A 1,140,822-nucleotide genomic window follows, 5' to 3' on the forward strand; every position below is an offset into this window, starting at 1 on the left:
TCCCCCATGTCACAATATGTCACATTTTCTTGACCCCCTCCCTCCCCCTAAACGTGTGACGTAATTAATGGATGACCCCTATTTGCGTTACATCAACAGATAATAATATTCATCTGTATGTTGTATACACTCACGCCTGTCAAGTAAATATTTCACCAAAAAACTACCAGATATCAATATTTTATTTTAGACGAGTGTGACACGCAGGTTCGTTCCCCGTACACTCGAAGATCTCATTATAATGACTTCGCTATCTGTTCAACATAACAACGTGTGTTTAAATTTATTTGAATATTGTAATTGTAAATATTAGCTTAATAATGTATATATTTATTTGTTTTAAGTTCTGTCAAACCAATTGCACACATTTTTTTTGGATTCTAGAATAAATATGCTAGAAATTTTGTATGATATTAACATTTTGACTTTTTTTATTATAGTTTTGGTGAGTCGATCTGTATACTTTTATACTTTTGTAAACATTGTCAACTAGTAACTTTCAAATAAATGATTATTTGAAAAGAATCTGAACATATCAATTTATAGTGGTATATAACGATGGTAATAACTAATAAGCTCAACTTGTATTAGTGTTCTACTAGAGTTAGACCAAGGTAAGTCTGCTACGATTTTCATAGCCCACGCAGTGCAAGTGTTATTTTAAACGTCAAACTTCTATGAAATTGACGTATAAATAACACTTGCACTGCGTATGCTATCAAAATCGTTGCAGACTTATCTTGGTCTCACACTATAAACCCCTAAGTTTTCAACATCTAACAAGTCTATTCTGTCTCTGTCATTTAATAAGTACATCTTACAACCTTAAAGTTTTTTTAACGTTGAACATGTATGAAAATTATGAGTCAGGTTTTATTTCTTAGCTGTCTAGGACTGTAGGCAAACGATTTTTGATAGCTACTCAAATGTAAATATTCCACATAATACATTACATACAGATATAATTGTACGTGTATTTAAAGCTTTTGTATTTAATAAAAACATATAATTACTTGAACCTATTCTATGGCATGGCTTTCAAATATAAATATTTTTTTCAATGAAAACTAAAAAAATCATCAGGGCCCTTTTGCATAGCAAGGATAAGGCCAGCATTGATGTTTTGTATGAAAAACCGCATTACTATTAGCTTGATATTATAATACTGAGCCCAGATTTTTACAAATTGTGTAATAACAAACAAATTGTAAGGGTGAAGCGGAGGTCTGAAGGGGTATCATTTATTAGTTTAGAAAAAAAATAAAGTGCTTAATTTAGTAATTCAATCTTTTATTCCCATAACAGTCTTTGCTTTCCTTACAAAGAGCCCTTAAAATAATATACATATTTACATTATCACATTGAACATATAAATATATCAAATAACTGTCCACATTTACTTATAACTGAAAATTACAACAACAGTAGGTACAGTTTTTAATATTTGACTATAAACATTTTTTAGTTCAATTCGACTTGTATTAATTGTCATTGTCACGCATTAGGTCGCAGAACTCGCAGATAATGAATGCACATAAATATACGGTAAATTACGTCTAGAGTCAGACCAAGCTAAATCGGCAGCGATTTTGATAGCACAGACTGCAAGTGTTATATTAAACGTCATAATTTCGTAGAAGTTTGTGCTATTAAAATAACTGCCAAGTTAGTTTGGTCTGACTCTATGTCATAAGACTCATAAGATTGGAAATATCACGAACTGTTAAATATTGAATTGCTTCCAAAGGCAGTTCTTATGCTTTTTTTTATTCCCGACTGTACCTAACAAAACTGGCTTGGTCTCCAATAGACGCATTACGCTGTGGACAGCATTCAGTATCACATTTTATGGAAATGTTGTGTTCTCTCACACAATTTGACGCTGTATGTAGCGTACGGTGTCATCTAGAGACCAAGAAATTACATATAATTCGCATATGTAATTTCTATCATTATAATAGGAAATAAATTGGATGGCAATTTCCTGTATACATTTTTTTCAAGTTCTCAACCGCACCACACACAAACATACACGTAATAGTCTGGGAAATTTCATTTCGTTCGATCATGATTCTGGTCCGTACGATTTTTCGCGGCGCTCACTGCACTGATACGCACTTTTCAAACGCGGCCGTCTTTATGGCAGTATTTCTCACTCTTAACTTAGAATTTGAGATTGTGCTATTTTAAGCCACGGTACCTTAGCTCACGGAGCGCAAAAGCTCGTTAGCTGCTTCGTGCGTCTAGTCCCATATTCACTGGTGCTATAAGCACCCCCGACAGTTATTATTGGATAAAGTTCCTATGATGTTGTTGGCCATGGGTATGTCTTGCGAGCTGGCGGCGGGCTGCGCGGGGCGTGCGGCGGCGACGGCGGCGGGGTCGGGGTCGGCGGCGGCCACGCGCGGGTGGCACACGGCCGACGCGTGCCCGGAGCGCAGCGACGTGAGCGGCGTGCCCGGCGACCACGTGTCCGTGCTCGGGTCGTACACTTCCACGATGTCCAGGAACGATGTGCCGTCGTAGCCGCCTGGAAAATAGTGCCGGTCATTAATATGCTGCTTGATGGTATGATGCTTGTAACGATTATTATACAAAGAATAGAAAATCAAATTTACAATGACAATTCGAAAATAGACTACCAAAATCATTAATTTTACTTCTACAAATCTGAAATTAATATAATTAATAAAATATAAGAAGTTATTTTAGTAGTGGTAGTACTTAGAACTCGAAAAGTCGATTTTAACACGAAATCTGACTCGTGTTTGAAGTAATCATACATTCGATGTAGAGTGACTGACCCATGGCGTAGAGCCGGTTGTCGAGCGCGGTGAGCGACAGCGCGGAGCGCGCGAGGCGCACGGGCGCGGCGGGCTCCCACGCGTCGCGCTCCGTGTCGTAGCGCTCCACCGACGCCAGCTGCGCAGACCCGTCGTAGCCGCCCACCACGTAGATGTACTGCCCCAACGCCGCCACGCCTGCACACAATTACTATACTCGGAATGTGCACTAAACGGATACCACATCTCTCTCAGGTAGTTGAAAAAAAATACCTTTTCGCTTTATTCTTAAATTGCACGAGTACAGATCGTAAATGACCGAGAGTTGTCTCATATTCTCCCCCAAAACTGCCCTATTAAACTCGAAACCCAAAACACCTCGCAGACTTACCGGCGCCGCTGCGCGCCTGCTGCATGGGCGCGATCTCGGTCCAGCGGTTGTTCTCGGGGTGGTAGCACTCGGCCGTGTTGACGCGGCGCGCGCCGTCGAAGCCGCCCACCGCGTACAGCAGCCGGTTCACCACGGCCACGCCCACGCCCAGCCGCGCCACCGCCATCGGCGCCACCCACGACCACACGTCCTTCTCGGGGTCGTAGCTGCAACAAGAACACTCACTTTACAAACTAAACTACACCACCGTTAAACGCGAGTCGCCAGTTAACGAGCCTGTTAACTAAAATGGTTTGTCTCTTTCGGGAAGTAATCGGGTACTTTCCCACGAGTCGAATCGGCTTCTTTTTTAGAACTGTCAACACGGTTTGCCAATATGGAATTTTTATGAAAAGGAGTATAGTGAGTTTTAATATTCCGATCCGATTTATTAAATAGAAATTATGTTTAAAAGTAACGGCTATTTATGTTTTTCTAATAATTATCTGGTGCTTTATTGTCTGAAATAATTCACTTTAAAAAAAGGAAAGTACCCAATTCACGATAAGATTGCGCTGCTTGCCTGTAACAACCGGCCTGCGCGGCCAGTGTAGCCGGCCCTTCAAATCGTTATCACATATTTTTTAAAGTAACTTTTTTTATTCGTACACTGAGAGAAAAGTACAACAAAAACACACTTAGAATTACAAAAATAAACTTAATCCGGGGACAAGGAGAGTTAACTAATAGGAACAAATTGACTTTTGCAATTTCTATTAGTTCTTGCAATTTCTATTATCTGTTTGTTGAAATTATATTTGGGATTACTAAGCTGTTTGTAGAAATAAATACACTTTACAGAAATAGTGAAACGTCCATAATTATTACTAAAACTTTATTTTTTCCCCCAGTACAGAACTGTTTTTTAATAAATCCTGGTGATGATTTTTCTCTCAGTGTAACTTCGACTTACCATTCTACAGACTTGTGATACTCCGAACCCGCCGATCCTCCGACCGCGTACAGTAGTCCGTCCATTACCGCTACTCCCACCTAAAAGCAATTTAATAACAAGATCAAACTTTGTTTTGAAAGGACCATTAACCCAAGGATCCATGCAAACAGTTCAAAAAAGACAAAAGAATGCCTGTCTTATTCATTGAACAGAGAAAACGTTTCTGAGGTGCGACATGAGGTCGCTAAATCGTATCTTTCTTCCTATTTCATCTGTCACTATAATAGTTTAACTTTTATAAAATAAGTTTTTGGCAAAAATTTCATTTTTGGTACAAGCTTTTATACCGACTGCACTTTTTTTTTCCACAGGCAACTAATACTCATCGAGACAATTCTAAAAACCCCAAACACAATTTGGTTTCGTTGTTTTATCACAGAGTTCCTATGGCCACCTCCGGTCTCCATCATCAGATCAGCTTGATGACACCATAATATTGCATTGTCACCCGACTTACGTATGTATGCAAAATTTCAGCTCAATCGGAAACCGGGAAGTGGATCAAATCTAACTTGCAAGATTTGATTACACACAGACAGACAACGGTCAGGTGAAACTAAATAAAAGCTTGTCAAAATCATAATCATATCATCGGTGCAGAGTTTGCTTAGAGACGGACTTTAAGCACAGTTCCACCATTAAACCGCCATTCCACCATCACCATCATCACCATTTGACCATTCTTAAACCTTATTACAACGACATAAGATCTACTATTGCACAGTTAAACATTTTGTAAACAGTAAATACAGTGTGCACGTACCCTGTGCCTGGGCGTGGACATGGGGCTGCAGGGCCGCCAGTGCTCGTTGGCGGGGTTGTACACGTCCACCCAGTCGCTGTCGTACGAGGACCCCGGCGACGTGTTCCGCCCGCCCACCGCGTAGAACAGACCCTGAAGCAAAAAAAAAAAGTTGTCCGGCTGTGGAATGAGCTCCTTTCCGAGGTTTTCCCGAGGGTCTACAGTATGGGGTTCTTCAAAAAACCGGGCAAGTGCGAGTCGGACTCGCGCACGAAGGGTTCCGTACCATAATGCAAAAAAAAAAACAAAAAAAAAAGCAAAAAAAACAACGGTCACCCATCCAAGTACAGTCAGCATCAGATATACCTGAGCGGGTAAGGTGTTCAAGAAAACATATACACTTCAACCGTCACAAAAATAAGGACATCTAAGTTGTCATTTTAGCATAGGCTTTCAGTTCGTCACATATATCTTAACTTCTGAGTTTTTCTTTAACACATACACCCTTATTTAATCTCAATGCCAATAACGGTTAGAAACTCAGTGGTAACTAAGCACTCAAATTCAAGCTGCTGTCATTAATACCTACACGCACTGCCAATCACGTACGTCAGCAGCCAGGGTGCCACCAGTTGCTAAGCAGTTGTTATTTCAATGGTAACTAAGCATCAACATTTTATCTGTTTAACTTTTAAAAAAATACTGTAGCAGCTACGAATTGACACCTCCTTTCTTAAAGAAGTATTTTATCGTCAAGTGTCAAACTTAGACAATAAATAAGTAGGTTTTACGAGAATGATAGGTTTTTTATTTTAACTGTTATAGGCGGCCGTTCTTCCAAATCGTAGAGCATATTATATGTTAATATATTCATTTAGCCCGCTTATTGTACTAAAATATACTATATAGTACTAAAATACGATGCTCCGAATCGATCAAAGAACGAAGGAGAAAATAATAGAATTGAAACTTAACACGTTCTCTGTCCCAATCTGACATGTAAACCTTATGGCTTTGTAATAGAGGCTAGCCGTTAAAACCATCACTGCCATGCATATACACCTACGTAATATGCTAACTGATGACTATAGGAATGACGAATTTTGTTTTTACAACTTAGCAGAGAGGATAGAGTATACGGAGTTATACACAGTATGTATCAGAACGAAAGGCCAAGAAAGAGACCCATTAATGTTTAGGTCATACTGAGCAACTTTTACTATGGGACCAACCCCGAAACCCGGGAAAAAAATTACTCTCCCATAGAAAATTTCAACATCAGACCAGCAAAATGTATGAAACTTCTAAGTATTTTTCCGCGTTTTCGGGGTTGGTCCCATAGTAAAAGTTGTTCAGTATGACCTAAACATTAATGGGTCTCTTTCTTGGCCTTTCGTTCAAACTAACGTTCGTACTAACTTATTGTTAGTATAACCAGTATAACCTAAGGTTGCCTCCAGAATCTCGCGAACTAAATTGACAGGTCAATGTGCACAAATGATACCACAGTTTGGCCAGTGCTGTTTATATGGATATTTTCTAAAAAGTTTGAATTAGAGAATATCGCGAGAATTCACCGCTAGCGGCGCTACTGTTGCGCGGTCAGTTAAAATGTATCTTTAAGTAATTTAAATTATTTTACAAATGTTAATTGGTATTTCGAAAATTGTGCATTTATATAGATACAAGAAAGGTAATTAAATAAATATTTTCTTGTATTTATTTTATTTTATTTGTTAGGCAAACTTACAGCTAGAGTAACAAGTTGTAGGTGATAACATAGAAACAGTGATTTTGGCTCTAAATACAAATAAGGCCGACCCAGACGGGGAAATAAGATAAAATTTCTCATTTATTTTGTGTGGTGTGGACGTAAAAATTAAATCGTCTCGGTGATCCCTATTGCTTCGATTGTAAAGAAGACCAGTCCCTAAACTGGACATTCAAGTTGACAATTAGGTCAGAATTTAAATACAGTTAGACCAAAAAAAGTCTGCAGCGATTTTAATAGCCCACGCAGTGCAAGTATTATTTTAAACATCAAAATTCTATGAAATTATGACGTATTAAATAACAGGTTCACTGAGTGGGCCATGAAAATCGCTGCAGACTTTTCTTGATCTAACTTTAACTATCGATCAATCTCATCTACAGGTCACATTGTATAAAATTAAATCACTAATTATAGATTTATGGCGACAACCGCGAGCTCTTGATATAAACAACTTGCCCCCAAACCTGCATATTAACCCTTTGACCGCCGTTGTCCGGTATAGAAGACAACGATAGAACGATACGCTGGCGCCGTCGTCTTGTATACAAGACACAAATTCAACCACTGAGTTAATGTGAAAATAATAACAATTGCAATTTCATTTACACTCGTGTTCATATTTAAGGTCTTTGTTTTTTCATTTATTTGCTTTTTAAGCCGCTATATAAATCCCTTCTTTTATAATAAGGCATTTAAAAAAATTGCTCCAATTTTCAACATTTTTCATGTTCCTCGTCGCCGTTGTCTTGTATAAAAGACAGCTAGGGATGGGAATGTTAACTCGATATGGGAATTTTTAAAGTAAATATAAAGTCAGAAATATGTTTTTATCTAAGTATTTGAACACTTGTTAATCGCCAATTTTTTTCAACGAATAGTAGGTAACTACTTACTAGAATACGTAGAACGAGAGTCAGATAGGCATAACTATATTTAAAGTTCAGGTAGCTTCTTTAGCTCTATAAAGTAGAGTCAGACAAGTAAATTTGCCATTGTAGATTGTGGACTATTTAATTGCAGAAGAGATAAATAAAAAAAATAATTGATGTTATTTTATAGCTTAGTGGGAAGGGATACACCGCAGCGACCGCTTCGCACAAGTGTGGTACATAGTAGAAGAGCCGGCCGCAAATTTTCTAACCGACTTGATACCACGATGAAATGCACAATGGTTTCCCATAAAAATGATGCTAAGTCCGAATTCGATAGTCTGCCACGGCGGAACTTGCCGAAAGTACGAAAAAGAAGGCCACTTCCGGTGCCAAAAAAGGGGGTTGATTTAACCCATCTGATACCGAAATAATAATTATGGCAGCAGTTAGAAATTTACATGTAGACACATAAAAGCGAAGTCTGCCAGTATTTTTTTTGCCGGAAGTGCTTGGCAGACGCTCTCAAATGTGGCCACCGGGACCCCTAATTTAACCCATCTGATACCACCTTGAAACCAATTCCAGTCGGTAGGTATGAACCCTCATGTCAGGAATATATAAGTCTGCCAAGGCTTTTCCTGCCGAAACACCTTGGCAGACGAGATTATGTGAGCAAGGTAACCATCGGTTACCGTACACTAACCCATCTGATACCACCATGAAACCAATTCCAGTCGGTAGGTATGAACCCCCAATTTACGAATATATAAGTCTGCCAAGGTTTTTCCTGCCGAAACACCTTGGCAGACGAGATTATAAGCAAGATGATCATCGGTTACCGTACACTAAGCCATCTGATACCACCATGAAACCAATTCCAGTCGGTAGGTATGTACCCTCATTTCAGGAATATATAAGTCTGCCAGGGCTTTTCCTGCCGAAACACCTTGGCAGACGAGATTATGTTAGCAAGGTGTACATCAGTTACCCTACATCAACCCATCTGATACCACCATGAAACCAATTCCAGTCGGTAGGTATGAATCCCCATTTCAGGAATGTATAAGTCTGCCAAGGCTTTTCCTGCCGAAACACCTTGGCAGACGAGATTATAAGCAAGATGACCATCGGTTACCGTACACTAACTCATCTGATACCACGATGAAATCAAGTCCAGTCGGTAGGTATGAACCCTCATTTCAGGAATATATAAGTCTGCCAGGGCTTTTCCTGCCGAAACACCTTGGCAGACGAGATTATGTTAGCAAGGTGTACATCAGTTACCCTACATTTACCCATCTGATACCTTGTTTGACAAGTCCAGTCTGCCAAGTCAAGTCTGCCAACTGACTGGAATTGGTTTCATGTAACTGATGTACATCTTGCTAACATAATCTCGTCTGCCAAGGTGTTTCGGCAGGAAAAGCCCTGGCAGACTTATATATTCCTGAAATGAGGGTTCATACCTACCGACTGGACTTGATTTCATCGTGGTATCAGATGGGTTAGTGTACGGTAACCGATGGTCATCTGGCTTATAATCTCGTCTGCTAAGGTGTTTCGGCAAGAAAAGCCTTGGCAGACTTATATATTCCTGAAATGGGGGTTCATACCTACCGACTGGAAGTGGTTTCATGGTGGTATCAGATGGGTTGATGTAGGGTAACTGATGTACACCTTGCTAACATAATCTCGTCTGCCAAGGTGTTTCGGCAGGAAAAGCCCTGGCAGACTTATATATTCCTGAAATGAGGGTTCATACCTACCGACTGGACTTGATTTCATCGTGGTATCAGATGGGTTAGTGTACGGTAACCGATGGTCATCTTGCTTATAATCTCGTCTGCTAAGGTGTTTCGGCAAGAAAAGCCTTGGCAGACTTATATATTCCTGAAATGGGGGTTCATACCTACCGACTGGAATTGGTTTCATGGTGGTATCAGATGGGTTGATGTAGGGTAACTGATGTACACCTTGCTAACATAATCTCGTCTGCCAAGGTGTTTCGGCAGGAAAAGCCCTGGCAGACTTATATATTCCTGAAATGAGGGTGCATACCTACCGACTGGAATTGGTTTCATGGTGGTATCAGATGGGTTAGTGTACGGTAACCGATGATCATCTTGCTTATAATCTCGTCTGCCAAGGTGTTTCGGCAGGAAAAACCTTGGCAGACTTATATATTCGTAAAATGGGGGTTCATACCTACCGACTGGAATTGGTTTCATGGTGGTATCAGATGGGTTAGTGTACGGTAACCGATGGTTACCTTGCTCACATAATCTCGTCTGCCAAGGTGTTTCGGCAGGAAAAGCCTTGGCAGACTTATATATTCCTGACATGAGGGTTCATACCTACCGACTGGAATTGGTTTCATGGTGGTATCAGATGGGTTAAATTAGGGGTCCCGGTGGCCACCTTTGAGAGCGTCTGCCAAGCACTTCCGGCAAAAAAAATACTGACAGACTTCGCTTTTATGTGTCTACATGTAAATTTCTAACTGCTGCCATAACTATTATTTCGGTATCAGATGGGTTAAATCAACTCCCTTTTTTGGCACCGGAAGTGGCCTTCTTTTTCGTACTTTCGGCAAGTTCCGCCGTGGCAGACTATCGAATTTGGACTTAGCATCACTTTTATGGGAAACCATTGTGCATTTCATCGTGGTATCAAGTCGGTTAGAAAATTTGCGGCCGGCTCTTCTACTAACAGGGACATACCTGTTTATCAGACTTTACTTTTATTGTTATAACATTGAAGTTAATGTGTAATTTTTTTGTAACAAGTCGTTGAACGTTTTTTTGATAAGACCTATAGATTAATGTAAACCAAACTGAAATTATAATGATAGATTCTAATTCCGGAATAATATCTTCACTCATTAAAAATTCAACCCACGTGTAATTTTCACTAAAACAGTTCCGGTATATTGACTTTATCGACACATGATGCGCAGCTTTAACGTTACGCCAATAAAGTTTACGTACCGATAAGCGCTTACGCCGTTGACCTAGAGACTATTATTACTTGATCCGCGCGGAAACAGTCCTTGTCGGTCTGCATTGCGGGCAGTCCATGGGCGCCGTTGTCTTGTATAAAAGACTTCTCGTACAGCCTAGTGCGGCGATATCACGTCTTGAATCGACATTGTTTAGTGGTTGTTTTTTTATGTTAAATCCCTATATTTTAAACATTTTCGGGTGTAAAACATATGTTTAATTTTGGCAATTTGGAATGAAATTAAAACAGGATAAGAACAAAGCTAAATTAAAAAGATTTTTACCATAATATTGTAAATATCGATATCACTATTTGCAATCCCTAAACTTTTTATTAGTTGTTTACTTAAAATTTGCTCTGGCGTGTGAGTGAGCGTCTTTGCGGACTAGGTCCGGCGGCCAAAAGGTTAAGAGCCAACAGGAGTGGTCATATCTCCATACAAACGTACTCGACTGTTTCCTCCGTGGTTTTTGAGTCTAGAGCAATGATTTTTTCAACACATATTAATATTGTCAATATCTGTGTCGGACCGTTTTTCTTTTTTTGATATTTTTGTTTTTTAAGGCGCCTTTCAAAAATGGCCAAAATGGCCTCATTGACTATGCCGCAATGAGAGGCGTAGTATTCAAAACTGATATCAATTAGCCTAAAAAGCAAAACGGTCCGGCACAGATAATTTTCGCCTTGTCCTTATCGCATTAGTTTTAGGAGCCGCTTCCGTTAGCGAGATGGGTATATTTAAATAAAATATTTAAAACTCAGATCCTGTTTCGTCTTAGCATTGAAACTTGTCAGTTTCACATCCGCACCTCCTGATTTGATTGGTAACGTCACAATCTTACAAATGATTCAACACCACTTTTCGCGTCACAACGTTCATTCAACGTTACGTTCATACAAATCGAAATCGTTTGTGACCCCTTTATAATTATCACATGGGTAGTCAGTGCATCTTACTTATCGATATCATTTTATCGACATATACCCCTGACTATTTTTACTTTGCTATTCCTGGTATCATTTTATTTGTCAAACTCATGTCAATTTAGTTCGCGAGTTTCTGGAGGCAACTGTAGCAGTAAACATCAAATGGTATTCCGCACAGGAGTAATCTAAGGAACAACGTCCTGTTAGAAAGTCGTACATACTCTACATGTGACATATCTTCAAAAAACATATAAACTTATGCGAAATTAATATAAAACTACAAATTAATAATAGAAATGAAACCCAAAAAAAAAAGCTGTAATCTCTAGGTGCGTCCGACTGAGATTTGAACCCGCGGTCTCTGCTTTGAAAAGCAAACGCCTTAGTCACAAGACCAGAGCGTGCCTTGACAATTGGCTCTAAATTCGGCTTCAGTTAGCTTTCGCTATGTGTCACTCATTCGTTTTGACGATTCTATTCAATAAAAGAAATAGTTTTTAGTAAGCTGACTGACAGGCCTCTGTCAATGGTTGAAGGGCAAAACGTGAGATAGATGTATGTGATGACAAGACTGTACTGCTTTCGATGATTGTCAAAACGCTTTACCTGAAATTAGCATAGCTATTATTCATTCAATATACGACCATACATGTATGCTTTAAACGTCTATTTTTCCTTATTGTTCCGATATATTTGACACGTTGACCGCTTAGATACCAATGGTTTTTTGACAGCTAAGGTATCAATGATTTGTTGTAAGTGTAGAAATTAATGAATAGCGACTGTTAAGATATTTGTGACATGTTGAGCGCTCACAAGTAAATGCTACCATGACAGTCAACAACTTTTTGACAGTTTAAACGTTTACCTCTCTTTGAGCACCTGGAGTGTATAGCGACTTCTGCCGCTGACTGTACTGACCACTCCCAACGTTGCTTAACTTTGGTCAAAAATCATGTTTGTTGTATGGGAGCCCCATTTAAATCTTTATTTTATTCTGTTTTTAGTATTTGTTGTTATAGCGGCAACAGAAATACATCATCTGTGAAAATTTCAACTGTCTAGCTATCACGGTTCGTGAGATACAGCCTGGTGACAGACGGACGGATGGACGGACGGACAGCGAAGTCTTAGTAATAGGGTCCCGTTTTACCCTTTAGGTACGGAACCCTAAAAAGGAGTGTAAAGGTTTTTAAAAGGTCGACAATGCGCATGTAACACTTCTGGAAATGCAGGCGTGCATAGGCTACGGTGACTGCTTACCATCAGGCGGGCCGTATGCTTGTTTGCCACCGATGTGGTATAAAAAAAAGTTACACTTAGTTATGACCTCGTAATATTTTTTGAAAATTTCTTCTTCATTGTCGTCACACTCTTGTCAGTGTGGTTGTGGTCGTCATATCAGGGCCGGTGGCAAGCTTTAATCCGTCGCCATTCCTTCCGTACTGTAGCCTTCTTGTACATTAATGGAGTGGTTCATTGAATGCACTTTTGACTAGGCCTACCGCGCCTAGTGCCTTCGACTTTTCCCTGCACTGCAAGTCGTTCCACAGATGTATCGTCTCGACGTGTAATATGTCCAAAGTGTGAGAATACGACACTGGACGATGGAAGAAAGACGCTGTTTAATACCAAAATTGTTTGAAAATTTATCGAGTAGCAAATAACGAGACATATAGCATGACATGACCCGACACAATAATAAGATTGTTTAGAAAAAAAATCCCTTTATGCAAACCTCGATGTAATATCAGTGTCAGATGTATTACCTTGAGAAAGGCCGCGCCGAGCCCCGAGCGCGGCACGGTGAGCCGCGGCAACGTCGTCCAGCATCCGTCGTCCAGGTTAAATGCCTCGAAAACGTCGATGGAGTGCCGGTAGTAGCCCCCGGCGACGTAGATGATGCGCGGCGTGTTCGGCCGCCGCTCCTTTACCACGGGCTTCTTGTGTAATGTCAGATCCTGGAAATATATTATACGAGTGAAGAAAGAGCCGTACAGATTATATACTTCATATACTACTCATATACTTTATCAAAACTGTAGGTATAATGCTCACAATCTTAGAATGGGGCTGGCAACTGTCAAAAGTTTGCATAGATGGCATCATCATAGCTTGCCCCTTGACACAAATCTAGGGATTGACAGGGCAAACTATGTTGATGGCGCCATCTGCTAAATACTTCGACCTGCCAACCCCATTGACTCATGCGTCGACATCCTGATTACTAAAACGAATGTAGTAGTAATTATTGTACACAATAGAGGTCAAAAAAATACAATTCACAGAAAAAGAGGCACAAAAGGCGACCTTATCCTTAGAGGGAGGAAGGGATGTCTTTTCCATGTAACCGTTGAATATATGAATGGAAAACTCTTTAGCTGGACAAACTTCAAAATGTAGGTACAATAAACAACAACCACCTCAAAACCCCAAAAAAAACATAACCACCTAAATAACATTATTTAATAAAAATACATAAAAAATAATAATTAATATAGTATGTATGGTAAGCAAGAAACAAATGCCCTTCTGCTTTAAAACACAAGTGTAATTAATTGGTGTCAAAGACGTTCTTGTAAATAAATAAATAATGCACCTATACGTGCGTAGCAGCTTAGCAAAAGCTTCGATGGACCAATGGCCTCAGGTATACTTACCAAAATACAGTGTTAAATAATTCAATTCATCACCTACCTTTAATTCTTCTAAAACGATATCACTAACGTCATTGGCCGCCATAGTTTTTGACTTGATACTAATTCAAGAATTATCAATTTATCGTCGAAGTTAATATTCAACTTTAATCAATGATCTGTCACGTTTTAGTTAAATAAGCATTGTTTTCGTTTAATTAAATTACACATGTTCACCTAAATATATTCTGAATATATGTATTTCAAGAACTAACTGTTCACTGGTGAAACACTATGTCCGTAAATTGGTTGCACTGATCAAGTGAATTTTCGCGATTTCTAACTTAACAGCAAAACCTTATCTAAACACAAACACCGCCTGGCCGATAACTTGATCGTAAGTTTAAACACTTGATACCTTTACACCGTTCCAACACTTTCTGACTACTGAGACACAGTTCCTACTAAAAAAATCTGCGCTAGAAAAAAATGCAGAGTCATGTTCTGATGTCAAAGTCCTCAATATCTATTTCAACACATTTTTCATCACATTTGCACCATATCCTTAATTTTTTGAATCATTGTCGTACTGGAAAGCAAACATGACTGTGATAACAGTGGCTACACCCTGATATTCAAGAAATGAAACTAATAACTTTACAAGGGCACGTTACCTATCTTTAAGTTATTTTTTTTGAAGTTCAAGTTTGACGTTAAAAACAACACTTGCACTGTGCTATCAATATCGTTGCAGACTTATCTTGGTCTAATTCTAGCTCAGTTGGTGCGACCACTTCTTATCTCTCTGGAGATTAGAATTATGTATTATAAAATTTTCCTTTTTTAAAAAGAATTATGAACATTACAAAACGTAGCACACATACACTATCTCTAAACCGCAGACAGTTTATTAGTTTCGATCAACTACAACTTAACGAAACATTCTTCAGGTAATTCGATAGTTGCATTCATGAAAATCAGATACTTGCAATCGGCGAATTCAAAAAGCATGTAACCAACTGTCTATCCCATGTTTTGCAGTTTTACTTGGTATAGGAACCGTGTGCGGTAATCAATTATATTGGGTAGCAGGCTAGCAGGATATCTCATGTACTGACTATCTATATTATATCATGTACTGACTAAGAGTGAAATGTATTGATGAACACCATACGTGACCCGACAGACATATATACGAAAGGATTTTTGCCCAAGCTGAAAAAGTTTCGCTCGACCAATAGCTTTTTGTGTCTAAGTTCGTACAATCGTATAACTGCCGTATTAGAACTTCAAGATATTCACAAGAGACGACACGTACTAGATCCATTCTAGATACGTTATAGTTTAGATATCAACTAGTTCTCTTTTGCAGCGCAATTCGGGCAACCAATGTCACTTTTACGTTAGATAGAGTAAGATATCTATTAGATGTGAATTAGATCTCTAAGTCATATCCTATGGAAATCGTTCAAGAGTATCTCCAGAATCGCGCAAATGTCAAATTTGACAGGTTAGATCTTAAACATATCGTTATCGTATCTTTGGTGATGTCTAATAGATGTTTATTTCAAAATCCGAATCGGGCCCTAAGTGTCAAGTACCTAACACCGCTCGGTCGCGCTCTCGTTCACAGTGGTAGGTTCTAGCCTACAACTGTAAATATCTATTCAAGCAAACCAATTTCAAGCAGGATAAACATACCAAAGTCCATAAAAAGTTGTTATAAATTGCTATCGTGACGTCATAGGAATAAAAGCGGAAGGATAAAGATAACATTATTGCTTAGTCATTTATCTGTTATTAAGTAATTCATTACTTGTAACTCGTGTAAGATGATATCGATTATCATTTATTTGCGTTTTTTGTTGTTTTCTTTTTTTTAATCAAGGTCGATATTATCCAATGTCTAGAAGTAATATATATTATTCTTGTTTAAAAGTAGTCAGTTCCAGACTGGTCCCACTTTTGTCGAAATCCAGTTCTTCTACAGCTGCGAGTTCTTAATTCCTAAACATGAGATTGGTCAATTAAAAAAAATACCTCAAACGGACAGAAATATGGTTGCTGCGCCATCTACGCCAAGTTTCCCGCGTTTATCCTCATTATTACCTGAAATATCCTCGCGAGGTACTCCCGACAGGCGGGCACTTTCTGTAGCACTGAGCACGAGCTCATCTGCTCCTTGAGGAAGCTAGGCGTGAGGTACTGGCAGCGCACCGCCTGGAGGATGTGTTCCATGCGCGGGTGCCGCCGGTCTTCGTCGTGTTTCACCTGGAATGAGAGGCATGACCTTACGAATCGGACGTTTTCTTAAGAATTTACCCCCTTATTCACGGTCCTGGTTTAGTTAAATTGTTTTATTCCTTTCTTACAAAAAATTCAAAATGCCAGATAAAGACAAACGATTATAGCTAATTGAGATTTGTAGTGCGTTTATGAATAAGAGGGTTAGTTTGCACTTACACTTTATTGCGAGCACTAGGACAACTTGAACAGTTGAATGAATTTCTAATTTAATAAAAGGTTGTTAGGTACGCTATTTATTAGTTAGATTCGATATTCAGAACAAAATAAACATGGTACTTTGAAGACAATGATATAACTGGACAATTCGTTTACCTCAGAATATATGGCGCTCAATACAGTGCCATATATTTTGCTTTATTTGCACTACCTATCTATAGTTCGTTTTTTTAGCATTAGAAAGAACTTCGCGGAAGTAAGCTTGTGGTTCCTAATCCGGCACTTTTAAGACGAAACGGGAGCTGAGCTAAAAGTCAATTTTGAGATTTCAAGCTGAATATACCCGTCGCTCTGACGGGGCGTAACCGCGGCGTGAGAGACTGTATTTGTATGTGTAATGCACGCACACAGACGCGTGCGGTGCGCCCGTACTCGCGCTGGGGCGCACCTCACTGATTGCAATTTGCATTATCACTTTTTGTTACTGCTACTACTAAGTAGGGTAATTCGCCAGTAACTGGCCACTTTAAATAACTGGCCGCCCTAAACTAAAAATGAATCCTATTCACCTATAAACAGAATTCATTTTAGTATAAGGTTTCAATAACTTCAATAACTGGCCAGCTGGCCACCTTATAGTAAAATTAATTCTATTTATAGGTGAATATAATTCATTTTTGGTTTGGGGTGGCCACTGACGAATTACCCTATTGCGATTGAACTTTTTTACTTACCCGGCCGGCTTACGTTTACGGAACTCGATATCGAATAGGGTAAATCGACAGTAACTGGCCGCCCTAAACTAAAAATGAATTCTATTCACCTCTATACATAATTCTTTTTAGTAGGTATAAGGTTTCAATAACTGGCCACCTTATACTAAAATGAATTCTATTTATAGGTGAATAGAATTCATTTTTGGTTTGGCGTGGCCAGTTACTAATAGTGGCCTGTTACTGGCGAATTACCCTATTTATGTACTTAGTGGTTAATACTAGTATCAAGTAAGTTTTTTTTTTCAATAATGCTCAGAAACGAAGTATAGACGTGACAAATATAAATATTAAAGTCTTTGTAAGGCAGGATTGGACATTCTATAGAGTAAGAGCACGGTATAATAAAGAGTACTAACGTACAGTATGGACATCACTCCCTGCCTCCCGTTGAAAGTGCCGCCCACCCGCTCTCGGTTACCGGCTGGCAAGGCCGCGACGACGCGGTGCGCAGAGCGGAGACCACGTAAAATATTCAAATATTTACAAAACCTATCAGATCACACTGAAACCAATACAATACCTATATGAACAAAAAATCATGTTTACAACTTACGTAATATGTTGGACGTTGGTGGCCTGAATTTCCTTACAAAATTTTCGTTACTTTGTTTATACTGATTCAAAATAGGAAACTTTTGTATAAATTGAGCTTAGATACCCACCTTACAACATAATACGATTCTTATTTCTTCCTGATTCGCGCAATGAGTTTTGAGTAATTGAGCTCATCGAACTTGACAACAAACTGGCTCACTCACACAAGCATGGTACGCGTTCACCTACACGAGCTTAGACTGTGTGCATAGGAACGCGTTTGTTTCATACATTTGATCGCCAGTGTCCGGGGTGTGGTAAGAGTAAGTGTATGAAACAACCAATTCTGCTAGGACTAGGGAATGCAATCTAAACCTCGCAATTTCGAGATCTCGCTAGATCTCGCACGTATTTTCGAAATTTAACCTAGTTGACAGGAAATCTCAATATATGCAATCTCGGTCGAGATCTCGATTAATATTTTCGAGATCTCGAACAAGACTGAAAGTGAAATACTTTGTTTTAAGTAATATATGACCTTAGATTCATGTTGTTCAGGCAGTGCTATTATGTGTCCGGCTTTAGCTTCTAAGTAAAGATAAATAGTGGTTTAACATCGATAGCATTTCATAAAAGTAAAGTAAAAATTAAAATTGATTTTATGTTAAATGTCAATTTAATTTGTTGTTATTTTCAAAATATAACATGAGGTACCTTAAATAAGTAGTATGTCGGCGGCATATCGTAAAATCGTAATCCTAGGCGTATCATGAAACGCCACCATTTCCTGATCTAATATTAACCCAGGCATATCACGATCTTTCTTATGAAAGAGACGGCAGATCCATCAGAGCAATGCATTCTTTGATATTCCTAGCTTCATAGCGGGCGCATTGTAAAATAATTGATCGAGAAATCATATATTTTCAATGATTTTGTAAATGATTACAGTTATGACTACGGTTAGTAGAAACCAATTATAGTATGTTTAATATTCTTTCTAATGGTATGCATCACCAATTGATCAGTAAAATAGAACCCGAGGAATAATGATCAATTGAGCTCGGTCGCCCGCCATTTACGTGACGGAACAAAATTCATCATTACTTTGTTATATAATATCATACAGCAATAAAACTTATGTTTTTGGAAAGCTAATGAAATTTTTCGTATATTTTATAATAGCATTAATTGCGGTAAAGTTACAATTTATTGAGTTAGACGCATGTTTTGTCAGTACCTATGCCATCCATGCACGGTAAAAAATCATATATTTTAAATATTTTGTAAATGACTACAGTTATGACTACGGTCAGTGGCGGATTTGCAGTCTTTGCCGCCCTAGGCCCCAAGCCTTTTAGCCGCCCCTTTCTCAGCATCAGCACCCATCATATTGACTACATTTAGATCAGGCAACGGAAAGATATATTATAGAGGGAAATGCTTGGGACACATTTTTACTTAGTAACTTTTTTGGACTCGTTAGGAGGTGAACATATCAAAAGTTGGGGGGTGAGGTTTGAAGGTCACATTTTTCGGTTTTTCGCTTATTATATCTTAGAAACTATACGTCCTTGTAACATGATCATAGGAACATAGGTTTTATGAAAAAAATAAGCAAATACTTATTCATTTTAAGTGACAGTTTTACCAATAACATTGACTTTCATGTACCTACAAAAACATTAAAAACTATTTTCTTGAATAACTGCTAAACTACCTATTTATCCTAAAATTATAAAAAAAATCTGAGATTCTTACAATGAGCTCTTTGATTTGATATGTAACACGATATAGTTTGAAAAACTTTATTTTTAATACAGTTGCTCAAAAAGTGCTACTTTACGTAGCTGTTTAGCGTGCGGAAAGTTGGTTATCTCGAACTAGTGCTTTTTACTTTTCCAATTTTTTTAAATTTATACTTGTTCCAATTCACGACTACTTATTGATGAGTGTTAATATTAGTTTCCTTTAAACGTCGTAATCAGCATAAAAACCTACCGTTAATGTAAGAATACGAAAAATATTACATATTTCATATTTAATTACTTACCTCTTCATCATTATAACACGTTTATTTTTTAATATTCAATATTGAAAATTCCGTTCTTAATAAGTTGACTGAATGGAACGGAATAGCTGCCAAACGCCCATAGATATAAAATACTTAAAGACGACGTCTAACCGAGCTGTCACTGTTACCACTTTTGTTTAGTGTACGATTAACAATGTTTTTCTTATTTTTTCGCTGTATTAAAAAACGTCGTTCGATACACGTGCGGAAATGTCATTCTTCACTCGTCCCGAGTCTTGCCACTCGCCTGCGGCTCGTGGCAAGATATCTCGGTACTCGTGAAGTAATGACATACCTTCCGCACTAGCATCGAAATGTACTATTTCATCACACTCGCTCAGTAAATGTGGAATTGCACGTAGGCGTAGCGGGAGTTATAAAAAAATCGTTTTTCCTAGGGAGTTATGAAGTTTCTAGTGCCATAATTAACAGTTTTTTGTCTTTAAACTTATTTTTTGTATCGCAAGTGTGAGGAAAAACATTGTGTGTATCTCGGGGCGTAATAATATAGCAAACTCGAGCCTGTAAATCGCTCCGGCAAGCCGTCGCGATTTAACTTACCTACTCTCGTTTGCAATATTCAACTTACGCCCCATGTTGCACAATGTACTATTATTTACGTTACACGTCCATCTTTGGGTCACAAACTTACATATGTGTGCCAAATTTCAACTTAATTGGTCCGGCAGTTTCGGAGACCTCTATCTTCCCCTGGCTCAAGGGCTACGGCCGGGGACTTTTGATATGTTCACCTCCTAGATAGTTCAAATAAAAATAGGTACAAAGTCAAAAATTGTGTTACAAGCATTTCCCTTTATAGGTACTTTTTTGAGAATTTGTTGCCTGGTCTAATTTTGAGTTCTTTTTTGTTATCATCAGAGAATTTTTTGTCACAATTTGCCGCCCCTAATATCTTGCCGCCCTAGGCCCGGGCCTACTGTGCCTTATGGGAAATCCGCCACTGACTACGGTTATTATAAAACAATAATTGCACGTTTAATACTCTTTCAAACGACATCTCACACGAACCGATCGGTCCCATAGAAAAACCGGTCTATTCATATTCTGGAGATCACGAGGAACACGTCCATACCAGTTTTAGGTATTTAGAAGAGATGTCGACGAAAATCGTGAAGGAGACAACTTTTGTTTAATTTGCCTATAGACTATAGGAATATCAGAATATCACACCTTGAGGTTTGCACAAAATGGCTGGTGTTCGCTAGGCAGATCATGAAATGTCGGCGTTTCATTATATTCCTAGGAATATCTCGATACGCCCGTGTTTACGATGTCTATATGTATGGAATTCTTAGAGATTTTTGATTAAAATAACACATTTTTAGTTACTTTGTCAAATTCGATCTCGTCGAGATATTAATCTCGATCCCGAAAATCTGACTGTCGAGATCTCGAAACACCCAATCTCGATTCGGATTTTTCGTGCGAGATCTAGAATCGCCAATCTTGGTGCGAGATTGCATTCCCTAGCTAGGACCTTAAATTGCTCGACAATTACGGAGCGTGACTGTACCTAAAAATTTTGTAAACCCATAACCATGCAATAAAATATTTTTGATTTTGATTTCTAATTTGAAATATTAGAATCAAAAAGTTCAAAATAGATTGTTGAATGTGTGAAAAAAATGAAACAAAAATGTGTTCCCTCTTAACGCAAAACCCCTTGTGTCTTAGGAGGATCTAGATATTTTCACACAAGACGGTTTATCGATAACTTCTTACATCACTAGACTATCGACATTAAATGTCGACTTCCCATCCCATCACTTTTCTAGCTGTGTACGTATTTAGAAACTTGACTCCGCCCCTAAAATTAGTGCGATAGGGACAACTGCAGCTGAGGCGAAAAATCCTGCGTAAAAATGACAAAAATCGAGGTTTCGTAGTCCTCTTTTTCCTCCTCCAAAACTTAACCAATCGTAACTAAATTTGGAAATCGAAATGATTATGAAATTATCTGTGTCGGACCGTTTTGCTTTTTTGGTTAATTGATATCAGTTTTGAATACCACGCCTCTCATTGCGGCATAGTCAATGAGGCCATTTTGGCCATTTTTGAAGGGCTCTAGCGCCTTAAAAAACAAAAATATCACAAAAAGCAAAACGGTCCGACACAGATACTGACAATATTAATCTGTGTTGAAAAAATAATTTCTCTAGCTTCAAAAACCACGGAGGAAAACGAGGAGTACGTTTGTATGGAGGAATGACCACTCCTGTTGGCTCTTAACGGTAATAATTTGAAGTAAATTATATGTATTGACCGTGCTACATTAGATAATTCGATAATTATTAACAATTAAAGAGCCTGATAAAAACTGTACGCTTACTTCTGTGGAGTTCTTTCTAATGCAAAAAAATTAACTATAAAACGGATGTCGTACTCGGGAACTCGATATTTTATTAGATTTTGCCTGTATATCTCTTCTTTAATAAATAACTCTTTGCTTACTCGTATATGTATTTACTATACCTGACTTTCACGCGGTGTTTGCCCATGCTATTAATATGAAGCTACGTTTTCAACTCCGCATGTCTTGGTTCTACTCGTCTCTGGTCTAAGGTTGGTTCCATCTGTCCAATGTGTATTTTGTCTCATATTTTGCTTAATTAGAGAGTGAGACGCAATGGTATTGGACAGATGGAATACCCTAAGCTAACTCACCCAACTAAGCACGGCATTGTAGACCTCGCACTCTTCTCGCACGTTCAGCTCATCTTTCCGCACCAGGGCTATCAGCTCTGACGGCGTCAGTTGAAGGAATTCCTCCTCTTGGCAGACCTGGGAAAATGTTACAAGTTAGTTTACTTAACTCGTTGGCATGCCAATGAACGTTTGCCGTTTGAACGTTGGCCGTTACAGTCAATGAAATACGGCGTTTCGTGAACGGAAAATTTCCTATGGCAGGATTGGTCCTTAGGACCCACTGATTGATTTAAGAACGTTCTCAATTTTATCTTGATATCTAGGTACATCATTTAAGCTACTAGGCTAAGCTTGGTATCATTTTCGTATAAATCGGGGATGCCGAATTTATTTACGGTATCAAATTGACATCATTCCGATTTAAATCATAAAAAAAACCTTTTCTTAATTCCACTTCACGCTGAAACCGCTGAACAGATTTATTTGATTTGGTACAGAGATAGGTTGAATCCCGGAAAGGACATATGATAGTTTTATTTGGTGAAAATGGGAGTGGAATGAGGAAACTAACAAAGGTACTTATGTACATTAGTTCGTTACAAATTATAGCACTCCTTCTAGGTACATAGTGGTGACCCAGGACTTCATTTAATAACGACAGTACCTCCGTGAAATGCCTCTCAATGAACTGGTTGGCCTTCTGCTTGAGGTCGGTGCAGCAGTGCTGCTCCGCGAAGTTGGCGATGCCGATGGCGTTGGACGGGCCTAGCTGGCGCTCCAGGAACGCGCAGCACGCCTCGATCACGTTCGATATCTGCTGAGCGCTGATCTCATGTTCATAACCAATAACAATATGCCAGTACCTCCGTGAAATGCCTCTCAATGAACTGGTTGGCCTTCTGCTTGAGGTCGGTGCAGCAGTGCTGCTCCGCGAAGTTGGCGATGCCGATGGCGTTGGACGGGCCCAGCTGACGCTCCAGGAACGCGCAGCACGCCTCGATCACGTTCGATATCTGCCGAGCGCTGATCTCATGTTCATAACCAATAATGTGTATAGTAACTATACTATAGTTCAAAGAACACTCAGTGTAAGGCCTGAGTGGACGCTCGAGTTGAGCGTGCATCGGGGCGGGGCGTGTGGCGTGCATGTTAAACAAATGCAAACGTATAGGAGCGGCCTTAGTGCACGCTGCTCAAATCACTTGTGAGCCCGACGCTACGCTGCACGCCCCGCCGAATGCTCCACTTCGAGCGTCCACTCAGGACACTTTAAGGTCAAATCCTGCGGGAAATTCCGTACTTAACAGATTGTTAACCTCATCGATAAGAAGCGATTGCATTTAATTTCCGTAATCAAAAAAAGCATGTTGCTTTGTATTTGAGCTGACAGTTGAAGAAATAAATACACGGAATTTCTCGCAGACGGTTTTGGCTTATCGTAAAATGCGCCTGATATCGTATAGGCATAGGCCGTTTACCAGTAAGTATGTAAGTAGGTATGACCTATAGGTTTGGTAGATTTGCTAATTTAGTTTTACTGGGAATATTCCGTAAGTCGACATCCAAACTTAAGTAGTTAGTAGTTGCTGTGGTATACAGGATGACGATATACCTATTACAACTGAAACTAAACAAACGAATCGGTAGACACGCGAGCCACGCCATGGCCGAGGGGCACACGCCCTGTAACCGCACGTGTGACATCTCACACTCTTTCAGTCCGCTTGTGAGCATCGCCTGTCAATGGTCGGTGTTACAAGTACCTGGAACATGGTCGCGGCGGGCAGCAGCTGGCACACGGTGACCTCCGTGATGCGCACCTTGCCGGTGTACATGAAGTACACGAGCCACGCCATGGCCGAGGGACACACGCCCTGTAACCGCACGCGGGACATCTCGCACTCTTTCAGTCCGCTTGTGAACATGGCCTGACAATAAGAGGGTCGGTGTTACAAGTACCTGGAACATGGTCGCGGCGGGCAGCAGCTGGCACACGGTGACCTCCGTGATGCGCACCTTGCCCGTGTACATGAAGTACACGAGCCACGCCATAGCCGAGGGGCACACGCCCTGTAACCGCACGCGGGACATCTCGCACTCTTTCAGTTCGCTTGTGAACATCGCCTGTCAATGGTCGGTGTTACAAGTACCTGGAACATGGTCGCGGCGGGCAGCAGCTGGCACACGGTGACCTCCGTGATGCGCACCTTGCCCGTGTACATGAAGTACACGAGCCACGCCATGGCCGAGGGACACACGCCCTGTAACCGCACGCGGGACATCTCGCACTCTTTCAGACCGCTTGTGAACATCGCCTGTCAATAAGAGGGTCGGTGTTACAAGTACCTGCAACATGGTCGCGGTGGGCAGCAGCTATTGACCACGCTACATTAGATAATTCAATAATTATTAACAATTAACGAGCCTGATAAAAACTGCACGCTTGCTTCTGCGGAGTTCTTTCTAATGCTAAAAAAGACGAACTATAGTGTTCATGTTATTTTTGGACATCTTATAGACGCCCAAAAGGGACAAGCCATTTTCTCGGCTTTTTGGTTGCATTTAATTAAAGAGCCTCTAGGACTCGCTGATCTATCTAATACCAAACTTTGATAAGTTATTACGAAAAGAAAATAACAGTTTATCTGACCTTGACAGTGTGGAAACTAGATCCAATCAGTCAAGTAATATAATTATATCGTGGCTGGGTGTTAATTTAGTATTTAACTATGTACTTATTAACGAGGTATTTGTAATCGCGGTTGTAATATATAACATGAGAAGTCAATTTTGACAGTTATGAATTGACCCTTGTATATACATCACACTAAGGCTTTCAGTTAAATGGTAGGTCTTAGCTTCGTAAATATAGGGTTCAGTTCATAGCTCTCAAAATTGACTTCGTAACTCACATCGACAATAAATGTGAACATTCTTCTTCCATTCAATTATTTTGGTTTCCCCTAAGATTCTTATCAAACGCATTACAATGAGTGAATCTACTTTTCCTTGTCACTCGTTGCCATGGTTACGGTCCCCTGGGTCACTGTTTCGCATTTAAACAAATCATGTATTTTTGTGGTATCTAGTTATAAGTCCTTCCCCAAGTGGGTCATCTACCATGCATGTTAGCAGAACTTGTTATAAGTTTAACAGTTACTAACTATTATTGTCCTAAACAAAAAGAAATAGTTGATCGACCCTATTCATTATTTACGGGGATAATACCTCGAAGATCTTGCTTTAAATTTAACATAATTAATGAAAACGAATTCTGTTTATACGTCAATAAATTAATTTTTAGATTAGGGTGGCCAGTTACAAACAGGTGGCCAGTTACTGGCGAATTACCCTATAAGCTTTATTAGTTAGGTTAGGTACAACTTATAAGCAAAATTTTCTAAAACTTAGGTATAGGCAGTTACCTAATACTGGTATTACAAGGTCAAAAATGTAGAATTAACATAAATCGGCAATTAAATTATTAGTTATGGGTTACGGTGTGAGCTGAGCGTGACTTGCACTTTTATTACAACGAACTCGTATATAGCGTCTTGTCACCTTGAGCTATTGTACCTACGAACTGAGCACTCACATTAGGTAACCAGCATAAGTATAAAATCGAGATAGGTAGCAACCTTGGGTAAGCAAAGACCAAATTTATACTGGTTAATGTGGAGCTAGCGCTTCGGTAGACGCTGGGTGATGAGGCTATGCGTAGTGCGTACTTGTTTACGTTTTACGATAAAGTAAAGCGTATCAATCAATATACGCATACACCACCGGTAGATAACTACTGATCTAAGAGCAACAACATTAATTTTTATAACATTTATATTCATACGTTTAGTAGCAAACGTATAAACTCATATTAAACACTAATCAATATGTAAACAGACCCTAAGGCTAAAGGGAAATTTATACTGTGATTTTATTTGCACTAAAACCAATATAAAGAAAATATTATTGCAATTCGTAGGGCCGAAGGCGACTAGCTAGTGTCTGAGCGAAGCGCATTTTCGTGCGAGTTCGTCTGCCGCTATGAGCGGTGTTTTAATGAATGAATCTGTCATGACAAGGAGTCAACTGGGGTCACGAGTCGCCCTACAATTTACCACAACAGTGTATTACAACTACACAGTGTATACGTAAGATGATATTTTCGCAGCCGCTGGTTAATAGGGTCGATCAACTATTTCTTGTTGTTATTCTGTCCCCAGCCGGTCAGGAGACAATAGGCTATTATACAGTATTTAAAATAAATTATTTTACAGTATGCATGAAATAAAACACCAGATAATTATTAGAAAAACATAGATAGGAGTTATTTTTAAACACTAGTTCCATTTAATAAATCGGATAGAAATATAAAAAGTAGGCGAGTTGACCGTGACGTCTATAGTAGCATAGTTTCTTAGAAGAGCTGCTGTACCATGTTCTACAAACGTGCTAAGTAGATGTCCCATTATGGAAAGGCCTTATAACTACCAAAAAAATCAAGTTTAATTCATTTAAATACGAAATAACTAGTACCTATTTTAAAAGTGACCCAGGAGACCGTAAACATGGCAACTAGTGACAACAAAAAGTTGATTCACCCAATAATCGGGATCCTTACCTTAAAGTAGGGGCTGCCGGCGGCTAGAACGACTTTGTGGACGTGAAAGAGCTCGCTGCCCACCTCTAGCACTACGTCTGTGAGCATGTGGTGTGAACGCATGGTGAACATCATCTGTGAACAATGCATGTTTGCCGATATTAATACAAGAGCAGGGACGTATTTACCCTAGGGCCATCCGGGCCATGGCCCGGGGCGCCAATGCGTCCGGGGCGGCAGGGGCAGCATTGCCTCGCATTTCGCATTTTTTTATTTATATTGTTTTTTCGTTGACTTCTGGAGCGGCGAAACTTAGTTATTGGCCCGGGGCGCCAAATATCAAAATACGCCCCTGAACTCTCCTCGTCACGCTTTGATTTTATTACGTAGGTAAATATAAATTTAAAATGTATTGATGATGAACTTTCAAAAACCCGACCGATATACATATGTATGTCGTCATTTCAAACAGATATTTACATTACGAAACAGCAAATTATGTAAGTACTTAAAACATTTTTTCTTATATACTACATACTAAAATTTAATAGGTACAAAACGAGATATGTAGGGGTTAATTATGATAATATTGAACCTGCTTTATCGGTCATCGTTGTTCTACCGGCTCTATTCGAGTCGTCGGGACACGCTGTATTTAGCTCGAATGGATTTACAAGTAGGATATATGATTTAGAATGCCTATTAGGCATAGCGTGATTATAGCAGTAAATGAAGCGTAGAGCGGATGTTACTGCTGCTGATTTTATTACGATTTATGTAAGTAGATATACCTAGCCACTACAGTTCACCTGAGTAAATATGACCTTATGACATGGGCAACATTAACATAATTATTGATCCCATATTTTATATGATACACAGAAACAATACCAGTAACGTACTCGTACGTGTCTCTTTACTATTTATTACTCTAGGACGCTGTTCAATCAACTACAAAATGATCTATGCTCCTAACGCCTAAAAATATCTTAATACTGATCTTATTGTACATTTTAATACATGTGTTTTGATAGCGCTCTCTACACACGAGTTATAAATAATGTAAATTATGCCAATCTCAGATGACATAATGAAAATCTATAAATATAGATACATGCCTAAGTAAATTTAATTTGAATATGTATTTCAAATTGAGAATAAATTTAATGTATTTTTTTATCGCGCGTCACACTAAACGCGCAAGTCATCCTAGCTTGCGTTATCCGCGATACTATGTACCTAATATACATCTCATACCGTCCGCGCATATAGTTGTTCAGAATAACATTAATAACTCTTTGACCGGACAAATTCGGTCATGTCATGCTAAGTCAATGTCGTAGCTTAGATTCGAAAGGAACTAATAGCCATAATAGATGTTTAGAATAGGTAGTACATAGACATTTACGGTAATTCACGTAGCTAACAATAAGTTTCGTAACCTCATTTAATAAAGACTGGCGAACTACCTAATAATTTGTCAGCAGAAAAAGGCCCGAAGTTCATAATTTGTATGTGAGTTCAATCCTTCGGGCCTATTTTTCTATTGACAAAATTGGCGTGTCAGACTATTATACAACCAGACGGTAGACTCCTCCTCAACTCAACCCTAGGTATACGGCGTTATCAATGTGAACTCTAGGCGCTCAATTGCACTTAAAGAAACGCATCGGAAGAACTATTGATTACTCATAATGTTTAAAAGTACCAAATTAAACATTCAGTCTCATGAATCATCAATTGTAATTGTTAAATAGCAATATACGTAACTGATTAATTGCATGAATTAAAAGAAATTTGTTAGCAAGTCAATTTAGGTACCTACCTATCATAAATACTTACGAAGATTTATTACATACTGCTCATATCATAATATAACAGATACGACTTATTAATATCCTTTAGCCCCCTTATTCATAAACGTTTACTAAAGTTGACAAGCCGATAATAATCGTTTGTCCCTTTCCGACGTATTGGTATGATGGAAAGGGACAAACGATTATTATCGGCTTCTCAACTTTAGTAGACTTTTATGAATAAGGGGGTAAGTCTTTAACAAAGAAAGAACGGAAGAAGAAACAGTCATGGTCTTCATCAGCACCTCTACGTCACCAAATGGTGGTTTTAGGAAGTAAATGCACGAGTCAGGTACTTTCAAAAAGAATTGTTCCCTGGATTTCTTCAGGATTCCATCATGAAAATCCAGACATGATAAATACGAATTGAGTACTTAAGTACCCACTTTTTGAGGTCAGTTAGGAAAATACAAATTGTTACAATTTTGGGGTTTTTTATCGTGACCCAATGCAATAATGTTTTGTATTTTGTGCCTTATCGCCGCCGATTGATACGCAAACTAATTGTAGCTTTAGTCGTAGGTAAGTAATATAACTAATATAAAAATGAACAGTGATAGCAAAAAACAGTGGCGATTTTTATAGTATAATCTAGTATTCTTCTAGTCTAGTGTAATCATTATAATCTGTATACTATGGTGACTTTCTGTAAATTATCGCAGTGTCATCACATCTTGCACGAAATATTACGATAACAATGCCGTAACGTTTAAGCTTTAAACAAATATGTATATACATTTTCAAACAAACAATCGAACATTACTACGCATCTACCTAGTATGAATACCACCACATGCACTTATCTTGATAAGTTGTTATACTCTATTGAATCGTTTTGAAGTTACATCGCTGTATGGGTTGGCAACGTTGGCAACAAAGAGTATAGTAAGTTGGCAACGCATAAGCGACAGGCGGTTGTCGCCTTATTACATAGGCTATGCATTACCGGTCGACAATAAACAAAGCGTAGGCACGCAGGTGAAGACTGGCTTGTCTTGTAACATTTTGGTGTAGTGTATCGTGTTACAACTCTTATAGTCTCGCTCCAGCTTTACTATAGGCTGTCGTGTCGGTTTGCCGGAACTCCATTTGAGAGTTACATCACAAGAGTAAAAGCGAACACTTGGCTTGAGATGTGAAGCATACTTGATACTTGAGCAGGGCGCTGAGAACGAGCATTCGGCGCGTAGCTGAAATGTAACATGATCGCCTCGAACGATGCATTACGCCGCAATGTTATACCTAAATCATATCAGTCTCCACTCTCTTTAGTTTGATATGCGTATTCGATAGTCAATAACTTGAAGCTCATTATCTTGCTCAGGTACGCCGTTTTGACTCTCGAAAGCACAAAACACACGTTCGAAATAAGTAGTTATTATGTATAGGTATTTATCGCAAGTAAACGAGCCAAGCCCGAATCAGCCCGACATCTGTTCGCCACGGGCACACTACACCTGCCAATTTTGCGGTCGTGGTTGCCGCTCCCGTAATTGGCTTATACAGCCATGAAAATCGTTGTCACCCTGCCTGACACTGTTTGTATAGTCTGCAATAGACTGAAAGGCCTATGATGTATAGGTACTCCTAGCTGTGACCGTCACCCACCTTCATAAAGTCGGAGACATAGTTGCCCATGCAAAAGGTCATGTCTCCGACATCGTTGCAGCCGGCACCGACGTCGCCCTGCAGGGCCTCGTAGTTGATGGGCGGCATGTCGTCCAGCATGTTCCGCCCCGCCCCCTCCATGTCCGCGTCCATGACTTCCTCTGTATCAATCAGAGAACATGATTTGGATTTTGCCATTGGAACGACTAACTGCATATAGTAAATCAGAAGAGAACTCGTGATAATTATGGATTAATACGAGTAAAGCGCATTTAAAGCTTAAAACAATCTGATAACGCGCGTAATCTATGTAAACCACAGGTGACATAGGCGCGAGTAGCGCGCGTACTGGGGTCAAAAACATTCTGTGTTAGCGTCTTTCCTGTACACATACACAAGAGTTAAGGGCTATAAAGGTTAATTTTCTTGTGTATGTCTACAGGAAAGACGCGAACACAGAATGTTTTTGACCCACTGAGCGCTTTCTAGACGCACCTTAACAATGCCATTTAAGTATGTACGACAATGAAAAACCTGACACCTTGACATTGACCAAAAACTGGTTGAACTTCAGCTTTATCGCGAGTTATCTCGATATCTGGTTTTCGACGCAAAATTGACCGATTGTAAAAATAAACAATACACAAAGCTCGGGAGTAATTAGGTATGTAAGACCTAGAGAGTATGAGGTAAGGCACGCTACGTTAAAGTACCTATTAGGTACTTTCATTCAGAAATAGTTGAAATACTAGCTTGTGAGTTTGGGAAATTGTAGGTAATACCACAGAATAAATAATAGTACTAATAGGTACCTACAGGAGACTCACTTTCTAACAAAACGCGTCTGTACCCAGTAGCCACCAAAATTGGTGTAGAACGGATGTACTTGCAGCTACCTGTTGCAAAGCATCGAAATCGCGGAGTGAGCTACGCCTGGAAATACTAAGTGACACTTGGGTGGATCAACTTTTTTGGTTACTGGGTTGCCATGGTTATGTCCCCTGGGTCACTATTTTAATATATACCTAGTTATATAGAAAGATACAGTTTGATGGCTCCTCTACACGATGGGCCAACGCCGGCCACTCCAAGGGACGCAGCCATGCGGTAGAATGAGATAGTAACATCACTTGCTCCATGGTATAATAATATACTCCGCCTGGTACTCTCTTGCCGTCTTTTCTAGGTCACCTGACTGACACAAGCCTACGTCATCATGCGACAGCGCTATATGATAATATGCGATAGCGCTATATATAGCGGCCATGTTATTGTGACGTAGGCTTGTGTCACTCTGGGAAGAGAAGACCATGTTTTATTATGACTATGACTTGCTCCCTCTAACGCATAAATGCGCCCCTTGGAGTGACCGGCGTTGGCCCATCGTGTAGAGGAGCCATGAAACAAATTGCAATAGATGTAGGTACCTATAGGATAAAGCGACTAATAATGCTTGTTTGTAACACATTGTAACTTTGTTGTTATTTAAAGGCATACTAACCTGCATTATTACCATTTGTCCCGATTAGGACCTCCGCGTATTCCTCGTCACTTTTCAATGTTTTAATTAGTAAACTTCTCATAATACTTTGATGAGTGGATCATACACTTATCTCACTTTCAATTAAAATTGGTAGCTATCACAATCGCCTATTCTTACGCACTAGTAAACTAGCAATCTACCATGACTCGACAGTTTCAAAGTTCAGTTGGCAACCAAAAATTTACCGCGAATACAACCCTCAGAAACATGTTCTCCATTACACAGACCAGTTAATACTGATAAAACCTGCGTCTTGGTCTTCATCACCCCCGTATGGGCTCGCGTATGCGTGCCGTCGTGATTCAGCAAGAAACAATCCCGCTTGGAAATTGACCTATACGAATAATCTAATCGCGATTAAAATTATAACTGAAATACATAGACCCCTATGAGTCTATGACATCGCTATACCACAGAATAAATAATAGTACTAGGTACAGACGAACTCACTCCCTAACAAAACGCGTCTGTTACGATCAGCACAGATATAGCCGCTAGGTGGCGACAGCGCCACGCGCGGCTTTTTTTTGGGCCCAATTTTGGGTTGGGCAAACCCCAAAATTAGGGCCGAACGGTTGTACTTTTAGCTACCTGTAGCAAAGCGACGAAATCGCGGAGTGAGCCACGCCTGGCTATACCTAATCAAAACTTCAACGGAACTAAGAGAAACAGAATTTGTGGTTAAGGTCCATACCTACTCCCTTGCACTTGGAACATTAATGGATTCGAGAATTAATTGTAATAAAAGGTGTTAACAAGAAACTTCCACTTGTATCACAAGTTACAATTCTTTTAAAACCAGGTCCCTGCTTTTTCATTGCAACCTTTTTCCGCGGTACTCTGGACTCAACTATAATGAGTTGATTATATAACATGTTAGTGAAGTATAATTAGACCAATCACAATTCGCGTTGAGCATAAGACAAAACAAAACAAAAGACATCAATGAGCATTTGGCTCAATATATCCACCCTCACCCTTCATTTCTGCGGGACTTAGATTTTCGTTAGATACCAGTTTGTTTAATTATTTCGGAAAAAACTATTATTGTACACAATAGTTTTTTAAATAGCTTTTCAAATCTTGTACTAAAGGTACAAGATTTGAAAAGCTATTTAAAAAACTATTGTGTACAATAATAGTTTAAATCACGTTGCAACAACGTTGCTACGTGATTTAAACCCTTTACTCAATTGATAAGGTCTTAATTGTGTCATGATAAAATACCTACTACTACTAATACTTTGATCTGTGGAACTTAATTTGATACAAGCCTGATAATAAATATAATACTTACTCAGTGTATTGTGGTAAACCAATTTTAGCAGTATTTGTTTTCGTAAACTATTCGGTAAATAGTAACTAAGTAAAACTTTCTTACAATAACCTGTACGTATATTTCTGCTAATATTTGTAGATTATACTATGCAATTGAATTGGACTGAGGTTAATTAATATGAAGTATACAGTAACAGACACTTTCGGGGGAACCCCCTCATATAAAGATATAATACAATAACAATAAGGTTGGGTTTAAATACCTGACATTATATGATTTATATGTATTAGGAAAGTGAATGTGAAATATAATTTCGTACACAAAAAAAAAAATCCAAACTTAGTAATATAGAAAAAAAAAATTAAATTAGAAGTCAATTTAACCTCGTACGACACAGGGCAATTTTGGTGCTTGTGAACATGGAACTTTCGTCTATTTCTATATGAATTCGAAACTCGAATTTAATTTGTACTTGTACACGGGGACTTACGAGTAGAGATGCCACGAATATTCGGCAATAGTAGGCAACATTCGGCCGAATACCGAATATTCGGCAAAGTGGCCGAATAGGCCGAATACCGAATAGTTGCCGAATATTCGTGGCATCTCTACTCGTAAGTCCCCGTGTACAAGTACAAATTAAATTCGAGTTTCGAATTCATATAGAAATAGACGAAAGTTCCGGTATTCGGCCGAATGTTGCCTACTATTCGGCCGAATACCGAATATATGTTACACCTACCTAAAAAGAAAAATTTCACAAAAAAATAACCAAAAACTTGTATATTTAATATCTAAAATGTATTCTTGGAAAGTGGTTAAATAAGAAGGCAAGTTTTTGAGCATTTGCTGATTCCAAAATATTTTATTTTTTATCATGGGTCTGATTTGATTGACTCTAACTACATTCATTAATTCTGTTCAACATAAACATATATCTTAGCAAACATTGTGCTTTGTTGGCGAACAGTTTTCGTAATAATTGTGACTCAAAATGTTCGCATGTTATGCCGAATATTCGGTCGCCGAATATTCGGTATTCGACCGAGAGAGGAGGCCGAATATTCGGTATTCGGCCAAATTCACTATTCGGGGCATCTCTACTTACGAGGTTATAATACTTTGATGTAACCTTGGCCACACGTTTTTACTCATTTTGACAAGAAAACATATGTGGCACAATACATCATTGCATTACTAATTGAACTGAGCATCTGTCAATATGTGGACAATTTCCGCCATAGGGTAAGGTCATTCCATTTGGAGCAGGCGGAGGGTATCCTGTCAAGCTTCCTTTTCGTAGGATATTAGTATTATCCTCTAGCCGCCCATATGTCAAACTTAGCCAAGCAAAATTAAATTTTACTTTGTCAACACAAAGTTCAAATTAGAATGGAATCGGAGACCTTTTTATATATAGGTTCCGGGCGGCTAGAGGTTATAGTGACCAATGAAGTCTATAAACATACAGAGATTTAGAGATTGCAGAGAGTACAAAGGTTATGTTCCGCAATGCAATATTCATGTTACACAGGTAGTTTAAATTTTATTTAATAAAAATGACTGAGTAGTTAAAAACAACATTGACGGTTAAAATATCACAGATTATAATTCAGTTTTTGATTGACTTACACTATTTTCGCATTAAAAGGATCTAACATAATGTTTCCAGAATGTTTTATTTCTTAGCTCTGAAGGATATTAGCAGTTACTTGTTAATTTTAGAAAACATATAGAGCTGGATTAGTTATAATAGAATGGAGTGCTTTGGCCCCATGTTTATGGTAAAACAATCTTAACATGCATTCAAGTTCAATAATTAATAAACAAAACATAATTTGATGAATGATTGTACAAACAAAATGACACGGAGAAAATAAATATTCTGTTTTTGTAAAGGTAAAGTATTAAGGTGCTTAGAATGATGATAAAGATATAAAGAACATGAAGTATAAAGTAGTGTTTGCGAGTCTCGTACAGATTTACAGTTCCAAAAGCGTCACCAAAGTCCTGTAGACTGTTAAGCTAAGCTTGACACTTACCTGTTATATTTTAGCAGAAAATAAAATATATGCTGTAACACAGTTCCTCAAAGTTGCACAAAAACAAGGTACATCGCATGAACCTTTTAAATTATTTTTTATAGTTTACTTAAGCTAGTTCAGTGCACATAACCATTTTTGTATCCTAATATTATTTATTAACTAATGGTTATAAAAATGGAATGTTATATTTATAAAATAAATTAAAAATTGCAATAATTTAATGTAGCACACCCAATGACGTACATACATAATGACTATACTGTCAACGATCTGACATTGACGTTTGAAGTCATTTTGGTAGACTATTCAAGCCTATTGGTAAACCGCTTGTATTATGGCTCCTCTACACGATGGGCCAACGCCGGCCACTCCAAGGGACGCATTTATGCGTTAGAGGGAGCAAGTAATATTGCTATCTCATTCTACCGCATGGCTGCGTCCCTTGGAGTGGCCGGCTTTGGCCCATCGTGTAGAGGAGCCCCATAGATATAAGAATATATACAGACGCCTTCCAAGCGAGCTGTCAGTGGGACCACTTTTTGTTTAGTGTACGATTAACAAAGCGACCCACTTTGCTGTAGCCATGTCGATAAAGTCATATCGATAAACTACCGACATTTCTTGCAATTTTAATTTTACTTCAAAGGTTTAACTATACCTAAAATGAACAAAAACGCTTTTTTTCTTTATTGTGGTTATCAGATCACAATTTTGTAGTCACGCCCCAGGAGAGAACCAAGGGAAAGTTCAGATATTTAATTAAAATACATAAATACCTATTAAAATAGGTGGTCCGCAATAATTGAATTATTTTATTACATTATAATATATTCATTATCCATTAGCATTTCAATTATGTTTATGTTTAACGAAGATATTGAAGCTTCAATTAATCGCTATTTCGTTCCGCTGTGTAGCGTTTATCGATATATAACATGATTAAAATCGACTTTTCACATCCCTAAAAGAGCACACATATACGTTTTTACGCACCCATGCACAACCCGGGTCGCCTAAAAAGGGGCCACTTGGATTTGAAGTCCATCTTGTCAACAGTATAGTTGTCCTTTTTTGACAAATGGCATTTTAAAAGAGCGAGGAGAGAGAAATGATACTAGTTGCTGCGCCGTCAAATAGAACAATAAAGGTAGGGGCCTTGGAGGAGCCCATAGATATTTTTAGTTAATTTTATTTCTTTATCCATCATTTCTCTTAGGCTAGGGTTTTTATAATATGAATATAAAAGTAAAATATAAAAACACTTACAAAACAATAAAAAATACATATAAACACATTATAAAAAACCTAACCTAGGGTGCCGCCAGCAGCGGGGCAAGGCCCAAGCTACCGGTGGTCAGGGCTGCAGAGAGAGGAACCGACGTACTATCCGCGCCGTGTCCAAGATCACCGCCTTCTGCATACTACTAATTTTATTTATTATTATTGGTATCTTTGTTTGTTTGAAAATAAATAGGCCCCTGTACATATTGTGCCTGCGTGGGCCAGTCTGGGGGACGCATTTATGAGGGAGCAAGTGATATTACTATCTCATTCTACCGCATGCCTGAGTCCCTTGGACTGGCCTGCGTTGGCCCAATATGTACAGCGCATCAAACTTGAAGTGCGGGTTGTGCGGGTTCCACGAACGCTCTGCTCATGGCAACATTGACATAGCTGTCACTCATTTTGCTTGTCTGTCTCGACCACAAACCAATAGCCCAATGCCCAATCTTCTACAATGGCAGATGCAAAGCAAGGTATTTCAACCATGATTTTTATAATACTATTATAATTTCCTAATACTAGGAGTTCTCACCATCAAAGTCAATCCATCCCTTAACTGCTGTCTGAGATATTTCTCGTTGAAACGGCTCAAAGCTTGTTGTAAGATCTAAGGCCATGCTGCACATTCAACGTAATTTTTTTTATCTTCATTACAAGTAGCTTTGGATATGACATTCAGCAAACATTTTTGCATATTCCTGTTACATGCTGAATAACAACATTTGTCATTAAACGCTTCCCATAATGTAAATATCAACGTATTATGTGTATGTGTCATGGAGTCGATTCGCGACTGGGATGCAAAATAAGATAAAAGAAATATCAGCGTAAATGCACATTTTACTATAGATTCAATAGTTATTTATTATACGTCCAAGGTTTATTTTAATAAAAATAGTCTCATTTTATTGGATGGTATAGAGTTAAATCGAATTCTTACAGAAATGAACAATGGAACATCTCAGTCACGATCTGTTTTGGCAAAACCTCGTCTTGGTGCTTTCGGTTCCTCTGGGTTTGGAGCTAGTACTTTTGGTAAGTGCCACAACACATGCATGCTTGTAAAATGAAAGCTTTTCATGACTTTTCAAGCTGTTCATCTATACCCATCTTACTCCGAAGTAACCCAAAAGTGCTACATGGGTCAAACATTTTAGCATGAGTTAAGGCGATGCATGGACTCTGGAGGCCTGCTCATGGAAATTAACTAGATTTTTTTCTAGGAACATTAATATACCTGGCAATATAAAAAAAACTAGTTTCTTTATGCATCAGGCTATTCTATATTAGGAATAAGGTATAAAATAACTGTATGTGTATATTGCTAAATAAATCTAAATTACATTAAATTAAATATTTCAGGGTCCATATTACGTCCATCCCAGCTGAAGCCAGGCAACAATCCATTCCTCAAAGTCACTGACACAGAAGAGGCTGAAAAGAAGGAGAAAGCTGACAATGAAACTGAAAAACCTAAAGGAGAAGAAAGGCTTACTGAAACCAAGGAGGATGCTCCAAAATTTGTGCCTCTTGGTGCCACAAGCAGTGCTTCAAGAACCTCCACACAAGTCCCAGCGCCCACACAGCCTGCTTCTGGGACATCAGGGTTTGTCTTTGGACAGAATTTAAGTGAGCGAGTGGTTATTCAAGACAGTGTTAATAATGGCGACGCTGGGCCGTCAGAGCACAGTATGAAGAATGGTACGTCTGAGCTGTTGTTCACAAGCGCAGCTGCATCTGTTAAGGAAAATAGTCAGGTAAACTTTTGTTTTGTACCTACAGTTATTTCCGTACACAGCGGGAAGAAGTTGATATCTCTCGAGAAAAAATTGAAGAAATTTGAACCTTATGCAATTTACTTTCAAGTTCAAATTTCTTCAGTAGAATATCTCGAGTTATCAAGTTCTTCCCGCCGTGTACGGATTTATACTTTGGTTCGCAATGCATGTAGAATTTAGTGAGCATTATTATACGAAATTTAGTACTAATAGTTTGTTATTTCGATGTATGCTCTTACAGAATTCAAATAGTTTGATGTTCTTTCTGACAAAAATGGGAATTTCCAATATGTGCAAGGGAGAGTCAGAATTTTATGTGTGAAATATGGTTTGCAGCTGTCTGTTTGTTTGACGTTTGTTAGTACTTGGACACATTTTTTTTGAGCTATATGAATCAGTCAGTCATATAGCCCCATAGGATAATGCCATAGCATTATTCCCAACTTAATTACTTTTCACTCTACTTGTATCAGGCGCAAGCGAGGCTCGAACTCGTAATTGTTTTTTAATTTTCCTAGAATCGGGTTAAGTAAATGGGACAAGGTCTAGCGTGCGAATATTGCGGTTGTCAACATCATGATCAGCCGTTTGGTCTGTTCCAGGAGTCGGCAGGGAGCAGCTCGGCGGGCAGCGCGGGGCTGGCGGCGGCCGCGGCCGAGTACGAGCGCGCGCAGGCGCGGCCGCCGCCGCCCGCCGTCACCACCACCACGGGCGAGGAGGACGAGATCAACGTGCTGCAGGTGACTACCACCTTCCTCAAAAGCCCCCTTTTTTATATGCCACTGTTATTGAAGAAGAATAGCCGTTGTTGTCGACTTTGATTTAACAGTTCTCTAAGTCTACATATCAAAAATAACGACGCCTTACCTATAGGAGTTGTTTAAGAACACTTTCAATTGCGACAATTTTGAAGCCTACAGTATAATATATTATTAGTATTATTTGACTGATATCTACTATTAAATTTATTAAAACATGTCACTCAGTTCTCAGTTCTTGAGTCCCTTCCGGTTCCGAGGTTTTCCCGAGGGTCTACAGTATGGGGTATGGGGTTCTTCAAAAAAAGGGGTGTACAGGTTTTTAAAAGGTCGGCAACGCGCATGTACCATCTATGGAGTTGCAGGCGTCCATAAGCTACGGTGACTGCTTACCATCAGGCGGGCCGTATGCTTGATTGCCACCAATGTAGTATAAAAAAAGTCAATTTCTCTTTATTACTCGATATTTTTCACTCCAAAATACAAAGCGCGTTGACAGACCGATGCAAAATAAAATTGAATATGTTCGAGTTTCGCGCATCGTTTGTTAAAAAACACGGACAATTGTTGCCATGGCGACTTTTTGAGATGTTTTTCGACACCTTATTTTAAGTCTATAACAAAATGTTGTATAATTCCAGCTGTCGTGCCGCTTGTTCGCTTGGGAGGCGGGCAGCTGGCGCGAGCGCGGCCGCGGCGTGCTGCGGCTCAACGACGCCGCCGCCGGCGCAGACGCCTCGCGGCTTGTAGCCAGGGTGGCCGGGTTAGTACTGTCTACATTCTTGATGATCAATGTCTGGCCTATTAAAAATGACAATCGTTCATTGCCAAACGCCAAACAAACATAAAATATGTATCGGGATAATAGATACTCCGAAAAATCACATGACTAATTCATTATTAAAGTATCAATATGCGTTTTCTACAACAATGACGATGTCATCTTGGCTAGGCCCCCATTAAATAAATGTATGTAGTTTCTTAACGACTTTTTAGCACATTCACTGCGTCGACCCGCTAGGGGCTATTCATAAATTACGTCATTTCAAATTGGGGGGGGGGGGGGGTCAGATTCGAAGCATAACGACGTAATTTATGGACAGCCCCCTAGGTGGATTCTCTATTCGTAGACGCTTTTAGCTACAAGCTCGTAGCGCTCTCGCTGGCAGTGTACAGTGTAAAGTATTATCGAGTGGAGACGTTTTTGTACAAGTCCATGTACTATGTGTTCCAGATCGCTGCGCGTGGTGCTGAACACGAAGATCTGGCCGGACATGGTGGCGGAGCGCGCGGGCAGCAAGTCGCTGCGCATCACCGCCACCGACGCGCAGCACCAGGTCAAACTCTTCCTCGTCATGGTGAGCCTCCCACACCTCAATTCCTGCATTTCTAACTGCGCGGCCACGCCCTCCACAAGTGGTATGGGAAATGGTCGAAAGCTCGTTAACGCGGATGGAAAAAATTTTCACGCCCGCCAAATCATGGAATAAATGTGACGTTATCTATGAAAAGGGACCTTATTGTCGATGGCGCTTACGTCATTATTAACGATGCTCCGATATAAATACAATGCCTCGCGACGCTGTGCGGCGTAAGCGCCATCGACAATAAGGTCCTTTTTCATAGATAACGTCCCAAATAATAGTACTAGGAACAGAAGACTCACTCTCGAACAAAACGCGTCTGTTACGATCAGGACAGATATGGCCGCTAGGTGGTAACAGCGCCACGCGCGGCTTATGGCTATCCACCAAAACTGGTGTGGAATGGATGTACTTTTAGCTACCAGTAGCAAACCGACGAAATCGCGGAGTGAGCCACTCCTGGCCAAATGCATTAATGTAACAGAAAATATTTTCAAATCAAAAGTTTACATTTAGCGATAGCGTTTATTAACCACACAAATTAACTGCTTTTAAACTATTGTTGCGTTTTAGGGTAACCCTGGTGACATCGTCCAGCTTCACCGCGCTGTGCTGGCGCGCATCTCACTCAGCAAGCGCGCGGGCGACGCGGCCTCCCGCCTCCGCGACGCGCGCGAGACTGGCGAGGGAGACGACTGTCCCGCGCACGCGCACCGGCTCCACGCCCCGCCCCTCGCCGACGACGAGCAGGACGCACACACTGAAGACAAGGATGGCGACTCAGAGAGCAAAGACGGTGAAGACAAGGATGGTGATGCGGAAGACAAGGATAGCAATCCGCTCAAGAGAAAAGAACCGGTCGGCGACGAAACCTCCCCTAAGAGACAGTGCCCCGAAATTTTAATAGAGTGATCCGGCCCGCGGTACTCGCGGTGCCAAGTGAGAGACACAGCCTTGCAGCTCTGAGTTCGTAGAATTGTGGGGTCTACCCTCGTTTGACTTACAGATTCTTTGATCTAATGTGACGTTTCGTCGAATCTTGTAATAATATATATTTTCCTTTACAAATGATAGAACAAACGTAACCTAATATATGAATTTATTTAAATGGGAATATATTCTGTTATGGAAAGAGATTCGACGAAATATTCAATTCGATAAACAATTTTCGGCCATTCGAGAGATATCCAAATTGTGAATATGCATAGGGTTATTTAATGTTTAAATTGATGCGCTTGTTGAATTAGTTGTTTTAAAAAGTTGGGCCAACCAACCGTATCAGTAAAAATAGCTGAAAGAATCATACTATACGGCTAATCGCTGTTGTTACGTCATAGAAATATAGTATGCTTTCAGCTACTTACCTATTGGCTCGTACGGTTGGCCCAACTAACCCCCTTATTCATAAACGTTTACTAAAGTTAACAAGCCGATAATAATCGTTTGTCCCTTTCCGACATATTAGTATGATGGAAAGGGACAAACGATTATTATCGGCTTGTCAACTTTCGTAAACGTTTATGAATAAGGGGGTAAGTAAATAGTCATATCGGCAGGGAGCTTGGGAAAGGCATTATACTTTGTGTAGTACAAAAGCGTGAAGTGCGAGCGCGGATCCGTCTCACATTCCTGAAGAGAGCAAATTACAGATGTTCGGCCGGAGCTGGATGCCAAATATGTGTAATAATTGTTTTATTTCTGATCGATCATAATGTATAACAATAAATAACTAAGACCAGTAAAGAGTATTCATGAAAATAATACACCTTCCCATCTTAGGGTGGTATTCTACCTGTCCAATGTCTGTGCGTCTCACTCTCTCACTAAAGCAAAATGTGAAACGTACAAGACACATTCGACAAAGAAATTGAATAGGTAAAAAACCACCCTCATTTACGTGAAGTCGAACTATTGTTAGCCGGTAGGTTAAAAAAAGTAAGTAGAAGTACCTATAAGGGTTAAATTGATCAACACTTTATAATAGTACTGTTCAACAATATTACTGGATTTAGAAAATATATATATGTACTCGTATATTAGTTACTCGTAATATGACTGCTCTTTTACTGTAAACGAAGTAACTTCGAATCCCGTGAAGATATTTCATGATTCATGATGAATAAAAATACTAAAACAATTCTTATGCGTGGTTGGATGAAACACCCAGAAATGGCAACAGTATACAGTATGTACATAGTTGTCCATATCAGTACTCTGACTTGTGATTTATCATTACTCTTGGAAAATATATCACAAATCTCGAAAATATAAAACATTTTTAATAATCACGAGGCTATAGGTTTACTACCCAACAATTAACATAAACTCCCCATTAAATATTGAATCCCACGCCAGCGTTTAACTAGCGGTTGTTGCTCGTAAAACAACTTAATTGCCGCCTAATTGACAACGTGATTGGTACTACTAAGTATCCCATTAAGGGGCTTGCGAAATTAACACCCTGTCACGGATTGATTTAATCATCTGATTAGAGGGTGCTTCATTTTGTAAAATCTACTGTCCTTTCTGGATTTGCGAGGATGTCGATTCTGAAGGTATATATGTCGGCGGCCGATCGTAAGATCAGGCATATCGTGAAATTCCTAGGTATATCGTGAAACGTGAAAATCTTTGACTCGTTCCCTGAGTCGACGGAGCCCCGCTAGTTCTGGGCAGTTTGCCCTTCGGGCATCTAAAGCAACCTAACGAACTTATCCTACATATATATTGTTTTAATGTTACTATCGTCAAAACATTACACAGGAACATTACGAGCCCCGATGCAAATGATTTCGTCTAGTTCCGCGCAACAATTTTGTTTATTTTAATAAATTTTACACATGAACATATAATGACCCAGTAATGGGAACCATAATAGCAATGTTTAATGTAGTTTATTTTGATCGTATAATAAAATTGCATGAGACTTTTATTGCTGAAAAAAAGGAGTTTTCAAAAACGTTGTCCAAATCATATTCTCCTCTCTTACAGCACTGCTGCATGCATGGGCTCGAAACAAAATTTTCAGTACATTGGCAGAGCCCTATTGCTTTCCCTGGTAATAGCCCTTTTCACATATGTTGTAATCCTACCCGTCAAAAAAAAAAACATTATTTTTTTTCTTGCAGTACAAACGGTATTTCTTGTATTTGGATTTAGTTATTGCAGAGTATTACCATATAAAATTAAATTACATTAGTATAAGCATTAAATATTAGCAATTTTTAAACAAAAACATTATTTTTGAACAAACGCGAGAACCTCAAAAAATGGGGTCACCTGACGAAAACATATGCATCGGGGCTCGTACGATATGCCTTTTCTTACGATCAGCCGCCGACATAATATATAGGTTCCTATCATTATATATTTCTTGAAACTTTGGTATGTTGGAGCTCTTAACGGATCCCAATAGGTACAGTCAGCAGCAGAAGTTACTAAGCGGGCGAGGTGTTCAAAATTACCTTGACGCGCTCTTATTCTCTTAAAAATAAAGTCGCGTTAAGATTATTTTGAACAGCTTAGCTTAGCAACTATTGCTGCTGACTGTAGGTAGACTAGGTACTTGGACCCTCAAAGAATTATTGAAATAAGACAAATAGTGTCCATCGGTGACGTAATAAGACCACGCTGTATAACACTGATACATTTTAAATCAGTTTTACACCTTATAATCCTCAACAACCTAATTAATAACATGGGTACCTATTATTATTAAATTAGCAACTTATGTGACAACTGTGACAAGCCTTGCTTCGCTTCTAGCTTGCTTCTAGAAAGGGCACATTTGGTATATGCGAAACTCACGCCATGACGACCACGTATTCAGCATTCGAAGCTTTCAGGCCACATTTCAACGCGCTCGCCTATGTGGCCTATTTCAAGATAGTCCCTAAACCATCGTCTGGATTAAAGCATACTTTGCACACCGCATATCGCGGATTTGTATGGTTTTTGGTTACAATTTATAACCTGCAGCATGTCATACGAGTTATTCAGGTATTGTTAATTAAACCGTTACTCTAAAATCAGCTCTTACGTGAGTAAGAGTAATTAAATACGAAGATACTCGAATCCTCGTAGGTACCTAATTTTATGTAAATCATATTTTATATATATTAACTTAAGGCAGGCGTGGCTCACTCCGCGATTTCGTCGCTTTGCTACAGGTAGCTAAAAGTCCATCCGTTCGACCCCAATTTTGGGGTTTGCCATAAGCCGCGCGTGGCGCTGTCGCCACCTAGCGGCCATATCTGTGCTGATCGTGACAGACGCGTTTTGTTAGAGAGTGAGTCTTCTGTACCTAACTAGTACTATTATTTATTCTGTGCTTAAGGAAGCTGACTGAATGCTAAACGTACTGTACTAAAAATAATTTTCCATTATTTTGGAATCCAGGAGGGTATGTTAAGGCCACCCCACACTATAATAGCGTCTTTTGAACGTTGGGGTTTAGTCAGAGCTATGGAAAATGCCGTCACTGCGCAGTTGCGCCATAACGTCGCGCTGAGCAGCAGCCATAGAGTTGACTAGATGCTGACGCTCAGAAGATGCTAGTGTGAGGTGGCTCTTACGGTATGGTATTGAATGCAGGCGCGCCACAGCACGGAGCAAGTAGTGAACACGCTGTTCGTACTTCTGACCACGCTCAACACGCTGGGGAAGCAGCTGGCCTTCAACACGCGCGTCGAGCGCATGGACCGACTCATCGCCACTATAGAAGGTGCATAGTGGACATAATACAGCACGATCGTGAACACTGTGACCGTCTAGCAATTTTTAATAAGAATAGCGGAGCAGGGAGCTAAGTATGACTTCGCTCTTTACTCTTAATAGCTGAGCATCATACCTGTTGCCTTTAGCGCACGTTGCTGACGCATGAACGGCATCATAATCTTCATCGCTGCTCTTACACAAGGTATAAATATACCTAGAGTAAATGAATAAGGTAATGAAAGCCTTGCAGAGTGGTATAACTGATCATCAGACATAGGAATCCGCGGGCAAATTGTGAATTAAGACTTTATGTTTGGCACTTATGGTACTAATTACAACAAAATTTATGCCGATTAGGCAATTAAAAACAAATTTTTAACTATTTTGTTGTAATTAGTACCATAAGTGCACAAACATAAAGTCTTAATTGACAATTTGCCCCGCGCCTTTGATCTCGCCATAAGTTTTGCCTGCGCCGTATTTGCGTTGCACAAACGCGGTTTTAGGTTTTTCTATAGCAGGGAACCATGTAAGTATTATGTAAAAACAAGCAACGCGAATATTTGAGCGAAGTGAATTAACAATTAAGATGGCGTCCTCGCCATCAGAAGCGAGATTATTAAGTAAGTACCTAAGAAATAATTGAAAATGAAATTGATACCTAACTAAACGTTGTTTTCTTTTTGTTAATACTCCTTTTCTATCCAAGGACCTCTGTTTACGGCTTGCAACGCCTACGACTTGAAGGTGATGCGCAGACACGCTTGGATCATGTCTCGAATGCTGACGATGTACCACGGTTCTATCTACCTATGCGGCGCTATGTGGGGGATCTCCCCGCTGGTCACCAAGCTTTCGGGAGAGGTGGAACTCACTGGATACTTCCCGTTCGACACTAGCGACTGGATGGGGTGTGTACCTACTAATCAGATGATGTCTCCATCTATCTGTGCAGTGCCATGGAGCCTGTAATTGTATTCGAAAGAACCTCAAATTAAACTGATACCAAAGTAAGGGATATTTAAATGAAAATGAATAGAATTAAGAATCCCCGCTCTTCCACAGTTAACGATATGAAAACTGCTACCATATGATTATAACATCTATAAAACAATAAGCTTATTAGTTACCTACCTACTTGATATTATGAGAACCTACTTATACGTAAATTACTATTTCAATACCTAGTTGTGTGCCCACGTTCCTCAGGACAAATCTATGACATGACCACAATATTTAACGTTCACTAATAAACACTACCAGGGACTGTTCGTGGACTTATATTAGGTATTAGTATAATACAGGGGTCCCCTGTACCTACTTGTTAACCTACCTTAGTAATTATTGTTTAACTTTTTTAAATGATCGCTTCTTCTTTAGAATAAAAACCCATACCCACATACCTTTCAGATTCAAATGTTATTTAAAGCTTTTCATGAATTCCAGGTTTGGAATAGCAGTAGCATTCAACACAATAGTGATAACATTGCAAGGCTACGGCCATGTGACTATGGACTGCACGATCGTCTCCTTCCACGCCCAGACCAAGACCCAACTGCAGATTTTGCGCAACAGTCTCGAGCACCTGGTGGACCCCGTGGGGGACACGGGAAGGGAGATATGTGTTCGGTCGACGGTTTATAAGGATATTGAAGATCCAGCGTTTGGGGTGGTGCTGAAGAAAAGAATAACGCGCTGTGTAGAGCACTACAAACTGATAGTGTGGTATGATAGCGTTATTCCAGCTTTTTGCCTGTATCTCATGAGAGCTTGGAGTTCGCTTGGCAACTAATCTCGAGAGTGGCGTGGGCACTAGTTTTTACGAAAGTGACTGCCATCTGGGCTATAACCGCGAAAATCGAAATTCGCTAATTACGGGCATCTCTCTCTGTCACTCTTTTTACGCCTTCATTGGAGTAAAAGAGAAAGATCCTAGCAATTTGCGAATTTCGGCTTACACGGTAGCCCCTCGATCTGACCTTCCAACCCCGAGGGGAAACTAGGCCTTATTGGGATTAGACTGGTTTCCTCACGATGTATTCCTTCACCGAAAAGCGACTGGTAAAAATCAAATGCAATGATATATCGTGCGAAGGTACCTAAGTTCCGAAAAACTCATTGTTACATACGAGCCGGCGGGTTTTTAATCCCCGCAACCTTCGAATCAAAAGACGCACGCTCTTACCGCTAGGCTACCAGTGCTCTAGTGTGGTATGATATTGATACAATTATTGCAATAAAATTATATAAGTATGTAATGTAATGTCCTTTTGCATTTATTTCTAATCAATCAATCAATCAATCAATCAATAATTTATTTCGTCATCATAGGTGTAAATACATTAGTACAGGTGATAGGGTGTCTAATCAACGTTAGTTCTAGTGAGTAATTAATGCTAAGTTCATATGTTGTATTAGGTTCCACAATGAGGTAGAAGCACTGTTCGCCGAGGCTCTGATGTTCCAGTTTTTTGTGGTTGCCTGGGTTATTTGCATGACAATGTACAAGATCGTTGGTGTAAGTTTTTTATACACTTTTTGTAGTCGAACAAAACACTACTTACCTTGTAGAAAAACAATAAAACATCGTGTTTTTTTATTTCAGTTAAGTTTGCTTTCGGCGGAATTTTTTAGCATGTTTGTGTATCTCGGCTGCATGATGGGACAGCTTTTCATCTATTGTTACTATGGAACTCAGGTCAAGGCTGAGGTTAGTAAGTTAATTACTTAGGTACCTACCAATATATTTAATACCTAATTTGGGCCCCCAGAGCTTGGGGGTCCCGGGGCCCTAGCTGCCCCGCCTAGCCCCTTAGTCTACTCCACTATTCCTATATTATAAATAAATAATCCGTTGTAATCAATTATACTATTCTCAGAGCGAGTTCATCAACGATTCTATCTACCGGTGCGATTGGGTGTCGCTTTCGCCCCAGTTCCGCGCACTGCTGCTAATCCAGATGTCAAGATGCATGCGGCCCGTCGCGCCGCGCATCGCACTCATCATCCCCATGTCTCTCGAGACCTACATTTCGGTAGGTAACTCAGACTCTCACTTTCGCGAGGTTTTGCGCGCTGCCGTTGATCATGCCCGTGGCGCCACGCATCGCACACATTATCCCCAAGTCTCTAGAGACCTCCATTTCGGTAACTGAGACTGACTGTTACGAGGTTTTGCGCGCTGCCGTTGATACTGATGGCGAGGGGCACGTGACCTGTGGCTGCGAGCATCGCACACATCAGGTATGTCTCTCGAGACCTAAATTTCAGTAGCTTAGACTAACACTGTCGCGAGGCATGCGGCTCGACCATCAGGATCGTCCATCGGCATCGCCCACATCATCCCCAAGTCTCTCGAAACCTACATTTCGTTCACACTGACTTTCACTGTAGCGCGGTTTTGGCTTGCGTGACACCGCGCATCGTCCACATCACAATACAAATCGGCTTCATGCAGCCAAGCCTTCCACCAGTCAGTAGCTGGCCTTAATAACTTCGTACCAACCGCCTCCGTTAAACGGTAAACCTACAATATTAATGTCTTGACACATAAACAATAAATGTCTTGTTTGCAGGTGCTGCGCTCATCTTACACGCTGTTCACTTTTTTAGAACGAAAGTAAACAAACTAATAGCTATATTCAATCAATCGTAACATTTGCAACAGCTGTTGTTGGTTACGTTAGCAAGCAGTTAGTTTTATTCGTATCGTTTAAAATAAATATTTTGTGCACATAGATAATTGCTGTTTATTTTTACCTAATAGCAAGTATTTTCTGTGGCAATAACATTTAGAAACCTATTAAAATTTTCGAATCCTAGTGTATGAAATAGTCCATCTAGTTGTATCTAGTATATGGTAGGTACATATATCTATATAAATTTCGTAATGTGTGGCTAGTATAGATGTAAATATTCCACAGCTCTGAAATTTAGATTAACCATCACATCACCATAAAACAATTGGTTAGGTGCCCAGTCTATTTGAATTATTTTAACCTTATCGAATCCCCATAAACTATTTGGTAGTAGCGCGTGAACCGTGGCGCAAACAACTATCGGGGATCACTCGTAAACTCACCGCTGTTTAATCTCCGACTCCATTTAACGGTCTTTATACGAGCCGAGGACGCGGCGCAGCCGCAAGTCTCCAGATTTCCAAACACCGCCGCGTTTTCCTCTGTCTCCCTTTATTTTTACTTTAGGTATGTGAAACCATTCAGCGGTTATTAATTTCTACGGTCTGGAGAACTAGGCCACGAATCTTAAAGCAGATTTATACATATGCTTTGACTTAAAACGGCAGCTTCTCAAACTGATGATAACTGTTCGTAACAACGCGTTTCGCGACCTATTGTCAGATGGAAAATTAACGCCGAGGCCGTCTAAAAATATTCTTGATATAAATCTCATTTAATTTTATGCATTCCTTCAGTGTCTCGTCTAATAATTCTTTAAAAATGTATAAGGCGGTAAAGTTTGTCCGCGACGTCCCGCGTTGAGTCACGACTGGGGCAGACAATCGCGCCGACCCGCCTCTTCAGTGCTCCGTACGACGTAAGTGCCGAAAGTCGTGTAAAAAGTTGTATCCGGTGGCGGATACCGCGCGAGTGCGTGGAATTTCGTTTATAAATACGGTGCGGAGAGCGACGGCGGGATCCGAGGGCGCTGGGCGTCCGCGCAGCGCGCAGCGCGCAGCCGCGGGTCGGCGGCGCGGCGCAGGCATGCGCGCGCGATGATCTTCACGGGCGGGGGGCGCCGCCGAGCCTCGCCCGCGCCCGCGCCGCGCGCGCCCAGGCACTCCGCCCAGCGACTCGCGAATGACGTGAGTTTCTTGCGGCTTCATAACAACATTGGTATTAACTAGCGTTGAGCGCAATTTGTAAATTAGGTACCGATTTTGTCAACCGCACACAATGCTAATGCAAAAGTCCTGCAGATTTGGCATTATATCTACTTACTAAATTTTAACTATTATCTCGTGGGTAAACTTTACAAACTTTGTGTGTGGATAGTAGGTAGCTAGGTACTTATTTAATATACCGAATATACCTACCATTTGTAGAATAGAATTCAGGGTAGGTGATTGGTGACGCAACTGCAGTAGTGTAAGATAAAGTGAGGTATAGGTACCTAGGTACGTTATAACTTCTTATTCGCGTTAGTCATTGTTTAATTTCGCAATTCTCGCACCTACTGCAGCTCAGTTTTAGGCCTGAAACCGCGATCAAAGCTGTGGCATCACGCCGGACTCTCTTTTTCATGCTGCTCGAGCGCTGGTACAGCAGTTTTCTCTGTTACATTATAGGTAGGTACTTAATTATATTTCACACCGTGGAGCCATAAATATTAATGAAAACATCATATTTCTGAACTTTTAAACTTTGTAGAGTTTGTAATGGGCGTAAGTTAGTTTAGAGTTTTATGTATCTACGAATGACATTTTGGTACTTATTAATTACCCTACTCATAGTTAATTGCGATTGCGGAGTAGACAACTCTACCTAATCGAAATCAATAATCTTTTCTCTACGAATATGACACACTTAGGCGTGTCATATTAGTAGAGAAAAGCCCAGCTAATTCCAGTCCAGTGTGGGTAGACACTGTATAGTAGGTAGGTATCTAAATTAAGACTGTTTATTTACCTACTCAATCAATCTCGCATCTGAATCCACGAATCCAATCGTCATCCTCAATAATCCTCATCTTGTTACAAATTCCGACAGGGAGCGATCTAGGAATGTTTTTATCATACTTTTATTTATACGTACCTAGGTGTATTACGGGCTGATTGATGAAGCTTCGTCGTTTTTAATGCTTGTCGTAGGTATAAAGTCCTAATGTCGAGTAGTTTAGTTGTGTGACATTCATCGGCAGGTCGTGGGTTGGATTGGAATATTTCGTTTTTAGGGCTCTTATTTATAAATAAGAACAGAATATCCAACACTATTAATAACAGCGCGACGCGATTGCAATTGTGATATTAAAGTAAAGATTAAAAAAGGGTACCTATTAGGTGCCTAATCGAAATTCATTTTTCAAAACACACCAGCTCGTAAAGACAGTTTATACCCTAATAGCATTTTCTTGTAGGGATTTTGTTGGGCCTTTGTTTACGTATTAGTTGGGCAACCGTTATATTTGGCCGTACGATTTGCTGGAGGGCCCTCGACAAAGGCCCTCCCGAAGATTCCCAACAGAGGGCCATAAGAGTATTTTTTTCGTTGGGCCTATTTAAATAAATCATGCAATTATTCAACGGTGGTGGTTTTGGTTGGGCCGTGGTTGGGCCTATACACATTTGTTTGATGGTTGGTTAATTGTTACATTTGGCCGTACGATTTGCTGGAGGGCCCTCGACATAGGCCCTCCCGAAGATTCCCAACAGAGGGCCATTAGAGTAATTTTTTCGTTGGGCCTATTTAAAAAAATCATACAATTATTCAACGGTGGTGGTTTTGGTTGGGCCGTGGTTGGGCCTATACACATTTGTTTGATGGTTGGTTAATTGTTACATTTGGCCGTATGGCTTGCTATAGGGCCAACTGCAAAAAAATAAAAAAGGGCAATTTTTTCGTTGTGCTTCTGTTTGTAAATTCAACAATTACCCAACGGCAAGTCAGGTAGGTCGGTAGGTAGTCGTGCACCAGGTTGAAGGCCCAACACAGCTTGTCCCACAAAGGGCCAACATTGTAACTTTAACGTTGGGCCTTGTGTAGGATTCTTACAATACTACCGTAGGTAAATACTTGTGTAATTTATAGTGTGCCTACAGTCTAATTATGTAATGGGCTTTTCTTTACGAGTCCTACAGTTACCCTACGTTAAGTAAGTGGTTGTGTAATACGACGTTGGGCCTTTGCTGATAAATATTACAATTACACTACGGTAGGCATTGGTTGTATCCACATGAAGGCCCTAGGCAGCAGTTGTTGTTAATCTTCTCTGTATCGTTCCAATTTTAGTATATGTACTGCCGAAGCAAGTACACTTACTATACACTTTAATTTGTATATATACTAACCGCACTTCGAAACTTCGTAAGCGAGATTTATGTTTTTTGAGATTTAAATTGAGAAAATGTTAGTAAAATACAACTTTTTAAATTTATGTATAAATTTTATAGTTATAGCTATTAGATTTATAAGTTACTTTAAAAAAATATTATGATTATATCCGGAATAATCGAGAAAATAACTATAACTTCGATGTTTGGAGACAGTAACGCCATCTAGTGACGCCACAAGCAAACTCAACTGGTATTGTTGGGCATCAGTACCACAGCCAATGTTGGTAAATGCGATATTTGTGCTCACTGGGCCAACGAATGTTATCGTTGTTTAGCCACCGGTACCAAAATACACAAAGGCCCATTGTTAGGCGTCAGTGCCACAGCCAATGTTGGTAAATACGATATTTGTCATCATTGGGCCATCGGATGATATCGTTGACTAGCCAACGTTACCAAAATACACAAAGGCCCATTGTTGGACATCCGTGCCACAGCCAATGTTGGTAAATGCGGTATTCGTCACCATTGGGCCAACGAATGTTATCGTTGTTTAGCCAACGTTACCAAAATAAACAAAGGCCCATTGTTGGGCATCAGTGCCACAGCCAATGTTGGTAAATGCGATATTTGTCATCATTGGGCCATCGGATGATATCGTTGATTAGCTAACGTTACCAAAATACACAAAGGCCCATTGTTGGGCATCAATGCTACAGCCAATGTTGGTAAATGCAATATATGTCGTCATTGGGCCATCGCATGATATCGTTGATTAGCCAACGTTACCAAAATAAACAAAGGCCCATTGTTGGGCATCAGTGCCACAGCCAATGTTGGTAAATGCGATATTTGTCATCATTGGGCCATCGGATGACATCGTTGATTAGCCAACGTTACCAAAATACACAAAGGCCCATTGTTGGGCATCAATGCTACAGTCAATGTTGGTAAATGCGATATTTGTCGTCATTGGGCCATCGGATGATATCGTTGATTAGCCAACGTTACCAAAATAAACAAAGGCCCGTTGTTGGGCATCAATGCTACAGCCAATGTTGGTAAATGCGATATTTGTCGTCATTGGGCCATCGGATGATATCGTCGATTAGCCAACGTTACCAAAATAAACAAAGGCCCATTGTTGGGCATCAGTGCCACAGCCAATGTTGGTAAATGCGATTTTTGTCATCATTGGGCCATCGGATGATATCGTTGATTAGCCAACCTTACCAAAATACACAAAGGCCCATTGTTGGGCATCAATGCTACAGCCAATGTTGGTAAATGCGATATTTGTCGTCATTGGGCCATCGGATGATATCGTCGATTAGCCAACGTTACCAAAATAAACAAAGGCCCATTGTTGGGCATCAGTGCCACAGCCAATGTTGGTAAATGCGATATTTGTCATCATTGGGCCATCGGATGATATCGTTGACTAGCCAACGTTACCAAAATACACAAAGGCCCATTGTTGGGCATCCGTACCACAGCCAATGTTGGTAAATGCGGTATTCGTCACCATTGGGCCAACGAATTTTATCGTTGTTTAGCGAAAGGTAGCAAAATACACAAAGGCCCATTGTTGGGCATCACTGCCACTGCCAATGTTGGTAAATGCGATATATGTCATCATTGGGCCAACGAATATTATCGTTGTTTAGCCAACGGTACCAAAATACACAAAGGCCCATTGTTGGGCATCTGTGCCACAGCGAATGTTGGTAAATGCGATGGTGGGCCAATACAAAATTAATGGTGGCTACGGAACGAACCTCATCCCAACGTTTTCCCTACCGTTGGCACCGTGGGCCCCAACGAAAATGCTACTAGGGTACATATATGTACTTACTTTAAAAATTGATGAGAGAGTTGCATTTTATCCACAAGAGTGACAAGAGTGACAAATAATAGCTTATACAAATTCGAAGTGTTACCTCATGTTGGCTGGTAGAAGTGACATTTTAAATGATAAATATTTAAATAACGGTCATTAGAATTTGTTTTATACTGTTTTACAGTTAGTTTTTTTTTTTAATATTATTCTCACTTTGGTGTAGGTGTATATACCTAATGAAAATTTTGTGTTTCACTTGCTAGCAAAGTTTGTTTAACCCTCGTAGCTTAAAACCCTAGCAACGCTCAAGATTCCAGTTTTCGAGCTTTATTTTGCGAGCGATGCAGTAAAAAAATCAATTTTGGAACCTTTCGCTTGCTCGGATATTTATTATTATCACGAGGGGTTAAACAACGACAGTTTCCTTTGTAAAAACAAATAACTGTTACCTACTGTCGAACTCTTTCGGGAAAGAAAATAAAAGTATCATCTTACTCGTGATCACCCTTTTCTCCACCACAGCGGGTCGGGGACGCTTCCTTAGCCCAGGGCTATAACCATGAAAATCGAAGTTCGCAAATTGCGGGCGTTTTTATCTGTCACTCTAATTACGCCTTAATTGGAGTAAAAGAGAAAGATCTCCGCAATTTGCGAATGTCGGTTTTCGCGGTAGCCCTCCTGAATCCGCGAGGTTTGCGTGCAAGCTGTCCATGGCCGGATCTCAGGGCTATAACCGCGAAAATCGAAGTTCGTAAATTGCGGGCATTTTTCTCTGTCACTCTAAATTACGCCTTCATTGGAGTAAAAGAGAAAGATCCCCGCAATTTGTGAATTTCGGTTTTCGCGGTAGCCCCCCAGTCCTCGGGCCGTAGTTTGGAGACCTGTGTTAAAATAATTGTAGTCAGTATTTCTATGAAGAATACCCGCTAAGTATAATTACAATATCCATCACTACTTTGTATAAGTACTTACAGAGAATAAGGATTCACATGTTCTGTAATTGCCACATTTATAGCAATCTTAATGATCCAGGTAATAGATGCAGAGCAGTAAATCAACTTCAGTTCAACGCACGCATTCCGGGACCGCATTCAGAAACGAAAAGTGTAGGTGTAGAGTCGGAACAAACTGCAATGACAAAGTCTCATCAAAACGTCTAATTTCTATTGTAATATGACGTTTTAATGACACCCCACAATTTGTTCTGTCAAAGTCAGCGTAGTAGAGTTAGCTTAGCTTAGATGAACTCTACCTACTATGTATAATAAATAATATTAATGAAATGAACGGTTGCGCGTAGTATTTCCAACATTTATTTGGTTCCTTGAATAATAAAAATCTATTGTTAACGTAGTCTTTATTAGCAAAACACAATAGAGTTCTAATATTTAACGCGGTATTGAATAAATAAATTATGTAGTAGGAGAATAAAAGAGAGATTGAATGAGTTTTCTAATACAGTTACGGAGCTGTTATACGTGGTACCTAGTACTGATGTTATAGATGTTGCAGTCAAAAGTGTGAACTGGTCAAAAGAACTTTTAACCGACAAAAACAGGCAAAATTGCTTTTGACTGAGCATGTTGGTCAAAAGTAGTTTTACCTGAAAATCATACCTATTTCTGGCAGCAGTTTCGTTTTTAGGGCGTAGCAAAAAAAAAACCGTAACCTACCTATTTCTGCGAGTACTTTTGACTGATAGTAACAGTCACAATGATTTTCAGGTAAAACTACTTTTGACCAACATGCTCAGTCAAAAGCAGTTTTGCCTGTTTTTGTCGGTTACAAGTTCTTTTGACCAGTTCACACTTTTGACTGCGACGTAGATAAAACATAATTTAAATATAAGTACAACGTGCACCACTTTCCTATAAACAAGCAGGTGCCGATCAGTTTCTGTTAGGTTCCACACATTAAATGTTATTTAATCACATTAGCAACACACGCGCGAATTAGACAACCCGATTATCAAAACAAAGTATCATATTTTCCCAATCTAAATACGCCCCCTGATACCTGAATGACGCACGTCAGACTTCCACAAACGTTTAACTCGTTCACTTCCCTACACTATTTATATCCGTGAATGCAGGAGCGAATCAACCTTGGTGCTCTTTACCAGATTCCAGATCCTCATAGCACTTGGATGGAGCGGCATTCGGACTCAAAGATCTGATCTTGATTTGATGTTACTTGCAGTGTATCACCCTGACACCAATAGATATATAGCTGGGTAACAGTGAAATGCAATGTCGTCAGTAATTGCAAATCAATTTCAGATTTTTATAGTTTGAATACCGCTCTAACATGTAACTAGGATCTGTAATCGGGTAAAGTGTAATAAGGTTGGTATGCTAAAGGGGCTGTCCATAAATTACGTCATCGATTTTTGACGATTTTTGACCCCCCCCCCCCTATAATCATCCAAAAATCATGCTTCAAATGACCCCATTTCCTCCTACTTCATGCTACCGTCATCCGATGCCCAGACCCCCCCCCCTAAATTGAAATGACGTAATTTATGAATAGCCCCAAAGATGCCCATAAATAATTCATACAATATTTAGTTGGTATAAATTAAAATACAAAAATATCAAAAAAAGCATTATTGACAATATCTGTGTTGAAAAAATTATTGCTCTAGCATCAAAACCCACGGAGGAAACAGTCGAGTACATTTGTATGGAGAAATGACCACTCCTGTTGGCTCTTAAAAAGAACTTGAAATGAGTCACTGATTCACGTGACCCACATCAAATAAATCTAACCCACAACGAGATTCATGACAGACAAATTCTGAATTTTGGCCACTAGACATGCACTATAAGTGCCGTATAATTCAGAGCTGTAATCCCGGATCCATGCCAGGGAATTCATAAAAACCTTGAGTCGCTTTCTATGACAATATGGTATTACTAGCGAGTCTTCAGCTGAAAGGGCGCGAGTACGGCCATTTTATTTGGCGATGGCTTTTCTGCCTAACGAGTGACGACGGGATTTGGCGATGCACCGAGTGCGCGCCGCGATCGCTAGATGCCGTCGTGGTTTCGGGTACGTTGAACAAATTTCTCATTTCACGCCGACCCGAGCGTCACGAATTCTTGGCTTGGAACGTTTTACTTTACGGCGATCTTGCTGAATGCGCGCTTTAATGCAGTGTTCCACATAAAGCATGTGAGGCGTGGAGTTCGGTTGCGAGCGGGGCGGAATCTGAATTAGTTCAACGATTTCAACTGTTTATATTTACATATACAAAGCGCACTACGTCATTTATTTACTTGCTCTATAGTTTGCTGATAAGTGGGTCGGCGTATTGTAGAGTTATTTAAATAGTGCACAGGAATATTTTTGTTTTACTTAGTCTACTGTTACTGTTTATATCTTGCCCTAAATCGTAATTGATGGTCTGAGATATTGCTGACCGCTTTTATTCGTCAACGTGACTATAAATTGTTGGCAATCGCTCAAGTAAGCGTGATAAGTGTTGATTGATACACGATCGGGCTGTACGCAGTAAACACACTAAAAAGAATAATCTCGTTTAGTTTATTTATGGGCATAATTACTATACCATCAACTATTTTCTTGACAATGAAGTTAAAGGTCAAATTTTAATAATTTTGTCATTGTCAACTCATAAGAATGCAAAGTAGACAGATCTGCACTAGTGTCTGAATACCATTTTCGAACCTGTATGTGCCAATGTATATCTGCAACATTGTAAGTAAGTGTTGTGATGTGACAGCGTGTAGCTGCTTACTGCAAATTTGCTGAGGAAAAGTCGCCCTAAATATCTAAGTAGAATCCCCTCTGCAATTACATATGAGGAGGTAGGTACGGGTAAGATATATCCCTATCTATAGCAAAAGTAATTTTGTAATTTGCTATGGACATAGTTTTAGTTCCGAAATAGGATCCGAACAGAAAGGACATGGTACTTAGGATTTTTTTATCTATCACGAAAATTATCAATAGACAAGTTGCGGGCAGAAGCTACAAATAGTTCTTATAGTTGATTGAGATCAGATGAAGGATCTGATTCCATTGCTCCAGTTACTGAAGATGCACCTGACGACCAGTCTGGCCTAGTGGGTAGTGACCCTGCCGGCGAAGCCGATGGTCCTGATGGGTTCGAATCCCGGTAAGGGCATTTATTTGTGTGATGAACACAAATATTTGTTCTTGAGTCATGGTTGTTTTCTATGAGTATAAGTATGTATTTACATAGATAAAGTAATTAAGTATATGGTCGCCTAGCAGCCATAGTACAAGCTTTGCTTAGATTGGGGCTAGGTTGATCTGTGTAAGATGTCCCCCTAAGTAATATTTATTTATTAATGAAAATTAAAAGCATTTGGTTAAAATTTCAGTGGTTGGGTGGCGGAGGCTGGGGCGAAGGCGCGGACGGGGGCGTCGGGCAGCGGTTCTCCCGGGGCAAGTGCATCACGCAGCGACGAGGCGCCATCAAACACAATAAGTAAGCAATTCCATTCCAAACTCATTCAATAATTTATAAATTAAAACGTTCGTGATCTTGTAAGTAGGTATATATCCTAATACCAAAGTACGTATTCGTACAGTCAGCACCAAAAGTATCTGCTATCACCCTTGAATACAAATACTTAACTTTATAGTTCGCGATCAAAAGTACTGTTACAGTCTAGCATTTTTTGTGCAAAAAGTCAGCCTCACTGTGTAGAGGGGGAACGCAGCCAGTGTCCTGGGAACAATGCCTCAGGCTAATTTAGGCTTATATTTATGATCATAATTTAATAATATGTTAACAAATATGATAGATATTATTTAATAGTTATTCCGTCTGTATTTTTTATTTAGGCAACAATTAACTGTAAGTAAATAGTAAGTGGACAGATTGCTACCTAGAGAGATTTCGGTGTTATTGGACTTATTCGAAACCCAAAAATAGATTATGTACCTACCAGAAACTAATTGATGCGGTAATGATCTCTTTACGGCCGCGATAAAATATATTTCGAAAGTACTATCTGGTCTGGACGGAACTGGCGCTTAAACGAGCGTAAATTGGGATGAAAATATTCGCGCATAACTAATAAGCATTTCGTTTACGAGCGCGACGCGAGACGCTCGCGCACGTTCAGAGGCGGTTCATTGATCTTATAATGCTAATTACGATGTTATATGCGCAACATTACGAACCAACTAACTATTAGGAATAAAATTGAATTATTTTTATGAAAACATTTGAACGTGTGTTATTTCAAGTAGAAACTCTACTAAATAAATTATAAACTGAAATAGATGTCATATACGAAAAAATAAAACAGGAGAAGGCGATTTACAAATTTAAGACGAAACAGGAGCTGAGTTTTGATATTTAAGGCAAGATATACCCGTCTCGATAACGGAAGCGACTCCTAAAACTAGTGCGATAAGGACAAGGCGAAAAATCCTGCGTAAAAATCACAAATCGAGGTTTCGTACTGGACTGTTTCCTCCTCCAAAACTTAACCAATCGTAACCAAATTTGGAAATCTAAATGATTTTGCTTTTTTGGCTAATTGATATCCAGTTTTGAATACTACGCCTCTCATTACGGCATAGTCAATGAGGCCATTTAGGCCATTTTTGAAGGGCTCTAGCGCCTTAAAAAACAAAAATATCAAAAAAAGCAAAACGGTCCAACACAGACATTGACAATACTAATCTGTGTTGAAAAATCATTGCTCTAGCATCAAAACCCACGGAGGAAGCAGTCGAGTACGTTTGTATGGAGAAATGACCACTCCTTTTGGCTCTTAAGGAATTACAAATTTGCCTCATGCCGCCGTTTTCCGGGTGGCCGAGCCGTTTTAGGCATCTGCCGCGAATGCCTCGATTCGTGACATGGGCACTATGTACTTATTTTGAACTATGTCGACTAGACTAGCAGGCCTTGGTCACTTTTTCTTTCATATATGATATCTATTTCAGTTTACAACTAAACACATATCGGTACATATTAATACTAATTTGTAGACCTTATTGCAAATATATAAGGTCCTAGGTCCTCCGATGCAAGATGATCAGTCAAGTGTTGCTGTTGTTACAAGCCTAAGTACTTATATAGGTACTATGATCTCCCAACATAAAACTACCTATGTAGGTACTTAGATAAAACAAAGCCAATTAGGTAGGTATAGGAAATCAATCCAGTTAGAAGTCGAGTCTTCTGAAAGCTGACATTCCGAGAGTGCGATGTGTTGATCTCAAAGGTATTTTTTGAGTTTGAGGTGGAGTAGGTATTCCCGCATGAGTTGCTCACAGAGAGTAGAACAACAGATAACTATTTTATGATTTATTTATTTTAGGATGCAATTAAATATAGGATTTGAATTCTCTTGCAGTACTTAATTGTGTGCCTTTAGTGCCTTACCTACCTATAATTCAACATATACATAAAATTACACAGTAGGCCAAGCACATGATTGGCGAGACATATCTCGCAGCGAGATAGACTACCCGTCTAACTATGTAAACAAAAGAGGGATGGGTAGTCTATCTCGCCGCGAGATACTGTCGCGTCAATCATGTGCTAGCTCGGCAGGTCAATTAACATGTTATAAGTAGGTGTTGCGCCCGCTTGTTTACCGCCCGGCGCCGCCCCCTCGATCCTAGTTACCTGGTGTCTCACGTCAGAATTCTTGGCTCAAGCCCTGACATTCCATAGATCAAAGCACGTGGGAGCTTGTCACTTAAAACACTCAATACAAATATATGACCCAAGAATAGAACGTAAATAGGGAAAATGTACTGCTAATGAGTTACAGGAATCAGACGAATATTTAAAGGGTGTTCCGCGTATCTTAGTCATGCAAAGAACACGTCAGAGTTACCAGACAAAGAAAAAAATGCGGGAAACCGAAGTAAAATTAAGCCACATCGTGGACACTTCAAACTATTACCAAATGCCGAAGATAAAACAATATATCGCGTTTCTTATTTTATTAAGTAAGTAAATTACCAACGAAATAAAAATATTTTTTGCATAGATCGCGATAATGGGATACCCTCGTTTTTTTTTATAATTTCATTTACCATAACAACAAAGTGGCATAATTGTGCTATGAATCTATTCGCCTTGTTGTGTATCTATATGTATAAAGCGGGCATTAAAGAAAACTAATGCAATAATAATAAACTTGCATTGTTACATTAACACATTCACTGTCAACGTTTTCGTAGCGCTACGCTCGTAGCTGATCCCAGCGTTTTCCCGCTTTGTACAGGAAAGCGACTACGAACTGAGCAGGTTCTCGGCACCCAATGTGTTAAGACAACAAATGAAGCACCACGTCTAAACATACCTTTAATCTCTTTTCCAGGGTGCACGAAGTGAACGGGCATCGATTCGTGGCCAAGTTCTTCAGGCAGCCGACCTTCTGCGCTTTCTGCAAGGAGTTCCTATGGGGCTTCGGCAAGCAGGGCTACCGCTGTGCGGTGTGCCAAACCGCGGTACACAAGCGGTGTCATTGCAAGCTGCTGGGGAAATGTCCGGGCTCGTCAGCACAGTCGGCTTCTACTGTGGTGAGAACCCTAGATGCCTGAAACAAGAGTTGTTTATTACTTTGTTTGATCGGGGGAACAGCAATTAAGGCGGCACTGCGCGCTGTGCCAATAAGCTGCCACGTACATTCGATTACATTGCACAAGATGCTGGGGGTTAGTTCACTCAGCCACCATCTAATATGGTGAGAACCCTATTTTTATTATGATACGATGTTGAAGTTTAAATGATTCGTAGAGCATTAATTAGCGCGAGCGATCGTATTATATCAATGTCAACTGCCAACGTTTTCGTAGCGCTACGCTCGTTGCCGATCCCAGGGTTTTCCCGCTTTATAGAGGAAAGCGACTACGAACAGAGAACCCGCCAAGTGGTTTCCCAGCAATCAAATGCATTAGTATACCTATCTCAGTACTCTTCACTCGATTTTGTATATTGGCGAGTAGCTATTAGGTATATGACGAGTGGAATTCGAATAAAGATTAGATTTTAAAGTTCGAAAGTCGCTCCTACAACTTATATTATTAAATACTACGGCGTAGCAGGTTTACTACTTAACTGAGAATTATGGTTTACTACGTACGGACTGAGTTAAGTGATAGAACTATACTTAATTTGTACAGGAGAATATTGACCCCACTTGTATATCATAAATAAATGATTTAGATAAAACGTTACTTGTTGCAGTACCTGCGCGAGCGCTTCAAGGTTGATGTACCTCACCGGTTTCGACCTCACCAGTTCATGTCGCCCACCTTCTGCGACCACTGCGGGAACCTGCTCTATGGGTTCATCAAGCAAGGGCTCAAGTGTGAAGGTAATTCCACAATGACACTGCACTGCAGTCACCGACAACGAGTTGACCACATTGGTGCGGATTCGCACGCCGCTTCGGTGTGTGACCCAGGCATTTAGTAACTGGAGACGTCATCGCTGTCATTTTCTTTACGAAAACAGTCTGCCGTTTTTTGCGGGGGAGGGGACGTTAAATGTACCACTACATGCTAATGCTATTTCTACATGATTTTTACATAACGTACAAATAGCTATATAAGTCCATACAAAAGTTTGCACAATTGTGCAAGTCTTTCGGCAGCCCCTCTGCTAAGCTATTAAAGGCGACTCTAGTTATTAAATGCTCTAAGGATCCAGGCAGCGCTATGTGGCGATGTCCCGCTCACACACACTGGAACGGCGGGCGGATCCGTATTCAATATGAAGATCGCCTTGGGATTGTACCAACCCTGGTAATATTGCCCCATGCATAATGACAGAACAACCATTGGAGAGCTCACATTTGCTCACCGTATTCTAGGCTAGCGCAAAAAAATCTAAGTTCAAACTAGGTTTCTAATGCCTGTATGTGTGGTGAGCGACAATATTATAGTTAGGGAGGCGAGGTAGCTAAATGGCGTAATTCAACGGCGCCGTCGAGACCTATCAAAATCGAAAGATAAAATAATTTCGAAAAGAAAAGCTCGTATGGCAAAAACCATTTTAGCGGTGGGTTTGGCATGTACGGTTTTTCAAAAATGTTAAAAAAAAACAGTTACTTGGGCATTCTCGAGCGCGTCAGATATTCATACTACGTATGCCCCGAGTGCCTCTGATAACAACGGTATACTAATCTGCCGGTTTGCGTGGTGGGGGTAGGCATATAAAGTAGTCAAAAATGCAAAAAAAAAAAATTTACTCGAGCGCGTCAGATTTTCGGAAGGGGTGTTAAGTAGGCCCCAAGGAAGCTTCCTTTCAAAAAACTGACGATTTCGGCGTGACGATAAGTTACGATGAATTTTTGAAAATGCAAAAAAGAAAAGTTTTTTTGAAATACTCGAGCGCGTCAGATTTTCATAGGGGAGGTTTATCTCGGTATCCTGAAAGCATATTTTTTTAATCTGACAAAAATGTTGGTGGGTTCTCTTAATCTGACCGAAAAAGGTTTTTTGGTTTCTTTTTTTTCCTTTCTTTCTGCTTGATAAAACGGGGAATTTAAGAATGACAATAAAGCGATAGATACAACCAACGTAAATGTAGATGAAATGTAGTACGAAGTGTATTATTTATTGTATAAAAAAATTAAATGATATAAAAATTGGATTATAATTGTACATTCGAGAAATATACCATCGGGTCTTTTCTCTCTCTTCAATCGGCGTCATACTGAGGGCACATAGGTCTACGTTAGGGGACCATAAACATATATATATATATATTAGGGTGTACCGAAAATTAATTCCCTTCTACCGCTTCTTTCCCCACCATCAATGTTGCGAAATAAAGGAAAAATACTGGTAGGACGGCATATTTCCGCGAAGCGCTCAGTCTGTATTACATGTTTATGGCAAATTCCTCTTTTATGCTTCAATTCTTCACTTCGTTTTGCTTACGGTACGTCCAAAAAACAATTTGAGGATCAACATGCTATTGAATAATATACATACATGAAACTGTACATGTTAATAATACTTTTGTATACAGATACGCGTAACTTTTTCCGAGTCCACGAAAATTGTCGAGAAGCTTTAGAAAAAAAAAAATTTTGAGATATAATAAAAGTCACATAATTTAATCATCGTTATTTCATATCAATTTTTTTAACACCCTCAGTTTTCGAGATATACTCAAAAAACCGGGAGTTTGAGTTTTTATGATGCTTCAAGTGAAAAAGTTTTAACTTTGGACAAAAATGTAAAGAGACCTTTTTTGTGTAAAATAAAATTACCTTTTTTGTTTATTTAAACTTTTTTTGTTGTAAAATGTATATTCGCGACTTATATGCCGCAACGCGTTCTTAGGAAGACGAAATGGCTCCTCCACACTTCCGGTCATGCGGAAACCGGCAGATTTTGTATTTTTAGTAAGTTTTAGATTATATTCTTCAAGACAAAAAATAAAAAAATCGCGCTCGAGAATGCCGGATTAACGTTTTTTTTTTACAAGTTCGCGACCCTATAACTCGGCGGCGTCAAGGACTTATCGTCAGATTAGTTAAATTTAGTCTTTAAACACTAAAATCAACCCCCAATATCTTAATCTGACGCGCTCCAGTATTTCAGACTATCCATTTTTTTTTACTAATCTGATCGTCTATCCTAGGCGCGCGTCACTACATATAGAGCTAAATACTTTACAAGGTTGTTCTATTAGGTCTAAGGTATCTCTCATATCTTAAACTGCCACGCTCGAGTATTGCCGAAAATTCCCCTATTCGCCTCCCTAACCATTAGTGTTTGTAATCGATTGTGTAATAAGTACCTACTACAAATCGATCTGTTAATATTTATTTTTACCATGTCGCTTATCGGTTAATCGCTTACTTTCCATGTTCTAAGTACATATTCCAAGATTGATTTGCCAGCGAAAAAATCGATTGATCGAATCCGAATCGAACATCTGTGTTCGGTTATAGAGAAAACTTTAATGGCTCCTCTACACGATGGGCCAACGCCGGCCACTCCAAGGGACGCAGCCATGCGCTAGAATGAGATAGCATTATCACTTGCTCCCTCTAACGCATAAATGCGTCCCTTGGAGTGGCCGGCGCTGGCCCATCGTGTAGAGGAGCCATAATAGGTTTATTTGTGGTTGGTACCACTCTCCGAACGTAGTATTATGGCTAGCTTTTGCGCATGGTATAATAATATGTTTTATTAGACTATGCTTTTGAGCATGCGATTGGGCAGTCAGGTGTGGTGACCGAAGTAATTAAAGTTTTGTGCTTTTAAGTTAACGTTTAAACGAAACGTATCGAATTAACTTTTGGTATTTTCGATTCAATTTTCTGTTGAGCAAATTTAATGTAAACGTACACTACATAATTGTAGTACGAGTTAATGTTCCTAACAAAAACCGATTTTCAAATACCATTGGTTGGCCTGGATATCTAGACTTAAAATGCGGTCACCAAGCACGTTAATTGTTAATTGTATCAAAAATAACGCATGAGGGAATAAATCACTATGAACGTTTTTTGGGCATGTGCTACCAGCACCTAGCATGACTATTGGCTTCTAAGTTCTAACAAGAGCAGCAAATATATTTTCTATTAGTCTAAAAGCACCTCCCTATTACAGTCGCTATCAGATATATCGGAGCGGCCAAGACGCTCACAAATATCTGAACACGCCTCTATTGTCAAGGCGTTAGAGTGCGTGTTCAGATATTGTGAACACCTTGGCCGCCACGATATATCTGATGGCGACTGTACATGTACATGGTATGGGTGCGATACTATTGATACTACATTAGTATGAGTGCGACAAGAAATCTCGTGTGCTTTGTGTTCTGCCAGCGGTGGTGCCCTCTGTAAACGGTCTGTCTGTCGTGGCTGTCCGTCGTGAACTGGTGTGTTTTTGTCCTGTTATTGTCATGTCGAATTTTGAATTTAAATGTCGGTTAGTTTCATATATGTATGCTATTCAGCCAGTCAGTCGGTCTACGTCAGGTCGCCACGGAAGTTGGAAGTCACGACACTCCACAGCCGTAGAAAAATGTAATAGGGTGGTATTCCGTGCACCTGTCCAATTTCTTTGTCCAATGTGTATTTGCGTCTCAAGCTTAGTGATAGAGTGAGACGGAATGCACATTGGACCATACATAATATCAACCATACATAATATTGTATTAATCTGGAAACCAAAACCGACTGGAGAAAGTAACCGATGTAGCTACGACCATGACCGAGAGCCACATCGCTATGTACCGGGTGTGACCTGTAATTCGAGTAAAAATTAAACTGTAAGCTATACTCCTCAAACTGAACAATATTTGTTCAGCGACTTTAAAAATAGATTGTTTTTTATAAGTTTATTCTAAGACGCAATGTATTGCGAATTTTGTTTTGTTTAAAAGCGTGACAAGCTGACAAGCAACGTCAATTACACTGATGACAGCGTACATTGAAGACAATATTTAATTAGTATGAAATATACTCTTCATCATCTGTTCATTATTTTTTAAAGTCGCTGAATAAATGTTTTTCAGTTTTAGAAGTATCCTACAGTTTAATATTTTGCTCGTGTTCGGTATATTATTTACATATATCTAGACTTGTAAATAAATAAAATAAATAAATAAATAAAATATTATGGGTGTGTCGTGTAGATAAACCTTGATTATAAAGTCGCTATAAATAGAAGTGTGTAACCCAATATGACACTAAAAGGTCTCAAACGTTTTTATGCACTAATTTTAAGTATACTTTACATTAACAATATTAACATGCAAGATGTCAGGCAATTAAATATTCGGAAAATAAAGCATAAAGCAAGCAATAAAGCATCGAAAAAAGTGACGACCATTAAAAATATTGTATTAATATGTTATTTATATGATATTGATCTATATACTTGATCACACTAATATACAGAATAAGCCTTTATTTTGTTCCCGTTTTTTCTTGTAAATTGTAGGGTCAGCAACGCCCGTGTCACCGTGTCACTTGACTTGCAAGCGTCCATAGACTGCGGTGGCTGCTTATCATCAGACATAGACATCACACTTGTTAAACAGCTACCGTCGTGGTATAAAAATAATCGGCCAAGAGCATGTCGGGCCATGCTCGGTGTAGGGTTTCGTAGTTACCATTCTGCCAAAATAGGCCAAACGGGGGCTATTAGTAAGATCATAAGGTAGTACAGTCGCCATCATATATATCGGAGCGGCCAAGGTGTTCACAATATCTGAACACGCACTCTAGCGCCCTGACAATAGAGGCGTGTTCAGATTTTTGTGAGCACCTTGACCGCTCCGATATATCTGATGGCGACTGTACCTTTGCAGCGCTTTGTACATTACGTCTTTTTACTAAGAAAACAAGATTTTTTGCAATAACTCACAAACAACTAGACCGATCATGTTCGCTATAGTTTTCATTGAAAGTATTTATTAAGCTCTTGTTTCACAATTTTTTTGACTCGTGGTACAAAAGTTAGAGGGGGGGGAGGAGGGGGTTACAATATCCAAAAATGGTTTTAGGAGACCCGTATTCGTTTTGAAAGACCTATCCAACGATACCCCACGCTATCGGGGAAAAGCCAAAAAAAATTAAAAAAAAACTTTTTGTATGGTAGGTACCCTAAAAAATTCTTTTTTGTAACTTTTATTTTACCGTTTAGTCGCAATGCATGAGTTATGTATCCATGCCAAATTGCAGCTTTCTAGCACTAACGATCACGGAGCAAAGCTTCGGACAGACAGACAGACCTGGCGAAACTATAAGGGTTTCTAGGTGACTACGAAACTAGGGTTTCGTAGTCACCTACCTGCAAAAACCTGCAATTCATAAGATGGGATTTATTAACGGACTTCAATATCATAGAAGGAGGAGGTTAATATATGTACCTATTCGGTTGTGTTTAAGTAAACTGCTACGACATAACGTTCTACGGCGTAGCGCTACATCGTAGCACCTCATCGTAGTAGAGCCTCGTAGCACTACACTCAACAAAAGACCCTTTTTTTAGGGTTCCGTACCCAAAGGGTAAAAACGAGACCACATTACTCGGGACTCCGCTATCCGTCTGTCAGTCCGTCCGTCTGTATGTCTGTCTGTCACTCCAGTTTTTTTATCTGTTGTACCCTTTAATGGCCTGATTCGAACTTTAAAATACGTCAAAAAATTGTTAAAGATACCGATAAACCGACTAAAATAAGAAAATAATGTCAATTAAGGAACGCGGTCGCTTTATATTTGAACTAAAATAGATATATATAATATATTTCATGTAATTATTTTGCCTCAAATGTTTTCTTGCAAAGGAGACACAAAAATATAAAAGACATTTCAAACAAATCCTAGAATCAAGAAAATATTACTTTAATATTTATGAGAATAATGATCTTCGTTCAAAATACCTTTTTGTGTGTAAGTGTAGGCGGCGACTAATTAACCGTAAGGGCAAACGAATCTTGTCGGGAGCGACAATAAATCAGAAAGCTTTAGTATGGGTTTGACATTGAGACGTTCATATGAGATGTTAAATACAGTGAAACCTGGTTAATTGGCACCTGGATAAATGGAAAACCTTAATAATTGCAACCAAAAGTCCGGTCCCGGTCCCTTGAGACCAAAAGGCCTCTATAATTGAAATTTTGGAACCTCTATAATTGCAATTTAGATTTTAGTGCTTTTCGTAATTTTGCCTCTATAATTGACCACATCGCAACTTAAGACCTCTATAATTGACACTGTGCTAAAAAAATCCGTTATTTTTGCTCTTGTTTTTACCTCTATTATAGAAACGAGTCTTGCTTATTACCTCTGTAATTGAAATAATGTAGTTCTATACAGCAGAAACAATATTTTAATAGCAATGATCATTTTATTTATATCTCCATGCAGAATTTAATTTATTTATTGGGTATCTATCACAGCCTGTAGTAGGTGAAATAGTTTTGATCAATAAAAAACAAAGTATGCTTTTTATATTCTAATAAAACTTTCTTCTACAATTCAAGGGAATTTTTTAAACCCAAATGATAAGAAAATAAAGTGGTAATTAATGTAGTGTAAAAGTGCAAGTATAGACGGAAGCAATATATAGAATGTAAGCGTGTAAATCTACTTAAAATGGTTATTTGCACCTCCATAAAAGATATTTGTCAGAACGCAACCTCTATTAATGAAAACCTCTATAATTGACACAACCATTTTTTGAACCTCGCCTCGTTAATTGACACGACCTGCTTAAATGAAAAACCTGGTTAATTGACAAAAATTGGCCGGTCCCTTGAGATTGCAATTATCCAGGTTCCACTGTATACTTCTTGCGGTAAAGGTCGTGGAAGAAAAAACGGAAATATGCTAAGAAATTTGTTTCTTAAAATATGATGTAAAGTATTTGTTAGTATATTTTAAGAGAAGAAGTAATAAATAAATTACTAAACTATTACATGTACAAAGTTTCACGTTCCGAGCTCAAAATACAACTTGAACCCCGTACAAACTTTCATCCCCTTTATAACCCCCTTTAGGGATTGAATTTCCAAAAACGTTATATTGTAATCGGCTGTTATAACTTTCTAATATTGATGTTTTAAGAACAAAGATGATAATCATACGGACAAACAGCACACAAGGATAATCAAGGAAGACCTGTACTATTAAACAATCTGTCAGTATATCATCAATTCATCAGCATACATTAACGCGGATTGTTATCTATATGCAGGGTCTAGACCAGCGGTCGGCAACAGGCGGCCCGCGAACCTCTCACTTGCGGCCCGCGAGCTTCCCTGGCTATTTTGTATATAAAATTTTTAAACAACTATGTCTGATAAAGTCACACATATTAACAAAGTGCGGCCCGCGTCAACTTCCTTAACTACTATGTGGCCCTTGGCTGCTAAAAGGTTGCCGACCGCTGGTCTAGACTATGCGAAAGCCTTCGAAACTCATATTTTTACACTTACACGCTAATTGAAATGAATTAATTTTATACTTGCTTATGCATCAACGAACTATATTGCCACGACGAAAACGCATGTTTGTAAAATGTTGGCAGCATAAACAAAAACTTCATTAAGTATCTGTTCGTATCTCAGTTCATTTTGTCACTTAATTAATAAATACATATTTTAAGGTGCAACCAACCACACAATCAAATATAATATAATCTATATATATAAATGTAAGTGTCCTGACTGACTGACTGACTGACTGACTGATTCATCAACGCAGAGCCGGAACTACAAAAGCCAGAAAGTTGAAATTTGCACACCAGATTGCATTTATAAAGTGTACAAGAGATAAGAAGCGATTTTGAGAAATTCAACCCCTAAGGGGGTTAAAAAGGGGATGAAAGTTTGTATGGGGTTAAAGTTTTCTTTTAAGCTAGGAATTTGAAACTTCGTAAAAAGATATATTATTAAAATACAAGAAAACTAATTTCAGCGTTTTTGAACATTCATCCCCTAAGGTGGTGAAAAAGGGGTTGAAAGTTTGTATGGATATCAAAATTTTTTTCAAGTGGTGGACTTGAATCTTTGTATTTAGGGATATTATTAGAAAACAGGAAAAGTAATTTCAGCGTTTTGTAAAATTCATCCCCTAACAGGGTTAAAAGGGGGTTGAAAATTTTAATCCATTACAAATGCTTTGAAACTTAGTAGAAAGGCATAATAGCCGATTACAAAAAAAGTGATTGCAACGTTTTTGGAAATTCAACCCCTAAGGGGGTTAAAAAGGGGATGAAAGTTCGTCTTCGGGTGCAAATTTTATTTTAAGCTAGGAACTTGAAACTTTGTAAAAAAGTATCAAATTCAAGTACAAGAAAACTAATTTCAGCGTTTTAGAAAATTCATCCCCCAGGGTGGTGAAATAGGGGTTGAAAGTTTGTATGGATATCAAAAATTTTTTCGAGCGCGGGACTTGAATCTTTGTATTTGGGTATATTATTAGAAGACAATAAAAGTAATTTCAGTGTTTTGTAAAATTCATCCCCTAACAGGGTTAAAAGGGGGTTGAAAATTTTAATCCATTACAAATGCTTTGAAACTTCGTAGAAAGGCATAATAGCCGATTACAAAAAAAGTGATTGCAACGTTTTTGGAAATTCAACCCCTAAGGGGGTTAAAAAGGGGATGAAAGTTCGTCTTCGGGTGCAAATTTTATTTTAAGCTAGGAACTTGAAACTTTGTAAAAAAGTATCAAATTCAAGTACAAGAAAACTAATTTCAGCGTTTTAGAAAATTCATCCCCCAGGGTGGTGAAATAGGGGTTGAAAGTTTGTATGGATATCAAAAATTTTTTCGAACGCGGGACTTGAATCTTTGTATTTGGGGATATTATTAGAAGACAATAAAAGTAATTTCAGTGTTTTGTAAAATTCATCCCCTAACAGGGTTAAAAAGGGGATGAAAGTTTGTATGGGGTTAAAGTTTTCTTTTGAGCTACGAAGTTGAAACTTCGTTAAAAGATATATAATTAAAATACAAGAAAACTAATTTCAGCGTTTTTGAAAATTCATCCCCTAAGGTGGTGAAAAAGGGGTTGAAAGTTTGTATGGATATCAAACATTTTTTCGAGTGTGGGACTTGAATCTTTGTATTTAGGGATATTATTAGAAGACAGGAAAAGTAATTTCAGCGTTTTGTAAAATTCATCCCCTAACAGGGTTAAAAAGGGGTTGAAAATTTTAATCCATTACAAATGCTTTGAAACTTCGTAGAAAGGCATAATAGCCGATTACAAAAAAAGTGATTGCAACGTTTTTGGAATTTCAACCCCTAAGGAAGTTAAAAAGGGGATGGAAGTTCATCTGCGGGTGCAAATTTTATTTTAAGCAAGGAACTTGAAACTTTGTAAAAATGTTTTAAATTAAAATACAAGAAAACTCATTTCAGCGTTTTTGAAAATTCATCCCCTAAGGTGGTGAAAAAGGGGTTGAAAGTTTGTATGGATATCAAACATTTTTTCGAGCGCGGGACTTGAATCTTTGTATTTGGGGATACTATTAGAACACAATAAAAGTAATTTCAGCGTTTTGTAAATTCATCCCCAACAGGGTTAAAATGGATTTCAAAGTTTAAATCCATTACAAATGCTTTGAAAATTCTTAGAAAGGCATAATAGCCGATTACAAAAAAAAAGTAATTGCAACGTTCTTGGAAATTCAACCCCTAAGGGTGTTAAAAAGGGGATGAAAGTTCGTCTTCAAGTGCAAATTTTATTTGAAGCTAGGAACTTGAAACTTTGTAAAAAGGTATTATATTAAAATACAAGAAAACTAATTTCAGCGTTTTTGAAAATTCATCCCTATGGTGGTGAAAACGGGGTTGAAAGTTTTTATGGATATCATGCATTTTTTCGAGCGCGGGATTTGAATCTTTGTATTTGGGGATATTATTAGGAGACAATAAAAGTGATTTCAGCGATTTGTAAAATTCATCCCCTAACAGGGTTAAAATGGGGTTCAAAGTTTGAATCCATTACAAATGCTTTGAAACTTCTTAGAAAGACATACCTAATAGCCGATTACAAAAAAAAGTAATTGCAACGTTTTTGAAAATTCAATCCCTAAGGGGGCTAAAAAGGGGATGAAAATTCGTCTTGGGGTGTAAATTTAATTTTAAGCTAGGAACTTTAACTTTTTGGAAAAAAAGGTAATAAATTAAAAAACATGAAAACTAATTCAAGCATTTTTGAAAATCATCCCCCAAGGTGGTGAGAAAGGGGTTGAAAGTTCGTATGGAGATCAGATATTTTGTGAGTGCGGAATGCGGAACTTGAATCTTTGTATAAGGGCATAGAGGTACCTATTATGAGAATACAAGAAAAATAATGTCAGCAACCAACATCAAAATCCACTTGACTTAAAACTTCATACAACTTGCTAAAAAAGAAAAGTACTTAATTTCAACATTGCTTGGATATGAAAATTATAGGTACTAAAGATGTAAAATGTTGAAGATTAGATTCCACGCGGACGAAGTCGCGGGCAACAGCTAGTATTGAATAAAATAGATAGAAATAGAAAATGCATATAAAATAGTTAAGGAAAATCATATTACTAATAAATTTACGCGAATAAAAATTGAAATGGAATGAAATTAGAATCATTTTATCAAATGGATCGTGTGTTGTCGTTTCCAATGGGAAACCAGGTGAAGAAAAGTTGATGATCCAAGTCTAAAGATAAAGGAAATTATAGTTTTACTGTCGCAAAACTGGGTTTTTGAAACGAATTACATGTTCCAATTGCTTGTTTAAGTTAGCCGCACACCGATGCACTTGACGGATGCCACTGCATTCCCCAAGAGACCGTCACGTGAAAACACTTGGGGTGGCCTCGCTCCAACACGGGGGCGACTACTTAATGCCCACCTATAAATAACCTACCGTGATTGACACCTACACCTACCTTGGTTTAATCAGCCGCAAATAAAGTGATGCAACGGATTCAACTATATAATCTTTATTATAGAACCTTTTATTCTTTGATTTCAGATTTAAAACAGCCAATGAAAAATATGTCGAATTGTCGATACCTATTTTTAAAAGCAGTGCGGATATTGCGTTCTTATGTTCAGATAACATACACCTACTCGTATCTCAAAACATAGCAATAGCATGTTACGTGTTTATATGAATTAAATAGATTGTCTCCTCAGAATGAAGTCCCTTATTAGGGTAGGTACCTGCTTGTACCTACTATTTGTCATAGGACGTACCTATACCTATTATTGGTAATCAAAGTACATAATAAAACGACATAGATCTATTAAAGAATAAATAGGTAAGGACTAACGGACTGGACATTGTTGCATGTAGATGATTAATCAGAAGCTTGCATATTTTTTGTTGAGTTCTACGCATTTGTAGGGGGGGGGGGGTAGCGGAACTGCCCAATGGTCCCCTGCCTCCCCTAAATGTAACCTTACTTAGGGGTCATCCATTAATTACGTCACACGAATTTCTAGGTTTTTTGACCCCTCCCTGTCACACTTGGTCACATTTGGCAAACCCCTCCCCCCTAATGTGACGTTACATTTTTTTCTACGAAATCGCCAAATCGAATTAAGTAAGTACCTAAGTATTATTAATATTTTATCAAAATATTTTTGACGATATAAATATTAGTAATTTTATAACCCAAAACTGCTTAGGAAAGAAAATTAAACGAATTAAAACGATTATCGTTTTAAACTTGTTATTTAAATATACAGCGAATAAAATAATTTAATTTAATTTCCGGTTACTGATGAAGTTAAAGTGACGTCACAAAGTTTGTGTCTCCCCCCTCCCCCATGTCACAATATGTCACATTTTCTTGACCCCCTCCCTCCCCCTAAACGTGTGATGTAATTAATGGATGACCCCTTAGCAGTAGTAGCCTATATAAGTTACTTAGTGTCATAACCGTAATATAATTCTCCATTTATAAAACGGATAATTTTGTTATGATCACCGCCATCACGTCTTTGTATAACGATAATTGATGGCCTATATTTTTCATATTACCTAATGCCTACCGAAAAGGCTTGTTATGTTATCGTCAAAATAACTAGAGATAAGAGTGAGTAGATTTGTTACTGTAGAACTTATACACTATTATATTGATAAACTATTTGAAGTTTGTGGGCCACAATTTATATACGTTTACACATATAATACCTGTCTACTGTTTACAAATACCAATATAACTAAACAGAATCTGCTTCTATATTTATGTTAAAAAATAATATAAATATTTCATAACAATAACACCAACATAAAATCGAAATTATTTACAATAACTGACACAATTATCTCTAACAACGAAACGGTAAAAACTTCCTTCCGACATCTTAGAAAAAGTCACAAGATCTATTATTGTCTTCATAATAATCATCAATCAATCACCTGTGCGAGTCTGGGCGGGCGGGGGTCGTGAGCGCGGGAGGGCGGGCCTGCGCCCGCGCCTGCCGCGGCCGGCCGCCAGTCCGCGCACGAGCGAGCCCGCATGCCGCCACGCGAAGCGCGCAGCCGCCGCGTAGCACCAAAATGCCACTTTACTCCGATCACATATCGAACATGTATTACAGTGGATCGTCTCCCTATAGTGCCCCCTACAGTTACGGATCGAAAACACCAATAGGACCGTCGTTCAGTGCATCATATCTCAATCCTGGATCTAACTACAGCACTCATTCCTCGCTCGGAGGATACAACCGCCCTCAGGTCAGCTCGAGGTGGATCACCAGCAGCGGAAGAAATTACTCTCCTATCCTCAGCACTATATCGGAAAGAAATACATCAAGTCCTTCAAGGGTAAGCAGTCCTAGGAGAATAGCTAGTTACAAACGGAGTTACGTTCCCTCCAGCTATACTCCGCGACCGATAAATATAAACACTGCTGATATTGACGTGTCAAGGAACAAATATCGACCAAAGACAGAAAGTCCGCCCCCGCCTGCACCTCAGGCAGATGCGACTGCGGATAATGAAAATGGACCCTTCATGCCACGAATAGATGGTAAGCCTGAAACTGGCATAGATTCCTCTCCTGGAGAATTGAGGAGTACTATAAAACGAGGTCGCACTGTAGTACGGCTGCATACAATTAAGAGAAAAGACAGAGATTCGCCTCGCAAACCTTTAGACGGATCACAGAAATCAAGCTCCGAAGAAGGCGATAAAAGTGAATCTATTGTTGATAATGCTCCTATTAAAGATGCATCAGAATCAATTAAATGGAGAGAAAAGCTTTCTGAAGACTTAAAATACAAAGAAAAAAAAGAAAAGAAGACTATAGGAACCAAATTGATGGAAAAATTCATTGTCAAAAATAATAACGATAGTGATATTGAAATAACAAGTGATAGTAAAAACAAACAAGAACACGCTTTAAGTACACCACTAGCACCCCATTCTAGCACGAGTAGATCACCCACCAGACGATGTTCGGTGGAGATCTTAGCCGAACAAGCAAACGTCTTAGACTCGTTAATAAGAAATGAAAATTTAAGTACTGCAACTTTAGATTTAAGCAAAGTTGGGACAGAGGAATCCGTTGGAATTATAGGAGGTCAAAGCAACCCTTTAAAAACGACGAAATCTGACAATTCCTTACATGATCGCTTCAGAAAGTCTAGAGATTCCAAAGAACTTAGGCATTCATTAAAGAGACGCAGTTTAAAAAAATCGTCTTCAGGTGGTAGACTCGACTCTATTACTGAATTTCCTAGGGAGGCTTTATGTTCTTTACCATCTATTGAAGAAAATAGATCATCGATAAAATATGAGAATACTAAACCAAAACCCAAGTTAAAAGCAAAAATAACTGGAACAGTGGAAGTATCTTCACCAAATAGTCCTTTAAAATTTAAAGTTGGAGAAGTTGTTGTAGAGGAAAAGCCTCGTGCTTTGAAAAAAGAAATTTCATTTAGTAGTAGCGTTGATTCTAATTTTGATGAATGTCCCAACAATGGGAATAGGTCAATTACTAATGCATTGCGTAAAAGTAGAATGCGGTCTTCTATCCGTAGAAAAACCGACCTTGAAACTAATGTTCCTTCACCTGAACCTGACGACGATAATTTCTGGGATAAAATAGGCAAAAGAGAGACCGTTTACCTTATAAAAAGAAAACAAAATTTAGAAGATGCTAGAGAAAAACATCGAAGAGCTCTATTTTGGTTTCCAGAAGACGAGGGATCAAGTGCAAATGAAGATCTTATCGAGTCACCTAATGCAAATGACTCTAATAAATCAGACAAAATGGATATTGAGAATATCGCTAAGCAACAAGATACAACAAATATTGATGTTAGCGATCTTACAGTAGAAGGATCGATTTTACCCAAGGAACCTGAGTTGCCTTCATTCGATATTAATAGTAATGTGCAGCTAACGAATCCTGAAATAAAAAGTTATAATCAACATCCTTCGTTATTAGGTTCTAAAGAGGTAAAAGAAATCTCAACCAAACAAGCCGGTGAAACCATCTATCAAGATGTGAATAAACCCCTGATATTAGATGGTAACTTAAATGTTAAACAAGAAAAGCCAAATGCAGCATCTAGTATTGTAGTAAATAGCTGCGACGTCAAAAAGCCTGACGAAGTTAAAGATAGTGATCAGGTGCCGCAAATGAACAAAAATAGGATGTTGCCCAAAAGTGAGGACAAAATTAGTAAACTTGACAAAGCTCCAGAAAATCCAATAAATCCAGTGGTGCCCAAGGAAACAGATATCGCTGTTCTGGATAGCAGTAAAGTAAAAGATAGCAAACGGGAATCCCCAAAAGAATTTAAAACTGAAGAAAAAATATGCCCGGTGCACGGCAAAAAAGATAAAACCACTTCACAAATTGAAACAAATGCAGAATCTTCTAAAGTTAAGAAAGCAGAATCTCCAAAATCGTCAAAGATGGAGGACAAAACTTCCCCATTACATAGTAAAAAAGTGATCATGTCTCCGCATGTTGAAACAAAGGCAGAATTAAATGAAATTAAAAAACAAGACTCTCCCAAAGCGAAACAAGCTGGGGAAAATAATAGTACTGATAGCAAAAAAGAGGACGTGCCCTTGCGTATAAACGTAAAACTGGAGTCATCAATACCATCAACTATAACTAAAGTGTCAACTGTGGAACATGCAGATAGTGAGGGTTGTATGTCACCTGAGACTACAAACAAAACAGTTGAGGTAATGGTTAATTCAGAAGCGAAAACAGTTACTGAAAAGGCAGTGGAGAGCCCTTCTTCTGAAGCGGCACCTTCTCAAATACCAATAATTATAGAATCTGTAAACATTCCAAAAGAAGAAACTGCAGTTAATAATGAAGAACAAAAAGCTAAAGAGAGTTTAAAGGCTGAAAATAAATCTATAAACAAGGAAAAAGAACAACCAAGACAATCACCATCACTAGACATTACAAAGATTCCGATCAGAAAGCCAGTTAAAGAAGAACTGGCAGTTAGGCCTCTTATAGCTACTCCTCGTCCTCTTCAAAAGAAGAGTCCTCAAGTAATTCATTCATCGAGTTCATCTTCATCGTCTTCAGAAGAAGATACGTCAGATGATGAGGATGCAGACGAGTCGGATACCAGCGAGGAATCTACAGAGTTCTTCGAGTGCGAAACCACTGCTGACGGCAGGACTTCCACGGGATCCAACGATTCTGGATTTGACTCTTCGGCACCAACGTCACCGGCAGGTTTCGTCCACGTTAAAAAAGGTAAAATAGGCCTTAATACATATATTAATTAGGGAAACACACGTTTTCACATTTACACTGTCACACGAACCTACTAACAAACTTCTAATGTGTTCAAAAACGTCTTGAGGTCCAATTCTCGATTGATACGAATTGTAAATATGTTTTGATCAACCCCGAGAATTGAACTCCCGACTATTGCACGATTGCTTTTGCACGGCTTAGATTAGTATAAGTAATTAAGTATACGTCCAATACCTACTCTTCGTTTAGCGGCGGGACGTCTCGTTATTTTGTTTTAGACTGCGATGTAAACTGCCATCGAAAATGTGAAAAGTTGACAGCGAACCTGTGCGGGGTGAACCAGCGGCTTTTAGTGGAAGCTCTGTCATCTCGAAGCGCCTCTGTCGTCTCTAAAAGAGGTGGGTAATAATAATAATACTTCATAGAAACGGGTCTAAAATGAACCTTAACGATGATATTAGTTGTCGTTTCCTCAGGATAGAATTTGAACTCGAGCGTCGTAAAAACTGACGTCAGGCGACGTTAGCTTTATGTTTTCAGGCCGTAAATCATCTTCATCCTGACGGATATTATTAGTTCAAAAAGAAAAGATTGCGAAAGTTAAGCTAATAATAAAAGAAAGCGCATTAGGTACCTACGCCAATAGTTTTTTAACTACCATTAAATAAGTGCATTTTTGTTTAATTTGGATACCTAATATTATGCGTTCGTTTGTTTTTATTGGACGGCAAACTTATAAAGATTTGCCACAAAGCACATAATGATTATAATAAAAAGTAGTGAGTAGGCGCTTTAATGCGTATTTGTTTATTTGCCGAGAGAGAACACAGCGTGGGTAGAGGTGCGGTTGCCTCTGCCTGGACATCGGCCAATCACTCCTCGCTCACCTGTACAGAATTAATAGCATCAATTGCCACTGAAATTAACTTCAAGAGACAAGCACGATTACGATTTACCCAAAATAGACTGAGTTTGCAAATAAGTAGTGCTCATATCAAACTGAGCTTCCGTAATATTTTTAATAAATTGGATATTTTCAAATTTAATTTCCTAATGTGTATTTTATTACGTAGGTACCTATCTATCTACGTTGATTTTGTAGTTTGAAGCAAGTTCCTATTTAAAGTTAATCTAAACGTATTTTTTTTATTATTAGTTCAACCTGTAGTACCGAAATACGAGACGGATGTACGTGCATTTTTATGCATACATGATAGATGGCGACTACACGACAGCTCGAGGAATGAGAGCGAAGACCGATTCTCGTGATCGTGATCAATCGACCCGATCGACGAGCTATCGTCGATTATTTTGGCTGATCTTCAAACGTCTCCCTAGTATTTTTATTTCCGATTCCGACAACATATAGTTTGGCATTGATTCGATGTCTGTTGATTTTTCAAAGTAATTTTTGTTTTCTGGAATCGGCGTTTGTTTTTGATAGATTTACGTTTTTAGTGAAATAATTCGACGATGTATTTATAAAAAAAAACACGCATTGACGCAATTGACGTCACATACGTTATTATAAAATTCACTGAATGAAATTCAAACATATATAGATTTATTTGCATCCCCTTTTTTCTTCCTAATTTCATATTATATAACTACATATCTATTTTCAATGCACTTCCTTCTGCATTTTCTTTTAATACACTATTCTAATCTATTCTACTGTCCCTTTAAAAAAACCATTACTCTATTTCTTGATCTGTTAAGACTTAAAAGTAAAATGATAGAGCTATATTAACAAGTAGTAACATGACTATGGCAGCGTCAAGCGGCTTTGGGTTATTTAATGATCAATATGAATAAACGAAATAATATAAATTGTATAAAACTTGCAACAAGACAAATTTTAACGAGTCCAAATTAATGATGAAACCTAAAAGACCTATTTAAGGCTACCTACCTATCAAGTTGTTAAGTCTTTTAGCTCACATATAATAACCCCGAATTTCAATCCAACCGAACACTGTCTTTATCAAATTTATCAAGCAAAATTGGAAGAAATGGATATTTTAAGTTAGTAAGACAATACCTACTTATCACAAATACATAAAATGCACAGGCTATTCAACATGTTGTGGCTCCTCTACATGATGGGCCAGCGCCGGCCACTCCAAGGGACGCATTTATGCGTTAGAGGGAGCAAGTGATATTGCTATCTCATTCTACCGCATGGCTTTGGAGTGGCCGGCGTTGGCCCATCGTGTAGAGGAGCCATTGAATTGAGAACCGATTAACTAGCATTGTGTACGCAGGTGGCGAGACGCCCGGGACGTCCGCGGCGGCGCCCAACACGCCCGACTTCCATGAACAGGAGCTCGGTGAGCCTTCGACACTGCAACCTTGCAAATCTTGCATCACGCATGCCACTACTGTCACATCCACATCTACTACTCTTACATCTTTCTAAAACCTCATTTATCAAAGCATAATTAGGTATTCCAAATCCACAACAGAGTTTATGTTTAACTGAATATAAGGGCCGCCATACACGGACTGCTTTGAGCAGTCAGTGCCAACAGCTTCAAGCGGTCGCCGTTGGGTGATCTGCAGTTTCAATACAAAATCGTCATTCACACGAACCGCTCAAGCAGTTGCAACTGCTTCGGGCGGTTGGCTGCGCGGTGAAATTTCATCATGCGGTCAAGCTGCAAAAGCAGTCCGTGTATGTTGATCACTCGGTTCCTGCTCGAGCAGTCCGTGTATGGCGGCTCTAACGCCAAATTTTTTCTAATACTTAATTTGATAATTTGTACAGTAATTTTTGATTGTTTCCTAGTATTTTATGTATTTTAAAATAGATGAGTGTTTTATGTATTGCTTGTGCAGTAAGATTTAGAATTGTGTTAACCGTTTTGCTCCGCAAGCACTAATCAAACATTACCCTTTCATTACTTTCAAAACACTACATTATCAATATTATCATTACATCAATAGAATAAGGGCACGCACGGCACGCGAGCTCGCATGCGATTTTAGTTACATTGCGGACTGTTGGTTACCTCCAAAACCGCAATGTAATGAAACTCGCATGCGAGTTCTCGCATCGTCTAATTGAACCCTAACGTGCTAAATGCAAGTTCCCTCTAGTTAATGTAGCTATAAATTAAAAAATCTAAAGGCCTAATACGAGTACTAAACTACATAATATTTATTTTGAGTTAATATTTAATATGATCTCGGTACATTTAACCTTATAGGTGACCTTAAGGGCCACTTGCACCATCCCACTAACCCGGGGTAGTTACCATGGTTACCAGTACCATTTGACACTGGGTTAACTATTTAACCACTTAGTGGGATGGTGGGATGGTGCAAGTGGCTCTAAGTGTATTCAATTTAAATTATATTCATACAAATATTAATACATGCTCCTATAATATATTCTTATTATTATGTATTAGTCCCGGAAGATAAAACGATTCGTGATTTATTGGAAATGTAAAGTGATCAGCTAGATAAATCACTTACACGTTTATGAATATTTCGGACTTGCAACAGATTAAATTATCTGCCAACGAAACTGGATCAGAGTAATAATTTCGGAAAGATCAACTAGGACACGATTATTATAAATGCCAAGTGCCCAGTTTGCTTTAATTTATCATCAATCATTAGTTATAGGTATAGCTGTTATAGTATAATGGTAAGTAAATAAATTTATAGATTAGATGAAATAATTTCTTGACGTTCTAAAAATAATACCTACGCTACTTATTTGTAATAGAACAAAATAATAGAAAAATAACAGCAAATATAGCCCCGTCATAGAATGGAAAGGATGATGATATAATTGCTTCTCACGCGAAAGCCCCAGCTAGTTAACATGTTAAGTCTTAACCTTAAGCTTAACCGTTAAGAGGAAAGGGGACAACCAATTCTTCATTTCGCGCAGGCGTCCACTTTCCTCGTAATTCAAAATAATGGAGCAGCCACTTATCTTTTACACAAATTCCGTAAGCGCCCCATTTCGCCTCACACCGCGCACTTGTGCCCGCCCCACTTCGGGTTCCGCGTTCCAGCAGAACTTACGCAACTAGCCATCGGAATTCACACTATCTCACTGTAAAACTAAAATCAAAACAAGCCGTGATGTTGTGTAACCTTCCGATTACGTAAACTCTCAAATATGAACTAACTTTTTATAATGACCAATGAAAGACACAAAAGGGTGAAGAAAACAATATGTTAGGAATTTGAAAATTTACAACATGGGGAAGTCTCTGGATATTGGCGATATCGTTCATACTTAAATATTTAATAAATTGATATGTTAAAATATGGACGATATGAGGCTCTTTGGCGATAAGACCGTTTGTTGTCTGCCTCGATCTTTGATCAATTGTTTTTTTTTCTCAAGTTGTATTTTTACTGAGGTGTGCCAATAGTGTCTTATCTGTCAATGAGGAAGAAATTATTCAATTTAAAATAAATTATTCCTAATCGCCCAAATTCCTTCAAAATATGATTTCGTAATGAAGCTAATATACTCGAACACAACGAACATTTATTGAACAAAAAGAAATTTAGAACTTTCTCAATATTGGCTTAAAAACAGTAATTCTCTACCAAACAGCTGACAATAAGAATCCTAATAATAGTAATGGGAGAAGGGCGACCCACAAAGTAATGCTAATTAATAGGTAATGTTGAGCACGACACCTATTAGGCTATTACAAATAGAAAACAGATACCTAACATAAGAACTGACAAAATCGCAGGTTAGTCGCGGGCCTATTCCGGGAGAGACCAACGACCGATTAAACGCTAACATAAACCTCGAAACAACGGACAACTGACATGTTATTCGCGACTTCGGTAAATAAAGAGATATTAATGAGTTCGGTGGGCTTCGCGCAACCGCATGCCAAATGCAACTGTAACTACTACCGAGTGCTGACGCATTATTTATTACGATGGCATGAGCAGATTGATGGGCATCATTAAATACACGCATTTTCATTTGCCGGTGGTTTAGTTTATCGGTAATAAATCCTGTGTTAGATAACACCATAGGCATCCTACATGAGTATTGTAATGAACATCGGTACGAGTACGATGATTTGACGAGGACTATAATTAAAAAATACGAGTATAAATCAATGTAAATGAGTATGTAATAAAAAAATCTTTGATAGCAGAGTTGTTTTTATTTTCACAGACACTAAATTATAAATGTGAAAAGTTATAAAATAAATCGGCAGTTACAGTACCCTTTAGTAGTTACCCTAGCCCCATACCAAGACAAGTTCAAACCAAGAATAATAATTAATCTAGAATCTAGAATATGTATTTGATTCTACATTAATCTAATTAATTTTGTTAAGCCCCGTTCACGCAACGTATAAATTTATTCTTTAAATTCAACAGGGACTGTAACATTTTTTTAAATAAGTTACTAGAGCGTTTGGAACTGCCTGTTGGCTTTTATAAGATTTATTTACCTACTTTTGGCCTGTCTTAAAGTCGTCCATTAAATCGTTTTGGATTATCGTATAATAATGTACCAAATTTAATTCCTCCAGTTTAAGGAAGTAAACCGTTGTCACATTCATCTAGTTCTCCCAAAATTAACATGGCGACCTTGATATTGCTCCGTCTAATCTCAACTAATATATTTAGCGGCGGCCGCGATCTCAGGCGAGGTGAAAGAGAATTAATTTGACACACATGCTCTTCGCGAATTATGTCATAATCGTAATAGTGTTTGCGTTATAATTACCTGTGCTGCGCACTAGGTACTCGAAGCTTTTAATAATACTGTGACGTAGCTTGAAACTACTTTCTAATCTTCTTAAAGGCATCATCATCATGGGCCTTTGAGTCTATTACACACTATACAAGCAGTATCAGGTAGACAACGTTTTTCGTGGATGTGTAGACCAATACGGGAGCGGCAAACACGACCACAGGCCTGGCAGGTGTAATGTGCCCGACTGCCCGCGGCTAATCTTCTTAAAAGCATAGGTAACACGGTAACACGTAAGAATGTATGGTGTTATACCTGATGCTAACATTGTTTGTCGGAGTAACGTTATCACATAAACTTAACTATCATAGTATTCATAGTCTATCCGCCAGTCGAGTTTCAATTTAAAAAACATGAGTTGCATTTTATCCACAAGAATGGCAAAGTTAATCTGATGCAATTTGTGAGTTGTTTCCTCATGTTGGCTGGTAGAATTTACTTTTAAGTGATGATTTTAAATGATAAATATTTAATTACGTTCAATTTGATTTATAATGTTTTACAGTTAATATTTTCCTCGCGTTTGCGTGGTGATTTTTTTTTGTACTTTACTTAGGAACAAAGTTTGTTTATAACCCTCGTACCTTGCAACCCTCGCAGCGCTCAAGATTCCACCTTTCGAATGGTTCTCTGAACACCCTACATTCGTGGTTGAATTTTGGAAACTTTCGTGTGCTCAGTAATCAATATTAGCATGAGGTTTCAACAACAACTTTGCCCCTTGTAAAATAAATAACTATTTTTCGGCTACCTAAAGGTTGTCTGGAAAAGATCGCTTTTTATCGATAAGACCGCCGGTTGTTTACCTTTACTTGAGTTGTTGTATTCTCTGTATTATTTTCTTGTTCCAACAACAAACAAACATGGAGGCCACTTTTGGGGAGTAAATGAGAAATTTTTTTTTTGTGATTTTAAAATAAATAATTTAGAAGTTATTTAAGAAATTATCCAAAAAATGCAATCCCGGCCCCCTTTATCTCCGAAACTACTGGGTCTAAAATTTTGAAAAAAAAATTCAAAATAGTTCTTTACCTGTAGATGTCAGGAAAACCTATTAGAATTAAATATGCAGTCGGACTAATTACTTAGTTTTTTAAAGGCAATTCACTCGCGTTTCACATACTTATAAAAATATATTGTAAAAAATTGGGTAATGTAAGGAACCCTTGGAACGCGAGTCCGACTCGCACTTGGGCGCTTTTCTAAATGCTACGTAAATTAAATACGTAGGTACTGTATCACCGTTTACAGCATTTTCTATCTGTCAAATTATAAATTGATCCTCAAGCATTAAGGAGTGTTGCGACCGGTAATAACATAAATTAGTCTATGGTTGCGACTGCGGGAGACAGTATACTTGTCAGCGCAATAGCGGAATTCTCAAATTAGCCGCACTCCTGTACCGCACCGATCGCGTAGGCCGGGCCGGGGACAACAGCGCGATATATTCTGACACCCATCAGACACGACATGCTTATTATCGAGCGACGAACAGTTAATAACACCGAAATGGACGTAGACGACGTAGTTATAGTTTTTTTTTTGATGTTTACGCAGAGAGGGTCTAGTAAGGTGTCACCCATTCTTGATAGAGATGTTGAACTACTTATTAAGTAATATGTATAAGTTGGAAACTTTAGGATATAAAGCGGTAAGTATATGGCGCGGTTAACGAATAAGCTAAGCGTCAGAGATACGTATACACTGCCAATTTAAATATCATAGTTTAGTGGTGATTTTGGCTACGGAGCTGGTGATTCTGGGTTTGAATTTCAATAAGGGCATTCATTTTGTGTTATAAAAATCTTTGTTTGAGTTATGGATCTTTACCGAAGTTGTTATATCTATCCTATAAATCTATTATATAATGTACATATACATAGATAAAATTATTTCTGCAAAATTGCCCTTTTATGTTTATTGTTACGTACGTCATCCCTCCGCGCGCTTCGTTGGATTTTTCCCGTAGCGTACCTACAGTCATAGCGGCATATAGTATGTAGCATCCAAAGTATTCAAATAGTTCGGTACACCATATATGTATAATTATACGTATAAGATGTATAATTATACATATAAGATGTATGTATGGTGTACCGAACTGTTTGAATACTTCGGATGCTACATACTTACTATATGACGCTATCGCTATGACTCTACGAGGAAAGTCACTTTGCGTAGGTAATGCGGTGACCTTCCGTGTGATCGTCCAAAAACCTGAATGTCACTTTACAAATTATTTGGAAACGTGCACCAAAGACAAGGCGAGTCATTTGATAAGGATCTTTGTCGCGTTGGTCCATAGCGAACTAAAGGTTGTTTACAGTGATATAAATCTTGACGAGGACATGCCAGCACACTTGCGCTAATATTTCATTTAATTTAAAGTCAACGGATTTATATTACAAGTCATAAACTATATTAATTGCTAATTTCTCTACCTACCTAATTCGCACCTGGAGTCAACTTAAATAATATTTTAACAGACATAGCTGTAAACATTTGTGTTGGCGAGATTTACACATAGCTATTTACCACTAAAATTACTTCAAAGTTGCCAAAATTAATATCTGTTGCAAGTCTACAAATACATGAGAATGTTAGAAACTCTACGAACACCTATATGTATTTTTAAACGCAAAGTCTGCGAGTACCTACCTATATTTTTCGACATTTCAATAAATCGTTTAAATATGCTAAAAAACACATATTGTTAAAATATTCAAACTACTTAATAGAATTTCAACTGCAACTCGTCTGAGAACCTCGCTCTGAGATCCTATACAAGTTGCAAGTGGGATGCATCCTGTCATTTCATTACTACTTTATTTACCCTGTTATTTTTCCTTTTCCTTCAAACTTGCATAGCATATATTACTTCAATATAAATACGTGAGATTCAAATAAATAAAATTAATTATCTAAAATAAAATTTTCGAATTTAGTTACATTTGTGTCTTATGTAGTTATGTTCTTTTTCAATTTAAGAGGTATCCTCTTGTCGGTGGAGTATTTTCCATTTCTACCTCTCATAAGCCATATTTGCCATCTTGATACGACACGACACCAGCTTTTTCTTTTATTTGGTCTACATAAGCTACGTCTTGGTCTGCCCCTGCCTCTCTTTCCTTTTATCTTGCCTTCTATAAAGAAGTTGTGTCGTGCCGTAACAAATGTCCAATCATTTTCCCCGTCTGTTGTTGATGGTGTTCATTGTCATCCTCTTCTCTTTTATTAGCATCACTTTAGATTAAGTAACTGAACGATTGCTTTGAAATCACATCCAATTTTGTTTGCAGAACAATCAACGGCGTATGGGCTATTCCGTAAAACGGGTCGCTTCACGCCCCCCGCGCGCTCCATACCGCGCTTCCGCAAGTACACCATAGAGGACTTCCACTTTGTCAAGGTCCTCGGGAAAGGCAGCTTCGGAAAGGTAAGCTTTCTCATGTTTTTAAGTTAAAAACTTTATTACCGGAGTGCAATTTAACACGGGACATTACTGTGCCAGAACAAGTCGCTCTTTAAAATTTATCATTTTAACCAATGCTATATTGTAACCGTTATGCTACAAGTTTTATTTATTCAAGTAGGTACGTAAACTTGAAAATAACTGTATGTTACGCTTATGAATCCCATTAGGAGCAACGCGGATAAATCCAGTGTTAGATCTAAAACCGCCATGTTTGAAAATCAAGAAATTTCTATACTCTGTATCTTTAAGTACTTCATCATCATCATCATCATCTCAGCCATAAAACGTCCACTGCTGAACATAGGCCTCCCCTTTTTTTGGGGGGTGAATGCCATAATCGCCACGCTTGGCAGGCGGGTTGGCGATCGCAGTCGAGTACCTACACCGAATTTGAGGGACGCTGCTGCCCGTCCACCGGTGATCTTGGACGTGGTTTAAGGACATACCCGGGTCCTGGACGTAGTTTAAGGACATACCCGGGTCCAGACCGGGACCGGGACCGGGTAAGTACTTACTTAAATAAAAGTAAAGAAATAATTTGTAAATTTTTGGGTAGTTATACTTAACATTTATTGATTAACCAACCAACTACAAATATAATATGTTACTGAACGACCTTTGAAGCCCTTTGAGACTAGATTTTGTTTAGGTACTCTTTTTTAAATACCTAGAGATACAGACGGTAATCAATTAAATTCCCAAAACATTATTTCTTTATGACCCTAAAATTTGCGGTTGGCTATCGAGGAATACGGTACGCGGTGATTGCGGTGCGAATGTTACCTACTTAGCCCTCTTTAATGCCGGCTCACAAAGTGAAATGCTTTTTCATCATCATGTAATTTTAGAGCAGCTCTTTGTTCCTACTGAAACAATAAATAACTTAAGAAACAACACTACAGAAAGCAATTAGCATTGTTTTCGTTGACCTAAATGCACCCAGAGTTGAGTCGAGCCGAGTGCCAGACGGCCAGAGGATAAAAATGGCACGATGGATCTATCAGTGCAAATCAATTTCGCGTCTGACAGCCCCTGATCAGTTATAGATATTACGCAAATCATTTCTTCAATAATGAAGCCATAATTTTGCGGTACCGATATCTTGTATCAATTCTATTTATTACGTACCTAATACCTACTTGACTGAGTAAATAAATACTAAAAAGACAACAGAAAGTACTAAGACCTTGACTTGATACAAAACCGACAATCGATTAATACATTTCAGAATACATGTAAGGTAACCAACAAAAAATATAATCAAATAGAAAAACAACTGAATCCGTGACTTGCAATACTAGCTTATATAAAGGTCGTCTCCACAAATTTCCGAAACGCTGGCTAAACAACGCAAACGCAACGAGCATTTAATAGCTAAGATATATTTTCTCGTGGCGTCTTTTCTAATGTGGTACCTACCACTTTTTTCTGCGGATGACCTAACACAGATACCCACACGCGTCTCAGCCTTGTTGCCATTTAGCTATTGTTTTCTTATACCTTGCTTCAATGCAACCGTAATCTATTTGAAACACAAACAAACGGACATAATTACAGGCATTACAGCATAATCGTTTGTTATCAAACGCGTTAAATTCTGTAAAGCATAACTAGTAGTAGCGTCCACGCCACACTGTCCTAAAATAAACTCAAGAGAAATAAAACAAGGAATATTGCCAAGAAAAAACGAGTATCTGCACGACTAGGTTGGTTGAAGTAATAGAGAATATCGCAGAATATATGTTCCGGCGTTGAAAGATGAGTTTTAAAGAAACGTGTGACAAATACACAAATTATCCAGAATCATTGTCTTTCGGGTGGGATGGGCTATCGTAAACGTTTGTTAGTCATAAATAACATTATCTGTGATGTTATACACTCCACTAATCTTTTCTTAAATATAAGTTGCACTCGCGGACTGTCACGTTTTCAAGGATCATTGAAAAGAGCCGAGCAGGACGTACAGTCTGCCGTATTCGAACTTCAAGATATTCACAAGAGACGACACGTACTAGATCCATTCTAGATACGTTATAGTTTAGGTATCAATTAGTTCTCTTTTGCAGCGCAATTCGGGCAACCAATGTCACTTTTACGTTAGATAGAGTAAGATATCTATTAGATGTGAAAATCGTTCAAGAGTATCTCCAGAATCACGCAAATGTCAAATTTGACAGGTTAGATCTAAACATATCGTTATCGTATCTTGGTGATGTCTAATAGATGTCTATTTCAAAATCCGAATCGGGCCCAGTGACAGTAAATTATTGCTAATACCTACGTTATAACAGTTATTATATTAAGTACTTACGTTAGATTACTACAAGTGCTACACGGATAATTTAATTTTATAATAATAATTTCTCGAATTGAATAACTTATCTGTTAAGTATTTTTATTTATTTATCATACTCTGGAAGATTGTTTTTATTTATCATTATCTGGGTCATTGGATCCCTATGAAGCGAGTTGAAAGTGATACAATTTGACCTATGTAGCTAAAATTACTAGATATTTAACATTCCTCATATGGGTATCAACTGAAAAGTAGAGAGTTTAACTCGGGTGAACGGTACATTTCTGTGTCGAACTATTTACGCTCCACTCCGTCCAAGCGTCAAAATATCTCGTCAGAAGTGGGTGCCTTTCAGCCGTTGGTTAACAATCTACTATTGTATTCGGGTCGAAAACTCTTACTAAGTACCACCACCGCATCTACGACCTGAGTGTCCTGATCTATAATTGCATGGTTTCACGTGTCTTGTAGACGCAATCGCGCAAAATATATCATAGGAAACACAAACTACGACCACTCATAAAAACATCTTAAAATAGTTAACGACATAGACGTCGCCTCTTATCTACCTATCATGTCACCGCATAGTAAATAGTTACGGTTAAACTACAGACGTTGTAAACTGTGTCAAAGAATTAAGAAATAAAATGAAAATAGATCTACCTGCCGGAGCCGCCAGAATAGTTTTGAGGAATTGGGGCACTGGACAACATTAATACCTACCCACTTGCATTATGACTTATGACTACGATAAACATCATCTTTGCAAGAAAGGGAATTTTATAACTCGCATAACTGAAATATTTTAGAATGGTTTTGTTATTAAATAGGTATCATAATGTCTATTAGTAGGTCCATATTAGATACATTGAAAAACTTCTATTCTCTTTTTTTAGGGTTCCGTACCCAAAGGGTAAAACGGGACCCTATTATTTAGGGTTCCGTACCCAAAGGGTAAAACGGGACCCTATTACTAAGACTTCGCTGTCCGTCCGTCCGTCCGTCTGTCACCGGGCTGTATCTCACGAACCGTGATAGCTAGACAGTTGAAATTTTCACAGATGATGTATTTCTGTTGCCGCTATAACAACAAATACTCTAAACAAAATAAAATAAAGATTTAAATGGGGCTCCCATAAAACAAACGTGATTTTTGACCAAAGTTAAGCAACGTCGGGAGTGGTCAGTACTTGGATGGGTGACCGTTTTTTTTTGCTTTTTTTTTGTTTTTTTTTGCATTATGATACGGAACCCTTCGTGCGCGAGTCCGACTCGCACTTGCCCGGTTTTTTCTTCTTCTTATGTATAAAGTCAGGTGGGTCGAGAGAAACATAGTTTATTTTGCTCGGGGCAAGAGAAACCGTAAGGGGAAAGTTTTAGTATTATCAATTTAGTTTTTTAATATCTTTCTTTAAGTACCTATCTCTAATTATTTATTTATCCCTACAAGTGTTTTTCTTGCCCCATAGTTTCTTTTACCCCACCTAATTTATTTTGCGTAAGATAAATTGAGGACTTTGTGATTCGATAACCAGACATCTGATAGCTAGGTGACGCCTTGGTGACGCAAATTATGAAATTACACTTCAAACAATTTGATGAGAGATTGATAGCAAAATTGGCAAAAATAATATCCCAATGACGTTGTATTTATTACCATATAACAGTTTTGTCTTGCCAAATTATAAATGTAGTACGAGTATTAATAATTAGATTTTATGCAAATTCACTATGACGTACGAACCGCGTAAAATATAAAAGAATGGACAGAATACTACAGCCACAACTTTACACGAAAAACAGATCTCTAGGAGAGCTGCGATCAGGCTAATGATTTCATTGATAATGCTGCCAATAGGAATATTCTCGTACGTAGACCGTATAAATAACTATAAGTACAGAGCAGCTAAATGGAATGAGGAACAAACATATCACTCAGGATCACATGCCAGCCTATTGACACACTACTGATGACAAACGAGAAGCTATTGGCGGTAAAGTTTGTCAGAAAAACGCAGATACATTTTGAAAAATATTAGGTATTAGGCAGACAGACTCTTCTATGTACCGGACGAAATTTTGGTAGATAGTCAAACTGAAAATGCGCTGACCATAACCCCCACAGCGCAAGCTGCGTGGCAGCGTGCCATTTGCAGCGGGAGGCGCAATTCGCTCTGGTTCAGCGTTCACCTGGCCTGCCATGCCATCCTATTAGTACTACTACATCCACATGATCTATTCTCGGCTCCTACATCACTGGGTTCGCACGTCACGGAGCACGTGTCATCGGCCCCGTCTCAAGCTGTCCTATCGCCAAAAGTCGCAAATTACAACGTCTCTCCCGCAAACGTCATATTAGATTAATTGATACCTACAACGTTGCTAGGTTCGCGAAGGAATATTTAGGACGGAAGATAGCAATTTTGGACTAAATAATGTTCGGATGTCAATAAGTTTTGAAAACCCTTGAAAAAGTCTCTTTGAGATTTGTTGAAAACCGGTTGATTATTTTAATGACTCTAAATGATATGTACAAACTGCGAACTACATACTTCTTGCTGCACAGCTAGGAGTTTGTATTCATTTTAGCTACACTCGTTAAACTTTCTAGAAATACCTACTCTTCCGCGGAAAGTAAATAGCGCAAACGTTGACATTTAACGTGATGTGTTTCACATATAACGTGTTATTGTCGAGTATGTGTCGGCTGTTACGTGAGCCTGGCTTCCTGGTTTAGCACGGCTTGGCCCAATTGCCTTTGAGAGCCGGCCAAGAATACAGAGAAAGCAATGATATATTCGAGTTATAAAACGAAAACCCGCCGTGTCGCACGGTTGTCAGGCACGTTTCCTGCAACATATATCAACAGATAACTCCGCGAAATTTGTTTTTGTCACTTTGCTCTAAATGTAGACGTTTCAGATCATCCAGATTTTTAAACTTTAATATATATATCTATAATACGTCTCTCTTAAATGCAAATGACCTCTGAATTAAGTATTAACTATTTTTTTTTATATTATGAATGGGCTTACTCATGGCCACAGACTAGCCGAGGCGTAGACGTGGCCTACGATGGAGCGAGCTCGCCCAGATTTTACTAGCCGTCTGTTTTTGATCACCCTATTTTTGTGTCCACTCCATGTCTGATTGATGAATGATGACACATTTTATGTAAATACCACAGGGAAATATATAGAAACACGCGTTTGCCAAACGAAATGTCACTGACTAGCCGGGCACCTTTTCGGAGATTATCGTGTAATTTACGGTCAGGATGTTTCTAGAAAAATATTAGATAGCTACTCGTAAAAGTAAATCTAAATAAAGCAGAATAGCGTTCAATTAACGTAAGAAGTACGAAGTCACTACCTGCCTGGACTTTATTTTAATTGATTTCTGGTTTCTCAATAAATCCTCCTCAAGATAATTGTAAGTTTACGTATTGAGTCGGGTACAATATTAAAGTGTTTACTACGCAATAACACCATTTCAGGTGCTTCTAGCCGAGCTCCGAGACACAGAATACTACTACGCTGTGAAATGCTTGAAGAAAGACGTCGTTCTGGAGGACGACGATGTGGAATGCACGCTCATCGAGAGGAGGGTCCTCGCGCTCGGCACCAACCATCCTTATCTGTGTCACCTGTTCGCGACCTTCCAGACTGATGTAAGCAAAAACATTTTTAATCGTTATCTACAAACGTTGGTCGGTAAATGACCATACAAGACCTACCCAGTGTTATTTTGTTTTATGCAGAAACTTCTTGTTCAGCAAGACATCTTTTACGCGAGCCCGTTATTTTCTTATAGTTACTGAAGCACATGTTGGTAGCTCGGTATAGCTTTCGAGTCGAAATATCCGTGTGATTCTGAATCACATTAGTAGTTATAATACGCATGAACGAAGCAATTTAGCGCAGAATAAGGCAATTCTCAAATCTTTTCAACGGGGAAAAGCCGGTAACTTTATCGTCGATTAGTTGTCTATCGCTAATAGTTTCTCTATCAATACCTAATTTCTACGTAGGGACATAAACAACAATGTCTACCCCGGAGAACGTCACTACATGGTGATTAAAGTAGGTTTGTTTAATATATACTGAATCTGATTGTACTCACTATCTAGTCGCACCTGTTCTTCGTGATGGAGTACTTGAACGGCGGCGACCTGATGTTCCACATCCAGCAGAGCGGCCGCTTCCCCGAGTCTCGCGCGCGGTTCTACGCGGCCGAGATCGTGTCGGGACTCAAGTTCCTGCACAAGCGAGGAATTGTTTACAGGTAATAAGATATATTTTTAATTAAGTAAGCTTATATTGATAACTAACCAATATTTTTCGTTGATATTCTGTCCCGTTAGCCAGGAGACAACAGTAAAACAGATGTGTAGAAAAAAAATTAACACATGCATCTAACATGCTTAGTAAACGGTCCCATGATGGAATAAATCAGATTCAAATTTAGTTAATTATAATACGGAAAAGTCATTATTTTAAAAAGTGACACAGTAGACATAGCAGTTGTTATGAAATAATAATAAATTATGAATAATATATCTTAGTCGTTTAACTCACAAAATACCTAATATTGTTTTTCTACGATAACAGGGATTTGAAACTGGACAACATCCTCCTGGATTTCGACGGGCACGTGCGCATCGCCGACTTCGGCATGTGCAAGCTGCAGATCTACTTGGAGAAGACCGCGGACACTTTCTGCGGCACTCCGGATTACATGGCCCCTGAGGTACCTACAAAGAGGTCTTTAGATTTGACCTTACCGTACCATAAGATGCAGTTCTGGTGTTATATATAGTTAATTTGGTTATATTAGTAGGTACCTAATGGTAACGCTCCTTCAGTGTTCTGTGTTTTAAGGTTTTTTACCTAAGCTCAGTTAAGTAATTTTAAATACCTAAGTATCCCCGTGTTTTAAAAAACTTGCTTGGATGTAGACAATTTTCTTGCAATTTCCCCTGGGAAGACCGATATGCATATATATAGTTAATTTGGTTATATTAGTAGGTACCTAATGGTAACGCTCCTTCAGTGTTCTGTGTTTTAAGGTTTTTTACCTAAGCTCAGTTAAGTAATTTTAAATACCTAAGTATCCCCGTGTTTTAAAAAACTTGCTTGGATGTAGACAATTTTCTTGCAATTTCCCCTGGGAAGACCGATATGCAATTTCATACGAAATAGTTTTTTTTTTGTAGAACCATAGAATTTCACCGTACCTTGTAATATGTTCAGATCATCAAGGGCCTGAAGTACAACCAGACGGTGGACTGGTGGTCGTTCGGCGTGCTGCTGTATGAGATGCTGATCGGCCAGAGCCCCTTCAGCGGATGCGACGAGGACGAGCTCTTCTGGTCCATATGCAACGAGATGCCGTCCTATCCGCGCTTCCTATCAACAGATTCTCTCAATATATTAACACGGGTAAGTTCAAGAAAAAAGTCACGGGCGTTTCGAACTCTTGACTTTAACAAAACTTTTTTGACGAAGTGTCTTTGTCTTCTGAAGATGTCTTTGGTTGGTCGAGGAAAAAATATAATAATAATGTAGAACTACTTCTTCAAAAATATGCTAACAGAAAATTTTCTAGGACGTTTAATCATGATCCAACTTGAAGCTCCAATCATTTGTGACATTCTCTAATGTTCTTTTCCCCAACTGGCGTAGCATATGTATGAATATGATATTCGGAGCGACAATTCACTTAGTCTAAATACCATAGATGCAATAAATAAATGATTATGATAACTATAACTTCCTCGTGACTTCTTCCATAGTTATTGGACAAAGACGCGCGTACGCGACTGGGCGGCATCGAGTGCATGCACGGAGACGTCCGCGACCAAGACTTCTTCCGCCAGATCCCCTGGGACAGGCTGGAGAGGCGGGAGCTCGAAGCACCGTTTAAACCGAAAGTGGTAAGTTTAGGGTACTTTAAGAGGAAACAACAGATTTGGCGAGGTAGATCGATGGTCTAGTAAATTTTGCACGGCTCCGCTGGATTAAGGATGGCGAGAGATCGATTCTTGTGACGATCCATCTCAGATAGTATATCCTGATGTTTGTAGTATATGATGTCGCGGGAACCAGTAATATTTTACATGCAAATTAACTTCGAACTTTCTTCTCGTGTCGAGTGTCGATGGTTTCTTGTCTGTCGCATCAATAATTAAAAATGATAGTTCCTTTAGTTAATTTTAGAAACGTTTTTCACATATTAGATATTGAGTTCTTCTCTGTCTTCTATACCTATTTATTACTGAACATGTGTTTCCCCTATCTCTGCCGGAACATTGATAAATCTCAAACACAACGCGTTTAATTTAAGCCAAACAGTAATGATACATTTGCATCGATAGTAAACAGGCCTACTAAAACGGAAATATTTTTTATTGCCAAAGCGCTTGGCGCCTTGCCATCTAACGGTCTAAATCTACCATCGTATTAGCCGTCCACAATAAATTGTGTAATCATTCCAAACTACATTTATTTCACCAAAGACATATAAGCAATAAACTAAAAAATGATGACTTCCGAGCCGATCCGGACTAAAAACAACACTCTACTAACTACATTATATACCTACATATTTATGTGGAAAAGGGACCTTATAATCAGTTTAGTAATGAGGCAGGGATGGGGGGAAGAATTTTGTGATTATTTAACCTATCAACCAGGAGACAATAGTAGGCACCTACCTATCATAGTTTTCAAAGTGTTTTCAAATAAAGAACCAACCACGTAGATGACTTACAATAACCTTTTGCCTTTAGCCTTTTGTACGACAAGTTTTTCTTTTGTGCAATAAAGTTTAAATAAATAAATAAATAACATTGGCTTAAAAGTACTAAAATGTTTGGTAAATTCTAATCCTATAAAATCACGGTTTTAAAGAGTAACCCAGAAGACGTACCTACCTAACTATGCAACGAAAAGCAAGAAAAGTTGCCTAGCCCTTATACATAAAGTAAAAACATTAGATCTGTACTCACCTATATACAAAATTGTTGACAGCGGCACCCACTGGACACGCAGTACTTCGACCGCGCGTTCACCGGCGAGCGGCCGCGGCTGACGGCGGTGGAGCCCCACGTGCTGCGCTCCATGGACCAGCAGCCGTTCCGCGGCTTCTCCTACACCAACCCTAACGCGACCGACCGATAAACTAAACCATAATCATCACTTAGTGATGGTTGAATCCCTTTTGGCTTAGCTTCGAGCTTAATGTGATCTCCGATTTCGCAGTTCTTGGGGCGTGACACTCAGACGAGCTCAGTCGAAACAGAATGTTTCTTGAAGGAAGATGTCAGATTGACGAGGAGAATTTGATTGCTTTTTAGCGTTTCGTTAAACGATTAATTAAATTATGCGAAGGCGATACTATTAATAGCTATATTAAAAGAAAATATGGCTATATACAATCAAAATATTTAGGTATTTAAATTTTATTTTGATGAAACGCTTTCTGAAGATAATTACTACTGAGACAATTTGATACCTACTATTATATAGAAGAATACAAAGTTGGAAGTTGGTACTTAGGTAACGGCTGTCTACTGAGTAGGTATATTACTACTGTGTTTTAGAGAGACGCAGTTTCGTAGTTGGAAATAATGGAATTAACTAGTCAATTTTTATATAAAAAAATGAAATTGAGATAAACGTTATTTAATTCAAAGAATTGTTACCTAATATACTAATAGGTAAATAGATAAGTACTATTAAAACGCGAATATATGTAATAGTCACAAATAGTTATTCAGTCAGCGTTCCTAATAAACTTTAGGTAACTTAATGTATGTGTAATAAGTGTTCTAATAAGAAATCCTTACTTATTTAATGATAACTACTTATGCTGTAGAATATTGTTTGATCTTTTAAATTTACCTTACAAGGTGCCTATGATTAATTAACGAATTGATTAAAGATTATCCTGTTTATAATACATTTATTTATCTGTGTGTACATTGAAAAATACTATTAAATAACAAAAAAAATCATTTAATGCTCAGTTGACATGTACATACTGATGTACGTAGCTTATTACTTATTTATAAGTCAAGTGTCTGGTACACGAGTAGAATATAGACTGTAAGTAAATAAATGTCTACCGGATACATACTTAGCTACTATTTTTGAAATGTATCACAACCTGTTATAAAATTAAGAATATGCAAGACAATTTGTCGGAACGATAAATATTGGTCCGTACTTAGCAATCAATTCTGTTACGAGACAGGATTTGCCCCCAACAAACTTCACAAATTAAAACAACAATGTAGCTCGTAATTACTAGAACCTATACATTGTCTTGTCCAATATAGTTTGTTTTGTTGGATCTGAAATATTTAACTAGTACCTATGAATTTCTACCCTGTTGTACTTGCATTGTTTGTTAAATACATTTTTATTCGTCTTTAGTTAAAGAAGGTTTTTTATTTCACATAACACCTTGGCAATGAATTACTTACTATATATCATAATTTTAAACAGCTAACATGTTCTCTCTTTCTCTCTCTTTTTATTTTAATGTAATAATAACTGTTAAATATAGGTTTTATAGTTAAATAAGAATAAATAAATATATTTCCTTTATAAAATACCAACAAACAACTTAACGTGTCCTAAGTGAATAATGAATGAATCACAGACATTAATAGCACCAAGTAAGTATTATTATACCTTATACCTACTTATTTCCCTCACTGGACCTCAAGGTAGCATAAGGCTTTGCATATAAGTTATATATCTTACTGCTAGCAATTATATTATACCATTTATACCTATAATTGTATTTCCAACAAATCTAACAGTTTACTTCGTTTGACTAAGTGAAAGTTTAATCGATATTTCATTTGATGATTTGACGTAACGCATGTAATAATGGAACGGGAAACTTTACGCTTACCAAGTTACGGTTACAATTATGATGATGAAATTAGTTGGTTCAAGTCTCCATGTTGTCGTTCGGGTACTTGAGGAGTATATTGTACACTTTATGTTTAGTGGCCACAAACAGCTTGTGCATGCCTTTAAGCTCGCAGATATCAAGCGCTATAACAGCAGGCTCTTGCACTTCATCCTGGTCGAATTGCTGCACGTTTAAATTATATTTAAAGTCATCCCTCAACAAATTTATTGCTATCTGAAATGTAAAAAGTTATCATTAGGTAATTGAGTACATTTTGGCCCAAACATTATTTTATTTTTTAAATGTGTCAGCCAGGAGACACGGTTAGAAAACTAGGCAGTATTCACATATCTAATTTAATTTGAATAAATGAATTTATATAAAACATACTAAACATAACAACCAAACTGTTGAATTTTTTATGATTTTAAGCCCGTGAGCCAGGAGACAAAACTATAGCCAAGAGTAGCGTATAATAAAAAGTTAATTGAGCCATCTCAAAACGTGTGGCTAACATTCAAAATAAGTACATATATTACCTCTCCGTCTTCGAACCCTCGAAGTATCACGTCCCCGTGCTGCAGGGCGCATATCATTTCAGGATCGTCATAGTGGTAATGTATCATGTTGAGTGGTGCTACCCTTTTGTCAATGAATTCTGCAGCAAACGGAACTAAAAAAAACAATAACGTAAATAAGTGTAAGAGATACCTATATTACCTATTATAGGTAGGAAGGTGTGTAGCCATATTTTGCGAGGTGAATCTAGAGATACGTAGAGGCCATACTAAGTAATTTTTATTTTGGTACCAAGCCTGAAATCGCGCAAAGAAATAGCTGTGTCGTACATTTTGGTTGATCTTATCAGATTTCGATGTTTTCTATAGGAAGGCCAATTTTTTTGGGATTTAGAGGTTCAAATAATTGGGTTGAAAAACACCCTGTTTTAAAACAGTAATTAAGAAGTGTTTATTTCTGTATCGGGTAATGGAACCGAAATAAAAGTCTTTAGACACTAGTAAATGTGCCACAATTTACTAGTGTCTAAAGAGTTTTATACATCAGTAGGGTGAAATTTAAGCTTACATTTTATAAAGGCGTTGAAAGTGTTGGAGCCGTTTCTGCTTGACGTTCTCGTATATAATTTGGAGCTGTCGATAATTTTTGTGGGTATTTCCGTCGTGTTAACTTTTCGAAACATTCTACTATTTTTTGTGACCGTTAATAAATTACCCCACTTTAACGAAATGTACACATCTTCTTCAATGACGTGAATGGTCGAACTTCGTGTTCTAGGGATTTCTCCATAATATTTTGCTAGCGCTTTGATTACCAGGACTCCATTTATAGCAGAGCATTCCCAAAGGACATTTTTATCAATTACATACACACGATTCCCGATCAATCTACAAAAAAGTAACATTAGCTTTACTTAAACATTCATAAAAAAATATAAATAAATATACAGGTTGCTTGTTAGGAACCCTAAGAATTGTTTACCAAGTAACCTAAAAAAATAGTACCTTACCGCCAATGCAAAGACTCTACAAATGCATGAATAGATCCATCCCCAGGCATTCTCAAAGGAATGTGAAATTTTCTAATATCTATTTCCTCATCTTTATCCAACTTTATGAACATGGTCACTCTGTAGTGGCTATCATAGTTGTTGTCAGTGACTACCATTACCATGTCATCTGATTCTTGTACATCAACACCTGAAGGTTAAATGTTGTAAAATTAGATACCTACCTTCATGTACTTATATAACTATTGAGAAGGATATAATTAAAAACATATAACAACTTACAATTCAAGGTTATAATACTTCTAATGACTTGAAAATGTTCAATGTCATAGCATTCAACACCATTTGAGTGCACCACTATTACTTTGTCTAAAACAAATTTAAAATTAAAAAAAATCGTATACTAAATATGTAAGTACATATTAACATTGTTTTTATATCTGAAGCAGATGCTAATAAATACATCTTTTTGAAAGGAGGTTAAAATGTAGCATATAGCACACAGACCATTAACACAGTACAAGAACAGTAGTGAATCTTCATGGAAATGTGCCGCTGCCGGCTTGAATGTGTGCGAGCGCGCCGGACGCCGTGTACGCACGCGCTGCCACGCACACATTAGCATAAAATACGGGGGAATACGGTGGCGGCAGTGTGGGCTGTACCGCGACTTTGATCGCGTGCATTCGAGTACGCTCGCATTTGTCTGCTCTCGGTAGGCCTCAGTACAGCTCGCCGCGGTCGTATTGTATTGCAGGAACAATTGCATCAAAAGTCAGAAACGCACATGTGACACCCTTAATATAGGAACATCCATTGCCTACGAATACCGCTTAGCGTTACTTGTTAGTCTCCATAGGCTACGGTGGCTAAAATCGAGAAAAAAAACTCTTTAAAAATTGAATTTAGCGCTGCACAAGTACCAGGGCCTCATGAGTTACGAGAAGGTGTCGCTGACCAACCCGCCGTGGGGCGCGGGGCGCGGCGGCCGGGTCGCGTATCAGTATGAAGGTACAAAGTGACAACCCTAAGCGCCAACGCAAGAGCAGGCAAATAACTTGCCGAGCGGCCTTAGATTCACTACTGTTCTTAGTGTACTGTGCCATTAAGCTATTGAAAGAACATATTCTTAAAATAATTGCAAACTAAAGTGAAACACAAAAAATAACCAAAAACATACATAATTATATGTTCTACCAGATATTATGGTAAAATGTTCTTTAAACATATTAATTATACATATATTGTTTATTCTACGTGATTAAGTTCCGTTGTTGTGAATAATGAGTAAAATCGTGAAAGTTTAAATCAGTGTTCTATAAACATTAAGAAACTAATTTTCATAATTCTGTTCGGTTTTCCAGGAGACCATAATGCCAAAAAGCCATCTTATAAAAAAGAGTATACAAACATGCATAAACTTTCATATCTTTTCTGAAATTATATTCTAGGTATGTATGAAAATTCTTAGCTTTAAATAGTTGTCTAGGAGACAACACTAACCAATGAGATAAATTCTAAGTATAGTTGATTGGCATTTTTTTACTATTTTATTTGGGTAGCCTATTCCAGATTAGAAGTCAAATCTGGAACTAAAGTTGGTCAAGCAGATCTTGTCAGTAGAAAAAGGCGCGAAATTCAAATTTTCTATGAGACAATATCTCTTCGCTCCTACATTTTTCAAATTTGCCGCCTTTTTCTACTGACTAGATCTGCTTGACCATCTATATGTTAATATACTATAAAATCAGATGTATTATAGTACCTACCCCTATAGACATGGATATTTCTGACATTTGACTGTTCCACTTCATGTAGTTTGAGAGCAACCGCTGATGGCAATTTAGTCCACAAGAATGAGTTAAAGTATAATTCTTTCCAGCTGAGAGTGGACTTAAGCTCTTGTGTCACACCATGATTCACCATTCCATCTTCAGCCAATGCCTGCCATAAATCTTGATTCTGTAGAAATAAAAATCAAATGAGTGAAATCTATTTCTGAAAAACAAACGTAATGGTAAGTAAGCATGTCCTAAATTCACTGCCTTTTCCTTAATGAAGTTTAAAATTTAATTTTGCACCACAATACATTTATTTCACTATTGCAATAGTTCAAATAAATATACATCTTATTTAACATGACTAATAATTTTAACAGTTTGATAGATATTGAGAAAAGTGTAAATAAATCGATTTATTTACTTCTATGAATAATTTCATACGTACAAAATTGGATATGGCTAGTTCACGGTCGGCACGAGCGGTAGAAAATGGACATGAAAATAAAACTATGATATAAGTATAATGTGTTTCTTACGTCGCAAATACATGTTGCTATTTCTCTCCATTTCTTGTTAACAGCAAAACAACACCTAAGTGATGTAATGTTCAGTTTCTTAAAAATGTTGATAAATATTTCTGTCGGAATATCATCCCAGCCGGCAGTTGTTGAGTAGCAAGATCTCATCTCATTGTCTAAAGGAGACTTAGTATCAGTAGGAACACTCATGGTCGAAGCTTTATAATTAATTATTTATCATTATTTATAGAAATATTCCTATATTTTAATACCTCAACCATTTCTATCAACCAACTTGTAAACAAATAAAATTGAAATGTCAACATGACATTGGGTGAGTATCGTTCAGAATTTTATGTAACGAGGTTTTTTTACCGTATTTATTAGAAATAGACACGACAAAGCACAGTAGTTTATATTATTACATTTAATATTATAAATTAGTAAACTGTAGTTAATTTTTTTGGTAGTTTGCTTAAATTCATTTTAAGAAAAAAAATTACTTTGGTTTTTTTTCGTCTATCAGTATTTTAGCTTGTTTTCGCACAAGCCTATTGAAGAAAATTCAAGGAGGGCGTTCATATACTTGGAACTATTACTTCACTGTGAACAGTTATTGCGTGGTAGCATTCATATTGTTTATAACTAAGCAAACTAACAAAAATAAAATCAAATCACTAATAATGAAGCTGTAATTCAAATGAAGTTTTTTTAATGCATTTGACCTCCAAAGTGCTATACTAGCGGATTTTCCGAACGCTCCCCAACATTTTGACCAGTGTTGCCAACTTGGCATAAATAATGCCAGATCTGGCATATTTTCACACGCTTTGGCACCAAAATTTTCCATTTAGAATCTGGTATATTTTTTAGCATAATTTAGGCTAAGCCAAGTTTGCACCAACTTGGCAGCAACAATATGCGCCATCGCCTTATTTGGTTCATATTTTCATATGAATTTTGACTTTTGTGGAGGGATGGACGTCAACGGACTATATCAAGTTGGTCAAGCAGATCTTGTCAGTAGAAAAAGGCGGTAAATTTGAAAAAGTATGTGTTTTAAGTGTCTAATTTCAAGTGATATTTTAGCATTTTTTTAGCATAGGTGTTTCAAAAATCTTTGGCATAATCTAGACATTAGTCTAGCATTTTTTGAAAATCCGAGTTGGCAACACTGATTTTGACAATTTTGACATATTGTGATATTGTAAATAGCCGCTATCATTTGTGACTGTGACTTCGTGTTTAGAAATAATTGACAGGAAAACAATATTAATTCGGCTAAGTTTAGTTCATAGCTTAACAAATAATTGGATTTATTAATTACTGGTTATTAGATATTTAATCGTCTTCCTTTGGCCCACAGTTTCCAAAAATGGTAAGTTAACCTTAAAATGGAATTAAATCTTCATCGGAGTATTTTATCTTTTTATACCTCACAAATATTTTCCCTAACCCCTGCGTAAATAATATTTAGTAGTTGCACCATCCTCATAAACTTGTCTTTAATATTAAGCCACGTTTTTAAAATCTGGTGTTTAGTATAATTTTTCACAAGAATAAGCACATCGTAAATATTCATACACTCATCCACGGAAGAAAGAATGAGGGCTCCGCGTGCACTCATCATACACTATCATTCACATTCGATTACAACAGACCTCGAAATTACGGCCCGCGGGCATGTAAATTCACTCTGCGAAACTTTTAAAAGTAATTTGTGGTTTGATTTTTAATACTTTAAAGTTTATTCTAAGACGCAATGTATTGCGAATTTTGTTATGTTTAAGGCCTGACAAGCAACATCAATCACAATGACATGGCGTGGCAATGACGTTCATTAAACATATTATTTATTTTGTATAAAAATAGGGAGTCTAAATACTTCATAATTTTTAAGTTGTTGAACAAAAGTGTCACCTTTTGAGGAGTACAATCTATGTTTTAATTATTTGCTTGTTTTACGGGCCACACCCGGTATGACATTATTAAATTTGATTGTAATTTTCTTATTCTTTACAGGCCCGAAATGCTGAGAAGGCAATGTAAGTGAACTAATAACTTCATGTGTTCTAACTGACTGATAAATTTAACCAATTTCAATCTTATAAATGTATATGTTAAACCACAATTGGGTCATACACAGATTTAGGTTCTAATTTGTCTTTTTGTCAAACAAATGTCATGATATTTGTTTGAGCCCAAGACTTCTGTCTAGCTAGACTAAGCTAATATAAATTGCAACTAGAAATTAAGTGCCAGTTTTGGAGACATAAATTGCAATATTACTTTAGCAGCAGAATCTTGCAGTATTACTTCCTATTAATGGCAATAAATATCTCGAAAGATGTCTATTCAGCATGACAGGTATATTTTGACTATACTTATAAACATAATAAAATATTCGAGCAACCAAGGAGGGCACAAATATCTGAACACCTTCTATCCTCGTGCCGCCCACCATACAAAATTATAGCCAAGGAAGTCAGAATCTTGTTGTATTTTCAATTGGGTTGAATTTCATTTGTTCGAAATTTTTACGAGATAAATGAAATGCTACCTACTTTGTTATTAATTAAGGTTGACATTCCATCGAATCTGAGTGTACATCCTAATGTACACTGGGCGGCACGAGGTTAATGTTAAGATTTTTAACCTCTCCCTACCTCTATGTCAGGGCTTACCAAATGGTGGACCGAAGTCTGGATCCGGACTGCTGACGTATTATACCTTTTTTGCTTTTTAAATAACTCCAGTACAAATGGACCGTAATGGTCATTATATTTTAAGAACCGAAACCCTGAAGAGACTAATTGGTGACCTCTGCTCTATATACCTGTCTATGGCTTTATTGAAGTTGCCTTTATGTCAGGACGACTTTGGCGCGCTGGCGGGCCGCGCAGGTGCAGGAGACGGGCGGGCAGCGCGAGCGCCGGCCCTACCTTGCCTCAGAGTGCACCGATCTGCCACAAGCCGAGAAGTGGCGACTGCAGATCGTCCGCGAGATCGCTAAGAAGGTTGCGCAGATACAGAATGGTATGTATATGATGTTTTACTGTTATATCAGGACTGTTCGAATAAAATGGCAGCGGGAGCGCCGGCCCTAGCTCGCTTCAGACTGCACCGACCTCCCCAAGGCCGAGAAGTGGCGTCTGCAGATCGTTAAGAAGATCGCGCAGATGTAGAACGGTATGTACCCATGCCGCCATATCAGGACAGTTCCAATAGAACTAGGTACTATCTCGCTTCGGTGTGCACCGATCTCCCGCAGGCCAATAAGTGGCGGCTGCAGATCTTTCGCGAGATATGGCCTGTTGTTATGGCCTGGGCATGGGGGAGTGGCATATCTACATTTATAGTTCGTTTTTTTAGAATTAGAAAGAATTTGAAAGAATGTAAGCGATCTTGACATATATTTTAATTGAAAAAGACTTTTTAAAAATCAGTAACTATGTATTACTTATGAAAGCAAAAGAATATAAATGATCGTGTTAGATTATGAATCTATCACGATCATTTATATTCTTATAACAATTATGAATTGTTACATATTTGCCGTAACTTATTTTTAAAATGTGTTTTTCAATTAAAAGACCCATCAAGATTGTTTACCTTATTTCTAATGCTAAAAAAAACGAACTATAGTTACAAATTTTATTCTCTAGGGGCCACCCCCTTGGCTCTCTTTCACTCATATTATTCGAATTTGGATCAGCCATTTTTTGACGTCAAGGAATTAGGGTACCTAATATTCCACCTGTCCAATATTTTTTCCAATATCAGTGCATCTCTCTCTCTCATTAAAGCAAAATGTGAGACGCAATACGTCGTACGACAATGAAATTGGATAGGTGGAATAATTATTAACCCTTATTAACAAATACAAAACCTTTAGTTTAGACACACAAATTGTACTGTACTCGTACTATATTCAAGGAAATAAAAAATAATCTATTAGGCCATGCTGTTTTTGTCAAAATTTTTCTCTAAAATATAACAGTTTTAGGATGTAATAAATTCACAGTTAAATAGTCAAAATTGAAAAGTAAAGCAGTTGCCATAAAGCCTTACCTGCAATGGACAATGTTTCGGAAAGGGCCCCGTCTCCCGCACGAGCTTCGCCAAGAGAACCTAGTTTTCGAGAACCAAGCATTCAGAGAGTTCTAAGCCCTCAAAGAGAACCAAGCATACAGCGAGGTCCAAGCCCTCAACGAGAGCCAAGCGTTCAACGAGAACCGAGTATTCTACGAGAACCAAGTATTCAACGGGGACCGACCCCTCCGAAACAACCGAGCATTCAACGGGAACCTAGCATTCAACGACGAAACTCTTTAGTCGGAAGTCGACAGGCATCTATTTCATCTCCAAGAAAAGGTTCCCATACATCGCCCCGCATCTCCGTTAAAGGTTCACCTGTAAGGGGCAGTAGAACTCACTCACCGGTGAAACAAATGTCTCATGATATATTAAAAAATAAACTAAGCATTTCCAACGCAAGTCAAAAAATGGCAAGTAAAGAGGACACAAAAGATACGATTGCTAACCTTGAACCGCAAGGACAACGTATTAGTAAACATATCGAGCAGTTAAATGATTCGGTGAAAAAACTGGCTTTGCAAACGTCTGGCTCACATTCGGAAGCTTTAGACACGAATATTGATAAAATTGCAGAGATGAGTAAAATACTTACAGACGAGGCCAATACTCTCAGGCAATCTATCAAGCATTTGTCCGAGGACATCTGTCGCACGGAGGTCGGGTTTGGAGAATATAAGGAAGACATAACTGATTTCCCGTATCATCTCTTTTTATTAGAAATCATTATCAATAAAATTCAAATGAAATGTGATTGCTTCGATATGGACTGCAATAATCTCGTTATATCCGCACATTTTCTGGGAAAACACCCCATAGTATTATACGACTCTAATACTAACGGCTGTGTTGAAGACTTTTTCAAAATAAATATTGGAAAATCGATCATGTTTGCCATGACGTACGACAAAATTTGTGCCATCAAGGACTTTGAAATCGTTTTGGATTTGAACAAGCAACCTCCATGTTCACATTGTGTAACTAAAATAGGAACATCTAAGATGGATTACACTAAAGAATTTTTGGCTTTGAGGGAAGAATTATGTATGAAATGGGCCGATGAACAGCCAAAAGATAATATTCTTTGCACCACATCCACTCCGATGCTCAAAAATCAGTTTTATATACTTTGCAGCGATAGCGAAGATAACGATGCGATTGGTATAATAGAGGTGTCCGTGAGAATGTCGTTCTTGGGCAAAGAGATTACGACGGCATTTTCCGCTTCGCCGACGCCAAAAGGAACCTCACGTCTGCTGAAGGAGGGCCACGGTATGACGATGTACTCTTGTCAAAAAGTGGAAATGGATGAACAAGGAAAAGTATTATTGGATGAAGACGTTCTCGGCAAAAACAGCTGCAGACCTCTTACCAGGAGTGATAGTCCGATGTCAGAGATGTCTTCATTATCCACTCGAAAACCTCATTACACGGGCGGTTATATGGATCACAATAATATAGGTAACAAATTTAATTCTCTTAAATAGTTTTTTACGCTAAAAACATACATTTGTACTTAGTTAAATTTATTACATTTGTTTTTAGGTGGTATGCCGAGATACGATGAAATTTTTACAAAAATGAATGACAACGAGTTGAAAATACGAGTACCAAAAAGCACGAAAGTGGAACGGGTTGGAAGATACGAGAAAATTCAAGAACTTTGTGAGTGCGAAGAGACGCCGTACAACACGGGAGACCAGATACAGTTCCAGCTGCCTTCGGACATCCGCAAGACAGACAACACATACACGTCAAATCTTAAATACACCATCGATACTCCGGTTAAAACGTACGATAAAAAGAACAGAAAAGTTATAAATGTTACACCTACAAACTGCTCCGTGCCAGTGGATATGGAGAAGAGGTTGCACCCACAAAAGGATGTTTTTATTCTCAAAATTGGGAAAAAGCTAGAAACTAAAGACAAAAAGACCGACTTAGAAATAGAACTTGTGACTCCTAAAGCTCCTGGGTCCGATCCCGTTGAAAATAATACAGTCTCTCAACAAGTCAGCAAAACTAAAATGAAGGATAAAAAGAAGAATAAAAACAAAAAAGGCGAAAAAGGAAAGAAAGCCAGTGCGAAGGCATCCAAGACTAAGAAAGCGAAAAAAACAAAATAATATGCTTTAAACCATTCAATATACATATTTACATACTCCACCTAACCAAGATTTTAATGTTATACCCTTATACCTTTATTCGTAATGTACACAACCCTGTTTCGCAGTGTCAAATCACTTTTGTCTACGATAAGTATTTGACCGTGTATGTGTACGATAGAAGTGCAACATGCATGTTTCCGCAAATAAGGCAAAGTATATTTACTTTAGTCTATTTTTAGATAGCTTAATTCGTTTTAAATAACGTTACACGGCTGGCGTAACCTAGGTATTTCTGGACTAATCAAGCGCTACCGTTTGATGAAGTTTAATATACCACAAAATGTATTGCACTATCCATTTCAGCCGGCAAAATTTGGCCTATGGATCAGGCTTACTCTTAAATGTCTATTCTGTTATTCAGCTGGTCTAGGCGAGTTCCGCATCCGCGACTTGAACGACGAGATCAACAAGCTGATGCGCGAGAAGCGACACTGGGAGGTCCAGATCAAGTCGCTGGGCGGGCCCGACCACGCCCGCGTCGGGCCGAGGATGCTCGACCAGGACGGCCGCGAGGTGCCAGGCAACCGCGGCTACAAATATTTCGGGGCCGCTAAGGATCTGCCAGGTAATATTAGTGTGACAAATGAATGACTATTAGATTAGGTATAGTGTACTAAGCAATACTGTAGCATCAAATAAATAGTGACAGTCAAAGTGGCCATATACACGGTGTAACATGAGGAAACCGAATAATTTTAACCACGCATTTCTGAGGTCAAAAGAAGGAAAAAATGTAATACGAGTTTAGGTTAATTTCGCCAAATATTTCTTTTTTGTTTTGTTTTTTCAATTTTTTGTACTTGTGTATTCTTTTTGCAAAGTGTTACTTGTCACTTTTTATATACATCTATCAATAAGGATATTTAGACTACGTCCCATAGCAGCAACATTACCATCAAAAAGGCCTTTTACATTATGTAACAACAAAAACTTGTTTATTTTTAAATTAATATTATCTCTGAAACTACGCGTTTTAAAAAAAAAAGTTTATATGACATTTTTGTCTCTAAATATGATCAGGAATACGCTGTTAAAATTATTCGGTTTACTCATGTTACACCGTGTATAATTATATCGTACCTTTGTTACAGTAGAAATATGTGTTCCAATATATTTGGACACTTTCCCCTGTCACTCTGTTGGATGCTGTTTGTACCAATGTTAAAAAAAAAATACCGATCCCTTAACTATTTACTGACCTGCGTGTCGTTCCATCTTTGACTGTGTATTTGCCGTACTTCCACACGCTTGGAAAAGTACCAATGCAATCATTATTATTGAATGAGGTTGGGCTATCTCTGAACTCTGTAGTACAGTTAGCATCAAAAGTAGCGGATCTAACTACACGTCAAAAATATCTACGATACAATATTATGCGAACTGTAGAGACAGGTATGTCTAGGGATTGCAAACCGGATTGATTTTCAATCCGGCCGGATCCGACCGGATTTTGGCCTCAATCCGGCCGGACCGGATCCGGTTAGGTATAAGGATATTAATGTTAGTTAAATGACATATTTTTCAAGTTTTATGCGTTATATGAGAAATAAAGGGCATTTTTACAAATTTATTCATAAAACAACAATTTGAAGTTAATAAGAAATAACTTTTTTACAATAAAATAAAACTATGTAGGTATTAGAAAGTGTCACATAGTCAATCTCAAAATAAAAATAAATATTTGAAATCTAAGTCATTTATTAATTTTATTATATTCAATCATGCACATTCTGCTTACGTTTACAATTAAATTAGATTCCAGAGCCTGTTAATGGGATAATTATGCGATGGGAAATTGAACTCCTTGAAAGGACAAGTTTTCGTAACTGTTCTTTGATGGAATTATTTGTAACGCTGACATCCATTCTAGTAACAAGCTATTTTACTTTTAACCAAAATTGTATGTAATGCGCTCCAATATTTTCTTGCTTTCATTTGTTATCCGTGAAAATAGTTTTATAGCCTAAATAAATAATTCATGAATAAATATTTAGGGACAATCTATCTTCTATATCTATCTTATATAGATCGACCCACTCGTAGCCCCAAACCAAGTAAAGCTTGTAATATGGGTACTAGCTAGCTTTAGGTAGTACTACTAGGCGACGATATATATACGTATAGTATATTGATAAATACATGCTTATAAATATACATAGAAAACACATATAACTCAGGAACAAATATCTGTGTTCATCACACAAATAAATGCCCTTACCGGTATTCAAACCCAGGACCATCGGCTTCATAGGCAGGGTCACTGAATGGTCACTACCTCACTACCCACTAGGCCCGATCGGTCGTTCCAAATGCCTTCCATGACATCTCCATCCTTTAATTTTTACTTCTAATTGTTTAAGTAACTGTTGTATCGTGCCGATTCGTGCCACCAAGAAGAGGAAATCCTCTTCTGTTCTCAATCATCGTCATATTAAATATCTTCTTAAATTTAGATTTTTTCATTCGTTCTTTATTCTGTTTAACTTCTTTCTTCTATCCGTCACCTTTATCTCACCTAAAATGCGCAGTGGGTGCTGTGTGCGGTCTTTTTTTCTATTTTCCCGGATCCGGAGATTTTACCCGGATCCGGTAGCTTCTAAAAAGTGCCGGATCCGGCCGGATTACCGGATCCGCCGGACCGGATTGCAATCCCTAGGTATGTCTCTCTTTGGCGAATTATTCCAGGGTGACAGCTACATGACTGTAACCTGTATTGTTGCAGGCGTGCGAGAGCTGTTCGAGCAAGAGCCGCCGCCGCCGCCGCGGCGCACGCGCGCCGACCTGATGCGAGACGTCGACGCCGACTATTATGGCTACCGGGATGACGACGACGGCCTTCTGATCCCACTAGAGCGGGAGGCAGAGAAAGAAGGTGACGCCTAACAAAAAACTTCTTGATAAATTTTACTCCGATGTAGTATGTCTTCAGGCCGAATGTTTTTTTTTTAATTATCATTTCTAGTTTATTACTCTCTTCTCTAGCAAAGGTTTTTTAGTTACAGGACTCATCGCCACTTGCACCATCCCACTAACCTGGGGTTAAGTGGTTAAACCGTTAAAACAGTGTCAAATTGTACTGGTAACCACGGTAACTCCAGGTTAACCCCGGGTTATTGGAATGGTGCAAGTAACGCTTATAGGTGTATAAAGTCTAGGAAAAATACGTGCTACGAATCTGACAGGTTACGTAGATGGCGCTGTATTGTTCTGTTTTTTATATGGTCACTGGTTGTCCAAAGTTGAGGTTGACAATTCAGTTGCCATAAAATATATGGCGCCGTTCAGCACCATCTTTTTGAGCCGTAAAACTCGTTAATAAACTTAGGCGTTTTTGTTACAGCTATAGCGCGAGCTGTCGACGAGTGGAAGAGAAATAAAGAAGAGAACAAGGACCAGGACATGCCCGAAGAAGAAAACATTTATCCAGAAGATGTAAGTTGAAACATTTTCAACCAATTTATGTGCAAATTATAAAATGTAAGAGGCGTTTACAGAGATCGACTATATCCTCTGACACTGGATCCTGTTAAATGCATGTTATAGACAGTTTCTAGGTCCACATCATTTAGCAATGCGAATCCCGTTCCGCAAACAGAACGGTGTGAACGTTACTATATTAGCACGTTTACAAAAACGGGATCCTGCAGAAAACCGTACCCGCTAAAACGGGATGTTCAGTGGGAAAGAGCCCTAATGCGAACAAATCCTTGAATCATTGCAACAATCTGCTTGCAGGGTGACCACTCTTTACTAAAACCAAAATTCCCTGACTTTTCCCGGTTTTCCAGGCGTTTTTTCAAGTTTTTCCCTGACCATAATCTTAAATGTAATAAATATAAAATATATAATCTAGTAATTTACTTTTATTGACCCACAAAAAAAACATAATAATAGCAGTAATAGCTCTCCAAGGGGCCTCTACGTGTTGGATCTGTGTCCCCACGCAAGCCTATCAAAAAACCGGGATTATAGGCCCGTGATATCCAAGGAGATGCAGTAATATATAATTGGAATACATTTTTGAGTTTTTGCAGAATGATCTGATTGCAAATCACAATTTATCAATACAATGAAATAATGCAAAAACGGAAATAATAAGAAGTAGTATCTGAATATCTCAGTTGGTAAGAGCGAAAGCATAGTTAGACGGAAGTCGTGGGTTCATATCCTACGTCAGGTGACGTTTTTGTACTATTTCATTGTAGTAGTAGTAGTAGTAGTAGTAAAATCTTTATTGTACAAAAAGACATATTAAAAATAACATACAATTAGTAAGAAGTACAAAGGCGAACTTATCCCTTTGAGGGATCTCTTCCATTTAACCTTTGAGTAGATGAATTGATTGATTGTTTGATTTTTCATTGTATTTATAAATTGTAATTTGCTATCACAGTTCATACAATTACCCAATAATTCATTTCATTTTTGACCATTTTTGTTAAAAGCTGTACAGGAAAAACCAATTGAAAGAGTACCTCTGTCTGACTACTGAATTCATTGGATAATATAATCCAGCGAGAAATACGAAAGGGAACACTTTATACGGGCTTTAATCGTATTAATACTAGACTTCAACGTTTTGCGTGTTATGGTACAAAAGCGACGAATTGAGTAACCTAATTTTTTGAAGACGGTTAAAAATCTTGGGTATAACTGAAACAAAACTACTAGTGTCCGACCGAAACATGTTTTTTGTCGAAACCGAAATTTTTGTAGACTTGTTAAAATCGTGGAAAAAATGTCATAAAACCGCTTTTATACACAAATTAAGGGGCTGTCAACACCCAATGTCCTTGAAATTTATGTTAATACTTAAGCAGTTTATTAAGAAAAACTATTTGTTTAATAAAGCAAAATAAAAAAGAAGTTAAAATTCATTATATTTTAAAGACCGTGACCATCATTTTTAACCGACTTCCAAATCTCAAAGAAGGAGGTTATCAATTCGGTTGTATGTTTTTTTTTTTTTTTTGTTTGTTACTCCATATCTCCGTCATTACTAGACCGATTTTGAAAATTCTTTTTTTGATTGAATGTATATGCATACAGATTGGTCCCGTTTTTATCAAAACCCAGTTCTGATGATGGGATCCATGAAGAATCGAGGGAACTCCTCAAATCTTAAAGGCATACATATAGTGTTTTTTGGGTTTTTATCAACAAATCAAGCATATACATCCAAAAAAGTGACATTTGATGAAGTGGAACTGCTGATGATGATCAGAACGGAACTCTTCAACGACGCATAGTTCACGGTTGGCGATTTGTCCTCTTCGTTACGTTTGTTAAGCAAGTTAAGTTTTTAAGCCACATTTTTGTCAAGCTCGAGTTCTGATGATGGGATCCATGAGGAATCAAGGGAACTCCTCAAATCTTAAAGGCATGCGTATAGAGATTTTTGCATTTACATCAGAAAATCAAGCATTTTCATTAAAAACTGTTGCATTTGATGAAGTGGAACTGCTGATGATGATCAGAACAGAACTCTTCAACGACGCATAGTTTACGTTTGGCGATTTTTCCTCTTCGTTGTGTTCGTTAAGCAAGTTAAGTTTTTAAGCCACATTTTTGTCAAGCTCGAGTTCTCATGATGGGATCCATAAGGAATCGAGGGAACTCCTCAAATATTAATGGCATACGTATAAATTTTTTTGTATTTTCATCATAAAAACAAGCATTTACATTAAAAACTGTCGCATTTGATGAAGTGGAACTGCTGATGATGACCAGAACAGAACTCTTCAACGATGCATGGTACACGTTTGGTGATTACGAATTTCGGTTTTGACTTGGACTGGGACTCGGACTCGGGCTCATACCCGGATCCGGTTCGGACCCGGACCCGGACCTAGAGTCGGATCCGGATTTGAACCCGGACTCGGACCCGGACTCGGACCCGGACTCGGATCCGGACTCGGACCCGGTCTCGGACCCGGACACGGACCCGGACTCGGACCCGGACTCAGACCCGGACTCGGACCCGGACTCGGACCCGGACTCGGACCCGGACTCGGACCCAGACCTTGACCCGGAAAACCACTATGATACCTTAACTAAATAAACCACTATGATAACCTATCGTAAAATGTAGGTATAAAGTATGATGATGCCAATCTTACTAGCCCTTCCCGCTTAAACCCCCGTACACCGCACCGCATGCGCCATTAAGTGGGTTAGGTTAGGTTTGAACTGCGATCCTCACAGAACCGAACTGCTATCTGAGAAGTGGGTTAGGTTAGGCTAGAACTACGACCCTTATGGCTCCTCTACACGATGGGCCAACGCCGGCCACTCTAAGGGACGCATTTATGCGTTAGAGGGAGCAAGTGATATTGCTATCTCATTCTACCGCATGGCTGCGTCCCTTGGAGTGGCCGGCGTTGGCCCATCCTGTAGAGGAGCCATTACAAAAGCGAAATGCTAGTAGAAAAGTGGGTGGTTTTACCTCCTTTTCTACGTAGTGTACCATCTACAATAATCTTTCACCGGCCCCCATGGAAGTCGGTTTTTTTTTCTTAAAAATGATTTTTTAAAGTCATGATTGAACGAAATAGCCCGATAAAAAATAATAGGGAGTACTTATTACTGCAATGTTCTGCCGCCAGTGTGCAGCACTAGTGCATATACTGAACCATAAGAGTACCTGTACAGGTTAGCCGTTTGGCACACGCATACTAGAGGTCAAAATAAAATTTATGACCCGCGGTTCCTAAAAAAAATTCCCTTAGGAGGGGAGTGCCGAGTCATTGTTTTTTTATGGAAAAAAAATTTTTTTTTGAAACCTATCGTCACACTTCAGTACCTATTTTATGAGACTTATGGAGTACTGCAGATACGGTAAATATTAATCATAAAAGGCGCAGGAGCTCCTTAAGGAGCTTGGGAAAAGGTTGAGGGAGGCAACGGGTGACCCTCGCGCGGGCAGCTTTCTCGCACAGCGAATTGCCATCGCAATCCAGCGCGGGAACGCTGCCTGCGTGTTGGGCACCCTCCCGAGGGCACCAAATTTTGATAGGTATTTTTAATTTTTAGTTTTAATTATTTTAATTGTAGTTAGTTTTAGTTTTATATTCCTATTTATGTCTTTTAGTAATTTATGTAATTATTAATATTTCTTATAATGTTGTACATACATGTCGCAAATGATTATTTACAATATTATCATAAAATTATATGCAATATGTAATGTATATATATCCAACGGGAAATACCTCTTTACTGCGCCTTTTCATCAATTGGTGTAGTTTCGTTTAGTTTTTCATACAAAACTATACCAGCTGATGAAAAGGCGCAGTATAAGGGTTAAAGAGGTATTCCCCGTTGGATATAAATATGCACCGTATCTGCACTACAGTTCCATTAAGTCTCGTAAAATAGATACTGAAGTAGGACTGTATCACTTAGTATTATTGAAAAATAAAATAAAAAATACTAAATGAAATTATTTTCAAAATTGCTTTATTGGGGTTAGATATGAGGATATCGCTTATCATTTGTGGTATATTGTACAAAAAAAAATCCGCCATATCGTATCTGGGTTCTGGAGAAGGCCAAACTTGGTATGTTTTGTAAATTATTGTTGTTTTAATTTAAAAAAATGGCTGAAATGTAATGATGTGGTATATTTTTAGAATCGCATCAAAAATCTCTTTCATATGATACCACACACGATAGATTTCTGAAAAAAAAATTTTTCTTTCCCATACAAAACTCCCCTCCTAAGGGAAATATTTTTAGGGACAGCGGGTCAAACATTTTGTTTTGACCTCTAGTATGCGTGCGCCAAACGGCTAACCTTTACATCGTTTGCGGTTTTTTTAAAGTGAACAGGTTAGCGCATTCACTGCCCCCGACGCAAATGTGCGTCCACCGTCATACAAGTTTGTTCCTAGGCCACGCCCCCTGGCAGTGAATGCGTTAGACTAATTATAGTAAGGTCGCCTCCAGAAAATCGCGAACTAAATTGACAGGTCAATGTGCACAAATGATACCAAAAGTTTGGCCAGTGCTGTTCATATTTTCATAAAAGTGTAGATTATTAGGTATATAATGTTTGCAGATGGTAAATTAATATTTTTTTTTATTATGTACTTATATTATGTACATACAGAGACAATTTTTATTCCCTGACCTCCATTAAATTTCCCTGACAATTCCCTGACTTTTCCATGTTTAGCGAAATTCCCTGACTTTTCCCGGTTTTCCCGGTTTTCCAGAAAGTGGCCACCCTGTGCTTGACGTGCGGCACCTGTATTTACGTTCAAGATGTTAAAAACTATTTTTTCTACAGCCCGACGACAAACGAGTCGACGATGATGACGCGGAACCACAAATCATCACCTCTCACGTGGCCGTGCCCTCGCAGAAAGACATCGAGGAGGCGCTGCTCAGGAAGAAGAAACAGGAACTTCTAGAACGATACGGCTGCCTCGACGTCAAAATGGAACAAAGCTGACAAACACTAATCTAATATTCCTTTTTAATTATTTTGAGTGTAATTGTGGATGAGAACGAGAGGACTGAAAGAAATAAAACAAAATTAATTCCATAATCATTTCTTTTCATTTGAACAATTTTATTATGAATTGCACATAGCTATTATAATCACTAAGCAAAATATACATTTCAACACACACTTTCGTGCGATTGTACTCACTGGCTCAAAATATTACAATCATAGACAGATATAACTACAGCTTGAAATTAAAATACTAAAGGAACATTACATTTATTCTGCAGACCACAATGAAGCGATACAGATCGTACAAAACTTATAAATGAGAGTCAACTCAAAAAATTTTGCACCTCAAATACATTTTATTGTATTGGGTGCGTGCATTGATAGCGATACAAGTGTTATCACCTTGCAAACTGAGAAAAACCTACAAAATATAATCACGAAATTACATTAGGAATGTACGCACCTAACCAGAAATCTTATAAGCCTAAATAAGTACCACAGTATAACATTGGAGTTTTTTTTTATAACGAATCTTATAGTATTTATATATTGCTATATTTTCGGTGCAAAGAAATAAGCTGCAGTAACCTTTAAAAACTAGACATGTAAGAAACTAAAAATATTTCGTATAGCCTTTTTACTGGACATCGAGGTCTGAAATTGTTCGTTGCTCGACAGCGCTCAATTATAATAGACCAGTAAATTCTGACAAATGGTTCCCGTAAAGTGGTTTCTGCAGTAAACACCGTGACAGTACTTAAACACCGACATCTAGACTTGAATTAGCTCTAACTCTGTATTTTCTATCTCATTTTTTTTCTCGTAACAGATGAATTATTCTTAATTACGAGTGAGTAATCCTAATTGACAAACCTCATAGCGAAATTACTGTACATTGAAAATTATTGCACTTGCTATCAAATAGTTTCTATCCAGCATTGGAGAAGCTAACACGCTAAGCCATTGTAGCCATTGACGTATATATCTGTGGACGGGCCTTACGGGCACTAAAAATGGTACTAGTTCAGCGGTGTGACTCACAAATTCCAGCCAATCGTGCAGTCTAACGCAAGTAGTTGCGAATAATAGCGCGCGTGATGCGAACTCGTCAACCAATCGCGCGCGTGATGCGAACTCGTCAACCAATCGCGTTGTAACGGTGTCACACCACTGTACTGGCCCCTGTCATGCCTCATTATTATTGCCCGTAAGGCCAGTCCCTAGATATCTATGTTAATGGTTGTAGCCATGCAGCGTTTCAGAAGATACTTTCGAACAATGAACACCTGGCTTTAAATCCACTAAATTGTTCCGAATATTCCATATTCAGTTGAATATTGTTTAAAATATTTAAACATATTACATTAAGATAGTACTAAGACCAGATACTTCCTAAGTTCGGCCGTTGTACTCCGAATGGTGATAAATTGACGATACAAGTATAATTATTATTGCCCTCAAGCAAACATGAACCTTATGTCGTGAATCTCGAAGGCACACATTGCTGCCTACAGAGAAATGACAGTGACAGATGCAGTGAATAATCCTTCTCCATCGTATTTTCACGAAAACGCTCGAACGTGTTATGCTATTGCAGTCAACCTCAATACAAAAAGTACTGAGGTTGACTGAAGTAGCATGACAAATACGAAAGTTTCCCAGAAAATCTGTATGATTTAGACTTGACATTTTTAGTTACTTTGTTCCCAAAAGTAGTTGCTGAAACGCTGTTTGGCAGAATATCCTATTTATAACATCCGTAAGGCGTTTTTATACCCACATTCCCGAATATACATTATTTAGTTATTTTTTCAGCAATAATTTGAGCTGCTAACGCTACAAACTTATTGTGCTTAATATTATACATTTGACTATTATCTTAACGTTGAACATAACAGCATCATGAATATATTCTTGTGTGTATATCGAGTTAAATCATAAACAATGAATAATATTACATGCATATTTATTATTCTTTAACGTCAAAAATCTATTTATATAATTTTACCATCTGGAAGATTTTTTACTTGGGGGGCATGTGCACGTAAATAATTTGCGTCTAATACTCGTTACAATTATATTGAAGCGAAAAAGACGGCTTTTATTTGGTATTCTTCAGTAGTAGGTCCACACATAACGTAAACTGTACTAATACAAGCCTAACGTTTGTACGAATACGTATATTTTGGATCTCTCTTATTCAAAGTATAACAGTAAATGCTAATGGAGTATCTTTTCCGTTGATATTAATGTAAGTATGACTTAGCCAACACCAAAATGTGGTAGAATGTAAATACTTAGGCTATTACAGATTGGATATTTCACTATTCGTAGTTACATAAAATAATAAATACCATTCATCAACCAATTTTAGCAAAACAAAATCCAATGACTCGGTAAAGGAACCCGGAAGTAACAAATGGAGGAAGCATTTTAATCATCACGAGATGCCCTTTTAATTTTAATCTAAAGTTCTGCACAATAGTGTTGCTATAGACTGATGTTGTACACTGCGGTTTAGAAATGGACAACGATCGTCTCACTCAAGAGTAGGTACGTTCGTTTGTCCATTTCCAAATGCGCTGTTGAACTAAGTAAGTTTGTGTAGATTTTCAACCTCTTGCTTGAAACAGACACACATTGATAATATTATCGGTGCATTTGAATATCCAGTACACCCGTATAGCGTTATCTACCTCAGCTGCCAAATTCCCGGCTACAATATTATTCCTTTGTCTGGTATCCCTAGTTTTAGTTTGATGAGAACGTACGTAACTTAGGACATTGTTAAGTTAAGACTGGAAGAGATTCTGCTGCTTAGCGTCGTTTTCGAAGTCGCTCCAGGCGTTGTTGAGCTCCATGAAGATCATTTTCGCGATGTTCTCGTTGTCCGTGCCCATTTGCTGAAACCGAAACATTTGAAATATTATCCCAATTTATAATTTATACACATTATAGGAGACTCCACCCGATGGCCACAGCCCGGCCTCCGCCTCTTTTTGCGGGCTGGATTTTGTAGTAGGTAATCAGGGCCGTCATAAAATAAGCTGGGGCCCTTGGGCACATAAGCATTTGGGCCCTTTTGGAAAGTAAAGAAAGCTAACTAAATTAACAATTTTCTACTATGATATTCTATTTTTTATAATCAAATATAATGTGTCTGTCTGTCCTTCGGGTTCCCCTGAGGTTGGGGGCCTTGGGCACGGGCCCCGTGTGCCCTTATGGTAAAGACGGTACTGTAGGTAATTGGCACTTTTCTGGCCCGAATAGGCACCGGCTGGCTTCGTCATGCGGGCCGCAGTTTAAACGCGTATCCTTAACGAAACATTCGTGTCAATGTCTGCGTACCTTGTCGGGGTGCACGGCGAGGCAGGCCTTGCGGTAGTTGCGCTTGACGTCGGCGGGCGACACGAGCTGCGCCATGTCGACGCGCGCCCAGCGGCACTCCTCCCACACCACCGTGTGCAGCGAGCACAGCAGCGCGCGGATGTTCGCCTTCTTGCCTTCCGTCTGAATGGGTGAAACGGTCACGTGGCTAAACATCACTTTTGATATCGCGTTTGGACTTGGCAGCCATCAAAGATTTGCATAGATGGCGCCGGCATCAGATTTTACCTGTCTCTAGTTTTGTTTTATGAGATTTGGCTTTAGGTGCCGTCCAGGCCATAAAATAAAATAAAAAATTTACACTATTTTAGTTGACAGGTAAAACCTATGCTGCCGGTCGAAGTATTTTACATCTGTAAAATTAAGATTCACGTCTACCGTATTTCACGTTACAAAAATAATTCGTGAAATGATTATTTCCGTCGTGTTAAGAATACGAACAAGTTCAGAATATTAACAAATTAGGATTGTAATATATGTTGGGAATAAAAAGGAGTTTTAAAGTGGACGACGCACTAGACGACAATGAGGAAGAAATGTCAGGTGAGAGCTAGTTGGTAAGTGATGAATGTAAATTAATTTCAAATAAAAACGACTTAGGAATATGAACGAGTTAGGGTGGTATTCCACCTGTCTAATGTTAGTGCGTCTCACTCTCATTAAAGCAAAATGTGAGACGGAATACCAATTTCCATGCCCAATGTGTATTGCTGCAATACACTTTGGGCATGGAAATTGGATAGGCGGAATACCACCCTAAGGAACCTCCTAAGGAAGGAAGGAGTTCGCTGTGGAGTGTAGTTGTGAATAGAAACGAATTGGTATTGCAAGACTAAAAAATGAATATAACACTCACCCAATCAAGTATCTTAATCTTCTCCGGGTTCATTTCTTTGACCATCTCTTCCTTACGCATGGCGTTCATAGTCCGCGGGCCAGAGTCTTTTTTGGCCGCGAACTCGTAGCCTTGACTGCCTAATAGGTCTCCAAACACATCCGCCGGCTTCTTTGGCTTGTCATCCATTGGTGTTTTGGCTGGCTCGAAGTGTGTTCGACTGGAAGTAATAGTTGTAATTATTTTAATTTAAAAAGTGGGCATTATAAACAAAAGATTTGTTTCGTTCTAACAATCAATGATTTTACTTTTATAATGAGTAATTATTGAGTTATTAGTTTTTTTTTACATTGGTACTGTAACTTGCACCGTTACATAGAAGTCTTTAGGTCCGTCGAGATCCAATTCAAATACATCGAGTACCTACTTACGTATGTACTATTAGTGATCAATGTAAGGTGTAGATTTCGGTTTTCTGATCACATTTGTGTAGGTAGATTAAGCGACCATGTAGATTTTTGTAAGGTGAACTAACTTGGCCAATCTTTCAAGCCGAGCTCGGCGAATCTTTGAGGCGGCTTGAAAGATTAGTCAAGTTTATGTAAATACATATACACGTCATTGTAAGTATAAGCATCGCAACATGAGTAGTCACCTGTAGTCGGGCTGGTGTTGCGGGGAGCGGGCGGGGGTGGCGGGGGTGGCGGGGTGCGGCGCGGGCGGGGCGGGCGCGTGCGCGGGCGAGGCGCGCGCCGAGCCGCCCGGCGCCGAGCCGGGCCCGATGTTGGACCCCAGCAGGCCGAGGTCCGCGAACGGGTCCTTCTTCAGCTGATCTAGAGGCACGCTCTGTGATCGGACTGTGGCAAAGATCGGGTAAACAAGTTAAATACTATACTATCCTTTAGGTCAGACGGTTGGTGCGGTTGGTGGTAACAAAGTTATTATTTCTGTAGTAGAATAAAAAAAGATTTGTACTAAACATGGAAAATATCGACAGTTTAAATACCTTGAATGCAGGTAAAGTATTTTGTCTCAAAAAAAACGAAGACACTAATTAGGATTGTTCATTTTTTTTCAAATGTTCTATTTCGAAAACCATTTCGAGATATAAGGTTTTTAAACAGTTTCCGACATTTGCTGCGATATAATAATTGAGGATTGAAGATATTTCAACAAATATCCTTATGACCTTAGTTTGACCTTCTCCTGGGCTGAATGTAAAGTCATTGCATAATAAAAGTTATCGAACCATAGTAAATAAATCCGTCACTCACGTATTGTCAAAGTTATCATTGTCATCGATTGTCATAACAAATTTTTTCAGTTAAACCGCTGCGCTTGTTTGTTACAATTTGATTTATAATTAATACCTAAGCAGTAGATTTCATTGCTTAATACTATATCAAAAACCTTGTTCCTATGTGTGGGAATGATTCACAAAAATAATAGTTCGAATCCACGAAGACCTACGACGTGAAAGATGGTGCCGTGAATTAAACTTGGAATACCTACCTACTTCACGTGTTACACACAGTATTGCTGTGAGAATCACGTCGATGTAAGTATAAAATTAATATTAATTTACTACAATTAAGTATTTTAAAGCTCACTTTATTGGTAGGGTCATGGTATCTATTTATTTTCTGTGGTAATGTAGCCAGAGTATCTAAAGGCAAACCGTTAAACAGAGATGGTGCCTACTAGAAAGAAGGAATATACAAGAATACATAGCCATACTCAAAATTCAGCCTGAAACTGCTTTAAAAAGATATAATTTCTAATTTCCAGGTACATGTTGCAGTTCAAGCTGCTGATATCATGGTGGACAAGACTTAATAAAGAGTTGTGAATAATAAAACATGTTTTTGTTTACCTACTTTTTTATTAATTTGGGAAATATGTCATATATGTTTCCAAAAAAAATAGTAACTTTACATTAAATGTATGTTTATCATGTTCTGCACGAGCATCTGACAATGATGGCTTCTTGTTGACCATCCAGAAGAGAAGTGTATGGTTTGTTATTTACTCTGTTCCCAGGCATTATTTACGGTCGTAAAGTATTACGACGATTAATAATTAATATGACGTTCGTTTCAATACAAAATGCTCAACTTTGTTCTGGGCCCAAGTGCAGTTACATATCTCACAGCTGTATCTAAATAGGAATCACGATGACCTGAAATAATAGGATATAATTAGCAAAATTGGCATGTTCCTAATATAGTAGTATAAGTATGTAGTACAATATCCAAACAAATGGTGACAAGCCGGTAGAAAGCACCCACTGGGTGCTAAGCTACCTTTAGCAATGGACGCTTGTAACGATTTTATGAATCCAATCTTCTTACAAATCGAATCAGTTAAAATATATATGATGTAGGTAACTTACATTTGTATTTTTGCTCCCTTGATTTCAGCCAAGTTATGGTTGGAGTTGGATGCTATATGGATACATACTCCAATAAAACTAAGTTATATTATATAACTTAGGCAGATTTCTGGAATCAGCTTTCTCAAATTTATAGCGTAGGTATTTTGAAATTAATGATTCAAAATAAACGAGTTTTCCATTCCAGACGATTATTATTTATAGAAACACGTGACACTGACATTGTCGACAGGTGACATTACAATCAATTGACAATGACAACTATTTTTTTAATGCTTGTTGTTGCTTGTGCATTATCCTAATCAGCCGACGACATGTAATTTACGAGAAGTCGTATCTCATATTTTCAATAAATTATAAATATTCAACCGAGCCACGAAATACTAAATCATTCAAATTGGTATCTTAAATTAACCTATATTTTCAGAAAATAAAATAAAAATGGGGGTCTAAAAAAAATGAACAATCCTAATTAAGTTAGGGATCTAAACTAGTTTCAGAGTTCATCAACAAAGTAACCACGACGTTGTAGACCCTAATAACTTCTTATTCACTATTTCAAACGGCGACTTTTGGATCACTCCGTAATGCCAGTCTATTGCGCCCGGCGCACTCAGTGGTGGTTATAGAAACTCCTCTCTTATGCCAATCCTAGCACATTTGTTTTACAATTAACAAATGTTCCGTGCTTTACAATGGGGTTGGCCGGTGGAAGTTTTTAGCAGATGGCGCCATCATAGCTTGTCCCGTCAATCCCTAGAATTGTGTCATTTTTTTTGTTTTTTTAATACCCTGGATGCCCAGCCCTTTAAGCCAAATCTCATAGAAAAAGGGGCAAGCTATGATGACGACATCTATGCAAACGTTTGACATTAACATATCGAAAGAGACACAAAACGGAACTGAGACTGGACTTTATTTTGAACTCGATAAAAACATGACCAATTGTCGAAAATCAACAGCTTCAACAATTTTTTTTAAAGAAATCAAGAAGAAAAATTAAATATGAACTCACCATCCTCTTTGACTAGCTGCGGAGTGAGCAGGTTGTCCTGCTTGGGTAGCGGCTCGTTAAGCCCGAACGGGTCGAAGTTGGGGTCCGCGGCCGGCACCGGGGCGTCCGCCGCCGGCGCCGGCACCGAACCGAATATGGATTCCGACGAGAACGGCTGGAAAATATTGGTTAGGAGCGGTTAGTTATAGATTTGACCCTTGGGTCGTATAAATGAGTTTCGCGGAACTCATGTAGAAAACGTCAGTTGCTGAAAGAAGTCGTTGCCGAAGCCGAACTAAGTCGTAGTACCTAATACATCAAATCGATTACTACGTTTACTATAAACAAAATGTTACTTCCGATTGTAAGTTCACATGGCGGTTGCTTTCGTAAAAACAAAGTGCCCGCGTAGTCGATCTTGAGATATAGGTTTTAGAGTGAACGTTTTAACGGGAGATCAGGAGACTGACTAGATATTCTCTACAATTTCATTAATTAATATGTATATCAGTGGCGGCGCGTCCATAAAAGCCGATTCCCACCGGCTTGCCTGTTTTTGGACGTTTGAGCAGAGTTGTAAAGGAAATATGTAAGCCAAATTAGCCCCGGCTTGCCTATGGATATGTGTGACGCGCCGCCACTGATGTATATGAACAGTAACAATTGATGAAAACTTATATATTATTACTATTCTTAGGCTTTGTTTATTCACAAATAATTTTTTAAAGTAATTTTGTTATTTTCTTATAAGATTCAGATCGTTTAATACTATGTGAACGTACATAATTGGAAAGAATTGAAACGAGTCGTCACTCGGGTTTCTTTTCATCATTCCGTTTCTTCCTTTCATTTTGATAAGCGCATTTAACGTCATATTTAAATAATAAAAAAATACCTGAGGATCGTCAGGCGCCGCCCGCCCGCCAAGAAAATCTCCAAACGCGTCGTCCCGCTTCTCCATCATCCCGAAGAAGTCGAACGAGTCCTCGGTCTTAAGCTTCTTCTCGTCCTTGGGTTTGGGCGTGGCGAGGTTGAGGAAGTCCGCGGTGTCGGCGGGGGCGGGCGGCGGGGAGGGCGCGGGCGGCGCGGGGCGCGGCGGGCGCGGCGGCGCGGGCGCGGGCGCGGGGGGAGCGGGCCGCGAGGGCGGCGGCAAGGCCTCCGTGGGAGGCTCCACTGTCACTGTTGCGAACAATGTTATTATTATACTTAGGGCCAGTTGCACCGACCACATTCGACAGACTGATCAACGTCAGCCGGCGCGCCCCGGCGCGCCACTATGAAAATACATAAAAATTTAGCGAACTCTTTAACGATACGAACGGTTTGGTGCAACCGACCCTTAGTATGTATTGAGAATCGAAGCCTATTTACTAACATTGGTATGAACATTTCTTGTGCGACATGAAGTGAAACAGTATGACATCATTGAAGGCGGTTAACGCTCGTTTAAGATCGGTTTTCCTCGGATAGCGGTGCCGTCATATAGCGGCAGTCTCCATACTGAATAATACGGCTAAATATGGATGTCGCAGTAATTGTATGGAGACGGTTCTATATGACGGCACCACTATCCTAGGAAACTAGAGCATTAGGATAGGTTTATCACCGTTAAAACGATCGCTAATTTTTTTTGTACAACAATTTTCATAGTGTTCTAGCTCTACTGATTGACATTGATTAGTTCGTCAATTTATTAGTACGACTGGCCCTTAGACGGTACGAGAACTCGCTTGCGAGTTTCATTACATTGCATTTTTAATCGAACAATTGAATTGGCAATTTGAACAATAAACTACCCTTAATAACTAATAAAATATGATAGAGTAAAAACAAATGTAAATGAAACATTCGTATAATTTAATAATAAATAACTAAAACATAAATACATGCATGTGAGTAAATATGTGTTGAAATCTAGTCAAAGATCCCAGTTTGTTGCTTACCATAAGAACGAGATTTGCTTGTATCTTTATACGAATAACTTGTCAAAGCGTCCTTATGACAAACGACAAAATGGGACTTTTAGCTTGGAAACGACACGTATTATTATGGTGTTTCATGACATGTTTGGGAAATATCAAACATGTACATATTAGAAATAAATCGTGGTACAATATCTACAATCAAGAGTGTCTAAAACACGCACTACGACATACTTGTGGACGGTATAGCCGTAGGGTTGCTTCGGAGGTTAGCTGCGTAAACATACATATTATAATTATAAATTACATAAATACACGCGAAAACCTTGGGGTTAATATCTAATATGTATATTAATTGCTATTAAAAATACAGTCGAAAATTAGACTGCCAATCAATTAGATTGAATTAAAATCTACAGCATATAATATATTATTTTAATTTCTTCGCATGATAAGGAATAATTACTTCATATCATAGATAGACAATTTTTAGGGTTCCGTACCCAAAGGGTAAAACGGGACCCTATTACTAAGACTTCGCTGTCCGTCCGTCCGTCCGTCTGTCACCAGGCTGTATCTCACGAACCGTGATAGCTAGACAGTTGAAATTTTCACAGATGATGTATTTCTGTTGCCGCTATAACAACAAATACAGAACATATATATATATATAAAAACAGAACAAAATAAAGATTTAAATGGGGCTCCCATACAACAAACGTGATTTTTGACCAAAGTTAAGCAACGTCGGAAGTGGTCAGTACTTGGATGGGTGACCGCTTTTTTTTGCTTTTTTTTTTTGTTTTTTTTTTTGCATTATGGTACGGAACCCTTCGTGCGCGAGTCCGACTCGCACTTGCCCGGTTTTTTTTATTATAACTTTGTCTATGATTTATATATAGCATTCCACATTAGAGGTATCTTACCAAAGTTGGCGACCGTCTCGTCTCTCTCTAGCGTGATGGTCCTCCTCCCACGGGTCGGAGCGCGGTTTGCGACGCTCCCCGTTTTGGTCGACGGAGCTAATAACCACGGACACAGAGGGGAAGTGGTCGTTGACCATAGTTGTCTCTTTCATGTACAGTACATCTTACCAAAGTTATCGATGGTCTCGTCTCTCTCCAGCGTGGTGGAGAACAGCACGTCCGGCGTCCGCACCGGGAAGGAGTGGTCCTCCTCCCAGGGGTCAGAGCGCGGCTTGCGGCGCTCCCCGTTCTGGACCACGAGGCTAATGACGACAGAGACGTTGGAGGGGAAGTGGTCGTTGACCGGGGTTGTGTCTTCTATGCCGTCGATCTCAGTTCTGAGAGTGAGAATTAACACCGTTAATAGTACCTTCAAAACCAATATTGGTTAGGTATATACCTAAGTTAAAATTTCGCGAATAACACCTCAAAGACGTCACAATACCGATAGCTAAAATGATTTTATTGTTTATGTTACGGACATTTCACATTTATTTTTGTATGAAAGACATCAATGTTAATGGGTTTTACCTATAGACGTTCACCCTGGGTGGTCTATATTAGATGAAGTGTTTGGGTAGCGCAAGCTTTTTTGTCACTCGTTGCCGTGGTTCTCTTCTGTGTGACGTGTTGTCTCCTGGGTCATACGTGCGAGCTACTGGCGGCGAGTCACTTGCCTGGTGAACTTGATGGCGTGCTGCGTGGGCTGCAGGAAGCCGGTGTGGAAGGACACGGACAGCATGGGCACGGTGTGCACTCGGCCGAGCTGCTGGCGGCGAGTCACTTGCCTGGTGAACTTGATGGCGTGCTGTGTGGGCTGCAGGAAGCCGGTGTGGAAGGACACGGACAGCATGGGCACGGTGTGCACTCGGCCGAGCTGCTGGCGGCGAGTTACTTGCCTGGTGAACTTGATGGCGTGCTGCGTGGGCTGCAGGAAGCCGGTATGGAAGGACACGGACAGCATGGGCACGGTGTGCACTCGGCCGAGCTGCTGGCGGCGAGTCACTTGCCTGGTGAACTTGATGGCGTGCTGCGTGGGCTGCAGGAAGCCGGTGTGGAAGGACACGGACAGCATGGGCACGGTGTGCACTCGGCCGAGCTGCTGGCGCGCGTGCGATGCTACTACCATCACGTCCCCGCAGACCGTCGTGTCTAGTGGTAACGTCACCTAAAAAACACGACATAGTCATCTCGACTGGAAAATCTAGTTACACGATCTGTAGATTCTGTAGTGCATAATTATTTTTCATGATATTCCCCCGGAAACGTACGAACGTGTCTTGCTAATCTTACTATTTCAGTAAGTCTTGGTACAAAAAGTACTGAGGTTGACTGAAGTAGCATATTGCATAACATATACGAGCGTTTCCGAGAAAATACGATGGCAATCAATTATGCACTACATCTGCTGTCAAATTGGTGGTTGTAATACATATATGCACTAGTTTATGCGTCTTAGTATTATTTTGTCCAATAAAAAGACGAAACATAGCAACAAGACTAGACCGTATTAATTAAGTACTATATCTATAGAAATGAGGATGTATTTACAAAAATATGAATCTAATAAGAATTAGATTCAGCTACTGTAGCCCAGTTTTTTTTTCAAATGGAATAAAAATTTGGTAGACAGTACTATTAGCATACTTGTGACTTAGAGAGATATATAATTAATAACCGTTTACAGTTTAATTACCACTTGGTTTACTTGGTTACCTTGCCTTCCTGTGCTGTGTACATGTGCAATCTGTCGTAGTCTTGTAGCGTCGACAACAGAACCCTATCTTCGTTGAATACTTCTATGAATGGTCTACAACCGTCCCTGAAAATTAGTAAGAGTATTAGAAAATTATTGGTATTTTTTAAATATTTCGGTAAAGTATAAACAAAAAAAGTGAATACCTTTGATGCACTAAAGCAGCGGTCGGCAACCTTTTAGCAGCCAAGGGCCACATAGCAGTTAACGAAGTTGACGCGGGCCGCACTTTGTTAATATTTATGACTTTATCAGACATTGTCATTTGTCAATATCATATACAAAATAGCCAAGGGGGCTCGCGGGCCGCAAGTGAGAGGCTTGTTGCCGACCGCTGCACTAAAGCATGCATTACAGACAATGATAGCAATCTTATACTACTATTTGGTTATGTCCAATTTTAAGATTATAAGGTCATTCTCCAATTTTATGATTGTAGGTTGCATGTGATGTACTTCATAGGATTTTAATCCAAATTGAATTAAATTGTGTTGAAGCATAGGCAACAGAATATTCAATTATATGCCAAAGAATAATATAACTTAAAAACATTACACTTTATGCTCTTCTTAACTTATTTACTCTTAAGGGGTAAAAAGATTACGTAAATATCTCACCTGGCTTTCGTAAATAAAGGTACCGGTTGAATAGTTAGGGAGACTAGAGTGACTGGCCTGAAGTGCGGGAGTATTGGTTCTGGCCTGAAACAAAAACAATCAATCGGGTATTTGGTGAAATAATATACATATATATTTCGTTGTTGGTTAACCTTATACTGTTCTTGTTATTTAGAGTTAGATCAGGAATGAGGCAAGCCCTATGTATATGTCGGCGGCCGATCGTAAGATCAGGCATATCGTGAAATTCCTAGGCATATCGTGAAACGTGAAAATCTTTGACTCGTTCCCTGAGTCGATGGAGCCCTGGACGCGGGGCTCCTATTTCTGGGCAGTTTGCCCTTCGGCACAGAATAAATAATAGTACTAAGTACAGAAGACTCACTCTCTAACAAAACGCGTCTGTTACGATCAGCACAGATACGGCCGCTAGGTGGCGACAGCGCCACGCGCGGCTTATGGCAAACCCCAAAATTGGGGCCGAACGGATGTACTTTTAGCTACCTGTAGCAAAGCGACGAAATCGCGGAGTGAGACACTCCTGCCTTGGGGCATCTGAAGCAACCTAACGAACCTATCCTGCCTATATATTGGTTTAATGTGACTATCGTCAAAATATTACACACAGGAACATTACGATCTGCCTGATCTTACGATCGGCCGCCGACATCTACATAAAATAAGGAAAGTGACCGGGGCTATGATTTGTTAACCCGTGCGATGCCGGGACGGGTCGCTATCTTCAGAACTCACGATGAAACATTTTTTTAAATAAGGAGAATTGTAATTAATTAGTAATTGTCAGACTATTTATACGGTGACTAAAATAGAGGCAGTCTGGTTTGAATCAATATTCAATTTACTATAGGTCACACCATTGTTTCAAAGACCTTATTCACTACTGATCGCTTGCGGTTAGCACGACATGCCTTGTCGGGCGCTACTCCCATACTTACAGTCGCGTTTCCGCGACGCCAGTACTACTAGAAGTACGTAAAACCTAATAATATTATTGAGATAGACATCGACTTGCCGATACTTCTGTCTCTCTCGCTCCGATGGAAGCAGGCAGCGCACGACCGGTCGTTAGAGGTGATGAAGAATACCTAACCTACCTAATAATATTATTGAGATAGTATAGGTATCGGAGCTGGCTGGGCGGCATGTTGGCGGGCGCGCGCTTCACGGCGAAGATCTGCAGCGCGTCCTCCGGGACCGTCACCAGCTTCGCGTACAACAGCAGCCCGCACACCACCATGCACGACATCGACTTGCCGTCCTGTGGGAAACATACAACATTAACACAGGCTCGAAAGAGGCCATTGCCTGTTAAGTACTCACTTTAAACGGACGATCTTGGGAGGAGGGTGGAATTAGAATCTAGAAACACTATGATTCCAAAAACTAGTGATTCCAAAAATATTAATGTCCTAAAAATTTGCTGTCGCTTAAAATTAACTGAATTAGAGATTTTCCTTTATTTAGTCTTCGTTTACTACATGGATTGAATAGCCATAGAATGTATCAACGCGGATACCCTTGAATTTACAAAAAAAAGCGCAATAGAAACTGACTAACAAATAGAACAATATTACAAGCCTCTCCTTACATCACTACACCTTACAAAACAAAGTCTCCCGCCGCGTCTGTCTGTTTGTATGTTCGCGATAAAGTCAAAAACTACTAAACGGATTTTCATGCGATTTTCACCTATCAATAGTGATTCTTGAGGAAGGTTTAGGTATAATTTGTTAACCCGTGCAAAGCCGGGGCGGGTCGGTAGTTGTGAATAGAAGGCAGTTGAACCGAGAGTAAAGAGGGAATATCAAGCTTCCGTGTAGCGTCCTACTTAAAGAGCGTCTAAATGAAGCGCACCTTCTTTCGATGACGGCACATTCAGATGTAGTGTAGGGACAGAAGAGATGGAGACGGTAGAAAGAGAAATTATAGTCTGCCAGCATGACTACGCACCTGGCAAGCGATGACAGCGGCGGCGCGCTCATCACGGCCCAGCCACTGGTACATGCTCTGCAGTTGCCTGTAGAGTGGGGCGAGGAGAGGGGCGCGGTGCGCGGGGGTGGGCCACAGCTGCCACGCGTCCGCCACCGTCGCGTGCCGGGGGAAGTGCAGGCGGGTACCTGGCAAGCGATGACAGCGGCGGCGCGCTCATCACGGCCCAGCCACTGGTACATGCTCTGCAGTTGCCTGTAGAGTGGGGCGAGGAGAGGGGCGCGGTGCGCGGGGGTGGGCCACAGCTGCCACGCGTCCGCCACCGTCGCGTGCCGGGGGAAGTGCAGGCGCCCGCCGCGGTACAGGTTGAACACGCAGTACTTGCCGCCGGGGTGCCGCGTTTCTAAGAAGGCCTAAGGAAAACAAAATATTGTAACAACATCATTGTTCGAGGTTTAATTTGCCTTGATTGCTAGTTTTTATCTGAAAGTCAAAATCGTAGAGAAAATTAGGCCCACATCAATTATCGTTGAATTCACAGCAATAAAGGAATGGTTAATGTTTATATCCTATTTGTTTTTGGACCGAATGTTTAGCGCAGCGGTCGGCAACCTTTTGGCAGCCAAGGGCCACATAGTAGTTAACGAAGTTGACGCGGGCCGCACTTTGGTAGTATTTGTGACTTTAGAAGGGATTGTCGTTTGTCAATATTACATACAATATACCCAGGGCGGTTCGCGGGCCGCTTGTTGCCGACCGCTGGTTTAGGGCAATAGAGTTAACAATGGAATAACATCGTACTGACAGAGCTCTGACTTAATTTTACGCTTTCGATTATATAGTTTCTTTTACTTAGTATATACTCTTACATAGGAATAGGTATTCCTATAAGTAATAGTACATACCCTGACGTCGTCAATGTGATTAGTCTTATATGCGCTCTCCAATCCCTCGGACGGGTACGGCATCACAAGCACGCGACTTGTAATGTAACTCATGTCTAAATCTGTTCGCGCTATAGACCTGAAATTTGAAAAAAATAATTAATAAAAGCTAAAATATTTAAAGAAATTTCGGCCAAGCTAACATTGGCAGACAAGTAGACTTAAAAAAGTTTATTATTTCGTAGTATTCATAACTACTCACTGTTGAACAGTCTGCATGACCTTCGATGAGGTGTCTTTCAGATTCTTCAAGAAGCTGCCAGCGCCACCTTTTATCGAGGAGAATAGGCCTCCCGAGTTCCCGGGCGCCGGTGGCAGGGGGTAGTGGGGCGCCGCCGGCGGCCGCGCGGGCGGCGGGGGCCGCGCCGGCTCTGGCGGCCGCGAGTTTGGCACCTCTTGGCTGCTTGCTATCGGTTCTTTGCTCACCGCTGAAAAAAAACTCTGGTCTTTATGTTACTCTTTAAAGTTACTGTGATATTTCCAGGCAAAACTTTGTCGGTTGGCTACACGGCGCTAATGGTGTAAAGATGTAATTTGTTTAAACAAAACGAACAAAGATATTTTTATCTGGAAATATCACATATGACTGGGAAATATGGGCGTTTTGCTCTAGCATAGGAGAAAGACGCCCATATCGTAAATAAAATTTTGTTTGTTTAAATGCGCCCTTAAAACGTTACAATTTAGAATAATTGTAGTATCAACTGTTCGACAATATGACTCATTATTACTTTTTATAATTTAGTTCCTTGCTTCATATTAATTCAAGAATATTTCAAATTAAGGTCCCTTTTACAAAAACAACCGTTAATTTACATTGTATTTATTTGCTAATTTAAATATCTTACATCTGTATATTTATTTATATCTTAAATAACTAATAGTAACAAAAATATTGCTCATCTATAAACTATATAACAAAGGTTAAACATTCAATACATCTGCGATGGAATGATATTTGGGCACTGGTCCCACCGCGAGCTAGTAAGCTATGAGCTATCGGCTATAAACACGAACAAAAGATAAGCACACCCGTGTAAATAAAAGAGACACGGCGATATTTATAGCTCACCGCTGGGCGAGTAACTATAAATATCGCCGTGTCTCTTTTATTTACACGGGAGTGCTTATCTTTTGTTCGTGTTTATAGCCTATAGCTCGTAGCTTACTAGCTCGCGGTGGGACCAGTGCCTTGGACTAATAAAACGATACAATGTTACCATACAGAAAACTAAAAAAGCTACATATAGTAAATTTGGAAATGGTTATATTATATCACAATTATCAAATATAGATTGAGAAGAAAAGTTAACATTCTTGCAAGTCTAGGGCTTCGCTAATAACTAATAACGTTCTCTTAATTTATACATGGTACAGGCGCCTATAATATTGTTACAAAAATAACAAATACATACCTAACCTATGATAGATAATTTAGTTCACATAATATATACACGGTGTAACATGAGGAAACCGAATAATTTTTACAGCGTATTCCTGATCATATTTAGAGACAAAAATGTCCTATAAACTTTTTTGAAGTTTCAGAGATAATATTAACTAAAAAAAACAAGTTTTTATTGTTACATAGTGTAAAAGGCCTTTTTGATGGTGATGTTGCTGTTATGGGACGTAGTCTAAATATCCTTATTGATAGATGTCAAAAAGTGACAAGTAACACTTTGCAAAAAGTAGGTTTTACAAAAAAAAACTAAATTCAACTTTAAGTGATGAGTTTACCAATAACATTTATTTTTTATATACAAATACATTAAAAAAAATTAAAAAATAAACAAACAAAAAAAAATTGTTTTAGCGAAATTGACCTAAACTCATATTACATTTTTTCTTTCTTTTGACCTCAGAAATGCGTGGTTATAATTATTCGGTTTCCTCATGTTTCACCCTGTATATCGAACTCCGAGGCCATATCTTCATAAAAATATCAAAATCATATAAGCATATTTTTCATCTTGATAAAAATATGCTTGTGGTGTTGACGTACCTATTGAGCGGCAATCTTATCGTGATCATAGTTAAAATTATTGATTAAAAAAACCTTTGGAATTATTTTCAAAAGGTTTTCAATACTTCCAATACTTAAATAAATGTCGGTAAAATATTTAAGTACATTATTGACATTTACTTCCATTATAAAACAATCCTTTAAAAAAAGATAAACCCAATATAATTTAAAACATTATCAAAACATAATCAAGCAAAGTAGGTTAACAACCGATATCAAAACAATGCAAATATCAACTGTGTAATACCAAACATTGTCAAATTAACTAAATAGTTTCGCAAACGAAAATGAAGTCATGCTGGTCATACTAGTAAACAAATAAATCTGAATTGAAAAATAAATTAGGAAATCGACCAACGTAACCTAAGAACTGTAATTTAACATATAAACTAAAAGTGGAAGTTATCTCCTAGTGGTATAGAGTTATATAATATACTATACTCTTTACCTTTAGGTACTTAAATAAAAGTAAACAAATAATTTGTACATTTTCGGATAGTTATGACATTTATTGATTAACCAACAAAATACAACCACCTGGATCTGTTCCTGAACGACCTGACTTTAACCTACATTATTTGATCATGTAATGTTTTCATCTAGATTCTAGCCCCAACTGGCTTAAGAAGCCATTTGATTAGGTTTTTTTACTCTTTTTTAAATACCTAAAGAGACAGAGTATAGTGCTAGTTTAGTTTGCAGGGGACTTAGTAAATCTAATGGCCACGCCACACTTTAGGATGCAACTGGGTATAATTTACGAGTAGTTCCATTTAGCATATAATTTAATACAGACCTCGATCAATATGGGACAAAATAGATCGAACCAATAATTATGAACCAATAATGGTGAAGTCGATTGGTGATATTTTCGCGGCAAATTCTGTCAATGTGGAGTTCTGAACGAATAAACGAATTATGTAGTTACACGATGATATACATACAATTCCTTCGACAAAATGTGACCTGAAAACATCTTCATTCGGCTTGACCATTATTATTTCTACCAGTCTTGTAAAACAAGCTACGCGATTAAAAAAACTAAAGCACCACAATTAAAGTAAGTAAGAAATTTAAATACTGTCGGTAATGTACAGTCAAGGAATTTAAATTCCGACCCATTTCGTACTTTGTCACAGTGACAATCAATATGAAAGCCGCTAGAGACCTCATACGGTTGTCACTGTGACAAAGTACGAAATGGGTCGGAATTTAAATTCCTTGACTGTACCACAAGCAAAGAGTAATAAAATAGTGGGATGTGAGAAAATACTGAACAAAATTGTCGTTTTTCATCAATAACAATAATCAATAGACTTAATTTTATTCCGTTTACTAGTGAGAACGTAAATCAATAGGAAATTAAAATGACATTACAGGTGTAGGCATAATTTTCATCTATCGTGATTATACACAAGATAAATATATATTTATTACCAAATTGGTAGGCCTATCGTTTGTATCAAGATCATACACTTGATGTTGGTTAGCTAGCTTTTACGTAATCATATTTTCCGTAATATCTCGTGTACCCAGAAGATGGCGAATCTAATTGTATAATTAGCATTTTTTTTATAATAGCTGTTTCTGATAACCTAGTTTATATGTAGGATGTAGGTAACGCTTTTTCCTTATGATGGAATTTTCCTTATTAACATAACTATACATACACTCAGCTAATATTAAGTCATGCATGGACTGTTGTTTATTACATTTATAAATGGTACCTCTAGTCGTCCCAGGTCCAATTTCCCTCCTGAGTCCTAGAGACTTTTATAAACGTTATATTCCAAAACTTTTTAACTTTAAAGTTCTAAGAATTCTAAGCAGAATAACGGAGAAGTGGTATGACTTAAAATATTTAACTTCAACCTTATCACGCATACAGCAGTGTAGTGAAAAAACCGGACAAGTGCGAGTCGGACTCACGCACGAAGGGTTCCGTACCATAATGCAAAAAAAAACCCAAGTACTGACCCCGCCCGACGTTGCTTAACTTCGGTCAAAAATCACGTTTGTTGTATGGGAGCCCTACTTAAATCTTTATTTTATTCTGTTTTCAGTATTTGTTGTTATAGCGGCAACAGAAACTATCACGGATCGTGAGATACAGCCTGGTGACAGACGGACGGACGGATAGCAGTCTTAGTAATAGGGTCCCATTTTACCCTTTGAGTACGGAACCCTAAAAATCCATAAATAATCATGAAGTGGGCCATACATAAATGTAGTTTTTCCTTGAACTATTTTTAGTACTTAACGAAATGATAATTTTAATTCATTAGGCAGTAGTATACCTAATTTAGTAGTGACATGTTGTAAAATTTTGAAGTGAATCAGTTTATTAACTTATTTTTTTAAATTACTTAATCACTGTAAACAGCCACTACATACTTAAATAATATTTAAGTACATAAAAATATTATAAAATTAATAAATAATTATACAAATAAAAACAAAAGTGTATAACAATATCTAAGCAATTCACAATACAATAAAATTATGGTAACTAAATAATACTACGAGTCTGGCTATCCTAGACTCCATTTTGTACCGCATAATGTTTTTTTATGTGGAATTATAGTTCTATCTTAGGGATTGTATATCATTGTTAGACACATACAAAAGTAAATATATAAGTCTGTAAAATCGGACACAATCTCCGACTGAAGAGTAGACAGACACCCATAAATTGGCACTTAAACCAGTCTTCAACTTGAGGTACCTACACCGTAAGGTCCGTAGGTCCTACAGTCAGCATCATCAAAAATAGCGAATCAGACTACACGTTATGTCATAAGTAGTAGTATTTTCTAACACCTCACCTTAACAAAAAGAGACTTGTCTCTGTATTTAGCATAATTAGACTGGAACAGTTACTTTGAACGCGAGCTGTAGATATTTATCTCTATTTGGAAAAGTATCCGAGGGTGGCAGAAAATTTTGGTGACTTGTTTAATCCGTGGCTGACTGTACAGTTCAAGTTATCCAAGAAGTGTTTAAGTGCTAACAGCAACGTAAACATCATTGGTAGGCCTTATATCGTTGCATTAAGGACGATGAACGGTCAGGTCACTCTGTTGATGAGAGTTGTCCACAGCGGTAAAAGTAGCTGTGGGTGTTTCAAGTTCTGTCCAATAGTAAGTAAAAAAGTGTGTATACTGTATGTCAAATAAAATTCTTCTTACGTAAAATGCGAAGCGCGAAGTTTATAGTTTTACTTTTAGATACTATTTTTACATAATAAGTTTTACATCAGATTTTAAGTCTAATAACTTCTGCAGTGGTTTAAGTAGTTAATGTCCTAAAACTATAGTACTTAAAATATAATATATTGAATTATGTTCGTATAAAATACAATTCAACTAATTATTTTATCAAGCTCAAGTCACGTCCTTACGTTTGATTGGAATGTAAACATTCTTCTGTACAACATAAGATTGCATTTGCAACCACATGATTGAAAGAAAGCGGTTGATATACCTTTATATTTCTGTCAAATTGAATGTCAAGTACAAAATGCTTTTGTACTCTTGTCTTGCAAGAAACCGAACCAATCTATTTAAATTATTCATCTTTTTGTAAGATTAAATGGAATAGAACTAGGTGCTAATAAAGAGGTTAAGTTTATTATTGTCATTTCGTATTTGTATATTGACAGAAAATAAACTTTTTCTGCATGTATTATCATTATAAAATATTACAAATGATTACGACCTGTCTTTTTCCATTATACTTTTTTTGAGCACTGAAATATGTATTCATTTTTTTTGAAAAGTTTGTCGAAGTGGCAAAACTGTCTTAACGCTACTGACCACATTAAAAAAATCATATAGGTACAATTAACAAAAGTTCCGGCATACATTACATACTTAACCGAATACACAATAGAGTAACTCCTGCAGGATGGGTTCTGAACAATAAACGAACAAATAAAAAATATTGATTGATTGAAACTTAGGCCATCATATTAGTTAAGGCATTCAAAGTACTAGTCATTGGTTTGACAACAATTTGATTCTACGGCCTTGAAACAATGGGGAGGTATGCCCTTGATAGGTAAGTTTATTCCATAAGTTAAGACAGATACAATGTTACCTCGATAAATGAAGTCGAATCAGATGTATACATGACATGATGTATAGGTATGTCAGTGGCCATCCTGCAGAGTATCATAAACTAAATAAGTAAAAACGAATACTCATCATTGCGAGCAAGTCCGAGTTCTAGCACAAGCGGTCAAGGGTGAGTGGCGGCCGACACAGTACATGCTAGCGCCACGGGTCATTTAAACGAGAAAACAATTGGGCAGCCGAAAAAGTTGAATACACCTAAAATGAAAAAAGAAAACGTGATATGTATAGCAATTCAATGGAGACACAGATGGAAACATATCGAGTCCCACGCCTTCGTTTGGACTAGTTCAACTGATTTATCAAAGGTCAAAGACGATACAGCAACCCAACGCCGCCTTCAATCTGGATGCCATTCAAATTGGTCTAATTAAGAAACAGGACTCTAAGCTGTTAAAATAAAGTTCAAAGTCAGGCGTGGGAAGAAATAGCACTACACAGCATACACAGACATGCAATGAATGTCCAATCAAAGAAACAAAAAGAAGCATTGATTCCATACATCATAACAAGGTCATGCATGGCACTATCATCGTACGGTAACACTTTAATCTGGTTTACGCAGTCATAGAATACATGCCTAATTCAATAACGTTCAGAGATTAGTGGCATTCCAGTCGTATTTGTGTGTTTTATCTATAGCTACACGATCTAGGCCGATACGAGCATTCGTATATAAGGACGAGTACCTTTGACGACCATTCAATCGTCGGAGGGTCGCACAGGGAGGAATATCGGAACCATTAAATAAATTTTCCTTATCCTTAACCTACTTAACTGATTACAGGTATAGATAAAATTAGATATATAGTGATATAATTTGTAAGTAAATGTATTATATACTTATGATATTAATGTGAATTAGGAAAACGCAGTTTGTTAGTTAAATACCTTTTAAGCGAATGTGCATTGTGCAATTATTATTCAAAGCTTTAAAGCAAATAAGCTTTTTTTATAGCACAAGCGTTTATAAGCAATTCAAATTATTTAATATTATAATTACCCCAGTAGTAACACTTGTTATTCAATATGATCAGGTATTAGTGTCGAGTTCAAATAGTTGGTGATGTTAGCATGAAATGTATGTTCAATTCATAACGGTGCCATAGTGCAAAAATTAAACACAATAAACCATGCGTCACAACAGTTGAAAACAAACTGAAATTAAAATCGATCTCAAAGTATATTAGTTCGAGTTATATAGACATGAATATACAAAAAGGTATATACTGTACCCATTGAAACTTGCATTGTTTATGATGTTTCAACTATTTCTCTCATAAATGTATTCCAAACTCTAGTGAAGTTTGATGATTGGAAAATACCTCATTAATCTCTCGCTCAATCTTTCCCAAAGAAATAAAAACAAACCATTAATGAGAAGAATATACTCATTTATTTATAAGCTCTGACATAGTCATACGACTAAATCATAATATGCACAGAACATTATGATTTGTGACAAATCTACATTAGACATGGTGTCTTAACAAAAATACTTTATAAAATTGTGATTGTAATCTAAATATGACAATGTACATTAAACATATCCTCTTTTAAATATTATATAATAAACTACACTATTCAATACTTGTACCTCAATTTAACATTTCAATTTTTTTTATATTGTCCGATAAAGGTACGGAATATACCATTGACTCAGCTTGACTGACTAAACTATGGACAGATATCCTTCTACGTTACACCAACTTTAGAACAGTGGTTACACGGGTGTCACACAAATGACACTGACATTGGTAAAAGATCGCGCAGTGTTAAGAACTCTGAATACTTTATATATTTTGAGTATTTTTTACGTAAATCCAGTACATAATTGAGCGGTAGGGCACATTATTACGAGTAATTATGTAATGCCATGGGTAGCTAAAATAGAAAGCCTGGGAGATCGTATAGAGACCGCCTTTCGTATAAATTATATTACAAGTTTTCGCTACGAGCTATCCCCTCTGCGGTTATTTTAAAGCAAATAAAATAAAACCGATATCATTTAATCACATTTCAGTTATCTGTTCTACGCAATGAATTTTTGTGATAACCCGTAAACCAATGTGTGTATTGTGTGACACTCTTCACCACTGTGCTGAACCAAGCAACCCACCTTGTTAGTGCTGACGAACACGGGTGACCAGTTCGAACCTTGTTAGTTGACTTAAATTAAATGCGTTAATTATAAATACATATAGTAACTGAGTACTGGAAACATTAATTATAAGAACTGGACCTAAAATGTATAAATATGTCATATTCTAGCTAGACAAAATGTCCTTGATATCTTATAAACATTGGGGTTTGAATATAGCTGAGCAGATTGCAAGCCCCACGTACAAATATTAATTCAAAACTTACAGGAATGTACATATAAATAGATTTAGTGACGATTAGTAAAATACGAATCTAACTAGCTGAAAGTATCCTAAACTTTTAAATATATTTTAGGCATGCATTTTATAAATGCATACTGACTTTTGCTATATTAATTATTTGGTATTCCTTATGATTGAAGAAAGCTACAAGTCGAATATTTCACATTTACTCCTAAATTGAATGGAAATAATTGAAGATAAAATAATCATAATCAATCTTTTAGTTCTCGTCAAAATTTTCAGACTTAAATATTAAAGCTTGTCATGTTTGACTGTACTTGTATCAGCGTCATGATATTGCACTGGGGTGCCTTTAGGCCTTCTCCCGGGCTCCGCGCCGCTATACAAAGCCTAACTAACACTGAACGCTGTCCTTGCATTTCTATAGGAATCGAAGCAATAAATAAATAAAGGGTTCGACAAAATTACCATAATGACTGTAGTAAGTATTTAAATAAATTATAAAAGTCAAATAAATGCTATACTACCTTAATTCCTTCAGAGAACATTTCATTCAACCTTACCTTTGGTGAAGCTCAATTTTTTGGCGATATCAACAATGGAATGTAAAGGACTCTCACATTTCATTTCAATAAAAAATAACCTCTCTACGAAAATCAACTCAAAATAAATATGAAACAAGAAAATATAAAAATTTGAGTGTAAAAAGTCAAAAAATGCTTGACCATGTTTAGCTCGAGACTGGTTAATTTCGAATGCAACAGAACATAATAATGAACCATAATGTGTCGAACTAAGGGCCGCGATCGCAAATCAAGAGGGAGGCGTCGGTATCACAGGGTGGCCGCGGGGCGCGCTTAGGAAATGGTAGTGTAATATTTACTTGACTTCTTATTACCTGGCGAGCTAGTGGCCACAGATTGTTCAACTTTTTTACGCTCAAATTTGAGTGGTTGCTTGAGATTGATATTGTTGGACTCCGCCACGGCCGCCAGCCGCTCCAGCACCCCGCTAATGGTCAGCCGCTGCTCGGGGCTCACCGTCAGACAGCCGTCTGCGACAAACAAACATACAAACCACTCACTTTCTGTCACAAATCACAGCACAGGGATCTCAGGAGTTTGCTTAGTTAGTAAGCTAGCAGGTACACAATTAAAAAGCCTGGCTCTTCTAATTCTATTTTTTATGAAAAATCTTCTTAAAAAAATTAAAGAAGACTACAAATGGGTTTATATATGCATCGGCAAGGATGTATCTAGAGAATTTAGGACTGATTTAGACAGCGCGCGAACTCGCATGCGATTTTAGTTACATTGCGGACTGTTGGTTACGTCCAATTCAACCGGCCGATCAAAACCCGCAATGTAATGAAACTCGCATCGTCTAAATGCGGCAAAGTCAAATTGATTATACATACATACGTACTTGCGTAGGTAAGTACTGCGGTTACGTAGGTTAATATTACTCAGAAATAAAATGTGTAGTAAAAAGAAATGCAAAGCAACTCACTTATGATTTCATGTAAACATTTGTAGCGCTGATCGTTAGGGTTGAGGTTGTAATTCCCATTCAATATGGCCAACTTAGCCGAGTCCTCGAACGGGTGCTGCATATAACAGAGGGTGTACAGTATGCAACCTAACGCCCATACGTCCACCGAGTGGTCTATTTTCCGGTTGTCCCAGGTGTCTAACATCTCTGGGGCTCTGTACATGGGCGTCGTGAACTGGGCCAACTGAAAATTATATATTATTAATTTTATTTTATAGGGCACAGTAAAATTTCATTATGCTCAGATTTAGAGCAGTCTGGCTGGTTGGTAGTCTTCTAATGTACGGAAGACTGCAGTCAAACAACACTTCTAATACTACTATGTAGGTTGTAGATAAATAAGGCACGTAAACGTTTCGTTCCTAGTTGGATAGGTTACCAGGGGATGGGATGTGTTGACGGCATATGGCCTGCAAGAACTGTCATTATTTTGAATGTTCATAAATCAATACCCAGTTGGTCAAACGCAATATTTCCTTATTTAGGTGTAGCGAATATTCTAACACAGATGAGAAAGTCACAATATAAAAGATACCCTCATAAAATACGACAGAGTTCAAAATCGCGAATCTATTTTTAACGTAGGTCAAAGGTCGATGCAATTGTTTCTGAATCTGGATCATACAAATGTCTATGGCTAGGCTAGTCGATTGTTTTCAGCCCATTAAACAACAGATTAGGGTTTATTACTCGTATGTATTACTACTACAATTGAGTATTCAATTGTTGCATGTTTCGATCAACTCATTTGTCCTATAAAATGTATTTCTAAGCTGACTGAACTGAAGTTCTATTGAGCGTGAACATTTGCGTATAAATTGATTATACTCGTACACAATTAAATAAAGGTAACAATGCCTAAGATCGCATGTTTATCACCTTTGCTGGCTTTGCCGTTGGCTTTAGCGACCAGCGTCTGAAGCATTAATTTTTTTACCGCTAGGTTAAGCAAAATGTGAGACAAAATACACATTGGACAGGTGGAATACCACCCTTACCTAAAAACAAATATTATAAACTTTGTGACGTATTGCTCACGCCCACTTTACAGATGTAAACCTGTAATGTTATACAAAACTTCATTACGGTCGACTCGTCTCGCCGCGCCCGAAATGCGATAATGTTAATATTTCCGCTATATAACGAACATAACGTTAATACTTCCGCTAAATATTGAGAAAACGTATATTACGTGCGTGCGGTCGTAGGTATATCAATATCGCGACGATATCGATTATCAACGTCTCGTATTAGCATTGCATTCCTCAACTAAGTAATAGTTTTTGAGGTCCTATTATAAATGCTATGAACGTGTAACATTCCGTACGGAAAACCTTCGAATCTATACTAATATAATTGTCGTAAATAGCTATTAGGGTCATGCATGTGTTAGCTTAGTCTTTACGTTTAGGTTACTATTTTTACTTTTTTATATCATGTTTTACTTTGTGCTCACATATTATGTCAAATGAATTGCGTGGAATGTTTTATATCTAGTTATAAGTCTAGGATTCATGCTCCTTTCATACGTGCTTAATATTGTACCTATTTATAAGTCTAGGATTCGTGCTCCTTTCATACGTGCTTATAATTAACGAGATTGACAGAAATAAATAAAACTCACTCTGCATATAATGCCCACTAGTTCAGAGATACAAATCGCCCGGCCATTCCTATATAAACCCGCGCCATTTGTAGCATATTGAGGGTTGGACACACAGCCGTCCCCAAAATGACGAGCGATTGACCGCCCCACAAGGTGGGGCGCGACCGGAGACAGCCTCCGCAGCCGGAAGGCGGAAGAGGCCTCTCGCACCCCTTCAAAAGGGTGCCGAATGACTGCACTACTAGCATATTGAGAGAACTCAGAGAGCTTAACTCTATCACTTGCCTGAACACTCTCCAGTAAATAAACTCAGATATATGTGTTTTTATTTCACACAACACATATTCCGGTAAATGGAGGTATAGCGGACTTCGAGACAGCACGACGGCCAGCGCGTTCCAGCGGCGAGTTTCTACGCTTCACCCAACGAACCCCTCATCACGAAAAGTTACAGTCTACACTCCACAGTTTGGTCCTTTTGAAGCCGGATGAAGATAGAAAAACGTACGCGCTGAGTTTCAAGCGACATAGCTTAATTCAGAATCAAGAAAGAAACACGTACGCGCTGAGTTTCAAGCGACATTGCTTAACTCAGACGGCAAAAAAGAAACAAGTACGCGCTGAGTTTTAAGCGACATTGCTTGACTCAGACGGCAAGACTGAATAAAGAACGCGCTGGGCCTAGAGGTTCGCTTCGGCTCAGACCCAACCCCAATACCTTTCCGTACCCATTTACCGGCTTGCCGGTCGGACCGTGCAGCGTGTAGGTCGTCCTCCGCTCACGTGTCCTGGCAACTTTCGTTGCATGTGTCACATGGTTGATACCCACACACTGCTTTCGAACGTTCTAGGCATTGCACTTTGCCATTGCGGGAGATTCAGTGCCACGAGGGATCCACGCTACGCCTAGGGCCTGGCGTTACGCTCGGTAACGGTCAGTCATAGATATAGGCAGGTCAAGTTAGGGACCCCCGCGTGTGTTAAGTGAAGTGAAGTGGTTCCAGCCAGAAAGATGTCCGAAAAGGAAGCAAGGAGCCTACGACCACGCACCAAGGGCCCGCCTGCGCCCGCAGCCAGCATGGACACCCCTACCCCCTCGTCCGGTAAGACTACGTCCGGCGAGACAAATACGTGCACTCTAAAAAAAATTTGGTTGGCCCTATCAATATTTTGATAGTCGTAATCAAGCATCTTGATTCCATACGAGCCTAACAAGGACTTCGACATTTCAAATAAGGTAATTCTGATTGATCTTACTATTGCTATGTAACTGAGCCAACTAAGATCTTGTTCAATATATACATGAAAAAGAATTATGGTAACTAATTGACCCTAGTAAGATCAACTAAGCTTGATATTTATTGAATCAACCTACGTTACATAATTATGTCAACAAGTTAATAATAGATGCAAGGTATACAATTGTTAGGATTAATCAATACCTACTTTATTAGTTCAATCACAGATACACTTATTGTTTTAAGTAATCAGCTTTCATTGATTTATATAAGATCGTAATTGTTGTAATTAACTTAACGTCAACTAAGAAGAAACTGCTCTTAGTTGGTCTTCATTTTTTAGAGTGTGGAGCAAGGGCACCAGTGGCAACCCGAATACTACCGGTGGAAACGAGTCGGTACACTCGGAAACGTTAGATGCCACGGTAGTAAATCGTAGTAGGTCAGGTACGCTAGTGAATAAAGACGCCGATGCGCCGCCGTCGCCGTCGCGGGCGCCGTCTAATCGCGATTCACATAAAAGTCGCAAATCGGTTAGGGAACGCGATAAACAATTGGCCGTGCTAATGGCCGAGCTCGAGGTTCATAAAGCCCGTCTGGTCGTTGCTAAGACAGAGTCCGAAACTGCAAATTTACGGCTGCAGGTTGCGCAACTGAAGGCGCAGTCTGTCGGCAGCAGTGACGCGACCGTCGAAGAACGTACTAGAAGTTGGGTAGAACGACAAGCGAGGTTACAGCACGAGATCGCACAGGAAAACGTTAAAATCCCGCCGCCGAAACAGACCGCGCCACCGCCGCCGCGGGCGGCCGTCGAACGTACTAGCAAACCAACCCCGCGCACTTTAGAGGTACCGCACGGTACCTACGCGCCAATGTACCATAAACCGCCGGAATTACCTGCATTCGGCGGAGATATCTCCGAATGGATATCATTTAGGGCAGAGTTCGAAGATACGTCGCCCATGTTTAGTGCCGTCAATAACGTCAGTCGGATTAGGCGCGCACTTAAGGGCGAAGCTCGGACGGCCGTAAAATCAATAATGTACACGGTTCAGGATCCGTACGAGATAATGGAAGCGTTGGAACGGCAGTTCGGCGACCCTGAGGAGATTGTTCTTACGGAAATTCATAACGTTAAACGCATGCCGCGTTTATCCGAAGACAATTCGAATATAACCTCATTCGCCGCGCATGTAGCGAATGCCGTCGCCACCATTAGATCCTTGCGTCAAGAGAAATACTTGCACGCGCCTGAGCTCGTGAATAAAATCGTGGATAAGTTGAATCTGATAGTGCGCTATGAATGGGCCAAATACAGGCAGTCTAACGTAGAATCACCCGGGTTAGTAGCAATTTCCGAGTTTCTAAACGAAATTAGCACTGCGGCCAAGCGCATAAACCGACTTAAGCCGTCCAACCGATCACGGAATGCAGTGAACGCGGTTTCCTCTGCGCGCGAACCCGAAAGATCGAGCCAAGCTCTCTCTAGATCTCGCGACCCCGCGTTCTACCGTGATACGTATGATAGTTCGCGAAATGAACGAAATGCGGTTTCCTCTGTGCGCGAGCCCAGACGATCGAGCCACGCTCTCGCTGGCCCCCGCGCCCCCGCGTCCCTTCGCGACTATAGTTCGGAATCGGAATCAGATTACCACGAGTCATACACACGTGATACGGGAAATAGATCGCGTTCTAATAAATCGACCGTAGCTCAAGTAAAGCACCGCGATGGCAATTTGAAGAAAAAGCCAGCGTCCACCGGAGCTAAGCCCAAGCGACAGATATCGTCTGTCTCTTTCTCGCGCGAAGCGTGCGCCATATGCAACAACGGCAAAGAACACGAAGTTAAGGAGTGTTCGAAATTTCTAGCCGCGACTGTATCTGAGCGCTGGGACTTGGCAAAGGGAGCTAAATTGTGCTTTAGGTGTCTAGGCGCGAATCACCGTAAATTTTTTGGATGTAAATATGTCGCGTGTGGCATGAATCAGTGCGAAGCCGGGCATAATAGGCTATTACACGGTTTAAGCGCGGCCGGGTCCGCGAACGGTAATAGTGCGCCGGCAGCTCGCAAAGCAATACTCAATGTTAAACTGCCGCAGACGTATCTCAAAATCATGCCAGTAGAGGTATCGGGACCGTTAGGTACCGTCCAAACCCTCGCGCTACTCGATGAGGGCGCGGCAATGACGTTGATGTTACATGAAACTGCGGATAGAATCGCACCTCGTGTGCGCGGTGAAACATTAGAGATAGAAGGCATAGGCGGTGTAGTACGGGACCCAGATTCGTATGCGTTACGAGTCGCAATACGGGGTTTTTGTAGCCGACATATGGAATTGATGGAGACTTACACGGTTTGCGATATAGGTTTAGGAGCGCAGGGCGTACCGCGAGACTTGGTAGATAAATGCGATCATTTATCTAAAATCGCGGACGAATTAAGTTACCCCCCCGCAGTACCTACTATCGTGATAGGCCAAGATAACTGGCATCTCATCATTAGTCGGCAAATTATAGACGGTCCGCCTAACCTCCCAGTCGCGAGTTTAACCAGGCTAGGATGGGTTTTGCATGGACCAGACCGTACGCGTCGCGCCGCGGTACAATTTGTTGGGCACGCAAGGCCTAATACCGCGGATGACGAGGCCTTACAATTGATGAAACGGCATTTTGATATAGAGTCATTAGGCGTTTCGCAAAAATTACCTCGGGCCGATCCCGACCAACGTGCGCTAGATTTGTTAGAAGCCACCTGCGAAAAGATACCGGGGGAGCAAAGGTATCGCTCGGGCTTACTTTGGCGGTCAGATGACGAGAAACTCCCCGATAACCGAGAGCAAGCATTGAAACGGCTGTACAGTCTAGAACGAAAGCTAGACCGCGATGCGAAACTTAAGGCCGAATATGCGAAGCATATGAACAACTTGCTCGACAAAGGTTACGCGGAGAAAATGGACTCGCGACCGCCCCCTGAGGCACCCCGGACTTGGTATCTAGCCCACTTCCCAACTTTCCACCCGCAACGCGGGAAAATGCGATTAGTTTGGGACGCGGCCGCCACAGCTTACGGACGTTCGCTCAATAGCGCGCTGTTGGCTGGCCCCGACCTGTTAGAATCACTTTTCGGCGTGCTAGTGCGTTTCCGCGAGGGTAAAATCGCGGTAATAGCGGACGTCAAAGAGATGTTTTTACAGATCGAAATAATTGAGCAAGACCGCGATGCGTTACGTTTCGTTTGGAGGGGAGAGGACCGTACCTCCCAACCGCAAGAATATAGGATGAAGCGGCTAATATTTGGTTCGGCAGCGTCGCCGACAACCGCGCTATACGTCAAAAACGAAAACGCAAAATCGCATAGTAAAGAATTTCCGATCGCAGCGGAAAAAACGATAAAGAATACGTACATGGACGACATGTTGATCGCCCTCGATACGTCTGAAGAGGACGCGAGACGCGTAGTAAACGAAGTTTACGAGCTAAATATGCGCGCGTCATTCGAACTTCGCGGGTTCGCATCGAACCATCCTGCGGTAATTGCTGACGTAGTTAATAGCAATCAGGAAACGTCGCTGTTAGGCGCGAACGAGAGCGAGCGTACCTTAGGTTTGAAATGGAATCACAAACGTGACACCTTAGGTTTCAACGTAAACTTTCGTAATACGCCCGAAGACGTACTTAACGGTCAGAAATTACCTACGAAACGACAGGTAACAAGTAGCGCGATGTCGATATTTGATCCAATCGGTTATGTGAGCCCCATATCCGTCTTAGGTAAGGCGTTAATGCAAGAGATATGGAGGACAGGAATTGATTGGGACTCGCCTATACCCGTCTCACTCGCACCCGCGTGGCGATCGTTCATTGATAACGTACAACAATTACGAGACTTGGAAATTCCGCGACACGTGCCCGCATTTAATAGGGAGGCATATATGCATGTTTTTTGCGACGCGAGCGAAAAAATATATGCCGCGGCCGTGTATTTAGTTAGCGTCAACCCCGAGGGGACTAGAACCTCCGCGTTAGTGGCCGCTAAGGCCCGCGTTTCGCCTCTCCGGGTAGTTAGCATTCCGAGGATGGAATTACAGAGCTGCGTACTAGCTACTAGATTAGCGGAAACCATCGTCAAGGAGTCAGATTACGTAATAAAGGAAAGGTTTTTTTGGTCTGACTCTAAAACGGCGCTCACGTGGATACGTGCGGACCCACGTAGGTATAAAACGTTCGTAGCACATAGGTTAGCAGAAATCGAGAACACTACCACCCCCGCCAACTGGCGCTGGGTGCCTAGTGCGGCTAACGTGGCGGACGACGCGACCCGCGGAATACCTGCGCAATTTGGAGTGAACCACCGATGGTTCGTAGGGCCCGATTTTATACGTAAATCCAGGGAGCATTGGCCGATCGAAAAAGTGCCTACGCCCGTTGCCGATACGGGCGAGGAACGCGTCAATAAACTTGTATGTTCGGTAGGCGTTGCGGAGAATAGGTTTGAGTACCTGCCGGAGGTCTGTAGGTTCTCAAAATTCGTGCGATTAGTTCGCGCCACCGCTAGTATTCTAGTTGCCGCCGAGGTTTTCAAAGCCGCATTGTTCGCTAAGAAAACAGATACAGAGATTAACAAGGGGCATGTAGATTTAGCCGAGATGTTGCTAATCCGAAGGAGCCAACATGCTGCATTTCCGGAAGAAATGAAGCTTCTGGAAGCTGGGCGGCCACTCCTGAAGAAATCTCCGCTATACAAAATCGCTGTACAACTTGACAAAAACGGAATCATCGTACTGAACACGAGAATCGATAAAAACACGCACATGCCTGTTTTACATGCGAAAGAAGATTTCGTCAAGTTGTTGATACAGCATTTTCATGCACTCTACAATCACGGCAACCACGCGACCGTCATCAACGAGTTGAAACAAAGGTACTACATTATCGGGCTGCGCGGTAGCATTCGCTACATAACGAATAAATGCCAATGGTGCAGAACCTATAGGGGAATGCCAATCAAAGTTCCCATAGGTGACTTGCCGCCAGAAAGGCTAAAAGCGAATCAGCCGCCGTTTACCGCTGCAGCCGTAGACCTGTTTGGCCCCATGCAGATAACTATAGGCCGCCGCCGCGAGAAAAGGTGGGGTGTACTATACACATGCCTCACGACTCGCGCTGTACATCTGGAGCTTGCCGCCTCACTTTCGGCATCCTCCATGATACTGTCGCTACGCCGAATGATAGCGCGACGCGGCACGCCTACAGTTCTCTATTCAGACAACGCCACCAACTTCTGCGGCGCTGAAAGAGAACTGGCAGAGGCCAAAAACACGCTGCCCGACAGTCTCAAGCCCTTCTTGACTGAGCGAGCCATAAAATGGAAAAAAATTCCACCCGGCAACCCCTCCGCTGGCGGTGCCTGGGAACGGCTCGTAGGCAGCGTTTAAAACGGCATTAAAAGTAGTACTGAAAGAAAGAGCACCCCACGAAGAGGTTCTACATACTTTACTGCTAGAATCAGAGCACATAGTCAATTCCAGACCGCTGACACCAGTGAATCCAGATTTAGACATCGAAGCCTTGACGCCGAACCACTTTCTAATCGGTCGATCAAGTGCTATGTCGCCACTGGGTGTCTTCACAGACGCAACTATGTCGCTCTCCTCGTGGAGAACAGCGCAAACGCTAGCCGACCAATTTTGGAGGCGCTGGCAGCGGGAATACCGACCCAGCCTCCTCCCCAGGCCCGGTGCTCATCAAAACGTGAAGAGACTGCATGAAGGTGACGTAGTCATTATTGCGGATAGCTCCATGCCACGAGGAACGTGGCCCAGAGGCGTAATCGTCCAGCTATTTCCTGGCCCAGATGGTCATGTGAGAGTGGCCATTGTTCGCACACGCGCAGGTGACGTCCGCCGCCCAGTTTCCAGACTCATCCCCATTTACTCCGAGCATGAAGACGGTGTTAGCACACGTGGGGGAGACTGTCGTAAATAGCTATTAGGGTCATGCATGTGTTAGCTTAGTCTTTACGTTTAGGTTACTATTTTTACTTTTTTATATCATGTTTTACTTTGTGCTCACATATTATGTCAAATGAATTGCGTGGAATGTTTTATATCTAGTTATAAGTCTAGGATTCATGCTCCTTTCATACGTGCTTAATATTGTACCTATTTATAAGTCTAGGATTCGTGCTCCTTTCATACGTGCTTATAATTAACGAGATTGACAGAAATAAATAAAACTCACTCTGCATATAATGCCCACTAGTTCAGAGATACAAATCGCCCGGCCATTCCTATATAAACCCGCGCCATTTGTAGCATATTGAGAGAACTCAGAGAGCTTAACTCTATCACTTGCCTGAACACTCTCCAGTAAATAAACTCAGATATATGTGTTTTTATTTCACACAACACATATTCCGGTAAATGGAGGTATAGCGGACTTCGAGACAGCACGACGGCCAGCGCGTTCCAGCGGCGAGTTTCTACGCTTCACCCAACGAACCCCTCATCACGAAAAGTTACAGTCTACACTCCACAATAATATTAGTCAGTACATTAAAGGTTCAAAATCCTTTCCGTTTTATTTTGCCCTACTACATTAAAGGGAGGAAAAGCAGACAGATGGACGCACTAAAACTTAGAACTATAATAGACTAGCTGTTGCCCGCGACTTCGTCGGCGTGGAATCTTATCTTCAACATTTTACATCTTTAGTACCTATAATTTTCATATCCAAGCAATGTTGAAATTAAGTAGGTACTTTTTTTTTAGCAAGTTGTATGAAGTTTTAAGTCAAGTGGATTTTGATGTTGGTTGCTGAAATTACTTTTCTTGTATTCTCATAATAGGTATCTATGCCCTTATATGTACAAAGATTCAAGTTCCGCATTCCGCACTCACAAAATATCTGGTCTCCATACAAACTTTCAACCCCTTCTCACCACCTTGGAGGATGATGCTTGAATTAGTTTTCATGTTTTTTAATTTATTACCTTTTTTCCAAAAAGTTAAAGTTCCTAGCTTAAAATTAAATTTACACCCCAAGACGAATTTTCATCCCCTTTTTAGCCCCCTAAGGGATTGAATTTCCAAAAACGTTGCAATTACTTTTTTTTGTAATCGGCTATTGTCTTTCTAAGAAGTTTCAAAGCATTTGTAATGGATTCAAACTTTGAACCCCATTTTAACCCTGTTAGGGGATGAATTTTACAAATCGCTGAAATCACTTTTATTAATATACCCAAATACAAAGATTCAAATCCCGCGCTCGAAAAAATGCATGATATCCATACAAACTTTCAACCCCGTTTTCACCACCATAGGGATGAATTTTCAGACGCTGAAATTAGTTTTCTTGTATTTTAATATAATACCTTTTTACAAAGTTTCAAGTTCCTAGCTTCAAATAAAATTTGCACCTGAAGACGAACTTCCATCCCCTTTTTAACCCCCTTAGGGGTTGAATTTCCAAGAACGTTGCAATTACTTTTTTTTGTAATCGGCTATTATGCCTTTCTAAGAATTTTCAAAGCATTTGTAATGGATTTAAACTTTGAAACCCATTTTAACCCTGTTAGGGGATGAAATTACTTTTATTGTCTTTTAATAGTATCCCCAAATACAAAGACTCAAGTCCCGCGCTCGAAAAAATGTTTGATATCCATACAAACTTTCAACCCCTTTTTCACCACCTTAGGGGATGAATTTTCAAAAACGCTGAAATGAGTTTTCTTGTATTATAATTTAATACGTTTTTACAAAGTTTCAAGTTCCTTGCTTAAAATAAAATTTGCACCCGCAGACGAACTTCCATCCCCTTTTTAACCCCCTTAGGGGTTGAAATTCCAAAAACGTTGCAATTTATTTTTTTGTGATCGGCTATTATGCCTTTCTAAGAAGTTTCAAAACCATTTGTAATGGATTCAAACTTTCAACCCCTTTTTAACCCTGTTAGGGGATGAATTTTACAAAACGCTGAAATTACTTTTCCTGTCTTCTAATAATATCCCTAAATACAAAGATTCAAGTCCCACACTCGAAAATTTTTTTGATATCCATACAAACTTTCAACCCCTTTTTCACCACCTTAGGGGATGGATTTTCAAAAACGCTGAAATTAGTTTTCTTGTATTTTAATAATATATCTTTTTACGAAGTTTCAAATTCCTAGCTTAAAAGAAAACTTTAACCCCATACAAACTTTCATCCCCTTTTTAACCCCTTTAGGGGTTGAATTTCTCAAAACCGTTTCTTATCTCTTGTACACTTTATAAATGCAATCTGGTGTGCAAATTTCAACTTTCTGGCTTTTGTAGTTTCGGCTCTGCGTTGATGAATCAGTCAGTCAGTCAGTCAGTCAGTCAGGACACTTGCATTTATATATATAGATAGAAGATAGATTGAATACAGAAAAGTCTTCAGTTCTAACCTAATAAGCTCAAGAATTTCATTAGTCTCCAGATTCCACCACATTTCAACTTCAAAGTTGAATGATTTAAAATTCTTTCGTAACAACTAAGTAGGTAGTGGCAACGCCATTCTTATTGACCGAAGCTTGATAATAAACGAGATACTCTAAAGGCCCGACCACATAATACAGCCTTCACCTATCACTGGGTACGTTGACGGAGTCCTGACATGCCCTCGGTGTGGACTAGCACTGTAGACAGGGCCGGATTGCATTTTGTTTTTCTTCCTTGATTTCTCGGGCGGCGAAACGTATTGGCCCGGCGGCGCGCCAAATTTCTAACTAAATACGCCCCTGACTGCAGACGAAGATTGAATACTGCAGTCACACGAGGGCGCTCGAGCGGGCGAACCAACGCAGTCCCCTCCTAGGCATAATATAATGCAGTCGCTGTGGCCGAAATCGGTCGGAAGAAGAGAGGGAGACCGATTGACCGAAGCGAAGGTCTTCGTTTCAGCTTGTGCAAAAGTTCATTCGTATGTACGTCCGGATGTTTACGTCCACAGGTCGCATTTTTCAACCGAACCTCGTGAAATTTGGTCAGCAGGTCCAATAATTATTTAGAATATTTTTGACGTTTCAGTTTTTGGAATTGTTTCAAAATGGCGGAGCCATGGGGGTTCGCGAGGTTTAGAACTCACAGAGCTACTAGTTAATAGTTGGCCAAGTGAACGCTGAGCTAAGGGTGGAAAGAGGTTAAGAGCTAGGATTTTAAAATCGAAACGCCTATGAAATACGAACCTTACATGATAGGTATACGCGTAACAGAACGATTAGAAAATTAAACAAAACAGTCGAGAGCAAACTGTTAAAGGGTCATTACATGGTCAATTAGCAAGCCAACAGCACTCTAGTTAGAGCCAGCCTGTTTGCAGTGCTACTTGTTAACAATATTGACTTCCGTTCGTTGGCACAATGCACGCAGGAAATAGTAAGGTTTTAATAGTTTTCTACTTTGACCCATTGTTTTGCAATTTGTCAAAGTTTGGCTAAACGGTGGACAAGAAAAATGGTAAATGATTGCATAATCCTTATAATAATATAATATCCCATAGCTCGCTTTCACCCAATAACCTAGTTCATTAGATCCCATCAAAAGTGTGCAGCCTTTGCGTGCGTCCCATGACACGGGCAAGGGCAGCATCCGCTCGGTGTACCCCTTACATTTCATCATTAGCGTCAAAGGGGCCTCTACGGTCCGGGACACCATTCCGTGTTCCGTGTTGGCAAACATATATTATAAATGCGAAAGTGTGTAATGTTCTAACATTAAAAGCCGTTTACGGCTTAATGGATTTATATGAAATTTGGCAAACCAAAATCTTAACTACAATCTTATACCCACAGATCTTCATTTTACGAATCATGGTATGCCAACCATGGTTTTTAGGTATCAACTAAATGTTGAAAGATTGCCAATCCAAGTAACACAAAATATGGCACTATAATACTGCCCTCCTAACAATAAGTGCAATAACTCATATTAAATTATCATTAAATAATATACCTTGTTCTCATACAATGTGTCACACAAGCGACTGAGATTTCAAAATTAGTTATTGCACTTATCGTTAGGAGGGCAGAATAGGGCTATCAGGCTATCAGGCCCAACTTCTAAGTTTAGTTGTTTGAAAGAATATAAGAAAATAAAACTTACGTTTTCTTCTAACATATTTCTTTGATTAGCACTCCAGGAAGGATTAGGTGAATACACGTCAGTAGTTGCAGAACCAAAATCACAGAGTTTCATTGTACCTAAAAAATTAAGAATTATTATAGGAGTGAAATAAGTTGACATATTGGAAGTCTCTAAGAGTAACTATCAATGTAGGTTGTAGATACTATACCCTTTTTCTGCAAATAATCATATTCTTAAAAAAACACAAAAGTGGAATTTCACTGCGGCCTTTTTATTGTGTACCGAGTTAATAAGAAATAATAAAAGATGGAATGTACGAATGTAACATTTTCTCACGTAAATATATTCACGCGCAACGTGCAACAGCACGAATTTAACACTGTGTTTGTTATAAAACTATTAATTAAAATTTGATGCTTTAAATGGCTTTGAAACAGCCGGCCTTCTAGCTGTAACATAACAAGGAAATGGTTGAAAAGTACATGTACTTACACTATTCAGACAAAAAATTGTAATTAATTACCTTCATTAGATATTAAGAAATTTTCTAGCTTGAGATCACGATGGGCGATTGGAGGAACCTGTGCGTGCATGTGTTGCACTGCCTTGCATGTCTGGTAGAACACCCTGAGGATAGTTGGCAGCGGGAAGGCCTGCCCTCGGTTCTGAAGGGCCTCCATCAAGCTGCCCCCGCTGCACAGGTCCGTCAACAACAAATACTCCCCCATTCCATGCGAGGTCTTTGACTTATCAATAAATGAAGCGGCTATATATTTAATAACATTGGGATGCCCCGATAACTTTTTTAATATACTAATTTCTTGGATTATATTTTTGTTTGCCTGCTCGTCAGCCGCCATGAGTCTCTTTAGAGCATATTCAGTGCCAGATGACACGTCTTGGGCGACAAACACAAACGCAAAACCACCTGCAACCAAAATGCATAAGAATAACTACAAATAAACAATAGAAAATTAAATGCTAAACATTATATGCTTGAAAGAGCAATACAGTATTTTTAAGAACAACTTATACTTGTCATTCACCCAGTTACTATGACATGTGTCAAGATACCAAACATACCAATAAACATACCAATATTTTTTCTAATGAACTTATATATTCTGGAAATATGTAAGTTCATTAGAAAAAATATTGGTATGTTTAAGAAACGAGAAGAGGTTTTATCAAGAGCTCACTCAGTCAGACACAGAAACATGCTTATGCTGCCCCCATCAACATTGAAAATGCACTCAAAAAGCACATATGTCATGGCAATAAAAATTTTCAATAAATTACCAGACGCACTTAGAAACGAAGAACTAGACTCTACCTTCATAAGAATTCTAAAACAATTACTTATCTCAAAATGTTATTATACTATTACTGAATATTTTGATGACAATTTAACAAATTCTAACTGTAACGACTTGACATTTAACTAATTTTTACTATTTAATTTGTTATCATTCTAATTTACTATAATAATAATGTATGACGATAATTATGATAAATCACTAATGTTAAATATTTATTACCAATTGATTATTATTATATTTCCACTGCAATTACCAATTTAAACATATCTTGTTTTGTATAAATAAACTGTTTAGTTTTTAACTAGTTTTTAAGACAGTGCTACGCCCTTGCAGGGTGACCATGTACCAAACCTATATGTAACACCTTTATATCCATGGTTTTTCGCATGAAATAAATGAAATGAAATGAAATGAGATATCGACTAAAATTCCTAGATACATGTAAGAATGGCTTGGTGGTTAAGATCCTAAAATTATTGCATTAGAAATATAGAATGAATCTGTTGTAAGTACAAGTAGTAGTGGACTGTATTTATAATCGTAACACCTTATTATAAGTACCTGGGAGACCGAGGTAGTTATTAATAAGCTGAAAACATATAAAGACTCAAAAAAGCGCGTTTTCCCAGAGATAAGACCTAGCTCGATCGATCTTCCGCCCTGAAAACCCCTATATAGCAAATTTCATCAAAATCATTAGAGAATGATCCCCGAAATATATAAATACCTATGTATATACAATCTAGAACTACTTGTTCAAACATATAAGATTTAAATTCACAAATTTGCTTTACAACCAAGAAATTAAATATATAAATAAATATTATACAACATTTTTTTAGAAAAATTGCCTAAGCACAATGGTAAGCTGAAGAAGGCTTGTGTTATGGGTACTCAGACAACAATATATAAATACTTAAATACATAGAAAACAACCATGACCAGGATTCGAACCATGGACCATCGGCTTCATAGGCAGGGTCACTACCCACTGGGCCAGAATGGTTGTCAACGGGTATATTGTTAACTGCTCTAGTGATGTTCGCTCCACTAATATCAGACTGATGTTGAAGTAGATTATTATAAAATCATTGTTATTACAACACATGCTTAAAGTGTTAAAATGCTTTCATAGGACATTGACAATATTTCCATGCTTTACATAAAATGTTGTTCAACATTATACCTACAAACAACATACACAGGACAGTGATAAGATTTCCATGCTTTACATAATGTTGTTCAACATTATACAAACAACATACACAGGAAGATTACCATCATTTGCTTTTATATTAGGTTTTAGATATATTTTTAAATTAAAATACAGTGTAGTAATAGATCTAAAAAGATATCATTTTATCCATAGCTGCAGGAAACTTATCAAATTATCACTGCTTATCTTGCTACATAGAACCCAAAGTCAATGTTACTACTATCACACGTTTGAAGGCATTATAGTAATTTATGTTAAAAAAATATGTTTCAAATTAGCTATATTTTCCTGTTATACATATGACATTTTACATTCTACACAAGAAGGCCTATTTTATGTTGAGTTTTCACGATCAACTTATATATCTAGAATACCATAGTTTATCTTATAGTGGCCTAATGAGGACGTTGGGACAATTACTCTAAATATTAAGCTATTAAATGAACAATAAAAATGCCAGACAAAGCCCATCCGCCCCCACTGCGCGGTGACGTTTTACGAAACTGACGATTCGGATGCTTGTTATCATGGAGAAAGTTGTAAAAATTATGTCTAAATAACATATTCATGGCTTGTGTAAACAAATTTAAAGGGCTTACCTTCTGCAATCACTTTTTTGACTCTCAGTTTCATATTCCCAATTTCAACAAATTGACCCACGAATTCATTGTCGCTTCCACCGTTAGCACCACTGGAGCTAAAGTAGCCCATGGCTGACTTAAACACGCTCATTTTTACTTATTATTGAAAAGTTTTATTAGGCGAAATAAAGAATAAATAGAATCATTAATCAGCACCCTCTACATGGGTCCATTTTACAATGGCAGAACCAATTTGATTTGACGAAAGTGGCAGATTGGTTTCGTTGGCACTGGCAGAAGATTGCAATGTTGCCAGTACTTCTAATTTACCCATAAAAAGTTGTTTTTGTAGAATCACTGCAGAAAATGAATGAGACTCCCGCAGACAGTTAATTAATTCCTCGGAGTAATTAACAACGGAGACGCCATGTCTAAAATTTTCGGTACAAAATAGTCTGCCGTTTTTTGCGGGGGAGGGGCACATCAAATGTATAGGTACGTCATGTCAGATAAACGTCAGTCCATACATATGGTTGACATGTGGTTGACCATTGGCCGCCTATTTTCGACAGAGGGGAACGCCTGTTAATGGCGGCTCCATTGTTAATTACTCCGAGATTAATTCGTCTCTTAATTGACCGCATTAATAAATCTCCAGGAAAAAGGAAAGAGTTCTATGGTTATGAATTGGATCCAAAGCGGAAACTTTATGTACACATGTACCTATTAAACATGTATCTATTAGAATCTAAAGATAAATTATTAGACTTCGCAATAAGGCCAAGCGCGCACCACGATTTTAATTTTTGCGACACGATTTTAGAATCGCGCTGTAATTTATCGCAGAAAATTCACTGCGCGCACTGCGATGAAAAGTCGACGATATGTTCATTCTCGACAGTCGACATGGATTTCGTACCAGTCGCTTGTCGTGAAACAAGATGCAATCGCTGTATGACTTTGAGTATTTATACCACAAAGGTGATCTTCTATTTCTATACTTAATTAAACGGTCAACATCTAGCGTCTCATCTTGTGACTCCATTGGAGAAGCAGGTTCCGATATGTTGACGCTTGGAGAGCGAAATGCCGACTGAGGTCCGGAGTGCGATTTTATTATCGCAGTGCGCGCGGGGCCATACAACTCCGTATGCTGCAATTCACTTTGCGACAATCGCGTCGCGAGCAGTCGCGGAAAAATGTGACAAATCACAATTTTAAAATCGCTGCGATTTTTGTCGCATATGCGCGCACTGCCATATAAATACATACATTACATTTCTGCGACTAAATTATCGCGCGACAAAAAGTCGTGGTGCGAGCTTGGCCTGAAGCGCCCTCCAGACTATGCGCGTGAATCGCGGGCGAAGCCGCGAACGCGAGTGTGGAGTCTAGTTCGCTGATATGCGAAATCGACTCCAGACTCGCGTTCTCGGCTTCGCGCCGCGATTCGCGCACGAGTGTGGAGCGGGCTTTAGAAGTAGAACAGTCGGGATTTTAAACTTACAGTGTTGGCAACATTATACATTCCATAGACAATTATTATTTTTTATTATTGTTCGATGCGTAAAGCGTCCTTCGCACTTTCAGATCTGGTTTTTGAAAATGGAGGTTCTGCCTCGAATCTCAAAAATAAAACTTTCAGTTCGTGCTTGTATAGCGCCCTCCACACTCATGCGCGATTCGCGGCGCGAAGCCGCGAACGCAAGTGTGGCGTCGATTTCGCAGATTGTTCACGCCTTCGCGCCTTGTTCTCCGTTTTTTGTCGGTATTTCGGCCCGCGTCAAAGGAGACGCGAAGCGCGAATTTGCAAGACTCCACATTACACAATAATTTGGCTCCTCTGTAGCAAGATAAATATTAATTATATTATGATTATATTATATTAAGCAGCTATATTTTACGGTTTTACAATAAAACAAAATGGAAAAACAGCTAAATCACGTACGATGCCATGGATAACTAACAGTTAAACTCGATCAGCTGATGCTTTTCCGCCATATTGCCACAAACCACACTGCGAAATCGCCGTGAAGTGTGCGAGTGTGGAGTCATACATCAACTTCGCGATATGTTCGCTCCGCGACGTCGCGCCGCGATTCACGCACATAGTCTGGAGGGGGCTTAAGGAGGGGAGGATAACGAAATTTCGATGTCTGCTATAGTCCGTCTTGTTTACGTTTGATTCGATTTTACCACGGTTTTACGAACCCAACACAGACTATTAAGTTGCTAACACACTATCGCACCGCACCAAGGTCATTGTGGGACGCACCCATAAGTAAGAGGGAGAAAGAGATATCGCTTTCTCCCTTTTACTTATGGGTGCGTCCCACAATGACCTTGGTGCGGTGCGATAGTGTGTTAGCAACTTTATATCCAAAGAGAATGTCAAGCCCCCTCCAGACTATGCGTGTGAATCGCGGGCGAAGCCGCGAACGCGAGTGTGGAGTCGATTTCGCTCATTCGCTGTCTGCGAAAATCGACGCCACACTCACGTTCGCGGCTTCGCGCCGCGATTCGCGCACGAGTGTGGAGGAGGCTTAAAACGTAGTGGTTTTCGTAAAACACTTTCGTAAAACGTGGTCGATTTCGCAGACAGCGAAATCGACTCCACACTCGCGTTCGCGGCTTCGCCCGCGATTCACGCGCATAGTCTGGAGGGGGCTTTATGATTATATCTATGCAGACATATGCAGACCGTCGACCGTCACTAGCTGTGTCTATGGAAAACCTATTCATTCCCCCCTGTGGCTTCCTTATTTTTCTTGAAATATGCTTGAAAATATCATGCCAAAATATACGTTATATGGTCGTGATAAAGTTGATTTCTTTTATAATATTATGGTAGTGTACTTCAAATGTAATCAACATGTAGGTAATCAAAGTTTGACAATCGAACTAAACGAAACCAAACCAATCAAATGAAAAAGAGAAAAGTTATTGAAAGGTTGATGTTCTAATTGTTCTAGTTTTGTTGTTTGTTGCTATTGACTTGAAATTGCAGTGTTACGATTTAGTTCCAAATCCGTATAGTTAATAAATTCGGGCCGATGTGTGCTGAATCATTTGAGAATTCTCAGAATGGGGTTTGAAATAAAAAGGTTTCAAGGTGACGTTGATGAGGAGCTGATTTGTCCTATTTGCTCGGGGGTTCTCGAGGATCCTTTGCAGGTGGGATAGCTTGTTTTCATGAGAATTGTGTTATGATATTGTATGCCTTTAGTGTAGACAAGTTGTACATGTATATTGTGTATGTTTACTGCAGGCACCAGCCTGCGAGCACGCCTTTTGTCGCGCGTGTATCACAGAGTGGATCAGCCGTCAGCCGACTTGTCCGGTGGACCGCCAGGCGGTCACAGCAAGCCAGTTGCGACCAGTTCCGCGGATACTACGTAACCTGCTGTCCAGGTGAGCATTTCGTAACTTATTACATGATTGACCTTACCTATACCATTCTTGGACTGTTGCTATTACCTACCACCTACGAACTTGTTTACAAGTATCATGTAACACTGCAAAATGTGATACCTACTACTATTATTGTTAAGTAGTTCAGAATAGCGTTTGCCATGAATTTTATTATATATTTTTTAATAAATCTACTACTATAAACCAAATTTATGCTTTTTTTATTTAGACTTTATTGCCTAAAACTCTGAATTGTACAAAGAGTGGACTTAATGCCAAAAGCATTCTTTTCAAATCTGCCTGAGAGATATGCTATATTATGAACTCTATGACTTTATTATGCAAGTATCTTGGTTTGGAGCATTCTATATAAGGGTGGTATTCCACCTCTCCAATTTTTTTGTCCAATGTGTATTTGTGGCTCATATTTTGCTAAGTGAGAGAGTGAGATGCAATGCACATTGGACATTGGGCTGTGGTCTACCAACCTAAGTTTTTAATTTTTTTTTATTGATTGTCAGGTTGTGCACAAGTTGCGACAATGCCCCTCATGGGTGCAACTCTGTGCTAAAGCTGGACTCCCTGGCGTCCCACTTAGTTGAATGTGAGTATTGTACATTTCTTATCCTCCAAAGTGTTGTTCTTGGGCAAAAGCTGCATGACAATAAGAATCTTATGTTGTTGTTGTTGTCCTAAGGCACCCCAGAGGTGCAAAGGGCCTTCACAAGCTCGCGCCACGCCTTCCTATCTTATAGTACTAGCTAAAAAATACAATTTGACGACCGGTCTGGCCTAGTGGGTAGTGACCCTGCCTGCGAAGCCGATGGTCCTGGGTTCGAATCCCAGTAAGGGCATTTATTTGTGTGATGAACACTGATATTTGTTCCTGAGTTATGGGTGTTATCTATGTATATAAGTATGTATATATCTAATAAAAATAAATAAATAAATAAAATAAGCCTTTATTGCTGTGTAACATAATAATAATATAAGTATTAAGTTGCACTATGTTTCTTTTATACTACACTATATATTTTATATCTAATTCCTTAACTAAGTGAATCGGCAACCGGTTTTCGCTTCTTCCTTTTTACAGCTTGTCTTTCGACATAGGCCTCCTCTAAACCTTTCCATTTTATCCTGTCTTTTGCAGTTCGTCTCCATGTAGGGCCAGCTATCTTTCTTATGTCGTCTTCCCAACGTTTAAATTGTCCTCCTTCTTTTCTTGTCCCGTCCCTCGGGTACCATTCCGTTATTATTTTTGTCCACTTTTCTGTTCTTTCCCTTAACATATGCCCTGTCCATCTCCACTTTAATCGTTTGTAAACATATTGGATGTTTTTGAATTTAGTTTTATTCTTTATAATTTGTAGACTAACCTTATCTCTGCGTTTTACTCCTAGAACACTTCTCTCCATTCCGTTTTGACACACTTTTATTTTGTTTAGTTGTTGTTCGGTCAGTGCCCATGTTTGACATCCATACGATAAGCATGGGAGAATACACGTATCAAATACCTTCCTTTTCTCTTTGATGGGCATGTCTTTGTCCTTCATAATTTCGCTCAAAGACCAGAATCGTTTCCAGCTATTTGTAATCCTTCTGTTTATTTCTTTTTGCATTGTATCTTCTGGGGCTATTAGTTGACCTAGATATATGTATTCGTTCACATACTGTATTTGTCCATTATTTACTTTAATATCTACTCTAGTTGAGTTTGTCATCACCTTTGTTTTGGAGGTGTTCATTGAGAGACCTACCTTGGCACTTTCATCAGATAGCTGTTGTAACATTTCTTCTAAGTTACTTGGATCTTCAGAAAACAGGACGATATCGTCTGCGAAACGTAGGTGGTTAAGTTTTTCGCCGTTTATGTTGATTCCATTTCGATCCCATTCCAAGTTTCTAAAGACCATCTCTAGTACCGCGGAGAATAATTTCGGTGAGATTGGGTCGCCCTGTCTGACTCCTCTTTCGAGTGGAAATTCTTCCCCTGTTCTTTCCAGCTTAACTTGGGCCGTACTATTCGAGTAAATGTTTTTGAGTATTCTAATGTATTTGGGCTCTACTCCCTGTATTGTTAGCGCTTTCCAGATGCTATCATGATATATGGTATCGAATGCTTTATTAAAATCCACGAATCCTAAGTAATAGACTTTATTATATTCCCTGTATTTTTGGATCACTTGTCTTAGGACGTGGATGTGGTCTATCGTGGAAAATTTGCTTCGAAAGCCCGCCTGTTCTTTGGGTTGATTTTCTTCGAGTTTGACCGTGATACGTGATAGTATTATCTTTGAAAATATCTTATAAATGTTTGCCATTAGACTTATTGGTCTATAGTTACTCATGTCTCCCTTGTCTCCTTTTTTATGTATTAGTATTATAGTTGATTTCATCCAATCTTTGGGTATGCTTTCGGTTGTTAGGATGTCGTTGAATATTTCTGTTAGTCTTGGTCCAATCACTGGTAACGTGTGTTTTAGTAACTCGTTTGTTATTTGGTCTGAGCCTGGTGCTTTATCTTGTTTTTGTGTGTTGATTGCTCTTATTGTTTCTTCCTGTAGTATATTTGGTACTGGTTCAGTGTCTGCGAATATTTCCATTTGGGATTCTTCCGGTAGTGTTGTTTGTTTTTGGTATAGTATTCTGTAATAGTCTGTGGCAATTTCTAGTATATCTTCTCTTTTGCTTGTACACTTTCCTTGTCTGCTTTTGATGTTTGGCATCCACGTTTTCTTTTTATCAAGTCGTTTTAATGCTTTCCTTAGTCCTCCAGTTTTTTCAATGGATGTTTTGATAAGGTTCAGTCGTTTATTTTTTCTATCTTGTCTTATATGCACGAGTATCTGTTTGCTTATTTCTGATATCTTTTCGCGAGTTTGCTTGTTTTTACCTTCTTTTAAGAGTTCTTTCCTCTTTGTAATTAATTGTTTAGTTTCTGGAGATAGTATATTTTCTGTTTGTTTGTTTTGATTATTTGTATTAACAATTTGCGTTTTGAGTATATCCAGTAGATTGTCGTATCGTTCTTGAGTCGTCTTGTAGTTTACGGTCGCATGTCTGTTTATTGTAGTATTCAAATTTTCAAGAAGTGACTCCTTGTTTCCAGTTAATACCAAGGCAGTTTTATACTTATTCTGAAAATGTCTTCTTTTTGGTTTCTGCTTCGTTGACAGTGATGCTCTTACCATTTTGTGGTCTGTATGGAAGTTAAGTTGTTGTACTGTATGTAAGTCTTTGAAAATTTTTCGGTTGTTGGTCAGAATAAAATCAATCTCGTTTTTATATTTGCCATTGGGTGATGTCCACGTCCATTTTTTTGTCTTCTTTTTCTTGAAGAAACTGTTTAAAATACTAAGTTTATTTTCTAATGCAAAATTGACTAGTCTTTCTCCGTTACTACTTCTTTGGCCATATCCATGTTTTCCTATTATTTGTTCTTCCCCTTCATTGCAAACCCCTATTCGACCATTGAAGTCTCCCATCACAATTAGGTTTTTATACGAGTCTTGAACGGTTGCTTGTAAATCTTCGTAAAATTTGTCCGTCTTCGTGTTGTGATCTGAGTTTTCAGATTCAGTTGGGGAATAAGCTTGAATGATGGTCCACATCTCTTCTCTATGGTTATGTGTTGGAAGTTTAATGTTGAGGAGTGCTATTCTCTCATTGATTCCCCTTATTTCTTCTATTTTGTTTGCCCAGTGACTCTTGATCAGGAAACCGACACCAATGTATATATCTATATAAGTATGTATATCGTCGCCTAGCAGCCATAGTACAAGCTTTGCTTAGTTTGGGGCTAGGTTGATCTGTGTAAGACTAAGATGTCCCAAAAAAAAAAATTGAATTTTGGTTAATGATAATGAAAAATTTTGTAGTATCTTGTTTTTGAGAACATAACAACTCTCTACTACTGTTGTTAAAGGAATGCAAAATAGAAACTTACTGAGAATACTGATTAGAACCACCTTTAGAAATCATTTTAAAAGTGTAGGTATGTTTAGTTTGAGCGTAACCTGCATATCTTTATGATATCACTATATTATATGTAAGTATGAATCAGAATGAGAATTGTTTATTGCACTCATATGTATGTATTTTCCATTGTTTAATATTAAAATCTTGGATACATAAATGTCATATTGTGTTACTTGTGTACTAAGTTATTAATTACATTAGTCACAGTTTGCCACATTATTGGAACAAGGAAGGTTGTTTTTGGGTTAGTGGGTTGTTGATTTACATTCCACATTTGTTTTTATACTTTTCTGGGAACTAAGTATGTTTTTAAAGGAAATGTTGAAAATGATAATTAAAATGTCACATATGCAATGAGCAGTATTTTAATTCACTGTTGTATAAGTGCACTTTACACACACTAGATTTAATTTTTATAGTTGCTTGCAGTTGGTACTTAGGTCGCATGAATAGTTCATTTTTTTATGAGACACCTAATTAGTTTTGAATTATGTGCCTATCAACTTAATGATACATTCCATTATAGCAATAATTAAAGCTACAGTAGTAATTACTTTTAAATAGATTTTGGCAGCTGATAACAATTATACATTAATCCTGTTAATTGACAGAGCCATTTAGGTATGGTCTGGGTTAATATTAAGCCACATGTGGTAGGTAGGGGGAGGTGTTTACTATTATGTCATATCATAAACACTAGATTACTTGATTGTTACAGGTTTAATAATAACCTTAAGCTGTAATCATCTTATGAGCTAAAAGATGTTGTTTCCTAGGCAAAGGCCTCTAGCTAGCTTTATTTGACGTTCATAAGTGCATTGTAATATACATACTTGAATAATAAACTATCTTTAGGCACTTGTTCCACCGGAAGCGATGAGCGATAAGCGAGTAGAACGATAAACTAGAAACGAGTGGGCGAGCGGCGAGAAGCGAGTGCTAGCTCCAATAGTTTTGTCGCTCGGCTATAGGCGAGTGTTTGTGTGCGACGGGCTATTACTCGCGTCACTCGCTCGGGCGGTGCAGCTTAGCCGAACCAAAGAATATAATACTCACTAGGAGAAGAACGATAACTCCATACAAAAAATGTCCCTTTCAAGAGTTCGTTTATACTACTAGCGCTCGGATACCATTGTAATTAGAATTGACAACTCGTTTAGCCTAGCGGGTATTGGCAGTAATCCAGTTCAGGAAGCTAATGGTCCTGGGTTTTGGTCCTTGTGGGAGATGGAATTTCGTTTTGTATTATTGGCAGCTCGTTGAATAGTCTGAATTCACTGTATTCCCTTCTAAAGTAAATAACATTTTACATCCAAATTCTTCGTTTTTTTCTGTTCAAATTATTCCTTTTTTTCTTCCGTCTATTCAGAATTGCTGCTCCGACTATACTACAAAATTCACCATCATCGTCGTCTGAACTAGACAACAGTAACAGCTCAAACGCTTTGCTTAAATTCATAGCAAATATCTGCACTGAAATACACGCTGAAAAATCACCGCTGATTGGTCTCGCAGCTTAAGTTCTACTACGAAGCCAGCATCGCCGAGCGAGTACCGCTGAGCTAGTTTTATCTTATCGCGGCGACAAACTAGTAGAGCGAGTGTTCTCGCCGGCAGTGTGAACAGCCAGCGATAAACTATTGATATATGTGTCTCTTTTACTGACATTAGAATCCTAATCTTTTGTTCGTTTCTTGGGCGATAAAATCGCCGATAGTTAATCGCTTACTCGCTCTTGGTGGGACAAGTGCCTTATCCTGGGCATTGCCACAGTAAATAGCCCGCCCCCATTGCCACAATGCAAGGGATTCTTGTAATCTTTACCAGATCATACGCTTACAGAGGTTATGCGAATCAGCACGCCGCTCTGGTATATAAGCGAGACGCTTATAGCCTCGCATACTTTAGCAGCGTTACGGATCCGTTGTGATTACCACCTTACTGTTATCATTCTATAACTAAGGAGTCTTTTAAAAATGGCTTATTTCTCTATATTGTGACATATCTTGTAAATATACAAATACAAATACAAATACAAATACAAATGCGTTTATTTCATTACTTTTTACATAAGTTCTTAGGTATAGTGTATAAGGGTTAGGTAGGTAATTAGTCCATCTTAGGTATAAGGAGTAAGTAGGTAAGTATTAATCTAAACATTGTGCAACAAATTGTGTAAGTAATGAAAAAGGTGCGGGTACAGCTTGCTGAATTTAAACCCGCGAATATTAATATGTAATTACCCAATTCCTGACATGTACAATAATATTGCTTTTACCAATAAATATTCTGATTCTAATTCTGATTATGGACACCATACAAAAAATCCCTAATATGTCCTTTTGAACAGACACTCCTCAACTGTTACCTACCTATAATCTTTGTAAGTTATTCTGAACTTGAAACATTCCAGGTGAATACAACCCTAAACGACCAATGCCATGCGAGGCCGGCTGCGGCCTCGTGATACCGAAGGATGAGCTGGAGCAGCACAACTGCGTGCGGGAGCTGCGAGCGCTCATCGCCACGCAGCAGGGCAAGCTCACAGACTTCCAGCAGGAGTTGGCGGAGCAAAGACTGGTCATCAATGAGCATAAGAGGGAACTCGCGCTTTTGAAGGTTAGTTATTGATAGTTTATTGCCATGCAGCGTTGTAAGATGATCGGTTTTTAATCAGCAAGTAGTGGAAAGAGTGTTCAACTGTTCATCAGTCAGTATCAGTTTTTGTAAAACGTCACATCCTAATACAATAGGGTTGTTGACACATGTTGAATTGTATAAGTAAATCTAGTTAAATAGATAGAAAATGAGCAATTTATCATAATAAATTGGAAAGTTAAAAAATATATGGGAATAACAAAAAAATACAAGACCTCAAAGTTTCAAAAATAAATTATTTTTTCAACTTCCAAATAGAAAAAATAATGGTACCATTCATTCCATACATTTTATTTTAAAAAATATAGTATACTGTTAAGGATTGTAGTCTTAAAATAATTTCGCCTGGCAACATTATCGTTCAAACTTTAAAAAAAAAAATATATTCCCTTCCCTTCTCGTATCGCAAATGTAACATGTCGGGCGCATCTCGCTGCGCTAGTTATTATTTTCGAATATTATCGTCTCGGTTCATCTAAAAGATTCAATTTCGTCTGTAAACTGTGTGTACTCATTGTGGAAGGCTAATCAGTTGAAGAAGCACTGCTCCTGCTCCGTTTCGGTGTCCACGCTGGTCCAGGTAACTCGGATTCAAGGTAAGTCTAGACGAGCCGAAGGTCTGAGAAGCCTGCGCCAGCCTCCACCGAGAGCTGCACCGTCATCTACAGCTCAGCAAGGTGAGTGCTTTTACCAATTGACCTAGCCTGTCCTAAGTTCCACGGTATATCGTTTCGTATCTCGTCTCGTATTTCGTTTGAATACAGTCCACATAATTTTTAAATATCGAAGTAAAATAATCCCATTAACATTTTTTGGTCCCACGATCCGGATAACTTGTAAGGTGACCGTGGTTATTTTCGCTTTAAATATCAATTTTCGTCAATAAATTGTTCATTGTAAAATCATAAAAACATTGGAGGGTAAGATTGAAACACTTGGCTTGGGCGTTTTTCCGTTAGTTAAACTATCGAGCGTTTAGTTCATGGACTAAAATTGTGTGTCGAATTAATTACGTTTCTGAACGCAACTTTTAGCTGTCATTTTTGACAAGTGTCAATTGAAAATCATAACATAACCTATCATATCAGTGTTATCGAATCAAATAGTTTTGTTGTTGTTTTAGTGATTCAATATACATATTTTTACAAAATAAACATGACACTTGGTGGGGATTCGTCCGAAAGTTTCGACAAGAGCCGTGTAGGTCGGGATTATGCGTTCGTGCGGATGGAGTATATAAAGAGTTCCGATCTGCAAGGTTATTGTTTAAAAGATGTAATTAAACTTGAAAGTGAATTTCATGCCTTTCAAATTGAATTGCTTTCGGCGATTCCAGCTGGTGATAGGTCAAGTGAATTAGAAATATCATCACAGTTCGAACAAATGGTAAAATCCATAAAAATACGTTTAGCAGAAATAAAACCTGAAGTGTTAAATAAAAGTGACAGTTGCGGTTCAAGTTCGAGTGTTAAATTACCTAAAATTAATATAGTTCCTTTCGATTCGAAAATTGAGAATTGGGTGTCGTTCATCCAGATTTTTGACTCGCTGATTCACAGTAAAAATATCCCGGCAGTAGAAAAACTGCACTATTTGTTGTCGAGTGTTACCGGCCATGCTTTCGACTTAATTAAAAATTACCCATTATGTGATGAAAATTATTTAATGGCCTATAACACACTAAAATTACATTTTGAGAAAAAAAGGGTGATTGCCAGTATATTTTATGAAAAAATATTAAACTGTGAGGTGGCGAAGTCCAAGACTGCATCGGAATTAGTTAGAGTTTGTCGAACCTTTAAGGAAAACTTAGAAATTTTATCAAAGTATCAATTGCCTGACAGGAACTTTATGTTATTCCATGCACTTTGGTCAAAATTAGATGTTAGTAGTAAGGAAGCTTTTGAGTTGCAACTTGAATCAAACACAGAAATTCCCAGTTATGAGGAATTAATTTCGTTTATTGAAAAGCGGAGCCAGGCATTAGAGAACAGCGTTGGTAAGTCGTTAACATTATCTAGTAAACCAATGTATAGTAAGCCAGTGTCGAATAAGGCTAAGCCTGCTCTCCTTGTGCCGCCAGTGAGCAACTGTGCTATGTGTTCCGCACCGGGACACAAATTGGATAACTGTACTAAATTTTTGGAACTGCAGCCATTGGAAAGGTTTGCTCAGGTTAAGGAGAGGAGACTTTGCATACTTTGTTGTAGGCCATCACACTCGGTTAAACATTGTAAATCATCGGTGACTTGTGGCATCTGCAAGCGCAGACACCACACATTATTGCATTTCGATAAGGGTAAGGAGTTGGAACCAACAGCTCCGCCGACCCAAGTGGCATTGGCTGTGCATAATGCAAATGCACCAAGTTTATTCTCGACAGCTATCGTGATGATAAAAAATAAATTTAATAATTTTGTACCAATTCGAATGCTGATGGACAATGCCTCGGCTTGTAACTTTGTAACATTGAAGTGCGCTCAAAAACTTGGAATACCAATTAGAAATAATTCACCAACGGTGAACGGTGTTGGTCTGTCATCGACTGACACTTTTGGAATTGTTGATTGTGAGATAGTTCCTTCGAATGGGGACTCCTCATGCAAATTTTCGTTTGAAGCGTTCGTGCTTCCCAAGATCTGCCATGATATGCCACCAGAACCACTGAATGTGTCTTCTTGGAGGCATCTGAAGGATTTAGATCTTGCTGATCCGTCTTTCCACAAATCTGGACCTATAGACATGTTGGTTAACGTCAACCTTTTCGCTGCTGCACTACAATCTGGCGTTGTCAAGGGCAACGCAGATGAGCCCATAGCTGTCCGCACTGTTTTCGGCTGGTTGGTGATGGGTGAGTGCCCTATAAACGTTAACACTTCTCGTTCTCGTTGTCATAAAGGTTCAGAAGGTGATACTCAGAGGTGCTATCTCGTGTCGAGTCTATCATTAGACAATAATATCAAGCGCTTCTGGGAACTGGAAAGTGTAGATCCTCCCAAAAATATCGTTTTGTCGAAATCAGAAATGTCGTGTGAAAACCAAATGGAAACTTCATATTGTCGCACTCCCGAGGGTAGGATGGTAGTACCATTAACTTATGTCGACCCTCAGGATAAACCCAGGTTTTCAAATTCTCGTGAGATAGCTCTCAAGCGTCTTTTAAATTTAGAGAGGAAATTCAAATTGAATCCTCAGTTTCGGACAGCTTATGTCAATTTCATGGATGACTACCTTAGTTGTGGTCACATGGTGGAAGTTGATCCTCCCTTGTCGTCTGAAGGTCAGTTTTATTACATACCCCACCACGGAATTTTGCGCCCTGACTCCTCCACTACTCCTCTTCGCTGTGTTTTTGACGCTAGCGCCCAGGATTCTTCAGGAAAGTCCTTGAACGATACACTGCTTGCCGGCCCTAAATTGCAAAATAACATATTTGACTTGTTGGCTCGTTTTCGATGGCATGCAGTAGTGTTCACCGGTGACATCAAACAAATGTACCGGCAGTTCCTTGTCGATTTACAGGACTGCGACTATCAGCGCATTTTGTGGCGCCCGTCACCTGATGATCCCGTGAAAGATTATCGTTTGCTCACAGTGACCTATGGTGTGTCCTGTGCTCCATATCAGGCGCTCTGGTGCATATCGAAGTTAGCAAAGGAGTTTTCGTCTCGTGCTCCTCAAGGTGCTGCAGTGTTGGCTAGGGATGCGTATGTCGACGACGTTGTGTCAGGTGCAGACTCTGTCGAGGATGCGTTAGTGTTACGACAACAGTTGGTGGAAATATTATCGTCTGCTCAGCTTCATCTGCGCAAATGGACCTCTAACAGCCCTGAATTTCTAGGAAGTTTGCCTGGTTCAGAGCTGTACTCAGATCAACTTCACAATTTCGAAAACGTCCATGATTTATCGTTAAAAATTCTCGGTTTGTCGTGGCTTCCCAAGGAAGATACTTTCACATTCAAGACCTCCTTGAATGATTGTCGTTGTACGAAGCGATCGATCCTCTCGGACATCGCTCGTATTTTTGATCCTCTGGGTCTATTATCGCCTGTCGTATTTTTCGCAAAATATTTAATACAACTTCTATGGGTTTCTGGTGTCGACTGGGACAGCGAGGTTCCTATCGCTATCGCTCAAGAATGGCGCAAATTCAAATCGCAATTGGCGGAAATGAGCTCGTTGTCCATTCCCCGTAGAATAATTGTATCTTTCGTATCGTTACAGCTTCACGGGTACTGTGACGCCTCGGAGAAGGGTTACTGTGCTGTCATTTATTGTCGTGTCGTTCAAAATGACGGATCCGTTGTCGTGCGTCTTTGTTGCGCTAAAACGAAAGTGGCCCCACTTCGTAAATGTTCTATCCCGAGATGTGAGCTGTTATCTGCTGTCTTGTTGTCAGATTTGATTGTCTCGTTTGCAGAAGCTCTCAAAGATTTTCACACTTTTGATGATATCCACGCTTGGTCAGATTCTACTGTCGCGCTGACTTGGATTCGTTCGTGTCCATCAAAGTGGAAAACTTTTGTGGCTAATAGGGTTGCGCACATACAAGAGAACGTCCCCCCTGAAAATTGGCACCACGTGTCTGGTTCGGATAATCCAGCGGATTGCGGCTCCCGCGGTTTGTTACCTGCTGATTTAATCCAGAATACGCTATGGTGGGCGGGGCCTACTTGGCTGTCTAATCCTCAAGAATCTTGGCCGCAATCTGAGATCCTTTCTGATCAAGCCGCTTCGAACGAGCAAAAAATCTATAGTTTGTTCACAGACTCTAATATATCGTTGATTGACAACATCTTAAGCAGATTCTCGTCTTTACAACGCATATTGCGTATTTTCGCTTATTGTTTTCGGTTCATGCATAACTTGCAAAAATCATTGTCGAAAATCACAGATCCGAACCTGTCGTCTGAAGAAATTACGAAAGTTCTTCACTTTCTCGTGAAACATGTCCAGGAGCGAGCTTTCGCTTCAGAATTGCGGTGCTTGTTGACAGATAAGTCACCCCACTCTCTATCGAAGCCCATGCGGAAATTGGCGCCGTTTGTGGATGAGCGTGGAATGCTAAGGGTGGGCGGTCGCCTTTCTAAAGGAGACCTGTCGTTCGATGTGAAACATCCACTATTATTGCCTCGTGATCACAGGTTGACTACGTTGATCATTGAGGATTACCATCACCGGTTTATGCACCCTGGATTGCAAACATTGCAAAATTTATTAGCCCAAGAATTCTGGGTTCTATCGGCAAGAAGGGCTATAAACTCGGTTATTTCATCTTGTATGAAGTGCTTTCGCGCTCGGCCTAAAGTGGCATCTCCTCCAATAATGGGCAACTTACCATCGTTTCGAATTAATCAAATTAAACCATTTTCGTCAGCGGCAGTAGATTACGCTGGTCCCTTTGATACTTGTTTGGCCCGGGGCCGTGGTCTACGCACATTTAAATCGTATATTTGCGTTTTCGTATGCACTGCCACCAAAGCAGTACATCTTGAGCTGGCCTCAGAGCTCACCACAGAGGCATATCTCGCAGCTCTGCGCCGTTTCATTTCGCGCCGCGGTCGGTGCTCTAGGCTGATCTCGGATCAGGGTAGAAACTTTATTGGCGCATCCAATATGCTCCAAGAATTCATGGCCAAGGCTTCACGTGCAGAACAAATAAATTTCGTTTTTAACCCGCCCGGCAGCCCACATTTCTCGGGGTTAGCCGAGGCTGGTGTAAAGTCAGTAAAGACACATCTCGCTCGCGTCGTGAGCTCTCAGCGCCTTACATTTGAGGAATTCTATACCATTTTGACCCAAATTGAGGCGATGCTGAACTCACGGCCTTTGTCCCCTGTCAGCTCGGACCCAAACGACCTGTCAGTTTTGACCCCCGGACATTTCCTTACTTTGGAGCCGCTCACCATATTGCCTGAAAGCAACATGGTAGATGCGAAATTAGGTCCACTTCAGAGATGGAAATTATTACAAAAGATCCATCAAGATTTCTGGCGCAAGTGGCACCTCGAATATTTGCACACATTGCAGCAACGCCACAAATGGTTCGATGGTCAGAAAAACATTGTCGTCGGGACGCTCGTGCTCATTGTCAATGAGCAATGTAGCCCCATGAAGTGGAAAATTGGCCGGGTGGTACAACTCCATCCAGGAAGTGACGGGATTTGTCGAGTTGTCACAGTTCGCACAGAATCGGGCGAACTTAAACGTCCGATAGTTAAACTGTGTCCCTTACCTTTGCAAAACTAGTGTTAATTCACTATCATATAGTCATAAGTATTAATTTTATCGTAGATTTAGATTAAAGTAAAAAATATATAGTAATAGGAAAATAAACCCTGAGCCATATCGATTCTATTTTATCCTCAGTTGACAATAACAGTACAAACTTGTGGAAAATACGTTGTATTTTGGTGGGCGGAAAATGTTAAGGATTGTAGTCTTAAAATAATTTCGCCTGGCAACATTATCGTTCAAACTTTAAAAAAAAAAATATATTCCCTTCCCTTCTCGTATCGCAAATGTAACATGTCGGGCGCATCTCGCTGCGCTAGTTATTATTTTCGAATATTATCGTCTCGGTTCATCTAAAAGATTCAATTTCGTCTGTAAACTGTGTGTACTCATTGTGGAAGGCTAATCAGTTGAAGAAGCACTGCTCCTGCTCCGTTTCGGTGTCCACGCTGGTCCAGGTAACTCGGATTCAAGGTAAGTCTAGACGAGCCGAAGGTCTGAGAAGCCTGCGCCAGCCTCCACCGAGAGCTGCACCGTCATCTACAGCTCAGCAAGGTGAGTGCTTTTACCAATTGACCTAGCCTGTCCTAAGTTCCACGGTATATCGTTTCGTATCTCGTCTCGTATTTCGTTTGAATACAGTCCACATAATTTTTAAATATCGAAGTAAAATAATCCCATTAACATATACCAACAATATACATAAACGCAATATTTCACCGACAAAATAGCAATTTCCTTGTTTTCCATACATCGAAACGGCCTCTAACGTAACGTGGTGACGTTACGATGTGTTCAGCTTTGGCTTTGTATTTTTAGGAATATTTTTTTGTAAATACTGTGGCAACACCAAAGTCACGGTTCGAATTTAAATCTTGCTCTGTCATGAGCTGTCAGAGCCAGTATGTCATAGAACTACTACCAGTGCACACCGCCTCTCGCTATTCTCGTTAATATTCTCGCAATTTTGTTAAAAGCACTACTGCCAATCTCTAGACTATCTAAAATCAGTGCTGTGTAGCCGAAGGACGCCGTGCCCATCTGTGCAGTGGAAAAACCTAGGTCTAAGTTGGCCGACTGAAGGTAACGGTTCTGAGCTTACCTCTAGCTTGCGACAAGGGCAGCCCGGACCACCACCAGCAGTCCACAACAGAGACCAACGGTTCAACCCACAACCACCGGATTGCAAAGGTAACTTCGTCTCACACTATTTCGCACTTAAATTTAATTTCATAAGTTAATTTGGCATACAACAACTTTCTTGCTCAACCGGCCCTAAAGTATTCCCCTATCGTCCCATTATTTACAGTCCACTCTTTCGCCAGTGAACATTTTGGTCTTCGAACCGGATAATTTGAAAAGTGACCTTTGGTTTTTCGTTTGTCGTTGTCTGTTGCTTATTCAAATTCGTTTCGTCATATCATCTGCTTAATTCTAAATTTAGGGTAGACTTATAAAAAAAGTCGAGGGTAAGCAAGAAAGTTGGTGGTCGTGTAGTGGTGCTTTAATAAAATCATTCGGTCACTTATTTAATTGCGCTGGCAACATTTTTCATAATTGTCAAGTGTCAAGTGTCAACTGTCAGCTGTCTGTCATTGAAGTTGTGGAAGGTGAATTGCAGTTTGTTTTGAACATTTTTTTGTGTATTTACTGCAATTTTGTGTAGTTTTGTGTTTATTAATATGGGAGGCAGTGATAAGTCTGGCGAGAAAGATGATGCTGGCGTAGACACGGTGATGATTGCTCGTGATTATCAGGTAATGAGAATAGAGTATTTGCAAATGTTGTCGGATGCTGAATTAGCTTTGTGTGACGAGAGTGAATTGTGTGCAATTGCGAAAAATTTTCATGAAGCTCAAATAAAACTTTTAAGTGCTGCTCCGCGAAGCGAGCACCGCGAAATTTGTTCCCATACCGCGATGTTCGACTCGAAGGTTAGGGCAGTGAGATCGCGTTTGCAGAATAGGAAGCAGGCCTTTGCTGGGGCTTCCGGGGTATCGGGGACGCCGCAGCCGGTCTTGCCGAAGTTGCCGAAGTTACAAATTAAAGCTTTCGATGGGAAAATTGAAAACTGGGTAACATTCATACAGTTGTTCAATTCTTTAGTACATAAGCGAACAGATATTGCCCCTGTTGAAAAATTACACTATTTACTGTCGAGCGTGCAAAATGAAGCATATGACCTTATAAAAAATTATCCTGTCACCGATGACAATTATAAGGTAGCATATGAGGCGCTGTACAAGCAATATAATAAAATTAAATTAATTGCTACAACTTATTATGATAAGCTTACTCAGTGTGAACCTGTAAAAGTGTCTCGGCCTAGTGACCTACAGCGGGTTCATAGGGTCTTTACTGAAAACTTGTCAATATTGAAAGGTTTCAGCTTGCCGGATAAAAACTTTTTACTTATTCAGTTACTGTGGTCGAAGCTGGATAGGAGCACGAAGGAGCAGTTTGAGCTAGAACACAACTCCGATGATATCCCGGAGTTTAGTAAATTGCAGAATTTTGTTGAGAAAAGATACCGAGCACTAGATGCTGCAGGGTCAACGGGCTTCGTTGCTAGTACCCCTCAGCCTAGCAGTAGTAAGCCTTCTAGTAAGCCAAAAATGGCCTTGGTGGTCACTGCTCCAACGTGTGTAGTCTGTAAGCTGGCTCATAGTCTTGTATCTTGTCCAACCTTTTTAAAATATGACCCCGCTGATCGGTTCAAATGTGTGAAAGAAAATAAGTTATGTATTCTATGTCTGTCGGGGTCTCATTCTGTCAAGTCCTGCAAGTCAAAACAGCGGTGTGAGCAGTGTCGTTTCTCCCACCATACGCTGTTACATTTTAATAATGCAAATGTGCCTGCCTCCCCGGCTGTGGATGTAAATAGCTCGAAGCATCCGTCTGACACATCGAATCCGCTGGCAATGGTGGCAAGTAATGTGGCGGCCTCTTCTTTGTTTGCAACTGCCAAGGTTTTGGTGAAGAATGCCCAAGGCGACTTGGTAGCGGTAAGGGCTTTGCTTGACTGTGCCAGTGCTTGCAACTTTATAAGCGAGGAATGTGCAAAGAAGCTTGGTCTCCGGGCAGAATATGGGAAGCATGCCGTGACTGGCATTGGTGATGTGGTTTCTAGGCCTGGTGGCACATTGTCATGTACTGTCTCGTCCAGGCTCGGGAAGTCTGATACTGCTATTACAGTAGAGGCTTATTTGTTACCAAAAATTTGTCCGGAAATGCCAACGGATCATGTTGATGTCTCATCATGGCGACATATCAGGGGCTTAGAGTTAGCTGACCCTCATTGGCATATTCCAGGACCTGTTGACTTGCTGCTGAACGTCAACATTCTCGCTTCTTCGTTGCGCCCTGGTTTAACCCATGGGGCCCCTGGCCAGGCGACTGCCCTCAACACCATCTTCGGGTGGATTTTGATGGGTGACGCAGGCGACTGTGCAACGGACATCTGTCGTTCTCGGTTCCGTGGTAACAGTTGTCAACTGGTCGTGGGCAGGTTATCAATTGACGACTCTATTAAGAGGTTCTGGGAGTTGGAAGATGTCCGCTCTCCGAACACCGTCATTTTGTCGAAGGAGGATCAGCTGTGCGAGGAATATTTTCTCGCTAACTTTCGTCGCACAGAGGAAGGTAGATTTGTCGTTCCTCTACCTTTCGCTGACACTTCCAATAAACCCACCTTCTCGGGCTCTCGAGCCATTGCTCTTAGGAGATTTTCGTCGCTGGAGCGAAAGTTACTCAGTAACTCCGACTTCTACAAAAACTATGTAGCCTTTATGAAGGATTACGAAAGCTGTCGCCACCTTGAGGAGTGTGACCCTCCAAGGGTGGATGAGGGGATGTTCTTCTACATCCCCCACCATGGAGTATTGAGGCCCTCGTCAACCAGTACTCCTCTCCGGGTCGTCTTTGACGCCAGTGCCAAGGACAGCCGAGGCATCTCGCTAAATGATGCGCTACTGCCAGGGCAGAAGCTGCAAAATAACATTTTCCACTTGCTCCTTCGTTTTCGGTGGCATAATGTTGTTTTCACGGCCGACGTCAAGCAAATGTATAGACAAATTTTAGTGTCCCCGGAAGATGCTGAATATCAGCGTATCCTATGGCGTCCGTCTGTCAATGAGCCTGTCCGGGACTATCGGCTGCTGACCGTTACTTACGGCGTTTCGTCCGCTCCTTACCAAGCTCTCCGAACTATTGCTCAGTTGGCAAGGCAATCGGGTGAAGAATACCCTTCCGGTTCGGCAGTTCTAGACCGCGACATCTATGTCGACGACGTGGTGTCTGGAGCTCATTCTATCGAAGAAGCACGGAAGCTTCGTTCGGAGTTGTCGACGATATTAGCTTCTGGCGGTTTCCATTTGCGGAAATGGACGTCGAACCACCAGGAGTTCTTCGACGGTGTCCCCTCCTCAGACTTGTATTCTGAAGACTTTCGGGAGTTCAACTCCATTGGGGACATCTCACTAAAAATTCTTGGCCTCTCGTGGTTACCTCAGGCAGACGACTTCACCTTTCGAGTGGCTGTCGAAGATCGTCGGTGCACTAAACGTACCATCCTCTCGGAGATTGCTCGGATCTTTGACCCTCTGGGCCTTCTCTCACCTGTGACGTTCTTAGCGAAATATCTCATGCAGTTGCTGTGGGTCTCAGGTGTCTCGTGGGATGACGACGCGCCAGAGAACCTTGTATCCGAATGGCGAGAGTTCAAAGCGCAGCTGCCTTCGTTGAGGTCCGTGTCTGTCCCGCGTCGTATGGTCAACGATTTCGTCTCGCTCGAAGTTCACGGGTTCTGCGACGCCTCAGAGCGAGGGTTTTGCGCGGTGGTTTACGTTCGAACGTCAGGCGAGGACGGAACGCAGTACGTCCAGTTGGTCTGTGGTAAATCGAGAGTGGCACCCCTGCGTAAATTGTCTATACCACGTCTCGAGTTGCTGGCCGCGGTACTACTTGCAGACCTAGTGGAGTCGGTCGCAACGGCTCTGGAGCCTCTCCACAAAATCGACAAGGTGTACGCGTGGTCTGACTCTAGCGTTGCGTTGACTTGGATAAAGTCTTGCCCTTCCAAGTGGAAAACTTTCGTGGCTAACCGCGTGAGCCACATCCAGGAGATTATCGCTCCTGATTGCTGGCGACACGTGAGGACTGGCGACAACCCTGCCGACTGTGGGTCGCGGGGCCTCTTGCCGGACGACCTGGTCCACCATAGTAACTGGTGGAAGGGTCCATCTTGGCTCGTGCTGGACAAGTCTGACTGGCCTAAGTCAACGTTATCAGTCGACGTGGATGTCCTACACGAAGAGCGCAAGGTGACTGTCCTTACTGTCTCTGTGCAGGAGACGTGGACAGACAACTTAATGAATAAGTTCTCGGCACTGAGGACACTCCAACGTGTCCTCGCCTATTGTTTTCGTTTCGTGCACAACGTAAGAAATCGGAAGACGCCCAACAACTTGTTGGACGGTCCTCTAACACCCCTGGAGATTAAACAGGCGCTTATGTTCCTCGTGCGTTCTGTTCAACAACACCACTTTGCTTCGGAGATCGAGAAAGTGAAAAACAATCTTTCGAACTTTCTCCCGAAAGCATTTAAGAAATTGTCTCCATTCCTCGATGACGCGGGTCTCTTGAGGGTGGGCGGACGCCTGTCGCGAGCTTCTCTCGAATTCGATGTTAAACATCCCCTGTTGCTACCTCGCGACGATCGTCTTACTTCCCTCTTGATCGACGAGTACCATAAGCGTTTCATGCACCCAGGCGTCCAGACGCTTCATAATTTGCTGGCGCAGCATTTCTGGATACTGTCCCCAAAGCGAGCTATCCACGCTGTCACGTCAAAATGCATGAAATGCTTCCGTGTTCGACCACTCGGTGCTCCTGCGCCGTTCATGGGCGACTTGCCGTCTTATCGGGTAGCCCAGCTCAAAGCTTTCCTGAGTGCTGCTGTCGATTTCGGGGGACCTTTTGACATAGCTCTGGGTCGCGGGCGAGGTAACAAGACCTACAAGGGTTACATTTGCGTTTTCGTGTGCACCTCGACAAAGGCTGTACACACGGAGCTCGTCACTGAGCTTTCCTCAGACGCGTTTCTTGCCGCGCTTCGCCGCTTCGTCGCGCGTCGTGGTCGGTGTAACCGGTTGGTATCCGACCAGGGGAAGAATTTTGTCGGCGCGAGCAATATTCTGCAACGTATTGTAGGAGATGCTGCGACGCATAGCGAGATTAAATTCGAGTTCAATCCGCCAGGCAGCCCTCACTTCTCGGGTCTCGCTGAGGCCGGTATCAAGGCTGTTAAAACACATTTGGCTCGAGTCATCGGTAGTCAGAGGTTGACGTACGAAGAGTTTCTAACCATCTTGACCCAGGTCGAGGCTCTTCTTAATTCGAGACCCCTTACTCCTCTCAGTACCGATCCTAACGACTTATCGGCCCTTACTCCGGGCCATTTTCTCACAACGGAGCCCTTATCTGTCGTGCCCGAGGAAGACCTATCAGACGTTCGGGTTAGCCCTCTCCAACGCTGGAAGCTGCTTCAGAAGATGCACCAGGACTTCTGGAACAAATGGTCCAAGGAGTATATGCATACCCTCCACCAGCGGATGAAGTGGCACGATAGGCAACCCAACGTCCAAATTGGTGCACTAGTGCTCGTTGTGAATGAGCAGACGAGCCCAATGAAGTGGCCCCTGGGTCGCATCATCGACACACACCCCGGATCCGACGGGATCTGTCGTGTGGTCACTGTGCGCACGGCCATAGGGTTGTACAAACGGCCTGTGGTCAAACTGTGCCCACTGCCTGCATAGTCGCTTTAGAGCGCTACCTTTGTGTTGTCCATTTTTTCGTTTTAGACTTAATATTATCGCACTTACCTTACTTTATTGTTTCCTTTTCGCTTAGTCAAAATACAATGCATTTTGGTGGGCGGAATGTTCAGCTTTGGCTTTGTATTTTTAGGAATATTTTTTTGTAAATACTGTGGCAACACCAAAGTCACGGTTCGAATTTAAATCTTGCTCTGTCATGAGCTGTCAGAGCCAGTATGTCATAGAACTACTACCAGTGCACACCGCCTCTCGCTATTCTCGTTAATATTCTCGCAATTTTGTTAAAAGCACTACTGCCAATCTCTAGACTATCTAAAATCAGTGCTGTGTAGCCGAAGGACGCCGTGCCCATCTGTGCAGTGGAAAAACCTAGGTCTAAGTTGGCCGACTGAAGGTAACGGTTCTGAGCTTACCTCTAGCTTGCGACAAGGGCAGCCCGGACCACCACCAGCAGTCCACAACAGAGACCAACGGTTCAACCCACAACCACCGGATTGCAAAGGTAACTTCGTCTCACACTATTTCGCACTTAAATTTAATTTCATAAGTTAATTTGGCATACAACAACTTTCTTGCTCAACCGGCCCTAAAGTATTCCCCTATCGTCCCATTATTTACAGTCCACTCTTTCGCCAGTGAACACGATGTATTGCCATTTTGTTAGAAGCGTTTCGTCAGTAAAGTGCGGGTGCCAGACTTTGACCATCATTTGTGACTTTTATATTGCTTTAAGACAATGGGTTCCATACAGACATTTGATCCTAAAAACAAACCTGATCGATTGATACCATTCATAAAAAAAATGTCAAATACCCTATTGTCGGTTGCAGGAGTTCATGCGCGCGATGCGCGTGTCGAACCCGGCGATGCGGGTGCTGGCGGACCAGATGGAGCAGGAGGAGGTGCTGCGCTGGGCCAACTCGCTGGCGCGCGCGCGCGTCACGCGCTGGGGCGGCATGATCTCCACGCCCGACGACGTGCTGCAGGTAGCTTATACTTCTTCTCAAGCCGGAATTACATTACGAAATTAGTGGCATGAAATTGATTTCGTGACATTAGTTTTACCAACAGCTTCACGTGTAATTTAATATTTTCTTAAATCATGTATTAATTTCACGAAAGCCAATCAATTTAGTTCTCTGCGCAATTTTTTGGTGAAATTAATGTCATGCAATCATGTCATGTCATGTTTGACGTAGTGTAAATGCGACGTGAAAAAGTAGTGTCATTGCTGATGGGGATGGCCCCATCAGTCACTGCGATACTCTGAATTTCACGACACGACTCCAGTGGGAGAACTATTTCACGAAATTACTTTCGCATATGTCGAAACTACTTTCGTGAAACTGATTTAAACATGCAATGTCACTAATTTCATAATGTAAATCCCGCTTGTAAAGGCCGACGACAAGATGGCAGTCTCTAACGCACAAGAGAGGTCCTATATAACATTAGGCAACATCCTGTTAAAAAAATACAAACATGTCTTAGCTTTAAAAAGTTTATAAAAGTGGTAACAAAAAAATGTCGTATAATTATTAACAAAATTTTTAGTTCACTCTAGTATGCTTATAGATATCGATGGTGTTTCCAGATGATGATAAAGCGCAGCCTGTCGGAGTCGGGCTGCCCGCCGCACATCATCGACGAGCTCATGGAGAACTGCCACGAGCGCCGCTGGCCGCCCGGCCTCTCCTCGCTCGAGACCCGCCAGAACAATAGAAGGTACAAACAGCAACACTCCTAACTGTACATCGGTGGACCTTATTACAAAAGGAATAAGGTCCATCGATGTACAGGTTAACAGTATGGGCGATGCTACCTGGACCTTGTAGCTATGCTGCTAAAGTCACTTTTTGCTTAACCCAAGGTCACGACTATTTTGAAACCTAATAATTTAGACGTTTATAGTTGAATGACTTCTTGTAGTTATCGCGCTAATACATGCACGGACAAGTACGATGTAAATGAACAATAACTAGGTGAATGACATCATTTGAATGTCGTTCTCATGTCAGTGTACGTTCGAATTGGCCTATTCATTATTTTATTTATTTATTTAATCTATTACACAAAAGAATAACTAGTCGTACAAAAGGCAGACTTAATGCCAAAGGCATTTTCTACCAGTCAAAGCAGCAAAGTAGAAAGATTGTGGCGTGTTAGCCTTAATCCAGTTTTCTGCTAACTTCAACAGTAGGATAAAAACCTGAGATGAATACAACGGATAGTTGTTTGGCCGGATACTGGATACCGGATATTCGGCCTGATCATCGGCCGAATAGCCGGTATCCGGCCGCCGAATATTCGAGGATTCTAGGTTCGAAATGAGTGCGCGTGCAAGTCAAATGAATAAATTGTTTTAAAATAATAAACAAGTACGATTATGACCGTGTGTTCTTAAATCCAATTTGTTTACTCCGAAATCAAGCAATGTTACTATCCGGAACCATCCGGATAGTAGGTCACTATCCGGTATCCGGCCGGAAAGTAAGATAATGGCCGGATAGGCCGAATACCGGATAGTAATCGGATATCCGGTGCATCTCTAATGAATTCTATTTATTTTCAGATTGTACGAGAAATACGTGTGCAAGCGTGTGCCCGGCAAGCAGGCCGTGCTGGTGCTGCAGTGCGACAACACGCACGTCGACGAGCACATGATGATCGAGCCCGGCCTCGTCATGATCTTCGCGCACGGCATAGAGTAGCACGGCACGTGACGCGAAGCTCAATCCAATGTCTATGGCACACTTAGGCTCTATGAGGTTTGAAATTCAAAAACGCCCTCTATAACGGGTCCCTTTGTTTCCCATAAAGTTTGAAGTCATAATGTATTGTTTGTCATACTATCGTTAGTCATAAAATTGAAACCGTTAACTTTTCAGGTTTTTCGTAAGGTTATTCTATAGATAAGTTAGGTTAGGTTTGTTTTATGGCAATCCTGAAAAGTTACGCGTTTCTGAGAAAAACCAATTATGACTAACGAAAATTCGGACAATCAATACGTTATGACTTAAAACTATTTGGGAAACAATAGAGACCCTTAGTATAAGCCATCTATGATGCGGCCCACTGTGTTTGTATCCGTGCTAGTGACGACGTACGAGAAGATAGCAATGGAGTGCGTCTTCGTAGATGTTATCTATCTATGTATAGGGTGACTGCTATAGTAATGGGCCCCTCCATAGTAATTGACCCCTCAACAAATCAGAAAGAAACAAAGCAATAGAAGTGTTGTAGTGGCCAATAACAGTAGTCACCCTATACGGTACTAATGAGGCTAATTCGTATGACCTTTTTCTTTAACATGTAAAATAAAATGTGACATTCCACGACGACGAGTACCTTATGGCGGTCGCCGCTTACGACATTATTAGCGACGACTCGATACTAAATCCAGTACAAAGTAACGTAAGCGCCGGCCGTCTTAAGGTACCTTTCGTCGTGGAACGCCACAAATTATCTCAAAAAGGGTAGATGGAAATGAAGTTGTGTGGACTCTCCCCCATTGATATACCGTGTTATTCCCACTGTAGAGAGTGCGTGTTCCAATGTGGTGTTCTTTTTTATAATCAGACATTGTAAATTTTATAGCATTTTCTGTGCAGCGGAGTGGTGTTACGGAATTGGTTAAACAATTTCAACCCTAATGATTAATCAGCGTTAAATTATGTTAATATTAACCTTAATTTACCATTTCAGTTGGAATTATCTATACCAATTCCGTTAACATCACTCCGCTGCACCAACAATGCTATAAAATTTACGATGTCTGGTTATAATTCTGAATCGTTCTCATTATTCGAGTGCGATGTTGCGAGCATAACAGGCAGAACTAGTAATGTTTTGATGTCTGTCTGTCTTCAATCGGTCCAAATAATTAACTTTATAACAGAACAATGAGAGCAACCATTTCAGAGTTTTAAAATAATAATTCTGACCGAGTGTGAAATCATCCAAACAAGAATAGAGTATTTAAAAAATTTCGGCATTTTCGCGATGGCACATTCTGCTTTTAAAGTAGAAAAAAGAAAATTACTAAAATATCCCGCGAAAATGTACTTGGTTCTCAAAATTTCGAACTAAAATCTCAGATAAAATCTTTTCAAGTTTGGTGATGACTGTGGATGTAAGAAATTTTGTGTTAAAATAAAACTATGTTTTAACTAGCACAGAGTATATATGATTTTTTTACGCTGATTAGCATAGCCAATGATTGTAATATTTACAAAAGTTGCAAAGTATTGTTTTTAAGTGAGAAAATTCTAATTAAGAGTGGTAACATTCCTAAATTAATTTGTATTTTATTTTATGAGTTGCCTTATGTTTTTGATATACAATTGCCAGTTGAATATTATTTGAATAAGGATTTTTACAAATATCAGTGATTGTGTGCTGTGTTATGTTTATTATAGTGCGTAATGCTTATAATACTGCAGGGCTATAAATATAATTAGCCGGGTCCACACAGAGCGAGCATACGCGCGAGGCAATTTCCTCGCGCACAAAACGGCCAGAAGGCCTACCGCGAACCACGTTCGACGTGTTGCCTCTCTGTCGCACTTGTAAATTCGTACGTAAGTGTAGCAAGCAACAAGACAGCAAGCCAACACGTCGGACGTGGTTCGCGGTAGGCCCACTGTGCCTCGGCAGCAACAGCGCGCGCGAGGTACGTCTACAGCTTGGCAAATAAAAGCGGCCAAGTGTGAGTCGGACTCGCCCATTAAGGGTTCCATAGCAGCAAGTAAAATAATAAAATTGCGGTTTACGATTTATGACGTATTAAAAAAAAACTTCTTACTAGATCTCGTTCAAACTAATTTTCAGAGGAAGTTTGCATATATTTTTTTTAGTTTTATCATTTTAGAAGTTACAGGGGGGGTGGGGACACATTTTACCACTTTGGAAGTGTCTCTCGCGCAAACTATTCAGTTTAGAAAAAAAATATATTAGAAACCTCAATATCATTTTTGAATACCTATCCATAGATACCCCACACGTATGGGTTTGACGACAAAAAAATTTTGAAATTCGGAACCCCAAAAATGTATTGTTTTTTTTTTCTATTTTTGTGTGAAAATCTTAATGCGGTTCACAGAATACATCTACTTACCAAGTTTCAACAGTATATGTAGTTCTTATAGTTTCGGAAAAAAGTGGCTGTGACATACGGACGGACAGACAGACATGACGAATCTATAAGGGTTCCGTTTTTTGCCATTTGGCTACGGAACCCTAAAAAGAGTATAAATTAAAAAGTGGCAACACTGTTAGTGTCGTCCTTTCAAACCAGTACATGTAAGAAAACAAGACACTACAGTGTTGCCACTTTTTAATTTCTACTCTTTTTTGCTAAGCTGTACACTCGCCGTTTTGTGCGCGCGGAAATGCTTCGCGCGTATGTATGGTCGCTGTGTGTGGACCCGGGTATTTACTCAGAATTATATTTATGTTCATGCATCCTTTTTGTTTTCCACAAAATCACTTGGAAGTATGAAGTTTTTGTTTTTGTCCATAATATTGTTTTCGTATTTCGGATTGAATCGGCAACAAATTAGAATCATAATTTTCGTAAAATTGTTTAGGTTAATGAGTTTAGCATTAAATATAATCGATTAATTTTTAGACTTGACGTTGTTTTATTGTACTCAAATACAGTCGCCATCAGATATATCGGAGCGGCCGAGGTGCTAAAATATCTGAACACGCACTCTAACGTCATCGCCATGACAATAGAGGCGTATTCAGATATTTGTGAGCGCCCTGACCGCTCTGATATATATACAAGGTGGAAAAAATAAGTCGGGCCCTGGAGGGTAACTACCTTAAATCCTTAAGCTAGCTCATTTTACTTAAAGGAGACATTCCTTTATTTTTTAAAAGAAATATTTTTTTGAGTGTGTTACCAGCGTAGATATTTTAAACAGTAGGCACCGTAAAACTTCCCAACTATAGTCCAAATGTCCAAAATTAACTTATTTTTTCGTTGAGGGGTTTTTGTACTGTATTTTTATTAAGTAGTTCTAAGGCAAGGTATGTTTATATCAGTGTTGCCAGGGCTCTGGAGTCATAAGTTACGTTTCGTTTCCCTAAAAGTCACGTTTTTGCTGCTCAAGTCACATTTTTATATTATTGTATTGTATGGGTAGGTAAATCGATTTTGTTAGAAGAAACTCAGAAAATAATATATTTCACAAGAAAATCTACTAACCTTATATGATTTTTCCTCAAAAGGAAAAAACGAGCGTCTGTCTGTCTGTCCGTCTGTCACAGCCTATTTTCACGGAAACTACTGGACCAATTAAGTTGAAATTTGGTACACATATGTAAATTAGTGACCCAAAGACGGACATGTAAGTCATGTAGTAAACAAATGAATTTTAAGCATGGGGGCTACTTTTGGGGGGTCAATGAGAAAGTTAAAAAATTAAGATTTTCAATAACCCAAGCAAATTAGTGCGGAATTGATTTGTGTAGTTTTGAAAATTGGTACAGGTATACCTTGTGGTGTCCAGATAAACATACTAAAAGTCCTCGAGGGTAGGGGGTGTGCTGAGGGTGCAGGGAGAGTTGAAGGTACCTTTTTTCATATTTTTGCTCATATCTCGAATATATATGTACAAATAGCATTATAATTACTTCGGACAAAAGTTTTATCATAAAATTTCCTACAAATTTGGTTATGTTTATTTTTACTCTACGATCAATACTTTAGGAGCTTCAGGCTGTTAAAGTAAAATTAGGATAAAAAATAGACGATTTAAGAAAACGTCGTTTTTTCGTAATTGTTCATCATAAATAAAAAATTTAGTTTGGAGTAAGCAAGCTAAGTGACCTGCTGATAAAATATAAAAAAAAAACGGTTAAGAGCATGTCGGGCCATGCTCAGTGTAGGGTTCCGTAGTTATCCGTCTGTCAAAATAGACTATTCGCAAAAACTCAAAAACAGCTATACCGATTAGGTTCGCTATATTTTTCCTTAAAAGTCTTTACTAAGCTATGTTTTTATGATTTTTATCATATTTTTTGGACCCATGGTTCAAAAGTTAGGGGAACTAAAGGGGAAAAAACATTTTTTTTTCTTTCCGAAAATATTAAGTTGATCAAAAAATGGTTCTTGAAGACCCGTATTCGTTCTATCAGACCTATCTAACTACATCCCACACTATAAGGTGGAAGCGAAAAAAAATTCATCCCCACTTTAATGTAGGGCAGCCACCGTATAAAAAATATTTTTTTCTAGTTTCTATTATTAAATTTGGCATGAATATATAAATTTGTTACACTTACAAAGTCGTAAAATATAAACTAGAATAATATTTTTTTAAGGCGACTCCCCTTACTCCCTACGTTAAGTGGGGATGAATTTTTTTTTTCGCTTTAACCCTATAGTGTAGCGTGTCTTGGATAGGTCTTTTAAAATGAATAAGGGTCTTTAAGGACCATTTTTTCTTAACTTAATATTTTCGATGATAATAGATCTGAAAGTAAAAAAGTTGTGTTTTCCACTTTAGTTCCCCTAGCATTTTAACCATGATCCAAAAAATATTAAAAAAATCGTGAAAGTAAAACTTAGTAAAGACTTTTAAGGAAAAATATAGCGAACCTAATCGGTTTAGCAGTTTTTGAGTTTTTGCAAATAGTCTATTTTGACGGACGGGTAACTACGGAACCCTACACTGAGCATTGCCCGACATGCTCTAGGCTGGTTTTTTTATATTAAAGCAGCAAGTCGCTTAGCTTGCTTATCCTAAACTATTATTTATTTATTTATGATGAACAATTACGAAAAAACGACGTTTTCTTAAACCGTATATTTTTTATCTCTTATTTAACTTTAACAGCCTGTGGCTCCTAAAGTATTGATCGCAGAGTAAAAATGAACATAACCAAATTTGTAGAAAATTTTGTGGTAAAACTTTTGTCCGAAGTAATTATAATGCTATTCGTACAGATATTCGAGATATGAGGCTAAAAGAAATGAATCATACACTAAAAAAATAACTACTACTATCAAACTAAATGACACCGTCATGTCAAGGTAACAAGTCTCACCTTGCCACGATTATTATAATAAACATGATGGTGGATGTAACGTCAAGGTGTCAGTGCAAGTGTCAACTTGGGTGCGTTCACCGCGTTCCTAAGTAATACAAACTGCAGAACTAAACTTGTCCAAAATTCGACTAGCTTAAAAAGTCACAAAAATTGCCTCAAGATCGTAAGTCACGCACATGTCACACGAGAAGGCGAAAAGTCACGAAAAATGTGACTTTTGTGACCATCTGGCAACACTGGTTTATATAATGGAAGATAATACTCGGAGTTAAACAAAAGGAACATTGGTATTGATACTTAATCTTCTTATGAACTTATGGACCATAGTTGCAGTATTGGAATATAGTTGGGAGGTTTTACGGTAGGTATTTAATTCTGCACTCAGTTGGGCAGTTCGGGAAACTACGTAATGTCTTTTCGTCCGACATACCTCAGTGCCTCAAGACGAAAGTCTTTAATCAATGTGTGTTACCAGTGATGATTTACGGCTCCGAAACGTGGTCTTTCACTATCGGCCTCATCTCAAAACTCAAGGTCGCTCAACGAGCTATGAAGAGGGCTATGCTCGGAGTTTCTCTAAGTGATCGAATCAGAAATGAGGAGATCCGTAGACGAACTAAAGTCACCGACATAGCCCACCGGGTTAGCAAGCTGAAGTGGCTATGGGCAGGCCACATTGCGCGCAGAGAAGATGGGGTCGAAAAGTGCTCGAGTGGAGACCACGGACTAGCAAGCGCAGCGTAGGACGTCCACACAAGATGGACAGACGACCTTTAGGCCAAGAAAGGTACGGTCGGCTAGTATGGCGGAATGGAAATAATTAGTAATAGCTGCACTTTTCGGTGTATGGGACAGACAATAAATCTAGTGATTACGTCGACACATAATCCAAATAAATATATTACATTTAGGTATTTAAAAAAAAATGTAAAAATATAAAAATTCACAGAAAATTAGTAAAAAATATTTATAACATTTTTTAAATTAATACTCATAGAGAAATATTTGCTTTATAACATTAAGCATGAATCACACAAAAAATAATTATGTATCCTACATTTAAAGTAAGTAACCTACGGTTATTATTAAATTCAGTATATTTCCGTCCTCAAAAATGGTAATAGGCTATTTTTTCTCTCATTATTTCCAAATTATAATAAGTACAAGCGTTGCAATTTAATCGTACACTAAATAATACCGTATGGTGGGTTTTATGGGATTATGCTTTAATTTCCTGGTTAAAAATGGTAATAGATCAATATCATATGGGATTTTCGTTATGAGTTCTCGATCGTCGAATACTGTAAAAATCGGCTTGAAATATGATTCGTAACACAAAAAAACCATCAAAAACGTTATCGTTGCTTTAAAGTTGCCGCGCACGAGCCAGCGAGCTAACGCGATTGGTCGTTGCATGGAGCGGGCGGCGGAACGATGAAACTTCCATCGCCCCGAGCGCGAATATTTAAAAAAGTATTTAGTATATTTACTATTTACTCGGTCAAGACATATGTACCAGTGAAATTAAAAAATATGGGAGACTAGATTCGGAACTAATTATCAGCTTTAATCTGGGCAAGAGTGCTGTAAATAAGAAAGTAAATTTTATATAATTGCAGGCTTTCCGTCTTTGCGTGCGCGTTAAATTTAATACAATAATAGGCCAATTATATTGGGCTATTATACCGAAACACACCCAATTTGATAGCAGAAAAAGACGCGAAATTAAAATTTTCTTAGGGATTTCAAATCTTCGCGCCTATAAGTTTAAACCATTTAAGGTTTCAATAGCGGTCATTTAAGTACCACCCCTCACCACTAAAATGTAATTATCAAAAACGACAGTTGCTAATGTTCCCCAAAGTAAGCATTTCTAGTTATTGCTGCAATACAGTGGTACCGGGCACCTTGCGACGCAAGGCCGAGCAGGAATCGCAAACCTTAAAATATTTTCACTAATTAATTGAGTTAGGATTTTGTTAGTACTCTTTAATTGAATAGCAAAAAATATAAGTTAAGTATTAGAAATACCGTTTTTACTCTATTTTTAACTAAGTAATTATTGTTAAACTTATTTTTACCGTGTGGTGTCGGTTAAAATTTCACTAAGTAACATCATTTATTTTGGCGACTAGGGCAATAAAAGTCGACACCATAACCAACAAATTAACAAACAACAAAAATTTGCAGTAATATTCCAAAACTCGACTGAACGCAAGCGCACCCGAACATGGAATGACTGACTAAAATGGCTGACCAAGTGTGCCACTCCCCTGACTCAGAGTCCTGTCATAAAACGTAAGGCCGTGGTATTAACGTCAGTGGGTAGCTGAGCGGCGAGCGGTGAATGCAGGTAGCAATAAGGTGTTCAGTTAATGTTTTTATAATTTGAAATGACTTCGTTTCCATGTAGAAATAACCAAACAGAATTTAGAAGCATTTAATATTTTATTTGTGGCCGTATAAATTATGTTTTGTAAATTAACTACAATTGTTCATATTTGTGGATAAAACAATATACATACATACTATATAATTCATACTAAATTTACATTAAATAATACATTATTTTTGACATAAAAATACATTGCGCGTATTTAGCTACTTAGCAAGCACTTTGTTTGATTACGATACCTGCAAGCAAGTAGTAAGTATATGGCTCCATCTGTACCACGATATACAAGCGATAACATTTTTGCGACAGTTTTGTATAGATAATGGGTTTGTCGCTAGAAAATTACGATATCGAGATAAAAGTCAGGTCTATGAGGGCTATTGAAACCTATAATAGTTTTTACATACATGTTTTAAATTTGCCGCGCTTTTTCAAGTCATGCTGATTCACTATACAATAGTAATCGAATTGGTTCAGATTTAACGTTCAATGCATATAAATAACATAATTTTGGACTAAGTACATACCTACATGACATCAGGCTATGGTTTGGCGCACCGTGACCTTGAACGGCGCGCTAATGTGTTACGGCTGTTAAGTGGAGTCCAGACGGGATGATCAAATCGACCGATTTGATCAGAAATGAAATTGGGGTCAATCTCCAAATTAAGCAACAATTAAACAACTGTACCGATATTTGGAACCTCAGAATAATATTGAGAGTAGAGATGCACCGGATAGTGACATTAGTGACCCACTATCCGGCCGAATACCGGATAGTAACTTTGCTAGATTTCAGAGTAAACAAATTGGATTTAAGAAACAGTCACGGTCATATTGTACTTACTTGTTTATTATTTCAAAACAATTTAAACATCCACATCCACTCACTTGCACGCGTAGGTACTCTACTCATTTCGAACATAGAAATGAGTCCGCGCCAACGTTCACCACGAAACAGGTTAAAACCTGCAGAATGCGCATCTAAAAACGGAAATGTAGGTATTGTTCCGCCGGCCGAATATTCGGCGGTCGGTTACCGAATATTCGGCCGATGGTCAGGCCGAATATCCGGTATCCGACCAAACAACTATCCATTGCATCTCAAATTGAGAGTGGCAACACTGTCGTAGGTCGTATTGCCCCTTTCTAGCATATACGTCCCTCGCTCCTACACTCCCACCACAGAGGCAGGTTGCTTTGTCAGTTATTCAAGGCAAATTTTCAAGTCATTGGCTTGCTGTTTTTCCATCTAGAAGGTCGTCAAGCTAAACTACTGGTGAGTTTTGAATTTGTACCTCAGTTTAGCTGGCTATATTGAAATAGTTATTTATTTTATAAGGGGGCAAAGTTGTTGTTTAACCGCTCGTGCTAATATTGCGAGTATCAATATTCGAAACATGGAATCTTGAGCGTTGCGAGGGTTTCAAAGCACGAGGGTTAAACAAAATTTGCCCCAATTGAAACACAAAATCTTTCACCACACCAACCTGAAGCAAATATTAAATGTAATAATCAAATACAAATGAATGTTATTAAATATTTATCATCCAAAATCATGATTTAAAAGTCAATTCTACCAGCAAACATAACAAAACAACTCAAAATTTGCATTTGATTACTTTGTCTCACTTGTGATTAAAATGTAAGTTTGCTCTTAGTTTTTGAAGTGCAAAGTAAGCCTTTCCGAGCTGGTGTGGTGAAAAACAGTTTCTAACGGCTTATGCCATGATATGATGTGAAAGTGTTTTCAAAGGCTACCTGCGTGCACCGTGGCTATGCCAATGAAAATACTGAAGTACATATCTTTAAAAACACATCGAGTTAGTAAAGCGTGCACGTGTTACCATTAGAATTCAATTTTACACCTACATGAAGTCTCTTCTGAGTCTTGTTAGTTTAAATCTTTCTGTGTGTATAATAAGGTTTGAAATTTGAATACTTAAATGGTGAATGGCGTACCCTTCAGTTTTCAAGTGATTTGTGTTTTCGAATACGAATGGTACGGCTAGTTAATACGCGTTACGTAGAACCTACGTATTAAGGTAGACCATGATATGGCGAGGAGGTTTCATCTGTCTAAGTATCTATCAGCAATTTGTCTTTTTATCCCGTTCAGGGTTAGTATAATATAGCAAAATGTGACATCCTGCGGATAAAGGTACCTTATGGCGATTGGCGCTTACGCTATTATTAACGCCGCTCCAATATTATTGCGACGCTATGCGGCATAAGCGCCAGCCGCCATAAGGTACCTTTATCGCGGGACGTCACAAATAAACTTTTAATAATAAAAGTGCTGATAAACAACGTGTATCCGCTTAGGAGTCGACGAAGTCGGCTTCTATTTCCGCTCTGAGAGATACAAGGTAACGAACAAACCTACATCCCATTGTGGGTGAGTACTTCGGCAATTCATAATTCATATACTTAAATTTGACTAGAAACAGAGAGAGATTAGCATGGCTCTGCGCAAGAATGACATACGAAATCGTGAAGTATTTCACTCTTTATCTACTTACTTATTTCTTTCCAACTAGATCTTTGATTTTGAATAAAATATTGGTAAAAATGTAGGTAGGTACTTAATAAATAATTTAGCAGGTACTTACTTACCTATAGCTTAAAAGGTTAAGGAAAAGAACTTTTGCATGTAGTTGTTATTTTGGATTTAATTACACTTCACATATATTTCGTCGTCTAGTACCCACAACACAAGCCTTATTGAGCTTACTGTGGGACTAGGTCAATCTGTGTAAAATTGTCCTATAATATTTATTTATTTATTTAATGGCATATATACCTATGTTAATTTTACAAAATGTACCTATCAAATTGTATACTTTACTAAATATCTCTCTCCTCATTCGTGTTACATAATTAATTAAACACTCATAATATAATTATATTACATACACATAATAAGTATATCATAGGATATGTATAATCACATTGGTTTGGCGTCTTCCCACCACCAGGCGATAACAAACATGCTACAATATTATTCTTAGGTTCCGAATATCGGTACAGCTGTTTAATGACAGCGTTTACACAAAAATAAAACGCTAATTAAATAACTTACCATATTCGGAACTACAGATGCAACGGATAGTTGTTTGGCCGCATACAGGATACCGGATGTACGGCCTGACCATAGGCCGAATATTCGGTATTCGGGCGCCGAATATTCGGCCGGCGGAAATATACCTACATTCCGATTTTTCAGGTGCGCATTGTGGAAGTTTTGCCCTGTTTCGTAATGAACTTTTGCACGGACTCATATAGGTCTATCACTAGGTACGAAATTAGTGCGCGAGCTAGTGAATGGAACGTTTAAATTGTTTTAAAATAATAATCGAGTACGATTATATTCCGATATCAAGCATAGTTACTATCCGGTATCCGGCCGGATATTAAAATAAGGGCGAGATAGGATACCGGATAATAACCGAATATCCGGTGCATATTCGGAACCTAAAGTTTTAATCCTGCATGGTGCACATATGTATAATTTTGAGACAATGACTTGAAAATTTATCTTGTATAACTGACAACAGGGCTCGGAACCGGTATTGATATACCGGTTAATATCGTTCATAAACCGTTATATTATTTCGTTCATTAATAAACCGGTTAATTGATGGAACGCGAACTTTAAAATTTAGTTCTCTCTTCTAACCGGTTAGTTGAGAGAACGAAATGTTTTCGTTCTCGAGGAACGATATAATACCGGTTAATCTCAGCCATCTACAATATTAATACATTACCCGGCTACCCGCTCTAAGTACTCGATCTCGATGTTGACTTGACGGTGCTGCTTGCTGATTGAATTGTTTATTTTTTATACTTTTTGGGCGTGTGAGTTTTGACTGTTGGTGTTGGTGGTGTTTTGTTACATTTAAAATGGATTCACAAAGTTGTAAATATGTTCCGGACAGCCAACCATTTTTCAATGAAGAAGAGACCGATAATTTCGATTCTGACAACTGTAAGTAAAATAAGTGGGTACACATTTTTTTTTTGATAATCCTAGTCTGAAGGGATATAACGCTCTGAATTGTATTAGCAGCTTCTCCTCCTCTCCTCCTTGCATTTTGTATGCAAATAAAAAAGAATATTAAATGTTGGTGGACGTCATTAAGCAAACAATGCTGACACGTGCAAATTATTTATTGTCTATAGATATTCAATCTGAATTTTGTTAATCCTTTTTTATGACCAATTAGGATAGATTTATATTATAAATTCCAGATGTTCCATTGAAAAGAAAAATGGAAGATCATTTTGTGACCCAAAGACGGACATGTACTGTAAACAAACGAATTTTAAACATGGGGCCACTTTTAGGGGGTCAATGAGAAAATTTAAAAATAAAAAAGTTCAAACTAAATCGTGTTGATATCGACGCCCGAAAGCAAACACGTAGTAACCCACAAAAACCAAATTGTTCACCAGAGACGAAAAACTATTCGAATTTTGAAAAAAAAAAACATAACTACGTTGTTTATTAACATAACTAACTCAAAATTGGATGCAACATTCAAATTTTTTTTGAAAAATTCATTTAAATAAATTTAGCCGCAAGTTGTTACAAGACCATATTTTGTGGGTTACTACGTTTTAATCTTTTTTAAACAGTGCGCAAACTCGTAGTAAATGCCAGTACCAAATGTATGGGATAGCATTTCCTTAAAATTTGTATGGACAGAAAAAACGCAGTAATCCTCCTGAATATGACAAAAGATATCCGTAATAAAGTCGTAAACGTTGTGGTTTAGAAATTTTGGGTGAACAAAATGCTGTAACAGTTTTTTTTTCTTTTTGTAAGCAATTTAGAATGCATTAAATGTATTGCCAAAAATTTTACCACACCCTTAAAAATGACTTTAATGGCATCTTAAAGTAAATTGCACGACATTTCAAATGTATACTTATAAAATGTGAAGATGTTTTCGGGATTCATAAACGAACATAACACATCTATTATGATGATTTGAACTATTAAAATCAATATAAGCATTCTTAAGACCAAACAAAACACATAACTTTTGTTTAATTTTCAAGAACATAATTAAATCTTATAATGTTATTGTAGAACCAACTAAAAAATAAGAAGTCCACTTTGGAAAAGACATAACGTAATGGGAGATCAAAATCTAACCAAAGTATAACAACGACGTTTGATTAAAAAAAGTGGTTTCTACATCCTCTTATAAAATAAAAGTCCACTTTAGACAAAACAAACTTTCATCAGATACCATAACACCAAATTTTATTTAAGTCTCATAAAACCATAAAATCGATACATACACCGTAAATATTGCAATTTTACATGCTTACAATTGAAAAAAAAAACTTCCTTTCTTAAATAAAAATAATCACTTTATCCAAAATCCCCGTAATATTTTACTTGATTACAAACACGTCGACTCATTTTCACCCCCCGAATCACACTGAGCGACGGCGCAAACGTTCAAGTAATGGCCGCGATAGCCGCGTTAAAACGAAATAAGGTGCAGAAGTTTAAACCTTACGCCCTACAACAGTGAAGTAATTATTATGTGGTTAGTTTTACTTGATCCTTGTAAACGTAGTAAAAGACATGTCTCTCATATTTTAATAGTGTGTAAATTTGTGTTAAACCACTACTCGACTAAACATTATTTCCCACCAAATAGCGTAACTGCAAAACATTCACATTCATGAGCGGCAAACACGTAGTAACCTAAACTTGCGTCAGACCAACGGAGGTTGTAAATGACAAAAGTATAAATTATATGGAATTAAAAATGCTGTAAATACAATGATTTAAATTATTGAGTTTTCTTGCTATTTACTGCGTGTTTGCTGAGTACATTTCAAGAAAAACGAGAACTTTTTTGTTCCTATTTTCCCCATTTTTCATCGTATTGGCACGTGGATTCGACCTATCGACGCAGAAAAAATTGGAGATTCCAAAAATGCAATAAAATTTTTTGGCTTATTATTAACAAGACAACTAAAATATTAAACAGGAACTTTCATTGGGCATATAATAATATAATTTGGCTGTGCATTAATATTTTAGCGCCATAAAAAATATATTAGCCTCAAATATAAGCATCATATTATTAAAAAACTGGCAGCAAAATCAAGCCACCCAAAAAATTATGGGGAACTTAAAGTGGTAGGTTGGTGACTAAAATAATAAATTGGCAACTAATATGGTAAAGCGATTATAAAATTTAGCTTTCATCTAGTTTTTCACATCTAAGTAATCAACTATAGTCATAACTGAGCATGTCGTTTCAGCTAGGTAGTATTTTAACACGAAAGCAGTTAAATTTAATGAATGTTGGTCACATTTTACACAAAACACCTCAAATTAATTTACCAATACGTAATGGTCAGTGTACTTATAGTCGAAATTACTAATCATGAAACGCCTAATGGCCGTTATACCATTAGATCTTTAAATTTTTAATTACTAATTTCAATACTTACCACTGTCTTCTGCTAGAGTCAACAGGTAGGTGCGACGACGAGCGGCGCGAGGAGGAGCGTGTTAGGTTGACCGTGTAATGACCAAACAAAATATTTTAAAAGAACTTCATTTTTGAATGAATAGATAGCCGTTTTCTTTTTAAAATATGCTTCACAAATGGTCTTCAATATAATAATTCGGTCGCCAAATAAATACTTGGTACCTGCCTAAAAATAATCAAAAGCTGTAACTGCATTAAAATACAAATTATATTGATATATTTTAAGGCTCCATTTTTGTTGCCAAACTATTAATTTTAGTACCCATTTCTATTTTTTTAAACTACCCAAATTCAATTATTTAGTTGACCGGTTAAATACTTGCCAAAATTTTTTTGACCTTCTGTGGGTTACTACGTGTTTGCTTTCGGGCGTCGATATGTATGAAATAAAAGAGCTCATTGTGAGAATCCAAATATAATTTTAGGATAAACATTTTAGAAATGTGCAGTCAAGCGTGAGTCGGACTTAATTACTTTGTTTTTGATCCGACCCTACGGGTTTTTCACTCACGTTTCACATAAAAATACATTGGTAAAAATTGTGTAATTGAGTCTGACTCGCACTTGGCCGGTTTTTTTTTAATTTTCAAGCAGATGGGCTAATTGATGGTGGCAAATATAAAACTGATTCGTTTTCTTGTATAAATAAATAATTGGTTGTTTTTTTAATAAATAATAAAAATAATTAATAATACCTTCTTCTATAATCATTCTAAAGCTGCTATAAAAAATATTAAATTAAAATTATAAAATAAAACATCGGAAACTATTTATTAACAAACAGGAAATAACATGTAACAAACATACATTAATTAATAAGTAGAAAAGTAATAAAAAACAATAAAAAAAAAAATAACATATTTCGGCGCACACAGCTTACTGCAGGACGCAAAATGATTCCTACGCAGCGATACGCTTCGCTTTTTCGAGGAAATCACTGATATTCTGCCGGTTACAAATAATAATACTCATTTTATCTTGCTGCGACGTTTTCAATTTAACCGGTATATTTCGTTCCTCAAGAACGAAACGAGAACGTAATTGGTGTAAACCGTTATTTCAAAAGAACAGTTCTTTAACCGGTAACCGCAAACGGAAACGAAATCCATTTCGTTCCCGGGCAAATGAACGAAACCGGTTTGAGCATTGAGAACGGTTTCCGAGCCCTGACTGACAAAGCAACCTGCCTGTGTGGTAGGAGTGTGGGGGAGAGAGGGACGTATATGCTAGAAAAAGACAATACGACCTAGGGGCTGTCCATAAATGACGTCATCTATTTTTGACGATTTTTGCACCCCCCCCCCCCCCAAAATCATGCTTCGAATGACACCGTTTCCTCCTGTGTCATGCTACCATCATCCGATGTCCAGACCCTCCCCCTCCCCCAAATTTGAAATGACGTAATTTATGAATAGCCCATGGACATAGAAAGTTAACTGGATGGCGAACATTGGCCAAAAAGTGTGTCCACATGAGATAGTCAAGGTGGGCCGTTGTATCTCTTTCTAACTAGGATGACCATACGTCTTATGTATGTGGGATATTAGGATAACATTTAAATATATAGTTGGACCAGGATCTTTTCTTAATCGTGCATAGTTATATTAGTAATAGAAATCATACTGTCTTTTCGCCTAAAAAGGGATGGATATAGTTTTTTCTCTTCTGTAAAACGCTTCACACAACCTTAGGTACTTAATTTAGTTGTTCTAAATGGTGTGTTCACATTACGGCACCTATGCAATTAAAACTGCACGAGGCCATGCGCTTGGCGAGGAAGAGAACCCTATGGAGGAACCTGGTCTTCAACAGAAGGATATGATGTCACGATCCTCAGTATTGAGGGACCAAGTGAAGAAGAAAAGCTGTTACTAGTAGGCGTAGGTACTGGACCACGAACATGGTGGATCGTCAGGAAGGTGGTCCGCCGTAACATCTGTCAAGAACACAGGTATGAGTGAGAGAGATAGAGAGACAAATATGCTGACAGAACCAGAGGGTCTACTGTGAACCATGTTCGACGTGTTGCCTCTCTGTCACACTTACATACGAATTTACAAGTGCGACAAAGACGCAACGGGGTAGGCTCTCAGGACAGTGGAGGCATTACATACAGTCTTTGCCGCCTTAGGCCCCAAGCCCTACATAGCAAGCTCTAGCCGCCCCCCCTTTCTCAGCACCCATCATATAGACTGCCGCCCAAAATATCTGGCCGTCCTAGGCCCGGGCCTACTCGGTCTTAGGGCAAATTCGTAACTGCCTGAGGGTCGCGTGGGTCCGCTACGCCCGCTTGCGATCGTTTTTAACTAGGACGCTTGTCACTGGACTATAGACATCGAAGTTTGCAAATTGCGAGCATCTTTCTCTGTTACTGTAATTACTCCTTTATAGGAGTAAAAGAGAAAGATGCCCGTAATTTGCGAACTTCGGTGTTCACGGTGCTAGGCCACCTGTGCGAAAAGAGAAGAGTCGTGAAATGTAAAGAAATTAGTGATGTGCCGTTCCTAGTAAATTTTCCAAAGAGGGTAAATTCCCAGTAACGTTTCTGGTATCGTCCCAAAAGTCAGTAAATTACGATAAAGTTCTATTTTTCTTTTATTATCAATGTGTTTATTATTATTATATTATAACAATGCATAAATGTGTCTGTAATGTTTAAGGACTTTGGATTTCAATTTTGGCAATTATTTATTCTGTATTGGCTCTCATTTCACCAATTTAAACATGCCGAAATAAATACATACCTATTTATATAAACTTACTTAAGTACCTAATAAAAATTGTGTAACACTGATTCTCATCGTGCCGACATCATAGTCACCCTAATGAGTTTGACAATGTTGTCTTGTATTTTTATCGCAAAATGTAATAATTGTGGCTTCCTGGTGAAACAATATTCCACAATTAGAAATTCTTTCACTCCCACAACCTTTAACGCAACATTTTTCACCATTTTTAGGAAATTTTGCATTCACGTGTTTTGATAACATGTCATGACGATAGGGATACCAATTAACATTCAAAGTTTCTACAATGTCTACCACACCAAAATTAATGTTTTTTTTTGTTGTCCACATGCTTGGTTAAATCAGTTAATAATATTGAAATCATACTTATTTACAAATTTCTTAAAAGATATCAGAACCTTACTCTGAATATAGCATTTAAATAATATAAGAAGTTATTTAATTTGGGTAGTATATTGATATAAATACTACCACAATGGTATATTTTTAACATTGGCAACACGTGCGAGTGAGACACCGCGACCCACCTTTGCTATCTCAAGTGGACCGTTTTCTCTAGTGTGGTACGAACGTCTTTCTGACTCGGTGATAAAGTTCAATTTACTATGGCAAAAAAAGTGACAATGCAGTCCATCTTATAAGTCCATGGAATAGCCTCCTATGACAGTGTTGCCACTCTCAATATTGTTCTTAGGTTCCGAATATGGTAAGTTATGTAATTAGCGTTTTATTTTTGTGTAAAAAGTTGTCATTTTAAAGCCGTACTTTTGGCCTTATTACAAAGGAGTAAGGTGCAAAAGTGTAAACATATCTTTGACGTCGACTATTATTATACTATGTTATACTTATTAAGCCTCCTCCGCACTCGTGCGCGAATCGCGGCGCGAAGCCGCGAACGCGAGCGTGGCGCCGATTTTCGCAGACAGCGAAATCGACTCCACACTCGCGTTCGCGGCTTCGCCCGCGATTCACGCGCATAGTCTGGAGGGGGCTTTATGAAACTTAGGAACGTAAACTAGTTATGAATAGAAAGAGCACGAAATAGTCAGTATAATACGTTTGTTGAAAAAAAAGTCTACAGGCGCTTAGGCGCGAAAGGTTATTGTCTCATAGCAAATTTGAATTTCGCGCCTTTTTCTACTGACAAAGTTGTTGGATAGACTTTAATATAAAATTAAAGAGTGGGCCTACACACTTCGCTGTGACAGAATGTGAAAGTGTCACCAAAACTGTCAAATGACTACGATAATAAGTATTCCTTTTGTAATGCCACTCCACACTATGCCATTCTGAAATTAAATAAGAACGATAGTCATGCGAAATTTTTATTTTTGTAGTGGGTCATAACGTTGACGTATATAATTTGAACATCAACCAATATTAAAATTATATCAGTTATTTTTAATTAGCTATCATTCACGCGCGCGTTCATTTCGCTGCCGGCAAATATTTGGTGCGAGCGAGACGCCCGCGCACGTTCGAATTGGTCTGTCACTTGTAGCAACTTGTAGGTAAGTACATACTTACCTACAATACTATCCACGCGTCCTTGGCACGAACTCCCGCCACCGCCCGCATTTAAACTGTCCCCGCGCGCCGCAAGGAAATGTAATCCTTAGCATTAGCGCACAGAGTTCAAATTTGGTAGTTTCATTTAGCGAATTTGTTAAATTGCTCTTATTTATTACATTGACCATGTTTTTGTGTGATTATGTATTGAATGTCACTTTGAACGTTATCAGAACAAAGTCTGCTAGAAATTATATCTATAACCATTTTTTCTAGCACGTTTAAGGCGTAAATATATACAAGTGATACAAATAATATTGATGTCGGATTCTCGGATAAATAGCTTAATGAAGTAGTTGTATGGCAATTAAATCAAAGACCTAATTATAACTTTTTTTATATATCAAGTTACGACGTATATCCGTGAGGCCCCGCCATTTATTGAATTAGTTATTTTTCGTGTAAATATTTTGACCGATTCCATTGTCGACTCATTATATATATTATTTTCGTCACGTTTACGAACTAAAAATACTATTACTATTTTTAACAAACAAGAACGGCTCTTTTTTTAAACTATTTTTTTTTACCTACTTCCGGAGAGAAAGTTGGTTGGATTCGAAAATAAAGTATCTTAAAATGATCTAAAGAACAGGAATAAAAAAAGAATTGCCTATTACTAAGTAATGTTTAACGTAAGCGTATCTTTCCTGGAGTACTTGTTAAGGTCGCCGGAAGACGCTGGATGTGGGTCGCTTCCAACCTGCACGTATGGAGGTCCAAGGTCATATGGTATATGGTATGGTATGGTGGTGGTATGGTATGGTATGGTGGTATGGTAGGGGTCTTATGGTTGAGATGATGATGATGATTTAATTCTGCGCGTGATACGGTATAGTTGTTTACAGCTGCTTAACTTACAAAGTAGGTTAATTATGCTTAATCGATAATCTCCTAGCATTATTTCTCATTATCTCTTTAAGTAGCTAGTCAGTTTTCATAATTCATTAATCCTTTGATTATAATAATAATTAATACGTGTAAATTGGCATTATCTGAGTATTAAAGATGTGAATACGATAGTTAATCATTTTATATAGGTAATTGCGTAGCGGAAAATATTGTGTGTGGTCTATGTGTACCTATGCATGTGCGTGTGTGCTATGTGTGTGTGCATGTACCTATTTCTGTTTTAAATGATAATAATCCTTTCTTAATCAACCTATATAATATTTAACCTTTTGACGGCCACAGTCGGCTGTGGTCGTCAAGTCTTGCCAACGACTGCTTCGCCAATACAATTGGGACTTACGCGGGATTTTCGCTTAAATAATCGCGATCGCCTGACGTCCGGGCCACGTCATGTTCCTTTGCTGTCTGGCGCTTATTGCGAAAAAAAATGTAAATACTTACAGGGTGTTATTAGTAATAATGTATAGTGGTGAATATAGATCATACTGAGCAACTTTTACTATGAGGTCAACGTTGAAATCGCGAAATAATTTGACTCTACCTATGTCCTTCCCCGGACCTCAAACTAGCTAACCTCCATGCTAAAATTCAGTGTATGACTAGGAGACCGATTCGAACTTTGAAAATCTTGTCTTAATATTACCTATATCTCAAAATCTGTCCACACTTTTGTATTGAGATTTTCGAAATTGCATCTTCAGATAGTCCTCTATCATCTTAATTATTAATATAAAGGTATGCACAATCAAAATGAAATCACGTTTGAGTTTTCTCCCATATCTTTTTATTCTAAATACATTAATATTCTTTAGTTCAACTCAAATAGTCATTTAAACTATTACAAGCTATTTTTTTATTTTAAACATAAATAATAAGTAATGCAAATGTCCAGCATTGCACACTTTAACTTGTTATTAATAATAATTTTATCTAGGTATTATCCAATCTTAACCGTAGTACAGTAAAACACAGAAGAGCACCTACTGCCACATTTAGTAGGGAGGCGAGTACATAAAAACATTTGTTCAGGGGTATACCATAACACTATAGACTCTGTAAAATTACTACAAAATCTCGAGTACCATGCATTTAAGCGTATCGAGTCTAACATACACAAGCTTGTGATCAGAATAAAGTATTACACAGTACTTTAACATTTCAAAAAAGATTTTCCATTCAGTAGAGTTATACTCGTTTGCTATGTTTTACGAGTCGAACTACGCAAGATTGGGTACGTACGTTATACACAGATCTACTGGTAGTACGAACATTTTATTCAACACAATTTTGTTACAAATACATAGGTACATTAGAAAACAAATGGTTCTAAGCGTAATCTTTCTATTATAACACACAGTAGTTAAGCGTTTTAATTTTTCTTATGCGAGTGTTGACTCGTCATACTGATCCTAAACTATGCTTCCAAAATCAGACATTTCGAAGACATTGGCGATTTCGCATAAGAAATTCCATAACTTTCTGATCGCCGTAAATCTTACTTTACCTACGAAAATAATGTACATTGGACCTTCATTCTTGACTCTGATGAATGATGGGTGAGAAAATGACCTGCATTTATAAAACATAATAATACTCATACTGAGATACTAGGAAGAATAAAATAAAGTGCAAGGAACTAAATCATAATTAATCAAAATATCTTTTGAGTACATGAAAGTATAGAGACCAGCTCGTAATCGTAAATAAACTAAGAGGATTTACATTAACATGGATATAATGGCATACAGACATCCTTAAAGGTACATTTGATTAAGTAATCGCACCCCCGTGTTTGAAATGCTGAGAGTACCAGTTATAATCGTAGGTAGACTTCTATGACAAGGATACTGTGGCTAACAACAATGTACATGTTACTTATATTGTGGGCTACGCCGGCTTACGAGTTACGTCAAGTCAGATCTGCAGGCGATGAAACAAGACTTTCATCTGCGCTAACAAAATATATTCCTGGCGCATTCTGTGATTGTAGCTGCTTACCTACGCTCAGGAAATACTTTCTTAATGCGAATGAATTTTGAAGTAAGTGTATCAGAGATTATTATACAAACTTAAAGTAGGTATGGTTGTTGTGCGAAGTGAGAACACGAATGAATATGCCCCAAAGACAGGGCACACTTAACATGTACTATTGCAAGACCCGGCCTTCGCCGCTACCGTTTACACACTTAGTTAATTACTTCTGCAAACACTTGTACTGATGATTCGAGAGAAAACTTAGTCGCAAACCACTCTTGTTAGTAGATATTTAACATTTGAATCAAACACTTCAAGCCGTTAGTTGCATACTTACATAAAACTTTTACCATAATATTCATGACTAACATTATGGGTAAAAGGGATAAAATACCTAAGTCACATAAAAATACATTATGCTAAAAGAAAAATGAAAAGGTATCGCCAGCGATCCTTACACGAAATGAGGTGCTAGTAGGTGTGCTACTCGTCGGGCGGCCGCCTCCGCGACCGCGGGCCGAATATCAAATATTCAGAAAAAGACACAACAACAACTCCGAAAGGCAATTTTTAAAATTTACCTTAAAATAGATTATAATTTACGATAGGTACCTATTACGTTAATATATTTTGGTGAATAACATCATTATCGCAAACCCGTATTAAATATGAGAAACGTGGATGATATGACAATATAAATTACCCTTTCATACCAATTAATAAGCGTTTTCAATGTCCTAACTTAGTCGCTCCGCGTCGGCGAGGCGACGATTAAATCTACTTATTTTATACCAACTTTATTTCAAACGAAAACTAACTACTTACAGGGGACCTGAACGTTTCTGTTAAACTTAGGGGATCGAACTTTACACATCTTTGGTTAGATAAAACAAAACAATAGTAAAAACACTAGACGATCGAATGTTACAGTCATTGGAGGGACATATTATTTAGTCGTTAGGTAACTCTAATTTAACATTGCATAATAATCACATATAAATAATCATGGTCGAAATGTTACGACGGACCCGGAGGTCGTTCCATTTCGACGTAAGCGTCAACAAGTGTTTACATTATTGTTATCCGATCGACGGGCGCCGCGCGCCGCCGCCGCCGGGCCCGGCCGGGCGTGTGCGACTCGCCACTCGCGGCCGCGGCCGCCACTCCGTCTCCGTCGGCTACTGCCACAGCTTCCACCAGACCTGCATCTTCTCGGAGAGTTTCTTACAGATTCCGAGTAGTTTCCGTCACATCCCACCGTCGCCCTCGCCCTCGCATTCTTCTGAGCCTTCACCCTCCTCCAGTGTTACCTGATGACAAAGTAAAGTGACGTTAAACTAATTAATTACCACCTGTGTTGGATTTATTTTTTGCCACATATATTCCTAATTACTTATTCCTTATATTTTGTTATAGGTTAAATGAAACGGCAAACTAATCGATTCATAAGTTAAGATTGACAATGACAAGATAGTACAATAAAGATACTCACTTGAAACCGTATTTGTTCTGGGCGATCGTCATCTGGCATAGTATGTGACTGCGCTAGCGCGGGCGGCGGTGAAGGCGGGATCATGCTCTGGTAGTAGTCTCGGTTCTCCTCCAACGTGTCCAAGATGTCTTGTGCGTCGGGGTGTACCAGGTCTGCCCACGTCTCCCATAGTGGATGCACAATGTAGTCGATGAATCCGACCTGACTCTTCTCTATCGTAGAATTGTGCCTGTCGCACATGGGACTGATATCCATTCCGTGTTCCCTCTCACGGTCCCCCTGTTGGAAGAACTCCTCCATGAGCAGCGCCACCCACCTCTTGTAAAGAGGTAGAGGCTTTGTGGGATTGCTCAGATCGGCACAATGTACGAGATTCTCTAACACCTGTATTCTGTCCGTGTAATTGTCCAGCAATAACACGCCACTACCGGCAACTTTCTTAGTCTCCACCATGGTTTTCAAATCGGCCAGGAGGCTCATGTGTTTCGACATGTCCGTCGAGAGCACCATGTCTATAACCATCTTTCTGAGCGTCTGCCTCTGTTTCTTGTGAAGGTTAACGAATATGTCGCAACCTTCGTTCTGTAGCAACTTGAACGCTACGGCGAGGTGGTGGTTTTCTAGGACGGACTCGTCATTGTACATGAGTGCGAGTTCCGAACTGGAATTGACTAGGAATTGGTTGGTGAGGCCGGGGTGGTCGACGTCGTGGACACAGGCGGCAAATAGGGCCGCGCACACCTCGATGGGAGTAAACACGGCGTCGAGAGCGGGCGTGTTGAGGAGCACGTTAGTAGACTGCGTGACGTCAGCGGCGTGCAACGAGTTGTGGAAGGGGTTGTCACGGATGTAGTGTTCCTCGAGGGTTACTGCAAACGCGAGGAACGTGCGTGCCGGGATCTGTAGTGTAGTAAGCAGCTCTCTCGTAGTGAAAGCAGCATAGGCGACGGCGGTAAGAGGTCGGCCGCATGACAAGTCTCCAATTCGGAAGATATCTACACCCCAGCGGTCGAGCTCACTGAGGCACCTGCCGAGTTCTTCCTCGTGGGGCGTTTCCACACCATACCGCGGCACGCGTTCTCCGGTGAAACTATTTGTGTGTGTCAACGTCCTCTTCACGCCAGTGATCTGAGAATAAAACGTAATGATGAGATTACGACATGGCTTCAATACATTTATTGTTGAGGGACAACGGATGCGCGCAAGTAGCCGCTCGTACGTATGACCTCTTATTTGAATACTGGTATATTCAGGGTCACTAGTTAGTGATGATTAGATAAGTAAGAAAAAATATTGAGATTGCGAAAATAAATAAAGCGGCCCCGATTGGTTTGTTTACCACTTGTGTTATCTTTTACATTTAATAGGTACGCAGTAGGTATATAGATATTAAAAATGGAGATAGTTATAAGGTAAAACTCTTTGAATAATTTTACATAATTACATAATTGTAAATATTAACGAATAAGCAAACGTGTGTGTTGATATTATGTATAATATATGCGTGAATAAGTAAAAATACCAACCAGTGACATAGTGGTAATGGTACCAACCTGTGACATAGTGGTAATGGTACCAACCTGTGACATAGTGGTAATGGTACCAATCTGTGACTTAGTGGTAATGGTACCAACCTGTGACATAGTGGTAATGGTACCAATCTGTGACTTAGTGGTAATGGTTGGTACCATTAAAACTCTTTGAATAATTTTACATAATTACATAATTGTAAACATTAACGAATAAGCAAACATGTGTGTTGATATTATGTATAATATATGCGTGAATAAGTAAAAATACCAACCAGTGACATAGTGGTAATGGTACCAACCTGCGACATAGTGGTAATGGTACCAACCTGTGACATAGTGGTAATGGTACCAACCTGTGACATAGTGGTAATGGTACCAATCTGTGACTTAGTGGTAATGGTTGGTACCATTAAAACTCTTTGAATAATTTTACATAATTACATAATTGTAAACATTAACGAATAAGCAAACATGTGTGTTGATATTATGTATAATATATGCGTGAATAAGTAAAAATACCAACCAGTGACATAGTGGTAATGGTACCAACCTGTGACATAGTGGTAATGGTACCAACCTGTGACATAGTGGTCGCCGGGCCGCCAGGGCGGGGCTTCTCCTTCTTCTTGATCCTCTCAGACGCCTCATCGACTTGTAAAGACGGCAAGTCAAGCTCTTGTTGCTTATCTGAAAAAAAAAACATAGCTCAGTTTCTTCAGAATTGTGAACTACTTTCATCTGACAACTCATACAACTCATGCAACTTTATGAACTACACGCAGATTTCACGTTGTAGGTATCATATTAAGTTCAACTTTTTAGTCCCTGATTTATATCACAACGACAATAAATATGAAATTGAATTTAAAAAAAACATTACCAATCCTATATGTCCTCACTATATGTTTGATATAAGGTAAATACGTCTAAACTATCTACATCTTTAATAACGGTGTGGGTCCCACATATTCGACCTATTTTACTACCTAGGGGTCCTAGGGTTATGATTTATGATTGACTGTACCTACTGATATATTCTCTGTCATTCACTGATTGATTTGTTTGTACCACAATGTATCAACAGTATAATATAAAAAATAGAGTAGCCGTAATTTCAGATTTAGTACTTATCATATGGAGTCCGAATAGAGTAGTATTTTATATGTACTCGGAAAATGAATGTTAAATACATAATTAATTAATTATTGTCGTATGCCTCAACGAAAAAGAATTTTCATCACACTTGCTCGGAAAAGATGTATTTACACGTAGGGCTTGCGGGCGGGAAATTGAAATTTTCGCCCTAGGGCGGAAAAAATCTTTTCCGAGCAAGTGTGATGAAAAACACTTATTTACACGTAGGGCTTGCGGGCGGGAAATTGAAATTTTCGCCCTAGGGCGGAAAAGTGTTTTATACAGAAGTTTGTTTTTATTAATTCTCCTTTTTTTCCTTACAAGTGTGATGAAAAACATTGTGTGTGCCACGGGCGGTAAAGAAATTCCGAACTCGTGAACATTTTAAGCCCTCGCTTCGCGTCGGGCTTAAAATTGACACTCGTTCGTAATTTCTTATTTCCCGCCCTTAATACACAATGTACTATTTATTAACATTTATAACATGTTTGACACCAAAATTACGTGTCATATGGCGTCATATTTCTATGAAAAATTATATAAGTGCTTAACAGGTTTGCCTAAAATCGTATATATCTGCTACCGCTGATATCATTAACGAAAGAAAGTAGGTGAACATGTGAAGTGATAGATTGGATTGATATCGTTCTAGGTCGCGGTATGTGTGCCACTATGACCGAGCTGTATCAATCAATATAAATATGTACTTCATAAATTAGGTGCCAGGTGTTAACACTTCACACCAGGGGCCCGCCGTTTCTCAAAAGCTTGTAACTTGTAATACAAGCGGATGTCGCTTTTTGTTAGAAAGGGACTTCCACTTGTATTACAAGTTACAAGATTTTGAGAAACGGGCCCATGTGTTAATATTTACTCGATATAAAATACAATTCTAGGGTAGAGTAATTCGTTTGCACATACCCATAAAAATTTACTAAAAACGACGACTGTGAAGGTGACAGTGTATTTGAAGGTGCCAGATAATGATCGGATTCAGTCAGATTTAGAACTAATCAGATCAATGTTACGGCGGCTTATGTAATCAATTAACGGTTAAAAATGAGTTCCCAATTTGCGATACAACGCCGGCTCGTCACAGACGCCGAGTCGTGATTGTATCATTTCAGCACTTAGGATTATGCTTTGTACACAAGTTGTTATCAGTTTTACTACAATGGTGCTACGCAATACGCGCAGACCACCTTTCGAAATGTAGATACAGGAATATTTATCTTATCCGAGTTGATAAGAAATATAATGGCAATAAAAATTATATTTAGCATCTAGTGGTTTTAGTTTTGCCCTAATTTCATTATTAAATATGACCGAAATGTTGGTTCGATTAGTTTGAGACGTATTGATGGAAACCGACGGATTACGTCTGTTGGGTAAAAACACGTTTTTATTAATAGACCGGTGCCGTATAATCATAACGAACTCTACGGTTAGTATATATGTATATTTTTAACGCGATCAAAGAAGTGGATCTAGATTAGGTACAACTACCTTACCCTACATAATTTTATTAGCAACTATCTAAAGTATACTCTGGCCTAATTTATTCTCGTGATATAAAAATGCTGTAAAACATAAGGCATTATAAAATTTGCAATAAAAAAACGTTACGCGATTCAATAAAACTACTACTAAACTAGGTACGATCCAGCGAGACTCACGCCAAATTTATGTTATGAGGAAGAAAACAAAATAGGTATTTCTGATTGCTAAGTAATTAATTTATGCCAGCCAGAAGGGAAAAGTTTGCGATGGACAGAGCTGACAAAATAAATTAATCGCTCGTTGCGAGCGACAGACAATTGCCTCAATGACTCGTTGAGCCTCTGAAATATCCATGTCCTGCATATTTTATGTACCTAATAAACTCCACTTGAATATTCATAACGACGAAGGCCCCGCAGACTAATGGTAATAATGGGGAGAGTTATCGTCCCCTAAGAACTAAATGGGTGCTAAGGGAAACATTTCAATTTATTTATAAAGACTTGAGTGTTTCTTTCAAAATAGCAATGATGTTGGATACATCTCAGTGGTTAAAATGGGACGATTTGTACTAAGTGCGATGAGTTCAAAGCTCGAAAATGGTTTGTTAAAATATTTACTTACACTTGCGAAGCTTCAACTAATTATAAAATGTGACTTGTGCACGAGTGCACTTATCGGCTATTTAGCAGGATGCAGTTCGTTGAACGCTCTACTATTGTTGAAGATACGTACTTATAATACTCAGAACATATATTGTATTTTTGCTAAAAACCGTACGTATGATTGTACCGAGTGAACGCTAGGAAAACAATTTTGCTGCCAATAACACTATACTTTTCTATACTCGTACCTAGCACAGAGCGCCATTTGATCGTAAACACTGTAATTTAAGATCATCTTGCGGTTGTTACAGTTTATGTTGTTTACACGCTAAGCGTAGACGTTTTAAACAATAATAAAATAGACATTGCTTCTTCGACAACTTTAACCCCCAACCCGAGTTTTGCTTACCAGAAATGTCTGCGCAAGAGGTTATCATAGCTTCATTATCTCTAGATAACTAATGTTTATTTATTCTGTATACAACCTGCCACATAGTAAAGTGAGAGAATTAGATGAAGTAGTACTTCAAAACGTCCACAATAATCACAGTGTGCTATTATATCCGGCCAAGATAGCACACGTCAGTCGGGAGCCAGTAGTACGATAGTTCAGCTCGACTGAACAACAAGATAAGAAGCGAGCTACGCTTAATATTTTATTGCCTCAAAGAGCTCATCCGCTCGTTTTAATGAGTGTAAATCTTGTCTACGATTACTACGATTAGATACTGTATCTTTGAAATGATAACATGAAACCTGTTTTAGGTGGATATATTATTAAAAAGCATTATATTAAAGCAGAGTCTAGTAAATAAAGAAGACTGACAATCACAACGCGAGAATCGTCAACATTGTAGAGGGCATCAAATATTATTTTTACATTTTATTGAAGTATTTGTGTATGAAAACTGCCACTCTACTGATATTTATAATATCAAAACGTAAAATTGGACTTGCATGACCGCGTCACAAAAGTAGATTTAAAGCAAAAATAAATGGATTTATAAATATTGATATTGTTACTCGTATTAAGTAATAATTAATCTAGTAAATGCATGTTAGTAATTAAGTACGTACCGTAAAATTTGCACGCCGTAAGTAAGTCGACAGAATTGTGCTGGACTTATATTTCTACTTATATGTAACATCTGTGTTAACCATGATCCTATTAGCAATTAAATTACAAATAGTAAAAAGACACGCGACGAACGCGATATTGTTAATCCTCTTAAATATTTACTAGTTTCTGATTAAAGGTACTTCTCTATATCATGAAGTAGTAGAACAATATCGTATTAAAGTAAGGCGGGGTCAAGACGTCATTGTTGTTTGGGCGGGCGGGCGGCACGCTGTTGACGTCACGTAGGCTCGTACAAGGCCTCTATTCAGAGGAACTGTTCGGTTTATGGCTAAGCTTTGGTAAAATTTAAGTCAGGTAATAACCTTTTTTTTTAATTAACTCAATAGAGTTAATGCAAAAAAACCATCGTGAGACGCTAAGGGTAAAATGTAAATACGATCGAAGCCAAATTTCAATAAAACGCATTTCTTTCCACTAAGATACGAAGGATACGAGCAGAATAAGTAGCGCTTCAAAAGCCTACGTTTGGATATTGAATATTGTAAAGCCTTTAAGCGTTTCGCTGACATTGTCCTTTTATTTATTTTATTATTCATTGTAATGGCAACAAAAGAAAGGAGATACGATACTGTTGATACATCAGATACAAAATTTGCGTTAAGTTCTTCTGTAGGTGGTTTACTACAATTTTTTTCATAATATCTGGAATTACTCAAACGCGTTTTTGTTTACAAAACGTTTGTAAAATTGCGTAAGACCATGTTTTCAGTTATTAACGGCTGTGTATCGGCTTTTGTGAAAAGCTTACATTCCTAGTTTTATGTTGGTAAACACTGCTTTCATAACTGAAGTAAAACATATTTCTTTCTGGTAATTTATTAGATTTCTATTCCTGACAGTGTGAAAATGCGTTACAAATTTTGTACAGATACGAAATTTGTAACATATAATTTACGATTCTCCTGCTTCTCAGTCGTTCACTCTTTTCCTTGGACAGGATAAAAAAAAACGAACTTACCTAAGAAAGTGGTGCAGATGTACTCGGAGATCATGTTTCCGGATTTGCTGGATTCCGAGAAGTGGCTCAGCTCCTTGTTCAGCATCCGTTTGAACTGAAAGTGCAACATCTCCACTGAATGAGCCATCCTAGCAGCACGGCGTCGCAACCAACGAGTTGGTCCACAACGGAACGATTGTCTCTCGGCGCACACGCGCATTTCACAATTATTTAAAAAAAGTCAAAAAAACTTCTAAACAGTTTCAGTGTTCCTAATTAGTTTGTAACTTATTTAGCGTTCACCGCGCGAGCGAAATATTTGTCACGATAGTAGGTCAACGCGTGTATTAGTATCGAGCGCTAGGGCAATACTGAAGCCACGCTCGTCGCAGCGATACGATATCCTCGCTCCTAACGTCTAGACTGTCGTCATCACATCATGCTACGTACGAGTACTTGTACCTACCGTACTAGATGGAATCACTACACTCAATAGGTATTTTATCCCGAATTCGTATGAATCGGATTTTCACAAACGCACGCCAGGCACTTTTCCTTTATGTATTGCCTCTATTTGTTGGCACGATGCGGTTCTCTGATTGGATTTGTCGAGCTCTGACCGACATGGCTTCAGTTTAAAGTAGTAAGTATGGCCAGACATGGCTGCTTTAATCTAGATGCAATTAAAACGTTTGCAGTCTTTGCTGTAACTATGTACGGGCAAGGAGTTTAATTTTAGTACCATTTCATACCTACTCGAATAAGGTCCATAGGGACATTATTGATTGTCACTGTGACAAGGTACGAAATGGTACGGTACGGTAAGGTACCTAGTTACGTTGAAAAACTGCAGTAACGAGATCCTGCGAGTATAATCAAATTGGATAAAGTAACGAATAAATAATTAGCATTTTATTAAATAAATGTAAACAAGATAAAGCGATTGGATAGCGACGATACGGATCAAATCACGCTAACAGCATCGCAGGTGGCCTAGCAACGCGATAAAAGCTACGCGGAAAACTGATACGTTTTTGGTCCCATTGGGCACGATTGCTGGGCGGCTGGGTAATCCATCAACCAACAACCAACACTGAGCGTGACATAAGATTATTGTATCTTGTGTAAAATTCTAAACGTGTACTTGACATAGTTTTCTATAACCTTGTGACATTATCCCCGGTTAGCTCAGATTAAGAAGTCTACTTCCGACGTACAATTAAATGATCTGGCAAATATTCGGCTCAGTTTGCTTAAATCTAATGATTTTGGGCAGGGATAGAGATAGATATATGTATGTAGTTTAGTATTAGGTAGGTATTACTTCTACGATGTCACGTCATTGACTCGACGTTACTTATCTCTAAGACAGATTGGTATGCGATAAAGGCGTCTGTTTACACAGAATTAGCTCTGAAAAAGCCAATTCTATTCTTAGCCAGTTCGATATTTTAAGTAGGCAAGTATTCGTGATTACACTTTTTGCTGTAACAATCACCTCCGGTAAAAGGAAATAAGAGTTATATTTATCCGAAAGGAACAGAATTACTAATATAAAGCGAATTAGGCGGTTGCATAAAAACGCGAGTTCTGAGTGTCACTTCACGGGACAGTGATTTTCGCTCGCTGACGACATACAGTCCGGGTCCGACTGTGTCGTTCAGCCAGTGAGAGTTGTTTTGTGTCCGCAGCCACATTAAAACTAACCAAATTACAACGCATTTGTAAAGTAGGTCACCGCGCCAGATAAATTATATAAGATTCTCCGAATTCTGTAAAGAACAACGCCTCTTACTGGAACACGCATTTGCATAATTTCAGTTAATGAAAGTTGGAGGTTATTATTCTATTAGACATTCTGGAGAGTGTCCAAAGATTTCGGAGTAAAGAGAAGTGGAATGACGGTCACTCGGTCGGCGTGAAAACGTGAAAATATTGCCCGAGTCAGCTTTCTAAGAAGTGAATCACTTTTCTGAAAAGTCGAAGTTAATGACGTATAATTTTGTACGGTCTTTTTGATAAATAGCAGTAACAGTATAAGTTGATAGCTCGTTTTAAATATAAAATTACTTGATCTATGTGTTTATTAACTACATGTATTAAAGAGCAATTGTAACAGTACATCTGATTACACATAATATTTTTCTAATTATTATCTGATTTGTAAGTTGTCCTTGTTCTTATGTATCCATTGATTATGACTGATTAAGAATTCTATTCAGCGTCTCAATGACTGGGTTCTAACAGTCATCCAGAAATCCCCACGGATAATCACATAATCGCTTATTACGACTTGAGATCGTAATAACCAATAGTACCCAATGCCATGATACGAGTATTAGAATCGTTAGGTATAGAATTAGATTAACACGATTAATATATGTTAATTTATTTATTTGTAACCCTGCTGCACAAAACGTTTCGTCAAATACTTGTAGTTATATATATATTTGGTACATAAATGAGAAATTATGAATGTGTAAAACAGTGAAAATATTTTTTTTTCATTAAATATTTACATTATAATACATTTTAATAGTTGTTTTTTATGTCTACATAACGCTGTAAATGTCACAAACGGTCAGAAGTAGGTAATTACATATATGGTTAGACTTTTTTATGTTTGAATGTAACAACAACTAGTTACAATCAATAACTTTTGAGTAACTTTCAGATAACCTATCAAATGGAACTATACACCGTAGCTACAATAATATTTAATAATTCACGAACCTGTATAGGTAGTCGTACCGTAATGTGCATAAAAGTTGCCACGATGTGTGTCGCCATGTGATAGCAGTACGAGTTTACTCAGAGGGAAATATAGAGTCGTGACAATGCAATTGTGACCATTAGAGCGGCAGTAGGTACCGGGAATATGTGCCAGTTGGTTAGTACTGGAGTTTATTCATATTGGTTTTTTATTTCAACATTTTAGTACAGGGAAAATAAGCAATGATTACAAACAAAACGTTATATAAAATGATTGAAATAGTGCTGTGATGTGACATGGATTAAATTAAGTCAGCAAGCGACCTACTTAGTAAAAAGTAATAAAATATTTATCCCTTTTGTACGTAAATTTGAAATGGGAAATACGGAACTTATTACAGACGGTAACCGCAAATGCCCTTAAGGGACCGCTCAGCTCATATCAGAAAGCTGTCACGGGTAACTCCTAGCGCACTTCCTTTACGACGTCGCATGATATGATCATATGACGGTGACGTATAAAAGCGACATTATAGTTTGATGACGTTTATACAGGATAATGTAAACGTGCCTAAGTTGTTAGTAAATACTCGTACACGATTCGACTGGATCTTTTATATATAGTAGTGGGTTATAAATGTAGCCTTTGTAACAGCATATGAATAATGTTCATTGTGACGTTTACACAATAGAAGTGCTATGTGAACTACCTGTGCAAGTCGACACTATGTTATCAACCGTCATGGCGAACGGAAACGCAAAGCACACGACTGACAAACTGACTTTTATTTACCATCTTACTCATACTCATACTCATATATTTTATTGCATTTCATGTGTACAGAGGGTCTTAGGGCTAAGTACAGTTTCAACATGAACCCTGCGAGGGTATAGCAACATATTTAAAACTAATTAAAATTAAACTAGAACATTTAGTTCTCACTTAAAAACTCTTGGATACAGTAATATGCTTTGCTAATTAAATGTCGCTTTAGTTGCACTTTAAATCTATTTATGTTTGTTTCTACCTGTATGGACTTTGGAATTTTATTATAAATATTGACTGACATGGCAAATGGACCAGAGTGGATCATTTTCATGTTGGAGTTAGGGCGGGCTAATCTAGTGTTGGGTCGTAAGTTTGATGGACGAGTGTACTGTGGGAAAAGGGAAATGTTGCTTTTTACGAAAGTGCTTACTTCTAAAATGTACAACGACGGCATAGTTAAGATGTTATGTTGAATGAAGTACTCCTTGCAACTTGTCATAATATCTATGTTTGCTATGATTCGAAGGCACCGTTTTTGAAGTAAAAATAATGTTATTGCATCAGAACTATTGCCCCATAGGACTATGCCATACTGTAGCCATGCGTGTGCGTATGCGTAGTAGGCACACAGGGCTGTCTTTTCGTCGGTACATTTTTTTAACTCGTATAAGGCATAAGTAAATCGGCTCAACTTTATAGATATTGTATTTATGTGCTCCTTCCAATTTATTGTAGAATCAATGTGTATGCCTAGCAGTGGGAAAGTTTGGACGCATTCTAATGTAGTGTTATGAAATGAGAAGTCTATATCTATGCTACGTTTCTGATACGGTCTAAATTGCATGAGTTTTGTTTTATTAAAGTTAAGTTTTAAGTTATGATCATTTAACCAGGTGACAATATTTGCAAGGGTTGAATCTAATGTTGTATTTAAATGTAATTCATTACGGCAAGGTATTATCAACGATATATCGTCAGCAAAGAGGGTGCAAAATTTATCTATAGCTTTGGGCAGGTCATTTATATATATTAAAAATAAAATACAGCCGAGAACGCTGCCTTGAGGTATAGATCGACTAATATTTGTTTTTTCAGATTTAAGTGTTTGTATGGTACCCGTTATATAGTTATGGTATTCTATTTCTACACATTGTGTACGACCTGTAAGATATGAAATGAACCAATTGTGAGCTGAACCTCTAATACCTATTCCAAATAACTTTTCTAATAAAATGTCATGCAAAACACAGTCATAAGCTTTGCTCATGTCTAGCAGGATACCAATAGCATATTTTTTATCATTTATAATGTTTAACACCTCATTTATATATTTAAAAACCGCTGAGGTTGTTGATCGGCCTTTCCGAAAACCATTCTGTGAATCGTTAAATATTTTAAACTTCTCACAAAAAGAATATAAACGGTTTGACATTGCAGTTTCAAAAATTTTTGAAAACGTAGGTAGAAGGGCTATGGGGCGGTAATTGCTACAATCATTTTGGTTACCTTTTTTGTAAATTGGTTTAGTAACGGATATCTTAAGTAGATCTGGGAATGTGCCTTCGGTAAATGACTGATTAATAAGCAGTGTTAATGGAAGTGTTAGCTCCTCGGCACATTTTCTTATTAAATATGGCGGTAACTCGTCCTGGCCATAGCTTCTTTTATTTTTTAAACCTATAATTAATTTAAAAACTTCTTGTGGGGTGACGGGGCTAAGATACATAGAGTTTTGTGACGGTGAGATAACAGGTCGCCCGCGCGGAGGCTCAGAATTTGAGCTCGTTGCGCCTACAGAAGTAAAGAAATTATTAAATGAGTTTGCAACTGCTATGGGATTTTCCGTTAGATTTCCGTCAATATTTAATTTAATATTATTTCTATTCTTTTTTGAGAGTTTATTTGTTTGTTCTTTAACTATATGCCACATTGTTTTTACTACATTATCAGTTTTTTTAATACGTTTAATATTTTGAAGCTTTTTTGACACTATAACTGTTTTTTTTAATAATTTCTCGTACCGCTTGTAATTTTCATTTAGTATTTGGTTATTAACTTGGGACGCTAGTACTTTTAGAAGTCGTTTATGTCTACAGGATATTTTTATGCCTGTTGTTATTGGAACAGATAAAGCAACACAAATAACAAAACATTATTTAACTCTTTTTAATTAGCATAATAAAATCATTTTTATCACAAACACCGTTTCCGGCTCTATTTTAATAGGTATAGCGATAGCGTTTATATCTTTTTATCCCTCCATATTGACTTCAAATCGATTAAAATGTAACAAAATGATGGTTATTCACCAATAACATAGAAACCCGTTACATATTAAAAGGAAAAAATAAAATCAACCATTAAAACAAGAACCAACGTGCATATTTTGATGAAAAGGGGTCATGCTCACCAAATAATGCTTAAAATAATAAACTTGTCACTGCATTGTTCGTGGTTACACTCTTCATACATAGAATTAGTAGAAATCCAATAAATGAACAAGCCAAATTTTGTATTGTTCATACATAGGCATGACCAATCTAGTAAATGGACTATAGAAATTTGGTTTGTTCCAATACTGGCTAAATGAATCAGAATCGTTTTCTATGCAGAATCACAAAAAACAAGCTCAATACGATTGCGTTTACATATACATTTGGGAAAAAAATTAAATCTACGCGACACCAGTAAATGAACACACTGTTCATTTACTGGTTTCAGAACATTTGATGAGCCAGTAATGGAACTATAAAAAATAAAGACTTAATCGCATAATACGCCGACAAAGTGTACATAAATAGAAGGTTCAACTCTTAATCTAACCAAATAACTAAACTTTGTACTGGTAAAAATTAAATAAGCACTTCATATGTTGCTCCAAACGTACACTGTTCTTATCTGGGATCTAATATTTTCATACAAAACTTCAAATCCAGAAACACGTAAACTTCAAACGCCAGTCACATCCTAACTTGTCGAAAATAAATTTATTATGGGTTGTCATTGCATAGGAAATAGAGTTGTTAATAAGAAAAAAAATAAGACAAGTGGAACCTTGTAATACAACGGAGTCTAGACGTCATATTCATAAAAAATTACCCATCTGTGCCGTGCCATTGCATAGGAAATAGAGTTGTTAATAAGAAAAAAAATAAGACAAGTGGAACCTTGTAATACAACGGAGTCTAGACGTCATATTCATAAAAAATTACCCATCTGTGCCGTGCCTTTTTACCCCACCTATACATGAACATCAAGATGACAAGAGAAGTAATAAAAATTCTGAATTAGCAACAGTGACGTTAACAGTCGATAAACAAAATGAACAAAAATAGATTTTTATAGAACAATCGTGGAAATGACCTGAACACACAAATAGCAACAGATAAAGCTATTTATGTGTTTGACAATCATCGCGATATGGAGATTATCGTAGTAAAGCTTAGCTTAGGATAACGGAAAATAAAAAGTAGAAATTTCCATTACTAAGTCGATGGATCAATTACATTTCTTTTTATTCAGAGTTAAAGTCAGTATTACTCGTACTTAGATCAGTACGACTGATTTAGTTAACAAGTCAATGTGTCTGTTTTATGCATGATTCCTTGCAATTCATTTAATTTCATATTATTATTCATAAGTAATAGGAAGGTCGCTATAGGTGCAGTAGGTGCCAACTTACCGACCGTAATATTTAATTGGGAGTGACGGTTTGTTGATATCAATTCGGTGAAGTATTCTGAATATTCGTAAAATAGTAGCTGACCGAATGAGTGCAAAGTACGAGCGAAGAATCTCCGTTTTAGCTTGGGGTAAAATGCTGTCGTATGTTCGGATGTTTTTTAAGCCATTGGGGCTTGCGAGCTAGTTTTATGTAGGTATTTTTATTTCATGAAAAGAGTAAACTTTGCTTTTACGTTTAATATTGTAGGTATTTAGAGCGCATATGCAAGCTAGGACAACGCAATCTCGGCCAGCAGGCTAACTGCACTCCGGTGAGTCATTCATTGCACAAAAACCTTTGTCTTTTTCATTTTGTCACTTTTTATTCTGCGAAATGAATATTCGTTCTCTCTCTCTGAACAGTCTGAACAAACTAAAACTCTCATCTTCTGGGTATTCCGCGCGTAGCTGATTCAACGCAGCGAAATTTGTGAGAAAATGTATTTAAATTCCGATGAGGAAAACGGGGTGATACGAATTCATTACGTTTCAATTTTGATCAATGTGATTCACGGTTTGGGTTAAGGTTTGTATTTATTAGCCTTTATTTTCCCAGTTTTGTCCATGTACCTTCAGTAAGGAAAGATTATGTAGGTACATGTTTAATCAATAACATCATAAGAAATCTTAAGATGGTTTTGACCTAGGTTTAATATGGGACAATGCGCTGTTTGTATGCTTGAAGTACAATAAGGCGAATGAACGTGGTTTAATCCTAAGGAGTATCCTAATCACTAACCCTAATACGGATTGGAGACGGATTGCATGTACTCGTATGAGATAATTATAAAGGAATTTAAACTGTACCCAAGTATACCCAAGATCATTTTCAAATGCAACCCATGTGTATCAAAACATTACCTAAATACCTAATGGTCATCGTCCCAGAATTTTCGGTAAGATATAGATTTTAACTTTGAGTAAAGATTAAGGAATGGGCAACATTTAAGTAAGAAGAAGTAATTGAACTTTCGTTTGCTGGGTTTTTTATTGTAAATATATATTTTACAATCCAGTGTGTGTTCAGTTGTTTATTGCGGACAACGGATCGTCCACAGGCTACAACCATGACCTACATGTTTTGCGGCAACCATTCATTTATATAATATGCTATTTACTCAAAGCTTATACATACCATTACCACTTATCGATATGTATTACTTTCGGTATTATATTTATAATGATTTCAGTTAGGAAGTAGGTATTTAGGTTTAGGTAATACTCGTATTAACAGCAAAATCACTTGAATCACGATAAGGATGAAGTGTAGGAACACTTGAACATCCTTATCATTATCGAACGTATGATTTTTTATTTATTTAATCCACGTGACATTATATTAGACACAGCACATCATAAACCTGTATGAGCTGCCTGCCAATGTTTTTCTACAATTTAAATCTCTACCATACAAAACTAAGGTCAAAAGCGGACAAAGCAGTAAATAACAACTTTTGTTTAAAATGAAATAAATGCACATAATAAATCGTAGGTTGAATAATTTTACTGAGATACTATTCAGAAGGATCAGGGAGTCTAGCCAAGATCATAATCATACATCAACAAACGCCAAACGAAAAATAAAAATGTGATGAATTAACAGGTGCTACGGAAAATTACGTAACTATTTACATACATATATGTATATGGAATGGCCAGGAATGACACCAAGAGGCTCGACGGAATGTCACGGTGCCTTGGAGCATGGGCTGGTTTGGGACGCTACTTGCGTTGATACCCTGGCATCGTCCTATGTTCCAAGCACCAAAGATGCTGCTGGCGCTGCGGCTTCCTCAGCCGAAAGCCTCAAGTTTGGTGTCGGCCAAGTGCGCGTCGACTGTACAAAGACCTGTCGGCGCGCCTAATAGACCCAGGGCTAGCCACTATTTCGCCTAGCGTATTAGTATCGCCATACAGCGGGAAAACACGGCCAGCCTTCTGGGCACCTTACCCGTTGACGGCGACCTGGGCCAAAATCTTTATCTGTAGGTTTTTAAGTTTTATTGTGTTTGTTTATTTCTTCTTTTATTTTTATCAATAAAGTATCTACACATTGGTATTTCCATACATTATCTAAGTTTTGATTGACGTTTTCTATCAACGATTCTCATCTTGTCTAGGCCCCTAGAGATATATTATGATTCTAATAATAGACTCTAAGTTTCGCATTTGCGTGTCGCATGTTGTTGTTCTAGTTAGTTTTATTATGAATGAAACGTTATCTCGAAATACCTACCTAACTAGTCCAATCAATCCATTCTCGCTGGTCGACGTGACGCCCGCCACGATCCTGCGTTCCTATCTCCTCGGTCCGCAATACATGCAGAAGTAGGTACCAACAGGACGCGTAATATGTTTGCGTTGTGTAATAATGTTGACTGTACGAGTGTCGTCGATAAACGAGTCCTATCAAACGCAGCCCGGATAAGCCTATAGGAGCCCGATTCGGATTTTGAAATAGACATCTATTAGATATCTTTTAGACATCACCAAGATACGATAACGATATGTTTAAGATCTAACCTGTCAAATTTGACATTTGCGCGATTCTGGAGATACTCTTAAACGATTTCCACAGGATATGACTTAGAGATCCAATTCACATCTAATAGATATCGTAGGTACTCTATTGCCCGAATTGCGCTACAAAAGAGAACTAGTTGATATCTAAACTATAACGTATCTAGAATGGATCTAGTACGTGTCGTCTCTTGTGAATATCTTGAAGGTCGAATACGGCAGCATAGCGGATACGATTTGCGCATACCTATGTTAATACGTAAGGTAACTTTATGTTGATCTGATTTAAAATCTTATTCTAATCTCTCAATTTACTTTTTAAACACTTACTCTGATGAGTTTACCTGCTTACCATGAACTTAATAAGGTATAAAGGGTAAGGGTAAGGGTAAGGGTAAGGGTAAAGGGTAAGGGTGTAAGGTGTAAGGTATAAGGTATAAAGTCAGATGATCGCATTCGTAAGGTAAGGTATAAAATTGGCATGACATAAAACAGGCAAGAAATTTGTAAAGGAGGACTATAAATTGTGTTATCGGTCGAGTCATTTATAGACATAGTGATACATTACTTTCTGATGTAATTTTGTAATGACTAATTCTCAACTGATTCTCACGAGAGTCTCACCACGTCGTTAATATTATCGCACGAGTATCAGAGACCAATGGATAATTATGATGACATGATATACGTACACGTCAAAGCTGCATGACTGTACAAAACAGATGGTGACACCTGCCGGCGTTTTATGGATAGCTAAATCCATCTTTATCCACGTGATAAAATAACTGTCCCTTTTTAACACCGTGGGATAGAAAGTGATAGACACCGTTTCATCACGCTGTCACGTAGACAAGAATGACCATCATATCCGCACTGGTTTATTCTGTCCTTTTATTAATAATCGCTCGTGTCGATATAACAAACTCGTTTCGAATTTTCTGTTTTTCGCACTTGTGTCTTAAATAACTATTATCATATTGAATCGCATAATAGGCAGGCGATCCATGAAATTATGACCCTATCTTAGGATCTTGTCATTTTACAAGTTACGTGAGTTTACCAAGCGTTAACGGGTTCGTTAGTAAATCATACATACATGAGTAGTGTCTAGGCATAGTCTAGGAATCCTCTAGACCGAGTTTAGAGCAATTATTTCATGCAACCGATGATGCCAAAAATGCGGGGGTGCGCGGGACGAGGTAAGCGAAGTCACGTGCCGTGATTGGTCCGTTCAAAGACACGGACGTCACACAAAGACACTTTCGACTCGAACATGGAGTCAAATTACCGTATGCGTGGCAGATGGTGTAGCGCGACTATGTTCAGTCTGGAGGATGTTTTGTTTGTGTGTCTAGGTTTCATGTAATACATAATGTACAAGAGTTACCGAGCGTATGTAATGTGTGCGCCAAAGCTTGTACGGATGAAGGGCTTTCATCTATTGACAAGGTAATTAACTAGCTGTCTTTAACTAATGTCTATGTTCCAAAGCTATACCGTATACCAATAACGTAGGTACATTGTCTATTACCTGCCTTGCAATATGTATACTTAACTTATCAAAGTTTCAAAAACGTATACGCCGACCGCCGACGCAATACCTACGATTTACGCATAGGTGTCGACATATTTCAACATTTTTACGTACAAGTTCGTGAAAGCATAATAAACTCCCGTTTAAAACAGCATCAATCGTACCTATATTGTATCTACGTAGCCAATGTTTAGGTTTGTTGACTAACGGCGCGATTCGGCAAATTCTAATACTAATACTAATTCATTTCCCGAATCGCGGCGCAGGCCGCAATAAGGTACCTTTTGCAGTGGAACGTCACATATCTTTACTATTTTATATCTAGTGAGTCTCTAATTCATTTCCCGAATCGAGCCGTAACTTTCGAATCCTTGAGAGTTACAGTTGTTTTACCTACAGGGAAGTTTTTGAAACTTCTTTAATTGTGTTTATTTATTTGAAACGATTTGTGTTTTGTTTGACTTACAATTGCAGCAATCATACGTACTGACTAATCTGTAATACATCAGCAGTCGTATTCGGCCGTCTTTCTCATCTCTCATCTTTGTGAGTAACGTTGGAGCGTGTTCTTTAGGTTTTCTTCTTTTCCTCAGTAAAGTAACGAAATAATTACAAAACCGCTGCAAAATTCTATTCGCACACACAGTCCGGACGGAGAGGTCGTGTAGCGCAACGCAAACCAAATTCCCTTTGTTTATACAAAACCAATTATTATGAAACGTCGTGTCTGAATAGTTATGAAAACATCAGGCTTCTCAGTAATACCTACTCGTTATTGTTTATTTCACAAACAGAACTTCCAACAACGCAATTATTTACCGGATATTTGCCAGGATCACCGGATCCACAATTCTGAAGCCGCTTTATACCGCCACGATACCTTCGATTGATAGTCTATTTTTACTAATACTACGGATGTCATCTTATGGTAGAATATATTCTTTTGTTTCAAATATAAACATAAAGTTATCCAGATACGGTAAGCAGCAAGTTTCGGAACCGGTTTTTTCTTCATATAAAAAATACCGGTATTATACGTGGGCTATACTGAAAATTTCTAAATAGATTCTATATTATGAGACGACTTATTTTTTCTAAGTCAGTCAGGCCAGTCCAGGAATTTTCAATATGCCCTAAGTACCTTCTTTTTTGTTCTTTGATTTATTATTCCATTTTTTATGGAACAATGTAATAATACGAAGTTGTTACCTAAATACATGATTTAGTCGTACGTAAAGAGCATAAAACAATTAAAAATATTGGGCTATTTCGTGTTATACAAAAAAACCGGTTCCGAGCCCAGTAAGCAGCTATTTAATAAGCCATATCTATATCTAATTGCTTGACGTCGCCCTCATACAACGACTTTAGTTATATGGCCACTTGAACGTTCTATACCTCGTTTATTTTAGCATTAGAAAAATGGTAAAAAAAATTGTTGTGTTGTTTTTATTGAAAAACATCAATTATCATTAATGACAGGTGACATCCTGTATCCGTAAGTAATGAATTCATTATCAATTAAATCTGATTACACTACACGCGTACCACACGCGTACTAAGCCGACTAACATTTATAATTAATTTCACTGTATTGAGTCATTCGTATAACCTTTAGACTTTCTGGCTACGGTCCCCTATCGTGACTGTGATGACGAGGGCGCGCGTCACACTCGTCACAGCCTACTAGGCATATATCTAGACACGCGGCAGCGTGTCAAGCCAAGTTCAAGCAAAGGAACTGGCTAGCCAGCGCCGAGTGTAATATTACACGAACCACTTGGTGCCACTTTTGACCCTTCTATAACTCAAAACATCTTTGACGTAAACACATAAAACTACGTGTGTTTAATTATATCCATAAGGATATCTAGAAGCCCAAATTTCATGAAGCTAGCTCAAACGGTTATAAAGGTATGAAGGTCAAAAAGTCGTAAATTTTAAGACTGACTTATGACTTATAGTACCTAAACCTAACCTACTTCCAGATGACCTAGAAGGATGAAATTTGGAATCCAGCTTGGTTATTGTGTGTAACCGTAGGAAAAAATCTAAAAATAAAATAAAATTAAAAAATAGGGGGGGTCCCCATACAAAAAAACCACTTTTTATTGGGACTGACATATCTAGACACGCGGCAGCGTGTCAAGCCAAGTTCAAGCAAAGGAACTGGCTAGCCAGCGCCGAGTGTAATATTACACGAACCACTTGGTGCCACATTTGACCCTTCTATAACTCAAAACATCTTTGACGTAAACACATAAAACTACGTGTGTTTAATTATATCCATAAGGATATCTAGAAGCCCAAATTTCATGAAGCTAGCTCAAACGGTTATAAAGGTATGAAGGTCAAAAAGTCGTAAATTTTAAGACTGACTTATGACTTATAGTACCTAAACCTAACCTACTTCCAGATGACCTAGAAGGATGAAATTTGGAATCCAGCTTGGTTATTGTGTGTAAGCGTAGGAAAAAATCTAAAAATAAAATAAAGTTAAAAAATAGGGGGGGTCCCCATACAAAAAAACTACTTTTTATTGGGACTGACATATAAGTACCTAAACCTAACCTACTTCCAGATGACCTAGAAGGATGAAATTTGGAATCCAGCTCGGTTATTGTGTGTAACCGTAGGAAAAAATCTAAAAATAAAATAAAGTTTAAAAATAGGGGGGGTCCCCATACAAAAAAACCATTTTTTATTGGGACTGACATATAAGTACCTAAACCTAACCTACTTCCAGATGACCTAGAAGGATGAAATTTGGAATCCAGCTCGGTTATTGTGTGTAAGCGTAGGGAAAAATCTAAAAATAAAAAAAAGTTAAAAAATAGGGGGGGTCCCCATACAAAAAAATATTTTTTTATTGTAGCGTTGGAACCGTTACAAGCAGATATTTGAAACTACCCCAATATATGTATTATTATATTTGCTATATTAAAATAAAGTTTAGTCAAAAAATAAGTGGTGTCCCCATACAAAAAACTTGTAATACGCTCTAAACAACCGGCCAAAGGTGTGTCGTCGGCGGCGCGCGGCACCACATAATTATACAAAGAACAGAAGTAAAAACCATACAGCGGAAACACAAGAAAAAACATTAAATCTCAATACCTGCCTAGTTTTCTTTACAAAAAGTATTGATATCCCACCAAAAACATAAATGTAAAAAAGGAGAGCCAAGTTCAATACAAAAATTATGCTTGGCTGTGGGGCTCGCCGCAAAAAGAATGGAGATCTAAATGAGTGCCACTGCCAAGTTCTATGCAAAATCCAAATATGTATTTATAGGAACAAAATAACATTATAACCAAGTATTAAACTCTATTTCTTTGCTTTATTGGATACCTATAACAATTGCTGTTATTTAAAAAAATGTGAGATCTTAAAGTAGGTTAGATTTGGCTTGGCCAGGTTTTATCAGAATTACAATATATATAAAATGATTGATATAATGAAAACTGGCCAAGTCAAATCTAACCTACTTTAAGATCTCACATTTTTTTAAATAACAGCAATTGTTATAGGTACCTATCCAATAAAGCAAAGAAATAGAGTTTAATACTTGGTTATAATGTTATTTTGTTCCTATAAATACATATTTGGATTTTGCATAGAACTTGGCAGTGGCACTCATTTAGATCTCCATTCTTTTTGCGGCGAGCCCCACAGCCAAGCATAATTTTTGTATTGAACTTGGCTCTCCTTTTTTACATTTATGTTTTTGGTGGGATAAGTACCTAAACCTAACCTACTTCCAGATGACCTAGAAGGATGAAATTTGGAATCCAGCTCGGTTATTGTGTGTAACCGTAGGAAAAAATCTAAAAATAAAATAAAGTTTAAAAATAGGGGGGGTCCCCATACAAAATAACCATTTTTTATTGGGACTGACATATAAGTACCTAAACCTAACCTACTTCCAGATGACCTAGAAGGATGAAATTTGGAATCCAGCTCGGTTATTGTGTGTAAGCGTAGGAAAAATTCTAAAAATAAAAAATAGGGGGGATCCCCATACAAAAAAATATTTTTTTATTGTAGCGTTGGAACCGTTACAAGCAGATATTTGAAACTACCCCAATATATGTATTATTATATTTGCTATATTAAAATAAAGTTTAGTCAAAAAATAAGTGGTGTCCCCATACAAAAAACTTGTAATACGCTCTAAACAACCGGCCAACGGTGTGTCGTCGGCGGCGCGCGGCACCACATAATTATACAAAGAACAGAAGTAAAAACCATACAGCGGAAACACAAGAAAAAACATTAAATCTCAATACCTGCCTAGTTTTCTTTACAAAAAGTATTGATATCCCACCAAAAACATAAATGTAAAAAAGGAGAGCCAAGTTCAATACAAAAATTATGCTTGGCTGTGGGGCTCGCCGCAAAAAGAATGGAGATCTAAATGAGTGCCACTGCCAAGTTCTATGCAAAATCCAAATATGTATTTATAGGAACAAAATAACATTATAAACAAGTATTAAACTCTATTTCTTTGCTTTATTGGATACCTATAACAAATGCTGTTATTTAAAAAAATGTGAGATCTTAAAGTAGGTTACATTTGGCTTGGCCAGGTTTTATCAGAATTACAATATATATAAAATGATTGATATAATGAAAACTGGCCAAGTCAAATCTAACCTACTTTAAGATCTCACATTTTTTTAAATAACAGCAATTGTTATAGGTATCCAATAAAGCAAAGAAATAGAGTTTAATACTTGTTTATAATGTTATTTTGTTCCTATAAATACATATTTGGATTTTGCATAGAACTTGGCAGTGGCACTCATTTAGATCTCCATTCTTTTTGCGGCGAGCCCCACAGCCAAGCATAATTTTTGTATTGAACTTGGCTCTCCTTTTTTACATTTATGTTTTTGGTGGGATTGATATAACGGAGGCGAGGACGATTCAGAATACCATGGTAAAAAGGCCGAATAGACTTTGGGATTATCCGTTTCAAATTACCATATAAGTACCTATTTCGTAATTGCCTTCGTACTATACCCACCCACTTATAAACCTAAAATGACTTTCGTTTAGGTATAGCCCTTTATTAACTATGCTATTTATGGTTTGGTTTGATTTTATTGAAAAGTATGTCCTCGTAAATTGGAAACTTTTACAGAAAAAAATACGTATTGGCTGCTATATTGATGCTGATTGTAACTGAATCAAATTAGACTGTCTAAGAAGTCATTTGCAACAGGCTTTGACACAAAAATAACCTATTCTAACGTTGTACGATAACATTGTACGATCTTTATCAGCATTAAACAACCAACTGTGAAAAACATCCTAAACATAATTCCCCTAATCGGTCCAGACGTTTTCGAGAAACCGTTAGAATAAAGTTATTCATACAAATGTAAAAAAATCCCTACGAATTGTGAACACCCTGCTTTTCAAATTCGGTTAGTAAAATATAATTTGACACCAAACAAATTCAAATTAATAAAGCATCTTATTTCATGTCGGCCATTATATAATATACCTACATAGGTATAATTATGGTGTATTCCATTGTCGGAAGCTCGTGTCAACCTTCGGCGCGCGCCGTCTGAGGTCGCTTCGGACGTCATCCAGCCGGTCCATTTGTTCAATACCCTTTTGATACAGCAACATAAAAATGGTACCCTTGATTCTGGGTTCAATTAGATATATTTTTGTACGGCCTATCAAATATTCATGAGTTCGGTTTGAACAGCTTTGCGTTTGGAGGCTTGATATCGGCAAACGTTTCTCTTCAAGCTCGTTTTAACTTAAAAACTAAAAATGAAATATTGAAAAGTAGGTTCCGCGAAGTAAATCGGAAAAATGTAACTTTTGCCTTCAGTACAGTCGCCATCAGATATATCGTAACAGCCAAGGTGTTCACAATATCTGAACAAACACGCTAACGCCTTGACAATAGAGGCGTGCTCAGATATTTGTGAGCACCTTGGCCGCTCCGATATATATGATGGCGACTGTACCTAGGTCTTATCTCGTGATTTTCTTGATAGGATCCTATCAATATTATAATATGTTATCAATCATATTGGTTTCACGTGTTCATTTCTAGAGTTATTAAATAATATAATCTAGCACGACGCTAAATAGTAAGAAATATTAAATTTATAATACTTATACCTAATTGTATGCTTCCATCTATATGTTATGTTGTTATAGTATTTTCATTGTTTTAACATCATATAGGTACTCCTCACCTCAAAGGCGTTTTTTGGAAATGACGCTTCTAGGACGCACTTAGCGTCAGTGTAGCATGTAGCAGGAATTTTAACGTAAATAAACAATAATTCAATAGGAAATGTATTTCGAGGCGCGTTGTTTATCTAAAATTTCACGTTAAACGCTAAGTAACGTTTGCGTATGATTATTATTCGCTTGGGAAGCTAGTATTTGGAAATCAAATTTTATCCTTATTATGTAAAAAAATTATGTAGTAGAACAGAACTAACTAATTTTCAATCACCAGTAGTGCTCTTGTGAAATACTTAATCAAATTACTGTTCTTCATGTAAACATTTATTACTCAAATAAGGATAATTATTTATAGAAATAATTATAAGGTATAATTCATTTTAAATTTAACTAGGTAACTACTTAATTTGATTTGCACTTCATGTACACACTATCAAATTGAAGTAATTATATCAAATGGCGAAATTGGAAACTAACAATTCTAGAGAGTCAGACTCGATCAATAAAATCTAATTAAGGCAAGCTTGAGACAATATCAAACCCAATTAACACAGATCAATAATGACATATTGATAAGATGAAATACAAGTAGATAAAACATAATAAATTTTACAGTACATCTGGTGCTTCATTAGGTAACCCTGTGTTATAATAAGCACATTACGTAACTACGTCGGTAATTTAAATGGCTATGTGTACTGTAAAACGTTGTACGATCCACGTGCGAACAGGCAATTATTATAAGCTTTCAGAATAAATAAAATAATAGCATCTTAAATTAGACTGAAGTGAAAACTCTGACACAATTAGATGGTCATATTTGTGCCGACAGTTTTTTTAACTTTATTTATTTTTTAATTTAAAATGTGTTAAGTTAGAGAGTAGCCCTCTCCTGTGTGTATAGAGGTCAAGCTGACGATCCAGATCAAGTGATGTGTTGTTGTGGTCGCGCGCCGTCATGGCCGGGCGCTAGGCGGGCACGAAACAGACTAGCTAGGCGGGCGCCTACGTGACCCGGGCGGCGCGCCGCGTGACGTAGCAAGGCCGTAGACCCGCGGTCCCGTACCACGATACACGTATCACTTACGATAAAAGTTTAAAGGCCGCTTTGTTTATGAATTACTCTGTAGCGATAACTGCTTGAGCAGAATACCCGTGGAAACGCTGTGTTCATATTACGATAAACCTATTATGGATCATAAGGAATTTAGATAGGTACTTACTTACTGCTTGAATGAAATGAAATTAAGAAGCCGGCGTATTTTACCAGGCGTGGCTCACTCCGCGATTTCGTCGCTTTGCTACAGGTAGCTAAGAGTACATCCGTTCGACCCCAATTTTGGGGTTTGCCATAAGCCGCGCGTGGCGCTGTCGCCACCTAGCGGCCATATCTGTGCTGATCGTGACAGACGCGTTTTGTTAGAGAGTGAGTCTTCTGTACCTAGTACTATTATTCATTCTGTGGTATTACTTTCACAGTAACCCTGACGTAATTGTAGTTAACTAGTCTTATAGTAAAGATGTAGCTCTCGCGATCTATATATGGATTCGCAGACCGATATATTTCTGTTTTCCTGCTTTTTAAATTATGTTCTGCCCTTAACTATGTAGAACAAACAACGCTTTAAAACTAAAGGCCTAATGATTAGTCAATTTTAATAGACATACCTATTTGGAGACAATCCAAATTAAATGTCGTCATTGGTTACCTTTAAATCTAATTGTGTCTATTGCAAGTACCTTGATTACTAGACGCCCTAGTAACAATATTTGAAGATGTTTCGTCAACCACTTTAGGTTCTGGGCTACTTGTCCTGTGGCAAATAAAAGCAAAAACCATTAGATCTGTCTTTAAGTTGACAGCGGACATATTGCCTTCATGCAAAAAATATTTATCTTGAAATCTTTATTCATTAAGTAAAAAAATAAGAAAATGTTAAACTACTAAACGGTTATTGACGTTATCGTCACTGTGAAAGTCGTATCGTCAAGTTTAAGAATTATTTTGAATGCATATTACGGTATCTCCTCAGACATATTTAGTTAGTATTATAAAATGAGGGGTACTTTAGAGTGCCATTGACTTTATCATAAAGCCGGATTGGTATAAATAACATCATTATATTTAAGTACCTAAGCTGGCCTTCATTTTATGAGTAATTACGTGTTTTTGTTTATGTTGCGTACACGCTTGTCTGTTATTTTAGTTTACAATCGATTAATGTCTTCATATTTCATTAGAAGCCTGTTAACTTTGGTCTATGTTTCCACAAGATATTAAACAAGCTTAATGTCTCGGCTCGGCTGAATACAGTCATATTATTAGGTAGTAATTCGACATGAAATTCTGACAACGCTGGTAAAGCAATTGGTTACCACAGTAAAAATAGAACATCCAAGCTACTGTAGGTACAATTCACAGACCCCAGCCGAGACCCACGTACAGGTTTGATAAAGTCCCGGGCCCTTATACTATTGTCGATGTGACAAGGAACGAAATGTACCGAAATTAAATTCCTTGACCGTGAGTCAAATTCATTATATTATCACTAATAGGTACATACTTATTATAAGTATTGCGTGGGAGAAGCATTTATTTTGTAAATACATACAATAACTGAAGGTAACACTTGCTATGACCTTCTTCTAACAAATTACTTGTAAGTCAGTCAACCACGATAATATTGGATCTGCCTTAAGGCAAAAGCACTATGATACCTTGTCTGGATACAATGAAATAATACTTTATATATTAGATAACCACCCAAGCATCCACAAAATACTAGTAATAAATATGAGTATAGTTTACACACATTCCACATAATAGCAGTTGGATGTCTTCACCACAACCTAGAACTGCCACAACGATACACGGACCAATGTTGATACACAGCGGTCGAAACATGATGACATATAATGATGTCCACAAATAGAGGCGGTTAAAATAGATCACTTTAACATTGAGATGTATATTTAAATCGCTGTAATGACTCTAGTTAGAGCGCAACTGTATCTAGTGGCACATAATTTCAACGGCCGGATTTACGTCACTGTTCGAGGCTAGCGGGTGCCCTCCGTACTGTTAACGATATAATGTCACGCACACGCTTAAACCTCAAAGGGAACACATTCCCAAATGAATCTAAGCTTAACGTCACGGGACATTTTTTATTTACGCTGTATACGAACATCATTAAGCATTCTCTGTGGCTTCAGCCCTAGAGAGCATCTTTGACACAAATATAAAGAAAACTACCGAAACATTATTCCTGTAAGCCTAATCCTAGAATAAGGAAACCATGACCGTGTTTGGCATAAAATATTTACTATCGGCGTCACCGTGAAAAAGAAAAACCCAGAATAAAATGGTAATTCATGAATGAAAATATAAACTACTTGATCCTGGTTGCTAAATGACAGACTTTGGGATACTCAAAAGGTAATTTATGCGTCTTTGTGAGAACTGTAGGGTTGGTACTGTTGGTAATTAAAATTTATTTGCTAGACCCATATCAGGATATGCTTACAAAATTAGCGGTCGGCTTTCGTTAATAAATAACTCAAGGGCGGAGGTTCAACAGCAAGGAGCTTAATAAATTTAAAGTAAATAAAGGTGCTCTTATAAATACATATATCATATTTAGCCATCGTTTTATTTAAAATGGTTGAGTAAAATTTCTACTTAATTATTAATTTTTAAAAACAACAAGTAGATAAAAAACACCAATGTGCACCGTTTGAAGTTGCCAGCTACATTGATAATTTTTGATGTTTAAACTTCTCTAATTATGTTTTTATATTGTAGACGGACTTCAAAGAATTAAATAAGTAATAGTAAAATATATAAGTACTTTTAGTATTCTTTTACGTTTCAAAATCTTAAATTAATCTATTTTCACATTTGCCAACGTATACAATTCGAGCTTTAAAACGAAGCTTTTATCAACGTAGCCCTCCTTTATCTAATTTTTGAAACGGCATGATAAAAAAAGGTTGCTCTTATTGAACATTTCATCGAGTGGGCTTCCACTTCCCCCTGCAACATGCATTGTGGTGACATAGAGCGGCATTGTGACGTCAAGCACATCGATCTGAAGGCCTACCGCGAATCATGTTCGACGTGTTGTCTCACTGTCACATTTGTAAATTCGTACGTAAGTGTGACAGGGAGGAAACCCATAAAACGTAGTTCGCGGTAGGCCCTCTGAACACCGGCCGTGCAGCCGTGCACCGGTACAGGTGTTATTCCGAACGCCCATCGACGTCATCCGCGAAGCGATCTCCACTCTCTTGAGGCAAGACTTTGGTAGTAAGACCCGCGCTGAGTATGCGGTTTGAACATTGACTAGCCCAGGTTTTGAAACGGTTTTAATGAATGGCTAAGGCACTTAAGGCACTGGTCCCACCGCGAGCTAGTAAGCTATGAGCTATCGGCTATAAACACGAACAAAAGATAAGCACTCCCGTGTAAATAAAAGAGACACGGCGATATTTATAGCTCACCGCTGGGCGAGTAACTATAAATATCGCCGTGTCTCTTTTATTTACACGGGAGTGCTTATCTTTTGTTCGTGTTTATAGCCGATAGCTCATAGCTTACTAGCTCACGGTGGGACCAGTGCCTAAGGTAGAAGTACTAGTGCTCTACGCTGCACTAGTATTCGACATGCGCACTTTATGTCAAAGTAAATATAGGTTAAATTTGAACGGCGAAGCTTTTTCTGTATTCAAATGTAATCCTTGTCACTTTGACATAAAGTGCCCATGTCGAATACTAGTGCAGCGTCGAGCACTAGTACTTCTACCTTAGCAAACATTATGTACAAAACACAGGGACTAGAATCTACCTATATTTACAGAAATAATATATCTACAATAAGCAATCAATTTAATAGATCGTTTTTATGTCACCAATAAATAATGTAATCTAGTTAATAGTTTGGGACAAAAATCTATAGACGCGCTTCAAACTTTAAAATCAAATCACGTTATTTTTTAATGTAGAACTAATTATGAATTAGATTGATTAGTTTTTAATACTGCGCTTTCATCCCCGCTTTCATTATTCGTGATTAAGGGCTGATTTAGACGGCGCGCGAACTCGCATGCGATTTTAGTTACATTGCGGTCTGTGGATTACGTCCAATTCAACCAACCAATCAAAACCCGCAATGGTATGAAACTCGCATGCGAGTTCTCGCATCGTCTAAATCGGGCTTTAGTCTATATTCACTTGTACTTTGGTGCTGGAAGTATAAAACGTAATATTAAGCTTAGTGTTTCATGTCTCAGATATATTTTATTACTATTTTCATTTATTTAATATTTCTTCTTAGACTAGGTTATTTATAATATGAATATAAAAATAAAATATAAAAACACTTACAAAACAATAAAAAATACTATTATTGATTTATTACTTATTAAGTAGGTAGTCAAACATTTTTTATCTATAGATTTTTAAGTTTTATTATGTTTGTTTATTTCTTTCTTTGTTTTTGTCAATAAAATAGTCTAACGTATTCGTATACGTATTCGTAACGTATTAACGTAACGTATATAAGTACTAACGTATTAATATTATGGGACATTTATAAATAAAACATACTAAACTAAACGTGTCAGAACTTAAATTCCCAGAAAACAAGTATATATCTCACAAATCATTGGTAACGCAAATCCTGAGTACCAGTAACGCACGTACTTAATTAAAATTAATGATAGAAATGCTTTTCACACATACATAAATTAAAAGGATTTTTGTTTGTATGTTTATTATTACGAAACTTCTCGGGCTCCTGCTTAGGGATCCAAACAAACTCATTAAATAGGACGTGAAGGGAATAATAAGTAAAATCAAGATGTAGACTTTGAAGCGCGTTTCTAATCCATCTTTTTCGAGAAATAATTAAAACTTTTGCCAACTCAAAGGGGCTTTATATATGTGAGATCGAATATCCAATATCGCACAGGTATCCTGTTAAATGTAAATAAAAATATACTTAGGTAGAAAAAACAGCGAAATGAGAAAATGTTTACCGTCTATAAAGCAGTTATTTGGACCTGTAAACCTATTTCATTTTCGATATTTACTGGAAAATTAACTCGGAAGCTTTTATAATACTTCAGATACGAATATAAATTGAAAACCAAAATAATATACTCGTTCAAGTTTGAGGTAAAGCCTAATGTGGGTTAGAATTTTAGATTACTTACATCGATAATACTGGGCGTCTCGTGTACTACTTGCCTTACGCCGTAATTATTTCATATAATATCTTCTTCGTGGTCGTGACCTCATGTCTGAGGGACGTGACTCCTATGGGTTATTCTTCCTACCACTGCTCTCCAGGCCTCTCGATCTTCGGCCATCTGCATTGTTGCCTGGAGCGAAGTCTGGGTAATATTTTGTACCACATCTGACCATCTACTGGGTGCACGCCCTCTACTCCTTATAATATAATATACCTAAGGCGTAATATTGACAAACTAAATATGAGACCCTTAAAGGCCGAGCCACACCAGCTTGCGTGTGCGTGCGCTAAAATGTTGGAGCTGCACACGCACACGTCACGCAAGCGGTGTGCCGTCTCTCATAAGGATCTGTATACTGCAACGCCGCACGCGCACGTGCACGTCACGCACATGCAGCCGGTGTGCACAGGCCTTTAAAGAGATTGAGAGGGCGTCTCGCATTGGTGCAGTCAGAATTAAATAGATAGGCAGTTACGGATTTCTGGGTCGTGATTCAAAACCACTTTAACTTATTCAACACCACTGTAAATTATCACATTATTATGATAATGTGAAGTATTAAAAAATAGTTTATTAATTTTTTTTCAAGTAAAATTTTATCTTATACTAAGTAACCTGGTGACCTCATGACTTTTAACATACGCTGTATGGAAAGCGACAAGACGTCACATTGAGTAAAGTGACTAAATTGTACAGTCGAAGTCAAAGATATGTTTACATTACAGCGGCAGTTAAGCCTCAGGGGGCTTTGTTCGCTGTCATGATTTTTTAAATGTATTATTTTGTGTTAATAAATAAATGAAACAAAAAAAAAAAAATTTCGCCTTATTACAAAGGTGCAAAAGTGTAAACATATCTTTGACGTCGACTGTACGCAAAAACGTTTTTTTTCTACTTGTCATCTGAAAAATAATCATCATTATTACCTAGTACTACCCAAGCCTTTTGGGTAACACGAGTTATACCAGGGTAAACTTCAGTTTAATTAACCTTCTAACATTACCCGTAACATATCTATTATAACACGTCTCCGTATTAGGAATGTTATCGCTGACGGAGGAATTTCATATGTTTCAGAAAGCAACAAAGACATGATCTCAGTTCATGATCTCTTAGGCTGATAATATGTTTTATTTGTACCGCTAACATTATTTGTAGGCCCAACATGCAATATTAAGTGCTAATATGCAAGTTCCAATTCGTGTTCTGTCGGCGGTAACTTTCCATGGCTCCGGATAAAGCAATGGCAAAAGCAAATAGACGACAGAACCCTAATAACTCCCATAATGCGGTGTATAATCCGCTTGTTGGACAGAGTTTTTCCATTCAATTTTACGGTTGGCAATGGAGCTGAATAAATGCATTTAATCGTGATAACAAAGAGAAGAGCTATATTTGTTTTATAAGTAATACTACAAATACGGACGAGACTGGCATTCTAATGTTCTATTCTCGCTGCTTTTGGGTATATGATGCTAGTAATAATGTCTTCTAGGATGAGTGCATGTACATTGTACTCCTAGAGCACAGCACTTGAATCCAAAACAAATGCCTAAATATTTAGGTACCTAAACATATTCACAACAAGTGTTATAACGAGCACCTTTGCACCATTGTACAACTCGCGCGGATTTTTTTAATGTCTTGCTTATATTTAGGGTCGGTTGCACTAAACTGTTCGTATCGTTCAAGAGTTCGCATAATTTTTATGTATGGAAAGTTTCATAGTAAAGCGCCGGGGCGCGCCGGCTGATGTTGATCTGTCTGTCAAATGTGGTTGGTGTAACTGGCCCTTATTGTAGCAGTTTAAGTAGTTCATTATTCCTTGTTTTTTATTTATTATTAGTTTTAGGATATTTCGTTTTTTTGTTTTGTTTTATATATGTACCTATATGTATATCTTTGTTTAATCGTAATAAACACTTTATATCTGAAAATAGTTATTGTAATGTTTAAATCAAAATATTTTTTATGTGTAGTTAGTGTATGCAGGCATGAGACTTATAATCCTTTTTCGCTAAACCCAAGTTGTACATGCGCCGAGAGACATCGTTAAGTTAAACACACAATGATTCATCCACAATCCATTCATACGTCATAAGTCGTCACTTATTTATAACCCGTAATCACAAGACGTTATCATCATTCATCATCTTTGACTGGTCTATTGCAGGTTACTAAATATAGTTGTTAACTCAAGTAAGTAACTTTATATTATTATTCGACTCATTTTGTTCCGTATAAAAATTGAAGATGCACAGCTATAAGATGCGAAAGTATTTAATGATAAGTGTATCAAAGACAATTAACTCTTACACATCAATGCGACAATAAAACGAAGAAAGCTAGCAAATTTTACACATTAAAATGTATCTTATAGCTCTGCGCGAAACAACCAGCCCTTAAAATTCATCACCACACACGATACCCTTTTAGATTCCAATTCGTTATTTGAAAATCCATTTTCCGCTAAGTAAATATGGCCGCGACTCGGAAATGCACTTACCTTAAGTGAAGCCATATCAGACACAGAGCGGTGAGTTTGTATCGTCTCCAGCTGGTCCAGACACCAGTCCAGCTCTTCCACCGTTTCCAAAGCAAGCTTCATATATGCCTCGTCTGTAACAAAGATAACAGTATTTTCAGTCATTGTAGTTAATTTACTATTATACGCATTAACTTCACGCTACATTCATTTATTTTTATTGATGTATATTTGGAGTAATGTGTATTCAAAACTTGCATTTCATTTATTTTAGGGATTGTACACTTTTGCTTTTGTTTGTCATTCATCGTTACTTCTGTCTACTCATTTCCTCAAAGGTTAACTGGAAGAGATCCCATTCAGGGATAAGTTCGCCTTTGTTGTATTTAATTGACTCTGTAACTGTGTTTCTCGTGTTTATATTTCTATGTACAATAAAGTAAATATATACATACATACATACATTCATTCGCACGCTACATTTCTAACTTTTTGTTTTGACGAGCACTAACTAATAGTTGAATCGCTTCGCAATCAGTATTCGGTATGTAATTAATACATAATTCTTCTTCCTCGCGTTATCCCGGCATCGCCACGGCTCATGGGAGCCTGGGGTCAGCTTGAATGAATACATAATTATGTCCCATAAAACAAAGCATCTCAGTTTAAAGCGAATATTGAAATGCAAGTTCCTACGATTAGTGAAAGGTTTAATACTGATATGTCACGGGATTTCGGCTATAAATACCGACACGTTTTATGGGACATGTGTCCCCTTGTGAGTTCTAGGTATGTATTATAATTTAATATATAAATTTACAAACATAGGCTAAAACAACTACCCTTGATTATACTATAGAAGTAAATTATAATCATTTACATTAAAATACAGGTAAGCTTAAAATAGACTAATTTGGAATAGACGTACGAAAACAAACATTAGCAACGTTAATTAGGCTGGCTCTAAATTACCGAGTAACTTATTTGATTTAAGCGTGGGCTGTTACTTTAAAACGATGTAATTTATTTGGTAAATAGTTCTATTTAAAAAATCAATATATTTAATCTCTGTCTGCCCTTTTATTAATTTTGATTAATACATCAGGGGATTTACTACGATTTACTTAAAAAGGAAAATCCTAGTTACTAAATTAAACGAAATTAATAATTCCCATTTCTTAATATTTACTTTCCAGTAGGCTTAGCACAGAAGCGCCGCGACAGTATCTCGCCCGCGAGACAGACAATTACCTGTCGCTCTCTAATTAATACAGTAAGAAAAAGAAGCTGTGCTCCTGTACTAAACTCACAAGATGACTATAGTTTATCGATAAACAAAAATGTATCAGGATGACAGATGCGACGAAAAATCACGTGGCATTTTTGATACATTATTGAAATATCAACAGCATTTGCTAAGATAACATAAATGAGAATAAAATACCTATGCTATTTGTTGTTGCAATTAGAGTTTCGATATTGGCGCTATTCCTCATTCTAACCTGTTCGCATTCGTCTTTAAACAACAACGGAGTCTTTAAAACATATTGTTTAAATTAGGTTAATTATTCAGTATTTTTTTACCCCAGATTAAACAGAGTCTGCATATAGTGCAATATGCGTTTGGGGCAGGTTTAGGGTAGGTGGTATAGGCCTTTTATTTTTTTGCATACTAATAAATGTGTCTAAGAATTACATCTGAAACGAATCGACAAATTGAGTCGCAGTTTTTTGTAAAGGGTTTGTGATAGACCAATAATGGTTACGGGCCCACTGATTAACAGTCCGCCGAACGGTATCGGCCTGTCAGTTAGAACAAAATTTTGACAGTTCCGAACAACTGACAGGCCGATACCGTCCGGCGGGCTGTTAATCAGTGGGCCCTCTTATATAGACTTAAACCTGCCAGATGATGCGATTATAATTTTGTAGTGGTTATTAAAATTATATTAAATTGTAACCCGGGACAACGCCAAGAAGATGGGGATGATGTAGCTGTCGGGGTTACAGTGAGGTATTGTTATTTGGCAGATAAGGTCAGAATCAGAACAGGTCAGGTCAGGTTCTAAGCAGAGAAGACAAAAGATGGGTCAAGGATGCTTTACCCATCTTCCGCCTAATTAATAATGGTTAAATTGTATACAATTTTGTATAGGATTTGTTTATATATTTATAATGGTTTGTTATATCGGCACAGTATAAGTCAGGTTAAAAGCTCTTATAAGTAAATTGTTCTTCTTTCAAAAATATGTCAAGAACAAAATTAATTATGACATTACTGTTTTAATATTAAGCTGTACTGTCCAGACGTTAATATTTATAAACTGATTAAAACGACATCCTGTTACTAAGAAACGTTAACCAGTTATAACTTTATCTTTATATAACGCATTCTATCATTTAACAACAGCAAACAGATACCAGAATTCCATATCATTATAATTAGCATAACAACACTAAAAAATATAGAGTTAATGCAATTGGAGGTCTCGATAAATGCGACCTTCCGGCGATTACAGATGTTTATAACATTATAGATCGTGTTACACGGAGACAGATCGTGATGTACGTGCGTCACAAGCATCAATGCACGGTCTTTCCCAGATAACTTATGAATTTTGACCCTGTTATAGGCCAACCAAGTCCCCTGTTTATTGTGGCTATCAGTGCACGCGTTAAAGACCGTGATACGCGTACAAAATACACGCCTAACAAATTAGCAGGTTTAATCAATAAGTGAAAAACGGCAATAGTGAAAAACAACCTCCAAAACGCAATATTTAGCTAGGGTTCTAAGTGACAAAAAAAGGTCGAACCTTTTTTTTCTTGATTAAAGCATGAAACTTGGCACAGTTGTTCCTTATATCAAACCAAGCCGATTTCGATCGGTAGCCCGAAGGAGCCCCCCCTCTGGGGCCCGAGAGGGGGGGGGGGGTCAAAGTACCGCTCGCCCGGCTTCATTCTTAAAATTCTAACAGGCCCCGTTTAGCTAATAGGTCATATTTGGTATCAATTTCGGATAAATCAATAACGTAGAATTCATTTCTGGCATAAAAAATTAGCAATTTGTAGAAAAAAATTAAAAAAAAACTCAAAATATCTAATTTTTCAAGTTTAATTTTTGTTTCTTATTTATTGTCAGAATTAAACTGCCTGGTTTTTCTACATTGAAAAAATATGATGATAAAGCCTATTTAATGCAGATTTTAAAAACATAACTTTTACATATCTTCATTAAGAGGAAATTGCATAAAAAAAAACTTATATCGTCTCGCGCCGGTGAATATCTTTTTACCGACATCGGAATCGATATAGACAACACCCGAAGTACACACTCTGGAGACCGATTAAAAGTATTGTTTATTGTTGTAGATAGATAAAGATAGAAAAGCGTACAAATATTTTCTTATGTGTCGTTCAGTGAAAAAAGGGACCTTGGAAAAAATTATCACAGAGCCTCGCGTTTGTATAGAAGCATACTCGTAGGTATTTAGTTAGTGCCAACCACTCCATGGACTCCATGGTCGCTGTTCTCAATAGGGGGGATATTACTGCAATGTTCTGCCGCCAAAGTGCAGCACTACCGACTCTAGTAAATTCATAAACTAACTTATACATACTGTACCTTAAACTGTTTTTTGACAAGTTTTCACAGACAATAAAATATGACATTGATGCATCAAGGCGGTTTGTTAACCAGGGCCTACCGGTAAACGCGAAAATCGAAATTAAGTTATCTGCCTCTTTATCGAATATGCAAGAGTGATAGAGGGATTAGACAACGAAACTTCGATTTTCTTGTTTCGCGGCAGACCCCCAGATTGTTTTGTTAGTGATTGACAGATAGTGGTAGTGGCGCTACCTACGCAGAGTTTTGCGTAATATTCCCTATTAATAAGAAGTAAACTATAAGTATTATTTAATCTGCTTACTTATTACATTATACCACACTTTAATGTTGCGTCTTGTGTATTAATGCAATTCCTTCCCCCGACACATGAATGGATACATTTCATAATTCACGTATATATGTCAGTTTCAACCATATTCTGGCCACAGCAGGGTTGTCAGAACAGTTTGGAAACAGTCATCTGCTCCTTGCTTCCATTCCCAAGAAGACGGACTGAGCAAGTTTGACGATGAACTAATGTCTGATCCCAAACATCAACCACACGGTACACTGCGCGTAATGAGGCATTTATACGGCTTCCTTTTGAACAGGTATAACATTATACAACTCTTCATTTCAATATCCCGGTGTAACTTGTCTTCTTCAATATTGCACTTATTACCGAACATATAATATCTCATTTTAGTATTTTAGGGGAATGCTTTTAGCCACCGCTATTGCTCCATCTTGTAAGAGCTTGGATCCTTGTAGTAGCATGGCTGAACTCTGAACAGGTTCCATGTTTCGAACTCACTTTTTCTACCCTTTGCACTGAATGCTCGAAACAGGGGTAAGACTTCAACTCTTTTAGGGTAAATAAAAGAGTTTAGTTAAGTAGCTTACAGAATAGATAATTTTATTGGCTTAAAAATAGAATTCCCTGGCCTATTGTGGATGCAATGGAGTGACATGTGATATAATTGAGTTTTCCACTGTGTCAACGTGAGCCCACAAATCCTGTAGTTGGGGAAATATTCGTACGCATGAATCTAGTCTAGCTGCTATAACTACATCGTCTATGTCTACTGTGCTTATCAATACCTTGCAATGACTGTTTTACAGCATCTGCAACTAGGGCCATCATATGAAATGAATCGGACTCTTCATGGTTCTTGGAATATTCGGAACCTCACGAGGAACATTACTTATAACATGTTTCTCTACACAATTTCGCGATGGCATAAATAAGGACTTATAACTCTTCAAAGTTTTGTCAACACAGTGTCTCAAAATGATTTACCTAGTGCTAAAGAAATGAGTTTCACTAAAATATCAGTGGTTATAAGTGAAGCTTATCATCACGGTAAATTTAACTCTTATTTCTATCGGGCTCTGAAACACCAGGAGTCTTACTCGTATTCCAAGCATTCTCTCGATCGACCTTGTAATACTGTAAGCTCAATAAGACTTGTGATAATAAGACTAGATGATATATATATGATAATATGTATTTGATAAATACACTCAAAACATCCATAGGTAATTCAGGAACAAGCTTTCACGATAAACACAAATATATGCCTTCTAGGATTTTAACCGGGTTCCCCATTTAATATACGGTGTATAAAAGTGAGATCTAAGCATAGACCCTTTTTAGCTTGGCCGATACAAGGATTCAAGCTCCTACAGGATAGAGCAATATCAGTAAATAAATAACATTCGCCAAAAGTTTATTATAAGTTATAACTTCATATGATGATATGTGAAATAGCCTTGTAAAGTGAATACCTTACTGATTACCTAAAGCCGTTGCTAAATAATAAAAAAAATGCCTGAAATAATTCTTTACTTGAATAGACTATTGAAACAGAAGCAGCCTTATCAGGATAGAATTATATGTTTGGGGCTTGGGGGTCAGACGTTAGTTCCTCTTTAAACTTGCTCAGTCTGTCTTCTTGGGAATGGAAGCAAGGAGCAGATGACTGTTTCCAAACTGTTCTGACAACCCTGCTGTGGCCAGAATATGGTTGAAACTGACATATATTATATACGTGAATGATGAAAGTACGCATTCATGTGCCGGGGGAAGGAATTGTATTTTTTAATACACAAGTCGCAAAATTAAAGTGTGGTATAATGTAATAAAAAGATTTAATAATACTTACAGTTTACTTCTTATTCATTGAGAATAGCGACCATGGAGTCCATGGAGTGGTTGACACTAATTAAATACGAGTATGCTTCTATACAAACGCGAGGCTCTATGATAATTTTTTCCTAGGTCCCTTTTTTTACTGACGACACATAAAAAATAATATTTGTACACTTTTCTATCTTTCTAATAGGATCTATAAAGGATCTACAACAATAAACAATACATATAATCGGTCTCCAGAGTGTGTACTTCGGATGTTGTCCATAACGATGCCGATGTCGGTAAAAAGATATTCACCGCGCGAGACGATATAAGATTTTTTTTATGCAATTTTCTTTTAATAAAGGTAAGGAAAAGTTACGTTTTTAAAATCTGCATTAAATAGGCTTTATTGTCATATTTTTTGTATGTAGAAAAACCAGGCAGTTTAATTTTGATACTAAATAAAAAATAAATATTACACTTGAAAAATTAGATTTTTTAATTTATTTTAAAAAAATTTCTGCAAATTGCATTTTTTTTTATATCAGAAATGAATTCTACGTTATTGATTTATCCGAAATTGATACCAAATATGACCTATTAGCTTAACGGGGCCTGTTAGAATTTTTAGAATGAAGCCGGGCGGAGCGGTACTTTGACCCCCCCTCTCGGGCCCCAGAGGTGGGGCTCCTTCGGGCTACCGATCGAAATCGGCTTTATTTGATATAAGGAACAACTGTGCCAAGTTTCATGCTTTAATCAAGAAAAAAAAGGTGTTTGCACTTAACATCCTCACTAATTGTATTGAAGGGATTTCAATGGTACAAGTAAACATAGCGTACCGCACATCGTCGGCGATGCTAGTTTACGCCACGTAAAAAACGATCGCAAGGTTGTATTGTAGTACGCTCATATGAACCAATAGCCGTTTGAGACGGCTCCCACACAAGTACGACGCGACTGCGTAGCCGTAGCGTATAATTTAGCTAAACATGTATATGTTTTTATTTATCCACATAACCGAATATTGTCCCGGCAATATTTCATCGTTCATGAGATTCCGGGTCAGCGCGGTTAAAATGGGAAAAAATTGTTCATTCAATTTACATACTCCGCTTTAAATCAGAGTCCGAATCGGGAGGAATTTACATATTCATGATGGTATTGCTGCGAGTAACAGCATGTGAGATAGATACTTTGTGTTATATGTATATGGTAGCTGGGCTCGGTGCGTTCAGACAGATTGCATCCGATGAGACTAGTAATCTATGATGCAAGTGTAGAAACTTGCATGTGTTATTAGATAGCCTTTTTCGCATGATGAAAAATATTACAATGCGTTTTGCAAGGCTATACAAATAAAAATAAAACAAATAAGGCTAAAAAAATAAGAACATGGCATCCGCGATCTTGTGGAAACATATAAGTATAAAGAAGCACTTTCAGTAAGTATGTAGAAGCTATTTACGGGCAGGAGTCTCGTTTTACACAGTTACTAATTATACCTCTATTGTTATTTAACAATGTCCAACATAACGTACATACGTAACGTAATGTACATACATTAGATTATTAAAAGCTGTAGAATTAGCTGTTAATGACAGTACTTGTAGGTATAATAACTTATTTACGTACCTACCTACCGATACCAATATCACCAATGATTGACAAATTTAATACTTTTAACCTTGTTGATTATTATTTGTTCATGTTCAGACAAACATATCAGATAGCAAATATTTCAATTGATTCTGATGGGTAGATGACAGCGTAGATTTTTATCACCCAGTATTTGGCACAGGGTCACAGCTGCCAGTGGCGAAGTATCTAGAGCACTCTAAATTAACACATTTCATTTAGAAATTAAGCGCATCATGCTTAGTACCTACATAACGTAGCACGAACGCAGACGAGCATTTTTTTTAAGGTTATTTTCAAGAAGTTTAAAACTTATTTTATGAACTTTATCTTTTGCAACACGAAGCATTCTTATCGGTGAAACAACGTTAAATAATTTAGGTAGGTACATAAATTAATCGTTATTTATGCAGGGTTTCAGAGAAAAGTGTAACCATTTACATTTTATAACTATTGAATAAAAAAAGGAAAAAGCTGTTCTACTTTTCATACATGTAGGTGTCAGTTTTCAGACGGCCCATACAAAAGCATGTGAGAATGCGTCACATACATACTGACAAGTACTTATTTTTTTCGGAAGCTTTTGTTTTTTATCAAATCGATACTACATTCTCGTGATCCTGAGTAGAAGTAACTCAAAAGTTTTTCGAAAAAACAGTAAATGGTACACTTTTTTCTGAAAATGCCCTTACACCTGTAACATGTCAAACAAAAATCTCAAAGAGTTAGTAGAGTTTGAGTGCGGCATGGCACTTTTTGTGACACATAGGTAAGCATCATAATTATGAAGTCCAAGTAGACTGAATAAGGGCCACTTGCACCATCCCACTAACCCGAGGTTAAGCGGTTAAACCGTTAACCTAGTGTCGAATTATACTGGTAACCATGGTAACTCCTGGTTTAACCAGTTAACCCCGGGTTAGTGGGATGGTGCAAGTAGCGCTAAGAAGCTAGTTGTGATAAAAAACGCGGCGTTCCGGCGGCAGCGTTCGACTCGCCCGCCTGTTCGGCTTTGCAGTGGCCTACATATCTCATTTTCCTGGAAACGGTTGACATCGTACGTCCTGAATTATCCCAGTTCCCGACCGCGACTCATTTGTACCTGTCACGGTCCGAATACGCAATGTGTCGCGAACTTTTCTTATTTTTGTACTAGAAATTGGCGAGCACGTTTCGATAACAATATTATAACTCAGTATAAATATTACAGTCGGCCATGACGGACAGAACTACCGTAGTTCATTTAATAACGTAATTACTAATTAACGTTACGTAACGTAAAGCCTGAGATACACTTGTAAGTTTTACTTAACTAAGTAGGGACACAGCTATACTACGGAATGAGAAGTTAATAATTTATATGTAAGTAAAACTTACAAGTGTATCTTAGGCCTAACTTAAAAATGCTTTATTAAAACGTACATATAAGTGTGTAAAAGGCACGATAAAAATCATTAATATTTAATCAACTTTAAAACTATTTAGACAATAAAATGCTGTTACCATTTTCAGCATTCTCTGAAATATATTATTATATACCTAGATATATTATAGAATAAAAAAATGCCGAATCGAATGCATCTAGAGAAAAACTAGAGCGATCCCTGACTTGTACTTGATCGGTTTGTATAAAATATACTTAATACAAGGGGCTTAATATAGAATTTTTGCTGACTTACCTTTATCACGAAAAATAATACGAAGGTATAATAAAAACATACTTAAAAGGTTATGGCATACACATAGTCATATTTTAAAGACTGCCGCAAATAAAGAAATTCCACAATGAATCGATTAACTCTTTATGCAGTGCATACCACAAAACTAGGACAATAAAACGAATTGGATGAAACAACCGTTTGATACTTAACACAATAGCTCACTGGACTTCTAATATGTAGCCATGAATTAAACTCGTATAGCCTCCTACATATTTCGACATTAAGTAAAATAACATGCAAAAACCCACTTTTGTCACTTCTATGTAGGCTTAAAATCGAGTGACAATATAGATAAATTAGCTGACAAAGATTTAAGTGCGAATCATACGGTCACGATTCAAGTAAGTAACTTCTCATTTTGTGTTAAATTGGTATGTAGTTGTTAATAGAATATTAGACTATAAGTAAAATTTATTGTCAAGCAAATACGGTTCGGAAACTTTATGTCTCAAATCGCACGATACCTTATTTATGTTAGTAATGTCAAAATAGAATAGTAATAAAAATCATCTACTTATTCATGACAAACAACACATTGTAACTGTAGAATCGTATTGGTTGCCTTATATTTGACGACTCTTCTCTTTCCACACAGACTAGATAACACCCCTCTGTTTTTGCGTCGATGGATCTAAACATGATCTAAATGATAACATTTATATACTGTACTCTACAGGAAAGTAAAGAAGATGTCGGTGTGTGCTAATAGTGTCCAAATAAACCTGGAAACATACAGGAAAGCCACATACGAATATAGTTTGCCTACGTAAAGGTTTTAACAAGCAAGTGACGGACATGAGATTTTCCCATGGGAAGGTTATTTCAGGAAGACTAAAAAAAGCAATTGTACCGTAAAATATGTACCTACATATTTTTTCGTGGACAGAGACAGTTTATGCACGCATTTTCATACTTTATTTTGGGCACCTAAAGTTGTAATAAAAATAAAGGCTAAACAATTTTGTATAAAAACGAATTCCTTAATTTCGTGTAATTGTTTCAATTACTGAAATTTATTTCAATTCCTAATATTCCTACGCATAAAATACGGTTTGGCCTAGTCGGTAGTCGGTAGTGACGAAGCAGGTGGTTCCGGAGTATGAATCCTGAATATACATACATATTATAGGTAATATAAATAAAGTTTTGTAAAGTTTCATTGAAAGCTTTACAAACATAGCAATTCTACAGAAACGAATGTAGAGAATGTAGAGGTATTAAACTGCATAGACGATAACAATATGCAACGATTGTGTGATATAGTGATATATATAAGCTCCAGTCAAAACATCCGATGATAATTACAATAACAAACCTGTCAAAGATTAGTTACACTCGTATGTGTTGTGAGATTGTGGGACAACTGGAATTGTGTTATCAATTTAGCGTGAATTTAAGTTTGATATGCATCGACGGTATCGATACATATCTGCAGTAGCTCTACTATCAGTTGGCAGAGTATATTTCACTTACACTCGGTGAATAAACGTGCCGTGTGTCACGTTTTACGTTTCTTTACGGTCTTATGTACCTAACTTCACTCCACTCCAAACGATGCTGTCCCTTTCTAAGTATACTAAAAAACAGAGCAAGAGTTATATCGGAGTTTTATACAGCGCCTCTAGGACTCACTTAAAGAACTAAATAAGAAAATTGACATATTTTCTCACGTCTACGTAATTTACTATCTATGCATCTCGCTCTCGCATATTAGTGCAAGTGAGATGCACAGAAAGTAATGTTACATATACTGATGGTAGCCGTGAATATGGAGGGTAGAGGTAAGGAGAATCCTTTATGACTTTATGAGAAAACTCCTTTATGGGAGAATATTTGCAAAAACTGGGCACGCTGTCAGCTATTATAATTTTTCTAAATCTCTCCAGAGTAGCGAAAAGCGAAAAGAAAACCCATAAACCTAGTTTTTCATTGTATCAAAACCATACTAAAAATCATGGAGAATGGAAGTTTCTCGTATTTAGAAGTGGAAAAACGTTTTCTCTTTTTGTATGGACGATTACGACGTATAGTCAGACCGTAAAAAGTCTGCAGCGATTTGATAGCCCACGCAGTGCAAGTGTCATTTTGAACGTCAAACTTCTATGAAATTAATAACACTTAAGCTGCGTGGGATATCAAATCCGCTGCAGACTTTTATTGGTACTACTATAGTATACTTCCCTCTTAAGGTTTTTGACGGAGACTTTTTCATTAATTAATTACATGGAGATTGTATTCCTTTACCTCTACCCGCCACTTAGAGCATTTAGAAAGGAGATGTCATCGCTGTCATTTTCTTTACAAAACGCGGGGACGTCAAATGTATTGCTATTTCTACATGATTTGTACGTAACGTACAAATAGCCATGTCAGTCCATACAAAAGTTTGCACAATTGTGCAAGTTTTTCGGCACAGGGGTGAGTAATATTGTCAACAAAAAAAATAAAGAATATAGACTAGGTATCTGCCGTATTCGAACTTCAAGATATTCACAAGAGACGACACGTACTAGATCCATTCTAGATACGTTATAGTTTAGATATCAACTAGTTCTCTTTTGCAGCGCAATTCGGGCAACCAATGTCACTTTTACGTTAGATAGCGTAAGATATCTATTAGATGTGAATTGGATCTCTAAGTCAAATCCCGAGGAAGTCGTTCAAGAGTATATCCAGAATCACGCCAATGTCAAATTTGACAGGTTAGATCTTAAACATATCGTTATCCTACGAGTATTTTGATGGTGATGTCTAAAAGATATCTAATAGATATCTATTTCAAAATCCGAATCGGGCCCTATGATATTTGATTTATTCGGTTGTCAATATAAAACAAATGTAGTTGTTCTTTCTTCTTGTATGAGACGCCATTACTATGTAGTCTTGCTTGAGATTAAGAAACATTATTTGGTGTTAAAACAAGCTTTTTTTTCCTGCTTGGAACCCTAATCCTAACAGTAAGCACTCAATGACCACTCCAGTTATTAAATGCTCTAAGACCAATTTTGTCACTTTGTTACTGACTCAACCTTCATTCTAAATTTTTTTAAGATTTGACGTTGCCATAGTTACGAAAATAATAAACACATCAATATTAGTAAACAATGTATAAAATAAAATATATTGTATTCAAGAAAAAAATTGCAAAATATGATAATTACGTAAACATCATTAATTAACGAGTTAAAATTATAACTTTGCGTGTTAAAAAATAGGAAGCAAAGTATATGGCGCGATTATACAGGCTACTTTTGGCTACATATTTATTACCTATGATGAAAATAGTACACACATGAGAAGAAATCTTAAAATACTAAAATAGGTATATATTATATTATGGTCCGCTTCAGTCCGCATCATAACAACGGCCGTCTCCTATACTGCTAAGTACCATTATCAAATAGAGTGTGCGGAAAGAGAAGAGTTGTGAAATGTAGGGGAGCCCATACATTATACCTACGACTCTTCTCTTTCCGCACAGACCCTGACCTTAATAGCGATCTTAATTTTATAGTAAATGATCTCGAGTATATTTCAGTGCCAAGCGCCCCATTTCCAATACAAAATGAACCCACGCAGCGCAGCGGGTTTTTGGCAATAAATGTGTTTAAACCTTATTTAAATTTTCAGATTCTAAACCACCACGAAAAGTTTTTGAAGAAAGTTTTATATTTCCTGTTACCAAATTGACATGAAAAACGATTACCTAGGTATCAAACACAAGAATTTGAACATCGGAAAATAAACTATACTTACTTATTAAAGAAAAATAAATAAACTCATAGAACATTTGTATGTTTTATTTTATGTAAGATGATAATACTTAATAAAATACGTAGGAATTCTTGCGTACATATTATAATAGGTCTTGCGGTATTCTTATATGTGTTATGTGCAGTGTGCACCCAGCAACAAAAGCAGCAGCATATCGTACCGCTCCTTGTAATGAGCCTTAATTCTTATTGCATACATGCATACGCATGCATACATGATGCCATCCGGATTTTCATGGAAATGTTGGTTCTTGCCTAAAACCAAAAACTGCTCGTAAGCAATGTGATCTTCGCAAATGTAGCAGTAGAAACAGGAAAATATGATGTCAAGTATATCTCATTACCTTTGTATTAAATCAGCCTTTTATCGAGTTATTAATTGATTTACCCCTTAAAGTTTTGCTTGAAGTTCACGTACTGTTATAAATTTATACATATTACGTTGAAAATTGCATTAATACTCGTGAAAAATCTGCGTATTTGTTGTGTTTACAAGTTGACAGAAATGTCACGTTGGAAACGCACGTATTTTTCGATAACATCTGTCACGTTTACTCGCGTAAAGTAAACTGGGTCAAGCAAATCTTGTCAGTAGCAAACGGCGGCAAATTTGAAAAATCGCGGGTTAGCAACACTGTGTTCGAATAATTCGAAAATCGCGTGTCATCTGTGTTTTATCTGTGGAATGTGGATCGTGAATGACAGCCATCATATTGTTTGTTTACAAATGGTTTACAATGTTTACATTCTGAATCGATTCTATTTCAAGAGATATTTCTGCTGTGTCACCATTAAATACCAATATATTAAACAAGACTGTGCTTAATTAAAGCTAAGGTGCCTACAATGCCTACAGTGCCAACTGAGAAATCTAATAAAATATGAAAATCCAGTATGACATCTACCTGCTGAAGCAATGATTTTATTCATACATTCTTGTTTAACGGCATAGTCCACTTCTAATTTTATTTTGAGATCTTCAAATTAGTTAATCATTTTTATCAACATCACACACCGCTTTTAAATTGTCCGTCCATACGTATTAATAACAATTTCAAACATTTTCAATAGAGAATCCGCGAGTGACAATTTGAATTGACGTACGTGACAAGGCGCGCTCAGCGGAAAAAAGTTTTGGTTCGATGTACATTGTACATTGCTGCTTTTCTTAGCGCAATACTACTCTTTGAGTGTTGCCCTACTTTAGTTTGCTTTACATTGCTACTGACAAGATTTGCTTGACGCACTATATTTACGCAGAATAATTCTGGCTCAGTTTTCATTATATAATTAGAAAGGGAGCGTTTTAGGTGTGAAGTTAGGCAAGTATGGAAAACTCGCGTAAAAACGTTTGTAACTCATGGTACAAATTGAAATTTTTAGTTCTTTACGTGACCGGTAGAGGCACTGTACAATTACTCCATACATTTTCCTTAACTTTCTCACTATCTTCACTTCTCACTGTCATTCACGGAACTCATAGTAGAGCTTCAGATCACTACTCGCAATCCCATTCTGTTTCACGGTATCTAAATGTCACACAAATTCAAGGAAAATAAAATCCTACGTAGGTATATATATTATATTAAATTCTTTTCCTGTTGACCTGAATTAATATTCACGATATTTAATACTAGATGGAGATATGATAAAAGTGTTATTACGTTGTAAAAATATTGCACAATATGGATATAACAGATAAATTTAGGATAAGATAAATTATAGTATAGTACCTAACATACTATAGTAGGCATCACTGGTCTGAGTTAAAAATTGTAGTCAATTGTTCTAATAAAAACATTTAAAAAATTTAGCATTATGAATGTACATATAATCAGAGATGCGAAAAATACTTTATAAAAAGTATTTAAATACGAAAATACAAATACTTCCTTGATAATACTATTTCAAATGCAAAATACAAAATAGTTTTTGAATTTGCATTTAAATACAAAATACGAAATAGGTATTTTCAAAATACTTTTTTAAAATACAAATACTTTTCGATAGACGGTACTCTGAGTAGTGAATACCTAGTCTGCATTAAAAAGTATTACTCGGAATTTCCGAGTTGAAAAGACTCTCTTTATTCTTTGAAATCAATCCTCTATCTAAAGTGCAAATTTCTAGTTTTTCATATTAACCGGTAGGATTGTAGGTATGGATGATGGTTTTTATCGGCCAACTTTTAAAGCATTAATTTGTAATGTTTCACAGCTAGTTAGCCTCTCGTTAGTGTGACGAAAATGTCTCGTTTGTGTTTCACCAGGGCAGAAAAGTTTGTTCTCCTCTCGTGCCTTGAAACCCTCCCAACACTCAAGATTCAACTTTTTTAACCACTCGCTACGCTTGTGGTCATGTGCGACGTTACTAAACAGATTCAACAGTTCCATGTTAAAAGAATGACAGTGTTGCAGGATTGGAACATCAGAAGAGATTGTAACTTCTACCTACATTACCTACCTACTATTTATTTATTATTTATTTATTTTCAATCATGTTCGGCTTACAGCGGAAACCAAACGCCAGAACATGGAAAAAACATGTCAATTGACAAACATACAGATTAATATTTTACAAATACACAAGACAAGTAAACAAAAAAGAAACAATTCATAATCATCAACCAACCGCTTTAGTCTAGGGACGTCCGATAAAAACAATTAAATATTGAGATATTTTTGAGTACAAAGCACCCAAGTTATCATTAAAAAGGTCAGCATCTTGGACCGAGCCAACTATACCGTTTAGAAGTGCTCTAGCTCTCGACGTGGGCGCTCGGCGCGCGTACTGCGTGCGCGTCGCGGGGACTGCGAACAACGCATGCCGGCGTCGAGCGCCCGCGCGCACATAGTCGTTGGGGACGAACAGCCGTATACTCGAGAGCACACAAGGATTATCCACTTTACCCCGGAAAAGCAAGATATAGTGGATCGCGAGAAGTATTTTCCTCCGGAACTCCAACGTCTCCAATCCGACCATACCTGCCACGAACAACGAGGGATAGAGAAAAGGATAGCGGCCATATAGCCTCTTATAGAGGTACCGAGCGAATTTTTTTTGTACTCTCTCAATCATATCCCTGTACTTTTGGTCATCCGGATCCCATACGATGCAGTTGAATTCCAGCCGGCTACGGACAAAAGCATTGTACAAGACCAAAGCAATCCTGGTGTCTCGGAACTGGGAAGCGGTCCGCATGATAAAACCTAGTTTATTATTAGCCTTTTTACACACGTCAACAATGTGATCATGGAAAGTCAGACCTTTGTCAATAGTGATATAAAGTATTTTGTATTTTGAAAATAGAAAATAGATCCCAAAAACTATTTCAAATAAAATACAAAATAGTTTTCTTCAAAAGGTATTTAAATACAAAATACAAAATAGGTATTTTCCATTTTGTATTTGCATTTTAAATACAAGTATTTCAAATAAGTCGCATCTCTGCATATAATCCTGTAGAATCCTCATGTTAGCCACATTCTGCCAATCCACCCGTAAGGGATATTGGTATAGTCATCAAATTACCTAAATTGCTAAGGGCTTGCGTACAGGGCATACCCGAACCCTAATGACATGAGTGATATCGATTTTACGTAATTTTTGCTACAAATATCTTTTTCCAAATGCTATGTGAGGATTTGTATGTAACGTCATCAATCATCTGATGTAATGTATTATCAATACAAAAATTATGCTTGGCTGTGAGGCTCGCCGCAAAAAGAATGGAGATCTAAATGAGTGCCACTGCCAAGTTCTATGCAAAATCCAAATATGTATTTATAGGAACAAAATAACATTATAAACAAGTATTAAACTCTATTTCTTTGCTTTATTGGATACCTATAACAATTGCTGTTATTTAAAAAAATGTGAGATCTTAAAGTAGGTTAGATTTGACTTGGCCAGTTTTCATTATATCAATCATTTTATATATATTGTAATTCTGATAAAACCTGGCCAAGCCAAATCTAACCTACTTTAAGATCTCACATTTTTTTAAATAACAGCAATTGTTATAGGTATCCAATAAAGCAAAGAAATAGAGTTTAATACTTGTTTATAATGTTATTTTGTTCCTATAAATACATATTTGGATTTTGCATAGAACTTGGCAGTGGCACTCATTTAGATCTCCATTCTTTTTGCGGCGAGCCTCACAGCCAAGCATAATTTTTGTATTGAACTTGGCTCTCCTTTTTTACATTTATGTTTTTGGTGGGATATCAATACTTTTTGTAAAGAAAACTAGGCAGGTATTGAGATTTAATGTTTTTTCTTGTGTTTCCGCTGTATGGTTTTTACTTCTGTTCTTTGTATAATTATGTGGTACCGCGCGCCGCCGACGACACACCGTTGGCCGGTTGTTTAGAGCGTATTAAAAGTTTTTTGTATGGGGCACCACTTATTTTTTGACTAAAGTTTATTTTAATATAGCAAATATAATAATACATATATTGGGGTAGTTTCAAATATCTGCTTGTAACGGTTCCAACGCTACAATAAAAAAATATTTTTTTGTATGGGGACCCCCCCTATTTTTTAACTTTTTTTTATTTTTAGATTTTTTCCTACGCTTACACACAATAACCGAGCTGAATTCCAAATTTCATCCTTCTAGGTCATCTGGAAGTAGGTTAGGTTTAGGTACTTATATCAGTCCCAATAAAAAATGGTTTTTTTGTATGGGGACCCCCCCTATTTTTAAACTTTATTTTATTTTTAGATTTTTTCCTATGGTTACACACAATAACTGAGCTGGATTCCAAATTTCATCCTTCTAGGTCATCTGGAAGTAGGTTAGGTTTAGGTACTTATATGTCAGTCCCAATAAAAAGTGTTTTTTTTGTATGGGGACCCCCCCTATTTTTTATCTTTATTTTATTATTAGATTTTTGCCTACGGTTACACACAATAACCAAGCTGGATTCCAAATTTCATCCTTCTAGGTCATCTGGAAGTAGGTTAGGTTTAGGTACTATAAGTCATAAGTCAGTCTTAAAATTTACGACTTTTTGACCTTCATACCTTTATAACCGTTTGAGCTAGCTTCATGAAATTTGGGCTTCTAGATATCCTTATGGATATAATTAAACACACGTAGTTTTATGTCTTTACGTCAAAGATGTTTTGAGTTATAGAAGGGTCAAAAGTGGCACCAAGTGGTTCGTGTAATATTACACTCGGCGCTGGCTAGCCAGTTCCTTTGCTTGAACTTGGCTTGACACGCTGCCGCGTGTCTAGATTGTTGTGTTAAAACTTGATTGTAAGAATAGAGTTAGTAGTTCAATACCTAGCTGGCGGCCTAGTTTCCTCTAGGATCAAACTACTCGATGCGGAAGACCGGTCCGGACCGGAAACGGATATTATTGACCCTGCCGCTGCCGTGGCACTATAAGTTTCTTAGATTTTAGCATTCTTAGATTGTAAGAATAGAGTTAGTAGTTCAATACCTAGCTGGCGGCCTAGTTTCCTCTAGGATCAAACTACTCGATGCGGAAGACCGGTCCGGACCGGAAACGGATATTATTGACCCTGCCGCTGCCGTGGCACTATAAGTTTCTTAGATTTTAGCATTCTTAGACTCCTATCTATACGCTTTGCTCACATAATTGCAATTGCAATTGCTAACTATCATTAAATTGTGCCATCGATTATTGAGTGTGCCACCACTTCGTCGTTATTAATATTACTAGCGACGCACCCCGGCTTCGCACGGGTTAACAAATTATTGAAATTATACACCTAATCCTGCCTAAGAATCACTCTATCGATAGGTTAAATGCCGCATAAAAATCCTTTCAGAAGTTTTCGAGTTTATCGTGAACATACAACACACAAACAGACCGACGCGGGGGGGGGGGGGGGGGGGACTTTGTTTTATAAGGTGTAGTGATTATGTAGGTATGGTTTTACAGCTACTTGTGTTGGCAGTTCTTGTGCAATTTCATACAAGATCACTAGATAGGTCCAGTGTATTTTGTTAAAACCGCTAAGAATAATTAAGAATAAGAATAATTTTACTGACAATAGAAAACAATTATACAGATGAACACAGGTGGATCCCAAACTAGCCTGTGATTTGGCTATGCAGTTGACATTAGAAAATACTACACAGACCGATTTTATTTAAATGCCTCAACCTCATTGTCCAAGGCCCTAGATCACGCGGCCGCGGTAGGCCTAAGAAGCGCTGGCTGGACGTCGTGACAGTGGACATGGAAGAGAACAATCTCACATCTGAGGATGCCGAAGACCGGGCAAAGTGGAGAAAATTGGGCAGGAAAGCCGACCCTGGCGCTAGGCCGGGAAAACGCTAGGTTGAAGAAGAAGAAGAACTAAGAATACAAGGAAAGGTTAAGGTAATAGGTTTTAGCGAAGCATAGCTGATTCGAGGATATTTTAGACAACGTCGCATTTACGCAACCCCTTGGTGATAGCCATATTTTATTGACTGTGTAGGTACCACATACACATTTGAACTGGTAATGTCCGATATGACGATATTCGCGTAAACCATTAACTTAACGAATTTTTCATTTTGTAAATGTTGGTTTTAGTTAATGCGCATCAGTAGTAATTACTTAACCCATACCTAACTAACGAAGAATGGATTCACATGTTTGATGTTATTATTAAATTGTCTTTATTGTTATTTTATTTAGACCTTAATGAGATTTCATTACTTTGTAGACATACAACTTCTAATTTAAAAATTTAAGAACCTTCATATATAATATATTTAGGCTTATATTACAAAATAAACACTCAATATTGAGTTGGTACTATTTAATTTTTATTCTAGTAGGTACCAAGTCCTGCTGGGGGGTGGCTATGAAAAGTGCTATACGAACTTTTGTCACAGCTGCGCATAATTATCGTATGCTCAATTTAACTCAAGTCTGAAGATTTTGAGCTGTGATTTGCGTCTTTAGTATAGAATGCTGAGTATAGAAATACAAAATCAAACAAGTACCTAAGTATAGAATATTCCTAATTAATGTTAATTAGTAGGTAAGTGTAATATTTGTATAATAATAGGGTACCTATTAGCCCATCATCATAGCCAGCTAAAATGATCATGAGGAGGAATAGGCCTCTACACTTCAGGACTTGTTATATTATATGTACTAGCGACCGCCCGCCCCGGCTTCGCATGGGTTAACAAATTATACACCTAAACCTTTCTCAAGAATCACTCTATAATTATTGATAGGTGAAAACCGCATGAAAATCCGTTCAGTAGTTTTTGAGTTTATCGCGAACAAACAGAAAAACTCGGACGCGGCGCGGAACCTTGTTTTATAAGGTGTAGCGATCTGTATAAACAATATCGTTTAAAATCGTACACTATTAGAATTAACCAAACTGTCCGGTTTCCTCTTAACCTATTGTATGTTTAAATCCTTCATCATTCATATGGAAGCGTAATCTTTTCTAGGTAGCCAGATCAGACAGATTACCAACACATGAGTCTTGTTTACAAAAACATTCTGCGAAATATGAGCAATATACTACCGTTTTAAAAAGGGCCCATCAACTTACTTCGTTCAGGCACCGATAATTCACTTTGACTTAGTAAAATCGTAATCTTCAAGCGTTTATCACCTGATAAACTGTCCCTCGGTTGGATTATCGTAAAGATTTGTTTACATCTATTTTAAAATTACTAGAATGACACTAAACTTATCTTATCGTTGAGGTTTTAGTAACATGCTCAATGCCGAACAGTATTGGCCGCCTTTGGCAGCCTAAATAAAAAAGTCTACCAACTTGCAAGAGAACCAAGAGAGCTTTCAGCGCTCATGGTTCGGGATATACATAAAAACACATCTTGGACGATCGATGTTCGTAATGACATTAAATAATAAATAAATATAATGCCCGTGTTACAATAACGCTATATGCAGAAGCCTGAGATTACAGAGTTTAATTAATTTGTATGAAAAAAAAACTACTTAAACCCGGTCTCAAATTGTACTGGTAACTATGGTAACTCCATGGAACCATGGTAGCCGGTTAACTCGGGTTATTGAATGGCGCAAGTGGCCCTTAGTTTCCTACAATGTATTTAGCCATACCCCGACGGAATTCAATAAAAGGAGCATTACATGAAATTGTCTACCTTTGTCCCGTACAAACGTGAAGTTTCTGAAGATTTGCAAACTTTCCTTTTCTATGACAAATGGTCAAAAATATGCACGGAAAAATAATCGCCTGATTCAAATGCTAAAAAAAAGTCGCAACACAGGAAATAAAATGTAGACGTACGGAACAGCTCGTGGAATGCTCCAAAAACACCGTGTATTTACAGTGTGGAAAGATAAGTCGGGCCCTGGAGAGAAACTACCCTAAATCCTCAAGCTGGCTCATTTTACTTAAATGAGACATTCCTTTATTTTTAAAAAGAAACAAACCTGCATTCAAAGATTTTCTAAAACTCTCTTGCCTCGCCCGGGACTCGAACCGACTAAAAATTCCAAAAAATAAACACTCTCAATTTTATTACACTAGCCGATACAGTTAATGTTAATGATAACATTTCTCCAAGAAACATAAGGTCTTACACTCGTCTGTCGTACAAAATATCCATAAAATCTATTTAGTACTCAAGATTTTTTTAGACAAACAAAATTAAAGAAAAAAAGTAAAATCTTTGAATGTAGTTTTGTTTCTTTTAAAAATAAAGGAATGTCTCCTTTAAATAAATAAATAAATAAAATAAAAATCATTTATTTCAGAAAACAAGTTCCATAATATGGTTAGTAACTCTTAACTTAACAACTATGTTAGTTTATTTGTAAAAAGACAGGAGAGAAAGAGCACATAAAAATAGAACTAAAATTAAATTATAATTAAATTATTAAATTAAATTATAAAATAACAAGTACCAGTTTAAGTAAAATGAGCCAGCTTACGGATTTAAGGTACCTAGTTTCCCTCCAGGGCCCGACTTATCTTTCCACACTGTATATGTAGAAAACTTTCCTAACTTGGCAATAAAGTATTCATGCTCACTACACAAATAAAATTCCCTTGCCGGGTTTGGAATGGAATACAATGACCACGGCTTTGTAACCAAGGTCCATACCCTGATGCTTATAATGCCGGCTGCTTACAAACGAACTAGATTACAGAGGCCTTTTAAGAGGACCCATAGCAAGCTCGGGTCTCCATATAAACGTAGTTACTCTCATTTTAAAACTACTTACTAGATTGCTCTGAAACTTTGTACATAAAATAGGATACGGTACCTATATCTAGTCCTATAATTCGTTTATGTAGCTTCAGATGCCATAGTTAAAAAATACAGCGATTTCCATACCAAACTTGTTTTTTGGTCTATTTCGATTGTTTCATAAACTGGAGATATACCGGGTGTGGCCTGTAACACGAGCAAATAATGAAAACATAGATTGTACTCCTCAAACGGTGACACTTTTGTTCAACAACTTTAAAAAATTATGAACTATTTAGACTCGCTATTTTTCATACAAAATAAATATTATCTTCAATGGACGCCATCGCCACGCCATATCACTGTGATTGACGTTGCTTGTCACGCCTTAAACATAACAAAATTCGTCTTAGAATAAACTTTAAAGTGTATTAAAAATCTAACCACAAGTTATTTTTAAAAGTCGCTGAACAAATGTTGGTCAGTATAAGGGGTACAGCCTACAGTTTAATTTTTTGCTCATATTACAGGCCACACCCGGTATAAGTAAACTAATTAAAAAACTAGATTTACCTCATGTCATTGTTTGTGTAAAGTTTCATTACAATCCAACACGTAGTTTTAAAATGAGAACGAAACTCCGTTTGTATGGGAAGGTGAAATTCGGCCGAGCTTACCCCAGCCATCAAGTCCTCTGAGTAAAGTGGGGCAGTATTGACTTCTTGCAGCGAAACAATGGAATAGAGTAATTGGGATTCAAGTTTGATGGGACAGATTGAATGGTCACTAACTCAGTGCTTCCGTGCTTTTAAAGGTTCGTTTATTATACTTACTAGTACCTACCTATATTACATTACCCTCTATATATATATCCTTGTACTAATTCTTTTAGTGTGTAACCGAGAAAGTATACCTATAGTTAATCAGGAATTTCAAAAACAACTTAACAACTCATTACTATTAATGCTCTATATATGGCTGTTATAAATTCTACTCTATTGACAACTTTTCGAATTCAAATTTCAACCAATAACAGGCGTGTCTGACTCCGCGATTTCGTTGCTTTGCTACAGGTAGCTTAAAGTGTATCCGTTCGACCCCAATTTTGGGGTTTGCCATAAGCCGCGCGTGGCGCTGTCGCCACCTAGCGGCCATATCTGTGCTGATCGTGACAAACGCGTTTTGTTAGAGAGTGAGTCTTCTGTACCTAGTACTATTATTTATTCTGTGGTACTGTACTGTTTTGATGTGCTAATAATAGGCCTTACTAATTGATCGAATTTATGACTCGTATAGTCACAACATATTAAAGCGTATAGTCATAATTGGTGGAGTGATCTTTGACCGGTGATAATCTACGAGGCTAAGTAACGTAAGCAAAATACTTCCCATTTATTCAGTATAGGTAATATTTCGTCATTATTCTGAGAAATACTTCGGTAACTAAATAAGTACATACTAAGGTAATTTCATTGTTCCCGTTTCCGGTCCGGTCACTAAAAATCCCGTTACGCTGAAGTGATGACGTGATAATTGTATTAAGTAGGTATTAAGGGCGAACCGATTCCCGATATTTGGCTGGTGGATTTGGCTGTGCCCCGAAATTTGAGAGAAAATTGGGGACAATGTTCTGTGTCGAATGGGTTCGCGAGGACTAATGAGGACTACGTTTGTACAAAAAGGTGGTTTCACGCGGGTCCTCCGCTTTCGTCTGAAGTAGCGTACTTACCTCCAGGGTTGAGGTTCTTCGGTTGAGGCGTGACTGCCGTCGCCGCGCCGGAGGACCTCCGAGACCTGGAACGAGAGCATTGCCACATTATTATCATGATAACCAGCTGATTTATCTTAGATTGTAAACATGGGGTTGGGCACACTGGTAGCCGCCATCAGATATATCGGAACAGCCGAGGTGCTCAAAAATATCTGAACACGCACCCTAAAGCGTTGACAATAGAGGCGTGTTTAGATATTTGTTAGCACCTTGGCCGCAACGATATATCTGAAGCGACTGTACAGTTGCATCATAATAATAACGTTAAAGAATGTTATTATGATTTGGGAATATATATTAGGGCTTTCCGATAAACATAAGTTATTATATCGTGAAAATAGGACTTATCATTTTCTGGAGTAAATTGACATTGAAATACTTAATAAGTTTGATTTGTACGGTCGTACGCGTATTTGTGAGATCTCATCATCCAGTTTGATAAATTAAATGAAGCACATTATTATCTTCTTGGACTTGTTATATATACGAGTATCTAGACAGTTTTTTTAAGGCAAACACTTTTTCAACACAATGTATAACATGACATGAACAATGAAATGACAATGATGAAACCTTTACAAGAATTGATTCTGCTTACATACATACTTTTACCTTACATACTTTATACCTTATCATACAGTAAACTTTAATATCATAATGATAATCTAAGATCCAATATCTAGATATAAACTTAGGTACTGAAGAAATGAAATATTTTCAAAGGATTTAATTATTTTCTCATTAGCGTACCGGCGCAGAAAGGACGCTGAAATAAAATGTCCTAAAAATAGGTGTAATTTCCTGCTTGCGACACAGGCTAGGCTTTGTTCAGGCCTGATCATATGAACATAATCGTTTTAAGGGGCCCACTGATTACCAGTCCGCCTGCAGTCTCTGGCCTTATCGGGCGACCTGCCGTCCTAGACCAATAACGTCCACAAACATAAGCGATTATTGCCGGCCGGCAATGGTCTGCTGCCACCTCTGCGACTACAGACGAGTCGTCATTTTCCCACCGTACGGCCGCCTGCCGGCAATAGTCTGATATAATTTTGACAGATCCCTACAAATTGACAGTTCGCCGGACGATGTTAGCCTGTCAGTTAACCGCAGCAGGCCACACATTAACAGTTCTATTTCAGATTTTGGACTGACGGCTATTCGGACTACGGCTCGTCGATTCCGGTCAGCGTCGACAGATATCTGCCGGACAGTCCGTGGCCTGCAGGCCAATTTACACACATATTATCAGATAGCCGGCCGGTGGCCTGTTGGCCGTCATCTGTTGTCAGTCGAGAGCCTTCAGTTTCGTGTTTTTCAACTAGTTTAATTTTTTCCTCAAAATGGACTGTCGACGTCAAAGATAATGTTTACACTTTTGGACCTTATTCCTTTGTAATAAGGCAAAAAATGTAAACCTATATTTTACTACTACAGTGAAACCTGGTTAATTGGTTACTTGTATAAATGGAAAACCTCAATAGTTGCAACCAAAGCTCTGGTTCTGGTCCTTTGGAACCAAAGGTCCTCTATAATTGAAATTATGAAACTTTTTTTATTAATTAATTATTAGTTACATGAAATTTGATTTTGATGTTTTTCTTATGTTTGCCTCCGTAATTAAACAGATTGCATAAAGTAGTTAGTTACCTACTCTATAATTGTAACAGTTCCATTGTTTGGTCCTATTTATTATTTCTACTAGTAAAATAGGATGTACTTTAAATATTTATTTATTTCATTATTTTATACTTTATTGCACAAAAGGTGGACTTAATGTTTTAAGTTATTCTTTACCAGTCAATTACTGGCCCAACCAGAAACTATTTTACAAGCTTTTATTACCTAACTGACTTTCAAATCTGAGAAGGACGAAGGTTATCAATAGGGAATATTACGCGAAACTCTGCGTAGGGGGCGCCAGACCGTTACAGAAACGAAATACCAAAAAAAAAAAAACCAGAAAATACCAGAAAAAGGTGACGAAGTGGATTACTATATCTGGTGATGTACGTAATTTTTTTGTTTGATTTCTTGTAAATTATAAAAATCTATTACAAGGTATCAAACAAAAAAATCACTCGTAAACCGCCCAAGTGGACCTAATATTATGTAGAAAAGGTTTTAAAGAGTAGAATGAATAAAACAAAAACATAACAGTAAAGTATTTTCATTTCTTTCAATTTGGTATACAAAGATAGCACCTAAATAAGAGCCGGTGTAAGTAAAAGTAGGTTGAATCCACCGCTTGCAGCTTCTAACTCCATATCCTATTTTTGTAATAATAGTCACATAGTAGGAGAATTGCAGGTAGGTAATATCGCCACGCCACGCTCTGTAACGCCGAACACTTTTTGCTCCAGATATTCTTTTAACTTAAAACGGAATGAATTAATGTTGTCATAATTCGGATCCAACTTGTAGCTGAAGAATTTCAGGCATAGATCTTATCTCTTGTCTAAGCAGGTACTTCGGTTAGGTTAGGTGAGGTATCTCCATACTTGCGCTAGTGTTCCTACCACGTGTCTTTATAGCGTACTTTATAGAATCAAATCGCACAATTTTTGCAGAATGTCAGTCATGAAAAAAATCAGAATTGTGATATTATGTTTTCGATTTTCTTATAAAGGTATTTTTCATAGCTAGTCTTTTCATTGCTAGCTGCCGTGAACGCCAACGATGGTATACCTCCCGGCGTTATCTTGAGAACTATTAAAATTTTAACCAGTGTTGTAGGTAATATTGGGAGGCTAATTTCCCTATTTGAATCTTTGAATGCTTGCTCCTTTTTTTCTCGGTTACACTTCCAGCAATCAATAATCATGTCTGTATTTTCGAATATATAAGCCACGCAAATACAATATGTCACATTTAAAATTAATAGAGAAAAAATAAGGTTTATGTTATAATTCTCTTTACGACATTTATTTTTGACTGACAGTAAACAACAGTTGCGAGGTAACAACATGATAAATAAAGAAAAGTCTTGACAAACTAGATACATGCAACCTTCGCATTGTTGTATTCAGGCCTTAAAATTGTATAAATTTTATACTGACATCTGGTGACGTAGTTTGCACATTCGGAATAATTTTATTTCGATTTGACAGAAGCCCTACCTTATTTAAGATTAATAAGGTCTACTGGCCGTAAATTGTGTATGAAATTACAAGCAAATATCAGCCTCAAAGAATTAAGTATTGGATCCGTGGTGTTCGAAGACAAAAAGTCGTATGCTTATATTGCTTATTAGGGACTATGAACTCTTAAGTATTAGGAATAAAATAGAATTTACTAATGCTGTAACGTGTGTCGATCGCCGGCCGGCTACCTCATGATGTGTGTTTGACTGGACTCGAGGCCACGGACTGTCCGGCGGATATCTGTCGGCGATGACTGGAATCGTCAGGCGGCCACACACGATCAGTTCGTGTAAGGCGTCAGGCCGAAAACTGACAGAAAACTGTTAGTGTGTGGCCTTTTGCGGTCAACTGACAGGCTGATATCGTCCGGCGGACTGGTAATCAGTGGGCCCCTTTACATAAAGCTTTTAGTCTTCGCGCGTATAATATTACATAAGTCTGATAGGAAACGTGCAGATTTTTTGAAAAGTAAATAAAATACATTGATCATTATACAGGGTGCAACATTTCTGGCAACTGAACTGAAAGGATAATGTTATAAGTGATCTACAATCGAGTTATTATAATCTGGATTAGAAAAAGCTGGATTAGAAAAAGTAAAACAAAATCGCTAAAATTAAATATTTTTATATCAGTTACAACTTTATAAAGTTATTTCCATTTTACGAGTATGTAAATTGACACTTTTCATGTCATTCATAGGATCTATTTACTAGGATTGAAACATACAGATTTTTGCATTAATGTTTAACAAACTGTATCTCAAAAATCCGCATTGGGCTAGCGTGGGGACTATAGCCCAAGCCCTCTCGCGCATGAGAGGAGGCCTGTGCTCAGCAGTGGGACGTATATAGGCTGAAATGATGATGATGATGATGATGATGATCTCAAAAATTAACGTGGTTTGAAATATTAACGTGATTAATATGTGAAAAATAACTGCGTAGCCTAAACAATTCCCCGTTTGCATAAAAGTCCCTCGTTCTGTCCCACCCGATATAGCGACTTAGTTATTCTTATCGTAATAATAACTAAAACTTGGCTTGGCTTTTAAGTCTAACAAGCCCTAGATAATCCTATGACCTTATTGTTACAAAGCGACCAAAATTTAACAAAGGTTTACTAAATAAATTAGCTAAAGCGCGAGTTAGATGAACAGATTTATGTTTCAATAACAGATTAAGATGTGAGATACTGGGAAAGGGCTATTTAAATGACACGATTTATTATTTCTATTTGGAGGGACTAATCTGCCTTACAGAAAAAAAACATATATATAATTACGCCTATTTCTAGGGGTACAGAAAAAAGATACGGTATTTATTCACAAATATCGCAATGGTGTCAACTCGGAACAAGAAAACTCATTTTATATCGAAATTACATGTGTAAGTGAAATGCGGCGCCTTTGTCAGTTAAATAACCTGCTTCCAAAAGATAGTTTCCCACCCGCAATAGAAAACCAATGAATAATAAAACAACTCCAGAGTTCAAATTAGAATTTCTGACAGATAGAATGAGAGGTGGACTTTCAAGTACAGTCAAATACAGTCAGTCAGTATTTAGTACAGTCAAGGGAAAAGGAAAATGTGGTCGAAGAGGCACTTGCTCCTTGGGAAAGGAAAAAAACAATTTCAAAAATATTGTTCTTGGTCGTACCTACTACAATAGAGGTGAACCCGGAAGACTTGACATACATGTTTTAAACAGTCACGTACACAGAGGAAATAATACAAATGAATGTAAATAAAACAGGAAATATATGAATATAAATTTAAATTGTGTTTAGTGTTATCATTATCATAAGGCAGATAGTTTTTTAATCTTATAATCGTATTGTGGTCTAATTACCGCGTATTACCAAGGACACAGTCAATTAATCATTTAGTAGGATTAATACTTAATACAAGACAATAATAAGTTAATAAGTTACATAATGATAAAAATATTAAAGGTCTACAACATACTTTTCATCATCATCATATACCTAATATAATCGGTTACTCACAATTCCACTGACGGATATAACCGTTCTAGATCTCCAGAGCGACCGATTGCATTACATGCTACCCTAATACATAAGCTTTTATTAAAATACTTATATTTGTAGAGTTTAATCTAATCCAATGTCATACATACTTCATACATGACTTGTATTATCTTAAAACCGGTTACTATTTTTATTATAAACCGTAAAAAGTTAAGTTATCTAGTAATTACTCTTAAAGTATCTAGTAATTAGCGATCTAAAACCTTCTAAATAAAATATGTATTAATATAAAAACCGGACAAGTGCGAGTCCGACTCGACCACCGAGGGTTCCGTACTTTTTAGTATTTGTTGTTATAGGCAGCAGACAACAGAAATACATCATCTGTGTAAATTTCAACTGTCTATCTGTTACGGTTTATGAGATACAGCCTGGTGACAGACAGACGGGCAGTGGAGTCTTAGTACATAATAGGGTGCCGTTTTTACCCTCTGGGTACGGAACCCTAAAAATGTGCAAACGATTAGGGCACAGTTTTGTATAAACTGTTTTACTTCGGAGGTCGCATGGTACTCTCTGTAAGCTTTGCTTAATACGATCAACTTACTTGTCAAGATCAACAACAAAACTAAACAACAAAGTCATTTTATAAAGTGGTTATTTCTAGTAAAAGCTTTGAGGAGATAAAATTTCTTTTCATATTACGGGAGCGTTTGATGTTCGTAAGATTTTGTTAGAATAAATAGATTGCGTGAGTGGCTACGGGAAAGAGGCAGGTGGCGGCTGTTTCACCGACAAGAATAAATAATAGGTAGCTACATGATATAGATGAACATACTATGAGGGCAATTCGAAGTTACATTGTGATTTCAAAATGATATCTAAACGATGTTAGTCGCCCTTGTGTCTCGCTTGCGACTCGACAAGTACGAACGAAATGCATGCGCGATTGAAATCATTTAGATGTCACAATGTGAGTTTGAATTGGCCTCAATGAATATGTAATCCACGACAATTTCGTATGACGTCTGCGGCTTTCAAAGCTGAGGGTCTACCGCGAACCACGTTCGACGTGTTGCCTGTCGCACTTGTAAACTCGTACGTAAGTGTGACAAGGAGGCAACACTTCGAACGTGGTTCGCGCCGCGGTAGGCACTCAGAACTTGGTTTTGATTGATTGGCTGTGGATACTGTGCACTTTAGTAGCCTGTCCTTGATTATTAAACTAATACTTGTGTGTAGGGTTTGCAGTGCAATCCGGATCCGTATCAAATTATCCGGATCTGGATTTGGATCCGCGGATCTTGCCATACGTTTCGGATCCGTCGTGCAAACTCTACTTGTATGCTTAGAAGGGATTAGATCCGTTCCGGTATGGATAATAAATAAACATTATTGCACAAATTGACTAAGTCCCACAGTAAGCTCAATAAGGCTTGTGCTGTGGGTACTGAGACAACGATATGTATATAATATATACATATTTATAAATACTTAAATACATAGAAAACATCAATGACTCAGGAACAAATATCTGTGTTCATCAAATCAAAATACGCGTACAGACTACATTCGTCATTTTATCAGAAAAAAAATGTTATACTCAATGCTAATGAAAAGCGACAATTTCTATAAATAGCTATAAATTGTACGGTTTCATTCCTCTACAGTATACCAATTCTAAATATAGTCAATTTGTCACTTTCTTTATTAGAATTTGTCATAATTTGTGTCACTCATGAAAATATTAAGGAGCTTTATGTGCTGCCTGTCTGAATGAAATGATATAAGGTGGTGGTACTAGTGCTCGACATGCTAATGCCCAATAGATGACACCGTGCTATCACCTCTATTGACAATGACTTAAGTTTCAAGATGACATGTACTGGGACCGCGTCGAGAACCGGTACCACCACCTTAGCGTCAATATATCAATAAGCGTCGTCCACTCGGGGGCCGATTTTTTTATTTCGAGCGCACGAATTCTCCCTTCAATAATATCACCACTACTAGGCATTTAAATTCTATGAATAGAATTACAAATGAGTGGTCAATACTGGATTCCCAATTTCTATAGCTCATATTTCAAAAATTAGCATTTAGCCGTTTTCCACAGATTTGCGAGTGACGAAATCGACCGCTAGAAAATCAATAATTGGCCCCCTGTTGTATGAAATACCACCCTTAAGAACCGATATGTATTCCTCCATCGGGCTATATTTAGTAGGTATGTACATGTACAAAAGCTATTACGTCTTGAAAATTTCTTCATTCAATCGCTTTTGTCGTTATAAATGGTATTTTCTAAACAAAACGTAACTGATACGCTTTCTTTTGCTTGTAAAAGAACAAGTATAAATTAATAGCATACGAATCTTGCGATGAAAACAAAAAAGTCTTTCTAACACGACGGCTAAGTCATTAAACTGAACATCTTGATTACATTCTCCTAAGTTTAGCTAAAGCGAAAAAGTGGTCTTTTGTAGTCTCTCTACTTGTAAATTTGTTAGAAACTTGAACTTATGGTCCTTTTGAAATGGAAACTGACAATGCAGATGTGTTCAGCTCTTAGCGTGTATCGTCCTTAAAGTTTGATACATTTTACAAGCGCTGAAAGCTACAATTTCATATAAAGTTATCTTATCTTACAATAACTTGAGTCTATTCTCAAACGTATTGCGCGGTTATTTTACGATGTAACGATAAAAAACTTTGGTAAAATTTTCTATTTTAATGTAGGGAGCATTATCGCATACCTAATACGAATACATACTGAATACTGACATAATAACGATGATAAATTTGTTTTTTATCGAATCCAAAAGTTATTTATTATCGATAACTCAGTAACACAAAACAGGTTAATCGCGTGGCTGACGGTGAGAAAATACAAGGGCAGGAATTTGAAATGGCCCCCTCTGCCCCTATATCCACGCTGCGGTGACGGCCGGCAGACAGCGGTTGGTAAATTTTGACGGTAAGTAAATACAAATTGATATAAAAACTACTTTATTTGGAATAACAAGTTAACAGCTGCACAGAATGCACGTCGTTCAAGTCGTTTGCATCGTAAACTCGATGTTCACGGACGGCGTTCAGTTCTAAGAATAGTAACGAACGTATAAACATTTATATCATAACACAAATGGTAGATATGAATCAGTATGTTCATATTAGAAATTGGAACTTTAAAAAAAGATCTAATATTTATATTGTTTCGATATGTACAAAATTGGTGCAAGTGAGCAAGTTGCACAGTGGTAAAAAATATCGGTTAGAGATCAAAGTTGTAAAATGGTAACACCGTTTCAGCTTCATTTGTCAAGGTACTCTTATCGGCATTGCATATGTGCAGATATTAAACTGTAGTGAATAGTTAACGTACATTTGAAAATTCTGCTCTTCTTCTTCTTGGTTAGTACACTTTTGCCAGAGTGGTCGTGGTCATCATTGTGAATCTCGATGAGTGATGATCTTGCTAATACGGCGCCATTCGTGGCGGACTGCAGCTTTCCGGGTACAGTCGTAAACCGAGCACTTAGTTGCGACCTTGATCTGGTCTGTCCATCTCATTGGTGATCTACCACGTCCCACGCACGTCTGGTGCCTTTGACTTTTCCCTGCACTACGAGACGCTCTAGGGAGTCATTACCACGACGAGAAACATGGCCGAAGAAGGTCAGAATGCGTGACTCCACTGTGGTTGATAGGCGCTGTCTGATGCCGAGTTCTTTTTTAATATGGAGTCATTTGTACGAAACTCTGTCCCAGCACCACATCTCCAACGCGTCAACTCTCTTCTTCTCGGTTTCACAAAGGGTCCATGTCTCTCACATTTGAAAAGACACTACTGTAATTTATTGTTTTTAGTTGTTTACATATTAGTTATTACTGAAGGACGCGCTCAAAATAATGTGACTAGTGAAACAAAATAATTTCAATATTTTGTATATTTCAGCACTACTAGTTTTAACAATAACTATTTTTTTACACCTATTTGTACACTATTACTAGGTATTTCTGTACTTTTAGTCTGAGCTTCCACAAAGCATTCATCTCATTCAAGTAGTTCAGCTATTATACATTGCTTTAGTTAGAAGTAAAATTGAATCTGGCTCTTTAATCTGGAACCCGCATGAAAAATCCTACACCTTGCTTTTAGAAAAGGTACAGAAAGCTTTTCTCCGTTTCTTATATAAAAAAACTTACGGGTATTACCCCTTTTTATACCCAACCAAATTTTTGCTGGGCATGCTACGCTTTAACTCCCTCGAGATAAGGCGTAATGTCAATCTAATGTCTACTACATCTAAAATATTAAGGGGAGAATCAGACTGCCTAGACTTGGTGACGAAAACGACTACCTTTTTTGTTCCCGACAACTACCTACGTTGTCGTAGCCATCACCTCCTAGATAATGGAACCATTCACACGACTGCACACCAGTACTCTCCAATTGTCCGTTCCCGGACACTCCTTAATAATTTCTTATCTTTTGCACCTAACTCCGACTTGTTTGCCGACGAAAGTCATAAACTTTTTAAAGATTTTTTACGTTTTTGCGAATCAAACATGTAATATCTTAGTAGCTTATTAATTGCTTTATTATTTACTTTACTTAGGTACTTAATTTTACTACTTGATTTTACAGTGCATTGGTGTTAGCTGTAATGCTGTAAAATTTGATTTCAATAAATATCAAATATCAAATCTCTTTAAAAAAAACGAACGTTTTACCTGCGGCTATTAACGCTAAGTATTATGTTCGCTCTACATCTCTCCCCATACAAAACACAAAGCCCCATTTAAGTAGGTACTTGCAGAGACTGCATCAATTCAGATTTTCTCATCCGTAAAACTAGTGACTTACGATCAGACTTAGAAGTTTTTGTGGCAAAATAAAGTGATTGTCCAAATGAAATATCGACATGTCTGTTATCGATGTTACCTTAACTTTATCATAGATATTTATAACATAGTATAAATAATAGGTAACATAGCTACCGCGAAGTACACAACACGTTCGATATCTTCTTTGATATTTTGTTAGTTTTGTATTGTTTTGGCACTGTAACAGTTTACGTTTTTATTTTTTAGTACCTACACTAAATATAGTAATAAAGAAATTATGTACCAATTTGTAATTGATTTGCGTTCTTAATTTTTTTCGGTGATTTACAGCAAGCAATTTAAATTATATATTTTAATTATTAATCTGTTACAGACTTATCATTTTATCAAACACTCGTTTATGCTAGAAACACTTATACGTCTGCTTATGATTATGACGTTATTATTATGAATGTTCATCCTTAGCATTTTGCATTAGCGCTGCATCCAAGAGTAGCCGGGATACGATTGTTAGTCATTCTATTGACATTTCAATTCCCTGCAAGCACGCCGCTCGCACGTCGTCGCCAGTTTATCTTAAATACAGTCTTGTCTTGAATAATAATGCATAATATCTGAACAGATCTCAAGGGACATAAAGATATGGAATGAAAATCATCTATTATAATTTATACCAGTTATTGCTGAATAAAAAAATGCTGCTTTATTCATCATGATTAAGTCAAGTGTTCTTTTTTCTGGCGACTATGCGTGCATAATAAAGTTTCCTATTATCATTATATCAGCAGAGAGGCTTTCATTAATAGAAAATGTGACTCGTAAATATATTGTGTAGGAGTTAATAAAAAACGGAATAAATAAACTGTGAAATTATCTTCAATAGGTACTATTCTAGAATTAACAAGGCATGGCAGATAATCAAGAAGCGACTCGAGCAAAAGGCCGGGGTCAACCAACAGATGTGCTTATGTCTATTTTAGACGAGTCGCACAACACTATAAACTTATTTTTAGCTCGCATACAGTCTAGGGACAATCATTTAATTACTGCGTATTTGTATCGCTTCGGGCTGTTATTTTTAATTAAGCTTCTTATAAACTTAAGTTTTTGGGACTAAAATTGCTATAAAAATGGAAGAACGAAGAACAGAGGCTTTGCGATAAGTAACTATGTACAATGATTCTCATAGTTTGTGGCTGGTAGGAAGGTACCTAGTGTAGAAAGGTAATTTATAGGAATTACAGTACAAATTCTATAAAGGCTTTGTCCGTTATATGTATAATCTATTCCGTGTTTATACTATCCTAAAACTTTTTTTACTATTACACAATACAATAATAGAAACTTTAAGTAAAGTAGCTTATTGATATAATTTAGTTACACTAATTGTAAGTTTCAAAAGAATATTACTTTTTATTTTTTCGAACAACAAGTCATTACCCATCATGTTTATTAATCTTCGAACCTATTGTTCGAGTTATATCAATAGCCCTTTAAATGAAACGATACCTATCATTTTTATACATTGTAAGAGAAAAAAAGAATCAAACGAATATATATTTGGGACAGTCATATCAAGTTCGACATACGATGCTAACGAGATCGTTAAACTTCGTCGCACGATGGAAAATAACGCGATTTTGCTGACACTATCTTTTCACTTCACCCTTTGTCAAAAGCACCTGTCAAACGGACTTCATGAGTTAAGGGCAAAATCTTACTGTGCGAGTACCTAGGTACTTAATTTATTTATTTTGTGAGTAGTTTTCAACGGTAGTTTTACTTTCAAACACTCGAATTCTAATATTTCTAATATTAATATTAAGTACATCACGTCGATAGAGTTCGCTTGACGGGAAATCGGATTAAAATGCCAAAAATTCGACTGTGGTGAAAAAACTTGAACAACAATGCACACATGACTGACATGACACATATTGCCTGGCTTAAAAAAACAGTATTTGTATACTAAATCCGTAACTTCAAATTCTAAATTAAGTATTTCTAAATTTAAAAACTGTTTTAGCAACAGCTACATTATCTTTAAATTTGTGTTTCTTCACACAATACTATATCCAGTGGCGGATTTCCAGTGTTGGCCTCCCTAGGCCCCAGGCCCTATAGTAACTACTAGCCGCCCCTTTCTCAACACCCATATATAGACTGCCGTCTTGCTGCCGCCCCTAATATCTTGCCGCTCTAGGCCCGGGCCTACTGGACCTTAGGGCAAATCCGCCACAGACTAACGGCTCGATTCGGAAAATGAATTAGATTCCTACTACACTTCAACAAGTTACGATATGGATAATTTAAAGATTTCGTTTCCGCGATTCTGGAGGTCCTCTTGAACGATTTCGACAAGTTACTTATGACTTAGATATCCAAGTCACATCTAGTCGATATCTAATGTACTTACATCTAGTTGATCTCTAAATCGTCTATAGATCTTGTGATTAACTCGAAATCCGAATAGACCTGTATATCACGTTTTCATATTCAGTAGATCGCATTTTGATAACAGAACTAGTCATAGACGACCAATTAGCGTAACTTTTGTCCCCCCCACTTTGTCTTCTAGAAAACAACCCTTAGATATAATTACATCGTTATGCTGAGTTGAGACATCTGGAAAGTGGGTTTGTTGTATGGTAGGTAAGTCCCTTGAATTAAATAAGCTTTCGCCCACACTCCGCTAGTAGGCATTACTGTCCTTCCGTTATACGGACGTGCAAACGTCTGATATAGATTGGTATGACTTTTTTACCGACAAGTGAATAATTTAGGTTGGTAGGCCTACCAAAAAAGCAATTTTTTTTTAAACATTTTTCGTATTAAAATTTAAAATACTTGCATGTTTTCTATCCGAGTAGTATTTTGCACAATATATTACTTATTTACATTATTCCGTCCCCATAGACTTGCCTTTCCTATAATTATACACCCTAATAATTAATAATTATACACACAGCCCACGTAAGTACTTTTACGTAATTTGCTCAGGCTTAAACACCCATAGAAATAAATGTCTTTCGGTCAGAAGAAGCCCACGCCACGCAGCGAAGTTGGCCTCAGAGCCCTCGTAGGGCTTACCTACCTTTGACTGCCAATTTAATAGGAGCTAACTAGGCATTGCCGGAAATAATAGGGCTGTAGCTATAGTTCGTTTTTTTTAGCATTAAAAAGAACTTGCAAGAAGGTAAGCGATCTTGACATGTCTTTTAATGGAAAAACGCTTTTTAAAAATCTAAAACTATTACTAATGAAAGCAGAAGAATATAAATGATCGTATTAGATTCATAATTGTTACATATTTGCCGTAACTTATTTTTAAAATGTGTTTTTCAATTAAAAGACACATCAAGATTGTTTACCTTATTTCTAATGCTAAAAAAACGAACTATATAGGGAATGACTAGAAATCTACCGTACGAATTTATTTAGTTTTTGGTTACGATACGATTAGAAAAACGCGAGAAACTCAAGTAGGTAACCATTTAGGTATTACAGTAAGTAAGTACAGACTTAAGAAATAATACCTCTTACAATGATCCGTGCATAACAAGCATTACCATATTGGAAATTGAATGTTTCTGAGAAATTGAGTATGATATTCGTGATTTTTACGAAAGTTGTATAAAAACACAACCTTTAAGGAAAACCGACTGCGAGACCTACAATAAATAATATGTTTTTTCAATATAACTAAGTAATTGTCGAATTCTAATAAAATGAGTAGGTAAATGATAAAACATTGCCACTTTATCTGATACCTACCTACCTCTAATATTTTGTTATTAACGATTTCAGCATCAAAGCAACGGATTATTCTTATAGAGATTCGATATTTTGGTGTAATAATTTACTTTAATTACAGTCAAATACCCTATTTCTCGGTGGATTTAATCCACAGATAAAAAAAAACAATATCACTTCCCCTCCACCCTCGCCATACACTACGAGTACCTGTTTTGATATTGAACATACTTACACAACATAATTCCATAAAAATACGAAACACATAATGCTTGCATAAAACACTTTTAATAGTTATTTAGTTTAAAATTGCGATGACAGTAAGAATATACTCAGTTGACAAAGATTTCAAAGAATCCTTTCTTTACCCCGGGTTAATTTCACTTTGTATAAATTCCAACGACTTACGCGACAATCGACAAGAGAAATTCTGTTTCAAATCTTAGCATTATTGCGTTTTATACGTAAAGGTACATGGTATCATAAAATGTCAGGGTAAATTTTGTGGCGTCATTTACTTTTAAAAGAACTTTCACTTCAGCTAGAGTAAAGTGTTAACATGATATTAAGTTCATTGTTTATTTTTTTAAGGATTTGATGGTACAGGTTGATTATTACATCGCCAACATACATATTTCAAGAGCATTTTCAGTACCTATGCGTATTTTATGTTTTATCACGTTGAATTTGTACCCATGCCTTTACAGAAAATTGTGTTGAAAGTTAAGTTATTGTTAAATGATGATGATGAATGAATGATGTTAAATTTCCACATCTTTGTATAATCCTAAAATATTTTATTTATATATATTCAAATAGAGTATTGCAATTCGGAAGTGTCTAAATAATAAAGCGTGAATTTTCGGATAACTTACCAATATGATTTGTTTAATTAAGAAGGTAAAGTCAGATTAAGAATAGTCTGCAGCGGATTTGATAGCCCACGCAGTGAAAGTGTTATTTTAAACGTCAAACTTCTATGAAAATGACGTACCTATAAATGACACTTGCACTGCGTAGGCTATCAAATCCGCTGCAGATTTTTTGGTCCGACTCTACATACTTCACCTTCATTCAATTTTGCAGCTTCTCTAATGTATTTTATACTAGTATCTGGAAATATTTATGTCATTTGTGATGCTCTACATCTATATAACTTTGAATGGAGTTTTAAAACTTTAGCAGTTTCAAAAGAGGTCAAAAGAGCTATTAAGAAAAGCGAATTAGGCAGCCAACAAGTAATTAGGTAGGTATGCGATGTCGAAAACTTTACATATATTGAATGAGTATAGGGGCCTTCCACGAGACTGTCGCTTACAAAACGCAATTCTTCTAATACTTCTGGAAATGTTGAGTATTAAGCGATATTGGGTCAGGTAATATTTCATGACTTGGCTAACAAATTGGCAGTATATTATCGAGATTCACGTATTTTATTGAGGTAGCTGCCATACAAGGCAAAAGCGTTATGTAAGCGACAGTCTCGTGGAATGCCCCTATAAACGAAAAGTTGTAAGTAATTAGTAGTTGTCACTAATAGTTTGTCCAGTATTCAAAATTGTCATAATTATGCCTCTGTATAAAAAGGAAGTGTACAATTGTACATTAATATGTATTTCATGAACGGTATTTTACTTTGAATTGCAACTAAAGAAAATAAATTGCATTTTTATTGAAGGACTAATTATAATAGGAATATATAAATAGCATTCCTAATTAGCGATTTGTTAACAACTTTTCCTTTGCCTTAGGAAATAAAATGCTTTTAATTAAGCATTCCATTACGCTGTATTTTCTATTTTCAAGCGCCTAGATTTTTCAACGTTCAATTGTGAGAAAAGTTTATAATGACAGTTCCTCAATTTGTTCTTTCAAATCGGTGCAAAGTTAGCTTAGACGAACTTTTATCAAAATTCTAAAACATAGGTAATATTACGTTGATCTGTTTGCCGCTACTGTACGGCTACCATCAGTTTGGCATTGACATAAACGCTATCGTGAACGTAATTTACTTTCTATGCATCTAGCCCGTACTGACATATTAGTGCGAAAAAGATATAATTATAGAAAGTAAATTACGTTCACGATAGCGTTTATGTCAATGCCAAACTGATGGTACCCGCGTTGGGGAGACACTCTTGACTTCGGTCGTGCTCGGCTCCGTTCGGCTCAGCATTGCTCCGAGCAATTATTAGGATTGGCACCACTTGACTTCCTTGTGCGTGCACGACCGCAGATAAGATAATCACTTGTATTTTGACAACCCTAAATGGCCGAAAGGGATAGTGCTATATATATTAGAAAGGGATAGCATGATTCGTCCTTGAATCGCTGTCAAACTTCGGGTTTGTAGGAAGTTTCCTTTCTGTACGGTAGTACTATTGATTATTCTGTGATATTAGTGCGAAAGAGATATATAGAAAGTAAATTACGTACGTTCACGATAGCGTTTATGTCAATGCCAAACTGATGGTAGCCGTACAGGTACAGAAACGTGTGCCAGACGCACATGGCCGGTGCGTATTGGCAAAACGTCAGAACAACGTGTGGGAACATTGAAGTGTCGCAAGGCCGTCAACCCACAAACGCCTACACCGCGTCTCGTGCACGCGCACCGTCACTAGTTGCACGTCACGGCTACGTCACTACTACATTCAACTATAAAATCATATATTACTAGGTATTTTGTTGTGTTGTAATAAATGTATTTAGTATTACGAAATTGGCCGGTTAATGCTGTTGGAATACAAAAAATATAATTTGTAAAATGAATTAATTTTGTTGGTTGCTGAGTGTAGATAGTTTGAGAATAAAATGATACATCAACTATATCTACCTATACGCGGTGTGATGCACAATATGCACATGAGCACATGTGCACAAAATGCACGACAGACTGTCATTTAAATGCGAATGCGAAATAAAAAAAAGTGCGAATATGAATGTCGATCCTGTAATCTACAGCTAAATATTCTTACTTTTAACGTTTTTTTATCAATATGAAATGAGATTTAGAAAATTGTAAAGCTAGATTCAGACATTGAAGCAAATCTGAATTTACTGTAAGAACATCTATAGGTACCTACATTTTCTATGATTAACTTACTGCCGTATTCGAACTTTAAGATACGTCAACTAATAGATCTAGAAACGATATGGATTAGATGTGTCAGTGTCAAAAGTGACAGCATTTGTTTGAAGAAACGTCACATTTGACACTGACATATCTAGTCCATATCGTTTCTAGATCTATTAATTGACGTATCTTAAAGTTAGAATCGGGCCGTTAAATTATTGGGCTGGACCACGCTGGACTCATTACCTGACACCGGGAAGAGCTATACATGATTACGATTAATAGTAGTCTATGAAGACATCATTTGTGTCGTGTGTTCCAGTGTCGAAAGTACCAAGCTGATTTTTTTTACCGAGTTTCAAATGGGTAAGAAAAAACCGTAGTCGGCTTTTAGTTCTTTTCAAACGTTTTACTTGTTTTATAAAATGTACTGGTAGTCAAAATATACAATACTCTCATTATAATATGCGTTTAACAATCTACAAATATTTAAACACCAGTATCACATTCGTAGTTTGCTCGCTTCGTATGTTGTGCACAGTGCCTTTACCACATCTACGGTGCTCGACCTTGATCATGCTCACGCGCATGTGACGTAGCCGCCTTCGTAGGCTGAGTCGCTGATATGCATTGTAAATTATTACCAGTAAGTAATTCTGATAAAGATTTATAACTAGTTGTGAGTCATAAACAATAATTACCACTCTATTAAACATACACGTAATGTTATTGCTATTTGATGCAAATGAAGAATCTACATTAATTATAGGAGTAAGAATTAAATGGCAAACATAAATAATTTATTAAATATTACCCTCTTGCCTCTTTGTAGAATAAACGTTTGGTGATAAAACACCTACGTCTTGATGAATTTAATATTTAACTATGAAAATAGAAAGAAAGAAAATTACATTTATATTAGAGATGCCCCGAATAGTGAATTTGGCTGAATACCGAATACTGAATATTCGGACCCTCTCTCGGCCGAATACCGAATATTCGGCATAACATGCGAACATTTTGAGTCACAATTATTATGAAAACTGTTCGCCAACAAAGCACAACGTTTGCTAAGATTTATATTTTAATGTTGAACAGAATTAATGAATGTAGTTAGTCAATCAAATCAGAGTAATCAGACCCGTGATAAAAATAAAATATTTTGTAATCAACAAATGCTCAAAACGTGCCTTCGTATTTAGCTACTCTCCAAGAATACATTTTAAATATTAAATGTACATACATACCTAGTTTTTGGTTAGGTATACAGGGTGTTTGGTACATCGTTTGCTAAATTAAAACAGCAGATAGGTTGAGTCATTTGCTATTTACTGCCATCTATCTACACACGATTAAAACTTAAAATAAAATTGAAAATGTATATATTAATCAAAATATGTTTACGGATAAATGATTTTTAATTTTAATTGTTCCATACTGACCCATGTTCTTTCACTGATATGTGTTAAAATTGTTAAATATCAAACGGTGTCGTCAACGCCATCTAGCAGAGAATAGGCCAAATGTGTGTGCGCCATCTATTCGAGAATGACTTTTTCTTGATTTCCGAGGCACGTTTTTTTCTTAGACTTTATTTATCTTATACGGAGTTACATGTATCTCTGGTATAACCATGAAAATCGAAGTTCGTAAATTTCGAGCAACTATCTCAGTTACTCTAATTACGTAGCCGAGGGCCCTTTGACATTTACGACAACGAAACAAAGAAAAACAGGGATAAAAAGTAATATGAAATAATTAAGACACCTAAACAATAAAAACATGAATTTTAATATTGACTACCGTCATTAGTAATTTAAATTTAGAGGGTAAATAAATGAAATGAAATTATATACATTAATTTCGAGAATATCTGCTTTTTGATTCACTCCGACTAATCTAAAACATGCTTTTAAAACAGTTAATTAAAATGAGTCCTTTTCGAATAAATATACCCAGCTGCCAATTAAAAATATTTCACCTACACCCACGATAGACTGAAAATTTATCTTGAACAAAAATCCTGTAGTTCTACATATTTTCAATGCCGATTTTTAGGCTTGGCTCGGCTCGGCTCGAATGTAATTATAATAATTTTAAACATTCATGCAGCGGTTTAATTTTCTAATAAATAAGCTGTGATTGGTATCTTTTGTCCGTTTTCAATATTCAGCAATGCACATATTTGCATACTTCCAACGTTTTTGACATTGTATTGACGGTTACTACTTTATGCTTCTAAATGTAAAGGTGCTTATCAGTAGGTACGATATGTCTGCCCAAATTTTATACAGTAAGTACGCCGTTTTCAATTTCAATTTGAGACAATCACAATTTCTAAAACTAAGATGTACAAATACAAGTTTAGATATGATACTATTTTAAAGTATTGGGAGAGAACGTAAAGTCAAAATGATATTCTTTTCACAAATACTGAATAGAATACGTTTGTAAATAAAATATAAAAGCATTTTCACTCAATCGTCTGTATAGTACTCATCGATCTCGAGAAATTAGCAAAAAATTGGCAATTATGTTTCGGCTCTACTGAAAAGTTCATGTTTTTTACATCCGACCTTATGGAGCCCAAGGATAAATTTATGAACTAATGGAATTGAAATGTAATTTTCTCTGCTGTCGGCCCTTGTAATAACGAGTTTACCTGTTGGCTGACGTAACCATTTTCTGCATGTGGCGTGAAATGGAAACAATTTATTAAACTCCTACATGGGAACTTTTTACGCACTTTAACCGCACATGATTATTAAAATTTCGTAATCCTAAACAGATAATTTGCAAATACAAAAATAATTGTATTATCTCAAGCCTGATTAAGTTAATAGTGGTATTGTTAAATATCTGGGACACCGAGCTTTGCTTAGAAAACATAATATAAAAACTAAAAAATGCGATTTACATATTGCCACCGAAAACCCAAATATAACAAATTGCATCTATAATCGTTCGAGCCGTTTCCGAGATCCCCGAAACGCAAAATTGGTGAGTGGTGAGCTTTTATCGCGATTAATTACATAGAGGTACTCAAACTAATTACAAAAAGTGGGAAAACCTAACCTCGTCATAACAAGTTAATATAACTGTCAATATAACTGCCAGTCCGTTGGTGTCCTACATTCTCCCCACACGTGGAAGTTAATTATATATTATTTGCCACCTGGTTTGCGGCTGAGCATTTCTTTGGCTTGTGATATACTTAATAAATAAATATGTTAGATTACGAGGAGATCCTAATGACTTGACATACCTACGTGTATTTAGATGTCTACCTACCGAGTCCATATTGGGAAGCATGATAATTGATTGTCCTAATGTAATGTTACGCATAACACTCATTTGTTATTGTGCTGGATATATTAACATTTCTGAAAAATTATAACACAAACCTAACCTAACCTATTCTACACAACCTATGCAAAATATTTTCGAAAATACTTTCTGTTTCAGCTGGAGAAAAAATATGCGAAAAGAGATTTAATATAAATATTTATAAATACCCAGATATATAGAAAACAGTATGACTCAGGAACTATCTGTATTCATAACAGAAATCAATGCCCTACCTATACCAGGATTTTAACCCTGATGGACTATCAGCGTCATATGCAGGGTCACTAGCCACTAGGCCAGACAGGTCGTCAATGTCAGGAAATGTTGGTATTTAATGCTAGGTTTTCGATGAAGCATAAAATCATGAGGGAATATATTATACATCTGAGAATAAATTCAAAGTTGCATGCAAAGACTCCAATCCGCTTAAGCTAGCGTGGGAACTGAAGCCCAAACCAACTCCAACCTTGGGTGGGCCCAACCCAAGCTCTGTCGTATGTGAAACAAGGCTTGTGCCCACCTGTGCGACTCTATATAAGTCCCAGACATAAGGCTCAGGATGATTAGGGACAATTTGATTTCACATGTACTTTAAAACGCGCCTTACTCGTGTATCAATAACGTCTAACCGTCACATTCCTGACAAAATGTATGGAATTTGACATTGACCCTTAGTGTTGTGACGATTGATATAGTTAGACCAAGAAAAGTCTGCAGCGATTTTGATAGCCCACGCAGTGCAAGTATTATTTTAAACGTCAAACTTCTATGAAATTATGACGTATATATAAATAACACTTGCACAGCGTAGGCTATCACAATCGCTGCAGACTTTTCTTCGTCTAACTCTAAAGGGCCGTTAATGGGCATTTTCATTTTCACTTAACTGTGTACGTTAAGTGAAAATGTGTCGATTAACTTCAAACTCGGGTAAATCCATTGGACCCTCTCAGCAAATATCTAGTATCTACCCTATTACGTTTTCTTAATACCAAAATCGCATAATCTGACAGATGGATTTACCCGAGTTTGAAGTTAAGCGACTCAAATGCCCTTATATAATAGTTAGATCCAACTCATATAAAATTTAAATACCTGTTTTTATCTACGATATAACAAGATAAATCGATATTCATGCTTGAGCGGAGAAAGCGACATAATAAACATTAACCCACAAAATAAAACAATTGGCTGTCGTCATAAACGTGAGGTGTAACACATTAAATTTTATGATTCACTTCTCTTTCTGCCTCTTAACACAACTTCTGTGGACTTGCCAGAGTATTTTTTCATGCCACATTCAATTTGTTCTTCTTATCCTTTTAAAGCCGTCGTAAAACTGTGGCTGCCTATTTTTCGGCTTTACTCCGCCATAAACTTTGGCATCCATTCACTTGATTATTATTGTTTTCGTCAGTAAATCATGGATCACTTCTAGAGACGTTTTAGACTTGGTGAGGATGGTTTTTATCACTCGACTGGGGGAGAGTTATGTCTTTCGAGCGTATATGTTTGTAAATAGCTCTGAATCTATGGCTCATCCTACAACCTACAGCGATTGACGGTTTTCAAAGTATGTAGCAGATTTATCTGAGTTGTGGGAGTGACATAGGATATACATATATTATATTAATTAAAAAAAATCAAATTGCCGGGTTTTGGTTCCAAAATCAAAGAATACGTAAGTATTCGGGTTTTTGCATTCTTAGAATTAGATTTCTTGTAGCTTAATTCTAAACACTGGTCCACAGTTACTTAAGGTCAGTGCAGCCAAATTGGAATACGGATTAGGATGAACCTTCTTAAATAAGTCCAAAAAAATCCAATATTTATCTTTAACTATCTATCTGTTACCTGGATTCAAGTCTCACCTGAGACAATAATTTTTCCACCGTTAAATTTATTCTAAGCTTAATAGCATCGTTCGCAGATGTTTTTGCTTGTTAAGGTGGGTCTACGCTAGACGAACCGAGCACGAGCGAAGCACGAGCGGAGCCATTCTCGGCTTCGTCGTTCGCGGCGTCAAGTGTGGACGTACAACGAACACGTCCACGAGCGCACTGCGAGCGCGAAGCAAATCCCTTTGTGTTCGTCAAAAAACCGACAACTGGCGGAACGCAGCCGAGCACGAACGAAACGCTCGCAGCGCGCTCGTTCGTGGCTTGTAAGTCGGTCCACATTAGACGAATTGTGTTCGGCTCGTGGTCGGCTCGTGCTCGGCTAGCCTAGCGTAGACACACCTTTAAAAATTGAAACTTGGTATGAAAACGGGTTACTTACTTGGAGACTGGCACATTGGTGAGTGATAGGAAGTTGGTGCGCACGCTGCGCAGGCTCGCCAGGACCTGCGCGAACGGCGTCACGATCAGGTCTTCTCCATGGCTGTGGACAAAAACAACTCTGTTACAATTTTTCCACTATAATACAAAATTAATCACGGTAAAGATATTTCATAAAATGTAAGATAATTTAATTTACTTAAACATATATATTACTATTAAAAATATAGTAAAGCAATCAAATTATGTTCTCATTTAAGTGAATTTGTAATTCTTATGAGAATAAAGAATCTTTAACCGTATAAATACATAATTTGGGACAACATTACACAGAAAAAAACAAGTTACAGATCGACCTAGACCCAAACTAAGCTAAGAAAACGCAAAGAGAAACTAAGCAAATAGAGAAATACATACTTAGACACATAGGTAACATGCACAAATGAGGAAAATATTCGTTATAAACATACAAAAAATAATTTCCTTACCAGGATTCGAACTCGGGACATCCTGCTTCATAGGCAGTCACTAGCGAGTTAGCGACTACTAGGAGGCCGTTACTCAAGGCACTTATTAGAGTTATTAGACGTTCATTTAAAGAAAAAAAACCAAAAGAGTTATTTATTTTAGTTATAATTTTTTTTATCATTATACAAAAAAAATATACAGTCTAATAAATGCCTTGAGTAACGGCCTCCTAGTAGTCGCTAGTGACTGCCTATGAAGCAGGATGCATAACCCATTGGTTATTGTAGAAATTAGCATGACTAGATATATTATGCACGATAAGAGCGATGATCTTTGTGCAAAATGTTTTAGTTTTAGGAACGAAGTTGGTCATGTGTTATTTATTTTTATATACTTACTAACTATGATACTACTATGGATATGTACTATTTGAATATACTTATGTGTCTATTCTATATAATTATGCTTCCTTCAAGGCAATGTAAAGATTTAAATTGCGTTTGTCGCGCTTGAAGTGACAAAGCAGCTCTCTCATTTTCAGGAAAAATACTCGTAGCCCGTAGTTGGTCAAAAAATACTCTCGTAAGGACGGAAATTAAAATACAAAGGGCGGATTAGATGCTTCCGTTTTTTTCGGAGGACAGAAAATGTCAATTTAATATAACAATGCGACTGGAGTTCTTCAAATACGATGACTATGGCATTTGCAATGATAAATAGAATCTAAATTTATTTTCCTTAATTCTTCTTATTTCGTTTTCAGATTCTTTAAATTCGATTGGCTTAGAAGAAAAACATACGATATTACTTATTACTACGGACACGTTGTTATGTATTGGAAATAATACATACTTAGTATAAAATACTGAGTGTGTATGTACTAAGTATGTATGTATGTTAGTACTTGTACAAACAGTAAACCTCCTAACTGTACATCGGTGGACCTTATTACAAAAAACATAAGGTCCACCGAATTTACCAGTTTAATCTGGTCGTGAAACATAAATAATGAAAATAAAATTATTTGATCATAAAAGGAGTCATCGGTCTTTGTAGGTATGTGACGATGGCGAAGTCCCATAAACACAGGTAGGATGATTGATGAATGTTTTACCTAGCTCTAAAAGCATGCCGTCAAAAAATCAGTGTTTGAAAGCATCCTAAAAACAGTGTATTTGAAAATGTCGCCTATCAGTAAACAAGTTTCCGAAATATTGCCTTGCCTGCTACATATAAAACAACGAAGTAATATTTTGTTAACTAAATTTTGTGTCATTTGCCCAGTAAATACATCATTGACGCTCATTCTAAAAAAATAACACCAATATTTCAACAAATGTTTTTCAATAAATGAAAGCACTAATATCTATTTTCCTTGACATGTCATTTAAGTAGGTAGTAGATACATTACTTCCTAGAAATCAATAAGATGATTTGTTGGATTTTCAAGTGCTTTAAAATCTGTCATTCACAAGTGCTTGAGTGTTCGGGCGACTCGAGTTAGTTGTATATTTGACTCGCACGATCTCGCAAAGGCGAAAGGCGACGATCAACGTAAACCAGTTTCAAAGTTTGATTGGCATTAATCTCAATACCTACCTACCTTCCAAGTTCCAAGACGTGTTTGGGAAAGGCTGGGATTGTTTAAATCGATAATCAACGAACATCGCTATCCGTCAACAAGGTTAATTATAAACTAATTTAAACGGGTCTAGTCTTCAATGAACATTCTCTATGCATAAATTAGGAGAGACTGTAATTTTAGTACCAGTAACTAGATCTCTTCTAAGGACATTTAAATAACCTAATTTGCTATAGCAATAGCGAAGATCGTGACTCTTCCTTGATTCTAAATACAACATTTTTGTGGAAATTGCGATTTCTTACAGACTCATAATAATGCCATAAGTCACCATAGAATGTGTCGTATAAAGATACGTTTCTTAACTTAGTAGCTGCGGTAGAATTGCAGTAAGTAAGATGGAAATAAACGAGGTGTACGAGGAGTAAAGCGGTATGAAACTGAACGGTTCTGCGGAATTGCAGGTCCTTGGTCGCTTCATAAAAATAAACCAGTAGTCGTGGAAATAATGCCTGCGTTGGCCTAGATCGCCATTGAAGCCTAGTTACAGAGTAGTGAAGTTTGCCAATGTGCGAATAGGACCACAAGAAGTTGACAAAGCTTGTCAAAAGTGTATGAAATTTGTAGAAACATTTGCGTCTTTTCGTTCACAACATTCACTGAATGTTCTCTGTTGTTTGACAGATATTTCTCGATCAAAATTACTTTAAGTACTAATATGTATAATCTGTTATGTATACAAAGGCTCTAGTTTACATCTCTGGAAGTTTCGAGATAGGCATTTTCGTATAGATTCTACAGCATTTTAATGCCGTCGGGACAAGAACGTGCGATGAAGTTTCTCAAAAGGTCTTAGTCTTCATTGCGAGTGGGTGGACAGTGATCGAAAGTCGATTAACCCTTTACCAGGCTAAGGGATAGATATTTCCCACGGCACTTCAAAAATGTGTTCTATTTTCGATCAGTAAGTCTGACATTTACCAACTCGTGGTAGCTGTGCTAGACGGAGTAAAAAGTTACAGCTAATATACAAATTCGTAATTATTCTAATTCATTTTAATTGGATTGGTTAGGAAAAACAGAAATATTCTATAAAGCTATGCGCATCATATTATTAAGTGTGCCTAATTTTAACACATTCACAATACAATAATTTGAACAAATAGTATCTTGGAGATATATTGTCTTGGTACGTAGAAAACCCCTTGAGAGTAGTATCGCTCTGCATAATAGACCATTTAAACTCATGCCGAGGACGGAACGTGATAAACAATATCATATATATTATGTTAAATAGTCGTTGTAGTAATTGTTGAGAGATACAAGGTTTCCTCATATAATAACATTAGGTACCTATACGCTATATTTTGTATTTAGGTACAATACTTCGTAAGGTGTTACCCAAACTGAATTTTAATAGAAAAAAAATATATATTACTGTTTGTAAGTACTTATAAATGTCTATCTCGTATCATTTTAATATATTTACGAAGTTTGACTTACGAGTATTTGTGAATTGACGAAAACACTCAGGAAATTATAAACGCCCAAGTCAAAGCTCAATGAAATAAAATCTAGATGATATTCTAAACCGATAAGAAAGGGATGGAGGTCGCATTTTAATTAACGTAAACCCGGTTTTAGAATCAAAAGTTACTTAATCTTCATAATATCACGAAACCCGTGAAAATTGATGACGGTTCATTATTGTATTAAGCTCTAAGACTCTACTTTTCTCCAAAAATATGATTCTTGATCAAAATCTCAATCATCCCTATCGGGAATGAAGAGAGTTGGGATTATTAACGCCAAGGTGCTTTAATTTCGGGACTTGGGAGTTCACACGGAGTTTATGGGGGTTTTACGGGCTCTAAGTCATGTGGGATTATATTTGGCTGTAAAGATTGGCGTGGCGTGCGAGTGTGGATGCCACTTTGCGAGTGTGGATTTATGACTTGTCTATTTTAATATGTACCTACCTACTTTTAATCTGATTTACCAAAGCGGTTCGTACGAGTTCTTGGAATAGTCGCCATGAAAAGACGTCAATTTTCCGAACTTGGCCGTAATCAAAGGATTGCAATCTTCGCGGCAATAGTAAGGTCAATCCATATACTTCAAAGGTCACCTACTGGTAAGTGCACTTTACCTACTATTAACTACTAAGACAAAAAAAATAGGTTTAAATATGTATGCGTGTAAAAACAGGTTACATAGGTACTTGTTGGACCTATCTGTACATAAGTATTTATATACAGGGTGATTTCTGGGTCGTGATCCAGAACCACTTTTTCTGACTCCGTAAATGATCCACATTATCATATTAAAAGATTTGATTAAAAGATAATTACTTTAATTATTCTTATTTTTCAAGTAAAATTAATGCTATCCTAAGTAATTATGGTCACCCTATGACTTTTGACATACGCTGTATGGAAAGCGACAAGACGTCACATTGAGTAGGGTCACCAAATTGTATGTAAAAATGTTTTTTCCTACTTGTCATCATCATTATTGGTGATAAGCAATAATTAACAACATCATTAGGCTCATCTTTGGATTCTGTATGATGTCTTGCTCCACGACCCCGAAATCACCCTGTATATAATGTCACAAAAAATGCAAAAGGTGACTGGAGACATAATTAATCCGTAACGCCAATATAAATAAATCGTCAATAAGGTATATTGGGGTAACTACGAAAGCCGGTAGTTTTATTAAAAACCGTAAGCATGCTACCTCGGTCACAGATTAAGATTATATAATAGCTTCGGTAAGCGTTGCAGTAATGTTAGTGTTGCCAACTTTGTTGAAGCTCTTCTGGTTTAGTAGATATACCTATCTATACCTGTGATTTTCAAATTTCCCTGCTTTTTTGGAGTTATCCCAATTCACCTTATTCAATAAATAATAGTACCTAATTTCAATATTTATATTTTATTAGTATTCTAATAATAATTGTTTCTGCCATGTATGTATCTCCAAATAGTCTCAACTCGACAATAGGGACTTATTAATTTGATTACTTACATTAAAAATAAATCTGTCACTCTACGCGTACCTAGACAAAGCAACAACAAATGGTTGACATCTATTTCGGATATGTATTCACATTTGCCTCCCTTTTTTCAATTTAAATATTTATAGCCTCGCACGCAAACTAAAAAGCTAGCGAAAATACAACAAGCACGTTGCCCCCATATTTCTAAAGGTAAACGTAAAAACTGGTTTATAGAAACATCCAAAAAATATCCTGTTATTGCGTACGTGCTCCGGCCTGCGCATGGAAGTATGAACTAGCCTACTGGATCATTGTGGTTTTCATCCATTATATTATAACTATGCACCTACGTGAAGCGGCACGGATATCATGGTCGCATTTTTATCACTTGTCATGTCATAATTGCACTTTTATACTTGTTAGAACGTGACAGGTATGGTGACAGATGTTAAAAAGGCGACCATGTTAGCCTTGCTGATAACGTTATATTGTCTAACCCGTTATTGCGACAATGTTTCAAAAAGCTTAAAGTCACTCAGGTATTCGGGAGCTCTCGTGATCGACTGGGCAACGATCCAGGGCGTTTTTCTTATCACTTGTCGAGCGCATCACTTTGGAAATACCAGTATAAGAGAGACCCTCCGAGACCTGTTAGACTAATGTCTATTTAAAAACCACATTGGTATTCGCCTGAGGCGGCGATCTCGGCAAGTTATGATGATAAGAAACCAGTTGTCTCAGCCAAGAGTATCGCTATCAGTGAGAAAACCGCAGAGCACCAAGTTATGACAAAACCTACAAGTAAACATTTTAAACTCAACTCAGCAGTATGTAATCTCTATGGATTTATTTTGAGCTTAAACATGTCTATCTGACGTGACACCTTTCTCCGCTTACAAAAATATTATGAATTCTACTAATCATACTCGTATTACAAGCCTCATTAATTGAGGAAAGGATACGTAAATACTGCGCAGGTATCATGATAAATAATGGCTTGTAAAAGCGCTGCTGTAAAGGCGCACGTTTTTCACGTATATTTACTAGTATTAATAAACATTCAACCCAATTAATTCGTAGCCTGACCAAAGGCGGACAGTGACTGGACTCGAGCAAATTCCATCAAGCAGTGAGGGTAACAATGGATCGAGACCGAAGGAGACAGCTGATCAAGGATGTGAAACCTGGTGATCACGATCCTCAGGAATGAGGGAACGACTAAAGAGAGAGAGAATTCGTAGCCTATCCAACACCTTCAAATGTGTACAAGCATACAACAACTTCCGCAATCGATTGATTCTACAACCGGTATAAAAAAGACGAAATAGCGATTATACCAAGAATCTTTAAGTGGTTAAGACTAATTAAATGCCCGCCACAAAAAGCCGGTTAATGTGTCAGGTTAATAACAGACGTGCGCACCTATTATATGCTACGTAGCCAGTGTAACTGCGGCGCAGTTAAGCCGAGTATACAATAGCGAGCTGAGAAGCTGGGAAACAAAACACAACACAAATATGCTTGGCTGTCTTGTTGCCAAGATATTTCTTGTGGCGCTATAGCTTATACGCCTATGTTGTGCATTTCTATTAGTTTTCTATAGGTTCCTACATGAATGTCGACGCAACATTTCGGACAATTTAACAATAACAAAGGGGCCTATCGAATAGAATGGACGAAAACAGGTAATGTGTTTTCCAATACTTACTCAAATTGGGCGTGGGAGCATTTTTGCAAAGATAGAAAAAACTAACTAGGTACTTATATGGAAATGGTACTTATTTGATCATATCTGAGTTTCAGGCACGATTTGATTTCTTTTGGTAAGTTAGCTCAAAAGTCTGTACTCGGCTTAAGAACGACTTCGTTTATATTCTTCCTTATTAACGGTGGCGCTAAAAATAAAATGCAAGAAGGCAAGGACATGCGACATGCGACCACTAGCGCCTTACAATGTCTTTACAATCAGGAGTAACTAGGTTATACATTTTGTGTACCTACTCTATTTGCGTTTCATGTGTCAAAGGAAGTCATATTTACGTGCATAAAGTTAAGGTTATGCCTTTTTATATTTACATATTTATTTACTTGCTTTAGTATTTAAAATGAAGGAACATTTACATCGTCAATTGCAAAAGAAAATTGGATATAGTTAAGACTGTCTGTTTTCTTGAAGATAGTAATATTATTCAAGATACTGTTTACTATGTAACTATGCTCCAACATTTATGGGGGAAACTCAAGCATTGTTATAGGAAAACAACATCGGAATAGTAACGAGAGAAATAATACATTACCCACTCAACTGGATTGTATTAAGGCAGTGAGAAAATGTGTATTAGCCAGAATAGCTATTTACCTATATGAATTGTAGCGCATGCGAAACTTTCAGTTAAACAAAAGGTGAAATAATAAGCTTTGGGTCGGAATTCTATTATAGTTTGAGATAGTTAGAAGATACTTGTTATTAACTTAACGTTCTAATTTCGAGTTTCGTCTTGGAATATGGGTGAACCCACTAAAATACTATAATTTTAATAGAATTGCATATTGTAAAGTGCCATACGTAATAAATGTTTTCTTAAAATGACAAATATTAAAAATTCTGATGACGTATGTTTTTTGATCATATGTAGGTAAGTTAACACGCTTATACCGGGTGTGGCCTGTAACATGAGCAAATAATTAAAACATAGATTGTACTCCTCAAACGGTGACACTTATGTTCTACGACTTTAAAAAAATATGAATTATTTAGACTCCCTATTTTTCATACAAAATAAATATTATCTTCAATGGACGCCATCGCCACGCCATATCATTGTGATTGACGTTGCTTGTCACGCCTTAAACAAATAAAAATTCGCAATACATTGCGTCTTAAAATAAACTTTAAAGTATGTTAAAAATCAAACAACAAGTTTTTTTTAAAAGTCGCTGAACAAATGTTAGTCAGTATGAGGAGTACAGCCTACAGTTTAATTTATTGCTCATATTACAGGCCACACCCGGTATAATAACAACTGCATAATATCATGAACATGTAATCTAGTTAATGCGAGACGTTACTATAGCGATAAAGCATGACTTACATATATAATCTTGCAACCCAAAATCAAAATAAGATAAGTAACGAAATTATGTCTGCCAAAAAAATGATTTAAATGATTAAATTATGTCTGCCAAATAAATTATTATTATGATTAACTACTTCAAACAAATTAGATACCTAAGAAATCGAATTACTTCCATATTTAATATATTGAATTTCAATAGTTTTACGTACAGTACTTCGGTTAATATTATGTCAGTTTTTAATTTTAAGATCTACTGAACGTCCATAATTTAATCTTAGCTATGTGTGTTATCAACTTATCATGTTATCAAAACGGTCCTGCAAATTGCTTTAACTTTAATTTGTTTTTAATTTTAATAGTAAAGAATTTTATTATTGGTTGATATTGAAAGGAATTTCAAAACAATAATTAAAAACTATTTAATAGCATAGGTAAATTAGGTAACAACTAATTGATATCAGGACTACGTTGAGACTGGAACCGATACTGAGAAGAAATATTAGGTATCTTATTATAACATAACATTTTGTTCCAAATGAAGCGTCGCGGTCATAATTGCAAAAACCGGGCAAGCGCGAGTCGGACTCGCGCACGAAGGGTTCCGTACCATAATGAAAAAAAAAACGGTCACCCATCCAAGTACTGACCACGCCCGACGTTGCTTAACTTTGGTCAACAATCACGTTTGCTGTATGGGAGCCCCATTTAAATCTTTATTTTATTCTGTTTTTAGTATTTGTTGTTATAACGGCAACAGAAATACATCATCTGTGAAAATTTCAACTGTCTATCACGGTTCGTGAGATACAGCCTGGTGACAGACAGACGGACGGACGGACCTTTTTCCGTGGAACGTCACATATCTTTACTATTTCATATCTAGTGAGACTCTAATTCATTTCCCGGATCGAGCCGCAAGTCGTAAGGTAGGCACCTAGTTATAAAAGCGTAAAAAGTTCACGCAGCTCAATAAAGGCGCTTAAGTCTATCGTATCTGAAAATAAACCGTAATTGAACCCAATAAAAGCTTTACTAAATTGCGCTATGGACGTCGAGTGATCGCTAATTGCGTACTCCAGGCCCCCGGTATGGCGTTGTTATAAAATATTGAAGCAAAATCAATACTGAGATACGTTGCAAGTTAGTTAATAAATGGCTGTTAAGTACTTTCGAAGTGAGAGTACGTTTATAAATTATGATATAGATAAATACGAGATTTTAAGGTCTTACCTAGTAAAAAACTCAATATGCAATACAATTGTTACAATTGTTTTTGTACCTACCGTAGGACGTACCGAGTATATACCTCATGTACCTAATGGACAATGGTAGGTAAGAATATTTTGTCTTGAAAATAAAATAAAACCGGAATAAACGACTAGGTACTTGTTTTCTGTCTTCATATAGTAAAAGTAATTTTGCCAAACTTACGGCTCAGCCTCCAAGACCCGATCTAAATGTTAATTTGGTTGGAATTCCTTAATTTAGTGTTCTAATTTGGACGACGGCGGGTATGCCAAATCACGTACGGACGGTAAATTGAATAAAACCCATTTTACGATTTGGCATATTTTGCACAATTCGTCATATAAACAATTTTATTACGGGTCTAATATAGCACAAATGAGGATAAAATAGCCGTTGTCCTCGAGTTTTATCTTGTAAACTCATGTCAGTAGCGGGCTATGTAGCTTTGGTAACTTCGACAACCCAAAAATAAGATTTTGTGTATGTTGTGCGACCACTGTATTTGCTGACCATATAAGTAGTTATCAATTTTAAAACTGTCTTGAGAATTTTCCAATTCCTAACAAGTTGTCATTAGAAAACTCGATGCGGACGATTGGAAATATTTTCTGCTCAAATTTTCCCGCTTAGTAATTAATGGGGCGGGTAAAAATCCGAAAACATAATTAATTGTGTTAATGAGGGTGTAATTAAGTTCAATAAAAAGTATGTTTATTTTATTTACGTCCACTTTATTTCATTGTACCTAAATGAAGATAAAATGTACACTTATTTTTACGTTAACTATGCAACACAAACCAGGCAGTAAATGTTCTAGAAAAACACAACATATAGGCAATACGAAAAAAATATAGGTAGCTACTCTAGACAAGAATGCCCTGCCGAATTATGCTTGTAAAATATAGCTAATTACAATTAGTATAGTTCGTTTTTTTTAGCATTAGAAAGAACTTGGAAGAAGGTAAGCGATTTTGGCATGTCTTTTAATTGAAAAACGCTTATTAAAAATCAGTAACTATCATTTATGAAAGCAGAAGAATATAAATGATCGTATTAGATTCATAATTGTTACATATTTGCCGTAACTTATTTTTAAAATGTGTTTTTTAATTAAAAGACACATCAAGATTGTTTACCTTCTTTCTAATGCTAAAAAAAACGAACTATAATAGTATAAAATATCTAATCGTCAGTACTTACCTTCTCTTATTTCAGAATTTATTCGTCCATAGTTAATGTTTAGCAAACGTGGGCCCCAATTAATAGTACATTATTGTCGAGGCTCGGAAGTAGCTAATTGCAGGCTGAGGATTCGTTTTAAACGGACGACCTTGGGAGTCCGTTTAATTGAATCCGAAGCCAGCAAGTAGCCTTCCAGCCGAGTCATATATAGTGCTTTTCTCAAAAATGGTGCAAGAAATATAAATATCATAGAAATATTTTACAAAAGCAACGTTCTTACATATATATTTTGACAGAAAAAAGCCCTTGGCGCCTTTTTATTTTTTTTAATAAAAAAATAGAAGTGTATTTTTCTGACAAAAATACGCCAACCTATTTGAGACATCTAAATAGTCGCGGTACTAATTATCTGTTTGGCTGTTTAATGGGCCTGTGCCTTCATTTGATATGGTCATTTCAACTTTTAAAAAGTTTGGAACTCGACAAATAATGGAATTTGTATGCAACATTGCAGTCCCAAAATCGAGACTGCAATGTTTTTAACTTTTTAATTTTTGACTAACCATAAACTACGCGCTTCGCAACCTACTTTTTAGACGGCAAAGTCGACTTTGGCGTCCATTTTTGAGAAAAATAATGTCTTGGTTTGCAAATTTAAGAAGCAAATAATTTAGAGAATTGAAGATGAAATAAGAGGGCCCGTCTGAAATGATAAAGAACTCTCTGTTTGTGAACAGATCTTTATCTTCATCCATAAAGTATGTATAACAGTACACAAAAGTGCAATAATAATGGAAAACTACTACAACCTGCTGTCCAAACGAGTTTTTAAATTACCTGTTCCTAGAGTAAACAAACACTGCTTTTAGTAGACGCTTCGGTGATCTCCACGGATCTACAATTTATAATGCTGTTTCAAAGCGTCTTGACAAAAATATCCTTCATACCTCTTTTAACGATGACAAAAAAACTAATTTTTAACTGATGGTTGGTGAAAATTCTCTGCATGACTTATAATGAAACTGAGGCTCCGCTGATAAAACTAGTTAAACATAATTTTTAAGAAAAAAAAACCGACTTCTATGGGGGCCGGTGAAAGATTATTGTAGATGGTATACTATGTAGAAAAGGAGATAAAACCACTCACTTTTCTACTAGCATTTCGCTTCTGTAAGGGTCGTAGTTCTAGCCTAACCTAACCCACTTCTCTGATAGCAGTTCGGTTCTGTGAGGATCGCAGTTCAAACCTAACCTAACCCACTTAACGGCGCATGCGGTGCGGTGTACAGGGGTTTAAGCGGGAGGGGCTAGTAAGATTGGCATCATCATACTTATATACTTACACATTTTATGGTAGGTAATCATAGTGGTTTATTTAGTTAAGGTATCATAGTGGTTTTCCGGGTCAAGGTCCGGATCCGAGTCCGGGTCCGAGTACGGGTCCGAGTCCGGGTCCGAGTCCGGGTCCGAGCCCGGGTCCGAGTCCAGGTCCGGGTCCGGGTCCGAACCGGATCCGGGTATGAGTCCGGTTCTGGGTCCGAGTCCGGGTCCCAGTCCAAGTCAAAATCGAAATTCGTAATCACCAAATGTGTACTATGCGTTGTTGAAGAGTTCTATTCTGGTCATCATCAGCAGTTCCATTTCATCAAATGCGACAGTCTTTAATGTAAATGCTTGATTTTATGATGGAAATACAAAAAAATCTATGCGTATGCCTTTAATATTTGAGGAGTTCCCTCGATTCCTTATGGATCCCATCATCAGAACTCGAGTTTGAGAAAAATGTGGCTTAAAAACTTAACTTGCTTAACAAACACAACGAAGAGGAAAAATCGCCAAACGTGAACTATGCGTCGTTGAAGAGTTCTGTTCTGATCATCATCAGCAGTTCCACTTCATCAAATGCGACAGTTTTTAATGAAAATGCTTAATTTTCTGATGTAAATACAAAAATCTCTATGCGTATGCCTTTAATATTTGAGGAGTTCCCTCGATTCCTTATGGATTCCATCATCAGAACTCGAGCTTGACAAAAATGTGCATTAAAAACTTAACTTGCTTAACAAACATAACGAAGAGGAAAAATCGCGAAACATGAACTATGCGTCGTTGAAGAGTTCTGTTCTGATCATCATCAGCAGTTCCACTTCATCAAATGCGACAGTTTTTAATAAAAATGCTTGATTTTTTGATATAATTACAAAAATCTCTATACGCATGCCTTTAAGATTTGAGGAGTTCTCTCGATTCCTCATGGATCCCATCATCAGAACTCGAGCTTGACAAAAATGTAGCTTAAAAACTGAACTTGCTTAACAAACATAACGAAGAGGACAAATCGCCAACCGTGAACTATGCGTCGTTGAGGAGTTCCGTTCTGATCATCATCAGCAGTTCCACTTCATCAAATGTCACTTTTTTGGATGTATATGCTTGATTTGATGATAAAAACCCAAAAATCACTATATGTATGATTAAGATTTGAGGAGTTCCCTCGATTCCTCATGGAACCCATCATCAGAACTGGGTTTTGACAGAAACGGGACCAATCTGTATGCATATACATTCAATCAAAAAAAGAATTTTCAAAATCGGTCCAGTAATGACGGAGATATGGAGTAACAAACATAAAAAATAAAAAAAATAAAAAAATAATAATAAAAAAAACATACAACCGAATTGATAACCTCCTCCTTTGGGATTTGGAAGTCGGTTAAAAACAGAATGGCTATTTTTGCATAATAATTTTTATTTTATTATGAAGTTTTTGCCTGTACTTGTTATATTATAATATATGTACACTTATTTATAACACCGATCTCCAAAGAACAAAGATTACAAGCCTAAAGAAAAACAAAACCAGTTCTGACAAAACTTCCATGTTGTTGTCCTACTATGGAATCACTTAACAAAATTGCTTCAAAACTTTAAGCGGGAAGCCGTGAAAATCCGACTTCGCAGCTTTGTTACAAGACAAAGTAAAGTCATCTGCTCAGTTCGGAACTAAGAACTTTGAGTCTTAGTAAAGAACCTAAAGGTTGCTTTTAAATTAGTGTCGATCATTTTACATAATTAATTACTGGGTCTTGTCTTAACAAACTAAGATATACGACTCATACAAGTGAAACAATATTGTCTGATTCTATTGGTAGTGCTTGTTAAGTTTCTTAAACCGCTTGATTTTATCATAATTCTATTTTAGACACAATATGGTGGTACAGTCGCTATCAGATATATAGCGGCGAAGGAGTTCACAATATCTGAACACGCACTCTAACGCCTTGACAATAGGCGTGTTCAGATATTTGTGACTGCCTTGATCGCTCCGATATATCTGATGGCGACTGTACAAATAGTAAAGTATATTGTAAAGCTTGTTGTGGGTGTAAGAAATAAAATCTGAATATTATACTAATAATACCAGTGTACTGGATTTCGGATTCTAATGTACGAGTATTAGGTACTCGTAATTCTAATATACCAAAGCTGTCAACTGACATGTACTTATTGCTTTTAGGAAGTTACTTTTTTACCTATGTATTTCTTAGGTACAACTTCTAAGGGACTTAATAGAGAAAATGTTTGGTCAAGTTAGTCTCTTACCTGAACATGCCGTGACAGGCACGCGTATTCGGGAAACGAGATAATCACAAGATCTAGAGACGATATAGAGATCAACTAGATTTACATTAGATATTGACTAGATGTGACTTGAATATCTAAGTCATAACTCATAACTTGTCGAAATCGTTCAAGAGGACCTCCAGAATCGCGGAAACGTCAAATTTGACATATCTATCATACAAATATCTTTAAATTATCCATATCGTAACTTGTTGAGGTCTAGTAGAGATCTAATTCATTTTCAGAATCGAGCCGAGGGTCACTTTCTTGTGAAATTGGATTAAGTGACATGCTTGCTACGCAAACTTACAATTTACACAAGGATCTCTGATGAAAGTGATGATGAATACATTAAATTAGCATAATTTATTTATAGCTTTTTTATTGTACATACCTCATTGTCACGTCTTAATACACCTTACTTTTTGTGCTGCGTCTAAAATACCACTATGATCGAAATGTACTTCATATTTTCGGTTTCAGAAGAAGTCAACGTATTCTTTTACTTTGATATGCAGATACCTACGTCATTTTAATGACATGTGTCATATGTCGATGACTACGTTTCGTTACTCATGAAAGGCAAACAAAGAGGTCTTCGCTTTGTATGTTTAAACTTTGACCACGCTAACTTTGCACAAAATTGGCAGTAAGAAAGCGTAAGTACACCTCCTATCCTTATAAGTTCCATACTTAACGTAGCAGTTGGCATGAAAGCGGGTTCCGACTCTAAACAAATTATGAAATGAACCACCGTGTCCGGTCGACAGAAATAAACTTTTCCGTCAACTTTTAATGAATGTACGTGATTGTTTTATCAAAAGTTATCCACCGAAAGTTGAGTAGGTATGTATGTGAATGTAAAATTTATATTTAGAGTAGAGTTCATTGCCCTACACGTGATAGAAACAATTACCAAAACAAATATCCCTAAATTAAAAATTATTAGGCGCTGTGGCCAAATCACCTGTGATTTATTAGCTTTTCCAATACGAACCTTTTTGTTTATTATTCCAAACAATTTATGTTTGGGCTGAAAATAAATTAGTTTTATGAGAAATGAAATTGTAACCACTGCAAAGTACCCGCATACGTCAGTTTTAAAACAAAGTATTACAAGACTATTATATACTCTGGACTATAATTCCACAATGATAACATTGTATAGACATTTCTAAGAATTTACACTCAGACAGGAGCGTTTATGGAATCATATTTTTTTATAGGAAAAACGTTTTTGACGTCCTATAATTATATCCTCGATCCGGGCAATGGTGCTCATGTTTACACAAGCATGAATTAGAACTCGTTAACCTTTGCCTTAAATTTAACAACGCCTTATTCGAAAACGGCAGTGACCGAACATAAACACTGTATCTTAGCAGTTACTCTGTTCAATGTCTCGGTTATTATAATATAGCACTTATAGCAGCGTGTGTTGTGTGGTTACATACCAGATAATCATGCAACAGACCCAAAAAACCCTACAGAATCAACGTTGTTTTTAAATAAATAACATTTATTAATTAAATGATACAAACATATCTATTATAATAATTGTTCTCAATAATAATTAAAACAAACGATTTTGTGTCCATGCTAAATGTGGGGTTTAATAATAACATATACGTTTCGTCTCGTCTTCGAAAACATCATGAGGCGTATTCTAATCGTAATAACAGGTAATTTGATCTGGAAATTGACGTTTCTGAAATTCTTTTCCACTCACATTGACGTATCCATAACAAATCCAAATCATATTCATATTACAATCAGAATATGCCTCAATAGTATACAAATATATGAAGCCTGGGCAATGCCAAATTTATATGCTCATGAGAAACCTAATTTACAAAATTCGAACAAGTAAGTCTGAGGATGAAGGTATAATAAGAATTTCACAGTACAGAAGTCAGTGACAAGCTGGCGGGTGAAAATTGGTTTTATGAAGCACTGAATGAAACGGAAATTACGTAAACAAGCGCAAAGCGGGTAAAAGAGCAGAGGACGTGCCTGGAAAAATTATAATATATTCATGTTGGGAAAATCTATTCACACTTTTTTAATACATAGGTAAATATAACAGCAACATATTACAATTTACTAAGGTACCTAAGGCTATACTTACCTAGGTCTCAGGTATTACCGAGTGGCTTTGTTAGTGCGTATTTAATGTAAAGTACGTACAATTAATGTTGCACCCATAACAGAAAAAGTAAGGGCAAATTGCCTAGCGTGGTACGGGCATGTGATGCGGAGGGATGAAAGTCATGTGACGAGAAAGGTATTACGAATGAATGTGGAGGGAAGTACGAGGAAAAGGTTGATGGACTGTGTGAGAGATGATATGAAACGAACGCAAGTGATGAAATGACGGGCGACAGAGAGGTGTGGAAGAGAAAGACATGCTGCGCCAACCCCAAGTGAATGGACAAGGGCAAGAGAATGATGATGACGTACAATTAATGTCTTTCATCACACTCAGTACAGTTAAAATTTTTGCTCGTGTTAGTGGCCTGTAAATAATTTTTTTAAGGCCAGTGTGTAGTACTCTACAATTAAACTTGGATAGGAAATTTAAATTTTGAAGACACTACAGGAGTGAAAACCTTCCGGAAGCACATTACTGACATTACTCTAGACAACGTATTTAATAAACCAAGCTAAATTAATTTTACTCTACATCACAAATAAAGATTCACAACAACATTAGTGAAACGCAACAAAACTACGGTAAGCTACAATCCAATTAAACTAGTTTTATCGCAAAATCTGATTGGTCGTTGGCTAATTGATATAATTAGGTACCTACTCTGTTTAATCAACATGTTTTTTAATTTACACATCTCAATTGGTGGGCATCGTAAAATGATGTTTGTCATAAATTATAAATTACTCCCATTTAACTTTGAACATAAAGTTTAAATGGTACAATGCCAACCTAACCTATCCTGTACCGTATTTGTGTTTTGTGCTTCGTACAATAAAAAGTTTATACATACATACAATGAGACACTTTTAATACTTAACAACAACAAAACTATTATTATAGCGGTTTCCCAACGATATATTGTGTTTGCTAGTGAATCTATGGTATTGATTACAAAAAGAAAACGTTTTTTTATTATTGAATAAATACTTTATAAGAAATTGACACAAACACGATGGAGTAAATTTTGCGTGACTCGAACTTAATGTTCACTATAAAATCGAAGTAGGTTAGTTTTAAATATACTGGAAGGAAAAAGGGTTTTCAATTTTGTGTACAGTAAGTACAGAGATAACGGAACCCTCTTCAAACAAATTTATATACAGTGACAGGTTATCTTTGCAGCTTAAGGTGACAGTCCATTTCCAACGACAGCTGCATTACTGTTCATTTTACTATGGAAATTGACAATAACAGCGACGCGTTCAGTACTAGTAGTGCAGCTGCGGTTAGAAATGGAATGTTACCATTACTGTAGGTAATCATCAGATTATTTGACAGTCGGCGCAACCTAAGACATATTTGACAGGCTAATCACGGGATCTGTGTTTTGTGATCTAGGTTCAACACATTACCATTCTGTACATGACTAATCTATCCGCCCGTATCCCTAGCGCCTGCATCGTGCATACATTTAGCGTCAATTGTTTGGAAAAGAGATAAAAACAATGTTCTATTGTTCGATACCAGCCCTTTAAACTAGATAACTATCGTTTCTGCAATAAATAAATTCACTGCATTCATTGAATATGAATTAAATCCTGTTACAATTGTACTTATATTGGAAAAAGAATATTTGGATTCTTGTGATGTATACAGCGTGTCGCGTTCAGTGCGGATCAAACGAAAGCCAATGATAGAGAACCTAAAGAGCTAACCTATCGATTTGACCCCCATGTATGTTCAACGATTAAGCGATTATTAATGGTTTCGGAGAAATATGCTAAACAAATTACTGGTTGTAGTGCTGACTACGGTTGGCAAAAATTTTGCCAATCGCTTACGCTCCGTGCGAAACGCAACTGTCAGTGTTGCACTAACTAAGAGTGATAGAGAGACACAAAGCGTTTCGTTGTCGAAGCGATAGCGATTGTCACCTTGGCTAGGCCGGCTGATTTGTAATATGTTTTAAATATGCCTAAGTTAAATAATATTTAATTATATTATAAATGCACTTAAAGTAAATAACTGTTTCCGAAACTTCAATTATAAATAAGCGCGGTACCTCAAAAACCGAGACAAAGTAAAGTAAAAAAATATAGATTTTCATTGCTTTGATACAATGATATGTACATATGATGATTTATTTGTTCGCTATTACTGGAAAAATGGGGTAGTTATCGAGTTCAAGGTTACGCCCACTAGCTATGCCTCCAGGTGATCGATTCTGAATCGCCACCGTTCGTTATTCGCGATGAGTATCGATGCTGACATCAGATACAACCTCACATCTATTCATATTACTCGTATCTTTTCTCGGTTCAGATGACGTCTCCGTACAATGTATGAGGGGGAAACGTGATCGGTTTATCGGTTCGCTTCAGAGCGAAAGACCCTTGAAATAAGATATCGACAATATTATTTCCTAGCGCAGGAAAATATTCAGGTAAAGTTCAAATGTATTTGGAGTTGAAATATAGACGGTCCGTGACTATGCCTTCCAAAAAATAACAAAGAAGTGCAAATTCCAGCCAGTATCTATCTTTCTATATATTTATAGTATTAAATAAACACGAATGATAACAGCTTAATATATTTACGTATCAAAAGTTTACAAAGCTAGATCTGTTAAAACAGTTATGTAATTACTTAGAAAAAAAAGCTTTAGTGAGTAAATACTTGTCGAACGCTCTCAAATATTACATTACCTACTCCACTTCAATAATTGGAGTATTCCAAGCTTTGTAAAAAGAGCTACGTTTGTTTGCTCAAGTAGGTACAGTCAAGGAATTTAAATTCCGACCCATTTCGTACTTTGTCACAGTGACAATCAATATGAAAGCCGCTAGAGACATCATACGGTTGTCACTGTGACAAAGTACGAAATGGGTCGGAATTTAAATTCCTTGACTGTACATATTAGGTGACGTTACGTTAGTCGTGAATATCACAAGATTTAATAAGTATAGGCGAAACAAGGACCTACATCGGCATATTAGCGACGAGGGTATAACCAGTGGGTAAATTAATTCAAAAGGTGAAGCAGGCAAACAGCTTACCATTTTAAGAAGACCGCTGGAAGGTCTCGCCTACCGTAACAATATATTTGTCATTTCAAATACTACTAGTATTGGATACAGGATAGAGTTTTGCTTTGATTGACATTGTTTTTATAAAAAAATATTTACTAAAACTATTACATTAACATTAAGACAAATTCACATCACAACACAAACCATGCAAAAAAAAATGTAGGTATATTTAGCACCGAATGAAGGCCAAAATTAAGTTAAACACCTTCGTCTATTTCTATTTGTAACACTCGCGAGTTTGCATACATAGCTTGTTGTTCGTCGCGCAATTCTCAGTCGTTTGCCAAAAGAACTTAAGTGTACGCGCGATCAAAGCCGTCATACTACGTTTTAGTTCAGTTGGCCTGAGATAAAGTTGTAGGGCCCTAATTTCCCATGGGCGAACACTTATTTCTACTTGAAAACAGCGTTATCGGAATATTTTATTATGCTCAAACACATGTAGTGGGTTGTATCTAGGTAAAACGATTTACCATCGATTATCCAGGGGTTCAAATTAAATGTGAAATGTGATGTTGTATTGGTATAATACAGGAATAATATTGATTGGAGCGGATGTGTAATATTGTGTAATCTACCCCATTTTTATGTTTTATGTTTTACACCAAATAAAGTATTTCTATTCTATTCTATTCTAGTCCAAACGTTGCATACGCATACTTACGGCTTTGCTACGGAGACTTGCTCTGATATCGCTAAATTTCAAATAAAGTTAAAATTAAAAACAATATCTTCTAATCGTTTAAATTAAATTTTACTTTTCCTAATATTACCACTGTAGCAGCCGGAGTTAGATAAGTTAGTACTAACTAACTAAATTTTACAATAATTTGTATACAAAAACATCAAGAATTAATTAGAAGTCACTAGCGTTTAACACAAATATTTTTTACAAACCCCAATAAAATAAATTAGCACAGGACATCCGATTAACAGTTAATAATATTTCGCCATACTAAGCCAAGTCTCTTTGAAGTCAGTTTAAACACAATTATTTTGGTTCCCGTCCGAGTAACTGCCTCTGGTTAGGTACGAAAATGCTGCTATTTTGGTGAACTGCCAACTATTACACAACGTCTCTTTTAGGGGTAAATATCTCATAAAGATTGCAAAACCAACAAGGTGAAGAGATTGGTAATTAATAGCCTATACCCTGACTTTATTAGACACCTACACCTAATAAAGTGAGGGTATTAGGTTAATATCGCAGACCATGAATTGAAGTAGGTGTAGCTATGTAAGCTTTAGTAAGAAAAAAAACCGGGCAAGTGCGAGTCGGACTCGCGCACGAAGGGTTCCGTACCTCAATGCAAAAAAAAAAACAAAAAAATGCAGAAAAAAAACGGTCAGACATCCAAGTACTGACCACTCCCGACGTTGCTTAACTTTGGTCAAAAATCACGTTTGTTGTATGGGAGCCCCATTTAAATCTTTATTTTATTCTGTTTTTAGTATTTGTTGTTATAGCGGCAACAGAAATACATCATCTGTGAAAATTTCAACTGTCTAGCTATCACGGTTCGTGAGATACAGCCTGGTGACAGACGGACGGACGGACGGACGGACAGCGAAGTCTTAGTAATAGGGTCCCGTTTTACCCTGTGGGTACGGAACCCTAAAAAGAGTATTTCTTTTTCATACCTACCCACAACGATGACATAACGTTAGTTTAATACGGGCAAGTACTTTATAGAAGTTTGATTGAATTTGTACAGTTATGTTTATGCCGATGCCGTAGTGAGGCCTCGAGAGCTTGGGAAGCGGTTGAGGGAGGCAACTGGGGACTCTCGCGCAAAGGATTGCTATACAGGGTGGAAAGATAAGTCGGGCCCTGGAGGGAAACTACCTTAAATCCTTAAGCTGGCTGATTTTACTTAAACATTACTTAGACATTCCTTTATTTTTAAAAAGAAACAAAACTGCATTCAAAGGGCGGGCGGGACTCGAACCGACTAAAAAATCCAAAAAATAAAAACTCGCAATTTTATTCTACTAGTCGATACAGTTAATGTTAATGATAACATTTCTCCAAGAAACATTAGGTCTTACACTCGTCTGTCGTACAAAATATCCATAAAATGTAATATGTAGTACTTAAGATTTTTTTAGACAAGCCAAATTGAAGAAAAAAATAAAGATACTTTGAAATCACTATTGTTTCTTTTTAAAAATAAAGGAATGTCTCCTTTAAGTAAAATGAGCCAGCTTAAGGATTTAAGGTAGTTTCCCTCCAGGGCCCGACTTATCTTTCCACCCTGTATACAGCGCGAGAATGCTGCCTGCCAGTGCCTGCGTGAAGGGCACCTTGCCGAGGGGCCCAGGCTTTGAAGGTCAGTTTTAGGGATTTTGATTTTTTAGTTACACTTAGTTTTAGTTATTTTTGTGGCTGCTATTTAACTGATCACCAGATTTAATAAAATTTAATACCAATAAAATCTACTTTACCACCCTAAAATAATGAATGATCACCAAAATTATAACACCATTTTAATGTGAAATGATTACCAATTTTAATACATTTTACTATCCTATTAAAGGAAATAACACCAAATTAATCATTATTAACCCAAAAATTGAAAATAATTACCAAATTTCAAACCCCAATTTAATGTCAATTGATAACCAAATTTTTACATCGTGCTATCCTATTAAATAAAATGACACCAAAATAATCATTGTAAACCCAAAAATAGTAAATGACCACCAAAATTAGAACTCCATTTTAATGTAAAATTGTAACCAAATTTTATATCTTGCTATCCTATTAAAGCAAAGCAGAATTTTCTAGTAGCATTTCGTTTCTGTATGGGTTGCAGTTCTAACCTAACCCACTTAGTAATTTTGGCATCATTTTACTTTATTTGGTAATATGTATAATTTTTTTGGTATCATAGTGGTTTATTTAGGTGAAAATATCGCATTTATTTGGTCTTCAAGATTTGGTGATCATTAATGATTTTTGGTAATCATTCAATATATTTGGTATTCGAATACAATTTGAAGTGCAGTCGTAATTAAAATGGTGGTACATTTGTAATTTTAGGCCTTATTTTTTTGGTGTTCAGTATTTTTTTTGGTAAGCATGATTTTTTTTATTTAGGGTACCAAAGTATTTTTTGGTGGTCATTATATTTGTAGCCTATTTTTTTTATAAGGTACTTAAATATTAAGTTTGTGTTATTTAATTATAAATAAAATATCTTAAATATCTTTTATAGTTAGGACGGTAAGGATCGGCAAAAACGACAATCAATTGTGAAGTTAAGTAAATGCTACAGGACTATAATGCCTTTGCCTTACCAAGTATATTGATATTTGAATCACTATAGTTACTTATTTTCGACCGTGAAATATGCTAGGGAATCCAAGAGAATAACAGTAGCTACGCCAATGTGCAATTAATTAATTCTAACGACCGTTGCCCATTTAGCTCAATAGTGGTCATAGGTTAAGAGCCCGCTATACATACAGCGACCATGATACATACTGCTCAGTCTCTGCTCAGTATGTTTCAGTCTGGATACATATGTACTGAGACATTGCGTATTCTCGCCCAAGACAACCCAGCAGGCCATGATATCGGCAGGCAACCCAATAGGTCTAGCATATGATTATCGCAACAGTATCTAGACTACCCGTCTTTTTCTGTTAACTAATATAAGAGGTAGTCTATGAGTGACATTCCATTTCCAACTGCAGCTGCAATACTGTTCATTTTACTATGGAAACGCGTCGCTGTCATTGTCAATTTCCATAGTAAAATGAACAGTATTGCAGCTGCAGTTGGAAACGGAATGTCACTTTATCTCGCCACGAGATACTGTCGCGACAGTCATGTGTTAGCCCGGCTGTAAGCCAACCAAGTGAAGTGAGGTTTACTAATTGAAACATTGTCATATATTATTTAAGGTCTCGTTAGGATAGGTGAAGGTCTGTACTATACATTAATAGCGGTCTCTTATGCTATAAATTGTACCGTTTTATTTTAATTCACCAGCAGCGTACGAACAATTTTCAAGCGGTGTCAATTAAACTCACATTGTTAGGTTAACAAACGTAATTTGAATTAAATACATGGACATCATTTACTTTGAACGCGACGTTTGTAGCGTAGTGGAGAGTGTGAAGACAGACGTCCATGACATACCTATTAAGAGACCGCTTCTCCATACAAACGGAGTCCCCTTTTTCCTCCCTGAATATTGAAAATATGGTAAATATTTCTACATAATTTTTTCTGCGAGCTTTTTTAAAAATAGGCCAACTTTTTTAAATGCTCATTTTACGGTTTAATTCACGTATTTTAGTAACTCGCTTAGGTCTTTCTATTTAAGCACTAACAGTGGAAACTTTATTCTGTATTTTTGTGATATGTCCGTTTCGATGTTATGTGCTTTAAATAAGTCGTAAAAATTTACTAATTCATTCAAATTTTTGAAAGACAGCAAAGCTTGAAAACTTAATTTTCATGCATCAGTGTATGCTTTATAAAAAAGATTGTGTTTTAAAATTTGATCATCTAATTAAACTTTAGGCCACCAGTTACACTTTCATAAATCGGCACAATTCAAGACTATTCTTCTAAAATTCCACCTAGGCACGTATAAAGAACAAATATAAACCCAACGTATAGGAAAACAAGTTCCTGCATTATTCCGTACACGGCCCTCCAATACAAGGAGGGATACACAATACATATGTACCACTTGGGTATTTTTACCTACAGGTGCGTTAGGGGCATATCCCGGCGTTACTAAACTAGAAGAGCTTATCTGACATAGGAAAACCAAAGTCGAAAAACCATTTTCGTCACAGTGAAGATTACTGAGGCGCTCTTTGGGGCACTGAAGGGCAGGATAACTAAGTAAAAAGAAGCTTGTTGAAAACTTTGTAGTAGATTCGACTTCCCAATTTCTATATTGGTACTTTAACTTTGGAATGCCACTTACTTATATATCAGGTTTGGAGATGCTAAAGTTTTACATGTACAACATGAATTTGAGTTATCTTATTTGGCCAGTCCATAAATCATAAGAATTTTTATTTAGTTTACCTACTTTTGTTCTGTAATATATATTTTTAACAATTTCGTGGATTATTTTAAGAAGTTAAGTAACTTCTTTTTTAAGTTAACCGGATTTCTCCCATAGGACCAGGATTTCTTCCGAGTTTAAAATTTCTTCCCAGCAGAGGACGGCCGTATCATAAATGCTTTAAAATTTTAACGAACGCAGCACAAAAATACTGGCTTTAATATTATTATATATCTCTTAATCGTAACAAGTCAAAACTTTTAAAGATATTTTAATTTCTAACGTATTAAAAGATTTTAGGCATGGCTAACCATGTTTATATAAAGTGACAGTTAACCATCAAAAACCTATTTGTAATTTTAGTGATTTTGACTATTACTCGAACCGATTTACATGTGGAGACAAGTGGTATTATTTTTCCTAATAAGACATTAATCGTAGAAAGCACCGGTTGTGGTTGAAATTTTCAATTCATAACCAAGAAAAGAATACTTACTCACGTGACTGAGCATGAGCAAGTTTTTATTAGTACATACTAGCGTCTGATGATACCGACATAGGAATAAAATTAAGTACTGCAGTTGCAGTATGTTCTCGTTCCAAGCCTTTTTAATATTCATACAGCGTACACTGATCCAGAACATTGGCTTTGCCGGATCCTTTTAGATGTGTTTGCGGGGCATCCTGTAATAAAATTTTCCCACATCCAATCACTGCGCCATTTTACCTTTGTATTTTTTTGAGGGAAAAGTTTCTCACGCATGTAGAATCTTAAGTAAAAACATTTTGAATAAAATAAACTTAGGCATCGCGGCTTGTCGGTACGACTATGTATGAATAAACGTCGTCTCTATTTGAATATTTACTTTTTAATTATCAATTAAAAGTAATGTTATATGAAAAAAAACAATGCTAATGTAGGTAACGAAATCAAACTTAACGACAAAAAACGGATATGGGTCAAATTCAAGTATATACATGGCACAAAGTTTATTTTCGAACACAGGTCATTTGCAAAGTTCACGTCTACACCACGGTACACAAGCCTTCAATTTAATAAGCGTCCTCTGTAAACACGTGCGGGGTTGGCGTCAAAGCGGTTAATAAGTAAATATAATACGTATAGAACTTGATAATTTACCAGTTCCTGCAATGTTTAAACGCTACCAACAAGTATTGCATTATAATTATTTGGTCTGGCTTTTACTATTGAACTAAATAATCAATTGGGTATCACGAAACCGGTCCAGCGTCGTGGTAATTCTTGATCTCGAATGGAAATTGATGCCTCTGATAAATTAAGAAGGGGGAGGCAAAAAAGGTGCGACACGTGGAATAAAAGGGGAAGGTCTTTAGCCAACAGTAAAAATACACTCTATGCTAGTAAATAAATGAAAAAATGCCATACTAATACATTTATCGAATTGTAATGTTTTGTACTATATATATACAAATGTAGTCACATTTTAATAACGTTTTCGATAGGTGTGAATACAGTGGTTTCAGGTTATGATGTGACACTGACAGTTCACACTTTTGATACCGACAGATCATACCCAAGGCCTTTTCTAAAATTCTAAATTTTCACACATTTGATTTACAAAGAAGAAGCATATATTACTTTAGCTCGGCGATATACTTAAATTCCCTGTATTAAAAGGGTACCTACCTAAATACTTTGTATATACCTTTGGTGACTTCACAAATTAACGTAAAATTGGAATGACCAAAGGTCCAATAAAAATATTATAAAAAAATTGACGATACAATTTAGCCGGCAGTTGAATTGTTTAATCAAAATTGTTTCAAATTTGTAGCTAGGAAATGTTTACATGTTCTTTATAAAACCCCGGAGCACAGTCTAGACAAGTATTCCAATTATTTGCTTCTGCCTCGAGCGCTGAAAATATGCAATGCAATAAAAAATGGAAGTGGGTTTTCATTTCTAGTATCTCCCAGATTATAACTTTATTTTATTTTAATCTAAAATAATGCGGCACTTTTTACTCCAATGTATCGAATACGAACCAGCATCATTAGTATGTAATTATCATTTTTAGTTTTAAATATTTTTATCGGTTATATTGAAACCTCGCGTCATCGTCTTCTTCAAGTGGCTATATCATAATATTCATAATTAAATATTTTAATTGTAACATTTTAATTTTAAAGAATATTTAATATTAATTAATTTGCAAGTAAGTCACTGCTATGTTTACTGCTAATTTGACATTTCAAAGCAAATAGGGCCATTGAAGTAAACGAATGAACCGTTTAATTACCTGGCTTTTTTCTTATAACATTGCAATTACCTAACATTATTATTGGAAATCCACTGCATAAAAGTTTGTTTTTACTTCTCTAAATTCTGAAATACCTATGTCGCCACGCCTAGCTCACCATAACAGTTATTAATAGAACCCAGGTTCTCCCTGGATACACGTGTATGCACTTACACCCTACGCAGGAACCTAGACCGACATTAACGGAATAGGCATACCTATGCTTAATATTATAATTTGTTTAAAATTATATTATATGTTAGTGCTTAACGTGTAACACTACCTAGTAGTAATAAATACCGATCCGTTTTGTAAATTAATTACAATAAAATAATAAAATAATTGCAATTGTATGTTTTCGATTTAGAATTGCAGTATATCACAATAACCGTTTCGTGGTTTTATTTATTACAAGGGACCCGCCCGGCTTCGCACCGGTTACACAAAACCTTGACAAATTATACACTTTAACCTTCCTCAAGAATCACTCTATCGGAAGGTGAAAACCTCATGAAAATCCGTTTAGTAGTTTTTAAGTTTATCGCGAACGTACGAAGAGACAGACGCGGCGGGGGACTTTGTTTTATACGAGTAAGTTGTAGTGATTTTATGGCCAATTTTATAATATATACGGAAGCATATTAGTGTGTTAAATATTTATGTGGTTACAAACAGAACCAAAAACAAAATGATCAACCAGAAATAAAAGACCAAACATAACCTACTTAAATACACTATATGTACGATAAGAGCGTGACCGGTAAAACTTGTATTGCGATATTTTAAACCATTTTCATTCAAACGCTTATAATGATATGTTTAATATCTAACCTGTCAAATTTGGCATTTGCGCGATTCTGGAGATACTCTAGAACGATTTCCACAGGATATGACTTAGAGATCCAATTCACATCGAATAGATCTAACGTAAAAGTGACATTGGTTGCCCGAATTGCGCTGCAAAAGAGAACTAAGTAGTTGATATCTAAACTATAACGTATCTAGAATGGATCTAGTACGTGTCGTCTCTTGTGAATATCTTGAAGTTCCAATACGGCAGTTTATCTCTTGCTGCGATTAGGCGCACCTTAAGAACCCTAATTACTCGTATTTGTCTCGTATGTTTCAATTTACTTGCTGACCCTTTTTGTTTAGGGCTGATCTATTTTACTTTCTCAGTTATATATAGGTACTTCTGTACTTTATATACTTATAGGTTTTTCAATACATAAAAGTCTCACATGTCCATATAGTATGCGAATAAAGCATTTGTAATACTCATTTATTGGTAAAATATAAAATATATAAGTAGGTACTTATGTACAAAAATTAAACATTCAAGAACATTTTAATTTAGGCACATTAAACGAATATTTAATTATACATAACAACATGTCAAAAACAACTTATACCCACTTGCACCATTCCATTAACCCGGGTTTAACCGGTTAAACCTGGAGTTGCCATGGTTACCAGTACAATATGACACTAGGTTAACGGTTTAACCGCTAAACCCCGGGTTAGTGGAATGGTGCAAGTGGGCCTTAAAGTTACAAGTCAAAGATATTAATTGTAAATAAACGACATAATATACTATCGGTACCGTGACTCAATAAAACTATATGCATTAGAGTTACTTAGACGGCAACTGGCTTCAGAAGTAAATGCATAAAACCAATCAGAAAAGAGTAAATTGTCGAATAAATAGAAGAGCATATTCCCATTAACGGAATGGGAGTGGATTTCTGTGTTGTAGTTGTTAACCCTGGTGGGGTGCCAGCAAAGATTATGTGTCAGGCTAGCTTACCTATTACATGCTCTCTTAGCTCAATACGAGTTAATATATACAGGGTGGCCAAGAAATAAGTGCATTCTCGTTGCCAGGGAGGTGTTGGGATTATACTTTTACTTTTACTATGGGACCAAAATTTGGCTGTTTTATGCATTTTGGCTGGCCCGTTTTCTATGGGAGGGTAAATTTTTTTTTCGTGATTTCGGAGTTGGTCCCATTGTAAAAGTTGCTCAGTATAATCCCAAAACCTCACTGCGACGGGAATGCACTTACTTTTGGTCACCGTGTATAAGTAATTTCATCTTACTAAAAGCAACTAACACAAAAGCTCTAACAATTATACGCATACGCAATTACGCACTAAGAAGCATTAGGCTCAGGAAAGGCAAAGTACACATTTTACTTATAAAAGCTTTTTGTTCCCTTCTTATGCGTATTTGCTTAGAGCTCTCATTTTTCCCAAAGTCGAGAATCCATTTACAAAATAGAGAAACCTTAGAGTAGGTACAACATTTTTGGTAAAATATTTAAAAAAATATTACTTCACTATATTAAATTATGCTTCGCTAAAACCATGAGGCGACCCTTAAGCTCAAAGGAAAGCCTTCTTAGGAAATCAAATAATTTTTCGCTCGGTTTGAAATATAACATTTTCGATATTTTCCATTACTTTTACAACCTCTTCACTGGCTTAGTAAATTTACATAAAATATGAAGGCCCTGACCCCGGGGACCCTTTGCTAAATATACCTATTAATAGCATGAAAAATCTGCAGAGTGAAAATTTATTAGTCAGTTGTTCATCGCCAATGACAAATTTCGGTATCTATGTTTGTATGAAAAGAAAGCTCGACTTGTTTGGTCGACTATGTTTTAAACTACACCTTATAAAACAAAGTCCCCTGCCGCGTATGTTTGTTTGTGTACATGTATGACATGTATGTTCGCGATAAATTCAAAAATTACAGAACGGATTTTAATGCTGTTTACACCTATCGATAGATCAATTTTTGAGGAATGTTTAGATGTAACGTGTTAAGGTTTTATATAACCCGTACGAAGCCGGGGCGGGTCGCTAGTTTGTCAATATTCTGTGACCTCTCACTAGGTTATGCTGGTCATGTGGCAGCCAGATTCGATTTAAAAAGAAGTGGTTACCTAAAAATATCTCATTTCTCATTTGACTGTTATAATAAATTAACACACGCAATGAAAATATTTTTGGAAAATAACAATGCTACGTACTCTGTTTATCACTTGAATCTTTCCAACTAATTGCACTTTAAATTAATTAATTGATAATTGATGCATTAATATTATTAACAGTACTCGCCTCAAATTGCAACCAGAAATGTTAAACCGTAATTTGGGTTAGGTATGAAGAAGCCCCAATTGGAGAATAAATTTACTAGGCTCTGTAGTTACTAATAAAAACAAAAGATTACGTTGATCATTAAAACCAGTAATAAGTGGAAAAGCTACACTAATATTTAGTTCAATTTCCTAAAAACAAGTTTTTAATTTTTGTACCTACTCTTACTACTGATTTTAGTTATAAGTACATACTTCTTGTATTACAAAATTAATATTTTTTAGTTTTACAAGCGGGAAAAGTTGCTCCTCGCGGTAACATTACTGATAACTACATGAGCAAGCGAAATATTCCAAAATTGATTCCAAAAACTCACTACGCCCGTGATCCGAATAGAAAAATCTTGAGGATTGCGAAGGCGAAATGTACGAGGGTTAAACAAAATTTGCTACCTAGTGAGACATAGAAATTTTCACCACACCAACGCGAGGAAAATACTAATTTAGATTAGCAACGAACGTCTTGTCATCAAAACACTAACCAAAATAACCACGGAACGACAATTACAAAGGCTACATCGAGCAACGGGCAGGTAAGTAGGTTACTGTTAGTTAATATTATATTGATTTTAATTAGTCAGTAATGTGCAAAATCTGACAAAAATGTAAGTATCTAGCTAGTATTTGTTAATAGATACAAGTGTTCCTATCGCTCAGTTTGCGTTGTTGTTAAACTGCAGCATGGAGTTTGTTATCTAACGCAGATTGATAGTACCACTTCTGTTTAATAATGTTCAGCCTCTGGGCGTTCTTATCAATTTGTTTTTTGCACAAGCTAGAAATCAAACCATTGGCCTATTAAAATAACGTGTTTACCAATGAAGGCAAAGCTTTTCCCTACATTTTAATACATCTCTATAAATAAGAAGTTGCAAATTAAAAGTTCGAAAATCATACCAATTTATTAATGTCATAACGAAGGTTCTGCAGATGGGAATAAATATTCGAATAAATATAGAGAAAGTTAGAGAAATAGACTTTGAAATCATTAATAATATGGGTGTGGTTGGGTATGGTTGAACTAATTAATATGCTATTGTACACCTTTGTAAACCCATATTCAGCAAATAAATAAATACAAATACAAATACAAATAACGCTGACAATATAGAAAAAAAACTCACTTGCCTTGGCCCGGAAAACTCGACATTTTACTCTCCTTCAAAGTTGATACATTGTCCGACATGCAATAATCCTTGGGTAATCTGAGCAACGGAGATCTGACGTAAATACGTTTCAATTTATTAGAATTGAACCGTTTTCATTGCTCTTAAATGAATATTGTATGTATATCCAAATATGTGCTTAATTGTTTCGCTTCAGTATCGTCTAGTTCAACACATTTGTCGAACTAAATTCACGATTGTTTATACAGGACCAGGTACCCAAGTAATTCAATAGAGTTTGGTCAGGAGATCGCTAGACTCTGTGCGGAAAGAGAAGAGTCGTATAAGATATTAGTTCCCATATATTCCACAACTCTTCTCTTTCCGCACAGACTCACAATTAATGTAACATAAACGTATTGTTGTCAAAGTAGTTAATACACAAATGAGAGGATAGGATAGGATAGAGCATAGAGATATATTCCCAATGATTGTTTTGTACTTTAGTGTTTATTATTATGTTTGGAATAGGTATACTCGTAAAACGGTTGGCGTTGGCTTTTCAGAATAATAGTTTTGCGGGTCTACTGATAGACAACAATATCTTTCATTGAGTTTCATTAAAACCAAGATGATCGTTTTTACTGAATTAATCTGAAATGTTTTATGTCTTGGAGGAATAAAAGCTCGTATTTGTAGGTATTTTAGTTGTTTTTTATTCTACAGGATAAAGATAAATGTGGGTAGAAATGAAGAAACGGCAATCTCTGTGAAGCCATTGAAAAGCTTGCTAGTGCAGCGTACTGGATAAAGAGCAGGATTTTTCTAAAGCAACAAAGGTTTGCTCTGCTTTGATGTCGAGCACTCTCGTACCGTTTTGGGCCCTCAGTTACCAATATTACATCTCATTTCAACATGATATAGTATGGCCACAGATTATTCTATAGTATTCCTTACGAACAGGTACATACAGTGTCTTCTCAGTGAACCAGCGAATACCTTCGGTTTTATTTTGACCTATAATTATTTAATGATAATATTTATGTCAATTAGGTATTTAATATAAAATTTCATTCCGTTTCACGTCAAGATTTGGCCCATTTAACATTGGTAAATAGATATTTAACAATAACAAAATAATACAATAGAGCGATCTTGAATTCCGACGAAATAACAGCCCTAGGGCAGAGAACGATTGAAAATCAAACGAATAAACAGTTTCTAGTGTTGTTCCAGATTCCAGATAGCATCATATTTGAGACTAAGGACCAACACTGTAATAGACTAAATAATACTCTGTTTGTGTGTGTGTTTTTACTCTGTTTTTACTCTGTTGAAGAGTATTTAGTTACTTTAGATATCAAACTTGACATTTTATGATATAAAGTACCTATTTAGTTATTGACTCTGTATTGTAGTTATGACACTTTGGTAATTTAACTGTATTTTTGACATTTTAGTAATACGCTAGATATAAGTGCACTAGATTGTTAGATTTAAGTACCCTAAGTACGTGCCGTTGCATGCTTCTTTTTATATTTAGGTACTGTCTAGAATAGTTTTGCATGCCAGCTTCTGGTGGAATGTGTGTGACTACGATATATTTTTTATAACATCTTATTGTACCACATTTTAAAGCGAAATAAAGATATTTGTATTTGAATAGCATTTACTGAAAATAAATCACGGCTCTTCGTTAAAATTTACAGTTCAATGCATATATAAAACCACTTTTTAAATTAAGAAAATTTTCTTTTTCTTTATCTCTAGAAGATTTTGTAAATGTAAAGATTTTGTCCAAGTGCTTTCAGGACAGTGAACATTACGTCTTTTGTTCAAATGATCATCAGACCGCATTCCAACAAAGTATCCAGTCGTCTGTTTTTAATTACGATGAAAATAACTGGACTTGCTGTAAAACAAAAGGGACAATGCCGGCGCTACGGCGATGCTTCCTTCCGAAAGGCTGTTTCTAGGCTAGTATCTGGGGGCCTACCGCGAAAACCGAAATTTGATAATTGCGAGGATCTTTCTCCTTTACTGTCATTAAGACGTAATTAGAGTGACGGAGAAAAATGCCCGCAATTGACGAACATCAATTTTCGCGGAGCCCAGGACGCAATAATGCCAATAATATAACCAGTGCTGTACAAATACAACGTGTGAAATTAATAACCATCGGAAAATGGAAATTGAAAACATTATATTACAAATCGGAGCTAAGCCGAGAATTGAAAAATTTGATACACGGAGACTCAATCTTCATTGTTGATGGTGAATTCCATTTGGCTTTGGTTCCGATTTTAATAAATCCCTTTTTTCTACTGTCCGGTATAAAAGTTATAAACGTAAACTTCGCTAACATATAACATAATAGATGAAGTAGTTGACGCATCAAGTTTAGTGAATTGCAAAATGTAATACTTACATATAAATATTTATTCTAATACACATGCAGTCAGATGTGTATGTATGCGAAACGTCATGTTGTGGTCGCTTTAGCGAGGTGTGCCGCCAATAGATATTAATACAATATTGCCGGCCTTAGGCCGGAAAAATGACCTTGAACTGCGCGTTACGTATCGCGTGGTACCTTGAACTTTTAGGTTATCATTGATTTAAGTCTTATTTCCGCGTGTTTAGAAAAAAAGACACTATGTACCTCGGCAAGAATAGGAATTTTGAGTCTTGTGTTACTAAAAGGCCTCGCTTCGCTGCGAATGTTTTCCCGGCTTTTAGCTTTGACAGATTATACATATTTATTTTATATGTACATTTTATTTAATGATTAGTTTCTGTTATCGACGCTTTGCACACGTTGGTAATGCTTATTAACTGCAAATTCGCGTAAATCCTGACCGCAGAATATAATATTATAATCAATTTACGGATAACAGAATACGCGATAAGCTAGAAGTAAACAATATGTATTACGGTCACGTTTAACGCATTGCATAAAATGTATTTATATACGCGGAAATATTTTGTGTATATACATATATATGATGATTGTAAACTTGTATACGTTTTGCTTGCTCTTTTGTAAATTGGTTGAATGTAGTGTAACTTTTTTATCCAGTCACAAACTTCACTATATGTTAAATGTATAAAAATGTTTTACAATATTTTATTTAGTTTCAACTGTCCCGTTGTCTGCGTATATATTGTAAGCTAGACTCACTTCCCATTATTCGATTGAGGTGGAAATTAATGCAAGTTGGGTGACAATATTATATGTTTATTGTCATCCAATGTTATAATACAATCAAGCTGATCTGATTTTGTAGACTGGAGATGGCCATAGAAATATTAGGGCTTGTTAGAATTATCTCGATGAATATTAATTGAATGTTGAAAGAAAAGTAGTAGCGATAAAAACTAGTTGCTTCTAGTTTCAGAAGATATACACATAAGATTCGTTAACAATTATTTTAGAGGTACCTGTAGCAAGAACAGCACCGCAGTTTGTACAATAATGTTCAATAATAACTAGTTCAACCTGCCGCTGATAGCGAGTATCTTAATACCAATATATGTAAATTTTGAGGAAATTAAACTCACGCATCGCGTCTGGTGCGTTCGTCCCAGAACTTCTCCCAGAACGTGGACCTGTTCTTGATCCGCAGCACGCTGGTGCTGAGCGTGCGCGGCAGCGTGCCGCCGCTGCTGCTGCCGCTGACGCCCGTGGCCATGCTGTGCTCCGAGGCAGAGCTCTTCGTGATGAACGACGCCCCGCCGCCCAGCCTCTCGGCCTGCGACTCCGAACGCTGCATGGCGCTCTACTGGCACATCTCATTGTCTAACGCCATTTCAATTGGCCTATCACACGTCCCTCATTACGCGATTAAGGTCGGTTCTTCAACTCCTACGCTGTGTGTACGAGTAACATTACGAGACCGGCTACTTTCGCTGTTAATCACGTAATTGCGGAGACGACTTTCAACGGTACAACATGCGTTTAATGCTTTATCGGATAACCATCTCTTATCAACTGATTAATAATCCTTTTTAAACAACTACCAATATTAACAACAACTTTATTATCACATACGTATATTTAAACTATAATTAATATATTAGGCCTCATCCTTGGCACCGATAGTGGTCGACTGCGATGGACCGGTCCACCGGACCAGTGAACGCCCTCGACACTGACACTTCAGTAGCACGTTGTTAACTTGTTTGTAAATCTCAACAACATGACATGGGAATCACAAGCAGACAACTGGGAAAAGCGCTTCAGGGGGATAGAGTCACATTTTAGAGTGGGGTTTAGCGGCACAACAGAACGTCGCGTGTCGTTAGGGTATAGAAGTGGCGTGTCGCCGTCAGCCCGCGCGGACTATCAATGGAGTCGAGTCGCGTGCGAGCAGGGCGGCATGAGGCGCGCAGGGAGCGCGGGCTCTCGCTCGCTCCTCGCCCGGCGCTCGCCCGGCCGCGCCGAGCGCCATCGACTCCGCCCGACGTTAAATTTGGCGCGGTTGGAAACCAGCGGTGGGTGCCGGTAATCAATGCCGCTGCTCAAGACCGATTGGACGGATGTCAAACTTGTTTAACATATACATCCGACATAAAGATCTGGCGTGTGTACAGGCCCGAGACCTAAGAATATTATCATTATCACTGCCAAGTACGATTGAGTACACGAAAGTGACGTTAATTATCTCTTAACAGTACTGATTAGAGTGATTAGTAATACCGTTTTGTCAACGAAACGATCAAAAGGCTAATCGTAAATCAATCTTTCTCTTCATGAAGTTTATCAACACTTGATTGACGAGGGATGGAAGACATTTTTAGTCAACGAAGGGCTAAACCGAAAGTTCGTGCTAGTGCAATGTCATTATACTCTACAGGTTAATTATCGTACGTGTAATAACTAAAACTACTTTTAGTTGTATCATTTAATACCAATTCGCAATTCACAACTAGTATTGAATACCTACGTTCATAATTGAATAAGCAATAGAGGATTCGATCTGATAGTACCTACTTTCACAATTCCAACAAATTTTTAACAATATGAATTGGTGATTACACTGCACTGATTACTGGTTAGGCAGGGTAACAACTGGAAGATCTGATGTAGAAATGATGACTTGACAATTTCAGATAAGTTTTCACCTAAAGGCATACGCCGGGATCTGGAAGCGAATCTTGAACTCGTAGAGTACCTAAATATGAAATAATATAACAATTTTCGGCGTTTTTTAACGCTAACTGTACCCAAACGGCTCGAATTATAAAATAAAATGTGAGGGTCGTTGGGCGTGAGCATTTAACTCAAATAAGCGTCCCTCACTTAAAACCAAGTTTAGACAAAATCTCTCTTGATTTTTTTTCTGTTTATCGTCGTTTGGCTGAGAAGGTAAAAATAATAACTCTCTTCTTAAATGTTTAAATTATTAGGGGCAGATCTTAGATAATACTGTTATGTTAACTTAGGTATGGCTTTGTAGTACCTACACTTGCTAGTGAAGGTCATAATTAGTAACTAGCAAATAGCTAAGCAATAACATACTAACCAGCTAAACTAAAGTTTGAACATTTTTTGATTTCAGATTTTCAACTTCATAAGTTATTTGGTTTTTTTCATGATGTATAAGGTACGATGGGATACAATACTTAGAACACATATCTATATGTTTTTCTTTATAATATTGTGACGAACTCTACAAGCATATAAATGTCTAAAGGGTGCCTACAGAGCCACTCTGGTCTTAAGTAAATGATGAGAATACAGTACTGAATTAAATAACAATTTAGTTTAACGATTTGACTATAGCTTGTTTTTAGTTTTTGCTACAAATCATAAAACCTGCCTACAGTTTCTCTGCTCTAAATATGAAGCAACGGAATATCCATCCAGTAGATTAAAATGGATCGGTCCTATTTTTTGCACGCTTGCTGCCGATACTTTCAAACAAACCCACATGAGCGTACAGCCCGTATTTTACAGCTCGTGTAATAAATACGCATACGAGTAGGTACATTTACTCCATTTGTAGACGATGTAACACCTAATGTGTGAATGTGACGCCCTCGCGAGACAAATAATAAATGACTTTGGAGCAGGCTATCTGGAACCAAAGGAATTCAAAATGCTACTATGTCCTCCATCATCCGGCACGTGGAGATGGTTAAAAAACTCTAGTAGTAGTACTAGTAGTAGTAGTAGTAGTTGACGGATGTTTCCTAAGAGGGTAACTGCACAAAAGACCCCTATGGGTCGAAGTGTATCCGCAAGGGCCCCCGAAAATCATAAGGCCATGAAACGCATATAATTTAATCTACGAGAATACTCAAAGAAATTATTACATAGAAGATTACAAACGCATTATTTACTTATAAAGTTTTGCATTTTGCACTTGAGCAACATTGAGAATCTCGTATTATGGGCATGTAGGTAAGAATAGTTTTGTAACATTTAACACTAAATTGCTTGCATGCCTTAAGATGCTATAAAAAGAAAGTCCAAAGTTCAGGCAGAATATATGTATAGCATAATGTAATATTCAGCAGAAATATTATTTTAAGAAAAACTATTAGAAAACTCGTTATCGTTACTCGTATCTACCCTTCCGTAATAAGAGGACGGAACGTGCCTAGTGCGGCATTGAATATCTGGACGGCGCAAGGGTATGAACGAATAAAAAGTTCAGGATCGACCCGTATTTTCAGGTCTTTTTACGTTTATTCAACCCGAAGGTTAACAATGTTAAACAGAACATATGTATGTATCAAATGTACCTGCACAGACCTGCAAATACGATTTTTAGTACATAGGAAAATTTTAACGCAACGAAATGTAAATGATATTTCCTTGACTTTCAACCGACTTCAAGAAGGTGGAAGTTCTCAAGTCGTCGGAATCTGTTAAATTTTCTTATGCATGTTCTTCAATTTCATGAAGATTTGGTTGAATAAGTAGGTAGGTAATCTTCATAGTTGGTCCCATTACCACAAACAAGGTCAAGATCTTCTTACGTACCTACTTGCAACGTTATAAAAAATAACATTCCCAAGTATTCTTCCTTGAATAAGGTACATATTCGAAAATTAACGTAGCATTTCTTTTGTTTCATTGCTTTATAAAACAAACGAAAGCTACTAGGGTAGCTAATACGACAGGGTTTAATTTAAAAATAGGGAAACTTTGTATGGTGGGCCTTACAAGGATAATTACTATAATTAGACACTTTCACTAAATTAAATTTTATGTTCAGTCTTCTTTTTTAATCTTACTTACACGAGTATAATTCAATTACTGACAGATATATTGCATGTAAGTTTTGAACATTAATCGTAGAATTACTTGCAGGCCAATTCGAACGTACAGAATAATATTTGAATCATGTTATTTAATTATACATGTACGGACATTAACGAGCAATGCAAGATAACTGAATGACAATAGTTTAATGTCATTCTGATATCAGTGTACGTTCGAATTGTCCTGTTGGTATATTGCTAATAGGGTGGCACATAAAATACATTACTTAATTACGTAAATACCCAACAGCCAGTCACCCGAAATGCCGTAATACGTAAATTTAATTTCAGGGGCTCTACATAGCGAGTAGTTAAGTTTGGCTATAGAGGCTTTTTAAGAGCAAAAGGGACGGCTGATTCTCATTACTAACGTAGTCTACATTTTCCTCTCTGGATATTCACATTATGAAAAAATATTTTTACATAATTTGATGTATATTAACCATAGCTATGGCCCTTTGTTTGACTGTTTTAGATTTTTTGATAATTGTAAAAATTAGGCACGAAAAACAGATTTCATAATTTTAAATGTTAGGAGCATAGCATTTATAATAATTCAGAATTCGAAAAAAAGAACCATACGTAGGGGCATAGCTGTGGTGGATATTCAACAAATTGTATCAACATATTTTCAATAATGTAATATTCTAATGTGATGATGTAATAATGTTCATTATACGATTTTTAGATAAAATAATTAACATAAAAACCAATTATTGCAGCATAACATTTACATTTTTTTTTTTAGGTACAATATAAGAAAACCGAAGAGGATGAAATAAAATATTATCCTACTTAAATATTATCCTATTTAACATTTACATTTAGGTACAAAGGTACTAAGTAGTCAAAATGATAAAGATTTATGATTAGACATTTACTTATATTTAATTAAGTGAGCATATCGATGAAATATATAATTTGTACATAATAAAATTTTATTGATCATAGATTTTATTGATTACGATAAGATTAAAATCTCAAATTAAAGATAAGAGCGTTGTTCATAAATAAAGAACAAATTAATCCCTGATACAAGAATGATAATAAGTTTTTATAAAAAAAAACCGACTTCAAAGTGGACAAAATGAAATATTATCCTATTTAACATTATTAAACTGCACAACGGGACTTAATCGCGTATGTTAAGGTTTAAGTACGGGTAGTTCGAAAAACTCGCGCGGCTAGAAGATGTTGATGTCAACTTGAGCCAGTCTTCTCCGAGACCACGGGGACAATGCCGTCCTCTAAACGTCGGAGGTAAATCTTAAAACTTAAATACGCGATGAAGTCCCGTTGTGCAATTTAATAATGTTTAATAATCGTGAAAGTTTAAATCAGTGTATTATTCTATTTAAGTATATATATGCGTTAGGGAAGAAAGAAAAAAGTCGTAAAAAGTCGTAGAATGTATACTTGTATAGGGCCCCATACATTCCACGACCGTTCACTTTCCGCACAGACTCTACCGACTGATAATGTTTGAAGTGGATTGCCATTCATACTATCGAAGTGTTCATACAGACGAACATGGTACGGATTGTGACATGGGAGGTGTGGATTTAGTTGACAGTATTTGTTATTACGTTCGTACAAAAATAAATAGCTTATAGTATTATATAAATAGCTGTCGTGTTGTTTAAATAACTTTTTTGCTTATTTGCGAACTGTCACACAGACGTGGGATGCAGACTGAGACCGTCACAGGTCACAAGCTTTCACCTACATACTAAATTTCTCCAAAATTGGTTCAGTTGTTTGGCTGTGAAATGGTGACAAAGAAACGGAGAGAGTGACTGTCACATTTTTAATTTTAACATTAGTACAGAAAGATGTATTGTGATTTATAGAGATAAATAAATCTGTATTATTATGGCTTTAGCTTTGGAGCTTGCCTAGTTTAAATAGGATAGTATTTTATTTCATCCTCTTTGAAGTCGGTTTTCTTATATTTTAGTATAATGGTAACATTCCATTTCTAACCGCAGCTGCACTACCGGTACTGAACGCGTCGCTCTCATTGTCAATTTCCATAGTAAAATGAACAGTAATGAAGCTGTCGTTGGAAATGGACTGTCACCTTAACAGTTTTATCTGTCTATTTTTGGTTATAGTTAAGGTAGGTAAGATTAAGAGCTTAGAGAGCACGACGCATTCATGAAAAACATATGTTTAACACTGAGTAAACTTTCCTAAATTTTCAGGATATTTTTCGAGTCCTTCTAGGTATTCCTATCATTAAATCCATCCTCCACCCCACCGCTGACACAACTCCTAAACTCCCCGATCCCTCAACCCCCCCCCCAAAGTCCCCAAACCCTCTCTCAAAACACCTAACAAACAAAAAAAACTCATATCGGACCAGTACGGGGCTCAGAAAAATCAGCGAACATACATAAAAAAATTGTCACAACCAAATACAGAACCTCATCTTTGTATCTTTTTTGGAATTAAAGTCAGTTAACATTATCAAGAACCAGCAAGCCTATTATGGATCGCTTTATCCACATTTATCCACGTTATAAAACAACTGTCACTTTTTAACTCTGCGGGATAGAAAGAGACGGACCCCGTTTTATCACGCTGTCACGTAGACAAATACGACCATCATATCCGTACAGAAGGCGATGCGACGGTGTATTGCGTGTGAATGAAATATTTAAATAGGTAACCTTATCAGTTGTGTGGGTTCTCATGATTTCATTTGTAAGAATCGTGGTTAGGTACTATTAATAATAAATTAATAACTATTATACTACCTATTGATAGGTTACAACGTTTAATAATGAAGATAACTTTTATGACAGACGATCCTATATGTATATAGACGACCGGTCTGGCCTAGTGGGTAGTGACCCTGCCTATGAAGCCGATGGTCCCGGGTTCGAATCCTGGTAAGGGCATTTATTTGTATTATGATACAGATATTTGTTCCTGAGTCATGGTTGTTTCTATGTATTTAAGTATTTATATATTATATTCGTTGTCTATATCTACTCGTAGTACCCACAACACAAGCCTTCTTGAGCTTACCGTGGGGCTTAGTCAGTTTGTGTAAAAATGTCCTATAATATTTATTTAATAGGTACCGAAGACACACCTTGAATATATTTTAGCCCGAGTATATAGGAAAAATACTGACAAAATGGCATAGTGTGAGTTATTCAAAAGCGGGCGTTTTCTCCTAAACCTATTAACTGTAATGACATCTTTTCGTTGCTAGTTCCGTTCATTGATTTCTTAATTTGTTGATATGCCATGGCCTAATTACATATATAAAGAAAAACCTTTTTAATAATCTCGTCAAGGGAATCGTAATATGCAGCATACCTAATATGTATTTAATTAGAATAAAATAGATACATACCTGTGAGCTCAAAAAGTGTATAAATCAAAGATGGTTCGAAGAGCATTAGGTAAATATTAACTAAATGAATATTTCTCAAAACTAAAACATCCGTACTTCTCCTAACTATAAGTTACGACTGTATCTTTTACCAGCCTTACTTACTGAATTATAACACAAGATAACCTCCTAAAGTTCAAGCTACTGAGAATTAATATTACCTATCTACCTACTTACCGCCTTAGAGGCATACACAAATAAATAAAAGGTTTTATACACCTCGGTCCTATTGATTCTAGCATTTTAAGTGTGTGTAATATGTGAGACATGCATAGGCAAAAATTATAAATTCACAAACACGTTCTCGACTATTTGTGTGTCCGCTCATGTCCAATCAATAAATGGATATATGGCAGTAACGCATTCACAGTGAAACCGGTAACTTACTGGATTGTACGAGTATTTGTGCAAAAATGCTTATAAAATTTACTTTTCTTAAACTCGAATCTTAGACACATGCAAACACTGTTAACGGACTTTATCAGCGTAATCTAGAGGGATTCGCATGCAACGCAGCTAGTTCACACTTTTTATCCTCCCGAGAATAAATGTACATTACAATGTACATAATCGTGCAATCTAATTTGAATCTAATTTGATTTTGTTGCACTGCTTTTCAAAACAAACGAAATTTGGTCCCATTTACGTATAGAATAAGGATCAAATTAAATTTTTTAAAATTTTATATGTCGGGTCTTACGAGGTTAAAGTAAATATCTGCCAAAGAAAAACTATCGCATATGCAGCGGATTATAACCAATAATTTAATATTTTATTAAATTAGTAATTTATATTAGACTTACATTTCACACGTTACATTTTCGTTAATGTCGATACTTGCAATATATTATATATTTTTTAATTAATTTAGTACCTACCTAAACAGTTGTAATACAAAATCAAACAGCTAGTTTGATTTGTTCTACGTTTATACAAATTACTTTGAAAACGCCTGTCTTTGACAACAATTCAGAGAAACATGATTAATGTAAACAAAAGTTTGAATAATAACTTAAATTTCCTAAACTCAAATAACTAAAAATGTAAAATTAGGCGTAATTTGATATTGTGTACAATCTGGCATTTGATGTTTCATTTCGCTGCAACAAAATTCAAATTGAATTCAAAATCTACTGTTTCTAATTTCTATATCATGATTATTTGATTTCTGCAGCTTTCAATTAAACATTGATTTGTAATATTGCCTTGTAATTACCTATATTAAATGACTATTAATGATCTTATTTTATTTTACTCTCTTTATTGGGGAAAAAACAGACACCGGCCAATAATATTTACAGGCAAAATTACTAAATGAGACGGACAGATATAGCCTACATCCTACGACAATTCCCACTAGGAGAATAATCTATATATTTATAATATATTTTTCATTTTATATTCTTTTATATATTTTAACGTGAAGTAAGGATATAGCTACATAATAGTTACATGGCGCAACAGGATTATTCTGATGTCTATTATTTAGTTGCGCACCGATAACTGTGCCAAGTGGCGGATGCACAACTTGCGCACGTCAGACTAGTTAATGAATAACGAGAGTCCTGGAGGCGCATTCAGATTTTTAAAAAATACGACATAGATTTGACATTACTCCAATCTTATTATAGTCCGTAGTTTTGTAACAGAGCCCGGCGGCTAATCCTATTGTCTATTGTTAAGTAAAACCGCACGTGCTACTTACCTGCAAAAAAGGGTCATACTCATTCTATTTGGCACCTGAGCGCGGGCTAGTCCAACGCTCAAAAAATCAGTGTAGGTGCGCTCTCCGATAACGCGCCTTTGTTACGCATCTCAATGACACATTTTAGACTGGTTCTGTAGTGTTCGACTCGCCGGCACTCAGTAACCGAATTACGCAGGTTTTTATGCAGGTGGTTGTGGCACGTGGCACGAGCGGTTTTACTTAACAATAGACAATAGGATTAGCTCGGGCTCAGTTACGAAACTACGAACTATATCAGTGCATCGTGCTTGCATTTGTAGGTATGTACATTGGCGTTCAAAAGTGCATGGAGATGTTTCAACCGTAATATTAAGCCATTACGGTTAACAACTATCCATGCACTTTTGAACGCCACTGTATGTGCGCAAGGGATTGCACCCTCAGCACGGCTTCGAAGTCTAGGAATTATTTAACCATAATTCTGTATAAAATTAGTATCTAAGACATTTCCGATTGTTGATAAAAACACGAGCCACGTTTTATTTAGAAAAATACGTTGAAAAATTAACTGTAGGTACCTACTTCAGTTTTAAAGTGGAGGAACCGGGCGAAATCGCCTTTTCATACAAACGTTGTTCCCATTTTCCTCTATGGATATTAACATTATTGAAAATTATTTGACACAATTTATTTGTAAATACATCCTGCGTAAAGTTCATTCGAGCGATTATATTATGATTATGAAAATAATAATATTTTATCTTAATTTATATATGACTTCAAATATGATACCTACGTGAGGAAAATCTATATAAAGATCTATGTATTAGTGAAATAAGCACCATTCGCAATACCCACCTCTGCTCTGCAGACGTTGGCAACAAATATCCACCTACCAAAGCACAAAAGGGACAAACAATGGCAGCATAAAATACCAACAGAAACGTGAAAAACAAACGAATTGCCAATGAAAAAGCAAGCCAAGAAAACCGAGACAGTGATATAGCAGGCGTGCTATAGGCCAAGCACATGATTGGCGCGACAGTATCTCGCCGCGAGATAGATTACCCGTCTTTTTCTAACTGTATCAATTAAAGAGGGACGGGTAGACTATCTCGCGGCGAGATACTGTCGCGCCAATCATGTACAAGCCCGGCTAGTGTGCGTAAGTAAGTGTACACTATACATACGCTCTGTCCAGTTGCGCCGCCTCGGACTCCTTGAATCTGCAAGCAATTAAAATATAAGGAAAAGAAAGAACGAACTAGGTTACACTCTGATTGATTAATAGATTCCAAAAAATAGTTACCGTTTCATATAAATATCGACTTGAACTTCGTTTTAATTAGATTAGCGGTTGTTACGATATGAATGATTACCCAGTGCAATTGCATTTGTATTCAAATTATGTACCTATTGTATAAGACTGTTTTGGTTCGATATTTATTGGTTATTTATTATTTGGTAAGTGTTCATTTGGAATGTCGTTTTAATGTTATCTTTTTGAATTAATAATAATAAATCTATGTACACTTTTAAAAAACAAACAACAAAAGTTACATCATTTAAATGGCAATACATAGTTATATTTTATGGAATCGAATTAATATAATCAGAGTTTAACATCGTACGCGTGTTACGCTTACGTGTACGCTTGGCGGCACCAGAGGGACCTATAGGTATCTACTGCGGGTAGCCTTAGATCAGTGCCAGAATAGTGTTACGCCGCGAGTTCGGCCCTGTGGGAGGAACTCAGTGACAATAGCATTGTGCGCGGTGCGACATCGATGGAACAATCAAATATTACCATACATACACCTACCTACACAGTTATATTAGAACCAACCAGTGCATGCTTTGGCCAAAAGATGCGCTTAATTTCTCCGCTATTGTGAGTAAGCTGGCAAGTGAAATGTTAGTAATATAATATTTACAGGTATTAGGTACAAAAGGCATTATTGTATTGCTTACTTTACATCTTCGCCACAAAGCTTCGTCCTTATCATTAGGAGTGCCTTCACATTCAGCCTTTGAGGTGTCTTTGTTGAGACAAGAGGTGGGTAAGTGTAATTCAGTACGTGCTTTTTGTTTAGAAGTGTTCGCGCTCATTTATAATCTTAGGTTAGGTATATAGGCCAAGAAATAAGAAGTTATAGAGGGAAATGCTAGGAACACAATTTTTGACTCCGTAACTTTGTTTGGACTAGTTAGGAGGTGAACATATCAAAAGTCCCCGGCCGTAGCCCCGGTGCTGGGGGGGAGAGGGGGGAAAGAAGGTCTCATTTTTCGGTTTTTCACTAATATCTTGGAAACTTTGCGTCTTAGCGACATGACTACTGAGACAAACCAAAAGCTGATAAAATTTGTTACAAGTTTTATTCAGTCAAGTTTTTCGATATCTTTTATAGTTTTTGAGATATCCGCTCTTGAAAGTTTATTTAGGGCTTTCAATTTTATCTTGATATCTACATTAGTGAAGCTGCTAGGCCGTGTTTGGTATCATTTTCGTATAAATCGGGGGTGCTGAATTCATTTTTGGTATCACATTGACACCATTCCTTAGAAAAAACATATAAACTTTAAACAAATACCTTTTTTTTTAAATTCCTCTTCACGCTTAAACCGCTCAACCAATTTAATTGTAATTTGGTATACAGATATTTCGAGTCCCAAGACAGGTCATAAGATACTTTTTATCTCAATAATCATCCTTTAAAGTTGTGAAATGGAGTATGGGGGGAATTCAACTTCGTCGACGAAACTGAATTCCTGAGGTAAATACTGCTTAAGGTAAAGTTTGAAGTCATGTTAGGTATCATTTTCATCTAAATCACAGATGTATACCATCCTAAATTTCACCTAAACCGGTTCAGCGGTTATTGACTCCTCATACAAACTTCCACCCCACTTTTCACATCCTCAAAAGATGCTTTTGGTTATAAAAACCATCCTATGTCCTGTGTCGAGACTGAAACTATTTCTATACAAAATTTCAACGAAATTGGTTCAGCGGTTTAAGCGTGAAGAGGGATTTTTAAAAATATATTTTTTTTAATTTTGGTTTTACTTCGGAATAGTGTCAATGTGATACCATAAATGAATTCAGCACCCCCGATTTATACGAAAATGATACCAAACATGGCCTAACAGCATCACTGATGTAGATATCAAGATAAAATTAAAATCCCTAAATAAACTTTCAAGAGCGGGTATCTCAAAAACTATTCAAGATATCGAAAAACTTGACTAGATAAAACTTGTAACTAATTTTATGAGCTTTCGGTTTGTCTTAGTAGTCATGTCGCTAAGATGCAAAGTTTCCAAGATATCAATGAAAAACCGAAAAATTCGACCTTCTTACCCCCCTCTACCCCGCAGCACCGGGGCTACAGCCGGGGACTTTTGATATGTTCACCTCCTAACTAGTCTCAACAAAGTTACGGAGTCAAAAATTGTGTTCCTAGCATTTCCCTCTACAACGTTTTTTGAGCATTCATTTACTGACCTAATAATGGATTGTATTACATGTAATTTGATATTTTACAAAAAAATTGTAGTGCTGATTATATTATACAAATCATGTAATCTACATTGTAGAAATTTTACCGGCATTTTAATTTCTCAATTGAGCTATTGGAAATAGATAACGGTAAAAATAACATTAAGCGACATAAATATCTAGGTAGGTACTCTTAGAGTATTTTAGACAGAAAAAACAGTACCTATAACAAAAAAAGAAAATAACATAATAAAGCTTAGAACTATAAATAAAACATAAAAATCAGCACCTGTATGTTACAAAAGACGGCCGAATCGTTGGATTCAATGTAGCTTCAAACATATCAGTTGCAAGCGCACATAAAAGGGATCATATTTAATGTTATCCTTTTCAAAGTCGGTTTTTAAAGATTTAATGGTAAGATGATAACGGATTTGTAATGATGATACTGCATGATGATGGACTCGGGAGTATTAAGGTTGGAACACGCCAAAATACGCGCATCGTACACGTTCGAATCGGATGAATAATTGAATGTACGGTATATAAAATTTATGTAGTGTTATATAATGTAATGATAATATGACTTTCTACAATTGCTTAAGCTAGCAAGTTTGTATTCAGATGCTTAGCAGAATCACAACAATTGTAGGAAACTGTAGCTAACAACTTGGATAGTTGTCATGGACTCACGGAAATAAACTTGTTTGTGGTCTTGCCAAACAAAAGTTTGTAACAGACAAAGTTGTAATGTAGAGTACAGTCGAATGATTTTGAATTTAAGGTTCCAAAAGTTTAGGTTTACACATTAAATTGATGCTAATGAACCTGGAACGGTAATTAAAGTTCGTGTTGAATTATTTATATAAATTGGCTTAGAAGAAAATTACCAGCATTTACTTTGACTAAAACATTTTCATTGGTTTTCACAGATCCTAATAACGTGATTGGTACCTATAACGCAAAGTATTTATACAAATATGACAGTCATGGAAAATTCTGCAAAACTGCTTACTTGGCCAAATATAACGATTAAAAATCTAATTGATAATACAATTAACGTCACAACTGATTCGTTATCTTGGTTATATATAGTTTATGTATCCGCGAGTAATATGTCGTGTCAGGCGTGGCTCACTCCGCGATTTCGTCGCTTTGCTACAGGTAGCTAAAAGCATCCGTTCCGCCCCAATTTTGGGGAAAGCTATAAGCCGCGCGTGGTGCTGTTGGCACCTAGCGGTCATATCTGTGCTGATCGTAAGAGACGCGTTTTGTTAGAGAGTGAGTCTTCTGTACCTAGTACTATTATTTATTCTGTGGTCGTGCTTAGTTTGTGTTTTTGACACTTGGATGCGATATATTAGGAGCAACGTAGTGTGTTAATTTTAATACAGGCAGACGCAACAACGAATATGCAACGTTACACAAACGTATGAATTTGAACTATCGAGTAAATGTATTAATGAATCAACTTCAATTATAAAATTGGATAGGCCAAAATTTGGGCACTTTGTTTCACTTAGTTGCTGATGGAACGGGGATACCGAGGAATACACCACTTTTCAGCACTAAAGCAGATCATATCATTTTCTGCTCACTTCATTGATCAACAATGACCTATTTTCAGAGCATGAAATATGAATGGTTTCAGTCTTTATAGAAGAACGCGGTATGTTCCAAAATTGTAATTTTTATTTACATCTTGTATTTAGGTACCTATTTCTGTTTTCTCGAGGCATATTACAGTAGACAAGAACGACCAGACCGAATTTTCCAAGGCTTGTTGGTGGAAAATGATTTCACTCTCGGCCCAATTCGCACAATGCTTCTAAGAGAGCACTGCCGTACGATACCGGTGCCTCAGTGTCTAAAGTGCAATTTCTTCAACCAAAAACGTCACGACACTGACAGATCGGTAACGTACCGTGATCTCTTCTAAGCATTATTCGATTAGGGCCGCCTGTCATAATTTGTAGCTCGTTATCATGAAGAATAAAATAACTATCGCGGTATCATGTATTCCCGTGTTATTATACTATATACTTTAATTCTAATCGTTAGAATTAAAAAACGAAAAACTACACCATCAATGGCAATAAAGTTTTGTCCAAAGTTTTGCATGTTCATGCGTGTTCAGTTATTTATTTAATTTAGTTGTTTGCATGAATATGATTGAGGTAGCTTAGTCCATTGGCTCCTCTACACGATAGGCCAACGCCAGCCACTCCAAGGGACGCATTTATGCGTTAGAGGGAGCAAGTGATATAGCTATCTCATTCTACCGCGTGGCTGCGTCCCTTGGAGTGGCCGGCGCTGGCCCATCGTGTAGAGGAGCCATATCAAGTGCAACGGATCCCATCCATTTAGTAGCTATTACCCAGTGGTTTTGCAGAATATTGTGATGTCATAATTAAGTATGTCGAATCTACAATGTATGAAAATGATTTCCAGATATTTATTTTTAATTTTGGGCATTAGTCATACGTAGGTATGTAATGAAATGATTTTTATTGATAACTATCGTGTAAAATGATTAATAATGGAAAAAGTTGCTTCCGGGCCATTTTATCGAAGTGAAGTTAGGCTGTTAATCGATATTGATGCTAGTGTGTATAAAATGCATCCGTTTCCCGTATCTGACTAATTGAAAAAGGCCTAACTTACGATTTCACATTATCAACCCCTTCTGGAGACAATTTCTCAAGCTTTCTTCTTCGGCTAACAACAGGGGATATTTGCTGTGTACTACTAAATATAGAAAATAAACTGTTAGTGTCAATGTAAAGTATGAGATCAAAAAACAGGGCATCAGATCTATCAACGTGTTTTCAAATCGCAGGATTAATTACTAATACGCATCTAAAGGCTCCTCTACACGATGGGCCAACGCCGGACACTCTAAGGGACGCATTTATGCGTTAGAGGGAGCAAGTGATATTGCTATCTCATTCTACCGCATGACTGCGTCCCTTGGAGTGGCCGGCGCTGGCCCATCGTGTAGAGGAGCCATAATACTATCAGCTAAAGGGGTAAGTTGGCGATAATGCGTCACAATAACGGCCAATGCATGCGAGTATTTTAAATGCCCTGTAAAGTAACCATGCAATTTGCCTATAAAAGCGGACATCTGTTCGCTATAACTGTCACTTGGAACTGAAATTTATACAATTTTGATACGAGAATTTGAATGCATAGCTAAAGGACATAAAAAAATGTACACAACCATGTCAGTAAATATAATAGTTTACTAACCTTTCGCTGGCTATCGAACTATTTCTCGACATAGACTTGGGTGACATCTCGAAATCCGAGTCTGAGCGGTATAGGAAGGACTCGCGGCGCTGCGGCATGGCCTGGAGCACGAGGGCGGTGGAGGGCGAGCCCCCCTCGAGCGGGGAGCGCGCGCCCCCCGCACCACCTCCCGCGGCGCCATTCTCCACATCAAAGCTGAAACAATACAATACGCCAAATAAATCACATGTACATATTAAATTATATCTTTCTTTCGAAATATTGAGAACCAGAGATGCACCGGATATTCGGTTACTATCCGGTATCCGGCCTATACGGACATGAATTTAATTCCGGCCGGATACTGGATAGTAACATTGCTTGATTTCGGAGTAAACTAATTGGATGTAAGAAACAGTCTTGATCATAATCGTACTTGTTTATTATTTTAAAACAATTTAAACATTCCTCTGATTTGCACGCGCACTCATTTCGAATTTAGAAATGTCTTCGCGCGAACGTTCACTAGGAACCCGGAGAATGCGTACCTGAAAAACCGAAATGTACGTATAGTTCCGCTGGCCGGATATCGGATATTCGGCCGATGGTCAGGCCAAATATCCGCTATCCGGCCAAACAACTATCCGTTGCATCTCTATTGACAACACAAAAAATATTAAAAAAATATGGCGGACTGTGCCATGAATATGTGCTGTCCGTGACAGCTAATTTAAAGTTTTACTTTAAACTAAGCTTGAATTGAAATACTGTAAAGTAAGCTTTAAAGGGACCCACAGATTAACAGTCCGCCGGACGGTATCGGCCTGTCAGTTGTTCGGAACTGTCAAAATTTTGTTCTAACCGACAGGCCGATACCGTCCAGCGAACTGTTAATCAGTGGGCCCCTTAAGCTTAACTCTAACAAATAAATAGAAGAGTGTAACATATTTTAACACATCTAGGTAATTACACTAATTATGTACGCAATTATTTCTTATATATAATTTAAACACAACCTTAGGTACCTTATCGTAACAGTCATGTTACTACACTTTTAAATGACACTGGTAATTCCAGTTTTCAACCCATTTTACTTAATTACGTTGTTTATTTCATAAGTAATTGGCTAATCAATAAAATATAATTAATTATTGGACATAATCGTGCGCACGTCCGGCCCAAATCACAAACAAATAAAAAATTGTTGTTATCACTAAACTTGTAGCTTATCGCGTGATGACCTATTGCAAGAACTCATTGCCCGGTTCGAATTTTAAGATACGTCAATTAATAGATCTAGAAACGATATGGATTAGATGTCAAAATTACGTTTTTGTTTGAAGAAACGTTACATTTGACACTGACATATCTAATCCATATCGTTTCTAGATATATTAACTAACGTATCATAAAGTTCAAATCGGGCCGACAGTTCTTACGTCGCCGCAACATTATGATACAAAATGTGACGTCCAACGGGAAAAGGAACCTTATGGCGGTTGGCGCTTACGCTATTATTAACGCCGCTCCAATATTATTGCGGCGCTATGCGACGTAAGCGCCAGCCGCCATAAGGTACCTTTTGCTATGGAACGTCACAAATAGTCATGCGTGTCATGACGCTGACGGTTAGGTAATCGGGTGGGCTAGATAAGATCATAAAAGTGATGACTGATGACTCTTGGATCTTGGATGTGAGCAGCGTTCATATTAAAGTAGGGTACAATGAATAGTTACGAAAAAACAAGTTGAATCGAAACACATGTTAAACAATTTAATCATATCATTGTATACAGCCTGTGTCTGACCATCGGCCTTCAAATCCAGGGCTTGATTTTACTCGCTAAACTGAGCTACTTTTACTATGGGACCGATCTTAAAATCGGGGAAAAATTTTGGCTTTTCCATAGAAAACGTCGACATCTGATCAGCCAAAATGCATGAAACGGTGAAAAAATTTTTCGGGATTTCGGGGTTGGTGCCATAATAAAAGTAGCTCAGTTTAGCGAGTAGAATCGAGCCCTGGATTTGAAGCCCCATGGTCAGACACACCCTGTATAAAAGTGTTTTAACTACAAGTTATGTATCTATTTTATTTAAAATTCAATATTTCAAACAGTTGCTGCCACTATTAAGTCTAACTTTAACACAGTTATAGAGTTAAAATCGTTACATTGTTGAAGAGGCTAGAAAGTGAACAATAGATGAACGAGAAACCCTCGAAGATACGAATCCATCTAATGCACTTTCGGCCGAGTTTAAACAAAGTCCTTTCACGACTACTGTCAGGAGAATTATCAATTTTATACGTATTCATTTAACGGGAAACAACCATTTCTTTTTCTTACCTAATATACTTAACTCAAAACAAAATTCATATCAACTAACCATACAGTCGCTGTAATTTTTGTAAGCGTCGCTATATGTAGGTATAGTGTTATAGGAACTCCCTGTCAACTGTGGGCCCGATTCGGATTTTGAAATAGACATCTATTAGATATCTTTTAGACATCACCAAGATACGATAACGATATGTTTAAGATCTAACTTGTCAAATTTGCGCGATTCTGGAGATACTCTTGAACTATTTCCTCAGGATATGACTTAGAGATCCAATTCACATCTAATAGATATCTTTCGCTATCTAACGTAAAAGTGACATTGGTTGCCCGAATTGCGCTGCAAAAGAAAACTAGTTGATATCTAAACTATAACATATCTAGAATGGATCTAGTACGTCTAGTACGTAGTGTGTACGGTGAGTAGGCACATGACGTGTTGGGTATTAGGGTCAACACGTCATGTGACATTTAGGTGACATTTAATAAATAGAAAATATATTTAATAAAATAAACAATAATTCTAAGTACATTTCATAAAGGTCACCTAAATGCCACTCACGTAGGCCACTATTATATAAGCACCAATTTACTCAATAAAGGAGTTCAGTAATCAGCAGACGTTATTAGTATTATTTACTACCCGAACGCTCCACATTACATGGCGACCCTGCCAGTGGAACTGCTCAGCAGTTCTGGTATCACCACCTTCGGAATCGTCTAAGTTGCGCCGCCCAGCCATTCAGCCAGCCAGCCAGCCACCCAGTCAACCAGCAAGCCAGCTAGCCAGCACCACTAAGCACAGCACTAGACCGCGTCACGCAGCTACGACCCTGAACAACTATGGAACCGAGCACAGCTTCAGCCCAGTGCGGCAATAAGATCACAGTAACAATAACGGTAAACACTGATGGACAGCCTACAAGAACAGCACAATGGACAAGGAAGCAGCCACATACCCGGCATCGACCCCAACTGCCAACCCCGCCAGTACAGCGTACTCAGCAATACCACCAAGCCAACACGTCAAGGAAGAAGAATAAAGGGCGAGCCACACGCCACATCCAAGCGACCATAACCACCAATAATACTTCAATAGAAGATCAGGATGAAGACTGGACAAAGGTACCCACATCAAACTAAATAATCTTCGTTAAACATTTTTTTTTTCTCTTTCCCTCGAAAATTATCATTAAATATAATCTATGCATCAAATCTATAATCTTAATAATGTATAAACTATTCTTTAAACATGCAGATATTGCAGATACGTCTATGAGCGATATTTCAAATTCTACTATCTATTAATTTATTAATTATAATTAATTTACGATTACTACTTGATGACGAAAAGCAAAACATGAATATATGTTAAAAAAATATATATTCACCAGTTGACCACAAGTAATTAATTTTAAAGTACATCCGAACGAGTCCAAGTAATTGCCGAAATATAATAAATTTAAATAATACCTACTTAATATTTAACATAAAAAAAAACCCAGTAAAAAAAAAAATATATATATAAAATTATGTACGTATAGATAACATTAAATATCAAAAACTTGTTAAACTAAAACAATTAATAACGCAAAAACATTTTCTGATATCCATCAATAATTTCAACCAGTGCATCATTCGTTAATTAAAACAAATAAACAAAAATTTAAACAAACAATACACATATAACGCGTCGCATGGTTAACTCAAAAAACTTTACACAATCAGCAACATTAAATATCAAACACGGGGGTGCATTCCATTATTCCCATCTTTGCAATTAACGTATATTATATATTTTAAAGACTATAAAAGAAATATAAAAAAAAACACCCGTTACTAACAATAACACTAACATTAACATCATAATATCATTATTTAGCTTCGTTAAAAACAAAACAACCCACTAACCCCACTAACCAACCACCTCCCACCACTAACACTAACAAACTAACCTAACATTTCAAAAACCTACTAACCCACTACTACCCACCACTTACCCTAACAAACTAACCTAACATTTCAAAACCCCACTAACCCACTAATAGCCAACACTAACACTAACAAACTAACCTAACATCTCAAAACAAAACCTATTTCCCAACATAAAGACAAAACCACTAACAAACAAACCTAACAGTAACTTTGACTAACTGACAAACACTAGAATCTACTATTCCACACATTAAACAACATCACTTATGGTCTATTCAAATTATTATCCAATTTAACGTTCAAAAATTTAGCTTTCACACCATTTGGTTTTCAGTAGGTAACATATTTAATACATTTTTGCAAATGCCCTCTTAAAAAATTAAAAAAAAAAAACCTAATCAAATCATTTCACTATTGCAATTTTATTAACCAAACAAACTTTTATTGGTAAAATAGAAGTATTTTACATGTCAACAATTTATTCCTAAATACAAAACACATTAATATTTTATACATGAAAACATTGCTTACACAGAATATCATTATTATATTAGGACTAATAATTTCAACTTATAATAATTTCAATATATTATAAAAAATTCATATATTTAAATAATTTTATTTTATATATTTTAATACCTTTAATGCGATTTATAATCTATTTCTTTTTAAATTATTATTACTATCCACTCAATTTAAAAATTTGACATCATTTTTTTTAAATTAACAGTATAGCTTATTACTATGACATGTCATGGTTATCGTCAATCAAAATGTATAGCCAATCTGAGTAATTTTTTTTTTCCTTAAGTAAATAAATAACATTCTTACATTAACTTACATTTATATATCAATATTATTCAATCCACGAATCTACTACTTAACTAATTAATTATTGCATAAAAATAAGAAAATACCATCGGCCACTCACCACTCTCATATCCTTATAATATTCAAATATAAAGAATAATACAAAAATTAAATTAGATCATTAATATTCACATCTAAATAATTGCCAATAACAACAAAACATACAAAGTAACACATAACAACACTAAATACTAATCTATTTAAAAATACGATTAATGGAATGCACCAGCCTTGTGAAGGCCGCGTCACGCGTACTCGTCATACGTCACCCAATACGGATGCAACACATGCTATGTCATCTTAAATTTCGAGTACATAAATTAAGGAAAAAAAAAAAGCAATAAACAGTTCATACATTTGACGCATTATTAGAGTTTTAAACTAACAAATTATTCACAACATATGATATAAAAATTAAGGCATCAATTAGGTAATACGAGTAGGTATAAAATAAATATAATGAAAGACAAATAAACAAAATAAAAGGGAAGGAAAAATCTAAACATCACATTGAAAGAGCTAAATCAGATAAGTGTTGCAACCAACAATTAGCCTGATCAACTAAAAGTTATTCTGACTCTTATATGCTTTAAGTTTTCAAAGTGATGATTTCCTTTCAAAACGGGGTAGCTCGTGGAAATAAATAATGTAAGCAAGGTACACCAGGATACAACCAGGCAATAACCCTTGAAACCTAAACAATTCGAGCGAGCTCTCAATTGCAGCGGTCCTTGGGCACACGGAAAGGTTTTTTTCTCAAAAATGGACGGCAAAGTCGACTTTGCCGTCTAAAAAATTGGTCGCGAAGCGCGTAGTTTATGGTCAGACAAAAATTAAAAAGTTAAAAACATTGCAGTCTCGATTTTGGGACTGCAATGTTGCATACAAATTCCATTATTTGTCGAGTTCCAAACTTTTTAAAAGTTGAAATTACCATATCAAATGAAGGCACAGGCCCATTAAACAGCCAAACAGATGAATAGTACCGCGACTATTTAGATGTCTCAAATAGGTTGGCGTATTTTTGGCAGAAAAATACACTTCTAGTTTTTTATTAAAAAAAATAAAAAGGCGGCAAGGGTTTTTTTCTGTCAAAATATATATGTAAGAACGTTGCTTTTGTAAAATATTTCTATGATATTTATATTTCTTGCACCATTTTTGAGAAAAGCACTATATATGACTCGGCTGGAAGGCTACTTGCTGGCTTCGGATTCAATTAAACGGACTCCCAAGGTCGTCCGTTTAAAACGAATCCTCAGCCTGCAAGTAGCTACTTCCGAGCCTCGACAATAATGTACTATTGTTGTTCCGATGTGTGAAAACAACTGTCTGGCAATGCATATTACGCGTAATATGTATCAGCGCGCTATAATAAATAATAAATTTTTGTATCCTTAATAAATATGTTGTATGTAAAAAAGGTCGGCCGACCGAGAGCGCTATTGAAAGGCGCTGTGTACTTTTTAAAAGACAGGTGACAGGTATCACAAAGTCAGCTTACATTATTAGGTCACAATGCAGACATTACAAAATGGCTCATTGGCGATCAATTCCTACAATAATAAACAAATTTTCCACAAATCACGAGCAAACTAAATTCTAAAAAAAATAAAATAATAATAAATGAAAACCCCAGGGAAAATAATAGACACTATAACACAGAAAAACATTTTTTTTTACAAGCACTGAATCCTTGAGACATCATGATACGGTCGAGTTACCTAGCATGAAGGTCCTTGGACACATAGTATGTTTATTAATATAAACATGTGTTAAAAACAGCCTGTAAAAAATATATATATACCTATATACATACAAATATCAAATATAGCATTATACTCAATAAATAAATAAAATCAACTATAAATCAAAATAGAAAAGAAAATAATTAATTATTACAATAGATGATATACTAAATATATTTATGAATAAAACTAAATTAAGACAAATAACATTAATTATAAAAAAAACGTAATACCAACATTAAATAAATACCTACAATTGATAATACAGTGATAATAATAAACAAATCAATTAAAAAAAAAAACGAACTTAATTAAAATAAGTTAAATTAATGCAAAAAAATCATACGTGTAAAATATAAATACAATACAAATACACTTTGTATTGTGTCCATAATATGTATAATAATAAGTTAATGACCAGTTTACTTGTCAAAGAGAATTCTCAAAGATACCTAACAACCTATTTGCCATACCTATAATAGGTCAATGTATAAAAAAAAAAAACAAACAAACATAAAATAAATAAAATAATACAAATAATAAAATAATAAAGTATTATATTATACTACAATACGAGTTTTTCGTCATCAATGTAGAAAAATCATTTTTAACCACATAGTCATTAATGTTATTATTACCCAATGTATAAAAGAGCCATATACTATTATTTAAAATCAGTGAACAAATATTAGCATTAAGTAAGAACAGATTGTAAAAAAAAAAAACCCCCAGTCATACAGCACTAAAATAAAACAACACACATATTAATGCAACCATTACATAGTCAATGACATATTATAAAAATTATATATCAAATTCTCAAATTATTATATTTTTCGGCATCTAAAAATATCAATTTACACTGGAACGACTCATAATGAATGCCATACGAATAAATAAATTTACACTAAACCGTAATTTTATATAACAAATAAGACCCAATTTATAATTTTAACCCTTATTCCCTAGAACTTAAGTATAGATCGCAAAAGTCCCAGGAGGACGCTAGACATAATTTAATTAAGACAAAACAAGTTAAAAAACAAAAATATACAAAAAACAAAAAAAATATATAAAAAAAAAAACATTCATGTAACTATAACGTAGGAGACTTAATATTAAAAAAAAAGGAAGATAGAGATAACATGGACCCAGTATACACGGAACCCTACACAGTAGCACAACACCAAGGTCAAACATTAAAATTATTAGTATCAGGAAAAGAAAACATTGCACACCAAAACAGAACAAAGCACTATTACCATTAAAACTCACCTCTTCGGCACACCAGACACGAGAAACACATACACACACAAACACACAAGTCAAATTCAAACGTAATTGCAAGTTCCATGATCGACACAAATCCGCGAAGTAAGCGACAGAACTGATCTAATAATCTAACAATCCACATTTCTTATTTTACAAAATGCAATTTAAAACCGATCACATTTAAACTTACCAAGCCGACAGAATCCATAAAAGGATCTCCATCTTCCTTATTAGAACATAAGAAAGCAAGCAACGCATTGTTTACAGTATTATATCTAATGTCACATAGGAATAATTGTAAGACACATACTAAATGTCAATACCGCACTTTTAGCTATAAGATAAATATAGTCATGTAACCTTTTAGGATAATTAATAGCAGAATAAGCAAAATAATAAACAACGACACCAAGGTATTTATTGTAATTAAATAGCAAAGTAGAAATACGTAACGGGAAGTGAAAAGCAAGTATTGTAATTACATTTAGAATATAAAGTAGATAATTTTAAGAACCTATTAATCTGTCATATGTTAACCAATTTTTTATTTTTTATTTATTATATGTTAAGTGAAATATTTCCAACATTGTAAACCTTTAATTGTTTAAACCGTAATTTATCTTTAATCAACTTATTAAAATGATCCGTTAAATTATTTTATTTAACAATAGATACCTAATTAAAATCATATTCTAATTAATATTTAAAATAACCTTGCTTGTTTCTTTTTTTTAAAGGTAGCTTTAGTGTCTTTATTTGTATGTGCATATACGTTTTGTTTTAGATTGTAAGGTTGGCATGTATTGGAATATTTTGAAATTAATGTCTTAGATTAAGTTATTATGTACACTGAAATTACGACAAAAATATATTGTAACCTATTTTTGTCTCAAAAAAAACGGGGAAGGTGTACGGTGAGTAGGCACATGACGTGTTGGGTATTAGGGTCAACACGTCATGTGACATTTAGGTGACATTTAATAAATAGAAAATATATTTAATAAAATAAACAATAATTCTAAGTACATTTCATAAAGGTCACCTAAATGCCACTCACGTAGGCCACTAGTATATAAGCACCAATTTACTCAATAAAGGAGTTCAGTAATCAGCAGACGTTATTAGTATTATTTACTACCCGAACGCTCCACATTACATGTCGTCTCTTGTGAATATCTTGAAGTTCGAATACAGCAGTGTGTCATTTATTCAACCATCACATCTCCAAAAGGTGTAGCTGTAGACAAAATATGGCGCACGCTTGGAATACTTAGATGAATTTTATTTTCTTTTGAGCAACGAGAAAATCTGCTGAGCTAATCATATTTTAGATTCTAATAGGACGTTCATGCTCGATGTCAGCATTATCTACTTTGTACTTTTTTCTTCGCTCTGGTAATTTAAATAGGTACAGCAGCAGAAGTTGCTAAGCGGGCCATATGTTGAAAATGATCTTGACGCGACTTTAAGTGACATTCCATTTCCAACTGCAGCTGCAATACTGTTCATTTTCTATGGAAATTGACAATGACAGCGACGCGTTTCCATAGTAAAATGAACAGTATTGCAGCTGCAGTTGGAAATGGAATGTCACTCTTTATTGTTAAGAGAATACGAGCGTGTCAAGGTAATTTTGAATACCTCGCCCGCTTAGCACCTTCTGCTGCTGAATGTACTGAAATAATTATATACACATTTTCAGTATTAGTTGATAAATAGCTAATAAAAACTGTTTCTGGTGGTATCGCATTTTGTAGTTCGTTATCATAGGTAAGGCACTGGTCCCACCTCGAGCTAGTAAGCTATGAGCTATCGGCTATAAACACGAACAAAAGATAAGCACTCCCGTGTAAATAAAAGAGACACGGCGATATTTATAGCTCACCGCTGGGCGAGTAACTATAAATATCGCCGTGTCCCTTTTATTTACACGGGAGTGCTTATCTTTTGTTCGTGTTTATAGCCGATAGCTCATAGCTTACTAGCTCGCGGTGGGACCAGTGCCTAATGTATCTATTTTATTATCAACCTATTAATAGATAAAATTGGTTGACGTCAAATTGACATTCTATAATTATAAAAACAATGAAAAGAAAGCCACACCAGATAATATATAGTGCGATTAATAAGTAAGTACGTCATTAGATTCATTAGAGATACCTACATAATATTGTAATTGGAAAGACATCTACTAAATACGTATTACATAAACATGATCAATAACGCCAACATAAATATAAAAGTGCTACGTTGAAATGATTTTTTCCTTTTTGTTATTTTGTTTAATAATGCCGCAATAATACCTGTATTATCAATATTATTTCAAGCCCTTTTCGCAAAACATGAACTGGATCAGGTAACGACATCTAGTTGATGCGAGGTGAACTAATACCTCGAGTAAACTGCAAAGCCTATCCACAAGCTTTCAGTAAACCTCATTCAGCAGGTTGTTTCGACTGCTGCCGCTAGAGGTCTCTATTAAAACTGTTTTCTTATTCAGGTATCAAGGTTAATGCTCCTGTACAATAGGGTATTTGACTTTAAATACATTATTTTACACCAGAAGATTCATGGAGAAACGTAGACAGCAGTTATTTTTAGACACAATTTCTATTTTAAAATAGATAGTAGTAGATAGTAGGTAATTTGATCGTGACGTCACATGCTAGTGTTTCATATAAATTCCATAGTAGAAAATCGTTTTGACATTTCGAAAAAAGAACCTGATTTGTGCATTGTGGCAACGGAATTGCTACAATGCACTGATAAAATAAAATGAGCGCAATAGTATCATATCATAACTGAATCTAAACTGCAATACAATTGAAATGGAATCAAAATTGAATTAGATTAAATAAAGTGTTCTGTGAATAAAGTTTTATACAGATCACTAAAAATGCAGGCTCAGCGTTCATTACTATTACGATTGCATTATCTCTGAGATAACAAACTGCGATATCCATTTCAAGGACGACCAAAATAAAGAACGCATCAGTAAAAAAGTCAGCATAATTATTATTTAGTGTAGTAAATAAAGGTAGTGGACCCCGCAGTAATTCCTCAGCCAGAAAAAGCTTTACAGTATGATAAAGTATCAATAAATAAAAAGTATTGTATAAATTTCCAAAGAATAATAATAATAGTATTTAAGTAAATACCTAAAGTCTTAAATCGTTAATATCTTTTTACGGAAAATTGCTCCGTTTAAACTTTCTGCTCCGGACATGTTCATGTAACGTACCTATTGCAACAATATATGAAATATCAAAAAAAAATCCCCGCAGAAATACCAATATTAACAAAATATAATTTTTTGGCGTGGCTTGGACCGGAAAATTGCTCAGTCTAATTTTTTCACTGGAATGCCATTTTATTGCCGATTTATACATACAAATTGAAAATCTAAAAAATTTACCATGTAACTATACTTTTTTTCAGAAATTGCGTTTTTACTCGCTGTGGAAAATTTCTCTATCCATTTTATTTATTGAATTAAGTTCACAGTTTTCTTTCCATTCAACTATAAAAACATCCAAAAAAATAACGAGCGTATTCAAAACTAAACATATCGGGAGCAGTGTATTGGGAGCGGGGTGTACAAGGTGTAATGTTTAGGAAAAGTACAATGAAACACTCCATATGCTAACTCAAAGAGAACTGATTTATTTTCACCAAGCCTACCCTCAGTACATGCATTCCTAATCTACCTACATATATAACATGTCCCTTCTTCACAACGGGATATAGATATAGGTACGAGTAAGTATACTTAGGTCTAATAATCATAATTGTCTTAGTTATACTTTATCTTACAAAAGCCTAACAAGATAACATAATGATTACATAATTATAACATGCCAAAGAATTTGTAGTTTATTTTTATTTTACATTAAATAAAGTTAACTTATTTACATGCCTTTAGTACCGCCAAATGCAATTGTATATCTTATAGTATATATCTATTTATCTATGTACTATTTATTTCAACATTATTTTTACATGTATTAATCCAACTTACTTATTATATGTGTAACAGTAACTTTATTCAACATCTTTTAGTGGTTTCTAGTATACATTTTTTTTTATATGGAACAATATTTATATAAGTATGTACATACTTTTAGACAGTAACGGTGTAGTATTTTTACGATACTTAGGTACATATATATATGTATATTACAAACGGTCGGGTGGATGGACCTGCCTGCCTGAGCGCGTTACGTAACAGCCACCTGTGTTTGCGCGCCCGGGGTTATTATTGCTGACAGTGCGTTGCGATTGTGTATCGGAATTAGCATTATTGTTATCTTCGAAGTCGTCATAATATTTATGAGTAACGCTATGATTTTGGTCGCGGATTGGTTGGTCACTCATTTGGTTATTTTGTGGTTGTGATAAAATGTGCTGTCTGTGTCTGCGGTATCGCGAGCCGTCCGGCGCACGTAGCCAGTAGGAGCGAGGCTGAGCCGCTTGACCTTCGACTCGTGCTGGCATCCATCGTGCTTCGCGGCCGGTGTTTGACTCCCGCCGCATTCGTACCTGCTCGTTTGGCACAAGCGGTTTTAGTGACCGGGTTCCGACATCGTAATGTTTTTTGGATTTTTGATTTTTCTCTAACCGACATTTTTGAACAGTTGCTGAGGTTGGTACCTTTGGCGCAAGTAGTTGTTCTGAGACCGGCAATCTGGTATTAAGCCTTCGCGCCATAAGAAGTGCTGGGGAGTATGACTCGCCGGAGACCGGAGTGTTGCGGAAGTTTAAAAGCGCCAAATATGGATCCGTGCCATCACTTTGCGCTTTTTCCATCAACTTTTTAACCGTTTGCACGTTTCTTTCCGCAAGGCCGTTCGCTCGAGGATAGTAAGGTGAACTCGTAACGTGTTCGAATTCCCATTTTTCTACAAAAGATTGGAACACTGCCGAGGTAAACTGTCGGCCATTATCCGATACGAGTTTCTTAGGAATACCGTGGCGGGCAAAAATGGATTTAAGTTGGTTAATTATGGTTTCACTTCGAATATCAGATAAAGAAACAACTTCGACATATTTGGAATAATAATCAACAACTAAGATGTAATGTTTGTTTCTAAATTCAAATAGATCAGTTGCTAATACTTCCCAGGGTTTCCCAGGTACTTGATGCGAGCGCATCGGCTCGCGCGGTTGCGCGGCGCGCCGCTCGGCGCACGTCGCGCACGAAGCCACTAGCGCCTCCACCTGCGCCGACATGCCTGGCCACCACATCACGTCTCGTGCTCGGTACTTACATTTTTCAATACCTAAATGCCCCTCGTGAATTCTCAGCAGCATTTCTTTCCTAAGGCTAGTAGGTATTACAACGCGGTTGCCACGGAAAACTATACCTTTTATTACATGAAGCTCCTCCTTAATAGCCCAGTAAGGCTTAGCCTCACTTTCTAGGATATTTTTAGTGTGCGGCCAGCCTTTCAGGCAATATTGCCTAACGTTCCCGAGCCCTGGTTCGTTATCCGTTTCCTCTTTGATTTTCTTCAGCTTGTCAGAGCTAAAGTTAACGCTGTCGTACAGGGCGTTAACGTGAACATCAATGTCACTTCCAGTTTTGTTGTCGCACGCGTCGTCGGTCGGGGCTCGCGATAGCGTGTCGGCGACATACATTAGTCTCCCGGGAACGTATTTTATTTCTATAGAGTATTTTTGTAGTCTCAGTAACATCCTCTGTAGTCGTACAGGCGTATCATTGAGTGCCTTTCTGAATATAGCCTCTAGAGGTTTATGGTCGCTTTCCACTAATACATTTTTATGGCCATAAATAAATTGATGGAATTTTTGGCAGCCAAACAGAATCGCCAACAATTCTTTTTCAATTTGCGCCCAACGCGTTTCGGCAGGCGTGAGCGTGCGGGCGGCAAAGGCGACCGGCCGCCCGCCCTGCAGCAAGCACGCGCCCAGCCCTCGCGAACTGGCATCTACCGACACCACCACCCCCTCCCCGGGGTCGTAGTATCGTAGCGTTGGCGCCTCCATTAAACATTTTTTAACTCTCTGAAATGCGCTGGTATGCATTTCATACCACTGAAATTCGCTATCTCTCTTTAGTAGTCCTCTCAATGGTTCTACCAGTTCAGCATAGTTTGGCAAGAATCTCGACACATAATTCGTCATCCCTAGGAACCTCTCCAACTCCTTCCTGCAACTAGGAGGGGGCATGTCTCTGATCGCCTTTACTCGGTCGCCGTCGGGGCGCATGCCCTTGGCGTCAAACACGTGACCTAGATATTTCACTTCTTCTACGCCCAAAACACATTTTTCTTTATTAAACCTCACTCCGTAGTCTAACGCGCGCTGTAGCACGGCCTCCAACCTTGAGTCGTGTTCTTCTTTCGTTCTCCCGTACACAAGCAAGTCATCAATGAAGCATTCCACTCCCTCCATTGAAAATATCTTAACCATTGCATTATGGAATACCTCCGATGCAGAACAGATGCCAAAAGGTAAACGTAAAAATTTCCATCTCCCAAATGGTGTGGCAAAGGTACACAGCTTTGAACTATCCTCATCAAGAACGATCATGTAAAAACCCTTGCTAGCATCTAAATGTGAAAAATATTTAGCTCCCGATAGATTCGCTGTAACCTCGTCTAGTGTAGGGAGCTGAAAGTGACTACGTTTGATCGCCTTATTTAAATTTTGTGGATCTATACACAATCGCAATTTGCCATCCGGTTTCTCCACGAGAACAATACTCGACACCCAGTCGGTAGGTTCATCCACGGGTTCAATAATACCTAGCTCCTGCAGACGGTCCAGCTCCTCGCGCAGTCGTGGCCTTAATTTAATAGGTATTTTCCTCGAACCTCTTACGACCGGAGGAACTGCCTCGTCCACAGTTAATCTGTGTACACCCGGTAAACGGCCGATCCCATGAAACACAGTTTTATATTTATCTACTAACTCAGTACAGTTACTATTATTAGAAATCTCGTTTACTCTTTTAATTAAATTTAACTCACTGCATAAATCTCGTGACAATAAATTATTACAATTGACGTCTAGCACGTAAATTTTGCCTTTGCATTTTTTCTCACTATTATGATGCGACAATTCAGCTATAAAACATCCCACCACAGGTAAAACGTTCCTACTAACCTCCCGCAATACCGTACCAGCATTGCTCAAAATGTCCTCACTGTACCCTGCCGCCCTGAAGCTGCCGCGCGACATGACGCAGGCGTCCGCACCACTGTCCAGCTTGAACGTCACAGGAACTCCGTTCACCGCCACACTCTCGAACCACCCCTTGCTTTCGACCGACAAAATCTCCACTCCCTGTATTATCAGTTCCTCGCAATCACTTATTTCGTCTGTAGCATTATACACTTCCCGCACATAATTACTTCTGCAACACCTCATAAAATGTCCGACACGATCACATCTGAAACATTTCACTTTGTACGCGGGACATTGATCACGTTCGTGTACATAGTCGCAATTAGAACATTTAAATTTAGAGCCAGTCCCGCCACGATACTGTTGTTGCGCTCGTCGCGCTATCGGCACACCTGGCGCAGCGGCGCGAGATGTGGTCGGCGTCGGCGTCGGCGTCGGCGTCGGCGCGCGGCGGTGAGGGCGCACCCGAACTTGCTCGACGTCGGCGAGCGGCGCGCTAGTACTTGCCCGTGTCGATTCCGCGCTCGCTCCGCCCCGCACCGCTCCCGCCTGCTCACTTGCTAACTCTGCGGCGCGACACCAAGCCGTCGCATCCTCCAATTTTAAATCTCTCTTTCTTAACATTCTCTCTCTTAATTGACCATCTTTAATTCCCCGGATCACTTGAGTTAGAATTAAACTTTCCCTCAAAGTCCCAAACTCGCACGTTTTACTTTTAACACGAAGTGACGCTAAGTACTTCTCAAAATTTTCACTAGCTTGATATGTCTCAAAGAATAAGTGTCGTTCAAAATTAACATTTTTCTGTGGGTCACAGCGGTCAGCGAACTTTTGACATAACGCCTCATAATCACTTTGTTCGCTCGAACTAATGTCAAATTCTTCATATAGGTCACGACCAGTTTTTCCTATGACATGAAGTAATAGGGCACATTTTTCACGACTTGGGGACTTCTCTCGGCCTGATGCGATTAGGTACCAATCAAACGTTTGTTTCCAGTCCCGCCAGTTATCGGCGAGGTTGCCCGTACCCAACATGGCGGGTGGTTGCTGCACCGCCGTGTATGGTGTACCGCTTGCGGCCGGCGCGCCTGCCTTACGCGCCGCTTTATCACTTTTACTTTCAGTGTCACTCATCTCCACTACTTAATTGTCACAATCTTTCGACGGATCTAACACGAATATTCACACCTGACACCATGTAATGTTTAGGAAAAGTACAATGAAACACTCCATATGCTAACTCAAAGAGAACTGATTTATTTTCACCAAGCCTACCCTCAGTACATGCATTCCTAATCTACCTACATATATAACACAAGGGATGACAGTTCTTTTGGATTTAAGTATATACGTGACTACTTAGTATATATTTAAAAAGAAATCAGGCTGATAAATTTTCCACTCTCAGTTTTTTATAGTTCTAAAATACATAAACTTGGGTATGCATTTTTTTTTGGATTTTCTTACCCACTACGCCAAATTATATTCTAAGATCATATAAGAAGGAAAAAATGGCAGAGCATTTTTCCGATGAAAATGAGCGCCAAAAAAGGAATTATCGTAAAAATAATATTCTCATGTTTGACAAAAGTTTTAGATTTTTTTCTAGTATCACATACTGATACAAATAACTTATTTGGTAAAATAATTTTGGACGGAGGAATTACTCGGTTCAATATATAAACAGATTTGTATTTTTACGTATAAATACCTAACTTAGGAGTGTTTTTTTTTGGATATTTATATGTTAGTTTCGGCTCATACATACTATATAATAACCAAGCAAAATTTCATCGACTGAGAAATTAATGCATGGGTCTCCATACAACAACTTGCTTCGTTTACTACACTAATTGTGATGGCCCCTATAACGTTACATGAAGTTATTTTTGTTTTGAATTTACAATGACGTTCATTACAATAAAGAATTATTATTGGTATATGAAATACGACGTACAAATCTGTATTACACATCGGTCTTAAAAATAAAAAATCCAACAGTGCATAATTATCGTATGTCTATTTTGTAAGGCTGCAAGCAGTTTGAAAGTGCAAACATTTTAAAAGATAGTAAAATTCATTTAAATTAGCTAACTATTAGCTTGTTTAGTATAGAATTCCACAATGTTTTATCACGAAAAACTAGTTGTTTTATAAGTATAATTAGCAAAGAAAATACTTATGCTCTGCAGAATATTTATTTAAAAGACGAGAACTTTTGAAGCGTTAACAAGTTTTTCATCAAAGAAGAAGTTTGAGCATCAATTTAAACAAGCATTAGAATGTGTATCTAGTTTTTTATTCTATAACTATGCTAACAATAAATGAGCAAAATCGCACCATATATCTATATGCACACCATAGGTATAGGATACCATAGCATATAGCATAGCATACCATATAGGAGTAATATGACTTAGTTAGGTATCTCTCTAATCCAATGCAACATAGAAAATAATCTTCCAGTGGGCGGTGGCCTTTTTCTTGACATGCATTAAGAGTAAGTTGATATAGTCAAAATTGTATTGCTCCCAGGCTAGCTTGCGTAAAAATACGTGTGATCGAGCGTGACACACATATCCTCATATTGAACTTTCATTATGTTGGTTGGTATTGAATTTTGTTTAATACTTACGAGTATGGACCCGTTACAGTTTTATCTTAGTTAATAGCTCCAAGTTTGAAGTTCAATGTGCAATAAAATAAGTACAATCACCTGCAATAATATGTTAACTCTTCGAAGGCCGCAAAAATATATACCTGACATGATCTTATTTGTAGAGTCATAACTCATAAGAGCGTGTCGCATATTTTTGCGGCCTTCAAAGAGTAACATGTTATTGCAGGTGCCTATATAGTCGTATAAGGGAAAAGCGTATATTGGATACCTACTGTTGAAATGTCAAATTGGTATGAACATAATATGACCCATTTTTACTTGAGGTAGGAAGGTATTAGGTATAAACTGACTACGTTTACTTTAAGTTTGTGTATCACAATTAAAATAAACGACAAATTTTCAATATTATTATTTTTGATTAAAAAGTGAGATGATGTGTGTGAGATGTTAGAGAAAATTATCTTATTAGATACAAATCAGTGCTTCAAACATTTCTTAGATAAAGTTAATGACGACACATGATTCTACGATAGGAGACGATATAAATAAATAAATAAATATTATAGGACATTCTTACACAGATTGACTAAGTCCCACAGTAATAGGGTTGCCATCTCTAAAATTTAGCAACCAGGACAAGACGTGTAAAAACCCCGGATTTTGGAGCCCAGAACCCGGACATTTCAACAGTTTTTTTTAAAACTTAATCAATATAATAAAAAATGGTTTAAAATGTCATAAATCAACTTTTTATTTATTTTTAAAGGCATTAAAATTAAGTCTAATCATCTTTTATCATCATTTTAAAAGTAACATAATAAAATCTTCTTACAGTTTGTCACAAATTGTTTTAATAGTCAGTTTGGTTTTTTATACTTAAATAACACAAATTATTATAGTTACTTACTCTGTTATAAAAACCAAACCTTATTAAAATATTTACCCACTTTCTACTTATTTTTTTTTACAAAAAAATCTTAAAAATACTGAGATCATTTTAGTATTAAAAAATCTTACAAATCTTGAAGTTTTAACTCAATAATAATTCTCTAAAGTTTTCATCAGCAGCCATAAGTTAACAACAAAAAAGTCCCTTAACATATTTGAAATTTTAGTTTAGTGTTCTTAAATCTTACGCAAACAAAACCTAAACCTTTTAAAAGTTTTAAGGTTATTTATTTCTTAAAACAACATATAAAATAACCAAACATAAAAAAATCTTCTTAGACTTAAACAGAGACTCAGTGTTGTTTTCAGTCTTGCATTTTTTATTTTTCTAAATAACTCTTTTAATATACTAATATCACCTTAAAACTTTAATCAACAGCCATATTTTAAATTTCTTTTACGTAACTAATAATCTCTAACAACGTAAATGTAAAAGAAATTATTGCACGTATATATTTTTAATTAAATACTTTAAAGCGTTTTCCTCAGCAGCCTCTTGACTTTTTTTTACTTTTCAGGTTTTTTGTATTTGTCACTTTTTCCGATAGCTTTTAGTATATCTTCCCTTTTTAAAAGGAATTTGTAAAAATCAATGCAGCTGTAATCTTGGAAATTGAATTTAATTTTAGTTACAGTCGAGATTGTTTCTACGCTTAGTAAATTTCTGTCTTTCGTCCATTGTTGTGTAATTAATGAGAATACTCTCTCCACGTTGGCATTATGAGCCGGAATACAAAAAAAATACTGTGCGATTTTCAACAATTCCGAATATAAATTCGCATTAGGCGTTTTAAAAAATTGTACCCAAAGTTGATTTGAGTTTAAAAGCCTATCTTTTTCAGTTAGGTTTTGGCTAAAAGCCTTTAAATTCGCCCACTCATCAATTAATTTTGTGTCGTCAATATCGATGTTTTTGTCTTTTAAATAAAGAACAGTGTCTTCGATAAGAGTCCATTCAGTGTTGTTATTCATTTTCGCCAAACACATCCAGTCAAACTTCTCAAATTGTTTTAACGGTTTCATCCATTCTTCGATGTACGATTTCATTTCCTTGTAGAAATCCAGCGAACATTTTTTAAACTCTTTTTTCGTGTTTTCATCTTCTCTATTTATTATACTCTGAACATTCAACGGCACGAAACTTTCCTTAATTCGGTCATCTAAGCTTTTTGTGATTGATGCAAGTATGCTTCTGGTTTCAAGGACTGAATTATCACTTTTCTCTAATTTCTCTATTTTTGAGTGAACGGTGTGCATAATTGAGTGTATGAGAAACAAGTATGCCTCAGAGAGTGGATTTTCAAAAAACTGTTTTATTAAAACAGGTGGCCTTTCTAGGCCTTCAAAATAATCCTTTAATGGGCGGTAGAGCTTCAGAAGTCGCTCGATGGCTGGAAACAGGCTTAGCCATCGCGTCTTGGAATGATATAGAAGCTGTTTATATTCCACCTCAGCTGTGTCACAGAATTCTTTAAGAGCTTCGGTTCGTACTGTGTAAGTGGCAAAAAAATTATAAATTTTTAAGATGATGGATTCAATGTCAATCGGCAGTAAATCACATCCGTGGTGCACTGCGTTGTTAATGACATGTGCAGAGCATCCCACACCGACCATGTTTGGGTTCACATTTTCTCTCAGCTTGTGGAAAACATTGTTGGTTCCATGTCGTTCCATTCCACCGAAATTTGTATTACAATTATCTCCAGAAAAAGCGATACATTTAGGCAAGAGATCATGCTGGCGAAGTTGTGTTATTATCAGTTCAGTAATTGTGTCAGATGTTTCGTTTTTCGTGTTTTCAATTTTGAGCACCTTTGTTGTGATTCCGTTTTTTTTTACGTCAAAATATTGAATAATCAACGGGAATAATTTTGTGCTTCCGTGATTACTAGCATCAGTAGCCACGCTGATGAATGGTACATCTTGTAAATCTCTCTTAAGTTCATCAACCGACAACGGGCTATTAAGCACTCCGGTGGCTATTGCAGTTGCTTTTGTTCGATTACATGTAACTTTTTTCGCTGTGTCTGACCCCGAAAATATTTCGCGGTTCAGAGCACAAGTGCAGTCCAATGAGTTGAAAGACATATGATGGCTTACAGTATGGTAAACCAGCGCGCCTTCTGCTGCCGGAATTAGTAGGTCCTCCGCTGTCGATCTCACAAAATATGTTGCTATATTTGAAGTATCTGCTTGATTTTTCAAATTTGTGTTGTGTTTTTGAGTTCTTAAATGCTCATTTATGTCTGTAACGCCCTTGTTTCCGATTGAAATACTCGTGGAACAAACGGTACAAAACACTTCCCAATCATATTTTCCTTTTTTTAACATCGGAAACTGGGTTTGTAAATCGTTGTTAAATATGCATTTACGCTTTGGCATTTTAGTATCCAGTCTGAAAAAGGATAAAGGAAACTTGCAGTAAAAATGTAAAATAAGAACTAAGTATAATAATAATTATAGCATTTACAATATTCAGATAAGCAGGGGGCAGGGCCGGCGGGGGTCACTCAACTGTACAGAATCATAACTGCGAGATATAATTAAATGCATATTGTAAAACAGAATACACACAAGCTCAAGTTTACTTACCATACGAACGCGCTTTAATGTAACGACGTCTGCACTCTTAACCGTCTTGCGACTCACTGCGGCGCGGCGAAGTCGAAGTGCGAATCGTGGCAACTGCGACGTGAGGGGTGGGGTGGGGGTAAGGGACGGTAGCGAGTCGGTTCGTCGGTTGATCGCGACGCGACGCGGCACGGCGCGGCGGCCTTGTTGCGTCGCCCGGCGGCGGTCGAAGACTTGAAATTTTTAAACCCGGACTACAAATGAAACCCCGCCCGGACGCTCCCCGGACGCCCTCTAAACTAGGACAAATCCGGGGAAACCCGGACGGATGGCAACCCTACACAGTAAGCTCAAGAAGGCTTGTGTTGTGGGAACTCAGACAACGATATATATAATATACAAATACTTAAATACATAGAAAACGGCCATGACTCAGGAACAAATATCTGTATCATCATACAAATAAATGCCCTTACTGGGATTCGAACCCAGGACCATCGGCTTCGCAGGCAGGGTCATAACCCACTATAATTATAGGCCAGACCGGTCGTCAAAATACGGTCGTCGATATGGAGACGAAAAACAAAAGTTATTAAGTATTTCCGATATAACTTCTAACAACTCCTGGCATCGAGCCCCAGGGGCCCAAGCGTAAGTAAGTAGTTCAGTAAATAGTCAACATATCAACGGTTATAAAAATGTTGCGTCAAAAGCCGTGAGCCATGCATGGTTTTATTACAAATTTATAGAAAATAAATTCTCACAAGATTCATAATTAAATACTAGGTAAGTACTTCTTCAAAAATATAAAGCCTATAAAAGTAAAATAAACTTGGAAATATACATACTTTGCAATTGAATTATTGATTTTACAGCCCTTTCTTTACTTTGATATTTAATAGGCGTACGGTAATCTTTGAGAAACTTAACTTTGAATTTAAATATGTAATAAAACACGACTTTACATCGGTCCGGTCAGCAAGTGTCGTATTACTAAATAGCGGGTCCTCATCAACTGCTTTCGAGTGGAAAATGTGATGTCCAAACTCGCGGAATGTGCCCCGGGGTGGTATTCCAATCACTTAATCCAAACGCATGTAAGTCAAAATCTCTGGCAAACCAGTATACATGTTCGCCATAGTCTGTGACACTTTGTACCCAATCGAGAGACCTTGAGGCCACCATGATTCGCTAGCACTCGACTCGCTTGCGCTTAGCAAGCGACGGGAGTACACGGTTCTGAAAGGGTTTTGGGACTCCTTTGACATGTCGCGACGTCGGACTCATCCGCTGGACATGCCTTTGGGACCTTTGCAACTATTTTTCGATGATAAAAGCGGGTCACGTTGTTTCACGGACCCTTTTTAAATAATTATGCTTTAGTTCAAAGTGAAGACTTGATTGTAAACACAGCGGATAAGTCAATTGATTACAGTACATATTTAGATGTCTCTATATTGTAATAAAGCGTTGAGATTACCTATCTGATATTAATCAGATACGCAGCGCTGAAGTTTTAAATTGGGAAGAACTTACATTACCCAGCGCAAAATGTATCATTTACAACTAAAGGCAAAAGCAAATGTCGTGTCTTACAGGGATCTAAAGAACCTGGCCGAGAACCTCGAAAACCGACAAGAGTCATGCTCTTAAATTATGATGATGATGACTTATATGTATAGGTACATAAAAAGAAAGCTTCACAGCGGGATAATCTAGTATACGGATGAAAGTATATCTGACTATTCAGATATTGCCATAAACGTACACACCAAGGATTGATAACTAAGACATGACGGCACTCAGACAATGATACCAACAAGAAATTCCTTTTGTTCATTCTATTCGCTCCAGCTTTCATGAATGTGCCTAATTATTTAATGTACAGTGACAATCATTTTTGTAGTTAGGTATAACCTTATACTTACATTGTATTTCGTTCGTACGAGTTGTATTTTTAAAACCTGAAGATAAGGTTCTCTATTTATAAACCATCGGTAGAAATAAAATTCTATGCTTTGCCAGTGGGACCAATCTCAAAATGAAACGATATATTAGAATAACTAGACATGAAATTGCCAAAGGTAACGTCGTGATTGGATGAGACGAGTTATTTATTTATTTACTGCATTATAAAACATTGGTATAGAGCCAAGTCTATTTAAATGTGGCAAGCGCGACACATATCGTTGTTAATGTGAAATTAGTTTTGAATTAGCATTGCAAGAATCGGCTCTTTTAATCATGCTGTATTAACGCCAGAAGCGGTTTACAGTTTTTGTAATAACAAAACAATTCATCCACAGGATCAAAGGCCGGCACGTTACGAGTAACATTTATATAAAAATAAAGAAATGATATTGAGCATAAATTACAGTAGCATCATAAAGTATAACCCCCTTATTCATAAACGTGCTAGAAACCTCAATTTATGTACACATACATGTATATTGTGTAATTTGTGTAGACTTCTTAAACCAATGTAAATAGCATTGGCATCAATGACCCGTATTTTGTTTTCTGTCATTTTTTAAGAATAACATCAGAGCATAGTTGAACCAGGTTGGGAAGGAACCAATTCACAACTATCTATACTATCAATAGGCTTCTTGCAAATCGTTCACAGTATACAGAATCATTTGGTGCCTAGGTACTATATCAACATTAAATTAAATATTACCTATACACATTACAATCGCGAGTGAAGGTCAACTCAACTCCATTACCTACACGTGACAATCGGTTAATCTAATTAAATGTTGCTACTACTGTTGCCTACCTATTTACCTTGTTTCCGACGTTTCGACAGTGGTTGCACGTCTCATGATATCAATGACATGGGTACAAAAGCGACGAAATGTCAATGATATAGTGAGGGTAAATAGAAAATCAACCTTCTATATCTTGCCACTGATATTTTAAAAGATTTCAAATACCTTTTTTGTATGTATGTATTGCTACCTCAGTAACTCCGTCATTTCTGAACTGATGGAAATTATTATTTTTTGTTTTAAAGTATTCGGAATTAGTTCCATTATTGTCAAAATCTGGTTATGATGATAGGACCCACGAGTAATTGAGAGAACTCTTTAAACGTTTTGTATTTTCATTAACAAATCAAGCACTTGCATTAAAAAGAATACCATTTGATTAAGTGGAACTGCTGATTAAGACCAAAACGGAATTCTTCAACGACGCTTATGTCACGTTTAGCGATTTGTCTTCTTAGTCAAGTTTGCTAATAAGCGAGTAAATTTTTAAGGAACACTTTTTTCAAGATACAGATACCATCAGAACGATGGTGGATTTCACGAGGAATTGAGGAAATTCCTTGTCTTGATGGATACAGATCTAGTTCTAGACCCTGAAAGTGGAAAAGTATCGAAAGCGCGAACCTTTTTAGATACATGACAGACAGGAACGAGTCCTGTAGAATGCGCAGTACGGGGCTACAAAACATTTGAAAGAAATCAAGAACACGTAGCTTATAATTCTTATAAATAATTTCCAATAAAATTGTTTTGAACAGGCTCAGTCGAGCCATTGATGAGAACGTAAATGCGCCTCTACATGCGTATCTACGCCTGCTGGCTTGTACGGCTTTTTAATATAGTATGAAGGTACGGAACCATCCATTGTACGTGATCAGATACGCACTAGAGTCAATGAAGTATTTAACCCTTCAAACGGGAAAAAATAGCCGAGGTAGTGAGTTCAAGCCCAAGCCTCGATTGTTCTAATGATTCTAGTTATGTTGTTTGTAACCTGCATTGCGTATTAAAGGGAATTAACAAGTGTTAGCTACCTGCCAGTAGTCCGTCTCCTGGCGGATACCGGCGTTCTGCGCAGAGGGCGTCTCGTGGCGCCCCGGGCGCTCCACCGACGTGGCGCTTCGCTCCACCTGAACAGTCCCCTAGTCAGCACACTGCTCCAGCCAGACCACGTCATTCGTAACACCGAAGATACCCTGAACTATTCTGCGTAACTTCCCTATTAGCGCATAAATAGTTTTTTATGATAGGTGCGATAGTTTTGGTCCTATCCGATGCACACTCCCGCCACTCGGATAGGACCAAATGGCAGGAAAGAGGGGAGGCATTTGCTCAGCAGTGGGATACTCCTATAGGCTAATGACAAATAAAATAATTTTGTGTAAATGTTCGAAAACCAAGACATACTATGTTTACCTAACTATGAAAGACTAATCATAAGCAATTAATGGAGTTACAGTCAGCAAAGTTGGTTAATAATCAATTACTCGTGATATTAAAAAATCCTGCATAGCTAACCTTAAGACGGGAACGTAAAATAGCTGTCATTAAAAATAAAATGTAATTAATTCATGGTTGAGAATTTACCTTAATAGTCACTCAAGGAAGTAATTTAGAACCAGCGTGCTATTATCAGACCCTTTCAACTCTTGACTGGTGTACACAAAATTAATAACAAAGTAATTGTTGGTAATCAGATTTTGGAAGCGGGTGTGTTATTATAATGTTTGTACAATGCAATTGAATTTCATATATATTATGTACCTCTCTTCTTCCCCCTGCCCTTATCCCACGTTATGTGCCACAAAAACAAACACACACACAACACACAAACAAACAAATGCACATAAGTACCTGTTCATAATCAGATCAAGGTCAGTAAACTCAACCTTGTGGATGGTCTAACATTATATACTTTAAAAATAGTCAAGTCTGTTGGAACGCCAGGCATGATCAATAATTTTGAAAGATCTTCTGACGCGTTAAAAGATGAATCACCCTGAACAATTTTGCAGCCACAATGCAGTGGGCGAAGCGCTAAGACAAACTTTACTTAATAAATTATACTGCATTTTATTTTTAGAATGAAATGCCGGAAAAAAACAAGGTTGACTAGTCTGAATTAAAAGCTAATACTAATTTAAATTCCAATTTTAGGGTTCTGTTTTTGCCATTTTAGCTACGTTTTACGTAGGTACTTATAGTTTCGTCATGTCCGTCTGTCAGTTTTTGGAAATAATAGCTTCAAAAGTCCAAAATAATGTGACCTCCCTCCACCCCCCGGCGTACAAAAAATGTAAAATAAATTCGCAAATAAGGGGTCATCCATTAATTACGTCACACGAATTTCTAGGTTTTTTGACCCCTCCCCCCTCCTTGTCACACTTGGTCACATTTGGCAAACCCCTCCCCCCTAGTGTGACGTCACATTTTTTCTACGTAATCGCCAAATCGAATTAAGTAAGTACCTGAGTATTATTAATATTTTAACAAAATATTTTTGACGATATAAATATCAGTAATTTTATAACCCAAAACTGCTTAGGAAAGAAAATTAAACGAATAAAAACGATTATCGTTTTAAAAACTTGTTATTTAAATGTACACCGAATAAAATAATTTAAATAAATTTTCGGTTACTGATGAAGTTAAAGTGACGTCACAAAGTTTGTGTCTCCCCCCTCCCCCATGTCACAATATGTCACATTTTCTTAACCCCCTCCCTCCCCCTAAACGTGTGATGTAATTAATGGATGACCCCTAAACCTTAATACTTTCCACGTAAAATTTTTTGAACATGATTGGTTGAGCATGAATTAAAATTTTTTTCAAATCCTCTTTTTAAAACGACTTAAGTGCCGTAAACATCGGGCCTTTTGTTTGTATCGTGCGGAGCTTACCATTATGCATGGTCCGACACACACTTAGCCGGTTTTTTGCTGACGCTTGTCCATCATTCTACCGATCGACTCAAACTAAAAACCAAGTAATCGCTGTTTAATAAGTAAGTAAGTAACTAATGTATAATTTACTTCATGACTTGCAGATAATAAGGCCTAACTCCGGTCCTAGCCTGTAATTTAGATTCATACCTAGTACCTACTCAGGGAAAAGCATTCCACTGCACAGCAACTTTTCACATTATAAACTGATATAATAAATGTGCTATACTAAGAAAAAGTGACCAAGGCCTCCATTGGCCCAGGCTGGAATCGAACCAGCGTCCTCTGCTATCGCGGCTGGTGCCTGTGCCTTCGGCCACCGGGCCACAGCGGCATAGGTCGAATTTTTCCAAGTATATGAACTTAACACCGGATTTTTTTCACATTGTCCGATCCGATATCAGATGTCGGAAGGAAGTAAAATGTAAGATATATGTTTTTCTCTGTATTTATTTATGCATTTAATAAATCATTATATTATCGTTATTACTAAAAAACAATAAATAACGCAAAAACGGCGGACTTAATGCCAATGGCACTCTCCTGCAGCTGTTTTTGTCATAGGCGCCTTCCGACATCCGATACCGGAAAGGCGCTTCCGATAAATACAGCCATGTCGGATGCCCCCGTCAGCTGTCGGACCGATAATATTTGTTTGCGTGTAGGCATAATGCTTGTTGTAGTGTGCGTGATCGCTAAAGAAGGCACCCGGGTGCGCCCCCGTGGCCTGTCTACGCAGATGTAGGATCCTAATACTCGTACATCCAATATCGGATCGGACAATGTGAAAACGCTTGACGACTCATGGCACAATAGTACATTTCGATGCTAGTGCGGAAGGTATGTCATTACTTCACGAGTACCGAGATATCTTGCCACGAGCCGCAGGCGAGTGGCAAGACTCGGGACGAGTGAAGAATGACATTTCCGCACGTGTATCGAACGACGTTTTTTAATACAGTTGCGAAAAAATAAGAAAAACATTGTTAATCGTACACTAAACACAAGTGGTAACAGTGACAGCTCGGTTAGACGTCGTCTTTAAGTATATTATATCTATGGGCGTTTGGCAGCTATTCCGTTCCATTCAGTCAACTTATTAAGAACGGAATTTTCAATATTGAATATTAAAAAATAAACGTGTTATAATGATGAAGAGGTAAGTAATTAAATATGAAATATGTAATATTTTTCGTATTCTTACATTAACGGTAGGTTTTTATGCTGATTACGACGTTTAAAGGAAACTAATATTAACACTCATCAATAAGTAGTCGTGAATTGGAACGAGTATAAATTTAAAAAAATTGGAAAAGTAAAAAGCACTAGTTCGAGATAACCAACTTTCCGCACGCTAAACAGCTACGTAAAGTAGCACTTTTTGAGCAACTGTATTAAAAAAACTATTTCCCTTTCCATCAAAGCTTATTCAGCACGAACAATAAGCATTTCACCAACTCGCACACTCGATTCGGATCGCAAATAGAATAGAAGTTTTCCGTTTCCTATCGTTCTTTGATCCCGGTATCACGTAGTGCACACGTATGCTATGTCTAGATATACTGAATTCGAGCGCACTCGAGTTGTAGGTATCCGAGATATGCGAGTGAAAAGAACCCGCCGCTGCACCGCCTCTACTCCGCGTTATTAAATCACTCAATTAATTTCTTTGTGTTGAATCCTTTGTCGATTGATACAAACTAGAGTGATTGAATTCCTTTGTGAGGATGTAGGGTTCAGTTGAAAATTATTATTTGTCCGTCGTTTATAAAATTGATTTATGAACTCCAATAGCTTGGTATAATTTTCATTTTACTACCCGATGAAGCTATGCCAGCAAAGTAGTAGGTACAATGGTGTTACATTGTATTGAATTATAGCTTGTAAATTTTGAAAGCTTTTCCCGCCTTATTTGAGTACATTGTTTCGTTATTAGGTTACATCCACAATTTTGCGATGATATTGCGCTTCGTATATGCTTAGGGCATTGTCCTCTCCGTAGTAAAATAAAATTGTAAACATTTCACCTGCCGTTAAAAACAGGAAGCTCTAAACTTAATCTTACTTTGATGTTGCTTGTAAAACACAATTTCCTCGTGTCTGTAGTAAATAGGAAGCCCGACTTTTAATTTTCCTTCGAATTTTAAACTTGAATATGCAACGTTTAATATACACATCATTAGCAGGGAAAGAAATGAAGTTATGGAATGTTATCAACATAGTACCGTTCGTTATTACTTATTCGGTTAGCTACGCACGTTAGTCTCAGATTTCTTAAAAAGAAGATTTACAAAGCTTGATAGGTCATCCATTACGCAGTTGGTCGCACCAATAAAAGTCTGCAGCGGATTTGATAGCCCACGCAGTGTAAGTGTTATTTATACGTCATAATTTCATAGAAGTTTGATGTTTAAAATGACACTTGCACTGCGTGGGCTATTAAAATCGCTGCAGACTTTTTACGGTCTGACTATATTAAGATTAGTCCTTTGGTAATTAATAAAATAAACATCTGTTCTTTACAAATAAGTTACACGGGTTACGTTTATTTTACTCACTCATTTACTCTTCAATGGTTGACATTTATATTTTAGCATAAAATCCGGAACTTCTTCGAACAAAATGTCTATAATTATGTTTAATACAGTTTTCCACTGTCAAAGTTTCGACCTATAATCATAAACAAACTAAACAATACAAAAATGGTCGTTATTATGTCTGGACGGTTTGTTATGGTTTCTGTTATATCAAATAATTATCATTCATCTCGCAACAGATTAATTAGAGGAGTCGAAAGTCCAAGTTTCCACCCACGTGGCTGCTATGAAGGTTAATTCTCAACCATGGGAGTTGATTAAGACAGACAATGTGATACCTAGTTGTTAAATACCTAAGACAAAACAAATCAACGACGTCGACATACAATTATGTGTGTATGGAGGAAAAGATAATTAATTTCGAACAGGAAATGTGTAGTGCAATTTTAGATTCAGTTGTACCTACGTCTTAGGAATGGAATTGTTTTCCAAGATTTGCAACAATTCGAAGAATATAATTTAGTTGAAGCACTTCTAAATAAAAATATTTATTTGGCTTTTGGTGATACTTGTAATAGTAACAAGACGTGGACCTTTTACTAGAATAATCACTACTGCCGGTCTGGCTGGAGCTAGTGGTGGTGGTACTGAGGGTGGAGAGGTCGCTAGAGGCCCGCGCGGAGCGCAGCCGCGGCAACACGGGGGCCTCGTCGGCCTCCGGCGTCGTCGCCGGCACTTCGCACGCCCAGCCCAGCGCGCGAGCTGCTGACCACACCGCGAACACAAATGTCAGCATGGCGCTAACGCGCCACGCGCCCTGCTCTCCCGCCCCCTGACGAAACCATCGGTCCGTTCACTCAATGCATCAACATAAATCACTAACGTCACTCGCGTACCACGTGCGGCCGCCGGCCGTAACGGCGTGCGCGACCCGCGCGAACGCTCGACCACTACTGTATCGAGCTCGTGCCGTTGCCGAGTGACTTCAACGCACTAGCCGCCAGTGTCTATCGTCATATCGAAAAATATTCACTTGCCTGTTTTAGTCGTGTTTATCTACACACATTTTCATTCAACATCTTTTTAACCCTTAGTAAAGATATTACGGCACTTGTCATTAGGATAGGGCAGGTGTCACTGTTGCACTCTGGTCGTATAGGTTACGCGTTGTTGATACCGGGTGTTTATGCGAGCGGAGCGGAGTGCGTGACGCTTGTTGACGTTGCGCGGCGCGGGGAACGTGAGCGGCGACGTCACCCGCGCCGCCACCGACCGAAAGGGCACGTTATATATTTGTAATAACCCACAGTCACATCACAAGACACCGGAGCGATTGTATCATTTATTGTAAGTAAAACGCTTGATCACTTGTTGCACGCGCGTCCCGTAACGGCTCTGCTGCGGTCGCAACAAATCGATCACGCCGGTCGCACAACGAAGCGAGCAAAGGTGTGCTTCGCGCGGGGAAATCGTGTCAACGTCATGTCGTACGGGAGCAGCACCACGGAACACCCTGCGGCTGCCCGGCGGCCATGTTGGCACCGCCATTTTGCCGGGGGTCGAAAGGGGCGAGCCGCATGCGTACGGCGGCACGCAACCCTGTGTAGGAAACGACGCAAGTCGCGTGCCGTGCGAACGGAAGCGCCCCTTACACTCTACACCCAAGAACCACTTTGACGCGCCATGCAAAGCACGTCCGTTTGTAGGTCAGGAAACTTTCTGTGTATCCTCTGAAGCTTGCCGCGGATCGCGGTAACTGATTTCAGTTTCATAGATTTAGGTTAGAAGAGATAATGAATGGGAAGCATGTAGTTTATAATAAAATAATTTTATGGCTCAATTAAAGAGGGCCATCTTGGCAGTTTAGTTTAAGAAAATATATTTTATAGGTACCTAGATTAAATTTTTGTTTTGTGCAAATAAAGTTTAAATAAATAACGCATTAAAACAATACGTACCTTAATCGTAATGCCAATAGATTAACAAAACATAAGATAAAAAATCATTATTGAAAAATTACTACAAGGTAAAACGAATATTATGGATTATGAAATTATCTGTTTTGACTTCTTATTCAGACTTAGACAAATTCAGATTCAATTCTAATTGCTACATATCCGCCAAATTACGTTTTAAATGTTTTTACTATAACTTCGACGTTTTGTACAGTTGTTATTAAAATAAATGTAAATACATATACCTAAAGACAAATTCACCATTTTTTTGTAAGAATAATTCAGTAAGATATCTGAATGCCAATTAGGCACACATAACCTTGACCGCCAAATTCCGCTCGAACAGACGCAACCCTTATTTCGTTATTAGTGCCCATATCTACTTAATAATTTAACTAGGCTAACGTCACGTGTGTTGAGTTTTGCAATAACTTGCATTCGTTTCTTCGAGGCCGATTGGAGAGTTTATGCTTTCACTTTGTATTGGTTATCTATTTAAGCAACATTGTGTAGTTATTTTATGACTGGTGATGTTTGATTTTTAATAAATTAACGACGAACAAAACGCCAGAAAAAATATATTTTTGTCGGGTATAAGGTACGTCTACCTACGTTTACTATTGCTTTATGGGTTGATAGCGTTTTTAGTGAAAACGCGTTTTTAGTGAAAACGTGTTTTCCTCTTAGTTAAAAATATGGGGGTAAGGAATAATTACGTACTAGTACCTACGCAGTTTAAAAAGGCTTATATTAAACGTCATTTTACGTTTCAGTTTTGAAGAAACTTCATAACTGTTCATACATATCTACTAAATCTGTATAAAAACGGTAATAAATACAGATTATAGGACCTCTATAAGTTATTCTTCTTATCGTAAATTTACCCGAGCGTGCCTATGAGCCCCGTTTACAAGCAAATCACGTGTGGCTTTGAGGCTTCGCCATCTAATAGCCGTGAGGTGTACTTGTTAACATATTATGCACTTTACCTATTTATTCATTCTTGATACAAATATGAATAGGTAACGACTACAATATTGATGTAACAAAATGAATAATATACACAAAATTTAAAATTCAGATTTTGAAATGTCGAAAAATTAAATTTGAAGCGGGTGTTTCCGTACCAAATTTTTTGGAGGTTAATGAGGTCGCGGGGACATGTTATTGGGTTTTTTTTGTAGTTGTCTTTATTTATGCGTGTAATAATATTAGCTTGAGGGTTGCACCGATTGATCTGGTGCATGGAGGGATGCTGCTTTGGAGGGAGGGAGGGTGCTTTATAGGCTTCTATTGTGCCTCGGATGAACAATGAACAAGCAGCGTTCAAAGCTGATACTGTACAAGTTGGATTTAAATGTCACAATCAATAATTTTTCTGCGGGGCAGACACTATTATTAATAGTAAATTATACGTGAATAAATAATCATAACACAAACGTAAACTTAGCTTTATTTTTTTTTCAAGTATTGTCTAACCATTTTATTTATTGTGGTCACTTTCAAACTACTATCGCCTTATTATATTTTAAATGAGGTTCAAAATCCCCGCATATATATTAAACGTGACCGTACAACTAAATTAGTACTATGCCTTTCGCGTTAGCTCCGACATCGGCAACACAATGCTCGTTACCTTGGCAGCTAATGGCCGTCTCCATCCACCATGTTATTACGTACGTTGTACACAGCTCAACTCAGCTACACTATCAGTTCAGGCTAGGTTCTCTACCGCCTTTGATAACCTTCAGTCATTTGCTAAGATGTAAAACATTTGGTTTAGGTACATTTCATTCAGTTCGTATCTTGTTTTTTTTTTAATTGCTTTGAGTTTGCATTTTTATTTTTGCAGTGGCGACAATGCAGTTAAATATGTCAAACAAAACATTCTCCCCGAATATGTGTTCTTGTCAGTAGTTAAGGACTTTGACATATTAATAAAGGCATTTATATTAGGTGGGTGTTATTCACAGCGCTTACCACTACATTGCCAAAAATAATGAGTGTAATCTTTAAGGCCTGTGCACACCGGCTGCGTCTGCGTGACGTGCACGTGCGCGTGCGGAGTTGTAGTATATATATCCTTATGAGAGATGGCACACCGCTTGCGTGACGTGTGCGTGTGCGGCTCCAACATTTTAGCGCACGCACACGCGCACGTCACGCACACGCAAGCCGGTGTGGCTCGGCCTTTAATCGTGTCACAGGTCCAGGTGAAACGTTTTGTAAATAAGCAGATTATGCAGCCTTGAAGCGTTGCGTCTCTGGCCTGACTTCTCACTCGACAGACTGTCGGGCGTATCCTGTGTCGCGGCCACAGTTGTGGCCAAACATAATTAGTGTGAGGATTGCATGTAGATGCAATTACGCCTCCCTTTACGGTCAGATTGCACGGTAATTATTAACGCTTTGAGAATGCGGCTTTGTGGGCTAAATGGGTATTGTTACGTGCAAATATATTCAATGCCATTCATACAATAAAATAAAAAATATTTTACGTTAACAGAAAAAGTAGTTTCCATATGACCACCTACACCGTAATACATTTGCGCCTGGGATGTGTATTAAATTTTCTCTACTACACGCATACTATCGATTGAAAAACTTGCGGTCGCAATAAAAAAGTCACGTTGATAAATAAAAATTAATGAAGATTGAATGAAGATTATTGAATAAGTAAAGTTGGTCGATAGAAAAGTGGCGCTGTCTTGTGTCGGAGGCCAAGTCTCATTCTGGGTTGCTGAGCCAACGGAGTAAGTAGTGAGTAAGTAATAATCGTACTTAATCTTCAAAAATATCCGCTGGCGGGAATAGGCCGTTTCTCATGTTTTTGATAATCGGACATTTGGCATGAAAGTTTACACTACTGAACGTGTTTGTTTACATTGATAGACCCAATGGATTACAACAACTCACAAGATTTCATTTAAGAGAAATTGGAGTGTTTGATATTAGTTTTCTTCATAAGTTTAGAGATTGGCCAAAAACAGCACTAAACCGAGACGAGTGGAAAAGGAAAGGGCAGTGGCTGGCTTTTACTAATTTCCCTAGTTCCCTACCTACCTTACCTACTTAAGACTTGATGTTTTAAGTGTCAAATTGTATTGGCCAGCATTGCACATAGTCATTAAAATAATGATTGAAAGTCTTTTTGCAAAGAACAATATTATAGTCTATTCGGCAAGAGAAGAGTCGCGGAATGTATTGGGCCCCATACTTATACATTCCACTAGGGCTAAGATGATCGGCTCTTTATCATTTGTCACCATGCCTGTCACGTTCTAACAAATATGTAAGTGCGAAAGTGACGCATGGCATGACAGGTGATAAAAATACGACCATGATACCACTTTACGACTCTTCTCTTTCCGCACAGACTCTATATAGTCTGTATGCCAAGAAACATATCCATTTTAGGTACTGTATTTGTAATTTAGTACCTGCGTAAAAATTTACACTCAGTTTGAGGCAGTAGGTACGGCTCCGAGCCCTAATTAATTTCAAAATTATGGCAACATCCGGCAGAAAGCAAGAATCAGTAAAAACCGGAAGTGGAAACAAGTGGTGTTGTTCCCCCAGGCTGTTACCTAATTTTTGTTGATGAATTTTTCATGCTTATAGAATACATGGCTTTCATAAAGAATGAGATAGGTAGGTTGTACAGCCCGATGACGTCGAAATGAAGAATTACTGCCGGATTCGAACTTTAAGATACGTCAATTAATAGATCTGGAAACGATATGGATTAGATGTGTCAGTGTCAAAAGTGACGTATTTGTTTGAAGAAACGTCACATTTGACACTGACACATCTAATCCATATCGTTTCCAGATCTATTAAGTGACGTATCTTAAAGTTAGAATCGGGCCGTTAGAAATATGTAGGTAAATGCTGTAAACTGTAACTAGTTTTGGAGTGTTGTTACTATTCAATTTAATACTGTAAAACAACCTATTAAAGTAAACTTAGATCGTGACTAGATACGGCCTTCGACGATTAACGCAGAAGTGAAGAACACATGCTTATTATGCGTAGACCACCGCCGTGGCAAGGCTTTTAAAATATGTAGATAAGCACTATTATTAGACTACCAGTCGCTCCATAAGCACATAAGGTTTAGGTTTAAAATAAACGCGCGTTTAATAAATACCGGGTGTGGCCTGTAACATGAGCAAATAATTAAAACATAGATTGTACTCCTCAAACGGTGACACTTTCGTTCAACAACTTTTAAAAATTATGAAGTATTTAGACTCCCTATTTTTCATACAAAATAAATATTAACTATCTTCAATGGACGCCATCGCCACGCCATATACGAGCCCCGATGCTAATGATTTCGTCTAGTTCCGCGCAACAATTTTGTTTATTTTAATAAATTTTACACATGAACATATAATGACCCAGTAATGGGAACCATAATAGCAATGTTTAATGTAGTTTATTTTGATCGTATAATAAAATTGCATGAGACTTTTATTGCTAAAAAAAAGGACTTTTCAAAAACGTTGTCCAAATCATATTATCCTCTCTTACAGCACTGCTGCATGCATGGGCTCGAAACAAAATTGTCAGTACATTGGCAGAGCCCTATTGCTTTCCCTGGTAATAGCCCTTTTCACATATGTTGTAATCCTACCCGTCAAAAAAAATATAATAAATCATTATTTTTTTTCATTCAGTACAAACGGTATTTCTTGTATTTGGATTTAGTTATTGCAGAGTATTACCATATAAAATTAAATTACATTAGTATAAGCATTAAATATTAGTAATTTTTAAACAAAAATATTATTTTTGAACAAACGCGAGAACCTCAAAAAATGGGGTCACCTGACGAAAACATATGCATCGGGGCTCGTAATTGTGATTGAAGTTGCTTGTCAATGTCAAGCCTTAAACATAACAAAATTCGCAATACATTGCGTCTTTGAATAACCTTTAAAGTGTATTAAAAATCAAAGTACAAGTTATTTATTTATATAAAAGTCGCTGAACAAATGTTCATCAGTATGAGGAGTACAGCCTACAGTTAAATTTTTTGCTCATATTACAGGCCACACCCGGTATACGAATACCGAACGGCAATGAGCATGAATACTCGTATAGTCAACACGACGACGATACCAAAAATATCGTCGGTTCCATTTTCGCTTACTCTTGAAAGTTGAACCAAGTAAAAACACAACTCTTTCATCTACATTAAATACCTACTTAAAAATGTACAAGAAATGTGTTTTGAGGAAAAACTTCAGATTTGTTTAATAAGCAGTACAAGCCCGAGTATTCTATAGCACATCCTACTTTATGGAATTGAAGGAGAGAGTGGGGAAACAAAGGCAGATTAAATCACTGAACGCTGAACGGACAAGGACTCTGTTGAGGAAATATTTGCTCACCAAACAAGGGGTATCATTTATACCTCAGTTATTATTTTTGTCCACCTATAAGGAACCAAAGTTTACTTAATTCTGCACGTATACAGTATGTGTCTGACCATGGGGCTTTAATTCCAGGGCTTGATTTTATTCGCTAAACTGAGCTACTTTTACTATGGGACCAACCCTAAAATCGGGGAAAAATTTTTCGCTTTTCCATAGAAAACGTCGACATCTGATCAGACAAAATGTATGAAAACGTAAAAAAAAAATTCGGGATTTCGGGGTTGGTGCCATAATAAAAGTAGCTCAGTTTAGCGAGTAGAATCGAGCCCTGGATTTAAAGCCCGACGGTCAGTAACACCCTGTATGTACTCATTTAATATGGATAGGACTGGCTCAAGACAAGAGTCGATATAACTTTGTAACTCACTATATAGGTACTATGTACAGTAGCCATCAGATATATCGGAGCGGCCAAGGTGTTCACAATATCTGAACAAGCGCTCTAACGCCCTGACAATAGAGGCGTGCTCAGATATTTGTGAACACCTTGGCCGCTCCGATATATCTGATGGCGACTGTACCTAATATGGGCATAAGCCAATCTGAGACAGATTTTTTTGCTCCGTCTCCGTGCATACTTTAGTTCACTGTGATCGGGTTACGGGTGGGATAACATCTTCTGTCTGTCGTCTAAGCTGTTTATCACAAAAAAAATATTTATAAATACTTTACATACTTTAGGGCCACGCGCTATTCATCAGGGTTAGCCACTAACTCGGGGTTACCTGGTTAAACCCTGAGTTACCAGTCAAATTTAACCCTGTTTTAACGTTTAACTCTGAGTTAGTGGCTCTTGGGCCCTTAGTATCTTAAAGGTTTGCTATTTCTCAATTTTAATCTGTAACATGTACTTACTAACAATTGTAATACGAAAAACTAGCAAGTCGAGTTAAGACTCGAGTCATCTGCTCGATTGCTGACTAATAGTCACATAAAAATAATCAGCTATAGATTCTAATTAATGGTAATAGCCTAGGTGATACGCCTACTGAGATTTATGTACCTATTTAAAAATTTTCAAATAGCAACATCAAAGTTTATCGATGTTTTTTTTTTACAAGCAATCGGATTTACCTGAAAACGTTCTACTTTAGCCTAATAAAAATATACGGTGTGTGTGAAATTGATCTAAAGTAAAACAGCGAAGACGCCTCGAGTGCCAGGGATAATAAGATTGGTACCGGTCAAGGTTGGCCCGCCATTAGGATGCGATTATCTACTTGCCACTCGGTTGAGTCACGCTTACCACTCGACAATACGGGGTACTTTCCATTAACACGTTGTACCGCTTTGCACGCGATTCTCTTGCTTTTTTTTTGTCTTTTGGGAGATTATCTGGGTTACCTACCTACTGCTGTATTCGAACTTCAAGATATTCACAAGAGACGACACGTACTAGATCCATTCTAGATACGTTATAGTTTAGATATCAACTAGTTCTCTTTTGCAGCGCAATTCGGGCAACCAATGTCACTTTTACGTTAGATAGAGAAAGATATCTATTAGATGTGAATTGGATCTCGAAGTCATATCCTGTGCAAATCGTTCAAGAGTATCTCCAGAATCACGCAAATGTCAAATTTGACAGGTTAGATCTTAAACATATCGTTATCATATCTTGGTGATGTCTAAAAGATATCTAATAGATGTCTATTTCAAAATCCGAATCGGGCCCTGAGTCACGCTTACCCCTCGACAATACGGGGTACTTTCCATTAACACGTTGTACCGCTTTGCACGCGACTCTCTTGCTTTTTGTCTTTTGGGAGATTATCTGGGTTACCTACCTAGATTTTTAAAATCAGATTCTGCTGTGCTCTATATCTTCTTTTTACCCTTTTAAGGATTCAGAGTTAGTTTCCTACAATGACATAACATTTTTTGAAAGTCAGGTTCAAATTTAATTGTAGAATTTCTCAACATTACGGTTTTATTTGTGATTCTTTTTCACCATCATAATCTAGAAACTTATGAGTTCCCTTCTAATGAGATACGCTCCAGTTTATTCTCAGTCCAAATAAGTTCTTAACGAATTCCACGGTCTACTCTACTTTAAAAGTTAAAAAATCTTTAGAAAAAATATCGAAAAATTCAAAACCCAATAAATCGAATTATCACATGTGGCCCGCTGTCAGTTGTTATTACCGGGTGTGGCCTGTAATATGAGCAAACAATTTAACTGTGGGCTGTACTCCTCATACTGACCAACATTTGTCCAGCAACTTTTAAAAATAACATGTGGTTTGATTTTTAATACACTTTCAAGTTTATTCTAAGACGCAATGTATTGCAAATTTTGTTATGTTTAAGGCGTGACAAGCAACGCCAATCACAAATGATATGGCATGGCGATGGCGTCCATTGAAGATAATATTTATTTTGTATGAAATTAGGGAGTCTAAATACTTCATAATTTTTAAAAGTTGTTGAACAAGAGTATCACCGTTTGAGGAGTACAATATATGTTTTAATTATTTGCACGTGTTACAGGCCACACCCAGTATAACATTTATAACATTTTACCGTATTGACACCTAACCACTGTTTACAAAAAAGCTAATCAATGAATGTGAATTATTTTATGCAGGAAAATTACTATATTAGAATGATAGTATGGTATACATGGTCGTATTATTCGGGCCCATTCTGTTTATTAACTACCATAAACCGCGCCATAGCATTTTTATTTGATTCAGTAGGTATTTCACGGATATTTAAAAAAAAAAGGAATCAGGGAAAAATGAACACTAACATCAGTACATCTATCAAAATTTATTTCGGAATATACAGTAAATAATGTCTTTCCTGTGAACTTCGTCTGAGAAACTTTTTGTTTATCGACGAAAAAGTCGGTCGTGCTCGTTTGCATGCAATCGAGAGGGAGTTTCAAATTAAGGCCCCATTCTCTCAACTCATCTTGTCGGATAAGAACGCTGGCATAAGACAAAAGACACAATATTCGCTTCGCATTTTTTAAATAGGTTTTTCGTCGGCGCTAAAGGTTTTTCTTCGTAAACATAAGCATTAGATTGATTAAAAAAGTAAAGTACTATGTCTAACGCAGTACTGATGCTGTAAAGGGGCCCACTGATTAACAGTCCGCCGGACGGTATCGGCCTGTCAGTTAGTACAAAATTTTGACAGTTCCGAACAACTGACAGGCCGATACCGTCCGGCGAACTGTTAATCAGTGGGTCTCTTAAAACTCAATTTAATTATTTTTTGTAAGTAAATAGTAAGATCAAACGAATTTTCCAACGCTACTTACCGGACTTGCGTAACTACATAACTCCCCGAACAGTGGTATCAATAGGCCTGATGGCAGTAATTAGTCATCCATTTTGGGGGTGAAAAGAAGGGTTTAATAAAAAGCAGATTTGTTTAAAATTATGGTACCCAAGCTCTCCGATCTCCGAACAGCTGGAGCTACCTGTTACCACCGCCTTCCATCAAGCATCAGACCGCAACAGTTGGAGGCAATTTATAAATCGCAAGTGGAGTCACGATCCTCAGCAATGGGGGAGCGATTAAGAAGAAGAGAGATGGTACCCAAATTACTAATTCCACGCAGACGAAGTCGCGGGCAAAAGCTAGTATATTAATAATCCTTCAGTTTATACTGAGATTGGGCAATTTTCTAGAATCATATTAACATATATGTTTCTTTGAAACCATTATTTCCATGATTCTTTGTTACTGTCATCACTCATCAGGCCTATTTAGAAAAGGTTAGAAAGCACTGACAAGAACAACAGTAGTATGTCTTACCCACAAAACTCCCGTAAAACTTCAATATATAAAATTATTTTTATCGGGTTACTCACTACGTTACTCCAGTTGAATATTTCGTCATGTTTCGATTTTTTTTAAAAATTGGAATTATGTGAGTACGATTTAATATCACCCCTGAGTGAACTCTTAATGTGGCTGTAATCTGTCCCATAATCTAAATATATTTGCTCGGTTCCCTGGAGGCAGGTAGGTTGTTTAGACAAGATCAGTGCGAGACTCCATATTTCGTAGTATACTTTGACACCCGCTTTTAGCTTTATGGAAAATCTATAATACATATTCAGATTTATGAAAGAAAGTCACGCGTGTCTTCTTTCGACAGTGTATAATATCTAATATAACGTACCTTGTCCCAATCGACATTATTACAAACGCCTTGTCATTTCTCCAGATTATACCAGACATAAGGCCCCCCCACCCCACATCTGGCGTCTTTACAGCGTCAGCGTCTACAATTCTATGGCCGCTGCTCGACGCAACGTCGACGCAGCGTCGACGCAACTGCGCAGCGACGTTATTTTCCATAGCGCTGACCAGACGCCGACAGACGCCGACGCTCGAAAGACTAGATGTGGGGGGGCCCTAATTAATAATAGATTTCTCCAGACATAATTTATAAAATATAATATTACCGGGTGTGATGCGGGTGGTCCTCCTGACCGCTGCTGCGCTTTCTCTTGCGCTTGAAGCACCAGTCCTGGCCCATCGCATCACAGCCGGCGCGCCGCGAGCCCCCCGCGCCCAGCGCGCGCTTCACTTGCACCTCCCCACCATCACCTGTGGCCGGGCCTTTTGAGGCAACGTCTCAACACTGGCCAACCTTATCACCGCAGTCACAGTCACCGGCCGGATAACCGTCAAAGTTCACTTGCACATTACAACCGTTACGTGTTTCGGGACTTTGCTGGCAATATGTTGCTGGAAAGTTCTTATTCACAATCACTGGCTGGATCAAGATCGATAGTCTTCCGATTGAAAAAATAGGGTTTATAAATATACCTGCTTACAAGGTTAACGTATAGGTAATTAAAATTTTGTATTTATATATGACATTCGATTCTATCATGAATAATTGGACACACTTTTTAGTTACTCTTTAAATCGTTTTACATCGCTGACAGCGTTAATTGACTTATAATATACAGTGTGTTTTCTGTAACAGGAGCAATAAATTAAACTGTAGGCTGTACTCCTCAAACTGACCAACATTTGTTCAGCAACTTTTGAAAATAACTCATGATTTGATTTTTATTACACTTTACAGTTTATTCTAAGACGCAATGTATTGCATATTTTGTCATGTTTACAGCGTGACAAGCAACGTCAAACACACTGATGTCAGCGTACATTGAAGGCAATATTTATTTTGTATGCAAAAAAAAGAAGTCTATGGATTCATATTTTTTATAAGTTGCTGAACAAATGTTGGTCAGTTCGAGAATTACAGCCTTTAGTTTAATTTATTGCTCCTGTTACAGGAAGCACCCTGTATATCCTAGGTATTATTAGCCCGGCCAAAACACAATTGAAAATATATACCAATAGTCAATTAACTAAGTACTTAGAAGTCAAAGAATTTAATCTTCTACCCATTTTGTACTTTGTCACAGTGACAATAATAGTATGAGGTCTCTTAAGCGACTTTCATATTGATTAACACTGTGACAAGGTACGAAATGAGTCGGAAATTAAGTACTTTGACTGAACTAACAAACGTTTAATGCGACACTTGCTTCAATTTCCAGTTACAAGTGAATTAAAAAAATCTTTGTAATTATTTTTAAGAAACCATTTTACTCTAGCGAGTGTCAACAACCCTTAATCCAAACCTGTGTTTTCAACTTTATTATTTATGTCAAAGTTTGAGTGGAGTTCTTCTTTTGTTATTAGAAAACTTTGTTCGGCTTCCTTTTCTTCCAAGTTTACATTCGATGATTCAATACTTAAAAGAGCAGGTTAGTTTTATACCGGGTGTGGCCTGTAATATGAGCAAAAAAATTAACTGTAGGCTGTACTCCTCATACTGATCAACATTTGTTCAGCGACTTTTGAAAATAACTTGTAGTTTGATTTTTAATACACTTTAAAGGTTATTCAAAGACGCAATGTATTGCGAATTTTGTTATGTTTAAGGCTGACAAGCAACGTCAATCACAATGATATGGCGTGGCGATGGCGTCCATTGAAGATAATATTTATTTTGTATGAAAAATAGGGAGTCTATAAACTTCATAATTTAAAAAAATTGTTGGTCAAAAGTGTCACCGTTTGAGGAGTACAGTCTATGTTTTAATTATTTGCTCATGTTACAGGCCACACCCGGTATAGGTAGTTTGTTAATTACACATTAAAAATTAATTGGAAACACTTTGTTTTTTTATCGATTCTTTGAATAAAAATGAATGTGGAAGGTAAAGCATTATTTATTATGTGCCTATTTTTATAATACGTTTTAGAACTCTGAAGACATTTACGTTGTCATTATAACACTGTTTTTGCTGTAGCGTATGTAAATTAAATTCGTCTTTAACTTATGGTAGAGAAAGGGAAAGCCACTTTTCTTTAGCGTCGCATTTTTCCTCGTTTATTGAGGCTTCTTGTCTTGAAGAACACATGGTAGCAATTTAATTACTGTTCTTCATTTATTTAATGTTGGCCCATAATATATAATAAATAAATAAAAAAGCCTTTATTATTTCTTGCATGAAAAAAAAAAACAAAATAAAATCAAACAATAGTGTATAGGTTATTTAGTTAATTAGTAACTTATTATATAACATTTTGGAAACATCTTAATTTCTAATATGTTAGTAATTTAGTATTTATATTTAGGTAGGTATGATTAATTGTTGTTTCTGCAAGAACCCCAGTTTGGGTGAAGGCCTCCTCCAAAGATGCCTATTTAATTCGGTCTTTGCGCTTATGAGATTCTTGTATTCTTCTGTTGACTTTCCTACTCTTCGCACTTCCGATATACCTGTTATGTTGTACTTGATTTCTTTTCTTGATTCTTCTATTTCTATTAATCAATCATATACTTGACGAAAGTGTTCTGACTTTGTATGTTTCAATCTGTATTCGGTGTGTGTTCCTTTGTTCTTTGGAGGGTTTTGGTCATAATCTTCCCCGGTGACCAGCCGTGTTGGAAGATGTATTTTGTTTTTTCTATTCTTGATTTTTGTTAAGTAATTTCTGTGTAGAGGAGGGGTAGGGTACTAATTCTATAAGTTCGTGTCTTGTTTTTCTTTGTTGTTTGGATTTTTATTTACTAAATAATTTAATATTCCTGGTTTTAGAACTGTCTCCGATACGCTTTGTGGTCTTTGTAATGGTGAATGCATAGGTTGGGTTTTATTTTTCTTTGAAACCTGTGTTCTATAGTCATTCTGGCGTTGATTGTTCTCTGGTGATATTTGGAGGTTCCTTTTTTTGTTGGATGTCATGTCTATTGATTTTCCAACGATTACTAATTTGTCATACTTGATGAAGGCTTTATTCCCGTTCGCGTTTTCCATTTTTAGTTGAGTTTGTAATTCTCTCCTTTTTTCTAAGATGTTTGGTGGGAAGTCCTCAGTGATGTAATATCCAGTATTGTTGAGCATTTTCTTGTTTTTCAAAATATTGATTTTTGTACCAAGGGTTGAGAATGTTACCCCTATGGGGCGGGGTCTGTCCTTTTTTACGCCTAATCTTCTAAATGCCTGAATATCCTTGCGGTCCAGTTCAATTTTGAAGTGTTCTTCGATAAATGATATGATGGCGTTCTCCTGTTCAGAATATGGTAAATTGTTTTCTTCAATTCCGAAAAATATTAGGTTTCTTTGCCTCGCCTGTTTTTCTAAAATACATAGCCTTTTTTCTTGTGTGTCCACTTTCTCCTTAAGAATATCGTACTTTTCTTCCCATTTTACGAATTTTTCATCAATGATTGTATTGATATTTTGGGTCACTTGTTCAGTAACGTTTTTTCCGCTCTCCCGAATCGTTGTTTTTTGTTCGTTTAGCTCTTTTTGTATCTCTTGGAGTGTGGATAGTACTTGTTCCATTTTTCTTGTACGTATTTATCGATATCAGTATGGTGGCGACGTTTGCGGCGAGATGTGGGACTAATTTAAACTGACAGTTGTAGACTTATTGCGCGATGGTGGCGCCCTAGTGTCGGGTAGCGGAACTAGGTCCGAAGTGGTAGTAATAATGTTACGTAGGTGGCAGCGACTTTGCGGCGAGTAGCAGAACTAGCAGAACCCCATAATATAAGACCATTATTTAATTTAATTATAATTTTTTGCTTTTTTCTGACTATAGTTGGCGACATTCTAAGACATTTTATGAGACTATTTTTATGAGATTATAGTATGAATGGAGAATCTGATTTTTAATCAAACTCATTTTAACATGAACACATTATAAAGCAAGAAAATTTATAAATTATAACAACATCTTACGCATATAATTCATCATAAATAATAGGTACAAATTGAAATTGAAGATTCAAAATAATTAATGAATCTACCGTATTAATGTTGTCATATTTATAGAGGTTGGCTTTGAGTAGGTATCCCAGAAACCAAAGCGGTTTAATTAAGCAAGATACAAGATGGGATTATACTACGAATATTTAGTTACACAGAGTAAGAACGAACAGAATAGAAAGATGTTGTAAATGTTACAATACACACGTTATATTTATGTACTTTTGTAACAATGCTCAAGAAGAACAATTAAAATGGGTCGCTTGTTTAGAATTTCCATTATCTCGGTATTGGGTGTACAGCATTTAAGTGCTTTTCTTTTGGCATGTAATAGTTATTTACGATACAAGTGCGAAAAATAGGAATTTTGCAACGAGTGGTGAATTTTAAAACACGACTGAAGGGAGTTGTGAATTATCTATTTGCACGTGTATCGTACAACGTTTTACAGTATATATAGCCCTTTAAATTTTCGTCGTAGTTACATAATGTGCTTATTATAGCACAGGGTGCCGTAATGTAGCACCAGATGTACTATAAAACATAAAAAAGGAACAGTACTTCCACTTATTACAAAAAACTTATTACTCTTATTAGCCAGTAAAATATATTATGGCTTAAACATACAATACCCAATTAACGTAAAATGATATTTGCGCCTCTGTTTATTGTATATCTTTGTTATTATATAGCAAAATAGATGCGCAATGTCGCAGAGAGAATTTAGGGAATGTATAAGTAGATAACTAAGAGTACATAATTATGATTTAAACTAGTAGTCTTCGAATCTGAACTTTAATATGATTAAACCAGTGTATAAGCGACGCGTATAATGTTCAAGGATTAAGTTAAGATGAAACTTTGTTAATATGTAGCGTGTTTGTTTCTTTTGTGGAATTTCAAAAGGTTTAAATTATATTTGTTGGAGTTAATCTACCACTTTTTTTTCTTATGCTTAGAGTTTTTATATTTCTTTGCTTTAATAACTTTGAACAAATATTTGACCAATTGATCGCTAAAGATTATGTACATAATAATTTTACCGATATTTTAATAAGGTTTTAGTGGTTTTTGAGTTTGAATTGCCTAAAAACAATTTTATATACTATTAAATTTATTCAAACTTTATTGCGTTAGAGAATTCCTAATGAAATAAACTGAAGACTAAATAAGTAGACTTACTGGAGATATGAAGTTCGTCTACAGCGCTAGTATTTTATAAAAAAAACTGGATTTCAGGGGATCCACGAAAATGAGGGTTCATTAGCAAACCGTCCAGTAAAATGGTAATGATTTTATCCGTCAAATACCTATCCGGTGTCCATAAATCCAGCAGCAGATAACAACGTCCCTTGTCCGGGGTCCATTAGTCAAGCAACAAACGTAAAATAAAATTTACAATGTAACTCCAAAATATTTATTGTGTTTTTATATTTTTGTGTAACAGAGATAAATAAGGTAACATTTTGATGCTCGAAGGGTTTTTCAGACCGCGCCCGGAGATCGATTACAGGTGTGTCAAAATGTGACAGTCAATGGAAAAGGGTTACGCCCTAGACATAGAATGGTAAAATGTTGCGAACCTGGGGTCAATCGACAGGTCTTATTTTCGCTCGAATGGGCAATAAAGTATCTTACTGCATGCGGCAATTTGTTCCAAAAAATCCTGGTTTAGAATGTTTTGTAACAATGATGAATCTGTAGACGTGTTTCCATTATACAAACAAATAGGACAAAGTAAGTATTGTAAGTTGATATTTGGGTGGTTTGATAGTGAAATTGTTAAGTAAATCAACAAATACGTTATACGGGTTGTACACACTCATCGAGAGACCCCGCGACAGGCCGAGAACGAGTGTGTGCAATTGTACATGCTGCTCCCTTCTCGGCACGATCTTCCTTGTCTCGTCTTGTGCTTCTCTTTACGAGGAGCATGATCTTTACCAAGAGCTAGTATAATATTTTAATTTACACTTAGTTTATCTTAAAATTCTTCAAGGTTTTTTTTGTAATTCTTATTTCGTAGCCCTACAGGGCCACTAGAAATACGATAAATTTTTTAGGTGTGTCTTGGGCGTCTCTACGTGTAAATAAAGATGAAAAACGTGTGCTGTTTGTTTTCACATTCAAAGGAGAGATGTCTCAACATAAATTATTCGTGCTTAAGGTCACATCTTTAAATTGTGTGACCGCTAGTAAGGATAGCAAGATAGAGTAGGTCCGAAGATGAATGGGTTCCCGTGACATTTACTCGTATTGTTTTTATTTTTTATCAATTCAGAGGGAGTTCATAATTATTTTAAATAACTAACTGCTTTTCAGGCCCTAAAAATAAGACTATTTGAGACCACGGCTGACCTTAGAGCTGGCTAATTCCTAGGCCAAAGAATAGGCATTTCAGCGTGGAAATGTAACCAGCCATATGGGCACCCTTCCGCAGGGGACAGATCTGGGGGACCTAAGATAGGTGGGTTTTATTTATTTATTTTATTAGATTTAATTTATTTAGTTTATACATAATTTTAATAATAGTTTACAAGCTTTGTTATTGATTAAATATTAGGTACCCATGTTGATCTTTTAAAGTTAAAGGGTAATTAGACTAATTAGTGGTTCAGGATTCACAACACCGTCAATAGGTACCATTTTTTTTTAAAGAAGCCCTGTGCCCGGCATTAAAACGTATATGGCCTTATGATAATGATGATTAAAAACACGTGTAGATAAAGTAACATTTTCGTATCCTGTTTCGGCATATTACAACTTTTATAATTTTCATCTCATCAAACTTTTGCGGCGCTAAGCAACGGCAGGCAATTAAAGTCTCTCGTTAGCCGCGGATCAAAATCATCTTCGGATTTTTACCTATCTAATCTTTGGAGTATTTGCGGTAATAAATTGCCTACAGTGCCTCGAGGCAACCCGATGCTGACGTATCAGTGACTTTGAAAACGCGTTTAGTCCACAGTATAGGTACAGATATTTATGAAGATGGTGGTGCATGCATTCCTGTTTCGTGGCTGAATGCTTCCTATTTATTTTACGAACCAGGCGGCCAAACCAAGGTGACGATCGCTTGCGCTACGCCATCGAATCGCTTTGTGTCTCTCTATCACTTGCATATTAATGTGACAGTGACAGTTGCGTTTCGCTCGCTACGTACAGCAATAGCGATTGGCATTTTGTCTACGGGGCCTGTAAAAACAAAGTTGAGACTCAAGGACAGGATCAGTTACAGATAAAAGCAATCATTTAAAACTTTGTCATTGTAGCACAGGTTAATTTTATCGGATCGGACAAAATAAATTCACGATAAAACCGATACAATTATGTTTGACAATTTGACATCTAGCTGGTCTTTCTTCAAACGCATTTAATAGTTTTTTTTTAAACTAGTGCGAGGCCACAACTCAATTGACAGTATTTACAAAAACGAAGTTGGAATAAACATGACCAAGTGAGTTGCTAGTTTAAACCACTCCAATCTACCTCCGTTTGAACGCTATCTACAACCATGTGGAACCCTAAAGATTTGAAAGGCTCCAAGGCAAGGATGGTTTTAGCGCGTTTAGCTAAAGGCAGACAATTCGTTCTGCTTACGCACGCTCAAATGTATTCTCGACTCGACTCTCGTAATAAGCCCAAGGACAAACAAAATTGGTCGGAGCGATGAAACAAGACGTAACCACTCGTCCAACAGAGAAATGCTCGTATTCATATTTTATTGACGCTACAAAGGAAATGAGTAGTCTAGCATAAGGAAACCATAAAGATACCTATCAAGTTAAAATCTAGGTATATAAAATTAAGTACCACTTTGTGAGAAACCTCTCTCGAAGGCTTGAGTTACTATATAATGTGTTAGTTAACAGATATATGATGACGTGCGTCACTTACTGCGCTTCTTTTTATTTGAATGCTGTTTTCCATATTAAATGTGAACATTTATGGTTTTATAACAGCCAACCGTGTCGTTAGAAAGAGATTGAGAGACTTGAATATGTTGTCAAGCTGTTAATATACATACATCGATTACGATACGGTATTTCCAACATGGCCACCTGGCCAAGACGACAGTCACACGCACATCGTAATTTATTTAGAAATAGGCCGTGTACTTCTCAGGTTGATCTCATCGTAAAGAAAATTAGTATAGTTCGTTTTTTCTAGCATTAGAAAGAAAGTAAGCGATCTTTTAATTGAAAAACACTTGTTAAAAATCAGTAACTATTATTTATGAAAGCAGAAGAGTATAAATTATAGTATTAGATTCATAATTCTTACATATTTGCCATGACTTATTTTTAAAACGTGTTTTTATATAAAAAGACACATCAAGATTGTTTACCTTATTTCTAATGCTAAAAAAACGAACTTCAAAATTAACTAGTATAATTTGACAGAAAAATATAAGAAAATCAAGTATGTAAAAATGTTACATCTACTACAGATTTGAGATTATAGGAACTTTCAGTATGACCTTAATACTTTTGAGATAACAACATTTTACTTGCAGTTGATTGCCGTTTTGATGTATGGAACAAAACTCCAAGGTTAAATTTGTCCCGTAATAGTATAAAACTTTGCCCTTTAACATAACTTTGCCCACCGCGTCTTCACTTTCTTCAGAAAGTGTATCTGTAACTCCTTTTAAGTTATTTCGCTTTTACTGAACTGTGACGCGGTGGGCAAGGTTATGTTAAAGGGCAAAGTTTTATACTTTTACCTTAATCATAGCGTCTACTCATAATCGTAAAATTATAAAATTACTATAATTTCCATATTATTCATAATATTCGTTGCATCAATAGTATTTATTTTGGGACTGTACGGATTAGTAAAGGGAGCAAACGATGATATTTCACGGTTGCTATCTAGATAGCAATCCTCAGTTTAAGCCAGGGGGATAATAAGTATAAGCCGCTCCATAATAAACGAGGCACTTTCTTAAGAGCTTATTTGCCAAAGGAAATATTGTTTTTCCTTATTGTTTTAAGTCAGAATTTTAATATTTTGTTTAGTAAAATAATAATGGTAGAAATAATCTAAATGATAATTTTAAATTAATTTATACAAAACTGACCTAAGTAATAATATATAATAATTTAATGTTAATCGATGTAAATAATTTGAACTCTAAATCTCTCTGAATTGTATTTTTTTTAATAATTACATATTTGTAATAATATAAAATATTTTTTTATTGCGGCAGTTTAAATCCATGTAAGTAGGTATACTTATGTCACGTGGCAGCAATGCATTTTGGTTCAATGACCCTATCTGCTGACCAAGGTTAAGGTCATTGAACTAAACTGTATACTTAGGGTACAGGGTTTTTTTCATTTCATTTTCATATACAAAACGGAAGGATGTATTAGACATAAAAGAACAGAGTTCCTATTAATTTGTCATGCATACTAAAGACTATAACTACGTACATATATATGTACCTATATATATGTCTAGTTTTACATGTAGGTATACACGTGATAACACACTTGTAGTTCTAGGATTTCTTACTGAATAACGCATGGAGCGGCTGGTGCTAATATATACGTATCGTAATTACAATAAGCCAAGATTAAGATTAATAATAATTATTGTAACCTATGTAAACTCGCGCGTCGACACTGAACTGTCAAGCGTCAAACGCTAATGGCGTGTCGTCGCGGATGTTTTATACAATTACTGGTTTATACATCGGATCGGAATCGGGAGATCGTGTTGATAATTTCGAGCAAAAGTCGCGCGAGGCACGTCGCGTTCGCGGCAGGCACTGATGCCGCCCGGGTCCGACCAGTGACGTCAGAGAGCCCTGCCCCGCGCATGCGTACTCCTCTGGCATACTCCAAAACTCTCCACGAGGGCCCTCCATCTCGAGACCTCAACTTCGCTTTGGGACTTAATCGATTTTTAAGCTGCAGTTTGACATTCAGGTGTGTTTGATGCAGATCGGCCGGGAAGATAGACAATTCCTTTAGTGCTATATGCGCACGTGTCTGTAGGTACATAGAATGTAGTAGAGCGTGAATGAAGTTCACGCGTTCAAGGACCTTGACGCTTATACTTGGTATCTAACCCTGTAGTACTTATGTATATGTCGGTACATACTTACTTTAAAAGTGGTGTTCTATATTCCTTCGTAATGTAAAGAGCATTTATGCTATAGTTAGCATGAATCAGAATAAAGTCAATAAACTTAATGCTAACATATGGCATCGTCTCAGGGCTTTTAGCGTCAAACGGAATATTATAGGTATTTAAGCGCTAACAACACACGAATATACCACGTAACAGAATCATGCTTTACGAGTAGGTACCTAAATCATTATATAAATTAAGAGATTCATTTTCGTTGACCTCTTTTATAAATAGGGGGTTGGTATACTTACTCGTATAGTAGAGTATAATATATGAGAGTATAACTTCACACACAATAGAAATGATAGCGACTTGAAAGGGAGACAATATAACGTTTGTTATCGTTATATTTATGTCTCACGAACAGTTCTGTGTGGCGATGTAAATATTCCTATTAGTATTAACTTTCACTTGAACTTATTCGGCACTTACTCGGCGAATATATCGCATGACATGTACTTATCGTGATTCGTGAGAAAATCATGAGTTTAAGACAGCTCACAAATAGTCGGACGGAAGGTTGGACAACGGATGTAATAGGGTCCTGTAGGCCCCCGGATGCTTCGTAATAGGATCCTCTAGGTAATGTCAGGCGTGGCTCACTCCAGGATTTCGTCGCTTTGCTACAGGTAGCTAAATGTACATCCGTTCCACACCAATTTTGCTGGCGATAGCTATAAGCGGCCATATCTGAACACGCTAACAAAACGCGTCTGTTACGATCAGAACAGATATGGCCGCTAAGTGGAGACAGCGCCACGCGCGGCTTATTGGCAAACTCCAAAATTGGGGTCGAACGGATGTACTTTTAGCTACCTGTAGCAAAGCGGCGAAATCGCGGAGTGAGACACGCCTGCTAGTACTATTATTTATTCTGTGGCCTGGTTTAAAATCTGAAATGTAATCCTAAAAGATATGCGTTGGAAACAATGGTTCCATTAGGGTCCAACGATGAACCATCGAATTATATCAGCATTGTTTCAATATCGTGACGGCAGCGTTCGATACACCTCATTAGTTGCCTACTGAATATCTGTCATGTATGAAGCATCGCTGAAGGTATTATTTACGCGAGTTCGAACAAGTGTGCTGGAAGCTATTTTTTTTACCACGACGCTGGATACGCCTCGCGTTAAGGTAAGTAGACAGCAGTGGCGGCGCGTACATAAAAGCCGATTCCCACCGGCTTGCCTGTTTTTGGACGTTTGAGCAGAGTTGTAAAGGAAATATGTAAGCCAAATTAGCCCCGGCTTGCCTATGGATATGTTCGACGCGCCGCCACTGGGAGACACCGTAGTCTACGGATGATGAGTGTCACGTGCACGTTGTCGATCGATACGCATACGAGGAGTGTTGACATCTTAGAAAATAAATGAGTGTCGTCTTTAACACAACGCCTTCTCGGGAGCACTTACTCATCAGGAATGATTTACCTATTATGCTTACAATAAAATTTATTGTGGCCGCATTTTTTGTAGGGACTTTGTACTATTCCTTCAGTACTTGAAATTTTTTAGAAACTGTGTATAGGCTGTATTACCAATTTTATAAATATAGTTTCCGCTTATTTAGCTTATTGTTTTTGAGAACGTCAAGACAAAATGCATTATGTGGTTAAATTGGGCAAAACAGAATACAAAATATGCTTTTGTTACGCAACTCCTCATAGGCGGACTATTATTTTTATTGGAGTATCATTGTACCGAGTTAGACGCAGACAGCTCCTAGTAAATAAATACTGCAAGTGTAAATAAAGTATATCCATATATATCCATTCTCCAGGAGCTCAAGGTTACACAAAGACTTTCGGCAATCGTTCACTCTCGTATCCTTAGCTACTTCGGTCACGTTACGCGCAGGGAAGATGACGCCATGGACAGGCTTGTTGTACGGGGCAGAGTGGATGGCACAAGACCCAGATTGCGGCCTTCAATGCGATGGACCGACCAAGTTAAAGCTCTCACCGGGACACCTTTAAATTTGTGCGTGCGGAATGCAATAAATAGAGAAGCATTGCGGGAAACAACAAAAAAGGCCGTACAACGACCTCAATTACCACGACTGCTCTGACAAGAGTATCCGACTAAGAAGTTTTCCCTGTTTTAGTACTCCGTCTGAATAGACTGCTTTGTCATGGTTCGAATTCTGTTTAGTTACACTAATAGGCGTGTATTTAGAAATGTTAATTTCTTTAGTGTGTACACGAACACCTTTCTTTCGGCCCGATTCGAACTTTATGATACGTTAAATATTAGGTCTAGCTCTAGATACGATATGGATTATGGATTAGATATGTCACTGTCAGAAGTAACGTTTCTTCAAACAAAAACGTCAACTTTGACACTGACAAGTCTAATCCATATCGTACCTGGGGCCAAATTCGACACGTACAACTGTCAGATTTCGCATCCACGTCAAATCAACAGTTGATTTTATCGCATACTGAGTTATGATTCCATCAACGGTGGATAATATCATTTGGTACAACCAAAACTCCACTCTAAACTAAGGGTGGTTCGGTTTGGTTTGCCTGTCACCCTAACTGTGGATTGTTAATGTCAAATTTTGACATTGTACGTATTCGAGAACTTATGATTTTTCCCACATCAACGGGAGATCAACATGATACGTCAAAAGTCGCTTGTCGAATAGGGGTCCTAGACGTAATATTTAACGTTATCTTAAAGTTCGAACCGGGCGGTGTTTGTCCTTACGACGTATTCAGGGGCAATATTATCATATTGCGTTGCGGCGTGGGTAATTAAATATTCTCGCACCCTCTTGTGCGACGGCGACGGTTGTTTTGAAACGTGCGTAGTTTTAATTAGAATGCCAATGCTCGTCTACTTATAAGGCACACAACACACAATCATCAAGTTACCATCTTAGTGTTAGCACTAAGATTTTAACTTATTGTGTCTAGCTTAGGCTAGACCTTAGATCTATCACTTATCCCAGGCGGTATAGGTAAGAGCTGCTGAACAGAACCGAAGTGACAACCCTTACCAGTACCTAGACTTGTTGACTCGTTCTAATTTGGACGGTATTAGGTAGACCATCCATTATTTACATTTTAAATATAGTTGGTCAAAGCAAATTTGTTAGTAAATACTAGTACTAGTTAGTAGTAACAGTAGTAGTAAGACAAAGATGTATGATTCTCTCTGTTTGAAATGAGACAGTCCTTTGACTAACTATATAATTATTCTTGTGCTTCAATTTCAAGGTCAAACTGAATTTTCAATGTCAAGATTATTATTATACGTGGTGGGGTAAAGCGGTGAGCGGCTGACGTCCTTCGGACTTTTTATAATTAATTCAATTATGTTAAAGTAAGTATAGTATGTATGTATGTATAAACTCTTTATTGTGCAAAACACAAAACACAAATTTATGGCACAGGATAGGCAGTACAAAGGCGAACTTATCCTTTTAAGGGATTTCTTCCAGTTAACCTTTGAGTAGGTATATAGATGAGAATTGAAGAAGAGGTATAGTCTGCAGCAATAGCAGCGTATGAAACAACGCAGTGTTAGTATCTGCCACCTTTAAATACTTTTTTAAAGAAAGATATATCTCGACAGTTCACGTTCAAAAGTATCTGCAACAGTTTAATTGTTTAATAGGGACTGTGCGCGTTGGGGGGTCTGCCATCTTGTGGCCTGAATCGGAAACATATGTGCACATGTACAGTCGACGTCAAAGAGAAATTTACAGCCAAAGTAACAAAAAAATGTTTACACGACCTAAATGCTATGACAATAAAGTCGTGTAAATAATTTTTTGTAACGTTAGTCGTAAAGATCTCTTTGACGTCGACTGTACATTGCCAAAGCAAGTGCTACCATCTACCGTTCTCGTCGGTACCTTTCCTTCTGCATAGTAGGTGCTGTGAGCTGGACATTGGCAGCATAAACGACACATTTACGCCTCGCGCCAAAAATCTGACGGCGCCTATGCTGCCCCCTAGTCCGGGGCCCATGCACGGGGCCTATACATAGTGACAATATATCTTTTGTTATTAAGCTATCAGAGAATGGTAGATACTTTTGGCGCATAGTCTAGTCTAATACGGTACTTTTGATAATAACTACATGTACAGGTTGACAGTTCTTAATGCGGTAACGTAATTTTGCAATGGGTTTGGCAACTGTCAAAGGTTTCCATAGATGGCGCCATCATAGCTTGCCCCTTTTTCTATGAGATTTGGCTTAAAGGGCTGGCATCCAGGGTATTAACAACACAACACAACACAACAGGGTAAAACATAAATATGACACAATTCTAGGGATTGACAGGGCAAACTATGATGGCGCCATCTGCTAAAAACTCCAACCGCACATAATATTCGAGCAAATAAGGTCGGAACTCGGCTGCCCTAAGCAGAAAACAAGTATCTCGAAAATTTTCAAAAACGGTTTTTTTGCATTTTCGGAATCCACAATTTCAGGCGCATCTTTCACCAAAAAAATAATTGTAAAATAATGCGTAGTTTTTAAAATATTCATGTTTTTAAAATCCAAGTATCTTTTTTTGACCCTGTATTCTACGCTAAATTCAAGTATGTGTCCCATTTCTACGCTAAATTCAAGTAACTAAATAGAGATACTTGTAATTCATATAGATGACCGAGATACTTGAGTTTAGCGTAGATGTTTGTAGCTGCGAATTAGTTTATTACAATGGTAAAACAAGTATCTCCCAACAGAATCTGCAATTTAGGTTAGAAATTAGTTACACAGTTATACAGAAGGTACCTTGCTTAAACATATACATAGAAAACAAGTTTGCTTACCAATATTCGTGTCAAAGGCTAACACGTGAAGAGTCTGTGAGATTTAAGTATAATGAAAAAGTGTTGTTAAAACAATTAAAATGATCTGTATTGTCTACAGTAATGAAAACAGAACACTAGAATGCATGAGATATACGCCTACGCCAAAGAAAGAGGAAATCTAATCATGCCGTATCCGTGCCAAAGGTTTTGGAAAAAAATAGAAACAAAAAAAAACTGACTGGATTCAATTGACCAAAAGGGAAATATTTAATCTAAAGAATAATGCCAACAATTGAATTTTTATAAAGACATATATTATGTGGTAAAGTGAATCATCTGAGGTCAATCTCGAGGAGTCTATAAGTACAGTTAGACCAAGAAAAGTCTGCAGAGATGTTGAGAGCACACTCAGTACCAGTGTTATTTATATCATAATTTCATAGAAGTTTGACGTTTAAAATAACACCTGCACTGCGTGTGCTGTCAAAATATCTGCAGACTTTTCTTGGTTTAACTCTAGCCACTAAAGAGAACCACCAATTACTTACCATATTAATTGGTAACATATTAGCAAAGAATCGATATTGGTTTATAAGAAATAGGTAAAACTGACTTGAAGGATTTAATTAGATTTTTACTTTGTTACATAAGTAACGTAAATAAAGTAACTATGTACCTATGTATTTATCTACGCAAGTATGTGTATCGTCGCCTAGTACTCATAGTACAAACTTTGCTCAATTTGGGGCTAGGTCAACCGGTGCAAGATTGTCCCCAAATATTGATTTTTATGGACTCACCAGCTCTCACCATGCCATGCACCAGCCTCATTTCTATCAAAGACGTCTGTCAAATAGGACTATAAAAAATGCAAGTGCAAGTCGAACTCGCCCACCTTACAAATTTAACTTATTTCCTTTTTTGTACTTTATAGCTTTCAGATTATTCCCTCTCCTTATAGTGTAAGACAATATTACTTGCCGAATTTCATAGTTGGTAGGTCTACGGGACTTCCCATTGACCTAGCTACCTACTACCTACCTACTTAGGTGCCCTTTAAATTTTGATTCCCTTGAGAGTGTCGAATACTTCCGTATTTTTCTATTTTGGCATAAACGACCGTATTTTTTTTTACGTTAAATTAGAAGTTTGATACCACCCATCTACGAAGACAGAGGGTTTGTTGAAGGAATGGGACATTGTATCACAAAATAATCGCTGGCAATAAATAAAATCGATGAAATAGGTACCAATAACCATGTGTCAGAAGGTCCGAGGATGGCAACATTAATTATTAATTTTAAAAAAAAGTTTATTTTCCAAGAGAAAAGGAGTTTTAACACATATAAAAAAAAATTTTTTAAGCGTTTTATTATCTAACATAAATTTTGAAGTCGAGAAACCTGAAAGAAATAAAAATGGGTTTTCGGTAGCTTATGTCATTAGCTTTTATTTGATACCATTTCCTTCAGAATTGCATGAAAATTTGAAAAGTTATTGAGCGGGGAGCCAAATATGTTTAGTATTTAAGAAGCTAAAGTGCTTGCTATTTCAAAGCTAAACACAAGATACTTGAATATGTATAGAATGGTTCTGAGATTTTCGGGCAGTAAACTACACAGAAAACATTTTATGCCTGTACAAAGTTTAATATAAAAGAATATCAAAAAATAAAGTCTGTATAAGCTTAATTTTATCGCCCTTAACATAATGGTATAAAAATATGTTACATTTTAGACCAAATACCTAACAAAACCGGCAAATTACGTTTTTTTGCTCTACTCAAAAATTTGTCAAAACTGGGTTACTTGTTTTCTGCTTAGGGCAGCCGAACTGTCAAAAGCTTCCGAGGCAGTACGGGGTCTACGTCGTATCTCGTAGCAAAGTGAGAATGAATCACCGCATCGCTACGAGTGGCCTACGTGCCCCTACGCGCGTAGCCCAGAGCGAGGATTACTAACACAACATTGCATTGCGTAGCATATTCAATGTTGGCAATTTTCATAACTAAGCGCTAGCTGGGATTTGCCTTCCTCGCGCCGGAGACAGATTCCGATTGTAATTGCTCCTCTACACGATGGGCCAACGCCGGCCACTCTAACGCAGCCATGCGATAGAATGAGATAGCAATATCACTTGCTCCCTCTAACGCATAAATGCGTCCCTTGGAGTGGCCGGCGTTGGCCCATCATGTAGAGGAGCCATAAAAAAGGATACCGACAATTAATAAATACGTCCCTCTCGCACGAATATATTAAAGCAAGACGCACAGTGTTATATATTTTAGAATCATAATTTGTAGTATCTGAATGTCCCGGCGTTAATTTATGTCCGTACATTTGCAGTCTGCACTAGTTTCAGAGTGGTGTAGGATATTTTAAAGTTGGTATATTATATCTCTTAAAGCGCATTCGCGGTGATTTAAGCGGTGAAATGACCTTCTGCGTACTCGTAAGAATCTTGTGAATCTCTGCGTGTGGTAATGGCAACGAAATTTTCTTTTTTAACTTTTGGGTTTTCTAGGTAAGGGTTTTATAATGTAAGTATAATAGTTATTTGTTTTACAAGGGGGCAAAGTTGTTGTTTAACCGCTCGTGCTAATATTGATACCCGAGGAAGCGAAAGATTCCAAAAAGGGTTTCAAAGCACGAGGGTTAAACAAAATTTGCCCCCGAGTGAAACACAAAATTTTTCACCACACCAACCCGAGGCAAATATTGAATGTAAAATATCAAACAAAATCAAACCAAATCAAATCCAAATGAATGTTATTAAATATTTATCATCCATAATAATCATTTAAAAGTCAATTCTACCAGCCAACATAAGAAAACAACTCAAAATTTGCATTTGATTACTTTGCCTCACATGTGAATAAAATGCAACTTTGCTATCAGTTCTTGAAGTGCAAAGTAAGCCTTTCCGAGCTGGTGTGGTGAAAATGAAATTATTATTACGCTGCACATATGTCTTCATTGATAACTAGATATACATATGTAATAGGTATTAGCATGGATCATTCGACCACGATATTCAGAGTAAATGCATAAATTTCTCAACAAGAAATAAAAAAAAATGTATCAAATTTGTGAACGCAACGGTTACGCTCCTACGCATATCGCTGTCATCTTCATCGACTTGAAAATCGCGTTGCATAAATTAATGTGTTGGAGCCACTAGCGCATGATGTGTCGCGTCAAGTGTCAAAACTCGTATACCTCATAGGTAAGTACTTTTTTTTGGCACTTATATTATTCATATCATAATTACTCTTAAATTGCATAATTCTCAAAACACATATATGAAACTTTCCCACCTACCAACAACTGGCGAATTCACGCGCAGCAATTAGATGTAAAAAACATCGCCACTCGTTTGAAATTGCTTAACTAGAAGTGTTTGTTTCCTTTCATCCAATACAGGTGGCACGCTTTCGGTAATAGCACAGAATAAATAATAGTACTAGGTACAGAAGACTCACTCTCTAACAAAACGTGTCTGTTACGATCAGCACAGATATGGCCGCTAGGTGGCGACAGCGCAACGCGCGGCTTATGGCAAACCGCAAAATTGGGGTCGAACGGATGGACTTTTAGCTACCTGTAGCAAAGCGACGAAATCGCGGAGTGAGCCACGCCTGGTAGGTAATAGCCACAAACACTTAAGACTCACAAGTTATAAGGCCAACTTCAAAATGATGTTATTTTGTTATGTATTGCTCGTGCTTCTCTTTCGCACTAATATTGTACAGGTACTTACGAGTGTAATCCACAAAACAATTACAAAACATTGTTACAAGTGTTACAACTGGTTAATTTTTATAATAGGCGTGACTTGAAAGCGGGGTATGATCGGGGGAGGGGGCAGTGCAGGTGAGCTCTGACGTCACGCGCGTGACGTCAACGGCGGGGGTGGGGCACGCGGGCCGTCGACCGACTGCTCGAAACCGCCAACTGAAAACCACGGTACATCTTCACACGAAAAACCACCTTAGTAACCAGATCTTAAGTGATCTTCAATTTGCCGAACTGTATCTCGGAAAAGCTACTTTCAGACAAAAGAAAAGTCAACTCTCAGTGTTATAGTAAGAGGGAAAATGAGGACCATCTTTCGTAATGATCGAAACTAAGAACAGCCTGCGGGGTCGTATGAGAAGATATACCTAAGTAAATATGTAGGTATATTATACTTACCTAAACCGGCGAGCGTGTACGAGGAATGTTACGAAAGTGAAGGAAGCGAAAGAGGTATGTCAGGATCGTAGCAAGTGGAAATCCATGGTCTCTGTGTATGTATATATATATGTATATATATTATTTCGATGGAATTTTTGCAAAATTTTGCAAATTAGTGGCTTTTGCTTATTTGGGTGTCTATAGTTGCGATTAATATTATAATGTAGTAAATGCCCTGCTATAAAACAAAACAGCTTATCTTTCCACTTTTTTGGGAAGCACATACTAAGTAATTAATTACTATATTTAGTATAATTCTGGCCTCTTAAACATAGTTTAAGATACGCACTTTTGTGTTGAATTATTTTTATATTCTAAACGGACGGTTTTATTAAAAAAAGTGTATTTAACATAGAACCAAAGAACTATATTAAAAAAAAATAACATACGTTCAACGTCTTTATTTTAGCGCCATCTCTTCATAACAGTCTGAACGTTGAGAACTTGCCAACAACATAAAAGTTACGCGTCACGTCAGCTTGTTTCAGTCTGAAAAGCGACGCCTTGAGATTCGCGCGTAGTTCATAGAGGGCGTTTACCATGTAACTCGCTTGTTTGCCAATAGAGGGCACTTCGGGACAATAAGCGCTATGGAAATTGTTTGTTTTAGCAAAAGTAAAGTATTCTATACTGATTGCAAATTTTGTTTTTCTATAGAATGTTAATGGCCTATGTATGAACATATTCAGTTTTCTTTGCTATTTTTTTAAATGATTGCACAAGGTAAGTTTTATGTCAAAAATAGCTAACCTTTAACGTACGCTCAGTGATTAACTTTCAGACCTAGTGACCTAACTCGTAGGTATATGCTTTTTAAATTAATAAACCATATTCCAATTTTACACGTAAGATTTCTTGATCACAATTTTATCCCGTGTCACTTTAAAAAACTAAGTAGGTACCTATATTTTGTAGGTCACAAGCAATTATTTTGTGACGCCCCGCTTCAGAAGCAAGTAAGTACCAAGGTATAGACGGAATTGATATTTTACAACTGCTTCTATTGATGGAAAGGGGAAAATTTAGCCACCACTTAGATATTCCATTTTCCTTTGTAACAGAGATAGAACCCTTTTAATAACGGCAAAAATCCAATTCAATTTAATCGTCTGTGATTGCCGCACAGGCGTCGGAATCGCAATATGGCGGCCTAAAATAACCCGATTATAAGATACAACCTCGAAATGCCGGAAAAGGGTTTTGGCAAAGAGAATAGAGTGTATAGAGACGGATTGTCAAAGTAAATTTATGTAGCCGCTGTAAATATACTGCCATCTTTCGACAGAACATAAAACTGTTAGAACGCCATTTGACTTTGATCCTTATTCTTTCACTGGTATGTGTTAACTTATTAAATATTAATATTAACGCCATCTACTCGACTATTAATAGGCCAAAGGTATGGTGCAATATTTTCGAACGATGGAGCCATAACCTTCAGCCTACTCTCGAGTAGATGGCGTTAATATTAATATTTAACAAGTTAACACATACAAGTGAAAGAAAAATGATCAAAGTCAAATGGCGTTCTAACAGTTATAAATTAATCGTCTGTCGAAACTGTAGCTAGACAACTTACCATGACAGTAACTCTCTATTTCAAATTCTCTTTGGTTTTGGATAGGGTTATGGTGTAGTCATATGCCTTATGGGAATATAGTTCAGAGCCGGAAACCGCTACCAACTTTTAGTATGTTGTTGGGCATGGCATTGGGTCTCCAAAACTGCCGGGAGACGGCGGCGCCGGCCATCTACTTCAGCGGAATGACGTCATCAAAATGACTCCCGCTTCGTTGCGAATATTGCATACTGCACCCAAACTATGCATAGCACATACACGTGTGGGGTATTAAATGAAAGCCAATTAAATAAACTTTATTTTATTTATACAAAGTGTACCAAAATATGCAACAGTTTAAGACAAATAAATAAAAATTACGTCAAAAAATATTCGATTATTTGGGTTTTACAACCAAACCTGAAGTCGAACGATAAAGCAATGTACTACAACATTAAAGATGACGTCTTAAGCCATACACCGATATCAATAAAATCAAAATTGGACCAAATATGTGGAAATTATGCATCAAAATGTAGATATTTGCCCATACAAATGCATAAAAGTTAAAAAAATCCAAATTGGTCATTTTCAGGATAATCCGCATAAGCTTCTAGTATGTTATTAGCAATATGACCTGAATTCTAAAACTGCCGGGAGACCATCTCTGTTGTTCCTCAGTTACAAATAATGACGTCATATAAATAATCACTGCCGAATTTCGCAAAATGTAAATTATAGCTATACCACGAGTCTCACATACACATGTGTTATATGTAATGAAAGGTTATTAAATGTATTATGATTCACCTAAACATTGTTTCTAAAAAAAATGTACGGTTTCAGAGCTAGAAACAACGAAATACCACTTTTTATGGAAAAAGTAGATATCTATCAATTTTATAGCTAAACTAAAATCGTCAATAAAATGTTGCGTATAATATTTAAAAAACCAGTTATTCAACTATATATCACAATTTAAATTTTACATTTCCGACAAAAACTGTGGAAGTTCTGGAAAAAAAACTAAAGCGCCCCAACAATTCTACCTTAATGCGCTCATATTATGCAAAGAATAGTTCTTATCATCGAGTATTAAATGAATGAACGTTACATAAAATACATGAAAACGACATTTTCGAATGGAACCATAATTAAAAAAATAATAATTTACTTGATAAGTAAGCAAAATACTGTTTCTTTAAGTACCTAATCTCCTCCTTTCAAAGTTGGTTAAAATGTGGCTTTTGTGACCTGGGCTACAAAGACAAATAAATTGACACCTCATTTATCAAAATCAGTTCAGTTGTTTCATGTAAAAAATACATAATTATACATTTAAGCCTCGATTAGCCTTATACATACATACATACATACATCACTGGCTCAGTGACCCAAAGAGGATCTCTGACACAAAAGAGCGTCACTCTGCCCTATTCTGCGCCACTTCGCGCCAGTTGGGTATTCTTATAAAAGTGGAATCTTGAGTGGTGCAAGGGTTTCAAGGCTGAGCTGAGAAGGCTGGCTGAATTTTCCCTCTGATCCTCCGAAATACAGGTCACCCCTCTGGTTTGCTAACATCTACGGCCTGAGGGTTTCAACGTTAGATGCCAAGCCACGCCAGGCCATAATAGTAAAGGTCTAATTATTGAATTTTAATTTTTTGTCCGACTACGGCAGAATTTGCTATCTATGCGTGCATGTGTAGGTACCGTTTGCATGAAAGTACTGAACTGATTTTGATAAATTAGGTGTCAATTTATTTGTCTTTGTAGCCCAGGTCACAAAAGCTACATTTTAACCGACTTTGAAAGGAGGAGATTAGGTACTTAAAGAAACAGTATTTTGCTTACTTATCTAGTAAATTATTATTTTTTTAATTATTGGTTCCATTCGAAAAAGTCGTTTTCATGTATTTTATGTAATGTTCATCCATTTAATACTCGATAATTAGAACTATTCTTTGCATATTATGAGCGCATTAAGGTAGAATTGTTGGGGCGCTTTAGTTTTTTTTCCAGAACTTCCACAGTTTTTGTCGGAAATGTAAAATTTAAATTGTGATATATAGTTGAATAACTGGTTTTTCAAATATTATACGCAAATTTTTTTTGACGATTTTAGTTTAGCTATAAAATTGATACATATCTACTTTTTCCATAAAAAGTGGTATTTCGTTGTTTCTAGCTCTGAAACCGTACATTTTTTTTACAAACAATGTTTAGGTGAATCATAATACATTTAATAACCTTTCATTACATGTAACACATGTGTATGTGAGACTCGTGGTATAGCTATAATTTACATTTTGCGAAATTCGGCAGTGATTATTTATAGGACGTCATTATTTGTAACTGAGGAACAACAGAGATTGTCTCCCGGCAGTTTTAGAATCCAGGTCATATTGCTAATAACATACTAGAAGCTTATGCGGATTATCCTAAAAATGACCAATTTGGATTTTTTTAAACTTTTATGCATTTGTATGGGCAAATATCTACATTTTAATGCATAATTTCCACATATTTGGTCCAATTTTGATTTTATTGATATCAGTGTATGGCTTAAGACGTCATCTTTAATGTTGTAGTACAGTCAAGGAATTTAAATTCCGACCCATTTCGTACTTTGTCACAGTGACAATCAATATGAAAGCCGCTAGAGACCTCATACGGTTGTCACTGTGACAAAGTACGAAATGGGTCGGAATTTAAATTCCTTGACTGTACATTGCTTTATCGTCCGACTTTTGGTTTGGTTGTAAAACCCAAATAATCGAATATTTTTTTACGTAATTTTTATTTATTTGTAAATTTCTCTTAAACTGTTGCATATTTTGGTACACTTTGTATAAATAAAATAAAGTTTATTTAATTGGCTTTCATTTAATACCCCACACGTGTATGTGCTATGCATAGTTTGGGTGCAGTATGCAATATTCGCAACGAAGCGGGAGTCATTTTGATGACGTCATTCCGCTGAAGTAGATGGCCGGCGCCGCCGTCTCCCGGCAGTTTTGGAGACCCAATGCCATGCCCAACAACATACTAAAAGTTGGTAGCGGTTTCCGGCTCTGAACTATCTCTGCGACCGTTTCCCATAAGGCATGGCACTAGTCGATGGACATAGTTATATACTAATGACAACACGCCGTGACAATTTGACGTACAAAATAGTACATTTCGATGCTAGTGCGGAAGGTATGTCATTACTTCACGAGTACCGAGATATCTTGCAACGAGCCGCAGGCGAGTGGCAAGACTCGGGACGAGTGAAGAATGACATTTCCGCACGTGTATCGAACGACGTTTTTTAATACAGTTGCGAAAAAATAAGAAAAACATTGTTAATCGTACACTAAACAAAAGTGGTAACAGTGACAGCTCGGTTAGACGTCGTCTTTAAGTATATTATACCTATGGGCGTTTGGCAGCTATTCCGTTCCATTCAGTCAACTTATTAAGAACGGAATTTTCAATATTGAATATTAAAAAATAAACGTGTTATAATGATGAAGAGGTAAGTAATTAAATATGAAATATGTAATATTGTTCGTATTCTTACATTAACGGTAGGTTTTTATGCTGGTTACGACGTTTAAAGGAAACTAATATTAACACTCATCAATAAGTAGTCGTGAATTGGAACAAGTATAAATTTAAAAAAATTGGAAAAGTAAAAAGCACTAGTTCGAGATAACCAACTTTCCGCACGCTAAACAGCTACGTAAAGTAGCACTTTTTGAGCAACTGTATTAAAAAAGTTTTTTAAGCCTACTTTGGGTTGTAAATGCAAGCTGGGGAAATGCGGTCGCTAGATGCATACTTAAAACTGTTGTTGTTTACGGTAGTTTAATTCGAATAGTAGTAGTATTAGTAAATTTGGTTGATTATTAACAATACTTCCGTGAGACACAGACACGAACGCCTTTACCTTATATCTAAGTAAAAGAAATAAATAATACAGCCAATAAATAAAAACATAATTATTGTTTTCTTCAAAAGTCTTCAAGCAACATAATGTAGGCACGGGTATCTGTAGAATTATACGATATATTATCATATGTAAAAAGAAATATTTCAATGAAAATATCCTCGTCATTCTGTCAAAGTATGCCCTTAAAGAGCTTTAATCATTCGTTATAATGGAAAAACAATACATGTGTACAGGCACATATTACGATATTCTATAAAAATGTCATAAGTATCATTCATATTTCTGGTTTAGAATAATATTACGAGTAGGTTATTAGTAGGATATGGAACAATTGGGCTTATGTTAAAACTCGTCACTTTCAGACTAAATACACACTTGATGGAAATTTTATGCTGCATTTTATCCACCATAAGTATATCCAAGTGAAATCGTAATACGTAGGGTAGGTATAAGCACTGAGGTATAAGACATTGACTTTTTTCTTTAAATTATTTTCCCATCCGGTATGTGAAGTATATCACGAGAAGATAATCCGAGGTAATGGCGCCTGCTCTCCCCACCTTCCCAGTGCAGATATGAGATGGTATTCATTTCAATAATCCGATCGGTTTCGTGCCAATGACTACCGTTTAACGAGTTAATTGTTATTTAAACGTAGATAAATCTTGGATTAATACTATAACTGATTCTAAAATAATTGAAATTGATTTAATTTCCATTACAATAGGTACTCAATAATAACGGGTATAAACCTACACAAAGAGGAAATCGATTTTTAAGTGCTTGACAAACTCAATTCACTTGGCCTAGTGTTTTCTTTTGTTTGTTTGTGTACGGATTTTCTTCAAATCTTCGATACTGGTAAATAATAACATAGCGTAGGTGTTTTCCTATCAATAAAAACGTGCCGTTAATGATGTTTAGCGTATTTCCTCTCATCCACCGGAGAGAATGTGTCCAGAGATGTTACGTAATCTTTATCCTGATGACAATAATGACTGTTAATTACCTACTAAGTACCCACTAGCTAAAACTTACTTATTGTTCTAGTATTAATAAATACATAAAAAAGGGTAATTTTTGTGCAATATTGACCGAACTTAATGATTAATACCAATGGTAACATTCCATTTCTGACTGCAGCTGCACTACTAGTACTGAACGCGTCGCTATGATTGTCAATTTCCATAATAAAATGAACAGTAATGCAGCTGTCGTTGGAAAAGGACTGTCACCTTTATAGGTCTTTGGCCAAGATGTGTGGCGACCTGATGTGTGAACGTCACTCCCTCGTCAGACAAATAATGAAGGAATTTAGGGGAGGCTATTTGCAACCTGTACCCATGAATGAGCTCCATCATCTAGCATATGGATCTCCATCCGTCAACTAGTTGACGGATCGATCATTCTTAATTGCAAAAAATATCTAATAATATATATTTTATACCGTCATTTCTAAAAGATTTTATAATCAAGCAAATAACGAGGGCCATTTATATTTCATTTCAACAGCAGATGACGGTGCCAACAGCCGAAGACAGCTTTAATGATTAATTTAAAATAATCATCCCTATTAGCCCCATTGCATGGTAATACCCTACTAATTATTTGTGTAAGCTTTTGGCAAGTCATGTTCAGAACGGTTTGTGGTATTTTATAATCGTATTTCAGTTTAGCAAGTTTTGTGTACCTACGTATGTAAATATATAGTTACAATATATGTACCAATATAATGGAATTAGTTAGATGACAAATTCCGGATAGTGAATTTAATATTTGTTTTTTTTTAGATCTAACGATAGAATAAATGACATAAGAATATAACAGTACTTAAACATTTATTGTGATAAGAACGTCCCTTAATTTGACTAGACATGATGCAAATAAGGGCAATTTAACTTGTACTTGGAAGCGCAGCTTAAATCGTGTTTCAGTAACGTCTAAAGGTGACAGTCCATTTCCAACGACAGCTGCACTACTGTTCATTTTACTATAAATATAAATATTATAGGACATTTTTTACACAAATTGACTAAGCCCCACGGTAAGCTCAAGAAAGCTTGTGTTGTGGGTACTCAGACAACGATATATATAATATATATATAAATACATAATGATGATGATGACATAGAAAACAACCATCACTCAGGAACAAATATCTGTATCGTCATACAAATAAATGCCCTTACCAGGATTCGAACCCGGGACCATCGGCTTCATAGGCAGTGTCACTACCCACTAGGCCAGACCGGTGGTCAATACTATGGAAATTGACAATGACAGCGACGCGTTCAGTACCGGTAGTGCAGCTGCGGTTAGAAATGGACTGTTACCATAACCCTCACATTCCTGACAAGCTGTATTTGACATTCACCGTCAGTTTTGTGACGATTGCTAACCGGCCTTTAACGGCACACAGTTAAGTGAAAATGGCCATAAACGTTCATCCGATATATTAATTTTGAAGCCAGGCTTAAGCACACTTGATTAAACCAAAAACCAGCCACCCCTTTCGCCCTTTACAGTCTACATTAAAGATATACCTGTACTCTCTGCATTATGCTGGTATTACGTTGCTAATACACATCTAGCTTATTCTGATACAAAATTGGAATCCTTCTATTTGTGTTATGCGATTCTGCAAAGCAACTGCAACCGGATAAAGATACTGATTTACAATCTGTAATTGGAGTGCATGACTATGAAAGGCGCAATTTATTCGAGAGCCAATTTATTTAACATTTCTCTCTCATTTCTCTCCTGTGCGATCTATGGTAGGAAATACGGTTTCATTATTTTGCCCTAGTTTAACCTCTAGCCGCCCAGAGACCTATAATAAAAACCGGGCAAGTGCGAGTCGGACTCGCGCACGAAGGGTTCCGTACCATAATGCAAAAAAAAAAAACAAAAAAAAGCAAAAAGAAAACGGTCACCCATCCAAGTACTGACCCCTCCCTCCCGACGTTGCTTAACTTTGGTCAAAAATCACGTTTGTTGTATGGGAGCCCCATTTAAATCTTTATTTTATTCTGTTTTTAGTATTTGTTGTTATAGCGGCAACAGAAATACATCATCTGTGAAAATTTCAACTGTCTAGCTATCACGGTTCGTGAGATACAGCCTGGTGACAGACGGACGGACGGACGGACGGACGGACGGACGGACGGACTGCGAAGTCTTAGTAATAGGGTCCCGTTTTACCCTTTGGGTACGGAACCCTAAAAAGGTATCCTGTTCCATTCTAATTTGAACTTTGTGTTGACAAAATAACATTTCATTTTGCTTGGCAAGGTTTGACGTATGGGCGGCTAGAGGTTAAGAGGGCTTATGTTTATAGTTGGTCAAATTACCCCACGTAAATCCTTAATTTTACCCATGCTAGGTAATAAAATGAATACTTGCAGTAAAGCTGTTTACACGGACACCTTACATGTGTAATGTTCAACAAGACTCGCAAGACTTTGTAATAAATAGTAACCACTAAAGAGTGATTAAAAGTACAAGCACATACTTATTCAAAAAATAAAGTACTATTTTATACATGTATAAAATTTTATTATAGTATGATTTTAACTACGAATTACAATTTAGATGCGAGTGTACTTAATCGTCGCACACTCGTCGTAGCGTAACAACATTTTACCAACGTTAATCGCTTCGGCCCATTAAGTTACCTAAGAAACGTGAAAATACCCGTGACGAAAAAAGTTTATGGCGAAATACTATCTGGCTTTCTAGTATTTTCAGGGACCACATATTGAACTTGTCATCGCAAATACCAAGAGTACGCAATGTAGATACGGTGAAAGTGCCTCATTGCACTTTAATAAATTACCTAATTGTACAAATTTAATCAAGTTCAAAATTATTTACAGTGTCTGAATTTTCACACTATCTTATCTGGCTTATCTGACCTTTAAACAGACTGCCGTATTCGAACTTCAAGATATTCACAAGAGACGTCATACATAGTTATAGTTTAGATATCAACTAGTTCTCTTTTGCAGTGCAATTCGGGCAAGCAATGTTACTTTTACGTTAGATAGAGTAAGATATGTATTAGATGTGAATTGGATCTCTAAGTCATATCCTGTGGAAATCGTTCAAAAGTATCTCCAGAATCGCGCAAATGTCAAATTTAACAGGTGCGATCTTAAACATAACGTTATCGTATCTTGGTGATGTCTAAAAGATATCTATTTCAAAATCCGAATCGGGCCCAGAGCCTCGTAAACGTAACGTTAGTAATAGCACAGCAAAAACTGCAGTCTTATGCTATTCTAAGGACTTGTTCAAAGAATTAAGGCCTAGTGGGCACACTAGCACCCTCCACCCAACCCGCGACACAGGCGGCCAATATGCGACGATAAGAGTATCACGAGGAACCCCTATCTAGATCGGCCTAAGAAGCCTTTTGAGTTTTTAAAAGCTGTTGTCAGGGCGAGCTTTCAGATAGATTATGGTAATAGAGAGCTCATCATTTTCCTCAGTATGGTATCATACGATACTTTCATCTGATTTAATCTTAGGGTACTTTTTGTTTATTTTAATGGATTAAATATTTATTAATAATAATGTTTGTGTTTAATATCAATGTTAATTTATTTGTGTGTCGTTGGCGTAAGTGTCGCCATCAATTTTAGATTAAGTCCCCACAGAAAACCAGCGCCAAGGTCTGCTACGGCATTATGCTCAGTGGTAATCCTATTTTGGCGTCCTAATGTTTTTAGGGTTCCGTACCCAAAGGGTAAAACGGGACCCTATTACTAAGACTCCGCTGTCCATCCGTCCGTCTGTCACCAGGCTGTATCTCTCGAACCGTGATAGCTAGACAATTGAAATTTTCACAGATGATTTCTGTTGCCGCTATAACAACAAATACTAAAAAGTCCGTACTTTTTAGTATTTGTTGTTATAGCGGCAACAAAAATCATCCCACCCTACCCCCGAGGGTTCCGTAACCCTCGGTGGGCGAGTCCGACTCGCACTTCTCCGGTTTTTTTTTATGTCTGCATGTGCCGGTGTGAAATAAATGAATATATTCTTCTATTAACCAGTATTTTGGGTATTCACATTCGAGCACGAATATTCGATTTACACTGGTGCAGTTTTAATACCTTATATTATCATATTAAAATCTGCTGTTAATATAATAATGTGGTAACAACAGATAACAATATATTTTAATAATATCTTATTCCATTATAAATAGTAAATAATAAATAAATATTATACGACATTTTTACACAAATTGGCTAAGCCCCACGGTAAGCTCAAGAAGGCTTGTGTTGTGGGTACTCAGATAACGATATATGTAATATATAAATACTTAAATACATAGTAACTATATATGTTATATAATATATTTAGTTATGTTATTTGTTGTTACAATATTATTAGCATAATTTTACCGAAATGTTGGTAAATAGGTATTCATCTATTTACATCACATTACATATATATGTAGTGTGTAATATATGTTAGCGCTGCTTAGTTTGTCAGGAACGTTCTCGGCAAGTTTGTGTTGCAGTTTCGAACGTACCAAAGTTCCGTATAAGAAGCTAATTTAACTGACGAAAACATTCACATCATTTTACAATTTAATATTACTTACACAGTTTTAATCGAAATACTTTCTAGCTGTTACACTTTATGTATGTATGTATGTATAAACTCCTTATTGTACAAAACACAAAACACAAATTTATGGCACAGGATAGGCAGTACAAAGGCTTAATATTTAAAGGTTTAATATTTGGGTTTAATATTTAAAAGATCGATAATATCGTTTCGAAGATATAATATCGGCCCTAAATTTAATAAAAAATAGTATTCCAATAAAATGGTGTTATCTCACTAAGTAATTCCTGAATTTAATAGGTCACGAATGCCGCTTAACTACATTTAATTACGAAAAAAAACTGGTCTAAAATAGCATTTCTAATTCCCCCTTTCTTCTTTAAAACTTGACGAATTTATACATATGTATTCCCTTTAGAAAACAAAACATATACTATAAATTAATTTCATTTGTTTTTCTTTCAATATAGATAACCTAAAAATTACCAAGTTACTATAATAAAATAAACAAACTAAATTTAGACTTTCCTAGCAATTAATAACTTATTGTTGTCGCTTCAAATATCCTCTGTGTTCCTGTGGATGTCGTAATGTCGTTACGGGAACCTAAGGGATCTGCGTCGAGGCGTGCTACGAGCTACGTTAGGGCAATCTGTCCAACGACATTATATCCGATATGGCCATTGGGAATAAATAATCTAGGGCTAACAAAATGTCACACAGTTCACTATTTGCCCTTTTGCTAGGCTATGAATGTTGATAATTTTTCAATGGCTGTTAAATCTCCATTTATAAACACATAAAAGGTATACAAATAACAAAATGTAAGAAAAGAAAAATAACAAAATGTAAGAAAAGTCTATATTGTATAAGCCAGGCAAATTTATTTAAACAATTAATTAGACGTGGGAGTACAGTGTTTTAAGGGAGCCCCGAGTTGCAGACTTCTTTGTTTTACAAGTAAAAGGTTTCGCAAAGATCAATATAAAAACTTGGTCTTGAGTCTTGAGCGGATGTGGTTGTTTATAGACTTGAGATAACTACAGTAAATAAAGCACTTCAGTTAAACAAAACTTGCAGAACCTCTTCCTCCAATTTTGACATTTTCATATAGGTAACCTACCTATTAAAATGGACGAATAATTACAACGATGAAAATTTGCATAAGCATAAGCATAATTTGTCAGAGATTAAGGATAGATTCGGTGAAAGCATTCCCAAAACTTAAAAAGAATAAAGGCCGAGCCACACTGGATTGCGTGTGCGTGACGTGCGCGTGTGCGTGCGCTAAAATGTTGGAGCCGCACACGCACATGCACACGTCACGCAAGCGGTGTGCCGTCTCTCATAAGGATCTGTATACTACAACTCCGCACGCGCGTGTGCACGTCACGCACACGCAACCGGTGTGCACAGGCCATAAACCGGCCAGGTGCGTGTCGGAATCGCCCACTTCATCAGACTTTTCCCTGTATTTGTAGTGTAACCCCCTTATTCATAAACGTCTACTACAGTTGGCAAGCAATCGTTTGTCCCTTTCCATCATACCAATACGTCGGAAAGGGACAAACGATTATTATCGGCTTGTCAACTTTAGTAGACGTTTATGAATAAGGGGGTAAGACGATATAAGTTACCAAATTTCATAGTTCTAGGTCAACAGAAAGTACCCTATCAATTTTGATTCCCTTGGGAGTGTCGAGATTTACGTTTAATGCGGCATAATCGACCGTATCCTTTTTTTACGTTAACTTAGAAGTTTATTTTTTTCTCTAGAGACTGTAGATGGGACTGGGTATATGGTTTTAATTTCAACTCGATACTCCACGCGTTTCCGAGATAAAGGGTCTTAACAGACAGACGGACGGGCTGACAACAAAAAGATGGTATAAGGGTTCAGTCTTTTCTTTTGAGGTACGGAACCCTAAAATAATTTTGCAGAGGTCATCGCGGATGATACGCAAGTTTGTTCAGAGAAAAAATAAAATAAAAAAGGTGATAAATCTTCTACCTGTTCGTAAAGTAGGTAAACGGTGACGGTGATTGATAATATACCTACGTAATAAAATATTTAGACACACATCAATTATGGTGAAGGATATCTAAACCACAATAGCATCTGAAAGTCAACATTGACGATGATGATATCACTCAGATCGGTAGCATTTTCTTATCTTAAACTGTATTTCTCATAATTTTCTTTAACTTTTGTTTAACTGGCTTACGTTTATACAAGGTGGAACATTTCTAGGGTCTTCTAGGGATTTGGATAGTGTTATCTAAGTGATTTATAATCGAGTTATTATAATCCTAAAGCTGGATCAAAAAGTAAAACAAAATCATTAAAATGAAATATTTTAATATCAGTGACAACCCTACAAAGTTATTTACATTCTATTCTAAATTGATACATGTCATATCATTAATAAAATCTTGCTAGGGTTGAAATACAGATTTTTGCACTAATGTTTAACAAACTGTATCTCAAAAACGGTTAGCCTAAACAATTCCCCGTTTGCATAAAATTATCTCGTTCTGTTCCACCCGATACCTATGTTTTTTAATCACTCGTTTTAATGTTTGTTTTATTTCGTTCTCTTAAAATCTGAATTATATGACCGGCCATGGCCTAGGCCTTGAAGGCATACCGATGGCATAACATACGAATGCGGAAGCATCCCATAATCGACTCGCAAATGAGAGGCACTGAGATAAATGACGCACAGTGTTTTATGAAAGCCAAAAAAGTGACATCCCCATTTTATTGCAAATTACTGTAGTTTAGATCATTATAAATGCGAGACTAAAACTCCCACGTTTCTAATTTGTGTAGTTTTTGAGAAATATTTTTTTTTAAATCGGGTTTAAAATACCCGGGTATTACGAAAAAAAATTATATGCTGCAAATTATTTAACAAACTGTTCTGTTGCCCTAAGTGTTTAATAAACCCTTCAAAGACGTACGTTTAGAGGTAATCACGGCCTCTATAAGTACATTTGATACAAAGATATTAATTATTTATTGATTTTAGTTTTTATTTTTTTTCTTCCATTTTCCGCCGTAGTCGCCAGCGATATTTGCATGGCAGCTTTATTATTATGTCTTCTATCTACCCTATTTTTTACAAGACATAATTCCGTGGAACATTCAAGTAATCGCCTAAACACTTTATATCCGGGTTACCCGGCCTCTAGGGTTGACACTTTGGTATTTTTAATTTTAAACATAGTTTTGTCGGGGATATCTATTGTTCTTAGTTTTTATGTGGTAATATGGAAAAAAAGTGTTGCCAGTGCTTCGAAGACTGATTTAGTAAGTATCGTGCGAGTCGTGTTCGCATACACATCTTATTACTAGACCTGGTTTTTACTGTGGATTTTAAATTTAGGGCAGTATGCCTCAATATATTTTTTGTTTCAGGTGCTGACACGGACTTAGAGGAGATACTGAATTTTAAACGCATACCGGTAATGCCTGTGGATTTGGAATCGCCGTTTGGTTCGCCAAAACTTAAAAGAGAATTATTGAGAGAAATATTCGATATTTGATTGTGGTGTTCGCAAAATACAATGTATGGTTAAAATATTTTAGTTAAATACAGCTTGTTTTTTTTAATTACGTGTAATATTTCTGATTGCTGTTGTGTTTTATGAGTACTATGTTTGATTTTAAAAATTAAAATGTATGATACCTGATAAGAAATTCGTTTTATTAATATCGCCAAGAACTGATTTTTTTACAAATCTTCAATGAAACGTTACATGTGACATGGGAAGGAGTCCACCCTCGTAAGGCTATTATAGCTAAAACCCCAAGTCCATACATGTAACGTGGAGAAACGGGGGTGAGGCAAATTTTTACGATAACCAATCGAATATCCAGCGTTGAAAATTTACGTTAGTGCATTCCTGTATAGGTACTGAGTTAATTTTATATCCGAGGAAATCCGGATATTGGGTAGTGGCAGCCCTGAACAAAAATTTTAATTCACTGTAGATTAAATGTTCCACGGAATTATGTCTTGTAAAAAATAGGGTAGATAGAAGACATAATAATAAAGCTGCCATGCAAATATCGCTGGCGACTACGGCGGAAAATGGAAGAAAAAAAATAAAAACTAAAATCAATAAATAATTAATATCTTTGTATCAAATGTACTTATAGAGGCCGTGATTACCTCTAAACGTACGTCTTTGAAGGGTTTATTAAACACTTAGGGCAACAGAACAGTTTGTTAAATAATTTGCAGCATATAATTTTTTTTCGTAATACCCGGGTATTTTAAACCCGATTTTTAAAAAAATATTTCTCAAAAACTACACAAATTAGAAACGTGGGAGTTTTAGTCTCGCATTTATAATGATCTAAACTACAGTAATTTGCAATAAAATGGGGATGTCACTTTTTTGGCTTTCATAAAACACTGTGTGACGTCCGACCATACCCGTAACGAAGTCCATTGTGACGGCCAAAAATATACCTACTTATTTCTAAGGGATTCTACACCAAGAATTGTGTTTTCCTTGTTCGAAAAATACATGTCTATGTTATTATAGTTTTAACAGTAGATACATCTGCTAGTGCTACATTACGACACCGGTGCGATAGTAAGCACATTAAGTATGTAACGACATCGAAAATTTAAAGGGCCATATGTACTGTAAAACGTACGATAATACAGAATAAATAGGTAATTAGACTAATTAGCTACTCGTTGCGAATTACCTATTTATGATGAAGAAAATATTGGTCAGAAAATAAATACGTGTTTAAATACAAATAAATTATGAATATCTTTTTTCACAAGTATATAATCGAGAGAAGGTACGAGTATAAAATAAACTAATACAGTGTGATTTTGTTATGCGCTGCCAAACTATGAGAAGTGTATAAGTAGGTCATACTGAACAACTAATAAAATCAAATGACGAAAAAGAAATTAGCTATTTCAAACATTTCGCGGAAACATTATAATAATGTTTTCTTTGGAGCAGATTTATTGGCAATTTCCGGGTTGACCCATATTCGTAATACTATGTTCAGTGCGACTAACTTACTTTTTTACCTCTCAGAGAATGGTCACATAACAAAATCACCCTGTATAACTGGGAGCTAAAAACGGGTATTTTTAGGTCGATACAGGTTAATCTACGGGCCGGTACAATTGCAGTCGGGCTGCAGTCCGTGTGTATCGGCCCTAATCGATACGGAAGTCAATAAACTCGCGCTGTGTACGATATAATGCATTTATGTTGCATTGACAATGCCTCCGTGTAATTTTACTAGCCTACCTAACTCAGCCATAAGTATTTTTTAAACAACGTTGGTCCGTTATCGATGACAGTATATAAATAAATTTTAAAGGAACAATTAGCTTCTAATAAGTAAATATTATTTATTTCCATAATTAAAATGACATTAAAAATTCGACTTAAAATAATCATATCATACGTAGGCAACTCTGAAAGTTCTTAGAAAAGGCTACTTAGAGATCATATAACAAAAAGTGGCATATTATTTATGAAAATATAACTCTTTATACTTTTTTTGAGGTATATGCAATTTGGTCGTTATCTGTGTTTCAGGATTGATGGCAATTTGGAAATTGTACGTCGAGCGTTATTCCAATTTCGACCTAAGAATTTTTTCGTATTACTATTTATAACGATTTTCATTGTGGGCTCAGCCAACAACAGAGTTACAGTAGGCTTCAGTTATAGTTTCATAATGAAGCCTAGTTCTTGTACGTCTGTTTATTTTTTAAATTACACATTTAATCGCTTTTGTAGTTATTCAACGGATGATCATAGAGAAGCATGTCATTCAAGAGTGACGTCAAAAGTTTACATCGCACAGTTGTGCGGTTAATAAAAAATACTGGCAAAAAATGGTATATCAGTAGTTTTTGATATCCCTCAGTATTCATATGACACTGTTAAAAAAATCTTGCTTAAATTATTTTGTGTCAAAAAAGCTTGAATCCCGATGGATACCTCATGAATTTCATACAAAACCTCCAAGGACCTAAAATCGCCATACAAAAAAGGCAATGGAAGAATGAGCTGTGTGCGCTTCAGGGTAATCCTATCCTAATGAAAATTTGTACGCGTGGTCAGAAAGAGATAAAGCACGCATTAAAATAAAGAGTAACGTCCTAATTACTTCAGCTTTTTCTATTCTAAACACTTTCAGTTTGCCCCTCGTATAAGCTACACTACATTTCAAAGCTACTACTTCTAATTAGCGAAAATTGTGTCTCTATTTTAGAAAAAAATTAACTCAATTTAATGATTGCTTACTATTATTGTGATATATGTAAGCCCAATTCGGATATTATCCATTCGTTCATTTTCAACTAAAAATATTTGGGGTAAAGTGAATCGAATCGAATCGAGTTTTAATGCCTATTAGTTCCATAAACTGAACGACTTTTGTATGAAGCTAAATAGATGTTAAAGTTACGTGAATAGGTATTCGAGGAAGGGTTTTCCCGCAACCATTTGAAAGCAATTACCAGTGAACGCATAACTTTTACTCTTAGCCATGGGCAAAGGTACAAACAACTTTAGCCCCATGGGCGTATGGGAAAGTTTTATCCGCCTGAGGATATTACTCGTATTTGCGCCTTCAATTCATTACTTACCTGTACGTAAATATAATATGGGATTTCATTATCCGGATCTGCAGAGCTTAGTGAAAATATCTTGATAATGACGAAGATAAAAACTTGCGCTTTTGAAGCTCGCTGTAAGTTGCTGGTTTTTGTTTGGCTCACAGGGTTGCCATACTTTAGTTTGCTTTACATTGCTACTGACAAAATACGGCTTACCAAACTATACAAGTAGCTTTTGTTTTATCTAAAAGATAAGAAATCAACATCTATATAGATACGTATTTGCTCACACAGAGTTCTAACAATGATAAAACCTCCTTATATGCTAGACTTTGCTAAGAAAACATTAGCAAATGTTTAAATTATTCAAGAAGTCTCAATACAGTTTTTCTCCGAAATCGTACCCATTTATTTAAGTAGAATGTGCCGGCTGTATCAGCACGAAAGTTCCACAACGTACGACTTTAAGTTCAAGTCAACCAGTTAAAGCACATACCTTTACCTCTAAAAGTTAACGATACCTGGCAGAGTCAATACTGGAAGACGTTATCAGCGGAACTTACCTGTGAACAAAAGAGAAGAACATTAAAATTAAGAACAAAGGAGTTGACTTCAACGTTTGCAGAGGGTATTGAGAATGTTAAAAAGAGAAAACTTTAATTCTTTTAGTACCTAATTACCTGTTTAGACTAGTTTTCCGTATCGCATTGGTGATAACTAGTTTCGACAAGAATTTTTCAGTCAAAACTAGGTAGTTCTCGCAAAATTTTCTCTTAGCGAAGTCTAGTTTTAATTAGGAATAACGCGTTTTCGCTTAGAACTGGTTGTACATAAACTCTGTAGTTAAATAAATTATACAGTTAAAATAAACAATTGGTATAAGTAAGGATAAAGATATAAGTAATAGTAAGTTAACTATACCTAGTCAATTAGACTAATTTTAATTAATCAATTAAATAATTGAATAAAAATTAAATTAAATAAATAATTTAATTTAAATAATTTATTTAAAATTATTAAATTGTTACCTAAAACTAGCCCAATCTATATATGTCGCTATTACCGATAACCCCATATGAAGGCTAAGCTTTGTGCCTGGTAAACCCAGGATATTCATCGCCGCGCCGCCGGTGAGAATAACGGATTCGGAGTTTAGGAACATAAATCATTGCCAGCCCTGAGCCATCCAATAGTTTCCAATTCCAATATCCAGTAATTTCAATAGTTTCAAATTCAAACTCGAATAGTTTTCTTTAACCTCGAATCAAATGTCGCAATACTACACAGGCGTTTACTATATCTACTCCCTGACATATACTCCCTAATCGGTACTAGTATGGGTCACAAACTTTAACAAGTTTCACCGAAAAATACCGGTAGTTTCACTACGAGTACCATATTCTTAGAGGATATAACCAACGGAGACGCCAAGTCTAAAATTTTCGGTACAAAATAGTCTGCCGTTTTTTGCGGGGGGGGGGGGGGGCACATCAAATGTATAGGTACGTCATGTCAGATAAACGTCAGTCCATACATATGGTTGACATGTGGTTGACCATTGGCCGCCTATTTTCGACAGAGGGGAACGCCTGTTAATGGCGGCTCCATTGTTAATTACTCCGAGACCATATTACTTTGAGCATGAAAATCCAATAACGTGACGTCTATGTCAACTTGTCATGACTGTCATGAGTGTGTAATTCCGGTGTATTCACGGCTATCCTTTCAATTAACATACGGCGCGATTCGGGAAACGAATTAGAGATTAACTAGATACGATATAGTAAAGATAATTATCTTTACTATTTCATATCTAGTAAATAGAATCAGGCGTTACTTTGCGGAAATCCATATTAATTAAAACGAAAATATTACATGAAACAAATAATGCAAATGCATAATGTTAATTGCATGTAAAAAATACGCAAGTAAGTATAACGGGTTAGCACTGATTGACTAGCACGTTATATTTTCGCGGGTTAGCAAAGTAATATTTTGGTTTTAATTATTTCATATCTAGTGAATCTCTAATTCATTTCCCGAATCGAGCCGACAGTAATATTATGCAGTCTACTATCAGAGTTATAAGGCGAATTGGCCATTATATTACTTGTATGTGTGTGTGTGTGTTTATTTACGTGGACAGAGCAAAGCAAACTACACAATCAACGCGTTCTATTTTAGATTTTTTAATGAGTTCTTCAAAGAGTGCCGTTATCTGATTACCACACACGATTTCAAAGAATTTTTAATTTAGGTCTGACAATGGTCCATTTGTTATTTGAAGTGCTCACAATTTGACAGTTTTATTTTTACATCGGCCGATTTTTCCCGCTGCCAACAAACAGTCGCTCAATAAATCTACTAAGAATAATGATACGAGGATTATTCTGTATAACACGTGTACCTAGTATTAAAATGGAATCAAGAGTCACTGACACACAGTAAAAGCATATATACCTAATCACAGGCTAATAACTATATTAGTCTCAAATAATGATAATAATGACTACAATATTGTAATATAACTGTTTTATACAATGTACTAAAGTATATGTATGTTCTTTCTTAGCGCCTTCTTAATCATAATACCGCACGTAATCTAACAACGTTCAAGATACCTACCTACAGTAACTTTGCATTCCACAATCCTCCTGAATCCCCGAAGTCATTATTCTGGTTTTGAATTCGGAATCTTCTTGTAATCGATTTTAATTCAAAATTAGATTTGAATTTAATCCTTTATGACGGCCTCAGTGACTCAGGAGGATTAAATTCGACTATTTTATAATTACTAAATAACTATGGTCACAAGACGGCAGCTTTAAGCGTGCTAGAGAATAAAAGTAGGTATTAGCTTTTGAAATCGAACCATCAGTAAGTAGGTCATTAAATATATTTCAATTTAGTATTAACTAGCAAGGTTACACAAACAAAACCTAAACAAATTATACACCTAAACCTTCCCCAAGAATCCCTACAAAACCGGAGATTCACAGCGATTCAGTGATAAATCATGCTATCCCTTTCTTTCATACATTAATGAAAGTCAAAGTTCAAGTGATTATCTTATCTGTGGTCGTGCCCGCAAAAGGACGTCAAGTGGTGTCAACCCTAATAATTGCTCGGAGCAATGCTGAGCCGAATGGCGCCGCGTATGCCCAAACCACTGGTAAGTATGCGAATACAAGAACTTCAAAAGCAGAATGTAACGCGCGTATTAAATAAACATGTAAATTAAAGGACATAATATTAGCATTTTAGTATGTAAATAAGCTATTCATGTATTATTTAAAGTCATAAGAAGGCCTTTTATCTTATTGTTGGAAATCTGATAATGTTGTTTTACATATTCCGCCAATTGATATACCGTGCAAATTGCATTTAATGTAATTTTTGAAAAGTAGTCGCTTTAGTATTTTATTTTCAAAATTGACGACATCAAGCTCTCGTTTATTTTTCTTTTTTCTTTATTGGTTGCACTATGTAACATCGCCGTTAGTCAAAGGCTGAGCTGTGAGCTTCCTTGCTCAGTAAATTACATCGTAGTATCGCTATACAACAATGATTTGCTTCAAGCATCGTTAAGTAGGTACTAAGTTTTTTACGTTTTTTACATGATTACCTTAGTTTTAGTTTGGTTTCTATTTTGTGGTAGGGTTTAAATTCTTGCATTTATTTCTGTTTTACTGTAGGTACCTAACAGTGGCGGCGTGTCTGGATTGTTCGTAGGCAAGCCGTAGCTAAGTTGTCCTTCCTTTTCTTCATAAGTTTAAAGAAAATGGCCATAGAGCCTGAATACCAGACAAGCCTGTGGGAATCGTTATCTATGGACTCTCCGCCTCCGCCACTGGTACCTAACTAACTAACTAATGCAAACTAAACAGCAACTTCTAACTTTACATCGGTAGACCTTATTACAAAAGGCATAAAGTCTACCGATGTACATTTAACAATTCTATAAAAACAATTGCTCCGCATTCTGTTTATACTTATGTAAGGAATGTTTTTATATGACCATAAATATCGCTACTAATTATGTCTCATAAAATGTGTAATCCTTCTCAGTAAGGAAGACAGCGATGTATGCAATATTCCAACATCTTTAATCTAGCATTTGAATGAGAATATCTTTTCTGAGTAAATACAATTACGTTAACCTTTGAAGTCACATTTCGCTTTACTCGCTCCACAGCTACCTATAGGTTGCTTCGCCCTGGTATTATTAATTTGATTGCGACACAGAGCCTCTTATCTTCACCACTGCAATAAACTAACGGCTGTTTACTTAAATCTCACTCTATTTGATCAAAATACCTACATATATTGAAAATGTAAAACTCAATCCTTTGTATCTTGGCTGGTTATTTTTGCGGGCCTAGTACGCTATATTAAACACAATATTGCTTATTTTTAAACGTATAGCTTAATATACTACCCCAATCAAACACTGGACTCGGGTATGTCCTTAAACTACGTCCAAGACCACCGATGGACGGGCAGCAGCGTCCCTCAAATTCGGTGTACTCGACTGCGATCGCTAACCCGCCTGCTAAGCGTGGCGATTATGGCATTCACCCCCCATAACAAGGGGGAGGCCTATGTTTAGCAGTGGACGTCTTATGGCTGAGATGATGATGATGATGATGAATCAAACACTAAGCGCACTAAAGCGAAATACAAATCTAGCTAGGTTAGGTACATTTATAAAAGAACATTTCCTTCGTTTTTTCTAACAAAGCATTTACATAAAAAAGGGATCAAACGATCTCACGATTCGGTATAAAAATAACATAAAAAATCACTGTAACAATACACTTACTGAATTAAAATTATTACAAAATAAATACTGCGTTTTCAACACAGGAGTTTTATTACATTTCGTTAGTTTTGAAAACTGTTTCATAGAAATTTATCGGTGCTATCCCATTTTATATATTTTACGAATAAAAGATGATAATAACCTATAAGCATTTGGTGGCTTAAGAGCCAACTGGAGTGGTCATTTCTCCATACAAACGTACTCGACTGTTTCCTCCGTGGGTTTTGATGCTAGAGCAATGATTTTTTCAACACAAATGAATATTGTCAATATCTGTGTCGGACCGTTTTGCTTTTTTTGATATTTTTGTTTTTTAAGGCGCTAGAGCCCTTCAAAAATGGCTAAAATGGGCTCATTGACTATGCCGCAACGAGAGGCGTAGTATTCAAAATTGATATGAATTAGCCAAAAAAGCAAAACGGTCCGACACAGATAATTTCATAATCATTTAGATTTCCACATTTGGTTACGATTGGTTAAGTTTTGGAGGAGGAAACAGTCGAGTACGAAACCTCGATTTTTGAGATTTTTACGCAGGATTTTTCGCCTTGTCCTTATCGCACTAGTTTTAGGAACTGCTTCCGTTAGCGAGACGGGTTTACCTAAAATATCCTCCTGTTTCGTCTTAAGTAGTTACTTACTCAACACAAGGATAAAAAGGCTAAGCTAGTGCTACTAAAAATAATTAAGATTGATCGGTAGTAGCCCTAATACCACAGATCAACCAGCTAAATTAATGGTGGAGCTGGCGCGACCTATACCTAACTTCGAGACTACACTTTCTAGTACATAATTCATGAAGTTAGGTATGTGTAGGTAGGTATTTCTTGATGTAATGGGTAATTAAGTATAGCGATAGCGGTACAACCTGAAATTCGGGAATCAGCTGCAAATGGTGTTAAAGGTATGAAAATTGGCACGATTAATCTTTAGGCCATTTGAATCAATTTGAACCGTAGCACCAAAAAAAAAAAAAGAAACGAAAAGGAGTTATGACGTCATCTTTTTTTTTGTATGGAAAAATAAAAAAAAATGTTCAGAAACCTATCGTGTGTGGTATTAAATGAAAGGGCATTTTGAGCCGGTTCTAAAAATATATCACATTATTATATTTCCGTCACTTGCATTCAATTAAAATAAAAATAACTTTCAAAACATACCAATATTGGGCTCTTCCAGATACGAAACCGTTGAATTATTTTTTTCAAAATATACCTCAAGTAATACCCAATATCCTCATATCTAACCCCAAGAAATTAATTTCGAAAATATTTAGTTTTAGTATTATTTTAATTTTTTTTATTATTACAAATTGTGATCTATCAATCTATCAATGAAATGGCCTCCTAGTCTAGTCAATAGTGACCCTGCCTATGAAGCAGGCAGTCCCAGGTCCGAATCCTGGTAAGGGCATTTATTTGTGTGTTCATCATCATCATCACACAAATAAATGCTCTTACCAGGGCTTGTATATATTTGTATATGGGCATTTATTTGTGTGATGATGATGATGAACACACAAATAAATGCCCTTACCAGGATTCGAACCTGGGACCTCTTGCTTCATAGGCAGGGTCACTATCGACTAGGCTAGGAGGCCGTTTCATTGATGGATTGATAGATGGTTTCATTGATTACAATTTGTAATAACAAACATTTAAAAAATAATACTAAAACTAAATATTTTCGAAATTAATTTCTTGGGGTTAAATATGAGGATATTGGGTATTACTTGAGGTATATTTTGCAAAAAATAATTCAACGGTTTCGTATCTGGAGGAGCCCAAACTTGGTATGTTTTGAAAATTATTTTTATTTCAATTGAATGCAAGTGACGGAAATATAATAATGTGATATATTTTTAGAACCGGCTCAAAACGCCCTTTCATTTAATTCCATACACGATAGGTTTCTGAACAATTTTTTTTATTTTTCCATACAAAAAAAGATGACGTCATAACTCCTTTCCGTTTGTTTTTATTTTTTGGTGCTACGGGTCAAATTGATTCAAATGGCCTAAAGATTAATCGTGCCGATTTTCATACCTTTAACACCATTTGCAGCTGATTTTGGTCAACCGCTACTACTAGTATACATTCGGCCATTCTTTCCATCTGATTTTCATGATTCCACACAGGCAAAATTACGAGCAGACGCTAATACAAAATATATACATATGTTTTCATTGATTTATCGCTCAATTATTAAAATATCAGATTTAAATGTCTCGTGCATTATTTGACCTATAACAAGACACCTATTAATGTTTATCTATTCTATTCACTTTCAGTCGCTTTTGTCAATCCGGAGAAGCGGCGAGTGCTCATGTATATTCACGTCAGACGGTCGGCTACTGTGATTATCATGCGCTCATGCGATATGCCGCCTTTCTCGATTTGCCTCACATTTCAATGTATTATGCTGCACTAGTTAAAGCATCCCACACAAGAATTTGCATTTCCAGTTCATTCATTTTTATATACTCCACATTAAAGTGTAATAGTTAAAAGTGTAAACTACCTCGGAAATAACCAACACCTTGTAGTTGATAAAAGTAAATATATTTCAAAGCTGTTATTTAAAATAACCACGGTATGGGTGCCGCAAGACGGGCGAGGATGTGGTAGGCCCAGACGGAGATGGCGGGACGACCTGGACGCATATCTTAACGACTGGCCGTAGATCAAGGGGGGAGGCCTTTGCCCAGCAGTGGGACACCGTATAGGCTTATAATATAATATATAATAATATAATGTAATATATATTTAAATTACAAAGCAACAACTTTAACGGATAAGATAACTCCACTAATTTTGGAGTGGTGGCACCCTTTATGATCAGACGTCCGTTCGGTTCCGTCAACCCCACTCCCGTTTGCCGCCATCGGACATGACGTCACCAGAATAGTCAATGTACCTACTAATTAATGTAAAATTATTTTCTAAATATAATAAAACCTTACAAAAGAGTCTGAAGTACAGGTTGAAGTTTAGGTAGTCTCGCAATAGGCTTATGCGAATGTTTCGATAGCTTTCTGGTAGAGAACGCGAAATCGCAAGACGAAGCAAAAAATACTCAAGCAACCTTACAACCCAATAAAGTGCCTATTGCGATCGAGTTTCAGTAAGGCTTTGAAAGATTTTGTGAATTATGCAAAACATATTCGCTTACAAAATATACTCGTACTCGATTCAGACAATAACTAAGCAATCGTAAATAAGGGGCGTACCTAATTGATCTCAACTCAATCACGAGATGCAAGGTGTAACAAGCGAAAATGATTACGAAATCGTATTAAAATAAATGTCACGATCTGAAACAGAACTCTAAATTTGAAGATTTCGATTCGTTTTTACGACACCTAGCGCTTAAAAAGGCTTCCCATATATTTATAAACGTAAGAAAACGTATCTTAGAGTTGTTTTGTAGTAGTCTTGAACCGTCTCAACATTTTTTTTTATATTTATTATCCAATCAATTACAACTACTGTAATATTCTTACAGCGGGGAACCTGTATAAAAATGGTAAAATATCCCCGGTGGATTATAAAATAAGCAATTATATATATTTTTTTTTAAATGTACCAACATGAGCATGGGTAATATCTGGTTTCTGAAATCCATTTAAGTACGCAACCGTAATTAAATCTGGAAATTCAGTTACGGATCTGGTGCGTTAAAAATTCATTTCATTATTTCTTTGGGGTTTTAGTTAAATTTGGCTTATACAGTTTTATACGCATAATATGGATAATTGGATATGAATGAAAAATATAGCAAAAGATACAAAAAATCTATATAAACCCCAAACATATTATGATAACGTAATCAAGGCTTGAGAGAAGCTCAATCTGCCGTTAGTTATGGTCGCAAGGAAATTAACCTTCTGAATAATATATTATGTGCCCCATATATTGAAGTACCTATAGTCTTCTGCAGCTCATCCTTAATCCTATGCTCTCTCACTCACGAGACTCACGAGATAATCGCAATGTGGTAAGTTGATTCGACAATTAAGGTAATATTGGGATGGTAACTTTCTAATAATAGTTTTATTGAACTCTTATAACACTTTTCAGAAACTATTCTTATACTTAAAAATAGAAAATCGATGGCAAATGCAGCGACATTACTGATTATGGCCAGTCTTTTGAAATGATGGTTGGGATTCTTCACTATTAGACCGCTTGCTGAATGACTTTCTAGAGTCTAGACCAGCGGTCGGCAACCTGCGGCCCGCGGGCCGCATTCGGCTCGTGAACCTGTCACTTGCGGCCCGAGTCCTGCCTTGGCTATTTTGTATGTAATAGTACGACAATGTTTCATAAAGTCATAAGTATTAACAAAGTACGGCCCGCGTCACCTCCGTTAACTACTATGTGGCGCTTGGCTGCTAAAAGGTTGCCGACCACTGTTCTAGACTATAAAGGTGACATTCGGAATAAAAGCGCGTGCTGTTAATGGTCATTCTCTGGATAAAACGATTGACGTTCGTTGCCGCATAACTGCCGCGATTAGACCGTTCAATTCGTCACTTATTTTATTAAGGAAATTGCAATAGTAATGTAGCTGCGATATTGTCATCGATTTTCTATTTTAAAGAATAAAAATAGTTTGTTTCTAAAGTGTTATAAGAGTTCAATAAAATTATTATTAGAAAGTTGCCATCCGAATATTACCTTAATTGTCGAATCAACATGCCTGCATGAGATTATCATGGGGGATAGAACAATCAATTATTATTATTGCTGCTATAACCGCTTTTATATTTTTGCTATATTGTTGAATTTCTACAATTCTGAGTATAGCGGACTGCTTAAAATATCATATTATTTTATTTGACCAAATAAATGATTACTTGTTATAATTATCATTGCCAGACAGCTCTATTTAGGTAATAATGTTCATTGAAAGTCACACACAGAATAATCCTACCTCCTAATAGCTATACAACCAATCCGTGGAATAGGATACATGGTTTAGTATTGATGCAAACAATTTGATGAAGACACCATACAGACGATAAATACGATGCTTCCATTCATTCTGCGGGCCATCGACTCATGTCAATTTAATTGCAATTCCTTTTCCGTATGTTTCTTTCACGTGAATGTGAGCCAGAGCATCGTCACAAATATAATACTCATTCCATTTCAATCCAACTTAAGACGCACTGGAATAGAGCGAGCGCAGGTTGTATTGTATACTGTCGAATAGCATTAAATTCTAAGTTAAATTTGCGCCGTATTGCCCTTTACAATGTATAGGTACTATCAAGGCCCATTAATATTCATAACGCTAGAGTCAATTAATTTCGAGCAGAGTACTTCGGCGGTTATATACTTAATACATTTGTGTCAAGTGTATTATTTGTTAATAATTTAACATTTCAAGACTTCAGACTGGTGTAACTATTCATTTATTTCAAGCTATATAGCACAAAAAGGGTTTTTTATGTTCAGTATAATGCTAAAGTAGAAATTTTCTAAGATGATTTACTCGATCTAAAGATATTGAATTAGTCGACTAGTTCCTTTGACTGCCTCTTTCGCCCTGCTAGACTGTCACATGATTAGCGGTTCGCGACAACACTCGTAGCGAAAACGATGTTTCGGGTGAGGCTTTAACAGACCAAGGCGACGTTAGAAATTTGTGTAGAGACATTTTGAAATCCGTCTCGGGCCCGATATGCCAATGGCCTGTGGTCTGTTTCAGTTGTCGGGGGAGTTATAGGGAGTCGGACTGTATTACTGTCGGACTTGCTTGTAATATAGGGAGCAAATGTTTTATGATTGACTTAAACACAATCGTCTGAATTGTAATAAGCATAAACTTCTAGGTTAAGGCAAAACAATTCTACTTTCAGCTTACTGAATCCTAAAAAGCCAGTAAGTATTTTAAATAACGCAATAAGACTGTAAACTGACAATTTGACAAATACTCGTAAATGCGTAATATTATGTGATTCGACTTTGATTTCACAAACAAATTTGGGTTGAGAGCTTTGCCTTGTTGTATCTGTCAAGTTCACTCTTTGAATCATATTTAGATATTTATAAGACTGGAAGTGAAAATCGGGAACACTTTATTGGAATAAACTGTTATGTTTACGATTATAGCTATTCTAGTAGCGGAAGCAGTTATAAAGTTGACCCAAAATTTTTTTATTAAGCTATGAGCTTCATCACATATGTTCCTTGAGTAATTCTAAGCATTTCAAGCCTGGGAGCCAATAAGAAATGTGTGTCTACTCGGATTTGTAATGGATTCAAACTTTCAACCCCTTTTTAACCCTGTTAGGGGATGAATTTTACAAAACGCTGAAATTACTTTTCCTGTCTTTTAATAATATCCCCAAATACAAAGATTCAAGTCCCGCGTTCGAAAATTTTTTTGATATCCATACAAACTTTCAACTCCTTTTTCACCACCTTAGGGGATGAATTTTCAAAAACGCTGAAATTAGTTTTCTTGTATTTTAATAATATATCGTTTTACGAAGTTTCAAATTCCTAGCTTAAAATAAAACTTGAACCCCATACAAACTTTCATCCCCTTTTTAACCCCCTTAGGGGTTGAATTTCTCAAAATTTTCTTTCTATCTTTTGTAGTTTCGGCTCCGCGTAGCAAAAATCTCCAACCAAATTTTTCACCTTTTTACGTTTTTCTTGTAAAATTACTATGAAATTGAAAAAACAAATATCAGAAATGAATTCTACGTCTTTGGTTTATACGAAAATGATACCAAACTTGCCCTAGTACCCACCAGGATCAGAGTAGATTTTTTTTAAAGATGACGGATGGCGGCCGTCTTTGTACCCCACCCTCCCCCCCACTTCACGCTAGAAATGCTTAGAATTACTCAAATATCAGATGTGATGAAGCTCATAGCTTAATAAAATTTTTTTGGGTCATGTATGGCAGCGTTACATAACTGACTCCAGTATAGAGTTCATTATATACAACACGTAATAGGTACTTAAAATTACAAATTACCAGACCATGTTCATTTGCCAAAATGCAATTTTGTTTTACTATCTATAAAGATAAGAGAGTTTACTTCACTTTTTAATATACCTGACACAGAAACTATATTTACACGATGTTTTATAAAGTAGTATTTGTAACACCGATTTAGATGTAGTATTTGTAAAACCAATACAAATAAGGGGGACTAGTACCTACAAAATGTAATTAATTGGACCTACTAACAAATAATGTAAGCACAAATCTATAATATTTATGTATTTAATCCTTTCAATGTATAATATGAGTTGATCGGCGTAGGTTTGACATGATACTAGTAATTATTCATAGCCTGGCTGACGAAAGTTTAACGAAGCAAATTCCATTACGCTGCAAAACTTTTAACCAAAATATGTACGTACATATCTAGATATAAGTATAACGAGTAGCGTTGCCACGTAATTGGCAATTCATGTCCAGCTTTCGTAAACTAATGTCTAAAAAGCATCATTTACCTAAACTCTGTATCTTTAGGTATTTAAATAAAAGTAAATAAACAATTTGTAAATTTTCGGGTAGCTCTGACATTCATTGGTTAACCGACCAATTACAAAACCGCCTGGATCAGTCACTCAACGAACGTACTTTACCCTACCCTATTTAATCGTGTAATGTTTTCATCTACCCTCAATTGACTTAAGGAGAGATTTTGTATACTTTTATTGAAATACCTAAAGATACAGAGTAGGTATTCAATTCAATACGATACATGTATAATAATTTCATCTCAACCTTTAAGTATACTCTTTTAAACAGTCTTAGAATCTACGACGAAATGATCTCATTTAAATTTGGTCAATTAGGTCCTTTCGTTCGAAATTGCCCTGTCATACTCCTTTTTCAAACATGTTTAGGTTAAATTCTGAAAGTCACAACCTCACGACGATGCTTTAGCAAAATTTATTCAGCTAAACTTATTTACCTATGTTTATTTTTTATTAAAGTAATTAACATTATTAATATACATCACAACTACTTAGCAGGGATTCCTAGAACTCATAATAAAATCCTGAGAATTATGAAAGTTATTGTTACAACTAAGTTATAGGGATGCTTTGTTTTTATTAGATTAGTTTCAATATCGAGGCTAAATAGGATCAAATTGGGATAAAAACTGTCACTTAACATTTGGTGGTAAGATATTATCTAAGAATTACGAATTAATGCGAGTAAAATATATAATAAACATTCAGTTTACGCCGTTAAATTTGATAAAGAAATAATTTAGAAATATATTGCCGAAATCAAGTAGGTATATTTTGAGGATTTATTTCCTAAAACGTTGAGTGACGCACAGGAAGTACTAAAGCTTGAACACGCCAAAACGTGGGCACACATTTTTGCTTATACATTTTGGAAAGGGTGGTTAAATTTTATTACTTTACTTAAATTAAAATCGCTATAGTATGAGGAATATATGATACCACAATAGTTGTCAATTGTATGATTCGTTTTCATGATAACGAGCTTTAAACAATAACGGAGCGAAATCACTTTGCACCAATAGAATTGGAAAAGTCGATTAGGCTAAAGAACCTTGTGAAAATGTTAATATATCGAGGATCGATTAGTTTTTGTGTTTTTGAAATGTTGCGGAGACGTCAATGAATGGAAAGACAACCAGAAAGCAGAATAACACGAGATACAAATGAGAAAAAAAAAGAAACTAGGAAAATACAGCGTTCTTACATAAAGACCGAAACCAAATTTTTCTTATGTTGCAAAAAACGTACAAATATCTCAAATTTATGTACAAAAAGAGAAGTTAAGTTAAATTAAGAGCTAGCAAGAGCTTATCTGCTCCCAAAATAGTGGTGCTAAATGAAATTTGTATGCAAAATGTAGGATATTAAAACGTTTGATCATTTTTAACGTATTTGAGCGTGTTAGGTGTTAGACGATGGTTCTATAGAAATACATACTTCAAGTTTCAAGTTTGACTTGTATGAGTTGCTAATACATTCCCGAAGATTGCAAGATAAAAATAATGCTAAGTATCCCCATTATTTATTGGTTGAGCCAGCTACTTGTGATTGCATCAAGCGACGCCGTTAATTGATTCGCATAAGGGACATTGACTATAGAAATGTATGCAAGAAACATTTGCGAAAATGACCTAAACCTATTTTAAAGAAGCCACAGCTCACAGTTACTATTTTGGTAGCATTCATCGTGTTGTCATTACACTATAACAGTGACGAAGGGGTATTAACATGATGGACATGCTGACAATGCCAAAAGGGTACTTTTGGCGGATGGTAATAAATGAAGGCGGATGGCAATGGACTGGGCCCATATCAATGAATATTTGAAAAAGACACCCGTTAAAGTTATATTATCAACTTATCCGCAAATAACTCTGGCTTGGACTACTTAAACATACAGTAATCATGTCGTGCAAAGTGCCTGTGTCCTGGTCATCACGAAGTCTGTGACATGTCAAATCCTGAGGCTGAAATGATAGTCTAGTATATTAGCATGATAAACTATAATATTTTCAATTATATTCAATATATATTTCGCTCCATTAGACCTTTATTTTCTATTTATTTGTAATTTTATGTGCCCACGTTTTGGCGTGTTCAAGCTTTACGTAATTAATTTTGATACAATCATGAACAACAAAGAAACTCTTTCCATAAAACGAATGAACCGTACCTTTATAGGTACGATATTATATTACGAACCCTTTAGCTACAAGAGACCACTTATACCATCAGGTCATGTGAAACACTTCAAATGTAAACAGTCAAAAGCAGACAGCCGTCGGCTACGCGAGGCTGCCAGGTCAGCCTTACCTGCCGAGCCTCTTTGAAGTGTTAAAGTATTCAAGAACTTTTTAACGCGTGTGAGACCCGAGAGGCGAACACTGTGATATCCTACTTTCTATTGTAACTTACGTACTGTCGTTGGCAGGAACAACATTGTGACGCATTTGGTTATGCTTTTTGGTACCAGAATAAATCTGAAGGAAATGAGAATTATGCGATTGGTCACCAGTGAGTTCGGATTAATTCGTTAAAAATATATCAATTTAAGGTATTAGGGATATAAGTTCTATCAGTTGTAATATAAAATTATGTACCTATACTTACCTATCCCAATTTTTATAAGTAAGATAATTGTTTTAATTTTGAAATAGTGTTTTATGAATAAAGAATAAAATAAATAATCTACTATATGTACCTTTTATTCAGTAATTTTAGATAATCACAACATTCAAAACTCACTTTCATGTTTCAATCTTCTTATTATTCATGAATAATTGCGAAGTTAATAATGAACGAGGACGTTCATTACATATTTAAGGAAAAAGGGACCCCGGTCGCTTGCCCTCAGGTTGTGTAAGAGTATGTACCTGTTTCTGGTGAATTGTAATTTGGCTAGTGACTTTAAATCCACATATGGTATCAAACGAAATTGAGAAAATTAGGGCATGTATGTATATTTATAACAGTGTTTGTACAGATGTTTATTACATTTCTGTCCAGCCTTCGCTCAACCTCGCCTACGTTGTTTTTGTTATATATGTATATAATTATAGTTGTATAAGCTGTCATGTCATGACATGAACCATAGTTCAGTTCACTAATTTCAATGAAAATAATAACTTATTGTTAAAGTTTGGAACACTGTATTAAAATCAATACGTACCCTATGTACGTTTGGGAAGATCACAAACAATTCTACTGTGTTCAATATTTAATGCTATCTTACCTATTCCGTCTTCGTAGTTCAATAGATAAATAAACTGTATCAAATTTATTATTATTTAACTTAATGTACTTACATATGTTTGCAATAAGAAATCCGCAACGCAGGCTTATACATAAATACTTACAAGCTTAAGTTAAGTCTCGAGGATCGAATAAAATGCATATAGTATCATTATATAGAGCATGCTATGTGAACAAAAGTCACGAGTAAATTCATCATTCTTTGACAATTTCAATATGGCGGTTAGTTTACATAGTTAGCAAGTTCCATAGAATGACACTTTAAACAAACAAAATCAAGTTAAAAATGAGTTACGGCATTCGGCATGTGCGCTTTACTTTTGAGGTCTTTGATGAGTGGTGACCCAAGCGGTACCCGTGAAAATGTTTTATTTATGAACCTGGACATGTAAAGTCCTGGTGATCCGAAGTCGTTTATAATATTACATTGTCGTAGCTACTTTAACAGTAGGTATCGGCTACCATACTGAAAGTTAACGATCATTTTTCTGTACTGGTAAACCATGAGCCCAATTCAGATTTTTAAAATACCGCGAGAGTAGAGTATACTCCCCAAAAGTGAATTTAGTATACATTCTACTAATATGGTTCAAATTTATGTAACAACATTCGGAGATAGCACGTTTGGGTAATGCAGAACATTACCCAAATGACAAGTAAGATGAGAACACTCGTATTCGGAGGTAACAAAAAGCTGTTAGGTACTTCAATTTGAGCCATAGGTACGTGTAGAACGCTAAAATTGCCTTTTACTTAAACGGGCTTGATCCTTCTCACAAATGAGAAATGAGGTAGCCACCGAGGGTCACAAAAGGAACAATGCCTTTTGTGGGTTTAAGATTAAATAATCATCTCTGATAATTTCAACTAGGTATATTTAATTATGTTTGGATCTAGTTAGCAATTCCTCAAGTGTGATGAAGTATAGTTATATAAAATGTTAGGGTAGTCTGAGGTCTGAGTCTGCTACATATAGTTTTGCCAGGGACTGTCAGGCCAATTCGAACGTGCAGTGACATCAAACCGATATTAGAACGATATTGGAATCATATCAGTTAGTTGTCATTTCATTTCGCTCAGACTTGTCCGCACAAGTATTTCAAACATGAGATAATCATACTGTCTTTGTCTTACTCTAGTACTAGACTAGTATCTAAAAAACGGAATGAGTATAGTTTTTTTCTTCTTATTTACTGACAAATTGGCTTTGCCAGAATATAAGTATAATTTTTTTTAATGTCGTATACATACCTATAGGTAAAATTTATCTACCTATCCACCCACTATCTGTCAGTATTCTCCTAAATACTTGGCAGTTGTGCGATAAAAAAAAACGTCAATCTTCATAAATTCAGATCAAAACCGTATTTTTCACCCACGCTTGAATGAATCCAGTAACTCATATTATTTGCCACACATACACGAGGCTCGGTAAAACAATAGTACATAGTTGAGGGATTACGACATCATATGCTGTTTTGTAGTACATTGCAGTGTTTACAGCGGATCACCTGAGCAAACAGAGCCGGCACCTACTTACCACTGTGGGGATTAAGTTTATAGTGAATGAGAGTGCTGTGCACAGGGTTAGCTGTGACAATTCGCCGCATCACTTACAGGACGGCTCCGTAATTTGCAATGTAACACACCTTATAGGTAGTAAAGTTAATAAGTATATTTGGTCAAGCAGATCTTAATCATAATCATTTATTTGCGATAAAAAGGTTATATACAAGTCTAAGTCTTGTCAGTAGAAAAAGGCGGCAAATTTGATAAATGTAGGCGCGAAGGGATATCGTCTCATAGAATCGTCTCATGTGAATTTCGCGCCTTTTTCTACTGACAAGATTTGTTTGACCATCTATATAATTATATTATTCAGTTCACGAATACTATTCGAATTGTTCCACAAAAAATACATCTGCCTACATTTTATTCTTGGAAATATCAGAATAGGCAGGCAAAATGGGAAAAACGGAATCCTTATAGTTTCATCAGGTCTGTCTGTCCGTATTCAATTAAATTTGGAACATAGGTGTATTTTGTAAGCCGCTACATAATCTAAAAAAAATAGGGGCCATTCCATAGGAATAAACAGCTTCAGAGATAACTGACTCTCCCTGCATACAAATTTGTCTGTATAAATTTACTTACTGCAAGGTTCTTGTTAAGTGCAACGCAGCAGCCAAAGTTGATTGCTCTTTATCAGCACCCAGGAGACGTGTTTACGTAATCTAAGGTAATCTTCTTAGGGACGCTAGAGACTCGCGAGTAGGTACAGACACGAGGAATAATATGTTACACAATGAAGGCCGCAAAAATATCTGACACGATCTTATTTGTAGAACCGACCGTGTTACATTTTTTTTTCGGCTTTCGAAGAGTAACATAATTATTGCAGATAACTGTACGCTTCATACTGGTAGTTAATATATGGTTAGGTTCCTTGCACTTGCGATGGCAAATCACACACACTAACTCGGGGTTAAGCGGTTAAACCTAGAGTTACCTTGGGTACAGTTTGACACTTGGTTAACGGTTTAACTGCTTAACCCCGGGTCAGCGGGATGGTGCAAGTGGCGCTTACGGGTTTTTTCCTAACGTATCAAACGTTGTAAAGTCAAGATATTTCAATATAATCTCATTAAAGGCCGTAGCAGGATAAGGGAAGAAAAAATGCCCTTCATTTGCACAATTGCTACTAAGTAATTATAGAATAAATAAAACTCAGCTTTTAATCATAAAAGGGCATTTTTTTCTGCCCTTATCCTGCTACAGCCTTAGGTACAATCAATCTATGGTAATTAAACGCTTACCGCCTTTGAGCCACTCGACTCCTAGGAAACGAGATAGTACCTATTTAGATTTAATAATAACAATAACTCTAAGTTTCAACAAATAATAAATTATGAATGTACCCAAAAAGAGCTCTAAATTATAATACATATTATGTACTCAAATAAAATATGTATTAGTATCCCATTTTACTTACAGGTCTCCATCGCCATACAGCGGGGTAACGCTGCTAGTGTGATGGGGACCTTTGGACCCGGCATGGCTCAGAACGGGTTTTAGTTTGTTAAGTTTTATACACCACGCTGCGCTCTAAAACTCAAATAATAGATGTAGCTCGAAAAGCGGCCAAGTTAAAGTGGGACTGGGCTGGTCATGTCTGCCGCATGCCGAATGACTTATGGGCCAAGATAACCACGGAGTGGGTGCCCCATGAGTCGAACCGGAGATGCGGCAGACCTCGTCGGCGATGGCGGGATAACTTAGACTCCTTTTTGAGAGACTGGCCAGATGCAGCTCAAAATCGGGAAGAATGGAAGAAGAGGGGGGAGGCCTTTGCCCAGCAGTGGGACACAATGGGCTCGTAATAATAATAATAATAACCCCGCGGGGGCAGCTTGTGGCGAGCTGACGGTGAGTGGCGACACCGCGGACCCCTATTCCAGAGGGCCCTGTCATCTGGCCCTCGCCTCTGTGCTTGCCTTGATTGGTCGGCCAGAGTGGAGTCGCAAGAGCGGGACCTATGCTCCAGGTTGGAAGTGTAAAATGTCATAACGCCGGCGGCCCTTGAACGGATTACCGGGATCTGGCTACCGCAGACTCACCTCTCGACAACCTCACAGCCGCTCCAAAGTGTTGCCCTGTTGTCGCACTGTGCGTGCGGCCATTGCGGGGCCCACTCAATGAGTTGGCGAGTCACCACCTGTCTTATACAATTTTGAGACTGATTGTCACGGCAGGTGTCCGCTAGTCTCTCCCATAGCCCATTATCCAGTCCATCCAACTTTCAAATCTATAGCCCATGACCTTAGTTCCCATCGCAGCACAAAAGTGCTGCACTGCAATAGTCTTTGCACCTGGCGGGGACCATCTCTTGATGTATCACATTGTGCGTTCGGGGATGGTATCCGCCACGTGTATCCCTTGCTTTTAGATTAAAGTGTCTTAAAGGGCCTCTGCGCTGTTGGCTTCGGCCCCACGTACGCCTCCCAAAGGTCCGGGACCCCATGGTCCCGAGATATGGAAAAGACATACAAATAATAATAATAATAAGTTTTATACATACATACATAATATGTAAAATTGAATAAATAAATTATTTTTACTTATTATTTACTCATTTTTCATTAATTATTTACGCTTTATTTAAATTGCGTCAGTGATTAGGTTTATTAACCTGGGCATTTACTACAGATAATACCTAGGTACAATTTTCCAGTAGCTCCCAGCAAGACATTTTCATTTATACGAGTATGATATATTTGGTTTTTTCATTTCTTAAAACGAACATTTTCTAAAGCAGTTTAGTCAGCGCTAAGTATGCTTGCTTCGTAGTTTCATCGCTTAGATAGACTAGGGCAAACCAGTATAAATGAGCTCAAGAAACGTTATATCTATGTGTAGCCAGATATCATATTTATACTGGTCTTCATCCGGAAAATGGTTAGAAAAACACAGGACGACAAACGCATCTCGTTGAAAACTTGTGTAATTTAAGCCATTCGTTGCTGTCACCACTTGGAAATATTTTAAAACTCTAATATGGCCTGGTCGTCTCTTTTTTTTAAATATCATTTCAGTATATCTTCAGTGTGTTGTATTGAATAGGGAGTGAAGATATACTAAGAGTGGCGTGTAATTATTAAAAACTCAAGATTGTACAATACGCAGACTAATGGCGGAAATCAAACTCACAGATGAGGTTTTGGAGCAGAGAGTAAAGTTGAAGTGGAAATTATAAGCAAGACACTGATTTATACTTTCACGATCTTTACACATTATTATTCACAACGACGGAACTTAATCAAGTAAAATTAAATTTTAAAACCTCCGACGTTTTAAGGACGGCGTTGTATCCGTGGTCTCGGAGAAGGCGTCGTCAGAGGTAATTTTAAACTTAGTTTTACGCGATTAAGGCCCCCCCCACATCTGGCGTCTTTCGAGCGTCGGCGTCTACAATTCTATGGCCACTGCTCGACGCAACGTCGACGCAGCGTCGACGCAACTGCGCAGCGACGTCATTTTCCATAGCGCTGACCAGACGCCGACAGACGCCGACGCTCGAAAGACGCTAGATGTGGGGGCGGCCTAGTCCCGTCGTTGTGAATAATGTTGAATTTATAGCCATCAATGCCGATGGACCCTATAAACCCACAAGCGCCGCAACAAGCATCTACAACAGATGATGAGTCCAATAATGTAAGCAGTTACGCAAAATAGACTTACAAACTCTAACCCCCTTATTCATAAACGCGCTACAAACCCCAATTAGCTAATCGTTTGTCTTTATCTGTCTTTTTGATTTATCTATTTGTAAGAAAGGGTTAAAACATAAGTTAACTTCCCATGGGGTGTTTAGTATGGCTATCTTAACAAGTTTTTGACATTCAGAATAACGATCAAATTTACCCAGTATGCAAAATTGATAGCTTTATTTCAATTTATAAGCCCTTAAAGTTACCAAGGGCAACCGATAGTGGATCGTGAAAATAAATTTACCTCCTGAATTTAAATGTAATAACATATATTTCTTGGAAAGATGCATTTCTGTTATATTATTTCGTACGATGAAATTGAATTTTCTGCATCAAAATGCTGCTGCAGCTTATTTTCTCATACATAAGTTGTATATTATAGTGACACACGACTCGATTCGGGAAATGAATCAGAGATTCACCAGATATGAAATAGTAAAGTTATGTGACGTTCCACGGCAAAAGGTACCTTATGGCGGCTGGCGCTTACGTCGCATAGCGCCGCAATGATATTGGAGCGACGATAATTAATAGCGTAAGCGCCAACCGCTATATAAGGTACCTTTACACGTGGGACGTCACATATCTTTACTATATCGTATCTAGTTAATCTAATTCATTTTTCGAATCGCGCTATCAGCCAGTAAAGCTTATGAAATCATGCTCCATAGAGTGAAAAATAAGATTTTAGTAATGTATTTACCTGAGTATCTTTAAAAGCTTTTATAGGTTTTAAACCTTTGTGTGTTATTCAGCGTAAAATAGATTCAATAAGTTAATTTAACCAATTCCTACATTTCACATGTAGGAAAGTTTTGACTTTAACTATGATGTAGGTATTAAGGATGATTCACGCTAGACCGGACCGGGGCCGGGCCGAAGCTTCCGGTGCTTCGTTTTCTATGGAAAGCACCACGTGATCACCGATCAGCCGTCATAGAAAATGGTATGTCGGACAACTCGGCCCGGGCCCGGCCCAGTTTAGCGTGAGTCGTCGTTAATGATGGTTCATCAAGGTGGTCATCAGGCGCACTTTAGTTTAAAAAAAATATAATCTAAACTGCGGCTTCAATGACGGCGCCAAGTATAAAAAAACATAACTCTGTTAAACTTAGCAGCGCGACTGAAGCCCCAGCATAGAAAACCAACATATGCAGTTTTAGTGCAAACGTGACTAATTCATACACAAGTTGGTTTGCATTTGAGTATGAGTAGGTACCTAAATCCGTAACTGACCGCGGATTCCGCCAGCAGCCAGCCGTGAGCCACGAGGCGCATGGCTGGACAAACTATCCTCGTAACAAATTTCAGGTTACCACAGGAATTCTATTCGACATACGCTAATGCCGTATGGCGCTGATCAACAAGGCACGATTTTGTCGCAGTGAACACTGATTTGTAATCTGCCCAGATAGTACAAATCCAGTCGCCTTGGACAGAATAGTAATAATCATCGCCAACATCATCATGTCATACGATGATGATGATGCTGATAGTGTCGATATGATAACGCAAATGACGACACGTCGAAAATTTCGTGGCTGGATAAATATTTTTATGTGATAAGCAAACAACACAATCGAGCGATAACATGTTTCAATTTCAGCTAACTGGTATCAAGCTGGTACAGATTAACGCACTATCTCTCGAACTCGTAAAAATCTGATGTAATAATTTTTATCAAATTTGTATTACACGACGAGTATCTTATCGGCAATAATAATTATTAATAACGCAGTTTTAAAACCACGAACTACTTGTAACTGGCTTTTTCGAAGAACACCAGAATTGGTGAAAATATTCGATAAACTGGGAAGTACCTACCTATGGTTAGCAATTAACGTAGTTCGGAAAGCATTTATTTATGCATGAAAGTTCATAAGGTAAAGGAGGTTCTACAATTCCTGACCTATACTTTGTTTTTAGGATTAGAAAGAATTCTGTAGAAATAAGCATTAGGTTGTAAATCAGGCACTTAAGAGGACCGGACTACCGCTGCTTGAAAATGACTATGTTTGTATGGAAAGGCGGCGGTTGTCCGCTTTCGTCTTAATGGGGTTTTGAAGTACAATTTAGATAGTGAGTATTCTACTAGAGATTATAATTATGCTATAAGTATTTTCTAATACTCCTCATACTTTTCTTCCTCGCGTTATCCCGGCATTTTGACAAGTTCCTTCTAATACTGAAAATGAGATTTGTCTTACTCCTCAGAATATTTTTTTTCATACCACAGAACTTACAGTTTGGTGTAATACAGAGGCAGACTTGGAACTAAAGCTCCTGAATCGGTTTAATCCAATTACGCTATTGATTGAACGAATGATTTAGCGAAAACAGTTTCTAAAGCTCTCGGTAAAAATACAATCTACTCGAAGATATTACTACAATTCTGGTTAAATGATAACATCACAATTTTCACCCTTTCGATATAAACTTTAGCGTTATTCTGTGTTTCAGAAGGATGTAGTAACGAACATGTTCGTCTTGGAATTTTATTGTTCATGTGTTGTTTACATCTAAAATAGACATTGCCGTCATCTCACATTCCTCGTTATACGATTTAGGTATATTCGAATTTTGATTACAAAAAGTTTTTCAATTAAGCTTTACAATATTTGAAAAAGGTACGTTTCTAATTTCACTATTCTTAATTAATTTTGTATGAAGCAGAAACGGCTACGAATGATGGTATTAATTTATTTCAATCTAATATCGAATGCATAAGCTTTTGCGTTGTTTGTCAATATCTAAGTAAAAAAAATGATAAATTAATATTATAAGAACAAACAAGATGGCATAGCTTCTAAAAGGTATCAGAACTTAATAAAACATATTTTTGTAATTTAAGTACATACCTACATTGCACAAAGCTGCAAGGATTATTTATTTATTTTACTTAGGTAATCGAGTTTCCTCTCGTAACAGTGAAAAACAGCGTGTATTGTGGGATAAAACAGCTGAACATAATCCACAAACCATAAAGAGCTTAGCGTAAATGTATGTCCGTTTAATTTTTCATAGAATCTTTGTGTGTAGCAGACGTTTTAATTAAAAGCTTTAGGAGTCCGCGGGAAATGTTTCAATGCGAGATTTTCCAGATAAAAATGTGACTTAATACATACCGGATATTTAATTTGGTGTGGATCTTGATCACGTAATCTACCGCAAAGTATTTCGTATGATGTCGTCAATCTACTAACTCTACTTCTTAATTTAATTTACTTGTGCATTTAATTGTAATATTTTGATTTTTCTTATTGGTGTGTGGAACGTGTTTTTGTTAAATTAGTACTTACTCAAGCTAAACAATATTTGATCTGTAATACCTCGATCGTAACAATTTCAGTTTTAAAGTTTTACTGAGAAACATAAACACGGCCGATGTAAAGAGTTTTTATGTTCTCGTACATCACGATTCCGTGCTGACGCACACAACAGCGCTAATGTATTGCTCTTGGCAAGAGGAAAGTCGGAGAATCTATCTCGAAATAATAATGAACGGTTCTTTAACATTCTTTAATATTGACAGATATAAACGTAGATACATTAAAGAGTTGGCAGTCTCAGTGTTCTATATTCTATCTCCATTATTTTACAATATTGCATTGCGAGAGTAATAAAAAGTTCAATGACACCAGTTTCAAAATTTTCTGTAAAAGTGAGACATCTGTACTGGTATGTAAGTATTGTATTTTGCAATTATTAGTTCTCTAAAGTATTGAGAGTTCATGAATTCCAATAGCCTTAATAATTTAGTTTGGCATTACACATCAACATGACACGACAGTATCATTTATCAACTCAAAATAATTAACCATTGAAAAACATGTGAAGCAAATGTTGTGCCAGAAAATGACAAATACCATCTTGAAGATTTAAAACTAGACGTGCAACAAGATAATATGCTAAAATGAGAAAATGTAAAAAAATAACCTTTCAAAGAATACTTCAGAACCATCCGAGTCACTCCGCGGCAGGATCAATTTGGGCAACACCATGCCTTTCTTCCGCCTGCCGCGGATGCCAGACGGAGAGGGCCATTGCAACTCGGTGGTAGCCAACGGACTGTGAGGACTGAGAATCGTTAGCCTGCGCTCCGGAGGTGGCAGGCTTAGTTGCTGTAATGCTCTTCTTTCCGTACTTGCAAAAAGCCCTCGCCTCTTTTCAGCTGATGCTCCCATGTCTTCTCCAGACAAGGCTCTCCTAGCGGGTGCCCCTCTTGCCTCTCTGATATCCCTTTCGCTAGCTGTGAGAAACGAGCTGCGGTGCGAACGCACGGTGGTGCATGAGCTAGCTGGGCGCGCTGGCGAGGAATCTTTGCATGGACGGAGACTCTCCATAGAGCGGGCAGACTCGACGCGTGCCGCTGCCAAGTACTGCCCGCTCGTTGCGGTCGTGTGGGCCACCTCGCATTCTTCTTGGCTCGAGCTAGACGTGCCGCTGCGGGAGAACGTGCTCGTTTTTGACACAAAACTCCGGTCACTAAATTGGGCCGCAGCGGAAATGCTCGATGTATTGGCGTCATTTGACTCCGAGGAAGCCTGCGTTCGCACGCAACCCTCCTCGAGAGACTGGTGCACCACGCGAGAATTGAGAGAACTAAACTTGGCAAGGTTTGCCCGGCGAATTTTTCTTTCGTCGTCTTCCTCTTCCATTTTATGCTAACTTACACTTTCCATTTACACTTAAGCACACGACACAATTCAATATATTATTAAAATTTCAGGATATTTTATGATGTATTATTTTGCTTTATTATAAATAATTATTATCATAAAATAATAAGGAACACTGGACACAGTCTTTGACACTCTTTGAAACCACCATCACAGGCACGATTGTAAGGACACCTGAAACAAATAATTTTATTAGAATAGTTAAACTTTTAACCTAAATGTTTTGCTAAAAGGATAGGCCTAAGGAAATTATTTATTTAGGAGAAGGATATTTTTTTCCAGCCTTCGAGGATACTTTGCATCGTGCATATAGCTAGCCTACAATTTTATGATGGAAAATAAATAAAAAGGAAGACAGAATGTGTTATTCCTTACAAATATTTGAATAAATTATGAGCTTCACGTGCCTATCAAGCTATACGGTCCGGGCTACGTATAAACACGCTTCCATTTAATTTGGAGCGGCTCCGGCAAGCACACAGTTTGTTTTAAAGCCAAACTGACTCCGAGAAGACCCGATGTCGAATTTCCACTTTAAACGCCATGTTCGGGTAAATTCTATGTACTTTCCTTTAAATGATTCCTATACATCTAACATTAAATAAAATGTTCAATTGTAATATTGGACCTGTCTTTTCAATTATGATGATTGACTAGAAACCGTTTTGTTCGTAAGACGTAAAACAAATATAAAGATTAGAAATTACATGCGTTCAGTTTGCGGGTTTAGAGTCCAGGGCTAGTTGTCCCGCCTGGTTTGCGCAGTCCGTGAGTGCTTGTACTTGTTCATTGTTGAGTCCCGAAGCCTTCACCCGGACATCAGCGCTCTTAGAATGCTCAGAGCTCTCACTGCTGGATTCAATTCTCTTCGACACCTGGTTTCCGTGCGCATCGATGTGAATCTCCTCTTCAAATTCTTCTTCGTAACTTGATTGGAAACTCTCGCTGAACTCTTGTCTTGCTTGAATGGTAACCTTTTCTGTGGATTGTTTTTGTTGGATCATCTCATCCATGGTCTTCTTTACCAGCTGCTGACCGGCTTGCAGTTGAGACATTGTGATTTAATGTAATGAAATCTAAAAAGAGTGAGAAATATCTTTGTAAAATTGGAAATTTAATAGTACATTTTTAATATTAAGTAAACTTGGGACGCACGCATGCCCTGGGTTTATTAAGGAAGACAAATATTAAGCTGCTCTAATATCTTTACAAGTTCTACATTTCATTAAATAATTAAAGATTTTTTTTATGAGAGCCACAAAAATAAACCAAACAAAAGCTTTCTCCCGGTTCCTCTGCGTTAAAGAAATTATTCAATGAGTAACTACTTGGTGCATTAATGTAAATCAGAAATCCCAGTTTGATAGAAATTGGGTTGGCGGCAAGCCAAGAGACAAAGGTTGGAGCTCATTTAAAATTACGGTGTTGAGGAATTTCTAGGTGGCGCAGACTATTCTTCCACTGAACCGTACATTCCAGAGCACCAGGGTCAATAATTATAAAAATACTACAATGGTGGCTGCTTAAGGCAGATAAGCTAAACTTGACTTATTGTTAAATTATTTGTCTGAGCTACAATAATGCTGTATTATTTACCCGAGGAAATAATTTAGGTAGATTTTAATTATTTTAAGACAAACCTAATAAGGGTAGTTTATTTAAAAATGTAAAAGAAATCTATTTACGAGTTCTCTAATCAACAATTATGATCAGTGAAAACAAATTTTTGATTCACCAAACGTACCTATTTTATTAATTCCAATAAATAAAATTCTTAAATTATCTCAAATTTGAATGTAAATTTAAATATAATACGAATCTATAGGAAATAAGAGTAACACGGAAGCAAAAACTAGGACGAACCTGAGACGCACGACAAAGATAATCCGATTGGTACAGTCCGGTGCACTTTGAAATACTAATGAAAGATTTTTCGGGAGTTGTTTTCACAGTGAAGCTTGCGCGTGGACTGAGAAGCGGGGAGTCGGCGTCGGGCTTTGTTTCGGCGGGAGCTTCTGCGTGGGCGCCGCTCCAGAACGCCGGACCTGCGCTTGCGGCTGCGAAACTTGGCTAAAATAACGCGACATTCGCGACATCTGTCTTGGCAAATTAACTAACCCGATAATTAATCTCGACATGTCCTGATTCGTTCGTCTTTAATTGCATGCTTATAAGGACAGAAATATGGTGATTGGCCTGCGTTAGATATAAATAACGTCCGGATAAGTGCCACTAAATTAAATTTTAACGTTACCATGCTAAAATTGCTTAGTTATATAGAAACATATTTTATGACGGCTACCAGGTGTGATACTTCACCATTTCAGTGTTAAAACAGTCATCCCGAAATAGCGTTATGCGTCAACAGAAGAGAAGTCATGAAACGATGAGTCTTCGAGACGGGGGCGATAAACGTGATAAACATGACTGCAACGTTATGAATAACGATTGCCAAAGATTCCCGTGACTAAGAGATGGAGGGATACCCACAGCATGTCTTGATTTCGAGAAAATTAAAGTAGGTATTCAAGGCGACTTTCTACGTTATTTATCCCGTTGTTTACTTTGATTGCTGTAACGCCAAAAATAAATTCACATCTGTTAGTCATGATGGTAAAATTGTTCGAACGTCTTTATGCTCTGACTAATCAATACATACAAATAAGTACATATTTATACCTATTCTCTTGCATCTCGCATAAAAATACCTATATTGAATGCAAATTTTTCATTGAAGTTGGAAAATAAACGTTCAATTTCACTTGTGGTAATCAATATGCAGGTAGGTAATTGGAAAAGATAAATATCCTTCTATATTAGGAAAAATTGTAATTTAACAAACATGTAGACATACCTATATTAACAAGATTACATCAGTAGATGAATACGAGTGAGTAATAAACGATATTTATGATTTTCTGTCAAACGATAGACCCTGTCTATCAGTCTAGCCAATTACTTCGTCCAAAATCTTGATGTTTCTTTTTCATTTACCTACCGTAGCCAGTGCCAAGTAAGTAAATCTATTTAGAGTATTTAGACTGTTAAAATAATTCCTTAGTAAAAGAAGCACTCTTAAAAATCGTATTATAATGAATCTGTACCTTTTAGGAAGCATTATTTTTATACATTTTATGCAAAAAATTTAAAGTTGGAACAAAAGGTATTAAGTAAAACACATGATCATTTTTACGTCACCATTTTTCTGTTTTCTTAATAATATTATTTGAGGTTTAAGACAGATTTTAACATCTATATGTAAATTGTTATTGATGTAAGAGATACTGTTACGAAAAAGAAATCCTGTAGAGTTTTTTGTGCCTATATTTTATAGTTGTATTTTTTACTCAACTGCTTAAAATCGTATTATCATGAATCTGTACCTTTTAGGAAGCATTATTTTGTACATTTTATGCAAATATTTTAAAGTTGGAACAAAAGGTATTAAGGTGGTTCTCCTTGCTCGATTTTCATACAACTTTCTTGGCACCCTAGCTCCTATTATATAGGGTTTCTTCACTTGTATATGTAATGTTTGGGTAGTATATATATTTCTGTCTTCGCTTAACGTAAAAAATACTAGATTTTGATTAAAATTATTAAGAAAAAAGCCTTTGAATATTGGTAAAATTTTGCCTCATTGCTTGTTTGTGTGAGTGATGCTTATAGTATCGGTGTAATTCTAACATGGCGACTTCATTTGACAAGTAATCATTTTTAATTTGTCAAAGGTGTAACAGATGGCACTTTAAAACCGTAACACAGATTACCTGTGTATTTTGTTTTATTTTCACTCAATAGAGGGAGGTATATTTAATGCACAAAGCATGTTACGAGTATACCTACTCATTTAAGAATCTCCTTTCTGATATAATTTCATTCCCAGATTTAATATAACTTAATAATTATTATGATTATTACACAATAAAATACATTTATATATTTATAGAAAGGTCAGTCCAAACAATCATTCGCGTTACGGTCGTCCACCGAAAACCCTTGTGAATTCTGCTTTCTTTTCGGTAAATGTTCTCTGGAAAAGCCTATATTTATTGTAACAATGATTTTTAAACTAAAATACCTACCTAGCTATATTTTTCTCAAAAATATATAGGTATGTGGAGAAAAATGTCATCTTCTTGTAAATAAACAAGATTCTATAATATCTTCTGCTTGTGCATAACAATAACATTAGTAGATGATATTTTTAGGGTTCCGTACCCAAAGGGTAAAATGGGACCCTATTACTAAGACTTCGCTGTCCGTCCGTCTGTCCGTCTGTCTGTCACCAGGCTGTATCTCACGAACCGTGATAGCTAGACAGTTGAAATTTTCACAGATGATGTATTTCTGTTGCCGCCATAACAACAAATACTAAAAACAGAATAAAATAAAGATTTAAATGGGGCTCCCATACAACAAACGTGATTTTTGACCAAAGTTAAGCAACGTCGGGAGTGGTCAGTACTTGGATGGGTGACCGTTTTTTTTTTTTTGCTTTTTTTTGTTTTTTTTTGCATTATGGTACGGAACCCTTCGTGCGCGAGTCCGACTCGCACTTGCCTGGTTTTTTTTTCAAAAATGCTGCCTTTCACCCGAGTTAAAACACTCTACTTTTCATTTCGCATACGAGGAAACTAAAATGCATGTGTTTTTTTAAATACATTTTTATAGTAGGTATTTTTGAGAGTAGGTATTTTCAATTAACAATTTGGCCAAAAGTAATTTATGGAATGGGGAGTCAAATATCAGAATGGAAATTGTATAACAAATCCATTTATACCCAAATTTCAATTGCTTATTGTAAAAAGAATAATAAAATCGTACTTGGAATTGGAACCTAAACTGCTCTAGTGCAGAAACGTATCATTTCCTGCACACCTTTTACAACAACAATGACCCTCTTTCATATATTCGGTCAAATTGTGCTTTTTGAAAAACTAATTATAGCCAGCCTTTTATGAATGTAGTATGATACCTTAGGGTATGGTGCTTTACGCACACTAGCGTCCCTTCCCCTCCCCCTGACGCAACCCACCCTTTTTGCATGAAATATGTCCCGGTTCACAGTTTTTTACATTTTTTGAGGAAAGTATACATTTTAGGAAAAAAGTGTCAATGAAAGAAATAATCCTTAATAAATTCTTAATAAAAAAGGTCATATTCATTTTTTTTATATTATGCACCTAATTCATGTATTAGCTTGTCAAAATTCGAAATAAAATAGTTTTTACTTAGGGTTCGAAACTCATTTATTATACACGGTGTAACATGAGGAAACCGAATAATTTTAACAGCGTATTCCTGATCACATTTAGAGACAAAAATGTCCTATAAACTTTTTTGAAATTCGCCTAGTTTCAGAGTTAATACCAATAACAAAAAACAAGTTTCTATTGTTACATAGTTCAAAACGCCTTTTTGATGGCGATGTTGCTACTATGGGATTTAGTCTAAATATCCTTATTGATATGTCAAAAAGTGACAAGTAACACTTTGCAAAAACTAAGTTTTACGAAAAAAAAAACATTTTAAGTGACAAGTTTACCAATAGCATTTAATTTTTATATACAAATTCATTCATAAAATTAAAAAAAAAACCAAACAAATTTTTTTTTTGGCGAAATTGACCTAAACACATATTACATCTTTTCCTTTTTTTTGACCTCATGTATACATTTTAGGATAAAAGTGTCAATGAAAGAAATAGTTCCTTATTAAATTCTTAGTAAAAAAGGTTATATTCATTTTATAACACTTATTATACAAGGTGTCCTCAAGAAATGCGAAAGATTTTATTTCTGAGGTCAAATTAAAAGAAGGAAAAAATGTTTGTATGACTTTAGGTCAATTTCGCCGAAAACAATTTTTTTTATTGTTTTTAGGGTTCCGTACCTCAAAAGGAAAAAACGGAACCCTTACCCTGTCTGTCACAGCCGATTTTCTCCGGAACTACAGGACCAATCAAGTTGAAATCTGGTACACATATGTAAGTTTGTAAACAAATGAATTTTAAACATGGGGGCCACTTTTGGGGGGTAAATGAAAAAATTAAAAAATAAAAATTTTCAAACTATATCATGTTACATATCAAATAAAAGAGCTTATTGTAAGGATCTCAAATATATATTTTTTATAATTTTCGAATAAACAGTTTAGAAGTTATTCAAGAAAATAGGCAAAAAATGACTATTCCCCCCTCCCCCTTTATCTCCGAAACTACTAGGTTTAAAATTTTGAAAGAATACATAAAATAGGTCTATACCTATAGATGACAGGAAAACCTATTATAAATGTACAGTCAAGCGTGAGTCGGACTTAATTACAGTTTTTGATCCGACTCCTACGGATTTTTTAAAGATTTCACTCACGTTTCGCATAAATAATGTTTAGTTTTAAGTTTATAAAATACATATGTATGTTAGTCTGTAAGGTATTTGTAATATGGGCCTTGTTCCCTGAATTAAATATCTAAATAAATAAATAAATAAAATAAAAAATACATTGTTAAAAATTGTGTAATATACGGAATCCTTGGAACGCGAGTCCGACTCGCACTTGGCCGCCATTTTTTAATTTTTTGAATATATAATATATGTATGTACATAAAAAGTAAATGTTATTGGTAAACTTGTCAGTTAACATGGATTTTTACTTTTTTTTCGTAAAACATAGTTTTTGCAACGTGTTACTTAACTGTCACTTTTTGACATATCAATAAGGATATTTAGACTAAATCCCATAGTAACAACATCGCCATCAAAAAGGCGTTTTGAACTATGTAACAATAAAAACTTGTTTTATTTTTTTAAATTGGTATTAACTCTGAAACTAGCCGCATTTCAAAAAAGTTTATAGGACATTTTTGTCTCTAAATATGAAAGAATTATTTGTTTCATTGACACTTTTTTCCTAAAATATATTCTTTCCTCAAAAAATGTAAAAAACTGTGAACCGGGACATATTTCATGCAAAAAGGGGGGGTTGCGTCAGGGGGAGGGGAAGGGACGCTAGTGTGCGTAAAGCACCATACCCTATGGTATCATACTACATTCATAAAAGGCTGGCTATAATTAGTTTGTCTTCCCCATACATTAGAACACAATTTAACCGAATCAATAGCATGAGAAATGAAACGGATATTTCTTGTTTTCTTTGCATTAGCATTTTTCTCTCGATAATTTAATCAATTTGCAACATAAGTAGAAGAATCCTCATATATCCATAAATATCAAAATATAAAAGGACATACATTTTCAGAAGATTTCCCCGCGTGCGACGTTGCCAAATGGTTTAAAGTACAACATGCTCGCAACGTTTGGATGTCAATAAGTCGACAATGAAAAATTATATTTCAAATCAATTTAAACTTGATATTTTTGACAGTAATGGGTTACTTAAATAAGAAGGCATTTTTCGCCCGGGTCTACTATGGTCAAATGGTCTAGTGGCTTTTAGCTACTGAGTATAAGTTTAACAAGTTGAACAGCATGACAGGGTTCAAACCACGAACAAAGACTCATTTCTTTTTGTATTTATTTATTTATTTTGTTTCATCTTTTTGGTAATTTTATATGCCTTATTTTAAAAGTTATTTTAAGTAAATGTGTTGTATTTGATTATTTCATGTAGGTATATCATTTCAATAAAATTTTGGAAACTTTTATTTTATACCTGGTCAAGCAAATCTTGTCAGTAAAAAAACCGGGCAAGTGCGAGTCGGACTCGCGCACGAAGGGTTCCGTACCATAATGCAAAAAAAAACGGTCACCCATCCAAGTACTGACCACTCCCGACGTTGCTTAACTTTGGTCAAAAATCACGTTTGTTGTATGGGAGCCCCATTTAAATCTTTATTTTATTCTGTTTTTAGTATTTGTTGTTATAGCGGCAACAGAAATACATCATCTGTGAAAATTTCAACTGTCTAGCTATCACGGTTCGTGAGATACAGCCTGGTGACAGACGGACGGACGGACGGACAGCGAAGTCTTAGTAATAGGGTCCCGTTTTACCCTTTGGGTACGGAACCCTAAAAAGGCGCGAAATCCAAATGTTCTATGAACGATATCCCTTCGCGCCTACATTTTTCAAATTTGCCGCCTTTTTCTACTGACAAGATCTGCTTGACCAGCTATACTTCGTCGATAGTTGACTTCTTATGTACCTATTCTGCGATCCTAATTAGCCTCATGCATGACTTTTTTTTAATTATTTTAATCATTATTTATATCCTTTGAAAACCGGAAAATAAAAATACTTTTATAAATCTTCCCATAATATTATTAAAAAATAATTAAAATACTGAAAATATTTTACTCACCTAAGTTTAGTTTCGAAGAATAACATACGGTGTACTGCCATCTCGCCGAAATATTTTTCGCCTAATTTCACTTCCCAACCAATTTATTGCAGTACTTTTAGTTGGCAAACCAATGCTTAGCATATTATTATTTAGCATAATTTTTATTTGACTACAATTTTATTTAGCAGATGTTCATTTTACCACGATTTATTTAGAAAAATAGTCACTAAGCAAATGTTTTATTATACCTAACTATTTATTGTTACATAACGTTTGCCAAAATTGAAACTTCGCATACTTTTTATTTGATCACAATTTTATTTAGTAGATGTTCATTTTACCAAAATTCATTAAGACAAATAGTCACTGAGCAAATGTTTCAACTTAGCTAACTCTTAATTGTCAAAAAACGTTTGCTTTATTTATACTTACTTTTCATAATATATTTTGATGGCTATTTGACCTGTTGGTGGCTTTTTTTTTAACAAACGTATCTACATATTTCCATGGACGGGTGCCACTACGCTAATAGATTTGATGACTGTACCAACATGTGTTAGGTTAGATGACTGCAATCCCCAAGAAAACGAACTGTTGCCAGAAAAGTGGGTTAGGTTAGGTTAGAACTGCGACCCCACGAAAACAAACTGTTGCCTCAAAGGTGGGTTAGGTTAGAACTGCGACCCCCGAGAAAACGAACTGTTGCCAGAAAAGTGGGTTAGGTTACGTTAGAACTGCGATCCCACGAAAACAAACTGTTGCCAGAAAAGTGGGTTAGGTTAGGTTAGAACTGCGACCCCACGAAAACAAACTGTTACCTGAAAGGTGGGTTAGGTTAGGTTAGAACTGCGACCCCCGAGAAAACGAACTGTTGCCAGAAAAGTGGGTTAGGTTAGGTTAGAACTGCGACCCCACGAAAACAAACTGTTGCCTGAAAGGTGGGTTAGGTTAGAACTGCGACCCCCAAGAAAACGAACTGTTGCCAGAAAAGTGGCTTAGGTTAGGTTAGAACTGCGTCCCCACGAAAACAAACTGTTGCCTGAAAGGTGGGTTAGGTTAGATTAGAACTGCGACCCCCAAGAAAACGAACTGTTGGCAGAAAAGTGGGTTAGGTTAGGTTAGAACTGCGACCCTACGAAAACAAACTGTTGCCTGAAAGGTGGGTTAGGTTAGGTTAGAACTGCCACCCCCAAGAAAACGAACTGTTGCCAGAAAAGTGGGTTAGGTTAGATTAGAACAGCAACCCCCAAGAAAACGAGCTGTTGCCAGAAAAGTGGGTTAGGTTAGGTCAGAACTGCGACCCCACGAAAACAAACTGTTGCCTGAAAGGTGGATTAGGTTAGGTTAGAACTGCGACCCCCAAGAAAACGAACTGTTGCCAGAAAAGTGGGTTAGGTTAGGTAAGAATTGCGACCCCACGAAAACAAACTGTTGCCAGAAATGTAGTAAACAAAATTACTACCTCCATCATTGAACTGCACATCTCGAAAAAACTACCTACGTAACGAAATAAAATGCTACTGTAATTTGTACCATGAGTAGTTGAGTACTATATTATTAGGGTATTTAGTAGTATGCATCACAATATTAGGCGAAAAATAATTTATGCCTATCAATACATTCGACATAACAATAAAAGACATTTTGAAACATGACCAACTAAATATTTTGCCATACAATAATATTGTAAATAATAATTTGCGACATGTTATATATGCGAAACATTGGTTTGCCATCTGATAGTTTTGCCAAATGATACTATGGGAAAAATAGTTTGGGAAGTGATAATTTGCCATACAATTTTCGGCCACATATTAGTAAACCATAACATACGCTTAAAATAATTCAAAAGAGAATGCTAAAATTATAAAATAAAAAAAAACTGGCATTGTCGGGGTTTGAACCATGTATCTTAGCTACAATCAGATTTTTTTCAAAATAGAGGCTACGGGTGCCACGAGCACATGACAGTTGATGGTCGAAAACATTAGTTGCTTCTGAATGCCTTGCAATTCTTAATCGTTGCTCAAACAAGAATTTATTATTTAATTTCCAATCTTTTTTCAACAATAAACATTTCATCCGCTGCGCCCTCTAGGTTACTTTACTGTAACATTACGAATCTGCTGACATTTGACACTGACTTTAAGGTGACTTTAAGTACGTAAGTGTGCGTGAATGCAAGAAATTGCAATATTTTGCAGTTGGATTCCGGTAATAACGAAATGAGACAATGTTGAGTTGAACATGTCTCGATTTGGATGTAGTATTTTTTATAGTTTTCGCACATATCAACACATCTTATGAAACTTTGTATTTTGGGAGAAATAGTGAAAATCCACAATTCGTGCACAGTGACGCCATCTTTTGGCTGATAATCGGCATCCCATCCCTAGACATCCACCTTAAGTTAAATACAGAATCATTTTTACGTCACCATTTTCCTGTTTTCTTAATAATATTATTTAAGGTTTAAGGCAGATTTTAACATCTGTATGTACATTTTTATTGATGTAAGAGTTACTGTTACGAAAAAAAAAAGTCCTGTAGAGTTTTTTGTGTCTATATTTTATAGTTGTAGTTTTTACTCAACTGCCAAAGGAGGTTTACGTTTTTAGAGAATTTATATACCGTGTGTATCTTTGGTAAGGCATACAGCGTACACCGTTTGACGAATGGGCCTATGACGACTCGTGAGCTCGTGATATCCGTTTCAGTTGTAAGTGAGGCATTATAATTATGACATGTTAGCCTAAGTATAGGCTAATATTTTTGCTTGCGAAATCTAGCTGCGGCCTGAATTGTAATTGCTTTAATTTGGTTGTTTTTTGGCATTACTAAACGCAACTCACGCAATGTAATATGACTAAATAAGTAAAAAGAATAAAAATCATTATTATTTGTCTTTTATATTAGTCCGGATAGAAATTATTTAAATAGTTGTTGTATGTAGCCATGTAACTATTTATTCAACAAGTGTACCTATATTCGTTCGTCTTTCAACGTCAGAGCAGAGCAAAGTCTAAAGCTTAGAGAAGAATCTGCTTTTTCTAAAGATACGCTTTTTGCAGTAAGTAAATGAAAAAGATTGAAATCTTTTTCTTAAATAATCTTACACGGATATAAAACGGGTGTTTTATAATATAAGAACTTGTAAACCCCTGTTGTATCAAGTTAAAACTGAATTATGACTAACAAGAAAACATCCGGAGCACGGCTAGCAATAAAAAGCTGCTTTAACATTATACCTATATTTTGTACATACTATTTACATAAATCTCTAGAATATCCACCGATAATCAGCCCCATTTATCTTACTTATACAAAAAAAAACTATAGCATTATACATATTTTAAAAGTCTTATATTCATGAGATCATCATCATAATCATCATCATCATCATCATCATACCAGCCAGAGGACGTGCACTGCTGGACATAGGTCTAAGAGTGCCACAATGACCGGTCCTGCGCCACCCGCATCCAGCATAATCATGCAGCATATTCATGAGTCATGAGATATTGATCCAATATTATTTTGAGTGCATCCGGTCCACGCTTAAATATTAGTGCGAGCATGTGATGTCCAATCAACATGAAATTTTCAGTTTAAATACTGCACTATTCCATCACGCTAAATTAGACCGCTTAATTATGGCCCAGTACGTTCGTGTTCTCTCACTCACACTGAGCGTGCGTGAGCGAGATGGAAGTGCATGCTGGAGACCGCGGATACCTATCATGTTTTTAATTTTTTTTTCGTTTCAATAAAAAAAAGTAACCGATACGATCCATCAAATATGATAACTAATTGTACTAATATGTAACAACTTTTTAAAGTGCATTTTAGGATAAACTCAAGATGAGAATCGATACAGTCACTCAAGAAAGGCATATTGCTAATTAAATTTATGGCAGTCGTATTGTGATCCAAAAAAGCGCTACGACTTTTTTAAAACTCCGTATTTTGAACGTACTGCACCTTAACCTCATACTAGATTAGAAGACTCATTCAGTTGTTTACCGTATTCTTCTCCCGATTCTTGCGCAATAAATTTCGTCGTCATGTGTTGTGACGCGGTATTTATTGTAGCGAAACAAATTGTTGCAGATACTACACTATTTCATTAGCATTAGTAGCTAAAATACCTATCTATGTTATTAATTTAACAATTAATTTAATCTCAAATGGCCATTCATCGTTATCGTTTCATTCAATCGTCTTTAATGTCATCGGCAATGTGGTGCAAGACGGGTAGCGGACCGGGACAGAACACTCGTCAGGAATCAGACGATGCGCCATTAGCCACTCACAATAACATGCTTTTGATAACTATAGCTACCAGCTGTCACCCTTATTTTATTATAATAATAGAGGTCACTGAAAAATATCAAGCATGTGAGTGGCTAGGGCTCATTTAGACGGTGCGAGAAGTGGCATGCGAGTTTCATTACATTGCGGTTTATGATCGGTCGGTTGAATTGGACGTAACCAACAGTCCGCAATATAACTAAAATCGCAAGCGAGTTCGCGCGCCGTCTAAGTCATCATACGTACAAAGAAGACGAGTATCTGTTATTTAGACTTAAGCAAATTATTTTATTCTTTCGATTTTCTGAATTTCAATTTTTAAATTTATGATACAGATCATAACGGCGAAATGTCAAATACAGAACTCTCTTACTTTTAACGATAATCATTTTGCCTCAGGTCTCTTCACTTCAGGGATTTTGTAGGATTTCAACAGCGATGAGAGTAAATTAATTGAAATTTTCCTGAAGACTGCTGACGCTGGATTATGTTATGAAACAAAATTACGCATAGGCACATACCTATATGTATAGATTTTACATAATGAAAACTGGAAGTAGCTGCGTTAACGTCCGTTAATTATTTTTATGTGTGTGATGAGTAGGGTGGTTCAAAAAAAAATTTTTTTTATTTTCCGACGGGCCATCCCCTTATTTTGTTACACTTATTATGCTGATAAAATACACCAAGTTTCGTAATTTTATCTCAACTACAAGGGGGTGCTCAACCACTTTGAAAATTTTGTATGTTGTATGAAAACCAAAAAACAGAAGTATTTATTATTCAGATTTTTATTTAAGTATCTGTTTTCACATTATTTGCACATGTGATTTATAAGTTTCTAAGTAGAAAAACAGTTTTATTTCTATTTTTTATAATTTTTCGAAAAGTAAGATTTTTAGAATTTCACCTAAAAAATCATAAAAAATAGAAATAAAAATGGTTTTTCATCAAATAACTTTTAAATCACACTTTAAAATAATGTGAAAACTACTACTTACATAAAACTGAAAAAAATAATAACTTGTTTCTTTTGGATTTCATACAACTTTGAAAAATTTCAAAGTGTTTGAGCATCCCCTTGTAGTTGAGATAAGATTACAAAACTTGGCATATTTAGTCAACAGAACACGTGTAATAAAATGAGAGGGTGCCGCTTTTTCTAGCTGGAGTTTGAATTTTTCCCATACAAACGTGAACCACCCTAGTGATGAGTTCCTTGCATAAAGTTCGGTCTTAACTAGGTAGGTATAATGTGGCTGGATATACTGTAAAATAATCTTTTTTTTTTTTACTATTTCATAAAGCTGTTGAGGTACCTAATAAGAGTTCCAGCACAGCCATTTGATTAAATACATATCGTACATTGCTTATTTTGAAGAAATTTGATTTATTAGTAGCAACATATTCAAATAGTGTCTGAAATTACGTCTACCATAATCTCGTGTACCACAATAAAAATAACGCTAAATTGATAAAGTATAAAATTGTTGATACCTTTATAATTTATAACATGTTATACTTTTTACACAATTTTGACCATAAAATATTATCTTATCTTATAATAGGGCAACCGGGGTAATTGCATAAATGGTTAATTGCGTATATTTCTCGAATACGTTTAGTCGGAGCGTCCACCATGTTCGTTCTCTTCAAGAGCTCAAATAGACGCAATAATTCAATCTAACCCTATGTGGCATCTAACCCGGTCGACCTTATGGATAATTTTTACCGAGCATCTATTACATTTGATATATTTGTAATGTAATTTCTATGCCAGCAAAACGCTTTAAGAAAATTGCACGTTTAACCTTGGATTCTCCGTCCATTAAGGGAACCACGCGAAAACATAATTACACATACAATCAGGCTAGTGGAATGAAATCTATACTATCTTCTATATGAATATCTATTAAGAGCGGATGATAACATCCGATAATAGTATTTTAAGCCTAACATGGGCGAGGTTCAATGGAAAATGTTATAACTATTTCAAAAAACCCACACTATATACATTATAATATTATGATACCCGAAGCAGTTTATTCCAAAAATAAAAGCGTGTCCTTCGACCTAAAATAATAAACAAGGTACGAAACTTGTATGATCAGTTCAGTGAGCAAGACCCATCATTCTTAAGGTGTCACTATCATTCTTCGATGGACGGGGCTTGACAGTACCTATCGATTTTCAGGTGAATTGTGTGTTCATTGAATATACAAATCTGAAATCTGTGGAAGCAACTTAGTCAAATGACTTCGATATTTTTTTTCCGATAATGGCAAAATCGAGTTTGAATTCAGATATTATACATATTTCATTGAATTATTATTCAGTCGCAGTGTCTAACGAATAATTCACATTTATTGTAAGTGAAGTTGATAACGCGAACCTGACATTTATTATGGACATCTATAAATCATCATTAACAATTTTAAATAGAGATATAAAAAACTTATAAAAACATCTGAAATGTAAATCTACTTGGACGGTATAAATTATAAAAGAAAAATCGGCTTATATACCGCCGCGGCTTATATCAGCTTACTCGTATGTAGTATGATATAATTAGCGAATGGCTAATTTTATGAAAAATACCAACGTCAACAAAATGCAGGGAAGGTCAATTACTATCACTAACACAGCTGACTGTACTATACAAAAATCAAGAGACTATCTTTATAACACTATTTGTAATAATACGAATATATATGTAGTGGAACTGCGAAGTAAGATAGTACTGTATGTCCCGTAAACAGCGGGCCAGCGTCTGCAGCCAAGCAAATGGCTCGCATTCTTTCCACTTTATTCAAGTGACTGTTTACTCAATTGTTCCATGTTTTATTAACAGAAGTTTGCTTGTTAGATTCGGGTACGAATACGAACAATCAAAGTAGGTACTGTCTTCAATTTCAGCATAGCAGATAGCACTCGACGGTGTTTCTAAATAGTAAGTATCTAACATCGCAATGTTGTGACATTTATAGGTGAAACAACTGACTCAAATGGCGCTTTTACGGCAAAAAATATCAAATGTTCTTCAAAAAAAATTTAATAACAGAAGTTGAAGTTTATTGGTGACTTCTCGCAGATTAGCCATATGGTGACCAGCAGAAAACTGCTGCTGTTTATTGCTATACATGGATTATAATGAATTATAATGTTTTGTAATAAAGACCCGAAGTTTTTTTTTCTGTGAAATTACGAAAGACGTAAAATTTCATGTAAAAATTATGTACTTGTATTTACTGATGATAATTATACGCAAGCCACAAGTAGGATACGGAAACCGTGTAAATAAATAAGCGTGCTCGAAGTCTTTATTTACCTATCCGGACTCCCAACATAAGGTTTTGTTTAAACGAGGAAAACCAATACTGTGTATAAAAAACACTGTTGTTGACCAAAAATGAAAGTATTTTATACGTTATGTAATATATCGAATGACGAAGGATAAAAGGCAATATTTTTCAAGCGTATCATGCGGTACCTATGCCGTACATCCTTAGAGCAAATCGTATCATTAGATTCATCTTCGCAATGCGAGTAATATAGATTTAATATAAGTATTTACTGCGTAAGTTTTAGTTTCTTTTTAACTTAATTTAAATCATTATATATTTTTTCTGCAAGAATACTTCTTCTAGAAATAACACAAATTTCTGTTACCATATAATATTGTTACGAAAATTTATTTCACTGTTTTCGGATGCTGAGTATGGGAAACCGGAAAAGTCAAATAAAAATAAATGTAATGAAACATTAAATTCGCGAAACTCCAAGATTTCAGGAACGGTTTACAAATTTTATTATTATGTAATGTGATAATATGATATTGCTATATCTGATTAATAATTATCCCTTTTTACCGAAATATACTTGCTAGCGAGATTCACAGAGATTAATATTAAATAGCTTATTAAAAGGAATAAAGATCCTCCCAAATAAACTAAAAAAATTCCCGTCTCTGAATAGAATAACAACAAACAAATGTTAATAAACGCTTTTATTACAGTTTTCGTATGTCCAACGTCCACCTTTCATCTATCGAATGTTTTATCAGCGCTAAAATATCTATCACACATTTTTACTACACAAAAAGAAAGGATTCGTTAGTATTCGATCCTCAGCCCGGCTGCCAAAGTAAGAAAACAAAAAAAAACTATTTTACTTTTTATCATAAACTTGGGACTAACCTAACCTAACTGATGTTACGTTATAACGATGACGGTATTACGGATCACAAAATGGATTCATATGTTGGTATTGAAAAACTTAACCCTTATTCATAAAACTTTACGGGCCTGATTTAGTTAAATTATCCCTTTCTTACAAAGTCAAAATATTATATTGAGGTTTGTTTATGAATTAGGGGGTTAAAGGACGTAGAGAAGGCGCTTATACATATTTATTTAAACTTTATTGCACAAAATATATACAACAATGTACAAATCGCGGACTTAATGCCAAACAACTTTCTCTACCAGTCAACCATAGGGCCAAGAGCAAAGAGTATGTACAAGTAATTTATACACCCTTGTTTAGAAGTTCCTATGCAAGAGTGCGATTTTTTCTGCAGCTGACTGTATTAATAGTAAATATCTAACGATGCAATTTATTTCGCATTACATGGGTACGATATTGCTTGCTCGGGCTGAAAATTATCAGGTATCAACTCCATTTACATAAGCTGACCTATTATTATGTCAAGACCTTTGGTTGGAAATAGTCGGTGCATGGTGGTGCAGGCACGCGAAGGTAACCGGCTTCCGTCCCGGCGATGCCTATCTATCCACCTTATCCACCAAGTAGTCTGAGAGACACCGGCTGCCTTATACCGGGTGTGGCCTGTAATATGAGCAAAAAATTAAACTGTAGGCTGTACTCCTCATACTGACCAACATTTGTTCAGCGACTTTTAAAAATAACTTGTGGTTTGATTTTAAATACACTTTAAAGTTTATTCTAAAACGCAATATATTGCGAATTTTGTTATGTTTAAGCCGTGACAAGCAACGTCAATCACAATGATATGGCGTGGCAATGGCGTCCATTGAAAATAATATTTATTTTGTATGAAAATAGAGAGTATTTACTTCATAATTTTTAAAAGTGTCACCGTTTGAGGAGTACAATCTATGTTTTAATTATTTGCTCATGTTACAGGCCACACCCGGTATTTAACATTTAGAAATCACGATTAACGGTGTCATTTCCGGACATTTAAATTTTTTAAGACAAGATTCTAACTTCTTATTTCACGACATAGTATGGTAACACTTAGAAATTTTGAAAAGAAAAAAAAAACTATATCTATTAGTTGAGCAATATTAAAGCGTTCATTCTGTCGAGAGAAAATGTTCAGCTTGAAGGTTGAAGAAGTATCCTATCATAAAGTATTCAAAAAATTATTTATAAATACACAAGTAAGAGTTTAAGCACAAGTTGGTAAGCAGTTAAAGTGTTCAAAATAATCTGTTCGCTTTTGTTCTCATAACAATAATAAAATTGTGTGAGATAATTTTCAACAACTCACTAGTTTGAAAATATCTGCTGCTTACTTTACCTGTTCTATCCATAAGCAACTACCTATTTTAAACTTTAAAGAGGTTTCTTCTTATCAGCCTATATTTCACCTTGCCTTATACACCCTGCCATAGGCCACGGATGACCTCACAGGGCGCGTGCCTATTCATTTGCTATCTCTGACATGCTAAGGGACTTCACGCCAGGGCTATCTTGTCCTCATTCAAATGTTAACCCTGTTTTTTTTTTGAAGAAAAGCAGTTTACGCCAAAGATTGAAGCCTGATTGTGAACAGCTTAATGGGTGAATTCCGTTTTGGTATACTTAATGATTCCGATAAAACTTTACGATTTAGCAAAGGGTATATTTCCTGTGACTTTTTAAACGCGCCTTAACTTTTCCATAAACACTATTATGTAAATAAAAAAAAATCCGCTACGCAAGACTAAAAATTAAAAAACCGGACAAGTGCGAGTCGGACTTGCCGACCGTGTGGGTTCCGTACTTTTTAGTATTTGTTGTTATAGCGGAAACAGAAACATCATCTGTGAAAATTTCAACTGTCTAGCTAATTAGCTATCACGGTTCTTGAGATACAGCCTGGTGACAGACAGACAGACGGACGGACAGTGGAGTCTTAGTAATAGGGTCCGTTTTTACCTTTTGGGTACGGAACCCTAAGACCCTAATAAGGAAAAAATATATCAGGGTAGTTTTTTACGAGTATTAAGAGTCTTTTTTGCGTAGGTTGTGGTTAAAAATATTCTCAATATAACTCCTACAGCAATGTGTAATATTGCTTTGCAATTCCACACTGACCATTATATTAAGTGTAAGGAGCTGTAAATAGTAGAGCTGGAATATAAATCAAATTTCAGGGTCACGTCTAGCGTGCTATATACGATTTCATGACTTATATAAGAATGTTCGAACTTGAGCTTGATCCAATGGTGTTTGGGGCCTACCACAATCGACCTTTGTACACGCATAGCTATTTGGTTCAAATTAGGGCGCTGCTTGGGACCATTATTAGTTTTATCGAAGTTTCCGTGACCTTTTCCTGACATTATTAGGGTCACAAACACGTCAACTATTTCTTAATCCGTCGATTGGGGTCCATATTGGGTTGCATACAAGTTTAGGTCATATATTTGATGCGCATAACAACTTGTGTCATAATCATCAATTGCGCATCCAAATGAAAAGTCATATTATATTGTGTCATACATTTTTAGCCATAATATTTGATGACATACTCAGCAATTGTCATATATTTTTTGTGCATATAGGTTTCGATTATAATTAATCAAATGTCATACCAGCTAAAAGCATATTTATCGATACTTATAATGTTTTTACGTATAACGGTTTGTAGCATAATCATTTTTAACCATAATGGTTTACATAAATAATTTAAGAAACTAATTTTAGCCTCTCAACAACTCTTCGAAAAAAACCTTTTCCCTAATCTTCGTCCAAACACTTAATTCGACGGAGCCCCGCACACGCGGGGCTCCTATTTCTGCGTAGTTTGCCCTTCGGGCATCTAAAGAAACCTAACGAACCTAACCTACCTATTATGATTAGTTTCTTTTATAAAACCGTTTCTCCTACTGGAGGGGCTCCTCTCCTTCGATCTCCTCTTTTATACAGTTTTTGTGTGGTATTATGACTACTAAATATACGACTTAATTTTTTATGTCTATATTAATACTATGCACTGCAATACTTCGAACGAAACACAATTATGGATATCAAGCAGATGACTTAAAATTTTATGCTAATTAAATTAATTACTATAAAAATTATGACATAACTCATTTATGACAAAAACCCAGTTATGCTCAGGAATAATTCTGACTAAAGATTTTTATGGCTTACAATTTTATGCATAAAGTGTTATGACAATTAAAAATATGACAAAAGTTGTTATGCGAGTTATGCGACCAGAGGGAGTCCCCGTCGATTGTGTTGTGGGTACCAATGTATGTTCCTATAAATTACAGAAAGTCCATTAAAAATAGTTTTCGTTTAATCATTAATACCAAATGGTTGTTGTAAGTGTAGGAAATGATAGGGATTTACTTAAGACATTTTACCACCATGTAGTATCATCAACATCAGTTTACAAAATTGTTAGCTATGTATTGTTGTTTGTTAATTATATGCTTTAAATTAACTGATGAATGTCAGCACATAAAGACACGAGATAGGTAAGAGATTGACAAGAAAATATCACAGAAAATCTTTTTGAAGGGGTTAATATAAAGAGCTCTTCCTAATGTTGTAAAGGAGATGGGTGTAAAAATAAGAACCGGTCACCTTGATAAAATTAAAGGAGCATCATTTGAACTGAAGTTCGTTGCTCTTGGATGTACTAAATCTGTCTCCTTCATTTCCACTGTCTTTTCTCATTTTGGCATCAATGCGTCATACTCGTACAAGAGGAATGTTATAAATGGGCCCTCATTCGAACACGGTCCTTCCAACTATTCATTGTGAGATATAGCTGCCTAATTCCTATTATTGGGACCATGAGCCAATAGGTATAATTATGTCTGTGATGCAAGAGCTTGCAAGAAACAGATCAGATATTTAAAATGAAATAAATAAATGTCTTAATAATTAATGAAATATATAAGAATAATTAATGAAATAAAGAAGATAATGAAAGAAATAGAATCAGTCGTAGATTTTACTACGATGAAATAGCTGATATAAGTAGGTTAGGTAACTGCATATGTAGGATGCATTACGTAAGTAGGAAGCTAAATTCATATAAGTATAATAAGGACTTATGTAATGTGTATATAATAGACGACTGGCTACATGTGTTAATAACAGCTTTGGGATTGATATTATTCTCACCTTATCACAACATGTCAATGTCACATGTTTGACGGCAAAGCACAATGTGCTACACCAGCACTACCGCAGCCCAGCCCGTCAATTATACTCACACATTTACTGAAAAAATCACGTCAGTAGTAGTTTTTATTGTATACATATTTAACTCATCCATTTTATAGTTTCGGCCATTAAAGTTGGGCCAGTCTAATAATTTTTCCACCACACCAACTGGTAAAGGTTCTCTTAATTATCGATATCAATTGTTGTTAAATTTTTGGAATCTTTTGCTTGCTCGGATATCAATATTAGCACGAGAGGTTAAACAACAACGTTGCCCTCTTGTTAACCAAATAACCATTTATCTTACTTAAGTATGTACCCACTGGAAGTTTTCGTATATGCTTGTTGCAATGTGAGAAACTATTTTAACAAAGTGCATCATTGAACTTCTCCTCGTTTTCTCTAGAAGGGCACTTGAATCTAGCCAATGATTAAAAAACTTTAGTTAAACTTAAACCGATTACCTGTTTGCGTTCAACGAAACCTGAACTGACAATGAGTTTGTAAAATACTTGTTACTTTATATTATATTTAGTAAGATACTTAATAGTTACTTCTACTCGTGAAATGGGCTAACAATATAAAAATACTTTAAAAACGAGTAATATTAAAAGGAAATTCTATTTATAGGTGAATAGAATTCATTTTTGGTTTGGGGTAGCCAGTAAGGTACTAAAAGTGGCCAGTTACTGGCGAATTACCCTACGAGTTCAAGCCTCGCGCGAGGCAGTAAAATTCTCCAATTTCCTTTATTTGGAAGAATTATAGTATCTTTTGCAGATGTTTCTGCTTAATACAAAGTTAATTTACACAGAACTTACGTACTAATAGCCGTATTCGAACAATGAGATATGTCAAATACTAGATATTGAAACGATATGGATTAGATATGTCAGTGTCAAACAAGTGTCAAAAGTGACGTATTTGTTTGAAGAAACGTCAACGTTGTTTGACACTGACATATCTAATCCATATCTTTTCTAGATCTATTAACTGATGTATCTTAAAGTTGGAATCGAGCCGTAAGTGTAAGATAATTCAGTACCTATCTATAGTATTTATTTATGTCTCTATGATCATAAGTTTAATTTATTTTATGGTTCTTTAAATTAGTATATATCATCTCTTTGCCTGAGATCTGTATCTCATTATTATATTCCTATTTCAGGCACACGTGACAATGTACGTAATATGTAAAATTAGCAATAAGGTTTCTCAATAAATTTTCTTATTCTAATATAAAAAATACTTTATCCGTATTTTTACATTAAAATAACACAAACGACAGCTCATTCACAAACAATACAAACATAGAATACACTCACACGGTCTGTTTATTAATTGTTTATAACGAAAATATCGGTGTGTAATGTTTGAGGTGGGTTGGATTCAGGGGGCCGAACTTAGACCGACATTTTGATTGATTTCACAGCATTTGGGCAAAGTAAAGGTAATGTAGTGACAAATTGATTAACATCCATTTTGCCTTTAAATATTAAATAACTAGCCAATACACCAGACAATCATAAATATATAGTGATGTTGATAACATCAACATTATTTTTGTTACCAAACTAGAATATTTCTGTAACGCAAATAGATAAGATGACCTTCATTATACATACTTATATATACATACCTAGTATGTACTTTATCTATAAATATATTTCAACCAAAAATAGGTCTACCTACCTTAACGAGAAAAACCCTTAATACATTTAAGTAATGTTTTCCCGTCAGAATAAAATGACATAAAAGAATATTCGAGTACTTTTCTTTTCATAGAAACACGTTCATGTTTTTGTGAGTTTTTTCAAGAATCTCAATGGGCATGTCACATCGGGGCTTGACGTAGGAGAGACAAGTTATGTCATGCTTATAAGTTTTTTCTAATAACAAGAATTAAAATTCAAATTAAAACAAATGATAAACAAATAATATACCCATTCAGTATTATTGCCTAAAGCAACGTTTAGGTATATGTTTCTGATCGGCTTGTGTTTACAGATAATGATATCTTGGGTCAGCGTCTAGTTCTCTTTTATAACATGCGGGATATTTCCAACATCGAATAATTCTATCATTATGAAATAATAGGCAGTAGGTACATAATAATATATAAGTATAATGTATATGTATCTTATAACTACTTTAACTAGTGAGCTCTAGTTTTAGGTGAGACTAAGGTCTAAATATAAGGTTTAAGATAATTTAAGTAAGATTGAATGGGCATTCGAAGGTACCTATCTGATATTACTTCAAATGATAGCCTTTATATTTAAATCCTAAAAACCTATATATATTTTAATTGTAAAATTTTCATACAAACTGTATGAAAAGAAGTTCTCAAGATACACGACGTAATGCTAATTTGTGCAAATTGCCCATTTTTTGCTCGCTTGAACTATCCGCTCACGATAAGTAGCTTGAACTAAAAATAGCGCTAACAATATTATGACAAACCCGGGGAAATAAAGATAGGAATCGAATTTAAGAATTAACATCCTGTATTAACATAAAAGTATCAAACAGTAGGTAAGTATAATACTTTACCAAGCCAAAATAAAAAAATGAAAATATATCATATAATATGATATTAGCCTACAGGTAATAACAATAAGGTATCTTTGTTAGCAAGTGTACGAGAGCTTTAAATAATGACCGTGAATAAATTTAAAAAATACTTCTTGTATTTCCCCTGAAATCTTTATAGATCTATTAATCACACCGCGCTGTTCTAAATGTAATTTAGCCACTCGTGAAAGGATGAAAATTAATCTGAATCACTTCCTGTTCCATCGCGATGAGAGGGCTAATGTATTTATTATCGATTGGCCACCGGCCGGTCGCCCACTCGCCTGCACTCAATTAATACTCATACTTACAATTTCAGCGATCCAATCGATCGGAACTCACATCCAGTCTAATTAAATCAAGAGCATTTACAGTTCGATCACGTCTTATAATTAACATACATAAATAGAGTATAATGGGGTTACTAGATGAACTCTGCTTACAGTATGTTGCGAATTTCGCCCGCGGTTGGTGAACACGCGTAACCGCGTCTTTTGATAATTTTCGTATGTATAAAATTCTGTTAGAATTTGTTGTGTTTTTTTTTGTCGTAATATTAAAGTAAAGCAGACTTAAGTGAACATCGTTCAAGCGAATTTTGAACCTCATGTAAAGCTGAAAATGTATTTAAGCTGAAATTTCTGAACGCTAAAGCCAATATCATCTAATCTACTTATAGGTAATATTATATCCTTGCACAACGTATCAGCATTGCGATACAACGAGGCAATGCCGCCAGCATCCTTGGTACAATGCCTCAAGGGCCCATTTTAGATTTAAGCTAGTTATTAATTTACATAGTTTAGCAGTCCACTGTTTATATCTTTTATGTGAATAAAAGCCATATTCTATAAAAAATATACTTAATGATTAGTTAACGGTATAATAAACAGGTTCAATTTTACTACTAAAATATTGCCACAATTTTGTCTGTGTTGATCGACCCTCGTAGAAAATGTAATCTCGAACAGCTAAGTGAATTTTCCAGTAGAATAAATTAAAGAGTCACAATTTATCGTAGTTGAGACGTTCTGTTTGATGGCTCGTGATTCCGCGATCCGTATTTCTTACCTGAGTTTTCATGTCGTGAATCATTTGGCTTAAAAACGGACATTTTACTCTATTTCCTTTTATTTTTTGTACGTTGCGACGTTTGGGGAATATGGAATACCCCAAACGCTACGCTGCTTCTGCCGTATCACGTTTCACTGCATTTAGTTATAGATAAATCAATAATAGTTATGTCGGTACTGTACATACGTAAATAGAAATTTGTAGAACCAAATACAAGCAGGATGTTATACAGATGCCTACACTACTGTAAAAAACCGGGCAAGTGCGAGTCGGACTCGCGCACGAACGGTTCCGTACCATAATGCAAAAAAACGAAAAAAAAGCAAAAAAAAAACGGTCACCCATCCAAGTACTGACCACTCCCGACGTTGCTTAACTTTGGTCAAAAATCACGTTTCTTGTATGGGAGCCCCATTTAAATCTTTATTTTATTCTGTTTTTAGTATTTTTTGTTATAGCGGCAACAGAAATACATCATCTGTGAAAATTTCAACTGTCTAGCTATCACGGTTCGTGAGATACAGCCTGGTGACAGACGGACGGACGGACGGACGGACGGACAGCGAAGTCTTAGTAATAGGGTCCCGTTTTACCCTTTGGGTACGGAACCCTAAAAAATCACTACAAAAAGGAGTCGGTAATTTACAATGTCAAATGCATTTTAACATACCGGGTGTGGCCTGTAATATGAGCAAAAAATCAAACCTTCTCATACTGACCAACATTTGTTCAGCGACTTTTAAAAATAACTTGCGGTTTGATTTTTAATACACTTTAAAGTTTATTCTAAGACGCAATGTATTGCGAATTTTGTTATGTTTAAGGCGTGACAAATAACGTCAATTACAATGATATGGCGTGGCGATGGCGTCCATTGAAGATAATATTTATTTTGTATGAAAATTAGCGAGTCTAAATACTTCATAATTTTTAAAAGTTGCTGAACAAAAGTGTCACCGTTTGAGGAGTACAATCTATGTTTTAATTATTTGCTCGTGTTACAGGCCACACCCGGTATATGTTTGTCTTCGGCTTTGGTACTTGGCCTATCGACATTAGGCATGCATGTAAATTGACTTCGTGTCGTGATTACTAGTCCTTGACTACTCACATGTATTGTCATTTTAGTATCCGTTAGAGAAGAGCTTAAGAGACGAGAATCTTTAATTATTACTTTACAAATGAGTCGTAGTACTTTACTAAGTACATGAAAGTAAGGTAATAAATAAATAAATAAATATTATAGAACATTCTTACACAGATTGACTAAGTCCCACAGTAAGCTCAAGAAGGCTTGTGTTGTGGGTACTCAAACAACGATATATATAATATACAAATACTTAAATACATAGAAAACACCAATGACTCAGGAACAAATATCTGTATCATCATACAAATAAATGCCCTTACTAGGATTCGAACCCAGGACCATCGGCTTCGCAGGCAGGGTCACTACCCACTAGGCCAGACGGGTCGTCATAGGTAGGCGGGGTGTTTGATGTTTTTACGGATGTTTATTTGGTAATTTGACTTACACTTATGAATGTAGTACATTGTGCAACGTGGGGGGGGGGGTAAGTGAAATTTTGGAGACGAGGGTTTTCATTCCCGACAGCCGCAGGCAGGCTGGAGGGAAATAAAGACCCGAGTTTGCAATATTCTTACCCCTGGTGAAGTTACACACAATGTTTTTCATCACACTTGCGAAGAAAAAACTAATTTTTAAGCGGAATAATTCATAAATACGGTGACATTTCAAACATTCGTCCGCCATACTGTCATTCTTTGACAGGTTACAGGTCAGTGAAGGCACAGACCCATCTGGCATTAAGCCACGATTAAAAATTTGTTAAAGGGCTATTAAATCACTCAAATTAATATTTTTAAACTAATACAAAAATATTTAGTTATATACGTTAGTATAATAAAACTAAAACTTATTTATACCTACTTGGTTCTTATGAATTAGAGGCATAATTAAAAAATTCCACAATCCATAACTCCCACGGGAACAATATAAGCATTTTAGTACACAAACCTTTAGTACACTTGCATGATCAAAGATCTTTTTCAAGCAAGTGTGATGAAATAGATTTCGACGAAATAAGCAACACCGTATGTATATATACTATAATTTAGTATAATATTATCTTTCAAACATTTAATTATTCAACTTCCTTGGTGAACTGACTTGAATAGTTCCTTGACTTCATGGATGAACTTGTCGCAATAATTCCATGTCATAGGTAAACAATCATTATTATTTATTCGTCGTTGGTTATATATTTTCTCAACGCATACACTCTATTCACTACTATCATGCTTATAAAAGAGTGCCAATATAACGTTAAAATAAATTTACTTGCAAATTAAATTGAAAAGTATCAATATTATTCTCGTCTGCGTTGAAACGCGCATAGCTTTGCCGGCGCTCGCGTATCAAGCGCCAGCGCCATCTATCGAGTGTTATTTCGTAAAATCGGCGAACGCTCTAAGGAATAAGGGCTCTTAAACCGTACTATCCCAACACTACCTTACAATTTAATTCATGGTGAAATTTAACCGTTCAGCAGAAACTTGATACCAGCTAAGCTGCATCAAAGTCGCATCGCCATTGCAGTTGTCTGGTCATAAACGTACGTAACACACGACTATGTGTACGTACTCGTATTACACATGTGTTTGGTCTTTGTCAGATACATTGTGCAACGGGCACGGGCTGGGCCTTACCTAACTATTGTAATACTGCTAATTGCAGCTTACATACATGACTGAAACAGAGTCCACGCGTTTCCATACTAACGAACATTAGAGAAACGATGCCAATTATATTTTTCGCCAAATTGCGTGATACAAACTGAGTAGTTAGTAAGATAAAAGATAAAGATAAAAAATAGTTTATTCAAGTAGGCATATTACAATGCGCTTATGAACGTCAAATAAACCTTTACCGGCTCCAACCGTACACCTCTGCCCCGAGAAGATTTAAATCCCCCCTCAATTGGAGGAGGGTATCCCAATATGGGACCGGCAACAAACTCGGCGGGACACATCTTTTCAAAACATTATTACATCTTATAATTAACATGCATTACGAGTAATTAATACAATTTAAATTACTATAGAATTCATGCAATTATACTCAGTGAGTACATAACTTTATAGAATTTGATATAAAAAATAAACATATATGCACATGAAATCACAAATACGTAGCTCTTTCAGAAAACAAATCAAATCTTACAAAAGGAAAAGAAAATAAAATCAATAAAAGAAATGAGAATACATATTATATGAATCTAACTGATTGTTATGAGATGCTTTCATACAATTTGATGTGCTTTCTTACCTGAGCTGAGTAACTCTACACATAATACAATGTTTTTAATTGCTACTTGTCGTTATTACAGTTTCTGGTTTGGACCATGCATGTTTGTCTGTCAAGTAGTCCTCGACTCTGTAATAAGCCTTCAACATCAATGACTTTTTTAAGTAATTCTTAAGAGCTGGAAAGGGTAATCTTAAAGCATCCTCAGGTAACTTGTTATAAAAATGAATGCATTGCCCAACGAATGACTTCTGTACTTTACGAACACGAAACTTTCTGATAGCAAGCTTATTTTTATTTCTAGTATTATAGTTATGGACATCAGAATTCTTAGTGAAGGAGTCTAGATTCTTAACAACATAAATAATACTATCATATATGTATTGGGAAGCTACAGTTAAAATATTAATTTCTTTAAAAAGTTCTCTTAATGATTCACGCACCCTTAAATTATATATAGAACGAATGGCTCTCTTTTGTAAGACAAATATAGTCTGTATGTCAGCTGCTTTGCCCCAAACCAGAATACCATATGACATTACACTATGAAAATAACTATAATAAACAAGGCGAGCTGTCTCAACATTAGTCAATTGTCTAATTCTCCTCACAGCGTAAGCGGCCGAACTTAATTTGTTTGCTAGTGTTCTTATATGAGGACTCCATTGTAGATTTTTGTCCAATGTTAAACCAAGAAACAGTGCTTTATCTACCATCTCTAAGCATTCATTATTCAAAAGTATCTTAGTATCGACTGGTTTAACATTCGGCAAAGAAAATCGAATGCATTTAGTTTTCTTAGCATTAAGAAGCAAATTGTTCATAGTAAACCAGTTTAGTACATTAACGAGTGTGCTGTTAATTACACTGTAATCGGTAGATTTACGATCAACCTTGAAAAACACACATGAAAATATTAGAGCTGAATTTCTGTTACACACCTTTTTTACCGAACATCTCGGTGAGAACTGTTGTAAAAGTAAATGCACGTATAATATATGTATTATAATAATACATATAAGCATTAATTTGGAACATAATTGTGGAAGCACTCTATTTTCCTTATAAAAAAGGACAAAGGGCGATATATAAAAAAAATCGAATCCATTTTTTATTGCGCAGTTTCTTTTGAGCGAACAGACCTACAAAATAAAACAAAAAAAGAAATTATAAAATCTAGCTAATCTAGTACCGCCAGTACTATTCGGTTTAGCTATTCAGGTCGCAGGCAGTTTATCGTGGAATCTAAGGGTTTCAAATGAACACAAGCTGTAAAAGTAAATATTGACACGCAACGACTTTGATAATCATAACATTATGAGAACACACCTAAATTCTCAGAAAAAAAAAAACACATTTTGACAGTCGGGAATATCAAGTTTATACACGTGTGACGTGTAACGTATATAGGTAACGTATAACCTCTCATCATCATCATCATCATTTCAGCCTTTATTCGTCCCACTGAGCACAGGCCTCCTCTCATGCGCGAGAGGGCGTGGGCTATAGTCCCCACGCTAGCCCAATGCGGATTGGGGATTACATTTTTTAAAATATTTATCGTTTTATTTATTAGACGATTACCTATGGCCTGTACTTCATCTCAGCCGTAAGACGTCCACTGCTGAACATAGGCCTCCCCCTTTTGGGGGGTGTATGCCATAATCGCCACGCTTGGCAGGCGGGTTGGCGATCGCAGTCGAGTACACCGAATTTGAGGGACGCTGCTGCCCGTCCACCGGTGGTCTTGGACGTAGTTTAAGGACATACCCGGGTCCACCGGCTCCGGGCCTGTACTTGGTAACATAAAAGTAGAGAATAATTTAGTTTTAATTTTTACTGTTTTGCCAGATTAATTAAATGTTAAAGGATTTTTCAGCATCGGTATAGCCGAGGTCTAACACTGATGCGTATGGTATGGTATGATAGATTGACTATAGAAGTAGGTACATAATTTTCCCCTCGAACAAACTGTCAGCGTCCTAAATCTCGTGTGAAGCAAACTCTTCAAGAGACTCTCGGCCTGAGTGGCGAGCGACCTAAATGTGTTTATCTTAAGTCATAGTTCATTGGCTTTTAATAATCTCATTAAAATTAAACGTACTAAATTCAAAATAAATATGAAAATTTATCCTGATTAAGATTATGTTGTTTATTCTTAAAAATATCCAAGATAATTGGGTACCTATATCAAGAATCGACTTAATCTTCAATTAGGTAAGCTACAAAAGAAAAAACAAACGATGTTTGTGTGTACAGAACAATTAGCATACCTACTCGATGTCAGAGATGAAATCCCATACAAAAAATAACATAAAAGCGAGTATAAAACTAAACAAAAACGATTGTTATTGCAACGACTCTGCGCCATTTTCTTCAGATATTAAATCTGCATGCTTCTTATAAGCTGGCAATTTAACAGTCACGGGGGAAATTAGTTACCTAATACAAAGAGCGAAAGAGGCCCTTTGAACGTAATTAATTACTCTTAATCAGCATATGAACTGTTTGCCGAAAACGTTCGCAATAAAATACACCATAAATATTATATTGGAAGTAAAAATAGGTAGCACGCTGGCAATTAATTTAGTGTTTTTTCATTGACACCCATCGTTTCAAACAATAAACCGATGTTTTTTTTACGATTTGTCTGAGTACCTAGTTATTTTATTACCGTGAGCGTTAGAATGGCGGGTGGACGGTGGACGTCAGGTTTATTAACATATTGTAAATATGTATTAAACATATTGTACTCGTACACCCAGCGGCAAAATTGCATGCCCGCTTTATAAATAAATGTATTCATATCTTTACTTTTAAATAAGTTAAATTGAATTTAAGACAACTTATCGTACACTACTACAAGTGTATAATCGAATCGCGAACGCGTAAAGGTTACCTACATAAGAATCATATGAATATTCCCACATTTAATGGAGGAAACTCATTTATTGTAAAATAAGTGTTATAAAATGAATACAAAACTAAAATTAACTACAACAAAAAAAACTAAAAATGCCTATTAAAATTTTGCGCCCTTGGTAAGGTGCCCATCACGCAGGCAGCGTTCCCGCGCTGGATTGCTAGGGCCAATCTTTGCGCGAGAAAGCTGCCCGCGCGAGGGTCACCTGTGCCTGGTCACCAATAGTTAACTCTGTAGAGGAAGGTGGGAAAATACAGGATAGTTCAGGAAATTAAATTATGAATAATTATTTTGAATAGATATATTTACAAAAAAGTTTAATATAAATCAGCAAGTTATAGACTACCACTTGAAAGATTACTACAATTACTAATACCTAAATCAAGAATTTCTATAATTTAACAAATTTGATCACCCCTTGTATGCGGGATGCGGGTGAAACCGGACCCCAACATTTCTATGAGTTTAGACTATTTTAATTATAAATTCTCGGAAGCAAAATTGGTACGAACCCCGATACATATATTCTCGTCAGTTAGCAATTTTTGAGGTTTATTAACATTGTTTAAGACTAATACTAATGTAATTTAATTTTACATGGAAATATATTGTAGAAATAACTAAAAACGTAAATACAAGAAATACCATTTCAAACCTCTCTGGTTTTATCCCCTTTCCCCTACCAGTATTTTAAAGCGTAATCAAAAACAGGCAGCCTGTAGGTATAGCGTGGGCCAAGGTGTTCAGGCAATGTTTAAATTTGTATTTTTATACATACGAGTATATATTTCTAATATAGCAATGTTCGTAAATACATTCTTATTTAAGTATGTTTGCAATATAGTCTTCTGTGTCTACTCCCTGTTTCTCAATCTACAACCCTGTTTCATAATATAAAAAATAACTAGGTATTTACTGACCTAAAATTTCAATAATCAAAATATTTTCTGACCAAAAATTAAACCAATTAAAAGTACGGAAATTGAAAAAGGTAATCAATACCTAATCAAACTGTCATTCACAAATTCACACCCCAACTTGTTTTGTTTGACTGTTGACCCAAATATAATAGGAGTGTCCGGTATGCGTAAAGTTCGCCTTGAACGTAGATTTATTTTTAAATTTACACTTCGTGATTGCCTGGTGATCGTGGTTTAAATCCGGCATCAATCCCCTGCATTATTGATTTGATTGATTTATTAGTTGCAACGAGAGATGTATTAGAGCTAGTGATTCAACCTGCATATTTATTTATGAACGACATTAGCTTATTCTAGAAAAAAGGGTCGATTTGAAATAATTTCAATGATCTTTTAAACATAGATTAGATAAACATAGTTAATCCGCGACTTTACCGTTTTCTAAGTTAAATAACAATAAACAAACACATTAAAAAAATTAAGTTTGCAATACCTACTAATAGTCGATCTACCCGATTATAGTACTACCTAAATATTACAGGGGCTATGATAATGGAACGAAATAAAAAAGAATCATGCAACCCCAATTTACTGATTTTGAATTTAACTGCAACGCGATGCTACCTATAAAAATAATGTTTTGTAGTTGAAAGCGTAGGTAACGAAATCATTATACTCGTAATGCCTTATAAGTATTTAAATAGATGCGATTGTAAAAATTCACTGTATTTATTATTATTATTCATTAAGCAGCAGTATATCCGAGTTATACACAATGTTGTTGGGAAAGTAGGTATATAATAGTCCCCCTAAGAGGGTGGCCGCCAGGTAAATCTTATGGCTTAGCTCAACAAACCAAAGATATTGAATTCCGATAAGGTTGAACCAATATATCAAACGTATAGCTTAACCAGACACGATACATCGCGTTATGGACGGAAACAAGACACTAATATAACGAAGGATGTTTTGGTTTCTCGAGTGTATGGAACATGTATTATACTTTATATGCCAAAGACAACAACAATTATCTCCTCTATATCTTTATCAACAAATGTAGATTCTGCATTAATGAACCAATTCACAATTTAATTGTAAATCGTTATTAAAAAGCAAAAAGATTTATGGCTTATACACGTAGAAAGAAAAGCATTAAATTCTTTTAAAGTATTGCGACAATCCTGAGACTCACATTAATATTTAAATAGCTGTACACCTACCTGCTTGACTTTTTGAACAAAAAAGGTCGAGTAATCTACCAACCGCCGCGAATGAACATAGAATAAGGAATAATAAACCAAATCTTTTACCGTGGAAGATTGCTTTGTACTAAATTTTTATTGCAGGACTTTTCTCTATTTAATGATCTTAATATTGTAGTAATATACAGCATCCGAACGTCGTAATGTCGGCAATTTAGCCGCAGTACCTACCCTCACAACGCAAACATTTTGAGATTACGAAATGTATTTATTAACAATTTTCGATAGGTATAAGAACCTATAAATTCGCCATGTAAGATAATAAATAATGCCCACGGGGCCAAATATTATACCGGGTGTTGCCTATAACAGGAGCAATAAATTAAACTGTAGGCTGTACTTACTCCTCAAACTGACCAACGTTTGTTCATCGACTTATGAAAATAACTTATGTTTTGAGTTTTATTACGCTTTAAAGTTTATTCTAAGACACAATGTATTGCAAATTTTTAAAGCGTGTCAGGCAACGTCAAACACAATGATGCCAGCGTACATTGAAAATAATATTTTTATTTCTATAAAAGAGATAATCTAAAGATTTCATAATTTTTTAAAGTTGTTAATCAGTACTGATATCATTTTATGAGTACAATATGTGTTTAAATTATTTGCTCGTGTTACAGGAAACACCCGGTATAATGGGTAGTTGCGTGTATGGTATGACAAAGATTTATTAAATAAGAATACTTAGGTAATTATAATTTTAGGATACTTGGAAGAGCTCACAGAAGTGGATCTCAAGTGGAGAAGACTGAGCAGGAAAGCAGACCCTGGCGCTAGGCCGGGAAAACGCTAGGTTGAAGAAGAAGAAGAGACTTGGAAGAGCTCACAAATTTTGAGTCTATTAGAAAATATTGGTAAGGCTGTATTTATTTTGCTCCCGACCTTGCTTAGAATGCTTAGTATTTAGACAAAACGTACCACAAATTCCCTTTTTGTTTATTTTCAAATAGTCAACAAAGGAGAACATTTATATTCCGAACCTCATTAAAATTTTCGTTAACGAATATCAAAACTGTGTAGATATATAAGTACGTATAACAGAGTAATTAGGTAGGGGTATAATTGATATAGTAAAACTTATTGTATTTATAACTAGTTATTCGACAAAGGTTCCGTAATAAGATTGACGAATTAATTCTCTTCGGCAACTTGCGGATGTGCTTCGAATAACAAATATCGGCAATGAATTACAGAGCAACTTAATCCAACAGGCTTCAGGAAATAGGAAATTCGATAGACATTTAAATACGAAAGCCACACAATCATTTTGTTCTAAAGTCAGTTAACAAAGAGATGTTCTTCAGTCCTAGCTTTGATGCCTATTGTTTCTCCTGCTTCATTATTTGAATATTATCAGCTGGATATAATTTAGGAATAGTCCATAAAACCATTCCATCATAAATATGGCGATTTGTATTGAAGTGATAAGTAATTTGCATTGATTTGTACCTTAAGAGTTACACGAGCGTACGATAGCTTGCTGTTTTAACTTACGTGCTCACATAAAAAAGATAAGATGTTATGCGTTAATAACATGGAAGTTTCTTCTTGCAACTTACACCGGCAATTGGTTATACTCGTAGCTGATATCCACACAGCTGTCAAGAACCCTTTGTGTATTCTGTATCAATATAGTTGCTTAATACTCTTGACACATTACGACAGTCCTGGGTGTAAGTCATAATTATAATCAATGTAACACCTCGGTAATCTTGATAAGCAGGTAGGTATTCAAGCTCATCTCGAGGACACAGTCAGATAAGATGGCAATCTCTCGCGATGAAAACTAAATCCAGTCTCAAATCTTAATGACTAATTTTGGTCTTCTTCTCGCCACAAATTAAGTTTTCTTTGCGATTTATGTTCTTGAACGATATACATTATGTAGACTTCGTGCTGTAATTATTATGGCCATCAGTAGTTTTAAGAATCTTGGCTTTCATTATGTTATGGTTAATTATTATTCGTAATTTGCAACGTCGTTTGAGACTCAAGGTTGTTAAACCACTTTTACCGAACACTATACACCTTGTCTGTCACCATCATGTCATATTTCCGAATCTGAATAACACAGCGATCAGTTTGTTTTGTTTGCACTAAAAATAAATTGGCTAGCTATCTGTCATTTAAAATTAGATAACGTTACAACGCTTCAATACTCAAAATCTCTGAAGGCTGGCTGTTCTGGGATACAAGGAAAAGGGAGCTATTGAGTATACATTTATTTAACCAGCTATGCAACACACAAATTGGTGGCATTGCTGAAATGCTAGCATGCTATAAAGCACGTTATTCTTACACATATGTGTTGGATGGATGTTAATGTCATTTGAACCCCAAAAATATGTTGTGCAGCTGATTAAAAGGGCTCTGAAAAGACCTATGGTTTACCTGAGGGTTGGCGGGGTTTGGGTGGGGGTGTGCGCGGTAGCGGGCGCGGACGCGGACGCGGGCGCGGGCGCGGGCTGCCGGGGCGCGTGTGGCCGCGCGTGCCAGCCGGTTGCGACTGCCGCGGCGGCACCGGCTCGGCGCCCGGCCGATAACGCTGCCCGCTACCGCTGCACCCGCCACGATAACCGCTTATAAACACATGCTATATCAATAATTATCGATAATTAGGATGACATACATAACATATTTTCGGCTTAATATAACAGATCTTCAGCTCTTTGGCTACTAGTAGCTACCTACTTTAAAAAAAAAGACGTAATTTTTACTTGGGCATTGAAACAAAATCAAAAATTAACTTATGTTGTTGTATCGTCATAACGATTGATAATAATTTATTTACTTATTTACTGCATACAAAATTGACAACCCTATAAGGCGTTTCACTTAATCTAATGAATAAAAAGATTTCAGTGGCAAATTATAGATAAATTTACCCTATACACGCCAGCGTAACTAGATACGATAATTTATATTATTTCACCAGCAAGACATAACCAATTACGTGAGATTTGACCTCTGAGTTACGAAGTAAACCAGTAAAAAACACGACATTGTACTGTCCCTTTACCGTAAGGCAGCGGTCGGCAACCAGCGGCCCGCGGGCCGCATGCGGCCCGCCAAACTCTCGCTTGCGGCCCGCGAGCCTCCCTGGCTATTTTGTATGTAACACTGACGAACGACAAAATGTGACGTCCCACGGGCAAAGGTACCTTATGGCGGGTATGGAGTTATGCATACCCCAGTAATCTACAATAAATAAGCTATCGATAACACAAAAGATCAACCTTCTAAGTTGCGTAGTTACAGAGATATGATTTTTTGAAAATAATGTTGTGAAATGAGCTACTTTACAATAGAGAAGTTTTAAGTTTAGCCGCCTAAAAAACTATGTTCCTGAAGTAAGTTACATAGTTGACTACAAATAATAATACCTTATATATCTGAAATTAAAAAAATGTTGCGACTTGTTCTGTAATGCAAATAGAAACCTTTGATATCGACTGATTTATGTGTATACAAACCAATCTCTTGAAAATAAAGTTTTATTTCATTTTCACGATTGATTGCAATGAGCTCTCAAGATTTAAATTGTATCTATTAGAAAACGACACTGAGAGACAGTTTAAGCAAAAAGCAATACCGATTTAGAGGTGAAAATGTATTTTCTGACTTTTTCATATAAAATCAGAAAATTGAATATTTTTACTTTTAATGTAACACACAATCAATTTTTCTGAGCACATATGAAAGAAATTCTGTCATTCAAATGAAATAAATCATAAAACCCCAACTAAATACTATATTTAACCCCTTATGCCACTTTAAACTTACATAACAATTACAGTATTTGCTCCATACATTTACGAAAAGGTACCTTATGGAAATAAATCTAATAATACATCACTACAAAACATCAATCACATTGAAGTTTATCTTTTATGAATAGAAAATATTAATTTACATTAAACTGCCACAAATTTAATTAGTTCTTCGTCATAATAATCTTAAAAAAGACCAATAATTTGTATGTAATGAAAAGGTACCTTGTGGTTAAGTTACATGATGAGGCATGATGATGATGGAACAGTTAGGATAAACTAATAATATTTTGGGGCAAAGATGGTATAAATAGTCTATTTCTTATCAATAATATATTTTGGTTGCCCTTGAAGACAAGCGGCATTGAGGTTCAATGACCTCAGATATTCCATAAGGTAATGCGTCGGGTATTGGCATTTTTCAGCAAACCAATGGCTGATTTATTGCATGCGACCAAACCAAATGAAGATTATACTAGTTAAGAAAGACTTGACGAGAGTAACTTTGGTATAATAGCAGGCTACTTGGATTTGTAATGTCGGTCGATGTACGGTTATAATATTTGCTAGGCGCCCCAACCAGAACTGAAATTATTAAATTAGTTTTGCAGAATGCTAATACAGTTCTCTACCAAACTTCTTTTTCCGTATTGACTAGTTTTTTTGGGAATTTTCAATCTTTTTTCCATAAGGTACCTTTTCAACTAAACTCTGAGACGACATTACTAGGCTTATAACTAACTTATAACAAAAATAAAAACAGGTAAACAAACGTTACGCATTAAGGTTTCAGATCACACAATAAAAAAAAATTGAGCATTTTTTCACCTCTTTACAAAACATTTCATATCTCCGAAACTAGAAACCCTCATAAGGTACCTTTTCTCGTGGAACGTCACAAATGTCTGCTAAAGTTACAAATATCACCAAAGTGCGGCCCGCGTCATCTTCGTTAACTAATGTGGCCCTTGGCTGCTAAAAGGTTGCCGACCGCTGCCGTAAGGTGAGAGGCGACCTTCCAATTTGACTCACATCAGAGATAAGCTTGCAGATTTTTTTTATATCTTGATATACATTTATTGGACTGTGACAGTGTCGTGACTGCCTTGTACGGTCAGCGCTAGGCAGCTTAAATGTCTTGATTTATAGTTGTTTTGATTAACGCTTTCCTTCTGTTATTTGTTTTTGATAATGTTTACATACCTAGGTTAGGCTAGGTACCTACTTACCTAGTTTTGAGTTGAAATATAGTATTTTAATAAAATCTGTTCAAAATATTAACATAGATTAGGTATTATAAATGAATTAGTATCAACCAATCTGTTATGAATATTTACTAAAAGAGAGTTTGACATTTATTTATGTATAACGGCATTACAGTTACCTTTACTTCTTAGATTATGGTTCAGATATTTTTCACATTACTCTGAAGATCTAGGGAATATTTTATGCTGGCTGTACAGTTAATTAAGAGTTATATTGTTACTGTTTCTTATCGGATTGTCCTTCGTTAACTCTTTACATTGGGTTGTATCAAGGAGGATATAGGTATGCGAAAGTAAAATACGCCGAGGGATAAATACATTTGTGATTATATTATATGTATTAGAATACATTACATATAATGCATTTAATACATTTTACCACGATTCAAGGTTTTAATAAGGTGCTTAATTACTTTTAAGTTAGGTGGAAGAGAACCCTCATAAGGATAAGTTAGCCTCTGTACTTTCAATTATGTATATGCATAGTTTTTGTTTACTTATTTACCTACTTACTTTCGCCAGTCAATCGATTCAATACTTGCATATATACATACATATAATAGCCAATAAACAACAGCATTTGAGATCCATGTGTAGACAAACTGCTATTCATCCGGAAACGATGCAGTTATGACACTGTGATTGATACATTATGGTTACACGTGCATTCAGCCTACAGATTCGTAGCACATTGATATTACCTATCACGACCACAAACATTAGGTACTGGTTATTGTTGTAAAGGGTCACACAAGCAAAATATCTAATACGGTTAAACGAGCAATTCTTGTACATTTATTTATATATATTTAGGGGATCTATATCTAGGAACGTGCATTTTTTAGTTTTTATAATATTATGTTTTCTCTTCCAGATATTAGCCTTATAATACCTGAGCGTATTTGAAAATATGTTTTCATCACACTTGCTCGAAAAATGGCTTACTTCAGGTGTACTGAAGGACAAAGACCTATATTGTTCTTGCGGGAGATATGGATTGTGTTTAAAAATTTTATTTTATAAAACCATAAACATAATTAAAAACAAACTTAGAATAAAATTAACCTAAAATTAAAAATTATGTCACTAATTCATAAGAACCAAGTAAGTTATAAGTAAAATACTGTATTTAAAGTCAAGGTATAAAGGAGTTTTACTTTTAAAATACTGACGTAATTACGTTTATTATTTAATATTTTTATTTATGCCTAAAAACTATATAATTTGATTAATTTAATAGCCGTTTAAAATATTTAAACTTCGATGCCTACACTGCCAAAAAATTTCAATATGGCGGGCGAATTCAAACTTCAACATTTATTCAGCAAATAGTTAGGCCACAAGGGCACTTTTACGCGTCAACATTGAATTTACATACAAGTATAAATAATAACAATACATCAACAATTTTATAAAATATAACAACTAATTGCATCTACCCATTAGATTTATCATTTCTCTGTATCTGTAAATATAATATAATGCCATACGATTAAATAATAATATTAAAATGTCACCGAATTTAAAAATGAATTCGCTTAAAATTAAGAATTCGAGTAGAAATAACCTAAAAGTAGATGGATTTTCGAAAAAAAGTTAATGGTACACTTTTAAGTGAAAATACCCTGTATGCAGAAGGGGCAAACCTTCGTCCAGTATAGTACCGCAGTAATTTGAGCTCGTAAACGAACAATTAATAACTTCGATTAGGTAATATGTAAAACAGTTTATTTTTAGTATTTCTTTCCTAATGGAAATGAAAATAAACATAGGTACCGTTTACCTACGTTTTACGTTTAATTTCATTTTTGTAATGCTTTTAACAGGGCGCCATTTTTTACAAAAACACGATTGTTTTGCCAGAATAAAGGGTCCAAGCTCTGTTACTTTTCATTGCGAGAGATAAAATATTTTATTCCGTCGCTTTATTTCGTAATTACGTTGACACACACTTTGAGAAGCTTTTCGTTTATGGAATACCAGGTGAAGGTAGAATAAATGAAGAAAATATGCCACGACTGCAATATACAGAGCAGAAGACTGTCGGGGAGGTATTCTGTTTACAAACAATTTTCACAAGAATCACCAGGAATTAATCCTATCAATCTTCATCTTTTCTTTTACTGAGTATATTTAAGGTTTTTTAAGACCTAAAGAAGTTGATCAACACGAAGTATCAATACAGTACTTCCTTTAAATTTTCATTACCAATCGTAGTAAAGGGGAGGTTAGTGAGCAGTATGCGTAATTGAAGCTACATTATTGATACCGCGTAACGCTCCTAGAAGCTCTTGTGCGTACTGACAGTCGCCAAATTAGGATGAATGGTTTACAATCACGTGCTACTAAATTATATACAACCTTCTAGTGATAGAGCTAAGTTACATATGTAGGTACCTACCAGCTACCTACATTCTATATCAATGAAAATGAGTCGCATCGTAAGGAAATTTCCCTTAGAGTTTAATGATTTTTGATTTACCTATTGCAAAAGGTTTTCTCTTCATAGCAAAAAGACGTACAAAGCGCTGCAAAGGTATACTACCTTTCGCTTGTAATGTACATGATACTTAGGTACTAATAGGCCATGTTTAGCCTATTCTGACAGAATAGTAACTACGGAACCCTACACTGAGCATGGCCCGACATGCTCATGGCCAAGTTTTGTTACCAGTAATATGTAGGATAGCTGTAACAAATTCTGAGGGTGCACCCGAAAATATAAAAAAAGAAGTTTAGTGAACCACCCTAAAAAGTATTTCTTTACTAATTCGAATATATGTACTGTCGTTATTTTAGATAAAAATACCTACCAGTACTTATGTAAGAGGTCACTTGTAGAATATTTAGTTAGACTTCCACCAGCTTGCTTAGGTACTTACTATCGACCGTGATTTAAGCCGCTTAGGGTTGGAACTTGTCTCCACGTCTTTGTCCCGAACAATACGTTTATGTGTTTTACGTTCCGATTAGCTACATAGTATTATTTGTTGTTATTGTGCAACCTTCGAAATCAGTCGTATGAACTCAATCAAAACAGCAGTCATTTACAAAAAAAGACTCGTCATTTTGTGATCATCAACACACTTTACAAGCAAAATAATCTTTCAGGAGGCAAATGAGCCTCAAAGCTTAAAAGAAATTGTGACAACCGTTACTGAATTTCAATACATTACAATACTTAGTATGTGACATCTCTGCCGGCCTAGCCAAGGTGATAATCGCTATCGCTTCGACAACGAAACGCTTTGTCTTTCTCTATCACTCTTCCATATTAGTGCGACAGTGACAGTTGCGTTTCGATCGCTACGGAGCGTAACAAGCGATTGGCATGTTGCATGGCTACGCGGCCTGGAATGTTTCCGCCTCGGTTTGCCTGAACGCCTTTTCTGGATTATTCGCATTTGATAACGCGCCGCACCCGCCAAAGCGTCAGATTACCGTCAAATTTTCTATATGAGTACCTACGTTGGTTTATTCGCTCCCATCTGTCAGTTGATATATTATTTATTTGATGAATGTACGTTTTATAAGAGCGATAAAAATATACGTCATTAATATTCTCCGAGAGTAATATCTATTTAAACATGAATTGGGTTAACCGGCTGGGGAGTAATTAAAATGTCTCTATTCTATTTCCTGGGCCTGAAATTAATATACATAACTTGCGCTTTTAAGGTAGAATATCTCTGGGAATATTTACGATAGTAACAGGGTTAATTTATGTATTCTTATAAATCTACGATGCTATCATCCTCCTGCTCCATTCCAAGATTTGTAGGGAATCGTAAAATTCTCCTACCGCAATAACCTACTAGAATTTATTAACTTTCTACAATTGAAATTTATTATTTGATTTGTAGCGCTTTTACCACAGCTATGCCCCTTTATATATTTAGATTTTATTAGGTATTATAACAATTAGGAGCTTTTAAAAATTTGTATGGAATTTGTTTTCCCCTCCTAATACATATAACAAAAAAAATGAAAAAAACACAAACAAAGGGGCAATGATATAGTTAATAAACATTATAAAAATGTATTCCATAATGTCAATGTCCAGAGAGGAAAATGGGGACTACGTTTCTACAGAGAAGAGGTCGTCCCATTTCCTCTTAATAACTTAGCGAATCCTCTAACGTAGCTTTCGTAACGAGTACGGATATCGAAATATTCAGTGAACCGTACTACGTCTTAGGAGACGAATAAACTTAAACAGCGTCTGCCGACATTAAAGTGTACATCATCTTTAAACATCCAGTAAAATTAAATGACAGTACAAACTATATATAGTATAAATTTCCCATAATTATAACGGACATCGCAATGCAATGTAGGTAATTCATTGCAGCTTCGGCAAAAATGCATTCATTTGTCCGGCTATTCGAATGTTCTCTACAGGTCACATTTCTCAAAATATTCTCGTGAAATTTCGTGAGCCAGTTCGACCGATTTCTTTCTATTCTGTTTTTAGTAATTTTTAAATGTGTCGTCATGTCGTAAGTCATGAGGTTTCTTAATTTTTTTTTCCGACTATTATATCATTCGATTTAAGTGCAAGCTTCAACTTAGTTCGACATAACATTTCAAATTAAAGTTTACTGAAGCTAATTGTAATTATCTACTCGTAACCACAACATAACAAGCGGTTTTCAATGAGGTAAGCTGCTAGCTCGGTTAGAACTGTAAACTCGCACGGTCTCGTGCAAAACGTAGAAGGTAGATGAAAAAGGTGAAAATTAAATACGAGCAAGTAGCTGCAAATTCAATTTATTTCCCGCCCTACGGTACCTATACCTGAGTGTTCACTATTCACAAGTATGGTTTCGCTAAATTTTCGTATCGGTACGCTACGGATGTAGTGCATTTTTTTTATATATGAAACTTTTAAGTAATATTCTCAATTTCTGTTTCTCCGAATTGGGTTCATACATGACGTTAATTTTTTTTTTATTTTCAATAAATGTCTAAGAAAGTATTAAATCTATGAAATAAATTCATACTTTACGCCATACTACTCAGGAAGTGACAGTCCGGTCCGGTCGGTGCAAACATCAACTCTTTGTACACCGGTGGACCTTATTACAAAAGGCATAAGGTCCACCGATGTAGTTCACAGTGTGGGCGATGATACGTATTAAATTATAGCAACAACATCAATCATGAACCCATAACACGTAGTATAACTTTGTCAGTCCAGCCTACGTAATATGGACGGATATCGGAATGTTCAGTGAGCCGAGCTCCCAGCGCGATTTGCCGGGGCGTCTGACATGCTGTCTGTTTCCCGCTGCAAGGAATTACTGAACTACCGTAGTAAGCTAAAAGGGAGGAATTATATAGGAATTTGAACAGCATATGCGACTTCTGTAAGTGCACTGCACTTAGAAAGGCCACACAGGTGTCAGTAAAGTAAATCCTACTTTTAGGAGTTCGTGATGTGTATTAGTTTAATTTAAACATCTTAACATACCTATTGTTTGGTGCTAGTGATTATTTGTTAAAGTTTTTAATACCTTCTGCATTATCGTTGTAAACCGAAAGGACAGATACATGTAACAATGTAAGAAATTGTCATAATACTTGATAATACGTACATACTTTTTTAAATGCATTTTGACGTGTTTTGTGCACTAACAGCTTCACTTTGACACGTAATAGTATTTAAAAAAAGCTCGAGTAGAACTGCTTATTAATAACTATTATTCAATGAATGTAAACAGTAATAATAAAAAAAGATCCAAGAATCCTGAAACTTACTCGAAGGAAGGAGTTTTCAAGTCGTAGTTAATTTTAATAATAAAGTACGTTAGCTTTGCAGAAATAGCGAACTTATTCGTAGAAATGTAACTTGAAAAACGAAACTGCATTAATTCTGTATTTCTGTATATAATAAGCAATTTACTGTTTTATCGTTATCGCATCCACGTTATCTTCATTATTTGCATCTTTTTAGGATAACATACCTCATAAGGAAAAGCTAAGTCAGATTGTTTATATTATTATGCCGGTAAAATTAGGGAAACCATTAAAAAGCGAAATTGTCAGAAATACATCAGCCTTACGGGCTTGTTCCAAAAGATTGTTGTATGTCTTTTTATTTCATAGCTCTAATTCAAAATCAACCTTAATACATGTTACGCAAGGAATTATTTTAAATGAAAGACAAAAATTTCATAAAAGAACGGGAAATAAAAAGCTTAAGCTGACGGTTAGAAATAAAATAAAAAAACGGAATAGGTTAGATGAAGTTTTTTAAGCTTCTTATTTGTTTATTTTTTTACAATGCGGCAATGTTTTTATAATGATGTTTAATGTAAGTACTTATACCGAAGTTTGTTCCGTTTCAACTCTCTTTTACTTTCTTTCTGTAGTAAAAGTTATAGTTCAAAATTTACACTGATATAGTGTGTAAAAATATAACCAAAAATATGTTGGTTATTATGTATACAATATTTACTTTCCTGTGGCATAAGACAGTGAAGCCGAGAGGGTAATGCAGGTGCTGGGCATCCCTGCGTTTCCTTAATTCCGTCTCAGGCGGTGTAATGTATGTTACACCATAAATCGTCTGCAATAGACGTAAAGGCCAATGATGAATATTTATACATTTTGCTATGGTCTTGCGTACGAATTTATTTGAAATACCAATTTGCCCATCGCAAATGAGAAAGTAGGTAATACCAACATCATTTTCAAGGATAATAATTTTATTGACGGATATATTATATTGATTCCGTATACTTTAAAGGCATTATTGTGTTGGCGTGTTGTGGAGGGTCGCAAGTTTTGTGATGAGACCTGGTTCGCCGCACTCGCTGACAAGAGGCAAAGACGACGACAAGGTGTCTCAGTACCGGTTTCCGCAAACTTCTCTTGTCAGACCTGTGGTAGACCATGTCGATCTCGCATCGGTCTATTTAGCCACCAAAAACGGTGTTACACCATAAATCGTCTGATATAGACGAAAAGGCCTATGATGAAAGGCATTATGTAGATTCAACACGTCTCCTTCAATAAAACACTATATTATTACATAACAAGGGAGGTACTTGTTCAGTAATCTAATATTGTAGTAATGCTTTTTAACACGAAATTCAAGCCCACTTTTAATGTCTCTAACAAAATAAACTTTTAATTGAACCAATATATAAGTACGAGCTAGGGCTACGAGGCATTTTTTATGGCAACAAAGATTTAACACTGGGTTAACGGTTTAACCGCATAAACACGGGTTAGTGGGCTGGTGCAACTTAAATCAAAATACATATATAAACGTGGTTGATTCATAAGAGTGTTTTAAGGCTATCAAAACTAAAATCAGCGCTACCTTTCGTTAATATGCTATTACCTATATAAGAACCGTCACGTAGGGTTCAGTCCAATTTTTGCCATGTTTTTCTTATCTTGTTGCCAGTAAGTAATGCTTTAATATTATAAAACCTTGAACGTATAATGTCTCATCAATATAACAATAAAAAATAAAAAATGCTGCTCTTAATCAGTCTTTCTTTGGGGCATTTATAATTAAAATGAGACTATATTGGTCCCATCTTAAACGCCAGCAACGAACGCACAATCTCTCGGTATTGCGGGCGATTCGTCTGCCCGTTTGCCTTCTGTAACATTTAAAAAACGTACCCAACGTAAGTACAACTCACAGACCGAAGTATAACACCCCCGAAGCGGCCGCGTTGCCACCACGATCTTCAATAAATTGTGTCGTGATAAAACACCGGGGAACAATACTAACCGTCTGAGCAATCTTGCGGGTAAAAATAGCAAAACCGGGGCCATTCAGACTGCGATATGTATGAAGTATTGACCTTTTGTTATTACTGCAAGAGGAGTAAAACGGTTGCAATTTGTAACGTGTCTAAGCAATAACTATTTACCGGGTGTGGCCTGTAACACGAGCAAATAATTAAAACATAGATTGTACTCCTCAAATGGTGACACTTTTGTTCAACAACTTTTAAAAATTATGAAGTATTTAGTGTCCCTATTTTTCATACAAAATAAATATTATCTTCAATGGACGCCATCGCCACGCCATATCATTGTAATTGACGTTACTTGTCAAGGCTTTAACTCATTTGCAATAACATTGCGTCTTAGAATAAACTTTAAAGTGTATTAAAAATCAAACCCCAGGTTATTTTTAAAAGTTGCTGAACATATGTTGGTCAGTATGAGGAGTACAGCCTACAGTTAATTTTTTTGCTCGTATTACAGGCCACACCCGGTATTTATTAAGTTGCATATTGCAATAGAGAAACTCATACATCAGTTTTAGTGCCAAAACGACTATTATTTTCATAGTCGACATCTAGCATCGAGTAGCGGAATTATCATTACTGCTTGACTTGACAATAGATGTTCCGACGACCGAAAAGTCTCTCAACAATTTTCAGCTATTAATATAACCGGATTAACCGGAACTCTGTTTTCAACTCCTTTTGCTTGTAATATTAGTTGTGAATTGTTGTTCAGTACAATTTTCGTGAGTCGCAACAGAGAATTCTAAAATCAAGTAGCGGATTTGACAATTCCGCTACTCGATGCTAGATGTCAACTGCGAAAATAATAGTTGTTTTGATATCAAAACTAATGTATGGAGTGAGCACTCTATTCTTACTATATCTCTCTATGATATTGCATGATATGGAACATTCGTATCTCTACACTTAAAAAGCAACCACGAGAATCTCGTTTTGCTTGAGCTGAATGTAAACTATTTTCATGTAACGTTTTACGAAAGCGTTCCGCTTGAAATACTGTCAACGGGCAGTATGAAAACTGACAGCGATTGAGCATAAAGGGAGTGTGGGTGGACTATTTACTGAAAGCGGTCTTTCTATTAGCGTACGAAAACAGAATAAAACTTATAAGGTATTAAGGTTAGTAGCCATTAAGGGTGCGAAATTGTTATCGTTATCGCGTTTATTACTCCCACTACTACCTAAGGTAAGAGCCAAGCTTAGAGCATTTAATAACTGGAGTCGCCTTTAGGAGCTTACCCCTCTGCCGAAAACCCTGCACAATTGTGCAAACTTTTACATGGACTGCCATGGCTATTTGTCCGTTACGTAGAAATCATCTAGAAATAGCAATACATTTGACCCCTACCCCGCAAAAATCGGCAGACCGTTTGGTACAGAAAATGACACCCATGACGTCTCCAGTTACTAAATGCTCTAAGCGTCCAAGATATTTGAATAGGTACAAACAAAATTCGACCTTCTTTTAGTACTAATATGGTTCACTATGGCTATGAACTTGTGGTGGTACTTAGTGACTTTTGCTTGTCACTCGACGAAGTAAAATCGTGTCAGATGTTTTGCGGCCTTCGAAGAGTAACATATTATTGCAGGTGACTGTACTTCAAGCAGGTCTCAGAGAAAATCCGTATAACCATCGGATTTGTTTTATATCATGCCACAACTAATTTGTTACAAAAACATGCATGTGATTAGTTGACGAAAAATTCAAACAAAAGTTTCAACTTACGCACTCGTATTCCGACTGGAATATTATAATTAAACCCAAAGTTTTGATTTCACATGTAAAATAATTTAATTCAGCCGGATAATATTTTAATAAATTGGATATGATATGAAGAGTTGTGAAACGGGGTTAATTAATTTTGTATCAGACATTTTCCAAGCTCGGGAACCAAAACTTCGAGGCTTTTATGACAGCGATAGTTTCCCTGTTGTTTACTGAAATTAATCACTATTTTAAGGTTAAAGGTAAGTACTTGAAAGATCTACTTATAATATATGTAAAAATAAATAAAAGTTTGTTGGCGACCTTACACACCCAAACTAAGCAAAGCTTGTACTCATGGGTCTACCTACTAGTCGACGATATATTTTCACAGAAAACACCCATGACTCGAAGACCAAATAGCTCAAGAATTAATGCCCTTACCGGGATTTGAACCCGGGACCATCGGCTTCGCAGGTAATAAGGTAGGCCAGACAGGTCGTTATGTATATTCTAGTGTTCTAGACGAGTTATTTAACCAAATTATAAAAATCATATAGTTACTAAAACGCGTATTATTTTAATACGCCATGATTTCCCAAAATGCATTTACATACCGAAATGTGATCATATTTTCTTAGAAAACATTCTGCCCGATTCGAACTTTAAGATACGTCAATTAATAGATCTAGAAACGATATGGATTAGATATATCAGTATCAAATGTGACGTTTCTTCAATAAAAACGTCAAATTTGATACTGATATATCTAATCCATACCTATCTTAATGTTCGAATCGGGCCCATAGAATGTAACTTGATTAAAGAAGTTTACACTTACCTTGAAATTTCACGAATGGAGTTAATTGAATTTTGCCGCAACTTGTACCTATTTAAGCTGGCACTTACCTGAAACAAAAGATTCGGTAAGCATAAGCCAGAAATCGACATCGAAATGAAACCAGTGAACTTTGAATAATCCTGTTCAACTTTATTTCTGTTTCCATTTGGAACAATAAACAATGGGAATTGTCCGATTGGAAATCCAATCTAATTTAGCAAGTTTTCGGCACCACAGCAGGTAGGTAGATAGTAACAAATGGTAGGCAACTACCTAAATAAATAAAGATTAAAACTTTTTAAAAAGTACAAATGTTGGATTTAATGGTAAGACTGGCAGTGGAATGACGTGTATTTTAATTGCACTTCAGAAACTTCATACTTCGTCTCGTTTCCTTAACGTATTTTGACGTTTTAAACATTTTACGCAAAATTGAGTAAATCACGTCACCGTGATCCAAACTTATACAATGAGTCCTCATTAACCTTATTTATTTAGAATATAATTACAGTTGACTTTTCTATAGACCAAATTACTTATGTCCCTTGGGCTCCTATGGGTATAGGAGATGAATCACAGAAATTATATTTCCGTGGAGTTTGCCACTGTTTATATAATGAAGAGTATTGATATTAAACTTTACATTCATAAATCACGATACTGTAGGCCTAGCCAAGGTTACAATCGCTATCGCTTCGACAACGAAAAGCTTTATGTCTCTCTATCACTCTTCCATATTAGTGCGACAGTGGCAGTTGCGTTTCGATCGCTACGGAGCGTGAGTGATTGGCATCTTGGCTACGCGGCCTGAGCTACTAAAACCTGACGATCATGCCAAAAACTGATTGAATAATGTAATTTCTTTTTATTAGAGTCTTTAAACTTGCATTAACATTTTTTCCTTTACCCATTTTGCAGGCAGAAGGGTACCTAACCCTCTAGTAACGATGAAGCAGGAAGCTCACATAACACACACATTACATACACATTGTTGATAATACGTAGATTTAATCTCGTGATGAAAATTAGGCAGCCTTTAGAACCCGTCATAAGAAAATATATTTTTAGTAACACATATTTAAAATTGTTATAACATTTGAAATTAATATAAAGCAACAAAACATAATTACTTGTTTCACGGGGGGGCAAAGTTGTTGTATAACCCTCGTACTAATATTGATCCCCGAGCAAGCAGATTCCAAAACTTGCTAAGTACGCAAATGGTTCAAAATGTGGTTGTGGAATGAGAGTTGAAAGGGTTTCAAGGCACGAGGGTTGAACATTGAACAAACTTTGCTACCGTATGAAACACATTTTTATTTACCACAACAACGTAACGCGAGGTAACTACTAGCTGTAAAACGTAACAAATCGAATCCAAATGAATGCTACTGAAAATCATCACTCAAAAGTCCATCCTGCCAACGTGAGGAAATAACTTAAAATTTGCATCAAAATGTTTTGCGACTAATGCAAATTTGCTATTTGATTTAGAACAATAAAGAGAGCCTTTCCAAGCTGGTGTCGTGAAAAGATCTCTTTGCGTGTAGAGTAAAAAAAAACAATTCACCTAATCGGATTTAATATAAAGGTGGAAAAATAGCAATTTATTCCTGTTTGAAGATCAAAGTAGCTATGAGAACGGTGTCGCATCGAACATCTTTATTTAAAGAGATTTCCCAAGAAACGGACATCAAGAGCTCAATTTCCGCTCCTTTCCCAAAGGTGAGACATAAAATGGACTGTTTACTTCGTTGTGTGTTCGCAAAAATCCCTTGTGATGGAACTGCATTGTGCAAATAATTTATTGATGTTTAAGTTTTCTCTACAAAAAAAGCGCGGGTGACCTAGATGGTTCAAACCCCGGCTCGTGCCAATGAGTTTTTCGGAACTTATGTACGAAATATCATTTGATATTTACTATGGCTCGATTCGGAAAATGAATTAGATATCTATTAGACATCAAGAAGTTACGATATGGATAATTTAAAGATATTTGTAAGATAGATATATCAAATTTGACGTTTCCGCGATTCTGGAGGTCCTCTTGAACGATTTCGACAAGTTATGACTTAGATATCCAAGTCACATCTAGTCGATATCTAATGTAAATCTAGTTGATCTCTATATCGTCTCTCTTGTGATTATCTCGTTTCCCGAATACGCGTGCTAGTAGTTTTTCGGTGAAGGAAAACATCGTGAGGAAACTGGACTAATTGCAATAAGGCCCAGTATCCCCACTGGGTTGGAAGGTCAGATGGTAGTCGCTTTCGTAAAAACTAGTGCTTACGTCAAATCATAGAATAAGTAGTCAAGCGGACTCCAGGCTCCCATGTGCCGTGGCAAAATGCCGGGATAACGCAAGGAAGTTACAGTTTTCTCTACCATAGATAATCGAGTATAAGAAACTGATTCTCGTAATATTCAATAATGCCAATTATAATAAATACTTACAGATGTTATTTACAGTGGAAAATCTTTAGTAGCACAAGTTTGAATATCACTAAATACATATGTGCAATTTAATACAAAAAATGTAATAATAATATTTGCATATGACATTGAGATAACGTAAACAAATACCTCTACTAATGAGATGTCAATAAGTTCGTATGAACACGAGTAGTAGCTATGAGTACATAATTAAATATGAGTGTCAAACTTAGGTCAACAAAAATGGGTCCTATGTCCCAAGTACCAACAGGGAAATTTGTGTTAAGGTTTAAGAGGACTAAAGGGCTATTTGTCTTAAGCGCGTGGTTTGGGAATTATTAGCCATGACAATGCACGCGGGAAACATGTACTTAAACATTGGGTCGGAATCGGGGTATCGTCTTGGGTCGTCCCATTCGTTTTTCGTCAAGTTCTTAAATTAGTCCTATTCTGGTTTCGTCACTCATTATACATTCGTTCCAATCGTCGGTGGCTTTCAATGTAGAATGAGTGACGAAAGCAGAATAGGACTAATTTAAGAACTTGACGAAAAACGAATGGGATGACCCAAGACGATACCGGAATCGGAATCTTCATGACTACCGTAGGATAAATAAGGTCGGGTTACTTTAATCAAATAAAGGGTAACTTTGAACCATATGAAAACCACATTTGGGTGTGATAGAATAATATATAATGTGGATGGTCAGCTAAAACCAATGCCGATGGCAATATAAACCTGCACCGAGTTAAGCCCAATGGTCAAAGTTACCCTCCAGGGCAGGGGTAACCCGACCTTCCGTATAATGGCTATCGTGAGTAGCAGCTTGCTTTGCCGTGATATATGTTTACACAAGTCGCTCAAAATTAGTTAAATTTACTACTTACTTAAAGTTAAAAGTTAAAAATTTATTTTTACATCCACATCTACATAACTATTAACTTTACCCGGAGGTACCCGTAACTGCAGATTTAGACATCATCGTTGTTAATAATGAATTGATGAATTTATTTGCGAATACCGGAATACCTGTAGGTAATTGTAGTCGACATAATAGTTTAAGCAGTATATACCAATAGCAACATGCAATAAAAACAAAACTTCTGTGAGACACAGACATATTAAATATATTAAAAACGGGTCACTCACGGGTTAAATACGTGAGTGACCCGTTTTTAATATATTTAATATAACATGCAATAAAATTAGCTTATCATTTTTATCATAGGTTATTCACTCCTGATCGAGTCTCTCGAATATTCTTCAGGAATGCGGAACGGCTATGGACTTTGCAGCACAACATTTGAGTAGGTATGTAAATTAAAAGACGTAGCGATTATTACGATAAAACATTATGAGAGAGTTAAATATTATTTCACATAGAGTCTGTTCGGAAAGAGAAGAGCCGTGGAATGTGTTGGACCTCACTCGTACATACCACGATTCTTCTATTACCGAACACACTAACCAATTCGAAAAAGGGTTTTTTTCTTCCCTTGCTATAGTTCGTTTTTTTTTAGCATTAGAAAGAAGTTGCAAGAAGGTAAGCGATCTTGACATGTCTTTAAATAGAAAAACGCTTTTTAAAAATCAAAAACTATTACTTATGAAAGCAGAAGAATATAAATGGTCGTATTACATTCATAATTGTTACATATTTGCCGTAACTTATTTTTAAAATGTGTTTTTCAATTAAAAGACACATCAAGATTGTTTACCTTATTTCTAATGCTAAAAAAAACGAACTATAGGAGGGATCTAGCTGGCACTTTTCTTCCTTGCTAGGAGGGATCAAAGTGGCACTTTTCTTCCCTGCTAGGAGGGATCAAAGTAACACATTTCTGTTCCAAGACAATACTTTATCATTGTTTTGCACATTATTTTTATAGTTTATATAATATTTTTAAACATCATAATTACCCCATAGGTCATAAGGTGATGTGAAAAACAGTTAGTGTCACATGGTACTCTCGGGATTCTATTATAGAATCCTTCGCTTCAATGATTTACTATGGAACCCTAAAGAATAGTCGACATTTTAAATAAGGGTTTTATGCTTTTATGGGACTACTTTGTACACTAGCCATTGTAACTGCAAGTACAAATATACTCATAATCTCGAATTATTTCGATTTACGACGTCTCGCGAGTTAATCGGGTCATTAGGCCCCATAACCTTGTGCACGCGAACCTCACCAAGGAAAACAATTTTGATCAATATAAACCATGACCTTGCTTATGCAAATTGATAAAGTTTTCGAAATTTTGTTACGATTTTGATGAATTATTTCAATTGAATATTAGCACAATCGGATTAGGACTAACCTGAAATTTGGTATGAATGTTAATTAAAGGTCTCTTTTTCATGTCCACACTATTTGACATTTGGGGAACTCAAGGAACCGCCATGGTGATAAATGTGTAAGTACAAGCTTGGAGAAATTTGCATTTTACTCGGAATCTAAGTTCTCTGTGACAATATGATGTAAGGCAAATTAAAGCCTATATTCTGCACAAAAAAGTCTTTGACGTTTTTGCGGGAAAAATACTTTCCTAGATTTAGGCGCTTAGAAGAAAAGATTGTGCAATAAATATAACATTTTCATCATCATTTTAATTTGTTAGTTCTAATACTTAAGAAAATGAGCACAAAATCCTTTTTATTAAAACTCTTTGAAATAACTCACTGGGAGTTAAACTCAAAAGGCTAACATTAATTTGGAGGAAACTTAGTTTGACTCGGCCTTTCCAATTAGGTAAGTAGGTTTAGCCCTAATACTTACGAAGTCCCCGGGGTGCAGCGCGTCATTTTGGCTCGACTCCAAATATCTCAAAATTCTATTAATTAACGGTTAGCTTTAGCGTGTTTGCAGTTACAGATGTTTATTTAAGAAGAAACTTGACTCGTTTCAATGAAAATAAATGTTGTCTCGGCGTGGATGCTTTTCTTCATACTGAGACCTGATTTACACATTGATTAGTGTTTAGTGTGAGTTCATACATTTGCTACTAGCGTTTAGTGGAAAATGTTTCATACATTACCTACATATTTGCACATAATACTAATGAATGTGCAAATCGGGCTTTTAACATAATTTTCATAACTGTTGTTACTTTACAAGGAATGCCAAATTGCTAATAAGTACTGTAATCATTGTCTCAAACTATTTTTTTTATTTAGTTAATTTAATACTTTACTTTCTTATTATTGAATAATAATAATAATTAGAGTATTGACTCTTAAAGAGTGTTACGAGTTAAATACACTTGATGCTCATAACACAGCTTCGTCAAAATAATCAAAACTAATTTACTAATTTGTTCCATTATACACTTGTGGTAATGACCACTTATTCTCCTGTCTTGTACCATGCAACAATCCGAACATGCGACACATCTCGCGCGGGCTATATCCGTAAGGGCACGCTGCCAACACCCGGGAGATCGCGAGAGATCGCACGACACCTGAAAACATTTAAAAAGTTTCATGCCATGACTCAGGGACGCGACATTTCCACGTCACTACAATAGAAGTTGGGGACACAAAAAATAACAGGGCAATATGTGATTCATACCCACGTGTTAGTAAAAACGTGTATTTGAACCACGAATGTGCTTGGGATTTTATCTAGCTCTCAGTAAAAATGTTGCTGAAGGTTTTAACAACGTGCCATCTGCGTAAATTCCAAGATTAAGGATTTTGTGATTTAAATTTTGACTAGGTCTATGTTGACAAATAATTTCACGAAGTTTAAACGAAATTTTAAAGAGGCTCTTGACTTTTTCGGGGACCGATTGATGGGAAAAATTGTTAAATATAAATATAGATGTATAATATCTGTATGTACTTATAGGTCTTTAAATTTTTTTTCGTAGAACTCCTACATGTACATTGTTATTAAGGTCAGATGGGATAAAACAAACATTGGGGCATGTAGGGAATTATCATACTGTTACTCTTGCTCCGAGTAAAATAAACTGGGTATCTTACCCCATCTGACCTTATGTGATAAAGTGTTAAATGTGCATATAGGTTCTACTATAGGTATAAAATAAAAGCTAATACGCTAATACTAATAACAGAACATCTGTATCATGCCTCGCTCGAGAGTGACCTATATAATATTTCAGTAACATTCCTTTGTATTGTGCTGTAGCGTATATATAGATTCACGGTGAACTATCAAAAATAACTTAAGTGTGGACTAAATTCAAAACTTCTTTAATGTGACATCATGCGTGCATGCAAAATGACGTCCATTTACTCAGAAACTCAACTTTATCATACAGGAACTCACTTAGGTCCACTTGCACCACCCCACTAACCCGGGGTTAACCGGTTAAATCGTTAATCTAGTGTCAAATTGTATGGGTAACCATGGCAACTCCAGGTTTAACTGGTTAACTCCGGGTTAGTGAAATGGTGCAAGTGGGCCTTAGTGGGTATGATGCATGATGTGTTAAAGGCTTGCTACACGGTCGCCGACAAGCCCCCAGACCGCGTGGCCTTGGCCGGTCCCGGACCGTGTAGACAGTTGTTACCAACAAAATTTGACCAAAACTGACCTAGGACAGACCAAGGTCAGACGGTTAGAAGGCTTGTCGGCGACCGTGTAGCAAGGGCTTTACTATCAAACTATACGGCTATATTTATTTATATGACAAAATAATTTAGGTAATTATTATAACCTTATCTCGGAAACGGCTCAAACGATTTCGAAAAAATTAGCTATATGGGGGTTTTTGGGGGCGAAAAATCGATCTGACTAGGTTTTATCTCTGGGAAAAAGCGCATTTTTGAATTTTTATATATTTTCCGAGCAAAGCTCGGTCTTCCAGATATTACCTACGTTACTAAAATGGGAGAAACCGGGATGACCTAGATGGAGTTGGTAACGCAATATCCCAGGTTGCCATATGGGAAACCGGGATATTGCATTATCTACCTACCTACCCCCCACCTACCTTTTAGGTAGGTACCTACCTTATGAAACTAAACCAAAAGGGGTAGTGTTAGACCGTAAAAAGTCTGCAGCGATTTTGATAGCCCACGCAGTGCAAGTGTCATTTTAAACGTCAACCTTCTATGAAATTATGACGTATAAATAACACTTACACTGCGTGGGCTACCAAATCCGCTGCAGACTTTTATTAGTGCGATTATAGTAGCTCGTGGTTGCAGCATGTTTAAAAAGGTACAAGTTAATCAATGTTGCCGGTCCTCCGCATGTCAGTAAAACTAAAAATGTGGGAGTTCCTGATATAAATCAGGGGCTAAAATAGTTACCCATCCATTAATTAGGGCTGCCTACTTAGCGGCTTGTTTATATTAAGGTCGAAGTGGCCAATTCCGTTATAGGGACTATTCCGTCCACTAGCCTTTTTCTCGAACGACGAACAACATCGATAATTTCGTCGCCAAAGCAGCGATTGATTTTAGTTTCAGCAATCAAAAGCAAATGGTTTTTTTGCTACGATTGAAAATCAAAGAAATAGACGCTCGTGGACGGAATAGTCTGGCTATTTACCACATAGACCTTAAAATATAAATTTTATACAAGGGCTGATAGCAACGGTTCTAATACTTACTAACTAATGATACAATATGTATTCAGCAGATATTTATTAATATTCTATTTATGATTAAATATTTGTCCAAGCAAACATGAATTTATACAATTTGATATGAATTTGAAATTAACAAGTTTACAAAATGTTTATGCGACGATTAAATAAATCTAGGCAAGATTATACGTAAGGAAATAAAGTTTAAAGCGATTTAAAACGACAAAGTAACGGTACTTAAAAAGTATTTTCCCGTATCCAGTCCAGAGTCATTAGTCTGCGTCAGGCAGGTTTCTTTTTAAACGTTTTTATGGTTCAACACTATGACTGTCCAACGGAATCCTTGCCCAATGTCTGTGTTTCACGGTTTGTTATTCAAATATTAGATGATTTTAGATGGTTTGTTTAAAATAATTTAGTCACTAAACTAGATTATTTCACTCTAAGATATTTATTTTACTTTTGTAAATTAACCAACAACTATTTTGTATTAACCTTTTATACATATATCTTAAGTCATGTACCGTAAATAATTAGCATGTAATTTGAATAAAATTCTCAATAATTAATTATCGCAAGAGTAAAGTTAAAGTGAACATATTCAAAACGAATGTATAAAATATGGACATACATCAGCAGATTGGTTTTTGTTGTCGATTTGGAATTATTTCGAAGCTAATTGCTATTTACTACGGTTCGCTTGGCACGTTTATTGATAAAGCCGCTTTATCGTATACGATTTTTTTTTCTACTAGCTTCTGTCGGCGGCTTCGTCTGCGTCGAAGCCACTAAAAGCCGTAGTCACCCCTTCGGGTTAAATAAAAAAAAATCTCATTAAAGCTGCACTACACTTGAAAAATACAGTAGAAATTTCCTTTTCATTTAAGTATGTTACGTATTTGTATTCAGCACACGACGCACCTGCTTGATTACAGCGCCTTACTCATAATAATCAAATGGATTTTTTATTTACACACATAATATTCAGAGAAAAATTGTAACCAACCAGTCTTTCCTGTTTACAAGTTGCCGGATGTCAATAGAAAACTTCAGATGGGAATAATTTTTTTTTTTGTAATTGAGTCATTGATTTGAGTCAAACGGTCCTCGCTAGAGATACGGGCGGCCGTTTGCTCTTTGTTTCAGTAAGAGCTGTGTTGGTAATGGAAATAGAATTGATTATGTAGTTAGCTGTGTTTTTCATTGAATAAAATTAAATATATGAACAGTAAAAAATAATGTTTACCTAAAGGCTTATTCTGATTGCAATAACTGGTTATGAATTTGATCTGGATTTGTTATAATAACTGGTTAAGAAATTGATCTGGATTTGTTATGGATATAATGATCTGTCAACTGTCAACAGTGATTTATCTTCAACCAGAAAAGTCATTTTGACAGCTGACAGATCATATCAAGAAGCAAATCTTGATCAAATTCATAACCAGTTATTACAATCAGAATGAGCCTCATGTTGGCAGAAGCAAAACCTTCAGCACGCAAAGGATTTGCAATTAAGTGCTAAAAATAGAACAAAAAAGGAGATCACATTTTTACCCCGATGGAAAAACTGATTTCACATAATTTAATAGCATGAATTTTTTAAAGATAAGTCAGTTGAAGTGGAAGGTGCTGTACAATGGCATATTTTCCAGCGCCATCAACGTCACCTGCCAAATTCGAAGCAGTTTCTTCTATAATCGGCACCTCTGTAATGTCAATAGGTAACTTAACTGTTATATTTTATTACTAGAGTCGGACAAAAAAAGTCATCTATACGTCATAATTTGATAAAAGTTTGACGTTTAAAATAACACTTCCACTGCGTGAGCTATCAAATCCGCTGCAGACTATTCTTGGCCTGACTCTAACTCCATCTATTTCTACTTGAACTATGTTTTGTCTTTATTCGCCACTAATGCTGTAAATCAATAGAAAACTAAATTAACAACAGCGTCACCTAGCGGCGCACCACGAACTTGCCTTGTTTCGGAGCCGACTACAGTCCACCCGCGCCGCCGGCGGACGGCGCGCATTTCAGCCGTAACCACTCGGTCTCGCGTTTTCCGAAGGCGGGTGGCGCTGGTCGTCGTCTCAGCAGCGCCCTCTTCGGTTTCAGCTATTGGAAGCATGGCGCCGGATTATACGGAAAGTTGTTTCCACAAAAATGTAGATGACACTGTTTTATCACATTTTTGTTTCTGTATTAAACTATAACTATTGTTTTATGTTGTTATATAACATAATAAAGTAGCAATAACGATGACAATAAGCTAATAATGAGATGTAAACAATAAAATTACGGTTATAACAGTTAAATATTGTTTTTAAGCCAGATAGGGTGACTACTATAGTTATGGGCCCCTCCAAAGTAATTGGCCGCTCCATACTAAGGCAGAAAGAAACCAGGAAATATAAGTCTTGTTGTTAAGAGTTACCAAATACTATGGAGGGGCCAATAACTACACTGCCGCCTTAAGAAAAAAAACCATAAGTGACAATTTTTGCGAAATTGAGTTATTGACACCCTCGAAATCAGGAAGAAAAATGTGATTTTTCTATCTAGCAGTTATTTCTTTATCTCTAACAGGTCACGATTTAGACAAGCATAACTACACACCATTTTGGTAAAATTACTGCCTTTTTGAGAAAGAAAAAGCATAAATATATATTCATAGACAGAAAAGTACTAAATTGACGACTTGTGTTTTTTTCCTTTATCTTGAATTTAAGCCCAACAATTATTTCACAAGAAGAAAAACCATAATATTGGTTTTCTATAAAATTTCTATGTAAAAAACCAATAAGTTGACAGAAGTGTTCATTCTTGTTAGTATAAAATAATTATTAGTCATAACTCTGGGAATCTGAAAAAACATAAGTTGCACGTTATGTTTTTTCTATCTCGTATGACTCTTCCTTATGTTTTTTCTGCTTAGTGTCGGTTGCAAAAAAAGTATACTTGTGCTTTATTTATTAAACGTTGTGGTCAGTTATGCTTTATCAGGCTAGTAGGTAGTCCCCCTCCGGTCCCCTATAAGGACAGATTTTGGCCAGTTCACTCCTGGTTACTTTCCTTCGGAAGAGGTTGAGCGTACGACGCACGTATTAATTACTCCTGTGCCTAGTTCAAAAAATATTAGAAGTGTTAATGTGTATACGTGATTGTAATAAGTGTCAAAAATTATTTGTGAGTATACTTATATCCATGTTACGTTTCTCATCTCGTCGCGTATTCCAGATTATGTCTATATTTTTGAATAGCTTTAGGTATATTAGTCATGGTACATTCTACTAGTAGGTACCTACGTTAAGGCTTGGCGCGCGTATTCAAATGTATACCTATGCGTCTCTGGAATTAACATTATCTCTTTATTTATATTGGTGTTAAGTAACTGTCTATGGAGACTAAAAGATATTATAACCCTAATTACGAATTTAAGGTATAATGGCTTAAAATAACGTGGCTTAAAGTTTCGGTCCTATGTATGATCACTCCGGCACCACCGAGTTTTATGTATGTTGCAAAATAACACTTACAGTTTTACATTGACACATGGCTTAATTTTAGTATGGGATACACCGCCCAATGTCATGCTTGTTCATGAAACAGGCATTTCCCAACTATTTATTTTTCATTATGTTTGTTTCATGAGTTTCGCTTTGTTGTTATTTTTATGATTGCAAGTTTTGTTATAATGAAATAAAATTGATAATTTTCTGAGTGTTTGAGCTGTATCTAACATTCTAATTCTAACCATATTTTATTCTAGAACGCAAAGGCTGTTTGTGCTTGCTTCTTGGCTGTGGGTGCGTTTTTTTTTGTTTTGGTTATTAGATTACTAATGGTAACATTCCATTTCTAACCGCAGCTGCACTGCCGGTACTGAACGCATCGCTGTCAGTGTCAATTTCCATAGTAAAATGAATACAACTGCAGCTGTCGTTGGAAATGGACTGTCACCTTAACGATGCGGTAGTCGTCCAGGAGCAGACGGTTGCTTCTTATGGCCAGATGTGACATTCAAGAAAATAATGTCTAGCCACAAATATCAGCAGCATCTCAATAAATTAAGGACTAGTACTTAGTACAATCTACTTTTACCTCATTTCAGTTTTGTATTACATTATGACATTTTAAAGGTCCCTAATAGTATTTGTACTTAGGTAGTGCAATCTAATTGTGCATTTTTTTAGTTTTATATTGCATTATTGACCAAATATCTCTAAAAATATCTCATTTGTTTTCTTTAAATAAATAATTATGTATATATATCGTATTTTTAAGAACTTCTTTAACGAGCTAAATCATAATTTGATAACGTTAACTAAGCAAAAAAAAACATAAAGTACCCAATTGTGCTTTTTCAGCTTCGAGATCGGTCAGTAACATAAGCACAACTGTGTACTTGTGTTTTTATTTCTTAGACATCGTAGTGCAAAACTAACACAAAAACCATAAGTACACACTTATGTCATTTAATGTTAGTAAAGATATTTTTATTTTATTTATATCACGAGGCAGTAACTATTTTTTCTAAATAACTTATTGAAATAAATAGATATCGAATAATTTACAACGCATAAAAATTCTACACAATTACTTTGTTTATTAACAAAAGTTTCAACTTTGTACTTTAAATTTAACCTATTTTAACAGGAGTGCAAAGTTTTTTGGCTTTTTCTCGAAACTTACTTTTTGTCAGTTATGGTTTTTTTTCTTAAGGCGGCAGTACAGCAGTTACCCTAAATACTGCCATTCGCAAACTTTTATTATATTTTATAAACGTTTAAATTAAGAAAATGCAAACTACGGTATTTTTTCTTAAGCTGCATATACTTATAAGAATATCGAACCATCTAATCGTGTTTTAAACTAGTAGTTTCTCTCATGGTTATTTAGGCCTATCGGTATATTTTTATAAACGTTTAAATTAAGAAAATGCAAACTACGGTATTTTTTCTTAAGCTGCATATACTTATAAGAATATCGAACCATCTAATCGTGTTTTAAACTAGTAGTTTCTCTCATGGTTATTTAGGCCTATCGGTATATTCACTCAACTGATTTCACTGAGTTCATGATTGATCAATAATGATTGTAGGTATGTGATTGGGACATATTAATAGGAGAGTATGACAATTCCCTAAACCAATTTATTACCAAGCTAACAATATTGTTTACGATCGAGCCTTGGGAATACTTGACATCGACTTGTATAATGGAGCATACAATCGAGCACCGAGCCATTAGTGGGTTAGCCAGCCACGATTTATGAAGTGAGAGTGAGAGTAATATTTTTATTCCAATTTGTAGGAGTAGCCAAATTATATAGTTGACATTTGGTAAACAGTAGGTAGTCGTGGTCCTTCTGTTTTCACTATATGTTTTCACCAATTATTTTATAGAAATTTGGCAAGGTAAGTATAATATTCCTTGCAAGTGGTACTAGGTATGTATATGTAGAGTCTGTATGGAAGGAGAAGTCTTAGAATGTATGGGTTCCGTTACATTTCATGACTCTTCTCTTTTCGCACAGACTCTACATGCTTCTCATGTATTAATGTTGTTACTATATTATATGAGTATCCCTAAAACACCGTGAAATATTAACAAAAATTAAAATGAAGACGTTGACGAATGACGATATATGAAGCCAATATAGAGCATAGCATAACATTTTTGGTGTCTTCTGTTTTTTAATAATTATTCAGATTTCCAGTCATGTGCATCATGCAGAATAATAATTATATACACTCGTATTGCTGAATATATAAATATATAGTAGTGGACCCTATAATGGACGTGGAACCAGTAATGGGACAAAAAAACATAATTCCTCTAAAATAAGTATCTAAAAGTAGTTTATAAACACTGGCTGTATATTATCATAAATAAGAGTCCTAGAGCTGTTTCAGTTTGAAGTTTTATTAAATTTGGTTGTTTTTTAAGAAAATGGCGTCAACCTAAAAGTTGTCGTGTCACTGAAAAAAAATACCACTACGAATTCTTAACAACTTCGCTAAGAGAGGTGAGTTAATTTATTAAATTTTAATTAATTAATACTTGATGAAAACTAGAATGTGTTTTGTTAATTGCATTTACCATGAGATAAGGTATACAACACACTATGTTGTGACACCACAGATGTAAAAAAATAGTGGTATTTGACCCAATCCCATTATAGGAGCTGTAAAACTGCGTACCTCCTATGATGGGACAAATGACAGAATGATGCTTGCTATGCCATAATTTCATGTATAAACAATACAGAAATAAAATGTAGTTAAGAAATATGTCAATCAGGACGTATTCTCGGACTTCGGATAAATTAAAATCGTTTTTCCAAACTTTTATTTAACTTGCCCTGTTAGTTAGTGTGGGTCCAATCTTGGTAGCTGAATTTGAGCCACTTTTCGATTTCCGATTCAGTTGAAATTTTGTGTAAGTACGTAATTAAGTATGCAAATCGGATGATAATGCAATATTATGATAACATGGACCTGATCTGATGATGGAGACAGGAGGTGGCCATGGGAACTTTATCGCATTAAACCCTAACTAATTGTGTTAGGGTGGGTATATTAGAATTGTCTCGATGGATCTAATACAATAATAATTGGCTGTGGAAAGAAAAATACATTCAGCGATAAAAGCTTATACCAAAAATTGTTTTATTTTGCCGTAATTTATTCCCCATTTCAATATTTTATACTGATAGAGCAATGTCCATTATAGGGGGCCCATTAGTGGATCCACGTCCATTACCGGGGGCCCATTACTGGAACTTTGGTGTCCATGACTGGAGCAAAAATGCATAGTTTTAATTTGTTAAATATGTGGAAACTAATTGCAGTATCTTTGATACAATACGCCTAAAACATGAAAGACGGATAGGACTTTCATCTTTTAACACGCTAAGCGGTAGACCATTTACATGTATAAGGGAAATATCATAAATACTCCAAATTTCCTCTTAAATGTCCCATGACTGGTGCTGTTACTATATATAAGCAGAATATTTCTAAAAGTCGTTAGATATGCATGAAGATAGCATTTAGATTTACATAGGCGCATTCAACCAATACGAACTGAATTCGTTTCGCAAGAAATATAACTAGACAGCTGTATAAGAATATTAGACTGTTGTTTTGAATAAGAAATATAACCAGATATTAGACAGTCCGACATTAAAATGTAAAAAAAAAACGCCTCTGAGCGTAAGCCGACAACATTGTTTATTATACTACGTACATTCACATGATGGTTGTAGACAGCAAACATTTCTAGTTCCACTGTATTTAATGCCTACTCTTTATTATCAGAATGTAGTCAGAAAAACTATTGCAAATTTAAAATACCTACTACCTACTAGAAACTAAATGAAGGGATTAATAACATAAACCAAGAACTTATGACGGTGTAGCTTATTATTGATCACACGTTTCAATCGGAATTCACTTAAATTAGATTTAAATACATAATAAAATAGAAAAACTCAAAAATTAAAATTAAATTTACTTTCTATCAAGTAGGTCAGGAAATGAATGCTCAAAACACGTTGTAGAGGGAAATGCTAGGAACACAATTTTTGACTCCGTAACTTTGTTTGGACTAGTTAGGAGGTGAACATATCAGAAGTCCCCGGCTGTAGCCCCGCTGCTGGGGGGTAGAGGGGGGTAAGAAGGTCGAATTTTTCGGTTTTTCATTGATATCTTGGAAACTTTGCGTCTTAGCGACATGACTACTAAAACAAACCGAAAGCTGATAAAATTAGTTACAAGTTTTATTCAGTCAAGTTTTTCGATATCATAAATAGTTTTTGAGATACCCGCTCTTGAAAGTTTATTTAGGGATTTTAATTTTATCTTGATATCTACGTCAGTGAAGCTGTTAGGCCATGTTTGGTATCATTTTCGTATAAATCGGGGGTGCTGAATTCATTTATGGTATCACATTGACACTATTCCGAAGTAAAACCAAAATTTAAAAAAATATATTTTTTTAAATCCCTCTTCACGCTTAAATTGCTGAACCAATTTCATTGAAATTTGGTTTAGAAATAGTTTCAGTCTCGACACAGAACATAGGATAGTTTTAATAACCAAAAGCATCTTTTTTTGAGGGTGTGAAAAGTGGGGTGGAAGTTTGTATGGGGAGTCAATAACCGCTGAACCGGTTTAGATGAAATTTAGGACGGAATACATCTGTGATTTAGATGAAAGTGATACCAAACATGACTTCAAACCTTACCTTGAGCAGTATTAACCTCAGGAATTCAGTTTCGTCGACGAAGTTGAATTCCCCCCATACTCCATTTCACAACTTCAAAGGATGATAATTGAGATAAAAAGTATCTTATGTCCTGTCTTGGGACTCGAAATATCTGTATACCAAATTTCAATTCAATCGGTTGAGCGGTTTAAGCGTGAAGAGGAATTAAAAAAAAAAGGTATTTGTTTAAAGTTTATGTTTTTTCTTAGGAATGGTGTCAATGTGATACCAAAACTGAATTCAGCACCCCCGATTTATACGAAAATGATACCAAACACGGTCTAGCAGCGTCACTAATGTAGATATCAAGATAAAATTTCAAGCCCTAAATAAACTTTCAAGAGCGGATATCTCAAAAACTATTCAAGATATCGAAAAACTTGACTGAAAAAAACTTGTAACAAATTTTATCAGCTTTTGGTTTGTTTTAGTAGTCATGTCGCTAAGACGCAAAATTTCCAAGATATAAGTGAAAAACCGAAAAATGAGACCTTCTTTCCCCCCTCTACCCCCCAGCACCGGGGCTACGGCCGGGGACTTTTGATATGTTCACCTCCTAACTAGTCCAAACAAAGTTACGTAGTCAAAAATTGTGTTCCTAGCATTTCCCTCTATAACTTCTTATTGCTTGGCCTAAAGATAAATGGCTGTTAATGTACGTAAGTAAAAAGTAAATAAATAGAAAAAGATAAAGTATACCCTGTTTAACCATGATTTTCATGATCCTACTGCGGCGAATTCCTCGTATTTTTACATGTTTTGGGAGGTTCTGATAAAAAGTGATTTGGGTGAATGGTGAAAGTTTATATCGTTTTAATGAGATGAAGATATTTACATAATTTTTGACTACCTAATCTATTACAAGAGACAGCTGTTCTCTAGAGCAGACGACATACATGATAACTTTTAATCTATAGATTCCTTTCCAATTACTAGCACAGTGAATCTTCGTATCTGATATAAATTCTCGGCAACGGGCCCGGTTGCTATATATCTATATTATGGTAAACAAAATATCACATAATATATTTAAAACAATCATATTAACGTGCTGCGTAAGTACACCTCATACGCCGCCTAATAATGTTGCGACAGCATGTTGAGTGCCATTATTCTTGGCATTTATTATTTATGCCATAAAAATACACTATTATGTTTTCTTCCTTAACACGATATATGAAAAAATAAAAAAAATAATGGCAAAAACGTGCATGTTTATTAATATAGAGTTGCGTTCAGAGTAAGACAAACAAAGCAATTAAATATATCCCTTTGATTGGTTCAGATCCAGGTTATTAAGTGATATTTATAGTTTATTAGTTTGTACTAATGGGCTCAAAAATAAATGAGATCACGCCTCAAGGCTGGAAAAAAAAGCTTTCAGGTTTTCCTACCCAAATGCTATTAGTACGAGTTGGACTAATGATATTAATGAAGGATTGATTGATTACAAACTGATACGGAGTCTGTGCCGATGATTAATGACTCTAAAAACTAGCTCATCAAGCCCTGGTTGTCAACGAGACAAATGAGTCGAAAAGTATATTGTCAAATAGTTCGCAAGTTTCCTGTTCGACCATTTTTATCTCGTTAGGGACGAAATAAGATGTGGAAATTTTCATGAACTTTTCCGTGAGCTTTGCAAAAGTTAAATGAAATATTTTTTCGCACTTCTTAAGCTACTTAAATCAAAAACGATTTATCAAAATGTTCTCAGTATAATTATTTTGTTGAATTTAATACTGTAGCATGTTGTAAGCGCAGACCAATCTATGTACTTACCTATAGATAAGCTACAATTTTAACTATTAGGTCACTGATTAGTGTTTTAACATTGCTGTTTTAAAATTATAGTATTGACGGTAACACTGGAATTAAAACTATGATTAATATTACAACCGTTTCTATTGTACAAAGTAATGCTAGTCTCGTGACTATCAGTACATGATTATGCGATACTACAGGTACCTACGTCTACTCGGTAGATAGAGATCTAATAAAGATATTGAAACGTAATTACAACACGTTTCTATTTTTTTTTTTCATATAGGTATCTAGTTCAGTAGTTAAGAGAGATCCACATGAAACAAGCACCAATTTCATTTGCAATAGGTACAGTTCAACCGAGTTAAACACAATTTTAGTGTTTTCACCACTAGTTTCATATTTCTCTTTTACCAAATGTACAATATTAATAGCAAACTAATTGAATTTCATACTTTTGTCAATTTGTCACCCTTCCTTGCTACTTTATTATCTCGCTAAAAATAACATCTACAACGCACTCCCGTTTCAACAGCGTTTTCATTGCCAGATTTCTAATCCATATTTGTGTCATTCACTTTTTATCGTTCACATTTAATTTTAAAACTGATGCACAATGATTAATCCATTGGAAACACAACACATGATCACTCCACTCGTGATAATAACGGCTCAAGTACACTTTCTCGATATTTTAATATGGATCGACGTTTATATCGGTCGCATCGTCGCGTGGACTGCGTCCGAGTGTTGGCGCGTAAACCGCCGGTAGCGCCGGCACATATTCTAAATCGTCGTGGATACGATGACAACTGGCTATGTGCGTTTTTATGAATACACCTTGTCATGTTAAAATATTGACTAAGATATCTCACTGTCTGCCAGTGACGGGAGTGACTCAATAACGGAACGACGAAAATACATCATTATTTTTAAATCGGTCGGCTCAAACAATAAACAACTGAACTGAAACGGAACCAGGGCTCGGAACCGGTTTTTTTTTAATCCCTAAATAGCCCAATATTTTTAATAATTTTATGCTCTTTCCGTAGGACTGAATCATGTATTTAGGTAACGACTTCGTATTATTAGATTGACCCATCAAAAATTAAATAATAAACCAAAAACGAAAAGGAACGTAATAATACCGGTATTTTTATATGAAGAAAAAACCGGTTCCGAGCCTTGAACGGAACTATACCTTTACCTTAGCTGAAACCTCGGGAATAAACTAATTAGGCCAAGCAATAAGAAGTTATAGAGGGAAATGCTAGGAACACAATTTTTGACTACGTAACTTTGTTTGGACTAGTTAGGAGGTGAACATATCAAAAGTCCCCGGCCGTAGCCCCGGTGCTGGGGGGTAGAGGGGGGAAAGAAGGTCTCATTTTTCGGTTTTTCACTTATATCTTGGAAATTTTGCGTCTTAGCGACATGATTACTAAAACAAACCAAAAGCTGATAAAATTTGTTACAAGTTTTTTTCAGTCAAGTTTTTCGATATCTTGAATAGTTTTTGAGATATCCGCTCTTGAAAGTTTATTTAGGGCTTGAAATTTTATCTTGATATCTACATTAGTGACGCTGCTAGACCGTGTTTGGTATCATTTTCGTATAAATCGGGGGTGCTGAATTCAGTTTTGGTATCACATTGACACCATTCCTAAGAAAAAACATAAACTTTAAACAAATACCTTTTTTTTTTAATTCCTCTTCACGCTTAAACCGCTCAACCGATTGAATTGAAATTTGGTATACAGATATTTCGAGTCCCAAGACAGGACATAAGATACTTTTTATCTCAATTATCATCCTTTGAAGTTGTGAAATGGAGTATGGGGGGAATTCAACTTCGTCGACGAAACTGAATTCCTGAGGTTAATACTGCTCAAGGTAAGGTTTGAAGTCATGTTTGGTATCACTTTCATCTAAATCACAGATGTATTCCGTCCTAAATTTCATCTAAACCGGTTCAGCGGTTATTGACTCCCCATACAAACTTCCACCCCACTTTTCACACCCTCAAAAAAAGATGCTTTTGGTTATTAAAACTATCCTATGTTCTGTGTCGAGACTGAAACTATTTCTAAACCAAATTTCAATGAAATTGGTTCAGCAGTTTAAGCGTGAAGAGGGATTTAAAAAAATATATTTTTTTAAATTTTGGTTTTACTTCGGAATAGTGTCAATGTGATACCATAAATGAATTCAGCACCCCCGATTTATACGAAAATGATACCAAACATGGCCTAACAGCTTCACTGACGTAGATATCAAGATAAAATTAAAATCCCTAAATAAACTTTCAAGAGCGGGTATCTCAAAAACTATTCATGATATCGAAAAACTTGACTGAATAAAACTTGTAACTAATTTTATCAGCTTTCGGTTTGTCTTAGTAGTCATGTCGCTAAGACGCAAAGTTTCCAAGATATCAATGAAAAACCGAAAAATTCGACCTTCTTTTTTTTTTTTTTTTTTTTTAATTTATTTACTCAATAAAAAATACACAGTAATCCATTACACATATTTTTTCGCCAAACTGCATGACAGTTTGTTGGCGAACGGTAGCACTCAACAATCTTCCTTAATCTACTGTGTAAGGTATAAGTAGGTACTATCGGCAATACACTTACCCGAGCAGTCGTTAGGCTTTATCTCCTTGCAACAAAGTTGTTCTTACCCCCCTCTACCCCCCAGCAGCGGGGCTACAGCCGGGGACTTTTGATATGTTCACTATTGTTCACCTCCTAACTAGTCCAAACAAAGTTACGGAGTCAAAAATTGTGTTCCTAGCATTTCCCTCTACAACGTTTTTTGAGCATTCATTTCCTGACCTAAATGGGTAGTGAAAACTTTATGGCTTAGTCGCACGTATTTGTCAGCTTGAATCCTGCTATAGTTCAAGTTCTAAGTAAACAAGCCTATTTTTAAATTAAGTATCATTCAGTTGTATGTCATGGTTGGATCAAGAAATCTACTCACGAACTGTAAGTCTAAACGATGTCCTAGTTATAAATATAATTTAACTATCCATATCTTTTTTTATATTTAGGGTATTTTTATTTTTTAAAACCATAAACATAATTAATAACCAACTTGCAATAAAAAGTAACCCAAAAATAAAACTAGGTATCTACAAAACTAAAACTAATACCTAAAAAAAAAATAACTTAATGTGGGTGACCTAGCCGAATATGTATATATTAGGCTAGATCACCTGGGGTTCGGATCTGGATCCGAACCCTGTGGAAGGGTTCCCATAAGGCTGGCTGCGTTCCCCCTTTGGATGGCTATGCCGATCCGTTAGGCGAGGAACGAGCCAGGCCTACGGTCACCGGTGACCTCAAATCTTTTTTTGAAAGCTGCCGAACTAGTTTATGGGCCCCTGGGCACCACGGTCCCAGAGTTTCGGCTGCAAATTATATCTAATCATTACAATTCGAGCCAAGAAATACTGCGTATGGTATTCTTTTATAGGTGTTAACCTTAAGGGGATATTCATTAGTTAACTTCTTACAGACGCTAATCTTTGATTCGGTCAAATTGTGTTTTTTGAAAAACTAATTATAGCCAGCATTCTATGAATGTAGTATGATACCTTTGGGTATGGTGCTTTACGCAGGCTAGCGTCCCGTCCCCTCCCCCTGACGCAACCCCCCCCCCCCTTTTAGCATAAATATGTCCCGGTTGGGAGTTTTTTTTGTTTTTTGGGGAAAGTATACAATATAGGAAAAAAGTGTCAATGAAAGAAATGTTCCCTATTAAATTCTAAACAAAAAAGGTTATATTCATTTTTTTGATACGACGCACCATATTCATGTTATAGCTAGATGAACTTCGACAAAATTTAACCGTTGAAAAACTTGCAGAAGATCAATATAACATAGTACGTGATAGGTAGTACTAAAAGAAATCATACAGGACAATAACCTTGCAAGTTTATTTTCCGTATAAGATTTTTTTCAGTACTATCACGTATCACGTACTAACTTATAATGAACTTCAACAAGTTAATACATGAATTTGGTGAGTCTTACTAAAAAGTTGTATATAACCTTTTTTGTTTAAAATTAATTAAGGATTATTTCTTACCTTGACACTTATTTCCTAACTCTAATACTTTTCTCAAAAATACAAAAAAACCGTAAACCGGGACATATTTCATGCTAAAAGGGGGGGTTGCGTCAGGGGGAGGGGGAGGGACGCTAGTGTGCGTAAAGCACCATACCCAAAGGTATCATACTACATTCATAGAATGCTGGCTATAATTAGTTTTTCTTGCCCATACATTAGAACATAATTTAACCGAATCATATATATGAAAGTGTACGCTTGCATTGGATAATACGACAAACAATAACATAATAACACGATACGTCTGCAAGCGATACTCCAATTATTTACGACACAACTACAAATTGCAGCACCTATCTGTTTTGTCAAAAGTTTTGTATTTAAAATGTCAATTCTTTGAAGTTCATGCTTGCTTCAATCATATTTTTTCCTGCAGCAATGAACCTTGCACAACCCGGTCTGGTAGACATCTATTATTAAATGAACTAGAAATTGATGTCAACCCACTACCAATCGATATATGCCAAGTTTTGCATAATAACTGAAAACTTTGAGTCAACAACCTTTTAAGTATAAAATATAAGACATACGAAAAAGTCCCACATTACGGTACCTATAATAGTTCTACGCTAAGTAGTTATAATAATGCGATATTATATTTAATATCGGAGTGTTTACGTACAAGACGGGAATAGATTGTGGCAGAGTTTCAAATATGTCGCACTGTCCCAAACTCCCAAAGCACGCAAGTGACGTACGAGTCAAATTATTCGCACCTGTATATAAAGAAACTTTACGAGTACTTGTGATTATAAAAGAAAAAACCGGTCAAGTGCGAGTCGGACTCGCGTTCCAAGGGTTCCGTACATAAGTCCGACTCACGCTTGACTGCACATTTCTAATAGGTTTTCCTGTATCTATAGGTAAAATACTATTTTAAGTATTTTTTTCAAAATTTTAGACCTAGTAGTTTCAGAGATGAAAGGGGGGTGGGGGAATGGTCGGACAGCCAGACAGACGCACGAGTGATCCTTCTTATAGGATTTTCTTATAGGTTTTTCCTTTGGAGGTAAAACGGAACCTAAAAACAAAAACAGTGGCTTGTGAAAGTTGCTAATCCGACAAGGAAAGAGATATAAAGTTTTTATATAAAGGTAATCACTGCTCTAGAGAGTATAGAGTATACAGACTCTACTTTACGAGCATTATTCGCAAAAATATTGTTCCAACGTATTTAATATTAAACAAACATACAAAATTTTAGCCGTTATGATTAACACGGACTTAAAGCTAAAAAAAATTGGGTAACCCTATAATAAAAGTAATTCGGCTATGAAGCTGTCATCTATGAAGGTAGATTTTATGAAGTATGGTAGATTAGCCAAGTAGTTGAAAATAACACCCTAATAATCACCTCTTCTTCTTCCTCGCGTTAACCCGGGGCATTTTGCCCCGGCTCCTGAGAATGATCTAAAAACATTAATGAATATGGACATGAATATGAATACTGTTTGTTTTTTTCTCTGGTATTGCTTTAATGGAGGGCATTATATTTTCACAAGCGCAATTAAAATTATGTATAGCTTTAAACGACGAAGCGGTAAGAGCTGGGATCCTCGTAGCAATCTATTTGTTACCGAGCTCGGGCGAGTGTTAGTCTCAAAGGAGACAGTATAACTGGGACCTGTGATGACGTACTCTTGCTATACATCACGAGGTCACGTTATGTTGGGTCCACTCTGAACTCAATCGCGCAACTATTAAGAGGAATAGAATGGTGGCCTGGAGTGTTAACCACTTTGCTGACTAACTAGACAGGAATAAAGCCTTTACAACAGGACTCAACTCGGCCTGCGTATAATTAATCAATTTAAAACGGAGTGTAGTCAAACAACAGAGTTCATGTATACGCCATTTCCGTTACTCGCTTCGTCGGAAACAGGATAAAAATTGGCCAAGAGCATGTCCGGATATGCTCAGTGTAGGGTTTCGTAGCTACCATTCTGTCAAATATACTCCACACTATTGGGACCAAAAAAAGACGTTTTGTATGGGACGCAAACATTTTTTTATAGTTTTTATTTTACCGGTCCGTCGCAATGCATGATGCATGATTAATGTATCCATGCCAAATTACAGCTTCCTAGCACTTAGCGATCACGGAGCAAAGCCTCGGACAGACAGACAGACAGACATAGCGAAACTAATAAGGGTTTCTAGGTGACTACAAAACCCTAAAAAGGAAATAATCGAAACGTATTTGAAAAACTGCAGCTGTCAAACTAATAATTTTTTAAACGACTAATTCTCTAACTATAAATGTTTTCTACCATCACGAGTTACATTTTATAGGTCAATGCAGAATCACAGTACGAACCTAATTAGAAGCCACCGTAGCTTACCTTTCATTACTGCTAATCCTCGTAACGAGCTTTTACACCGTTTCACAGTTTTCAGTAAATCACGATAATACCTCAATTTAACCTCATTCCTGAAACCGGGATCCCTTTGGCTGGCATATTTTATTCGTGCACTTAAATCGAATTGCGGGGGACCGGGAATAATTACAATTGGCAAGTGCGTTGTGGTTCGCGAAGAAACAGTTAACGCGCCTGCCTTGTAAATTTAATGACATTACTTTTTTATGGTTTTGGGAAGGGAAAACGGTTTATTTGAAATCCTTGTTGTTAATTAAATTAAACAAAACGCGCATCGCCCAATACCTTCTTATTCGAATTCATTTCAAGATTGCCAACCACGACAAATCAAACTTGAAACGGTAAAAACCATTTTAATGTTTTTACCGTTTCAAATTTATTAATTGTCCTGTATTTCATTTCATTGACGTTAAGTTATAGTTTGAAATTTTAAAATGAAGATAAATAAGCTGTCATTACTAATAACCGTAACATTGTAAACCACTGTAGATATTACAAAGACACAGGTAAAAAGATTATATATTTTTTTCCTATCACATATTTAAAATACCAAATACGATTTGTCAACCTCCTTCGAGTAACGTACGAGCGTACGACTGAGCTCATGATGCCACAAGTAATATTAAAAGCCAACAGAGGCGTCATTCATATCAAAACCGCTTCAAAAACCATTGAAAGCCGGGTTGCGAATGAAATTTACTTCTAAGGGCCACTTGCATCATCCCATTAACCCGAGGTTAAGCGGTTAAAAAACCGTTAAGTTAGTGTGAAATTGTACTGTTAACCTTGGCAACTCCAGGTTTAACCGGTTAACCCCGGGTTAGTGGAACGGTGCAAGCGGCGCCAAGGAATGAAATTCAGTTATTTAAGGTACCTAATGATGTAATAAACACCTCGATGAGATTATTATGTTGACTGCGTGTTACGTCAACATGTTTACAGTTGGGATTCATAATTAATAATGAAAGTATGGTTAATTAATTTGATTCAATGATGTAGTAATTGGAGCAACAATTAAGCTGAAAAATGTAGTACATGATAAAAAAAAAGTGATTCTTTTCTTTACCTTGTCGCAATATGTAAGTAGGTACATGACAATAATTATTCGTACATATCTAAACCAACCTATTTAAATTATCTATTAAAAATTTTGCTGGTCAGAAGCCTTGCTAATATTACCAGCTACTAGCTATTTGATACTGCTATGGTGATGATGATTAATGAAAATAAGACATGTTTTGGTGATTTTTTAAATCGTGTGAAAAAAAGCCCTTCAAGGTTTTGGTTGGAGTCTGCCCTTACAAATATGGGTAGTTTATTTTCCGTGTGATTTTTTTCATGAAAGTTGCCCTTGATTGAAATGGGTAAGCATTCAATATAATAACAACAATTTTGCGTTAGCCCCCTCATAATACATATAGTAAAAAGCAGGGGGAAATATAGTAAAACTACTCACTATTTCAGCCGAGAAAAACCGCCGGGATGGGCTCAAAAGCTAACGCGTATCTAATATTTATTCATAACATGGGGACAAACACAGACATCAAATAGTAAATTTTATTTTATTCTTTCGTTTATGGCACAATATAAAACAGGTTTTGTTCAGAAATGTATTTTTTTAATCTTGTTTTTTGCACTATTAATTTGATGATATACTTTTATTGTAAAGTTTAGGGTAAGTATAATGTATTAGGTATTATTCATGTATATATTATATAGTAATACAATAATTTGTTATGTTTATAACTTACATGTTTGGTATACCTGTTAATGTAAGTTGTCAATAAATAAATGATGATGATGATGATGATGATGATGATGATGATGAAAATTTATATGAGCCAAATTTCACTCCAACAAATTCAGCCGTTAGAGTCATTAAGTCATAACTAAATAAATAACAACAAAATTAAAGCATAAAGCTGAGTGTGATAATTATAATAATTTAATAACTAAACTACTTTTTGCTAAAATCACAAAATGTCGTTCTGAAGAACATCTCTAGCTTTGGCAGCAAAGTGTGAAAAGCTTTAAGCCTCCCGTTTTTCTTGCATCGTGTTATCTAGGGGCTTAGTGAGTCAAGTGACATTTATTTATTTATTTAATCCTTATTGCACAAAAGAAAAACCTTATAGTACAAAAGACGGCCTTAATGTCATAAGGCATTCAGACATTTGTTTAAATTCAACTTATTTAATACCGAAAATATTCAAAAGGGAGACCCGTTTATTTTAAGGACGATAGTTACACATTATATGCCCTACTCTCATGTCGGTTCTGTATATCAGGGTAAGAAAAGGGTAGAATAAATTACATTAATTATTACAAGACATGAAACATTTTGCTTTGTAACTTTTTTTGAGGTTCTTATACAGTAGACAAAAGGCATACCCCAATGCTATGTTTATTATTATTTAAATGTCAATGTCAGCAGGCAGTAAAACAATAAATATTCCTATACTAGTCTATAAGTCCAACTTTAGCCACTACAACTGTATTATCAAATTAGGACATATCTTAATTAAATTTAGTGGTATAAATTCAAAACCATATATAAATATGTAATTTAACGATCTGTCTCAATTCAAATATTTTTTATTAAGACCCAGGTATATACATATAATCTTTTCCTAGATTATCGTGCTCACACTATTAAGAAATCCACGTATCTATTCAAAATCACATAAATCGTGAAAATATCACGCTATACCTGACGCTGTATTAAGTTTCGTCGAAATAAACATTATGCTGTCAATAGCAATCATATGGCAACAGGCAACGAATGTTTGTGAACGGACAGCATCGATACAGTAATTGGCATCAAAGGGTCGTTTCCTATTCCAGAGATTGTTCAATTTCCTGCCGATCATATTTGCACGTCGCCTCTATACAACTGATGACTAAATACCTTTTCCTTATCGGTTAAATTGCGATGTCTTCTGGTGATTCCGATAAAAAAACATCCTATTCATTGTCTTTATGGTTTGATCTTAACTCTCAATTCTGTATAATTAATTCTGTCTTCAGCTAACTACTTAAATTCTTCCCGTTACCTCAAAAAAAAGTAAATATGTATTGACCCTTCGTTGCCTGGAAAAGTGAAACGCTCTCGGCATCCCATCTGCGATGCTACCTACTTAAATAATGCTTTGACTTGTTTGCGAGCTAAACATAATTTACGCTGCGCAACTCATATGATGTGAAAACACGCAGCTTCTTTAAAAGAAAAACCTTTATTTTTACAAGAAAGTAAGTAAGGTATCTAAATAACCTGAACCGCGGTAATGAAGCAATTTTAACGCTCTCCTGAGCCTAGTCGATAGTGGTGTATGTATTCGGTTGTAAATAAAACGAAGAACTACTCAATGAATATTTCAGATCGATGAACCTACCAAAGGAACTCTTTTCATCACTTAACTCAGTATTTGGCCAGATCGTGCATTCCTTAGGTTCTGTTTTATATAAAACCATTATGCTAAAGTAAATGCTGTATCACTAAGGCCCACTTGCACCATCGCACTAACCCGGGGTTAAGCGGTTTAACCGTCAACCCAGTGTCAAATTGTACTGGTAACCATGGTAACTCCAGGTTTAAGTGGTTAACTGCGGGTTAGTGGAATGGTGCAAGTGGGCCTAAGAAACTGCAGCGTTACGTGACTCTCGTGTCTCTTGTTTTCTAGTCACTAGAACAGCATGGGGAAAATATGAAATCTTTGTATTTGGCAAAGAAAGCACAGAGTATAATGGCAGGACTGAATAGCTTTTCCCTACAGTGTAATGTAAACACACAAGCACTCGTAGATTGTTGCAAACACTGTGGTTTGTGTTTCAACAACTGCAACGTTGTAGGGCACTAAAGTAGTTTCACGATTCCGTACTTCCCTTAACTTACATTCAAGTCTATCTTAGTTATCATGGATCACAATAGATTTATCAGTATGACATACCTACCTACTCGTAGTGATTGATCTAACATCCTACATTTAGAATTTGTTACAATTCATTTATTTTAACGCTATGGTTTTGCGTTTTAATGAATTGCAAATATCAATAAAATTATTTATTCCCTGAGAATCTCAACCCTAGTTGGTTCAAACTCATGTTGTAAATAGGTACATTGGATTGGTTAGGAAACTATATCCTTACCACGAGTTCGACACTGACATATTCGCGAGCGACTGCGTAAACTGTGTATAAAACATTGTTAACACGTTCGCGGACGCGGATTGCATAGCATCCGTTTTTGCACTACTCCTGGTGACGCGTATGCTATAGCATCCGTTATTCGTTTTAAATTTCTGCGTTGGAATGCTTATCAATCCGCTTTACCACAGTATAATATTATTCACCAACTTTTCCTCTACCAGTCACCAGAATCAAAGTTTGCATACTGCCATATTACATAGTTTTATCGAAGTTAAAAATTATCCTGTGACGTCTCCAATTGGGCCCCCCTTTCTGTGACGCACCTGTTATAGCATTCGTCTTTGTATGGGAGCTCCCTTAGTAGCCCGGCAGGTGCGTCTGGGAGTGGACACATGAAATTTGGGTGATTTTCGTGCGCGATAGCGATTTTGACGGATTTTTATAAAATCGTAATTAATGTTTTTCTTACAATTTCTTTAAGTTTTTCAATGTGTTTTAATAAACGAACATGTTTACTAGTGGTTTATTGTGCTACAATCAAATTTTGATAACAGTGAATGTGAAAAAGTGAGGCATGAATGTGTATACCTATCATTCAAGTAATTACGTTACTAGTCATAGTTTTGATGGTATATTTGTGAATTATAAGCCTGCTGGCGCTCGATGATCACCTCTTACAAGGTAAGAACCTTTATGACAAGTATTGTGGCATAATTCTTGTATATTTCACGCCTTATGTTTGGTGCAGATGCATTCGAAAAATAATATAAAGTTGGGTGAATCATCATCGCCTTACAGGAAAAGTGGTGGACGCTTTAAGTCCAGAACTTAACGCGGCGGTGCCTTACAGGGAACTCTAAAAGTGTAATGCGGACGAGATTGACGCTTTTGAGAAGTGGTGTTGACGTAAAATGCTGCGTATACCTTGAACAGCTAGAAAAACAAACCACTCTATTTTAGAGAGCTCAACATTGCCCTTTCGGCTCTCTGCAATATGCCATGAGTGGGCCTTTAGATTCTTCAGACATATGATGCGGTCTCCAACGCAGGATGTGTAGTATCACATAATTTTAGGTCGAATGAATGGCGAACGTGCTTGGAATGGGGCATGTATGAGATGGACACAATATGACAATGATAAGCAATGAGGGAACAAAACAGAAGTAGAAAAATGTTTGAAGACGCCAGCAATGAGTCTTTAGAGCAAAGATCTTGACTAGAGTCAAGATCTTCTGAACTTGATCGACCACGATGAATGAATGCTATAACATGCGATGTCATATAAGATCACATCTTGACTACGTCATGTGACAGACATGCTTATGCATCCGAATTGTAGAGCATTTGTTGTCATATAGCGTATAAAAAATATACTTCATATTGACGCGGATTGCATAGCATTCGCCTTGCATAGCATTACGCGTCATATACAAACCTAAAATATATATTTGCAGTGACAGGAATGCTATAACAGTCCCAAAATCTCCATACAAAATGTAGGTGTCCAAACGGTGTGACTGAGCGTCCGCGAACGTGTTAAGCATTTACAAGGAAATAGAACTAATTAATCTCAACAAGGCCTATCTTCTCTCTGGGTTAAAAGGTCAGCGCAAATTCCCAAACCCAACTTAAACATCGGCAAGAATATATTATAATTATAATACAAGTGATTTATATGTTATGAAAACATAACGAATTCAAATGTCAAGATGTGATGGAAAAAGAAAAAGAAAACTGTAGTTATGTATTACGGCGGCTACTAATGTACCATTAATATTTTCTACAAGATCGTCCTTTCGGTTGGTTGGTCATCAGACCGACAGAACCGACAGAACAACCGTCCACCTGACCAACCGACCGCAACAAGTAAAAACCGAGTCAAAATGAATAAATATCCTTTTTTTAAATCTATTTATAGTTTTATTATAACTATATATCTATAGTTTTATTCATAAAGGGCTGTACAAAAGTAAATTTACAAGATGACAAGCATACACATTAAAAACCTAATGTTGCTTGGAGCATCGTCCCCAGGACGCTTGTTGCGTTTCCCCGCTGTATTGCCAGACTTAGCCGCTGAGCAACATTATATAGTATATATTATATGGAACGTGTATATGCTAATGTTAGTTCATGTTTACAGTATAGTATTCCTCCTCACCCTCCGAACAGCCCCAACCCTGGATTACTCTCCTATTTAACTTAACTACCGCACATAACACATTTTCGGTGACATATGGAGAGTGTTTAAGCCTCCGTAATTAAGGCTTAATGAGATCACAGTCATATGAACAAACTGAATGTACTATTTTTAATTTTAAACATCTATGCGGCTAAGTTTCGGTAATAATGTTTTTACTTTTTAGTAATGAGATTTCTATTGAAAGGATTGTGTTTTGAATGAAATTAAAACAAATGTAAAAATATAAATGTGACAATATTATAGATGAATTTCTTACTGATAGTGTTTAAGGACTGCAACAAAAGTTCTATGGATTAACATTAGGTACGAGTAAATAGGATACATTGAGACCTTAGTATAGAAGAATCACACAGCCGCTGCGCCAGTATTTTCATGAATCTATCTGGCACAGCGGCAGTGACGTATGTAAGCCCAAAATTATACGAGAAAACCTATGCAAGCAAATTGGGTCATTTTCATTGGCCGGGTCAAGGCACATGTTATCTGCGATAACATTTCGATACCGTCCCGTCATCGGAGACGTTCGGGTGAAAGCATTCTACCAAACGAAGGCAAAAACAGCCCAAGACCGAGATCACGGCACAATAGGCGAGGTCATTCGGAATGAGCATTCACGTGGCCGCCATTGTTGTGCTAATGTTCAGGACGGGCCACTGTTTAAACGATGAGAGCCTCTCATGAATATTAACCGATATTGTCTTGGTGACTAGTCTGCGCTCTGCGCTGAAAACAATCCAGGTAGGTACAATGAACAACCGAAGATACGTCGCGTTGTACCAAGTGGGCTTTATTCGAGGAACTTAAGATTTACATCACGAATTTTCATCAAAATACTCGTATGTACCGCTTCCATCGGGTAAGCCCCACTTCGAGTCACGGAGTACCTACCCCTTGATGTCGAATATAATCCATAAAAATCGAATCCAGGGAAGATCGAACCAAGAACATTCGATCCCTGTAAAGACTTGCATTGATAACATCACGTAGCCTTTGGTATTGCCTGCCTTTCAGTATTGGGAAAATGAAATGAAATTTACAAAAGAATCCTTTGCTTTCAATAAGCAAATAATCAAAAGCAATACTAGTAACAAAAAGTATCGTTACTTTATTGTTAGTCCATTAAGGTTTAATATAAAACTACTCTTATGAATTTATGAGGAGGGATATGAACTTTTTGGCGTTCATTTAGTAGGTATTTAAAATATTTTACATAAATGAAATATACATACTATCGAATGAATAATAACTAATATACGATTCAATTTGGCGTGATGAGTGATAAATGAACGCAGACCTTTATTGCAACCACAGGATCTGTAAATCAAATTTATAGCGTGATAATATGAAAATAACACTGCCAAAGTGTTACTAATTTATTATAATTATAAGTTATAACCGAACAAGTGAACCTAGTGAAGACAGGTGGGTCAACAATTTGTTTATCCTCATGACGCGTGATGACTTTTCCTTATCCACGTAATTATACATAATTATACTGGGTGTCCGGTAATTAATGGATTACCTTCTAATCACCAACAGGGCATCTTAGGCTTGTTCAGAAAATAGACTCTAGTCTAGTCTAGCAAAAGTTTCATGGTTTTCGAGATAATGGAACTATTCTTTATTTTTTTAAATACTCCGCTTAAACCACCATCTAAGCCATATCTTTATTTGTAAAGATGTAAAAAGCATGTGTTATACTATTTTAGAATCAGTATTAGACACCTACTTGCACAATTTTTTAGAAAATTAGCAACTCTGTTGTTACAACAGAGTTGCTAATTTTATAAAAAAAATATGATTTTTTCTATCATACTGAGAGATGATGACAACTATGAGCTTGCAGTTAAAACTTAATACGGTATTTCGCTAAGCATAACGTCAGTTTTATTTCATTTATTACAATTATTACATTAAAATTTGTCACTTTATCATGTGGAAATGGAAACTTGTGCGTTCGACGACTTTGACGCTATGAGTTTTGTGACAGTCGCTATTAAGTACCAGTTAATGGAGAACAGTTTCCAACCAATATGTCCAATAATAATTTACTGTGCCAACTCTGTATTATGATAATGGCTTTCATATTTGGATTTGGCAAAGTCATATTTAGATTGATTGAAATTGCAATTTCTATCTGTGATCAATTTTGGTTAATGATAGAAGCTATTATAATTGAAATTATGGCGTCTGTTTATGAACATGACATTGCTTTACAATTCTATCACAATATTCATCAGTCTACAGGGCAATAAATGTCATTTTAAACAAGAGAAAAAAAAATCTATCACATTATGTACCTATGTATGGATTATAAAAACATGTTAACGTATCAATTTAAGAGGATTAAAAAAAACATAATATAACTACAGTTCGTTTTTTTAGCATTAGAAATAAGGTAAACAATCTTGATGAGTCTTTTAATTGAAAAACACATTTTAAAAATAAGTCATTTATATTCTTCTGCTTTCATAAGTAATAGTTTTTGAATTTTAAAAAGCGTTTTTCAATTAAAAGACATGTCAAGATCGCTTACCTTCTTCTTCTTCTTCTTCTTGTCCCCTTGACTGAGATATAATTAACGACACTTTGGATCCCAGATTGTTGACAGTGGGACGTGTCGAAAACATGATTTAATTAGGTTCTGCCATCTTGTCTAATCAAACGGGGGCTCCTGTGCTGGCCCCAGTGTTGGCCGAACGTTAATTACATTAACCATTAACCATTATAAATTGAACCGTAAACGGTAACGGACGGTTACAGTTTACGGTTCAATTTAAGTATAAAAGTTAATGGCTAACATTGCTTAATTGCATTAACGTTTCGGCTGGCCCCTATAGTTCAGTTCCCTTTGTAGTGCAAGTTCCCTTTACAAAATTCTAAACATAACTAAGCGACAAGAAAGTCTGTTTCTACCTTGATTCTTGATGAGCATGGTGCCAATAACTAGGGTGACTGCTATTAAGTACCTAGTTATTGGTCGCTACATAGTAATTGGCCGCTCTTAACAATAAGCCTTCCATTTATTTGTTTCTTTCTGATTTGTCAGGAAAGGCCAATAACTATAGCAGTTAGGTACCCTATTACAGAGGTACATTATTGTAAACCGCTTACCCGCATATCCATGAGTGCCGCCTCCTGGGGATGCTCGCGAGCGTGAGTGCGAACGGCGGCAGCGCGCTCGGCTCGTCGGGCTGTTCGTCGGCCGTCGGCGGCGCTCCGCTCACGCGCAGCTCGGGCACGCGCAGGTGCCTTCCGCTCATCACGATCCTTTACTCCTATCCTCTCCTTTAACTAACATGCCGCGTCTATCTTCGAATTTTTCCTTCTCTTTTTTGGATTATTTCTTCACCGTATAACGGATTTTTTTCACTATCTACCTAAAATTAAGTATTGTATCGTAAGTAAAACAAAGTCGTATCTTTGATGTAAAAGTGTGCTTTGTTTTACATGAGACACTTATCGAATCACAACTGGCTGAAACGCTTTGGCACTAAAATGCAATAAGGAAATTTAACATGTCTTGTGTTGATAGATACAAGTCAGGCGTGATGCAATCAAGTCATATGAATGGCTCGAAATGAGCGAAAACTGCGAGTATTGCTACATGCATTACTCTACAATATTATTCAAATTTTGCAATTAAATTATTACATTCACATTTAGATTGATTTCAGTTTTAGTTTAGTTGCATCTACAAAGCTGCGTTCTGCCAATTGTAATACAAGTTTCATTTAATTCATAAATATGCGTTGTTAGAAGCCAGTGTGTATGTTGCGCTTAGGTAAAGACATAAAATACATAAATATTAAAAAGGTAATGTCCAGTGCTTGATAAAATTAAAATTTCCCCTGCACCGGTACCTTTATTATTTGTTGACTAGGTAAACAGCAGAAGAGCGTAGCAGCAACACCAAGGTATGCGTATATGACGTTTTTATTTTAACAATAGTATTCGCATATTTAATGCAGGAAATGTAGATAAACCCCAAATACACAGGACAGGGGTGTAATCCTAACCTAACATATACGATACGAACACGGGCGGCGGACCAATTTAAGAACTATTTACGAGTCCTCTTAGTTTGTTAAGGATGTAGAGGTTAGATTACACTGGTTAGCTCAATAACTCAAGTCGCTCTAGCTCGTTCAACCAGTGGCTGTTACGTGTGCAGGTAGTCCGTCAATATACTTACCCATATTGACGGACGAGCGGCTTTGTTGGAGACTCGGGGAAGCCACATAGCTTTATCCGCTTACGGCTCGGTGTTAAATACGAAATATTCGTTAAACGATATTCACCTTGAAGGGCCACTATTAAGCTCTATAATCTGATTATATAAAGCGCTGAGCGCTGGTGGCCTAGCGGTAAGAGCGTGCGACTTTCAATCCGGAGGTCGCGGGTTCAAACCCCGGCTCGTACCAATGAGTTTTTCGGAACTTATGTACGAATTATCATTTGATATTTGCCAGTCGCTTTTCGGTGAAGGAAAACATCGTGAGGAAACCGGACTAATCCCAATAAGGCCTAGTTTCCCCTCTGGGTTGGAAGGTCAGATGGCAGTCGCTTTCGTAAAAACTAGTGCCTACGTCAAATCATGGGATTAGTTGTCAAGCGGACCCCAGGCTCCCATGAGCCGTGGCAAAATGCCGGGATAACGCCTGCCGGGATAACGCCAGGAAGAAGGAGGAGAATCTTATTATATAAACGTACATACAAGCTGATGGGCGAACAAAGGTCAATGGTAAACATAATTCGTATAAACACCAACAGCTAAAGTTCACTTCGTCGTTCAAACCTTCTCATTGTTGATCTTGAAAGATTATTTTTATATTTAGAAAATAAATAGGTTACAGCTTTTAATCACTTCATAAATATTAATAATACAACCAACAACGTTCTTATAATTTTCTGCAAAAATACCTAGTCATGACTTACAACATGAGTAAAATAAATTTATTTATTTGATACATCATAAAGCCACACATTTTTTTTTTCAAACTATAACAATAAATTTAAAGGCTTATTAGACATGATAATTGCTGTGGTAGAATTCACAAAGTTAATTGGGTCACAAAAAAAGAATTGAAGCGTGAAACGGAAAAGGAAAACCATCACAGGCAATAACGTTTTTTGATTCGACCGTAACAACTGTCCCATCTGTTGGCTGTCTGCCTAAATCTGCGCGACCCTGCCCTCAAGGTTGGTATATTTCACCTCTTAGCTCCGAAGCTTATTTCGACTAATTACGTAAAAAGAAATCTTCCCAGCATTATTAGTGTGCCAATCGTTGTTTGATTAGATCTAGTTTTTCTAGTCCTCTGTTGATTTAAAGAACTTAAATATTGACACGTTATTTAGACTGGTAGCCGAACGTTTATCTTCATTATTATAGAAGGTGTGTGTTGTTTATCTAGTGTAGAGTACCTAACATTATTCTGCTTAACAATGGCGTGTGTCAATTGGGAAGAACAAACAGTTATCAGTTATATTAAGTCCTTTGTAAATCGGCAACTGGACGTTCCGGTTTTTCGGACATTTTGTTGCAAAATAGGCGCTTAGAATCTGTTCGAGTCTTTATAAGCACTTAACAAAATTGGATAGAAGGTACGTATTGATATTCCTTTACCAAATATGGCACATGTAATGAGACCTAAATACCTATCAACAACGGAATCATTGTTTTAAGCCAAATGATCCCATAAGACGGAACACTAAACACAAATCCAATACTTTTAAGATAATTGGTTAAGAATAATATTGATACTAGTGAAAGCATGTCAACCACGGAACATCAACATCAATCACTACTAGTAGCTATCCATCGTCTGCGTCGATTCATGGACACAAATATATTGATAACTAAACGTCATGTTCGATATGCGGTCACAGGAAAACCGTAAGGCCATGACCGTGAAGGACGTAGCTTACGATAAGTTATTGTGCTGCGTCGTCAGGGGAAGGTGAAGAGGCAATAAGGCTTGGAGGGTAAGCATGTATTGCGATTAATCGGCGATCTCGACCTTTGCGTGCGCGAAGCGCCTGACTAGCTCGCGGCACGCACACCGCCAAAGCTATTTGCCGTTCATAATCGGCAGGCGTTTAACTTTATACCGTACAAACAAGACCTAAGGTACATTTTGGTTAAATTATGCCAGGAAATATAATTCAGAGTCAATAAACTGTCACGTATATTTGTGAAAATGGTGATGATGTACGATAAGAATTGTTTAGTTGATCTCCATTTTAGTTGAATTGCAAAGTTGCGTTGAGAATATCATTTCATTTTTTAACAATTCATATCCCGCCGTTTTATAACCATAAGTTATTTCAAGGGGAATAAAAACTTTTATGATTCCCAAGGATACAAATAAATAAAATATTGAAATATATTTCACTGCGAGTTAACATTACCACATGCACCTTTTATCTTTTTAGGTACCTGCGTGAGCTTGTGTTTAGTTAATTTTATATTTAAACACACGATAAATTTAAACCCAAATAAAACCAGTATGGCTTTATAAATATAACGCAGTTATTCTCAATGATTATAAAGGCGCCTTGGAAATAAACGGGCTAATGAAAATATAAACAAAGGCTCGTCACAAATGGATCGCCTAAATAAGGCGCATAGGAATGAATGAACTCTGTAACAATGAACAATAATACTCATATCAAATGTGCCTATTCATAATAATGAATTGCTGGAGCAATAAAACATACTGCCTGCAGTTGGAGATTCGAGCACAGAGCAAAGGAAAATTCTAACCAAACGAAACTGGGGAATGTTTGCTATTGCAGCATGTGTCGAAGCTTCCATATCATGGCGCTTCAGGCAAATTAACACAGGGTTAATAAACTAAGTAAATTATAATGAACTCTTATTTTTGTTAGCAAAATAGTCCCTAATATTTCACTTATTGTCATTCAAAACTAGATTTACAATGTAACTATCTATTATATATTGAGTATATATGTCATCCCCACTTGGCATTAATTTTAAAACAACATTGTATTTTTCTAAGGTGCCAAAATTATTTGCACTACAGTATATAGTAGTATAAAATATTATTCAGTAGTGTAGTATAGTTATTTGTAGAGCCATAAGAGCTCACATATTTTTGCGGCCTTCGCAGAGTAACATAGATATTATTGAAGGTGATTGTATTCGTTTAGTTAGCCACCGAATTAGAACACTAGTGTGACCTAGTACGTATTGTTATCGTACAAAATATAGATAAAGCATCCAAAAATACTAACACACTACTTAACATCCTGTCAATTAGATAAGGACTCCTAAATAGGACATCAAGTTACACAAAGCGTGACGCGCCTTGATTAAATTAAACTAAATACCCTACGCGTAAATGATAATAGACCAAGAGCTTGCTCCAGGAAAAGGTTTATACATGTAATTAAAAGAGTATTGAAACCCCTCTTGGGTATACATCTTCTGTGCTATATTTACCTATTGTTCCGGATTAAACAACTCCTGACAGCATTTCAAAGTACCAGGTCAGCAAAGAGCTTGTAAAATAGATTGAAAGAAACAATAGCCTCCTAGCCTGTAAACCATAAAGAGGAATCGATAAATCACATATGACACAAACTAAGCCGCACATCTAAGTACCTAAGGTCACGTCTGAAAATAGAGATACCGACAACGAAGTGCCAAAAATATATATATTCAGATACACCTTAATGTAAGGTCGTGTACACATATTTTAGAGACTTTGTTCGTATCGATATTTATAGACGTGACTATACGTACATCGGCTGATCAAACTATACTCAAGCCTTTATTCTGATTTTGCCGTAGTGGCGTAAAAAATTGCTCAGACTTTATTAAGTGACCATTTTCAATTGATTTTAAGATACCTTTGTCAACCCGTCACCCAGTTCACACCAATAAACAGCTACTAAAGACTTGGATCACCAGAATTCTGACAATAAGGATAACATGTCACTTAAGTAGGTATCTAAAGAACTTTGATAGGTAGTCCTATGAATTGTATACTGTTTCAGAGTACTAGCTCTTAGACTATTAAACGCACGTTCCTAATTTGCTAGATGTGTCTGGTGATTATAACTACTACAGTGACAGACCATAAGCGGAACAGGTGGTCCATTATATGGGTAAAATATTTTATGAACATGTACAATAAAAGTTCAACTAGGAAAGAAATAACTTACTATTAACCATAATAAAATGGACTTCTTATGTTCACGAAACGTGAAGAACAGGCGATGATTAAAGATATGTATAAAAGTGATAAATATTTGAATACTACTGACTTGTACAAAACATTAACTGCAGACACATGACTCATGTAAACGTAAGCCCTAAAAACCTACTTATATCCATTTTTAGCATCGCTCAAAGGTTTTAATAAACAAACAATTATTTCTGTTACATAAACAAATTATGAAATTACGTACAAATACGCTTCATTAAAACTGTATGTTGCTCTCACAAATGGGCGATAAAAAAAGCTAACTGGCCCATGCGAAGGAACATACCAATGTATGTTCATTGAATAATTAAAAATATTGCATATAACTAAATACATTTTATACCGTTAATGCAACTGAACGTAATTACTTTTAGCTCATATAACCAACTTTAGGGAGCAATGTTAATCTGGTAGGTACAAGATCTGATAAAATTTCATTTATCGGTATTTATTGATATTGGTTTTTCAAACTCGTTAAAAATAAACAAAATCCAATACACCATAGCAGGTACAATAAAAAATAATAATGCAGGGATCGAAGTTTCGACGATATAGGAACTACAAATATCCAGAGGGCCTACCGCGAACCACGTTCGACGTGTTGCCTCCCTGTCACACTTACGGACGAATTTACAAGTGCAATGGAGAGGCAACACGTCGAACACTTTTTTTTTCTTTTTCTTTTTTTTTTCTTTTTTTTTTTTGACAGCTGTCGCTAACGCGCACGTATTAGCTCTGTAAACTTTGCTATTTTAAAATGCAAAATAAACAAATTCAGTGCCGGGAAATAGCTAAGTCTATTGAGAAACTTCTAAATCTTATGTGACAATGTTGTCCTTAATTTTATATTTATACAAAGTGCAAAACTATGAATAGAAAAAATGTAACAACGTTGTGCAAAAATCTGTGTAAAAGTAAACATTAACTGCAGTGTAAGAACAAATATATAGGGAAACAACTTTTGGAAGTACAAAAAGTGTAGTGCACTACTAGTAGTACTAGTTTACGGCAAGTAATCAAAGAAATTACTAAAACTCAGATTCAGTGTTAGTGTGTGCTCTTTTTTTTTTTCTATTGAGGGTAGACGTGCGCGCCGCGCCGGCGCCGCCGCGCCGCGCCGCTATTCATACGCGCCGCCGCCGCCGGCTGATCCACTCGGCGCGCCGGTGCACGGCCATATATATGAATTTTTCTCCAATATGCTCGGAAATGTTCACCTTACTGTGGCAAAAATAGTACGGGAAGTTCTTCGTTAATGTCAAACTCTAACTAAAAAACATCAAACTATCGCTGTCCTGTTCTAGCGGACGGGAAGTAAAAAAACACTACAGTAATAACTTATTACTGTAGTGTTTTTTACTTTTTAATAATAAAAAACGCAAACAGCCAATTATTATTGCCGCGAGCCGCTTCTACACGACCCGATCAGCTATCATTTCACGTGTATGATCGTGCGAATACTGCTTAATAAAATCAAAGATTATTTTTATATTTTTTTTAAATCTCATCCGTGTTCATAAAGCTTACATAGTTTGTCAAAGGACTTTCTCATTTCAAACATAGACAAAGAGAATCATACTATCTTTGTCTTACACTAGTACTAGCACCCAAAAGAAAAGGATGGGTGTAGTTTTCCTGGTTCTTACTGACTGAAAAGTTGGTTTGACAAACTATATTGCGCAATTATATTGAATGAACGAATATTGAATGGTACTGAATGGCAGAATAAGTTTGTGCCTTTAACTTTTAAAAATTAATTAAAGAGGGAAATTGTTTTTGACATTTTGGATGTGAAGGTTTGATTTGAGTGATGCTTGATGCTTAAATAATAATTATTTTAGCTTATTTCCTCGCATGTTTGGAGAAAAGCACTATATATGCCTCGGCAGGAATAGCAATTCGTGGATTCGTCTTCTTTGTCGGACTCCGCTTCGCGTCGTCCGACAAAATCGAAACTCATCCACGAATTGCCCTTTCCCGGCCTCTGCAATAATGTACTATTCTCAAAAATGGACGGCAAAGTCCGCTTTGCCGTCTAAAAAATAGGTCGCGAAGCGCGGAGTTTATGGTCAGTCAAAAATTAAAAAGTTAAAAACATTGCAGTCTCGATTTTGGGACTGCAATGTTGCATACAAATTCCATTATTTGTCGAGTTCCAAACTTTTTAAAAGTTCAAATGACCATATCAAATGATGGCACAGGCCCATTAAACAGCCAAACAGATGATTAGTACCGCGACTATTTAGCTGTCTCAAATAGGTTGGAGCATTTTCGGCAGAAAAATACACGTCTATTTTTTTTTTATAAAAAGGCAGCAAAGGCTTTTCTCTGTGAAAATATATACGTAAGAACGTTGCTTTTGTAAAATATTTGTATGATATTTATGTTTCTTGCACCATTTTTGAGAAAAGCACTATATATGACTCGTCTGGAAGGCTACTTGCTGGCTTCGGATTCAAATAAACGGACTCCCAAGGTCGTCCGTTTAAAACGAATCCTCAGCCTGCAAGTAGCTACTTTCGAGCCTCGACAATAATGTACTATTTCTCAAAAATGGACGGCAAAGTCGACTTTGCCGTCTAAAAAATAGGTCGCGTAGCGCGTAGTTTATGGTCAGTCAAAAATTAAAAAGTTAAAAACATTGCAGTCTCGATTTTGGGACTGCAACGTTGCATACAAATTCCATTATTTGTCGAGTTCCAAACCTTTTAAAAGTTGAAATGGCCATAACAAATGAAGGCACAGGCCCATTAAACAGCCAAACAGATGATTAGTACCGCGACTATTTAGCTGTCTCAAATAGGTTGGCGTATTTTTGGCAGATACACTTCTATTTTTTTATAAAAAATAAATAAAAAGGCGGCAAGGGCTTTTTTCTGTGAAAATATATACGTAATAATGTTGCTTTTGTAAAATATTTCTATGATAATTATATTTCTTGCACCATTTTTGAGAAAAGCTAAGAAAAGAAGAAAAGCTATATATGACTCGGCTGGTAGGCTACTTGCTGGCTTCGGATTCAATTAAGCGGACTCCCAAGGTCGTCCGTTAAAAACAAATCCTCAGCCTGCAAGTGGCTTCTTCCGCCTCGACAATAATGTACTATTTTTATGGCAAATCTAATGAGATCCTAACGATTTTAATGCCTGAACAAACGTGAACTAACGTCGCCCGATGACTTCACATAGTTAATTTGGCTGAAGGTGGGGTGGTTAGCGTGAAGACAGCCACCCCACTTTAAAAAAATTAAAAAAAATTAAGGATTCGGGGCCCTAACGATTCTAATGCCTGAACAATCATGAAATTCATGAACAAACGAATATTTATCTTGCTATCTAGACCAAAAAACTTACAAAAAGTGGTTTGGGGTGGCTAGCGTGAACACAGCCACCCCCTTTTGTTTAAAAAAAAATTTATGTTAGAATCGGGGATATGTACAAGAACACAGTGAGCGTAAGTATAATGCTAGTGAAAAACTATACATAGTTAATTTTTGCAGTTTTAGTAGGTAATATCTAAATGAAAAAAATTGCTCCACGCCGGCGCCGCCGCGCCGCGCCGACCAAAAAAGCCGGCGCGCCGCCGCCGGCAAATTTTAGGTCGGCGCGCACGTCTAATTGAGGGTGATCTCTAAAACTTTATTTGTTCAAACCGCTAACGGGTGTGTTTGTTAATGAAACTGGACTAACATAGATCCTAAATTCGTCGCACCACGTATAAGCTTCTGTAGTCTAGTGGCACAAGTGCATATTTTTGAATCACTCTTTCACCGACGTCCGGAGTTCGATCCCCAGTGGCCGAGTGACTTTTTGTGTTTTCATTTTGTTTTTTATTTTTATTTTTTTTGTTTTTCTTCTGCATTTCTTTATATTTAAAACGGAAGACAAGGCCTAATCCGTCTTTTCTACTAAAACAAAAAACAAAAATGGCTCCGATTCACATATGCGCTCGATGCACGAAGAGAATTCAAGACAAACACTTCTTGACGTGTTCCTGCTGCAAAAAAAGTTATGACCTTCAGTGCTGTAATGCGGAAAAGCGTTATAATCTTATGGATAAAGAACGGAAGCAATCTTGGAAGTGTACAAATTGCATAAGAGCAAAAGTTTACAAGGGGAGAACAAACACGCCTAACGTCCAGAAGAAAAGAGTTCATACAGCTATATTGGCATCTCTTCCTCAGCGAGTATGCGCCCACTGTCATATTGGCATCTACACCAAAGGAAACCACTGAGTGTAAAAGTAAAGAAGAATTGGTGCAAGAGCAGATTGCGTCTCCTGAGCGTAATATGATACAAGATCTAGTAAAAAAAGTGGCTCCCGAAAATGACCAGATAAAAGTATCTCCTGGAGTGCCACTATTAACATCACCGACGTCTGCAGAACAGGCCACATCGGAGACAGCGAATCTCGCAATAAAATCAAATCACCCTGCGTCACATGATAGGGCCACTGATGCATCCTCTGACAAGGTCGACCTGTCAATGGATAGTATAAATCTTACACCTAACTCTATCACGAATACTCAACATGCTCTACTACCTCCGGTATCTCCTGACAACGCAGAGCTGCCGCGTACAAAACCCACTATTTCACCGGACAGGATCACAATTAGAAGGAAAAAATTGGAAGCTAAGAAATCTACTGATAATGATGATTTGAAAGAGGATAGCATGTGTTTACCGGGCAATATCACAACACCTCAATATAATGTTCCAGTACATAATTCCTTTGACTCCCTCTCTCAGGAAGACTCCTTTGACTGTTCCCTCGAAGAAAATCACACTACACTAAACAACAGCTGTCCTTATATATCAATGAATGGATCTGGACAAGTTCAAGGACCGTCTCGTGAGGTCAGCGTCACTAGTCTTCCTAACCTGGATTCGCAGGTGCAAAATGTTGTAGTATATGACCTGAAGCAACAGATTCAAAAGCTTAAAAATCAACTTCTAAGCGCGGACAATGAAATCCAAAAACTTCTTAGTGAAAATTTCGAGCTGCAAGATACATTAAGAGTGCTATTACATTTCGGGGTTGAGCGAGTTTAGGTATTTTACGCGCTGCGGCAGGCCGTGCGAGCTCAGTATTCCGATCCCTTCTACCACACTCGCACTACAATGATGGATTAAACATTCTTGATCCTTCGCGAAGCATATTGAAATCAACCATAACAACACTAACTGGACTTAACTTATAAAGTCCTAAAACTGTTATTTGGTAAGTACGAAAATACTAAATGCAGTGCAAATGTACATAGGGGCTGTTCATAAATTACGTCATCTATTTTTGACCCCCCATCCCTCAAATCATCCAACAATCATGCTTCGGATGACTCTGTTTCCTCCTACGTCATGCTACCATCATCCGATGTCCAGACCCCCTCCCCCCCCTCCTCCCATTTGAAACGACGTAATTTATGAATAGCCCCATACTCGTACTTATGAACGTATATAACTCGAAAGAAATTATAGGTACTCGCTTATTTACAAGAAACAAGTTACAAGAAACTGAAGATACACAAGGTCTGATGATGGAGCTGGAAGGTGGCCACAAGTACCAGTCTATCATGTAACTAAACCACTTCGTGTTTGGGCTCGTTTGATTCATCTCAACAAGATCTTTAACATTGAAGATACACAGGGTCTGATGATGGAGCTGGAAGGTGGCCACGGGTACCAGTCTCTCATGTAACTAAACAATTTCGTGTTTGGGCTCGTTTGATTCGTCTCAACAAGATCTTTGACACAAGACAGTACTCAGAGTCTGATGATGGAGCTGGAAGTTGGCTACCGGTACCAATCAACCATGCAACTAAACCACTTCATGTTTAGGCTCGTTTGACTAGTCTCAACAAGATCTTTGACACTAGGTGATACTCAGAGTCTGATGATGGAGCTGGAAGGTGGTCACCGGTACCAATCAACCATGCAACTAAACCACTTCATATTTAGGCTCGTTTGACTAGTCTCAACAAGATCTTTGACACTAGGTGATACTCAGAGTCTGATGATGGAGCCGGAAGGTGGTCACCGGTACCAATCAACCATGCAACTAAACCACTTCGTGTTTAGGCTCGTTTGATTAGTCTCAACAAGATCTTTGACACTAGGTGATACTCAGAGTCTGATGATGGAGCTGGAAGGTGGTCACCGGTACCAATCAACCATGCAAATAAACGACTTCGTGTTTAGGCTCGTTTGATTCGTCTCAACAAGATCTTTGACACTAGGTGATAAACCAAACACGAAGCCCAAACACGAAGTGGTTCAGTTATGTGATAGACTGGTACCCGTCGCCACCTTCGAGCTCCATCATCAGACCCTGAGTAGTATCTTGTGTCAAAGATCTTGTTGCGACGAATCAAACGAGCCCAAACACGAAGTGGTTCAGTTACATAGTAGACTGGGACCCGTGGCCACTGTCCAGCTCCATCATCAGACCCTAAGTACTAACTTGTGTCCAAGGTCTTGTTGAGACGAATCAAACGAGCCCAAACATGAAGTGGTTCAGTTACATGATAGCAGTGTTGGCAAAAAATCAATTCGAATTGACGATTGACGATTGAGAATTGACCGATCAATTCGAATTGACGATTGACGAAACTAATTCTAAATCTACTGATTGAAGATTGACGATTACTAATCGTTAATTCGAATTGATCGGTCAATCCTCAATCGTCTTCTGTCCTCATGATACTGTTACATGATAGACTGGTACCCGTGGCCACCTTTCAGCTCCATAATCAAACCTTGTGTATCTTCAGTGTCAAAGATCTTGTTGAGACTAATCAAACGAGCCCAAACACGAAGTGGTTTAGTTGCATGGTTGATTGGTACCGGTGACCACCTTCCGGCTCCATCATCAGACCCTGAGTACTATCTTGTGTCAAAGATCTTGTTGAGACGAATCAAACGAGCCCAAACACGAAGGGGTTTCGTTGCACGGTTGATTGGTACCAGTGACCACCTTCCGGCTCCATCATCAGACCCTGAGTACTATCTTGTTGAGACGAATAAAACGAGCCTAAACACGAAGAGGTTTAGTTGCATGGTTGATTGGTACCGGTGACCACCTTCCGGCTCCATCATCAGACCCTGAGTACTATCTTGTGTCAAAGATCTTGTTGAGACGAATCAAACGAGCCCAAACACGAAGTGGTTTAGTTGCATGGTTGATTGGTACCGGTGACCACCTTCCGGCTCCATCATCAGGCCCTGAGTACTATCTTGTATCAAAGATCTTGTTGAGACGAATAAAACGAGCCTAAACACGAAGTGGTTTAGTTACATGGTTGATTGGTACCGGTGACCACCTTCCGGCTCCATCATCAGACCCTGAGTACTATCTTGTGTCAAAGATCTTGTTGAGACGAATCAAACGAGCCCAAACACGAAGTGGTTTAGTTGCATGGTTGATTGGTACCGGTGACCACCTTCCGGCTCCATCATCAGACCCTGAGTACTATCTTGTGTCAAAGATCTTGTTGAGACGAATAAAACGAGCCTAAACACGAAGTGGTTTAGTTGCATGATTGATTGGTACCGGTGACCACCTTCCGGCTCCATCATCAGACCCTGAGTACTATCTTAAGTCAAAGATCTTGTTGAGCCGAATCAAACGAGCCCAAACACGAAATGGTTTAGTTGCATGGTTGATTATTACCGGTGACCACCTTCCGGCTCCATCATCAGACCCTGAGAACTATCTTGTGTCAAAGATCTTGTTGAGACGAATCAAACGAGCCCAAACACGAAGTGGTTTAGTTGCATGGTTGATTGGTACCGGTGACCACCTTCCGGCTCCATCATCAGACCCTGAGTACTATCTTGTGTCAAAGATCTTGTTGAGACGAATAAAACGAGCCTAAACACGAAGTGGTTTAGTTGCATGGTTGATTGGTACCGGTGACCACCTTCCGGCTCCATCATCAGACCCTGAGTACTATCTTGTGTCAAAGATCTTGTTGAGACGAATCAAACGAGCCCAAACACGAAGTGGTTTAGTTGCATGGTTGATTGGTACCGGTGACCACCTTCCGGCTCCATCATCAGACCCTGAGTACTATCTTGTGTCAAAGATCTTGTTGAGACGAATAAAACGAGCCTAAACACGAAGTGGTTTAGTTGCATGGTTGATTGGTACCGGTGACCACCTTCCGGCTCCATCATCAGACCCTGAGTACTATCTTGTGTCAAAGATCTTGTTGAGACGAATCAAACGAGCCCAAACACGAAGTGGTTTAGTTGCATGGTTGATTGGTACCGGTGACCACCTTCCGGCTCCATCATCAGACCCTGAGTACTATCTTGTGTCAAAGATCTTGTTGAGACGAATAAAACGAGCCTAAACACGAAGTGGTTTAGTTGCATGGTTGATTGGTACTGGTGACCACCTTCCGGCTCCATCATCAGACCCTGAGTACTATCTTAAGTCAAAGATCTTGTTGAGCCGAATCAAACGAGCCCAAACACGAAATGGTTTAGTTGCATGGTTGATTAGTACCGGTGACCACCTTCCGGCTCCATCATCAGACCCTGAGAACTATGTTGTGTCAAAGATCTTGTTAAGACGAATAAAACGAGCCTAAACACGAAGTGGTTTAGTTGCATGGTTGATTGGTACCGGTGACCACCTTCCGGCTCCATCATCAGACCCTGAGTACTATCTTGTGTCAAAGATCTTGTTGAGACGAATCAAACGAGCCCAAACACGAAGTGGTTTAGTTGCATGGTTGACTGGTACTGGTGACCACCTTCCGGCTCCATCATCAGACCCTGAGTACTATCTTAAGTCAAAGATCTTGTTGAGCCGAATCAAACGTGCCCAAACACGAAGTGGTTTAGTTGCATGGTTGATTGGTACCGGTGACCACCTTCCGGCTCCATCATCAGACCCTGAGTACTATCTTGAGTCAAATAAATACATATAGAATGTCAGGTCGTTTCAAATATTTTTAATCTTGTCCGGTAGTTTATTAAACTGTACCATTATAAATTATAATACTATAAAAACAGTGCTAGGATCAAAGTCTCTCGTTGCGGTTTACACGCACACAGTATAGCGTTTTACACGGCGCCCGCCGCACACAATGATAAAAAACCTCGTCGTTGCCGTTGAAAATGTGCGGAGCCGACCGACACACGTCCTGCCTGTACAAGCTCTGCCGCGGCACTGAGCTGGCGAGCGCGCGTCATCGGTAATATAGAGTAGTTTTCAAAAAATTGCCAAAAAATTATAGTAGAATTGTCCCTCCCCATGAAAATGACTTCGATATTAAGTAGATTTTCGTAGAAATTGACACTTGTTTCGGAGAGAAAATTGAGTTCGTTTTACTTTGATTTTCTCTTTCTCAAAGGTATGTAGAAAAAATATCGTTTGATATGCCGAAAGTACAGGGTATTAGTAATACAAAATAGCCAGGTTTAGCAGAGTAAACTTCTCAACATTTCTAAATAAGAGCTTGCCGTTCAGTGCTTCACGGGGTTTTTCGGAAACGACCATCAGAAAAAAATTCATTACTAATTTAATAAGTCCTTTTTCTAATATTTACAACGATATTTAAAAAGATAAGAAGACGCTTTTACTGGAACAAGTACTCATTTTTTCTAATAATGAGCACAAAGTCCTGAATTTCGTCGACTAGTATCATCAATTTTGCATTATTTCGACTTTTCTTGTAAGAGCGCTCTTAACAGAGACGCGCAAAAAATGCGAGCTGTATAAAAAACTATTAAAGGAGCCAGCGAGGTCAATAAGTACACCTATACAGAAGAAAGGAAAACAGAAACTACAAAGTAAAGCACCGGTGAATGACTGTAATAGGGTAACTTCTGAAAAAGGGACGAAACAACATGACAGAGTAAACAGTGCCAGTCCTGGTCAGTCGATCTTGAAACCTGTCAACCCTCTCAAACAAACGGAATCCACTAAGACTAAAGATAAACTCCTCATTATAAGTAGCAATAATAGAAACAGCATATTGAAAACCATCACGAACAATGATTATTTTAGAAATTTCTCCTACTGCCACTACATCACACCTGGAGTTGGTGTAAGAGAGTTGTTCCAAGACTTACATAACCATGCAAAGGACATGACGTCACGTGACTATTGTGTAGTGCTAATAGGCGAGGCGGACTTTCATCAATCGAGCAATGTAACAGTTTTAGTTAAATACATAGAAAATATTGTAAAATGCATCTTAAACACCAATGTTATAGTTACCTGCCCACTGTACATACGCGAAAAATCATTGTTTAACGCTAGGGTGGAATGGTTTATTCATTTGCTGACCAAAGATTTGCATAAGCAAAATTCACGTTACTTTGTTTATGATCCCAATTTATTAAATCTGTCATACGATATGTTTTCTAAGTGGACAGGAAGGTTTAATAACTATGGTATGAGCTATCTCTTGGATACTCTCCACAATAACATTCTGTGGCACCTCAACAATGGTTGCGCTGAGAATGTTGAGCATGCCGAGATAGAACCACAAACTATTTCTATGTAGACCAGCGGTGGAACAAAAATGGGTTTTGATAACATTAAAGTTTTTTCTTTTTTGATATGTTATTGTAAGCATGTTAAATAACATTCATGTAAAAAGTTAGAAAATTTTAGGTGGAGCGTTCGGCCATATTTAAATGTTTCAATTTTTGCTATATAACTATGTAAATATAAAATTAAAGTTACAAAAAACTTTAACATATTCAATAACACTTTAATTTATTCACAATATTCGGTTTTTAGAAATCTGGAACAGCTGCTTTCTGGTGAACGTAAAAACACGAATTATTATGTAAATACAGAATTAGAGTAGCTGATATTGCAAAATTACGATATTACCTATCAACTTAGTATACATGTAAAAAGTTAGAAATGTAGACAATGTGCTTGTCTAGATATTGATTTCTGGTTAAGCAGTTTAGCCAGTATTGAATTAAAGTTTGTAGAGTTAATATTACACGGTCATAATAAAGATTTTACTTCTCACACAAAAGATTAGAAATATAAAATCACGGCGACACTAAATACTGATACGTAAGTATGCATTCCGAGCTTATATTAAGTTACATTTCAAACGCGCGGCGTTTTCGCGCGCCGCGCTGTGCGCCGGGGCAGGAGGCAGCGATCGACGGTCGCGGGCTAGCGGTTAGCGCGGTGACCTTAAAAATACGCAAAGCGTTTATAAAATTATTATCAATGGTAAATAGTTATTTTACACAGTACACTATTGGAAACTTACCTTCCCTTATTTATTTTTATATGTACTAGGGATTGCCCGCGGTTTCGTTTACGTAGAATTCGTTATCGTGTTAAGTATAGAAATAATAGATATATTTGAAAATTATTTTAGGTGCATTGTCATACAGATAACTACCCTTGTTAAAGTATTCTTCAAATTCAATACACAGGTGTCACTTCAATATAATTTTGCGTAATTTGGCGCTTTTAGGTTATAAATGACTAGCGACATATATTTTTTAAGAGCGATCATCGCCGATAATATTTACTTTATCATAAAATCAATTTCAAACTAACGATATTTATCATTTTAAAGTCAATATTACCAACCAACTGATCCAATTTACCTACGGAAACAACTCAAAATTTGCATCAAATTAAATGCCACTTTTCTTATCCGTTTCGAACAATCAAGAGGGCCTTTACGAGCTGATGTGATGAAAATTTTATTTAACCTTCGTCCCTCGAAACCTTCACTACGCTCAAGGTTCAATTTTACTAACCACTCGCTACGCTCGTGCTTCAATTTTAGAATGTTTGAATTTGTGAATGTACTTCCTGCCTCGCACAGCCAAACTGTGGAATGAACTGTCCGATACGACCTTCAAACCTTAAAAGACCCCCATCTTAAACGCGCGTCGGCAACGCGCTTGAAACCCTTCTGGTGTTGCGGGTGTCCATGGGCGGCGGTAATCGCTAACCACCAGGTGATCCGTCTGCTCGTTTGCCTCCTATTTAATAAAAAAAATGTTTCGCTTGTTTGGGTATCAATATTAGCACGAGCGGTTAATCAACAACTTTTCCCCTTGTAAAACAAATAAGGTAGGTGAAGTGCAGGCATATGAGGCCCGGCGGGTAACAAGGCCCAGCATTCAAAAATAACAGTTGCTCCCTATTATTCCCAATTATTCTGAATTTGTACTTGTTGCTAAGAAGGCCCACTGTCAGTGCAGGTAAAAAGGTCCAGTCCCGGGCCTTATTGAACGTATGAGATGAAATATTAGATTAAATATTTTAAGATAATTTTGAATATTTTTAATCTCTTATTAATAAGGTCAATTTGAAGAAACTTCTATAAAATTATGACTTATAAATAACACTTGCACTGCGTGGGCTGTCAAAATTGCTGCAGACTTTTCTTGATCTAACTCTAATAATTTATCACTTGCTTTATTGACCTAAAGACGTTTATAGAATCAAAAAGTCTAATAAAATTGAGGCACTTATACTTTTTAAAGGCAGTAACTATTTACAAGTGACTTTTTTTGTTAATACATAGGTAGGTATTTACGATAGAAGTGCGAAAAATAGATATTTTGCAACGAGTGACAAATTTTAACACACGGCCAAAGGTAGTGTTTTAATGTGCTTATTATAGCACCGGTGTCGTAATGTAGCACCAGATGTACTGTCAAAATTATGTTAAAAGATAATACTTATTTGTTACGAATAAATCTTTATACTGTAAAAAATTATCCCACCAAACACATTTTCATGTAAATTGTTGCTAAGACGAAACCATAAGACTCGCACTGTCAAAAAGTTGTCAGATCTCTTGTCGAGCCAAGCTTCAAACTCTACAAGCCCTAACTTCACTAACTCTACACCTTAGTCAAAATATGTGGCTTGGCTGTTTCGCTACCGCCACATGGGCATAAGGTGAAAAATTTATTCAATTCATTATTTTTAGGGTTCTGTACCTCAAAAGGAAAAATACTGAACCCTTATAGAATCACTCGTGTGTCTGGCTGTCCGTCTGTCACAGCCTATTTGCTCCGTAACTACTGCACCAATAAGTTGAAATTTATATTAAGTTGAAATGTATACACATGTAAGTCTATAACCCAAGAACATACATGTAAAGTAAATAATAGAAATTCAAATAAAGGGGTCACTTTTGAGATGAATGATAAATAGAAGAAAAAAACACTATATCTTGTTATATATCAAATTAAGGGGCTCATTGTGAGAACCTCAGATATATTTTTTCATAATTTTAAAATAAATAGTTTAGAAGTTATTTAAGAAAATACGCAAAATTGGCCATTTCCCCCCCACTTATCTCCGAAACTACTGGGTCTAAAATTATGAAAAAAATACACATATTAGCTCTTTTCCTATAGATGCCAGAAAAACCTATTAGAAATGTGCAGTCAAGCGTGAGTCGGACTTAAGTACCTAGTCTTCCGATCCCTACGGGTTTTTTAAAGACATTTTACTCACTTTTCTCTAAAAAAAATATATATTGTTAAAATTGTGTAATGTACGGAACCCTTAGAACGCGAGTCCGACTCGCATTTGGGCGGTTTTTGTATTATACTTACAGTAGTTCTTGTAGAAACGAAACGGCCAAGCCACATACTTTTGGTGTAGAGCTAGTAAAGTTAGAGGGCTTGTAGAGTTAGAAGCTTGGCAAGAGATCTGATAAATTTTTGACAGTGCGAGCCTTATGGTTTCGTTTGGGCAACATTTTACATTAAAATGTTTTTGGTGGGATTTCACTTCTTTTTCTAAGTTGCTTATGACAATCTTCCATGCCCTAATTTAAAGGGTTGGGGGTGATTTACTATTAAAAATCCTGAAATAAGTATCTGGGGGCATCTGTTACACAATGTACTTCTTACTGATTCCCCATATAAACCCTTCACCCCGTAAGGGTAAACTTTGGAGTTGAAATCTGCCTTCACCCCGTAAGGGTAAACTTTGAGGTTGAAATCTATTCTATATCCTTCCCCATAACAATACCTATCTTCTTCTTCTTCCTGGCGCTATCCCGGCATTTTGCCACGGCTCATGGGAGCCTGGGGTCCGCTTGACAACTAATCCCATGGTTTGACGTAGGCACTAGTTTTTACGAAAGCGACTGCCATCTGACCTTCCAACCCAGAGGGGAAACTAGGCCTTATTAGGATTAGTCCGGTTTCCTCACGATGTTTTCCTTCACCGAAAAGCGACTGGCAAATATCAAATGATATTTCGTACATAAGTTCCGAAAAACTCATTGGTACGAGCCGGGGTTTGAACCCGCGACCTCCGGATTGAAAGTCGCACGCTCTTACCGCTAGGCCACCAGCGCGTCATAACAATACCTATCTACATACCAAATTTCAACTAAATCGGTTCAGCGATTATTGATTCCCCATACAAAATTAAACCCCCTCTTCATCCCCTTAGGGATAAAAAATTTCAAGTTTTTGAATTTATTTGTTGTTTGTGTACTAAAACTATCTTATATACCAAATTTCAGCTTCTTAGAGGACTTCAGGACTTCCTGAAGTCCTCTAAGAAGCTGAAATACCGGGTACTTACCCGGTATTGATGATCATCAAGTGAGTGAGTCAGTGACGAAATCGAAGTTTTTAGATATGAATAAAATCTAAAGTATAAGAGCTATGCAACTGATATGCTTAATAAGTCCGAGAACTTTGTTTATCTGGTATAATCCAACCCCAAGTTATGAGGGTTCCAAAACACGACGAAGCGCTTCGAGAAAAGGTAGATAGTGCCCTTGTGCTTTGCTCGTCTTGGCAGGGGCACTGCCGTGCCCCCAGATGTTAAAAGATGATACTACTGTAACTAATAAAGATTTATGTTTAGTTACCTACTATTTTCGCGTAAACTAGACAATTTTTATATCTTTAGTAATTAAGGCCCAAAATAATTATTTTCACTTATTATAAATAAATCCTCCTGTTATGAAGTATCAAATATTGTTATTTGTATATGTATAACTCTTAAGTTAAAAACAATAAAATCTGTTATTACCTACTGTCGAAATGATTATTTTTTGCGGGATTAAGTAATACACTGCTAGTGTTAAATAAGGCCCATAATAGGACTTTTAAGGTATATTTTCCAAGAGTATCGTAATATTTTTATAACTATTTTGGTATAATGAAGAAACTTAAATAAATGAGAAACCTATTTGAGTGAGTTTTTCATACTTCATATCCTGTTTATTAAAAAAAACCATTTTAATTTAAGGTGGGCTGTATATAGGCATATACGGCCCACACGGAATATACAATAAGGTAAGTGGCCTCACTTACCTTATTGTATATTCAGGATGTATACCGTGTAATATTGAGCAGTTGGTTTATAATATACATATTATGATATTGACCTTGAATAGGACAGGACATGACAATAGGAACCAGAAATAGGTATAGTTGGTCAAACCATTTGTCAGTAAATAAAAACAAAAAACTATATTCATCCTTTTCTTTTGGGTGCTAGTACTAGTGTAAGTCAAAGATAGTATGATGATTCTCTCTGTTTATGTTTGAAATGAGACATTCCTTTGACAAACTATGTATAGTAAAAAATAGTTGTGAATATCTTGTACATTTTTATTACAATATTAGTCAAGATAATGAAATATAGCTGGTCAAGCAAATCTTGTCACAAAAAAAAGGCGCGAAACACAAATTTTCTATGGGACGATATCCCTTCGCGCCTACATTTTTCAAATTTGCCGCCTCTTTCTACTGCCAAGATCTGATTGACCAGCTGTAGGTATTTTTACGTAATAAGATATTTTAATTTCACGTAATGTCCGCATCTAATTTATATATGTGCACGGTAAAGAAACAAATGAATGATAAGAAAAGACAGACAGTGTTACTGAGCGGGAGGTGGGGCGAGGGGCGAAGTATAGGTAGGCTATGATAGGCTCTCGAGCGCCGCGCCGGCGACTGACGGACCAGCGCGGCGTATGTATGAATTTCGCGCCTTTTTAACTAGATTTTACTATTACAATGCAAGCTACACGCAGAAATTTCTTACTTTCCATAATATGGCTGCGTATATTATTTTATAGTAATAGACTTATTTTTACAGACTCTAATTCAATATTGGATCTTATAGGACAAAAAACGCATATTAAGTCTAGAGCATATATCTTATTCTTCTAGCTTTTTAGCGTGCCTATTAACTTAAAAAATGAGATATGTTGTTGTGGATTTATTAAACTTTAATTCAATATCGACAAAATAATAAGCTAATTTGTAGTTTGACAAAGAAGCACGTTAAAAAAATTTCTAATAATTTTACATTATAAAGCGTCATACATATTATAAACAATGGAACTTAAACATTGCACTTTAATTCAATATTAAAAAATCATTACTAAAAATATATAAATACCTAATTTATATCTAACGCTCGTTCTAACTTTTCATCATATATTGCAAATATGCTTATAAATATGTCCCATATCAGATAAGTATCACTTTTTCAACTTTAGAATTATCAAAACTTATAGTGCAAAAATCCGGTCCCACTATTGAGCTATATGAGGGAAGAAGAGTTTTTTCGTGAGTAGCACAAAAGATACCTTAAATATAGTCCATCAAAATGTATGCGGGCTGCTAAATAAACTAAATGACCTTGAAATTTATTTGAATGACATACCAAAAATTATGGATTTTATATGTATTAGTGAGCATTTCCTAAATAAAAATTCAGTGGCTTGCCTAAGTTTCCCGAAATACAAATTGTCTTCTTGCAACACAAGACCTGCTAAAAAACGGGGAGGGTCTCTTATCATGAGTTTAGAAAAAAGGGAAACTGAGGAAATACCATATTGTAAGAAGCTATATACAACCGACTGTTTTGAGATTTGTGGCATAAGAGATGTATCTACTAATATGTATATCTGTTGCTGCTATAGAACTCCGAACGACACAAATCTCGATACATTTATGACACAGTTAGAATTATTGCTGGAGCACCTCTTCAATAAAATGTCTATTATTTGTGGCGATTTTAATATAAATATGTTGGATGACAATAAGCGCCGTAATGATTTCCTGAGTTTATTGAGATGTTATAATTTTAGGCACCTCATAAATGATGCCACATTCATTAGAAATGAATCGCAATCTTGCCTTGACAACTATGTTACAAATATTCCTGCAGATTTAGTTGCGGGCACTGCCATTGACCATAATGGGTTAGCAGATGGACATGCTGCAATTTCCTGTGAACTTTACACCGCAGACCAACAAACAAACAAAATTAAAGAGCGTTCTTTTGTAACTGAAAGGCGTTTCTTTACGGAAAATAATATTAAAACGTTTAGACAAAATTTGATGGCTATAAATTGGTATGACATGGGTATAAATAGTTTTTTGAATAAATTTTCCGACATATTCAATCAATGTTTTAAAAAAAGACAGGTTAAGTCTATTAGAAGAGAAAATCCGAAAATAAAATGGATAACAAAAGGCGTCAAGGTAGCTAGTAAAATGAAACGGGTTCTTTGTAACGTAGATAAGTCTTCGTGTGATCGCTCTATCCTGGAATATCGGGATAGATATTTAAATATTTTTAGGAAAGTGGTCAGGTATGCAAAAAAGTCAGCAATTCAAGCACAAATATATAAGGCTAAAAACTCTTCAAAGGGGATATGGGACATTGTAAATAAGCGAAGAAGTAAATTTCCAAAGAGCAAACAGAGTAATATATCGGTTAAATTTAATTGCAAAGTGATACAGAGCCCCCAAGATGTTGCGGATATTTTCTCGGCCCAATTCGATTCTAGTAATGTCCCGGGAACAGGTGACTTGGGCTCTGCAACTCAGTGTTTAGAGAATTCGCACAGGAAATGTTTTGCGGATTTATGCTGGCAGCCAATTTCACAGTCAGAAATATTTAGTATTGTTAGATGCATGGAAAACAAAACATCTTATGGGTATGACGAGATCCCAATAACAGTTATTAAAAGGTGCAATGACATACTCATGGGCCCACTTACTTACCTATTCAATAAATGCTCTGACCACGGCGTGTTTCCAGATCAGTTGAAAGTGGCCAAAGTTTTGCCAGTTCATAAGAAAGGTAGTAAATCTGACCCAAAAAATTATCGGCCCATATCTCTTCTACCAACTTTATCAAAAATCTTTGAAAAGCTAATAAATTCCCGCCTTTTGAAACATCTGAAAGAAAATACTATTATCAACCCTAGGCAGTTTGGGTTTCAGAAAAATAAGTCCACCACAGACGCAGTCGATTGCTTTGTGGATGACGTTATATTAAAGCTTCACAACAAAAAAAGAGTTGCAGGCCTCTTCCTCGATCTCAGCTCCGCATTTGATACGGTGGACCATGACATTCTTTTAAAAAAATTAGAATTCTACGGTGTAAGGGGTAATGTTGCTAGACTGCTAAATAGTTATCTCAAAAACCGTAAGCAATTTGTAGAGATAAAAAACCTTGAGAACAACCTTGAGAGTGCGGTTAGATCTCATTATGTTAGTGTTAAGAGGGGCATCCCGCAGGGTTCGATTTTAGGGCCTCTGCTGTTCATTTTGTTTACAAATGACCTAGTTGACTATATGGACAGCAGAGTGCCTGATTGCAAATTAACTTTATTTGCCGATGACACTAGTGGAGTTGTATCTTCCGATAGTATGAATGAGCTTAGCGAATTAATAAATGAGACCTTTGCGGCATTCCAGTACTGGTTCAATGTAAATAATTTAAGTCTTAACGCTAGGAAAACAAATGTAATGCTGTTCAAAAACAACACAATAAAAACTGACAAGCTAGAAGTTATCATAGATGGAATAACAGTAGATATTGTGGATGTTGTTAAATTTCTTGGTATTCGTATTGATGCTGAACTAAACTGGAAACCGGAGTTAGAGGTTGTAGAAAACACAATCCTATCAGCTTGCTACGCGCTTAGAAGTCTAAGGGAAGAACTCTCGATTGAACAGCTAAAAGTAGTGTACTATGCGCTAGTGGAGTCCGGGCTGAGGTACAGCATCAAACTTTGGGGGAACAGCTTCAAATACAATATAAATAAAGCCATTGTAGTACAAAAAAGAGCAATTCGAACAATAATGCGCATACCACAATGGGTATCTTGCCGTGATCACTTCTCAAGTTTAGATATCCTGACAGCTCCTTCGTTATACGTCCTCGTTTTATTAACTGACTTTGTGAAAAATATCGCTAACTTTGAGTCTTCTGCGGAGCAGGAGTTGCGCCTTCAATCACGAACAAAAAACATAAAGCACTCTTTCTGCCCTAAACAACAAGTAGCAAGGCATTGTGTAAGGTATCAGGCTGTCCGGATTTTTAACCAACTACCTACAAATCTAAAAGCCATTACAGATTATAAGACATTTAATAAGCACTTGAAGATATTTTTATTGAGGGGGTGTTTTTACAGTATTGACGAGATCTTTGCAAATTAAACTGATTTTTACAAAATTATCATGCATGTAACTTTACACTTTTAATGATGACATTTTTATTACTTTATTTGTACCTACTTTTTTTGTTGGTTTAAGTGTGTTTTTGGAATTATAATTATTGACATGTCCGGTCCTGCTGTTATTGTATAATTTTAATTATGTGCATGTATTAGTTTGTAAGATTTTTCTAACACAATATCATATTGTTATAGAAATAAATAAATGAAATGAAATGAAATGAACATGGTTCGCGGTAGGCCCTCAGATTCGTATTAAGCTGTTTAAAGCGTAAGTCAACCATAAAAGCGTTTCCACTTCTCTGAAGTATAATAATCCAAGGGCATGGTTGCCATTTCAATAAAATCCCTAATCACTTCCAGTTGGCGTACAGGCTGGCAATAATACTAAAGTACAGCGTACAACCTCCAAAAGTTCATCGCGTACTTCAATAACAAGCCAGATTTGACTCTAATATCTGTAAGTTAAGGTAGCTTTTGCAACCGCATAAGCATCGGTATACGAGTTAGATAAAGTGACCGATGTTACAACTGGCAAGCCCACATAATTTGCTGACGTCACAGCTCGCACGCTAGCTACGGCCCTCGTTTTATTTTTATCACCGCAAACCTCTTCGCCAATTGCATACATCAATTGTTTTACGCGTTTCTGTGTGATAAGGCTTCACCTCATTTGCCACGACTGTTGCAAAAAATACTAAGTATAAGTAAACTAGACATTAAATATTACTCAATTTACGACTTATACGACAAATACGACCAAACTAAGCGCATTAATAATCTAGCCTAATAGGTAACGGATGATGCCTGCAACTTCAGAGGTGTTACATGCGAATTACCGACCCGAACACTCCGTTTTTTTTGCATCGTGTTATACATATATTCGTTCGCGTTATTATTATAAATGCATAATTTCGCAAGAAATAAAACAGCACCTACCCGCTTTAGGCTCCTCTCCCTAAACTCCAGTCTGGCGAAAGCGTTTTCAGGAGCAGAAACTCGTTTCCGAAAGTGTCGAAGTCCCGAATAATAAATTCTTCCGTATCTTTAGTGAAACTTCGCAGTTTGATACGTGTCGTGGATGGATTCTAGTCTACGTGAAGTCTACGGCCCCCAATCGCAGCTAAAAGGGACTAACAACATCTGATTATATTACATCGTAAGTTATATAATATTGCTATGTTTAATTGCTGTATACCCCTAGCTAATAAATTAGGGAGGTACATACTTAATACAACATAGTGGCAAAAACTAAGGAAGTAGTATTTAAAAAAGTACAAGTGACGTAGGTACCTACTTCGTAAAAAGGACTGCGGGATTTCCGAAAAGGAAATCAACAAACGTAGTTTAGACATACCTATGTAGTTATAATAACATTAATAACAGCCTAGCACATGATTGGTGCGACAGTATCTCGCGGCGAGATAGATTACCCGTCTTTTACTATGTTACTTAAAGAGGGATGGGTCTATCTAGTCTATCTCGCCGCGAGATACTGTCGCGCCGATCATGTGCTAGCCCGGCTGGACTTAGATACTAGTCACATTTGTTAGTAAAGATACATTTTCGTATGTACATTTTTCCATAATGAGTTTTAGATAAAAGTGATACTCATTTTTAGACTAGAAAATTAATCCAAATTTTTATTTTATTATCTATCACCACGTAACCACTAAATTAAGACGAACTATGAAAGTGAATTTTAATTAAAACTGCGCCCAAAATATCCGCGCGTGTTTAACAACAGGCGAGCGACGAGATAAAAGGACAATGGGCCTCGCCCGGCCGTGACGTCACGGTAATGCTGCGATAATTTCGTGTCGAACATAATCGTTTGTAACAGATCTCTAGCTGGAGGTGTTAGAAAATTCTGCGTGGAATTACAGAATATATGAGCAGAGGGCCTACCGCAAAGCACGTTCGATGTGTTGCCTCTCTATCGCACTTGTAAATTCGTACGTAAGTGTGACAGGGAGGCAACACATCGAACGTGGTTCGCGGTAGGCCCTCTGAGAGTAATAAAAATTTTCTTATACCTTCGACGAACCCTCTACCTACGTCGCTTTTTCATGGCTTGTGGTTCATAATGTATTGCAAATATGGTGGTATTCCTCCTACGAAACTTGTTGCTGGTTACTCTAGTAGAAATTTTATGATATTCCTACATTTTGACTCCTAACAAATCAGTTTTAGGCGGTGTTCGTTCGTCGTCTTTTCATTACAGTGGTTCTGCTTTTGCTTTTTCAATTTTATCATCACCTAATTTGCTTACTCAATTTTATCATCACCTAATTAAAAGTTTGACATGATCCATTATTGTTTAGGCAATGAAACGATCAACAAAAGCCAGGCCGTGTATTCCTGTTCCTTATAGAACTGAGTCGAGCTGAGCAACCGCTCAGGTGAACCAACAAAATAGTGACCTGGAGATCTGGAATGTCTACATCTACACCCAGGAAATTAAACAGAACCTACTAGTTGGGTTGAGCAATTGATTCGTCAACGCTTTGTAGGCAAGCAATTGGAAGAACACCTCAGGGTAGCGTTAGAAGTCCGCACGATTGAATATCAATCAAAAAATTTGTATCATATTTCATCTCACTTGCCCTAATTCACCCAAACGTTGGTGTTACAGTAGACTTAATACTTATTAAAAATGTTGGCAAATGAATAACTTAAGTTAAATATTTAACATTCGTTGAAGCTTTGGACTGCCTTAATAACTCACTCACTGCGCCTAAGGTCTTCGTTGTACGAGTGGGTATCAATTAATTTTATTGGCATACTATTTATCACGGTAGGTATAATGCGGAGGGTCACGCAATGGTGCAACAGTAATTAGAAGACCACTACGTCACAATGACAAGGAAAAGACAAACACCTATTAAACTAGGAGCAACTAGCTAGTTTACGATGTTACTACGAACTTGTGTTACTTTGTACAGTCATTCCAGTCCTATTTTAAATCATTGTACCTGAACACTACGGCTATGAAATGAGGGCACGATACACTGGCGGCACCATGTTTCAGCACAGGGCTTTTGACTGCCGACCTGGCAAAAATGAAAAGCCTGAGTCCATTGCTCCAGGGGGGAGGGTACTTCAGTTTAAAAGAGTATTACCCCTGTGTACTCGTATCATACCTAGAACTGCAAGAGGCCAAAGGATACTTTTTATATGTGTAAGGGGTTGAATTAAATGACTTTATCAGAATTAGTTACAATAGGCTACATTCCTACTAGTCAAACAGCTTCTTTTTTTAACTGTCAAAACGATTTGCTAAATATGGAATTTATATGAAAACAAATATAGTGACGTCACGGTAAACTCATCTACTTTTTATATTTCTATCCGATTTATTAAATAAATACAAATTGTGTTTAAAAATAGCTGCTATCGATGTTTTTGTAATAATTATCTGGTGCTTTATTTCGTGCACGGTTTGAAATTATTTATTTTAAGTACAGGAAACATCCCTATCTATCTACATTCGCTATGTAAAAAAGACTTAAATTACGTAGACGTTAACATATATATATCTCAGTGTTGACACTGTCAGCGACGCGTGGTACGGGTTGCGAGAACTCGAGTTAAGCGATATCGTTTAAATAAACGAAAAGCTTGCGTTCACTATTTCGCCGAGTGTATTGCAATTCCACTTTGAGGTTCAACCTAACATTCGTCGACGTCGAAACGCTTTAAGGTACAATTTCGTTACAAACGAGACTGTGAATTCAATATTAAAGATGAATTATTCCGATATTGTATTTTTCTCAAAAATGGACGGCAAAGTCGACTTTGCCGTCTAAAAAATTGGTCGCGAAGCGCGTAGTTTATGGTCAGACAAAAATTAAAAAGTTAAAAACATTGCAGTCTCGATTTTGGGACTGCAATGTTGCATACAAATTCCATTATTTGTCGAGTTCCAAACTTTTTAAAAGTTGAAATTACCATATCAAATGAAGGCACAGGCCCGTTAAACAGCCAAACAGATGAATAGTACCGCGACTATTTAGATGTCTCAAATAGGTTGGCGTATTTTTGGCAGAAAAACACGCTTCTATTTTTTTATTTAAAAAAATAAAAAGGCGGCAAGGGTTTTTTCTGTCAAAATATATATGTAAGAACGTTGCTTTTGTAAAATATTTCTATGATATTTATATTTCTTGCACCATTTTTGAGAAAAGCACTATATATGACTCGGCTGGAAGGCTACTTGCTGGCTTCGGATTCAATTAAACGGACTCCCAAGGTCGTCCGTTTAAAACGAATCCTCAGCCTGCAAGTAGCTACTTTCGAGCCTCGACAATAATGTACTATTAAACATGCAAACAATTAATTATACGTACATTCGTTCCAAACTTTTTAAAGGTAATATCTAGATCACAGTAAAATAAAATTAATCACTAGGTACCTACTGATTTACATAATCCTATTTTTGTCATCAGTCAGTGAACTTTGGGTGCTGATTTTTTTTTAAATAGAATCACCTACGTTACAATATAAATATCTTTTCCGAAATGGTTAATTAATGTTTAATCTATGCTTTGATCCAAAATGTCAAAAAGAGAGAACCTCAAACTTTATTGGGTCAAGTAACCACTTGTTAGATCGAAAGGCTTTATTATAAAACGAGAATTAAGCCCAACCACAAGTAATAAGGGAATTTTATATCGCTTGATAGAAGTTTACACTTACTTTGCGACTGCCATGTCTTGACTTTAAGGCTTTGATCTGCTCTTTAAAGGAAATTGTGACGAACGGGTAACAACTTGCTCACCCTACACTGAGGGCCTACCGCGAAACACGTTCGACGTGTTGCCTCCCTGTCGCGCGTGTAAATTCGTACGTAAGTGCGACAGGGAGGCAGCACGTCGAACGTGATTCACGGTAGGCCCTCTGAGCAAGTGAGCATGGCCCGAAATGCTCTTGGCCGGTTTTCCTCAACTAAATGACGTGATATAGTTATTAGAATTTTTGGCATAAAATTTTACTCTTCTATAAAGCTGAACGGTTAAATTCCGAACAGAAAATTGCTGCTGTAATCTCGGTCAGCAGAAGCGTACAATGAACACGACGCGTTCGATTTTACACAGGTAAGCGAAACGATGACATTGACACAGTTAACATAAACCTTATTCCGAAGACATAAGGTCTGCTAATGATCATAGCGCGTTTTAAGTTTTAACACGTAATTAAAAGGCAATTAGTACAAAATTGATATCGAAGCTAGGGTTTAAGTATAACGTGACATGTTTTAACTAATGATTTCTCCTCTCGCGGTGGCTATAAGGTTATTCCCCAAGTAACACACAAGCAGGATAATAGAGTAAAATTATCATCTTATTCAAATTAAGATTGCATAAATTTTGTGTATATGCGGTGGAAATTACTAAATTCGGAATAAGAAAATATGTGGGCCTAGTGGGGCCTTTATACCAATAAATGCTGAATAAATTTTGCATAGTATCGGTTTTGCATATTAAAGCTGAATAATACTTATTTCTTACACAGTTACTTAGACATTATTCAGCTTAAAGCATTTGTGGTTACTAAAAGCTGCATAATAGCAGCATTAGCAGCAATTAGCTGTATATATTCTGTGTTGTATGATTTTAAGCAGACAATATTAAGAAAAATGTGATAGTGGCTACTAAATGCTGAAAAGAAGCGTCGGTGAAGACTTTCAACTGTATAAAAGCGGTTGCAGTTTCTGTTTTAACGCTAGTTTTTGAATAAAGGTGGACGCTATTACTGGAAGCTGTAATAAAATCCACATATTATTTGTTATTCAGTAGCTGCATATATGGGTTAATTATGGCTTTTATTGACATAACGTCTGAATAATAAATACTAAAACAACACTTATACTTAAGTTATAGCGATTTTAGTACACATATACTATATTTTCTTGCTAAAAGCTGCAAAATGAACGCAATGAGAAGCGCTATTCAAACTACTGCTTAGTATCAACAAGTGCGCAGTGGAGAGGGTTCCGTAGCTTTATACACGGTCAACAGTGCTACTTGAGTCTGATTGCTTTGAGCTTGAGCGTGTTTTTATTTTATTTTGAACGCATCAAGAATAAATACGCATATTCTTTAATCCAACCATTATTTAAAAAATCGAGGTTTAGTTTTCTTAACAATTCTCTTCGATTGGTTATTTTACACAAGATGCATTGTCCTTTTAATTAGAGATGCACCGGATATCCGGTTACTATCCGGCCTATCCGGCCACTATTTTACTATCCGGCCGGATACCGGATAGTGACCTTCTATTCGGCCGGATACCGGATAGTAACATTGCATGATTTCGGAGTAAACAAATTGGATTTAAGAAACAGACACGGTCATAATCGTACTTGTTTATTATTTTAAAACAATTTAATCATTCCACTGACTTGCACGCGCACTCATTTCGAACCTAGAAATGAGTCCGCGCGAACGTTTACTAGGAAACAGGTCAAACCTGCAGAATGCGCACCTGAAAAACCGTAATGTAGGTATAGTTCCGCCGGCCGAATATCCGGCGGCCGGATACCGGATATTCAGCCAGTGTCCAGGCCGGATACCCGGAATCCGGCCAAACAACTATCCGTTGCATCTCTACTTTTAATGACGTAAAACAATTGCTAGTTACCATCGTAAACACTGCTAACTGACCATTTTCATACCTTACTGCAACGAGATAAAGTTTACCAATGGCCATTTAAGGTTGTTGTTAGTTGGCAAACAATGTGTCAAATGCTAGTTATTCATATTGTTGCATTAAAAAGTTGTAGACTGGACTGGGTATGAGAAAAATAAAATAATCACCCTCATAGCGAAATCGATTCTCCTGTCGATTTTGAACAGACTGTTTTTAGTTTTTAAGTGGGTCTACTCATACCCATCCCACACTGTACTCGTCTCGTACTCATACCTAAACAATACTGCCCATATCAAACTATACTTAATTGTACTCATACCCGTGATACCCGCTACTAATATGAATGAATGAATGATATACCCTCACCTTCGCACCTATACCATATTCATATTCATACCATACTCGTAACCATACCACTCATACTATATACATCTTCGTACTCACGTCGTACATCTTTGCGTTACCTTTACCTACTACATATTTGTCGGAACTGATAAAGGAAAAAATAACTGTGTAAACTGCCGTGCCCCCAGATTAATCATATAACTTATATATTATATCGCGTTTATAATATTAGTGGGAAGTAGGATTGAATATTGCCCGTGTTACATACCTATAATGTTTTATCATCAAAGTAGTGAGGATCTATGTGGTTTTTACTATTTGTGTATAGAACCCTAATAGGCTTTAAGATTGAGAAAACAATTACTATTATACTGATGTTATTCAAAACTTGTTGTGTTAAGACCATTATTATCTAACATGTTGCTTAGTAACGCGAATAATGTGAATGCTTATTCAGAAATTAGCACAATAATAGCTGTGGCAGCAGCTTATATTCAGCACAGTCGGACGCCATTACGGTTGCTCACTTTCTAACCTCTACAATTATATAGGAATTAAAAATGAACTGAAAAACCCATTTTATTCATTTATAAAACTAGTTTTATCGTAGCATAACTTGTTAAAGTACATTTTCTATCACTAAAACATCTAAACACCGGAGAAAAATTACAAATTTAAATGTGGAGTAGTAAATTTTCTATATTTACTTTTGAAACGGTGCATTATTTACGCGGCGCTTTAAAATTTTAAATAAAATGCATATATATATTAACAGTAAAGTCACATGCGCAATGAAATTGAAGTTATGTAAACATCAAATAAATATATGGGTGATGTCCTCCTTATTTTGTAAGTTTTCACTGCAGAAACTACACTTTGACACGAGTTCACAAATTAAAATGGAAGACAAATCATTGATTTAACACAAATATCTGAATATATTTTCTGTAAAAATGCACTTTGGAACCAAAAGCTTCATAACGTGTGAATAACTGATTCATTGTGTACAAAGCTGGATAACTTTGGTTTAAAAGCGGTATATAAGCTTTTGACAGCCTCTATACAAGTGTTATTCAGCGATTCAATGTGCGGGCATACACTTATATAGCTATTACATTACTGTTATTCAGAAATAAGCGGCGTGGGCACTGCCCACTTTGCGCCCAAACCTTCTGTATAACGTCTGTATAACGCTTATTCAGCTGTTATACAGCTACCTTATTCAGCATTAAGTACGGCATGCTCTATTATTCAAACAATATTCAGCTACGTTGTGTTACTTGGGTCATACTCAATTCACGGTATAGGTAGTATTAGGGATTGTGGAAGGATCTTATAATAATTTAGTAAGTGTACTGTCAATACGGCTTGTGATTTTGAGCAAAAATAACATTACGAGTAGTGCAGTGCAGATACAAATTTAGAATTTCCTGATAAAATTCCTGGTTTCCGAATATTATTCCTGTCATTAATATTTTTGACGATGACGGGCAGTAGACAAATTCAAATTTTCTATGAGACGATATCCCTTCGCGCATACATTTTTCAAATTTGCCGCCATTTTCTACTGACAAGATCTGCTTGACCATCTATAGCTAAGTTTAGTCCGATTAAATTAACAAATCTTTGCAAATGCGAATATTAGACATGACTTAGATTTCTAAAACATCTATGTATGTATGCTTGAGTAAAGATTTGTTAATTAATAATTAGGTACCTACGAAGATATTGATAAGATCAGTGGATCTCATTTATTATTTTTTTAACAATGTTTTTGGATTAATTTATAAAAAAAGTCCCCATTCCTGACAAAAGGCCAAATTCCTGACATGTCAGGAAAATTCCTGTCATCTGTTAACCCTAATTACGAGTAAGATGTCCAAATTGTAAAAAAGTGTAGTGTATAACTTAAATAAAATGGCTAATAAACTATGTAAATTTAATTACTAATATTGCACTAATGCACTTATTATACGATCTCTCCACAGTCCCTAAAATACCGTCAATAATACAAATATGGAGCGCACTCAAAGCCATTCATAAAAGCCGAATTCCCAATTAACGGTGACAAGGTACTTACGTACTCGTACCTACTGTCGGCTCATTAAAACGTTGATCGTAGGTGCTTAGAACCTTGTCACCGTAAATTGGGAATTCTGCTTGTATGAATGTCTTTGTACTTGGTGCTGCAATGCAACATGCATTAAAAGTTGTAACAAATGCAAGAGAAGTTTTGACACTGGTGTTCCTAGTATAAGGCAGAGCTCAGAGCTTGTTAACATTTTGTTTACAATAAACTTAATTATTTCCTTCGTCTTGTGACTTCTTGTTTAATTGTGTTGACTTTCACACGCGCACATTATAAATAAGAGACATCTCATTATCTAAGCTCTTTGAGTTAAATCGAAAGTGGCCTGATGTTATCAATGTTTCGTTTTGCCGACATATATTTGCTTTCGTGTTTGAAGTAGCTAAGTACCCAGTTGAAAACTTTATTGTTACTTGTAATAGAACTCGTTCAAACGTCCTGATTAAAATGTAAGTTGTTTTTTGAGAAAATAACTTCATTTCTTAACCACCCACGATTATTTGTAAGAATTGTGTCGTGGTATTACGATTATTTGTAAGACCTAAAAAACCTAGACTACCTACACTTATCAATACAGGTAATTATAAAAGAAAAGTTTAGACTGTTTAAGTGCAGTTCCACAAAATCACACCTTGACCTAGATCCAGGACAAAAACTACCTAATGGATTGATAGCACTTATTCCATCGCACGTTATAAAAAAAACATAATAACGATAGGTACCGGGTATATACAATTTTAGGAATCTAATGAATGAATCTAATAATGAAATAAAGAAATGAAACTGCTGCTGAAAGACGTCATCATTGTTTTCAGGAGCCTTTTAGCAGTAAATAATCTCACCGGAGCTATAGGTACGTCAATCGCAAGTTTGAACACAATACTAGTAGCTCGATGAATGGGTTCATAATCTGCACATGACATACGTTTAATATAAGAGGGTAAACAAAATGTCAACGGCACAAACATATAAATGCCTTGCGTCAGTTTGAGCAAAATTTGCATGTCACAATTTGTAAATAATTTTTAATGACAATTTTATACCTCGTTCCGGGACTCGTTCCAATTACTTAACTAGCAAGGGTACTCACCCTTCTTCACTCGAAGACCTGGCCGCCTAGCCAAGGTTACAATCGCTATCGCTTCGACAACGAAAAGCATTATGTATCTCTATCACTCTTCCCCATTGGTGTGACAGTGACAGTTGCGTTTCGATCGCTACGGAGCGTTAGCGATTGGCATCTTGGCTACGCGGCCAGATTTACATTAAAACCGTTTTCATGTTAAGTACCTAAATTGTTAGAGATCTTAAACATTACGTTATACTGGTTTGCAAGAGAAGTCGGCAATCCCTCGGCAGTGCAACCATTGGGAATACATGGCATGTACGTATGTGTGAAAGCATTGTCGACAAGCCCTTATGTTTGCGGAGGTCCCCTGATTCAGAGTAATCCTAAACAAATATTTAGTTTGTTTCATGAAAAGGTAGCGTACACATTGCCTGTTATACGGAGGTGTTAATACCGATATTTTTTTGTTTTTATGGAGTAATTTTTAGTCCAAACGGTCCGAACTAAATAATTATATTAGGTATCATAGGTCAAATTGTATCTTCAAATATTTTTATTACATTGTTCTTTGTTACAATTCATAAATTACGAATGTAAATTTTAAGGGCACGTTCAAACCCCGACTTAGAGCGCTTTAAGTCTCATTCCCTTATAATGACGCCAATTTTGACAGACTTCACACATCTGTAAACAAAACAAATAAATGGAACAATTGTAGGTAGGTATATATTTATATTAATGCATAACTAAGTATGTACTTTGGTGCACAAATCACTATGTCAGTTAATATGTTGACTAAATAGGTACACTAAGAGGACAACGCCCCAGATAAGTACTAGAATGATTGTTTGATCATGATAAATGCATGCATGCACTGAATGCATGTTTTCTGCAGTACGTGCTTGTACAAATCTTAAGGATGGTACAGATTTACATTTATTAATACATTATTGCATCTATTTTAGTATTTTATAATGCATTCTGCTGAATCCATAATATTTAAGATGAATAAATCTGTAATATAGAACTAATGACGAAACAAAAACAGTAGAACAGTACATTTTCTATAAGAAGTAACATAAATTATGTGTAGTTTAGCTTTATAAAACATACCAGAAAATTAGGAAGTAATTTCTTATTGCCTACCCGCTATGAGGAAAACAGAGAGTTTGAGGGCAGTTACAGAAAATTGTTTTTGTTACTGTCACCGATTTTGAGTGGGGTTGTGCCATAGGTGCCAGTAGCTTTTATGACATAAGAATAAACAATATTTTGTGGCCGTGTATACCAGCAAACATAAAAGCCTTACCTAGTTATTCTTGATGTATGTTAAAAAGGGAAAAAGAAATGCATAATTAACTTTTAGCACTTTTTTAATTTCCCAAAAATTAGTGGTTACTTTGATAAGCTGCACACGTCATTGAAATGATTTCATCTGGCCACCGTGCAATATCTGCCACGTGCTTCTTTCAGAGTAAGGTATTGGCTAATAATAGCTAGTTGTATGACTGATGCTTTGGGTGATGTATCACATACATGCCCCGGAAGGCGGGTTTTATCACTTGTTATTTCTGGGTTTGTGAATTAAAGCAGCCATAAGTTAGTAACTTACATAGTTACATAGTTACATGGTTACAGACTTTTGGAACAGGCAGACTAAAATCTTCTACCAGTCAATATTTTAATCTTAGCCAATTCTAAATAAATACGACATCAATAAACTCCGATGAGAATATCTACCTAATTAATTGGAAGTGGAAGAGAATCTTGTTGAATAATTAATTAATCTGATATTAGGTACGGATTAGTCTTACCGTTCCTAATAAGTAAATACCGCCAACCGCCTCCAGAACACTTTTGCGATATACTCAGGACATACTATGCAGGTGCCTTGATAAGATCTGATCATACTTAAGGACGAATTGCAAAAAAAACATAGTTATGACATTTACACTAGCGACTGCCAGAACTCGATCGCATTCCCTCTCTATTGCACCAATACATCAGTGCGAGGGAGATGGATTTCGAGTTTACGCAGTCGCTAACGTAAACGTCAAGTTATTAGTGTCAACTCTTAGTACGGCTGCATGTTATTAGTGTAAAATTCATTGATTCCATTGTGTTACGAAAATTAAGCAGTTTCTGTTTAATTTACATACATGAAAGTGGGCTAACGCATTAAGGTATGAATTAGGTATAATAAATACAAAATAATATATTCGACGTTTCAATTTTCGTAACACAATTGAATTAATTTTTCAAGAATAATTAATTACATATCCTTGATTACGCTTAACTACGTACAACTTTTTGTTTGCACAGTATATCAAATAACGGTTATCACTAAAGCATCGATATCTACGCCATTACATAAATATAATATATGTATCGTTTTACGTATAGGTACATTATATCGGATATCAGACAAGTATGTACTTGAATTATACTGTTCGATCTATGTCAATATAATAAATCTGCACCATAAAGCAATTTGTGCAATCAAGGGGGTGAATTTATTTAGATTTTACAAACTCTTGCAAAATAAAAACACTTGCTCATAAAGGGTGTTATGTCACGCAGGTTCCGCGGGAATGGCACACTGCATCCAATTACATAACGGACAATTTAAGAGAAACAAATAGGTAATATAAAATTAACAACAAAAATCGAATTAGGACAAGGGCTAAGATCCCTTAGAGATTATTTAAAAAAAATATTTTTATACAGATAATTTATTACATTACTAAGTATTAAATGAGTTCGTTCGTTAAAAAAAAAATAACTTCTGGCTAAATTTAAGTAAAAGTGACTTGACTACGGTATAAATTTATACTTGTCTCTGAGAGATTAAAGAATAAAGTGGTAGGGGAGAGCGGGATTAGACGTCCCGATTTTCATAAAATACAAATTTGATCTATGAAAACAGTGTGAATAAGGTATGTGGGTTGCGCTATATTAAATAATGACTATTTGCGTTTCTGAGTATGTTGTGCGATATTATGTTGTGCACCGTTAAACAGTTTTTTTACCAGAATTTTTTTCATGAGATAGGTCGGAACGGAACAACTAACCCCGATATGGGGCGGGTTGTTCCGTTGCTTAAATTTATAACTTAGCCGTCAAATATTTAAATCTTAGTTCACACACGCTAAAAGAGTATTTTGCAGTTCGTCGAAATATATGATAATTTGTGGTGTACTATCAACAGATAGTAAAAAAACTCCACAGCAAAAATGTGATTATCCGTGGGGTTCGTTGTGCCCTCGTTTTTGATTTATTTTCCATAACTACTATTCTACTACAATGGAAGCAACGAAAACAGCTCCTGCAACCGCATAGTGGTCTGACTTTTCGCAACAAACATCATACGAATCGCTCCATGGTTTACTTGCGTTCATATTCCCATCGGATCAACTTACCTCCGGCACGTTTAACCCCGCTCTCCCCTACACATATCAATTTGTGAAAAAAACATTATTAAATGCTCTTATTCTTCTTCCTCGCGTTATCCCGGCATTTCGCCACGGCTCATGAGAGCCTGGGGTCCGCTTGACAACCAATCCCATGATTTGACGTAGGCACTAGTTTTTACGAAAGCGACTGCCATCTGACCTTCCAACCCAGAGGGTAAACTAGGCCTTATTGGGATTAGTCCGGTTTCCTCACGATGTTTTCCTTCACCGAAAAGCGACTGGTAAATATCAAATGATATTTCGTACATAAGTTCCGAAAAACTCATTGGTACGAGCCGGGGTTTGAACCCGCGACCTCCAGATTGCAAGTCGCACGTTAAATGCTCTTATTATAATCAGGAAAATTATTACCTATTGAAACGAATATTCCACTGTTAAATGCCGTAGAGATGTCTGTTTTATTGCCGCCAGTAGCCACATTCATAAACTTAATCACGGTCACTGGAAGATTTCCTGTTTGAGCAATTTCGAGAGATATGGCGACTATTATTTACTGTCATTTATATAACACACTCCATAAATTCACGAGTGCTCTTTCAATGTTAATACTTTATAAAACCAAGGGGAGAATCGGCAACGAAACTGTCCCGTAAAAGCCTTGTAAAAATGGTAATAACTTAAGTTTGTTTTCTTCTCTATGTACATAGAAACCTGTTGCAGGTGCGGTTAACTTATATCTGCAGCTTACTGTACAAAAACGTTTAAGTGTTTAAGTCAAACTCCAAATTACTTATATGTACAGATCCGTACGTACGTAGCTACACTGAGAGAAAAATCATCACCAGGAATTAAAAAACAGTTCTGTACTGGGGGAAAAAAATGAAGTTTTAGTAATAATTATGGACGTTTCACTATTTCTGTAAAGTTTATTTATTTCTACAAACAGCTCAGTAATCCCAAATATAATTTCAACAAACAGATAATAGAAATTGCAAGAACTAATAGAAATTGCAAAAGTCAATTTGTTCCTATTAGTTAACTCTCCTTGTCCCCGGATTAAGTTTATTTTTGTTATTCTAAGTGTATTTTTGTTGTACTTTTCTCTCAGTGTATATTTTTACACCTGAAATTGTAGAAATACCGCAAAGCATTTGCAGGTAGCATAGGTTTAGCTGCTTGGGAATTCATCTAGCTCTACTTCTTCCTCGCGTTATCCCGGCATTTTGCCACGGCTCATAGCCTGGGGTCCGCTTGACAATGAATCCAAAGAATTGACGTAAGCACTAGTTTTTACGAAAGCGACTGCCATCTGACCTTTCAACCCAGAGGGGAAAACTAGGCCTTGATGTGATTAAAATAAATAATCCTAGCGACAACACTAAATCAAAACGTAAGACAGATATTTAGATCTAAAATACAGCAAACCAGACCTCATATATATATTTATATTTAGTTAATTATACCACTATTAAACTACAATCAAACGGCACAAACGAAACCGTTTTAAAACGTAATGTGCTGAATGAGATTAAAATTTAAACTACTTTTGTGATCGGCGACGGCAAGCGTTGAATAATGCATCGACGCCGATAAGTGGTATTCATGCGACGCGTCACCATTTTCATCACATACGCTAACGTATTCGAGTGTCGGGAAATCAGTATAAAACTGGCCAAACGACTTCTGAAAACTGACCGCGAAGTTCTGCTGATATTCAATCGTTTATCTTTTTTTTGGGTCAATTACATATTTGATCAATTTATCATAACACAATAATTAAACATGAATCATTAATATTAAATAAACTTAAAATAAAGGTCCTATAAAGAAAAAACATTTCTAATAGTGGGAAATTAAAGTAAGGCTAGCATAACAGAACGACTAAAAGTTTAATTTTTACTTAATTTTACACACGAATATGGAATTCCATTTGACATAGGAGTTATCAAACTTCAATATTAGACAAAAAAACTGTCATTTCGTACGTACTACTCTTTATTAAAAAAAATTTAGACTTCCAAAAAACCCAAAAGCGGGTAATCACTACAAACGAGGAGAATTTAGAATTTAATGTGCAGTAGGCTCAAATAATGGAGTTTTTGAAAAATCGTAGCGCTAGATCACAATACGGTTGCCTAAAATTTTATTAGCATACTTGAGACCTTTCTCTAGGCTAGGGACTTCAGAGATTCGAACCCTAAGTTTTTACTTTTGCTCGATAGAAAAAAATCACGAAAATCTTATATACTTAAGTCTAAATTGCACTAAAAAAAATGTAATAAATTTTGCACAAATACTAAAAATAAACCCTAAAATTATTTTTGAAAATGAGCAAAATGCTTGAGATTCGGCAATTACTTTTTTATTATAAAAATACTCAAAAAAATAAAATTTCAAAAACCTAGACGGGGTCCCTAGCACGCATATCCACCTCGCTCACGCTTATACTAAGTGAGAGAAGAATACGAACCTACGGGACCTTAAACCTTTCTAATGCTGAGAAACGTAAAATAAATAATCATCGCCTGACGTTATATAATTACTTTAATTTAAGTTTTACTCTGTCAAAGCTCAAAACTTTATAACATGCTCACAATGAAAGATGAAAAAAAAACGTGACTCTCAAATAAAAGATAAGATATTATGAAGACCTGCTGACCCTGGGCGTTCAATACCGGATCTCAGACAACGACTACTACGTGACATCTTCAGCTTATTGCTTGCAGATTCCTTGCTTATGTCGTTGTATAAGAGTTAGACTCTTGTCGGTGTAGCTCTCTCCATTTGACTCTATCCAGGGCCGCCTCCTCCTTGATTTCCTTATACGACATTACAGCTACCTTTTCTTTTATTTGTGTTATGTAGTTTATCCTCGGCCTTCCCCTTCCTCTCTTGCCTGCAATCTTTCCTTCTATTATGTTATTTATAAAAGCATCATGTCGTATAAGATGACCAATCATTTTCCCTCTCCTACTCTCTATTTAATTGTCCTTACTTATGTAATATTGAATAAAATATATTCGACGTTATTGAATTGATTTTGTGTCTATAAATCGGTGTACATGAAAACATCGCAACTGAGACTTGTGACTGATAATTAAATTGTAATTTCACTCAAAGGACGCCTCAAATGTAAACAAAGATTTGGAAGGCTTAAAGTCTCACAAAGGGATCTCAAATCCCAAATGTTACGATATGAAGAAGCAAGATCTTCCGAGCGCGCGTTGTATGGCTGCTACGGCTTTGAACTTATAATAAATGTAGAGACCAATGCAATGGGGCCTGAGGGCAGAAACTCATTGTCTATGAATTCGAAGGGTCGCCTGCGTCCCTTATCACACCCTTGTTCCTTTTTTTCCTTTAAAAACCCTTTTCGATACAACTTTTTCAATATTTTACAATTATTCCGTTAGGCTGAGCGGCTTCAATTAATACCCAATTAGACTAGGCACTTCTTTCTGACGCAACGCGGGTATCAAGCACCATTACCAATGAATATAAGTAATAAAGCATGGATTACAGTGAAGTGAAATTGTTCTATTCACCTCATTATATTCTTCCAGGACAGCGATACGAGTGTTTTCATCCTTAAAAAAAATGATGTTGCAGATACTTATTAAGTACCTACATTGTATTATAGTGTCATTATTGTTTACGTAAATAATTTTTAAGCAAAAGCACACACATCTTTAAAGCAATATTCCTATATTTTATTAGCCCTAGTGCCCCTAGTACTAAAACGGGATAACCTAACCCGATACGAAGCGTCATAATGCATTGTTTCTAAGTCGGCGATTAACGCATTCATGCGAAATAATCAATGCTGGCTCGATCATCGGCTTTATAAGATTGCATTCAATGGCAAAACATAATGCATAGTATAACAATAAGTTGATCTGGGTCTGAAAAAATAAAAAAATGAACACGATCATTGGTATGGTATCTACAAAACTTTTTTTGGCAATAGGAATCAACCACACTGGAACTTATATAATATCAACGTTGAACGTTGATAAACGTTTTCTGCAACGTTTATGCAGAAATACATATATTATGGGGTACAGATGTAGTGCATAATTGTTTTCCATCGTATTTTGTCGGAAACGTTCGTATTTGACATGCTAGTTCAGTCAATATTTAGTACGTTTCGGTGAAAATACGATGGAAAATAACTATGCACTACCAATGTATATAGTTAAACAGAAGCTTATAATAGAAGACAATGCGTATACGGCGTTTCATAGTCAGTCTTGCGTACAATGGAACATCTTAGTTTTTATTACAACTATTACAATATTGATCCTATCTGGGTGGCATCGCGTACTTCAAGGGACGTTGTACGAGTTGAATAATCCGAGTAGACAACGCTATTGCAATACGGCTGCAAATAAATGTTATTGTTTAAAAAAGTAACGATTAGTAATTGAACTATGCAAACTGATATTATTAGGAAATCGCAAAGAAAAGACACCCTTGGCAAAGGACTATTTTCGTATAGATTATATATAATCTATCGTTTCTTATTATCAGAAACACATTCAACTATTTGTAGGTGAACTACACAATAAATGCACTAGGTACTACTACTTATTTGGTTTGATGTACTAACATAATGACGTTGTCTGTAAACACTCATTAACACTAAATATTTTTGGGAGAATTCTCCTGTCCAAGGACAGTAACTACGAGTATGAAACGTATGTGTGTTAGAAATAAACAAAACGCGTTTTATTTATTTGAAATATTTTATGTTTTATGTGAAGGGATTGGTCTATAAATAAACAAGTTTGTTCCGATGCCGGTTTTTTTCATTAAATAACCGAATTAGTAAATATAAGACATTAAACTTTCTCCATTATTAATCTCATTAATATTATGAGTACTTGATACGCTCTTATAATAAATAAAATAAAAATGAACAAGTCTAACACTATCAATAGTTAGTAACAAATAACGCGCCAAGTCATAGGTTTAAATTAATTTTAACTCAATTTAAAACCGTTAAATTTAACTATCAAGATTTATCTATTAGTATTAACAAACACCAAGCAAGTAGGAAACCAAAAGCTGGTAAAAATTGACCCGTATTTTCAAACTCTTAAAATCAAATTCACATTCACCCTACCTACCCAACTCTTAAGTTCCTATTCCGCACCCAAGTCACGGTTTCGGTTTTGAGTATATTCTTAATCCCCTCGACTTGAAATTGCTGTTGAGACAGTTCGTGGATGTTCAGCGATTCACTTTGGATCTTGAGGCGATTATCGTGACCGTATATCGTTCCCGGTCTCTTAAAGATTACTCCAAAAGATGGAGTTTTAAAACGCTTGAACGCACAGTGAGCATTCGTAGATGGGTGTGCTTCAATAAGAAGGTTGTTTAACTTTGAATTAGCATTCGTAGATCAGTGTGCTTCAATAAGAAGATGGTTTAACTTTGAATTAATAAATCAGGGGATAAAGCAAAATAATTCTAAGTTTTTTAATATAGGTACTTAAAATTTCCTACAGGTATGAAAACCCGGGTTTTTATACAACATCTTAGTTTCATAATTTTCAAACGAAGCAGATGGTGATAATTACAAAAAAAAGGCAAAGTCACGTTGTAACTATTAAATTTCTGCTCGGTGATAGTCCAAAACAAATTATAGGTTCTACTAAAAAGGGCCGAAAAAGCTTTAGAAAAAGATATTTTCTATGGTTGCTAATTTTTATACGAGCAAACGTTGCACATACGTAGATTTGACCGATTTAGGCGGCCATAAGTCGAAATATTGAAAATCACTACACAAATAAACAATTGACATCCTTATCTACCTAATATTCCAGGGCACCTACCCCCACCACTTTCGACTCATTAGCTAAAGGGTACGCAAATCTACAGGTAATCGAAATCAGATTGTCACATTCAGTGTACGTATCAGTTCTCGGTGCATTCAGTTTACTTAGTGTTATAAATTGCAACAACAATTTTTGGCGTACTCTAGTATAGTGAAAGCAATGGATTCCTATAATTCAGGTAAGAATCTATTAATATAATATAAAAGTGTGAAAAATTTGGTCAGTTTACTGTATCTAACAAGCGTTTAAACGTAACACCTTTATTTAAGCAAGTTTTCGTAAATTTTATTTTTCAAAAGTCATTTTGAAATACTTCCCAGGTCGTCCCAGGTGTTCTTTATATCAGAAAAAAATTGGCACATATTCAAAATTATACTAACAATAGCAGTTTCTGCCCAAACGTGCCCAGCGCCAAATAAATGCCAATCGAATTAGTCAGGGTAAAAACTCCAAAAACCGTTTATAATTTTGTTTTTAATAGTAATTCTTATTTCTTTGTTACAGAGTCTGTTAATGCCTCTGTTGTTACAGTAGTGACTCGTAAATATTGATTTCAGACGATGATGGATCAGAATTTACAATTTTAAATGAAAAATTGAATCATTTTGAAAATTATCTTATTGAGTACTATGGGCTCACCGAAGATGGTAAAATGACCCTTAAACATAGCTTTTCCCGATTTAAATCGCAAATGAAAGATGACATGATGATGGACAAAGGCACAAAAGACAACAACAAAAGAAACATTCCTGAAAAATAATGCGACTTGGTTAGGTGGAACTTTCGAAATTCCGAAGAATGCATCTAATCGGCCTGGACGTCCAAGTAAATCATTTGAGGATTCCAGTGAACGGACCAAAAGAAGGAAGACGGAGGACATTCGTGCTACAGTAGATGATAAAATCATAGTCCATGCTGCGCAAGTTATTTTACTTACAAACAGAGGGAAACAGAAGTGCATCGATGTATCGAATGCCACGGCAGAGTTGTACGTTAAAGAGTATGGTTGGCACCCCATGACTCCGACGATGCGTCGCACCATTATTGCACGGTGCAAGCATAATCGAAAACGCAATATTACCAATCAGCCAACTTTCGGAGGACGCAGCAGAAGCCCGAACATTTTCGAGCATATATAGCACTTTGCAAGGAAGTTTTCAAGAGAAGAGTGCAACCTCGACATCTACCACAGACTATTACTTACATCGGATCCTCTTGTTAGCAGTATGAGGACTAATAAAAAAAACTCACACAAACCTTTTTCAAGCGGAACTATTGATGCCGGCCAGTATTTGATAAAAATATAAAACATACTTTACAAATGCACAGCAATTTAACTATAATAAATAAGTTTTTATCAGTTTTTATTAATTAATTATTATAATTTTTTGTAAAATGAATAGGTATGTGTTATACTATTATTTCCATTTATTTATTTTTCTTCTTAGGCTAGGTCATTTATAACATGAATATAAAAGTAAAAAGTATACTATTATTATTATTGTAGTGACATAATTGCGTTATTTTTATTGTAAGTTATAGCTGGTCAAGCAAACCTTGTCAGTAAAAAAAGGCGCGAAATTCAAATTTTCTATGGGACGATATCCCTTCGCGCCTACATTTTTCAAATTTGCCGCCTTTTTTTACTGACAAGATCTGCTTGACCAAGTATACATTTGTATGAAAAAAAAAAATTGTAGTGTAGTTTTTTGAAAATAATAATTGATTTCAATAAAATACGACGTATTTTTATTATAAACCCTAATTTAAAAAATATTAGATGCTAAAATAATTTTGGCCGCCTAAATCGGTCAAATCTACGTATGTGCGTTGCATTTAACTAGACGAAACTGAAATAATAAGTAACAGAGAGAACTGACGAAGTGTTTGACGCTTCATTTTTTCAATACCTATTTTCGATAACTTTGTATATTCTAAGAAATAGAGCATACCTCATATTAAGAGTATATATTTTGTAGGATACTACTTAACAATAAAACAAAATGCCTGACGCTGCAGATGGTACCTACAATATAAATTATAATTGTTGGTCCTCTTAGAAATCACTAAAAATATTCGCAAACCCTAATGAGCAAGAATACATATAAGAAATACCAAAGATTACCTACCGAAGCCCACTGAAATTATGTAAACGAATAGATCTGATAGCACTTAAATGAAACGTTACCAATGTTTAAGTAGATATTCAAGTGAGAACATATGTGGGTGTTATGTTCAAAATCAGTACGTATAATAAAGACTGCACAACGGCAAATAACAGTCACATAGTGTGACTTGACTTTGATAAGGGTTACACCAGAAAATATTCGGACGTTCTTTTTCAAAATCCGTTTGTTTGATTCTGATTTATTGCCATCGGATCCCTCCTGATCAGCTGAATTCCTGACCTGCACACCCGTCCAAATTAATCCAAGCACATAAATCTAACTTAATACCAATCCCTCGTAAATATTGAACAGGCTCACATTAAGGAAAAAGTATTAATAATGCAAGTTGGTCTGTCGAAAATGTAACTTTCCGGACATTCCATTTTAATTTAGTTAGGCCAGGCTGAAACAAGAGTCAAGTTAAATTTATAGCAGTTAAAGTTTCTTTGGGGAGTTAATTTAAGGTAGCTCTTTGAAGGTTGTGGGCTGTGTTATTTCAACAGAAGGAAGAATTTAGGTTATACCTGGCATGTCTCAAAAGGGAAGGATCTGACACATGTTTCTTTCTACTGACTAGACTTTATTGACCGATTTACGATCTGGCGCGTAGCCGCCAACACGTAACATTCCTTTTCGCTTTTGCTTATCATCAAATAATCTGTTAGTAGTTTTACTGCCTACCTTTCTGACAGTTCTGCCTGTTTGCCGAATTTCGCCCGACTTTTGGCTGATCATTTAAGTTTACAACCTTTTTGAACGTTTACCTTAGCAAAGTTAATTATTGACAGATTAACATTAAGTTACCTAATAATTACGTATTTTTGAGTCGGTATCTACATTTGTTACTCAACAATACGATGAAATTAAATTGGCTACAAAAAGAGATTTATGATTTAGAGAACACAGTAAAAGCATATGTGCTTGTAATTGAAAGATTCCCATAAACTTGTTTACAACCTCGAAATCGTAATCGGCGGTGTCGCTTTGAACTCTGGCGAAGGCGGTATTCACATTGGATGTGGATATGCACGCGGAAAGCAATATATTATCTGCTTTATTTTGTGTGGTAGTTGGAAAATCTAGCTCAAGTATTAATGTTGTTTGGCAAAAAGCAGAGCTGCGCTCAGTGAGTGGCTGTTTTATACTTTTTCGAGTCTTTCTTCATTTTCTGCGTCTAATTGATATAATTTTTACGTTATCATATTATCATAACACTCAGTTTACATTTTAAAATCCCAATAAGTATAAACAATTTCATAATGTCTGATGAAAAGTGGTATTTACAAGTATGACATAACAAATATGCGATTCAATAAGTAACTGTTCTTTTTTTACCCGAAATCGACAGGTACTCGGGGAATGCGCTTTCTTAAAATTAAATAACACAAATCAAAACACGATTATTCAATAAAATAATTTGTTTTGTTCCCCAGCTGTAAGTAATTGTGTTTTTGGAAACGTCTAAAGAGCGGCAGCGCGATGGAAGAAAATCCGACAAAGTAAAAGGGAAGATGGAGTTGGAAAAGCTTACAACTCGCAAGATGTGCCACTACTTTGTGCCCCTAAAGGAAGCATCAATATATTCAACTCGTTCATCGTTAGCGCATTTTTCTCTTAAACTTGTGTATCAGAGTCGGAGTATGCACATTGTTTCGAAATCCGCCTTCATGTGCCAGGTGTCTTGGAAACGAGAATGCCAGCGGAAACTATTATTTCCAGCAACTTCAAATTGTAACTATTAAGTTACCCGTATATTTGTAAACGGAGGTAAGTTGTGCAATAAGAGTACCTTTCATTTAAAGCTTACTAAAGTAAGTCATAAAACCTCTACAGATTTATAAGTACTTTACTATATTATTTATGTGTTGGAGTTATAATCTATATCTATAGCAAAAATAATTAGTAAGACTAGCAAGTTGAAATATCTATCGCTAATTGCCTGAGTACCTACCGATAATGAGATAGGCCTAATATTTTGTTTGTAGGTATACTTAATAATAATAATTTATACAAAATATATACATTAAGTTGACGAAAAAACGCATGTTACAAGATGGCTAAATATTCTTTTACCTACAAGTGAAATAACGTACGAGTAATGTGTCGCTTATTTAGAGGCTTACGGTTGTTTCAAAATTTGTTCGAGTTTATGACACAGAGGGCCGATTTTTGAATTTCGACCGCTCTATTTCGTGTATTATTTATTACCCAGGAAGTAACTGCTGAAACTAGGCACTAGCTTTTATAGTCATAGAACCAGACGTTAACACTAATGCTGTTAGTATAGTTCCAATTCAAAGACATAAACGAATTGTTTTAGAAATAAAGTCGTGAAGAGTACAAAATGATGACTTTACAAAATGATTAAATTACAGATAAAGTTTATGAATAATAAATTTCGCTTTAGTTGAGCCTTAAAACGATTTGAATTTGATATGATTGAATTAATTTTCGTTCAAATTTCACGAATGCAAATGTTAGAAAAAAGGATCCATGTTCCAATCTGTTGTTTGTTGTTCGTGGCAGTTTTAATCTGGGTATATATTTGCGATCTATGGAAGCGGACGGCTCGTAACATGAGCGGCACGTACGCGCCTGCGGCGATTCTAATAGTATGTAGGCTGGTATCTATCAGTTCTCATCTATATTTTGTGATTTATTTCCGTCGCATACTTCCTTGCTTGCATTCAATTAATACTTTCACGAGTATTTATAATGTACTTATTTACCGTGAAACATTCTGTCAGTTATCACCAAATTCAGAAATGTCTAAAAGTTTGTGGTAGGTTGTATAAATTTTTGTGAGACAAAGATGCATGATTCAAAGTTAGAAAAAAAAACATGTCCTTAATTCTTGTAAAATTGAAAATGCATATTTATCGGAATATGTTTATACTAGCTTCGAATAAAGCATTTTCCAATCGTTTGATAAAATAATAACATTTCACATTTATACATTTTCTGTACCTTCATATAACAATAATAAACGTGTATAATCGTCCCACTACTGTTACATAAACAACAACAAAACAATAACAATTACCTCTTTAGCATTGTTTACCGATATATCGTTGGTTACTATATTTGCACATAAATTAAACTTCAATTGGTATATGACAGACTGATTGACTTCTGCTAATATGCTCGATACGATAATGGACGGTTCATTTAAACATAAATAGGTACCTACCTAAGTTGTATGCAGAATACAAATCGTACATAATTAATTTATTAATATAGTTCCTAATGTGCGACTTACCGCCAAGGTCAACCCGATCCGTAAACAAAAAACCGGATTCAAGACCTCACGTTCAAATTTAATTACATTAGGTATGAATACTTATAGGCACACGCGGTAGCATCGCTGCACAGCTATTTCCTGTTTTACTTAAGAAGTAAACGAAGCGTGGCCGAAACACAACATACACACTTCTAATTACCAACACCGGCAAAGGAAACTAAAAAATAACATTAACAAGGTTGGTTATAAACACACTATACCTATGAACACTTGAACTTCACACTATGAAACCACCGCGCACTAATGGTGCGTTTCGGCGGTACGGGATAGTCGGGTGTTATTGCCGATTTAGGAAGGTAGGTGACATGTCGTGAGCATGTGCTGAGCGGAGCCGCGCCGCTTGGCTGCGCGCTCACTCGCGGCTAGGAGAGGACTGCTCGACTGGTGCGTGCGAACCGCTCGCGAACTCGACGGCGGCGGCAAAGCATGAGCGGCAGCGGACAGTGTTCGCGATGGCTGTAGCCTCCACTGTTAAACCCGACCAGTCTGAATCCATATATCGAACAATTTTGAATTAATCCTAAACTTAAGAGAGGGGTAACGACTTGCCCTGAAATGAGCATTCGTTGCCAGCAATATTACGGCCATACAAGTAGTATTCTTTAAACCTCGATTAGTAATAAAAATAAGGTATCTTGCGGCGCAACCACCGTGATACTCATCCTGATACCCATATGAATAAATAAAAAAATCAAATAAACTAAGTATTATTTTTATCTACAAGCTACTATCTATTTTTTTGCAAACGATACGGGTAAGGAAGTGCGTTTGTTGTTACTGCAGATTTGTGACGCTATTATTTGCAAACATTGGTGATCGATATGATGTAATTGAATCTTAGAAAAAGAAAATATTTTTACCATGCATCTTGTGCGCGATAAAAATCTAAAAATGTGTCGTGGGCGGAAGTTAATATGGCATAAATACAACGTTACGTATTTATGAAATAGTATGTACGGCAAGTGCACTGTATTCAGCATTTAATGTTGTATATATACAAGAATACAAGGATAACCCCGAGGGCAACAAAAATAAAGAGTAGTTTTTACATCACGGCATGTGACTCGACAACCGTCTGATGTGTAGCGGTGTGTGAAATCCACGAGTTCGTATTACCAGCTCGGGTATATCAAAGAATATACTACTACTACACAGAGGAGACTTTCAAATCTTAAATATTTCCGATCTTAGCAGATGTGTAAGGGGTACACAGAAAACCATAAGTTAAACAAGAAAAAAGTATTCAAAGTCATTAATTGCGTCCCAAACTTTATTTATTATTTAACATTTTTTAAAGGGGTTCGACTTCACAAGTATGCAAAGCATTTGATGACATTACATTCTTGTTTAGTAAAATTTTGTCGTTTTATTTTGTATTCCACACAACCATATTCAAAACTTTGACCCTTAGTAAAATGCGCGAACCGTGACCCGTGATACAATCGTAAGGTACTTACAACAGGTAAGTGGTACAACAGCTGTTACTGACGTACAGGTTTGGTCATTGAGTGAGTCAGAAAGTGACGCTTCTGTAAAATTATGTTTTTTGTAACAATTTGTAGGAATATATGTATGATATCTCTATTGGTTATGTGGCCAAGCGATCTATAATTTTGTAGCGTATTCAGACTGGATCGAAACAGCTTAGTGGCAAGCGCTTGATCAAACTCTGGAGTGGCCTTTAATGACCTTGGCTTGACAGCGATCGCGCGAGCACGGAAACCTAACAGCATAATTATATTATTATTCAAAGTATGAGTATGCAATATTTTCCAATGAACCGTTAAGAAATTTGATATTTGCCAGTCGCTTTTCGGTGAAGGAAAACATCGTGAGGAAACCGGACTAATCCCAATAAGGCCTAGTTTCCCCTCTGGGTTGGAAGGTCAGATGGCAGTCGCTTTCGTAAAAACTAGTGCCTACGTCAAATCATGGGATTAGTTGTCAAGCGGACCCCAGGCTCCCATGAGCCGTGGCAAAATGCCGGGATAACGCCAGGAAGAAGAAGAACCGTTAAGAAATAACATAAATACCTACACACTCTAGATAACATAGGAAAAAATTAAATGAGGTTATTTTCAAATACAATATATTTCATGAACATTTCACAGCTATAAATGTGGGCGGCGTTTCGAATCAGATGGGATGCAAGCCTTGAATGATCCACTAAAGCCACACATAAATAATGCTCTGCCACTGACAGTTATTCGGTTTGTCACGAATGCTGACGTCACGGGCCAGCGCAACCTTTCAGTCCCTGCTTTGTCCTTGACTGTGCGAGCAAATTTATGAATACCCTACCCTATTGGTAATTAGGTCAAAGTGAAAAGTCGAGGTTAAGTTCGTATTAATACTGGATGACATTTTTCAGGTGATAGGTACATACAAGGTATGTATCCGCGCTTGTACCTACCTACTACTCATATCTATGATCACAATATCTCTGTAGCAGCGTTGAACTTTAAAAAAATATGAAACACCAGATTTTTTTTGCGATTCTATTCAGGGTTGTTCTCATAACAAAAGTTGCTCACAGTAATGAGTACGCGTCCATATATCTTGGAATCTACTAAAAAATATAAAGAAAAAATTCGGATAAGGTCGAATGGGGGTGATTTATATGGTAAATATAGTTCACGACAAATTCTTTCATATTTTTTAAACAGATTAGTCCGGTTCAACATTTTAAATACTTTTTTATTCGGGAAAAGGGTATGAAGTGAAATGAGGTGTAAAGGGAGGGCGGAAGTTTGTACAGGACTGGCATGGACAAATTCCACGCAGCCAAAGTTGCGGGCAGTTGCTAGTGAAAGAGGACTGACCGAAGAGAATTCATCGTATCTCACCTTAAAGCATTTAGTAACTGGAGACGCCTTTCGCCAAGCGGCTGTCATTTTCTGCACAAAACAGTCTGCCAATTTTTGCGGGGTACGTCAAAATATGGTTATTTGTACATAATTTGTACGTAACGTAGAAATAGCCATGTCAGATAAACGTCAGTCCATACAAAAGTTTGCACAATTGTGCAAGGTTTTCGGCAGAGGGGTAAGCTCTTAAAGGCGACTCCGGTTATTAAATGCTCTAAGTATATACCAGATGCAGTAGTCATCATAATCGACCCGCTCATTGAAGTGTGCCACGGTAATTAGTGTGTGTAGGTACATTGTGACGTCACAATACACGATAACGACTATTTCCTCTTAGCACACGAATCCGGGCAGTACATAAACAGGATAAGTGCACTTGTATATTTTAAAAAACGCAACGGTTAGTGTGATGTAGACCTGAGTCCTTTGCTATTATAGAGTTTTTATTTACAAGTACAAAATATATATATACTTACATATATATTACACGATTTTCTCCGTGCTGTGCGGACTATGATTGTTAATGCATATATTTGTATATGTAATGTCCTGTATGAGAGATATATTCATTATAATGTAATAGCATTTCTTCTGTAATAGCCAAATGTAATAGCAGTCTTTGTATAGGGTACCGGTATTATCTTCTAATATTGTTATTGTTTTGCTTAAGGTGAGGTATGCCCGGGGAAAATTTTCAGATTCTGTCAAATTACCCCATTTCACACACAAGCACACGTCACGCACACTACCTCACTTTACCGGGACAGGTCAGTGACCCATCCTATTTTTTTTAAGATGCAAATGAGAGTATTTTGAGTTTCGTCTTAACAACTAGCCTCCTTTGAGGAAGAGAAACTCTAAAAAAGTTCCATTGAAAGAAGGAAGACAAAACAATATATTTTATGTTGCTCTCCTTGTCTGTTCATGTCACATGTGACGTACTTAAATGTAAATTAACTAAATAATCGAATTCATTAGATACTCGAACTAAATAAACCGAATAAATACAGAAGTCGTCAAATGAAAAAAGTTATTTAGGTACTACTCTAATTAATAGGGCTTTCGATAAGGCACAAATCAATTCAATGACAATTTCATTAAAATCATATGTGTATTCCGATGATATTATTATTATATAACTTACCTTAGCTTAGCTTCAATTTGTATATATTTAGTTATACTACCTAGCTACTAAGCAAAATTTGCTTGCTTCTTCAAGTGAAATATAGGGGAGAGCGGGGACAAAGGTAACTGCGGGTGGAAAGTAACTATTGCTCTGTAGGTTTATCTAATAGACAAAATACCACTCCGCTGCTATTAAGCGATAGACAGTGGTGCCCCCTTCACTCAGTCAGCGCATTCAGTCGAAACGAGCGCCACGTGCTATTAGGTTGTGTGAGAGGACGCAACGTGACGCAAAATTTTTCGAATCAAAAGTACGTTTTTTGACTTTTAGTTCTTTGATGTTTATGTAGTATTAAAATTCATACATTTTCTGAATATTTGCATATCCCCTAGAGTGGCATTGTCTGGCTAGGTCTCTATGGTGGCGGGGAGCCGGGAGATGGACAGATATAACAAGCCGTTGAATGGCGGCGCCTCAGATTTAACGGTGGCTTGAGGTTGAGTGGTGCGGCAAATTTAGAAAAATATACGTCAAGTGGCGGCGCCTCCATGGGTGGTCATCGCGAATTTGACGTGTGCTAGAAATTTGACCAATTCTCAAAAATATGTATGATTGAATTGAATTCAGCATAAAATAGCTTTTTTGATTGTATAGGTACCAATGAATTTCATTATATTTATTTGAATTATGCTGGACTTGATCAAATCTCATATTACCAATTATTTTTTCTTTCATGTATAAAAATATGTATAATTAGGAAATAAAACAATTGATTGAAAAAAAGCAGTCTTTATGACAAAACATTACATTTAACACGATTCACACAGTTTATTTCACTTTTTATCACTGCGTATTCCATTTGTGTACCTTTGTAAGGACAATGTTGTTAGCAAATAAATTTCTGGTTTCTGAATGTTTGCGGCTCGACGGTCGGTGCGTACGAGGTCTGGTGGGGCGTGAACATCACGCCATTTCTAAAAAACATTAGTTTACGCGGGAATTCAACCTTTAAGGAATACCATCCTTGTTTAATGAAGAATGCATCTTGCAAAAGTGAGCAAGCAAGGCATAGTTTTAATGGTTTTATTTTAGGCGCAAAATACGGCGTCGCACAGAGGCCGGGAGACGGTCTCTGCCACACACGGGCTTGTTGTGACGGAACCGTCTCCCGGTTCACCGCTAATTGGGGAGTGTCTGGCTCCCGGCCTCTGCCACGCAGGGGCATGTTTTAAAAATGGCCGCGCCATTTTTCCTACCGTTCAACCGGAGGCCCTGCCACCCGAAGGGATATTGATTAGATTGATTGCAATTTATTTTTCTCGCACACGTTGCGTTTCAAATTCAAAGATATCTTTCATGTTTTCAGAAAAATGCGGTCGGGCACAAAAGTAACAAAGCCATACAAAAGTAACATTTACATCCCATACAATATACCTATTGGATCTATGCCATATTAGTAAACGATGTATGCCATATTTGAAAGTGAAAAAACTCTGACCCCTGAATTATCTGATTAGATAACATGTTTATAAGACAATAATTGATCTCATCACTTGAAATAAAAACAATTTCTAACGAGGAATTAATATTGATTTGTTTTCTTAAAATACTAATGTTTATGTAGTTGAAATGCAAATATTAAAGTGTGTTATCAATAATAATTTACATGATTAGTAGGTACTTTTAGGGTTCCGTAACTCAAAAAGAAAAAACGGAACCCTTATAGGATCACTCGTGCGTAGGGGTCACAAAACCGTGCGTATTTTATAAAACCGGTTTTTTGGTTTTTGTGAGATTGCAAAACCGGGTTTTCGGTTTTTTCGGTGATTTCGATCTTACGTATAATTTGTAAAATAAGCAATTATTTTTAGGTTCAATGTTTTGATATTACGTCTTCCACGACATTTCTATTTACTTTACCAAGACCATATCAATAAATTAATCCAAATCCATCAATAAAGTTTTTAACTAAGCAGTAATTCTAAACCGGTTTGCCTAAGCAACCTATTATATGACAACGGTGTTGACATAGTCCTCCTTCTGGAAATACACCGCTGATGATGCCCAACTCGCTAAACGAGATAAAATACCGGGATTTGATTTGGTAGCGGCATTATAATACCATAAACAATTAATATAGAACTTCGACATGCGGCCGGTCTTCTCTTACTGCCCTGGTCAACGTGATTTCAAATAACATCGATGGCAACAATATCGCCACCACGATTATTCAAATCGGCGGAACGCGGATATGCAGCATATATAATCCTCCACGTAGCTGCTGGCATACTCCACGCCTTCCTTACTTGGAACACCCATCCCTTTACATTTGAGACTTGAATAGCCACCATACCGGCTGGGGATAAAGGAAATCTGACGCCAACGAGAAGGCGATCATGGACTGGGCAGATAGGAACAAAACAACACTGTTTTAGTCGTTTCTCACAAAGGCAAAGGAACTTTCAAATCAGCTCGATGGAGAAGTGAACCCGGACCTAGTCTTCACAACAAGAGCAATAGACGGTACCCCAGTGGCCGCCGAGCTGTACGCGCTAGCGGATTTTCCACACTCTCAACACAGCCTAGTATTAGTTGTCATAGGTCTGAAAAGGTCTGAGTCGTATCCTGCCTAACACCACATCGCGGAAGTTTGCTTATGCTGATGATGCCCTTGTGACACAAAAAGACAGCTTGAAAATTGAACTAAATATCCTGGAAAAGGACCTGGATCTATTAGATGACTATTTCTCTCAGTGGCGTTTGTGCCCCTGCCCTTCCAAGACCGAGGTGTTCTGCGTTCACCAGTGCAACAAACTAGCCAACACGGAGCTGATATTAAAATTCAGAGGCAATCTTCTCCGACACAACTTTCTTCCTAAATATCTCCGAAGCATCCTGGATTGAAGCCTTAACTTCAAGGACCATCAAAGCAGTCTATCTGCAAAACTGGGCAAATAGATATAACGTTGGAGACTAAAAAGCTGTTCATTTATACAATTAGTGCGTATAATGTATTGTTTTTTTAATTTGCTCTTCAAAATAATGAAACTATGTTTACAAAAGTGTAAAATCGAAAAACTCGAAAAAGCCGGTTTTATTAAAGTAAAAACCCGGTTTTGACAATTGGCTGTAAACCCGGTTTTTCCGGTTTTTTCGATTTCGGTGAAACCGGGTTTGTGACGCCTACTCGTGCGTCTGTCTATACGTCTGTCACAGCCAATTTGCTCCAAAACTATTGGACAAATTAAGTTGAAATTTGGTACACATATGGAAGTCTGCTACCCAAAGACGGACATGTAATATAAACAAATGAATTTTAAGTATAGGGGGCTATTTTAAGGGGAATATGAGAAAATTAGAAAACCAAGTTTTGCAAACCATATCGTGTTACATATTAAAAGGGCTTATTTTGAGGATCTCAAATATATATTTTTTTATAATTTTATATAAAACAGTTTAGAAATTATTTAAGAAAATAGGCAAAAAATGACCGCCCCCCCTTATCTCCGATAATATAGGGTCTAACATTTTGAAAAAAAAAATACACAACCTTCTACCTCTAGATGACAGGAAAACCTATTAGAAATCTAGAGTCAAGCGTGAGCCGGACTTAAGAAAGAAAACGCGGTTGGGCTGTTTTAAGGACACAGCCGTAATGGTTTACGTGAAACTAGCTGTGGACAGCTTTTTCGAAAGCCGATGGCCGAGCTACGCGTAGGGCCGTAGGCCCAAGCATCCCTCAGAGGCTTTTTAAAACGCACGGCCGAAGGCCGAGTTGCGGGAGGTTAGTGCTCAAACACAGAACAATTATAGTTCAATTGTCTGAATGCGAAGGTCGAAAGCCCTGAAGGCCCGGAGCCTCCGACAAGTGCATGCTCCCCTGAAAGGAGATTGTCGATTTTGTTCTATCTTTTGCTAAGGGGTCATCCATTAATTACATTACACGTTTAGGGGGAGGGAGGGGTCAAGAAAATGTGACATATTGTGACATGGGGGAGGGGGGAGACACAAACTTTGTGACGTCACTTTAACTTCATCAGTAACCGAAAATTTATTTAAATTATTTTATTCGCTGTACATTTAAATAACAAGTTTTTAAAACGATAATCGTTTTTATTCGTTTAATTTTCTTTCCTTAGCAGTGTTGGGTTATAAAATTACTAATATTTCATCATCTCAGCCATAAGACGTCCACTGCTGAACATAGGCCTCCCCCTTGGACCTCCATACGTGCCGGTTGGAAGCGACCCGCATCCAGCGTCTTCCGGCGACCTTAACAAGATCGTCTGTCCATCTTGTGGGTGGACGTCCTACGCTGCGCTTGCTAGTCCGTGGTCTCCACTCGAGCACTTTTCGACCCCATCGGCCATCTTCTCTGCGTGCAATGTGGCCTGCCCATTGCCACTTCAGCTTGCTAATCCGGTGGGCTATGTCGGTGACTTTAGTTCGTCTACGGATCTCCTCATTTCTGATTCGATCACGTAGAGAAACTCCGAGCATAGCCCTCTCCATAGCTCGTTGAGCGACTTTGAGTTTTGAGATGAGGCCGATAGTGAAAGACCACGTTTCGGAGCCGTAAGTCATCATTTCTAATATTTATATCGTCAAAAATATTTTGATAAAATATTTATAATACTTAGGTGCTTACTTAATTCGATTTGGCGATTTCGTAGAAAAAATGTGACGTCACACTAGGGGGAGGGGTTTGCCAAATGTGACCAAGTTTTTTTTTTTTTTATTATGAATGGCCTTACTCATGGCCACAGACTAGCCGAGGCGAGGCGTCGCCCAGAAGGTGCCTGTTCACTCTTGATTTGAAGGTTGCCGGGTTATAAGAACACGGAAATATAGACGCCGGCAAGGAATTCCATTCCTTGGCAGTGCGCATAAGGAAAGTAGAAGCAAAGCGCTTCGTGCGAATTGGTGGAATATCTACCAAGTAAGGATGGAAACGGGCCGTGCGTCTGAAATGTGACAAGGAGGGGGGGAGGGGTCAAAAAACCTAGAAATTCGTGTGACGTAATGAATGGATGACCCCTAAGCGATTGGGCCACATACCTATACATTACTGGAAAAACGCGTAAGAAGTCTGCAACTAAGCGTGAGCAGGTCTTGATAATAAGAATTGTGGATAAGCTCTGTCAGGGCCACAACCGCAATTGTTTACGTGAAACGTGGTGCGGACAGCTAGTGCGAAGGTTGATGGCCAAGCTCTGCGTTGGGCCGAAGGCCTGACGCATCCGAGAGAGGTGCACCTCCACGCAAGGTCGAAGCATGACCTTTAGGAGGTTAGTGCTCAAACAGAACAAATTATTGGTTTAAGTACGAGTAGCTAAGTGAGAAGGCTGAACTGCCGTATATCGCGACCATCGAATTTCGCAAATTGCGGGGATTTTTCTATTACACCAATGAAACCGTAGGTAATTAGAGTGACAGAGAGAAATGCCAGCAATTTGCGAACTTCGAGATTCGATTTCCGCGGTTATAGGCCTGTTATCTTGAATTAACAGAGATACACCTAACAATGAAAAAAAAATGTAGGCACTATGCTTAACATAATACTTGAACAAAAAAAATGGGTAACTTACTATCCTAAGATAGCCAGCTGTGTGTGGACAAATTGAATAAACAGTTGAATGTACTTAAGAACTTCGCTTTGCTCGCTCGTTCAAAAATGTGTGCAGTACGGAACCCTTGGGACGTGAGTTTGACTCGCACTTGACCGGTTTTTATTTTGATTTGATATGTCATATTATATTAAATTACAGCCCACTGTGTCTTGTTACTTTTGACCCACAACGTGTTACTTTCTGCACGCCAACGGGGTGATTAGTAACAAAAAAGGATTTTTTAAAAACAAAATACACAATTATAATGTTAGTCAAGACGTTAATGTACAGATCATGCACTGACGTTATATATGATACATTAAACTCATCAAAATAATAAGGGTTAACCAGAAACTAAGGTCAAAGTACAAAGTGTTACGTTTCTCCCCGCTCTACCCTACGCATCCAAAATTACTGTCCACCTATGTTCATCACTATATGTATTTTTTGCAAATAAATATATGGTTATCTTTATCAATAAATTAAGTCCTGGCAGGGTGGAACTTTCATTTTGGCGGATTCTTTCTCTCTGCATCTGACTGTACCTATAGCTGTTACGGCAATTTTTTGGTAAACTTACGGTTATATGTTCAGACTCTGAATCTCTATAGTAATTTAAGACGAAAATATTTAAAATATATGGACATACCTCTGGTCCTTGAACTACGTCCAAAGAGAGGTATGGGAATGGGAACTGAGAATGACATCTCGCTTCGTGTGGTAGGGCACAGCACAGCGGATGTCATTCCAGATCTAGAGCAGAGCTCAACCTTACAGAAATCTGCAGCCAAATAACACTAGCACTAGACTCTACTCATAGTGTCCTTCCTGCCGGTGAGTATGGTTGCCAGTTATCAACGAGGGGTGCGGAGTGTTAGACTCGGCAACGCGCATGGAGTTGCAGGCGTCCAAAGGCTACGAAGATTGCTTATCATCAGACGGGCCGGGCCGTATGCTTGTTTGTTAGCGACGAGGTATAAAAAATAAAATTAAATATGCACAGAATATCATTGAATTAAAAACTTTGTTTTATTTTATAGTAAATTAGTATAACACTCGATACACAGGCAATCACAATCCAGGCCGCAGCGATTTTGGGCTGTAAGCCTCGTAGGCCAGTAGGTATATATCGGCCTCACAAGCCGCAAAAACTCGCTAGGACTGAGTCTAGACCGTAGCCGTTTATTTATTCTTGATTTCATGAAGGTTTGCAGAACAGTACGTAACCGCATTATACATCTATCTTAGACGGACCTCACAGCAACAAAACAGGTTTACCACTGCACGATTTTCAAGTAGTACACGAAATATTTACATAATGTTCCGTATTAATAGGTAATATTTGAAGATCAAAAGTTCTGTAACATAAATACAAGATCACAACATTGTCTTCACAGTTCATTGACGTTGACGTACAAAAGTACGTCAAATAGGTAGGTATGCAATATTAATACCAGCATAATGAAAATTAATTCCAATCAGTAAGTATGAGTCTTCAATCTTTTTTCATTCTAAGCCGGGTTTCAAGGAGCAAATTACTTAAATGATATTGGAATCGTATTGTTTTAAGATAGTTTACTGCCTTTTTCAACCATTATGCCCCAACAAATCAAATCTAAGATGAGACTCGAGCTCCATCTGATGATAATTATTTACCCTGTTTTTTTAAATAGTATTTGTCTACTGGTATACTTTTTCGTATATGTATATGATTTAATGTCGAAATAAATGCCAAAATCAACTGTCATTTTAATTAAATTTGCGATACGTGTGCTTTGATCCGAGCCCAGCGGGCATCTGATCAAAGAAGTTGCGTGCACGGAACCGCTGATATCATATTTTGGAACTTATTTATTGAATGAGAAATTAAAAAAAAAAGTAATCCTGGTAGTCGCTCAAGCATACAATTGCGCGTTATTAGAAGCAGTTTTCATATTCTTATCTTTTGTGCACAAATTGTTACGAATCTTGAAAGTCCGTTTTAGACCTATGTTCGTGATCGTTTTCTATCGAGCAAAAGTCAAAAACTTAGGATTCTAATCACTCTAATCAGTAGAAAAAGCCCTCAAGTTTGCTAATTGAATGTATGGCAGCTGTATCGTGATCCAAAAAAGAGCTACGGCTTTTAAAAAACTCCGTTTTCTGAACTCACTGAACCTTAAATATGGTTTCACAATCTATTCGTTTAATGTGGTAAATACAACTGACCAAATGTATTTAACCCTATCAAATAATTACTATAATTAGTTGTGTATTTCTCTTAATTCGTGTCTAACTAATTTAATTGATTCCATTGCGTAATGAAATATGTACATAGTCAAAAACTATAGGGATTTAGGGATATCGATAGGATTAATTTAATTGTAGACGAGTTACATAATGGGCTACAGTATACATGACAAAATATTTCACTACATTTGTTTATTAAACACGACATTTTTTTTTTTAATAAATGCAACATGTGAAATACACAATTATTTTGTTACGTTTTTGTTGCTTAAATTTATATTATACACTTTTATCAAATTGTAAAGAGATTTTTTTACGAAAACTTATACTTTTATGATTTTGTCCCTACAATCATAGCAGCCTGTCTGGCCTGTGACGTCATGGCTGTTTTCACCAGCGGTGCACGCGTCGCATTTGTATTTGTTTATGTGGCATAACAGTTACCAAGTTTATTAGAAAATAAAAGTGAATTTAACGTGAAGTAGAATCGATGGACATCTTTCAAAAAATATATGCAGTTAATTGCGAAGTTAGCCCAATTCTTAGCACACACCTGTAAATAGCATTCTAGTTTTATTTAATGATTTTCAAATATTTAATATTTTATGACCAGTTATTTCTACTCAGTGAGTAACAACTGCACGTAAATTCAAAACTGTAAGTTTAAAAATAAAACACCTCCTTACCTCCTCTTTAATCGAAAACAAGGAGTGAATGAGATTTTACGAATAACCAATACAAACACCATTACTCCTTAATAGGTGTTTTATGCCACCTTCCTGTTCTTTAGATCCAACCAATATCCATTCCATCTTCCAATAGCCTGTTTCCGAGTTCATTATCGGCGTCCCTTTTGGCTATCGCTTTTGCAACTGTTCGATAAACAAAACACGACCTTTTGTGGTAGTGTAAGACTTGTGAATACTACCTCGAAATAAACCTAATTTTTTTAGATTTGGCTCGCTGTTTCACCCTTACTTATTATTTTTTCACAATTTAAATAATAGTTAAAACTGTTATCTGTGTGTGTGTGTGTGTGTGTGTTATTTATCTTGCTTCTAGAGATATCTAACAGTTTTTAACTATTATTTAATATGTGAAAAAATAATAAGGGTAAAGAAGCAAGATAAATAGGATTTTTTTTACTTACATCCATTTATATCTAACTGAAGTCTAATGGTTAGAATTGATTGCAGGTAACCGGCTTGATCTGCACAAAGAGATAACCCCAGAGAAGAATTCATAAGTATGTAAGCAGCGCAGGATTACTTTCAAAATTTTTTTTTGTACCTTGTACCATTTCGTACCTTGTCACAGTGACAAAAGTATGAGGTTCCTACCGACTTTCATATTGATTGTCACTGTTACAAAGTACAAAATGGTACTAAAGTTAAACTCTTCGACTGTACATGCCTACTGTACACTTTTACTGACTCCACGTCTTTTACGTTTATGCATTAAAAATCCAATCAGCGAGAAAGCTTGTTTAGCGACATCTAGCACGGTTTCTTCGCCACTTTTATAGTGCCGTACAGAAAATCTCAGGCGTAAATTGTTTGTGGCATGGCTGAGCTAAAGTAGATTTTCAAAGTCGTTTGCTACAATTACTCTACCTGAATTACCCCGTATCCATTTCGTTTGTGTCACACTTTTGTAGCTACCTACCTATAGTCTCTATCTTTAGGTATTTAAATAAAAGTAAACAAAATCTACCCTCAAATGGCTTCTTAAGCCAGTTGAGGGTGGATGAAAACATTACATGATTAAATAGGTTAAAGTCAGGTCGGTCAGTGACAGATCCAGGCGCTTTTGTAGTTGGTTGGTTAACTAATAAATGTTATAACTACCCGAAAATGTACAAATTGTTCGTTTACTTAATTCTTATAGTTTATCCAAAACTAGTCTTATTTTTCGAATAATATAAGCATTATATTATATCGATTATTGAGACGAAAATAATTTGACATAGAAGATTATGTATGTATAAAAATATTAAAATAAATATTGTGGACTTTTATTACCTAGATTGATTTGCATTACAGAATACAGCATATCGTTAGCAGTAGTTTACAAATATACCTTTGCAACGTATGCTAAACGCGCAATAAATATCTGCTAGTCCATTACAGATACATATGATAAGTTACGATTGAATTGGAGATTTACGACTTCCATTTCGAGTGTCTAAGCACATACAGGGTGGAAAAATTTATTGGACCTTGAGGGAACTGCCTTGAATCGTTAAGATTCAGAAGAATTTAAGAGCTCATTTTGCTTTTAGAAAACATTTTCTAATCTTTTTCCTAAAAAAGGCAACTATCATTAAGAAATACATTAATAATATTCTTGTAATTTTAGGCCACTTTGTTAGGGTTACAGGCAGAGCAGCGCAAGGATCCTAGCGTTTAGGTTGCACAAATATAACGAATAAACACAGAAGTATCATATAAAATAGATATATTACACATGAAAACAGTACAAGCGTCAGTCAATAAGTGAAGTATCGAAAGAACATGTCAAATTCATAATATCACAACAACAAAGTAGCCAGTATAAACATTGCTTTTGATGCAAACCTCAACACATTGAATAATCCAAAATTCAAAAATGTATTCTGCATGAAGGGCTCTTTTACAGACTGTCATTCCTGATCCCAAACAGCAAAAAGGTAAGTACATAAATGAAGTACACACATATATACTTCCCAGAAATTTGGTAGATAGTGTCCAGTCTAATGTTAAATTCATCCAACCTGTATATTATTCAAACATCCACAATTCTGAGATCTGGTTATTATACACTAATAACATCGCTAAACGAAACGGAACGGGGCAGAAATCAAGTCTTACACGAAGACTCGAGATAAAGCATTCACCGTTCAACTGTAGAAAATTGTTGCGGATTGGGTAACTTGTGATTATGAATACAGTACGGATGTGATGGTTGTTCTTGTCTACGTGACAGCGTGATAAAACGGTGTCCGTCACTTTCCATCCCGCGGTGTTAAAAAGTGGCCCTTATTTTATCACGTGGATAAAACCATCCACCTGCTGGATGATTAAGGTGATAAGAAGGTGATGATAAGATGTGACCTACCCTCCGCTATTAAAAAATTACTTATAAGCAAGCTTTTTGTAGCTAAACAAGCTTTTTGCGAAAAAAAATACCCTCCCATAGAAAACGGATTAGCCAAAATGTATTAAATAGCCAAATTTTATTTTGTGATTTAGGGGTAGGTCCCATAGTAAAAGTAGCTCAGTATAATTCCAAAATCTCCCTGACAACAAGAATGCAGTTATTTTTTAGCTACCCTGTATACAGTATGCTTGAAAAAGGGTCATGTTTAATGAGGTCGTTTAGTTAGAGGAGTCAGACAGTTTTGGGTACTTTCGGAAGAATAACGTTTAGTGATTTAAAAGGAAATGCGAGGGATCCCAAATTAAAATGGACCATAGCGACGCTCAAAATGCTCTGTTTGGCGGTGTACAATCGCAAATTATGTGTATGCACAATGTTTCCGCGTCTGTTTAAAAAAAAAGTTGTAAACTTACAAGGAAATATAACCAAATGTCCGACTCTATTTGATTTATTATCATCGAGTATATATGTACATATATTATTGAGTAGTCTAAAATAACAAACACGTATTTTTTTAGCTGCCCAAACTCACCAAACCTGTTGGGAGAAATTGTCCTCCAATGTACTCCAAAGACTCCCAATAGGCTCAGTTTGGGCAACTAAAATAAATACGTGTCTGTTATTTTAGACTATTCTACATATAACATATATAATAATAAATCAAATCGGAGCCGGGTAGTTGAGTATGTTTCCTTGTTAGCTAAAAACCTTTCCTTTCCAACCGTAAAATGATAACCTCCGACTCGGAGAAGTGATACGCAAAATTTGCAATCGTAGCATACACCATCTGCACGTTCGCGGACAAATGGGATAAATTTGTCACGTCACAGTGAGAACTTCCTTACTTTGCTTTTTGGACCAAATGTTTGAACCAATAACACTTCGTGAAGTCCAAATAGCGGAATGATTGAGCCAACTGCCAACGACAAGTCATGAAGATTTCAATTTATTTGTAAATGAAGCTCAACTTAACGCCAATAAAAATCAAGACAAGGTATTTGCTGTTCAATGGTTATCGTTCTGTTTTTAAAATGATTCATTTTCAAACTGGAAGAGTACGATGATAGATGTCATCTCTATACAATTTACAACCGTTTAAAATGCAAAATCGTATTGAATTTACATAATATCATACTTCCAGTTTGAAAAACATTATAGGTAGGTAGATTCCTACACAATATACCTAATCTAAAATACTTAAATATTTTATTGTGGACTATCGACCAACACGCTTACAAATATGCACTTAAATGCCTTCACAATATATGCGTGTTCAGATATTTGTGAGTACATTGGCCGCTTTGACATACTCGACAGCGACTACTACACTTGTACAGTCACCTGCAAAAACATGTTACTCTTTGAAGGCCGCAAAATTATCTGACACGATCTTATTTGTAGAGCCATAAGAGCGAGTCACATATTTTTGCGGCCTTTGAAGAGTAACATGTTATTGCAGGTGACTGTACAGCATTTTACTTAGGTACTTACCTGCAAAATTTTCAGCTACGTACTAAACTGGATTTCATATCTTACCTGAAAAAGAAAGAGCCTTTTATTAACAATGATTTCATTTATATAAAATTTGACTTAATATTTAATGAAATTTAATGAAACTGAAATTTTATAGACCGTTGCTACATTGAAAGGTACAGATTTATATCTAGGACCCGATCATGATTTTAATTTCCTGATCTGAAACTGTTATGGATTTCTTGCAATGGAATTTGTCGACCAGAATGGTCACTATTTGATACTTGACATTTGCCCCTAGATACTTTTCATATATATTTCAAAATCTGCTTTTCAATAGTATACTATTGACTAAGTATGACCATTTATTATAGGAACCAGAGGTTAGTTAATGAAGTTAATGAGAATACTGCGTCACAATAAGCTAATGTCTGGCAAAAAAGTCGAACCAAGTCGAGTGTTGCATAGGCGCATACAGCTTTGATGATTGTGATTGGTATAGGGTAAATGCGGCAACTCTCGAGGGTAAACACAGTTCCACGCGCGATTTACCAGCAGGCTCAGCTCAGATGGACGGACGGTAACGTAACAATATTACTCTGCAGGGAGTCATCTTACACGGCAAATAACCCTGGCTCGATATTGTTAACGTCTCGCCTTCTAATTAAGTATTAGAGAGCAGACACATATCCCATCATGTCGTGTCTCTGATTTAGATGTAAATTAATAAACGTGAGGAGATGTTCAATATTTATATATACCTAATATGCTACCGTGTAAACCGAGTTTTAACTACGGAAAACGAGCTGGAAACGGATTTTTTTGGTAACATAGGCATATATACTTAGGCTGGTTTTAGTGTCACGCGGACCGTCCGTGCGGATGCGGATCGCTCCGCACCGAACCAATAATACTAATATGTATTAAGTTCAGGGAGCGTTATAGAGAACGTTAAGGGGCCCACTGATTAACAGTCCGCCGGACGGTATCGGCCTGTCAGCTGTTCGGATCTGTCAAAATTTTGTTCTAACTGACAAGCGGATACCGTCCGGCGGACTGTTAATCAGTGGGCCCCTTTATAGGTCCGCGTGATACTAAAACCAGCCTTAGATAGCATGACACATTACTTTAGACACAGGTATCAAAAATATCGCTGATAAATCCCTTATCAGACATTCATAATAGTACATTATTGTCGAGGCTCGGAAGTAGCTACTTGCAGGCTGAGGATTCGTTTTAAACGGACGACCTTGGGAGTCCGTTTAATTGAATCCGAAGCCAGCAAGTAGACTTCCAGCCGAGTCATATATAGTGCTTTTCTCAAAAATGGTGCAAGAAATATAAATATCATATAAATATTTTACAAAAGCAACATTCTTACGTATATATTTTCACAGAACAAAGCCCTTGCCGCCTTTTTATTTTTTTTAATAAAAAAATAGAAGTGTATTTTTCTGCCGAAAATACGCCAACCTATTTGAGACAGCTAAATAGTCGCGGTACTAATCATCTGTTTGGCTGTTTAATGGGCCTGTGCCTTCATTTGATATGGCCATTTCAACTTTTAAAAAGTTTGGAACTCGACAAATAATGGAATTTGTATGCAACATTGCAGTCCTAAAATCGAGACTGCAATGTTTTTAACTTTTTAATTTTTGACTGACCATAAACTCCGCGCTTCGCGACCTATTTTTTACACGGCAAAGTCGACTTTGACGTCCATTTTTGAGAAAATTCTTTTAAACTGTTCATAAAAAAAGACTTAAAAAAAAAAACCAGAAGCTCACTCGTTAATTTAAGGTACCTATTAGGAAAAGGGTGTGACACAGAAATAAGGTTGAGTTGAGACACCGAGGGCTGCCTGAAAAAGCCGGAAAGGCTTAACGCGCCAGAGATTCTCCGGGCGGAAAATGACCCACCCAGTTCAGGGTGCTTAAAATAAATGCAACACTATTACGTTCTTTCGCAAGCTAACAAAATGATTTGTCGTCAATATTAATGGATTACGAAAATCTTTTTTCAAGAATAAAATAAAATAAAATAAGTGATCAAGTTAGGTCAAGTACCTACAAACGTTTGCAAATTTTAATTTATTGTTTTTAAAACTTTTTCTGTCACGCAACGCAAATATATTAAGGCCTTAAATTTTGGATCTATCGAGAATAGCCCATTTCAGGATTCATGCATATATAGGTACAAAGTTGAACAAGCCTATCTATCTATATTATTAATAAGTATTGCCTTAGTTGATCCTCGAATATAAAACGTATTAAAAGACAATCAAAGTACGAGATACAGCATCAGACTGTCGAAACATTCAGAAATTCTCGGCAAAATTAGGGCCCGCTACAACCGTTCCGGCGAACCGCAGTTGAGCGCTTACGTCACGCGGGTCGATACGATCCGACCAGCCTCCGGCAGCAAACCAAGCAGCTCGACGACAAATTCAACAACTTTTTATTACTTTCCTCTAACAACCTTCTTGTTAACTTTCTTTTTTTCTACTCGCCTAATGTCGGCTTAAAAATTAAGTCCTCTTTTATTTAGTACGAGATAAGTTAACCCGTGCCCCTGGGGAATACCCCAGGGGCACGAAGAATAATAAATACCCAACGTCAAATATGACGTTGGGTATTTATTATTCTTCGTGTAATAGGTACCGGTGTGTAGTTTTAATCCTCGTTATAAGTAATTTAATTTACATTCATCTTTTATCTTTAAACACTTACCGTAAAAGTATAAAAATTTGCCCTTTAACATAACTTTGCCCACCGCGTCACAGTTCAGTAAAAGCGAAATAACTTAAAAGTAGTTACTTACAGATATTTTTTTCAGAAAGTGAATCTGTAACTGTCTTATATTATACTTTTATGGTAACAGTCTAAATTGATAACCTAAACATTAAAAACAATTTAATGTAATATAAATATATTAATGATGAGCAAATCACAATTGTAAACGACGTGATGATTATACAGTTTGTCTTTGTAATTTCTACCACATTTTGTGCTTTGTACGACCACAGTGAGACTCGCACATCCAATAATGTTGCCAAAACCTTTCAGTACACTTGACTTCTGTCGTATAACTTTTATTAGCTGCTGTCAAACTCTCTAACGATCCAAAGTAAAATAGGTACAATAATATTTCACTCCCAAGTGCTCACAGGTGGGTTATGAAGATTTATGAGAAAGGATCCGTTTCAATAAAAATACCAAAATTTTATTTTAAATTCTTCATTAATAATTTCATAAAAAATAAATTTAAAATGAAATTTATCGGTACAAGTCAACCTTTGTATTTACAGGTTATACAGTAATTCCCAGCCTTATATAACTTATCAATTATCGTAATAATATTTTATATACAAGTTAAAAAAGTTTAGGTATATTTATAAGCAGACAACGTACATTTTCTAGCATTTTTGGTGCAGCGGAGTCGTGTTAACGGAATTGGTATAGATATTTTCAACTGAAATGGTAAATTAAGGTTAGTATTATCTAACGTAATTAACGCTAATTAATCATTAGGGTTGAAATTACCGTTACTCCGCTGCACCAAAAATGCTGGAAAATACGATCATTGTTTATAAGTCCCAATAATATCGATACGCACATTGATCTACGTGTTGTCTCAAAACCTTTTTGGGAGATCATTAAGCATCGTAGTTTTTGCTCGAGCTCGAGATAATGAAACCTAGCAAATGGCAAGATTTTTATTAAAAGTAGCTTCAATGAATCATCTCATAAATAACTCAAAAGATGCTTCTTCGCTACTGTAATGAAGGTAGTTTTTTTAATGTAATTTACCACTACATTTTCAAACTATAGTTCTAGGTTTTTAGTGTGTAATTCAACTAAATCGGTTCAGCAGCTTAAGCGTGAAGAGGTAAACAGACACAAACACACAGACAGACACACTATCGCCTTTATAATATTAGTATATAGTATGAATATGCTACTGTAGCTACGTTCTAAAAAAGAAAGCAGTAGTGCATCGGACAGATATTATAATTTGCCACTGCAGAAGTAGCTATTTTAGAGGTAACTTTATACTGAAAAACCGCCATTCCAACAAGTTTGAAACAAGCAAGTTGTTCTTTTACCACTCACTTTCTTTTATTACAGTTTGAGAATAGGGTTTTCTCAAAAATATGTTCAGATTTTAGTAGTGAAAATATTAGGTAACACTTCTTTTTTAATAACATGTTTCGGCTACGGAAAATTATTCCAAACTAAGTAGATTACTAGACTGAGATTAGTTTTGTTTGGTTTGTTTTGTTTCGTTATGTTACTTTTGTTTCGCGAAGGCTTGATGTGTTGATTTTTATTCGATTTAGGAGTAAACTCTAAGAACTGTTTAGAAGTAATCATGTGGTTTTAAATCAGACACCTTTTGCGGGATTTTTTAATGATTTAAATAATAGATTTAGATTAGATTTATTTATTTCATTTTATATTCTGTCAATTAACTTGAATTTGTATTATGATCGTCAAAAATAAATAAATAAATAATAAAAACGAAACATGGATATGGAAAAAAGTTTTAATCAGTTAGCTAAGTACATTTAGTTTTTATTAGTAAATCTCATGCATAATTTGTTCGTATTTTATCTCTACCTGAGTTTTGTACCCTCTCTATTTTTTATTGAGTTGCGCAATTAATATTTATTGTGATATATATTTATTGTACATATTGTGCATTTGAAAATAAACGTCTATATGTCCCATATTTTTTTTTTTAATCTACTTATTAATAATATGAAGCACGTATAATCTTGTAAATAATATATCACGATCCCATATGTCTCCAATAAAAACACAACGCACGTCCCACTCGGCTCTAGCTATCCTTTTTAGTAAGAGGCATTTCATTTATGTAAAAGATTTTTTCGCGTTCCGCGTCGCCTCAAAGATGGGAGGATAATATCGTATTTGGCAAACCGCAGTTAAACGAACGTCAGTTCTTAGACTACGTCAACTTATTAACTTATTAGCTTACCAAAATCAGGGTGTAATATAGATTAAAAAAGTTCATTTCATGATTACTAATAAAATAAACTCTACTAGCTGTTGCCCGCGACTTCGTACGCGTGGATTTGTATGTAGATTGTTGTATATGACTACATGAGTATAGGACATTGCGCAGCAAAAGAAGAAGGGTTCGAATACTTTGTTATAAGTACTTATTAACAATTTTACAACACTTGACATTCGTCTGTCTCAACCTACGAAGTTTTTCAAGCCCTCATTAAGACTGCGTCGTGCAAAATCAGCGAAAAAGGCAGTCACCGTTTAGTCGCTAGCGTCCACATCGCTTGATAAAAAAAATTATAATAAATATCATTATTATCCCAAAGAGTGTGTTTACAACGAATCACCCTTGAAAATTTGAAATCTTTTACAATATAATAAATACACTCATGCAAAGTTGTACCTAAAACGTGATGAACGAGTGTCAGCGTTTAGTAAAATTTGTATAAAAAAATCGATGCTCATGCTACAAAATCGAGTGATTTCGAAAGCCAGATAAATAGACTACAACGAATCAGGCTTTTCCTATTTTTCCTCTTAAAGGCTACAGAGAAATTCAATCGTAAACGTAAACTTTCGTAAAATTTCCATACATCCGCCATATCTGTCAAATTCTCCTTCTCCTCAGATGCCCGCTGTGGGCCGTTGGAAGCGGACGCGTACATGATTTTTCCAAATTGACATTTCAATTTGTCAATTTGCCATCCAGCGCGGTAATGCCGCTAGCATCTTTGGCACTTTTGGGCTGGGTGGGGGTCGGAATGGGGCTGATAGTGTAAGTAGGATAGTATATTAGTAATATGTTTAGATTTTAAGTTAGGAAATTGCATGTAAATTATTTAAGTAGATTTTAAGATTGACTTTGTATTTGTATTTGATGAATTTGTCATATATATTGACAGAAATTCATGTCCGTATACGAATGATGATACCAGTGAAAAACTGTGTTCAAAATAAATAGGGTAAATGAATAATGTCACACGGAGATCCAGAGTCATTAAAATTTTGATTTGTTTTTATTCATAAGTCATAATACTTTAAAAATATAACAAATTATTTAAAATATATACGAACACAACCAAATCAGTGTAATTAGTTTCTTCCTAATTCACTAAAAATTAAAAAAGTTTGAAGATTTGTTTTATCTTATTGGAATAAATTTTCATTGTGCTGGCATTCATATTACGTCATTTTAAAAACATATATGACATAATGTCAATATACTAGATAGACAATTTATCAACAAATTTCTTCACATTTTAACGTAAACAATATAAATTATTAAAATTTTATTTATGAAGACGAAGCAATGTTGTTCACATAATATCAGCAATAAAAAATTTAGTTTCAACCAGTTTTGTTGCTATTCTGAGAGCTATCACGTGCTTTGAAAGTTAATTCAATGATATATCATCAAGAATTTGAAACCAAGACTCGACCTGCAGTCTCAGCGAGTTTTTGTGGCTATATTATCAGTTGAAAGAACGATATTTCCATCGCAGTGGTATGGTTTACGAGTTACCTATATTGGTTTCATGTGACGATGTTTATATAAATGTATCTATCAAATAACAACGTGCTTTTATTTCATTGATATTCGGTGCAAAACGATAACTCAGTAACGAAAAATAATTACTTATCAGAAATGCCTTAAAGTTTTTTCAGTGAACGTTTATTTATAGGTATTTATGAGGTCTTATGTCTTATCAGCGTGGCTTTGGCCTTTGGACATTTTTGTAATGCTTTGTAATAAGGTAGGTGAGGTATCTATATCCCTCATTTAATAACCTTTTTTTGAATGAATTACAATTTAATTATTTAAATAAATAAGTGGTCTACAAACATACATATCCGCTCGGTCCGCTAAAATAATTTAAGTGCCCTACATAATAGGTATATTTAAGATTAACAATCAGTAAACATCATTAATTACGCTCAAATGCTTGTTTCAGTACAAATTGGCTGAAATACTTCCGACATAAAACCTAAAGGTATAAAAGTACAATTTGCTAAGTAAACTGTCAATCTACATTAATTATAATAGATAGACTCTTAGAAGTCAGCTTACTGAAGATTATGAACAATATATAAGTACTTTCTAAATAAAATACAATTTGTTTTTCCATGACTCATGTAGGCCGTATTTTACTATAGACCATTTTAAATTGAAGATGAAATTAATTCATGATAAAAGCTAATAAGGCCCGGTAATATTTTCTGTTATTCTTGAACTTCTGTTCAAGTCAGTGTTCAACTGTCAGTGCAAGTAACAAGGCCCGGTTCCGAACCAACATGGTATGGTTTTTAGGGTTCCGTACCCAAAGGGTAAAACGGGACCCTATTACTAAGACTTCGTTGTCCGTCCGTCCGTCCGTCCGTCTGTCTGTCACCAGGCTGTATCTCACGAACCGTGATAGCTAGACAGTTGAAATTTTCACAGATGATATATTTCTGTTGCCGCTATAACAACAAATACTAAAAACAGAATAAAATAAAGATTTAAATGGGGCTCCCATACAACAAACGTGATTTTAGACCAAAGTTATGGAACGTCGGGAGTGGTCAGTACTTGGATGGGTGACCGTTTATGAATCGCATACTAACGGATAGAGGTTTACGAGTACATTCACGGAAAAATGATTATAGGTAACCCAATACTAGTGGCTTAGTTGCCGTTTATAAATCGTTTGTGTCGAGCAAAATCAGCGGAAAAGGCAGTCACCGTTTAGTCGCTAGCGTTCACATCTCTTGATAAAAAAATTTATAATAAATGTCATTATTATCCCAAAGAGTGTGTTTACAACGAATCACCCTTGAAAATCTGAAATCTTTTACAATATAATAAATACACTTATGCAAAGTTGTACCTAAAATGAGATGAACGAGTGTCAGCGTTTAGTAAAATTTATATAAAAAAATCGATGCTCAAGCTATAAAACCGAGTGATTTCGAAAGCCAGATAACTGGACTACAACGAATCAGGCTTTTCCTATTTTTCCTCTTAAAGGCAACAGAGAAATTTAAGGTTAAAGTTAGGTGAGGAATATAAGGCCCGACGGGTAACAAGGTCCAGCATTCAAGAATAGTAGTTAAAATAACAATTAAATAGCTGTAAGCAGTATTGTAAAATACTGATAAGTGTTTGAGGCCTCGTCACTGAGGAGATTTTGCAATGTCATGACCGAACTGGACCAAACGTTGGAATGTTATGATAAGTCTTGTCATTCATGATAGTGTCGGGCCCGTATAAAGTAGTATGAACGACAGCCTTACTGGATCGTATTTTATATTTTTCTTAATTCTAATATGTCAATGCGGTTACCAACTTTTTCTGTCACGTGTGATTATATGCTATGCATTTTACCTGTGTGAAAATTGTATCTTCTTCTTTTATCGCGACCTTTTCCCATCTACTGTCTGTGCGGGTGACAAGGCCCGGCCCCGGGCCTTATTGAACGTGAGACGAAATAGTAAATTTAATTATTTTTATATAGGTAATTATGAGTTCTTTGATTTCCCGATAAGCATCACTTACTGACTTACAAAAGTATAAATGTAGTACATATGTGGTACCTGAATTTTATTAGAGGTTTTTAAAGCCTTATTATCAATTAAGTTATAAGTGAAATATAATACGCGTCTTTAGTTGTAAAAAAATATTACAAGCCCTATAACTAATGAGGGGATCATTTTAGATATAGTCCACTTTTTTCGAGTAGGTAAATTCGGACTAACTATGTTTACAAACCGCATACCATCGCCCATGACCACACTGTTAACTGACAGTTCGTAAACCTTATTACAAAAGGCATAAGGTCCACCGATGGACAGTTAAGAGCATCGCCGTTTGTACCTATCTTAATACAAATAAAAGTCAACAACGAAAATAATTAATTACCTAATACGTCACATACCTATGACATGACATGAACAAACAAGGAAAGCTATATATAAAAAGTGATTTTTCTCTGTCTTCTCACAAAGGAAAGCTTTGACAGTTTAAATTCCTCAAAGAAGGTCCGTAGTTAACACTAAACTCGAAACAGCACCTTTAAAAAAACATTAGGGGTCACTGACCCGTCCCAGTAAATTGAGGTAGTGTGTGTGAGCTGCGTTTGTGTGTGAAATGGGGTAATTTGACAGAATCTGAAAATTTACCCTCCTCGACGCCCTCTTAAAACGAAAGTGTTCTTGATCAATCTCCTTAAAGAATAATTTTCCAAATCCCTGAAATTGTTGTTTTTGTTGTCCAATAACTATTATGCCTTTCTACTTAGTTTAAAGTGTCTCGTCCCGATAAAAAAAAACGTTCAAGCTCTTTTTAGCCCCATTTGGGGATGAATTGTCAAAAACACTAAAATTACTAATCTTGTATTCCAATATTATGTATTTCTATGAAGTTTGCAAGTATTTGTAGCCTATACAAACTTTCAACCGATTTTTAACGCCCTTAATAAATGTAACCCAATATATTTTATGCAAAGTTCAACGTTCTAGCTTTTGTAGTTTTGACTCTGCAGTCAGTCAGGAAATACGCCTATGAAATAACCATATTCACGAGATATATTACCCTTAAAAAGTTAAAGTACGGATGATAATCTGTAGTTGTACTGTAGTCCAACCCCATAAACAGCATCTCATTTTATCCGAATAAACTGGCCATTTCGATGATCCATTCACATTGGAGGCGCGAAATGGAGCTATAGACGCCGTTGCTGTTAAGAAGATAGGGATCCATTTTTCTCCATATCAGGTCTTGTATGTAATAAAAGTAATATCCATTGTGTAGCTACATACATAAAGAATTGCGACAGCATAGACCTTTATTTAAATTAATTTGGTTCATATTTGGGTATATGGTATGTCTTAGTAATTTAATCGTTGTATACTTTAGAAATTGGACCGAAAATACGTCATTCTGGATTAATACACTGGATTAATGCTCCATATTCGAACGTTTGAAATTCAAAATATCCGGACGTGACGGACGACCTGTTAATAAAAATAATTTTTAAGAAAAAAAAACCGACTTCTATGGGGCCCGGTGAAAGATTATGGTAGATGGTGCACTATGTAGAAAAGGAGGTAAAACGAGTACTTTCTAGTAGCATTTCGTTTCCGTAAGGGTCGTAGTTCTAGCCTAACCTAACCCACTTCTCTGATAGCAGTTCGGTTCTGTGAGGATCGCAGTTCGAACCTAATCAAACCCACTTTTCTAGTAGCATTTCGTTTCTGTAAGACTCGCAGTTCTAACCAAACCTAACCCACTTTTGTTCGGTTCTGTGAGGATCGCAGTTCAAACCTAACCTAACCCACTTAACGGCGCATGCGGTGCGGTGTACGGGAGTTTGAGCGGGAGGGGTTTGGCATCATCATACCCACATTTTATGGTAGGTAATCATAGTGGTTTATTTAGTTTAGGTATCATAGTGGTTTTCCGGGTCAAGGTCCGGGTCTCTGAGTCAGAGTCCGGGTCCGAGTCCCGGTCCGAGTCCGGATCCGACTCCGGGTCCGAGTCCGGGTCCGAGTCCGGGTCCGAGTCCGGGTCCGAGTCCGGATCCGAGTCCGGGTCCGAGTCCGGGTCCGAGTCCGAGTCCGGGTCCGAACCGGATCCGGGTATGAGTCCGGGTCCCAGTCCAAGTCAAAACCGAAATTCGAAATCACCAAACATGTACTATGCGTCGTTGAAGAGTTCTGTTCTGATCATCATCAGCAGTTCCACTTCATCAAATGCGACAGTTTTTAATGTAAATGCTTGATTTTATGATGAAAATACAAAAAATTCTATACGTATGCCTTTAAGATTTGAGGAGTTCCCTCGATTCCTTATGGATCCCAACATCAGAACTCGAGCTTGACAGAAATGTGGCTTAAAAACTAAACTTGCTTAATAAACATAACGAAGAGGACAAATCGCCAAACGTGAACTATGCGTCGTTGAAGAGTTCCGTTCTGATCATCATCAGCAGTTCCACTTCATCAAATGCGACAGTTTTTAATGAAAATGCTTGATTTTCTGATGAAAATACAAAAATCTCTATACGCATGCCTTTAAAATTTGAGGAGTTCCCTCGATTTCTCATGGATCCCATCATCAGAACTCGAGCTTGACAGAAATGTGGCTTAAAAACTAAACTTGCTTAACAAACATAACGAAGAGGACAAATCGCCAAACGTGAACTATGCGTCGTTGAAGAGTTCTCTTCTGATCATCATCAGCAGTTCCACTTCATCAAATGCGAGAGTTTTTAATGAAAATGCTTGATTTTCTGATGTAAACACAAAAATCTCTATACGCATGCCTTTAAGATTTGAAGAGTTCCCTCGATTCCTCATGGATCCCATCATCAGAACTCGAGCTTGACAAAAATGTGGCTTAAAAACTTAACTTGCTTAACAAACATAACGAAGAGGACAAATCGCCAAACGTGAACTATGCGTCGTTGAAGAGTTCCGTTCTGATCATCATCAGCAGTTCCACTTCATCAAATGCGAGTTTTTAATGAAAATGCTTGATTTTCTGATGTAAATACAAAAATCTCTATACGCATGCCTTTAAGATTTGAAGAGTTCCCTCGATTCCTCATGGATCCCATCATCAGAACTCGAGCTTGACAAAAATGTGGCTTAAAAACTTAACTTGCTTAACAAACATAACGAAGAGGACAAATCGCCAAACGTGAACTATGCGTCGTTGAAGAGTTCCGTTCTGATCATCATCAGCAGTTCCACTTCATCATATGTCACTTTTTTGGATGTATATGCTTGATTTGTTGATAAAAACCCAAAAATCACTATATGTATGCCTTTAAGATTTGAGGAGTTCCCTCGATTCCTCATGGATCCCATCATCAGAACTGGGTTTTGACAAAAACGGGACCAATCTGTATGCATATACATTCAATCAAAAAAAGAATTTTCAAAATCGGTCCAGTAATGACGGAGATATGGAGTAACAAACATAAAAAAAAAAAAAAAAAAAAAAAAAATAAAAAAAAAAAAAAAAAACAAAAAAAAAAAACATACAACCGAATTGATAACCTCCTCCTTTGGGATTTGGAAGTCGGTTAATAAATGATGTGCCCTTACATTGAGAGAAAAATCATCACCAGGAATTAAAAAACAGTTCTGTACTGGGGGAAAAAATCAAGTTTTAGTAATAATTATGGACGTTTCACTATTTCTGTAAAGTTTATTTATTTCTACAAACAGCTCAGTAATCCCAAGTATAATTTCAACAAACAGATAATAGAAATTGCAAGAACTAATAGAAATTGCAAAAGTCAATTTGTTCCTATTAGTTAACTCTCCGTGTGGGATTAAGTTTATTTTTGTAATTCTAAGTGTGTTTTTGTTGTACTTTTCTCTCAGTGTATCTGCCAATTTCTAACTATTACAAAAATACAAATACCTTTTTGGTAAACATTCTGTTGATTACGCTCAGATATAGATAAAGGCAGCATAAAGTTATGAAATAGTTATTTGTGATAAGATACAGCAAGTTTATAATTAATTAAGAAAAATTAAAGATCAAGTATTAATACTTAATCCGTATATTTGGCTGTTGTTTTTGCTGTGTAGGTCAGATATTAACCATTACCTTTAACACCTTTGTAATTGTACATTGTTAAGCATTTGGTATGAAGTGAAACTTTAAAACGTTTCCCACAATGCATTATATCCATAGAATTTCTATAGCCATGTCATGTTTTTTTAACCTCGACTCGTGACGTTGACTCACATGTTAGCTTGTATTCTTTTTAAGCCAGGCATTGCAGTCACTGACTTTGACGCCGGGTTTAAAACAAACACGACGCGACACAGGCCAGAAACAACCAAAAGATAAGGCTAGGCGAAAATCTTTACCTCTACTAAAAAAAGTCTATAACCGCTTGCCGCAATTTTGCTTGAACTTGGTAACTCTGTGAAATCAGTTTCAAGAGATTACTTGTCAAGTCTTAGAGACATACCATGAGTTTTATAATTGTTGGCCATTTGCTTTTGTTTAGCTTCAAGGCGGGTTGAAATTTATTCAATTGCACGTCGTTTACATATTTAAATGTAAACTGGAAGAGTCGTTTTAGTTTCAACACACAATTAGATATTTAACGGTCTTGTTTATTATAATATATTCGTATTACCATACCTAATTTTATTAATTTGTGATAAAAAAAAAACGTTTTAACGTGACATGTATTGTCTTGGAAAATTGAAACTTGTATTTTTAAGTTTCAACAAATTACTTTTAAAATTATATAGTTATTAGTTACAAGTGTTATAGCCACAACAAGAAATTAATATCAACAATAAATCTTCCGACGTACTGTGCTACTGTGACAGTTTGGTAGTAGTCTAGGCCACAAATCAAATCGGCTGACTGTTATTGTTTCAGAACAAGTTATGGATAAATATAGGAGTTAGTAGTACAAATATTCTAATATTATTTTAACACTAGGTATATACTAGATAATCAAACAATTATAAAGTTTGAAAATGTTTCATTGAAAAACCTTCTATTTCAAGGTGGCTTACAACATAATTATAAGAATATAACCTATGTCATTCGGGTCATATATCGGAATTCACTATATGTTTCTTAATTTGCGTTGCGTCGTGCGTCACTTTTATTTGATGTAGGTATGATGAGGATAGAGATTCAAGTAACGCTTCTCGATATCGAACCACAGAATGAATAGCTTTAAAAACATATCGATTAAAATACTACAGACCAAAGTTCATCTATACTTACACGACACAATCATTCATACATACGTATATTATAGCTATAGATATAAATATAATCTATGTATAGGTACATACATAGATTATATCTATAGCTAAAGTCACCCGATACATACACTACCAATTCATGGCCGGATAAAAACAAAACTGGCAAAGACAAAGGAGTAGTTCGTATGCCTATAATATTTACTTGTGATAAATTCACAAAGTTTAACATATTTTTTCATTCCAAATACGAGTAAGTACCTACCGAAAAATAACAGTGAAATAGATTGCCTTCATTTGTCTGTCTTAACAAAGATTTGTGATGTAATTTATTTTATCACTTTGCAAGTAGCAAATAAAAACATGTACCTAGTTTGAACACGCTTGACTAATTTTTATTTTGTTGTTGCGCAGCCTATTTTTTTTTTTTTTATATTATGAATGGGCTTACACATGGCCACAGACTAGCCGAGGCGTAGACGTGGCCTACGTTTCGTGATAACGCATAAATCGATGAACACCGGTAGCATGCACGAAAAAGTGTCACGTTGTGGACAAATCTCTATGGTAACGTTGTGGACAGATCTCCATGGTAACGTTACGTAATGTAATGGTAATTAATGTTTTCCTATGACGTTATCACGCAAAATCGTCCGTAAACCGATTTTACAGACAACCATTTTTTTTTCGTATTACCATTATTACACCGAGTTTGAGGTTTGTAGGAGTACAAAAATAGCTAGTGTCTTTTATAAACGACAACAAAACAATGCAAGTAAATTAGATGCTTACAACATAGTGCAAGGGGGCATTCCGTGCATTAATACCTATGCATGCATTATCCGGGAAGTCCAAAAAATTACTTAAACGTCTTTATATGTTTAACCATTCCAAGTAAAATTACTTATGTACCTTCTTGGTGACTAACTCTCGAAAACCAATATGGAAATACAGCTGAATAAAGATAGATAAAGATAAAGATAAAAAATAGTTTATTCAAGTAGGCATATTACAATGCGCTTATGAACGTCAAATTAACCTAAACCGGCTCCAACCGTACACCTCTGCCCCGAGAAGATTTAAATCCCCCCTTTACATATATGTACATGAAATCATACAAATACGTAGCTCTTTCAGAAAACATATCAAATTCTTACAAAAAGAAAATAAAATAAAAAACATTAGCAAAGAAAATAAGACTTATTCTGGTTTTACCAACAACGTTCCACGAAAACTTTTTGTTTAACTGGCTCAGTGATGAAACTGACTCAGATCTTTGTAAAGCATATATTAAGAAATAATTACTCTCCACACGGCTGGGTACAAATGTACAATCCACGTCAAAAAAGTGCAAGTAAGGGGAGCAATTTGTTGAGACGGGGTCCTTCAATGTGGCACGCAGTAGAACTAGTGGCAGTATGATAGCCATTTTGTTGAAGTCGTATGTCAAATGTCAATGTTTACGAGAATGTACATTTTTACATAGTAAAACTTTATGCGATACAATATACATTGTATTGTCAACATCAATCGACTGTATCGAGGCAATCATTTAAAGAATTATTAGTATTCTGCTACCATTTGGAGGTAAACCTAACTTGAACACACTTGTAGGTATTATGCAAGTGGGTACTATTTATACCAGCTACACACCGTAACGTAATGCCTAGTGAACATTAATTCTTATCTATGGCATCATGTGCAAAGAAAGGAAATGTTCCAATGCAAAAAAAGTTTTGTCTAACTGGTATTTAGTGGCTCCTAACATCAATGGTGGTTTTTAAGCAAACGGGAATAATCGTACATGCCGAAAAACCTTCGAAAATACGCAATGATCGCTGCTGTAGACGCAAATAGATAAATACCGCCCTGCTTACCACACCAAGCCATAAAAAATATCGAAGGAAAGGTAAAGATAAAATATATCTTAAAATGAGGAGACTGTTGCGCTTCTGAGTAGGGCGTGCGGCGGGCGCTCCGCTTCACCATTTAATTGCTTTGGCGCTCTTCCATCCCGCTACGGCGCTGCTTAAGTACGTACGAGTACGCTCGCTATTTATTCGCGCTGCCATCATCTTACCTTATATTCACTCAAGTTATTACAAAAATACCAATGTAGATAATACTATTTTTTATGTTTAAAGTTTCACTTTTGAAGAGTTAAACTATATTATCAATATTGGCACGGATTGCATTATTAAATTCAAGGAAAACGCCACGTAAGCAAATAAATATATGAAAAATATTCTTATTTTACCATCTGAGTAGACGAGTATTGCGCAAGTATTTTAAACTACATACTTCAGCAACAGTAGCTTCAAGGCGTTTTCAACAATTTTACAGGAGTTAATGTTTTCATTTACTGTTGATTTTATCCGAAACTGGTTTCTTGGTAATTATTTATGGTAACACAATTAGCATCCTAGGATACCGGATATTGATATCAAGTTAGTTTTGTATAATATATACAGTATAATTTGTGTAGGTAACATTAATGTAGGGATTATATCTTACTTGTACGTAGTCTGCGCTAAGTTCCTGAATAGTTTGTTCCTGAATAGGTAGATATGTAGGGTATAAGTAGGTACAGTAAGTATATGTTAAGCGTTATTTAAAAAACGCTGGACTTTGTTTGAAACAGTGTGTGAGTTGTCTTCAAGGAGATAATCATCGTCACTTGGTACATTAGTAGTTACAAAAATATACACCAACTGTTAAAAAAGACACACATTTTATTGCGTTACAGTTTTATTATATTTAAAGACATCAGTCTTTACGATTTTGTAATGTTTCTCCAGTGGATAATGTTATACGTGCCCTCTGTCCAACTGTTCAGAATTCTTGGCTTTGGTATCTAATTTAAATATAAATTTAACCACTTGGTAGGTGTATGACACTCGTATCAACCTAGGATAATGGAGTTCAGACGAATTTACATACAGACTAGTTGTCAGTCGAACTTTAATATATATTTGAAGAATATATTTGAATATATATTTGATTTTGATTTTAGGATTCAGTCAAAATTACATGTTCGGGGTTATTTTACATGTGTGACTGGTCCAAGACGGATTTTTTTTAAATATGTATTAAAGAAGACCTGCCCTTGGCTGTAAATAATAATTTTATCAAACTATGGGCTTAATACAAATAGGTAAACAATTTGATTAAAATACTATATACGAATACTCCTTCATATTAATAATGAAACTGTTTAATAAAAGTTTTTTTCAAAAATGATGTGTAATATTTAGGGTTGCCATAATTAGTCGGAACTGATAAGGGACAGTGGTATTCTAGAGCAGGGGTCTCAAAACTTTTTTACCCGAGGGTCATATTATTGTTGCTGCTGTTTGGAGCTGGGGTTTGGAGAGCGCTATTAATTGACTAAGCCCCACGGTAAGCTCAAGAAAGCTTGTTATGGGACCGGTCGACAAAATACGGGACAAAAACGGGACCAGTAAAAATACGGGACGTGATACTTAAATACGGTGACAGTCCCGTATATACGGGACGTATGGCAACCCTAGCAATATTGGATACCCAATAAATACTAACTAAAATAAATTATAGGCAAATGTATAACTACCGGCTTTCACTAATCGGATCCAAACCTTTATATTTTGGCAGCATATTCAATACCGAAGATTAATGACAGTCTGGCGACAATGACTGCCTGACAATAAAAGACCTCGAAACAATAAGGGTAGAAACTGTTTATGTAATAAGTAATAACACATTTAAGGTTATTTTGCGTACCGGTGAGCCTAGCCTCCTAGTTAATTGAGCTTCTACTTTAGCAATAACGCCAATTATATTTGTAAAACTGTGAAGAGATCATTGTTTTGTAGAAATTAGCGCAAGTTCTTTTGTAAAATACTTTTTTTTAAGAAAATTGAACTGAAAATTATATAAGATACGATTACTGTCTTGTACGTCTTTTGTGCGCTTTGAGAGTAGAAATAAATGCCTATAACAAAATGTTAAATTTTGAACCACGTTATTTGCATACAAAAGTCGAATAGGTGGAGGAGTCATATATTTTTCATTATACATTATGATAAGTACATAAAATAAGGCTAGATTGTTTTACTGTAGCAAATTGGTTCGTGGCCTTACAGAACATCTTAAACATGTCAGGTTGATAAAGCTCAATTTTGTTGTTCTATTTTAAAATTTGTATAGCGAGTTACAAAATGTATAAAAATTCATAGAAAGTTAAGGTAGATATTGAAAACCTTATCAAATAACCCAATAGTGCTCTAACTAAATACAACTTACTCATAAGAATTACAGTCACTTCAGACATATTTTTATAGCCCTATACCTATAACTAAGTATGTAAAGAGTAACCGTCCGCAACTTTGCCAGCGCTGAATTGGATAAATACAAAATCTCATACTTACTAAATAAAAAATCCTAAATTTATAAAATTAGGTTGAAACTAGAAAATGTACTAGTGAAAATATACGAGTTAATCTAGCGTGGCCCCTACCTGGCGACCGAGCTTCTGCTGACGTCGAAAGCCATTGCTTTTTTAATACTTTTTCTGTTAACCGAGGCAATGGTGATCTGTCTGGGATTTATTATAATTTATACAATCCAACCATATTTCGATTCAAATCTATTTGTGGTGGGTTTAATTTTCAAGTGACAAGCTCGAATTGTATTCTATTAAAAACCTGAAAAGGAAAAGTCATCAAAATTTAAATTTTCTTTAATCTGAGTTTATTTGACAGTCGTTGTTCCTAGATAAAACTATTTAGTTTTTAAATAGGCAACTGGATTATTTAAATTTTTAATAAAGTTCCTGTAGTTCTTTTGTGCACCTCCTTTATGAAAATGTGTAACGATGTCGATATTTTGAAGCCCCAACAGTTTGACCGTAGTCTAACTATAGTAGTTTTATTTTATTTTATTTTTTTCAAAATTTTAAGCTGATAATAGTTTTGGAAATAAGGAGGAATGGTCATTATTCTCTTTTTTTTTAAATAATATCATGAGAATCTTATAACGAGCTCTTTCATGTGATATGATATGTCAGATGATATAGTTTGCAATTTTTTTATGTAGTTCAATTTCCCCAAAAGTGGCCTCCATGTATAAAATTCATTTATTTACGTTACACTTCCGTTTGCTAAGCCAAACCGGAGAAACCTATTAATCTAGATACAACCAAAATCCCAACTCCTATCGTGTAAAAATGTGGTAATAATGCAAATCGTCGGATCTGACGCTGAAGTGCGCTCGCAATGCAAATGCACCCGAGAGAGTAAAACCCTATACAGTACCAAAATGGTATTCACACCTCCACACCTCACCGCACTTATACCCTTTTGACTCAGTCAGGATAGAAGTCGCCGCGTGATATGGAAATGTCGTAAGTATATTTAAGCCTCAAATGTGTTGGCCTTTTTTAGCCTGGATGGTTAGGCCCGACTGTGCATTACGCAACCCTGGCCGGTCGATACCCAGTTCACCGTCCAATCATCTCGCTTTATATAAAATGATCAAGAATTTTTATAATAAGTATTCCGAAAATCCTGTATTTAGAATCTCTAAACGACATGTTTTTACATGGACTCACAATCTGGGTGTACAATGCTGTAACTAAGGCTCATTAAGCCACACTGAACAGTGATGGATCGCGGTCCAAGGAAACTAGTTGGCACGGTAATTTCAAAGTTAACAGATTGATTTTTATCGCGATTTTGCCCTACTTGTACTTTAAACCACTTGAATTTTAATAGCAATTTAACTTATTTAGGTATAGGTTATAAAGAGTTTTTCAATAAAGCCGGATGTTTGAAAATTCGTTCAACTTTTTATTAGCATTATCTATAGGAGCAGCCCAGAAATTGAATTGGCCCTAATAAGAGTTCGGTAACAGTTGTATTGTATAAATACGGAAAAAATATATATTTCTTACAGTTGCAATAAGATTACAATGAATATTCAGTCAACAATAGGTAAGTTTACCGGTAAGATAAAAACTGTACGTGGCGTTGAACCACATCAACAATATTCTGTTCTATGACAGTGGAATGAACACTGGACTTGTTCTCGCAGTCGGAGTCGAGATTTCTGGCCACAGCCGCTCGCTATTTGGAGTCAATTAACACTCCTACCACAATACAGTATTAAATTACTTGTGCATGTCATGTTACGTCTAATATGTGTATCAAAATTAATGGATATTAAAATTTAAATTGGCCTACCTATAAATTGAAATGTATACGTGTTTGTCTTATACTTTAACTAAATGCTATTTATGTAATTAATAATAATTTTATATTTTTGTACTGTGACCCATAACTTTCATGTTTGGCAATCTGCTGTAAAGTAAGTTGGTTACTAAAATAAATGAAATGAAATGAAAAACAAAAAGTGCAGGCACTAAGTTACGCCAAGGGAACAACTCGACGCTTGGCATTTAATTTCCACTAAATGGCGATGGCGACACTATGTTTCATCCCTTAACGTCCAGTAATAGGTGAGGGACAGCTATTTTATTGGCAGGTAAACAACCCAAACACGAATAACTAAGTTATGCAACAATAATCGTTACGACCGGGAACATTCTGTATATTCAGGGCCCCGTAAACACAGAATCGATGTTCCACACGAGAGTTATAAACGCTTTATGACGAGGATGACGGAATTGTTATGCCCCAGCTTTTGTTACACGCAGTTAATGCTGTGTTTAACTCCGTGGAACTCATTTCTTTTGTCTTGGGCTATTTCCACATTACTTACAGCGGGTATTATGGCGACGGCTGGTATATTGTAGCTTGGTCTACTAGAATCTATACCAGCAGCGTTTTTAATATTTTCAATTTACGTCTTCTCTAAGTATATCAATCTCTTAGACATGTCAGATCTTCTTGAATATATTATGGACTAGAACACTCGTTCTGTAATACAATTTTAATTAATTAATTCCATACAGCTGAAACTTGCCCAGGTTATATTGTACCCTGTAAATAATATCTAATACAGCATAATTGCTCAAAGTAAACAAAGGGCATCAATCTGTATTCACCGCAGACGCCAGCAGTTACACCTTTAATTCTAGAAGAACTCAATGCTATTGGAAGAATTATGAACTTAAGCTCTTTCATTTGCGGTGTGGATGGTCGTGTCGCGGGCGGGTGGTCGTTAAAATTCTCCAACAGCGCTTAATGTTGTATGCTACGACACCTAGTAATTTGTAAATAAATGTAACGAAATATGACTACGATCTTGCGGTTTCAAATCATTTATTTACATACAATACATATACATTGGTACTATTAAACGAAATTAATAACTAGCTTAAATCTAAAATAGGCCCCTGAGGCATTGTTGTTGTCTTGCGGTTGAATAATGTTTCAATTTGTTTACCCAACATATATTTTTTCAGTAACATTTAATACTTACAGGGAACGTCAGGTAATACAGTCAGCAGCAGAAATTGCTAAGCGGGCGAGGTTTTCAATATTACCTCGACATGCTCTTAATTATCGTAATAATAAAGTCGCGTCATGATCATTTTGAACATCTCACCCGCTTAGCAACTTTTGCTGCTGACTGTACAAGTAACGTCAAATGAATGGCATACGACAAACTAAGGGCACATCATTTATTTTTATTAACACGTCGTCCGTCACGTCTACTATACTTTTCTTTCGACAAAAAGCACCGAATAATAAAAAGTTGATAAAAAATGTTGTTGTTGTTATATCTTGGAAATGTAAATTACCTGCTAATATAATCGCAGTCACAACTGTCACAAGCATAATTAACATTTCCCTATCTAGACTAAGCACGCGTATTCGGGAAACGAGATAATCACAAGATCTATAGAGACGATATAGAGATCAACTAGATTTACATTAGATATCGACTAGATGTGACTTGGATATCTAAGTCATAACTTGTCGAAATCGTTCAAGAGGTCCTCCAGAATCGCGGAAACGTCAAATTTGACATATCTATCTTACAAATATCTTTAAATTATCCATATCGTTACTTGTTGAGGTCTAGTAAAGATCTAATTGATTTCCCGAATCGAGCCGAGTGTTATTTCTTTCCATTTACTCTGAAATTGTCAATAAGTATTTATATAAATACTGCATTTAAAAAAAATCTTCAGAAGCATTTAACTTTGAAATTAAATTTCAAAGATCGGAAAATCGCCTAAAGTCCTCGAATTCTTCAAAACTGATTGCCATGCCGTCTTACAGTCTAGAATCCGGCGACTAGCCAGGCCCTATTCATCGGTCTCCATTTTCATCCTGCGCGCAATTTCGCAAAAGTCTTCCAAATGAAAGCGACAAAAGACCGCCGGAAAGCAATTTCTTTAAAATTTCTAACGGAAAACTTATCATATGAACTTGTCCCAATTTTCATTTTTAGGGTTTCGTACCAAAAAGGTAAAAAGATGGTGCCACTCTGTTCATCTGTCTATCTATCATATCGCTAAATATCTCGAGAACTAACTTACGCTATCGACTTGAAATATGGAAATAGATATGTATGAACAAGGCTAACCCAGACGCATTGAAGGTGTTATCACTCATTTTTATAATCACTATGGAAAATGCCCAATACCTACCTATGACGTTGGAAAATGAAATAGACAAAATTTCAATATAATCGTCATCAAAATATATAATTTATAATATACGATATTCGTTTGGATTCTTTGAAAAATAGATTTAGATAACCACCTGTGAGAACGATATAGTTGGATAACGTCCCGACTCCCAACATTTGGGAGGATACATACAGGTATAATGTATTTAAATGTATCGTTCTTTGTGCTAGTTTCCAGATGTAGTTGCGCAGACTCTTTGTCTCGTCGAACTAGAGATCTGACGTTGTATTTTTCAAGGGATTCAAGGACTAAATTCGAATAGTCAACTCCAGAAACGTGGACCTGTTTACAAACTATATTTTATAAAAGTAAATGAATTATTTATGGACACATTATAGCCGAATACAAACTGTTAACAATGAGGGAAATAGAGGCGGAGTTATTTTTTTATACGTATATAACACTATGACATAATGCTGTTCCAACATTTTGGGTAACGTAATAACTACCTAATACTAATAATACCAATATTTGAAATATATTATATTATGTTATATTATTTTTAATTGGTTATTCATAGGTTGTGCTGGATTTACTAAACTCCGACGACATCTTAATATTTTCTTTTACATCCAGAGCAAATATAAGATTCAATGTTACAGTTGTTATACAAATAGTAAAATGTATTGAAAAAATATAAGAATTGAGTTGTTACTAACGCCTTAATTGTAGTAAGCGTTTGGCATCCGTTAAAATTATTCTATTTTATGTACAAGCGTGGACAACCTTAAATAATCTAAATGCCAATCAGATGTACAATAACTCTAACTAAGTATTAGCTTAGCAATTTCACTAGAATTTCAGAGAAAGTTAAAGAAACTTTTTATTGCGCATGAGTATTTATGTAAGCAATCCGATCCCTGAGTTTGTTGGAGTTGGTAACAAATGAAAGGACGATGGAAAAAGTCTCCTTTATTTACGTAGAAACTTAAAATATCGAACATTACTTTACCTTTACAGAGTTCTACATGAAACAACTCCTTTTGAAGAAAGATGACTTATTTTCGTAGACTTTATAGTTCTCCCCAAACATTTCTTATATATAAATGTATCAAGAATACCTTTTTTTTTTATCTACGTATTTAGAAGGAGCCTTTATCTATGGGACATGTCGGCTCCGTTGGGCCTCTACATTACATTACTCTACATTACATTAGTGTTGCTAGATATCAAAGAAATGGTACACGAACTTCGCATGTTTAGATAGGGGTTCCGCCAATATCGACTGGAAACCCCCAACATCTGTTGCTGTATAGCCCCCAGCTTCAAATAATTGTGCCCTCTTGTCAAGAATACCTATATACATAAATATCCTTATGTCCCTATGGCATATTGTATGTTAAAAAATCCAAATCGTTTGTCCACAACTCCAACAAACCTGCCAAACATAGAACAGATTCGCATGACAATGTTTACGAACCGACACCAGTTGGCACAAAAAATCCCCTATTTTCATTTCGTGTAAGCCAGTGCCGAAACAATGTCTCGGCAGTGACGCCCTGACAAAACCCCACGAAACAAAAAGCTTATTTGCCGCTGGTACTGAACTATATCTCCGACATTTAGAAACAAGGTCGAAATACAGGTACCTACCTAACCTTCACTCGTTATTTACTGTTTTCAATTTATTCCACTATGCGTTCATATGAAGCTAAGTAATAAATGTGCGGCAATTATAAAAATCCATTGTTGTTTAATAATTCACGAGAGTTTGGAAAGTTAGACGTGAATTAGCTTGATTAAATTGGATAGGCTCGAGTCTGTGATTTTTATTTTACGTGTTCTGTCAGGTGACATTCCCGTGCGTTTGGGAAAGTTCTATCAAAGATGAGTGAAGGTCTTGATTTAGAGAAGAAATATTATACCTATTTCGGAAAAAGACCAAGATACGAGTAGGCACAGGCACAATTTTCTGATAATGCCCTGATTTCGTTAAGTTCAAGTTCAAATATACTTTATTTATGTAGGCGGCCTAACAACAAGCACTTATGAATTGTAAGTTTAGTGTTCCGTACAAAACTTTGTTTACGGAACACTTATGGGATCACTTCGGTCTTGCAAATCAGTTAAATACGTTTTTCTCAGAGACCGTTTGACATAGATACCTAAAATTTGGAACAGTTATAGCAATTACCACCACTCATATTGTAAATAAGTCAAAACTGCTTATTTATTATTAAAGGGGGAAATTTAGGGGGTTGAGAGGGGTAGGCTGAAACTTTTTTCATTTGTAAGAATCGTGTGGGATACAATGGTATCCCACACGAGCCACGAGCTTTCTAATGAGAAAGCTTGCAAAAAATTGAGTCGATGGACTGATTTTGACTTCATTTTAGACTGCAATAGTTTCGTCAAAAAATGCATTTAAAGTTGCAAGTTTTCATACAAAAATTTACACCTCTGTCCTGGCGATTTTCGCGAAAACTATAGCTAACAGGCAGCTGACCAGTCAATACCCAACTTAAAGAAGCATGGAGACGGCGGGAAAATTATCAGCTTAACTTTATCTTTATTAGTTTTTCAACTGCAGCTTGACCTTTGGTTGCTTAGGGCTAGCTAACTGATGCTTACACTGGTCAATTCATATTTAGCGAGAAACATCCTTAGTTAAAACTTTGGCATTGAAATTTATGACTTATGTCTTTGACACAAAGTTTAATCCTGCTTGCTTATTTTTCTGGGATATTTAATTTTATCTCAATAGCCTACTATAAGTATGAGAGACATCTACAAAATACGACCTTATTATATTGCATATAAGTTTCAATTTCGAACGGGCTTTCCAACCAATGGACTAGGCATCTCAAAAAAATGAAAAATTCAAATTAAGAATTCCGTTCTTGACTGTCGTTGTGTTTTTTTTTCCACAATAGGACACATAGAGTAAGGCGTATAGAGATAATAAAGTCATTTAATATTTATGAACAGCTTTGGCCTCATGTATAGATTTTATTGAGAGTCTGATTCGTCGAAACAATATACATAATATTCCTTTTCATTAAGTACCATTACATTTCTGTATTAACTGTATAATTATAATATCTATTAATTATATTCTGTACTTATGTATATTTTTGAACGGATCGGTGAGCAACAAGATTCAGGGCTATAACCGCGAAAATAGAAGTTCGCAAATTGCGAGCATTTTTCTCTGTCACTATAATTACGCCTTCATTGGAGTAAAAGAGAAAGATCCCCGCAAAGGGTATACATGTAAGGTATTATAGGCCAAGCGCGCACCACGATTTTAATTTTTGCGACACGATTTTAGAATCGCGCTGTAATATATCGCAGAAAATTCACTGCGCGCCCTGCGATGAAAAACTCGACGATTTGTTCATTCTCAACATGGATTTCGTACCAGTCGCTTGTCATGAAACGTGTCTTTAATATGCGATTGCTGTATGACTTTGAGCATTTATAACACAAAGGTGATCCCCGTCTATTTCCATAATTAAATGGTCAACATCTAACGTCTCATTTTGAGACTCCATTGGAGATGCAGGTGCCGAGATGTTGGGGTTTGGAGAGCGAAATGCCGACTGAGGTCCGGCCGGGGTGCGATTTTATTATCATAGTGCGCGCGGGGCCATACAACTCCGCATGCTGCAATTCACTTTGCGACAATCGCGGAAAAATGTGACAAAACACAATTTTAAAATGGCAGCGATTTTTTTGTCGGATATGCGCGCACTAAAATATAAACACATACGTTGCATTTCTGCGACAAAATTATCGCAGGACAAAAAATCGTGGTGCGCGCTTGGCCTTACTCTAAATTATTATAATACATCAAGCATTCGCGAGATGCTCGACTTCGGTATTCAAACACAAAGCAATAGTACAAGAATCTAACTAAATGCAAAGGCCGAAGGAGCGATTCGAAGATCCGAAGCGTCCGACAGACGCGCGCCTCCCGTAACTTTTCCAAGTATTTTTAAGTACAACAGTGTCTAAGTCGCAAGATCCAAAGGCTGAAGTCGCATTGGGCCGAAAGCCCGAAGCATCCAGGAGGTCAGTTCTAAACACAGGTAATTAATACAAGTGTCTAAATGCGAAGGCCGGAGGCCCGAAGCCTGCAAGATGTCAGTGGTTAAATACAGAACTGACAGCCTGGACGCTTCGGGCCTTCGGCCCTACGCGGAGCTCGGCCTTCGGCCTTCGCATTTAGATACTTATACTATTGTTTGTGTTTAAGTACTAACATCCTGGACGCTTCGGGCCTTCGGCCCTACGCGGAGCTCGGCCTTCGGCTTTCGCATTTAGACACTTGTATTAATTACCTGTGTTTAGAACTGACCTCCTGGATGCTTCGGGCTTTCGGCCCAATGCGACTTCAGCCTTTGGATCTTGCGACTTAGACAAAAGGCTCTGTGCTAAAGCGATGACATTTTGCTAAAGCTCGGCCTTCGGCCTTCGCACTTAGACACTTTGTACTATTATTCTTTGTGTGTAGTTGAATACGGTATCTTAAAAACAGGCAAACAACCTCTGTAAAATGTAACGATGCGAGCGGTACGGCTACCATCAGTTTGGCATTGACATAAACGCTACCGAGGGCGTGAACATAATTTACTTTCTATGCATCTCGCTCGTACTGACATATTAGTGCGAAAGAGATATACCTATAGGAAGTAAATTACGTTCTCGATATCGTTTATGTCAATGCCAAACTGATGGTAGCCGTACGGAACACTAAATGCCTCGAGCTATCTCGGGCTTGGCCAAATTATTTTAAAAAAAAATATTAATCTAGAACGTTTCTAGAATAAAATCTAAATGTCAATAAAAAAACATAAAGAGGGTTAGTTTATGTGTGACAGCCAGTGTGACCTAGTCAGCAAGCATTTTTATCGAATTTTATTTACTTTACCTATACTGTAAAATAGACGAGGCAAAATGATAGGTCACTTGATAAGACACGACATTTTCTTTAAAACTATATTAGAAGGCAAAATCGAAGCTAGGAGAGGAAGAGGAAAACCACGAGCAAGCTATATACAACAACTAAAAGCAAAAGCAAATGTCGTGTCTTACAGGGACCTAAAGAACCTGGCCGAGGACCGCGAAAACTGGCGCATACTCCACCGACAAGAGCCATGCTCTTAAATTATGATGATGATGACCTATACTGTGACTATGTAAATAAGATATCAAAGACTACGTTTCTGTTTTTAAACCATCCATTTTTAACTTTTGTACGGTTTCGACGGAAATGTAAACCGTTTGCTCGGCCGTTTCACATGACGCGCGAGTTTCTCAATTCATTCTGCTCTAAACCGCGTCAAGATTTTATTACCCTTAATAAAACTACATATCCAGTACAAAATGACGTATGTGCTACTCAAATTCAAGCATGTGCGACTTTTTATCAACATTACAATGTAAGGATGTTACGTGTAATAAACTGACTACCGGTAATCAGAAAATGGTTATATCGGTTTCAAGCACGTACCTACGAGTAGTCATAATATTTAAAAGATTTGAACACGCATTTATTAAATCTTAAACACATACGTAAATCTACATCAATTTACATCTTAAATCTTAGTACCTTCTTACATTAAGTTGTACAAGCGTTCATTAGTTCCTTGCAGTCAGAAGATTCGTTTGATATGTTTGTGAAAAAAATTGGGTGATTTCTGAAATCATATGTAACAGTCGTATTCCTTTTTGATAAGAGTTCCCTTTCTGAATTATGCTCCATTTTTTCTTTTTTTTTTCGGAAAGACCCGAATGCCAATGAGTTTTTCGGAACTTATGTACGAAATATCAGTTGATGTTTACCAGTCGCTTTTCGGTGAAGGAAAACATCGTGAGGAAACCAGGCTAGTCCTAATAAGGCCTAGTTTCCCCTCTGGGTTGGAAGGTCAGATGACAGTCGCTTCCGTAAAAACTAGTGCCTACGTCAATTCTTGGGATTAGTTGTCAAGCGGACCCCAGGCTCCCATGAGCCGTGGCTAAATGCCGGGATAACGCGAGGAAGAAAAAGGAATGACCCGATTACACCTTAAATCAAAAACCTACCTTCACCAAGGAGGAGTTTTGGCCGAAGGGTGTCAAGTTACGGCGGTTCCGCGGCCGGCTCCCTGACACTGCTGCGGGGTTGCGTAATGCATTGCAGCCATAATGTGATTTGTAGTGTTATTTCAAAGAGTATTTGATTACACTCCTGTCTCTTTGGTTATGAATACAGTATGTATGCTAGTTTTAAAGTATTTATGCGTGGGCCACTAGTTGCCTGAAATAAAGATTTTCATTCAAAAACAAAGTTACACACTAACCAGCAAATTGCTTCGTTGTGTAAAATATCTGGCAAAATTTTATTTGTAGTGTAGACCCTCGTATGCGGCCTATGAAATTTGATCATTGAAAGTGACCTTGACATTCAAAACAATACATTTAAATTCCCACGCACGGATCCGAGTCTAAGCATTTTCAGCGTCATTCTCAGCGCCCTCTAGTAACATTTACACGTACTTAAAGAGAACTACTGAAATTACTGAAACCTGAACCTTTTTCATTCAATCATTCAACAGAGCCCTCTATCGGCATTCCAAGGAACTGTTACGTTATAATATGGTGTGCAACGAGATGATGCTTTCGTTTGGTATCGTCGTATGTAATATTTTTAACAGATGGCGTTAGTTACAGGTAAAGTTTTTATGGGACGATTAGTTACAAAAAATATTTTTATCTACACACACATAATAAACACATTATGACCTCTATTCTAATATCAGTCCAGATGAAGTTTTGTTTCGAAACTAGCTTAAGCCCGTTACTTCGTCTGCGTGGATGATGATTGATGATGATGAAAATGATTTATATAAAAAAAACTATCATGTGTCCATCCCCGAGCTACTATCTCCAATCACTTTTTTAAGTGCCAAGTGACAGAGAGACAGAGTTACTTTGGCTCACGAAGTGTCAATAATTTTGACAATATCTCGCATGTTAAGTAAGTACTTGCAGTGCTGGTCGACTCTAGTTTGTCTCTGAATAATAAAAACTACGGTTGCGTGATATGCGTGAATAAGGTTTTCACTGTCATTTGAAGTTCAGTTTATCATTTATTTAGTTAATATAAAGTTTGTTTTGTTGTTTATAAACTAAATATAGGTAAACAATACTTTCTTGTAAAATGATCTATCAAGATATTTCGAAGATACTACTGAGGGCCTCGCAAACCACGGTCGACGTGTTGCCTCTCTGTCACACTTATGAATTCGTACGTAAGTGTGACAGGGAGGCAACACGTCGAACGTGTTTCGCGGTAGGCCCTCTGATATCAGCCGCCAGCGACAGAGCAACGATGTCGCAATACAATGTCGGTCGTAACATGCGGTTTCTAGCACGTTATAGAGAGCTTATAATACGTGTATACTTAAAATGTATTTTTTCTTTCGGTAGACTAAAATGACATTTCATACTATGGAATGTTATTTTATGTTCATATTATGAAATGTCATTTTAGTCTACCGAATAAAAAAATAGACTTTAGATAAAAGTGTACATAATTAGGCTTTTAAACACACACTTCGTTCGTTTCATAAACCCCACACTCGTATTTTAATGCCTTTCATTATGTAGCGGTCACATAAACTACTATAGTGAACGTCGTAATTATATCGTAAATTTTCATTTCCCAAATCTGTGCGCTTTCTTACCTATTACGCGAAATACATGAAGGTAAAGTAGTAGTAGTAACAAAGGGATGTACCGACTAGTCGGGAAAGCCGACTATATATCCGGCCTCATTTGTAGTCGGCGATTAGTCGGCGGCTAGTCGGCAAAAATGGCCGATTAGTCGGCACTTTATAAAGGACAGAAAAACAGGGCAAAAAGAAATATACAGCAAATATTTACCATAAGTTTTTCACCTATCTTACCCACATTCCTATTTAGGGTGCTTACGAAAACTTTTGTTTGAAATATTGACCGCTTGGTCGCTTTCTTGTCTGCTTGCCCGGTTGTCGTATGACATATAGCCTTAGGATTTTTTTATTCAGTTCATTTTTCAGCTTTAAGTGACGAATAGAAAGGGGTAAAACGGTTGTTTTTAAGTGCATCTGAACCGAACTTATAGTCCGTTATTTTAGCATTAGAAAGAACTTTGCAGAAGTAAGCTTGTGGTTCCAAATCCGGCACTTTTAGCAGTAATAATTTGAAGTAAATTATATGTATTGACCATGCTACATTAGATAATTCAATAATTATTAACAATTAAAGAGCCTGATAAAAACTGCACGCTTGCTTCTGTGGAGTTCTTTCTAATGCTAAAAAAAACGAACTATAGACGAAATAATGATCCGGCCGACTAGTCGGCCGCCTAATCGGCCATCCGAGCGCCGATTAGTCGGCTGGTCGGCCAAATCAATAGTCGGTACATCACTAGTAGTAGGTAACTAAAGAAAACTTTGTAAAGCAAAATTAATATACAGTGCACTCTAAATGCACTTTATTTATGAAGAGTGTATTTTCAGTGAATTGTAGTGCTCCTACACCTACACAACTTTAAAATGGTTTAGTAATGAAATATTCGCTCAGTGTGCTACAGTAGTGCTATTCCATTTTATTTTTATTAGAATTAATATAATTTGTATGACTGCCAATCTTCTGACTGCAAAATTGCATAAAGGACAATGAAAACAGGCCAGCAACCCAGGTTAGTTATACGGCTTTAATTTAACTCCAAGAAGGTCTAACCGATCATCTATGTTTGAAAAATTTCTAGTACAGTCGACGTCAAAAATAGGTTTACATTTTTTGCCTTATTACAAAGAAGTAAGGTGTAAAACGCACTCAAGCTACAGAACGGGACCGATGGAGACAACTAGTTGACGGAATCAAACGGAGTCACGATCCTCAGCAATGAGGGACCGATTGAAGAGAGAAGGTGCAAAAGTGTAAACATATTTTTGGCGTTGACTGTACAAGCATTTCTTTAAGTACAATTAGTTTAGTAGTAGTAGTAAAATACTTTATTGTACAAAGAGAAACATAAAACATGAAAGAGCACACATCATTAGTACAAAGGCGATCTTATCCCTTTCAGGGATCTCTTCCAGTTAACCCTTGAGGAATTGAAGGAGAATTGGAGAACGGTAGACATAAAAGCTGTACCTACTAAACGGCAATAATTTTAGTACCCGTGTCAGGAGTTATAATCAGTGTCAACACTGACATGACATACGTCTACGTCAAAAATGTGACAGTTACGTAGGAAGTGGCGCCCTCAATAATTTTCTACATTTTCTTGTCGGACTATAGGTACGCGCTAATCGAAGTTGATACAAACTGAACCCCACAAAGGCGGAGCCTTGCGCAGGCGTGGCTCACTCCGCGATTTCGTCGCTTTGCTACAGGTAGCTAAAAGTACATCCGTTCGGCCCCAATTTTGGGGTTTGCCATAAGCCGCGCGTGGCGCTGTCGCCACCTAGCGGCCATATCTGTGCTGATCGTAACAGACGCGTTTTGTTAGAGAGTGAGTCTGCTGTACCTAGTACTATTATTTATTCTGTGCCTTGGGATTAAATAGAAACTATTTGTTAGAATATTCGTAAAATTAGGAAATACTTAACCCTTAATCAAATATTGGGAAATTATTTCCCACTTCATTCTAATTTACGAAATATTTTTTATCTTTTTAAAGGCAGCACTCAGCGATACCAACCATACAGATTTAAAATCTTAGTAACATTTTGAATTTGAAAAATGGCAACACTTTTCTAATGGCCGCCATTTGTGACCATACGTCAAAGTCAATGTCAGATGTTGTGATTTTTTTTGCAATAACGACAATTTTTTTAGTGTTTTGAGGTTAAGTGCCAAAAAAAATCTTTTAAGTGCATACACTGAATACTATCATAAACTAGACTTATTTTCCCTGTGTTTTGCTTGAAAAGAATTGTGATAACGATATGATTTAGCCAAGATTTTAAGGTTTTAGTAAGTGGGTAATTATTTCCCATTGTTTGTTCCTGAACGTACGATTTACAAAAAAATTGGTAGGTTTTATCAAGTGGGAAATTATTTCCCAGTGTTTGTTCTCCACCTAAATTTTAATTGGTTTCCATAAATAAAAATATATGCCCGTTCGCCTGTAACACAAACAAATCTGTGCCTGTTTTTGTTTTCTTTTTACTTTTATTTATTTCTTTGATTTTTGAAGATAACGTTAAAGGACTATACTTGAATTCCAAGCAAAGCCGGGGGGAGGTACTAACTAGTAAAAAGTTCGTAACCGTATCGGACAATGGGAAACTATTTCCCACTTCATTCAAGATTTTGCTATTCCGTAACGGATAATGGGAAATTATTTCCCACCGCTAAACCCCCCTTTCTCCCCCACTAAAATTCTTTTTATATATTTTTTCGTAATCTACGCACCCAAATTACCAAAAAACCATTCTTAGTTTTCAAAAATCTCATAAAAAGTGTTCCGTTTGATTAAGGGTTAAAATATTCCCTCATATAAATTATATTTATTATTATCTCCTGTATTTTATACAGGGGCACCGTGCCAAGTGATTTTTTATATTTTCCAACAAATATGACAGTAAGTAGGTATTTTTAAAGAGAAGTTTGCGATTAACCTTTGATTGTCGCCACCTTGGGAGTGCGTCATAGTGGGCTAATATTACACATTGCACGTGGTACAAATTTTTCATAACTAACATACTGGTATTGATTTAAAATATTTAGATTAATAAAACCGGCCAAGTGCGTGTCGGACTTTATACGCAAAAACCAACTGTGTAGCCATCACGGTTCATGAGACACAGCTTTATGACAGACGGACAGACAGACGAACAGACAGACGAACAGACAGGCAGACAAACAGACAGACAGCCAGGCAGGCAGACAGACAGACGGACATTGAAGTCTTAGTAATATTTGTTACGGAACCCTAAAAACCAGATCCCAACTCCATATAAAATATGTAATTACGAAGTCCTCGTTTCAAATGGCCACGCCTTTTTTGGCAAATCTAAAGAACGTACAAAAATATAGTTCGCCACAGTGCACTGACCATATTTTTTCACCACGGTTTTCAGTTAAAAAAAAAGAGACGCAATAAAGATTTAACTTCATAATGACTTAACGAAGACATGTTAGCTTTTAGGGTTAGACCAAGAAAAGTCTGCAACAATTTTGATAGCATACGGCCATACGCATCATATATCATAACATCATAGAAGGGAAAGTTGAAGAAAACAGGAAGAAGGAAAGGCCAAGGAGAGCGTACATGGATCAAATAAAGGAAAAGATCAACATCGTGTCGTATCGGGCTGTCAAAGAGAAGGGAGAGGACCGCAAAACATGGAAATTGCTCCACGGACAAGAGTCATACTCTTAAATATATGATGATGATGACGGCCATAAAAGTTTCACGTTTAAAATAACACTTGCACTGCGTCTGCAATCACAATCGCTGCAGAGTTTTCTTGGTCTAACTCTAGTGAGCTAAGTTAAAGTGAGCATTAACAAAACAATCTACACTTCCAATAGGTACTTACATTTTCATTTTATCAAGCAGAAGGTCTCGGGTTAAACCCCTGGCTCGTACCAATGAGTTTTTCGGAACTTATGTACGAAATATAATTTGATATTTACCAGTCGCTTTTCGGTGAAAGAAAACATCGTGAGGAACCCGAACTAATCCCAATAAGGTCTAGTTTACCCTCTGGGTTAGAAGGTCGCAGTCGCTGCCGTAAAAACTAGTGTCTACGCCAATTCTCGGGATTAGTTGCCAAGCGGACCCCAGGCTCCCATGAGCCGTGGCAGAACGCCGGGATAACACGAGAAAGATGATGACTTTGTATTTTATTCAAGAATACAGATTCCGTTGGTAATATATGTACATGAAAACCCTTTTACATGTCGGTCAAGTTTACTACATAAATATCAAGAACTTTAATCCACGCCCTCAGTGCTTGCCCTAGGGACAAGAATACGTCAACGACTCGAATTCAAATAACCTACCCTTTTTATCTCTAAATTTCTGCCAAGTGACCAAACTCAATGCTTTGACAGTAAATAGGCGAAGTTTTGACAAAGTTTAGGGCTCCGTTCGACATTTGTTATTGTTGCGAACGCAACCTTTATTTGTATAATACAGTAACTAAACGCAGCCGTCGGGCTCGGCTAGTATTTGGAAGCTTTTTCTAAAGCACCAATAGGAGCGCTCCACATATTATGTATCGCGGCCAATTAGAGGCACCCAAATCTTAACCACTATTTTCGGACATTCAAATTATGCAAATCACTCTTTCATAAGCCTCCATACAATCACCACACCACTTTTACATTTAACCGTTTAGTCAAGGAACCCTTGTAAAACCAGTACCTATTGAAATTATAATAGTTTACTTCAAATCGAAGCTTTTTATTTGAGTCGTCGAGATCCTGACCTGCACGGCGGCTACATATGGTCCTTCGAAGCCTTCAAGACAAGGGAAGATTTGGCCAACAACGGGTTCTTCGTGGAAGTGGACTTTGACCATACTTCGAAATCGTCTTCGTTGTCTTCAGTTTCTTCGGCTTAGGAAGAACACGCAACGGACGTCGAAAGCAAGGGGTCCCAGCGTCTACCGGCACAAGGGAGGCGTTCGTTGGACATCCACCACATCGAGGACTTCAGTTCCAGTACATCGCATCACCTGAATACGTAGGACTAGACAGAGTGAGTTCGTTCCAATTTCCTTCCATTTCCCTTCTATACCTATCTTTCTTGGAATTAAGAATAGCTCTATACGTATCAGGCACAAATAATTCATTTTCATACAAATCAATTGCTAAATACATTTAAAACCATAATTCATATCGATAAAATAGCTTAGCTTCATATAACTTCGCAGTTAAAATCTTATTACATATTAAAAAGCCGTCTCCATCGCTTATTATCAATCGTCTCAGTAACATAAAATTGCTAAATCATCACATTCCGCGCGCAGCTGCTTATCTACTCCGCTTCTTTTGTTCTCGTCAGTTGCATTTTAACTCGTTAGTGATCACACATATTAGGTAATTGCATTTTTAAATTTACGTCTTAATCAATATGGCTGACACGTTAAAGGAGTTAGTTAGGAAACGTGGCAGTTTGAAAGCTAAATTAACTTTGTTTAACACATACATTAATGTGGCTAAAACGTGTGAACAATTAAGTGAGTTACAAATAACGGAGTTGCAGTGTCGTTTAGATAAAATAGAATCGGTATACCCAGAGTTTGACGCTTTACAGATGGAGATTGAAGCGTTAACTGAGAAACCCGATGAAGCATATGCGGAGCGGGAGCAGTTTGAAAGCCAGTTCTTTGTGTTGGTTTCGACTGCTCGACTTCTTTTGACTCCTACGGTGCAGTCGAGCGGCGGTCGGCCCGGGCCCGGGTCCGCGGCTTCCACGTCGTGCGGCGCCGGCCGGCAGGACTTCGTTCGTCTGCCCAAGATTGATCTGCCTCACTTCGATGGGAACTATCAGCATTGGCTCGGCTTTAGAGATACGTATATTTCACTTATTCATAATAATCCCGCTATCAATGACATAAGCAAATTTCACTATCTTCGTGCATCTTTAAAAAGCAGTGCCGCCCTTGTGATTCAAAGTCTTGATTTTAGCAGTGATAACTATCATAAAGCGTGGCAGTTAGTTTCTGAGCGGTATGATAACCCGCGCCTTTTAATTAACAATCATATCCAGGCCCTGTTTAACCTTGAACCGATGCAACACGAATCGAGCTCTTTATTACGTAACATGGTGGACGTAACTAATAAAAATTTGCGTGCGCTTGGCACCTTAGGGGAGCCCACCGACCATTGGGACACCTTAGTTATCTATATAATGTCTAAGAAGTTAGATCTAGTAACTAAGCGTGAGTGGGAAGAGCACAGGAACCTTTTAACAGGCTCGCCGACGTTGCAGCAATATATTAAATTTTTAAATAACAGGGCTGACTTACTCGAATCTCTTGGCAATAATAACGTCAATAATAGCGGTTACAAGACATCGAAACATAAATTGCATTCACATAACGAGCCACAAAAAACACATAATTATCTTACAGCTACAAAAAACAATGCTTATCGCAAACCTATTGTTTGCCCTTATTGTAAACAAGATCATTTCTTATTTAATTGTGAATCTTTTCGTAAATTAGACATTGATAATAGGATAAAAAATGTAAACGGTTACTCAGTATGTAAGAATTGTCTTAGGCCGGGACACTTAGAAAAGCAATGTGTGTTATCTCATTGCAAATACTGCAAACTTAAACATAACACTCTTTTACATAAACATGTTGACAAAGAGTCTTCTAGCAGTGATGTTCCGGTGCCAGATGTTCATTTTAGCGGCAACATTCAAACTAAAGTGTTTAGCCCTACTAAGACTTCCGGACTACTGTCCACAGCGTTGGTGCACGTGAGTGACGCGAATGGAGTGCTTCGTGAGGCGCGTCTACTCCTGGACAACGGGTCTGCTACCAACTTCGTGACGCAGGATCTGTGCGGGCAGCTTGGGTTAGCGACACGCAGCGTGGGAGCCACGATCACAGGTATCAGTGAGCAACTTTCACATTGTCCGGAGTCTTGTGACATTACAATTCATTCACTTCATAGTAACTATACGACGACCGTAAACTGCTACGTTGCCAACGTAATAAATACATCTATGCCGCCTTGTCGCATAGATCTTACCAACATACCTATTCCTGCCGACATCACATTGGCAGACCCATCATTTTATGAGCCTTCCGCTATCGATATTTTAGTCGGGGCGGAAATATTTTGGGACGTCTTAGGTACCGCGCGTATTAAGTTAGGTAAAAATAAACCTCAATTACGCGAATCATCTTTAGGTTGGCTCGTGTGTGGCTCCATACCTGCCTACAACAAAAACACAAACGAATCTTATTTTTGTTCGTTCATCACACATAATGATGACACTAATCTCACTCGTTTTTGGGAATTAGACTCGGTGTCTTCTACACATTGCATGTCTTATGAAGAGCAAGCGTGCGAAAAAAGTTTTTTAGAAAATACCATTCGCGATCAAGATGGCCGCTTCGTTGTGACATTACCTTTAAAAGAGTCACCGGAAGTACTTGGCGACTCATATCAAATGGCCAAGCGCCGTTTCTTGGCATTGGAGAAACGGCTCGCACGCGACGCTGCCTTCAAAACCTTATATTTTGATTTTATTCGCGAGTACATCGACTTAGGTCATATGAGCGAAAATCAATCATCATCATCATCATCTGCGCCATCAGAAAAAGCATTTTTCTTTCCACATCATGGAATTTTGCGCTCTAGCACAACTACACGTTTAAGAGTCGTCTATGACGGGTCGGCTTCCACGACTAGTGGCAAGTCCTTCAACGACATCCAAATGGTTGGCCCGACTGTTCAGGATGACCTTTTGTCAATCTTATTACGCTTCAGGCAACATAAATATGTTGTCTCAAGTGACGTAGAAAAAATGTATCGAGCCATATTAGTACAGCCCTCTCAACGCTCGTTACAACAGATCATCTTTAGGTTCGATCCTTCTGATCCCTTAAAAACCTACAAATTGAACACCGTCACATACGGGACTGCGTGCGCACCTTACCTTGCAACTAAATGTCTTGTTTCTCTTGCCGATGACTGCCAGGACGCCCGAGTTAAACGCGCGATACAGCACGACTTTTACGTAGACGATTTTCTAAGTGGCAGTGACTCCGTAGAATCATTGGTTGAGATTAGTAAGGGTGTAGTCACAACGTTACAATCTGCGAAGTTTAACCTGCGTAAATGGCAATCAAATTGTCCTGACCTTTTAAAATCAATTCTTGAACATAAAGAGGATAACAGTAAAGCCCTCAACCTTGATAGCACGTCGCCTTGTAAAACCTTAGGTCTGTACTGGCAAACAGGAACAGACAAACTTCTATTTTCTATCGATATCAAAATTCCAAATAAAATCACAAAAAGAAATATCTTGTCTGTCATAAGTCAAGTGTTTGACCCACTAGGTCTCGTCGGGCCGTGTATAGTGGAAGCCAAAATCATATTGCAGCGTCTTTGGCTGTTAAAGTGCGAATGGGACTCTGAGCTCCCATTAGACATAAAAAATGAATTTCTATCTTTTGCATCGTCACTTACAAATTTAAATAAACTTAAAATTGACCGCTGGGTATTCAGTGACTCACCTATAGAAGTTCAAGTACATGTATTCACAGATGCGTCAGAGCGTGCATACGGCACCTCTGTCTATATCAGGACTGTGGACGGTAGCGGAGCAGTTTGCGTTCGTCTTATAGCGTCAAAAAATAAGGTCTCCCCCCTTAAGCCCTCCACAATCCCAAGGCTGGAGCTTTGCGGCGCGTTGCTTGGCGCAAGACTCTGGACAAAGGTCATTTCATCACTGACCGTGAGGGTTGATCATAGTTACTTTTGGTCTGACTCTATGATCGTGCTGGGCTGGCTCGCAGGGCCATCTAATAGACTTAAACCGTTCGTTCGCAACCGTGTGAATGAAATTCAAGAGAGTACACGCGAACAAACATGGAGCTATGTACCCTCAAAGCTGAACGCGGCAGATCTAGTGTCACGAGGAATGAAGGCTGATGACCTCAGCATGTCCACACTATGGTGGACCGGTCCAGACTTTTTGCATCATTCCATCATTCAATTTCCTACAACGCCTAATACAAACGCAGATAATCTGCCAGAAGTGTCATTTCATACAAACATACAAACAAACATAAACGAAAATAACAATCTTATAACTAAACTTATCACTAACAATTCAAAACTTACAAAACTAATACATATCGTAGCATATATTTACAGATTTATACATAATTGCAAAAATAAAAATAATAAAATTACATCAAATTTAACATACACAGAAATAAAATCAAGTAAAACTAAACTTCTACAACTGGCACAGCAGGAATCATTTCCTGAAGAGTACAAACTCTTATCTTTGGGCAAGCCCTTGCAGCCGAAAAGTAGGCTACTTTCGTTAACGCCCTTCTTAGACGATCAGAAATTAATACGTGTCGGTGGTCGTCTTAATAATGCTTACTATAGTTACGACGTTAAGCACCCAATCTTATTGTGCAGCAGGCATCACCTTACCAAACTGCTCTTTGATATGCAACATATGGCATTATTGCACGCCCCGCCTCAGCTCTTACTAGCAAGCATTCGGCAAACATATTATCCGCTCGGCGGAAGAAACCTGGCGCGCCACTTAGTCCATAAATGCGTTCGCTGCATCAGGTTCAAGGCTAGGCCTCTTCAAATGTCTATGGGCAACTTACCTACCGATAGAACACAATTAGAATATCCCTTTTTACATACGGGAATGGATTTTGCCGGACCAGTGCTGATAGCTGATCGAAAGGGTAGGGGTAGCAAAACAATTAAATCATATATTTTAGTTTTTGTCTGTCTTTCAGTCAAGGCTCTTCACTTGGAACTTGTCACAAGTCTAACGACAGAGTCGTTCCTTGCTGCTCTCCGCCGCTTCATGAGTCGTCGGGGAAAGCCTCAAACTCTGTATTGCGACAATGGGACTTCGTTTGTCGGGGCATCAAACGAGCTCAGTAATTTCTTAAAAAATAATCACGATAAGCTGCAGTCAGGTATGGCAGAGAATCTTATTAACTTTAAATTTAGCCCGGCTTACTCACCTCACTTCGGCGGACTTTGGGAAGCCGCAGTAAAATCAACAAAATATCACCTCAAACGCATTCTATCTCTTACACACTTAACGTATGAAGAATTAAATTGTTGCCTGATTCAGATAGAAGCTATTTTAAATTCTAGGCCCCTAACCCCCTTATCTTCTGATCCATCTGATCTGACCTACCTATCGCCCTCTCATTTCCTTATTGGACGTTCTCTTCTGTCAGTCCCACAAGAACCTCTGACTGAAGAAAACATCTCGCGGCTTGAACGGTTCCAGAGAGTTGAAAAACTCAAGCAGCATTTTTGGAGCCGCTTTTCTAATGAGTATGTTACTCTCCTCCAGCAGAAGACGAAGTGGCACACCTCAACGGACCAGCTGCAAGTTGGGACTATGGTCTTAGTCAAGGACCGCGCACTTCCTCCTCTCCTGTGGCTGCTGGGACGCGTCACGAAGCTGTACCCGGGCACGGACAACGTCACCAGAGTTGCCGACATACGCACGAAGAAAGGAGTCATCCGTAGGGCGTATAACAACTTGTGCCCCCTCCCTATTACTTAGTTAATTCTACAACTTCCATTTTATTATTGTCTTTTTTTTGTTGAGTCTCTCAACGCCCGGGAGTATGTTGCGAACGCAACCTTTATTTGTATAATACAGTAACTAAACGCAGCCGTCGGGCTCGGCTAGTATTTGGAAGCTTTTTCTAAAGCACCAATAGGAGCGCTCCACATATTATGTATCGCGGCCAATTAGAGGCACCCAAATCTTAACCACTATTTTCGGACATTCAAATTATGCAAATCACTCTTTCATAAGCCTCCATACAATCACCACACCACTTTTACATTTAACCGTTTAGTCAAGGAACCCTTGTAAAACCAGTACCTATTGAAATTATAATAGTTTACTTCAAATCGAAGCTTTTTATTTGAGTCGTCGAGATCCTGACCTGCACGGCGGCTACAGTTATGATACAAAAACTTAGTCGCCTAAAAGTACGGGGTTCGTTTGCGTCAAATTCGGTAGTTATTATTTTTTGCAGACTTGTTTATATATATTTTATTGATTCCTCCTCAGTCGTTCACTCTTGCCAGAGTGGTCGTGGTTGTATGATGAGACGTATCTATTGTGGATAACGCAGCCCTCGCAATGTGCCTCCATTTGCCACGGTCTTCGGCGTTACGGGAACATTGGACTATGGTGGTTTGTGTCGCAGATTTTATCAGGTCTGTCCAGCGCGTAGGTGACCGACCTCGTGACCGCTTGCCTTCAACTCGTCCCTGGACAACGAGACGTTCCATGGAGTTTTGGTTTCGTGTAACATGCCCGAAGTATTTGAGGATTCGTATTTGAACAGTCGACGATAATCTCTCCTTCACTTTGAGTTCTTCCAAGATCGAAACATTGGTCCGAATCGCGAAATTTTATTGATTGCCCAACGCATAATCCAAATTTGTGACTTCGAGCGTCGAACGCAACTTTGTCAAAAATCTAAAAAAACCGCGAAAACGTAAGATTTCTTTTTAGATTTGTGCTATTATAACCCGAAAGAACTAGTTTATGACAGTACTTACCTTTTCAGAACATTTTAAAAGTAGGCTATATTTGCTACAATACGAGACCACCCACGTTAAGTACTTACTAATCTGATCGAATACCCTAGTCTAGAAAGACTTATGTTGGACAGAATATATAGAAAAGATATATGTTGGACAAGGAAAGAACCAGAGCGAGGGTCGCAACCCTTATCCCTTAACTTTAATTCAAAATACAACATGATAAATATTATAACCGAAATTATAACGCTCCAATTTTCATGCCATAAACTTAATAATTTTAGCATCCAACATGGATGTTGTAACTTGTAACGTTACAACATCCATGTTGTAATTCAGTTATGAATTCAAGAAGCTTCAATAAATAATGTTTATTTATTGAAGCCCGCAATGCCTGGTTAAATACGTGCCATTAAGAGTACCATCACACCACGCTGCGTGCATCATTGTTTTAGATGACGCTATTAATAATGTTTGCGAAAACGCGTACATGAGAGGAATAGCACTGCCAGTCCATTTTTGATTCAGATTTTAACACTACCTACATAACTTTTTGGGCTCACTAAGTAGATTCATTAATAGTAATTTGTTTTATAAGGGGGCAAAGTTGTTGTTTAACCGCTCGTGCTAATATTGATATCCGAGCAAGCGAAAGATTCCAAATTGGAACCACGAGCGTAGTGAGTGGTTCGAAAAATGGAATCTTAAGCCGTGAGAGGGTTTCAAAGCACGAGGGTTAATCAAAATTTGCCCCCGAGTGAAACACAAAATTGTTCACCACACCAACCCGAAGCAAATATTAAATATAAAATATCAAACAAATTCAAAACAAATCAAATCTAAATTAATGTTATTAAATATTTATTATCGAAAATCATCATTATTATAGAATAAATATTTATTATAGAAGTCAATTCTACCTGCAAACATAAGAAAACAACTCAAAATTTGCATTTCATTACTTTGCCTCACATGTGAATAAAATGCAACTTTGCTATCAGTTTTTGAAGTACAAAGTAAACCTTTCCGAGCTGGTGTGGTGAAAACAATATTTTTTATGCATTTTAATGTTAGTTCGTTACCCAGTTGTCTTGTAATGATTTTTTTTCTAAAAACTTATTCAATACCTACTCTGCTTCGTGCAAAGTCCTACCTGGACCGTTTCAGCTATCTAAATAAACCCTTTTAAGTGAATACATAATAAAATTTTGTAAAAATAAGTAGTGTTCTACCGAAAGGAATGTTTTCATTTTAAAATAAATAGCCATTGGTATATTGGGTTTTATTATAATAATATATTCTCGAACATTGTGAAAATCTCATGAATAATTATTTAACCGCAGAAGCTTTTATCCTGGCGCGTACAAATGTTCCAATTTGAAATCAGTTAAAATAGTGGAACATTAAACTCATTCCTCCAAACGGCACTTTAGTTTCAATAATTCCATTTAATACAGTATTATCGTAGGTAACAGAGAGCCCGCCTGACGGGTCGCTGGTAATAAATGTGTTGAAATAGTAATCGAATACTCAATAGGCAGAAAACGTTAAGACCCGTTCCAATGTGTTTAATTTATTTATTTTCATATCTCATGCTCTGAAAGTGGGTCGTTGTTGTTCTAAAAGGTGCGCAGAAAGTGATACGTTTATGCTCTAGTGCAGAAAAGTGTTGTACTCCTCTGCGTCCCCGTCCCACGAACAACTGGGTGGAAACATAATTTTTAAGAAAAAAAAACCGACTTCTATGGGGCCCGGTGAAAGATTATGGTAGATGGTGCACTATGTAGAAAAGGAGGTAAAACCAGTACCTACTTTCTAGTAGCATTTCGTTTCCGTAAGGGTCGTAGTTATCTAGCCTAGCCTAACCCACTTCTCTGATAGCAGTTCGGTTCTGTGAGGATCGCAGTTCGAACCTAATCAAACCCACTTTTCTAGTAGCATTTCATTTCTGTCAGACTCGCAGTTCTAACCAAACCTAACCCACTTTTGTTCGGTTCTGTGAGGATCGCAGTTCAAACCTAACCTAACCCACTTAACGGCGCATGCGGTGCGGTGTACGGGAGTTTGAGCGGGAGGGGTTTGGCATCATCATACCCACATTTTATGGTAGGTAATCATAGTGGTTTATTTAGTTTAGGTATCATAGTGGTTTTCCGGGTCAAGGTCCGGGTCTCTGAGTCAGAGTCCGGGTCCGAGTCCCGGTCCAAGTCCGGGTCCGGGTCCGAGTCCGGGTCCGAGTCCGGGTCCGAGTCCGGGTCCGAGTCCGGGTCCGAGTCCGGGTCCGAGTCCGGGTCCGAGTCCGGGTCCGAGTCCGAGTCCGAGTCCGGGTCCGAACCGGATCCGGGTATGAGTCCGGGTCCCAGTCCAAGTCAAAATCGAAATTCGAAATCACCAAACATGTACTATGCGTCGTTGAAGAGTTCTGTTCTGATCATCATCAGCAGTTCCACTTCATCAAATGCGACAGTTTTTAATGTAAATGCTTGATTTTATGATGAAAATACAAAAAATTCTATACGTATGCCTTTAAGATTTGAGGAGTTCCCTCGATTCCTTATGGATCCCATCATCAGAACTCGAGCTTGACAAAAATGTGGCTTAAAAACTAAACTTGCTTAACAAACATAACGAAGAGGACAAATCGCCAAACGTGAACTATGCGTCGTTGAAGAGTTCCGTTCTGATCATCATCAGCAGTTCCACTTCATCAAATGCGACAGTTTTTAATGAAAATGCTTGATTTTCTGATGAAAATACAAAAATCTCTATACGCATGCCTTTAAAATTTGAGGAGTTCCCTCGATTTCTCATGGATCCCATCATCAGAACTCAAGCTTGATAAAATTGTGGCTTAAAAACTTAACTTGCTTAACAAACATAACGAAGAGGACAAATCGCCAAAGGTGAACTATGCGTCGTTGAAGAGTTCCGTTCTGATCATCATCAGCAGTTCCACTTCATCAAATGTCACGTTTTTGAATGTATATGCTTGATTTGTTGATAAAAACACAAAAATTACCATATGTATGCCTTTAAGATTTGAGGAGTTCCGTCGATTCCTTATGGATCCCATCATCAGAACTGGATTTTGACAAAAACGGGACCAATCTGTATGCATATACATACAATCAAAAAAATAATTTTCAAAATCGGTCCAGTAATGACGGAGATATGGAGTAACAAACATAAAAAAAAAAAAATTAAAAAAAAAAAAAAAAAACATACAACCGAATTGATAACCTCCTCCTTTGGGATTTGGAAGTCGGTTAAAAATGGAAAAATAGTGTCTTTATTTTCTCGCCTGGAACAATTGATGGTAATTGTTTAATTTTACTAATCCCACGTTGATCCTTTTTTATAAAAAATTATGTAAGTGAATTGTTAAAAACAAATTATTCTTGATTTCTTTCGTTGAATTCTATTTACTCGATTTCATAAGGCGGGGAGATTTCAAAAGGAATACACCAAACATATTTTTTGCGTAAATGAGCAAAGGCAGAATCTTATACAGCCACAGTTAAACGTTTGTACGATATTAAATTGATTTTTAAAGTTATTTAGCACTATATTCATGTAAATAAAATAAAATACAACATAAAAATTACTTATATTATTAATTAATTAAATTGTTATTTAATATTTAAAATACTTTTATTATGTTATTACGTGGTGCGGCGCACCAAGGTCGCGGTGTGGTCCGCCAGTCTGTTGTGGCTTTTAGAACGAAAAAGTATAAAATTAAAAAGTAAGAGGCAATCCCGCTGATTTTCATACTATAATGAACAATTCCTTTTAAAATTACTGCAGTTTGTTAAAAAATGTGTGTTTTCGTAAATATTGCAATCTAAATGATTTTCGCTAGGGGTTATTAATCTTCACACATGTAAAGTCTCCGATTGCAAGTAAGTCCTAAGGAAAATAAATCATGGCCGTAGACATGCCGTAGATCTATTAGGTACTTCCATTACTGATTTTGCGAAATTGCCTTGTCTTGTTTAGTTTCCTCGCATTCGATATGAAAAGTAGAGTGTTTAACTCGGGTGAAAGGCACCATTTCTGTCTCGGACTATTGGCGCTCTCACTGCGTTCGAGCGCCAACCTACCTCGACAGAAATGGGTGCCTTTCAACCCTTGGTTAACAATCTACTATTGCAATGCATCTTTAAACAATATATACATTATAATACCTACATGAACCCTTAGGGGTGCGGCAAAAGATAAAATGTACAGAGTAACAAGAAAGAAGAAGTAAAGAAGTACCCGGGAAACACCAACTTACCATCAGAACAGAAAGTATGACCTGCTGTTCAATTTCCTAATAATGCCCTGTATTGTGCGATGTAGAAAAATAGTTTGCGTCCGTAATACGCTTTTATTTTATGTTTAATTATATCAGAGCACTCTGGCGCAGACCCGACCCCTGATAAATAGGGAAGGGGGAAGGCCAGAAAGAAGAGAAAATTTTCACTATAACGACTTATCATACTTCTAAAATCACTAGATGATCTTTTCAGCAGACTAAATTTGCTACACAGTGCATCAATATAGTTAGGTTTTGAGATACTTACTTAAATTGATTGTTTTTTTATTAATATCAAAAATAAATTTTGGCAATGGAACCCTAAAACCATCTGCGCGAAAAATGTAGCCAAAGCAAAACACTGCGAATATAACTGCCAAGTATTTGGCATACTGCTTAATGGTGCTCATGGGAAATTTAGAGATTACACAGCCTTGTGCATCTAGGAGTCCAGAGGCAAACTGTCGTTGTAGAATTAGGCAAAGCTGGGGCAAATTGCGGTTAGTCGAAGTGGGTTAAGTTTGTTTCTTTTATTATTTATAAAGAAGCGAGATTCAAGTTGGTACCTATTATTGTTTCGTCTCTAGAGAAACATAGGACAAAACATAACTGCAATATTTCCGTTAAAATGACCAGACACTACGAGTAGACATGAGTAGTTCGCGAATGAAAGATTCAAATGAAGTACTTCACTTGATGTCACTCTTTCATGCACTAGTTCAGCGCGGATTCATTTAGTTCTTTACTTCAGCAGTTCAGTTTAAAAATATGTTCATTTACTTGCTCATTCGCTTAAAGAGTGACAAGGACGCCATGTTAAACCTTCGATTCATAAATTAATTTACTTGAGTGATTCATATTCAATGAAAGTATCTATCAAATTCTACATTCAACTCATTATATCCGCGAATGAGAGAAATGAAACCAATACTTTTGATATAGGTGGACCTGTTGAGCTACTGAACTAAACTAGTGAACTAAAAGAGTGAAGTTCTTCACAGCGTACGAAACATGCATATTATTATCAATCTTTTCTTTTCAGTGATTTATTTTGCGCATGTATAACTAAGAGTATGACAGCAACGACAGTCCCCCAACTGTATGCCGACCAAATCCCGTGTTACGTGATGGGATGCCATCCCAACGTAATTACTTGAGCGGAGCCGAGCCGAGCACATGCCTGCGTATGTTGAGAACCCTTGGATGCCCCGATGTGAAATTGATTGCATACCTCACCATCTTGCGTCTCTGTTGGAGCTAGGATTATGTTTTACAATACAACAGCATTTATATTAATTGGCATATATTTGAGATTATTATAGAGAAATAGTTATTTGTTCTACGAGGGGGTAAAGTTGTTGTTTAACCGCTCGTGCTAATATTGATACCCGGGTAAGCGAAAGATTCCAGAATGGAAAATGGAAACTTGAGCGTTGCGAGGGTTTCAAAGCACGAGGGTTAAACATTTGTTCCCGAGTGAAACACAAATTTTTCACCACACCAACCCGAAGCAAAGATAAATATTTATCATCCAAAATCATCACTTAAAAGTCAATTCTACCAGCAAACATAAGATAACAACTCAAAATTTGCATTTGATTACTTTGCCTCACAATGTGAATTACTGATAGCAAAGTGCAACTTTGCTAACTATCCGTTTTTGAAGTGCAAAGTAAGCCTTTCCGAGCTGGTATGGTGAAAAGGCCTTTAGGGGCCTGATTTAGGTAAATTATGTTTTATCCCTTTCTTACAAATACATAAGTCAATATGACAGAAAAAGACAAACTATTATTATTAGCTAATTGAGGTTTTTTGTAGCGTGTTTATGAATAAGGGGGTAAGAAGCCACAAGGCTAAGAAGAAGAAGAAGAGAAGAGACACATACAAGACGGATTTCACTTTTTTTTAAATATTTTAACTAACTAACCATGGATTTAACTTTTATGAATGAAAAACTATTTGTCATTTAACGTAGGTAACTCAATAACGAAACAAAGAAGTGAAACCATTTTTAGCCCAATTTTTTGACCTTTACAAGTGTTTACCTATTTCAAGGATTAAGGCCTAGAAGCATTGTGTTAATGAACAAGTGGGTAGGCCTTTACAAAGATTCCATCAGAGCACACAGGCTTAATTACCTCGGTCCTCCATAAAGTACACCTCACTCCAGTACAATTTTATTATACAACGACCTCCATCAAGGGTAATGAAGGATAACTTCATTTTGTGTCCGCGGGCGACATTTTATGGAGTTATTGTGGTATGCACTTAATCTAACGGCTTTTGTTTTATGGTGTGCATAATAACCAAATGACAGTCATTATATCAGTACAATATGCTGTAAATGGCAGATGTCGAATCCGGAGAATATGGTTAAATTTTATAAGGAAGAAAAGGCGGTGGTACGGTGCTCGACGCGGTCTCAGTACGTGTCGCCTTGAAACTTAAGTCATTGTCAATAGAGGTGACAGCAGGGTGCCATCTATTGGGCATTAGCATGTCGAGTACTTGTACCACCACCTTAGTGCGTCAAAATGAACACTACATAAACTACAATACTGCGATCAGTCTCTGCTCAACTCAATATTATTTAGGCAAGATTAGCTCAGCAACGTAAAAAGTTATATAAAAATTCCACTAGCTGTAGCTTCCACATAATTTTATTATAGTTTTTTTTTTAGACCGCTACAATATGCACTGGCGTATGTTGCAACTTTTAGTTCTCTTTGCGGCGGCGTAGTGTTTTAAATACATACAAGTAAAATTGCACCTTATATATGTACATAGGTGCGGACATGGGGATCATCGTAAACACTTCATTATTCTGTGTTAGTTTGTATGTCATATATTTCGTCTATAATACCTTTAATTAAACACAAAGTATGAAGTTGTTAAAAAATCAATCAAGATATTTCATTTAAAGAGTAAGCGGTATAATAAATACAGCTTTAGTGAGAATATTAAATCTAAAGTCTATTCCAATAGAACTTGCTAACTATGTAAATAAACAACGTAATTTTGTTTTATCACTGTTTCTCTTTGAATTTTCACACCACCTCATCAAATACCATTGAAACCATACACTATTGAAACGGTCCGTTCCGTTAAATACATAAATATGTAACTGTATCTTGGATATTTAATTAAAAGTTTAAAATGGTTTCATAAGTTAGGTTATTAGGACCTGATGGAATGGCGGTCTTGTTTCTTTTAAATTCTACAATTGTCTATGATGGGTAGTGTTGTGACTAAAGTTTGTAATATAAACCCGCTTACACACTACCCAACTCACGCTCTGTACCTACCGCCACGGCTATAAAATACATCAATACATCATTCTTAAGTACTAATTTGTCCTCTGATCGTGATTAAACAAATTAAAAATAAGTAACTACTTGTTTTTTACTTTTGGTATTTTATTATTCGATATGGTTTGACATTAGTAAAGTAGTAAGTAGGAGTCTTGCCCATCACTAGTAAATTGATCATTCAGAGACAATTTCAATATGGCGGTTTGTTTACATAGTTATAGCAAGTTCTATTGAAATAGACTTTACGCATGCAAGAGAGAAAAATAGGATTTTCAAAACTAAATATAAATGAACGTGACAAAATGCGTGAAGCGATCGTGCTTCGTGCAAAATACCTAATATTGATTAAGGATAATATTATGCGTTTTAATTCACCGACAAAATCTACATGTACGGGTGACAATTTCTGTTGGTTTGTATCAATTACAAAATTTGAGTTATAAAGAGGTTAAAAGTGGCTGAAAATGTTTTGTGTACCTAATACAACACGTCGCAAGTTACTTTTTCTTGAATTTGGTTTGGTTGATATCTGATGGTAACTTAAGCACGACCTGTGAGCCAACCCGCCGCCCGAGAATTGGTAATGAAGCGTTATCGACGAACGCGAGCGAAAGGAAATAGATCCAGCAATTAGTGTCTACGTAGGCAATCAAAAGCGCTTACAGCTTACGCATAAATGGGTAACGCGCTGAGAGATGTTTACAAAGCTTCCTGAATATTATGATTTATGATGAAAATAGTAGGTATATCTACAGCGTATACTTGTACATATATAAATATTTTTGATTTTTCTTACTTTACGTAAACAGTTAACAGCGCTACTTAAATAAACCGTCTTTGTAAAAATACGGCGTTACCATTGTTTTTTTTAAGCAGCTATGTATTGTGTAGTATATATAATAGTTATTATGGCTAGGTGCAAGATAAACTTTTATGAATAAAAACAAATAGTATACTGTGCGCTTATTTTCGTATAAGCAGGGAAAAATTCATGCTTACCTACATAATATGTTCAATATGCGAGTACATTCAAAATAAATTTTCCGTGAGACGCAAACATGATTTTATACGCTGCATATATATTGCTACGGCGTATAAATATTGCATATGTGTAACTATGAATGCTTTCATAAAACTTCTGCGGAAAGGTAAATAACATACGTATTAAAATAACTTCCAAATGAAAACAGACGGCGAGAATACGTGCCGACAAAATGCATACCTAATAACCTAGTCATTTGACGATCCTGAGCTAAAACTTCGAGTGTGACGACTCGAGTGAATTCAAACGAGAATTATTATGAAAGCGTATTCAACAAGCGAAACGAAATGTATCCAGCAATTAGCGACTAAGCGGATACCAGCGTTAAGGTACTTATAGTCTTCCTTGCTAATAGACATTCTTAATTATGATGGCGAAGCCCGGTGTTTCTTAGCTGTTCTTCATTACTTTTTCAGTGTCTTAAGGTATTCTAACAAGAATAAAATTCGCAATAAAACACAAAAACAAAACGAAACATATTTTAGTGAAATAAAATGGAAATCTCTACTGACATTAATAAATATTGACAGTTTAATTCGAGAACGTAAAAAACTTTCTACGATACGTTCGGTGTTTGTGTAACTTATAGGTACTACAATTTGGTCTTTAAATGAAAAATCGTTAAAAGTATTTTTTTTTAATATAATTATTAGGAATTACTCGTGGTGTCTTTGGACGGTTATGCTATGATTTTTATCGAAGGTCTAAAACCGTCAATATACGTTTGAACGACGTTCGAACGTATTTCTTTTTTTTTTTGTTAATGAATTGAAAGGGACATACACATGACGCATAGAAACCAAGTTTTTCGAACATTTATTATGTTATGACATTTGAATACAAATTCTTGAATGGCATTTTGTCTCACGCTGTGAGCAAAATCGCTATTTGGTCACTGTTTTTAAGTAGGTAGGTACCTAGCAAAGTACTCTTTTTTGAGCCTGCTGAGGTGAAAATTATATTTAACAAAGATAAGAAAATTACTACCTATTTTACAATGATTGAGACTCTTGAGTTAACTTAATAACTCACTTGAGTTAACCTGTAACCAAATAATATCTGCGGGTAATTATTATTAGTTTTTTTTGTTCGCTTTATTTGTAAATAACCTTTACCGCGCGTCTTTTTTCCGCTCCGGTCGATTACCTGTTAAGATACCGATTAACATTTCCGTGCCATAAACCAACAAACGCTAAATTAAATCAAATTGTTTACCCCTACCCTTGTTTTTCATTCCGGGTTAATTGATGGAAAGAAACAAAGAGCGTTTTACGGCTGCCAATGTAATTGGTTGGAGCGATTACGATTGATCGCGTCCACGCGAGTTACATGTTTTGTTTACGTCTTTGTTACAACTGTTATTGCTGTATAAGCGCACGGAGTGCCGCAACAAGCTTTCAACAAACCGTAACATTGTTGTTTACCGAATTCATAATTAGAACTTCATCAGCGCTGGAAGCCACCAGCAACATGCTGAGATGGGGCCATTTCGTGGCACTTTAATCTTATTTTGTGTTTTCTTTTATACTATGTACTGTTCCGATTGTTTGTGCTTACGAATAAATCTATTCTATTCTATTCTATTCTATTCTATCTGTCATTACATTTCAAAACTTGAATTAACAAAGTCGCAACACTCGCAATATAATTCTCATAGCAGTAATGCAGTCTACATAGTTTCTTAACTGCTAATTGTTAAAGTGTCATTCGCTGTTAAGTTCAACAGCTTGATTCAAATGTAATGAAGAAATATTTAAGTAGTTGTTATCTATGTTTTCGGAGGTATTATTATATAGGTCACTATAGGTAATAGATAAAGATACATGTTTAGACTTTACTTCTCACAAAGGGAATAACACAAAAACCTGATCAATCTATTATAAACAAAAGAAGCACAAATCACTTCTTATTCGTTTCCTTTATGTTTTACTTTTCCTCAAGTTTATCTAAGTATGACTTTATTCAGCTGTTAGATACAAAATGTGTTTAAGTTACCATTGTATCGTGAGTTCGTGAGTGCTTTCGTTTAACGACTTCTGCACAAAGCGCAACTTTGTTGCTCTTTTCGAATATATAATCGAGTTCTATGAAACAAAACAGAGTGTTTAAGTATCGTTGTAATTCACTTAATCATAGAGTCACTTGATAGTGTTAATTTAATGTAGTTAAGTAGGTATGTACGTACATTGTGTACGAATGTGAAATATAAAACACACCTATTCAGCACTAAAAGTAATTGTTCATATAAGCTGTTGCTAAATGCTAAATGTGTTGTAATCAGAAGACTATTTGCCAAAGCGTTTTGTTCAGAATAAGGCTATAATTTTAAAGCCTAACCATTCATGATCATTGTCAAGAGGGCGCTGTTATTCTCATGTATAAGGTGACAGTTTAGTATAGTACGAAAAAATTAAAAGAAGAGGAGAAATGTTTCAGAGAGGAAAATGAGAACTACGTTTGTATGAAAAGGCGATTTCGCGCGGTAGTCCCCTTTCGTCTACGTTTTATAACCACACCGGTGAACCCGTACATGGGTTATCCAGCGATCTACAGTATCTACACGTGTTGCGAATGTTGTTTCAAACAGCGCGCGTTGGAACGTGCGAGGGTAGCGCCGAACATATTTGCTCATTACCGCGTTGTTTTGATTCGGCTATCGAATCAAATATACCACGTAACAGAATTGGATTCCTGTTAAATTTAGATGTATTTTTATCGATTTAACGTTTAAAACGTTTCATTATTAATCTTAAAATCGCCAACCACAACGAAAGTGGATGCAATGACACAATAGCTTGACTTAATTTATATGTTGTCATAAAACCGGTGTATGTGTACATGAAACATGTCGTGGTAGATCAATTAATTACTTCCACATATGACTTACAAGACGAAATATGACTATAGTATTCCATGATTCACATGCTTTAGGTTAGCAACTATGTTGTCCTAAATATTCTAGACCGTTCAGAAAATTTAATCTAATTTATATGCAGAAATGAGAACATGCTACTACTTCACCTTATTTATTAGACTGCTGGTAAATTCGCATGGATAAATAGCAAAGTAACATGGGCAAAATATCACCAAGCTAATTAAGCCTGATCTAAACTTGTGTGACGTTTAAGAATAAATATGTACCTAAATCTAACAGATTAGTGGGAAGCTACTATGCAAAAGTAAATTCCTTACAATTATTTACTATAATTACAATGTTTATCTACTGTAAAATACTGAAATTTCAAAGTCACCTCTGCATTTCATTTGCACTCTTACCGAACTTTGATATATAAATATTTAAAGCTATGATTGTAATGGCAAGTCGCCTTCTTGCTTCCTGCTAGCAAGATAGCATCTTAGAGTTAAAGCATTTAACATAATTGTCACTCAAAATTGTTAAAAACGAATAAAGATAAATTTAAAAATTAAAGATATTTTAGCGCGCATAAAGTTGTCACTAACGCAATAATTAAAACTGTACAGATAAAATGTGGCATAGCTACGGGAACATTAAACAGCTTATTAATTACATTTCTGGAGATTTGCGCAGTGCTTTAGAAAATGACTCGCAGTCAATTATTAATGCTCGCCATTCGGACGAGGCCGGGAACATTATTTACATCGTAAAATTAATTTATAATTCATTATTTTGATACAGCTGCGAGACTCTCGACGGTTGGTGGGCAATAAAGGTTTATTGCGCGAATGCGCGTTGAAATAGAGTTTAGATAAAAACACAAAAATGTAATGAGTTTGTGCTTGTGGCAGGTTTGTTGAGCGAACGCGAATAGCAGTAGCGACAAACTAGAAAGACATGTGTGAATTTGTAGTTTCATGGAACTTTAGACTCGCTGGCTTGAGCAGGATCGATGATGTTTTTTTTAGCATTAGAAAGAACTTCACAGAAGTAAGCTTGTGGTTCCAAATCCAACACTTTTAGCGGTAATAATTTGAAGTAAATTATATCTATTGACCGTGCTACATTAGATAATTCAATAATTATTAACAATTAAAGAGCCTGATAAAAACTGCACGCTTACTTCTGTGGAGTTCTTTCTAATGCTAAAAAAACGAACTATAAGTAGTAATAGAGTACAAAACTTTATTACCAATAGTTTATTTCCTATTCATAAACAAAAACCTGTATTACAAGTAGCAGAATTTTAAACTGGTTTACTTGTAGCCCTTACAGTATTAGTTAAGACTCTGGCTCTCGGTGCCATTTCAGTACACATACCTCGAGACTTTATAGTTCTTGCAACTTACAAATACCGAAACATTCGCTGCTGAGCTTTAAATGACGATAATGGCGATCACGATTTTAAACGAGAGTATAGCTCGCGTAGCTGAAGCTAGGAATCTTGGGGTACTGATAGACGAAAGGCTACAATTCGAAAAACACGTCCTAGAGAATACTCGAAATTGTTTTTATCGCCTTACAGTAGTTACAGTCATATATAAGATCCGTGATCACCTTAACATAGACATGCGTATTAAGCTTTGAAATTCACTTATTCTGTCAAAACTCAATTATGCTGATACAGTAATTGGAGAGTGCCTATTATCGCCTACAAAAATGCAAATACGAGTACACAGACTACTAAATGCCTGCGCCAAATTTTACTTTCCTTATACCAAAGCGCGTTCATGTTACACAATTCATAAACCGCAGTAGACTGCTTAAAATGGAGGCACGTAGAACGCTACACCTTGCTACCTTATTATTTGGAATAATAGATAGCAAAACACCCTCGTATCTTTTTGATAAACTTGCTTTTTCTCAAATGCTCGAAAGACATTCCTCCCGCCTTATCTACCCGGGACACAGTTCGGCTAGCTTTCGTGGCAGATTCCGGTATGCTGCCTCGCTATGCTGGAATAATATTCCTCCGCAAATAAGAAACGCAGCATCACTTTATTCATTTAAAAACATCATCTTATCACACATCAAATTTCTCACTCCTAGTCGCCTGTGTCTCCTTATTTAAAGATTATCCTTATTACATTTTTAAGTTGCATTGCATACCTACATTCCTCATTCATCTCTGTTTCCACACTAAGTACCTGGTTTTGAAAGAATTCTTATTCTGTTTTTATGCCGGCCATTGTAATTTTAAAATACTACCTGCTTCGCATTTTTTTTCATATGATTTAGTATGTTTGCGTTAGTAATGTTTTATTTTTAAGTTTAAGGGTCCACTGAAAATCAGCGTCGTTGTACTAAGTGCTCCGACATATGCTGAGTGGTATCCTCTTTGGGACAACCAATTGCATAACTATATCACATGCTTGTCATCTATTACGTAATTTAATTAAGATCGTGTTGTTTCAAATAAATTATTTTTATTTCAGCACCCTGCTGATTCATTCTGATAATACAATATTCATTGACGTCTCCAATATTTGCTGTCCACAAACCGTCACGAAACATTAATATCTGTCCACTAGCAATAAGCGAGGCGAAGCGTGATATCACGGACGTGACGTGACGTTGCCTAACGCGATAAATAAATATAAATTTTAATATAATGTCAGGAGCTGTTATAAATTCGTTAGCACGTTGTAGGCGTTCTATTTGTGAAGCTGGCCGCCTTGTGGGAAAGTTACTGAGCGAATTGTACGTGATGCGAACTAATTAATTCACCTGGAAAAATTTGAACAGTTCTGAATTCTTAATGAAAATTTTACAATTGGCTGGCACGTTATAATAAAATGAGTGGTATATAAGACATTTTCAGTGCTGTACCTACTCATATATATGCATTTTTAATAGGGATGTACCGACTAGGCCACATTTGTAGTCGGCGATTAGTCGGCGACTAGTCGGCAAAAATGGCCGATTAGTCGGCACTTTATTAGTTAAAGGAAAACAGAAAAAAAAAGAAATCAACAGTCAATATTTACCATATGTTTTATGTCTATTTTACTAAAATACCTATTCAGGATGCAAATGAAAAGTTTTGTTTAAATTATTAACAGTTTGATCGTTATCGTCTATTGGTGGGCTAGTATTTTCTGTATTTTCCTCTACAGGTTGATCTCAACTGATTCTCGTGTAATTTCATAGGCAAGATCGATAGTAAAACAATTTATTTATTATTAAGTTTTTTTATGGTGGATCTATGGGGAACTATTAACGTTATTGCAAAATTTAGATACTTAGATAGGGCACGTTGCTCGTAAAGACGCTGACCCCAGGGGATAGGTTCTTAACAGGCGACTACGTACGGGAAATAGAGCCTTGGAAATACCCCCTACAAGCTGTACTGACGGTCTGCTCAGGATCGCAAAATAAAAAAAAAAATTGAACGACGATTCTTGTGATAGGTGTTTGAACACTTTTAACCTGTAGAGAACACCTTTTAGCCAAGCTAATGTGATGAATAGCGCAATCAAAGGAGCAAAACTATAATTTTTCACCAGAACTTATACGAAGTAATGATCTGGCCGACTAGCCGACTAGTCGGCCGACTAATCGGCCATTCGAGCGCCGATTAGTCGGCTAGTCGGCTAGTCGGCCAAATCAATAGTCGGTACATCACTAATTTTTAACCTTTAAACAGGCCTCTCGCTTTTACTTTGGATATCTTTAGGTACTTCGAAAAACCCCGCAGCCGATATTACTCGTATGCCCACTTCTATCTTGGTTCTATGCTTGTTCTATGTAATACGTAAGTAGTTGTACCGTTCTCAAGAGCGTTATCTGTTTAGATATTCCGATATAGGTATTAGTATAATCCGGTTACTTTGGTTTCCGGTTAATTTCGATGCAAAGTGATCCATTTTATGTGTCTGTCTGTATTGAACGCAATTTCTATAATATTCTAATCAGCTTCATTTTTACAAAGTTTACCTAGGTATTTGTAATTGTATGTTTAAACCTTACTAATTTAACTAAGAGAAATTTTAAATAAAATCTTTGTCTGAGATTATGATTGAAACAAGATACAAAAAACTTCACACATCAACACTGTCTAAATTACAGAGATTACAGACACTCTCAGCAAGCCATCGTACATGCATTAGATGACTCAATAATAGGCTACATTCCACCTAGTGAAATCAGCTTCTTTTTTAGAACTGTCAAAACGATTTGCTAATATGGAATTTATATGAAAACGAATATAGTGACGTCACGGTAAACTCACCTACTTTTTATATTTCAATCCGATTTATTAAATACAAATTGTGTTTCAAAATAGTTGCTATCTATGTTTTTCTAATAATTATCTGGTGCTTTATTTCGTGCACAGTTTGAAATAATTTATTTTAAGTACAGGATACATCCCTATTGTAAACTTTGCTCGAATACATGAAAGTACCTGCATTTACGTTTGAACTAGTTTTCAATAGCAATGTGTGGCAGACTAGAGCTGCTAACAGTGCAAATGATTGGAGTTGTCCCGATACATATTGGATAATGAGATTGGGAATACCTGGATGCGAGTGTAATCGCATCATACGGGTCCGAGTGCCGCGGGGAATTCCAGACCCGATATTTCACAAAAGATCGATATTAGGGCTGATTTAGACGGCGCGCGAACAAGCATGCGATTTTAGTTACATTGCGGACTGTTGATTACATCCAATTCAATCAACGGATCAAAACCCGCAATGTAATTAAACTCGCATAAGAGTTTTCGCATCGTCTAAATGGGCCCTAGCTACATCGGACTTAGGTACTACTTTACTATAATTTTATTTTGGTGATACTGATATGTGATGTGATATTGTTTTCAATGTTCGATCATTCTCTATTGTTATTATTACTCTATTCATTTAAATAAGTTTTTGACAAAAAAATCATTTTTGGTACAAGCTTTTATCGCTAACTGTATAGTACTTTTCTTACGACAGACAACTAATACTCATCGAGACAATTCTAAAAATCCCTAACACAGTTAGGTTGCGTTGTTTCATCACAGAGTTCCTATGGCCACCTCCGGTCTCCATCATCAGATCAGCTCAATAGTACCATAATATTGCATTGTCATCCGATTTATACATGCATGCAAAATTTCAGCTCAATCGGAAACCGGGAAGATTTGATTACAGACAACGGCCAGGTGAAAGTAAATAAAAGGGTTTACTAACGAATGGGCCAAAAACGTTTCCCAAAGTATCACATCCCAAACTATGTTTCCCAAATTATCATTTCCCAAAAAAATGTTTGGAAAAACAACTTATCGCAAATTTTCAGTTGGCAATAGACTTTTTTGGCAAGTTATTGTTTAGCAAATAATTACTTGGACAAGTTTCATTTTACCAAATATTATTTAGTCAAATGTATCATTAAGCATAACTTACATGTCCCAAAATATTGCATGGCATACAATTTACATACCAATAGAGAGGCGGCTGCAGAATTTTATTTGTCTGGTATAATTTGTTACATCTTGCTATTCTATTAAAGTAAATAACACCAAAGTAATCATTTTAACCCAAAAATAGTAAATAACCACCAATATTTAAACCACATTTTAGTTTAAAATATCATGCAAATTTTTTACTTCTCGTTATTCTATTAAATTAATTAATCCACTTCGATGACCTTGTTCTAGTACATAGTATTTCGTTTCTGTTAGGATCACAGTTCTAACCTAACCTAACCCACTTTTCTAATAGCATTTCGATTCTGTGAGGGTCACAGTTCTAACCTAACCTAACCCACTTTTCTGATAGCGGTTCCGTATTGTGAGCATCTCAGTTCAAACCTAACCCAACCCATCCAAATTAAGTAGAATTTAACGTAATACCTATATTAACATAACAAAAAGTACAAATTTACATAGAGATGCCTATTTGTCAAATTTGCGAAGTGACAATTTTGGTCAAACATCTTTTTGGGATATAATATTAGACAATAAAAAACGTTTGCTACATAAGTTTTTGTCCTAATAACATTTGAGAAAGTAAAATAATGCCAAATGATGATTTGACCAAATAAATTATATGCGAAGTGTAACTTTGCTAAAGGTTCCTTTGGGAAATGAAACTATTGCGATAAGTTTGTTGGGAAGTGAAATTTGGCGAAACGTATTTAGCCCAAACGAAAGTACACCAAATAAAAGCTTGTAAAATACGTCAGACTTTGCTGACGCGATCGCTTGGACAGGTCTCCACGGAAGACCAGCGTTAAGATACCTGAAAGGTAACTTGTCATTAAGCTGACAAGCTAGAAGCTAGAAGCTATTCAGTGACGTTTATGTTTTATACTTATAAAAGTGTTGTATTAGTTTAGCAATACTGTAAGCGTCCTGAATAAATTTATTTTCTTTCTTTAAAGATAAAAGATAAAAAAGATAAAAAAATTGTTTATTCAAGTAGGCATATTACAATGCGCTTATGAACGTCAAATAAACCTTTACCGGCTCCAACCGTACACCTCTGCCCCGAGAAGATTTAAATCCCCCCTCAATTGGAGGAGGGTATCCCAATATGGGACCGGGAACAAACTCGGCGGGACACATCTTTTCAAAACATTTTTACATCTTATAATTAACATGCATTACGAGTAATTAAGAAAAATACAATTTAAATTACTATAGAATTCATGCAATTATACTCAGTGAGTACATAACTTTATACAAATACGTAGCTCTTTCAGAAAACATATCAAATTCTTACAAAAGGAAAAGAAATAAAATCAATAAAAGAAATGAGAATACATATTATATGAATCTGACTGATTGTTATGAGATGCTTTCATACAATTTGATGTGCTTTTTACCTGAGCTGAGTCACCTTAACTCTACACATTTACGATGCTTTTAATTGCTACTTGTCGTTATTACAGTTTCTGGTTTGGACCATGCATGTTTGTCTGTCAAGTAGTCCTCGACTCTGTAATAAGCCTTCAACATCAATGACTTTTTTAAGTAATTCTTAAGAGCTGGAAAGGGTAATCTTAAAGCATCCTCAGGTAACTTGTTATAAAAATGAATGCATTGCCCAACGAATGACTTCTGTACTTTACGAACACGAAACTTCCTGATAGCAAGCTTGTTTTTATTTCTAGTATTATAGTTATGAAGGAGTCTAGATTCTTAACAACATAAATAATACTATCATATATGTATTGGGAAGCGACAGTTAAAATATTAATTTCTTTAAAAAGTTCTCTTAATGATTCACGCACCCTCAAATTATATATAGAACGAATGGCTCTTTTTTGTAAGACAAATATAGTCTGTATGTCAGCTGCTTTGCCCCAAACCAGAATACCATATGACATTACACTATGAAAATAACTATAATAAACAAGGCGAGCTGTTTCAACATTAGTCAATTGTCTAATTCTCCTCACAGCGTAAGCGGCCGAACTTAATTTGTTTGCTAGTGTTCTTATATGAGGACTCCATTGTAGATTTTTGTCCAATGTTAAACCAAGAAACAGTGCTTTATCTACCATCTCTAAGCATTCATTATTCAAAAGTATCTTAGTATCGACTGGTTTAACATTCGGCAAAGAAAATCTAATGCATTTAGTTTTCTTAGCATTAAGAAGCAAATTGTTCATAGTAAACCAGTTAAGTACATTAACGAGTGTGCTGTTAATAACACTGTAATCGGTAGATTTCCTATCAACCTTAAAAACTAATGATGTGTCATCAGCAAAAAGAACAATTTCACAAAGATTTTCTACTACACATGGCAAATCATTTATATAAACCAAAAACAGGAATGGACCCAAAATAGAACCTTGTGGCACTCCTAATTGGACTACAGTACCGCTAGACCGGGTTTTGTTTACAACAACTGTTTGTGTTCTGTTGCTAAGGTAAGAAGACATAAAGTTTAGGGCATTTACTGACAGACCATAGTGTTCTAATTTCAAAATGAGCGTTCCTTTCTTTCTTTACTTTGTATAATAGAGTGAAAAAACGACATCATCATCGACCGATACCATTATATAAAAATTTAAAGGCAAAAATTGAAATGTCTATATCGGGAAGTCAAACTGTAACACAGCAATTAATTGCTGGAAAAATGACAAGCGTTCGACGAATGAGGGCTCCGTAGCTTATTTTGTTACAATTTCTAAAATTATGAATCCCCTTACAATGTTTAAGAGACTGTTAAAAAAAAATTGTACCTGGTTACACACGATACAAGCAGAGCCTAGTGCGGAGACCCCTGACATAATCTGTGACCTGTATTCTTGAAAATAAACTCTTCTTACTTTCTTTTTATTCAACGCGGGTTCTATTCCCCACTAAAACAATTGTATTAATACTGTCTGTCTGGACTGAAAATGTATAGAGTATAATGATTAATAGAGGTAGAATACGCAGATATGATATGAAAGGTTAAAAGCACAATGTCCTTAATTAAAAAATAATGATGGTTTTCACGACATTTTCCTCCTTTCGCAGCGCGAAAAGTGACATCCCTTAAATCCCCTGGTATTGTATGGAGATTGGTTCTTTGTAGCAAAAATAATATTCCGTCTTTTATATAGGGCTGTCAAATGTTATGAACGGCTAGTCAGGGATTACGCTCGGCGACTATTCAGGTCTTTCGTCACGCCTGTTACTCACTGTTTTTCGAAGCAAATAAAAGTAATAAATACGAAGAAACGGGACAAAACAAATATCTATTCGGTACTTGCTCTTGAGTAGTAACATTCTGCCGTATTCGAACTTCAAGATATTGAAAATAGACGACATGTACTAGATCCATTCTAGATACGTTATAGTGTTTAGATATCAACTAGTTCTCTTTTGCAGCGCAATTCGGGCAACCAATGTCACTTTTACGTTAGATAGAGTAAGATATCTATTAGATGTCAATTGGATCTCTAAGTCATATCCTGTGGAAATCGTTCAAGAGTATCTCCAGAATCGCGCAAATGCCAAATTTGGCAGGTTAGAACTTAAACAAATCGTTATCGTATCTTGGTGATGTATGTCTAAAAGATGTCTAATAGATGTATATTTCAAAATCCGAATCGGGCCAATTATTAGGTACTAACGAAGATAATCCGTATGTATAACATACAAAAACCGGCCAAGTGCTAGTCGGACTCGCATACGAAGGGTTTCGTACCATTACGCAATAACGGCAACAAAAACACGTTTGTAGTTTAAGTATATTCTGTTTTAGTATTTGTTGTTATAGCGGCAACAGAAATATATCATGTGTGAAAATTTCAACTGCCTAGCTATCACGGTTCATGAGATACAGCCTAGTGACAGACAGACAGACGGAAAAAAGACGAACAGACAGATGGACAGACGGACGGACAGCGGAGTCTTAGTAATAGGGTCCAATTTTACCCTTTTGGTACGGAACCCTAAAAACAAGCATGTTTTATTGATTTATGACAGTTAAGACTTCAATAACCATGAAAATATAAGTTAAACCTATTATTCATTTAATTAAATGGTTTATTATTTATTACATAGGCAAAACAACATGACAATTAAGTAAACTAAAATTAAATAAATTAGTATTATGTCTATTGTTAAACATACAATATTTAATAACATTTGTAACAATAGAAATTAATAAAAAAATACTATAAAATGGATAATTTATAAAATTACATCACTAGTGAATTGATTGGAATGAAAGGAATGACGGTGCTTAGAAGCATTGTTCAAATTGGGCCGTAAATAAATAAATAGGAATACTCTCTGTCAAAATGATAACTGTTTACCTAAACAATGTAAATAAGATAAAATTCTCCATAGCTAATATTATTGTTATTAAGTATATAAAAGCAAACTAGTTTTTGTTTATGAAACAATTTGAGTTCTAAAACAATGACCTATCATATGTGTAAGACTGTACTAATAATTCATTTGTTTCTTTTCATGCTTATTATATCTATAATCAGCAACATTTTCTTAACAGAATTTCCTGGAAACTATGTTTTCGGAAATTTCAAGCCCTCATCATTGAATTTCCCAGAATTTATAAGCCAAACGTAAGCTGAGAGAGCACTTGGTTTGATCTACCAACACTCATAATGCAATAAAAATGGGTCACTGAAGTTTCTAGACATACCTTACTTGTGGTCATACACACCAACCACAGACTCACAGACTGCTCTGTAAATACGCTTAACTCATCTTACCTGAAACAAATAGAAGATTTTGAAGTTAGAAATTATAGAATACGTAAGTTTTATGTAGTTACATTATAAGATTACGTACCTAAGTTATTTCAATCTACATAAAACCGTATTGCACATGTTGTACCAATTAATTTTATAACAAAAATCCCGAAATAGATGTGTTATTCGCAGGTATACAAACAACGATTTTAATTACCTGAGCCTAATTAGCCGATATGCTGCCATGCAATCACATGCATACTTGCATAGGTAATTTAATAGTGACTATGTCACCAACGATGAACTAAATGGAAGGGCACAAAAGGCGTTCGGAAAGCGAGAGCATTATCAGAGGGGCTACCGCAAAAACCGATATTCGCATATTGCGGGGATCTTCCTCTTTTACTCCAATGAAGGCGTAATTAGAGTGATAGAGAAAGATGCTCGCAATTTGTGAACTCCGATTTTCAAGTATATAGCCCAGGTAATAAAATAACCAATTATTCCCCTTCTTCAGTTGGGTAAACAAGCTGTAATGATGCTGTTGCGTACAGTCATCCCCTCGTCATCTAACTAAAGATCACTTAAAAGAGCAGCCATTCACAATGAAAACGCGAGACAAGTGTAAGCAGAATTCAGAATAGACGGATAAGGGTCGCCATCAGCAGAAAACACCTGCCTCATTCTAAATAGGTATGTGTGTACTCGTATTGAACATACCTACGTTCACAATAGTTTATGTATACTCGTAGTTATACGGCTCGATTCGGGAAATGAATTAGAGAACTAGATACGATATACAACCGTATTCGATTCAAAAGTGACGTTTTTGTTTGAAGATATGTCAATTTTGACACTTGTTTGACACTGACATATCTAATCCATATCGTTTCAATATCTAATAATTGACGTATCTCATTGTTCGAATACGGCTGATAGTAAATATATGTGACGTCCCACGTTAAAGGTACCTTACGCCATTATTAATGCCGCTCCAATATTATTGCGGCGCTATGCAACGTATGCGCCAGCCGCCATAAGGTACCTTTTGCCGTGGAACGTCACATATCTTTACTATTTCATATCTATTGAATCTCATATTCATTTCCCGAATCGAGCCGATAGTGTCGTATCATTTTAAGATGAAATGGCCTACGATCTGTAATATTGTTAAAAATTATATTCTAATAAACCTTACGGAAATGACTTAATGAGCTTAAGCGATTGCCGAGAGTGAATGTCATAGAGAGTGCTTCAATTATAAGCTTGTAGAGCCACCATCAGATATATCGGAGCGGCCGAGGCGCCCACAAATATCTGAACACGCCTCAATTGTCAAGGCGTTAGAGTGCGTGTTCAGATATTCTGATGGCTACTGTATGTATATGTATACATGTATACTTGCATGCACTCATGCCAGATGTGCCAGAAACTCATTAAAGCGAGGCGGACTTCTGGATACGGAAATTAAACCCTACGAAAAGAATTTCGAATACGTTGCGTTTATGGACGCCAGCTTGATCCGGTCCGGAAAATGATGTTGTTATTTTCACAGATTAAATTCGATACGATGCTAAACGCTACATTTCGACCGTTGAATATTTACATCCTAAAATATTTTAACATTGTAACATCTGGTGAAGCCTGTGAAGCCGATGGTCCTGGGTTCGAATCCCGGTAAGGGCATTTTTATTTGTGTGCAGCTGAGCACATATATTTGTTCCTAAGTTACGGATGTATTCTACTTATTTAAGTACATGTTTGTATATTATATATATATCGTTGTCTGAGTACAGTGTCACATAGCGCCAGCTAGTGGTTTAGGTGGAACTTCGTTGGTTTTGATTATTTCTGTTAGTGTTAATTTTTTTTTAGAAATATTGAACAGGATTTAATTAAATTATAGTTTAGGTACAAATATAAATATTTGTATTTCACCTTTTTTCTTGATATTGTGTCGTTAGTTAATTAAACCTACATGTTTAAAGGGTAGCACGATATGACTGGCAACGTGCTGTTCGTATTGTAAAGAGCACTAATTTTGAAATGGAAGGAAAATAGAATAAGAAGAAAAGACGGCATTGATTAGTGTCAGAACATTATATTGTTTGTTACAAAAAATTAGAATATATTAATATAAAACTCGGCGTGGAAATCCATTGTCGCTGTATATAGTTCCAGAAATACATATTGATATATATTATTGGATACTGGGGCTTAATAGATCGAGGCAAATGTTGCTGAGGAGAGAGGTGTGTGCCCATGAGCGTGGCAAGCTGATGTAAGAGACGGGTCTTCTCAAGATCGGGACGCCTTTCATGGCCATTGTCACAAGTTCCGACCCAAATGCTATTCTTGACCGCTGCAGACTTTTCTATCGTCAGTCTCGTTCGTCTGGCGGAATGCAGACGAGTTAACTTGGAGGAATTAACATCGTCTGTGGCAACAGGTATGTGTTGGCCCTTAGGTAGCCCTTAGTACGCTCATTGTTTACTTGAAGTCCAATTTTATTATTGTCATAGTTCGGTAACCTTTTGCTTTTGTCTCATTTATAATGAATAACTTTAATATCATAACTAAGGTTTACTGTGATCTAATGGACAGTGTTACTTGCCCAATTTAATGCTCAGGTGTAACTTTCGTATTATAATTATCTGAATAAAATTTTATTAAACAACTAGATTGTTGGTGGTTTATCCTAAGTGTAAGAATACAGATATTATTGAACCAACAGCTCTACCGTTAGCAGTCTGAGCTAGAAGTTGTAATTTTAGGGTATGTAGGAGAAGAAATAAATCGACTATCAAGTGGATTCTTGTGTTTTCTTTATTTTATACATCCCTAAGTATTATGTAACCAGCCGGGTACATTTTCGTAGGTTTACAGGTTACATAATTGGCGCCCAGTACCCATAACACAAGCCTTCTTGAGCTTACCGCGGGACTTAGTTAATTTGTGTAAGAATGTCCTTATAATATATTTATTTATTTTTATTTATTTATCTGGTGTAGTCATATAGGCTGATTTGCTGTACATACCACTTAACCAAACTCCTGACTTATAAATTTTATGACCCCCTTTTGTTACTAAGTAAGGTATTAATTAAAATAATATTATTTATTCATATTCAAATACAAAAGTAATCCGCCACATGCTGCGTCAAAACGCAAATGTAATTCGCACAAGCATTCGTCACAAACTTATTCTACATTAATCCTAAAAATAAACTAATTTAATTAATTATTTGTTTACTTAAAAACTCACCGAAAACTCCGATGGTACGGCCACGTCATGAGGCCCCCACCAGACCACATGACGAGAAAGGTGCTAGAGATGAGTGAGAAGCCTAGGGGTCGCGGGAGGCCCAAGCCAACATGGATAGGTCTTGTAAAAAAGAACCTTAAAGAAAAAAGAATACCACCAGAGACGACCCAGGACAGACGCTCCTGGCGACGCCATATAAGGAGAGCCGACCCCAAGTAAATGGGATAAGGCTAGGAAGAAGAAGAAGAAGAATTATTTGTTTACTTGTTTTATATGATATAAAGTATTATTTAAATGACTAGCTTAAGCCAATAAGTTTCGATCTACCTTCTTTCCCCTATTGATTTTTGTACATACTTGTACATATATGTACGTACATGCCATAAAATATCAAATAAACGTTTCCTCGCCTAATAGCCCGGTCGAGTCTGATCTCGTTAAGACGTAGTACTGTTTCGAGTTTATTACGTTATTTCATTATGCCGTTAATATAAGTAATACACTTGTTCCACAGTTAATTTTTTAAAACAGTAGGTAGCGAAATTTTGTTATGTCATTGGAAAGAAAGAAAGAAAATACATTTTCACAACACCAGCTCGGTAAGGCTTACTTTTCTTAGTTTTCTTATTGTTTTCTTATGTTTGCTGGTAGAATTGACTTTTAAATGATGATTTTGGATGATAAATATTTAATAACATGCTTGAATTTGATTTGGTTTGATATTTTACACTTCAAACTCGCTATGCTCGTGGTTCAATTTTGGAATCTTTCGCTTACTCGGATATCAATATTAGCACGAGCGGTTAAACAACAACGTTGCCCCCTTGTAAAACAAATAACTATTATTTACGTCAAACCAAACCAGTTAAAGTGTTGCACTTATACACGTCTTAATTTTCTGTGCAGAATAAATATTTAAAATAATCACGACATAATCTTGGCAATAGAAATATGGGCTAATTGTGGTAAGTAGGTAATTTAGAAGTAAATATCAAAATTATTTTTAAGTTCTATATCTACTTGCAATCACGAATAGTGTAAATAAATAATGGATTGAGGTTTTGCATAAGTGCATGTATTTTTTATTTAAGCAATAATAGTATACCTATAAAATACATCGATGGTCGTAAAATCCACGACGACGCTTGGTTTAAGACACTCGGAAGTAAGCGAGCCAAGCGTCATCAGCCCGACATCTGTTCGCCACGGGTACACTACACCTGCCAGTTTTGCGGTCGTGGTTGCCGCTCTCGTATTGGCTTATACAGCCATGAAAAACGTTGTCGTCCTGCCTGACACTGTTTGTATAGTCTGCAATAGACTGAAAGACCTATGATGATGATGATGATAAAATAAATAATTATGAAGGATTTAACCTACCTACCTAACATAATAGTTATTAACACTAAAATAGCCATACATCTCATATCGCTTTGCTGCAGTTACTAGTCTCACAGACGTGCTTCATAGGTATTAGGTACTGTTCCTTAGAGACTCGTATATCAAATTAAATGACTGGCTGCGATAATACCTCTGAGTACATACATTAAACGAAACGAGACGTCCATAATCGCAAGAGACAGGAATAACATCAACATCACATCGATAGGTACTAAATAAAAACATAGTCATAAAAGAAAACGAACGTAGCGAAAGCAGACACTTACGTCATCAGATTAACCTTTCACGTACAGTCGTATGTTTTGGTATTTTCTGAAATGTACATAACAATACAAAGAAGGAAATATTTTGAGGTTTTAATTTCAATCCGGCACTGAGGGAAATGTGTTCCGAATGTGGATCTGCCTTTTACGCTGAAGTTGACCCAAATTCTTCGTGATATTTGTGGTTAAAAAGCTACTTTCTTCATGGTAGCTTTCAACCATTTGTTGATGCGGAAGTCAATATGCTTCATAGTCCATAATCCATAATATATGTTTGGTACGAGTACGTGTCCATAAATCGAATACAATTCAAAGGAAGTAAATCATCATGATAAAAAGTATATTATTATAGAATAAGGATTATCCCTACTACTTGTATAGGTATATTAATATTATAAATGCGGTTATAACTCTGTCTGTCGGTCTGTCTGTTACATCTTCACGCTTAAGCCGCTGAACCGATTGATATGAAATTTAATATGGCGATCTCGTAGTTTGAGATCCCGGAAGGGACATATGATAAGGATAGATAAAATATAGAGATAAAATAAAGTAATTACATATATGAGTCTAAATTTCACGTGCCCTTGGATGGTCTAATGTTTTTTTACTAAGGTTATTTTATGTCATACCTATCGTTTGTTTTATGTTCATTTTATATCTGAAACTACATGGATAAGCTTTCGCCTTTATATAAAAAGCATTGACGCTCTAATTGAAGGTTAAAACATGAAATTACGTTATTATCAAGGTTTATTAGGTACATACTTGTATAAGTATAAACCTTGATATACCTATATGAATAAATAAATCGTGTAATTATGACAGAATTATAAATGGAGTTATGGAGTTAAAAGCAGGGACCGTATAACCGGTTTTATTAAATACCTGTATATAAACTGTCAAACGAATACCGGTTAAAATGTTATACCTATATTCGAATTAGAGGTATTGCTGTCATTCCGTTTTTGTCTTTATCGCTAAACTTCACTAATTGACATAATGAAATACCGGTATTCATTAATACCTCAATAATAACAGGTATTCAGTATACCGGTAATGGTTATCGTATTTAATACCGGTATTCATTGCACTTGATCAAAGAGTAACCAAAAACTTTGCGACAAGAGGTTAAAGTTTTTGTTAAGTCATGCTAATATTGATCGCTGTACAAGCGAAATATTTCATAATTTAATCATGAGCGTAGCAAGTGGTTCGAAATTGCGACCGTTTCAAAGCACGAGGTTAATGAATGAATTAATGAAAAGAATTAACCCCAGAAAACATTTCCATATGAAATATGAGCGCCGCGCCGGCGCGCCGCCGCCGCCATTAAAATTTTCGCGCCGCCGCCGCCGCCAAAATTTTCGCGTCGCCGCTGCCGACACTGCGCTATCGCCGTGGCATCGGCGTGACCTTGTTTGATACTAGAGTCTGTCTAAGCTAACTTTGCACCGATTTGAACAGAACAAAGTGAGGGAGTGTTATTATAATATAAACGTCATATTTTCGTAGAAATTTGACATTAACGATGATATTCACACACGTTGTCGTTGCAAATGCTATGCAGATTAGTTTGATCGGGAATTTATTGCTTTTATATAAGGTGCTAACAAATTAGGTACCGATATTTTAAGAGATGGTACTTTATTATATAAAAACAATTAACTTTAAATAGAAATCAAGAAAACTTTTCATATCATATTTTTGTCCTATTTACCGAACAAAAAAATTAATTAAAATTATATTAAAAAAAATAATTAAAAATAATCATTACGTGCATTTAACCACATAAAGAAAAAATACATAGAGTGCTCATGCTCACTCCATACATCAGATTTGGTACCAAAAATACTATTCTTTTCGTAGTCAACATTAGTATCGAGTAACGGAATTATCAGTACTGCTACTTGACAATAGATGTTGCACCGACCGAAATGTCTAATGCTCAACAACTTTCAGCGAATATTAAACAAGGATTAACTGGAACTTATTTTCAACTCCTTCTGCTTTAATATTAGTTGTAAATAGTTGTTCAATACAATTTTCGTGAGTCGCGACATTTGAGACATCTAGTATCAAGTAGCGGTACTGATAATTCCGCTACTCGATGCTAAATGTCAACTACGAAAATAATAGTCTTTTTGGTACCAAAACTGATGTACGGAGTGAGCACTCTATGCTTACTATATTTGTCTATGATTTAACTGACAAGATGTTTAACACTTTCTGTTTTGTCAAAAATTGTTTGTGTTAAATGTCATTATCTTCAACGTGTCATTTCATTTATAAACGTGAAGTGGCCAGTTAAAAAGAGGAATCATTTAATTATCTCATTAACAGGGTGTTTTTACGTAGCAAACTTGTTTTCCAATTTTCTCAAATAAACATATAACCTAAATGTTTCATACTTAAATATATTCCAGGAGTCGAGTATTATCAGCTGTAAAAATATTGGTAGCTAATTTGTTAGCACCTTATATTAAGTTCGGATATATAAAATTTTTGGCTAATATATATTAGACTGCATGCTTTCTCTTGTCTATGCTTAAGCTAAACATGTGGCAGTAGTTAGCGATTCGGTGGCCAGGCAATGTCAATGAATAAGAAATAGGTGATATGGAGTCTAACCTAATACGTCTCTTCCAGAACATATCCTCAACAATTGCATGTAAAGGTATGAGCACGATAGTTGAAGTCACGCACACAACAACAAAATCATGTAATGACAGTGAGATTTTGAAATTAATATTCTTTTTAGGGTTCCGTATTTCGTACCAATATCAAGTTGATATCAACTGTAAAAAAGTTTCTTGAAGTTTTTTTTATAGGCTTTTAATATCGTACGTTTAAGTCGCATTCACTCATTGATTCTACTCTGTGCGAGCAGTGTGTGTAATCATCATTCACCTCTCCTGGCGATACGTACATAACCCTAAATAACTATTATATTTGACTATAATGCCCACACTGACTTCGCACGGATAACACAAAACCTTAACAAATTGTACACCTAAACTAAAGCTTCCTCAAAAATCTTTCTATTGATAGCTGAAATCCGCATGAAAATCAGTTGAGTAGGTTTTGAGTTCATCGTGAACATACATTCATATAGTTACAGACAGACGCGGCGGGGGACTTTGTTTTATAAGGTGTAGTGAATTAGTGATAGATTCAATTAACAGTAACCTCACAATATAAAGATGTTCATTGTGCTGCTTATCTACAGTTCATGGCATGAAAAACTTTTTTCCTACCATAATTCAATAAATAATCCTTGAAATTAAAAAGTTTGAATTATCTTCGCATAAACCAAGTTTTCAAGGCTACGCCGCCGATTCGCCGCCACCACCAACCAATTTTGACCGGCGAACCGTCGCCGGCTAAATGCCTATCGGGCGGCGCTAGACGTGCGCTCCGGTCGAAAATAATTGGGCAACGGCGCGCCACCAAAAAATCCACGGCGGCGGCGTGGAATTTTTCAACTTTTCAATATTAAGACGTATAATGAAAAGTCATGCTTAACCCTTAAATCGACAAGGGAAAAAAAAATCTTAAAAACTGTGTTAGTATCATTTTTTTGGTGTTATTATCTTATTAGGTATGTGGTTGTTTATTGTAGAAAAATCATGAAAAAAATCTATTTATATGTAATAGTTTCGAAAAAAACATAGGTATGACAAATATGTTGGATGTTGCCAGGTTCGGTGTAAATAAAAAGATACGCCGCATAATGAAAAGACGTCTAGTATTTTGGACGTTGCCGAATATACAGTACTTTATATGCATAAGGTTTTTTTTTGACAATATCATGTTTTTTTTTTAATTAATGTAGAATAATTGCATTTTAATTATAAATACACTTACTGATAATGTCAACTTATGAACTAAAGTAAAACCTATTATTTTTATATTTTTCCAAAAAGTTTATAGCTCGTAGGTGGTAAAATTTTACCAATCATTGGCGTCATTTTATTAACATTAAATCAAACTTAGCGGGGTATCGTAGGATGCAGCAACATCTGAACAATGGTATACAATAATGCAGGAAAAAAAATCCGTAATAATATTTTTTTATCTATTTAGTTCATTACGTTGTAATACGACAAATAATGACTTAGTATGGTGTTGGTGCGACATAAAATAGTAGAAATTCAATTATATAACCAGAAAAATTCCGTAAGTGCGTAATTATTGCCATTTTTAAGTAAGTATTTTACGTCAAAAATGTGAGAGTTACGTAGGAAGTGGCGCCCGCAATAATTTTCAACTATTTCTTATCGGACTATAACCTATTACATATTTTAACGCTGCATAATACTGTCTTATAAAAAAATATTCGGCGCGAATTTTAAACTACCGGCGGCGGCGGCGGCGCGCGGACTCCTTATGGCGGCGGCGGCGCGCACGTCTAATCGGCGCTCATATCTTTGAGATTATAAACTACATACATAATAAAATACAATTAAATCAACAATAAAAAAACAATTAAAATAATCAAATGAACGCTATTAAATATTTATCCATCAAAATCATCACCTAACAGCTAATTTCACCAGCAACATGAAAACGGGCATTCTAAGATCCGAATCTTAAGTATTTACAACTTTACAAGCGGGCCGGACAACGTCCTTGACGAGTAGCGAAGGAACGAATCGTGGTACTACTACAACCGGTATTGGGACTTACTTATTACCGGTAATAGCTTTAGGAGTAAACTATCAAATAGTGGTATTTGTTGTCAATTGGCTAAACCGATAACACTATTGAATACCGGTATTCGAATACCTCTATTCGGAGCTTAAGTGATATAAATACCCAAATTCAAATTACACCGGTTATACCTCAATAATAACCTGTAGTCAGAATACCGGTAACGGTCCCTGGTTAAAAGATGCTCCATAGTGTTATAGACAGCTTTTAAACCTGCCGAGTGACGATTTTGTGCGTACTTTCAGCCGAAACTTTTGGTGGAACTGCGCTTTGATGATTTGAGTGCCACTGAGTACCCAATTTGAGTTGACTTTGACAAAGCACTAAAGGGTTTACATACTTCTGGGCCGTATTGTAATGTACTGCGACCTGCACTTTTGAATTCCATTCATAAAGTGGGTATGCACTTTTGTAGCTGTGTCCTATTATGATAAATGGAACTTTATATATTCTTAGCATTGGCATATGCTATTTATAGAGTAGGTAGGCAAATCCATATGTAACTTATTACGTAATTTCTTCCGGAGTTACCGTATAAGAATGATAAATATATTTATTTTTTTATTTATTTAAACTTTATTGCACAATAAATGAAGAGTACAAATGGCGGACTTAATGCCAGAAGGCATTCTCTACCAGTCAACCATGGGATAAACCGAAAGATCTAGTTGGTGCAGGCTCAGAATACTGTTACAGTAAATTTGGAAAGAAGAGAGAAAAGAAAAAAACACTAAACTATAATATATGACATTATATATGCATGATACGTAATATTATACAAAAATAAATAAATATAAGTACGTAAATATATACACATATATATATATATCTATATATATATATATGTAATATGTATATATATATATATATGTAATATGTATATATATATATATATATATATATATATATATATATATATATATATATATATATATATATATATATACCCACTGTAAACATCATGAGGACGACTTATGCACCTGGTCCGACAGATGCTTGCGCAACATGCACTTGAAAGAGAATTTGTTCTGGGCCTGTCTAATAGAGAGAGGAAGATCGTTCCACAGCCGGATTGCCTGGATGGTGAAGGAATTCGACATGAAACCTGTACGATGACGAGGCACAATGAGCTGAAGCCTACGGGAGGTTCGGAGATCTGTGCCGGGGCGCGGAGTCACAAATTTGAATTTGGAACGAAGATAATCAGGGGTTGAAGGATCGAATAGAATTGAAAATAATTTTTAAGAAAAAAAAACCGACTTCTATGGGGCCCAGTGAAAGATTATGGTAGATGGTGCACTATGTAGAAAAGGAGGTAAAACCAGTACCTACTTTCTAGTAGCATTTCGTTTCCGTAAGGGTCGTAGTTATCTAGCCTAACCTAACCCACTTCTCTGATAGCAGTTCGGTTCTGTGAGGATCGCAGTTCGAACCTAATCAAACCCACTTTTCTAGTAGCATTTCATTTCTGTAAGACTCGCAGTTCTAACCAAACCTAACCCACTTTTGTTCGGTTCTGTGAGGATCGCAGTTCAAACCTAACCTAACCCAATTAACGGCGCATGCGGTGCGGTGTACGGGAGTTTGAGCGGGAGGGGTTTGGCATCATCATACCCACATTTTATGGTAGGTAATCATAGTGGTTTATTTAGTTTAGGTATCATAGTGGTTTTCCGGGTCAAGGTCCGGGTCTCTGAGTCAGAGTCCGGGTCCGAGTCCCGGTCCAAGTCCGGGTCCGGGTCCGAGTCCGGGTCCGAGTCCGGGTCCGAGTCCGGGTCCGAGTCCGGGTCCGAGTCCGGGTCCGAGTCCGGGTCCGAGTCCGGGTCCGAGTCCGAGTCCGAGTCCGGGTCCGAACCGGATCCGGGTATGAGTCCGGGTCCCAGTCCAAGTCAAAATCGAAATTCGAAATCACCAAACATGTACTATGCGTCGTTGAAGAGTTCTGTTCTGATCATCATCAGCAGTTCCACTTCATCAAATGCGACAGTTTTTAATGTAAATGCTTGATTTTATGATGAAAATACAAAAAATTCTATACGTATGCCTTTAAGATTTGAGGAGTTCCCTCGATTCCTTATGGATCTCGTCATCAGAACTCGAGCTTGACAAAAATGTGGCTTAAAAACTAAACTTGCTTAACAAACATAACGAAGAGGACAAATCGCCAAACGTGAACTATGCGTCGTTGAAGAGTTCCGTTCTGATCATCATCAGCAGTTCCACTTCATCAAATGCGACAGTTTTTAATGAAAATGCTTGATTTTCTGATGAAAATACAAAAATCTCTATACGCATGCCTTTAAAATTTGAGGAGTTCCCTCGATTTCTCATGGATCCCATCATCAGAACTCAAGCTTGATAAAATTGTGGGTTAAAAACTTAACTTGCTTAACAAACATAACGAAGAGGACAAATCGCCAAAGGTGAACTATGCGTCGTTGAAGAGTTCCGTTCTGATCATCATCAGCAGTTCCACTTCATCAAATGTCACGTTTTTGAATGTATATGCTTGATTTGTTGATAAAAACACAAAAATCACCATATGTATGCCTTTAAGATTTGAGGAGTTCCGTCGATTCCTCATGGATCCCATCATCAGAACTAGATTTTGACAAAAACGGGACCAATCTGTATGCATATACATACAATCAAAAAAATAATTTTCAAAATCGGTCCAGTAATGACGGAGATATGGAGTAACAAACATAAAAAAAAAAAAAAAAAATAAAAAAAAAAAATAAAAAACATACAACCGAATTGATAACCTCCTCCTTTGGGATTTGGAAGTCGGTTAACAAAGTACAGAGAATACGCAAGGAACGACGTTCACGAATAGGGAGCCAGTTAAGTTTTTTGCGATAAGCGGAGATATGGTCGTATTTTCGTAGTCCAAAGACAAACCGGATGCAGTTGTTTAGTAACCGATCGAACTTGGTTAGGTAAGCTTGGGTGAGATTGCTATAACACATATATTCAAATAGTTTCCCAAATCCCGACCCAAACTCAAAGTATTAAACTTTTTTAAGCTAAGTACCATATACAGTAGTAAGAGCAGAAGTATATAAAATACTGTCCTTAAATCCTCTCGTAAGTAAGCCTCAGTGAGTGCTGCATTAACCTGAAGTTTGATACTACCGGAAAGCCCATCGGGATCTTTCTTTTCTATTTACATCGGGCAACCCAGGCCCGATACCAGAACAGCGTATTGCTGTGTGCTTTTATAATTACAACATTTTAGCTTTGCACGATATAGCATGGGACGTCGTTGAACGCAGCTACGGTTCCAATGTTGGAAAAACAAAACTTTCGGCTTTGCCCCAGAACCATCCTGCTTTTTACGACCGTGTTTTTATTGGTTACGGTAGTGCGGGCGAATACAGTTCTCAAATGAACTAGTTTAACGTGAGCTCGAGACGTGTAGCAAGTATACGTGATCGGAAGGCGCTAAAATATGTTCTTCGAGATCATTCCCCCGCGCTCGGCGAGAAATTGGTATCACAGCCCAGCTAGGAAATAAAACCAAACGACTGTAGTTGAAGTTAATACAGATCGCAAATATTTTTCATAGTGCGTTTCCACAACACTTAGAAATATAAAGCTGTAAACAGACTAAAGTATGATTTAGATATGATTCAAGAGAACGCTGTGTAAGCTTATTTGATTTTTTGATTTAGTTGAGCTTAGTTGATTTTTTCAAATTCTCTTCCAGCTTTACTATTTATTACATATACTATGTTTTTTTTAATGATTGTACGTACTATGTTTTTTTAAATAATAAGAAAATGCAGCCAAAGAATACGTCCAACAAATCCATAAATTGCAAGGAACGTGTTTTGGCTTTTGGCTTATTTTATTTAGGACAAATAAGTAGTCTTCATATCCTTCTTTGTCGTATTCCCACGATATTCGAGTTTTTTCCCTTAATATCGTAAACAAGAGTGAGACGAGCAAACTTGCGCACATATAACAGAGAAGTATGTATATAGCTGGCCTTTAGGAGAGCTTATTGGTTCGTTATAAGCCACCCGGACCACATCCGGCTGCCTGGACCGACGGAAGTAGACTTTAGGCCCCCCCCACATCTGGCGTCTTTCGAGCGTCGGCGTCTACAATTCTATGGCCGACGTCGACGCAACGTCGACGTAGCGTCGACGCAACTGCGCAGCGACGTCATTTTCCATAGCGCTGGACCGACGCCGACAGACGCCGACGCTCGAAAGACGCCAGATGTGGGGGGGCCCCTAATCTTTGATTTTATCAACACAACGACAAAATTCAAATCAACTAATTACGACATGGAAATCAAGAACAACGCCATTACCTTAATTATATTATAGTTATAGCTAGAGTCATAGTATAATTAATTTATTTGTAACTAACGTTTACGAACCAAGATGCAATCCTAACTTAAAGTTAAAAACTTGTGTTAGGAGGTGTTAAAAACTTGTGTTGTGTACCTACTCGCTGGTATAGTGTCAATATTGTAGTGAAACTAATATTTTTATGTAGGTTGTAATGCAATTTACAACCTACATAAAAATATAAAAAAAACATATGTAGTATAGCTATATTTGCATTCACCGTTAACATTTCGTGAACTACCATTTAATTAAACGTGGCAAGCGCGCGTTACGTTTCACAGTTTCCTAGTATTTTTAGGTGTTTCAGCTTCAGTATATTCGGATAACAAAGCACAGCCGAGCGTTTCGTGCATAAAACAAAAAAGTAATTTTCCGGGTCAAGACAACAACTGAAAAAAACTAAAAGATAAAAACAAAATAAATATAACCATGAAGTAACTTTATATTCGCTATATCATGTATGCACAGTGGATAAAAAAAGTTCTATTTCCTAAGTATGTAACTATGCCATCACTACAAAGCGTTCAAAAAAGGTTCAAGGTTTGTCTCTAATTTGAATTTGACAAAAAGTTGTCGACGAAATAAGTAATTTTTGCTTTCAAACAGAAAAAATGCTTTGAAGAAATGTCCTTTAATATCACACTTTTCAAACCAACGATTGAAGTCGAGACGCGACGATTTACAAATTAAAATTTAACTGTAAATCGTAGACACCGTAGCTTTCTTTGCCTGAGTATTTGTATCCACAAGTATTAGATAGAAGACTTCGAAAAAGATTACAACCCAGCTTGTTATCTGTTTGATATCACATTAAACATCATTAAAGTCCTTTTGGACTAGTTGGTGTTTGGCTTTGTTGCGTAATATCGTAGTCGATATTATCGAGCTTGGCGGTACCAATTACAAATCCCTTTATATCCTATTTAATAATGGTTTACTTATTATTGCATCATAAACTGCTATGAAAGGGAAGCTTCATGCCTTTTTTCAACGATGTTTACATGCTTAGCTACTCGTAATTTTAAACGGAATCATCTAATCAAGCACCTCTTGCGATAAATGTGTTATCCGAGGCTAATGTCCTCATATCTTTTCTTATAGATGTACAAGGTAGATATCTTTATATATAAACGCGAGCCGGTTTAACGGTAGACCTAAATGAAATTATGCTCAATCGAAAGAGCTTGAAAAAATATCACTTTTGAATCGAGAACATGTATCCGCAAAATTCGTATTATCGAGTATTTTGCATTTAAAAGTGAAAAAATTTCGACAAAGAATGCAAATGTTCAATTTGTTGATTGTCATTTGACAGCGTTTGTTGCGTTTAGAAACTGCAAACATGCTTACAAGTTAGGTTGGTCGTTTTTTTTTTTAAATAAAAACTAAGACGAATATTACTGTTTATTTGATGACTCCGGTATGTATAATGGTTATTATTTGCATTAAGTTTCGTTTCATATGGATACCGGTATATTTATTACATAATTTTTTTTTAAGCCAGAACGTGCGATAGTCTGTTACGGCTTTTAAGACGATTGCAACACTGCCTAGATGTCAAACCATTCGACTTTGAGGTGTTTTGAATTACTAATTTATTCGAAAATACGTGATAAAAACCTGTTAAATAGTGTATTGTGTGTGTTAACAATAAAAAATAGTCACCGAACATAGTGCAAAGTGCAAACGCCATCGTAACGTAACGAGATTTGAACTTCAAAGCGTTCCATGGGAGTATTGTGTTTAGTATTCAAAAATTCGACCTATGCCGCCGTGGCCCGGTGGAAGAATGGCACAGGCACCTGCTGCGATAGCAGAGGACGCTGCTTTGATTCCAGCCTGGGGCACTGGAGGCCTTGGTCACTTTTTAGGGTTCCATACCCAAAGGGTAAAAACGGGACCCTATTAAATACTAAGACTCTGCTGTCCGTCTGTCTGTCACCAGGCTGTATCTCAAGATCTCATGAACCATGATAACTAGATTAACTAGACAGTTTAAATTTTCACAAATGATGTATTTCTGTTGCCGCTATAACAACAAATGCTAAAAACAAATTAAAGAAATATTTAAGCGGGGCCACTGCAATGCTAGGCTGGATATGACCGATGAAATAAGTAAATTTTTATTAATATGTTTTAATATGACATGTTGGTGGCAAACAAGCATACAAGGCTGTTAATGCCGATGGTAAGTGGGAGTTTAGACTAGACCTCTGCTTCTCCAAGGGACTCACATTGCTGACCGGTTACAAATCTATTACACTCTTAAAATATTTAAGCGGGGCCAATGCAATGGTAGGCTGGATATGACCGATGAAATGAGTAAATTTTTATTAATATGTTTTTATATGACATGTTGGTGGTAAACAAGCATACAAGGCTGTTAATGCCGATGGTAAGTGGGAGTTTAGACGAGACCTCTGCTTCTCCAAGGGACTCACATTGCTGACCGAGTAAATTTTTATTAATATGTTTTAATATGACATGTTGGTGGCAAATAAGCATACAAGGCTGTTAATGCCGATGGTAAGTGGGAGTTTAGACTAGACCTCTGCTTCTCCAAGGGACTCACGTTGCTGACCGGTTACAAATCTATTACACTCTTAAAATATTTAAGCGGGGCCAATGCAATGCTAGGCTGGATATGACCCTATGAACCTATTAGCGAGTCCGACTCGCACTTGGCCGGTTTTTCTTAGTAGGTATATGACATTTATTTCAGATGTACTTCATTGTCCGTCTGTCTGTCTCATGAACCGTGATAGGCCTAGGCAGTTGAAATTTTCACAGATGATGTATTTCTGTTGCCGCTATAACAACAAATACTAAAAACAAAATAACATAAAGATTTAAATGGGGCTCCCATACAACAAACGTGATTTTTGACCAAAGTTAAGCAACGTCGGGAGTGGTCAGTACTTGGATGGGTGACCGTTTTTTATTTAGCTTTTTTTTGTTTTTTTTTTTGCATTATGGCACGGAACCCTTCGTGCGCGAGTCCGACTCGCACTTGCCCGGTTTTTTATTACATACATATTTGTTTTAAGATATATCGGAATAGTACGTTTAGAGTTAAACTGGTGTACTGCCATCTCGCCGAAATATTTTTCGCCTAATTTCACTTCCCAACCAACTTATTGCAGTACTTTTAGTTGGCAAACCAATGCTTAGCATATTATTATTTAGCATAATTTTTATTTGACTACAATTTTATTTAGCAGATGTTCATTTTACCACGATTTATTTAGACAAATAGTCACTAAGCAAATGTTTTATTATACCTAACTATTTATTGTTACATAACGTTTGCCAAAATTGAAACTTCGCATACTTTTTATTTGATCACAATTTTATTTAGTAGATGTTCATTTTACCAAAATTCATTAAGACAAATAGTCACTGAGCAAATGTTTCAACTTAGCTAACTCTTAATTGTCAAAAAACGTTTGCTTTATTTATACTTACTTTTCATAATATATTTTGATGGCTATTTGACCTGTTGGTGGCTTTTTTTTTAACAAACGTATCTACATATTTCCATGGACAGGTGCCACTACGCTAATAGATTTGATGACTGTACCAACATGTTTTAGGTTAGATGACTGCAATCCCCAAGAAAACGAACTGTTGCCAGAAAAGTGGGTTAGGTTAGGTTAGAACTGCGACCCCACGAAAACAAACTGTTGCCTCAAAGGTGGGTTAGGTTAGAACTGCGACCCCCGAGAAAACGAACTGTTGCCAGAAAAGTGGGTTAGGTTACGTTAGAACTGCGATCCCACGAAAACAAACTGTTGCCAGAAAAGTGGTTTAGGTTAGGTTAGAACTGCGACCCCACGAAAACAAACTGTTACCTGAAAGGTGGGTTAGGTAAGGTTAGAACTGCGACCCCCGAGAAAACGAACTGTTGCCAGAAAAGTGGGTTAGGTTAGGTTAGAACTGCGACCCCACGAAAACAAACTGTTGCCTGAAAGGTGGGTTAGGTTAGAACTGCGACCCCCAAGAAAACGAACTGTTGCCAGAAAAGTGGGTTAGGTTAGGTTAGAACTGCAACCCCGAAGAAAACGAACTGTTGCCAGAAAAGTGGCTTAGGTTAGGTTAGAACTGCGTCCCCACGAAAACAAACTGTTGCCTGAAAGGTGGGTTAGGTTAGATTAGAACTGCGACCCCCAAGAAAACGAACTGTTGGCAGAAAAGTGGGTTAGGTTAGGTTAGAACTGCGACCCTACGAAAACAAACTGTTGCCTGAAAGGTGGGTTAGGTTAGGTTAGAACTGCCACCCCCAAGAAAACGAACTGTTGCCAGAAAAGTGGGTTAGGTTAGATTAGAACTGCAACCCCCAAGAAAACGAACTGTTGCCAGAAAAGTGGGTTAGGTTAGGTTAGAACAGCAACCCCCAAGAAAACGAGCTGTTGCCAGAAAAGTGGGTTAGGTTAGGTCAGAACTGCGACCCCACGAAAACAAACTGTTGCCTGAAAGGTGGGTTAGGTTAGGTTAGAACTGCGACCCCCAAGAAAACGAACTGTTGCCAGAAAAGTGGGTTAGGTTAGGTAAGAATTGCGACCCCACGAAAACAAACTGTTGCCAGAAATGTAGTAAACAAAATTACTACCTCCATCATTGAACTGCACATCTCGAAAAAACTACCTACTGTAACGTAGACATTTTCTTAGATTTTAAATTAATATTTTTGGGTTGAATTCCTTTTCTTATTTCAACGATTTTAACAATATCCCAAACTAACTCGATTGATTGCACTTCTTTGCATAATCTGTTGCATTCAGATGCACCTTTTGATGCTTATCTGTTGTCGGGGTTGTCATATAAGTAAAAATAATTAAAACTTGAGATATTTATGTTGTCACTCCAGGAAAACTTTGTATGATTTAGGTATGATTTTTATAGATAGAAAATAAGTTTGATGTAAAACAAAACATATAAATTACAGACTTACAAAGTGGCTCTGAAATGAAACCTTATTAGATTTAATGATAAAAATATATTTCTTAGGCTCAGGAGTGAATTTGTCTAAATAATCAGTTCAGAATTTTCGAAGAATTTGTGTCTTCAGGGGATTGGCACCCTACTTTTGTTTTTTTGCCTTTTGTTCTCAACATATGAGAAGGTCATTCTGAGGTGACATGCACTTTTGATGTGTGGACCCCTCCGGGGACGCACGCTCGCATGAGCCCTATTTTGTGATAAGACCACACATTCCACATGGTGGTCAAAATGGTGGAATCAGTTCGAGTCCTTCGGTGTGTTCCACTGAGTAAGTATAAATGGAATTTAGTTGTGATCAATTCCACAATGGCGCGAAACATTGTGGGTTTGTTCTTAACCAAGTTTTGGTTCTTTACAGAGTTGACTCCTGCTCGAGGGAAGGGAGCGCTCCGCCAGAAGTCCTAACAGCTTCCAGTGCGGTGAGCTAAATTTCCAATTGTTTTATTTCTTCTCTAGCGGCCATAAAGGGCATCGGCTAATACATCTTTTTCTCGCTTTGCAGGAGCCGGGATGTTTTTTAGAAGCTTTCAATGTTTCTAGATGTTTCTAGAAGCTTTCGATGTTTTTATATTTCTTTTGAAGATGTTTTTGAAGTTTTAAAATGGGGCTGTGGGATCTGTTCCACGCCATCTGCAGCGGCCTGCTCCAACCTGGGTAGCAGCCAGCTGCCCGGGGAAAGGCGAGCTCGCTCCCCGCTGCTCCGGTTCCAGCAGCAGCTTTGAGGTCGGTCCGTTGCATAACTTTTGAGTAGCATCAGCGCTCAACTACAAATTTAAAATGGTTTAATAAAATTCAGTTTAAAGTTTTGAAAGTTCTGGTGCATAAAACTTAGGTATTTCGAAATTTAGTCTTTAGTAATTAATTAATTGGTGTAAACCTTATAACATGAACCTGTGAAGCGACCCAGCTTTGCCACTGAGCTTTTGAAATAATTGGTTAGGAATAAAGTTTATTAGATATAAATTTGTTTAATTGTTTCTCCTCTTAGCTTTCCTACAGCAAGGCTTCCATTTAGTTTATTTTATTTTATTTTGATTTAATTTTATTTTGTTAACATGGCTGTTTCCATTTTAGACAAGCCGGAGCTTTCCATTCATTTATTTTACCCCCTTTCAAAACACCCGTGTTACACTACGTAACGAAATAAAATGCTACTGTAATTTGTACCATGAGTAGTTGAGTACTATATTATTAGGGTATTTAGTAGTATGCATCACAATATTAGGCGAAAAATAATTTATGCCTATCAATACATTCGACATAACAATAAAAGACATTTTGAAACATGACCAACTAAATATTTTGCCATACAATAATAATGTAAATAATCATTTGCGACATGTTATATATGCGAAACATTGGTTTGCCATCTGTTAGTTTTGCCAAATGATACTATGGGAAAAATAGTTTGGGAAGTGATAATTTGCCATACAATTTTCGGCCACATATTAGTAAACCAGTTAAACTGTATGTTATTATGGATTTAAAGTTATCGGAGATGAGATAGGTATGTAACTGCCTTGATGAAGGTTTGAAGTCTTAAAGTAAATAATTACTCAATTCAAAATTAGTACCTATTATTATAATTTATTTTACCCGAGCGAAGCCGGGTTTTCATCTAGTAGAAATATAACGGCGGACCCTTCCGTTGAGGGAGCCCTCGGCCCTCTGATCTGTGAACCATATGAAGTTGATAGATGTTGATTTAAGTTTCAGTTTCGGTCGCTGGAGCAAACATGCTGGAAATCTGAGTTTAAGCAAATATACATTTTAGTTTGTTTTCCATCATTTAGCCATAATAAAAAAAAAAACAAATAAAGGAGATAATTATTGATTAAAATTATATGTTAGCCTTATAAAATTACGTGTGTCAACAAGATCTACTTAAGTAGTTGAAGGTAAAAGCGGATACTACATATCAAGTGAACACCTAGCTCTCACGATATCCAACGGACATCATCAAACTCACCACGCTAGCGCTAATGTATAAATAATTTTTTCACCACACCAGCTCGGAAAGGCTTACTTTGCACTTCAAAAACTGATAGCAAAGTTGCATTTTATTCACATGTGAGGCAAAGTAATCAAATGCAAATATTGAGATGTCTTCTTATGTTTGCTGGTAGAATTGACTTTTAAATGATAATTTTGGGTGATAAATATTTAATAACATTCATTTGGATTTGATTTGGTTTGGTTTTGTTTGATATTTTACATTTAATATTTGCTTCGGGTTGGTGTGGTGAAAAATTTTGTGTTTCACTCGGGGGCAAATTTTGTTTAACCCTCGTGCTTTGAAACCCTTGCAACGCTCAAGATTCCATTTTTCGAACCACTCGCTACGCTCGTGGTTCAATTTTGGAATCTTTCGCTTGCTCGGGTATCAATATTATCACGAGCGGTTAAACAACAACTTTGCCCTCTAGTAAAACAAATAACTATTACACTTTAATAATAAAGTGAGGTTAAGGATATGAATTATTGCACCGTAATAAATATATTATCTTGTCAGACCTCCAAGTTTTCCCATAGGAACACTTTATAGATTTTATAATTGCAAGGAATTGGAAATGAAGACAAATATCAACCAGGCCCCTATTTCACCAACGTGACAGGTGCGACAATTCGACAAGTCTCATTATTGCTGACGTCACAGGCATCCATGGGCTATGGTTATCGCTTACCATCGAGCGGGCCATATTCCTGTTTGTCACCATCATTGTATTATTTTAAAAAACTTTATTATATCTCCAAAAAACAGGTATTTCTCTTGCGATGTTTATGATGATAATGATGACAATTGTCACAAGATTTCAAAGAACTTTCAGTAATTCTTGACAGCAAATGAGTTCTGTGTCGGAATTTCGTGACAATTGTCGTATTTCTTGTGACAATTGTCATTAGCTTCGCAAAATAAGTACTTATTTACTGGCGATATAGTGGAGTTTTTTTTAATTAACATGTTGGTGGCAAACAACCACACCGCCCGTTTGATGGTAAGCGGTTACCGTAGCCTATGGAGGCCTGTGACGTCAGTAACAGTGATGTCGACAAATGCGACATTTGTCACGTTGGTGAAATAGGGCCCAGGAACGAGAACATAACATTAAATTAATAACGTATGCCGTATCCGAAAAATGTGTAGTGGCATGTTGACAGGTGATTTTTTTTCTTTTACGTACGGCGTCTCTGAATTTAGTGCGACATAAAATAGTAGTAAAATGGCACTAAAAAAATTCCACACTAAATTGTGCCATGTTAAACATTTTACGTCAAAAATGTGACAGTCACGTAGGAAGTGGCGCCCTCAATTAATTCGTACAATTCTTTCTCGGACTATAATTTAGCAGCAAGGAAGAACTACTACACAGCTATTTAGGACTAAATACCTACAAATAGAATTAAGTATAAGCCTAGTGCTAACCGTTTCGTCGAATATAATAGCAATTAAACGAAGCATCGATAGATTCATAATCTTCTTCTTCTTCCTCGCGTTATCCCGGCATTTTGCCACGGCTCATGGGAGCCTGGGGTCCGCTTGACAACTAATCCCATGATTTGACGTAGGCACTAGTTTTTACGAAAGCGACTGCCATCTGACCTTCCAACCCAGAGGGGAAACTAGGCCTTATTGGGATTAGTCCGGTTTCCTCACGATGTTTTTCTTCACCGAAAGGCAACTGGTAAATATCAAATGATATTTCGTACATAAGTTCCGACACAAACACCAGAGAGGAGGAGATCAACATACGCATCCAAAACGCCCTGCGGTGCAGTGCAGCCCTCCACAAAGTGTTGGTGTCCAGGCTTCTCAGCAAACATACAAAGTTACGGATATATAAAACCGTTATACGGCCTATCCTAATGTATGGCTGTGAGGCCTGGTCCCTAACACTAAAAGAAGAAGGTCAGCTCCTGGTAGCAGAGAGAAAAGTTTTTCGCAAGATCCTGGGACCTATTCAGAGAGATGACGGCACCTGGAGGATCCGGAAAAATGCCGAGATCGAGGAGTTAGTGGCCGAACCCAATATCATCGGCGAAACGAAAGCGCACAGACTTCGCTGGTTCGGTCACCTACTCAGAATGGGAGAGGATCGGGCTGTCAAGAAGGCGTTCTTGGGACGACCGACTGGTAGCCGTCCAGTGGGTCGGCCCAGGTATCGCTGGGAAGACAGTGTGGCGGCGGATCTGCTTCAGCTTCGCGTCAGTAACTGGCAGGAAGTTGCGCAGGATCGGGACAGGTGGCACGCTCTCGTTTCGGAGGCCAAGATTCTCTTTGGATCGCTGAGCCAAAATAGTTAGTTAGTTAGTTAAGTTCCGAAAAACTCATTGGTACGAGCCGGGGTTTGAACCCGCGACCTCCGGATTGAAAGTCGCACACTCTTACCGCTAGGCCACCAGCGCTTTTTTCATCGATAGATTCATAATATTCATATTAATCCGAGGAACGTCACAGATATTTATTTTTTATTTATTTATTTAGAAATGTAAATCGGGCAACAAGGCTCATATTACAAATACCTTACAGACTAACATACATAATGTATTTTATAAATTTAAAACTAAACACTATTTACGATATACGTGATGCCATTATAAAATCAATATGGCTAGAGACAGAAGCTATTTATGATTGGATGCCTGTTCGTTTCTAAATGGAGTTGTAAAGTAGTTTATAATTTCTATATTAAAGGATAATCGGATGCCCAATTTCCACATCGCTATAATACCCTGAATTTCGATTAAAATGATGATTTAGTGGTAACTTATTTTAATCATGCAAACCAAATGACGTTATCCTAATAATATATCCTTCTAAAATTGAAAGTTCGCATGTTTGGTTATGTTGATGTTTCTTCCTCCATCAAATAAACACAGCTGAACGATTTTCTATTAAATTTAATACACAAGACAGTTTATAACATTCAAAAGGACATAAAACGATTTATTTCAAAGTTCCCCTAAGGGAAGACAAGGGAAGGGAAGGCAATGAGCATTGCATGTAGGTACAACTTACAGCCCGTTCACACAGAGTCTCCGTATTTACGGTACCCGTTTTAACGGATACAACAAAAAATTATGCTTTGTTCACCCATAGGCACCGTATAACGTATCCGGCATTAACTGAGAGCCCAGATATATGACGGATACGTATTCCGTTCATCCAGTATTCGATGACAAAACGGATTGTCATAATTTAACGGACCGATTTTTTTTAGTGTATACTGAATACTAAGTGATCAAACGAACTTACCTTAAGTGATGTTCGATCATTATTATATGAAGTGCTTCGTTCGAAGATATATAATTTACCATGTAGTATCTTTATGTTACTAGGCAACGAAACGCATTTTTAGAGCTAGATTTTAAAGCTGAAACAATAAAAAAGTTATTCCTTGTCTATGCATATTCTAGCTCCACAGACAATCTCACTTTTATGTCATTCTTTCAGAGATAAAGCATCACAACTCCCAAGGGTAACCAGTAAAGGCCCTAGCCTTAATTGGTCTGGGTTGGGTGGGTATATATCTTCGAACGAAGCACTTCATATAATAATGATCGAACATCACTTAAGGTAAGTTCGTTTGATCACTTATTATACTACAGTGCTTCGTTCTCGATATATAATTTACCATGTAGATGTTTAAAGCAAATGGGAGTTGTGATTTGTGACTATTCCTGTAATATTAATGTATTAATTATTCTTACTATAATTAAACATATTATTAGAACAAATCAGCCTTTTTATTTTCTTCACTTACTGATGTAGGTATATTTAAACATCTCAATGTTTAACAATTAGTAACAAAATAAAATATACTGCTCTCATGCAGCTAAACTTAAAATTAACCAATATTAATTCTAGGTACTTGTACCTCAGACAAGTATTTATAATGTTTAACAATAGGTAACAAAATATACTGCTCTCTTGCAGTTAAGTATAAATTATGAACAAAGATAGTTATTTTCTAAAAACCTTAATATATAGCTGTTGCTAGGTAGGTAGATGCCTGCCTATTAAATACCTTATACAATTAATATAATTGCTACAACGATAAGATAGTATTTGCAAAATTGTTTGGGTCACTAACAATGGGTCTATTGTAAAATTTTGCAAATGTCTGTGATGACCCTGTCCAGCCCGCTGTACTTCTAATAGTATCTATAGATACACCTTTAATGCTGGCTGAAGATGTAGAAGCATGCCGAACAGAGTGACCTTTAAAAATATTAGTATCTATTCCTGAGTTTGCTAGCGTGGTTTTAATCCAGCGACTTAATGTTGATGGGGTGGCTGCTTTATAAGGTCTTTTTGTTGTTATAAACAGATTATCAATAGTGTTCCTAATACTTTTAGTATAATTAATGTAATACTGTAACGTAAGAGCTGGGCAAATTTCAGTTTCACTATAAAAAGGTAAAGCTAATATAGGCTGAGGGCGATCTGGAGCAGATGTTTTTATTATATCTGTAATGTTTATGTGTATTCCGGATTCAAGGCAAGTAATATTACTTAGTTTAATTAATGAAAGCGTTTGAACTCTTTGGGCTGTACATAGTGCAATTAAAGTAACGACTTTTTTGGTCAAAGTTTCTAAATTTAACGAGGAGCATGGGTGCCAAGTCTTTAAAGTATTTAAAACAATACATGGATTCCAAGTGATTTTATATCTAGCCGATGGTGGGTTTGTCTTGTAAAACCCTTTAAGAAGTCTTTTTATCCGTTCATCTTTACCAATACGAGCACCTATGATTAACGAGAGAGCAGATTTGTGTGAATTAAGCGTTCCGTAAGATGCGCCTTTATTGAACTGAATTGACAGAAATTGCATTATTTTTGGAACTGATGCGCACAATGGATCCATTTGGTTTTTCTGACAATAATTCCACCAAATTTTGAAAGTGACCTCATATTGCTTCAAAGTGTTTTTTGATAATGATGCTAGCATAGTATCTAAAGAGACTGTGGGAACCGCTTGTCTCATCATGGCTTGCCTGATAAGATTCCTGCCACCAGGATAAGCTGTTGATGCAAGGGGTGACAGCTCCTGAAAGGGGAGAATAGAAGATATTTATCTGGTCCAAAAAACAACAACTCCGATATGAGCATTTGTTGCATTATTGGGAACCATGGTTGAGATGGCCAGTATGGCATGACCATGATGCCAGTGGCTTTTTCATGATTAATTTTTTGTAAGCTTTTTAATATCAAACTGAACGGTGGAAAAGCATAAAAAAAATGGTTAGACCATTTTATTGTGAATGCATCTATATTTGTTGCATCTGGGTCTGGTTTCCATGCTATATATATAGGACACTTAGCATTGGCCCGGCATGCGAAAAGGTCAATATCCGGAACTCCTAGTTGCTCTTTGATAGTTTCAAAGACATTATTATTTAATTCCCACTCAGTATCAGTATTGGTTTTTCTAGACTCTATATCAGCCTCTACATTTTCTGAGGATTTTATGTAAGAAGCAAATAACCATAGATTCCGCTCTTCACACCATTCCCAGATATTTCCAGAAAGCTTATTTAAATGTGGGAACTGAACTCCGCCCATACGATTAATGTAAGAAATAGCAGTTTTATTGTCCACTCTTAGTAAAATATGTAAATGGTGTCCATTTTTTACAAAAGCTTTCAAAGCTAAAAAAATGGCTAATAACTCCAAGTAGTTAATATGGAAGTTTAGTTCTTCTTGCTTCCATGCTCCATTCACTCTGATATTATTTGTCACCGCTCCCCAGCCCGTCCGGGAGGCGTCTGTATAAATTTCTAGGTCATACATATGGGACTGAAAAGATCTAGATGTTTTAAAAATATTTTCTGCCCACCATTTAAGATCTAACTTTGTATCTGGATGTAAGGTTGTACTATTGTCATAATTGTTATTTTGTTGCAACAAAGCTAAGTATTTTTGTCTTTCTAAATATTTAGTGTGTATCCATCCATACTGAGTAGCTGGACAAGCCGACACAAGCAATCCTAACAGCTGAGCCAAATCCCTTATCACACATCTGTTTAAGTTAAGAAATCTTTTAATTTGTTTACTAATATGGTTCCTTTTTTCCATAGGTAATTCCATTCTCATACTGCCTGTATTGTACACAAATCCTAAAAAACTACATGTTTTTGAGGGTTCTAAATTGCTTTTATCGAAATTTATTACAAACCCCAAACATTGTAGAAGTGATACAGTTTGTTTGACATTGTCTAAACATTCTTTATAATTTGAGCCTATGCACAGTATATCATCTAGATAAATTACATTTTTATAACCTTTCTCTCGTAAGTGTGCTACAACAACTCTCATAATTTTTGTAAAAATGTAAGGGGCTACAGAAAGCCCATATGGCAATGCTACAAATTCATACAATTGGCTATTGTATAAGAAACGTAAGTATTTTCTATCATTTTTGTTAATAGGCACAAGTAAATAAGATTCCTTAAGGTCTATTTTAGCCAAGTAATTATTCTTATTTATCATTGCCGCAGCTGTCCTATGGTCTTCCATTTTAAAATGGGCTATTGACACAAACTTATTTAAATTCTTTAAATTCAATATGAACCTTTTACTGCCATTAGGTTTTGGGATGAGGAAAATTGAGGATAGAAACTGATCCTGCACTGGTTCACAAACTGATATGGCTCCTAAGTCCAGAAGTTTATCAATTGCGGATTCCATATCTTGACTCTCAAGCTCTGAACTAGGTTGATATGCTGTTGGAAGGCAAGTTTGAAATAATAAGCATTCAAAAGGTATATGATAGCCATTTTTAACATGTGATAGTATAGACTCATCATTAGTAATGAGATTCCAACATTTTGAAAAATGTGTTAATCTACCACCATGACATACCGTTACTTCCGTGCAGGTGGCTTCCCTTCCGGTCTGGGTTTCTTCGTCTGATTGTATGAGTGGTTCTTGTAGTGGGAGCTCCTGTATGACTGGCGTTTTTGCCCGCTCCGGTTGTATGGCTTCTGGCTTTGATATTGGTAACGAGGCGGGCCCCTGTAGTTTTCCTGATTATATGCAGGTTTCTTATAGGTTTTCTTGATAGAATGGGAACTTTTTTGGGCATACTTTAAAGCCTTAATTTTTTCTGACAAGTCACTTCCATATAGATAATCGTCACGTTCAGCCTCTTTTATTAAATCTAAGAATTTTTTATCTAATATTGGCGTGATTAACTTCTTCCTTGATTGTGTCTGGTTATGATGTAGATCGCTGAGGATTTGAGAAGCCTCGCTGAGCATATTTATGATGGTGGCTCGCTCTCCTGTATTGGTAGCTAGAAGCGATAGTGCCCTGTTCAAGGCTGTTATGCCATGCCCCAATTGCTGTTGCTCTTCTCCTATCTTTTTATCTCGGTTTTTCTGTTTTTCTGAAATTGTGGCTATAATTTCAGGATTTAATTTTGGTGCTTGTAGAAGCTGACAGTTGTTTGGTACCATATATTTTTCCAGCAATTGCTGTCTTTCCTTATAATCCCCTAAGCCATTTTTTAAAATGGGTGACCATAGTTTTGCTAAGTCCCCATTTATATTCGGTCCATACTTAAGTTTTTCTTTTAGGGGTTTTCCCAATGCTTGTAACGTTGCATTGTCCAGTGTGACTTCTGATAGGTCAATTTCTGTTGGAATATCAACACCAGGTTCTTGTTCTTGTAAACCATCGCCAAGATTAGAGTTCATATCTGGTTGTTGCTCCCCACTTTTGCTAGGAGTCGTATCGGCATCTGAAAGACGTATCGATACGGTATTATGTCATCTCTTGGTTAACCATCATGTGTGTATATCTCGTATACACCCCAGGATGAAATAAAAACACGTCAGTGTATCACGTACACCACCCGTATTTACTAACACACGTCAATACGTCTCGCGTACCACCCGTGTAAACAAGTTTTGCTTGGTAACCGCCATTTTTAGGTTAAGTACTGTTTTGACAAAGTAAACACTCTCCACTCATTTTCCATCCATTTTCTGTAAGAAATATCAATTAGCAAGGCATACCTGAACGATAATTCGCATCCGAATCGTATAAGTCGTCAATATATGACGGCGATCTTGAACGACGTCCCCGCCGGTGTTTTTTTTCTTTTAAACGTTGTTTTTTTTCTCAAATACTTGTTAATTTTGTCATCCTCTCTCTTCCTTTTTGGCATATTTTAAGTCTTGTTATGTATTTTTCACTGGTATTTTTCACAAAATTTCCAATGACAGCGTTCGTCGCCGCGCAAACGTAAAGAATGACATAAAAGTGAGATTGTCTGTGGAGCTAGAATATGCATAGACAAGGAATAACTTTTTTATTGTTTCAGCTTTAAAATCTAGCTCTAAAAATGCGTTTCGTTGCCTAGTAACATAAAGATACTACATGGTAAATTATATATCGAGAACGAAGCACTGTAGTATAATGTGTCATATGTGAAGTCGCTCATACAACTCCATACGCCATCAATGAAAAAAAACGTATACGATAAAACGGAACAGTAAAACGGAGACCCTGTGTGAACGGGCTGTTACGCGGTCAGAGGTCAATATAAGAATGTATTCATACAAGTAATGAAACAAATACTTACAGCAGCTTGTGTATTTTCATACATATGAAAGTACATAAGCCGCATTCGAATTAACAAAATAAGGTTCGACGTCATTGACATTCTCTATCTGTATCGGTGTTGCAAACGGACGTTTTGCGACATCTTTGTAGTAGACATGCGCGAAACAGTGCTTTGATGTGATGCTATATCACATCACTTTTCCGAACACGTAATGTTACACTGAGATATCATCACATCACTTTGTAGAAGTTCGAGTATTACCTACAAAAAGCATTAATCCCGCTGTTAACTAGCATGTTGGTTATAGAGTGCACTCTCTCTTCTACAGGCTAATTTAAATTTACCTTATTGACTAATTTGGCCTCATTAAAGTTTGTGATAAATAGGCTTGGTAACTCACTAGCAAACAAAAGCCCGTGCCGCAGGTGGCCGCCCATCTCAAGTTGATTGATTTGTTTACCGTTATTGACGGCACCAATATTAACAGCAAAACTTTTAAGAGGAGTCATTTTACTAATGAAGGACGACGACAATAATTTTGACGCTTATCCTTGGCTGCGTGCTATGAATTATTAATAAATACCTAATGTTGATTACTACACCGATACTTTTTTTCGTTGATGAATTTGTTACTAGTTGTTGTTAAGTACTTTTATTAACTTCAAACTTTGACTTCGAATTAAGAGCGGGTGGGAGAAACTCTTAAACTTTCCGAAAACTAGGTACTCTAACTAATCCATTTCTCTTCTATGACCCACCCGAAAGACTCCCCGAAACTAAATCGAATAATAAAATGCTCTCCGAACAATCCCAAACAACAAAAGTCGAATGGTGATAGTTTTTGAATAATATATGTAGATAAGAAAAATCTGAAAAGTGTCTCAAGAACTTCATAAATTGTTTGATTAATATTTTTTATTCTTCAGTGTTAAGAAAATTGTATTATTATATTAATTTATATCAGGGTTATATTGAACAATACATATTTTAGAGGCGATAAAATTGTAAAATGCCTCTATGAAATTCTGTGAACGTCATAGTAGCGTTTGAATTTTTTTTTTATCGCTCGTTGTAAGGAGAGGGACACTGATATCTATAAAAAGTACAATGAGGTACTTACACAGAAGGTACAATATGTTTGTAATTATTTCGTAGAAAATTCTGATGTACCTACCATCTTGAATTCTTGACGCTCACGAAAGTCTGCCTATGTACAATTTATTCCGAATTACTTTATCTAGGTCTAGCTTGATTCCTAAACTCACACTCGTATTTTTTTAATACCTTTCATTACGTAGCAGTCACATAATGGTACTATTAATTTCTTCACCGATGAATACAAAAACATGAAAAGTATTAAGTAACTTCGCTTTCCAAGCCAAAGAAAAGACAGCAATGATGTAACATTTCCTCGTTAAGCGTCCAAGATGGTTCCACAGTGACTACGCTGAGCAATAAAGAGTTGGGAGACATAGCGGAGTGATTAATAAAGAAGTGTTTTCAGGCTAATAGCCGCTCCGTATCCCCTGGGCTACTTTACGACGCACTAAAGCGGAAACGCCCTATTTTACAGGCCCTTGCCATACTCGCAACAGTCAAAATGTAGAAGCCAGTATTAATACTTCCGTGTAATACACACTTATACACAATACACTATTTCAGGATGGTCAATTAGTCACATTAATGAATTAATTAGTATGTAAGTTTATCTCAATTCCAAAATACGTAATCCTTTATGACTGTGAGAACTGATCCTAAGAATATTTTACCACTTGCATTGCTTGTGTTGGATGCTCTTACTGGGTCGTATAAGTCAATATACTGGTAATTATATATTATGATTTTTTCTGCTCTGTAGTCGTTAAAATGTGTAGCCTCACAAAAAGGCTTGGTCACACATTAGTAATAGCTAGTTTTATGATTGAGTTGTTCGACTGTCTTTAGTTGTTTAGTTGTTGTTGTGTGTCGCATTATCCCCAATGGTGCATTCTCTTCCTGTATCCCTGTTGTTATGTTATGTTAAGTATATATTTATATCACAAGATAACACCCCCTTTTATATTAAGTTTATATGGGGGGGCCTACAAACCACACACTAAATGAAATGGTAGTAAGACTAGTTTTTGCGACTTTATTTCCTATTACATATTTCTTATTTTAATAATTTACCATTTTAAATTGACCGTCGTTCAGTAATTAGTTCTTATTACATGATGCAGCCCAGAGTTATATTTTTATGTACCTATAGGTAAACTTAATAAGTCAGTACTTACTTATAATAAGTATATTAAGTATAAAGTTGTTGCGACTTCCGTTGCATTAATCATGAAAGCACAACACGATGGAGTTTGATGGGAGCGGCGGAGTTGGCGGAGTACCTACATAAGCAATACATATATGTATTAGATATTATAATTTATAATTTATAATACATACCTATAAACTTAACAAATGACCCGACTTAGTGGTGTATTAATGATACGAGCATTAGCTTATTCCGCCCCTCAGTGTCGTATAACAGTCTGCCGTGTTCGAACTTCAAGATATTCAGAAGAGACGACACGTAATAGATCCATTCTAGATACGTTGTAGTTTAGATATCAACTAGTTCTCTTTTGCAGCGCAATTCGGGCAACCAATGTCACTTTTACGTTAGATAGAGTAAGATATCTATTAGATGTGAATTGGATATCTAAGTCATATCCTGTGGAAATCGTTCAAGGGTATCTCCAGAATCGCGCAAACGTCAAATTTGACAGGTTAGATCTTAAACATATCGTTATCGTATCTTGGTGATTTCTAAAAGATATCTAATAGATATCTATTTCAAAATCCGAATCGGGCCCAGTGTCTCCAAGAAAACAATGCAGTATAATTCGGATCCAGCGAGTTAGTAAATTAGTTCGTCTTGCATCATGTAGCTCAGATATTTACGTCCTACACAACGAAGCAATTAGGCTGCACAGTTATTGAAGTCACGTTTAATTTTCATTAGCTGTCTAAAGAACCACTTTGTTCTCGAGTTCCCAACAAAGAGACTCATTTAACTATTCTTTTCTTTGTTAAACATATAAAAGACTTTCTTTGAGATTTATACATTCAGTTGGTAAGTATATGTATAGTGACATCTGTGACATCAAGTGATACTTGAATCTTGTTGGTATTTTCCACCTAAAACTAAAGTGTAGGTAAATGTTAGCTTAATAGCTTCCAAATTGACCCTCTTTTATGTAGGTAGTAATTTACTTCACTGTAGACTTAACTCCACTGTATTTAACCTAAACCTTAGTTGGTGACCGAACAACATTTCTCTACCATTGATGACTTTCGTAACATGCTTACGAGGACCCTGGGTCATCTCTATAGTTACATAGTAATTTATACATACGTTTCCAGTAAATAAAACTGAAAATTATTATGAATTTCAGTCGTTACCTATATATGTAACCATAATTGTTTACTATCAATCGCACGTCGTTCGGCAAATACTACCGTAGATATTATATATAACATTTTTAACAACTACAAAAATGTATAAATGTATACGTTTCAGCGTAAACAAGCGGATTCGGGACGCTTTGTTTTGTTTGTGGAGTCGGTAGTTTGAGCCATGGAGAAGTGGGAGCGTGTGATGGATTTAAGAATAGAATGTTGTGAATATGTGGATTTATGGGTAGTCGGCGGTCAGCTCGCGGATGCGACGCGAGACGAATGGTAAACATACGCTAATGGCGCGGGATTGTCTAGTAAAATAAGCATATATGAGAGCATGCCAAGTTACTACGTTACTAATAGCAGAGAGTATAATTATCTAATAGGTACGCTTTGCCATTATAGGTACTATACGTCTGGCCAATCTTCGGCAATTCGCAGAGCAATACAACAGTCCTGCGTTAAGCCGTATCTACAGATCTAACTGACCAAATTCAGTAATCCCGTCTATTAACACATTTAGTGCCGAAAACCCGTCTATCGGGTATTTTGCGATTTCGTTCCCAGGCCGGACGACCGATAGTCGGGATCGTGGTACTACTGCTTTATATAACGAAATCGTTGAGGCCTGGCGCGGACGTCTTTGTTTGGCTGGGTGGCAATGTATGTATTAATAAGTGAAGCGTATGATAGTCTAATTAGTTCTTATAGCTACGTACTCGAATATGCCTGGAAGGCTCGTTTAGCCGCTAACGCCAAAGGTAGTAAGTGATATGAGTTTTTCATTATCATACTCTATTTCTGCAAGCAATCTATTCCGCTGCACATAACCTATTTATTCAGCAACATGATGCGCTCCTACTACGCTGATATTGAAATTTATTTAGCTAGTAGTCTTATCTAAGAAAATGCAACGGAGCTTGGCATTTATCCCTTCCATTATGCGGGCAAGCTTTTGCCAATGTTTCCAATATCCTTATACATGTTGGTGCACAAAATAGGTACCTGCATTAAGTAAGTATGTATGAATATGGTAATATTTCACAGAACGTACTGATCGTTTAGGTTTAAACATTCCTAAACGAGTTCAAACTAATATACTGATAGTATAACACACGATAGTAAAAAATATATAAGGTAAGGGTGAATAAACGTCGAATCCTGATGAGTTATTAATATGATATATACCTACAGCGATTCATGATAAAACAGACAACACATCTGCGCAATACCTGCCGACTGATTAGAAGTATTACGAATTAAAAACGAACATTCATCATTTCTTATTTTTCTTTATGTAGCACTTGCTGCGCTCCAAGTAGCACATATTGCAGATACGAATCGTTATAATGATCAATTGTATAATACATTTTCAATCAACCAGTTCTTCAACTTAAATTTAAAACGATTCCCCTCTGTGATGTGAAACGGTTCTTGCAGAGACTACTAACCCAGTTAAGGATGACTCACGTTAGACCGAGCCGTGTCCGGGCCGCAGCTTCCGGCGCATCGTTTTCTATGAAAAGCATCACGTGATCGCCTGTCATGTCATAAAAAAGTAAGCGCCGGAAGCTCCGGCCCGGACACGGCCCGGTCTAATAACGTAAGTCATCCTTTACCATGCAAATGTACCTTTAAAGCTCTATTTATAAGTATACTTATCCAAAAGTTCTCAATTTACAATAGAAAGATATATCTCCGGCGTCAACTGGTGAGATCGGCGCTGGAGAGCTCATGGCGCGCGGCGATAAGCGGAACACCTCCGTAAGTTTTTAATATTCTGGCCACTTCCTTGTTTAACGAACTATGTAGGTACATACACCATACGCACCTATGTGATATCACATATATCACTCATCAGTTATAGAACTTAATCTTATCTTTTTGATTTATGTTTATTTATTTATTTATTTTTTGATGAAATAGGAGGCAAACGAGCAGACGGATCACCTGGTGGTAAGCGATTACCGCCGCCCATGGACACCCGCAACACCAGAAGAGTTGCAAGTGCGTTGCCGGCCTTTAAGATGGGAGTACGCTCTTTTCTTGAAGGTTTGAAGGTCGTATCGGTCCGGAAATGCCGCAGGCGACAGTTCATTCCACAGTTTGGCTGTGCGAGGCAGGAAGTTTCTGGAGAAACGCACAGTTGAGGACTGCCAACCATCCAAGTGATGAAGATGGTAATCTTGTCGCGTAGGGCGATGGCGAAAAGAAGCGGCAGGGATTAATCCGAACAATTCCTCGGAGCACTCCCCGTTATACATGCGATAGAAAATGCAGAGCGAGGCCACATCTTCACATTTAAATACTGTTTTTAGTTTTAAGAGATAAACCAACAATAATAAATAAAATTAAACGATGCCTTAAATATAAATAGAAAACCTTAGACGCCACTCGCCTAACATGTGTGATATGTGTTTGGCGTAAAATCTTAATTTATTAGTAATAAATTATTACTCTAAAGTCTAATGGTGACAAATGCAAGCAGCATTAAAAGCAATCAATTTACTCACTAATTACTTCATCAAATATGCAATAAGCAAGATGCTTCACAAATTACTCAGGAGACGATGTAGGTATTATTGCATTATGCTCTAAGTAGCTGTATGAAGGTAACGCTGAAAGTGTTCAGAATGGGAAATTTAGACATCATACAAAAAAGCGCCCGCAATTCATACATTCAGTTATCATTTGTTTTAGTGATCCTTGGCAATTCCAAAATTGTGTTATGGACCTTACTGTAGTCCAAAAATTTATTACATTAAAACAATCATAAGTACATAGGCAAAGGGTTAGGTAATACATATGTGGGTAGGGTAGAAAAGTGGTTTCATTCGATGTGTGGAAGGGCGGCACCGTCGTCGAACCCAAGCCACCTGGACCTTTGTTGGAATTTCAACGAAAGTAGGAATAACATGTTTAAATAGATTAAGATGTTATTTGAATATTGTGAAAGTTTAAACCCTAGAACGTACCACTATTTAATTTATCGATTAAAATTTTAGGTAAATATTTTATTGCAAACTGGACCTAATCGTATCCTTCACCAATTTAAAATCTTCAGTGAAGTTTTGTACGAGCGATTTCAAATGTGAAATGTCGAATACCATTAGGATAGACTGCGAAAAGCAGTTGAGTTGCAATCTATTTGAGCACCATGCGGCTTGCAATAAAAAACAAAATGGTTATTTGTGACGTTCTCAATCAAAGTGTACCACTTTGTCGCTTACCATAAGGACGCCCATACAGGTTATTCTTAATAAAATAAAAGCAAATTTCGACTTTATGGTAAGCAACAAAGTGGTACCTAGATTTTAATTGAGAACGTCAGTTTTATACTTATAATAATAAACTTCTATTTGAAATGCCCTTAATCTTTTTCTGTTATGCGAAAGCCATCCACTTTCAGGTTACAAAAATGTTGATCATTCTTTACATTATATTTTATTTATAGGGGCTCAGTGTCGCGTACTGGCGTAACAGGTATCGGCCTTTCCAATAAAAAGGGATGTATTTGTAAGAAATTCTTTGCTGGCTCTACGTTTGATAGATATTGGACATTTATTGGATTACTCCTCAGTTCACTCGGTAACGTAGGTTTGCGCTTTGCTGTCAACATCCGAATGGACATCAAGCCAGACTTGGCTAGAATGCTATACTACCTATATTTATATGTTGGTGACAGAAAGTTGGTAAATGGTCTAAACAGAAGGACGCTACAATGCAGGTTTTTTCATGTGACTCACACTAGCTGTCCAATTCTTCTTATAAATTCTGCCTATAAATATAGGTAGTATAGCATTCTAGCCAAGCCTGGCTTGATGTCCAAAGTTCTAAAGTAAAGTAAATTAAGTAAAGTAAATTTTATTTGTAGAACACAGGTGATACAGGTCTTAAGTAAAAATAGGTAATTACAGAGCTCTGTGTTTTGCCTATTGGCGTACAAATGTTATAAAACTTAAAAACTATGGTTATTTATAATAGGGCCGTAGTACATATATTCTTAATAATTATCGTTCGTTATCCGTTTATGTTCTTGCATTTTTGTACATAAAGCGAATACATTTATGTTAGATCATCTCACCAATGGTTTAATTAACAAGCCGTCTACCATATAAAATTCGTAAGTATTTCAAACAGACCATACTTTATCGACGAAAACCGCTTCGTTCTTTGTCAACGTCGATGCTCAATGGGCCTTAAGTTGAGGAAAGGCCTGGGGGTTGCAATCGGGCTAGTTAGGCTAGATATTTTAGAGTTCGAGGCAAAGACGTCTCTGACGTCGAATGAAGATCGATCGGCAAATCGGGAACGAAATGGAATGGGTGGGCTATGAAACGTAAACTGCGGATTTCAGAGAGTGAAAGCTTTGTGGCTTCTTGTTATTGTTTATTAAGAATGGCTAAGCAACAATACCTGTACTGTTGTTTTGCTTTATATATGATATATCTCTTAATATATTTACTACCAGCGACCCGCTAGGCGGTCTCTCCGCCGTAGGTGCTTTCCGCTACAACCGGAAAAAAGCGTGTTACCAGCCGGTAATGCGTAAGCGTAAGCCGGTAAGCGTAGCCACGCTCGTAGCACATATCTTGTGCTAGCAGTGAATGTGTTAACGGTTTGAATTTTTCCATGACTAGTTCCCACATCACATGGCATTAGATATATACAGTATAATGAAAAGTTATACCGATAGGTACTACTCCGTCTATTATGTGTCTATCCGGCATAGAAATCAGTTCCTGCTAACTTTCACATATGAGATTGAATGTCAACTGATACAGATGTCATGACAATCCTTTTGTTTTAAAAACATGAATGCGGTGTTGTATTTATGCGAATTGAACGTGGGCTAAATTTCCAATAGGTTATTCTAATTCAGATAGCTATTGCAATATTGTCTACCCACACCAACCGTGATATATAATGCATGCGAGAAATGCGGATATAAATCTAAATAAAAACTATAAATAGTGACGACGATACATTCTTCTTCGTGGTCGTGACCTTCGTCTGAGGGACGTGACTCCTATGGGTTATTCTTCCTACCACTGCTCTCCAGGCCTCTCGATCTTTGGCCATCTGCATACTTTACCCATAGCAGTTTTCTTGAGAATAACGATACGGCGACGATACATTACAACAGTGTTAATTGGCTATCTAACACTACTATAGTATAAAATATTGATGTCAAAATGTAACTTAGAACTGGCCTCAAGCTGTATAAATATTTTTCAAGATTTTTCAGCTATACAACAGGTGATATATTATTGGCCAGCACTGAGGATCCGCGTCAGCACTGGTGTGACGCCCCAATACCCCCAGTCAAAAGCAGGAAGGCAAGACATCCAATTATATTTTATGTACATTTCGCTGGATTTACGTCGGCCTTGCGCGCAGAAGCGGGTAACTCATTACCATACCGTAAAATTTGCGGACGTTTACGTTTCAACCGAGGGGATATTAGAATTTGATACACAAATATTCACTTTCACGACTTTCCATAGCTTTTGTGTTGATTTTACGTAAATGAAGATTAATTTAATTATGTTATTTTCACCACACCAGCTCGTAAAGGCTCCGTTTATTTTCAAAAACTGGTGAGAAAGTTAAATTTTATCCACAGCAAAGTAAATTGATGTAAATTTTTGATTTGCGTAGAATTGACTTTTAACCGTTTGTATGCCATGTCCCGTATACGTACCTACCACACACTTTGGACTGTAATTTACAGTTTAAGGTTATTAATTCAGTAGCAAATTTTGACAAAGGCATACGAGGGTTAAAAGCACTTAGATCTGATCTATATAGTATACAGTATTTTCGGGTTATTCCCACTAGTCACCACCATTTGTTACCAATGGTAACTACTGGGAATTTATTTCCCACCTTCTTCCATACTAGCCGTTTTCGGCTACATCGACTGCTTTTCTACCACTGAGAGCGTCGCTGATGCGCTCTCAGGTGACTGACGTAGCCAATCTTTGCAGCACATGTGAGGCCACATTGCCTGCAGGTCAGTACCCCTCCGACGTAATTATACGTGATGGCCACAGGTAGTCTGGCCTTTAGCTCGTCACGCTTAACGTCGAGCTCTGTGCGTCGCCTGATTTCAAATTCACGCACCTGCGTCTGCACATTATATAGAATATGTATAGGTAATGTAACTAGGATATGTTTAGGCTCTTTTAACTCTGATGTATTGTAAGGCTGAAGTATGAAAGCTACACGTAGACATATTGCACGCGATGCATATTACACACCGCAGTCTCTTTGAAAGTCTCGCTCACAGTACGTCCTGTTCCCTCACCCGTGACTGGTTCCACAGTGAAAGTATTGCAAGCAGTGTTTTAACTCTTACTAAATCTTGGAGTAGGATCGAAATCTTGTAGAGTTAGACCATGAATAGTCTGCAGCGATTTTGATAGCCCACGCAGTGCAAGTGTTATTTATATGTGACGTCCCACGGGCAAAGGTACCTTATGGCGGGTATGGAGTTATGCATACCCCAGTAATCTACAATAAATAAGCTATCGATAACACAAAAGATCAACCTTCTAAGTTGCGTAGTTACAGAGATATGATTTTTTGAAAATAATGTTGTGAAATGAGCAACTTTACAATAGAGAAGTTTTAAGTTTAGCCGCCTAAAAAACTATGTTCCTGAAGTAAGTTACATAGTTGACTACAAATAATAATACCTTATATATCTGAGATTAAAAAAATGTTGCGACTTGTTCTGTAATGCAAATAGAAACCTTTGATATCGACTGATTTATGTGTATACTAACCAATCTCTTGAAAATAAAGTTTTATTTCATTTTCACGATTGATTGCAATGAGCTCTCAAGATTTAAATTGTATCTATTAGAATACGACACTGAGAGACAGTTTAAGCAAAAAGCAATACCGATTTAGAGGTGAAAATGTATTTTCTGACTTTTTCATATAAAATCAGAAAATTGAATATTTTTACTTTTAATGTAACAAACAATCAATTTTTCTGAGCACATATGAAAGAAATTCTATCATTCAAATGAAATAAATCCTAAAACCCCAACTAAATACTATATTTAACCCCTTATGCCACTTTAAACTTACATAACAATTACAGTATTTGCTCCATACATTTACGAAAAGGTACCTTATGGAAATAAATCTAATAATACATCACTACAAAACATCAATCACATTGAAGTTTATCTTTTATGAATAGAAAATATTAATTTACATTAAACTGCCACAAATTTAATTAGTTCTTCGTCATAATAATCTTAAAAAAGACCAATAATTTGTATGTAATGAAAAGGTACCTTGTGGTTAAGTTACATGATGAGGCATGATGATGATGGAACAGTTAGGATAAACTAATAATATTTTGGGGTAAAGATGGTATAAATAGTCTATTTCTTATCAATAATATATTTTGGTTGCCATTGAAGACAAGCGGCAAAGCGGCATTGAGGTTCAATGACCTCAGATATTCCATAAGGTAATGCGTCGGGTATTGGCATTTTTCAGCAAACCAATGGCTGATTTATTGCATGCGACCAAACCAAATGAAGATTATTCTAGTTAAGAAAGACTTGACGAGAGTAACTTTGGTATAATAGCAGGCTACTTGGATTTGTAATGTCGGTCGATGTACGGTTATAATATTTGCTAGACGCCCCAACCAGAACTGAAATTATCAAATTAGTTTTGCAGAATGCTAATACAGTTCTCTACCAAACTTCTTTTCCCGTATTGACTAGTTTTTTTTGGAATTTTCAATCTTTTTTCCATAAGGTACCTTTTCGACTAAACTCTGAGACGACATTACTAGGCTTATAACTACTCAACTTATAACAAAAATAAAAACAGGTAAACAAACGTTACGCATTAAGGTTTCAGATCACACAATAAAAAAAAATTGAGCATTTTTTCACCTCTTTACAAAACATTTCATATCTCCGAAACTAGAAACCCTCATAAGGTACCTTTTCCCGTGGAACGTCACATATGTCATAATTTCATAGAGGTTTGAAGTTTAAAATAACACTGCCACTGCGCGGGCTATCGAAATCGCTGCAGGCTTTTCTTGGTCTAAACTCTAATCACAATACACCATATAAATAAAATTGAATACTAAATAAATGAAGAAAATTTTTGATGTCATGTAAATCATGTATTTTTGCCTTTTAACTTTTTCAGTTCTATTTATAGCCGTCGATGCCGATCGTTTAGGGTGTGTACGAGAATTTCGTACTACCTTAGTTATAATACTGCTAACGTTTCCACGGTACCCGCGTTTCATTAAAAAGAGTATCTGTGGGTGAAGACAGACCCGTCGAGTTAGATAAAACGCCGCTGGCTCTATGAAAAATTAATGAGTGCATTCACTTCGTCCTGCATAGTTTTTTTTCATAAATAGTCATTAAATTATTAGCGACTAACCACAAAAAAAAAGTATTTGAAGTACTTATACAAACCCAACAACCCTTCTTCTTTCCCCTTTTAACCCTTTTTCTTCTTTTTACAAGCCTTCTTGAGCTTACCGTGGGGCTTAGTCAATTTGTGTAAAAAATGTCGTATAATATTTATTTATTTATTTATTACTTATTTTTTGCTAGAAAAAAAGAAGACCTCTATACTTTTTTTTAATATTTTTGTGAATAATATGCTGTCATGAGTTTGCTTATTTTAAAGCTGAAGATAAAGAAGTCCTGTAAATGACGCGTATAATATAATAATCAGTTTGTATTTCGGCATTTCACAGTTTTTGCCATACCGGTTCGTTTTTTACAAAGAGTGTATGAAATAGGTTCTAGAAGTTGCACTAAACAGCTCAAATAGAAGGTACCTAATACTATATAAAGCTCTAGATACTACATCAAATTGAATCATAACCAAATATTTTTCTAAATAACGCTAATTTTTCAATTTATTATAAAATCGTGAAATTTCAAATCTGATTCGGCATTTCTAAAGTTCAGAGCATTATGGCCAGCATTTCTCTGCAGCTTTAATTACCAGCAACTACAACATAACTCAGCTGTCGCCGGCACTTTTCATTACGTTTAAAATTAATATAAGTTTTTTATGTTTTCTTATGTTTATATTTCTGCAGCCGTATTCATAAAAAATCCTTAAATGAGGAATGATCAGCTTATTAGCTAATCCGCTGTTTAGGCTTAATAAGCCGTTGATAAGAACCATGATTTATAAACGTTTATTAGGAGCTTCTTAACTAATAAGTAGATTAGACGCGTTATGTTGGCATCTTGGCACATCATAGACAAAAATATGGCTGAACATTAATTTAAAAAAAAAGTTTGACAGCAATACTAGCGGTAAATCGTAAAATCCTGAACAATACGATGTACAATTTTGATCAGTTTTCTGGGTTATTATATATTAAAATAGCCTCTGCATCACAAAAACATATGAATAATATTGCACGGCTGGAAATTTTACAAAACTTGGTAAGTAACCACCTATATCATAGTCTGATAATCAGACATGTTTCCTTTTTAAAGTTACAAGTACCTAATTATGAGTTCTTTGCAAGCAATATTGATAAACCTATGTGTTATTGGTTATAGTTTCAATATATTGTGAGGTAAAGAGGACGGAGTCAAGAATTGGAGAAATCACAGCAAGAAATCACCGCAAGCCCGCCTGCGCGCCATCGCCACCGTGATACCACGGATTCCAACACATTTTGTTCTGGTGGCGAAACACGAACGATATTGACACTATTCATATCGAATGATCGTTGAAGATAAATCAGGTGAGCAAGGTTTGGTTACTCATTTTTATATTTTAAATGAGCCTAGAGTGTCCCACTGCTGGGCAAAGGCCTCCCTCCTCCCTTTCCACGTTTTATTCATTACTTAACGTAAAATTTGGTAGTATTTTCATGAACATACACTCGACACCCAAAAAATTACGGCCTCTTCATTTTTAATTTGACATTTCATTTGACTTACTATCGGTGTTTTCTAGAAGAGCAGAGCTAACTAAGCTAGTTAGGAGCTGTTTATAATTAGAATTAGTGGATAACATACTTAACCAACCGCGATGGAACCAATTTATCAGTGAAGTGGCGATTTATCTTCAAACCTTTTTTGTTTGGCTTGGGCGCAGAGTTAAGCGCTTATATATGCAACTAGACAGTGACAATGTTTGCAGTGAAACATCTCAGCCAATAGCCGCCTTAAAAGGCAAACTGCACAATTCATAATGAGGCAGAAATGTTCATTATTCACAGGAGTGTCGCTGTTGGTAGGTTATGTAATTTAAAACCAACATAGATATCAATATGATTTTTACATAATGTTCTTATCAATCATAACATACCTGTGTAGGTTAATTATTTGTTTAAAAGTATATTCGAATTTCAATTCATAACTTTGTTATTATTGTATAATTTCATTTTTTCAAACTACAATTGCCAGTAAGAAACAGTGTAGGTACGCTAGGTACAAGTACTAGTATGTAACTATGAACAAAACAGACATGTATGTAATTCTTAAGTTTTGCTGTGAGATAGCTATGGTATTGACAAACAACAACAGAATCTCTGCCTGGATGGAGATCCATTAAGGATGACTCACGTTATACCGGGCCGTGTCCGGGCCGGAGCTTCCTGGGCTTATTTTTATTTGACATGACAGGCGATCACGTGATGCTTTCCATAGAAAACTATGCACCGGAAGCTCCGGCCCGGACACGGCCCGGTCTAATGTGAGTCATCCTTTATTCCCTATAGTTACCACAACATGTTGTTGCAACAATATGGAAATTATTCCATATCGCCATATCCATTAGGATGTTGTACTTAAACTAAAAATAAAAGATGATATAGGTGGATTCAATGAATATATTAATTGAAACTGTGTTCTTTTCAGGTTGTGAGTATTCCATCATCAGCTATTGTCCGGAGCTGGCTACACAATCCGGTGGCCACACTGTTCTGGCATCTAACCAGCCAGCAAATGAAGTTGGTTGTACTGAAATAAAGAAAAAAATATTAACTAGTTTGATGGTAAAATGTAATAAAATTGTTTTATTTAAGTGGGTTGTTTAATTTCCCTAAATTAACACATGCAATATGTTGATATGTTATAATAAAAATATCAGTTTAAAATACATGAACTTGTTTTATTTATCTATCACAATGTGAAAAATTAACTCTGCTCAGTGTGGAATTCAAACACAGAACTCAGCATTCAGTGCAGTGGCAGCATTAACAGTGCATAGAAATCCAACCAAAGTAGTTGGCATAGTTTATTTTGATAGGTATATTATATTTTAGTGATAATGATACCTACAAATTGGAATATGATATGTCCCACAACAAAGGTACCTATATACCTGCCCATATTATTCAATTAAGTATCTTCAGTATTGCTGTGAGTGGCCTTACAGGGTACTATGTGCGCAATTAATACCTTTTAGTTAGAGCTTGAGAATTAATAAATCAACGTTTTATGGCAGGTAATGAGTATGTAAGAAAAGTAGGTATACTCACTTTTTTGCGCTGTAGTAGTTTTCATTATTTAATGATAGGTTTATAGGTTGGTGAGGTGCTTTATCCGACGCCGGTGCCCCAGTCGTGAAGTCTAGTCTTATGTATAACAGCTCGTATCGCATAAATTGCTTGCATCTTGATGAATGCGACACACAATCATGCAAACAACTCCTAGCAAAGGCGCAATATCCAGGTTTCCCGCTATTTGCGCACTATATCTAGGTATGTAATGGTTTATCTCCTTATTTACACATATTAAACCACTCATTTATTAAATTTAGAGGTTTTTTAAACAAAAAGAACACCCAAATCACTAAATTACGATATAAGTCTCATCGACGTTTGCACTGATTTGTGAAATGCTGTCTTGTCAAAATCAGCTGTTTTGTGACCGCCATCTTGTATTTTAGGGATAATAAGCAGATAAAGAAGGGTCCACAGCTCCGTAACTTTCCGAGGATTTAATAAAGAGATGATCAACTATTTAGCGCTAAAAAGTGTTTATGAATCACGTTTCGTGACATCCGGTTATCAGCAACTGATGATCAATGCTCTAACTGTTTATGAATACGGCTGTTAGAATTTATTATTTAAACCATTACGTAACAAACCTTTTTTCAACAGCAGCATAAGTACACATAAAAAAGACGGCAATCAATCAAATATGGCTGATACACCAAAAGAGACATCCATTGGATACAAACATGGGTATTGGAATATCTTGTTTATCAAATGCGTATATATATATATATATTTCCGTACCCAAATCAACCATGGTTTAATTCCTCTTTTTTTTTTTGAAAACTCATTTATTGTATACATAGTATTACAAAATTAATACAAAACTAAAATTAACTACAACTGAAAACTAAAGCTAAATAAGTTTTTGCCAAAAATGACATTTTTGGTACAAGCTTTTATCGCTGACTGTACTTTTCTTTCCACAGGCAACTAATGTTCATCGAGACAATTCTAAAAATCCCAAACACAATTAGGTTTCGTTGTTTCATCACATAGTTCCTATGGCCACCTCCGGTCTCCATCATCAGATCAGCTCCATGACACCATAATATTGCATTGTCACCCGACTTACGTATGTATGCAAAATTTCAGCTCAATCGGAAACCGGGAAGTGGATCAAATTTAACTTGCAAGATTTGATTACAGACAGACAACGGGACAGGTGAAACTAAATAAAAGCTTGTAAAAATGGTTTAAATTGTAACATATAATATGTAGATATTCATGTTAGAAAACGAAACATGTGAACATACAGCTAAGCTTTTAGCATGTATCAGGACGAAGATATTCCAATTGGCGTGAAATGCCAAGGCTAAGTTAATCCCTCAAAGAATTGAATATCACGCGATTTTTGTTCCGTGACTCCGTGACGGCTTTCGTAGGGATGTGCTTGTAGGATCAATCGAGTTCTGAAGCTTACGTCGAACGATTTGAAACACATTGGGTGTTGTGTATTCACTTTGATATGTTAAACCTTCGCCAAAACTATTGAGCGCCACATTTTTAGAGTTTTGTAGTCAACAAGGAACATTTGTAGCTGTACATTGTTTTTTATTTTGTATGGAAACTGGAATAAATGTATGTAAACAAATACGTATGAAATAGGTAAAAGGTGAATCGAGACAAATAATGGGCCGTAATAATTACATAAAAAGAATTATAATGGTGTAAAATTAGCAATATTAGCATAGGTCCATGCAGTTCTCCACTTTTTAATTGCATCATTTTGTTGTAAATAGGTACTAAATAAATACTTTTTTTTTGCGGAGGTTGCGAGTTCAAGTCATGCCGGAAGCGTAACTTTTTCCATTTTTTCCTTTAATATGAAATTTCTAAACAAATACGTTTTAGCAGCTGCTTTTCTTCAAGGATCTTTGTCGGATGATCAGATGTCGATTTGATATCGGACAATGTGAAAATGCTTTTTTTATTCGGGTCTGACTTGTAGTAGAATACCTACCAATTTCTAGATAAATTTTATTTTGCTTCCCTTCAAGTGGCATTGTCCTCCTCGAGGTCTCTACGGTGGCGGTGGCCGCGAGACGGACAGACATAACAAGCCGGTTGAGTGGCGCAGCCATTTTGGAAAAATATTCGTCAAGTGGCACCTACTTTTGTCAGAAGTAAAGTTAACTGAACAAACTAGAGGCAGGCCAAGTTACTAAAACAATAAATCGTACCATCTCCAGTTAGTTACTGAATCGCTGGCAAAGCAAGACAGTCACGCTTTACCCTATTACTAGGTAGGTATATAGCGTAGACTGAAATTACATACTTCATCAGTGAAGGAACGTTGATTTTAAAACTTTGTATTGTTAGTGTATAAACCATTATGTTTTTAAAAATATGAGGTAGTATTTTTGGAGATTTTTGTTAACGTTGCCAACCACATTCTTAAGCTCGTGTTCAAAAAACAATTTAAAAACGCTTCAACAAGTATAATATGTGATTGCAACATCCTGTTTTCCAAATCTGTATAATTATTTATGTATATATTCGAACCAAAACTTCACCTGGTAAGACAGATGACACGTTGAGAGGGGTATTGTGAAACGATTCAACACTACCCAAATCTGGGAATAGCAATCCGGTAAACAGATAGCGATTCTCGACGGATATTGATGCCTTTGTTTACAATACGCATCCTGTAGCATTCACAGAATTTGGTTTAACGCATTATTTTGAAACTTCCTGTGTTTACGTACCCTCACGATTAATTTAGGTGGAAAAAGTATGACATTCATCCGACCAAAGCTAGAGGTAAAATCATGTCTGTTTCTATAATAATTAAGAAAAGTAAAGGTAAATTGTTGTAAATTTACTTTTTTACGTAAGAAAAGAAAATGTTAAGGGTCATATTAGTAAGCCCCGTAACATTTCATAAGCCCCGAAGAACGTTTTTCCTTCCCACGTGAACAAATTCAAAGATTGAACCGCATACACATAAGAATCAAAGAGAATACATATCTTGGATACCGACATAATTATCGTAAACAATATGTTATATTTGCTAGCGAAACAAAAGTACTTTCCGCGGGGCCCTTTTTTTTTTTTATACCACATCGGTGGCAAACAAGCATACGGCCCGCCTGATGGTAAGCAGTCACCGTAGCCTATGAACGCCTGCAACTCCAGAGGTGTTACATGCGCGTTGCCGACCTTTTAAAAACCTGTACACTCCTTTTTTGAAGAACCCCATACTGTAGACCCTCGGGAAAACCTCGGGAGGGAGCTCATTCCACAGCCGGAGCGTCCGCGGGAGGAAATTCCTCTTAAATCGCACAGTACGCGACCATTTAGGTTCTAGGGTGTGAGGATGAACACCCTGCCGACGGCGAGCGGTGCGGTGATAGAAAGCGGCCGTTGGCATCATGTCAAATAGTTCCTCAGAGCACAACCCATTGTACAAGCGGTAGAACACACACAAGGAGGCAAAGTCTCTCCTTAGACTTAAAGGTTCAATACCGCTTGTGAGTTTGGGATCATCGACGATTCGCACAGCGCGCCTTTGGACTGAGTCGAAGGGTCCAAGCTGGCATCCAGGTGCTCCTGCCCAAAGGTGACAGCAGTACTCCATATGGGGTCTGACTTGCGATTTATAAAGCAGCAGTCTTTGCCCCGGAGTAAAGTATCGCCTCGCTTTATTGAGCACACCGAGTTTTTTGGATGCCAGCGCAGCCTTACCTTCCAGGTGGCTGCCGAATTGGACGTCACTGGAGATGTCAACACCGAGGATCCCAATACTCCCTGACATGGTAAGGGCTGTGCCTTGGAACTGTGGAACCACAGTGAATGGGGTTTTCTTAACAGTGAACGCGCAAACTTGTGTCTTGGTGGGGTTGAATCGCACTAAATTGTCCCGGCCCCACACCGAAACTCTGGATAGAGTGCTCTCAATGTCTGACACAAGCTTTTCACGACTCTCCAGCACCACAGAGCGAGGGATATTGGCACGGCCTGTGTAAAAGGCATCCCCAGTACTGTCGTCTGCATAGCAATGAATGTCATCGATAGACAACATGTCATTGATGTGCAGCAAAAACAGCGTAGGGGATAGCACAGAACCTTGCGGAACGCCAGCGTTAATGTCCATGCTATCGGAGCAGCTTCCGTCTACTACGGCTCGTATGCGTCTGCCGGACAAAAAGCTAGCGATCCATTTGCATAGTCCCTCCGGCAATCCATAAGATGGTAACTTCGACAAGAGACCCCGATGCCAGACCCGATCGAACGCCTTCGCTATATCTAGGCTTACTGCCAATGCCTCACCTTGACTCTCAATGGCCGAAGCCCAGCGGTGTGTGAGATACACTAGAAGATCACCAGACGAGCGACCGTGGCGAAAACCATATTGGCGGTCGCTGATCAGATCGTGTTCTTCTAGGTATCTCAGGAGCTTTGCGTTGATTATACGCTCCATGACCTTAGAGAGAAGGGAGGTAATAGCGATAGGCCTGTAATTCGATGGGTCCGATCTATCGCCCTTTTTAGGCACAGGGTGTACAAGGGCCGTCTTCCACGAAGATGGAACATGCCGTTTGTCGCTAGAGAGTGAGAAAAGACGCGCTAACACGGGACATAACTCAGGAGCACACTGCTTTAGCACAAGAGCTGGTATGCCGTCTGGCCCGCTCGACTTATGGACGTTCAGGCATAGCAACTCCCGCCGAATATCCCTCTGCGTGAATGAGATTTCTGGCATGGAGTATACGCACCGCGGGATGGTGGGCGGCACGGCGCTACCGTCGTCGTTCAGGGTCGAGTTCGAGGCAAAAAGAGTACCAAGGAGGTCGGCTTTCTCCTTTGCACTGTGGGCCAGATCACCATTAGCTTTCCGCAGTGGTGGTAAAGACGACTGACAAAAACTGACTGGCCCTGGAGGATTAAGGGCGAGCTTTTTCGAGATCTAATCCATACACTTACTTCCCATATTGCAACCAAAAATTGTTGTTCGGTGGAATGGATAAGTAGGTCATGGGTGGATAAGCAAGCTTTATTTATTGTTATTAGCAAACTACTAAGACGCTCTTATCACTTAAGGCTATTATTGTGGGCCATGTGTACTTCATACCCGTTCGTCCGTAAATTTGTGCAGCAAGATAGTAAAAGCTAGATAAAAACGAAGGAATTTTACTATTCAATGAATGCCAGTTTTCCTTTTTGTAAATAAAACTTAAAAAAATAAAATATTTTACGTCTCGAAAACTATTTCCTAACTTCAACATTTATTCAGCAAATAGGCCACAAGGGCAATTTGACACGTCAACATTGAATTTACATACAAGCAAAAATAATAATAACAACAATTATAAAATACAACTAACTGCAACTATATACCAATTATCACAAGTCATCTTACAATTACTTAGACATGTACCTATATGGTCTCTTAATATCGAATTACATACTTCAAAACAATTCAGAGGTGTAAATGTGTCTAAGTGTCAGAACTATAAGATAATATAGTTTATCAAATTATCCTCAGAGATGTATAGGGTCTCCAAGAGTCAAAATCCTAAATCATAATTGTACCTATAAGTTCTACAACAAAATACTATTACGCTGGGAGGGATTGAAGGCAAACGTCGTCAAACATCATTTCTCAGTTTCCTCCGGGAACATAAAAGTGTCTCAGAATTCCTCAGATCCTCAATGCGCGTACGCCCCAAGCGGTTTCCCGTCGGGCATGGCTCGGTGCACAAAGACAGCAGACTCCATTGCGGTCATATGTACACAGGAGACACTATTCAACACGTGTTTGAGGATATTGCGTGTGACTCTTTTCAAAATTGCGTTTACTATTCATTAATAGCAAAACAGGTTGATCATATTCTCATAAAAAATAATTTCGCGACTTTTGAGGGACATTTTAATATTACTTAGTCTTAAGTAATATAAAGTTGTGGAATGAGCTAACATTTTTAACCGACTTCAAAATTTTGAAGAGGTTATTAAGACGAAACAGGAGCTGAGTTTTAAATATTTTAGTTAAATATACCCGTCTCACTAACGGAAGCGGCTCCTAAAACTAGTGCGATAAGGATAAGGCGAAAGATCCTGCGTAAAAATCTCAAAAATAGAGGTTTCGTACTCGACTGTTTCCTCCTCCAAAACTTAACCGATCGTAGCCAAATTTGAAAATCTAAATGATTATGAAATTATCTGTGTCGGACCGTTTTGCTTTTTTGGCTAATTGGTATCAGTTTTAAATACTATGCCTCTCATTGCGGCATAGTCATTGAGGCCATTTTAGCCATTTTTGAAGGGCTCTATCGCCTTAAAAAACAAAAATAAAAAAAAGCAAAACGGTCCGACACGGATATTGACAATATTAATCTGTGTTGAAAAAATCATTGCTCTAGCATCAAAACCCACGGAGGAAACGGTCGTGTACGTTTGTATGGAGAAATGACCACTCTTGTTGGCTCTTAATATTTTGGGACCCATGCAGCGCGCGTTGCCTCTATAAGGAGCTGTCAAAGCGCCTCATATAGGCTTCTGGTGACCAGAGGGCTGGCCAATATTTTGTCCAGCGGATCAGCATTGTCATCCAGCGGGGTAATGTGGCCAGCCTTCTGGGCGCTACCGATCGACTACGACTTAACTAGGTCAAATTTTTTCTTTGTTTATTTATTTATGTATTAAGATCCCCGATTTATCGAAGACGGCTAAACCGATTTGGATAAATACATTTTAGTACAAAAGGGTTACAGTTAACTCACATTTATAGACGGGTCTAACGCGAAATTTATTCAACTATTTATTTACCGACGCTAGCCGCGACCACGACCAGTGAAACCTCGATACGTCGATAAATAAAGGTAATTGAATAAATTTCGCGTTAGACCCGTCTATAAACGAGGGTTACAGTTGCTTTCATTGTCATCAGGTCAGGATCTGATGAAGGCATCCTGGAGAAATTGCCAGAACTTATGCACCCTTTTGGTGATATGTGTATTTTTATCTCGGAAAGCGACATTTGTAAAAGTTGAATTAATGATGAAGTTCATAAAAATGATACAATTCATTCATCAATAGGTACTATATACTGTTTTGTGAGGTCGGTTGTTGATAAAAGTTATGTACATAAGCTCAGGATTTGGATAAATAAAATAAAAGGAACAAATATAAACCAAGAGCAAACCAATGGTAATACAATTATGGGTGTCGTAAAATAAACTTTTTTATTTTCTGTTAGAGCCTCGGGCACAATGTTCTATCTATTCGAATTTATAAGTGCATTTGCTGAGTGCTGTTTCAGGTGGCGTACATGATTGCTCTCACAACTTAAGACAAGAAACAAGTGGCACTTTCGAAGAATTTTTTGCCCAAATGAAATAGAAGTCGTCTGCCAGATACACAGCAGACAATACAAGAGTACCTATATTTTTGGATTCATGCCAACATAAAGTGAAGTAAACGTCAGTGAACTCCAGCAAGAAAGGGATTTGGATAGTTAGTTATTTAGGTATGGATTTTTGTTTGAGAAAATGCATACGTTCTACTACGGTTGACTACAGACAGAGAAACTTGCAAACAAGAAATTTTAATTCGCGTCAATAACGATACTTTTTCACGATATACGTTAAGAAGCGATATCAAATAATATCAATACGTTCATTTACGAGTACTTATACACTAATTACAGGTACGAAATTATTCCGAATAAATTAAAGCTATTCTTGCTTGCTTTAAATAAAACCATCGAATACCTAGCTTATGACCGAGAAATCCGATTCTCTGCTTCCTTATTTGATTTCGATGAAAATCTTTAGGGAATTATTGTAAATTTCCTATCAAATATCAATCCCACGAAATCTGATAAAGATGTTTCTATCAAGGGGATGTTTTTGTCGAAACCGTGTCCGAGAATAAACTTGGGATTCCGTACGATTATCAAATAGCACTGTTGGATGAAAAGGCTTGGTTTGTTGATGCAAATACTAAAACTGCTATATATATATGCGTATAAGATTTAAGAAGTTCCCTATGTTTCTCACAGATCACATCATACCACAACTGGATGTTGACAAAAACGGAACCAACTTGGGACTATTAATATACATCCAAAAAAAAATCCTAATCGGTTCAGAAATAACGGAGTTTTCAGGATCAAAAATAAACATACGGTCGGATTGAAAACCTCCTCCTTTTTCGAAGTCGGTTAAAAACCTAGTACCTACTTCATTCAGTCCCCTTTTTTATAATAATACTAAGTACTGCGGATCGCAAGGCGGCATGGGAGAGTAAGGTGCTACACGGGCGGTTCTACAAGGCCCTCACGGGACCCGATGTGGACCTGCTCGCGTCGGTGAACTGGTTACGATTCGGGGACCTCTTCGGAGAAACCGAGGGTTTTGCCTGTGCAATTGCAGACGAAGTGATGATGACGAACAACTATCGGAAATATATCCTGAAGGACGGTACGGTCGACATTTGTCGGGCATGCCGCCGTCCCGGAGAGTCACTCAGGCATATCATTTCCGGTTGTTCTCATCTTGCTAACGGCGAGTACTTGCACAGACATAATCTCGTAGCCAGGATTATTCACCAGCAACTTGCTCTTCTATATGGCCTTGTGGACCGCGAAGTCCCGTACTACAAGTACTCACCTGCGCCTGTTCTCGAGAATGGTCGTGCCACGCTCTATTGGGATCGATCTATTATCACTGACAGGACTATTGTAGCCAATAAGCCTGATATTGTGATAATAGATCGTTCGCAACGTCGGGCCGTGCTCGTTGACATCACCATCCCCCATGATGAGAATCTCGTGAAGGCCGAGAAGGACAAGTCCAGTAAGTACCTAGACTTGGCTCACGAGATAACCGCCATGTGGGATGTTGATACGACGATCATTGTCCCGATAGTCGTTTCAGTGAACGGTTTAATAGCGAAGAGTCTCGACCAACATCTCGAGAGACTCTCGCTAGGTGGTTGGATCAAGGGACAGATGCAGAAGGCGGTGATCTTGGACACGGCGCGGATAGTACGTCGGTTCCTCTCTCTGCAGCCCTGACCACCGGTAGCTTGGGCCTTGCCCCGCTGCTGGCGGCACCCTAGGTTAGGTTTTTTATAATGTGTTTATATGTATTTTTTATTGTTTTGTAAGTGTTTTTATATTTTACTTTTATATTCATATTATAACAAACCTAACTTAAGACGAAAGATAAATAGAGCGAATAATAATAAATAAATAATAAATATTATAGGACATTTTTTACACAAATTGACTAAGCCCCACGGTAAGCTCAAGAAGGCTTGTGTTGTGGGTACTCAGACAACGATATATATAATATATAAATACTTAAATACATAGAAAACAACCATGACTCAGGAACAAATATCTGTATCATCATACAAATAAATGCCCTTACCAGGATTCGAACCCGGGACCATCGGCTTCATAGGCAGGGTCACTACCCACTACGCCAGAGTGGTCGTCTATTTTTATATAGGCACACACATAAGTAAGTGACATGTAATGCAATATCTGAGTATTCACTGCAATTCTTCATAACAGCACAAGACAAGCGTTGTTTATTAATTTTATTATGAATACTAATTGCTACTAACTTAAAAAAAAACTATTTAAAAAAATACAATAATGTGTACATGAGACAGACAGCATGGTTATATAACATCGTATGGCAGGAGGCGCGGTAAAATTCATCACCATCGGCTGACACCTGAGAATCAATCACCCGTACCCGCTATCAATCATCACCTACAACTGAACATTCACGGATGGGACCTTTGTTCGAGACGGCGTAATACCCCGATTGATTTACCACGCAAATGTTGCGCGACTTTGATAACAGGAACGAATACTGTTTCGTAGGAGCTAAGTAAGGAAAATTAGACTTACTTATTGCAAAAAAATTGTAAAAGCGACTAGGCACTTCACTTCACTCTTAATTAGTAGGTATCTACTTATTCGAGTACCTAAGCAAAGGCAGTGCCATTGTTACATGTGTGTAACATACTTCTGAAATAAATCTTTAGAAAATTAAGTATAAGAAGGACAAAGGACTCGACTCGGGACTTAAAAGACTGCAGTAGTTTTTTAAGCGCAGAGTCTCCTAAAAACCAGCTGAGTTATTCAAATTCAGACTCAAAGGATTCGTGTTTTTACCAACACGGCATAACCCGCATAACACACAACATCCGTGCCCTGGTCCGAAGATAAATCCCCTGGTTTCAACATGACTGTAAATCACTGATCCCCAAATTGACGACAATTTGTACCCGTCCTCCGGGATATTGAAATTTTTGGGGTGTTTTTCGTAATCTCGCACTTTTTAAGGACAACCATGATCTAATCAACAGTTTAATATATAATTAATTATTTTATTTATGTCGCTTTCTGAGTGAATTGCAAAATAATTTTATGTAGGTAACTAAGCGCAGTAAAGAAGCTGTGATTAGTCTTAACTTAATTGATTCATTTGTGTTACTAAAATTAACTATGTAAATTGTATTGTATTTATTGTACTTAATTCGTACATATATACGTCTATAGTATACGCTAACATACTTTCATGCATCCAACTTAAATAGAAATGGCTTAGCTGTGGTAACATAATGAAATCAATTAAATTTAGACTAATTAAAGGTGCTTAGCTACATATTAGTATGTAATTTTTTTGCAATTCACTCTTCTCATTAAAATATATGTTGTTTATTAATATTTCAGGGAAAAAAACCTTTATATCAATTGTACTTTTCTTTTGTATCTTTTTACTGAGGTGTGCGAATAAAGAGTATTCTATCTATCTATATAATTGTTAGGTTATATATATGGCAAATGCTAGCAAAATCTATCATATTTATTTATATTATTAATTTGTATTAAGCTCCACTTTTAGTAAATAGTAAACGAGACTTGTTTTAACAAATCTTCAGAGTGTAAAAAGCTTACAAAAACATATAACCTATTATTGAAATTTTTAGATTTTGTTTAAATGTCTAAGGTCGGGAACGAAAGAAAGGCCGCAGAGCCGCGGGTAAAACGCTAGACGTCTCGTCTAATAATATTATTGAAATTGAAATACCAACGAACTAATTTGCATAAGGCTACCTTTTGCCGAAATGATTACGCTATATTTTGCTCGAATGAAAATAATAACCAGAGACACCTTTAACATGACTTTCAATATTCCGAAGTTTATAGTTTACAAAAGTTAACGACGTGTAGGTAGTGTTAAACCATATACTTTTATTTCAGCGATTAACAGATAAATAAATTTAAATTACTAAAAGACATAAACAGGAATATAAAACTAAAACTAACTACAATTAAAATAACTAAAACTAAAAATTAAAAATACCTATCAAAATTTGGTGCCTTCGAAAGGGTTTATTCTCAATATCTATTCTGAATAAGTAGGTATAGTACTAGTGGAATAATCAACAAACTCCGTTACTGATTTTGCAGATTCATTGAAACCGCATAACATTTTATTTCGTTCTGCATGTTTTGTGATATTGGTAAGATACAGATCAAGTTTTAGTAGGTATATAAATGATTCTCATGTAGTCTACACATTGTGGTATGTATTTACAATTCTTATTGCATTGTCACCGTATCTACATGCGCATTTCAAATCGAAATATGCGACCATTGGAAGTGGGTGAAAATTAAATTCGACTTCAAAGGTTTGTTTACATAATTTACGTAGTTCACTGTTAGTTACAAGTATCCCAGACTGAACTTTACCTCAAGAGACAAAATGTTAAATCAGTGGCATGTAAGAAAAAAAACTGCGAAAAATATTTTAACAGAAAATAATTTTAGAATATGCTAACATGTAGGTATTCAAAAAATATTGCAGTCTATACCTTGCACATTTATATGAAATTTCGGGACCAATTACGCATCCCATTCGATTTACTTTTAATTTTGTTATCAATTATCATCATTGTTTTAAAGTCGGAAAACTCAACGAGATATGCTTTTTTTAATTGAATAAGAAGAAAATGAACTGAACGACATTCATTCATCATTACTTACAAATAAATTGTTATATGTTACTAAAACCAAAAAGAGCGGAGACGTTGTCCCTCAAATACGAACAAAGACGTGTGGTTTTTTCATTTACTACGTAGAATGATTAACGATCAAAACCAGATATTGTGGAGCCAAAACAAAATAGCACCGATTTCCCATTTCTAAAACAACAGAGTCTTGTCAATATCCTTTAGCTTGTATCTGTCAGTAGCGATTCCCCGGTTTCTTACATTAGTAATCCTTCTCGATTCCTTTGTTACTATCTACTGCTCGCGGTCTCTACAGCGAAAATGTTTTCATTTAATTTGTAATAGACCGCCCAAGTGTTTTTTCTGCAAATCAAGGAAAAGCATACTAACTGAACAAGCAACTGTAATTACTACTTTGAAATCACTTTTAAATTTTATACAGTAAAATAACACACTCGAGATATATCGAGCGGATTGAGTAAAGGAAAATGCTCTTTATGGTCCTGTTTATAAATTGGTCAGTAAATAGTGTAGTTAATAATAGATTATAAGGTATTAGATATTTCCAGTTCCCTGGAGTTGCAGGCGTCCATAAGCTCGCTTATCATCAAGAGGGGCATATACTTGTTTCCCACCGTCGTGGTCTTAAAAAAGGCCCTTATTCTCTATGTATATTGGCCATGCTTAGTCTTATGATCAAGACGAAATTTCAAAATGTTTAAGTAAAATTTTACTGATGTACGGTTTTGCAAGGGACACACGCATTCAGTGTTATGAATTATGAATTATTTATTTAATAGCACCGTTTCTGGCGATCACATGTAGTAGAATGACCGCATATATTCTATTGACTTTTTACATGCAGTTTTTGTCTTAGTTATCCCAATTATCCCATGACAATGCAGCGTGGGTAAATAGACGCACGCGATACTCACTTGTTTTTTAACTAAAGTTAGTACTTAGCTCACGTATTAATCATTAATGACTGAACTTTGATTATAGTGCAGTGAGCGACTGATCATTGTTCAGGTAATGACAGTGGTAAACAATGCTTATGTTTGCAGCGTAGGTAGTTACGCGATAACTAGTTAATTAGTAATTACCGCTCAACAGAATCGAGATTTGGTCGATTTATTACTCTGTTGAACACCGTTTAATCAGAGCATAGGTAATTAATATTATGACTCATCGTCATAAAAGTTTAGGACAAATTTTATCATCAGCATGTGGCCAAAGTTTATCCACTACTGGACAAAGATCATAGCTAAGAATATCCACAACACCCGTTCAGGCGCTATCCTCATCTATTAAAAAACGTACCTAGTGTTCGTACGAAATTTGCATATGGGGCAGAGCCCGCTGACGAAGCTAAAAATAGGCCAAACAATCAAGATCGACAGGGTTGGTAAGGTTAGGGTTGGTCGTCAAAATTGAAGTCAGCCAACACAAGATTACATTTTCTCTTAACTTATAAATTGGTACAAAATGTGGAAGGTTTTGATTTCGAACCTCGACCGGATCATGTCATGCATTTCGTTTCCTAGTCAGTAGCCGGTCTGTACTCACCGAACGTTAGCGAGCGTGTGTCGGCGGCTCTTGAGGTATCTGCCATGGTACTTCTGCAGCTCGCCGATGCTGCCCTGCTCCGCCTGCATCCTGCCGTGCGGCGCAGGCGCCTCCTCGCCCTGCTGAGCCGGAGGCGCGGACGGCGACACGCTGCCCACTGCCCCCCCACGCTTACGCGCTTTCCCCGACTTCCTAGCAGCAGCCGAAATGCATATCTTTACTGAGGAAGGACTCCCGAATCGCTTCTTGCCCGAACTTCGCGAAGAAGTGTACACTGTGTCTGTACTGCTTCTGGTGCTTTTATACGATGGTGTGAGAGTCGCGTCTGTCGCGTCTTCGAGGGGCCAATCTGAGTCGTCTTCCTCTTCGATTCCAGGAAGGGGCGACTGTTGGCCGAGAGGTCTCGGTGAGCTTATTACTGGTTCTGGAGCAACTGTAAACAAGGTAATAAAATTTAATAAATCTATCTTGGAGAAGGCTTGCATCTACAGTAGTATTAGGAGCTTAATATACACAGTGATATGCAACGTAATACTCGTTAGAATACGAGTGCCATTACGTGAATTTAGGTATTGGAATTACGTACTCGTATTCACAAGTCGTTCTACTACGTCTCGACAAAGGCACAATTTAAGCGAGTAATTAATGTCTTCCTGGTGAAGAGTTTGCGGATAAAATTCGGTGTAAGACTTGAATGACGAAAACAATTGGGTACTTTGAATTTTAATGCTTACTATTCAAATTTAATAAGGGAGCAAGCGCTGCAAAATATTGGGATCCGTGGAATTTATTATGCAAATTATACCTACTTGGAGTACTGAGGTTGAGAAAAACAGGCCTAAAGCAATACCAGCGCGATAAATTTAATCCAAAATATCGATTTAGAAGCAAATAAGAAGACAAGTGTAAACAAAAGAACTACTATTTGTAAGTACCTAGACTAAGACCTTCTCAAACTTTTTTAACAGTACCTAAAAGCGAAGGTTAAGTTAGCACAGTAAAAGTTAGACAGCTCCATTCATTAAGCAAATGTCACCTTGACAAAAACTAATACGAGTAGTTACCATCTCACAAGCAGAGTTATGTATAAAGGTAAACTAATGTTATACTTCGTTTTTTTTAGCATTAGAAATTAGATATACAATCTTGATGTGTCTTTTAATTGAAAAACACATTTAAAAAATAAGTTACTGCAAATATGTAATAATTATGAATATAATACGATCATTTATATTCTTCTGCTTTCATAAGTAATAGTTATTGATTTTTAAAAAGCGTTTTTCAATTAAAAGACATGCCAAGATCGCTTACCTTCTTGCAAGTTCTTTCCAATGCTAAAAAAACGAACTATAACTATCTAAATAGCCAATTACATAAATATTTGTAGTTTTATTCGGGCAATTACAAGTAAACACATAAAGATTAAGACGTGCGTGTTACATATTCGCGGAATTTGTAGATATAAATGAAAGCTCAAATACCGAATACAAAAGAGAATGAAAGTGAGCTTCCTAATATTTCGCCAAATAAAATATATCCTCGCTCGACACTCGCATATTTCTCATTTAGCTACGGTAACAGTATTACGCGCATAAAGATAATCACAACTTTATTGTTAGTTATGAGGACACATTAACTAAATATACCTACTGTTTCAGTCGGGATATTATGGGCCCTGGCAAGTCAAGGGCAAGTCATTTGATATGCTATCGTGACCTTGCGACTTGCCAGTATAGAAAATAAACATTACGTTTTTACTACGGCGAAATAATTTCCTAAAATTTTAATGGATAAAAATATGTATGGCCTCTAAACACGGAATATTTTAAGATACCTAATTACCTACATTAAACTAAACGTGTTTAAAAAAAACAGCAAATGGTACCAAAATAGTGTGTGTTGCGTGTTACCTTTCGTAAATGCTGTATTAAGCAAATGAAAACATTAAACAATTACATAGACATTCATTTAACTTAGTTGACTTTGTGTATACCTACGAATTTATTGCCGGTTACTGATGAAAGTAAAGTGGTGATGCTTTTATTTTTTTAATAGTAAATACCTACCTACACATATGAAAGACGTCATTAAAATCGACCGACTTTGTCATTACTTATTAGTTTTAATATAGAAAAACATGCATATATATTTGTCAAAGTAGGCCTAAGTGACGTTTCAATGCCAAAGAAATGTTATTCATGTTAATGCATATTCCCGCTCCAATTATTCTATGACATGCTAACATTGTATTCATTCATTACTTCATTACTATATAATACACACAACATAGATAATGGATCCCACCCAATATCTACATTATACATATACTTATGTATCTTTTTTACCTAATAGAAACTGGAATATCACAACGGAACATTTATTAACGGAAATCATAGTTTTGTTATCTAGATTCTAGAATATGAAGCTACCAAGTTAAAGTAATTATAAAAATATAAGTTAGGTATGCATTTTATGTAAATCTATCTAAGGAGTCTAAGGACAATCTGTCATTGTCCATTTGATCGATATTGACTATTATTATTATTAACTTTGTATGACAAATAGTTAATACAAAATTTAAACAAACAACTATCCAAATTAACATCATGTCAACCTTTAGTGATTGCTCTCAGAAAGCACAGCACAAAAATTGAACCAATTTTTGGAACCAATTTCCGGGCGATTATCAACAGTAAGATACGGAACCTACCTACACCGGAAACTTCCTCAACATTGACTACCTAAGTGCCACATCAAATATTATCTGCTTGAAGGAAAAGATTATCTTTGGAACTGACGTCTAATTCCTAATAACAGTAGTAACGTACGAAAGGTAAGTAATGTTTGCGTAGGCAATGTTGAGGAGGATTACGGTATTTATTAAAACATTTTTTATTAAGTTTTATTTCGATTTAAAATTTGATCTCTCGTACGTGATTCACTTGAAGCAATGCGCGCGAGCTACACGATTTCGTGTTATAAGCGAATTTAATAACTGATTAATTAAATACGTCATCAATCGCTCAAATAGTTCCTTAAGTAAGTGTATTTAACTCATTCACTGTCAGGCCCTTAATTGTGCCCTCGGAGATGTCCGAATTTCAATCCAAATCGCAGGGCTTATCTAAACACTTGCAAATAGTCAAGTAATTATTCTCTCAATATTTACCTCATCAATCATTATTCTGGGGCTGTCGGTCTAAAACGTTGAATTAACTTAAACAGAACGCCCAACATTCGGAACAGACGCCTCCCCTTCGTTCAATATTTGTGTAAAATACGACCACTCCCGCGTATTATGTTGCATAGGCTCGCCGCGAACTGAAATACTGTATACATACAAAGTGAAGTTCAATAGAAATGGCAAATGTAAACAAACTAATTTACTTTTATTATTTCGTAAATCTCGCACTTATGAAGGAAAAACTTATGATATTATCAACAGCTTATGTACTTACTTAAGTCTTTTATAAATATCTATTTATATTTGGTTAAAATAAATGTTAATTATTTATAATACTTCAATAAAAACAATCTTTCTAGGGATTTTAGGTAAGAAAAGCTGTCATATAATGTTTACATTATTTGCCATTTCTATAGAACTTCACTTTACCCTTCATACCCTTTTCACTTTAACAAATATGTTATCGGTTAGAGTTGAATTGATGAAGCTATTTGATGCGGTAGGTACTAATATTTTATTTATCATACTGGGCATCACAAGGTCATTTTAATTTATCTGCTTGATTTTTTCTTTATCATTTTCAAGGTACGAGTACCTATAGTTTTATTCATGAAATAAAACTATTGAATAATATAATCCGATAATATCCGTTTCAATAATTTTATTTCATGACTTCATGAGTAACTATCGCGGTAACCGAAGACAATATTATAGTTTTATTCTTTATCATTCTCAACGTAACGAGTATAATAAAATTTGTTGTGTTGTGTTTGTATAGAGAGAATTTGTAAAAGGTAGCACGCAAAACACTGTTAGAAATTACAAATCGTCGATATTGAATCAAAACAAAAGTTAGAGGTATAAATTATGCATTTTGAATCTGACGTTCATCTCTAACGCAAGACACGTTGCGTTTCTCACTCGCTAAATTGTGCCTTAGGTGCTCAGTGGGATCGCGAGCCGAGCACGCCTAAACAATTAAGCCAATTGTATACACTACAACTAATATAAGAAAATGTAAATAAAACTCACCGTATTCTTCAAGAGGAGTGGGCGGACTATCTCCGCGCAGCGCGTAGTCGGCGTCATCGACGGGCGCCGCCGCGCGCGCCCCGCACCAGGGCACGCAGCAACGGAACACCCCGCCTCCGACCACCGTGCTGCCGTCGACGCACGAGCAACACACCGAGCCACCCTCCGAACCGACCCACTCATGCGCATACACTCGCGCGACTCACTCGCGGCAATCACCATCAATGCACTCAACACGTCCAATATTTGGCACTTTATAACAGTTAAATATGTATAACAAGTCAGTCTTCGAAGTTAGCTTACAAGTGATATGTCAGTCGAATCAACAAGTAGGTAAAAACAGACGCAGGGAAGGAAGGGAAATATGTCTTGAGGATTTATAGAATCGTAGAAGGGATAAAAGGGGAAAAGGTAGGCTTTTTATGTTCAGTTTTAACACTGTACAGTTTTTACACTTCTATATAAACAAGAAACAATAATGAATATTCATTGTTCTTTTCTTAATTAGTTGATTACATTAGTCTAACGTCTAACCCATACTTTCTTTTAGATCTGAAATTTGAACGGTTAATATGTTATCGAATCACTGTGTACTGTTATTGATATTTATATTCATTTGATTTAATATATACTGATACATGCGGCTAATAAAATGTATATTCTTTGTAACAGCATTAAAACGTCATACCGAGTGTAAATCAGACATACAACGATTTGTAACTTTTGGTTGGCAAGATACCAAGTTGTTAATCGTTCCTCACAATTCATCAACTATGAATGATTGTATCGGATTGTGCACGTTATACTTTAAAATTAAACAAACAAGTTAGCGTTATATATGTACAACATTGTGGACCTATATGTGTATGGTATCGAGGTTGGGTCGGAACTTGGCGACTGGGTAAAAGCTCTGTAGCTGTCGCGGGTAACATATTGACTTAATCAATGAGGTCAACTACGACGTAAACTAACTAACGAACAAAGCAGATCTCTCTAACATAGGCATTATTTGTTTTCATCAAAGTTATCGAAGTATGTACAAGGCGACACGTAACTTCACGACTGCGTGACAATAGTTAACTATTTGTTTTAGAAAGGGGCAAAGTTGTTGTTTAACCGCTCGTGCTAATATTGATACCCGAGCAAGCGAAATATTCCAAAACGAGGGTTAATTGAAATTTGCCACCGAGTGAAACCGAAAAATTTTCACCACACCAACCTGAAGAAAATATTAACTGTAAGATATCAAACAAAATCAAATTCAAATGAATGTTATTAAATATTGATAATTTAAAAGTCAATTCTACCAGCAAACGTAAGAAAACAAGCCAAAATTTGCATTTGATTAAAAGTAATCAGGCAAAGGCCTCACATGTGAATAAATGCAACTTTGCAATCAGTTTTTGAACAATCAAGAGAGCCTTTACCAGTAATTTCTCAGTTGGTGGTGGTTAGGTAGGTAAAGGTGTTATTATACGTATGAAATCATAAATTTCGGCTTAGGGCTGCAATGAATTTTTTCGTCACACTTGCTAGGCGATGCGGTCCGTAAATCCTAATTTTCGATCTAGGGCTTTCTGCTGTTCAATTCGCATTCGTTCGCAAATTCTTGTTGACCGCCTTTAATATACAATGTTGTATTAAAACATTAACGATAGGTTAACCTTTTATAATATTAATATTCCTAGATAGACTTTAATCAAATATAGGGACCATAACACCATAAAATGGCTTTCAACCCGTTGTAGAAATTACAAAAATTAGGTAATTTTTCGTCCGTATTTTTAGGTAATATTTCGTACTACATCCGATTTTAGAATTTACTACATTATAATTAATTATGTTGCAAAAACAAAAACAAGAAACACTGGAGGAGACGTCCCGTTCTCGTTGCCAAGTTAAAATAAAAAGCCAATACGCTTCACAGCGCTGACCCCATAGTAAAAATAGGGCACAAGTTACTACGCAGTAGTCCCATTGTCACCATTAATCATTATGTCCACCTAACTACGACTTTTACTAGACGCCTACGTATGAATGGGGATAAGCAATAACATGTAATTAAATATACCCAATTACGAGTTTGAAAAAAATGGAATCATGATTGTTCGATTTTAAATCAAAATATTGTAGATCGCCTATTAGTGGCCACCGACTATTAACTGGCCACCCTAAACTAAAAATTTATTTATTTAATAGTACGGCATATATACATAAATATTTTTACAATAAATAGCTACATAACTATAATTATAAATCCACATTCAGGGACCCGATCCACGAGATTGCGTAAACAGATCTTCCGGGGAGCCTGAGAATGAAATTCTATTCACCTATAAACAGAATTCATATTAGTATAATGATTCAATAACTGGCCACCCTTTAATGATTAGCCACCTTATGCTAAAATAAATTCTGTATATAGGTGAATGGAATTCATTTTTAGTTAAGGGTGGCCAGTTATTGACGAATTACCCTATGTAGTAGATTGTTAGCCAAGGGACGAAAAGCACCCATTTTGGTCGAGATATTTTCGGCGCTCGAACGAAATGAGAGCGCCAATCGACGTGTCTAAATGGGTGCCTTTCACCCAAGTTAAACTCTCCACTAGGTATTTCGTTTCGAATACGAGGAAAGTAAAATAAGTGTATTCTTTCTTTTTGATATAGGAAGCAAACGCAGTTGTTAAACACATTATTAAAAAACATGAAAATTCATAAATAATACCCACGTTGTCTTTATTTAACACGACAATGAATTTTGTCCAATTTCATGCCTCATACGTCGTTCTTGTTGGCGAGGTAGAAATAAACTGTCGCAGCCTGACGTCTAACGCAACCCATTATTTATTGTTACTAGGGTTTGCAATCCGGATCCGAAATGTATGAAATTATCCGGATCTGGATCCGGATCCGCGGATCTTCCCATACATTTCGGATCCGTCGTGCAAACCCTAATTGTTACCCACACAATGTATGTCTTAGGAACCTGCAGGGAAAAATGCCTACGTAACATGACTTATTAACTAATGTTCTGAGATTTAGGCATTTTTATTTTATTAAAATTGTAGTACCTACCATGGCATTTGCAAAACGTGTGCCGGGTGTGGCGTGTAATACGAGCATAAAATTAAACTGTAGGTAGGCTGTACTCCTCATACTGACTAACATTTGTTCAGCGACTTTCAAGTGTCACTGTTTGAGGAGTACTAAGTATCTATGTTTTAATTATTTGCTCGTGTTATAGGCCACACTTGGTATAGAATGCTTACTGCATTTGTAACCAAAACGACTGTCTGTAGTCGATAAATCAAATAACACAGTTAATACATATCTTGGGTTTGTTTGTGTTGTGGGTGAGAAACAATGATCCGAAATAACTGATTATGGTCACACAGATCTGTTGTTTGCCATGTATGTGTACGTAATTATAACTTCGGTCAAACCGCCGACGCGAACTAATCTTGTTTCAAAACCCGGGCGGGTGATAAGAGCAATATGTATATAAATCGTTTGATTCACAGCTTCGGACGGATAAACCAATTTTCACGTTTCTGGAGAATCTCTTTTAGCGAATTTCTATAGGTAAGTAGGTTACTGGGGGCGTCGACCGTTCGTCCGTAAATACGAATTGCTAAAAAGCAGTATGTGTGTATTCGCCACATAAGTACTATATAAGTAGTTACACGTGTTTCTGGATTGGTAACATTGATCTTTGTATATGTATAGATTAGACACCCGAGATTGCTATGTGACTTTATTAAGATGCTAGGATCCAGAAAAGACACATGTTTCCAATCATGTTACTTAACAGGAAAATTACGACATATTCAAGTACTAGTTTCATTTAATTATTTCATTAATTGGCCACACCGCTCTTAAAAATGAAAGTTAAATTAAACATTCTTAAAAACACATTTTTGTAGACTACATTTATTCTACAATCGATAACTCTTTTATAAGATAATTAATTTGCCAAAAGTGAGATGGAGTTGACTTACCCTTGACCAGAATTAAGGAATGATGCAAAGAAAGGATAAAGATTGTACGGATAAGCGTCTCAAAGGCAGTCCCCAGACCCAGGCTTATTGACGTACGGACGACAATCTCTAAAAAGTACCCGAAGGACAAGAATACCCTAATTTTGCTCTACTTACCCTTTATAAGTGTGACCGCGCTCTTTTGTATTGGTGCGATTATCTAGCCATATAAGTGATATAACGCAACGGTAGACATTATCATCAACGAATAAAATAAAAGGTGACAGTCCATTTCCAACGACAGCTGTACTACTGACTGACTCAATTATCTAATATTTTTTTCATGTTTTTCTCAGAGCGTTGACATATTAGCGTTATTTAACGTTAATGAATCAATGTTTTCAGCATTAGCTAATAAAGATCTGGTGACCCTTTTTTATGAAAGGCTGAGTAGGTAAGTTTAATTACAAAAAAAACGAGTGATGAGCTGATAAGAGTGATGAGTTACAGCCACAATTTATATGCACAAAAACAAAAAAAAAAAGTTTTTTTTACGTGTGGTTATTCATATTCGAGCTATCTTTGTCTCGTTTTTGCCCTGTGTTTATCTGTACAACCAATAATATAGAATCAGAACGAACCTAGCCTGGAGTAAGAAACAATGGAACAATACCGTGAACCAGAATGCGGCCAAATCAAAGTTATAAGAATCGAGATCGCAATCGCAGTTAGTATTTTCTTTCAATTCTTTTCTCTGAACACACGACATTTACCTGAATAAAAAGGTGAAATATATTAAATACTATTATTACATAAATAATAAAAGTCCCCGAAACTTTTTTTTTGATCTATCGCACATATTAAGAACCTCATCTCTTAATAATAACAAAGCGGCGAAGAATGTGCTGAGCATAAATAAAATAATACACTAGGTACATCTATTACTGATTTCAAATTAATACGAAATAATAAAAATCGTTCAAAACAATTGGCAAAGTTGGATAGTCGTATCCAAATATTATAAGTCAGTGAAACAAATCACATGATCAATTTTACATTTCGCTCTTAGTAATTATCTATCACCTGTATAAACTATATCACATGGATATTAAATATTTCTACTTCAGAATACCAATAGATTAACACCATTATGAGTGCTTTCATTAACAAAAGGGTCTTTCATTTCCGTTCAGTTTACTAAACCTGTGTCTATCCGTAAATATAAATCGAAACAATGCAAACGTAATTTTCTAAATTGAACATGCTTTCGATGGGCATTAATAATTCGTGTTAAATAATTTATTTAATGACTCACACGGCTATTATTATTTAATCAATTGAAGTATTTGTTGATGCAAGAAAACTGACACTTGATTCTTCCCTTAAACTTAACTTCCTTCTATTGAAAAGAAATAGTGGAAAAAGTTAATGAGAAACTGAAGGCCCGCAGAGAATATGATGGCACGGGGTTGAGAAAATGGTGATCATCTTTCCATTAGTTATGAAGTTAACGGAGTTTTATAAAAACACCGTGTACAAATATTTAATTATAGTAAATAAGGAGGATCGATCATCGTCGTCGTGAAAAAATAATAGGTACCCATTAATGACATGTGACTCCAACATAATAATAACGACTACCTCCCCCGCTTGTAACAAAATAAAAACTGTCATTTCTAGTATAAATAGGTTTTCTATATTGATTTCTTCTATTGATGTGTGTAATAATGAGTATTTTTTAAGGCTTGTTGATTTAATATAAATATAAAATGTAATGTGATATTACATACATTATTGCACAATTAGGGAATTATCATATGTTTAAACCTAAATTAGCCTGAGGCATTGTTCCCAGGACACTGGCCACGTTCCCTCTCTGCTATAATGAGTAGGTACTTGTATAAACAAACTGATATAATATTAAAAAAATTCGTGAATAGAGTTTTGGATCGTGACCGTTTTTCACTCGGACAACAGAATTGACGTATGGCTTTTATAAGAATTGTGATGTGAATGTTCCAATCAATTTGCTCGTTGAGCGGTCGCTGGTTCAATTGAAGAGTCGTTTTTGTACCACGCACTGTTAACTAGGTAATTGTATGTGCATATATTCGTGTCAACCCTACTATTAAATATGGGACCACATCTGAACTTTATTTATATATAATTTTTTGGTAATACAATGATTATAGTAATTATAATACGTATACATTTTTGAAGCATTTAAAACCAGAGACTACTCAGTATCACTTACAGTCAAACAAGGTAAAAGTTGACAGTCGCATTCGAACAGTGGGATACCTAAGTCAAATACTATATAGATACTGAAACGATATGGATTGGATACGTCAGTGTCAAACAAGTGTCAAAATTGACGTTTCTTCAAGCAAAAACGTCACTTTTGACACTTGTTTGACACTGACATATCCAATCCATATCGTTTCAATATCTAGTATTTGACGTGTCTCATTGTTCGAATACGGCTGTGAATTAATTATTAATGTTAGTATGTGAGAACCAAAACTAAATACAAATAGCAATATAACCGACGACAGGAACGACCAAGACCATTGTAATAACGCATTAACTAATTCCTTTGCCTTATAAATAGTGTCCTGAAATGGCCACGCGACCCATTGTTCCTGGCTCCAAGCAGATGCAATTAGATTATTAGTCTTATTGTCATCCAAGCACCATCTCATTCACTACGACTAATTACAAACAGCGCCAGGCATCTATTCATCATTGTCTCGTCGTTCTACGACACGTATGAAAACGAAGAGTAGGTTAGGGTAAAAATAAACTGTATCTAATTATAATGATAAAGATGCAACCGCAGCTCTCGCCGCCCTTGTTTCTTCCGTCAGGAGATTATAATGTTCCGTGATGTGCCAGAATAATAATTTAATCATATTTTTCCTTCATTAATGTCGGTTATTACTAACGCTCCAAAATTGTCTTATGCAAACATAAACATAGATACATGCTGACCGACATAAACATGCCACAGGTTGCCCCTGTAATCAACAGGGATGTAATCAAAACATAATTCTTCGGTTTGGTTATTTTCTACGATATTTTATTCTCGTTTAAACTGACATACACCGCTGGCCTTGCATACAGTTTAGATGAATTTTGGTCATTATAGTTCAATTGTGCGTAAGTCCAGATGAGCGTGTTCGGAGAGTCCTTGACTCTGAAAACGTTCATTGAACATTCATTACTCAGCAAGCATGTTGTGCCTACGAATTACTCTACACTACCGTGCCGTAAGCGTTAATGCATGTTTATAACCGCGTGATATTCAGATTAAACGCTTATCTCTTGTGTAACCGAGTCTGCGTTGCGTACAACGAATGGTTTTAATCTTTTTTTAATAAAAATTAACGTTGAAGATTAACAAATAACCAGTACAGTGATTCGATAACAATCTTAATTTCATGTTACCTACATATCTAATTCATGATAACAGATAATAGATCACCAATCCTGAATCACATAACAGATTTACAGTAACGTATCGGTTTACCACGGACACAAACACAAACAAAGCCCGATGGCACACTGCACTGGGTTAGCACTAAAGTTTGAGGCGGCGGCCGCGACGGCTTCAGCCCTGTGCTACGATCAGCCGGCTCGAGCTGTGCCGACCGCACGGCACGACGCAGTATCAATGCATTTCATACATGGCACATGACTCGACAGGCACGGGCGGCGCAGCAGGCCCCGAGCGTCGCGACGACCGACAGACCGCGACTGGATAGAACGAAGCGCCACTGCGCGCCGCAGCCTAGGGCGCCGCGAGAGCGGGACGACCATACCCGCTTCAGCTCCGACGCTACACCATTTTAGCCCTTGAACCTTCCCTTTTAATTCTCATTTACGTTGTTCAGGAGGAGTCACTTATGTTTTTGCGACCGCAAAAGGGTTTTCACCTCGCGAAACGTCCGGCGTAGCGGTGTTACGTAGGCGCTAGAGATAGAGATGCTGCGTGCCGGTTCCTGTGGGTCGTTCAGATGTTATGACACTATTGAACTATTGAACGTGCCTTGTTGTTTGGCCGTGAACATGTTTTAACCCTGCACTCGTTATTCCTATTACACGGAACGTACGCTCGTCAGGACCCACGTGATGTACAATACAATACGTTTCAATAAAAGTGTCATAACTCATAAGTAACTAAATCGATAAAACTACCAATTTGCTATTAAAACCGCACTGCAAATTCACCAAATTTTACATGTTTCAATGTTCTCATTTACCATTTTACTGAATAGTTCAATAGGTATATTGTTGCGTTTAAAGCTAAGTATGTAGATATAGTGTAGGTAATAATTGTAAGTTCGTCACAGAAACCCTCAGAACTGACCATAAAAAAAAGAGTGGTGTAGGTACTAAACTAACGTCGTTAAAACGAAAGAACTGTCATCTCGCTGTACTAAGAGCCATGTTACTACATACTTACTACGCTACTTAGACTATTTCCGAGATGTCACTAGAGGCTCTTAAGAATTTATCTCAGTGATATATATGCGTTTAGTCAAAGCACAGAATTTTTCACTCGAGACAATAAACCGTATAAATGTTAATACATTCATCATCATCATCAGTCTAGCTTTAGTCGCCCACTGCTGAGCATAGGCCTCTCTTCGTGTACGCCACTTATCCCGGTCCTGGGCTAGTCTCATCCAAAAGTGGCCCGCGATTTTCGGAATGTCATCGTCATGCGTTTCTTTCATCCGAAATTGTTAATAAGTACTTACATTGCAAAATTAAAACGTTTCTTGCTTTTAACTACCTATACCTATATAGGTAGGTACATTATATTTAGTGCATTGTAAACAAATTCATTACACTCAGATATTTTTATGACTGACTTTTTCTGCTACCGATATTTTATCGAATGCGATGGACTTGGTGTAAAAGAACTTCGCCGGTAAACTCGAGTTAAGTTAGTTCCCTGACCTTTCTAAAGACTTGCACTTATTTAAAAGGCAGCTACAGTTGGACTTTGTAATGATTCGCATCTAACTTCTTCAGTTAATCATAGACGAAAGTTATACTGGGCAATCGTTTGGTTATGAGAATAAATGTTTTGTATAGGTCCTTAAATATAACTTTCACAATAAATCGTACTTCAATTGTAAATATGAGTTAGCGTTTTAACATAGGTACCTATAAAAAGCTCATAAATAACCTTTTTGAATTACTCGCGAAAGTCCACGGAAGGTAATGTTCTCCTTCAATCTTTAAGCACAAAGGATAAAGAATATAAAGATCCTTTGTGCTTAAAAATTGGACAAATTTTAAATTTGGCCTTCCAATCGAATTGTTTTGTGATTGATCCGAAGGGGCAAAAGGAAGTATTTGTAACCAAATACGAGTAAATATAAAAACATTTTTAACCTGTAAGTAAGGTCGAAATTTTAAAACATTTTCAAGCATTTTAACAAAAATTTATCTACTGTAAATTAAGTATTTGATTTTGTCAGAACGAAGTAAAGCTTCTAAAACAAACAAATTAAAATTTAATACCAAGGTCACCAAGGTTGTCTGGAAGAGATCGCTCTTTAGCGATAAGACCGCCTGTTGTCTGCCTCTATCTTTAATCAATTGTTAGTCCTTAAGTTGTATCTTTAAATTGTAAGTATTCAAAGTCAAATATTAGATAAAATTACTATAAAATTAAAACGTTCTGACACTTAAAATAGTTTAAACTTGTCATAAAAATCTGCCATCTTACCATTCAAAGCTAACCAATACGTTAAAGTTTCATTCGCTCGTTTCGTCTTTTATAAAACGCGGCGGCATAGACTGGGCCACTCATCGCCGATATCAATTTGCACGCCACGCCAAATCGATCACTATAAATAGCAGAGATCTCGCGCATTCGCTGCAGAATGAAGTCTGTTTCTACAGAACGCCCAATGTTGATTTCCGAGATTTTTATCATGTATTCACTGCTTGCGGCGGCATCGTACAGTAAAGTCATTTCATTTCTATATCACATCGTATATTCGAATTCACAAATATCTTAACAAGCCAAGGATCCAAAAATATATTTATACGTCTGTAACGACACTGACGATAAGGTCATACTTGGAACGTTGGCTTGTAAAGATGTGTATGAGATTCCCGCCGGTGGAAACAGGTACATATATAGCACAAGAAAAGGAAAAATCCTAAATCTGTAAACTTTTTTGATGACAAACTATACTTGCAGTTGGCAGCCATGCTGCTATTGTATTCTGTATTTGTAAATTTTAAGAGTGCTATTCGTAAAAGTACTATTCGTTGCAATTTTAAGTTTAAAAAATATTGTTTTCCAAACACTAACTAATATGGCTCAGCGATCCAAAGAGGATCTTGGCCTCCGAAACGAGAGCACGCCACTTTTCCCGATCCTGCGCCGTTTCCTGCCAATTATCGGCTTGAAGCTGACGCAGATCCGCTTCCACACGGTATCTGGGCCGACCTACCGGGCGGCCACCAGTCGGTCTTCCCAGGTATGCCCTCTTGGCAGCCCGATCCTCTCCCATTCTTAATAGATTACCGAACCAGCGAAGTCTGTGGGATTTCGTTTCGCCGATGATATTGGGTCCGGCCACCAACTCCTCGCTTTCCAAACACAATTGATCTAATTACAATGTTTATGATAATTTTAGCTAAAAACAGTCCTGAAATAGTTCCTGAACAACTAGAAGCATAAAAATAGCCTAGCTAAGGACTAAATGCAGGAGAGGCAGAGGGTCCTTCAAAGAGTTTTAAATAAGACGGTAAGAAATTATTCACGTCTGTCTTTAGTTATGTGCATTTCAATAACACAATTTTAATTAAATTTCAGCAGCAGTAATGGGAAACGAAAATGACGGTATTGTTCAATCTGGGTGTTATCGGTATAAAGCAGGTTCGGAAGCGGCCGCAAAGTTTGCGCCGCGATCATATCGACAGCTTGCTTCAAAAACCTATTAACTTACCCAATCACAAAGTTTCAAAACCGACTTTGTTAAGTGCGTAGCAAAGTTCACATTTCAATATGTGTAGCAGAGAAATATGAGGTCGCGGAAATATAGAATACGGTAGCATGGGTTTTCGGTGTGCTACGATCGTATCGCGCTATATGTTACACACAAACTTGCAACTTTGATCCCTCTGGATCTGGAGCTGATCAAAGGGCCACTTAGCGATGAAAACATACATTTAATATGGTTAGTGAATTCTTTATTCCGTTAAGAAACGCTGATTAATTGCCTTAAAGTTTCTGTGTGCAAAGAAAATCACGTAACAATTTACTTTAACAAAAAGGTCGCCCGTTAGCTCAGAATACGAAAGTTGCAAAAATCCCATCACAGTTGCACGATGTGGATAATCGCATTAATATAGCTATCAGCCTGTCCCGGAATCCAGGACAATATACACTTCGATAGCTACTAAAAATCAGGAGCAACGAAAAAGCTGGGATTTCACCATAGCATTTAATGACAACTGATCTAAAAACAAAAGGTAAAACAAAATACCATAAAAACATAGACATAATGTATAAAAAGTATAAATAACATATAAAACCTCAAATTAGTCCTCGACACAGCCATTGCTTTTTATTAGGCATTAGCGCAAACGAGCCAGGACAGCACAGTTTTTCACATTATCCGCCCAAATATTGCAATAAAATTATGTCATGATTCCTTACATTATTTGCCATTTATATAGAACTCCGGTCTACATAGTTTTAAGTATGAACAAAAAATATGACTGTTGCTCCTGATAAATTCAAAGAAATTTGTCAGAAGAAAATATTCAACGTCATTCCTGCAATAAAAATAAAAGAAAATGCCAGTCAGTGAATATCGAAGGAATGGCAAAAGTATTTAAAAAAGTAACAAATTTGAAAGTGCGCAATAAAATAGAAGGCTTGATTCTCGCAGTGACGCGGCACTTGTTGAGCGGGGTAGCTTTCAGCTTATCGGGCGTAGGCAGGTGTGCCCTTCAGCATGGTGCCCAAGGGATGGTCGCGGGCGGTTTCCGTACAGCTATAATATATGCAGGGTATTATTTATAATTATATGATGGACTCACTTTTCAATTATTTATGAAGTGGAAAGGGGATGACCGGTGCGCCATACAAACGTAGGTAGTCCCCATTATCCTCTCCGGATATTGACATTATGGAAAATATTGTTTATAAAATTAGACGTTTATGCCCCTTTCGATTTTTTTATATTATAAGTAGGTAATAAATGCGAAAAATTAATGCCATACATAAATTAAAGCTCCTAACTCCTATTAAAAAATAAAATGAAGCATAGCAATGGTCAACAATGTCAATATACATTAAATTGTGTAAAAATAGTCCCATTAACCTCATTTGTATTTACATTTGCACACTCGCCGTTTATATATGATGAAAAACAACTAACCTATGCTATCTTTAAAGTTTATTTTATAAACACAAATGTTAGTACTAATCTCCTAACATGTCACAATCACAAATACCATTTGCGGTTTTAATTGGGATAGAACCGAAGTTTGAATCAAAGTTTTTGCATGAAAGAAACTCTAGCAGACAAGAGGTTAAAATCGATGAAGTCTGTGCACCTGTGCACCAGTGCACCACCGCCTAAAGAACGGCAGACTTCGCAGACGTCAAAAATGCCTGCAGTAAACACAGTCCACGTATTCGAATTTTAGTTGTTTGATCTGTTTCCGATATGATACTGATCTGTGTCAAAAGCGACGTTTTTGATTGAAGAACCGTTGACACTGACATATCAGTATCATGTCGAAAACAGATCGAATGACTAAATTTCGAATACGCCTGTGGGTCGTTGCTCTAACTAAGGGCGAAGGCGGCCTCGCTTTCATTATAATATTACTTAGTAAATTAAGTACCTACTTAAGTATTGAATTCTAAAAGCAATACTTTGCACTTTGCAACTTTTGTAATAGAAACCACACGTCATGTATTATCCTGCCTGACACAAATTAGAAAGAAATACATAAAACCGCTACGGTCTGAAAAGTCTTTTGAGATAGTCAACGTCAAATTGATTCAGTTGCTAATTAGGTGAATAATTTGTCTTAAGATAAAGAAAACAGATGCATAACTGTTCGACATGGATGCGATGACGCAGCCAAAAATAAATCTGTGATTTATAATATCGGCCAATATTAAATATAGGTAACCGTAATGTCAAAATGTTATATCAAAAGATACACGGCGCAATTCGAACTTTAAGATATCGCGCCGTTAAACATTCACTAGATATGAAATAGTAAAGATATGTGACGTTCCACGGCAAAAGGAACCTTATGGCAGCTGGCGCTTACGCTTATTATTAACGCCGCTCTATAATATTCAGTCGGGGTAATGGTACCTTTTGCCGTGGAACGTCACATATCTTTACTATATCTTATCTAGTGCATCTCTAATTCATTTCCCGAATCGCGCCGACAGATAAATTATTTGTTCGTTCGTTAGTAATTTATAAACAAGGAATCTACAGACTTCAATATTCACTTCACTAATGTTATAATATGAAAATATTTATTTTAATACATCGATCTTCAGTACACATATTCAATCCAGAGGTAGCGGGTTCAAACACCGGCTCATACCAATGAGTTTTTCGAAACGTATGTACGATATGTCGTTTTATATTCGCTTTTCGGTGAAGAAAAACATCGTGAGGAAACCAGGCTAATCCCAATAAGGCCTAGTTTCCCCTCTGGGTTGGAAGGTCAGATGGCAGTCGCTTTACTAAAAGTTAGTGTCTACGCCAATTTATGGGATTAGTTGACAGGCGGACCCCAAGCTCCCAAGAGCCGTGGCAAAATGCCGGGACAACGCGAGTAAGATGACTCTAGAATAGTCTAGAAGTTAGTCATACGTATGTAATAAGACCAATAATTATAGAAGTCATTATTAATCTCGGAGTAATTAACAATGGAGCCGCCATTAACCGGCATTCCCCTCTGTCGAAAATAGGCGGCCAATGGTCAACCATATGTATGGACTGACGTTTATCTGACATGACGTACCTATACATTTGATGTGCCCCTCCCCCGCAAAAAACGGCAGACTATTTTGTACCGAAAATTTTAGACATGGCGTCTCCGTTGTTAATTACTCCGAGTTATTAATGCGACTCGCACAGGTGGGATAGTGACAGTTATGTGTCAGAAGAAGTTGCCAAAGTAAACTTTGTTTACATATATACCACGACCAAGTACCTATACGAACGGAATTTCTCTTTAATATCTTGAAAGATTACTGTTGTCACAAAAATTATGTTATGCGCCTAATCTCGTATTATATTTGATATTTTAAGAATGATTGAAATCAGTCCAGAACGGATATACGAAAAAATTTGAGAATGTTTACTTGTGACAAAAATAATATTCACGTAAAAATAAACAACATTTTTGGCAAATGATTACGTTTAAACGACGCCGTTTTTTAAATCGGCTGCTTATTGGTTTTTCAACAGTTGCATACATGAAAAGAGTTAGGTACACAATGAAAATACAACCACACGCAAGCATTTCAATGAGATGTACCTAGTCTAGGGCAGTTGCCCTTAATTGTACATAACATAAAAAGAAGTTATTGATTAAATAGAGAATCTAATTACGAATTTAAAACGTCTAATGATTATTGGATGTTGCCTTCCCTTGCATTTATACGTGCGCCTTAAATATAGTATGTACCTCAAAAACACGCACCACTTTTTCACCACCTCCGTAAGGAATTTCGCTTTTAAAATTCTCTGTCATAATCTGGTTTTAATGTGTCCCGTATTTTTTATATGTGGCCTTTAAGGGTAGGCTCCCGACCGATTACGTCATTTAAATATGAATTTTGACAAATTAAAATAATATCAAAATTCCAACAACTCAAAAATGACGTAAGTACTTGAAGAGTCAAAAATATTTTAATTTTGGAGCTAGGCAGGCACATTTTACGGTATATTATATACATAAGCTCTTTTCGATAACTGGACAATTTTATTGTCCTTAAATATAGTTACGAGTACGCTGTCAATAACGCTTTATCGTCTGAATCGGCTCTTATTTTTCTCTAGAGAATTCACGTTAAGTGCACTTCAACACAAATAACCAAGATAGCGCCTGAAACCAAATAAAGTACGCCTCGGAACTTGATCTATGTCGACCTCAATACGAAAAAGACCGTAAAACTAAACCCAGGGTGGGTCCTAGAACTTTATTACTTAACATAATAAAATTATACTCGTTATTAATGCCTTAGTCTACTGAGTAGGTACTTACATACATGTTACAAGATTAGTAATATGTAGTTACCTACACATGCATCTAGAATAAGTTCGGTCAAGTGCAGGACATACACCTGAGCTCTCATATTTTAAATATAGTATTTTCCATAAAATACATACTTATAATGCAATTGATACTTTTAATAATAATTGGAAATATAAAACATGTAAGTACTTAACATTGAAGTCAATTTTGTATATTCTCTTTTGTGCAAAAACTGACTTAAGTACCTGTTTTATTTACCTACATGAAATGACGGTTTCTATTTAGCAAGCTACCTACTTAAACACAAGATCTAACCATCCTCTAAATTCTGAGAATGTGGCTAGGTAAGGTAATTCTGCTTTAAGTGAACACTATTAAACGTCTTTAGAATGCGGTACCAACTGTACCAAGGATACGGTTTCGTTGTGATACGGGTTTAAGATATTTTTCTCAAAAATGGACGGCAAAGTCGACTATGCCGTCTAAAAAATAGGTCGCGAAACGCGGAGTTTATGGTCAGTCAAAATTTAAAAAGTTAAAAACATTGCAGTCTCGATTTTGGGACTGCAATGTTGCATACAAATTCCATTATTTGTCGAGTTCCAAACTTTTTAAAAGTTCAAATGGCCATATCAAATGAAGGCACAGGCCCATTAAACAGCCAAACAGATGATTAGTAGGTAACGCGACTATTTAGTTGTCTCAAATAGGTTGGCGTATTTTCGGCAGAAAAATACACTTCTATTTTTTTATTAAAAAAATAAAAAGGTGGCAAGGGCTTTTCTCTGTGAAAATATATACGTAAGAACGTTGCTTTTGTAAAATGTTTCTATGATATTTATGTTTCTTGCACCATTTTTGAGAAAAGCACTATATATGACTCGGCTGGAAGGCTACTTGCTGGCTTCGGATTCAATTAAACGGACTCCCAAGGTCGTCCGTTTAAAACGAATCCTCAGCCTGCAAGTAGCTACTTCCGAGCCTCGACAATAATGTACTATAGCTAGAAGTAATAAATGTTGAGTGAATGTTGGTTCTAATTATTCAAGGCATATTGGGTTGGAGTTAATTTTAAATAAACCGAAATGAATGATTCCGATAATTATTACTTCCTTATTACCAAGAAGTATAACGGTTTTCATAAACGTTTATCGAATCTAATAAACCATTGATCTACTTAATAAACAAATCTAATAAACTTCGTCCATATCCGTCCGTCCGTTGATATTTTATATTTGTTAGAAATAAGTTTTATGAATATTATGATTGATATTATGTCTAATATTTTTAATAATTTTATTTAATTCATGTTTTATTTCGATGTCAATAATCCTGCGCTAGTTACAAGTTTTAATAGTTGGATTAATCCAATTAAATAAATTAGAATTGAATCAATTCGATTTATTAATTAAAGCCTTAAGGCTCTCGTAACTTTACATGTACTTACAGAAAATATTGTATTTTTTTTTTTGTTGGCTATAAACTATTTTTTTTTTAATATATTTAAAGGACTCCTCGATGCTCAACGTATGTACCTATATTGGTGACCTTCGCGACAAGTTTTTGTCTACGAAGTAATGAGATGCTCTCCTGTCCGATTTCGGCCACAGCGACTGTGTGCTCTGGAGTAGGCAATTTTTAACTCGTGTTATTAGAGTGTAGCTGATCCACTCTCTGGTGCGCCCTTAGGTGGCTCACGTACTGTAGCTTCTTGCTAAATACTCGAGCGCATTTTGGGCACGTCAGCGCACGGTGGTGCACCTACAACCTACTATACAGGGTGAAATTTAAATCACTGGCCATATTCATTCCCGGCACTAGGTTACACTTACGGAATCTATTTAGCGAAAAAAAAGAGTACATTTTTTTTTAATTTTCATTTTTCAATTTTTAAATATTTTCCACGAGTCGTGGTCACCCTATTACCACAAATGTAAACAAACCTAATAGTAGGTTTTAACAACAACATCAGCAAAACCCTTATCTGACCTACACTAAACCTTATAATCGTTGCAATAGGGTCCACCCAGTTAGTGTTGGCGATGGTAGACAGGTTTATCAATTTCGAGGGTAGTCTGAACTAAACCATTCCGCGCTAGCGGTAAACATAACGGTAAGCATAAATGATTAGTCACTCGTCACTCGCCAACCTTAAAATAATAATCGCGCGCGTACTAAACTTAAAAAAAATGTTTTCGAACCGGGAATATTACGAAGTGGTACGGTGTTATTTATTAAGTGGTGGATGTTTACGTGGTGCACAAAGATTATACGAAATGGAATCCGTTCCACGCCTTCGCAGACAAGGATTGAATCCAAGAGTACCATCTCGTGGGACTTTCGTTAATTGCGTCGATTTTTAATCAAATGTACGTAAGTTGATTCAATTTTTTTAATACGCCTGAATGCAAAGATTCCTGACCTAGTTTTTACTCATTGTTTTTAAGCCACGGACGATTTGTTAATAATCATTAGTTAGAAATAACATTTTAGATTAAAAATGGGTTGCCTTTGCATTTTGACGGTTCTAAGCCCGTTAAAGTATGAAAGGAAAAATTAGCAACTTATGTAGGTAATCTCGCTGCAATAGGGTTCATAATTGGTGACGCGATTGCAAACAGCGGGAGGGGCGGGGTGTCAATGACCTTAACTGATAAGAGAGAAGCGGGTGTAGTGGGTAGTTGTCGGTTCACCATAACGTACGAGGTTTTTAGGACAACTTGATGATGAGTTATTTCGAAAAAAATGTACTGAGCGGTATTAAAAGAAAAAACACATGTTTAATATTTTTTCGAGTTCTTTCGGTTGTTTCAATTTGGCCAGTGAATTAAATTTCACCCTGTATACATAAACTAGTTATTACACGAAATATGTAAAGACTTGTTACGATTCCACTATCGATTTTTAACCGGCAATTATATTAGCAGCCCAAACCCATGACCATAATTCATAGGTGCCCCCCTTAGCGGAGTTAACGGGCTCCGTCGTGGAGTCGACGTTATTATTTATTACGGTGAACATTTCGGTAGTGTACAACTGTACATATGCCTAATTGTTAAAATGGCAAACGATTTTTTTTGCATTGTCGATTGTCAGGGAACTAATGCTTACAACTGACATATATTTAATGTACACGGTGTCTAATCAATTCGCATACAGTTTCAAACAATCAATAAAACAAAGTATTTAAACCAATGTAATAAAAACTATATATTTAATTATTTGGATTTTAATAATAAATATTTTAGGATGACTCCACCTTTAATATTTACACCAGCTTCAGACATTTTTCGAATTCGTCACACGCAGCACGCACTACCTCCATTGCCATTTTTTAGTTTACAGATCATGCTCCAACCTTTATTATGTTAGAAACAATAACGATATTTTTTGGAGCAACTTATTTCTCCTTCTGTTTTATAATATTCGGTATTAATTTTTAGGTACCCTTTTGTCGTTAAACAAGTCATATTAAAGGACGTTTTGAAAGGGCTATTAGAGTTCGTAAAAGTGTTATTTGTTGCATCACTAGAAATAACACAAACATACACATCCAAATAAAAAAGTGTCGTGTAATACTTGAAAGAATGGCCCATCTACTATTTTTATTTTATATAAAATCTATATGACATAGTATGCATATTATGCAGATTACAGAACTGTCGTTTATTGTCAAAACCGTATTAAAAATACATAAAAATCACACGATTGTCAATGTTGTTATTGTTAAGTGCTAGACAGTAGCTTGTAAATATCGAGCAAGCCTTTTGTGTTCCTAATTCTCTACACGTAAGTTCCAGTCGACTAATATTCATTGTGTTGGTAAATGGTACACACACAAGGCAAGACGTACGGTACAGCACGGCCAAGTTTTGTTGGTGTGGCTTGCACACTAGGTCTTTCTATAAAGAACTGTGAAACATTTAGTTCAACCACATAAAAAAGAAATAAAGCTATGTTGACATATTTACGGTTTGACACAACCAGCCCTAGGAGTGTTTAATTTCGAAGATAGGGCGAAAATCAAATGTGAAAACTGGTCAAATGTAAGTATTTCTTATGGAGATCAGACTGTGGCCGATTAAAGTTAGGTAAATTGAAATAAATAATGCTGCAAACAATTTTAAGAATTTAGATGTGTTTTTTCACATTTTGTACCAATACCAACTGAATTACAATTTTTTTTTTCGATTTCTTTCTCCTTTTATTACTAAGGGCTATCAAGTTGTATCTGAAAGCTAAGAACTAAATTTATTTGTTTATTAAGTCCGATTAAATTAGATTTATTTTCAAAATAGGTATAGCATTACATTATAAATTGTTAAGGTATGTATTAGGTTCAGTATTGACTGTAGGTTTACAGAAAGTTATGTAGGGACCCAACTCTCTTCTTCCAAAAAATCAGTGAATCGTGCCCCTTAGTTTTAAGGTACTGTTTTATATTAAACCCGAAGTTAAGTTGAAGCTCGATGAAAACAAAATTGATAATAAGGTGAAAAATAAATAAATACAATACACTTGCCAATTGGCTCATATTTTACATGCTTCTATTTTATTTAGGTAGGTGTCGCTTATTCCATCTAACTCCTCGCATAACCCGCCACCAGCTCGGCACTTAATTACAAACGTTCGTAACATGTCTTTGTAAAACTTTCTATTCACAGGGCTATAACCGCGAAAATCGAAGTTCGCAAATTGCGGGGATTTTTCTCTGTCACTCTAATTACGCCTTCGTTGGAGTAAAAGAGAAAGTTCCCCGCAATTTGCGAATTTCGGTTTTCGCGGTAGCCGCTCAGTAACAAAAGAGCGTTCTGACTAAATAATAAATGTAACGGATAATCAATTCAATAGAGCTTAACGTAAAGTTCAGTTATAAATTTTATATTGAATACGAGTGGCAATTAAGAGCCCTTCAACGTGCACACTAGCGCCACTGCCAAATAAACGTGATTATTTAAATTTAACGACATGTATTTAAAAATGGGGGCCGCTACGGACTGTATTGTGTATTTAAGTACCTTTTGAATACATCAAACTAGTTTTTATGTTGCTGGATTCGTCGATCTAGGAACTCAAAACAAAAACGGCCGTTTTTACTTTGGACGCATAGATTGACAAATCCAGCAACATAAAAACTAGTTTGATGTATACAAAAGGTACTTAAATACACAACACAGTCCTTAGCGGCCTCCTTTTTTAAATTTCTTTCGTGAAATTTAAATAATCACGATAATTTAGTAGTGGCGCTAGTGTGAACGTTGAAGGGCTCTTAAGGAACACACCTCATTCGATTTTTGTTTGTTTGATTTTGTTTGTGTAGAATAATACTGTAGTTTTTCTTCTTCTTTTTCCTATGTTCTATTATACACCCAGCTGCATAATTGTATTCATAATGTGTCAATACATTTTTCCAGCGCACTGTACTTATGTGAAGTGTAGGCGCAATTTACCACTTTAATAACTAGTAAATTTATGTTTCATACCTTTCTTACAAATAGGCAAATTAAAATAGCAGGTTAAAAATAGCTAATTTAGGCTTTTAGCTTTTATGTCACACGCGTACCTACCAACCACGCCTATGCCTACATACCTAGGTCCTAGGCACTGGTCCCACCGCGAGCTAGTAAGCTATGAGCTATCGGCTATAAACACGAACAAAAGATGAGCACTCCCGTGTAAATAAAAGAGACACGGCGATATTTATAGTTACTCGCCCAGCGGTGAGCTATAAATATCGCCGTGTCTCTTTTATTTACACGGGAGTGCTTATCTTTTGTTCGTGTTTATAGCCGATAGCTCATAGCTTACTAGCTCGCGGTGGGACCAGTGCCCTAATAACGTGAATCAGAACTCCACGGATACTGATAAATAAATCAATAAATATTATAGGACAATTTAACACAGATCAATCTAGCCCCACGGTAAGCTCGATAGGGCTTGTGTTGGGGGTACTAGACGACGATATATATAATATCATCATCATCATCATCTCAGCCATAAGACGTCCACTGCTGAACATAGGCCTCCCCCTTGGACCTCCATTCGTACCGGTTGGAAGCGACCCGCATCCAGCGTCTTCCGGCGGCCTTAACAAGGTCGTCCGTCCATCTTGTGGGTGGACGTCCTACGCTGCGCTTGCTAGTCCGTGGTCTGCACTCGAGCACTTTTCGACCCCATCGGCCGTCTTCTATATAATATATAAATACTTAAATATATACATAGACGACATCAAAAACTCAGGAACAAATATTTGTGATAAATACCCAAATAAATGCCCATATCAGGATTCGAACCCGGGACCTCCTGCTTCATAGGCAGGGTCACAACCGACTAGGCTAGGACGTCGTCAAACTGATAAAAAATTAAATTACCTACCACTAAATGCCATATATAATTATATACCTACATTCAAACTTCAATATAAAATTGATTTGACCTCTAACAAAATCGATATTATGTTACCATTGTTGTCGGGTCATGGATAATTTTAAGGTCATATTAGATCAATTTGTCCACAGATAGACTAATCGGCGTAATTTGTACTGTACTAATTAAAAAACCGGGCAAGTGCGAGTCGGACTCGCGCACGAAGGGTTCCGTGCCATAATGCAAAAAAAAAACAAAAAAAGCAAAAGAAAACGGTCACCCATCCAAGTACTGACCACTCCCGACGTTGCTTAACTTTGGTCAAAAATCACGTTTGTTGTATGGGAGCCCCATTAAAATCTTTATTTTATTCTGTTTTTAGTATTTGTTGTTATAGCGGCAACAGAAATACATCATCTGTGAAAATTTCAACTGTCTAGCTATTACGGTTCGTGAGATACAGCCTGGTGACAGACGGACGGACGGACGGACGGACGGACAGCGAAGTCTTAGTAATAGGGTCCCGTTTTACCCTTTGGGTACGGAACCCTAAAAATCAGGTTAATCAGTTGAAGTTTAGTATTAAAGTAAATATAATAATAAAATATGAATAACAAAGAATTATTTAAGTATTGTAGTAAAGGTGAAAAGTCTAAGACTTAAATTTTGCAGCCAGCCAGTCAGCGAGATACAGGCCTATTCGGATTTCGAGATAATCACAATCACAAGAGACACAGATAATCTAGAGACGATTTAGAGATCAACTAGATCTATTAACATTAGATATCGACTAGATGTGACTTGGATATCTAAGTCATAACTTGTCGAAATCGTTCAAGAGGACCTCCAGAATCGCGGACACCGTCAAATTTGACGGAAGATAGATATGTACAAATATCTTTAAATTATCCATATCGTAACTTGTTGAAGTCTAGTAGAGATCTAATTCATATTCCGAATCGAGCCGTTAGACCATTCAGTGCTAATCCCGACACGTTGTCGTTTTGCCCTGTACGCTGTACGAAGCATTTTCGCTACGTATCGGGAAATCCATGTTATCGTCTACGACGTAGCGCTACGACCGTAGCCCTTGGTGTTCTTTAACCCTTCGTGCCTTGATATAGCCAGCAATAGATTCCAAAAATTAACAACCATCGTAACGAGTGTTTCGAAATGTGTTGAGCGTTAAACAAAACAACAACATTTTTCACTACACCGACATGAGGAAAATACTTACTGTTAAATAATACAAATAAAATCCAATTGAATTTTACCTACCTATATATATAGTCCTCCTCATCGTTGTCTATGACGGCGACCCTAAATAAACATCATGGACGTTGTCTAGCGTGAGCCCTTATTATGTGGCTGGCCAGGCCGAACTTGGTCTTAAATACTCTTGCACGTGTGATAATAAAGTTGACCAGCTTCTTTGAGCGTGTAAACTTTTTTTATAGATAGACCAGGAGACCATTTCACACTTAGATTTTGACATCATCAAAATGAAGTAGTTTTGCTATCATTCGCCCGTGGCCTCGCTCGCGTCAATACATACACGGACAATATTGACCGGCAAAATGCACGCGCGACTGTTAACAATCAGTTAGGTAGCTAATGTAAATATGGAATTGGCCTCCAGGTTTAAAAAATACTAGCAACCCGCCTCGGCTACGCATGGGTTACACAAAACCTTAACAAATTATACACCTAAACTTTCCTCAAGAATCACTATTGATAGGAGAAAACCGCATGAAAATCCGTTTAGTAGTTTTTGGGTTTATCGTGAACATACATACACACAAAACAAACAGACGCGGCGAGGACTTTGTTTTTTATGGCAAAGTGATTTTTTCCATAGCGACTCGGGTAGGTATTGTTCATTTCATTTCATATTGTCAGAGCTACAAGGTGTAACAGAAAGCAATTCATTGGCGAATCGTTTTCTATTTAATTTTTCAAAGGCTCTTTAAGGGTGACTCATAATAATCCTCTTTTTACAACAGTTTATCTTTGTGTGCTACGTCGTAGCCTGTATGTATCTTTATAAGTAAGCAAGTAACTGTGTAGCCAGGAAAGCATTCCAATTTAAAAAAACAAATCAAATTTGTTATTGATTTGACATTATTGGCAGTCATGGCTCTCGCTCGTTTATTATGAACGAGATGCAAAACGAGTTAGGTTAAATTAAGATCAATTTTTCAAGATCAATAGTCGCTATGCTCTCGATACGCTCTCAATTATTTGAAGTAAAAAAAAATATAAATAAAAGAACGGGTTAAGCCTAAGTAAATTTCATAGTGACTATCTTTTATAAAGTAAATTAACTCTGTAAGGACCATAGAATGAAAGACAGCTTGCGAGAGGAGTCTAGATAAATTACTTCTCTACCGTTATCGCTGTACCGTAAAGTTATACTGTACTATTGTGGCTCTGATATCCCACACACATGTATAATATGTTTGTACGTTCATGTAATGTAATCAATGCACAAACCACACTTCCAATGGGTGTGAACAATCACAATCAAGACCGGCGTGAGTCCGTCACCGCCCGCTAAGTGGATTGCAGAGAGTGACGTCACAAGTCACGTCACGCTGCGTGAACAGTTGATTCTCTGTTAACGATCCCATGAATCTGCGTGAAATGTATACCGTACGACACACAGTGATTAACTACATTTAATAAAATGTAATTTGATTTACCTACTTCATATACAATATATACAAAGTGGTACAACTAAACGAAATTAAAACTAGCTTAAATCTAAAATAGGCCCCTGAGGCATTGTACCAAGGATGCTGGCGGCATTTCCCCGCTGTATCGCAATACTGATACGTAATTCATATCCGTTTTCATATAATTTTGTAGTTGAATTTTTTTTTAAATCCACATAACAATACAAAGGTTCTACATAACAAGACTTAGACCTAACTAATTAACTTGTTACGTCAGTTCAATTTACAACGAATACCTTGATATAAGTTACATAAAAGTTACTAAACTTTTTATTTTTCTACCTTAACATTTCGGGTCTCTATTGTTTCCCATAAAGTTTTAAGTCATAATGTTTCGTTTGTCCGCAGTTTCGTTAGTCATAATTTGGTTTTTCTCAGACACGCGTAACTTTTCAGGATTGCCATAAAACAAACCTAACCTTACGAAAATCCTGAAAAGTTATCAGTTTCAGAATTATGACTAATGATAATCTGACAATCATTACATTATGACTTTCAATAATTGGGTACTTTCCTCTACTTAAAATAAATTATTTCACACCGCGCACGAAATAAAGCACCAGATCATTATTAGAAAAACATAGGTAGCAGTTATTTTTAAACACAATTTCTATTTAATAAATCGGATGGAAGTATAAAAAGTGAGTTGACTGTGACGTCACTACACACGTTTTCATATAAATTCCATATTAGCAAATCGTTTTGACAGTTTTAAAAAAGAAGCTAATTTGACTAGTAGGAAAGTAGCCAATTATGGCGAACAATACTAATTAATATAATTATATATGTATATAGCAATAACTATAAAGCCAGGTCAACAAGTTCACCCATGACGGCCACTGCGCCTGCCCTAGCTATAAATAAATAGTTAGGGGCCCTTCCACCGTGACCGACAATTCCGTTTCCTCAATGGGAAAAGTGCGGTTGCCCCGTCTGCCCTTAGGGTTTAAATAAAGACCGAGAGGGATAACCAGGCTGTCACTTATTAGAGTTTGACCCTTAAACACTTGCACACTTATCATAGGCATCATATAAAATATGAATTCAAATACTTAGTGCATTGTTACTTCTTCCCAGAACAATTAGTTTTAGTTATTTTAATTGTAGTTAGTTTTAGTTTTATATTCCTATTTATGTCTTTTAGTAATTTAAATTTATGTAATTTAATATTATGACAATAAATTTTTATGTTCTTCTTCTTCGACCTAGTTAGCGTTTTCCCGGCCTAGTGCCAGGGTCCGCTTTCCTGCTCAGTCTTCTCCACTTTGCCCGGTCTTCGGCATCCTCGGGTGTAAGATTGTTCTCTCCCATGTCCGCTGTCACGACGTCCAGCCAGCGCTTCTTAGGCCTAACGCGTGATCTAGGGCCTTGGACAGTGAGATTGAGGCATCTATTTCCGACGTAGTCTACCGGTCTGCGGCGTATATGGCCATACCATCGGAGGCGACTTTCCAGCAGCTTATCCGCTACATCACGGATTCCGAGGCTGCCACGGATCTATTCATTCGAATTTTTTATATTTAAAAAAAAAGTACAATTAACATACTATAATAAAATAAATCACTAATTACACATTCATCTATTGATATTTGATAACGTTTTACACAAACTAGAGGTATTCATTTTTCTAATTATCACATATCACATCATTTACGGACTTAAATTTTACTAATTCTCACTCCAACATGTGACATTCGTGAACTAAGTAGTCCCGTTTTAATTGGAGCTGAACCAGGCGTGGCTCACTCCGCGATTTCGTCGCTTTGCTACAGGTAGCTAAAAGTACATCCGTTCCACACCAATTTTGGTGAAAGCCATAAGAAGAAGCCGCGCGTGGCGCTGTCGCCACCTAGCGGCCATATCTGTGCTGATCGTAACAGACGCGTTTTGTTAGAGAGTGAGTCTTCTGTACCTAGTACTATTATTTATTCTGTGGCTGAACTTAATTGAGGCATGGAGCCGCAAGGAATAATCATGAGCAAGTTATTGTGCATTCAGCTTAAATTTACTAATTTTATACGTGTTACTAATTTTATATGTATCAATCTTATATTATTTGGGTGATTTTTAAATTGTGTCCAGAATTTTTTTAGCCAGGTGTACTGCCATTTTATTTGAATATACATGAACATGATGTACTATAATCAGGGCCCGATTCGGATTTTGAAATAGACATCTTTTAGACATCAGCAAGATACGATAACGATATGTTTAAGATCTAACCTGTCAAATTTGACATTTTTGCGATTCTGGAGATAGTCTTGAACGATTTGCACAGGATATGACTTAGAAACAAAACTTCCGTGAGACACAGACATATTAAATATATTAAGAACGGGTCACTCACGTATTTTAAGTCGAAAAACCTGATGACACTCCTCGGTACGGAGTGAAACATGTCGAGCGTTTTTCGACTTAAGACGAAACAGGACGTCAGCCCGATCTCAGTTTTGAGATTTTGAGGTGAATATCGCCGTCGCGCTGACGGGGGCGGCGCTGCGTAGTGAAGGACTATCCCTGTGTGTGTGGTGCGCGCACACAGACGCACACGTCATTTGCCTTCACGGGCCTCGCGAAGCGGTCGGTCCGTTATAGTTTTGCTACAACTAGTTCTTTTCTTATAGTACAAACTTATTCTTCGGTGGTAACTCGTTAGCTCGCTACCGCCACTAAGCGTTTACTTATTTGATTCGGTCAAATTGTGTTTTTTGAAAAACTAACTATAGCCAGTATTTTATGAATGTAGTATGATACCTTTGGGTATGGTGCTTTACGCACACTAGCGTCCTACCCCCTCCCCCTGACGCAATACCCCCCCCACCCCTTTTAGCATGAAATAAGTTCCGGTTGGCAGTTTTATTTTTATTTTAGGGGTCGGGACACTAGTGTGCGTAAAGCACCATACCCCAAGGTATCATACTACATTCATTGAATGCTGGCTATAATTTGTTTGTCTTCCCCATACATTAGAACACAATTTGACCGAATCATATTCCCTGTTATTGTGATTTAACTTCTTGGCTTTAGGTACCTAACTGAATTCAATATCCGTCTATAACCTGCAATCAAATTAAAATCTTAATAACTGTTTTATTAGTGGTCCGATATTTAGGGTTGCGTAGTCACCAAAGAAACCCTTATTGTTTCGCCATGTTCGTCTGTCTGCCTGTCTGTCCGATCCGAGGCTTTGCTTCGTGATCGTAAGTGCTAAAAAGCTGCAAGTTGGCAACTTATTGGCATGGATACATGAATCACGCATTGCGACGGAACGGTAAAAAAAAAACTATTAAAAAAGAATTGCAGACCTGAGACCTCCCATACAATATTCGATACCTTTGGGTTCAATTGGCGTAAAGGACAAAATGCTATTTTTCAGGAGACAGAGATTTTTTTAAATGTTGATTTATTTTTGTTCTTTATGGAGCTATATTTTTGATGTGTATTAAAAAAGTACTCAAAATGTTAGTCTCTTTAACCTGAATTGCAATCATACCTATAAATTAAAAACGAAAGAAGTTAATGTCCTATAGAATTGGTCAAAAACACTATGAATGTCCTTTACACCCATGCTGCGTTTTTTGATAATATAGTGTATCTTGTTTAGTAGGGTCGTAAGTGACATTCTGAGACTATTTTATTCCAAATTCGGGGTGTATTAGTTACCAGCCACCAAAGAATATAATACTCACTAGGAGAAGAACGATAACTCCATACAAAAAAATGTCCCCAAACGTTTATACGTTTATACTAGTAGCGCCGCGTTGTGTACCAAGAACTAAAGTTGACAACCGGTTTAGCCTGGCAGGTATATATTGGTAGGTAGTAATTCTGTTGATAAACATATTTGTTATCTTCATATCACGAAATATATGAAAGATGCAAATATTACCCCTTGTTTGTGGTATTATCAATTGATTTAAATAAAAGGCATATTTATGTTTATAACATTGTATAATTTTATTTATTAAAAATATGTTTTACATATAGAAATATACACTGAAAATTAAACCCTGACAACTTAATAAAAAAAATTACATTAATAAAGCGCATTCACAAAGTTTCCAGTGTAATACAAATAACATTAGGCATGCCTACCTATTACACTTTACACACAGATACACTACACTTTACACACGGCATTTTACACAGATTTCCAACTTGTATTCATACATTTCTTCACGGTTAATTAATACGCTTTCCAGATGCATTATGACTCGGTTCCTTCTGAACCCACTAAAACTGTGAATTTCACTCTGGCTGCTTCAACAGCCGTTGCTCCGCATTTAGCACATTTTCTATGTGCATTGCTGTAATCCATGTAGGTACAGACTTACAGTCTTAAGTGGTAGTACCGCTACGTTGTATTTATTATTTAAAGATTTAATGAATAAAATTTTCGTTATGAACTTTAACCACAGCAGTTGGACAGAGTCATTGACAAATATATTTTTTATTATGGTGGGTAGACGTACCTACCCTCCATATATTTTATGGACATTGATAAAGACAGTTGGAAGCAAATATTCCATTTTAAAACTAAATCGCGTATAATTAAGTTTTAAGCGTTTTAAGTCCCGTTTTATGATTAATAATGTATAAAATTCGTGATAATTTAAATCAGAGTTGGGAGCAATGTTGCTGTAGAAAAATGATTTTATTTTTATTACTCGCAACTTTTTCTCGGAGGCCAACGCACACATAGAAGCTTCAGGCGCACTCATGCGCAATTGTTTGGGGACATAACTTTCTTAGGAAGTGAACAGGCCTTGCCAGCCACGGTACCTACACATGTTAACTGTTTTCAGCATAGTTTATAACGAAGCTTAAAAATGTATCAAACGGTAGTTAATTAATGTAGCGAGATCTTGTCATACTAGAACAACCTTTGCGAACTCACAATTGAACACAAAATCCGCTTTCATATATAATAAAATCAATAAAATCCTAAACATTTACCCTAAGGGGTCATCCATTAATTACACCACACGTTTAGCGGGAGGGAGGGGGTCAAGAAAATGTGACATATTGTGACATGGCGGAGGGGGGAGACACAAACTTTGTGACGTCACTTTAACTTCATCAGTAACCTAAAATTAATTTAATTTATTTTATTGGCTGTACATTTAAATAACAAGTTTTTAAAACGATAATCCTTTTTATTCGTTTAATTTTCTTTCCTAAACAGTTTTGGGTTATAAAATTACTAATATTTATATCGTCAAAAATATTTTGATAAAATATTAATAATACTTAGGTACTTACTTAAAATACTTAATTCGATTTGGCGATTTCGTAGAAAAAATGTGACGTCACACTAGGGGGGAGGGGTTTGCCAAACGCGACCAAGTGTGACAAGGAGGGGGGAGGGGTCAAAAAACCTAGAAATTCGTGTGACGTAATTAATGGATGACCCCTAAACAATCCCATGAATGTAAGTCTACTGTAACCAAATGGCTCAAAACTAAAACATATGAGAAAACAGAGAGCCTTTTACGATAAGTACCATCACACACACACACACACACACACACACACACACGCGTGCAGGCTTGAGTACTTTTCTGATCACATATTTTATTGTTGTCTTTATGTTGCTTATAGTTAATAGTTATAATTAATGTATTGCTTGTAATTAGTATATAATTATTATTTGTAAATAGTATAGGTAGTAAATGTTTTGTGACTTGTAAATAGTGTAGCTTAGTATTAGTTAGATTTCAATAATAACAGAAGAGCGGTGCCTCCCAACACAGGCATAGGTATATTGCTTACCGGGAGACACCATCCCTCAAATTATATGTACAGTTTTTTATGAAATAAAGAATTTTATATGTTGTACCTGTTTCGTTCTCCTAATCAACAAGAAATGTGAGTCGGAAAGGTTCAGAGTGTATTATGCACAGGCTAGTACATATGTTATTGTCGCAAGACTATAAGAGATTCCACTGCGAGAAACACAGTCATAGTTGCGGAAAAACACTGAGCTGAGTTTTCTAATTTGAAGGGCAAACGTTATATTTTGGTAATAAAGGACCCATAAAACTATTTATCAATTTGGCTTTATATACCTTTACGTGCATGAACTCTTGCGTAAATGCTTTCAAATTTGACGGCAAACATTACATTATAGTTATAAAGGTCCCAGAAAACGACTTTTTTGATAGTCTACATACTGCTACGTCCATGTTATTTGTTTGCAATTTGGAGTTTAAACGACACAAAAGTTAGAAAAGTCCTTTACAATTTGTTCGCCTCGTATACTTAAGGTAAAATCATTTTTAGGACGGGTCGTAAAGGGCAAGTAAAATAATTTCAATAATCAAATAATGTCCTTTACGACCATCTTGACCACACGATATGAAAAATTATCATGACAAATGAAGGGCTAAATGACGACAAAGGACATGTTAGTATTGTTAGTCCTTTACAACATAATTTAATTACAAAAAAAAAGAAAAAATAACTGGTCATTTACGCCCCTTGAGCTAAGCTGTTTTTGCAAGCTCATAGTGTAAAAATTGGGTCGTAAAGGCAACTTTTTACGAGATATCGAAATTTTAACTATACAGAACAAAAGCGCTTGGAATTCTGAACAAAACTGTATATTTATTTATTTAATCGTATGGCATGCATGATTAGGCAATCAGAGTACAGCTTTGAGGTTGTTAAGCCAGGTATTAAAACTGTATATATAACTCATTTTCGCTAAAATGTCCTTTACGCCAATTGAACTCAAAGGTATATATATTTATTTTTATTTGATTAGTCCCAATAGTGTGGGGTACCCTTGGATATGTGTTTCAAAACGAATAAAGGTCTCCTTAAAACATTTTTTGATAAATTTATATATTTTCAGAAATAATCGCTCCGAAAGAATAAAAAATATCCCCACCACCCTCTAATTTTTGAACCATGGTCCAAAATCATGAAAAAAATCAACAAAAGCTTAATAACTACTTTCAATGAAAACTATATAGCGAATATGACCGGACTCCAGTCGGTTTTGAGTTATTGCAAAAAATCTTCTGTTCTTAGTAAAAATCTAAAAATACGTAAAACGCTCTGTACTCCCTTGTAAACGTATGATACTGACTTATCGCCCCGGTTTGGCCTATTTTGACAGAACGGTAACTACGAAACTCTACACTAAGCATGGCCCGACATGCTCTCAGCCGATTATTATTTTTGAGTCAGATTTGGATACATTTAGGTACCTATGTTTGAGGAGCTCCTGATTTTGGTCGGAATAAATACGAAACCCCAATTTGGGACAACAGTATAGTACAAGTTCAAAGGTGTGATACCTCATTGGATTCGGAATGAATTTTAGAAAAATGTATTCCAAGCGTTTATCACCACAGATATGAAATCAAATTATTATTAAATAAAAGTGCGTCTACTCAGCTTTGTATGAACCAAGAAATAATAGTGTTAAACGGTTTCCCCTGAGGCAAAAGTGCAATAGGTATTACTTACTTCACTAACTTCGCCTACTAAGAGGCAAATCGCGACTTTGTTATGGTTTATCGATAACTTCTCACATCACTAGATTATCGATATTACATGTCGACTATTGCCCATCACTTTTCTGTCTGTGTACGTATTTAGAAACTTGAACCCGCCCCTAAAATTAGTGCGATAGGGACAACTGCAGCTTAGGCGAAAAATCCTGCGTAAAAATGTCAAAAATCGAGGTTTCGTAGTCCTCTTTTTCCTCCTCCAAATCTTAACCAATCGTAACCAAATTTGGAAATCTGAATGATTATGAAATTATCTGTGTCGGACCGTTTTGCTTTTTTGGCTAATTGATATCAGTTTTGAATACCACGCCTCTCATTGCGGCATAGTCAATTAGGCCATTTTGGCCATTTTTGAAGGGCTCTAGCGCCTTAAAAAACAAAAATATCAAAAAAAGCAAAACGGTCCGACACAGATATTGACAATATTAATCTGTGTTGAAAAAATCATTGCTCTAGCTTCAAAAACCACGGAGGAAAACGAGGACTACGTTTGTATGGAGGAATGACCACTCCCGTTGGCTCTTAAAATACGTGAGTGACCCGTTCTTAATATATATTTAATATGATATGACTTAGAGATCCAATTCACATCTATGTAATAGAAATCTTACTCTTTCGAACGTAAAAGTGACATTGGTTGCCCGAATTACGCTGCAAAAGAGAACTAGTTGATATCAAAACTATAGCGTATCTAGAATAGATCTAGTACGTGTCGCCTCTTGTGAATATCTTGAAGTTCGAATACGGCAGTATGTATGCTGTTCGTAGCGACACTCTCAGAGCACGAGAGAATTCTGTCAAGCTTTATAATATTATCAACCTCTCTACGTTAACAACACGTAGCTAACCAAATATTTAGTTATATATTTCAACCCTGCCCTGCCAATTTGATCAATACATAATTAACAGATTAACTGCGTTTGCACCTTTGGGTTATTTGCAGACGATTAGACCTTTCTCATGAATGAAACATCGTTTAAAGCCCGCTCCACACTCGTGCGCGAATCGCGGCGCGAAGCCGCGAACGCGAGTCTGGAGTCGATTTCGCATATCAGCGAACTAGACTCCACACTCGCGTTCGCCGCTTCGCCCGCGATTCACGCGCATAGTCTGGAGGGGGCTTTAGATGGGTGAGACTGAAGGCGAGATCGGCACTCCGTCGGCACACTTCAGAGCGGCTACCGAGAAAACCGAAATTCGCAAATTGCGGGGATCTTTCTCTTTTACTCTAATGAAGGTGTAATTAGAGTGACAGAGAAAAATCCCCGCAATTTGCGAATTTCGATTTTCGCGGTTATAATATAGCAATTAAATAGTGTGCAGCAGAGTCGGCCCGAATCGAACATTAAGATACGTCAAATATTATGTCTAGACACGATATAGAATAGATATGTCAGTGTCAAAAGTGACGTTTCTTCTAACAAAAAAGTCTCTCTTTTGACACTGACATATCTAATCCATATCGTATCTAGACATAATATTTGACGTATCTTAAAGTTCGAATCGGGCAGAGTATCTAAGTAATATATTAATAAAGTAAGCTGATCTTGTTTAAACTTGTTCGAGAGAACTGCTGCTTACTTTATATTTCGTCAACCATACCCAAAAAAGCGACGAGTTATTTAACATTACTTACGTTCATTTATAAACATTTATTTCAGGATAAGGTGTATTATTTTGGTAATATAATCCCACCAAAAACATAAATGTAAAAAAGGAGAGCCAAGTTCAATACAAAAATTATGCTTGGCTGTGGGGCTCGCCGCAAAAAGAATGGAGATCTAAATGAGTGCCACTGCCAAGTTCTATGCAAAATCCAAATATGTATTTATAGGAACAAAATAACATTACAAACAAGTATTAAACTCTATTTCTTTGCTTTATTGGATACCTATAACAATTGCTGTTATTTAAAAAAATGTGAGATCTTAAAGTAGGTTAGATTTGACTTGGCCAGTTTTCATTACATCAATCATTTTATATATATTGTAATTCTGATAAAATCTGGCCAAGCCAAATCTAACCTACTTTAAGATCTCACATTTTTTTAAATAACAGCAATTGTTATAGGTATCCAATAAAGCAAAGAAATAGAGTTTAATACTTGTTTATAATGTTATTTTGTTCCTATAAATACATATTTGGATTTTGCATAGAACTTGGCAGTGGCACTCATTTAGATCTCCATTCTTTTTGCGGCGAGCCCCACAGCCAAGCATAATTTTTGTATTGAACTTGGCTCTCCTTTTTTACATTTATGTTTTTGGTGGGATATCAATACTTTTTGTAAAGAAAACTAGGCAGGTATTGAGATTTAATGTTTTTTCTTGTGTTTCCGCTGTATGGTTTTTACTTCTGTTCTTTGTATAATTATGTGGTGCCGCGCGCCGCCGACGACACACCGTTGGCCGGTTGTTTAGAGCGTATTACAAGTTTTTTGTATGGGGACACCACTTATTTTTTGACTAAACTTTATTTTAATATAGCAAATATAATAATACATATATTGGGGTAGTTTCAAATATCTGCTTGTAACGGTTCCAACGCTACAATAAAAAAATATTTTTTTGTATGGGGACCACCCCTATTTTTTAATTTTTTTTTATTTTTAGATTTTTTCCTACGCTTACACACAATAACCGAGCTGGATTCCAAATTTCATCCTTCTAGGTCATCTGGAAGTAGGTTAGGTTTAGGTACTTATATGTCAGTCCCAATAAAAAATGTTTTTTTTGTATGGGGACCCCCCCTATTTTTAAACTTTATTTTATTTTTAGATTTTTTCCTACGGTTACACACAATAACCAAGCTGGATTCCAAATTTCATCCTTCTAGGTCATCTGGAAGTAGGTTAGGTTTAGGTACTATAAGTCATAAGTCAGTCTTAAAATTTACGACTTTTTGACCTTCATACCTTTATAACCGTTTGAGCTAGCTTCATGAAATTTGGGCTTCTAGATATCCTTATGGATATAATTAAACACACGTAGTTTTATGTGTTTACGTCAAAGATGTTTTGAGTTATAGAAGGGTCAAAAGTGGCACCAAGTGGTTCGTGTAATATTACACTCGGCGCTGGCTAGCCAGTTCCTTTGCTTGAACTTGGCTTGACACGCTGCGGCGTGTCTAGATTCACAGCGTTCTTGGTCAACGGGTGACTGACGAAAAACTTCGCTTCGCAAAAACAACCCACTTACAAAATAATGAACCATCATAAACTATAAATTTTAAGGTAATAAATATCCCACCAAAAACATAAATGTAAAAAAGGAGAGCCAAGTTCAATACAAAAATTATGCTTGGCTGTGGGGCTCGCCGCAAAAAGAACATGGCCAGTTTTCATTATATCAATCATTTTATATATATTGTAATTCTGATAAAACCTGGCCAAGCCAAATCTAACCTACTTTAAGATCTCACATTTTTTTAAATAACAGCAATTGTTATAGGTATCCAATAAAGCAAAGAAATAGAGTTTAATACTTGTTTATAATGTTATTTTGTTCCTATAAATACATATTTGAATTTTGCATAGAACTTGGCAGTGGCACTCATTTAGATCTCCATTCTTTTTGCGGCGAGCCCCACAGCCAAGCATAATTTTTGTATTGAACTTGGCTCTTCTTTTTTACATTTATGTTTTTGGTGGGATATCAATACTTTTTGTAAAGAAAACTAGGCAGGTATTGAGATTTAATGTTTTTTCTTGTGTTTCCGCTGTATGGTTTTTACTTCTGTTCTTTGTATAATTATGTGGTGCCGCGCGCCGCCGACGACACACCGTTGGCCGGTTGTTTAGAGCGTATTACAAGTTTTTTGTATGGGGACACCACTTATTTTTTGACTTAACTTTATTTTAATATAGCAAATATAATAATACATATATTGGGGGGGTAGTTTCAAATATGGGTCAATTTCTGAACACGATTTTTTTTCTGTCCTTGATGAAAATCGCGGGTTAGCATCAAATAATACTTACCATTTTTTTTTTACATAAAGAAGCCACTCTTTCACACCGGGTTCCATATGAATTCACTGATTAATTGGTTTTTAGAGTACACTTAAAAATACCTAAAGGCTCAAATTACTACTCCCGTGCCCTGTCCGGAATCTACTTTTGAGCATAATGAAAAATCCTACGAAAAATTCTACATTAGTATCACTAATTTAGTGTCAAATACTTAAACTAGATGATATTTACTATCACTGAGCACATACACTATTAACTTCATTGTGGTAAATAACTCGTGATCGAAGTTTAAATTTTGTCCGAGCTCGCGAGTAAAATTTCGTCGGCAAAACTCAAAGGGCTCTCACAGCCGACGTCTGTATCTGAACCGCCTCGTGTCCCGCCTCACCTGTACTGGCAGTATTCGGCTAGTTCTCAAATCAAGCGGATGTACGTCAAGCCGCGGCGTGTTCGAGCAAATCGCATAAGTATTTCGGAATCCGGGTGGGCGACAATTTTTTTCTAATTTCGATGCCCCTTATAAATTTTATTTCCCACATAGCTTTTCAAAAACAATTGTCATATTAGGAGCCCTTTATGTATCTTTATGTAAGCGATAACATAACAGTTTGGTTAAACATGATTTAAATTTTTGGCGAATTTTTTTATTACGAATTCTAATTTCCGTGCCCTAATTCCCATAGAATATTTACCTAAAACAGCTGATTAAGTGGCACGGGAATTAGAAAGTATTACATTTATTGTCAACAAATTTTTAATTGGGGGCACTGTAAGTTGATTGGCAATAATTACGTCATATTATTATTACATATATATATATTGGCATTGAATATATATTATATGTAATAATAATATAACGTATATCTTTCTATTTTACATTTAAGGAAATCTCAGAGAATGCACAAAAATCTATGAACGGTTTTTTAGTATAAGTACTACATACTTACAGGGTGGACCCGAATAACCCGGGCAATTTTAATACGTAAGGTAAGATGGGGTAAGACGACACTGGGGTAAGACTATTACTTGTATGGAATCCTCGTACTGTTAGTCTTGCGCCACCTTACCTTATTCATTTATCATATTATAATATTAAAATATTATATAAACATAAAACTATTTTTGGAATTATTACATATTATAATACCCGTATCTAAGGTTACATGAAACAAAATGAATCAAATTTACAATGGTTTTATTTTGTAAATTTGACAGCTGACAGCGTAAGCCGTATAAAGTTTAAATATCTGGGAGACCGAGCTTTGCTCGGAAAACATTAACCTACCTAAAAACTCAAAAATGCGCGTTTTCCCAGAGACACCTAGCTAGATCGATTTTTATCCCAGAAAACGCCCATATATGATCAAATTTCATCGAAATCGTTAGACCTGTTTCCGAGATCCCCGAAATATATACAAGAATTAGTCGTTCAATAGATTAGTTGTTATAAATTAGCTTTTCTAATAGGTACAAGAAAAATCTAATATATCCTATTCTTACTATATTATAAATGCGAAAGTATCTCTGTCTGTCTGTCTGTTATCTCGTCACGCTTAACCCTTATCTTGGCATCGTAACACCCGTGATACATGGAACTTAAAAAAATCTAACAGGTTGACTTTATTACGTAACACAATAATTCTGCCATCAATATGTCGAGCTACCCTCCTTACTTATAGAAAAAAATATTTGACACGAGTGTCATTGTAAATTAATTAGTAATAATCAACATGGCGGCGCGCAAATAATAGATTTCGGTTCGAACTGGAAGTTTTGCATTTATTTCTTATGTTAGTATATATTTTTCCATAATGTACATTTTGATATCTTTACTGTCTCTTAGTGCATACATATTTACAATGCCTTCGAATTTAAAAACATTTAATACACAGAACCTTACATGAAACTGTTATGTATTATATTTGATACACTGCCAAGAACTCAGAAATGTACATATCGAAAGGATTGTATTACATTTAATACATTGCCAAGTTATCGTCAAAATATTTTTACATGATTTTTTATTTTTGTGGGGTTACAAAACATGCTTCAATTATTTAATATTAGTTGTCGTATTATTTAGTTATTAAACTTAGATTTTTTTAAGTACTAGATGTTATTTAAATATATATTCGTACGCTGTAGCATTATTGCTACGCCGTAGCCCGTAGCACGGAAAAATATGTGTATGGCAAAAATGGCCCCAAAGTAAAAAAAAATGTTTTTTTTTTTACTTTTAATTATTTGTTTACTTTTCATATTTTACTCAACTTTTTGCTGATGACTTTTTTGAAACTTTACGGGATCTATTTTTCCGCCCATGTGATCAGGTATTCGTAGATATAATTTATTTTTACAGGTTTAATAGTCATCTGATGCTTTAGATTGCGTTTAATTAATGCTAATTTCTGTTGCATTACATGTTTTATTTTTATGAAAATCTTAATTTTTCTTCTAAAAAGTAGGTAACTATTTTGTCGAGTTATTGGCATTGTATCAAATATGACACATATGATTTTCCGAAACTGGAAAATCCTGGATTTTTTTTCTTATTTTTTAATAGTCTAGTATGCTCAATAGGTGACAAAAAACTAAAAAAATGTTTATATTTAAGATATTTTGAGCCTTGCCAAGATAAGGGTTAAGCCGCTGAAACAATATCATCTTGATAATACATATTTGGCATGGAGATAGTTTGAGGCCTGAAGAAGGACAAAGGATCTGGGGGCACGGCCGTGCCGCCGCCAAGTCGAGCAAAACAAAGTGGCACGGCCGTACCATCAAATCTCAATAACATTCTATCTAAATAACATTTAATTTGAGCATGTAGTCTAAGAATTAATACACTTTAAAATCCCTTAGTTTTGTCACTGGCACAATCACTCTCAATCAATATTATTTTAAGGTACTTCTAGCATACCCACAAGTTCCAAATTTGAAACGTAATTAGGTTTTAGCTTTTTAAGACAGTAAAAATCTAATAATACTGCAATATTAGTCACGTTCTAAAGATAAATGCATAATTAAGTTTGTAATCCTATAGAAATATATGCGATAACAACGTTACCTTTTAGTTCTTACAATTAGTAGGGAAAGTAAAGGTACACTACGATGGACGATGTGAGTATAAATAAAAGATGTATTATGATATGTATATACATAGTATCAGTATGTTATGGGTATGTTTACCCGAAAAGAAGAACAGCCTACAAAAAGAGATGGGATCATTTCAATTCATGTAAAAAGATGCAAATCTCGCAACGCAGTTCTTCTACTCTACTACAAAAAAGTTTTGGGATGTAATGTGAAACCAAGTCGGTTATTTTAGTCAGTGCCAGGGGGTATTTTGTAAGCAAGTTTTTTTTAGGAAGATTATGATATTTTTGAGAAATTACTTAACCAACCTACGTTTTGAAGATTTTCCCGCAGGGCAGGGACACCCCGTATACCTATGTGTAAAGTAAGGCGGGGTAAGACTAACTTAGTTTATTTTGATCGGGGCAAGACTAACAGTATGAGGATTCCATACAAGTGATAGTCTTACCCCGGTGATATTCTTACCCCACCTTACCTCATATGTGTTCAAACAATTTTTTGGGTTATTAATTTATGAAGGCAGCATATTCGATTTCTTCAGATTAACTTACACAATAACTTCGCCTCACTGTGCCCCTATTTATTTCTTAGTATCATTTCCTATAAGACCATATACCAGATCATACACCTTGTACCTATCTACATGCAGATACATAATGACACTTTTTGATGAATAGTTTTGTATGTAAAGGCGGACAAGTTTACGAAACTACTCAAAGTATTGTTTTGAAATATGTACATTTTACTAAGAAAGAGAGATTAGTTGCCATTAAAATAAAGGAAAGGATTAGTCAAATACGTAGTTTTTAATGTAACATACTTTCGTAGATTTGTCGTTCGAAACTAAAATTAAAGAAGGTAAATATGTCCGATGCCACTTCAGTATGGTTGCAGTATATTATTGTAGATTAAAATATACATAAATAATAGTTTTAAGTACCAAAATAAGTTAAGAAAACAATTCCCGTGCCGTGTTCTAATTTCCGTCCTAGTAAAATCTAATTTCCATGGACACACTAATTCCCGTGCCCTGACCAAAATTTTAAATTTAAATAACTTTTATAGTTTTATGAATATTTTTATCCCATAAGAAAAATAATATTTATTATATTTTTTATCAAATTCTCAGCATATTTTTTTTTGTGTAATGTTGGTATTTCAAAATTCCATGGAAATTAGACAAAAATGCTCGTTTGGTGAAATTGACCCATATCTGCTTGTAACGGTTCCAACGCTACAATAAAAAAATATTTTTTTGTATGGGGACCCCCCTATTTTTTAACTTTTTTTTATTTTTAGATTTTTTCCTACGCTTACACACAATAACCGAGCTGGATTCTAAATTTCATCCTTCTAGGTCATCTGGAAGTAGGTTAGGTTTAGGTACTTATATGTCAGTCCCAATAAAAAATGGTTTTTTGTATGGGGACCCCCCCTATTTTTAAACTTTATTTTATTTTTAGATTTTTTCCTACGGTTACACATAATAACCGAGCTGGATTCCAAATTTCATCCTTCTAGGTCATCTGGAAGTAGGTTAGGTTTAGGTACTTATATGTCAGTCCCAATAAAAAATGGTTTTTTTGTATGGGGACCCCCCCTATTTTTAAACTTTATTTTATTTTTAGATTTTTTCCTACGGTTACACATAATAACCGAGCTGGATTCCAAATTTCATCCTTCTAGGTCATCTGGAAGTAGGTTAGGTTTAGGTACTTATATGTCAGTCCCAATAAAAAGTGGATTTTTTGTATGGGGACCCCCCCTATCTTTTAACTTTATTTTATTTTTAGATTTTTTCCTACGGTTACACACAATAACCAAGCTGGATTCCAAATTTCATCCTTCTAGGTCATCTGGAAGTAGGTTAGGTTTAGGTACTATAAGTCATAAGTCAGTCTTAAAATTTACGACTTTTTGACCTTCATACCTTTATAACCGTTTGAGTTAGCTTCATGAAATTTGGGCTTCTAGATATCCTTATGGATATAATTAAACACACGTAGTTTTATGTGTTTACGTCAAAGATGTTTTGAGTTATAGAAGGGTCAAAAGTGGCACCAAGTGGTTCGTGTAATATTACACTCGGCGCTGGCTAGCCAGTTCCTTTGCTTGAACTTGGCTTGACACGCTGCCGCGTGTCTAGATCCCATAATTATGGCCAATTGCCGCGAAAATTAACCGGAAATTGAAATTTCCTCTTTAAATATGTCGAGTCGATTTTATGGTCCAAGCAATTAATTTCACCGAAAACGACATTAAAATTAGGGTCCATGATTGAATTGGACTTTATTAAGGACTGAGATAAAATAAATTTGAGGAAAATGAAATAATGCGATTGTTTTTACAAAGGACCGTGAATTCTGAAGATTATATTTTACTCAACGCGCCTGGTATGGCACTTTCCTAAATAATATCTCTTCCGCTTCCAATCAACTTTTCTAGTACCTAGCGGCCCTATTCGAACTTTAAGATATGTCATATATTTCGGCTAGATACGATATGGATTAGATATGTCAATGTCAAATGTGACGTTTTTTTCGAAGAAAAACACTGACATATCTAATCCATATCGTATCTAGCCGTAATATTTGACGTATCTTATAGTTCGATTCGGGCAGCAGTTATGTATTTTAAATGTCAAAAGTAGGAACCGTTTACGGTATTCTGCCTATCGGTAAATCTTATTTTTAGGCAGGTAATTTGAATATTATATTTATATACACATACATATATGTAGGTTTAATTATAGAGCCACTCTACTTCATTTTGGTTGAGGTATATTTCAGCTTCGGCGATGTCTGAAGTTAACTGACAGCCAATTAAATTAGATCCAAAAATAGCGTTTGAAGGAATTAATTCTCAGCAAGCTGGAATTATTTTAATATCTTCCTTTGGTCATAAATGCGTGTAATCCGAGTTTGTTCCATGATCCATCCCAGGTGGTGTACTCGTACATAAGTTTTGGGAGCTTTACACGCATTTAGGACCAAATGAAGGTATTAATTTTTTGTTACATTTTTAGATAGAGTTCAGGTTTTTTGTTATAAAATTAAGTAATATTACGAACTCATTTTAGTTTTAGTACCTATTGGTTTAGTATTAATAATTATACTTTTACTTTTAAGTTTTTAATTTAGTTTTAATTTTAGTATTTATTTGTTATTTTAAGTACCTACTAACAATATGTACTATGGACCTTGTTGTCTGAAAATAAACGCATTTATTTTATTTATTAAAACGATTTCCAACTTGCTGGGAATTCATTGTTCAAAAAATATAGTCAATATAATAATAAACAGTTTTTGCGATATATTTACAATAGCCTTACAAATTTTAGGCACTGCGCCAATTATAAGTATATAACACCGTGTTTTTATTGAATTCCGTTAACTTCGGGGTATGGTTAAGAATGTTTAAGTGAACTAATTGGCATAGTTAATTTTCAAAAAAAAATTTCTTTTTGCTTTTTTTTTAAAGAAAAAATTAAGTTTAAAAAGTAATTAAATGTAGCATATAGCGTTGTTGTAACACGGGCATTACATTTAACTCAACCAAACAATTGAAATCTGTGACATATCAATGTCATTTCGAACATCGATCGACCGAGATTGTACTTAAGTTTAGTAGCAAATGTATGAACTCATTCTTAACACTAACCAATATGTAAACCAGCTCTAAGGCAAGTGGACACGCTTGCAGAGGCCTTATAGGAAAAAAAAATTATTGATTATCTCCGAAATGGAGTTAATTAGAACATCGGTGTCTTTGAGAAAGTTACTTAATTTAAGCTCAGGAATGCACCCTTGAAATTAACGGAAATCAAAAAAAAAACACGGTGTATATTGCGATATAAAACCACTGTATTCCTGCGGGGAATCCTGTTTCACCTGACGACACCACGGTTTCAATGACATCAAGTAAAAATCCCGGTTAAACGGTTTCCCCGCCCTACCGAACATGGCAAATGAAATGAAAAGCGAGTTCATAAAATGGTTTAACGGTCTTTTGAACGCAGACGTATTAGTATTACTAGGTATATTATATGATCAATGGCAAAGCTTTCCCTCTCCGAAAGGTCAATGATCAATATATCCTTTTAAATGCATCTAGAAAAAGTAAGGGCTAATCGCCTAGCGTGGTACGGGCATGTGATGCGGAGGGAAAGGGATGAAAGTCATGTGACGAGAAAGGTATTACGAATGAATGTGGAGGGAGGTACGGGGGAAGGAAACCCGAAGAAAAGGTGGATGGACTATGTGAGAGATCATATGAAACAAACACAAATGAATGATAAAATGTCGAGCGACAGAGAGGTACTTATGGAAGATAAAGACATGCTGCATCGACCCCAAGTGAATGGGACAAGGGCAAGCGAATGATGATGAGTGATAATTTCAGTAACCAAACAAACAGATACCTTCATACACTCCAATGCACATTTACAACGCAACTCAAACTTAAGTTAAGAAGTTGTTATTTATAGACAGCAAACTAGAAGCCAATTACCCTCTCCTTGCCATCTGGAAACTTGTAAAATTACGACACTGCAAGTACCATCTTGATCAGAAAGTTGCAAACAAGGAAAATGTGACCCCATTGATTGCGAATTCTCTCAGGGAAAGTGGCGTGTGGACTAGACGAAGTTGTGCGAAATCGCGAGCCGGGAGGGGAGGCAGCCACCAGATGGCGGAGGATCGATACCTAGCCATGAATAATTAAAATGAATGTGCTGGTTTTTGAACTTAACCTCCAAATAACACGTTTGGAATTCTTTCATTATGAATGCCACCGCTGTATGCCACGTGTATGTTCTATTTGACGTTGAGTACCTAACGGTGTCGAGTGACGACTTCCTGTTGTAAAATGTGACCTTCATTACTTATTTCGTGAAGATTATTTTACGATTATTTCTTTACCAGCCAATAGCCATCCGTTCATAACCGCAGTTATTGATTGCACTTACACCTGCAACCCTCAAAGGAAACATCTGCTCGTGACGGATATAGTACGTATCCGCGCGTCGCCTCACAAGTTACGACGACGGAAGCAGACAAGGGACGTTATTATCATACCTAAGTACAGAGCCTCGTGAACCGTGAACCGGTATACATGTGAGCTCCAATACCGTAATACATAGATGTAATCCGCGGTCACAATATATCCAGTCAGAGTCAAATGCGCTCGGTCAACTTTATGAATAACGGTCCACCACGTCAGTTGTGACGTGCAGAAGGATGAGCGAAGATAAAATCGCTCTGACGACACAATTAGTATCTTCAAACGTCATCTAGGCTAAGCGTGTATTCAATATACACAAGACGTGTGACGATTGATCATCATATATTACAATTGAGAATACAGGTGCCTCTTCAAACGACAAGTAACCACAACAAATGTACGAGTGGAACGTATTATGTAAAAAATGAAAGAAACTAACAACTATAAAAAACTGTTTTCGATTCTAAAGGATTCGTGTAGAAGTGGTAAAAAATTTTATTTTTGGACAATGGTATGCATGAGATAGCTAAACATCGCGAAGGCTGCCTGTTGCCTTCTTGGTGCGTTAGAAGAGCTACTTGTAGATCCCTTGCGTTTACAGAATTGTCGATAACGACACCTTCTAATCCCGGTATACTAAATAACACCGAACAATTGCTTTATCACGGTCCATTAAATATTTACATAGAACATAAGAATGGAAGATTACAAACTAACTTCGAGGTGTTGGAATATTTGCATTCTGGCATAGCGTGTCACGATGAGCTCCTTTCGAGCGGAATAATTGTAGACATATTCATATCCAACTGTAATATATAGGACACATCTCATCTTGCAAACTACACCGCTCGCTTTGAATACAAGATAAGCTTATCATCTATCAAGTATAATATTAGTTAACTAGTTAGTTTTTTTAGCATTAGAAAAAAGGTAAACTATGTTGACGTGTCTTTTCATTTAAAAAAAAATAAGTCACGACAAATACGTAACAATTATGAATCATATACGATTATTTACATTCTTTTGGTTTCATAAGTAATAAGTAACTGATTTTTAAAAAGCATTTTTTAATTAAAAGACACGTCAAGATCGCGTAGTCTTTCTCTAGTAAACCTAACTATAGACACGTACAGTATAATTATATTGATTATATGGAACTTGCTAACTATGTATATATGTAGTAATATTTGTGGAGCATTGTATGTAACAAAAAAGTTGTAACTTCTACTATAATAACTAACTAAATAAATAAATAATAATAAATGTAAACAAGCCGCCATATCGAAATTGTCTCTGAATGATAAATTTCCTAGTGACTTTTGTTTACATAGTTAGCAAGTTCCATAGAATGACACTTTATATATATTTCTTAATTGTAAAAGCAGTTTTATAATTTCAGCAGTAAACGAAATGTTTGAATACGCTTATAATATTAACATCGTAATACGTAGAATGTTTAATTTATGTCCATATATGACCATTTTATAATTTATTTGAATACTAAGGTAACATTTTTGCCCTTGTATAAATACGCATTATGTGTACTATTATCGGATACATTCGACCATGATTCGCAAATATGAACAAAATGGGCTGCAATTTGCGAAACAAATGACTGAAGTCCGAAGTTATCTCTTAACATTTGTCTACGCTCTATGCGTTCAAGACTCAAATATATTAGAAAAGTTTACATGCGTATATTCGTATTTTCTGTATGGCTAAAGATAAGTAAATAATAAATCGTTACATAAAGATTCTTAGATCTTGAAATAACAGAACACTGACATAAATTACAACAATAATGAAACACGACTGTAACTTAATATTGTTAACTTAATATTGAAACCTCTCTGATACGCTGAGAGCTCAGGTACAATAGCTCGATACTTGGGGAGGCTTGAGGTGAACTTGGCATAATCTACGGCTTAAATCTAGTAGGCCTAGTCGTACAAGATACATACTTAAACCAAGCCATCTATTCACTAGTAGGCTCAGAGACGTACTCAGTTTTATAATGTTTGTCTGATTTTTTTTCGGGTGAGCAATTTTATCTTAAGTAAGGCGTATTCCTGCCTAATCTCAGAGAATGGAAATAATTACAATAATATTTACAGATTATTATTGGCTAATTAATGCCAAAGCTCTAATAACACACGCTTCACAAATACCTTAGCCACTGCTATTTAACGGAAAATACTCCGTTCTCGTCTTATATCAGTCACATTATTTATAATATAATTATTATTTTGTTATTCATATATATGGTACAAAAACAAGTCAAAAAACAATAAATAAAAATAACTTAAAATTAAACTAAAATACAAACTATTCTAAAATAAAATAAAACTAATCTAAACTAAAGTATTTGGAGTTTAGTGAAACGCAGGTTTGAAGGAACACTTGTTTTATTTTAATCTTAAGTTTTATTTTACAGCAAGTAAGTACTTATCGTTAGAGAAGCTTTCGGCAAAGAGGGTGTGGTCACCCATTAGACATTGGACATACATTTTTTTAAGATGCGTTCGGAAACGCTCTACACTGATAACAAATAGTTTCGGATACTGTTACCACAGATATTACATCTTCCCCTTTCTTTTTTTAAAAAATTATACATTCTCTTTCCCCTTTTTTTTTTAAGCAACGCTGCATTACAGATGAAAATACTAAGTCTAAGTTTACCACTACAAATTTAGTTTTAGTTTTACACATAGTAAAAAAAAATCTGTATGTGACTCTACTTACATACTACCTTATGATTAATAATGTATCTATAGTAAGTACCATACACAATATAAGAATCTATGTAGCCCCACTTTAAAATGATTGTACCTGTTACAATTTTCGCATCGCTGGCCATTTCACATTTCACATCATGCCCGAAATAAATCACTAGGTAGTAGGTATGAGAAAAAACGTAAACCGTACCAATTTTTATACGAATCGAAAAGAACTGCTAAAGCCCACGTGCACCCTTCCACTAACCTGGGGTTAACCGGTTAAACTTGGCGTTACCATGGTTACCATGGGTTAGTAGAATGGTGCAAGTGGACCTAAGAGGATGTAAGTAATTGTAACTACCACTGAGGCCACGTTATGCACTTCATATCTCTTCATAATTATCTCCATGGTTTTGACAGTTAAAAAAAAGAAGCAGATTTGGTATATAGAATAGAGAGTGTTTGTCCGAGGCAAAATAAAAGAAGAAAACAACATCAGTCAGTCAACATTCCTATTCTTGTGATTATATAATTCTATTTAATTAATAACTAATTAATTTGTATAAGTACTTACTGGCCTGTTGTAATTTAACAAAAATTTACCCACGCTACCCTATCACATAACATTTTCATTTTACTTATCGATTTTATACAATATTATTACCTATTACTAACTTCGAGATGATGGAATATTTGTATTCTTGGCATGGCGTAATACGATGCTCCTTTCGAGTGGAATAATTGTAGACATATTAATATCCAAATATAACATAGGCCACATGTTCTCATTTATATAATATTAGTATTTTATTATTATAACACACATGCTCGGTGTATTATTTGCACCCTTTCCAGAAATATGAAGTAGGTAATGTAAAGTAAAAACTGGCACAGAATGAAATTGTAACCCAGATTTTATAAAGATTCATACAGTTACATTAAATGGATATAAAAATGTTCAACTACTTAATGTGACCTACATTTTAAACTTTTTACTACTGTTATAGATACAGTATATTACTATTTCTTCGTTTTGTGCTACATTTCGAATACTATAATTAGTCGAACAACAACTTTTATATTATAATCAGTCGATGGTTACAGTTTCAGGGATAGATGAACACAAATCACTGTATGTGAAAATTCTTAAATGATCCTTTTTCATAATTCGTCGGAGTATAGACTTATTATGTAGGTATTTTAATAAATATGTTGGGTAAAGTACCTACACAATGACTAGCCCTTTAAGTCTACGGTCCCTACTTTTAAGAATAGTTACCACTGCAAAACAAGTTATCAATAAAATTGTAAGTCTGTCTCTAAAGAATGTAGCTAGATCCAAAGATTACGAAACCAAAATATTTTTATCTTACCGAACTGTTCAGAAACAATTTAATCCCACCAGAAACAAAGTATGTTATTAAGTAATTAGTCGAACCCCGTAGAAACCGCGTAGTCTCAAACTAAGTTGAACATAGTAGGGCAGCGTGACGGCTTCGTATCGTATGTATTGTAGGTAGGGTAGGGTATGGTAGGTAGCTACCCCAGTGCGCGGCGCCGGCCGTATCGACCGTCGCCTGTTGAATGCCGCCCCGCCCCTCCCACCACCACCACCCTAAGAAAAGATAAGCGTGCACTGCCCACTTTGTTGACTTTCGCTGAAATCTTACAATCGGATCATTCCTGAAGAATGGCGAGGTGGAAAGATGATTACACTCAGTTTTATAATCTGATTTATATCTTAGTGTACATACAAGGCGCTTATAGTGAAACTAAAACCTATTTAGATACATATTTATTAATTACTAAAATTATGGGACAGTTCGATGATGGTATTTAGTTTCTGACACACAAATTGGAGGAATCACAATGTGATTCAATACGCACATAATAGTACGTACCTAGAGACGTTGGTAAATACACACCCCATATCGCCTCGTGTGTAATGACCAACGTAGAATACTTGTATCAAAATGTACTTTTAGAAACACTTAGTTAAAAATATGGTAAAAAGAGACTCCTCAATTATTTTATACATTAAGTAAGCCTAACCAAAAGAGTCTTGAAGGAAAGGAACCATCGTTCGACACGAGAGGTATAGATATCGTGACAGAATAATTACCACTTTTTCAAGGCATTGACGGTATAGAAGCACAGTTATCGCTAAGCTAATCACGACTGTACAACGTTCGTGTCACAAGGTTATCATACCAAGTACATGACATACCCTAATTACCAGAGTCAAATCTGGGTAGGTACCTACGTTTAACCCCGCTTAATGACTCTTTGAGTGAACTGTAAGGTATGGTCCTTTTAATTTTTCGCTACGTTATAATCTCTAGACGAGGTTTTTACGAGATCTAAAACCGCTTGCTAGAACAGTTCTGACGAACTCGTTAAACAAATTGCCGATCTCACCAGCGCCTAAAGGTCGAAGGGACTTTTCTGTCTTCGAAAGTAAATTACATGAGAGAATAATCATTATGACCTTTTCCCACAGATTTGGTAAGTAAATAAAACAAGTCGAGAGCAGTGTATGCTCATATTACTCACAAACAGAAATGAAACTCCAACAAAACTTCGGTGAAAGCCGACACAACTTTTGTTGTTCAATATTTCCTCCCGTATGCAGTGTATAAGCACCGCTACCCATACCGACCACTTTTCACGTGCTTAAAATAGGAACGCGCAATGTCGATATTCCGAACATTAGCCCGCACAGGACACTAAGCATTACGGCCGTGTGACGACCCCGAATTCCCTTTGTTCATCCGCTGGCAATTTTATTTATGCTCTCCGAGTGCTCTTCCATATAAATATGGACACAACCCGGATGTCGTACTTTGTTTATTTATTTTAATCTTTATTACACATCAAAAAAGGTAATGCCACTAATTTTGAGAATTACTTAGGTATACGAGTAAATGGCATGTTCACATGGTTAAAGGCAACAAACCCGCGTTTTCAATCTACTACCCGCTCTCTCCTTATGGATGCGACTTTCGATGTCAGCAATAAACATACAAGTATCAGACAACGGCACGAAACGGAAGCGCGACTGGGTGGTGTTCGGTACCTTGCCCATTTAAAAATACACGTGCAGTACGAAGTTCAATTCTCACCCCACAAGGCGAGCTTGATAGCATCAACACAGAAAATTACTTTCCGGCATTTAATGTCTGGTCGTTTTTCTTTCTTATTTACTTGTCAAAATGTCATCATCAGTCTTTTTTACTTTGTGCAACATTTCTTGTTTCAATATCACTACACCTTATAAATCAAAGTCGGCCGCGTCTGTCTCTTTGTGTATTTGTAGGTATGTTTGTTCGCGATAAACTCAAAAACTACTGAACGGATTTTCTTTCATGCGGTTTTCACCTATCAATACACTGATTCTTGAGGAAGGTTTATACCAATAACAATGTAAGGCCGCAGTAACAGTTACCTAATGCAGTAAGCACCACCCGATCTACAGGTTATCCAACTCAACCAGATTGATAGATTTAACTTTGTTCGTGGTAACCTTGACTTTGCTTAAGTTCATGCACAATTTTATTCAATATATTGGTATTTAATGGTGACAGCAGAAATTTCTCTTGAAATAGCAACGATTCAGAATGTAAACAAACAAGATGGCAGTCATTCATGATCTACATTCCACAGATAAAACACAGATAACACGCGATTTTCGAATTATTCAAAAACTGGTGTCGTGTTGCTAACCCGCGATTTTACAAATTTGCCGCCTTTTTCAACTGACAAGAATTGCTTGGTCAACTATAGATTTTTAGATTTTTTTAGGTATTAAATAGTTTCAGATTTGCAGGTCGTTTGAATTTTTTAGGTTCTTTTTATAGTAAGTTTTACATAGATCATTTGGTTCCACTTTTTATAGCCAAAAATAAAACAGTGATTATGTACACTGCTTACCCTCTCTTCAGACAAAGGCATAAAATTTAATGCCCCCTGAATAACGCCAGCGACGTTTAAGTAAGTAATTAAGTAATTTGCAGGTAAAGTTATGATCGTAACGTTCATAAATCCATCGAGAACAAAAGATAAATTAATGTTTCCATTCTGATACGATATTTTTAGTGGGATTTACAATATTTACATATCCGGTCGGCTTCTCGCGTCCGCACACAACCACACAGTCGCAAAAACACAACACAAGTCAGTCTACAAATTTAAAGAAAATCATATTGAATCTACCAAAAAAACGTGTCTATATAGGCAACGCAGCATAAAACAAATTGCTGAACCCTACCTACGACCTGCGACTGAAAGAACCCCTTTCAATATTCAATCCGATACAAATGTATACTTCTGTAAACTACCGTGCTGCATTTCTAGTCCGGAGTATTATTACAAAGGATTTCTTTTCAATCCGTTTCGCTGTCGTGCAGGGAACGCTAGGCATGTATTGTGCAATACAGTATATATTGCGCGTGCAATGTCTGGTTGTCGATGTTTGTTTAACCAAGTAAACAGCGGTATTTACTTCTATAGTAAAAATGGTAAAAACCAATTCAATTGCAAGATTTATGAGATTAATAATGATTATTTTAAGGATCTCGCACAATAAGGCTTACGTACTTGCAATTTTAAGGTTATTCACAAACATTATCGTCACCATCATGTTCTCAGTCTCTACGTAAAAATAATGAAGTTCCGAAAGTTTGAAGATGAAACGAGATTGTGAACACTTGCGGTAAATATATGTATAGAGAAAAAAGTTTTAAAAAGTAACGCATAGTCAGTCTTCTTTTATTTCATCGGTTTAATCCAATAAGTCTAACTTGTGAACAATATGTGATTTTTTCAACGGCGAATGAATGAGAGTTGTAATGGGAAATTCAAGGGAAGAACGGCAATACTTTTTCGGCTGGCAACATCAGGTTTCTTGGAGCCTGGGGGCCCAACTACAAGGACCAGAACATCCTGGGGCCTACGGGGCCAACGTGCTGAATTGTATTTTAAGTGACTTGTTTGAGGATGATTTCGTCAAAAACAACGCGTAAGCGTGTAGTTTCGCTCCGCTTACGAATGACAGCGTGGTGGGGCATAAAGTACCTGAATTGAGGCCTACTGATCGTGATGTCATTTAAGTGACCTAGCTCCTCGTATTCACGAATAAATTGACAATACTCATTTTTAAAGTTAGGATCTCCTACAACATCAAACTGCTGATGCCGCCTAATAATAGTGTACGCGGCTGTTCTAGAGACCCTGCACTAATTAATAAACTTTTAGTGAAGTTTCGCGGCTATTATTTAACGTCGTAATACAGATATTTATTCAAATATTTTACGTGTAGGTAACTATGCATCAGGGAGGCTGTTATTACATGGGTTAAGAGCATTTATCGAACATCTAAAACTAATCGAGCATTCCCGAAAATAAATTGTTATTAGGTACACTGATATATCCCAAACATTATAGGGACAAGACACCGAACACTTGTAGCCACTCGGTGGAAAACCCGCCGAATATAAAAGTAGAAAGTAGTGATCAGCAAGATTAATGGTCCCGCTACACGCCGTCAGCAATATCTTGCAGCCTTCCAACATAATAAGTCACCGTCAACCCGTATTGTGTAACTCTAATCACTATTCCGTAAACCTTAATTCCTTCTATAAACATACTAAGCGAATCTGTTGAGGACGGATCTCATTAACTAAGAAGATTACTTGCGTAAGCCATTTTAAGTAAGGGGGATAATCTTTTGCTGCATGTGACTCTTTTTTCGTCAGATTTTCCAATTTTCTAGGCATTTGTTGACTAAGATGGGGTACAATAACTTTAAATCCTACCTACATTTTTTTTTAATAGGTTTTATCAAATACAAATGTTCTCCTCACATAAATATAAATGCGGAACACACATCATGAAATATTTTTACTCCTTTAAAATATACCTACCCTAATTTAGGTCCTAAATAATTGCTAATGAACAATGTATGGATTTGTTTATAAATATTTGGCACTTTAGACAGAAAAACTCTATTTATCATTCAATTTGTGTTGTGTATCTTAATAACTTCATTTATATATACGAGTACCTACATTGTCAAGAAATAGTTATAATCAATACAAAACAATTAATAATATTATTACCTACTTTGTGATATAGGTAAAGGCAACTCATTTGTGAACTACTCTGTGTCAACAAAAGCTCAAAACTAAGCTCAAAAGGAAGTAAAATAAAAATTACTATCTCAATGAATTTCTGAGACTACTATTTTTGGTTGTCTGAGGAACCTCCAGCGATACAAATTCAAAATGGCATTTTAATCCTCAAGTGTTTTCCTTTAGATAATAATTTACTCAAGAGGGCTCCTTTTATTGAAGTAGAAACTTCACTTGGGAAGAATTAGGCCTACGTGGAATTGGAAATAACAACTTTAAATAGAAAACAAACCAATTGAAAAACAATTAGAAATAAGTAATTTTCCTTCGGTGTGAAGTAGTAGTTTATTTATTTTTGACTCTTTGTCAAGTAGACAAAGTTAAATATTAATCTTATTAGGTATCTAATTCTGAAACGTAGACCGCAGAAAAATTATAGAATACAGAAATAAAATGTTTTGCTATTCATGAACCTCTGGCGACTTTTTACTTAAATAAACCTAATGCATAGACAAACACTTAAGTTGTTATAACACATCTTAGACAAATAGGCACTAAATGCTGAAACAGAACTAAATTAAAACTAGTTTGTAAAAAGTCGCAGTTCCATCAAAACTATATTTACTTTTTACTTTTTCCCGGCCGCCATATACATTTAGAAAACAACTTTGAAGTCGGCATCTACGGGTAACACGGGTACATAACAGTCAAGGTTTCCGAGCATTTTCCAGAAAAATACTTTACTATGTTACGTGAGCCTCGTATTTACATATCGCAAGGAATAGCCTTACTAATGTGTTAGCCCTTATTTTCGCACGCGTTAATAATGTGACCCGTTTAAGTGTTTGAGTCAGTTGCGTGGAAGCCGTGCGGTGGATCGTGTAGTTACGTACAGTGGGGCGATTGGCCACACGGCAAAATACGACTCATGTAATTCACCACAGCGGCCGCACAAGCGGGCTAACTTTATGTGTTTAATTTGCATGCTTCCGAACGCTGCGAAATATTTTTCATGCCATAACTTAATGAGTAACAAGACAAATAAGTGTGTATTCCTGTTTGTTTTTTTAAGATTTATACTAAAACCCTAACATTCGGGACTGTGGACATTTATTGTATGTTTTACAAGGTTATTATTTATTTATTTATTTAAACTTTATTGCACAGTAAAAATTTGTACAAGAGGCGAACTTAATGCCAGAAGGCATTCTCTACCAGTTAACCCTCGGGCCAAACAGAGAACAAGTAGTAATAGGTGCAAGAAAAATTAAAATGTATCAAAGGTTCTATGTATCTAAAATCTAAATGCTCATTTTTTAAAGTTTATAGGTGACTCGTCAATTAAAACAATATTACTCCATGCATTGATTAGGTGCTAAAATGTAATCTGACGTCTTAGTACTTTTAACAATGTACATATATTATGGATTAATGTAACTTTTTGATTATTTTTTTATCCAATATGCAATATAGATATCTAGTGTGTTAAGAATGGTGAATGATAATGACGTATAAATAATAACTATACTCGATGTAAAACGGTAACTTATTTTACGTATTTTTAGTCCTGAATCTGAAAGTGTACTTTTGGGCTGTATTTTGCAACTTCGTGATCGGGACTGTTTGTATAATATAAGTCTTTACATCTAATGCGACCTCTCTGTGTTACTCTACAATTTACTTGGTTAGCTATCGTGTTCACTGCTGAAACATGTAGGTTTGAGTCTTAACGCCCTCTGTTAGAATTTTCCTGTACTATATGAACACTTGCGGCGTGCCGAGCGAAAAGCGCTTACCTTTTCAAGTATTAGTCGCTAGATGGCATTGATAAGCCTTGTAAACAAAATTATTTAGTAAGCAAATACAAGATATATGTCGTGGCTTCCGACCTCCGTGGCGACCTGACATAGACCGATTGACTGACTGGCTGACTGACATACATATTTGGAACCTTTGGAACTCGGACTTTAAATTCAAAATTAGACATGACATCCACAAGACAAAACCTGACCAGTTCACGACAGATAGCCGACGAAGACGGACGACACAGACCCAACATTGGTCCTTCAACCTCAACAACCAGACTATGGAAAGAAGAGGGTCCTTCAACCTCAAAAACCAGACTATGGAAACAAGAAGTAAAAAGAGTAAGTTCATAGACTTGCCCGCCCGGGAGCTGTCACCAAGCGCCGGCCTCAGCCGCGCGCCCTCGCCGCGTTCCGCGCGCCACAGCTACGCACGCTCTTTGCGTTTCACGCGCCACAGCCGTGCGCCTTTCGCCGCAACCGCGCTGCGCGCGTAACAGCTGCGAGACAAGACTCCGCGCCGGCGACTACGATCGAACGCCGCTAACTTCTAGCAAGACAATCTGCCTAAGAGCTGCCGTTCTTTTCCAGAGACGCTCGCGGCTATCTGTCGTGAACTCATTTTCCTAAGTCGTCCCGTAAAATACTATAAGACATGACGTCGTAAACGGCCTTTGTTACAAACTCCGTGTAGGCATCGTGGCAACAATGACACTGACAGAAAAGACAAAAGAAATCGGACAAATATAATATATATTTGGGAATTATTTCCAAGTGACCGTCTATCCTACAAATATATGCCAGAAATTGCGATCGCAGGACAATGCGCAATTTCGGCCGACTGAATCATGAAGACTGCGAACGCGGCCACTCACATCGCCCGTAGAGGAGCCGAGCCGTGCGATGGAGCCCGCGGCGCGGCGGCGCGCCACGCCGTACCACCACGCAAGAAGCTCGCGCTAGCGACGAAGCGACCTACGACGACGACCCGCCGTGTTCACAGTAAACAAGAAGAAATGTGAACTCTGCCAGAGGTCACGCCACACGACTGCTGCCACACGACGCTGCACGCCGAGTCGAAACCCGCCGAAACGAAGCCTACGATGCCCGATCCGAAACCCTATCAGCCGCCGCTGTCGTCACTCACGTCATCCTCAAAATCGCTAGAGTGATGGTCAGTGGGCCGCTGGGATCGGAGACCATATTGACGATGCTTGACGAAGGAGCGAATGCCAGCCTTCCGGACGAGTACATCGCGCCCTGCCTTGGAGTCTCCTGCCCTGCGAGTCCTGCGACGGACCTAGGACTCACGGGAGCCTGCAGCCTGCAGGACGCAGACTGCGGCCAAGGGGCGGCAGCGAGTCAACATCAACGTCCACGACATGAAGGCTGAAGACTCCTATATTTTTGTGTTAAATATTTAGCTTAGCCTATGTATAAACATAACTCATACTTAGGTAGGCTATTTAGGTAGGCTAGGGCGTAACTACAATTTAATAAAGTTTTTCTGACGACTTAGGGACGACTGACGACATTGACGAATAACTGTTACTTCTTTTAGATAGTGACAATATGATAGACCTTAGTAGGAGCTTAGGGAGCTCTTCCCGGGGCATAACTGCAGTGACTCTACGTGCCCCTGAGACACGTAGTGCATGGCAAAATCCTGACATTTGCCCAATGACGTTGCAGTCCTGCACTTATGCACTTGTGACGAACTCAATGACGCAATAAGACGGTCATTTCGACCGAGGGATTTGGTGTCAAACCGTACACCGATGTTCCTCGGTCGAAAAAACGACCAAAGAGCTATAGCCCTTTTGGAGAATACGTCAAAATTTTGTAGATGACAGGTGGAAGACAGGCCTCCTTTGGAAGGATGACATACCTAATCTGCCTGACAGCTACAATTTGGCGCTTAAACGTCTTGACGACATGAAAATGTCTTAACTGCCAGAGTTCGCAAGGCGTTATTCGGTTAAAGTAAACCTCCAAAAAGGTTATATTTTAAAATTAAATGACAGAGACGCATACAGCTGTCAGTACAGGAAAGACATGATTTCCACCACACTTTGCGGCTTCTAATCCTGACAAGCTGCGATTAGTTCTTGACAGCGCCGCTAGGGTGTCTTAGCGGGCCTGACTTCCCGACTGACGTCATGAGTACTAGTCTTCCCCGCGTTTTGAGGGAGTATCCAAGTTGACAGACCTACGACGTTCCTGACCGACTGTACTGACAGACCTACAACGCTCCGGACCAACTGACCGACTCGCCTGATTACTGGGTACTCTAAGCTGACGTTGTCATGGGTGCTAGTCTCCCCCGCGTTTGAGGGAGTATATCCAAATTTGACAGATCGACGACGACAACGACGACGACGTACGGTCTATACTGACAGACCTAGGACGTTCCGGACCGACTGACCGACTCGCCTGACTATAAATATTTACCCGACTGACTGAGCGGTTATCGCCGTTTGTCGCGCATCGCGTCACCAAGTGCCGAAGTCACCGAGACGGACTTCCGTGACTGGAGGTGGGTGCCGACGGACCCTGACCATGCCGACAACGCGACGCGCGACGCAAGCACCAACAACCGCTCAAGACGTCTAAACAGACCTGTCGACTTCTACTACTGACTTGCAGTTACCGGTGACCATACTTTAAGACCGACGACGCAGGTTTGAACTGACTGCCCCGACTTAAGCGACGACCTGACCAGACTTGACGCACTGACTTGAGTCATGACTTGACCAGACTTTGACTCTACGTACCGACTTGACGCTGCCTGACACGGACCAGGTCAGCACGGCCTGACACGGCTCAACGTGCTGACCCGGCCTGACATGGCTTGGCGTCTGACCCGGCCTGACATGGCCTGGCGTCTGACCCGGCCTGACACGGCCTGACGTGGTCTGACCCAGGCTGTCACGGCCTGACGTGGTCTGACCCAGCCCGATACGGCCTGACACGGCCCGACTGAGTTGACACGACGACCTAACTTGAGGCGGCCTGACACGGCCTGACGTGGTCTGACCCAGCCTGACGTGGTCTGACACGGCCTCGACTTGACACGACGACTTGACTTGACGCGGCCTGGCGTCTGACCCGGCCTGACATGGCCTGGCGTCTGACCCGGCCTGACACGGCCTGACGTGGTCTGACCCAGCCTGTCAGGGCCTGACGTGGTCTGACCCAGCCCGATATGGCCTGACACGGCCTGACTGATTTGACACGTCTTGACTTGACGCGGCCTGGCGTCTGACCGGCCTGACACGGTCTGGCGTCTGACCCGGCCTGACACGGCCTGACGTAGTCTGACCCGGCCTGTCACGGCCTGACATGGTCTGACCCGGCTCGACATGGCTTGACACGACCTGACCTGACTCGACATGGCCCGACTTGACTAAGCCACGGTGGTCGGAAGCCCCTCGGCCTTTGAGTATTGGCAGACATCCAATACTGGAGGTGGGGATGTCGTGGCTTCCGACCTCCGTGGCGACCTGACATAGACCGATTGACTGACTGGCTGACTGACATACATATTTGGAACCTTTGGAACTCGGACTTTAAATTCAAAATTAGACATGACATCCACAAGACAAAACCTGACCAGTTCACGACAGATAGCCGACGAAGACGGACGACACAGACCCAACAATATAAAAAAATATAAAAAGACTTTTGCTGAAATGAATAATCGACAAATAAATCAGTTGTATGTAAAACAATAGATTAAGACGTATTTAAATTTTTTGACAAGTTTTGACACTATAAAATGAAATTATTATCACCATGTTAATAAACTTGTCATATTATTCGATGTCTCATGTGTCATGACAGAGTCCATTTCGTATAAGTCCACTTTTAACCAATATATATATATTTTTGCGCATAATTACACATGGGTTCCTATCAAAATTTACGTAAGAAAAAAAACTTAAGTTACGTAAACAAATAAAATATAATACACCCATGTTTAATTATATAATAAATAGTTTCTCTATAATAGATACAATATTAAAACTAAAGTTAAAACTAGAAATAAAATAAAAATACAAACTATAAAATATACTTACCTACAAAAAAAAACAAACTATAAAAAGAATAAAATATATATTTGATTTGACGCCCGAAACGTTACAATACATTACTTATATGTTAAACTGTCAAAGGTAAGCCCACTACCCTTATACAGATAGATGGCCCCGCTGCGAATACAAATAAAGGAATGTAAATAATATCCAGTGAAAATAAAACTGATACAAAATTGATATGAATTGACTCATTGTTTAGGCTTATATTTAAATAGGTAGTCAAAGTTCTTTCAAAAGACGTCACTATGTTTATACTTAGGTGTATTTTAATTGTATTAGCAAGCAATTAAACTGGAAAGCAATTACATTTGATATCTATATAAAATTCAGCGGTTCTCTGAGAACCAAAAAAAAACAACTTAAAAAATTTTGAGAACCGTTCTCACACTTTCTTGGTGAGGGAACCCTTTTGGAAATGGAAATATTTAATGGAGCCCCAAATAAAATAAAAGTTCGTTCGTCACTGTGGATAAGACATATAGAACTGTATTTTTTAATGTTTTTCTTATTAATACAAGTATTCTCGCAGTGCCCCGGAGGCTATGCAAAGCGAGGGCTCCGCGGATAGGACAGTTTGAGGATGGCTGATCTAAATTATGACAGTCGCACGAGCGTCTCGGTCGCGCCAATACTAGAGGTGTTCGACGTGTTGCCTCTCTGTCGCATTTGTAAATTTGTAAGTAAGTGTGACAGGGAGGCAACACGTCGAACGTGGTTAATAGCGGTAGGCCCTTAGGTACGGACAAGTAAGTACGAGCGAAATGCACGCGCGAACGATTAAGGACAATTCGAACGTACACTTGAAATCTAAAACGACATCATTTAGATTTCAAGTGTACGTTCGAATTGTACTACTAGTATGAATACGTATTTTTTTCTTGATGATATATCATTGAATTAACTTTCAAAGCACGTGATAGCTCTCAGAATAGCAACAAAACTGGTTGAAACTAAAAAATTTATTGCTGATATTATGTGAACAACATTGGTTCGTCTTCATAAATAAAATTTTAATAATTTATATTGTTTACGTTAAAATGTGAAGAAATTTGTTGATAAATTGTCTATCTAGTATATTGACATTATGTCATATATGTTTTTAAAATGACGTAATATGAATGCCAGCACAATGAAAATTTATTCCAATAAGATAAAACAAATCTTCAAACTTTTTTAATTTTTAGTGAATTAGGAAGAAACTAATTACACTGATTTGGTTGTGTTCGTATATATTTTAAATAATTTGTTATATTTTTAAAGTATTATGACTTATGAATAAAAACAAATCAAAATTTTAATGACTCTGGATCTCCGTGTGACATTATTCATTTACCCTATTTATTTTGAACACAGTTTTTCACTGGTATCATCATTCGTATACGGACATGAATTTCTGTCAATATATATGACAAATTGAAATGTCAATTTGGAAAAAACATGTACGCGTCCGCTTCCAACGGCCCACAGCGGGCATCTGAGGAGAAGGAGAATTTGACAGATATGGCGGATGTATGGAAATTTTACGAAAGTTTACGTTTACGATTGAATTTCTCTGTAGCCTTTAAGAGGAAAAATAGGAAAAGCCTGATTCGTTGTAGTCTAGTTATCTGGCTTTCGAAATCACTCGATTTTGTAGCATGAGCATCGATTTTTTTATACAAATTTTACTAAACGCTGACACTCGTTCATCACGTTTTAGGTACAACTTTGCATGAGTGTATTTATTATATTGTAAAAGATTTCAAATTTTCAAGGGTGATTCGTTGTAAACACACTCTTTGGGATAATAATGATATTTATTATAATTTTTTTTATCAAGCGATGTGGACGCTAGCGACTAAACGGTGACTGCCTTTTTCGCTGATTTTGCACGACGCAGTCTTAACTGTGGTAACACAATGGAATCAACTAACTTTAGACTAATTACAGGTGCTTAACTATGTACCTACAATTTTTTTGCAATTCACTCAGATAATAATTTATTTGTTTGACTACTGTCTTATCGTCGTTAAAGTATTTCGACTAATCAGTTAAGTATATTTAAATCAAATGTTACTCGGATCAGATGTACGGGTTTATATATTACATTATGAAAAGAGGCACTACCTAGAAATTCGGGCACCGTTTTAGGTAGCTTACTCTGTTGTTGCGTGTCCAATGGACCGGAGTAATCAATCAATATGGGGGAAAATAGGTTTTTTCATCGGTACTGCGCTACAAAAGCTTCGTAAATACGTATTCATACTAGTAGTACAATTCGAACGTACACTTGAAATCTAAATGATGTCGTTTTAGATTTCAAGTGTACGTTCGAATTGTCCTTAATCGTTCGCGCGTGCATTTCGCTCGTACTTACTTGTCCGTACCTAAGGGCCTACCGCTATTAACCACGTTCAACGTGTTGCCTCCCTGTCACACTTACTTACAAATTTACAAATGCGACAGAGGCAACACGTCGAACACCTCTAGTATTGGCGCGACCGAGACGCTCGTGCGACTGTCATAATTTAGATCAGCCATCCTCAAACTGTCCTATCCGCGGAGCCCTCGCTTTGCATAGCCTCCGGGGCACTGCGAGAATACTTGTATTAATAAGAAAAACATTAAAAAATACAGTTCTATATGTCTTATCCACAGTGACGAACGAACTTTTATTTTATTTGGGGCTCCATTAAATATTTCCATTTCCAAAAGGGTTCCCTCACCAAGAAAGTGTGAGAACGGTTCTCAAAATTTTTTAAGTTGTTTTTTTTTGGTTCTCAGAGAACCGCTGAATTTTATATAGATATCAAATGTAATTGCTTTCCAGTTTAATTGCTTGCTAATACAATTAAAATACACCTAAGTATAAACATAGTGACGTCTTTTGAAAGAACTTTGACTACCTATTTAAATATAAGCCTAAACAATGAGTCAATTCATATCAATTTTGTATCAGTTTTATTTTCACTGTATATTATTTACATTCCTTTATTTGTATTCGCAGCGGGGCCATCTATCTGTATAAGGGTAGTGGGCTTACCTTTGACAGTTTAACATATAAGTAATGTATTGTAACGTTTCGGGCGTCAAATCAAATATATATTTTATTCTTTTTATAGTTTGTTTTTTTTTGTAGGTAAGTATATTTTATAGTTTGTATTTTTATTTTATTTCTAGTTTTAACTTTAGTTTTAATATTGTATCTATTATAGAGAAACTATTTATTATATAATTAAACATGGGTGTATTATATTTTATTTGTTTACGTAACTTAAGTTTTTTTTCTTACGTAAATTTTGATAGGAACCCATGTGTAATTATGCGCAAAAATATATATATATTGGTTAAAAGTGGACTTATACGAAATGGACTCTGTCATGACACATGAGACATCGAATAATATGACAAGTTTATTAACATGGTGATAATAATTTCATTTTATAGTGTCAAAACTTGTCAAAAAATTTAAATACGTCTTAATCTATTGTTTTACATACAACTGATTTATTTGTCGATTATTCATTTCAGCAAAAGTCTTTTTATATTTTTTTATATTGTTGGGTCTGTGTCGTCCGTCTTCGTCGGCTATCTGTCGTGAACTGGTCAGGTTTTGTCTTGTGGATGTCATGTCTAATTTTGAATTTAAAGTCCGAGTTCCAAAGGTTCCAAATATGTATGTCAGTCAGCCAGTCAGTCAATCGGTCTATGTCAGGTCGCCACGGAGGTCGGAAGCCACGACATCCCCACCTCCAGTATTGGATGTCTGCCAATACTCAAAGGCCGAGGGGCTTCCGACCACCGTGGCTTAGTCAAGTCGGGCCATGTCGAGTCAGGTCAGGTCGTGTCAAGCCATGTCGAGCCGGGTCAGACCATGTCAGGCCGTGACAGGCCGGGTCAGACCACGTCAGGCCGTGTCAGGCCGGGTCAGACACCAGACCGTGTCAGGCCGGTCAGACGCCAGGCCGCGTCAAGTCAAGACGTGTCAAATCAGTCAGGCCGTGTCAGGCCATATCGGGCTGGGTCAGACCACGTCAGGCCCTGACAGGCTGGGTCAGACCACGTCAGGCCGTGTCAGGCCGGGTCAGACGCCAGGCCATGTCAGGCCGGGTCAGACGCCAGGCCGCGTCAAGTCAAGTCGTCGTGTCAAGTCGAGGCCGTGTCAGACCACGTCAGGCTGGGTCAGACCACGTCAGGCCGTGTCAGGCCGCCTCAAGTTAGGTCGTCGTGTCAACTCAGTCGGGCCGTGTCAGGCCGTATCGGGCTGGGTCAGACCACGTCAGGCCGTGACAGCCTGGGTCAGACCACGTCAGGCCGTGTCAGGCCGGGTCAGACGCCAGGCCATGTCAGGCCGGGTCAGACGCCAAGCCATGTCAGGCCGGGTCAGCACGTTGAGCCGTGTCAGGCCGTGCTGACCTGGTCCGTGTCAGGCAGCGTCAAGTCGGTACGTAGAGTCAAAGTCTGGTCAAGTCATGACTCAAGTCAGTGCGTCAAGTCTGGTCAGGTCGTCGCTTAAGTCGGGGCAGTCAGTTCAAACCTGCGTCGTCGGTCTTAAAGTATGGTCACCGGTAACTGCAAGTCAGTAGTAGAAGTCGACAGGTCTGTTTAGACGTCTTGAGCGGTTGTTGGTGCTTGCGTCGCGCGTCGCGTTGTCGGCATGGTCAGGGTCCGTCGGCACCCACCTCCAGTCACGGAAGTCCGTCTCGGTGACTTCGGCACTTGGTGACGCGATGCGCGACAAACGGCGATAACCGCTCAGTCAGTCGGGTAAATATTTATAGTCAGGCGAGTCGGTCAGTCGGTCCGGAACGTCCTAGGTCTGTCAGTATAGACCGTACGTCGTCGTCGTTGTCGTCGTCGATCTGTCAAATTTGGATATACTCCCTCAAACGCGGGGGAGACTAGCACCCATGACAACGTCAGCTTAGAGTACCCAGTAATCAGGCGAGTCGGTCAGTTGGTCCGGAGCGTTGTAGGTCTGTCAGTACAGTCGGTCAGGAACGTCGTAGGTCTGTCAACTTGGATACTCCCTCAAAACGCGGGGAAGACTAGTACTCATGACGTCAGTCGGGAAGTCAGGCCCGCTAAGGAGGTTGAATGATTTCCTCGACACCCTAGCGGCGCTGTCAAGAACTAATCGCAGCTTGTCAGGATTAGAAGCCGCAAAGTGTGGTGGAAATCATGTCTTTCCTGTACTGACAGCTGTATGCGTCTCTGTCATTTAATTTTAAAATATAACCTTTTTGGAGGTTTACTTTAACCGAATAACGCCTTGCGAACTCTGGCAGTTAAGACATTTTCATGTCGTCAAGACGTTTAAGCGCCAAATTGTAGCTGTCAGGCAGATTAGGTATGTCATCCTTCCAAAGGAGGCCTGTCTTCCACCTGTCATCTACAAAATTTTGACGTATTCTCCAAAAGGGCTATAGCTCTTTGGTCGTTTTTTCGACCGAGGAACATCGGTGTACGGTTTGACACCAAATCCCTCGGTCGAAATGACCGTCTTATTGCGTCATTGAGTTCGTCACAAGTGCATAAGTGCAGGACTGCAACGTCATTGGGCAAATGTCAGGATTTTGCCATGCACTACGTGTCTCAGGGGCACGTAGAGTCACTGCAGTTATGCCCCGGGAAGAGCTCCCTAAGCTCCTACTAAGGTCTATCATATTGTCACTATCTAAAAGAAGTTTTCGTTACTGAGTTATCGTTTTGCACCGAATATCAATGAAATAAAAGCACGTTGTTATTTGATAGATACATTTATATAAACATCGTCACATGAAACCAATATAGGTACTCGTAAACCATACCACTGCGATGGAAATATCGTTCTTTCAACTGATAATATAGCCACAAAAACTCGCTGAGACTGCAGGTCGAGTCTTGGTTTCAATACAGTATTTTTGATGCGATCGGTCAACTTCACGCCGAGAATACTACGCTCCATGGCGCGCTGACAAACCTTAAGGTTGGATTTCTGAGCTTTTGTCAAAGACCAAGTCTGAGCTCCGTAGGTCAGGATGGGAAGAATGCACATGTCCATGAGCCTTCTTTTTAAAGATATAGGGAAATCTCCCTTCATCTGCTCCTTCATGGACCAATAGCTCTTCCAGGCACTTCCGGTTCGTCTTGCGACCTCCTTGTCCTGTCGTGCCTGGAAAGAGACTATTTGGCCCAGGTAAATGTATTCTTGGACATATGACATTTCTTCTCCATCCACTACCACTGTTATTTTTCGGCTGTTAGTCATGAGCTTGGTCTTTGACATGTTCATCATTAATCCCACCTCAAGGCTTGCCCTACTTAAGTCTTGTAGCATGGCACCGAGCTCCGTAACTGAAGAGGAAAACAAAACTATATCGTCAGCGAAACGGAGATTTGTTAATCGCCGTCCACCGACGTCAATACCTTTGTTCTCCCATGCAGCCGCCAGCTTCCTGAATATTTGCTCAAGGGTACTAGTGAACAGCTTCGGCGATAGCGGGTCACCTTGCTTGACGCCTTTCTTTATATCAAATGATGGTCCGGGAGACTGTAGTTTTATGCAGGCAGTACTTGAGGCATAGATATTGTGGATGAGCTGTATGTATGTAGATTCTATATCTTGTTCTTGCAGTGCGGTAAATATAGATGAATGACTTATGCTATCAAAAGCTTTGGAGAAATCTACAAAGGCTAAATAAAGGGGGATTTTGAATTCTATGTATTTTTCGATGATTTGGTTAATTGTTTGCAAGTGGTCCGTAGTAGAAAGACCAGGCCGAAACCCGGCCTGTTCGGGGGGTTGGTGACTGTCCAATTTTCCAGCAATGCGACGTTCTATTATTTTGATAAAGGTTTTATAAAGGTGTGAGATGAGGCTAATGGGTTTGTAGTTATTGATATCAGATTTATCACCTTTTTTGTGTAGTAGGATGATGTTGGAATGACAAAAAGTTTTTGGGAATTTACCGGATTTTAAAATAGAATTAAAGAAATTGGTGATATGAGATAAAAGTGTTGGTTCCCCTATTTTAAGTGCTTCCGCCGAAATACCATCCTCGCCGGGGCTTTTACTGTACTTCATCTTCGCTAAAGCGAGATGAACTTCGTGCCCGGTAATGGGCGGGATAGATTCCGGACAGGAGTAGCTGGCTGCGGGTGGGCATGCAGGCACGGGGTTCAGGTCGGAGTACAACTGTCTGTAAAATTTTGTGCAAATATTTGTTATTTGATCCCGACTTCCTTGTTTTATCCCTCTATCGTCACGTAAACATGTTATCCAGGTTTTACTGTTTGATGTGCCTTGCTTGGCTATTCTAAGAGAGCGGTTCTTTTCTAAAGCTATTTGTATCAATCTATTGTTGTAATTTCTTATGTCTTTTCTAATACTCCGCTTTACTTGTCTATCTATTGCTCTATATTGTGCGCTGGTAATATTGGTTCTATGTGCTTCTCTTTCTTTTAACAGGTCTAAAGTATGGTTTGTTAGCTTCTTTTCTTTATGTCTCTGCTTTTTGATTTTTCTGCTTGCTGATGTAATACAGTTTTGTAGTTTCAAATATTCATATTCTACGTCGTTGCTTACAGTATCCAGTTCCAAAGCATTGAAAGCGTTATGTAATTCTAAATTAAACAGTTCTTTATTAACTAGCAGAGTAGTTTTATCTAGCCTTTTGATTTTACTTTTTATGTTTCAATGACACTGGATTTTTAAATTTATTCTTACTTGAACTCGAACTGGTCTATGGTCTGAACTGTATTGTATTTTATTAATTACTGAAACATTATTAACAATTTGTTTACTCGAGGTAGAAGGTAAGACATAATCTATTTCATTCTTGGTTTCGCCATTAGGTGAAATCCAGGTCCACCTGCGGTGTGGTTTTTTGTAATAGAAAGAGTTACAGAGACTAAGGCTTTGACCAAAAGCAAATTGGATAAGCCTGGAACCACGTTCGTTTCGGCTTCCTAGCCCGTATGGCCCCATTACGTTGTCGTTATCCAATTCCTCTCTTATTCCGACTTTCGCGTTGAAGTCACCCAGCACTATATTCCAAGTACTGCGGTGTTCGTCACAGGCCTGGTTCAACAAATCGTAAAAAATTCCTCTACTTCTTCGTCTGGGTGCGTGGATGTGGGGGCATATACTTGGATAATGGTGAGAGCTACCTTTTCAGTGATACGGAACTTAAGCACAGCAATCCGCTCGGAGTAGGCAATGAACTCTTGTATATTATCTTTCCAACGTTTAGCAACCATAAAGCCTACTCCGTGAAGACCGCCAGCTTCCCCGTAGTGGTAGAATATGTTATCCTCACGCTCGATTACATCTTCCCCTTCTCTCCTCACTTCAGCCAGACCGACAATGTCCCACGAGATGTTGCCCAGTGCGTGTTCTAACTCTATTAGTCTTTCTTCTGTTCTTAAAGTTCGTAAATTATACGTGAGGATATTTAGTTTTTCATCAGTGTTCCTTTTAACGTTTGCCTTTATAGTATGACGGTTAAGAGAAATCGCCGCCTGGGGATTCTTAGCACTCCGATCTCCACCGTGATGCTGCCCACCGTCATCAACAGCACCGTCGCTGGAGCTGCCAGGCACTTGGGGCCGGTATTTGGGTTTTCGTTTCATGTTGGAGGGGTTTGGACGTTTAACTCACCACGCTCGTCCAGTGCGTGTTGGTGAGTAGACAGTAAGCCTGCTAACTCGGCTCGAGGGCGCCACCGTTGACATACTAGATGTTCATCCGCTGCCACCCTAAACTGATACCCTGTCTTAGCACCAGTAGACCAAACTAGGCCGCACATATGAAATGCGCCCTAATTTGGTAGAATACACTTAAAAGTGCACGACAGTTTAACGTCATATCGAGGACGAATACCATTTTAAATTTAAGGCGTAATTAATTCCAGATGAAGGATAATAAGGCCTAAAGGGAAATTTTGTAGGCCTTATTACCCACGAACAATGTATGTGAACTGAATAGGATAAAAAGGAACTAGATTATAACATATTGTTCTCATGTTTAGCACAGTGTAATAAATAAATAGTTTTTTATAACAAAAACGATCGTTATATGATAAGTACCTACAAGCTGAAATGTATGTACATTTTACCTGTGTGAAAATTGTATAATTGAGATAAATAAGATAAATTATACTTACTATATTCTCTGTTATTCTTGAACTTGTACTTGGGCTAAAAAGGCCCTCTGTCTGTGCGGGTGACAAGGCCCGGCCCCGGGCCTTATTGAACGTGAGACGAAATAGTAAATTTAATTATTTTTATATAGGTAATTATGAGTTCTTTGATTTCCCGATAAGCATCACTTACTGACTTACAAAAGTATAAATGTAGTACATATGTAGTACCTGAATTTTATTAGAGGTTTTTAAAGCCTTATTATCAATTAAGTTATAAGTGAAATATAATAAGCGTCTTTAGTTGTAAAAAAATATTACAAGCCCTATAACTAATGAGGGGATCATTTTAGATATAGTCCACTTTTTTCGAGTAGGTAAATTCGGACTATGTTTACAAACCGCATACCATCGCCCATGACCACACTGTTAACTGATAGTTCGTAAACCTTATTACAAAAGGCATAAGGTCCACCGATGGACAGTTAAGAGCATCGCCGTTTGTACCTATCTTAATACAAATAAAAGTCAACAACGAAAATAATTAATTACCTAATACGTCACATACCTATGACATGACATGAACAAACAAGGAAAGCTATATATAAAAAGTGATTTTTCTCTGTCTTCTCACAAAGGAAAGCTTTGACAGTTTAAATTCCTCAAAGAAGGTCCGTAGTTAACACTAAACTCGAAACAGCACCTTTAAAAAAACATTAGGGGTCACTGACCTGTCCCAGTAAATTGAGGTAGTGTGCGTGAGCTGCGTTTGTGTGTGAAATGGGGTAATTTGACAGAATCTGAAAATTTACCCTCCTCGACGCCCTCTTAAGCCATATGATTCTATTTAAGTTAGATGCATGAAAGTGTGTTAGCTTATGCTATAGACCAGCCATTGTCAAAGCGTGTTCCGCGGAACCCTAGGGTTCCGCAAAGCCTCTGTTGGGGTTCCGCGAAAATATACTTGTAATAATAAGAAAAAAACCAGCTCTTCTATAGGTATATCTGGTCCACAGTGACGAACGAAAATTTTTAATTTGGGGTTCCGTCAAATATTTCGCTTGCCGAAAGGGTTCCATCACCAAAAAAGTTTGAGAACCGCTGCTATAGACGTATATGTGAACGAATTAAGTATGTACAATAAATATACTACAATACAATTCAAATATAGTTAAAATAGTAGATAGTTAATTTTTGTAAAAGAAATGAATCAATTAAGTTAAAAGACTATTCATAACTTCTTAACTGCGCTTAATTACATTTTTTTTTTAATTCACTCATCTTATAACATTTCATGAATAAAGGTGGACGGAAACACTTCTCGCAATATTTTAACAAAGAGAAATGGATCATAATAATAATCGAGTTGGTTACGTTTTTGAGCCTGGGATTAACACATTTTAATGAGCATACTGATGGTCGACGGCTCGCCAACTTACTTACGTTATCTAATGGCTCCTCTACACGATGGGCCAACGCCGGCTACTCCAAGGGACGTCATGCGGTAGAATGAGATTAGCAATATCACTTGTTCCCTTTAACGCATAAATGCGTCCCTTGGAGTGGCCGGCGTTGGCCCATCGTGTAGAGGAGCCATAAAGCTCTTGCTACATATGTGAAACAGTCCAATATGGCTCGATTTGCATTTCAAACATTAACCCGTCTGTAAGCGAATTAAATGATTCATTTTCGGGAATATGTTAATGAATGGTCGACCTATACAAATCCAGATTAAACAATAATCTGCGTTGATATCTGTTACAATTTACAAAATTAAATGGTTTATATAAATATTTAATTAATAAATGAATGTGCTATAACCGAATACCTAATCGCCGTAACTTATGGAAAATATATTCAAATTGGAAGCATAATTCAAAAGAGTAATTAAACCAGTAATATTTTCACAACCTAATTAAAGGAAACTTTGGATCTCATTACATAATAAACGTATTACATTACACCGTTTTCATAATATAGGGATATAGAAATATTGCGGAACCATAAACTTTGTGGGTTTGAATTAGTAATTACATTTGATATACAATTTCAAAATTAGGGACGGTGGAACAATGCTTCAAAAGTTTATATGATGAATTTCAAAGTTTCTAAATCAAATTAGTTGGCTGTACACGTAGGTACAATTAAATTATTAAATATCAACACGGACAAACTACCAAAAATATGAATACACGACCTTATTGCCATACAAATCCAGTACTTACTCGTTATTTATATTACAGGTTTCTATTAGCACATCTTCTCATCTTGCCGTTTAATCGATAATTTTTTTGAAAACATTCGCTCTAAGTTACTAATAATTTTTTTTCGTTCAGTTAAACGCGCGTAAAGCACTGATTTTGTCGATCTTATTTTTAAGTCTCAGTTTGAACTGCTAAAATGGTAATTTTGTAGTATATGAATATTCATGTATGTATATGAAGTAGGTAGTGTAAATGAAAGTTAGACGAAATCAATTTTCTCCAGAATAGAAATTACTTTAAAACAAGTGACAGTTTCTCTGAAATCGACAACATTTCCTGAAATTGTTCTTAATCAATCAGTATAATTTATCATCATAATTTTTTGATGAATTTGTAATAACTGCCCCTTCTCGTCATATGTTACCGGTGATGCACGCTCGTGACCTCATTATTAAAAGCCAAGATGAGAAGACGTGCTAATAGAAACCAATACTTGTTATTTAGATATTACGTAACAAAAGTTGTACAATTTCAACGACTAAATTTATCAATTTCACCTTTCTGCTCTAAAATCGTTACCGGCCTCTTAAGAAGCTCCTACATAATTATTGTTGACACTCTTTCCGTGTCGATATTTAATATTGTTCTCGTCTTGACAACATTGTACATGAAAATATACTTGATGGGATTTCACTTCTTATTGTAAGTTGCTTTCCTTGGACATAACTGGCCTATAATCCCGGTTTTTTGATAGGCTTGCGTGGGGACACAGATCCAACACGTAGAGGCCCCTTGGAGAGCTTTAATGTCATGTAGAACGCCTGCTGGAACCCGTTCACAGGTGCAACAATAGACACCCATGAACCGGTCTCAGCAGGCATTGGGACTATTGTAGCAAAAGTGAATAGTATACCGGTCTATGGATTGAAGTTTGGGTGGACTATGAGACTGGGCTATTGTAAAGAGTTCGGACACCTGCCATAACAATGCTAACACACGTTATCGAGGCAGGTGGTGACTTGCCGCTGACTAGATGGGCCCCTGAAACTGCCGTCGTGAAGACGACCAGGGGCAGTAAGTTGCTTATTATTACTTAATGTTCCGTAGTTCCATCCCCTAATTTAACACATTTACTGCCAAAAACCCGCTGCGTGGGTTCATTTTGTATTGGAAATGGGGCGCTTGGCACTGAAAAGAAGTATTAAGATTATGTCTCTCCCTATTTTAAATAAGCAAATCCGCAAAATTGTTTTTGGCCGCCAAGATTGTTCAAACCCACGTATGTGAGACGGTGGCAATAAAAAAAATCGGCTAAGTGCGAGTCGGACTCGCGCAAGAAGGGTTCGCTACCATTACACAAAAAACGGCAAATAAAATCACGTTTATTGTATGGGAGCCCCACTTGAATATTTATTTTATTTTGTTTTTACTATTTATTTGTTGTTATAGCGGCAACAGAAATACGTCATCTGTGAAAATTTCAACTGTCTAGCTCCAGACAGACGGAGAGCGGAAATTAGTAATAGGGTCCCGTTTTTACCCTTTGGCACAGAATAAATAATAGTACTAGGTACAGAAGACTCACTCAACTCAACAAAACGTGTCTGTTACGATCAGGATAGATATGGCCGCTAGGTGGCGACAGCGCCACGCGCGGCTTATGGTAAACCCCAAAATTGGGGTCGAACGGATGTACTTTTAGCTACCTGTAGCAAAGCGACGAAATGAGAGAGAGTGAGAGAAATGAGTGAGACACGCCTGCCTTTGGGTACGGAACCCTAAAAATACATCAAACTCTATTATATATACCCTATATTAATCGCTTTTATATTTTATTTCGTTTGCCACTAAAATACCACTGCCACTAAAAATGTTTTGTTTACCTATGCTTAGACGGATTCCCGTCTAAGCCTAAACAAAACATTTTAATTAATAATTAAAGGCTTCAGGAAGTGTTCAATCACATCACTGTACAACGCTATTATTACCTGCTCGATCTGTTTGTTTATTGCCGTGATCAATATTGACCGATTGGTTTTGTTTAGCAGATAATTATATTTACTTTCATAATGGACTTAGCGTTGTAACTTGGTGGCTCCATACATTGGTGGTAAACAATTTTTATCCATCTACACTTTGATATATTTTTTAATATTCATGATTGGTGGCAAATGGTTATTTTAGAAACACATATATCTACATAATAAATATGAAATGTTTATGAAGTTCCTTTTTAGGGCGCAATTTAGGTTAAGGCACAGAATAAATAATTAGTACTAAGTTCTTCTGAACTCACTCACTCTCTCACACTCTAACAAAACGCGTCTGTTACGATCAGCACAGATATGGCCGCTAGGTGGCGACAGCGCCACACGCGGCTTATGGCAAACCCCAAAATCGCTGAGTGAGACACGCCTGGTTAAGGTTAGGCCTTATAAAGTTATAAAATGGAATCAGTATGGCAACTCGTGGTTACCAGAGATAGGCGGTCCCGTGATAAATGAGTAAACGTTTATTTCACTTGCGTTCGCGTTACGACTTTCTGTAAAACAAAAATATTTGCAAAAAACTTTAGTTTTGAAGTACGCTCAGAGTTGTGCTGCTCAAGGAGTATTTTACGAGTAAGTACTTACAATTATACCTATATGCAATCAAGGGAGCTCACGATCTTTGTAAACGCTATTTTAATGTGGAATCTGCTGAAACTATTCTTTTAAGTAGATAATGGCAATAAGACTTGCTCTACATTGTTTAATTTAATCTTTTACCTACGGTCCTATAAATATATGGGTAGATAGATACAGAGCAAAAACATTTCTGGGTACCTACGGGTTTAGGTAAGATCGGTGAATTTGAAGGTCTAATTTAGCATTTCGTAATTACTAAGCTTTGATATCGAAAAAAAATCCTAAAAGTTGATTCACCCTTAAAGTTTAATTATTACGTAAAACCCTAAAACTGAAAAAGGATTTCGTTTTGACTCGTCTCTGGCTGTATGTTGGTTACGAACGAGATGTAGGTATTAAGTCGAGGGTGAAATTGCGAGAAGCGTCCTCTGTAGCTTTACCCGTGGGGAGATGGCTACAGCCACTATAAAGTGGGTTTAGTTTGCAATCCGAGAACCGGGCCGTCTATAAAACACCTAAGTTTCAGTTTGTTTAAAAAGATTCTAAGCATTTCCTACACCCACCTTAACGGTTTACTAAGCAGTGAACAAACTGTAATTATGCTATAACAACATTAGCTAATTTTATCCTCTAGATAAGAAAATTACAATTTCCTATATCTAAGCTAAGCAATATTACGTACCAAAATATTAGCGATACATTTTTTTTAAAGCTGTAGCTAGTGTTGTTTTTCCGAAATTGTCGTTGGAGGTGACATTCTTTTGCTGGATATTGTGACGTGACTGGCAAGCCTCTCACTCATTAAAAGGCAAATGCCTTCTTTTTTAATTTGGCCCTCTATTACATATAGCATGTATGTATAGGTCTATTTTGTAACAGAAGGCATAACTTAAAATTCCCTTATTAAAACACACATATTTTTATTTACCATACCAAATATACATTCGGACGGTTCTAAGTGTCAATTTAGCACATGGCTACATTATGCCGATTAAATAAATCTTGTATAAGTAGATACAATTCTAAAAAACGAATAGATACTAGATAGGTATTTAGAAAGGCAATACTTCCAAGCGAATTCCTCAATATTCCATGTTACATGTTCCCAGACAGTGGTCGCGACGTTTGCATGGCCCTTTCAATAAGGACTGTATCGTTTATTATAAATACAACTTTACTTAGCCGTTTTTTCTGGTATTATGTTTTTATAAAAAAATTACACATATAGTTTAATTAGTGCTTTAATAATAAGTAACATTTCGTCCTGGGAGATCACGTAAAGCATATGGTTTGGACAATATTTACCCAATCCTCCCGAGTAACTACAACGATTTCGGACAAATACTACAAGAAAATTTACGGTTTGCGAACAAGATAAGTATTACACAAAAAAAATCGTACTATGTAAACAGCAATTACATGATTCGTAAAGCGAAACATCTGGGCATAGTCTAATCATTTCTTTTAGTTGGAAAAAAAGTTTTGGATCTGTGCTTGGTGGCCTTTTTGAAAATATGGCATGTTACTTACGACAACCCCGACTTTGGTATACAATATAACCATCATGGAGCGTTTCTATCGACCTGTTCTAGCCATGGTTCAACGCCATGAATGTCCGTTAGGCTTTGGATTTCGGTAGATTCTTTTAGCTGTTTCCGTCATTTCCCTGGCGTCAGAAATTGACGGGAATCCAAAATGTTGCATAAAAAGTCGTTTTCATGTAAAGATAAAATACACCACATTTATTCTGTGGATGTTCAATTGAGCAATCATGAAAAGGACACTTAGATGGCATATTTTGGCAGCATATTAACCTTTTGTTTCTTTAAATCGTACTAAGGAATCGGTGAAATAGTCTCAAATTAAGCTCGATAGGCTTGTCCGAATTACATTTGCTAGAAGGTATTAAAATCATCATAAAGTCCCTAAAATAAAATAAATGTAAAACATTCTTATATCAGATATGTCTTAAAAATACCCCCAGATTATACCTTAAGAACATAGTAATACAAAATAATACACACGTCAACAGTTAGACCAGGTTTTATCTGTATTTATAATAAACGATACAGTCCTTAGACTGTTCAGAGAATTACCTCCCTCGGGGCAAAGCCCGATAATAATACAGAGTAACAAATCAAAATGGCGCACAGACCTATATATTATATACCAGAAAATCTATATAATTATATTTGTTTTTAGGGATCACGATGATTTTCGAGATACGAGTAAGATACATTCAGAAATTTTCATAAACGTGGTAGATATCTAAGTAATTTATGTAAGCGAAGATAACGGTTTCAGAAAAGAAAATTAAGTGATGCGGCACTTTGACTCGATCATAAAAATGGATTCCTAGATTAATTATTTCTTACAGTTTCCTAGATTTATTTATTTCTTATTTCGTAATTCAGTTTAATTGCTACCTACCGATATTTTGACCGGGTCCGATCACATTGTGGGTTGTATTGATAATCATCGAATACAGTTTTTAATCATTTCGTAGAACAAAATTACCTATCATCTAGTTTTTAATCTTTCGTAAACGCACCATATGGATTGCTCACCCAGTATATTAACGTATTTAGTTTGCAATTCTATGAAACGTGACTGGGTATGAGCTAGCTATTTGATTAACTCGATAGTCACGAATATGTGTGTATTTCTCATCCCTTAGCGGCGGCGTTCCAACATGCCATTCTTCCCGCACAATGTGAAATATATTCGTAATGCTAATACCATTTTGCACAGGTATATGCGCTAAATAACGAGATAATATTAGAAAAATGTTTATCAAAAAACTTTACACGGATATCTTTAATAGCTAAAGCAGAATGAGGAGTTTAGAATAATAAAATCGTTTTAAATTACTGCTATTGACACTTATATGATAACTCCCAAGAGAAAAACAGGGTTTTCAAAACCCGTACTTTTTACATAACAATAAAAAGATAAAATAATTGTACGTAGATCAAATCGCTGTCATTGGCTAGCATCTAGCTAAAGTCTGATGTATTTTGCGGTCTCAATTTCGGTATAAGGGTTGGAGTTGGACAATCTCGCGCTGAACCGAGCAAGCCGCTTGGTACAGACCCTTATCAAGAAGATAATTGATGATGTATACTGGTCGGTCCTTAAATAACGTCACATTATATTTCGTTTATTAATTTGAGCACGTAACACACAACTTGTCCTCTATCAAGTGACCAGTTATGATGCGATTATATTTCGTAGATAAATAAATATTGTCTGTAGAAATAGCTGATAGGGATTCACCGCCTGTTACCATCGTTTATTGCATTGTCTATATTTATTATTGCTAAACAATAGAGAGTATTTAGTTGGTTGCGTTTCAATTACATATATAAGCGCATATCCGTTGCCAAGCGGACCATGAGCGGGCCCCAGGCTCAAATGAGCCGTGGCTGAATACCGGGATAACGCGAGGACGATGATGATGGCGAAAGCGCATCCCGCTTTAAGGTTTGTCGTTAATCTTCATACCGAAAACCTGACCACATAAATAGATTTTTATTTCGATATTGATCCGAACTATCATACATAACGGATTATTATAAATACCAAAACTTATTAGTCACGTTTTGCAAAAAGTTCTGTAGGCACGAGGCACAAAGTGGCTGAAAGCCTTGCTAATACGTAGACAAGGCCACTCGGCCCATGTCTCATCGATGCTTTTACTGTTTAATTTTCCGTAATGCGGCCTAATGCCGACCACTTGCGATTGATTAACGAGATAATTCGAAACAGTCTATTGTAAACGCAAAAATTCTTTCAAAACATTCTTTCAAAGCCACTTCGTTCTCATATTAGGTATTATCTACATGGAACCTAAAAAGCCTATGTATTAAGTTATGGAAATTAGGTTTCTACGGCTTATATTCAAGCAAATTCATGTTTTCTGTCCAGTACAATTAAACAATAGATATGGAGGTAACGTATTCACTAAGGTACCACAAACTGTCTATACGTAACGTACGTACGTTTGTTTTCGGATCGCTCTTGATCCAAACTGTCAAATAGACATGGGAAAGGGCTGGACTTATAAATATTCACTTGAATTTTATCGCTTTTCTTTGTTTATAGAATATTGCCTATTTTATAATTTATAAACTGAAATAGAAAAAGAACTAAAGAAAAGTGACGAAGCCCTCCAATGGGGGAGGCTGTATTCGAAGTGTGTGTGGCAGCCACTTAGCAATTACAGTGCGTTAAGGTGAGAGTCCATTTCCAACGACAGCAGCACTACCATTCATTTTACTTAGAAATTGATAATAACACCGACGCGTTCGTACTAGTAGAGCAGCTGGGGTCAGAAATCGAATGTTACCCTTAGACGAGCGCCTCTACGGCCTTCATTAGGTCAGTACCTAATGAAGGCCGTAGAGGCGCTCGTCTAAGCTCGTATAAGATAAAGACTTGAATTTTGACAACCCTAAATAACCGAAAGGGATAGTGCCATACATTAGAAAGGGATAGCATAATTCGACCCTGAATCGCTGACAAACTTCGGTTTTGTAGGAAGTGTCCTTTCTGTACGGTAGTACTATTATTTATTCTGTGCCAGTGCATTTGGTTAACGAAGTTTGACAGCGATTCAGGGTCGAATTATGCTATCCCTTTCTAATGTATGGCACTATCCCTTTCGGTTATTTAGGGTTGTCAAAATTCAAGTCTTTATCTTATCTGTGGTCGTCCACACAAAAGGACGTCAAGTGAACCCTAATAATTGCTTAGAGCAATGCTGAGCCCAATATGGCCAAATGGAGCCGAGTTTGCCCGAAAGAGGAGTGTCTCCTAACTACTGGATAGAAGTTGTCATTATTAGGTCTAAGTAAACATATTATGGGTTACTAACATAGCCTTAAGGCTAAAATGTTATTTGAATTAATTTTTATTTTCATTTAGGAGTTCTCTAATGAGTTCAAATGATATTATATTATTTTATTCGTCATATCCATTCGTATAAAACAATTGAAATGGGTAACTAAAGTTTGATGTAGAATCTCTAAAATAATGTAGGTACTACTGTTTGAAATAATATAATAATATGAATTTAGTTAGTGAGTGAACAAAATAATACTACCCTTTCTGTGTATGTTTAGTTATACTTTTACAGTAGCTAGTTTGTTACTGCACGACACCTTGCATTTTGAGACTATGCGCTGAAACTTGGCACAGTTGATTGTTAGCTGGTCTTGAGCAGATACAGACCGGGAGCCGTCGAGAGCCACGTCTCATTTAGTGGGGGGAGGAGGGGAAGTTCGACGCCGCCGCGCTTCACTTGGAGCAACATTTCTCTAAAACTATACCTATTAGGGCATGTGATATATCATTTTCGGATAAATTAAGGATAAGAAATCTAGTTTTGGAACTAAAACAATGCACTTTATAACAAAATAAAGCGTAAAGTAGAAATAATCCAGTAAATTTGTCGAATTTTGTAACCTGGCCCTTTTGCGTCAAATCCGGTAGTTCTGATTTTTTGCAGACTTGTTTATGATGTTGGCCCAATGAATAATCCAAGTTTGTGACTTCGAGCGCCGAACGCAACTTTGTCAAAAATCGAATAAACCGCAATTTTTTTTAGATTTGGGCGATTATAACCCTAAAGTACCTACTAGTTTTTGGTAGTAACTTCCTAGGGCGTTTTTAAAGTAGACTAAATTTGCTACAATAAGACACTAGAATTGTCTCTGTACATCTAATATTTTCCGAGATAAAGCCTTTAAAAATTTTATATTAAAATTTTTATACTTTTTAATATTTTTTCAGAATAGCCACTCATACATTTTTTTATGGAAAATAAATATTTTGTAGAACGTGCCGGTGATGAATTCCATATAAATTACCTACCTAACCCTTATATTATAGCTAAGAACTGATGTAAAATTATAAAATTTTGAAAGGCTTTATCTCGGAAAATATTAGATGTACAGAGACAATTCCAGTGTCTTATTGTAGCAAATTTAGTCTACTTTAAAAGCGCCCTGGGAAGTTACTATCAAAAACGAGTACTTTAGGGTTATAATCGCCCAAATCTAAAAAAAATTGCGGTTTATTCGATTTTTGACAAAGTTGCGTTCGGCGCTCGAGGTCACAAACTTGGATTATTCATTGGGCCAACATCATAAACAAGCCTGCAAAAAATCAGAACTACCGGATTTGACGCAAACGCAAAATGTATAATTTTACTGTATTAAAAAGGCTAAAAAACGTATTTGTGATTTTTTCATATTTACCAATTTTTTTTTAAAAGTGTAGCAGGAATCTGAAAACAAAAAATACAGTTGTAAAGCTACACTTATTACGTTTAAGAAAATATATAGTTTATTATACAAAACTGTTGATAAATGGGAGATAAAAAATAATAATTAGCGTGGGTCAGAGTGATCTCAATACAAAATACTATGAATGTGGGAAAGTTACTTAAAATTTGTTCTACAATCGTTTATTTTTTTTAGTTTTTCGTAAATAACTCGTAAACGGTAGCCCACAGCAAAAAATAACCTTTTACGTAAATAATCTGTTTCAGATTTTTTATAAGATAAGTGCTACTGTTTTTCGCTACAATCAATATTTAAAAAAATATTGAAGGGAGAAAATAAATACTTAGGTCCCCTTTTTTAGTCATTCGTAAATAACTCGTAAACGATGGCTAATAGCAAAAAATTTTTAGTAGATGAATAATTAGCATAAAATTTCCTAGATAAAAGGTTATTAAAACTTTTTGGCTAGGATCAATATTAAAAACGATATTAAAGAGAGAAAATAAATTCTAAGGTCCCCTTTTTAAATATTGATCCTAGCCAAAAAGTTTGAATAACCTTTTTTGTAGGAAATTTTATGCTAATTATTCATGTATATTTTTTGCTATTGGCTATCCTTTACGAGTTATTTACGAATGACTAAAAAAGGAGACCTTAGTATTTATTTTCTCCTTTCAATATTTTTTTTAAATATTGATCTTAGCGAAAAAAAGTAGCACTTACTTTATAAGAAATCTGAAACAGATTATTTACGTAAAAGATTATTTTTTGCTGTGGGCTACAGTTTACGAGTTATTTACGAAAAACTAAAAAAAATAAACGATTGTAGAACAAATTATAAGTAACTTTCCCACATTCATAGTATTTTGTATTGAGATCACTCTGACCCACGCTTAATATTATTTTTTATCTCCCATTTATCAAAAGTTTTGTATAATAAACTATATATTTTCTTAAACGTAATAAGTGTGGCTTTACAACTGTATTTATTGTTTTCAGATTCCTGCTACACTTTAAAAAAAAATTGGTAATTATGAAAAAATCACAAATACGTTTTTTAGTCTTTTCTACTTTACGCTTTTTTTTTGTTAGAAAGTGCATTGTTCTAGTTCCAAAACTAGATTTCTCATCCTTAATTTATCCGAAAATTATATATCACATGCCCTAATAGGTATAGTTTTAGAGACATGTTGCTCCAAGTGAAGCGCGGCGGCGTCGAACTTCCCCCCCTCCCCCCCACTAAATGAGACGTGGTTCTCGATGTCTACCGGTCTGTATCTGCTCAAGACCAGCTAACAATCAACTGTGCCAAGTTTCAGCGCATAGTCTCAAAGTGCAAGGTCCCCATATCACGGTGTGCAGTAACAAACAAGCTACAGGTGAAAATGTAATGGATAACCTATGTACCTACATCATTAAGAAGTTATCGAGCCTTAAACATTAAAGTTATTATCAGGTTAAAAAAGAAATTCCTTTTTTGTGGAAGTTTGGATGGTCCGTCAATACGAACTATGAATAATTCAGTTTGATTAAATTAGGCAATACAACTTTGGGAACAAATCAAATTGGTTTGATTTGTGTTTTTTATTATTTGTTATTTTATTAGTCACACTACTAAACATATATCTTATCTTATACATTTAAACATGCATAAAAATTATTTATACTTCCCAAGTTCGGACGGCATCGGCAGTCACAACATTATGTAACATATTATGGTGTCAATGGAGCAATAGGTAGCAGGTAAGTAAGTACTGTAACATAACATAGAATATTGCCAGCGTGTTTTATCGTTTCCGACTCACGTGAATAATTTAGTTGAAGAGTTGACGGAAATGAGTGAATTTGACCGATTTTTAGCTCTGAGCATTGAGATAATCCTCTACAGCGTGTTTTTTTTTTACATATTTAATAAAAATATGACATTGGTCTAAAGCTTTCTTATGGAGAACTAAATTAGACTATTGTGTCATTCGTAACACCAGGTAGAAGATAGATTGTTTTCTGCTCGTGTACGACCAATCGTTGTAATATTCATACCATTCTTAAAATATATTCCAAAAAGATATCCATATAAACAAAGATATCATTATAAATAGTTGTGCTGTGTTTGCTCAAAGCGATAAATTCGACGGTCCGTGGTTACCTTTACCCCCAATACTCGTACCAAAAGCGTGACCCTTGAAAAAACGACTAGATTATTGGTTTATTTTTATGCACATAAAATTAAGCTCCGCAATAAGGGTCATGAAAAATCGGGTTAAACAATAGGGTAAAGCCAGCATGATTCGTTTCCGATATCCATTGATCCGTGCCGTTCCGTGCAAATACGTACGTTTACAGTGATTTAATTGAAAAGCCAATTTTGGAACTGTTTTGGAATGTAAAGTGTCGATGTGAATACACGTTTCGATTAAATATGTGGGAGTATGTAAGATATTTGATAGACTGCCTTGAAGAAATAAGAAAGTAAACAAGGTAATTAAATTTCAGGGGTTCTAATCGTTAATAAGTTTGATTGAAACCTAGTTAGGTATTGACAAGTACTTAGCACGTTTGATCATGTTTATTACATTACGAACATATTTGATTCATGAATCAAATAGTAAATAGAGTAATGACAAGATAACAGTTTCTAGCCTACTGTCAGTTACAATAAGGTACCTAATTGAAACACCATCAGACAGCATGTCACAATTCCCTGCCATGTCATGTTAATTATGTGCTGTCTCGACTAGTCAACTGTGACAGTGATGAATTTCACTTCTGCTTTTGCACTTTGACTGTGCAGAGTTTAAAACTATTATCAGGCTAATCTCAATAATAACAATAAAATAATTATTTAGTTATCGCCTCGCCCGCGCCAATACATCTAGGTACGTGTAAGTACGAGCGAAATGTTAGTCTCGGTAGACCGGGAGGCTGGTCCACAGGAGTCGAGTGCTAAGTAAGGAGTCTCGCCACTCTCGCCCGAGGAGCGAATTACTGATTTTTTTCCCTTAACAATTTCAAACATTGAGGTGACGCGAGAAAGTTAAGAAAAAGAAGAAGAAAATTAATTTAATTGTAAAACTGTATAAAGGTTCTGTAATATGTACCGGCGTCAAACAGAAAGCACTTTCCTTAAATACCAATCAAACCAACAAAACCCGGCCGTATTTACTTTAGAAAGTACAACAGAAATGTAAAAGTACGATCCATCAAACCGGAGGGAATGAGAATTAAACCCATCTTAAACCACATTCGTCTCCCTGTCACTTGGCTAAAACTTCCAAATGCTTCCTAAGTTAGGGGAGCTACTTCAAACTTGGACAGGTATTGTGTCGCATCGCATAGAGGCACGTAACTGTCCGGTTTCTGCTACTAATATACAGGGCGTCCCAAAACTATGGGACATCAAGGGAAAGTACCTTAAAAATCGTAGTTAGGATATATTATATTACTGAAAGAAGACATTATATTAATTTAAAAAACAATTTAAACTACATTCATAGATTTTTAAATAATTACATGGTTGAACCGGGAATCGAACCCGCTACACGAGAAAAAAAAAACTCTGTAGCTTTATCAAATTATCATACCTATCGAAAAGCTTCATAATAAGAATTATTTTTTGCAAAATAACATAGTTAAACAGTGTCAAAAATAAAAGGAAGACCATGAATTTTAACATTTTTCATTTAAAATTAATCAATTTAATTTATCAAATGCTCAAAATGAGTCCCATTCTGTTGAATGCATTGTCGCACTCCTTTGATTATTTCGCTAAATTTCACATCAAACGTTAATATTCATGGTGTTCCTTTCATTTCTGACTCTATGTTATTTAGCAAAAAATAATCCTTATGATGAAGCCTTTCGATCGGTATGATAAAGCTTCAAGGTAATTTTTTTTCTCGTGTAGCGAGTTCGATTCCCGGTTCAACCGTGTGATTATTTAAAAATCTATGAATGCCGTTTAAATTGTTTTTTAAATTAAAATAGTGTCTTCTTTCAGCAAAATACCCTATCTACGATATTTAAGGTACTTTCCCTTGATGTCCCATAGTCTTGGGACACCCTGTAAGTATAACTTTCTTAGATACCTACTTGTACGTACTGATCCCTCGTATATTATTAATGAAAACAATACGAGTAAGTCGTTCGTCGGAGTTTCAAGGATATTGGACATTTCACAAACTTCGGTTGAAATACCGGTGATGGCCTGATGCGCACTAATTTAAAAAATTTGGCCCTTCTTATAATAACTGAGAGATTTGCTATGTAACATTAAAATTATTGAGCTATTGATTGTTGATATTTTCAAGAAAGGGAAATATATAAATTAGCTGATAATAAGGCTTTCCGAAACAGGTCGCGCGAGAGACTAAAAATACGTGACTGTAAAATTAGTTTGATCCTATGTCATGAATATTAAAAAAAAAGGAACGTTGTCGAACATTGAATAAATCACTAAAGTCACACGCCTAACAAATAATTCAAGTGTGGCTCCAAATTGCGACATTGAAATATTTTTAATATTAAAATGTTGAAGGTTTTAGAGAGAAATATATTTCCTTTTATTTGAAAATGTAAAAGGGACTGATGGCTGTGATTAACCACCTTGAAATTTGCTGAAAAAAGCATTGTGAGGATCCCTAAAACATTGATTTAAAAACATATAAGCAATACACATTTGATATCGTGACATTGATTTAAATACGAAATATATTTGATGGCCGATTTGAAAAGCTGCTTTGAGAAAATAATCTCAGATCAAACAAATCAATTGTCAGTGTCAATATTGGATCTATTTGACTTTTATGAATTTTTGTTTTTGTTCCAACAGTAGATACCTATACCAGGTACTATAGCAGGCGTGGTAAAAAGTACGCGTCGAACAATACGAAAACGGGTTACAAGGTAGGTCCTGTGTAAGAAAATTTATGAATGTAAGTGACTTCTTCTCGTACAGTCCGTAGAAAATATGTACTTACTACCAACACATGTAACTAAATTTTACAGTTTTGAATTTCATATACTGCATCCAATTTAGTTATGGCAGGTTAGGGCCCTTTAACTCGGAGTAATTAACAATGGAGCCGCCATTAACAGGCGTTCCCCTCTGTCGAAAATAGGCGGCCAATGGTCAACCACATGTCAACCATATGTATGGACTGACGTTTATCTGACATGATGTACCTATACATTTGATGTACCCCTCCCCCGCAAAAAACGGCAGACTATTTTGTACCGAAAATTTTAGACATGGCGTCTCCATTGGTTATATCCTCTAAGCCCTTTAAGGCTTCAGTTACCTATTGTATTTTTAGACGCGTAGTCTATAAAATTTATAACCCTAGCGGAGTAAGCAATTTATTTTAATTTAATAATTTAACAAATTTTCTGCGGTTTGGAGTCGAAAGATCCCATTAAAAGTATGCTTAGTTTCGAGCTACTAATTGCCACAGCGAAGGTGTTAATTAAATAGACCCGTCTTCGTTATCATCTGGTGAAGACTTTTTAAACATCAAAAAAATCTTCTAATGTTTAAACTCTTTTTGCAACCTAGGTATTCTAGACTCATCAACTCACAAGTCTCAGTCTTAATGAACGTCGTCTAATTGCTTACTTTAAGTTTTTCGATTTAGACATTTGATTTGTCTTGTTCTGAAATTGATGAGATGATCAGATATTCTGTCTGATGATTAATATATATCTAATAAATCTATGTCTGGATATAATAAATGATTAAATACGACAAAAGTCTTTATTCGGCCGAACCATTATTATTTCTAACAATATAGCTATTTCATAATGGATTTTCAGAATTTCGAACACGATCTATTGTTATTATTCTGGGATTTGATTTGATTAGAGACATATAAGGTAGAAATGTCAGATCATTTAACGAAAGTAACTGAAAGGGAGCTTAAGTTGATTACGCGAGTCTTCTTTTGTGATGATGTTATAGATAGATGTACATATTTTACATAGATAAACAAACGGCATGTTCCATCTCTGTGGACGACGCTGTTGCTGAAAACTAGAGATGCCTCGAATAATGAATTTGGCCGAATACCGAATATTCGGTCCCGTCTCTCGGCCGAATACCGAATATTCGGCGACCGAATATTCGGCATGACATGCGAACATTTTGAGTCACAATTATTACGAAAACTGTTCGCCAAGAAAGCACAACGTTTGCTAAGATATATGTTTATGTTGAACAGAATTAATTAATGTAGTTAGAGTCAATCAAATCAGACCCATGTTAAAAATATAATATTTTGGAATCAACAATTGTTCAAAAACTTGCCTTCTTATTAAACCACTTTCCAAGAATACATTTTATATATTAAATATACCTAGTTTTTGGTTATTTTTTGTGAAATTATCTTTTTATGTAGGCGTAACAGATACATATTCGGTACTAGGCCGAATAGTAGGCAACATTCAGCCGAATACCGAATATTCGGCAAAGTGGCCGAATAGGCCGAATACCGAATAGTTGCCGAATATTCGAGGCATCTCTACTGAAAACGGCGACAGATCGGACCCATTCAACTACAGGCCTATCGCTAGGTAATTTTCCTCCCTTCTTATGGAGCGTCTTAAGGTCATGGGGCGTATAATTAACGCAAAGCTCCTGAGGTAAGTACAGTTATGTAAGAAAAGTATGAAGTACTAAATATTACGTACCTGCGATAAGATTGGGGCGCAACAGGCCAGCTTCGCCGTGAGCGCAGCACCAGCGCCACGCGCGGCGTCGAACCATGTGGATTACTCATTTGTGGCGCTGAAGTGCGCTTGCGACTCCAACCGCGGCGTCCACCGCCGCCCTGGCCCCACAGGTGTGCTGTGGCTGTACTGTGTTCTGCCAAACAAATAACAAACACATATTGTAAGCTCGAAAACTCAAAGTAAACATAATAATATACTTTCACAATGCTCGTGATTTAAAAGCGCTTCTTTATAAGGATTCACATATGTATACAGAAAGAACCACTTTTCCGCAAACGTGCGTGAAAGTAATTAGGACCCTCACCGCGCGACATACGCAGACACCGGGGCCCGGAAGGCGAAAGTACCACAAGATATTTTTAGGGTTGCGTCCCCAAAGAGTAAAAACGGGACCCTATTACTTAGACTCCACTGTCCGTCGGTCTGTCTGTCACCAGGCTGTACCTCGTGAACCGTGATAGACAGTTGAAATTAACACAGATGATTTGACAGCTATAACAAATAGGTACTAAAAAGTACGGAACACTCGGTGGGCGAGTGCGCCTCGCACTTGTCCGGTTTTTTTTTTAAATTCTCGGATAGTCGTCGTAATAAACACCGGGATTTTGAATTGACTGAAAATTCTCGTCCATGGACGTCACTCATCATCAATTCTTTTCAACGTTTATGTGATAAAAAAGGAACTTTCTAATAACGGCAGTAACCTAAAGTTTAAAGTCGCTAATGTTTCGTTCGGCCACACGCAACTTTAAACGAACCGCGACAAGAAAGATTTCTCGTCGGGTTTTATAGCTATATAGTTAGCTTTTTTTAGCATTAGATAAAACGTAAAACAATCTTGACGTGTATGAATTGAAAAACACGTTTTAAAAATAAGTCACGGCAAATATGTAACAATTATGAATCTAATACGATCATTTGTATTCTTCTGCTTTCATAAGTAATAGTTACTGATTTTTAAAAAGCGTTTTTCAATATAAAGACATGTCAAGATCGCTTAGCTTCTTTCAAGTTCTTTCTAATGCTAAAAAAAACGAACTATTATATATAGTTGTCAGTGTTAGGTTCCGAGAGTAGTGTACATCAACTTGCATGTCAAGCACATGGGACTAGCGTTTGTATAAATCAACTTTCATCCGCGACCACGGCCACAAGTCGTGCGACTGGCATCAAAATTTTCAAAGAAGAAATAAACAATTATTTGAATAAACGTGCAGACTTATAATTTGACTGAGTCACGAAAAAAATATTTAATGTCCAACTCCAAATACACAAATAGTGACGAAAGTGTTATACAACATGAACTAGGTTGTAGAACTGGCGCTACATAAAATGATTGTAGGTAATGTATTGGTACGGGGAGATGTATACCTTTTCACAAATAAAATTACAAAATACAGCATGTTCCTGTAGATAAGTACATACAGATAAACAATCGTTCCTTACAGCCAACACGTTTAATTTCCGCAAAAAAACGAATTCCAATTCTTTGTACCTATTTCCGAGGTTTTTTCAAAAACCTGTAAATAAATGCAGTTTTTATCATTCTAAAATCGGCCGCGTAACTTTTGAGCTAAGAACAGGTTTCCTTATCTGACGTTTCAGATCTTCCTTCACTGTCCCGTTTGTACCGTATACCGAACGACGAATGGATAAACCAATAATCGGAGGGGAAATAATAATGTAAGGGAAGAACTTGTGCAGGTAGGTACCTGTTTATTGTCATTAGGACAGCTATTCCATATGTCACCAGATAATCGTACGTATTACGAGGTGAACTGTCAGAACTGTGGGTAAAATGGAAATGTACCTTTTTAAAATCAATTATAAAAGCTAAAATACGTATCATACGAGTATTCAGTTTCTATTTGCGAGTTCCTATAATTGGCTCTGTAATGCTATCTAAAATGTTTAATGTAAATATCATTCATAGCTGTTGGAATTCCTTGTATAAATAAATAAATAAAAATAAAAAAACCGGCTAAGTGTGAGTCAGACTCGTGTTTTTAGGGTTCCGTACATAAGTCCGACTCACGCTTGACTGCACATTTCTAATAAGTTTTCCTGTCATCTGTATGTAAAGAACTATTTTGTGTATTTTTTTCATAATTTTAGACCCAGTAGTTTGGAAGATAAAGGGTGGGGATGGTCATTTTTTGGCTATTTTCTTAAATAACTTCGAACCTAAGTAACTATGTATTTTAAAATTATAAAAAAAACATGTCCATCGTTGGGTCACTTATTTACATATGTGTACTAAATGTCAACTTAATTGGTCCAGTAGTTTCCGAGAAAATAAGCTGTGACAGACGCAGACAGGCGCACGAGTGATCCTATAAGGGTTCCGTTTTTTCCTTTTGAGGTACGGAACCCTAAAAGCAACAATGCAGTACAAAATGGATATGCAAATTGTGAATCCGTACATAGGTTTAGTCAGTGCATATTTTTGTGAGAAGATGTCACTTTTTGACATTTAATTTTATTCTAGAAAGTTTTCAGAGTATTTTTTATATTATTTTGGTGACAAGATCCTTTTGTAATATTATTTTCTAAAAATTTTTTTTTTTTAGAACAATAATAAAGTGCATCAATAAATTGCTGTGATATTCAGATTACGAAGATATTTGTAAAACTTGACCATTTAAAAGTGCTTGTTGCTAGAGGCTTATTTGAATAAAGAATACATATGTCTATTTGACTTTGACTTTCACTTCGATTTTTAGGGGAGTAAACACGTAATAAAGGGTACCAATGGGACCCTTTCCCTTGACTAATAAGGACTTTCTCACACATCTTCTATTTTGCGTCGTGTGGGAGCTGTCATTTCCACGCGCCTTTACAATGCCTTCATATTCAGCGAGTGTGTATGATTATATTCCCTACAGCGAGATTGTGACAGATGAGAAAAAAATACATATCTCAAAGCGTTCAATAATATATAATTTTAGTAATTTGTACTCGTAGCGAAAAAGCGAAAACAGCAAATCACATTGTGATTTTCAGTTAAGCCACATAACGACGATAGTATCGCTTGTTTATAGCATATTGATCCTTGTGGCAACCTTATCATTGGCTTTTTACATGCAAATTAGCTAACGTTAAGAATAAATTGACTCGGCATTAACCTAAGGCCTGACGCGGTATTTAACTTCGATTTTTGATAACTCGTGACATTTTCCACCTCTGCTGTAGAATCACTTAAGAGCCCTTATTCCTTAGAGCGTTCGCCGATTTTGCGAAATAACACTCGATAGATGGCGCTGGCGCTTGATACGCGAGCGCCGGCAAAGCTATGCGCGTTTCAACGCAGACGAGAATAATATTGATACTTTTCAATTTAATTTGCAAGTAAATTTATTTTAACGTTATATTGGCACTCTTTTATAAGCATGATAGTAGTGAATAGAGTGTATGTGTTGAGAAAATATATAACCAACGACGAATAAATAATAATGATTGTTTACCTATGTCATGGAATTATTGCGACAAGTTCATCCATGAAGTCAAGGAACTATTAAAGTCAGTTCACCAAGGAAGTTGAATAATTAAATGTTTGAAAGATAATATTATACTAAATTATAGTATATATACATACGGTGTTGCTTATTTCGTCGAAATTGAAATTTTCTATGTCTCAACCCCTTAAATTGTTCTCTTTCACTAAAAAAACAAATGTGTATTTTTTTCAGAATTTTCAATTATGTTTTAGGGGTCGCTACCGAATTTTGAAAATTTGCACCCTCCATACAAGATTATTTTTTTTAGTCTTTTTTCTTGTTTTTTTTTATATGAATCAACGGGTCAGGATCAGGGTGTATTAATGTGCAGTTTAACATAAAATAATACCACTATTTTTTTTAAAGCTTATGCGTTTTGCTTATGCTTTAAAGCTTTTAGCGTGTTTTAGGCGTTCTAAATATTCATTCAGCAGTGCGCACTCCTAAAATAGGAATAAAAATTAAAATATATTGACTATACCTAGTATTGAATTACATGTAAATAGCTTCCATATACTTTGACTCACTGTCTCACTAATTAAAAACTAAAAATTAAAAAAAATCATAATGTATGAAGGATTCAAATTTTCTAAATTCGGTAGCGACCCCTAAAACGAAATAAAAAATTCTAATTGTTTTTTAGTGAAAGAGAACAATTTAAGGGGGTGAGACATAGAAAATTTCAATTTCGACGAAATAAGCAACACCCTAATATATACCTGTATGCATATACAGGGTACCCAAATATAAGGGCATTCCCGTTGCCAGGGAGCTTTAGTGATTATACTGAGCAACTTTTAGTATGGGACCTACACTGAAATCGCAAAAAAAAATTACTGTTTCATAGATTTTGGCTAGTCCATTTTCTATGGGAGGGTACATTTTTTAGCAACCATTTTCTTGCTAGCAACGGAAAAGCACTTATTTTTTGGCCACCCTGTATAAAAACAATAAATTTGAGAGTACTAACAATGTAACAACTCTCTGAAGTTCGATTCTATGTCTAAAACAGAAGTAATAGCGGATGGTGCTGGGCCTAACATACGGCGTTGCATGAACAAGAGATTTCCTTTGGCAGGATTGGTCCTTAGGATCCAAGGATGGATTCAAGAAGTGGAGCCACCCAGATTTTTGATGTAAATTTTTAGGGGGCGGGGCTCACAACTTGATCTTGATATCTGTATCATTTAAGCCACTAGGCCAAGTTTAGTATCATTTTCGTATAAATCGGGGGTGCCGAATTCATTGTCATCATCATCATCATCATCAGGTGTCATCATAATGACACCATTCCGAAGTAAAAACACATAAAATATGAGGAAAAAAAATACTTTTTTTAATTCCTCTTCACACTTAAACTGCTGAGCCAATTTAGTTAAACCCACATTATAGACGGGTCTAACGCGGGTATGTGAGTTAATATGTGTTCAAAACGCGAAAGTTTAAAATATTCAATTTAGTTCATATTTGGTAGGTACAGAGATAGTTTAGAGTCCCAGGGAATATAACATAGCAAACTTTTAATCTCAAAAATTATCCCTTAAGGATGTGAAAAGGGAGGAAGCAAATGAAGCTTTATTTGTAAGTATATAAAATAAAATAATATTAATAATCTATCAACCGCATCTAGATCGATAGTGCTCGTCAAGGCAAATCTATTGAGCCCAAATACGATGGAGTTATGATGAGTAGATTCGGAGTTCTGGTGACCAACTCCTGGCTCCATCATGAGAACCTGGGCTTCATCTAGATCGATGGTGCTTGTCGGGGCAAATCTATTGATCCCAAACACGATGGAGTTATGATGAGTAGATTAGGACTTCTGGCGACCAACTCCTAACTCCATCTCATTAATGGAGTCAGAAGTTGGTCACCAGAAGGGGCTCGTGACTCTGGACATCATCTAGATAGATGGTGCTCGTCAGGGCAAATCTAATGAGCCCAAACACCATGGAGTTATAATGAGTAGATGAGGATTTCTGGTGACCAACTCCTGACTCCATCATGAGAACCTGGACTTCATCTAGATCAATGGTGCTCGTCGGGGCAAATCTATTGAGCCCAAACACGATGGACTTATGATGAGTAGATTAGGACTTCTGGTGACCATCTCATCATGGAGTCAGGAGTTGGTCACCAGAAGGGTCTCATGACCCTGGACCTCATCTAGATAGATGATGCTCGTCAGGGCAAATCTAATGAACCCAAACACGATGGAGTGATAATAAGTAGATTAGGAGTTCTGGTGACCAACTCCTGAGTCCATCATGAGAACCTGGACCTCATCTAGATCCGTGGTGTTCGTCAAGGCAAATCCATGGAGCCCAAACACGATGGAGTTAAGATGAGTAGATTAGGAGTTCGGTGGCCAATTCCTGACTCCATCAAGAGAACCTGGACGTCCTGGACATCATCCAGGTCGACCGGGTATAATTAAAATGCAAACCCTAACCAGAATTCAAGTAACACTGAAAATCTGTCACATAAGCGAGAGTCGGTTGTTAAAATTTAATATGGTGTGAAAAATGTACTCTCCCTTGGATCAAGATTTTCTAATCATAGTATACAACAGTTCTCGGAACTCGCTCAATGTTTACGAAGCAATGAGCGCCTGACGATCGAGCGCAGGTCCGTTCCCTAAGCGCGCTCGGCGGAGAATGAGCGCGCGGCGTCGCTGCAGCGTGATTTATAGGTCTTTTAAAAAAATATATATTTACGGCAAGGTAGGTCCTATAGTTATGATTTTTTTTTAATGAGTGAACATAAAGTTACAGTTTGTTAAAAGATTTTTTTTGTGGCAAAATATAAGTCCAATTAGCGATAAAAAAATGTAATGTAACCCTGTTTTCACCAAAAAAATGAAGAAAACTCGGAAGGTATTTTATCATGTTTTTTAAATGAAAGTTCGATTTTCAAGCATGTAAGCCCCTCGTACAACATATGATGAGTTGAATTGTAATCATTCATATACCAAATGATTCTTGTTTACTGCAAAATTGAGAGCCGAAACGACCCTTCTCACTGCAAATTTTGAAAAAGACTTCTAAGAGAACTCATTTATTTTAGGTTCAAAAAGAGAAAATGAAAATTAGAACGTTTGCAGCCCCTAGTTTAAGAAATGATTATTTAAGTACGTTATCAGTTTTTGAATAAATACTAATAGTTACGTCGTAATCTTGAATGAAAAAGGAAGCATTTTGCAAAATACGCTCGTCTGTAGGAGTAAGGACTCTTAATCGGGAAAATTTTGCGGCACTAATCGGCAAGGGAGGCAATGTAAGAGGGAGGCCTATGTTCAGCAGTGGACGTCTTATAGCTGAGATGATAATGAATCGGCAATATGACTAAGGTTTACTCGGGTAATTCCGAATGTCTAAAACTGTCAGATAATTCCGAAAAGAGACTTTTATTATGATGGAATTAAGGGTGATTTTCATCTGAATTTCGGAATTATCCGACATTCGGTATTACCCGAATACACCTTACTTACTTACTATAGTTTTCAATGTTTTTCGAAAAACCAAACTTAGGGCTGATTTAGATGGCGCGCGAACTTGCATGCGATTTTAGTTACATTGGTTACGTCACTTACATCCAATTAAAGGTGACAGTCCATTTCCAACGACAGCTGCACTAGTTCATTTTACTATGGAAATTGACAATGACAGTGACGCGTTCAGTACCGGTAGTGCAGCTGCGGTTAGAAATGGAATGTTACCATTAAGGTGACAGTCCATTTCCAACGACAGCTGCATTACTGTTCATTTTACCACTAAGCGACGACCATTGTTACCATTAAGCGACGGATCAAAACCCGCAATGTAATTACAGTCGCAAGCGCGTTCTCGCATCGTCTAAATGAGGTCTTAAGAATTCGCGTCTTTTTTCACAAAAGTGGTCGTTATGTCACCGCTACTTTTAAACAAGTCGAATAACACTCCTATGTTGTTAATTTTCCCTCTGCGGTGGAGGCGCACCGCAATGTCGTTTGTTGGTTTAATTTATGAAGAATAAAGTGGAGTCTGGGCCTCGTAAAGAAAATATGGTCCGAGTTTAAGATTTAATTGTTTCATATTGAATTCTTGGCTCGTTAAATAGAAAATGGGGGATAAGTATATTAAGTATAATCTATAGCATTTTCCTCTTTTCTTCGAATGGAAATATTAAAACAATATAGTTAAAGGAAGTATGTGCTCAATTGAGCACCAATTACCATAGACTGTAGTAGCGCCAGTAGTAAGCCTCATGCGCGAGAGGGCTACACACACAGCACACCCACATACACCTTTGAATTTCTTCACAATCGATGCAGGTTTCCTTACGACGTTTTCCTTTATTGAAAAGCTAGTGGTAAATATCAAATGATATTTCGTACATAAGTTTCGAAAAACTCATTGCTACGACCCAGGATTTGAACCCGTGACCTCCGAATTGAAAGTCGGAAGACTCGGAAGTCATATCTACTCCGCCAACACCGCTTCAAAGAGATAAGTAATCAGTATTATTTTTTTCATGTAGGTACGGGGGTTATCAGATTAAGCGGAATCTGGGCTCGATTCGGATTTTGAAATAGTCATATATTCACATCTAATAGATATTATCTTACTCTATCTAACGTAAAAGTGACATTGGTTGCCCGAATTGCGCTGCAAAAGAGAACTAGTTGATATCTAAACTATAACGTATCTAGAATGGATCTAGTACGTGTAGTCTCTTGTGAATATCTTGAAGTTCGAATACGGCAGTCTGTTTATAAGAATATAACTGTCACGCGCTTTGTATAGGTAGAGGTAGGTAACTGCCTACTATAGCACAATCGGATTAAGACTAACCTCGAAATCTCTAGAACAGTCCTGAAAGGACCCCGCAGCAACATAGGGAAAAAGTGGTTTCAGTTAAATCTCACGAAATTTTACTATGATGTTAATTTGGCTCTCCTGATTATTTTTTTGTATGGGCACAACTCTCTCAGAAGTATACTTTCAGAAATAAGTATGTAATTTTCTATTTACGCGACATGTTTTCTAAAATCGATATATTGTTATGACACGCACTGACAGTTACTGACGTTATAAGGTGCAGCCACCAACTGTCAGGAGGAGGAATTACGTAAAAATGGCTAACAAACACGTATTTTGTATACAAAAATTACATTGATTATTTCTGAAAGTATACTTCTGAGAGAGTTGTGCCCATACAAAAAAATAATCAGGAGAGCCAAATTAACATCATACTAAAATTTCGTGAGATTTAACTGAAACCACTTTTTCCCTATGTTTGCTGCAGGATATGTATGTTATGTATGTTATGTATGTATGTTAATTAAAGATCTCTTTTTCATGCCCACACTAATTGACACAGCATACATTGAGTACCAAATTTCAGGACTGTTCTTAATATTTCGAGGGTAGTCCTAATCCGATTGTGCTATGATACTAACTGATCAGTCATTTTGCAAAGACATTCGGCCCCAGCTCGAGAATCAATCAATTAAAATCTTTCGAATGGGCTTGAACATTATGTATTCATTTATTTCATAAATGTACCATATACGTTACACCTTGATAACATTTTTGAAATTACATTACTTACACAGTTGTATTAGACAATTCCAATCATTAATAATAAAGAAGACACATTACACCACACACACAATCACATTACTAGACGTTTTATATAATTTATTTATTGTCCAGTCACTCTAGTCAATCAGTCAGTCTGGACGCGATCCTGTAGGTCATCCTAACCTAAGTAGGTATTGTTACGCGGATAGAGTGGAGGCAGATCTCCGGGGGCTCAGCGTCAGAGAAAACTGGGGTGAATCCGCGCAGGGCCGGGTATTGGCGTGTTCGGTGTTGGACGCCAAGACTCATTCTGGGTCATCGCGCCAAACTACATAGTACCTAAGTAAGTAGTAAATGGTCTAGTTAATGATTTGTTTTAGACGACCTACATTTTTAGATTAAATGAAAGACTTGACTCTTGAAAATTAAAATATTAATTAAATTTATTTAACATACATATATAATAAATACTTCACTCGACGTAACATCATATCAATAGCTAAATATATGAAGCATTTAAAGCTCAAAGAGCCCTCTTAATTAAGCCTTTGACTTGTTAAGATTGGCAGACTAAGTAAGAAAATCTTTAAACGTTCGTAATTAAACCCGTGGCTGTGAAAATGGATGGAATATTGAATATCTCAATTAACTAACAATAAAGATATCCCAAGTGAATGGGACAAGGGCAAGAGGCCTGTCACGTGGCGTGGGCGTGAAGATATGAAGTGAAACGATTACCAATATAAAGTTAAGAGATATTTACTCGTCAGGTTAGCAGATTGTACATCATACATAAACATCTCTGAATAATATCACATTTAGCCAACTTGGAATATTCATCATCATCATCATTTCAGCCTATATACGTCCCACTGCTGAGCACAGGCCTCCTCTCATGCGCGAGAGGGCTTGGGCTATAGTCCCCACGCTAGCCCAATGCGGATTGGGGACTTCACATACACCTTTGAATTTCTTCGCAGATGTATGCAGGTTTCCTCACGATGTTTTCCTTCACCGAAAAGCTAGTGGTAAATATCAAATGATATTTCGTACATAAGTTCCGAAAAACTCATTGGCACGAGCCAGGATTTGAACTCGCGACCTCCGGATTGAAAGTCAGACGTCATATCCACTCGGCCACCACTACTTGGAATATTGGCCAACCACATAAAAAAACATGTTTTATGATATCTTCTAAGATGCACTACGTTTTACTTAATTTATTTTCATGCTAATTACCTCTTTTCTCCAAAAGAAAACTCATAACAGGCACAGTACCTAATACTTGGGTATTTTAAATATATAAAATTATTTTAAAATTGACACCGAAATTTGATATTTAAGACAAGACACTATGATTCTGGGCGTTTTCACAAATCGTTGTTGGTGACGTATGTGGAATTCCACTTTGGGAAATATTTTAAATTATTTTATGGTGTAGCTAATTAGATAGTTTATTGTTTGAGGTGCATAAAAATACTAAATTTATTGAGATATATTAACAATTCCAGTAAATAATCGCAATTAATCTCGTGTCAGGCTAGGTCAAGGTTCCATTACGTCACTGATTTTGCGATTGATAAACAAAATACAGGAAGGGTTAAAGTGTTTTAATTTTTATTCATCAAAATATAAACAAAAGAATCTTTCAAAAAAAAATATAAACGTCTTCTAAATAAAACAAAACAACCCCGTTTTTATCAAAAAACTTTCCCTTACGCTACTTTTCAGTACTTTTTACTATATATTATTGTCTACAGCTTGACAAAATGACTAATATTTTAATGAAATATTAATAAATCTCTGATACATAATAAAGTTAAATAACTTTTACAAATTAACATCGTAAAATCGTTAGAATATTGTATATAATATCTTAAGAAATACATCACAGCCATAGCAGGACATATTAGGCCAGTCGGCCCAGTGGCGTAAGCTAGAACACAAAATGGCGTTTAGGAACTAGAAGGCAATGTTCATACTGCTTTGCATTTTCAAAAAATAAAGTAAACTACCAGAATTATTTTATTTGTGACCACCTCCACAGCTCCGATGTTATGATGGTGACTGTACATCTTGTAATTTTACATTGTACAGTGGGTCTGATGAGGTTATAATACGCACACAATATATAAATTTATTACCTTTAGCAGCTTCGTTATGAAACGACCCTAAGAATTCCATTACGTCACTTTTTATTTCCATTCACGCTATGGTGGCGTAATGGAGGTAACGTATAAACGACAACGCAACATTAAAATGTAAATTGCAAATTATCTATTAGATCTTCAATTGAATGTGTTATTTATTCGGAATAACGAATAAATAACAAGTTCAACAAATTAAAAAGTTTTAAGTAGAGGATTATCTTACCTTATTAAAATCAGGCGTCGTATTGGAAGTTTTGTTTTTGACTGAATGCCACGCGACCACTCTAAACTCATAATGCGCATCAACTGCCGTAGTTTTCAACAAAATGGCGGCTGCTATTGCCTTGAAATGTTGCCTTAATTCAAAATCAGATCGTATTTGTTTAAAAAAATGTTGCCAAGCCTTTAAAACTGCGGTGGCGTAGTATGGAAATTCCGCTGTACGCTATTCTGCAGGACAGGACAAAATACGTTGTTTTTAATTAAATTTGTACTGTACTACTCGAGTTTAAGGTTTAGAATTGAGGATTAGTTTATTGTTGATCAGAAAAATAGCCGTTACTTTGAAATAGTCTTGGAATAATATTTTTTTTCTTACTCTGATCTTTGCCTGGGTAGTATGGGACACGTCAAAATTGGACTACTTTTTTAAGGTTTTTCGGTTTTATTTAAAATTTTGCAATGCTAAATGCGTTATTTTAGGACCAATAAAAAGCCTAATGAGTTGTTTAATTGAAAAGTACAACATTTTATCATACGTCTGGGTAATATTCAAGAAAATAGCTAAGGAAGTCATGGGACACGACTTTTTCGTATGAACAACGATTTGTGAAAACTCCCTTCTATGTTTCGCCTTTAGTTAAATTTTATTTAATTTCTACAATTTCATGTTCTACAGTATTTATGATACAGTATTATGATAAACGCACAAATAAATTATTTTACCAGGATTCAAACCCGGGACCTCCTGTCTCGTAGGAGTCGTAGGCAGAATCATTACCGACTTATATCGCCGTTCTATAATTATGCTTATATGGATTTTGTGTTGTTTTTGAAGACACCCTTTATTTGACTTTGAAACTCACTAAACACCGCTCTGTGTGTCCTTTGTCTAAGTTTTTTCAAGTACGAGTAGTATCAATAAACAACAATATGTGCAAGCAATTACATAAAAAACCCAAACGTAAAAAGTAGCATCATTCCATCGCAACATCTCAGCGCAATCGTTAATAGACGTAGATAGGACCTAAAACTTATTTAGGGTTCGCAGAATTCCCGAAATGGGCTATTGATAACGTTATCTATGCACACAAGAAAATAGAAAGGGCGATTCCCAAGAGCTAGTCTGAGTTGTAGACGTTATAACCAGATTTGTCTGGGCTACTTTTTACGTAGGTATAGGCTATTATTCTGTCTGTTACTGTTATATTTGTATTGTTGGTAGAAACTAGCCAAGTCAAATCTGTTGGCAGAAACTTTATTTTTTGCTAGCCTATTAAGATGTCCCACTTCTGGGCAAAGGCCTCTCCCCTTGTCTTCCACGACTCCCGACATAGCGCCTGCTCTGGCCAGTTACTGAGAAAGGTGTCTAGGTCATCCCGCCATCTCCGTCTGGGCCTGCCGCGTCCGCGCTCTCCTTCTGGCATCCACTTGGTAGCTACACTAGCCCATCTGTCTGGATGCATGCGACAGATGTGACCGGCCAAAACTAGCCAAGTCAAATCTTGAGGATTTTCTACACAGCACACTTGGCACCCTATATGTAGATCTCAATTCTTTTGTGGGCTAGTCAACAACGACACATATACACAACGAAACACAGGGAATCCTAGTTCAGGCATTTGTAAACCACTTGTCTCTATATAAATTTTTACCCCCTTTTTCATAAACGTTTCCTAAAGTTAACAAGCCGATAATAATCGTTTGTCCCTTTCCATCATACCAATACGTCGGAAAGGGACAAACGATTATTATCGGCTTGTTAACTTTAGTAAACGTTTATTAATAAGGGGGTTAGTCTTTAACAACAACCACTGTACTATATTTTTCTCAATAAATTATTTGTATATTCTTAATATTGAACTTGGCTCTCATTTCACATTTATGTTTTTGTGAGGATAATGTTTGACATCCGTATTTGCTAATATATACCGATAACATTCATTGAATATTAGGATCGTGTTAGTTTAAGCACACACCCGCTTGTCGTTCCTCTCTTACATTTACACAATAATCTCTATTATAGAATCCTTGGTTGATTTGCCTGTGTATTTCCAAAACAATGATTTCCTGAACAAAAGTATTGTGTTGGCAGACAGACGACGAATTAGAGGGCGTTTCAATGTCAATTCAAAGGATTTTGAATAGAAAATGAGATGACGGTTGAATTCGCTTACTTTGAGAGACTATGGCAAGCAGCGGCGGCGTGAAAAGGGTAAAATCAAGTTAATACTTTGAAGTACCTATGTAAAAACGTGAAAGATATATTTCAAAATACGTCTAATAATGATAGAATGCAAAAAACGTACATAAAATAATAACTTTTGTGCGGTAGTTACTACCTAATACCTATGTACCTATACCTACTATTCAAATCGCATTCGTTGAGGCCAAATGAAAATCTATTTTCGTAACAGTAAATCAATCAGGCGCTTAGAAATCCGGAGAATATCGTTGTAGATTGATTCATGATTGGAAAAAAATAGCAAAAGAGAACTAGCTTTAATAATAGAGTTACAGCTTCCGTTCACAAGTACTGTGTGCAAACAAAACAAATATTGAACAGGGAAATAAGCTTTTTGGCTAAGAAATAGGAATTTCAATAAGTACATGTTTCGATAAGTTTGAATTGATTGTACATACATACATTATAATAATATTCAGTATAATATTCAGTTCTCATTTTTTATGTGCAAAAAGATTAAAATAATAAGTTTTTGGCAAAAAAATCATTTTTGGTACAAGCTTTTATCGCTAACTGTACTTTTCTTACGACAGACAACTAATACTCATCGAGACAATTCTAAAAACCCCTAACACAATTAGGTTGCGTAGTTTCACCACAGAGTTCCTATGGCCACCTCCTGTCTCCATCATCAGATCAGTTCGACAGTACCATATTATTGTATTGTCATCAGAACTACATACAGCTGCCAATTTTCATGACGCTACGATCCTTGGAAGATGGTTAAATTAGCTACCTTAGATTCCATTACATAGTTAGTTACATACAGGTCGAGAGTTCCTATGGCACCCCCTGTCTCCATCATCAGATCAGTTCGACAGTACCATATTATTGTATTGTCATCAGAACTACATACAGCTGCCAATTTTCATGACGCTACGATCCTTGGAAGATGGTTAAATTAGCTACCTTATATTCCATTACATAGTTACATACAGGTCGAGAGTTCCTATGGCACCCCCTGTCTCCATCATCAGATCAGTTCGACAGTACCATATTATTGTATTGTCATCAGAACTACATACAGCTGCCAATTTTCATGACGCTACGATCCTTGGAAGATGGTTAAATTAGCTACCTTAGATTCCATTACATAGTTACATACAGGTCGAGAGTTCCTATGGCACCCCCTGTCTCCATCATCAGATCAGTTCGACAGTACCATATTATTGTATTGTCATCAGAACTACATACAGCTGCCAATTTTCATGACGCTACGATCCTTGGAAGATGGTTGAATTAGTTACCTTAGATTCCATTACATAGATTAGATTACATACAGGTCGACCTAATAAAAGCTTGTTAATAATAATAATACCTACATGACATTAAAGCTCTCCAAACCTCTACGTGTTGGATCTATATCCCCACGCAAGCCTATCAAAATTCAAAAGACCGGGATTTATAGGCCCGTGAAATCTAAGGAGATAATACCTATATTATGGTTTTCTTATAAGAGTTTGTGCACAAATCACGCGAGGTTCGATAGGGAGAGGGGGTCACGAAAAAATCACGACAGATCACGTTGGGGGAGGGTATAAGGAGACCTCACGTGTATTTTTCTACAGTGAACAAGACTAAGAATAAATAAATAGGTACCACATGAGTACTACATACAATTTTAAGATAAATAGTATTGTATTTATTACCCATACCTATTGTACATACAATACTATTTATCCTAAAATTAGGTCGAATGAAAAAATAAAAAAAAATACACGCGAAATTATATGGGGGAGGGGGGTAGCCAAAAACCTCACTAGATATCACCAAGGGGGAAGAGGGTCAGTAGCCTAAAACACCTGGCGTGATTTACACAACCCCTAATATGTTTATAAGTATTTTGTATTATATTTGTATATTTGTACGTGTATTTGTATTTTATTATTATGTCCAAACAAAATAACCTAACATAAGTTTGAAGATAAATAAATGTTAATAATACCTCCATACATACCACACCTTCACATAGACTGATAAAACCATAAACACAGCCCCTTTTAAGGTTCGACATAATTGGGTATAATACGACCTCCTCGCACACATAACTAAGTACTGAAGAAAGTATGTCATACCCACGCAGTGTTCCAATCTCGGATTTTGAAAAAATGCTAGACTAATGTCTAGATTATGCCAAAATTAAGCCAAAGTTTTTGAAACATGCTAAAAAAATAATAAAATGTCACTTGAAATTAGACACTTAAATCACATACATTTTTCACATTTACCGCCTTTTTCTACTGACAAGATATGCTGGACCAACTTTAAATAGTCCGTCGACGTCCATCCGTCCACAAAAGTCAAAATTCATATGAAAATATGAACCACATAAGGCGATGGCGCATATTGTTGCTGCCAAGTTGGTGCAAACTTGGCTTAGACTAAATTATGCTAAAAAATATGCCAGATGCTAAATGGAAAATTTTGGTGCCAAATCCAGTGAAAATATGCCAGATCTGGCATCATTTATGCCAAGTTGGCAACACTGTACTCACGTGAGTCCATAAAACATGGGAAATGTAGGCATTTTCGACGACATGACACGACACACGACACGACAACAGAAACTCCTCGAACAGACGCCGCGCAAGTTGTACACAGTTTTCCGATAATGCCAGATGAGACTCAAAGTTCAAGAGCCATGAATACTGATGACTATCGCTTGCCTAGCGGATGTAATAAGAGAAAAGTACAGCTATTCGATCAAAACTTTTTACCCTTTTTCATCCCTTGCAGAATAGTTATTATATAGCTAGGCACCATTGATGTGTAGTTATTTGAAAAAGCACTGGTAGCCTAGCGGTAAGAGTGTGCGACTTTCAATCCGGAGGCCGCGGGTTCAAACCCCGGATCGTTCCAATGAGTTTTTCGGAACTTATGTACGAAATATCAATGACATTTAACAGTCGCTTTTCGGTGAAGGAAAACATCGAGAGGAAACCGGACTAATCCCGATAAGGTCTAGTTTACCCTCTAAGTTGGACAGTCAGATGGCAGTCGCTTTCGTAAAAACTGTAGTGCCTACGTAAATACTCGGGATTATTCACTAACCAGACCCCAGACTCCCATGAGTCGTGGCAAAATGCCGGGACAACGTGAGGAAGATGATGATGATGTGTAGTTATTTAGAGCCCCACTGCCGAACTAAATTCATCATTATTAAATTGTTCAACGGTACTTATTCGCTTATTTATAAAGTTAAAAGATTTACCTCCGACGTTTCTTTTCGGTTATATATTTTTCCGAGATTTTTCCTCGTGAGATTGAGTATTAAATGTAAGTATATCTGGGCCTTAATGGAGCTCTAATTAGCAAATACATATCATATTATGTTTACTTAAGAGTCCGCAGCAAGCTCGGCCGAATTTCACTTTCCCATACAAACGGACTTTCGTTCTCATTTTATGCTACATGTTGGATTGTACTGAAACTTTGCACAAACAATGACATGAGTTGTATATAATTATGCCTGTAATTTGCAATATAATATAATTATGCTGTATGCAAACAAGTTTTGTAGCTGGATAAACTAATCAGTGGCATAGATATACCTTAACAAAGATTCAGAGCAATCTTAGCTAGTCGTTTTAAAATAAGAGTTGAGAGCGTAACTACAAGGTGTCCAGAAAGGGTATCGGGTATTTGTTTTAGGGCCATATTCGAAACGGGGCTACGGAAGGGAGCGGGGAGGGGTTCGTGGCGTGCGCTATTTAGTGGAGTTTTAGTCACGATGGAACAGTACTCGGGGACGCATCGCGCATTTTGCGTACGAGCGTATTATCGTAACGGTGATTCAATAGTGACTGCTCAACGTCTGTATCGTGCGGAATATCGTACACGCCACGCGCCAAGTGACGAAATGGATCAGGATGTTCGAGAATACAGTTTTGAATTTTAATCATCGCACCTGTATTCTCGAACATCCTGATCCATTTCCTAATGCTATCGTCACTTGGCGCGTAGCGTGTACGATATTCCGCATGATACAAACGTTGAGCAGTCACTATAGAATCACCGTTACGATAATATGCTCGTACGCAAAATGCGCGATGCGTCCCCGAGTACTGTTCCATCGTGGCTAAAACTCCACTAAATAGCGCACGCCACGAACCCCTCCCCGCTCCCTTTCGAGGCCCCGTTTTGAATATGGCGCTAAAACAAATACCCGATACCCTTTCTGGACACCTTGTACGTTTGTATGGAGAACCGAGCTTGCTGCGGACTCTACGAAAGCGTTAATGTTTTGCGCAACACCAACAACATACGATAAAATCTGAGTTTGTGTGATTTGTAAATACTTACCTACTCTGCTCGCTCCTTACGTAATACCTACATATTCCAGTCGACATATAAAGAACATAGTACAAGAAACGGTTTTGTAGCCCAAACAGACTGATTTCAAACCCGGAACTCTTGGGGATCAATCGAATCCGAAAGGCAAGGGAACTTGTGTATTTATCGCGAATATTTGTTCCTGAGTTATGAATGTTTTTAACCCCCAACCACCCCCAACGCAATAAGGGGTGTTATATGTTTGACGCCAATGTTTGTCTGTCTGTGTGTCTGTCTACTCAAAAGCGATTTTCTTTTGCATTTAGCGTAGTGGGTTTACCACGGGGTATATGTAGGTACTGAAAACTACAGTGAAATAATTCTAACATCACATATTTGACAGTTACACGCTTATATATAGTTATGACTTTTAAGGCTATCAGTTAAACGGTAGGTTATAGCATCATATCTATAAGGGTGAATTCATAACTGTCAAATATGTGATGTTAGAATAATTTCACTGTAACATATAAGATATAATTACGTATTTATATTATAGTTTTACACCTGATAGAGGCGACGTCAGAGCAAAAGATAACGATGACGGGTAAGTTTGGATTAAGAACTAGCCTGATCCTTTTGCAGAAATGCTATAAGTACTCATAAAATCAAGAATTCAAGACGCATTTGATCCCCCCGTCAATGGTCCAGGAACGGCGGAATTAAGTGGTACATCAAAGCAATTTTTAAAATATGAGCGTTAATAAACATGAAAAGCATAAATACAAATCAATAAAGCCCTTAGCACTTAAAGCCAATTATACGTAAGAATTAGCAAAATAAATGCGCTGTCACGTAAACACACAGGCACTTTGACACTTACGTGGATGCAAGGAAGGATGCGGCCCCTGCTCGGAGCAAGCGCGTCGCCCGCGACCACTGAGAAGCACGTCGCGGCGCGGGCGCTCAGGCGGCGCGTCTTCGTCGGCGCGCGCGCCGCCTCCGTCCTCCCGGCCCTCCTCCATCACGCACGCAGACATCACTATTTTTAATCCAACACTTTACGACTTGTACAAGACGCCCGCAAACACAAACAAAGCGAGCGTTGCAAGAAAACGCGATTTGCATTAACAGTTGTCATTAACTCACCTTTCGGTCTTAACGTATACCTTTCTGAATCACTTCACGTCAACCTGCAATAGAGGAGATTGTTTACGTTAGTCAAGCTGCGAATATATCAGGAATCTTGCTGCTCACAGGCATATCAAGTTTAGAGTTAATTATTTTGATTTAACGCATCAAGAACATGACAGCGCCATAGTTTGTCGGTATTCTATAGTTTTAGAGTAATCCTACGTTGACTAAATTAAGCTCCCATCGAGTAACCGGTTTAGGCGTGGGACAATTTAATTATAATTACAGCATCTACTTTCGTAGCGGTTAGTCCCTTCTAACCTAACTGTTAAACAAATTGATTATGGCATAACATCTAAGCATACCTATATAAATAGAGGACCTACCTATTCTATTTACGTCCAGTAGGTAAGGTTTACCTAAATACCATACGATAAACAACAAATAGTTAAAACCGTTTAAACTATCTATTATTTATCGTATGGCTAATGCCAGTTACTGGATATAATTGAAGGCAGTTAAAATAGAGATTGAGGTAAGTCTTGGTTTAAATAGCATATAGAGTCAGTACCCTACTAGGTAAGTGAGAAATTGGGATTGGTTTGAAAGGGGTCTCTATTGTTTCCCAAATAGTTTTAAGTCATAATGTATTGTTTGTCCGAATTTTCGTTAGTCATAATTGGTTTTTCTCAGAAACGCGTAACTTTTCAGGATTGCCATAAAACAAACCTAACCTAACCTAACCTTTCTATAGAATAACCTTACGAAAATCCTGATTAGTTAGCGGTTTCAGTTTTATGACTAACGATAATATGACAAACAATATATTATGACTTAAAACTTTATGGGAAACAAAGGGACCCCGTTTGAAAGATAATCAGTGCATAAAAATACGAGCTAACATATCATGTAAAAATAAAATCATGGCGCAAAATATAAAAATACGTTACTAACAATTGTGCGCCACATCCATTTGTTTTCTGTTGATTTTCTATGGATGGTACATTTTATCACCCATATAGGAGGAAATGAAACTGGAACAAACGGTGAACGAGAAAATTGAAATTCTCTATTAGGAACATACAGTTTATACAAACAAAAATCGTGCAAACAAATAGGACATATGAAAAATGTTTGATTGTAGGTACTGCTACTGATAAAATTATTTTGCCAGGAACTATAGGTACCTACTATACAACCAACTAGTCTGTGCGAAAGAAGAAAAGTCGTGGAATGTATGAAGCCCAAAAAATTCTACGACTTCAGGATTATTTCATTATTTTCGAATAGCCTATCCACCACCATTATATTTAATGGAATGGTTTATACGTAATAACCGAGTATTAAGTAATAATTACGCATCATATTTAATTACTCTAGTAAGTAATAAGCCACCAATCTACGAACTTCGACGAATACGAAACGATGAATAAATAAGGGATCATTTAGACGACGCGCGCACTGGCGTGCATTTTTTATTATTAGTTCATTACATTGCGGCAGTTGATCGATCGACTGAATTGAATGTTAACTCAATAGGCCGTAATGTAACTAAAATCGCATGCGATTTCGCCGCCGTCGAAATGAGCCCTGAATCTCCAAATTCATAAGATTTTTCGACGGGACTTTTCGGTCGACGGATCTTTGTTCAGATTGTTCCTCAGTCATTTACCAATTTACTTCAATTGGGCGGAGACGACAGAGTGCTATTTTCGTAAACTCATTAACATTCCGTTGCACGAAGGTTTCGTCGGACTATTTTCGGAGGCTTAACAAGCACATTTATTTATAAACAAAGCAATAAGAAATCGTTAACTCAAATTGAAACGCTTCCCAGTATCTGATCAGTTGAAATTTGGATTACTTACTTCCGAAATTCCAGTGACAAGGCAATAATTGATATTGATATTTGTTGAAATCAAATTTTACAGCATTACAGCTAACACCAATGCACTGTAAAATAAGTAGTAAAATTAAGTACCTAAGTAATAATAAAGCGATTAATAAGCTATTACCTATTGCATGTTTGATTCGCAAAAACGTAAAAAATATTTAAAAAGTTTATGACTCGTCGGCAAATAATATGCTAACATAGAGCTGATTTGATGATGTAGTCGGATAACCAAAGGTTCTCATCGATGGAAAAACACAAACACAGCGAGTCTCCAGAAGTACTACATAGACATGCAAATGAGAAGAGATACGATCAGCATTTAAAGTGCGACACAAAAAATACAGTAACGTAACGTAAAAATAGTAACTTCTTTTTTGTACGGTACAAAATCAAAAAGACTCCTACCATATGTCAATGCCAAGAACACACTGTCAGTATCACGTACGGCAAATATCCGTTATGTCGAACATTCTAGACACGATGTGATGATCAGTATTAGGTATAAACTAACACCAACATTCGCACAAAACTAAATTAGAAATGTATGGAAACAGGCAATCGACTTCTATCGATCGATCTGATCAAAGGCTGGTTCTGGTTTGATGAACTAGGAATAAACAAAATTATTTCAGACGCTAGAACTACCCAAATACACAAACATATTTTTTTAACTTAATTCGATTTCAGAAATAACAGTACCAAAATCCTCAGTTCTGGCACGAAGAAGATAGAAAAAAAAAAGCAAGGAAAACACGCATTTGAGACCGGTAAAAAAATAACAAAATTTTCAGGTGCACTTTTCGATGTATTTACAAATCGGCGGTATTTACACAAATAAACCGCAAATTCAGCGACGGAAAACCGCCACAACAAAATCGAATCCACTCCGTGTTTTTCTTTATTTGCCAAATAAAGTTCTTATTGGTCGGCGCGCCCAAATATTGTCGCAGACCTAACAATCCGGTAACAGGCATAACAGACGATCGATCCCGTAACAACGCCAGGTCAAACTTCATTATCGTAATTGGCAGGTGGCCGGCACTTTATATTTATACCAGAGACTAACATATTTACTTAATATACAAACAATGATGATGACTTTATCACTCTTATTCGCCTAAGCTGAAATTTGGATTGATGGAATGTGTAATGTTGGGAGGGATCCCTACATTACACATGTTTATACTTTTTACAGCTGTCTTCAAGGTAGGTTAAAATTGAAATGGCTCCAATGGCTTTTCCCTTTTGCTTGCCGTCAAAGATAATTATCAAAATAACTTTATACGCGATTAATTCCCGGATTAGTTAGGTAACAATGCGTGAAACTGCATTGCGTGTGGAACTCTTTCAATTCCGACAACACGACATTTTAATCAGCACCTCATTAGAATGCTAAGCTATGCCAACTGTTGATGAATGTCGGAAAGAGTTTACGTCAGGTCCACTTTCTACATCACTTACCTACAACTAGCTACGTAGCTAACTAAGCGATGGAATAAGTTTACATGTTCAATTCATATAACAAATAATAATTACAATACATATACATACATATACCTACACTACCGCTAATAAGTACCTATTTGGGCATGGGCAGGCATCGATGTTTATGTTAGTTTATGTCCTGATTGGTGACGTTTTGTCAGTAGTCGGGGTTTTAACTTTTTAAGTCAACTTGGAATAACTAAAAAACTAAACCAATTTCACAAAAGAGTCTTAATTTTATGGCCTTCATAAGCAGTTCTATTTACTTTACCAAATGTTGTCCGAGGGAAAATGCGTTACCATAACAATACCTACATAAATCAACGTAGGAGGATCCTATCTTCAGATCTTGATCTATAAAAAACCTAATAAAAAAGATGATTGATAGCATTAAATGAATTATGGTATTGCAGGTTCAAAGAGAACTTCAATAGGTACGGGCAGGTTACTATAGTTGTGACTGAAATATGTATACATTCATAATCATAATCATAATCATAAATTACGTCACACGTTTAGGGGGAGGGAGGGGGTCAAGAAAATGTGACATATTGTGACATGGGGGAGGGGGGAGACACAAACTTTGTGACGTCACTTTAACTTCATCAGTAACCGAAAATTTATTTAAATTATTTAGTTCGCTGTACATTTAAATAACAAGTTTTTAAAACGAAAATAGTTTTTAATCGTTTAATTTTCTTTCCTAAGCAGTTTTGGGTTATAAAATTACTAATATTTATATCGTCAAAAATATTTTGATAAAATATTAATAATACTTAGTTACTTACTTAATTCGATTTGGCGATTTCGTAGAAAAATGTGACGTCACACTAGGGGGGGAGGGGTTGCCAAATGTGACCAAGTGTGACAAGGGGAGGGGAGGGGTCAAAAAACCTAGAAATTGGTGTGACGTAATTAATGTATGACCCCTTATCCTCGTGCCGCCCAAGAAAAAAAACGCAAGATCAGCTAAACGCCCAGTGTGCAATATATGAGCCATAATATTTTGAAGTCGTAACTGCCCACGCACTTAAAACATTTTTTTTTACACAAAACTCGAGCAGGATTTTTTTTATTTTTTTCTGGATATAAGTGAATAAAAATGAATACAGTAAACTGAATTCCACCTTCGTATCTTTTGTTCATTTAAATGCACATTGGGTTTTTGATTGATGTTATAAAGTAATAAAATATATTTTTTTAAATAAACTTCAAGACACGTAATTGCGATAACGTAGCCTCTGACTATTATTATTCTGCTTAAATAGTTACGTAATAAGCCACGTAAGTCTAAAATAATTAGAAAAAATTTTTTTTTAGTATTGGGCTACTTTTTTATGTATGTTAACATTCATATTTGAAATCGAAATGCTTTATAACAAGGTCTGAAAAATAGTTAATAAACTTCCTTAACATACAACTTAATATCCTTCTTAATTATATATAAGTTATTGCATGTTTGCTGTGTTTCAGTATCACTGCCTTCGAAACTTTATTTTTCACTAAGACTGTAAATATTTGGTTCATCACCAGAAGGTTAGTATCCAGGATCACAAATTTTATTGTGTGATTGCAAAAAGTCTTCCAGCTCGTATTCAACAAGTAAATCATCATGCAGACCTAAAATAAACTATCAAAAAAGAACCTTCAGTTGTAGGTTATATTATGTATTTTTATAACCGTAGTGCCCAATGTGCAATATGATGAACATAATCTTACGATTAAGAAAAAAAAATGTTTATTTGTGCCTTTGTAAAAAAATAACAGTATATTTCAATAAAACAAACATTTAGGATAATTTTTATGTCACTCTCTAAACGATAAAAGCCATGATTCATTTAATAAATTAAGATGATATACCCATGTGTCGCGCGTGTTTGAATAATTGCGGAAGTACAACACTTGTCTATGAATATCTGTCAAACGTCAGCTTCAAAATGGTCGCCACTGAACCGACCATTCACGACCTCTAGGTAAATTCGAATTATGCGCGAAAATTTATAACTTACATCTGATAAACTTTTATGTACAGCGTATTGTACACTGGGCGTTTAGCTCTGAATTTAATTTCTAAAGTCTGGGCAGTTATGCTGAGTGTCACTTTGTACAATGTATTGCACATTGGGCGGCACGAGGTTATACATAATGTATACATAATCGATTTTGAACTTTTAATTGAATAACTAGTAAATAACCCTTTAGTTAGGTACGTTATACCAAAGTTGCGTCTGTCTCCAAATACTGATTCCTCAATTAAACTCACAGGCAATAGTTTCAAGCAATTCCGGTCCAATCTAACTTTATTGCTGGAGACCTTACCCTTATTTGAATGCAGAGTCTAAAGAGCATGTGCAATTATTGCTAATAGGTATAAAGTGCACCTACTTATATCTGTAATCAATACAGTCGAAACTCAGGCTTTCGCCACGAAATACACTCTCAATAGTGTCCAGTTGCCCACCTCCATCCTGATCTCTATATATAGGTAAAAGAAAACAAAGAGGTGCGAGCATCATATAAATAAAAACTTTTTACAAAAAAAAGAAAACCGACTTCAAAAAGGATGAAATAAAATATTATCCTTTTTAAGTCTATGCGTTACCAACTGATATGTTTGAAGTCGGTGCCAAGCCAACTTTTGAAGCATACCATTATTTTAGTGCGATTCGATAAGGATGTACGTTGGATTGCCTTACAATGAACGTACTTTCTGTAGGTACAGTCGACGTTAAAAATATGTTTACACTTCTCGTCTTATTACAAAGGAGTAAGGTGCAAAAGTGTATAATACCTTTCTTTGACGTCGACTGTACCTAAGAACACACCTCAGAACACACGATCACGATCGATCTTCTTGGCACAGTCCGTACCGTATGTTTGTCGGCACGCAAGCGTGGGATTGGAACTGAAGTTATTTCCCGTCCCTTATTCAGAGGACTACATTTCAAAATATAAAACAATTCAAAGAATTTACGTTCTTGCCAAATTTCACCTAAAGCGGTTCAATTGTTTAGCCATAAAAAGGCGACAAAGAGGCAGACAGAATTACTTACACATTTATAATAGTTCTAATGGTACCCTTCTAATGGGATTTATAGTCATAAAGCTGATTATTTTTGAAGGGTATTCTTTACTACTTGGCTTGGCACCGACTTCAAACATATCAGTTGGTAACGCATAGACTTAAAAAGGATAATATTTTATTTCATCCTTTTTGAAGTCGGTTTTCTTTTTTTTGTAAAAAGTTTTTATTTTTCCATTTTTAGTTTTAACGCATTGTTAATAGCGCGACGCGTGAATGAAAAACAACATCATGATTAACACTAAATTCGTGTATTTACTTTAATAAATATGTAATCTGGAATTTTCTCGAGTCCGTCTGGGAAATTATAATTCCTGTCACTACACTAAATCCATCCTCCGCCCCGCCACTGACCCAATCCCTCAACCCCCCCGATCACTCAAACTCATAGCGTATCAACCCCTGATCCATGTACCCTTCGGCCCTGAACCAGCCGCCCTTCAACCACCATTACCCGACCCCTTAATCCCCAACCCCTTAACTCCTAACCCTAACCCCCGATCAGTAGCCTTACCAGCTTACCAAGAGTTTGACATTGATTTATTCGCTAGCGCGTGTGTGTAACTTACTTTCTTTGCATCTCACTCGTACTGGCATATTAGTGCGAGCGAGGTGCATAAAAAGTAAGTTACGAAGACGTTAGCGTCGCTAACTTAGCGAATATGTCAATGTCAAACTCGTGGTAAGGCTACACTTGCACTACGTCAAATTGGCGGTGTTCGGAAGCAAATGCTCGAGTTACTTTAGAAAACACCGAAATCACTTTACACGTGCCTTTAAAAACTGAGGAGTTCCCTCAATTCCTCATGGATTCCATCATCAGACCAGAACCAAAAATAATACGGAAACACCTTGGAGGCAACTCCTTCCAAACAAAAAAAGAATTACTCAAATCGGATCACAGGTGCCGGAGTAATCGCTGAACATACTACATTTAATAAATCATCATCATTATCATCAAAACAATCATCATCATCAGGTCTACTTCATCAAAGTGGTGGTTTTCGGGAGAAAATGCTCGAGTTACTTTAGAAAACACCGAAATCACTTTACACGTGCCTTTAAAAACTGAGGAGTTCCCTCAATTCCTCATGGATTCCATCATCAGACCAGAACCAAAAATAATACGGAAACACCTTGGAGGCAACTCCTTCCAAACAAAAAAAGAATTACTCAAATCGGATCACAGGTGCCGGAGTAATCGCTGAACATACTACATTTAATAAATCATCATCATTATCATCAAAACAATCATCATCATCAGGTCTACTTCATCAAAGTGGTGGTTTTCGGGAGAAAATGCTCGAGTTGCTTAAGAAAATACCCAAATCACCATGCATGTGCCTTTAAAAATTGAGGAGTTCCCTCAATTCCTCATGGATCCCATCATCAGAACAGAACCAAATTAAAATGGGACCAACTCGGAGGTAGCTCCTTTCAAACAAAAAAAGAATTACTCAAATCGGACTACGGATGTCGGAGTAATCGGTGAACGTACATAGAAAAAAAAAATAGCCACAACCGAATACAGAACCTCCTCCTTCTATGAAATGGAAGTCGGTTAAAAACCGGGCAAGTGCGAGTCGGACTCGCGCACGAAGGGTTCCGTACCTACCATAATAAAAAAAAAAAAAACAAAAAAAAAGCAAAAAAAAAACGGTCACCCATCCAAGTACTGACCATACTCCCGACGTTGCTTAACTTTGGTCAAAAATCACGTTTGTTGTATGGGAGCCCCATTTAAATCTTTATTTTATTCTGTTTTTAGTATTTGTTGTTATAGCGGCAACAGAAATACATCATCTGTGAAAATTTCAACTGTCTAGCTATCACGGTTCGTGAGATACAGCCAGGTGACAGACGGACGCACGGACGGACGGACGGACAGCGAAGTCTTAGAAATAGGGTCCCGTTTTACCCTTTGGGTACGGAACCCCAAAAACTACCGTTTTCGTCTGAATGGCAGCACTAAAGAAATGAATATTTTTTCGAACGATATTTTTATATTCTATTCCAATCTAATATTTTTGAATATACGGTTTACCGTCCACTATACAGGATGGATTTTCTTTTTGGGTCAGTGAGGTCAGCTACCAGATCCCGATCTCGAAAACGATCTCAGAAGACCTTCCGTCGATTTCAAATTAATGAAGATTGGCGTTTACAGATTTTGAAAAAAAACATACAGGTTGGGAGAAAAAGGTAATTTTTGACAAACTATTTTTATACCAATCGATCCCATTCCTATCGAAGATCAAAAGCTTGTATGGGACCAAGCTTTTCCAGCTGGAAAAGCCACAAATCGAGGAAAACTTTTCCCATTCAATTTGTATGAAAATTATATTTTTTTTATGCCATTCGATTTAACCCCGGGTCAGTGGGCCTTAGTGTGATTAAGTCTTTGAATGAATACGCAAAAAAGAAAGAGGCATTGTCTTCACTGTATAAAATGGAATGACTTTTGAATAAATCGGAGGGATTTTATATTTAAAAGGTAAGTTAAAGAGAGCGCCCCTAAACTGGAGTATGTTATGAAGCGAAAGATTTAAATATCAATATCGCCTTCAGGCTAAATTTGTGATCTTTAACTTCCTCATCGGAAAATACTGCGTGCCCACACTACCCACGAACATAATATTATTTTTAATTAAGGTGACAGTCCATTTCCAACGACAGCTGCATTACCTACTGTTCATTTTACTATGGAGTGCAGCTGCGGTTAGAACAACACAACAACAACAACAACAACACAACACAACAACTCCACCTGTACCTACAACCCTTTACCATTGTTACCATTAGATATCTCTAGGGTAGAAAACTGTTAATAATTCTCGAAGTTACAGAAGATTTTAACAACAGTTATCTGACACAACAACAAATTAATATTCTAAAGTGTACTTATAACTTAAAAGTTACCAACGAGTCCTATCCATCGTGTAACTTAAAGAGATTGCTTTCCTCAACTTATGTAGTTAAAACGAGTTAACGTATAAGTTGCGTACAGAAAGAATCCACCTTTCTTGGAAATAAGTAACTAATTGTAAAAGTAGAAGCTCTTTGCTCTTAGAGGATATAACAAACGGAGACGCCATGTCTATAATTTTCGGTACAAAATAGTCTGCCGTTTTTTGCGGGGGAGGGGCACATCAAATGTATAGGTACGTCATGTCAGATAAACGTCAGTCCATACATGTGGTTGACATGTGGTTGCCCATTGGCCGCCTATTTTCGACAGAGGGGAACGCCTGTTAATGACCACTCTGTTTGGTTATATTCTCTAAGTCTTTGCTATCAAAACCAAACATTAATATGAAACCATTTTTGATACGAAAAGACCTTGTTAACGCAAGCGTTAATTACTTTCCGTAGCCTTACCATATAACGATAGCTGTACGATTTCCCGGCTTCTTAGGGTGGTATTCCATGTGTACAATATCTTTGTCCAATGTGTATTGCGTCTCACATTTTGCTTAATGAGAGAGTGAGACGCAATAACATTGGACAGGTGGAATACCACCCTTAGATACTTATTTACCCTTTATCGTATACGTTTTCCCAAAGCAGTTGTTAAATGGTGTCAAGCAATAACGTTGAATTACGACGCCATGGGGTGTAAATTGGAACAGAAATCGATAAACTCCGGATATGAAGACCTACGTTATTAATGTAGGTATGAAAGTATGATGAGAAACGTTTTTAGCCCATTACTTAGCCAACACCACCCGTCCTTTCGTTCCGATAAAAAGTTTTAACTAGATAGTTGATTAAAATTTTACGTAAGCGTAGCAGCCGATCTATTAGCATAAAAAAAGGTTAGGAAAAATGTTGCCGTTTAGTTGATAAAGCGAAAAATAAGCAAAATAAAACTATGTGACAACACCTGTCAGCGTGTAAAAACTATAGAGATTTGATGGGATGTAAATTGAACTAGGCAGTAGGCTATTGGGTGAAAGCGATGGACTAAATACTGGGCTATGCGATAGAAAACCGGACGCCAGTATACAATTTTATTTCTGGCAGACAGTGACTCGGCAAGATGGGCCCCCACAAAAAGCGACATCTAAGATGCCAAACATATACCAACTCGCCACTTTCCACATTTACCCTTTAAGGCTAAGGCAAGCAGACAATCCTGTCCCACCAACCCACCTTTCGGGTGACAGAACTCCCCAGGAGCACTCGAGTAGGTATGTAGGGTCGCTACTCCCCAACAGCTCGCCACAAGATCTGCTTTCCGTTTTTGTTATTATTTTATTATACTAATAAGATTACTAATAATTAGTAATCGTCAAGTAAACAGAATACCTACCTAATCAAATTTTGGTAAACATTGAACAATATTGGGGAACATAGTACAAAACTACAAAATTTATTCTAATAATTTAAATTACGAATATAAGTCACTACTTTTATGTATTGTTTTCACTTTCAGTCATTGCTAAAAACATAACACATCTTTGTGTGCCGTTTCTCAAAGGTCGGAATATTTCACAAAATTGCATTTAATTATTTAGCTTAAAACTTTAGCCAAGCGGCACATTACGAAGTTGTCAGTCACAGACTTCTCTTAAGTGCCAGCTCCGTCGCCTCCAAGCGTTTTTAGGGTTCCGTACCTCAAAAGAAAAAACGGAATCCTTATCTTATAGGATCACTCGTGCGTCTGTCTGTCTGTCTGTCCGACCATTCCCCCCCCCCCCTTTATCTCTGAAACTACTGGGTCTAAAATTTTGAAAAATAATTTTTAAGAATAAAAACCGACTTCTATGGGGCCCGGTGAAAGATTATGGTAGATGGTGCACTATGTAGAAAAGGAGGTAAAACCAGTACCTATATACTTTCTAGTAGCATTTCGTTTCCGTAAGGGTCGTAGTTATCTAGCCTAACCTAACCCACTTCTCTGATAGCAGTTCGGTTCTGTGAGGATCGCAGTTCGAACCTAATCAAACCCACTTTTCTAGTAGCATTTCGTTTCTGTAAGACTCGCAGTTCTAACCAAACCTAACCCACTTTTGTTCGGTTCTGTGAGGATCGCAGTTCAAACCTAACCTAACCCACTTAACGGCGCATGCAGTGCGGTGTACGGGAGTTTGAGCGGGAGGGGTTTGGCATCATCATACCCACATTTTATGGTAGGTAATCATAGTGGTTTATTTAGTTTAGGTATCATAGTGGTTTTCCGGGTCAAGGTCCGGGTCTCTGAGTCAGAGTCCGGGTCCGAGTCCCGGTCCAAGTCCGGGTCCGGGTCCGGGTCCGAGTCCGGGTCCGAGTCCGGGTCCGAGTCTGGGTCCGAGTCCGGGTTCGAGTCCGGGTCCGAGTCCGAGTCCGAGTCCGGGTCCGAACCGGATCCGGGTATGAGTCCGGGTCCCAGTCCAAGTCAAAATCGAAATTCGAAATCACCAAACATGTACTATGCGTCGTTGAAGAGTTCTGTTCTGATCATCATCAGTAGTTCCACTTCATCAAATGCGACAGTTTTTAATGAAAATGCTTGATTTTCTGATGAAAATACAAAAATCTCTATACGCATGCCTTTAAAATTTGAGGAGTTCCCTCGATTTCTCATGGATCCCATCATCAGAACTCAAGCTTGATAAAATTGTGGCTTAAAAACTTAACTTGCTTAACAAACATAACGAAGAGGACAAATCGCCAAAGGTGAACTATGCGTCGTTGAAGAGTTCCGTTCTGATCATCATCAGCAGTTCCACTTCATCAAATGTCACGTTTTTGAATGTATATGCTTGATTTGTTGATAAAAACACAAAAATCACCATATGTATGCCTTTAAGATTTGAGGAGTTCCCTCGATTCCTCATGGATCCCATCATCAGAACTGGATTTTGACAAAAACGGGACCAATCTGTATGTATATACATACAATCAAAAAAATAATTTTCAAAATCGGTCCAGTAATGACGGAGATATGGAGTAACAAACATAAAAAATAAAAAAAATAAAAATAATAAAAATAAAAAACATACAACCGAATTGATAACCTCCTCCTTTGGGATTTGGAAGTCGGTTAAAAATACAAAAAATACTTTACCTATAGATGTCAGGAAAACCTATTAGAAATGTGCAGTCAAGCGTGATTCGGACTTATGTACGGAACCCTTGGAACGCGAGTCCGACTCGCATTTGACCGGTTTTTTAACTTAATCCATTCAACACTATTGTCATGAAGATTCTATCTGTATGTGTATTCCTAGTATAAAGTAGTATTTTCTTCGTTGACAACATAAACAAATTAAGAGAGAAGTTTACACAGTGGTCGGTGATAAAATCTTTTGTAAATTAACTAGATACTCAATAGATGTAAACTCGACAAAACATCTGCAATACTTCAGACACCAGTTTAGAATGTTCAGAATACCTCGCAATTAACGGTATACAGATTGTTTATAAATTTCAATCCACGCAGGATATCAATATCATTAACTGTGAAGTAAACCCTGCTGAACAATACACTGTTGTCCAGTTTATGTGAAAAGCATTAAATATTCCAATTAGAGCCCAAAAAGCTTCACTTAACGCACCTCTCGTCTTTCCATTCCAATTATGTAGGTACTAATTATCTGTTTACATACGCAGCTGGCACTTGACTTAATAGAACGACTTCTTGAGAATGCGATTTATGCGATGCTGTAATCATTGCTCGAATTGTCGGCGCTAAGAATTCGACGGTTGTATTTCTTGTAAAATCTATAATCAACAGTAGGGACAGAGACAAATATGGGATAAATCTATTTGTATATATACTTTTAATTCATCAAAAACCAAATTCGGTCCAGAAATGATGGAAGTTCTGAGGTAACAAACATTAAAAAATACAATCAAATTGAGAACGTCCTCCTTTTGAAATCTTGAAATTTGTTAAATTGGATCGAAAGATTTTTAATTTAAGATGAAAGTGGAGGGCGGGTCATTACTTCAGATCGCCAAATAGGATAGAATTTTAATTGCATCAGTGTCAGACATATGGGATCTGAAATACTTATAATTCTACAAAATGTTCAAGCGATAAAATGTTTAAGCAATAAATCGAGCGCCGCGTTATTCCATTTAAAATTAACATTCTACCAGCGTTTCAGATTAGAATAGGAATATAAGGCATCGAAGGTCTTTATTCTCGCGATAAACGCATATTAGCATGACAAGAAGTCCATTACGTTGCCAATGTTAGACGTGATAAAAATTAAGCCGTCTTGCTTTCCTCTAGGACTTTAATGTCACAGATGAACTTGGCCGTTCAACATAACTATATTATCAAGGTTAGTTTATTAAAAGCTTTTAGTTTTTACGTAGGTACGGAATTAAATCTTGTTGATCTTTCCGCTTCGGAAAGATAAGAGTCGTAGAATGTATTGGTTCCCTATACATTCCACAACTTTTCTCTTTCATTAAGTACGATCATTATTTTTTGTAACATTATATGAATAAGAATACGTGAACGCAGTTTCATGGTCTCTCATTTCGCTATATACAACTTGTCAGGCTGCTTGACCCCGGATCAAAGGAATAAAAAGAAAATAATATGAATGTACGGAATGGATACTGTTTTTTTCTTTTGGGCTGGAACGGAAACGTTGACCTTTTCACAAGCATGTCATGCTGAGTCCCATATACAATCTCGAATCCTAAAATACACCATTTAGGGTAGTCCGTTATCTAAAAGGCAGGAAAAAGGCATTTTTATTAAGATTGATGGTATAACGGGATTTAATCACACTTTTACGCCGAGTACTACCTACTCTCGTTTTTTGATAGGTTAGTCTTTTAAGTATTTTTGTTTTAAGGGAATATTAATATTAAAAATTGGCCAAGAGCTTGTCGGGTCATGCTGAGTGTAGGGTTTCGTAGTTACCATTCTGTCAAAATAGGAGTCCTTTTGTTTCCTATAAAGTTTTACGTCATAATGTATTGTATACTATCGTTAGTCATAAAACTGAAACCGTTAACTATTCAGGATTTTCCTAAGCTTATTCTATAGATAGGTTACGTTGGGTTTGTTTTATGGCAATCCTGAAAAGTTACGCGTTTCTAAGAAAAACTAATTATGATTAACGAAAATTCGGACAAACAATACACTATGACTTAAAACTATTTGGGAAACAATAGAGACCCGTCAAAATAAGTATTAAGTACTAAGTGTCATAAGCGAAAGTACCTTTTTATTTCTCATGCTCTGAAGGTCACTGTTGATCTAAAAGGTGTGCAGAAAAAGATACGTTTCACAAAAAGAACATTTTACGTTCCAAGTACAACTATATAATTTTTTTACGATTTTAATATTTATATCCCCATTCCATAAATAACGATACTTTTGCCTATAGTTCGTTTTTTTAGCATTAGAAAGAACTTGGAAGAAGGTAAGCGATTTTGACATGTCTTTTAATTCAAAACCGCTTTTTTTTAAATCTGTAACTATTACTTATGAAAGCAGAAGAATATAAATGATCGTATTAGATTCATAAATGTTACAAATTTGCCGTAACTTATTATTAAAATGTGTTTTTCAATTAAAATACACATCAAGATTGTTTACCTTATTTCTAATGCTAAAAAAACGAACTATAAATTGTTATTTGAAAGTATCCTCAAGATTTACTATAAAAATGTCTAATTTCTCATGTTTTAATAAAAACACATGCATTTTACTTATCTTCGTATTCGAAATGAAAAGTAGAGTATTTAACTCGGGTGAAAAGCATAATTTCGGCCTCGGACTATTGGCGCTCTCACTGCGTTCGAGCGTCAAACTACCTCGGCAGAAGTGAGTGGCTTTCATTCCTTGTCAGTTCTATCTATACTACCTATCGCATCGAATGATGGTCTCTATGACAGTTCCTTCACTTATCTCGCTTTTGGTTGAGCTTAATTTAAAAACATATTTCATGTTTTCATCGTACTTTTATTACTTAAAGGTTACAATGTAAATGAATGTGCTACACTTCCAAAAAATGTCTTACCTAACCTTTCACGTAACAGTCAATCCATACAAAAATTAACAGGACCATAATTTGGCGCGAGAGGTTATTATTAGCAATGTGATGACGAAACGTTTGAACGTGTATCTTGTAATGTGCGTAAAGTTAATTGACACTTACGTAGGCGATCACAAAGCGACTGACTGGCTTAATTTCTTTCATGTTGTATTGCTTCCCCTTTAATATGCTGTCACTGCGGAGTTTAATATTTGTAATGAGCCAAACGAGACCAAATTTGTACACTTTGAAATGATTCTAAAATAACATCTCTCGCTTGCTCGACACTAAAAATCAACCCTTGCAGCAAAAATCTACTTCATCCTCTTGTTTCACGAATAATTATATAAAAATCTTTTATACCGCCATAGATATCACTAAATAACCTAATGTTTTATTCATGTATCTACCACTTAAGTTTATTATCCGACTAGACACTCATAGATCCATGTACAAAGAAAATGGTTGGAACCCTAAAGCTATAAGTATCTATAATAGTAAAGGCGACGAACGCGACTCTTCATATGAATAGTAGTGATTCAAATCTAGGCACATTTGTATTTTCAGTTCAGTAGGTACTTATATCTTGTCTCGACCCGTGTTCGCCGCGCACAGAGGAGCATTATACTCTTTTCAATATTAAACAATACTCTTTTCTCATTTTGGTAAGATACAGACAAACCAGAAAATAAATGATAACGATGGTAATTTCCCTTTTTGCGTAATGTAGGTTATAGGATAAAAATAAACAAAGTATATAGGTATTCGTATAAAACTATTAGTCTTCAGTGATAAACGATTCAAGTCACAAGAAAGACAAGCACAAGTGATAAAGCTTTTAATAGAATTAGGTGCCAACTTAACTTCCAAGCTAGAAAACAATAAACGGATCGCAGACAACTTAAAGTCCAGCAAATTGGGATTATCTGGTGTATCCAGGATTACTGCTCAGTTCATATAAAAAGCTCAGTCGAGAGAAACCGCTAGATTTTAACAGGGAGACGCAAACTTGTTTTGAGACCGTGATTAAGTGATTTTTTAAATTTATCACGCTAAAATAAGCGACGGCAAGCTGAGAATATAGACCAATTACCTATACTTATATAAAATCTACAACCGAGTCTCTGAAGACATAAAAACTGCGAATAGCAATAACACATTCGTACTCAAACTTAAAAAATACCTAGTCTCTGCTGCCTACTATTCATTGAATGAATTCTTCGAATAGGTGAATTTATAATAATGTATGCACTTCTTGCTTAATTTTAATAATGAAATGTATTATGTAAAATAATGTATTATAAATATAGAATAGTAATGTACCGAATAATATGACGTGTAAAATTGTATTGGTTTTATGATTAAATTATTGTATTGTATTGTATTGTATACATAATCAATTGTTTCTTTTCTTTTGTATCTTTTTGCTAAGGTGTGTAAAAAAGTATTCTACTTATTTATCTATCTACTTCTTGTTGTTATTGTGTTCCATAAGCCATTGTACCTACGGATATGATGGTCATTCTTGTCTACGTGACACCGTGATAAGACGGTATCCGTCACTTTCAATCGCGGTCTGCTAAAAAGTGACGGATATTTTGTCACATGGATAAAGACATCCATCACAGGCCTACTGGAGACGATAATAGCAAAGTTCTGTTTACCACGTTTTACTAACATGCTTGATATATGGTAAATACATGAAACTCGGCTCTCATTTACATGGAAAGCTTGGAGCAAAATCCATTACAACTTTCACGGAGAAGTACAGTCACCTGCAATAATATGTTACTCTTCGAAAGCCGCAAAAATATGTGACACGCTCTTATGGCTCTACAAATAAGATATTGTCAGATTTATATTAACGAAAAAAGTCCGCCACCATCTTGTATTACAAAATGGTCATCATTTTCGAAACCCGCACCCCCGAGAACCAAGAAAACGATATGCATGGTGACTTTACGAAAAGCAGATGGCCTGGCTGGACATGAAAACAGAACCTTTTACATACGAAATACGACATGTAACGTAAACGAAAATTACGTATATGAACGTATATGAAAATTCAGGACTCTTCTGGAGATTTCAAGCTGTGTATTATTTCCATCGTGCTATATTATCTACGAACATTTAGGGTACCTTTGTTTACCGATCCGCTCTCATTCTCAATGAAGTTTAAGTACATACTTGTGAGAGTTGTGAGACGCTCGCGAAATACAAGTACATTCTTCGCTTCAATTAGGTAAAAGAAAATTATTTCCCGTTTACTTCTGAAGAGAGTATACCTAAAGGATGAAGCGTCATGGCTCATAGGTATTAATTTTGAAATGGTTTCATAAGCTCCATTTATATATTTCATCTCCTTGTATTCATTCTTTTGTAATTAAGAAATTAGGCGCTACAGATGTAATGCCTAATTATTTTCCATCGTATTTTCACGGAAACGTACGAACGGATCTTGCTATTTCAGTCAATCTCGGTACAAAAACTTCTAAGGTTGCCTCAAGTGCCATGACAAATACGAACGTTTCCGAGAAAATATTGACAACCATCAACATCCAAGCACTTACGGTTGTATTAAACCCATCACAATAAAGTAATAAGTATTATTACGAGTATTCCTACACAATATGCTCGTGGCGTAACTCCATATAAAATGTACACCGAGGCACAAAAGTGCATGGCCACTCTATGAATCAATTCCATGCATAATTTGTTACAGCAATTTAGCAGGTCTAATGTTCGTAAAATCTTTCAAAACTAAACATAACTTTTTCGAATTTCACAAAAACTAAAGCTACAATTTACTTGAACAGTGCCGCAATGCGCAATAATACCATAACCTATTTAGTTTGATTTAGATCCATAATTTAATTTAGGTAACTCTGTAGTATATATTTATTTTATTATTCCAATGAACAGTCCTACGAGTAACTAGGGCGCGCGGAATCCTGGGCCGAATTATAGGTGCCGTATGTTTATACTCTGTAATTACAACAAGTCGTACGTAACTGAAATCTAAATAGGTAATCTAATGGGCGTGACGGCATGCCTCCTTAGTCATGACACGAACGCTAATATCTAAATCGTGTCTTGGTTACGCGATTCATTAATTACAACTGCTAAAAAACTAAAGTTAGACCGTAAAAAGTCTGCAGCGATTTTGATAGCCCACGCAGTGCAAGTGTCATTTTAAACGTCAAACTTCTATGAAATTATGACGTATAAATAACACTTCCACTGCATGGGCTATCAATTCCGCTGCAGACTTTTATTGGTGTGACTATACGCTCCTATACACTCAAAAATATAAACAGATTTTTACGTTTTCTACGAGTATTTGCCGATAATTGCCAGTAATTCTTATTTTCAACAATATTTTTATTTAGGTACCTGTGTATATTACAAAGTCAAGAATATTATTACATTTATAACATCCTTCTTTTGTTTTAAGTGTCCCAAAAAACATTAACACTTTTTTGTATTCTTTTATTAGTATTGCATACTCGACATTCACAACATAGCATGAAAAATGTTACACTCATAATTATTAAATATATCATAACGCATAAGCATTGCAATTCAGCGGGGAAATAAAGCCAGTATCCAACACAGCAGCCAACTTTAGGAATAGACTTTTAGTTTTGTAGGTTTTTTATGAAGTTAATTTTAATAGTTAAGTTAATTTACAGCGTTATTTAGTTACTTGCATATTTAGTAGGTATAATTTTACTATAGATAACATATAATTGTAAGTACAAAAATAAATATGGATATGGTATTATAAAGTAGTTAAAGATACATGAACTTTTTAAATAGTCACCACAACAGTTTGTCAGGGTGTCTAAAATTATAAAGCCGCCGTGAGGATTTTTACTTTTAAGTATAGACTAACCTTCATTTCCAATCAATATCTAGACATTATTTATCACAATGCCATTTGTAAAGGGCATAAATGTTATTTTTATAAAACCGTCAAAATGTATTTATGATAAAATGGAGGAATCTTTGTTGATCATAACTCATCACTTACATACTCCTCTTCTTTCTTCTTTCTCGCATTATCCCGGCATTTTGCCACAGCTCATGGGAGAAAGAACTCAAGAATTGACGTTTGACGTAAACTACATATTTTTTACGAAAGCGACTGAAACTAGGCCTTTTATTGGGATTAGTCCGCTTTACTTACCATATTTTCCTTCACCAAAAAGCAACTGGTAAATGTAAAATAAATCGTGGAAAATAAAAACTAGAAAATAGAAACAGAATACCTTCCTCTCCACGAAAAGTGGGTAAGTACACTTATAAAATGAACTAAGAGAGAGAGCAATCCGAGGATAGTTTTCAGAACGACAATGATTAGATCAACGCAAAACTGGATCGGATGCAGAATGCAGATCCGTGCCACATACATAATACCTACATGTATTTGGCTAGCTACACTTCACTTTTACACCTTTCTTCAAATTATTTTGATATCTGACCATGTTGAAAGGGTTGTCATATTTTATCGTTTAAAACAAACCTTAAAAAGGCCCTTGAAAAGCGTACAAAGGTACAATGACAAATTATCGCTTGAATTCAAAAGTGTTCCAAGAAATTTTCATGATGCCCACGGTAAAGACGCATAAACCTGAAATAACACATTTTTTTCTAGTTTTTAACCTGCTTCATTCTTGGGAAATTTCGTGAATACCTGTTATTATCAGTGCTATCACCTAGAACGAAAGGAAGTCTATAATAAATAAACTAACATTTTCGCAAACAATCTCCTAAGAATAGCACGATGCCGTCTAAAGCTTACCCCGATTACACAATTTACACAGCAGTCCAGTACAGAGGTTACTCTGTTATCTTGGTAACTTTTAAAAAAGAATAATTGCACGAAACAAAATAATTATACCGTTATTGTATTTTAAATTTAACTCTGCCGGGATATAAAACAGGTTTGTTTCAAGTAAATTTAGTAAGTTATAGGTCAACGGCTTATCGATTGAGGGTTGCGTGGTCTACCCGATGTAATAATAGCCACGTACATCCAATGCAGCGGTTTATAGCTATTGGATGGGGCTATATCATTGGTAGTATACCTAATATTACTAAAAGACATACTTTGTAGTTTTGTGTTTTTGGCAGCAACCTGGGATGATAGCGAGCAACGATTTGTCCCCTACAAAAAGCTCTCATCTGATCATTAAAAGATCCGCTAGTCTACTCATAAAACGTTTTATCCATTTTGGCACGCCATAATACGAGTAAGTATATACATATATAATGTTTCGATGTTCTGAAGACATCAAGTCAACGCGAAATCCTTTACCAAAAACAATTTATGTTTTCATTATGTTTCATATTTCCTTGGAGGGTATCGCCCCGGTTGATTGCGAGGCGTTTGAGGTCATTAGCAGGGAATAAAACACGTTCGACGATTAGGATATTCAACATTCCGTATTTCGTAGATCTTTGTTTCTTTCAGTTCAGTCACATCATTAGCGATAAATTGGTGAAAGGGACGAGAGTCAATATGTTGATATTTTAATTTTCGAGTTATAAATAAACCGGAGCGCTCAGTTCATGCGAAATGTTTGCCTCCCAATTACGGTTTTTAGGGTTCCATAGGCAAATGAGGCAAAATAAGAAATCTTTTAATTACGTCACGTCCGTCTATCCGTGCGTATTTCACACGCATTTCAAACGGAAACTATAAAACCATGATGATTATGTATCATCATAGATCATAGCTCATTTCATTAGTTTTTCGTTTATCATTTTGTATCATTCTGTATCAGTCAATCGTTCTTTATTCGTCTTCTTCGCTTTCTGTTTTTATCTACTTTGGTCAAAGTCTGTAAATTGTCTCTGTCTTAATGGTTATGCAGCATAATCATCATGGTCTTATAGGTATCATCAACATCATCATCGCTCATCTCATTCGTAATGAATGAGAAGTACTGATAACCTACAACTCAAATCTTAAAAAGAAAGGTAATCATACCACATCATTCGAAAAGGTTAATTCGTGTGATATTTTATGAACCCGCTATTTACCTACACCGCCTACACGAATTGAGTAAATTTTGCCATAAATCATGTCCAGACGAGGTCGGAAAAAGAAACACCAATTCGATTAAGTTAATTGAGTTTACATTTTCATAATTACCACAAATCATCATCACAACGAATATACCTTTTCCTGGACAGTCTCCTGTCAGTTTTTGTACCCATAGGATTATGCGGGCTTTCTTTGCCATATTTACAAATAAATGTCATAATAATAGAATTTAAAAATCGCTAGCGTTCTGACATGGAAAACGTGAATGTTCAAAAACATATACTTCAAATACCTACCTGCGAGTAAAAATATCCCCAACAATGCCCTAACCTAGTATTACTTAATATTCAAAATGTGCTTTCATAAAGCAGGTTTTACACCTCTAGCCCGCGCAAAAACGTTAGGTAAAAATACATGGAATAGGTAATCAAATCAATCCTCATAAACACAAAGTAGAGAGAAGATTTTTATGAATTTTACGTGTATTACAGGGGTTTTATTCTGATTTTTGTAACAAAAAGCGTGAGGGATACAGTGAATAGCCGAGATGTTAGAAAGGTATAACGTAACTGTGTTAAATCTATTTAAAGATTGATCGGAACTATCAGTTTTATCCCAAAGAGCCCGCCTAATCGCAATGCCCACAAATTAGCGTACTACTACAGATATAGTGCATATTATTTTCCATCGTATTTTCACGCAAACGTACGAACGTGTCTTGCTTGTCAATCTCGGTTCAAAAAGTACTGAGTTTCACTGAAGTAGAATGACATATAGGAACGTTTCCGAGAAAATACGATGGAAAACAATTATGCACATCATAGCTGTACTCGTATCATTGTGTACTTAAATAACAAAAGCCTCTCCACGATGACCTTGGAAAGCTGTCAGTTTCAGAAGCGTATTCTTCAAACTTTACAAGGCGGAAATGATGCCATCACGCTTTTAGAGTTGCGCAGTCATCAGGAAACCTTATGGCCTTTCCACGTCCGTCTGACCTTCAGTCTGTCTGGGGCCGTATTAAACAATTCAAAATTCGTTTGTTGAAGACAACATGGTCTCATAATCATTTTTTTTACTTGTTCATTGTCAGTCAAACTAAAGGTGCTAAGTTTATTTGTTTTTACAAGCTTTTATTTAGTTTCACCTGTCCCGTTGTCGGTCTGTAATCAAATCTTGCAAGTTAAATTTGATCCACTTCCCGGTTTCCGCTTGAACTGAAATTTTGTTGAAGTCGGGTGACAATGCAATATTATGGTGTCATCGAGCTGATCTGATGATGGAGACCGGAGGTGGCCATAGGAACTCTGTGATAAAGCAACGAAACCTAATTGTGTATGAAGTTTTTAGAATTGTCTCGATGAGTATTAATTGCCTGTGTAAAGAAAAGTACAGTCAGCGATAAAAGCTTGTACCAAAAATGAAATTTTTGCCAAAAACTTATAACTAGAATTGCTGACAATTTGAAAACTTTGTACTACCTACCCGTATTGTACCACCCAGTTGTAAGCTCGAAAGTTTGTGTTAAAGTTAAAGGTGATGAGTATCATCACCTACAAGACCTGTATAATATAATAAATAGATAGATAAATACTTAAACATATAGAAAATATCAATAACTCCAAAACAAATATCCGTTCCTCTAACCGGGATTCGAATCCATGACCTCCAGGCAGAGTCATGACACGACTGGGTTAAGCGACCGCTTAATTAACTTACATAATTATTTATTGCCCTATTTCTAACGCCACCCTAATTTTCATTTCCACAGCCTTCGTATCACAAAGCGATTAATAATAAATTATCGTAGGATTACGCTGTTGGATATCAGGCAACCCAATGCATCGTTATAACACTGGAATCTCAAACTTTATTAATACTGTTGGAAACCGAATAGTCTAATTCCAAGAATGTTATAGAAGGTACGAGTTACAATAGATTACAAATCTTTATTGCATAACCTCAAAATAAATGTACATGGAAACACAAGTAATACAAGACAGAGGTAAACAACAGGCGCCCTTATCGCTAAAGAGCGATCTCTTCCAGACAACGTTTAGATAGTGGAGAAATGAAACTCATAAATACTACAACAGTTACTATAACATTCCTGGAATTCTCTCGTACCTAGGTACCTACCTATTAATTTTTGTTTAAGAATATTGTAAAAGCACAACGTGTAGTTCAAAAAGCGGAATCTTGAGCATTACAAGTGTTTGAGGGTACGAGAGGTAAAGAAACTTTGCTGTCAAATGAAATATAATGTACAAACGTTTTTACCATGCCAAAGCAAGAAAAATACTTAAAAGAAAAGAAAAAAATATCTAGACCAGCTTCATACATTTCCAGACGTTTTTATGTCGTTCATAGTACAAAAACATTCAGATCCTGGAGTTTCCCGTAATAGGTAGTGAAACACACGTTAAAGAGAAATCAGTTTCCTTAACAAATTTAGTGACGGATTGAACGTTCCACGCCACATGAATATCACCTTTAATAGATTCATAAGTAGGTACAAGAGTCTTGCCGAACTAGTCAACAAAGAAACTAAAAAAATTACGAAACCTTTAACTTAGATTAACTATTCACTAAACTGTTCAGCTTTGGGGCTTAATTAATTCTGTTCGTCGCCGTAACATTCACTTAAATTTGAATATATAGTCGCGACTACCTTATGTAAACTGTACCTTCTGTACCACGCAAGTTAACTATCGTGAAATCGGCCAGTTCTCACACCAGATTTTGAAGCTTAATGAACGCTATTTTGCACGTAAAATTTTATAAAACTTGATGTAGCGCGACGCTAAACTATCGATTTTTTCGTTTTGTAATTTTAACGAACGTATTGTATAAGTATATTTAATCATAATCAATTATAATTATACAGGTCGCTTTTCTCTGATCATATTCTTACGAGAATTGTTCAGTGGGACGTACTCGAGATTCGTTACGTATACAGACAAAACAAAATCACCTATCCTTGTATCGTCAAGGAATTTTATACCTACGAGTATATTATGACTAGCTACTCGTATTTCGTATCTTTTGCGCTGTGATGTGACAATCAATGTGTTAAGGGGCCCACTGATTAACAGTTGACTGACTGTTAATAAGTGGGCCCCTTTAGCCGCTTGGACCATGTACTATTATTGACATGTTATTAGTATGTATACCAAATTCCTACATCGTAACAGCTATTACGATACCATTACATTACTCATATGTTAATGTTAATCGTTCAATTCTCTTATATTACAAAATTTAGAATTAGTGTCAATAACGTTCAGGAGAATACTCCGTTTTAAATAGTATCCTTTCGGAAACTATAACATAGTTTATTATCACTGTCAAACAATGAGTTTCAGGCCTAATAAGTAGAAAGTAGAATATACTTTTTTTTAATAATAATGCATTTCATACTCCAACATTACAAAGCAAAGATTTAGCAAAAAGTAAAAGAAAACTCATTTTACATTTTATTTTATAGAAACGTCGACAAGAAAAATTAAATTATAATATGATTTACACAAACCTGGTTTCTTAAAGGGTTAATATAAATGCTAATGGCATCTCTCCCGCCCCTCATAGGAAGAGTGACTGGCTATACTTATCTTGTAAAACCTCCTTGTTGAGATTAAATAGGACATGAGTAGGTTAGGGAACAGGGACATGTAGCTCAAAATAACCAAACTAAATAAGTACCCCCTTCCATATGATGTTCCATGCAAGTTTACATACCCAAATATTACATAAGTACCTGTATAGTGTATGTAGATATGACAATCCAATCATATCATTACGCTTAAAATTGTAGTAAATGTTTTCCAAGTGTTTTCCGGTCAATCATTGTGTATGAAAATATAGTTTTTAAAAGTAGGTATAGGCCAACTCTTAAACTAATCTAGTGACCTATGTATAAAGAATGGACAGGAAACTTCACAATTTCATAATTTTTTGGTTTATCAAGTACTCTTTGATATTATATAATGTCTCTTTTTGGATGATTTAAATTCTTCTTCTTCTCTTCTATCTAGCCTTTTCCCGGCCTTTGTCAGGGTCCGCTTTTCTACTTGCTTTCCTCCACTTTGCGCGATCCTGGTTGTCGTCTCGTGTGAGCCCGCTCATATTTGCTTTCACGACATAGAGCAATAAAGTGTACGACGCAAAAGTGGGGATATGCGATTGCGGACACGTGCATGGGGTATTTGCGCTTAAAAGCCTTATGTAAGCTTGTAAAACAGAGGTACCTAAAGGCAGGCCCCCAAGCTCAGATGGTTGGATGGCGTATACCAGGACATCAGGATCTTAGGAGTGAAAAGCTGGAGAAGGAAGGCCACAAACAGATCGGACTGGAGAGACTTGCTTGACCAGGCTAAGGCCCACCCGCGGCTGTAAAGCCTCAGATGATGATGATGAAGCTTGTAAAACCGATGGCAACTTAAGCCTTTCAGACGTCGATTGATGGTATGAAGAAAGAAATCCGACTTGGAACTGAAATTGATTTATTGAACTTAACGTACCTGAGGTCCTAGTTTATCCTATGTGGAAACAAAATGTTTGCATTTGGAAAAAAATATTGTAGTACTTGTTCACACTTACTGTAACAAAATCGTTCAAGCTTACGCAGTTATTTATCTAGAAAATTGCCGCTTTAGCTATTGAAGTGAAATCGTACAATGGCACAGGGTCGTACAATCAACAGAACGAGCCTATTGTGACAATCTGGGATGACGTTCTATTGAAAGCATTGATGACACGTAGTTAATGTACCTACTGCTATAATAATATCCTTTTATTTGATTATTTCTTTTCTAAGGTCCAGTCATTATTTATGAGCTCCCGCTGAACGGGACTTTTCTATAGCTTATGAGGAATTGTGTAAACATGACGTAGATATTTTTAACGAAACAAATAAGTACATTCTGAGATTCCAGCCATAATATACAGAGTGTTTGGTACATCGTTTGCCAAATTAAAACGGCAGATAGGTTGAGTCATTTGATCTACTCATGCCTAGAAAAAATAATTGGCCAAGCACGAAGTCAAGACTACGGTGTTCAGAGCACCGTACGACACATCCCTAGGTGGTTTTAAGTTTGGATACTAATACTAATTTATCCCATAAGTACATTTTATTGACTAGGAAATAAGAAGGTAATGTCTGGGAGCTCTGGGACCTTGGAGTTTGGACTTTTATTAAAGTCCTCTGGGCTAGTATAGGTAATGTAGAAGTTACAAAGCTTCTACCTTAGATATATTTTTTAGAAATTAAAGATTTTATTTACCACCTTGTTGGGTTGATTGTATATCCATACCAAATTACAGCTTTCTAACACTAACAATCAACCTCATCTTGGAGGAGTTGGAGGTCAAAAGAGGAAAAATCGTAAGTCCCATTTCGGCCAACCGAAATCAAGAACGTTTATATAATATATAGGCCAAATACCGTTTATCTAAAACGTTTGGTGAAGGCACATTTCTAGTAGAAACAAATTATTATGAATTTCTCTGTAATTTGTACAAACCATTTCGTAAATTGACATTCCGCTAAACTATTGTTTTTACATCTTACTAGCATCCATAACATATTGAAGTATGATATTCTTCCACTTGTCTGAACATTTTCATTATTATTGATTCTTTTTGTGAGAATGGCTTTTTCTGCCACGGCACTTTGCCAATTATTGATTTTTTCAAACACCAAAATAGTTGACAATTTAATATACGTCAGAGTTGACAGACAACTTCGAGCATGCAAAACTAAATCCGTCAAAAATACTGGGTATACATACAACCTCATAATCTTTGATATAGTCGCAATTGTTGTATTTTAAACTTGTAGACTGGGCAGGCACGACTCAAAAAGGAATAATATTACAATTAAGTCTGTGATTCGGCATTTCTCGGTTTTTGACGTTAGGCTTGTTTCTGAGTCAAAATATAATTAACGTAAAGTATTAATCAATTTGCTCATGTTTCATATAAGTCACAGAAATAAGTACCTAATAATAAATGTATAAGTTGTAGTACAGGCAAAGAATTATATGACAAAGAACAACTCTATATCTTCAAAAGTGTGACCAAAAATGAAATGCAAGTGTGTGCGTAAATTGTCTATGTGAGATCAAAAATAGTGATGTCATGTTACAACATATTAATAATCTGTCGATGTTTGATTGCTTTATCGACTACTTTTTCAAATGTGTTATTTTAAACACTAAAATTCTATGACATTATGACGTATAAATAACACTTGCACTGCGTTTGCCATAAAAATCGTTGCAGACTTATCTTAATGTAACTCTTACTGTGTTGGAAAGTGAAGTTATCATGACACGCTAAACATGAACACCTTCAAAAAAGTATAACAATTGTTATTATTTGAAGTCGGTTATAAAAGATAATATCTTAATGATGTCTTGTGAAGAAATAATTACATAGCTATTAATATACCGACAAGTTATCGATACTGTCATATGAACATTTTGTCAAGCCCTAGCGAGCGTAAACTAACAGTTTATGTTTTTATACAAAATATTCTAAATTATTGACTAATATGATAAAATATTAGCACAGAACGGAAGAAAAACTTATAATGAACTGTATAAATCGGCTTCTTACACTTTTTACGCTGTTAATTTGACAAAATATCGCTATGAAAATTTCGCTCGGAATATCATAAATCCTCTGAAATGAGTATTTGCTTGGATTATTTGGCCCTGTGACACTGCAATCCGGCACACTACAAGACACCATCTTCACTGAATTACTTTATTTAATACTTTTCGTCCTAATCCGTGTATATTTTTCAATTTGAAAATTACCGTGATACGCTCTTGGCCGTCCGCGGCCGTCGTCAAACTCAAAAGTGGTTACGTTTTCTCATTGGTAGTCTGACTCTTTCGCACTTATGGGATGTTCATATACGTGATGGCTTCCCTTTCGCACACTTAAGCTGTCTGTCAAGCGCAAGCGAATCCTAGGTCTATGAGTACAAGTAGGGTAACTGCGTCAGGTTGCCGTCCAGTACCTGTTTCCGTCCACTTGGCGGAGTTGCTACAAAGAATTGCGTATAATTTGAATATAAACCTAACTTACCGGACAATTTTGGACTTATTGTACATCAGTTTTTAAAAGCAAAAATATTTTAGTAGAACTGGAATTCATGAGTACCAAATCTTAACTGACATTTTTGTCACTCAAACAAGTTTGAGGGTCAATTTTCAAATAGGCATTTTTTGCTGTCCCACGGCTAAAACTCGAAGTCCATAGGACTAAAAGACTGGGTATGTATATATTTTCATTCAGTGTATTATAAGCTTTAAAAATCATGCACAACTGTACCAAAAATATTATTTGGTCCTGACAAAATCGCATTTGAAGTTCCAAAAATGGCGAAATTTGCCGTTTTTCGCGTGTCCCAGTGGCGGCACCGCGCAATAAAAAAAATCATAACTTTGGATGTAGGCAACGTATTATAAACAACTTTGTATTTCTATAAAGAGCATTTTCTAGAGAATTGATTTAATCATATTGATAAATTAATACATTATTTAATAAAACAAGGGAAGCCTTTTTATCGCTGTCCCGCGCGGCACCTGTTTTGTTATGACTTAAATATACCCCCTATAATCTTCTTTGTCTATTGAATAATGGTTAGATTAAATTTACAACGCAATAGTGCGGATAGTTGGGCATCGATTGACATCAAATGTAAACCCGGAAACAGTTTAATTTATTTAAAAACAGATAAAAATCTCTTTCGATATATTTTGGTACGACTACAACGACATTTGTATGGACTCTGAATACGTTGGTACATAGTTGGAATAAAAATGTTTCTTTTATAATAATAGTTGCAAATATAGTGTTAAAATATATAGTAAAATAAATAAGTGAATCTGTTGTATTGTGTAGGAAATATCGCTAAAAAATATTATTGGCGACATGTCGCGACATTTGTATGGCGACATTTATACGGCTATTTTGACCGTATAAATGTCGATTGTGGCATACAAATGTCGACATAGTGCCATACAGATGTCGAGAAGGTGTTATACATATGTCGTCAGGGTCTTATAAATGCAACAAAAATAATAAATAGTGGCATATACATGTTGATACTGCCATATAATGTAGAAAAAATGCCGTATAAATGTCAAAAGCGCCTTACAAATGGCTAAATAGTGTCATACAAATGTCGATCTTTAAACGTCCATATCTAGCTAACTATAAAAAGTACAGAGGTGCCTCCTACAGTATATTTTTTGTTGTTAAGAACCCTTCCTAAAACTATGATTATAAATCAGATTATTCAAAAATAAAAAATTACCATACAAATGTCGAAAAAACACCCTCTTCAAAAATTGACCCTCGATCAAGATCGGCTTACTTTATATTTCGTCAACTTTACCTTTGTTTCCAAAAACTGTGAATTGTGAATTTTAATTTTTTTTTTCGTAACAGAATAGTATCTAGTTGCTGCTCTCACCGATCGGTTCAAAAATATACATACTTTATACAATTAATACATAAATGTAATGGTACTTAATGAAAAGGAATAGGTACTGTTTCGACGAATCAGATACTCTCAGTAAAATCTATAGGTAGATGACGCCATAGCTGTTAATAAATTTAATATTGAATGACTTTATTATCTCTATTCTATCGCTTTACTAACTCTATGTGCTAATGTGAAAAAAAAACACAACGACAGTGAAGAACGGAATTCTTAATTTAAATTTGAACTGATAAACTCCAATAATAAATATGATTCTTACTGAGCACACTGCGATAGTCCATTGGTTGGAAAGCCCGTTCGAAATTTAAACTTATTTGCTTTATAATAAGGTTGCATTTTGCAGATCTTTTACTCTCTCATACTTATAGTAGACTATTCAGAAAAAATAATTTGGCCAAGCCCGAGATAGCTCGAGGCATTTAGTGTTCCGTACGGCTACCATCAGTTTGGCATTGACATAAACGATATCGTGAACGTAATTTACTTCCTATAGGTATACCTCTTTCGCACTAATATGTCAGTACGAGCGAGATGCATATAAAGTAAATTACGTTCACGCCCACGGTAGCGTTTATGTCAATGCCAAACTGATGGTAGCCGTACCGCTCGCATCGTTACATTTTACAGAGGTTGTTTGCCTGTTTTTAGGATACCGTATTCAACTACACACACAGAACAATAGTACAAAGTGTCTAAGTGCGAAGGCCGAAGGCCGAGCTTTATCAAAATGTCATCGCTTTAGCACAGAACAATAGTACAAGTGTCTAAATGTGAAGGCCAAAGGCCGACGTCCGCGTAGCCCGAAGGCCCGAAGCGTCCAGGATGTCAGTGCTTTAGCACAGAACAATAGTACAAGTGTCCAAATGCGAAGGCCGAAGGCCGAGCTCCGCGTAGGGCCGAAGGCCCGAAGCGTCCAGGCTGTCAGTTCCGTGTTTAACCACTAACATCTTGCAGGCTTCGGGCCTTCGGCCCTACGCGGAGCTCGGCCTCCGGCCTTTGCATTTAGACACTTGTATTAATTACCTGTGTTTAGAACTGACCTCCTGGATGCTTCGGGCTTTCGGCCCAATGCGACTTCAGCCTTTGGATCTTACGACTTAGACACTTGTACTTAAAAATACTTGGAAAAGTTACGGGAGGCGCGCATCTGTCGGACGCTTCGGATCTTCGAATCGCTCCTTCGGCCTTTGCATTTAGTTAGATTCTTGTACTATTGCTTTGTGTTTGAATACCGAAGTCGAGCATCTCGCGAATGCTTGATGTATTATAATAAGTTAGAGTAAGGCCAAGCGCGCACCACGATTTTTTGTCCTGCGATAATTTTGTCGCAGAAATGCAACGTATGTGTTTATACGTTAGTGTGCGCATATGCGACAAAAAAATCGCAGCGATTTTAAAATTGTGATTTGTCACATTTTTCCGCGATTGTTCGCGACGCGATTGTCGCAAAGTGAATTGCAGCATGCGGAGTTGTATGGCCCCGCGCGCACTATGATAATAAAATCGCACCCCGGCCGGACCTCAGTCGGCATTTCGCTCTCCAAACTCCAACATCTCGGCACCTGCATCTCCAATGGAGTCTCAAAATGAGACGCTAGATGTTGACCATTTAATTATGGAAATAGACGGGGATCACCTTTGTGTTATAAATGCTCAAAGTCATACAGCAATCGCATATTAAAGACACGTTTCATGACAAACGACTGGTACGAAATCCATGTTGAGAATGAACAAATCGTCGACTTTTTCATCGCAGTGCGCGCAGTGAATTTTCTGCGATATATTACAGCGCGATTCTAAAATCATGTCGCAAAAATTAAAATCGTGGTGCGCGCTTGGCCTATAATACCTTAAATGTATGCTCCTTCAATTTGAATTTAGAACTCATTTTTTTTTTGTTTCTAGTTCTATGCCATATATATAGACTTTAATATTATTTAGAACTGCTAAAACACAAGATCGGCTTACTTTAAATATTTCGTCAATTTTACCTTTGTTTCTAAAAACTGTGATATTTAACTGTCATATACTATTAGCGCCACTTGCATCATCCCATTAATCCGGGGTTAACCGGTTAAACCTGGTGGTGCCTAGAGTTACCATGGTTACCAGTACAATTTGACACTGGGATAACGGTTTAACGGGTTAACCCCGGGTTAGTGAGATGGTGCAAGTGGCCCTTAATGTCTTCCAAAATTATTTTCTCGTAACAGGACTGAGGGGCTACCGCGAAAACCGAATTTCGCAATTTGCGGGGATCTTTCTCTTTTACTCCAATGAAGGCGTAATTAGAGTGACAGAGAAAAATGCTCGCAATTTGCGAACTTCTATTTTCGCGGTTATAGCCCTGAATCTTGTTGCTCACCGATCCGTTCAAAAATATACATAAGTACTGAATATAATTAATAGATATTATAATTATACAATTAATACAGAAATGTAATGGTACTTAATGAAAAGGAATATTGTGTATATTGTTTCGACGAATCAGATACTCTCAATAAAATCTATACATGAGGCCAAAGCTGTTCATAAATATTAAATGACTTTATTATCTCTATACGCCTTACTAACTCTATGTGTCCTATTGTGGAAAAAAAAAACACAACGACAGTCAAGAACGGAATTCTTAATTTGAATTTTTCAGATTTTTGCTATGCCATCCATTCCATTGGTTGGAAAGCCCGTTCGAAATTTAAACTTATTTGCAATATAATAAGGTCGTATTTTGTAGATCTCTCTCATACTTATAGTAGGCTATTGAGATAAAATTAAATATCCCACAAAAATAAGCAAGCAGAATTAAACTTTGTGTCAAAGACATAAGTCATAAATTTCAATGCCAAAGTTTTAACTAAGGATGTTTCTCGCCTAATATGAATTGACCAGTGTAAGCATCAGTTAGCTAGCCCTAAGCAACCAAAGGTCAAGCTGCAGTTGAAAAACTAATAAAGATAAAGTTAAGCTGATAATTTTCCCGCCGTCTCCATGCTTCTTTAAGTTGGGTATTGACTGGTCAGCTGCCTGTTAGCTATAGTTTTCGCGAAAATCGCCAGGACAGAGCTGAAAATTTTTGTATGAAAACTTGCAACTTTAAATGCATTTTTTGACGAAACTATTGCAGTCTAAAATGAAGTCAAAATCAGTCCATCGACTAAATTTTTTGCAAGCTTTCTAATGGTACCCCACGCGATTCTTACAAATGAAAAAAGTTTCAGCCTACCCCTCTCAACCCCCTAAATTTCCCCCTTTAATAAGAAATAAGCAGTTTTGACTTATTTACAATATGAGTGGTGGTAATTGCTATAACTGTTCCAAATTTTAGGTATCTATGTCAAACGGTCTCTGAGAAAAACGTATTTAACTGATTTGCAAGACCGAAGTGATCCCATAAGTGTTCCGTAAACAAAGTTTTGTACGGAACACTAAAAATGAAATATCTCACAAAAGTAAGTAAGTAGAATTAAACTTTGTATCAAAGACATAAGTCATAAATTTCAATATATGTCAAAGTTTTAAGTAAGGATCTTTCTTACTAAATTACTTCTTAATATGAATGACCAGTGTAAGCATCAGTTAGCTAGCCCTAAGCAACCAAAGATCAGGCTGCAGTTTAAAAACGAATAAAGTTAGAGTTAACCTGATAATTTTCCCGCCGTCTCCATACTCGTTTTAGTTGGTTATTGACTGGTCAGCTGCCTGTTAGCTATAGTTTTCCCAAAAATCGCCAGGACAGAGGTGAAAATTTTTGTATGAAAACTTGCAACTTTAAATGCATTTTTTATCGAAACTATTGCATTCTAAAATGAAGTCAAAATCAGTCCATCGACTCAATTTTTTGCAAGCTTTCTAATGGTACCTCACACGCTTCTTACAATTGAAAATAAAATTCAGCCTACCCCTCTTAACCCCTAAATTTCCCCCTAAAATCAGAAATAAGCAGTTTCGATTTATTCACAGTGTTAGTGATGGTACTTGCCATAACTATTCCAAATTTCAGGTACCTACATCAAACGGTCTTTGAGAAAAACGCATTTAACCGATTTGCAAGACCGAAGTGATCCCATAAGAGCACCGTGAACAAAGTTTTGTACGGTGCTCTAAAAATTGGCGATCTTTTTTTTTAATACTGCGCAAGTAAAAATTTGAAATTTACGAAAAAAACTGGCATAGAGCTGAAAAAAAAACTTGCGCAAGATTAAAAATTTCTAGGCCTGGGAGATAGCAAATGGCTCAACCTATCTGCCGTTTTCATTTGGCAAACGATGTACCAAACATCCTGTATATTTATATTTTTATTTAATCACCTGGGCGCCGAGTTTTGAATTTCAATCGCTCGATTTCGTCACTCGAAAATCGGTGTAAAACGGCGAAAAGCAAATTTTTGAAATAAGAGAGCGATCGAAATTTGGAATCTATTGGTATTGACCACTCGATTTCAATTCTATTAGTATAATTTAAATGCCTTGTAGCGGAGATATTATTTAACGAAATACACGAAATCGAGTGGTCGAAATCCAAAAATCGACCCCCTGCAGAATCTTTTCTTGCGAGTCTTTACTTCCGATATTGTATAAATATTTTTAATTTACTTACTTTACTATATTTTTATTTATTTATTATACAGAAGACTTAAAATAGGCAATTCAATAAGTAAGTACTAATGTATATTAGTAACTTTTCATAATCACTTTCCAAAGTCGGACTATAAGTGATATCTTTTAAAAGTCTGATAACTATTATAATGAAATAACAATTGTTCTAGCAATGTAACTGTTAAGTAGGTAAATATAAAAGGAAATTCCTAACGAGGCGATTTTAACTCAAACACATGGCCCAAAGACAATTTAGGTGTATTTTTTCAGTCGAACGGCCTACGGCTTAGTTAGGTAGACTGATGAACAATTATAAATGGGCTGAAGGCCGTCCGTCCCTCGAGTCTGCAATCCCTGTCAATCAGAAGGCTGGTAGTTATTTTAAAAACCAGCCAAGTACGAGTTAGACTCGTGCTTTAATAAGGAGTTCATACAATCACACATAAGGTAAACATCGTGAGGAAACCTGCGTACTTCCGCGAAGAAATTTAAAGGTCAAATGCGGTTAGCCTTTCGAAGATAGCAAACATCAGAGAATTTTGGACGGGTACCACCGTGGCCGGGTGGTCTTAGTGGTCAGGAGTAAGGACTTTAGTCGCGTAAGCTGCATGAAGACGCGGGTTCGATTCCCGCCTCGGTCACCGGTGGACTTAGTCACCTTTCCTTTAGTTTATCGGCGCTATTCGGGAAATGAATTATAGATGCACTTGATATGAAATAGTAAAGATGTGACGTTCCACGGCAAAAGGTACCATTGCCCCGGCTGAATATTGGAGTGGCGTTAATAACAGCGTAAGCGCCAGCCGCCATAAGGTACCTTTTACCGTGGAACGTCACATATATTTACTATTTCATATCTAGAGAATGTCCAATTCATTTTCCGAATCGCGCCGTAAGTCACATATTTCAGTTTATAATATACATAATGATTCATGAGACGTGAGCTGAGCAGGACTAATCCTGCACACTCAGTAACTGATAATTGATCGATCACCGCACCGTCGTATTTTGGTGAAACAACCACACTTTTTCTCATTTTTTTACTTTTTGGTGAGGGCAAATTTAATTCTCTACAATCATGGTCACCCTACAAGACCTAATTAATAAACATATTACCGTCACCGTCTTCATAACAATCACGGTTTTCGTACGGGGACATTCCTTAATAAGTTTAAAAAATTTTTTCGCGATTTCTAAATATCCAATTGTCAAAAGGTTCTTGAGATAGAGCCCGCTGACAGACAGATGACGGCATAGTAATAGGAATACGGAACCCTAAAAATATTTCTAAACCGATCGTTTAGGCGTTCACGTTTACATATTCCGTGGCACGTCTCGTCTCGTCAAAGCCCTAAAAGGATTTTGCTGAAACCGGTTACAAAATAAATGAAAAAATACATTCTGTGAGTGATCTGAGTTCGGAGTTTACCGATTTGCACATTTACTTTGATCCTAAAATCCAAGTAATTCAATTATTTATTTTCAGCTAATTTAAAGGAAATTTATTTAACGAATATCTAATTTACTTCAAGCAAACCAATGAATGTCGATTATAAATAACTGATACCGTATTTCACAAGTTAGGGAACTTCAAAATCTTCTCAAAATTTGTTAATCTTTCTACAAAGACTTCCTTTTGTTGTGAGTGTATAATGTTACTTTCAGTTACTTGCTTCTTAAAGAAAAGTAATACAATAGGTACGTCTAGAGAGTTGTATTTATAGCAAAGTTTTTTAGAATGGAAATACATTTATTTATGACAAACAAACACAGATGACAAAAACATGTTGACAAATGTACAATGTATAACATTTAGTGCAAAATGCCATAAAAGGGTCACAGCTCAGCATGTAGCTGGCAAAGCCAGCGCTGTTCTTCCGTTGTGTATCTATCTGTAGCGTAAATATTTTGGTTCGAATTTTATGGATATCGAACACAAGATGTAGGTACCTAAATACTACAAGAGATAACGAGAACAAAACATGTATACTAAGTTTGACAGTTGGGAAGGGTATAGATTACTCAATGAATATAAGCATAGCTAACAACTGGTAACCAGAGGCGCGTGTTAATGTTAGGTACCTATGACACTGTTTATACACACTGTGTGAAAACGTGATTAAAACAATTTTTTCATCATAAGTGTCATGATGAGTATGTTGTTGATAATGGTGATGTTCAAATGTATATGTATAAATACCCACAAAAATAGTTCTATTTGACTTCCCCTCGGTTTATTAGGTCAAACGGTCGCCCCTGTGACCCCATTTCACTCATAAATACTTTTAAATAAAGTAGAACATCAATAAAATTACAAGACAAAGATCTAATGTATGTAATCATTGTGTGCACTTATGTGTTATGTCTGCGAAATCTAATTTAAACGGCGAGGAAAATTGCGTCTCGCCGAAATGTTTAAAGTGACATTACCTACAGTATAATTGAAATGATATAGGACGTATATATATATGTATACATGTAATTAACATAATTAATGATATGAATGAATAAAATCTAGTTCGATTGGCCTATATTTAGAATTAAGGACAAGAAGTATCGATAATTTAAATTTGATAAGCTAAGAAGAAAACATACGATATAACTTATTACTACGGACTGTGGACACGTTACTATTAAGCCAACCACTGACTAAGGGGACCCACTGATTATCAGTCCGCCGGACGGTATCGGCCTGTCAGTTAGAACAAAATTTTGACAGCTCCGAACAACTGACAGGCCGATACCGTCCGGCGGACTGATAGTCAGTGGGCCCCTTAACAGGCCGCCGGACGATATCGGCCTGTCAGTTAGAACAAAAATTTGACAGTTCCGAACAACTGACCGGCCGACATCGCCCGGCGGACTATTAGTCAGTTGTCGGCTTTACAGCTGTTTTTGCATTATCTATCGATTATACGAGCAACGATGCAATTTGCTATATGGGGGGTTTCGGGGGCGAAAAATCGATCTAGCTAGGTCTTACCTCTGGGAAAACGCGCGTTTTTGCGTTTTTACATGTTTTTTTTATCAAGCAAAGTCCGGTCTCCCAAACAAATGCGAGCATCTGTCAGCAGGTTGCTAGCTAGTTTCGTAGACAAGCTAAATAGTGAGTGAGCGCAGCAGGGGCATATTAACAATACGTTTATAATCCAATCTCAATAGCATGTTTGGGAACAGACCTTCTGGATTACGTATACATGCGTGAAACACAGAGCAAATCAATATACCTATCACGGCCGAAGAAAAAAGAGCGTTTCAACAACTTTCTGTCAAAGGAAATGAAAGCCCTAAGTTACGATGGAGCAGAATGGAAAATCCTTGCTACGTCATAGCAGTTTCACTTCGCGAGCCGAAGGGAAAAACATACTATCCGATAGTAAGTAGGCGAAGTCGAGATTGGGCTCCATATATATCATATAATTCACATACAATACAACATGGTGAAACCAATCAGAACTTAAACACAACAATATCTTTAGACTCTTAAAATATAGTTGTGTTTAAGTTGCGATTGAAATTGATTCACTTTTGACCATACTATTTCAAAGTGCCATGTGCCACAATGTCATATTTAATGAGACGAGAAGAGACATGGAAGAAAATACAATGGGCCGACCCCAATTGAATGACTAATGAGATAAGGAAAAGATAGAATGAAAAATAATAAACTCAGTAAAACAAGAAATATCTTCCGCGTGGTAATAATGTTACGGATGTCAAAATTAAACAACCATTTGGCATTACTTCAAAAATATTAAAAATGTTTAATAACTTCATTATCGTCCATCATTCTTTCTGTCATTTCTGATTCCATCATTCTAATCAATTCAATATCAGTAGTAATGTCATTTCTAGTATCATTACTTTGACATAACTCCCATACTCACGGAAATTATTAAAATAAACTTCATTACTTGCCGTCATTCCTTCATGACAATCCCTAAACTATAACTAAAAACGTCATTCCTTCAAAGTAATGTCAGTATTCATGATAGTGTCGGGGCCGTTGAGATTTTCAGACGTTCGTGTTACACGTATAAACATATTATGAGACAAACACGTCGTAAGCACACAAATTATTATGATGCTATTCGCGGGGATCGGATACCTGTACTTTTATATAGGAACGAAAATGGTATTTTTCCGTTCTTTGTCTTTACATTTAGAGTAAAGAAGAATTCAAAATACTTGGTAATATCGAACTACGAGTACCTATATGGTTATGGTTATGTATTCGTGTTCACAAAAATATGTTCGATTTTTCGCCTGAAGAAGGGTCTTTTTGCAAACGTTTTCCTTAGAGCAATTAACGAGAACTCGTTTGCATAATGCCTGTACCTATACACCATTTTGATGCTAATTTTTGTTTTTCCCTAATGTTAAATTGCAGAATAGATTTTTAAATGTTGATTTTGAATGATAATTATTTAATGGCATTGATTTGCATTTGATTTGTAATATTTTACAGTGAGTACCTATTTCCACTACAAAAAAACACTCGCAACGCTCAAGATTCCATTTTTTGAAAAGTGACCTGTCAGCGCGAAGAAATGTCACTTTTAATCGCTCCTCTACCCGATGGGCCAGCGCCGGCCACTCCAAGGGACGCAGCCATGCGATAGAATGAGATAGCATATCACTTGCTCCCTCTAACGCATAAATGCGTCCCTTGGAGTGGCCGGCGCTGGCCCATCGTGTAGAGGAGCCATAACACTGACAGATCATAATTATCCGTAAGGGCTCATTTAGACGGCGCGCGAACTCGTATGCGTTTTTGGTTACATTGCTGACTCTTAGTTGCATCCAATTCAATCAAATAGGTACCGCGATGCGTTGAAACTCGCATGCGAGTTCTCGCACCGTCTAAAAAGTCCATAACAAATTCATAGCCTAATCAGAATACGTCTCCTGTAATACTAGCGTATCTCCATGCAGGAACGTCATTACCATTGTAGGTATATATGCAAAATTAAAGGATTGAAGAATGAAAGATAACAATGACAGTATCTTATCAACAGTTGACTCGGTCGTGTTTATGCATGATCTATTTTTAAAACGGCTGGAAAGTGTTTACACAATAATGAAGCGTTCGAGAGCACGTCTTTGATGTTCTAAATTATATCTGCGATATTTTACGGCGTTATCAAAAGGCTGTTTACATTTGCTGTCAAAGTTAAATTGGCGGTTTTACATTTTTTTTTATTGAACCTAAAGCAGAGATTATAATAATAGCTAGTTCTTACTTGCATAAAGTGTTTGCTGCAAAAAACGACGATGGTTTTAAAAAAATTGGTAGCAGGGTTGACTTTTCTGGTTTAAAAGCAGGAGGCCAAACGAAGTAGACTGACAAGAAACTATGTCAAATATTAAATAGTTAATAAAATTGCCGTCAGGGATTCCCTATGCCCTATAAAAAGTAGGCTTAGGTTCAAATAAGTTAGGTTCAACAACTGCGTTTTACCAGACTTTTTTTTCGCTGTTTTGGGGTTCGTCCTGGAAAACAAAAAGGTAATACCGATCATAAGGAACCATAAAATTGCTCGTAATTAATAATAACAATGGCGATGTATTTTTTAAATTTCTGCACCATTTTTGAGAAAAGCAATACTTACGAGGCCCACAGATTACCAGTTCGGCGGACGATATCAGCCTGTCAGTTGTTCGGAGCTGTCAAATTTTGCGTTTAACTGACAGCAGTGTTGCCAACTCGGATTTTGAAAAAATGCTAGACTAATGTCTAGATTATGCCAAAATTATGCCAAAGATTTTTAAAACACCTATGCTAAAAATATACTAAAATGTCACTTGAAATTAGACACTTAAAACACATACATTTTTCAAATTTACCGCCTTTTTCCACGGACAAGATCTGCTTGACCAACTTTATATAGTCCGTTGACGTCCATCCGTCCACAAAAGTCAAAATTCATATGAAAATATGAACCACATAAGGTGATGGCGCATATTGTTGCTGCCAAGTTGGTGCAAACTTGGCTTAGACTAAATTATGCTAAAAAATATGCCAGATGCTAAATGGAAAATTTTGGTGCCAAAGCGAGTGAAAATATGCCAGATCTGGCATCATTTATGCCAAGTTGGCAACACTGACTGACAGGCTGATATCGTCCGGCGAACTCGCAATCAGGGGGCCCCTTTATATTACATGACTCGACCGGAATGGCATTTTCAGGCTTCATGATATATTAAAGGGAATCCCAAAGTCGTCCGTTTCAGCTTAACACACGCCTGCCGCCTGCATTAAGCAAAGATTCCTTGCCTCTACTATAAAGTTTGTCAATGCATGATAACCTTGTAATTAATGGAAGAGCGGAGAATTCTGGCACAAGTATTTGTTTACTTAAAAGAAGGTTCTTGTTTTAGTTCTAGTTAAAACGTACGAGGGGTGGCTGAAGTAATCTACCTGGCCTATAAATAATTAAAAAATAATACTGGTCGCTATGAATTCGTGTTTATTGACTATTCTTTTTTCAAAATTTCAAACTTTTATTTGTCAGCTGCTCTTCATTTGTTTTTAGCACTCGAATGATTGCGACAGCTAGAGAAAAATAATTTGCTCAAAATTGAGCAACGTTCAGTGATTAAATTTCTCACTAAAGAAGGAAATACGCCTTCGCAGATAAAACAACGTATGTATCGTATTATTGTGTAACCAATAAATCATTTTCATTTTTCAATGCACTAACAGTCAGTAGTATTTACTTACTCTTAACTGTTATAGTTCGTTTTTTTAGCATTAGAAATAAGGTAAACAGTCTTGATGTGTCTTTTAATCGAAAAACACATTTTAAAAATATGTTACGGCAAATATATAACAATTATGAATCTAATACGATCATTTATATTCTTCTGCTTTCATAAGTAATGGTTACTCATTTTTAAAAAGCGTTTTTCAATTAAAAGACATATCAAGATCGCTTAATTACCTTCTCTCAAGTTCTTTCTAATGCTAAAAAAACGAACTATGTATACACACTAGTACTCACTAATTCTATTAGTACTCACTATTCTATACAACTAGAATATGAATAACGACGTCGATGCCTACCTAAGTAGTGGCACTCACTGTACTATTATCTATTATGGAATGTAGAGATTATAATAAAGAAGAAATGTATTCTTTTCGTTGCTTACAGTTTAACATTGTACTTTGACCTCCTGGATCCATGAAAAGTGTTATAGAAGATTTTTTTAGTTTGGCTTTGATGCTTCAGTTTAGTAGAAACGTGACTTGCTATTATTATTGTTGGGTTTCGTTCAGAGATTTAAAATGTTAGCGTCGTGTTTGATGCTTTTATAGCCTATATCCTTTTTAAGGTTGATTTGTAATTCGACCTATTCCTTGAAAAGATAACTCTTTTCTGTAGCTCATTTGTAATTATTATTTGTTTTTTTTTCATGCCTTCGAGATCTTATCTAATCACCTTGGGGTAGGGGTCAAAGCAGGTTGCTTTCGGCAATATTCAGAGCTGTCCGTGGGTAAACTAAAAGAAATAAATTGAACTTGTAAACAATGTCATGTGTGATCATTTATTAACCGACTTCCAAATCGCAAAGAAGGAGGTTCTCAATTCGGTTGTGTTTTTTTTTTTATTTTTTTTTTTTTTTTTATGTTTGTTACTCCATAACTCGGTCATTACTGGACCGGTTTTGAAAATTCTTTTTTTGATTGAATGTATATGCATACAGATTGGTCCCGTTTTTGTCAAAATCCAGTTCTGATGATGGGATCCATGAGGAATCGAGGGAACTCCTCAAATCTTAAAGGCATACACATAGTGATTTTTGTATTTACATCAGAAAATCAAGCATTTTCATCAAAAACTGTTGCATTTGATGAAGTGGAACTGCTGATGATGATCAGAACAGAACTCTTCAACGACGCATAGTTCACGTTTGGCGATTTTTCCTTTTCGTTATGTTCGTTAAGCAAGTTAAGTTTTTAAGCCACATTTTTGTCAAGCTAGAGTTCTGATGATGGGATCCATAAGGAATCGAGGGAACTCCTCAAATATTAAAGGCATACGTATAGATTTTTTTGTATTGTCATCATAAAATCAAGCATTTACATTCAAAACTGTCGCATTTGATGAAGTGGAACTGCTGATGATGACCAGAACAGAACTCTTCAATGACGCATGGTACACGTTTGGTGATTACGAATTTCGATTTTGACTTGGACTGGGACCCGGACTCGGACTCATACCCGGATCCGGTTCGGACCCGGATCCGGTTCGGACCCGAACCTGGACTCGGATCCGGATTCGGACCCGGACTCGGAACCGGACTCAGACCCGGACTCGGATCCGGACTCGGACCCGGTCTCGGACCCAGACACGGACCCGGACTCTGACCCGGACTCGGACCCGGACCTTGACCCAGAAAACCACTATGATACCTTAACTAAATAAACAACTATGATTACCTACCATAAAATTAATGTAGGTATAAAGTACGATGATGCCAATCTTACTAGCCCCTCCCGCTTAAACCCCCGTACACCGCACGGCATGCGCCATTAAGTGTGTTAGGTTAGGTTTGAACTGCGATCCTCACAGAACCGAACAAGGATTAGGTTAGGTTAGAACTGCGAGCCTTACAGAAACGAAATGCTACTTGAAAAGTGGGTTTGATTAGGTTCGAACTGAGGAGTGGGTTAGGTTAGGCTAGAACTACGACCCTCATGGTTCCTCTTCACGGTGGGCCAACGCCGGCCACTCCAAGGGACGCATTTATGCGTTAGAGGGAGCAAGTGATAGTGCATGGCTGCGTCCCTTGGAGTGGCCGGCGTTGGCCCATCCTGTAGAGGAGCCATTATACAGAAGCGAAATGCTAGTAAAAAAGTGGGTGGTTTTACCTCCTTTTCTACATAGTGTACCATCTACAATAATCTTTCATCGGCCCCCATGGAAGTCGGTTTTCTTTCTTAAAATAGTATTTTATACAATCGTGATATAATAGAGAGCTTTTCAGTCGAGTACCGTGTTTAGGCAACGAAGCTTGCTGAGTTGCCTAAGTTAGGTACGAGATTGAAAAGCTTGATTATATCACTATTGTATACAATACTTTATCTACGAGCCAAAAAAAATAATACTTTAAACTAGTAGAATCATACAAACAAATCAAACCAAAAGTATTCACAGCTAAGATACGCGAGCAGCCGCGATACCTTAATACTGGTACGCGCCCCCGCCGCCGCGCCCGGCGCGTTGGTCAACGACACCTTCTCGTATCTCATGAGGCCCTGGTACTTGCTCCGCGCTAAATTCAATTTTTAGACAGTTGTTTTCTCGGTTTTGGCCACCGTAGCCTATGGAGACTAACAAGCAACACTAAGTGGTTTTCGTAGTCTATGGATGTTGCTATTTTAAGGGTGTCACATGCTCGTTTCTGACTTATGAACCAATTGTTTCTACTATACAACCTAAAATAAATAATTAATTTGAGCTATGGTTTTGTTTCGTCCTCTCGATCGCGGAGAGCTGTGATTGGTCAATTTCATTATAGTTGACTAAACTGTATCGTAATGAATATTATAGTTGAGTTGGGAGCCCACACATTAAAAATACCCAATTGAAGTTTGGTATATGAAATCTTAATTCAAGAATTATAGTCGACGAGTAGATAAATTATTTTTAAAGTTAAATTTAGGTTTAAAAATCATAGTCCAATAGAGTCAATGGAAAATAAAACAAGCTTATTCGTAAAACAAAAAACAGCTACTTGTCACGTGCCTGGTGGTGATCTATTATTAATTTAAGACAAAAGGAACTGTACAGTAAGTATACACGAGAGAGAATAGAGTGAATTGAGAAATTAATAATGCAACAAGAATAATGGATATCAAATTTACCATAAGTAAGCGCGTATTACCTTTATTTTCGCATTTCCGTATAAACGGAAAGCACAGACGTACTTGAATTAAGTATATTAAACGTAGACAATACCACAGGGCGGACACGCCATACATCGAAAATCATTTGCGTTTATATGTGTGCACGGCACGTCTGTACACGCGTCATTGTGTGAGTAAGTAGCTTAGGGCTGACTCGTGCGGCGCGCGGGGAAGGCGAAGCCGAGGTTTGCCGAGACCGGCCGAAGGACACGACGAGCGGCCCGCTGCGTTGCATAATTCGACCGAAATACGTAAAAAAAAAACAAAATATAGGTTTATGTTTAACTAGATATAGGTTTATGTTTTATTTCGCTCCAATTGTTGAATTGGCTTTGTCAGTTTATAGTCCTGCACGTAGTTGGACTTTCAACACGCCATTATTAAATGTACCTTATTGTTGATGCCTATTGATTATTTTATATAACATACATAATTATTATATTTCTTAAATTCTTAAAATTAAATTAAAAATCTAACGCGAATGTCCCGCGACCAACAAGTTCTTTTTTGTAAAAATAGTGTTAAACTAAAAATAAAACATTTACGAGGAATATCTGTGTAGAAGGTCTAGTTACCTTAGGTACTTTAAATATTAAATGTTGGCTTAACATTCACAAATTCAACGAACGGGTTTTAATTCATATGATATTATTATTTTTACGCAAAAGTATAGCCTTATTTACTGATACATATTTCGTCTCTTTGGAAAACTATATTATTATTCATTTCTACAATAAGTAGGTATCCGTACTACCCGTACATCGCACAATACACCGGCATTTTCAACTTTGTGTCATCGCGTCGCGGCACTCGCGGCTTCGCTAGCCGAACTGAGCGTACGTCAGGAGTCCGTCAGAACTCAGTCGCGGGGCGAGGTAATCCGAGTCGGGGCGGGGCGGTGCGTGTCCGTTCTGTATGATAATACTATTACTTATTCTGTGACAATACTGAAAGTTTCTATAGTGAGCCACTTAGCGCCACTTGCACCACCCCACTAAGGCCCTCTTGCACCATTCCACTAACCCGGGGTTAACCGGTTAAACCAGGAGTTGCCATGGTTAGCCATACAATTTGACACTAGGTTAACAGTCTAACCGCTTACAATTTGACACTACTCCGGATTAGTGCAAAGTAGCACTTAGAGATCAAACAGTGAAACGTTTATTGTTTAAAAATATTAACCCCTTGTCTCTTCTTTAAGGTACAGTCATCGCACGGGATTGTTATGCCATTTAGGGTTCTTGCTAAATAGAAAATTCTATAGCGTAACTATTGAACAACCAATTTTAGCTAGCACCCTAAATGGCGCAACAATCGCAGAGCGTGATGGTCTGATGGTACTATTTATTCGATTGTAATCATACTAGTATTGTGATATGTGTTTTTAGGAAAGCTGCCAGTTTGAATATTGTATGTTGGTATTTTACAATTAAAACCGCAAAAAATTACGTGTTAGAATTTTATAAGTACGTACCTACGACTTTCTATGTGCCCTCAGTCGACATCAAAGTAATATCAGGCTTCGGCCTATATTTAATAATGAAGCCCACTTCTCGTGCGACTCTGTTTGTAGTTAGGTTTTATAAATTTAATTAAATAATCGAGAAGGACGTCATTTAATAAAAACGAAGCTGTGTGGTCAATGATAAAAGGTCACCAAAAAAATCATCGCATATGGGCAGATTCAGACAACCTTTGCTATCCAAATGAAGAAGACAGGACACTACATGACTGTTCTGTCCCTCAGGGTTCAGCGGTTGGTAATTTCCACTTCTTGGTGATGGTTAATAATGACCTCATTAGTTTGTTTCAAGATGGTGATTTTATAATGTTTGCTGATGATGGATGTGCCATTGTTACCGGTGATTCTTTTAAGGAGCTAAGGGGGAACGTTTTGAATACATTATTAAAATTGACATGTTGGTTCCAAGTAAATGGCTTTTTGATTAACCTTAATAAGACATCGATAATGCATTTCTGGCTAAGAAGTCCGTATCCCACTCCCCTTGACATAACAATATATAATATTACGCTTCCACAGGTGCAGAACGTGCGGTTTCTTGGGTTTGAATTTGGTTTCATCATCATCATCTCAGCCATAAGACGTCCACTGCTGAACATAAGCCTCCCCCTTGTTATGGGGGGTGAATGCCATAGTCGCCACGCTTGGCAGGCGGGTTGGCGATCGCAGTCGAGTACACCGGATTTGACGCTGCTGCCCGTCCACCGGTGGTCTTGGACGTAGTTTAAGGACATACCCGGGTCCAGGACATACCCGGGTCCATTTGGTTTAGAAGATATTGAATTGAATTGAATGAGTCAAGTAAAAAAACTATATGAACACTATTTATAGTAGAATAGATTAGGTAGGTACGAGTAGATACATTGGTATTGTTGAAGTTGGTATTGATCAACTTCAATAAAAGTTTATCTTTATATGTAGCACGTTGAATTATATAAGTTGAAAAGTGTCCCGGTAGTATGAACTTTATTTTTTCAATGATAATCTGTCGTTTCATTTCATTTCATTTGAAATTAATTATACGAACTTTCAGTATGACACGAATTATAGTGTTTATAGTGCGTAGTGATGTTAATAGAAACAATAAAAAACGACAATACACCACATGGGAACAAGTTTCACTTTCATGGAACGCCATCTTCATTTTATTTAATACTAGCGACCTGCCCCAGCTGGGCTTCGCACGGGTTAACAAATTATACACCTAAACCTTCCTTAAGATTCACTTTATTGATAGATGAAAACCGCATGAAAATCCGTTCAGTAGTTTTTGAGTTTATTGCGAACATACAAACAAACACACAAACAGACAGACGCCACATACAGTGTTAAATTATTGCAATAATCTGGTACCAAAAAGAGTCGGCAATAATTAAATATTTTAAAAAATTCAACAATTACCTACTCGGATATTATGATAAAACTTAGGTAATCTGACAACAAACTACTCTTACTACTGACAAAACTAGATATACTATACCTAAATAAGTCATGAAAACGCCCTTTTATCTGATTCTCAGAATATGCAAACAGCATATTAATGAGTTGGAATTGTTAAATCAAGATTTTAATATGCGTATTTAACTTTCATTTGCATCTCCATCGGACTTAATTAGTGGGCACGAAAAGACTGAATTGAATACCTACGTACGACGTACTTATCACATATCTACGAGTAATAGTATACTGTACGGATATGATGGTCGTATTTGTCTACGTGACAGCGTGATAAAAACATTGTCCGTCTCTTTCTATTCTGCAGAGTTAAAAAGTGACAGTTGTTTTATCACGTGGATAAATGTGGATAAAGCGATCCATAATAGGCTTGCTGATAAGTCATGGAGAAATAAGTACAGTCGCCAACAGATATGGGCTTGTGCACAAATCACGCGAGGTTCGATGGGGGAGGGGGGTCACGAAAAAATCACGATAGATCACGTTGGGGGAGGGGGGATATAAGAAAACCTCACGTGTATTTTTCTACAGTGAACGAAAAAAAAAAACCTAGCTACCTACTTACATGAGTAGATACTTTTTCTCGGTTTCGTTAAACATAAATCTTCACTCTGCACTTCAAAATAGCGAGCCTTTTTAACGAAAATAGAAAAATAAACAAAGTTTTCTATATACAACACTATTTAATATTTATCTTAAAATTAGGTCGAATGAAAAAAATTCAAAAAAAAAACACGTGAGGTTGTGTGGGGGGAGGGGGGGTAGCCAAAAACCTCACCAAATATCACCAAGGGAGAGGGGGGTCAAAAAGTAGCCGTATATTGGAGCAGTCAACGCCTCTATTGTTAAGCTTAAGGCGTACGAGTGCGTGTTCAGAGCGGCTACCGCGAAAACCGAAATTCGCAAATTGCAGGGATCTTTCTCTTTTACTCTAATGAAGGCGTAATTAGAGTGACAGAGAAAAATCTCCGCAATTTGCGAACTTCGATTTTCGCGGTTATAGCCCAGATACCTACTCGTATTGTGGCCGCTCCGATATGATGGCGATAGTACATAAGCTTACAGACTGATGAAAGCGAGAACGTTATTAACTTATTACTAATACTAGAATTTTAGTTTACTTTCGAAGGATAGCCGCTGTGCTCAAATTTACCGAAAACGGATAAATAAGAAGTATTTTTGCCAATACCACAGACAAGACATCCTCCCGACTTAGCATAGTCGCGCTACCCCCTCTGCCACGCATACGGTAATCTTACTTCATGTTCGATTCGAAAGTGTCTTTGTGTGACGTCCGTGTCTTTGAACGGACCAATCACGGCACGGGACTTCGCTCACCTCGTCCCGCGCACCCCCGCATTTTTGGCATCATCGGTTGCATGAAATAATTGTTCTAAACTCGGTCTAGAGGATTTCTAGTCTATGGCCAATACGAATAACTTTGGGTATCCCAGAGGGACATAAGTTGCTTGATGTTTATTTACCAAATTCAGTAAGTAATAAACGCGGCGCGGTATAGGAGGACTAATAAAGGACACTACAGGAATATTTAATAGATAAGGCGTTCTACTAGGCCATAGGCTAGGCTAGGTTCTAGTTAGTTAATAGATGAATTTATGAATCCAAACGATGTTATGTGATTATTGAAATGAGCTACTTATAGTACACCTCGAGGTGCTATTTCGAACTACATATCTCCTTGAATGATAAATAGAAAGAGTTCCACGCAAAATAAATCCATATTCTTGACGAAAATAATGATACCTTATTTTATGGTATAGGTAGTTGGTTTGTAAAAAAAAACAGACAAGTGCGAGTTGGACTCCCCGACCGAGGGTTCCGTATTTTTTTGTATTTGTTGCTATAGCGGTATAAAATTTAAATTAGGTTAGATAAGTAACCTATCACGTTTCATGAGATTCTGGATTTTTTTTTGTTTTCTGGAAGAGATCCCTTATAGGGATAAGTTCGCCTTTGTACTTCCATTACTGTAATTTATTTTTGTTAACCTGTGTTGTGTACGATAAAGTGATTACCAGTGATCGTACATTTTCCAGCATTTTTGGTGCAGCAGAGTGGTGTTAACGGAATTGGTATAGATAATTTCAACTGAAATGGTAAATTAAGGTTAATATTAACGTAATTAACGCTAATTAATCATTAGGGTTGAAATTATTTATACCAATTCCGTTAACACCACTCCGCTGCACCAAAAATGCTGGAAAATGTACGATCACTGGTGATTACTACTACTACAATTTTAACCGCTTGACCCCGGGTTAGTGGGATGATTCAAGTGGCGCTTCACCCGTCTTTCTAATTAGCATGGTACGGTGGATGCAGGTAAGAAACAAGTGATATTTACGAGGTCACTGACCTCACGTGTTCAGGCAATGCTGTTCTGAAAAGCTATTAATTATAATTAACCACCAAACACGGGGAGGCTATTTTTATACTAACTACCCTAAGGGAACAAAGCGCACTCGCGCTTGACCGCTTCCAGCCGTCCATAGCTTAAGGGGTATCCAGACGGGACTGACGAAATCAGTCGATTTGTTCAGGAAAATAATTGGTCAATCTCATCTAGCATCCACACGTACACAAATTAAATCACCAATTTGCATTCTACTAATGAAAATAGGCATTTTTGTGTCCGCACCTGCTGATGTGATCGGGGAATCAAATTGGTATTTGCGTCCGCACCCTGCCCTGTTCGATCGGAGAATTTCATCAGATTGGCGAAAAATTGTCTCGTCTGAATACAACTTTAATTTCGATGTGATTAGACAGGCCACTACCCACACAATACAAAACAAACGTTGGAAAAAAGTCAATTCAATTCACGATTAGGTACCTCTCTAGTTTGCGTTGTCAGAATACGTTTTAAGTACCTAGATATCAAAAGTAGATAATTCCCTACAAGATTACAAATATGTATCATTTACTTATCTATACATTAATCAACTAAATCGGTAAGTCCCCCCAATAAACTACTTAAGCCGCATTTTGTTTTGAATACAAAGCAATATAATAAGACATTTTCTTCTCTTCTTCTTCAGTGCCATCTCCTACCGGGGGTCGGCTATCATGAGGGCTATACGAACTTTAGACACAGCTGCGCGGAATAATGAGCGTGTGCTCTGTTTGAACCATGTTCGGAGATTTTTGAGCCATGAGTTACGTTACGTCTTCGTCCGGATGATCTTTTCCCTTGGATCTTTCCTTGTATAATGAGATTAATCAGTTGAAGGAGTTCAGAAGACATTTTAATGACATTTAATTGCAAATACATATACAGGGTGATTCAGGAGACGTGAGCAGGACTAACACTGTGCATTTCGTAAATTATAAGCAACTGTTTCCTATCCGTATTAGTGAGGTTAACGTTAATTTTCTAGTCGTGTTGAAAAAAAAAGTTATTAATTTATTTACGACATAGACGGTCACCCTAACATTAGAATACTAAACTAGCGATATTCTGTGTCAAATTGAATGTCATCACTGTCATCACGGTCTGGTTACTTTTGAAAACTCGTATCTCACTCAGGTTTGACATTTTATTTTCTTCGTCAAAGAGGTTTTATGTTTATTAATTAGGTCTTGTAGGGTGACCATGATTGTAGAGAATTAAATTTGCCATCACCAAAAACTTGAAAAATAAGAAAAAGTGTGGTTGTTTCATCTACATACGACGGTGATCGATCAATTATCAGTTACTGAGTGTGCAGGATTAGTCCTGCTCACGTCTCATGAATCACCCTGTATAGGAGACCGAGCCTTGCTCGAAAAATATTTCAAAACTCAAAATTGCGCGTTTTCTCAAAATAAGACCGAGCTAGATCGATTTTCGCCCTCGAAAACCCCCATATACAACAAATTATATATTTACTCGAATTGCTTGTTTATAAGGTATAAGATATTAAATTTTCTCTGTGTTTTTGAAGGGTTGTGGTGGATTGGCATTTGGTATTCATTTAATTTCTTTGAAATACAATTAATAGCAATCCATCAATCGATGTCCCCATTCCATCTGACATTCATACCGATAGAACCCTAAAATGGGGTATTTACCATGTGTATTTGTTTTTGTGAAATATCGGCAACTCGCAAAACAAATATACTTTGTAAATACCCCAAAATAAATAGTAGTTATAATGTAAATGGCCATGTTCAGCATACTTACGAGTATTAAGTGCAGCGTTTAATATTTCAGAAGAGAATTGAAGACACATATGTGGCTGGCCCAATATTACAAGGATCTATGTTTCACTTTTATCGAATTGAAATTTGTATTTGTTTTTTGTTTTAATTGAAACATTGTCATACTGACATTAAGTCGAATTTGAACTATCTTGAAAATGTAACATAGAACTTTGTAATATTGAACCAGCGATATGGAAAATAAAGAACGTTGTCAAACATAGCCATTTGTCAGTCTGAAACGACCCTTAGTTGTCATTCTTTTTTTTGTTCGTTCTAACATAAGGAATGTAATTTATAAAAGTGTAATATAGGTACTTATACATTACAACACTAAAACATATATGACGTTAAATTATTACGTTAAAAATAATTTGGCCAAGTCCGAGATAGCTCGAGGCATTTAGTGTTCCGTACGGCTACCATCAGTTTGGCATTGACATAAACGATATCGTGAATGTAATTTACTTCCTATAGGTATATCTTTTCGCACTAATATGTCAGTACGAGCGAGATGCATAGAAAGGAAATTACGTTCACGCCCACGGTAGCGTTTATGTCAATGCCAAACTGATGGTAGCCGTACCACTCGCATCGTTACATTTTACAGAGGTTGTTTGCCTGTTTTTAGGATACCGTATTCAACTACACACACAGAACAATAGTACAAAGTGTCTAAGTGCGAAGACCGAAGGCCGAGCTTTAGCAAAATGTCATCGCTTTAGCACAGAGCAATAGTACAAGTATCTAAATGTGAAGGCCAAAGGCCGACCTCCGCGTAGCCCGAAGGCCCGAAGCGTCCAGGATGTCAGTGCTTTAACACAGAACAATAGTACAAGTGTCTAAATGCGAAAGCCGAAGGCCGAGCTACGCATAGGGCCGAAGGCCCGAAGCGTCCAGGATTTTAGTACTTAAACACAGAACAATAGTATAAGTATCTAAATGCGAAGGCCGAAGGCCGAGCTCCGCGTAGGGCCGAAGGCCCGAAGTGTCCAGGCTGTCAGTTCTGTGTTTAACCACTGACATCTTGCAGGCTTCGGGCCTTCGGCCCTATGCGGAGCTCGGCCTCCGGCCTTCGCATTTAGACACTTGTATTAATTACCTGTGTTTAGAACTGACCCCTGGATGCTTCGGGCTTTCGGCCCAATGCGACTTCAGCCTTTGGATCTTGCTACTTAGACACTTGTACTTAAAAATACTTGGAAAAGTTACGGGAGGCGCGCGTCTGTCGGACGCTTCGGATCTTCGTATCGCTCCTTCGGCCTTTGCATTTAGTTAGATTCTTGTAGGTACTATTGCTTTGTGTTTGAATACCGAAGTCGAGCATCATCGCGAATTTAGAGTAAGGCCAAGCGCGCACCACGATTTTTTGTCCTACGATAATTTTGTCGCAGAAATGCAACTTATGTGTTTATATGTTAGTGCGCGCATATGCGACAAAAAAATCGCAGCGATTTTAAAATTGTGATTTGTCACATTTTTCCGCGATTGTTCGCGACGCGATTGTCGCAAAGTGAATTGCAGCATGCGGAGTTGTATGGCCCCGCGCGCACTATGATAATAAAATCGCACCCCGGCCGGACCTCAGTCGGCATTTCGCTCTCCAAACCCCAACATCTCGGCACCTGCATCTCCAATGGAGTCTCAAAATGAGACGCTAGATGTTGACCATTTAATTATGGAAATAGACGGGGATCACCTTTGTGTTATAAATGCTCAAAGTCATACAGCAATCGCATATTAAAGACACGTTTCATGACAAGCGACTGGTACGAAATCCATGTTGAGAATGAACAAATCGTCGACTTTTTCATGGCAGTGCGCGCAGTGAATTTTCTGCGATATATTACAGCGCGATTCTAAAATCGTGTCGCAAAAATTAATATCGTGGTGCGCGCTTGGCCTATAATAACTTAAATGTATACTCCTTCAATTTGAATTTAGAACTCATTATTATTTTTTAATTGATTTTGTTTCTAGTTCTATGCCATATATATAGACTTTAATATTATTTAGAACTGCTAAAAAACAAGATCGGCTTACTTTAAATACGGCTTATTTTACCTTTGTTTCTAAAAACTGTGATATTTAACTGTCATATACTATTAATAGCTTCCAAAATTATTTTCTCGTAACCGGACTGAGGGGCTACCGCGAAAACCGAAATTCGCAATTTGCGGGGATCTTTCTCTTTTACTCCAATGAAGGCGTAATTAGAGTGACAGAGAACAGTGCTCGCAATTTGCGAACTTCTATTTTCGCGGTTATAGCCCTGAATCTTGTTGCTCACCGATTCGTTCAAAAATATACATAAGAACTGAATATAATTAATAGATATTATAATTATACAATTAATACAGAAATGTAATGGTACTTAATGAAAAGGAATATTGTGTATATTGTTTCGACGAATCAGATACTCTCAATAAAATCTATACATGAGGCCAAAGCTGTTCATAAATATTATTAAATGACTTTATTATCTCTATACGCCTTACTAACTCTATGTGTCCTATTGTGGAAAAAAAAACACAACGACAGTCAAGAACGGAATTCTTAATTTGAATTTTTCAAATTTTTGAGATGGCTAGTCCATTGGTTGGAAAGCCCGTTCGAAATTGAAACTTATTTGCAATATAATAAGGTCGTATTTTGTAGATCTCTCTCATACTTATAGTAGGCTATTGAGATAAAATTAAATATCCCACAAAAATAAGCAAGCAGAATTAAACTTTGTGTCAAAGACATAAGTCATAAATTTCAATGCCAAAGTTTTAACTAAGGATGTTTCTCGCCTAATATGAATTGACCAGTGTAAGCATCAGTTAGCTAGCCCTAAGCAACCAAAGGTCAAGCTGCAGTTGAAAAACTAATAAAGATAAAGTTAAGCTGATAATTTTCCCGCCGTCTCCATGCTTCTTTAAGTTGGGTATTGACTGGTCAGCTGCCTGTTAGCTATAGTTTTCGCGAAAATCGCCAGGACAGAGGTGAAAAGTTTTGTATGAAAACTTGCAACTTTAAATGCATTTTTTGACGAAACTATTGCAGTCTAAAATGAAGTCAAAATCAGTCCATCGACTCAATTTTTTGCAAGCTTTCTAATGGTACCCCACACGATTCTTACAAATGAAAAAAGTTTCAGCCTACCCCTCTCAACCCCCTAAATTTCCCCCTTTAATAAGAAATAAGCAGTTTTGACTTATTTACAATATGAGTGGTGGTAATTGCTATAACTGTTCCAAATTTTAGGTATCTATGTCAAACGGTCTCTGAGAAAAACGTATTTAACTGATTTGCAAGACCGAAGTGATCCCATAAGTGTTCCGTAAACAAAGTTTTGTACGGAACACTAAAAATGACGTTTTTTGATTTATTTCCTATTATTGAACATATTTATTGAACTAACAAAATATATGTAGCCCGATATAAGAAATTCACAGAAAATAGCACTCAAATGTCCGACTGGTACAGTCGACGTCATATATGTTTACATTTTTGTAATATGGTGCAAAAGTGTAAACATATTTTTGACGACTACTGTACTATGGCAACTTGATAATTATATTATTGGACAAAACGTGTACTGTCTACTCTACGGAAAACGTAGTTCCTGTAAGTTGAAAGTTATGTAATGAGTACCTAGATGGCCGTGCTTGCTATTTGCATACAAATTAGCACTAATATTAGCACAGTTTAGAACTCAAACGCGATACGAACATGAGATGGATCATTATAAGAAACTACAATAACTTGTATTGTACATTTTTTGGTACACTTTGCATGAATTGGTAAGTAATAAATTTGTATTAAATTAAATGTAGGTTGGACTTTTTTTAGTATAGTCCATTTGATCGAAGGCAAAGATGGGAGTGGAAGCCCGTGCACATTGTTAATCCTTTATTTGAGTGAGTTACGGGTTACGGGCACTCAAAACAAGTGGTAGGGCATCCGACATACAATTGCATACATTACAACCAGTTTGCGTCGCTCGCCTCTTATGCTACTAGATCCATATTTAGCCGTATTATTTTGTATGGAGACGGCCTCTATATATGACGCACGGGCGTAGCCAGGGGGAGGGTTTTGGGGGTTCAAACCCCCCCCCCCCCCCCCCGAAAAGTTCAGAATATTAACATTCATAGAATTAAAATAAGAACAGGCGTGCGGCATATTTCATTGATTACTAACTATTACCTAGTATACGGTGGTTTGGATTAGATTTCTCCGCCATCGTCGACTATCGGATCGCATCAATTACTTTCTAAGATATGACAAAGGTGACATTCGGGTGGCGACTGCAGCAGCATTACTCTGTTGCTACGTTACTGCTGCAGCACTGTCAATTTTCGTGATAAAATGATGTGACTGATTTCCATACTAAAAAGTAAAAATGTACAACTGTCTATCAAATTGCGTTTTTATATCGAAAATTTTTCGCGCTCGTTTCGCTCGCGTTTTCAATTACATTCTAAGATATTGCGACTGCAGCAGCATTAGGTACTCTGTTGCAAAGTTACCTACTGCTGCGGCACTGACAATTTTCGTGATAAAATTATGTGACTGATTTCCATACTAAAAAGTAAAAATGTACAACTGTCTATCAAATTGCGTTTTTATATGGAAAATTTTTCGCGCTCGTTTCGCTCGCGTTTTCAATTACATTCTAAGATATTGCGACTGCAGCAGCATTAGGTACTCTGTTGCAAAGTTACCTACTGCTGCGGCACTGACAATTTTCGTGATAAAATGATGTGACTGATTTCCATTCTCAGCTGTAATGCGGCAATGAACGTCACTCAATTTACCAAAAAAATTCAAAGTAATCTTGATGACCCTAGGGAGAGGGGGCACCATGCTCTAGAAATGCTTGGGGCATCAAAATATCTTAATCCGGCACTGGTCGTTTGCGGAGTCAAACGATTTGGGGCTCGCATTTTATACACATTTACATGCCTTCCCGAAAAAAATCGAATCATTCGCGAAAGTCTCGCAACGCATTTAGGTTACAAACGGCACGCGGTCTTCCTTAGGAGTCTGAAGAAGACCACGGTGAGTGGCGCTCTAGCACAGATTATATAATAGTTCTTACGAGGCTCTAGCCAGGCAAGCCGCTTCGCTTTCGCTCGCGTGCGTAATTGCGTATACCTTACTGTATCGTCCGATATATACCTACTCTGTCGTTAAAATCACGTGTAAATTTTAATAAGGGCGAAAAAAACTATTGATTTTGGAGTGTAAGTGTAAGTTCCGCCTCCAGGGGAGAGGGAGAGAAATTAGAATTAGAAATTAGCCGCTTACTGACACAGACCGAATTCCACGCGGAGCCGCGGGCACAGCTAGTCTCTAATATTTTTCTTGTAAGTATAAGGGTTATTTTATGTACTTTTAGTCGTTTTATTTTCTTGAACCCCCCCCCCGATACTAAAACCTGGCTACGCCCGTGATATGACGGCACCGCTATCCTAGGAAACCAGAGCATAAGCAGAGAGCCGAAACTATGCTATATGTATATGCAACAGGGTGCGTAGCCAACGACCTAATCGTTAACGCTCCGTTGCGAACGAAACGAAATTGTTTATAGTCGCACTAACATAGAAGAGTGATAAAGAGAGATGACTACGCTACGCCACGGAGCGTAAGCGATTGGCATGTGGCTAGGCACCTTGGGGTGTATTGACCAGACGATTCGTGAGAAGTATATCGGTGTGGTTCAAGGTTTGTGCGACTGATGTGTGTTATGGTCAGTAAATATAGTGGCAGAGGCCGGATTCGTAGCAGTACAGTCAGCAGCAGACTTTGCTAAGCGGGCCAAGTGTTCAAAATGATCTTAACGCGACTTTATTGTCAAGAGAATACGAGAGTGTCAAGTTAATTTTGAACACCTCGCCGCTTAGCAACTTTTGCTGCTGACTGTACCGATAATTCCGCTACTCGATGCTATATTGACTACGAAAATAATAGTCGTATCATTTATGCTCTATGGGTTTACATACGATTATATAACTACAAACATAATGATATGATAATCGCAAGCGAAATTACAAGCATTCGGGAACAGAATGTTAAGGTGACAGTCCATTTCCAACGACAGCTGCACTACTGTCAATTTTACTATGGAAATTGACAATGCCAGCGACGCGTTCAGTACCGGTAGTGCAGCTGCGGCTAGAAATGGAATGTTACCATTACGCAGGTAAAGTTGTTAGATTTGTAGCTGGCCCCGACCGGCTAAACCTTTGTCTCTAGTTAAGTAAAACCGCGCCAGTCGGGGCCAGCTTTGTGATATACGTTTATATAGTTATTGTAACTCCTTTCGTAACCAATTCCGCCATATCCTCAAATATAAAATATATCTAAATATAATATACATCTACCTACACTATATTGTACAGATATATGACTATGACAGCTACAGCTGTATTCCCAAATTTCTAAACATAAAGCCAATTCATTAGTAAATGGATAGACAATACTCGTAGATCCGAATAGTTTATTGTATTTGCCGCATCGCTATTATGGCTCCTCTACACGATGGGCCAACGCCGGCCACTCCAAGGGACGCATTTATGCGTTAGGGGGAGCAAGTGATATTGCTATCTCATTCTACCGCATAGCTGCGTCCCTTGGAGTGGCCGGCGTTGGCCCATCGTGTAGAGGAGCCATTAGCCTATCTTGATTTACAATAGGTACAAGAATCTCTTATTGTGAATAGGTTTATTAATTAGCATCACTAAGAACTCGCTTCAACTGAACCAGTGTAAATTATGAATTTCAACTAAGGATAGATAGTTAACGAATCTCGAGATTAAAATATGCCTAGGCTAGTCTTATTATTTTAATCCCAATGGACCCTGTTTTTGTGAGCAAACCTCATTAAAGTAATAAAAAGTTCAGAAATTAGAGGCAAAAGTCTTCGCTCTCCGAAGGCGCTCAAAACGCTTTATGATAAATGGCCGCCGGCTTGACGAGGCCTAGGTACCTACCGAGTATATGGAAAACCAGTAAACCAATACTTCTTCTATTTTATTTACTTTGGAGATATAATTTATACTAAGTATCTACTCTTTTATTAAACCATCTTAATTTTCTCCTAAGGTCAAAACGTCCAAGGAGTCAATATGTCCAAGGGTCAAAACGTCCACGGAGTCAATATGTCCAAGGAGTCAACACGGCCAAGGGTCAAAACGTCCAAGGAGTCAATATACCCAAGGTGTCAAAACGTCCAAAGAGCCAATATGCCGAAGTGTTAAAATATCCAAAGAGTCAATATGTATAAGTGTTAAAATACCCAAAGAGTCATTATGTCCAAGGAGTCAACACGTCCAAGGGTCAAAACGTCCAAGTAATCAATATGTCCAAGGAGTCACAATGTCTAAAGAGTCAAACATCCTCCGTACCTACTTTAGAAAAATCGTAAGGTGCTAATATAAATTACGATTTTTATTAATCCTAAGTTCCCTTTTTATTTCGGCTTTTTAGCTCCAAGTAGGTACCTACTCCCAACCGGAAGAAAGCATGAAACTTGGCATGAATATTTGTGTAGGTACGAATAATAATAGACTAGAAGTGGAAACAGCATGGGTATAGTGGATACCCATGGCTGCCACGAATGTATCAATATAATACAAAGTAAATATTTGAAAATAAAGTTTAAATAAAAACCTGTGCAGAGAAATGTGGATAAACTTAGCATATTACGCAAATCTGTGCCGGTAATGTGATTTATAGGTATTTTGACGACCGGTCTGGCCTAGTGGGTAGTGACCCTGCCTGCGAAGCCGATGGTCCTGGGTTCGAATCCCAGTAAGGGCATTTATTTGTATGATGATACAGATATCTGTTCCTGAGTCATGGGTGTTTTCTATGTATTTAAGTATTTGTATATTATATATATCGTTGTCTGAGTACCCACAACACAAGCCTTCTTGAGCTTACTGTGGGACTTAGTCAATCTGTGTAAGAATGTCCTATAATATTTATTTATTTATTTATTATTTATTAGTGGCACCTAAGGGTCGGCCTTATGGCGCTTGGTAATTTAAACGATAATGCAGTTAGGTTCGTCTATAATTTTTCATGCAGCGTTTTACAAGCCCCAGGCTAAGCTCAAGTAGGGCAGTGCTAAACTGTTTCTGCATTATAAAATGTAAGTAGCTAACAGTGGCGGCGCGTCAAATATATCCATAGGTAAGCTAATTTGGCTTACATATTTCCTTTACAACTCTGCTCAAACGTCCAAAAACAGGCAAGCCGGTGGGAATTGGCTTTTATGGACGCGTCGCTACTGCGTATACCTATTGTAAACGAATAATTATATAATTGTATTATGTATAATTATTGTCAAAATATTTTCCTATTTTCCGAGTGCGAGTTAGTTTACTTAACTCGCACTTAGTTAAATGTTTTAATTAAATGTTAAAATAGACTCACCTAAGCTAACACAGAAAGCAATTCCTTAGTTTTAATCCTGTTTAACTAAAACATTTCCATCGTCACACGTTTCACTTCGAAGTGCCTAATCTTGCCGTTTACTTAGGCTATTAACACAAACACCGCACCACAGTTAACTTGATAATTTGGTTAACACTATAACTTCACACTCACAAACACAAAGTCACTGTTTAAAAGTTGTCTAAGATTACTAGTTTGAATTTGCATTTAACTTGAGTATGAAATGGGATTGCTACGATGTCGTAGGCTTTCGTAGCACGCGACGAACGGGCGTCCGGGCGTGTAGGCGGACGGGAAAGCAAATCGCGACTGGCGACTAGCGACTGGCAACGTCGCGGCGCTAACCCAGGCCTAAAAGCACCTATCGGAGGTATCACTACGACGTAAACCCCGACACAGCTATACCCACTAGTAGGTTTGTAAACACAGTCGCAGCGTTTTTATCACGCGATCGTTGATTGCGCTGCAAACACTATACGACTTTGTCTAATAGCTCTAACAATTCCCAAACCTTTCAAAGTTCAAACTTTTTATTGTATGGGAGAATCAGGTCATATTGCAGGTGGAATACAATTACATATAAATTTTGCCTTTTCAGGTGTACTACACATACATACATTTACTATATAGGAACATATTAGTTTCATATTAGGAATACTTATGAAAAATTTAAATACTTAATCATTTATACTTACAATAAAAATGTTTTTCTATTATCCACATTTTTATATTTGCTTAGAATAGCTTTAGATCCATGTCTTTAAAACGTTCAGGTAGCTTGTTATCAATTGTGATACACATACATAATATAGGTGTTTTTTGCAATGAGTGACAAGTTTACATAAATGTGGCCTATTAGGTAACGTGTCTGTTTTTGGATACCTAGACAATGCTACCAATGTGTGTGTGTGTGTTACTTAAAGGTTAGCTGGAAGAGATCCCTTAACGGGATAAGTTCGCTTTTATATACATTTACTGTATTCTGTCTGTGTTATGTACTTGTTTTGTGCAATAAAGTGTTTACTACTACTACTACTACTACAATGTAAAATTACGACTATTACCACAGAATAAATAATAGTACTAGGTACAGAAGACTCATTCTCTAACAAAACGCGTCTGTTACGATCAGCACAGATATGGCCGCTAGGTGGCGACAGCGCCACGCGCGGCTTATGGCAAACCCCAAAATTGGGGCGGAACGGATGTACTTTTAGCTACCTGTAGCCTGTAGCAAACCGACGAAATCTCGGAGTGAGCGGAGTGAGTACACTTCAGTTACAAAAAAGGCATCTGTCCAGTGGGACAATTTTGCCAGTCAGGCACTGGTCCCACCGCGAGCTAGTAAGCTATGAGCTATCGGCTATAAACACGAACAAAAGATAAGCACTCCCGTGTAAATAAAAGAGACACGGCGATATTTATAGCTCACCGCTGGACGAGTAACTATAAATATCGCCGTGTCTCTTTAATTTACACGGGAGTGCTTATCTTTTGTTCGTGTTTATAGCCGATAGCTCATAGCTTACTAGCTCGCGGTGGGAACAGTGCCTCAAGGTTAGAAGAACAAAATTATATAACGATATCATTAATATCAAGTGTGTTCATAGAGCATGACTCTACAAATAGCCACGATGGATTGCCGGTTGACTAAAGAATATTAAATGAGTTCCAAGATTATTTCATTAGTTTCACTTACTGACCAAAACGTAGTGATTTAATACTCTTTTCTCCAATATGCTCGGAAATGTTCACCTTACTGTAGCAAAAATAGTACGGGAAGTTCTTCGTTAATGTCAAACTCTAACTAAAAAACATCAAACTATCGCTGTCCTGTTCTAGCGGACGGGAAGTAAAAAAACACTACAGTAATAACTTATTACTGTAGTGTTTTTTACTTTTTAATAATAAGAAACGCAAACAGCCAATTATTATTGCCGCGAGCCGCTTCTACACGACCCAATCAGCTATCATTTCACGTGTATGATCGTGCGAATACTGCTTAATAAAATCAAAGATTATTTTTATATTTTTTTTAAATCTCATCCGTGTTCATAAAGCTTACATAGTTTGTCAAAGGACTTTCTCATTTCAAACATAGACAAAGAGAATCATACTATCTTTGTCTTACACTAGTACTAGCACCCAAAAGAAAAGGATGGGTGTAGTTTTCCTGGTTCTTACTGACTGAAAAGTTGGTTTGACAAACTATATTGCGCAATTATATTGAATGAACGAATATTGAATGGTACTGAATGGCAGAATAAGTTTGTGCCTTTAACTTTTAAAAATTAATTAAAGAGGGAAATTGTTTTTGACATTTTGGATGTGAAGGTTTGATTTGAGTGATGCTTAAATAATAATTATTTTAGCTTATTTCCTCGCATGTTTGGAGAAAAGCACTATATATGCCTCGGCAGGAATAGCAATTCGTGGATTCGTCTTCTTTGTCGGACTCCGCTTCGCGTCGTCCGACAAAATCGAAACTCATCCACGAATTGCCTTTCCCGGCCTCTGCAATAATGTACTATTGTTACTGACTTATCGACTGACGGTACTGACGTACTGATAGAGTCTGTGCGGAAAGAGAAGAGTCGTGGCAGAAACGGGAACTAACATTTTAAATTTTATATGGCAATCAAACCTTTGACACCTGTCTTGTAAAAAGTAAACAAACTTCTGTCATTGTATATTTTTATTAACAAAAACCGCAAGTTTTATGTATAAAATATTTTCAAAACACGATAAAACCGTACATAAAAATACAAGGAAAATTATATTTAACATTGTTCGGTTTTGTCAGCGGGAAGAAAACGGCTAAAAGCTGACTATCGACTTACAAAAGGTCGCGGAACGTGTTTCCGCTATTCGGGGGTATTGATGTTGTATTTAATATTAAATAATTACCTATTTAAGAAGCCCCCTAAGTAACTTGTCTCCGGTACATAATCGGTAAGTATATTCATTCAAAATATATAAAGTTTCATAAATATGCAGGTCATTCATGATCTTTAAAATAACTGGCAAATAGTCGTGATACTTGCCATTTTATGCATATTTATATGTAATTTCTTTTTCCGGATTGTGTAAAAGTACCTACCTACGGCATCTCGAATAAAAGACCGCTAAGTAGGTGATATGCAAGAATTCGTAATCTACGTGCCGGATTCAAGCACATCCAGTTCAGATGAAGATAGTTCTATGAGTGTCCCTGGTTGTTCTGAAGCTAGCTCAAACATAAGTGGCAGACTTCGATTACAAAGAATAAAACTTTTTCTAATAAAATATTTCTTTATTTGTAAGTTCGTTTTCTAGGTTCTGAATAAAACTTTTTCTAATAAAATATTTCTTTATTTGTAGGTTCTGTTAGTTACGAAATTATATTTCATATTTAGCAGTGACTTTTCGGCGAAGTAAAATATCGTGAGATGAGAGAACCAGACATATCCCAATAAGGCCTACCTACTTATGCACTATTTTTATTCATATTCATATTTATTATTAATAATGTACACATACATTACAAGTTTACAATGGGTGAAATATGTCCCAGATAAAATTACAGTTCTATTGCCCAATTTCTACCCGATCTACCCGGTTTTAACTGTTGGACTGCACAGATTAGGCAGTACATAAATGAGACTCTCTCTTGTTTGGTACTAAAATTACAGTTGTATTGGGCAGATTCTTAACTAGTTTTAGCAGTTTTGTCAATCGCACTGTCACTTTTTAGTATCTGAGACATAAAAACAAGTGTGTTTTGAAAAGAAAACTAGTGCCTGCGCTAAATCAGAGGATTGAGTTGACGAGCCGACACCACCACCAGGCTCCGCGTTTAGTAAGCCGTGGCAAAAAACCGGAACAAAAGGGATTCAAGTATCATGACCTTTAGTGTCGTACTATAATCACGTGACCAGTGTTGTCAGCATAGCAAAAACCATAAAATAGCACTGGCGCGCCCTCAAATCCCACGACTCTTCTCTTTCCGCACAGACTCTAATTATTTTGCATCCAAAAACCAACCAGTAGAGTCTAAGAGTAGAATTCAATTCAAAGGAGTTTGAACTAAGGAGTACTCACTAGAGTACATACAATCATAAATATTTATGCTCTACTATGAGTAAATAAACTTATCTTAGAGAATTTTAGGAACAACTGGAGCAAGGCCTATTGACTTCCTTGGAATGACGTGAACCTTCATAATGCCAGGCATGGGAAGCAAAGCCACGTAGTGGTATCACTTCCTTTATGGCTGTGGTTCCCACTCGGTAGTCCGCGGATCCTATAGGTCTATTTCAGGAATGCTACAAGCGCAAAAACCAGATTTATCAGAAGTAACGTATCAACTTTTGTGGACGTGAGAGTAACGTACTCATATATGTATATTTAGTTGGTTATAAAAATTATGACCAAAAATAGCACGGGGTTATTAATAAATTACGTCATTTCAAATTAGGGGGGGGAGGTCTGGACATCGGATGATGGTAGCATGACGTAGGAGGAAACGGGGTCATTCGAAGCATGATTTTTGGATGATTTTAGGGGGGGGGGGGGTCAAAAATTAACAAAAATCGATGACTTAATTTATGGACAGCCCCCACCGATATTCTATATTTTTAGTAAAATAAAGCGGGAAGTGAAAAAGCCTAAATGATACGGTAACAAACAATGGTTCCGGCGGTTCAAGTCAGCCAAACACTAACAAATAATCCTACTTATATGTAAATATAAACATGATGATAATGATGAAATATAAACATTAAAAATTTTAGGCGGTACAGAAAACATCATGTAGAGCATTTTAAGGCCCCCCCCACATCTAGCGTCTTTCGAGCGTCGGCGTCTGTCGGCGTCTGGTCAGCGCTATGGAAAATGACGTCGCTGCGCAGTTGCGTCGACGTTGCATCGAGCGCGGCCATACAGTTGTAGACGCCGACGCTCGAAAGACGCTAGATGTGGGGGGGGGGGCTAACGAAGAAGAAAAGAAACAAAACTTGAACAACATTTTTAAACATTATCAAACTGCACAACGGGACTTAATCGCGTATTTAAGTTTTAAGATTTACCTCCGACTAGAAACTCTCGCGCGGCTAGAAGATGTTGATGTCAACTTGAGCCAGTCTTCTCCGAGACCACGGGGACAACGCCGTCCTCGAAACGTCGGAGGTAAATCTTAAAACTTAAATACGCGATTAAGTCCCGTTGTGCAGTTTGATAATGTTTAATAATCGTGAAAGTTTAAAACATTTTTAAAGTCTATATTTTGATTGTAGTGGCCTAAACTGGTGACTTTATAATATACAACATTTAGAAATATTTAAGCTAATAGTGACGTCTCTTTGACTTAGCTCCAGCAATGCGACGTTCCTCGCTTTCTTCCATTTTGTTAGGAAACTTAATATGCTTACTTTAGCAAAAGCTTTACGGCTTACGGCAGTAGCTCTAGCTTTAATAACTAGGTGAAACAAATGGGTCGTTCTCGACGCTCTCAGACAATATTAGACCTTTATTATAATCTACTATACAATAATACCTATGTATATCTACCTACTTATACGCATTGTACTACAGTTCTCATCGATTTCAACCCCACAAGGCGCGTTTCGAAGTTTTCTTTTGTTTGGACCCTGATTTGGTCTCAAAACTTTACATTAAGGACTAGTACAGCCTTTCTCGTCGATTTCAAGTTTTCTTATGTTTCGTTTGGTCTCAAAACTTTACATATAATTGTACTCCGTCTGTCCTGTAGCCTCCAGTGTCTGGCAAAGTTATGAACTTTTTTTTTGAAGATTTTGCCATCGACAATTTTAGGTAAGTTACTTATCTCTGCTTCGCAGTTGAGATTAGGCGCTAAATTAGTAAAAAATAATAACTTTAACTGTTAATGATACAACTTAACTAATAGGTAAGTATTTAATGCCGAGCCACACCAACTTGCGTGTGCGTGACGTGCGTGCGCTAAAATGTTGGAGCCGCACACGCACACGTCACGCAAGCGGTGTGCCATCTCTCATAAGAATCTGTATACCACAACGCCGCACGCGCACGTGCACGTCACGCACACGCAGCCGGTGTGCACAGGCCATTATACTGAAACACACCCAACTTGTCAGTAAAAAAGGCACGAAATTAATGTTTTCTATGGGGCATCAACATTTCGCGCCTACATTTTTTAAATTTACCTCCTTTTTAGGGTTCCGTAGCCAAATGGCAAAAAACGGAATCCTTATGGATTCGTCATGTCTGTCTGTCTGTCTGTCTGTCCGTCCGTATGTCACAGCCACTTTTTCCGAAACTATAAGAACTATACTGCTGAAACTTGGTAAGTAGATGTATTATGTGAACCGCATTAAGATTTTCACACAAAAATAGAAAAAAACAATACATTTCGGGGGTCCCCATACTTAGAACTGAACCTCAATTTTTTTTTCATCAAACCCAGACGTGTGGGGTGTCTATGGATAGGTCTTCAAAAATGATATTAAGGTTTCTAATACAATTTTTTTCTAAACTGAATAGTTTACGCGAGAGACACTTTCAAAGTGGTAAAATGTGTCCCCCCCCCCCCCTGTAACTTCTAAAATAAGAGAATTATAAAACTAAAAAAAATATATGATCTACATTACCATGCAAACTTCCACCGAAAATTGGTTTGAACGAGATCTAGTAAGTAGTTTTTTTTAATACGTCATAAATTCGAAATGCAATTTTACTTGCTGCTACGGAACCCTTCATGGGCGAGTCCGACTCGCACTTGGCTGCTTTTTTTACTAGACAAAGTGGCTGCGCTAGAGCATATTTTTGAATATGTGATAAAGACGCACAGCGCTGGACAATTTAGATTTTTTTGTACTTCCTACAGCGTTAAGGGGCATAATAACAATAAGATAGAAAGGATTTAATATGATAAACGCCATCAAATAATAGTGCAGCTTATCTCAGCAAGGGGGCAGTCTTACCTCTTGCCCCATATGAGAAAATAGACTAAGTGCGCGTCTGGCAGCTATAAATAACCGAAGAGTCCGCCTATTCAGCGTTTGTTGGACCAAATAGTCGTATAACTTATAGCGCTATTAGACACTTACGACATTTTGGCTTAACATGCTGTATTTGTTCCGCGAGGCAATATTTTCGGTTGAAACAATAAAAACGGGGAGGGCTTTGTTATTTCGTCGGGTAATTTCGTTTTAAAGACCTTCGACGAAACAGTGGTAACTTTATAAGTTTGAAAGTTTCAGTGAGTTATTATTAAGTAGTCTTCCAAACTGTATTTTGAGGTATAATAGATACCCAAGTTATTTTTATCCCACTGACGCGGTTTTAGTTTTTGATCTTACCTCGATAATTAATGTAATAATTTATGTTTGTAATGCCTACTTTCCCCTCTATTTAGGCTGGTTTCGGTTCGTTAGATAAAATTAGTGACATTTTTATAGCGACAGGGCGTACGTAGCCATCAGGCAATCAGAGGGTCTACCGCGATTGCCAAAGTTAGTAAATTGCGGGCAGCTACCTGTGAAAAAAAAACTATACTAAAGCCTATAAGGTGATCCCACTCTCCAACACTTACTTTTCAATATTTGTGCCAACTGCAGTTTGGTCAGAAAGGTCAAAGGGTACAAACGGGACCTTATTACTAATGTAGGAAAGTGTCTGTCTTTCCTCTGTCCTTCTGTCCATCTGTCTGTCTGTCACCAGACTGTATCTCATGAACCGTGATAGCTAGGCAGTTGAAATTTTCACAGGTGATGTATTTCTGTTGCCGCTATAATAACAAATACTAAAAACAGAATAAAATAAATATTAAAGTGGGGCTCCCATACAAAAAACGTGATTTTTTGCCGTTTTTTGCATAATGGTACGAAACCCTTAGTGCGCGAGTCCGACTCGCACTTGGCCGGTTTTTATAAGTTAGGCTACGCCCCCTGTAGGTACTGAAATATCATCAACAAGAATATTATCATATGTTTTTGTCTAGTTGTTGTTGTTGTTGTGAATAAGAAAAGAAATTAAATGTCACGATATGCAAAGTACGTATGTGGGTATGTCCGTAAGTACAGTCCAAGAGCACGTGTTCAACTGTCCGTACAATATGCCATATGCCGTACAGTATATTACTAGTAGTAATTTTTACTTACTTAGATCAGCGGTTCTCAAACTTTTTTGGTGACGGAACCCTTTTGGAAAGCGAAATATTTGACGGAACCCCAAATAAAAAATTTTCGTTCGTCACTGTGGACCAGATATAACTATAGAAGTGTTTTTTTTTCTTATTATTACAAGTATTTTCGCGGAACCCCAACAGAGGCTTTGCGGAACCCTAGGGTTCCGCGGAACACACTTTGAGAAAGGCTGACTTAGATAGAGCCTGTTCGGAAAGAGAAGTGTCGTGAAACGTGGAATGGATTGAGCCCCATACATTCCACGGCTCTTTCCGCACAGACTTTAACTTATTACAACATAGTAGGTAAGTACTAAATCTAAATAGATCGTAATGTACAACGTACAACTTACCTTAGTCTCCATTTTCTTCTAACGGGCTCCGGTCATGGGCTCATGGGTCACGGCTGTTTGGTTTTCGTATCGCTCTTGTAAAAAACGGTTACTGCAGGTTCTTATTAAAACCGTCCACAATAAAATCATCTTTATAACAGATGGAAATTAAAAATAAATTAAACGTAAGTATGAGTAAGCCCATTCATAATAAAAAAAAAAAGTATGTACTTTAGTCGATCTCATAAACAGTAATAACATTTTAAAAATCTATATATATAAATGCAAGTGTCCTGACTGACTGACTGACTGACTGACTGACTGATTCATCAACGCAGAGCCGAAACTACAAAAGCCAGAAAGTTGAAATTTGCACACCAGATTGCATTTATAAAGTGTACAAGAGATAAGAAGCGATTTTGAGAAATTCAACCCCTAAGGGGGTTAAAAAGGGGATGAAAGTTTGTATGGGGTTAAAGTTTTCTTTTAAGCTAGGAATTTGAAACTTCGTATAAAAATATATTATTAAAATACAAGAAAACTAATTTTAGCGTTTTTGAAAATTCATCCCCTAAGGTGGTGAAAAAGGGGTTGAAAGTTTGTATGGATATCAAAAAAAATTTCAAGTGGTGGACTTGAATCTTTGTATTTAGGGATATTATTAGAAGACAGGAAAAGTAATTTCAGCGTTTTGTAAAATTCATCCCCTAACAGGGTTAAAAAGGGGTTGAAAATTTTAATCCATTACAAATGCTTTGAAACTTCGTATAAAGACATAATAGCCGATTACAAAAAAAGTGATTGCAACATTTTTTGGAAATTCAACCCCTAAGGGGGTTAAAAAGGGAATGAAAGTTCGTCTTCGGATGCAAATTTTATTTTAAGCTAGGAACTTGAAACTTTGTAAAAAAGTATCAAATTCAAATACAAGAAAACTAATTTCAGCGTTTTAGAAAATTCACCCCCCAAGGTGGTGAAAAAGGGGTTGAAAGTTTGTATGGATATCAAAAATTTTCGAGCGCGGGACTTGAATCTTTGTATTTGGGGATATTATTAGAAGACAATAAAAGTAATTTCAGCGTTTTGTAAAATTCATCCCCTAACAGGGTTAAAAAGGGGATGAAAGTTTGTATGGATATCAAAAATTTTCGAGCGCGGGACTTGAATCTTTGTATTTAGGGATATTATTAGAAGACAGGAAAAGTAATTTCAGCGTTTTGTAAAATTCATCCCCTAACAGGGTTAAAATGGGTTTCAAAGTTTAAATCCATTACAAATGCTTTGAAAATTCTCAGAAAGGCATAATAGCCGATTACAAAAAAAAAGTAATTGCAACGTTCTTGGAAATTCAACCCCTAAGGGGGCTAAAAGGGGATGAAAGTTCGTCTTCAGGTGCAAATTTTATTTGAAGCTAGGAACTTGAAACTTTGTAAAAAGGTATTATATTAAAATACAAGAAAACTAATTTCAGCGTTTTTGTAAATTCATCCCTATGGTGGTGAAAACGGGGTTGAAAGTTTGTATGGATATCATGCATTTTTTCGAGCGCGGGATTTGAATCTTTGTATTTGGGGATATTATTATAAGACAATAAAAGTGATTTCAGCGATTTGTAAAATTCATCCCCTAACAGGGTTAAAATGGGGTTCAAAGTTTGAATCCATTACAAATGCTTTGAAACTTCTTAGAAAGACATAATAGCCGATTACAAAAAAAAGTAATTGCAACGTTTTTGGAAATTCAATCCCTAAGGGGGCTAAACAGGGGATGAAAATTCGTCTTGGGGTGTAAATTTAATTTTAAGCTAGGAACTTTAACTTTTTGGAAAAAAAGGTAATAAATTAAAAGACATGAAAACTAATTCAAGCATTTTTGAAAATCATCCCCCAAGGTGGTGAGAAAGGGGTTGAACTTGAATCTTTGTATAAGGGCATAGGCACCTATTATGAGAATACAAGAAAAGTAATTTCAGCAACCAACATCAAAATCCACTTGACTTAAACTTTCTAAAAAAGAAAAGTACTTAATTTCAACATTGCTTGGATATGAAAATTATAGGTAAAAAAAAAACTAAAGAAGTAAAATGTTGAAGATAAGATTCCACGCGGACGAAGTCGCGGGCAACAGCTAGTCAAATATAAATGACGCTGACTGACGCAATTATAAACGCATACATGCGTGTGCGACGACTGCTTTTTAGGGTTCCGTACCCAAAGGGTAAAAACGGGACCCTATTACTAAGACTTCGCTGTCCGTCCGTCCGTCCGTCCGTCCGTCCGTCCGTCTGTCACCAGGCTGTATCTCACGAATCGTGATAGCTAATAGACAGTTGAAATTTTCACAGATGATGTATTTCTGTTGCCGCTACAACAACAAATACTAAAACCAGAATAAAATAAAGATTTAAATGGGGCTCCCATACAACAAACGTGATTTTTGACCAAAGTTAAGCAACGTCGGGAGGGGTCAGTACTTGGATGGGTGACCGTTTTTTTTTACGTACGGCGACCACCTTACACACTAATGTATCCATTTGTGTCATTCAAACGCTTTTTTAACGCGCGTTGTAAAAGCGTTGCATTGCTACTTATGGGGGCTATAAGTAGCATATGATTGGTCGAATTTATTTGTTGCCCACCATAATCCATATAATATTTACGGTGGGGAAGAAAAAAAATTTGAGACTGTGACTAGGACAAACAATAATAGCGCTTTCGCTGCTACTCCTACTGAAAGACACAAAAGGCCCCTGTACACACTGGGCCAACGTGTGCCAGTCTGGGGGACACATTTACGCAAGTGATATTGCTACCTCACTCTATCCGCATGGATACGTCCCTTGGGCTGGCCAGCGCTGGCCCAGGGGCCTTAAAACTTTCCCATTCGGTAATTTCCCCCCACCAAACCCCCACAAACGGAATGATCAAATCGACCGATTTGATCAAAAATGAAATTGGCGTCAATCTCCAATTTAAGATTTATGGTGATATTAGAGTCGTCTAAATTGAAAAAATGCACCAGAACGAAAATACTGTGCTATAACCGCGAAAATCGAATTGCGCAAATTGCGGGCATTTTTCTCTGTCACTCTAATTAAGCCTTCATTGGAGTAAAAGAGAAAGATCCCCGCAATTTGCAAATTTCGGTTTTCGCGGTAGCCTTTCTGGCGTCACAAATTGGTATTCTTGCGTCCGCACCTCATTTTATCGGAAATATCGGTAATTGTCGGCGGTTGAATTCGGTGAGCCAAATTGGCATTTGCGTCTGCACGTCCTGATTCAATCGGGCAATTTAATCAGATTGTTGAAAAACCAACCAACCGCCGGTAATGACCGATATTACCGATAACACGAGGTGCGGACTCAAGAATACCAATTCATGAGGCTAGTATTTTTGTTGTAGGTCTTTTTTTCTTTTTAGATAGCTCTAATATCACCATAAATATAAAATTGGTGATTGACGCCAAATTCATTTCCCGTCTGGGTACCACTTTAATTTACAGGGCTCCACAGACCTCTGAACAAATCGCATCGCAACGTCGAACGCTGATTACGCTATTTTCGTTTTATTATCAATAGTTTTCGTTCTCGAAACATTCACAGTAAAAACGTTCTTATTTTGTAGTTCAAAAACCTCCATATTGAATGAATTATAAAACGTACTGGAATGTTTGCAATTTTCTAGCTCAATTAAAACTTGTCGAATGTGACGTAAATGAGATTGACTTTTGCGGGCAGTCGCATGGAATTTATCAGTTATTTTTGTTAAAGTGTTAAACATGGCTTCAATTCAGAAAGAGGAAGATTTGAAAAAAGACGCACACGAAAATGGCCAAGAGGACGAACTAGACGACGTAGAGGAAGATACTAAGGATCCCGCCAAGAAGAAGAAAAAGAAAAAAAAGAAGAAGAAGGCAGGTTAGGTTATAAATATTATCGTATTCGGCTTATAATAGTGTAATAAAAAATGATAAGTACAATGGGAGTACATTTGCTCCAGGTAAATGGGCGTTCATATCTGTATAACCTCTAACACTCCTTGCCATACGATAAATAAGTATAAAATAAAAACAGAGACAAAGGCTTGCCAAGTACGATTCAGTCTAGTTGGATAATTATCAAATCTAATGATTATGCCATAATTTTTATTGAACTAATAATGAAGAATGAATGAATCTATCTGATATTTTTTATGTTGTGAATTAAATAATTCAAGTTATATAAGTAACCTTGTATTCAGAATATAATCATTTATTGCATATCACAAACCAGTTATAAAGGTGGTACATATCATTGGGTTAGTTTAAGACGTTGGGCTAGTATAATTATAGCTTATCGGGACGTCCTGTAAGGACACAGCAACATACCTATAGCACAGAATAAATAATAGTACTAGGTACAGAAGACTCACTCTCTACCAAAACTACGATCAGGACAGATATGGCCGCTAGGTGGCGACAGCGCCACGCGCGGCTTATGGCAAACCCCAAAGTTAGGGTCGAACGGATGTACTTTTAGCTACCTGTAGCAAAGCGACGTAATCGCGATACTTAAAACTATTAGCTTAACAATTTTAAACATTTACAATTTTCATTACATATTATGAGATCATTTTAATCATATTTTTCGTTAAAGTAGTCTTTCACACTATAAAAGCATTTTTTAATTTGTGGTTTCCTAAGTTTTTCAGAGAATTCGGGAGGCGATTATAAATTTTGATGCACATATTTTCCATTACCAGATTCTGAAGTAACTGGTGATAACAATGAAGTCACTAATGCAACTGAAAAAGTTAAATCACTGTCCGTGGAAGATGCCCCACCTGAGGGTGAAGAAAAGAAGAAGAAAAAGAAAAACAAGAGCAAGGGTGGCAAAGGAGCAGCAAAGGAACAGACCAATCCACCCACTATACCTATAGCTGAGTTGTACCCGCAGGGTGAGTCACATTTTTATCTTAATAACAAAACTTCCGTGAGACACATAAAATATATTAAGAATGGGTCGCTTACATATTTTTAGTCGAAAACGCTCAACATATTTCACTCTGTACCGAGGAATATGCTGCAGCAGTCTGCGCCGGTCCATCACTGTCAATGTGTTCTTTCTTTTTTCGTTCTTTATTAAGAATAATATATTTGATAAATATTTTTATCATATTTTTTGATAGGAGGGGTATACATTTATCACAGCGCTACAGGAGCCCTGTAATTTAAATAAGCTAAGCCTATTTCTGTTGCTGCTATAACAACAAATATTAATGACAATAAAATAAATATTTAAGTGGGGCTCCCATACCACAAACATGATTTTTTGCGGTTTTTGCGTAATGATAAGGAACCCTTCGTGCGCGAGTCCGACTCGCACTTGGCCGGTTTTTTCTAATCTGCATTAGATCTGCGGTCCGGCATACAAGGGTTTATTTAACAAGACTAGCATGCAAGGATCAGATACCGGTATATAATTTATGGGAATGAACCCGGTATTTTTTCGTTATTTCATTTCTAATTAGGCAATCTAATAATAAATATAGTTTGTAATTATGTGATGTTATTTATAGTTTTTGTAGTTTTGTAATTTGGGTGTAGTGTTTTAAATTGTAATACTTAAGTGTATTGAATTGTGCTTTATTTGTAATTACTAATGTACACATATATTTGTTAATAAACTTAGATTTAGGATGATAAATTAACTGGATAAATTATCTACATACAATAGATACTAGTAGATAGAGCCAATGGAATAGTAATAATGGAATAACTAATGTTCAAACATAGGCAACTTCCCCGAGGGTCAAATAATGGAGCATGGACACGCTGAAGGCATTGATGACAGGACTGCCAAGGAGCGGTTCTCCAGTGAGGAAAAAAGAGCCTTGGACAGGATGCACCAAGACATATACCAGGAGATCAGACATGCCGCCGAAGCCCACAGACAGGTAACTATCATTTAATCATGTATTTTGCACCACACCAGCTTCTAACCCTTTATTCTTCAATAACTGATGAGAAAGTGGTATTTTATCCTTTATGGCTGGTGGAACTGACTGTAAAGTGATGGTTTTGAGTGATAAATGTTTAATTGTATTAGCCAAGTCCCCACAGAGAATGAATAGCCAGGTCCAGACAGAGCGAGCATACACGCGAGGCAATTCCCACGCACAAAACGGCCAGTGTAAACGTGCCTCCAAAGCGCGAGGCACGTCTACTTTATGCGTCTACACACGCGTATGCTCGCTCGTGTGTGGATTTGATTTCTAATGTTTTACAGTAAGTAATTTCCTCGCGTTGGTGAAACAAATAACTATTAACAATTTCGAGTACAAACTTTTTGACATGCAATGAGGTTTTGTATATTATTCCAGACACGACAGTACATGCGCGACTGGATAAAGCCGGGCATGACAATGATCCAAATATGTGAGGAGCTGGAATCCACGGCCCGGCGTCTCATTGGTGAAGACGGGCTGAAAGCGGGGCTGGCTTTCCCCACAGGCTGCAGTCGCAACCACTGCGCCGCGCATTACACACCCAACACTGGTAAATATAATGTCTAATTTTCTTTAAGGCCATAGTGTTTTAATTCAAAACTTACACTTTCCTTTGGGCTGTAGGCCCTGTATGTGGGAGGTAATATGTTCTACAAGCTGAAAAGTCGCAAAAGGTTTGTATATCCTATTAGTTGAACAAGCAATTTTATTAACATACTATACATACATACACCACCAATGACATGATGGGTGCGTTTATTTTGTACTGGAAGTGGAGTGCTTATTCACAAAGAAAAGACCTGCACACAATGTTCACAAAAGCACACCATTACCATAATTATATCTAATAATAGACGCTAGTGGGCGGGCTTTCAGCTCATCCCGTCTGATATCCCTCTAGTTCTTTAAGTTGACGGCATTGGAACTCATCCAAGGCAGCTCTACATGATTTGAAAACATTTTTTTCCACCAGGTGATACTACAGTGCTTGAATACGACGATGTAGTGAAGATTGACTTCGGCACGCATATCAACGGACGTATCATTGACTGCGCGTTCACTCTGCACTTCAACCCGCGCTATGACCCGCTGGTGAAGGGAGTGCAGGAGGCGACAGAGGCCGGCATCAAGGCATCGGGGGTTGATGTCAGGCTGTGTGATGTGGGCGCTGCAGTGCAAGAGGTATGATACTTTTAAGACCAGTTGCACCAACCACATTTGACAGACTGATTAACGTCAGCCGGCGCGCCCCGGCGCTTTACTATGAAACTTTTCATACATAAAAATTTAGCGAACTCTTTAACGATACGAACAGTTTGGTGCAACCGACCCTTAATGTCCCCTCTGCACTTCAACCAGTGCTACGATCGACTGGTGAAAGGATAAGGCACCTAAACATCCCTTTCCAGAATGCCTTGCCTTTCAAGGATTAGTTGTGAATGACAGCCGAACAATTTAGTTATGTTCACGTATCACTCAGTTCACTTTATTTAGCTGTAAATAGGAATTGATTTCCCTAGTGGCCTTCGCCTACTTCTATTAAGTGCTTAGAAAGGTATCAAATATTGGTTGAGTGAACGTAAATTAATAATACCTATTGAATCTTATTTTATTAGTAAATGGATAAAAATTGCATAAGCGTTCCTGAATTTTTCCTTTCTTTAGCGCTTAGCTTCTCTTAATTGACTTAGCTGCTGATCCTTATTAAAAAGCGCTTATAAGCGATAGTACAGAAATAACCTGTAACCTTTTTACAGGTTATGGAGTCGCATGAAGTGGAATTGGATGGCACTGTATATCAAGTGAAGCCTATCCGCAATCTGAACGGACATTCAATTGGACCATATAGTAAGTGGGGAGAGCGGGGTTAAACGTGCCGATTTTCATAAAATACTAATTTGATCTATGAAAACAGTGTGAATAAGGTATGTGGGTTGCGCTATATTAAATAATGATTATTTGCGTTTCTGAGTCGCTATATTTGTGCATCGTTAAACAGTTTTTTTACCAGATTTTTTTTATGAGATAGGTCGGAACGGAACAACTAACCCCGCTATGGGGCGGGTTGTTCTATGAAAACAGTGTGAATAAGGTATGTGGGTTGCGCTATATTAAATAATGATTATTTGCGTTTCTGAGTCGCGATATTATTTTGTGCATCGTTAAACAGTTTTTTTACCAGAATTTTTTTATGAGATAGGTCGGAACGGAACAACTAACCCCGCTATGGGGCGGGTTGTTCTATGAAAACAGTGTGAATAAGGTATGTGGGTTGCGCTATATTAAATAATGATTATTTGCGTTTCTGAGTCGCGATATTATTTTGTGCATCGTTAAACAGTTTTTTTACCAGAATTTTTTTTATGAGATAGGTCGGAACGGAACAACTAACCCCGCTATGGGGCGGGTTGTTCTATGAAAACAGTGTGAATAAGGTATGTGGGTTGCGCTATATTAAATAATGATTATTTGCGTTTCTGAGTCGCGATATTATTATGTGCATCGTTAAACAGTTTTTTTACCAGAATTTTTTTTATGAGATAGGTCGGAACGGAACAACTAACCCCGCTATGGGGCGGGTTGTTCTATGAAAACAGTGTGAATAAGGTATGTGGGTTGCGCTATATTAAATAATGATTATTTGCGTTTCTGAGTCGCGATATTATTTTGTGCATCGTTAAACAGTTTTTTTACCAGAATTTTTTTTATGAGATAGGTCGGAACGGAACAACTAACCCCGCTATGGGGCGGGTTGTTCTATGAAAACAGTGTGAATAAGGTATGTGGGTTGCGCTATATTAAATAATGATTATTTGCGTTTCTGAGTCGCGATATTATTATGTGCATCGTTAAACAGTTTTTTTACCAGAATTTTTTTTATGAGATAGGTCGGAACGGAACAACTAACCCCGCTATGGGGCGGGTTGTTCTATGAAAACAGTGTGAATAAGGTATGTGGGTTGCGCTATATTAAATAATGATTATTTGCGTTTCTGAGTCGCGATATTATTTTGTGCATCGTTAAACAGTTTTTTTACCAGATTTTTTTTTATGAGATAGGTCGGAACGGAACAACTAACCCCGCTATGGGGCGGGTTGTTCCGTTGCTAAAATTTATAACTTATCCGTCATATATTTAAATCTTAGTTCACACACGCTAAAAGAGTATTTTTCAGTTCGTCGAAATATATGATAATTTGTTGTGTACTATCAACAGATAGTAAAAAAAATCTAAAGCAAAAATGTGATTATCCGTGGGGTTCGTTGTGCCCTCGTTTTTGATTTATTTTCCATAACTACTATTCTACTATAATGGAAGCAACGAAAACGGCTCCTGCAACCGCATAGTGGTCTGACTTTTCGCGACAAATATCATACGAATCGCTCCATGGTTTACTTGCGTTCCTATTCCCATCGGATCAACTTACCTCCGGCACGTTTAACCCCGCTCTCCCCTAATGTAGTTTTTTTTTTCCTTTTGTATCATTAATCATTATACAATTTATTAAGTACTCTTAGTAGGGTCAGTAAGGAACACAAATGTATGGAAGTGCATGCACTTTAGTCTCAGGCGATGCCGCTTGGCACGATTGTTCCTTAGGTCAAACAAAGTTGATCTGGCCTGGTAGCCAGGAGATCGTACCATGCAGACCCCCCAAAAAGGGGGGGGGGGGGAAGAGTAGGCTCCCCAGGTCCAATCTATGCTATATTCCTTCCTAGTCTTAGCAACTAGGGCAAGTTATATATCATTTCCGTATAAATTAGGGACGAGGAATTCATTTCTGAAATAATTATTATGCCTTTCCATACAAAAAAAAATTATTTTTGTACAAAACATGAAAATGTTATGTCATTTTTTGTGACAATTTTGGATGTTACAATCACAGTGTGGCGATTTGCACTAAATAAAAAAATGTACGATGTAGCCCATGTATTCTTTATTCTGGAAAATATCACTTTATAGTAGGCATTCATACATTATTTTGTAATAAAAAAATAATTTATAGCGCGTGGCGGTAACAATTTCCATACAAATGGAACTATGCCCAAAATCAAAGATTAAAAATGTTTACTAAAACACTGAATTTGACATTTTAAAAGTTGAAATATAATGTTTTAATAATTTTTCCATCCGTTTTTGCCCTTTTTTGGTACAAATTTGTTGTTTTTATTTTTCTTCCACACAAACTTTCTCCCCCCCCATTTCCCCCCCTTAAGCGTTGATTTTATAAAATTTTATTTTATTTTAAACTTAAACCTGTCGCATTTAATTGATGTTGAAAATTTCAGCTTTATATCTTCAGGGGTTTAGATTGTATGATGTCTGGAAGTAAGCAGAGTTTTGTTAGATATTATAATGTATGGGATATTATAAAATAAAATGTCTTTAGCTCAAACACATGTAGATCCTAAACTACCGAACATTTTAACCTGAACGTTTGAACATCGATTAATTACAAAAGGAATAAGTTAGTTATAAAAACAAATTTAAAAATATCTACCCCTAAGGGGGGAAATGGGGGGGGGGGAGAAAGTTCGTATGGAGAAAAATAAAAACAACAAATTTGTACCAAAAAAGGGCAAAAACGCATGGAAAAATTATTAAAACATAATATTTAAACTTTTAAAATGTCAAATTCAGTGTTTTAGTAAACATTTTTAATCTTTGACTTTGGGCATAGTTCCATTTGTATGGAAATCGTTACCGCCACGCGCTATAAATTTTTTTTTTTACAAAAAAATGTATGAATGCCTACTATAAAGTGATATTTTCCAGAATAAAGAATACATGGGCTACATGGTCCAATTTTTTATTTAGTGCAAATCGCCACACTGTGATTGTAACATCCAAAATTGTCACAAAAAATGACATAACATTTTCATGTTTTGTACAAAAATCATTTTTTTTGTATGGAAAGGCATAATAATTATTTCAGAAATGAATTCCTCGTCCCTAATTTATTCGGAAATGATATATAACTTGCCCTAGTTGCTAAGACTAGGAAGGAATATAGCATAGATTGGACCTGGGGAGCCGACTCTTTCACCCCCCCCCTTTTTGGGGGGTCTGCATGGTACGATCTCCTGTCTACCGGGCCAGATCAACTTTGTTTGACCTAAGGAACAATCATGCCAAGCGGCATCGCCTGAGACTAAAGTGCATGCTAAATGACCTTACTGACCCTACTACTCTACTGGTTCAGGCGTGGCTCACTCCGCGATTTCGTCGCGTCTCTACAAATACTTGCGGCCCACACCAATTTTGATGTCTAGGAGTAGTCGCCGCGCACCGCTACGGAACAGACGCCTGCTCGCGCTTGCGCCACCTTGCAGTCATATCTGTCGTAATAAACGCGTTTTTTAGAGAGTGAAACTTCTGTACCTATACTGGAAATCGTAATACAAGACCAAAAACTGTAAGACAAAATGCCACTGCAATAATTTGTTTGTAAAATAGTAAATTCCTTTTTAAAATAAACACGATAAGATAATTTATGTATTGGTAATTTTGCTCCTACGATTTAAAAAAGTACTTATATTTACTTATTTTTACATAAATACAAGACGCGGTAGTAAAAAGTGGCAACATCGTCTTACTTTTTTTGGTCTTGAATTACGATTTCCAGTTTACTATTATTTATTTTGCGACTGGTTTTCACAATGATAAACTTAAACCATGATTTCACCAGGGATCCACGCCGGCAAGACGGTGCCGATTGTGAAGGGCGGCGAGACGACCCGCATGGAGGAGAATGAGTTCTACGCGATCGAGACCTTCGGCTCAACGGGCCGCGGTCAGGTGCACGACGACATGGACTGCTCGCACTATATGAAGAACTTCGACCAGCAGTTCGTTCCGCTAAGGTACGGTTACAGTCAATTCTACATTCAAATTTTACTTCAAGATAGACATAATAGGGAGTAGGGTGATGGCAGGTGAACTAAAACGTTAACAGAATGCTGGCCGCTTTCGGATGAAAGAAGCGCCTGGCGTCCGTTGGCTCGTTGGGTGGACGTCATCCGGAAAATTGCGGGTCACTTCTGGATGAGATTAGCTCAGGACCGGGACATGTGGCGTACTAGAGTTAAGAAGAGAGGCATATGCTCAGCAGTGGGCGATAAAGGGCTAATATGATGATGATGATAATAGGAAGCGTGTTTTAACTGTAGGGGGCAGCACAGGAGCCCCATAATTATTGGCGTGAAGTGTAAATGTCAAGTTTAAGCTTCCTACTATGTAACCCACAACATGGAAGAACCTACATTGCACAAGAAACTAGTCATCTTTAGTCTAGTGCATCTTTAAAGGGTTAAAAGTAGATGGCGCTGTTCCTTTGTTATAAAAGCGCAACGCTAAAAAGCCGTCTATAACAGTGACAAGGCACGGCGGCGTCATATAGAAATTAATTCTGTATGTTATTTTCTCGATACGGCATCACATTCATCATTGGCCTTTACGTCTATTGCAGACGATTTATGGTGTAACATACACTACACCGCCTGGGACGGAATTAAGGAAACGCAGGGATGCCCAGCACCTGCATTACCCTCTCGGCTTCACTGTCTTATGCCACAGGAAAGGCGAGCCAATACGTGTGGAGACAGGTCAGCTGCAGGAATCTGCCGCATATTTCAGCCATATTGAATGATTTTCAGGCATTTGTGGCGCATATTTGGCATCACATTACCACAGTGTAAAAAGGAACAGTGGTCCGACGGCCGTTGACGTGTACCGAGCTACTAACAATGTGATAATCTCGTCGAACGTCTGTATAGACAGTGCTGACTGTGACATTGACATTACGTTTGAACTCGTATAGTCGTATACTTCATCAGAACTCTAAATTCCAGGTTACAATCGTCAAAACAACTCCTGAACCTGATCAACAAGAACTTCAGCACCCTCGCGTTCTGTAAGCGCTGGCTGGAGCGCGCGGGCGCGTCGCGCTACGCCATGGCGCTCAAGGACCTGTGCGACAAGGGCGTGGTGGACGCCTACCCGCCGCTCTGCGATATCAAGGGCAGCTACACCGCTCAGTTCGAACACACCATCCTGCTCCGCCCCACCTGCAAGGAGGTCATCTCGCGCGGCGACGATTACTAAGCCCACGTTCAAATGGGGTTGGCAACTGTCAATGGTTTGCATAGATGGCGCCATCGTAGCTTGCCCCTTTCTATAGTTGACTTCTATGAGATTTGGCTTAACCTTTTGGATGCCAATGACCGATATATCCGCACCGCAGGTCAAAAGCCACAGACGGATATATCGGTCACAGGCCACAGAGCAACATAGACAAACGTGCGTATGCATAAAGTTCAATTTCAGTTTTGACACTTCGATGACGTGGCGTCCGCGTGACAGCTTTTGTGTTTGACACGGCGTCGAAAAGGTTAAAGGGCTCGCATTCGGGGCATATAGTTCCACCTCCTAATGCCCAGCCATACAAAAGAAAATCAAAAATTTGCCACAATAATTTGAACCTACAGTGCAGGGAAGTTGATTTTTATTTTTAATTTGATGTTTGAAAGTTGAACGAAACAAAGTAATGCAGGTCTGTTCCAATTTAATATGATTTATATTTCATTCAATTTCACACAATTATAGGGATTGACAGGGCAAGCTATGCTGGCGCAGTCTGCAAAATACTTCGACCGGCCAACCCCATTGATTAGTGTTTAGTGCGTGCTGTTCATACGTCTGCAACTAAACGCGAGAACATGTATGAACTCTCACTGCTCAGTAATCGAAGTTTAAACGGTCCTTAACGCGGGCGGCACCTACGAAAACGTTCTCGTGTCGCTAGTTGGCTGACGAAATTTGAACCTTTCTAGACACAATTACGACGATAATATTTACGATTACTTACGTCTTTGAACAATAATGTTGCGGTTTAATTGAATTTAACGATTCAACTCTAGTTAGCCAAACTAAACTTCTTTAGCGAAAACATAATCATCATCATCCTGGCGTCAATCCTGGCTGTGCCCCCGCGCGGGGCGCGAGGACCCGGGGTCCGCCTTAGCGAAAACATAATATGCCGCCGAATGAACTTTAGTGTTGATTAAATCATATGCAGATGCTCGTTTCGGCGCAATGTTTGTACTATACAGACCATAGCATACTAGCCCCGATGCAAATGATTTCGTCTAGTTCCGCGCAACAATTTTGTTTATTTTAATAAATTTTACACATGAACATATAATGACCCAGTAATGGGAACCATAATAGCAATGTTTAATGTAGTTTATTTTGATCGTATAATAAAATTGCATAAGACTTTTATTGCTGAAAAAAAGGACTTTTCAAAAACGTTGTCCAAATCATATTGTCCTCTCTTACAGCACTGCTGCATGCATGGGCTCGAAACAAAATTGTCAGTACATTGGCAGAGCCCTATTGCTTTCCCTGGTAATAGCCCTTTTCACATATGTTGTAATCCTACCCGTCAAAAAAAATAAAAAACATTATTTTTTTTCTTTCAGTACAAACGGTATTTCTTGTATTTGAATTTAGTTATTGCAGAGTATTACCATATAAAATTAAATTACATTAGTATAAGCATTAAATATTAGTAATTTTTAAACAAAAATTATTTTTGAACAAACGCGAGAACCTCAAAAAATGGGGTCACCTGACGAAAACATATGCATCGGGGCTCGTATATCGCTATGAGCTCCTAACATCATAGTTACGCCAGTAAATTACGAAAACGCTACTGCCGAAGCATCGGTAATCGTTACAAAACAGATGTTAAAAATTGCTCTATTAGCCGGGTCCACACAGAGCGAGCACACGTGCGATGCAATTTCCTCGCGCACAAAACGGCCAGTATAGACGTGCCTCGCGGCGCGCCGCCTCGGCCGAGGCAATTCCCAATTCTGACATTTCTCTTCCTGTCAGAGTCGTCGAAATTATCTGTGCAATACGGGCTGCTCAAGCATGTATACACGAACGCTTTGGCAGTAGTCGTGTTCAAATACTTTTAAACATGCGATCGGATATACATACTTATCTGATGGCGATTGTACCCTGTACCTACCTGCAATAATTCTGACTGTGGCGTTGAGCAAGTCAACTTATGCGTTAATCTGTCCCAATTTTTTCACAAATAATTTACACTGCTGAGCATTGGACTTAGAAGTGGATACTTGAAAAACTTACTATTTTTATGAAGTATCATGTAATAAAAGTGACATGAGACAAAACGAACACAGACAAACATTAAAGTTTATCATTTTATAATTCTCCTTTAAAATAATAAATACATTATGACTTATTAACGTCGTTTTACATATATTGTAGACTAACCCTAGTTTTTATACATTTGTGTTTTGAAAACTGTGTTGATGTTATTTGTTTCTAATATAGCAAGGGTGCAGGCAAACCACGATGAAATCGTGGGTTTTTAAAATGTTCGATTGATTGCATTCGTTTTTAATTGGTGCAATTAAGAACTTTTAACAAGCTTATTTTATTTTAACCAGTCTTGTTAAGGTGCAATACGAAAGTATTAGCAGAAACTTGTCAATAAATCAAGTTATTTGAGAATTGCGTTTTTATTTCCTTTGCCTTATGTTTTTAGAAATCGATAATCAAGTTCCTATGTGTGTAAAGCCTCCTCCACACTCGTGCATGAATCGCGGCGCGAAGCCGCGAACGCAAGTGTGGCGCCGATTTTCGCAGACAGCGAAATCGACTCCACACCCTAGTGAGTATTATATTCTTTGCTCCACACTCGCGTTCGCGGCTTCGCCCGCGATTCACGCGCATAGTCTGGAGGGGGCTTAATGTGTATTACTTTATTTATTACATACTTATGTAATATGGGGATATCCTACAACAAGAAAACATACATATAAATAAAAACACTACATTTCCAAGTTTAATTTCGTATTTTATAAGAAATAAATCACTATAATAATCACTCAGTTTTGCATATGTAAATGGTTACATCATAATTTACGTACGATACATGCTATGTTACATATTACAAAAAAACTCCAACTAACGTGAGGTAAAAATGTATAAAACAGCAATTTATAATATGAATATTACATAATACTACATGCCAATTCACTGCCTACTCCTACAGTCGTAATATTCATAGGTAATTTATAATCCTGACTATTACTGCAATACTGAAATTACCTAATCATGATTGTGCTGTATCATTCTACGGAAAATTGTTATCACAAAACTCAAGCTAGGCCCAAGTAAACGCTAAAAACCATTTACATTAAGACGGAATTCTAGTTTACCTTGAAACTATAGTTGTGTTAATGTGACAGCCGTGGTCAAATAGTTTGCACCTAGGTACAAATAGCAACATTCCTAACAGTACATCAGTTGGACCTTATTACAAAAGGCATAAGGTCCACCGATGTATAGTTAGCAGTGTGGGCGATGGCAGGCGTGGCTCACTCCGCGATTCCGTCGCATTGCTACAGGTAGCTAAAAGTACATCCGTTCCACCCCAATTTTGGGGAAAGCCATAAGCCGCGCGTGGCGCTGTCGCCACCTAGTGGCCATTTGTGCTGATCGTAACAGACGCGTTTTGTTAGAGTGAGTCTTCTGTACCTTGTACTATTATTTATTCTGTGGCGATGGTATACCGACTGGGGTGAACCCCGAAAGTCTAGTAAGGAGCAAAGGGAACAAATCATAGCGGACAGTTAATGTTACAGATGGCGCCAGCATAGCTTGCCCTGTCAATCCCTAGAATTGTTAAATTCTTGTTAATGTATATATTTTTTTATTTAATGGCCTGGTTGCCAGCCCTTTAAGCCATATTTCATAGGACAAAACTAGATAAAGGGGCAAGCCATATTGGCGCCATCTATGCAAACCTACGTCCCTCAACAGAACAGTCACTAAAATGTAAAAACGAGAGAAAAATCACAATATGACAAGGTCAGCGACTGCTGAAGTTGATTATATCGCGGTTCTCATACTCGTAGCCCTATCAGTAGATTAGGTGGGTGCGTACTGCGTATCTAACAAATGTGATGTAACATTTGACACACTTATTTCTAATCGTAATCTCGTCTACACTGGGATACATACATACTTTGAATTATTATACATACTTCATTAGCCAGTGTACGCATTTTTTTAGATATATGACTAGATATTAATCAATTATATAATTTTTAAGTCATAGACGATACAATTGGGCATCGTCTGTTTAATAATAGTCCAATACGGGTTTATTTCAGTTAAATAACACGTAGGTAAGTAGGTAGATAATTTATATTTATGTTTAAGTACGGCCACCGGACGAAGCATGTACAGATTTCTTACATTACCTACACTTAACGAGAGTGTTCTTTATGAATTTGTTTGTTATCGTAAAATGACGTGTATTTCAATTTAATAAAGTTTATAAGTACTTAAAAGTCGCTTTACCTACTATAATTATTTGGAGCCTAACGTGTCCCACTGCTGGGCAAAGGCCTGCCCCCAATTCTCCACAAATCTCTGTCCAATGCTGTCTGGCAGTCTAGTTCATCCTGCTATCGCCGGCGGGGATTTGAGTTTTCGGGCTCCCACTCTGCAGCGATCCTGCCCCACAACTCATAGGCAGACGTGACCAGCCTAGTCCCATTTTAGCTTGGCCGCCTTCCGGGTTACATCGACGATTTGGGTTTTGAAAACGTCAAAGTAATTAGGTAGACCTACATAGAGTAAGACTAAGCTAACTCAGTACAGACTTCAGAGAAAGTATAATGTGATAGGGCCACCAGGTCAAATTCTTGTGAAAATATAACGTTTATAATGACGTTCCACACTTTGTCCTGCCAGAGGCTAACTTAGAATGGCACCTCTAAACTAAGTACATAACATAACTTACATTTTGAAAAGTACGCGTTATAGCTATTATAATAGAATACGTAAAGTTACGGCCGTTTAAATGCGCAATGAATATGAATCGTATAGCGTTGAAATAAGTTATATAATTATAGTTTCTGTCCTTTTTAGGTAGAGTGACACACGTCAGAGAACTTAAACATTTTTGAATTAAATTTGATTAGAAAATTCTGAATTACACTTGTAGTATCGAAAAAAATAATGTTCTGAGTATATCAGCATAAAAACTAATAGGAAATAGGAAGTAAAGTTCTAATTCAAGAAAGCGTACTTATACAAGCTAAGCGAAGCGTGTTCACATTATTAATAGTTTTCAATAAGACTGAGTCATATATTTCTAGAACACATAATCGATGAGCCTACCCTACAACAAGTCTAAAAGTTAAATAGGCTGTAAGTTTATATTATAGTGGGGGTAATATTACATAGCACCTATTTACTAAAATATCCTAGCATTTTCACAGAACGACCAATGCCATTACGCCGACAATATTTTAGTTATATTCTAGCTAAAGCGATACAATCAAAGAAAAAAAGAATAAGTCAAATAAATAAATACCTAGAGAACCTTTTATTTTTCTACATTATAAATTAACTTTAAATAAGTAATCTCACACTCAACTAAATTACAAGTCCCTTATACCGAATTGGTAAAGTATCACAGAAATTAACCATACCTAGCTAAACTATCGTCTTTAGTAACATTCCAACTACTTCAGAAGTTGGTCTCTTTCAAGTGCACAAAAGATTGACGTAAAGTTGAAATGTTTAAATTTTACAACTAAATACGCATATAGAAATCGCACAATTTGAAATTTAATCTAGTTTGTGATTGACAGGTTTACATTAATTTGATGTTTATCTTAATACAAACAAGATAAAGTAAATAGTTATTTAAAACAAGCCATACAATACAATGCTTGTCCATGACGGTTCTTTCATGATTATTACCTTCAACCATTAGGTAGAAAATAAAATGTTACTAAAACCATCTGTCAATCACTAGTTTAAGGATAATTTTTATAACGGCAAAGAAATGTATACATATTTTATGATGAATGTAAAATAAACCTGTCCAACGACGATTAAACATTAAAATATTTTTTAAATTCATTCTCAATAAACACAATTTATTTTTTCGTAATATTGATTGGTTGTACGAATTTGATAAAAAAAAGCTAAGGAATCGCATTATTATAGTTTTAAATAATTATTAAAATAATCGAACAACATGAGTAAGACGAAAAATCAAAACGGAACCATTTACAAGCACACCCTAAAGTAAAATCAAAAATGGAATCACGAAACGTGTAATAAATACGACGTACATACAAATTATATAAAATAATTAAAACTACTAGAAAATTATCTGGGGCAATGATATAATGTTAGCTACATAATGTATGATCACGATTAGTTTGATATTTGTAATTGCGGACCATCGCCGTTGACGATGCTGGCGGCGGTGTAAGGCCAGTTGTAGATCGACTGCAACGGGACGTGGAGCAGCTCAACTAGGTACCGGTAATTTGGTTCTGCAAATATTAATTAAAGTTTAGTTAATATAAACATATCAAATGGAAATCTTACACAAATAAAGCTTCAAAAGCCTGGTTTCCTTTTTCTCTTTCTCGGATTTTAAAAATGTATATAGATAGACGCTGAAGTCGGCTGATATATGCACATTAGGGCTCACGCTGGACAGCGTTCAAAATGGTTATTTAGGGTGGGCGTCATCGAAAACCAGGAAGAGGACTATATATACATACTTGTATAGTTATAAATGTGTATATGTGTATTTCTAAGTTTAAAAGGTAAGTATGTTATAACGAGTTGAATATTCAATGATAATAATTAATTTTAATTACCCTAGGTAGGCATTAAGGAAGTAAACTTCGTGTTCGTTTACAGCAGATATAAATGTAAATAATATTAAAACAGAACATACATCTCATGTACCATATTATATTCTTGTGAATAAATGATAATTCAATTCATAATTTATTCTTTGTTATGTCGAAATATTAAAAAAAGATAATTAGGTTTAGTTATCTTTCCGATTTGTAATTAGTAAGAAAAATTAATGCAAGCACACAATTTTTTCTACCACTAATATGAGTGTGAACCTTCGCTTTAACTATCCAGCACAATGTTCGCGTGAAACAATATGCTATCAAGCCTTGGATTACGTTACGTGCGCTTGCAGTGCAACACAGTATAACAACAACATTGTAAAATGATTATGGTATGCTATCATAATAGTTAAGGATCAAGGTACAATATTTCAGAAAGGTATTTCTTCGTTGCATAAGTTCTATTAAAGACGGGACTCGACTAAATATCCATACTAATATTATAAATGCGAAAGTGTATCTGTCTGTAACTTCTTCATGCTTAAAGCGCTGAACGGATTTAGTTTTTGGCATAGAGATATTTAAGTTCCGGGGAACATGGGATAGCTGTTATGTCTGAAATCATCCCTAAAGAGTGTGAAGAGGGGGGTGAAAATGAATGAATTGCCTGTTAATTGGTGTAAACAATTAAGCATATTATGCTCAAAATTATTACCATTCGGTTTTATTCAAGCGCTATATTTACTCTAACTGCTTGAACTAATTCCACGCAGACGAAGTCACGGGCAAAAGCTTAGTTTACCAAAGTAATCTTTAATGTTCAAATCACATCCTATGTAACAAACAAGAACACTCTTAAAGGTTCCATCACACAGGCACGTTTTCCGGGCGCGGCGTGAGCGTTTTATATGTAAAAGCGGCGCGCTCCGCTCACGCCCCGCCCGGAAAACGTGCCTGTGTGACGAAGCCTTTAATCTTACCGTTTTCTGGAGTGATGAATCCCTTCCTTATGAGAAAGTCCAAGAGGACAGGTGCACTGGTAGTTTTGAACTGCGGCGTAAGGGCCCTCTGGATGCATTCCTGCGCCGTCAGGAGCTCGAAACCCTCTACTTCACCGTCGGCATTTTGTGGAACGAAATCTAAAGGCAACTCCAGGTCGTACACATACTCCGTGTTTGGGAACAGTCCCCTCTCACTCTCGAAGTAGAAGCTGCAATATGAAATGGAAAAGTTAAACCTATGTATCTATAACAAACTCTATTCACTCACATACGTCATTTCTTCCCTGTGTTAACAAGGTTTTGGCACCCTTTTAGGCTTCCGTATCATAATAGTAATTCAAACCATGGGGTCCCTTTGTTTCCCATAAAGTTTTTAGTCATAATGTATTGTTTGTCATATTATCGTTAGTCATAAAACTGAAACCGTTAACTTTTCAGGATTTTCGTAAGGTTATTCTGTAGAAAGGTTAGGTTAGGTTTGTTTTATGCCAATCCTGAAAAGTAACGCGTTTCTGAGAAAAACCAATTATGACTAACGAAAATTCGGACAAACAATACATTATGACTTAGAACTATTTGGGAAACAATAGAGACCCTTCAAACCATACACGTCCCAATGCTGGGCCTACCGCGATCCACGTTCGACGTCTTGCCAAGTCCCTGTCACACTTACGTACGAATTTACAAGTTCCACAGAGAGGCAACACGCCTAGCCTATTCTGACAGAATGGTAACTACAAAACCCTACACTGAGCATGGCCCGAAATGCTCTTGGCTGATTTTTTTGATTTTCTATCATAGGTTTGAGAAAATCATGTTTTCGCTACAAACAAAATATAGTAATAGGTACCTATTGCGGCTTGTGATTTCAACACAATAAGGACTGTCCATCGGGACTTAGAAGTCCGTCTGCGGGCCGACTGAGTAAAACCCTAGTGTTTAGGTGTCAGGGAGAAATTTTTGAAAGTACTATGCGTCAGAATTGCCCCAAAACCAACAGAGTTGAGAGTTAGGTCATTAGATAGATATTTCTCTGTTCTTCATTTCGTTCTATGGGCACCAAGCGGAATTCCATTGCAGAACTGAGATACTGGTATTTTAGTTAAAATGTCGTATCGTCACCCTTATGACCTAGGCAATAGAGTCCACCGCCGGGCGAGCGCGGCAAATCATTCAGTGTGCTCGCCCGGCGGTGCGCGAACATCTACCCTGCAGCAATTAATTTACTTACTTCGACCCTATTGCCTAGGTAATAAGGGTGACGAAATTTCGGCAGTTTTCTTGGCCCACACGTCGATTGGCATGTGGATTGATTTTTTTTATCAGTCTATGTGTGTGTCCCACTGCTGGGCAAAGGTCTCCCCTCTTCCTTTCCAACCCTCCCTATGCTGAGCAATCCCGCCAATCCCGATCTCTTTCTCGATCTGCCTCTGCCTCGATTACCGTGGACTACAGATTTAAATTACTAAATTATAAAAATGATTTAACCTGACACAACCAGCGGGCACCAACTTCTTCGCCAACTCTCCCTCCACGGACGCCTCCTCTGCAGCTTCCTTGATGCAGGTCTCCAGGATGCCGTAGCCGACTGCCAATCCGCCGCTGACGAAACAGTCCCATTTTCCTGTTTGGTCATAAAACAGTAATTATTTTTTAGAAGACATTATAGTAACTTTACTATAGTTCATACTTATGAATACATAATGTATAATTAATGTCATTAATAAATGAGTTATTTACTAGATTACTTACAGATTTTTTTTAAGTGAAAATTTTGAGATATATCTAGTAGAACGGACATGGTAGGTATTCACAAAAATCATTAAATAATCCCCCTTTTGGAAATGAATAAAAACAATGATGAAGCTTGTAAATTTTATCCTTATCTGAATCTTATTTTTATTACACTTTATCTCAACCGATGCAAGGATTGATTTCAGTATTTCGCGTTGGCACGATATGTTTATCAGTAGGGATGCTCAAAGCATTATCTTAAAAAGGCGGTTTTCAGATGTGTCTCTGGCGTGCGAGTGAGACGTCTTAGCTTTATGCGTGATTAGCATTTTTTATACTCACACATTGGCGCGGCTTTAGGTATCCAAACATCAACTATGTACCTAGAGAGCTGACATGATTGAACCCTTTTTTTTATTGGGAGGAAAATCCGTTGTGGAGGTATCCCGCACCGCAGAGACAGCGCGGATGTTATGTCGCACTTTCACCGACTAAAAACCTCCCAGTTGTCCTCCTAGGCGCATTTCGGACGGCTCTGGGATCTCCAATGAACGAGTCAGTGCCGTCCTATTAGCGTTATGACCCTTTGTGGGTCCGCACTTTTTTCAATCGCAGTCCCTAGCTGCGACCCCCTTTTAGTCGCCTGTTACGACAGGCAGGGGATACCGTAGCTGTATTCTTACACCCGGGCTACAGGGCGTGACATGAATGAACCCTAGAGAACGATCCTTCTATGGCTTCTACCATACTATCATGCACTAACCTGGCCATGTTTGTTTGGTGAAGCTCCTCTGCTGCAACCAGATGCACAGCCCTTTGGTGGGATGGTTAACATAGCCGGAGACACTGACACCATAGTTCCTAATGCCGAACAGGCAAATCGCGCTCCGTTCCATTTCCATCAAGCTTTCATAATAAAAGGGGGTGCTCACTCCAAAACACTAAAACAAATAAGAAATTGTTTTTTAGATTGTACAATTTCCATATATGCAAAATTAATTTTAAATTATATTTTTTTAAAACATCTGTCTCACAAGTGTCTAATAAGTGTCTGTGATTAACTCATATGCACTGTACTTTCATTAGTGCCTTTTGCATAAATTATTATAAATTATAAATACTAAAAACTGGCTTTAATGTAGGTACATATTTTTTTTTCTAGGTTTTGTCACCAGTTTCTGTCACCATTGAACTGTGTTTTTACCAAAACAGAAAACATTTGAATCAATACAATCATGTTTTATTTGTCATTATTAACAATATCTGGGAGGGAGCATTACTCGGAAAACGTATAAAAACTCAAAAATGCGTGTTTCCCAGAGATAAGACCTAGCTACCACCGAAAACCCCCATATAGAAAATTTCATCTAAATAGCGCCTTTTATAAGATCCCCAAAATATATATGCAAATAAATATACAAGAATTGCTTATTTAAAGGTATAAGATATTTAATGTAGAGCAATATGTTTCTAAGCTACTAACCTCATCCCTCCAACCCTTGAGTGCACACAACTCTCCATCTTTTCTCAAGTTCTGTAACACATCAGCTACTTTTGCTGTTCTTTCTTGATAGTCACGGAATGCAGGATTTAGCTCCACATATTTACCAGCGATTATAAAAACCTGAAACAAAAGTATTGATAATACAGTAGAACCTCAATTATCCAAACTACTTGGGACCAAGACTAGTTCGGATAATCAAAAGTTCAGATAGTCAAAATGTAGGTTTTTTGGAAAATCATACAGTATATTAAAGTATGTACATGCATACTGATTGACATAAGCGGGCTAACACCATCTGATGAAACAAAAAGAGCTTCAAATACAAATACTATACAAATGCATTTATTTCATTACTTTTACAGGAACGGAACACTATAACATAAGTTTCGTGTAGTTAGTATTTACCTAAAAGTTAACTTTCAACACCCTTGATACTTACTCATACCTATGCGCAGCAGCAGCGAGAAACCAATCCACACTAATGTTTAGAAAAACCAGGTTAACCTTCAGATAATTGAGGTTCTACTGTACTAAAAACTTAATTACCTTATAGCCAAATTATAATAGGTATGTAGAAGATAAAGGTTACCTCTGGAAATTTTTGAAGATATTTCATGATATCAGGTCGAATTAGACCCACTTGGTGGCCAGCAACTATGAATGGTTTACATATGCCTTGATGTAAACCTAAAAACAAAAGTCATACATCATACACACAGCAATGAAGGTGTAAAGCTAAGAACTTATTTTTATTATTTCATTTAGAAGGCAGCTGATACTGGTAAAAACTCTAAACCATCACTTAGCACAATTTCACTGTTTTAGATTGTTTCACACTTAGAGTTCTTAAGTTTGGAGGTTAATTTGTTCAGTCTTTAATATTCGGTTTAACATAAAGTTTTTGCCGATATTTGTTTTATGCTTTGTAGTACTAGTTTAAAGCTGTGTCCTCTTGAGCGCGTGTTTGAATTTCGAGTGAACGTATCGTTCAGTTTCGGACGGTCGTAATATAACAATTATTCAATCACCTGAGAAATAGAAGCAGTTGAACTTTTTGGCTAATTTTAAGAGCTCAGAAATGTTGTTCTGTAGAGAATTCATATTTTTCATAGCTTGTAAATCACAGGGTAATAGATTCGTGTACTTATCGGTGTAAAAAATACTTTATGGTTAATTTTAATAAACTATAGAAAATAATGACGGGCCAGCTAATTTAATGAGTTTATTTCACTTTTTTCCCATAATTTTCATCAACGAAAGGCAAATGGTGCAAAAATAAGACACGACTACTACATAAATACGTGATACACAGAACCGAATTTCAAACGTTCAGTACTTATAGGTTTCGATCTAAACAACTGGCAAATTTAATAAGAAATTCTATCATTAGTTGATTGATATCTCTTCAGTTTATTACTTGAATTCACTTCACAAGCACTGGCTAAGCTAAGCTTTGCTTTTACCAATGTCAGTGTCAGAAATGAAAAACGTACGTACGTATGGGTACATAAGGTACATAAAAAGGTTAAATCACAGGGTCCAATAAGTGGATCATATTTTCTAAAAAAACGTGTTTGTTCTAGTTCTTTTATCCATTATAAATAAATAATGCAAGTTAAGCATAAAAAAAAAAATAGTTTCGTTATTTTAATACAAAATAATATCAGTAATAGAAACTTTGATCAACATGAAAAACTGAACTGGAAAGGTTTCTACTACAATTTGGACATTTGCAAAACCCGTGTGCTGTTCCAAAACGGGTACTGCCGTAATACCACTGATCTTGGTTCGGTGCGGTAGTGTGTTATGTCTTTTAGACCTAGATAATAGCTTTAACACACTACTGCACCGCGCCGCGACCTTCGTGCGCCCGGCACCGCACACAAGTGAGAGCGAGAAAGCAATATCTTATCTCACTAAACTTATGGGTAGGCGCACCAAGGTCGCGAATTGGTGCGGTCGGCTGTTACAGCTATAATATTCATTGGTATTTGAATGGTATTTGAACAGGCACTCTTGTCTTGTCAAGATGTTGATGTTGACATTTCTAATTTCTATCTTTCCGACTTTGCGTCGCATTCTTTACCAATTTGCAATTAAAGAAGAAATTTATATTACTCTGTAGGAATCACTGTATTTGTAAATATTTGATTAGAGCCAGGAATAGAGAATAAGTCGATCCGTAACTGTTTTGAATTAAGCTTTTATTAAGCCGCTCAAGTTTACAACAATTAACAAGGTAAACAAAGTGAATTCAGTCAACCAATGATGGGAACAGAAAGCTTTGGAGTTATAAACGATATTGCACAAGTTTTTCGCCCTTACATTCAAAACATTTATCAGGATCTTAAATTGGGTATGTACTTATGTAAACTCAAGTTTTTGAGTAGTGGCGTAGCGTGAACCACTAGCCGTGAGCGAAAACCACATCTGCGAGGCCCTTTTCAATGTGTTCACGAGGTAATAAAAAGGTTGGCTTTGCAAGACCCTCCTAAGGGCAAGGCCGAGGGCGAAGCCCCCCATTCGCCCACGTCAAACTACACCACTGTTTTTAAGCTATAGTCTGCAGAGCCATTTCTGTCAGTAGACAAGCGGCAAATTTAAAAAAAATTGGCGCGAACAGCCCCATAGAAAATTTGAATTTTGCTCCTTTTCTACTGACAAAGTTCTTTTTCCAGCTATATTTGCCTGTACAAATTGTTTTGAACTTACTCTTTGACCCTTAATAATATTAATGTTGACAGGATTATGCAAAACAAAGGTCGATATCGAAAGAATATCTGGATCTGCGGATGGAGCTGAAAGTCAATTCCGATTAGTCCTACCATACTGTTCTAAGAAATTGAAATGGGAAGTAATCTTTGATGCTTCAACTCCATGGTTTGCTCCGGACTTCAGATTTGATGATGAGTCATTTCTGAATAATCTTGACGAAGACTTCTTGGAGGATAAAGTCCCAAGCCTTGCTAAGTGGAATGAGAATGATCCTAAGGCTTTAAGTGGAGTCATATCAGAGCTGCTAAATTTGTACAAGATTCACCAGGTATGTTTTAAAAATCTCATATATTTTTAAAAATATTAGAATGCACTTAAGAGACTTTCACTCAACTTTTTTATGAGAATAAATTAGCCATTTTGAGATATATAATAATATTATACCTTTAAATTTTTATTACAAAAAAAAAAATACAATTCCAGATTAGAAAATTAAATGAAGATGAAAGTTCTCGAGCTTACTTTGAGTATAGTGCCTTACTCGGGGATGCACTTACATCGGAAACAGATATTGAAGTTTGGGTTGGGAGCCATGTTGTTGAGTTCCTGATAAGGCTGAATGTGGACACTTCTCGTTTACCAGAGTTATTTAATGAAAGGTATGGATACAATGACATTCATTGTTAATATCTTAACAATCTTTTTGTCAACTGATTTAAATGGCAATATATTTTTACTTTTGTAATGGGATTGTTTGTGTTTTATTTTATTGAGTTTATTTTTAATGGAACAAAAATATTAGAGTCTATTTGCATCTCACATTTTGCTTAGTGATAGAGAGACACAATGCATATTGGACAGGCGGAATACCAACCTTAGATACCTACAGTATTTTATTGTTTACAGTGTTGATCAAAACCCTGGTATTGACACAGCCCTGCTGCTTGTGAGATATCCCAATTCTACCAATGCGGAGTTGATTCTGTCACCTCTGCTCACAAAATCTCTTGGCAACATAACATTACCACCGTAAGTAACACTTGATTTCCACAAATTTGTGTTTTTCCATCTGGAAGGTAACATAAGGTATTAATTAGGTATACAGATAGGGCTCTCATTACTCCAGTTTGAAGTGTCCGGGGTAGGGTTTTAAAATGTATTACTCTGATTTCAATTTAGTCCTGGGTTATAATCATTATAAAGAAATTAATATTTCAATTGAAAATCCTATGTGTTGTATTCAAAGATGTCTTTAATATACTTACTAAATATGTGTATGTCCACCTATATCTATTTCATAAATTACATTATTTATTTACAGGATGCATCAGTCTGGAGTCTTAATGGATTACGTCCCCATGGTCACAGAACTGTTAAATAATAAAGTAAGTATTATAAATAAATGGGTGAATCAACTTTTATTAAATAATATTTCATGGCAATTAAATTATCCGGACACACTCCGGACATGTATTTTTGTTCTAAAATGGGCCATCTACCATCTACCAAGCATGATAATGTAACATGTTACATTATCGTGCTTGTAGCATGCTACAAGAGTTCTTCTAATAAAATGTTGCTACTATAAATTGTCTTCTGGCTGACGGGACAGAATGAAAACAAGAAATAGTTGATTCACCTAATAATACTACTACTAAAAGTAGTGCGAATCTGTTCTTTGTTACACAGACATAAGGTATAAAATTAAATGAGAGAGAGTAACATACAATTATTATGCGTAGTGGAGCAAAGCATATTTCGCCAACGAAAACGATAGTGAGCCAAGGTGTATTTTATGATGTGTATTGTTTTTAATTTTTAGATTCAAGCGCTTTTGAATAATGAAAAGCTTAAGCGGGAATTACTGGCCCAGCTCATTGTGAGATACGAAGGGGCGGTGTTAGAGCACGACGCAAACAACGCAGCGTTCCTGTTTGAAATGAACGACTTTCATTGGATGTTACAGATAGATATAGGTGAGAAATTTTGACCATGTTAGATTTTAAAAACTTATATGGGTACTATGATAGGTGCAAGTAGTGTAAGTACCATAAATCTGATACCGAAGACCCTGATACTAAATTGACAAATTTTAACCCTTTACCTACATGCTGACATTTCAAAAATGACAATCGAATGTCAGTCTTACTGATCTAAGATACACGTGTTTGAAGTGCCGTATGTGGGAAATATATATCCCTTAGCCTGGTAAAGGGTTAATGACACTTCGTATGCTTTCGTTCCGAGGAATTCATTGGTACGAGCTATACTGCTTAATGGGGTTGGCCGGTGGAAGTTTTTAGCAGATGGCGCCATCATAGCTTGCCCTGTCAATCCCTAGAATTGTGTCAATTTTTTGTTTTCTTTTAATACCCTGGAAGCCCTTTAAGCCAAATCTCATAGAAAAAGGGGCAAGCTATGATGGCGCCATCTATGCAAACGTTTGACAGTTGCCAACCCCATTAGGCTACAGTTAATTTGTATACATGTCTGAATAGTAGGAAGAGATTAGGAGTGACAACCAGACAAATTATGTAATGTTGTCCTTATTGTAAATGATTCAAATATGAATACGAATTCCATACTTTCAGGTGCAAAGTTCCCCGACAAGCCGCCGATTCTTACGCTCAGATCAGTGTACCACAGCAGTAAAGGCAAACCGAAGTTCAAAGTGCTTCCTTCCTGCCCATATAATAACTTTGAAGGATACATTGAACAACAAGTTGAGATATTTAAGAATGAATGCAAAGGATTATGTTCTCAAATTGTCAATGTGGAAAATTAAACTATGTATAATTTACTGTTTTTATTTCTTGCTTCTTGCGCAGTGCGCTTCATTGTATTTCCTGGTATAAGACTAAAATTAGAACAGAACACCTCACACCTGTGGCAGAGTTACGAGTATGTACTTATATTTAAAGGTGATTATTCTATTCATCATCAGACAAAAGAATACAAAGTACATATTGCAATATATTGGTATTCCCATTTGTCCCCATCCCACGCGACGTAACGTGACTTCATAGGTAAGAACGATAGCAAGTAAAAATAAATAAAAATTAGTCTCAGAATTTTATTTCACAATTTCACATGTTTAACAACTTATGTTACTTATGCACTAAAATTTTAAGCGTTATAAGTAAATAACTAGTAAATAAAGGACATTTCTACTGCTATCAGCTAAAGCAGCTTTGAATCTTAAGTACCTATCATATATCTCAATTTATTAGTTGCTTTGGAGTTTGTTGGTAGGAACAATCATACTTTTTCTTTAAGCCTTTTTATAAGGCAAGAGGGAATTATATTTCCCACATGGTTTAGAACTTTGTTTCAATGTGATAGGATTCAATTTGCCTTATAGAGTTATTTATTGCTTAAAACAGAAATCTGATGATGATATTGTGTCCTAAATGTCCTAATGCCATTGAATAAATGTGACCAGAACTGTACTCTTGAAGACTTGTTTGATGCTCAATTTCACAAGTTTACCAATGTTCATATAATATTATGTTTAATTTCAAAATAATCGATCAATTATCTTTTTGTTGACAGTTGTAGTTGTTCTTGAAATTATGGTCACTTGTATTCCCTTCTTCCTCGCTATCCCGGTATTTTGCCGCGGCTCAAGGGAGCCTGGGGTCCGCTTGACAACTAATCCCAAGAATTGACGTCACGTCGTCGTCGTGACGTGAAGATTTTGGTCACTTGTATTGAAGATTTTTTACAGGCATTGTATTGCAACTCGACATTTTGCGCGAGGGCTATTTAAGACTGCATCGTCCGTCCAGTGGCGCCCTCAATTGGGGAAATGTGTTGTCTAATAAACCAATAAGGATGTGTCCTGTAAATTATATTACACCGTGCGTAATAAATACGTAATAAAGCACGACAAAACTAAAGAACTAAAAAAAGAAAAACCTAGACTGCAGGTATTTTCAGTCATATTTTTTATTTAATACATCCGACAGAACTATAGAGTAGGTAACTTGACCGTGGCGTCATTGCACGGTGGGCTGGCCATAGGCCATGATCCAAAAAAATGCATGTGGTAGTTTTAAATTTCTAATGGCTGTTTCTAATTTGCCGATAAACGTACTTTAATTAGGTATAAATAGTTCCTGTATAAGTAATTACCTTCATTCTATAACGAACCTAGAAAGTGAACACAACTCCCGTTTGTACGCGCTCTCTTATCAGAGACTCATTAAGTGATCGGTGATTAGTGGTGCATTCCTGACTAAATAGTGATTTTAGTGACTATTATTAATATGGAGCTTAAAGAATCAGGTATGTTGTTTTGATTTACATAGATTGTTTAGTATTACAATAAAATATATATTCATAATATTGGGTCTACGCCACGGCAAAAAGTCGTATGAATAATGATTAGAATATTTTGTTGACTTAAACTTTTAGTTAATTTGAGACACGATTTTAAAAACGAAACTAGCATCATTTTGAAGCTCGATATTTCTAGATTAACGGCCATAAACTTGTTTCTGCAGTAAATTGCCTATTTAGTTTTTATAAGACTGCTACGCCTGCGTAGGCCAAGGCGTAGCACCTACTAGGAAAATATTACGAATGGAAATTTACCTTTTTCTTTCTTTTTTCAGGTGATATGTACGTCGGATCTTTTACAAGGGGATTCGTATTTGAACTATGGCTCTCTACTAGTAGTTTAGATACAGAAAGACGTCGTCAAGTGCTACAACAACTAATAGGAATGGTGCCAGATGTAGAAAATGTGGATACTAGTAATTTGTATAGCATCATTAAGTACATTTTTGTAGTCGACGTGTATTTTATTGGAAATCTTCTTCGGGAACTAATTGTCTAGTTCTTAAGAAACATTTGGACTGGTTAAGTGAGAAGCAAAGTGTTAATTTGCCATTAAAAATAAGGTGACTGAAAATACGTTAAATATTGAATTGGGACAACCGTCATCATCGGGCAATTCGGAACCCTCTACTTCAGCCGGATGGCTAAAAAAGGAATTTTCGGCTTGTAGTTAGCGGTCAAAACGCAGAAGATTAGCAGCACTAGCATCCTTGGATGCAGCAGCAGTCAACAACTTGACGAATATTAGCTAATTTAGAGACCAATCAAATCCTTACGATGCATGTGCTATCTCTTCTCACAGAAGCTATACTAACAAAACACCAATATTTGTTACTACGTACTTTTATAAAATTTTCGGGTTTATCCTGTTTTACCTTCGTATGGTAAAGTAATTGTGTGCGCGCACCAAGACAAATACGAATCTCTTAAATCATTTTCTAGTAAATTCGAACCCTATGATTACGGGCCGTAGGAAACTACCAAAAACGAAAAATCAATAGTTGTCACAATGTGTACTTATTTAACTAGATGTTTAAAATACATTTTAGACGAATCTAAAGTATTAGTTGACCTAGGTTAGTTTTTTAAGGTAACTGACACGTGACGTAAAATATTTTGCGTTGCATAATTTGTACGATATTAGCATCTCTGTAAATATATAAGTTTTAATTTTAAATATAGATTTATACAATATAATTGATAAAAACTATTTGTTTTATTATATTATTCAAGAATACGTTATAATTTATTTTTTTATTGTATTTTTATAAGCCTTTAAAGTAGTATGTATTTTGCATAGTTTTTTGTTATCAGTTAGGTTTTTTTTTATGCTAAAATATACAAAGTAAAACTATTTATTACTGTTTTTTTAGTAGATATTTAAACAATAAACACGAACATATTTTTATTTTGAGGGTATCTTTGATACTTTTGGAGAAATCGACTTATGACCCCTTCTCCATACAAGCCGAGCCACCGTGCATTGTTCTGTTTTTCATATATTAGTATAGATTACATAGTTGGCTGATCGTTTTGACAGTTGAAAAAAAAAACTGATTTAACTAGTCAGTCAACTACCCTATTAATATCTATATAATTCAGTATTTTAATTTTGATGACCTACTGATTCCACACTTGGTTTTTGTCAGTTTTATTTTGCTTTATCAACTAAACGGCAAATGATAAATTGTGACCACACACATTTTTGGTTTATTCGAAAACACAATTCCCCCAATGAGGGCGCCACTCGACGGCCGATGCCCTCTTAACTCTCTTAAGGCATGTTAGCAAATTCGTAGCTTTACAACTCTCATTGTATTGCATCGGGGTTAAAAATATATAATAGTGCAGATCAAATTTAAAAATAAAATAAATAAATAAATAACACATTTAATCACAAAGAGCTTTAGCAGTGACAACACTTGCCGACAGAAAGACTCCACAACTTTAATCAACTCTAATTTTAATCTACTTATTTTTGCAATCCTAACTTTTTATGATTAAACTGACAAAGCATAATTTAACATGATAGAACTCATGTCCGGTACAAAGGCAAGCACTATTATTTCTATTTTATTTATTTTTGAATAAATATCATTATTCTATTGAACAGTTATTCAGTGCTTTAATCATTGTTTTAATTTAATTTAGTTGATCAAAATTAAGGACCTTATAACAAACATTAAAGTTATTTGTAATACTCTAAAGTATTGGCTATTTCTAATTTGTTAGTTTTGTTGAAGAGTCTTTGTCACCGATGAGTTCATAACGATATCTCATGTACATAACTTTCATTCTGTCCCAAGCATTTTCGAAGGAGTCTAAGGCGGGCCTGACATCGAGGAGGGCGAACTGGTATTTGTTGTCAAGTTCTCCTCCGTCGTAATAGTCGATGACGTAGCGGACTTCCTTGCCACACCGGTCTACAATCCAGTCGTGACGGTCAAATGGCAGTTCGTACCTGTAATTAGAGAAGCAAAAGGATTTAGTTTTGTATTTCATAATCATAATAGCCTTTATTGCCAAAACTAAAACAGTATTACATTATATATATAAACAAATTTACTTAAAAACTAACACATCATATTGACCGGATTAGTGTTCAGCGTGTCTTCTGACACATAGGCCTCTCCCAGCTGCTTCCATTCCTTTCTATCAATGGCTTTCCTGGTCCAGGTGGCGCCCCCTATCGACTTATTGTCTTGTTTTGTATTTACATAATATTAATTTATCAATTTCATTAACATATAAAGTTTGTACAGTAAACTTTGGAATGGACAATTTAATTAGGTGCTGATGTGAAGCATAATATATGACATAAATTGAAGGAAAAACCTAGTATCACAAAACTATTAGTTTCCGAGGAATATACTGAAACGAGTGCCTCAATTGCCTATACCTCATTTTTTTTGCTTTAGAAAAATGGTAAATAATCTTAACATGTCTTTTTATTGAAAAATGCTTTAATAAAATAGTAACTAGGTATTACTTATTAAACCAAAATAATTATTTATTATTTATTTATTTATTAGTCAAATAAGTAACACAGCATTACAGTATAATGTAAATGAACACATTATTTGACGACCGGTCTGGCCTAGTGGGTAGTGACCCTGCCTGTGAAGCCGATGGTCCTGGGTTCGAATCCTGGTAAGGGCATTTATTTGTGTGACGAACACAAAAAATATTTGTTACTGAGTCATGGGTGTTTCCAATGTACATAAGTATGTATATCGTACAAGCTTTGCTTAGTTTGGGGCTAGGTTGATCTGTGTAAAAATGTCCCCTGATGTTTATATGCTTTTGTCACATAATTGCAGACTAATTTTTCAAAAAAAAAGATGCGTCAAGATTGTTAACCTCATAATGCTAAATATGATCAGCAATGGTTGGCGAGGGTGAGATATTTGCCTTATAATATGACGTAAGACATCTTATATCTTTAAACCAGCAATTCTTGTATATGAGTATTTATTTATTTATTAAATATATATTTCGTGGATCTCAGAAACGCCTCAAGATTTTGATGAAATTTGCTATGGGGGTTTTCGGGGGCGAAAAATCGATCTAGCTAGGACTTATCTGGGAAAATTGCGTAATTTTGAGTTTTTATGTTTTTCGAGCAATACTCTGTTACTCACATATTGTCAAGTTATAAGGTAAATAGCATAGCTCACTCTTGCCGATCTCTGAAGATCAGCACATGGATTTGCTTGTTCTAGGTAGAAATTTCCAAACAGATTATTTTAGTAATTTGTATTTAGCCCTATTTCTAGACACCAACATGGTTAATATAATAAAATAACATGCAAACAATGAATTGGTACCCACCCAAGCCATGAGCGAATTTGAGCCCTAGGACTGTACTGAGTGGCCTTTCCTCCAAAACTCTTTAGCCTAGGATGACCACACTCTTTAGCGTGGAGTGCTTCCCATTTCAGCACTTCTAGCCAAGCCTGAAAACGAATAGTTCATTTCAATTTACAAACATATCAAGTATACTTGCATTTACATACACTAAGGGTTGTAACCATCACATATGCAATTTTTTATACAACCATGGAAAGAAATAACCTAAGTAGTAATAAGTATTTAAATTTTTTATGATTTAACAGAAAATCAACCAAAATATATGTTTCAAAAGAAGCAGCCTCTAAATATTGATGCTAAAAATTTATTTCTAAATTTAAAAAAAATATTGTTATAAATATACCTGTTCATTATTAGCGTTATGAATTTTAATAATATCCTCCATGTCCTTTGGCTTTATGTCTTCATCCTTCCAACGCCATCCCTTACGTAACATAGCATTCCAGAACATCTGCTGGCTCGGGTACACCCAGAACTCCGTGGAACCATCAGGCATGGCTCGGGGAATAGATGACACTTGGCGTTGGACGGGCAAGGGGAAAGGCTGGTCCGGAGCTGGCTGCTGATTTGCTGGTGGCATCTGTGTTTTAAATCAATGAATTGTTGTATAAAATCTGATGCAAAATCACATAGAGTAAGGGTTAAGTCTACGATTCTGATAGCACAGCACACACAGTGCATTATTTTAAACGTCAAACTTCTATGACGTATAAAAAATAACATTGTACTGCATAAGCTATCAAAATCATTGCAGACTTCTTGATCTGAACTCTGACTCTAGTATGAATATCACAAAAATTTTCAAAAAAATGTATTTAAAATTTAAGTGCGACATAATAAATATATAATATATAGTGTTTTTACCATGTTATACGGGTTTATGTCATTGGTTGCCTTCCCATGCTGCACTGGGCAGTCGGAAACCTTGGGCACGCTTTCTTCTTTTTTGTGCATAGGACATTCTGGTGGCGGATTGGAGTTGTTTACTGGGGCCTTTAGGTTGACACCGGCATCAGCAGATACTTGGTTGCCCATAGTTTTAAAGTTAACTGAGCCAATCTTACGTAAGGTGACCTTAGGTTAGGCGTGAACGGAGTACATTATTTTCCTAAAAATAGACACATATATTTATTATTATGAACACAGCAGTAAGTACTTGCGTATAACAATATTATAAATTAGAAAAATAGTAACCTTATAACACAGGAATAATAAAATTGCTCTTTTAAATTTTGGGTTCTTTTTTTGCGTGATTTGACTGATGGACTGGCGTGGGTTGCCAGATATAAAACGTGACGTTTTAGGCTATGGACACACTATTCCCTTTTTTATATTAAAAAAGGATTTAATTAGAAGCTTAAAGCCGTAACAGACTACCGCACCGCACTGCAATCTTGATGCACACCCATTAGTGACAGCGAAAAAGAAGTATCTCTTTCTCACTTATGGGTGAGGCACACCAAGGTTGCGCTGCGATGCGGTAGTCTGTTACGGCTTTTAGGGTAATAGACTAAGAAAAGTCTGCAACGTTGTAGTGCAAGTGTAATTTAACTTATTTATACGAGGACGTCACTTCTACTGCGAGTGCTATCAAAATCGTTGCAGACTTGTTTTGGTCTACAACTATTCCACCTGTCCAATTTCTTGGTCCAATTGATGTGCATTGCATCGTTCCATAGAAAATTTGAATTTCGGAACTTTTGTACTGAAGGCAATAGGCCAGTCCAGACCGAAACATTTTTTGGGAAATCTGATTAAATTGTATGATCAAATCAGGTGGTGCGGGCGCAAGCGCCAATTTAGCTCGCCGAATTCGACCGCCGATATCGACTGATATAACTTAATCTGATGAAATTAAGGTGCCAAGGTACCAATTTGGGACGTTATTCCCATTTGGAGGCATTTTTTTATTAATTTAGATTTGAGATTGACCTCAATTTCTTTTTTGATCAAATCGGTCGATTTGATCATCCCGTTTGGACTAGCCATTAAAACGTCCGCTTTAATACAAGTTGTGCAAATGTGTGCCCATCCTTACCAGTTGACACAAACTTGACAGGTATTTGTTGACAGATCTCAGTTGGCTTCAAAACTCCAACGGACTTTTGTGAATTAAACTTTTCGTATTGTGTTATTATTTTGTTAGTTTTCTTTGTTTCACTTTCTTGATAAATTTTGCAAATAAAATGTCACAACAGCAGACGAAGAACAGCATAACACTTCGGGGTTCTGCGCAAATTATTTGCGAGTATTTAAGTAAGTACTTACTATAAAGTAGATTACCTTTCTTTGTACAGTAATAATCAGTGTAACAGTTAACTATTATTATTTAAGGTATTATCGTTAGTTTAATGCATGTGCAAAGCTCTTTTTATAACTGTTATGTTGTTTCAGAGTATGCAATCAACTCGGTTCTATTTCAAAGAGGACTGTATCCCCCGGAAACGTTTAAAGCGGAACAGCAGTATGGAATCACTCTACTCATGTCAGAGGATGCACAAATTAAAAGTTTTCTAACCAATCTTCTTACTCAAAGCGAAGGTAAGTCATTTAAAATGACAGATTATGGCCAATGAACTCTTATTATAAATGCATTTATAATGTCTAAGGGTGGTATTCCACCTGTCCTATTTCTTTGTCCAAAATGTATTTTGTTTCACATTTTGCTTACAGAGAGAGTGAGACGCAATGACATTGGACCAAGATATTGGACAAATGTAATACCTACCTAACCCAATTTTATTTTCTGAATTTCCAGAGTGGATAATCAAGAAAAAGGTCAGCAAACTATCACTTGTAATACTAAACGTAGCTAATAAAGAGGTGCTTGAATGCTGGGACTTTAATGTACAGTATGAAGATGGCGATGCAGCTCTATCTAAGGAAAAAAATGAAACCGTAAGCAGTAAAGAGCTAAAAAAGATACAGCAAGAAATTAGAGACGTAATGTTGCAAGTAGCAGCCACTATTTCATACTTACCATTCTTGGACTGTAGATGTTCATTTGACGTCCTAGTGCATGCTAAGACAGACTGTGACGTTCCCGAGAAATGGGCGGAGGCAGAGCCCGTGGCTATTCAGAACGCGCAGAATGTTCAGTTCAAAGCATTTTCAACTGGACTCAATAAAGTAGAAACTGTAGTTAGCTATAAGTTAGTTGATTAGTGTAGTTCTTAATTGGCAGCTGTCTTGTGTTGTTTTTTTAGTAGAATGTGTGAATAGGTTCTCCTTAGACAAACACTGATTTAGGCTTAGAATGCACTGTGATTAATTTCTTGCGCTTTTTTTTTTAAGATTTCTAAAGATTTTTAAAGAGGTTTCAGTATTACAAGGGCATGCTGAGGCGCTGAGAATCTACCAACATAAGTACTTGTAATATCGTCCTGGCATCGCCACTATCAGACGAGGCCAGGATGATGTGCAATCTATACTTAAATTCGATGTAGTGGTGTAGGTAATACTTCACTACTACATCATTAGATCTCATTACGGGGGTGACATTGTGAGTGGCAAAACCCCTTTATAAAAAAAAGTGCATGTGCTTATGAAGTACACGGTACATTACACTACACTTTTTGCAGTTCTGAAACCGCAGGAAATGAATAGCAGTGTATTCCAAGCCTTAAGTTTTTGGGTATAATGACTTTTTTGAAGTTTTTTAGTATGTCATTTTCAAGGCCAGTATTTTAGAATCCTTGTATTTATTAGTACAGTATTGTATTTTTAATTCACCTAAGTAATTGGTGGTACCTATACATATATTTTATGATTGAATCTGCATAAAGTACATTGATGCGTATTAATTTTTACTACACAATGCTCATAGACACTTATGAGGGGGATGGCACAACTAGGCATTACTGAGTATACATAAAAACTAAAATCTAGTAACAATATAATCTCATCTTTTTATTGCCATTTGTAATATTCATACTAAATTCTTTTTCATTCTGACATATTTGAGAAAAAAATGGCATACAGCAAATATACCCGTTGTAACAGAGTAAGTATGAATTTTACTTAAAATATGGGAGTTATTGCACACTACTTTCTGGGCTTTATGTATGTACAGTCAAGGAATTTAAATTCCGACCCATTTCGTACTTTGTCACAGTGACAATCAATATGAAAGCCGCTAGAGACCTCATACGGTTGTCACTGTGACAAAGTACGAAATGGGTCGGAATTTAAATTCCTTGACTGTACCTAATTGTACATTTATAGCTAATCACTTACACTTTAAACAATCTTAGTGCCACTTGCACCATTCCCACTAACCCGGGATCAACTGGTTAAACCTGGAATTACCATGGTTACCACAATTTGACGCTGGGTTAACGGTTTAACGGGTTAATCCTGGGTTAGTGGGATGGTGAAAGTGGCGCTTAGCCGCGAAAGGATAAATAACAATCTAAAGCAACTGATGAAAAAATATTTAGTTCAGCTTTGTATTTTGAGCAGATTTTAACAACACTGTGATATAATATAATGAGTTCAGTTGCCTGTAAGTCTTAAGTGTTTTGATGCATGACAGCATTTTATTTAGTTTTTATCATTCATCATTAAGTCATATGCCTCAATAAGGATTATTTAGAAATAATACCATAGATTTGTGAAAAGTATTAAAAGAACATTTAAAAATAAAAATGTGCATTTAACTTGCATTAGTTTGTCCAGCTTTGCTCTGTATATGATTAGTAGTTATAAGATTTCATTTTATAGTTTAGGTAGTCCTTGTATTTTTTGATGAAACAATTTGACAACAATATTGAAATAAAATGCTGTCTCTAACAATTCGTTTTTTCCTTTCTTAACTTTTATCACGTAGACTGTAGGAAATTTTGCTTAGGTATATATGACTATTTTTGACTTTTGAATCATTAGTACCTAGTTGGGTCCAAACTTTTTGACCCTTAGTTAAATACGTGAGGGTCAAAACCTTTAATACGCGAGGGCCAAGCAATCGACTCTCCGGCTGAATAAAATACTTTTTATGAGTATTTGATTCGTCACTAGTCTATTTTACTTTTATGGTTCTTCTAAGCTATCTTTACCACAAAAATCACACTGTTTTCAAGCTAAAAAGCTTCTGTATAAAGCATATGCTCTAGTCACTAGTTAACTCTGTATCACAATGACAGCATAGGATTTTCCGCACTTTTTTTATCGCTCTCACCACCCGCCTCTCCTGTGTGCTGTATGGAATGAGTTGGTATCCTAATGATATTCCCCTGTAGACCGTTTGAGTGACGCGCCTCCAGTACGAAGGTATCTTCTTCTTCTTTAAGTGCCTTCTCCATCCCGGAGGTTGGCGACCTTATGTCTATATGCCATTCTATCTGAAGTCATGCCAAGGTATAATAATATATGTTTGAATGGCGCGCCTCCAGTATAATAAAATAGTAGGTAATCAGAGCATTGACTTTTTTGAATCAAAGTTATTGATTGTAGAAGAGAGGAAAGTCTCAGACAAAATTGTAATTCTTAGTTTGACAGCTGATATAGATGGCGCTGTACTGGAAATATGTTTAGTAACAAACGTCAACTTTTGGCAACCAGAGTTACCGTATAATGGAGTTGTGCAGTGCCACCTACGTCAGCTGTTTTTGGAGCACGATCTGTCAGACTTCACTGCACACATACATATATCTAATTATTTATTATTATTATTCAAAGCCCACTGTGTCCCACTGCTGGGCAAAGGCCTCCCCCTCTTCCTCCACTCGTCTCTATTTAAGGCAATATCTGGCCAGCCTCTCAAGATGGAGTCCAAGTTATCCCGCCATCGCCGACGAGGCCTGCCGGCTCCCCGGTTAGACTCGTGGGGCTCCCACTCTGTGGTTAACTTGACCCACAAGTCGTCCGGCATTCGGCAGACATGACCATATATCTTAGACAATCAATAAATCGTTGCTCGAAATTGTACAGGGTCGTGTATTTCCAAGTTGTAGGTACTTGTTCCTTTTTGAACCTCTACACGGTGCAACGCAAGTATAGGTACGTTAGTTTTGGGCTATTATATCAACACAAACTATTTTAAACACGGGTAGGTAAAGCTTATAAGGAATATTACCTCTTGGTCCGCTTGTCTCAAATTAGAGGTTTACCTAAAGTAAATAAAGATGGAAAGATAAAACTGATGCCAGCAACACACAAGGTCGTTATACCCAAATATTCATATTTCATACCTATCCTGGCTAACGAATCTCGTCATATAAGGGTATAAAGAACCACGAATAGATTGGCATAGGGTGGAATGAAAATGTGTATTGCGTCTCACATTTTCTTTAATGAGAAATTGAGACGCACTGACATTGGAAAAACAAAATTGGACAGGTGGAATACCATCCATAGCCTCCATAGGTAAGAAATAAATCATCACCCAGACGTTTATAATTCATTTATTAAGTAACAAACTAAGCTCTTACAAAATAGCAATTAAAAGTTACAATAAATAACATCTATTCAGCAAATAATACTGTACAAAATTGTTAATATAACTTAACATTTTATCGGGCAGTACACGGAAATACCAGCCGGGCTAGCACATGATCTAGCCGACAGTATCTCGCGGCGAGATACTGTCGCGTCAATCATGTGCTTGGCCTACAGGTGTCGACAATGCAAGCGGCGGAATTTTTAACAATTTTTCATTTATCGGTTTTTAGTACAATTACTGCTTTTTTCGGTTCCGTTCTGACAAACTATTTAATTTAAGTACATTCGTGTATGATTTGATACTTTGATCTCATGGGAAAACAATACTTACAGCAGATTGTCATTTTATAAAGTAGGCGGAAATCAGTACTTTAATTATGATCAGTTTTGGGACAAAGTATGTAACTCCGTACATAAATATTGGCATTCGTTATCGCAGTAGGTAGGTAAAGATGTACAAAAAGTAGGTGAGATTCTTGTAATTCATAATTATATTACTAATAAATAGAAGGTAGCTTCTACGTATAAATTGGACTCATTATTCAATGCCACCAATGAAGTAGTATAGCAATATTCTTAGTGCCGGCCTGATGTCCCTTCCACTGCCTCTAGCCCTGAGCACCTTTTGTATCAGCTGTTCCCAAACTTATTTTTCTCGCCCGTTTCGGGTATTTCTCGCCAAATCTTACGAGAAACTTTGTCTGTAAATGAGACTTGGGAGGGCTCTCGCGTCCCTCTTGGCATTCGTTAACGTTATTGTGGCCAGACGTTCCGCGGCCTCCATTTAAAAAACTTATGTATTGAACTAATTTAAAGCTGTACGTCTCGATTAGGCATTATCAATAACATCCGCATGGTAAATGTAATTAATGTAATATGTATACACACTAAATCGCATGGCTACTGCGATTTGTTTCGAAGCATCTTTACTAGATTCGCAATAAATAGAAGGAATGATTTACAATCGTATCGATATCTAATCGGTTTCGTGTCGTGTCAGTTACTGATGCTAGGTATACTATACTGGAGATATTTTGACCATGTCGGATGATCTTGAAGTTTGATGTACTAAGGCTAAAAAACATTAGCAATATTCCTTAAAACGTTCGCATTTACATGTTATCGTATTTATAACTGCTTTTAATATGTTTTCGTCTGTTTTAATTACATACCTAGTAGATACCTCTACATAAAAGTATTTTATTATGCTTAATTATATTACACAACGCATCAGGATTGTTTACTTAGCAACATTTACGTTTCCAGTATAGTATTCATATCAGTCGTAGTCTCAGTCGTCTTGTGGCGTTTGCCGTTCACCTCCACACAGGCTCGTTCATATCTATAAGGAAATAAAATAAAGGTTTTATTTTCTATTTATGGGCACTGAAAATAATTTAGCAATCGTAAACAGTTGACATTAAATATGTGATCATAATCTACATTTTAAGGGCTAGGCTAGGCCCCATTAGTGCGTTGCGTTGTGTTGCATTACTTGCATTACATGGGTTTATTTTTTAAAACTTTATGATAAGCCCCCTCCACACTCGTGCGCGAATCGCGGCGCGAAGCCGCGAACGCAAGTGTGGCGTCGATGTTCGCAGACAGCGAAATCGACTCCACACTCGCGTTCGCGGCTTCGCCCGCGATTCACGCGCATAGTCTGGAGCGGGCTATATGCAACACACCAGTGGGGCCTCTCTCTTAAAGGCTTCTGCGCGTTATGTTTATAGGTACACTAGGTACTGTAATATACACGTGTAGAAATAACCAGCTTCAGGCTAGTCAAATCCAGTAGATGTAAAATGCGTTTGAGAGTAGGGCTTTTACAATAGGTATTATATTTTTGGCAACACGGATATGAAATCCAATCATGGTAGTACAGTCATTATATCCAAAAAACCGACCCTACCCGTGAATAATTAGTTCTTGGATTTTTTTTCGTAGGTCCCGAGGATTGTGAGGGCCAAACTTGTAGAGAATCAAATTTTCTAAAATTTTTGTCCTCACGGTTTTACTATAAAATCAAAAATGACCGAGTTATTCAAGAAAAACCGTTTTTCGAATATACACAGGACCCTGATTCAGTCTACTTTTTGAATTTACACTCCCAGTGACCCCCCCGAGGGACCTACGAAAAAAAAATCCAAGAACTAATTATTCACGGGTCAAAATCGATAATGACTGTACTATGGCTACACATCTGGGTCTGCAATCGATTTGATTTATATTTCATTATTATTAGTACGATAGTACACAAGAGCTCTACAAGCTAGGGCAACTGAAGTTTTTCAATATACTTAACGCATTTGAAATAATCTGTCGGCAGAAATACCTCTATTATAAATCATAATACTCGTGGTATTTATTATGAGTTGCTTTAAAAAATGTATTTTGTTGACCAGCTGGATCAAATGTAGTTAAATTTAATTATTTTGTAAGTATTAAGAAGAGTAAGATATACCTACGTCACAAGAACATGCGCAAGAGCCTTAACAGTTGTACCTTGTTATCTCACAACAAATAAAAAGATTTTTATTGAGAAGTTTTATATGCAGCCCCAGTAATGCATGCTTCATTAGTACTACATTAAGCTTTGATTAGTAATTAAACTTGAATACTAATACTAGATTAATATAATTATAATAAATGTAACTTGTTCTTTTTTTTCTAAGCTGTACGTATGTCTTTATCTTAAAAAAAATTATTACGGATACTTTAAATAGTTACGAGCAGTTCAAAACTAATAATATAAACATTATCATTAGTTCTGAACTAATAAAGAACACAAGTTACATTTCCATACCTTTACAAAAATGAGTGCGGAGTGTTATAATTAGTGCAAAATAAAATAAAGCTTAAATTTAGAATACATACCGTTTATTTTCGAATTGTGTTCTGAGTCTATCCAAGGAAAAAAATGTAACAAAAATATTTTTATCCACTGAGCACTTTTATTCACAATCTTTGTTTCGTCGTAAAACAAATTAGTACTCGCAAATAAAAATAAGATTAAGAAGGTAAAGGAAAACTTAAAAGAAAAACAAAATATCGATTCTCTGTTAATTCCAACACTCATTCTTTTATTGTGATTTTGGTTTGTTCATTACATAAACTTAACGGTATAACGCGTCTTAATATTTGTTGTGAGACAATACTTGGGTTACAGGGGATGTGAAGTCACGATTAATACCTACACTACCAAACACCGTGCTATTACTTTCTACGTGTCTTCACTTTACCCTCGCGCTAATGCCCAAAAATCCTCAATCGCATAAAAATAAATAGTACCTTTTCTACTTTAATTAATTACATATAAATAATGAACTTAAAATTTAATAGAAGTACTTTATACAAAATGAAATATCAAACAATAACAAAACTATGTAAGTTCGGTCCCATATTATAGCTTTGAAATAAATCGTTGAGTAAAAAAAAATCGCTATAACCTCAACCATACCAATCGTCATATTAGCCACACTCATAAAATCATACATTATAATAAAATTAAGTTATATCTACCTAGCTAGTATTAAAACTGCGCTTTGACTAGGTGGATTATATAGGACCAATAAATTGTTACAGGAATAGTTTCAGACATTATTATTTTAGCTTAATGTGGCTTATTTGCTATGCGACTTGACAACATGGTTCATTTTTCCTTTTGAAGTTCGAAACCGACACACATCGAAACACGAACATAACTGACATAGTTATATGTATGCCAAACTACCCTTTTAACATACCCTTTAAAGCAGGGGTCTCCAAAGTTTTTTGGCCCCTATTTATGTTATGTAGGAAAAAGATTAAGGTTGAACGGGAAATGATAATTGTTAGGTCCGACTGTAATATTAAAAATTCATTTGTAAACGCATATTAACAACTGTTTTATATGTATATTTAAATTTATGTATTTTTTATGAACCAATATTATTTACGCCATCGGGAAAATTTAAAAGGATTAAATATTCGCATAGCAAATAAGTTAGTATTACTAACTGTTCATGAGTTTTATTAATTAAGTAAAAAACCCTTAACCTATTAGATATGTATGTACATAATTTGAAAGTCTCTGACAGTTACGGACTACCAAACCTTAATCGTAAATAATAAATTCCAAAAAATACAAATAGGAATAATAATACATGTAAAATATTTACAACTTCAATGAATAAAGATTTTTCTCCACGATTATCGGTTCCTTGTATGTATAGAAAACAAATAAAACTGAAAACCTATATTGATTTCAAATAAATTTGCATAGCTCAATCAAAACATTATATATCTGAGTAATGCGTTTGTAAAATCTTAAGTTTACAATCTCACTGGGCCAGCCATGTAGGTACATATTATATTTAAAAAATATAGCTACATGTAAACGACAAAAAACACAGCTAAATGCAAAAATTGGGCAATCATTGCCCTATTATTGGAACATCATGTTTTCTCCTCAATAATGTGAGAAACAAGAGTTTGCCGAGTAATTTCAGCAGGTAGACGCTAAAAATAGATGTTTACGATATAAATAGCCTTGCAAACAGCTGGCCCCTTATACTTACACCATAAAATGTATGTATTATTTTATATTTTTAGCTATTCGTTTTTATTTAGCTAGGTACTTCGAAATTCACATATTAATCACTTCAGTCATCGTAATAAATCGCACACAGACTCTTATAATCATCTGTTTTTTATTTCGAAATTTAGAAATGTATCTACAAAAAGTGGTAGAAATTGAGTGACAAAATATCAGCGCCTATTCTATAAAAAAAACTTAAGATAGTCAAGATAACTAATTTACAGTCCAACATTCGAATGCGGCGAATGTAACATCGCGAACAAATATAATAAAAATTGGAACGAGGTGGGTTATGCCACAAAATAAATAAGTACAAAAGGTCCGCTCATGCCACAACATGTTGCTAAATCTTGTAGTTCTGTTCTCACGCGCAACATTTTCTTCTCAACCGACCTCAAGCTTTTCAAACCTTCAGCAGAAACACAATCGCATGTAAGACCATGTAGCGGAAAATTTTATACTTATGGATACTTTAACTCACGGATTTTAGCTTTCCTACTAGCTAAATTCCGTAGGTCATAGTCATTGCGGAGTTGTGTAGTAACAGCTAACAGTAGTAGGACGTGGAGAGGCCCAGTTTGCACGTATAGGAATGATACATACTACTGCTATTTGTTATATCCTTGTTTTCGCAGCGCTGGCCGTTGAAACCTTCAGGGCATCTGGAATGAGAGAACATATTCATTATCCAACTGTGCAGTCAGGCATACTTTGATAGTTACTTTACAATTATAAAGATGTAAGCCGATCCCTTTTAGTATCATAATATGTACTCTTATTCATAATGAAAATGCTTGTATACTCACTTGCAAGCTTGTTCTTGTACAAGCTGAAAGTATAGGCAAGTGCCTCCATTGAGGCAGTACGAAGACGGGTCAGGCATTGGACATGGGGCTCCCAATGTCGCTGTTGACAAAAAAAAATTTGGTTTGTAAAATAGATTGATCCATGGTTTGCTAAAGTGCCATATTGAGCTTCAGTGGATACCGTAAGTACCTACTGTGTTTTTTTTATGTAGAAGTCACAAATAGTGATATCTACGACGGCAATGTCTTAACGGAAAAGTCTATGACACAACTAAATCTCCATAAACTTAGTTGAAGTCGATTTCCATTTTGTTAATTCTCTCGATATAAACCAGAAGCTTTCCAAAAGTGTTTGGCTTCGCTAACGAAAAAAAACCGTAAAATGTGGACAATTTCTATAGCGCCCCGATTGCTTGCCCTAAAAACCCGTGTTCTGTATTTGGCGCAAGGATTATGAAAACTAGGTGAATCCGATATATCGAACATCTGTTTCATGACTAATTGAAATACGAAGTATCTTTTATAAACTTGAGGACTTTCAGAGTACTGCGTTTCTATATTGAGTTCAAGCGTCAACTCCAAAGCGGTATTTTTACGATATTCTCATTTCCACCGAAGCTCATTATTCAATAACTGATCATTCTATTGGCCTTCATAATGGCATTGTATTCATGTACACATTCGCGGAACAGCGAGCTCCGCGGTAGCACGGGGTAAACAATAATAATGTGGGGACCTAGATAGCTTCTCTTTAAAAGGCATAAACGGTATAATGATGCTTCCTTAAATAAACGCTACACTATGGCATCATTGAATACTACAAGTAATCGATGAGCGGTAATTCGCAAAAGGACTTAAGCCCCATTTAGACGTGTCAAGAACTTGCATGCGATTTTCGATACGTTGCGGTATTTGGTCGTTCGACTGAAATTCATTATACTCTGTAGTTAGCAATGTATTGAATCTTATTGCTTGCAAGTTCTTGAATAGTCTAAATGGGGCCTTATGCACGTTCCCTGTTCTAGACACTCTCTTGCCTTTTTGAGCTTAGCAGTATAATGTTGCAGATAATTGTAAGGTAGAGTTCTAATTCGGTGTGTCGATGAGGTTTCGCGTAGGAGTTGAGAATATCATGATATATGCCTAGAGTAAGTAGGTATTTACTCTACTATTACCTTAAATAGTATTTGTAATCAATATAATTTCATTACATTGTAATTATAGGTTATAGTCTTATTGATAAGTCATGAAGTTAATAAACAAAACTTAAAAAGCCCTGATAATGACATAGAACTTTCCTAATGACAAATTAATATTTAGCCGCTCAACTAAAATTAAAAGAGTTGTTAACTCCCCCATTTGCAATTGATACAACTGATCATGCAATGACAGTGTCGTCTGCGTCCTCGACCAAATCGTAATTTTTAGACAGTAGCTGGATGTACGAGTATAAATGTATACTACAAATCGAGACAAATCGAATTAATCAATTAGGTACTGGTATCTTGTGGAATATGGAAGCTTCACTTGTAGTAAAGACGCTGTACATATTTCCATTTGTCCCCGTCGGGCATAGATAGGAATAGGTGCATTCATATTAATCATTCCCATCTGTCCACGTCTCATGTATGGCGGCGGTCGCGTGGGGCGGGGACAAATGGGAATACTTACATCATAAAGACCAGCATACAGTTCATTAACAGACAGACGGAGAGTGAAGGCTTCCTAGGGGCCCACTGATTACCAGTCCGCCGGACGATGTCGGCCTGTCAGTTAAAGGCAAAATTTGGCAGCTCCAAACAACTGACAGGCTGATATCGTCCAGCGAACTGGTAATCTGTGGGCCCCTTTAGTAATAGTCACCCTTCCGATAAAGCTACTCACTCGTGTCTGGCGTCGCTGTGACTGGCAGCATGACGCTGACGTTGGCCGCGGCCACGGCCGGCGGCCCCACGGCACCCTGGGCTCTGCACTCGTAAGTGGCCGTGTCCTCGCGCCGAGCGTGCCTTATTACTAGCACTGAGCGCCTCCTGAAACGTGCAGTACATTTTGTTAAGACTATCTACAGTGTTGCCAACTCGGATTTAAAAAAAATGCTAGACTAATGTCTTGATTATGCCAAAATTATGCCAAAGTTTTTTTAAATAATAACGCTAAAAAAATGCTAAAATGTCACTTGAAATTACACACATACATTTTACAAATTTGCCGCCTTTATCTACTGACAAGATCTGCTTGAGCAACTTTATAATGTCCGTCGACGCCGACGTCCATCCGTCCACGAAAGTAAAATTCATATGAAAATATGAACCACATAAGGCGATGGTGCATATTGTTGCTGCCAAGTTGGTGCAAACTTGGCTTAGACTAAATTATGCTAAAAAATATGCCAGATGCTAAATGGAAAATTTTGGTGCCAAAGCGAGTGAAAATATGCCAGCATCGGCATCATTTATGCCAAGTTGGCAACACTGACTATCTAACCGAGAGGAGCTCACCGACTCATTTTGACAGAAGACGTCTAAAGTTCAACACAACACAGCGGATCGGAAATGAGCTCTCTCCATAGATGTTTTGGACTAATGAACCATACTTATCATAACCTTAGTGCCTTTATTTGCCAAAACGCTTTTACTTTGGGCGGTATCTACGTCTTCTTTTAGTTGTACGTTAACGATTTATTTATTAAATTTCAAATATTACTGACGTAATGCGTGGAACTTAAACAGTATACACGAAATGGTTTAAAGAAAGTTTTTGTGACATCTTCTAGATGTAAGTCTGTATGAGTGCCTGCTAATAGCCCGATTCAGAATTACCTATAGATCAGTGGTGGGCAAAGTACGGCCCGCGGGCCATCTCCGGCCCGCCAATGGATTTTATCCGGCCCGCCGCCGGTCCTATGAAATAATTAGTACATGGCTGTGGCCCACGATTATCGTACATATATCAAAATAAATTTTGGCTACAATTCTGGCCCTCCACTTAAATTTCCTAAACTTTCTGGCCCCCCATGAAGAAAGTTTGCCCACCACTGCTATAGATATGCTGATAAATATTCCAAAGGAATTGTGATTATGATTGGAATGACAAGGCTATTAAGTAGGTATTCATTTCAATTTAAAGTTTTATTAAGTATACATTTAAAATTGTTCTATGTATATGTCTATTTTAGGTAGAAATGCATATAGGTATAATATATTAATTAGGTTAGTAATTAGTTAAGTACAAAACGTTTTCTTGACTCTATTTGTTTCCTTTGGCTCCTAGCAGTAGGTAGATATATTTAAGATATCGTGTTGAATTGCGGAAAGATTTATAAGTAGAGTTAATGTAAGTTAAAAGTTCAGTCAGCTTTCATAAGTACCTAAAAAACTGCACATGCTACAACGTAAGCAAACACTCAGTGTTATTACTTCGAGTCCGCGCGCGCAAAACAGATTCATAGTAACAACTGGGCGTCGGACTAAACAGTGTTAACTGCAGCTAAACGGGTCAGGCACTAATTTCGTAAACTTTACGGCTGGTCCGTTACTGAGCTCAAAATTTAAGACATTTAGGTTTCCTAATTACTGTGTTTTAATTACCCTCCGTTTATCAAAAAGAAACATAGATAAAACTCCTTGCCAAAATTTTCACGCATTTTTTCAAAGATCAGCAATGGAGCACTGAGCATAATTATTGTTATAATCGGGGGTGTTCCCCTGGAATTGTCACTGCTCACTAACTGTTGGGTTGTTTGCTTGTTTGCCAACATCTTGCATTAAAATAAAACTACGATCTTGGTAATAAATACTACTTTAGAGGCAAAAGAGGTTGATAGAGGACAAATTATGTAAGTACTTGATTACAGTACCTATACATATACCTACATTAGATGTATTTGTATATATCCGTATATATATAATAATAAAAGTACATACTATACTACGACAGTTAACGTATGGCCAACTGCAAAAATACAAACACGATTAAACGACCCGTGAAATTGCTTCTCGTGTCACTAATAATTACTTGTTATAACCATATCTTACCAGTATAGCGGGTCACCTTTAATAATTCTATTCTTTAAGCGTTAAGGGTTATTTTCGCGTAATTGTCCGATGGCTGCACTTTAGGTCGTTGACAGCCTGCAGTTGTGATTAGCGAGATCTTTGCAGTCGCAATAAGTATGCCTGATGGGTGCTCCATATGATTGCAAGAGTCATTGCAGAACAACGTGTCTTTGTTTGAGATTGTTCGGGCGTTGTCGTAGATCAAGATCAACATTCTTGAAGTCTACTGCCGTATTCGAACTTCAACATATTCACAAGAGACGACACGTACTAGATCCATTCTAGATACGTTATAGTTTAGATATCAACTAGTTCTCTTTTGCAGCGCAATTCGGGCAACCAATGTCACTTTTACGTTAGATAGAGTAAGATATCTATTAGATGTGAATTAGATCTCTAAGTCATATCCTGTGGAAATCGTTCAAGAGTACCTCCAGAATCGCGCAAATGTCAAATTTGACAGGTTAGATCTTAAATATATCGTTATCGTATCTTAAAGATGTGTAATAGATGTCTATTTCAAAATCCGAATCGGGCCCCTAATCAGTAGAATTTTAGGGGTTTACAATTTATTTACGGGGCATATGAATACATTATCTACTTTGATTTTGATTACGTAACTTTAGTAGAAAGCGCCGTTGGTAAATGTTCCAATCTAATTCACCTAGTTATTCGATATTACATATGTATGTGATCGGTCTCTCGATCGGGTTAGTCTGGTCTGGTCAGAGCATCTGAGGTTCTCCCGTTTCTACAAAAATAAAGTTTTAGATACAAATGAGCAATGTTAATAAAGATTTTCTTTTTTTAATTATTTCGGGTAGGTATTTAACAGATATTGCCTATTATCATCACAAAAAATGTTAGAAGGTTAGCGATTAGGTAAAAACATATGATATGATAATAGTAATACATATATGTATGTAAATAGTTACGCAGGTTCTAGGTCATTAAGTTAATCAGGTATGGTAATTGCAACTAAAAACTACGTAGTTCGACTAAACGAAAGTTTCTAAGATCAGCTGAACGTTGTTCAGTGAAACTCGTATTATCGTCATTTTTTATTTTTGTCTTAAAAATCCCTAACATAACCATCTAGGTTAGGTATACCATCACAGCGTAGGTAATTACACGAAGGTCAGTGAATTGGCACCGTCCCTAATGATTCGGGTGAGCTGGTGATAACTTACAATTAGTTTGTCGCTTTGCACCAAAAGACGTTTGCGGTCAATTGAGTGAAAACAATTTAATTGCAGCATTCGTCTGGCGTGAAAGATTGCCAGTCAGCTAAATACTGATACCTACAGCTTTATTCAGAAGTACCTAACGAGCAACCCTTTACAAAATGTACGATGCCTTTAAATTTTATAAGGTTCACTGGCTGCAGCTAACTTCTCTATTCATATTTGCATTATTTGCGGAATAGGTACATACACATAGTTGGTGCAAAGTGTCATAAACTCGCTTAAAATATTTGCTTTGTTTGGTGTCTTTTAATGTGCATTATCCTTTTGACCGCCGAAGACGTCAACTGACGTCAACAGCTCAGTATCAACCTTTCTGCATTGCAATAAGGTTCACGATAGGCGTGGCCTTCAATGGGTTAAGAAACTAATTAGATTAAAACTAGGCTAGATTAAAATACGCTTACAAATTTAGGGCATTTGTTTATTAACAGACGCCCATTGACATATATCTAAGGACGGGCCTTATAGGCACTAACATGCCATGTTAGTGCCCGTAACGTGTGACGGGCCTTACGGGCACTAACATGGCACTAAGAATTGTGCTAGTTCAGCGGTGTCACTCACGAATTCGAGCCCATCGTGCAATCTAACGCAACTAGTTGCGACCAATCGCGCGCGTGGTGCGAATTCATCAACCAATCGCGTTGTAGCGGTGGCACACCGCTGTTATGTACTTACTGGTCCCATTCTCATTGCGCGTAAGGCCCGTCCTAGATATATGTCAATGCAAACACCACTGTTGTACTGCGTTCGTCGCTGTCAGAGTGAACTCGGAGCGCTTTCATGGCTAATGCAAAATAGTTATTATTATGATAGTTTAACTCAGCGGTTCTCAAACTTTTTTGGTGACGGAACCCTTTTGGCAAGCGAAATATTTTTTGGAGCCCCAAATTAAAAAAATTCGTTCATCACTGTGGACCAGATCTATACCTATAAAAGAGCTGTTTTTTTTCTTATTATTACAAGTATTTTCGCGGAGCCCCAACAGGCTTTGCGGAACCCTAGGGTTCCGCGGAACACACTTTGAGAATGGCTGGTTTAACTTACCTAAAGTTCTGCACCCGGAATCTCCTGAGCGCGATATCGGCGACGGGCCGGCCGTCTTTATACCATGTGATGCGAGGCGGCGGGCGCGCGCTCGCCCGGCACTCGAGCCGCACACGGCTCCCGCGTGTCGTGCGCACCGATTGCATTGGTTCCACTCTTGCTGGACTACCTGCCGAATTAAAGTACATTGAGACGTTTGCGACCATTAAGCCCGATTTAGACGATGCGAGAACTCGCATGCGAGTTTCATACCATTGCGGGTTTTGATTGGTCGGTTGAATTGGACGTAACCAACAGTCCGCAATGTAACTAAAATCGAATGCACTTCGCGTGCCGTCTAAATCAGCCCTTAGCTATGAGCGAAGGACGTGAAAGTGATTAGTTGATTACAGCTTACTTAAGGCTTAGAATGCACTGCGATTAATATCTTGCAGTTACAGAATATCTTGCGTTTTCAGTCTTGCAAGTGCGTGCGCAGTCAGAAGCATGCCGTACGTTACACTTTTTGCGGTTCCTTCTGAAACCGCTAGAAATTAATCGCAGTGCGTTCTAAGCCTAAGACTTGATGAAAACTTTCATGAATTTTCATGATATTTGGCATAAACTGACATGGCAATTGAAATTTTGGAAACCACTGGTATTGGTTTTCTTGCTTTCCACCTACGTAACGTTAGGTACGTTAGTTTAGTTTGAAGTCCCTTCAAATATTAATCGTCTCTATACTGGCCTTCATAATTTCATATAAACTAATAAAACCATGCAGGGCTACAAAAACGCTGAAATTAGTTTTCAGATCTAGTCTAAAAATTAAATTCCAGTAGGTACTTTAAATACTATACAAACTTTAAACGTCCCTAAAACTTGTTAAATAAATTAAATTAAATAAAAAAAAAAATAAAAAAAAATTAATAAAATAAATAAAATAATAAAATTAAATAAATTAAATTAATTGAGTTACATTTTGTAAAATCACACCGTATCGTTTATTTTTTTAACCTGTGCATATTTTCTAGCTGCAGTAGTTCAGTTGTGTATTTTGATGAGTGTGTCCGTCAAAGATCAAACTTATTACCAAAATAACAGTATTTTAATGTTTCGTAATCATTTAGGTCTGTGGCATAATTCACTTGAAACAAGCTTGTTACCAGAATCACGCGTTTCACCTCAAGCACTCAGTTCTCTCAAAAACTCGTCGCCTCCAAAATGTCCGTGTTAAATATAGACCGCTGTCATTAGGCCGATGGCCTTATTATTTCGTCTGACGAGTTACATATGTAACATCGGAAATAACCTGTATTATCTAAGGGAGTCGTAGCATGATGATTTGCCGCCGGTTTCAGAATACCCGTCCCTGTCACAACAAGCCTGAATGAAAAGGAAGAACTATCTCGAACTGGTAAAATAACATCGTGCTATGGCGCCAAATGCCGTTTGGATAAAAAAAATTGGCTTGCTTTCAGGAAAACTTAATGTAGATCATTTACTATCTCTTTAGGATATGTCATACTAATGTCTGGGAAATGGATTGGGTATTTTTTGGAATATTTTGAGATTCTGGCCATATTGAATACGATTAGAAAACTATACGAAAACTTGACTTTTAGGATGTTGGCAATGGTCAAATTGAGTGTCTGTGGATTGAATGCAATACTCGTATAAGTTGTTTATGTGTAAATTGTCTAATTGGAATATAGTTTTTGAGTTTAATTAATCATTAAGTATCAAAGGAGTTTAATTTCAGTAGGTAAATATGTATGCACATACTCAAACAGTCTTCAAACGTACCTAGCTTATTAAGAGTCGCAGATCTCAGGGAGATTGGGTTGTACTATTGAATCTGAAAGATGCATTGGAAAATAAGCCCATTGAAATTTCAGTTTTTAGGGTTCCGTACCCAAAGGGTAAAACGGGACCCTATTACTAAGTCTTCGCTGTCCGTCCGTCTGTCTGTCTGTCACCAGGCTGTATGTCACGAACCGTGATAGCTAGACACTTGAAATTTTCACAGATGATGTATTTCTGTTGCCGCTATAACAACAAATACTAAAAACAGAATAAAATAAAGATTTAAGTGGGGCTCCCATACAGCAAACGTGATTTTTGACCAAAGTTAAGCAACGTCGGGCGTGGTCAGTACTTGGATGGGTGACCGTTTTCTTTTTGCATTTTTTCCGTTTTTTTTTTGCTTTACGGTTCCGTACCAAACCCTTCGTGCGCGAGTCCGACTCGCACTTGCCCGGTTTTTTTTTGGGACGACTTGTTTGTTTGATTCTTTCGAAAACCGTTGAATTCTACGGATACGAGAGTGTTAAGTCGGCCAAGGCAAATTGTGAAAAATATATTTTGAACAGAATTGTAGTCACTCGGTTGTTGCTATTATGATTTAAAATGTGAGATTTAGTTGGCTGTTTTGTAGATCTACGACAAATATAAGGTGTGTTAGGGTTATTCCGACAGGTTTTTGGGTGAGATAAGAGTAAAATACGAGTAAGACTTGAAAGTCACAAATTTTCAAAATGAAATAAGACATGGAGTCCTCTATCGTCACTGAAAAAGTTAAGCAAAGGAAATGTTCAGTTAGTTTGAAACTGAAACCTTTTTTCTTCTTTTTTCGAGTAAAGGACTATAAGGGTTCCTAGTTGGCTACGGAACTCTAAAAATGGAACATAGTCTATTAGTATGAGAATGACTACATTTTCATAAGAATCTACAGTTATTCAGTTCAGCTTCTTGACCCTTGGCATTTAAGCCATAATCTAGCATCCCATCCAAGATTTTTCCCATTCATAACGCCCACTTTATGAATGACGAACAAAATTCACGGAAAGCCTGGCCGGTAAGAATTTTATGATGAGACTCATTAGGTTCCGACAATGGAGATGCCGTCGACATCGTACTTATATAATATTTGCTAACGTTTTACGTCAATAGTTCTGTGTGGGTTTCTACAGTTGTACGTTCATTTTTGCTAGCTAGACAGTCATCAATCAACGAACGTTCAGAAAACCCCAATAAGGTCGTTATACTATGACTCGTGCGTGGGCCCACGAATTGGCGTCAACTTCGACTAGACGTTCATTCATGAAAATAAAAAGACATTTTAATAGACACCACAGGAAATATATTTTAATGGAATGTAAAAAAACTTTCTTTGGACCAAATATGGAGTTGAGAGAAATATACCCCTGCTCGATCGTGGTTAGTAGTTGTTGCTTAATTTTATGAAATCCACAAAAACTAACAATGTTTTTTCTTAACAATAACATTTGCTACTATTCTACCCGTAGAATTTATTTCGCGGACTGGCAGTAAAACTAAAAAGTATTAATAAGGCAACTTTGTACTATCAACCGCCTGGTTTACCAACGAATAAAGCAGCAGACCAGAAAATAACTGCAGGTTGTTACAGGTGTCATCAAGTACCTTGCTAGGTTCCATCGTATTATTGTCAATTGTTATGTTTAATTTATAAAGTTATCCCACTTCTGAAGCCACGTGAAAAATCACCTGTCCTCGCCGTACTTCGCCATGCTAATCAATGTATTCGTCAGGCTATTATAAATAGTCGTCAGGTCGCATCCTCGACGGAAGCCGAATGGGAGCACCGCAGGTGAACCGCTGGCGACTCGCCAACTGACTCAGACTGACTGACTGACGACACGGGAACGACACGATTGGTTGAGCGACATGTTCTTAAATGTTCATTTTTATGTTGCAGACTTTTATGTCTTCATTTAAGTTTGTGATGGCGATTTATAGTAGGCTATACAATCTATACATGAAGTCAAACAATAACTATTGCCTAATATCATTATATACAAACGACAGCGTTGAGTGGAGGAAACGAGGGGAGGCCTTTCCTAGCAGTGGGACATTCATTTAGGCTAACAAAAAAAACTAACACTTGACACTTGTAGGAGTTGAATTGTTTAGTTGCGATATTTAGTTTTGAACATGGATGTCTTGTGTTTACAGGTATTCATCTTGCTTGCAAGGTTATAGGTTAGTATGGTTAACTTATCATTTTGTGAAGTAAGTCGTATAGTGTAATGTGTAATACGTTTTACTTTCACCGTAGGTACGTCGTTAGAAGATTTTAGCGGCCGTCTCGTTACCCGATCGCCCTACTAAAATTACTTAAGGTTATAATTTGCACCTGGCTCGTAGAGTTTCCGTGAAAAATTAAGAGTATAGTCGGCGATAATAATCGGCGATTTTAATCATTTACATGATATTATCTACACACATATCATAAACCCTCTCCAAAAGCAACAAACCTGTAAAGGCATGTTACTGTCTAGTCTAGTGAAGTCTTTTACAAAGTTCTGCTACTCTATAAAAGAGAGCGTTAGAAGCGGAGTAGAGTTTGAGTGATCATATCGTATATTAAAAAATCGCAACATGACAACATCTGCCTATATGTAGGTACAGAACTTTTCTCCTAGAAAAAAAAATATAAGTATGCTAACTCTGCACCGTGTTTGATAATTGACCAATCATTAAACTAAAAATAAAAGAATTTATTTCATAATTAAAATAATACATAAACTAAACTAAACTTAAATATAAATATAAACTAAATAAGTATAATATAAAACTACATACTAAGTTTTTTGGAAGGCATAAAAATAACATAAATTTATGGGTACTTAATTATCTTCAGGAGTGGTCTCTATTAATTCCTTCTCGCTGGTGGGTAGGTAATTTAAAGTATTTAAACTTACAACTTGCCAAGCATTTGCTGCCCAATATACAATTTAAAAACAAACAACTCCTCCGTTTCACGCGCAATGCCTGTGGGAAACATGTCCATTTCAAATACTATTCCACCATATTGGAAAATAAACTATACGTAAACCACCCTTACTATTATAATTAAAATGTTGTTATACCTATTGAAATGAGTTCTGGCGGGTACTAAAATTTTTATGACCTACCTGCATACGACCACCAACGTTCTAAATGAAGACCTGAGTCAGGGTTGCCACAAGTATCGCTATTAAACACTTCTATTAATTGTTGTTCTTGTTATAACTTTACATAGCAATAATATTAATACATTAACATAAAACTCGTAAAAATATTACTTAATTGGTGTGGTATATAAAAGATAAAAAACAGCATTTTGCGTTTTTTTTTAAATAATCTTATATTGTTTATCGCGAATATCGCGATCAATATTTATTACGCCTTTAAGCGGATTGATATGGACTTTAAAATGTCTGTTTCAATTCTGTAACATTTAATGCAAAAACCCTGTCACAAATTCATTGAGACATGATAACCCTGAGAAAATACGCTAGCTGCATTTTACTATGGCAACCACCATCGATAACTTTTATAGATTATTAATGAAAGCTTAAAAGCTTAATTATGACATAAACCATGGGAGGTAGAGCTTCCTGAGTTCGATTCGATAAATATAAGGCAATGAATAGTAACTATGGGGTAACTAACCTTCATATTATATTATTTTGATGTTATATCCCAATCCGAAAGTGCCATAAAAATTGTCAGTCATAATAAGTAGTAGTAGGTTGAAGTTTCAATCAGCGAAATGATATACATGGAAGTATTCTGTCCGCTCAATTATGACCCAACGCAAACTACCCCGCGATAGGCGGTACTTACAAACTGCTCGATTGGCAATCTCAGTACGACCGAGATGACAGTCAGTGACAAATGGCTAAATTGATTTATAAAAACAACGTTTTTTTGTAATTAAAAATATATTCATGTGTCGTGAAGTGGTGCAGAAGTTATTTTAGTTCATACCAAGGACAGTGGAATCACTTTTCACTTGTAGTAAACAGATAACTTCAGTAGAATTTGGAAAAAACATGACGATTTGTTTTCAATACTACCGTGCTAAGCTAAAACGTAACAACTGCATACGACTTTCATAACAACATACGACTTTTTAAATTGCGAGGATAATAGGGATGGTGTTATGCTAAATGAAGTAGACTATTTTTAACCGACTTCATATTGTGTTTGGTTTAGGTATTTTCTATATAATTAGAAATGTAGTAATAAATTTCTTCTTACAGATTTGTATTTTCCTTTTTTATTTCATGAGATGGAGCTATAAAAAAACTACCTAGTTATTTCAAATTAATAATCAAATTTGGTATTGTCATTTTACATTACTTTCCATTCAGATTCCCACAAGATGCTATTCGGAGAGAACTATGGAAAAAAGCTGTCCAATTAGAGAGACATGAAATTGAGTGGATGCCTGGCAACATATCTAGAATATGTTCTATTCATGAGATATAACCCGTGAGATAATCATACCCGGTCTCCTTTATGTAGATACATTTTTCCTATTATGCTTTCACTGAATTAATTTAAGAAATACATGCATTATCTGAAAATGTTGATCATTTGAATCCACCCTCTACTGTCACATATATGTAGGTTCTCTCTCAAGCCATTTCCGTCAGTACAAAAGAGCGGCAAACATATTAACTCACATTATAAACGGGTCTAACGCGAATTATATTCAATTACCTTGATTTACCGACGTAAATCAGTTTCGTTTCGTATAATGTGAGTTAATATGTGTTCAAAACGCGAAAGTTTAAAATATTATAAGAGCGGCAAATTTAGAAAATGTAAGCGCGCTAACGGCTGTGGTCCTATACAAAATTTTAATTTTGCACCTTTTTCTACTGACAAACTTGCTTGACTGGCTATATACATATAAAATATTCTGAACTGAAAGTGGGGATTTATTGTGACTCCGCTCAAATATTTTTGACCCGATTCGTGTACCCGTGTAAATTTTGCAGACTGTATAGCCAATCCGATTTCTAAGATCAAGTTCGCCATACATTTACTATGGCGTACTTGATCTTAGAAAAACGGACAGACTATACCTGAACGTGAATTCGCACTGCCATACAGATTGATAATAAAATATACAAAATACTTATTTTAGCGGAATACATTTATACAACAATGATATACCTATTTACTTATGTTGAGTTAGTCTGTCATTTCATAACAACATTTTAACTAGTTATCTTTTAATCTGCATTAAATTATTATACGTGAATTATTTGACTGGTTCTTCAATGTATGGCATAAACCTGTCCCTGTCCAAGTCATATTCTAATCAAATATGGACCGCGAATTCTCAGCGGCCAGTACGTACAGCAAGAAGGTTATTAGCGCATTAATGTCGCTGATTGGTAGTTATTGACATTATATGCATTTCATCTACACTTAGCTATCTACCATTAGTGTAATAAAGATGACTATTATTTTGTTTACCAGCTTTGATTACAGGCTCTGTAAACGCGTCGTCTTATTTGAATGTAGGCGTAATTGTGTATGTGTGCTAATTTGGCCCGAGAATTTGAACGGTAATGTTCCTAAAGGCGGTATCCATGGTTATATATGATCGCAGGTTTCAATGCCTATGAAGAACAATCATTTAATTCATTTAGCATGTCTTTATATGTGTTTTATTTGTGTCAATTCAATTAACAAAGCGTAAGTATGTACCTAATGTAATGAACACTATACACACCATATATTGTAACATCCCCATACTGTATCAATGCAAATAAATAATTTCTGATTCTGATTCTGAAGGTCTTCTCAAAAAATGGGACCCTTCAGGTACCCTAAAAATTAGCACAGAGCGGTAAAATGTCCTCAAAAAAAACATTCGATATCATCAAGCAACGCACCAGAAGGGTAAATCTGTGTGTGATATTAAATTAAAGTTCGAATCTATTCTTGTTTATCTTAAGGGGCCCACTGATTAACAGTCCGCCGGACCTGCCTGTCAGTTAGAACAAAATTTTGGCAGTTCCGAACAACTGACAGGCCGATACCTTCCGGCAGACTGTTAATCAGTGAGTCCCTTTAGGCTTCTTGTATCATGTGTCTGAAGTTATTGTATCAGAGTATTCTCGGTCTCGGTACAGCGCGGTGGAAAATCACGTTTCCGCGACGATGTATCCAATGAAATTGCACCTGGCGCATTAAACCAAAATAAACGGTGGATTTTAAAAATCCGTTTTTAATCCCGAATCGCTATAACGAGTGCGATAAATAAGGCACTTCATCCGGGAAATTCGAGGGGCACTTGGCACGGGCCGGGCCGGAAAATTTATCGGTTCGGGAGCTTCTGGGTATTGTGAGTCACGCTTTTGTTGATTCGGCGGTGCACGGTCACCTTTTTGGTCTAGTGGCCGAAGCTTTGGGCAGTTGCAAGTCAAAATTGCAGTAAAGAAGTCTTAAAATCGACTGTATTTTCTTGTATCGATTTCGATCGTGTCTCTATCGTTAAGCCTGCTCGAGACATTGCATTGTCGCCATAAAAAATATCACATCATTGTACCTAAGTCTTGAAATGTTCTAGAATCACACAATGATAGGCGATATTAGTTCGAGAAGAGTTTCATGACATCACGTAGTGGTAGTAAAATAAAACGACTTCATAGGTATGTCTATGAAATAATTATTTACTTGACGGATAGATAAATAGTGTCTAATCAATCTCGTGTCTACATACGTCCAACGTGACATCATTTTTCGTGTAAAACAATCATGCTAAAATTTATTGATTGGTAAATTGATTGCTATTTATATCAAATCATCTCGAAAGCTTACACTTTAATATTACTGAAAATCTTATTAGAATTTTAAATACTCATCGGATGCGACGTATATGCGACACATTACATGTGGGTGAAATCCTATACAAGATGATATTTAAAAAATTAAAAAGAACTTCGATATACGAACAAATTCATAACATAAATCATCAACTGTGCTTTTGTACTGGCTACTACTACAATAAACAAAACGACAAACCTATCCAATACACTATTTATAATTGCAACCGACCCTATATAGGTTTTCCTTATCTAAACAATAAGCGTATAAAAAGGACGCCAAATAGAGCCTGCGCGAGCGCCGGTGGTGGGTAAAAACAGCGTAGTACGCAAGCGGGGCGCGGGAGCGGGCTACTACGCTACAACGTCGCGGGCGATACTGCATTCTACCCAGCGGCGGTAAAATAAGATACATATTATAGGTACTAAGGTCAACTCTTTCACGCCAGCATCTCTAGCCAAAAATTTAACTTATTATATTTTTATATAGCTCTACAATAATATCCCTTTGCAGTATAAATATAATGAAAGGGAGGTCCTTATTTCGTCGAAGTATTTATGGAACAACCGCTTAATCTGCCATTCTAAAACCATGTATATTTTTAATTTTTTTAAGTTCGTGACGTAAAACATTTAACACGGATGAATGCCTATGATTTTTCTTTGTGCAACGACGTGCCATAGTGTAATAATGTGCAATTTAAAATAAAATAACATCGCTCACGTGGTTTTGTTTTCTATACATAGAACCAACTGTAATACCTACCAACTACTACTAAACTACTACTATAACTACTACTGTGTACCTACAAGGTTTTGGTCAGACTCTGCCCTTGCAAAAAAAAAATCTTGTATCCGTGTTAATTGAAGTCTGATAGTTACATATGTATAGATGGTAATTTTGGCTCAGGCAAAATTGTACTGTAATATATTTCATGAAATAAATCATCTAATTTAATCGAATCATTGGGTGCAACATTCGAGTTACTATAATTTTGATTCTTATTGGCAACCAAACCAAGCTTGAGTAGAAACCAGAACACACTGGACCTTTTTTTGCCGCATTCGGGTTTCCTTCGGCTTGGCTCGGGTTTTTTCGCGCGCCCGGTTTGGCGCGACTCCATAAACAGTTACCGAGGCAACCCCGGCGGAATTGTTTAAATGAACGCAGACGTATGCGCGTGCGACGTAGGCTGGTGCGGTTTTTCTTTTATGTATGTATGTATTTACTTTCTTGTCGCCATCTACATAGCTTGGCACATACAAGTTTATAAGATATTAGGGTCAATTGCTTTGTGATCTTGTAAAAAACGAGAATTTAAATTTTAATATTTTGTTCACAAATACCCCCCATTGATTGAGCACCCTCTTCTAGACAGCAGCTAGAGTGTTATAATATGAGAACAGCAATAAAGTAGTAATTAGTACAAAAATTTATGGGTACTCCAAAAAATCTGATCAAAAAGTAGTTTTTTAGACCGCCAAAAAACGTACTTAGGTATGTACTGTCAAATCCTGTCTGTCCAATAAGCAATATCCAAGTACTTGTAAAAAAATACTGCAAATACATATAATTAATACATTAAAAAATCCTATTATATGCCAAAAAAATCTGTTTACTTAATGTCAAAAATGCCTTAGGCACATCATTTTGGAAAAGAGCTGATACTCTTCAATCTGCCGGATAGATTTCTATCAAACATAATAGCTAAAAGCCACCGCAAGGTCGCTTTCACCTTAAAAGAAACCGCATCAAAATCGGTTCACTGCTGAGCTACGATGCCATAGATATAGACGGACAAATATTGGCGTTAAATATATAACAACCCTCTTTTAGCATAATTACTCATTTGTAATAATTGTAATTAAGTAGGTACCTTAAATTTATTTTCACAAATAATTATTTTTTCATGCAAATTTTTATTCTTCAGTTGCGGTCGTAATTTTAATTTATACATCTGATCTCATGATTTATACAATACAATACATATGATGTATGTATTTTTCAAACCCTCGACATGCGTAAACTTGCACCATCATCGGTCGAATGGCGTATAGTCGGCAAAATCAATACCATCTTTTGTCCATCCTCAGATGGAGCGAGATGAGATAAGCGGCCGCATCCCATCGGAGGGAGATACTTTGTTTCTTACCCCCCTCCTTTACCTTATTTTACCACTTATTTTCAAGGATTACGTGCGTACTCTGGCAATGAAAAGAACGATTTGTGATTAAATATCAGAAAAATAGGAATCAATTCCCATAAATGAATTATTTAAATGGAAATTGTAACGTAAAATAACTTCAATTATGGAAGACTCTTTTGTCAAAATTTCTAATAACTTTTTCACGCTTGAGGAATCAGCGCCGTAGAAAAGAAAGTGACATTGAAAACGAAAGGGTTAATTTCTGCACTAAAGTGTCCAAAACTATATTCATATTCAGAAAAAAAATCCAATTTGGGAACTGGTGACAATAAATTAATGATTTTGTATAGTTTTGTAAAGAAAGTTAATTGCTATTTATTTTATCGTATGTAAATGATTCTCTTTAATCTCTGTTACTTAGTGTATGCATTGATTAACACAAATACATCTATTGTTGCGATTGGTTAATCTTGTAGGTAGTGTGAGTTTATCTCTATTGTAGTCACTTCCCCTTAAATCAAAATTAAATATAAATTAAATTCGAATATATTACAGTTTTGCTAAGTCGGCGGCTTGAACTTTCTGCAGCTCCGGGCACTTTTGAAATACATTTAAATATTTATAGGGTATGCGTGGTAGCCAAATTTCGGTATAATTTTATATGCATTCTTGCAAATATCTACAACATAGCACTCGCTAACGAACAGAGGTCTAACTTTATGAAAAGTCAACAAGCATAGGTATGGCTGAACTGATTAATACATTCTACTTTCTTTTCACGTCTACTTTCTTTTGATACCTTTAGAAATTAAAACAATTTTAATTTGCATACATGTGTAGGTAACTTTTATATAAAATTGACAAATAAAAACAATAATATCATACTCGCAAATTATTAAATTTTAGTACAGGAACCAACTAACAAATATAATTGTCAAACACATTTCGAAAAACAGCACGCATGGTCCGGATTCTAATATCGAATGCTAAAATATATATATTATACTAACAATATTAGAGGCACCTTTGGTCTGCTTGTTCGGCCATGAGCGTACTGTTAATCTGTGTGCTGTGTCTAGACGGTCGCGTGACGCTCCCGGGCGATACCCGATTTAGGAAATATTTTAAGTTCGATGACTCTACATTAGAGGTCGTTAGTTGCTATGCAGTTTTGCAGGATGGAGCCAATTTCACCGCTTTCTCTGAACCATCTAATGCGTCTGACCAGGTGGACGTGCGAATATGGATTTTAGTGGTGTCTCTAGGGAATCAAGCATTCTTTGGTCCAGGAATGGGCCGGCGCTTAATGTAGTCTTATTTTCATTACGATTTCTTTAGATATTTATTATGTAGAACATTAGTGTTATAAAATTGTGAAGGCTATAAATAGAGAATAAATGTGTTTGGTTACATTAGTGATAGAAAAGGGAAATTTACTTTTCACATCACCAAACAATTAAACATACATACTTTCATATTTATACATTAGGAAATACGTACGGTACCTACGTATCTGGAGTAAAATATGTTGACGCTTAAGTAATTTTCCGAAAATCTGACATGCGATAACATATTAGCATTGAAAGCGTGATAATTTCTCAAATAAAATTGTTTGTAAAACGTGTTCCAATTCGCGAGTTACTCATATTCAGACGGATATATAAAATTATTCTTCGAAAAGCTTTCGTCTCTGTAAATAGGTGAACTATATGAGATAACTGTATGTTTTTATAACGATGTTAATGAAGATATAGTGACATTATATGGGCTTTAAGATTTGTGGAATATTAAATGTGTGAAACATGTATTTCGGGTACAATAAGGGGTATATGTGATAATAAAATTCTACGTAGGTAGTATTGGGTCTCTATTGTTTCCCAAATAGTTTTAAGTCATAATGTATTGTTTGTCCGAATTTTCGTTAGTCATAATTGGTTTTTCTCAGAAACGCGTAACTTTTCAGGTTTGCCATAAAACAAACCTAACCTAACCTAACCTATCTACAGCATAACCTTACGAAAAACCTGAAAAGTTAACGGTTTCAGTTTTATGACTAACGATAATATGACAAACAATACATTATGACTTAAAACTTTAAGGGAAACAAAGGGACCCCAGGTAGTATTGTGTTTGTCTTAGCTGAAAAATAATGGTTTCCATGTAACGCTTTCAGTTAGGTACATAAAGAACAAAATCTACTTTAAAGGAAAGCGATCATAAATATATGTAGGTATATAGAGCAGTATAAATGTATCACTACTAATAATCTGTAAAAGCAAATGACAAGATTCTTATCTGCCACTAAACTTTTTATTTTACTTAAACGTACTTTAACAGTAGGCAAGATAGAAATGTTTTGATTATTGTCAGAATTCCATTTTACTAAATTGTAATTTAATACATACATGAAACAATTACACACATAACAACATTTAATAGTTTACAGTGAATCAATTTTATTCGTACAACTGAATGAGTAATAGTATTTTATGCAACAGTTTTATAAGAGAGGTCAAAAAATGTGAGTGGCGTGGGTAACAATGTGAGCCGAAGGCGAACATTGTTAATAAATACGCCATGAGCATTTTTTGACTACTTATACAACGTTGCATACAATGCTTTTTCTATGAGTAGGCAATATTAAATAAAATACAAAAAATTACAAACAAAATTTTATTTATGAAAATGTCAATGTAAATTTTTGATAGTAGGTAATTACTATATGTATGTAACTGTTGTCTGCGACAAGCACCCATAATACCAAATATTACTGCAACCTGTAACAAGAAAAAGGAGAATTAAATAATATTCAGTTTCAATGCAAAAATATAAAATGTACATAAATATAGCTCGTTGTACTGTGTACCCCTAAATCAAAATTTTTTGTAACATATACCAACCTTGCTTAAAAGATAAATCTGATCCGGTGCTTCCAATTAGTCTTTGAAAATACACCAAAGACGTTTTCAGAGAATGACGAAGTTTTGTGCTCCAATCTCCACGCCATGAACTTCTCGTAAGATTTGTCGTATAGGTGCTGCGTTTAGTATTTAGGCAACAAATTTTCGGTCGCTGCTTGTGCTGCAGCGGATATTTCTTCAGGTGTAGAAACGATGTTGTCCTCTTTGTCCATTTTCAACACTTTTTATGAACGCAAAACAAATAGTAACGCAAAGTACTCAAAGAACAAGAAATTACCGGGAAAGGCGAGAAACGAGAAACAAACGAGTAATGTCTATGGTTATGTTTTTTTTAAAGCCGTTACACACTACCGCACCGCACCAGGGTCGTGGTGCTGTAGGGTATAAAAGTATTTTTTATTATGTTGGTAGCAATGAACTCAGTACAAATTTGTTTCTTTTTTAATAAAAACCGTATGCATTCAATCGTTTGTCACGTTGGTAGCAATGTACCGGTATGTGGCACCTGCTACCCTGCACTAGCTTACCGTATCGTAATGTCTCTAAAACGACACAAGTGCTTTTTTGGGCAATAGACTATAGACTTTTAAGGAGTATTAATAATGTATGCCCTTATATGTTCGTTCGCGACTATGTAAATGACAGATAAAAGTACACGAGTAGAAAAAATATTTTATCCTACTTTTATTCAAATTCTACATTGATCTTCATGTCTGAACTGAAGTCAAAAGTAGCTATCCTAAAAGAATCGAACATTATATAATTCGTTATACAGAGTATGGGTGGCATTAATCGGCAAACTGTTAAAGGAACTAAAAACACGTGAAACAGATGTCATTATTAAAAATATACATGGGAATGCCGATTCAGCAATTGAACCAATAAAATGAATAGAGAAATTCAAATAATGTCTTTGGTAAACACGAAATAAGTAGGCGGTTTAAAAATCAAAGAAACCGAAACATCTCTTCAACAAACACGCGCATTGTCACTAACGTCACTCCTGTATCATCTATGTTTGCACTTCACAAAGCTAAAACTACCGTTTATTTATTTACCGATACTGGTACGGATTGGGCATATTATTTTGAAAGAGATGACGATATTTGAAAAGCTGAAGTTGAAGAAGGATGAACGAATGGAACACTTGCGACCACAGCGGTGTCTGATGAAGAAACGAGTGGAATACAAAATGAGGTGCAGTGACAATGGTTGGGATTCCATAGCCGAGCAACTGGGTTAAAAGGTGAGCTTGTCTTTAGTGTCATTACCCGTGCAAATTTCTATTAGAGTCCACGTCGTAGCAATTTAATGTCTGATGGCCTTTGACGTCTTGAAAGTTGAACTGCAATAATCGATCAACTATAGCAAAATCTAACATACAATTTTTTTTACATTCGTACCACGACATTTAATTTTGAACCGTACGTGTTACCAGTATTAGTGCAATAAAAAAATACATATGTTATATATTATTTGTTCTTCTATAAAAAAGTATGTTAGCGTCCACTTTTTTTTTCCTTTAAGTAGGTATAACAAAATCTTGATCCAAGATAATTCTGTCTAGGAAATTTTGTAATAGTGCCAAAAGAAATGACTCACTGACGCATATGCAAAAAAATGTCGTATATTTGCGTTACGTCGCTCGGCTTACGGATACAATAGTGGGAATAGTACAGAGTTCTAAATGAATTTTAAATCTATTTGTTTACAATGGGGATTGCAAGTCCGAATGGCATTGTTTATGCAGTCTCATGTCAATCGATTTTTTAAGGTTTAATAGTTTATTGACCTAGATATTGATCAGGGACAGTAACAGAATGGTAGATATGTACAAGAAGTGAGATTACCTACCTACATTGTTCGTCGCAATAGAAGCTTACGATTGAAACTAATTAGGTAGGTACCTACGCATGAAGTATAACGTATAACAAGTATCTGATCGAGAATTTTCTCTCGTGATTGAAGAAAACGCGAAGCTGCAAAATTGGGAATAAAATCTAGCAAGATAAGTTAATAGAAATCAATCGTCACAGCCGTCTCAAAAAACTCGCTTAAATTTAGGTCTACGAAGAAGTTGGCAAAGGATGGAACAAGTATAATACCTAAGTGTAATATGTTATATAAACCAAGTCGTCAAATTATAGTATTTAAAATATAAATATCTGAAGGTCCCATATAATCGTTCATTGACCTTAATGTATATTTTTTAAATCGAATGCTTATAATGCACTATAATTGCGTGTGAAGTGGCAATTCAGACACAGGTGGTGGCAATTAGGGTACACGGGGTTTCCGCCTGACTCAAATTTTACCTGATCTGAAACACCCTGAAAACGGATGGACTTATTATTATGATGTCATTAGTAACTTGAATTAAATTTAGAATTAAGTACCTAATGACAGGACGTCGATTATTTAGAAGTTATGGAGTATTAAGCGATAAAGATTAAAGTAATGGTAACATTCCATTTCTAACCGCAGCTGAATTACTGTCTATTTTACTATGGAAATTGACAGTGACAGCGACGCGTTCAGTACCGGTAGTGCAGCTGCGGTTAGAAATGGAATGTTACCATTAGTCAAGTGATGGGCGTCAGGCATTCCCTTCGGACAAGCTGAAATTAATTAATTTAGGTACCTTGTTTTGTCTTTATTCACACCACACCAATCTAAAGTTGTTAAACTTTGGAATTGAAATGTGCGCTTTAATACTTACCTATAATCCTTCTTAAAGCTATGAAAGCGGATTGGCTTGACAAATAACAACAACTTTAAAGATTCATGACTTTATGTTCTTAACGGCAATACCTAAAGTACATAGTACATAATATTGTATCTTATTGTAAATTTAGCTCAGATGAATACCGAACACTTTTCTTAATGGTGCCGACAAAAAGAAACTTTGTCAAATGTACCGACAACACGTGAATTTTGCTTTTTTAGAGGCCCTGCTACACGCATAGCGTGTGTCCTACGAACAACGAATTTCTTTTAATTGGCCCCGTTATTTCTTTGCTGCGATCAGGATAATATCAACCAGACGATATAATTAATATTATTAACAAGCAAATTTATTGTAATAATACTTATAATAATAGAGTTTATTCTAGTTACGCCCATCCAGGTTTTACTTTTACTACGTTACTCTAGCACTGCTACCGCGTATGTAAGCTTGCTAAACATTGCATTACATAGGTACAGGTCAATTCGAACGTACACTGACAACAGAATTATATTTGAATTCGCTTGTACATGTCCGTATATAGTTCTGTAGTTCCGTACATGTATGTACAGGCGAGGGCGAGACGCACGATAATTAAATAACATGATAGTCAGACCGTGAAAAGTCTGCAGCGATTTTGATAGCCCAAGCAGTGAAAGTGTCATTTTAAACGTCAAACTTCTATCAAATTATGACGTGTAAATAACACTTACACTGCGTGGGCTATCAAATCCGCTGCAGACTTTTCTTGGTGCGACTCTATGTGTAGAAAACGCGAGAGTTTAAAGTGTTAAATAACATGGTTCACATATCATCCTGATGTCAGTGTACGTTAAGTTCACTAATCAACCATTTTCAAGTCGGACAATGTTTGTCATGATAGGCAATTTTTTTGGGAATAAATCAAATTATTATATTAAATATTTTGGTGTGTTTTTAAGTAGCCCCCACCAATATTGGTTGGTGGTTTCTTTCAACTGAAGCTTTGTATATTTTGTTTTGCTTAGATATAGCTGTTTTCACTTCTGATGTGTAATGTCATTATTGGAATTACAGTGGAACCTGGATAATTGCAATCTCAAGGGACCGGCCATTTTTTGTCAATTAACCAGGTTTTTCATTTAAGCAGGTCGTGTCAATTAACGAGGTTCAAAAAATCGTTGTGTCAATTATAGAGGTTTTCATTAATAGAGGTTGCGTTCTGACAAATTTCTTTTATGGAGGTGCAAATAACCATTGAAAGTAGATTTACACGCTTACGTTTTGGGTTTGAAGGTCTATATATAGCTTCTGTCTATACTTGCACTTTTACACTACATTAATTACTACTTTATTTTCTTATTAATCATTTGGGTTTAAAAAATTCCCTTGAATTGTAGAAGAAAGCTTTATTGGAATGTAAAAAGCATACTTTGTTTTTGATTTAATCAAAACTATTTCACCTACCACAGGCTGTGATACCCAATAAATAAATTGAATTCTTGATGAAGATATAAATAAAATGATCATTGTTATTAAAATATTGTTTCTGCTGTCTACAACTACATTATTTCAATTAAAGAGGTAATAAGTAAGACTCGTTTCAATAATAGAGGTAAAAAGAAGAGCAAAAATAACGGATTTTTTTAGCACTGTGTCAATTATAGAGGTCTTAGTTGCGATGTGGTCAATTACAGAGGCAAAATTACGAAAAGCCCTAAAATCTAAATCGCAATTATAGAGGTTCAAAAATTTCAATTATAGAGGCCTTTTGGTCTCAAGGGACCGGGACCGGACTTTTGGTTGCAATTATTGAGGTTTTCCATTTATCCAGGTGCCAATTAACCAGGTTTCACTGTATATCCCTTTTTTGCAACATAGTTTTGTACCCTGTAGGTAAGTTCTTTCAAAGGCACTGACTGTATAAGGATCTCTTATTTCGGCTTCACAGCGCGCGCGCATCTCCCACGGCCCTAAATCGATAACAATCGTTAATTACACCCGATTAAGAGCGATTATGGGACCCACAAGAAGCGACAGTCACCAAACTGTTTAATTAGATCTCGATCGTCAAATTGGAATCCTTTTAGAAATCGTCTTGTCTTCGTCTTGGCTTAGCGATTTTTAGCACTTCATAAGAAAGTATAATTACATATTAAGTTTTTCGTGTTGGCTTAGCGACTTTTAGCACTTCATAAGAAAGTATAATTATTAAGTTTGACTGTCAGACAAAGTTAGAATTTATACCTATTAATTATACTCCGGGTAGTAAATTAACTTTGATCTTTCCATTTTGGTGCCATGAATTCTCGAGGGGCATTTATATGAAAGCCGAAAGAAAGCTAAAGAATATAACAGTAATTTTTACGTGTAGCGTAAATAAACACTAAACTGTTGTGCAACAAACGGATAGAGAAACCGCGTATTTTATATATATCCCATTCAACGTGTAACCCAGTTAAGAGGTATGGACAGGCGGCAAGTGGGTGGTGGCCTTGACACTACTTTTTGCATTGTTTCAAACCCTTTATACTCGTAATAAGTTAAATTTCGTAATTAACATTTAGCTTATCCTCATAATTGTCAGCATTAGCTGTCTTTTTTCCAATATGTCTCAATAAGTCAATTCTGGATCATAATGAGTTTCGTGTGTGACGCACTAGAAAAAAAAACCCTCTAAAATAAAATATGGGACCTTTTTATTAGTCTAGTGTGTTAATATTAGAAGTCATAGAAACCCACAAAAAAGTTTAAAATTACAAATAAACAAACATTGATCAGACATTTATAGTTAAATATATAGACGGTCAAGCAAATCTTGTCAGTAGAAAAAGGCGCGAAATTCAAATTTTCTATGAGATGATATCCCTTCGCGCCTACATTTTTCAAATTTGCCGCCTTTTTCTACTGACAAGATCTGCTTGGCCAAGTATAATTAATAACTGGGAAAATCACTTCAAACTAGCCAGAAACAAGCCCAATATTCGTCGATGCACATTCTATTTTCAAAGTTGGCAGTTGGCAACACTATTAACCTATAAATTGGCGAGTAAATGTAAACAATGGCCGAATGACTAAGTTCACTGTCTCCGTAGGTGTGTTTGTTTTTTATACATGCGTTAATTAATAGCGATTCTTGGGAGAAATCTAAATAAAACCGGAGATCAGAGTCTGTGTAAGGTAAATCGAAATAATGTTACTAAGTGTTGCGACTTTATCTCCAGTTGAATGAAAGTAGATAGAGCCTCTATTTGTTTCCATTAGTAATACCAGAGATATATATAACTCCGTATAAGATAAAAAATAAAGTCTAAGAAAAAAACGTGCCTCGGAAATCAAGAAAAAGTCATTCTCGAATAGATGGCGTTGACGACACCGTTTGATATTTAACAATTTTAACACATATCAGTGAAAGAACATGGGTCAGTATGGAACAATAAAAATTAAAAATCATTTATCCGTAAACATATTTTGATTAATTTATACATTTTCAATTTTATTTTAAGTTTTAATCGTGTGTCGATAGATGGCAGTAAATGTACCGTGACTACAAAATTTACTTTGGCAATAGCCCTCTATACTATATATTCTCTTTGGTAATACCTAAACCAGAACGTATTTAGGTACTTTTGTAATTAAAAAAAAAACTGGAGGCCTGATAGACTTATCAGTGACCTGTCCTGGATATGAAAACAATATAAGTATTCACTTTAGTCCAAAAGCGGGCAAAAAAGGCAATAAACAATCGAACTTTGTTAAATAAATCGGGCAATTAGTAGCCGCTAAACGTCAAACACGGGCAAGTGCATAAAAACTAAATCCCAACTAATTTTATTCGAAATACTTTCACTAAATTTGGCAGCAAAAATGCAATACAGCAGACAAAACAAAACTTCGCTTACAATAAAATTGAGATACTGTTATTTAGATAAAAAGTTAGCCGTTAGTCCTTACGGGCGATTTTAAACGTTAAAAGCAAGAGTTAAAATAAAAAGAAGAGGAGTAAAAGTAAAAAGTATGAGCGCTTAAAGTCGGAAACTGTTAAGGGCTGAAGAATTGGCGTGGTATTTGCCGTCTGGGTTTAGCATTGTGTGATCGGAATATATTTTGAGTTATTTAAATGGTTTACCCATTTACAGCGGAGGTGTACAATTACAATAGTTATTTGTGTTACTATTAGATTGACGACCGGTTTGGCCTAGTGGGTAGTGACCCTGCCTGCGAAGCCGATGGTCCTGGGTTCGAATCCCAGTAAGGGCATTTATTTGTGTGATGAACACTAATATTTGTTCCTGAGTCATGGGTGTTTTCTATGTATATAAGTATGTATTTATCTATATAAGTATGTATATCGTCGCCTAGCACCCATAGTACAAGCTTTGCTTAGTTTGGGGCTAGGTTGATCTGTGTCAGATGTCCCCAATATTTATGTATTTATTTATTTTATTTATTTATTAGGGGGCAAAACTCGTGGTAATATTGATACCCGATACTAAAAATTCCAAAATAGCGTGCGCAGCAAGTGGTTCCAAAAGTGGAATCTTGACCGTTGCAAAAGTTTCAAAGCACGATTAAACAACAACAACAAATTAATAATGACCACTGAGTGTAACAACGAGGAAAATACTAACTGTAAAACATCAAACTAAGTCCAATCAAATAAAATCCAAATTAACGTTATTAAATATTTATCATTCAAAATCATCATTGACTCTTGTGGATACAATGCAAAAGTTTCTCATTAGTTTTTGAATAATCAAGAGAGCCTTTACGAGCTAGTATGGTGCAAAAAATCATCAACAAGTATGTAATATGCTTGTGCATTCGGATTTTTAAAATGTGATCTATGCATTTTGCTATCATGAAGTGGGTACAGCTTGGCAAAAAAGAGTAGAAATTAAAAAGTGGCAGTGGTGGTAGTGTCGTCCCGTTTTCTTATATACATTAGTTTGAAAGGGACGACACTACAGTGTTGCCACTTTTTAATTTCTACTCTTTTTTTGCCAAGCTATATGCCATGTGAAATATTCACTGCAAGACAAAAACCTTGCTCAAGAATTTCTACATAATGACCGTTAGTGCATTGCTGAAATATAAAACTTAACAGCTGCGAGATGTAGGTACCTAAGTATGTGCGCTTAATAAAGCTGAGTCTACCTACCATAAATAAAATACATAAGTATATTTAAATCTCACGACATCAATAAGGCCAAGTGCGAAAGTGCACCAAGTCCAAAAAGTAAAATTTTTCGCTCATTGTTTTTGCGGGCATTTTTGGAATCCGGGCATTTACATAAATGCCTGGGTCTTTGTGCCGCTAAGGCGCCGCGCTCCGCTTATGGGCATGCGAGTGTACGGGAAAGTACTGTAGCCCCCATACGAGAGGTGTAAAGCTTATTTCTTTATTTAGGTAGGATACAATAAACGTGGGAATGCTCTGTCAACAATATTGATGTTGTAGTTTATACCAGTGTCGACTATTGTACCTAGCTACCTACTGCTAATGAACTTTTTTTCCTATATTACCGGATAGTTAGTCATAATACTTATACAGTGAACTGAATATATTATGTTGTCAGTTGTGGTTATCAAAAAAAAAACATTCTATAGGTACCTAAGCCAACTTACATTTATGAGCATTAAAAAGACGATTATTTTTTCTGTATGCAGAATCAATATTGACATTGACAATGATAGTAAAAAATCAATAACAAATGAAACATAATGCATAGGTAAATATATATACAAAGTTCTTAATAACATCCAATTCAAATAGGGAAATTACAATCCTTTAATCTAGAATATCTAGACGCAATTTTTTTGAAAAAATATATAAAACAGGTAGGTAAGTATACTCCGATATTTTTAAATCAGTGACGATACTAACATAATTGGTTTACTGTACATTGGTTTGTAAAAGGCTTGAGAGCAGTGTTGTGTTAGTTTTTTGCTAATCAAAACTCTGTGAAATATTTACTCTGTTGGTAAAAGTAATATTTTTACCACACGCTGGTATATAGCTTAATTGAGACAAATTTCATGAAAAAGCTACGGAATTAGCTTATATGCGGACTGTAGCTAGAATGTATGCGGACATGCGTTCAGTTATCGTTAGCTTTATTTTTGTGTACGCACTTTTAGTCTTTTATGGTGTCTTGAGTTTGGCTGATTTTAGAATTGACGAGGGGTGAGAATATTTTAAAGAATACTTTTTAAAGGTCTTCTTCATTCGAATATGGAGTTAAGCTATAGGCAGATACCTTAAGAATTTATAGAATTTAATATATAAAATTTGATCAAAAACTTACTTTCAAATCTTTAATAATATGTTCTCTACTTTGATATTTTAACCATAAGTATAATGTTTATTATATCGTTCTGAACTGCTACTATACTCTTAGTAATTTTTTACAAACTTTAATTCCATAACTTCTCATTGGATATTATCTCAATTTTAGCACTAAACCATAACAAAAGAGGCCATCAATCTAACTGTGGCGCCAACTGACCCTAACACCCTTAAAAAACGGCTACTAAAGAATGGACAACAAAAACTAAGCTATATCCAAAATACGTGTCGTCAAAACTTGCAAAACCCGACCTTAAGGTGATTAAAATAGGGTGTTTGTAGATACGCTATATTTGGTAATTGGATTCGGACTCTCTGGAATCGCCAAAGAGGCCGACTGTCAAAAACGCGGCGCCAAAAACAAGAGGACGAACAAAAGTGAACGTAGCAAACTTAATTATGCGAGTTTTACAGTTATTGCGTTTCGCCCGCGCGCGGTGTTATTAAGGTGTAGGATTTAATAAGAATTTGCATTAACTATGTGTTAATGGATAAATAATATAAAAGTATCATGTATTATTAATTAGGTTAACCCGTTAGTTACAGTTTGTAGTCATAATTTTTATGAAAACATCTAAACTTAGTAAAACAATGACTATTCTACATTCTACATATAAAAAAAAACAACAAAACTTTATAATATCTCACGCACCTTTGCTGCGCATGTCGCGTAATAATTTTCACAGTTGGCAACAGCCCGGGAACAAATTATTTTGAAGTTATGTCCCTAGCTTCCGCGCGGTTACGTAAAAGTCATCAAAACTGACTTATTAGTCATCGTTACACAAATTCTAGACTAGAACGGCTAGCGCAAATATATTGAAGCTTTTTTTATATGATTACATTGTGATCAGGAATTAAGGCCTGTGCGTGACGTGCACGTGCGCGTGCGCTAAAATGTTGGAGCCGCACATGCGGCTCGATTCGGAATTGAATTAGAGACTCACTAGATATGAAAATGAAATAGTAACGATATGTGACGTTCCACTGCAAAAGGCACCTTATGGCGGCTGGCGCCGCGATTCGGGAAATGAATTAGGGATTAACTAGATATGAAATAGTGAAGATATGTGACGTTCCACGGAAAAAGGTACCTTATGCCAGCCGGCGCTTATGTTGTATAGCGCCGCAATAATATTGGAGCGGCGTTAATAATAGCGTAAGCGCCAACCGCCATAAGGTACCTTTATCTGTGGGACGTCACATATCTTTACTATATCGTATCTAGTTAATTTCTAATTCATTTCCCGAATCACACCGATGCACACGTCACGCAAGCGGTGTGCCATCTCTCATTAGGATCTGTATACTACAACGCCGCACGCGCACACGCAGACGGAGTGCACTAGCCTTTGGTATAATCTTGAAATGGACCACGGTCAAAGACCAGTTCTACGTACTCCTACTTGGATACTCGGTAGCCGACATTCATCATCATCATCTCAGCCATAAGATGTCTACTGCTGAACATAGGCCTCCCCCTTTTTTGGGGGGTGAATGCCATAATCGCCACGCTCGACAGGCGGGTTAGCGATCGCAGTCGAGTACACCGAATTTGAGGGACGCTGCTGCCCGTCCACCGGTGGTCTTGGACGTGATTTAAGGACATACCCGGGTCCTGGACGTAGTTTAAGGACATACCCGGGTCCACATCACAGTCCAGTTTAAGGACATACCAGGAGCCGACATTACAGCACAGGTAATAGACGAGAGACGCGAACGTGAACATTTCTTAATAATGAAAATTATTTGACCATGAATAATAATTTAACCTCGTAAATCCCCGCGTACTTGTACAAGTACAAATTAAATTCGAGTTATGAACTCTTATAGAAAAAACCGGGCAAGTGCGAGTCGGACTCGCGCACGATGGGTTCCGTACCATAAAGCAAAATAAAACGGAAAAAAATGCAAAAAGAAAACGGTCACCCATCCAAGTACTGACCACGCCCGACGTTGCTTAACTTTGGTCAAAAATCACGTTTGCTGTATGGGAGCCCCACTTAAATCTTTATTTTATTCTGTTTTTAGTATTTGTTGTTATAGCGGCAACAGAAATACATCATCTGTGAAAATTTCAACTGTCTAGCTATCACGGTTCGTGAGATACAGCCCGGTGACAGACAGACGGACGGACGGACGGACGGACAGCGAAGTCGTAGTAATAGGGTCCCGTTTTACCCTTTGGGTACGGAACCCTAATAAAAGAACGTTCCAAATTCAAAAGCGCAAAAATTGGCTTGGGAACGAGGTTAAAACATTATTATGTTTCTCCTAAGTCAATATTTCAGGTATACTTACAAATATATTTATTCCCAAAATCCGCGTCTTATGTATGATATTTATGAAATTTTTCTCATTCTTTGATTGTACTATTTTCGCAGTTTTTGAAAACTGAAAATTAAATACATATTATGATTTTCAAACTACCTATTAAAAAATATAAAAGTAAGGGGCAATAGGACTGGAAGATATAAATTATATGGTAAAACATCCAAATAATGTTGAATACGGGGTATTACTACTACGGGGTAATATTATTGTATATGTGTAGTGTGAATGACCATGTTAGCTTGTAATAGTATAAAACACTCGAAGGTAGGCAGATACGTCAGTACGCTAGCTGCTATAAACTGTGGTGCATAAATCACAATGCGTATCAGAGATGAGACTGAGATATTTTAGGAGTAGACAGACGATGGGTAGCGGGGGAAGGCAAGGGGGGTTTTCAGCGCGGCCGGCCGTGCGATTGATATATGATACGATACACACACTTAGTCACTTTTCTATTATTTAGATGTAGATGGATGAGAGTTGGGGGTTTTAGAAAGCTTTCCATTTATCCCGACTAATATTATAAATGCGAAAGTAAATGTCTGTTTGTCTGTTACATCTTCACACTTAAGCTGCTTGACTTTGTTATCGTGCGTTCAGATATTTCATTATTTTGTAAATCTAATGATTAATAATTGATGGTGCCTCTAAGCAAGATTATCATTGTTTCGTAGTTTAATAGAACTCTATTAAAATAGAACAGGTGGATGGTAGGTATACAGTGCATATGTATGATCTGTTACCGAGATTTTCATGTGAGTACATAACTATGTGCGAACTTTTGATTTTCTTGCCATGCCCAGTTGGGGTTTTTGTGGTTTCAAGCTAACATGACATGTTCGCTGGATGACGTGAACATTGTTTAGATCCGTGTCAATTAAATACCGCAAATACCAAGAGCGTTACATCCATGCGCGTCTATATTGGTGGAGCGCGCACTAATGAATAGGATAAAAGACGCACGCGCACCTGCCTCTGCGCACGCCTCGGGGCGCCACGTGCGCCTTAACCTATACCCTTGTTCGATTGTGCGGACGTATAAACATCTTGCACATTACCACCCGTTAACTGCCAATTTTGCCATTGGCATAGAAATGTTTGTTCTATAAAAATTGTGTAGGTAATTTAGTTTTTACCCGTTTATGAGCGGTTACTGACTAGCGTTTCATATGAGCGTTTTTTTATGCCGAGGAAAAGAAACGCGCGTGTAATCTTAACACGTTTACCGTCCGTGCATTATATGACATGCACCGTCAAACTATCTCTGTCACGTCCAAGTGACGTCAGAAATGGGAATGCTCTATACATTTGTGCATTACCTGTAATGCACGGACGTATCGATCCATGTGAGTAGTGAAGGCGAGGGACAGTTAAAGTGTTAATTATACCGCTGGAACGACGAGTAAGCCTTAAGCATATTAAATACTTACCCTATGAATGTAGAGTCCATCTAAACTCTGCGTCACGTTTGATAGCGCAGAGTTATAGTAAACGTCATAATTATGTATATAGAAATTTGACGTTTATGATAACACTTCCACACGCTGTGCTATCAAACACGTTGGCTTAGACTGACTCTATTTCTTATGCATAACAAAATATAACAATAACGTTCTTAATGCATAATATTCGGTTTCATAAATAAAAATGAAGTTTGTTCATCAAAAGTGCAATCAGTGAAACAGTCCTTATGCAACGTCAATAAGTTTCATTCATAAACGTCTTATGCACAGAACGAGCCGCGACGCCGCGTTATATTTAGAAATACCTTCTTTTTTCTGTCGCGTGGTATTTCGGTTGCAAAATACCGTCTCACCATCACGAAAATAAAGGTGGGAATTAATAATATTTTTGACAGGCGAAATGGGCTGATAGTGGTGTTGGATTTGAGTAAATAGAAAAAAAGCAACCACTTAAGTACTCAGACAATAACCTATTAGGCAAAGGGGTTGACAAGGCGTAGATTTTACTTTTTAAATGCTTTTGCTTGGAACGAAATCTGCGCTCAAATGCGCACCAGTACTTCTGACTCGTTTAAAAGTTCACATTGGATTTGGCTTTCTGCTCATTCATTAATCATATGTAACTACATTCTTATAAACGTGACTGAATCCAGGAAAATTACATAACAGGACCAAAAATCATTTAAAAGCATTCGCAATATCTTGTATCTTGTCATTTAGCGTTGACAGTAAGGAAATTATTTCCTTACCGCGCGTACTCTTTAATGACATGCATGATGTGAAAATTCGGTCACCCAAGACTAATAAAATTCACTGTTTGTTTATTTCTGTGCTTGACATTATTTCTGTATATTTTCGTACACTGTAACTTGTTTCGACTTTTCTTTACGCAAAAACTGCGTTACTAGCACACGATGTTAAAGAGCGCGGTTATTTTATGCGATAAACGCAGCGTTAATCGCAATGCGTTTGCCGCACACCTATTTTACATCAGATAATCTCATGTCATGACACTTCTTTGTTTTTACACATTCACTGCCCCCGACGCACATGTGCGTTCACCGCCATACAAGTTTCTTCCTAGGCCACGCCCCCTGGCACTCCTGGCAGTGAATGCGTTAAGTAGTAGACGCAGCGGTGAGCACCTTGTCATTTTTCATCACAATTACTGGTAAAGGTTCTCTTGATTGTTCAAAAACCGAAAACAAAGTTGCATTTTATTCACATGTGAGGCAAAGAATAATCAAATGCAAAATTTGAGTTGTTTTCTTATGTTTGCTGGTTGAATTGAGTTTAAAATTATGATTTTGAATGATAAATATTTAATTACATTCATTTGGATTTGATTTGGTTTGTGTTTGTTTCATATCTTACAGTTAATATTTTCTTCGGGTTGGTGTGGTGAAAATAACGAGCACGAGCGGTTAAACGACAACTTTGCCCCCTTGTAAAACAAATAACTATTTCGTTCGTGAAATCGAGTTAATTTTATCTTTTGCAACATGAAATAGCAATAAAATCTCACAGGGCTGATCCCCAGCGTTAAGTATAGAAGTGATATGAAAATCACAACCCATTTAGAGTGCACTAATGCGTAATAAGTGATATTTATCAGCGGTTTGTAATGGGACACCCACTCGCCTCATATTTGTATGAAAGCATGTAATGTCTCAATTCAGAGCTTAGGGAAAAGAAAGAAGTTGCGTACGGTTAGCAGATAAACTTAAAACAAATGTTTTTTTGGGAATGCAACCGAATATTTACATTTATTAATTTATTTATTTAAGGATAATAATTATAACTCCGACCGGCGTCGCTTACAGAGTCGCAACTATTCTGCTTATTGATGATGTCAATCTGTATGGGCCGGGTGACGTAGATTACATTTTTAACCAGTTTAAAAAAAATATCAAAAAATCTGTCATCGGTAGATCGGTATAAAGTTAGTTTCTCAGAGAATGAGTCCGTTTTAAACACGTACCTATTTACACAGTGACGGAGTGTCCACAGAACTCCATTTCTACCGGCCTGCCTAATTCTCAGACATTTCAGCACTTTGACAGCTCAAGAAAAAAAAGTTAAGGATACTAGAGCCTAATTTCTTGTTTTGTCTTATTTCGACCAAAACGCATTGTTGTATCAACATTGTGGGCAGTTGTTTAACCAATGTTCTTAACTCTTGAAATCTGGAAGATAAATTAAAAACTTAATGCAAGCTTCGGATATAAATCGCCTCCGAAAAATTAATAGGTATCTACATGCTTACTAACAAATCCGTTAAAACTGTTAAATGTTATAGATGGTTAATAAACATAGAGTTATGGTTTTTGATTTCTTTTGACATGATAACGTCTTATAAATCGATGAAAACCGGTAGCATGCACGAAAGAGTGTCACGTTGTGGACATATCTCCAAGGTGACGTTGTGGACGGATCTCCATGATAACGTTACGGCTACGTTTTCTTATGACGTTATCACGCAAAATTATCGTCCGTAAACTGACTTTACAGACAACCATATTTGTGCTAATGAATTTTATACTTTTAGTAGTAGCTTTATTTATTTATCTCGCTACAGAGCCATGTAATTGGAAATGTCCTGAGTCGCTTAAGCTGCTGTCGGTACCCGCCGCGCCGTCTCGCCCGCCGGCTATTTTGGGCGCCGCCCAGCCCAGTTTATTGACTCTCGACTACACACCCGGATTTTACTACTTTTCCTAACAATACTCCTGCACTTCCTATAGCTGATTTTGAATAAAGGTACAGGCAAAAATTTGCAGTCCTGGATAGGGAATGCAAATCAGTTAAAACCGTAACCGAAATATTCGGTTATAACCGAATATTTTGACAAAATTTCATGACCGAATGTTAGAAACTCGAATAACCGGTAACGGTTATTTTCGGTTATTTATTTATGACTTAAATTATATGTTTTTATCATCTAATGTCTACATAATCCTGCCTTTTTGTCTGTGACGCCTGTGACTATAATTTTTGTCATTCGTGTACCTACTTTATTTCTTTATTTCTTTATTTCTTTATTTAACCAACTTACATTTACAGCAAATTGCCAAACATGAAAGTTATAGGTCACAGTACAAAAATATAAAATGATTAATTACATAAATAGCATTTTGTTAAATTATAAGATAAACACGTATACATTTCAGTTTATAGGTAGGTCAATTTAAATTTTAATATACTTACATTAATTTGTTACGTTCGAAATTCAAATTCGTACAGAGCGGCGCGGTGGTCGATATGGGACCGGGAGTTCTCCCGGTTGTGTCTGTTCATACATTACATACATACATACGGTATATTTACCCTGTTGAGCCTAATGAATATTTTTGAAAAAAATATATGTTATAGAACATTAATTTATACATAAAATACAAAATTGGTGGGTGTCCCTATTTCGGAAATATAAAAATTTTTTTTTTGAAAAATTCAAAGTGAAAATATTACTAATTATAAGGATATTTGGAACTCCATTCTTTTTAAAATAATTCATCTAGATTACTTACATAATGTCTGTAAGTTACAAAAAAATCGGTTCGGTAGTTTAGATAAAAAAAAAATTAAAACCATATTTCTTTTTTTTTAATTTTCTCAAAAACCTGCAGCGTTTTAGGGTTATTTTTTTGGTGAAATAGCATCTTACATCTGGCCTAATACTGGAGTCAGTTATTTAACGCTGCCATACATGACCCAAAAATTTTTTATTAAGCTATGAGCTTCATCACATCTGATATTTGAGTAATTCTAAGCATTTCTAGCCTGAAGTTGTACAAAGACGGCCGCCATCCGTCATCTTTAAAAAAAATCTACTCTGATCCTGGTGGGTACTAGGGCAAGTTTGGTATCATTTTCGTATAAACCAAAGACGTAGAATTCATTTCTGATATTTGTTTTTTTCAATTTCATAGTAATTTTACAAGAAAAACGTAAAAAGGTGAAAAATTTGGTTGGAGATTTTTGCTACGCGGAGCCGAAACTACAAAAGATAGAGAGTTGAAATTTGCACACTAGATTACATTTATAAAGTGTACAAGAGATAAGAAGCGATTTTGAGAAATTCAACCCCTAAGGGGGTTAAAAAGGGGATGAAAGTTTGTATGGGGTTCAAGTTTTATTTTAAGCTAGGAATTTGAAACTTCGTAAAACGATATATTATTAAAATACAAGAAAACTAATTTCAGCGTTTTTGAAAATTCATCCCCTAAGGTGGTGAAAAAGGAGTTGAAAGTTTGTATGGATATCAAAAAAATTTTCGAACGCGGGACTTGAATCTTTGTATTTGGGGATATTATTAAAAGACAGGAAAAGTAATTTCAGTGTTTTGTAAAATTCATCCCCTAACAGGGTTAAAAAGGGGTTGAAAGTTTGAATCCATTACAAATCCGAGTAGACACACATTTCTTATTGCCTCCCAGGCTTGAAATGCTTAGAATTACTCAAGGAATATATGTGAAGAAGCTCATAGCTTAATAAAAAAATTTTGGGTCAACTTTATAACTGCTTCCGCTATAATAAATTGGCAAAACGGCAATCAATTTGGCTTCTGGGGCCGATGCCCCATACAAACACGGCTAGACCCTTTGATTCAAATTGTTCTGTTCTATTGGGATATGGGTTATTGCAAGGCAATGTTAGCTTGATAGTTGGTTATATCGATTTTATAAGAAGACGCCATATTCTGCAACAAATAATTAATCGGCTTTTGTTTATTGATTCGATCAAACGTATGAATGTATTTAAGCTGCGTTCGATCCTTATAAGAAGACCTTAAGTAACCATTATTACAATACAGTACAAATACTCTTTATTGCATACCTCCTACCTCCTGGATATTAGTATTATTACCCAGTGTGTTAAGTTATTAACAAGAACGAAATGCATGGAGACTAACGGCTCGATTCGGGAAATGAATTAGAGATTAACTAGATATGGTATACGATATGACGTTCCACAGCAAAAGGTACCTTATGGCGGCGCTTACGTCGCATAGCGCAGCAATAATATTGGAGCGGCGTTAATAATAACGTAAGTTCCAACCGCCATAAGGTACCTTTACCCGTGGGACGTCACATATCTTTACTATATCGTATCTAGTTAATCTCTAATTCATTTCCCGAATCGCGCCGTAAGGAATTTTATTACATATATGCATACATACTATCTATAGCGTACATTATGTGGACATTAACCTTCACAGATAGTTCCATATTAAAAAGAAAGTAGACCGGCCAGACACTTTTTATGCAAACAGTACACCTTGCGTGCAAGGACGTCAATTGCAATGAAAAAAATAATAATTAAATTTGAATTTGGAATTGTTCGGAGGCCGGCGCGTGCGGCAGATGCGCGCGCAGCTGCGGCGCGAATAAAATGCAACCAGTAGGTATCTAAAGAAATACGAGGATCGAATTAAAACATAGTGATACTTAAATTGATAGTTTTTATATTTATTTTCAATCTGCCAACACCAGCCTTCGGATCCTTGGATATTTAATCCTTGGATGGATATTTTACTTGATGTATTTTTTCTAGTAAGTATCCTTAGCACGTGCGATAATTTCCTTTTAAATCATTCCTTCAGCTTTTTGATCACGAAACAGTGAAAAACAGTAATATTAGCGCCCACCATCGGTCCACGCAGCGACTGCGTTCAGCGTCATTTCTTTAAAAAATGCAGTGTACAGCATCAATCAGAAACTGAGGGGCTACCGCGAAAACCGATATTCGCAAATTGCGGGGATCTTTCTCTTTTACTCCAATGAAGGCGTAATAAGAGTAAAAGAGAAAGATCCCCGCAATTTGCGAATTTCGGTTTTTGCGGTAGCCCCTCTGACTCTGACGCTGAATGAAAATCAAATTTAATTTCAATAGGTACTAAAATATGTAATTGATTCCAGCTGACAGTTGTAGGTATGTTGTTAAATATTTGTCATAAAAAATATCCCGTTTATCTTTTTTTGAGTGTATTTCAAACGGTTTGTTTTTATCTACGGGTGGGCGTGGCTCAGGTGCGCGGGCGCCACCTGTCTGCTAACAACCTTATCCTTATCAGAGCCAACATGGCGAACTTTAATTTATCTCTCTGCATATCGACGCTGCGAATGCAGGGTGAATACGTTTTATTTGAAATTAATTTTAACAAGTTTCAAATAAAATAGTCGGTTTGCTGTTGATGAAAAAGTTGGTGTCGGCAGTAGAAATCAGGCACTGTAAACTCCTTGAGAATTATGATGTTGCTTCGGAAAATTCCTGCGACAGTTGCAACATAACCTATATGTACATAATAGTGTCATGTGATGCAATCGATCTGATGTCTTTTGAGGATGGAAGATGACAAATAAATGTTTGTAAACCTTAAACAGTATGAGTATAATAAGCGTCAAATAAACGCCTATCGGGTCTAAGTGCGCTAATTAGTGCTAAGAACTTGTGAGAACTGGCTCAAACCGGCTCGCCGCCATTGTATTCAGACTTTCCCACGCGTGGGTGAGACTAAATTTGCGAATTGAGATTATAAAACTAAGCTAAAAAGGAAGTATTCGTTTTCCGGCGCAAACATTTCATTATCATAATTTTTACTTATTGTAACAAAAAATATATTAAACTCTGTTTTTAGGGTTCCGTACCCAAAGGGTAAAACGGGACCCTATTACTAAGACTTCGCTGTCCGTCCGTCCGTCCGTCTGTCACCAGGCTGTAACTCACGAACCGTGATAGCTAGACAGTTGAAATTTTCACAGATTATGTATTTCTGTTGCCGCTATAACAACAAATACCAAAAACATAATAAAACTAGTGGCTCTGTGAGCTGTAGACCTCGCGAGCAGAGCTTAAAACTGAGTAAATTAATAAAAAAATTAAATATAAAACAACAATTGATGTGAAATTTAAGTGTAAAAATATACAAAAAGTTATATTCCAGCATATAATTACTGGGGATCGAACCCAGACCTTCCGTGCAAACAAAAAAGCAAACTTTAGCAAAATACACCATGATAGTTCTTACATGAGGTGACGAAATTTACACTCTAAAAAAAATTTGGTTGGCCCTATCAATATTTTGATAGTCGTAATCAAGCATCTTGATTCCATACGAGCCTAACAAGGACTTCGACATTTCAAATAAGGTAATTCTGATTGATCTTACTATTGCTATGTAACTGAGCCAACTAAGATCTTGTTCAATATATACATGAAAAAGAATTATGGTAACTAATTGACCCTAGTAAGATCAACTAAGCTTGATATTTATTGAATCAACCTACGTTACATAATTATGTCAACAAGTTAATAATAGATGCAAGGTATACAATTGTTAGGATTAATCAATACCTACTTTATTAGTTCAATCACAGATACACTTATTGTTTTAAGTAATCAGCTTTCATTGATTTATATAAGATCGTAATTGTTGTAATTAACTTAACGTCAACTAAGAAGAAACTGCTCTTAGTTGGTCTTCATTTTTTAGAGTGTAGCTACTCATTCTCAAGTAAAAACTAAATATCTTAATACCTCCAAAACCAGCGAAATAAAATTTCTGAATTTTTGGCCATTTAATCTGTAAACATGTCTTAAAAAGAATACACTCTTATGATACCGATACGACTATTTGTTTAAGCAAGAGCTATCACAACTCTTCCATTTTGAAAAATTTTCAAAAACCGGCTCGACAAAAAAAAATTATCGGTTCATAGAATTCGGTTACAAAATTTCACGAGAATCGGTTAAGAATTGCGACCTGTAGAGGAGAACATCCGGACATACAAAAGCAAAACGCTCGAGTCAAAACGTAGACCTTCGCTTCGCTTCGGTCAACTATGCACCTATGCATTAGGAAACGTACCTACAAGAACGGTAGATGGTAGAACTTGCTTTGGCAATGTACATGTTTCCGATTTAGGCCACAAGATGGCAGACCCTCCAACGCGCACGGTCCCTATAGTAGAGGGTTATTGTCATACTAAATTTTGTAGTCACTGTAAATCAGTGCTGTAAATTTACTGCCATCTTTCGATACAGGATTAAAATGAAAATGAATAAAAAATATCAATAAATGTATATATGTATGGATAAATGATTTTTTTTATTTTTAGAACGCCATATGATTTTGACCCATGTTCTTTTACTGATATGAGTAAAAATTGTTAAATATAAAATGGTGTCGCCATCTAGACGAGCATGGAGGCCAAAGGTATGGGCGCCGTATATTCAAGAATCAAATTTTCTTTAAAGCGCAAAAAGCCATCATCTCTTGCAAAAATTAAACGAATACGCTTAGCCCGCGCTTTTCAAAATAAAATAATAAAATAAAAAACAACAATTGATACGAAATTTAAGTATAAAAAAATACAAAAAGTTGTGTAGCAGCATACGATTACTGGGGATGGAACCAGGGACCTCCCGATGCAAACAAAAAAAGCGAACGTTTGCAAAATGCGCCATGATAGTTCTTACTAAAGCTGACGAAATTTAGCTACTCATTCTCAAGTAAAAACGAAATATCTAAATACCGCCAAAACCAGCGATACAAATTTTCTGAATTTTTGGACATTTAATCTGAGCTGTAGACCTCGCGAGCAGAGCTTGAAATAACATGGTGCTAAGAGCTTTAAATACACCGTGTTTTTTTTGATTTCCGTTAATTTCAAGGGTGCATTCCTGAGCTTAAATCAAGTAACTTTCTCAAAGACACCGATGTTCTAATTAAGTCCATTTCGGAGATAATCCATAATTTATTTTTTTACTATAAGGCCTCTACAAGCGTGTACACTTGCCTTAGGGCCGGCTTACATATTGATTAGTGTTTAGAATGAGTTCATACATTTGCTACTAAACTTAAGTACAATCTCGGTCGATTGATGTACGAAATGACATTGATATGTTACAGATTTCAATTGTTTGGTTGAGTTAAATGTAATGCCCGTGTTACAACAACGCTATATGCTACATTTAATTACTTTTTAAACAAAAAAAAAACAAAAAAGAAAACAAAAAAAAATTTTTTTTTTGAAAATTAACTATGCCATTTAGTTCTTATAAACGTACTTAACTATACCCCGAAGTTAACGGAATTCAATAAAAACACGGTGTATAGTAAATTAAAGAAAAACAATACGAAATTTATGTGTAAAAAAATACAAAAAGTTATAATATCCCAGCATACAATTACTGGGGATCGAACCCAGACCCTCTGTGCAAACAGAAAAAGCGAACGTTTACAAACTGAGCCAAATAGTTCTTAGATGGGTTGACGAAATTTAGCTACTCCTTCTCAAATTAAAATTAGTTAAAATTAAATATCTAAATACCGCCTAAACCAGCGATAATTTTTTTCTGCATTTTTTGCTATTAACTCTGTAAACATGTTTCAAAAAGAAAATAGGCTTATGATATCGATACGACTATTTGTTTAGGCGCCAGGTATCACGACTCCGCCATTTTTAAAAAATTCCAAAAACCGGATTGACAAAAAAATTTTATTTAGTCATAAAATTCGGTCACAAAATTTCACGAGAATCGGTTAAGAATTGCGACCTGTAGAGGAGAACATCCGGACATACGAAAGCAAAATGCCCGAGTCAAAACGTAGACCTTCGCTTCGCTTCGGTCAATAAAGATTTAAATGGGGCTCCCATACAACAAACGTGATTTTTGACCAAAGTTAAGCAACGTCGGGAGTGGTCAGTACTTGGATGGGTGACCGTTTTTTTTTTTGCTTTTTTTTGTTTTTTTCTTTACATTATGGTACGGAACCCTTCGTGCGCGAGTCCGACTCGCACTTGCCCGGCTTTTATAGGTTATGTAGGTATCTCATGGTAGCGGTAGTATTTTTAAGTTTAACTATCGTCTAAACTAACGGATTGTTACGTAGCTTAACGTCCCGAAAATGTTCATTAAATCAAAATTTCAGTATTTCAGCGCGATGCCAATAGTAATTAGCTAAGGTAGGTCAGGGTCGTGTGTGGCTGCCAACTGAAATGTTTAATTTTTTAGTCTGCAACATTTAACAGCGACTAGTAAACTAAACGTGTCAACTCTTAAATCAAATCCTTTGCAATGTCAATCTTATCACAACTAAACTAAGTCTAATTTCGTTTACCTAAACTTAATAGTGATCCATTATGTTTGTTGTACAACAGTATGTTTTTTTATATAACTTTGCGAGTTGTTTGTTGGGACGGGCTGATGTAACAAAATGCTTAAAAATATTTTTTTCTATCGCATTTAGGTTATTGAGGCTTGGCATTACCTAGACCTAGACGGTAAAGCCGCTTTGTAACCAATTTGTTATGGCTAATACCAATAGGATCTATCAATACGTCTAATTAAGACGTTATAGTTGTTAACCAAGGACACGCATTTTAGTCGAGAACGTTTGATGAAAATGAGATCTCACACCCTAACACTTTTCATTACGAAACACTTCCCCAATTCAATTTAATTTTAAGGAATCAAGGTCAGTCTCTTTAGCTATCGTCCCAAGGTAGCTACATAACTTTGCGTCTACTTAACTAGGACGTTATGGACAGTATACTCGTGTATTATCCTCAATCTCTTAGTTGAACTATGAACTGTTGATTGAAAATCAAAATCCAAAACACGTGTAAATCCCAGTCGGTCAAATACCTCTGGCCTCTGGATGCCACATCTGCGACTGCTAGGCGTTAGGAAGCCGGACCTATAACATATGAGTCGCTTAACTTCAAACTCGGGTAAATCCATATGTCAGATCATGCGATTTTGGTATTATGAAAAGGTAATAGGGTAGATATTTGCTGAGAGGGTCGAATGGATTTACCCGAGTTTGATGTTAAGCGACACATATGTTGCGTAATTAAGGCGTCATTTGCTGCATAGTTATCAATAGCGATTGTAATCGTCAAAAAATCCTCAAGAACCCTACACGTAATTAGTCGACGCCCCCTTATAAGGTATATTGTTAATACATACCCTACCTTTATGTATGTGATGTGGCTCATTTTTTATAGCAACGATAAATCGAGAAGCGAGAGAGCAATCAACAATCATCAAAGACTAGATTTTAAATCAAGAGTCGGACTTTTACTTTTCCTAAATAAACATAGATAATGGCTGAAAAATAAATCACTGAAAGATTCAGCAGCCAGTTCGACTGCGAATAAATCAGAGATTAGCGTCGTAAACAGACTTGGTAGTCATAATATCTTTTAATACGACTAATATCGATATAAAAGATCAATAAAAAAATGATCTTATTCATAAAATCAAACTACCACACCACACACCTACCTCTACTTGTGTTGTATTGTTGACTTTATAACAAAAACACAAAGTTATTGTTTTGATACAACTGATTTGCACGTAGGTGCCTACATTCGCATAATATTACCTACCTCAAGTTTACGTCTAGGCAGTTAGGCGAACCTTACACGTCAATAAATATTGTACCTAATAATTATCATGATATTTATTATGTATCTTGGGCCTGATCACAGCACACCCTACAGCATCAATACGGATCGCGTCAGTACGAACCGTTCTTTGTACGAGGTAGACGTGATGGACTCTAGACAGAGAAAAATTACTGACGCGATAAATATCAAACGCGACACTACACGCAAGATAAATATCACGATCCAGGATCTAGGATCAGATCACAAGCATTTCCAGAAATCCAGCGAAATATTGTGATCCGTCAATACACTACCCTACACGTCAATAAATATTGTAATCCGTCAATATAATTGACGGATCGCAATATGGATCTAGTTCGCCAGGGCTTGCCAGACAGCCATAAAGCAGCATAGACAAAACAAACACATGATCGAATCATCGGATGAGTCGTTAAGGGAGTACCTAATATTACGCAATTGGGGTGAAACAAAACAAATATCGTCCTCGGGTTGTTAAATCTTTAATCAGCCACGGCGAGCCTGGTTTATGATAGGCATAAAACTCAGTGCGAGGTCGCTGAACTTTGATGAGAAAAGTAAAACAGGGAAATTGCGGTTGAACAGCTATTTCGGCGCAGGTCCATCTCAGATCTGGAGAATGCTCAGAACACATTCTATTCTTCCATAATCTTCTTTAAACTTGTCCCTTTGTCACAGTAAATCCTTGGCAACTATAAATGTTATTAAGAAATAAAACACATCCTTACAATAAAACACATTTCGCTGTCATATTACTTATCTACTCAGTTCGCGATTCAGCTGTAACGACGTCATCAGTCTCTGGAACTGATAACAACTGTAAACAAGACTGAAGAATGCGCATCGAGTGTCACCATAGGTTTCAATGGCTAATCGTCTCACACCGACGTTCAACGGTGTGTATCTACAGTACATGCCAACATTATTTTACCATACCTGAAGGCCATGAAAAAATCTTTTCGAGCGAATACCTATGCTCTACGCTGACGATTTCAGCGTCATACAAATGCTATTTCATAGTCGTAGGGTTGATATGTATGTACTTCGTTTGTATAGAACTTTGTCATCAGCAGAGCTGTCTGCAAATGAAGTGATGCATTACTTTTAATTATAAAATACTTTAAAAAAATCTAATGGGAACATTTATTTTATTTATAGGACGTAAAGCACAAGTAATATTTGCTTTTAACATGAATATAATTAAACTAATTAATATAAACGACAATGCAGGCCAATTCTAAATTAAATAGCTTTTCAAACGGCACATCGGTAGGGCTATTTTACGAGCTAATGAATCATTCTGTTTAAAAATTAAGTCAACATTCATTAATTTTCACGCAGTCAATTTTAGCTTACAGCTCTACTATAAAAAAACGGCACAAAAAACCAAACAAACATCAATAATTAACCTATATTTAGGTAACAAATTTCTTTACCGCAATAGAGATGTTATCTAATTGACATTATTTAAACTTGTCGACAAATGTTGAATATCTGGAATATATTCTTAGATAATTAGTAATTAACTTCGACAAGGTGTGTGATGAACCTACTGATAAACTCCTTAATTTATGTTATAAGAGAGTCAGCCAAAATACTAGCTGCGGATAAGTGCATTAGCTCCTATTAAATAATTAATATCGGGGAGACAGAGATTTGCTCGGAAACCATATAATAACTCAAAGACCTAGCTGGAGATAACAGAAATAAGACCTAGATAGATCGATTTATCGCCCCCGAAAACGCCCATGTAGCAAATTTCATCGAAATTGTTTGCAATTACGAGCAGCAGACCCATTAGCTTAAATTGTTGACTGAAAATGTGATTTTATGCAAGCATGTGAACGTTGTGTCATGATCCAAAACTAAGGTTCCGAAGTGATCGTTAAGAACAATGTCCTTTACAAATTCAAAATAATGCATGTTTTTTTACTTTTCATGCGCCAAAATACCACAATACTGTTGAAAAGAACATCGTCAACGAAAACTATCGACTTAGCTCTTCCCTAGGGGTGTCGCGTTACGGCACTTTTGTCTGCGCGCCTCGGTTTGTTGTGACTGCTTTTTTACCGGAAGCGCTGACTAGACGCTGTTTACCCGACCGCTTTAATGATGCTTCTTTTAAGGACTCTGCGTGCTCTTTTCTTTAAATATTTATATACCAGAAGGAGAAGCTATCTTCTTTTTTTTTGTGGAGAAAACCTGTGTAGTGAAAAGGTGTGTGCGCTTTTCAGGTTCATTAAAAATAGCGGAAATTAGGTGAAGGTAAAATTTCAACATGGGTGTCAGACGAATGAATCGAGTATATAGTATATAGTAATTAAAGTATAATAAGTTTAATGCACTAAAGTCGAAGATTTACTGTCACACAGTTTTTAATTACTCCTACCACTTCACGTTTTGTTACTAATCGTACTTTAGCTAGAAGATTACCTATCTAAAGCAGGCCACTGACGAGCCTTCCAAACGGATGCCGTTACAATGGATTCATCCAAATGGACGGCATCCTAATATCAAACGTTTTTGACATGCGCGGACCGATTTTGGATTGCAGCCACACTATGTGGACTGTTGGAAGGCTCGTCAGTGGCCACCTTTAGAGTCGGTTTCGTGGTTAACATTTTGTACTAAGAACTTATTTTAATTAGTGCAGCATATAACGGTCCAAGCTGGAATGACTTATTTATGTAAAATAAAAACATCATTAAGACAGTTGTAGACTAGACTATGTGAAAATCACTACTGGAGTCCCATGTAGAAGTAGTTTCTTATCTAAACGATGCTTACAGTCTACTTAGAACCGCGGAAACACATTTAAATTATAATCGTAAAGTTTATGTGTTTTTTGAGATCTAGTATTTTCTCACAGCTTATTTTTTACCGATAAGTCTAATTAGTTCTTTGTTCACACAGGTCCGATCCCAGGTAATTGCAGTTGAAATCGATAGTTAACGCAGCGGACCGTGGTTGCTTTTTGTGGTGCTCGGAGCTTACTTCAGTTAGGAACATTTAGATATTATAATACGTATATGTACCGATAAACTACCTGCGCTTTGATCAATTTACATTTTTATTGTTGTATGCTTATATAACAACGGTAGAAGAATAATAATTGAACAATGCTCTCGTAAAACATTTGCATAATTTACGTTTTTTGTTGCATGTTACTCTTCTTCTTCCTCGCGTATCCCGGCATTTTGCCACGGCTTATGGCCTGGGGTCCGCTTGACAACTAATCCCAAAAATTGACGTAGGCACTACTTTTTACGAAAGCGACTGCCATCTGACCTAAATCTTCTGATCTTTGTTGGATGTTATTATCATTACGAATAATGTTATTAATTTGTAGTTTTCTACAGCCGAGGATGTTTTATAGAAACGACGAACATATTAACAACTTGCGTACTGTATTTCAGTTTAACTTATTTATGTTTATCTATTTGTTAAGAGCCAACAGGAGTGGTCATTTCTCCATACAAACGTACTCGACTGTTTCCTCCGTGGGTTTTGATGCTAGAGCAATGATTTTCTCAACACAGATTAATATTGTCAATATCTGTGTCGGACCGTTTTGCTTTTTTTGATATTTTTGTTTTTTAAGGCGCTAGAGCCCTTCAAAAATGGCCAAAATGGCCTAATTGACTATGCCGCAATGAGAGGCGCAGTATTCAAAACTGATATCAATTAGCCAAAAAAGCAAAACGGTCCGACACAGATAATTTCATAATCATTTAGATTTCCAAGTTTGGTTAGGATTGGTGAGGTTTTGGAGGAGGAGACAGTCGAGTACGAAACCTCGATCTTGGAGACTTTTATGCAGGATTTTTCGCCTTGTCCTTATCGCACTAGTTTCAGGAGCCGCTTCCGTTAGTTGCGTTTTTTGGATAGATACGTTATTCCTCGGAAGGCCAACAAAACACTGTACACACGTGCGCATAGTAAAGCGTCCACTCTCTCGGAGCTATTCTTTGACAGGCGATCAACAATAGTTCGGTTACTCACTGCTCCGCCAATGACTTGTTACGCTTATAAATAGCGTACGGCCGTCGACGCATGTATCTGCACTTCGGTGCTACGGTATTTATAGATGGCGCTTGCTACTTGTAACACCGGCTGTTTCTGTGGGGCGAAAAACTGTCCATAACGCAAAGAACTCAAATGATTACCCAAGACTATCGGTGCGATTCTGGAAATGAATTAGAGATTAATTATATAGATACGATATAGTAAAGATGTGTCATCCCACGGGTAAAGGTACCTTATGGCGGTTGGCGCTTACGCTATTATTAATGCCGCTCCAATATTATTGCGGCGCTATGCGACGTAAGCGCCGGCCACCATAAGGTACCTTTTTCCGTGGAACGTCACATATCTTCACTATTTCATATCTAGTGACTCTTTAATTCATTTCTCGAATCGCGGCGTCAGCAGCTATAAGGTACCTTTTGCAGTGGAATGACACATATCTTTATTATTTCATATCTAGTGAGTGTCTAATTCATTTCCCGAATCGAGCCGTTTGTGGGTTTCCCTCTTTACATTTACCTATTTAAATATCATGTTGCGAGGTCTCTTGGACGCACTAGCATATAAACAAAAGCCGGCGGTAATGTAATGCAATAGAGTCAACTAATCTCGCCTTATACCTAGGTAACGCTACGTCTTACGTAGGCGAACAACGCGCGAACGCGGCGCGGCGCGGCGCGGCGAAAGCGGCCGCCGCCGCGCCGCGCCGCGCCGCGCCGCCTGACATTCGCGTGCAAATCGCGCCGCACCGCGTTCGCAACGAGATCGCTTACGTAGGACACTTCTATGGGCATCAAAGGATTGATTTCGCCGCGCCGCGCCGCGCCGCGTTCGCGCGTTGTTCGCCTACGTAAGACGTAGCGTTAGGTAATTTACTTTTTATAGTTGAGTAGAACTTCAATGTCTGATAAAGGTTAGCTTTAGTTTTTAGTTACATTTTAAACTTAAAATTGTTATCTAAGGTACACACATATTCTAAGTTAATATTGAACAAATATGCATTGTTATATATATATGTATGTATGTAAAATGTTGCCAAGACGGAACCATAAGGCACTATCGAAAAGTTATCTGATCTCTTGTAGAGCCAAGCTAACTTGACAAGCCCTAACTTCACAAACTCTACGCCTTATTCAAAATATGTGGCTTGGCCGTTTCGTTACTACAAGATTTATTATTTAGTATAAAATAAAAAAAATCAATTAATAGTGAATACATTTTTCACCTTACGCCCATGTGACGGTAGCAAAACGGCTAAGCCACATATTTTGACTAAGGTGTAGAGTTTGTGAAGTTAGGGCGTGTAGAGTTAGAAGCTTGGCTTAGAAGAGATCTGATAACTTTTTGATAGCGCGAGCCCTATGGTTTCGTCTTATTTTACATGAAAATGTTTTTGGTGGAATTCTAATTAAGAATTTTACGTCGAAATAATTCAGATGTGTTATCACCACACACGGGCTGTAAGTATACCGGGTGTGGCCTGTAATATGAGCAAAAAATTAAACTGTAGGCTGTACTCCTCATACTGACCAACATTTGTTCAGCGACTTTTAAAAATAACTTGTGGTTTGATTTTTAATACACTTTAAAGTTTATTCTAAGACGCAATGTATTGCGAATTTTGTTATGTTTAAGGCGTGACAAGCAACGTCAATCACAATGATATGGCGTGGCGATGGCGTCCATTGAAGTAAATATTTATTTTTTATGAAAAATAGGGAGTCCAAATACTTCATAATTTTAAAAGTTGTTGAACAAAAGTGTCACCGTTTGAGGAGTACAATCTATGTTTTAATTATTTGCTCGTGTTACAGGCCACACCCGGTATACCTACTTACTCACACCTACTTTGATTGAAGTGTTTGCTGCTGGCGTAGAAAAAGTATTGTGTAGGTCTTGAGAACCCTTGTTACAAAGGTAATAGGTACATATCGCAAAAATTACTGTCTTTCGCCCGCTCCATGTCATGTTAACTATTGACTCTAAGTGTGGTGGTAAAACATTAGTTTATATGCCGCCCTGTTGACCTCAGGTACTTACGTGTTTAAGTGCGAGGTCCGGACTAAGCCCAGCCTTCACCCAGTTCCTTCAAGCTTGGTAATGCAGCCATACATCAAACATCGAAATTACCCCACATTATCTGTTTATCGTTCAGTGTCGACTCCCTGCAAACGTGCTGAGGTTAAGTATTTTATGATAGGTAATACATACTCTTTGGATCTTTTTTTTTAAATACTATCGGTACCTACAAGATTGAAATGCTAACTTTTAACATTTTTTAATACATTGCATTTATTAAATTGCTTGATAGCTAATATTTCTTTTGTATCAATAGTTTCAATACAATCTTAGTTTACCATCGAAGTTGAAAATAATATAATTATGCCCTTTTGTTTCACAAGGAAGTAAAATTAGATTAGTTAAAGGATTTAATATATTTTCCTCGGTTCACATATAGCCCGTAAGATGTAAGATAACCATTTAAGAGTTGAAACCACATTGGATATGGAACTGGGGTAATAATGCGCAATAATAGCTAGTAATAGAGATCTATTAAAGAGACAGAAGTATTGTTTATTTTCTTAAAAATTATAATCTCGATGAAAATTCTAAGTAGAAGCAAGCTTCCTTTTGCTAAAATAATTTAAGAAGTTGATATTATATGTCTACGGCGAAATAGTTTATTTACATATAATATGAACGTGATATTAATGTTTGTATATGTATATAAATTCTTATAACAACTTACTAAGGAAATTCTAAGATTAATCGTAAAAATAACTAGATAACTAATCTTTTGTCATGATCATGCAAACGCATGCGTAAAAACTGCTTTTTTGTAATAATTCATAATTACTTAAAATACTGTAAATTTCGTTCAACAACCTACTAACCTCATTGAGACGAATTAAGTCATGTCTCGCTTCAAATTAATAGAACATAAAAATAGTGCCTCTCTATTATTAATATATACAGTGTGGAAAAATAAGTCGGGCCCTGGAGGGCAACTACCTTAAATCCTTAAGTTGGCCCATTTTACTTAAAGGATCTACTAGTCGATACAGTTAATGTTAATGATAACATTTCTCCATGAAACATTAGGTCTTACACTCGTGTGTCGTATAGAATCCATAAAATCTAATATTTAGTACTCAAGATTTTTATGGACAAGCCAAATTGAAGAAAAAAAGAAAAATCCTTGAATGCAGTTTTGCTTCTTCTTCAAAATAAAATATCTCCTTTAAGTAAAATGAGCCAACTTAAGGATTTAAGATAGTTTCCCTCCAGGGCCCGACTTATTTTTCCACACTGTATGTTTTGTTTAATAACATTTTGTAAGGACATATAGGTAGACAAAGCGGCGATATACAAGGGCTGTGTAGTTACAAAGTATGCAATCCAGTTACATATTTATCAAGACGTATATAGACGTGGCTCGCCTTAATAGAGTGATGAATGCTGGCGACTTATGTCCCCGTACGACTACTTTATTGATGTATACGCGAGTTTAATAAATGTGCCTATGTGTATGTGTATGTGAGCCTGTAAATTGGGGTACTTTGGTAACATTGCTTTACTTTATAGTGATACTTTAAAATGCTTCAACTGGATTACCTATCTCTGTTCATATTATCTTATGACCAAGGCAATGTTTTTAGTAAGACCTTCAATTATTGGTATACATATATATATTTAGCAATGGTTTCTTTTTTCCTCTACTCTCGAGGTTCCTGAAATAAGGGTTGCCAAAAGACGTCGGTGGTGACAGGCAGTTTTATAATTGTAATCCCAATAGTCCGACTCGTAAGCTCAAAATACATACAGCCCAATCGGAAGAAAGCATCTTGGCATGCATGTACTAGCTCGTGTAGGTGACAAAAAAAAACTTGCAAACTGCAGCTGCAGGTGCAAATTTGGAAAATGGAGAAGATTTTGCTCATTGAAAGTTTTAATTAGTTACTATTTTATTACTAACCAAGTAACCATTTTTCCAAAAACAATTAAAATTGACTGCCTGAATAAGTACTGATTTCCCCAAAAAAGATTTTATGTAGAACATTTAGAATCAACTAATTACCAAAGATTGAATTAGGTACTTACGTTAATCTCGTTTCATTTCTAGTAAATCACTGAAGTCGTTAGTTTTGCGTACGACCCACTCACTGATATTAAAGCCATCGACCGATATAACTATTTTCTATCAATAACAAGGGTATTTACCTAGACCTACACCTAGCTCGTCTACTTTTATCTCGATTGTTTACGCGGCCGGGAGGCGCCGCGGATCGCTTTCCAGGAAAATATCTGCGGTTCATTGTCATAAGAAATCATTCTCGTAACCTCGTAAGTTACGAGTAGCCCCCACTAGAATCTAGTAAAAACACATACAATCTTTTAATGTACTTGAGTGGTTAATTAGGTTAGTTTATCTGCTGGTAAGTGAATGCTAGTATAGTTATACAAGCAACTATAAGGCACAGTGTGGAATCACATTGCCAATCGTCTAAATATGGGATTTAGTCGGAGTTGGCAACTCAACCAACAAACAATTGCAGTTCGGTTTCTTCATCAGGTCATCACAATCATATAATAATATATATTAATCAATAATATATTAATAATATATTAATCAGAAGATTTTATTCAAAAATAATTGTATTAATTGAGATGCCATGTGCTTTATTTACAAAAGGGTAAACACGTTTAGTTAGTCTAGACCTTGACTATACAATATAGTTTGCGAATATTCAGATACTTGTGTACCCATTTGCTTTTTTGTAGGCTTTCTGTATTGTAGCGGTGTAGCGTTCCATCGCGTCTTCTCATTCGACAAACTCTTAGGCTTCTTCGGTTGGCAAAATGGTTGTTGGCGGTTGTTTAAGCGGTGGGTATGCTTCTTAGTTAAAATAAAAAAAAGGTAACTAAATACGTTCTTAAAGTTTAAAATGAAATTATATACCTAAACTCATGGATTTCCCGAGTACCAAATGCACTTGACTTTTACAATGTCGGTTCTATGTTTACATCATCGATAAACAACGGTGTAAGATTTGATAATAAGCCAAATGTGCGTTAGTGCTTTGATTATTGGACATGACCAGGGGCGAGGTCAGCTAAATCAAGAAACGCTTCATGAAAGGTTTCTTGTCTTTTGTGGATACACTTTTCCATTGCCAGTTAGATTAATGCATGTATATTAGCTAAACATGTTTTATTGCCTGTCAGAAGACGCCCTTAGGTGCATGGTGCACTGCTTCCGATTCGCACGTCGCTCCAATGTTTGAGTAAGATATGTGCGCGGGCTGCGGATGCAGTATGCTAAGCGCTAATGATTTCCCCAACTAATGATCATGCGCCGATATTGTGACCTAACATCGGTCCTCCTCGTGTAAGTACTACCTGTATGTATCTTAGTAGCCAGCCGGTCAAGTCTGTGAAAAACAAATGAGTTGTCAACGTTGCAACAGTTGGAAGGGTCAGCTTCAATCGCATTACATCGGAGTAGTTTTCTCATAGCCCTTTGGTTAGGAATATTTCTCCTATGACCTACCGGGCTAGAGCAAGAGCATACTCACGCTGTGTCAATGTATCTGGTCAAGAGCAGTGAATGGTAAAGGGTAACTTGTGTATAAAAAGTTATATACCTAAGCATCTACCTGCTGATCGTAGGTGTAATATACGTTGAAGTATCTAATTTATATCCCAGGCACGGCCAGTTATAAAAGTGAACACTCAACAAGCCTTAACTTTAACTACTTATATCAGTTTGCGGAGCGTTAAAACAACATCAATTAACGCCTCCCGCTTCCAGTCTGGCTCAGTTAGTTCTAATTGATAATTGTCAATTGTTTACAAGGTCATCACACCCAACGGATTAAGAAAATCTTACGCAGTTCACAGTACCTATACTAACTTATTTGGTTTATTGAAATATTCACCTATGACTTCGAACGATGAAGAACATTGAAGGTACACCTATATAGTCAGTCCATGAAAAGTCTGCAGCGGATTTGATAGCCCACGCAGTGCACGTGTTATTTTAAACGTCAAACATCTATGAAATTATGACGTATAAATGACACTTGCACTGCGAGGGCTATCAAATCCGCTGCAGACTTTTTGGTCCGACTCTAGTTTTCTTTTTTAGGGTTCCGTACCCAAAGGGTAAAACGGGACCCTATTACTAAGACTTCGCTGTCCGTCCGTCCGTCCGTCCGTCCGTCTGTCACCAGGCTGTATCTCACGAACCGTGATAGCTAGACAGTTGAAATTTTCACAGATGATGTATACCAATAAATACTAAAAACAGAATAAAATAAAGATTTAAGTGGGGCTCCCTTACAATTACAACAAACGTGATTTTTGACCAAAGTTAAGCAACGTCGGGCGGGGTCAGTACTTGGATGGGTCGCCGTGTTTTTTTTTGCCGTTTATTGCATTATTTTATTTAAATCTTGACTTCATATTATGTACGAAATGAACCTACTGTACAAAAAGAGATAAAATCCTTGCTTTAGAGCAATTGTTAATTTTTTGGAAATTGGTTGCATATTTCAAATTGTTTACCTTGCAAAGCTGATGATTATGATTATGGGGTCCATATTGGCTCATATACAATTCATTATTCGAATATTTCTAATAATACCGCTTTGTAGTCATAATCATCGTTTCTCCGAAAATTGTTACTCATATATTTTTTTAATAGTTTTTTGTGCTACTACCTACATTATTCATAACTATACATAATCCGTTTTTTTTTACTCATAATATTGTCACTGAGAATGTATCTGTGCCCAAAATGTTATTTGTAAGAATTTCTCGAAGACTAAGGCGAGCATTTGCTCTCGCTACGCTCGCTCACTGTGAGGGTCACAGGATTTCGGTTCTGTGAGGTTCTTACCTAACCTAACCCACCATTCTGACAGTATTTCGGTTCTGTGAGGGCCGCAGTTCTAACCTAACCTAACCCACCTTTCCGGCAGCATTTCGGTTCTGTGAGGGTCGCAGTTCTAACCTAACCTAACCCACCATTCTGGCAGCATTTCGGTTCTGTGAGGGTCGCAGTTCTAACCTAACCTAACCCACCTTTCTGGCAGCATTTCGGTTCTGTGGGGGTCGCAGTTCTAACCTAACCTAACCCACCATTCTGGCAGCATTTCGGTTTTGTGAGGGTCGCAGTTCTAACCTAACCCACCTGTCTGGCAGCATTTCGGTTCTGTGGGGGTCACAGTTCTAACCTAACCTAACCCACCTTTCTGGCAGCATTTCGGTTCTGTGAGGGTCGCAGTTCTAACCTAACCTAACCCACCTGTCTGGCAGCATTTCGGTTCTGTGAGGGTTACAGTTCTAACCTAACCTAACCCACCTTTCTGGCAGCATTTCGGTTCTGTGAGGGTCGCAGTTCTAACCTAACCTAACCCACCTTTCTGGGAACATTTCGGTTCTGTGAGGGTCGCAGTTCTAACCTAACCCACCTTTCTGGCAGGATTTTAACCTGACTTGACCTACAGGTGCATGCTGTTATAAATAAAATCAAATATGTCAAAATCGACATGTCGAGTAATAATATATGCATAAATTTTAGTAATAGAGATATTTATGTAGAATGACATTATGAATATAATAAATTCGAAGTTCCAATGAGTATTGTTTAAAATGAAAATGTACAATGATCATTAGGATGTAAAATTATATGAGATACATTTTCGGAGTTTCAATAATCGAATTTGCAATTTTATATGAACTTTGGCGCACCCATGATTATGGTATAGATTGCACTTTTAATAAAAAACCAGTGTACGGTTTGTTATTTCGTACATAAATGTTAATCGTGTATAAACTACATAACCAATAACAAGTATATATATTATTATATAGTATTATGATAACCCTAAGTTCCTAAGATTTTTGAATTTGCGCCAAGACATACATCTTATATCTTATGTGTTATACTCGAACGTTGAATCGGTTGTTTGTATGGGTTGAACGGGAAATAAATTTCATAGGAACAAAGAAATTGGGATGTGTAGTAAATAGTGTAGTTGTGTAGGTGCATTGGATATTTTAAAGCGATCGTTGGTGCTTTGAGAGCAAAAGTGGAAATACCTATAATGACCGCATATAATCTTTACAAGATATAATTTTGTATAAGTACCTAGTTAGTTACTATTTTACCTCTGTAGATACTACGTAAGTACGTAACTGTACTGTACGTTGTTTGTAAAAAAACATCACATAGGTACATTCTGATAAAACACATAATTGATGATTTAGCCATTAACTCAAATTGTTTGATTTCACTCTAATGTTATTTTCAGTCATAGGCTCATAGCCCAGACAGTTGATCTTAAGCTAAATCAATATACGTATAGTTTAAGATACTATTGTATAATTCACAGGTAGAAATTGTAATAAATCTGAACATTTAATTAGTATTTTCCCGAAAATGAAAAAGGTAAAATACTTATCAAAACCGGATCGTAATGCGGATGTAAGCACACAAATCATAATAATAGGTATTTGTGTTTGTTTGCTTAAACTGACGTAGGGTTAAATATTTAGTCTAGCGCGTCTAGACGGGCTTTTATGTCAGGAAGTTCAAATGAAAGTTTATTTATAATTTAATTGCGAGAAATAACTTCGCGAATAGCGAACCATATTTCAATCAGAAACGGCGGACTTGCCATTCGTTTCAAGTGTAAGTGTTTCCATAGTTGCGTCCCGTTCTGAAGAAAGTAACATAAAACAGTCCATTTTTGCACTGGAAGGTAAATAAAATATGCACATTGAAAAACTATATACCTACAAATTTAATATAAGTACAATAAAGGACGAAAAGGCCCATTCTAAGATATTAGGTATTTCGTGATGATCGTTGTATTTAATGGGTGGCGACATTTAGGCCGGAGCCCCACTGCTGCTGCGCACGCTACATCCACGGCCCACGTTTTAATACAAATCGTGGGCAAGCCCACGAAATTTTGTATGGGAACGTGGGTCGTGTACATAGCGTGCGCAGCAGTGGGGCTCCGGCCTTACCCTCAAGGGCAATATTGGACCAATTCACGGTAGCTAATACCATCACCACCTATATAGGCAAAATATTAAATTATTTAGAGAGATACATAAAACAAAGCCCCCCGCCGCGTGTATGTTTGTGTGTATATATGTTCGCGATTAACTTAAAAACGGTTTTCACATATCAATAGAGTGATTCTTGAGGAAGTAAGTATATATAAATAATTTATTAAGGTTTTGTGTAACCCGGGGAGAAGCCGGGGAGGGTCGCTAGTGTGCTATATTTTCTAGTTTTACGATGGTACCAACTCTAAAAAAATCTATTGTAGAACGTATTTTGTAGAGCACGTTAGAGGGTAAATAGTTGTTTAAACGCTCTTTAATCTAGAATCGATTTAATTGATCATTAGTCTAACCAAAGAGAATAGATAGTATAGAGGGGTCCTGTCATACTACATTTTGTAGTCACTGTAAATTTACTGCCATCTATCGACACACGACTAAAACTCAAAATAAACACGTATAAAATTATCAAAACAGTGAATATATGTATACCTATGGATAAATGATTTTATTATTTTTATATCATTTTGACCCATGTTCATTCACTGATATCTATGTGTTAAAATTGTTAAATGTGAAACGGTGTCGTCACGCCATCTAGCCGAGCATAGGCCAAAGGTGTGTGCGACTGTGCGCCATCTATCCGAGAATCACTTTTTCTTGATTTCCGAGGCACGTTTTTTTCTTAGACTTTTATTCATCTTATACGAAGTTACATATGTCTTTGGTCTAACCTTACAGTCTTTAAATAAAAAGCGAGGCATATTTTTTATGTTAGTTGCAGTTCAACAAGAATTATTTCACGAAAGTTGTATACTTTTCTAATTGAGGTAAAAAATAAGGAGGCAGACATAAAAAGTTAATTGAGTGCCATTATTGAACCTGTAATAAAGTAGGTAAAGCAGGATATCAGTGCAATGCCGTGTAGTTTTATCACATTTATTATATATTCACATATGTATTCTTTTTTTACGAAAACGAACTTATGTACGAAATATCATTTAATATTTACCAGTCGCTTTTCGGTGAAGGAAAACATCGTGAGGAAACCTGCATACATCTGCGAAGAAATTCAAAGGTGTATGTGAAGTCTCCAATCCGCATTGGGCTAGCGTGGGGACTATAGCCCAAGCCCTCTCGCGCTCGAGAGGAGGCCTGTGCCCAGCAGTGGGACGTCTATAGGCTGAGATGATGATGATTCTTTTTTTATGGAAAACTTCCCTAAATGGTTCAAACAATATTAGCACCTTTTTCCAAACTTGTCTACTACCGCGTGCTTTAATACAAAGGATTTAAATATTAAACTGTATTATAATCGGAATAATAAATCCATTTTTCATTGATTTATTCAGTTGTGACAGGTTCTTACACGGTTTAGATTAATGTGTTAATGTCAAAGTACGGCCCTATAAGCTGAATCGATTGGCAGGTACTTTAAGTTTGTACCAAGATACAAGCGGTAGCTCGAATAACATAAACTATAAAATATGTAAAGATTTCTGGTAAAACTATGTACTTATCAAAATGCTTTGGCAAGGTGAGAAAAAAGTGATATGAAGGAAAGAGACTAACACGAATATTTCGGAAAATACCTAGGGCAGCGTAAGATGCGCTAGAAGCTCACAATTATAATTCTCCTACTGATGATGAGTGATTCAGATTATACTGTTCGAATTTTATAGCTGCAGCGTTGACGCGGGCGATGTTGCTGCCTATTAAGTTGGTGAATTGCGTTGATATCGTTGCAGTATTTCCGTGTTATCTACGAGTATCACTCTTTCTATAGAGAACACAGTGCCATCTCCGGAGTCAACGCTGCCGCAGTAGGTAACTCTGTTTTTCACTTCGTTAAACTTCGTTAAGTTCTTGTAAGGTGTTGTAGTACTGTTTAAATAGCGCATGCTAAAGCGTTAAAGAATCATGAAATTTTCGTTTTCCCGTATCTTGTGACTTGATCCACGGGTAAGATGCACGGCCGAGGCCGGCCTTACGTATTAGGCCTGCGTATGCGCGCAGCGTGCGCAATGAGCCCTACTCCACTAGATAATATCAGTACTAACTACTCGCGGCTTGCTTCTACGAGTATGCGAAAGATTCTTGGATTTTCTTTAACTCCATGCAGTAGGACCCGGGTATGTCCTTAAACTACGTCCAAGACCACCGGTGGACGGGCAGCAGCGTCCCTCAAATTCGGTGTACTCGACTGCGATCGCCAACCCGCCTGCCAAGCGTGGCGATTATGGCATTCACCCCCCCATAAGGGGGAGGCCTGTGTTCAGCCGTGGACGTCTTCGGACGGCTGAGATGATGCAGTAGGTACGAGTAGCTGAACTCGCTACAGGGTCTGGAAGTGTTCGTTTGAGGTGGCGTGTGTTTGCTCTGCATGTGATGGCTCCTCTACACGATGGGCCAGCGCCGGCTACTCCAAGAGACGCATTTATGCGTTAGAGGGAGCAAGTGATATTGCTATCTCATTCTACCGCATGGCTGCGTCCCTTGGAGTGGCCGGCGCTGGCCCGTCGTGTAGAGGAGCCATGAATCGATGGAGTCGGCCAGCGCTCCTCCTGCCATTGGCTAACAAAAATGTAATAAAGATTAGGTATTATACTCGTACTAGTCGAAAAGTTTTACTAAGTATTACATATTAGAATTGGATAATTATTACAATCAATAAGTAGCGCTGTTTTAATTTTATTTTAATTTGACAATACATTTAACATTGTTCTCTTTTTAAGGTTTCTGAGAAGATTTTTAATTTTCCATTTATCTGGCTGTATTTGGGTCAATGAGTCATCATTATACTTATCAGCCGATATGGTGATTAGCTATTGATGTTCGGACTGACTACTAGACTATATGAAGGGCTTGGTACTCTTTTTCCATTTGTTTTGTGTAATAGTCTCGTATTGATATGCTCATAAGCTGTTTTAAAATCGGTATATTACTCATTCGTGGCATATTTTACGACCTAAGCTTAAACTAATGTCGAGATAGTACGATGGTCCAGATAAAAACATTGTCATTGTAAATTGATTTTAATGGTTAAACACTTGTTTTTTTTCTCTTTATCGCATGCATAACTGTAATTCCTGGCGTGTTGGCTTTTTCAACGTTGCCTTATCGGTTCCGTGGGAAATGACTACATTGTGCGCGTAAACGGTTTACCGAGACAACGACAATGCCAAGTTAATTTATACAATCCTATATGCCGTGGCAAAATGGTAAGGGTAACATTGTCACAAATAAGCTAAAGATAAACTGTAGCACAGAATAAATAATAGTACTAGGTACAGAAGACTCACTCTCTAACAAAACGCATCTGTCATGATCAGCACAGATATGGCCGCTAGGTGGCGACAGCGCCACGCGCGGCTTATGGCAAACCCCAAAATTGGGGTCGAACGGATGTACTTTTAGCTACCTGTAGCAAAGCGACGAAATCGTGGAGTGAGCCACGCCTGACTGTAGTGCAAACACTGACACATTCATAGCTGTTTTTTATATTTGTTATTAATATTAATTGCCTGGAAAAATTTAATCATATTTTAGATTTATTGTTTCAAAAAATAAATTGTAATTATGGCTTGTTTTAGTTTTAAATGCAATAAACCTAACGCATAATATTTTTATAGAAAAAATGCAACACGTAGTAAATTGATTTATTCTTTCCCTCATATGTTAACACATGACAAGTTCATAGTAACGTCAGCGTGATCAGCACATCCTAAATCTCAAGTCCATTATATTAAGGTCTAAGTTAACTAAACCTATCTGCAAAGACAACTTGTCGAGATTGCGTTTTGTTTTACAGTTATTGGAGTTTTAAGTATTTAACATTAAGGTTGTTAATAGCTTGCCTACAGTGTATTATAAGCTGGTAGCGTTGTAACGGAGCCCCGACCGAGAGAGGTATTTGTGACGCAGGATAAAAAGTGGCAGTGGCCATATTCGTGGTCTAACGATTATTACTTGGACCAATGCGGAGATGCGTCCGTAAACTCGATACGATTTGTTCGGCCTGAGGATAAATGGCGGAGTAACATAGCTGATAATATATCAGAACGAAACCCTCAGTCAGTCAGTCTTGTTTCAGTACTTGCCATAGAAGAGGGTAAACAAGGCCCAGGACGACGACCAGCAACCTGGACACAAACTATTAAAAACGACCTAAAAGCTAGCAATGCAGTACCGGAGACAACCCGCAACCGTGTGATGTGGCGCAGAACTACTAGGAGGGCTGACCCCAGTGAACGCATATATTTAGTATGGAAACCGCCTTTAGGAACATTACCGTTCAAATTCTCGGGCCAAATTAGCACACACACACAATTACGCCTACATTCAAATAGGACGACGCGTTTACAGAGCCTGTAATCAAAGCTGGTAAACAAAATAAGAGTCATCTTTATTACTCTAATGGTACATAGCTAAGTGTAGATGAAATGCATATAATGTCAATAACTACCAATCAGCGACATTAATCCGCTAATAACCTTCTTGCTGTACGTACTGGCCGCTTCGAGTTCGCGGTTCATATTTGATTAGAATATGACTTGGACAGGGATAGGTTTATGCCATACAGTGAAGAACCAGTCAAATAATTCACGTATAATAATTTAATGCAGATTAAAAGATAACTAGTTAAAATGTTGTTATGACATGACAGACTAACTCAACATAAGTAAATATATATCATTGTTGTATAAATGTATTCCGCTATAATAAGTATTTTGTATATTTTATTATCTATCTGTATGGCAGTGCGAAGTCACGTTCAGGTATAGTCTGTCCGTTTTTCTAAGATCAAGTACGCCACAGTAAATGTATGGCGAACTTGATCTTAGAAATCGGACTGGCTATACAGTCTGCAAAATTTACATGGGTACAAGAATCGGGTCAAAAATATTTGAACAGGCGGAGTCACAATAAATCCCCACTTTCAGTTCAGAATATTTTATATGTACAGTGAAACCTGGTTAAGTGGGACCTGGATAAGTGAGAAACCTCTATAGCTGGGACTCATGATGCGGTCCCGACACTTTAGCACTGAATTACCTCTGTTAGTGAGATAAAACGAACCTCTATAACTGGGATTACTTGTTGTGATTTTATAGTCACATTTACCTCTATAACTGAGACAGAGAGTGTATTTTACCTCTTTTACTGAGACTATATTTATAACATTACATTTTCCTAATAGGTTTTTAGAATTTTATTTCAATTACCTCTGTATCTGAGATAACGTCAATCTATGACCTCTCTAACTTGGACTTTATTGATCTATTTCCGTATTCTTACTAACTCTTAGTCTATCCACAAATTCCGCTTTTGCTTAATTGTGTCTAAACGACTTCTTTAGTTACTTTATGTAGTTAAAACTATAGAAACGAAAGCTGATGAAATCTTGACAAGGAACAAGAATAAACCAATTTTCATTTTATAAATTTCTAAGACGCAATGAAGTCCGTATCAAATTTAATTGAAAAAAATCTATCCTTTGGAAAATCATTCAAAATTCAACGAAATATTTAAACAGACTTAAAAAATATTTAGGGACAAGGATTATTTTACCTAAACATTTAAAGATAATTACAAAATATCTTATTAACCACCTCTATAACTGAGATATATCCTCTATTCTCACCTCTATTAATGGGACCCTCTGTAAATGAGACAGAAATTTATTTGTACCTGGCTAACTGGGAACCTGGGTAAGTGGAAAACCTCTTTAAGTGAGACAAATTTGCTCGTCCCTTCAGCTCTCACTTATCCAGGTTTCACTGTATATACCCGGTCAAGCAAGTTTGTCAGTAGAAAAAGGTGCAAAATGAAAATTTTGTATGGGACCACAGCCGTTCGCGCGCTTACATTTTCTAAATTTGCCGCTTTTTTCTGTGTGCATTTGTTAAATTAATTCAGTGAAAGCATGATAGGAAAAATGTATCTACATATAGGAGACCGGGTATGATTATCTCACGGGTTATATCTCATGAATAGAACATATTCTAGATGGTTTACTAACGAATGGCCCAAAAACGTTTCCCAAAGTATCACATCCCAAACTATGTTTCCCAAATTATCATTTCCCAAAAAAATGTTCGGCAAAACAACTTATCGCATATTTTCAGTTAGCAATAGTCTTTTTTGGCAAGTTATTGTTTAGCAAATAATTACTTGGACAAGTTTCATTTTACCAAATATTATTTAGTCAAATGTATCATTAAGCATAACTTACATGTCCCAAAATATTGCATGGCATACAATTGACATAGGTACCAATAGAGAGGAGGCTGCGGAATTTATTTGTCTGGTATTTAGCTGATCATTACATATATGTACATAGTAAAATGTAACGTCAAAAAAAACATTCCTCTAAAATATGTAGTAAATGATCACTAAAATTAAAACTCCATTTTAATATAAAATGATAACCAAATTTGTTACATCTTGCTATTCTATTAAAGCAAATAACACCAAAGTAATAATTGTAACCCAAAAATTGTAAATAACTACCAATTTTTAAACCACATTTTAGTCAAAAAGACATGCAATTTTTTTTACATCTCGTTATTCTATTAAATTAATTAATCCACTTCGATGACCTTTTTCTAGTACACAGTATTTCGTTTCTGTATGGACGGCAGTTCTAACCTAACCCACTTTTCTAATAGCATTTCGATTCTGTGAGGGTCACAGTTCTAACCTAACCCACTTTTCTGATAGTGGTTCCGTTTTGTGAGGATCGCAGTTCAAACCTAACCCAACCCACCCAAATTACGTAGAATTTAACGTACCTATATTAACATAACAAAAATTACTTTAAATAGATATGCTTATTTGTCAAATTTGCGAAGTGACAATTTTGACCAAACATCTTTTTGGAATATAATCATCAACTGAAAAATAATAAATAATTATAATTATAATTTAATTTGTTCAAATACTTCATTGTAATATAATCATCATTCTCTTGTCCTTGTTCCATTCACTTGGGGTCGGCGCAGCATGTCTTTTTGGAATATAATATTAGACAATAAAAAACGTTTGCTAAATAAGTTTTTGTCCTAATAACATTTGACAAAGTAAAATCATGCCAAATGATAATTTGACCAAATAAATTATATGCGAAGTGTAACTTTGCTAAAGGTGTCTTTGGGAAATGAAACTATTGCGATAAGTTTGTTGGGAAGTGAAATTTGGCGAAATGTATTTGGCCCAAACGAAAGTACACCATTCTAGATATCTTGCCAGGCATCCACTCAATTTCATGTCTCTCTAATTGGACGCTTTTTTCCATAGTTCTCTGCGAATAGCATCTTGTGGGAATCTGAATGGAAAGTAATGTAAAATGGCAATACCAAATTTGATTATTAATTTGAAATAACTAGGTAGTTTTTTTATAGCTCCATCTCATGAAATAAAAAAGGAAAATACAAATCTGTAAGAAGGAATTTATTTATAATTATATAGAAAATACCTAAACCAAACACAAGTTAATAAAATAGTCTGCTTCATTTGGCATAACACCATCCCTATTATCCTCGCAATTTAAAAAGTCGTATGTTGTTATGAAAGTCGTATGCAGTTGTTACGTTTTAGCTTAGCACGGTAGTATTGAAAACAAATCGTCATGTTTTTTCCAAATTTTACTGGAGTTATCTGTTTACTACAAGTGAAAAGTGATTCCATTGTCCTTGGTATGAACTAAAATAACTTCTGCACCACTTCACGACACATGAATATATTTTTATTACAAAAACGTTGTTTTTATAAATCAATTTAGCCATTTGTCACTGACTGTCATCTCGGTCGCGTACTGAGATTGCCAATCGAGCAGTTTGTAAGTACCGCCTATCGCGGGGTAGTTTGCGTTGGGTCATAATTGAGCGGACAGAATACTTCCATGTATATCATTTCGCTGGCTGACCCCAAGTAAAATGGGATAAAAGCCAGGACCAAGAAGAGTCAGTCTTGTTTCAGCATACAAGTAAAATTAAAAATGCAAAACCCTGCTGAAATGGCCTCCGCTAAAATCCGCTTTCTGAGCCTTTCGGAGGATATAAACATGAAAAATGCACAATGTTAAAAAATTAAAATAAATATTATGTATTTGGGGATTTTTTTTACTAAATTGTTAGGGAATTAGTAAAAATATTGTTTTTATTCTTATTAACGTGTTTTCCAGGATAGAGTTAGAATTATGGTAACATTCCATTTCTAACCGCAGCTGCGCTACCGGTACTGAACGCGTCGCTGTCATTGTCAATTTCCATAGTAAAATTGACAGTAGTGCAGTTGTCGTTGGAAATGGAATGTTACCCTTACTCACCTTTTTTTCCTTCAAAATTCACCGTATTTACTTCAAAATTATGTTATGGAAAGCTTGTTCCGAAGGTACAATTAAATCATTTAAGTAGGTAGTAATTTTTTAGCAAAAATGTTTAAGTATGTAAGGTAGCAATTACTTTGTGATGATTGATTATGATTCTTATTTACTTTTTGGTTAAGTCTTGTATATTTAAAAAAAAAAACCATACTAATGAATAATCTACTTTGCTAAATATTAATTTTATTCATAAAGACGTCGGTCGCGAGTTTTACCGGGGGGGCGAAAGCGCCGCGAAAGATACGTTGGATGGGGATGGCCAACTTTTGCACCAGATCCGCGGTGGTATTTTAGAATAAAATAATACATTTAGCATAAGCTTATTTATAAGATATATTCAATTATGTTTTTTTTTATGATATAGGAGGCAAACGAGGAGACGGATCACCTGATGGTAAGCGATTACCGCCGCCCACGGACACCCGCAACACCAGAAGGTTTGCAAGCGCGTTGCCGGAATTTAAGATGGGAGTACGCTCTTTCCTTGAAGGTTTGAAGGTCGTATCGGTCCGGAAATACCGCAGGCGACAGTTCATTCCACCCACCACCACACCACCACCATTTCCATTATGATTGTATATCTACAACAAAATCTCAAAAAAGTTTCTCACTCCACGTGCACTGTGGGTATTAGTAAAAACTGTGGCGCTATTGGAAACAATTAATGAAACTGTAGTAATGCACAGGTAATTAGGTAGCTAAATGTAAATATAACCAAAAACTCAATACAAAACGGTGTTTCATTTTTTTTTCTTTATTATTATCCGAAAGGAAGCGACTTGGTGAGTGATATGCGACACGTGATGGAAACTCACTCTCACATTGACATAACCACAGGCCCCTGTTACATTGCAAAATGAGCTTTGAGATGTACCGCGTAAGCTTGATTTTTAATTTGTCCTTTGCACGCAGTCGTACAGTCTGTGAATCCTAAAATAATATTTCAGTTCGAACCACTTCTGAGGTTGCGTAAGAGATATTATAAAAGTTACGGCGTAAGGCGAAATAGGATTTTATAAGACTTTATAAAACGGACTAGAATATACAGGTTGATTTCGGGGTCGTGGAGCAAGAGAGCCAGACATCATACAGAATCCAAAGATGAGCCTAATGATGTTGTTAATTATTGTTTATCACCAATAATGATGATTGTTTTCCAGATGACAAGTAGGAAAAAACATTATTGCATACAATTTGGTGACCCTACTCAATGTGACGTCTTGTCGCTTTCCATACAGCGTATGTCAAAAGTCATGGGGTGACCATAATTACTTAGGATAACATTAATTTTACTTGAAAAATAAGAATAATTAAAGTAATTATCATTTAATCAAATACTACCATATGATAATGTGGATCATTTACAGAGTCAGAAAAAGTGGTTCTGGATCACGACCCAGAAATCACCCTGTATTAGGGGATTGAGACAGGTGAAATTCTATAGGTACAATATAATTCGATTAGCACTTCTACGTAAGACTAGCTAGCAACGGTCCTCACAACCAGGCACATAACTCTAAACTGAGAAGAACTTGGTTATTTTTACAAGCTTTTATTTAGTTTCACCTGATCGTCGTCTGTCTGTAATCAGATCTTGCAAGTTAAATTTGATCCGGTTTCCGATTGAGCTGAAATTTTGCATGCATGTATAAATCGGATGACAATGCAATATTATGGTACCATCGAGTTGATCTGATGATGGAGACAGGAGGTGGCCATAGGAACTTTGTGATGAAACAACGCAACCTAATTGTGTTAGGGGTTTTTAGAATTGTCTCGATGAGTATTAGTTGTCTGTCGTAAGAAAAGTACAGTCAGCGATAAAAGCTTGTACCAAAAATGAAATTTTTGCCAAAAACTTATTAAGGTAAAGGACTCAACGGCTATACCAAATGTTCCATTAATGTCTATTTATTAAATTAATGACATGATCGATATTTAACACTAAGAATGCTAAATTAATCCAGTCACATTTTCCCAGACGATTGAGGATTTCTACATTTGTATGGGTAATCAGTAGGTAATGGCCTAGTATAGCCTTAATTTCCGATCAGTACCCAATCTTCCTATTACGGCGCGGCGCCAGCGATGTGTCCGTCTATCTGTCGCTACGTGAGCAGTATATTATATACTAAACTTATTTATATCAGTTATTTCATTAGATTTGCTAACTTTAACTATTTTATATTTTAGTTGACATTGTAATTAAGGCACCTCGGTTGTTCGGATTCTTTGAGTTTCTGGACTTAGATTTATTCAAAGTTAAAAATTAATCTAAAATTAGTAATGTATACTGGGTGAATAACTTTAAATCACAGCCTACATATGAAATCATTAGGCAGGTATTTGCTATTGACAATAATAACACTCAAGTAGAATGTCGGGAATCGCTTAAAAAGGTACCACAAGGCCTCCCGTGAACCACGGTCGACGTGTTGGCTCCCTGTCACACTTACGTACGAATTTACAAGTGCGACAGAGAGGCAACACGTCAGGTATCATATCGCTCGACATGATTGCCCATTGCCCTCACCCTGACCAGTCTCGTTAATCAACAGTGACATTCAGTATTGGGGTCATCACCAGAGCTTTCTTTAACATAATTTTCGACCGACATTTCACTGACCGCTCCCCTCAATTAATTCTAAATGTCATACGTATCGGACTTTTTGGTCAAAGGCGTTTAAGAGATAAGACTTCAGCGGTTTACTTTAGAGCCTATGTTACGTATAAATATTACACAATTTATGTAACTTATGTACAATTAACGTATTGTCCCTGTAAGCCGAGCAATTTTGTTATGTGTACCTAAGGCTAAGGCTAATGGAAAATCTAGTTTTCCATTTTTGCCATATATTTTATTATGGATATTTCAATGTTGTTTCAATTTTTTTAAACATTTGATCTTGCAATAGAATATGTTCAAGACAATAAAGGGGACTATCAATAATCAGTTTCTAAAAATAGGTTTGTTTTCACTTATATTTGTACTTAGGTAAGTGAAACTGAAAACATAAGTGAAAAAAGTGATATATTATACATATTCACTCATGGAAACGTTGGTTAAGCTATAGTTTTACTGCATTTTTACCCGCTTTCTTTCATCACAGAACACTGCCCTCGACATTTTGCGGCGAATCCATCTGGACGCGTTACGCAATGCGCCCGCGCTGTATCATTAACGTATTCATTAATATCGGGAGCCCTCAATCAACGTGGACGTTAACTCCACCTGTATGCGATCTAAGGCTGCATTTACACCTTTTTGTGAGGGTTCCCGAGAAAAGAAACAGTCTGGGTACTTAAAGTACTTTAAAGCTGTGTAACCTTAATTATATAACTGAAAAACGGCTCGACCGATTTTAATGATTTCTGATTTGTTCGGGTGGTCTGACCCGATTATCACAATAACTACATATTTAAAAAATCACGAATAAAATGGTGAAGAAACATATGCCTTGCTATAGCTGTACTTATTCGTAAACGTCATGGACATCGTTTTCTAGGTTCTCGAAGTGCTGATTTCAAAATATAAGACCATTTTTGAATCTAACATGGCGGACAGAACAGATATTATCGTAAAAGTAGTATTTTGTATCATTTTCTAGGTTATAGAGGTGTAGATTTCGAACAATATGGCATTCATTGTTTGGCGGTATGAAGTTTGCCGGGTCATCTAAAATTTTCAGACAAATTACTGAAGTTGACAGTTTTTTTTAACATCAGGAATTTGTCTGCCAAAACACATATTAAAAGTAAGTATTTAGTAATATTTATCACGATCCAATTAAACGTAAAACTTGGAATACCCCGTTAGCACTGATATAAATGTCAAGCACCTTTTGCACGTCCCTTAAACCCGTTGGTCACAATATAAATAAAGGCAGTACGAAGGAGATTAATTCACCGACTGCGGTAGGGCGTAATCACCAGGCATTAGCGGCCACCCGGACTGAAACGCAGCCTTGTAACAAAACGTACGCGGCTAAAGGAAAAACGCACTAAATGAGTACGTAGCCTGTAGATAGTTACAAGGTTTTTGCTTGGCGTAAGCCGCACTTGCAGATGAGGAAGCCAGAAGTGTGATGATGGCGCTAACGTCTTGACCTGTCTCTGTAAGATAACAAATTGTCCATTTGTTGGCCATAAAAGGTTTTCCGACTTCATAAAAGTATTCATAATGGGAATAAATGAGTGAAGATGTGAATAGAAAAAAAATACTATGCTTTTGCGGTATCGGTACATAAATTGTATTGAGTTTTTAATTGGTGAAAGTGAAAAACTGGACATGTAGATAAATTACAATTAAAAAATCTCCTATTCAAAAAAATGTAACCGAAATTTTAAAAGACAATAGGTAAAAAAAATACAATGCAATAAAACGAAGCATTTCCAAAAATAACTCTTGAGGTAGACTCAAAGAATTTGGTTGGTAGCGAGAAATTCCTAAGGTCGGCTTTTAGTTTCTTAAAAGACCTACAAACTTGACACTAAGTCTGCATGCTTCGCGTGTGATTCACACGTTGGACTGCCATACATAAGTTGTCAATTAGCTAGCCCAAAAAAAATGTCGTCTACTTTTTTTTACGCTTTAAGCACAGCGTCACCGCCGATATTTTAATACAAAATGTGTTAACCTGGATCATCACTACACCTTATATTTAAGTTAAAAAAATATATTTAAGTTATAAAACAAAGGTCTGTTTGTATGTTTGTACGCGATCTCAAAAACTAATGATCGGATTTTAATGCGGTTTTCACCTATCAATAGCGTGATTCTTGAGGAAGACACAATTGTACTTGTGTACAATTTGTTAACCCCGTTAACCCATGCGAAGCCGGGGCGGATCGCTAGTGTAAACTAATTCGTTGATTCACTTGCGAGGTGTTTTGAAGAGTGAGGTAAATCAGCCAGACAGACAGATGCCGCAGACAACCCGTCTATTTGTAAATGACGGGAATACCTAGACGACATTATGTGACAGATTAAAGTTTAATATAAAATATTCGCTCGCTTGCGACGTTTTTATGTATACAAACCGAATTAGCAATGTATTTTCGGACTTCGAGTTTGTAGGAGTTATTTTTCGTCCGTAAGCTTATAAATACGAATAAAAATATTTTTTTCTGCTATGCTGTTCTTAGTATAAATGCTGTTTTTACAAATTGAAGATTATCTGAACTAGCTTTTAATAGTTAAAAAACGATTTTCACAATATTTTGACTTTACATTTTGCAAAATATATGAGTTATGAAACTATTGTACTCGTAATTCCAAAAAACATTGGAATTGTTACTAACCAGGGTTCCGTTCCAAAGGATGTCAAATATTTCTAAGGTTTCTACTGTCTGTCTAAGTGTCTACTTTCATGAAATGTATGAAATGATACATCATCATTATCATTACGAGGAAATACTGTGACACTGTCCACTCTCGCGCAGGGAGTAACGCTCGGGTCGGATATACGCGTTAGTCGCAAGGCCACGGTTCGAATCCCGTCATTGTCATCGATCAATACCCGATATGGCGCCCATTACTGTATGGGGACTCTAACAGCGGGGCTGACCGCGCATGTAAGCGAAACTCGATTATAAATATAATAAATCATTATAACTATCGTTTTTATTGGAATTGATAAACGACGACCCGGAAGAGAAACCTATCGTTAGAAGATGTCTCATTTTATGAAGTTTACAATTGCTGTATTTTGTTTTTGATCGAGTCATAATAATTTTGAAATCTGGTCATATCGTGTAAAAACTAGTGAAACCTACATAGATATGTAGAGTCAGACCATGGATAGTCTGCAGCGGATTTGATAGCCCACGCAGTGAAAGTGTTATTTTAAACTTCAAACTTCTATGAAATTATGACGTAAAAATGACACTTGCACTACGTGGGCCATCAAATCCGCTGCAGACTTTTTTTGGTCCGACTCTATGTATTTACTTAGTTGCTTCCGATTTGATTTCACTATGAACCGCTGTAAATGCGAATCGACCTTTATACTATTACAATAGTTAAATGCAAAAGATTACTGATATGATAAGGTATGTATTCATTTTACGGTTGATGGAGACACCATGTTATGTATGACCATAACGAGATGCAATTAATTATGTACAGTTTGACCTAATCATAATATATATGCAGATAAATGGTAAAGTGATCATGTAGTTGGGTAAAGTTGTAATGGTCGAAAATAAAGAGTGATTCAAATTAAGTCCGATTTAAATACTTTGAGGATCGTTGAACTTGGTGGTTGTTGAAATACCTAAAGGAAATTTAGCGTGATAGATACTTACGAGTATATACCATAGTAAATACATACATGATTGTTTTGTTACCAATCGTAAAAAAACTTATTTAATGGCGTAATTATTATACTACCTGAATTAGTCATGTAAAAAAAATCCTACATGTAGGTACACAATACACAACTACGTCAGAAAGAAATGAATTTAAACAGATACCTACACCAGAAACGCCATTCAAAACCACTGAGGACCCAAAATTTTCACACAGAAAGTGTTTGAGGAAGTATGGGCCTATACGATATGATCATATCGTAAAGAAAATTTGTATATATTGTCAGAAACAGTTAAGTAATATGATTATAAAAAACTTTACTCGGTTTTTGAGATAAACTTTCAGTATAACCTGAGTACCTATATTTTACTACTATATTTATGTACCTACGCACATATATGTATTGTTATATATTTATTTGTGGTGATTTCTTTTTCCCTGTTCTTGTTCTCCATTTATTTTTGCAACCCTTATGTATGTATTTCTTCCTTACGGTAATTACTATTACCTGAAGGTCGACTGGAAGAGGTCGCTTTTTAGCGATAAGACCGCCTGCTGTTTCTAAGTTTTTTTATGTAAATTTGCTGTATTGAACCACGATTTCATTGTGCACAATAAAGATTATTATTATTATAATTTACTTGAAATTATCATTGCCAGTTGCAATACTGAAAACATAACGTGTTCCTCATTTGATATTTTGTCATTCGTTTTTTGGGTGAAGGAAAACATCGTGAGGGAACCGGACTAATCCCAATAAGACCTAGTTTCCCCTCTGGGTTGGAAGGTCAGATGGCAGTCGCTTTCGTAAAAACTAGTGCCTACGTCAAATCATGGGATTAGTTGTCAAGCGGACCCCAGGCTCCCATGAGCCGTGGCAAAATGGCGGGATAACGCGAGGAAGAAGAAGAGCGATTCTGTCTATTCTCTTACGGATAAACCTGACCGCGTAGCCAACCTGCCAATCGCTAACGCTCCGTAGCGATCGAAACGCAACTGTCACTGTCGCACTTATACAGAAGAGTGACAGAGAGACATTAAGCTTTTCGTTGTCGAAGCGATAGCGATTGTAACCTTGGCTAGCGGCCCTGTAGAGTTATTCTGTGTATTATCACCTTTCTCATAAGTGCATTTACACGTCTGTGCCTCCGTTTTTTTTATAAATAACTAAAATAAAACTCTAACCATATTACGTATGTTAATATTTAATAGGACAGTAAAGCCAGCGGAGCGTTGAAAGTATAATGGACGCCTGCCGGGGCGTAACGGCAGTTCAAAAATTAAAAGATCTTACTGTAATTGGATGAGTATTTAAACAATTAAAAGTACTATGTAAGTAAATAATAACTTAAAAAAATTATAACATCCCGCAAAAATGCATGGACACTTATGAATGGATTCCATTCATAATGTGTCCATGCACTTTTGTCGTTCGCTGTACCTACAGAGGTAGACACTTGTTGCCTTAGCTGGTCAGTCATTTCAAAACTATAGCTTCAGCCTATATTTCGGGAACTTATGGCTAAGGCTGACGGGTAAGAGATTTATTATTTCACCTTAAATAGTGAAGATGCAAGCAATTATTGAAAACTTGCCTGGTAACTTTTAAATAATCTGTAGAGGCACCCGGCGTGTTGGTGAATTAGTAATAAAATTAAGCTGACAGCGACGATACAATAAACGCTAATCAAATTATAACACATAATAAAATACGTGTGAAGTGTATGATCGATAATTTACAACAGCTATACGTATTATATCTATTGAGTAATAAAGCAAAACAAATCATTTATTGATAAATCGCACCTTGAATTAATTATGGTGTCGGTCGTTCACCTTTCCGCAATACAAATTTAACTGGTGAACAAAACTAGAATACATACAATGAGGGTTTCCGCGATCGAATTTTTCACTAGATGGCGAATTTTCCACTGTCATAATCCACCAATCATGTTTAACCATGTTTTTTTATTTGTGGATTTTGACAGCAGCTGTCAAAAAAAGATCTCTCGTTACGGTGCTGCCATCTAGTGAAAATCTCGATCGCGGAAACCCTCATTACTAAACTCAATTTATCTGTATTTTAGGAAGTAGTGACTTGGGTATTATATAGAGAACGAAATATAATTTGTGCCGATCACTCAAACGACTTCGCGAATCTGTGCAAATTACATTTCGTCACTCGTCACCCTATTACCCCGGCCACACACTCGACGACTGGCATGGGAAGTAGCGAGGGAAGTAGGCAGAAACGACGATTAACTTATCTTTAATTATTTAGCTTTTATTAATGATTGTAGACTGAGAACTTACTGAAGTAATCCATAGTGACACTGATGTGAACCAAGAGGGAGACGATGGTCTTGGTCAGTGAGTCGACAGTTTGACAGTCTCCCTATTGACATTTTGTCATCATTATATACTATATATACCTACTTTATTCACGGTTTAATGACATTATGACTCAAGTACGATGGCGCCACCAACAGCAACCATAAGTTTATGGGTCAAACAGATCACTGTGTTACGTTCTTTCCTGTGGACATACACAAAGTTAAGGGCTATAAAGATTAATTTTCTTATTGAACCCTTATCCACGTAAAAAGGTCCTCCTTTTATTTACAGAACTATGATAAAATCATTACTTACATGCCCACAAGCTGTTAACTATTGCCCACAGGAGAGAAAACTAGCGTGTTCGCGCGAACTGTACATTTTTCTCCCCTGTGGGCAATAGTTAACAGCTTGTGGGCATGTAAGTAATGATTTAATCATAGTTCTGTAAATAAAAGGAGGACCTTTTTACGTGGGTTAGGGTTAAATAAGAAAATTAACCTTTATAGCCCTTAACTTTGTGTATGTCCACAGGAAAGAACGTAACACAGTGATCTGTTTGACCCTTATAGCATTGTAATCAAAATAGGCATCTGTGACAATTATGATGTAATCACCAATTGTTCGAATAACCGTAGGTATTATTTACGATTAGTATGGAATGCGTGTTTTATTTTATCATAAACATAAATTACAGATAATTCGGATGTATGTAGATTGATTAATGACGTTTTCACTAAACAGTTTTAGGTACTAGAATAATTTTGCAACTAAGTGATGAATTCGTGGTCACTCCAGTATCATAAACTCTATCTAGGTAGGTATAGCTACTAAGTTATTGGGCGAATATATACGTTTTTTCTTATTTTTTGATGTTAAACCGATCATCACCCTGTAATCTGTATGAGGAGTCGGAAAAGTTTTAAGAAAACAGTCATCCGCAGTAGCTATCACCATTTTTCGGAATCGCAAAGGGCCACAAAGCTTCATATTATCCTACAGAATTTGCAAAAATCAAGTAAGTATTTATTTATCTTAACAACAAATAACCACTTGGGTATATCCATTCAAAATTTCATAACAAACAACTAGCCATTGTATTAAATGTATTCTTTGTTTTTGTTAAAACTTGATCATCAACGAATATCAATTAGTGACCTCATTTCTTTGAAACCCAGATATCAAAAAAATAAGAAGAAAGCAAAACAAAGAGTAGACAGATGATATCCAGAGATATAAACAGACCGTGTAAACATACCTACAGGCGCCTGCTCAGAGCCAGCATCTTTACACGAGTACATCTCGAATAATATGGAGTACGAAGCACTCGAGATTGTCTTGAAAGCTATGATGATGTGTATAATTGAATCTACTTTATCACTGGTACTTGAAAATTAAAATGTTAGGATTGAAAGTGACATCACATTGTACCCAAAATATTCTGGAACTCGAACGAAGAGAGAGCGCCAATAGCTCGAGGGTGAAATGGGTGCTTTCATCTGAGTTGAGTCTGAGTGAGAGAAAGCACAACTTTTCGTTTTTACTAATTTTATAAACATGGAAGTATGTAGTATGCTTTCTTGTAAGTACCTTTTATTGAGCACTGAAAGTACTTATAAAATAAAAGAATTGACATCAGGGAATTAACTTCTACTATGTTGGCTACGGAACTTTTAACAAGTTCAAATCATATTCAAATTAAGAGCCAGTTACCAAGCGTTGAAAATACTCGAACCGAAATCGCAAATATCATTGTTTAGGTTTCTCTCACATCAATCAGTGAAAGTGATAATCCCGGAAAGATAGCAAAAAACTGCTTTTAGCAATTAATAGTTTGTTATCTTTGGCTGAAAAACTATTTAACATCACGAAAATTCTAGTTCCTTCTTTTCTGTTGCCATGATGTCTTTCAAAATAGATATGAATACACGTAAAAATAAGCATAATAGATAATTATACATAGGTACATATTTTCCTTAATGCAAGTGATAATTTTTTCAATGTGTTGGACGTTATAAGCATTTGCTGTTCAGATATTTTGACACCGGGTGGCCCAACTTTTTACCACAACTTGTGTGAAAATCCGAAGGAGCTGAAATTTGGGTGACAATGTAGTATTATGGTACTATGGCGTTGATCTGATAATAGAGTTAGAAGTCGAGTAGGGTAGGGAGGTGCTAGAAACTGTTCAACAATGTTACCATATTGAGTTTAGGCCCATCAAAATCGCCTCGATGAATAAGTTTTTGATTGTGTAATGTGTAAAGTAGTCGGAAATGTCGGAATTGATTAGGTAATATCGAAAATGAGAAATTTGGCATACCTAATATTGAGGCTTCTGCCACCTTCCTAGTTTCTTTGTCAAATGAAGGATGACAAAGCATCAGTAGTGAAGTTTGTCAGCTCAATGACACCGGGTGACCCGCACCTCAATGAAATGACGTCACGCTACGCTCTAGTTGCGACCTGTCCGATCACGTCTTGTGAATTGTCTCTATTGTCTGATTGATGTTTCAGGGTCTTAAATTAAACCAATTTCGGCTACTACTTACATCTACCTAATTGGCACTTATTCATGGAAAGGAAGACCCTGTCGTCAGAGTTTCGTCAATTTTAATTAATTAATGATCATAAACTTTGAGTTGCACTCTTTGCCCTCGATGCATGGAGTACTTTTGTAAATAAATTTGAAATTAAAATTTGCGGACTTAAAAGCGACTGCAAAAGCGTTTGAAAATTGGAGATTATTTTGCCTAAGTATAAAAAAGAGCATCATTAATTATCACCATTACAAACAAAATTTTTGTTTTTTATTCAAACGAGTTCAAGAATATTTTTAATATGAAAATAGTTTGCTAAACTTTCTTATTTAATGAATGACGTACTCGGAAATCTAAACTAGAGAATACGTTTGAAGTGAGTGTTATCTTTGAATATAGCGTGCTTTGTTTTCTTATCCAAGCGTGGTCAAGAAGGGTGCATAAATAAGGGCACAGCCTCGTAGACTAAAATGGACTCGTAATGGCCACTTGTTCCACGATACACCTGCCATAGGACGCGGTAAAGGGACCTGTGCGTGGACCTTGCCCTTTATGGTTTTAAAGATAACATCTTAATATCTAATGGTAAAATACTTTATTCAGATGATGTTACAAGAGTACCTAGATGATAGATAAATATGACATCTTCAATTTGTAGCTGGTGCAGGATTATACATAGAAGTCGCGATGAATTTGGATATGTGTCTCCAATATCTTCATGCTATAGATCAGCATCCATACAAATTAATTTATTAGATACACTTGGTTAAAGTGGTTAAGCAGGGTAATCTGTAAAATTTGTAAGGTAAATCTTGGCTAATAGAACAGAAAACAACCTGCTAGTAATGTAGTCCAACTAAGAGTCTACGTACCTATATTCCAGACATGCTAAGATGGTTTACTGGAAAATGTTTACTTGATTGGAATATATGCGTGTCTGGTCGAGAACTGAGTGTTTTACCCTACTTGTTTAAGGTAAGTATTTAAAATAAACGTAAGATTATCGTATATCGCGGTACCTCTTTGATATAGTTAGAATAGTTCAAAACATAGAACTAGAACATATGTTCAGAATCTCTAGTGACGTGACCGGCTTAAATCTTGTTAAATATGAGTTCACATGGAGATCGGAAGTTGAGGAAAAATCTTATGCAATGAGAGCATACAGGGTGTCCAGTGATACGTACGTGCTATCAGGGGAACACCTGAATTAGTGTTGACAACGAAAGTTATTACAAATGTGTTCCTAAGCACTTACCGAGGTAGGAAATAAGACACCCTGTACGCACGCTTCCATCACCATGTGGGCGGCTTGCCACCGCCAGGCACTATACTACACTAGCACTCACTGTATCCCGGCTTGTAGACTGCTCTGATCCTCCGCAGCAGTTTCCCAGTCCTCTTCAGCGGCGGGCCTAGCGCCACAGCCTGGTGTCCGTGTCTTTCGGCAAAGACTATGTAGTTTCTTCTATTTTTCAAAGGGACTTCGAACCGCCCCGTGCACTCGCGAGGGTCCTGAGGTGGGAGTTTCAGTCGTAAGATAGAATCCTCCCGTGGCCAGTGTCCTTGCTGCCTGAGCACGCGCTTGATCTGGATGGTCGCTGCGTCTTTGGACAAGGACTGGATGCGAGCCTCAAAGGCCGCGGGCGCACGGTAGGCCCGCCAGGCGACGTCGGCGCGCTCGCAGTAGAGGCGTCTTGGCGCGGCTAGGGCGCTAGCGGCGAGGCAGAGGAGGGCCCAGTACGCCGCGCGAGCGCAATTCATCGCGCCATCGCCGCAACTCGTCCACTGGACGCGTGTGTGCCTCTCGGCGGGCGGCTCGCGACTGCGGCTGAATCACTCGCTCCGCCTACACCGAAATAGTCTGAGATACGGTTCGCACGCGACGCACACTTATCGGAGATATGCCTCGTAATTAGTAGGTAAAGTGTCGATAGCGATTGACGCCTCAGGGGAGGTGCTTATAGTTTATCCCCAGTTTACAATATGGACCACAACTTTTAATTATGTCACTGTTTGTAGGTATGCATAAATCCTCTGTTGTGATTAAAGTTTTGCGAAAGTATGTATCTTGTACACAGTTGAAGAAAAAAGACTTAAAATCTCTATAAATATCTTGATATGTATAGAGAAAAGTCAACGTATGAGGTAAATTCAGGATCATCTTGCCTACATAATAAAATAAAAATGATATAGCACATTGTTCTTCTATGTTATTATAAGTACCAAAATGAAATTCATATAAATCTATATAAAAATGCTAACTTTCAAATAAAAACACGAAAATTAGCCACATATGACTCAGCGTAAATCAAACACAGGCAGTAGAAAGCATCACAGCCTCAAAGCCTCCGTAGCAAAAGTTTTCTTCTAACGGCCCGTAGCGCCTCTACGGCGGTAGCGCGTAGCTTTGACCTTGGCTACTCGTGACCTTACTACAAAGTACGTCACATTACTCGTACATACGTTATATATACGGTCACTATGGCCTTATCTCGACCTGGCCTTTCTATATGTAGGTAATAGGTAACTGGTAATACGGGATACCTAAACATTTTCTTGAAAGAACTTTCAGGTGGGTTGAAATTCATAATACAACCATGTTAAACTTTAGATTGAATCCCAAATAGGTAAGAAAATATTCTAAGGACATTATTAATCCGGCCAAAATTTCTCACAGGACCTAACGGTGACCGATTTGTCTCACATCCGGCGTAGTAAACGGCCAGGTAGCCGGTTCATTCACGAACGAACGAACTGAATGACCGGTGTTTTTTACACCCACAAAAACACCGGAATAAGGATTTGGGAACGCACGTGCGTTTCTTGCTTTGTCGGTGTGTCGCGTAATGGGAAGGTTTGGGCAGGTCGGACAACGTGGTTTGTAGACATTTGGTACTATTAACCTATCATATATTTTGTACATCTTATAAATATTTTTTTATAATAAATATGTTGTTAAACTAGGTATAGCTGCGGCGTATAGTTAAGCTTAATGCTTTGGAGCGTTAAAAAAAACCTACCCCAATTTTCGGGATTAGTTGCCAAGCGGACCCAGGCTCCCATGAGCCGTGGCAAAATGCCGGGCCGACGCAAGGAAGAGCAGTGTAAACCTTCATAGATTTAAAAGTTACTTCGAAATTAGAAATTGAAATTGAAATAAAACATACATACACGTGTAACTCACGGGTGGCATGAATAGTTTTGGCTATGTGTGAAATGTGAGGTAAAATTACTAAATTACACGTATTGACAAAAATATGAACTTCTATCCAATCGTGCACATAGCTATTGTAATGGCTAATATACTGCATATAAGTAGATAGCCTCAGTGTGTCACTAACATGCGTTGACATTGGGACAATTTCCAAAGGAGCATCTAGGAAGTCATTGGATAAGTTGGTATGACCAAAACCACAACAGGCGAATTTTACGGTGAATGTATAATCTTTAAATCATTATTCGTATAGGTGGGTTATTCCCAAAAGCGAAATCAGTTACAAATCACCCACAACATGATATCATATACTTATTACTCGTATCTTACAACATTCAAATCAAGAATATAAGTTACGAGATATTTTTGCTTTTTGATCATACGTTTACTTTAAATTTGTTCGGCGTGTCACGATTTAAGCGATAAATCAAGGCGAAGTGGACGTTTGAGAAAATTTTGGCAGAGCTTTTCGTACAAGACGATACAATCATGAATCTTATGGACTTCGTACTCGTACATACAATTGGAGTTATTATAAGATCTTTTTAGGGTTCCGTACCCAAAGGGTAAAACGGGACCCTATTACTAAGACTTCGCTGTCCGTCCGTCCGTCCGTCCGTCCGTCCGTCCGTCTGTCCGTCTGTCTGTCACCAGGCTGTATCTCACGAACCGTGATAGCTAGACAGTTGAAATTTTCACAGATGATGTATTTCTGTTGCCGCTATAACAACAAATACTAAAAACAGAATAAAATAAAGGTTTAAATGGGGCTCCCATACAACAAACGTGATTTTTGACCAAAGTTAAGCAACGTCGGGCGTGGTCAGTACTTGGATGGGTGACCGTTTTTTTTTGCATATTTTTCCGTTTTTTTTTTACTTTAATACAAACCAAGCCATATTGGTCTAACCATCTGTCACACTATTAAAAATACGACTCACTAAATTTGTCAAAATAATTGCTCAATTATCCGTAACAGACCTTCCTAACTTGCAACTCACTCTCACGTTAACATTATTATATACATTATTTCATGGTATACCAGACCAGCTATCCCTCTCTTTCAAATAAGTTTCTCCTATCTCTTTCAGATGGTAACAAAAAGGCGTCGCCTATTGTTGGTGACACGTGGTAGCAATTAGCGGGGTTTAAGCCAGGTATTTGTTGTATAAACATCTGTTGCGATAGTGGACAATAGTGTTATCTGGGTAACAGCCGGTAAATTACCTCCCGGGATTATAACTGAACATTATGTCTTGTTCTTTGGGAGGAACTAAAGGAGGTCTAAAGAAAGACGGACAGGTGCGGAGATGGTAACACCAGCGTTTATCTTTGTCGGAACTTATAATACTCGTAATGCTTATAGATTGAGTGTACCTTTTATGTATAATTTTATTTAATCTATCGAACGTGCTTTCATGGTGTTTGTAAATGACTTTCTGAGGGTGGTTATTATTCCTTTTATCGATAGCTGAAATCTTTCTCATGTACCAATAATTTATATAATTGATTGACCCAATGGTTGTCTGGTTGAGAATGGCATTTGGCATTAGGGTCGTCATTGTATATTTTTATAAAACAAAGTTTAAAAAATAAATAGCTTTCGGCAAAAAAGATAATATCATTGGTGAACTGTCAAGGTTTTTTTGCTTAATTTGAATATGGCTAATATAATTTCGTAATATGTCTACTACCACTATCACTATTACGGGTCATGAAAAATTGCACCTCTACATTTAACAGAGGTTATAGTTATAATCATAATTACAGATGTTTTAAATTTAATTATATACCTAATTGAAAGTCTATGAAAAAAGTGACAAATAAGACAAGGGCTTATATTATCTGCGATTTTATAATCGTGGGTAGATGGCGGTAGATAAAGTACAACTATAATACACGAAGAAAGGGATGAATCTAGGCGGACCCCAAATGTTACTTTAGCACAGCTAAAGGGCGTCATGGTATATCCTTGTTTGCAAATACGAGTCTTTCACAAATAATAGTAATGTTTATGCCGTGGTTAATGACTTTATTGCAAGTGGCTCGCTTGCGGGACAAAATTGTCCGTAACCCGTCATTTGGGCGTCGGGCGACGAGACAGGAGGGCACTCTACTTCGAAATAATGTATCTACTGGTAGTTTGTATTTATTTTACCCTGATTTTACCCGAATGAAGAGCGGGTGTCTTAATTTTTCTCATGCAGTCATACAGTCTGATTCAAACTTTAGGATAGGTGCGTCAAATATTACGGCTAGATACGATATGGATTAGATGTGTCATTGCCAAATGTGACGTTTCTTCAAACAAAAACGTCACTTTTGAAACTGACATATCTAATCCGTATCGTATCTAGCCGTAATATTTGACGTATCTAAAGTTCGAATCGGGTCGATAGTTATATTTAAGCATACCTCTTTTGCCTTTAGAGGTAACAATAATATATCCTTATATATTTACTTGATACTTTGATACAGTGGTTTTGATTTTGTAAAACTAAATAGAACATAAATTACATACTTATCCAAGTCATCGCGTGATTGAACGCGATCACGTGATGCTTTCCATAGAAAACGATGGGTCTGAAGCTCCGGACCGGACACGGCCCGATCTAACGTGAGTCATCCTTAAAGCATAGAATTAATATAAATTGAGTTATTTGTATAGCACAACGTTGACTATTTAATTGGTCAGTTCATTTTGCAATTAAATACGAGTATTTCTATGGGTAGCAGTAGCAGTTCGGTTCTGTACGGGATGCCAATTGTAACTTACACTCCGAAACCAAAATGTATCTTTATTATTTTGTCAAATGAGCTAGTTTTTAAATAAACAATGTCTTATGAGTAGACGTATTTAGGAATAATAATTTTGATAAACATTGCTTGTAAAATTAATGAGAAATGATAGGTCGCCATTGAAAACAGTTAGTATCCAGAAAAAAAAAACTAAACAGAATCAAAGTTAAGTATATTTGGGCATAATTTGTTTTGAAGTAGAGTAACTTCTCCGTCAAGCCTGTGCCTCCGTTACCGAATCGGCCACCGCGGTAGTTTTCTCGTTAACAGTGTAATTGTTTAAATTGTCATAATTTCACCCGCATAATGTAACCACATAAATATTTATTCATCGGGCCGGTAATTATCGAAGGGGGTCGATTCAGCTGATTTTCAAAGTAAAGTTGGTTAATTTTCGAAGTGATATTTTGATCGTATGGTGACACTGCCTAGTCACTTATTCCACTTGGAGCTCATAAATTTCTCAAGTGTCAAATCACAGTGCATTTTATTTAGGTAGGTATCTATTCGGATTGAAAACACCTAGGTACTTACTTACTCTTATACGTAACCGATTGTTATGTAAGAGGTGAGACTAAATCGGGTGTATTAAAATCTTAGTGTTAATAAACAAACGCAAAGCATAAAAACTATTTATATAGTGATGTGTTCAAAAGTTATAAAGGTACGTTTAATCTATGATCCAAAATATAGTAGAAACAGCGCTTGGCCCGAAGACCTTTCGAATGCCTTACATTGTTTAACTATTATCAACCTCTGCAGTTCCTGAGCAGTGCTATATATCTAGTACCTACAAAATTCATTAATCATATTAGGTAGGTATACTAACTAAAATCAAACAAGGAGCGCCCAATTTTTCAAAGATATGGCAATTATTCCGTATAGCTGGCGGAGATGATATCCGCAAAATCGAGGCGCCGGTTGATAGTAATAGTAAATATAAAAACTGAGGTCATCCTCATACAGAAATGGCTAAAAATGTTCAAATACCGTAACCCAGAATGTGGCGTTACCACGTACACCTACAGAGCTCTCGGCCGCCAAACCAAGTCGCGTGGTTTATTTCGTTCGCGCCCCGGAGTAAATATAACCGGCGAGTTATAGCACTGGGGGTACTAAGGGAAAAAGTCGATGGAAACTCGCTGCTGGCTGCTTGATGTTTAAGTTGCAACGAGTTCAGATGGTCGGGGTTTAATTCTGCGTTTAAGGATACTTCTTGTTAATGTGCAAATTAAGTGTACAATTTTACACAAATTTTACCACCTCCCTCTCAGGTATTAGGTGTAGTCAGCCAAGAAAGTGGTCTACCAATTTTCGACTCTATCATCTGATTGACAGAGTCGAAAAGTAGTAGACCACTTTCTTGGCTGATCGTACTTATCTTCTTCATACTTCGATACAAGTAGTGATCTGTACAGAGTACATGCAGAGTACACATACCTACACTATATGTTTAACACACTACGCTACTACGAAACGAACAGATGTAGTGCATGATTGTTTTCCATCATATTTTCTCGGAAATGTTCGTATTTGTCATGCTACTTCAGTCAACCTCAGTACTTTTTAGGGTTCCGTACCTCAAAAGGAAAAAACGGAACCCTTATAGGATCACTCGTGCGTCTGTCTGTCCGTCCGTCTGTCACAGCCAATTTGCTCCGAAACTACTGGACCAATTAGGTTGAAATTTGGTACACATATGTAAGTCTGTGACCCAAAGACGGATATGTAACGTCAACAAATGAATTTTAAACATAAGGGCTACTTTTAGGGGGTTAAAGATAAAATTTAAAAACCTAGTTTTGCAAACTATATCATGTTACATATCAAACGAAAGAGCTCATTGTGAGAATCTCAAATATATTTTTTTTATAAATTTATGATAAAAAGTTTAGAAGTTATTCAAGAAAATAGACAAAAAATGACCATTCCCCCCCCTCTATCTCCGAAACTACAGGGTCTAAAATTCGGAAAAAAAATACACAAAATAGTCCTTCACCTAAAGATGACAGGAAAACCTATTAGAAATCTACAGTCAAGCGTGAGTCGGATTTAAGAACAAAAATGCGGTTTAGGTTTTTAGGGACACAGCCGCAATGGTTTAAGTGAAACGTGATGTAGACAGCTATTGCGAAGGCCCTAGGCCGATATCCGCATAAGGCCGAAAGCCCGAAGCGTCCCGAAGAAGCGTGCTTTTAGCTTCAAGCGTGAGTCGGAATGACGACAAGAAATGCGACTATAGGCTGTATCTGGCACACAGCCGCATTGGTACTTGTAGTACTGATTGATTAGGCTACTATTGTTACGTGTTTAAAAAAAAGCACTATACACGGTGGCCAAAAAATTAACTAAGTGTATTCCCACTATTCCCGTTGCCAACGTGCAACTCCGAAATCGCGAGGAAAAATTTGGCTGTTTCATACATTTTGGCTGGTCTGTTTTCTATGGGAGGATACACTTTTTTTTTCGCTATTTCGGGGTTGGTCCTATAGTAAAAGTTGTAAGGCTCAGTATAATCCTAAAACCGCCCCGGCTACGGCTGTAGCTATTATCTCTCTTCGACCCGTCGGACGCTCTGAGCTATAGCTCCTAGGCGGAGCTCACAGTCTTCGCATTTGGACACTTGTACTTTGTACTACTGTTCGGCATTTAATCTTCCTGTCTAAGCTACTTTAAATCTTCTCGGGGCAGAGGTGTACGGTTGGAGCCGGTAAAGGTTTATTTGATGTTCATAAGCGCATTGTAATATGCCTACTTGAATAAACTATTTTTTATCTTTTCATCTTTATCTTTTTACTTTGCATAGTTCATAATCATAATCATAATCATAAATCTTTATTTGCAATAGATATAGTATTTTACAGATCTTAGGCTAATATACAGGTCCATATATCTAGACTTAAATAAGTCATGCAAATCTTACTTTTTACTCGCTAAAATAGCCTAGATTCTAAGTACTTACATTATTAAAATATTCAGTGGTACTATAAAAACATTTGTTAACCAGCCAAGTAAATAATTTGTACCTTAATTTTTTGAGGGGTAGTTCTCTTAAATGCTCTGGTAAATGATTAAATATTTTAATGCACATGGCGTAACAATTTCTACCCCTCATTGCAGTGTGCATTTTTGGGAGCACGAGTCTATCCGGATATCGTGTGTTGATGTGTGTTACCTCTCTTTTCTTTGTGAACATTTCATTGTGTAGCTTAACAAATATACATACTTCATAAATATACATTGAGTGTACTGTTAGTAAGTTTAAGCTAACAAAATATTCCTTGCAGGATGTTGGTATGCGAATATTGGCAATAGCTCTTACACATTGTTTTTGCGCTAGAAAAGTACGATGAATGTGTACAGAATTTCCCCATATCAATATCCCATATCGCAAGTTGGACGCTACAAAACCATGGTATGCTCTTAAGGCGGTTTTTTTATCCGCTATTCTTGTTAGTCGCCATAGGACATATGCAAACCGATTAATTTTAGAGCAAACCTTGTCAACATGCTGTTTCCAACTACAATGATCATCCAGCACGAAGCCAAGAAAAGTAGTACTATCGCATTCTTTTAAATTGTGACCATTATAAGAAACAGTGAGATTCATTTTTCTCCCCCTTTGGTCGATAAATTGAATATATTTAGTTTTTTCCAGGTTCACTTGCAGATTATTAGCTTTAAGCCATTGTATTATGTCGATAATGGTATTATTAATTGAGTCATTGTAGATGTGACTATTATTATCAGGGATGACTACCGATATATCATCAGCAAATAGTGTGCAATTATAGTTAGTAATTAACGGCAAATCATTCACATAAAGTAAGAAAAGAAGGGGCCCTAAGATAGTCCCCTGTGGTACTCCTACTCTATTAAATTTCGTTTCAGATTTAAATTTCTCTTCTATGTTTTCGCAATTTACACTTGAAAGTTGCAGAGATATAAGCCACCACGCCAGAAAACTTCATGTTACATCTGGTTTTGGATTGAGCCATTCGGGTTATTCAAGACGTTTCACTCACGTCACGTTTCATATACTTACAAAAAAAAGTTGAAAATTGTGTGATGTACGGAACCCTTGAAACGCGAGTCCGAACTCGCACTTGACCAGTTTTTTTGTACCGAGACTGACTAAAATAACAATGCACGTCCGTACGTTGCTGTGAAAATACGATGGAAAATAATTATGCACTACATCTGCTACGGTTAAGGGTTAAATTGGACTAGTTAAAAAAGGTTACACTAGATAAGGTCCGAGGAGCAATCACTTAACGTTTGAAATAGACCTTTGGATGAAGATTTACAGTTAGCTTTGGCAGCCATTTTGCTTCAATGATTTCATTCAAATTATTTTGAATCCATTCCATGCCATGAATAAAAATGCCTAAGTATGGGTCAAATTCGTCTAAAAATTACAGTCAGTTAAAATCAGTACAGGCGAGGCAGGTCGCCCATTAGGTGGACGGACCAAATAAAGGCAGCAAATGACGGCCCCTTGCACGAATGCGCTAAACGCGCAGCCGTCAGGGAGGAGTGGAGGCGAGCCGTCAAACGTGTCACAAAGGGAAGTCTCCCTCCAATGATAACCACGACCGCTCTGTTAACAGTGTCCCGATCAAGAAGAGAGAAAATCAGTACGAACTTTTAATGATTAACTGACTGTGTTTGCGTTCGTATTCCATTAGTTACGCGCGTAACAAGGTGATTTGAGTGCTCTCACCTTTGGGCCACGAGACGCGCCGTGACGTAGTCTACACGCTCCCTCTATTTACCCTTATTCGGTCAAACAAAGAAATTGTGAGACACAGTAGGTACCACTACCCCGAGAATACCGTACTACTTACTATTAGGTTATACTTGGTACTATTACAAAAACACTACTGCTACTAAAAAAAACAATTTCTTTCAGGTTTCAGGTACGGATAATAAATATGAAAAAACCGGGCAAGTGCGAGTCGGACTCGCGCACGAAGGGTTCCGTACCATAATGCAAAAAAAAAACAAAAAAAAGCAAAAAGAAAACGGTCACCCATCCAAGTACTGACCCCTCCCGACGTTGCTTAACTTTGGTCAAAAATCACGTTTGTTGTATGGGAGCCCCATTTAAATCTTTATTTTATTCTGTTTTTAGTATTTGTTGTTATAGCGGCAACAGAAATACATCATCTGTGAAAATTTCAACTGTCTAGCTATCACGGTTCGTGAGATACAGCCTGGTGACAGACGGACGGACGGACGGACGGACGGACGGACGGACGGACGGACGGACAGCGAAGTCTTAGTAATAGGGTCCCGTTTTACCCTTTGGGTACGGAACCCTAAAAAGTTAATCTCCCCTGAATAAAAAGTACACCACCGGTCCTAGTATTTTTCTTCAGCATTGGCTTACATGGTAGTTAACTAATTAACCAGACTATGTGACTTTAACTATACACTCTTCAAGTTGTTTTATATAGGAAAAAAATAACTGCTAATGTGTGTGTAATGATTTAAGTATATTTTAGAAATCTGGTTTCCTGCGCATGTAAAACATACAAGTGTAACGCCAGCTTTATAATGTAAGGGTGATTACTTATATTGGCCCACCGCATCTAAATGAAACTTTCATACACGTATATTATTAAAATATTTCATTACGCCCGCCATTTTGAGTAATTTATGAAGTTAGCCGCTATCGCGGGCGAGGCAATCAGAGGTACATCAGGGCTGCATCGCGGAATGATCGATAAAGATCTACCTAAAATATTGGCCGCCCCTAAGATTATGATTGTGTATTATATAAGCTAGGCGAAATTATCGACGGCAATGAAACGGCATGGCTAAAATTGTAAATTTTTTGTTTGAAAGTATATTATACATATGTAGTTGTAGACCGTAGATTTCCATGACCAATCGCCTCCCGGGTGATAACTCGTATATTGGTTAACGGCTATGTATGATGACCCCTCATGGACGTCAGCTGGCGCTCCGTTGGTGGGTTGAGGAATGGCAGCCACCGAAACATGTAAAAAAATAAAATAAATTTTATCATCGTCTCCCGTTTGATACTTTGTCAGAAGATAGTGTAGATGTTATTGTAAATAAAAAAAGCCGTCAGCCGTTTGTATAGCGGTAGAAAGACCGTCAGCTCCTTGCATAAACATATAAAAAATAAGCGCCGTACCTTTTTATTATGGTAATACTAAATCATAAAACTTTGCATGTAGGATTTCATCCATAAACGCCTTGTGGATTTGCGGACATGATCAACTGACGGTCTTTCCACCGCGATACAACCGGCTGACTATTTTTTTAATGCATGATAGCATCTAAACTATCATCTGGCAAAGTATCAAGCGATCTATTTATTGGTCTTATTTGTCAAAATTATCAACAAACCAAGCACTTTCATTATAAAAGTGCCTTTTGATGAAATGAAACTGCTAGAACGGAACTCTTCAGCTACGCGTATTTCACGTTTGGCGATTTTTCTTCTTCATGTAAGGTTTTTAAGGAACAATTGTGTAGGTCCATCTCTCGTGACGGGTTCCTTAAGGAATTGAGGAAACTCCTCAAATCTTGATGGATTCAGATCCAGACATTAAAATTTGGAACTTATAGATGCGCGAAATTTGGCCACCACTGTTACACACGGTTCAACAGTGTGTTGACGTTTTCAAGATTTGGCTTGGCGCTGAGTTCAAATATATCAGTTACTAGCACACTTAAAAGCAGAATATATCATCCTTTTTGCAATCGGTTAAAAAATAATTTTTTTTAACAAGCAGATACGCCTGCGAGCGATATTCCAAATTTTATATTAAAGGAAATATTAATATTATTTTTTCGGTAGATGTCGCTATACGCCACCCCAAAGGCGTGTTTACATAAAGAAAGGAATGGAAAGATTTGCGATGTCCTGGCAGGCTTCCGTAGCTCAATTGGTTAAGAGCAACACACGGATTGTGGAGGATGCGGGTTCAAGTCCTGCCGGAAGCGTAAATTTTTCCGTTTTTTCCTTTAATATAAAATTCGGTTAAAGATTATTGAATATTTCTAGTACATGTATAGCATACAGTGTGCACATGGACGTATCAAGTCGCCTGAGGCGCAGGCGAAGCCACTCGTCGTGTTTATGAAAATAACGTCTTTACAGTTCGTTATTCAACACGGGTGTGCAATGGACAAGACCACAGCTACAAGGGGAAAAAAATTCTAATGTTAAAATTAAAGTCGTACACGCAATAAATAATAAAAAAAACATTACCATGACGTCCTTGACCATAGCGAGAAAAATTTAAATGTAAAACATTACAAATGTAATCCAAATGAATGCTTACAAGTATGTGTCATTCAAAATCAGCATAAAAAAGCTTAATCTACCACTAGCTTTAAAAACAACTGTAGAGGGTAAAATGAAATAAATTCATTGTGGTGACATCAACTCTTTGTGGTGAGCGGGTATGGTGAACATTTTATATTAAATAAAAACCGACCAAGTGCATGTCGGGCCACATTCAATGGAGGGTAAATCCGAATTTCTGCCTACTTTGGTAATTCTGAAAGTAGCTATCAAGGTTATAGTAATATATGACTCTCGCTTAATAGAACGAATACACAATTACTTAATTAGGGGTCAGACAGTTTATATTTCTCTATTAATTTAATTGAATTGATTCTCGTTTTTTAATTTCATTATAATTATGTTGTGTTTTAAATATTAATTATGAATGTTAAAAAAATTATGAATGAATAAAATAAGAGTGTACCTACATATATTAATAGCTACATATAGGACAATGAGTGTTTAGCCGCGTGTCGCGCAGTTCAAACGCTTTACATTCAAGTAGACGGCTTCCGAACGGCGATTAATTAAGTATTCAAATTAATTTATCCTAAATAAATCAATTGTTCTAACGGTCGGATTTCGTTCTTGGAACTCTTTAATTGCCGCTCCTAAACTAGCTGCTGTTGTTATAAATCTTTGCAAGTTTACTTTTTGCATGCACGGGGTTAAGGGCAAGGTTGAAATACATTAAATATCTTTTAAATTAGGTCACTAGGATTTTGAAACCGAAAGTTATCTTTACACGCTAATTTATATCTATCGACCCGGATTTTAAACCTATTCCTTATAGGTACCATAAATGTTCAAATAACTTAGGTAAGTATATTTTTTTGTTGAGAATGAGTAGTTTATTTATTTATTGACTACATTATTGCACAATTAGGGAATTAAATTGATCATATAAAAAAAAACATTTATGTCAATACCCAACTAGGCACGTGAATGGATTAAGGGATAAAAAGGCACATAGATTTCTTCATTCACAAATCAATAAACTACTAGTACAGGTCGTATCACGAGGCCCCAGTTATGGCCACATGATTATGGTGCAATACGTCATAAATATCTAAACGACCTTTTTTTGTGGAAGGACTGTGTTATCAGATGATATGAAATAAACGCAAGTGTATGATGAGATGACGGGCGAGAGAGAGGTATGGAAAAAATGGACATGCTGCGCCGACCCCAAATTAATGGGATAGGTAAGGGCAAGCGAATGATGATCTAAATATGACCTTTTTCTCATGGAAGCAAAAGGTTATCCTAACAAAGGGTATCAAACATGATTGCACCAACAGAATTTCGCAAAAACAATCTCTCCCTTAAAGGTGTTGGTGTTTGGGAACTCATTTGCGAGCGGCAGCGTTAACAGCAAAAGGCTTCGAAAATAAGCAATAAAATTACAAAGCGATAAAATAAAATATTTAGCGGACAAAGGCGTTGCGTGAGGACTTGTCACTGTTACCGATGATTCAGGCAGAAACTTCACATAAGTAATATAGGTAGTTTCAACTGTCGCTACTTAACGAATCATTTTGACTATAATAGTATTCTCCAAATAGCTTGGGTACAGTACGGTGACAGCTGTTAGGGAAAAAATCATGTGAAAAATACTATAATACGTGATAGGTTCGTAAAGCGTATGTATGTATGTGTCGGCGGCAGATCGTAAAATCGGGCATATCGAGATATTCCTAGGCATATCATGAAACGCCGCCATTTCATGATCTGACTAAGATTTGCCCAGGCATATCACGATCTGCCTTATAAAAGAGGCGGCAAATCGATCAGAGCATTGGCATTCGTTGATATTCCTAGCTTCATACCGGGCGCATCGTAAAATAACCTCGTGAGGATTGCACGATATGGCTGGTGTTCGCTAGGCATATCATAAAATGCCGGCGTTTCATGATCTGCCTAGGAATATCTTTCTGTGAGGTTTGCACGATATGGCTGGTGTTCGCTAGGCATATCATGAAATGCCGGCATTTCATGATCTGCCTAGGAATATCATCCTGTGAGGTTTGCACGATATGGCTGGTGTTCGCTAGGCATATCATGAAATGCCGGCGTTTCATGATTTGCCTAGGAATATCACCCTGTGAGGTTTGCACGATATGGCTGGTGTTCGCTAGTCATATCATGAAATGCCGGCGTTTCATGATCTGCCTAGGAATATCACCCCTTGTCGCAAAACGACGCGGTTTTGGAATGAGATGCAATGCTAATTCACAACATTCAGGATAGAGCATAAATATCTATACTCGCCGGTAATAAACGGTACAACACGATAAAATAACCAAAGGATATCACGCACTGGACTGACCTGATACTGCAGCAATGGCGGAATCCTCTCAATGCCACTAGTTCTTTTTTTACGTTCAGCACCTTCTCCTCTTTCACACGCCGGCCGGCGGTACGTTAAACAGTCTTAGGCCTTTTGTCACGCACGATATATCACTAAAACACTTAGTTTTGGAGGCTTAATACATATAATGTGATTTAAATCGTTAGCGGTCGATCCGCATGCCGCGGCGTCTCGCTAGTTCTCTGTTTCGCCAACAGAGGCGCTGCTGAGGCTCGTCCTGAGCGTGCCGCCCGAGAGTTTTGGACGATCCTATTGGCTAAAATGTCAATATTGTATGGTTGTGAAGTGCGTTTTGGCTTTGCATCGATAAACGGTAGAAGCGCGCAGAAATTTGATTAATTACTTAAAAACTAAACGTTAAGAACGGAACACCCCTTGAGGCTTGCACGATATGGCTGGTGTTCGCTGGGCAGATCATGAAATGCCGGCGTTTCATGATCTGCCTAGGAAAATCTACCCCGTGAGGTTTGCACGATATGGCTGGTGTTCACTAGGCATATCATGAAATGCCGGCGTTTCATGATCTGCCTAGGAAATTCACCCCTTGAGGTTTACACGATATGGCTGGTGTTCGCTAGGCATATCATGAAATGCCGGCGTTTCATGATCTGCCTAGGAATATCACCCCTTGAGGTTTGCACGATATGGCTGGTGTTCGCTAGGAAGATCATGAAATGCCGGCGTTTCATGATCTGCCTAGGAATATCACACCCTACTTATTTGATATGCCTAAACGTAGCCAGGCAAATCGTCAAACGTTGAGGTTTGAACGATATTGCTGGTAGTCGTTAGTCAGATCATGAAATGGCGGCGTTTCATGATATGCCTAGGAATATCTCGATATGCCCGATTTTACGATCTGCCGCCGACATATGTATGGATGGATGGGTTAGACGGGTTGTTATTCGAATGTGTCAGAAGTCCTCTAGTAACACAAGCCATATTTACTTTTTAAAAAGAGTTACGTCAGTGTGACGAAGTAAACAAGGTGATGGATCGAAAGACATTATTAAGGTATTGGTTGACTAGAAAATTATAATTTCGTAACTATCTGTGCACTCCTAGTCGTGTCTCCACTTCACGTAAAATTAGCAAAATAGTAGCAATATTTCGGCAATGCTGTCTATCCTCGGACACGATCTGGTCAGCGCGGTCTAAGCTTAGACCACAAATGTCTCTCCTCTAACCAACAAATCCCTGTAGTGCCTACATCTATGCTCTAAAGCACGCAAATCTAGGTGCAGATGTTCGAGAACCTTAGATATTGAATTTCTTAAGAATTGCTTCTACAAGAGAATACAAAAGTAGTTGTGAATGAACCCAGGCTGGGCCGCCACGCATCGCTCCCCCAGACACACTAATTACTCTGATAACGCCGCACGCGCCGACCGGAACGGCCATCGCAGACTGGGAAAGTAAGGCTTAACACAGGATACAACGATCAACTACTTAAGTAATAATATCTGGACACCGAGCCTTTTTCGCCCACTAATATTTGTTTCCAATTTTATTATTGCTTGAAAACAAATTATATGCGTTTCTTGTTTCCGGGAGTAACTAAACACTGGTAAACTATTTTACACGGGTAAAATAAAGTGAGGTATTATAGTTGAGGTAAACTCAGTAAACTAATGACTGTCGGCGCGATTCGGGAAATGAATTAGAGATTCCCTAGATATGAAATAGTAAAGATATGTGACGTTCCACGACAAAAGGTACTTTATGGCCGCAATAATATTTGAGCGGCGTTAATAATAGCGTAAGCGCCAACCGCCATTAGTTACCTTTTGCCGTGGAACGTCACATATCTTTACTACATATTACATATCTAATGAATCTCTAATTCATTTCCCGAATTGTGCCGTATGTCTGCCTAATATCCTAATCGTACAGAACCTCAAAATATGTTGGTGATTGTATGGCTTTTTTGTTTTCGGTCCGTTGAATTGCATATTGCATGGCAGCAAAGTTATAGGATTCGCTCGGGGAATAAAATTGAAGAGGCGGTTGAAACTTGCTGATTATTATTATTTTGTTACTGCAATTGTTATTTTCTTACTGTCTAGTGCAGACGAATGCACCCGCTATCTTTATTGCGGATCACCCCTCAGCCGCTTTGGAGCGTGATGGCGAAATTGTGCTCATATCTCATGGCAAGTCTGGCCAACGTCTTAATTATTGGGTTTAATTGAGGGTTATTTTGGTGAGCATGTTTTTACCTTAGGTAGCTGTGTTACAGTTTGCGGGACAGTATTACCTTATGTAAGGGTTTCGTCGACCGACGTACAATCGTAAGTACCTAATGCTAATGTATTTTAGGGTACCCAAAGGGCAAAAACAGGACCCTATTACTAAGACTCCACTGTCCGTCTTTCCGTCCGTCTGTCTGTCAACAGGCTGTATCTCATGAACCCTGATAACAGTTGAAATTTTCACAGATGATGTATTTCTGTTGCCGCTATAACAACAAATACTAAAAAGTACGGAACCCTCGGTGGGCGAGTCCGATTCGCACTTGTCCGGTTTTTATTTTAATCACCGATCGAAACCAGACCGAGAGTTAAGTTTTAATTTCTTAAAACTTACCGAGGATTTAGTAGTTTAAACTCAAAATTAAACGAAGAGAGAGCTCACAATCGAGTAAGGCCGATGGCGGAAATATATTTTCTACATTCTAGCACCTTATCCCATTGTAATAAGTTTAAAAACGTATACAAATATTTGAAATCGAGTGTACAAAGGGTGAATAGCTAGGTTGAACGGCTCAGCCGCCATGGCGCCAGCCGCGGCGCCTCCTAGGCGAGTCTTAACGACCTTTTAGGTACCACAAAGGTATCTGCTCGTTACCAATTCTAATAGGGGAGTCCGGGAGATGAACCCCATTATATTGCTCATAGTTTTGTAAACCTAATCACAGTATATATATAACTGTAGGAATATAATTAATATACTTAGTATCTAACTTAGTAACTGTACTTTTCTTTCAAAAAGCAACTAATACTCACTGACACAATTTTGATAAATGCAAACACAACTAGGTTGCGCTGTTTTATCACTGAGTTCCTATTCCTATGACTTCCTGTCTCCACTATCAGATCAGCTCGATGCTACCATAATATTGCATTGTCACCCAACTTAAATATGTACTTATATAAAGTTTCAGCTCGAATAATAGGAAGTGAAGTGGGTCTAATTAAGCTTGCAAGATTTGACCCAATCAAACATAAGTATTACAGTAAAACAAACATTGCAAGTTAAATAAACTAATAAATATGACTAAGTCAAAATGATTTAACAGAGATCTCAAGCTAAGTATAAGTAAGTGTCTCTTGTGTAAAAGCTCAATGATTCACTAACATGTTATATTAGACAGATGTATAAGAATGCCAAGGCATACTCGTAATATTGTGGAGTAGGTTCAGTCATGGTTCAGTCGACGTCAAAGATATGTTTACACTTTTGCACCTTACTCCTTTGTATTTGTAATACCTAAGGCGAAAAGTGTAAACTTATTTTGAAGTCGACTGTACATAAAATGCTTCTGCTTTAAGCTATTTACCCCGAAGTAGAGAATAGATAAACTAATTCGAACATACCATTCAGCTTTCGGCAACTCCCTACGCGAAGATTAAATCAACTGAACTTTAGTCCAAAATACTAAGGGCCTTTCACACTGTTCCACATTGTAAAGTCTCAATTTGGGCAAAGTCTGAACTCTCCAGCCGCGACCACCCAGAGCCATTGTCCAGTGTCGCTGGACCACGCTCGTACCGCTGCTGTGCGTGTGCGCACATAAGGGGTTAGCGGGATATTTCGAAACTTCCGATAATATTCCGCCCTCCTTATTGTATATGTGCAGTACTTTCATGAAAATCATCGTTGAAATAAAGAACTTATTCAAAGAGAATAAGATAAACAATTGCATGACTTTTCAACTGCGATTACTGCATAACTATATGTTGTTATATCTGTACATGTTAAAAATGTATGCCATTATAATATAGGTAACATTTTCACTAAGAATGCTAATCACCGTTAATAAATGGAGGTCGTACCGTATATACGCTAACACACTAAAATTGTACCTAACCACCTAATACATATAAATAGTATTTATATCTAATAACCATCGAAAAGTAACTAAGCGTAGAGTGCTCCCGCCATACATCAGTTTTCTTACCAAAACCAGAGATATATATAACTCCGTGTAAGATAAATAAAGTCTAAGAAAAAAACGTGCCTCGGACGGCCAAGGAAAAGTCATTCTCGAATAGATGGCGCCATTACCTTTGGCCTATTCTCGGATAGATGGCGTTAACGACACCGTTTGGTATTTAACAATTTTAACATATCAGTGAAAGAACATGGGTCAGTATGGAACAATAAAAATTAAGAATCATTTATCCGTAAACATATTTTGATTAATTTATACATTAACAATTTTATTTTAAGTTTTAATCGTGTGTCGATAGATGGCAGTAAATGTACCGTGACTACAAAATTGACAATGACAGGACCCCTCTATACTATATATTCTTTTTGCCAAAACGCTTATTATTTCGTAGTCGACATCTAGCGTCAAGTAGCGGATTTATCAGTTCAGTACTGCTACTTGACGCTAGATGTCACGAGTGTCGCAACCGACGAAAAGTGTATTTTGTAATAGAGTACCGGTTCATGCGGTTATACTAGTAGTAGTAGTAGTAGTAGTAAAATACTTTATTGTACAAAAAGAAACATAAAACATGAAAGAACACACATCGTTAGTACAAAGGCGAACTTGTCCCTTTCAGGGATCTCCTCCAGTTAACCCTAAATACTTATTAATTGAAAATTATAATATTAGCTGAAAATTGTTGAGCATTAGACTTTTCGTTCGTCGCGACATCCATTGTCAAGTAGCAGTAGATAAATCCGCTACTTGACGATAGATGTCGACTACGAAAATAGTAAGCGTTTTGGTAAGAAAACTGATCTGTATAACTACTATAACTATTTATGTACATAACTAACTAACTAATAATATATAACTATTCTCTACATTGTGTATTCAAATAATTACTCGAGTGTAGATTTAGCTAAATATTGGTACCTATCATGTTTTGCAATGGGAGCAAACCATTTGCATTAACCATAAGTAATGTTTTAGTTAGTTACTAGTTACGCAGTATGTTTTCGAAAATCAGGTAAATATAATGTCGATTCAGCACCTTCGCTTGTCGGAGCCCCCGCCAGCCCCCGCTCACCGTGAGAACTATTTCGCGATTAATTCATCGTTTCCACTTCGGTTTATTTAATGTCCCCAACTTTTTGCGCCCACTTTTAGTGCCCAGTTTTTGTTTATTGTCTTATTTAACAAGTGTGAAGATTGCTATGATAGTGTTTTTAATGAGTTTGGGTAATGATAGACCTGCTGGATTAAGTATATAAGTTTGTATGTAGCCTCGTCATAATCGCTTGAGAATGTGGATTGTGGGTGTTGTCAAAGTTGATCCTTTTTTCCATTGTGTGTCTACAACCTGTACTTTCGGAATAATAATAAGAATAACTCAAATACGTCGAGTCAGGATCAATAAAGTTAATAGTTTTGTATCATTTAAATAAGTAGCAAAGGTGAATAGTCTAAAAACTTAGACTTTAAATTTGCCTATTTGTAGACACTCATGCACTTTATTTTACATGACAAAACTAAGCCAATTTGCTGGAATGTAGGTACCTAGTTGATTTTTAAATTAGTAGGCAGATGTGTACGATTGTTAAATTGGAGAACTTACCATCGACGAGAAAGTACAAACAAGATACGTGTAATAAATAACATTTATAAATAGGTACTAATATTAAATGTGACCGGCTTTCGCCAGTTAAACATGTAACTGTTTATGTACTTCTCTTCACTTTATAGCTATTGTTTAGCCAAAGACAACGGTAACGACAATACTGAGTTTGCCTCTTCCATTACCCCGCGTATCGCAACCGTGTTATTACTTAAGAACACATGATCATGTCCTCAGCCCGCAGCTTGCGACGATAATCCTTCATTGGCTCACATAGCTATTTAAAGACGGGTCTTACACCGTAGAAGCGAACGTTGCATTCCTTGGATTCTTCGTCGTGCGGTGCAAAGCACACACGCTGACGATTGTTGATGACTTTAAACATAGATTTATAAGGCATAGATCCCTAGTCCGTACACCCCCAGTGAAGCCATTTCAAGTGCGACGTCTCGTCACACTCGTATCGTCGTATTCGAACGGCCGTCGCAGTACTCAAAGTCAAATCGGTGTGTGTACACCTCCCGTTTAAAAATCAAAAACTACAGGAAAGATGGTTGTTTGTACAGTGAATGGGTGTCACAACACATCATATAATAAAAACAAACCGCCCGATATTACATTTCACGCGTAAGTACCGAGTTTAAGGTGATATTTTTACATAATCGTAAATACAAAAATCCAAATTTTCGTCAGCTGCCATTTCTTCTAAATGTTGCCAGTGTAGTGAATATTTTTTCCTCCAAATGGGACATGACGTCTACATTCTAAAATAAATACGCTCAATTGAATTTCATTGTATAATTGTAGAAAATTATAATTAAGTTAATTATTTAGGTACTTAGTTTTTTTCTTATCTTTATTATGTGTAATATTCGTTTCAGTTTTCTGACTGATCTGCTGTCTGCGAGATGGAAGGAAAAAAATTAGACTAAATCGGAATGACGCAATATGGAAACATTGGAAACCGACTAAACACAGTCGAATATGCTCTGTCATATTTAAATGTATTCTTATTATGTTATGCACTTTTATTTTGTTGAATAAAAATAAAATAGTAAAAACTTATCAGCTATTTATTTAAACCTTATTTCACAAAGTACAGAAATGCAATAAATCCCAAAATAAACAAAAAGCTTTTGCTACAAAATCGAATCTACACACTTCCTAATTATTAATAACCAAGTGTGGATGTTGTTAAAAATCCCCTACTTTGAGAGATGTAAATGAATACTGGCAACTAGTGATGTACCGACTATTGATTTGGCCGACTAGCCGACTAATCGGCGCTTGGATGGCCGATTAGTCGGCCGACTAGTCGGCTAGTCGGCCGGATCATTAGTTTCGTCTAAGTTCGGTTCAGATGCACTTAAAAACAACCGTTTTACCCCTTTCTATTCGTCATATCATAAATATTATAATATAGTAACGCTGAAAAATTAACTGAATTAAAAAATGTTAAGGCTATATGTTATACGACAACCGGACAAGCAGACAAGAAAGCGACCAAGCGGTCAATAATTCAAACAAAAGTTTTCGTAAGCACCCTAAATAGGAATGTGGGTAAAATAGGTGAAAAACTTATGGTAAATATTTGCTGTATATTTCTTTTTGGCCTGTTTTTCTGTCATTTATAAAGTGCCGACTAATCGGCCATTTTTGCCGACTAGTCGCCGACTAATCGCCGACTACAAATGAGGCCGGATAGTCGGCTTTCCCGACTAGTCGGCGACTAGTCGGTACATCCCTACTGGCAACATATTTTGTATATATGTGTGTGTTTGCTGAGCGTAAAACACGAGCGTCGCACGCACACATCCATCGTGTTTCGGCTTCACTTTTGGCAGGTTCACCGTATGGGGACTATCTGTCTATGCGTTATTAGTTTAAGACTTTAAAAATATTGGAGTTTGTGCACACATTCGCGCTCCGCTATTTTCACCGACAGCTTAAAAATGGAACTACTACTACAAGGATTTGAAATCGGTACAAAGCGAACTGAAAGTGAACACTTAAAAATCCCTGAATTATAACATTTATAACGGATAAACGGACATCCAGACATTACCGACGTTTTGTTTTGAGTCTTTTACCAACACTCGTCATTATGGTACAACTATCTTAAAAAGCTTATTCTTAATAACCACTGTCATCATTTAATACAGGGCTCTCAGTAATAGCATGTGTCTTGCTTGTTCCTTTATGTGGTGGTTTACTGGATCCCCAGCTGGTAATAAGAAGCTCTCCTCTCTGTTGAATTTTGGATATTTATTAATCTCGATAGCCTCACGTAGCATTCGGTGAATATATATTTGTTTGTTGTATAATAATTACATATTTATAAACACATCTGCAGCTCTTATAAATTACGGCAAACCACAAGACGGTCGATGTGAGAATTTGCATCGAATGGACTTAGGACGAACGCCGCAGCCTCCACCGGTACACTTTGCGTCTTATATTCGTTTTTGTGTTCCTGATAATATATGGACATATCGCCACATCCATAGCCAGTGTTATTTGTTTTCGAATAACTGTATAGATCTCAACATTCATAAGTACGAAAAACAAGTAACTATAGCAATACAATAATACTAATAGTATTGTTTTGGACAAAACACTGGGTTAGCTCTATTGTGCGTATAAATGTATCAAATAAGATAAAAATAAAAAAAGCCTTCTATTTCTTGCATCATTTTTTACAAAATGAAGGTTGAAATGATTTTTTTGAATAATGGCAGTAGTGCAAGTATCAAATAATAGTGGGAAAAAAACTTAGATTGTGCTTTAAGTGCGCTATTATTAACGATTAACTCTATTTATATCTTTCCCACTACCTTGTTTAGTTATTCAAAAATAAAACTGACTCATTAAAAGCGTCAGTAAACGCCGACTGCATTATAACCAAAGTATAATTCACGTAAACAGAAACGTGATTTACCCCCAAGAAAGCGGATTATACAATGAAACTGTATGCACTACCGGGAACGCGCTTTGTGTGGAATGGAACGTTTACGTTCAATAGACACGTTCGTCTAGACGGGACGTCTTTGATGCTTTTTCGTCAATGACGTGCCTTGGTGTTTTTTTGACAAATCGCCGTTTGTCGGAAGTCACGCAGTTACCGCTGCGGAAGGTGAAATTTTATTGATATTGTCATTTTGTTTCTATTTCTATTTTAATAATAATTATCTATTGGAACTTAAAATAATTATTAAGTACGGACAGCTTATTATCAATGTCTTTACATGGTGCAAGAAAACGTTATGTAAAATTGATTACTCTTGAAGTTAGTAAATAAAATACCTAGTATCTAATTTATCTTGATCAATCTGTCTTCAATATAGCCCCTGACATCGAAGTTCAGGTTTGTCAAAGTCGTTTTTGTAATTGGTTGTAATTGTACAGTATATATCTTATCGTTTACCTAGAGCAGAGCTAACTTTTAAAAACACTCTTTAACTACGACGATGGTGGTTGTATAAACCAAAGAAGGTTTCTGTATAAGTCGTTTTCTTCTTGCATGTTCCCTGCATTATATTGAATGAGAAGGGGTTAAGAATTCGATTAGCAAATTTACAGCTACTCTATTATCTGTGGTTACAACGAGAGCAAAACGCGCGCTGAGACGCGAGCCCGCAAATTAATCGGACCTCCGTACTACGGGCTCGTTAGGCGGGTCCTTTCTAATCCGGGACAGGAAATACTTTATTTCACACCAATATTAATCAATCAATCAAACCATTTATTTTCAGGCTACAAAGGCCCATAGATATCCATACCTTACAAACTAACATATACAATAATAAAAGTCATAAATACTAAAAAAATATTTTCGTTATATTATCAAAATCACCATACCTGATCATTTCAAGTTATACTTTCAGCTGTTTTCATTGTTGAGATCAGCAGGTTTGAGGCTTTATGACGTACTGAGGATTGGTGTTAATGGTGTCGTATGCTGCTATTTGTCTAGGCACTATTGCAAAAGGCTTTTCAGCTAATATTCAGCGTTTTTGTAAATCCTGTTGTGATGATCACGCGTCATCGCCGTATGGCAACACACACGTTATTAAAGACCTGCGCCTTAATTCCCAGCAGAAATAGGAATCGAAAAGAAAATTCTTCCTCAAAGGACAACGGAGGGCTTCATTAAAAAAAATGTTTATTCTGTTAAAAGCAGGCCACTGACGAGCCTTCCAAATGGATACCGATACAATGGATTCATCCAAATGGACGGCATCATAATATTAAACATTGTATGTTTTTGACATTCACGGACCGATTTTGGATTGCAGCCACGCTATTTGGACTGTTGGAAGGCTCGTCAGTGGCCACCTTAAGAATTACTTGTAGGGGAGAAGTGGCATGAAAGAGCCAGTTTTCTTTACGGAGGAAAAAAGACTACTTACAATTAAAAAAATGTTATTATTTTGTTTGTAAATTATTCTTTATTTATTTGAGCATGTAATTTCGTACAAACAAATCTTAAACAATATATAAAAAACAACGAAATATGCATTTCAAAAAAATGTGTCATTTGGCTCTTTCAAAACAATTCAGTATTGAAAGAGCTGCTACAAGTTTTGAAAGAGCCGGTTCGTATTACAACGCCTTATTAAGAAAATTATCAAAAATAATAATAAATGCGACATGAAAAAAAACTCTTAATACAATTATAACAAATTTCTTTAAGTAGTTACTAACATTTTTAAGAAAAAAATAATTCTATCAGTCATTTTAAGTAATCGTTTGTAACGCTTTAATCTTAACATAATTAATCAGTCATAGGTACATATATCTACTATATAACCTAACATATAGGCGGCTTTTTATTAATAACAGTCTCTAAAATAAATAAAATATAAACCTTCTATCAAAACCAACATCAATAAATCTTCAGGAACTTCAAAAGTAATATTGCTAACTTTGAGCTTAAGACAGATATGTCTATTCATTAATTATAAAAATCATACTGATAGCAACATGGAATATGTAACATATTTTTTTCATAATTAGAAACATAATATATCTTACAAAAAAATTCAAATGCCCCTTAATGCCACAAGACTCATGAGCCCAACAAAAACAGCGACTGCCTCCAACTTCAGCGACTGCCTCTTCAATTACCGATTTTTCGGGTCTTTTTCGTTGTTTTCAACCAGCGTTCTCCATAATGCAATATCTGAAGCAAATAATTTAATAACAAATTAGAAATGTGGGTGTATAGTATTATTTTATTTTATAAAAAAAATCATGGTTATGAAAGAGCCGGCTTTTTCAAGGCCCATTCATCCGGCTCTTTCACTACTGGTTCCAGAAAAAAATATAACCTTCAAAATAACAACAATATCAAACCTTTTGCAGCTTAGTTTTTATGAAGTTATAAGGCCAAATATATGCACAAACTGAATCTATAATCCATTTGCCTATAATTGTTAACAATAAAATACCAAAAAACTACTTAATTGAAGAAAAAAACTTACTTTTGAGTGCCAATATCTTTGACTCGATGTACCGGCGTCTGTTGGTTTCGGCGAACTGTCAAATGTTTGTGGGTGACGGGGAATCAGTGTTGCCACCTAAAAATAATATTGCCAACCAAATCTGTTCTAAAACTACCGAAATAATGCAAATGGCTCTTTCAAAACCTGGCTCTTTCATGCCACTTCTCCCCTACAGTTGTGTTTGCGCCTATATTTAAGTAACAAATACCTGTGTTAATAGGAACCATCACTCTTCTTTAATAGGTAATTGAACAACATTTTTTAATAGGCTTGGAGTTCCCCTTCTACTCGTAGATCAAATTAGAAATGCGGGGATATTTCCGATACGTGTAGAATAGGTAACAGAAAATAGTAAAAATGTATGAAGAAGATGAAGAGCTTTGTGACATACAGTGAAACCTGGTTAATTGGCACCTGGATAAATGGAAAACCTCAATAATTGCAACCAAAAGTCCGGTCCCGGTCCCTTGAGACCAAAAGGCCTCTATAATTGAAATTTTGGAACCTCTATAATTGCAATTTAGATTTTAGTGCTTTTCGTAATTTTGCCTCTATAATTGACCACATCGCAACTTAAGACCTCTATAATTGACACTGTGCTAAAAAAATCCGTTATTTTTGCTCTTGTTTTTACCTCTATTATTGAAATGAGTCTTGCTTATTACCTCTGTAATTGAAATAATGTAGTTGTATACAGCAGAAACAATATTTTAATAGCAATGATCATTTATTTATATCTCCATCCAGAATTTAATTTATTTATTGGGTATCTATCCCAGCCTGTAGTAGGTGAAATAGTTTTGATCAATAAAAAACAAAGTATGCTTTTTACATTCTAATAAAACTTTCTTCTACAATTCAAGGGAATTTTTTAAACTCAAATGATAAGAAAATAAAGTGGTAATTAAATGTAGTGTAAAAGTGCAAGTATAGACGGAAGCAATATATAGAATGTAAGCGTGTAAATCTACTTAAAATGGTTAAATTTGCACCTCCATAAAAGAAATTTGTCAGAACGCAACCTCTATTAATGAAAACCTCTATAATTGACAACAATGATTTTTTGAACCTCGTTAATTGACACGACCTGCTTAAATGAAAAACCTGGTTAATTGACAAAAATTGGCCGGTCCCTTGAAATTGCAATTATCCAGGTTCCACTGTATATACGTCACAAAGCCTTTCATCTGACACCCCACATCCCACATGGTTTTTTTGAAAGAAAAAAGAAATCTTTGTACTTGCGATTTTATGACGTCATAGTTTCTACCCCACACGCTTGTAGTATTTGTGTTCAGGACAAGATCAGCAATACTGATATCCGAGAATTCCGAGATGACTTGTTTCAGAAACGATATCTAGGAGACTTTCGGGCCAATTTACCGATGTACTATAATACAAAATTAATTTACTAGTTTTATGTTTCTGGCAGATATGATGTCGAACTTGTATTAAAAGTAGTAGGAGTAGGGGTCTCGTAAAGGAAAGCCGGCAGGTGCGAGGGGGGGAGACCACCGCCGCGCGCCGGCGCGAGCTCTGTAATCCGACGCAGCCGCAGCCCGGACCTTTTATTGCCGTACGAAAAAAATACAAGTACGGAGCAAAAATACAGATTTTTTGGGAGTTAATTTCGTTGAGATTGTTTTCATTTAAACCTGTTAGGAATAAATACAGTTTTAAATCCAATCAGGCGTCCATATTTAGTATTTAACGTTCTTGATTTTATGGCCCTAAGAAAAAAAAGTACCTATTGAGCTGAAATGCAAGGTCAAATCTATAGGCCTTTGTTGCCTGATAATAAATTATTTTATGCTCAGTTTCCAATTAACATAGATTTACCCTAGATAAACCCTACTAAAACCTACGGACCTGTGCGTCACTATACTGTAATACTATGTAGCTATAATGTAAGTACAGTCCGTGAGATCTTAGAAGAACCTTCGGGTCTCGGCTATAATCGGACGTAATCGTGTAATAGAAAATGACAGTTTCAATTACTTTGGTTGACGAATTAGTGGCAGTCCAACACCCAAAGAGTGCAGTCGTTTTTCTCGTCTTGAACTATATAGAGCAGTTAATACCACCATAATATATTCGTTATTATTTCATTAGATATTTTTTAAATTGATTTTAATGGAGACACGTTTCAAAATGGGTATATCTGTAAATAGTCAATCGCGGGAAATTGTATATAATGTTTATAAATATTTTGTGAAGGAAGCGGCAACTTTTAAGAAGAGGGATAATTGTAAATATTTTAATAAACTTCAAGACTTTATTGGGCTATTCTTTCTGTCACTGCTCTCCAGGCCGTTCGATCTTCAGCCATTTGTATAGTTGCCTGGAGTGAAGTCCTGGTAACGTCTTGGACCACATCTGTCCATCTTCTGAGTGCACGCCCTCTACTCATTCGTCCATCGACACTCCCAGTAATAATACGTCTTTTAATGCGTGTGCGTGCCACGTCTGATTGTATGATCGAAGAAAATCCAATATGCGATAGGTATTCTCAGCTCTATATAATTTCTTCCAGAAGCGATACATGGTGAGATGACATTCTGTTTTCAAATTTACCTCCGGTCGAAATTCAAATTCTGATTCCATTTTATTTAAATTATGACAATAAGTCTAATCGCAATATAGTTATCCAGCGAAATTTAATTTAAGAGCCTTTAGATTAGGGTTTATTTTATGTTGATGCTAATTGTCCACTTAACTTTTTACGATAACTTCAAAAAGTTTTATCAGCTATTAAGAAAGCAGAACAGCAGTATCACCTTCGTACGTTACCGCCGATAACCGAAGTCTTTTTCTAAATTACGAAGGTTCTTCTAAGATCTCACGCACTGTAGGTATATTATCCCTAATCACCTCGGCAACTCACCTACTATTATACACAAATGTTAATTTTGCCAAACAAAAGTATATATATATATATATATATATATATATATATATACGTATATTTTTTTTTAAACTTAAAATTATAAGTACAAATGGCGGACTTAATGCCAAAAGGCGTTCTCTACCAGTCAACCACTGGGCCAAAAAGAGACGTATAAAGCCCTCAGTATTAAAAACGCCCCGAAATATGTAAATAACAGTGCTTGCAAATATGCAGTAAACCACTCACCCCAGGTCGCACGCCAACAAAATCTCCTTGCGATTTTTTTCCACCTTATTTCTCAGCCTCCAAAATTGAGTTGTACGGGCTGCACTTTTTCCTTTTTCCCAGCCGGGCGGTCCTCTGCAATCACGTGTATGTTTATTTATATGCCAGCTCCGAAATAGAGGTATGCAAATTGGGTGAAAAGTGTTTTATTAGCGATTGTTGACATTTTTATTGTGTAGGTGCCTCAAGTACTATTGTGAAAAGGGCATTTGTAATTTTACACAACAATCAGATACCTAAGTGCGACATAAGGAAATATTTAAAAAATACTTCTGAGATGAAATGGGTCGTCTGAATATGCGCGAAACTGAGTAATACACTTTGTATAAAATATTATATCGTCGGGTGACAAGCAAAAGTCACTAACTAACACCATTTAAATTATTGGAAAATAAACCGTATTACAAGTGTAATAAAGTGCATTGTTACTTAATTTTTTTGATAGTACTTAGTGACTTTTGCTTGTCAGTGTCACCCGACGATATGCGATAGTTTTCACAAATCTAATCATCTATGTACCAACATCATTTTGTCGGAAGTAAATTATGGTTTTATGGTATAGAATGCGAAAAAGGCTTATTGAAATAAGAATATGAATGGTACGACAATGGGTTTCAGATAAAGAGGGCGGGCAAGAAACGATGCTATGTAAACTTACAGTCAAGTGTCAAAATATCCGTGCATACAACTTGCTCAAAAATATGTCCCATAGTTCTTTTCTGGGGTAAAACATTTATTTACATACAATATATATACAGTGGTACTACTAAACGAAATTAATACCTAGCTTAAATCTAAAATAGGCCCCTGAGGCCTGAGGCCATGAGGCTGTACCTAGGATGCTGGCGGCATTTCCCCGCTGTATCGTATTTTTACACTTGACTGTACCATCCGAAATGGATAAAATTTCAATTTCGAAATAGGAAAATGGGTTGGTTGATGTAACTGGTGACCGAAGAGCTGGTGGCTACCTCGCACAACGCGGAGTGAGCCACGCCTGCCTTGAGGCATTGTACCATTGTATCGCAATGCTGATGGCTCCTCGACATGATGGGCCAACGCCGGCCACTCCAAGGGACGCAGCCATGCGGTAAAATGAGATATCAATATCACTTGCTCCCTCTAACGCATAAATGCGTCCCTTGGAGTAGCCGGCGCTGGCCCATCGTGTAGAGGAGCCATCAGCATTGCGATACAATGGTACAATGCCTCAAGGCAGGCGTGGCTCACTCCGCGATTTCGTCATTTTGCTACAGGTAGTTAAAAGTACATCCGTTCGACCCCAATTTTGGGGTTTGCCATAAGCCGCGCGTGGCGCTGTAGCCACCTAGCGGCCATATCTGAGCTGATCGTAACAGACGCGTTTTGTTAGAGAGTGAGTCTTCTGTACCTAGTAGTCCTAGTACTATTATTTATTCTGTGCTCAAGGGCCTATTTTAGATAATTTTGTTTAGTAGTACTACTGTATACAGGGCGTCCCACGGCGATGCCACATGGAGGGAAAGTACCTTAAATATCATAGATAGCATATTTTGCTGAAAGAAGACTTCATTTTATTTTTAAAACTTAGTTAAATTGCATTCATACTTTTATAATTTTTTTTGAAAAAAAATGTATGGAAAAAAATTATCGCGTCATTGGAGGAAAAGTACCTTAATTATTGTAAATGAACATCTTACTGAAAGAAGACATTATTTCGATTTAAAAAAACAAGTTGAATTGCATTTTAAATAATTTCATGGTTAAACCGGGAATCGAACCCGCTACACGAGAAAAAAAAATACCTTGTAGCTTTGTCATACCGATCGAAAGGCTTCAATGTGAGAATTATTTTTTTGGTACAAGGTATTTTTTTTTCTCGTGTAGCGGGTTCGATTCCCGGTTTAACCATGAAATTATTTAAAATGCAATTCAACTTGTTTTTTTAAATCGAAATAATGTCTTCTTTCAGTAAGATGTTCATTTACAATAATTAAGGTACTTTTCCTCCAATGACGCGATAATTTCTCTCCATACATTTAAAAAAAAAAAAAATTAAAAAAGTATGAATGCAATTTAACTAAGTTTTAAAAATAAAATGAAGTCTTCTTTCAGCAAAATATGCTATCTATGATATTTAAGGTACTTTCCCTCCATGTGGCATCGCCGTGGGACGCCCTGTATATCTTGTATGTAAATAAATGATTTTCATCCTTAAAAAAAGGGTAATATTTGGGCAATTTCAATAATTTGGTACTTACCTATGTCTTAGTATTTGACCTGATACCTTAAATCCCGAAGTTATTCGGCATTTTCTCACTATGCATTTTAAACCCGGCCCTAGAATTCAAAATCTAGAACACGTTTTCTATATTTAAATTCGATCAAAGCGAATTATGCGGATACGGAAGCGATATTCCATTAGATATTTTATCGAGCGCTCGCCTTAACGGTCCATTAGGTTTTTCATCCTACAAGAATTGGTGTAAGTAAATATTTTTTTTACATGTGTAATACTGTTAGCAATAGCGCTTTATTGATGAAAAAGATTATTGTAATCACACCATAAAGGCGATTGAATAACTGACCTAGTTAAAAAGTCGTTTAGCGTGTATCTATAATAATTGCTCAATATCTATCGGAAAGAGAGTTGCTAAATATATTTCTTAGGATTCCGAACTCGGAGTGTGACAAACGGAAGCACTTACTAAGGGCCCGATTCGGATTTTGAAATAGACATCTATAAGATATCTTTTAGACCATCATCAAGATACGATAACGATATGTTTAAGAACTAACCTGTCAAATTTGACATTTGCGCGATTTTGGAGATACTCTTGAAGATTTCCGCAGGATATAACTTAGAGATCCAATTCACATCAAATAAATATCTTACTCTATCTAACGTAAAAGTGTCATTGGTTACTCGAATTGCGCTGCAAAAGAGAACTAGTTGATATCTAAACTATAACGTACCTATCTAGAATGGATCTAGTACGTGTCGTCTCTTGTGAATATCTTGAAGTTCGAATACGGCGGTAAGCCTCTGCTTTGTCTGTAACAGCCAGTGACTCACAGCCTCACAGGGTTGTATCATAGACCAGCAGAGCTGAAATTCAAACATGATTGGCATTTCTATTGCGGCTACAACAACAAAGTAATAAAATTGTTTCTTAATCTCTAAAGATAACTGTTAAAAATTCAAACTTCTAAATTCTAACTCGGTCTGAATGATAAAAAAAACATATTTTGGTTTTTACATTTTAAATACTTCGTTATGATAAAAACATATATTTTATCATTTCTATCATAACCAAGAAGAAAAAAGTAAGACTTCTTTCCCGTCAAATACAATTATGTAATTAATGCAAGAAGAGCCATCTACCGCCAATACACGAAAATGTGAACTTCTCGTAGAAGTGAATGGGCCATAAAATTTTGTCTTCTCCATATACGGTACTTTGCTACCGCCCTCTTTCGGCGGCAAGGTTAACTTAAGGCTTAATTTTTTTCTGTTAGTGAATCATTCCAAAACAATTCTAAGAAATGTGACATAGGGTACATCGCCAATTACTAGCCACCCCCCAATTACTGGCCACTTAATTTGATTTCTATTTATAGGTGAACAAAGTTCATTTTAGTATATAAGGTACGAAAATCCAATTATTAGCCAGTTTTCAATTACTGGCCACCTATTCCAAAAATGAATTCTATTTACAGATAAATAAAACTCATTTTCAGTATAAGGAAAATGGCCAGTAACTGAAATTTATCCACAACCCACTCGTTCAATAACTGGCCGCCTCTTACAAAAATGAGTTCTATTCACCTATACACAGAATTCATTTTAGTATAGGTGGCCAGTAATTGAAAACTGGCTAATAATTGGCGATGTACCCTAATTAATTAATTAACATAACTAGTAATGTTGATAGTTTAACTTAATTTTATAGTTAATATTATAATAATATAAACCATTAGTATTTCAGTGCCATCTAGCATCAAATAGCTGAACTTATTATGAAATGAACAGCAGCGAAGCTATGGGAGGATGAAGTCGTCAAGGTTTGTTTTATAACTCACAGGTGGCGCTATTGTGGGTAATTTGATGTTTTATAATTATTTTGAGTTATTTATTTTACGTTATGTTAATGCACTGTAAAATGGGGCTGTGTTGTAAAATTTTTAAGCTAAAATATCAATTACATTTTATATCCTTATCAAACATTTTATATCTCTAGGAGAGAAAACGCATATTTCAATTGATGACACAGTAGGAGTACCTACTTAATATTTATCTAAAGGGGTGTTTCAAATTCTCGTGGTTAGGGCAGTGGTTAGGGCTTAATTGAAGTGGGTTTCGATTTGATTTTGACAGAATTTTGAAACCTGTATTGTTTATAACGTGGCTAGGTCCGATTAATTCTACTGAATATCTCTTTATTTTTAATTTATTTTAAATATACAGCATCAGGTGGTAATTTTTTTTATTATGATTTTTAACTAAGTAGCGGCTCCTTTGTTCAAAATTTCATTAAAATATAGCTTACAGTTTTGAATAAATGACTGTGACATACAGACAGAGAGACGGATGGACGGATGACGAAACTATAAGGGTTCCGTTTTTGCCATTTGGACTATAGAACTCTAAACAAGTGCGAGTCGGACTCGCGCACGAAGGGTTCCGTACCATAATGCAAAACAAAAAAAAAGCAAAAAAAAAAAACGATCACCCATCCAAGTACTGACCACTCCCGACGTTGCTTAACTTTGGTCAAAAATCACGTTTGTTGTATGGGAGCCCCATTTAAATCTTTATTTTATTCTGTTTTTAGTATTTGTTGTTATAGCGGCAACAGAAATACATCATCTGTGAAAATTTCAACTGTTTGACAGACGGACGGACGGACAGCGAAGTCTTAGTAATAGGGTCCCGTTTTACTCTTTGGGTACGGAACCCTAAAAATGAGTCCCGTCGAGTTTATAGCGCCGGTATCTTTCCTGGCGCTGTTAATTTATATTTAATGATTAAGTAGGTGGACGGACGACCTTGTTAAGGCCGCCGGAAGACGCTGGATGCGGGTCGCTTCCAACCGGTACGAATGGAGGTCCAAGGGGAATGCCTATGTTCAGCAGTGGACGTCTTATGGCTGAGATGATGATTAAGTAGGTACCTACTTGCGTATTTCTTGTATCAACTGTATATTATTTATTATGGTCGCATCGTGCATTGCAAAAAATACTGTTTTAGGTGGCAGACGTAAAATGCAAATAGTGCTGTCACTGTCACCATAAGTTGTCGAGTCTCGATAATAATCAGGCTTCTCATTTTGACACACCTAAATATCAACTGTTTGATACTAAATCAATGATTATAAGCAAAACAATAATAGATACATTTCAGTTTATAATTTAAATTGGCAATTGAATACTGAATTCTACTATAGCAAAATACTATCTTTACCTTTATCTTTATCTTTATCTTTTAGCTGAATTATACTATCTTTTGAAGTAAAATTAAGATGTTTGTATAGGTACATATATTATGTAGGTACAAAAGATCCCGGTTTTGTGGAAAAAAAATACTCAATATGTATAATGATAGGCGTCGAGCGAGACCGTAACGCAGGGTGCAGTCACTAAATATAATAAGAGAAACTCATAAGGAGTAAAGGGTACCTAACCTGTGATAAATACATGTAGGTACATAAATGACGCTGGTAAAGAAGGGAATATACAACTTTCTCCTAATTCCTAAAATATTTTTTATGATTGGTACATAATATATAATTAATAACATTAAAAAAAGGTATGAATATTATACTTTGCTTCTAAAAATGTATGCTATCAACTGACGATAGTGTCTCTTCACTAGTGTTCCGCACTAGATTGGTTTACGACAGGCCCAATCAAGCGGCGTCGCCGCGACTAACTGCCGCTCCCTGGGGATCCCTAAAAAGACAGTAGAACCGCTAAAAGTTAACCGTTGATTAAGGTATTTATGTACACCTATTGTATGTTTGAGTATTTTGATTTAAAAAAATATAATGGTGTGAACTGAGAATGTAGATTATTTATGTAGGTACATACTATATGTATACAATGTAGATATTTTAAATGACAGCAGTTTGAATTGATATTTAGTATTTTTTTTATTGGAAAAGGTAAAGAATTGACCAAAATCTCACCTGATAGTAAGTGCCGATGCAGTCAAAGATGGAACATGCTTACCTAAAAGATGTCTATTCACTCTCAATTTAAAGAGATCCAAGTTATAGTGGACTGGGAACAGGAAGTGAATTCCACTCCTTAGCCGTATATTTAACGAAGTCTAGTCATTAAAGTGTACCGTGTACCTACGTGGTGAACAATATCTCCTGATGTTGAAGATTTGTGAAGTTCTTAACATATTATGCGGAAAATTACCTACTATAAAGCTTTGTGCATATGACACTGATTTGAAATGGCCGAAGCGAACGAGGCAAAGGTTATTTTAAAATTAAATTGAAGTCAAACATACTTGGTGATGTGGCGAACCTTTTTCAGTTGCTTACCTCCGCCTGCGAAGCAGGCCGCTAAGACAACGATACATAAGTAGGTGTCACTTGATTTGTCGAATTTGGATTCTTGTAATGTCAGGATAAATATTAATACATATTATTTTCATGTGATTAATTATTTCTTTGAATCCTAAAAATAGGAGTCCCACAGTTCCACCGGTCCTAAAATCCAGCTTCAATATTGGTTAATAAAACAATGATCATCAAAACTTGGCACCGACACCACACCATAATGTTCCTTCTCCAACCAGCACTGCTCCCAACTTTCTTCGTATTATAACTACTAAAAACTGCCAAAACCAACCAAAAGCTACCGGGGTCGCGCGAATATTATTCCTACAATGTTACGTTTGCGTCTCATAGAGCCGAATACAACCTCTATTGTATTTATTTAAAGTCGAAAAGTCGTTGCGAGCTGACTGGAGTATCAGCAGTGTTATGTTGGCATTTGTTTTGATTATTTTGGACGAAGATGTAAAGAAATTGTATAGGAGTTTTTATCTTGTTTGTTCTTGTACATTTAGCGTTGACTTATTGTATATTTCTGTTTATGATTTAATAGTCTTGTTTTGAAGATACAGGGTTGGAATAATCTCTTTTGTAGTAATTATGAATATCTACCACAATACAAGGAGCCCGGCTACCGCGAACATCGAATTAGTTGTAAGAATTTATGAGAGAAAAGCTTTTACACAGATGGAGGTTTTTTTTATATTCCTGAAATTCACAATATTTAGTGAAACAAGAGCCAATCGTTTTAATATAACGTCGATCCCAATGATTGAAATACATACCTACCTCTACTCACAATGAAAAATACTTCTCTACCAACCTATGTAGGTACTCTTTCACTTTCATAGATATATACTTTTCTTGCACATAAAACGTGACCTACTTATTATTTAGATTCTAGAACATTCAACGATATAAACGATCGCCACTTATTTGTAGGTATTTTAGTAGTCATAAGCATAAGCCCGTTAGACTTACAAAATATTTTTTGTCACGACGGCAGGTTGTCAATGGTTATGATTAAGAGTCCTCTGTCTTCAGCGATAACTCACTATGTTTGCCTGGCATAGCAAATGAGCCCAAACGTAGGCTTGCTCGGCAGAATGTTCTGATATACTACACTGTTTGGCCCACATGCTAATTTAATGGCAAAAAATATGTCTTTTCATTTTCAGGCTAAGTTTGTATCTATGTACATTAAATTTTCACTGTAAAATCGATTACAAATCCCTAATAAGTACTTCTAAAAAACAAATATTTTTGTCCAAACATGTCCCGATTGACAGTATTTAGGTACATATGTATTACGTTTGCAAACACCAATCGTCCCAGGTTCCTACTCGTATTATTTTCACGTGCTTTTCATTCACAGTGCTGTTGTAATCATAGTTAGTTTTGTTCATAATTTCATTCATTCATTCATTGCCAGTAATGAGTAAAGTTTATAACTGTCTAATAAACACTTCACCACCATAACACCATCAATCATGAAGAATCGCACTCCCCCCACTAGGGCACTCATAGATTTCCCGATAGCTGTATTACTGATTGACCATATAAAAAACGGTGATTTATCATTTTTATTGGTGGAAAAACATGTTTATGAGCATCTTAAGAGGACAGAGGGTGTATTCTGGACTTACTATTTTATGAAGTGAATTGTTTTCAATTTTGCTTGGTACGTGCGTACCTAAAGTGTCATTCAATAGAACTTGCTAACTATAGAACTTGCTTGCTATGTAAACAAACCGCCATATGATGAATTTACTAGTGACTTTTGTTTACAACATAGCAAGTTCCATAGAATGACACTTTACGTAGCTGTTGAGTTTTTATTTATTTAATTATATGAAGCTAGCCTCGTCTTCATATTTTTCATCATCGAACGCTTTTATTATATGTTTTATAAAAACCGGGCAAGTGCGAGTCGGACTCGCGCACGAAGGGTTCCGTACCAAAATGCAAAAAAAAAAAACAATAAAAAAGCAAAAAAAACGGTCACCCATCCAAGTACTGACCACTCCCGACGTTGCTTAACTTTGGTCCAAAATCACGTTTGTTGTATGGGAGCCCCATTTAAATCTTTATTTTATTCTGTTTTTAGTATTTGTTGTTATAGCGGCAACAGAAATACATCATCTGTGAAAATTTCAACTGTCTAGTCTATCCGTCCCGTCCCGTAACCGTCTATCACGGTTCGTGAGATACAGCCTGGTGACAGACGGACGGACGGACGGACGGACGGACGGATAGACGGACGGACGGACGGATAGACGGACGGACGGACGGACGGACAGCGAAGTCTTAGTAATAGGGTCCCGTTTTACCCTTTGGGTACGGAACCCTAAAAATCAAAGCTAATTTTTATTGGTATGGGTCTACTGATGCTCATTTCATAAAAAAAGGTCAGTAAAGCCAAATATTCCTTCAAACTGAATTTAAATTTCAATTCAATTTCAATTTAAATTTTTCTAATTCACAATAGGTAATAGGTAGTGTAGGTACACTCGAATTGCAATCTTTTAAACGTAAGTATATGAAATATGTTACATTGTCCCATAATATTAATGTTTCTTACGTACCTATATTTTTTTATGCACATTCATCGCATCATAGTTAAGGATATCACACTCGACCCCCAGAATCCACCCTTATGAGGAACAAAATAATCATTGGGCAGTTATAACCCCCCCGAGGGACTGTTCTAACTATAAACGAGATATTGCCACTGATATACCCCCGACAAAGTTTTTTACTTATTATTGGGGGTGCAATGCGATGGCCGTAAATACGTTTGGAAAAAATCTCATTTATTTGCGCGAGTTTTGAATGGGAAATTAAATTGATGTGTATTTTGTCATGGATTATTTGTAAGTAAGTATGTACAATTAATCGTAGGTAAGTTTAACTGGTAAAGTTTACAAAAATACCTTTATATTTGTAACATGAATATAGCAATAAAAAGGAATGACTACATTGACTACCGATGGTAAGTCAGTCATAGAGTAGTATTAATATCATTAGTAGCTATGCATTCACTAATGTCGTACTTATATATTATAATATTATAATAGTTGTATATGTTTATATATATTTAGAGGATCTTGGAAACGGCTCTAACGATTTCGTTGAAATTTGCTATATGGGAGTTTTCGGGGGCGAGAAATCGATCTTGCTAGGTTATCCCTTTATCCCGGCTTATCCCTGGAAAACGCGCATTTTTGAGTTTTTATGTTTTAGTTTAGTGTCCCAGATATGTAGTATAGTAGGTACATATGTGAAAAAATAAGCACATTTATCTTACCATCTTAAGCTACACGCTAATACAGAAATTGATTTATTACTATGTCGTGTGACATAGTAATAAATCAATTTCTTATGGACTCTAAATTTATTACTTATATTGGTTTTGAATGTATTGAGCATGCACTAATATTGAGGCGATATTACTGGTTTCATGCTTAAAGTAATTTTCCGTCTAGCTCTTTCATTATCAACATTTTGGTCAAAGCAAATCACATGACTTTTGAATGTTCCCGCCACCGTATTACATATGGGTCGATAGCCCAACGCCTATCAGTGGGTTGAAATATGCTATTACCTTGTTCGACTCCGGCGCCGCCCCCTATTACCTTGCTGCCCGAGGCTACGTAAAACAGCAAAACTAATACAGGGATCTATGGACAATAGAAAAGGCTTATTTGAATAGTAGGTACATTTTGTATATATTTTGATTATACTTGGCACTTTTACTAACTACCTCACTGTGCAAAGGTACAAGCAATACAATGTACTAGGCTTGGACGTCTAATGTTAAATAAGCTTTTGTCAAAAAATAATTTCTGCTATACAAGTTTTTATTGCTGACTGTCTCCATCAGATCAGCTCGATGGTACCATAGTATTGCATTGTCACCCGACTTACATATTAATGCAAATTTTCAGCTTCATTGGAAGTCGGGAAGTGGGTCAAATTTAATTTGCAAGATTTGACTCTTACAAACATAGTTACATTGCAAGTTAAATAAGTTTTTGGCAAAAATTTCATTTTTGGTAAAAGCTTTTATCTCTGACTGTACTTTTCTTTCCACAGGCAACTAATGCTCATCGAGACAATTCTAAAAATCCCAAACACAATTAGGTTTCGTTGTTTTATCACAGAGTTCCTATGGCCACCTCCGGTCTCCATGATCAGATCAGCTCGACGACACCATAATATTGCATTGTCACCCGACTTACGTATGTATGCAAAATTTCAGCTCAATCGGAAACCGGGAAGTGGATCAAATTTAACTTGCAAGATTTGATTACAGACCGACATACAACGGTCAGGTGAAAGTAAATAAAAGCTTGTAAAAGAATAAGTTTTTGGCAATAATTTCATTTTTGGTACAAGTTTTTATCGCTGACTGTACTTTTCTTTCCACAGGCAACTAATGCTCATCGAGACAATTCTAAAAAACCCAAACACAATTAGGTTTCGTTGTTTTATCACATAGTTCCTATGGCCACCTCCAGTCTCCATCATCAGATCAGCTCGATGATACCATAATATTGCATTGTCACCCGACTTACGTATGTATGCAAAATTTCAGCTCAATCGGAAACCGGGAAGTGGATCAAATTTAACTTGCAAGATTTGTTACACACATACAACGGTCAGGTGAAACTAAATAAAAGCTTGTAAAAATATATCGTCGTGATTTGTCGGATGTCAATAGTGATATATCTTACTTAAGGTGCAGTGAGTTCAGAAAACGGAGTTTTTTAAAAGCCGTAGCTCTTTTTTGGATCACAATACGGCTGCCATACATTCAATTACCAAACTTGAGGGCTTTTTCTAGTGAGTGGAGCGATTAGAATCCTAAGTTTTTGACTTTTGCTCGATAGAAAACGATCACGAACATAGGTCTAAAACGGACTTTAAAGATTCGTAACAATTTGTGCACAAAAGATAGAAATATGAAAACTGCTTCTATGTACGCGCAATTGTATGCTTGAACGACTACCAGGATTACTTTTTTTTTTAATTTCACATTCACTAAATAAGTTCGAAAATATGATATCAGCGGTTCCGTGCACGCAACTTCTTTGATCAGATACCCGCTGGGCTCGGATCAAAGCACACGTATCGCGAATTTAATTAAAATGACAGTTGGTTTTCGCATTTATTTCGACATTAAGTCATATACATATACGAAAAAGTATACCAGTAGACAAATAGTATTTTAAAAAACAGGGTAAATAATTATCATCACATGGAGCTCGAGTCTCATCTTAGATTTGATTTGTTGGGGCATAATGGTTGAAAAACGCAGTAAACTATCTTAAAACAATACGATTCCAATATCATTTAAGTAATTTGCTCCTTGAAACCCGGCTTAGAATGAAAAAAGTTTGAAGACTCATACTTATTGATTGGAATTAATTTTCATTATGCTGGTATTAATATTGCATACCTATTTGACGTACTTTTGTACGTCAACGTCAATGAACTGTGATGACAATGTTGTGATCTTGTATTTATGTTAGAGAACTTTTGATCTTCAAAACATCACGTTTCATCGTGTTTCATTAATACGGAACATTATGTAAATATTTCGTGTACTACTTGAAAATCGTGCAGTGGTACACCTATTTTGTTGCTGTGAGGTCCGTCTAAGATAGATGTATAATGCGGTTACGTGCTGTTCTGCAAACCTTCATGAAATCAAGAATAAATAAACGGCTATGGTCTAGCCTCAGCGAGTTTTTGCGGCTTGTGAGGCCGAGATATACATTATACATACTGGCCTACGAGGCTTACAGCCCAAAACCACTGCGGTGCCTGGTTTGTGATTGCCTATGTATCGAGTGTTATACTAATTTACTATAAAATAAAACAAAGTTTTTCGTTCAATGATATTCTGTGCATATTGAATTTTATACCTCGTCGATGACAAACAAGCATACGGCCCGTCTGATGATAAGCAATCTTCGTAGCCTTTGGATGCCTGCAACTCCATGCGCGTTGCCGAGTCTAACACTCCGCACCCCTCGTTGATAACTGGCAACCATACTCACCGGCAGGAAGGACACTATGAGTAGGGTCTAGTGCTAGTGTTATTTGGCTGCAGATTTCTGAAAGGTTGAGCTCTGCTCTAGATCTGGAATGACATCCGCTGTGCTGTGCCCTACCACACAAAGCGAGATGTCATTCTCAGTTCCCATTCCCATACCTCTCTTTGGACGTAGTTCAAGGACCATATATCTTAAATATGCCGATACCGATATGTCCATATATCTTAAATATTAACTATAGAGATTCAGAGTCTGAACATATAACCGTAAGTTTACCAAAAAAATGCCGTAATAGCTGTAGGTACAGTCAGATGCAGAGAGAAAGAATCCGCCAAAATGAAATTTCCACCCTGCCAGGACTTTATTTATTGATAAAGATAACGATATATTTATTTGCAAAAAATATAGTGATGAACATAGGTGGACAGTAATTTTGGATGCGTAGGGTAGAGCGGGGAGAAACGTAACACAATGTACTTTGACCTTAGTTTCTGGTTAACCATTATTATTTTGATGAGTTTAATGTAGTCATACTCGTATATAACGTCAGTGCATGTTCTGTACATTAACGTCTTGACTAACATTATAATTGTGTATTTTGTTTTAAAAAAATCGTCTTTTGTTACTAATGACCCCGTTGGCGTGCAGAAAGTAACACGTTGTGGGTCAAAAGTAACAAGACACAGTGGGCTGTAATTTAATATAATATGACATATCAAATCAAAATAAAAACCGGTCAAGTGTGAGTCGAACTCGCGTCCCAAGGGTTCAGTACTGCACACATTTTTGAACGAGCGAGCAAAGCGAAGTTCTTAAGTACATTCAACTATTTATTCAATTCGTCCACACACGGCTGGCTATCTTAGGATAGTTAGTTACCCATTTTTTTTTTGTTCAAGTATTATGTTAAGCATAGTGCCTACATTTTTTTTCATTGTTAGGCGTATCTCTGTTAATTCAAGATAACAGGGCTATAACCGCGGCAATCGAAGTTCGCAAATTGCTGGCATTTCTCTCTGTCACTCTAATTAGCTACGGTTTCATTGGTGTAAAAGAAAAATCCCCGCAATTTGCGAAATTCGATGGTCGCGATATACGGCAGTTCAGCCTTCTCACTTAGCTACTCGTACTTAAACCAATTATTTGTTCTGTTTGAGCACTAACCTCCTAAAGCTCATGCTTCGACCTTGCGTGGAGGTGCACCTCCCATATAACCATTCCAGTCGCAGAATCATCAAAGTGGTAACTAAATGTCAGATGTGTCGTAACAGAGTCCACACAATGTGTCTAGAATTGTTTCGAAACAAAGTGTCGTCGCCGTGTGTACACTTTTCCGTAACAAGGTGTCGACACATTTGTGTGCACTTTGCGTGCGGTTTGCGACTAAATCTGACAGCAAATTTGTGACAGCAAATGTCAATATAAAATACCTCTTGAAAACCAAGGTTTGACAAACTACTATTAGTGTCTCGTGTGCTCGTAAGTAATTCTAGTAAGTCATCATGGGCGATGCAAATGATAATAATTGACCAAAACCATATAAACACCCAACACCCGTCAACCTTTTACAGAAAAGTTTTTAAAGAAATGCAATAAGCTACTTAGGTCAGCCAACGAATGCTCCAAAAAGTTGTAGAGGGAAATGCTCGGAACACAATTTTTGACTCTGTAACTTAGTTTGGGCAAGTTAGGAGGTGAACATATCAAAAGTCCCCGGCCGTAGCCCTTGAGCGGGAGGAAGAGAGGGGGCTTTGTTTGAAGGTCCCATTTTCCGGTTTTTCGATTATATCTCGGAAACTATGCATCTTAGCGACATGGCCATTTATACAAAATGAAAGTTAATTTCCACAAGTTTAAGTTTTGTTACAAGTTTATTCAGTCAATTTTTTCGATATGTTGAATAGTTTTTGAGATATCCGCTCTTGAAAGTTTATTTAGGGCTCTCAATTTTATCTTCATATATCTACATCAGTGAAGGTGCTAGGCCGTGTATGGTATCGTTTTTGTATAAATCTGGGTTGCTGAATCCATTTAAGGTATCACATTGACACCATTCCACAAAATAAAAAAAAAATCTTTTTAGGGTTCCGTACCTCAAAAGCAAAAAACTTATAGGATCACTCGTGCGTCTGTATGTCTGTTCGTCTGAATACACAAAATAGTTCTTTACCTATAGATGACAGGAAAACCTATTAGAAATGTGCAGTCAAGCGCGAGTCGGACTTAATGTACGGAACCCTTAACACACGGGTCCGACTCGCACTTGGCCGGTTTTTTTAAAACTCCTTTTGACGCTTAACCGCTGAACCGATTTCGTTGAAATTTGGTATAGAAATAGTTTGCGTCCCGGAACAGGACATAGGATAGATCTTATAACCAAAATCATCTTTTGAAGGTGTGAAAAGTGGCGTGGAAATTTGTACGGGAAATCAATAACCGCTGAACCGATTTATATGAAATTTGGGATGGTCTACATCTTTGATTTAGTTAAAAATGATAAAAAAACATGACTTCAAACCTAAACTTAAACAGTATTAACTTCAAGAAGTCAATTCCGAATTCCCCCCTACACCTCATTTCACACCTTTAAAGGATGATTTTTGAGATAACTTATTATGTCCTGTCTCGGGACTCAAAATATATGTGTACTTACTTACTACAGTTTAAGCGTGAAGAGGAGTTTAAAAGAAAGTATTTTAATAAGTTTATATGTTTTTACTTTGGAATGGTGTCAATGTGATACCATAACTAAATTTGGTACTGCGAATTTATACGAAAACGATACCAAACATGGCCTCGTAGCTTTACTGTTGTAGAAGTCAAAATAAAATTGAGAGCCCTAAATTCTTATTACTTGGCCAAACTTGTGTATAAGGAAAAGGAAAAATAAAAGTCTTCGGCAGGAATATAAGACACAAATATATATATTTTTTTCGCGTTACTATTTCAATCATCAAATATAAACATATCTTGATTATATTATTCTAGTGAGATTCTCATAGATAAACAAAAACATTTACTTAAAAAATTACAAGGTCGAAATATCACGGAACTTGTGAGAGTAATATGTGAAAAATAAAAACTTTTATGACATAAAAATCTGGACACAATTTAAGAAGCATCCAATTGCGACGAGGAATCATCTGTATTTTTGCTTGTTTCATTACCTCCTCGCTTCTTTTTTTGTCCTTTGTATTCTGTAGCAATTTGTTAGATCTGAAAATAAAGATAACTTGCGTCGTCACGGATGTCGATTTATAGGTTTTAGGGAGTGCAGAATTCGAAAACGATGATCATTTTATAATCCAAGATGGCGGCTACGTATTTTGTCATAAAAGTCGTCATGAATATAATCTTATAGGTTTTAGGAAGTGCCGATTTCGAAAAGATGACCAGTTTGGAATCCAAGATGTGTGCCGTGCACTTTGTCATAAAAGTCGTCATGTATATCGTTTTATAGGTTTTAGGGAGTGCAGAATTCGAAAATGATGACCATTTTGGATTCCAAGATGTCTGCCGTGCACTTTTTCATATAAGCCGTCATAGATGTTGATTTATAGGTGTTAGGAAGAGCAGATTTCGAAAATGATGACCATGACCAATACAACGACATCCATGTCGACTTTTAACATAGTGCATGGCCGCCATATTGGATTCCAAAATAGTTATTATTTTCGAAATCTGCGCTCCCTAAAACCTATAAAACGACAGCCATGACGACTTTTATGACATATTGCATGGCCGCCATTTTGGATTCCAAAATAGTTATTATTTTCGAAATCTGCGCTCCCTAAAACCTATAAAACGACAGCCATGACGACTTTTATGACATATTGCATGGCCGCCATTTTGGATTCCAAAATGGTCATCATTTTCGAAATCAGGACCCCCTAAAACCTATAAAACGACACGCATGACAACTTTTATGACATAGTGCATGGCCGCCATCTTGGAATCCAAAATGGTCATCGTTTTCTAAATCTGCGCCCCCCAAAACCTATAAAACGACACCCATGACGACTTTTATGACATAGTGCATGGCCGCCATTTTGGATTTCAAAATGGTCATCATTTTCTAAATCTGCGCCCCCCAAAACCTATAAAACGACATCCATGACGACTCTTATGACATAGTGCATGGCCGCCATTTTGGATTCCAAAATGGTGATCATTTTCAAAATTGGGGCCCCCTAAAACGTATAAAACGACACCCATCTCGACTTTTATGACAAAGTGTTTGGCTACCATCTGCATGCAAGACATTTCTATTATTCTATTATTTTTACGTACAAAAATGGCCCCCTGTCAACTTCCAACCGAGATTTATTCGATTAATATTCAGATTAATTCAATTTCTATCTATAGGTCGACTAAACTAATTGCGATTAAAATTTGAGGATGAACTTTTTTTATTCCATTAATTAGTCGAATAAACAGTTAATCTATTAAGTCCCATCTCTGACCACGGCATTTTTACACTTTGAGAATATCTGAAAACAAATGAACACAAGGAGCCATTTTGCAAATCCAGTAACTTTGTTATTACTTTTGACAGCGCGTGTCATGTGTCTACACAGAGTCGACACAACGTCGAAACATTTGCGACTACTTTGTGACTGCAATATTTCTCAGCCTTAAACCATATTTATACATCATAATTAACAAGTTTCGTAGTATGTAAAGCGTTATTTCTGTTATTTAAGTATAGTATACGCATCGAAGTACTAAAAATGCATCAAATAATATGGTTATGAACACAGGCACTGAGAAGTAAACAATTTCATTTCCGGCTAAACTAAAACAATGTGGTGGCGCGTTGATTATATTACACTTAGTTTATCAAATCACTCGAGCAGTTTAATTCCCCATTATAATTTTAGTCCTATTGTAATATAATTGCAAACAATATATAATTACGTCTTGTAATCCGTTTTACGCTACGTCTTACGTAGGCGAACAACGCGCGAACGCGGCGCGGCGCGGCGCGGCGAAATCAATCCTTTGATGCCCATAGAAGTGTCCTACGTAAGCGATCTCGTTGCGAACGCGGTGCGGCGCGATTTGCACGCGAATGTCAGGCGGCGCGGCGCGGCGCGGCGCGGCGGCGGCCGCTTTCGCCGCGCCGCGCCGCGCCGCGTTCGCGCGTTGTTCGCCTACGTAAGACGTAGCGTTAGAGATGGCGTATTAATGTCACTTATTTTTATTTAACAATTTTTCCATCTGACAGTTTCCATTTGACAGGAACAAAATGAACGAATGAACGAATGATATTGGCTTAAAGTAGTCGCAAACTCGAAACAATGTGTGCACACGGCGACCACACTTTATGTCACTTTGTGTCATGTGTCGACCCTTCCCCATTTCTGGTAACTGTGTCGACACGGCGACGACTCTGCGACTGGAATTGTGACCGAAACAGACGGTGTCGACACAAGATGTGTCTACACCGCGTCGTAACGGCGACTGGAAATGGTTGTATGGGCTCTCTCGGATGCTTCAGGCCTTCGGCCCAACGCAGAGCTTGGCTATCGACCTTCGCACTAGCTGTCCGCACCACGTTTCAGTTTCACGTAAACAATTGCGGCTGTGTCCCTAAAACAGCCCAACCGCGTTTTTTTTCTTAAGTCCGACTCACGCTGGACTCTAGATTTCTAATAGGTTTTCCTGTCATCTAGAGGTAGAAGGTTATGTATTTTTTTTCAAAATTTTAGACCCAATTTTATCGGAGATAAGAGGGAGGGGGGACGGTCATTTTTTGCCTATTTTCTTAAATAACTTTTAAACTGTTTCATATAAAATTATAAAAAATATATATAGATCCTCAAAATAAGCCCTTTTATTATGTAACACGATATGGTTTGCAAAACTTGGTTTTCTAATTTACTCATATTCCCCTTAAAATAGCCGCCTATACTTAAAATTCATTTGTTTATATTACATGTCCGTCTTTGGGTAGCAGACTTCCATATGTATACCAAATTTCAACTTAATTGGTCCAGTAGTTTTGGAGCAAATTGGCTGTGACAAACGGATAGACAGACGCACGAGTGATCCTATAAGGGTTCCGTTTTTTCTTATTGAGTTACGGAACCCGACTCTCGAGCCGCGAACATTTAGAAACCAGAAATTTATTTGCTAAAAACATTGTCCTTACAAAGGTATACAAATGGAATACGCAGTGATAAAAAGTGAAATAAACTGTGTGAATCGTGTTAAATGTAATTTTTTGTCATAAAGGCTGCTTTTTCTACAATCAATTGTTTTATTTCCTAATTATACGTATTTTTATACATGAAAAAAAAAAATTGGTATTATGAGATTTGATCAAGTCCAGCATAATTCACATAAATATAATGAAATTCATTGGTATACAATCAAATAAGCCATTTTATGCTGAATTCAATGATACATAATTAATATCATTTATACATATTTTTAAAGAAATGGTCATATTTCTAACACACGCCAAATTCGCGATGACCACCCATGGAGGCCACGCCACTAGACGTATATTTTTCTAAATTGGCCGCGCCACTCAACCTCAAGCCACCGTTAAATCTGAGGCGCCGCCATTCAACGGCTTGTTATGACTGTCCGTCTCCCGGCTCCCCGCCACCATAGAGACTGGGAGCCAGACAATGCCACTCTAGGGGATATGCAAATATTCAGAAAATGTATGAATTTTAATACAACATAAACATCAAATAACTAAAAGTCAAAAAACGTACTTTAGATTCGAAAAATCACGTTGCGTCCTCTCACACAACCTAATAGCACGTGGCGACCGTTTCGACTGAATGCGCTGACTGAGTGAAGGGGGCACCACTGTCTATCACTTAATAGCAGCGGAGTGGTATTTTGTCTATTAGATAAACCTACAGAGCAATAGTTACTTTCCACCCGCAGTTACTTTTGTCCCCGCTCTCCCCTACATTTCACTTGAAGAAGCATGCAATTTTTTCTTAGTAGCTAGGTAGTATAACTAAATATATACAAACTGAAGCTAAGCTAAGGTAAGTTATATAATAATAACATCATCGGAATACACATATGATTTTAATGAAATTGTCATTGAATTGATTTGTGCCTTATCGAAAGCCCTATTGATTAGAGTAGTACCTAAATAACGTTTTTCATTTGACGACTTCTGTATTTATTCGGTTTATTTAGTTCGAGTATCTAATGAATTCGATTATTTAGTTAATTTACATTTAAGTACGTCACATGTGACATGAACAGACAAGGAGAACAAGATAAAATATATTGTTTTGTCTTCCTTCTTTCAATGGAACTTTTTTAGAGTTTCTCTTCCTCAAAGGAGGCTAGTGGTTAAGACGAAACTCAAAATACTCTCATTTGCATCTTAAAAAAAACAGGATGGGTCACTGACCTGTCCCGGTAAAGTGAGGTAGTGTGCGTGACGCGTGCTTGTGTGTGAAATGGGGTAATTTGACAGAATCTGAAAATTTTCCCCGGGCATACCTCACCTTAATACATAAATATATCCGCAGGTGCATTCCGGTTGCATTTATCTTAATGCGTAACAAAATTACATGAGTAATATTGCTAAATATGTTGAAGTTTGTAATTACAACAAACTGAATAAATAGTAATATTCGAATTTGGTAGATACTATGTATATAGTATTCCAGATTTTATCACCCCATCTAGTAAATGGGAAAAATAAGTCTGCGTCCATATATGCGTTGTGAGGGATAAAGAATATGAAAAGGTCCGGAGTAAAATATGAAATATCCATATTGGCAGGTGCCCGCCATATTGGGTGTTCCGTTTTAGATATTGTTGTTTATCAGTTATTCATATTAATAGGTATTGCTTTTAAATAAAATTTGAAAATGCTTAGATTCATGAAACATACAATTACTCGGTAAACAGAGGAAAGGGAAAACAAATAATTTTCACTAAATAATTGTGCATAAAAAAAAATAAAGATATGTGTATACATATTTAATTATACAAACGGGTCTACCGCGATATAATTTCATTGTTTTTACCTTTAATTCCGACGTTTCAGCTGAGACAATGAAACAATGTAATTACTAATTATATCGCGGTAGACCCGTTTGTGTACTCGTAAATGAATATGTGTACAAAACCGTTTGTGTAATTAAATATGTGTACAAAACGCGAGAGTTTAAAGTGTTATATGTGTATACAGGCGAGTTCTAATATAGGTAGGTATATCTACAATTGAAAGTTATAAATATATGTTTACATATCAATACACATAATGCTCATGCACATACATAGTATATTGTCAAGCATCCCCTGTTTCATTGTATATACTGCTGTATAGAGGATTTAGGTGAGAACAGTGAAGAATTCTTGAGGAGTCCCACGAACCCTCCGCCAAAAAGTCGCTTCCATACAATCGAAATTAAGCTCTAATTTTAAAACGACATGTTTAAATTACACATGAAACTTGGCAAAAAAAAAACCGGGCAAGTGCGAGTCGGACTCGCGCACGAAGGGTTCCGTACCATAATGCAAAAAAAAACGAAAAAAAAGCAAAAAAAAAACGGTCACCCATCCAAGTACTGACCACTCCCGACGTTGCTTAACTTTTGTCAAAAATCACGTTTGTTGTATGGGAGCCCTATTTAAATCTTTATTTTATTCTGTTTTTAGTATTTGTTGTTATAGCGGCAACAGAAATACAATACATCATCTGTGAAAATTTCAACTGTCTAGCTATCACGGTTCGTGAGATACAGCCTGGTGACAGACGGACGGACGGACGGACGGACGGACAGCGAAGTCTTAGTAATAGGGTCCCGTTTTACCCTTTGGGTATGGAACCCTAAAAATGAACTTTAGGTGCTATAGGTACGAGTATATCTATGTCTACCTATACTAGTTTTCGTTGCTAGAATTAGTTAGGTATACAAGAAGTATAGATGTGATGTATGTAAAACTTCTACTTGCCTTAATTCCTTTGTATTACAATTTCTAACAACTAGTACCAGTTACCTACTCGTACTTGAATGTTCTTGTAAAATTTCATGTTATTTCAGAATGTCGTTTTATCATTGACGTATATTTCAGGACTGGTCTTACGGGAAATAAGAAAGGTGCATGAATGGGGCCAGTACAGCGGTGTGATACCGTTACAACGCGATTGGTTGATGAGTTCGCATTACGCGCGCGATTGGTCGCAACTAGTTGCGTTGGACTGCACGATTGGCTCGAATTCGTGAGTGACACCGCTGAATTAGTAGGTAGTACCTAGGTACTATTCTTAGTCTATGGCCCGTCCGTATAGTAGCACTATTCTTAGTGCCCATAAGGCCCGTCCTGAGATAGGTATACGTCAATGCGTTTTATATGTACTTATAGAGTTGGTAATAGTGAGAGCGTAACTTTCAATTGTACGGTGGCGAGTTGGCGACATTTGAAAAGATTCCATTATTTTTTTATGAGCAACCAAGGTATTCATACCCCGCATCTTCAGTAGCAGTTAAGCTAGATAAATATAGCAAGAACGATTCTCTCAAACCACAACTCAAAACTTGACTGCCTTCAAAACAGTCGTAACCATAGAGATAACATTACATACAAATTTCAAGTGTTCATATGCATATTCCGTACATAAGCTTCCTGCGACTGACAAACAAACAGTTGTTCTAGCGCAGGAAGAGGGTTCCGTGCGAACTCTCTTATGTTCGGCCGAGTGGGTTCCGAGGAGCGGTAAAAACCTTGGGTGGAGTTGGTAAGTGTTTAAAAATTGAGGGCAATATAAATTACTTGCAAAATTACATATGGTCAGAAGGCAGCTGTTGGAGGAATAAAGGCATGACCGACATCAGAAATGATAACTGCGGTAGCATGAATTAATACTTGTATATACAATTATATGTAAGTACAGTCAACACCCGACCCGGGTATGTCCTTAAACTACGTCCAGGACCCGGGTATGTCCTTAAACCACGTCCAAGACCACCGGTGGACGGGCAGCAGCGTCCTTCAAATTCGGTGTACTCGACTCCGACCTTCCACTTTTGAATGCTAAACCTTATACTTGCCTTAAATTTTTGTTGCAATAAGAAACATTCGAGCCTCGATCGAACTCGATTATTTGGTAGGTATCATAGTGAAATGCCGCATCCACATTTCGTTAGGCAACTTCCGTTCCTCTACAACTCGCATACACGCGGGAGTTATGCAGATTCCCCGTATTTATTGGCAAACTTCACCAGATAGGAGGCGACACCGCTCATCTGATTCCGTTTGCGATAACGCGGAGTTATGGCGGATATAAATCGGGGATAGACTTGGATTTTTGTCTACGTCATTGGTACATAGAAGACGTTGCTCGTAGACTTATGTCTATACATTAAGGTTAATGTTTATACATTAAGGTTTCTTTTCAGAAATGTTTATAACTAGTAGTTATTTTGCTAATAGCTACTAATAGAATAAACTGGCTGTTCCATTATTATAAGTGATTGGTATAAAGCATAAATTAATTTTATTTATTTAACCTTTATTATACAAAAGAAAACCTTACAGTACAAAAGGCGGACTTAACGCCACGAGGCATTCTCTACCAGTCAACCTATAGGTAAAGCAGAGAGATTGTGGGCGGTAATAATTAGGGATTCAAGATAGAAATAGAGCAACACTCATATTGACTACAGATATATTAGAACTTTGACTGTCACTACCTATTTGATGATTAAGTGAAAAGAATCTGGCCTATTTGATGATTCAGTGAAAAGAATCTGGAAAAGTAGCGTGCTCTCGTTTCAGAGGCCAAGACCCTCTTTGGGTCGTTGAGTTACATTAGTTAGTTTTATTTAAATGACGGTAATAGGAGATTTAGATTTGTATTTTGATTAGTAAAATCATAGTATTACGTGGAACCATGGAACTTATGAAAAGGTTATCAAAAATGTCAAAATAAGATAGAGTATCTATATATCTTTACACTTTTCTCCTCATTACAAAGAAATAAGGTTCAAAAGTGTAAACATATCTTTACTTTAAACGTCGACTGCCGCTACCGCTAGATTCGTTTGCTATGTGTTTATTTTTATATCTTTGTTTTGATCGCTGGTTACGAAACTATACTTATAACATTTATCTTTACTTATCATTGAATAAACCCCAAAAACAATCACGTATTCGCCTGGCAGTACGAGTATTCCATTAACATGGCGCGGGGGCCGCGACCAAAATCTCTGCTCTGCGTAATTAATTAGACGAATGATAAGCCCGCGGAATATGCAAGGCGCGAGCTCGCGACGTGATTCAGATAACAGGACTTAGATGCTAGGGTTTTACTTGAAGTTTCTTAAAAGATGATATAAGTTCAGTTTGCGTCTTGCGCAATTAAAAAAATTCTATGAGTATTGGTTATAAACTGTTTCCTATTATAAATGAACTTTAATGATTTGTTTTCTTCTCATTTTTCCTTATAACCTATGGTGACTATCTGAGCCAAGCAATCCATCAACGCCAAAATAGTCGAGTTGATTTTGACATTTCCTAAGTTAGTTATTGCTCTAAATATTTGACTGTGTCAGCTGTGTGTCAAGTGCGTAATGGGGAAAATACAAGCGAAAAACGCGCAGCAAGAATAAAATGTGTTTGAAAGCTGTTAACTGTAACCAAGTACGAGTATCACATGATTGAATTTATAAGATACACACCAGTGCCACAATTATCTACAGAGCGAATATTAGTGGGCGGTGGATCGGTCTTTTCTGCAGAACATGACATGTTGTGTTCCGGTGAAACTATTTACCATGTTTACCAGCTTGACATTTCAGTAGAAGCCCTGTGCAATTATGCAAGAATGCATGTCTGCTCATCTGTGGTCCAATACCACTTTGCTACCAATAATTAAAAAGAATTCAGGACGATAAACAATTTTGCTGTAACACTCATAGAAACTCCTACAGAAAATCAGTGGGCAACCCTAGGACACAGTACGCTGCGAAGCTTGCTCCAATAAAATATGAAGCGGTCTTAAACATCTATATCGCGGAACGGCTGGCAACACCTTCGGAATACAAACCGAGATAAAACAGACATAAAGCGCGCGTAATTGTTATCAGCGTTTTTATGTGTTGTCTGACTGCGGGAACTTATGTAAGAGGACTGTTACTTAATAATAAAATTCAGTTACCGGTTATTATGGTTGTCTAATGTCTACTCAATGCGTAGATACCTATAGTAATAGAGTATTCATCTCAGAAAGTTATAAACATATTTGAGAGTTAGACCCGTCTATAAATGTGAGTTAATATGTGTTCAAAACACGAAAGTTTAAAATATTATGTTTGAAAGTGTCTAATAAATATGTAATTGATGTATGTAGATTGTCTGAATTTTAATTTAATTTTTGATCTTAAAAATGAATGAAAGAATAGAGGGAAATTTCCAAATTATGGGCAGCTGCGGAGCTAATACATGAGTTTTGCGGTGAATAGACAGCAATAGATGATAAAAAGGGCCATGTAGGGGTTATTTTAAAAAGTAACTGTGACGTATTGTTAAATAATTTTACTTTACAGTTGCTGAAAAGTGCGGCAGATTTGTTAAATATTGGTGAGTCTAAAAGAGTGAGAGATGTATTTGGATGGACTGAAATGTTTGACAAAACTACATTAAAATTAGACAGTTGGATCATCTGTCATAAAAAATAACATTAAACTTAGGTTCCTTAAGGTTCTGACCATAATTTCAAGAAGACAGGCAGTCCACATTTCTCACCTTCCATTATGGCTGAAACCTGTGGATACAATTTTCTTAGGTGCCCACATGGCCATTAAATTTGCCTAATCACATTTAAAACCTCCTATCCAATTACTTACGACGCCGGGCAATGTATTTGCGACGACAGTTATTTTTATGCGCATATGCGAGCATACGGAGAGGCTTTTACGCGGAATTGGTCCGCATATTGTCGCTTACTGCAAGAGATGTATGAATAAATCTGGTTTATTTGTTTGTAATCGGGTGAATAGGTGTTTGAAGAGCAGGTTTATTTATGTTAGTATATGCTGCATTCATTAATTTTGTTCAATTATTTTTGTTAAATATTAATTTGCCGGGTGACAAGAAAAAGTCACTAAGTAGAAGTTCATAGCCATAGTGAACCATATTAGTACTGAAAGGAGGTCGATTTTTGTTTATTTTTTTTGTATATAGTGACTTTTGCTTGTCAACTGACGTATAATATGTAATACCTGTACAGAAAAGTTTCGAATTGCAAACAGTTAACTTAACAGGTTTGACTTTTGTACCTATGTTAAATCAATTATACAAAAAGGAACGTAATGAAATCAAAATATTTTTTGAATAATATCACTGCCACTGGCATAATTTTTGTGAATAAATGAGTATGAGTATGAGTTTAACCTCTCATAATTATGTAGGTATGTCGAAATCATCAAATCAAAGGAATGCAAATGTAGAACATAATATACCTAAATGTTGGGGGAGCGACTTGGTATTGGGGGACTTCTGCGGTCTGGGTCTAGTTCTAATTTGTTGAATTTTTTGCATGTTAGTTCTAAAAATTAACTTCTCAACATCAGATCTGATTGCTGCTCAAATACACCGTATCTACAAATAATGCGCTTCTTGAGGAGCTGCGTATTTGCCACCAGCAGTTGTAAACTATAAAGTTATCGGCTTGTCGTCGACAACTGCTTGACAAATGTGCTCCGCCTTTTTGTTTAGAATATTGTTAAAGTTCAGCGCCATAAGACGATAAATGTATGTCTTACTAAAGTTTGGCTATTTCGATATGTAACAAAAATGAAGGAAATAGAAGCGTCTTAGTACATTTTATAGAATAGAATAGTTTTTTTATTCGTAAACACAATAGACATTAGGTACATAGAAAAAACACAGTGAAAAATAAAGTGTCACGAAATGGCCCCATCTCAGCATGTTGCTGGCGAATTCCAGCGCTGATCTTCCGATGAGACCATCGAGTGAGAAACAATCACAGAAGGTAACAGACAAAAAAAAAAGAAAAATAAAGGAAAGAAACATACTTACCTTAATACGTAGGTTGTTCCATAAGTCTTGCAAAAGTGTAACTTCTTATTAAGCTTTTTCAAAATAAAAACCATCACTGTTAATACACTTATGCATGCTTTCCAACCATGTATCAAACATGATCTCCTTTGTGACACTGGCGCAGGCTTCATCCCATGCACTCAATAGCTCGTCATCAGTTGCAACCGTCGTCCTTTTAATTGGCTCTTGATCAGAGGGAAGAGACCAAAATCGCACGGTGCAAGGTCGGGGTTATAAGACGGATGGTACAGCACAGTAAGCCCCGATTGCTCCAAAAACTCCCGAGTTCTGATCCCACGATGAGCAGGAGCGTTATGATGGTGGAAGTGCTAACTGTCCAGATGAGGGACCCAGAGAGAATAACATAACTTTTTAACTTTTAGGTCTTCGTGTAAAATTGAATTAAGTGTTGATGCACTAATGTGGAGAATGTCCTCAATCTGCCTGCACGTAATTCGCCTATTAATAGTTATCAGTTTTCTAACATCGTCTATGTTTTCTTGGGTCCTGCTTGTAAAGGGTCGGCCCGGTCTTTCGTCGTCGTCTAAATTATAGTTGCCTCTTTGAAATTCCTTGTACCACCTGAATACGGTAGAAAGGGAAGGGCACTCTTTACCAAAGGCACCGAACATTTCCTCGTGGCACTCTTGGTAAGATAATCCACGTTTGAAATTATAATAGAAAATCACTCTGTACTCGCGGTTACCCTTTTCACAATTGTTTCGATCTATTTACCGACTATCACTGCTGGCAGGCTCAGCAAACACATCATGTAAGAACTTGTAATTAGTGGCAGATAACCATACGCTCAGTCATACATGTCAAAGCTTGTTAGATTCCTTCCATTGCAAGACTTATGGAACAGCCTACGTACAAAAAAGGATACAACATGACGACATAAGTAAATATTTTGTTGTCAATGCTGAAACTAGAACAAAACAGTTCCACTAAAACTGTTCGATAAAATATATTTCAGTCTATACGCAACTGCCCAAGCATATTTCACGATAATATGTATAATATATCGTTGCGTCGGGGTTAATATTTTAAAGTGTCGTGTCGTGTAGTTTCTGGTAGGCACCGGTCGCATATTTCATCGTTGGTCGTCACCACCCGAGGGTGGATTCTGGAATCTATAAATATGTACCTACCTACTTATAATCACATAGACTACTCTATGCTTTAACCCTCTCAATTCGTCCAATAATTCATATGAACGTCCGCTACGTTACTGATTTAATCTCAAGTTCCTGTCATCATAATTTGTTTTAGGTAAAAAAAAACAATATGGTCACTCTACAAACCGTCTTATTATGTCATTCTTTATCATTATAATCATTTTATCTGTAGCTCGGTCATGATTATTTTAAACAAAGTACATTCTATTTTTAAAAATAACTCTGTTTATATAATTACTAATTTATTAAAAATTAATAAATTACAGACCCATTTGATTCAATCAGTTTCTGATTATATCTCCGATTTCTCTATCGCGAATTTAATTCTGAGGCAAACTAACCACGTCGTTGCAAACAGCTATCACAATACGCCCGCCCGTCCGGTCGTTAGTATGATTTTGATTGAAATTTACGGCTGTATCGCAGAGGGCAGCACTGCAATAAGGCACTTTCGTGATTAAATGCCGTACAACATATTCAATATGATAAGTGATACCTAATGGTATAATAGAAATTTATTTGGTTCTTTAAACTTACTTTTTATTATCTAGTTGTAATCTCTTAAAGTTAGCGAATCATTCTAACACGTTTAATTTTAATAAATACATATGAAAAATATGAAGGTATGAGTACCTGTACGTTTGGGTGTTAAGATGGTTTCTTTGGTTAAACAGATAATAAGCGTGAAATTGGCATACATGTAGGTTATCTGGAATAACATGCAGGAAAAAATAATATTTAGCCGATTTACTTATTGTTTTTTAATATTAGAAGAGATTTTGTAACGGGCGAAATTGAGCGTAAATATTTTATTTTAAAGGAGTTCTGAACAATCATAAATACATTCAAATTACTCTAAAAGCCCCGCCAAGCTGGGTCTTAGTTCTGAAAAGAATGCGAATCCAATTTATTAAGACAGCTGGAACAAAAATATCATATTTCAAAAGTCTGTTAAAAGGTTCAAAAGCATTAAAATTTCAGGCTAATATAATTAAATTGGACAACGAAATCCAGTGGACATGTCACGAAGCGATGTGACATAGAGTTACTAATTAACGAAAGAAGGCATTGCAGCTTGTTTGGAGCAATATGTACTTAAGAGCCCTTCAACGTGCACACTAGTGCCACAGCTAAATAATCGTGGTTATTTAAATTTAACGAAAGATATGTATTGTGTATTTAAGTACCTTTTGAATACATCAAACTAGTTTTTCTGTTGCTGGTTTCGTCGATCCAGGAACTCAAAACATAACGGCCGTTTTAACTTTGGACGCATAGATTGACGAATCCAGCAACATAAAAACTAGTCTGATGTATTCAAAAGGTACTTAAATACACAATACAGTACGTAGCGGCCCCCTTTTTTCTATATCGTTCGTTATATTTAAATAATCACGATTATTTAGCTGTGGCGCTAGTGTGCACGTTGAAGGGCTCTTAATGTATTTATTAAATTGTATTTAATTCAGTCTATGTTCCAAGATATGGGACTCCACTAAAAATACATAAACAACGCATATATGTTGTTCACGCCAAATCAACGAGAATCCATGGCTCAATGTAATTAAAAGGTATAAGTAAAGTCAGTCAATTCATTCGTTCATTCATTCGTTGCAATGGACATTCATACACCCCGTTGCATCACTCTCTTCTATTCGATTCCTCGTTGCGTGTGGACGCGTGCCCGGGGCGCGGGTCGGAGCTGACAGGTCAAGTCAGCTCCGCCATTTTGTCCTCAGTATAATTGTCATACATTATGCCGAGGCGGCCCTTAGTTAACAAGTCAGTAGTTTACGTATTAAAATAAGATGTATCGCTAGAGTTAAGTTCAGTTAATATAATAGTTCAGTAAATTCAGTGCCTTTCAATAACGACGTCACGTGGTCCTAACCCTGAACGGGTTCTATCCTCATCACAGCCGCTAGGGCAGCGACTGTACGTCCCGCAGCTGGCAGGAGAGCTGGAGTCGTCAGCGGAGCGCAGCGACGGCACACTCGACGGCCGGTAGCTGGTCGTCGCAGCCACGTGTCTCCAGGTCAAGAGTATACGGAAGGCTAAGTACTAGATCATAGGAAAGACAGCTGGGGCAGCTCCTATAGTACATGTGTACTTGCGCGCCAGGGAAGCGCCAGGAACCCATGTTGGTGGCCCATGTTTAGAGTAAGAGAGACGAGAGAGAGAGTAGCTGACGCAGCTGCCCGCCTTTGTCGTCATCATTTATGGTGGCTCATCCGGGGATCTAGGATTGCCCGCCTTTGTGCCAATCATTTTAGGCGGAACCCATGAGGGGACCGGCTTTGTCCGCATCATTTTGGTGATCCCATGACGGGGAATGAATCAGCACGATCAACGGAATGAATCAGCACGAAGAAGAAGAAAAAGAAGGATCAAGAAGTAAAAAGAAGGTAACATATCGTTGCGATATTTCAAGGTTAGACACAACGCCGAGGGTCATCGACGCTCGTCTACGAAGGAGAAGCACCGGAGCGGTCGCAGGAAGAGAATTCATATTCATATTCATCATATTTATTCATATTTATCAAGATTAATCAAAATTTCAAGAAATCAACGCAGGTCGTGCGCGGTAGGCGAAGAAAACGGCGGGTTACGTAACACGGCGCACGCGTCGCGTCGGCATTTCGTCGGGTCAACATAATCAACGCGTCAAAGTAGTCATCGTGTCATCATTATTTCATTTGCCGTTAAATTCAGTGCGTACGTACGGTGCTCGAGTGCGGATTTACGAGCAAAAGTGAAAAGTAGATCATAAAAAAGTGCGAAGTCAATTAGATGGGTGCCGGCCATCTTTAAAATCGGAAAGTGCGTTAGACGATGAGAGCGCTCGCAGCGCCACCTTCCGGTTAGTTCGAGTCATCGTATCCGTTCAGCCGCGGATCGTTCGGTCAACCGGTCACGGGACTCACTCATCAGCTAAAGACTTTAAGTGCTTATTTCATTCGGTCAACCATTCATTCATTCTTCATTTCATTCATTCATGTCATTGTAACTGTCAACTTCAAGTTGTAAACATCGATCTGTATTGATTGTTATTTATAATCTCATATTCATTTGAATGGATTTAAATTGTTTCAAGTTAAATTCAGAGTGAGTTGAAAGTGTGTAAACTAATCATATTCATTCATTAATAGGAAATAAATACTCGTAAGTATTTGTAACAATGTCTCAAGTTAGTTCAAGGACATATTAAAAATACGTCAAAGTCAAATTATAGGTTATCATTCGGTCGCGGAGATTGAGTTGTTGTATTTCAAGTAGATTGAGACATTGTTATTATTGTAAACAAAGGAATGCAGCTGTGTTCAAGGAATGCACGCGTCATCAAATAAACTCAGGTGAGTTAGACCTGTTTACGATTATCAGTGTTATGTTTCAATTGGAGTTTTATAGGATTGGTTTTCCTGTTATTTTATTCTTACGCCGTAGGTAGATTTACGGGTCGACGGGGTTATTCTCAGAATGGTGGTCAATTGTTGTTTACGTTTAGCTTGTTCAATTTATAGGTTAGTTAGTACCTAGGTATATTCACATCACGCGGTTAATCAACGATCATTGTTAGATATTTATATTGTTCTGTCTATTGTAGTTAGTAGTTGTCAGATTCGTCATTCATATGAAAGTAAGTGAGTAAATTGGTAGATTTACGTTTAGTTTTAAATCATAGTAAGTAGGAATTTATATTCAGATTTCAATTTAATTGTTGACTGAGGGTCAAGGTTTGCAATATAACGGGAATCAATTCAAGAGCTGGAGAAGTATAACAGCTGTCATTGAGTTGTCAAAACTTATTAGTTTTAATAATGTTTCAGAGATTGCGTGTCAGAATAAGGATGTTGTTCAAGGAACAACGCAGCAGCCACTTGGAGCAATGCGGCAGTCACTTGGAGTGTTGCCTGTTGCCGACCAGGAGTTGCTGGCCGAGCAGTGGAGTGAAGCAGGATGTGCCACCTGCGGTGAATGGGGGAGCAGATATCTGTGCAGCTGGTCAGGCGCGGAGGCCGACGCCATCAGCGAGGGTCCTGGCAGTGGACCAGGAACCGAGTATCAGGTGAATCTGTTACCGTATTATGCTCATGCTGCTCGAGTGATAGCAGCGTTCAGTAGTGTGTCCGAGATTGTCGGACCACTGGTGTTCTCGAAGCGGAGGACCTGGTCAAGGAACGCAGGTGCTTGTTTCTGGTGCCTATGGAGTCATTGTGCACTGGATTGTATGGAGCGCGACTGGTGCGCTTATTGTCAGTTGTTGGCGCATAGCTCATTGCTGTACGACGGGAGCAGAGGTCACGTCACGCCACGCCACGTCAAGTACATCAATAAGTCAAACCAGGGAAAGCGGTCACTCAATTCAAATAGGTAATCATTATCAGGCTCTAGTTCCGGAGGAGGAAACTTAGAGGACGAGAAGAGCGAGGCCTTCTCACAAGTCAAATCAGTAGGTCAGCTGATCGGCTAGTTATATAACGCGACCTGGGGTAGGTACGCACGCGCAAGGAGCGCTATCAAATGTTTCATTCGTTATATCTATGGGATAGATAGTCAATGGTCAATGTGTGAAGCACACTTGAATAGTCAATTATGTTCAATTTCATAATTATGTATTCATCATTAGCGTAGTAGCTATCTGTATGAGTTAGCAAGGAAATACCTTGTAGCAATATCAAGCTTGAGGATTTGATTGGATTGTCATAAGATTCAGGATGTGGACATCCATATGGGAAAATATGTGTTCAATTATATTTCACTGTTTCAAGGATACTCACTGACATTCCAGGTGTTGAGAACGACAGCACCTGCTTCGGCCAAGTCTGATGGAAGTCATGCAGACTCGTCCATCATCATCATCAGCGCAGCAGGAGAACTTCAGTCAAGGACAGCAGTCTCCATGCGGCCTGACTCGAGGGAGTCTTGGAAGTTGGAAGGTGGAACCGTCCGTAGGACAGACGGAGCACCCAGCGGACCACGAAAGAGAAAGGTCGTATACTTTCATTACTAAAGGCTTGCCTAGAGGCAAAGATACGGACAGCTGCCGCTGCTGGCAGACAGACCCAGCTTGGCGAACCCAAAGCACTCGCCATGCTCTAGATTCATTCAGAGGAAGCAGAGCTTGCCTAGATCCCAGTTTTGACGCAAAACAGGAAGAGTTCATGTGAGAGATGAACTACTGAAATGTATGTATGTTGTGGTCAGATTATGTCAGTCATCATCGAATGTCAAGGATGTCAGAAATGGATATTTGCAACGTATGTTGCTGCCGCTAAGTCAAGCAATGGAAGTATATTCGATTGCCGAGGGAGCGACGAATATGTACTCCGTTCTACATTCACTAGCGACGGAATCGTGAGGACACGAACCATTGGATCATATGTTCACGAACACCTACGAGGAAGTTGTAAGGTTTTGGGACATATTGCATTCGCGTCGGAGGACGGCTGCGGAAATGCAATCAGCTGTTGGTACAGCAGGTTCATTGAACTCAGTAGGTCACGGCTCAAATAGGGTCGTCATGTTTCAAATGGGACCTTGCCCATTTATATTAATATTTCAGCATAATCATTTTGGATTCGTCGATGCGACGTCAGTTTTATCGTGTAGGTAGTCTGCGATTGTATGTCATATTTCAGATTCAATGCTACAGTTCAAACCCGCTAATGGCAGATTTGACCTTCTACTAGTTTAGAGTAGTCGTATCAATATGCTCACTCAGTCAAAGCTTAAAATTGTATTTTTCATGTGTTTAGATACCGGGAAAGTACATCTCAGGCTAGTGTCGCCGCTGAGCTTTGAGGTTGTCACTGTGGTGTTCACACGGTTTGTCATTCGACGAGGGTGCCCACCCTTCGTCGCATCAATTCAGGTACAAGGTTCAATTTAGTTTATTCATTCATTATTCTTCATAATTACTTTCAATGCCAGAATGTCCTTGTAAGGACACTAGAATGTTCGTCACGTTTTCAACTCAACTCACATTCCAAACTATTTTCAACTGATTCTGTAATCAATTATAATTGCTTCAATTATTTCAATGTTAACATAAAGGTGTGTTCATATGACTTATGTTAATTTTCAATGTGTGTTCATGAACTATGATCTGTCACCCCTTCCTAAACATAGAAGCTATGTTAATTGGAGATTCAAGGGTGCTAGAAATGTCTTGTCAAATTAGTCAATTTGGAATCCAGAGCGGTAAGACTAAACCGACTCATTTTCAACTTGTATGTATTAGCTATAAAGTATAGTAACTTGTAAGGAATAGTTCATAAGTCATCTTTGGTTTCATTGCTCATGTTTATTTTAATATTTAAGTATGTTCTTCATTCAATGGTAGATCAATTTCGTTATTCAATTGTTTGTAATAATTACTAGGTACTGATGCTCTATCATGTGTCAACTTGGTCACTTTATATTATATCATTTGTTTATGTGATCATCATCATTGTATTATCAATAAGTTAGGGTAACTTTTGATAAATGCTCATGTAATCGCTCAACTTTCGGGGCCGCCCCGCAGGAATGTTCACGCCAAATCAACGAGAATCCATGGCTCAATGTAATTAAAAGGTATAAGTAAAGTCAGTCAATTCATTCGTTCATTCATTCGTTGCAATGGACATTCATACACCCCGTTGCATCACTCTCTTCTATTCGATTCCTCGTTGCGTGTGGACGCGTGCCCGGGGCGCGGGTCGGAGCTGACAGGTCAAGTCAGCTCCGCCATTTTGTCCTCAGTATAATTGTCATACATTATGCCGAGGCGGCCCTTAGTTAACAAGTCAGTAGTTTACGTATTAAAATAAGATGTATCGCTAGAGTTAAGTTCAGTTAATATAATAGTTCAGTAAATTCAGTGCCTTTCAATAACGACGTCACGTGGTCCTAACCCTGAACGGGTTCTATCCTCATCACAGCCGCTAGGGCAGCGACTGTACGTCCCGCAGCTGGCAGGAGAGCTGGAGTCGTCAGCGGAGCGCAGCGACGGCACACTCGACGGCCGGTAGCTGGTCGTCGCAGCCACGTGTCTCCAGGTCAAGAGTATACGGAAGGCTAAGTACTAGATCATAGGAAAGACAGCTGGGGCAGCTCCTATAGTACATGTGTACTTGCGCGCCAGGGAAGCGCCAGGAACCCATGTTGGTGGCCCATGTTTAGAGTAAGAGAGACGAGAGAGAGAGTAGCTGACGCAGCTGCCCGCCTTTGTCGTCATCATTTATGGTGGCTCATCCGGGGATCTAGGATTGCCCGCCTTTGTGCCAATCATTTTAGGCGGAACCCATGAGGGGACCGGCTTTGTCCGCATCATATGTACAATGCCATAAAGTCAACCCGGTGAGTACAAAAACTCGACTCCTTACTGTGATGCCTGTAATATTAATCAATTAGGCCTAAATTTATCAATTTAATCAGAATGTTCTTGTTTTAGCTAAATATCATTTATCATTTTTACCCTATTTACTTAGTCATATTTTGTTCTACATATAAACTGTTTGCAATGTTTTTATTTTGTATTATAATTTAATTTTAGTACCAAAAACCTATAGGTATACTTACTTACTTACTCCTCTGGCGCAGCGACCCAAAGTGTGTCTTGGCCTCCGACACGACTGCTCGCCACTGATCCCGGTCCTGTGCCGTGTCTCGCCGGTTCTCAACCCGGAGCTCGCGCAGATCAGCGTCCACCACATCCGCCCATCGATACCTAGGTCGACCGACCGGGCGGCGTCCTATCGGTTTTCCCTCAAACGCTCTTTTCACCGCCCGATCACCTCCCATTCGCTCAAGATGGCTGAGCCACCGAAGCCTTTGCGCCTTTGTCACACCAATGATGTTTTTTTGTTGTGATAGGTATAGGCGAATATATTTAATACCTAGAGCGCATTTCGAATTTATAAAATTCTAATTTTGATGAAACATTTTTTCAGAAATATTACAATTTTTTTTTCATATTTAGTGGCCCACCCCCTCCATTTGTAGTAGCTCGATGCGACCATTTACCAAATTGCGAGTTGTCTTCCAACGAGCTGTCACATATGCCGACAAGAATGCGTCGGCATTATGAAGACATCCCATATTTGTGGTCACCCGAATATATAACAATCGGTATTTTACAATATATGTATAGATATGGAATATATTCTTGGAAGTTAGGGAGAACTTTCGGCTCGATTCGGGAAATTAATTAGAGACTCACTAGATATGAAATAGTAAAGATATGTGACGTTCCACTGCAAAAGGTACCTTATGGCGGCTGGCGCCGCGATTCGGGAAGTCAATTAGATATTCACTAGATATGAAATAATGAAGATGTGACGTTCCACAGAAAAAGGTACCTTATGGCGGCCGGCGCTTACGTCACATAGCGCCGCAATAATATTGGAGCGGCGTTAATAATAGCGTAAGCGTCAACCGCCATAAGGTACCTTTTTACGTGGGACGTCACATATCTTTACTATATCGTATCTAGTTAATCTCTAATTCATTTCCCGAATCTCGCCGTTTCGATGTCCGTTATCAAACATATTTAGTAGCAATTGATTTTTTAGAATTAAAATTTAATCAATCACTTAAGGGGGCCACTGATTAACAGTCCGTCGGACGGTATCGGCCTGTCAGTTAGAACAAAATTTTGACAGTTCCGAACAAATGACAGGCCGATACCGTCCGGCGGACTGTAAAACAGCGGGCCCCTTTACATGGCCCAAGTTATTTATGACTGGATTTTATACAATACAAATTTCGGTGTTGAGGTAATTCATATCAGTCCAGTTCAATGTTTAACGTTTTTTTTTTATTAAAAGTTTTGTAAATATCATACATGAGGTATAGAACGTTAAATATTTGGTATTTTTGTCAAAACCATATGACAAAGGCGTCAAATCGGGTAGCTAAAACAGGGTGCAAATAAATATTAATAACTCCAAATAAGCTTGTAACAAAATTGTGACAACAACCTATGAACATAAAGTATAATAATTAAAATATGTCCGCGCAATCTGCGCCGAGTGGCGGTAATGAATTGGCTGGTCCGTGATTGATGCGGTTCCTGCGTCATCCGCTAATGGTGAATACGCACTGCGAAGGGAAAAGCGACAGGGGAAATGAACAGGGCTTTAACCGCGAAAATCGAAGTTCATAAACTTTGAGCAACTATTTCTGACACTAATAACGGTTTATTTATTTATTTATTTAAACTTTATTGCACAAAACCTAAAAATAATGTGCAAATGGCGAACTTAATGGAAGTAAAAGACAAAAACTGCGGGCCAGGAGCAAATATCGTCAGTCATCGCCTCCCGCTTGATACTTTGTCAGAGGATAGTTTAGATGCTATCGTGAATTAAAAAAAAATAGTCAGCCGGCTGTATCGCGGTGAAAAGACCGTCAGTTGATCACATGAACATGTAAAAAAACATTTTTCAAATCATCGCCTCCCGTTTGATACTTTGTCAGATGATAGTTTTGATGCTTTTGTAAATAAAAAAAAACCGGGCAAGTGCGAGTCGGACTCGCGCACGAAGGGTTCCGTACCACAATGCAAAAAAAAAAAACAAAAAAAGCAAAAAACAAAACGGTCACCCATCCAAGTACTGACCACTCCCGACGTTGCTTAACTTTGGTCAAAAATCACGTTTGTTGTATGGAAGCCCCATTTAAATCTTTATTTTATTCTGTTTTTAGTATTTGTTGTTATAGCGGCAACAGAAATACATCATCTGTGAAAATTTCAACTGTCTAGCTATCACGGTTCGTGAGATACAGCCTGGTGACAGACGGACAGACGGACGGACGGACGGACGGACGGACGGACGGACGGACGGAGGGACGGAGGGACGGACGGACAGCGAAGTCTTAGTAATAGGGTCCCGTTTTACCCTTTGGGTACGGAACCCTAAAAATTGTCAGCCGGTTGTGTAGCGGTGGGAAGACCGTCAGCTACTTGCAGAAACATGTAAAAAATACGCGCCTTACCATTTATGTCCGCAAATTCGTAAGGCGTTTATTGAAACGCCTTATGAAATGCTAGATGCAAAGTTTCATGCTTTAGTTATTACTAATAATAAAACAGTAACGCGCTTATACGCTTATTAACGTTACCTATATGTTCTAATTTAGCAACAACGTCTGACTCTCTAAGTTGCTTAGTTACCATACCAATTACCAATCATTTATTCTCATATTTGACATTACATATATATGTATTTTCTAGGATGAACTACTGTTACCTAGTTTGCGTTTGTAACAGCGCCATCTCATAGGAAATTTGGATATCTAACTAAATCGGCTCGAACACAGTGCGTATGAATATTAAGGGTGATTCAAACGAATTTCATTACACAACGAATATGATTCAGTGGCCGGTGAGCTGGAAAAGACGTTTAGCGAGTAAATATGCCGGGGGGTCCATGTCAGCTTAGCTGGCGTTATGTAAATAAACAAACTGACGGCACTGAACTTTCGTGCATATTTTTGGCGTAAATAATAAACAACAAAAAATAAACGGCGCGATTCGAACTTTAAGATATCGCGCCGTTAGACATTCACTAGATATGAAATAGTAAAGATATGTGACGTTCCACGGCAAAAGGTACCTTATGGCGGCTGGCGCTTACGCTTATTATTAACGCCGCTCCAATATTCAGTCGGGGCAATGGTACCTTTTGCCGTGGAACGTCACATATCTTTACTATTTCTTATCTAGTGCATCTCTAATTCATTTCCCGAATCGCGCCGATATTATTCTAAGCGCCACTTGTACCATCCCACTGACCCGTGGTTAAGCGGTTAAACCGTTAAATCAGTGTCAAAATATACTGGTAACCATGGTAACTGCATCTTTAACCGATTAACCCCGGGTTAGTGGGATGGTGCAAGTGGCCCTAAAAAGTATATACCGCGATCAAATCAGTGACGTTGTTAAGCTTTGGACTAAAAATGGAGAAGACAAGGTTCTTTTTCCTTTGGAATTAAGAATAGAGGACCGAAAACCTTTTTTTTTAAATTTCAGTTGTGATTAAGAAAAAGTGAGGACAGTCTGTAGACGAGTCAGAAACTATAATTGCATTTTAGAGGGTTTTAGGTTATTTTAACTACTCTATTGTCGGCACTCTACCAATGGTTGGCGTTTACAACCTTAAGACGAAACAGGAGCTGAGTTTTAAATATTTTAGGTAAATATACCCGTCTCGCTAACGGAAGTGGCACCTAAAAGTAGTGCGATAAGGACAAGGCGAAAAATCCTGCGTAAAAATCTCAAAAATCGAGGTTTCGTACTCCTCTGTTTCCTCCTCCAAAACTTAACCAATCGTAACCAAATTTATAAATCTAAATGATTATGAAATTATCTGTGTCAGACCGTTTTGCTTTTTTGGCTAATTGATATCAGTTTTGAATGCCACGCCTATCATTGCGGCATAGTCAATTAGGCCATTTTGGCCATTTTTGAAGGGCTCTAGCGCATTAAAAATCAAAAATATCAAACAAAAAAAGCAAAACGGTCCGACACAGATATTGACAATATTAATCTGTGTTGAAAAAATCATTGCTCTAGCTTCAAAAACCACGGAGGAAAACGAGGAGTACGTTTGTATGGAGAAATGACCACTCCTGTTGGCTCTTAATTTAAATAAGCAGTAAACATTTAAAAAAAAGCAGTGGTGACTTTCCTATAAAAGGAGGTGTCATTAAATTGTATTTTTGTACAACACAAATCGCTGGGCAGGTTTTATTTTCGGTGACCTATTTAGGAAAGTAGTCTATTTAGGGAAGTAGTATTTAGGTTAGTAGGTAGTGTACGGGTCGCTCAATATTTTAATACCTATATTACTCGTAAATGTTGCTTAATTTTCACATAAGAAGCACAGTTTTGAAGGCTTTCAGCAAAAAAAACCCTCCCACTGCAGGTATTTTGCAGGGTAACCCTTTAATTGGCTGCAAATGAAGCGTGGCGAGGGCGTGGGGCGGGTCGCAGTAATGGCCGATTAGTGCACTTGAGGGTTAAAGGTGAGAGCTTGTGTTCTGACTACAGTTTTAAGATATATCATATAGTCGGATTATCACCTAAGGGTTAACAAATATATTTGTGACGTCCCACGGCACAGAATAAATAATAGTACTAGGTACAGAAGACTCACTCCCTAACAAAACGCGTCTGTTACGATCAGCACAGATATGGCCGCTAGGTGGCGACAGCGCCACGCGCGGCTTATGGCAAACCCCAAAATTGGGGCCGAACGGATGTACTTTTAGCTACCTGTAGCAAAGCGACGAAATCGCGGAGTGAGCCACGCCTGCCCACGGGTAAAGGTACCTTATGGCGGTTGGCGTTTACGCTATTATTGACGCCGCTCCAATATTATTGCGGCGCTAACTATGCGACGTAAGTGCCGGCCGCTATAAGGTACCTTTTTCCGTGAAACGTCACATTTGAGCTTACCCCTTACTTCATGTCATGTCACAAAAAATATTTGTTTAAAATTGAATTCTAATAGCTATCAATAGAGTTGTATATTATAACTGCCGTATATGGCTGCGTATGCAGTAAGGCCCACTACACTGTTAAAAATATTCAGGGAATTTTACATAATTTTAGGGCAACTTTCGTTGCCCTAACTTTTCTGTATTTTTACATAATTATGTAATTTTACAAGGCGTAGGTAATTTTACATATCGACCTGATTTCATTATTATGTAATTTTACATTTATGTAATTTTACATAATCAAACAAATTGACGGTTATGTAAAATTATATTTATGTAATTTTACATAATCATGCTGTCAGATATGTAAAAATCTCACTTATGTAATTTTACATAATCTGTAAAATTTCATGTATGTAATTTTACATATACGTAAAATTTCACTTACGTACTTTTACATTTTTTTCGGTAATATTACAGAGTAATTATGTGTTTTGTTACAAATTTCGTATGTATAAATACATAAAGTTTGTGTATTAGTAATGATTTTTATGTATGATTACATTTTATTCAGTAATATTACCGAATTATTATGTATTTTGTTACAGATTTCGTCTGTAAAATTACACCAACTTCATGTATTATTAATGTTTTTTTGAGTATTTTTACTTTTTATTCGGTAACATTACACAATTATTATGTGTTTTGATACAGATTTCGTATGTAAAAATACATTAGGTTTTTGTATTATTAATGATATTTTATGTATATTTACATTGTATTTGGTAATATCACAGAATTAATATGTGTTTTATTACAGATTTCGTATGTGAATTTACACAAAGTACATGTATTATTAATGATTTTTTTAAGTATTTTTCCTTTTTATTCGGGAATATTACCGAATTATTATGTATTTTGTTACAGATTTCGTCTGTAAAATTACACAAACTTTATGTATTGTTAATGTTTTTTTAAGTATATTTACTTTTTATTCAGTAATATTACCGAATTATTATGTATTTTGTTACAGATTTCGTCTGTAAAATTACACCAACTTCATGTATTATTAATGTTTTTTGAGTATTTTTACTTTTTATTCGGTAACATTACACAATTATTATGTGTTTTGATACAGATTTCGTATGTAAAAATACATTAGGTTTTTGTATTATTAATGATATTTTATGTATATTTACATTGTATTTGGTAATATCACAGAATTAATATGTGTTTTATTACAGATTTCGTATGTGAATTTACACAAAGTACATGTATTATTAATGATTTTTTTAAGTATTTTTCCTTTTTATTCGGGAATATTACCAAATTATTATGTATTTTGTTACAGATTTCGTCTGTAAAATTACACAAACTTTATGTATTGTTAATGTTTTTTTAAGTATATTTACTTTTTATTCAGTAATATTACAGAATTATTATGTGTTTTATTACAGTTTGCGTATGTGAATTAACCACAAACTTTATGTATTTTTAATGATTTTTGAGTATTTTTCCATTTTATTCGGTAATATTAATGATACAATTTATGTATTTTTACATAAGAAAACTGTGATTTTAAATATGGGCAAGGTAAAATTACTTGTTGTTTGTGTATTATTACCTGTAAAATTAGGTAATATTTCATGTTATTAGGGGATATTTTTCTGTAAAATTCAATACAAATTCTGTACATTTACGGTAATTCTCCGGATTTAGTTATTAATTAGTTAGTTTTTTTTTATGTAATTAATTAATGCAGCCTGTCTGCAGACTGCATTTATTAAAATACATAAGAAAACAAATACCAACTTGCCAATAGCAAAATCCTGAGAATTATCGATAGCATGTGAATGTACAAAATTTGTATAGAATTCTTTAGGAAATATCGCCTAATAACATGTAAAACGAACTAATTTTATCAGTTATCAGTTAATTTTATCATAATATACAAACAACAAGCAATTTACAGTTTGGAGGTTATTTAATAAAAAACAAAATTACAAAGAAATAAATTTATTGAAGTTCTTGCACTAAAATGATAGAGCACACGTCTACATGCATATCTACATGCATAAACACACATACCACGCAGAATTTTATTAGTTTTATAGCAACATTGCGAGTTAAACACTTATCTAACTTAGATTAACTTAACACTAATTTGTAAACTACTTGAAATCAAACAATCAAAGCATTTTCGCACGTACTATAGCCGGAGAGCTAGCCACGGAAAAAGGTATGCAATTTATAGAGCAACGAAATCCCTATAGTTAGTGTGCCATACCATCATTATTAATTAATCCGGGCGCCTGGCAGCTTTTCAGCGGTGGGTGCGGGAGTGGATGGGAAACAAAGGGGTTGTAAAATCAATTGAAGGTGTGCAATTTATAGAGCTCTGTGTTTGGTGTGATAGGTATAATAGCTAATTATGTATTTAATTCAAATATAACAAAGCAAGGCGTTTTATTCGGGGGAAAAGTAGTGCCAGGTGCCAAGTGCCAGGCCAAATTGCACCTGACTCACAATTGCTTTACGCATAGTGTCTTGAGTCTTCTACTTTTTCCTAACACTTACCTAGGCGTAATTGAACAGTGTAGTACTATTATTTATTCTGTGACAGAGTACAAAAAGTAGAAGACATACGACACTATGCGTAAAGCAATTGTGAGTTAGATGCAAATTGCTCGTGCTCTTCGACAGGCGCACAAAGGATTGTGTACTTTCATCATCTGGCACTACTTTTCCTCCAAATAAAACGCCTGGCATTGTTATATTTGAATTAAATACATAATTAGCTATTATATCACACCAAACACAGAGCTCTATAAATTGCACACCTTCAATTGATTTTACAACCCCTTTGTTTCCCATCCACTCCCGCACCCACAGCTAAACAGCTGCCCGGATTAATTAATAATGATAGTATGGCACACTAACTATAGGGATTTCGTTGCTCTATAAATTTCATACCTTTTTCCGTGGCTAGCTCTCCGGCTAAGTACGTGCGAAAAAGCTTTGATTGTTTGATTTCAAGTAGTTTACTTTAAGGGGATCGTCAATAGTCTATGCTTAATCGAATTTAAACTTTCGTGAGACATAATATATTATAAAATATTTATATCACAACGGTTATACACTTACGTGAATTATTTGTCGCTATACTGGCGACATGTTTCGGGCCCTTCGGGGGTCCCTCATCGACTCGAGTGTTCGCAGTGCGCAGTGCACGGAGTGCAGCCGCCGCCAGTAGCGACAAATAATTCACGTGAGTGTATATAACAGTTGTGATAATAATTGTACCCCTCTGAGTGATATACCTATAGCTTTTACAGTGTATCACACATGTACAGATAGGCAGACTGTTTTTCAACAGTCTAAAGTATTTAGGAGCCCGTTCGCTAACACCTTATAATAGGTTATAATACATATAACATTTGATTATCTGTATGCGGCGCTTATGTTGCAAAGCCCGACTTTATACTGGTAACTCAAGAAAAAAAAAAGTGAATGGATCAACCCCGCTTCTCGGAGCGATCACGTGCCACCTTTAGGCAGTAAGGGCGGCGATTGCCCATACCCCATGGTCTAGGAAATTGGCCATCTTAAAAGCAGAGACTAGTAAAATAAAGACTGCCAATGGGCCGTATGAATAAAGAAAAGTATAAGCATTCACTTCTATACGTATTAAATGCGTCAAATTTGACAAAAAGATACATGGTCAAATGCTAATACTTTAAAAGTTTAAAGCTAAGCAAAACGATTTACTCCGGGCCTTTTGCTCATTTCAATCATATGAATAAAGTACTCGAATGACAGCCAAAGCATTCGCTTCAAACGCAGTAATTCACTTCAGAGTAGAAGGTAAAGGATATCCATAGATGAATAAAGTATAAATGCTTAGCTTATACCTTCTTTTGAAGTGACTTCTTATACCTATAATCACAAGGATTTACTTTTTTTCATACGGCCCCATGTCTATACATTGTCGCGTTTCCATTAAAATAATGAACCTGCTGTAGCTAGTTTCACTATAGAGAGGTATCTGGGTGCGGAGCCTACGAACAATCGTTAACGCTCCGTAGCGAACGAAACGCAACCGTCAATGTTGCACTAGTGCTAGAGAAAGATGACTACGATACGCTACGGAGCGTTAACCATTGGCACATTGGCTACGCGCTCTGTACTGCTTAACACAATATAATATAATAATATGCACTCAATGAATTTCCTACAGACGGTGCCAATGTGTTAAGCAGACGTCTAGTTATAAGTGTCAAACGAAATTAATGGTACAGAGACCTCTCTATAATAATTGTACCCCTACCTACCTATAATAATTGTATCTACCGCAGGCTCATTATTTTAAAGGAATGCGACACTGTATATAACTAGATATTGAAGGCAGTCTTTATATTTACTAGTCTCTAAAAGCCAATGTGGGAAAAAATTGGTGGCGGACCCGCATATCAGCTTAAATGGTCTATAAGTTTTACAAACCTGGTGTGTGAGCTGTGTCACCTGCGGGCAACACGAGCCCTGCAGAATAATGTACTTCAACAATGTAACCATCCTGGTTATTACAGTAACATATAAAATGATATAATTAAAAGCTAACAGCAATCCAGTACATAAATTATATCTTATGTACATTAGTCTTATAAAAGTTTCGGTTAATAAGGCCTATGTGAATCACGCAATAAAACCTATACCATTTCAAGTAACGAATTGTCTGAAAATGTTTGTTACTGACATTAATAAAATTATAGTTCGTTTTTTTTTAGCATTAGAAAGAACTTGCAAGAAGGTAAGCGATCTTGACATGTCTTTTAATTGAAAAACGCTTTTTAAAAATCATAAACTATTACTTATGAAAGCAGAAGAATATGAATGATCGTATTAGATTCATAATTGTTACATATTTGCCGTGACTTATTTTTAAAACGTGTTTTTCAATTAAAAGACGCATCAAGATTGTTTACCTTTTTTCTAATGCTAAAAAAACGAACTATAGAGATGCAACGGATAGTTGTTTGGCCGGATACCGGATAATGGATGTTCGGCCTGATCATCGGCCGAATATTCAGTATCTCCTCTAACAATACCTATACTGGCCACTCGTCAAGAATATGTGTTAAGTACGGCAGGACGTGTCGAGTTCTGAGTATATATATGTCGCAGTAAGATAGATATGGCCGTTATATAGTTATAACTCTAGGGATATAATTATATGACGTAACATAGTTATATGAAAGCGATTCATTACTATCTTAATAGGTATATAACTATAATACGGCTTTAGTTTAGTGATATAGTTATATTACTGGATTAAGTTAGTGAAATAATTGTAAGTAGAAGTGCAGCGGTGCGGCGGAGGTATAGTTATATCCCTAGGGATATAGTTATATGCCGTATAGTACGTAACTACGTATTATAATCATATTCCTAGTAAGATAGTAATTGTAGGTATTAGGAGTACGGCAGTGCGGCGGAGGTTTAGTTATATCCCTAGGGATATAGTTATATGCCGTATTATAATCATATTCCTAGTAAGATAACTATTATATATATTTTCATGCTGCTATTTTTAAGGGTTTATGAGGCATTGCGATCGATTCACGAAAGCTGGCGCGAGATTTGACAGAATTTCAATGAAAATAGCTGTCACTCAGTAGAAATCTCGCGCCAGCTTTCGTGAATCGACCTGTACTTTTACGTAATATTGCAAAAAAGTATTATACGACATATAACTATATCCCTAGGGATATAACTATACCTCCGCCGCACCGCTGCACTCCTACCTACAATTATTTCACTGAACTCAATCCAGTAATATAACTATATCACTAAACTTAATCCAGTAATATAACTATATCACTAAACTAAAGCCGTATTATAGTTATATACCTATTAAGATAGTAATGAATCGCTTTCATATAACTATGTTACGTCATATAATTATATCCCTAGAGTTATAACTATATAACGGCCTTATCTATCTTACTGCGACATATATATATACAATTCAACTATATAGTGATTTATCTCTCTCCTTTTGATTCGGTCAAATTGTGTTTTTTGAAAAACACATTATATCCAGCTGAAAATGAATGTAGTGTGATACCATTGGGTATGGTGCTTTACGCACACTAGTGTCCCTACTTTCATTGACACTTTTTTCCTATATTGTATACTTTCCCCAAAAAATAAAAATATGTCAACCGGGACACATTTTATTCTAAAAGGGGGAGTTGCATCAGGGGGAGGGGCCTGGAAAAAAGTGTCAATGAAAGAAATAACCCTTATTAAATTCTCAACAAAAAAGGTATTTTATTCATTTTGTTGATATGGTGCACCATATTCATGTTATAGCTAGATGAACTTCGATAAAATTTTACCGTTCAACAAGCTGGTTTTCTCCATACGATTTCTGACCGTCTAGCATGAGTTGCGTTCTCGCGTGCGAGTCCATACTTAAAATCGCGCACGAGAACACAACTCATGCTAGACCGCCTGTCATTGCAGTACTATCACGTATTATTATGTTACATATATTCAACTTCAACAAGTTAATACATGAATATGGTAAGTCTTACCAAACAGTTGCATGTAACTTTTTTTGTACAAATTTGATTAAGGATTATTTCTTACCTTGACACTTTTTTCCAGACTCTAATACTTCCCTCAAAAAATTAAAAAAAAAACCATCAACCGGGACATATTTCATGCTAAAAAGGGGGGTTGTGTCAGGGGTAGGGGAGGGGACGCTAGTGTGCGTAAAGCACCATACCCAATGCTATCATACTACGTTCATTTAACGCTGGCTGTAATTGTTTTTCTTCCCCATACATTAGAACATAACGGGTTATACCCGCTAGTTACCACCAAATTCTTACAGTGGTAACTATGTACTGGGAATTTTTTTCCCAGTAGTTACCACCAAAATTTTGTTAGAGTTAAATACTAATAAAAGTACAGTATAAAATACAGGTTGTTTTTTTTATAGTCACCTGCATTAATTTACGGGGATGTAAGTCATACTGAACAACTTTTACTATGGAACCAAAGGCGAAAAAAAATTGACTCTCCCATACAAATATCAACATCAATTTTTAAGTAAATTTATGTTTTAATCAATTATTATAAATTGATTAGTGTTTCACCAAACCGAGTTGGTGGTAACTATATACGGAGAAATATTTTTCCCAGTAGTTACCAGTGGTAAAAGGTGGGGGAAAAATTCTCAGTAGTTACCACTGGTAAGAACTTGGTGGTACCTAGTGGGAATAACCCAACATAACTTGACGGAATCATTTATGGAAGAACAATTTAAACATTCCACTCACTTGCTCGCGCACTTATTTCGAACCTAGAAATGAGTCCGCGCGAAAGTTCACTACAAAACAGGTCGAAAACTGCACAAATGCGCACCTGAAAAACAGAAATGTAGGTGTATTTCCGCCGGCCGCAGACCGAATATTCGGCCGATCGTCAGGCCGTACATCCAGTATTCGGGATCGGGCCAAACAACTATCCGTTACATCAATAGTTCATTACGTACAAAGCCCTAATAAAATATTGAAGAGAGGTAGTATTACGTGACAAGTGACGATACCTTATCTTATAGGATCAAGAAAGAATTCAAATCATCGAAATAATGAGTACGGGCTGCAAGGAATGGCCCAGTGATGCTTGAAGCAACGATTTTTTAGACGAAGATATGCCTTACAATATATTTATAATTATGAGTCATATATATGTTTATAATTATGAGTCTTTTAAGTAGCACGTAAAATATATAGTGCCTAATAAATTATTATTGATGGGTATGTACTACTCGACACGAAAATAAATTAGGAAAAATATGTTCTTTAAAAAAGAGTGTACAGATGTGTGTACTATATCAACTATGAAGTCATTTTTCAAAAATATATACAGGGTGATTTCAGGGTCGTGATCCAGAACCACTTTTTGTGACTCTGTAAATGATCCACATTATCGTATGGTAGTATTTGATTAAAAGATAATTACTTTAATTATTCTTATTTTTCAAGTAAAATTATTGTTATACTAAGTAATTATGGTCACCCTATGACTTTTGACATACGCTGTATGGAAAGCGACAAGATGTCACATTGAGTAGGGTCACCAACTTGTATGCAAAAATGTTTTTTCCTACTTGTCATCTGGAAAATCATCATCATTATTGGTGAAAAACAATAATTAACAACATCAAAAAGCTCATCTTTGGATTCTGTATGATGTCTGGCTCTCTTGCTCCACGACCCCGAAATCACCCTGTATAGGTATATAAACCCCTATAACGGAAACCTATGTGTGTTAATAATAGTGTGGTAGCCTGTTCCTATTATGGTCTAAGATCCCACATATACAGGGTGATCAATCCAAATGGGTCAGTATGGAGAAGTCAGAAACTATGAGAGATAGCGAAATCTGTTCTTAGGAACCATGGCTTCGATTTTAGATTTAATAATAATGGCATTCAATTTTTTTTTTATCTATCATACATAACCGGGATTCGAACATGGTCAATATTCTTGTTGTTTGTTTGTATGGCAACTTTTAAACGATGCGTGATAAGGTGGGAGGTGCTCGACCAAATATCATATAGGGCCCCGAGACAAAACAAACTACATAAAAAAAAATCAAAATGGCCGACATTTTTTTTAATTTTTTCAAGTTGGTACGAGCGCACTGAGATTTGGCATGCGGCGAGCCTAGGGGCCCAAGATTACCATGTCAAAATTTTTGTTTGAAAAAATCCAAAATGGCGGCGGACACGGGCAAAGTCAAATAATCTCCAAGTAGGTTAAGCGAGTCCGAAGGCCTTAGCCCGGAGCCTTAAACACGACCCAACACTTTTCCTATTGAGCGTCGCGTTTTGGGAGTCGGGGTGGAGGCTCCGGGCCTTCGGCTGTCTGCCGGGGTCGGCTTTCAGCCTCCCGGCCTGAAGCTGGCCCTTCGGGCTCGCTTAACCTACTTGGTAATTTGACTTTGCCCGTGTCCGCCGCCATTTTAGATTTATCCAAAATGTTTTTTTTGACATGCTAATTTTGGGCCCCCAGGCTCGCCGCATGGTTCCTAAGAACAGATTTCGCTATCTCTCATAGTTTCTGAATTATACTGACCCATTTGGATTGATCAACCTGTATAAGCACCCCCCACCTATTACGCATCGTTTAAAAGTTGCCATACAAACAAACAACAAGAATATTGACCATGTTCGAATCCCGGATATGTGTGATAGATTAAAAAAAAATTGAATGCCATTATTATTAAATCTAAAATCGAAGCCATGGTTCCTAAGAACAGATTTCGCTATCTCTCATAGTTTCTGACTTATACTGACCCATTTGGATTGATCACCCTGTATAGTCGACCTTCACCAATCTGTCTGACGGATGAAACTATGAAAATATGAAAGAAAATATGTTCCAGAACATAAATAAATAGGGTTACCTAAAGAAATATGGTCAAGGCTAATTTTAATAAAATTTTTGAAAAAAAAAATTTTCGGCAAATTTCACCGATTTGTCTGACGAACGAAATAAGTTTCAATGGAAAGTAAACAGGGTTGCCTGCGAAAATCCGGTCAGAAATAAGGGTTGCCAGGCTTTTAATTAAAATAAGAAGGGAAGACTTTTAGCGATAACTCATAAACGGCTTAACTGATCAAGTTTGTTTTAATTTTATTTGATTTAGTTTTTTAAACACTATTTTCATTTTTTTCATATTATTTGGACAGATGGTTCAAAAGTTAGAAGGAAAAACCGTTTTTTTTTTCTAAACGATTAGTTCGATATAGGGTTACATACATTTTTTTTCTTGTTTTTTCGTTTGATACCAGTGTTGTAAGATGATATTTGATATGAGTTTTAAAATAAATAGGGTTTTCAAAAAAAAACATGAAAATAGTGCTTAAAAAACTCACTACATACCACCAAGTTATTACCAGTGGTAACTACTGGGATTTTTTTTCCACCTTTTACCACTGGTAACTACTGGGAAAAAAAATCCCACTAGTTACCACTAACTCGGCTTGGTGGAATTTTATTCCCAGTAAGTAGTTACCACCTAAATATTGTTAGAATTCAATACTTATAAAAACAGTAAAAATAGTATAGTATAAATGTAGCGTGCTGTAATACATGAAATTAAAAATAGCCTTGACCGTATTTCTTTAGGTAACCCTATTAATTTATGTTCTGGAACATATTTTTTTTCATATTTTCATGCTTTCATCCGTCAGACAGATTGGTAAAGGTCGACCATATGTGGGATCTCCTACTATTAGTTTTTTTGTATCAGCATCTCTGTCATAAAGTTGTGAAAATTTGTCACACAAATCCCGTGCAATCACTCTGCAAGCTGATCTTGGTGTTACTTTTGATTCTTGGAAGAGTTCAGGTTCCGTCACACAGGCGCGTTTTCAGGGCGGGGCGTGAGCGTTTTATATGTAAAAGCGGCGCGCCAAGCTCACGCCCCGCCCTGAAAACGCGCCTGTGTGACGAAACCTTTAATCTGTTATACAGTTCTCACGATAGCGTTGACTTCGGCATTAGAAATCGGTTTACAATCATTTAATTTTGTCACTAACTACTACTACTACTAACCGTATTAAAGAGACTATTGAGCGAAACCAAGGTTCCAAAGTGTTCGGAAGTCTATTGTAATAAATTATTTGGCAAATTAACGGACATTTGAAGGCATAATTAATTTGTTTATTTCAAAAGGGTACAATCAGATACTCTGGTACAAAAAAAGTATACTACCTATTAATAATTGGTCCAATTCGTGAATTTTGTCACACATTGATCTTGCGACTGAAACTCGATAAACCTAGCTAGAAGTTTCTAAAGCAAATCTAAATAAGCATGATGCAGACATATAAAATGGCAATTGTCAATAATATGTGTTTTATAAGTGTTAAAATGTAGCAAGCTTTGGTAGTCACTACATATTTTTTTTTCATTAAGATCTGATTGAGGTGTAAAAAGCTTTTGGCATAAGCCTATTTCTGAATTATATTGAAATTTATGATTACATCCAATGAAATATGGATTTTCATACGTATCACTAAATAGAATCATCTCTACTTCAAGGAAATTCAGTACGTTTTCTTCATGTTTATAGAGAAGGTAATCGCCTGTTGCATAATTTATCCCCCTGTAACCTATTTGCGAAGCCGAGAGGATTGTTCCAGGGGTGGTGTTAGAAATCAAGCACCTAACGCTTGATGGTAGTTCGTCGATTCTGTGTACACGAGAATGTTTGGAAAATAATTTGGTATCATACCGAATACCCTGAGAAAGATAACCCTCGTGTAGTTGATGACGATTTGATAGTGAAAGTGTGATATTGACAAAATTTGGAAGGTGTCGGACAACGTTTTTGAAAAACCTATGTTTGCTTTCAAATCTAAGCGTCCAAGAATAGATCAACGGTCCATGAATTCTCGTCAATTCACCATAGTGTAATAGGTAGTGATGTTTAGGTCTTAGCGGAGTATTAGGGAATAACTGTTTCCTAAGTATTAAATATTCTTTTGTGCCAGATGATAATAAAGCTGTTTGACCAATAGATATCTCATATGCGCAAATAAGTTGTGCTATTTCCCGCAACTTTATTATCATTTGCCAGACAGGGTCGTGAATATTTACAGAGTTTAATAAAATTAGCGGCAAATAATTTAGAAAATGCCAGTTTTCAAGAGCTTGACCCCCTATTTTAACAGAGCCAGCTTTAAAGGGTGGTGGCACACTTTTTTTTTCCATTTTCGACAAACGTTCCATTTTCATGTTTAAAAAATTTGGCGTAAAGCTTTTGTTATTGATGAAATAGTTGATAGCTAAAGCGATGTCAAATTGCACAACACCCTCAAATAAATCATGTCCTAAACACGGAGGCAAACCGTCAATGACATGATAGTTTTCGATTTGGTTAAAAACGGAGTCCTGTTTAACCCCTCGATTATGAACCGATGAACTACCATCCTCATGTAATTGGTTAGAGATTTTTACGTCTTCGTTATAGTCTTCAATAGTTCTTTTTTTTCCTAACAGTATTGGATTTTGCGCAAAAGGTTCTTTCTCAATTAAACAAAACCTGCAAAAATATTTTACATTAAAGTTTTCAACAAAACCACCAATGGTATGACTTCCCAAATTGTCACCAATTATTGTCAGAAGAGTGCCATAAATAATTTGATTACACTCTTTAATATACACTCCACGTGTTTCTAAGCTTCTAAGGTCTTCCGTTAATTTACCAAAAATTTTATCATGACCGAACTCTTTTAAATGTTTTTCCTTGCACAATAATACCAGTTTCATGTTATCTATTTTAGACCTATTATAAGGAAAAACATTTACCAGCGTCATGTAAACTCCTAGTATTTTATGTTTGATCTTAGATGATCCCAAGGGATTACAAACTTCAAAGGCGTCTTGATACAGTATTATTTTTAATGTGTTTGGATTATTTATGAATTCGTTATTACACATTTTTGAGCCACATGTTATATCTTTTAAAACATCATTTACTTTATTTTTTGGGTTTTGAAATTGTTCAAGAAATGTCTTATCTGCAAACCACGTTCTAATGGTGTCTATGATTGGTATATATTGTAAGGAACACATTTTGTTAAAATTGTTTCTACCTAACATTATAGAAATTGGTAACACAATGTTACAAAGTTCCGAGTAAAGTTTAAATCTTAAGTACTTGCTTGTCAACTTTTTAGACCAACTGCCATTCATACTATCTTCATATGTCGAATTGAAAACATGTTTCTCCATAGCTTCTTTAGAATCTGGATAAGTTTCAAGAGCATGTAGACATTTAATTTTAATATTTTTCAAAGAATTTTCATGGACATCTGAATAACCTTCTACCACACTGCAAATAGCATCTTGAGAAAGAAAATTTCGTGCCTCTAACTTGAGTAAAAGTAACAGCAATGGTTTCAAAAATAACAAATCAGTTTCGTTATTAAGATCCGTATTGACTTCTAAATCGTCAGACATATTACAATCTTGAATATCGCTAGTAGTAGGCTGAACGTGATCTAGGCTACTCGGGTTTAAAAAATCTTGATCTGTCAAATTCGAAACAGAGTTAAAATGATTGCGATACACATGACTTTTTAATGATGGTATACTAGTAAAAGTAGACGAACCACATGAAGTTGTTTCAGATGAAAGATTATATGGACAAGTTACTGCTTTTCCGGATTGAATATCATGAGTTCTTGAATGGTATTCGACATTTTTTAACAATATTCTCTGATTACATTCTGTACACTTAGAATAGGTTGAATTAATGTCAACTCGTGGACTATCAGTACTAGTCCCAGGCTGATGCAATCTAAAATTGTGATTTCTAAAAGACTCATAATTATTGAAAACACTCTTACACAAAGGATCAACACACGGAAATTTTACATTTTTACAGAACCTGTGACTTTTTTGATGGTTATTGTACGAAATTACTGTGGAGAAATTCTCGCCACAATAACCGCATGTAAATGCCATTACTGGATTTTACTGATTAAACTAATCACTTTATTCAGCGTGCGTCCTTTACGGACTTTACTTCCTTCTTTAGGGTTTATTTTAAACACAAACCTTTGAAGAAATTCCAATGTGTTTTGACAGTGCACTGGATATTCCATATTCAAGTTGAAGTAAGCCGCCATCAGTAGTTGTAACGACGTAGACAGACTCGCAGTTTCGCTAACAATCGTTTTTTCTACCAGCAAGTAATATATATTTTCATTATCTGTGGGCAAAAAACAAAATGGTTAAAACAGGAAATATAATAGGCTCCCAAATTTTATACCTCCTCCTCAAATAAAATAATTTATCGTATTACGTTAAGTGGCACTACTAGTGAGTAAGTGTACAAGTCTCGGGCAGCGCAGTTTTAAAAGGGTATAAGTTCCATGCAACACTTATGCCCCTTTTAAAACTAAGCTGCGCGACACTTGTACCCTTTTTCACTAGGGCCACAGGTTTATTCAATACATTTACGTTTTAACACTGTATGTTTCATATTATAAATTATATGAAACATACAGTGTGGTGCTTCGCAGGTAAGGCATTTTATCATTGTAATAATAATTAAGTCTCACCTAAAAATACAATGTTAGGCGCAGCTATTTCGGGTAGCTCTGCAACTTGAACCCTGGTTAATGGTTTCTGGAAAAGAAAAAGTTAATAAGATTAGTAAATGGAACTACTATATTTAGAATGGAACCACATCCGGAAGAAAATGGATTATGAATGAAATATATATATATATATATATATAGATACCTCATGTGCTTGGTATATGAGTTTTATATCTTCATTGAAATAAGTTGCAACCATCTGTAGGTTACAATTCAAGTTATTGTCATTAACAGTGCATGTCTTATTTTTTTTCTTCGTGATCAAAGTTTTCAACCGCTCATTCAATGCCGTCGTTTTATTTTGAAATGCATCCATACACTGGCCAGAATTCAAGGCACAAAGACGATCAAAATGCGAAATCATATATTTCTCCTCTAACAATACTGGCCATTCGTTAAGAATATGTGTTACGGCAGGTGCTGAGTTCAGAAATATCCTTTGCTGTGCATAGGTCTCGTTCATGTAGAATTCAACTTTTGATTCATCTCTTTCCTTTATGGAAGAAACCGATTTTAGCCAGTCCTTTTTAGAATCTAAAGTTTCAAGATCCACATTACCAGGATCACTGGGTTGCCATTCTTTGCAGCCAGCACTCAAATTTTTAACGACTCGAGATTTCTTTCTTGATCCTAAGGTATCCATTTTATTCGGCCTTTGTAGATAATGAACTCTCTCTTCAACTTTTTTAAAAATGGTGTGGTAGCCTGTTCCTATGAGTTCGTTTGTATCAGCATCTCTGTCATAAAGCTGTGGATATTTGTCACACAAATCTCGTGCAACCACTCTGTAAGCTGATCTTGATGCTTTTGTTTCCTGGAAGAGTTCATCTGTTACAGTTCTCACGATAGTGTTGACTTCGGTATTAGAAATCGGTTTACAATCATTTAATTTTGTCAAAAGCGACGATGGAAGTTTGTTATAGGGAATGTCAAACGCAAAGCTATTTATGCTTGTGTCGCTGTTATTGCTAATTATGCTTGTTGTTGGTGAATTAGGAGCAGTGATTGTAGACGCTGTTGCTGTGCGACTTTGATTATCGCTTTGATCAGGTTTCCAGTTATCCCCTATAAGTATAACCTCATTTTGGAGTTCTTTGAGAGCTTCATTGTCTTCTATTTCTGTGCCATCAATCAAAAAAATCTTTGATCCGTATATATTCCTTTCATTTGCTGTAATAAAGATGTTTTTTTTTTATAAAATGGTTACAATTAACATAAACAAAAAATATACAGCAATAACTTTAATATGAGAACCTACGGATGGTTAGAACATATTACAATTATTATTACAATAAATTATAATATTTTAGCATAACAGCGAGGGGCGTTGTGTCTAAGAAACTTTTTATAATCAAAGAAACGCCCCATGATTCGATCAAGTTGTGTTCAAATGTATGGGGAAGACAAACAAATTATGTAATGTAGTATGATACCTTTGAGTATGGTGCTTTACGCACACTAGTGTCCCATCCCATCCCCTCCCCCTGACGCAACCCCCCCTTTTAGCATGAAATATGTCCCGGTTGACGGTTTTTTTTTTAATTTTTGAGAAAAGTATTAGAGTTAGGAATAAAGTGTCAAGGTAAGAAATAATCCTCAATAAATTTTAAACAAAAAAGGTCACATGCAACTTTTTGGTAAGACTCACCATTCATGCTAAAAGGGGGGGTTGCGTCAGGGGGAGGGGATGGGACACTTGTGTGCGTAAAGCACCATACCCAAAGGTATCATACTACATTAATTGAATGCATCAAAATCGGTTCAGCCAAACGCGAAATAATCCCGAACAAATATACATATATACGGGTCAAACTGAGTACCTTTTTTTTGAAGGCGGTTAAAAAAGGTAAAAAGGTATCAACATTTTTCCCGAAAGCGCAGTGTTTTATAGAAGCCAAAAAAAAGTGCTCATTTTATTGCAAATTACTGAAGTTTAGATCATTACAAATGCGAGACTAAAACTCCCGCGTGTCCGGCGTGTCCAATTTGCATAGTTTTTGTGTAATAAATTTTTGAAGATCGTGTTTTAGGCCCTAAGATTTTACGAAAAACGTTAATAATTTGCAAATTATTTTGTCAACTTTCTGTTGTTTAGTTCTATTGGATAAACCATTCAAAGACGCAAATTTAGTGGCAATTGTGACTTCTCTAGGTATATTGGTTATAAAGATATTAATAAATTTATTGTTCTTGGTTTTCATTTTTTTTCTTCCATGTTCCGCCGTAGTAGGAGCCCATATTTGTATGACAGCTTCATTTATATGTCTTCTATCCACCCTATTTTTTACAAGACCTAATTCCGTGGAACATTCTAGTAATCATCGAAACACTTTATATCCGGGTTATCCGGCCGCTAGGGTTGGCACTTCGGTATTTTTATTTATACGCCATTTTCTTGGGGATATCTGGTTTCGAGTTCATATGGAAGAAAATGTGGTCCCACTGCTTCGAGAACTGATTTAGTAAGTACCTATCAGGCAAGTGAGAGTCGGGTTCGCATACGAAGGGTCTAAAAAAATTTTACCATGTCATACAGTGTACGATGACACGGATCCTCAATGTGCAACTCCAACTCGTACTTGACCCTTACTTTATTTAATTTAATTTTTAAACATTTAATAATTGGAATTTAAATTTAGGGCAGTACGTTTCAATATATTTTTTGTTTCAGATGCTGATATGGACTTAGAAGAGATACTGAATTTTAAAAGTGTCTACGTCACAAGGCGGTTAGCCCGGACTCCCGTGGTCGCGTTCCGATACTTCTCTTTCCTTTGGTGCTCGTTGCTGGTGAGGAGCGCCTCCACCGCTCCGGTGTGACGCCTCGCGTGGTCCGGTAGGAGCTAGGCCTTCCAAAGCCTGCTGTGATGCCGCTGAGGACCCTGGCCGCTCCGGCCTGGGTGGTTCGGGTAGGTGTGGCGATGAAAAGAAACTCAATGTTTCACATGCACGTATATTTTACGTTAATCTACACTTATTCGTTCGTACACTGACGCCTGATGCGTGACAATCGTGACACGACAACTACTATTCTTAGAAAATAACTATACTGAAAACACACGCGGCGTGGTCAATGGCTGCGGCCAAGTCTAGCTTCAAACCCGGCAGGAATGCAACCTACGTGCGTTCGCTACAACGCTCCGAATCGTCCTGGTCCGGAAATAGAATCCATCGATATGAAGTTTTACCATAATGAATGTAGTGACATACCATTTAAGTTACGCTTGAGCCTCTAGGAAATTGGCCTACGATTATTGCACACGGCACATGTGAAAGGTGCTTGCACTTGGCGTAAACATTCCTGCGGGGGGGGAGGCCAGAGTTGAGCTGATACCTTGAAGCACAATGGATTAGCTAGTCTAACTTACAGCACTATCAAACATTGACCACAGCAAAGTGGTGACATGAAAGAACAAGTAACCAACTAAATACTTATAAAGAAACAGTACCTAGTACAGTTGCAATTAGAAATCAGTGAGTCATCTTGATATAAATAAATTCAATTTAAACAGTAGGTACCATAAGTTGTTAACATGTGACAATACCAAAACATAACTTATAAATTAATACAGTTAAGTACACTCTACTGGTAATTTACACAATTTGACAACGGGCCGGATTAAGTCGCCGCCCTGAGTTTTTAATTTAACTGATCGTACAATATCATCTGCACCTTTAAATAATTGAATCACTCTACCTCTACGCCAGTGGAGAGGGGGTGCAGTTTCATCCTTGATTAATACTAAATCATTTAAAGCCATGTTAGGAACATGATTGTACCATTTGAGTCTGGTTTGCAAATTATTAAGGTAAGTAATATGCCATTTAGCCCAAAAGTTTTGTGAAATCTTTTGTAAAGACTGGAAATGTGATAAACATGCTACATTAGTGTCTTTCCACGGGTACTCAGGTACCGATAGCAATGGTTGCCCTATAAGAAAGTGGCCCGGAGTGAGTACTTCCAAGTCACATGGGTCCTCGGATAAAGGAACCAGAGGCCGTGAGTTAAGCACCGATTCTACTTTGGTAAATACGGTTGAAAGACCCTCGAAGGTCAGTATGCGGTCCCCTAACTCACGCTTGAGTAGGTTCTTACTACTCTTGACTGCGGCTTCTACCAAGCCTGACATGTGAGGGGCACCAGGAGGATTGAACTCCCAGCGGACACCTTGGCGACGAAATTCCTCCTGGAGGACAATTTCGTTGTCAAGTAAGAACTGACTAACCTCCTTGAGGTATGAGCTAGCACCTTTGAAATTTGTACCTTGATCGCTCCTGACTAAGGCGGGCAGCCCTCGTCGACTGACAAACCGTGTGAACGCCGCAATGAAGGCCTCGGTGCTCAGCGACGAGACGAGTTCAAGATGTACGGCTTTCGTTCCTAAACATACGAAAACACACAGATAAGCTTTGAGTGATTTAGCATTTCTGAGGTGACTACTTTTGACCCAGTAGGGACCGGCAAAATCGGTTGCTACTCCTGAAAAGGCACGAGCCGCCGTGACTCGGTCCGCTGGCAAATCTGCCATAAACGGGGCCTGCGTTGAAGCGTTGAATCTGAAACACGACATACAGCTATTGATTACGCGGGATACCACACGTCGCGCCGACGGGATCCAGTAACGTTGCCGGAGTATATTGATGAGTGCGCTCGTTGAAGCGTGACAATAGGTACGGTGATAATGCTGCATCAACATTTGAGTCCATTTATGGTCTTTAGGTAGAAGGTATGGGTGCTTAGCATCGTAACGTAAGCATGAATGCCGCAGTCGCCCTCCGACGCGAATGAAGTGATTCTCATCTACGAAAACGCTGAGTTTTTGAAGTGACTTGCAAACAATCTTGCCTCCTTTCAATAACACGATTTCATCTCTGTAAGCATCCAGTTGAACGTACTTAATCCAGTGGTTCATTGCCTCACGATTTTCGTCGATCGTTAGCGTAGGGCGAACGTTCCGTTGCGCTTTCGGCAAACGAACGTTCTTACAAAATCGCAATACGTATGACGTCACATTGATAAGCTTGTTGAACGAACTGACTCGTGATAACAGAAACTCCTCCCATGACTTCTCGGCCGGCGTAATGTGATGTAACTGTTTGAATCCGGGTAAATCTGGTGACATGGTGACCGGCATCGTCGGCCACTGTGACTCATTCGTCATTAACCATTCTGGGTTCCACCAAAGATGAAACCCGATGAGGTCCTTCGCCGTAGCCCCCCGCGATGCGACATCGGCAGGGTTCGACTCCGATCTGACATACCTCCATGTCATAGGTCGGGTTGACTGTTGAATATCTTGAACACGGTTACCTTCAAAAGTCTGTAGCACATGAGGCTTTGTGTTCAACCAACATAGCACGATTCTGGAATCTGACCAAGCATTTATGCTGTCAATCTGAACTGATTCCTCGTATGCCGCTGCGACGTGGTTTAATAACTTATAAACCAGGTGAGCTGCATTTAACTCGCTCTTCGGAATGGTTTGTTTGACTCTCCTTGACGCTACGCGAGTCTTAGCTATCACTAACCGTACTAGTACATTCCCTGACGCGTCCTCAGTCCGGAGGTACACGCAGGCTCCGTAGCCGAGCTCCGACGCATCTCCAAAGCCGTGGAGGGAGTGTGACACCGCACCGGGCAGAGTGACGCACCGCGGAATCTGTAGCTGACTCAAGTGATGTAGATCTTGAATGAGTTCATTCCATTGAAGGTCTTGAGTATGGGACAGTGGCTCATCCCACTGTAATCCATCTGTGAACAGTGATTGTAAAAACAGTTTGAATCTAAATATGATTGGTGCGCAATAGCCACACGGGTCATACAGTCTAGCTATGGTACTCAATATGCTACGTTTCGTCGTTGGTTGGCCCAACGGTATGTTGAGTTGATACGACATGGAATCTGACATGGGGTTCCACTGTATCCCTAATACCTTTATGAAACTCTTGTCGTCAGTGTCAAACTGACGAGGCATCTCACAATGCTCCTGCGGAAGATCCTGTAATAATTCTCGGCGGTTAGACGACCATTTGCGTAACTCATATCCAGCGCTCCGCATGAGTTCTATGAGTTCTGATTTGAGTTCTTGGGCCTCGGTGAGTGAATCAGCCCCAGTGAGGATGTCGTCAACATATACATCTCTGCGCATGATATGAGCAGCCGGTGAGTCTGGATGCTGGGCTTCCCAGTCATCAGCTAATCGAAGTAAGGTCCTTATCGCGATGAAAGGACTGGAGCGTAGTCCGTATGTATTGGTATTTAACTCATATACCTGTACATCCTGCGACGGATCCTCGCGCCACAGAATCAGCTGATAGCGCCTATCGCTGGGGTGTATCCACGTTTGCCGGAACATCATTCTGATGTCGGTCGTGAAGACAACTTGATGACGTCTGAAATTTAACAATATTTGAGTGATATCATTTTGAAGCGGTTTGCCTGAGTGAAGGCATTGATTGAGCGATACTCCGGTGCTTGAGTTAGCTGCAGCGTTATATACGACGCGGATCTTTTCGGATCCCTTTTTGAAAATTCCGTGGTGGGGTATTACATAGTGTTCGCTCTCGAAATTAAAGTCTGATTTGGACATATGACCAAGTGCCTCATAGTCCCTCATGAATTCCTTATATTTTTCAGCAAATACTGGATTTTTGGCCAGCCTGGCCTCCAACGAAATCAGTCTACGCATGGCTAGAGCCCTAGACTCGCCCAGCTTGGGTCGGTCTGCCCGCAGCGGCAACCGCACCATGAATTGGCCATTATCTAAACGTTGAGTAGTGGAGGTATACAACCTTTCACATTCGAGGTGTTCTGGGTGTTGCGGCCGCTCCTCGGGGGGCTGCTCCACTCTCCAAAACCTTTCTAGGACGTCCTCGAGCCGAGTAGCATGGATGCCGTAGTCCTCTACTGATGTCCCGGCGGTCGGTGTTGTTAATGATGATGGGTAATTCCAAGTTGCCCCCATCAGCACGTGACCGAAGCAGGTGCCGTACGCCTCAACACCTGGAATGTTAGTGAGTATCTTTGAACCAGTGTATATATAATTGAGCACATCCGTTCCTAGAATGATGTCCACATCCTGCGATTTATCCAAGGCAGGGTCAGCTAATTCAAGTTTTGATGAATCCAAATGAGTCCTGATCTCAGTATCATAATAAGGTATGTTTCCCGTAACCTTGTACATGACTGTAGCTACTACACTGATGATAGGCACTGATTTCCCGCGTGGTTTGAATACAAGCTTAGCAATCGTGCCTGGCACATTTACCTTTATGTCACCTACTCCAAAAATATTATTCCCAGTAAACTGTTGGTGTACTTTGAATCTTTCTACAAATGATTTCTTCACTACGGAGCACCCCGCTCCCGAGTCAAGCAAAGCCCTAGCTTTAACATAAGACCCATTGCCTGATCTGACCATGATCACAGCTGTAGGAGAGACACGAATTGGCGCCATTCGTAGTCTTTCCTCCGGTGCACCAACAGTGGCCTGATCTCATTGTTCAGGCTCAGGACTGCTCCGAGTCCCGAAGCGCAATGAGTGGAATGACTGCTGCGCCGCTTGAACACGCGCGCCTACCTTAGCCCTCGGTATATGACCGGTGGGAATCAGCTGAGCCGGCTGAAGCGCACTATGAGGTGACCCTGTCTCCCTCCTTTGGGGTTGGTCTGGTACTGACGGCTTGGGAGACTGCGGCTTCGCAGCCCTCGGCGGAGATGTAGTCCGTCGCTGGGGAGACGGCCACCGCTCCGGCAGCGTGACTGCTCTCGACGTGCTTGGCGTGGCAAGCGGCATGACCCTTACCCGATGGACAGCTGCTTCAACTGCCATGGGTGGGGCTCTCCCCGCTGCACCACCATCGCACAGCAGTGAGTTGTGTGCGGACGACTCACACTGTGCGCACCAGTTGCGCTGCATGCACTCGCGTGCATAGTGACTGCGCAGGCATCTGAAGCATGCGCCTGACTTCCTAGCCCAGGTCTTCCGCTCCGAAATCGCCAGGTTAAGGAACTTCGGGCATTTGTACAAGCTGTGCTGGTCACTCGAGCAGTATGAGCAAAGAACAGGGGGTGAATTCACCTGATTGGTCTCTTGTTCGATGGCGAAGACCCTCGCTTGCGGTCCCGGTTTCCTGGTAGCTTGACCCGACGGCCCCGCTCTTCCTCGTGCAGGTGCGGAACCACGCTGCGCAGTTGGTTGCTCCACCGCTGCTGGCGAGACCGCTTGCTGAACCCGGCACTGCTCCTCCAACAGCGCCAGTAGCTGCGTGAGAGTGGGCAACACCTCCGGATTGCCACCGTACCTCTCCTCGTATAAGGTCTTGATTCTGTTCGGTAGTTTCTGCAAAATTATAAAAACCAATAAGTATGACCACTCCGTGATTGGCTGCTTGAGCTTCTCAAGCGCCTGGACTGACTCCCGGAGCGGGTCATAGAAAGCTGAGCGTGACCCTGCACTCCAGTGCGCCACTGAAGGCAGGTTCATGATTCGGCTAATGAATGTATCCAACAGCAGCCTGTTATTCTGATACCGAGCCCGCAATAACTGTAAAGCTACCGCGTAGTTGGGTCCGTCCATCGGAAGGTGCTGTATAATGGACAGCGCCTCCCCTTGCAACGACGACCGAAGATAGTAATGTTTCTCCGCGTCGGAGATGTCCCTACTATTGACTAACGACATAAAGAGATCATAGAAGGAGAGCCACTCTGGCAGGTTGCCACTGAAGGTGGGCAGCTGCACAGAGGGCAATTTGACTTTACCTGCCTGTCCACGGGGTGTGTGTGACTGGCCAGCCTCTCCAGCCGACGCCTCGTCTAGCTGGATCAGCAGCCGGTTAACCTCGCTGAAGCACTCCTGGTATTGAAGTCGTTCCTCCTCCTCGAGCTCACCTTCGTAGGCCAGCAGTGACTCGTGGGCCTTGACGTACTCAGTATAAATAAGATCAAAGTGCCGCTTCGCCACCGACGCGGCCATGCTGTCAGGTCGTGATGTGACCGTGCCAGCATAGTCGGTCAACATTTGGTACTTGGTGCGCAGCTGCACCTTGATTGACTTTAACGACATGACGTGAATTTACTTTACGATTAATGAAAGACACTAATTTGTGACACTATTCGACTAACAGTTTACAAGTTAGGTGGCTTTGGCTTTACCTTAAAGTTGGATTTTATATTGACGATAACCTAATTAATCTATTGGCGACACTTGACGTTGACAGATAATTCTAACCTAAATGTCCCAAACTGACGTTTGCCGCGAACCGGAAATGTCCTTATGCTAAAGATGGCCGCACTCCGCACTGTACGGTCCCCGTCCGTTGCCTACGCAAGAAAATGGCGGCCGACGCCTTCCCTTTTATTACGATTTGATTTGATTTTTTCGCACTATGCCCAACCGCACCGGGCTCCGTTTCCACTGAATTTAACGGCAAAAATGAATAATGCTGACACGATGAGTACTTGAAGCGATGATTACGCTACCAATGCGATGTACCGCTGCGGTGCTCGCGTTGATGACGATGGCTTTCAATAATATCGTGCTGTAATTCCTCCCCTCTGATGGGAACACCAAAAATGTCTACGTCACAAGGCGGTTAGCCCGGACTCCCGTGGTCGCGTTCCGATACTTCTCTTTCCTTTGGTGCTCGTTGCTGGTGAGGAGCGCCTCCACCGCTCCGGTGTGACGCCTCGCGTGGTCCGGTAGGAGCTAGGCCTTCCAAAGCCTGCTGTGATGCCGCTGAGGACCCTGGCCGCTCCGGCCTGGGTGGTTCGGGTAGGTGTGGCGATGAAAAGAAACTCAATGTTTCACATGCACGTATATTTTACGTTAATCTACACTTATTCGTTCGTACACTGACGCCTGATGCGTGACAATCGTGACACGACAACTACTATTCTTAGAAAATAACTATACTGAAAACACACGCGGCGTGGTCAATGGCTGCGGCCAAGTCTAGCTTCAAACCCGGCAGGAATGCAACCTACGTGCGTTCGCTACAACGCTCCGAATCGTCCTGGTCCGGAAATAGAATCCATCGATATGAAGTTTTACCATAATGAATGTAGTGACATACCATTTAAGTTACGCTTGAGCCTCTAGGAAATTGGCCTACGATTATTGCACACGGCACATGTGAAAGGTGCTTGCACTTGGCGTAAACAAAAAGAATACCGGTTTGGAATTGGAATCGTCGTTTGGATCGCCAAGGATGATAACTGATCTGAAACTTGTATTATTTAGACTACTTATACTGAATTTTAAAAGAATGCCTGTGGATTTGGAATCGCCGTTTGGATCACCAAGGCCTAAAAAAGAATTATTGGGAGAATTTTTTGATTTTTGATGATTGGGATTAAATACAACATATTTAAAAACTTTATTTGTAATTAAATACAGAAGAGAGCTGTTGTCTATTTTTTCCGAACACCGCATGCACAGGAATCTCAGGAGTAAATCCCAACACCAACGTCCGAGTTCTGTCCAGACGACAGTTATTACGAGGTGCAAGATGGGGCAGAGAGCCTCGAAGTAGAAAATGATGACCCGACCTGATGAGCCAACTAAAAAAAGATATATACAGCAGTGTTTCACCTTACTGCATGGTAATGAGGTCCAAAAGGGTATACGTCTCTTTGTAGTCGACTGTCATACAGCTAACGACCAAAATGTAAATATTATCTACCCTAATTATAAAGAGGAAGAATTTGTAAGTTATCTTTAGCTAATAAATTACTAAATCTTAAAAAAAACTTATTATTTCATATGTGTAGGTTTTTATTAACATATTAAAGTTTATTTTTACCACCCATAAAAGTGCTATACTGTGTATACAGCGTTAATATTATATCCGGGTGAACCCGGATATTGGTAGTGGCAGCCCTGACCGCAAATTTTGAATTGGCTTTAAATTCAATCTTCCACGGAATTAGGTCTTGTAAAAAATAGTGTAGATAGAAGACGTATAAATGAAGCTGTCATACAAATATGGGCTCCTACTACGGCGGAACATGGAAGAAAAGAAATAAAAACCAAAAACAATAAATTAATTAATATCTTTGTAACCAATATACCTAGAGTGGTCACAATTGCCTCTAAAATTGCGTCTTCGAACGGTTTATCCAATAGTACTAAACAACGGAAAGTTCATAAAACGATTTGCAATTTTTTTTAAGTTTTTCTCATACAGCTAACGACCAAAATGTAAATATTATCTACCCTAATTATAAAGAGGAAGAATTTGTAAGTTATCTATAGCTAATAAATTACTAAATCTTAAAAAAACTTATTATTTCATATGTGTAGGTTTTTATTAACATATTAAAGTTTATTTTTACCACCCATAAAAGTGCTATACTGTGTATACAGCGTTAATATTATATCCGGGTGAACCCGGATATTGGTAGTGGCAACCCTGACCGAAAATTTTAATTGGCTTTAAATTCAATCTTCCACGGAATTAGGTCTTGTAAAAACTAGTGTAGATAGAAGACGTATAAATGAAGCTGTCATACAAATATGGGCTCCTACTACGGCGGAACATGGAAGAAAAAAAATAAAAACCAAAAACAATAAATTCATTAATATCTTTGTAACCAATATACCTAGAGTGGTCACAATTGCCTCTAAAATTGCGTCTTCGAACGGTTTATCCAATAGTACTAAACAACGGAAAGTTCATAAAACGATTTGCAATTTTTTTTAAGTTTTTCTCATACAGCTAACGACCAAAATGTAAATATTATCTACCCTAATTATAAAGAGGAAGAATTTGTAAGTTATCTATAGCTAATAAATTACTAAATCTTAAAAAAAAACTTATTATTTCATATGTGTAGGTTTTTATTAACATATTAAAGTTTATTTTTACCACCCATAAAAGTGCTATACTGTGTATACAGCGTTAATATTATATCCGGGTGAACCCGGATATTGGTAGTGGCAGCCCTGACCGAAAATTATAATTGGCTTTTAATTCAATCTTCCACGGAATTAGGTCTTGTAAAAAATAGTGTAGATAGAAGACGTATAAATGAAGCTGTCATACAAATATGGGCTCCTACTACGGCGGAACATGGAAGAAAAAAAATAAAAACCAAAAACAATAAATTCATTAATATCTTTGTAACCAATATACCTAGAGTGGTCACAATTGCCTCTAAAATTGCGTCTTCGAACGGTTTATCCAATAGTACTAAACAACGGAAAGTTCATAAAACGATTTGCAATTTTTTTTAAGTTTTTCTCATACAGCTAACGACCAAAATGTAAATATTATCTACCCTAATTATAAAGAGGAAGAATTTGTAAGTTATCTATAGCTAATAAATTACTAAATCTTAAAAAAAACTTATTATTTCATATGTGTAGGTTTTTATTAACATATTAAAGTTTATTTTTACCACCCATAAAAGTGCTATACTGTGTATACAGCGTTAATATTATATCCGGGTGAACCCGGATATTGGTAGTGGCAGCCCTGACCGAAAATTATAATTGGCTTTTAATTCAATCTTCCACGGAATTAGGTCTTGTAAAAAATAGTGTAGATAGAAGACGTATAAATGAAGCTGTCATACAAATATGGGCTCCTACTACGGCGGAACATGGAAGAAAAAAAATAAAAACCAAAAACAATAAATTCATTAATATCTTTGTAACCAATATACCTAGAGTGGTCACAATTGCCTCTAAAATTGCGTCTTCGAACGGTTTATCCAATAGTACTAAACAACGGAAAGTTCATAAAACGATTTGCAATTTTTTTTAAGTTTTTCTCATACAGCTAACGACCAAAATGTAAATATTATCTACCCTAATTATAAAGAGGAAGAATTTGTAAGTTATCTATAGCTAATAAATTACTAAATCTTAAAAAAAAACTTATTATTTCATATGTGTAGGTTTTTATTAACATATTAAAGTTTATTTTTACCACCCATAAAAGTGCTATACTGTGTATACAGCGTTAATATTATATCCGGGTGAACCCGGATATTGGTAGTGGCAGCCCTGACCGAAAATTATAATTGGCTTTTAATTCAATCTTCCACGGAATTAGGTCTTGTAAAAAATAGTGTAGATAGAAGACGTATAAATGAAGCTGTCATACAAATATGGGCTCCTACTACGGCGGAACATGGAAGAAAAAAAATAAAAACCAAAAACAATAAATTCATTAATATCTTTGTAACCAATATACCTAGAGTGGTCACAATTGCCTCTAAAATTGCGTCTTCGAACGGTTTATCCAATAGTACTAAACAACGGAAAGTTCATAAAACGATTTGCAATTTTTTTTAAGTTTTTCGTAATATCCGGGTGCCTAAAACACGATTTTCAAAAAATTATTACACAAAAACTACGCCAATTAGACACGCGGGAGTTTTAGTCTCGCATTTGTAATGATCTAAACTTCAGTAATTTGCAATAAAATGAGGATGTCACTTTTTTGGCTTCTATAAACACTGCACTGTGAAACGTCACAAATATACATATAACGAACTTACTAAGTTTTGTGGCAGGTTATTAGCTACTATTTGATACAGTGCAGGCATTGCAGTCTCCTGGGGCAGCTCATCAATTTTGCAGAGTCTAAAAGCAAGCTTAGGGGTCGTCCATTAATTACGTCACACGAATTTCTAGGTTTTTTGACCCCTCCCCCCTCCTTGTCACACTTGGTCACATTTGGCAAACCCCTCCCCCTAGTGTGACGTCACATTTTTTCTACGAAATCGCCAAATCGAATTAAGTAAGTATCTAAGTATTATTAATATTTTATCAAAATATTTTTGACGATATAAATATTAGTAATTTTATAACCCAAAACTGCTTAGGAAAGAAAATTAAACGAATAAAAACGATTATTGTTTTAAAAACTTGTTATTTAAATGTACAGCGAATAAAATAATTAAATAAATTTTTGGTTACTGATGAAGTTAAAGTGACGTCACAAAGTTTGTGTCTCCCTCCCCCATGTCACAATATGTCACATTTTCTTGACCCCCTCCCTCCCCCTAAACGTGTGATGTAATTAATGGATGACCCCTTACTACAGAAACTAAAAGCACATTATGTTTCATGTCACCTCTATTGCTAAAGACATAAAATTACAGATAGCAACTACTACCAGGGGCCCATTTCTCAAAAGCTTGTAGTTTGTAATACAAGTGGAAGTTCCTTTCTAAAAAAAGCTGTCAAAATCGCTGCGTGACACAAAAAGTGTGGCATCCACTTGTATTACAAGTTACAAGCTTTTAGAAACGGGCCCCAGCACTCAAGACATTTTTGTCTGTAGAAAATTTAAAACAGTAATATGTTTATTTTTTTTCTAGAAATAAACAATTGAAACCAGTGCGCAGTCAGTTAACTCAGTAGTCAATTTGCTAGAAACCGGCATTAATATGTAGTGATCGGTAACAAAGTTTTAATTTCATGGCAGTATGGCAGAGTTGCATTAAAGGAAAGTAACAATTTTGAAGGAGACAGTCAAATAAGGTTCATTAAAATTATTGGTAATGGTTAATAACCTTTATATGAACGCTGCAATGAAATTAAATAATAAATAAATATTATAGGACATTCTTACACAGATTGACTAAGTCCCACAGTAAGCTCAATAAGGCTTGTGTTGTAGGTACTCAGACAACGATATATAGGTCCGTGGGGTAGGGGGGCACGGGGGCTCCACAAGGAGCTCAGCAAACGCCTAAGGCAGGCCACAGGTGACCCTCGCGCGGGCAGCTTTCTCGCGCAAAGATTGTCCATAGCAATCCAGCGTGGGAACGCTGCCTGCGTGATGGGCACCTTACCAAGGGCGCAAAATTTTGATAGGTTTTTTTAAATTTTAGCTTTAGTTTTTAGTTAATTTTAGTTTTGTATTATTAATATAAATTTTACAATAAATGAGTTTTTTTTTATATACAAATACTTAAATACATAGAAAACACCCATGACTCAGGAACAAATATCTGTATCATCATACAAATAAATGCCCTTACTGGGATTCGAACCCAGGACCATCGGCTTCGCAGGCAGGGTCACTACCCACTAGGCCAGACCGGTCGTCATACATACATGTAAATTAGAATGTTGTAACCGATCAGGTGATCACTAATTACTTAATATGTTAAACAAATTTCTGTATGTAAGTGTGACTTTTCAAGTTAGCGCTATGGCGTACAATGTAATTAAATATTTGCTTAATAGAGTCAGACTGTGAAAAGTCTGCAGTGATTTTGATAGCCCACGCAGTGCAAGTGTCATTTTAAACGTCAAACTTCTATGAAATTATGACGTATAAATAACACACTGCGTGGGCTATCAAATCTGCTGCAGACTTTTCTTGGTGCGACTCTACTACCATTCACATAGATATATGAGAGAGGGTATAACAAGTTTGTATGTATTTACATAGAGGTATATCGGCACGAATAGATCTAATTAAGTGACAGAAAATAGGCCTCTATCTACAATCTACATACCTAATTGGATACTGTTTAGCAAAAATATTAATATGTCAAACCACATTGATTTTGCAATATGTCAACTTCAAGCGTCTAATTTTTAAATTGACATCACGACTTTAAATCTTACCAGTAAAAGATAGAATATTAAATGCAATAAATAGCATTTCATTTTTAGTTGTACCACTGTTCATGATAAGCAACGATGTTACTGCAAAATAAATGTGGTTTGAGTCAGCACATTAATGCTTAACAATAGGTATCCAATTATAGTCTATTCTACAATACACTACATTCTACAATTACACAAAAAATATTTCATTACGAAAAGTCAAATTAATTTAGATTTACTCACCATTTTCAATAACATTTTCTATTGTTGGGTCCATTATTTGAACCGCTTTTTTGATTTTTTGATCTACAGACCAAATTTTTATAACAGGCATGTTTTACTGTGAAGGAATAACACAATTTATTAGTGTTGGTGACTATTTAATTAACCTACAAAATCAAGCATGTACTAATATCGTTTTAAATTTAGATGTAGCTAGTAAATACTTACATTTTTTTAATGGCATACGACGAGTGCTCCAAGATTTGCAGATCTGGTCTGATCTACCCTGGACGTGGACACGATATCAACTGAACTTCGTAAAGGACGCTGAGGAAACCGTTAGAAAAAGTTGAACCGCGAACCCTTTCTGGAACAATCATATTAAGTACATAACGCTTTAAGGTCTAATGCAGATTTCACTAGATATTCGATGCAAGAAAGTAAAGGTATATCTAATACTTATATTTACCAGTTTTCTTCTATGCTATCTCCAATTTTACACGTTTACACAATTAACCTACAAAATCAAGCATGTACTAATATCGTTTTAAATTTAGATGTAGCTAGTAAATACTTACATTTTTTTAATGGCATACGACGAGTGCTCCAAGATTTGCAGATCTGGTCTGATCTACCCTGGACGTGGACACGATATCAACTGAACTTCGTAAAGGACGCTGAGGAAACCGTTAGAAAAAGTTGAACCGCGAACCCTTTCTGGAACAATCACATTAAGTACATAACGCTTTGAGGTCTAATGCAGATTTCACTAGATATTCGATGAAAGAAAGTAAAGGTATATCTAATACTTATATTTACCAGTTTTCTTCTATGCTATCTCCAATTTTACACGTTTACACGAGTACTACTTTCTACGCACAGCGAGCGCCATTTTGAAGTGAACAACTGCGCACCAACGCAGCTGCAGAAGGCCTAACGCGAACCACGTTCGACGTGTTGCCTCCCTGTCACACTTACGTACAAATTCACAGGTGCGGCAGAGAGGCAACACGTCGAACGTGGTTCGCGGTAAGCCCTCAGGTGCGTGGCGTGGGGTGCGCTTCATGGTGCGCTTGACTAGCGATCGCGTGATCCATGTAGCTTGCGCGCCATTCGCGCGCGTAAAAATAGTGATCCGTGATTGGGTGTGTTCCAGTGCCGCACAAAATTCGTCCAATCCGCGAGTGCTAACGGTTATGAATTCATATTTGGGGTTGCCGTGCTTAAAAAGATTTATAGTTTATTTTTCGAAATTAATAATTAGGTACACAATTTTATCAATAATAATTGCTGACATTGGTACATAATAACATCGTAAGTTTTGTTGTTTCCAACTTTGATGCTGTAATTTACATTAAGGGGTTCCCTGGAGCCAATGAATGACCTATTTGAATCCCTTAGTTTTCTAATTTTTTTTTTGTAGCTTATCATACGGTAAAGTTGAAAAGAATTTATGTACGAAATGGGTATCATTTGATATTTACCAATCGCTTTTCCGCGCTCGAGAGGAGGCCTGTGCCCAGCAGTGGGACGTATATAGGTCGAGATGGTGATGAATCGCTTTTCGATGAAGGGGAAAACATCGTGAGGAAACCGGACTAATTCCAACAAGTTTCCTAGTTTCCTCTCTGGGTTAGAAGGTCAGATGGCAGTCGCTACTGTAAGAACTAGTGCCTACGCCAATTCCCGGGATTAGTTGCCAAGCGGACCCGCTGCGAGCAGCTGTGGCAAAAAGCTGGGATAGGAAGATTTATTATCATAGGGTAAAGTGCCCTATTACCAGCCACCTGCATTAATCGTTGAATAACTTTTATAATATGTCCAAAACTACACGGAACGGTGTTTGTATGTATACACGGTGTAACATGAGGATGTTACACCGTAACTTTAACCGAATAACTTTAACCACGCATTTCTGAGGTCAAAAGAAAGAAAAAATGTAATATCAGTTTAGGTCTACCTCGCCAAAAAAAAAATTTTTTTGTTTTGTTTTTTAAATTTTTTGAATGTATTTGTACATAATAAATAAATGTTATTTGATGTTGATTGGTAAACTTTTCACTTAAAATTGATTTTTAAATTTTTTTTCGTAAAACCTATTTTTTGCAAAGTGTTAGAGTGACATTCCATTTCCAACTGCAGCTGCAATACTGTTCATTTTACTATGGAAACGTGTCGCTGTCATTGTCAATTTCCATAGTAAAATGAACAGTATTGCAGCTGCAGTTGGAAATGGAATGTCACTCTTACTTGTCACTTTTGGACATCTATCAATAAGGATATTTAGACTACGTCTCATAGCAGCAACATCACACAACTTGTAACAATAAAAACTTGTTTTTTTTTTTAATAATATTATCTCTGAAACTAGGCGAATTTCAAAAAAGTTTATAGGACATTTTTGTCTCTAAATATGATCAGGAATACGCTGTTAAAATTATTCGGCTTCCTAATGTTACACGGTGTATGTGTCCGCGATTATCTCGCGTTTAGCTGAACCGATTTTGATGTGGTTTTCAGAAAAGTGTTTGTTACATTCTGGAGAAGGTATTAGTATACATAGAGCTGAGCTGATGCTGACCCTGGCCGTACCTAGTGGAACTAGAAAAGACAAAACTGTGGAAAAATACAATTGGACAGCGCGGCAATGCCGCCAGCCTTCTTGGCACCCTGCCCAAAGGCACAGAGCTGGAGCCAAGTTTTTATTTATAATTTTAGTTTATCTTGTAGTTAGTTGTAGCTTTATGTAGTTTTTATTTAGTTCATAATTTTTTGTAACATATTTGCTGTGACTTATTTTTAAAAAGTATTTTTTTTTATAAAAAGGACGTCATGATCGATTACCTTTTTTCTAATTGGGGCATTTTACCCTATTCCATATTTACTTAAAAATTAATTGGGAGGAAAACTAACTTTTTATCCCGCCAGGCCCCTATTTCACGGAATTTCGTGACAATTGTCGTATCGTATTTCTTGTGACAATTGTCATTAGCTTCGCAAAATAAGTACTTATTAACTGGCACACCGCCCGTCTGATGGTAAGCGGTTACTGTAGCCTATGGAGGCCTGTGACGTCAGTAACAGTGATGTCGTCAATTGTCGGACCTGTCACGTTGGTGAAATAGGAGCCTGGTGGCGAATTAGCGATTTTACCTCGCTTTGACATAAAAACTGTCAAACCACATACATTTTTTGTTTTTTGTAAGTAAGTTATTCTAAACTTGTACAATTTTCTCAAAAATGCCTGAATGTAGTGCGCCAAATTGTACAAACAGAGGAGCTCATTTATTTCCCAAGGACCCAACACGAAGAAAACGTTGGGAAACTGCTCTGCGTATTAAAAACTTTAGGGCAAGGGATTCAGCCCGCTTATGTGCAATGCATTTTAAGGAAGATGATTATTTTGGAAAAAGTAGATATACAGGTAAGTAAATTAATAAATGAATAGAATAGAATATCTTTATTAGCACAAAATGAAATACAATTTAACTTTAATGCTAGTAAGTTCGGCATAATTGTCTTGAATTCTAACATAAACTGTGTCACTTAACTTCAAACTTAGGTAAATCTATTCTGCTGTAAGGTTGGTTATTTAAAAAATAATATAATAATCTGAATAATAATCAACCTTAGAGTAGAATTAATTTACCTGAGTTTAAAATTAAGCGGCACAACTGATATGAGGTGATGTGATGTGTCCTAGTTAATACATACCTGGCTCAGTATTAGTACTATTTGTACTTTCTAAACATTATTTTTTAATTTTCAGACAATGAACCAGTTGCAAAGTTCTTAAAAAAGACTGCAGTACCAACCATATTCTGTTTCACTAAAATAAAACAAGTAACACCAGAAGCGCTTAAACGGCAGGAGCGTTATGAAAAAATAAGTCACAGAAAACTGTTTAAAGATGTCAAACAGGTCTTAGTAGAAGCAACACCATGTGTATTACTATTGTATTGTTCACAAGCATAATGCTGGATCTATAAGTGACAGGCAGACAGTTGAACGAAGTGGTCTAGTGTCAAAGTGTGAAAGTGGTGACAGTGTACTAGCAGATAGAGGATTTACAGTACAAGATGTGTTTATAGACAAAAACATTACTGTAAAGATATATATATCGCAGTCAAAAGTGTGAACTGGTCAAAAGAACTTTTAACCGACAAAAACAGGCAAAACTGCTTTTGACTGAGCATGTTGGTCAAAAGTAGTTTTACCTGAGCCCGTTTTTATCGGTTAAAAGTTCTTTTGACCAGTTCACACTTTTGACTGCAACATATATACTTTTATGAAAGGAAAATCACAGATACCAGGTTTAACAATCATAAAAGATAGACAACTTGCAAGTAAACATGTCCATATAGAAAGGATTATTGGATTGACAAAATCCTGGTACCCTGATAGGCTATAGCCATACCTTGCAAAAAACAGATTCATATAGTAGAAACACTTTTTGTATGAGCATAAAAACCTATAATAGACTGGATAATAACATCAAACAGTTGCCTTTGAAAATGTTTAAGGGGAAACTAATAGCATGGCTCGTACAAAAGGCCTTCTATTCCATCGAGGAATACATGGCATCTTTTGACTGAGGTGGGTGACATAATATAATATTAGGCCTCGACTATTATGACTTATGACTGTTTAAACTTAGTTTTAGTTGTAGTTTTAGTTTTTTGCATGCCAGATGCTGGTGATGTGTTACCCAATATTGTCTGACCATCTTTTGTACCATATTTCATGCAAAATAAAGTTATTTGTATTTGTAAAAACCTACAAAATATTAGTCTTTTATTGGAATATAGTCCATTTCGGCCGCACATCAAAAGGCTCCTCTTCACGTTGGGCCAACCCCAACGCCAACGAGGGACGCATTTATGCGTTAGAGGGAGCAAGTGATATTGCTATCTCATTCTACCGCATGGCTGCGTCCCTCGTTGGCGTTGGCGTTGGCCCAACGTGAAGAGGAGCCTAAAGGGATTGGCCAAGCGTGGTCCAATCGGCACTATCGGCAGTGCGCGGTCGAGGGTGGACGTTCATGTTTTTGTGTTTTTTAAAATTAAAAATGACGAATACGTGGCCGCCCCACGAAAATATAAAATTTTTAGAGCTATATAGGGGAGAAAGCGTAATATGGAACCCCAAACATATAAACACCACAAGGATAAAAATAAGGTAAAAATATCGTTTTACTTATTTATATGTTTGTACAGTCAGCAGCAATAGTTGCTAAGCTGGCTAGGTGTTCAAAATGATCTTGCCGCGACTTTATTGTTACGAGAATAAGAGCGTGTCAAGGTAATTTTGAACATCTCGTCCGCCTAGCAACTTCTGCTGCTGACTGTATGTATTACCTGTTATGTGCAATAAAGTGACGTACATACATACTGTTTGTTCGCGATTATTTCGCGTTTGGCTGAACCGATTTTGATGCGGTTTTCATAAAAGTGTTCGTTATATTCTAGAGAAGGTTGTAGTATACATAGAGCTGAGCTGATGCTGAACCCTCGCTGTACCTAGTGGAACTCAGGTTTGGTGCAACAATAGACACACTCTGTTTTGGTCATCCGACACGCCTAGGTGAGCACTTGGGAGAGCAGTACCCAAATAGAGCTGATGCTGAACCCTGGCTGTAACTGGCTTCCACGTCCACCTTGGAAACCGGTCAGATCACAACTGAAAGTCGCCATCGTGTAGTAGCGTTCCGACCAAGGCACGGCTAAAGGCTCCTCTTCACATTGGGCCAACGCCAACGCCAACGAGGGACGCATTTATACGTCAGAGGGAGCAAGTGATATTGCTATCTCATTCTACCGCATGGCTACGTCCCTCGTTGGCGTTGGCGTTGGCCCAACGTGAAGAGGAGCCTTAACTCATGGGCCAAGCGTTGGCGGAGCGTTTGGCCAACGTGTAGAGGAGCCATGATATGAATATTTGGCATATTTATTTTTAGAGACGTCAAAGACGAACCCAAATAAATAGGTACCTACGTAGGTATGTATGTAGATTGTAGATTTCGTATTAAGTAACTAAGTATTTCTATCTTTACATAATATTAATGAATCTATTTATCTTTAAGTAGGTATTAGTAGTAACGGGGTGGTGTGAGCACAAACCGATTTTGCCTAAAATTTATTAGGTAAGTACCTACTTACTAAGTAAGTAAGTACCTTTAGTACCTTCTTAATTTCCAGCGCACGGGCGGCATTCTCAGCAGGTTAAAACTTGTTCATGGAATTGTATTAGGGTTTCCACGTGTCCAGTTTCTGTTTCTTTGTCCAATGTGTGTTTTGTCTCACATTTTGCTTGAGAGAGAGAGAGTGAGATGCCATGACATTGGACAAACATATCATTGGACACATTACCGCACCGCACCAAGGTCATTGTGCGACGCACCCATAAGTAAGACCTTGACAACAACCTTGACAATGTCCTTGGTGCGGTGCGGTAATGTGTTAGCACTGTTAGCAGCTTTATGGTAACATTCCATTTCTAACCGCAGCTGCACTACCGGTACTGAACGCGTCGATGTTATTGTCAATTTCCATAGTAAAATTGACAGTAATGCAGCTGCGGTTAGAAATGGAATGTTACCATTAGGCATTAAGTAGTTTGTTTTCTATTCTATGTATGTAGGTAAAGGATAACTCACGCTCACGTTAGACCGGGCCGCATCCGGGCCGGAGCTTCCGGCGCTTAGGTACTTTCCTATGACATGACAGGCGAACACGTGATGCTTTCCATAGAAAACGATGCGCCGGAAGCTCCGGCCCGGGCACGGCCCGGTCTAACGTGAGTCACCCTTAATGGGTACTCGTATGTTACCAGTGTTGGGCACTCAAGAATAAAATCATTACTTATTTGAATATATACATATACCTAGTAGTTAGGAGTTCGTAAAAATAAAATCATATCGATTTAATTCCCGTCAAAATTATTCAAATAATTTCTTCGGGAATCCATATCCATACTTCCATACTATATATAAATAAAATAAATATAAATGCTAAAGCTAATAAATGCGAAAGTGTGTCTGTCTGTCAACAACCTCTTCACGCTTAAACCGCTGAACCGATTTAGTTGAAATTGGGCATAGAGATATTTTGAGTCACGGGGAAGGACATAGGATAGTTTTTATGTCGGGAATCATCCTTAAAGAGAGTGAAAAGGGGGGATGAAATTGAGAGAGAGTTAATGAATTGCCTGATCACTGATTGAATGAAACTTATGCTCAAATTGAATGATTGCTATTACACTTTCTTCAGGCGCTATTCTTACACTAGCTGGTAGCTGCTGTTACTGATTCCACGCAGACAAACTTGCGGGCAATAGCTAGTAATTCATAAATGTGAAAAAAACTCGCCCACCGAGGATTCCGTACTTTTTAGTACTTATTTATTGTTATCACTCACACCTTAATAATGAGAGAGTGAGACACTGACATTGGACAAAGAAATTGAATGCAAATTTGACAGGTGGAATACCACCCTAAGGGCCCCTTGCATCATTCCACTAACCCGGGGTTAACCGGTTAAATCTGGAGTTACCTTGGTTACCAGTACAATTTGACACTGGATTAACGGTTTAACCGGTTAACCCCGGGTTAGTGGGACGGTGCAAGTGGCGCTAAGCTAAGTTAGTTAAGTAGTGGTTTGGTATTTTTCCTTTTATGCTGTTTAACTTGTTTGAACTAAAATAAATAAAAATGTAATGTAAAGACACACATTGAAATAGTAAATTTGCAGAAAATTAACCCATTGACCGCCACAGACGGCTGTGGACGTCATTGGAAAGTTTTGCCAAGGGCGCCAACGACGGCTACAGCCGTCAGCTTCGCCAATTCAACAGGGAGTTACGGGAGACTCCGTAAAGTTCAATTTCGCTTAAATATTCGCGATCGACTGGTGTCGGCATGTTCCTTTGCCGTCTGGCGTTCAAAGGGTTGGGAAATTTCATTGTATTGTTTTTAATTTTACTGGCATTTTTCTGAATATTACATAAAAGATAAATAAATTTACATAAAAAAAAAATTCACGAAAGTATCACGACACACGACATTATGTAAAGTTCCCCAAAGGGTTGGTCGAGCACCACCTAGGTCTGACCGTTTGGCCGGGCCGTCTAACATTTTTCTGACCGGAAGCGGTCAGACCAAAAGTCGGAATTTTCTGGAGATCACGAGACCGCCCTCTATATGAAACTGTCGAAGTCTAACACACCACGAACCTCCTTCTGGGAGAACAATTGTGTCATCAGTCAGTCGTGTTGCAGCTATATAATATAGAAATACGTACATAATAAAATTATTTTTGTCCCTGACATTCCATGTAATTTTACAGATTTTATGTAAAAGTCCATTGTCTTAGTGATTACTATACAATACATATTGAATATGTAAAAAAAAACATATTCACGGCCTCCTTAGCCTATTAGTTGATAGTGATACCTTGCCTATAAAGCAGGACGTCCCGGGTTTGCATCCTGGTTAGAGCATTTATTTGTATGTCTATTATCACGTATATTTGTTCAGGAGTTATGGATGTTGCCTATGTATTCAAGAATTTATCGATTATACATATATATATACCTAAAGTGCCCACAACACAATCCTTATTGAGCTTACTGTGGGACTATGTTAATTTGTGTAAAATTGTCCTATATATTATTTATTATTTTACCAGTAAATTTACAGAAAATATATAGGTATACCATTAAGAAGATATTGGTAAATATCATAATATTGTTTGTAATATTACTGACATGTTTCGGAATATTACATAAGACTTAAGTAAATTTACATAAAAATGTATTTTTCAAACAAAATAGTAAATTTGCGAGTTTTTTATGTAAAATACCCGTTCCAATTGTTGAAAATCAATTGTAGTATTACAGATATTTATGTAAACGGGCATTTCTTAGTGACTATTACATATTTATCGTGTAAAAAGACACATTTGAACAGGAAGTTTACAGAAAATTTGTAATATTAAAAAAATGTTGGGAAATTTCATAATGTTTTTTGTAATTTTTCTGTTATTTTCGGAATATTACATAAGAAGTAAGTAAATTGTAATAAAAATGTGTTTCTCAATAAAAAATGGTAAAATCACGAGATTTTTATGTCAAATTCCCGATTTAATTGTTAAAAAAATACATTAAACAAGTATTTGTCCCAAAAATTCCATGTAATTTTACAGATTTTATGTAAACTGTCATCTCTTAGTAATTATTACATATTTATTATGTAAAAATACCATTTAAACAGTAATTTCTACAGAATATATGTAAATTTGAAGAAATGTTGGGAAACTTCATAATGTTTTTTGTGATTTTAATGACAGTTTTTGGAATTTTACATAAGACGTGAGTAACTTTACACAAAAATGTAATTTTCACAAAATTAGGTAAAATTATGAGATTTTTATGTAAAATACCCATTTTAATTGATATAAACACATAAAAAAATGAATTTGTCCCAAACAATCCATGTGATTTCACAGATTTTATGTAAACTTCTATCTCTTAGTGATTATTATATATTTATTATGTAAAGCGACACATTTAAACAGTAAATTTACAGAAAATATGTAAAATTAAAGAAATTTTTGGAAATTTTATAATATTGTTTGTAATTTTCCTGACATTATTCCGAATATTACATTACACGTAAGTAAATTTACACAAATATGTAATTTAAAAAAAAAATGGTAAAATTACGAGATGTTTATGTAAAATTCTTTTTTTAATTGTTAAAAACACATAAAAAAAGTATTTGTCCCAAACATTCCATGTAATTTTACAGATTTTATGTAAACTTCCATCTCTTAGTGATTATTACATATATGTTATGTAAAAAGACCATTTAAACAGTAAATTGAACAGAATATATGTAAAATTAAAGAAATGTTGGGAAATTTCATAATGTTTTTTGTAATTTTACTGATATCTTACGGAATATTACATAAGACGTAAGTCAATTTACATAAAAATGTATTTTTCACGAAAATAGGTAAAATTGCGAGATTTCTAAGTAAAATTCCCTCTTCAATCGTAAAAAATACATGCCAAAATGTATTTATCCCGAACATTCCATGTAATTTTACAGATTTTATGTAAATATTCATGGCTTAGTGATTATTACATAAATTTTATGTAAAACTACATAAAAATTATTGATTTTACCGAAAAAATTTAAAATTTACGAGAATTACGTAAAATGTCATATTTTTCCGTAAATTTCCCAGATTTTTCGGGAATTTTACAGGATTATGTAATTTTTTTGCATGTAAAATTACATAATTTTTAACAGTGTAGCACCAGCCCACTAACACAGGGTTAAGCGGTTAAACCGTTAATCTAGTGTCAAATTGTACTGGTAACCATGGCAACTCCAGGTTTAACCGGTTAACCCCGGGTTACTGGAATGATGCAAGTGGGCCTAAATGGTTAAGAATGGTTTACAGGTTTTTCGTTAGCATTATAAGTATTTCAACTATATTTTAGTGTAAATAAATACAGTGAAGATTGTTAAGAATTGTTTTTATATCACTTTTGTCAGTGTTATTAAATATTTGAAATGTATTGCCATGTCTCAAATGGTAAAGACATAAGTGACATAACTCCCGTAATTTAGTTTAAAGATAAGTATATTCAGTCATAATGGTTATTTCAACGTCGTATTTTTCATTTTACAAAAGTCGTATTTTGGCTACGATAAATTTGTAGGTATTCTTCCACCGTATATTTAGAAAATATTTTTATAGCAATAAATGTACTTAAGTGGAGCAGTGGTGGCCGAGTGGATATGACGTCTGACTTTCAATCCGGAGGTCGCGGGTTCAAATCCTGGCTCGTACCAATGAGTTTTTCGGAACTTATGTACGAAATATCATTTAATATTTACCACTAGCTTTTCGGTGAAGGAAAACATCGTGAGGAAACCTGCATACATCTGAGAAGAAATTCATAGGTGTATGGTAAGTCCCCAATCCGCATTGGGCTAGCGTGGGGACTATAGCCCAAGCCCTCACGCGCGTGAGAGGAGGCCTGTGCTCAGCAGTGGGACGTATATAGGCTGAAATGATGATGATGAAATGTACTTAAAATGGAACATTTTTGTAATACCCATTTTTTTCATAAACTTATTGTTAGATCATTTTGAGAAGTGGGATAGTCTATTTATCCCGTCCTGTCCGCGGCCCCAGGCGCGCCGAGATTGGAATATGCAAATACCCTCAACTCCGACAACTGTTGGACAACCATTATAAGTAAATAACCGGAGTTAGCTTTCCATTTCGCACGATATTTTTATAAAAGGTCTTGGTGACTATGTAAATGCTTAAATAAACAATTATTAAGGAATAATGTAATACCTAGACATGTTTTTCACAGATTTAAGTGTTAAGTTCATTCTATGGAATTTGCTAACTATGTAAGCAAAAGTCACTAGTATATTATATTCATCATTCGGAGACAATTTCAATATGGCCGTTTGTTTACATAGTTAGCAAGTTCCATAGAATGACACTTTAAAGGTGGATTCTCTATTAAACGCTCCGTTGAAATGAATCTTATTAAAATCGACTAACGTATTGCATCAAAGGTTGTAGAGTGAGACCAAGACAAGTCTGCAACGATTTTGATAGCACACGCAGTGCAAGTGTTATTTAAAACTAAATTCTATGAAATTATGACGTATAAATAACATTTGCACTGCGTATGCTATCAATATCGTTGCAGACTTTTCTAGACCAAGAACAACTCTACCTACTTTTTATCAAAAGCGAAAACTAAATCTTGAGGGATATCAACACTTCAACAGCAATAGTACCCACTAAGGGCCATCTCACTAACCCGGGGTTAAGCGGTTAAACCGTTAACCCAGTGTCAAACAGTACTGGTAACCATGGTAACTCCAGGTTTAACCGGTTAACTTCGGGTACGTGGAATGGTGCAAGTGGCGCTAAGTGTCTTGTTGCTATTTTATACCGGGTGTGGCCTGTAATATGAGCAAAAAATTTAACTGTACGTTGTACTCCTCATACTGACCAACATTTGTTCAGCGACTTTGAAAAATAACTTGTGGTTTGATTTTTAATACACTTTAAAGTTTATTCTAAGACGCAATGTATTGGGAGTTTTGTTATTTCTAAGACGTGACAAGCAACGTCAATCACAATAATATGGCGTGGCGATGGCGTCCATTGAAGATAATATTTATTTTATATGAAAAATAGGGAGTCTAAATACTTCATAATTTTTAAAAGTTGTTGAACAAAAGTGTCACCGTTTGAGGAGTACAATCTATGTTTTGATTATTTGCTCGTGTTACAGGCCACACCCGGTATACGAGTTAACTTTTATCTAATGGCGCGACAAAAACAAAATCGTAACGAAATATTAAAGTTATTTTTCGCCCCTCCAAACGTTTAATATTTATGAGTGTAAACGCATCGGCGTGCGGTGGCTAATGTCGTTGTTTTAACCGGCCAATTTGACGCGAACCCTTTAGGCTACGTGCTCAGTTGGGACAGGGTTGGCTCTTTAAAGTTCCAAGAAGTAAGGTAATGAAAAATAAAAACCGGCCAAGTGCGAGTCGGACTCGCGTTTCTACGGTTCCGTACATAAGTCCGACTCACGCTTGACTGCACATATCTAATAGGTTTTCTTGTCATCTATAGGTAAAGAACTATTATGTGTATTTTTTTCAAAATTTTAGACCCAGTAGTTTCGGAGATAAAGGGGGGAATGTCACTTTTTGGCTATTTTATTAAATAACTTCGAACCTATGTATGTATTTTAAAATTATAAAAAAAACATGTCCAACTTTGGGTCACTAATTTACATATGTGTATCAAATTTCAACTTAATTGGTCCAGTAGTTTCCGAGAAAATAGCCTGTGACAGACGGACGGACAGACAGACAGACGCACGAGTGATCCTCCTAAAAATAATCGAAATTATTAGTTGTAATTTATGAACTCCACTTTTCTTTGTATTCAACGTAGTATTAGCATCTTCAATCACTCCCAATCATCATGGCTGAAGTTATGTAAGTTTATGTTTAGTCACAATGTAAGTGAGTAGGATATTCATGACTCGTGAGGGAAAGTAAGTGAATATTCATCATTATCATTCGCATGTTAACTTAGATTAATTTTGAGAGTTTACCGCCAGAAACCGTGATATAATTTATATAAGTTGCTAGAAATGAAAATTTCTCTGCTTACGTCTTGAAAATACTACGCGCTACGGCGTGCTACGGCGACGTAGCACAGCCACGCCACGCGTAAAATGAGGTAAAAAGGTTGCGCATTCCAATAAGTAAAAACGCGTAGCACAAATAAGTAAAATAGTATATTACAACAGAGACCAGTTGATTGTCAGCCAAAAAGTAATGAACGGTGGAATAGGCTAGGGATACGAACCTGGCGATTCTTCTTTTAACGTCGAGGTATAGTTTGTAGATTTCTAATAGGGCCCGACGGCTTATCGTTTGTCTATGGTTAAGTAAAACCGCTCCTGCCACGTGCCACAAGTACTACCTGTAATGCTTGGCTCGGCTATATAACAATACTTTTTAACTTAAAAATCCAATTTACTATGGATGGAGGCCGGCAATCTTGTATAACAATGTATTGCTAGTGCGTCTCACTAAAGCACCCTCATCGAACATGCCTGAGAAGCAATTTATTCGAGTGACATTGACAACCCTAGCCCCGCTAAACAGTAGCGTACCCGGCAGAATCGCGTTACGGCGTCATCTTCTGAAGCAATCTTCGCTAACCGGTTTACACCGCGAATCCGACAGAGCCAGCGCCTGCGGCCGCTGTTTAAAGCCGTTTTGTTCGGCACTGGCGAGGCAGGCGGCGGCGGTAGTCGGAGTGGTAAGGCATGACTTTTAGCCAGAGGACGTAAGTTTGATAAAAAAATCAGATATTCATTATGTTTTAAATTAAATAAAAAGTATCGGACAGTTGGGCTTAGAATTGATAAAAACATACGAACGCAAAACCTGCTTTTATTAAGTAGGTAAAAACTAGAGTCTGTAGTAGGTACCGCCAATTCCAATTAGGTAGGTGCTTTCAGTTAAAACGTATGGAAGATTGCAAAGCAGGAAAATTATTAAGCAAGTTTTATAGTGTATTTTTCACTCAGAATCTGTACATTTTTGTGTAATTGTATACACACATAACACATAATGCATCCCATTATTTGTGTAATACAAGTATTTCTGTATGAGTTTTATAAAATATATTCTGACCTTATCGCATGAATGACCACGGTAATAAACGTCATTCTACTTTCTGCATTTATTTCAATTATTCTTTATAATTTTATTTTTTCTCTATAACTGAGAGTACCTATGTCAGAGTTACACCTTAGACATTATATTAAATTACTTTTAAACAAAATTCACAGGCAAGGTACTCGTATTCTGCAAGCGGTTATCGTGGCAATAAACAAAACACTGTCGTTCCATACCATTTCACTTGTAAAAACGTTCCACGCTTAAAAACGTTCGACGTTAGCCGGTATCGCATCACGCGTGGCCACACACTAACGCTGGCGAACGTTAAATATTACCTAAGGCGGGCTTTCCATAAGCCATTAGCAGGTGAATTGTGTAAAGGCGAAGTTGTTCTTCGATTTTTGACGTGAGAACGTCTTATAAATCGATGAACACCGGTAGCATGCACGAAAAACTGTCACGTTGTGGACACATCTCCATGGTAACGTTGTGGACAAATCTCCATGGTAACGTTACGTAAATTTAATGTAATGGTAATGTTTTCTTATGACGTTATCACGCTAAATTATCGCTCGTTACAGACAACCATATTTTTTTCGTACTATTAAAAACGCATAGGCTACTTTGCTTAATGGCGTTGGGCTAATCAGGCGTTTCCATGACAACAAACAATTTGATTCTATAAAGTCCCAGATGGATCAAAATGACATACGTCAGCTGCATATTACTAGGTATACCGGGTGTGGCCTATACCACGAGCAAATAATTAAAACATAGATTGTACTCCTGAAACGGTGACACTTTTGATTAACAACTCAAAAGGCTCTTTTCATACAAAATAAATATTATCTTCACTGGACGCTACTTCACTATGTATTTAATTGGTAGGTTGGAACTTTGTAATTACGAGGTTCATCAGTATATGTCATGTAAATTATACTTGTATATTTTGTCATAGTCAAGAACACTCAATGTCACACCACACTTTTACTTATTTATCACTTGGATTTGCAGGAGTGAAACACGAGTTGCTGACCCTGTAGTGTAGTGTAGTGTAATGTAATGTTTGTTTAAGAAACAAGAAATGATGAGTTAATAGTTGAAACCCTCGAAAAAACGTCCCGGGAGAAAATCCCTCTGAAACCGCACAGTGCACAATGTTACAGGTTTTTGCGTCTGTGATTGAACATCATGCGGACAGGGCGCAGTTTACATTATTAATAATTCAGTTCATATTATTAATACAAACATGATTATAATATTTTAAAATTACACAACGGTGGTAGTTGGTAGGTGGTTGGTGGTGGTGGTGGTGGTGGTGGTGGTGGTGGTGAGCGCTGGTGGCCTAGCGGTAAGAGCGTGCGACTGGCAATCTGGAGGTCGCGGGTTCAAACCCCGGCTCGTACCAATGAGTTTTTCGGAACTTATGTACGAAATATCATTTGATATTTACCATTCGCTTTTCGGTGAAGGAAAACATCGTGAGGAAACCGGACTAATCCCAATAAGGCCTAGTTTACCCTCTGGGTTGGAAGGTCAGATGGCAGTCGCTTTCGTAAAACTGGTGCCTACGTCAAATCATGGGATTAGTTTGTCAAGCGGACCCCAGGCTCCCATGAGCCGTGGCAGAATGCCGGGATAACGCGAGGAAGAAGAAGACACAATGGTGGTAGTTACATATGATACGACTTATAATAAGTTATATTTGTTCTTGCAAACGCAATCTCAAAACGGGATATGATTATATTATTATTTCGAGCGTAATGTGTGTTGAGTCCCGCTTCTGGTCAAAGGCCCTTCTACAATGATTATAAGCTTCCGAAATTAAATTTATTTTGATTTACCTAAAGGTTACTTACCCTTAACGACCAGTTTTTAGAATTGGAATTCGAATTCGAAGTTCGGCTGCGGCCCGAATGCTCCCGAAGCGGCCCGTAATTCGCGCGCTCACTGATTCGTTAAGATAAGATATCCCGAACGAGTTGACTAGTTCCGTTTTAAATCCGCGGGCCGTTGTGAAACCATTTGGGATGGTTTAAGCAGATTCGTATATACATACACTATCTTTTTCATTAAATTAGTATAATAAGTTTCATTAGGTATGGTCTTTTCGAGCGATGGCGTCATAACCTTTGGCCTATTGTCGAGTAGATGGCGTTAATTTCAAATAACAAATTAACACATGTCAGTGAAGGAATAAGGATCAAAGTCAAATGGCGTTCTAACAGTTTTAATCTTCTGTCGAAAGATGGCAGTAAATAGACTGTGACTACATAATTTACCATGACAGTAACTCTCTCTATACCAGTGGCGGCGCGTCCATAAAAGCCGATTCCCACCGGCTTGCCTGTTTTTGGATGTTTGGGCAGGAGTTGTATAGGAAATATGTAACCCAGGCTTGCCTATGAATAAGTTTGACGCGTCGCCACTGCTCTATACACTCTATTTTCTTTGGTTTTACTTACTTATTAAAGTAGAGTTTTCATTAACCTGGCTATCGCAGTCGGCATAAGTCATTAACTTGCGCGTTAATTAGTCGCGCAAAAGTTGTTTGCACCGATTATGTGGACGAACTTCTTCAGTTAGGGAGTTAACACGGAATCCGGCTGCCATATAACTGGCCGAAGGTTTTTCGCAACGCCACTTGATCGTAATGCATCAATGACTTCCTTGAGCATGCTGCAGGATAGTGCCCAAAAATAACAGGCAGAAATTCGGGCTCGATGTTTATTGGATCAAACCCAGCAAATGGAAAAAGAGCTCCTAAAGCGCACACTGCGTAGCTCAGGATGCCTTTGCTACAAACAAACTTTACGAGATTAGAAGCTGCACCCTGGTTTTTCAGAATTTCTTCATACCCCACCGATTTAAAAAGCTCGTTAATGGCTGGCCCTGCTTGAACAATCGGGAAGAGCACAGGAGACAAATGATTAAAAAAAGCTATCGGCGCTAAAGCAATAAAAACCTTAATCTTCTTATTGTATTCTGTTCTTGTCGATGCTAATACAAATCCTGCCGTTGTTCCTTGAGAATGTGCGATGACAGAAATACTATCTTCGTCAGTTTTGTCACACACAAAATCTATAGTAGCAGCGAGATCATAATGGCCGACTTCATGGAAACTATAGTCCCAAAATTTCTTATCAGTGTCGGAATTCAAACTGACGTGACGTCGGCCATACAAGTTCCCTCTACTGTTACCAATCCATACGTTGTATCCTGACGTTGCTAATGTTATAACCAAGGAAGTATTGCCTCTAATTAAGAAAGTATCTGAAGAATCTGCGATTCCATGAAACAGCAGAACAGGAGAGCCTTTTCCCCGGAGACGTGAAACAGTGTGAGAATGTAGCCATCTTCGGTCACAACGTCATATTGCTCGACTTCGAAACCATATTTCTTCACCAACTGAATAAAATTGAGCTTTCCATCTTCAGCTAAGGTTGCTTCTGAGACCACAGTGAGAATTGATTCGCTAATGCAATTATCAAAATACAATATGATGATGTACGTTACCGAAAATATGGTATTGAAATGCATCGTCGTAAGTATATGGGAACTTGACTGAAGAGCCGCTTTAATGTTTTCTAATTTATACTACCCTTTATTTAATTTAGTAATTAAAGCATGGCGTATAACTAATATGTATGTTCTGACCCAGTGGGAAGTTAAAATGCATTCGCTCTGGCAATTAATGCATGTGAAAGTCATGTATCATCTGTTTAAATACTTATAAATAACTTTAATAACAAAACTTCCGTGAGACACAGACATATTATATATATTAAGATCGGGTCACTCACGTATTTTAAGTCGAAAAACGCTCGACATGTTTCACTCCGTACCGAGGAGTTTTTCGACTTAAAATACGTGAGTGACCCGTTCTTAATATATTTAATACTTATAAATAACACTTGCAATTTAGTATGACACATTTGACACTGACGAATCCGACCCATGTCGTATCGAGATCAAATATTTGACGTTTATTCAAATTAGAATACTTAACTTCTGTAAATATTAAGAAGTAAATACTTAATATTTACAGAAATATAGCAAATGTAACGGATCAGCAATGTTATTACCAATAAAGAATGAGTATGAGTATGAGTATGAGTATGAGTATTAAAGGTATGACACCTTACGTTACGCTTTTATGGCAAGTGTAGGTAAATATTTTCGTGTTTCTGTTAGATATCTACCTAATTTGTTGTGTATGGCTGCCGGCCTCGTGAGGTAACAAAGTTGCGCGGATGTTTTATCTCGCGGTCTATTGGGATGATTTGTGTCGAGTCTGTTCAAGTTTTGACGCTGCGGCCTCAGATGAATTCTCAATTACGTGCAAAAGGCGCATTAAAAGCTTGTTTTAATATTTAAAAAAATATATATGTATAGCAGCAGGTAAATCGTTGTAGCTTGTATCGGCTATTCGACATTGTGAATTTTTTAAAACGTTTTTATTCTTTTCTGCCGACCTTTTTTATTCTTACCAACTTTAAATTATTTTTTTCTTAGTTATGGAGCCTCTAAACAGATAAAATGTATCAATATATTATTTATTATATTGATATACTTACAATATGAAGATGTTTGTTGTAAGATATTATGTGACGAACGTAAGAGGTTATGTGAGACGATGGATGATCACCCGTCTTCAATTAGTATATAAGATTATTGTTATTGTATAACACGATTTTATATTAACGTTTTACTATAATACTAATATTGTATGCATTCCACAGTGCCTTAGTGTCTTACTGTGTAATATATTATGTATGAATAAAAAAATGTTTTGCCAATTTTGCTCATTCTAATCATAAAAGAACAATATCATCACGAAAATCACAAAGTAACTGTCATGTTGTATAAACAGCCCATAAATTCTTGCATTATGAAGCTGGCTTTATTCGCTAACCTGAATGGGTTCTAATTGGTAAATACCCTATAAATTTGGAAAAACGGATACAGTTGGGCCCGGGACCGACCGGGCCGGGCGGCGTAATGATCGGAACGGGCCGCGGTTCTAATGCTTCCGTGCCTATTGCTGGGTAGCTTCACTCTGCGGGATATTTGTGGGCCTATACTACAATGCTACAGAGTGGGCCTTAATAATACAATCAACTTTTTAAGGGAGACGGGGTAAGGTGGGGGAAAGGGTAACATAGTTTATTTTGCACCGGGCAAGACAAACAGTGTGAGGATTCCATAAAAGTGTTACGGCGCGATTTGGGAAATGAATGAGAGATTCACTAGATATGAAATAGTAAAGACATGTGACGTTCCACGGCAAAAGGTACCTGATGGCGGTCGCAATAATATTGGAGCGGCGTCAAGTAGCGTATATATCTTTACTATATCATATCTAGTGAATCTCTAATGCATTTCCCGAATCGCGCCGTTAGTCTTACCTTATCTTAAATTAAACATCGAATAGCTGCGCTAAAAAGAGATCCACCTAGTATTATATTATTGAAATTGACTTCGAGCCCATTGTACTGAGCGCTTTGTGAGGTTAATATCATATGTTTATTATGACAGAGGAAAACTGATATTGTGAACAATTGAACGATTACAGTGCCTGAACACCTGTAATCGAACCCCGCTCCAGTGGTCGCCAACTGAGGCAGGGGTCGCCGACTAATATCCGTAGGTGATCCGAACGAAACGACCTCCCATTGTTGGCCTGAAATATTGCACGGCAGGGGTCATCAACTTTATATATTTTTGTTTTCGTTTTGACCTCAATGTGTAATTGTGTATATAGGTAGTGATTATAACGGGTCGTAGGTGATACAGTTTTATTATTTTTACCTTATACGCAGTTTCAGCTGTGATCACGCATGACTTATAAAGATTTTTAAATATGTAGGTGCTGTGTATTGTGTATTAAGTACCTTTCGCTTTTATATGAATTTTAATATTGGAGCAAAAGCAACCGTAGATATAAATATGTGAGAAAACACTTTGCTGATAACAATTTAAGCTTTTAATTTACACCTCATAAAAGTTCTTTTAGTAAAGGTTAAATAGAGTTATTAAATTGAATAAATAAAGTTTTGTACATATTTGGTAGGCAAAAAAATATAGTACAAAAATAATTAATACTAACATTTATTCGATCTATTCATTAATGTAAATATGGGAATCTGCTCGTAGCTGACAATTTATTAAAGATGTTTAAATAAAATTCATACCGCGGCGTGAGCACCCCTGACAGTGAACCGTGTAGTCATTAATTCAGAGGATCGAGTATTATTTCCTGTGCGCTACTGTAGATTTCATTCTCATTATTCGGATGTTAATTAATTAAATTACATTTTTGTGTTTTTTATCTATTTTTTTATCTCTGCCGATATAACACCCCTGTTGTTGCAGACATCCATAGGCTAGGGAGACTGCTTACGGGCCGTATACTTGTTTTGCACCGACGTAATATAAAAAAACATATTTTGCAAGTATATAGGTACCTAGCTAGGTGGCGACAGCGCCACGCGCGGCTTAAGGCTAGCCACCAAAATTGGTGTGGAACGGATGTACTTTTAGCTACCTGTAGCAAAGCGACGAAATGGCGGAGTGAGCCACGCCTGTCGCTAGGGTCTAATAAGTAGACAAAAGCAGAGATTAGCGTAATAAGACTTTTTTTCCGTATGTGCAGGTGATCTTAAGTTCAGTAGCTGAATGGATAAGTCCAGCTTGGCAAAAAAGAGTAGAAATTAAAAAGTGGCAACACTGTAGTGTCGTCCCTTTCAAACCAATATATATAACAAAACGAGTCGACACTACAGTGTTGCCACTTTTTAATTTCTACTCTTTTTTGCCAAGCTGACACGTTTTTTAAACGATTTATAAAAGCCAACGTTCCCGTGAGTTCAATGAGTACCACCTCGCTTCCGGCGGCCCGCGTCCGGCGAGCGCTGAAAAAAGATTCCATGACACTGTATTGTCCGCTGAAATCACGCTCGTTCCGTTGACAGTATTGGCCTTTGTATTTACTGAATTAATTTGCACGTTTGAAAAAGGTGAAATGGAAAGGTACGGCCTGGTGGAAGTGGGTACTGCGGTCAAGCGACACATGCAGTACTCTGGAAGTATTGCGAGGTATTGTGATATGTGGAGTTTTTTCAAATATGTTACTAGGTTTCAGTGGCGGCGCGTCAAACATAGGCAAGCCGGGGCTAATTTGGCTTACATATGTATTTCCTTTACAACTCTACTCAACCGTCCAAAAACAAGCAAGCCGATGGGAATCGGCTATTTTGGACGCGCCGCCACTGCTAGGTTTACTACCCAACGGGGTAAGTACTCTTTATGAAACGTCAAACCTATTTGCTTAGAAGTTATAAGTAAAGTGTAGTCTGTGATATCATATGGTGCTATGGGCATTACACTCATTTGTATAAATTCCATTGCTAATCATGGTACGCGATTACCGCCGCCCATGGACACCTGCAACACCAGAGAGGTTGTAAGTGCGTTATTGCCGGATACTCACTCGTAGTTCTAGTATAAAACATCAACTGAACTAAAATGACTGTAGGTATCACACGTTCGTAGCATACTCGTCTGAAATTTAAGTGATCGTATTCTCCCCATCGACATAAGTATTGTCAACATTACTGTCGATGTTTTAACCAAATATTGTCAATATTTTAGCGTTATCGCCACGGCCGCCTGTGCACCCGGAAGACGTTTTTGAATAAATTCGCTAGAAACAATATTTCCCTCGTGGAATGACAGAATTTATGGCGATAGGAAATACGTTATGGTTTTTATTTCTTGCCCTTTATGTTTCTGGAAGTTTTTGTTTATATTCATATTTAAATGTGAAATGATGTACGTTATGTGAAACGAGAAGAAACTATTGTTCTTAATGGCATAAATCACGTATTTAATGAGAATATTTACAAGTTTTTCTTAATTGACTGTCCTATAATGGCATCTGATGTGGCACTTTATTATTTTAGAATATTACTGTATTGCTAGCAACACCTAAGCCTGTAGTGCATTCAATATACCTCGATAAAAAACAAAATAAGGTTAAGAACACTTCTTTTGTAATATCATTGTGATAATTTTATTATGTATCAAATGATTTCCTGAAACCTGTAAATGAAAGAACGAAACCCAGGAAACGTTCCCTAAATATTGGATCTCTTTGTCTTAGAACATTGTGGTTGTATAGTTGAACGGATGTGCGTTAGTTCCTGAAAGTTATGGCGGGTCCGCTATTGTATACGGCAGTTAGTTATAAAATAAAATAGTTAAGGCCCACTTGCACCATTCCACTAACCCGGGGTTAACCGGTTAAACCTGGAGTTACCATGGTTACCAGTACAATTTGACACTGGGTTGACGGTTAAACCGCTTAACCCCGGGTTAGTGTGATGGTGCAAGTGAACCTAAGTTGCTGCGTGATAGAAGAATTGGTCCCTATCTGTTCCGCTTTTTTAATTAATCTACTTTATTTGTCACAAAGAGCACGTGATAGGCTAATAGGTCAGTAAAATATCAGTTATTTCATCAAATAGCTACGTCGGACAGAAGGTAAATTGGTTGTAGTGAAAAGGGCTACAAGTCAGAAAAGCAGTTCCAAAAAAATACTTGCACCCTTTTTCACCTGAGCTGCTAGAAGCTTGGTCCCCCCTTTCACTGGAGCCAGTGGTACATTTTTAAGTAGGTATAGCTTATCTATTGTAGATGTAGATGTTATTCTCGTTCCTTGAAAAATATTTTTTTAAACTTAATTTATTTGTGTAGAATATAATCCTAATAATATACTTTAAGAACAATTAATAGATGAATACGGGAATTCATTGAGTATCTAGAAATGTTGACTAAAACCTTATAAAAAGAGGAACAACTGGTGGTGTTACTTTTGGCATTAAACTAAAAGGCCATAACTCAAAATGCTACTTACAAGTAACATTCAATAAAAGATTGCATTTCCATCACATCTTCAGACGCTGAATTTATCTACTAATAATAAAAGTGGATCTTCGGTGCGGCCATAAATCGAACATTACCGGCTGATGCATGGATCGACAGCCGAATTATACGTTCACTAGGCTGCACTGTGGTTCTGCTTGCCTATTAATAAAAAAAGCTAATTTTGGTTCAATACGTTGCATTTGCCGAACAATCTAAGTCATAATTTTATATTAAAATAAAAAATTGAAAAAGTCCATTTTTTTCCATTTTTCCTTTACTATAAAATTTGGAATATCGCTCGCAGACGTATCTGCTTATTTAAAAAATGGTTAAGTCATAATTCGCACATACTTTTATTTTCTGTTTGCTTTAAGGTGAATCTGTTTTAAGTAATTAAAGCCTCAACATTTTGTTCTGTATTATTTGCTTGATAAATAGTCTACAAAAAAAACCGTTAAACAAATTGAATTAGATTTGAAAACCATTTAATAATGTCATTGTATTTTCTTAAATAATACATAGTTAGTTTTCATGTAAGTACCTTTTAATAAGTTAAATCTTACTTCACTTTACGATGACATACAAACTGCCTAAAAGAACAACTTTTTTATGATTTTCTATCGGAACTATTCTTTAACTGAAATATGATTATTCCACGGGCGACGATAATGTCTGATCTTTGATTTATATCACGGAGAATGTGCTTTACTTGATTGTTTATGTGACATATAGCTTTTATTGAAGATGTGATAACTCTAAATGTGTCGCTTAACTTCAAACTCGGGTAAATCCATTGGACCCTCTCAGCAAATATCTACCCTATTACGTTTTCTTAATACCAAAATCGCATAATCTGACAGATGGATTTACCCGAGTTTGAAGTTAAGCGACTCAAATGCGTTCTAAAACTGGTAATTACAACCAGCATATTAAAGATAAACTGTTTTGTTACAGTCTTATCTGTGATAATGTTATTTCTGCATAATTATAACATCAATATCTACTTCATTAATACGTTACTGTTCAAATTTCGGACTACTCTGAAAAGCAATGCAATACCATCTGTTGCTATGTATTGGTCATTAGCACGTCCAGCACTTTACTCTGTATCTTTAGGTATTTAAATAAAAGTAAACAAAATCTACCCTCAAATAGCTCCTTAAGCCAGTTGAGGGTAGATGAAAACATTACATGATCAAAATAATGTTGGTTAAAGTCAGGTCGTTGAGTGACAGATCCAGGCGGTTGTGTAATTTGACGGTTAACCAATAAATGTTGTAACTACCCGACAAATTGTCTGTTTACTTTTATTAAAATATCTAAAGATACAGACTACGGGGCGTTTACCTTATACTGCAACTAATACGGCATTACGGCAGTGACATTGTTTCAATCTTGACCAAAATTTTGTAAATACCATACCTATTTAAAGGTTTTTTTTTTATTCGATTTTGTTTATCTTACTCACAAACAACAGTTTTAAACAATGACAATTTTAAACATCGTTGCAATATGTAAATAGCAAAATGAATCCTGCAACGCAAACAAAACGTACATATTTAGCCGAGAGTACGTTTATAATTTGAAAACATTTCGGAATTAGCAGACGGTTGTTCAGGAAGAGATTTATTCTATCTTATTTACATTTTGCTACGTAAAATATTTGGCGGCAAGCGGATTCTAAGGACTTTCGTCCACTGCTGAAGAAAATATTTAAGTATGAATATTTCGTGCATATTGTAATATAATTTTCGAAAAAAAAAGTATTTTTACGCTTTGGTGATATAATATGTATAGGCACCAAATCATAACAATAATATCCAAATTTCGCAATTGTGACTTACCACATGGAAAGGTGGTATTTTCCATCTTTCAGACTAGGTATAAGTTTTAATCAAAATCCTATTTTTTAAGCTGAACTGTTTTAGAAAATACTTACCGAGACAAATTAATTAAGAGCAAAAAATCACGCTCTATCTAGAGAAATGAAATTTTGTCACAAAAACATTGTATTTTTTGAGCGAATTTTATACATACCTACTCGTATTTTACTAAATATTAAATTGTCATTTGAAAATAACACATAATATATTGATAAATCTTGAATAACTATGAAGCTAGTAAACAGCAAACAAGTAGCATACATAAATACAGTTACCCATTATATAAATCTAAAAACACTATTGATAAATAAACCATCCCTTAAAATTGAAATCAAAACTAACAAACAGTTCCGGGCGAAGCGAAGCCAGCCTATTTAGCATATGAATTAAAACAATGAAATATGGTTAAAATTAATATGGATGTATGCCGCGCTGGCATTAACAATTGTGCCACTTGTAACTCTTTAATATTACCTAAATAAAATAAATTATAAAAAATAAATATTACCTAAGTTAAATATTTTGCAATAGAAAGGAAACAATACAACATAAAGCAAAACCCACAGTTTCTTTGGTCTATTACCATACGAGTAAATGTCAAAGATTTGGTTTAAATGAATATATAATTTAAAGTTTTATTTCCTATTAACTTCACAGTGTTTAATACAGCTAGTTGTCAATTTTAAGCATTATAGATGGGAAATAGGGGTTTTAATTTAAGTACGTTTGTACATTTATGCTGTCAAACGAACATTAAGACGTTTGCCTAATGGTAACATTCAATTTCTAACCGCAGCTGCATTACTGTCAATTTTACTATGGAAATTGACAATTACAGCGATGCGTTCAGTACCGGTAGTGCAGCTGCGGTTAGAAATGGAATGTTACCATTACGGTGAATAACGTCACAAGAAAAGTTTCCACCTTTATAAGACGCCATTCTTAATAAATTTAAATGAAGTTTTCAAAGAAAACTGTTTTATATTTTAATGTTACGAGTATGTATACCTGATTAAATAATACATAAGCAGGTGTATTGGAAGCCAACTGCTGTTTTTCAACGGATTGCCGACGCCAAGAATTGTAGTGATAGGTGGTATTATCATGCCGCGATCAGAAAGGGATTAGAAATTACAGATTTCCATACACTTACGTCTAAATCAATATGGATTGACAGCTATCTCAATCCCTTTTTAATTGCGATTCAGTAATATGTTGCCAGTATTGCCAACATAAAGACTACAATAATTATTTTATTATCTGTGGTACGCGTACAAACCACGCATTTTTGTAACATTTTTTGGATTATCTGTGATTTTTTTCTGTTCCTCCGTGGTTACCATGTGCGGGTGTGTTATAATTATTCTCCTAAGGCCCAGCCATACAAATTAAAAATCCAAAATTTGTCACTGAAATTTGAGCTTACAGTGTAAGAAATAGGGTTGATTTTGCGTTGTTGGAAAATGTAACGAAATAAAGCAAAAAGCGACTCTGTTCCAATTGAATAGGATTTAAATTTCATCGAACGGAAGAGGTACTATATTTATTTATTTAAACTTTATTGCATAAAGTATATACAAAAATGTACAAATGGCGGACTTAATGCCAAATGGCATTCTCTACCAGTCAACCATAGGGCCAAACAGACATCTACAATTGGTGCAGAGATATGATATGATATTGGTGGAGAGATGGTATATAGGTAGGACCTTGGGCCTTAGGAGGTTATGTGAAAGTTAAATTAGTGATACAAGTGATACAAGGTAAGTACTACCTTAGAATTAAGCACACGAGGTTGGATACAAACCTGCCAGAGTTAGGGCCAAGTGGAACAAATGGTAAAGTAGAAAATAATAAGCGGACTGTCGCGGCAATATTCGCGGAATACATTACGTTTTGTCGAGCGGAGTTGGTCGCTATTAGCGAATTTTAAGACGCTGCCTTTGCATATCTTACTCGAGTTATAAGTATGTGGAGGATTTGAATTTGAATAAAGGTTCAGAAGATTTGGAAGCACTTAAAATAAGTACTCTAATAACACTAAGATATGTAAGGTAGGTATACAAGGTAATAATACCTAGATAATAGTTATAAGAAAAACCTTGTCTAAGTTATATATTATGGAAAATTAATTTGTGTACACATACACACAATCAGTTGTGTAAACAACAAGTGTAATCAGGTAAACAAGTACTTGTTAAGAGTGAATTTTTATACAAATATGTCAAGCTGAGGGGAGACATTTTTAGTGACATTTATGTTTTATAGGTACTAAAACAATTTTGTATTAGTTTTAAGCAATACTGTAAGCGTCCTAAATAAATTTATTTTCTTCTTCTTCTTACTTGCAAAACTTTTGTACCTATCAAATAATGTGTCTTTGGAGTTCCGCTATCGAATAATAGATTAGATTTCTTAAAATTTAACTAATCAATTAAAATTTTAATTTCTAAAACCAATCACACTATACAAATGAACACAAGTGTTTAAATATTATACTACTTATATAAGCTGCAATGATGAAATAAAAAGGTTATTCTTTTCATGTTGCTACAGTAGGTACATACAATCTTTGTTTTAAATATGAAATCCTAAATGATTCTAATAGTTATTTATTTTATTTTACTAGAACAATTTTTAGTCAATCCCTCGCTGACATGGAACTCACTATCTCATTCTCATCATCTAAATGAATAATAAATCAAAATTATTTTTTAATCGCATCCTAAACGTAACACTTAATTCAATGAAAACGATCCCTATCAGGTTATCTGTTCACCCCAGCTCCCCCATTTACATCTAAATGCATACAAAT

General features: G+C 36.9%; 19 protein-coding genes, 1 non-coding gene and 1 pseudogene across 45 annotated transcripts; 11 read left to right on the forward strand and 10 right to left on the reverse strand.

Annotated features, from left to right (window-relative positions):
* Positions 1 to 1,281: 1,281 nt before the first annotated feature.
* Positions 1,282 to 35,817, reverse strand: LOC134665865 (kelch-like ECH-associated protein 1B). The gene is made up of 13 exons (XM_063522897.1): positions 35,559 to 35,817; positions 30,695 to 30,855; positions 27,252 to 27,365; positions 24,784 to 24,948; positions 23,497 to 23,646; positions 22,652 to 22,768; positions 16,229 to 16,390; positions 13,253 to 13,444; positions 4,932 to 5,063; positions 4,127 to 4,206; positions 3,175 to 3,380; positions 2,805 to 2,981; positions 1,282 to 2,530 (listed from the first exon to the last, which is right to left on the reverse strand). The coding sequence occupies exons 2-13, from the start codon at positions 30,845 to 30,847 to the stop codon at positions 2,265 to 2,267; spliced, it is 1,914 nt and encodes a 637-aa protein (XP_063378967.1). The 5' UTR covers positions 30,848 to 30,855; positions 35,559 to 35,817; the 3' UTR covers positions 1,282 to 2,264.
* A 1,424-nt stretch (positions 35,818 to 37,241) lies between these two features.
* LOC134665845 (ran-binding protein 3) lies at positions 37,242 to 42,456 on the forward strand. Its single transcript, XM_063522874.1, has 7 exons — positions 37,242 to 37,318; positions 37,788 to 37,880; positions 38,208 to 38,602; positions 39,226 to 39,363; positions 40,023 to 40,144; positions 40,616 to 40,739; positions 41,319 to 42,456. Exons 1-7 carry the CDS (start codon positions 37,300 to 37,302, stop codon positions 41,655 to 41,657), a joined length of 1,230 nt encoding a protein of 409 aa, XP_063378944.1. The 5' UTR covers positions 37,242 to 37,299; the 3' UTR covers positions 41,658 to 42,456.
* A 2,018-nt stretch (positions 42,457 to 44,474) lies between these two features.
* On the forward strand, positions 44,475 to 49,203 carry LOC134665846 (odorant receptor 46a-like). The gene is made up of 8 exons (XM_063522875.1): positions 44,475 to 44,744; positions 45,339 to 45,468; positions 46,171 to 46,372; positions 46,908 to 47,186; positions 47,880 to 47,979; positions 48,067 to 48,171; positions 48,341 to 48,496; positions 49,037 to 49,203. Exons 1-8 carry the CDS (start codon positions 44,556 to 44,558, stop codon positions 49,082 to 49,084), a joined length of 1,209 nt encoding a protein of 402 aa, XP_063378945.1. The 5' UTR covers positions 44,475 to 44,555; the 3' UTR covers positions 49,085 to 49,203.
* Positions 49,204 to 50,003: 800 nt separating this feature from the next.
* Positions 50,004 to 97,266, forward strand: LOC134665799 (putative protein kinase C delta type homolog). 5 transcript variants are annotated; one of them, XM_063522785.1, is made up of 13 exons: positions 50,004 to 50,286; positions 58,684 to 58,790; positions 61,657 to 61,858; positions 62,526 to 62,655; positions 78,781 to 78,900; positions 80,767 to 80,832; positions 87,560 to 87,696; positions 93,528 to 93,701; positions 94,161 to 94,315; positions 94,642 to 94,780; positions 95,284 to 95,472; positions 95,826 to 95,966; positions 97,063 to 97,266. In XM_063522785.1, exons 1-13 carry the CDS (start codon positions 50,197 to 50,199, stop codon positions 97,210 to 97,212), a joined length of 1,800 nt encoding a protein of 599 aa, XP_063378855.1. In that variant the 5' UTR covers positions 50,004 to 50,196; the 3' UTR covers positions 97,213 to 97,266. The 5 variants fall into 5 exon arrangements, with proteins under 5 accessions (XP_063378855.1, XP_063378856.1, XP_063378852.1 ...); XM_063522786.1 differs by lacking the exons at positions 78,781 to 78,900; positions 80,767 to 80,832; XM_063522782.1 differs by lacking the exons at positions 50,004 to 50,286; positions 58,684 to 58,790; positions 61,657 to 61,858; positions 62,526 to 62,655 and adding an exon at positions 75,208 to 78,499.
* A 718-nt stretch (positions 97,267 to 97,984) lies between these two features.
* On the reverse strand, positions 97,985 to 103,083 carry LOC134665800 (uncharacterized). The gene is made up of 7 exons (XM_063522787.1): positions 102,805 to 103,083; positions 102,257 to 102,449; positions 100,770 to 100,856; positions 100,488 to 100,677; positions 100,046 to 100,365; positions 99,499 to 99,632; positions 97,985 to 99,193 (listed from the first exon to the last, which is right to left on the reverse strand). The coding sequence occupies exons 1-7, from the start codon at positions 102,994 to 102,996 to the stop codon at positions 98,996 to 98,998; spliced, it is 1,314 nt and encodes a 437-aa protein (XP_063378857.1). The 5' UTR covers positions 102,997 to 103,083; the 3' UTR covers positions 97,985 to 98,995.
* A 955-nt stretch (positions 103,084 to 104,038) lies between these two features.
* On the forward strand, positions 104,039 to 117,600 carry LOC134665802 (pre-mRNA-splicing factor ISY1 homolog). Of its 2 annotated transcripts, XM_063522789.1 has the most exons (9): positions 104,147 to 104,164; positions 104,809 to 104,831; positions 105,659 to 105,835; positions 106,955 to 108,342; positions 108,427 to 108,963; positions 109,411 to 109,614; positions 111,772 to 111,921; positions 112,390 to 112,481; positions 117,340 to 117,600. In XM_063522789.1, the coding sequence occupies exons 1-9, from the start codon at positions 104,162 to 104,164 to the stop codon at positions 117,502 to 117,504; spliced, it is 2,739 nt and encodes a 912-aa protein (XP_063378859.1). In that variant the 5' UTR covers positions 104,147 to 104,161; the 3' UTR covers positions 117,505 to 117,600. The 2 variants fall into 2 exon arrangements, with proteins under 2 accessions (XP_063378858.1, XP_063378859.1); XM_063522788.1 differs by lacking the exons at positions 106,955 to 108,342; positions 108,427 to 108,963 and having other exon boundaries at positions 104,039 to 104,164; positions 105,659 to 105,822.
* Positions 117,593 to 159,696, reverse strand: LOC134665803 (cyclin-G-associated kinase). Its single transcript, XM_063522790.1, has 20 exons — positions 159,411 to 159,696; positions 156,800 to 157,204; positions 156,295 to 156,392; positions 143,286 to 143,511; positions 142,675 to 142,830; positions 133,475 to 133,700; positions 133,234 to 133,351; positions 132,517 to 132,741; positions 131,494 to 131,657; positions 130,379 to 130,462; positions 129,722 to 129,827; positions 129,016 to 129,173; positions 128,135 to 128,343; positions 127,275 to 127,313; positions 126,014 to 126,297; positions 125,140 to 125,293; positions 122,388 to 122,589; positions 121,754 to 121,952; positions 120,859 to 121,020; positions 117,593 to 120,413 (listed from the first exon to the last, which is right to left on the reverse strand). Exons 1-20 carry the CDS (start codon positions 159,541 to 159,543, stop codon positions 120,303 to 120,305), a joined length of 3,459 nt encoding a protein of 1,152 aa, XP_063378860.1. The 5' UTR covers positions 159,544 to 159,696; the 3' UTR covers positions 117,593 to 120,302.
* A 2,651-nt stretch (positions 159,697 to 162,347) lies between these two features.
* Positions 162,348 to 185,241, forward strand: LOC134665850 (E3 ubiquitin-protein ligase NRDP1). Its single transcript, XM_063522881.1, has 7 exons — positions 162,348 to 162,566; positions 162,661 to 162,803; positions 163,325 to 163,407; positions 169,198 to 169,403; positions 183,346 to 183,501; positions 184,110 to 184,240; positions 185,088 to 185,241. The coding sequence occupies exons 1-7, from the start codon at positions 162,477 to 162,479 to the stop codon at positions 185,224 to 185,226; spliced, it is 948 nt and encodes a 315-aa protein (XP_063378951.1). The 5' UTR covers positions 162,348 to 162,476; the 3' UTR covers positions 185,227 to 185,241.
* Positions 170,450 to 176,364, forward strand: LOC134665822 (uncharacterized). 2 transcript variants are annotated; one of them, XM_063522813.1, is made up of 2 exons: positions 170,450 to 170,642; positions 171,287 to 176,364. In XM_063522813.1, the coding sequence occupies exon 2, from the start codon at positions 171,294 to 171,296 to the stop codon at positions 175,689 to 175,691; it is 4,398 nt and encodes a 1,465-aa protein (XP_063378883.1). In that variant the 5' UTR covers positions 170,450 to 170,642; positions 171,287 to 171,293; the 3' UTR covers positions 175,692 to 176,364. The 2 variants fall into 2 exon arrangements, with proteins under 2 accessions (XP_063378883.1, XP_063378884.1); XM_063522814.1 differs by having other exon boundaries at positions 171,325 to 176,364.
* A 10,130-nt stretch (positions 185,242 to 195,371) lies between the features above and the next one.
* Positions 195,372 to 195,484, forward strand: LOC134666379 (U6 spliceosomal RNA; annotated as a pseudogene).
* Positions 195,485 to 205,484: 10,000 nt separating this feature from the next.
* Positions 205,485 to 820,178, reverse strand: LOC134665829 (3',5'-cyclic-AMP phosphodiesterase). 13 transcript variants are annotated; one of them, XM_063522831.1, is made up of 12 exons: positions 819,911 to 820,178; positions 801,039 to 801,213; positions 337,653 to 337,847; positions 337,065 to 337,145; positions 332,092 to 332,127; positions 287,531 to 287,632; positions 265,048 to 265,112; positions 241,280 to 241,392; positions 215,060 to 215,153; positions 210,299 to 210,408; positions 208,190 to 209,317; positions 205,485 to 208,007 (listed from the first exon to the last, which is right to left on the reverse strand). In XM_063522831.1, exons 1-12 carry the CDS (start codon positions 820,065 to 820,067, stop codon positions 207,945 to 207,947), a joined length of 2,319 nt encoding a protein of 772 aa, XP_063378901.1. In that variant the 5' UTR covers positions 820,068 to 820,178; the 3' UTR covers positions 205,485 to 207,944. The 13 variants fall into 13 exon arrangements, with proteins under 13 accessions (XP_063378901.1, XP_063378900.1, XP_063378909.1 ...); XM_063522830.1 differs by having other exon boundaries at positions 337,065 to 337,148; XM_063522839.1 differs by lacking the exons at positions 801,039 to 801,213; positions 819,911 to 820,178 and adding exons at positions 711,232 to 711,664; positions 715,448 to 715,955 and having other exon boundaries at positions 337,065 to 337,148.
* Positions 441,430 to 443,379, reverse strand: LOC134665804 (uncharacterized). Its single transcript, XM_063522792.1, has 3 exons — positions 443,235 to 443,379; positions 442,079 to 442,447; positions 441,430 to 441,545 (listed from the first exon to the last, which is right to left on the reverse strand). Exon 2 carries the CDS (start codon positions 442,424 to 442,426, stop codon positions 442,085 to 442,087), a length of 342 nt encoding a protein of 113 aa, XP_063378862.1. The 5' UTR covers positions 442,427 to 442,447; positions 443,235 to 443,379; the 3' UTR covers positions 441,430 to 441,545; positions 442,079 to 442,084.
* A 72,332-nt stretch (positions 820,179 to 892,510) lies between the features above and the next one.
* LOC134665805 (methionine aminopeptidase 2) lies at positions 892,511 to 904,346 on the forward strand. The gene is made up of 8 exons (XM_063522793.1): positions 892,511 to 892,728; positions 893,552 to 893,746; positions 894,585 to 894,745; positions 895,172 to 895,346; positions 895,770 to 895,978; positions 896,554 to 896,644; positions 900,487 to 900,661; positions 901,649 to 904,346. The coding sequence occupies exons 1-8, from the start codon at positions 892,590 to 892,592 to the stop codon at positions 901,899 to 901,901; spliced, it is 1,398 nt and encodes a 465-aa protein (XP_063378863.1). The 5' UTR covers positions 892,511 to 892,589; the 3' UTR covers positions 901,902 to 904,346.
* Positions 904,347 to 907,959: 3,613 nt separating this feature from the next.
* Positions 907,960 to 914,206, reverse strand: LOC134665849 (uncharacterized). The gene is made up of 7 exons (XM_063522880.1): positions 913,786 to 914,206; positions 913,347 to 913,444; positions 912,737 to 912,877; positions 912,017 to 912,194; positions 911,008 to 911,143; positions 909,499 to 909,728; positions 907,960 to 908,200 (listed from the first exon to the last, which is right to left on the reverse strand). The coding sequence occupies exons 1-7, from the start codon at positions 913,865 to 913,867 to the stop codon at positions 908,079 to 908,081; spliced, it is 987 nt and encodes a 328-aa protein (XP_063378950.1). The 5' UTR covers positions 913,868 to 914,206; the 3' UTR covers positions 907,960 to 908,078.
* Positions 914,207 to 914,809: 603 nt separating this feature from the next.
* LOC134665806 (BRISC and BRCA1-A complex member 2-like) lies at positions 914,810 to 918,267 on the forward strand. The gene is made up of 7 exons (XM_063522794.1): positions 914,810 to 915,113; positions 915,502 to 915,800; positions 915,956 to 916,131; positions 916,379 to 916,501; positions 916,794 to 916,857; positions 917,295 to 917,448; positions 918,064 to 918,267. The coding sequence occupies exons 1-7, from the start codon at positions 915,023 to 915,025 to the stop codon at positions 918,255 to 918,257; spliced, it is 1,101 nt and encodes a 366-aa protein (XP_063378864.1). The 5' UTR covers positions 914,810 to 915,022; the 3' UTR covers positions 918,258 to 918,267.
* A 262-nt stretch (positions 918,268 to 918,529) lies between these two features.
* Positions 918,530 to 924,974, reverse strand: LOC134665855 (holocytochrome c-type synthase). Its single transcript, XM_063522887.1, has 5 exons — positions 924,878 to 924,974; positions 924,548 to 924,791; positions 924,027 to 924,263; positions 923,645 to 923,769; positions 918,530 to 922,274 (listed from the first exon to the last, which is right to left on the reverse strand). Exons 2-5 carry the CDS (start codon positions 924,716 to 924,718, stop codon positions 922,034 to 922,036), a joined length of 774 nt encoding a protein of 257 aa, XP_063378957.1. The 5' UTR covers positions 924,719 to 924,791; positions 924,878 to 924,974; the 3' UTR covers positions 918,530 to 922,033.
* An 813-nt stretch (positions 924,975 to 925,787) lies between these two features.
* LOC134666299 (mitotic spindle assembly checkpoint protein MAD2A) lies at positions 925,788 to 926,924 on the forward strand. Its single transcript, XM_063523452.1, has 3 exons — positions 925,788 to 925,939; positions 926,078 to 926,224; positions 926,442 to 926,924. The coding sequence occupies exons 1-3, from the start codon at positions 925,870 to 925,872 to the stop codon at positions 926,846 to 926,848; spliced, it is 624 nt and encodes a 207-aa protein (XP_063379522.1). The 5' UTR covers positions 925,788 to 925,869; the 3' UTR covers positions 926,849 to 926,924.
* Positions 926,925 to 930,068: 3,144 nt separating this feature from the next.
* LOC134665851 (protein vein) lies at positions 930,069 to 1,014,355 on the reverse strand. 2 transcript variants are annotated; one of them, XM_063522883.1, is made up of 6 exons: positions 1,013,868 to 1,014,355; positions 941,856 to 942,024; positions 937,391 to 937,536; positions 935,507 to 935,606; positions 935,304 to 935,362; positions 930,069 to 931,463 (listed from the first exon to the last, which is right to left on the reverse strand). In XM_063522883.1, the coding sequence occupies exons 1-6, from the start codon at positions 1,014,280 to 1,014,282 to the stop codon at positions 931,438 to 931,440; spliced, it is 915 nt and encodes a 304-aa protein (XP_063378953.1). In that variant the 5' UTR covers positions 1,014,283 to 1,014,355; the 3' UTR covers positions 930,069 to 931,437. The 2 variants fall into 2 exon arrangements, with proteins under 2 accessions (XP_063378953.1, XP_063378952.1); XM_063522882.1 differs by lacking the exon at positions 930,069 to 931,463 and having other exon boundaries at positions 933,175 to 935,362; positions 1,013,868 to 1,014,354.
* Positions 1,014,356 to 1,025,442: 11,087 nt separating this feature from the next.
* Positions 1,025,443 to 1,025,515, forward strand: Trnas-gga (transfer RNA serine (anticodon GGA)). Its single transcript has one exon. It is a non-coding gene; the product is annotated as a tRNA-Ser (tRNA).
* A 67,992-nt stretch (positions 1,025,516 to 1,093,507) lies between these two features.
* On the reverse strand, positions 1,093,508 to 1,113,852 carry LOC134665826 (uncharacterized). Of its 7 annotated transcripts, none has more exons than XM_063522823.1 (8): positions 1,113,762 to 1,113,852; positions 1,113,521 to 1,113,659; positions 1,113,171 to 1,113,309; positions 1,112,964 to 1,113,060; positions 1,110,653 to 1,110,737; positions 1,097,291 to 1,098,315; positions 1,097,107 to 1,097,173; positions 1,093,508 to 1,096,754 (listed from the first exon to the last, which is right to left on the reverse strand). In XM_063522823.1, the coding sequence occupies exon 8, from the start codon at positions 1,096,505 to 1,096,507 to the stop codon at positions 1,093,829 to 1,093,831; it is 2,679 nt and encodes an 892-aa protein (XP_063378893.1). In that variant the 5' UTR covers positions 1,096,508 to 1,096,754; positions 1,097,107 to 1,097,173; positions 1,097,291 to 1,098,315; positions 1,110,653 to 1,110,737; positions 1,112,964 to 1,113,060; positions 1,113,171 to 1,113,309; positions 1,113,521 to 1,113,659; positions 1,113,762 to 1,113,852; the 3' UTR covers positions 1,093,508 to 1,093,828. The 7 variants fall into 7 exon arrangements, 6 of the variants coding, with proteins under 6 accessions (XP_063378893.1, XP_063378891.1, XP_063378895.1 ...); XM_063522821.1 differs by having other exon boundaries at positions 1,110,653 to 1,110,748; XM_063522825.1 differs by lacking the exon at positions 1,097,291 to 1,098,315.
* Positions 1,102,795 to 1,104,780, reverse strand: LOC134665807 (uncharacterized). The gene is made up of 2 exons (XM_063522795.1): positions 1,103,418 to 1,104,780; positions 1,102,795 to 1,102,897 (listed from the first exon to the last, which is right to left on the reverse strand). The coding sequence occupies exons 1-2, from the start codon at positions 1,104,600 to 1,104,602 to the stop codon at positions 1,102,817 to 1,102,819; spliced, it is 1,266 nt and encodes a 421-aa protein (XP_063378865.1). The 5' UTR covers positions 1,104,603 to 1,104,780; the 3' UTR covers positions 1,102,795 to 1,102,816.
* Positions 1,113,853 to 1,140,822: the final 26,970 nt, after the last annotated feature.

Source organism: Cydia fagiglandana, chromosome 7 (assembly GCF_963556715.1).
Source record: "Cydia fagiglandana chromosome 7, ilCydFagi1.1, whole genome shotgun sequence".
NCBI classification, from domain to species: Eukaryota; Metazoa; Arthropoda; class Insecta; order Lepidoptera; family Tortricidae; genus Cydia; species Cydia fagiglandana.

Excerpts from the sequence above, each read along its gene's own strand:
- LOC134665855 (XM_063522887.1), bottom strand. The coding sequence starts at position 924,718 with ATGGGCAACCAAGTATCTGCTGATGCCGGTGTCAACCTAAAGGCCCCA. Across the intron at positions 924,264-924,547 it reads ACATAAACCCGTATAACATG|ATGCCACCAGCAAATCAGCA; the intron begins GTAAAAACACTA and ends TTTAAAACACAG. Across the intron at positions 923,770-924,026 it reads ATAACGCTAATAATGAACAG|GCTTGGCTAGAAGTGCTGAA; the intron begins GTATATTTATAA and ends ATTCGTTTTCAG.
- LOC134665803 (XM_063522790.1), bottom strand. The coding sequence starts at position 159,543 with ATGAGCGTGTTTAAGTCAGCCATGGGCTACTTTAGCTCCAGTGGTGCT. Across the intron at positions 142,831-143,285 it reads ATGTTTACATGAAATCATAA|ACGGCTGTCTGACGGTGAGC; the intron begins GTGAGTTGCTTT and ends TGTTTGTCGCAG. Across the intron at positions 122,590-125,139 it reads GCAGCTAGTCAAAGAGGATG|TCCGATCACAGAGCGTGCCT; the intron begins GTGAGTTCATAT and ends TCTTTGCCACAG.
- LOC134665804 (XM_063522792.1), bottom strand. The coding sequence starts at position 442,426 with ATGTCTCAACTGCAAGCCGGTCAGCAGCTGGTAAAGAAGACCATGGAT.
- LOC134665802 (XM_063522789.1), top strand. Across the intron at positions 109,615-111,771 it reads GGCCGCTAAGGATCTGCCAG|GCGTGCGAGAGCTGTTCGAG; the intron begins GTAATATTAGTG and ends GTATTGTTGCAG. Across the intron at positions 111,922-112,389 it reads GCGGGAGGCAGAGAAAGAAG|CTATAGCGCGAGCTGTCGAC; the intron begins GTGACGCCTAAC and ends TTTTTGTTACAG.
- LOC134665826 (XM_063522825.1), bottom strand. The coding sequence starts at position 1,096,507 with ATGGCATTTACATGCGGTTATTGTGGCGAGAATTTCTCCACAGTAATT.
- LOC134665800 (XM_063522787.1), bottom strand. The coding sequence starts at position 102,996 with ATGAGTGTTCCTACTGATACTAAGTCTCCTTTAGACAATGAGATGAGA. Across the intron at positions 100,857-102,256 it reads AAATATCCATGTCTATAGGG|ACAAAGTAATAGTGGTGCAC; the intron begins GTAGGTACTATA and ends AATTTGTTTTAG. Across the intron at positions 99,194-99,498 it reads GAGGGTTCGAAGACGGAGAG|ATAGCAATAAATTTGTTGAG; the intron begins GTAATATATGTA and ends TTTACATTTCAG.
- LOC134665807 (XM_063522795.1), bottom strand. The coding sequence starts at position 1,104,602 with ATGGCGCCAATTCGTGTCTCTCCTACAGCTGTGATCATGGTCAGATCA. Across the intron at positions 1,102,898-1,103,417 it reads ATCCGTCGCAGGATGTACAG|ATGGATTACAGTGGGATGAG; the intron begins GTATATGAGTTA and ends CACTGTTCACAG.
- LOC134665799 (XM_063522782.1), top strand. The coding sequence starts at position 75,322 with ATGCCACTTTACTCCGATCACATATCGAACATGTATTACAGTGGATCG. Across the intron at positions 80,833-87,559 it reads CTTCCATGAACAGGAGCTCG|AACAATCAACGGCGTATGGG; the intron begins GTGAGCCTTCGA and ends TTTTGTTTGCAG. Across the intron at positions 93,702-94,160 it reads TCGCGACCTTCCAGACTGAT|TCGCACCTGTTCTTCGTGAT; the intron begins GTAAGCAAAAAC and ends CTCACTATCTAG.
- LOC134665822 (XM_063522813.1), top strand. The coding sequence starts at position 171,294 with ATGTTATTCCATGCACTTTGGTCAAAATTAGATGTTAGTAGTAAGGAA.
- LOC134665865 (XM_063522897.1), bottom strand. The coding sequence starts at position 30,847 with ATGGACGCGGACATGGAGGGGGCGGGGCGGAACATGCTGGACGACATG. Across the intron at positions 27,366-30,694 it reads ATGTCTCCGACTTTATGAAG|ATGATGTTCACCATGCGTTC; the intron begins GTGGGTGACGGT and ends CATTGTTCACAG. Across the intron at positions 23,647-24,783 it reads CCGCCGCGACCATGTTCCAG|ATATCGAACGTGATCGAGGC; the intron begins GTACTTGTAACA and ends AGCGCTCGGCAG.
- LOC134665829 (XM_063522830.1), bottom strand. The coding sequence starts at position 820,067 with ATGTCTGCGTGCGTGATGGAGGAGGGCCGGGAGGACGGAGGCGGCGCG. Across the intron at positions 337,848-801,038 it reads GCGCCCCAATCTTATCGCAG|CTTTGATGTGGAGAATGGCG; the intron begins GTACGTAATATT and ends GTATTGTTTCAG. Across the intron at positions 210,409-215,059 it reads CATCTGCACCACTTTCTTAG|ATAAGCAACAAGAGCTTGAC; the intron begins GTAAGTTCGTTT and ends TTTTTTTTTCAG.
- LOC134665851 (XM_063522882.1), bottom strand. The coding sequence starts at position 1,014,282 with ATGAATTGCGCTCGCGCGGCGTACTGGGCCCTCCTCTGCCTCGCCGCT. Across the intron at positions 935,607-937,390 it reads CACAGCGACGCCAGACACGA|CGACATTGGGAGCCCCATGT; the intron begins GTGAGTAGCTTT and ends TTTTGTCAACAG. Across the intron at positions 935,363-935,506 it reads GTACAAGAACAAGCTTGCAA|ATGCCCTGAAGGTTTCAACG; the intron begins GTGAGTATACAA and ends CTCTCATTCCAG.
- LOC134665846 (XM_063522875.1), top strand. The coding sequence starts at position 44,556 with ATGACGACCACGTATTCAGCATTCGAAGCTTTCAGGCCACATTTCAAC. Across the intron at positions 44,745-45,338 it reads ATGTCATACGAGTTATTCAG|GCGCGCCACAGCACGGAGCA; the intron begins GTATTGTTAATT and ends TATTGAATGCAG. Across the intron at positions 48,497-49,036 it reads CTCTCGAGACCTACATTTCG|GTGCTGCGCTCATCTTACAC; the intron begins GTAGGTAACTCA and ends TCTTGTTTGCAG.
- LOC134665850 (XM_063522881.1), top strand. The coding sequence starts at position 162,477 with ATGGGGTTTGAAATAAAAAGGTTTCAAGGTGACGTTGATGAGGAGCTG. Across the intron at positions 162,567-162,660 it reads TTCTCGAGGATCCTTTGCAG|GCACCAGCCTGCGAGCACGC; the intron begins GTGGGATAGCTT and ends TGTTTACTGCAG. Across the intron at positions 162,804-163,324 it reads CTACGTAACCTGCTGTCCAG|GTTGTGCACAAGTTGCGACA; the intron begins GTGAGCATTTCG and ends ATTGATTGTCAG.
- LOC134665806 (XM_063522794.1), top strand. The coding sequence starts at position 915,023 with ATGATGGGAACAGAAAGCTTTGGAGTTATAAACGATATTGCACAAGTT. Across the intron at positions 915,801-915,955 it reads ATTTGTACAAGATTCACCAG|ATTAGAAAATTAAATGAAGA; the intron begins GTATGTTTTAAA and ends ATACAATTCCAG. Across the intron at positions 916,132-916,378 it reads CCAGAGTTATTTAATGAAAG|TGTTGATCAAAACCCTGGTA; the intron begins GTATGGATACAA and ends TATTGTTTACAG.
- LOC134666299 (XM_063523452.1), top strand. The coding sequence starts at position 925,870 with ATGTCACAACAGCAGACGAAGAACAGCATAACACTTCGGGGTTCTGCG. Across the intron at positions 925,940-926,077 it reads AATTATTTGCGAGTATTTAA|AGTATGCAATCAACTCGGTT; the intron begins GTAAGTACTTAC and ends ATGTTGTTTCAG. Across the intron at positions 926,225-926,441 it reads TCTTCTTACTCAAAGCGAAG|AGTGGATAATCAAGAAAAAG; the intron begins GTAAGTCATTTA and ends CTGAATTTCCAG.
- LOC134665845 (XM_063522874.1), top strand. Across the intron at positions 40,145-40,615 it reads CTTGTAGCCAGGGTGGCCGG|ATCGCTGCGCGTGGTGCTGA; the intron begins GTTAGTACTGTC and ends TATGTGTTCCAG. Across the intron at positions 40,740-41,318 it reads TCAAACTCTTCCTCGTCATG|GGTAACCCTGGTGACATCGT; the intron begins GTGAGCCTCCCA and ends GTTGCGTTTTAG.
- LOC134665849 (XM_063522880.1), bottom strand. The coding sequence starts at position 913,867 with ATGAAAAATATGAATTCTCTACAGAACAACATTTCTGAGCTCTTAAAA. Across the intron at positions 912,195-912,736 it reads TCAAGGGTTGGAGGGATGAG|TGTTTTGGAGTGAGCACCCC; the intron begins GTTAGTAGCTTA and ends TATTTGTTTTAG. Across the intron at positions 909,729-911,007 it reads GTGCCCGCTGGTTGTGTCAG|CTTCTACTTCGAGAGTGAGA; the intron begins GTTAAATCATTT and ends TTCATATTGCAG.
- LOC134665805 (XM_063522793.1), top strand. The coding sequence starts at position 892,590 with ATGGCTTCAATTCAGAAAGAGGAAGATTTGAAAAAAGACGCACACGAA. Across the intron at positions 894,746-895,171 it reads CCGCCGAAGCCCACAGACAG|ACACGACAGTACATGCGCGA; the intron begins GTAACTATCATT and ends ATATTATTCCAG. Across the intron at positions 895,347-895,769 it reads GCATTACACACCCAACACTG|GTGATACTACAGTGCTTGAA; the intron begins GTAAATATAATG and ends TTTTTCCACCAG.